This window comes from Larus michahellis, chromosome 5, assembly GCF_964199755.1.
Source record: "Larus michahellis chromosome 5, bLarMic1.1, whole genome shotgun sequence".
In the NCBI taxonomy this organism is placed as follows: Eukaryota; Metazoa; Chordata; class Aves; order Charadriiformes; family Laridae; genus Larus; species Larus michahellis.
Window position 1 is genome coordinate 76,524,094 of NC_133900.1, and position 1,078,258 is coordinate 77,602,351.

Consider the following 1,078,258-nt stretch of genomic DNA (forward strand, 5'->3'; position numbering starts at 1 on the left):
TTTTGTATTTTAATTGTGCCTCCATGTTTTCTTGTTTGCTTTACGTTTTCCCTTTAACAGCAGTCAAGAAAAACTTCAAGCCTGATACAGCTGATCCATGAACAAGCAATTCCGGGGAAAGCAGAAAGCGGGAAGCAAGGGAGGGGACAGGGTGGCCTTGCCTACGGAGACACCACTTGGTTATTTCATGTCAGTCCTGAGCCAGCAGCAGCAGGATTTGACCCTTCCAAGGGGAGAGTGCCCCAGATACCTCTCCTTGCAATGGAAAGCAGAATCCAGCACTTTCCAAGGAAGCTCCAAAGCATTGAGCCTTTGAACTGCTATGGCATTAATAAAACCCAGCACCTTTCATGGTGCAAGGCATGGAAAGGACTTTGGGAAAGATCTTGAGAGTGCAAGAAGAGTGCAGAAACATAAACTGGGAAATCATAGAATAGAATCATCTAGGTTGGAAGAGACCTTTAAGATCATCGAGTCCAACCATCAACCTAACACTGCCAAAATCTCCACTAAACGATGTTGCTAAGCACCATGTCTACCCATCTTTTAAACACCTCCAGGGATGGTGACTCAACCACTTCCCTGGGCAGCCTGTTCCAATGCCTGACAACCCTTTCAGTGAAGAAATGTTTCCTAATATCCAATCTAAACCTCCCCTGGCGCAACTTGAGGCTGTTTCCTCTTGTCCTATTGCCTGTTACTTGGGAGAAAAGACCTACACCCACCTGGCTACAGCCTCCTTTCAGGCAGTTGTAGATTGATTGTCATTGTTGTTCATGATTGTCAGAGGGAGGAGAGAAGAAAAGCAGGTGCGGAGGGAGGAGTGTGTCAATATGGATTTGAAAAGGGCAGCCAGACATAACTCTCTCTAGTGGTAGCCTTGGCCCCGTGTCACTGGCCATAATGGCAATTGAAGGTGATTACTCCTTGCATCAGACTCGGCCAGACCAGAGCTGCCGTGGGGAGGGCAGCAGCCGAAGGGGCTATGGGAAAGGAAAGAAAAATGATGGTACACAGCACAACCCGCCGATTGGACAAAGTGAGCCAGAGGATGCTACAGAAAGCACAAGAGGAAAGAAAGCAAACAGAGCATTTTCAGCCTGGCTTCGTAAAAACTGAACAGCCCGTCTCTTGTGTGAGTCTGTCCCAGATACACCACTTCCAGCAACGTTTCACATGTGCAGCTGCTCTGAAGAGGTCATTCTTACACGGGCTACAGCTTCTGACCTTGCCTACTGTGCCAGGTGGATGCATTAGCATATGTTAATCAAGACTGTTAGTCCCTGGGGCTCTGTAAAACCATTGCTCTGGGAGCTGCAGGGTCCTTCTCCACCCCAGCTCAGTAAAGACTGGCAGGGTACCTATGGGAACAAGGATCTGAGGAAATCCGATCAAGGCCCGTGATGCAAAAGTCAGAGGTACCTATCAAAAGAGAGCAGCATTTTGGTGATAACAGTTCAGTTCACCAGGAAAATGGTTAAAGACTAATTGTGCTCCGGCAAGATGAAGCCCTTGCTGGAGGAACTGGTGAGCAAAGCCCATGAAGGTGGCAGGGAGAGGGACTGGCTGCCTAAAGAGCTGTTTGTTTGGCCTTTTGCTTTTGGTCTGCAGCTGCTGGGCTGTGTGATCTGGCCAAGCAGAGACCCAAAAGGAACCACCAGTGTGGTATTTTATCCTACAGCCTGTATTTTCTACACGGGCATCAGCGTCAGTCTTGTCTTTGTGATCCCTGGCTCTGCTCCTCAGAGAGAGAACTTTTTTGCTTGCTGCTAACAACTTTTTCTGTAATCCACAGAGGTCTCTTGCCCCAGCAGGATCCAGGTGGCAGAAAACCCCTTCTTTGACATGCTCTTCAATTCTGCTCTTCATTTACTGGTGTACTATTTGCCAGGTTACTACTCTTGTGTGCTGGGCTGACTCTCTCCACCTCCGTGCAGCTCTCCCATTCCCCTGGCTGTTGGGTCTCTCCCAGTGGTCATTACAGTGATGGGAATGTTATTAAAATAATCTGGTAGAGGAATTATAAAGACAGATTTTAACACAACCCCTTCCCCAATCTAAAGGTCAGGTTATGATATTTGTTATTGCTCTTCTTTGCTGTTTAAGTGTTGGTTTGGGGGGCTGGCTATGTACGGTGGAGAAAGAACAGAATGTTTTTGTGGGTCTGTTTGTGCAGCTTTGCAAGATGCAGAGAACGGACAGAGTCGATGGCAGCTACAAAAATCCTGCGGGCTTCTTGGTTGCTCTTCTTCCCTCTGCAATATCCAGAGCCATATCTCATTTTAGGAAACAAAAGATGGATGTGCCAGAGGAGGGACAGTCATCGCTCCATGTTCTTGCCTGTCAGTGGTGGGGCTGGCGGAGGGGTCGGGCACAGCACGACCTGGAGCCGGAGGTCCTGGAAGCAGTGGCAAGGCTTTGCAAGAGGACCTGGAAGCCAGGAGTTCAGTGGCTGTGTGCTGTGCTTCAGCAACTCCCTTCACCCATCTTCACCCCGGGGAGACCTTATTGCGGCCTTCCAGTACTTAAAAGGGGTTTGTAAGAAAGATGGGGACAAACTTTTTAGCAGGGCCCGTTGCGATAGGACAAGGGGTAATGGCTTTAAACTAAAAGAGGGTAGATTCAGACTAGGTAGAAGGAAGAAATTCTTTACAGTGAGAGTGGTGAGACACTGGCCCAGGTTGCCCAGAGAGGTGGTAGTTGCCCCATTCCTGGAAGCATTCCAGGTCAGGTTGGACGGGGCTCTGAGCAACCTGATCTAGTTGAAGATGTCCCTGCTCATTGCAGGGGGTTGGACTAGATGACCTTGAAAAGTCCCTTCCAACCCAAACTCTTCTATGATTCTATCTTCATTCAGCTCAGCTTCCCTGCTTGTAAAATGAGAATAAAAGCAGCGTCTATCTTCATAGAGTGCTTTCAACCCCCAACACCAGGAGCCTTATAGTGTAACTTCAGGCAGTTGATAAAAAATGCTAAAATTGTCTCTTTTTGCCCATGGTAAACAGTGAGTTTCCCCACTGGATCAGACACGGGAAGATTCTTCCCAGAAACATGCTGATTTGGAAGGTGTTTTTCTTTGGTTGCCAAGGAACACGTTCAGGTACGGTTGTTAATAGCACACCTGCGCTAGCAATTTTTAAAGCCATTTATCTTGCAGAGACTGTGCTTTGGAGGTCACCAGGAGCTGGCTTCTGCCATCCTTCCACCAAGATGTGAGTCTCTGAATAGCTCAACTGCAAGCCAATAGGAGATTTATTTTTTTTTTTCCTGGCAAGGTAAATGTGGGAGGTTTGGGACCTTCGTGTCACATGTGTCTTGGGGAGACTCTTCTGTATGAGCTGGAGGCTCTAGTTCAGCACTACCTTCCCCTGTGTCCCTCAGTTATTTAGTTATTTAGCTGTTGTTTAGCTCTTGCATGCCTCTTCTTCAAGTCTTAGACTTTTCTTCCTTTAGTCCAATGTGTTTCAAATCAAGCCCATACAAATTTTTCAGCCGAAAGGTTCTTAGAGCTTATTTCTGTAGGGGTATTGGTTTGTGACAGTGCTGGAGGAAGGAGCTCTCAGGATGAGCCAGGAGTGCCCATGGCGGGGGGGGGGGGACACTTGACCTATAACAAACCTACAGGAACCGAAACCCAACAAAATGAGCTGATGGTGTTAAAATTGCAATTCTGCTCGAGGCTGATGTCTTCAGTGCTGGGATGGGTGCTGCTCTTACGCTGCGCTCTCTCCCTGCTGTCCTCAAACATCCACGATTTCGTGCTCGGCTGTGTTTTCTTCCCAGTTGACAGAAACCTTGGCTGTGAAGTGTGGGAATAAAACTTGGGATCTGCCACAGTCAAGTTTTGTTTTGCTGTTGAAATTCTCACCTCTTGTAAAACCATTCAAAAAAAAAAAAAAATGTTGTTATTTATGATGTTCTATTTATTTGCTATTTCTGTGACACGTACTTCAGAAATTTAAGAACCCTCCTTTGTTTTCCTGTGTGTTTCCAGCTCGTTCCCAAGAAACGGTGTGGCTGCATACTTGTGTGAGATGATGGAGGTGTGAGGGAAGCGCTGGCTCCCAACGCCGGCCCCCACTTCAACAGATGGGAGCCACGGCTTTCCGTGTGCGTCCGCGGAGCCATGTAAGTAAAACTGTTCCCTATAGAGGACTTCAGGGCAACCGCTTTCTCCTGCCGAGATGCCGAAATGGAAGCGCTTTGCTGGCTGCTTTCCTTTGAGGCTGGTGCTCTCTTGTCGTACGGCGCAGCTTTCTAATAGCTGACTCCCAGTGAGCCTCCGAAATGCTGAGCGGCTGAAAACCCATCGTGTGTCTCTCACTGTAGGGAATATTGGCCGCTGGACAGAATTACCCATCCTTAATTACTCTGTCTGTGCAGACACTGATCTGCCTGGAGCCATAGTCAGATATAAAGAGGCTCTGAAATAAATCTATAGACTGAGTTCTATATTTATGTGAAGCCCTGACAATTGAGAAGGCACGCCAGCACAAGTTATTAATGCCACCATATTTTTATCATGTGGATATGGCTGCGTAGTTAGCGATAGTCGGGGTTTCTGGACGCGGCATTGCAGCCACACAAACAAGGAGTTGTTTCAGCTAGCCGGTTGCGTTTGGGAGCGAATTTCATACTTGCAATTCTGTGGTGAAAGGAACTCCCTCTACTTGAGGAGAAGGAGAAAGAAGCAGCTTTTCTCAGGTTCTTTTTGGAACAACTGCACTGATTTGGAGACTGTAATTCCCCGAGGAAGCCGCGTCTTGGCTATAAATGCCCTCTGAGCCAGCTCAGCAGGTTTATCTGGACTGGGATTAATTTATAGGTGTTGCGTTTGACTCTCCCAGGGGGCATAGTTCTTATTCTCTGTGGAGCACTGATGAGGAAAAATGAGCAAGCGAGAGTCTGGGATATCTTTTAATGACCAGCTTCCCCCAGTGCTATTCTGTACACCTCGGTGAGCCTCCCACCTCTCCCAGAGCGAACGGCCAGAGGACAGTCGGCCTCTGGAGGCAAAGCGTGTGTCTCCAGGGAGAGCAGAAGATGAAATAACAGCTAATAATGTTCCTTTGTCAGTGTATGTGCCTGGTTTTAAATAATAAATCTTTTTAGAAGTTAAGTCTAGAGTGAAGCTGCCCATGATCGCCAACCCCACCGTCCGTGCCATTGCAAAGTGGAAGGGGGCACCTGGTAGTGGTGGATCTGCTTTTAGCTGGAGCCAGGCGTCGGCCCAACTTATAGAATAGAAACCTCTATGTTTCCTACATTGGAAGAGAGCAGGACAGTAGGGCAAAACATGGAATTGGCATGTGTAGATACCAGTCTGATTAAAGAAAGTTAGAAATATCGCTGTGAGTGGCAGAAAACAAGTTAAACTTAATGTAAGGTTGGCTCTTGCAGAGTATTTCCCCAGAGGAGAGCAGCTGGCGCAGAATATCCTCTCCTGTGTTTCCCCTCTCATTTTAAAGGTGACAGGATTGAATCCTAAGATGCTGCGGTATTAGAACATGTGAGAAGGGTGTTACATTTAGCCATTGAAAAAGCCTGATGAGGGGATTGGTATTGACGCTGTTCTTCTGAGGCCACTGTTTTTGGCCTTGGGGAAATTGATAGGTGACTACAAAAACCACAGGATGAGTCAATTTGGAAAAGGGTGCCACATCCACACGTGTTCATGTTTGCTAAGAAAGAAAGTAGGTACTTTGCCCCCCATCATAGCAGCATTACGGGAAATACGACAGTCAAAAAGCTGACTCGGAAAGCCAAATTCGTTTTTACCAGGCCCATAAATACCATAGTTTGTGTTCAAAGGGACCTTAAAGATCATCTAGTTCCAACCCCCTGCCCTGGGCAGGGACACCTCCCACTAGGCCAGGCTGCTCCAAGCCCCATCCAGCCTGGCCTTGAACACCTCCAGGGATGGGGCAGCCACAGCTTCTCTGGGCAACCTGTTCCAGTGCCTCACCACCCTCACAGTAAAGAATTTCTTCATGATATCCAATCTAAATCTCCCCTCTTTCAGTTTAAAACTGTTACCCCTCATCCTATCACTCCACTCCCTGATCCAGAGTCCCTCCCCAGCTTTCCTTTAGGCCCCCTTTAGGTACTGGAAGGGGCTATAAGGTCTCCCCGGAGCCTTCTCTTCTCCTGGCTGAACCACCCCAACTCTCTCAGCCTGTCCTCACAGCAGAGGGGCTCCAGCCCTCTGATCATCTTTGTGGCCCTCCGCTGGACCCACTCCAACAGATCCATGTCCTTGTGTTGAGAACTCCAGAGCTGCACGTCACATAATATAAATATTATAACGTAATAACCTTTTGATGATCCTGAGCTTGTGGGTGCCTTGTTTAGTAACTTAATTCTGTACTTGAAAATAGCTAGCAAGGCTTATTCATCTTTTCTGATCAAGTTCTGATCAAATTCTCCTCTTGTCCCAGCTGGGGAAACTTCTGGACCATCGTTCCTCTTGCATAGACGTCGCTCCTCATGCATTTTAGGGGAAAGGCTGGTTGTTCAGAACTCGAGCTCTCCAAGAGGGTGATGACAGGCCCTTCACCTCCAAGCGCTGCTAAACATGACGCAATCTATAGGCAAAATAGACCACCTCACCGGAGCTGTGCATGCGTCTGTGAAAGGTTTTGCATGAGATCAGGGCGGGCAAAGGGAGAAGGAAATGAGATAGTGAGGACCGAGCCTGACCTGGCTGCAGTGCTGGCTCTGGCAGGATGGAGCAACCATCGCGACTAGACAAAACACACAAGAAGGGGAGGACTGCCCCAAAAAGAGAGCTTGCAGGCTGTAACGGGAGGTTTGCAGAACAGAAAGGAGGGCTGCCATGGCCGGGAATGGTTTCAGGAGCTCTTGCTGCTCGTCCATGGCTGGCTGCTCCTGCAACGTTCTACAGAGAGCAACTGGAACACCTTAGCCGTGACTGGGAAGCATTTGCGGGGATTTTTGGTGCTTTTGTGAAATGAATTGTAAGCTGAAGGAAGTTTAAGGTAAAGAAGGAAAACAGTATTTTTAGTGGTGAGCCCTAAGGAGCAGCACCCTAGGAAACATTTCCTTACAAAGAGTGTCTTGCAGGCTCTTCTGTTTCATGGCTTGAAACAACTGCAGTAAATATGTATTTTTTTTATCCCATTTTTATGACCCCCTGGAGCATGATAATGGGTATGAAACAGTAATCTGATTTGTTTAAAAATATTAATCCAATTTTTTTGGTTAACGATACAAATCCGGGCACAACAGATAACAAGAACTTACAGGGTCTTATCTCTTTAAGGAGATAGCTAAATGTGATGCCATTCATCACGGTGATAGGTAGTTCCTCAGGCACAAATATGCACATATCGCAGTCCGTGCATGATGGCGACCAGATCCAGCTCTGCTTTCTGTCTGCTCTCCTGCGGGCCGCGATCGGCAAAGAGCGAAGAGCAAGGGCAAAGCAACGCTCTTGACAAATCCTTGGCAAGTGGTTGGGTCGCTCTCCTATGCGCTCCGCCGGCAGATTTTAAACAAAGTCTGGGAACCCGTCTCAGCCACAGAGGGCCAGTGCAGACTGCAAATAAGGCTGCTTTCTTGCAATCAGTCCAGCGTTTTGTTTGAAGTTGGATTTTCCCATCTTTTGGTTAGGCTAAAGCCGATGGCTAGGCAAAAGTGGTCCCGGGGTTCGATGGGTTGAGAAGAGCCGGGGCGAGCAGAGGACATCTGCAGCAGCCCGAGGGATGCGCGGGGGACGCGGTGCTTGTGCTGAGTCACGGTCCTATGGCAAAGCCACCTCTGTGTCACTCAGCGCTGACTTCTCAGTAACTTCTTTAAGGTAAGTATGAGGGTGGTGAGATACTGGCACAGGTTGCCCAGAGAGGTGGTGGAGGCCCCATCCCTGGAGACATTCAAGGCCAGGCTTGATGAGGCTCTGAGCAACCTGATCTAGTTGACGATGTCCCTGCTTACTGCAGGGGGCTTGGACTAGATGACCTTTAAAGGTCCCTTCCAACCCAACACATTTTATGATTCTATGAAATATCCTGAAGAGAGGTGGTAGATGCCCCGTTCCATCTGTAGTTTCATCAAGATGGGACTACTATAAATGGATGCCACCAGAGAAATGTGGAAATACTTTAAAAGTCATCCTCATAATCTTTTAAATTACTGTGTTTTCTTTCTTTTCCAGTTATCTAAGCATTCTTTGAACCAGGTTTATCAGCTCTGATATGTCAGAACTTGTTACTGTGGTTAGCCTACAACATTGCGGTTGATTTTTCGAATATTCTAGTTGCATCTCTAGGTCCAAAATTGTTTATGCTCTAGATCCCCATCATGAAATGGGGTTACTAGCACATCTGTTTCATCTCTCATCTATCAAAAGTTGTTTGATTTAGAAATTCTTTGGAGTTGTGTATAGGCAAGCAGCACCTCAAAGGTAAACTTGTTCTCAGCCTGGTCTCTAGGTGGTTTTGTTTCAGCTTTTTGCAAAACTCGCACTTCCAATTTATGATTACTGGAGCAGAAAAATCATATTTTTTTTCCCCTTGAAATTCTGGGGAAGTCTAACTAGGGAAACTGAGGCACAGAGGGCACGAGGTTGGAAACCAGACTGAGGGACAGGCTTAAGCCATGCAAAGAGCCTGGGCTGAGTTCCCATTTATGCCAAAGGTTTGGGATTATTCATTCATGTCAGAGGCTGGGGCAAAACCTGGCAGGGCGGTGGGGACAGAGCAGGTGGGGAACCGAGTCCTGCACAACCCGGGATACACTCTTGCCCCAACTACGGCTTCTGGGTCCGGTCCCTGTCAGAATTAGGCAGAAGACGAGGGCAGAGCAGAGCGAGCTTGTTTGTTTAGACACACAATGTTTGCCTTTATTTCCCTCTATCTTTTCTAAGGGCCGTGACGGCGCTTCCTTCCTAGTTCATTTGTGCAGCTGCCTGAAAGGGATATGTCTAAATAGGGGTCAGAACGACTGCAGGGCAGTTTGCTTGTTTGTTAAACAATATGGGAAGAAAACAGAGGCCATGAAGAATACTTCCCTCCCCTCTGTGCCCCGGGGAACATTCTTTATAAAATTTGGCAGCAGCTCTTTCAGCAGAAACCAGCAAACCACTGCAGAGAGCGGCCGGCCCTGGAAACTTTTTTAGCCATTTAACAAGAGAGGAAGAGGAGGCACAGGAAAGAAGCTTTAAAAAAGAAAAAAAAAGAAAAAAAAGTTGTATAAAGTGTCATAGAAAATCTCTAACTCAGTTAAGACAGAGTGTTTAAAGAGTAAAAAAATATATGTGGTAGTTTTCAAGGAATTAAAAAAGGAAAGCGTGTTGGGCTCGCCTTTCTGCACAGGGCACTGTCAACGGGAGCACGGTAAGTATCACGTCGTGTCCCCGATGGTGCTGCTGAGCCATTTAACGGAATGCTCTCTCTCTCTCTCCCTGACAGTGACCGTTATGAGACTGTTCAGAAAAACAGCGCCAGAAACTTCCTGCAGGGTCTTGTGAAAAAAAATACGTCCAGAGGTAAGCCCAGGTGGCTAGGGCAGAACTTGAAGCAGGAGAAAAAATAACAGGAACTTCTGTAAATATATTTGTCTCCAAGCTCTGCAAAAAAAACCCCACCTCTGAAGCCTAGCAGTGAATTCCAAATGTTACTGGTATACTGAAAATAATTACTGCTGTAACAGAGCTGATGGTGCCAGAAATCGGCTTGTTTCGCCTCCATTCCTCAGACAACTTGGTGCAATTTTGAACCGGTGATTCTGGGCTCTGTTTCTAGCAGTGAGCTTGGGGATATGGGTCTATCCAAGCCTAAAATTTTAGCCACTTAGACCTCTCCGAGGTCTGCCAGTCGCTTAGGTTTTTTGTTTTTTTGTGTTTTTTTTTTTATCAGATACATGCCTAACAGTCTGCTCCATGACTGGCCTGCTAAAAACTCTGTGCTCCTCGGCGGCGGGGCCTCTGAGCTCCAGCACTGCTCCCGACGGGTCACTCGTTCCCTCATCCATCTTGCCTTCTCCAGTAGGATGCTCGGGGCACAGCCTTTCCTCCTTCCCCAGTCCAGTAAGTCTGATGAATTGAACCTAGTTGGATAACTATTCTGCCTAATCTTGTTTGCAACCAGCGTCACAAGAGGAGTGGTTTACCTACAAGGTTATGTGCTATTTTTATTATACAGAAGCATTTATTCTTGTCATAGTCTGGAAAGGGGAAGAAAGCAAATGTGAAAGTATTTTTTTTTTTTTTTTTTTAGGCTATGGTTCAGGCATTAGCTAGAAAATCTCTACCTTTCTCCTTGCTCAAGGTCATTCTTAAAAGGCCTCCAAACACAATTTAATGTGTTTTCGGAGGCCTCCAAAGCCAAATCAGGGAGCTTGCAGACCAAGTGCTGTGCTGTGTTAGTGCTGCTGAGTGCACTGTTACGCTCCTGGACTTCACGAGTGGTTACGACCTCTTCTAGACATGGTTTGTTTCCACTTTAATAGAATACTTGCCCCACGTTATTATGAATACGGGCTTCTATGCTGCATGTACCATTTGATCCAAGGAGGAGCAGGGTGTGGAGATGGGGTGTCCTTGAGGGAAGAGAATCACCGTTAGTTCTCACCGCGTGAGACCCGGCATCCTCTGATTTCTGAGGATTTACAGGAGGCAGCACCAGAATTTCGCAGTTTCGGTATTCTCTATGCGCTTCTCCCAGTCTTAGATACCGGAGCATAGTGTCGATGTAGAGGGAGGTCAGGTGCTGTTTTCCAGACACATTACCTTAATGGACCTTCCTTTTTTTTCTTAAGAAGGTCTAGCAAGGCTTTCACAACTGCTTTTCTATATATCACAAAGCAATTTTCGTTGTTACCTGCTGGTGAATGAAATTGTTCATGGGTAGTAAAGTCTTACCATTTTCTTGCTTTTACTTAAGTACTGACTTTTAGTGTATTTCTAGCTTTGTAGCCAAGTCACTGAGGTGGGATATTCAAAATCAACTTGGATTATTATTTGTATTATCCTTACTGAATGCTTTATTACTTGTTGTATGCTTTAGAAGCCCCAGTTGATAAATACTGTAGGTGACAAGGGCTTCAATAAGCATTTTTATCCTGTGGGCAGTGGTAGTAAGGACTGGACATTTTAGAAATGTTAAGGGCAAAGATTAAAAAATTCCCTAAGGCCTTTTTATGGTCCAACAACAACAACAAAAAAAAGGCATTCCTATAGGCCAAGGAGAAGCCCCATGTGTGCTCTTCAGACGTGCTGCTGTGGTGCTGGCGGGTATTTAGAGAAATGAAAAGAGTATAGACTGCTGGGGCCCAAATGAGGGAGTTAAAACAAATATTTGAACATTTGAAAAGGAACCAAAATAGGGGTAAAAGTAGGGGTAAAAAAAAGTGGCCTATAGGAACTGCGCTAACCATACCGTCAGTGTTTCTATGAACTTGAATTATAGCCTAGCTGAAGATTCCATGTTTAACCAGCTCCCAACAATGCCTTGACCAAAATTTGTTTTCTTTTAACTGTTTTTGAAACAAAGGAGAATTCTTACCAGATGACCTGTTGGTTTTGAATAGGTATTTCAGGCTGCTATGACACTAAACACGTCAGAAGTGTTTGGCCAACTGGGTCCTCTTCTTCCTTTTAGAAGAACCCTTCCTCTCTTACCCACACCTTGCACACCACCTTAGTCTGGGCTCTGTGATGAACGTGATCTACTTCTGCTACTAGCTGGCTTATTTAAAAAAAAAAAAAAAAGTTCTCTAAAATGACACTCAGGTGATTTAATTGAGCGCACTCTTTCTTGAAATTCCCATTTCATTTGCTGGCAGTCTTCCAGCTTCTCTAATAAATGAGGCACAAACCCCCGCAAACCAGAGCCATCCCCACTGTACTGTCCCGCTTTTGTGCTTTTAACAGGCTTATCTCATCATATCATGGAAAACGCTATTTCGTTTCGCTCCCTGGAACACACACGTAAGTGCACTGGCACTTTTAACACTCTATCTTTTGAATGTTTGATTTTTGGAATAGTAATATTCTTTCCTTCACTGAGAATTCTGTTCCTAAGGGGCTTTTCTGGTTTTAGTGTTATAAAGCCTTAAGAACTGTCTGCGTGGGTCAGGAGCAGGTGTGATGGCAAGAACCACCACATCACCCTTTTATTACTTGAGCTAATGAAGGTACTAGTAGAAGGCTGGTACCTGGAGAAGTATACAAACACACTCCTTCTAGGAGCAAAAGAAAAAAAAATTGAGCCTGTGGAAAAATGGATTTGATTCCCAGTATGACAGGGAAATCGTGCGTATCAGTTCTAGATCTTTCTGCGGTTTGAGTAAATGTTAGAAAAGCAGAAGACTCTCCCAGTTGTCTGGTAACCTCCCCGTGCTGATCTTCACGCTCTTGGCCCATAGCGGGGAGGCAGGCACAGCATCTTCCCATTTAAATGAATGTCCACTTCGACAAAACATAAGCAAACTGCACTCCACGACCCCCAGTGTAATTCTTAGAGAAAGACTTGCTCATTAGCAACTTCCAAAATAATTGAGTTACTTAATTGTAACTTTATTTTTGGCACCATATTGTTTCTTACTCAGCAAGGCAGCATTACCTGACACTTACAGGTGAAAACTGGTGGCCTTTAAGTCCTGTAATAGTGTCAAATAATGAAAAGAGGATCTTTTTTAGGTTTCCATGATGCTTTATGGAAGCTAGTGCAGAAATGATTCCAGGGTTTGATCCTATGCAGTTTTAAATGACTGACCCTCTCGCTACTTCTCAGGGAGAGATTGTCCCACAGCCTCAAAGACCTCTTGCTGAGTGGAAAAATGCCTTTTCCTTTCCTTCTGCCTCAAGTTTTCCATTAACGAATTTTTATCCCGACTTGTACGCCCACTCAGCTAGTTTGAACTCTTCTCCTGTGTTTTTATGACCTTCCAGTGCTAGTAGACATTTACTGCAGCCCTCTTGTCTACTGGACAGATTACGTGTACTGAATCTTCCTGTATAAATGTACCCCTTCCAGTGCCTTAATCTCTTTTGATGGAATTTTTTTTTTTCTTCTTTGAATTCTTTCCCATCCTTCTTTGCTCTTTACTGTCCCTGGACGCAGCTTGGAAATTCATTTCTTGCGAGCATTCTGGACGCCTCAGGCAGTACAGGAAAATATAATAGGATGGTGCAGAGGGGAGGGCAAAGTGAGCAAAGCCTCAAGTGTCTGGGATAGTGCTCAGTGGGAAAGAAGCATGGATGCAAAAGTTGCATGTTAGCAGCAGTAATAAGAACAGTACTTCTTCACCTCCGGTGCTATGGTAGTCATCCTATTAGACGCTGATACCTTTCCTTGCTAGTGAAATAAAATAGCTCTGGGTCGACAGATGAGAAATAGCTGAAAGTAGTTTTTCCGAAGTGGTATAATGGGTGCAGTCAATGGCTGTATTGACAAGTTACGTTATAACATAGGCAAAGGAATTAGCATTTTGTCTTTATAAATTTAATGCATTCGTCTATTAAGGCAGTATCTTTATGTCATTCCTTATGATTGTAGGACCCTGCTTCCGGCACTTAGCAGAAGATCTGTGTATAACATTTAATTTTCGTATGTCTTAAGTGGAAATACCTATCTTTTATTATGTAGCCCAAGCCATGGATGTTGTTTTCATACCAACTTCCTCCTGTCGCAGACTACTGTGGATACGCATGAAGTCCTGCTCTTTTCCAGGTCTTGTACCAGGCTGCAGAGGTACCGTCTTGCATCGTTTCAGGCTCATTTTCGCAGACTGTCCGTGTGTGTTCATGACATTGCCTTCTGGCCTTTACAACGAAGGCCACTGATTATTTACAGCTTCATAAATTGCTAATTGTGGAGTGCATTACTTGAGGCATGACAGCAAAATGTTCCTTTTTCCATTTGTTGGAAAGCAGGCTGGACCCGTGCTGCACGGGGGATGCTGTGGAGGCAGTTGGCCATACCAGCACCCTGCCAGAACTGAACGGGGGACCCAGTTTGTGCTCCTCTGCGGCAACCAAGGCTTAAAGCAAGAGGGTGTCCAAGCAAGAACCAGCGCCGCCGTGACGCCTGACAAGAAACACCGACATGGAAACTCGAATTCTGTTGTCCAACTGCAGCATGGACACCCGCAGATGAACGTGCCGAGAAAACAAACATTCAGGAGCTTGAGGCTCTTCTGAAGAGTCAAAATTAACTCATGTTTTAGAAATATTTAGGAAAACGCTGATTTGAAAGGAACCTAAATGCACTTTAAACAAAATGCAGAGTAAATACTTGAAGTGCCTGAAGAGTCTGTCATGTATTAGTGTGCTTAAAAATACAAACAAAACCATAATTAGAGAAAAATAAATTAGCTCTAACCCTGCTTGTTCCAAGGGCTCAAACCTGTTGTTTACTTTTTAAATTGTACAGTTGTTTTATTTTTAGTATTGACTCGGGAAGAAAAAAAGATGGTGTAAGAGCCAAACAAATGACAGTCCCTTATCAGAAAGTCTCTCTCTAAAAGACTCCGGTGTGTGAGAACTAGTACCGCGACAGCAAGAGGTTTGCTTTTGCCAGGCTGTGTAGCACCATCCCTCCCTGCTCCCGGGGGAACACAGCGGGAAGCCATCGTGACCAGGACTCGGGGATGCTCAGGCGGAGAAAGAATACGAGGATGTTGGTAACCGAAAGGCAGCAGGCCTCCTTCCAGCTACTCTGTCAGACAAGCCTCACAAATCAAAATCCTCTTTCAGATGCCCAAATTATATTTCTGTTGGCCAAGACTTTAAAAACTTCTTGAAGTTGCTTGAATTAACAGCTGTCTTTGGCTTCATTTTTCACCTTAGTCAGTTGTTTGTATATCCTCCTGGCCTTCTCTTTGGCTTCATTTCACTACTGCGTGTGCTTTAACTTTCTCCAATTACTTTCCCACTTGCATTTTTTAAAGCAAACCTGTGACTCCACAACTCATCACGCCCTCGTTCTCCCCACAGAAAATAGGAAAGCGGTGAATTATTTTCCAGCATTGCATACAGCTGCCTATCTGGTAGGAGTTTGCTTCGCTCCCTGTTAAATTCAAGAATACCTTTCCACAGGACAGCAGCAAAAACAGAGATTTCTTCTTACTTTTAAGAGAATTTCTGTATTTCTGTCCAGCTGTCTGCCATCATGAAGGCCCGTCTTCCAAAAATTTTGAAATTGCTTTGGTACCTGCCTTTAAAAATGCTAAAAATACCGGCCTGGGAGAGGGCAGGGGCAGCTACGCAGTTGGTAGTAGTATGTGAAGAACTGGTGGTAAGAAAAAAGCTTCCACAGGTGTGGAAGGAAGAATGCAGAAGAAAAGAAAAACCATTATGCTTCTCCAATTTTAAACATTTAATAGTGCACTTATTGAGTATATTCTGTACAGACATCTATAGCAAGTTAAACATTTTCCTTTCTCTCATGTAGATCATAGTCATGTAAAGCACATTTACAATAGAAAACATACTTGAGGTACAAAAACCCAAAAAGAATATCTGAGGTATAAATACAGGTATATTTTAAATAATCTTTATCATGCTTTATCTATGTTCGACAGTACACTGTGGGCAAGTATACATGTTTACAATAGAATGGTATGTACAACATACAATTTTACAAATTCAAAAGTGTTTGATGTAGAATATACAAGGTTTTCCTACTCATGAGGAACATTGTTACTGGAAGTACTACATTATTTGCCATAATAAAAAAAATCTTCATCAAAAAGCTTAAAATAATACTGACAATGGTAACAAAGTCTCAGTCAAAATTCCATCTTGCAACTCATTCATACCCTACCCACAAAATACATTTATCACTTAATACTGCACCTCGAAAGCAAATCTTTACCTTTACAGTAAAACCTACAGAAAGACACCTTTCCAGAGGACCTCAAGACTTCCTACAGTTCATACACGTTGATTCTCAAGGAGGGGAGAACGTCCCATAGGGTTTAAAATCCAACAAAACCCAAGACGAAACCTCACCCTCCTCTCTGCCCCCAAATATCACCCCTCCAAATTGCTCACATCCAGGTTCTGTTCATGTTAACATGCAGCTTTCGGGAAAACTGGCAAAGGAGGGAGAGAAAGGGAGGGAGCTCGTGCGACTCCTCCAAGCCACCTCACCCAACCTGCTGCTGCAGGAGTCCTGCCACCTCCCGGCACCGCAACTCCAGTGTTGACTTTTTCCTCTTGAGCCGTTAGAATACAGTAAAATATATAAAAAAGCTCAGTAAAACACTTGTAGTTAACACAGGTAGGAGTAAAAGCAACATATATTTTTTGGCAAATTAACAATTGACATTACTGGCTCTCTTCACCGTTGCATAAACACTTCATTTCTAAGTTGCTATGTTGCTCAAAAATATATTTACTTAAAATTGCTATAGAATTGTTAATCACTCCTAAAAGATCACCTGGCTAAGGAGCGAACAGTAATTGGAGCAAGCCTCTTGTAACATCTGCTTAGGGTTTTTAACAAGCTTAGAGCTGAGGAAAATGCAGAACTGGCACACGGGAAGGATGGCTACTCCTGGTCCACAGGGGAGTCCCATTCTAGGCTGAACTGTATCCAGCATACTAAAATCCATTCTGGTTGCCTATCAGTGTACCAGACACATTTCAAGTTCGACTTCTGCTATCCTTTCAACCATTAACACACTCATTCACACTTTAATCTCTGTGCAAACCTTTCTCTGCTTGTCTCAGTGAGAACACATTGAAGAGTACCAACTATTCCAGTGGATACACCAGTTCCTCAACGCACTACAAATAAAATGACATGGGTATGTACATAAAGCTAAGTATTTCACATGGGAATGATGAGCCTTCACCATATTTCATAATATATTTTGCATTTAAAGAATTTTGCTTCTCAGAAGCAATTCAAACCATCTAATAGTACAATACTACTTTTTTTTTTTTTTTTTTTTGCACAGTCCTCCAATGTATTCCAGTCGAGGCCTACACTATAGACCTTACACAGACAGGAAGCAGCTTTAAAGTGTATGGTATGGCCACAGTCCTATAGTAATGCTCGCAGTCAAGTTCTCATGCTGTCATCCCTTCACGACATGACTTGCAGATGGTACACTGGTCCGGTCTGCAGCGCACGAGCCTCAGTTTTGGATAATGTCTACGTTGCTGAGGTCTGGAGCGCATGGCTGTTCCTCTTCAGTAGTCACCTGGATTTTACTTCTTTGCTCTCAAGACTCTGGTGACTGAAAGAGTCTCGTATCTTAACGACTTCCGATGCACACAAGTGTCCAAAAGACTTGGTGTACCAGTCTGGCATGTGGCCCCTGATGCATGGAGAAAAAAGTAATGATGAAGTAGGTACCGGTAACTTCGCGTACATTTTCTTAGAATCAAATACATATCTAGCTGGTCAAACGTGCGAGTAGGAAATCTCCTTATTACCACTTATTGCTCAGCTCAGCATTACTAATACACAGACTTGCTCAAAACCTAGTTTGCCGCAGTGAGGAAAAGTTATGAGAATTTTTGTGAGAACTTGGTCCTCTTTACTAACTTAATATTAAAATTAACATGTCCTTGCATCCAAATACATCTGTCAGAGGAAGGGGCGGGATTATATACCAATAGCTATGGTGGAGCCCGTACTGGAGGCTTCCAATGCAACAAACCACACCTGCCGGTAGGTGTGCACTGTGGACAATTTTCATTGACATCTCAGAGACCTGTGTGCAAGCCTTTGAGACGTACGTACTACTGGCCCAGCTAAAGCCTGTTGAACTGTCTAAATTTTGTGCTGACTACATGGAAACTATACAAGAAAAGTTACCACCCCAAGAGGACAAAGTGGAAATTCATACCTTAAATCAATTCTGCACATGTAGGTAAGTTTGGATTTTCCTGACCCGCAGGGCTCAATCAGATACCTAGACAGGAGCACATTGACTCTAACGCCTGCCACTGGAGCACGGTCATGGTCCACGGAGGTTGCTAAAAGCACGCAAGCTCCTTTGGGGAAGTTTGTCCTCCATGTTCTAAGAACAAAGAAGAAAAAAAAAAAATAGTCTTATCTTTGACAAAAAGTAATTCAAACATCTAATAAGACTTCAAGTAATACACAAGGAGATATTTACCTATATAACTTACATTCTATAGAAATTGTAGGCAAGGTTGCCATATGTGTAGGATATAAACACCATCGCGTATAGAAGTCTTACCTTAAGACTACGAAGTCCCTGGCCGGGTGAGGTGCCATGCTGTTCTGGACATACTGGTATATATCTGTCTGGCTATCCAAAGGTTCGATTACTTTTGAATCTATAAGATCTTCATCCCAAAGATGCTGCTCTTTAAGTAAACGATTTAGAACGTCCTCTGGCGTAGCTGGGATTTCAATGGTAGTTTTCCATAACCGGAGTGGGGGACCTTCGCACACCTGGGGAAAACCAGCACAGAGTCCTCAGTTTTACTCCTCACACTTTCTTTTCCTTTCTGTTTTAGTGTTGCTAAATACAGCAAATGAAATACATACACGTATATATGTATATATTGTACTAAGCTTGTAGCTCAGGTTAGGGTTGTTTTCCTAACAGCTAAAGACATCTGCGCGCTGACTTCCAAATTATTTTTAAGCTACAGTTATCTCCTCCAGTATGGGCCACTGTTAAATTGTGATGCCACAGAAAAACATCCTAGTTTTCCAAGTTTATTTTTAAAATATTTTAAAATCTCGTTGAAACACTTCTCCCCGTGCTAGCTCCGAGCCGTGCAAGATTAGAGCCGAGAAACTCCTTTCCTACTGCCTGCATAGTGACAGTGCTTGGAGGCTTCACTCAGCCTGTCAAGGCTTTGCACACCTAAGTGAAGGCGTGTAAATGCAGCACGGCGAACATTCCTGGGCTGGATAAACAGAAGAACACAAATCAGTGCATGTAAGCTGACTGCTGCTGAAAGACATGTTGCTTTTAGACGTGTGCAACCATGTCAAAAGACGAAGGTGGTTTTTTTTCTTAAATCTATCTGCAAAGTAAAGTTGTGCACTGAACCTTCTGTAATATCCCATGTCAAAAACCTGTTTATATTAGAGAAGACGAGCTAAAAACCAGAGCCGTGGTGTGAGTGACGGGGTACATACCTTCTTGTAGGCCAGGTCTGCTTGCTCCGAGGTGGAGCAGCTGACCCAGCCTTTAAACTTCTCCTTCATCTCTTTGAGCAGGTCGTCCACGCAGTCCTGGAGGTAGCAGTGGTAGTCGGAGGGCTCGGTGGTGCTGCTGCCGCCCCGGAGCTCTTCCAGGCTGAGGGGACGCAGGTCCTGCTCCGTGTACGAGTTCCGGCCCCTGCTCATTTCTTCGGGTATCTGAGGGGCGACAAAAAGGTGAAATCGTCCTCTTGCAGCTCTCCCCCCGCCAAATCAGAGAGTATTAGTCTAGCAGCTTGACAGCCACAGAAAGATGGGTACAGTAGTTTTGTAATGTTTCAGGTCTCATGAAACACTTATGTTTCAGGTCAAGCACTCCATGTGAAGAAATGCCAAAATTAAGTTTGTAACTTTCATTTAACTCAAGTTAGTCTCTCATTTATGGGGTGTCTTATTTTTTCCGTGAAGCATCCCTCTTTGCTACACAACTCAGTACAGCACAGTTTATCCTGCAGACTGAACAAAGGAGGGGTCAGTTGTCAGCCGCAAGAAGAGAGACAGGCATCTCTTCAGTTGTGGGCTCTGAAAAGATTCGATGACAGTGAGGAAAACCAGGACTCAAGACTCGCCTGGTTCTCCATCCCGGGCCCTAGAGGGAGTGTGCTTTAGTTCCTACAGACCCTTCAACCTACGGTCTGATGCTGTCATGTTCCAGGATGCTTTTCTGGCCTAGTCTTGCTAACTCTTGGGAATTTAAGTATAAAACAAGCACTGAAATTCCTGGAAATAGCTTCTTGCTTTGTAATTAGAGATGAAGTTCACTGATACACATGGCTGTGCCGTAAAAGCTTGAAAACGTATTTCACATGCAGCTTGGATGTAACAAAAATGTCCCAAACCCCACAACTGCCTCACGGCTTTTGAGTGCCAGTGCCAATAAAGCAACTCTCTTTTCTTCTGGCACCACTTCTAATTCACATATTCACCCAGATCAGGATCCAAAGTGTTTTAAAAAGCTATTTATCATGTATTAAACTTCACTCTGAAATAAAGAAACATTCCTAGCTTTCCATTATACAGCACATCTAAGACATGTTGGCCAATATTCAACCCATCAGTTTTGCAAGCAGGTGTTTTACCTGGAAGAGCTTCTTGCATTCAGCGATCATATGAGCTAGTCCTTGGGTTGCAGCCAGATTTTCATTTAGGTCTTTCTGATCGGGTTTTCCCAGGCTTGGTTTTCTTTGCATCACCCTTCAGCGGGAAAAGAGCACACACGCACACACACACACACACATGAATCCAGTTATTTAATGCAGAGGAAGAGAGATGCTCGGTAAGAAAACAGTAGGATTCCCAAATCTGCTGGTGATTTAGAGCAGTGCTGCCTGGGACCAAATCTTGGCATGGTGTTACCAGCTTTTCTCGCTACTCTCTCTAAACTTTTTCTTTGGAATCCCCCCCTGTTTCTTCCTTCTTATGAACTTGCTTATATTTTAAACAAGTCTCTAACAAAAGGTAGGATCCCATAACTGTTCTACACCAGGTGCCCTTGGAGGTGTCCGAGGTGATCACAACTGGTAGGGTCAAAGCTAGACATGCCCATTGCACATCACCGTTAGCTGTGGTACGGGACCAGCAGCAATGAGCCCAGCTCCCCAGACACCTACCTTGGGGAAGAATTCTCTCTTTTGAGAGTGTTTAAGTGGAAGAGGGAAGGTGCTAAGCAGACGGCCAGGTTTGTTGGTGTCATCTGGTTCTCCTTCACTGCAGCTGTGACATCACTCAGGAAATAGAGAAGAATCTGGAGGACCTCCCTGTTCTCATCGGGTAAAAGCATAATGGCAGCCTTGATAGCCTGGAGACGCTGATCCTTTGGCACATCTGCATAATATTAGTAATTCTCTCATCAGCCCATTGATTTTCCACACACACAGCATGAATACATCCCAAAGCAAACTCTGGCTTCAAATATTTGACTCGAGTTTGAAGTGATTTCCTTCAGGATGCATACCATTCGTAGGAAACATGAAGGAACTTTTTTTTAACCCACTAGTTTAACTACCCTCAGCTATTTCCTGCCTCCCAAGAAATGCAAGCAAGAAGAAGTTGTGCCTAGGCCAGAGTTAATTTTAGATTTAATTTCAACAGCTACATGCTCCCGCAGATGCACTAAAATGACAGAAGCCTGGAGTTGGGCAGTGAACAAGCAAACAGTCCAGCCAATTTAGAAATTCTTTGGCTTTCAAAGAAATTCAAAACATGAACGCATTTTAGAATAGGTGAATTAATTAAATAAATTGGCTGGCAAACCTTTTTGATGATGTCATAAAATATCCAGAAAGCGCTTTACCAAACACAGAGGGTTGCTTTATTGAGCAGATCATTCAAAGTCATGCGGTGGAAAAAGAAAGTCAACGCTGTGAAGCCCCATACCATTAAACAGCTCCTTGGTTACTAACAACAAACAGCCATTGGAAAAATTTGACGTGTGTGTCTTTACATAAGGCCCTCTCCTCCAAACTTGAAGGGAACGAAAAATGAAATAACCCAGACCAGATCTGCTTCTTATAAAGGGATTTCCAACGAGCCATCTCTCAAGACAACATCAGAGTCAGAGTCCTGGAGCACTTATATCATCATTAGCACCACACCACCCTCGCTGCGTGCCTCATAACACACGTGGTGCTAACCAGATATTTAACTGGTATTTGCTTTGGGCTTCAGCAACTTCGTAAGGCTAGCAGGTGAGTTTGGAAAGCAATTTTAAGCAAAAATCCACTGTTTTTCACACTCTCAAAGCACATTTAAGCCACGTGCGGACAATTCCAGTGCGCAGCCTGGTGCGTAACACCAAAGCAAAGGGAAATTTTGTCCTTTGCAGGGAAGCAAAATACACAGCTGCTTTAAGGCTCTTTGCTTTACACAGAGATAATACTTCCCAACCGTGTCTGGGGATTCCTCAGACCTACCGCCTGCGAAAGGAAAGGAACAGATACTTCTGCAATGCTCTGTCAAACTTCTTCTGGCACTAAACCCACAAAGAGTTGCTGTTTAATATGCACAGAAGTTGACAATCTGATTAACGTTCTCCATAAACCTTCTTGGGGACCCAAACAGACACACAAAAAATGCGTGCACCGAAATAACGGTAGGTGTGTTTATATTTTAAACTGTCACCTCCACCTACGGAACTCTGAAGGAAGTTCCTGTAATCTTTTTGTAACCAACATCATAAGGAAAGCACAAAATACAGCAAGGGCTCAAAGGTGGCGTTTTTGCAGTAAGTTCCGTTGTAGCCGTGCTACCATGGGAAGAATACATGGGGAGAAAGCTGGGGTGGTGTTAGGGAGAGAAACCACAGGATCAGCAAGGTGCCCAGAGCGCATCCATGAGTTTGGACCCCCAGGAATATTTCAAAAACCTTTAGAGTTCTGGTCAGCAAACATTGATTCAACTTTGGCCACTGAGAGCATTTCCAATGAAACAACGTTGAAGAAAACTTTTAGAAGACAGTGTGTTGTTTGGAAAGATCCAGCACAAAATTACCATTTACAGAGAACTCAATTTATATAGCTCACAAAACGTCTCCCTTGCTGGAGCTGAACCTGCCATCTCAGAAAGATTAATTATTTCTTTACACGTGCATTGATAAACTCTATTTTTGATGTGATTTATTCTAAGTACTTTCTGCTTATGGTACCTACCAGTAAACTAGCTACAAGTCAGTAACAGAAAAGCTTTCAACTTAAACATTGTTTTCAAAAGTTGTGGTGAAGGATAGAAGAATATGAATTATAAGAAAACAGAAAATTTTTGGCAGCCTTGCTCTTCCAAAAAAATCTCAGTAATTCAGTGGATTTCAATCCCCTCGAAAGCCCCAAACTCTGTTTGTGTAGTGTTTGCATGGCTCCTCTACCCAGCCACATCAGACGTGGCTTATTTTCAAACCGTAATATCTAGTATGCTGAGAGAAAAGAGGAGACCTTATAGCAAGTGATGGAAGATTTATATTTGTTCCCATACTACAGGGAAAGGTGAAATGAAAAGAACCTGTACTATAAATTGTTATACAACTGGAATACCAAAAATCAGTTCCTTAGGAGGCAGCCTGAACTGTAAGGGCTGCTGAAGAAAGGCAAAGACCAACCCATGCCACACGTGTAGTGCCCAGAGGAGGAGCATTAGAAAGTTCCACCCTTGTTACACAAACGACCATTTGCCGCCTAGCTGTAGATATCTCAGTACTTACATTGGTATATCTGTAAGAAGGTCTCGGAGAGTTTGTTGGTCATGAGAGGCTCAGGGAGATCGCGGAAGAATTGCTTTAACATGTCTGCTACATCGTAAGCGGACTGGCCTTCGTAGTTGACGCTGTCTGCTGAACTCTCGTTCATTTGACGCAAAGCCTGAATTCTTGATTTGACTCCAGATTTCCTAAACAGTCCAACCTAAATACATATGGAAAAGTAAATACGTTTAACAATGAGTCCAGAAAATTTGAAATGTAACTATGCTCTTTAGCTTCTTGTGTATGGGTTCTAATTTCATGGAAAGCTTTCCATGCATTAATTATCTATTTTGTCCTGTTTCGAGTCTACTTTTTCAGTCTGGCCCAGGAACGACAAAAACTAGTGGAAGGCTGAGTTTTGGGTGCTGCAGGCGTGTGGGAGGAGAGTACAGCAAACCCCACCTGATCCAGGCAGTGGTTGCGGAGGTAGCGCATGGCTTGCTGAATGCTCTGCGGAAGAGGCTGCCCCGTGCGCTGGACGTTGACTTGCAGCGGTACTCCAAACACGTTTCGGTCTTTATAGTCTGGCACCTTTATCCTCTTCATAAACTTTGGTACAGCCCTATTTAAGGCAAAAGGAATGAAAAAAATTAAATTAAACCTCTGTTGACCATTTATCTTACGTATTTGCAAGTAATTCAGAAAGTCAGTGAAAATAAGTGAAGCATTTTAGTAATATGAAAAGTAGCGACAGTATAAATTACCTAATCCCTTCAGGGCTGGGAAGGAGGAGAGGACAGAAAACAGAGTTTCTCTAAGAGAAAGGCTTGACATTCGGGGCAGTATGCTGCCTGCAAGTAGTAATGTGGTGCTACTCCATCAATATTAGTAGGACAAAAGCTACAGGGTAAAACTGCAGGGGCCAGATTGAATTGCAAAAGAGTCAAAATAAATCCTGCGGTCAGTGACCCCTTATAACACTGCTTCTTTAGGTTTTGGAAAAGATGGGCATTTGAACAATGAGCTTTTGTATGTCAACTACTTGTTCTGCAAAGTCTTCAAACTGGGTCCACCACCCACCAGTGTGCATAACAGCAGGAAACTGATGTAATACATTTGAGTTTGTCAGCTAAAAACTTCAGCTCTATAAACAACCCCTTTGAGGGACCCCCCTCCTTGTCAGCCAGTGACTGTTGTTGCCCCCACCTCCTACTCCAGTTTGAATGAGAGGCCTTTCCATCTGCTTATGACTCCAAGGAAAAAGTTACTAAATACAAAAGAATGATTTACCCCCAGGTCCCCAAGAGTATTGGTTTCATGAAGGGGGAAAAAAAAAAAAAGCCATTAAAATGTGAAAATATTGAGATCATTTTCCTAAACAAGGAGAAAAGCTCATGTCCAGTGCAGCAACTAATAGGACATAGTAGCACTGGAAAACAGGGAGACCTATTTAACATTTCAATATACAGTGCAGCTATACAAACAGTGCAGTAGATTTACAGCTGACTAATCCGTTACAGAGTAAAACAGAACCAATTTGTATTGCCATACAGTTAAGTTTAGGACATTATTGATATATGTATGAATAATACTCGCTTTGTCAAAAAACATGCCAATGGAATGTGAAAAAACACATTGCGATCTCCACCGAGAATCTGAAGCATGCAGGGATAACTGGTCAATACTTATTTCTGTCTTTCAGAACAAACAACTTCTGTATTTAGAAAGGCTGACATAATAACAGCCTTTGAACAGGAGGTACTTTGATGCTGAAGCTAAATACTCTCCATGACTCCTGGGGAAGGGAGGAGGCTGGCCTGTGGTAGGGAGAAGAAAAATTTTACTGCGTCTTTTGCATCCTGAAGGTTACACAGGCCGCACTGCAGATACAATAATAAAAGAGCTTTCTATTTCATTCTTCCGACAAAAACCATTCAACTGGGTTACAAACACCTGGCCACAGCAGAAATTGCTGCCTACAAAAATCTCCCGCGGCCCTCCCCATCTTTCCTTTTTATCCCCCTCATCTTTTTTTGCAAGTTAACTGGATTTACAGTGGTGGATTTATTGTGCTTTAAGGAGGTTTTGGCTAATGAGACACTAGAACTAAAAGGAATTTACATTACTTAATGACATCATTATATAGAGAAACTAAATAAATATTTAAGAATAACTGCAGAAAAGCAAGCCTCTTAAGATCTACTGAGGTTTGCGCCCCTGCTCACTAACTGCCTCGATAAACAACCAGTCCTTCTTTAGCTACGGATAGCAGACACCTTCCTGCGCAGAAAGCTCGCCCGTACTTCATTGCTTTTATTTCCTCACATGCCCCCTATAAACACGCTTCTCAAGCCTAATAAGATTACGCTTACGTAAAGGGTTAGTGATTTTCAGCCCTGTCTTAGGAAACCACAAATCACTGTCAGCACAGGCCAGAGGAAGAAATGCAAATATGGAAAAAGAGGGACGGAGAGATTCATTGCATCTTTCCGAAAGTCGCTTATGACGAGCGCAACTGTCGTGCTCGTACAGCTGGCCGGTCTACACGTGGCACGGTGCCCTTACCAGCTGAAACCGTGCTTGTTGGAAGGCGTGTACTTCTCCAGGAGAGCGGTCAGCTTCAGGAGGGAGTACTTCTGCAGCAGGTTCATCTGGGCCACCGACTGGCAGTTGATCTGCAGCGACGCCGAGCTGAGGCTGGGCCGGTGGGAGCTCTGGAAGCTATGCCACCTCAGCCTGTGCCTGTGGAGAAAACAGGGGACAGAGCACGGACCCGTCACTGAAACATCTCTGCAAGACACACGCAGGAATTACCAAAAAAAACCTACTGCTGAGCGCCCTGCCCTTGGCAGCCACTGTCTTTGGAGATTTCACACGCAGCACGTAGAGGTGCTTCAGATGGGAATGTGCATGCTGGGCTGACCCACAGCTCAGTGTTAGCTACATGGTTTCGCCCTATCAGATATCCTCCACCACCCTTTTCCATAGAATCACAGAATGGTTTGTGTTGGAAGGGACCTTAAAGATCACCTACTGCCAACCCCCTGCCATGGGCAGGGACACCTCCCACTAGACCAGGTTGCTCAAAGCCCCATCCAGCCTGGCCTTGAACACCTCCAGGGATGGGGCAGCCACAACTTCCCCGGGCAACCTGTTCCAGTGCCTCACCACCCTCACAGTAAAGAATTTCTTCCTAATATCTCATCTAAATCTCCCCTTTTTCAGTTTAAAACTGTTACCCCTCGTCCTATCACTCCACTCCCTGATCAAGAGTCCCTCCCCAGCTTTCCTGTAGGCCCCCTTCAGGTACTGGAAGGCCGCTATAAGGTCTCCTCGAAGCCTTCTTGTCTCCAGGCTGAACAACCCCAACTCCCTCAGCCTGTCCTCACAGCAGAGGTGCTCCAGCCTCTCCAGATCATCTTTGTGGCCCTCCGCTGGACCCGCTCCAACAGGTCCATGTCCTTCTTGTGCCCTTTCAGTATTAAGGCAGTGCGAGTCAAAAAAACCTCCATTTAGAAAAAAGGGCCCAAATTTTTAAGACACGTCAAACGGGAACTAAGCATGTCTAAAAGTCCCATTAAGTTTCTACAATCAGCTGTAGGCAACTAAATGACAGCAGAAACCAGGCCCCAAATGATCTGCACTGCTTTTAAAGGAAAACTGGAAACAAAGCTAGAAGGAATTCAACTCCTTGCTCTACTCACACTACAAAAATAGTCATCCATCCCATGGTAAAACTCCCAACAGAAACTGAGAGGCCACTGGAGCTCCCCCACTGCCCCACTGTGCTACAGTGATCAAGGGAAAGTAAACAAACCCCATTTTCCTCACAGATTTAATGCCCTAGCACACTCTTAAGAAACAGCCTGCTACTGAAAAGTGCAATTTTTTTGAAACGGTCTAAAAGTCAAGGCTTTTACTACACACTGACACAAACCAGACCATACTTACACTACTTCTCCTAGCCAACTTAAAAAGTGAATAATCCTACTTGAGGTCCCTCTCCCTCCCACACGCCACTTCAGTTTGAAGAATCACCATCCCCCAAAACTGCCTTAACATGGCTCCTGACGCTGACTTGCTGAGAGGGCTGTTTTTCAATGACAACTGAGGCTGAACATACAAACATACAGCTACCAAGTGTGGGAATCGCTTGTCTAGAAGTCATGCACACATAATTTCTTCTCCTATAATTGTTTTGGGAGGTGATGGGAACAGCACGTGTGTGCTTGAACGGCCACAACTTCTGTTGCACCTTAACTGAGTGTGGTGCAGCTACTATCATAGAATGGTTTGGGTTGGAAGGGACCTTAAAGATCACCTAGCTCCAACCCCCTGCCATGGGCAGGGACACCTCCCACTAGACCAGGCTGCTCAAAGCCCCATCCAGCCTGGCCTTGAACACCTCCAGGGATGGGGCAGCCACAGCTTCTCTGGGCAACCTGTTCCGGTGCCTCACCACCCTCACAGTAAAGAATTTCTTCCTGATTTCCAATCTAAATCTCCCCTCTTTTAGTTCGAAGCCATTACCCCTCATCCTATCACTTGTAAAAGGGCATACTATAGATCCACTCGCGCCGGACCTCACTGGGGCTGCCCCAAGTCCCAGTGCTCATGATCTCACCTGCTGGACCGCGTCAGCGATGCGCCCACCCCAGAGTCCCTCCTGTCCTGCATCCCCGAGGGCTCTTCTGTTTCGTTCAGCGAATTCCCTGTACTGTCAAGGTCACTCGGTGTTGTTCGATCGTTATCTACATCGAGGTGGATCTGCTTTGGAGAGGAAGGACACGGGGAGATGGAGTCGAGTGCCGAGTCAGAGTCTCCTTCGTCCGAGAACTTCTCTGACCACTGGTTTACTATTCTCTGCATCCCTTTGACATGGTACAGGATGTCGTCTAGTTCTGGGAATATGTCTTCATTTTCCAGGTCGGCCAGGTCGCTCGTACTGGAATACAGGATCGAGCCTGGCACGTTGTCGTAAATACTCAGGCGGCTGCTCACTGAGCTGGAGGAGTTGCGCCTTTTCCCCATGCCCAGCTCTTTGGAGCTGTCGCTGCTGTTTTCCCTCCGGAGGGCAAGATGGCCATGCCCATGGAAACTCCCTGTCCTCCAGTTCACAGAGGCGTTGCTTTCTGTCGGGGAGAAGTTGCCGTTGGAGAGTGCTTTGGGAAAAGTGCCGGGCTTATGATCTTCGGGGATAAAAAACACTGTGTCTTCTGCAAAGCTTCCCCGGTTCTTGAAGTTCTGCTCCATCACGTCGCTGAACGTTGACTGATTGAAGGGGTCAAAGCCTTCCAGGTACATGCCCACCCTTTTATTGTATGCACTGAGGCTGCGCGTTCGTGTGACGGGACTGGGCGTGCTGACGGCACTGCTCGTCTCAGACTGACTACTGCTGCTGCTGGTCTGAGTGGAATTGGAGACGCTCCTCTTTCGTACCATGGGGAGGCTGATGTGATTGCCGTTGAGGGCAGAAATCTCCACGCAGTTAAGCTGTTTCAGTTTATCTTCATCCATGCCCTCCTGCAGGATGGGCCCGCTAATAATAAGGCCAAGCTTTGAAGGGGCTTTGCTCTTGCCATGGTGAGAGCTCTTGATTTTCAGGCTCTCCATTCTCTTGAGCAGGCTCTTTGTTTTGGACTTGGCATTCTTCTCATTTGCTTTCGTGTTGAAGCTGAAGCTATTCAGCTCCCTGGGTGAGGGCAGGCTGCTGAATGAGTCATCATTTGCTACGAAATTGCTTGATGAACAAACGCTCACGACCGAGTTTGTCCTGGTGGTGGATGCCTCGCTCTGCAGGGTTGGTTGGTGGCTGCTGGTGCTGCTGATGCTCAGAATGGAAGCCACCTCCTGGCGTTCGCTGAGGTCTGTGAGCACACTCTCATGGCTCGCCGCGTTAGTGAGGTGAGGAGCTTCTGGGGAGGGGGTATTCAAGTCCGGTTTTGGAGGGAACACGTCAAACTCTTCAAGCCTCGACCACCTCTTGCTGTCCCTCTGAAAAGTCCATTTGCCACTTATTGCACAAGGTTCATCTTCGTCCGAATCTTCGCTCTGCAAGGAAGAAGAACCCTGAAAGTACTGCTTGCAAACCGACAGAAAGGCAAAGGCAGTTGCATTTAAATACAATGCCCACTAAACTGCTTTAAGCATGACCTTGTTCTCACTGAATTTAAAGTGAAAACAGTCTTTTACTTCAGGGAGAGGAAGATTAGGCCATAAAGCCCATCACAGGAAAAGATAACATGGGACAGGCAATATATTTTAACAGTTCTTAAACACAAAAGATATACACTTCGTAAAAAGAAACAAACAATACAATCTGCTTTAAATTGCTCTTTTCTAAAAACCCTAGTATCCGTAGACTTTTAATTAATTGGTCACAGTGGATAGACCTCAGATCAATGGAAATTCCTGGCATGCATAAAATTTTAAACTGGAGTCAGCCGGGCGTTGGGGTCCCCCTGGACTCTCTCCAAAGTTACACTCTGTTGATAGTGGCTGTGTGTTTATACTCCTCTTTGCAATTACGAGATGTTTCTCATATGTTCGGAACTGTAGCGGCTTCATTCCTTACCCATTGGGGAAGTCTGAAGGCTCTCCTCGCTGTGACTAATGAGACAGCAAAAGAAACTCTTGCACTGCAAGAGTGTGATGCCTCCAGGCTCTTACCTGGTCCACTCTTCCTCCCACAGGCTAGCAGCTAGCATTTTAAGAATGTCCTGTGAAGTTTCTACTTCAGTCTCGCTCCAGGCAAACTTTAACACTCGTAGATAGCGAGCAGCAAGAGCTCACTGACAGTATAGCACGTAAGTAAATTGTAAATAACATCTCCACTGATGACGTTTGATGTATGAGCAATGCCCGAGGGCACAATTACACCTACATCGCTTACGCCTGCAATCTTTTCATCTAAATACTGAGAGGGAATGATCCCGGGACTGACATATTTGGTCTTCCAAATATCTGGAAAATTTCACGTTGGAAGAATAAAACCAATGAAGATATTTTAATACGACACCATGAAGCCACAAAATAACCCTTGGTCTTCAGAGTAGGAAACACTAATTGCCACCCAGCTCCGTGAGTGTCACTTCATTTGTTTAGATTGCTTTAATTTAAAAACAAACACACATGCACGCCCCAAACTGTAACTATTTGTGTGCCAGCATTACAAACATTTACATTCTGAAAAACAAGTAAGTTAGTCATATTTCAGGTATTTTATTTATGCATACTTTAGCTCCTGATCCTCTCCTATTTTTTTAATAGCACATTTCATCAGGTCAGCAAAATAAGTGAAACACCGTATTTATTTTCTATAACCAAATACACACGGGACACAGAACACGCGTCATTTTCTTTGTTTCCCAGCTACTGCAAACTACTTTTGTCCAGGACTCAGATGAAAACCTAAGAGGACTGGCTTGCTTATTTAAAGTTTTCAGGAGGAGAAAAGTCATCTGAAACTGCCAATGGATAATAATGATGGTTTGGTGGTGAACGTGGTGTGACTGGGAAAAAAGGAGCAGTAAAGTGATCTTAATTTGCAAAGAGGTCAATGAAAACGTAAGGAAACATGCTTCTGTCAGCACAATTTTTCCCTGGTGTTAAAAAGCTTTAAAGGCTAAGTATTGATCCTAATGAAGTCAACAACAAAAGAGAATGGGATCCAAGTCCATCTGCCAGAACATGGGTGGTGAATGAAAATCAGGAAGGACTGAAACAAACGGTAACATCCAGACTCCAGAAGACCTGGAAGATCTGGGGTTTGGACTCAAAGTCAGGTCTGGTCTGACCTCTAATAGCAATACTGATCATTCCAGCGTTAACAAGGTTCAGGAACAAGGAGGAGGAATCTTCTGGTGGTCATAAACGGCAATCCAGCTGTCTACCCCTACTTAAAGAGTTCCTACATGTGCTGCCTCAGAGCGTTATCTTCTGGAGCTTGGATGCTGTTTCCAACATACCACAAACAGATAGGGAAAGAGGGGATTAATTCCTGGTAAACAACCTCAGAGCATTTGTATGCATTCTTGCTAAGGGTAGGGCAGCATCGTATTGCCTTAGCTCACTCGTCTTTATCTGCAGTTGTCATATCCCAGGGGACCGTATCAACTACTGATCCCTCCTAGGACACACACAGAGTTTTAAGAGAGCTATTGAATGGTACCTCACTAGCAAAACCCAGCAACTCGGCTTTCTGTCGGTGCTACCTTACTGAAGTTACAGTAGGCACTCTCTTATTTCTCACCACGCTCCACAGGGATCCTGAAGATTCAGGAAACAGTTTTAATTCCCGCTGAGCTCCCTAGAAACATGCCAACTTTCTAAAAAGGTAGCCAATGTATTCTGTGAATATTTTGCTTTAATTTTGAGCTACGTAACTAAAAACCAAGGAAACAACGTGCCCAACCCTACAAAGGGTTGGCCCTTTCCTTTGCAGGCCAAGTCTAACTGATCCTGTCTACATCAGAATAAAATAATACAATTCTAACGTGATGGCAAAGAACCAGAACTGTGAATGAAGATGACGTCAAAGATGATGTTCTAACTTTCACCATGGCTGGTCAGGATCTCCTTCACCAAGCCTACTTTTTACTATCCTGCCCGAGGGCAGGTAATATGCTCCAACAGGGACAACCTCACTGGCAGGCAGGGAAGCCCAGTGCCTTTCAGACTGGGAGCAACATGTCGGGGAAGAGTCAGCTAGACGAATAGCCTTTACCTGCAGCCAAGCCCCGCAGTTTCCACCCAGTGAGAACACAAAATGAAACATAAGTGGAGTTTTGACTGCGTGTCCTTGCCAGGTTCTACTCAGGTGTTGTCCTAGACTGCAACCAAGCAATCCGCTAGATTTTCAATTTTATTAACGTACAATGCCGTAACGGAAGATGTGAAATGAACTTACCCTTTTCCTGTGGGGACTAATTTCTAGCTTCATCACCGCACATTTGTTTAAAGTATTTAAGCGCCTGCAAAGCAAAGGAAACCATATTAAGAGAAGACTCTTAATTTAGCCTGTTTTGACACAGGCTACTCTGGTTCAAAAGCTTTTGTGAAGGATGTCCCCAAAGTGCTTTGCATACAAATAGCCACAAGCAGAGTTTCAATTAGAGCCCTAATTATACTTAACCATTAACCCATTACATTCGGCTGTATTCTAACTTCAGAGGGAGGGACGGATGGATGACTATTTGTCACAATTACCTGAATCAAAGAGAAGTGAATGGAAACTTAGACTTAGTTGAGCAGTGCATTAATCCAATGAATTGTAATAACTAGATTTGTTTAAATAGCAGACATCCGAACCCCGAGACAATGAATCTCAATAGACTGAAATAAGGGAGAAGGCTTCTTATTTGAAGCTGTGTACATGTGCACACGTGAAACAGCATGCTGCTTTAAAATGGTACTTTATAAGCTAAAATCTCCCAGAGGAAAACTTATTAACTTATTTTCCACTTATTATTAGGTGCCTATTTTGTTTATGAACAACGATTATCTTCAATACAGTCCTGGGATAAGACAACTCACCAGTTTAAAAAAAAAAACAACAACAAAAAAAGAACACAACCTGATTTTTCCTTCCTAAACTGAAAGTTTCCTTTATACATAAGAATATTGTTCTGAAGGACTAAAATTTAAACAAAAAAATAAATTGCTGCAGCAACAACAGTTAACGAGCCTTCTTGCGAAACATGTCAGCAGTCTGGACGCATATCTTGAAGTTCTGCATGAATGTATATACGCATCCCTCTACGCCCTGGCGAGTTTATGATCCGGCAAGTATCCCTAAACCAAAAAAAAAATTCTCTTCCCCCTCTCCCCCAGAAGCTCGGTGTGCAAACGGCTTAAAGCAGAGCAAAACTCGGCGTTACCAAACACAGCTCCGTGGCAGTTTAAGAAGAAATAAGTGCTGTGGTCTTCTCCTGCCCTTTTTCCAGCCCTCGCCTCCCCAGAAACTGCTCCAGGGACACGGCTCAGCCAAAACCTGCGCTGGTAAAGCCTGGTTAGAGGAACGTCGGTGCCACGGCAAGGCCAAGGGCAGGCACAGGCTGGGGGTGATGCAGAAGGCGGAAAAGCTGAAGCAGCGGCTTCATGGAAGGGATGGTTTGGTCGCTTGTGTTAACACTTCCGCTTGCGAGGCTGCACTGCGGGCGGGATGGGGAGTCTCACCCCGCTGAAAACTCATTTTTTCAATACTTTGTTGGGTTGAATTTCTCCCGGCTCGTTTCCCCAAGCTGTGTGAAGGGTTGTGTGTGCAGGCGGATGGGGGCAGAGGAGCCGAGCCGCCCCTTCCCTTCTAGCCCAACCGCAGCCCAAATTCAACAGGCGCAAAACTGAGCTTTAAAAAGCCTAATTGATCCTGATTCGTTCTGAAGGAAGTTGTCTAATTTTCACACAATTCGGCTGAGCAAAGTGTAAAGAAGAGGCTGCATCAGCAGCTTTGAAAAACTGAAAAACAAAAAAAGAAATGCTGACTTGTCCTGTTGCTTCGGATGAGTCTTTTCAGATTCATAAAACTTGTAACTTGAATCTAGAAAATGTGTGCACAGGAAGAATTACTAGTTTCCTCTCTTTCCTCTCCCCTTTTATGCACAGGATTGGTTGCAGATGGTATTTACACAGGGCTTGATCCTGAGGCCATCAAAGAAAATGGAAAAGCTCCTACTGGTGCTTTTGCTGCAGTTGTGAAGTTAAAAAAAAAAAAAAAAAAAAGGCAGTTTGATCTATAATTAGACCCAGCCACAACACAGCAGAAAAGAGGAGAAACAGGAAGAATTGCCATGGGTCAGATAGTAGGGCAGTGGCAGGTTAGGAAAGTTATCCAGATCTCTCTATTTTCATCTTTGCTCTGACTTTAAAGGGCAGAAGGCTCAGTCCTCCTGGCTGCAGCGGATGGGTACGTGCACCAGTCCAGCGAATTTCAGAGGAATTGTGTTTTATTTGCAGCACGAGTGAAGGGTGAGTGTCCCACCTACGCGCTACACAACAAAAAACGGGTATTTTGGTTTTTAGGGGGCCACACAGCAGCAGAAAGGCGCCTCCCGCTCTCTGCTATAAAAACATTCTCCTCTCAAACCCCTGGACCTCAAGACCAGGGAATATTAAACTGGTTTCAGTTCTATATTGTGTAATAATTTACAAATTTCACAGCGTGGCAACCTTTGACTTATGCAGAGAGAAGTTATCACCGAATGCCTGTATCAGGCTTTATCTAGCTCCAGCCTGTCTGACCGCTAATAAAGACCATCTCTGATTTCACAAAGATTACATCCCCAGACTTTTCTCCTACTCAACTTAAAACCTTGAAATAGGTGGAAAAGGGTAGAGCAAAGACCTGTGTTTCCACAGAGGGTGTTTTAAGGAAAAAAATCCCCTGGCACACACCTCACAAAAATGAGTATGAAGGCAAGATAAGGTAACCCCCAATGAGCGAGGTTAAATACAATAGCAGCGAGGCAAATAAAGGCTCTGTTACATATCTGACATGATTTCACCACAAAACCAGTTTCCCTTTTAAAACCTAAACGCTCTGCAGCAATTGCCTCAGGTCTGCAACTTTCATTACATACATCACACATCCTGCTTTAACTTCTGCTCGAGTTCAGCAGCGCCCGGTTCTTTGAGCCATAGGACACCAAAAACACTGTACAATATGCAAAACGGCCTTCCAAACACATCACTGAGGCTGCAAAGCTAAGCTTGCAAAGTTGGGGCTTTGCCAGGATGAGACTGGAAGGGGTTTTGAGCAACCTGGTCTAGTGGGAGATGTCCCTGCCCGTGGCAGGGGGGTGGAACTAGATGATCTTTAAGGTCCCTTCCAACCTAAACCATTCTACGATTCTATGAGTCTATACAACTTTTATTAACCTTCACTTCAATACTTTGCAATACTTTTCAAGCACATAAGCACGCATTCATTTTCTACAGATCTTCTCATCAAATCTATCCTTGCTAATGAACTGCAATTTTCTCTTCTGGCTCTGGACCTTCTTCTGTGGCAATTCCATTCCCAGGTATAAATTCAACTTATCATTTCCCTACCGACAGTCAGCAGGTCTGCCTCATTCTTTAGCTCTGTCTTATTCTGCCCAAACCTGTCTCAGGGACACCTTCGTGAGGACAAGATGGGAGATGGTGGGATGGGGTAGGATTGCTGCCGACAGCACTTACAGCCACTTTGACTCTCTGGCTATCGCAGTCTTCATTTCTACAATGCCTCCTACCCCCGCCACGTTCTGGATGACAAGATAATATTCTTTCCCATCATTTAGATAAATGCCTTTGAGTCAGCCCTGTCTCTATACATCTTCACATCCAGATGGTATCTTACTCCTGTGGAGCATTACATCTCCAAGATGTCACTCTTCCTCACCCTCTATGTATTCCTAGCTAGGGTATCGTCCTTCTTCACCCCAGCTCTGCAAAACCCTTCTTTCTAAGGGTGGCCAATGCAACAGGACCCTCCCCTCACCCCCAGCCCCTGAGTCACAGAATCACAGAATGGTCAGGGTTGGAAGGGACCTTTCGAGATCATCTAGTCCAACCTCCCTGCCAAAGCAGGGTCACCTAGAGCAGCTTGGATGGGATCACATTCAGGTGGGTTTTGAGTATCTCCACGGAAAGAGACTCCGCAGCCTCTCTGGGCAGCCTGTTCCAGTGCTCTGCCACCCTCAAAGTAAAGAAATTTTTCCTCACGTTCAGATGGAATTTCCCATGTTCCTGTTTGTGCCTGTTGCCCCTTGTCCTGTCCCTGGGCACCACTGAAAAGAGTCTGGCCCCATCCTCTTGACACCTACCCTTTAGATATTGATAAGCATTGATGAGATCCCCCCTCAGTCTTCTCTTCTCCAGGCTAAATGGACCCAGGTCTCTCAGCCTTTCCTCATAAGAGAGGTGCTCCAGTCCCTTGATGACCTTTGGAGCCCTCCACTGGACTCTCCAGTAGTTCCTTGTCTTTCTTGAATTGGGGAGCCCAGAATTGGACACAGCACTCCACATGTGGCCTCACCAGGGCACACTAGAGGGGGAGGATGACCTCCCACCACCTGCTAGCCACAGTCTTTTTAATGCACCCCAGGAGACCATTGGCCTTCTTGGCCAAAAGGGCACATTGCTGGCTCATGGTCAACTTGTTGTCCACCAGGACTCTCTCTCTGCAGAGATGCTTTCCAGCTGCTCTCCTAACCTGTATGGGTGCATGGGGTTTTTCCTTCCCAGGTGCAGGATCCTACACTTGCCAGAGTTGAGACTGGCCTGTAACAGCCCTGAGCGGCAATTACATGGGGAGCCTGAACCTGCCGCACCCACAACAGGAGGCACCGGAGCTTCTCTCAGGAATCAGCAAACAATGCATTTTTCCTAGTCTTCTCCTCAGAAATGGCCAAACTAGTTTAGCCTGAGCTTCTTTTAAGAAAGGCAGCCCAAACAAGGCATTTGCTATCAAAAACTGCAGTGCAAACAGCTAACTTCAGCTAATTTATAAATTAAAATATGGGCTTATAATATGAAGTCTTTGTTAATCTAAATACCGGTCAGTTTTACGTTGGCTATAGCCCCAGGTAATTCATTCTGCCCTCATTAACAGGAGAAAATTCTCACCCTATGCATCCAAGAAGAGTGGTAGCAATGCAGAATATTAGACTTACTCATTTTAAACTACAGTTTTCAATCAGAGTAACTGTATGATCTAGCTTTAAACTTTAAAGTATTTTCTTAACGGATTTAAATTCTTAATTCCTTCTTAGAGGGCAAATTCCAACTCCATTATACCTGTAACTAATTGATGATACAAGGGCTTTCTTGTCTCACCGCAGTGGACAGACTCTCTGCTGGCTCCTGGGCTTTATCCGCAGGTTCCAACCTGCAAAGGAGGCCAGGTCTCTACAAACCAAATTCTATGAGCCGTGAACGCTGCTCATGCCAATCCACTACAATCGATTTCTTGGACGAGACGGCCTAATGGTAAAAGATTTAAGCAACCTCTTGCGTAGATAGCGTGGCAGATTTCTAGCTATGTGTAAGGAGATTAAATGGGATTTCCATCGTGGTTTGCTATGTATTTTGTACTTAGCAACAACCTTTTGGATAAGCATGTTTCAGTACTTAGTTTCACCAGCGCATTACGCAGCCAGTTATCCTCTGGGGATAAATTCCCAGTCATTAATCTACATAAAGCCTTATGAAACCAAGGCCAGCGGTACTTTGCGCAGTCACTACATGAAGCATCCTAGCAAATGAGAGTCGTCGCTCTTACACTTTTAACCCTACGCTGCATGATAAGATCACTAAATGACATTTCTTAGCCATCAATCTTCTACTGTTACCAAGTGACATATGCTATCTCTGTAATTCAAGTCTCAACCCACTTTTCACTTAAAATTTTTCAGGAAAATCCTTAATGGGGCGGCTATTGATACCTTTTCCATTTAGAAAGGAATCTGGCAAAACATTTACTAATAAGCTCTTTAAAGATACATTAGTTTAGTTTTCCTGCTTCCATTAGTCAGATTATTAAACGATAAATTACAATACTGTTCAGATGTAAAATATCATTTTAAATGCCTCAGTCTTAAAAAAAGATCCCTGTCACTGCGATTTCTACAGTCTTTTTAAAAATAATTTCTTCACATGCAGTAATTAGAAGAAGGTAATTAGAACGGCTGGCAGAACACTGGTTATTATACACAAAAGCAGATTCTCAGTGTTACCATCCACTGCATACAGTGTTTATTTAGCTCTGTGCTGAAAATGTAAGTAATTCCAAAAGTATTCTGATTTTCAGTCAAGAAACAGCGATAGACTTAAGGTTGTGAAGCAGCTTTAAGTCTTTTACTGAGTAAAACCCTTTACTGTTTACACACTGACCGTGGCATGAGTCAAAATAAACCCAGGCTTCAGGCAGAAATGCAGCATTCCAAACAATGTGCCTTCTCCGTGTTTTTAATGAGCTTTAGAAAATTAAACAAGGAGATGTGGAAAAAAAGTAGAATATCTAAAGGTGGAAATGTGATAACATACTGCTTTTGTCTAACACATATGGTAAAGGGCCGAATTCAGACATCCGAGATGATTAACTGAATTACTTCAGTTTTATTCTGAGGTGGGAGCTGAATGCTTCTGGAGGAACATTCGCTTCAGTTTTAAAGTTATCTTCTAAAAGATAACTCTGGTATATACACCACAGGCTTCAGAACGATATAGCTCAACCTTTAAAATCTTTGTCTCAAATTACAGTAAGACCCATGGATTCTTATGCATATTACACTGAAAACGATTCGAAGACGAAAGCGAAGAGGTTATTTTACAATTAGCAGACTTCTGAAAAACTTCCTAGTTTCACGAAATATCTATATACCCACTTCATTCTGGTGTGCTTACCTTTTCTGGAAGGCTTACAATATAAGCATCCGTTCTTAGGATACAGATGTTTTTACTGTCCTCCAGGTTCAGAGAAAGCGCTCACTGCTTTTATCGATCACACTAGCAGCAAATCTCAGAGACGTGGAGGGCGCACACCCTTACTCGCACCAGCGAGAAACAGTCTGCTACCTTTTTTTCCCCCCATATAAATAAATAATCCCAGGGTAAAAAGTATTCTCGCAGGCGAGCGCTAGGTCCAAAATATGCTGGCTTGACTGCATCTTGTTTTCCTGGCAAGGGAAGGCCATGCTTCTGGGAACCGTTCTCATTGCTGTACTTTCTGCTCGATGACTTCACAAGTTCCAGAGCACACAAATAAGCACACCGGTGCATCCCATTTTAATATTGAATGGAAGAGGTGCCCTACACTCGAGCAGGGCAGATCTTGAGTGCGATTTTAATGTTAATGAGATTTTCCCCCTCCCAATGATGGGACAACAAATGTGTTTTCGTAGTTTGAAAATCTTGTAAATATTTCTGAAGAACTTCACATTCCAGTCCCTCTCTTTCCCTTCCAAGTATGGCAGTGATGGCATGAGAACACTATAAACTTAAAGCCTTTCTTATAAGGCTTTTGTAATTCATTAGAGTTACTGACATTTAGAGTTGCAGACATCATGCATGCAGTATCCAAACCCATTCATTTTGCAGACAATTTGGAAAGCTGCCATAATGGAGGACAGAGGCAGAAAACTGCACTCGTTTCTGGGTCATAGGATATATGAAAAGTTCAGGCATTTTTTTGCCATTTAAGATTGCGGACGCACACTAGAGGAGGAAACCGACGGATGGGTCAGTGTCAGATGGGGCCACGGTAACTTCCCTAATGACAAAACTGGTAATGCTGAGGCTGTAGTTCTGTAAAAACACACTGCTGCACACCGGCAGGTCTTGCTCCTTCTTTTTCTCTCCCCATCCCTCCTCCTGCCCCGGCAGCTGGCTGTGGGGTCCTGCCCCATCCTTCACACCTATTCTGAACTTCATTATGCCTTTCCACGGGCTGATTTAATTTATTAACCCAGCGAGGAACTATCCGGACTCTTTTTGCGGGGTGGGTTGAACTGGTTTGGGGAAGGAGCTCCTAAACAACAAAGATAGGTACCGGGAGCCATGGCTGAGGGTCTGCCAGCCTTTGCAGTGGCGGTAGACTCTTCGCTTCGCTCCCATTACCCCTTACAGCCATACCCACGTTCACTATGGTGACCACGGTGCACACAGGGTGATGTGCTGAGGTCAGCATGAGAGTTCGGGAATTAGTAAGGAAAGCAAATTAAGAATAATAATAAAAAATATGCCTAGGAAATACTCATCACAAAGAGTCCCGCCACTTTGCTTCCAACTTTGTTTTAAATAAGATCCCCAAACATGACTTAGCCCAACATATTATTCTAATGAAAACCGCATACTGATGGTGGGTAATAAAAAGGTCTCATGCAAATAGTTATTTAACGGTACCTAATTCCGTTGAGGTTATGCTTTCCCCAGGTCATACTTTCCATGACACAGGAAAACTTTTGTTTCAAAATGCAGTGTGATTTTTTTTTTCACCTACCTGCATAAGGCCTCGATAGCATCTCTGTCCAGAAAGTCATGCTCTCGCTTCACTAGGGCGATGTCAATCGGGAAAAGGAGATCTGTAGGAATAGAGACAGCTGAGGAATCAAAACGACTCTTATTCCCATAGGTGAGCTATTTCAAAACAACCATCTGCTTCGAGTTGAGCTCAGCAAGATGCCAGTGATTGGCACTTCTTGGGTAAACACACGTTCCCATCTCAAATGCCAGAAATGCTTCCTTTTCCTGTACAAGCTTTTGATAACTGAAAGTTCGTATGCAAAATGGGGGTAAAATGAGCAAAGCAGAGATGAAACAACGGGAGAAGGAAAGAGGCAAATGTGAACTCCCTATCCGATGTCAGAGGCTGAAACTGATTCAGGCTAGCTTTATTTTAAATAAATAGACATTCTCCATCAAAGTACTAATATCTCACATTAAAGAAGAAAGGTCAGTAAACCCCAAATCTCTGGAAAAGAATGAAAAACAGAATCTCCTTGGCTGTTAATCAGGCTATTTAAAAGTTTGACACTGTTGCAACATTAATGAGATATGGAGTGAAATGAAAGCAAGCCAAGCTGCGTGGAGCCCATGCTGCCTCCTTTCCTTAGGAGATTATTTAGATAAACAATTGGGAGAGTGAGGGGGAGGAAACAATGTTGGCAGAGAGCTGAAAATTTACTACAGCTCTGCAGCAGCAACCACATATATATTATTTACTGTCCTCCACAGATTCCTGACTGTCATACAGGTCCTGCTCCGGCATTCCTTGTGCAGCCACAACTCCCACCAAAGCCACTGGGTGTTCAGGGCACACAGCAATACAAGAACACACTCCAAATGCACTGTTGCACTTGCATACATGATCCCTGGTCCAAGGGATTGTCTAGAAAATATTTTAATCTCCAGAGACTAGGAAAGAGTGAGCCAAAATGATGAAAAGAATAGGACTGGTGTAAATTTGTGGAAAGGTAATTAATAGTCTGGATTTTTTTTTTTTTTTAATACCAATGGATAAACTCTCAAATTAACTATTTGTCAAAAAAATTATGACACATTCTGTGAAATGCAAGAAATTCTCGCTTTTCTACAGAAAACTGCAGTTTTAGCAAAGCAACTGACAAAGGCTCACTGATTAATCTCCATTTTAAATGCGCACTGTGTGCAACCACTCCGTATCAGCGACTTCTCAGAACTCTTGTACTAGACCCAACTGATCCAAAGGTTCACTAATTTACGCCCAAGGTGCAAGTTAAAGGGTTTGGCACAGTCAAGTGGTATTTTTCAGCAGTAAGCTAATGTAAGTTTTTCCTCTGAGAAAGTCAGAACCTTAGAGTGCCCACAAGAGAACACATGGGAGAACTTAAGTGAGAGAGGTGACTTGGAAGAAGCTCATAGCCTGCACAACTCCTTTTTTTTTTTTTTTTTTAATGCTTAATTTATGCTGCTGCTGTTTTCGTTGTTGCTGCTGCTGCCAGGGGGGCTTGCAAAGGACAATGGTATATTGTTTTCATATAAGGACAGCTGTCCTTTCAATGGGTATGGCTGGCCTTGCTCTCACCTCTGCGGTCCTTTTGATGCTAGGTAGGACATGGTCCTACATTAGAAACTTTATAGAAGTTTAGGGTCTTTAGGTAGGACAATGGTAACCATCAGGTAGGACATGTTTTCTGACTGCAAGTAATTTCTTAGGAGATTTACAGCTCAGCATAACACGAAACCCACAAGCCCACGTATTCAGATGGGAGTCTTGTCCCCCCTTTTAACAAAGAGTGGAAGTACAGTCCCAGCTCTGTCTGCATCCCAAGAAAATCTTGGCATCTCCATTGGCACAAAAAAAAAAAAAAGGGAAGAGAAATAATAAAAGGAAATTTAATTTCTGAACAGGCGAAGAAAAAGTTTCGCCAAGTGCTGCTTTTGAAAGCGCTATTATCATCTCATATTGCCAATGCAGCTGCAAATCAAAGCTCAACGAGATCATTTTTCAAGAAGGTCAGCTCAGCATTTGCTGTAATTTCCAACAGTTATTCACTGTAAATAATGGGCTTTCTATGCTCATTCTTGCAAGCAGCAGCTGGAGTTTGTTTTATAAAAGAGAAGAGGCAGATAAGAGCGCATAATAATTTCACGACAATGCAAGTAATTTTTAGTGGCGGTGGTGGGAAATTCTGAATGATAATACACCTATATAAAAAGGACCTCTAGGATGTCGCCCTTTAAAACAAACTTCCGTATGTTACTCTGCATCAGAGTGTAAGAACTGCATGCCAAAACTGCAAGTTCCTAGTAGGTTAGAGAGACAGGGTTGTCAAGCCTTGGAACAGGCTGCCCGGGGAAGTGGCGGAATCACCGTCCCTGGAGGTATTTAAAAGACGGGCAGACATGGTGCTGAGGGACATGGTTCAGTGGCGGACTTGGCAGTGTTAGGCTGGGTGGTTGGACTTGATGATCTTAAAGGTCCCTTCCAACCTAGATGATTCTATGATAGCTTCACTTGAGCAAAACCTTTGTAAAAGCGGACACTCAGTGAATCCATCCCACAGAAGGACAAATAAGGCGAGTGCAGGAGTCAGCCGTCCCTTCGAGGAGCTGCACGTCTGTGCAACGATGGCTTCCATGTTCTTTTTTCCCTTCATAGTGAGCCTGTGTCTTACACCAACTCAAACTGTTCGGAAAAACCACGCAGGACTTGGGAATCACGAGGCATGCAGATGCATCCATGCTCACACAGAATTCCCTACCTCTGCTCCGTTAGCAGAGCTGGCTGTTGGAGCTGGACACAGCTTCTGTGTTTCTCTAAGACTGGGCTCGTAGCAGCGGATGATTACATTTACAAAAATACGATTCTTTTATTGTTTTAACTACAGGGAATGTACCATGGTGATAACATATGATTTGTGCTATGAGGATATTTGGAAGATTCAGACTAAAACAGAAACCTGGAACAAATTTAAACACCCGGTGTATTTCAGAGCCTCATTGGGTTGGGTACATCCATGCATGTAGTAGGTAGCAGAAAGCAGCCCAGTCCCTAAAAGTCATCTTATGTGCTGGCACTTCAGTTGTGCCCCTGAACCTTATTTATCAGTGAATATTACATCTTATTGTCCCAAAATTGCCAGGGGACGATCGACTTGCAAGCTCATGTGCCTTACCTTCATAGAGCTGCGCGTACTGCGGGAACCCGGCAGCCCGCAGCCAGTCACAAGCTTCCTTGGCCTCGATTTCTGGAAGAGGACAGAAACAAGACACCCTCCGATTAGTGATCTGCAAAGCAAAAACTTCCTCTCCACCACTGCTACTACTCCAGTTACAAAATAAGCATGGAGATATTCAGCAACTTTGAAGTGAGACAGAGGTTTGCTTATCCCAGTTTGCTTTTCTTCTCATGATCAAACATATTTTAGATTCCGGAAGGTCACCGGCATTCATCCGCGATTTACCAACAGCTCATCATTTTAATAGTTAAAGAGAAACAAGCACAGATGAAAATTGCAGGAGTTACGGATTATTCCGTACAGGTTTTGTTAACACTAGAGAAACTACCACCGCAACCAACTTGAGTGGCATTTGTTCAACAAGTCTTATGATCCTCTTGGCACAACTATTTTGTCTTGACAGAAATTCCCAGCAGAGCTTGTAATACTGCGCGCTTTAACATCTCGTAGACAGTACTGACAGACCCAAGCCCAAGAACAACCGACACACTGTACTGCAGCTCACTCAAGCGCGTATTTACTACCCAACAAGGGCCTGGTTTCACTGGAGGTCTTCATGGCATTTATGAGTTACGTGGTATATTACAGGAAATTCAGCTAACTTTCCCTCACACAACCCAAAACAGCATCCCGCAAAATTAAATTCTTCACATACATATACCTGACACAGAAAGAAAGGAAACATTCTGAGCATGGGTTATATTGGTCTGTGAATAAATTATACATAAATTCATTTATTACCTAATGCAACCATAAATAAAGAAACTGTTATCTTATTAGCTCAAACTAGGAATAAAAGGTATTTAGGGTATTCTCCAAGTGTTCAGGAAACAGATTCGGTTAATTTTGTTCTAAACATTCACAAAAGTGCTACTGGGAATTTAGCTCCCTGCATAGAACTGATCAAACAGACAGTGAGCAATCAGAAACTCTTAAAGTTCATCTGGCTTTGATTATATTCACTCTTCTTGATGGACCAGAAAAGAAAAGCTTCATTATGTCCAACTCAGTAGGCAATTTTGCCACCTACTTGGAAAGGATACTATTGCTACCTGCTGCAGAAACCATGCGCAAAGGGTTTTTGCTCAGAATTGCTCCGAATACACGTTACTGCATAAGGGCAGTGAAGAGCCAGGCATAACACAAGTAAAATAACTCAAGATTTTGGCACGTTATGAAATATTCCCACTGAGATATAGGTACACAGCTAAAACTGGAAGAACCGGCAAGCACGTTTTGGCATCTCCAAAATGACAGCAATCCCCCTCTAATTTTCCAAGTAGTTACAACAGGGTTAAAATATTTGTGCTTTGCCAGACTTCTTTGCTGAGATACATACCCAAACCAAGGGGTTAAGGTGAGCCAAAGCACAGCATTCCAGATAAATAAACAGCTAAAAATCCACTCTCCCCAAAGTCAGGACAAGCAGGCATTTGTGTAACTTGTGTTTGCTTCACCTTTGGGTTATGGGACCACATGAGAACAAGCACGTACTGACATATTGACTTAGCTACTCATTAAGAAAAAGCATTCTTCAATCCCAATTGCAAGCGATTGTGAAGCTTTGCTTAAAGTAGTATTTTAATTTTGGTATCCTAAGGAAATACACAGGAAAGCTAATAAAGAAGGAAAAAAAAGAATCTAAGACATATTTAAAACTTGTACTGCTAAAGCAAGAACAAACAACGTAATGTTACTGTCGCAGAAGCAATGAAAATACTAATGTAAAAAAATTTGCAATTAATTTTTAAGAGTACTTGAAATAAAATTAACTATCTTACAGGTCACATCCTGCAGAACTCTCTGGATTGAATGAGAATTTTACTTGATTTAAAACTTTTAAAAAAAAAAGGATCCCTGATAACCAGTATTTACCTTAAAATGCAGGTAGATGCTTGTAGCGTAATTGAAAAAAGTGTCAGATTCCTTACTACTACAGTGGCCCTTAAATGTGTTTAAATATTTGTTCACAGATCCTTTACGGAGCACCCCAGGTGTAAAATATTTCTAGAGCTAGAAAATTAAGAATATGCATTTATCAGACTTTTTTTTTTAAAGGTTCTCTATAGAAGCTTTGTGTATCTTTTCTGCAAATACGTACGCAAGTTATGTGGAAGTCATATTTTCTGGGCACCCAGGCATCAGGAGCTTTTGGGATTTTCACAGCATATTTGCTTTCAAAATACCTTTGAGAATCCCCCAAGAAGCCTATCTAGGCAACAGAACAACTGAGTTATTCCTGGTCGGCCACAAAAATTGCAGAGAATAATAGAAGACCGGTACACCTGTCCATGGACTGGGCTCGGCAAACACCTGGGGCTGGGCACCACATAGCACCAAGGGTTTAAAACCAGTATTTTCCCCATTCCCATCTCAAACATTTTGGGAAAGCCATAGCTCCAGGCTCTGGTTCCTCTTGCAAGTCCTGGGAAGTGCGAGGGGTTTGGAGAAGGGGCCAAGGAGTCCCCTTGTGGCCAGGGCTCTCTCTGTGTCACCTCCATCCACCCAACGCCTGCGTCAGAAAGGGATGTGGCAGGGATACGGGTGGCAGAGCAGAGGCAGGACCTAAAAAAGCAGCTCCTTTCGTTCAACTCCAGTTGGCCAAACCCAGGATTGCTCCTGGGCTGTACTGATGCGCTGTGACCAGCTGAAGGGGAAGGTTGTTTCCAGTCCAGTTTCCCCATCTCAACCCTGCTGGTTACCGAGGAGCCAGTGTAAGAACAAAACTCTGTATGTATGTGAAATTCAGGCAGATCAAAACACAGCCGGAGGGAGAATCCAGCCCGGGCTGCGCTGAATAGGCTGCACAGAAAGCTGAGTACACAGAACAAGCTTCCTCACATAAGAGACACAAACTTAAGCAGCTGAAAGTTTCTATAGGTAAAAAGTTCATTACCACAACTTAACTGGAAACTGCCTTTGAGAATAAAATACATTAGTTAAACCTGAGATTCTGGCCAAATAATTTAAACTACGCTAGAGGAGAAAGCTCATTCCCACGCTTTCCAAATACCAGCTCTTCTTTCAGCTCAGCAGCATCAGCCCTGGGACTCTTGGTTTGCCAGCCGCCACGGTTTCATACCCAGGTGGACATGGAAACACATGCAAGTCTTTGTCATCTGGATCTATGGCAACTGGGATAACGAGGGACAAAAGAGAGAAGAGCAGAGCTTCCAAAATCAGATTTTCCCACTACTTCTAAGACGTTTTAGAAGGGACGGAGCACCCAGAAGCCTTCGTTCAGTCTCCCAGGGGACCTGGGTTACAGATCGTTACCTGAGCCACCAACTCACTGCTGAGCACAGCATCTGCTTGGCTGGGGCCAGCCGAGAGCCACAGGGAGGAGAGGGAGCTGGCAGAAGAACTCTACACCGCTTTCCAACCCATGTCAGGGAAACCCCACTTCAGTCCTAATTAATCTGCCATGATATGCAAAGCAATTTCCCGCCACGAGCATCTTTCCGACGAAGACCCCGGCAGCTGAGCTGACAGAAGCTGCTGCGGGCAAGGGACTGGTCTTACTCCCTCCTCCCCGCTCCATCCCTGCGGTGCCGCTTCCTTTTTTTGAACCAAACATCCTCGCCAGCTAAAACCTTTACAATAAACTACAATTCAGCACACATTCCAGGCAAGAAATGTATGTGCAGCTTTTCAGATGTGCGTCCTGTGCCCTCCCCCAGCAGCAGGAGGTTCTTGTACGCAAGAAAGAAATCACGCTATTATTTCTAAATGTCCTGATACACAAGAAATTCTCTTAGAAAGTAAAAAAAAAAACAAAAACCCAAAACAAAAAAAGCCCAAAAAGGATTACAATGAAGTCTTTATTCTTGGTGTCGTGTAAGCAAACAGCAGGCAAATGTGTTAAAGAGGAAACAGGAAATTTTTATTGGAAGCAGCTTTATTTGTTAGTCCGTTTCACAAAGCAGGCCTCCACGCTCAAATCAAGGGTAGGAGTTCCTTTTGTGTATGGTTGGGAACCATTAGTCCTTATTTACCCACTTCCTGGGGGGTTAGGACGACCCAATTCTTCCCCAAACTGGTAAGTGAAAAGTAGAAACTTCTAACTTCCTTTTTGTTTAACTTTGGTTAATCTTGGTTCCTGGCCCTGCAAGTTTGCAGGTTTAAAACGTCATAGCGAAAATATCTCAATTCACACCTTGTTTGATCCTGCAACTGCAGGAGGGAGAACTCTAAGATGTCTATAGTCTTTCACTGGAGGATGTCTTCCTTCCTCTAGAAAATAAAACCCGCAGAGTTTGATGTTGCAGTTATGCCCTTTGAGAAAAAAAATAATCATAGCAGTCTAGCTAGGAACAGTAAGAGCTATTAAAAAGTTAGAAGGGTTTCTGTTTTCCTTTTCCTCTTCTTCCTTGCTTTTTGCTGCCATGCGACCATACAACTTAAGCACCCCTTCCCTCAGCGTCTTCAGGACAAGGTGCCAAGCAGATGTATCTTTGTACAGTCATGTGTTGGCTCCATTTTCACCTAAGTGCTAAACATCATACGAACAGTTCTTCCAAGCAGATGGTTTCCTCCTGCCTCAACTCAGCCACCTTTATAGCCATATTAGCACCTCCACACACCAGCTCCACTCATCTCACCTTTTGGCTCTGTTAAGAGATCAGATTGTAAAAATCTGTAGCAGGACTGGTCAAATCAACGCTGTTAAAATCACATTTCAGCAAAAATGGGCTTCGTTGCCGAAGGTCCACTCCAATGCCATACGTAATAACCATTTTGTTTAGGGTTCTTTTTGGTCTTAATTTTTGACCAGGTGATTTTAGTTTAGAAATTCACTATTTCCTTTTCTCAGAAGAAAGAAAGAAAAAAAAAAAAAAAAAAAGAAGTAAAAATTGAATACAAAACAACCTTCCCGAATTAGCTTACAGGAGAGAGTCTCTCCCATGGGATGCAGAGTCTGATTTCTCACCACGACAGCTGCAGACGAACCCGACTGCTCCTTACTGCAATGCATAAAACTACCTGCCTGTTTTCTAAGGCACGGATGGAGCAACACAGACGATTCTTTCCCATCCAGGACCAATGCTCCAGTTTAATGGCTGCAAAAGGGCTTGCAATGCTCAGAAATTTGTTCTCTTTTTTTCTGCCTGTATCAGAAATTGCCTGTTGCCATATGCGTCCCTCTGAAATTTCTGCCGCTTGGCAAAATTTGTGTTCAACTGCAAAACACTGTCCTGAGCTATTAAGAAGCTTGAGATCATTTAGGATCATATTTTTTAAGACCAGCTGTGGTATATATGAGAAATATTCTTCTCTGGATAGAATTCCACTGCCGAAGTACAAGCAATCATTTTTCCAAGTGCTTGAATTACATCCCTGACATGTGAACTGTGGTCCCAACGCTAGACGTGATCCCGCTCTTCCAGCCCCTCCGTCTCTAGATACATGAACACGGATGTGAAATTTGAGACAATCTAGGGAAAGAAAAAAAAGCTGCACTATGGCAGCTGTCTACAAATGAGCAGGCCAGGCACCAAAAATGATAAATCAGTTCTGGGCAATGTCATATGCCTGCAGCCCTTTAAAGTTGGGGCAGTGTGACTTCCTAAGAGTTAGCCTGCTATGCGTCCGTGGCCTCAGACGGTTTTCCCTTTGAAGATATGTGGCTGCAGCTTGAAAATAATTAAATTCCTCTTCATAAGTCTGGTTTTTCTCAAACCTATATAGTAAAATATTCCTTAGGCAGTATCATTATCTTAGCGCTCCACACCTTTCAAGAAAGCAGCACGTAGCAAGAAAAAAACCGTAATTAACGAAGAACAGCATTTTATAAGGATAATGCCCTTAAAACAAACACAGGAACTTGGTGAGTTTGTCAATAAACATTCAACCACTAAAAGCTTGAGAATTCTGAAAATCCCATTAAAAGCTCTTGCCAAATTTCTAACACGGTTGGAATCTCTTTTTATTCTAAGAGAACAATCCAATCTTACACCGCTATCCTAAAATACCAGTTTGACACGTTCAGCCCACGAAGGATTCATTTCTGGATGAACCAGTGAGTCCGAGAGAATAACAGGCCTGACTTTTGAACTGATGGTGAGCTTGCAGGTTTTGAAATGAAAGCCAAACACCTTCCTGAGAGGGTCCCTTTTCTCCTTTCACCTTTAAAGCGTAACGTACATTTTGCAACAGCAGCTGCCCATTGTGATGTGCTCCTGTATCTCACTGTGCTTCTAACTACCTTCCACAGTCAAACGATACACGTTATGATCTCCATGTAACGCTGCGTGCCTCAGCAGTCAATTCAAGCAGATACGGATGCACGCACAATTTGAAAAAAAATATTTCTAACCAAGAACTCTCTGGGGGGCAAAAAAGACAAGTTCTTGAAAGAAACCATATATGACACCAAATATATATATTGTTTTCTAGTCATAAAAACCCTAGAAAGAGGCGGTGGTGCAGAATGGTACTCAAACATTTCTCAACTATGTGATGATGACCGAAGAAACACTCTCCTTGTGTTCCTGCTGGCTTTGGGTTAAACATGGGGATGGTTTTTTCAAGTTCTGGAGCCTTGCAGCAAGACAGTAACTATGCTGCTGGTGTTATGTATAAACCACAGGACACTGGGAGAAGAAGCAGAGTATGTTTGGAATTTGTGTGGGAACAGATGAAGAAGTAAGGAAACAGATGTTTAAGATCATATATTGATATTTTCTCTGAAGAAAATCAGGAAGCTTGAACACCATTTTTTTTTTCCAGCAGAGCTTTTGGAAAGAGCAAATGGCTTACTTCCACTGATGGGGTTTTAAGTTGGATTATCTCCTTAATCATGAAAGCCAAATTAAAATAATTATATATATTTCTATATATATATCTCCGACTGGTTTGCAAAACATCCACATAGGTGTATGTTGGCTGTATGTAATTTCCCTCCCTACTAACTGTACCAGGTTACACAATACAGCAGCTTTAATTGCTCACCAATCCTCTTGGCAAGCACAGGAAACACAATACCGCTTTTGTGAATCAAAATCTAATTACCTTGAATGTCCTTTTCATAGTCTTCAGCACACTGAAATCACTTCAAAAGTTTTTCAGCTCAAAAGTTAGCATGAGAGACAGCATTTGATGAAAACACTTAAAATGTTCAGTGACTGAGCCAACACTTGCTGAAATCAGTGGGAGCCTCCATGAATTTCAGAGGAATAAAGCCCATCCCAACATGGATCCCATGAGTCTCTAAAATCCAACATGACTTTTTTAGGAATAAGGGCGATCAGTTTCACAGTTCTCCTCATTATTTTTACCCCCAAAAAATATTTAAAATGAGACTTATGCTTTCTCTAAGGCCAGTCATGCTGTGAGCCCCATCCCAAGCCCGGGGAGCATCCCTGGGGTTCATCAGAGCTCAAGGAAGGGCAGTGCCTGATGGCAGAGGGGCAGAGATGGCACAACCACCATGCCCAAGAGCATGGAGGTCCTCCCCTCCATCAAGAGGACCTGGAGCAACTGTTACACTCAGAAAAGCATCAAAGCAGCATAATTTCAGGATTTAATACAGGAATAAAGGATATTCCCAACATCTCTGTCAAGCACTTTCCCTATACATTCCATAACAGATTGCAGTTATTGCTTATTTTCACACTATTACGTATGTTTCTAATTGCCCAAAGTCAGCTGCGTTGCTTCCCAATTTGCTGAAGACTGTGGGAAAGCATATTCTTGGACATAAAAGAACCATCACAACTTCTGGTTCACATTGTAAATCGTAATTTATTCCTAAATAGTTTTGGCATTTTGAGCATATACAGGAGGATTAAGAAAGAAATTTAGAAAACAACGCAATATAAAGTTAAAAACTAACTTTGTTTAAACAGAAAACCAAAGCTTCATATGGCAATTTTCCTGCCAAAGAACGGTTCTTTTTATAGATTAAAGATGGTCTTCTCCCATTTGTTTTTAAGAAGGTTCACAGATGAAGAGGAACAAGATGTCAAGCGACTTGAGAAAACCTTAAGAAATAATTGGGCACGTGGATTATTTATCTGGCCTGATTAACACAGGGTGGTCTTGAAGGAGGATTATTTGGAGCAGAGAAAGCAGTTAGTCAAATCCTCTGAAGGAGGTCATGTTGACAGATTCCAGAGTGAGAAACGAATCCTCCTCCAAAGACTGAGAAACAGAAGATGGCTTTAACCTTCTCTTCTCTCAGAAATGACTTGGTTAGAATGACCTTTGGGAACATACTGAAGGGCAAACATTAACCATTGCTACTCCCAAGCTCAGCCTAATATTCTTTCATTGCACCCTGCCTGCCAGCTAGTAAACTTGCACACTGTATGCAAAGCTCAAATCAAAGGCTCATTGAGCTCCAGAAGGAGGCCAAGGTGAACAGATCCAGCATGACAGATACTTTGCCTAAAAATGCCCAAAGTCTGGGCTACCTGTTCAGATCTAAGAAATAATAATGGTGTAAGAGCCGATATGAACTGCCTCAACAGTTTACACAGAGGAAAGCAGATTTTATACAGACAGTTACTTCTTCTAGCTCGTTAAGCCTGAACCTCAAAACCATCTGCACACGTAAGAAGAACCATATGGAAGCACTACCTTTGCATCGTAACCATTTAGTGCTTGCCTCACTGATGACCCAGTCCCCAGACTGCACCCCATGTGGATGATACAGCACGAGATACAAAATACCGGTGGCAGTGAAACAGCCCAGCATAAAGCTGGTGGTCTCCCAGCCTGTTGTCCCTACATCAAAACTAAGGATGCAAACGTGGATTTTCCCAAAGCAAATATTACTATGAACTTCTTATCTCCAGATATTGCAGACAGTTGTATTCTGTCTGTGATCCTGCACACTTGCAAATGCTTTTCCCGGTACCTGACCTAATGGTCACACCTTTCAACTTTACCTTTGGGGATAAGGGAATGGTCTAGATACAGCAGAGCCATGGCAATGGTCCAGGCACTGCAAAGCCAACGCAACACTGCAGAAGAAAGCAGAGAGACTATGTATGGAAAGAAGAAGGGAAGTTAAAATGGTTCACGAAGCTTTACACTGCAAAGTTTCTTGTATCTTATAACGCACAGGAAATCTGTTACCAGAAGCACATCAGAGACATGTCTCTGCTACCAGAGGCAGAGGGAAGGGTGGTCAGCAGAGCATCCAGTTTTGTGGATCCACAGGGTTGCAGAAAGACCACCCCCAAAACGCAAGAATGCAGGGGGGTGTACTTTTCTTAATTCCAAATTTTCAGCAAATGGCAAGAATAGGTTGGGGAAGGTCAAACCGTGTCCACCGCTGGCTTCAGCGAATGTCTTTCATGCATCTCCCCAGGAGGCGTTCTTTGCACAGACCGAGATGAGCATTTGAGTGGACACTTTTAGATAAATATAAAATAAATATATTTAAGACCAAGCCTAAGGAATTCTGCACCATTTTGGGCTTTAAAAAAAAAATGTCCCTGCCATAAGTGGGTCATCATATTGTGTCTTCATTAGAAGAGAGATCGGGTAATATTTTACCTGATCCAGTCTCACCTAACACAGTCCTTCTCAAGGGAAACAAATCCTGGTCAATATTTGAAAGAACATTCATGCTAACAAATAACAATGCTTAGCATGCTCTTCTAAAGACAACGAAATACTTTCAGAAAGATGTGTAGTATTACCTGTGACTTTCAGGTAATGAAACTCAGTGAATTAAGTCATTCTTGACTTCATTTTACTTCTACCAGTTATGTCAATGGTATAGTATACCAAGAGGCCTGTGGCAGAATAAGTGCCCAGTGAAAAGAACCAGAAAGCTCTAATCACAGCCCAGTCCTGTGCCCCTTTCATGAGACTTGCTCATCCTTGTTGTAAGACAGACCTCTTTTTTTTTTTTTTCCTCCTTAAAACAGGAGAAGGGGGGGAAATAGAACAGAAAATGAAAAGGAAAAAAGAAAAAAACTTGGAAAAAACTTCGGAAACCAAAAAACACGCAAGACAATCTTGATACCTGCACCAGTCAGAATTACTGATGGCATAGGTACAAGCAAGAAATATGCCTGGAATTGCTGAAATTACCAAAATTACTGGCTATCTACACTCATCACTAGAGAGGATATAGTGTTTTGTAGTTCATTGACCCAGGGAAATACCAAGGATGAAACTGTAAGCAGAACAATAGAATACCCAATGAAGATATATAAATTTTATAGGGGCATCATCTCTTTACTCAGTGGAGATCAAACCAGCAAGTTTTCTGTGAACTGCAGATCACTTGATTGCTGTATTTCTATAATATGCACAGGAAGGAAGGGGAAACATCTGAAGTTATTTTTATTTCCCCAAGTCTTCTGGCTATACTGTATGAATGCGAGGGTGGGTCTGGCATTGTCTGAAATGTGTCAGGGTCCTTTTGCATAGCCTCATTTCCTTCTTCCTGTTGCTAGGAAGGATAGTTAAGCATGAAAAGCTCTTGTTTACAGTACAGGACCATCCTGTTAAGCACATGAGTTCTCTTCCTCCATCTCCTTTTAACCAGCCAAGGGTGCAGTGGTGTTTATGCTGAAGCCATCAGCAAAACTCCAATCAGAGGGGAACTGGAAGAGAAGTTTGAATCTCTAAAGAAGCCCAAACATAACATACTGTGGTATTCTCACCAGCAAAAAACTTTATCATACAAACTGCATCTCTAAATATTTGCAGAACTCATAAATTCACATGGCTCAAACAAACCATTGCCTAGAATGTAATGAATTAGAAGAACCAGGAAAGTAAAACCAAGTCACCTCTCATCTCCTTTTAGGAATCCAAATATAAACATTCGAGATTAGTACAGAAGAACAACCGCAGTACCTTTTTCCTGCCCCCACCAGAGGCAAAATACAAGGGGTACTTGTGAGTTTCCACGACCAGCATCACTCTTTCTCTCTGGCCCACCAAGGGCAGCTGCAGAACTGGCTGGGAAGACCCTGGCTGAAGAATTAAAAATCCTGGACTGAATCTATACAACTGAGATTCAAAACCCAAATAAAACCATGACAAGATACATCCCTCCTTTTAACTACCACTTAGAAATTAAATTTAACAATAGCTCCCTGGTGTTTAAAACAATGTATCCGCACTTCCTTTTGATAAAAAAAACCTCTCAATTAACAAACCAAGTTATTTTAAAAGAAGATAAAGAGATCAGGAAGTCCTAGAGGTTACAAAAAGTAGCTCCAAATGCTTTGATTCCTATGAACTTGCAGATGAAAGGGATCTTCTTAAAACAATACCTACGTATACTGTTGCATATACATATATTCCATACTTGGAGAATCTCAGCCCTAATCAGGATCCCACAGGCAAACTGAAGGAGCAACCCAAAACCATTTGCTAGGGAGACATGGATCCCACTTCCTGGCCACCTCAGCCTTTCTCTTTTTTGTTGTTTCTACCGGGAGACGGGGATCAGGATGCCTACAGGACATCAATAAGGATACCTGGAAGACGAGATAGCAGGCTACAGCTGCGGAATCAACAGCAGCGCCTAATACCAACTGTGCGCGCTGTCGGCCAGCAGTAGCCTGGTTGCCAGACGGATGCTGAGTCCATCTGGCACCAAACTGTTGATAGATTCATACTCTGAGGCTCGTATGAAATCTGCTTATCTATTAATCTTCCTGAAGTTCACTACAAAAAGCCTTAAAACTTAACCTGACTCAGAGCATTTTTACTGATTTGCTGCTGGGGATTTCTCAGTCAGGGCAGGGCAATTCAAACAGATCACACTAACTCCTGTAAAAAAAAAAAAAAAAAGCATCTATAATTGATGTCTAAAATAAAATTACATTCCCCACTCTTTCAATTCACATGGTTAAGTACTATGACACATCAGGCAGAACCTTCTGGCTTAGTTAAATACTTCGTTTAAATGTAGTTATTTCTTCCAGTGAAAGAGAATTTTCCCAAAGAGAATGGGGGGGATGGTGGGGGGGGAATTGTTGTGCGAAAAGTGCCCTTGACTGGCAATAGTGCTCATTAGGCTAATGACAACACACCGCTCAACAACTTCACAGTTATGGTGGAAGAAAGTCATGGGTGGGTGTTTGTAGGAACGCGGAGGGTGAGAGGGGAGGTGAGACTGCCCGGCTGGAGAAGAGCATCGCTCTTCTGTTCTTCGGGAGAAGGGGGCGGCGGGGGGGTCGATCCCGGCTGGCAGGAGGTGCCGCTCCTCCACCGGGATCAAAGCCGCCGGGGTGACACCAGGGCTCGCCACCGCCGCACAGAGCGGGGGAGCCACCGGGCTAATTACGGAGAACTTCAAAAGAAACTCTACGTCTCCCGGCTCGCAAGGACTCCCGTGAAAAAAAAAAAAAAAAAAAAAAAAAAAAGGAAAAAGAGGAAAAAAAGGAAAAAAAGGAGAAAAAAAGGAAAAAAAAAAGAAACTCCAAAAAAGAGATGGCCAGGGTGCCCTGAAAAAAAGGAAAAAAAAAAGAAAAAAAAACCGAAACGCCAAGAAAAGAGATGGCCAGGGTGCCATGCACAGAAGTAGACCGCATCCTGCGCGCCGCTCCGCGCCCCCTCCGCGCTTTCTCTCCCGCGGGTATTAACCCTTTCGGCGCTCCCCCGCCGGCAAAAGCCCCCCAAGGCTCTCACCTGGGGCTCTGCACCCCCGCCAATACGGACGGGGGCGAAAGACCCGCGGCTGGGGACGCACCGCGCACCGCGCACCGCACCGCGGGACGCGCAGCCGCCACCGCCTTCTTCCCCCCCTCCATGGGTCAGAGCCCGAGCTTACGTGTGAGGATCATGGTGCCTCCGCGGGGCTGCCTTCCTCCCTGCCTTCCTCCTCGGAACTGGCCCCCGGCGCGGAGGAGCGGCCCGGCCCGGCCCAGCCCCCGCCCCCCGCCCCGCTCCGCCCGGCCCCCGCCCCGCTCTGCCCGCCCCGCTCCGCGCCGCTCCGCAACCCCCTGAGGCGCGGAGCGTTTTGGGGGGGGGGGATGCTGAGCCGAAGGGAGCCGCGCAGGGTGGGCGGGGGCGGGGGGGGAGGAGATGCCGGTGCGAAAAAGGGTGGCGGAAAGCGCTGTGAAACGGTTCAAATGCCCGCACATCATCAAAGGCTGGAGCTGCATGGAAACCAACAAGCGGTGGCCCTGTGGGGACCACAGCACCGGCACAGGCATGGCTTGGGGACAGGGAAGCAAAACCTGGCTTCATAGCTCTGCGCCTGGGAGTCGCTCCCTACGCCGTTTTCTCCCCTGTATATTTCTGCCCTGTATATTCCCCGCTTACTGCAGGGGGGTTGGACTAGATGACCTTTAAAGGTCCCAACGCATTCTATGATTCTATGATTCTATTTCGTGGGGATTGTTCGAATGCTTATTTCTCGGTTGACGCTCGCATTCCAGGCTTTAAAAATGGCACAAAAAATCCCAGCTGCCAAACTATCAGCAGGTAAAAAGAGTACTGCGAAATTTTGAAAATATCTGGGTCCCATCACAGATTATGATTGGTGCGTTTGCTTCCAAGCCAACATCATATATTTTATACTTGCTGGTGTTTTTCTAAGATTCAGTTGTCGTTTCTGCTCTGTGTTCTGTCAGATATAGAGTATATATGGTGTGGTGCCTGAGCAGGCAATTTGCTGAAGAATAAACATCTCCCCCTTCTATAGGCTGCAAACTGTGGCCAGTTGGCTATTATAGTGTTGTTTCTGGAAACCCCTACACAGCTCTAGGTCATTAATTTACTTTAATAGCCCAGAAGAGGCTGGAACTGCGCTATATCTTCGAGCTTGACTTTACATATGTTACCTGCTTAATCAATTACCTCTTCGTATCTAAACGCTCCAGGTCTTTTTGGCACAGCCACATTTACCTGCATTTTTGAATGCTTCTTGTAAGGCACCCACATATATGTTTACAAGGTAGGTCAGGGCCCTAAAATGCGAATTCTTAACTCTAACAGAGGGAAGACAGACATATGCTACGCCCCAGCTGTTGAACAGACAAGGTAACCCCGGTCTAACTGGCTTTCTGTCTGTATTGTCTAGACTTTTTTTTTGCACTCGATAGACTAGGATGCGATAGAATAGTCATGACAGGAGATGGAGAACGCTGGTTACGCACCGTGTGTGATTTTCAGAGTCCGAATTCTAGAAAAGAGAGAAATTGTTTCTCCAATAAGCATCCTCAAAAGGAAGGGGAAAAAAAAAAATCCAGAGCACGTAGAAAAGCATGCTGGTACTAAGGCGTTTCCATCACAGTGATAATGCTGGAACCAGAAGACCACCGCGCGTCAAGTTAATACCTTGTAAAAAGCAGGGTTTATTCCTGTAAACACGCACTGCCTGGGCTGTTTCCTGGACCAAGCCTGCATCTCTGTATGGGAAGCTTTTGTATAGGACCCACAGGAAGATTTTGAAGAGGGAGAGAACGGACTTTTACGCTGCAGAAAAAAAGTGGGAAGGGTTTGGAGGACCTGGCAGTGTGAAAGGGAGCTGAAAAAAGCTAGGAACGAGAGGAGGAGACGTGTGTGGCAGTGAAGTAAAATACGAAGTGAAAAGGTTGTGTGATAGATGCAAACCAAGAATTTGAAGTCAGAGAGTTTTGTCTGAGGCTCCTGAAAGAGGTGACGAGATCAGTGAATACTCAACAAATGTGGCCCAGACACGGAAGATGGGAAGCTCTCGGTAGTTACATCAAGGGTTATCAGTCTCACCTCTACCACTTTGTAAAATAGCGAATGAATGATGATGCTGATGATAAAACACGATGTTTGTGCTTTAGTTCAGCTCTCCTATTCTGCTGGCAAAGCCAATCGGCTCCCACAGCAAAGGAGGAATCTCCATCCTCATTTAGTCTTTGTGGATTCCCTCAGCAATGTCCGAACCAGTGACTTTTGTGATGGAGCAGCCTGTCTGCTGGGATCATCGCTTTAATAGGTGCCGGAGGATTATCACTGACCTGGATTAGATTCTTGCTGGCAATCTGAAAGAGAAAGGCTTTGATTCTAAGTTTGTTATCAACCCTAGAAGACACGCAGTCTCTCTGGCTTGCATTTTAACTTGGAATTCTATAGGGCTACTTAAGCGGGCATGTTCTTGGAGCTGAAAAGCAAGGCACCGGGTGTCGCGTTCGCTGTAAAACGTGCTCAGAGGAGCATTCCACCTGAGGCATGGGTGTTCAGCAGGCCGCAACCCCCCTCATCGCTCACCCGCCTTTAAAGAGCGTTGTGAAGTCGGTGGAGCCTTTAATATTTTTATTTCTTTATCTCTCTGGCTATTCAAAGAGCAGGGAGCTGCCTGCCAGCGTCGCGGCGCGGCAGGATTTTAGGAGCAGCCTGCCTAAGAGGATTGTTTCTGTGGAGTACTGTTATCCTTAATGCAATCAATGAGCTCTCGCTGGATGGTAAAGTAATTGTAAAGGACTGCCCGACAGGCACAATTATTCACTTTAAAAGGTGAATTCTCCTTCTGTTGTCACTGCATAAGGGAGTGATTCGCAGGACTGGCATCTAATAATAAGGACTTGATTGTCCTCTGTTTTCCCTCCCATGGGGGAGGGAAATGCCTTCATGGCCCAAACGCCTTCATGGTTAACTGTGCCCTTCTCATCCTTTTTCCTCGAAATAGTGCAGCACACAGAGAAGTCCCGGTTCATAATTAGTCAACTGACCTGCTGGTACAAACCCAGGATTGTCAGACACACGATTGCAATGCTAAACGCCAGTATTAATACCCTCTTCGCCACCGCATGATAGATGATAGAGCCGTTTCGGCCCGAGTTTCCAGGCCTCTGGCTCTAGGCTCGGATTCCTTCTCCGCTGGGATATTTGTCTCCAGCATTTCCACAGTCCAAAGGACCTTCATGTTCCAACCATTGTCAGCGAAATAATTAAGTTTGCGTTTTCTAGCACTTGACTTTACTGAGAAGTAATTATTTTAAGGAGTCTGTAATTGTTCGGGCCTCTTGACAAGGAGTGTTTGCACTATCACTTCTCAGAGATAAGCGGCATTAACAGCCCATTGCGTTCAGAGAAGGAAAACTATTGTTTCACCTACTGGAGAATCACAGAATGAAGGAAAGCATCTTTCCAAAGTACTTTTTAACGAAATACATAGTAAAGTCATTATATTGCATAAACACAGGCACTGATCTACTGCTTGTAATTGACGGGCTCTCTGCTCCAGAAGTCTTCCTTTAGAAATAAGCAGTATTAAGAATACTACTTGTATTCAATCCCAGGCAACATGTAGGTTGTTTTTTTTTTTATTTTTCTTTCTTTTAACAGTAAATAATAAAGAAATCTAACTTTGCCTTATTCTTTGTGGTGCATATAACTGACTATTTTAAAAAGAGGGATAAGCGAGCTCTATACTTTTGTCTGCTTTTGAATGCCCTCAAACACCATGAGTTCAACAGTTCAGACTGAAAATGAAATGACCAGGTTCACACTGTACTTAAAGAAAGCTCTATTATATGGAAGCACAAAAGGAAGAGAAATAAAAACTGATTATATAAGTTGAGAAAGAGACAATTTGTTAAAATATAAATACAGATAAACTGAAATAGGAGGAGGAGAGAAAATAAATATTTTCATTCCATATTAAACAGAAGGTAAACTCCTTAGCTTACATGGGATACCATTGGTTTATAGGAATTGGTGGAGATGTACAGTATCTTTTCCATATTGTGTTTAAGATGCTGTCACTGGTGGTGATTTATTTTTTGAAGGCTGCGTGATTTTCTACTGTTAATGGCTTTGCCTTCCCTTCAATTAAAAGCTATATTTTTACATTAAAAAAAGTGATTCAACTTTGGAAAAATAACCAATTGAATTTAACTTTCAAGAAAGTAGGGAAAGCGGATTTGGGTAAACTAACCCTTATTTAGAAGAAGTGCTAGAGGAGGGTAGTCAGACTTTCTAACCTGTGATGAAGGCTCAGAGATGACCCAGAGTAAATATATAGCTGGTGGCATGCAGAAAAATCCTCCTTCCTTTTACTCCAGAAATTCAGAATAACTGCTTATTTACTGATAAAGACTTGAAATAGATATTACAGAATGATCGAAAGATGAACACTTTGGTGACGGTGTATAATGGAGCAGGGTATATATCTCAGCATTGTGTTCCTTGGGAAAGAAGAGTTTTTTTTCAGACCAACGCTCTTGTTTTCATTCTGTGTTCATGTGGCCGCAGCCACAGGATATACATTACTAGATCAACCAGCTCTTCCCTCCTCTATTTTAAGCAAATGGATTTTACCTTCCACCTTTAAAACCACCAGTTTCCAAGGCATTCTAATGGTAAGATGCTTTTTTTTCTAAAAATCTCACTCTGTCTTCATGCATGACCTCCAGTCTGATGAAGGAAAAAAGGTCAGCTTTCACAGAGGGACAACAGTAACCTTCATGAAGACAAGATGTAAGATGCAAGTTGCCCACTAAAGGAGATGAAAACTGAAAGACTGGTGCCTTAAACATGTCAAAACAGTGGTTAAAAATTGGTTTGTGAAGCAGCTGTGTTGTTACAATATACATGAGATGCCAGACTTTTCAGCACGATACCCTGGGACAGACCATGTCAGCCATGCGCTGCCCGGCTGGGGTTAACAGGAGTAGAGGGGAAGGAGAGAAAGTTTTCTTTATTTTTATTATTATAGTAACTAAAAAAATTATGAACAATGAAAAATTTCCTTTCAAGAACAAAGTCTTTCTTACTTCTATCTTGTGTGATCCAAGGCTTTTTAGTTAAACGAACTCTATATTCATTAAACTTATTTCCTCTGGAGGAAATAGGCACATGCATCCACCTGGACCAGTTGACCCACTATGTGAAAGACTGCTGCTGTTTTAGCCTTGGGGAATCTCCAGGACTCAGGAAATAATTTTAAACCCATGACTCAATAAAGCACGATAACTATGGCAACTAGAACACATACGCTGTGATGGCTAATTTCACCTCACCATTCATCGGGGGAGGTACTGCCTTGATACTATAGCCTGGAGAGGAGCTATTGTTAATGTAATGTGAAGGGACAGGGACAGGGAAGGAGGAAAACACATGTTAATAAGGCCAGTGAACAAAGCCAGGCCAGATTCATAATCCTTGTCGGTCCTGTTCTTGACAGAGCACTAGACTGACACTCGAAATATCTGCAGTCTTGTCCTGTTTAGACTTATTGGGCAGCCTTGGTCTATCTGTTTCCTTTCTCATACTTCATTTTTACCTAGATAAAACAGGGAGAATAATACGTGCCTCTTCTGAAAGCCCTTGACATGGACTGCAGAAAGTGCCGTATGAGATGATTACGCTGATACTGTGCCTAGTAAAAAACCTCTTGCAGACTGCCAGTTTGATTGCGTCTTTTATTGTCCAAGCCCATGCTCTTGCTTATTGTAACTGAAAAACAGCTCACAGCAGCAATTACTTTGCGTTTTACTGGGAGGTGAGGTAGATGTCTACATGCAGACAGTTACTTAAGGGCACCTTAAGTAACTTGCTGGAGTGTCAACACCCATAATGATGTCTGAGGAAAGACGAGAGAAGTGGAGGGGGAAGCTAGCTGTCTTGCCAGCAAGAACAAACTGAGTCGGAGAAGATTTATTAGGTGTATATTACCCAGATAAATGTGATCCTGACTTGAATGAGAGCCAGCAATAGCAAGGGGAGAGGGTCAGGCAGAAAGAAGTGGCTGTTTGGCCTTCGTCAACAGATTCGAGACCTGACGGGGATTAGGAGGAGTAACAGAATTGTTGGGGTGTTCATTCGTCACTCTAAAATTTAGGATTATGGATTCTAAATGGATGGCCGGTTTAGCTGAAAAATGCTTCCTCCTCCTCCTCCCCCATGCTACATTTCTCTTTTTATGCCAGCACGTTGCAGAGAGTGAGAGTACTGTGTGGTATTATTTGTGGACATGATACCATACATAGAAGTGACTGACAGGTTAATAGGAGCTTGCATGTTTTAAAAACAAAGACACATATTCTGTTACATGACCACAAGAAAAAGAAACATGGAAAGCGGTTAGTTTGCTTTCATATTTCAACACTGTCACATTATGAAGGGCTACCTTTTTTCACTCTGCTTGTTTCTGAGGTTTTATTTTTGCCTTCATATCAGTTTACAAAGAGACACGGTAAATGAGTTTGCTCTTGAGAGAGCAAATCTCTTAAATCTAACCTTAGCCCAGAGCAGTTTTTAAATATCTAAATGTTGAATTAAAAAAATAAAAAAGAAAAAAGAGAGATTCTTTTACTATTCCTTATTACTGGGATAATATGAAAGAGCATTATTTTTACTAAAAAAAAATATAAAAAAATCAAGGTCCTCATATTCTGAAATGCCTTTTTTTTTTTCATCAGACTTCAAAATGCAAGGAGAGGTAGCAGTGACTGGAGAATGCTTTTACTCTTTGTCCAGTACACCTGACAAACTGAGTCTACCTGGCTGTTATATTAAACTTTATAACAGTTCTGTCACTCAAGCAACAGAGCAAACTCTTCACTCACTTTCTAGTATTTTAAATCGAAAATGCAATGAAGCAGATTCTCTACTGGTGTAGATGGTGATTTTTGAAGCCTTTGGTTGCACAGTGATGTTCAAGAGCTAAGAAGCTGCCCGTGTTAACTCTGTTAAATACAATTTATTCTAGTGTAATGCAGATTTACCTTCCAGATAACAGGCTTACTTGTTCTACGTCAAACAATTCATATTTTTATACAACGCTATTAGTGTAGCAACAAATGCATCCTGAAGAACACCTTTCTTCCATCACCACCAAGTGTCCAGCTTTCCTGGGAATGTGATGTTCCCTGTGGGGATCTGACAAGTTGCATACACGGGACAGGTACAGCTCTGATGTTTTTAAAACCTTTTTGCTGTTGGATTCTTTGGGTCTTTTGTTTCTGATGGTTTTGCTGAAGACTTATTAACATATATGGTGGGTGGTACAAAACAATGAGCTTTAAATAGATGCGGAATCTAATTATTTCTTCATGGACCCCAGTTAAATGTATGAACAACATTATTTATAGGATGTGGTGCCAAGAAGGGTATGTATCATTTCTTGTCTTGTGCTTCTAAAATGAGAAGGATCTGTTCTGGGAAAAGCAACATGGGGGGGGGGGTTGGCGGGGGAAGGGGAGCCTGATCGAGTTAACCTGCTTTTTTGTTTGATCACAACTTCAGAGAGTTCCAGGCAGCCAGGGACATACCTGTGCTAGGATCAATGGGGCAAGTGATTAACAGCGATAGGACGCCCTGCACCTTCCATGCTCAAACCAGAGCCTTCTCCTCTTTGAAACAAGAGCCTTGACATCACTCAGTAGAATTCTATTTCTCATGAGCAGCGTTAGAGTACAGAAATAGTGTCGTTTTTCTTTGTTGGGGAATCTTTATTTTTTTCAGATACAGAAAGTCTATTAAACCTCAAGATTAACAGTGTTCCTGGCATCTGATTTTTAGTCAGGAAGTATAAACAATGACTTGAAAGGTGTATATGAAGAACTTCCCATCTGATTTACCAGTACCTCTTTAGAATCTGTCATGCATGTCATATTGACCTTACAAACTTAATTACCTAAGCTCTAAGAAACCACATGCTTGCCTCTCAGCTCCTTAATGTAAATCAGTGACAGCACTAAGAAAAAGCCCTAACATGAAACATCCTGAAACGTAACAAAAACTTAGATTCTAACAGGTCAGAATATGGAATTTCTCAGCTGATGACGAGAATCGAACTCTTTGGAAATAAAAGCCACATCCCACTTGGCCTAGGGTGCAAGAATCCCACATGTCAAAAAATTATGAGCCAGATACCCCAAAATCATAGATTGCCTTGAAAGCAGTAAGTTTTAAACATAACATTTTAGAAACTTTCTGGGTTTATGTCAAAGACAAGACTTTTATGTGGTTGCCAATACGCAAAAACTGAGTTAAAGCCAAAAACTGGTGCTCACCTCTATGTTAGACAGGTATCTGAAGAGTTTGGCAGCTTATCTCCTATTGCGATTTCTGTTGCATTTCAGAAAGTTAGCTGACTTCATCATGAGATTTGGGCCAGGTGGGAAACTTCCTGGCGAGCGTACAGAATGAGACAGAGGACAAGTCGTCCTTAGCCTGGCCTCTGAAGGAGCTACCTACTGCCCGCCAAGGCAAGCTTTTACCTAACCTAGATTCTTGAGTGCTCCATCTGTTTCCAAGGGGCAGAATAGCTTCCTGCATTACCTTTTGATAACACCTTTTTCTTTCCCTAAGCCATGTAAGGAGCTCTGCACCTGGAATAAGAGTTTCTCGTCTTTATGTCTGTAGCACCTGTGCCGGGTATTTCTTTCACCTGCTGCCAGTTTCTTCACCTCTTTTCTTCCATTTCCTTTCCTTCTATTTCTCTCCTCCTCTTCTTTTCCCTCCTCATAGCTGCTACCAAAAGCGATTGTGAGGGGTAGAAGTGCCCTCCTTAGCTCTTTTCCTCATCTCCTGTTCCTTCGATGCAAGTGAAAAGCAGGCAGAACATTTAACGGTGTCCCCCAATGAGGGAAAAGGGAAAAGCATGCAAACTGAAAGAAAAAATTATCTAGTTCCCAGCAGAAATTGTGAATCTAGAACGCAAAATGAGAGACAGGATCACTGCTAGACTGAGTGAACTGTGCCCAAGTGAACCGTACCTGCAATTGTACAGCTAATGCAAATCTAGCAATTAATTTAATGGTTCCATGGAGTCAGGGGATACCCAGTGCTCAGAACCCTTGTGTATGAACAAACGTAGTAAATGAAACAGGAAAGAGAACGCTCTCCAAGTATCCTGCTGAAATTCTGCTATAATGGCTTTATATAGCAGTTAGTTTTGTTAGAGTGGAAATCAACAGAGCATCCACAGTATAAAGTAAAAAAAAAAATGGAGAGCTACCCACTGCTTTATAGCTGTTCTATAACATAAAGCAGAGCAAAATGGAAAGCTCAGACAATTAAGATGGGTTGGGCTACTTGTCTTGAAATGGTATTTCTCATCCTGCACGGTCTCCTTCCTTGATTAGAAAGGGCTTTGTTTATTTCAGGGTAAAAAGAAATTTAAACCTCGTTCCTACAAATTCATGTCTAGAGCTCTATGTGGGTTGAAGGGGATACTGACATTTGAGCGCACAAATGCTTGCAGCATCGTGGCCTTAGTTTTTAGATGTTGGATTTTCAGGCTCTGTCACAGACCATTTTTGTGATCTCAACCACACTTCATTTGAAACTCGTATTCCATTAAGAGCAGCTTCTCTAGAATGAAAAGCTGATGCTTTATCCTCTGGCCACTTGCACCTACTATTTCTGATCTGGCTGATAATGCGAGAAATCAAAGTACAAATTCTCAGAACAGCAAGGCTTTTCATAATGGGCTCTCTGCATGAAAAGTCCATGTGTCAGCTAAGAAAATGAATTTCTAATAATACTTGGCACTGAATGAGTGGCTTGTCTCAAAGGCGTGCACCAAGCACCGTTTATCTGATCTCTGTAACACTGAAATAGGTTTCACCTATTTGAATGATCTTTGTCTTAGCCATCTTTATATCAAGAAGCTTATACTGGATATGATAACCTCAAAAGCAACACGGGGATTTCTTTTCTTTTAATAAGGGAATAAAAAACACACTAGGGCTATTTACATTGGTGTGCTCAATAGTGTTTATCTGTTGGAGAGGGAAATAAATTCTCTGTGCCTGTCTAAAATTCTGGAGAAGTTAATGCGACTTTTTTAAGTGAGGCAAATATTATGCAGCTTTCTCTATGCACGAGTTTAACATAACTTTTAAAGATGTTACCTGTGAGTGTGATATCCTTTTCATTCTATACGTAATTACTCAGTATCATTTTCAGAACACGCTACTATGCAAACCCCATGCAATGCCACAAACTTGTGAATGCGGCTCTGCAATTTGCAGTGTTAGCAAATCACTGCTCTTAGATTTCTTTGTAGTAGTTTGACATAGGCTGTGTACGCATATACAGTAAAAACCCAAATATACTCTCTAAGATCAATTTAGAAATGAATACCTCTTTTTTGCTTTAGATTTGAAACAGTAATCTGAAAGAATAAATGCATGCATTAAAAGGCTAATTAGTTATTCTTGGTTCATATAGCAGCAGTTTTAAAAGACAAGCATTCCTTCGCAGGCTAAAGATGAATCAAAGCCCTCCGATTCCTGTAAAAATATGTGTCTCTACAGTCATAGTTTGTTCTGGATCAATTCCAGCGCATTGTGACGATGGGAGCTAGAAAGGAAAACTCAAGAGGGTATTTTTAATCACTTTTACCTCTGTTAACAATGCAATGCTATTTCCATTGTTCCTGTTACAAAAATAAGTAGCTGACATGTTCCCCAGAATTGATGATTGTGTTTTAGTCCAACAGATCAGCCGTCAAGACGTTGCAGCCTATCAGGAAAGGGAGTGGAAAGGAGCAGACAGAGAAACCTCAAAGGAAAGGACAAGACACTGCGTCTTTTGTCCTTTGTTCCGAGATGGAAATAAACTGTCTCCACTTTTGATAAGCTCTTCTTTTGATCTTTGTTTGCAATAATTAGGGTTAGACACTAAGCTATTTTATGAATCCTTTTAGGTTTAGCCCCCTCTAAGTTAATATGAATATGAGTTATTTGTCCTCTGCAAACAACCACATTAATTAGCTTTTTATGATTTAATTGTATTTATGGAGATTTTGCCTAGGATGCAAGTGAACTAGATATTGACAGATTTGGGGAAGATGAAAAGTATTTTTTCTGTAGATTTAATTTCACTTCACATTTTACAAATACGTGAAAACATAAAAATACATATAAAATATATAAAGATCTATTTTCTATCTGTCTGTATTATATAAATATCTTTCTATCTATCTATCTGTCTGCCTGTCTGTCTGTCTATCTATCTATATTTTTGGAGGGAGTCAATTTAGGAGTACCTGTCACACTGTGCTCCCGTATACTTTACATGGTTTGGAAAATCTGCCCCCTACATAAGGCTATAGATTGGTGCCCCTCACTCGTGAGGTAAGTGTGATGTCAGATACCTCTGGCTGCAGAGAGAAGCAGGGTTGTTACTCTAATTCATGCTGAAGGACAAATTGGTTCCAGTCGCTAAAGGCAACCCCGGGAAATAAGAATTTGGGATTCAGCTGGACTACATTAGAAGTATAACCGGAGCGTTAACCTGCTTCTAGTGCAAGCCTAAGAAGAAATTCAGGTGTTAGCTTAAGAAGAAATGTGTTTTTCTTTGTTTGCGAAGCCAGAATTTGTGCTAAACAAACAAAAAAACCCCACCCACAACCCCAAAAGAACTCCACAAGAAGGTACATCAAATTAATTGCAATTATCTAAGAAGTAAAAACATTGTAAAACTAGGCAGTTTTCACAGATATGACCAGGAGCCAGGGTACTACAGAGTAAACCAAATGTAATATTCAAAGAATGCAGGCAGCAAATGTGTTCATGTATAAACATATTTGTGGTATATAGTAAGTTGTAATTTCAGAAAATGGTCCAGAATTAAAAAGTGCATGTACATTTTTACATCACTGCTAATCCGTAGATTTTAAGGATCATTGCAACAACCTAAACTACAACTCTTGCTCAGGATCCCTGCTTGAAGTTGTATCTCTGGCATTTTATAATGCCTCCCTTAGGAATGCACCTTGATTTTAACATTTCAAGCGACAAACAACTTCAAAGTTTAGAACGTGACAGATTACTTCAGAGTTTAAAATGTGTGCCTCAATCCAAATTGTGATTCTGTTAGAATCAGTATCTAGTCTTTCGATCTCTTTCTGCCTTTGTCTGCCAGCCCTTGTTCTTCTTCAGAGTCCCGAGGATCACGCTCCAGCTGTAGGATTGCAATACGAACTACAGGATGCAAAGCCATAACATGCCTCCTACTGTTAAGGACAAAAAAAAAAAATAATTATCTGTGCTTTGCTGAAACACATCATTGTAATAGTGTACAGTTTCATGCTTGCAGATTTAAAAAATGTCATCGTTTTTTAGTAACTTCCTGAAGCATGTAGAGATATAGTAATTTACTGGAAAATACAGAACGCTCCTTAAGGGATCTAAATTGCTGAATCTTTGTATCTCCAGTGGAATATAGTCTACTCTTATCAGCTGAATAAGTGATACAGTCTAAACAAAGGGTAATAATGTTCAACTGGAATTCCAGGAAAGGAAGCTTAATGCGAACTTCCTGATTTAATCTTACAAAAATAGAAAGGTTGATAGGATAAATGAATCATTCAGAAGAGCAGATTTCGCTTCAGTTAATTAAAACAGGCCATAAAAATGTCAAAGTCACCCTTTGTAACATTTAACTGCAAAACTCGCATACAAAACTACGGAGAGTATCATTTTCATGCGTGAGACTGAGAAGAATCTCTTCAGTGAAACAACTCAATTTTCTGAAAATTTCTTCTCATTTTCCAGCCTGGAAGTCGTGGTGACAGATACATGGACATTTCTCATACAATTTCCTGTATCTTCTGCTTTTGGTGAGCCAGGAAAAGTCTTCACAGAAGTAAATTTGGAACTTCTGCTTCTGGAAGATATCAGCAAGTCAGAGATGCATGGAAATTAAAGCAAAACAAATGAACTATTTTGAGCCCTAAGAAAGGGTTTTGTTAGGTTCAATTTGAGTTCATTTTGACTTCCTGACAATGGTAGTCACTCAAGTGTGGAATAAACTCACAAAGAAAGCGGAAAGAAGACTTTTTGGACAAGATACCTGGTAAGTCGCTAGGAAATGAGCAAAAGAGATGGTCCTGCACTGCTGGAAGAATGGGAATGACTGTGTTGTAGGCCTTCTCCATCTCTAACTTCTGCAAATTTGTCACCCTTCAACACTTTAAAATACAGCCAATACGAAAAGCGTCTAAAATGCAAGTTAAGCAAGTGACAAGTGGCAATTACAACTTTCTTCTTTCCCCCTACCAAACCAGCAGGAAAACATGTAAAAAATGTGTGTATACTACCATAACCCTCGTCGGAACAAGGAGCAGGATATCCATGGGACTGCCAGAGGCCATCCATATATCAGGAGAACGTGCTATCCATTTCCCGAGGTCTTGCATATCCTCCACCCATGATCAATCCTTGCCTTGGGTGGAAGCTGTTTATTTCACGCTTGGGCAGGAACATATCATCTTAGAAATAGCTTTTTTTTTTTTTTCAGCAGCCCAATAATTTTCATTTTTTAAACTCTTCCAGGATGGAGCTCTGTTTAATGGCAAGCTGGTAGATAGGAATCTTTTTGTTCTCTTAGGCAGAGCCTTGGCAGAGCTGTTGACATTTTTTTCCCTGATCAGGGTTCAATCCCAGGTTTTTGGTTTGTATGTTTGTTTGTTTGTTTGTTTGTTTGCTACCAGTTTTTATTGCCTTCCAACTTGTTACTTTCCTTTATTTTGTTTGTGGGGTTGTGGGTTTTTCAGCTCGTCCTTACAAGCATATGAAGTTGCTCAGAATGGGAGATCAGAGACTTCATGTGATAGGGCTGCTGTGCGCTTTTATGACTGAGATGAGGGCTGCCAGAAGAAAACAAGGAGAGGCAGACCTGGTGAAACATCACATCTGTGCATGTAAAAGGTCTTCTGAAACACGCTAAGGGTGGATATGGATGACTGATAGCATCTGCAGTTGGAAGAGGAGCAGCTCCAAGTTAATACTGAATTCTATTTTATTAGCTAACACTGACCTCTTTTTTATTCATTCCTGATCCCTTGGACAATTCAAGGACAGGATTAACCAAGTTTATTATAACCACTGTGGGTTTTTTTGATGCCAAGAAGTGAAGAATAATGTAAGGAGTCACTTTTACAGATAAAAATACATGGGAAGAAGAAGGAAAAGGTGAAAGAGTGGCACAAAGGAATCCTAAACCACGTGGACCTTCTTCCCTTGCCTGGAGACTGATTCCATAGTGAAACTTAGAGATTATCTCCCACTAGAGATTTAAAAAGGGATAATCCTGAATAATGCTGGAAACCAGGTCAGTGTTTTGTGACGGTGGGAAATAAATATCAAAAAAAGTGAGTTCATACCGGTCAGCAAACAATGCAATCTCCTCACTCCCAGTTGTGCCTGAGATATGTGGGTGTTTCAGACAGCTGTGAGTGATGAGGCACCCATCTGTGATGAGCTAAGGATGGGATGCGAGCCTTGGAGTCAAAATGGAATTGCCTACTTTTGACCAAAATGTACTTTACGGGCGGGTGTGCTTCCACTGCCAACTATCTGTTTTGTTTTGGCACTAGAAATAACGGTCTTGGATACCTCCCTTTGGAGGGTTAGCTGCAATTACAGATATGTTTCAGAAGATTCTTCCATTTCATAGAAAAAAATTGATGAAAATTAGAAGGAACATGCTCATCATTTGCCAGACTTGCAAGATATATTTTTCCTACATACTTAGTGGTTTGGGTAATTATTTTCTTAATGAGGAGACTTGTCAAAACACATTATGGTGACTGATTTCACATCACCACTGTTTTTCCTAGCACTTTCTGATTACTGATTATATGATACAGGAAAACATTCATTTTTAATTACTGCCAGTAATTTCTTAGAGATCAGTAACAGCCAAACTGCTACAGCCTACCTAAGTATTTTACAGATACTTAGAAAACCAAAGATACAGATACAAGAAAGCCAAAAACCAAATAGCTTTTTTGGCTTAAGAGTTATAGTTGAGTTCAGAAAATGGAGTAGTTCTGTGTTCGATTGTACATTAGGAACTTAAAGGCCAAAGATGATGAAAAAGGCCATGTCTGTCTGTGCTTTTGCTGGACTAGGGAGTCTACAATACGGTTTGCAGAAACTGTGATACCTTGTGTACTTGTTTGCATTACTGTGATACCTTTCAGCTGAGGTTCACATAGCACACTGCAATCAATGTCATCAGTAATTTTAATATATTTAGTAATTTTAATGCATAATGTCTCATTTTACAGTTAGAGAGACTGAAGCACACGTAAGGGTATTTCTGAACTGTCTGAGAGAGTTGTGAACAAACCCTGTGAGTCTTTTCCCCTTTCCTGGGCTTTACCCTTAGGCACCACTCACAGGATCACATAATCCTCCCGGACTGAGCCAGCTTGTGCCTCGCTTTTGCACCATTGTAGTAAGCGGAAAAAGCTCAACTAATCCCAGCACAAGACCCAAAATTGCTGGAAGTGTCTGTCCTCAGCATGTATCTGACTACTTCTACCACACTTCCAGGTCTACCAGGGCCCAGGAAAGGGAACATCTCCTTTATCTCAGAGAAGGGAGCTCACCCGGCTGACTGCACATCGCTCCTAACGCAAGTCAGTGTCTTGAGGGTGCCATTAAATATAATGGTTATATCTAGGATGCCATGAAAGAAATGAAGTTCTGTGTTGTTTTAGTGAAGGAAGAGAAAATACAGATTGCATTTGATGTATGGGCTTGTATTCAGGTACACATCCCACGTAGTTTACTTTTACCTTATCACTAATATTCATAGTCTGCTTGTCTAGGAATAACCTAGACTGTTCTGTTAAGTGAAGCCCTTGGTGTAAGGCATTATCTTCCCAGTGTAGCTATACCATTCTGTACCGCTTTACCAAAGTAATTTCAAGCATCCAAGGATATATATTTCTTGGTCATTTTAATACAACAGTTATCTGCAGCTCGCATTCTCTGCTAACAGATGTTTTGTTACTAGTGTCCAACATTATGCAATAAGACAGCAAGTCCCCAGAACTCCCTGTCAAGAACACAGAGTACTCTAAGATAGATCACTTTCATATTTTCTGGCATTCAGTGATGGGTAAATCTCCAAATGGTTTGTAGGTCCATTTAGTTTAAACTGAATATCCAGAGCTCAGATTCCTAGAGCTCAGTTTTCTCAGACTACAAAACCAGACTGGTTATCTAATGGGGGTAATGGTACTGGTAAGGGAAATGAGAGAGAAAAAAACTTTCTTATATTTTCTAGAACTGTCCCAGTTCAGCTTGAAATCAACAGAAAATTTCCTGTCTTTTTCCTTTTCTTTTTTCTTTTTTCCCTTCACCCAGTTTTTCACCTTCTGTATTTGCTGCTATTTACATATTCAGGATGAAGTTCTGTCTCAGCTACTTTCACGTGACCTTTTTGAGCTGCATCTTTCTTCTATACATATATGCATACTCCAGTGCCAAGGACTTGTTTGGAAATAAAATAAGGATTGTCTGAGACATACAGACTTCAAATTTACCTTCGTCATAGTACTTCTCAGGAAGACAATTGAACAGAATGGGCTTCGTTTGAGGTCTGGCTGAAGAGGTCTTTAAAGTGACAGAAACCTTCCTGTTTCCACCACTCTAAAGTGGTGGGAAGAGCACAGGCTGCAAAAGTAGATTTTTTAGTGGTATTAAATGTTAGGAAAATGGGAATAGTTCCATATTGCAGGAGTGCAAAACAATTTGATATGTTTTGACTGATTTTATCTCCTTTGCACACACTGTATAGTACATTTTCTTGAATGATTGATAATAGATAAATCAGTTCTTCACAAGTTTCTGAATGTATAATTGACATTTTGACACTTTCACAGAAAAAAATTTCCTTACTGAGGCAATTACATTTGAGATGCTGTGTAGCAGACTTTTTTTTGTTCTAATGGAATATAATTAAACATAGTTAAATTACAATTTCCTCATAATTTTGCAATGGTAACATTTTAAAGCCTGTGTCATTTGCTTTTTGCAGCTGTTATTTTGTTCAAGGAGTCAGCGTATGACTTGACTTTTTTGTAAGATTTCCAAGTAGAGCTGCTTTTACTTCCTTTAACCTTACAGTATTTGTCAGGGCCGGGCCAGTGAATAAAGGAGTGAAGAGACTGCATAAGTTTTAGTCAAAAAGCAAATAATTGAAATTGTACTAAAAGGCATCAAGCACCATGGGGTAACAAATGAAAGTAGCCGTTTACTACAGTTCCAAAATATAAATATGGTGATCAGGGCCGATACTGCAGAAACTCTGTAGGGTGGAAGAAAGGGTAAAAAATGATGGAGACAAGAGAGGGCGTTTTCGATGACAGATTAAAGGGCATGAGGAAGCACGCTGAAAGCGTTTCCTGTAGCACAAGCGGAGGAAAAGGCTTCCTATCACACTTGCATTTTCTGTGGAGACTCTGTCTGAGGGTCCCCCAGGAGAGCAGTCACGCACGTTGCCCACACAACACTTTCTTGGGACAGCCACCTGCACCCAGCGCACATAGGAGCACCCGGAAGAAAAGGCCAGTGGGGAGGTTACGAGGGTTGTGTGTTTTCTCCTCTCATTGCTATGCGTACTGTCAACACCCATGAAACACACCGTAGGGTGAGTTCAGGCAAACCACAGTTTCTTTGCTAACCCTTTGCCTTCAAATTATGGAGGGAACAACAAGCTCTGCCTCCCTTGCCTCCACGATCTACCATGGACTTCAGATCCTGGCTTTCAATTTTCTCCAAACTCAAGTGCCCTCCCCTCCAGGCGCTGCCCCCCATGTTTGCTCTCCCCATCAAGCCCTCTTGCAGCCCAATTGCTGGAAAAATCTTCTCTCTTTCTGGACTTCTCCTTTGTCAGAGGGAAAGCAGCTTATATCATACCCTGCTTTGTTTTCCAAGCAGATTTTGTTGACAGCCTGCAATTCCCCCGGAGCTCTTGCGGGAGCCTGTAACATTGCGCGGAGTCTTATGAGCCGTGCCACTGGCCGAGAGGTCCAGGTACTACTTCAGCCAGAAGACTTGCGTGGAAAGGAGGGAGAGGTATTGCACAGCAGACTGATTTACTGGTCCTGGACCTTGGATTCGTACCTCCAGCCTTCGCTCTCCACCCTCCCAAAACTTGGACTGCAGGAGGAATGCCTTTCTCCCTTACTGTGTACGTCCTCAGGGTTATATTTGAAGCCATGCGATTTCCATGAAGTCATTTCATGGCACCTAGCTAAATACTTTTAAAAAAGTTGCCTCCTGTGTAAGGAGAGAACAAAATTAAGGACTCTCTGTTGGGGCTGGTGCACAGCTGGGTTTGCGTGGGAGCTGGTGCATGAAAATGGATGCAAATATGTCTTTTCTCCAACTGGATTTAGTATCATAGGACATAAACGTAGCGGAGTGGGAAAAGGCAGAATATAATACCTGTTCAGGGTAACGTGCTGGGTTCAACCCCTGAACTGTCTATTACACCCAAAGCCCAAACGCAATTTGGAATAAAAGGGAGATTTTTTTCAGTGCAAGGAAAGGTCATCAAACCCTTGTCCGAGGCCAAGAGATGGCCACAAGTTAGGAACTGGACAGTAACAGGTCAGGGAAGGAGAAGAAATCTCCTGTGGCCATTTCTGTTGCTGAATCACACTGATTCTTCTGAGGGCTACAGCAAAATGCACATGGGCTTACTAATAATTGTAATTTATCCTTATAAAGTCCGGAAGTGCGAGATGTAGTTATATTCCTTATTATACCCCACTGGCTTGGGGGAGGGTCTAGCTCATATGTTTTTCTCACCTCAGAAAGAGAGACCTGAACACATTTGCTGACAGAAAAGCTTGACCGTAATATTACTCTGTGGCATATGGTCAGTTTTACTATTTTTGTAAGAGCAAACAGAAACGTTTAGCAGGAACAGACAAAGAAAGTATCTCTCCGGAATAAAGATCCCAGAAAAGCAAACAAGGAAACTGTTTTAACGAAAAACCTGAGATGGGAAATGCTTCAGCACGTATCCCTTTTCCACAGCTCTGTTCTCTTTTCTTACAAAACAGACAGGTGCTGCAAAAAATGGACTAAAAATGAGTTACTGAAGAGTTGTGCCAGCCCATTCCTTGCTGATCTATCAGTAAGTGCTTTAAAGGAAGCAAAGCCTGATTCTCCTAGGTTTACATCCAAACGATTCCAGAAAAGCCAAGGACTCCCTCCTTTTATACATTGGCAAAAATAAGTAGGCCATGAGTATTTTCTCTGATGAGCTTTAGCCATGAACAGATATAATTTAGAGAGGCCGAAAACAGTATATTTGCAAACACATACGCAAGTTGTCAATATACCCTCTGGAAAATCTGCTACAGCTGGCTGATATTCTTACAATATTATTAAATGTGGGGTTATTATTTCACCATGTTTAGGTCACTTTTGGATGCAACATACAGGAGAGGGAAGCATTGGCCATATTATATTAAGCAATGAACTTTCCATATGTTGGAAATAGCGTCATGAAAAGAAACTGCCCAGAGAAAGAAAACTTGGTATTTATGAGAGGGAGTGCTCAGTACATCACCAATGATCCCATCCAGCAGAGATTCTCAGACTCTGCCTGTTACCATGCTGTCTGATCTCAAAAAGGGAGAGGGATGTTATTTCTCTTAAAGAAATAAAAAATAAAAATAGTTAGGCTATCCATCAACTAAACCCAAGAGAAGTGTTTGGTTCTCACTGTTGAAATGGGATATTACTATTCCCGGGGGGATTAATAAGCCTAGCTGGAGGAGTCTGGCTCTTCGGGAGGTCAATAGAGGAATGCTTATGATTAATGTTTTGGTCCGTGGTCTATCTCTATGCTAAGTTAATAAAGCTACATCGTCTTTTACTACCCCTTATTAACACAACATTAAATTTCTATTAACATTGATGTTGCAGACTGGCCTTGGCTCTGTGAAGTAAAATAATACTTTGTGGAAAAGATTTTACTGTACAAATAAGCAGATTTAACATCCCAGTTCATTCCCAGCTCTCAGATGTCAGCATTGCCTGTAATTAGCTGTGAGCTGGAATGCGTGTTGCCATGCAATAACCACACCAAGCATCTTCCTTCACATCTTGATTTCCCATTTCAAATATCCCCGTCGAGTTTAGAAAATGACTTGTGGAAAGAAAAGAGAGCAAACGAGAGGAGACTGAGAACCAGCTTTTAAGGTGAACCTAGTGTAGAACCAGCCTGTTAAATAAATACTTTTTTTAAATTTACTTGGCTTCACAAAAAATACAAAACACCGTAGGAAAGCATTGCTTAAACAAAGAAATGCCTCGAATAAAGTAATCTCAGGTATTCAGCAGTTAAAAATATATTTCAAAGGACGGTTTCTATTCTGAAATTCAAAACTCTCAAAATGAATGACTAGAGATTACAGTGACATATTTCCAGGTGCTTTGATTTTTTATAATGAAGATTAAGGGTCTGTGAAAGGTGAATGCTTGCAAGCTCTGCACAGTCGGGTTTTCTCACCCAACAGGTCTGGGATGGTTATATAAGCCTCCCCAGAAAACCCAGTCCTCATCAGTCACTATCATGAAGCTGCTAGAGCAGATTCTCCTATTTAAAGCAAATTTAGTTTCAGGCTGCCGTCATTCCACAGAGGCATTCCGTCTTTGCACTGAAGCTTCAGAGCAGACCCAGCCTCCCTTGGACATTTTGATACCAGCAACAAAAACCTCAGCTACCGCTATCGGTGACCATGAGAGACCTGTTGATTATTTCCCAGTTTTATTCTGCCACTTGCCAACAGCCTACACAAATAAATACAGCTGTTGCCTATAGAAAAATGTAGACAACATCGTGACGTGGGCTTTCCTTACTTCCTGACTGTATTTTCCAAATGGTCAAAAATACATGCCAAATAGGCAAAAGATATTCCATGAACTTCAACTAGTCCAGAAAGCATCTCTCTGGTTCCCACCATACTTTGCTATGCAACTGGACACGCTCACTGAATTCTGGAGGTTTTAATTGCAGTGGCACTGGATATTCCAAACACTAGCACTCCTGCCAGATGCAACACTTACTTTTTAAAATAATTAAGGCAGCAACACTAATAGCCATCGCATTTAATCATGTGGGAGCTGTAGGAAAAGAGCATTCCGTAAAGACGTCTTCTTGTCCTCAAACACTGTTCACTTTGAGGTATCTCTGCAAGGCCTATGAGTTCTTCCAAACTTTCAGTGAGAGATTTAAAGTAAAGGGGAAAGGGGACAGGAGGCAGACATATTCTCTGAATTCACTCTTGTATTGTACCAATCCGCTTCTTGGATTGCTAAAAACGTATGTATTTATGAAAGAGAAATAAATTCAAAAGAAAAACGTTAATATCTCATCCTTGATACAGTGAGTTCTTTTAAATGAACTGGGGCCCCATCCCTGGAGGTGTTCAAGGCCAGGCTGGATGGGGCTTTGAGCAGCCTGGTCTGGTGGGAGGTGTCCCTGCCCATGGCAGGGGGGTGGAACTGGGTGATCTTTAAGGTCCCTTGCAACCTGAACCATTCTATGATTCTATGATTCTAAATATACTCCTATAAGTATCCTATAATACATACCATTTAGGGGAAAAAAGGTAACCAGAAAGCTGGATGAGATGAGATGAGATGAGATGAGATGAGATGAGATGAGATGAGATGAGATGAGATGAGATGAGATGAGATGACAAGACAAACACGGTGATGTTTGTGATACACCACTTAACAGAGGGAGTGCTAAATACTACAGCAACCATTGACAGCCTCCAATAAAAATGGCAATAATGTTCAAAATGTGTTGGAAAAGACATGTGTTTTCCAAACCCAGTTAGGAATCGCAGGCCAAGCATCCAGCAACTTTCTCAGGAAAATCGGTCACTGGAGGGGCTGCTGCTTTTGCAATCACAATAAACTTCCCAACACACAGGCGGGAGCGACGAGACTCGGGATGTAAAGGTGCGGCTGTGAATCGTCCCCCAGCCTTCGGACGGAGCGTTGCTAATCTCTCCGGAATATCATGTTAAAGCAATACTTTGTGTTTCCACGTGGATCGCTCAGCCTGACAGCGGTGGTTAGTCCCCAAGTAGCAATGGAGCTGGGTGAGCTCCGCGTTGTGGGGTTGGAGCCAGGCCAGCGTTTCTCCTCATGCTTCTCAGAGAATGAGTCAACACACCTGCTCCAAAAATCTGGATGGAGTCAGCAGCCAACGATGTCATCTTTGGCACAGGCACCAGAACTCCATCTGAATTATGTTCTTTAATTCAGGTTTTAACGCTTTTAATACAAGACGCTATTGGAATTTTTCACGACCGGGAGTTTTTCTTTTCCTAAAAGATGTGCAATAAGAAAGTAAAACCACTGTTTGCTTTAGCTAAAACTTTAATCTTTCTTGTGAAAAGTATGATAAATGTTACTTTTAAAATACAAATAAATCCTTTTGTTTTTTTGGCAAGAAACGGTCTTTTTTTTTTTTTTTTATATTAGCAGTATTTTCTCAACAATAGTAAGACCGCATTCTGCAAACATGTATTCCTGTGAGTAATTCAATATAGTTAAGGAAGTAACTCATGTGAATAATGGCTTGCAGGGCTAGGCCCATGCCTTTTTGCATGCTTTCTTAATATACACAAAGCAGAAAGAGAATTTTAACTGAGTTAAAGAAGAATTAAAAAGTCCACAAAATCGTGACGGTTTTCTGAACTTAAAATAAAGTGGCTGCCAATCGTTACAGAAGGATAATGATGCAGAGCATGGTGCAGGAACACCAGCTAAGTTAGAGTACAGGTAATGTAAACCCCACTGCAAACAATTTTGTTGGGGCGTGTAGGAACGGGCAGTGTTACGTACGTGCAAAGAAACACAGCCCATTCCACAGCTAAGATCTAGCTATTACCAGCAGAGAGTTCCGTTTGCAGGGTGGTTTGGAAATGCCGAGCTCCCTGTTCCTCCACAGACAACCATGAACAGAAGCAGCCACTAAACTTTGCTTTGTTTATCGGCACACGGTTGCCAAGTTTTTCCAACTTTCTCCTCGTGCAGTAGGAGAGGTTGCCAAATAAACTCTGCCCAATGCCTGAAGGAAGCTGCTCAAGTAACCTCTACATCTTCCCACTGTTGTATCCTCCCACTTAATTGGTCACACTGGGAACTAGACCAATATGCTGATGGAGCTCTCCATGTTTCAAAGCCAGTAGAGAATTTGGAGCCCTTCATGAATGTTACCTATTATCTAATGTTACAAAACAGAATTAATTAAAAACCAGAGCAAATGGATATCACAAGTGCAGAAAGAAATCCCTACTTATCCAAAATAATACAATGCTGCTCCTTTAAAAATAAAAGTCCAACTTCGCTTTAGATTTGTAGACAAACCACAGCTTCTACGGGGTTTCCTCAGATGCAGTATTGGCCACGTTATTTCCTAAGAAACATTTAACCAGAGTGATAAAGACATCTAATTCTCTAAGACTACCACCCATCTGAAGTGTTAACATACCAAAAGCAGAAAACTGCACTGTGAAAGATCCAAAGTACACTACCGGTTAGCCTTGAGTTCAGTATACTAGGAGGAATATGGAGTCCCTGGCACTCTAGAGATGTTTCTAGCTAGAATCATATTTAAATATATAGCATGTCATCATAGATGGCTCTCTCCAGATAAGCTGAAACTGTAGTCACTACAGTAGCTGTGACTCGTGCAGGCAGTCCAGCAAGCGTTAATACGAGCTGTGTAGTAATGCAGCATCCGAGGAGAGCTGAAAATCTCTGAAGAGACGTCCTGTTCAGAGGGAGGCCAAAGATATTTTCTTTCCTTACTAGGCAGACACAGCCTAAGGGGAAGGGAAAGTGCGGAAGGGAGAAAAAATCTAGATAGGAGACTGAAAAAAGGTAGAAATTGGAGGGGGGAGGGAGAGAAAGAGCGAGGGAGAGTAAAAGAGAGCAGCGTGCAGAGCACCAGGAGGCTTGGCTTCTATTTCTGTCTCACCCCTGGAATAATGCATGACTTTGAGAGAGCAACGTCATTGCATTATTTCTCTTTTCCATTGTCTTGCCCAGTGTTAACTCTTTGGAACTGGAACCCTTTCTTAATGTTTGTAAATAACCTGCTAAAGTGGGCTAGCATTTTCACTGGGGGCCACAACAAGGAGGAGGAGGCAAATGTAGAGAGAGGAGGTACATCTAAGAGTATGAGTCAAATACTATATTCTCAAATATAGAGAATAATGGGTATGCAAAATGAATGTAAGCTGTGAGCTTAATATCCTACCGGTTAAAACAAAGTTGTAAACCCCCTAATGACTGTGTCAAGATTTTTTCATTGTGTCTTGCTTAAAACCTTGTTTTCCCAACAGTAAAGATTCTCCAAGACCTTGCCCTCTCATTGGTTCATTACTGTGCACCAGACCCACATTGCTCCTTGCAGAATAGTTCACGTACTGTCAGGAAGCCTTTCATCCAAGTGCTGACCCTAAATCTAAGGATATCCCTGAACGAATGTGCATCGTATAAACAAACAGACAAGTCAGAGTTATCATGTGAACCTCAGAGTGGAAAATCTTCATCAGTGCTGCACCCAAACTGGCCAAGGAAGAGGCCCAGGATTCCTTATTCAGCCCAGCGTGCTTGTTTAGCCAAATTCCTGGTTTACGTCTTCTGACCCTCTAGGGAGAGAACTCTGAAGAAATAGTACGCACGTAGACTACAATACAGCAGGAGAGAAGGAAGGGATAGCACGTAAGGCAGGACCAGTTTCAGCAACTACATTTTCAAAGGGATATTTTATTTTCTTGTTTAATCTGCTCAGACTTGACACCAACGCTGAGGTACCTCCCTATCAGCACAAGCAAGACTTGTCCTTGCTTTAACAAATGCGTTTGGGCTACATTAATTGTTAGTAAATGGCAGTAGGTGTTTTCGGAGAACTATGTATTGTATGTCTGCTGCCACATCCCCACGCTCCCTCTCCTCCTCTGTTTACCTCAGTTCTCTCCCAGAGCTCCTCATAACCCTCTAGGGAACAGACGGCACCTACTCTGGCCCGTTCTCAGCCTTGTGTGTGCTGACTGGCCGCATGCGAAGGCAAGAGGGCAGGATGATGCTTTAGTCACACAACAGCGTTTTCCTTTGTGGGTGCTAGTCTGAGTTCCCTTCACCTAAAAACTGTTTTTCACAAGGCTCAAGAGCCTCCTCTAATATCTCAGAAATATCTGCCCCATAATCAAATTCATTTACAGTTGGAGGAATGGGTACAGATAGACGGCTGAAGGGTGAATATTGTCGCATAAGCACCATTTCTTTAGAAAGCTGTGTCGAAAAAGTATACTCTTAATATTTCCATTGGCAACCACAACCTTCTGTCCGAATGACAGGTTGATCGAATCTTAATGCTGCTGTTGCTGCTATGACATACTGGATAATTCATACTCATTTCTGTATTTGGCCAGACTAACTAGTTTCATTTGAGTGTATTTTGTATAAATAGCATGTAGAAAAAGCTTGAAAACATTTCATGATTGCTATTATTGGTTGAAAGGAATGTATTTAGTATTAAAATCCATGTAATTGAGAGAAAACCTTTTAAAATTTTATCTCAGACTTTTAAGCCACATAATAAACTAATAAATAAATTGAACATAAATCCCAACCACCTGTCTTTTCTTTATTTAACACAGATTAGCAGCTGGCTTGGGCTTTTGTCAAGACTGTGGGAATGAGTTAACATGTTTAAGACAAGCATTTCCACGGCTGACTTGCAGTGCAAGTTGTCTTCCATAATTCAACAGCCGCATCAACAAAACGAAGGCTAGCAAAACAGCAGTAGAAAATGCATTCCTCTCAAACTGCTGGAGCAAGGAGCCTTCAGGTCAAGGGTCCTAAGCGAAATGTGGGCCAACTTAACAGCGCTTCCAAGTGAATCATTTCACGAGCCACCTGCATGTTCATCACTGAAGAGAAAATCAAGGGTTTCTGTGAAAAAGCAAGCCTCACATACATTTTTTTTCTTGTTTCACAAAGAACTGTATCATCATGTATCAATAGGAGTTAAATCAGAAAGAAAAAAATGTTAAAACCCCCCCAAAAAATGAGTGGGGTTGCTTAGAAATTTCAAGCTTTCCTCCACAGCTTCGAAGTTCAGTCACCTGCTCAGGTATCAAACCCTCCCTTTCCTTAAGTGTTTCTCAGTCATTTTAAGGCTTGCTGGTTTTGGCCAGGACACAACATGACTTTGGCATCTAGGAGTAGCACGGGGATCTCATGCGTTGTGCACCGTCAGCAGCAGCTGACGCTAGCTGGGAGATTGGGTGAGGGTTATAGGAGATTATGGATGATTAGAATCAGGAAAAAGTACTCTTATACTGGGGCAAACTGGAGCGCAGAAAAGTTGACTCTGCTGCCAAGAGGCTTATGGAAATGTCAATGGGGCTATGAAAAAGACCTGAAATAGCCCAAAATAGCCAATGTGTTGTTAATTTGTGGTGTGTTCATCGCATATGAAGATGAACCAGGACTGATGCCAAATTTATGTTTTATTTTGCTTTCAATAGATTTCAGTTCCTTCAAAGAAAAAAAGAAACGTTTTACTCCCTTCCTCAGTCTGATTTTTTTAGTTCTGGGACTTTCAGATTTTACTCGTAGTTGAGTATACTATATAGGAGCCCAGCTTTTGCTAGAAAAAAATGCTCAAAACAAAGAATCAGTAAACTGTATTTATTTCTCATGTAAAGAAGCAGTCTTACAGTCCTTACTCAGTTGTGCCCCAATGCCGAGACCCTTCCTCCTCCACCCAGTTGCCCAATGCCTGCACGCTAATCCCAACTTGCTCTTTACCAGGGTAACTGCCCTTTTCAGTCTTGAGGGTTTCAGTCTTCCAGTCCTTACTGGACTTGGTAGCAAATCTACACCGAGTATCAAGAACAGCAGGGCTGGGACCAGGAAGGGTTTTGTATGGTTAAGACCGTCAGATTGGGTGCTCTTTTCTTTTCCCACTGTCTGTACCCCAATATTCAACATCAAAAGCTCACGGGGCTAGTCAATAGATCAGCAGGAGAAGCAGATGGACAATATTTCTAACATTCAGGCTTTAAGCAGCACATGATTTCAGCACGTCCAAATTCTGCAGCTTTGACTCATTTTCTGCGCTTCCCCTCTGTTTTTGTAATGCATAATTGTCATGAAAAAATTCCCTCGGAAACTAACACGATGCAGAGCTCATTGCTGAATGAGTGGTCTATTAATTAGACCTCTTCAGAAAAAAGGCTGTTCCATGCTCAACAGATTAAACTGAGCCCTTGAGATATTTGAAGTTTGTTCTGTCACTATCAGATAAACACAACAGAACATGCCGACCTGCAGAGGTTCATGACTAAACTGTTTGCAAGGTTAAAAAGAAAGGGAGAGGAAAAGCCTTGTTAATCTTCTCCATTCCTAATTTTAATAAAAAGTAAATATTTTTGTAAAAACATTTCAAAGGCTTCCACTTTCAGCTACGTGGCAGGTCGAGATTAGGGAAAACCCAAGCACCTCCTAAGGTTAAACACACTATTTGTCTCTGTCTTTCAAACTACATCTGTGAGTATATTTTGCAGATAAGTTTAGATAGGGTAAAGCTCAAACTCCTTTCCTTTGACTTTTTACCTAGAAATACACAGCCAGGGATGCAGTAAGTTCAGAGCAATATTTTCCTCTCATTACAGATATTCTACTCAGTTCTTAGAACTAATAAAAAATTTTATTACATGAAGGGTACAACGATTTGAAGCTCCTATTCCATTACGGATAGAGCACTTTACAAGTAAAAGAAAATTTCTGGAAAATGGCATTTTAGACAACTGGAAAGCTTTAAACGTGCTATTAGACATGCTTTGTTTACCACGTTCAATCATTCAGATTATTAACTCATTTATTAGCCTCATGGAAGAGTGGGATAGCTTAATTGACTTCTGGTAGATAATTTGCCTAGTGTACTTTTGTTTCGAGGTAGGCAAACTACTATGATGATTTGCATTATATTATGGAAATTCATTTTTTTTTAGCTTTGATTTGGAACATTGAATTGGGGTGGGGGAAAAAAACATTTGTACAAAGACCAAAGAAAACTGTTTTCACTTCATTGAGTCTTGTGCTTGGAAGGTCCCCCTAATTTGGATGTGGTGGCAATGGAATTAAACTTAATTTTCATTAATAACATTACAGTTATCCATCAGGCAGGAAAATTCTATAACACAACATAGCAAAAATAGTATTTACAACTGTTACAGAGCAATCACTTCCAGCCAACACAGGACAAACTCCCTGCAACTCCTCTCTCAGGCCTGATTTTTAACATATTCAGACTCATTTTGTATTTTAAAATCTCAGCCTGGGAATAGACTGTGTAAACATTTGTATCTGTCTTGAGTAGTAGGCACAGATCTCAGCTGCTGTGAACTGTCAAACTGCCAGCTTAGTCCAAGAAAACACATTTATTTATAATGATTGACTTTCTGGGCCAATCGCATCCTGGGCTGCATCAAAAGAAGCGTGGCCAGCAGATCCAGAGAGGTGATTCTCCCCCTCTACTCTGCTCTCATGAGACCCCACCTGGAGTACTGTGTCCAGCTCTGGAGCCCTCAGCACAAGGACATGGACCTGTTGGAGTGGGTCCAGAGGAGGCCACGAAGATGATCAAAGGGCGTGAGCACCTCTGCTGTGAGGCCAGGCTGAGAGGGTTGGGGTTGTTCAACCTGGAGAAGAGAAGACTCCAGGGAGACCTTAGAGCCCCTTCCAGTACCTGAAGGGGCTACAGGAAAGATGGGGAGGGGCAGTTTGCAAGGGCATGTAGCGATACAACGAGGGACAATGGCTTTAAACTAGAGCAGGGCAGGTTTAGATTAGACATTGGGAAGAAGTTCTTTACAATGAGGGTGGTGAGACACTGGCACAGGTTGCCCAGAGAGGTGGTGGAGGCCCCATCCCTGGAGACATTCATGGCCAGGCTTGATGAGGCTCTGAGCAACCTATCTAGTTGACGATGTCCCTGCTTACTGCAGGGGGGTTGGACTAGATGGCCTTTAAAGGTCCCTTCCCACCCAACACATTCTGTGATTCCATGATTCTAAATCTCTTTGATTTCCTTCACTGGCGAGAGAGACTGAAGTTCAGGTGAGGGTGGACCGGCAGGTGGGCAGATAGACAGATTTTCCTTATGGCAATACCAAGAGATTTGCTGGCAGGGGGGAGGATTAAAGCAAGGGCTTCTTCCGTGGAGAGTCACGGGACTGGTGCGCATCTGCCTCCTCTTGCTGTGCGTCCCGAAAGCCACCCAGCCAGGGACACTCCCAGCACGGTTACCCTAAAACCACATCAAAGTGGGGGTTATACCGCAAAAAGGAAAACAGCAGAAGCTACCAAAGGCAGTGTTTCCCTGTGGTGGGAAGGGTAGGAATGTCTCATCCCGCCTCCCAGCTAGAGGAAGCCCAGCAGCAGCAGCTCTCCCTTCTTTTTTGCAAGGCACAGCCCGCTCGGGGACCTCGGGAGAGGATCTGTCCATAAAAACCCAGGAATGCGGGTAGCAGATGTCGGGGAGCCGAGGGGCCTACAGATGGCTCGCACATGGTTTTCACTTCCATGCCCCGGTGCCGTATTGTGGCTGTCTAGCCACTGCCTTGTCTCCGCAAATTCAAAGGGTAGGGGGTTAAAACGAGAAACAAAGAAGGAAATATGGCACTCTACAGGTGCAAACCCTACAGCAAGGGCAAGATTTGAGGGATTTCCACAGAAATCATGGCAGTTAGTTCAGGCAGGACATATATGCTTCCACGGAGACCATTTTCTGCAAGGCTTTTGACTGGTCCTGCAACCAATCCATGGCTTGAGAAAGTGACTCCTTCCCTTGAACATTCACCCAGTGAAATGCTCCTACTGACAGTATCTCAGCCTGGAGTTTCTTTGTGAAGAAAGCGTTTGATCGCTACTAGCTTCTGACTGAGACAGTTATGTCTTACTTCCAACCTTTGCGTAAATCTGTTTTCTTCCCTACTGTACCTCCAAAGGTATCTTTCTTTTTGCTTCGTGCTCATAGAAATGTCAGACAGGCTCAGAAGAGCAGTTAATCCCCACTGTAGGAGGAAGCAGACTCTGTGGTCTGTTTTTACGAAAGCTGAATTTAGGAACAGCTTTTTTTCTGAAGCAGTCGGTAAAATGTTGTGTTCAGTTACCTACAGATACTGTATGGGCTTCTCAAGTCATAGGATGTAGTTAGTTCTATCCTGCCACAGTGTGGTCAGGAAAGATGCCTTTTCCTTTCATCCAGAAGTTTAAAATTAAAAGCTATTTGTCACCAACATGACAGCTGTGTTTCTTTCTGAATGGAAAATAAAAGTTGAGTGTGCATTTTTTAAAACTTCATATAAATCTATATGAACTCCTGGCAGGGAAAATAATCTTGTGTGTATGTCAGCATTCCACAGCAGGGTTTTAACAAAGATCACATGTTGCACATTGGAAAGCCAAAGCACAGAAACATTGCAGTTAAAACCAAAACCCCTGCATATCTGAGTAACACAGCCTAAAAAACTATTAATCTGAACAGCTGTCCTGTGCATGATAGGCAATAAAGGACAAGTTCACTCAAACAAAGCATAAAAAAGAAAACCTGCTACGAGAATATGCTTAACTAAACGGAATTTCATCCATTTTTTGCACAGCATACAGTGTTCTTTGATCACAGTAAACAGAGTCTTCCGTGACTTTTCCATTCTTGCTTTCTTGAGGTCTGACTGTAGGAAGAGTTTAATACAGTTCAATCCTAATGCTCAACTTCAGAATTAATTAGTTACAGAAAATGGGAAATGAAAAGCAAAATTAACTGTTGTAATTTTTCTATGCAGAGTTTTAGCCTAGTCATTACTTGATTCATATTCACAGAATACACTTTCCAGAGAATATAATCATGTGATATGCTCCTGTATCTTAACAGTGAGAAATTATATTGTTGATTCATGATCCTAAGGAAATTATTTTTGCAAAGATTGGACTATGCACTAGTGTGATGCACAGAGAGAACAGTAATTAAAACATGCTTATTTTGTTTTTCTTATCAGTTGTGAAATTTATTGAGAGCTTTGGTATTTGAATTTCCGTATTTGTTGACAGGAGAAGGAAAGCAGGGGCAGTGACTCTGCGTGTTTGTTCAAAATGCCCTCCAAATAGCCTTCTACCCTGTTTTGATGGGCTTTGGCAGTAATTCAATTTACCGATCCATACCCTTCAGCCAATTAGTGCCTGTTGTAGCAATAGGCAGATGTTGTAGCGTGCGTACAACTGTTAGGACGGGATCTGACAGAGTGGATATTAAGAAAGAGCAAGTTCACAGCTATTATCTAAAAATAATTAATTCCATATTCCAGGTTTTCTTTACCACACATTTGCCCATAAAACACAAAAAGCTGAAAATGGTCAATATACTTATTCTCTGCCCTGCTCAGGATAAGAGATACAAGTCTGTTCATACACTGGATGGTCTGGCAAAACAAGTGACCCACATACTAGGATCTGGCACATTTATCCCTTGCAGCAGCAAATTTCAAGTTAGTCAAAAGCTCTTGGCTTCAATTTCACTGCTTTTAGGAGATCATTTATAGTTTGTGACTTCGCTGGTGCAATGCTGTATGAAAGTATAAGATTACAAAGCCTAATTTTAAAAAATGCAGTTATGTAAGGAGATGGTTAAATTCTGAAAGCTTTACTCATTGCTTAGCCTTGATTAATTAGGAGAGAGTTCTTACTGAATAAAATCTGTGTAAGGATTTGGGGATTTAGGTTCTGAGTATTTTCTCCCAAATTTCTCTGAATATCTTTTATTCATGTTTGGATACTTAGTGAACATCTGTGTTTGGAGGTTTGTTTTGGTCAAAAGAGGAGGATTTTTTTTTTAAAGCGCAGTTAAACGTAAGTAGTTTAGAGATAAATAACATTCCTGCTCGGTTAAAATACTCTTCTATTGCTTCTGTACGTGACTTGGCCCAGGGCTGATTATTATTCTCCCTGCATCACAGAAGTGTGTAGCAGATATTTTATGGCTGCTTAGAACTGGCAAAAAAGGCAAAGGGTGGGGAAGAAAAGACAAAAAACATCTTGTGGTGACTCGGCCCTTGAGGGTTTGTCTGGAGAATGAAGGAGACTTGGAAGTCCTTTGAGGGGATCCACACACTATGTTCATATGAAGAAACCCTTTGCTGGTTAATTATTTAGTTAGAGCTGCACTTAAGCCAAGAATAAAAGTAATGCCACTCAAAGGAGCAGAGGCTTTATAAACAGCTACCTTTGGGATGAAACTTGCTTTAAACGGATCGGGAGAAGGGGAATAAGCAAGTGAGTAGATGACCAAGCTCTGCTTAGAATTACACGTTAGATTTGCCTGGTTTTGAGCTACAAATCAAACCTACAGGTTGCTATTGCCTGACGCCCATTTTTGAAGGAAAAATAGTCAGCCTCAACCTAAGGTAGGAAAATCATGTCAGTCCCACATGGAATTCCATTGGTTAGTGAAATGGTATTATCATGCCAAGTAGGACGTCCATACTATAGCACGCTGTTCTGGGCGCTGGTGAAGAAAAAAAAAAAAAAGGGGCAAATAATCAGTCAGAAGCCAGAGGAAGTACGTGCTCCTTACATATAGCCCCCAACAGCCAAATAAAATGGAGTGGCTACAGCTGCTCCAGATCCCTTGTAAGCCCAAGTCATAGCCCCTCTGACATTACTGATTTGAGAAAAAGAATAACCAGCTGTGTGTCAGTCCTCCACATCTCAAGAGAGGTATTTGATTGATTTTGTACAGGCGTGCATAATGGGAATGCAACCCAGCAGTCCTTGTCTGCACCCGTCTCCACCATTGAGATGAAGGTGGCCTCACTGTGTCTCGGTTTACTCACTTGTTCTCTCTCAGACACCTGAAGGGGCTGGGACCCACAGCTTTCAGGCTCAACACCAGTGAGCTTAGGCTTTCCCACTGCATGACTTACATGATGATGAACCTGGCATAAAACACCTAAAAGCTTGCTGGCCCTGAAATATTGTCACCCATCTGTGCTCTACTCAGTGGGTTAGGAGTTCAAAGAAATGCAGCTGAGAAGCAGTGCAGAGGTGTGAGCAACGGTGTCCTGAGCTGCTATATCCACGTGGTGTGGTGCAAGAAGCTGTATCTATGTCTTAATGATCTTGGATAAATACCATAACTGCTGGGCTACTGACTAAAAGCACTCAGGGGTAATACCATTGCCCTCTCTTCTGTTTTCTTAGAATCATAGAATGATAGAGTACTTTGGGCTGGAAGGGACCATTAAAGGTCACCTAGTCCAACCCCCTGCAATGACCAGGGACAGCTTCTACTAGATCACGTTGCTCAGAGCCCCGTCCAACCTGACCTCGAACGTTTCCAGGGATGGGGCATCTACCACCTCTCTGGGCAACCTGCTCAAGTGTCTCACCACCCTCAGCATAAAAAATGTCTTCCTTCTATCTAGTCTAAATCTACCCTCTTATAGTTCAAAGCCATTAACCCACCCTTGTCCTATCTCAACAGGCCCTGATAAAAAGTTTGTCCCTGTCTTTCCAATAGGCCCCCTTTAGGTACTGGAAGGCCGCTATAAGGTCTCCCCGGAGCCTTCTCTTCTCCAGGCTGAACAATCCCAACTCTCTCAGCCTGTCCTCACAGCAGAGGGGCTCCAGCCCTCGGATCATTTTTGTGGCCTCCTCTGGACTCGCTCCAACAGGTCCATGTATTTCCTGCGCTGAGGGCTCCAATCTTCTTGTGATTGATGATTAAAATGAAGCTTTCGTTAGCATGGTTAGAAATGTCTACAACAGAAACAAAACTGTTTCCTGATTCCAAGTAAGAAAAGTCTTTCTGTTTTAGCATAAACCAGACATTTCTCCCCAGACTGTTACTCCATTTTATTCAAAATCCATCCTCCTGCTGCTTTGCTTTGGTGGTTAAAAATCATACAAGTCTGCAAGGTTGTGGGAAACCCTGACAAACGTGGTGCGGGATGATTTTAGGCCAGGCATGAGAAGAGCAGTGCGAGGAGAAAGATTTCACAATGGTGTATGCCACTGTTTAGGAAGACTTAGCAGTTATTTGGGGGTAGAAAATAATACCGCAATGGATACAGGATGAGTTCCACATCGGTGTCACTCCCCTACTTGGAAGCAATGAATTTGAGAAATTTTGATTATCATATCTTTTCTACCCCTCTGAGTCAGAACTTAATTTCTAGCCAAAGCATGCAGCTGACATTCCCATCTGAAATCAATTTATACTCCTAAATGTTAGCTAGTAACCAGTGAGCAAAACCAAATGCTGACATTTCATAGTTTCAGGTAGTTCAGAACTCAGTGTAGCAGCACAGATGAAAACAGGATAATTGTTTAATTAAACTTCTCCTATTAAAAAATACCACAAACAACAACAAAAAGGAAAAGCTTAAACATTTGTTATTCACCTCTTGTGGAAATAGATGGGCAACAGCTGAAGTTAGACTTTGCTAATAAAAAACTTGGTTCTGTTTTTATCCAACTTATTAAGTCTTAAAGGATAAAGGGACACGCTCTGCAAACTAAATGCAACTGAACAAGGGAATCCCTTTTCCTGAAATCTGCAGTGCGACGCAGTGGCTTGGTTGTATCTTTTAGCCAAAAATATCTTGATATTTGGCTAATACCTGTTCACGAGGCAACAGGATTATGAACACGTATTCAAAATGCACACAAAACCAGAGACTGTCATTAATGAGTCTTTTATACTTCAGCCTCTGGAATAAATCCTGTTTCTTAGATTCAGGCTTTTCTTCACTGAGCTTTAAAGTGGGATATATTCTCTTTGAGTGAGATCCTAAGTCATCATCTTCATAGTCATTTTCTTTTTTCATGCCTGACTATTACTTCCTAGCCACACAGCAAGAACAGAAAATTTTGGGAAAAAAATTCTATCCTAGCTTCAAAGTATTCAACTATGGCTTTGAGGGCTACAAACCTGGCCAGAATTTTTTTTTTTCTTTTTTTTTTCCCAAACTTGGAGCTCAACTACATTTGCCTAAGATCTCTTCAGAGCGGGGAAACAAAGCAGCCATTCATGCCCCAGAAACCCTTTTGTCCAGGTCCCAGGAAGAGACAGACAAACCATAGAAACAAATGATGGAGGCAGGATTTGGGCTTGCGTGACAGCAGTAAAATAATCAAATTTTAGCAGGAAAACAGAAGCCTGCAGAAGAGAAATGGTTTGTACCAGTCTTAACAGTAATTAGTGGAAGCTCCTTACTACTCCCTTCTCCTGGATCTTCTGTGCCCACCTACGACGGGGAGCCAGCAGTTGTACAGAAGTTGCATTTGGCCACCAAAACCGAAGCCAGTGTTGCCAGGATGGGGCACACAAACACAAGAGGCTGTCTTTGGGCCTTTTGCTCCCTGGCATGGAAGGCAGCTCACAGCTTTCTCCAGACAGGACTTACTACCGCTTCCAGTCAGCCGACTGTTTATTAGCTGGATCTGCGGCCCAGAAAACGCCTGTGGCACGTTCAGCTGCAGGAGCAGAGAAGAATAAACTGCTTCAGAGGGAGCCTCTGGGGTCTCGGTGGAGGGGCTGATAAACAAATCCCAGTTCCATTCAGCAGCGTGGGGTGCACACATACTTTGTGCATGCCTCGGGCTATGGGATGCATTGTTAATAATCACTTCAAAGTCCTTGATGGGCATTTAAAGTTGCTCTCTGTTTGCAGCCCTTTCTTTGGTCTTTTGGACACTTTTGAAGTTGTGGCCAGTGGCATGCCAGTGCTGCCAGCAGTACAAACTGCACTATTGTTGCGTGGCGCTGCCGCCGTGTCTCAAATACTCCAGGCCTCCTGTCCTGGCATATCAAGTGTGTTTGTGTGTGCCTGTTTATTAAAATTGAAGAGCCTTGTACTATTTGGTGCGCAAGGGAAGAACTTTGGCAATATTTTCTCTAATGTAAGCACAGGATGCTTGTGTAGCACACAGTTGATTAACAGCCATTTTTGGGGGGTGGGGATTGGGATGCTGAGTATTTTATTTTGTATTTACTTACATCATCCTTTTCACTTGGCAAATTATCTTAACAATGGCTTATGTGGAGTCTCAAAGGGAAAGGAGTTATTTGGTTTGTTTATTTGATTAAGAACATTTTAAACCATAGATCATATCAAAAAAATCCTAGGCTCATATGACGGGGCTCATGATAGCTGCCTGGAAGCAGGTCACATATATTGCCTTACATCACAAAATCTGTCGTGAAGATCTTTGCAGCAGAGCTACCAACATGTATGTTGAATGTTTTAACTGCAAGGCAACGTATCTGGGGATCAGCTCATAGCATAGATTTTATCCTGTGTAACGAATGTGCTAAGTACTGGATATATATGGACAACATGAAGAATGTAGAGGATGACATGGGGTACAGGAGATCCCGAATCTCCATCGTAACACAAGCTGCTGCCGATCTTTTGGTAGCGGTGAGGCCAGGGATGGGAGGGGATACTTCATTTGGACTTCTGACCACATGTTGTAACATCTCAGCAATGCTCACACCCTGAACTTTTTTTTTTTTACCTGTGTAAAGGCGGATGTGATTTCATGGTCATTTAAAGCTGATATAAATGAGAGCTAGGACCAAAATGTTGCCTCCTTCCTCCGCTTTCCATCCCCACCTATGCACTCCCGTTCCTGCCTTTGTTCTGCCACAACAGTTCACAAGGCCACACAATGACTTGGATCAGGAACTGCCTGAAACTAACCTGACAGCAAACAAACAAACAAACAAAATGAATCGACCCCGCCTCCAAAACCCTGTCACTGATTTTTCAGCTAACTCAGTTTCCTGCTCCATCTCGGCACCTGACAATGAGAACACTCAGAGCAGCACCAAGGCAGGGACGGGAAGGACGCTGCCCTTCTTTTACCACCGTTACTGATCTTCCAGGTCAATGGACTCTGAAGAAGCTCAGCATGTCAAGTCTGGGGTGAGTTATAGGCCATTTCTTCGCTTTCCTGCTCCTCTGGCTAACACTAGCCAAGAAAGCATGTGAATTTGCAACACTGACAGTAAAACCACCCTGGATTATATTTATCAGTTAAAATCTTCTTTAACCACTTCAACACAGCTGTTAGCTCGTAATATACATAGACTTCCCCACTGTCTTAGACTTTACACTGTTTCAGAAACACATCTATCATTAAAGTTTCCTCGATGGACGCAGAGGTGTAAAATCCTCCTTCCCCAAGCTGGAACGGCTAGCATCTCTTCTCTTTTTACTACAAAAACTGTCCCCGTGTCTCCTGCAATTGGACATTAGGATATATTAGGGTGTAATTCAAGAGATTATATCATTCTGCTCCTTTTTTGCTTCCTTAAAGATTCTTGATTACTATTTTTAATTCATTCACGTATCTGTTCCTGACTCCTTAGTTTCTTCTACACCTTCCTATAGAAGTGGTCACTAAACTGTATCATTGTTATCTCATAACCCTGTAATTTTGTAATCTTCTAGGTTTGTCAAAAGAGCCGTGCTCAAATATAGCAGAGAGTAAAACATCTTACATTTCAGAAAGATGCCCACTGTTATGCCATTTATACCAACTGTTGTAGGTCTGATAAAATAAATGTCCGCTGGGCAGGTGAGAGCCAGTTTTATGTAATACATAAACACATGCCTCTTCATTTTACGTCAACATCTTGCAAGATTAAGTAGTCTGATTTCGTACCAGCTGCTTCCACTGGTATCTCCTCTCACCTGCAGATGGGGCCAGGAAGGATCTTGGCTGCGTTTCAGCCAGATGGTGGCTTTTCTTTGCAAAACCATATGTGCACCGATGTGCCACGTTCAGCTGCCAGTTCTGGCCTCATCATAACAGTTCGTTCAGCAGAAATAACGATGTCTAATCTGTAGGAAGCTATTCAGATACCCTGACAGGCTTTTAGAAAGAGGAGACTGAGGAAACACGAGGCAAGACTGGTCATTCTGACTAATGGGCTGAAGCAGTTGGTATTTATTAAAGGAAATGTATTAAAAGAAAAGTCAGAACCTGGTTATGTTAAACAAAACAAAAGCAGCAGAAATAATAGATAGGGGAAAATGACCTGCGAGAGACTGAGTCCGCTGGATTATGCTTTAGCACACGTTTGACAACCTGATGGAATTTTTTGGTAAACTTTAGGGTGAAATATTCTCATTCTTCCTGGCATTATGAGGTACGATTCAACAGACAATAATAGCATGATGGTACAATATAAAAGGAGATATTAAGAAAAGGGTTCTTTTCTTGAGACCAGAAATTATGCAACACTGCTGAAAATATTTAAGCAAGACAAACACAGTTGTGATAGGAAAAGGTCTTGAAAAGGAAAGCGGGAAGAGTAGGTGGGTCTGAGAATGGGCATTTGGTAAATCAGAGGTGTTACCAGGATTAAAGAAATATTGGACTGGAACTTGTGAGCTCCTGTTCCTTCTGTTTGTGTTAAAATGATCAAGTTCAGTCAATGTGTAGGTGCACAGTTAACGCCTTACTAAGTTTTAGGCACCTCCAAAATCAGAAACAGTGTCTCTGAGTAATGTTGCAAAGAATTTTTTGAGGTTTCATATTTTTCCCCTTTTTCTCCCTACCACATTGGTACAGGAGCATCCTCCATTCTTTAAATAGGGTATTAATCTATACACAATTTGGTATGAACATTGCATGCACGTGTGTGTATTTGATCAACCTTTGATTGATTATATTACTCAATTTCTTGCTAAAATGCAGAAAGGCTAAAAAAAAAAAACCCGAAAGCACTATCTGCTGGTGCTTCACAAGCTGGTCAACGGGGCTGGGACGCGTGAGAAGGCAGCTGCTGACTGACACGCAAGTGACAGCAGGGAAGGTGTGCCGGGCAGTGTCAGCAAGACCGGAGGGAAACTGAGCGACGAAACGCAGAAAGACAAGGAAAGGTGATAGCTGATTGCTGGGTAAGCCTAACAGAGCGCTTTATATTGGGGTGGAAATGCCGCAGAAGAAAGCAGAGGGAGCGTCTTTTGGTTTTTCCTGTCCCGCTCATGCAGCATACTACCAGTAGAAGATATTTCAAAATGGGTTAAATGTTCAGCAGCCTGATTTTGGGGAACATTAAAAAGGTCCCTTGGGGTATGTAAAGAAGGTCCCGTAAAACAAAGATGCCTGGAAAGCCATTTATTCTTAGTATAAGTGTTTGTGAAAAAGGAAATTCCGTGTTCCGTGAGTGCCATGTTGATGCAGGGAGGGTCAGATGTGATCACAACGAGGGCGGTGGGAAGGGGACCTGCTTCATGCAGTCTCATCCGAGGAGTGTGCTGTCACTTCTTTCAAATTAAATTAACCTCTACTTAAGCTATGGAAAACAATGTAATGACAGCTAAACACATGGCCAGTATATGCTACGATCAGTCTCAGCTTGCGTTCAGAGAAATATATGAAAAATTTTGGAAAATAATCTGATTTTCTAAACACTAATTTCAGGAAAATCACACACTAATCATCTCTTTTGCCTGTGAGTAAAAAACAAAAAAAAGAATTACTAGTCAGGGATTATAAAGGGACCCACCAGACAGCGTAGTTAGACCTTTTATAAAATGCAGACCAAAAACTTGCCCAATATCAGGCCTAACTTCCACTAACTTGTTTAGACAGAAGTTATGCACTCCCCTTAAAAGAGATGGTCCATGGCCATAGACAGCTTGGTCACATTAGTCACTGGGTATTCTGCAGACCCAAGATGAAAATCTGCATTGCATCCAAAAGGGGTTCTTCAGACTCATTTTTTCTTGAATTTGTTTGTTTAACAACTGGGATATCCATGATGCAGGTTTAAACATGGTTCTTACTCTCCTAATCAAAACTGGAGAACATTATACAGCCTGAATGCTTGACTCTTAGTTGAAATATTAAGAGGACGATGGAATAGGCTAAGTTTGATTTTGTGCTGTCCTTTATCACTGCATCATGCTCACGGTCCTCTGGATCATGTTCTCGTTTGTATCTTGAATTCATATTTTATATTTTCTCTGATATTCTTATATGTGAGAGAAGAATAAGAAGTCTAGATTATAAATTCAGCATACTTGCTTTTGAATAAGGGAATATTCTCTTTCTTTGTTTCAGATACGAGCATCAGTTGGGACCATACACAGTTCTGTGAAAAAATTCTTGTTCAGTTTCAGCTGAAGTTGCACAGGTGTGCAGACATAGGACATAGCTCTGCCACTAGCTCAAGACTGTGGGTCAGTGGAAAGATGCTCAACGATTTTAGGAAGCCTTTCAACCAGACCTTACATGGTATGAAATTAAAGCTGGGATGTCATTGCATAACCGTTGAGTTTGTGAAGACATTGCAAGTTTTACCACTAAAACCCACAACCATTTGAAGACATAATAAGAAATACAATTTTGCCGAAATCAAGAACCTTCCCTGAGGAACTATTGAAACATTTACATTCAGTGATTCATTAAACATAGCAAAAGAAAAGGTACTAAATTAGAGTTTAGTTTATATGACTCAGAACTCCAGTTCCAAATACCTACATAAACTGGTACCTTGAGCATCCTTTCTGGTCTTTTAGAGCTGTTTGAAAGTGTTTAGTAAGCCATTATATAAAAATCTTGGTTTATTCTTTACATTAGAATCTAAAGTATTGAAAATGATGTAATATATTTGATAGTTTCAATATCAAATGACGATATGGAATATTTACTAAACGTTCGATCCTCAATATGCAGACTTTTTAAACATTTCTGATAATTTCGGACTATTTCAGACTACATCTGTTCTTTATTATATAGTCATAGCCTGTTCTTTATTATATAGTAAAATAGACAGAAAATGGAAATGTTTCCTATGAAATATTGAAACTGTCTGGAGAAACCAGCCCTACTAAGAAAGTGCTTTCATGCAGTATGATCAAGATGCAATTTTTGATTGTCTCTGTTTTACCTTAAATTTCCGTGATCTGATTAGGTACTTTTTTGGAAGAGCTTCAGCCTCTGAGGGCTGTGAATTATTTGACACATGAAAACTACTTTATGTTACAAACATCTTGGGGACTGTGAAGTCAGACCATCCACAGAGATCGAAGAAAAAATTACTTTCCAGAAATTAAGTCCACTAAAACATAATTCTTACATGAATATATTTTTATAGAGGAGAGATTGAAAAGCTAGAAGAGTTTTTGTGTTAGAAGACATAAAGCTAACTAAATAAATCAGTCCGTTTTGCTCCCTACGGTTTGGCTTTTGTGCCTAGATCTCCTCCTTGTGTTCAGAAAAAACTGTCCATGAATCAGTCATTACAATCCCAAGTGTATGAAATATTTTTTCTTGTTGAGGAATGTGACATTCTTTGCAAAGTAGGACCAAATGGTGCAAATTCATCTGCTTAATGAGGACTGGCAATCTGAAGTGCGTTTGAGAATGCCTCAAATGCCAGCATATTTTAGAAATATATTTTTGGTGCAATCCGAGGCGTACTTGCCCTGTTCTGCTGTGCAATATTGGTAACGCGATGGCAACATGATGTGGTCTAGCTTAACGCTATACTTGGAATTTTTTTGGTTTGTTTTCCGCATTCCCTTTCTTCCTTCCTCAGTGAAGCTATTTCCTTCCAAACAGTGTTTAAATCGGTATAGGCTAGCCAGAGCACAGCCTGGGCTGGTTATCAGCAGGCCTCACAACTGGAACGAGTGTCTCTAGATTTCCTTATCCACCTCCCCAGCAGTTACTGTCATCAAAGCGACTGATCCTAGGACACAGATGAATAGCTGCTCTTAGAATAGAAATCTGCAGCAAGGTCAATGGTGTTCAAAACAATCTGACCAACAGCAGGAAATTCCCTCCAAGATTGCTAAATCTTGTTTACAAGAGATGTCTTTCTGCAGGATATACCCTACCCAACGCTGTGCTGGGAATGCCACGTGACATAGCGCATTTTCACGGGTAGTCTCAGAAAGCAGATAGGATGAAGTCCTGGCAAAATTCCCACTTCCTTCAGTGCAACAGGGTTTCAAGCGAAGTGTTTCATTAGAGAAAGGGCAGAAATTTTTGGCGTCTAAAATCAGTGTTGTCAGGTGGTATCTAGGCTGGCACGTGTGCCGAAGTAGAAGATGGCATATAGAGATTCCCTGGCTCAGAATGGGTTGTAGCTACATCACATGGAGAGATGCAAAATAACCAAACTTTCTTGGAATAATATTTCCTAGAGAAGGCTGAGTGAGGACTGGGACACTGGAACAGCCACATCCCACTACCAAATACTCTTGTTAGGAATGCCAACAAAATGGTTAATCACTCATCCTTTGGTAGGAAAAAAAAAATCAGTTTTTCACAAGATATGGGACAAACAAACTTGGTGAACGCTTCTGTCAAAGACCTTCAAGAAATACTTGTATTTGGTCATCCCTATTTACAAACAAAAACAAAGGCACAAGCCGACAAATGATTTGGCAGTTTATATATATATCCACTCTGTCCTAGATAATGGCAATAATTTTCTCAGCTGGGAAAAGTAACTGTGGTTAAAGAGACAGTGACTAAAATAATTTTTATATACATTCAGAATGTACAATCATACTTTGTCTTTCAAACCCAATCTATAGTTCTAAGTTCCCACATCTCAAAGTCTCCCACACATCTCAAAAGTCCTCTACAGCTTCTCAAAAGCTGTTGAAATGCCTAGCTGAAAGTATCAACATGCACATTTTCTTTATAACTATCAACATACACTTTTGCAAGTTGTGAGTGCTTGTCACAATTTTCTCATTGCCTGAACTTTCAAAGTTCTGGCTGTTCACGTCCATTTAATGCAAGTATTAAGACTCTGGACATCAGTGTGACAGGGTGTAGACTAGGTGCCTTAATATCTGAAAGTGTATTAAATGAAACATCATCAAATCCTTCTTTTCCATAACGACCACAGATCCTCAATACTTGGTTTACGTCCTCAGCAAGAACCCGGCGGAGCCGATCCTAAGGGATACGTACTTTGAGGTTCACCAGATCAAGGGGAGAGAAGACCACAGGTAATACACTGGAAAACTGACACTTTTTCATGATCCCTTCTCAAAACATTCACAGAATCACCACATTCATAAGTACATGACTTAGGATCCCCCTCAGATTCTGTTCTTGTTTTTCAGTCCCCTTAAGATCACAAGAAAATAAGGAAATCTCCAAGACAGAAGTGCCCGAGCTGTGGCTTAAGTACCAATACTGGAATGCAAGCTACTTTATAGCAATATCCCAATGCTACCCCAAAAAAGCTGCGCGCCTCTTTTTGCACATCTGGCTCAGCAGTGCGGACCTAGAAACTTTACCAAAGTCATCTCAATGGCATTGACATTTAGGAGGTCTCACACTACCATGAGTGGAGTAGTGGAGTGGAGAGGTGGAGACCTCTTTTTATTTGGAATAGCAAGAGACATAAGCTAATATTTATAGATTACAGACTGCGTCTAACGAAGGTGTCACAAGTTGCCAAAGGTCAGCCAGACTTCACCTTTGCTTTCTCATGTGTGATTGTGTTGCTATCCAAGAGAGACTGCTAATCTGTCACGCGGATTAGTAGCATAAATTGAGTGAAAACCGATGGCATCAAGAGCCTCATGAAAATAATATCTTGCTATTTGTTAATCTGCTCTAAGGACAAAATATCCATTAGCACCATCATTTAGATTTAAGTGAGAATGATCAGTTCTGAAAAGAAAAAGTAGATTACAGAAATATTATGGGTTTAAAGTAATACTCATGATATAGCTGGAAAGAAATGACTCATTTTATTGGGTGATATATACTGTTAAATGGGTACTTGCAACACATAGATGAGCAGTTTACTTCCTCTTATACTTTCAGGTTCTGGCTTACTTCTGCTGACAAATTTGAATGCATTGTTTGTGAGCGGCCTTAGATGTGTAGGCTACGTTCAAATTTATTTGTAGGATAAGCTTTGTGTTTGCAAGACACTACCCTAAATTCTGTATTCAGACTCACACAGCCCAGCCCCTTCTGGACTCATTAAGAGACAAGCATGTAAAATTAAGTGCAGTTAAAATCACTGCTCGCAAAATTTAAGTTTGCATGCTTGTAACCTTCAATACTTGTTTCATATGGTGAAGAATAAATCTTGTAAGAGCTACAGTTTTCCATTAAGATGGTCTTTGGCCGTCATTTCCATCTTTGGGAGGAAAACTCAGCTTTATATACACGCGTTGTCTCCGCTATCTAAAGTTAGTATTTGTCAAACAACTGTACAGTTGTTTTTTTTTTTTTAGACAAATAACAAATGCGTGAACAAAGGAAAGCTAAATAAACAAACAAATTTCCTTGAGCATTTTTATAATTGTTTATGCTATTTCTAGTTTGTACTTAGAGCACAGGTTATGCAGCATTTGCTATTGGTCTAAAGCCCTGGTTAACTTTTCTTCTTGCCTTTGTAACTAAATTGGATGACCTAACCTTCATAAATAAGAATGAATAAGGATATCACTCAAACAAGGATAGGGTGGAGAGCACTTTGGGGAGTGATATGGACAAGAGGAAACAGGGAGACCTATTTAAAGTCACTGCTTGTCCTCTTTAGCTGAAGAAATATCTTAGGTTACAAATAGAAACACTAGAATTGAAATTATCTGTTTTCCTTCCTGAGTAGAAAGAAGGGTTTCTTGACATGTTTTACATGAGAGATTTATTTTTCTCAAATTGTTCAGTTTTCTCCTGCATTCTCATAAGTAAATAGAAGTCTTTTTTTTTGTGAGTACAGCAATCACTCATAAATAAAAACACTGCAAAGCTTGATCACGAAGACCTGGAGAGGACTTGACTCAGGGATTTGCAGTATTTCATCCTCCTATAAGTACTGTTTCACCTATCTGCCAAAGCAGGAGGAAGGAGTCAACTGGACTCAAATGGACGTTGGGTCATACCAACATCAGGCACTGAGGCTGTCTTTAATCACACACATGCAGGACTATGCAAAATAAAATACGTGGCATTTTTCATTTCATTTGATCAACTTCCTCAGCTCTGCATGCCAGATGGAAGGAGAGGGAACCATTTAAAGGGCTCCTGTTATTGTCCTCTCAGACAAAATTTTGCTAAGTGCATTACTGCATTAGCCTTTCTCTCCTTTTTTGTCACTGTTCATTATAATTACTGTTCGTCACAATCAGATTAGTGTCTTACAGTTTTGATGGGCTGCTTGGCCATGAGTACATAGCCACTTTCAGTACTAAGACATTTATCCACAAAGTAGCTTCTAGTACATTTTCTAATTACCTGTCTACTACTGCCTGACAGTCTGTGCTTATGGAATATGGGTAATTTTCTATAATAATGATCTACTGAAAATCTTTTACAGTAAAATGTACAGAAAAGAGTAAGAATGGCGTTGGGTAGGCAGTGTTTTAATTTGATAGCGTAAAGTTTTCCCTATTTGATAAAAAGTAGAAAAAAAGCATTTCTATTAAAGAATATTATGCTTTGAAAACATTTCAGTATTTAAACTGGCCCTCTCAGATTCCAAAAGAAGGAAACCAATGAGATTTTTGCCAAGTAATACTTAGCTCTTCAGATTTGGTCCCAGCTAAATAAGATCTTATGAAATTATGATTTTATTTAGGTTTTCTTAAACTACACAAAGGTTATACCATTCTTTACGATTTCTGTTTCTTTTTCGAAAGCGAGAGCACACCTACTGTTATAATAGCAGATCCAGTCCCTGGGCCTGTTTGCAGCTGGATATAGTTGCAAAAAATAGCAGCTTTTGGTGTTATTTTGAAGGAAAGTTAACTCCAGCACAGCGCTGTCTAATCTTTTTATTTACGACTAGTACAGCGAGATGAGGAGCATCCCATCTCTCAACACTCTAGTTAAACTTGGACACAGCTCATATCGATCAGACCCAGTAACTTCATGTTAAAACGCTTAAATATTTTTAGAAAAAGACGGGTTGAAAACTGAAGTCAGCATATATTAGAAAAACAGTAACGGCAAAAAAAAAAGCTTTGTTGTTGTCGACCGGGAAAGCTTAACCACACAGTCGATATAACGAAAACAGATGTGCAGACACTACTGAAGGAAGTGGGGCACCTTTGATCTGCTGGCTTCTGCTGCTCCCTCACAAAGGACAGTTGCTTCCATTAATGAGGTTTTTCTAGTTTATTGGGTTCACTGATTCGTGTGCCCAGAGCAGGAAGGGAAATTGCACTACTTTCCAGGAAACCACTTTGATATCTTGTAAATACAGAGCTATAAAGCACTCAACGTCACTTATGGCCATAAGTGGGACATCTTTGTAAACAGTTGGTATGATTGCTTGATGATATTTAAAGAGTGTGAATGGTGAGAAGGACAGAGGTAATGCGCTGTTAGACGAGCTGATATTTGCTTATCTGTAAGGAATGGACTCAGGTGAGAGAGGAAAGAAATTGTTCTTCCGAATGAGTCAGCATTCTTCAGAATAATTTTTGCAGAAAACTAACGTCTACCAAAGCGAATGTAATGTCTGGCATACTGAGAAATACTTGAACAAATCAGAACAGAGGGCTAAATAAACTAATGATGTCTTATTTGCATAAATCAAGGAGGTCCTATTTACTCCTATTACACTTATCAGTAAAGTGTATTGCAGGTATTTAGCTCACCTATTTATTTATACGATTTGATGAGAGCTGTACTGACCACACACAGTGTCTGACATTCATGGCAGTCCTGATGTGCATACAAATTACATTCTGAAGACAGAGTGCCTAAATCCTGCTAATTTTAAAGTTCAGAATACTAAAGAGGCTTGCAGAGCTTTAAAGGTCCTTCTCTCACGAATGCTATTTACCGTAGCAGCTGTTACGAATATGTGAACGGTCATGCCAAAGACAGGTAAAATAAGATTCATCCACATTGCTGTTTGTCTAGTTTACTAGCTGTTGCTGAAATACTGGATTATTTAGATTCTTAGTTTTATTGCTATTTCACAAGGCTTTACAGAAAGTAGTAAGTTAAACAGTGAGCTCCTTTCGTTCTCCTCCAGTGAATGTCAATGCTGCATCGTTTTTGTTCGACTGGCTTGTGTTCTTGCGTATGCTATTTTGAGCTTCTCTCTTTAATTTCCCATTTTACCCTTAATTTACAAACCTGCTTGCTGAAGACATATGTTTTAGCACAGCATATTCTTTTCCTTTTTTACCTATAGTGACATTTCCATTTACTACAATTTATTTAACACTACAGTAATATTTAAAACATGCCTCCAGTTCAAACTAAGCTACAAGTGGCAAAGGGGCTATGTAACTCAGAAACCAGACCCCGATTCTGCTGGACGTTTAGTATGTTGTCACATAATGGAATTACATTTTGACCATAAAACTTGATTTTGAGCCCTGCTCTATTTTTTTTTTTTTTTTAACGCAAGACTATTTCCCAACCTTTAATTTCTCACACCCGGTGGAGTGTGGGTGCACTCACTTGTGTCTGAGAAATTCAGCTGTAAACCCATCTGCTCACGCTGAGCTGGGGGAAAAAACAGAAATCCCACCTTCACATTCGCCTCCCTGTATGTCAAGAGACCAGAGTTTGGTTTGCCTGGCCCCACAGGGAGAGGAGAAAGGTAAGGCTGAAGCACGCTCGCTGCCAGCCGAGCATATCTGTGACCAGCTGCAGAGGTTCGGCACTTCTATTCTCCTCTTGCAAGGAGCCACCCTGCCCAAAATGCTGTGGCTACTGCTGCCGCTATGGTACAGTGCTCATCCTCACCTTGGGCAAAGAGAAGGACGGTTGCTAAAGCTGCATGGAGTTTCATGGCTGTTTGTACCATCACGTTGAATTTAAAGGGACTCCAAAGGAGCAGAATGTTAGCAAGGCACTGTTAAAAGGGCTCAAGTGTGAGCGAGAAGAATGTTTGAAGCCTTTTACTATCACTCACACCAATATATACATCACATCAAAAATGCTTCTGAAATAATTTGTGCTACTGCCAGTAACTACAGGACGGAGGTGTAGATAAGCATTAAGAGAATTTCCTCTACCTTCACCTGAGACGGTGAGCTCTCTGGGGCAGTGGCTGTACTCATAGCCTGCCCACCTCCACCAGGAGCTGACTGAGCTGGCATAATTTTTATGGGATGACGTTACTGTATATGCATGTTGCAGGGAAAGCATTAAGAAGTTAGGAAGAAGTTTAGGAAGAAGCTCTTTACAATGAGGGTGGTGAGACACTGGCACAGGTTGCCCAGAGAGGTGGTGGAGGCCCCATCCCTGGAGACATTGAAGGCCAGGCTTGATGAGGCTCTGATCAACCTGATCTAGTTGACGATGTCCCTGCTTACTGCAGGGGGGTTGGACTAGATGGCCTTTAAAGGTCCCTTCCAACCCAACACGTTCTATGATTCTATCATTCTATTTTAAGAAAGGAGATCCTGCATGAACAGCGTGGCATTTGCAAGTAACTTTTCTGGAAAGGGCATTCTTATGTTAGCTTTAGAAGGTCAAAACTGCTGGATGTGCAGGTTTTTCTTCTTTGCCTTTCCTTGGACAGCTGCATGTCAAAGTTGGAATTGTTATTTCTGTTGTACGCATGTAGAGTACTAGAACTGGCAGCAGAAGCACACACGGGGCTTCAGACATGAGAGGACTTTGCGTGTCGATTCTGAATGAGAGACCAGGGAAACTTGCTCATGTATTGTGGGCCTTTTCTAGTGTTATTATCACTATGCTAATGAATATTTGGTGCAATTCCATTAAAATTAATGATGCTTATTTCCTGCTTACCCTGATCCACCAGTTCCAAGCGCTAATTATCCTGTATCCAGAACATAAGTACTTTTATATAACGTACCAGGGCCTTTTAGCACAGCAGATTCATAAATGTTAAACAAATTTAACACCGGGGGGGTGGTGGTGGTGAGGGAGAGGAGTGTGAATGTTTTCTGGCTATAAGTTAGTTCCAGTATACTGCTTTATTTGTACTGGTCAGAAGCAGTGTTTTGAGGATGACAGAAACAAATTCCTCTGAGATTCGAGTTTTCTGGAGAGGTTGCAAACGCTTCATGAGAAATTTGTTGAAAAGTTTTAAGCAAATGCCAGAGTATGTCTCAGTCAGGCAGAGGAGATTCAGTCTCAGCATAGGAATTTTACTTCCATTTCCTCTTTTTCTAAGAGTTCTCAGTCTTCTGTTGTTCTGGCTTTCTTCAAAAAGCTGCTCGGGGGCACCTCTCTGCTAAAAGTACCGTATCTTTGCCACACCCCAGGAGGAGAGCCTGTTTTGATCTTGCCTTTAATTTAATTATATGTCAGCATTCACACAAGCGGGAAGAAGAGACAAATACACGTGGAGACTTTAGTTCTGTCGCTTAATGTACAGGAGAAGGTGCTCCCATTCCCCAGCTCTCTTGGTGATGTAGAAACATGAAAAGAACTGAAACAAAAGATAAAAAGTCCCCACTTTCTGGGTATAAAATACAGTATGTATTTCAAGAACTGGAATAAATTGGTTTTGGTCCTATGAAACTATTTCTGGTTTTTATATTGTCCTCCTACATTTCTGAATAATATTTCATTATACTTCTCATGCTTTCTAGTAAGCGTTAATGGTAAAACAGGCAACTGTGCATTCTAACCTCATCTGCTCTGAGAATACAGGAAAATATCAATGGAAATTCTCGTGTATTCCTATACAGAGCCAAACATCTGTGTTGCCCCTCATTTCCACTCCAGCCCTTTTGATCCAGTGTATCGTGACCAGCGAAACAAACATCGACAAACTTATAGAGAAGTATAAGATGTACAGAACAAGAGATTTAGTAATATTTTAAATTTGCCACTGTATTCATAAAAAAAGTAATTACATGAATTTTTAAGCACTAAGAAACTCTGTTATCAAAATACGCTTGTAGTCATCTGTGGGGTTTTTTTTTTTTGCTATGCCCATAGTGGTACTGGAGTTGACAGCTTAACTGTACTGTCTTTAAAATACAGTCCTAGAGAAATAAAACACAGAAAAATCGTAATTTCTAACATTTTAATTTAACTAATTTGTTTAAATACTCTTTTTTTTTTCAGATAATTTTTCCTGCTGGTCTAATTCTGATCCCTTTCTTGCAACACATGGTACAGTATAAAAGATTTGTGCTGTTCAGAAAAAACATTCAGTTTTGCTCATTGCTCTGAATCCGCTGTCCTCAAGCAAAACCTCATCTACAGCACTGTCTCTGCATGGAGAGATGTATTATTTAGGGGGTGCTCAGCACCTGTTCCAGGCACTGCATGAACACATGGTTGGTGTCTATCCTTGTCCTGAACAATTTTGTATCTAATATTGTGAACTGGCTCCTGGCAGAAAACTGAAATGATGGGAATGAAATGGTATGATGCACTGAAGACAAAGGAAGAACTGGAGTGAATGATCTTAAATAAAGGGGGCAGAGAAGAGTTAAATCCCTGTGGAGATTTCCCCAGGTGGTAGATACTGAAACCTCATGTTTGAAATTACATCTTGCTGTGGTAGCTCCAAAAAAATGAAACCAGATGTGCTCATCATTACCCATCAGGCCACCATGGCAAGCTAATTTTGCCAAATAGCCCAAATATACACAAAGCTGTAATGACCTTTAATTCCTAACAGCTTCAGTAGATCTTATTAAAAGCAGTGGTGGGCTCAGGGATCAGAAACTACTGGTTTCAACTTTCAAATGGGCTGTCTGGGGACGCTAACCCCAGTGACATTACAATATAAGATGTCTTATGAGCAAAAGAAGTATTATAAATACTACTAATTAAAATATGGAAGAAGAATATGGACTCATGAAAGAAGTAAAGCAAGTTTCTTGGCAAGCATTTTTACTTTTTGCAGTCTGAGAAAAAAAGATAGAGAGGAGATTGCTGCTATTTCTGTTCTTAAACACATAGATCTGATGGGATGATAGTGAGAACAATACAGGAATTCAGATAGTGGGATACTGGGAAAGGAACTAGGTTTTATGGTCACCCATAAATGCTGCCGTGGCAGCTAAGTGCAAGGGTACAAGTTACAAGCTTTTCTATGTAGGCTTGCTGAATTATTTCTGCTTGTCATGGTAGTTGGAAAGATTGAGAAATGTGTACTATCTTTTTATTGATCTTTGAAATCTCATCAAAATACCTATCTTAACATGTTCATATTCTTCTGTTGGACTACATTCTTTCCTTAGTGAAGTTATTGTTTCTTTCACATCAGCAAAATTCCTTGCTCCTAGTAAGACATAAGCTATTTAAATTCTCTGCAATGAAAAAGTATTTCCATTTGAGATCATCTAACTTTATTGCTCTTCATCCAACAGCCTATTACAAGATACTCACAAAACTTCCCAAGCCAAGTTCAAGTTAGCAATATCTACTATTCAATCAACAAATCAACCTGTTTCTTTTCTAACCTAATCTCTCTTTTTTTTTTTTTCCATTTTCACTGAGTGTCCATTCTTTCAACTGTTCTGCGTATCTGTCCACTCGAAGAAAAAATCTCCAGAGGATTATACCATAGATATACCCTGGTCAGCTTCAGTAAGGTTAAAATACTGTGGAACATAACCACGAATATAGCTCACTGCACTTCTACATTTCTAACAGCTACAGAAGGAGGTTTCTTTTGCAACGATACAATGCGAACATATGTAATATTTTACTATCTCAGGTTGCGGGCCAAACCTTTAAAGCCTGTAGATGACAACATATGCCCAAAAGAAATGGAACAGATTTTACCAAGTACTTTCAAAGAACAGACTCAAATTGAAAAGTGGCTTCAAGTTCTCTTAAAAGCTGCCACGGCTGGGAAATAAGCCAAGGAGTCTGTGTTTCTATAATACTTGTGCTGATGCCAGCGATAAATATTTGTGAAGTCATTTTCCCTCCTGCTTGAAGTATCTGAGTGCTTTGCTTGAGGGTCCTACCAGACCACAGATAATTTTATCTTCCAGTGAACAAAAGACTCACAATCAAATTATGGAAGCTATTACTAGAGTTATGAAAATTCAAAAATAGATATCTGAACTCTTTAAATTAAAATGAAACATATAGCTTTCTCAAATAATGTGCAAGTTATTGTGTGACATTTTATGACATTTATAACGTAGAAGGTTAGAGCTGTTGATCATAATAGTCTTTTTGGCCTTAGAAAAGGACTTGTGGCTATTCCATGCAAAAATCTGAGCTCACAGTCCACCAACAAAGAGCTCTCAGGGGACTCTGGACTGACCCCAAAATTAGACCTAAAGGTAAGGAAGAATCATTAGTAGAGAACCTTAAGAATTCTGACTACAGGGTTGTTTTTGCTTAAGAGTGCTTCCTATCTCATTCACTTCACCCTATTACAGAAATCCAAAAGGCCAACCAACATAGCAAAAGTCATACATATACCTATGTATGTATGCACTGTACATACTAATATATACTAGATTGAGAAAGTCACGTAGAAACATCATCTTCCTTTTCTTCGTTGATACAACTGTGAAAAAACTTCAAATTCTGGCTACAAGATTGAATGTCAGGATTTTACCAATAGTGTAAGTCTCATTAGGTTCTTAGGTTTCTAAAACATGCGGCGTGCAGAAGAATATGGTCAGCACTTTTGTATTAAAGAGCTGGAATCGTGAATATGTCCATTCAGCAAATTCTTACGGCAGAAAAACAAACAAATTCATCAACATAAATGTCTGATCACAATCCGGTTCCTCCTGGTTCTGCACAATGAGACATTTTTAGGCAGCACCTTCTCATGTCAGGAACAAGATTAGAGTTTTTCAGATTCATTACATGAATCTCTGTCACTGCATCATCGGTTAAAACCAGCGGGAGACAAAATCAGTGTTCTGCTTGACTTACACAACTTGACTGTCCTCAAAATCTCTATCCAAGGTTTCTTTGCCTTTTGAAACTAACCAAACTTTTGTTTTAATCTGATCTCTCTCTCTTCCAGCAAGATCACTTAAAACTTTTGGGGTTTATTTTGGTTTTGTTTTTCCAAATTACTGATTACTCATTAACAATCCAATTGAGAGTAAAGCAAACCTCTCCTTACCAGGCTGCTCAGGAAAGTTGTTTTCATTTGCATGGAAAGAATTTATGCTTTCTCATCGCTTTAGTACATGGTCGTGTACGGCAGTGCTCCTTGAAGTTCACGTCTGCGTAGGGTTCAACAAAACCTAGAACAGGTTGCCCAGAGAGGTGGTGGAGGCCCCATCCCTGGAGACGTTCAAGGCCAGGCTTGATGAGGCTCTGAGCAACCTGATCTAGTTGAAGATGTCCCTGCTCACTGCAGGGGGGTTGGACTAGATGACCTTTAGAGGTCCCTTCCAACCCAACACATTCTGTGATTCTATGATTCTACGAAATATTTGCTGAGCTACTGATCAGCAGGAACATCATGGCAGGTGCCTCTCACATGCTTGAAGCTTTAATTTGCCATCTTTAAATGAAAGTGTTCAGGATGAACAGAAGTCGGCATGGTGAGAGCTAATATATCAAGGCAAACACACCACACCAGGAAGCTGCGTACCTGTCTGAGGGCAAAATAGAGATCACGGAATTTTTCAGAGTTGGAAGGCAAGTGACAGATACGGAGAGAAAACAAAAGATTGAGGCCAGGCTTCTTTCGCGGAAGCCTTCTGGGAACACTTCACAGCCGTGTCTCCATCCCCTCAACTCAGAACACTGACCGCAGAGATGTGCAAATGACATTGCAAAGCACGAGCGCAGAGAAGACGAGGCATTATACGAAAATCATGGCTGGAAGAAAGCTGCTTACTGCCTAGCCTTTCGAAGGGAAACTTTCTATTACATGTTTCAAGGATACAGCTGCCTTGAAGCATATCAAATTAATGAACCAAGTAAAAGCTAACAGGAGCACCTTGTACATTTAATGTTATATAAAGTAGACACCAGACAACACAAATTGGCATTTTTCTCAGTTCTTACGGACCAGAGCCAGCTTGATGCCTTGAGATTTTCTGCCGTGACTGGCAGCAACAGGCAAAGGCACATGTCAAACCCTTCTTGTCTGTGGCTCGCCAGGGCAGGCCAGTTGTTACTTCAGCTCGGGTGGCAGATACTTTGCTACTGTAGGACGGTTGCCAAAATAGAGCTTCATCATCCAGTAGCAAGAGTAACATGGCAGCAACTCTGAAAGGATGCTGCGAAGTCTGAACACGAGCTTCTCAGGATACTGACAGAGACTAAAAAGCCTTTTGGAGCATCAACAGAGAGAAAGAGACAATTAATCTAAAGCTGAACGTAGTCTTGTGTTGGTTTTGTTTTGTCTCCCTGCCAAATGAAGTTGTATTCGTACAGAATGGAGACCTGAAAATTTGAAATTGAAAGCACAAGAGAAAAGCAGAATACAGATTTTCCTTTGTCCCTATGCCTTTTCAACAATTGGCTTTCAATTGAGCTAGTTCCCTTAGAGAAATGCAAACCTCTTATCCCTATTTGCCAGAAACTGCAAAACATAAACCACTCTAATTTATATCAGAGTATAATCCAAAAGCTGCAGTCGTGGATGGGCTCTATTCTATTAGCACATAAGAGAACATGAGAAATTACAGATGCAACTGAAGTCAAATCACGTGAGAGACGGGGAGGGAAGAAATAGGATGATGTCGCAAAATCATACCTTGCAACCCCTACGCACATCTGGTCACAACTTTTCAACGTATTACATTGAAAATTCCGTCTCAGGTCTTACTACCTGCTTGTGCTACACTCGTATTTTATTCTGCTGTCCAAGTAACTGGCTAGCTGCTATCCATTTCTTCTTGTGTTCATTCTTTTTTGTATGTTTGATTTACCCCTTGGAAGTAGAATCTGCCTAAACATTCCTCTCCTATTATTTTTATTAGCTGCCTCTGTATGAGATTAACACAGATACGTGCACATTGAGCACCCTCAGGCAAACACATCCATAACTCCAAAAATAAACCATACTGCTAATTGACCTCGTACAGTCTGGAAATACGGATACCAACGAGCAACCTCTAGTCCAGTGAGATAGTTCCTGCACTGGGAGAATTTGGCCCAATTTTTCTCTCCCCTATTCCTCCACCAAGCGGGAGGTGAGCTGAGCAACACCACTCAGTGGACTGGTAAATTCTCTGCCTGTGCTGGTCTCAGCGACTGCTGCATTTTTTGGGGGGTATGTAATAAACATATTCATATGGCTTCTGAATTTATCTCCTCCCGCTGAGCACTGACAGTGATTGTTTTACAGATTATCATCTCTTCGAAACAGGATTTTCTTTATCTCAGTTTCCTACACAGCGCTAAGGATCCTGCAACGTTTAGTGAACAGGAGTATCAATCGATCAATGCGCTCTGATGTTTCTCTCTCTCTCACCCCCCTCCCAAAACTTAACTGCGTAGCTACACAAAGTGCAAAATGCAAGTTTAGTCAGTTTTTGAAAATCCACTTCATCCTCTTAATGGGATGTGCAGGGCAATGGAAGCTGTTCCGCCAGCATTAATTCTATTTTCAGTGGGAAAAAGCTGAAGGCCTTTGGAAATGGTTGAACTTCTTGTGAGTGGAATTCTATCGCATATAATTAGCGAACACACAAACCATTTATCGCCACAGAGATACTATACAGCTGTTTGGATCTATATTTTTTTCCTCATACTCTGTTTATCGCCAACATCTTCCTTAAAAGAAGTATTCAGCTAGTTCCTAATGTGTAGGAATATAATATACAGTATAACTGGACTCCCTCCTGTGTCTGCTGCAATAGTAGCATTCCCTCCGAGTAATAAATATTCGCTATACAGCAATTAGGTTTAGGCATGATTGTAAATGCAAAGTTCAGGAGGTCGCCGTTAATATTATCTTATGTTCCTGTTTCCTGTTGTCTTCGTAACTTAACATGTTTACTCTTAAATTAGAACATAATTAGCAAATCCTATAGCTCATTTTTTTACAGAAAATAGCAGCAAGGCGAAATGTTTCCTATCATCTGGGGCTGACCTTCCCACAGGCTGCGTATCCTGGAACAGCGCATTGTAATAGGAGAAATCAGCTATTTTGGATCGAGGCCAAACACTAATTTCATTTCTCTGGCTGCCCCCTCCCTCCCCCCCCTCCTTTCCAGCGCTTCTCCCCAGTAACACTCATATATGTGAGTTGGAGTTAAGAAGTTGCAGTTGGTAAACAAAACAAAGGCAAAACTGCTAAGAAGTTAATGAAAACATCAGTAAGTCATAGCATCTGGATCTCATCATCCACCTCTGACGTAAGGAAGATGTCCAGATGTTAGCAGAACTGCAGCAGTTGAAATATTTTGCGAGCAAGGCTCCTTCCCAACAATCAGATGCAAAGCAGTTCAGCATTTTCAGCAGTTTTTAGGAATGTTGCGAATATATATAATGGTCTTTCAGATGCACGAAAGAATATACAGCCCGGGGAGCCGGGTCTGGGAATCGGGAGCCCCCGCCTTTGGGAAGGGCAGGCGGATGTTCAAAGAGCAGGAGAAGATGAGGCCTCCCGGCTGCCTGTCATAAGGAGAGCCTTCTAGCAGAGAGACAACGCTCATCTTGTGGTATCCAGCGCTTCAGACTAGAGTTTAACAGTATCTACAGTGATGAATTATGAAACTGGGCCCGGAGAGAGCAGACCATAATTTTCATCTTTCTCACTCGTTTTTAATCCCCGTCTGACAACGTGTACCACATACAAGCCTTGCGTGCTGAAAAGTATATAAATGATGAGGCTGGTTTCCTAACAGGTGGTTGCCAGGTGTATTGTTTTGTTCCTTTCCCTCGTCTCCAAGCTGCCTGACGGAACGGGGATGTTTTTCCCGCCCGGGCACTCATTCTGCGTTTGCGGAGCCACACGACCGCTCAGTTCCTCTCAGACACGTTTGGCGGGCTGCTCCGGGTGCGCTCCCTCCCTCCTTGGCCCATGCTCCTACAGAATCAGTTTGGAGTCCTCAAGAAAGCAGCAAAGTTATTTCTAAAAGTTGCTAATTGCTGAAGTCTCCTGGGACTGAAATCCTCTTATGCACATCCCAGGCAAAGGACGGGACATGGGGTTGTTGGCTGTTTGCTGCAGTCCCAGAGTTGGCTACGATGACTGTGGAAAAGGAGAATGCTGAAAAAAGGGTGCATTTCCATAATCCCCTCCAGCTGTTGTAACTTGAATGCATGAGGATTTTGTAGCAACCACTTTCACAATATGCTCAGCATACTGTGTACTTCTTATTGTAAACTTGGACAAAATAGTGCCATTGTTGTAGCCTGATTACAGAAATGACGGTGGAGCTCCACGAAATAAATGTTTTAAATTTCACTAATGGAGGAAAATGTGAAAGTCATAAATAAAACTTTCCAATTGTCCAGTCGCCCACCAGCGTAATTTAGCTCTGCTGTATGAAAATATCCGTTACAAATAGCCAAGGTGACAGAGTATGCGTGCTTTCTTTTCCCCATGGGTGCTCCAAACTGTGTTGGTATCAGACTTCAAATTAGAAGCACGAGGGTGTTGGAAACAAGACATTCCAGCAGCTGAAAATAAACAACAGCAGAATCTTGCTACAGGCAGCTACGATCTTCTGGCACTTCTCTACATTTTCATATGGAGAGTGAGAAATTAAAAAATAGAACATGGAATAAGAACCTAACGACGCATGTAATTCCAAACTCCATTTTGAATGAGGATTTTGACTGAAGGACTTTGCCTTAAATGAATTCCATTCATTCCACGACAAAACCACCAGTGCTAAAAAAGGCATATAATACTCTATATATCTTATTGGAAATTTAGGGTGGCGATATTTTAAAAAAAATAGACAGGCATATGCTATGTATGAAATGTAGTATTCCTGATTGCATTCGATTATCAGACAATTGTTGTTTACTGCCCAAATTGCTTACACAGCAAGCTTGTTTACTCATTATATGGATAACAACAAAGCTCTTCAGCACTCTCAAAGGGAGGAAACTTTAAGATGATAAAGATATTTAACCATTCAACCGTAACAAATTATTACTACGTTCTGCACTGGATATGCTGTACCTGCTTTATTATACAAATAGCTTCTTTTGTTATCAGGCAATTGTTGTTTACTGGTTTCCTGTTTCTTTTCCATAAATTACAGCCTATGTACAAGTACATATCAAATCAATGCCTGATCATTCTCTACCTCATGGCAAGTGGCTATTTTTAATATTTATATAATAGCCTGAGTGAAGCACCAAACCTATAGAAGTTTGTCCCCAGTCGGGGTCAGTAATTGCCTAAACATGCTGATATAGCCCAACAGTGCTACATCTGGAGCTATATATCAAGTAGTCTCAGGTTCTGCAACATATCCATTTTCTAAAACCTTATTTCACCTCCGCACACTGTAAATCTTTCTCCTCTCTCAGAACAAAGCAAACACTTAAAGCAGTAATTTCTCTCCTGCATGAGTATAAATTTTAGGGACAGGTGAAATGTAACGCAAAACACTTTACCTTAACCTGGGGCTTTAAAAATTTCCAAAGAGTGAAAATTCATTTCTTTACTTCCTTTACTTCCTATAGATAGCTATAAATGTGCCTGGAAGTATAAGCAATAGCTGGGAATTGTTTAAGAGTTAGTAAGTCCTATAGTCACAGATTTTGCAATCCATAAAAAGGACGGTTTAAGGCATCGGAGTTAAGGGGAAAGTAAAAGAGAAAACAGCAATTATAAACCCAATGGAAATATAAGGAAGCTGATAATGGAGAACAAAGTAGCCACCAGCAACAGCAGATAGCATGTCACAGACGCGCCCAGTGATCCTAGACAAGTCATGCAAAGATCGATACGGCCAGTAGTAAGAAAAACTTAAATAATGATATAATTGTAGCTAATCATCATAAATTAAAAAAATAAAAGGTCTGCTCAAAGGGGCCTGCAAAGAAACTCTTCATAAGTAGACTCAAAATTAACCCAGCCTTTATTAAAAGCATGAAAACTAGATAAAAGCTGACTGATAGTCTTCTGAAATGAATCTAAATGGAAAAGAATTTTTTGATGGAAGTACTTTCTCTGCAGTCCCAGAGTTCTCTCTGTGGCTACAACTTCAGCAAAAACGTATTACAAGGACATATAGAACCTTTCCAGATGGTTCAAACACGAGCAAAGTCGGCATAATGAGAAGTGCTCTGTAACGGATCTTTGCAAATGAGTCATTTTTCATTTCTTTGGCAATTAACAGAAAACAAACCCCAGAAAAACAAGGGTAGTAAAAGCCCACTTTACATTTAGTGGGCCAAAAGGTTCAAAACTAATTTAATTCTGGGGTAAATTAAATACTGTGATGTTTAGTGAACTTTCACTAATAAAAAAATGACATAATTGAAAAAGATAAATGGTAAGTAGGTAAATAAATAATATAATTTTAAATAGAAAAGTCGAAGGTTTATTCTTAAAACACCAAATCAGTAATGTTTTCCCCCAAACTTTCAATGACTAAGCCACTGCAGCAAAAAACTGGAAGTAATTCACCAAACCTAGACTACCTACACATTCCTTTTTTTATCTATAATACCAGATATTGCAGGAGACAATTTAGCTTTTTCATCATTAAAAAAAAAAAATTGATTTAAAAGAAGAGTAGTCAGTTGTACTCAGTGTCTGATCGTGTTTTCTATAAAATGCTGGTGAAAATGAGAAAGCCAGGATTGTTCAGTCACGTCATATGATGGACATAACGGGTCTTAGTGCAAAGCAGATAAATGCTACGCTGGGTCATCTACGGTCCATCATGCAGATCATTCAGCCAACAGTGCAGGCACTAGAAGAAATCTGTCTACAGTGTTTTGAGGATATGTGTGTTTGATCCCAGAACGATGCTTGCATACTCCGGGGGAGCTCACTCTGCGCTGCTGCCCTTGTGTGTAAAATCCCGGTCTCAACTGGGAGGTCTGTCCACTGAAAAAGCCAGAACGTGCTTCTCTTCCCAGACAAGGATCTGGCCTGACATCGGTAAGGGGGATAAAGCGGGAATTCCCAAGGAAGTGTTTCTATTTCTCATGAATGTAGTAACAGGAAAAGCTGCAATTTTTGTGTTGCCCATTTAAGGAATATGCCAACTTGAGTCTCATGCTGTCTCTTATTCTTTGCTGTTCATTCCATTGCCCCAAATTGTATCCCATCTCTACTGGGCATTTTTGATGTCCCAGCAATTGAAAATCCTTCCATTGTGTTTGGTGATTTATTTAGTGATTCATTTTCCACATTTTGAGATCACCAGACATGACTATAAACATGTGTCTAGATTTTCTTTGTCTGTGTAAACTAAGAAAGAGGGGAAAAGGCACCGGGTGGAAAACCATGAGCCGTGCTGCCATCAGAAGTAGTTTGACCATGATGTGACTACGCTGAGCTGCAACTCACTGCTCCTCAGGACAGGTGTTGTATAAATATATACCGTATTTATACAATATACCATATTTACACAATAATAATATGCCATAATCACAGAATCACAGGATGGTAGGGGTTGGAAGGGACCTCTGGAGATCATCTAGTCCAACCCCCATGGTATAACATTATATATATTATACCAAATTTATACAAGTGTGCTTGGCCGCAGCTGGCTGAGCCACAGGCCGTTCTGCCATGTGATGAGATGGCACGAGGAGTAACTCAACCCTGGTTCAAAAGCAATGTGAGGGTGCTGCTCTGTGGTACTCCATCGTGACCAAGGTAGGACAATACACAGAGGTGACCTGAGACGACATTCCGTATTCATTTGCATCCCTTTACCGTCCCTGCTCAAAATCAAAGCATTTTCAGCAACAGCCTTTTCGTTCCGTGCAATTTTAATGGCATTTTAAATACTTCTGATACTTTTTGTCCAAGACTAACACCACCTCTCTTTTGTGTCATTAAGACTACATGATCTAATGGAAAAGACATTTTCCACGATATTTTCCCAGGGTATTTATAGGAGGTAGACAGTACCGCCTGTTTGATGATCATCTCAGATTATATTGCACGATTGGCTATTTCTGTGTGCAGGCTAGCAGGTTTTTTTAAAGGCAAAACATTTTTTGGATTACTTTTTCTTGAATACGCCACAAAGAATGCATATTTCACATTTTCTTCTTTCTTTTGCAAATATCGTGTGCTTTTTTAAAGGTGTGTCCTGATAACGCAAGCTGCTGATCTAAGTGGATTTCTCATTTCAGTGTCATGACCCTTTTTCAGGCAGTCAGCAGTTTAAACTGCTGATATTCTGGAGAACAAACAGAACAGCAACACAACTTGTTGCTGTTTTGTTTCTCTTCCTGAATCTCTTGTTATTCAAGACGTATTTTCAGAAATACACCCTGATATCTCTACTCCATATTCCACTGCTTATTGGTGGTTCGGCCAGATGATTTTCTGACTTTCTGACTGACAGCAGCCCAAATACACTAGCCGACTGACAAGCCTACATCACCAGCACAGCCTGGAAAATGGAACTGTCACTGCTTTTAAGGGTCCTCTAACATCTAAGCCTTGTATTGATAAAAACTGTGACGGCTCATAACCATCTGCCAAGTAGAATAAAAACATGCCGACCCTTATCAGCGCAGCTAAAGAGGCTAAAGGGTTCACGTTCACTCCTTGTTTCTAAGAATGTGTCAGGGTCTCAAGAAATATAAGTAGCAGTTGTCTATCCCCCAAATATTTGACAATCATATGCAAGGTTAAATATATACGTTTATCAAGGCCTTTTCGTATCCTGATAAAACCTGCATATTTTCGTATGTAGGTCACATACAGAAGGTATAAATTACATGCCATTATACACTTTCCTATGTGAACTGATGAGAGGAAAAGAGTTTTATAGAAGACAGTTGGTAGAAGTTGTCTGACGTGGACACAGGCCAGGGGTACTTGGAGCCTGTTGATGCAAATGCCATTCTGAATTTAACTATAAATTAGAAAGCTTACTTCAAGCATTCACATAAACATCTCTAGCAGGTGGAATGGAAACCAATGCCAGGGTAAACAAGTGTCCAGCTGACCAGGCAACACGCAGATTAAACAAAGGCTGACTTGGCCCCACCATCTTCCCTTTTATAGATTTGTGTAACGTCCTTGCCGTTTTACTCAGAATTTCTTTCCTCTCAGTGCTCCTTCCAGTGGAGTTTCAGCAAGGTCCCAAACATCAGGACCTGCGTTGTGACCACTGCTCCATGCCCTACAGTCTTAAAGCTACCAAAGAGGTTTGGTTTTCTAATGCGCCTTGGAGAGATGAAATGGACTATCCGCCCAGTTCCGTTTGCCGTGGAGGAGAGGTTAATGTCCATCACTTCCACAGCACTGCCATGTTTGTGACTAACTGCTGAGCACTAGAGTGACTGTAATGTCCCCATCTCCTGTGACCATGGGGCCTTACTGTAAAACAGTGGTAAAGCTGAGGTCCTCTGCCCAGGAAACTCACTGTTCTCTGCCACCTATGGGAACAGGCACAGAATTTATCCGGCCACTAACAGGGGGCAGAACAAGGTTTTTACGAGTTGCTCTAATTTAAAGCAGGTTTCTGCCCCTGTGTTTCTTTATAGGCCATGGTCTCTCAGCGCCAGATTACCTGATGTAATCAGTTTCGGAATCAGCACGCCATCACAAATGTCTGTTACGCACTTAGCTGCTCTTATTTCTCCCAAACGCTAGTGCGGGAGAATGATGTAAAACTTCAGTTTACATTAGTAAGCCATGCGGTCTGCCTCTTGGTCATCTCATCCGTGATTTTATCATTATTCCCATTTCTCCTCCCTCCTTCCCTCCCCCCCCTCCCAGGACAACCGCCCCCACTGTAAGTATACAAACAACCCCAAGCGATGCCTCCGGCAGGTCACACCCATGGTGCGTTTCTGCTGCCTTGTCTGAAACCTCCAAACGCCGCAATAATAAAAGTAACAGCCCCAGCGCGGTGAATGAGAAACATTCAATCTAACAGGGAGACAATAACAGAAGAGGAAAATAAAGCGAGCTAAATTATCTCCTCCTCCAGCCCTCTGTTATGGCTTGCCTCGGGTTTTTGAGTCTTTGCAAGTCAAAATAAAACTGTGAACTGCAACCATATAGTTGGTTGGTAATTTATATGTCAGAAGCCTAGCTCTGGCATACCTGACGCTCACTTGGAGCTCACAGCACTGAAATCCTTGCCAGAGGAAATACCAGTAATCGCTCAGTGCACAGCCCAGCTATTCCAACTGACACACTCCTTGGCTGCAAAACACCCCGTAACGCAACTCACTGAAGCACATCACAGCAGTAAAGCTACAGGCTCTGACCTAACAGCAAAATAAAATGCTTCAGCACTCTTCAGGCTGAGGAGTTTGCAGCACCGTAATATCAGACCAAAATTCACCGCTCCTCCTCTCGTAGCTGATGTTTATCTCATCTCGTTAGAGGGGCACATACAGTCCCACCGTAGGCACGGCACCGAAGTATCATGACACAGAAACAAAAAAGCTGGGGAAATACTTAGAGGCGACATCGATACGTTATGCAAATGACACCACTAATTGCCATTATTAAGGTCCCTTACGAATCTTAAAATACGCTCACGCAATGTCCTCCTCACCTGCCAATCGCCTGTCTCTCGTGTTTTTCCAGATAACATCCAAGGCTCTCGCGGTGGAGTCCCTGATGTGATCACTGAACGATCTCCTCAGAGGGGCTTTGGCTGGGTGATGCATAATGCAGATCGATCACACATCCAGAGTCGAACGGCTGCAGCCCGGCCCCAGGAAAAAGGGCATTCTTTGCCCCCGGGGATCTGCCTGAATTTCTCGTCGCCAGGCAGGCAGGTTGTTACTTTATATAATTTGTCGTCAGCCTTGTGGAGCTTTTCCTTGAAGAGTCAGGCATTGCAGTTCTCACTGCGGATGCAGGAAAGCTCAGACTGCAGCCAGCCTACTGGAAAGCTGCCAGAATCTTACATCTGGAACAGTTTACAAATGAGCTAACGATACAGTCATTTAGATTTGGGGCTTTATTTGTGGATATCTATAGGATTCTAGCTTCCTGTTTAATCAAATAACTTACCGGGCACATACTTGCGTGCTCATTTATTAGGATAATATTTCCCTGCTTAACTGATATTTCAGGTAATCTTTCATGTTTTGACATGGAAAAGGTAAGAAACAGAAAAGAGATAAAGTAAATTTAAGTATCTGCAGTTCAAGTATTATATTTCCTTACCATATTTTTCTTGCATATCACCCTATCTGTGGCACAGAATAGCGCCTGATTCTGAGTTCCCTGTACTTTATGCCAATGCAGTAATGCTAACTTGAAAGGAAAAGGGGAGAGGAGAAAAAAGGAGAGGGAGTTGGGCCTCCACATCTTTGCTGAATGGAAAGATAAGGTCCCATATGTAAAAAGTTTATGCATGTAACTGAGATTAATAGTCAGAGTAAATGAAGCCATTTGACCTTGCTTATTTTGACCTTTTTAATTGATTACTGTGTCCCATGGCTTCCCTGAGGGAGGGAGGGAAGGAGGGAGGGAGGGAGGAACAAAGGGGCAGCTGAAACTCTCTTTCCCCTTCCTAATATTATGTGTGGTAATGTGTGAAAAGGTGAGAGATCCCAGCCTAAAAACCTAATGCCCTTTGTTATCAGGGAAAGCGAGAACAGTTGAATAAAGTTGTCTTCATGTTAATTCAAGGTGGAGTCCTTCGTTTTTACAGCAACTACAACCGTTAAAGTCAGATACCATTGTATCTGACTTCAGAAGTATTATGTTATCATTAAAACTGATTGATTAACTTCTCACAAGGCTGGCACACACAGATCAAATTACAAAATCGCAAGTTTCAGCCTGTGGATTTCCACTCCCTTTGAATTCCTTCCTAAGAACAAAACAGTTTTTCTTTTCATGTTATACCAGATAATTTATTTCACGCTTTCTTATTTGTTTTAACTTTTTTCCAGTGCCTTCTAAGTTCCCTTCATTTTCTCTAGTCCTCATTTCCTATAGGGCAAATCATGATCTCATTCCGATAACGAAAAGAAATTTACGGGATTTGCAATACTGTAACTGAGAGAAGGATTGGCTCACCACCTATTTAATGCAGATCATAATTCCTTCCCATCTAGGCCTTTGTCTTTTATCTTTATAGAGCATCTGCAAACACTAATGTCCTGTGTATGTCTTTGAAGAAAAGCAACAGCAGCAAGGCATCTCTAGAGTTTGCAATTGCTTCCCTCATTACACCCCTCCTACTTTTTGAGGCCGGATGTAGAAAGAAGCAGCCAACTCTAGAGAAATTTAATATGATTACACACTCTTGAAATGCGTATTTGTTTTGTTGTTTTTTTTTTTTTAATTATTATTATTATGGCAAAATTTCCTTGTAGAGCAAGTGACAATGCTTACGTAGGCAAATGCTGACACGATGACTAGAGCGTAGTCTATCTACCTATTTTGAAACATGTACAGCCCGTTCAGGTGACATCTGCTGTTGTTTCTATTAGTGACCAGCTCAGAAGAGCACTAGCTCATTTTTAAATGACGATGCAGTAACCAATAGCTAAATCTGGAGCTGAATGTGTATACTTCCATATTTCAGCTGAGTACCACTGTCAGAGGAGAACAGAAGGCAATGAGAGAGAAGGCAGTCTCAAGCAGATTTCTACTACCAGCAGCTATGTCTACATTACCAACAACGTAATGGTAGAGTGGCAGAAAGAGTAGATTTATACAGCAAAATAAATGGTACCAAGGGTCTGACACATCTCAGGGTGGGGTTATTTTGCACTAGGTCTGCCTGGGTCTCCTGAACCGAATGAATCCTCCCCAGCCGCTGGACATCACTGCCAGGGCGCATCTTCTGGCTGGGTTTAATCTGAAAGCCATTCAGTTCACATGCTCCAAGACTGCTTGGAGATATCGACCAAAAGGTGGTGTTGGGAGATCCTTTTCAAAAGCGTACGCCAGGTCCAGGCTAACATGTCAGTAAAACCATGCCCACCATTATTCATTTTAACTTTTTAAAGTTTAAAAATGAAAAGAGCAATATATATATTGCTGATCAGGCTTTAAGTCTTTGAGAGTTATTGTGGGGTTTGCTACGCATGTAGACATGTCACAGCTCAAAACATTTCAAGCAGTCGGTGCGACCAGTTGAACAAAATGGGCTGGAAAATGCCAGAATGACCCAACAAAGAGCAAAGGAGTAAAGATAAACTGTAACGTATCAGAGGAAGATGGCTAAGGGAGTCTGCTTGTCTGATGCTACTTCATGTATAAATGGATAATCTAAGCAAGATTGTATAAAGAATTTAATTAAATGTCAGAAAATTCTTAATGGGCCATGGACAGAAAAACAATTAGGTATAGACCGGCTAGAAATATGGCTAGGAAATAAAAGGACATTAATTTTAGAAAAGCGTAGACTGAGAGATCTAGCGGGGAAGACAGTTAAAAGCAAATACATACAATCAAAGAAGGAAATCTGAGATGCACAACATTCACTATAGTCATAAAATGAGCTAAGAGTTTGCCATGCAATATGAAAGTATGAAATGATTTTTAAAATACGTTAAAAGGAGGCCTCAGAGCGGAGCTGTGTTTCAGTCTCTAGTGTTGCATTATTTAAATAACACCTCTTGTGGAACAATGCACTCAGTTTTGGCCTGGACATCTCAATACCCAAAAGATGCTGAAAAGGTATCCACAAAACCCAATTTGCTGGGACACCAGCAGTGGCTCCTTGTTCTGTGCTGGGAAACACCCATGCGTTCAGGGGAAAGCTGCGAGATGCCATGGCCACGGTGATGTTATCTGATGCTCCTGTTGAGAGCCCTACACTGCATCTCAGGCAAGATCCTCCTGCTTTCCCAGACATGGCTCTGTGTTTGGAGAAATGTTATTGCAAGGCGATGAGGAGCTCAACACGAGCCAGCAATGTGTGCTCGCAGCCCAGAAAGCCAACCGCATCCTGGGCTGCATCAAAAGCAACGTTGCCAGCAGGGCGAGGGAGGGGATTCTGCCCCTCTGCTGTGCTCTGGTGAGACCCCACCTGGAGTACTGCGCGCAGCTCTGGAGTCCTCATCACAGGAAGGACATGGACCTGTTGGAGCGGGTCCAGCGGAGGACCACGAAGATGATCAGAGGGCTGGAGCACCTCTGCTGTGAGGACAGGCTGAGGGAGTTGGGGTTGTTCAGCCTGGAGACGAGAAGGCTCCGGGGAGACCTCATTGTGGCCTCCCAGTACCTAAAGGGGGTCTACAGAAAAGATGGGGAGGGGCTTTTTATCAGGGAGCGTAGTGATAGGACGAGGTGTTAACAGTTTTAAACTGAAAGAGGGGAGATTTAGATTGGATATCAGGAAGAAATTCTTTACTGTGAGGGTGGTGAGACACTGGAACAGGTTGCCCAGTGAAGCTGTGGCTGCCCCATCCCTGGAGGTGTTCAAGGCCAGGCTGGATGGGGCTTTGAGCAGCCTGGCCTAGTGGGAGGTGTCCCTGCCCATGGCAGGGGGTTTGGGACTAGATGATCTTTAAAGTCCCTTCCAACTCTAACCATTCTGTGATCTGCCTGAATCACACACCTGCAGTTACCTTTAGATGGCTGGTATGGAAAAGCTTTCCCTATTACTCTGGTAAACTCATCGTCACAGTCTGAACTGGGAGAGGGTGCCACTGGTGCCAAGTACACTTGCACAGACCTCAGCTGGTGAATCTCTGATGTTGGTCAACATGAATGTAATAGATTAATTTCTGGGGAAAACTGTTAAACCAAACAGTTAAACTGGAGCACTGGGAATGAGATTAAAGGAAAAAGGTTTTAATGGTGAGATTTACGAACTGGCAAAGAAAATGTTTTCAAAGAAAATGGCAAAACATTTTACTGCTCTATTTGAAAATGTACTGGAAAATCTCCTGAAAACAAATATCTTCCCTTATCTGGGAAATGGCCTATGCATCCTTCCGTATGTTACATCTACAATTCAGTTAGCTGTATACAGGTACTACAGCAAAATGCATGCAAAAATAAGCAAAGTCCTGACCCCCCAGCCAGCATCTAGGTAAAATGTATATGTCTCTGTGTCTTGGCTTCACTGTGTCTGGAAACTTAGGGAAGCAGACACGGGTTTTGTATTTGAATAGTACTCATGGTGATCACAGTCACAGCACAGTCAATATTCCAGCTATCTTCCGAATTTATTTTGTTTTATTCAGTATTTCCTGTTCAATGGCTGAGATGAAAAAAAGCCCAAAGAAATAGTTATGGTCAAAAGGTAGACTGGATGGGTCAACAAAGATGTGTGCCGGACTAAAAATAATATGACAGGAATCTGAAGGAGAGGGGTCTGTTGCTGACAAGCGAGGAATGCAGCCGCCAGTGTTCGGGGAGAAAGGTGACAATATGCCCTCAGGAAAGAGGCGGCCGCGCACACGTGCGGAGCAGCATGCATGCCCAGGGAAAAGTCTGTGTGGAATTCCAGAGGCAAATATTTATAGGGGCCAGATCCCTACCTGCCCGCCCAGCTGGCTGGGCGCTGGGCTGAGCCCTGCCCTCCCCACGCTCCCACCAGCCACGACGGGCCCCACCGTCGCTGCTCCCGGGACGGCGTCCTCCCTGTTACCCAGCGCTAGCCTGCCTCCGGACCGCAGCCACTGACTTCTCCCACTTCTCCGTTCAGAAATATTTTTAGAAATGTCTTGTTAACACCAGTGAAGCTGTGCCTCTCCAATCTCCCTCTCCAGGCTGGATGTCCTTACTTGTAAAGTGCCGCTCGGCGTTCTTAAACACATCGTTCCTAAACCAGCCAAGGGCCGAAGGCAGAGGCTAATTCCCTATAACCTTACCACTCCTCAGCATTTCAAGCGGAAGGATCTAAGCTTGCCAAACATATCTGTTTTCTGTCTTTTAGTGGATCTGTCCATACTTCAGCCTGCAAAGATAACATCTAAGATCCTTTTTCCTCTTTAAGGCAAACAGCAGACAGAACGCGTCAGGTAGTAGGATGGACGGGAATGGTGATCTCATTTTTAGTTCTGGCCACATCCAGATCCTGGGAAGTAAACAGTCATGCAAGCCTCACTCTCTTCAGGCTTGCTCAAAAGGCATCAACTTCCCTTCTGAGTGTTTACAAACGTGCAGATTCTTGTGTTTATCTCTGGTACATCTATGTGATTCTGGCCCCTTGAGTCTGGAAGGATGTACGCATCCAAAATATGCATAGCCAGGCAGAGACAAATCATTTTTTAACCGTGCTGCCAGTTTGAGCTTTGCTGTGACTTCCGTCCAGGCTGCGACAAATAGCATGGCAAATTCAGACCCTCTCTGTTGGGTGGTCTATGCAGCTTGCCCGGTCTCATGCGTGCAACCATCTTTCCCCTTGTTACAGAAGCAGAATGGTAATGCCATAACTCTCCAAAAGTATCACAAAACAAAAGAGTGATTCAGAATGAAAATTTTAGGCCTTAATAAAAAAACGCCTGCTGGGCACATAGCATGTGTCATTGTTTCATCTCTCAGCAGATGTCTCCAAATGCTATCTAGGTGACCAGACTGGGAAAGGAGCCCTTTGAATTTTGACTTTGACATGTGTTGCTCTCCAAAAGAAAACCAAAAAACCTGTTACTGCAACATCTGCAATATCAGAGAGATCTGATGCTTATCAGATCTTTAGAAAAGAAGTAGCCTCCAATCAGAGCAGACCTTAAGGATTTACAGAAATTCCTACAGGAAGACATGCAAATGTACTTTGTTGAAACAGAAAAGTTTCAATAGAAGCTTGACAAATCTCAACAAAATTCTCAATATGACAAAGCCACGTCTTTATTCAATTTGATTCGATTTTTAAAAAAATCTCCGTTCATCAATCAGATAGAGGTAAAAATATTCAGAAGTTTCATTCAGCACATAGGTGTCTGGGCAATTTTTCTGTCCCATGGACTACTTTCCAGCGCTCAGCTGTCCCCATGCCTGTTTAGGGAGCAGCCCCGGGAGCAGGCTGCAGGTGGAAAGACTTGACCTTACAGTGGCAGCCACTCTCTGTCATCATCATTGTCTCCTTCCCGTCATGGGAGGAAGGGGGATGGGTATATAACGCCCTGGTATTTCCAAAGAGACGCTTTAATGAAAAAATCCTTCCATGACGAGTTTTGCTTTTTTGTTCCAAATTGAGAATAAAAAGTTCAGAAGGACATTATTTTTCTAATTTCTTGCACTAGGAGCGAAAGTCAGCACGTTATGGAAGCCCAGCCCTCCAGACTCGGAAGGCAGGCAGGGTTGGGGTTATAGTGAGGAAGACTATTCTCTCTTCCCATGTTTCAGCCTCCTACTTACAGGGTACTGAGGGAGAATATTAGGATTATTTTTTGCGTCAAGTGTCATTGCGAGGTACAGACAAAAGGAGGTAAAAATGAGGGTCACTGAAGGAAGAAAGTGTGGAATAGGTTGGGAGTCTTCCAACCTGTTTCCATACGGGGAAAACCTGCTGTATTTTGCTCTCAGAAAAGTGCCCTGTGACACGTGTCAACACCCTGTAGAACCTTTGAACAGCCCAGGAGCTAAATGGATGCAATCTGGCAAGAGATAGTAGACCATGTAACAGACAGAGAAAGTTTTCTGAGCTCCTTCCATGGATGGGAAGAGTGCACTGTCTGCTTCTCCATGGTAGCAGAAGTGTGGGGAAGCCCCAAGGACAATCCTCCCCTCTCCAGGTGACAGCCATTGCCTCTCTGCACGCTGCTTTTGTAAGATGTACAGGCTTTATACCCTCATGCCATGGCCCAGACCTGGATTTTTGAACAAGAAACGTGTTTAAGTAGTTGGAAAGAAAATGCACAAAATCCACCTTTCCTAGCAGCTGTCCATGACGGAGACCACAACGACTGTTGTTGCTCTCATGGACTTTTCAATGCCTAAACATTGAAGACTTTTTTTTCGGTGAAACACTGAGAAGATCTCGTCAAAATATCTACCTTAATAGATATTAATAATAATATCTGCCTTTTGTCATGTGATAAATACATGCAAATGGGTTTATGTAAACCGAGTAGTCTTCTATTATATATTTATGAGTTTCAAATTAAACATGATCCCAAATAAACACTAACAACACTTAGCAAACTTCATGGTGTGATTATGGCCCTGCTTTGCAAACAGCCCCATAGCTTAATTGGAGTTCTGTGCGCTTCAAAGTGAAAGCTTATCTGGCTGTTTCTGAACTGCTGTCTCACTATCACTGTGTGCTCCAAAAATAATAAATAAACCAACAGAGGAAAGCAGAAAACATTTCTAATCACAGCCACAAATCCAAAATAATAAGTAGTAACTGTATAACATGAAAGAAGATCTATTTCCAGTTTCAGTTGTACGTTGTTCTAGATTAACCTGGTTTTTAATGTAACTGGTTACAAACTATCCTTACATTATTAGAAAATCCAGTCCTGCCCCTGCTGCCAACTGTCTTCTGAAATGCTGCATGTTAATGAGAAAAAATGGGACATTAGTGAACACTGGTGCCACAGTTAGAAATTCAAATGAGAAAGGAAGTGTTAACGCTTCATTCTGTTTAGCCGTATGTGAGGCACCTGCCTAGAGAAGTTTATGAAAGTATTAATCTATGGGGGTGTCCAAACACTTCCAAATAGCTAACCTGACCTGGAGCATTTTCTCAGTTATATCTCTTTCATACAGAATAGTTGATGGCAATAGGCTGTGAACTGGGATTAGTTTTTATCATTAGCCATCTGTTATGCTTAACCACGGCAAAATAGTATTAAACAGCACTGTTTCTTCTTCCTTCACAGTGACCTGACATGAAAATAGCCCATACTGAGATATCTTTTTGTCAGCTGAGTAATACATTACACCTTGAGTGGTCCTGTCAGTGGGATTAGGGCAGGATGAATAAAATGTCACCGAATAAGATACATCGCCTAAGGTACTTCTTTCATTCCAATGGAAATGCAAATGTGGCTCTATGCGAAACTGCAATAATAGAAAATTGCAGATCCCACCGATATAAAAGAAGCCAAACAGCCCAACACTTCCCAAACAAACAGTCCCCTATCATTACTCCCTATTGAAACTCTGTCTCTACAATCTTGTTTCATAATTAACAAGTTTCCTTCCTTGTCTTTTGTTTTCTCTCTCTCCCACTCTCTCTTTCCCTCTCTCTCGTTCATGTCTACCCTCTCATACTAAGATGGGGAGTTCCTTGGGTTAAAGGTCATCCTCTTTAGACGTCCCTTATACAAAAGGGCACATTATAAATATGACATTAAAGCAATGAAGTCTTTGAGTTTGTCTGCAAAGACCAACATGGACATTCATTGTGAATAAAACTAATTTTCTTGTAAAACGTGAGTTTAAAATAACCTAGCAGGGGCTGGCTGGTGTTTGTGTACCGAGCAGTGAGCAGAACGGGAGTGCGGGGAGTGTGATGCGAGCCGGACTCACCTAAGTCAGAGGGCGAGCAGGGAGCTAATTCAGAGTACAGACTGAGATCATTCTGAACAGACATATCAAAGAGCTGCAAGAAATCTTAAACCAAAGAAAAAGTCCCAGTGCTTACAGGGTAAAATGGCAAAAACTCATTCCTGAGAAGATCTCCTGAGGTTTAAGGGGCTCATGTAAATTGTCTTCATTAGTACTGCCCCGTGTAATGTGTGTTTTATTAAGTGATGTAAAGAGGCTGTGCCATCCTCCTCCCTTCTCATCCCTGCTGCTGCCATCGCGGCACTGTGAAACGCAATCCCTACAGAAGGTTTGTTTGTCATGGTGAAGACAAGTGGGATGCAGCCCTGCCTGAATCGCTGGTTTGTGGCAGGAGAAAAACTGGAATTTACATAGGAAGCAATGACATAGGAAGTAGGATCCAAACAATCTAAACTTTTGGGATAGGTATTGGAACAGACCCTCTTACAATAGACTGAATAGATTTCAAGATTTCACTTAATTAAGGTACTGCTGGACACTTTGTGAATGGTAACTTATCCTTGCTCCATTTTTGTGCAAATGTTTATTTGCATAGTTAGATTGGGGATTTATTTTTAACAACGCCTAACTTCCTCAGACTCCTGGTTTCACTTTCTGGTATCTGCCATCCTTTAACCATTTCCCCTGGAGCTGTCTGTGACATAACTTCTTTGAGGTGCTTTATTTCTGTGTTCATTTTAAATTCCAGCTCATTGAGGAAAATGAATGAAAGGATATGTTATTCTCCTGATGTTGAAAAATTCTAACAAGTAGTTCTTAAGTACTCGGTTATGAGTTGGTATGGGAATTTGCTCTTTTATAGACATATTCCTTTTTTCATCTTTCTACAAATCTATTTGCTGTAGCCACTGACAAGCCTCTGAGAAACTCTATTTTACAAGAGTTCAGCAGCGTTGGACGTTAGTGGCCAGCAGCCCAGAAGGCTGCATGAATAGGAGAACCCATCTCTTACCTGGGCTTTTCCTGATCCCGCTGCTTCATTTTACAAAAGGGTGGAAGGCGGTCGGTCCCTCATCAAACGTAGTAAGGAATGAGGAAGTTATGCTGAGGCTGGGAGGGAGGTTTGTATACACAGCTTTGTGAAGCAGAGGCAGGAACAGGGGGAGAGATGCAAGGAGAGGAGAGAGAGTAAGTCTATCTCTTATCTACTAGAGTTTTAATTGCACGCCTCCATCTGGCAACTAAAATTCAGCTATTACATAGCTAGTGAAAACTTTTGTCGGGTACTGCTCTGGTGGAATGGAATAAACATCGGAATGGAATAAACATCACGTTAAAGAATTATATTTGCTCTGAACAGAAAAGCATGCACTCTTGGGGTCTTTGCTGCAGATTTTTTTTTTTTCAGGATATTGGTTACAGTTACTTTTTTTTTTTTTTTTTTTTTAATAAAAACTGTTACTCCATTAAGTGTTGCATGCTGTTTTGTAGGATGTCTTTCTTCTGGGGTTCTTCATTTCCACTGAAGTCTTGCAGTAACTGCTGATTACAAGTTCTAATGCCTAATCTTTCAGAGATAAAGAATCTAACGTTTCACTTCACCTTTTGTAAGCTTAACGCATCACAGATGCAAGTTAAAGCTTTATAGGGAGTGTCAAACATAATTATCCTGAAGATTAAAGCAGTCATCATATCAACTCAAAGATACATTCTGTTATCCATAATAAAGCCTTTGTGAATAACGAATGTACACAGCATACCTTAAAAACTTACAAACAAAATTTAAAACTCCAGCTAAAGTTACTATTAGATATTAATGTTTCATATTTACTCCATGAAGTTAGCAACACAATTAAATGAGGTTTTAATGAGACACTCTGGTTTGCTATTCTAGGAATCGGATTGCTTCATATCTTTACTTAATTTACTTCACAGCTAATCAGCCAAAATTGCTTCTGCATGCACTTTGTTGTTCCTGCTGGCATCTGATTTTTGACATGGCATATCTGCCCTCTGGAGCATCACTACGGCACGTGGAAAATCTTCACTCAGAGTCAGGTTACGACCCTGGTACTGAGGGCTGGCTGGGGAAGGACCGTGAGCTTGGACGAGCTGGTTTTGGGACCAGGGGTCTGATAGAATACAGCAGTTACTTAGACCAACTTTTAGGTCTTGAGACCAGCTACTGGCTGGAAAGTTCCCCTAATTTATTTTAGGAGGACATTTCAGTATTATATGTTCAGCAAACTTTGCACTTCTCAAATTGGAGAGCAAAGTGAAAATGTGAACAGATTGTGTCTGTAGGGCTGAAACCCTGACCTGTGTTTTGCTATAGCTCTGTATCTGACCTAGTATCCTTTTACTGTCAAGTAAGTGTTTTGAAAAGTAAGAGATATATGGTGGTATTCCCAAATGAACCAGGTCTGAAATTAAGATTATCTGATTGTCTGCTCTGGTCTTCTTCAGTTTGAAAATACTGTAGTCATTTTTTGTTAAAAAGATTCTTAAATGATGAGGTGAGTTACATAGGAAAACATAAAATTCTGTTTATATTCTGTGAACTTAAAGTTTCCAGAGAAGTCATAGAATCTTCATGGTTGGAAAGGACCTTTGAGATCATCGAGTCCAACCATACACACACCAAAAAAAACCAAACCACCCCACCCCAAAAAACCCCAAAACAAAAAAGAAACAACAAAAAACCCACAAACAACCAACCTACAATCTGTGCCACTAGAGCATGCCCTGAAGTGCCACATCTACACGTTTCTTAAACACCTCCACAGATGGTGACTCAACCACCTCCCTGGGCAGGCTGTTCCAGTGCCTGACCACTCTTTCATTTAGTCATTACTATACTGAATTTATGGAGTTCTTAAAGAAAATAGGGAATATGGGTCTTGCACCCAGGTTCAATGCAAGATATTAATGGCTCTGGAATAATCAAAATTAAGCCTTGAAAAAAATGTGAATATCTAGAATAGCAGCAGCAACACATACATGGAAAAACTACTTACAAATCTTTATGTACGCTAGAAGCAAGTAAGTACAAGTGCTTCATAACAGAAAGGGTGAGGGAAACAATTAAAGAGCTGGTTAAAAAATGGAGAAATTATTTCAAATTTATAAGTAGATGGTATAGAAATTCCTAGGAAAAATATGGTAGTTGGAAGAAGGGAATAAAACACTCCCCAAAGAAGTTGAGGAAGCAAACAAACAAGAAGACAAAGCTGACATCTGAGACTGATAGGTTAAAGTCGTATTTTAAAGGTATTTTTATTAAAAATAAAGTATTGCAGTAATGGTGAAAGGATATATGTCTCAAATGTTTGACTGAGAAGTGTGGTAAAATGTAGGGCAGTTTTTCTTTAGTGTTCCTGACATCTTAATCATAATAACTAATTTGCTCACCTATATAATAGAAAAAACAGCTATTATTTACATTCCCAATATCCCCATAAAGAACAACCACATATACTCTATTTGGCACAAATGAATCCCTTCTCAAATGCAGCATGTAGTTTTAGTCTCTCCAGTACCACGAAGATGTCAACAAGTTTTGAAGGAATTCAGATAACAGCAACATAAATGATTAAGGGGCTGGAGAGCTTGATTTACGAGGAAAGATTAAAACATGTTCTGCTTAGCCAAATGACAGCTAATAATGCAAGGGGAGAGTAATGATAACAGCCTACAAGTATTTAAAGCGCGAGCACACCAAGAAAAGAGTGGAAGTGTTTAAGGCGGTACAAGGTTTCAAAACACTGACCTGATATCTAAGACAGTGTTGTGTTTGTGTGTTTTTCCTCCAAACTAGGACTAATGAAGCTATGGAGCTTATGTAAGGACAAAATAAAATTCACGAGTACGAAATCAAGGGGAAAAAAAAGTGCAAATGTAAAACAGCAGGATGCATATATCAGCAATGGCGCAAGTCCTCAATATAGTATATATTTAAACATAGAAGTTATCAAGATCAAAATTGACATAGCAAGATTTAATATGACAAATGAGCAGAAGATAATACTAGAGGAAACATATATCAGTATCATAGTTCATACCTGCTTTAGAAAGAACCGACCATGAAAGTAGGTTTGCTTTGCTCAGAAAGTTACGCAACCCCTTGATAACCTTCAGCCCCTTCTCGGTGAAAAAGGACCCGCTATTCAGACATAAAATTTGTCATATCAAAACTTCAGCCTTATAACTGAAACTTGGTCTTCTGATACACAAGCTATCAATACAATTCTGTATTCCTTTAGGTTGATTATTACATGCAGAAATATATCAGAAAAGGAGAAGACGAAGGAAATACCAGGGGAGGGGGGAGAGATGGGAGAGGCTGGAAGAAGCGTCAAATACACACGTACACTAGTGAGTGCCCCGAGTGCTCAACTCAGTAGATCTCAACTGAGAGGTTACAGACTGAATCTCATTCTTCCTGGAAGGTTTCCTGAATAGCTTATCTAGGATACATTCAACCTGATATAAGAGCTCTTGTCCAGGTGCCTGTGACTCTCACAACTGACAGTCCATCCACAGCATTCATGAGAGAGCTGCAAGGGCCTCCATCAAACTCCTTTGTCAAAAAGTCTCTTTCCCAAACTCAGGCCGCTCTGGTGTACACAAAAAACTACTCTGATCATCTGCAAACTTTGGAAAAACAGCTTGTCGGTTTTGCATTTCTGGTACCTTTTCATCGGTTATTCTCTGATTATTAGAGTTCAGTGAGAGCAGCGAGTCTAAATCCCTTACAAATGTTGACAATTCCACCTTAAATTAATGCCTCCAAGGCACCCTTGGCATGGAGGGTATTTCAGCAGGGCTGGGTTAGCTATGCCTGATGGACAGTGGCAGAAGCTTGGAGATGTCACAAATAAAAGGGCTGAAATATAGTGGTTCTGCCATGCTAAAGACCGCTACTGTAAAATTTTCTGGGAAAGGGTAGGCCTCATGTCTATTCTACACAAATTCATCACAAGCTTTAACAAATTGTTATATTTGCACAACTTCTACTTGCCACCTGCTGGTCCTCTCATCCCTGGGAACTGACAGAAAAGGGCTGGCCAGCCCTAGTTGTGTCACTTCTTTCATACGATTGATATGACATTTGCAGAATAACAGTGGTCCTGATTTGCCTCACTTGTCTCTCCCAGGCTCAATCCAGAGCAGAAAGTCCACAAAGTTCATGTCATGAACACGGAAGTCTTTAGATCAGTTCTCACCTTATTTTAAAAACTGGAAGAAGAAATGGAACATCACAAGACATGAAGATTGAAGACCATGAAATGACAAAGCTACCAGCAGATGAAAGATGCTCAAGCATCATCATTGGACTTTTACCTCATCATTTTATGTTGGCAGACAAGGATATAATTTCTTTTTCTTCCTATGTGCCATATGTGGGGGGGAATTCCGGTGTTTCATGAAGACAGGGGAATCAGATATCCTCGGTAAATATATTGGCAAACTAATTCACCTATAAGGCCATACATGGCTCTCGATACACCTTATTTGCTCTGAAATAAGGGCAACGTACAGTCTAAAGCAGGGATGAAAACAGAGAGCATGCACATTTTCACGACTCTGAATCTTTTAAAGCCTAAATGATTCATGTCGCATCCACACATTATTTAAGTAATACTTAAAATGCAGAACATTCACACACGCGCTCCTATATACGCCCTCACGTGTCAGTCCATACCAAGGACCTAACCTCCCTTATCAGTCATTATTTGAACACAGAGTAGACACAGCTAGCTAGGGCACCCACTGTACTCAGTCTCAGTACTTGCATACCCAAGGTATTTACAGGCTAAACACAGGTATCGTCGCTTTTTGTACGCCACAAACCAAAGAAAGAAAAAGAAAACAGCAGATGCCTATTGGATGCTTTTTCATGGGCTAAATCATCTCAGCCCTGTTTGCTCATTTTGGCAGCTTTCCGAAGGCACTAGTATAGTGTGTCTTCAAGTGACATTTGAAGGAAAACCAGGAGATTTTTTCACATCAGTGATGCTTTTTAATACTTTATGCACAAGGAACCATATTAAAGAGAAACATTAAAGTTCTTCAGAAGAGGATATGAAAGGATGGCATTTTTACAAGGATGTTGGTAAGGGTTTTTTTTTTTCAATCCAAACATACTACCCTTTAGTCAAGTACTAAAAAAGATTAAGTATGTGGACCAAAATAAAATACTTCTTTATGTTCAATGAAAACTTCTGCCATAAGGTATAGGACAAATAGTAGTACTCTTGAACGACAAGCATGTATACTCTTCTACTATTGTTGTATTCTTAAAAGAGTGATTCTAGACTGACAGTTTGAAATTTGGAGTTGGTTGTGGAATGAGTAGCTGTCAGACTACTGATAACAAATTTAAGCTTGGCTAACCAGTCATAAAAGTCAGAAATAAAACAGAAATATATCTCAAAAGGTCAAAACTTAAATCTATATCGTATATGAAAATACATGAGGAAGTCCAAAGGGGCAATTAAAAAACAAGTTTTAATGTAAGTCTTTCAGTATTAAAAAAGCCTTGAAAGATTCTGTCCCTACAAAGTCATGACAGCTCTGAGTTTCAATTAATAGGATTAGATTCAGTTACCTAATTGACCTCATTTCAACCATAATAACCTAGTTATTTGACGTTGAAAACCTCCTCCCCTACATAAAAACTTTAAGTGTTCAGCATCTGGAAAATCAAATTACTAAACAATAAATTCTGTCAGCTAGGATTAAGAATGATGTAGAATTTTGAATAAACTTTCAAAAAAATCTCTCAGATATGTTCTTGACAGATATTGAAAATTAATTTAGATCAAAGATACATTACTTAGATCCCGGGTTTTGGACTTGCAAGATTAAAGATCTTTTATTAGTCTTTGCCTAGGGAAATCAAGTCCTTTTTAAAGCTTACCATGCCTTGGAGGTGAGGAGACTACAGAAGAATTGTTTTGACTAATTTCAAATTAAGATCTTTATATGCATCTATACACGTGCCCTTGCTACAATATATCAGTAAAGTACTACTGATCACCCTCCGAAACGTGGTCTATATGTAGTTCTCATACCTACCTAGGAAACATTAAACATATACCTCTCCCAAACCCTCTGTAGGTTTTGATCCTCAGCAGTTATATTGTTTTCTCTGTAAGAGGCAATACAAAGTAAACTTAAATATATCCCAAATGAAATCTTTTCCATTTTACCAAGGAAGTCTAGGTTATCTCCAGTTTTCTGGATATTGTAATTTCTTAAAGTTGTTCCTTAAATGCCCTGCTCACTTGTCACATCTAACTTCACGCCTGTTTCAGAATTTCTTATTCTGGAGAAGGTTAGATGTTTCTGCACCATTTTATGTAAAAAGGGACTTTTTCTCCTTATGACTTTCATGTTGTTGTGCATGGTGTGTAAAGACAAGAATGAATGCATGGAACGCAAAGAGGGTCATGCAAACATTTGAAATCACTATATTTAGTTTATCAGTGACAATCATCTCGTAAAGGAACTCTCTTGGAAAAATAATGGGAGACTGGCGGTTAACTCCTAACACCTATCCAGCAAGGAAGTTCAAAAAAAGTAAGGTAAGTGTGAAGCTAAAACTTGAAACAAAGAACTGAACTCTGTGTGGATTTCAGTAAAAAGGCTGCCCTCAGAGAAGTGCGTGTAGGAAGGCAGCTGGAATCATGTATGTTCACGAAATCCGTTGCATTAGCAGCAAGCACACGCTGACCTTAGGTCCCTTCTGCTCCTCCTTGCCTGAGAACCAACGTGCTGGATTCCTGTTGGGCAAAAAATGCTGACTTGCTCTGAAACGGTGTCTAGTGTTACTGTAAACACACTCTGCTTTTACAGTTCCCAGCAGAGCGCTCTCTGCACGGAGGTTACATGATCTTTTTTCTCCTGGCAGGAAATAAAAGATGTTAATGGTGGGGACCTCTGTAAAGAACAGTAGCCCTTCGCAAGAAGAGGAAGGACTAGAGCATGGTTATATATCAACAGTCTATGCAAAGACATGGTTCGCGTTGTGAATGTGTGACATAATTTTGGAAATTATAAAGGATCCGCAGAACATTCAGGCCAGCAGGAACAGATAAGAGACTGAAGCAATGGTCACTGTACAGGTGGGAGAGTGCCAAAAGGCGGCAGAACTGAGGCAAGTCACAGGGGAGTCCAGATGAGGATGGCTACGTAGCTGATACACGTACCTCATGGCCATGCACAGCAAACACAAGGGTAGAAGGGGGGATGTTTAGTCTGCAAACGGAGAGCCTGTAACAGTCTCAAATCTCTGAAGGGAGTCCATAGTTGCTGTTAAATACCAGAAAATGTTTTAGTAGCTTTTGAATGGCTACGTGGCCACTTCAAGTCCTAATTTTAGGTCAGTTAGGATTGCATCTTAGTATTTAAGTACATTTTCTATGCCAAATTCTCTATGCCTGTCCTAAGGCACTAGCAGCAGAAAGCTGCTACAGGAAATATCTCATTCCTTTCTTTAGAGTTTTTTTTTTTTCCTCTGTGCCCCTTATTGCACCCAACTGTTCTCTCATTCCGTACTGGGGCAACTGTTTGCACAGCTTGCTGAAAACCAGCTCACTAAGCCAACATGGGTTAAAAAATAGATAGACTTCATGTGAACCATTTCAGTGATCCAGTTTACAGCAAATGCTTGAATTCCTGAACTTAGAAGGCAGTGAAATACAGTTGGGGAAGCAGCACTGTGACTCACCTTCAACACAAAGCTCTCTTTCAGGCAATTACAACTTTCATTCTCTCTGTGCAAAGGTGAATCACAAGCTGGCCCACAGAATACATGAAGAAGGATATATATATTTTGCAAGCATAGCAGATTCATGCATAATGAAACCCAGGAATTATTGCCTGAACTGTAAGCCAGGCTATAAATCACGTTTAAAAATTGACAGCATGCATTTGAAGAGAAATCCACAGTGAGACCCACAGCTAAAAATTCCTATGACTTTTAGGAATTCACATCCCTCTCTCAACATTTCAGGTAGGTGGATTTCATACAGGTGGCTGAGTGTACTACTGCTGACCGCTGTAATGCCAAGGGAAGAAAAATGAAGTATAGACACAGTAAGAACGTGGTGAAAGTATTCAATTCCCATTGAAAGTCTGCTTTGTTCTGCAATTGGGTAGCTTTTCCTTATGAAATAGGAGATAATTAATCATGGTCACCTGGTTATATGTTGAATGAACACTTTAGAAGAACAATGAAATAATGCCTTAAAAGCACATAAGAAGGGAAGACAAGGGATACAATCGTTCTGAGCTAAGACATACGCTTTACAAGAAACAGTATAAGTGTTGGCTGGTATATACGCAAACAGAGGAATGTGCACATGGCTTGTGAGTCCTTGTAGGTGCTACTAAATAAGGAAGTTTCATTCCAGGCTCCGGTTCAGACTCCAACTTTGCTTTTTGGTCAGCTCTCGTGGTGTAGATAATTGGTGACAAACAGCACTGGGGCAACTACATTTCTATTCGTGAGGAAAAGGCTTGAAGGGATGGAAACTTATCAAAGAGGAACTGTGAAGGAAATGAATTGTTGAATAGGTGTCAAGAAAGCTTTAGCAGAAGATGGTAGAGATGAACTTAGTTTGACAGTTTATCATAGACCGAGTCATCCCTTTCTGTTAATTGCACTAGTGAATAGAGAAACACTCCAGAAAATGAGCTGGAAAGACTCCCCCATTCAAGTGACATAACGTGACCTACAGTAAGATCCTAAGCTATTCAAGATGACCAGACTTAAGCTAGAAGTATACACCACAAAAGCAAGGAAACCGATGCAAGAAAAAGAATGCTGGATTTGTTATTTTTGTGTTTGCTGTGTCATCAAGCAAAAAAGAATATTATTAAAAAAATACCCCACATACTATGCAAAACTGGTTAGTTTACTTAAAAACTTTAGGTGCTTTAGAAGAATTAAACTGTCGCTTAGAATGAAGTCATAAGTTCATGTCTAGAGGTCTGGCAAGCTAGTTGGGGTCAACTCTGGACCTGGAGGCCTGAAGCTGTACAGTTCTTCTTTGGGAAAGCCCAGTAAACACACTCAGGAGACGTTTGGCGTAGGGCAGTGAAGGCAGAAGGGCTTGGAGGGAAGCACAGAGTTGGAGGGCACGGTGGAGTGGAATCCAGCTCAGCCCTCATAAATGCTGTTGAAATTGGGAATGGATTCCCAATTTTTAATGGAACTCATATAGGTATTAAATCCAGAAAGTTGTATAATGTTCAGTAAAAATTAGAAGGGTGCACAGGAAACTTAACGGAGCGTCATTAAAAATGAATCGGTGACCTGTAAGGTTTGGTACACTTCTTCGTGAGTTTACGCTGCTCTCAACATGAAGCACTGCAGTCTAAGCTACAGAGTAGTGTGTGTCCTCTCAAGGTTAGATGTGAAGTGATTTACTGACTTCAGTCTGCAAGTCAGGCAGTGTCTCTCTCAAGAGATCCAGCGCAGGCAATGAAGGAAAGGAAAAAAAAAAAAAAATAATGCATTGCACCTTCAAAATCAGTTAACTGTAATTAGGTATTATAGATATAATAATGGTTTAGTCATAATGGTATATTGATTTTATAACATTACTGGAGAGCATGATTATGCCTCTTTGGTTTTCTTACCTTAATCTATTTGATATTCTTTAAGAATAATCCTTAATTTAAATTTTGGCAGCTTGTAAAATTTTGATTTGATGATAACTGCTCATCGGAAGTGTGTTTTATCCCTCAGTTACAGATACGTAGGGTCGGTTGATGCATGTTTTCCACTTAAATGTAGGGATGTTTTTGTGTCTGTGAATATAAATTAGCCTTTTCTTGCTCAAGGAACGTCATCTTTTAGTTGATGAAACATGAAGGCCGTTAACACCTCATGAATTAAATTACACTGCACCTGAATTCCTACTATGATTTACAACAGTTGTTTGCTCCAATAATTAGAGGTTCAGTAGTAAACACCAATATTTAACAAATCAGGTTGTTTAGCACAATTACCAGGACATCTCTTGCTACAGACTATGTAATTCCTTAGAATGTTGAAAACGGAAATACTTTAAAAATTGTTAAGGGAGGAGTATATAAAGAAAGAGGATATCCTAGTTCTATGATAAAACCATACCCCAAAGTTTGAGCTATTTACAGCATAAACCAGAATTACTCAGAGCATAGCACACTTACCTTATTTCTTTAAGGACTGTTTTATTAATGGATAAGAGTCTAATTGCTGCAGGCTCAGGAAAGTATTATACCTTTGAGTTCCCTTGACTGTCACTTGACTAAATCGATGAAATCTGCTGCTCCTTATCGGCGAAATCTGCTGTTCAAAGGTCCATTAGGAATAAAAGCAAATCCTGACTCCTGCTGTGCGAGGATGTGTGTAAGGGCAATGCTTGCTCAGTGCCGATAGGGCTGGGATGTTGAACAGGGCTGGTTTTCTCCCAAATTAACGTGGAGCCCTGCCCCTGAGCTTCTTTATCCTCTATCACCCAGATGTGAAATTTTGTCTGGTTTCATCCATTTGTAGTTAGGTTGCTGACAGAGTGAGCACTCATGCAGATAATAATTTGGTATTCAGGCTATAATTACGGCTACAGTGACTTCCACTTAACCCTACTAACAACTCTGCATGCTATCCAAAACACGATTGGTACTGATACGTGAGCAGCAAGCGCTGAGCGTGTCTTGGCATAACTGCCCATTCCAAAGGCTTGTCCCAGAGGAGGGGGAGCTCTGGGGCAGCAACCTCTGGTGCAGAGAGCTGCTCTCCATGGAGGAGAAGCTGGGGCAGTCATTACTGCCTGCCAGGGCACTGCCACACCTCTTCTCTACAGTTATGCCAGGGATTACCTGGCCCTGCAATTCAAGGAAGCATAAAGGCAGCTGAAAGTCATTTGCGTCCCACTCCCCAGGTATGCAGAACAGAGCAGCAGGACAGCTAATTTTGTGGCTCACTGTTTTTTTCCTTTTTCCCCCTCCTGAACTAATTGCTGTTGGGTGGTAGCTAAAAAAATTAAAAGGCAGAAGTGCAGAATCACCAGGCCCATTTACCTGTAACCAAAAGAATTAGTTTCCATAATCTCCTCTTCAGTAAAACCTTGAAGATAGTTTGTCAGGAGTGAAAGCAGAGGGAAGAGTTAGGTGAAAGCAGTAGTTCAAATCCTTATGCTAGACTCTCACTGCGGCATATTTTCCATGGGCTACAAGAGGTATTCCCCCCTTCCCAAACCTTATCTGGGAAGCAAGAGGTGTTTCCACTGAGAAAGCAACTTGCTCATAAATTCATATTTGAATCGTCTAAGCAAGGACTAAACCCAAAGTTGGTGTTAGAAAAAGGAAGCCAGAAATGAATTCATCCGATTGATCTTTTTGATCAAGACCTCACAATGGGAATAAACATAAATCTCCTACTACTGCTGGTTTCAAACAGTCCCTGGCCCATGCTGTCTCCCAAAGCGTTCATGGGGCTTGTCTAGAAAAGTGACAGATGGCATGGGCCAAAACTACAGCAGGAAGCATGACGATAATTAAACAAGAAGGACAACTGCATGTCAGTACTTGAGCCCATGTCCTGCCTAGTTTACTTGTACAGATGCTGCTCTGGGACTGAGCCCTTGAATGAGGGCCCTTGGTGACAGCTGCTGGATGCATGCACTCCAAGTACGATTTTCACTTAGCCATTACCTCCCTCTGACAGTGCAAATGAAAGAAACCTATGTGACTCAGCCCAGAGCTCTTTCAAGAGTGGAAATTCCCGGTTTTGGGAGGTACTTTGGTATTGGTACTTTTTTTTTTTGGTCATGACTGGATTTCTAAATCTATCTCCTAGATTTCTAAATGGAGAAGGAAAGAGCACTTGTAAGCAAACATATAGGAAACAACCGTAAGGGACTATAGGAGCCAGCTCTTCCGGTTGTCTGCGCTGTATGGGTTTGGCCAGTACAATTCAGGTTTTAAGCAGTGCTGCCACTGCATGGAACGTGGCAGACAGGGAGTTTTGCTGCTGGGGTGTGTCTCACCGGGTAGCTTTGTGCTTGCTAAACGCAGCTGGAACTCTACAACACCACCACATTTACTTGTCTGTTATCTTTGACAATTAAAATTCTCCATCTCACTTCAGTCTATTAAAATGATTGTCCATACTGCAGAATACTACAAAGACACTTTGTCTTTTTTTTTGTTGTTGTTGTTGCTTGATTTTTAAGGGTGTATTTTGCTTTATTTAAGGAAAACAGGTAAGGAAGCTTAAATAACAGATCTCAGGAAATGAGATGATCACTACATCTTTAGTTGAACTGGAATGCACTTAAGAAAATAAGAGAGGGGCTTAAATTAGAGTCATGGGAACTGGTGAACAAAGCACCAAAAAGCATGAAACCCCGACACAGATGTAGCAAAGATTTTCCAGATGTGGAATTCTTTCTATGGATCAGTAGAGTTAGCTTAACTTACTTAAGCTATAATGATTATTCTGGGGAGGGGAAAAAAAAAAAAAAGTATGGCTCATTTCTTATCTCTCAGTCTTTTAATATAACTAACTGCAATTTACTTTGCTGAAGATTTTTATCTAAATTTGCTTTATGAAAAGATGTCTGTTTCTTATTCCTCTTAGTTTGTCTAATGTGGCATACATTGCCTTGTTGGAAATGCCTTTGAAAAGTACTGCAAAAGTTAATATTTGTAGCAACTCCTTAGGTTGGAATCTTTCTTGATTAGTTTTTCAGTGTCCAAGGCCTCATTAAAAACAAACTGATGCTAAGTTTTGGTTACAACTGAAACATATGTGTATTTATATCGTTACAGTTTTTAGTAGGGTCCTTGGTCAAGTTTGTGTCTTTATATTCTTATGAGATACGCTCATACTTTTTTTTTTTTCTTTGCTCTTTATTCAGCTGAAGAATTGCCTTGGCTTTCTGTATTCTGATCATTGATTGACTTCTGCAAATTTTAAGATCCCTCTAATTTTTGCCAGAAAGTTCCCTGACACGTGGAGGACTTTTGCTGTTGCAAAAGGACTTTTGCTGTTGTAAGCTATATGGTATTCTTAATTTGATGATGGGTAGTTCATACTGTTTCCTGGAGGAAATACATGTCTCTTACAAAACATAAGAAGCACTCGTGATAAAATTGTATTCAGTGTACATAGTAGGGCATTTTTACTACAAAATACCATCTCTGACACATTAAAAACTAATTCAGTATTTGGGTAGTGACTTATCCACTGGAAATATTGCAACACCAATTTGACATCTTAGGCAAGTTTCAAATTGGTACATTGGGTTACTATTTGGGTAAATCTTACGAAAATCAGTGATGGGACTTCCATTAATTTCATTGAGGGAAGGCTTGTACGAGTCAATTTCTCTGTCATTAGTTTGTCTAGAATTTTTCTAAACCTGTATAAAACTTTAGCATCTGCAATATACTGAGAGAAGGAGCCTCATAGTTCAGTTCTAGATTGTGTGGAGACATGCCTCCCTCTGCCACCTTTATTTGATGTCCTCTCATTCTTTTACAGGAACAGACAAGTAATTACACATAAGCGTCAAATGGTTATCAACACAGAGTAATCAAACATGGACAACTATTGTACTGGGAGACAAAAAAAAAAAAAAAAAAGAGATAAGGGTGCAAAAACTTTTACTGTTGGAAGGAATGGCAGGTATTAAATCCCTGACTGAAAAAGCCAGTACTGCTTCCAAGCGAGCAGTGAATCCTACTCTAACTTGTGTGCCAGAAACACCGTATTTGTATTGTCTGATCCTGCTAATAGCTAATTGAACGGCTGCTAAAAGGCATTTTTCTGATAAATGCTAGTCTGAGATCTTCCTCTAAAAAGAACGAAAGAAATTTTAGGAAAACTAGAGATTATTTCCATGAATATCTTTCAACTTTGAAATCATTTTCCAGCCACAAATGCCCTGACAATGATGAAATTATACCTGATGAAATTTATTAACCTGATATGCACTTTAAAATTTTGCCAGAGCAGGTATATCGGTTATGAACATGAAATAGATCCCTGCCAAAGACGCACTTGTGCTGACACAAAAAATGTTACTCCACTCCGAGAGTCCGCAAGAGCTACACCACGAAAATACGTACTTGGCACTCTCCAGACATTTTGGAGTTTCATCCCTGCTTTGAGAGCCTCCCATGGTAACTACAAGAGCAAAATCTTTCTAGTGGAGGCATGGGCTTTGTTCTGTAAACAGCGCTCTGTGTAAGTCAATTGACAGATAACAAATTCTTGCAAAAGTCTCAGTCTTTCCTTTTCTTCCCTGCAAAATGGAGAAACCTTGATTCCAGAATGACACTGTAAATTAGACAGCCTGCCTGGGAGGAAGCAGTGGCTCGTTTTATTAATTTTCTTCCTTGCCTTTTAACAGCTATTTAGATTGCCCTTCTCTAATTTCAAGCCTGTGTTTTGGAACGTATTAAAATCCCTGGTTACTTTCTCTTTGCCTTTCACTTCCGCTTATAGGCAGCTACTGACATGTGACGTACCTGGCTGTCACTCTGAAGTTACTTACCAAATATCTCTTCTTTTAGGCCAAAGTACAGCAGCAGGTGGCATTGAATCCACTGTAGATTGGGCTTTAAATTAATACCTACCAATTGTACTAAAGAGGCTATTCACTCACAGGAACTTTCAGGGAAACCATTTTAGACTTGGATTTAGCAAACTTCTAAGCTTCTAAACTTAGTCCAAACTCACGTGACTGGAATAATTACCTGCAGGAATAACTCCTGGCAGATTTATAGTTTATAGGCATTTGGCAGTTGTGTCTATCAATAAACTTCATTTTCAGTTCTTTCTTTATTTGTAATACTTACGAATTGAGCAACAATGTCATGCAGTCATCTGATTCTTTCCGAAAATGTCACTAATAGCCAAAATCAACACAAAGGTAGATTGAAATCAGTAATAAAGCAATCGCATGAGGCAACTGACTGACTTTGCATATAATAATTGTACACTGGTGCATTTTAAAGACGAATGGCATCCACTATATGCTAGAGAATCAGCATTTGATTTGATTGCCACTTCCCAATACGTGCAAAAGCAATCTAATTTTACGAGAGTATTTGGAGAGGCGATTTGCAACAATGGCTGAACTTGATGACTAGATACCACAAGGTATTTAAAAATCTTCAAGATAATGAAAAACACCTTTCGTCAGATATGGTTAGTATCTTTGAGTTTATAGACAATAAAAGATCTAGTCGCTCAGGCTGAACATACTAAAAGCAGAAACACCAATTCTCTCAAGTATCACTTGCTGTACCAGAAGGCATTCAGAGCACTAGTCAACAACTCTATAACAAGAGGAAAAAACCCAACAGTCTGAGCAACCTGTGACGTTGCGGTTACATACAGCCCTATCATTGTGCTGCCGAGGACGGTTCCACATGAGGAAGACACTTTGCCTCCAGGTGTGCCTAATCCAGGGTGTGCTTTTGGGTATCTCACCTGAGTTTTCAGCATGTCCTTAGAGGAATGTGAATAAGCATGACTTCTCATCAAACATCAAAGAGCTCTTTCTTTTCCCTAAGAATTTGTGGAAAGGAGCTTCTTATTCTAATAAGACAGGAGTTTAAAGTGTGCATGTAAGTACCCAAAATATATAAAAAACAATCCCCTGTGCTGGCTTTCTGGAGTAAAGCCCACGTCCCAGGTGCTCTGTGACTGAAACCGTTTCTTACCCTTCTGTTTTAACAGATGCAAAAAGAGAAAAGTTATCTTGCCACACTTTAATATGAAAAGCTTAGAGCACTTAGAGATGATTTAAAATTGTTGAACTCTTTGGTTCATCTTCAACAACTCTGAAACAACTTCGCAGTCCAAGTCCTATTTTCGAATGTGAACACAGGAATATAATATGATCTTACAGATGTTTTGAATGTTGTCTAGGAACCCAAAGAAATAAAGAAGAGCTTATTAAATTTTTCAGAAATGACTAGGTACCTTCGTAATTCTGTGCCATGTGCAGATTTTACTGCCCAAAGGTAACCTCTATTGGGAATCGGTGTACAATTAGCAGGTGTCGCAACAGAGACAATGTTTTTCATCTTCAGGTACATAAATAGCTATGATAATGTAGCCAACATTTAATTTTAAAATTTGGCTCTGGCCACCTCGGCTTTCCAGAAGCTGACTCTATTTCTGGACACTGAAAAAGAAAGCCCATCACCTGATTTCCAAATCAACAGTCACATCACTACTTTGGAAACCATGGCTTAATGATTACATGTCAGTATCAATTAGGACCAAGCAATCTAGTTTATATTTCATCTGAATCAACACAAGTCTTTGCCGTGAACTCGGTCTGAACAAAATTAAGCTAGAAATAACTTGATTAACTGGTTATCACCATTCTCTGTTATTCTTGTTACACCCAAATAAGGCAAGAAAGAACAACTTGTTCATGTTCACTTTGATTTAAAAGCTATTTTTGGTCAGGGACTACCCCTTTTAGAATGTTTCTGGTCTCCAGTACCATAACAGATCACAATTTGGGTTGGGAAATATAAGTGCTACCGAACCACCTTGTAACTGATAACTAAGTTCAAACTGAAAAGCAACTTGATTAAGATTAAATATATGATATAAACTAGAATATACAGAGTACCAGTTTACAGTCTGTATTGTGGTGTTCTAAAATGTGAGTACATTATAATTAGTTCAAATGTAATACTAAATTGAATTTGCTGAAAGTAACAAATTCATAAACCTTCTGCTGTATTTTCAGCTTTGGCAATGAAGAGCTCAACCATGAAACACTGTTTCCCACAATATTTTTGTTTGCAAGTTGGGATTTTGCAGTCTGGAAGGGTGGATAAATAAATGATAAAAAACCGGCTGGAGAGCAGCTCTATGGAAAAGGCCCTGGGGTCTTGGCAGACAGCAAGCTGAGCGTGAGCCAGCGGTGTGCCCTGGCAGCAAAGAGAGCTGGCAGCATCCTGGGATGTATCAATAAAAGCATGGCCTGTAGATGGGGGGGAGGGATTATCCCCCTCTATTCAGTACTTGTTAGACCGCATCTGCAATCCTGACTCCAGTTTCAGGATCCTCCCAGTACAAGAAAGACATCGATAACAGGAAACAAGTCCAGGGGAGGGCCACCAAGTGGTCAGGGTCTGGATGGCTTGGCCTGTGAGCTGACGCTGCAGCCTTGTTCAGCCTGAGGACATGGCTTTTGCGGTCCTACCAGCAGCTCCCCAGGACCTCATGGGAGGGCAACAAGAAGGTGGTGTTGAGCTCTTCCCATTGTGTATGTGAGGATGACAAGAGACAACAGGCATAAACTGAAACCAGAAAGGATCATACTGGATATAAGGAGAACCATCTCCCCCATGGAGACAGTACAGCAGTGGAGCAGGTAGCCTAAGGAGGTTGCACAGGCTCCATCCTTGGAGGTTTTCAAGACCAGACTGGATAAAGTCCAATTTTGTCTGACCTCAGGGCTGGGTCCTGCTTGAGCAGGAGGTTGGAGAAAGGACCTCCAAAGGACCCTTTCAAAAGGGTTATCCTGAGTTATCCTCATGGATAACCATGGCAATGGTTTTAAACTAGAGTAGGGTAGGTTTAGATTAGACATTAGGAAGAAGTTCTTTACGATGAGGGTGGTGAGACACTGGCCCAGGTTGCCCAGAGAGGTGGTGGAGGCCCCATCCCTGGAGACATTCAAGGCCAGGCTTGATGAGGCTCTGAGCAACCTGATCTAGTTGAAGATGTCCCTGCTTACTGCAGGGGGTTGGACTAGAGGACCTTTAAAGGTCCTTTCCAACCCAACACATTCTATGATTTTATGATCCTTTGTTTAACTGTATTTCACCAATAGGTGATGAAGTCTGTTATGAGAGACATTCTTACAACTTATCAATCTGTGGTGAATATTATATTATTAATGTCAAAATACGTTTAAACGACTTCAGTGCTAATGCTTGTTTCTTTTCTAATCACATAGTTTCTGGGATAGAAATAACTTGCCTTAACAAAGAAAGTATATATTGCCTTAAAACCACATTGGATTGGACAGAAAAGGGACAGCCGAAAGATTTAGCATGATGGCCGGCAGCAGTAATCACTCAGCTGGCGCTACATACATCTGTATTCCTGGCAGGGAAATGTCTTGATTATAATAAGGTAATTCTACTACAGAACTTAAGAAAAGACAGCAAAACAGCCAAAAAAAAAAAAAAAAAAAAAAATCAAAATCCAGTTGCTGACCACGGGAATATAAGGCACTGAGACACTGCTTGTTTTCTCTAAAGTGAATATCCACATTTGAATAGTTGTTGAGGAAATATTTAAAGTTGTTTCCACAGTTAACACAATCAAAGACTCTAGAAAAATATCATAGATAAAAAAGCATTATAGTGTATGATATGGACCAATGCAACGTAAAAATAATGGCTTATCCTTGTTACTGGCCTAAAATAATTCAGTTAAGCTTGTTTTCCTCTAAGTATTTTAAAGATAAAAATAAATGAGACTATATTAAAGAAATGAACAAAATTAAAAGCCTTTGAAGACAACAGCAGCATATTTTGATTTAAAAACCTCTTCCAAAGAAGTATGAAAACAGGTCCATACTGACGACCCATACTAATGCAGGTAGAATAAGAAAACAGAAGCCGGCTAAACGTTTAAGAATTCAACGCGTAAGAGGTTCTGTTTGTTCTCAGGTACTTCAAATGTACTTTATTATTATGCAATGATTTCATTGAATTTGTTTTAGCCTTCCAGAAAACACCTGTTTTCCTGTTCAGGCATAGGACCTAAACGTTTGTGTCCTCCTTCCATGGTATACACCACCCTTCTGGACTGCTGGCTCCCCCCTCAGAGCACATTCACACTATCTGCCCCTACCCTCTGCTTTTTAAGACTTGAGAAAGTAATATACAACAGGTAATTATGAGGAGTTTTAGGGACCATCCTGCTTCCAGTGCATTTAACATGGTTTTCAGTGCACTTTCAGAGGAAAGCTGCAGTCCCAGGATCTACTGTTTCCCCCAAAACCTAAGGAAAATGGTCACGGCACCTTGAGATTAATGAGTCTGGCTTCGCACAGTGCCACGTGTATTTTAAAGCTTATGTGTTTATATCCAATGCATACAGTGAATATGGTGTGACTTTTGAAAGTGAAGTAATCTAATCAGAACAACGACGGTAGTGTGCAGTTAATAAGCCAATAAAAATCAAATACCCCAAATCATGACATCAGCTATTTTACTGCATTTAGGAAAAAAAAAAAAAGAAAACCCAACAACTAAACATCATCAGGAATCTTTGCATGAAATGTCAGCTTTCGGTATCTATTGGCATCACAAGCCTCTTTTCTAGTAATTAAGTAAATGGAAGAAAAATATATCTATTAGCATCTACTAGTGTTTGGCAGATACCCAGGAATATTCTGGCAGAGTCTCTGTAACTGTTTTTTGTAGTATGACCGATTGAAGTGTGCATGCTCACCTGACATTTTTATTTAGAGAGCCAACACTCAGCTAAAACAAATTTTATAACTGTTGCAACACCAGTAGTAAAAGAAAGACTACTTAGCCAGGAACTGGTACTTCATACTAAGGTCTCACAAAAACACTAATAAGATTGGTCTACTAAAACCAGGTACAATACTTACAAAAAAAGAAAAATTAATAATTCATTTTGGCCAATTTATTCTGGAACACTGGGTAGAGATATTGTAAAGCAGCCAGAAAATGAGTAACTATGCCCATTAACTTGTACTTCTCTCCAGTTTACGTGGAAGCTGATTTCCTGTAGCCAGTCAGATTCGGTTTTTTAGTGTTCTCTCTAGGTTCAAAATAAGTTATGTACGGATGAACCTTTAAAGACTTTATGAAAACAGAGCATCCAGTGGGTGCTGCTCATAGAAAGAACTGATTTCTCTGGATCTAGAACATGTTTGTAAGATCTAGTGGAGATTATTTTTTTCCCCTTTTGATTAGAGCTGCAGTTAAATTAAATGAAATTAAAAGACCTTTACCTAGTATGCCAAGCAGTTGGTCTTTTATGTGCCGTGTTTAATGACAGTGAACCTGTTGCTACTGGGTTTTCAAGGTCCTCCCGCTGCGAATTCTCACAGACGGTCCTGACCCGCCTTGTCATCACTCCATCGCCTCCTGTTCTGCAGCTCATCTCACCATGGGGCCGAGCACCAAGTGTCCTCTGCTGCCTGACACCGACGATTGGAGTCTGTGAGAGGAAATACCCTGCCGCTAAGGTCCCTTTAATCGTCTGCGTATTTGTCTTCCTTGCGAATCAAAGGCAACCAGAGGAATTAACACCAAAGGACATTGAGCCTGTACTATCTTTACTGGAAATCTAGAGGGGAAAAAAAAAAAAAAAAAAAAAAAAAAAAGGGAGACTTTTTCACCACTAGGCCCATAGTGTAATGCTAACACTGGGGAGCTTTCCAACACTTTACGTTGGCCAGAGATCCAATGAGGCTGCTGTCTTTGACTGCACTTAATACTTTATCCTCTTGCTTGCTCATCACCAAAACCTAGATGAGAAGTGGGCTATCAAATCTGTTCTACTCCATGTCAAAGACTGGCACTTTTATTTGTGCTAAAGTAGATCTCTCTAATCTATTAGAGAGAGTACTGAGATTTACCCAAAGAGGTTATGCACTTTTTCCATAGTATGTTTTTAAAGCAAGAGGGAATATTTTTTGGTAGAATCATGAAAACTCTTAAAAGTATGTTCACTTGCTATTCTACTAGAGAAATTTTACTGCCACGGATGAGTAATGTCACTTGCTTTTTTATATCATCACGTGTTCTGTATCTTTTAATTGATTGAAGTTTCTACTTAATAATTAAAATGTAGTACTCAATGACTTAAACCTTATTTTATTTTTAGAGCAGCAACTTTTCTAAGTGTGTGTTCAAGCAAAATACCACAGGGAAAAATTTATTTATTATAATGCTGAACATCACAGACCAATGGTGCTAATATTTATTTGGGGCTAGACTAAACCTTCTGCCCTGTTTATGTGATAGCACATAGTTTCAGCACTTCAAGAGAAATAAGCTGTGCTGGTCCCTGACCAGATGTGGATATTCACTCTGCCTCTCCCGCTGGCTCTGTTGTAGCAATGTTTCTAAGTGACAAACAGAGTTCACTATTACCTACAAATATTTGAGGTTAAATTGGGAAATCATGAAGTAGGTCCACAAAGAGACTTAGGCAATACTCCTAATATTGACTTTCACCTTTGTTTGGAAGGTGTCATGTTGATCTTGATTTTGATCTTGTTTGCTCCGGGAACTGAAGTTAGCCCTGAATTAGGAACCTCACGGTGGACTCATAACACTGAATGTTGGTATCTATGTTAGGAGACATCTTGACTCTACAGTTAGTGGAGAGTTAACCAATACCATTCATCAAGTACCATGTGTGATTGACATCACTAAACCAAATGCTGACATATAGACAGATGAACTATAGAAGGGTTCATATGTTGATCATTTTTAGACTATAAGCAAAGCCAACACTACTAAATCTGACAGACACCTTCATTATTGTCAAGCAAGATGAACCCTCCATCCCTCAAATTTCTTCATAGTTCGTAGACAGAGTTTGAGGATAAAAATCACAGTAGTCAGCAAGGTAAGTAAAGGCTTGGTAATAACTAAATTACTCAAAAGAAAGACAGATGCATCTGAAGAAGTCTTTTGCTGGCCTGCTTTCCTGATTTAGGTGCCGATAGTCCCAGTCCTGAGTCATCTCTTGGCTCAAGCCATCATTTTCCCTGACCGTGCATGTTGCTTGATCTTAACTTCTACCTTAAAAAAGTTCTTTTTAAAGACTTCTTTTTTTCACCATTGCCAGAAATATTGAGACCTCTAAAAAAACGCATTTCTCAGAAACAGCTGATGCTACAACACACCATTTGCAATGCCCTAATTCACACAACTTGAAGCAATAGCGTACACAGTTAGGCATGAAGGATGTTCTGCTCAGCACACTGATCATTTATAGATTTTTGCCACAAGGACTCTGCAATCACAGGTTTTACTGCACTTTCCACTGTAAAAAATGGTTATGCAACTCTTGAGTTATTAATTGACAAAAGTAGCAATGTTTCCAGATTATGTTTGGCTTTGATCTAAACCTAAAAGTAGCGGGGGTTTTTTTTGGTTTTGTTTTCTTTTTTAGTACACCATCTGAACGTTTGTATTTGATGTAGTCAAAATTTGCTGCATGTTGTAAACTATATAAAATTGAGAAAATATTTAATTTCAAGGATTAATAACTGCTATAATCATAATCAGTAATGTGTGAATTTCTAAGCTGCTTAAGCAGCTCGGTCCATTTAAGGATCTGAAAGTTTGGTTGCCTATAGGAAAAGCACTTGAAAGTATCAAAGTATCTGGAGTCTACAGAATAGAAAGTCTTGTAAAAACAGTTTTTTATCTGTGTATATAGAATTTCTGAACCAGAAATATTGAAATAACAACCTTACTGCTTTTTTGTGTTTCTCATTCCAGTCATGAATGAAACTAAATAGTATGAAGTAGGAAAGAGGGAGCTACAAGAAATTATTATTTTAAATTCTCAAAAGAAGAAAAGATGTTTGAATAGATATTTTGAGTGCATTTTAATCCAATTTTAATACAGTGCTATCGAATCTCTTTTCCTATTGTGTTATCAGTAAAATAAACAGCTGCTTCTTTTTGTTCTGTAATGTTTCGTAATGTATTTTAGTTTGTAATAATATAAATTAGAAAGAGTTTAATCGTTGGTTCAAATATCAAAATTAGTATTTGGTTTGTTCTCTTAAAGCAGAAATGCAAATATGCTAATTTTTTTTGAAGGCTTTCACAACTTACTTATGGCTTTGTCATTCATGAGTCTTATACAATGTCATTTATCTGGTCAACTGTAAGCAGCAATGATCAAACAAATGCTAATTAAATTGCAAAACACGAGACCTGAATGTCTGAACCAAGATCCAATGGCATTTGAAAACTTAACTACCTCTAGAACTAAGTGACTTCAGACAATAGGCCTGATTTAAATAATCATCTCCCCAACACATGCTTAATTATTTCCAAAAAACCATCATAAGCTTGTGAGCTCCTGAGCCGCAAAGAGTTAAATAAAAGCCAAAACTGATTAAAAGGCAACCACATTTCCAATCATAGCCTAGCTTGTGCTCACCTACATGGAAGCGTCAGCAAAGTGACTCCACATGGCATGAAGTTTCACCTAATATTTGTAATATCAAATATAATGCTGTCCACACAAACCATAACACTGAAGTCTGGGCAGGAAGGAGGAAGACAGAGACAGATTCATATCCACATGTACAGGTTATAAAGTGTATGTCAAAAATACATTTATTTCACACCATCATCAACACTGATGTGATAGGTAGTTCTGACAATGAAGAAGTAAACAGGGAGCTTTATTTCTCATTTTACAAGCTGTTACCTATGGCAAACACTTCTTGCAGCTCTATTCCTCTAGTATAGAACTGGGGTCATTATATCTCTATGCCCTGAGGATTTTTTAATGACTTTCAGATAGCTTTTAGTCCTGTATGGTACACAATTGCTAAAGACGTACAAAACCCTATAATGTTGCATGACTGCTTGACAAGGAATTTGAAATTAGCTGCAAATATGCCAGTTATGATCAGTTTGCACGTTTGGACATAATTTAAAGGATGTGGACAAATACGAGCTGCCTCCGAAAAAGGAATACCAAATAATACCACCTGTGAAACCTATAAAGAAAATGCTTATAAACTATGGGACACAGTTTTGGAATTATTTGTGAACTTCAAGAGCTAAGATAGCAACTTCCTGACCAGACAGCTCCATAACTTCTACAGTACTGATTCACGCTGTGGCATTTCTCTCAAAAACTATTTTTAACCTATTCCTCTTCCTTAATAAGCAAAAGGAAAGAAATAATCCAAACCAGGATAACGCAAGGAAATATCACCAACAGAAAATCAGACATAAATCAGAAGGCCAGGTGGCATTTGGATATTTTGAGGTATTTTTCAACCTATATTTGAAGTACAGTAGCAAAATACCAATTAAAATAAATTACGAAGAAACCAACAGATTCTAGAGATCTATACTGCCAGGAGTGGAGTGTCCCCTAGTGCTTATCACGACAATACACCCATTTGACAGCGTCTAGCAGACAATCACTAATAGATTTCATATACCAATACCGAAGTACATCTAGTGTTCAGAGAATACCTATAACAGAAAAGAATTAAAAAAACCCCAACCTTTCAATATTCTGAAAGTACTTAGCCAAAAGAAAAAGTTATTATCTCCAGTGAAATACTCCAGCTAACTGAAATTTCCTGCCATACTTAAAGACAGACGGTAAAGTTCACACTGAGCCATCAAATTCCACTGACTTCAACAAACCCATTGGCATCCTTGTCTGTTAATCAAGACATCAAATAAATCAAAATAGATTTTAGCACCAAGTAACAAGCAAGTACCTAGAGGAAGACTGACACGTAAGGGGCAGCCGTGATCCAACTGGGTACTTTGTAGGATAGTTTCAAAAATCTTTATCAGTATCACACAGAAAGCTGGACTTCTTTTCAGAAAGAGAAAATATCCTATTCAGGAAACAATGAATAACCTTTACATAGGCATTTGTCAGGTCTGTGACCCTGCGCACTTGAAACCCCACAGCTGAAACCCATCTTTTGTCACCTAGTTAAGTAACACTGTGTTCCACAAAACAAATACAAGGAAATGAGAAAACATGTAAATATTTACTCACCAGCCTTCTCCTTCTCTGAAATAACTGGCATAGCCTGAAAGAAAAAAACAAAAAAAACAACAAAAGATACCACTGTTAAAAATAATAAGAATATTAGGGAAATATTATAAAATCTTAAGGTAGATTATATGAGTATCCAGAAGGCCTGGAAAGAAACAAGTTAAGCACTCTGGAGATAAACATACAGTTCCCATTTAAGTGGCTTAATTATGCCACTGAAACATACAGTTCCCATTTAAGTGGCTAATTATGAAACCAATTACTGTTAAAAAAAAAAAAAAAAGGACTATGAGAGAAGGGAGGAGATAGAGTTAATAAAATATTCCAAAGATTACGTTTTGGAATAATCATCCTAGAATACATGCCCACAAAATTCCACTGGGAAATTACTAAAAAATTCTGAAGGAGTGATGACAAAAACTGTGTGGCTGAAGATGAGACTGAAATGATGAAATGACAAGTCTTTCTTCTGCAGAACTGAAGCAGAGTTCTGCCATTGACTCCATATAGTTATGACTCAGGCTCAAATGTATGTTGTCCTGTAACATACCGATTTCTTACTTTCTATATAACTTTTTAAAGACAAATAACAGAAGTGTTTTCATATTGGCTGTAATTGGTTTTGGACTTGGAAAATTGTTTTGGTTTGTTTGGTATTTTTTTGCAACAGATGTAAAAATCTTTCATACTATGCTTTTCTTTCAGACTTCTCAGAACTCCTCTCTCAGTGCATTTTTCCTAAAGTAAGTTATAGATTGAATGAACAGTAAAATGGAATTTATATGGCACACACATAAACAGAATCAAAGAATGTGCAGATGTGATAAAGGTAAGAAAGGCTGGAGGAGGAATTGGATTGGGTATGCAATGTATGCAGAACTGCCAGGTAAGTTAAGGTATCAATGATGGGGACAGGTTATTATCACATTTTAATGTTAGGCTTTATTAGCTATAAAAAAACAAACCCAAACCAACCAAAGAAGGTGTGTCGGCTTCCTTTCAGAAAAGCTTAGAAAACAACATTGAGCTAACTGTAGGTGTGGCAACAAACAGCGTCAGCACCGTCATAAGCTGTGTCATGGAAAAGAGACATCAGTTTGGCGGGGACAGCTTTTGTGAGGTCTAAAATGTGAGGTCAAGATGAACAGTGAACAGCTGTGATGCAGTGGACTGGGGGTGAGCAGTTACAGGACCCGATGGGGATATCAAGAGTGACAAGTACAGAAGACAATTTCTCTGGTGGCTTTATGGCAGACTTAAATGGACTGTAATCACATTGCCTATAACCGCAATGTGAGTCACTGGTAGTGCCTTTGGCCTGAATGGACACTTCTGAATCAGTGCCCATCATTCATATCAGCAGGCATTTTTTTTTTTCCCCAGCATATCAGATTTTAAAATGTTGTTAATCTTGCCATTTGTCGCTTCAAGTTATTTCCTGGAAATATACAGTATTTCTAATTCATGATCACTAAAACACGTTGATTTGCAACCAAAGATAATTTTTTAGTAAATTTGTTAGATGCTAGCCCTAAAGGTTGTTAGAGTTGTTTAGCGGCTTTAGCCCAGGTAAAAAGCTGTAGCTGGAAATACAAAGAACTATAATGCCTCAGGACAGATATGCAAGTCACAAAATTAGTACTTTTGTTAACTAGCATGAAGAAGCACTCTAAGTTCCAGACAACTTAAAGGTAGAGTGATGTTTGGAAATAAAAGTACTTCCTATGTTCCTACAGCATTCTTGCAGCAACTCATTGAGATGGTTGCTAGAGAGACCACTGTGGATTATACAATCTACCGAGAGCAAGAATTCTAAAATCAAGTGAGATGCATGGAAAAAAGTATGCTACTAGAGTATTCAGATAGAGAAATACATTCAACATGATAGCACGACAAAGTATGTAAGTTTTCCTAGAATAATTAGGAGAAGGACCTCATACAGTGGTGACTACCTATCACCATCATTTTTCAGTACTCCAGGTCCTCTGTAGTGCATTATATAAATACAGAGATTTCTTCTTAATGCCTCACTTTTCTTCCTGATATCAGACTTAGCCTCCTTTTTTAGCAAAACGTGGTTTGGTTTCCTTCATGTGCTTTTATAATTAGAAGAACTAGTTTGCTCTGATTTGGTCTTATTGATTAATTGCACAATAAAAAAAGTATGATATTTTCCAAGAACAAAATATTTTCTCAAATTCATGCGAATCAAAGTAAAACAATTTATCTCTAAAAAAAGCCCTTATTGTAGCATCAAATTAATGAAGTAAAATCTTTAGAACAGAATAGGAAGCATATTTTTTCCAAAGAATATCAATATTCTTCTCAGTGTAAAGACTACAAATAACACGATCGTTTGATTCAGAACACGGTGCTATGGCATACTTAAAAATTCTAAATCCATTATAACAGTTACGAAAAAATAATGTATATAAACAAGCAGGTCTTACTAATTAATTCTTTAAGATTTAAGGAGAACTCATATATATATTATATTTTTAGTTAAAGGTTTAGATTTGCTTAGTCTACAGAAAAATTGCAAAATATCCCTATTTTATTAAAATATATAGTAAATGTAAAGTCCCTGATTAAAAAAAATAACCTAAAAAACCACACCCAAAACCTACCCTCTGTAACCACAAAGTACAAAGACATTTTGGATGATACTTTCAAATATGTCTGCTTTTTAAATAGAGTGTAATTCTGCTGAATCAGGACGTAAAGCAAACTAAAAATTCTGTCAGAATGCTCTATCGCTGCTTGAAAGCTGAGGGGAAAAAAAAAAAAAATCCTAAACGAAGATAGCATTTCTTGAAAATGTAAAATAAAGTAAACCACGAGCGAATCTTGTTCGACACAATCTCAGACAGTCCTACTATTGGTTTAGTTTTTTGTTAATACAGCTACCCATACTGCTTACATGCTGCCCAGTGGGAAAACATGATCGTTTCTTATGAGAAATGCTCTCATCTCCAGTACAGTTTTGAATTCACTGGAGACCTCCTTCCAACGAGTTCCATATGTTCCAAATGAATTGCATTCCCAGGAAGTGATTTAACATTTCTGGCAATGGAGCAATTAAACTGGATTTTCCTGCTTGGCCAGATGGGTTCAGTGTAACTTCACATTATTTCTCACTCTCCTCACAGAACTAAACAACTGGACTCACAGTTTCCACAGGGTTGGGTCACGTGTTATAAAAAAGCAGGCACACGTCCTTTTTACACCCCCTCCAAAGATTTCAACAAATAGCCCCTCGCCGCCAAATTCGGGCCCATCTGTGTATTTTTAATAGTACGTGCTCTTAGCAGCACCAAGAAAGAAAGAAAGAAAACAAACAACAAACCACCAAACCAAAAGGAAATCCTTCCAGACAGGTAAGATGGTATGACTCGCCTATCAGATCATTGCTGAAATATACTCAGAATTTTCTTTTAAACTAGAGAATGTGATTTTTAACCTATGAAAATCTTACTTGAAATGTCATATTGAAGTTTTTTGTTTGCATCCTTACTGTGTTGCAACTGATTCCCTGTAAAAACTTTATGTCCGTAAATATGACTGTAAATATGCATGTAAAATACCATAGGGGACATTTTTCTTTGAATTTGCAGTTGCCTTGCTCAGGTAGAAAAGATTAACAGTAACACCGGGTTAAATGACCACTTCCTTTGAATTTCATTAGGAGTTAGGTGGAAAAGTTGTCTTCTAGCAAGAAAGAAAATGGTAGAAAACTCTGATAAATCACAACTGAATGTGAAACTTTTGCACAAATGAAGTTTTGTTTGACAAAGTGAAAATATCTACTTTTTTTCTGAGCTTTTAAGAATATTTTGACAGGAAAGAGAAATAAATATGTAAAAAAAGCCCATAATTTTGAACAGCAACCATTCATGTTGGGCACGTGTAGTTCTTCACTATGAAGAGAGGAAAGAAAGAATCCCTCCCCACTCCTCAAATTAGCCTCCTTCCATTACAGACTCAAAAACCACAGATTTCATTCTCTGAGCTGGGCTAAAAAATTAGCACCGTAGCTTTCCCAATTAGAAGTGGTAGAGTCAGTAGACGTGTGCAGTGCCTTGGTGGTGAAAGGTGGGGGCATTATCTGCAAAGACGACAGAATGCATGTGGGAGCAGCAGTGAGGGGATGCTGAGCTGCAGGATGGCCATTGGAAGATGCTGAGGCACATCAAGGCTGACCTGAGCACAGCTTGGCTCTCCCCTAACTGCAGTACAAAGCTGGGGTTTTTTTGTTTGGTTGTTTTTTTTTGTTTGGTTTTTTTTTTTTTTTTTTTTTTTTTAATACTGATTCCAAACTTGCAGACAAAGCCATTATGAATAGAAATAAACTAGCTATCTTTTTGTTTCCTTGCACTCACAAAACATGTAGAGCTCTGTCACAGAGTGGTCAGGGTTGGAAGGGACCTCTGGAGATCATCTAGTCCAACCCCCCAGCCAAAAGTAGCCTCACCTAGAGGGGGTTGCACAGGAACTCATCCAGGCGGGTTTGGAATATCTCCGGAGACGGAGACTCCACAACCTCTCTGGGCAGCCTGTGCCAGGGCTCTGGCACTCAAACTAAAGATATTTTTCCTCATGTTGAGGTGGAATTTCCTGTGTCACAATTTGCGCCCATTGCCTCTGGTCCTGTCACCGGGCTCCGCTGAGAAAAGCCTGACACCATCCTCTTGACACCTGCCCTTTAGATATTGATAAGCATTGATGAGAGCCCCCCTCAGTCTTCTCTTCTCCAGGCTAAACAGCCCCAGGTCTTTCAGCCTTTCCTCTTACACAACTGACTCATCTGCAAAGGGCTACAACAGAAGGCAGAGGTTTGTATAAACCAGCAAAGTTGGTACTGTAGAGGAGCACGTAACATACAGTTTCTGCAATAAGGATCTGCTGACATCTGTTTATTTTTGTTGTATTTGATAAACCAATTGGAGCGAGTCTTTATTTCAATTTTGCAAACAAGATACAGCATTGTTACGTTATTGCCATGAAATCCATACTTTTTCCCCAGAATAATACCTCTGTGTCGGGGTTTGGGTTTTGGTTTTTATTCTGTTTGTTTGAGGTTTTTTATGGTTTTTTTTTTTTCCTTTATTACAGAAATAAAGTGGATTTGGCATTACCTGAATGACGTTTTCAATGCTGCCACTGAACCATGATGGATATTCTACAAAGCCCTTCCGTCACAGAAGGCTGTTAGCTATCCAGCCTTTTCTCAGGTATGTATTTGAATAGACATACGGGGAAATTTCCTTGCTCGTGATCTGATACATCTTGATTTGCAAGCATTTCTCTACAATTTTGCCTGTGGAGATAACATCTTCTACTGCCCAGAGTGAAGGAAAACTTCCAGTCCAAGCATTAGCATACTGGGATTTGACTAGAAAGGGAAAATCCAGCCTTCATAATAATTGTGAGCAAGTTACTCAATTGCTGAGCTCAAGCTGTAATAAACCCCCCATCTTGTTTTTGGAAGTGCTTGTATGGTAATCACCTTTATTCCTGCAATTAAAAATCACGGTATAAATTCTCACCTTGGTGGATACTTCTTTTATGCAGAACAGTGTTTAGTAAGATTTGTGCTTTTCATTGAAATGATTTGCTTCAAGACCAAATCCATGTTCCCATTCTAAAAAACTGGAAGCTTTATATCACATTTGGAGCGGTAAAGAGACTAACCTCCAAAGCTTGCAAAGATAAAAATGAATGCTAAATTTAAAGAGGATCATTGATTTTAAGACCAGAAACGACTATGTCAATTGAAATATCTGTCATCTTCTTTCTACTCAAACGATCGAAACACAGAAAAATCTAAAATCCTCTAAAGACGAGCAATCTACTGAGCTTCTGACAAGAAAGGAAGGAGATAATATCAACACAATATACAATTACCGAGGAAGGACTAATGAACTGAGTGACAGAGAACTCTCTATTCCACTAAACAAGAGCAATCTTGTACCTGAAAACTGAGGTCAACAACGCTCCGACAGAAAACAAACTTTAAGCATCATGTAATTTCTCATCAGTGTGTGTTCTGTATCGTCTGGAATCCTTAAATAGACATTTTATTTTATTTAGAAGGTATGCTCCAGTTTTCTTAATTTGGATAAGTGGTAGTTAAAATAGCCCAGTAGTTAACTGGCTTCTTTTACAGAAGAAAAAAAATCCACTATCATTGAGATGGTTTGAAATGAGGGAAACATCGCAATACATAACTAGAAATTTCCTCAGTTATATCCCCATTACAACACTACAATATTGAGTAAATATCTCTATAAGAAAATTTGCATTTTTTTGAAACCAAAGCCTTTTGTGTCAATGAAACAGATTAAGAGAATAAGCATGTAGAAAACTCTTTTGGAAATACTAATGAATTTAAAGTAGCATAATCTTTTGGTATTTGCTTTGAACTAAAATAATAGCAATAATGTAGAAGAAAAACAAAGAATTATTAGTTTATAATTCAGAATTGTTTACAAAACATTATTTATTAAACTTGTAAATGTTTAAAGTAAGTTTTCAATTAATGACAATTTTTACAATTTTTTTTTGTTTGTTTTTTTTCCAATGGATAAGGAAAGAGGAAAAACAAAACCATCACTTTCAGGACAGACCAGCTTTAGAAGGGGGATTTAGCAAGGTCTTTCTTCTTTGAGGTCTTTCATTATACTAAAGATTGCAATTACTAGAAGTAGAGCAGAAGGCAATTAAAACCCACCCAACAACAAAGCTCCATCAATTAACTCAATTTTAAAAAGGAATTAATGTCACATTCATAGGTCTCTGACTAAATTTGTGGGAATGCTACGCATTTAGTTCTAGAGGAAGTACAAAGCTGTATGCTTGCCTGCGTATGTTCTCCTCCAGTCAGTTGTGTGCCTCTCCCCAACTACTTTCTTTTCTGACTAGATATTTCTGTTCGCTCGAGCCTCTTTATGCCACTGAGGTCATGCACAGAGACCCTTTCTAGTTAGTGCTGGGTGGTTGGCAGTTCTCCTTCCACGAGGCACTTGCCAAGAGCCTGCACTTGGGGTGGTCTGGTAACTTCATGCGTCTTCATCATTCAGCTGGCAGAGTGTGACTCTTGCTGGATTGGAAGTGCAAAACAAAGATGCAGGACAGTTGTCTTGTGCTCTGTTTGGTGTTATTGCAGACTTTCCATAGATCAGGCTAAGCTCCCAGTGCTCTGAAATCTGTCAGGACCACATACAGATGGTTTATATGACAGATAAGACAACAGCCTGTCCACGGCTTGTCCAGACCATTAAGTAGAATTTGGCCATAATGTAGAATTAATTCCTTTCTCTTCAGGGATGCTAAAGTCTTCAGAGCAGCAGCTGCAAGTTCCTAAGTGCCCTGAGAGTTACCATCACACATCTTGTGAAACATACTTATGACTTTTTTTTTTTTTTTAAATTACCAGTTGTTAGACCTCAGCTTATTTGCATATCAGGACTCAACTTGGAATAAAAGCAGCTGTGTAAAATAAACTTGGTTTTGATACTTCCCAGGAGTTCCTCAGATAAGGAACTGTGTTTCCACTTGAACTGCTCTTTAATTACTGCAGTGGACATACAGCACTTGAAAGAGAGGTCAGTTAAATTTTAGTTTAATGTTAAGGAACATTTATATAGCTCTCGATAATAACAAAACTTGTCCTTCCTCCAGTTCCACCAAACATATGTATCTCTTCTCTAAAGAAAACATAGCTTTAATGTTAACACCAAAGCTGAGATGTGACACGCTACCTCTAGAACTGGAGCAGCCCCAAGAGTGCTCATGCTTTTCATCAATCACCAGAGGTTCTATTAGGGTTCATTTACACATAGAGAGCTTTTTCCCAAGCTCAGAAGTCATTTGTTTAGCTAATGTTTATCTTATAAAACCTTTTACAATAACAAACACATCAATAAACCCTGAAACATTGGCAAAGCTGAACTACTCGGGAACCAGAGGGCACCTAGCTCTATAAGGCAGCAGTAAAAGATAATTAAAGTCTCATGTTTCCCATTTGTTTCAACATCATGTAATGTCTACAAATGTGATTTTGCCTTAAAGCCCTTAAATCTGGAGAGTGCATCTACACAGCTGACAGGAATCACAGGTGATTTCAGTCTTTTCTCATCTCTTTATATATAAAACTTACAACCTTAGAATAAGTTCATGTTTCACATAAATAAAAAATTATTTCAATCATGTGATGATAGAAAGTAAAATTTGTTACACGATGACTCTAAGTTACCAAATCCCTTTGAGCACTTACTTGGAGAGTAAAAGGGGAAATTAAAAACCACAAGATCATACCATTTCTGTCTTTCCCTGGCCACCTCAAAGAAAACAAAGGAGCTCTTTGCCCTTCATCCCAAGAAAATCAAATCACTCTTACTAATTTTGAAGAATGCAGACGTGAAAATCAGGAAGCTCACCTCATTGCTGCAAGTGCCAGAGTCTATTGTAATGCAGAAGGTGCGTGTTCATGAGCTAACTGAGAAAAGGTTAGCAATATAAATCATCAGATATGTAAATGAGCAATCTGATTCTAATGATCTTTCTGGTGAGTCAGCCCAAAACCAATGGTTAATTGCTATCTGCAGTTTTCAATTCCACTAATGTTAGTCTCCTGGATTCAGATCTCACAGAGGTTAGCAGCAATAAAATAATATTTGGGTTTCTTGAATATCATGTATATAAAGGATTGGCTTTTATGCTGATTGAGGAAGACCTCTGTTCAGCTTTATGTTCTGAAAAAGAAAATTGGGTGTGGAGCTTTGCAGCAACCTATTGACACCTACTGGGAGGGCAGCAACTACTGACAGCTACTCACACTCTCATCCTGTGTGAGTTTGCTCTCTCGAATCTCTGCCGGTAACCCCGGCTGGCTGCTCTGCCCATTGTCAGCAGCAGCAGCCTGCTGCAACTGTTCAGAGTTCTCTCTCAAAATGCAAAAAGCAAATCCCAAGAAACTTAATTTGTAAAACACTATATGTATGTTTTGGCACAAATCTTTATGCCCACAGTCTCACGTGAATTCAGTCACTGTGATTCTTACGTTTGTTGGACCAGGTGGGAAAGGATCAAAAGCAGATTCCCCAGGGTGGCTCTTGATCTGGAGCTTTATCCAGGCATAGAAGAATAATAAATTGCTACAACAGCTACATCTCTTCTATGATCATGAAAACTTTATTTTCTGCAGAATATCTTAGAACAGCATAGAAGATGAAGAGTCATATAATATGCTAATCATGAGATGATGGAGAGACGAGGGAAGCAGCATGCCAGATAGAGTCAGTGATAGGTTTAGGAGAGTCAGTGAGGTGTTTTATTGTGGAAAAAAAGTGCCTGTAACTTTGGAAGGTAGCAGGGGTGATCATAGGAGATTAAGTGCCAAATTTCAGTAAGTCAGCTAGATGTGATAATTGTCATGTTTCTTCTTGGTTTACTAAAACATAACGAAAATAGATTAACATAAATCACCCTATTTGCTTTCACAAGGAGAAGACAAATAGCAAGGAGTCGAAGCACACAGCAAGACAGTGGCTTTGTCTTGGGTAGGAGGAGGAGCTAGAAAGGAGGGGAATAAACAACTAAAATATGCTATCTGGATCCAATATGCTTGTTTGACCAAATTCTTGGAATGTCAGTTTGTTCGAGCTCCAACATATACGTGTAGGGAGCGTGAGCTTAAAAATGACCAAACACCAGTACTGTGACCTTAGTAAATCAGTATTTCTCCTGGTCATCCAAAAGATAGAGAGCTGAAATGCAATGGGTTCTTCTGAGTGCTCTGTGCATGCGTAGTGTCCTAACCTTTAAGCACTTGTCAAGGTTGTGGGTGACATACAGGGGCAGTAAAACAAAAAGATGTCTTTTGTGTGAAAAAGTAAGAACGCTTGCTTTTCAGTTCACTGAAGAACTTCTGTTTCTTTCAAGATAATTGATTTTAAAAAAAGTAGGAAAGATATTACGTATATGAAAACAAATCCTTTTTTTCCCAAAGACAGAAAAAAGAAGTAAAAACATGTAACAAGTAAAAATGAGAAGTTTCTTTATCACTGGGAGAAGAAACGGGGGCTTTATCTCCTAAGAGGGCCAAAGGAAATGATGCAAAGTAGGTTTTTTAATCCAAATATAACAACGAAAGTTCTAAAAAATACCCCAAGCCCTTGAAAAACCTCTTCGGGAAACAAAACATTCATCTGCACAGCTGTTTTATGCTAAAATGCTTATAACAAAATCGCCCTTTTTTGTTCAAGAAAACCCCCCCGACTGTAACCATTTCTATTTTAATATCTAAATTCTGGTCAAACTGAGTATCAGATTTCCTTTGCTCATATAAGTAAAAGCTTGGTTTCTCTGGCACAGTTAATAAACCAGAGAAATACATATTTCATCTGCCATATAGTTTGCTCAGCTGGAAGTATTACCAGTAAGAGCACAACTCCAGGTCTGTGATACTACCAATTCCTATTACATTTCTTTAGGGTCTTGTAACACCTTGTTTAACTCAGTGATGCCTTTGCTAACATTTCATAGTATGTACCTACATGGACAGGCACAGACAACAGACACCCTACACCTCTTCCATCTCTTGGCCAGCAATCCCATTTTATTGCCAGGTAATATCTGTCATGCAAGGATCTTTGATACCATAAAAATCCAGAAACCAATAGAAGTACTCATACATCTGGGAAGTTTCACTCATATTTTAAAAGCCTGGGAGGAAGGAGGGGTGTTTTGCAATTGACTGCAGGTGACCCTGAATTCCATTCACCACCTTAATGCTCATCCATAAATGTTGCAGGTTAAAGTTAGGACAACCTTACTGCATGGTTAAGATCACACACAGAATCACACAGAATGGTTTGGGTTGGAAGGGACCTTGAAGATCACCTAGTTCTAACCCCCCTGCCATGGGCAGGGACACCTCCCACTAGACCAGGCTGCTCAAAGCCCCATCCAGCCTGGCCTTGAACACCTCCAGGGATGGGGCAGCCACAACCTCCCTGGGCAACCTGTTACTGTGTCTCACCACCCTCACAGTAAAGAATTTCTTCCTGATTTCCAATCTAAATCTCCCCTCTTTCAGCTTGAAGCCGTTACCCCGTGTCCCATCATTACACACCCTGGTAAAGATGACAGGCTAGTTATTACTTTTCTTAGAGTTAGACCACTGGGGATAGTCATGGTCTGGTATTAGAACAAGAATACTAGTTGGACAGTCTTTGCACCAGTTCCAAACACTAGATTTTTCTCATCTTTAAAATATAAATAATAATGCTTTACCATGGCATGTCTGGGGGCTTTCAAGTGCCCAGAAAAAAAATTCTGCAAAGTATTCTGATTGTTCTTTGATAGACTTTTCTACTCATTACAGCTAAAAGTGTAGTATGTTACAAGATTAACACGTAACAAATCTTAACTTTTGAATATATACACACTTTTTCCTTGCAATTGCTAAGTTTTTTTTACTGTAAATCATCTAGCATGCTGTGTATTTCTGTAGCTTGCATTCTGATACAAAAATATTTTCCAGTAAGAAGTTCCATACATTAGTCCATTTGTTTCTAAAATTTTGAATGTTAGAATCAGTGGGTGTTAAAGTAGACACAGTTCCTTACATCATAAAAATGGTACTGCATTTTTTATCTTAATTAAAAGGTATAATAATTTTCTATTCAAACAATGGCTAACCATAGCTGGTGAACGATATGCTCTGTCTGAAAAAGCTTTATTTTATAAACTCCTTTTATAGAACAATTAAAAGTTGAAGATATTCAATATTGCCATTCATTTATCTAACATAAGTTCCATTATTATTTTCTCTAGATTATATATTTCTAATTCATGGAAAAAAGAAATTTACTGATACAGAGCACGGTTCTGCTAAAGTTAGTAGGAACTTTGCCAACGGCTCCAGTAAGAGAAAGCTCAAGTGGACGCTGCTTGACTCAAAATCTCCCCGTCTATGTTGTGTCCATTCTCTTATTAAAGACACAGTTCTGTGTGTGCCTATATGGATATGCATAAAAGATAATAAAATCCACTATTAAAAGCCAGGATTTATATCAAACCTTTTAGTAATTGCTACATTTACTATGAAGATAGCCCTTTTAAGATTGTTCCTTTTCCAGAAGTTCTAAAATTTCGGGATCACTTTATTTATTTATTTTGTTCGGAATTTTATTTTTGGTTTCTGCAGGCACTAAGCAAAGAAGTATCTCATTGACGTCTGTGTTCCCACGCTATTCCCACGAAAATCTCACTCAGGCTTGCAGACAGACGCAGCACAGATCCTGAGAGCAGTAAGTGGGTCCAATTCTGTGAAGTGCTGGACATTTTCTGTGTTTCCCCACGATCATGCTCTAATAGTACAGTTTCTTTCTGAATTGTTCCAACTTTCCCAAACTTTGTGTGGCATATTACAAAAAAGTAGTTCACAGTTTCTAAGCTTTCAAAACTTTCCAGAGGGAAACAGCACACAAGAGTCCAAGTACACTCTTGGCTTTCATACCAATACCAGTCCCCTGAGGAGAGTTTGAATTATTCCATATTTTTGTTAAGAAGGACTATTACAAGTACGAAACATTTTCTGCAAAAAAACTTTTGACTGAGTCTTATGTTCACACTCAGCCCTCCTAGAACCAATATTTCACTAGCATTTGAAAATACTCCTGATCATTAACGATGGTGCAAAGAACTCCAGAAAGCCACAAATCCCATTTCACCACATGAAGAGTAGGTGTTTTTTGAAAGCAGATAGTCTGTGGACGGCAGAGTCGATTTCTGACAGAATAGCTGTATTTCATATGAAAAAGATTTTGTGAAAAGAATTATGTGAGTAGATAAACATAAAATTTTAAATCCACCCACATTAGTCCCTACTTTTTTATGTAAATTTAAATTACAGTTTTTGCCACAGGAAGGGTAGATGGCTTTTTTTTTTTAAAAAAAAGGATTTCTTCTTTCTTGTGTCTTGGCAGCAAATAAGCAGAAATATGGCTTAGTGAAAATAAAACACCCAACCAACAAACAAAACAACAAGACTGTACCAATCCTATTACCACTGCCTGTTTTTCATTGGGAAGAACAGAAGAACGCAGTACCCTTGACCACCCATGTACTTTAGACCTTCCAAGCTCAGTGTCTGCCTGCTGAACTCAATGAAGAAGGAATAGTCTGTGTATGAAGCAAGTTGCAAAATCTTGCTACGTCCCTCAAGACAGAAGTATAGCATGCAAGTTCCACTTTACATTTGCCTGTGTTTCAATTTAAGAACAAACATGGTGATAGCAGCAGAGGGTATTCATCACTTTGCAGCTGCTGAAAGAAAAAAACCTTTAGTAGTTAGTATGAAGGAGAGTGAGAGAAAGAAACAAGCCACCCTACAGGTAAATTAGATCAATCTTTTTCAGTACGCTTTTTCTTTATGCTCATTTCTCCGTTATTTTGTACTTCTAGTCTAGTCAGAACCTAGACCATTCTGATTCACTTTTCATTGGCAGATCCCACTCCCTGACATCTGGGCTTAGTATGATTTAGAAATAGAGGAACAGCCAGAAGGGAGGACCCAACAGGCTAGGGACTATTTAGAGAAGCTGGATGTATTCCAACCTGTGAGGCTTAATGAAGTTTGCCCAAGCATGCTAAAAGAGATGGCTGATGTGACTGCAAGGCCAACTAACATCTGTGAAAAATCATGACAACTGTGGGGTGTCCCTGATGGCTGGAGAAAGACACCCATCTTCATAAGAGGCAAAGAGGCAATGATCTCTAAGCTTGTCAGCTCACCTCAGTCCAGGGAAAGATCATGGAAAGATCATGGAAAGATCTCTAGTGGCAGAGATTGTAGGTTGTTTGGTTGGACTCGATGATCTCAAAGGTCCTTTCCAACCATGAAGATTCTATGATTCTATGATTCTTTTCAGTGATGCCCAGTGATGGGACAAGAGCTAATGGGCACAAACTTGAACATAGGAAGTTCCACCTAAACATGAGGAGGAACTTCTTTACTTTGAGGGTGGCAGAGCCCTGGCACAGGCTGCCCAGAGAGGTGGTGGAGTCTCCATCTCTGGAGACATTCCAAACCCGCCTGGACGCATTCCTGTGCAACCTGCTCTGGGTGACCCTGCTCTGGCAGGGGGTTGGACACCTCTGGCAGAGGTCCCTTCCAACCCTGACCATTCTGTGATTCTGTGATTCTGAGTACACCTTGGAATCCATTTCCAAAGACATGAGCGACAGGAAGGCAATCAGGAGCAATCATCATCAATGTATCATCCTTGACCTTGATTTGCCTTCCAAGACGTAATCACTGGCTATGTGGACAAGAAGAGAGCAGTGAATATAACATACCTTAACTGTAGTGAGACTTTATACACTGTCTCCCAAAGTAGTGTCGTTTGGAAGCTGAGAAAGTAGGAGCTGGAGGAGCAGACAGTGAGATGGGTTGAAAACTGGCTGGAATGACACCATTCAAAACTGTCAAACCATTAAAACTGACATCTTCAGCTAAAATATATAGTTCAAAAGCAGCTTATCTCTAGAATTTTTTTGTTCTGAGTTTCTAATGGGCATCTGGATGCAACTTTAAGATGCAGGACGAAATGGTTGAGAAGATAATGCCACATATTGCTGAAGACAGAAGAGCAGCTCCACAAACAGTCTGAGGAAAAGATGAAATTCTGTGAAAACCAGAATCAGTGAGATTTCAGGGAGTCCCCAGAATAACAAAAGATTGGGACGGTGGCACACAGGGAACTTGTGGAAGCCGAAATAGCTCCTGCTATGTGTACTGAGCTTGGTTTATAGAACTACAAAGTGTAAGAATTTCTTGTCAAGGCATCAAAGAAAGGCATAAATTCGAACTTGAAATCCAAGCAGGAAAAAGATGTTGACTTCAAGCATACCCTTACAGATGCTGCAGATACATGACAGATTGTCCTGAAGTACTAAGTACTTTCCACGGACATCAAGAAAACAAATAATGGCAGCAGACAGAGACGGTGTTGCCATAAGTTGTAATAAGAAATTTTCATGGCTTTCCAAGTGGCCTGAGCAAACTCGATCGATGTTTGTGAGAATGTGACAGCAGTACATAGCTTCAGAGATACATGTGAACGGGACTAAATAATCCAAACTTTCAGCTTAATAAACACCACAGAAAATACCATGTATTTTGGCACTCGTTCTTCTGCTTGCTATATATCTTATGAAACCTGAACATTCCTAATTGACTCACGGTAACCCCATGCAGTCCTGAAATACTGGCACTAGAAACATCCATTTATCTGGGTCTAGAGAAAACCAAAACTTGTTTGTGTATACATAGGAACATGCCTGGCATACGAACAAATACACCGCAGCAAGGTTCCTGATTTTTTTTTTTTTTTCCTATGCTGAACATTCCACAAATAAGTTCTTAGGAAGGTGAGGCTAAGGAAAATATGTAGCAAGAGATTGCTTCAGTACTTCATTACTATAAAGGGCACTTGTGGATAGCCTCTGTCCTCAAGAACTCTTCTCTCATATGAAACTATATAAAAGATGCTGCAGCTACAGGTTTCTGGCTGCTGTTGAAAACCTCAGTGTTCTGACAGCAGTTGAATTCTGTTAATACCATCACTAATTACAAAGTACTGAAAATTTTTACTCACTCTTATTCCTATTTCCTTTGCAAGTTGTTTAACATACTTAAGTATTCTAGGAGTTAAATAATTTCAATAACGGAGTTATCTTTTCTCCTAGGTTTTCTTTTTTTGATCCTGTCCTTTGTTTTTTTTTTATGGGACAGCTCGAATTTTCCATCTGAGTATTTTCAGCTTTTATGAGCCTGGATCCAATATCACAGAAATTGCATGAAAAAAAGTAGAACAGAGCAGCTAGTCTGATCTCTGTGTCTTACAGGCAATTATCTACCATTCAGTTCAAGTAAGTAATCTTCAGGAGACTGAAATGTTCAGGAGAGATTCAGGCTGTAGATCATTGAGTGTTTGGCAGTAAATTAATTTAGTAAATTAACTTATACAAGCCAGGTAGGAAAAAAGGCATATTTTGTTTAGGACATTATGATGAAGGAAAAAAAAAATAAAATCAATATTTCTACCAGATGTGCCCGGAAGTTGTGCTCTTGAATATTGGCTTAGTACGGAGCGTATACACTAAACAGGAGAGAAGAGTCTCCATAACATCACTGGTCCTTTCTGCTCTGTATCCTATCTCCATTTGTCATGAATACTTCAGAGAAAATTAGAACTGGTCCTTTGTCCCCTTACTACCCCTAACCAGCCAGGGATAATCATCCTGTTCTGATGCCTAGACGTGATGAAATCAAGCGTGAAGTTTTATTTTAGTTCTTATTTTGCTGAAAAACTAAAGCCAGAAAGTTGCAGGCACACCGATTCAGGACAAATCTTCATCTTCCCATAATCTAGGAAAGAAATGATTGTGCATGGGAACTACTGGAGCAAGAGAGACCTCTGCAACCATGTCACACCTTTCCAGAGACAAGCAGGAAGGATAGATCCAACCTTGTTACATAGGCATTAACCTAATTTGTTTTAAAGACTTAAAACGGTTCAAATCTGTGACCTTTTCTAATAAGCTATATCAACAGTTAACTACCCTTTTACTATGAAAGTGAAAGTTATTGCAAGGTTGAACTTCAATTGCATTCTGTAGCAAATGAATCTTCTTACGCCTTTGCTGGCAAGACTTAAAAGCCATCCACTTTTAGCTATCTTTTCCACATTCCTACATACAGTTATCAAACCACTCATTATCCTTTGGGCTGATTCCTCAGTGCTTACCAGGAACTGAAGATATGATATGCTATAAAAGTATTCACTTCTCTTGAACTGACAAAATTAACCCCAATTCCATGTGTGAGTACTTATTTAATTTGAATTGCCTGTGGATAGATGAACTTTTCCAGGAGTACTCACTGAGCGTGATCCCATGAAAAACCCTGAACGCTGTTACAGCTCTACCACAGGAATTTTGGTAATTAAATTTAAAAGAAATCAATGGGAAGCCTTCCTTGACTTTGTCAAGCACTGAATTGTGTCCTAGATCACTAAAGACTATCTTTTTCCCTTCTTTTCTGACTTCAAACACTAGGGTAATTGATGTTGCTTTGGTCAATTCAGTCTCACCTTCATGAGATGCTTTACTTGCCCAGTCAGTTTTACAAACTGCTACTGAAATAGAATTTGAGAGAGTTGGTACCTGGGAACCAACGGAATGTACCCCTTTAAATAAAGGTCATGTCATGCCTGTGCCATCTTGTATCTCCTGGGGAAGGAGGTGGAACTGTTGAGCTGCCTCATGCTCAGAGAGCCTTCTGTCACCTAGCTCACAAATCCAACAATAAGACAAACCCGGCGTCCTGCTGTCAGCTACAGAAAGCAGTCAGAAAACAATTATACTCTGCTCCTCCCTGAGTAATAAGAGTAGATCAGAAGGGTATAAAAATTTTGATTTATGCTGTAGTGTTTAGCGAGAGGAGCCACGTAAAAAAGATTCTTGAAGTTCTATTTAAAATGTCTCCTAACATGATGCAGCCTATGATAACCAAAGTATTTGTTATTCAACTCAGTACTGTAATGTTTGACAATAATTTTCTCAAAGTAACTTAAGAACTTATTACGTGCAATTGTTTAATCTGTGTTATACAGACTTTGTGATGAACAGCTTACTACCTATACATGAAATTACCAAAATCTTTAAAAATTATTTTATTCCAAAATAAGATAGGCAGTACAGCAGGAATACTAGAATTAAATGCAGTGTTAGTGTCTCCCATTTGGATGAATTCATCCTGTAGGTGAAGAACACCGCTCTCTAACACAGTGGGATTGGTACAGTTTTAATGAACGGCTGACTGGGCCAAGACTTGGAAGAGTCACAGACAGAACTGGTAGAATTCTCCTCACGTACTGCCTTTTAATGGAAGGACATCTGCACCGTTTGGGAAAATACTTGCTCAGCTGAGTGAGAGTCCGTTCCAGAGTCTCCAGAATCTGACCGTCAGAGCAGATCTGTTTGATGCAGCAGCAGAAACAGAAATGCTCGGGAAAACACCAGAGCTCCCAGGGCTGAACTTTACAGCTGACCCGCACTGATGCTTGCAAAAATGGGAACTTCATCCATGCACATCCACAGCCCATGAGAGAAAAACATAGTAACAGCATAATTACTAGTTTGAGGAGCTGAGCTACTAGAAACTCCAGTGAAAACAACAAAGAGAGGTTTAATAGCTCGTGTTGCTTCTGTGGGAACTTCAGATGACCACACAGAACTCAATGGGAATTAGGAAAGAATTTCCCATGCATTTTATGGAACAAGTTGCATACTCCATGTGGATCCACACAGGATGGTGATTTACTGGTCGGAAGAACTGAGTCCATTTCTCATTTTGGAAGGTGATAGTCATGGCGTTTTTTTGGGTAGAATTGGCTAATAATACTGACAGACCACAACACAGCAGGGAATGCAAAAACATGCCAGGTTTTTTCCAGTAAATCTTAAAGATTATCTGCTAGTAGATGACAATGATGTGTGGTTTTTGGAGAAGATAAAAGTATAATTTATTCACACAGATTAATGATAACTAGCTAGGAGAGAGAGAATCTTTAAAAAGAAAAATCAAACTAGACAAAAATACGTGCAGACTTTTTTTTTTAAATTCCTCAGTCTATTTTATAGCAATAAAAATAGTCTTGTATTTAAACTTCCTACTTAATTCTTCATTTACGCTTTCCATCATACTTATGTATTGCATGTATTCGTAGAATGATGCTTTTACTGTGCAACTTCCATATTTCAAAACACAAATTACTCATTGCATTTGCTGTCTGAAACGGTTTTCATCTTCATCTTCATTTGTATAGTCAAGACCCACCAATTTTGGATGGAAATTGTCAGTCATCATCTTCATATTTTAGCTAATAGAGTCCAAACCGATATTTTCATTGCAATTCTTTTGTTCCCTGCTTCTCATCTTTACTCTGACAGAGATTTTGACCCCACTGATTTGTTTCTTTCTTCTAGTATGCCTTCTTTCCTGGATGCAAATAGATGCCTTGTCCACTGGCTTATTCATGTCTTCATCTATTGGTATAGAATGAATTTTCAATCCCAGTTTACCAAGTATGGTCAATCATTGATTTCTCTCAACTATTATTTCCCCAAAGACTTATAAGCATCCCTTCCCATGTCAAATGCTGTCCCTAGCCCATTGTTATTTGAAGAGAAGATAATGAGAAAATGTTTTAGAAAATGTGTTACTCGCTAATATTGTGTAATTTTTTTTTGTCTGTCTCCTAGAGTGAACTGCCTTACCTTCGTCTTTAGACTGAAAACTTCTTGAAGTTAGACTGTTACTTTTAATTAAAATTAAACAACATACTTGCAGCAATTTAAGAAATAAGAATAATGCTACTATTGGTAGCCTACTAGTATTTTTGCCTTCATTCTCATCAAGATCAGACTTGCTTACACTTCACAAACCTATTTTTAAGTGGTGACAACATTATTTGTATTACTGAAGCACTCAAAAGCCACAGACTTGGACCACAACCTCGTTGTGCAAGATCCTGTACAAACAGGGCAGAAGAATTACCCATACACCAGAAGGAATGTAACCAGTATAAAGCAAGAATCCTCATGCAGACTGATGTGGGAGTAGAAGGAAAACGATCATTTGTGTCATATAAATAATGTTTTAAATAGTCTGGGAACACTGGGATCTTGACTGATAGCAAACTTTTTCAGATATCCCAGCAAAAGAGTACACTACAGAAAGCATTAGGAACAGCTGACGAGATAGCTTTGCTGACGTATGTGGAGAGGGTCCTTATGAGGAAAAACGCGAAGGAATCCAGTCTCCCATATTCCAGGTTTACCTGCAATTGTGAATGTTACCCTATACGTATTTTTCTGAAGCATCTGGGATCTCATAATCCTAAACATACACAGAATCTAGAATATTTTTGATCTAGAATATATTTTTCTTTTAAAAATACAGTAGTGCTTACAGATTCTTTCCAAATGAATGCTTATTTCCTTTTTTTTTGATATTGCTAAAAGTCATAGCAATGACCAGGTTATTCTTTTCATGAACTGTTTCGTCTTTACATTTGTAGTGAAACATGAACTGCAATTATCCTTTCATTTTCCCCTACTTCCAGTTTCCTCTTGAAGAGGATCATCTCGTTCTGAAGATTCCCAAACACTCAGTCCCTGCGGCACACAGCTGCTCCAGAGGCCAATATGCCCTTATGCCTCCTCTCTCTTTCGCTTCTTTCATATATAAGAGGATTATGAAAAGCGCTGACAATTCTGGAGCTTTTGAAGACAGTGGAAGAATTTTCAAAACATTTTTACGTATTCCATGTGGTGGGTGGGCTATACTCAAATGCCTCTTTAGCTTGTAGGAATGAGATATTTTCTAAAGTTCCATCATAGCCATGAAGATGACTTTTGTCAAAACTTGTGAGCTGCCCAAATGTATGATAGAGCCCATAAAAATATGCAATAAAGATTTTATTATACCATGAATGGCATCATCGTTAAATTAGTTAATATTCCTTAGTAGCTGCTACTCCGTATACGAGTCACGAATCACAAGACTGAAGCATATTTTTTCCATGCGTGCTGAATTTGTTGCAAGATTAGGGTCTGAAATGCCACGTATTTCCCTACAGCAACCTTGCCCACTACCACTTTACAGCAGTCTGGCATACTCACTGCAACACAGTCATTAAAGGTGATACTAATAGTCAAAGGAGACTTAACAGGAAAAGGGCATTTCTTGACAATGTTATCACTGTGACTTAACAAAACATGATTTAAAACTTAAACTGTGTAAGTATGTGCTTACAGTAATATCAATTAATGCCAAAACACAGTACTGAAAGCATAAAAGGCATGCTAACTGGAAGGGATCTTCTGCCTGTACTGTGATTAACTCCACCTACAGCATTTGCAAGAGATTAAGGAAGTTTAGAATGCGAAAACACATGCGTTACACAAGGATGGTAGTCCAAAAGAGCACGTTGACAGGCAGACGCCCATGAAATGCTGCCTTGGAATTCGTATATTCCAGCTTTCCCTCCTCCTGGTAGCCTGGACAGCAGCAGCGGGAGATCTGATCGGACTCACGTTCTGCAGGGCCCTGCAGCAGAACTGCTGATGACCCCGAGTGATTAAGGGTCAACAAACTCCAGCCTGAAGCAACCGTTCTATGAACTTTGGCACATTCTGAGTCGGCTCCTGCTGGTTTGTTGCCTTTGGCCCTTATCTTGCAGTTTAGCAAGGATTGTGAAATTCTGAATAAAGTTACAAGACAGATCGGGTCTGTCTCAGTGACTCAAGGCCTTGCTTTTCAAATGTTCTCAGTCTTCAAAATTCCTTTGGCAAATAATCTCATCTATCAGCTAAACATTTTCCAATAGGTGTGTCAAAGGACCCACAAAAAAAAAAAAAAAAGAAAAAAGAAAATATTTCTGTAAATATCATGCGGGGCAAGGAAAATATTAAAACATTATCAGAGATTCTCTATGGTGGTAGCACTTCGGAAAAACTACCTGCATTCCATGTGTGCACAAACTTCAGCCCATAATTGAGAAAACTCTGCTTTGAATCTAGTACTGTGTGTTGTTTACAGATGGATGAAGGGAACAACTACTTCAGAAAAGCACAAATATCTTTGGAACATGAAAAGAAAAAGAGGAAAACAGGAGCCGCGCATTTTCAGAAGTAGTTACGAGTCTAACCTCATTGACTCCCAAATGTCCAAGTTGCCTACAAAAAAGGACTTCTAATATAAAGTCAATTAGACTTCTGAAAATGTGTGTATTTTAACATCCATTCTCCTTTCCCTCTCTCCCTACCTTTTTTTTTTTTTTTTTCTGAGCAACAGTTCCAATAAAATAATCATAGGAAGAATTTCATTCCTCTGCCTTCCTGCTTCCTTAGCTGGAGCAGTTCCTGGAGAGTTTCTCATCCTAGCTAGGAGTTTTGGAAGAGCACTCAGGTTAAGGTTTTCAGTGTCTACAATCAGATTACTGAATACATAGGCAAGACATTACCAAGCCATTTTCGAAAGTAATTCAGAAGCATTAAACTTAGCGAAAACTGTTCAGCTACAGAGATAACACAAGTAGATAAAGCAACAGGGTTTTCCTTCCTGGAAATCGTTTCAGTCCTGGAGGTCACAGTAGATGCAATTCACAACATTCAGTGGCAGGTTGTTCCCTTGTATTGGTTCAGCTCAGCAGTTGTCTACTTCTGCCTTTAAACATCTAAATGGCTTTTAACAAAATCTGTCTTTCTAGTAATTTTCAGAAATTATTAGTCAGTGGCTCAATTAAGAAAACAATTTTGGACAATTACACGTTCTTCTGAAGTCCAGGATGGCTTCTACGTACCCAGAATGTCTACATTTTGTAAAATAAATCTTAAATACCTTTTTTTTTTAACATAGAGTCTATGTGCTCCGATTTTCCCTTCTTAGAATTTCTGTATTTCCAAGAGATTACCCACGGGATGTTCTAAACAATGTGAGAAACTCATTAAAGATTTTTTTCCTCTTAAGAATACAGAGGTCTCAAAACACTCTGAAATCCCTAAGCATGTTGAAACATCTCTCAGTGATGGCAACAGCAAAACTGGATCTTTCTTGAACTGCTTTTGTATTGGCAAAGCAGCAAAACAAGAATTAGAAAAATTGCATGTGACTCTGTAACAAAGCTCCACAATGAGCCGACATAGTTCAGTTTTAACGGTTTGGAAGCTGGATGTAAAATTGGCTGTATTACTCTCTGGCACGTTTTTGCTATCTGCCTTATGCCTGTCACCCCACTAATTCTCCAAGGAGATACTGAATTGCTGAACTTTTTGTTCATTCAACATCTCAACCATGTGAGTTTATTGTGAAAATAAACTCATTGCTCCTGTTCAGATGTAAGGTCTATTCTTAATTTCACTTTTTCTAGACAAACCCACCAATTGCAGCAAATGCTGAATTTTAAACATTGTTATCTTAAAGTTCATTCAGGCGTTCAAGCAGATGTGTCTTGGCCAATCATTTAAGATGCTTTGAAACTCATCACATTTTAAAGAAACAGTATATTTAATCTCACATTTATCTAATCTCGCAGTTATTTGTCAATACTCATAAGATGTGTTGAACGCTCCTAAGGCCATACTACTGCAATATAAAATATGCTGGACTGAGTGTTACAGCTCTGTAAAGAGCGTGCTAGCATTCTGCAGGATCATGGGCAATTGACAGATTAATTCTGTCATCTACTCCTCTCCCTTCTCTGAAATGAAATCTTACTTTGTTTTCACATTGCAGTCTTCAGTTTCAATGGCCTCTCATGTGAGGTTTTTGTTCACCAAACAAACTACTATGGAAGAATAAACTTTCCCAGCCTAGTGCCATTTACATACAGACAACGTTTTCTTCTCAGAGTGGGAACTCAAAACTTCAGAATGACTTCAGAATAAACCCAAGCAAACTAAACACTTTGCTAATCTCTGTTAGAACACAGAAAGCTTCAAAGTATGGTAGTTAATCTGAAGAAAATAAAAAGTGGCAATACACTGGAATGTACAGTTTCTATTTATAGAAAGCCCAACAAACTTGAAGCCCATGCCGTTCAGTTAACAATTCACAACACCTTCATTGTATAGTGCAATGCAGAAAGTGGAAGGCTGTTTCATTTCTGTATTTCCAGACGCGTGTCATTTCCAACCCCATATTTAATAGTGTGTAACTGCCTGAAGGGGAGAGATCAGAATGTGTGGCATGTCTCACTGAGAGGAATTTTGTGCATTAAAAAACCCCAAACCAAGCTCTTTCAACTATTAAACAGAGAGCTAACCAGATCCCTTGCTCCCACTCTGGCTTTGAAGACCAAAAAAAAAAATTAAAAGGAAGAAAAAAAGAGAAAGAAAGCACAAAGTGAGACATAGCAGAGAGCAAGAGACAGAGAGGGCAAGAGACGGGGAGAAAGAGAGCACAGGAGCAAGAGAATTCCTTACGAGAGGGTCGTATGTAAAGGACAAGAAGAAATGGTTTTCCATGATGTCACTCACAGCGTGTCTGTGTCTGGAAAAGCGCTTGAAAAGGCAGACATGGATTTCTTCCATTCCGGTAATGCAAAATATTCATGCCACGTTTTCAAACGATGTTCCAGGAGTAAAGAATACCATGTAGAAAGCATGAAAGAAGATAATCTACATATTTACTCACTACCAACAGGCTGATTTGACCAAGCTGATAATTTAGGTCTTGTCATTTCCTCTTTACCCTTTGGAATCCAGTTTTTCCAATTTCCTCCTGCTTTGCAATCTGTCCGTTGTTTGTCCTCCCCCCTTGCTTTTTTCTTCTTTCATCTCTCATCCCCTTCAAGAAGCTGATGCAAGGTTTTTTCCTTCCTTCTTCATCATGTGCGTGCTTCTACTTTCCTATGCTCTCCATCTACTGGTAAAGAGATTAAACTGTTGTCGCTACTTTTCTAATTCAAATTCTGTGTCTTCCTCCCCTTGTTCTGCACTCCCTTACTTGTCTTGGATTCAAGCTTGACATTCTTTCTTAGATAAAACACAGGAAATTCTCACCAAAAGACATACTTACATATTACATTGTTTCTTTCCCCTTTAATACAGCTTTTCTTTCTTGAGGTTTTGCATATTCCTTCTTCAGCTAAAAGCACATTACTTCAGACATCACAAATCCCCCCAAAATCAATTAGCTGATAGCACACTTATTATTAACCACAGCTGCAAGTGGAGGCATGGATTCATGGAGGTTGAATTCAGTACTAACACGACTGACAGCATGAACTACAATCATTATTGATGCGCTTGTCCCCCAGAGGCACTGGCCTTCAGTTCACGGCCTGGAAAACATCTAATACCTGTGTTTGCTAGGTACCAATATTTGAGGTACCTATGTTTGCTAGGTCCAGCCATGGACCATGGAGAGAGAAAGTGTACTTTGGAGCAGAGTGGGTACAATTTGGTGTTAATAACTCTCCTGCCTATAATGCAAGATGCGAATCCAGAATAAAAGTCAGGAAGGTGAAAAAGTCAAAGAAAACAGAAGAAAAAGAGGAGAAAATTGGGGGGGCGTGCGGGGGGGGGAGGGGAGAAAGAGAAAAAGGAAAGAAGAAACAAGAAAGAAAAAAGGAAAAGGACAAAAAAAAGGAGTAAAGAAAAAAATAAGAAGAAACAGAAAAGACCACCACTTTAAAAATTCAGGAGCGTAGCTAAGCTGAAATAAAGCATCGTTTTACAATCGTTCTGCTCTTTCCTGTTTTTATATACACAACTCTTCCAAAAGGCATTCAAATTTCATAACATCTCAACATGGGCCAAAGTCCCATCACGCACCAAACTTCTGGATATGAATATTAGGAGATTAGTTTAAAACAGTTTTACAGTAAGTGACACTATAATAAATAGAAGCATTCCAATCTTGTCAGGACAACATCTTAATTTCAGTTTTATTATCACTTTGAAGATTAGCACAGCAGATGCTCAAAGCAGTAGGTCTCTCGGTAGTTTTTAAGTGGCTCAAACGTGATCGCTATACCTGCAATCATAGTGCGTCTCGCCTGCTCTGCGTGACAGTACTATCACGGGACAGCAGAGTGATCTGAATGCCCTCCTTGTGCGTGTCGTGGTTTGGGTGTGAATGTCACACAAAGGAGGAGGAAGAAAGCAGTATTGCCTGGGACGTAACCTCGCCCCTAAAACACCACCATTACCTTACAAATGAACTCCTGTGATGACACTGTTTGCTCCATCTTGAAGCCACCCTGAGCTTTCCCTTCTCTGGAATTGCTGAGGGATAAGGTAAGGGTCTTGTGGCTCTCAGTCACAAGATGATATTCAATCTGTGCTATTTGGTTTGACTGCTTCCCTCCCTGCCATCTAATTCCTAGCAAGACGTAATAAGCGCTCACAGAGTCCGATAGAGAAACAATGGATTTCTTCATAGAGCTATCCAAAGCCAAAACTGAAGTTGCCCTTTGGCAAATTACAAGTTAACCAACAATTCAGTATCTAACAACAGTTTATCCTAGCTGAAAGTCTTGTGCAACACTGTTGGACTGAATGAAGTTGCAGCCTTTTGACACCTATTGGTCTACTGGCAAAAAGTTCAAGTTTTTTTCACAGCTTTAAAGCCCCTTAACCCCAGTTCCCAGAAAATCTGCGACCTAGCTTTCTGCAGTGAGTCTCCAAGTAGCTCTCTCCCTTTCCACTCCTTCATACTGTCGAGCAAGGGGCCATGCTGACCTTTTCTGGAGCCCTCTTTCCTTTGTTCTGGAGATTTTGAGATATCTTGTCTAGTTATTACTGAACAAGGTGGAACCAGTAAAAAAATCTATGAATATTTCTATTTCCGTGGTGTTTATTAAAGGCTTTAACGCAGAATATATTCTGCTAATTTCAACAGGGTAAAATGCTCTTCAACACTATTTTAAGGACTTGCATCATTAAAAATCCTTATGCTAGTCTTCTGCATGTGGTGAAATTTATCCCACACCATATCTTCCAATTATTTCCTTTCAAAGAGACAGAATTCTAAAAATGGTGAGTTGTACAGATGTAATAACTGATGCAATATGTCTCAGTACAATTTTAACAGCAGATTTCAGATTCCTTCTTTTCAACAGAGTTCCCCAGTAATGTTTGGCATTTATTACTTGCTCTAAAATGCTTTATCAGGCATGAAACAGAGAAGGCGTGTGTCACTAGGACAAGTTATATTGAGATAAAGTTCTATGCAACAGAAATAACTTCCACGTGAGAGAAATAGCCCATCTAAGGGCTTCCATGCACAGCTGCCTATGGTTCAGAGGATGTCGATGGCTGTATTGGATCAATCTAGACTATTTTCCTCTCCTCGAGACCCTGCAGTAGATTAGAGGATGTGTATAAAAACATGGCGATCCCAAGGGCGGCTACAGGGCGTGCGCGTACTGCAAAGGACAGGCCCAACAGAAGAGTTGGCAAACTGCGGCTCTTGAGTCAAATGCAACTCCTGCGTTAGGATTCCATCACATGACTGACGCTAAGACTGTAATGATAATGAGCTGAAGCTTCTATCTGCTGTTTTGATGGGTTATAAACTTTTTCCCCCCCAAAAATGTCTAAGCACTTTTTGTGACCAATTTATTTTTACCTTACATAATATCAGTAAGTTCCACAGATTTAACCTTTTAAAACATTGTCCCTTGTTTTTAAGTAAGTGATTACTTCCTGCATACCTCGCCTATACCAATCACCATCTCCTGCGGTGATCTCTTGCAAGTGTTAGCTCATACCCAAACTAATGCGACTCCATTCAGATGTATAACTTCTGCTTTTTAGCAATTTAAACAACGACAACAAATTCTATTAATAAAACCATTTAGTGCTTAGTGGACTTTGTTCTTCTTCAGGGAATATAAATTCTTTACACCATAGACATTAAGAATGAGTTTACATCTTTTTCAGCAATTTTCCACTCACAGGCTTCTAATTGACAGTGATTTAAGAATTTTGCCCATCTTTGCTCATGCGTGCAACAATAATTCTGAGCTGGATTATGGGATTCAAGGTCTTTAATGCAGAGATGCACTATATGGATCATGTGCTGACAGAGAAAATTTGCAAAGTATTTTTTTTTTAAAAAAAACCCACAATGATATAAATGCCATGTAAGCTCTCCTTGGCAGGTGCTGAAAAAGAGTTAAAATTTCATACTGATACGCAGTTAAACAGATTTAAGTAACTTCAAGAAAAAAAAGGGAAACTTGGTAAGGATTCAACTCAGTCCATATGGAAGAGCACATAAGAGAGACTTGCACTAAACTTATCAGGCAATAAAATCGGAGAACAAATGGGAACATTTCACGTAGTGTCTGACATTCCGAACATATTGTCATGGAAAGCAAAGCTCAGCAAGCTCTCAAAAAGTCAGACTCAACTAGCTTCATATCAGAGTTGTTTAAGTTAAAAAAGACATTGATATCCCGTCAGTCTGTCAAACCTACCATTTCTGAATGGCTAGAGAAACCGAGCCTTGTCCTGCTGATTTCATACGAGAGAAAGATTTATTAATGAACAACATTTTCTTTAACATCTTTTTTTTAAGTGTAAATACACTGGATTTTGCACAAAGTGTAATTCTGCTTGCTTCCTTCACCTAAAAAGGTTTGTGTCTAATAAAGCAGGCTGGATGCCCTGGCTTCAACACAGCTAGTCTGCAAAATCAGCCTACGGCTGATGAAACATAACATTCAACATAGTGTTGATGCAAGCCCATCTAAAATTTGCTATTTGCTACGTTTTGAAAGTTCTTTAGGCTCTTCATCTTAAACTAAGGGAATGTCAATGTCCACCCACTGTTTCCATCACCATATTTAAGCTAATCCTTTAACCTAACGGTTACAAATAGCTTTTAGAAGAAGTCAGTCATTTATTTATAATTTTCACTCCGAAGGTGCTAGCAAATGAGACAGTATAACCATACCCACAAACCACCAGAGGAAGACAAGGTACCTGGCAGTAAGTGTGTCATCATGAGAGACCACTATTTCATTGAAAGAGGTCCAAATAGCTAAACAGGTTACTTTTTTCCATGGATAGTAGATAAACCAACTTTTTTCCTACTTGCAAATTGATGTCTACATATTTCTTTCCCTTCAAAATATAAACAACACTTTAAGAACAACACGGTAGTCAATAGGGGACTGACAAAAGTTCACTTACACTTATTTTCAGTCAAAGAATCTGGTAATCAAAGTCACAATGTGTTCTTTCTAAATATAGACTGAAAAATAGACTATCAACTAATTAAAACTGAGTTATTTATGCATAGCGATCTTTTTGTTAGGTATTATATAGAACAGTCATTCCTCCAAAACCCAAGTCAGTAATCTGTCACGTGAATCTTCGTTAATACCAGTTTCCAAATAGCAAGGACTGAACTATGTTATTCAGAATAAGGACCTACGTCACAAAAGCTTTTTGCAATACTTAAGCCATATTATTTATTTAATTTTGCATCAAAAGGTATATTTCTCGTGAAAAATAGTGGTAAATTTGTCTAAGAGTAACATTCAAACTTTCCAATTTTTCCTAAAAGTTTCGCAAATACCTAGCTTGTTCCTAGAACAAGCCTCAGCTGTTCCCTAGACAATCCTGGGATGCACAGCAAGTAAATCAGAGAGAGGATCGTAAGTTGGTGAGATGGGGTTCTTTGGTTATCATAATTATTGGTTTTGAAAAAGTACTGAAATCCAAAAGAAATGTTCAGAGTAATTAATTCTTTATTACTTGTATATTTTTCCAGAACTTCTCTATTCATAGCTAAATAGAAAATGTCTTTTTTTCCCCCAACTTCACAGTAATTTGTCATACCAGCCTGAACTCTTGTATTTCACATCCCAGCTATTATGATATTCCTGTATTCCAGACACCTTCTTTGCTAAAATTCAGCTTATCATCCTTTTTCTGCAGAAGCTCGACACATTTTTTTAGACCGCTGTACTTGGCAGGACTGAAGTCACAAGGTTATCTTACGGGTACGTTGTGGCAGTTGAATAATTGACACATAGAACTGACTGTCTTGGCTTTTGCAATTTGGGGCACTAGCAATTCTTCGAGGCATCACACATTCGTTTGGAACTGGAGGATGCGTGACACTCATTTATATCATGAGCCCGAATGCAGACTCAGGCTGCCCTGTGGCGAGTATCAACATCGCCATTACTTATTAATCAACGGAGCATAAGTCAACTCTTTGAACATAGTCACAGCAGACATGAACAAAGCTTCCTGATGCTTGGGAAAGGTCGCTTATGGTTCTTCTGCATTTTTTAAGATACCAGGCACATGGCATTGGAAGGAGTATTCTGTGTACTTATGGTAATTCATTCTGATCATTAAACCTTTTAGCTGGGATACGAGGACTTAATTCTGCAACAAACATATTCACACTTCGGACAAGATATTCATTTAAACAGATATAGTCCTGTGAGAAAATGCATTTAACTGTTTGCAGAATGAGGTTTAAAGAAACAAACTAAACTAAGGCTGAAATTTTAAATTGCATGACTTCGTATGATTCATGTACATATGATTTGTTCTTGGAGAACCTGGAAAGCTCTCTTTCTCTGCATCTGCTCATGATCATTTAACAACAACATAGATGATTTCCTCCTAATAAGCCTTGAGTATTTAAATTTGAGCTACATAGAAGGATACTGGTCTTGAGAGCATCACAATAAAATTCCTCCCATCAGAGATTTCAGTTTCCATTTCTCAAACGTAGATACGGCAGTGCTAATAAACCCAATGCTGATGTGCAAGAACATAACAGGTTTGATTCCAAGTGTCAGTAAGTCTGACCTGCAGTGAAGAAATAGTAGTGCCCAGGACCAAGAGCAAATGGGATGTCAGGGAGCCCACACTGCGCTTTTTAGATTCCCTACAACAGTTGCATTCCTGTAAGTGACCAGAAATAGTAATTCCTTCAGGTTTTTTTGCTCATGCAGAAAAGACGCAAGATACATTCACAGGTCTGAGCTGATCTTAAAGAATTTTGACCTCTTAGCCCGCTAGGTTATAGGCAGACACAACCATAACACATTAGATTGTAACACAGTTAAGCCTGATACCTTTAAATATAAATACCTGCTTGCTCACACTTTTCTACTCAACTACTTGAATATTGGCAACTTCAGGTATGATGATTAGCTTACTGGGATTTTTTCTTACAGAGAAGTTGTTTACTGTTCTCAAACACAAGAAGCTTGAATAGAATAGAATCGTTTAGGCTGGAAGGGACCTTTCAGATCATCCAGTCCAACAACTAACCTAGCACTGCCAAGTCCACCACTAACTAAACGATGTCCCTAAGCAACACATCTACCCGTCTTTTAAATATCTCCAGGGATGGTGATTCCACAACTTCCCTGGGCAGCCTGTTCCAATGCTTGAAAACCTTTCAGTGAAGAAAGTTTTCCTAATATCCATCCTAAACATCAAATGGCGCAACCTGAGGCCATTTCCTCTTGTCTTATTGCCTGTTACTTGGGAGAAGAGACCAACTCCCACCACTCTACAACCTCCTTTCAGGTTGTAGAAAACGAATGAGAAGAATGAAAACCACTCTGGATTTTGGAAAACCAAAGACACTATCTTCCAGGGAGGCTGTGCAACGTTCAGTATTTTTTCCTCCCAGTTGGGTTCACTTGAAGGAATAAGCAACATGCCAAGAGGAACCACTCCAGTATAACAGACTTAATGCTCTTGGACTCACATGCCTCCTATGGTGGTACACATGCAGTTGTGATGTTATGTTGTGTCAGTAATTATGTAGTTGGCTGAAAATGGGATATGACTTTTATGAATGCCAGCATTTAACGTACAAATAAATTATGGCATGTCTGAATATAAAATGAGGAATTCCTAGCGTGAAACTTACAGTTCAAGGGATTAATCTAAAAATCTTCCAAACATCTTAAATCCATTAAGAGCTGAATCTTTCCTCCGTTATTGTAAAATAAATACTTTTTAGGACTAAGTGGACTTTTTTAATATTCTAAAAGTATCCCCAATACCCTGTAATTTCCATGAAAACTTCTTTCTCACAGAAAAATGGCAACCTTCAGTCTATCATGTCTTATAGGTATTTAGAATACACCTGTATAAGATGAAAAGCTTTTTAGCTTTTTCCGTTTTTTTTTTTTCTTTTTATTGTGAAGATGAAAAGTCTGTATGTTCAATTATGAAATGATCTTATCGGCACGACTGCCTGACATGATGTAAGTGTCTGATGTCCCCTGCCCAGTGCCTTTCATTTACAAGAGCGAGGCAGCAGATGGCAGCATACAGTGAAAAAATGTACTTAACATTAGAAATAGTACAATTAGTAATGCTACTGCTGAAGAAGTCATAAACTTTTGCTTCAGTTTATAAAAAAAGATTATCGTACATAGTCAGACTGATACAGCGTCGAAGAGTGTCAGCAACTCTACAGAAAGGAGGAAAACATGAGAAAACCCCCTGTATAAAAGCACAGTTGCTATAAATGAGTTGCGAGAAGAGACAGAAACGTAAACGTACAACTCAACATCTTGGAAAGACTCAGAAGTCTCCATGCTTAGCGCGGCGCAAGCTGGCTGTTTATTTAGATTCTCAATGTTGTGTTGGGATTGAATTTGGAAACAAAAGTGGACAGCCTCATACATGTATTTCCTGGGTCATACTGCAGCTATATGAAATGGCAAACCTTCCGTTGCACTGTGAATTTCCGTACACTTTGGTCACTCAGGAATCAATATTGAGGGACAGAAAGAGAGAGGGAGAGACGGTCCCTGACCACAGCAGCACTGTCAAAGATCTCATAACTGGATTCGGTGGTTTTGGTTCAAATTCCAGGATTAGCTTACTTTTATTACAAAGTGCTCACCTATAAGATTTATGGTGCTTAAAAAACTTAAGAGAACAAAAAGCACCTCTGCTATTTGCAGTTTGCTGCTTCTTTCATTTCCAAAAAAACAAAACGCACTTGGGGTTGACACAGAAAGTTATACTTAAAACAGAATACAGATTCCTTTGGGGAACAGGCCAGAGTAAAAAGAAAAACTTTGAGAGGTTCATGTAAGAAACGCAGCACAATCCTGCTGTGATCTACATGACTGGCAAATGTAGCTTTATGGTAATTTACGTGTTGAAAAAAACTTTTTTGTAGCGTGAAATAACAGGCTGTTAGAATTCAAATGAAAATGTGATTGTGTTAAAATTTGCTTTCATAATTGTCTTACCTTGTCTTCTAAAATAGTTCTTTTAAAACATAGATATGAAAGGCAATACTAACTTAATCAAAATGGTCAGATCCTGAAGTCTTTTCTTATTTTTAATTTGTAGAAATTCTTAAGTTTCAAAGGAACAATATTTTAATTAACGTTGCATAGTGGGAGTCTTTCTCCCTAATGCTCAGGAGAATAACTTCCGGTTATAAGAATTCAAGGAACACCCTAATATCAGCAAAATCTAGAAAAGTGGTATGAGGACTTTAATAAATAAGTAAGTAAATATAAAATAAGGGCATGATTCAGTGACAAAAATCTATCACCTATCAAGTGGCATGACTCACTGTGAAAAATTTGTCTGCACAAATTCATTGACATATTCTGCGTGTGTTTGCACACCTCATAGTTCATTGAATTTACTATAAAAAATAATGCAGTGGGAAATTCAAAAATTTCAAACAGTTGCTGCCCTGACAGTTCTTCCTTATGAATATTTAATTCTGAAATCAAGGTTTCCTTGTACTTACCAAAAATTCTAGCTTCTTTCATAAATTAAAAAACCAGTGTAGTAAAGGAGCAAGAAAATTGAACTCTATTTCTTACTCTACAAATCTATAAATTATTCTTCACAGAATGACTTGGCTTTCTCTAAATGGCTGAGATTTTAAAATATAATACGAATCAAAAGTATATGTGAAAGGCTAAATCATTTTAGTGCATATAAGTGAACAGTTTGCAAAACTGTCATCTAAATAATACAACTTTTTGTCCCAATCCAGTAACAAGAAAGTGGACTCCTGAGCACATCCAGGGCTTCACTGAAGTCAGTAGCTGCACCTGAATCCTGAATTCTAGTGTGCATCCAGACTGGGTCATTTTGTACTTGCAGGCATAACTGGTGCCTAAAATCACTTTGAGAAATGAATGCATTTTAAATGAGTCATTACAGCTAATCTGAACAACAATCTTCTCCTAGATACCAGCTATTCTGGTGATAATAGATTTCTGATTACCTTTGCACAGCGTGATTAAGGCTAAGTTGGACACTGTTGAAGCAAGAGGGATAAGACTGCCAAGAAAAGCAGTAGAAAATAATCGCGGCTGGTTTTTTTCACCTGGACAGAAAATAGATAGGCTTTGCAGAGCAGATGTTCAACGACAAAAATTTGGCCACAACTTTTAGGCCTTACTTGCTATTGTCCTTTAGCCAATTTTATATATTTAGGGGGGGAAAAAAAAAAAAAAAGACAACGATAATGGTTCCAGCTTTCCTTAACTAGTTAGCTTTTAACTGGGTGCTGGAGAAGGCTATTAACTTACCTTTTGTTATTAAAATACATTTTAAAATTCTGTAGCCACATTTTGTTTTTATAATAATCAGGCCAAATTTAAAAATAAGTCATTTCTGGTCTTTAGTGTTGAACAATGTTATAAGTGTCCAGATGGGTGGCATTAGTTTGTAGAAGGTAACGACACGTAGGATATTTACATTTCTTGCTCTGTAAATCCAGACCAGGCACTCCCACTTTCCAGCGTTTCTCACGACCATTGGGGCAAAAGCCCGTCGGTTTCATATTTTTTTAAGCTGATTTCAAACCTCGTGTGATTAATGCTTGCCAAGTGTATATCCTCGAGCGTTAATATTCAAAAAACATTGTCTGTTTTGGAGACTGGTGAATAAAAACCCAGAACATAGAGATGTACTAATTATAGAAGCCTGAACATTCTTTACTCTGTAATCATAAGTAATATAAAGATGCCAAAGACATTTCTTACTATCCAATCCTAAATTATGTGGGAAATGTACCTATTCAATCATGTGAATCCTTGTTTCACAAGGATTGTCCATTTGTGCACCTTTCCAAACATGCACATTTTGAGTTATTTGTTATACGTTGGACCAAACACTCTATTGGTCACGTTCTGCTGTTTTACCCTGACCATGAAATATAATGGTGACATCCTAAATTTGGGATGAAAGTTATTCAACTGTATACTCATAAGCCCAAAACACCATGTACATATGCATATCAAAGGCTTTCGTGCTGCACCCTGCAGAATTATAGAAAAACCTTTCTATAGAAACACTTTTCTGTGATGCTGTGGGGAGAATCCTGTTCTTCCTTGCTATGCCTGCGTTCGATAAGGAGTACTCCCTGTGCGTGTGCACGCATGTGTACGCTTTTATAGATGTGTACCGTACACAGGCATTCACCCTGACAAGAACAGATTTGACTATCCGTAAATGAATATTTATGAAATGTTAAATAACTTGTGTATGTAAACACACCCTGTCCCCCCCCAATTTTCTTTAAAAGAATATCTACTATCCTTTTGCAAAGAAAACTATAATTGATACTGAATTTTAAATATAATTCGGAATACCTCTGCTACTGGAAATCTTGCTTAACATTTCATAAAATCTGGTCATGAAAATTTCAAATATCCTACGTTTGCATAAATCAATGAGTGAATCGATTCCACTAGGATTATAAAACCAAATTCTGCCTATGGATATTCCAGCACATTGTGATATTGTTAGAAATGTTTTGTTTTAAATCCATAGAAAGCTGAATTAACATGAACGGAGAGAGTTTGTCTATACACAAATTTCCTATCTTTATGGTAAAATCTTGTGTGGTTAATATCTTTTACAAGTTCTTTACCGGGGACTTGATTTGAACCCATGTCTCCCTGCCTTATTATTCCCACTCCCCCAAGTCTGCCCATGATGTTGTGTTTTAATTGGACGGTCTGATTTTGATGCAGTCAACAGTTTGCTATAGTTTGTTTAAAAATACCACATATCATTCCATAATGTAACTAATTGCAGTTGTACTCCTGTTTACATATCATTAATAAACACAACAAAATAAGTTGTCCTTGGAGACTAAGCATCTGGAATCCTTGAAGATCTGCAGTTGCAAACACCAAAAAGGAAGTAAAATCTTTGAAACAGCCTATTACCATCAAAAAGGAGCTTGCTGAGTTTTCAGTGCAGATTAAACTCATTCCTACACCAGCTACTCTGACAACAACAAAGTAAAGAAACTACAAGAACACTCTCCCTTACAGATAGAACACCACACTTCGAGGATCTTCACAGGAGATCTTTACATGCAAATCATCTGTAGAGAGACATCTCTGATGTCTCCTCCGGGCAGTGTTTCAAGGAGATGCCCTTCAGTATACCATTTTTAAAAATTCATGCCGAGTAGAGCCCAACAGTAAACGTTACAAGAAGAACATGTGAACTTCTTTTCTACTCGTAGGGGTTTGCAGACAAGCACCTAGCAGCAGACTATCTAGCCACGCAGACCAGATGAACAACAGGGGTCAAGACACGTGAGGGTGAGAATGAAGGGTTATTTTCTCCTAGTGTGTTCCAAGAACACCTATGCCTTCAAATAAAGTTTGACTGCAGGTAGGGAGGCAGCTGAAGTTTTGAACAGTTGAAGCCACAGCACACATTATTACTCAGTTTGCTGGATCAGAAGGGTACACAGTCAAAATCACCCGAAAGCCCAAAGACAAAAGGAATAAAAAAAAAATAAAATCTGAGAGAATCTTGTTTTTCCCAATTTGCAGGAGATCTACACTCAAGCAAAAGTGGTCCACATTTTTGTACTTATCAGACCTACTGTGATAAAAATCAAAACGTGGTCTTTGTCTGAACATAGTTATAAAAGGAGTCCATCCCCAAATCCCACTATAGAGTGTGATGAGTTGCAGCCTGAAAAACTTTAGGAAAGAGAGTTGATTTTGGAGAAAATTTGGCTTCACTTATAAAAAAAAATTTAAAAAGGGGACTCTGTATTGTACCCCTACAACCCACACATCAGCAGACATTTTTTGAGTATTCACAGTTACTCTACAAAGTAAAAAAAGAGGACCTCTCTAAAATCATATACGTTACAAATTATGTAATAAAGCAATATTTACAGATATGTTCAGCATGATATACTCATCACAGCAAAAGTTGAATAAATACTTATTAAAGGTGAATTAACACCAGTATCTAACTCCAAAGGAAGCGACCCACTTCTGCAAAGCCAGGCGTTAAGAGTTCCCCAAATATTAGTAGAGAAACTTAAATTCAAAAGGGATGTTTAATACCTTAGAGAGTATCTGTGCTCTTCTCAGGATCTGGCAAAATGGGGTGTCGCCTTCTAGCATAACATATGTACTTATTTGAGAATTTGTGCTGTATTCTACGCAATGACAGAGTGCAGAGCTCTCTATTTGCTATAGTTATGCACTGATGATAAATTGCAAGTGAATTTATTTTTGTACAAGTGAACAATCCTAAATGTAAATGTTTATTAGAACTTTTGTTGCTGCCTTAATCGAAGGCATTAGTTAACTTGCTATTATTGCAGTGCAGTAAGTGACAGTTGGCCTCTATTTTACTTTTTATAAACTTGTTATAAACATATATATTTATGCTAACCGCACTTTATATTTTAATATTTTATCCCAGATTTTCTGCTGGCTTGGTTAGCAGCAGCGGTTGAATTTGTGAACAGATGGAGCAGGAGTTATGCCTAGGCAAAGTTTAGTAGAGTCTAGATTTCTCTTTCGTGAGGGAGTGCAAGAGGGAACAGAAAGCATGGCAGGAGTTTCAAGGACATCCAAGCTTTTCTGCACATGCTGATGGCTGAGGCGTTAAGAAGAATGATTCTTGAGTAGATGGACAACGGAGAAAGAGAGGACTGTGTTCCTAATAGCTATATGTATCTATGCGTGGATACAGTAGGAGGCTCCTTGCCATATCTGAGCTCCCAGGTCTGCCCTTCCTCACCACCTGCAGCAAAGGGTCTGCCTGCTCCAAGGCTGCCCTCCCATCCTCGGCCTGTGGAACCACTTGCCAAATTTAGCCTTAGAATGACATTTTCCCTTCAGTAGGGTAATACCTCTGCCTGCAGTACCCAAGAGTTTACCCTCTCAGGAGGACTACGGTGACTGGGCTTGGGCATCACAAATCAGGCTACATGATTCCAGCAGGAAAAATGGGGAGGGACTCTTGATCAGGGAGTGTAGCAATAGGATGAGGGGTAACGGTTTTAAACTGAAAGAGGGGAGATTTAGATTGGATATCAGGAAGAAATTCTTTACTGTGAGGGCGGTGAGACACTGGAACAGGTTGCCCAGAGAAGCTGTGGCTGCCCCATCCCTGGAGGTGTTCAAGGCCAGGCTGGATGGGGCTTTGAGCAGCCTGGTCTGGTGGGAGGTGTCCCTGCCCAGGGCAGGGGCTTGGATCTAGATGATCTTTAAGGTCCCTTCCAACCCAAACCATTCTATGATTCCATGATTCAACCATCTTTTTCTCTGTCTGCATTCTCCATGAGATTTAGGAAACGTTCCAAGTGATACCACTTCAGGAAACCTTATCCGTCTGAGTAAAATGGAATAGCACCTTTCGTTTATTTTCTCACATAAAAACTCAGCTTACTATAATCATCATCTGATAACAATGTGTTTCTAAATGTAAAACTTCTAGGATTGTTTGTGACACCTTGAGACAACCTGCATTATTAGTCCTTTTTTTTTTTTCAGTGTCACGCACATAATGCGGTACAATCTCTTTGTGGTACAATATCTTTATTTCACTTCCAACCTGATATCATGAGTGAAGTTAAGAAAATATAATCTTTGTACTCACCCCAGCCTTTGGTTTGGCTCCAGAGCTGGCCACCGAACAGGGAGATGCTATGTCGGGAGCATGGATGTTAGGAGACAAGTTTGTTTGTGAGTGACTTACTGAAGCAACATCCACACCGCTTTCAGAACCAGATTCAACATCCTGTAAAGAAAAGTTGCAAGTCTCTTTAGTAAATGTGAATGTGAAATAAAAATATAGTTCTTCTAAATAATGGAAGTATTTAGACAGACTCACTCAAATATATATGCTTAATTCTCTGTGTAAAAGTAATTCCCCTTACTCTTTTCCATCACCTACACATTTACTTGCTGTCCTTTTCACTGTGGTGGTTTGCATTAGCTGCTGTTCTGAAATTATAAATCACCACTAACATCAAAGCTCCGATTCCCCTAAACGCTAGAATGCAAGGTAAGAAAAATCAGTTCGGGGCTGCAGAAGTCTGACATTTTTCTCTGATGTTCAGTATTTCCTGTGTGCTCCCACCTTCTGTCTCTGGCAGCGTTGCAGGCTCCGCCAACATCTGTAAACCATTACACAGCTGAAATGACATCACCATCCAGCAGTTTACACAATTCAGAGGTACAGCTCCCTTGATTTTTGGAATCAGCACTTATCAGCCAAATGCTATTTCTGGTTAAAATGCCCTTACTTTTAATGACACTGATTACGTTCCTTTTTTTTTTTTTTTTTTTTTTTTTGAGAATAAAAAGAAGAAATGTAGTATGTTTTATTGTTGAGGAAGTAAAAATATAGCACTCGCTTGATTTACTGCGTAGAGTGAAGGCAGGGGATTATACTGCTTGCAGATAAATTGTGACACGTGTCTGGCAAAGAGCTGGCTATGTGTAGAAGCAGCCGTATACTGTCAGGATTATTCGGCGAGATGCAGCCTGTGTGAATACAGCTCCACAGTACCTAGAAAAATTCTGAACTATTAACCCCAGCCAAGTCTGTGCAGAGAAAGCCCCGGCTTCCTAATACCAAGTTCCTAGAATAGGTGAAATATGGGGCAGAGACATCTCAGGGGTTTTGCTCCTGAACTGGAAAGAAACGGCAGCCCTTTGATTCATTAATTCTGGTTAAGTCTCTGGTCTGCCAGTTAGACAGGTGCCTCTACGCCAAGTAGGCAAGTGTGCTGTTTTCTAAAAAGGGTTAGAAATTAGAGACAAAGCTGCACTCTAGGTAGGACCATTTGAGTCCGATGTTTCCTGCCAGGGAGTCCTCTGCAACGTGAAGCATTGGGAAATGCAGGGGAGCCATGGAAATGCCCCTGTAGAAGTCAGCTTGGGTATGGCTGCTCTTAGAACCTTCTGAGCAGAGCCATGCTGCCCCAGTGCAGAACCAGACCCCCTGCCCTGTTACCCACGTTTTTGCACCGCGTTCAAATGCTTCATTACTACAAAATCAATGCAAGACTGAACACAATGCATAAATGTCCTGAAAACCAAAGCTTTTGATCCTCAATTTCCAAAATCCGAATCCAAACCATAATACTCAAAGGTTCAAAAATTCCTAGAAAATCAGTGTGTATAAATAGCATATATAACGTGTCGGATGCCAGCTGTCTTTCTGGAGGGCTGCTTTGCAGCATGGGAACGGGTACCACCACTGATTATCATGCAGGCTTATTTATAAAGATTGCCTCAACTCCCTTTATTGCTGTAAGAAATTAGCTAAAATGCTGGCATGGATTGGGGAGATACAGAGAACAGATGTTAACCTCGTATTTCAGCTTTCCTGTGCCATCACTGCTCAAGGAGATGCTGTGAGAACATCGATATCCAGGGGGTAAATGTGGAACTATTAGAAGTGTAATTATGTTACGTCCTTTCAAAAGGAGATATATATAGATATATATAGTATATCCACAGATATATATAGTATATCTATCTATCTATCTATCTATAATCTTCAACTGACCAAACCCACCGCAACTTAAATACAGATTTTCTCACCTATAGACTCCTCACTTGGCTATATAGCAATAATGAAGTCTGGTTTTAATAGCAAACCCCCCTCATTATTTAAAAGAAAATACCACTACCAAAACGAAATGACCTGAATGTTAGCCTAGAGATCTTGGGGCAGTATTTCTCAGGTTTCTCAAATTGAAAACCAGCTGCGGCACATGTGGGTGAAATTAAGAGGAAGCCTGCACAAGAACACCTTGGGTCAGCCATTTCATGTTCTTCATAGTTACACGTGTAAACATTTTTCAGAAAAAAAGAACACATCACTCATGTCCGCGAGCTGTCCGGTTGCCCTTTGCACTACTCTCAGCAAGGAATTCTTGCAATTAAGTAAATAAAATAATTAAAGAAATTTAAATAATTGAAGTGCACAGTCCTGCACAGAATCTTATTTGGAATGACAGAGGATTTCATACGTGTGTGTCCGCCAAAAATTACACAGACCCTCCCGCTAGCAGAAAAACAAGGCCTGTAGCTCAGACTTACTTTTGGTTCTAACTATTTAACGTCAAATGACGTACACATATGCTCTGAGGCTGGTGTGATCCTGACTCTGAGCTGACTCTGCATTTAGAGTAAGTGTTAATTAGAGACCCAGACATCTGCTGAATCTTGTTGATCTCCCTTTCTTTCATCTGGGAGCTCTGAAGCCCTCGTTTATGAAGTGATGCCAAAAGGCAATACTGGATTCCAATATTCCTGCCTTCAAAACGTACGGGCATACATACAAACAAAAATACAAGATAAATTCTTTACAAAAAGAGCTCTAGTTCTAAAATCAAGGAGCTGATAAATGTGAGGACTGAAAGAAAGAAAAGGTGAAGTAAAACCAGGTTCTACTTAGAATAATAAGAAAGATTAAGCAAACTGGCTTACAGGTATGTGTCTCCTCTTGTACGTCGGGGTGCTGGATGGGGAAGAGCCTGCACTGAGAGCATTTTCAATATCCTGGTCAAGCTGGTCCAGTTTCATAATTAACAGCACCATTGAATCCAGTTGTGATCGATCCCGATCTTCTGTTATTTCCTAAGGAACAGAACAAAAAAATTGCTAAATCTGAAATGGCATTACTTGGAAAGAATAAACTTAAATTAAGAAAGCTCCATTTCTTAATTTGGCATGAATGTACGTTGAATAATAAGCAGAAAAATCTATTTTTTGCAAAAAATACTGTTTTGTGTAGTCAATTCACTGAGCATTGACATACTGCTGGAAAAACTTTTTATATTAATATTTAATATACATCCATTATAGCAATTACATTTAAAAAACCCTACAATTGTTTAGTACAAATGCATCATTACCACTTCCTTGATACACACACTCTTTAAAGAGCTACTGATTCTAACACTCCTCCAAATATTCATCCCAAGCTAATTAATTTGATTGTATGAATGCAAATGATGAAGGTTAACGTATGATCGAAAAGGGAGAGAAGGAAGTTCAAAGAAGGCGTTTTCCAGCTGAGGGTAACCACAACTGCTTTTCCTTGCACAACTCATCAGCGTAACTATGTTTTCTCAATTCTTAGCAGAGATTTCTGTCTTGGTTGGAAATTCTTGATATACGTGACATAACGTTAACATTATAGTAAACACTGCACTGTAGATGCACTGATGGGAAAGAGAGAAGGATGATGGGTATTCATATCACAGCCTTAAAGATCTAGTTTATGCAGCTTATTTCCCTATACTCCATTTGTGGCAAATGGAGACGGAGAAGATCCCCAAAAGAGCAACCCAAAGCAAGATCTTCAGGTAGGAAGACTAAATCATGCCCTCAAGGAGTTCCTCTCTCGCTTTCCCCTTTATATGGAGAGTTAACACAAAAGTTGGCCAACTAGCCTGCCTCAAAATTCAGGACTATGAAAACCCCCCGTGGTTCCTGTGTGGATTTTCATAATAGGAAGTTAGAAAATAGGAAGTTCCATTAACTCACTTAAAATAGTTTTTTTATAAATCCTTCTCAAGAAATGGAAACAAAGATGTTATAATTACTTCTTTGCGTCCGAGAAGTAGGTAACATAAATGACCAAATCAGCCTTTTTTGATAGTCATTAAACTGTTTTTCAGGCTACACAGAGAATTCTCCAGGTAGTTAGGATTCTATCAGTAAAGTTTTTATAGACTGCTTCAAATACGTCGCAGAACATGAATTAAAGTAACTGTATAGATAAAATAGTCATATAAAACACGGTCTACATGGTCTTTTTGTGAAGACAGAGGTGACGAAGATTAGTTAACTAAATCTCAGAAAAGCAGAAATACAGATCTGTCAGGCCATAGCAGAGTTACGAACAACGTTCATAGCAAAGGCCAAACCCAGGGAGAGTGTGCATTTCATTTTTTATTACAACATGATATTTTGGATTGGGTTGCTGAAAAAGCTGATGAATTTTCAGGACTTTCCGATGAACCTGAACTAAGTTTAGAATGACCCTGAGAGAATATTACCTCAAAACAACGTAGCAATCACTGAAACGGGTTAAGTTTCCGTTTCAAACCGAAAACACAATGTCCCAAATGATTCATTGAAACTCCATGCATCTTCACTTTAACTGATGTGAAATTGATGTCTGAAAATGTCAGAAAAGTTATTTCTTCTAATCTGCATGGGTGCAGAAAGCCCGATGGAGCAAATAAAGGTCTGCTAACACAGGAGACGTGACCTCCTTTGTGGCATGGGGTGGCGTTTGCCATGGTGGGTGAGATTGTAGCCAGTTTACCCACCCAGAGCAAGGCAGTGTTGCTACCAAAACTAGCCTCCTACACGGTATTTATTTCTATTAGTTTTGCTTGGAAATATACCACCGGAAAGGCTAATCAACCTAAAATTTACACTTGACTTAAAACCCAAAAGTTAACTGCCACACCACAACAAAATGAGTGGAGGCGACTGTGTGGGGTTTCTACTTTGTTTTGTGGGTTTTTTTTTTCAGACTAGGAGATAACAGGCTTTTTACATGAAGACCAAAAAAAAAAAAAAAGAAAAATCTGGAATTTTCCCCAAGCAAAGTGTTTGACTTATCCTGCCAAAAAAATACAATCTTTCTCTGCCTGTAGCAGATTGAGAATGCTGGAGAAGAACCTGCTGAAATGAAGAGGTGGTAAAATATTGCTCAAAGTGATATTCAGGCTTGACACAACTGGCTGGCTTTGCAGGCAAACACCACTTTCAGAAAACAATAATATTATCCGTATGGACTTTAGCTATTTTGTTCAGAAGTCCTAGCAATGGTTTGTGGTTCTGACTGCTGTTGACATCAACCTTGTCATGAGAAGTTTTAACATTTTAACTATAGTTTCTATTTGTTACAATTTACCGAATACCACAATAATCACCTTCTGTTTGGCTGGGGCACTATTAAGTTGTATCTGTGAAAACCTAAGCATTATCTAAAAAATTTAACATATACAAATAAAAAAACTGGACTTGGCAATTCAGTACAACACACTAAATAAATATTATTATAAGATTAATTTACGTTTAGACAGTTTTAGCCTGGACGTTATCCAATAAATTTCCAAGAGCTTTATAGCCTATTTGTCTTTTTTGCATCTCCCTTGTGTGTATATTCTGAGATTTTATTACTGAAGTGTGATATGATCTAAAGCCAGCAAGATATTAGCAATTCATTTGTTTTCTTTTGAAAACGCTGCATTTCCTTTGCATCCAGTCTTTCACATTTTCCCCCACTGATAGGTAGTTACCTTCTAAATTAGAACGCAAAAATACAAATTACGTTTATAGAATTATACAGAAATCCTGCCTTTATCATTTTGAACTCAAAACTCAGGCATTGGAAGGTGCCTGGTCAAAGACTGCCCTTACAACCTTAATTTCTGCCTTTGCAGACTTGTGTATTGGTCAATTGAGAAATGTATCACAAACACATACAGTAGGTCAAACTTGAGATGTTATTTGTCTGGAGATTTTAACATGTCTCCACACAAAGAGGAAATACTTTAGGTCATGAACTGGAAAAAACAATATTTCTTTTAATTTGTATCCTCACTGGTGTGATAAAGGAGCTAGTTAAATTCCAATACAGTCATATGTTTAGAACAGAAAGCATTGTAACTGTTCCCAGAATGAAGGATGCCTGAATTACTCCTAAATTAAGTATTAAACCCCCAAAGTTAAGGTCATATGAAAAGAAATCCAAACATTTTTACAAGGAAAACAGTTCACAAGCCCTGTTGCTAGCATCAGCAAACAACGCTAACAAAATGAAAACATTTTTGAGAACGGGCTTGCAGATGAGATTCAGCCACTTTTTTAGACGCTTTTGTCATTTTGGAGCTTATATTGTTATTGAAAAAAATAACACTGTTTTTTTTCCTTATGTACTCCTATGCCTTCAAGTGCTTGTTTGCCTTTATGCTACCGAGCTGCTTTGTGCTTGCATTTACAAACCGAAGTTGTTTATTAACATGATGTCCCTATAGCGCTCTGCATGGAGAACACCTGGCAATTCTGAATATAATGTTATTTGTGCACAACGTTATATTTTTATTTTGAACATTTGATGGATAAACAACAAACACTGACAGCATTGATCAGAGTATTTCTAAAATTTACCCCCCCTTTTTTTTTTAAAGTTGCAACAGTTTTATGCCCGTATTATCAGTACGTTACAATGATTTTAACCTACTCAAACAAAAGAAACCAGTTAAGGACTACAACACTGGTTAAGTTTGGATTTAATACATCCATTTTGTCTTATCGGGGTATGGCAAAACAACTGAAGCCGATACTCTTTACTTCCTTCCTCTCTTAAACCCTGTATGTCTCAAAGTGTATTTTTCCCCTTCTCCTGTAGCCACTGTTTTACATCACACACACACGTGCCACATTTCGTCCTACTGTAGCCCCTTTTCCCACAGACCTCTTTCAGCTGAATAGAGCCTAAGTAAAGGGTACCTTTTGAAAAGAAATATGTACTGTTAAGAGCAAAACATATTTTAATTTTCACAACAAAAAAGTAGTTAGTATAGCACTACAGTAGTTAGTACACAAAACTAACTTTGTTCTCTCGCTTAATACCCACAGGGGGACTGAATCACTCCCACCTTCCCTATAAGTGCTTCCTTTCAAAGGATCTGCTGGTTTCCAGACCAGAGCAAACCCCCGTTAGTGCCCGTGGGGTCCCCTGTGGTTAAGGAGGGGAGAGGATGTCCCACTCCAAGCTACCTCATGGTAGGGCCATCAGGACACCACCAGCCTCCTTCCTCCCTGACACTTTTGTGTCAAGAACATCATCATTTCTTTGAAAAGGAGACCTTTATTTTTAGAGGTAAGCCTAACGCACAACTGACGAGGCGAGCTTGATTACCCACAAAAGAAAGGCATCTTTTACGGAAAAAGCTGGCTGAGTTTTGTCTGCTATTGTTGATCTGCAGCCAACTGGACAGACATAAAGTCTTGTATTAATGCTGTGTATTTTAGATGGCATTAAATTAGTCGCTCTTGTCTTTCCTTGCTAAAAATTCCCCTTTTTGAGAAATAAAAAGTTATTAAATCACTGATTTTTAGTACTGCGAAGGTTTTCATCTGAACTGAAAACAAGCAAAGAAAACTGAAAAATATGCTATTTTGGAATTGTCTGTTGATTTTTCCTAGCAGGTGTATAAATTGATGTGTAATTTTCATCCTTCTACATTCCAGTGTACAGTTCACAAACTTTGAAAAATACATAAGAGTTTAATCTTTCTCTAAATTTTATACTCTACAGTACTATATTAGAGTCCTATTCTTCATTATATTGGAGGGATTGCAGGTGGAGAACATTAAAACACAATGAAAAAGTTAAAGCACTCCATTCATTTTTGACATAAGACACAAGGCTTGGACACCAGCAAAAATCACAGTAAGATTACTATTATAAATTATATTTTGAGATAATATTTAAAATAGACGGAAAATGAAACAAATAACATGAACATACACTGGCCTACACATGCACAGGTGAGGAGACATGCTCATGCACACAGCTGTCCCTACCCATTCACGCAAGGTTTTGGGAAGGTATTTTTTCTTCTCATTTTTCTTACAAGAACTTTAGATAGCTGACTCAATTTTCCAAATATAAAGTATTCAATAGCACTGGTTTACACGCAATTTTTAATTCCTGTTAAACCCACAAATAAGTCATGCTGGCAAAAGAGAAGTCTTCAGAGGCACTTGATTGCCATATAATGTAACAGTTATGATTTTTCACTACCGTGTCCTTAAAAGAAATGTAATAAATGCAATTACATCAGAAAGTCAATCTCTGAATAACACATGCTCTTAACAAAACAGGTGCTTTTTATACTTCCTTCTGTGGAGCATAGTGCTTACAGGAATAGCGCTGCACTCCCTGGGGAACAGAGGAAAATGTGTTGGAATATGACAGGGAGCATAAAATCCAAATATACCCGAGCTGGTAAATTCCAGGAACTGGAAGATTTCAGGACTAGAAGTGAGGTGAAGCTTCTCCATTTCCCTAACTTTTCACAAGATCTTTCAAACTCATGTGCTACTTACAGATAAGGTCTGAATTTAACGTGATTTCCACTGCAGAAACTTGACATCTTTCACATTCAAAACTAATTTAATCTAAACAAAAGCATTCCTCTTTAGTAACTTCACACAGAATCACAAAATCACAGAATGGTAGGGGTTGGAAGGGACCTCTGGAGATCATCCAGTCCAACCCCCTGCCAAAGCAGGGTCACCCAGAGCAGGTTGCACAGGAACGCGTCCAGGTGGGTTTGGAATGTCTCCAGAGATGGAGACTTCACCACCTCTCTGGGCAGCCAGTCTGGTCTAGTGGGAGGTGTCCCTGCCCATGGCAGTGGGTTGAAAGGAGACAACCTTTAAGGTCTCCTTCCAACCCAAACCATTCTATGATTCTAAGTGGTCGCTCTTGAAACACCACAGCTCTGTAGTACAAAGTCAGTCAATCACGGTCACGTTCTAGCTAATGTCATATTACCATGGGTAGACGTTAATGGAAAACATAGACTTCTCAGACTGTCGTGACTGCATTAACATTATACCAATTCTCCTGCAATACCAATGCAAATAATAATTGGTGGCACTAATTCAGGTAACCAACAGAACGTAAAATTAACAGCTCTAAATGGTATACCTTGTCCAGTGTAGAAGATAATTATCTTATACTTACAATACAACATTATAAACTATAGATGATGGGTGAAATCCAGCTTTCTGTCTTTGGAGTTACACTTGTTCACAGTAGCTGGTCTGATGACACCCAACTCCCAGTAACCATTCCTGATTTAGGATCGTGTCAGGATTATGACTATGAAAATTTGCCAAAATCAAATCATGCACAGAGCACAACAAGAACATAATCTGTCTTCATTGGGTGGAAAATGAAAAAATAGAGTTAAACATAAAATCATTAATCATGCTCTTTCCAGCACGAAGAATATTCAATTACTTTCCAATTTCCTTCTTCTCCTTCATATTTCCTAAATTAGCATTACAGTCACCTTTTATGACTACACTCTTATGGCTATGACTTACCAAGTAAGCAAAAAGCAAGTTTTTACCTTCACTGGACCCCATTTCTGTTTGCTATGAGGGGAAAGACTTCGGTTTTGTGGAGAATATTATGAGAGTAATCTGAGCACTAATTATCAGACTGGAAAAATACTGTGATTAAATAGAACTGTGATTAATTGGAATGTGAGTGATAGACGACTGATGCTACATTTTTTATATTATTGCAAAACTACCTCAGATCTAGTAATTTTGTGCAAAATTAAGAAGAAAAAACTTCAGCGAACTTTTTATTGCTTTCCTATTACGCCATAAATCAGAGACTCAGCAAGGCAAAGTAGTGACTTTATTTTAATCATCAAAATTAAATCAGCATCAATGATATTATGAAGTTTAGCTTTGATATGCGTCTGTTGGCATGTGTTTTACAACTACACAAACAAGCAATTATATTTGTGTACTTATATATGCCTACTTTATAGATTGGTGGAAAGGGAGCTGTTTTGCTTTGATTTGTTTTAGTTTTGCAGTTATATCAGAGGGAGGGTTTGCCCTTCAGGAGTTCCGTTCTGGTCTCTGTGATTTTCTTTAAGCCTGATTTTCTGGCTTTTTGATTCATCAAACTAAATGTTCAAAGAAAATCAAGGGACAAGAACTGATGCCAATGACTGCTTACAAGGGTCATCATATCTATTGAAATCAAATGAATTAAGAATAATTTCTGTGGGAACTCCAAACTCCAAATTGTATCATCGGAAAGAAACAGCATGTGAGAAAATGTAAGTAAATTGATCACAAATCATTGAGTATCTTTGAATTTATCTATTATTATCTTTTGTATTTTATAATATTTAAAAATGTAATATCACAATTTTACTATCTGTATAACACAGTTAAAAATGCAAAGACTTTCTGAGGACTTCAGTTTCCATAATATTAGAGATCACTTTCTTCAGGCAATAAAACTTATCATTTGGAAATCAATATTTGAACTGTGACAAGTTTTTTGGACTCCAACTATTCACATTTATCCAATTTGGAAATGCTTGAGAGTGAGTTACAGGTTTCTGGATGCCTGATGCTGCACAAACACTTAGGACACCTCATTCTTAAAAGAAAATTTGGGCTTGGGAAATATAACTGATATATGACAAACACAAAAGATTTCACATATTTGGCCCATTAGTATACTTCATAAGTTGTGATTTGTTCATCCTTAAGACATGAGACCCTCCTGGAAACAAAAAGGTGAGGATAGTTATAAGCGAGCAATGTAACCTCACGGCAAATAAGGACCAACATTATCTGGGCTGCACTAGGAAGAACGTTGCCAGCAGGACAAGGAGGGGATCCTTCCCCTCCATTCAGCCCTGGTAAGACATATCTGGGTTCAGTCTTGGACTCCCCAGTACAAGAGAGACATAGACATACTGGAACAAGTCCAGTGAAGAGGATTAAGGGCTTGGAGAGTCCTTCATACAAGGAGAGGCTGAGAAAGCCGGAACTGTTTGGCCTGGAGAAGAGAAGGCTCAGGAGGGATCGACCTGATGAGCGAGTAAGAAGATAGAACCAGACACTTACTGGTAACCAGAGACAGGACAAGAAGCAATGGGAACAAACCAAGATACAAGACATTCCATTAAGACCTAAGAAAAAAAAAATACTGTGAGGGTGACTGAGCAGTGGAATAGGTTTTCCAGAGAGGTTATAGAGTCTCCATCATGGAGATATTAAAAATCTGACTGGACACAGTCCGAGGAAACCTGCTCTGACTCTGCTTGGAATAGACAATCTGAAGAGGAGCCCTCCAAATGCACTATTTGGTGATTCTGTGATAGTTTTTAACACTTGCAATATGCTTTTGAAAGACAACACAAATGATGTGAGAACCTGTGTGGCATTTAGGACACTTTGCTTAAACCACTCTCTCCACCTATGATCCCCTCACCTCAATTTCTTCACCTTTTGTCAGTCTTAAGATTTGAAAGAGACAAAGAATAGGTACACGGACAGCAAAAAATAAGGCTTATCACAGGTTAATTTGTTGGATAGGACTTTGGAGGTCTCTAGACAAACCTTCTCCTCAAGTAGGGCCAGTTGTGACAGCAGACCAAGGTTTGATCCAGTCAGGTTATGGAAACCCCCATGGATAGAGAATACCCAAACTCGCTGGTAACCTGCTCTCATCCTTGACTGCCTTTGTGGGAAAAAAGCTTTTCTCTGAAGAGATCATCTAATGCATTTCAAACCTGGGAGGAAGGAATTGTTTACAAATGGAAAGCAAACCCAATATTTTCAGCTTTACACTGCAGGGAAGATAGTGCAAAGAGGACGGGGGAAGAGGAGTGAATATAAAACCTAGTTTGTCCTCCAGTTTACTACTGAAAACATAGAAACCAGATGATGGCTACTACTTACGTGAAGTCTATTAGTGACACTCTACCCGACAATCTTCCCATGATTGCAATGAACTTTGAATCAGGCCTAAGACAAACATGAGAATTAAACCCCACAAACAACTGTACACTCTAACTTCTCCCAGGTGAGAAATAGAAGTGCTTGTCTTAAACAGTTATCATGCTACCCTAGTAAATGAGGAGTTTTAAGAATAGAGGTTGCACTATCAAATCAATCTTTTTAGATAAGGTATCCATTCATTAATCTGATTGCGATGTCAATAAATGAAAAAAACAGCCTATTAAGAAACCCACAACAAAATTCCCTCGCTAATAATAGCTTAATCAATTTCCCTGTTATTTGTGTGCATGGAGGGGGGAGTCTCCACCGAGTGTTTCAAGTCTAGTTAACTTAAAAGGTTGCAGAGAATTTGCTGTATTTGCTTTTCTTTGCAACCAAAACGTTTCTGCAAAGCTAGGAGGCATTATGGAAGAAATGTGCTGTTATACAAAAATTATAACAAATCCTCATATAAGGGGAGCTGGTTTAGCTGGTTACTTAACCTTGTAAATCCTGCCACGAGGGCTTGGCTTGAAGACATCCAAGTTATCATTCATGTGGGGTTTTTTTTGGTAAAAATATAAATATTTAACTGCTTCTGCCTTTTACTTTAGTTTTATATTACTCTTTTGAGTCCTGTGGGTTTATTTATATTTCTAGGTATTTACAAGTCAGATAAACACACACACATGCACGCATGCACTCTGATTTGTGCAGCAGAGAGACTTTGTACATTGATGATAGGTTTAAATATGTCAGAAGTAGATATTGCAAGTTTACCTGGAGACGCTAATTAAAAAAAAATAGATTGGGTTGGCCCATTACCAGGAATTGGCTGAGAATTTTTATATATTGAATGACAAAATGTAGGAATACGAAACTCGTTGAAATCAGCCCAGTGCTTTACGGTGTCTGAGAAACTGGTCATTTATTTAGATATCTAGCTAGAGACAGAAGAAGCTGCATTTATTGTTCTGGTTTTGGTATTATTGCTCGAGTTAGCAGTTTACATGAGAGATTCTCTACGCTTGTCTGCCAAACACAGTTTCCAATCCCTCTCATGTCTGGAGGAGGCTGTTAGACGAGAAAGGGAATAGAGGAAAGCCGAGATAGGATGCATTCAGCAAAGAGTATTTTCTTCCCCTGTTCCCTGAAGCATGACTAGATTATAGACACCTCTATAAAGAGGCAACAAAGAAAATATGGAACTTCAGAGCTGATGGTGGAAAGAAGGAAGCAGGGGATTCAATGTGGAGAGAAGAGCTCAAGTTCTTGTACAGAAAGTTATATGATACAGACAGGTATATATCAACCAGACTGAATCTCAGGGATCCAAGCAACCCCGTGTCTGAAAGGATACCCAGGATCAAGGCACAAAAAGTGTGAAACCAGATGCATAAGGCCTACTTTAAACAAGTCACATGTTAATCTGCTCTACTGCAGAATGGACCTACTTCGTTTGTGCAGTGAGGAAAGTATCAGAGCATCACATGAGAATCAAAACCCATAAACCACTCTCCAACTTCTTCCAGGTGAGAAACAGAAATTACTTAGATGGTTAAAATGCTAACCTATTAAATTAAGAGTTAAATTAAGAATGCAGGTTGAAAGAGGTGAGGTGATGTGATGTGGGGTGCTCTACGTGTGATATGATCCAGTTACAAGTCCTATTGTCAAGATGGGCAAAATGGAAGATGCAATTTGGGGTGGTTTTGTTTGGTTTTTTGTTTTTTTTTTCTTTCCTTTGTTGTGCTATTCAGCAACACTAAAGTGCAACACTGTGGATCACATAACAAGGCTTGCAGAAAAATGAAGGAACAAATAAGTAGCACTAGGATGAAAATGGTATGAAAAAGATAAGGCAATGACTAGCAGAGTGGGAAATATCAGTGCTAATCCAAACAGGACACTTGTGGTACAGAAAACAACAAAAATGCAGAAGTAATTTTCTGTAAATGTAGAAGGGCAAACTTCACAGAAGTCTGGCAATATACAAAACTTGCCTGCACTGTTAATATTCTGTCCCTGCATAGACCACCCTTCCATGCAAAGCTATTTGGAAATCTCTTTTAAATATTTTGGTGTTACTTCTGGTTCATTTAATCAGAAAAAAATGAACTAACCGAAGAGTTTTGAAGCCATGCAAGTGACCTGAGAGAACTGTTTAAAGATTATTTTAGGCTTTCTGTTGTGGCAGATGTAGCAATGCATGATGAAGGTTGTTGCAAACTTCCAGAAGTTATAGCAGAGTCATGTTTTTCTTGTGCAGACATTTCGTGACAAATAGAGGAGGGAAGCTGAGAATTTAAACTCTTCTCTAGTAAGACTGAATTTGTTTAGAAACAGTGGACTTCAAAATAGCACTGTTTCTTTCAGAGGCAGAATGTTCTCTGCAACAAAAACACTGGAACAGATTCTCAGAATGCTGCTTATGTTTGCATGTGACTTGAATGACGTGATTGATTTAGTCGCCAGTGTATAGAGAAAAACATTTGTAAAACCGAACAACCTTTTTACTGCAGAGCTCAATCAACGTAACCTCCCCCCCGTATCATTATAACAGTGGTGGCAATTATAGCACGTGCATCTCCAAGAACAGTGCATCTCCCCCTTAAATAGGGAGACCAATGTCTCTTCCGACAATTAAGGACGATGTTCAGAAAAAGTTGTGGTCAAACGTTATTTGAAAGTCCCAAAGCTCAAAGATCTACTTGCTTGCCTCCCAGTTTTGCCCACCGTACTGCTGCAAGACTGGTGCTTTGCTGTAAATACAAATATTCTGCGTAGCTTCTCTATACTTAGGATCTGAAGTCTGATTGTTAGCTATATAAGTGTACTTGATCTCACCTCTAGCAATGAGCTGAGCTTTTTGATTATACCTGTCCATGGATTGTGTAAACTGCTCATTTCTTTCTTGCAAAGATGCCTTTCAATACCAAGACGAACTCTAATGGATGTTTACTACTGTATAATAAATCCACTACTAAACCTTACAGTGGCCAATGATTTAAAATATACTTTCAGCTTATATGGTATTAATAACAGTTTAGTATTTCAAGATTCAAGCGTGATCAGAACTCAATTGTTTAGTAACTATGTGCTTGTAGTAGTATTCGGAACTTAGTTTTAAAAAACAGATATCTAAATCATGATCTGTTAGAGGTCATGGTTTCATGGTTACTTTAATTGTCCCAAAATTCACAGTTCTACGACAAGTTGCTGTTCCCTCATCTACTCCCCCAGGCCACCCCTTACCACCCCTTGTGCCAGCACCGGTTTCCAGTTGTGAGCCAGTGGGATCTGGCTGAACACGGTCCCTGGGAAAGGGGCAGTACTGAGCAGGGTCAGTTCCCTACTCTGGTTCTCCCTGCAGCCATGAAATGCCAGGGCTGGCCAAGGAGCCAAATGAAGGCAGGACAAAAAGCTGTACTGATTTTTCTTTCTTTCTTTTTTTTTTTTTTGTCTTTTTTTGCAGGACCCTGGATTTACGTTGGTGCAAAGTGACCACATAACTGTAACCTTGCTTTTACAGATGAGGTTATGCTGATTTTACAGACATTGAGACATTGCAGGGTCTGCGGGCTTCTCAAATGTTTTTCTTCAAGACACCACCACAAGGAACTTAAGGGAGTCTGCACATTTGTAACTTAGTTGGTGAGGGTTTGAGAGAGGTGTATTGTCGAAAAAGAACAGTCAATTGCTGTCCCTTGCCCCGCAATTCACCCACGTATCCTTCTTTAGCTTTGCCAATCTACGCAGCTGATGAAACGCCAGAGATATTTTTTTATGTCACAAGTTTGTAGGAGAACATGATAGCATGAGAAAATCCATTGCTAATTTTTTTATATTCAGTGAAAGGAGTTTGAGAGACTTGTTTTCTTCAAAAAGAGCTCATTCTTTCCCATGTGAAAATTAGATTGTCCCAGTGACAATTACTTTCTTATTAAATTACTTCTGCACAGTAAGATTTAAACGAAGGGTAGTTTTGTATCACAATCCATGGCACATTGTTATTTATGAGAACTGGTATCGGTGACTGAGGAGGTGGTGGCAAAAATCTTGATCTTGAATTAGGATAAAGTTTGCATTTGTGAATAAGACTGAACAAAAGTTAGAGTTCATTTTTGTGTTAAGACCCGACACCCTGAATATTCAGAACTCATTTTAGCAAGTGTTTCAACAGAAAGGTAACAAAACCAGATGTTCATAGATGACTTCTTAGCTTGACTATATGGAAGCCTCGTCACAGGCAAATTGAGATCCCCAAACTGAGAGTGGGATTAAATATGTGTGTGTGGGGTGGAAACGTTGATCAAGGCAACTGCTATTCCTTTTCAGCCACACGAATAAAGATTCTAGATAGTTGAAAAAGTCTTCACAGAACACGCTCTCTCTTTAAATTCTTAGTACGTAGTAACAAATGGCAATCAGAGCTTTTGAGAAATTTCAGAATCAAAGGAAGCTGGATTACACCATATTTTACAGGAAGCTCTCACACACCACATTTTACAGCTAAGATGTTTCCTGGATTAAACAGCCAAGATGCTGCCGTTGTGTCATCTTCTCCGAAATTCTACACCAATTGTGAGATGTCTTCTGAAGCACTGATAATGGCCCAAACTGGGTAAAAACTACCAAAAAAACCCTTCTTTACCTCAGACACCCCTTAATAGCATCTGTCTTCTGTATATTGTTGTCTGAAATTCATCAAAGCTAAGTGTCTGACCATGTGGTAAGTGGTTGACTGGAATTTTGTAAAAGTCTGTGGTTCAGACGAGGAATTCCGCTTTTCTGTATAATATATTCAGCTATTTCATGTATGCCTTTGAAATATGTTTATGCACACTGGAATTATTCTAGCTATTAAATGTTACTTAATGGGATTGATCTGTGCACAGTGCACAGCATTGAGGGCTTGCTCAGACACGCGCACTGGCCTGTAAACTAGCCTTTAGGGTTGACTATCCCTTCACATCAAAGGATGTAACCCATGTAACACACAACCGAAAGACAAAGTTACTCTTGAGAGCCTCATTCTTCTGCAGCTACCTTTTTGAATCCTTCAGTTCACTCCCCCTAGAAAGCGTGCTGCTTAGATTTTTCTGTCGTTCACTTTAAATACTCATTTTCCTTTAGCATTTCTATCCTAAATCCTTAGAAGCAGGCTCAAAGTTGCACCACTACTAAAGCAATTTTCCATAAACATTTAAATGAATACAACTTGTATACTCGTTTTCAGGCATTCACTGCTTTTTCAACAGCAAGTTCAGCTTCTCAAGTCTAGGGACTATTTTAATCTGAAACCATCAACACTGACTGCTTTAAATATTAAAATATTACACATTTATATATACTATTAATGAGCTAACAATAGAAAGTCATAGAATCATAAAAAATACAACTGTAAGAGATCTTGAAATATCATGTCATCTGTCTCCCTCTCAATGACAGGACTGGCACACTTGATGGATGGTTCTCCAGCTCCTCTTACAAACATCCAAAACTGCCCCAAGCAAACAAAGTTTTATTCCAGTTCTACCTTCCTTAGCACTAAAAACCTATTTTTAACGCAGAATCTCAACCTGTCTAGCTTGAACTCATTAAGTCTTATTTTTTGCCAATTTTTGGTTTGCATTACAGACAGTTCTTGTCCTTGGAGATGGTGTTATGTTCACCCCTAGTCTCTTGTTCAGGCTCATTCCTTCCCCTCTACACTGCAATGGCAGGGACTGGTTTCTTCTATCTCTGGCCATTCTCAAATAAATTCTTGAGTTTCTCCTGGGCTCTCCTCCTGAAGAGCAACTTGCAAAACCCTCTGCCTTCACTACAGGGGGAACTGATGTAAAAAGTGCATCTCTAGGAATGGGAAAGCATGTTTTGCTCAGTGATTTACCTCTTTCCAGTATTCCACTTAGTGTTTGTACTGTTGTTGGATAGGTATTGCTGCTTTTGTATACAGCCTTACCCATACCAGGTACACTTGCCACTCATACCCTGGAGCTATGCCCACCGTCAAACGCATTACACTGCATTATATGATAACGGATCCTCTTCAGGAAGTAAGACAAATAATTTCAAAACTAAATATTAGTGTATACTCTTTTTAAAAGTACTCATAATCTATTGCAACTAAAGTGAAAATTCAGTACCAATAGCATTCCATGGGGATATCGCCATATAATTTGCTTTCACATCATTTCATAACTCAGCCATGGTGAGTATTGTGTGATCTGTACCAGGACCGTCTGAGGAATTTTGGTTCTTCTATCAGCAATAGCAAAAATATATTATTCCAAATTGTATTCACAGCTATTAGATAGAAAAACAGATTTAGATTTTATTCTTCCCCACTGCTTATTTTTCTACTTCCAGTTTTTTTTTTTTACAATGAAGAAGATGTAAAAGTCTCAGACAGTGATGGAATAAGCTGCTCAAAAAACTTAAGTCTTTCTTACTATAAAGTCTGAAGACATCTCATATGGATATACCGAGGGGAAGAAGAAATATTAAGGGAAACAAAACACGTTAGAAATATTGTTGTGACAGATTATTGTGTATCATACCTGAATTCTTAACACATTTATCTAAAAAACACAGGCTGTGTTTACACCGTCAGTCAAGACAATAATAAGGAGTAAATAAGCAGTAAATGACAGCCTGAGCTGGAACCTGAGCCTCTACCTCCGGGGAGAAGCTAACTAGCAAAGCCCTAGCAGGACTCGAGACTGGACTGTGGCCACAGCCTTTTCCTTTTCCTTTTTGTTCCCGAGATTTTCATCTAGGCTGCAGCAGGCAATGGCACTAACGCTCGGCTCTGACAGCCAGGACCAGGAGAAGTGCCCGTCTCTCAGAAAGGACACGCTGCTCAAACCAAGGTCAGTCGGTCAGCCTGCGTCACTGCGTCTGTCCACAAAGGACCCAGTAGCCTACAACTTGAACGGGAGGTGACGCTGGTTACAAGTCCTAGTTTTGACTAATACCCAGCGTATCTACATTGTAAATATGACCATAGCTATGCAGGAGATACACAGATATACAAACATAATTTTACATATATATAAAACCATATTTTTTTTATATATATATATATACACATATATACATATATAAGAGGGGAGAAAATGAATACAGAAGTTAATGTTAGTTCTAAGTGTGGCTTTACCAAATCAGAGGTGTGAGTTCAAGAGTTATCTCAAAGAGGAGATGATAGAATGAAAAAGACAAACATTTCAGGGCCAGGATGCAATCAGATATTTTAACTGATGTTCAACAAACCTGGATTCCATTCCAAACTCTTCCCCAAAACAGTATTTGGGGTGAATACGATTTCATTCTTACAAAACAATTTGAAAAGATTTTAATTATTTAACTGCGATACAGTTTTAATTATTTTCAATTTTTTTTTCCCCACCTGAATCTGTATTTCTTGCTGGAAGTCAAGATTTCAGTAACTAGAGAACTCCAGTAATTATGGCTAGAAATATCACTAAAACTCAGAATATGCTGCAAAAAAAATTGGAAAATAAACATAATATTTTGAAAGGTACTAGATTTGTAGTAAGATTTTATTTTGAAAAGACTAATTTTGAATGAAAATGTAAAAATAAACTCTGGCCATAGAATGAGGGCTGAAAAAAAAACAAACCCCACAGGAAAAGAGAACTCCTTGTGAGTTAGAAAAGAGAAAGATATGAAAGGAAAGAATAGGAAACTCAAAGTTGCTCCAGCATGAACAAGAGAACAGTATTGTCAGTCAGCACCTTGCTATGATCTTGGCACTGCACTTCTGGTGGTTTTTAACTGGACAAACAGGCAACTACAAACACTCGAGCAGGATGTTGCTAACAATGAACAAGCTGCACTGTAAAAAAGCAGATGGAATAAAACTCGTATATGCCAAGAAGATAGGATACAAAGGGCCTTGGAGAAAGTAGCATTCAAGACAGGGAGAAAAAAAAAATATAGGAAATTCATTATTTTGGGGTTTTCTCTTATTCTTCACAAGTAGCCTGAAGTTTCATGTGCTCAATGAAGTGTAAAAAAGTTCAGATATGAAGAGCAAATAGTGAGGGATATTTTAAAAGTATTGAACATTACCATTTTGAGAAGCCGTACCATTCAATATGGCTGTTAGCGTGGATATGTTGCAGGGAAAATTTATTCATCCGGATGTAATGGGACCTGTTTGGGAGACTTAGCATGGTGTGATTTCCATTTCTTAATGGCAGGGAAGCCATATCAACAGTTCAGGTTCAAGAGAAATAAATAAAACAAATTACATAATTTGTTCAAGCATTTTCAGAAATGCTGGTTTGCCCGCTGCCAAATTCATCCTGCTTCAGGACAGTGGAAAAATCTTAACCAAGCTCTACTGAAAGATGCCTACCTGACATAAACGCCTTCTGTTAATTCTACTGGCCTTAGATCACTAAATGGATCATTAATGATCCACGTGATCTTGGCGAAGGGCCAGTTGGGCTAGGAGTAACATAGATTTCAAGAAGCTCTAGGATTAAGAGGCAATGATCACAAATCACGGATCTCTAATTAAACTTTCCTATACTCAAGTGAATTCCATGACAGTGTTCTCTTTAAGGAAGAGATGACAGATGTGAGGACTGAGGATTGCACAATGAAGTTTCCTTTCAGTTCCTCAGCTTGAAATATTAAAGCCAGTTTCTCCAAAATAAACATTTCTCATGAAGTATATCATTCTCTCTCAACTTTTCGAGAGCATGGTTTTCAAGAGTGCTGCAGGAAAATCTTGTTTCTAAGTCTTTTTTTGACTTTGTCTCCCTGACTCAGTGAGTTATATGGTGTGTTAGTCTGCATTATGTCATTGAAAATATGAGTCTGACATTTGTGGTTTATTAATGGTTGAGCTAAGAGAAAAAAATCAGTAGCAAAATCAGAGATGCAATGACCAACATGCATATATTGTAATAGGGGAACAGCTGTGGGGCACGTTAAGCCTGGCTTTGCATCTTTGATCCAAAAAAGAGCACAAGCATAGACACAAGAAAACAACAAATACAATTAAAGCTGCAAAAACTTCAATAACCAAGTTGTATTGAGCACCTGGTCATAACCACTATGCCACAGTAAGAACTAAGTCACTGTCCGCTGTGACACATCTGTGGCTGCCAATGGAACACAGTTTGTGAAATAACCAGAAATGATTGCCTGAACTGGTAAACCTGTCTTTTTTTGATGATGCCACCCCACTTTGAGATAGAATTTCTGCAAAGAAAGAAAACAAAAATAAGCCAAACATCCCAAGATTCCCAGGTCAGGGAGGACAAGGGGTAATTTAGTCTCTGGATAATAGGAAAGTCTTGAATTGCTCTTGAACAGTCCTCAGAGGCTAGTTTATCAAGCTGTGCAAGCAGGATAACATGTAATCCATGCTCAATACTATTGGGTGAAGGCTAATAGGAGAGTCTGGAAAACGTGTCTGATTAATGACTCATGCTAATGAACCGCGTCTTCCTGTTCGATTGCATACTAACGCAAGGATGCAGAGGAGGCGTAGAGAAGTTGTAATGAAACAGTAGAGGCAAACTAAAACAATGAGATGAATAAGTCACATTCAGATCATCATTTAAGCAATGGCAATAGTTGTCTAATAACACTGAGCCTGAGATCAAAGGTGGCCTTGCAGTCTCAAGCTCCAAGGAGAAAGGAACGTGCGAGACTGACCTAATAACCGAGTCATAGCTCTCATGGTCTGAAAGTCAGTGTCTCATTTAAGCCTCATCTGATTAAAGCCTGAGTGGGAAACTGGTGAGTAAAGCTGGGTGGGAAGGAGTATGGTACAGTTAGGCCAGTGACCAGGATATTTCGCGAGAGACTCATAGACTGCTGCAGTATTACTTAAGTTTCAAATAATGCAAAAGATACTGTAATCTATAGCTACAAAAGGATGGGACAGATTATAGCAGATGCTAGAACTAATACAATTAAAAGATGTAAAGATATTTTCTCTACTGTTAATGAGCACCATGGGAAGGCCGCTGCCAGGTCTTTGAAATCCAAATATAAGCTCCAAGGATTCGTAACGTTATATTTTTGGATCAGTTAGAGCATGTTAGTGGGCCTATGCAGTGTTACCATTAAATAACAATGATGGTGCTATAGAAATTTAATGCATTTAGAGACTAGTGCTAAGTGAAAGCGGTGAAACTATTGTAATTATTGGGTTTACCAATAATATTAAGGATTGTGCCTCCTGGACCCTTAATTATTTAAGTCAACAGTATGATACCCTAATTGACCTTATAAGATTAAAGTGTAAGAAAAAGCAGAACATAAGAATGAAGGATTTTTTTTCTGTAACTGTGAAGTTAGATTCAAAAGCCCAGCAATTAACCTGACCTGATTTTCACAAATCCTCAGCTTCTGTTTGCACTGCATTTTCAGTAGTTCAGCCCTTCAAGTTGACAAAATAAAACAAGTTGCGTGCCACAATTAGCGTTACTTAAATAAATGAGTCTCCAAATACGATTCAGTGAATTAAATTCAGATTGGTGTAATCTAGCTATTAACAATGGGGACAGTATCAGGATCAGATACATATAACAACAATTTGTAGAACTGAAAAAAAAATAAAAAAGGGAAAATATCAAGATTCAGTGAGTGCTGATAAACTGAGTTACCAATGAATAATGAAGAATTACCATGGGGTAAGAAGAAGACTGTATACATTCGTGTTTCCCATCTGCATATTCCAGCTTAGCTGGAGTGCAGTAAAGTGCACTGTAATTGTGAAATCTTTTAAGCAAACTGTTACGCTTATATAAATCCGTAAATCTCAAATCCTGGATAATCTTTTGCACTTATATTTGTATGGAAATGTCCGATCATTCTAAGCTTTTCAATCTCTTAAATTGAACAAGCACATGCCATTTTAATTATTAAGCTTTTGTTTAAAGAAAAAAAAAAAAAAAGAAGTTTGCAGACTTCTATTTCAGCTGGGCTGGCTTGTTTTCCAGGTGACTCATTCCGCTTTGCAGCTATGCAATAGGCAGCCTATGGTATGTCACTAAGAAGTGTCTGCTTACATATATAGAAAAGAAGTTTAATGAATCATGAAGCCATGATGCAGTAACGATAGCATGTGCTCAAGCAAAAGGTCTAAAACTGCCACAGAATGGAGCAGAAACATTTGTTTCAAAATTTGCCCTAAGTGGACACATTTATATATTTTTTACCTTATTTTCCTTTGTCATAAAATAAGGTTTTGTTGATAACAAGCTGAAACGCCACTCTTCATTTTCAACTTGATCCTTTGCTTTTCAGGATTAAAATCTGACTGGGTTTGCTATGATTCACGCTTCAGAAACGTGAATCTTAGAAGACTCTCCCAGTGCAACACAGTGACTTTTAGTAATGGGATATTTCTTGAGCAGATCTTTTCTTCAAACATATATGCATGTACACCCCGTACCCCATATTTGAAAGTGTTGCCTTGCTTTCACACAAATCCAATTTGAGCGGTACGACCTCTTAGTTGGAAATGCAACTACAAAATTGCTAAAGCCCAGCTTACTTACCCTTGCAAATGCATGTTAAGTAAACACACTAAACAAAAATAGCGCTGAACATTTCTGAGTATATAATCTTTGGGGAAAGAATGTCTATCGGTTTTATCTTCGGAAGTTGTATAAGACAGTAGGGCAACACTATTTCTATACCTATTATTTCTAGATGCGTCCATAAGATAAACTATCACCATCATCTCCAGTTAATGAGTAAATGTGGCGAGGAATTAAAGGAATGGATACATTCTCGATTGAAACTTTGCTAGCTTCTTTAAAAACAATAGTTCTGCATGATGAAACAGTAACATTACTCTGTCTTAAAACTTTCCCTATATTCCTATAATAACCATAAAGCTGTAAGAAATAACAAGAAGTTTTGCTACACTTTTAAAAAACATTTTAGATGCAGGGTTTCCTGATATTAAAGGAAATAAACACTGTCACCACATCTTGTGACAAAAACGTAAAACATCTTTGAAGGTCGGCATAGCTTTTGCGTGAAATATGTCTACAGAGAAAAAAAGAAGTTGCTTGAGAAGGGAGAATGAGACTTTTGGAATAGCTAAGTACAGAGCAGCTGGCACAGATTAGCCTATGTCCTCATACAATCAAAATGTTTCTATTAGAGAACTTGAGATAACTAGCTTGAGAGGCATTTAAGTGTACTCCAGTATTTTTTTTCCCAATTTAATCAAGCATTATCTCATGAGATATGACTGCATTATCCCAGTAGAATTCAAGAATTACCAACCCTACACTATTTTTTTATATATATATACATATATATACATATATATGTATTTAATATCAGGTTATTGGGCTTGATTTTTATCTGAGGTGCATGCCAACTTTTATTGGCTTAACACAAGACACACCACGACAAAACCAGCTCAGGGGAAGAAAGAAACATTGCATGAAAGCTCTGGCTACCGATTCACAAGTGAGGCCAAAAAGAGTGAAACTACAGCCTGAGAAACGCATAGCAGAAATACACGTCTGGGGAAAGAACCTGACTCAGGCTGCAGCCAGCGCCAAGGCAAGCTGTGGTGATTTATAGCCACCCCCAGCTGGCCTCCCCAGGGAAGAACAGCACCAAGACCACAACAGACTTCAAGTGCATTCAAGGCACCTTATAGCGATGGGTGCTGGACCGGTGATTGCCCCATTTGAATAATAGGACATCTGGAATCCAAAAGTATTCCTTACTGTCTAGAAATTTAGTATTAAAATAAATGTTAATATTATCAATCCTGTCCTTTTACGTGTGGGAAAAGGATAAACGCATAATTGGTCTAGAATTACCAATAAAATATTTACAAACTGCAGTTCCATCGTTATTTGAGTTAAATCCTGCTTCCTCTGACTTGTATCAACGTGACACATAAATGCCAATATACCTGTTTCACCAAGTCAGTGTGTTTATTAACATGAGAAAAATACCATTTGTCTCTTCTGCATTTAAAAAATTAGATAATAGATCTTATTCTTAGGCCCAGATTACTAGATGACCATGGGTCAAATCTGAGGCCCTTTGAAGTAACTGAGAGCTTGCCAGCAACAAAATTGGGATTTCTCCAAACTGATTTGCATCCTTCTGCTATGTGTCTCATCCAGGGCAACCATGCCTGGGAGAAGCCTTTTAATTCTGAGAGTTTATTTTTCTCTTGTCCAAGGCTCAGTTGCTCAGCAGATGTTTACGCTTAGGAAGATAAATATCTCTAAATATACAATTAAGTTCGATAGTCATATTGATACTTACATACCTTCAAAAAAGGCTGAACTTTTACGCTATTCTTGAAAAGAAGAGAGATGAGTAGAGAGCTGAAAGGAAAACTTGCTTACGGAGAAGAATGACAGAAAAGGGCATTGGGGTAAGTGTCCCATAATTTCCTGAAATTACTGTATGGAAACCTCAGAGAGACAGAAAGCACATGCGAATGAGTGAGAGCACACCTACAAGTTATTTCGCGTTTAATTTCATCTAAACCTAATTTTAAAGCATGGGTGCTGCAAAAATGGGAGACTGGTCCTCACTAGCAACAAACTGTGAGTTTTAATACGGCGTGGGAGGGAGTGTAATGAGCAGGAACAATATTGCAGCTCTGAAAGACAGTTTTTAAGGCTCCTGAGGAACCTATGGTATCTCAGGCGATTGCATAGATCCTAATAATACAACACTTCATTGCATCTTTAATACAGTTAACCCACATTACACGTAACAAGGGAAAATGATATTAACTCCATTTTAAGGATGGGACAATTATAGGCAGGATAAGTGTTTTTCTCAAGGCTAAAGCAAGACTTGACCTAAGCAACAGTGCTGGCCACTGGGCTAAGTTCCCCTCTGTTTTCAGTCTTGCTTCTCTGATCCATCCCTGGAGTGGCAACATTTAGAAGTGGTTAGTGGGGTAACGACTGTGTGTTGCTATGATCGTGCCTGTTGGGGGATGTTTCATTCCTGATTCTCATGTTTCAGGCTCAGTTCTGACAATGTAATCAAACTGGAAAAAATGTAAATCAGCGTTTTCTTGATATCATTGAATGCGTGTACTGTCTTTCTACATTTAACAAGAGGATTATTTTTTTTTAATGTTCTTCCCCTGCTCCCTTCATCTCTAGAGATTTCCAAAGCAGCTCTGTGTAGCTTTATGTTTATCAGATTTTTTTCTCCTTTTCCTCTCTGAGACAGGAAGCGGAGGGTTTTGACCTTCATCTGGACCTTTCCCAGTGTCAGGAGGTGGTCTGTTCAAAAAGATTCCATGACACTGATCTCTTCCTGATTTATCAGATAGCTACGTCAATAAATAAGGTCTCTACTGTTTTTTCCACAGCTGTAAAATAACCAATGGACTCTTCTGAGAGCTAATTATCAAATCTTTTGAGTTTTTCTTTCAAGGAACAAGCGTTATCTTTCTGGTTAGTAAATTCCACTGCAGCGTAAGTTAGCAGACTGCCTAATTGTAGGAGCTCTGGCTCACACGAAACAGTTCATTTAAGTAAAATATTAGCGCTGGAGACCCGTTTCTTCTTTGTAAATTTTTCTCTGTCCTCCTATCAGTATATTTTGTCATAGTCACAAAACTCTTTTACTGTTTATTAGAAGACTACAGAGCAATTGTCACATCCAACGAATCCAACAAGTGACAAGAACGGGATTCTTCTTGTATGACTTATGCGGATTATGTGGATATGTTGACTTATGTGGACTACAGCGAGGGTACAGCGGTGAGTGATAAATGGGCACCGTCCAGATTTGTCATTTCTCTGTCTGCATCCTCCTCAGCCATACACCCAGCCTTCGTGCTGCTGCCGCCTCCCCATACGACTGGCCATATCCTGTCCCCGGTGAGGCGGTTCGTTTGACATTAGATACAACCCGTCAGAAATATCTCCAGCGCTAGTTAAAAAGCATCTTTTCTGACGCTCGGCGAAACCAAGGAAATGTGGAAGGCTCCAGCGACTGCCAAGACAACTCTCTTTAAATGCCCGGCAGAAGTAGAAGCAATCAGAGCACTCCTAAAAGATCATATAGTCCAACCTGAACTGATCGACTCCTATTTTATTCCTTTAATTGAAAAGTCATAATTAAATGGATATTTATTAACAGATTTCACTGACGGTTCAAAATTCCTGGCTACCAAAGGTCAGTCAATAGGCTTAAGCTCGCAAAAATCCCCAGAACACAGCCAAACTCTTTTTCTACTGTCTGTCTTTCTCTTTGTTTCTGTACGTTATATTATTTCAACTGGGATATTCCTTTTATAAGTTACATAATTAATACGATTTTATTGGCTATTTAATAAAATGCTCATTTTGCCTGCATGCTATACCCTCAAGATTTAACGAAGTACTGGAATTCAAGGAAATCCCAAATCCTAACACAAGCTCTGCCTTTGATTGAGAATAAATAAGATGACTTCTCTGTTTTGATTTATTCATGCTTGCACTGATGTTATTATCAGTAACTCTTCTCCCAGGCGGCTACATTTTGGTTAGATTCTCTAAACAACAACTCAAAAAAGTAGGGTGTTTACTGGAGATCATGTGATAAATATTGTATACTGTTTTTAACAAAAAGCTTCTACAATAAGTATTTCTAGAAATTCTCATACTACCTTTTAAAACACAAATAATACACAGATGGAGGTCATTTCTACAGGACAGAATGAACTAGAACAAATGAGTGCTTATCTTATTTCCCTACAGAACATGTGAAGTGATATAATCACAACGCAACTGTTCCACACACTGCCAAAAACGAGCAAACCCACTGCCACGTAATACATATGCATAGAGCATGGGGACTCCCAGAGAAAGGTAGAAGATTTTATGCCTTGGTCATGGGTAGAGAAGACAAATCTCACTATTTGTCATGGGGTAATGGGAACCACTCGGGCAGAGAATGACCAACAATGTAATCAAATAGATGCCATAGATTCCTCTCGACACGGAGCCTCCTCGCGCATTACTGGGTTAAGTCACAGCCCACACTTGCTGTGCCTGCTGGAATTGTGGCCTGGGTGTAAATCTCAGACGGAGTTAAATATGAGAGAGCATCCAAATTACACAGATGGCCCAAATCCAAAATACCCTCTATAAACTATACTTACCACTACACAATGCTATGCACAACAGAGATTTTTCCCTGTACAGAATTACATTTCAGATTTTATCCAGCACTGTACACCATGGAATCAAATGTTAGGCTTCACAATAAACAAAGAAAGAGTCTTAAAATAAACTGTAGACAAATATTTTCTTTGCATTTTTTATTTACCCCTCCCCCTCAGCTGCCTTGGGATAATCAGGAGAGAGCAATGATTTCTAGCTGCTGAATTTCTCCTTTGTCTTGAAGAATCTAGGGTAATAACCAGGGGTAAAACCGTCCCTATTTTCAGCTCTCTTAACACTTGGCATTTAATAATCCCACGAGCCATTTTTGGTGAAAAATGTGTTGCAAGAGGGGACAAATCAGTTATTTCTATTTTAGTCTGCTCATACACTTTCTGTTCCCCCTGTAGAGTCGAACCTTACCTTTGAGGCTCACAATTCTGTCCTTAACAAAGACCGAAGCTAATATTAGTGGGCTAATACTGAAGGGCCTACAGAAGGGAACCGAAGCGTTCCCTTCTACTACAGCCAGTAATTAAGAAAAGTGAAAGAAAGATAATTGTGTCAGAGACAAAAAAATCTCTATTATAAAAGAGGGAGTCGCTCTCATTTCAAACACACATTAAGAGCAGTTTAGTGCTTATACCGTGTAATATTTGTTATTTACTCATTCGTCACTTATTCAGACTGAGTTTGATTATGCTTGCATCGCTTTCCCTGTCTGCATCCCCAGTGCTATATAGTTTTGTTTTCAAAAAAGTTTTATGTTGAAGTGGAATAGGACACTGACTTGTGAAACGCTGGGAAAAGCACATCAGGAGGATGCATTCATGGAGAGCTGAACAGCTGGCCAACAGAATGAACGCATTACCACAAGACTACTGGGAATTAGTGAGAGAACTAGAAAGCACAACTACAGGGGAAAAAAGTGTTCTTCACTAGTTTTACATTGGATCTGATATATTTCAGACAGCTGAAACAAAAACTGTAAAAATCTCAAGAGACTGTGTAGTTTGTTTAGGGGCTAAATTGTAACCTCAAGTCAGAAACTCATATTCTTCTACCAGGGAATATTTATCAAATTCACCTAAAAGGAAACTATAATGTACCGATCTCTTCTAAAAATCTGTCTTCAGAAGGTTTGTTGGTAATTAACATTGTCCAGTCATAACAATTACGTATCTTGCACCCAGTTTGGTTGAGGTAGGGGACAGAGTTGGATGTCTTCACATTGCAAGTCATGCGGGTGTAGAATACGGTGACTACATCTGATAACTAGTCTTTCAATTCATACCTCTTGCACTGTGCAGATACGAATCTGCTACCCACTGACATCCTTTTTTTCTTCCTAATATCTGAAAAAAATTTCCCTGGCTATTTACAATCCTAAAATACAGTTTTTCTTTCTGAAGCACTGTATTAGCATCATCAAATCAGCCACGCAGCTATCAAATCAGGCAATCCACACTGCATCTCACTCTCTCACATCTTTCACCATGTCGCTTATCATGCTTTATACCACATCAATCAGCAAACTCACTTCAAAAGCATGCTCCTGGCCCAAACTAAAACATATGGGTAAGGCACGTATATGCCTTAACCCATTAGCACAAAGCTAACTAAAAACAATGCGAAAAACTTCTGCTTCTTTGGGAACTGCAACTCCCATTTTAAAACATGGGTTGTTGAATAACACATGCAGCTGTATGCTGAGAGTATAAATTCTAATTTCCTCATTTTAGGATTGCAGATGATTTAGCAGCAATGGGAAAGAATACAGAATGGCTTAAGATTCACACCTGTTCATTTTCACAATTACATGATTTTGCTCAAATATAAAATAGCTTGCCTTACCTTACGCAGTAAAAGAGAAAAGCTATAAAAACGTAAAAAAAAAATAATCAGACAGTATGCAGTTTAAAGTACGGATCAAAATTGCCAGATTAAAGAGTTTAGCAATTCTTCTAGTTAAAATAACATCACATCTCATACAATTTTACTAGTTCAAAGTCTCAGAATAACGAAAGCAAAAGCATCTGTGATTAATTTCTCAAGTGACTATTTTTTGATTAGAAGTCAGTACTGTAACAGTAATTAAAACAACTGTTAACAACAATTAAAACAAGCGTATATGTTCAGCTACTGGGTCTGCGAGCTCCCCTTCCCTCCCCAAATGACATACTTTAGCAGCAGTAAAGTGACATCATTAAAGGTTGCAACCAGAACTTCAGAGTTTGACAGATGGGCTATCATTGAGCCACCCCCCTTTGGCAAACACAAAAATTTCATAAGTTTTTACAACAGCACTCTCTTAAAGCAGCGGACGGCGTAAAGCATAGGGACGGAAAATCTGTTTCTATTTCAGTTGTGTATCTGGTAAGATGGAAAATTTTTCAAGTCTACACAGATGGTAAATAAATTTCTGCTACATGAGGCAGTTCCTGGAATAAAGAAATTTTCTCAAATAACAAGTGCCAAATTTTTTTTCAGCAAGACCTATTTTTAACTTTCCCAGGGACTTGTTGAGAGAGCTGGAGAAGTGTCCTTTCACCTTCAGAATCCTGGTCTAACTCCAGAAATAGCCTCTAATGTCGTTCTCAGCACAGACGAGTTTTCTTTACGCTTTAAAAGACATTTCAAAGCAAAGATCAAAGCTCCGCAATTATACTTTGCTGCTGGTAAACGCTCCCTCTGAACATAGTGGCTAGAAAACAAGGAATTTCTATTTAAGCCCTAAGACAATCAACAGTGACTAACAGCTCTGACATTTAAACTGTCATTATTATGCTTTGTGAGGCAATGCTGTCGACACAAGAGAGCTTGTCCTCCGTGAACGAAGCGTAATGGAAAGGACGGAGAAAGGAAGCCCAGAATCAGGGCCCAAGTCACTGCCGACCATGCCTGCTAAGGAAGCTGCGAAAAAACCCACGGAGCAGTTAGGTTTTTGTCACATAGTCTTACAAATGGATTTGAGCAGAGACTTTGTGCAGCTGTAGAAATGAGTGCTGGGCAAGGGGACCGGGAACTACTATCACCACTACAGAACTAGCTTTTGAGGGCATTTGGGACAGCTCTACCCCTCATACCAAAGTGGAGTCAGAGTTATAGAAGCCGCTGACCCTTTTCTCCAACAGTATTCCCATCCTAGTCTGTTCGGCTCTGCTAGGCTGCTGCCTTGAGCCTGAAATCAACCCCTGTGAAATGATGATCACAGAATCACAGAATGGTCAGGGTCGGAAGGGACCTCTGGAGATCATCTAGTCCAACCCCCTGCCAGAGCAGGGTCACCCAGAGCAGGTTGCACAGGAACGCGTCCAGGCGGGTTTGGAATGTCTCCAGAGACGGAGACTCCACCACCTCTCTGGGCAGCCTGTGCCAGGGCTCTGCCACCCTCAGAGTAAAGAAGTTCCTCCTCGTGTTGAGACAGAACTTCCTATGTTCAGGTTTGTGCCCATTACCTCTTGTCCTGGCGCCTGGCCCCATCCTCCTGACACCCACCCTTTAAGTATTTATAAGCATTGATGCTTACAGGGAGGAAAATACACAGTATTTTCATGTCACTGAGTGATCTTTCCTTTATATATGCATAAGCTCCAAAAGGCTAAAAAGTTTAATACTGCCACACTGAGCTTAGTATGTGAAATGAGGAAGAAAAAAAAAAATCGAAGCATTTCTGAGAGGTAGGAGTGAGGGGGAAGAATCAGTGATCTCAACATGCTGTCTAGAAGAGCATGGGTAGGATGAAGAAGGATTTTTTTTTTTGTCTGACAGAGTGTGGATAACCTAGAAAAAAATTAAATTGACGTTCTAATCTGAGGCTTCTGTTACTATTCTCAAGAGAGCAAAATTCAGGAATATATGTGTTTCTTCTGAATCTGATTAAAGTTGATTTCCCCACAGTCATAACTATTCATAGGCTTCAGTCTGCAAAAACACAATTGATTGATTTAAAACATATACTGCAAAAGAACCTGCAGTAAGATTTACAACATGACTTTTGTAAAAGCTTAATAAAACGTTGGTGAATTGTGCTAAATTACAAGTCCTGCAGACTATTTACCCACAAGAATATTAATCACGGTACAGATATGGAGGAATTTCTTCCCAAATTGCCTTTGACTGTTACTGGCAGTACTGATGAAAGCTGGGAGACAGACAAACTGATCAACTGGGAGTTGTTTTTGTGAGCTGAGTTTGTGCAATTAAGAGTTGTATCATCACTTTACATGGAAAAATCAATTAATTTTCACCTACTTATTTTCCAGTCTTATCCCACCTATAAGACAGTCTCTCAAGATCTTTTTTTCTCAATGTCTTTTTTGTCCTATTTCAATGAATATCTTTTTTTTTCTCAGTGTCTTTTTTGTCCTATTTCTTCTCTTATTCACTCTCTGGCTATTTTACTTCCCGTGTAAGTGTAAAGAATAAACAGGATACTGCTCGTCTGCCCCATCATCTTGTCATCATCTATCAAGCAGTAGAGAATATTTGTAAACAGGTGAGTTTACCACGTTGGAATAAGTTAAGCAGATGTAGTGAGGTGTGATGTACACATACAGTCAGCTACTAAATTTGTGTGAGAGAAATACAGCTTGGCATTTATTAGAAGTGTAGTGTTTCAGAAAATCTGTACGTAGGAAAGGACTTTAGTTTACATTCCCAAAAATTTTGCTCGTGGCCATGCTTTTTCATTTTCAATGCAGTAAAGATGTCAGCTTTTAAAATATTTTGAAGCTAAAATTACATGCAGCACAAGCCATGAGCTTCAGCACTGCTGAATTTTTTCATGTATTTCATGCCTCCATATCAAACAGCCGTGAATCACATATGAATGACTATTAGTGCGTGCAAATAATCATTTTTAAGAAGGTTGAGGATACCACCCAAGAGATTAAAACATGTAGTACAAGAACAGAATCGACTCCTTGAAGACTTTTTTTTTTGAATGGGTATATTAGGTGATCCATTTTATGTTAAAGTAAAACTATCCAAATGAATAGGACATTCAGGATATCCAACTAGAAGCCTTCCTTTAATTGAATCGGCTGTGTGCAGAAATGTTTGGGAAGGAGGCATCTTACTGGAAAGGATAAATAAACTTCCACTTAACATAAATATTTTACATATTGCATTTTCATTCTAACCCTCGTGTAAGGTGAGACTGCAAAAACAATGTGAAACTTAAGATATGAAAGTTATTGCTGTAATACGGCACATTACTGAAGGACATCCTCATGTTACAGTGAGCCAATTTTTCATTAACGCAGTGGGCATAAGCCAAGTTCCTTATGTTCCATTGTTGTAAAAGCATTAGACGTCAGCTGTGACAGAGTTATGAAGGAGAGCAAGGATCTGGTTTACATTTGCCATACATTTACCCCAGCGTGCACAGACACTCACGCATACATATAGAGAGACGCTGTATTGCTGCCTGGATTTTTTTCATAGGAGGAAGAATATCCCTCTAAATTTGAATTCATGACCATTTTAGGCCATATCCTCTTGAGCTTGGAAACAGTTTTTGGCAGCAGAAACAGTATTGTTTCGTTTTGTAAGGCCTTATTCAATACACCCTGTGTATCTGCGACATAGTCCCCCTTGTCTTTATCAACCTCCTATGTTGCCATTAAGAGAGAACAGTAAAAGGACATAAGAAACACATTTTTAGGTGTTTCAGTCATATGCATGACCATGATTGGGAAGCAAGGGAAAAAAACCAAAACACCTCAAAAAGAAAAAAAAGAAAAAAGAGAAAAAAGTAAAAAAAAGTAAAAAAAAGTAAAAAAAAGTAAAAAAAAGTAAAAAAAAGTAAAAAAAAGTAAAAAAAAGTAAAAAAAAGTAAAAAAAAGTAAAAAAAAGTAAAAAAAGTAAAAAAAAGTAAAAAAAAGTAAAAAAAAGTAAAAAAAGTAAAAAAAAGTAAAAAAAAGTAAAAAAAAGTAAAAAAAGTAAAAAAGTAAAAAAAGTAAAAAAAGTAAAAAAAAGTAAAAAAAGTAAAAAAAGTAAAAAAAGTAAAAAAAAGTAAAAAAAAGTAAAAAAAGTAAAAAAAGTAAAAAAAGTAAAAAAAGTAAAAAAAGTAAAAAAAGTAAAAAAAGTAAAAAAAAGTAAAAAAAAGTAAAAAAAAGTAAAAAAAAGTAAAAAAAAGTAAAAAAGTAAAAAAAGGTAAAAAAAGGTAAAAAAAGGTAAAAAAAGGTAAAAAAAGGTAAAAAAAGGTAAAAAAAGGTAAAAAAAGGTAAAAAAAGGTAAAAAAAGGTAAAAAAAGGTAAAAAAAGGTAAAAAAAGGTAAAAAAAGGTAAAAAAAGTAAAGTAAAAAAAGGTAAAAAAAGAAAAAAGAAAAAAGAAAAAAGGGTAGAGATATGGTTTAGGGATGGTTTTTGTCAAGAGTTAGGTTGATGGTTGGACTAGGTGATCTGAAAGATCCCTTCCAACCTAGGTGATTCTATGATTCTATTAAAAAACCCCCCAAAATTATGGAAAACACTTTGCAGATGGCTCCCACCCTGCTGCAGTTCAGCCAATGGTGGGGTTCTCTTTGCTCGTTTGCTTTTAAATACTGCATGGGAATTAGTGAGATGCCCGTGGACTTACCCAACCCCCATACCACCACGGCCAAATACTCCTTGACGGCAGTGGCAAAGACCTCGCTGCTGTAAAGCCTCAAGCCCCAGAGCTGGCCAGGGTGGGCTGCTCTTCTGTGCCTCCTCCTGCGGCTCAGCACCACAAACAGAAAAGCTTTTGCTTTCAGCACAGCTCGTGTCCGCAGTAGAAGGTTGTGCTGAAAAAGCTGCTCTGCCACAGCTATGGCTTCAAAGGCTCTTTAATACAAGCGGGGGTGCTCTAATAACGTCCCAGGTTACGGCTGTATTTGCTGGGGTTTGATGGCAGCTGTGTCTCTGTGTGCCTCTCACATCTCTCTGTTTTCACTTGATTGTTAATTCAAAGTGAACGTTATGCTTGTGAAAGTGCCAGGTGAACAGTTCTAGGAAGCAAAGTCCTTTTCTTTTTTTTTTAAATTCTTCTTTAACCAGTGGAAAAGTTTATTTGGATAGTGATGTCATGTAACCCAGAAGGTTTTGCCCAAGTGTTTTAATTCCACTTCCCATTTGCTAAACTGTTAAATTTGGTTTTTTGCGTACTATGTCCATTCATTTCTTCCAAGGCAGCTTCCCTCAAAAATGTGGTGTTCGTTACAATCTGTTGTCATTTTAGGAAGATCATTGGTCCATTTAACATGACCTACAACTGAGAGTTTATAGACTACAAACAGCAAATAATCGGCCCTTACCAATCAGAACTTTTTAAAGACACTATTTAAAAACAAACAAACAAAAAATGTTTTAAAAGTTTTCTTCCAGCCAATTATTGCAAACCGGGACAAAATTAGGAATTTCTGAGTGTAAACTGCATGAGACGAGAGCTCCCTACATTGATTCCCGGAAGCGTGTAATATCACTTTGGTGGAGTGATAGTGCGTGACTATGAACCGCGCATAAATACAAATACTTTCATGACCATTTTAGGTAGCTAAACTCCAACTAATGCATAACTTGATGCGCAACAGTCTCTTGGTTTGCAGTCTAGACAACGCTGGCAGCCTTTAAAATTTATTGCTGAACGCTGTCACAAAAATGTGTCAAAGTAAAATTTGCATAAAGGTTATACTGTAATGGCCTGGCAATCATCCCATCCTGTTCTGAGCTTGTTTTAAATACTTTTCAGATTGTTTGAAATACATCATACTTCAGTCCAAACACAAAGGAAGTCTGTGGGAAAGCATTCTTCAGCTTCCCAGATGGAGATAATATTTATGATACATATTTTTGTGAGAGCACCAGAGAAAATTCATGGTCATCTAATCATAATAATAGGAGTGCTTTATGACCACCGCTTTCTATTAATTACCATAGATAATATGCATAATTTTTTAAAAAATGAGATCCAACTGGTTTAGTCCATTTATAATTTTGAACCACGTCTTCATTATTAGATGTTAACTTTAGGAAGCAACTTTTCAATCCAGAAGAGAGAAACAAATCCTCGCGACAGCCAAGAAGGTTTCAGGCTTCTTTTTTTAAGAAATCATACTATTTGTTTTGCTTTACTCGCAGCTCTTGCCAGATTCTTCCCAATGCCTTCAAAATTATGACCATTTAATAGCAATGTGCAAATGCAGCAAATTCTTTGTGGTGAAGCAACTGTGGATCTCAGTAATAGTTGCCCACTGTACTATTACTACAGACTGTAGCTCTGAGACATGTGGGTAGCAACTAACCTTTGAGAAAGCTGCTGTGGCTTAGGATCCCTCATCAGTTTTTGACGGTGTTCATATTCACGTTATGAGTTTGGGAAAACAGACCCACGCTCTTTCCTAAAACCTTTAGAAAGCTTGAAAAACCTTTGAAAAACCTTTAGAAAGTCTGAAAATGACAAGAGATGCAGAAATGGAATTAAAGCAAATCCAAATTTCATACGTGATAAAATAGATTTCCACTGTTTGAATGATCATCTTTAAAAAGCAATTATCAGATTTCCAATATTTGCATTTACCGTTGTCCTTCAGAAAACTACGGAAAAACATTCCCTAGATGCCAATATTGTATAATTCATCTCCATATGTGAAAAATATGCTATTCTGGCATCAGTGCAGGTCTGAGTTGTACAGGAAATATAGATAACCACATGATTTGAAAGTCATTTTTCTGTGATAGTGCTTCTGTAGTAACTACCTTCTGTAGTCTCCAAGGTTACTAATCATTATAACACCAAAGTTCAGCAAGGCACTTAAACATACTCTAAGAATACAGTAGTTTCACTGGCATCCATTAATGCTTTTTTAATGTCTAGACTTAAGCAGTGAAGCCTTGGTCTCCCATGACCATACTGAAGCAGTGAAACCTTTGTCTCCTACAGCCACCCAAGCAACATTCATTGTTCTCCATATTTTCAGAATTTCTAATGATCATTATAATCTGAGAATGCAGATTTATTTCCTGGTCATTGGATCGCTCCCCTAGAATATTTGCAAGATGATTATCTTTAAAAGATACTCAATGGGAAAACATAAACGGTGGGAAATAAATGCATTTATACATCATATTTTGCAAAGGTGCAATTGAAGATGATTGACTTTGAAAATCACCAACTTTTAGAGCTGTCATTTTCCCCTGACTGACACACATCTGCAGACTGAATCTCAGAAAAGGGTAAATTCAATTCCCTATGACAAAATCAGGATACAGCAAAATGCACCTTTCCATTTTTAATTAAGATTTCCTGTACATTCCTGTTGCTTTTATTCGTACTTTTATCTTCTTTGCTTGTTTTTCCCGTGCTGACCTGAGTTATTGTTACAGCACAACATTAACAAGTGTGCACCATTGACAAGCCTACATATTACTACTTATGTAGATCCCTACTAAACCAGCTTCTATAAAAAAAAACCCCAATGCTTTAAAAGTCTTAAAAGCTAATATAAAAATTGGTAGGAAAAAAGAATTCATCATTAAGTTACCCCCATTCAACAAAGACAGAACTGAGGTAAAGGGAGATTAAGACTTCAGAAAGACATAGTTGTGAAAGGGCTGGAAACTCAGTCTCTGGTATTTTAACAGCAATAAAATAAGATCTAAAATGTTGGATACTACTGTTCACAACAAGCTCACATTACTTTTTAAATAAGAATCTAATGCTGACAAGCGAGTGCTCCGTTGAAAAGGATTATGCAATGTGAACAGCAGAGATGGCAGGGAATAAATTGTAAGGAAACTGTTTCAGTAAAGTAGGTAGCTCTTATAATTTTTTGGAAGATTTCCTACTACCTCTCCCAGGTACATTACTGGGAGGACTAAGCCAACAGGCAAGGCTCCATAGGCTTCCCGTGGAGTCAATTTACAGGGTGATACAAGCAGAAGCTCCTGGAAGAACCTAACTTTCTAACTGGCCATAAAAAGCATAGTTTTAGCCTTGTAAAACAGAATTTATTACACATCGTAACGGAAGAGAGTCAGCTTCCACATCTCACGGACAAGCATGATACTCAAGTGGCAAATAGGGATGGAAATCCAACTAAGCAATTTTTTTTGTTTTCTCGCATTAGTATAGTTATAATTGATGAAATAATGAAACAAACTTTATTGTAACAGTAAAGAAAAGTCAAGGTCCTGTGTCACCCCGGGTAACCGCCTACCCGGGTTTCTTCCAACATTTGCTGCCATCCTTCAGATAATCTTTTTTTGAAATTATTTTGCATCTCTTTGATGCTGGGTGCTGCTGTCACGCTGACATTATCTGTGTCCTTAAGTATCCTTTGCAAACCACACAGCGTTTAATCTAGAAATCTGGATTAAAATAGTAGCCATAATAGCAAGCGTTAGAAATAGCCCTGACCGTTATACTCTTTAGTCTTGTAGGAATGACTTTGAGATAACATCGACTGTTTGAACCTGGAAAGTTTCTAAGCGGGCCCACCATGAAGAACTGCAAGTAGTAAATATTAAAAGCAAAAGCCTCATAGAAGAGAGATGTGGAATTCGTACACCGAAACATTTGTTTACTTCATTCCTTTCTCACTGACAGATGAGCAAAATGTTTTAATGAGACTGAAATGAGGTCTGAGATTATCAGTGAAGGGAAACTGTTACAAATTCGTCACATATACTCCAGTCAGTTTGATACCCCAATTACCCCTTCCTGTAGCAGTATTCTAGGCTATACCTTTTCTCGGAAGAAACACAGCTGACATAAACTTCAAATCACGGGGCACAATACATCAATTACATTTCCTGCAACCAATCATTACGTATCGACTTCTTATTTCATCACACTGTGCAGTAAATTTGCCACTACTTTATCATCTCTAACTTAGAGATTTTATTAACACTTTTAATCTAAAATCTCTGCAGCAAGCTAGAAGTTTCACGTTAGAAGAGAACCCCAAAACTTTCAGAATTAATACCTAATTTAGATAAGCAACCAGAACTTCAAAAGATGATCCACAGTTTGTCTGAACTATTTTGAACTTAATTTCTAAGTCCAAGAGAGTTCATTTTTGGAAGATTTACTCCAAAGCTCTTTCTATGGACCTCTCAAAAAATTACTGTGACAAGTGCCTCTCTCTAGGGACTGAGCACTTCTAGAACCTGTTTCTTCCACAGGTTAATGAAAATAACAAAAAATATTAAGCATTGCAAAGAAATATTGCTTTGAGATGCCTGAGAACAGGCTGCTTTCAGAGATTTCAGAATTACTTTTTTTTTTTCTTAAATCATTGCAGTCTGGAACATACAACATAGACAATCGAAAAGTATTTCATTATTGCAATGAATAACAGATTTTCAGTAAACTGTGTTTCACTGCAAGTGTAAAGGCATGAAAATGTATATATCTTATCCAAACCAAGAAAACAATTGAACAAGTAACTAACAATTTTGACACGTTCATTTGTAGATGTTAATTCAATTCTTTTTCTTCCAATATTCAGATATTAAACTGCATTATATCAAAGCAGCCCAAACACATGTGAGGAATGTTTCCTGCATTTACTCTGGATCAAATCAGAATATACTTCTTAAATGCGTGTGTATATTCAGTGAAAAATCTGTTTATCTTTTCACAGATTTATTTTCCCCTCAATCTTCTGGTACTATCTTGCTAAGCTAGTCTGTGGATTGAATTTTGTTTTTAAATATTAACTGCGACTTCCCGAGTTTTATTAAAAAGCCTATTAATAGTAATTCTATCTTCTTGCATGCAGAATGCTTTTCAATACCCCGTCTCCTCTTCTCTTACACGTGAGCTGTTGGGATTCCCCAAGGATGACAGCTTGCTCGTTAGTTCCAAAGATTATTTCAATCTTTGGAAATTCAGAATGTACAATTCTGAAGTTAAGTGACTATTTTAAAATCTAAAATTTATTTAACCCAGGAAAGCATACAGGAGGGTCTAGTTGGTGTAGCCACATATAGTTAATCCATTTATGCTTTTGCTACTCTGAACCATTAATAACCATCAATGTCATGTTGTGGGTAAACTGAATTGATTATCAATCAACAAAAAAACAGGAAAGCTTGATTACTGTGGAATCTTTCAATTAGACCCAACATCATTAACTTATCACAATTAAATTCAGGTACTTCCTACTTCCGAGCCTTAGGAAGTCTTCCTGGGAAGCCAAAGGAGAAGGTGCTGTGCATCAACCATCTGAACCCTGGTGATTTGAGGGAGCAAAGAATGCTGTAACAGCTGGACCTGTTTGCAAAAAGCATCTTTGGTGTCAGCACATCCATCATGGCTAAAGCAATTTGCTGAAATGGAGCTAGTGGTGGTCAAAGATGCTAAACTTTAAGCCCTTAAACCCGCATTTGTCTGCAGAGCAAGCACAACAGATCCACACTGTCTCACCTCAACTTCGGTTTGAAGGCAGCAGATCTAAAGATAACAGGGAAGGTCATGCTCTGTTGCCACAATTAAAAGCAGTTTAAAATATGTTAACGAGGAACAGGTTTTCGGAAGAATTTAGTACCAGCAAGAGCAGAATGATGTCTCCTCAAAGGTCCTAAGATCTTAACTGTCATGGCAGTAGCTGAGGTTCAGCACCTTTCCATCATCCCCCACGGTGCCGCCTCAAGGCTTGGGTCCCCAAATACCTTTAGCAATTTATCTCCATGTGCCTTTTCCCATATTCCGACCTCTCTGAGCACGCATTTATGTGCAACTATAATTGACACTGAGCATTAATCAGACAGTGGAGTGTTTTAGGCCTCAACTGCACTGTTTGAACTGCTGACCTTGAGAGAAAAGGTTTTATATACCATTCCCAATCCCTTAAGTCTTCCTGTCACTGCAAAGCAAATACTTGACTTTTATGGATGGATTCAGTTTCAAGTCTGGTGTTTTTCTAATGTTTTGTTAAAATTACAAAAGTGGCTTTCAGGGAAAGTTTGTAAACATAGGCACATTTTTCATTACAGATTATTACCAACACAGACAGGCTTTTGTGAAACAGTGCACGATTAGAGATAAGTGATAAAATCCTGCACACAGGAACATTGTCTGTAGAAGTGTCCGGCGAATTTAGAGATAAATAATACCAGAAGCAAAAGCAGATCATATCTTTTCCCTTTTGCCAAACATTTTACTGTTGTTGGTAAAGACTTCTTTAACCAAAGTGGTACGAGGTCACTCCTCCAGATCTACGGACTCCCTCCCCTTTTACAGTGCACGCAGCTTCGCAGTTGCTGCAGCCACATAACTCTCAACCACCCTTGAAGCAACTCCTTGTATTTTGCTCCTTTATATGATCATGTTCTTAGCTTTTCTCACCATTAGTCTCACTGGAATGTTTATATTCCGTCCTTTTAAGTATTTAACGGCACAAACACAGATCACAAATGTATTCTCAAATATAGTTCTCGTGAGTGTACAGTTAACAGATGAGTGTGCGAACTCAAAACAAGATGCAAGGAGCTGCATGGAAACTAGCAACATCGAAGCTGTTAAAAAAATATAGGACAGTACACTGAAAGCTAATGTGAGCAGCCACAGCACAGTGACTGCATATGTACATAATAAAAAGAAGTTTTATCTGTATTTTCAAATAGTAATGATAGGACTTTGAAATTGCATTATAAAAATTAATCTTGCTAATCTTAACCTAGTATGAAATGCACGCATCAATAGGAACAACTACGCTTAGTAAAAACGAATACGAGGTGCTAAAGTACAGCAGCTGAGCGTACGGTTATAATAGTCAACTTAGTTCTCAAATGTGATGTTAATTCGGTTAAGTTTTTCCTTTTAAGCTTGAGCTGCGTTGTACAGATGGGTCATTTTAACATTTCTGGTACTGCTAGTCAGGTTTTGCCTTCTTAATTGTAACTCAGAGCCACGCTTACTGCAAGATCAGTGGAATAGTTACCATGTTAACTGTGATTGCGTGAACTACCAAAGGAAGACTGGCTTGGAGGCCTTCGGAAACCTTTTGCAAGACTTGCATACAGCTTCCAACCATATCAATTGTGCGTTAATACTAACGAGGGTTTTACACAAGGAAGCAAGGGCCAGCAGCTCAGGATGCTGTGTTGGCATACAGCACTTTAGAGATGCGAATTTGTGCTTTAGTGAAACAGCTGCTGAGGTGCTACAGCTGATGGAAAAAAACCCAACCAACCACACAATTAATAGACAACAGATTAAAAAAAAAACAAAAACCCCAAACCAAAAAAAAAAACCAGACCAAAGAAGCTGGATGATGTCAAATGAAAAAAGGCAGAGAGAAGTAAACAATTACAAATTGGTTATTAGCAAGAATAAGCAGCATAGCTGGGAAAGCCAGACTTTGAGATGAATTCTGCAGTGCCACAGCCAGCGGATCTCCCCCCGTGAAAGCCAATGGGAATGTTATTGCCAGGGAATCTGTCCATTAAAGTTTTGTAATGTTACTCTTCCTTGCTCTGTGTAGACAGTGAAACTCTCTGCTTGCTTTAAAATCACAAAACATTGTTTCAAACTCAGCAATACTTCTTTTAGCAAGAAGGTATGCTCATGGGGCTGAGCTGAAAACTGAAGAACTACTGCAAAATATTTCCACTTCTTTTTTCCCTTTGAAAGTTTTGTTGCACTTTTTTCCTGTTCTCTTTTTTCAATAAAGCTTCCAAACCTCTACACGCAATCTATTTCCTAAGAGGGCTAATGATACCTGATAAGAGCAGAAAACCAAAAATAAAACTAAACCCACAGAAAATACTTACTTATTTAGCCTTGAACAACATATAAAAAGTATATAGAATTATATATATACAAAATAAAGTGAATATAAGGCACCTTCCAAATTCACAGCTTAGACATTTTCAGACCTCAAAAAGAGCTCAGAAAACTCAGTTGTTGTATAGACACGTTAGTCTCAAAACTGAAGAAAAATCTGACAAGTTCTTGAAACAAGGCTGAAAAATATATTTTATCTCTCATCAATTAGTCATGGAACCACCTTCACAAGAAATTGGGGGAAAACACTAGGAAAAAAAATCTCTGCAGCTTATGAGCATCCTACCTTTCTTTTGCGCAGTTTCACTTGACTGTCTGAATGTCCTTGTGTGGTCAAAGGATCCTTTACATGTAAACACTGAATGTCTTCTGCTGAACTGACATTTGAAAGGCATTTGTTTTCAGGGGCCACTTGAGGTTCTGTGAAACCACTTCCACCCAGACCATTTTCCACTGCCGGGATGAGAGAGCATGGAGAAGATTGCATAAGGCAGTCGCTGGATTCCGCCGCTGAACAGAGTTGTCTATCACCGCTGGTGCATGATTCAGAAGAAATCCCACTCTCTACCACATTACACTCAGACTTTCCAAGCCCGTCTTTAAAAGCATCAGATTTCCGGCGCTGTTGTGCAATTACAGCAGTATGAAGCAGCTGCTTCCCAGGCATAATAATTTCTTTCACATTTGGAGAATTAGAAAGATTTTCTCTCTCTACATCTACTACTTCATTTAAGCCTTCATAATTACAAAGCTCCAGGCTTTGGCCAATGCTGCCACAAACGTCATCTTCTTTCATCTCCTCTTTAGGAACCGTGTCACAGCCAGGTCCCTTACTTATATCTCCAATTATTCCAGATGCTTCAGCTGCCTTGTTACTCTCTGTTATTGGTACCATCTGTGTTAAGGAGCCTGCTCCATTTAAATTCTTCTCTTCATCTCTTGGTTCGCTTCCTACAGCAGCGATGTGGTAATTAACACTATCCAGGTTGAGTGCTGAATAGTCATCATCGTCATCAGACACGTGGACTAGAGTTTCTGTGCTGGCCTCCAGAAAATGCTCCTCATCCTCATGGTTATCGTTTTCATCCACCTCCTTTGAAACGTTTCCCAGCTGCTTTGCAGGGAAGCTGATCAGCTCTCCACTATAACAGCACTCTGGAAAGGAAGCACATTTTTCTTTCCGGTCCGCGCTCAAAACCTCATCTTTTTCCATACTTGTCTGCAAGTTATCAGCTACCAGTCCGTGACGACATGCTGTATTATACTCCACAGACTCCAAAGCCAATCCCATCCACTGGGTCACATGCTCTTCCCAGCTTTTCTTTCTGATTGCTAGAGACATGTCATAACAGTTCAGCAGCGGGCTGCAAGGTACCTTCCACGCAGGACCAGAGGAGATGTCATGGCTGCCGAGCACTGCACCAGAGGGAGACAGGGTTTCATCCTTTTAACATCTGCAAGAAATAAAAAAAAAAAAAAAGACCAGATTATTGAATCAACTCCAACTAAAAAAGAAAAAAAAGGAAGGAACAGTTTAAACAAAAGTGTAAAAGCAAGATAAGACTGCAGGACCAGAAGGACAGGAATTTAGGAGACTGTTTTGTTTAAAGTTTTAATACTTTTCATACAAAACTTGACAGCACCCATAATTCATTATAACTTTTTTTTCTGATTACTCTCCAATAGCAAGTAAACAAAAATGGTATAAACAGTCACATGGACAGGCAAGTGGCTCCGGAGCCAAATTTTGACAATAAGTCTCTCTTCACTATGTCTGTCATAAGATATGAGTTTCCGTGGGTATAAATGGCATTATGTCTTATGATTGCTTTGAACACAAAGATAAATTGTATTTCTTCCTCATCCAGAGATACCGTGAAGTGCAGAATTCTGGCTGTTTCCCAAAGAGGTAGAGCAGAACTTGAGGGTTATTCCAAATTTACCAATGTTATAAACCACTTGTCTTATGAGCAGCTTTGGCCCATTCAGTGGCCCTCATTTTTATTGTTATTGTTTCACTCTCTTCAGGACAAGTTGTAATTACAAGTGTTACATGAAACTTCAGGGGAAATAAGCCATTGTGTGGTAATAAAAAATACAACCCAAGGAAAACAAATTGAAGTTTTTGGCAGATTCCTTACCGTAAATACGTCATAAAACCTGAAAAAAATCCAACCAACCCTTGGTGATTTTATATTTGGGATCTACTACTGTAAGGAAGGTTGGAAATCGTTGTTTAGGATGGGCCTCTCCAGAAGGCTGGCTTGTGTGGCCAGCCCTGACTGTGACGTTTCCCTGGAGTGTCGGGCTCCACCAGAGCCCACTGTCCCCGTTCCATCTTCTGGCTGGTATTTGTCACTGAGTGCTGTATCAGGCCTTCTGGATGACAGCGTTTGAGATTATCAATCTCATGACGTTGCATGTATGAATTAGCACAAAGAAAATACCTCATGTAAATTTATGCTTTATGAAACAAAATTAACAAGTTCTTTGTCAAATAACAAAACAAAGCTTCTGGCCCAGAAAACATTAGAGGTTGAAGGAGCAGGTGCTTCTACTTTTCTCTCCCTACGTAAGAACTGTCAGCACTTAGCATGGATCTGCTTATCAATTTTAGCAATAAAGAAGATTAAGCACTGAGTTTGTTCTGGGCCGTTTCAGTCCACTAAGGCAAATTCTGATTGCCCACAAGTCCACAAAGATGCCTTGAGAAATCACATGCCTGAAGGTATAAAGTATTCATCTTGAAAGAAATGCAGAATGAGGCCTGTGCAACTGAACCTCTGTAAATTATGTCTCGACAAACTGACTTTCAGGATAGAGTTGTACATGCTCCTAGATCTTTAACCTTCTTTGAGGATGGCAGGCTTCATTTCACATTCACATTTTCCACCTCTGTGGGGACTGTGCTTAAAAAGAAAATATATTCATAGGGTAAGAGAATTCCATGCACAAGTCATTAGCGTGTGGGAGGCTGAGGAAAGCGGAAAATAACACACAAAGCCAGGCCAAAGAAAATTATCTGCTTTCAGAGGCAAAATTTGGTAGTAAGAAGTTAATACAACTTTAAGATTCTTTTTTCTTTCCTGGTTGAATATGAAAGCAAGCCTAAATATCAAGATGTAAAGTCAAATTATTGTATAGATTTGCAGTGTGTTTGCATTCTTATGCTGACTTCATTTCATATTTTTATTCTCCTACTATTTCTTAGTGTCTGTGGTCCAAAATTATCACAGGGTGCAAATCGGTATTACTTTCAACTTTTACTACACCTTTTCCTGATGGACCCTAAAGCTCTTCAGAAGCAATTAAATTAGCTTTACAGCTCTTTGTTTTGACCTCTGAAAAGGTGCAGGTTTACTAGAAGTGACTCTATGATTTCTGCTGCCCTCCATTAGCACTGCTTGGAGTGGCACCTGGATGCAACTCATTTGTAGTTTACCTCTCTCTTCCCCTACTAGAACAGGAGCTCCATCTACTTTACAGAAAATTAAACGCGGTTGCTACAGCCATATAGGGGAATTTCTCACAAAAAAGAATCAATAAAAGACACCAGTAATATTAAGTGTAAAAGGTAAAAAATGCATCTTCCTAATGACATTCACACATTATGAGGACAGGCTGAGAGAGTTGGGGCTGTTCAGCCTGGAGAAGAGAAGGCTCCGGGGAGACCTTATAGCCCCTTCCAGTGCCTGAAGGGGGCTACAGGAGAGATGGGGAGGGACTCTATCAGGGAGTGGAGTGATAGGACACGGGGTAACGGCCTCAAACTGAAAGAGGGGAGATTTAGATTGGATATCAGGAAGAAATTCTTTACTGTGAGGGTGGTGAGACACTGGAACAGGTTGCCCAGAGAAGCTGTGGCTGCCCCATCCCTGGAGGTGTTCAAGGCCAGGCTGGATGGGGCTTTGAGCAGCCTGGTCTAGTGGGAGGTGTCCCTGCCCAGGGCAGGGGGTTGGAACTGGATGATCTTTAAGGTCCTTTCCAACCCAAACCATTCTGTGATTCTGTGTGATTCTGTGATCCATCTCCCTAAGATTTAGGCTGCACTTAATGTGCAGAAGGCAGGCATGCAAGGAGTTAATGGGTGTGTGTTAATCTTGCTGCTGCTAAATGGAGTTACACGTGTGCAGAAGGGGGAGAACAGATCCCTTACTGTTTTTCATTTTTTGGATGTGGAGCGTTATATTTCATGGGGGATGAAAAACAAATAAATTTTACTTTAGGAACCCTTCTGTTTTACTTGCGCTATCACTAGTTTTGGCTGCCTCATAGACTGCAGAAAAAATGATTAAACAGGAGAATATCAAATACTTTGCTGGAAATGCAAGGCAAATAAATATACGACAAGGGTACTTCCATTGTTCTCTAAAATATGAGCTTACGTTAGCAGTGAGTATGAAAAATTTACCTTACATACGCCCCTTCTCCAGGCAGCTTCAGCTACCAGTCCCTGAAATCCCCTCAATTCCCATGGCACATGGAGGAGCCCATAGTTTGATGGAAGCTTATTTTTTTCCTGTTCCCCCTCCGCTCCTCAAAGTCTGCTTTATCTGCCACAATTCAGCTTAGAAATTCTTTTCCTGCTATAATTGCTTGACAGTTATGGGCCAACAAGGAACTTTTTTCTCTCTTCTGCCTCCGTATTCAGAATAACCTACTTCCTTTGCACTCACACGCAGGCACATAAGCTGTGCCTTGGAGGATTCACCACTTCAGACTTCGGAATGAGATTCATAACTGCGCTCCTTTCTCTGCCAAAGGACAAAGTGCACTGCCACTTTGCAGAAGAAAGGGTTCCTGCCTCGATCACTGCTTTTCTGCTATTGCTGCTCACTTTTTTCTTTACATGCAGCATCTTTTGTCTGCTGGGAAGTCCCCCTCTCAAGTCCCCTTTGTGTTGTTCACCAAGGGAAGAGGCACCCCTCTTTCTCTCTTTCCATCAATTACCATCCCACAACTAGAAACCTTTATAGCCGATTTTTCCAGAATTCTAAGATGGGCAGATGAACTTTTAGCAATCTGTTGAAATGTTTTGCAGAGTGAAAAGACCTTTTCTTCCGGTCAAAGCATCTGTCAGTATGATACAGTCCACCCAGCTGCTCCCATAATTCAGACGCATATTTTGCCTTTACTTTTCAATAGCACTAAGTTGGATACTGCTTAGAACTATTAAGTTTCTGAAGAATAAAGTTTGAATCAAAATATGAATGATGGGCAAAAAAAATCTGGATCCTGGGTGTGACTTAAGGAGTATTAGCATTATTGACACAGCAGGCAATTCTTGACCAAAGGAAGGGGAAGCGAGCAGCGGGCGATCACGCCGTAGCAGAATCCCCTTCAAGCACCCCCTGTGATGCTTCCCAGTGTTTACAAAACAAGATGTCATTTCAGATTGATTTTGTAATAATTTACTCCCTCTCTCTTTTCACTGCAAAATATAATGGAAATGAAAAATAGGGCAAGCTTTTATGCTTGTTTATTTTTGGAAGTTGTGTATCAAGTCTCACGGAACCGATAGTTACGCTGCAGCAGATAAAGCACAGAGTGAAGTGATGTATAAGATGAACTGGTAGGCTCTCCTGTAATTACATTGTCTAGCATTTTCCTTCAAGGAGAATTCCCGTGATATTTTTCTGAGAACCTCAAATTAATCTGTTTCCATCAGGCTTTTGAAATTCAGACAGAAAAGCGTCATTTCTTTATCTCATGAAATTCCATTCAGGTTTGGCTGTGCCATGCATTTTTCAAGACGCGCTTTACCTTATCTCGCTTCCCTCTTTGAGAAACGTGATGTCCTACAAGAAATACCTTTAAACAAAACAGCCCCAATACCTACGACTGACACACCACAGAAGCCACACAAGCTGCAGCAGGAAGACCTAGGAGATGGAGCTAGAGTGAGAAAGGAGAGGGGAGGAAGGAGATTCACTCGAACGTCTGTATCTGTGCTGCTCAGACCTGTCAGAGACCCTTCTGGGGCCCAGGATGGGAAATGAAAACCTCCCCGTTACAAGAGTGGGGAGGCAGGGGCACACAACCAAGGCGCTCTGGTCCTCCACCTCCTCCTCAGCCTTCCAGGACACAGGAGCAGACCCTGCCCTGGTTTTCCCAGGGTGGAAGAAAGGGGTAAGGAGAGAAACATAGAACCATTCAGCAGCAACAGCCACCCCACGAGACAGGGCAGCACACCCCACGTTGCCATTAGGACGGGAGGACTATGGCAAGAGCAGGTCCTCCCTGGTCTGCCGCCATTCAGGAGGACACCTCGGTGGCATCTCCGGTGGGCCAAGGGCAAGGGCAGCCACTGACACAGGACTGACATCCCCGCTGCCCCCACCAGATCTCCCATACTGACAATTCATTGCACCATGCACAATCCCCTGCATGTTACAAGAAACAAAGTTTTTGGAAGGGAGAAAGTCGCAAAGAACAGGGGAGAGTTGACTAAGTATAAGTGATGGGAGAGCTTCAGAGAGGGCAGCCCAGGCACTACAGCCCCTGCCGTCCTGCCAGGGGAATTCAGTTTTTGCTAATGCTTTACATTTGATGCAAATCTTTTCTGTGAAAAAATAAGGCAAAGCATTAGCTTACGAACTTACACAGAGATGAAAGACTGTTTCATTACATTTTTTACATAGCAGGCATATGTAAGCAACGGAGATCAAGCAGAAATATTTATTTTGTTATCATTATTTTATCTTCGTAGGTCTGTGACCCCAGTCAGCAAACTTTGTTTAAGGAAGTCTGAATGAACAGGGTCTGTTTCCTATAAACTCATCTCACATCTTCCTGGTCTGGCTTACATTCAGCTCGTTCAGTAACTCCATACCAAGCTCTGAGACAGAATGTTGTTTACAAATAATTTGAGATAAAACATAAGCCTCTCGGTCTTCACTCAGCTAGTTATTTTAAAATATCTCCTGTTTTAGAATTTACAGTCCTTCCTTCTCTTATTTCCTGGACATATACCACCCTTTGAATTTTACTGAAGCGGAGGCTCACCTTGTCTGCAGTTTCTATATAAAGAGCTTTTGTAGTGCATAGGTACAGACCATGCTAAACCCTGATGCCCTACCCCTACAATAGAAATATAAGGATTATTTGTCGTAGGGTAACAATCTAGTGAATACCAGGTTAATTTTCCCTAAGTTCTTTTATATATAAAAGATAATCATGTAGGATCAAATATTAAAAACCGTTTGAACTAATAACTATTTTGAAAACATTTACAACTTTATTCTAAAAATCAGAAAAGGCATAGTACTTTTAAGACAAGTAGGTCTTCCGAATGAAATCATAAAACACTTGAAATCTTTCCTATAAATTTTAAGGGTAAGGTTTGCATGTATATGGATGTGATGCACTTACATGTTATAAATGTGAACACAGGCCCGTAATTTAGCTGTTGCTGATTTTTGCACAGATAAACACAAACATAGCCCAAGAGCGTCTTTTCACATGGTAGTTGTCCTTTTCTTTGAGAAGATACCTTACTGTTTGTTTTCAGCCATGAATTACTGGACAGAAATAGAAGTACAGTCTTTGGGTAGCAGCGAAAGGTGGTGAGTAATTAATACTCGACTGAAATCCATAGCCTAAGTCCCCTTGGCTCCAACAGAAGAGTCTGGGCTTCCGTGAAAGTATGTGACGCTGCTGCTGCCGATAATCTTGTTTTTCAAGAAAAGCTAAGGCAGTCCTGCCTACACCAAGAGAAACAGGTATATTAAAATCGACTCAGGTACATTCTATATATGGTTCTGCTTTAAAAATTATTTTTTAAGGACTCAAATCAATGCAATCCCTAGAACTACAGAGACAGTACGGCTTACGAGACCCTGCTCAACTAAAACTTTTCTCTTCTGCTTCCTTCTGCCGCCCTTTCAAGACAATAAGTAATAAAAGTGAAGTGAATGACAAAAAATTAAAATCCTAACTCCTCTCTTTCCTTACACTTTGTTGATGGATTTTCGTTCTGAGAAAGTAATACTAGCAGCAATTTTGGATACATAACACTTAGGATCATAGCTTGTCTCTTAACAGAAGTTGCTTGTTAGTTACCTGGGAGATAATTAATATAAATATTACTAACAGTTTGACTCAGCTATAACTATCCAAATTGAAATTTTTGACTTAATGCTCTAGTCACACAAAGCCAGACAGACAGAAAGAGTTTCTGATTTATAATTCAGTCTCAGGTGCATAAGAACTGAATGATACATTACGTTATTTAGGATTACTAAAAGCCGTAGGCTAAGTTTTTGGTAATACCTAATACAACAAGTGCCAATCCCAAAAGTTTTCTAAAATAAGGAGAATAAATACCAGCTATGGACAAAATATAGCCATTTTATTTTACAGAAAATGATATTTCTTTTTTTTTTTAATTGAAATATTTCTATGCAACATGAGTGTGGCTTTCTACGATATGAACCATAATAAAGCGCTTTCTGGAATTATTCTTGGTCCTTGCTATCTGGTAAAATACTTCAAAATAATAGGCAATATTAAAAAAAACACTTATGAAATACTCTCGAACACTAATATCAGAATGATCTCGCACTCCAATATACACCAGAAAGATGCACTACATTGGACAGTGTGGCTTTGGTATCAGTATTTATTACAGAGGTACAGCCTTTCTAGGGTAAGAAAGAGACTTTTTCCACTTTTTTCTTTCTGATCATGAGAAGAAAGAGGAAGCAGGGGGACTTCTGGACCACAAAACCCCTCTTCTTCCTAAGCCTCTACGGGTGGTATCTCTGCACAACGAGAAGGCTGGAGGAACAGGGGGAATGACCCTGCACGCTCAGCCTTGGGGTGCTGCAAGCAATGGTGGCACGCACCGAAAGCTGCTTTTACAATCGAATCAAACAAAGACCACTTGGTCCTGAATATACTTGCAAGTTTGATCTCCACGTGCAGCAAACTGACTGGAAATCTAATGGAGAATGAAAATTAAAAAAAAAAAAAAAAAAAAAAGGAAAAAAAGAAAACAGAAAAACAAAAGTGAGATTATATGATTATTTTTTTTTGTAAGGTAGTAGAACCTGTGCTTTTTAGGTTATTCAGAAGGAGAAAAGAAGTGAAATGACAAAATTTGTTAATGATACAGAGGGACCCGACTGGAGTAGACAGCTAGGAGATTAAATTGCATATGAAATTCCCTGTCAATAAATATAATGGTATGCACTTATAAAAAAAATAATTCTTACTATAAATGCACAACAAAAACCTCTATGATATCTGCTACCAATCAGGAAAAAAACCCCAAACCCAAGAATCGCTGTGATTGGTAATCTGGAACTGAATTTCAAGCTCAGTGAAAATTAGAAAGTATGTAGTAGAGTAGGCAAAAGAGAGACTGAGCATTCAGTGGCATAATAATGTTTTCTAGGTTCTCATTATGCCATGAACTGAAAACTGTATGCAGTTCTGACAATTTCATCTCAGAAAGAGAAACAGCGCGGGGAAAGGTATCACAAAAAACAATAAAGAGAATGAAAAGTACGGTGTCGCTTCTGTCTGAGGAGCCATGAAATAGGCTAAGATTTCCTGCCTGGGAAAGACGGGATTTAAAGCCGTATAAAAATGAACGGTATTACAAAGGAGAACGTTTATTCATTGTGCCTCATACTACAGGATCTTGAAGATGACCAAAGCAGAAATAGAAAACAGAAAGATGAAAACAGAAATAAGTTTGTGGGCTTTTTTTGCTTTTGCATGTAAAGACATAGAAGTTACAATGTATAGTAAATATAAATTATACACTGCAAAAAGTTCATGACTTATGATAGCAGAAAACCCGCACAAGAAGTTAATCAAGCCATGTATCTGAAGTCATTCTTGTGACTTGATAAGGATTTCCTCTTTCCTGTGGGGATCAGTTTCATTATCCCTTTAGCGTGCTATTTTCTTTTCTCCTTCATAGATTCTGACATACGTCAGATACGCTCATCATAGTTTACTGTCAATGCAAACATGTAATACTGTTAAGGTTGTTAACATCCCTTCTTTAAAAGACATTTAACGTGTTGCAAGCATTGTGATACTGTCCAGCAGTATGACAAGATCTCAATACGTTAGATGCCCCAAACTATAAAGGCAAGTTGACAAGTTTTTCATTCAGAGCCATCCAAAGTCCTGCTCGTTTCGTGAAAATATTATTAGTTCCTAAGGTATGAGCTCAAACTTTGTTAATATGGCTTAATTTATTGTTGGAAAACCTAAAGCAGCATTGAGTTGGTTTACTTTCTATTCCTCCTCAAAAAGCAACTGCCATTACCAGTGCTCATCGTCATACAAAGAAGGGCTTTTGCTTGTAGCCAACAAGTGATTACAGTGGGTTTTAGTTTGGTCGCATTTGTATTTGGTTCATTTCCAGCGCTGAGCCTCAGATCAGCTGAGCCTCTTCCTCAAGGATGAGAAAGGGGAAATGGCAGGATCCAAACTGATCCACAGTTATCCAGGCTTAAGACCTATATTATTTACACCCAATTTAATTATCAAATCAAAGCCAATTTAAAAGATAATTTTAAATACTCAACTTTATATTTTTATACTATTTGGCATTGAATAGTCAATAAAACAGTATTTATAGTATAAAAGTATTGAAGTATTTATAGTATAATTATACTAATTTACTGTAATTTTGCTAATGGCATTTTAACATATTAATGATTAGCATTAAATTCTTATTAGCTGCTATGATAATCAATCACCTTCACCACAGCATGATTCCAGAGTGACAACAGCCATTGAATTTATAACTGTCCACTAGGAAGAAAAGGTTTTAAGCCAAAAAGCATTACTAGCACAGATTATTTTTTTTTAGAAGAAAATCAGAGCCGTGATATCTAGCAATTCTTACCTGTGAGTCTGCTGGTCTTCAAAACTTAGTAGTCTGAAAGACATACCATCTTGATTTCAATATAATAAAAATTACTTAATTCTTTGGAATGAAGAAAAATAACCTAAGATGTAATGGTTTGTAATGGATCTTCTTTTTGCATAGGTTTTTCTTTCCCTAATGGATTTTTTTTTTACTTTTTTCCTTTTCCAAAATGAGGTCGTCTACATAGAAATTTCATTGCCCTTCCAATCCTCCCCCAAAATCGTTTCTGCTCTCCACCCCCAAGAGAATAGAAAAAATAACATATTTGGCAAATTCCTTACACCTCCTTTCCCCTCCCTCCCTTAGCTGGAAGTGCCTTGAAAAGATAACATGAAATGAGAAAAGCCCATCCCAGAGGATATGGCAACCCAGAAAACTGTGGCTGTTATTTCTGGTCCCAAATTAGGATAATTTTTTTCCTTAACCTCAATTTTTTTCAGGATAGAAGAAATTCCATTTTTTAGCCAACTCTAGTGAAAAAATCATTTTCTAGCTGCAGGAGGTCCTTTTGAAAACAATACAAAATAACCAGATTGTATTCCTGATGCCTTTTATATTTAAGGTTCTAATATAGTGTTTCCATTTAAAGAAAAGTTGCTGGTGCTCGTTATAGTCATGAGCTATGAAATCTGAGGCACTATGGACAATGACTTTTTGCAACCAGTCTGCTTACTGAACAGAAGGGAGCATGTTTTCATTCCTGGCGTAGACAGAAATAAAAAAAAAAAAAATTTTGACATTACTATGCATATACTTTGTACATAGAGAGTTGAAAATCATTTTGCCCTATGAATAAAAACAAATACTTTATCATCAAGAGTCTAGAGAGAATGACTACTGAGATGGCTGTGCTTTTTGGTGGGAATGAACCATTAACTGTATCATTTGGAATCCCATTTCACGCACCTGTGAAAAAGTACTGAAAAAAGTCTTCCTTGCCCATTACATGCCTGCGTCTTGCAGGAGAAAATTCATGAGGATAATAAACTGCTTCATATTTTGTGACGGTCTTAACAAAGATGCTAATAAGATAAAACTAAGGTTGTTGGATGCTCTTTATTAACTGCTTTTGGCTAGGCAAATTTCTCACTGATTCATCTCGCCTCTTCCATTTTCTCTTCGCTCCCTTAGCAGAAGAACACTTTGCAACAATCCTCCATATTACTCTAGTTTTTCCTCACTTCTCAGTCTAATGAAAACGTCTTTTTAAATCTCACCACTGATTCCCCCTTAGTCACAGTGAAATTTTGGATCATGAGGCAAACTTTCCACAAGTACAGAACACTTATTTATTCTAGCATTAAAGATTATTTGTCATGGTTGAGATCTAGTGCAGCAGCTGTACAAAACCCTCCTGATAAGACATAGTACCTACCCTGGAACACCTAGAGCTGATAAAGAGTGAGCTAAAGGGTGTGAGAACAAATAGTGATTCAGAAGTAACCAAAGTTGTTTACAAATTTTCCTGAAGTTCAAGGGTATTTAAGCTAAACCTACTGGATTCGTACACAAGGTAGAGTAAAATAACTAACAGGAAATACCACGAATCAGAGTAAGAAAAAGAAGAGCCTAGAGAGAAGTGAAGGCTAGAAGAGTATATTGTATGAGTTGAATTTCTCCTAATGTAGATACATACAGCCTAAGGCAAACCTCTGTATTTTTATTCAGTGGCTGATGTACAATGTGCCAGAGATGAAGCTCCAGGCATTTCTAATTTCAACATAAGCAATTTTCCTCATTCAAGATAAATAGGCAATTATGGTAATAGTGGATTTGAAATTCTCTACCAACAGACTATTCTTAAAATCATAGAATCACAGGATGGTTTGGGTTAGAAGGGAACTTATAGATCACCTAGTTCCAACCCCCTGCCCTGGGCAGGGACACCTCCCACTAGACCAGGCTGCTCAAAGCCCCATCCAGCCTGGCCATGGACACCTCCAGGGATGGGGCAGCCACAGCTTCCCTGGGCAACCTGTTCCAGTGTCTCACCACCCTCACAGTGAAGAACTTCTTCCTAATATCTCACCTCAATCTACCCTCTTTCAGTTTAAAACTGTTACCCCTCATCCTATCGCTACACTCCCTGGCAAAGAGTCCCTCCCCAGCTTTCCTGTAGCCCCCTTTAGGTACTGGAAGGCCGCTATAAGGTCTCCCCGGAGCCTTCTCTTCTCCAGGCTGAACAACCCCAACTCCCTCAGCCTGTCCTCACAGCAGAGGGGCTCCAGCCCTCGGATCATCAAAATGAGTAGCTTCTAAAAGTATCAACAATAACAATGATGAAATATGAAATAGAAAAAAACCCCAAACCTTGAAGTGCTGTCAGCAGCCCAAAAACATATTCAAATTTAATATTGGTAATTATTTCCATTAAAATAATATTCACAATCCTGCTCTACATAGGATTTGCATGTGAAAATTCTATATAAATTTTGTTTGTGGTATAATTTTTATACATACATATACACATACATATGTAAACATGTACATACACATATAGGTACACACATAGATAAAAAACACCTGCATATACAGCCAAGCGTGAAGTCCTTGCTAAGTATTCACACTGATCACCATATTTGGAGATATTCAAAACCCAAGTGGACAAGGCCTTGAGCAACCTAGCCCCGCTTTAGGTGAGGGGTTGGACCAGAGACTTCCAGAGGCTCTTTCCTATTAGGAAGGGAATCAAGATCTGGCTCTTCTGGATATTCTGTTTCAATTGCTCTTACCCTTGTGTTACTCCGTTTTCGTCTTTTTCCTTGTTCTTTTGTAAAAGGAACAGAATGCAAAGACCAAAAGCCTTTTGATTTTTCTCCAGACAAACAAACAACAGAAAATGGAACCAGATGACTAAAAGAAAAAAGGAGAATACTCTAAGATGTATCTCCTTTGTGAGAAAAGAGAAAACTGGTTGCAAATTCTCTTCCTCCTTCTGCTACTGCCCTCCTCAGGGAAGCTTTAGATCGAAGATAGTTTTCAGCAGCAAAATTAAGGTTAAGAACAACGGAAAAATATAACATAAAATTCAGCATAACACTTCTGACAATTAAAAGAAGAAAAATGAATTAACTTTTGAGACTTATGAAAAAGTCAAAATGAGCATCCTTTTATTGTTTCATCACCTAAAGAATAATTGAAAAATTGATTTTAAGATCAGCAATTTAAAAGAATTACTAAAAGTTACTATATTACCTTACGTATTCAATAACTGCCTACCCAACCAGTTGTCTTTGCTTTTCCTTTTCTTTTGGGAGGAAATACATTTTGCTTTCTGTTACAGAGATCTTAATAAATTAGGCCCAAATATTCAAATTTATTTTGTTCAAGTGCTCGGATTATGGAATTTAACATGGTGATCAACAGGTATATGGTCCAAAAGAAAATAAGTTTGCAGGCACATAAATTTATGGTGAAGGAAAGCTATTTGAATATTTTCTATTAAATGAATGTAACCACTTGTGTTTATTTTCCTCAAGGCTGCAGACATTAATTCATGTACTTAAATGTTCAAAGGAGTTATTTTGGCTATTTTCTTGTTTCAGATGAAAAACATCATGAACATTTCTGAAGGAACAGAGCAAGGTCAAAAACCTTAGATGCTCAGTGCTAGATTCTATACTTCTAATTTTCCATGTTCATTATTGCTATCTATCTATAAAATCATTTTCAGATTTTTTTTTTTAGGACAGTAAGGTTTCCATAAATCCTGTTTCTTGAACACTAAGAGGATAGCATAACGGAGAAGTTAGACCAAGTAGAACCAGGAATTGAATAGCAAGGGTAATTTGTCTTCATGACTTTTAAATAAACCTTCTAAATCAAAAAAGGGGGTAACTCTCTCTGTTACGTGTTCTTACAGTCTATAAGAAACTTCAGTGTTAAATGAGAACATACTTCGTGGGTTCTATTCTGTTGTCTACCCTATAGATCCACTGTCTCAGGTGTCAGGTATTTTCATCTGCAAGTGAGGTCAGACGAGGTCATTATATCCTTTAAAAACCAGGATACAGTGCTGCAGAAGGCGCCCCTTGATATGGGATAATTATTTTTATTATTTGGTATTTTCTCTTCTGTTTAACTAGAGTACTCGCTAATACTAACTGCGTACACACATACTTGCAGAAGCAAGTATGGGAATACAGGGCAGTAAAAGCCACTAACGCTAAATCCCTTGAGACATCAAAGTTCCAGCACAAATTTCATGGGAATGACGCAGAGACCGAGCTGTTCAGATTCCTCCCAGCTCCTCAGTCCCACCACCTACCTACCACAGCTCTCCCTCACAGTTCAGAAGAGGCTTGTCCATGAGCAAATGAGCAATTGTGACTTTTAAATTCACCCCAGGACAAGCCCAGGGACAACTTGCTGTCTTATCAGCTGTTCCCTCTCCCCTTCAGACCCATGTCCTTCACCACCCAGGGCTGCTTCTGACCACCATGAACAACAACTGCCTTCCACCTGAATGTCAGTTAAAATGTACCATTCTTATCTATTGCACAGGAGATATTTGACCCCATTCTGGAGTATTTACTGGTCCTTCCTGTCCTTTCACGCCACAAAATCTTTTCATTACTCACCAATCATTTTGAAAAAATATTCAGTAAAAAGACAGTTAAAAACTTACTGAAATATGTGAACAGAGGACTCCTGTTTGGTTACCAGTCTGGCCAATAACTATACGGACCCTTAATGATGCTCATAAGAAAGAAAGAATCTCTCATATTAGTTTTAAGCAACAACTGTCCTTTTAGATTTTCAGGAAGACAAAGGATACTTTATAGGTTGCCATGAAAAATGCTTCTGATGTCCGTAACAATTTAATAACTAAATCATGTCTGTATGTAAAATAGCAGCAGTTCCATTCAAGCATCAGTTAAAGATAATATCCCGAATTTTCCCCTAAACTCCTTAACAGCAGAATCTTGTTATTTTTAATAGTTAAACGATGAGCAGGTTAAGAAAGAGACTGAGTAAAGTCATATATCTTCACCGAAAATTATAGTCACATGACATTTACTGAATCTTGCTTTCCCTCTTCTAAATGCTAACAAGCACACCCCACACTGCGTATCTAATCGTAGGTTACTAAAAATAATCTAATTTAGCTAATGCCAAGAAATAAACCTGAGAATTTCAGATTTAGAGCGTAGACATTTAAGACTGGATTGTCAGCTATACCACAAACTTCGTCTGGGACGGAGAAAAGGCTAGAGACCAAGCCCAGCAGAGGTATAACTGAGATATCTACCTAAAACACTCCTCATCATCATTACTGCCAGAGAGGAGGGAAGGGCAGGGAAGGGAAGGTGGGGGGAGAGAAAAAAACCATAGCCCTAAATGCCCTCCCTGCTGGCAAATGAGGTGAAAAAAGAAATCATTCACACGTCTAGCTTTGCTATTTAATGTCCATTAAAAAATGCAAGCAAGACCATGCAGCTCTACTTATATATGAATGCAAATAAACAAAGTTCAGCATATCAAGCATATTTTAAAAGAAGAAAAACGCACGGGAAGATTTTTTTATAGATCTGGCGCATTTTGATAAACAGAATTGGCACAGTCTACAACGAAATGTACATTTTTAATGATTATCATTTTTTTTACCTCCAGTTTTAGTGCTGAGATCCTGAACGCAGAAAGTTCCAGTGCTGGATACTGCTTGTTTCTTTGCTGATTTTTCTTTTCTTTCCCTTTTTTCCCTTTTAAATTTTATTTTTTGATAGTTTAAAGTACAGAAAGATTCCAAGACAGCCTTACCTAGATGAAGAGAATCTGGAGTTCGGACATGACCTCCCTAAAATCTTTGGTCAATAAAAGGAAAAAAAAAAACCCAAAAAAACAACAAGACACCACGAAACTAAAAAACCAACCAAAAACCAAAACACAAAACGAAGGAGCAAATAAACAAACAAAAGAGCCCGGTCTCAGTTAGCTCCTGCTAGCATAAAAGTTCAGATTTCGCTACTGAGATCATTGCTCTATTCTAAGCGGTTTTGCTCAATGTGTGACTCTAACAAAAACACCCTCTTGCAGCTGGAGGGAGCCTTAAACTAAGCACGAGCCTGTCAAGCTTTTCCCAGTGACTTCTATCTACTAAATTCAGACTGATGTTTTGTGAAAGGGGCCTCAACAACCAGGCCCAGATTGCCTGAAAAGTATTTCCTGCCTTTGAGAGAGAGGGAGAGGGAGCGAGGGAGCGAGCCTGCCTGCCTGCGCCAGGGAGAGCGCGCACGGGGAGGGGGGAAAGGGGGAAAAAAAAAAAAAAGACAAAAAAAAAAAAAAAAGGACGGCAAGACCGAGCATTTCAAGACATTCGGCTGAATCCACTGCTGGGCTATTTCTATCAAACGGGGAAGGTCCGTGCCACAGCTCCGTAACGTAAACATGTTTCCCCACCCCTCCCCTCCTGGTTTGTTTTTCTTTGAAAAAAATATTTTATGCATCTCTTGTGTTCGTGCAAAGGTAACGGTTACCTCAGAACGACAGGAGAACGACTCTGAAACGCCTGGTCTTTGGCACCAGGTAGTGAGAAACAGGCAGAGAACAGCGTGGTCTAAACTCAATTAACACATGGCATCGACAAAGGGTCTAGCGCTATTCTGGCGAGCAAACAGGCAGAGTCAGAGAGATACCGTTTACACGCGCATGCTGAAATCGTATTCCTACTCAAGAGAATAAGCTGGGTCTGAGAAAACGAAGACTACAGCTTAAAGGCAGTCATATTGCAGGCAGTGGTATATGTTGCTTTACCTCTACTGAGAATCCTCCAGAGTCACACAAATCCAGCTCTGCAAAAACACAAGGACAGACTCCATCTTGATCATATTAGTATTTTGCTGACATAAAACACTTGTAACTACTCCGTTCCAGTTTGACAGGGTGCCTGAATCACGTCTCCAGAGTAACCCACAGCATCTACATCCTTCGCCCTATACAAATTTAGCGAATATCATCTGTTTATCTTTTCTGCTTTCTTCTGCCTCCTCTGAATGACTTCCTCTTAGCCGTTCCAGCCTGAGAACTTGGATTACCATTTGGTTTTGATTAAAACCAGACGGACAGCTCTGTAGAAGTTTGAGGGTAAGCTAATGGAAATGACTAGTATGGCTTTAATTAGTGTATCTATTAATAATAAATATTAGCTCTTCATATACCAAATTCCATTAATAAACACATGCAAAAAACATCCTCGCTCACCGGTCTCATATTTAGGTGAAATAACTTACTCAATTTTTATTTCATTTGATTCAACGTGAATCATGAGGGTAATGACAACGTATGATTTCCAAACTACAGGGTGAAGCCAACTCTTCCCCCCCCCCCCCCCGTTCTTTAAAGAAAGAAAGAAGGGTTGCTAAGTTTAATCGCCTTCCCAGGTGAGTCGGTGACACATCATCTACGTTTTGATGGCCCCTTCGGTGAGTGTAAACCTTCTTTATTAATTATTGCTCTGAGTAAATGATTTTACCGTTACTGATCAGGTTAGTGGTTGGACTCTTTGGCCTTTGGCTGGCCTTCAGAGGGAGCTACAGAGATGTGGAGGTAAGACACCGCATACGCTACACAAAATAGTGCCTGGACATTTAGTGACCAGAAAGTCTCTGTGCAGCAGGCCTGCCTCAAGTGGGATAGGATATTTATTCTGAAAGGAGATAGCAAACCTTCATAATTACTCGCTGCTGATACATGAGCTTTCTACCAGCCTCCAACAACTGCCTTTTAACTGTTTATACAACGCCTTCATTAGCTCAAGCGAGTCGTCTTGAGGGCATTTCTTCAGTCAAAGAAAAGCCAGCCCTGTAGGGCTGCCTCCAGCTCCCACTACTATGGTCATATCTGGAGCTAATTTGTCAAGCTTTAGTTCCTCGGCATGTGGAACTTTGTGCTAAAGTCTGCTAAATTTGCCAAATGTGGTCTTCATTGTTGTACATGTAATTTTATATATGCATTTTTCAGCCTTAAAATTACGGTATTAACTTTAAAAGTTAGTTGCAAAATTACGCAGGCCCAAATGGAAGCGGCTTTGAAATTTTTCCCAGTAGCTTTCACGCACGTGGATAGTGGAGGTAGACACCCTTAAGTGGAATGACTTGCCAGCCTAACCTCTGCATCTTCAAAGACAGAGGTCTTTGAAGCCCATAAAAGGCAATGGCATATGTGGTGGTAAACTCTGAACAGACAGAAGGGCAGCCCCAGAGGTAAATAACTTTTCAGAATTATTTTTAACTATATTTGGCTAGCCCGAGCGCCGAACGCTTAACTTTTACGCTACTATAAAGTGTGATTTATGCTATTTTCCTGAAAGATTTCCAGATTTGGAATTCAGCAAATAAACAACAGGCTGCGAAGGGACACATTTTATTTGCAATTATGCAATTGCATAAATTGCACAATTTTGAAATTTATTTTTATGGGAATCAAAATAAAACAAAAAGCCTTTAGTGTCCTTACAGTTAAAATTTACTAAGAATGTTGTTTTTACAATACCAAAAAAGTGATGAAAAATTGAAACACACTCTTCCAAAAAAAATATTTCAAGACAGAATTTTAATTAATTTTTTTTTTTCCTAATTATTTTTCTTCAGCTAAACTTCAATTCATTTGCCACCAGGAAGCTTTGATTTCAATAAAATAGGGTGGTGGGTTTTTTTTTTTTTTGCAGAAGGTGGTCACAGGAATAAGACAGATCGAAAAATGTGTAAATGAGGACACATTTAAAAGTTATGAAATTATTAGGACATGGTCTGCTCTGTGAAGCAGTTTCACAAAGACAACTTTCACGTGTTCTAAGCCTTGATGAATAGCTAAAAAAGAGAAAAGGAGGACATCGTAGACAATGTCTGTCCATTTCCCGTCTGTCTAGGAAAACTGGGGACAGACTGTCTGCTGTATATCTTTTCCTGCTATCGCATCTCCAGAAAGGAGAATAACCAGAGTTTGAATACTTGTTCTAAGATGCTTTAATAAAACTTCATAGTGATACCAATAAAAAAGCATATAGCAGTATTTTATGGTGAAAAAAGAAAAGAGAGAACACACAGAATCAGATCATCTATGTCGGAAAATGTTAATAATTCTGTTGGGCCTTGGACAACCAGTAGAACTGAAAAAGTAAAGAGAGGAATGAAGGATTAATAAGAACCAAAAGGTAATTCACTAATAAGACAAGTTAATAGCACTGCTGTGCTTTGTATGTGGTGATAAAATGCACTTCAGTTGCAGTCACACTGACTATACTACAATGTTAGAATTTATCTCCTTGCTATTTCTGAACTTAAACGCTATTTTTTTGTTGTTGTTGTTGATACCTCTGCAACTGAGAAAACCATATGGCTCAAAGCTAGGCCATATAAATCAGGTATTCAGACAACTCTAATTTCTGTTTAGGTAATGTTAGATGAACAGTTACAATATTCTATTATAACAACTATAATTTATTTCTAAAATAATTATAAAATGAGAATGATGAAGAAAAATATATCATATATATAATGTTATTTATCTACAAATATAAAATATTTTTGTCATACTAGTATAAGCTGAGTACACCCCATGACATAGTATGGAAAGAGAAACTAATAATATACTACTAACATGATCATATGTAAAATGAACTACCAAAACAATTCAATATATAAATCAATGAGAATTTATCTGAATCGTGCAGCTGGTTTATAGAAAATCATTAACACACAATATAGCTATGTTTTATTGCATGCAAAATTCGAAATTCTTCAATGAAACAGAATCACAAGGTTTGTGGCCTGACCCAATCTGGCTTCATGCTTAAAAAGCAATGAGTGGTTTTTTGTTTTTGTTTTGTTTTTTTAAAAAAAAAGGAAAAAAAAAAGAAGAGCACCTGAAATCTTACTGTCATTAGTCTTAAGCAATGTGCCTCGATATGCCTCATAGGAAAACATGAAAGATCTGTTGACATCTTTCTTTTTTATAACTTCTATTAATTTTATTTATTATTAACTATATATTTTATAGCTAAGAAGTATAGTTAAACCTGAGATATTTTCTCTAATGAATAAAGTATAAGGAAAAAAATGTATCTATTTTGATTAAATACACCTGGAAACTGCTGAAAGTACAGCAAAACAGAGGCAGACCACTATTTTTTTTAACAGTTTTCAAAGTTTCAATATCTGATTTTTCTTCACAATAGATTTAATGGATTTCATGAATTATTTAATACTCTCGCATTTCACACTATGAAATATATTATTTTGTTCATGCCAGGACATTTCATGAAGAAGTTTTGGATTTGATTAAATGATTATGGATAAAACACAAGAGGGAGCAAGAGAAAGAAAGGGAAAGAGAAGCATTTATCAGGCAAACACGGGGTGGCATAACAAGGGACTGGGGGCAGTGGGGAGCTATGAGAGAAACCCAGACTTCATGTACTTGTTCTCTTCAGGGCCATAAGCGCGTCCCCTATGTCCTTGCTAGGTCCTAATACAGGATAAATGCATTGCATGAAGAAGTCTAAAAAAGGCCTTCTACAATTTCCCAGTTCCGGTAAATTTACAAATAGTTATTTCAATAAAATGACACTCATTTGAGTCTGTTAAGGCTACATCTATAGGCAAAACTCTTCACTGCCAAGACTTTACGAAGAGGATACAATTGGAACTACTCAAGAAATGTCTGCAGCAACCTTTAGATAGCCACTTTTCAGGACTCAAACTCACTATGGTTGGACTCGATGATCTCAAAAGTCCTTTCCAACCATGAAGATTCTATGATTCTCACTAGGAGAAGCGACGGTATCTGTATGTATCACTGAGTAATAATTCGTAATTAAAAAACAACAACAACAACAACACCCCACAAATTAAAGCGGTCCCAAATATACTGTTCATTTGGAATTTGCTAATTACAATTCTGCGATTTGGAATATTGAATTCTAATTGTCAAAGAACCTAAACTTCTCAATAATTTAGACAGAAACGTTTAGATCATTGTTTAAACACCTTTAGTTTTGCACATGCTTACGTACCTTCCTGTTCGCAGTGACACAATTATCCTTAAGCCATCAAGGGGAAAGAAGAAAGTTAAGGACATTTTGGTTTTTATTCAAAGATCCTAATTTTTCCACAGAAGATAAGCTCTGAAATATGAAGCTGCTCCTGTGACGCACACAAGCGCCAAAATAATATGTCAAATGAGGATTAACATTGATTAAAAGAATGAAATGACTTTCAAAACGGGTAGATGGTAATCCTTATGCCTATTTTTATCCCTATTTTTAGCACTGTTTGATCTATTTCCTGTTTAGGAATTTTTGATCATTCAAATTCAGGTTTGAATGATCAAAAGAAGGATTTTGTTTATAATATATTAGGGTATTTAAAGTGTGTTTGTCAGAGTTGCTTACATTTTCCATGACATGGATTCTTAGCCATTGCTCGAAACAAATCTCACTTATTTACAAGCTTCGCATTTCTGTGTTAGTATTTTAAAAACTTTTCTTCATTAATTTTCATACAAAATCCTTTCAGGCTACTCTATTTCAGTAGGGCAAAGCCTTTTAGAAACACGAAAGGTGGATGCAATTGAGTGTCCTAAGGGCAATTAAACTTTCCTCAAATTCTCTCTCAAGCGTACTCTGTTAGCAGGCATGCTGGTTGATGAACACACCTTTTCTTGTGTTGGCAAATTGATGACAAAACCTGAAAGAGTACAATTACTGCAGTCCCCATGGAAATAAAAACTGTCACAGTCCACAACTTCAGGTTTCTAGATAAGTAACACTCAAGTTCAGCAAGACACTGCAGAGCTATGTGGTCGATATTGTTACACAATGATGTAAACTGAGCTGTGGTTCCAGTCTTGGCCTTGCTTCTACCTTTTAGTAATCAATCAGCGTATCTGTCATAACTTGGCAAGAAGCTCAGGAAGTTGTGTATTGCTGAACTATATCTTACATTTCCTGTTGTGAAGACTCCGTATCTTCTGTTCTGGGGATATCTTTCAAGCAATTATTATTTTTTAAATGAAGCCCCTGTGAAGACAATTTTTGTTTTAAGGATCACAAATTTCAAGCAAAAGGAAAGCACGCGGATGTAAGTAGCTGCCCTCTGTTTTCAAGTACAGTACAAATATATTGTGGTTACAGGATGAGTTAAAAACTATTGCATGGGTGCAGGTGGTACATTTTACTTCTGTAGAGATGACAGGCACTGATAAAGCAGGATGCGTGCTTACACGTGGTAGATATTAAGGACGTGCCATCAAATATTGGGTATGAGTGGACAATATGCAGTCAGGTTCTTCAACAGTCTTCAGCTCTCAGTGAAGACAATACTTTCCTTAAATCTCATTTATATGAATGTTCTTGGAAGGGCATTGCAGTACATTTGCATGAAAAGTCACGTTTTGTTGCTGTTATTGTTTTTGTGATAGGATTGAAATAGCTGCACTAAACTCAGGGGAGATATTCAGTTTATAGCAGTTAGGACGTGGTCCATTTATTCCAGACTTTCACAAGCTATTTGGATTCACCCTTCCTAATTGTTTTCAGATCTGTGAAACAACAGTCTCTCAATGGTTGTGTCTGTTCAGCATAATCTACACGAGACCTTTATACCTAGAATCATTCCAACCATTTAGATTGGAAAAGACATTTAAGATCATCTAGTCCAACCACAAACCTAACACTGCCAAATCCACCCATTAAGCCATGTACCTAAGGGCCACATCTACCCATCTTTTAAATACCTCAGGGATGGTGACTCAACCACTTCCCTGGGCAGCCTGTTCCAATGCTTGACAGCCCTCTCAGTGAAGAAATTTTTCCTAATATCCAATCTAAACCTCCCCTGGCGCAACTTAAGGCCGTTCCCTCTCATTGTCTACTGATTTGTTGTTGTTGTTTATATTTAAATTTATACTTATATATTTATTTATATTTACTGTTAATTATTTTATTTTTGTCCACCTATTCAAAGTGGAGTCTAGGAACATAAAAGCTGTTGATCCGCTTCCTAAAGCTTCTTTCTGTGGTTGGATGCATAGGAGCATTCAATAACATTCAGGAGCTTATCATTCTCTCTCGTTGTAATAATAGGTAAGTTTGTAGTGTATGAATGGAGAGAAACAGAGTCTTCTGACCGACTTCTGGGAGTGCTTTCAGCAAGAAACTATGGCAGTGGACCTTCTTCCTAGGAATTAATCTAAAAAAATTACCTGAGTACCAAAAGCATTTAACGAGTACAGGAAACGTTCAGCGGAAAGTCTTATGAACCATTAGGTCAAATCCAGTTCAGACAGGTATATTTCAACAGTGCTATTCAGTTCCAGGAGACAAAACCTTACATTAGTAAAATTATTATCATGGCTATGTCTAAAGGGAATGGATAGGAAAATTGAACTCTTCAACCTGTAGACTATTTGCAAAAGAATAGATTATAAGCACACAAGTAAAACCACTGTATATTCAATTGTTGCTGCTGTTTTTTTCTTACTCACTATAGAGTATTCTTATGCTGCCACTGTTTGTAGTATTGTCTTCTGATGGTGCTAACCGTATCTTACGCAAAGTTTTCTACGTGCCTTATAAGGCTATTAAAGCCACACAGCTATTACCGGAAAGAAACGGGAATTTACGGACCATCACCTTTATGCATGACTGTGTCCCTTAATCTCATCGTTGTCAATGAATAATTGCTGAAAATACTGAACTTTTTTCTGTTTCCAGCTTCCCATGTGACTCTGAATGAAGTATCAAACATTGAGAAACACGGTTACAATTGTAATATGTAACAAAGGCCATTTCTAGATGATTTAGTTACTGCATGCCTATCTATGAGTAAAGTTATTCATAAACATCTATAGAACATTTACATGATAACTAAATACACATTTAACAACGAAACAAGTATCTTGGTGATCGTTATTAGCAAGAGACTAATACACTAACTAGTCATTATAGTCCGTTATTACTTTTCAGAGTTTAAAATAAGAAAATTAATAACAAAAAATGATTTAAAAAGTCATTTAGATTATGTATGTCAAGTCTCCTGCTTATAATGAGCCATTGGCAACCATCTACTGACTTTATGTGCTATAACTGCTCCAAACCACTTGACAGACTGAGGGACACAGAGCTGAGGAGAACCATGCAAATTAAGCTTAAGATGACTTCTGTCTATACCTTAACTCAAGGGATGTCCAGTTAGGTTAGATTATGTGGGGGATGGCCAGTAGACTCCATCTTGCAAAATACAAAATTCTTAAAATATTTATTGCTTCAGTACTGCTGTTATGGAGAACATTATACAACCCTATATACGTCTGGGGAAACGTACGCTTTGTTTGAAAGTCTAGGGAGCACTTTTCACTTGTTAGAGTTGTGCCAAATATCCCATTAAAAAAAAATAATCCCATAAAAAAAAACCCACCAAAACTAATTTATCTGTGGCTTCAATAATGTTAACCTGCTTTCCAGATTAGTTCTTAATCCACTGAAGCTCACCGTTTTAAGATGCACACCTAGCTGAATACATGGTGCTATTGTCAATTTTCATCCTATACAGCATAACATGACAAGACCCTGTTTGTTTTGCATTTGGATGTGTACACACTGTTTAACATTTCTACAGAATCTATAAAGTTTGTGCAAACTTTGCCTTTATTTTCTCTTTTGCAAAATACTCCAAAAATTTGCCCTTTCAGTGTCACAGTTCATTCCATTTGTAATCCGTTTCGTCTTCGTAGTCAACAAGAAAATACTCATAGTGGCACTGTGTTTGTTCTTAAAACAAACCAAGCCAGGCTGTTTGCCTGTTTCCTGAGAAAATACTTGGGAGACATAAATACAATTATCACTGTTTTTCTGTAGAAACCACCGATTACTCAGAATAAATTCAGACTTCCCAAACAATAGGGAATTATTGGATTACTTCAGACAGATTCCTTCCTGGTGTCTTTTTATTTAGTGTCATTAACTTAGCTGCGCTGTGCTGCCTTAATCATTAGAAGAAATATATTATTTGATAAGTGGTCATTTGTGTGACAATATAAATCGTCATGTGTGATGGCAGAACAATCAATCTATACAAAACATAACATTCTTTCAGCTAAAAACTGTAAGTTTTGAATATAGCAAGAACCGCATGGGTACATCCAGTGAGAGATGCAGGCTTTCAAAAGGATAAACTTACATTCCAGAAATACTTTTAATTTGGGCCAAATACATTTATAGCTTTAATATATTTATAGCTTTTAATGCTGTCCTTATGGAATCAGATTTAGGAGTTACTGCCTCAAAGATGAAGATTCCTGTGTTTTTTAGAGAAAGACCAGGAAAAAAAAAAAGAAAGAACTATTTTTTGGCAGAGAAAGATCCTTCTGTAATTTGTATTATTACATAACAGGAATCTTTCAACAGAATGGGTATGTAAAAGAATAATAATTAAGCACCAGACACATTCGGTTTAGGTAGGAAATGAGAATATGCTTATAACTTCAGAGTACAGGTAATATCGGTACATAATTAACTATAAATTACATTTCTTATACGATATTCAGTTATTTGCAGCAGCTAGATGTATTTAGGTATATTTGGATACTGAAGCATGTACTGAACACTACATTTATGAGTGGCAACTGCTAAATGCTAATAGACAAAGTAAGAAAGTCTAAGTTCACATTTTTCTTTCCATTGAAGAGAACAGTGCAAAGTGGAAGGATCTTCAGAACAATTATGTACCTACAGTACTAAGCTTAGGATTTATAGAGAAAGTTGTCCCTCTACGGACATAAGCAGTTTTGTTTGACAAAGAGGGAGTCATTCTCATTTCTGTGAGCTACAAGCTCATATCAGTACTTTATTTTTCTAGTATCGTGTGGACAGTCTAACTCTTTCTGTCAAGAAAAAAAGCTTTGAAAAAGGCCAAGATGCCACACTTCCCTAAAAAATAGGTACTACAAAAGTATGCTTTCTGAACTTCCTGGCTTTTATGAAACATAGTATTCATTAATCAAAGGCAGCAGCTGCTCAACGAAACACCACAATATGAAAATCTCTGTTACATCAACATTACTAAAATTTAATCTGAGTTTGATAGAAAAGAACTGGAGTCTGTGAATGCCTGTACTTGTTACCGGGATTTTACACAACAGAAGGAACTGTGGTCTGCTTCTAGTGGTTTTGTCTGTAGCCGTGTAGGCTCTGAAAAGCGGTAAGATTGAAAAGGTCCCAAATCCACCCAATCTCAAGAACTTTCAAAGACATATATGGAACACGCTGGTCCTTAGTCCTGGAGGAGAAAATGCATACATAAAATGCCTTTCAGATATTTTAGCTAAAATGGAAGTTTCTCAGAAAAATAAAAAATCAGTAATATGACAGTAACTAATCTAGAGGTACAGCCAGCATGCAAGTCACCTCACAGCATAATCCATCTAGACGTATGGTTATTAGCTAACTCAATTAAAAAGAAACTTGAAAAATCTCTACTAATTAAAGAAATAATTACTAAATTACCGATCGAAAAATATGATGGCTATAAATAATTCGTAAACAAATTAAATATCCTTGTGATACCAAGAGCATTTGGCACTAAGTCATGGACCAGAACCTGCCTTTAAACTTGAGACAGCGGGGTATGTGGGTTGTGGATGAAATTTGGCCAGGTACAGCAGTCAAATCTTGATGCCTTTCAGCCCATGGAGTTGAAAGGCACGCAAGTTAATTCTGGAGTTCAGAGCAAGGCCGTCACTGTGTTACTGCAGGTGTGCTTAGCGTCGAGTGTTGTTTCAAATCGGTTTTCAGTTACGGAAAGGCTGATTGTCCACATCCTCACATCATATGGGGGGCACAACCCCCCAGCCACATGCCTCACTGAAGGCTTGTCATCTCACCCTGTCCTGCCCCCCCGTCCCACAGCTTCCTAGAGAGCTCTGAGAAAACAGCTCTGAGTTCTTCTGCGACTTGATTTGCTTTTGGAAAATTCAGTCTAGATCAGAATATAAAGGAATCCAGTCAGAGAGCTCAGTCTGCTAACAGCAGCAAACAAAAATAATTTAGACCTTTCAGACGTGAATCTGGTTAGTATTTTAAACTCTACAGTGCATGTGTTTTCTAAACTTTAAGGTACTCTCAGCTATGACTGTCTAGTTACCGTGCCTTCCCTTCCACTGCTGATTTTTGAAGTTTTTAATGTATGGTTTTTACTTACATAGAGAGGCAGAAAAAGAATTTGGTTTTAAAATTTGCTTTAACATGAAACTCTGTTAAGCTTACAAATATAGAAATTCCAGATGACACATACAATAGTCTCAGAAATGCCATTTAATTCCCTATTGATAACTTTTCTGTTTGTTTTTATGAATATTTTTACAGTATTCCAAAAATTACTACTTACATTTTCCAAAAAAGAAAACCCAAATCAACAACCATATAAATCAGCACAGGTTTCGTTCCAAGAATTGCTTTTATTTATAGACTAGAGGCTCCCAGCTGTGTATAAAATTTCTGTTAGTACCATACTTAGTGTTGAGATCATACCAATTATAAAAGATGGAGAAAGACTGACATTCCACAAGACATTGGCTAGATTTCAGATAGGAAATGTGATCCGGGATGTGTCTGCTGAGAAAGAATCGCTGAAAAACTAAGTGTGGTGTAGATGTGTGTTTTTCATTTTTATTAGGAATTTTATAGGTGCAGATTTTAAAAATACATAGGAAATAATAACCATAAAGGAGATTTTGTGGGAGGGAACGACTTTAGTATAAAACAGTATTAATATTACAGATGTAAAAATCTTCCAGGGTGCAAAGTTAGGCATTTAAACATAATATAAATGTTCACACACAAATAGGTATGACATTGCATCTTGCTGCTCTTTAATCATGCTATAATTTTATTCAGAATTCTGATAAATTAAGGAAGGTCCCAATTTATGATTCGCATTGTGTAAGGTAGCACACCAAGGACAACGTTTCCTCCATTTGTAATTAGGTGTATCAAGGGCTATTAATCAGACAGACAAACTTAGGCTTGAGTTTCTGAGCTAACCTGAAGGCTTCTGAGGAAAATGGAGGGCTAAAGAGAACTACCAGGGGAATGCTCCTCATGAGGTGGTCCTGTTCTTGTATTGTATTCTTTCATGACTTGCCACTACTAGGAATCTGCTCCTGGCCGCTCTGAGACACAGGATAGTGGGCACTTTTGGTCTGACCCAGTCTTGCATTACAGTACCACCATTCTTATATCATGTTTTCCTATGACTACCTCCTCCTTCTACAGAATATACGATTGCAAATTCAAGGAAATCCGACATTTCTGACAACTCTTTGACTGTTTTTATTTCCCCCTTAGAGAGGTAAAAAGAAACAGCTGAAACAGAATATTTTTTTAATGTCTTAGTTGAGTGTCGGTTTCGTCCGCTTACTAACTTATTAAAAACTGAGAAGATTTAACTTTTTGTATAAAAGAGCTTTTTTCCTAACTGATCTTTCCAAGAACTTGAATACAGTAAGGACTGGGTCTGCTGGAACCCAAAGAGGAGATGAACTTCTTTGATTGACTGGGCAAAGGTGCACCCTGGGTAACGGGCTGTGGATGAGGTTTCAGAGGCAGGAATGTGTCTGTTGCTGTGCCCCAAATGAGATGGCTTGACACACCATGGATACCTGGTGAAGGTAACTCCTCCTGCCTCTTTCTGTAGAGGGGGGTAAAATTATTCACCCCTTCTAAAGAATTCATCACATTTTCCAGGGAAGAGTCCCTCCGGTCTCCTCTCCTGCATGAAGGCCAACATCCGATCCACAAAACAGAGAGCTAGATGATGCTGGGAGAAAAATACCTTGTTTTTTTTCTTTCTCCCCTCTCTCTCCTTCCCCCAATTCCAGCAAGTATTAAAGCTGCAGCTACCTACAGAAATACCTCCCATCTTAATTGTCTGCTAATACTGAAACCTCAGAATGACAGACATCGAAACCTGTTTGTTCTTTAGATCCCACTACCTCCCTACAGCACAGTTCGAGATAAGCTGTTATAAAGATGGCGAAGAGCAATCTCGAAACACATGGATGCACATATTAAGCCAAATGTACAGAAAGCAATGACGCAAATGTGAAAATATTTTCATCCTAGTCCTTCTAGTTGCCGGATGGTAATTAGAAGGATACTGTGATGAAAACAAGGAGGCCATCAATAGCTGCAGCAGGTTTTTCAAATGTGGCTTCCATCCCGAAATGGGATAGGACTCTATGGGGATAGTGCATCACTTCATGCAGATTTTGTTAGTGGATCAGGGCATACACTCACTTTTTGTTATAAATATGAGCAAAGACATATCTGCAACATGAACACCAAGTGGGTTGGGGTATCATGGCCGTACATTACATACCAGCACAACCACATTGCATACATCTCAGCCTATGTGGAGCGATATATTTCTTAAGGTATTTTTTTAAAGAAACAAAGTCCAACAAAACCCAAACCCCTCAAAACTTAAATTAAAAACGGAGGATTTGATGGTTTCCACATTAATCTGCCCCCAGAATCCATAATGAAAATAAAACGCAAGTAATGTCTCTCTGTGAGCTGAAATGAAATATCTGATATATAACTGTTGAAAAAAGAAAATGTTGATGATTAAGAGTTAAATTTATCATTTCTGCATAGCATTTAGCTATTTCACTATTTCACACAAATGGCAAGTTGCTCCGTGAACAGCAGGGATAATTAAGTCTGATTACTGGCAGTATTGTCTTTTACACTTAGATTCTCTATGCCTAAAAGGATTTGATCTCTTACAGAATACTCTCAGTAGCTTTCACTCTCCTTCAACTGCCTTTGAGCCTAGTATTCCTAAACTGGCAGCAAGCAGCCAATAGGTTCAAAAGTTAAAGGCACGACAGACATACTCAGAGTTGCATAGATGTCACTTATTTAAGAAATCAACCTTCAAAAGAAAGGAGTTTGAAGAAAGGGCTGTGCCTAAGCAATTTGTTTTTGAAAAATAAAGAAGATCAAACAACCGAAATGCATCGAGAGTTAGGAAAAAAGCAGGACAAATGGCTGAAAGACAAAATTTCATCCACATTTTTCTAAAATTAAAATTTTAAGTTCCTGTACTCCAAATAGATTTATTTTTAAAATGTCCTTCTTTATTACTTGTCTTTAACAGCTAATACTGTGAAAAACTAGAAGAGATGTGTTTTGATTCCGTTCATGTAAAATTTTGTGTCCAGAAAAGTCCCTCTTCCATTTTTTCATAAATGCCAGTGAGCCAAGACTGCCAGCTATTCACAGAGCTTTACACACAGCACTTGCTGCACCAGCCTCTACATGATCTTGTGGTCTGTTTCGTCTGGTCGTGCACCACGTGCTTATGTCTACATTGGTAAGTAGTGTCGACCAAGAAAAGTAAACCTGTAGAGGAAAATAGCTGAGGAAGTGAGAACGACATTATATGCATTTCAGAGGTTTTGTTTCTTTGAATATAGCGCTAGTTGGGTGCCCCAGGCTGGATGTATTAGGTGTGCTCCATGTGATGCGGTTTAATTCCATCCCCAAGGGACAATGCTCCTTGAGCCTGCTCTGTAATGCAATGAAAAACATAATAAATAGGGATGACTGGGAGGTTTGCCTCAAAATATGCTCCTGATTTGCACTAACTTGCTACTGGAGATGTATTAGGAGCCTGGAAAAAAAGAAGAAACCTCAGTAAGGGAGTTTCTGAAACAACCTGTCTCAAGGGAACTTTTCTTGGTTTGTCGGGGGGAGGAGGGAGCTTAGCTCTTGATTAGACATTGAGGTGATTTGCTAATCTGTCTTTAAAGATGCAATTTATTGAATTCATTATAATTACCATTATGAGATTATTTTTTTCCCCACTAAAAAGGCGTTGCTGATTTTTAGTAGAAAATGAGATCACATACAGCTTTCATCTTGAAGGTTTTCCGCTTCCCTTTTTGCAGAATAAATATTCTATTCATCCCTTGCTGATGCTGTCTTCCTCTTTCCATTCTTGATATTTTCATTGGCAATATTTGGGTCTTGCATGGTATTTTAAAATAGAGTACATTTCTCCAAATTTAGCTTAGTAAGACATTTTTTTGCTCTCTCTCTCAGATTTCCGACTTTTCTTAGTCTGACTACCAGGATTGTTCAGGGCTTCCCAGCTGCTAGTCTTTCTAGAAATGGGAAAACTGACAATGATAAAGACTGTTTTCACAGCTTTTTTCAAGACCATATGTTTAACTTGAGCAAAACCAGGATAAGCACAACAGTAGGCTTTGAGTTTGTGTAATATTTGAGAAACGGTGATTGTTCCTCAGGGAGGACTGATCTCAAAGTACAAGGGACAAAATAAATAAAACATAGTGGAGTAAATAATGGCATTGTATCCAGTTTGTTTCTTATTATGACAATGAGAGTGTTCAAAGATTTGAAGGCAATAGAAACTTAAGATAAATAGAAATAAATTCTGTTTTATTCCCACACTTGATCATTTATAGGAGCAACTCCAATTAGTGTTTCTATGTAAACATAAATGTTTAAGTTGCAAGGAACCTCCCCGCTGAGCTAATTAGATAGCTGTGGAATTTGGTCTTTTGAACAGAAGTTTATACTGATAAAACAATCCAGATTCAGAACAAAATGAACATTGGCACACAGTGCAACTCAGCATTGCTTGTAAAATCCTATTTTATGTAGCTTATCATTACCTGATTTACTAACTAGACTTCTCTAAAGGACAAAGGAGACAGGGAGACTCTAGAAAAGGAAAGGTACGAAAATGGGGAAAAAATAAAAAAAAAGGATATTTTATCAAGTGACTTGACAGGAGAAGATAATGAAAAGATACCTGAAAAATGGTGCCGAACTATACACACCAAATATTTTGGAGGAAGATCAAAGAGTAGTAACACATAAGGGAAAAAACCACAAGTTATATATTTTTAAAAATAAGCTAGAAATTGGTAAATTGGAAAGGAAGGAAAAAAGAGCATATGCTGTGTTAAGATCTGAGGACTACAGCAGGAGTTGTGCTCGCCTAAGACTGGTCTGAATCAGACCTGAAGTTTCAGCCGATGACATAGTCAAAGTAAAGGAAAGGAACCGTTTTTGCCCTGCCTCCCATGACAAACTGAGATTTAAAGGAAGAATCAGAGAAGTGAGATATGCTTTACCAAGAGGTTAAAGTTAACCAAAAGGAGAATTTTGGATAACAGTTTGTCATCCCGGTAGTGAAAGAATAATGCAAGATTATCAATGTTTGATAGGAGCCCAACTTCCACAGCCTTCACCCCAGACTAGATTTTAAGACTAGTTTACAAACAGGAGAAAGGAGAGATTAAAAACAGTATTTCTGAGAGAGATGTAGACATCTGGAATGTTTTCTGGACATCATACAAGTTTTTCAAACAAAACGTCTATTTGCTTGAAGTGATAAATATGGCAAAGGCATGTATTGTATGCTTTTGCATGAAACTTTTCTTGCAAGTTGTTTCCTCTATTCACATGTTTAGTCCACACACACATAGAAACATATATCAAGGTAAGGTATATCAAATGGTTTCATATCCACTGCATTCCACAATGCTTTTTTTATTGTTGCTGTTGTCTTTAATAAATCAAATTTTGCATTAGAAAAGGCCAATGTTTGTATATGCGACATGAACTCTTTCTTGTCTGTCTAACCATGATCAATGGTTGAATTATTTGTCCTGGCTAGACTGATGGGCACTCTGACTTCAGTGAACTCACCCTTTCTATATTTATCAGCATGGTTTTAAAGAAGTCATTGCCATAAATTCTCAGTGACTCAGTTTCCTTTGCGTGTTAAGGAGAGATGCTATTTCTTTTCCTTCCTTACCATTCAAGATAGTAAGAAGTGATTCAGCACTGTTTGCCATAATTACCTAGTAGATACCTAAAAGCAAAAGTAAAGCACTTAACAGGGGTAGCGCAAAGTTGTTATGCTAATCTAAGGGAGGTTCAAAGCAGAGCATGAATGGAAACACCGAGATAAGTTTTTCTGCATATCTGGGTAACCCAGAGTCCATTAGGTATAATTTGCAAAAATCAAAGGGATTTTCTAAGTCCTTTTCACATCTTGCAGTTAGAAAAAAAAGGTATAGTTATTATTAGGCTTCTCACAAAGGTTCATCTTTTGGAGAGAAGGTGTTCTTGATACACAGTGACCCTGGTGATTAAAATAATTTGAGAAAACTCATGAAGACAGGTTCTTCATCAGTGTGCTCACTCTCTATAACACCACAAAAACAACAAACTTGAAGAAAGGAAAAGCAAAACCATCAAACTTGAAGGGAGGAAGGAAGCAAAAACAGAGGAAAACAAAAAAAAAAATTGCTGGATATATTGTCTGGGTGATCAGATTAACTGCCATCAGTACAATGAGCTAGAAATGCTAAAGACGTTTGTATATAATTGATATAATTCTTAAAGTGATTTATAAAGTAATTGGTCTTGTAAATGACATATTCATTTTATCAACCTGAAAGGGTGATAATAAAGAATTGTTCACTTTAGTCAGCGCTACCTTCTTGGGTATACTTCCTCTATTCCCATCCTTCCTAGCTGAACTTCAAGGAACAAGGGGAGAAAAATCTAATTCCAATGGACTGAAGGGAAGATATGCAAATCATTATAGCCAAGTCAGACACAGAGGTTTATTACCGAAGCAGGGTACCTAATGGAGAACAACCAGAAAAAGTACTGAAGAGTGGCAAATGAAGGAAAGACAGACAAGTTCCTTTTGAAAGGAAGGCACGGTGATCCAAAATAAGGTCCACTCCAACTAACCTGGAACTATACCATTTGAAATATTGCCGTGTCTCAGTAACAGCCTTGTTGTTAAATGAAACCTATGTTTAAAGTTTTACATTTCCCTTTGCCACTGGCTCCAATTTTATAACAGAAAGCTCAGCTCCTTAAATCATTGGAATAAATGTGTTTGGTTTATTTTTTTATATAAGTTTTGGGCTGAGTAATTCAGAGAAAACTGACAAATCTGTAGTAATTTATTTTTTGAGAGATAAATATTCCAAGTAACACAAATCCTAAGATTTGTGATTCTTAGGACTTTAAACTATACTCCTCAGTAAGAGAGAAACCCTCTTAATAGGCAGCTTAGCAGCTGTCACCAAGGACCACGATGCCTGGATGACTCTCCTCAGACAGGTGTAATTCCATTGTCATTTCTGAGGACGTGATGGGTAATATTAAAATCTAAGAAGAATGTAGTTTTATATTATACTGTAATTGATTTATGTCACAATTATAAATGAATGCAGTACGTGATTTACAGTGACTACAACTCAAGAAAATAAGTTACAAAAACATATTTCTTTGTTAAGTAGACCTATTTGGTTAGCAACGTGCATAACTGAATTTCTCCTTCTACACTTAGTTACAGTTCAGAATTTAACCTCATAAACAGATGGAAGCAATCACATATCATATGTGGTCTGAGACAACTAGCAAAATGAGCTGGTCTGCAGGATGAAAAATCTTGAGAACCACTGATATGTTACATGCTCAGTGTTTGACTGCAAACAGTTTGTCAGTTCATGAGATTTTACTCACACGGCAGTAGAATTTTCCCATTCCAGCAGAATTCAAAGTGGAATTCAGCATGTATAAAGCCTATTTAAAAAGGGAAACTTCTGGAAGATCTGGAGATTCATCCTGACATATAATGAACTAGATGAACTCCCAATACTTTCTCTTGAAAAATGGCAATTTTCTGGGAGGGCTTCCATCCTGAAGGGTTTCTTTTCTACCTTGATCTCTCTTTTCTTTGCAGGTTCCAGGTACCACTATTCACAATACAGATTTAGTCTCTGCATCTTCAAAGAATTAGTTTATTAATTATTTTGGGAACTTGCTTCCTCTATCCAGCTCAAAGAACACCTTAAGCTCTCCTGCCTATCAAAAGGGTCACAGCAGGTTCTTAAAGGACCCTGTGTAGGTTGTCTATTCTTGCTGTCCAACCTGTATACACAGGCCATATGAAGTGTAAACTTGGGCCTAGGCTTTGGCTGAGACTCAAGGCCTAGTTCGGTGTAGTACAGCTGGCTCAGTTTTACTGAAGGAGTTATTGTTAGGGCGCAAGAAAGTACGTAAGGAGGAGCTGTGTAGAGGAACATGAGGTGTTCTCACCAGGAGCGTGACCACCACATGCTAATCCATAGCCCCCTTAGCACCTACTATTATAGAAAATAAATAAATAAATCATTCACAGAATCACAGAATCTTCAGAGTTGGAAGGGACCTCTAGAGATCATCTAGTCCAACTCCCCTGCTAAAGCAGCATTGCCCAGAGCACATCCCTCAGGGCTGCATCCAGGCGAGTCTTGAAAGTCTCCAGAGAAGGGGACTCCACAACCTCCCTGGACAGCCTGTGCCAGTGCTCTGTCACCCTCACCGTAAAGAAGTTTTTCCGTGTATTTGAACGGAACTTCCTATGTTCTAACTTGTGCCCGTTGCCCCTCGTCCTGTCACTGGGAACCAATGAAAAGAGTCTGGCAACTCTTTACACTCTAAATTCATGAATGTCCTCCTTCTCTCTCTTGTGCTTGTCAAAACACATTCTAAACTAGAGTGATTCTGTGACTTGGATCATAAATTGGCAGTGAGGGTTATGAATTTTTATGGTAATCATTTGCCAGATCGGCACATATATGTAGCAAAGAGGATGTGACCGGGCAACATTGGAGACGAATGAAATTACAGAATTTTCAAAAGGTGTTTAGTAAAAAGAAAACTATGCAACGATGGAAGTTTAATACATATTATGCACTTTAACACACAGCTTGCATGTGTCATATGCAAAAATATGCTTTCACAACATTTTCACAAAGCCTTTGATATTGTTCAAAATGAAAGGTTAGGAATGTAAGTTAGTATAGAGTATAAGATACTGTTACGTTTGGGAGATAAACAAAATCTACAGAGTTCAGTGGTAGCACAATATTCAGGGTCATGTCTACCTTCATAGTTTTTTGTATTACTGGAGCTTTTAGAGAGGTAAGAACAATAAGCATGAAGCCTCCTATGCTATTAGCAGTGATTCAGACTTAATAAAATAATTTCAAAGGAAATTTTTTTCTATTATAAAGTTTAACTACATTGAAGATAAGCTACAGAAGCTTCATGCATTTTCTTTATTTAACTGAAATTGTCTGTGGACAATATGTTCCTGTGCCACTCAGGGATATAAAATAGTTATTAGCGAAATATGAAAGGGCATGTGTAGTCAAATTAACTCCAGATTTATGTGTCTTTACAAACTTACCTCCACGACCTATTTCTTTCATTAGACAAAAGCAATATATATAGCAAATGGGAACAATATATGGAACAAGTTTCTGCATCTCTGCCTCCTGAGTTAGAGTTTAGTATTTGATGAGTTTCCTGGCACAGAGAGTAAGTTTTGCTGACTAAGATCTGTGACAGCAGGAGTCTGAGAGAATGATCCTGAGCGAACACTTGGAGAGTGTCAATAGATACTGCTGCATTTTAAGGGGGCATGAGAGTTTGACAAGGAAATTATTTGATGAGAGTGTGAGAAGAAAGCAGCAGAAACAATATAAGTCATCACAAGAATGAAAACTGTAAATGATGCAAAAGCAAAACCCATTCAACTGTTGCTAGTAATGTTTGTTCTGAGGTGAAAACAAGACTTTCAGGAAAGACTGCTGGCTAAAAAAGGGTCTCTCTTACTAAATATAAGCTTGTCTTCTCTCTTGGATTCCCCTGTTAATCAGTGACACTTGACTGAAGAAATGGAAGCCAGAGACACAAATTGCAAAGCAACAGCCACATAACAAAGAAATACTTGGTTCCATCCTTTTTTCCTAACTGAAGCAGCCTCTGGGGCAACTCCAAATACAGATTATGAAGACTGGTACCAATTAGTACCAACTGGGTACCAGTAATGTAGGCTACTGGTAATCAATCCTGACATTTTTTTCAGATTTTTCATAACAATCCAATATGAATAATATTCACATTCAATATTTTTACAAATAATCACAGAACGGTGGTTTGTTTTGGGTTTCTTTTGTTTTGGGTTTTTTTTGCATTAAGCTTATATGTTGAATAAGAAAATGTTTTGATGCAATGCCATCTTTAAAGCCACCTGAAGACTAGGATGCCATTTCGTAATTTTGTGCATTGCAATTGAACATCTGAGTTGTGGTGCGTGACCGGTGATAAGAATTTAATGATGAAACGTACAGTTGCAGGGAAAAAAAAAACAACCCAAAAACATATAAAACAAAAAAACACACACAGAACTGCCACCTACCCCCCCCATCCCTCCCCAAACACATCTATTCCAAGAAGAGCATAATGTTAAATATCCACCCTTTAACTATGCCAGTGTGGTTTTGTGGTTTAATATACTATAGTATGTGAAAGGTGAAATAGAGCTATAGCAAATATTTGTCTGTATGCTCACAAAAAGTTAAACATACCTAAATATAACTGCTTCGGTAACCTTTCCAAAACCCATCATCAAAAAATACTGGATGGTGAGCTCACTCACAAATGAACTTTATATATATCCCCCCCTCTCCCCCTCAGACTACGGAAGTCTAAAAAGCTCATGTACAAGCGAAGTGTGGGCAGTGCCCACACTCACTATGAAGTAGCACATACATCTGTGACTAATATGCAGGTCATTCCATTTGTTGGACTCAAGACAATAAAAACGGTGGCTGAAGTTTAAAGAATTTTGTTGAGGATTTGTGGGTGGGCCAGTCAGTATGACTAAGATACAGGCACTTTCTAGCTGCTCCAAATAGACTTCAGTCTGACTGGTCAGAGTCCCTTGTGGCCAGTATGGAAAAAGGGGAAACCACAAAAAAAAAAAAAATATTGGATTTTAAGCATGTTCCTACATAGCTTTCTCTTGATAACTCTTCTTGTCAATGTCATACAGCCAAAAAAGTGGAAAGTGGAAGTATTTTAATGCATTGTTGTCCAAAAATTGCTAGTAAAGTAGGGGGCATTCAGAGAAAAGAAGGCAAAAATTGCAAAAGGAGACTGGAAACATTAAAAGATAATTAGAGATAAACATAGGCTGCCCAGGGAGGTTGTGGAGTCCCCTTCTCTGGAGATTTTCAAGACCCGCCTGGATGCAGTCCTGAGCGATGTGCTTTAGGCAATCCTACTCTAGCAGGGGAGTTGGACTAGACGATCTCTAGAGGTCCCTTCCAACTCTGAAGATTCCGTGATTCCGTGATATATCCTTGCTACCAGACAAAAATCATGAGTAACGTAGTGATCTAAAAATATTAGCTAAAAAAGCATAACGTAAGGGGATTATTCCAAAATGAATTTGGTATTGATAAGTCATCATTAATTTATTAAAGCGGCTGAGGAACCCAAAGACGGAGTCCTGGAATAGAAAGAGAGACACCTACAATATATAGTTAAAAAAAAAAAATAATCAAAATATTAAAAATCCGTCCTGAACCTATGTAGCCCACCGGTGTGACAGGTCACACTCAGCAGTGTTGTAATGGTGCAGTTGGCATTTGAAGCTCAGTTTTCTTGAGAAGAGCAGAAAGCTCAAACGGATTCTCCGCAAGTACCGTGTAACACTGCAGCTGCTCTGCCACTACATCCTACAGACATATATGAAATCACACAGGAAAACCCATTGTAAACGCATTTTAATTATTTTAGATTTACACGAAGACAGAAATAGTCAGGTGTGTGCAACCCAGATGACTCTCGGTTCAGATACCACGCAGTTCTAATACCCCTTAACAGGTCTGTTCCGTGTCTGAAAGTAGAGGAAGCTCATAGCATATGAAATTCGTGGGTGGCACTCTTTGTGGATTGATCTATGCACAAGTGTAGTCTCTGCTCTTTGGGAATCATCATTGGATGCCACCTGATTCTCTACCTGTTGGTCTACAGCTAAAGACTAGACTACGAGGGTTACCTGCTCCAAAAGCAAACGTCAGGCTTCAGATTACTCTGCAACTGGACTTTGTAACCTTAACTGCAGATAAATTTCCACCCAGTCTAACCGTCACATTCAGTAAGCTCCTGAAATGAAACAGAACCACCAGAATAGGTTTGAGAGAGCTGCTAAAAGGATGGGGTCATAACCAGGATATAATTTACTGCCAAATCAAAAGCAATGATTTGAACAAGGATGAGAATCTAGCCTTAAAAACGTTCACACAATCCACCCACATTAAGAAGATTTTGCTGCGAGACACGCTGCAGGTTGAGGTTTGGGCAGATATTACCAATTTAGGCAAAGGAAGAAAAGATGAAGACAGCTTCTGCTGACTCTGAAAAGGAAAAATTGACTAAAGGCCAAGACTTCCCTGCTATGCAAGAGGCTGCACCATAAAGCCCAAAGTGACATGACTACCCACTTCCCTGGATGTGTCAGCTGGTAGCTATTTATCTTTTGATTTAATAGACTTTATTATAAGTAAGTGGTCTTCTGCTAAGTGAATGCCTCTCATTTATTTTTCCAGATTATACTCTGAAAACGACCACAGCAGATTCCATGTGGTAAAAATAGCAGCTAGATTGTAGGATTTATATAGAATCCTGTTCTCCCTGTGCACACCAAGAAGTTCTCTGCCTGAAACCAAGTAATAGCTTCACAAAGTGCTCTCATCTGTCCTTACCTGTTTTCCTGTCATTCCTTCTACAGCAACTCACTGCTGCTCTGCTGCTTTCTCAAACTGACCACCTTCACAGTAATAACTTACTACCGCGTTAGACATTGTCCCCATCCTTTTCTCTTAATCATCAAGATCATCACCGTAAGCGCTATTTTTTTGTTGCAGCTACTCAAACTTAAAAGGACAAGACCGTCTTTGAGCAGGGTGCAAATGAAATTTATGAAGTGAGGTTGGGGATTAACGTCTTATAATACATGAAAGGCATGGCATAGAATCTCTCTAAACACTATTTTGTCTGCATGTTTTACTTGCAACATTTCAGCTGTAAGATATTATATCCCCAAGTACAGAACTTGCAATTCATTGCTAACAAAACTCTGTTTGAGAAACCTGATTGCAACAGCAAGGGCTGGTTACACTGAACTCCAAATAGCCCAAATAATGTAGTTCATTTATTACTCTCTGATTTCACTGTTGTAACTTCACACATTTCATGAGGGATATAAATTCAGATGCGTAGGTGCATAAAGTATAATGAAAATGTTATGGCATGAAGTTTTCTTTAAATTATTCCATAATAGGGTATGATGCCCTCCCTAAAACCTAGAAAACCTCAGTAGGACCTGGAAAACATCAGCAGATCGTGGAACTCTGATCAGTCTTCCATGTGTCTCAACAAATTCTCAAGTATCTTGTCATCATCCCTTGAAGTCTCTGTCTTCAAGTCATGTTGAACTAGTGGTATTCTTTTAACCTCAGTTTGCTTATCAGTATTCAAAATCCAGTCCTTGTTTTCCCTTCCTCAAAATTCTTGCCAAGGAGCTATTAGGAGCTGCAGACAATCTGACCTGCACTAGATCGATAACCTACAAGAGGCAGTCAGAACTCAGCCGTCTAGGGGTTGTGTACATGATTTACTACATCAGAGATCAAAAAGCAACGTATTGCTTTTAGTCTCTTGTACCACTGGGAAATGGCTATGTGACATCCTAAGGATGAAGGGAAAACTAACTGAGAGTAATTCATGGCGATTATTTTCTTGCCTTACATAGGATCCACACCTAAGTAGTTCACCCTCTGTCATGGTTTATATCTTTATTTGGAGTAGTACAGTGGCTTCATATAGCCAGATCTTAGAGAAAGGGGTAGCCACCCATCATATCGACTACTGCATCCTGCACATAAAGAAGCAGAGAACTCCCTGACCATTTGACATTAGGAAACCCAATAGCTTCTGTGAGCCCTTCTGCTCAACAGTATTACTCCATGGCATCCTAACTACTTGTATTCCCAAAAGGAAATAAAGAAGGGGCGGGGGGGGGGCAGGGGAGGGAAGACAAAATCCCAAATAAACCCCCTGTACTGTGTCTCACTGGGGTGGAGTTGTGTTTCTTCATAGCATCCCGTATGGTGCTGTGTGTTAGATTTGTAACTGAAACGGTGTTGATAACACACCAATGTTTTGGCTGCGCCGAGCAGTGCTTGCACAGCACTGGGGTTTTCTCTTTTCACCCTGGCTCTGTTCCCGCCCCCAGCAAGCAGGCTGGAGGTTTGCAAGAAGTTGGGAAGGGACGGCTGACTCAAACTGGCCACAGGGATATTCCATACCGTATGACATCATGCTCTGAAATGAAGACTCAGGGAAAGGAGGAGGAAGGGGGGACATTCATGGTTATGGCATTTGCCTTCCAAAGTAATACATGCTGAAGCCCTGCTTTACAGGAAGTGGCTAAACATCTGCCTGCTGATGACAAGCAGTGAATAAATTCCTTGGTTTTCTTTCGTGTTTTGTCCTGGAAGACTGTCTGCTCTCATCCTAAACAAGGAGAAATCGCAGTACTGTCTATGTTTCAGAACTTTTAACATCTTGGTTTTTTTCCTCTGCTAAAAGTAACACAGGTTACTAAAACTGGATTGAGGACTAATAAGTCATGTGATGGCAGTACCTTCTTAAAAGTAAGTCACATATCTACTGCCTCAGAAGATGTCTACCTTAAAACTCTTGACACCGCTTGCCATCAGGTTGAGTGACCCTCCATACACTGAGCTATGTGTCCTTCTGAATTACCTGGGGAGATTTCACATTGCTCTGCAATTCCGAGGTGAGGTCTGTGCAGACCTTCAGCAAAGAACATTTTGTTACCCTGAATTTTTGCAGCTGCTGCTTATCACCTCAGCCATGGGGCACAGCAACTTCCTACCCATCTGTTTGTCTCATGAGCTCAGAAAAAAGAACTCTAAAACATTTTAGAAAAAAACCTCCCAAAGCCAGTAGGCATTGGTCTCTTCTTCAGTGGTAGATTAATTGCCCACAATACTGACAAAACTGATGCGGCATTCCCTAGCAGGACTTTAGTTTTCAGAGCTGATGCCAGAGGGTAGTGAGCTGCCAAACACCTCTTCTCAAACAGTGTATTTGCAGTTACCAAAGGCATATTCTTTCTTTATCCCACTGAAAACGGTGCGTAGGCTTTCACAAAAGAGATGACTAACAGTACGGTGAGACAGGAACCATGGGAGCTGGAGTGTGGCTGCAGAGGCTGCAGTCAGGTCTGGCTAACTTTTGTGATATATCCCAAATCGCAGCAACACCTGAGCCCTAGTCCTGCAATAGGACAAAGACGCACAAGATTGCTCAGATCACAGAATCATAGAATCGTCTAGCTTGGAAGGGATCTTTAAGATCGAGTGCAACCATTAATCTAACACTGCCAAAACCACCACTAAAACATGTCCCTCAGCACCACATCTACCCATCTTTTAAATACCTCCAGGGATGGTGATTTCACCACTTCCCTGGGCAGCCTGTTCCAATGTTTGATAACCTTTTCTGTGAAGAAAATTTTCCTAATATCCATCTTAAACCTCCTCCAGAGCAACTTGAGGCCATTTCCTCCTGTTCTATCTCCTCTTACTTGAGAGACCAACCCCCACCTTGCTACAACTTCATTTCAGGTAGTTGTAGAGAGCGATGAGGTCCTACAGATGATGATCTCATCAGGTGATGATGACCACTTCATATAGAGGACATTTCATGAAGACACAACCGCAAGTATATAGTAAAAAGTCATGACTGTGTGGACAATGTCTAACCTGCAGCCTTTAGCTCATTGCCGATTAGATCATCCCCCCCACTGTCATCTTGTATCTATCCATCTACATTGCATGCATACATCCATCTCTATTGGATGCCTTGTAGCATAGCAGATGTAGATGGTAGGAATACCTTTCAGCACACCAGGAACAGAAAGTAGGAATCCTCAGATCTGAGGGCAGGGAAAAGTAGGCTCTCAACCAGGTAAGTAATTCTTATCAGCTTTGGAAAATAAATTTAAAATTTAAAATACTTTTGATACAATCTGTTCAATGCTTTTGAGGGATCTTAGAAGGAGAGAAATTAAAACAGAAGATGCAAAATGTCTTTAAGAAAGAAATTCCTTGAATTTTCAGCTTGGCCTCTAAGTTATGTACAAATAGAAAAGCACTAATAGGGTAAGAAATGCATTCCTTACTTCAGCATATAACATGTGTTAATGCTTAAGTGACTCGGGTCAGCCACAGCTTCTCTCCCAGGACGGGTGCAGGTACATTCAGAACTACAGCATGTCACATATTCCACAGAATAATGCAGCCCACGCACAAAAAGCACAGCAAAAATATGCATGGAACATTGTTTAAAAAGCTTTGCTTTCTCCTGCGTTATTTCCTCTGGCTTATTACACCAATCACCTGGAGCATAAATCTGTCATCTTCACCATCTGTTCTTTCTTCTAAAGCAGCTCCCCATTGCCCTTGACTGTTGCTCTTGTATACAATTCTTTATCAAACCTAATTGGAAACAGCATTGAAACCAACACTTACCATCTTCCCAGGCATGCTGCTTAACCCTTCTGCATCCAGAACGGCATTGAACATTGCACGTGAGGGTGCAATCCCTTGAAAGGCAAAGGATTTCCTCTCCAGTGCTGAACCAGACAAGCCCTCCTCACCATTTGGCCTACAGGGTTATTTAGATGTCCCATGGAGAAAACAAATTCAGAATTTCACAATTTCGAGGCTGCCAGTTATGAAGAGAGACAGAAACATCCTACTGTATGAGGTCTTACGGAGCTGACAAGAGAAAGCAGAATTTGGTCCCTTATACCCCTTGTATGTATCACAGTCACCTAGTGAGATAGGTTTGGGAGTTATGGGTAGAATTATAGGTATACCTTAGGAATAAAATAGGTTCAGCCAGGAGGACTCACCTAGAAAGTCCAGCCCAGGCACAGAGTCGCTCCTCCCATTTTAATTCTAGCATCAGTTATGGCAGCGTTGCAGGGAAAACAGAGTGTGTTGTTGCTGTTTTTTAGTTTAAAAAAAATAAAAACATAATAAAATGATATATTTACAAAAAAAAAATATTAGTTTAATGCTTGGAAATTGAATCATTCACAGGGTGCACTGCAGGACACAGGGGAAGCACAAAGCTGTTCATTTCCAGCCACCACCAGTTTGCTTTCATTTGTGCTCCATGATTATATACCTAAATCTTTGAAAGCTTTAGATTTTGAACAGCTGAAGCATTAAATGTTGTATTTAGAGAAGCTTCACGTGCCTTTAAAGGAGATGTTTCATGGTAGAAGTAGAATAAGGTGGGTTTCCACACAAAACACACTTGCATCTTTGTACATGAAATAACACAAACCTTTAATGCCTTGATTGGTTTAAAGGTGTGACTGCATATCATCATTATGTCTTTACTTCATTTGGAGGGTATTTGACTATCAAATACACAGAAATTCAACCTTTCTCATTTTATAATTTCAAAATGAGATGTTTTGGGGCTACATTTTATATCATCATCTGTAATAGTAAATAACTTATTTACTAAAGAAAGCAGATAAATCAGTCAATAAAATTCAAATTCACTTTCATATGATTATGAAGTGCCTTAAAAGTGACTCATAGACACCAACTGGCTTTGCAAAGTCAACATCAGATGTATTTCTAAACCACAAGTGTGGATAAGTCTATGACAATATCCTCCAGCAATTTATAATTTCCCTCAACTCATGCATTACATCAGCTCTAAGATATTCCTATATGAGTTTAAAGTTTAACTAATGGCCAGAAAACTGTATTCACTTTCTCCAAATCACCACATATTTTCTCTCGAATCCCAAATGCCAGATATTCTGAATGGTAAAAGTATTTTTCAGTCAAAACGAATATATTAAAATTAGAGCTACTGCGGGTCCAGCTTCCCACAGTGCCTTCAGCTCAGACCCCTTCTTTATGTAGATTTGAACACCAAGAGTGTACAGATTGAGGTTAAATCTTCAGTAGTGTCCCTGATCAACAGAATGAACAGTCATGTAACTTGTGGGAGAAAAAAAAATAAAAATTAAGTATTGTGGGGTACTAATAGCTATAAATGTTCTATATATTTAACATTATTCTGCCTGAAATGAGAGAGAGAAGGGAGCATAACGCACATATCTGATTCCTTACTTTAGTGCTCTAATCATTAGGCTATTCTTTAATAAAAGTGACATTATACAATCACCAGTTACACATTAAACACAGCTTTGAATTAATTCCTTTCTCAAATGTTTAAATACCTGTTTCTCTAGACAGTTAACATAAGTCAACAGAACCCCAACCCAGATACCTGCAAGTTGCATCTTTTTGCGTGTCTACCTGTCTGCAAGTATTCATATGTATAGCCATACCACTCATCTAAATATGACTAAATATTTACTCAAATTATTCTTGATAATAATATAATAACTCCTTTCACACACTCACACAGCTAGCTTGCTCCTAACTTGATATATAATGAATATTTGATGTAACATGTCCAGTGGTAATCCTGGTCACTTTTAGTTGAATACTCAAATAAATAGATCACTTTTCAATCACATACATGCAGGCAGCAATTTACTGCTCTTTAACTTAACCGACTGTGCCCAGGCTTCTACCCTGTTTTCAGAAGGTGACTGTCTCCTTCCCACAGCAGTTGTATGAGGTGTATGAAGTTCATAGGGGTGAAAGTCCTGCGCTTGTTTCCTTGTGTTTTCATGGTTACTATATTGAGTTCTGAGTTTAAACAAGCTCCAAAACGCGTTGAACGCAGTTTTCATGGGATCTCTCCAAAATTAGAGACTGCCCTGATCCAGTGCCCTTGTAAAAGCTTGAATTCCCCCAAAGGATTCTGCATACCTCCGTTTCTTTGCCCAGTGGAAATGCCCTTCGTAAAAATAAAAGTTTTAAAAAATTATTTTCGCTATAAAAAGAATTCCAGGTGTATTATCAAAATTATTAATACTATTTAGCAAATAATAGCACAGACTAACTAATAGATCTGCATTAATGATTTGCATTCATCACTTAGAGGATTGGATTGTATTCTGCACAACAAACTATAGAAGCATCTATAAGAGCCCCTTCTGCACAAGAAACTATAGAAGTATCTATAAGAGCCCCTTTAACTGTTTGTTTCTTGATTCTGCTTCTGGCAGCAAAGATTCTCTTTGATATACTTTGAGGGTTTTTTGTCCAATTTTCCAAATTCAAGTCTATAGAAACTTAGTTCTATTATTAACACTGGAAGAAACATCTGGCTATACAGACAGGTAAAAAAAAGCAAGCAAGCAGCATGACACTAGTATCTGAAAAATTACCTTATTTTTAATAGCGTTTTTCATGTTTCTTCTTCAGTGTGTGAGCTGTTTAAGTTAAAGACGCAACATCTTTCCTTGTTTCCTAGTTAAAACTTGCTATAACACTTTTTAAACTTGATAAATAATGCATAGCAAAGCAAGCTTATGGCGGGTGAATATTAATGGCAGGAATTAGAGCACAGAAACTAATCTACAGTCAGAGAACACTAAAGCACAGAGTACCAAGTGACATAAGTAGGCTAATTGGATGCTTCTTACAGGAACTGCTTTTCTGCAAACATTAGATTCACCTGACAGAGATTTACTTGATGACTCCTGGCATGAGAAAGAAAGAAAATGTTTCTGTTTTGAGTCAAAGTAACAGATCTGCATCTTGACATCAAGGGGGATAAAAAGAAAAAAAAAAAAGAAAAAGAAAAGGTGGACCCAGTACCTTAGTGGTATTTTCCTTCCTCATTTATTTCAAGAATCAAACCCATTCTTCTTTCTCCTCACAATCCTTTTCCCATCCTTGACAAAGACAACTCAGATTGTCAGAATAAGATAGCATTTAGGAAAATAACTATAGAAGTTTCTCCCAGCTATTTTGCTTTGCAGTATCTTGATCAATGTCTGCACGTGTGCTTGCAGCCCAGAAGGTCAATCGCATCCTGGGCTGCATCAAAAGAAGCGTGGCCAGCAGATCCAGAGAGGTGATTCTCCCCCTCTACTCTGCTCTCGTGAGACCCCACCTGGAGTACTGTGTCCAGCTCTGGAGCCCTCAGCACAAGAAGGACATGGACCTGTTGGAGTGGGTCCAGAGGAGGCCACAAAGATGATCTGAGGGCTGGAGCACCTCTGCTGTGAGGACAGGCTGAGGGAGTTGGGGTTGTTCAGTCTGGAGAAGAGAAGGCTCCGGGGAGACCTTACAGACCCTTCCAGTACCTAAAGTGGGCCCACAGGAAAGCTGGGGAGGCGCTGTTTGCAAGGGCATGTAGCGATAGGATGAGGGGCAATGGTTTTAAACTAGAGCAGGGCAGGTTCAGATTAGACATTAGGAAGAAGTTCTTTACAATGAGGGTGGTGAGACACTGGCACAGGCTGCCCAGAGAGGTGGTGGAGGCCCCATCCCTGGGGACATTCAAGGCCAGGCTTGATGAGGCTCTGAGCAACCTGATCTAGTTGAAAATGTCCCTGCCTACTGCAGGGGGGTTGGACTAGATGGCCTTTAAAGGTCCCTTCCAACCCAACACATTCTAGGATTCTATTCTATGTCCAAAGGATCACCCACTCAGCCTGATCAAAGTCCAGAACCAAAGTGAGTCAGCAGAAAAACTTTGAAGGAAGACTTAAATAACGAAAGGTCAACATACAGAAGTGCCAGGAGTAAGCCCATACTGCACTACAGCTCTGTCAAACTTTAAATCCATTAATTGTATGTTTGATAGAACTCATAAATAACATGACTAGCAACTGCATGAAATCCAGAAAGTTACAGCATTATATTTAATAGCTCCAAACCACCAACTCTTAATCTTAGACATAACTATACCCTCTATAGCATTCAAGGGTGTTCTGTTGTCAACAGCTATTATAGAGGGAACGGAGAGTGTGTAAGTCATGTTTATGTTACTGGTGCTTGTGGAGGCTTTCCTTTTAAAAGCCCAAATTAAAATAGGAAAACGAGGTTGAGGCAAAGAGCCACCCCAGACTAGATTTATGAACAAAGCAGCTGTGCTGGCAAGCGCGTTCATTTACTGAAAATCGCTGGATAATGGAGCTTGAGATTCAGTTACTTACACGTAAGGTTCTACTGCTCTTTTAGATGCCAAAAGGTCTCTGAAACTCTCTAGAGGATTACTTTTGTCCCTTCTGGAGCAACAGTCCTTCTGTTCAGGCAGGATACCCTTGGTACCTCCCAGCATATGCCTGAGATCAAGCTGTTTCCCTGGTATAAAGTCAAGGTGCAAACCCAGAGTAGCAGAGAGACGGCTGAAAAATATTACCCTAGTTTATACCAGTTTCTAGCAAGATACAGATAATTACACCTGTGTGACTTTTGCTGATTTCAGTAGAGCTCTCAATTAAGTGAATATAAGGCTAAACAAAGTTGGGTAACTTCCAGTAGCATTAAGGGAGTCTAAATAGAATTAACACTGTAGATAAATTATCCAGAGTGGTTCTGTAAAAGTGGTTGCTAAAACTGTTAGAAGACTTTTGACAGGACTTTACTACAGGGAAGCTATATGTAAAGTAAATGAAACCGGGGGTAAAACTATGAGTACATTAAATGCATTATTACAGAGATAATGAATAGCTACCTCGTTACTCCCACATGCGTCAATACAGATTGTGATACGTTGTCTTATCATCTTTTCAAAAGCACATCTTACTTAGGTGGTACAGAACCGTATTGCATTTCAAAGATATCTTTGCATTTCAAAAGACTAAAGAATGATTCTCACCTTGTACAAAGACGTGTATCAGAATTGTCATACGCATGACAAAAGTTGATTCCAGAGTTTTCCTTGGAAATATATGTACCAATATCTGAATTCATAGCTTCACACTCTGCTATGCTAATGTTTGCATGGTGAAATCTAGAAGTCTAAATATATCTGTATCTTTATGTATGGTTCAAATAGTACACAATTTGTTCTACATCTGACAAAACACACTGATTTATGCATCTGTATAATACACAACCATACATAAAGTTTGGGATGCAAAGACCTCGTTAGCTTACAGTTTATTAAGAAACAAGTTTTAAATCTTGTGAACTTGCACATTTGTTTGATTTTTGGTGAATATACATCCATATATAATCGAAAACTAAGTCTTTCCATCTCCATCCAAGAACAGATTTTCTTTGTTGGTAATTGTTAGACCTCAAGTAGCACGTACAGTCCTTTGATACATACGCGCATATTTGTACTATATCAATGGTTTTATCACACAGGAAGATTTACTTAAAAGGTAAATACTTCATTATTATGACTTCAAGTTAATCAATATGAAATTACCTTATGCCAGAACAAAGATAGTAGAGTGGACGGGGGTGCCTGCCACATAGATGGTAGGTATGAAGGAGGAAATTTGATTTCTTTCTGCTGCTTCCCTGTTATGGCTCTACATGCAGTATTCAACTACCGGAACATCTCACTTCTATTTTATTACAAATTTCTATTTTCAAAAGAAGAGGATTCTCCAAAATATGCTTTAGCTATATGCTACACTACTATTCCATACTCTTCTACATATTTACTAGCCTTTTGGCATTATGGGATGGTTTTCTATGCGAGAACAGGCATTGCATTTCAAAGGTTGCTTGTTTCAAACACTTAAGAGACAACCAGGCATGGGAAAAAAATACCACACACTGAAACAACAAGTAACAGGGTAAATACAGCTTATGCACTTCTACTTGCCATTAGCTACTGGATGGCTGGAGATTTCCAGACCAATCACTGCATTAACAAGTAACTTGGGCTCTAACATTTGCAATTGCGTTATTTTCTCCCTAAAGATGAATCAAGTGATGGGCAGAAATAAGATGGAACACAGCAAGGTGGAGCAAGGAGATGCTCCAAAAAGGTTTATTTCTACTATGCATCTTAATTTCTGTATGATTCACTCCTGGGAAAGGATCATCCAGTGATTTTGGAAATATAAACTGAACTCAGAATATTCAGCATAACAGAGGGATTTTTTCCTGGTGGTCTGCAGTAAGCATCTATAAGGCCAAGTGTCAGCATGAGAATCCCCCCAGTCATTCGAAGGTGCCTTTATCAAAGCCAGCAACTTAAGAGCCTTATTAGCCATACTAGCCAGTTTGGTATGAGCAGGCATAGGTGGGTTATTAAGAAGATACTGTCAGTGTACTCTATGAAGGGTGCTTGCCCTTGAGGCTCTGCACACAAGTTACATTAAATTATCAATAAAATCTGTATTCCTATAAACATTTTTTCCACTTTTCACCAGACCTCGGTAGAGACAGAAGTGGAGAAAAAAAATATCACTCCGTCATGCTCCAAGCCTTGCCTGCGGGACAATTTTACCACAGTCAGCATGGGCTGATTTGAGAAACCCAGCACACAGGACTTTTAAGAGCTCAAAGCTGCTTCTCTGATGAAAGAGTGGATGAGATGCTTAGGAAGACAATATTACCAACACTGTGTCAACATTTCTGCTATTAATTCTCCCCTTGCTTTCTGAAACATAGCTGAAAGAGGTTTTTACTGGACTCCGGATTAAAAAATAAAAAGGCAGAAAAAAACAACAACCAAACCAACCCTATCCATTCTCCCCCTCAAATTTGCATTCTGCAGTGCACATTCTTTTTATTATTATTATTTAGCATTAAGAGTGCTATAGAATGGATTGCTGAAGGTGATTTCATCATGGAGACATATATTGACAAATATACTCTTTTACCCCACCGTAAAACCTGTGGATTAGTGGCAGGATAGCATTTCACACTGGAGTAAACGAAAGTGGTAACAGAGGTTCTTTCCTTGCCAGGCATGGGAAGGGTGGAATGATTTCTCCCTCCCCCTACACGATATGTTTGCGTTTGGCATGCCTCCATGAATTTTTAAGGTATGGAACTTATCTTTTCACTATATAGTGAGATTGCACTTTGGCCAGAGTGAGAGATAGGGAAAGACGTAGAATTAAGCTTGTAGGAGATCCTTTTCTATGTAGCTTACCAATATAAAAAATGAAATATTAGTATGTGGGATAACTAATTGTGGATATATGTTTTAGACAGAAGAAGGCTCTTCCTTTGGTTTCCCCTCCCCCCCTTTCTTCCTCTTTTTGTTTCTCACTCTGGAAAGCCACTTTTAGTCCAAAGTGTGCAAAAGACCTTTGTGTTTTCTGCTTTGTTTCAAAGGCAGGGGGGGGCGGGGAAGAGAATAAATCAAACAGAATCGTGGAATTTTTTAACACTTTTTTGGGTATGGATGACATTCAAGTGCAAAAAGCAAAGGACAAGTTATTGTTCGGTGTCAAGTTTCCAAGGAATCAGACTTTATTTCACTGCACGGTTCTGGGATACCATTCCCAAAGCTTTTTTCCAAGCTACAGGAATGGGAATGGAGGGAACCTGCTCAATTGACAGATGCGTTAACCACTGGAGTGCAGTGAAATGAGCTATAGGATACATGGGGAAAAAACAGAGGTCCTAAGGCTATTGGAAAAATAAAATTATTTCGTCAACAGACAAAGCATGATTGGGGAACAAAGCCTGCGAAGGCTAGCAAGCAGTCCTGTCAGTGTCGAGTATGTCCAAACTCTATATAAATCAAGAAACAAAAGAACTACGTGCTTGCATGTACTCAGGTACAGCTTTGTTAGTGTGAGGTAGCGGCGGAGAGCACTGGTCGTGTTGCTGCATTGCACGGTACCTCCTGGAAACTGAGCAGCTGAAACGTAATAAGCCCCTGCTCAGGAGCCCGGGAGGCAAAAGCTGGATCTGGCAATAGTAGAATCAAGTTGTTTATCTAAAATTCACATACCCCCAAAAACACGCTCAAAATTTGTGCGCCACTAGTGATGTTCTGAAATTAACTTGGGTGCTGAGAGAGAAACAGTTTCTAGTTCCTTATCAGCAATTTATTCCGTTTAAAGTTTCACCTGGTAAAGCAAATTGTTTATTTTATCAAATAGCAATAGTATACCAAACTTTCAGTAGATGCAGTGATATAGATGAGCTATTGTTTTCTGGATTTAGCATAAGGGAGCCCCAAAAACCACAGGCAGCAAAGCCAATCTGCCTGTCACGCTATTTGGCACATATTCGTATGCCACTGCACACGCTGAACCACAGCGTGTTTAGGTCAATCCAGAAAAAGTCCTCGGTTTGAAGGGTGAAAGTAGGGCTGCCAAGCTGTCCAGTGGCAGTAATTTTTGCAGTACATGCTTGCCACCGAGACACCCTCCTCCCTCCCCAACTTTGAAGAGTCATTTAGATATCTCTGTACTAAAATTGTATGCCAGGTTTTGGGTATAGCTCCACCCCTATTCGTGATCACGACACCATCTACTTCATCAGTTCATCAGCCAGCCCTGAGGCATGGGCTGATGCTGTTATCTCATGCCAAACTCCTGTACAGCTTGTCGTAAGATGGACAGGTGGATGGAGCACTGGCAGCAGACGGTTCCTTGCTATCTCTCACTGTTTTAATTTTGCATTTCACTGGGGTTCTGGTTGTAACGCCATCTGTACATGACTTATTGACTACATTTACGCTTCTGCAGCCGAACAGCATTTTTTCTTAATCTTTGTTCAGCTCCTTTCCCCAGTCTTAGAAGATGTTAAAACAAGACTTTCAGGATGGCTGCTGTTGGAGGAGCAATGAGAAGACATGGAATCATAAAATAGTTTGAGTTGGAAGGGACCTCCAAAGATCGCCTAGACCAATCCCCATGCAATGAGCAGGGACATCTTCAGCCAGATTGGGTTGCTCGGAGCCAGAACTGACTGACAGATATGGGATTCCACAGAACACGAGGGGGTGTGCTGGGTTAGCAGTCAAAAATGAAGGTAATTCTGATCCCTGTATCCCCCAGAGATGGAGCAGTTGGGGGAAGTGAAGGAAAAACAGCTGTCTCTCCTAATTTTTTTGAGACATGGATGATCACTTGAACATTAATAATTGTTATGACATTTCTGATGTCTGAATCCTAATAAGATGACTTACTAGGATTCAGACTACAACTCTAGTAAGAGTCTAGATCTTATTACATAGTCTTCTCGACCTAACTGTCACTGAAGTAATTTATGCTGTATGTAGCTGGTTATACAAATAAATAAAAATCTACTTCTCCAACAAAATTAAACTGTATTATATTTCCTCATACAGTAATGTGGAGAGCAAACAGTGTCTGAAACATGGAATAAATTTCATAAATTGAGATATTTCCCAGCACTCACTTATGCTTTTAGAATCTGAGAGTAGGGAAACATTTTAAGTGCAGGTTAAAATGATTTTGTCGCTTATAGTTACAAGTAGGTGCTCTATACATCATATTGACAACTTAAATCTCCAAAGTATAAATGTCAAAGACCCTTGCCCTGCCTAAAAGCAACTTGCTGGACAAAACCAGGGAATTTCAATTAAGGATGAATGTGCAATTACTTTAAGGAAGAATAAAACCAAGCTCTCCATTAGGAATATATGAGCAGCTGTTTAAAAAAAAAATAAAATACTGTCCATTCAATTAACTCCTAACCTTGAAGGCCACAGATCATTTCATTTGTCACCACATCGATTAGTCAGCTCTACATTGAGAGTGCTTCTATGCCATTAGGTTATTAGATCCACCTAATTTGTTTTCCTAGAATTACATGAATACATTTGACACATTAGCTAATTAAGAAAGTTAGAGGATTTGTATCAAGCCCTTTCTATAAGTATAACAAATTACTATTATCAAAACACTGATTCAGAGATAAAATATGTATCTGTTTTTCAAGGTATAACATACAATGGACAATATTTTGAAACTAATATTGTCATTTCCTTGCTGCTATGAAATTGTAAGATACAAGGAAACAATGTTAAGCAACAAACGAATCCTAAATATCATCTCTCAAAATCATAACTAATTTAATCTATTAGTTTAGATTAAGCCCCCTCTTCACTATTTTTAAATGGTTTTGAACTATATTTCCTCTAAAGCAATCCTCACGTCTACTGTTTGTTAGAATGGGAATACTCCAGCACTAACAAGATATTTACAGAGCCAAGTTTAGAGTATTTTAAAGATCACTATTTTTTTTTTCCATGTAAATTAAACTGATGCTACAATATCTAAAGGAATTTTATTCACAGAAAATAAATTAGAAATGCTTCCTTATTTTGTCATGAGGTGCATAAAAGAGAGCATTCTCCTACCTTAGTCAGAGATGCTTGCTTCTGCCTGACTGGAACAATTTTACTTGCATCCTAGTAAACTCTTGAGCAGTAATCCTGTTATGTCTCTACAGCAGTTTCGTGGGGGTGGGACTTCCCTGTAATAATGAATTCACCAGGGAATCTTTCCTTTCAAAGAATGCTGCTGCAGACAAGGAAACCACTCTACATTTACTGTCACAAGCTTTTGGATGATTAGGTTTAGACGCAGGGAGTAAGTACACGTACATACATACGGTCACACGGATTAAAATATTTCCTATATGCTAAAGCTTTGACAAATAGGCTGAAAACTGCAGTCTGCTTTACAGGGAAAGAGTATGTATGCATGTGTACAGATATACACTTTATGTATATCCAAAAGGAGAGTCACAAAAGGTAAATATGAGAAAATTGCTTATTTACTCTATATGGGTGTGGCAAAACAGCGTGGCTGAATCTATTTGCGATTCTAACCATTTAATCTGAGAAGCAGAAACTCAAAGTCAAGCATGCCAATCCTTGCCTAAAAAAATTTATTTAAGTGTTTCTTAATCCTAAATGGTAAGCTGCATAAAAAGCAGATGCACATCCGCCCCACTGGCAATCACTCATTTCCCCCTGTATATTGGCAGCACAGATCTAATGAAGAATCTCTGTAGTATGTTAACCCAATAACGTCAAAAATAGCTTCCTACAAGCTCTCGGACAAAGAGCGGTGATGTTTATAGTGATTATTATCAAGATTTATGAGCAAAAAAAAAAAAACCCCAAAACCCTTAGAGAATGTGTGCGGTCACCTGAAATAATAGACAACAAACGTGAGAGCAAATTGATATGTCGGCTGAAAAAGAGACAGATCTGGCAGGGTTATGGCAGTGAATATGACAAAGGGTGAAGAAGTGTCCTGGTATTCAACCAACCACTTTAGGGGAGCTGTAAGAAGGATGTTCATACAACTCCATTACTGGACTAAGCGAGTACATCATCCTTTATTAAATCATCCAGCACTTCCCTCACCTCATTTACAGATAAAAAGCAAAACAAAGCAAAATTTATGCCTGGATCTAAAACCAATGCAAACCCAACAAGTTAAAAATAAGACTTTAATACATTTTTAGATACCCAAATGAAAAGCACCTCTCCTAAGCCTTAGCTAATATCTAGACTCAGAAAACCTCTGAAGCAATCAACAAAACAAAAATGAAGTTCCCTACATACCTCTAGATTTCCTTCCATACGTATTCATGGGTGTTCAATCGATGGCAAGGTTGATAATTTTGCCAGCTAGCATTTTCAAAATGCAAGAGTGGACCAGAAAATACAGGTTTCTTTTCCAAAATCCTTCAAGTGACTCCATTTGTCTTGGCACTTATAACTTTCTTGTTAGCTACCTCGCAACAGGTACAGTCATACCTTTCTTCTCTATAAATTCCAGCTTTCATCCAGGGTGTGGAAGACAAATTCGACTCTCTTCCCTTGAAATGCCACCTTTATTTCCCAACTCCGTGCAAGTGCCCTAACCAGCAAGTCACGAAGGGGTCTGCGTGCTTACCACACCTTCTTTTGAAACTGTCCCAGCAGGGATACAACACCCAAGAATCTGAGCTACTTAAAAGACAAACCAAAAGAATAAACATCATCCTAGAAAGTTCAAACATGAGCACAACCTGAATAGCACGTAATGACCTTATCTAGAGTAGAATTTTGAAGATTTTATTTCAAGAGAAATGAAAAGAATTTACAGTTGCTTAACTGAAAGGGCAGAAGGTGAAGGAAGACCATTGAGGGAAGAGTACGATAATATTTAACTATGTCAAAAGCAAGAACAGAGATGTTCCCCATCTTTATAGCAGATAGTGTAAGAACCAATGAGTTTAAATAGCAGGAAGAAAGATTTTCGTATGCCTAACATGGATCTACCAGTAAAGATGGAGACTCTGCAGTCTTCCATCTTGCCTGGCAGGCTTTAAGCAGAGTTTAAAAATAAAAAAAAAAAAAAGTATCATAATCAACCCAGGGAGAGTTGATTTTGTATTGCCTTGGTGAGGTGATCTGTAAACGTCTACACAAGGTTTTCAGTGCAAGTTCTACTTATTGAACACATAGAAGGATGTAGCTGTCAGAAATATTTTTATCCAAAGCACAAGCACACAATTCTTTTTAACTTGTAAAAAAGTTCAAAAGAATTATTTTGATAGGAATTATTGGTGTCAATAGAAGTATGAATGTCATCTTGCTAATCAGAAGCTCGAAAGCAATATAACACTAATTTATCATTTCAATATCCTTTCAATTTTAAATAGGCGCTTGCTTCATTCATTCAAAAGCCTTTACCTTCACTTTAGAATGAATAAAAGAATACAGGCCATTTATCTAAATTAACCTTGTTGCTTTCTCAATTTGATACAGAAATTTGGAGCATTTAAGACTGCTTTTCATAGCTGTAAGAACAAAACCTATGTGTCAGGTGTACTAGACTTCTCCAAGTACATTGGTTCTTATCTTTGTATGGAGTAATTGCACCCTGGTACAATCTTAGAACTTAATTACTCTGACCGAACAGACTAATTTTACTTAAGACTTTCTTTTATTGATCTACTATACAGATGAAATGCTATTTCACCTCCTGGCTTACACATTGCTTGTATTAAATTACTGTCTAACTTGTTTTCATCTACTTTAAAGATTACTTTGTTGAAAAGTGATGCCAGACAGCAAAGGTATTGCCTTTTGAGTAAATAAATTACATGCAGCCCCCTTTGCTACTGTTCGATACCCAAACCTGCAGTTGTGCTGTTGCTATTTGATAGCTGTTACTAGTCAGTAATGGATACAGGTCCTCTATACAGCTGTTCTTTAATCACATTAAACGGTAGCGCTTTGTAAGTGGAAAGTGTCCTTTGATAAAGGAAATTAAATTTCATAAAATGCCATCTTTCTGCAAACACTGATTTGATTTACTGGCATTGTGTTGGAGAACCACAACCAGGGTTTAGCAATACCTGCACATCATCAAACCCATGAATGCTTCTGTGAAAGATGCAAAGCGCTTTAGTTATTGGAGAGTGCATTTCATCTACAGGCTGTAAACAGACACTCCAGCTGTCAGAAACAAATCTGAGCAGAATCATAGTTCAGTGGCGTTTAACACAAATAAGATACAAATCTTTTAGCATCACTGTTTTCTATTCTTCCCCCCTTCCAGTCAGAATGGCTCGATATGCATCTCTGGAAAACATACAAGATCTGATAATTTTCCTTACTTCTCCGTGCTAAAGTACAGATCTTGTAGACAATTTGCATCCTTCATGGAGCTTCCACGGATTCTGTATTTCGATAAAATGTTGATGATGTCTATCACTTTTTGCTCTGGTGATACATAGGCTTCTGCATGGAGTCAGTTCTTCTGATCAGTAGGAAAAGAGCAGAGCTCTCACTGCCTCTCCAGGGTAAAAACTACCAACACCAGTATTCATCAGGAACCTACTTCAGATTTTCTTCTAACAAGGGCTGTCAAAAGAGAACCGAGGACAGTCCTCAGCAGAGCCGCTTTGGTGTGTCTAACTAAAGAGACTGCAGAACCGTACTCAAAGACGTTTTTGAAAAAGCCCATTAAAAAAAAAATGCCATACTGTACCATAACATGAATACCTTGGAAAAGTATTCTCATTGCAGATGTTTGGCTGTACAGGATGCCTTAGCCCAACTAATAAAGTCTGCAGAGCCTGGATTAACACATTTACTGTAAATACAATTCCCATAAAAACAATAATTCCAGAGAGCAGTATAATTGTAGGGAAGAAGATAGTGGAAAAAGTACAAGATGGGTCCATACAGTAAAAGTAGACTGGAAAACATCCAACAGTTAATGGAATACATCAAACTGCGAAACAGTTAATATATACCCACGTGCATATTCGCTCCATTAAGTGGTTGCACTCTTCTGATTTTTTTTTTTTAACTATACTCCTCTCTGCTGGTGTGATGAGCTTAATTTATGAAATAAAAGGCTGCAGTCAGAAAAAGTTCTATCAGCTGCTACAGAAAACACTAGCAAAAGCTTATGCATTTTCCAGTTGACTCACACAACCAACTTTGAGTGTGAGTATTAGTTAATGCCAGCCTAAGGTTCTTAGAAACATCAAGGAAAAGACCCGTTTTGCCTTCTACAATTTTTCTGGAGGTGCATCACAGCACTAGCGTGCTACTTAGCACATCGAACAAACTGCTTTCCAAACTTTTACTAAGCACAAGTGTTTACACCAATACAATTCCTAATGCATTCCTGTTGCTAGGATAAGTTTGTTTACAGCTTGCGGGTGAAGTAATTCTCATACATTTTTCCGAGGATCCCCTGTTTTTTCAGTGACTAAACAGTTACATCTAACCTCCTTGCCCTTTATGCGTGGGCAGTGCTTCCTCTCTTCGGATCATGTGCGGTGCTTCGATGGCAGCGTCAGTTCTCGCCAGCACCAAGAGCATTGCGCTGCTGTCCTACTTATACTGCCAGCAAAAATAATTACTTCTCTTCTGAAAACTAGGCGCTGGAATGGAAGCAACTCAATACACTTTAACGCGACTTCTTTCTACAAAGGAGTTTAGCCTCCTATGTCATTTCAGAAAATTCAAAATACCTTTCTCTATGTTTAATTAAAAGGTGTAATATGGTTTAGCAGTTATTAAAATTAAAAGGACAGTTTTTCTTCTTTTGAGCATCAGTTGCCTTGGAAATTTTCCTTTCTTACCAACCCAAAGGAATGCATGTTAGGGCCCTCAGACTGGTAGAGAAATAAGGGGAACACTGCTGTATCTTAAGTACAACTAAGCCATAATGAATTAGATAAAATATTGAAGAGTGAAAGTGTCTTCACTTATTTATTCAGAACTCTGAATTTGGCTGGTTAAATTACCTATGGTATTTGCACAAAGGTGACATATAATCATACCATTATAAGTTTCCTTTGATTATATAACTTAACATTTCAACAGAGAAGTGCGTCGCTTCTCATGGCACTAAGGAGGACAAACATCACGCTCAAAATGGCGCTAAAGCAACTTGCAGGAAAGCATCCTCACTACCCTATTCTACAAAGTACATGCTGGAGAATAATGTAGAAAAGGAAAAAATATAAAGGAATTCCAAATATCCCGTCTTGACCTATGCTGGTTTTTTTCTTTTTTCTTTTTTTTTTTTTTTCTTTTTGTTTATTCATTAGGACATGAGCCAGAACCCATCTGAAAACTGCCAGGTTCAGATAAGAAATAATTTCTACGTATTAAATTATTTTACACAAAACCCCCAACGTTACTAGAAAGAAGAAACTGATTTCAGAACGTTTACAAGTCTGGATATTAAAACATTTAGTAGTGGGGACCCCAGTTCAAAAGATCTAGTTTGGATAGTTATCAGAACGCAGGTTTCTGTTTTTTCCCTCACCAGTGCTGACCAGCATAGGCATTCAGAATTTTTGCAGGCAATAGACACTGAATGTAGTAAAAGTGATCAATCATAACAAAAAATTGAGGTTTGGGAGGTTCAAGCTGGAATTTAGAAACAACTTGTTCCTTCAAGAGGCTGAAGAAACTCTGGAGCAAATTACCCAAGTACACTGCACAGTCTCCATCCTTGAAGTTTTCAAGACTCTGCTGGACAAAGCTCAGTTTCAAGCAGCGTGTTCAACTTTTTTTTTTTAATTTTTTATTCTTTTGCTGTCTGATCTGATATATAGCTTCATTCTTCACTAAGAAGTTGAGAGAAGCACCTAAATCAAATGGGTTTAAGACGTACATTTCAAAGATTATCCCTGCCCAGATAGAGCTATAGAGTTGGTGCAGTTGTAGGACCACTTTTGTGGAGGAAACAAGTGATTGTCCCCAGGCTATTGTTTTCCCAGTTTACATTTCCTAGGTGACCATCCCTGGAAAACTAGGTAGAATGTCAAAGTTTTTAAACATCCATCATGTTGCAGAATGCAGATTGAAGTCCAGGTCATCTGTTGAGAGCAAACCCCAGACAGAAGTAAGAAGAAAGAAACTTCTGACGTTTTATGGAGAGACAGACAGACGGATTCAACTCAGGAGAGCCCATCTTCCTTTCTGAAATCAAGCTCCGTTTTTCATATGCCTACAGGCAGTTTAACTAAGGATGAAAAACTCTGTAGTTATTGGATAAAACCACGACCCCATGATGCTGACGAGGGCTTTATCACTGATTTGAATAGGTCCAGGTTTTCAGCCGTCATGCTGTGTTACAGAGTACTTGTTCTTAAAGAAACTCAAAAAAACCCACCAAAACCCGTAAGCAATCCCCACCAACATACACACACCCCCCGGCCCTCCCCAAAAAACCCCAAACCTCCAACAAACAAAACAACCCTGAGACAAAGGTAAATTGAATAACTATCTCATGGAATAAATCTAAACCCACGGCCATGTGGCAGAAGTAAGAACGGACTACATTTTTGCTATCTTGCTTCAAAAACACTGGAAAGTGTTCCTCATAACCCTTGATACCGCAGAAGTTATTGCATTTCTCATGAATAACTAAACAGATTATAAATATTTTCACTTTGATATTCATAGACTGATATCAAAATACTATAACATTCCCCGAGTTTCCTGTTTCCCATGACTTCCATCTCAAATCTTTCTTAGTGACCTTTGAGAAGGGGATTTTTTTTGCTCTCCTAGTTTCTGTGAAAATAAGTGTGGCCAAAACCAGAATTAAGGCTATTAATTTAGAGACTATTTTGGTTTTTTTCCATCTTTTTCTCCCCCTTTCTTCCCATGCGTATTTGGGAATTATCTTTCTTCTTCTGTTCACATTCTGATGAACTTTCTTGCCTTGCTTAGAAGTTCAGGTTTTACCATCTTTACGCAAAGCTCTTCAAATACTTGTAAATTATTATGACCTAGTTTACCTGGGTTTAGTTGTCATCTGTTCATCCATAATGCCGATAAGTTGTTTTGAGTGCATATACTTTTTAAAAAAAACATATATTATCTTAAAAACATTCATTTCACAGTTTTTCTGAGGGCTGGGGGAACCATCTGAATTAAGCCATAGGAGGTTAACGCAGAACATTAAATGCTTAAAATTAGTTAAGCGATGCAATAAAATGAATTTTAATTAGTAAACCAATATTTTTTTCTAGTATGCTATGGCAATCTTCCAAACAGTAGTAAGATAAAAAGAAAATATAAAAATTAACACAGTTATGCAGACAATGCAAAAAGACTGATGAAACTGTACGAGGGGGTGGTGAGTTTTGTTTTACTATTGTGGTTTGGTGGGGTTTTTTTTAGGTTTGGTTGTTGTTAGTTGTTTTTTTGTTTTATTTAAAACCAAACAAACACCAACCAACCAAAATCCAAAACCACACACTGTATACCTTATCTAAGAAATAACATGTAAAGAAGTGGACTAGAAAAAGAACCAGGGATCACAGAGTAACTGAACTCACTTGTTCAGTATAATGACTGTAGTGAAAGTAGACTTTTCAGAAGCATGACTTGCTGGCATGACACTCTGTAGAAACAAACTCACTTTTAGAATTTATCTGCCTCTTGGAAATAGCCTGAGTAAGTTGCACGAACAGGCAGCGGTTTGGATTAGTAGCTGCTCACAAGTGGCATGCACCAGAGATGGTACTGGGCTTAGAAGTGTTTTTATCATAAATCTATGCAGAAAATGTATTCTCATCAAGTTTAGTGTAAGGAGGTTGTTGATAGGCTGGAGGAGAGCAGAGTTGCTGCTTAGAGGAACACAGGTACACTGGAGAACCAGACCAACATCAACGTCATGAGATTCAAAGACAAATGAGAAGGCCGGCCCCTGGCAAGAAGCATCCCCGTTCACTGCAAAGTAAAGGCCAGGCACAGACCGATCAGGTATCCAAAGAGAACCTATGGGTCCTGGTGGAAAGCTGACCAAGAATCAGTAGTGAGCCTCTGCGGCAATGATGGCCGTGTGCTTACTGGGCTGCAAAGAAAGAGCGCTACCAGTGGGCCAAGGGAATGGGTTATTCCTCTCCCCCCGGCACTGGTGAGTCTGCGTCTGAAATATTCTCTGCTGGATTTTGGCCTGCCCATAGGAGAAATAGTTTGTCAGCTGAAATACTGGTGACCAGCGGGGTCCCGTGATGGGTTACTATCATGGGGGCTGAAGCACATGGTGTATGAGGAGAGCCTGAGGGAACTGAGCTTGTTTAGGCTAGAAAAGAGATGGCTAAGGAGAAACTGGTTGCAGTCTGACCATCTAAGAGGAGATTGCAAGACTCTGCTCAGACAAGTAAAGCAAAGGCCAAGGTGACAGTCACGAGTAGGAGCAAGAGAAATTATGTTAGATATAAGGAAAAAACATCTAAATAACAAAAGCAGTTAAGCACTGAAGCAAGGGTCCAGAGAAGATTTGCAAGACAACTGGAAAAGCCTGATCTACCTTTAAAACTAACCTGTTTTCGAGAAGGAGCTCGTAGCTCCAGAAGTCACTTCCAACCTAACTTTTCCTAAGATTCCAAAGTCATGCTTCAGAACTGCTTTGCCACCACAGCATAGAAGACACTCTAGGGTTTCATCGAAGTGGAAAAGTTTCCTTCCCGCAGGTTACTAATATATAACTACAGAAAAGTCACCAAAAAATTGTGTCAGGTTTACCCCTTGATTTATTAGCAAACATTATCTGTTTGTTAGACACAAAGTGCAACCTAAATACTGCGTCTGTACCAACGAACAACTCTCCTAGGTACACAGCCTACGTTGAGGAGGCCTGCCTCCACAACTTCCACCAGAGATTCAAAAGCTGCCTCACGGTTTTTGCCAAATAGGTTTTTCACTATGTACTCTCCCATCTACTACGTTAAGGGGTAGAAGGTGAGCCAAAACAACAGGAGTGAGTAGGTTGAAGTTTTTCAGAAATTGTCACTGTCTTTATTTAAAATGTATCACAGATTAGGGAGAGTTATGAATCACTAGAAGACTGCTTCTGCAGAATATTTGTTAGAAGTATGTCAAGATAGTGTTCTTGACGGTACTTGATGCAATGGTACCTGGAAAAAAGCTATCCTGTTGATAGAAACCAGGGGGCACAGAAAAGCACCCTGAAGATGTAGGATTCACACCTATTTTGAAGTGGGTGTGGGAGAACAAAAAATTCCAGTAATTACTTAAAAATAAAGGTGAGGTTTAAGAAACAGCATGGTATTAGTTGACATGGGTAGATCACTTCCAGCAATTTCTGTGGTAAAAATGGAAAAACGCTCCCTTCCCCAGCAGGGAGGGATGACAGAAGAATGATTGAAATGGAGTTTGTGCAGAAGTTTTGAAGATGTAAAATAATATTTTGTTAAGCTATTTCTCACAACATAAAGTTTTCCTTTTAAGGTATTGACATCAAAGCCATACAGGGGTTCAAGGCTAGCATTGATATAACTATCAAACCTGTGGTAGGTAGAGATTACAATTTACCCTCACAAGAAGAGAACAAGACTGGGACCTAATTTATTTCCTGCATAGATTATAAGACTGAAGATCAAGCCTTAAAAGTTGTTCACACAACGCGCACTCTCACCAGTGAAATGGAACGTGTCAATGGATTTTCATCACGTTTTATTTTAAAGTTAAAGCAAACAAATATTCCAGAAGGCAGTTACCTCAGTAAGTAGTGAGAGACCGTATTACTCTGATAAAGACGTGACAAGCTATCACCTCTCTCTCCGATTTTGGGGGAGGGAAAAATGCAGAAGTTTATTAGGTCCAATCTCAGCAAAATTTTCTATTTATTTTTGAACTAAAATATCAACTCGGTCTTTCTGAGCAAAACCCACAGAAAAAGTGGTAGGGAGGGGAATACCCTCGCAAAGAGTCACGATGTAAGCTTGCGTCTCAAACAACAAGAATTACGTTAAACTGAACATTCATTTATTGGTTTTGTTTTCCTCTATTCTCCCCTCCACCCCCACACTTCCTTGCAGGCATGGGAATTTTATTTTTTTAGTTATTGTTTTTCAAATTGTGTCCTGGACTTTTTTTTTTTTTGGTGGAAGAGTTGACCTGAAATCAATGTTGCCTTTTTTTTAACACTAAAATAAACAAACAAAGAAAACAAATGAAGAAAAAAATTTAAGCACTTGGCTTACATTCGGGATCAGGTGTTTTGCTCTCATACTTCCTACCTTTTTTTCAACAAAGTACCGAAGTAGCTGCTTGTGTTGAGGTTTTGAGCTTGGGTAGGTGGGTTGGGTTTTTTTGCCTGTTTTTAAGAGGAGAAATCCTGAATTATGGGAGCACAACACTAAGCGGGAAATTAATGAACCCTGAAGTTCAAACCGCTGATCTACGTAAATCCACTGCCAGGGAAGCCGCGGCGAGAGGCCGAAGAGAGGCTTTGTGCCTCCCCATGGAGGGATATGAAAGATCCAGGCAGATTTGCTCCAGTGCCAGAGCTGCAAAGTGCACGTAGGGCAGAACGTGCAGCAGCACCTCACAGAAAAGAAACGTCACAGGGCGTCTTCCTTTCATATTCACAACCCATTTCATCTACGGGAGGAAACAGAGTTATAACGTGGCGCCAAAGTGTGAGGCTGTGATCCCACATCAGCTACAGCTCATCACAAGTAGGTACCCACATAGGCTTCAGGTGTTATCTATATTATTCTCATTGTTGTTTAAATAGATAAGTAAGAATTTCAATTAAAAAAAAAAAACAAACAACCAAACAAAAAAACCCACCCAAAGTTTAGATTTCTTTCATGTGCTAAGAAACCAGGCTTGAGGCTAGAAACAGCAGGCCTGGTGGTTTCTCCCTCTCCCTCTTTCTCTCCTCCCTTATTATTTATTGACCCCAGAATTCAACCATTTGACACCAGTGCCCAGAAGAATAATTAACTATTTATTTTTCAAAAAGTATAATTTCAGGTGCCCTATGGTGAACCCCATGGTAACGTGACATCTCGTAACTTCAAAACTTGCAAGACCAAGACAATAGATGAGGCAAGCAAGATAGAGAACGTAAGTGGATGCATAGAAAGAAAAGTGTTTTGGTTTTTTTTATTTAGTGACAAGGACTGTAATAAGTTTTATGCCACATGCATTTGGCCTGCATATTCTAATTATAATTTACTCAGAGATTTGCGTCTCAAATGCACATCTGGACTTTGTCCATTCGGCTGCACTGTTACTTGCTCTGCTGTTTATTCCAAATTTATTTTCACATAGCTCAGTACAGTGCTTCCTTTTCCCAAGGGAGTTGTTCCTACCAGATGGTATTTACATGTCCACCTCATGCCTAGATTTCAGTAGTTTTTCCACAACTCTGTTTTCAAGTGTCATAAGCGAATTTTAAACATATCACCACATATCGTTATGTTCACATTACAGGATTCTGAAGCAGAAGGGGAAATACAAATTTGCTAAACTGTACTATGATTACATACTGGAATTGAGAAAAAATTTCTAATGTTTCATATGTCCCTCATTATGTCACCTTCAGGTCTTTTTATCTTCTATCCCAGGACATTTTATTCTATCTGTTCTTGCTAGAAAAGATCCTGCAGTCTAATCAGAATATACATTCTGTGATCCCAACACTAAAGAGATCATCAAGCATACGATATTTCTTTTGAGACTAAACACCTTGCCACATAGCCTGAAAGAATCTGTATTTTTCCAAAGCTTCAGAAAAGTCACAACAGATTAGAAGAACAGTAATTAGTGCTGTTAACAAGTCTTAAAGTTTAGGTTCCTTGCCAGTAAGATTTAAGGTATAAAAATATATATATATACACACATACATATTTGTAAGGTAGCTATTCTGAGTCCTTCCATGTATACAGCTACAGCAAAAAGTGTAACCCTGGAGAAGGAGAGGAGCTTGTTCAGAAGAGCAATGCAAAAAAGCATTTTCAGCGATAATTTTTGAGAAGATTCAGCTGCTAGTATTTGTTTGTTTTTTATTAATCTTAAATCTTGTTATACACATCCTGCCAAATATCTATCTTGCATCACTTTCATGTAGCAATTCAGCGATGTAAATTTATAGCAACATTGGACATTAAAAACATGCATATTGGAGTGCAATTTAATAGAGCCCAGATCTTCAGGGTTTTAGTAAAAGAGAATATTCCAACAGAAAATGTTCTTATACCTTTTTTTGTTGTTGTTAGCACTTCTTTCATCCAGTCAGCTTCCTTCTCAAGTGTCAGTCATGCAACATACAAGAAATAGCCTGTTGTTTTACTCATATCTGTTAAATTCCAGTTGGATTTTTTTCACTATTTTCCAGTGGAGTTTTAAGTATTTATCTACCAGTGTCTTACGAGAAAGCAGTCAAAACATTAACCACTTCTATATTAAAGTTATTAAACAACTCAGAAAGCTACTTAAGAAAAAATGGATGGAAAAAAGTCATCTATACAAGCCATAACAACAACAACCCACTGGGACAGACTCCAGCAGCATTTAAAAAAAAAAAAAGTTATGCTGAGACATTAAAATGCTCTCTTATAATGTTAAGACAAGGTTTAAGAATCAAACCAAGATGACTTTATCCTTATGCCCAGCCCTACCGTGGCTCCTTATCTGCATTTCCACAGAACAGCTTAAATCCTCCGGTCCTGCGTGTAATGGGAAACAAAAATGCTACCCAGTGCTTAGCCAGCACTCTGCAATCGCTGTTGGTTGTGTCAGGACACAAAGCGCATTTCCAAGACACCCACTGACACCTGACAGATAACAATAACTGGAGTAAATGTTAGACAGTACCTGACACCCCAGCGCCCAGAAATAGATCCCCACTGCTGTAACTCTTGTCTGAGCAGCGTGGCTTTTAATCACACAGTGGTCATTTTTACAACTTCCCTTTTTAAAGCCTGTATCTACAGCTATTGAAAACAACCACCATTGCAAAAGCTGTGGCAGCTTAGAACCTCTCATACATTAACAACACACAACAGGCTCTAATCCCGTTAGTCTTTCGATATTGGGTAGGCAGGTTTGTTATTTGAACACCAGTCTAACCATCCTTTGCCAGCCAACTACCTCCAGTTACATTCTACCAAAATCAGCAGTTCTGCAAGTGACAAAGAAGAGGTAAGCAAGCAATTACCACTGTTCTGGCAAAGTCTTTAGAAAAATACATATTTGATAAATTCTGAAGGAACCTCTAAACCACGTTCTCTTCACCTGCCCCACCTCTGCAAGCTTCTTTTTTCCGGCCAACACTGTAGAACAGCTAGTAGAAGTCAAAGCAGAGACGCGATTCTTCTTCGCTAGCTGAAGTACCATAAACACTAGGCGAGAAAGTCTTCTTTCATACAGTCACTGTATTATTGCATTCCATGAGTAGTGTTTTCATGGGAAGACAGCAGCTGCTAATCATACAGATGTAATCAGGGCCCAAATCCCCTTAAGAACTGCTCTACCTGCTGTTGCCACTAACTGAAGATCAAGTTAAAATGGGAATGTTTATAACCGAAGCCAAAGTACAGGTTTTTATTTTCCATCTACAGCAGAAACAAGAGAAGTAGCTCTTACCAAGAACAGATTCATAGTCTTTAGAGAGATGATAAAAGACAAAGGCGTGAATGACTTAAAATGGATTTTTTTTCCTTCTAACAATGTGATACTTGTTTCTTGCCTTTCAATTGACATCCCTTCGTACTGTTGTGCTCTGCAGAACAATAGAGCCAGTTGTAGAAACGAAATGAGTCACAAAAAGCACGTGACTTGGGGCATGTAAGGCAGAACTGACTGTATCACTTTGTCTCAGCTGCCAAAGGGTGTAACAAAATCATGTTTGTTTACTGCTTGAATTCAAAATTTCGTTGTGGATCTGAACATACGTTTTCTTTTTAAAGTAAGACGCTATGCAAGATGCAAAGTTGCTCATAACTTATCAGTACTAACTTACAGTTTGGTCAGCCCTAACGCTGTCATGGTACAAGACGCTGCTCACGTATTGATTGATCATCTCATAATATGGAGGTGACAAATCTCCCTGCTAGAGCAGCAGGTACAGATTAGTTCCTCCATGTAAAACCAGGTCGGCTGTTTTGGCAAGACAGTCCTGTGATTCAAGATATACGAATATTAAACTGAAACTGATTTTCTCCTTCTCCCCTAGAGCTCTGATCATTACGTACCTACATAGGTGGGCAAGTAGCTGGAAACTCGGTTTTTATTGCATTTCCTTCCTTGCTGACCTTCTTCCTACTCTTTCAGGAAGTCGCCCTGGAAATAAAAGTTGTAACTCAAGTAAACTATCACCTTCCAAATCTTTGTAGGTTCGCTCCCCGCAAGTGTCCGAGCACATGTCTATTATACACTGTCCATTACACAGTGGCAGCCCAAGGCTGCCTACTCTTATTAGGTACCGGATTAGAAAAAAACGACAAAACAAAAGAAATCCCATGAGAAATATTTTTGTCTAACTACTAAATTGGAAACTAAGTGCTCTAGATCAGGAAAAAAAACCAAAAAACAAAAAAAAACCCAAGAAAGCAGCTTGAGCAGAAATTAAATATCTACAGGGAAATTTGTGTGCCAAACCATGCCTATATGAAGCTTCCAGTGCTCTCAGAGCCAAGATTTCTATCCCGAGTTCAATAATCTGTGAGCAACAGTGCTGTTTCTCCCAATACTATCTGATGCTTAAAATCTTAAATTCTTAAAACCCTTCTGAGATTGACTTTTAAAAGTTGAGGTTGAGTGCTGTTAAATGATCTACCAAATGCAGGTATTCTTTCTTCCCCAAGGAATTCTAGCACAGCACTTCTCCGGCAAAGTGGCAAAGCGCAGACGGTCCCACACCAAAGCTCTTGCAGAGCAGCTCTGTCAGTCAAGGTTCAGCTAAGTTTTAAGTGATGTTTGTACACTTATTCCCCCAGCCCTAGTTAAAAAGAGATAATTGTGTTGAAAAGGTATTCTGGTGAAGTTGTACCAGAAGGTGTCTGGAAATCATCCGTTATCGTTGCCGTTTTACCGTGCTGACAATATGAGAAATCATCATTCTTGTTGCCCTCTCATCCTCACATTAAACTTCTAAGTTCATAAGCTCTCCTCAGTCAGAATAAATGTTTTTTTTTAAGTTATCAAAAGTCTCAAGGCTCAGATTTAACCACTGAATAATGCAGAAAAGGATTCTCAGGGATTCAGACGTGAACGCGCAACTGAATGCCTTTCAGTTCAAGCTGCACAAATTGCAATAGAAGGGAGGTAACCTTCTAAGCTCCAGTAACTAGTTACAAGCATTCTCTTTGCCACCTCCTGCTGTTAAATACAGCAGTAGGACACTAAGCTAATGTGTCACATTTCGCAGGCTGGGTGGTCTGGGAGCATCCAGAGTGAGTTACACAGCTCAGCTGGGAGGCACTTTCTAAGCTGCGTGAATGCTCTTCTGTAAGACTGTCTGACCACATCCAAGCTGTCAGAAAGAACATTGTTCCTTATGACAGCGATTATTTCAATTTCTATTTTTCATATTATCCACCAGGCATGTAGGTCTTTTTACAAATAAGAAATATTTGCATTTATTACTACAAACCTCACCCTCAGGAAATTTCACGTGTAACTAAATTCCTAGAACGAAGCAGCTATACATAAATATGTATAGTCCAAGAGATCAATAAAAAGAATTATTTCTCCTGAAGTCTGTTTCAACATTGCTTTCATCAGATACAGGTACAATCATACGATTTGCCTGTATTAGAAGGAAACAAATACTTCCAAGATGTTCCTGCATATCAGCGTTCATGGAACTTGCAGTTGAGATTCATTGGAGAAAGGCCTTAAAAAACATTTTCTTACAAAACAGCATTTTGGTCACTAACTTAAAAAGCTTCAGAAGCAAAATAACGACTCCATTTAGTCTGGCAAATCACACCAGCATACGTCACACATTATTCTGATCAAATGACATTAAGTACATTTTATTCCACTAAGACCCTGGAAAATGAAAAACATCAGAAGAGTCAATATTTCTTGACTGACAAGAGTCTAGTCATTCATAAGACACAGAGTTGGACAGATATTGTCTTCATATCAGCTATGAAGATAATATCAACATAGAAAGTTATGAAGCTCTAGATTATGATTCCATAACGAAGGCTCAAGGCTCGTATTGAATTACTAGAGATAGCGTTGAAGTGTGAAAGCTTGGGGGGAAAAAAAAATAATCAGCTGGGAGCTATTAGTCTTTTGCCCCCCACCCCCCTCCCCCCCCCAGTTTCTCTGCACAGTTCTTACCTCTAGATGAGATTGGGTTAATTAAATAGGCCAAACTCTAAGAGCCTATTTGTTTACAAGCACTGTTAAGTAAGAAATAGATGCTCAAATTTCATCAGAAGTAGAAATGCTCTAGTTACCAAGTCATGTTTGGTTTAATGCTTAAGCATTTGCTCTAACAGTACTCTGATAAGTCACTTGAACTAGATTTAAAACCTCAGAAAGAGCAGAACACGTGCGCCAGTCTCACTTTCTCTGGCTGGCCGCAGTCAGCCGGTCAGTCACAGGCAAAAAGAGAAGAGATGAACTTCAGAAGGGAAACCTGTACTTTTGCTTGGGCGAGGAGCAGGGACAGAACTGTGTCATACCACAGGATGAATCAGCAACAGCTCCTGACTCTTCTCACGGGGGGGCAGGATGAAAAGGAAACCACTTTTCTCCCCCTTCCAAAGAGATTTACCTGTCCTCAACTTTCTTATATTTTACAGGTCACTTCAAAGTACCTGGTGTACCATTACTGGCATGGAAGCATTTCCAGAGCTGAGCTGAGGAGAGTGTTAAGAGCCTCAAACAAGAAAGTAGAACAAACAGTGACATCGAGTGGCAAGATTCCTGCAACACACTTCGGAAAGTCCCTGTTAAGAAACTTCTTCGGCAGACCATTTTTAAGGCCTGTGAAACTTTTAATTCTAAACTCTAACCTATCAATATTTAAAGCAGGATGCGCAAAATGGAACCGCTACTTTTTGTCTTATTTGTGCTTGAACCTTCAGTGTTTCATTGGAAAGTAATCTTAAGTGAAGAGGGGGAAAAAAAAAAAAGAAAAAGAACATATAACCACAGTTCACACTAGGAATAGGCTTAATTAACAACTTTAAAAAGACCAAAACTTGAACCTAGGCAGTTTTTGAAGCATTTATAAAGCCTTCTTTTCTGAACGCACCATAGCATCTCTGAAATTGTAGAAAAGTCAGGTGCAGTGGTAAAAAAATGTATGTGTAAGGTATCTGTATATTCTACCAAATCTTCCCTCCCTCTTAGGAAGGTATCGATGAGTTGAAATTCAGGAGATTTTAATTATTCTTTTTAATTATTCCATTTAATTATTCCCTTTCAGTCCTGGAGAGGAGTCATCTTTGAGTGACACTTATATCACTATTAATAGAACTCTAAAGTTTGTGAATGATGTTTAGCACTGCTCTAAGCCTGGTTTTCTAACACACGCACACATGGAACTATTTTACAAAGACTGTCCTGTTTTTTTAAAGTTCTGTCTCTAAAATGAGATACAGGCTTACTGGTTTTAGACTTTTTTTTTCCCCCCTAGGAAATATTCCATAGAGTTAACTACTTCTATTCTTCTGTCAGATATGTAGCCAGTGTGACAAGAGCCATATTCATGGCTTGAAATCTCCCAGGACATCATAATACTCAGATAATACCCAGGTGGGTAGTTAGTGACAGAAGAAAGATGACTTATGCTTCCTAGGACTGCAGCATCATCCTGTGCCCAAGGAACAGTAATACATAGGGGACATCTAGTATGTGACAGCACAGGAGATGGAAGGGGTTTATTCATTATGTTCACAGGTCCTGGGCGAGGTATTTTCTGGGTAGTCCACAGCATGCACACAGCTGGATTTTGAGTGCTGAGAAAACCGTATTTGCTAGTGAGGAATCTTCTTTTCTCTCCCCAGCTAATAATTTGCTTATTAGCTGCAAACTCTAAAATTTAATCAGTGGTTTCTGGAGGGCACGTACACAAGCCATTTTAAGGAAAGAACAAAAAACGGGCTTAAAAAAAAAAAATAAATAAAGGAGTGCTTCACTTATACCTTTCTGAACAGCAACCGGGATAGGGGAGAAAAGTGGAAGTTGAAATAGATTAACAAGAATGTGACATTAAGAGACACATGACACATCTTCGGCTTCCTGCTAGAAAGCTTATTTAATTCATTGCATTGTGGGCTGCCATGTCTTTGCTACTTGTCAGTGCAATCCAATACAAAGAATTACCTTTAGAGAATTCATATACAACAAGAAACAAATAGAATATTCCTGTGTCCCAACCAGCTATACCCTGTGTGTGTATATATATATATGTAATATTGTTATTTCTTCTCTACAGTGCTTTTTTTCCTCCTAAGAATCAGAAAGCCATTTATTCCGTAGTCACCTGTGTTTCTCACATCCCTATGATTTTCCCTGGAAGCGCTAGTACTTCCTTTCCCTAGCTTGCCGCTGAGCGACGAGGGCTCCCAGGTCTGACACAACGACAAGCTTCATTTAATTTCCTAATTATTCTGTCAATTAATCAGAAGGCAAAGAAAGTAATCTTACTTCACCCTGCTTTGCCTAAGCTTCTGTAGCCAAAGAAACTTGCAGAAGAAATAAACTCAACCAATTCATGCAAACCAGCCTGTATTTTATTCTATCTTGTCATGCTAGAGAGCTGCCAAGCCAGATGCCACATGCAGAAGGGACAATACTCTTGTTCAGAAACGAAGACAGCCTTTGAGAACAAAGTCTATTTTAACAACCTGTGGCTAAAATGAACTCAGTAAAGGAATATTTACTGCTTCTCAGCTCCAGAGGTATTTGTCTTTTGCACAAATAATAAACTTTGCATATAAATCCTTTGGCTTTCAAATTAGCTTCTACTTGAAGATCAGATGCTTGCGTTAGCAATGGTATTTTCAAAACAGTGGTTAAACAGATTGGTTTGCACAGTATTTCTAATAAAGAATTAAAAGAAACTAGCAATTCTAAGAAGTTACTATCTAAAATGAGCTAGATGTGCTCTGTATGCAAGAAGTTTAATCAGTCTTGTGTACATTAAGCAAATTGTATCTTCAAACAAGAGGTAAAGAGACACTAAAGACTCTCTCAACATTTTTCATAGAAGCTTTTCCAAATAACAAGGTTAAAGCTTCCAGGATAGCAGTTCTTCACAAAATCAATCAATCAATCTGTTTTTCTTAGGGTTAGGGTTTAGGTTTCAGTGCCTAAAGGTACAATTTGCTCATCTCCAAAATCCTTACCATAAAAACTTTGAGTATTGTGCTACTAAGAAATCAGCATCACAAGGCCTGCGCGCGGGATGGGACAATCGCTTTACACTGACCTTTTTGGTCCATTAGCTTTCGCAAAGCAGATACCAAATGTTCGTTGTGCCATATGGGCCAGCTGTTTCCTATCTGTATTCCAATCTGTATTCCAATACGAAGCGTTGATGTGCGTGGAAAGACTTGTGTGTACTACGCATACAGTGTTCTATTTTGTCCCGAACCTCATCCTTCTTGGAACTTTTCTCACAGCAGCCTACACAGTGGGAAGCCAGCTGGAAGCAAATAGAATTAAGTTTGACCTTCCAGCCCCTTTACAGATTTCCCATGACTTTTCTGCTATACTAACTTTTTTTTTTTCCTTTACACAAAGCAGCATCACTCTTGGACAACTGTCAACAAGTCAGCACCGGAACACGGATCACAGATAGTCATTAACAAAGAGCTGATAGAAACATATTCAACATCTCACCTTCAGGAAGGGATAACCTCTTTCAGTTAGATATCTTTAAAACCTCCAATAGCAACTGAAATACTTAAAAAATTCTGATATCTACTTTTATATTAGCATTTATCTAGCGGCTTCCCTTATTTCTTACAACAGTCTGAAATAGTAGAGAGAGGTGGAAAGGAACTAGATGTAGTTCAGGACTGGGGCAGTTTGTTAGTCTGGCAAAATCCAAAGCTCAAGCAGAATTGAGCCCCAAACTACAGGCATTAAGATTCAATTTTGATGAACACGACTCCCTTTTAGTGAAGCGTTGCATAAAAAGAAGTGCATTTCACACATGGAATACTGTTATAGAACAGCAATATTATTTTGAGTGTCATTTGTTTACATTAAGAACAACATGTTGCTCTCAAAAAGTAGGAAGACTGATATTGCAAATAAAAAAAACGAAACCCAAACATCTCCAATAACTAGTTAACTTTTTGTTTTGTCCTTTGACTAGGTTAAAAATATGAACAGAACATGGAGCAGAGGGATTGTATAACATGAGCTTATTTCTAGTCTTTCAGGCAATTGCCACACATTTTTGGTGAATTGCTTCCTTCATTCTGGGATTAGAGCCCTCCAATGGGAGTTGCTTCTGCCTACTCAGATTACTCATATCCCAATATCATGGCAGGAATTTATGTTATCAGCTGCTGCTTGTCACCTCAACAGCAGCCCTTCTCTCTTGGCTTCATCTCCTTCACAGCTGCCAAAAATTGGGTGCTGCTTTAGCCGAGTCCTTACTGCTTACTACCCAGTTGAGCGTCAGTTTGAGAGTGAGAGAGAAGGAAGCTCATTTCTGCTCCTCCCCCCGACCCTGCCATGTAGGGTATTTACAGTCCCTCAAATTTCTTACAGGCTGATAATTTCACTAGTTTTCAGGAATAAAAACTGGTATTCCAAACTATTTGGTAGGCAGTGGAAGCAGGTGGATGCCACCTTACCTATAAAGGTAACAGTTAAATTGTAGTTTGAACTTGTCTTAGCATTGCCCAGAAGATCGATAACTAAGGGGTGCCATGAAAGGAAGTATCCACAGAGCAGAACTCCTAGTCTTATTGCTGAAAGTATGGGGGACCGTATTTAAACAAGCACACTTCTCCAAAGGCACAAGATCATGGTCTGGGTTCATTATTTCGTCACCTCTGCACATTCATACAGTGAATAAACATCTCAGCAGCCTTCAGTATAATTCTTCTAATATTAAAAAAAAAAAGCCAACACACGTTGCAGTAATTTTAACAGCTAGGACATCTAGATTTGTGGAAAGACAACTCACCGTAAGGTATGTTGACACCAGAAATCCAAGCGTTTCCCTTAGCAGCCTCTCTTCAACAACAGCTTTCCGCCCCTTGAGCCATAGCTGACTTCCGACACTGTGGTCTTTCACACGTAGGAAGTCTGAAGTTTGACACCAGGTCTTTAACCTTGGATTTGGAGTTTAATAACTTCATTTCACTCTTCTCAGAGCCCTCAAAGAGACTTTTAAGTAGTTTTCCCAGTATTTAACAGAGGGAAAATCCAGGTTTGTGTTTAAACTCAGAGGTGCTCTCACAGGCAGGATGTATCCTCCCATGGGCCTTATAGTTTGTCTGAACTACATCCAGGAGATACACCTGCTCAGAAACGCCTCTCTCTGCAATCTTATCGCTATCACAAACTTTATTAGCATTCCTGCAACCTACTGTAACATTATTGTTAATAGCAACAATAGAGATAGATAAATAACAAGCCCTCTCATCTTTCCTCAACACTTCTATCTTCTAAGTGGACTCAAAGCTTTGCTTACTCCCAAAGCCCTTTATTGGTGACTACTCACAGCTGGCACCCATCTTTAATTGGACCTGGCATCTCTCCAGGTGAAAGGAGCTCACTAATTGTTTAATTGTTTAATTGTTTTGGGGTCTGGTTAACTCTTCCAAGGTCAGGGATGTTTGCATCCTCCTCTCCCAGGGCTCCATAGCAAATTCTCTTGTGTTGCTTTCAGCCTGGATAGATGAAGACTTTTGTGCAGAGAATACATTTGCAACAATTCCACGGCATAACTACGGAAGCTTAAAACAGAAAGTATTAAGGACCAACTGTTTTGCAGAATATGAGGGGGGAGGAAAGTCCCCAAAGTTGTAATAGTAAATGTATTGAAAAAGAAAGACCAGTTTGTAATCTGTAACAATGTGTTCCAGAAATTCAAGCATGGTTCAAAATCCAAAACAAGCAAATAATAAAAAAACTTTGTGAAACTCTCTCTCTATATATAATATATATGGAAATTATTTCAGATGATGGAGATTATTCCAGAGAATGTCACATTTTTAAGATACCATAAAATTATTACTTACGGGTTATTTACATGAAATATGTTGCTGTGTTTGTTAATATTTGCTTTGCTTTGCTTTGACTATTGGGTAACAACTTCTTTACGACCTGTTTTATACCACATAATTTTGTAGATTTCAGAAGAGCTATTTTGTTTCTCTCTATTCTAAATGTGAGCAGAATCATGCTCTTTTCTTTCACTCAGTTTTACACGTGTCTTTTTAGGTTTTCTGGTCCTCAGCCCATTAGATTTGACGTCTATTCTCACTCACAAAAAAGAAAAATATCTGTTCAGTGGTTGATTTTCTCACTGGCAGTTTAATAAGTGCTGTATCTGGTTCTTTCTTGATACAAGAAAGCAAATGGTTGTTCTTTGCTGCTCACTTTTCTTTTGTATATTTTCTTTATTCATTGCTGAATTTTCAGTACTCCATTATTAATGCAATACTTTTTACGTTACCAGGCCAAGCTAAATTGTGTGCCCTTGCTGTATTCTTTCTTTATCTTTTCTAGCTTTGGCTAATGATTTTATTAATGGTTAATTGCCTCAGTATCAGCTTTAGCATTATGGCTTATGTACAACCTAGATCCAGTAGAACTAGTAAAACGAAAGCTCTAGACACCTGCTTATAGGCACAGCGAAATAACTGAAAACATTTAATCTGTTCTGTCATTCATCATCATCATCCACCAGCCTGCCTGGAATATAACAAATAAGGCTGCTGTGTCTTGTATTGAGTTTTTTTTCCTAACTGCAGCATCTTTCTTCCTGTTGTGTATAGCAAAACCCGATAGAAGTCCTGCTGCACCTCATCTGACTTATATGAGGCTATAGTTCTTGATTCTCCTCAAAGGTACATTCAGAACGCTGTTAACGCTTCTCTTCGCTTAGGCTAATGTGCTACATCTACATCGTCACTATTATCCTGAGCTCCACCATCCACTGTGTTAGCTCTGCAGCTTCACATGAATGGGAGTTTGTGTACTAGGGAGACCTTCCGTGTTCTTGTCAGGTACATTTATTACCTTCCAGCATACTGTTTCAGCAAACGTAGCCTACAATGACAGGGACCATTAGGTCTGTGCTTAAACTTCGATGACATGAAAGAACGAAAACTCAACGCATTAGTCTTTTCACTGTACTGGGAAAGAATATAGGAGCAAAAAATAAAAAAAAAAGGGATGAGTTATTATCAATGAAGCCTAGACTTCAGATTCAGGAATCCTGAATTTCTGCGTTGTTTTAAGGAATTTTGAAGTACTCCACGCAACCTGGAACTACGTCATGTTTGGGTCAGGGGACGGGATTCATCTTGGGACTGGCTGTTCTTCAGAAAACTGTGGGAATAATTTCAGCCAGCTGTCTGCAGCAGCAGTTCTGCCTCTTGCGGGAAAAAATTTATTTCTCTTTCTCCTCAGGGAATCCTAAGAATTTCCCTGGATATTTACGACAGATGTTATAAATATTAACGACTCCTATATCAACAGAAAGAAAACGAAGGCTACAAATATACATGAGTATCTACAGTACTGCAAACTAAAACCACTCAAGCATTCTCTTTCATAGAAAAACTTAAAGAAAATATCCTACGATTCACTTCGCTGAAATTCTTATTTATGGAAATAATAAAAAAAATATGTTGTAAGGCCTTATTTAGCTGTTCTTAAACATTCAGATTAAATATCTGAAAAAAATCTGAAGAATCACGTAATTCTCTTCTAGATGAACTTGACTGCTACTGTCTCTCTGAGAAATGCATGTTACTTCATACAAGTGCAAAAGATAAAAATGGCGACACCACATAAGTGACTGACATCTGAGTTACGCTCCCTAAGATATCGTTGCATTTCTGATTATGTGAGGAAATTGGGTGCGGTTATCTGACTAATGGCACAGGCATTACTGGTCACACTTGACTAAAAGTGATGACCAAGGAGTTTGGTGGCATTGAGGAGCTAGAGGAAGTGTCCAACTAGATAATAGAGCACTAATTTTGTACTTTTGAGCTCATTTCTATTGTCTTTTTGTTCCCCATAATTCTCTCTTCTTCCTGTGAGGAAAAAGAAAAGATGTAAGCTCTGCAGTAAATCCTCCTGAAACAGAGCTGTTTGTGAGCAAGTTCCTTTATCACTGAGCTGTCTTAGACCCTTTTGGTCTCTCCTGGGTGTATTTCACAGGGGGTTACATTAGCTTCTGGGTGAAACTCTGTAGTTCAACAGCTGTAAGATATCAGAAATGTAGCTTCTTTTTGCTCTCATCCACATCTGCAGGATATTTGTACCTATCTGCCATCCATGTTAAGAAGGCTGTGATCAGGCTGTTGATTAAAATCACTCAAAAGAGACCTCTTTTAAATGGGTAGCAATCTGTTTCTATTCAAGACAAGCGTGCAAGTTTGTTCCCTCAGTGTCTCCCAAAGAGTCCTTCCGTGTTCTCTACCTGCTCAATACCTCATTTTCTTTCCACATCATCTTGTGAAAAATAAACCTTCTTGCTGGCAGAGTGACTTCTGTATGGGACGTTTCCAGTTTGGGGTCACCTGGTGATAACCTGTAGCCCGATGGCTCTTCCTCTTTCTCGAGAGTAGTATACTAGGTTTGTATAGTGGTATATTAAGTTTGCTTCCCTCCAGTATTTAGGCTGTCATCTTTGGGAAAGATGAACCTTGCAAGCTTGAAGAGAGCAAGGGCTTGTCTACCCTTCCCGACTAATGGCACAGCCATCGTAACATTAATTCTTTTGAAGCAGTTTATCTGTCTTTGCTGCGTATCCGTCTTTACTCTGCATTTCTCTGGATGTTTGTTCTCCATTAGCTGCCACCTTTGACTCACATTCTGACAGCCATGCTCGTCTGTAGCAAACAGATAAACTGATGGGGAACATGACATTTATAAAAATGGGATCCATAACTGCTGCGTTCTTCAAGCTCTCCTACAAAATTGTTTCAGTAATTACAGCTCAAGCCTTCTCTGCCTCGTCATTTCTTTTACATGGCAATGTATACAATGATGTTCTTCGTTTTTGTGGCTCTATCAGTTGATGTTCCTTCCGCTGCCTTTATTTGTCAAACTCCTCATAATTTTGCTCTGCACAGAGTTGGAAATGTCTTTTTTTGTTTCCTGCAAATGCCTGAGGTTTCTGCAGTACTGTTTGTTATTCTACTGACTTCACTTGTTCTTTCAGGCTGTTATATTTAAGACTGATGAGGCATTCATTCTCAGTCAAGAAGCTTTTTAAAAGTACACCGAGTTGTATAGATAAATTAATTACTACAATTAAATGCTTGTATATGTTTAGGAATGATTGTTGACTTTCCCCCCTAAGCACATTGTCTTTAATCAAAGACTGCAGAGGTGAAAATAATCAATTACTTGCTGCCTACTTCTACTAAAAATATCCTCATTTCTCAGACGGGTTAGCTGACTGACTGCAAGATAATTTACTGTGCGCAAAACAGGTAAGTAGAGGAGAGCCACAAGCCCACACTGGAAAAGGAGGTCTATGGTAATTTCAGATAATGTTTCCTCAAATATAAAAAAAAAAAAGAGCTCATAAAGTAAGAAATCCATAGGATTAAAGTTTGTTTACGCTCCTAGATTGCTAGCTGCTTTAATGCGTAGCAAGCACAGCTATGTCCCTGAATGTGACTACCACCACAACTCACAAGGCGCATCTCTCTGTAGCAGGCTTTTAAGTACAATTAGAATATCGGGGTATTTTAATAATAGCCTGAAAGGTAGAACTGTCTTAGGAGTTACTCTGTGCTACTGCTGCTAGGTTGCCTGAAACCAGTGTAGGAATTTCTGCTCTAATCTGTAGTGTGGACACGCCTTTAGTACGGAAAATACCATCTGCAAAGAATGTCAAAGAAAAAAAAAAAAGTCTTTTTTATATAAATTTAGCACATAAATCACCCACTAAGTGGAGAACATAGATAATTAATGGCAGTTCTAATGAGACTGCTTGTGCCATTTTACATACGAGTTTTTCCCTGTAACTGATCTTTTTTTAAAAGGTCAGCAGTTTCATAGAGGAGTAAACTTTAAATTTCAATACAGGTGTATCGAACAAAGACAAAACCAACAAGTCAGGGATGCGATAGGGGACATTTGCTTAAATATTATTACATGTGTAAATTCAATGATAAGATAAAATGTTGTGATACATCATTTATCTCTGAACTAAAGCTGTACCTGTACCCTCTGAGTGCAAAAAGAAGTTATAACAACTTCTAACTAAGCTGACAACTCCTACTGCTACCTCTTTTTTCCCTCTTTTTTTTTTTTTTGTTAAGAATTACTTGGCAGCATAATACAACTCTGTTATGTGACATTCCACTAGGGAGATGTAGTTAATGTATGTCAGCTTTGCCTAGCTGATAAAAATGTATCTCAGGGTGCATGACAAAGGCTATAGAGGAAGGCTGCTGAAGGGAGCTGATGTGGTGCTGTAGTACCCTTGGAAGGGGAGTCCTAGTAACATACTGCAAAGACTGATGTCTGAAGTGATGAATATTTACTTTGGTCCCAGAACTGCTGTTTCTGAAGAGAACGTCAGGAAAGAAGATAGATGGAGGGAGAGGAGGAAAGTGAAAAGAAGGACAGGAAGAGCTGGAACCACAGAGTAGAAAAAGTGCCCTTCTGCATGGCCCGCTCGCCTTGGCGAGTCAGGGAAGGAGCTGGCTCTCGGTAACCTGGCACGTCTGCACCGGGCAGGGAAGGAGGATGAGTTTGGATCATGCAGGACAGCCTTGCTTCAGAGCTCGCACCTCGACAAGACGACTCTCCTGCTTTCTGCCTCGACCACAGCTGTGCAGTGCCGGTGAGGAGATTTCTGCCTGCTGGGTCGCTGCCTGCCCTCTTAGTTGCGAGACCTACCGGTAACACTCTCAGCACACCTCCTCAGTTACACAGGATAATGCTCTCCGTCTGCTCGAGGGGTAGGACACAGACTGATGTGCTCATCTGTTCACAGGGTATGTGCTAACAGCTTGAGGCTTGTTAGATTTGAACCAAACAGTAGGAGGGGCAATTAGTGTCTTCAAATCTAGGTTTTGCTCCAACACGAGCTATCTTATGTTTGCTGTCCTTAATTCTGAACTGAACTGTTATATTGTAACGGTAGTGTAAGGAAATACTGCCTTTTTTTTTGTCTTTTTTGTTTGTTTGTTTGTTTGTTTTTTAATATCAGTAAGACTAACTAGACTAACTTATTTCAACAGATTCACATCATTTGTTTTTGTACTCAGAAAATATTCTGCAGTGGTGGACTGTACTGGAGAAACGAAGCTTAAACACACAATTACTAGTTAAAATTATTACCTCAATTTCACTGGAACAAATACATGATTCCACTAAGTTGTTTCAGTGTTCCTGATAATACAATTAATCAGATTTTCACTGAATGTGTCACCCACAAGCCAAAATAATGCTTGATAATATCAAGCTTTGATATTATCTTTTGAGCCAAACCCACTCAGATAACTCCTGCTGCTAAGGAACTGGAAAAATCTCTTCTCGCTCTTTGTGTAAATCTAGTTAAAGGAGGTATGTAACAGTTGCATGCTAATTACTAGTTACAGCTTAACTATCAACATTACTTTAGAAGAACTTCTGTGTTTATTAAATTTAATGAAAAGCAGTTCTAAATTGAAGAGTTCCTCTAGGTACTTGAACTTATCTTCTGGACGTATTGCCATTCCCAGGCAAGAAATGTAGAAAGGAGGATTAGATGAGACTTCTTCATGGAGAGGTCTTCCCCTACAGTGGAGCCAGGCTGTTGCTGGAGTGAAGTCCTACACTTGGAAGCTCAGCTCAGGTTATCTAGGCACCTGGAAACCAGATTTTTACCTCTCTCTAAGAGTTTAAAGCACTTTTAAACTTTGTGATCTGGATGAGTTTGGATTAATCGAGAAAAAGGTAAGGTACATTACTTCTCAAGTTTCTCTTTCTCTTCATTGAGCAGATCATTAATTACTTTATCTGGGATTTCATTTTTGAGGGCTGTCTTCACATACTAAGAGCATTCACTGTGCCCTGTGGTTAACCCAAGCCTACAGTTTAAGAGCCTGATTCTCACCTCTCAGTCGAGGATGGCGTTCCATCGTCCTGTGAAGAGTTACTCAAACAGATTGACAAACCCAGTTATCTGCAATTAACTTTATTACACGAAATGTAGTTTTTCTGGCAGCGAGGCTGGCACTGTGTCTATTATACACTGAAGACTGGAAGCAGCCAATGGTGGGATAGGGTTGAGTGAGTGGGATAGCTGGATTTAGCATTAAAAGCTAATAATAGTTACAAAGATTTGGAAACGGTATAAGATTTCTGCTCCTCCTACTGTATAGCAGACTGCAAAAAGGGTCCCACAGGGGTAGAGCATGTTGGATCTCACAGTGGCATTGCAAAGTGCAGATATATTAGATAATTGGCTTCATAAAATAAAAAAAATTTTTTTTTCTCAATAATTACGGCCGTGATACTGCCAGGTGCCAAGCATGTGATAGTTTCCCTGATGCTTCGGGTACCACTGTCGACAACACAGTAGTTCTTTGTAATACATAGCGTATCCTGTCTTCATTAACTGCTGGTAGATGCTCTTGGGTAAAGTTCTTGCAGTGACATTATAATGCAGAGCTTTTGTAGTTGTTAAAGTAAATTGTATTGAATAATAGATGACTTTATATATAGTTTCTTCATGCTGGTAAAAGGAAAGGAGAGTTTGGCTGTTTTGCATTGCCTAAGGGCGATGTTATTCAGTAGACTGAACTTTTTTTTTTTTTTTTTTTTTCTGATTCAGCGAATAACAGCCCCACATGTGACAAGCAGCAGAGAGTAGTTTTCATTTCCCTTTAAACAAATTTCACTAGGCAGGGACCTGTACTTTCTGTTTTCAAGTCAGTTATTCCTAAATTCCTACATTTAAGCACCCACAGCGTATATTACCGTCTTTATGAATTTATAACACAAACCCAACCTCCCCTAACCCCTCCAAACCGCCTTAAAAAAGAAAGAAGGGCAGACCTCCAGCAGGTGGCAGCCAACTCTAAAATATCTCGAAATTAGCCCTCTTCAGTGTATGAATAAAAAGACCTAGAGCACAGATGATGCAGAAATAAGCCAGCGGCGCTTTGAGAAGCAGTTTCACACACTTATTGTCCTACCTTTAGGTTCTGAATGTTATACCCTTTAGAATTTCTTCATAAAAGAGAGGGCAGCTTCCCTTGGCTTTAGGTGACAAAATTGCACTTCTTTAACCTATGACAGTCTAATATAGTTGCACTATCAGAAGAGCTATCATCTCTATTCTGAGGAAATAACAACTGGTATTTCCCCTGAAAAATGTTTAGGTTATAAGTTCAAAGTAATGTTTTCCAACTTATTATTGTTCATTTAGATCAGATATGCACATTAATGCATACTTCTCCACAACAGCACTAAAATAATCAAAAAACATTATTTTAAATACAAATATCCCCGAAAGCAATCGTACTTTATAAAAAGTAGTTGTGAAGCATGAGCAAGCATCCTTATACACATACAGAAGGAACACTTGTAGCAGGTCCAGTCTAAGCGAAGATGCTTTTTGCAGCGCATCCTGTAGTACAATGACTAATGAATGTTTTGCTGTTAATTTATTTGCGTTACTATAAAAAAAATATTTTTCAGTGGCGTTATCATAGGACGCAAAAATAAACTGGTTATTCAGTTCTGTAGTTAGTACTACATTATATCACATAAAAAGACAATCCATGTCAAAATATATTCATTTGGTGAATCCATTAATTATAGTTAGGAAAAAGTTCTCTTTTGGTGGCCAAGATATGGCCACTCTGTCATCAGAAGGGCTGAAATTTGCCCTCATACACGATGCTGATTGCCCAGTTCAGCCTACCAGGTAAAGGGCTGTTGTCATCGGCAAGAGAAGAGATTCCCAGTGGCTGAGGAAGAGCACATTCTCCAGCCTACTCTGGAAAGACTGCTGCTGGGTCTGGTCAAAAAGTAGCTTTCAACCTTCGCTATTTCTTGCCCTTGTCCATATTCCAACTTCAGCCTGCTAGGCAGGGCACTCGGGGACAGACCGAGTCAAAAGACGGCACGTAATAAGAGCCAGTTATGCAAGACCATGATTTGGGTATACTCGATGAGTGAAAAACCATATGCTTGAGCAGGCTCTGATTGCAAAATTCTAATTGATTTCTTTAGGAGACTCGCTGCCCTCCAGCTAGAGTGATGTTGGCATATCAGGGTGTGAATGCCACCGCTTAGCTAGCAAGGTGCATTGCATTTAGCGGCTGTTATCAGCCTCCCCTGCAGTGCTTAACTCAGAGTTTGAAGATTCCCCAGTGCATACTCATACCCAAATCATTGGGCTTTATTCCCTTTCTAGTTCTTCAGCAACATTATTATATAAAACATAATTGAATCACTTCCCATTTTTCCCAAGTGGGGAGTTTCAAGAGGGGAGCATGTCAATCTCAGGTTTGCAAGCAGAATTAAATCTCGATGCCAGACTTAATCTGATTAATTTAATTTAACCCAGAATTAAATCTCAAAGTGGACCAAAGGTAGGAGCTGAAAGACTGTTATGGTTCTGGGTCTCCAGTGTGGTCAGCGTGAATGACTACCAGCTTTGGGGCAGTACAGCCCGTGCATCTTGTAATGAATAAGAGCAACTCAGGCTGTCCGCGGGCACCGCATGTGAACAATCAGAATTTCTGTTCTGAAAGAAAATTTGGTTTAACTTTTTATCTTTTAGAATGTGATGATTTTACCAGGACTTAAAAAATTTTTTGTCACTGCGGTTTTGCTGAACCCTTGCACTTGCAGCGGTGACTGAGGTATCTTACATATCATCACCAGAATTTTTCAGTTTGCTTTATAATCACAACCACACTGAAAATCTTTCCATATCTTCCTGCAGTTCTTAGGACATACAAATCTGACTTCTTCAGAAGATGCTTTTGGAGATGGGGGGCTGGGGGGTGCCGTTACCGGATCTCAGATAGCAATGTATGCCACAGCAATTGCAATATGCTTCGCCCAATCGGCCCAGCTTTTGCTTACTCGTACTTAAAATGTCAGAAGACTTTAGGGCAACACCGTAAGCGCAGCACATAAGAGCAAAGGACAAGGAATCTGTGAACTCTGTCCTCTCCTGATAAGGCACCAGACTTTCTTACATGAATGCTTAAAGGTGACTTAAAAGACTTAAAAAAACTAAAATCTGAATAAATAAATGTGGGATTTATGTTAGCAATTAAAGATGATTTAGTACGCAATATTTTTACTGTTACTTTTCTTCTTATTTGCCAAGAACTTGTTAAAAGTTCTTTTTTTTTTTTTTCCTTTGGTAATAGTTGACAATACTCCAGCATAAGACACTAGTTCCTGAGTAGACTGCCGCCCCTAGGTAATCGTGAAGATGGAAGAAGCTACTGCATCTTTAAAACAAGCGTCGTTTAAAAATTTTCCCATTTGGGATCCTACCATTCCTCAGCAGTGCAGCTCACTTTTAAAACTGAGAAGTATCAAAATATTTTAGTTCTCTTCAACTAATTGAAATAATTCAAAGTCCCATGAGCTTTATTAATGAGCTTGTCTTTCTGTACCTGTGAAGCTCCACAGTGTGCATCTTTTCTGTAATATAGTTGAATCAGTTTGGTTTTTTTTCCCTTTGAATAACAAACTAGTTATTTTTCTATGATTTAGGGCACTCAAAGAGAAAGGTTAAAATTTTGAAGAAACTAATTTATCTTTTATTCAGTTTGCTTTTCACAAAACCACAAATGCATAGCTATGTGTGAGATATCTATCTGCTTCAGTGCATAGACATAATTGTGCAAACACTATAACATTGAACAGACTGTAAGAACATCAATTAATTTATTCTTTCCAATTGCCTATGTGCATTGCATTATTTAGTCTAATTTTCTTTTTTTGACCCTCTTTTTTTTTTTTTTTTTTTCTCACCCAGAATGCCTCTATGTGACTTCCAGTTCTCAAATTTAAGTGTGTCCAAAATCATTTACCCTTTGGAGCTGATATTTTTTCCCCACTATGCCGCTGACATAGGCAAAAAAAAGCTTTATTAAAGGAAAGAAAAACTAAAAAGTGAAATGATATTCAGGTAAAAAATGATACAAAGTTATGAAATTGAAGGCAGAAGATTATAACTCTAAGGATCAGTGCCTCTGCTTAAATAAAATAGTTAGAAAAATATTAAAAAAATGAATAAACATTTCATTAAAAAGTTCCCCTTTCTGTGGGTAAAATACAATACCACACTCTAATAGGAAATTTTCTAATTCAATGTTAGGTTGCAGCGTGCATCCAGATTTGTTGAAAAATGTGTAATTGATATCGGTGGACACATCCCTTAAAATACTGGTCATGGTATTGGTATTTCCAAATTAAAAGCACCACTGAAGGGAATCTCACATCAGAGGAAGAGGACTGTTGCAGTGAGAAAGCTTTCCTTAAAAATCTAAATAATTATTTAATATATGTTTTCCTTACTTTAAAATAAGGCTTCCGCCCTGCCCCGCCTTGTTTTGTCAGAGTTGGGTTGATGGTTGGACTAGATGATCAGAAAGGTCCCTTCCAACCTAGGCAATTCTGTGATTCTATAATTACCTCTCAGGACCAAGGAGAATAATAATTCATATCATTTTACAATATTTGAAGTTATCGCAATCATTTTACATATGGGAAGTCTTAAAACCCCATGTCCTTTCTTAGGATTCCCTTTTCTGTTGAAAAGAATCAATTGAGAGAATTGCTCTTGGTACTGAATCTGATCTTTGCTATTTTTTACAGAATTTGTTCATTTTGTCAAGATCTTTTTTTTGTTTTTTTGTTTTTTAATTTTATTCTGTCCTCCAAAGAGCTTGCAAATATTCCTACCTTGGTATCACCATTAAATTTTATAAGTGTACTCTCCATTCTGTGATCCAGGTTGTTAACACTCATCTTATGAACATGTCATGTGGAACAGTGTCAAAAGCCTTATTGATGTCAAGGTATAACATAACCTCGGAGTCCCTTTTAGCCGCTAGGTCAGATGCCTTGTCAAAGAAAGAAATTAGAGTAGTTTGACATGATTCCTTCTTGATAGATCCACACTACTTTTTAACGTTGTCTCACTGTTTGCTAGATACTTACAAATGGGTGTTTTATGATCTCATGTAGTGTTCCTCCAAAAATGAAGCTGGGCTGGCTGGAACAGATTTGTCCAGCTCATCCTCCTCTGACAACACCTGCTCTTTAGAGAAAGCTGCTGTATTTACCTGCCTCCTTCCACATTTTTCTGTACTGCTAATGGTAAATGTCTTAAGCACAGCAGAGCTAAACAGTTGTAATGAGTTTCCCTGGTAATACCAGGTGAATCCATCAGACCTTCTGAAGTTAAGCATCCCTTATTTATCTAAATATTCTCCAACCTCCCGTTTCCTTTTCTTGATCCACACCTCTATTTTGAAACTTTCTGTTTTGAAAATCTATCATTTTAATAACGAATAATTTTTATGAAAAGAGGAAAAGATATTGACTATTTCACTCTTCTCTATTTCATAAACCCGTTATTTACACTTTTGTCTGCCTAAGCACAGGACTGATACATTTATTTTCTGATGCCTTTCCAACGTGCCAGGAATATTTCAAGAAGTTTTGGTCTGCTCTGTTCTACCACTCTGTGTAACTTTCAGAACAAATAACTATTATTACCATGTGAAACACTCTGGAAGTTTTAGTTGCTTTCAAATACGCTCATCTACATTCCCCTTATAGGAGGCTGGACAATAAATCCTTACTACGTTACCCTTTTCTCTTTTACTCTTTCATAGACACAACGGAATTTTCTTCCACTTATTCCTTCCCCTGAATTCCAGCCCAGACTCTAATTGTACACTGTGAATGGATTTCTATTAAACCAAATTATTGAATCAGAATGTGTATTCCACGAACGCAGCCACATTGCTCATAGGAAAAAAGTTTATAAAGGATTATGTCTTGCTTATTCTAGGCTTTGAGAAGAGGCTAGATAATGTACCAAATGATATGAGGAGGAGTTAGTCAGACACAGTAAAGCAGGGAAGAGTCAAAAGAAAACACCGATCTCTCCGAGGCAGAGGAAGGAAGGATGGAAGGAAAAAAATCCATGCAAGAGAGTTAACATCACAGATCTGGGGTTTCTTAAACTGTATGATTATGAATATATAAATCAAGCTCCAAACATTATGGTAATTTATTTTACTACGGTTTGGTTATAATGACGGATATAATCAGCACATTACGTATTTATCAGTCTTTTTGGCATGCAAATATTACTTGCACCAAAGAATCATGCCTTTATTATAATTTTTAAGAAGACTAAGAAATTTGGAAGTGGGAAAAAAAACCACAAAAAAATATATTTGGTCGATACTACTCCAGTCTTCAAATTTAATTCATGAAACATTGAAACATGTGCATGTTTTGCCTTTGATTTCCAGTAGGGACTTATATAGTGGTCCCATGGTATTATACCTCATGGAAAACATGTTTTTATATTAGAGAACAGCATGATACTCCTGTGATTTAGTTCTACACTGGCAAAGGGGGATTATTTACCATTTCTGAGTGACCTTTATCTATCTGCCAAGTTACAGCTGTGTGGTTGTAATAATCCCCACAAGAGTTTTTCCTCTCTGAAAGTTGTTAGCCATGCTGGGAGTCCAAACTTAATAGGACCTTCAAAGAATAGCTAACAAAAAGCTTTCCTATGCATCTTGCTAGAGTACAGTATGAGTCTGACCTGCAGTGGACCATGGGTAGTCCATAACTTCTTTGCGGAGACATAGGTGGACAATTTATACCTCTTTCCCTCCTATTTCTACATTTGGGGTTGACAACCAAGATGTATCTGACACAGGCTCCATGGGCTCCTTCTCGCTCCATTCATTGGAGGGTTTGCCCTATCCCCACGTTCTTCTCACTTTTTATATGGTCTCTTTGGTGGCTGCTTCCCTAACAAAGAATAGCCACACTGCGTCGTGAATGGAGTTGCAATTTTCTGAAAAAGCACCTCCAGAAAACAACTTCACAGTGCAACAGTATGAAATGTAAGATATTCTTTTGTCATGGTAGTCTCCACAGCCCAGGGTTAAATATCACAGCTCTGTTATGCAATATCTAAAGAGGTTCAGGGCATCAGAATGGTCTTAATACTGATCAAAAAATGCTTCAAGCAATTCAACAAAACAATATTAGCATCTTACAACTCTGTTTTTGTGAAGACTACAGCCTGGATTTTGTGCTGAGGCTTCCAAGCTTAGCTATTGAAACACCAAACATACCCAAAACTCATCCCTTTCCAGGTATTATGTTGGAGACACTAATCTTCACTTTATTTAAAGAACTAAAATATTCAGTGAAATTTCTAGATGATCTATATTTGAAGCTATTGTAAAGCTTTTGTACACTATTGTAACAGGAGCATTATTATATCTTTATGAAATGTGGAAATCACTCATAACTGCTATGAATTTTTTAGGGACCTTCAAGCAGAACACTCTTCAATTCCTTTTTTGACAGTACTTTCACTCTTCTGCAGGCCAGGGCAAAATGGAGAACAACCTAATGTTGTTGAGAGAATATGTCTACATTTATACTAGCATATAATGTAGCATGACTGGAGAAGACCACTAGATTGGAGCAGCTGGGCTTGGAAGCCTTGCAGCCAATCTGTATGCTGTTTGTGGACTTGGGATTAGCTTCAGTTGGGTCCCCTGAGCCAAATGTCCTCCCCATACACATGGTGCGAAGCTGATCGGTCACCAGTTCAACACTTCATGCAGTCCCTGGGGATCATATTTGGTGCATGCCCGTTGTGGAGCTAAGGTCTAGTTTCCTCAGAAAGGAGCCTAACTAGTGGGTACCAAAACCATTGTGTCAACACAGCCAGTGCACAGTAACTGAGGATGCCAAACCTGGACTACTCAGAACTGAAAAGATAAGATAGATACAGCTAAAGTTGACTGGAATAACAGTTCAAAAGTAACCTACTACTAGATTTTACTGGTATTTGAGAAGGCACGCCAGATCTGACACTTCTAACAATGCTGGATGTTTAAAATCCGTGCAAAACAAGGCTCCAAAAAATGATAGCATCAAAATATACTGACAAGGAATACCACTGCCTTACACAAATCAGAATTTCTGTATGAGGTCTGAAAATATTGTCATAAGTTTTTGTCTTCCTCAGAGGCATGGCAAAAGGAATAGACAGAATCATATTGATCTGACAACATATTATTAACTACCTGCAACGAGCAATGTATGCTTTATATTTTATTTTATTGGTTATTTCCTATCAGAACCCCAACTATAAAAAACTTAATCAGGTTTTCTTTTTTTTCTGATTTTGAAATCAGATAGGGATATTTGCTTGTTTGAATGATTAAACCAAAAGAACAGATGTGCAAAGATAGATTCTAAGCAAAGGTGAGGGAAAGGCAAAGGAGGACTATGATCTTAATACTCACAGGCAGCCATGGAGGAGTCTAGCACTGGATCGTAAGGAACATTAAGCAGCCAGCTTTTGACAGGCTGTCTTAATGTACTGATCTAGTCTTACCAGACATGGGAGCATTTCAGTAAACCTCATGGTTAAGGCTAGGGGAAATCTGTCTGCTCAATCGCTGTTGCACAGTCACTGCATTTTGCAGAATTACAGGACATTCAAAGGACATAGGTTTCTATCTAATCTGTAGCTGATAAAGACAAAATTCCCCAGGCTTCTACAGATACACTACTCATCTAAGCTGGCAAAGCCAACTAGCAGTGCTTGTGAATGCACTATCGAAATCTTTGACAAAGACTTTCATTTTATTGGGAGTTTAGTTATGTGGTTTTGAAGAGGAATCTATAATAGATATTCTAACTGTAGCCGTTAGAGGGAGCTGATTTATGACACATTTAGAGTATATGAACGCATTAATATGAATACAATATTTAGGGGTAGCATAAACTACCTTCTTCTTTACAGCCCTTTGTAAGATAGTTAACTATCTGATCAAAAGTGTTAATGTTATTGTTAGAATTAGTATTACAATTAAAATTAAAGGTACTGAGATTTCTTTATCCAAAAAAAAAAAAAAAAGGTTATTTTGGCAAACACACAAAAATGTTTTAAATGAAAGAACTTGAGAGAGCAAAAGAGTCCTTAAAGGCACAGCAAATGGGAGTTTTCAAATACGAGGTTGTGCACAATAAAAGCTGGGACAGACCAAATCGTATTTCATACTCATGAAATACGAGACTGATACTCAGCGGCAGCCACGTCTGCCTTCGAATTTGAAAAAGTCTTAGCAAAATAGGATGGCAAGTTTAATATGTTTGCCTTGTCTGATCCCCTGTCTATCATGGGAAATTTAAACAACTAAATAAAGAGATTAAGAATATTGTTGTCTAAGTGTGTGTAAAACCAATTTTAATAAATAGATAGGAGTTGTTAATTTCTGTATACAACAAGGAATTAAAAAAACATTGGAAATTAAAATGTCAGATTGTGTATACAGTAGCTATTATCCAGAAATGGAGATCAAGGACTAGTCAAGTTAATGGTGATATCTCACAAATATTGTATTAGAAGTTATCACAGATAGCAGTGGCTCAAGATTTTTTATTTTATTCGTTGAATAAAAAATGGAATGGAGTTGTTATTACTGAGGTCCATTACAAATTACATTCTATTGCCTAGGTAATAATTCTTCATTGAATTCTAACGTATTGAATGCAAAAAATATAAAGGAAGTCCATTATCCCACTTCTGATATTTATTTTTTATATCTAGATTTTATGTATCTATAGCTTTATTATTTTATTTATAAATAGTATCTATAGTATATGCTATATGTATATGTACACTACATAAATAGAGAATTTATGCAAATTTTTAATATATAAATATTGAATATAGCATATATTTAGGGGTGTCTATATACACACACGCACACAGACACACCCATTATATATACTCCTGGCAGAAGAAATTGGAAGGAAACAATACTTGTAGGGCTGGGCTAGGCAGATATGTTCCTTTCTATTGGACCTACTTACAAATGATTTGGTTTGCAGATTTAAAATAAAGAAAACAAAAATAGAGAGCAAAATTTAAAGGAAAAGGAAATGAAGGCTAAGACAAGGTTTTAAGAATGGAAAACCAAGTGTAACAGAAAGGAAAATATGAAAACATTTACACACAAAAAGAGGCATTTCAAAAAATATGATTCAAAATAAACAAACAGATCAAGAAGCAGATTGAAAGAAAAGTGATTGATACTTATTGAGTCCTTCATCATGAGCTTAATGAAACACCTAGCTGTCATATGGAAAAGAATAAGTCACCCTTATAAAAGGGGAGAGGAATGTATCAAATTTTAAGAGACGGAACTGAAGGAAGGAACTTTGAAAACGAGAACTCTGCAAACAAGGTCAGAGGGAAATGCAAGCAAAGCAGGAAGTGGAGAACTGTTGGGGACCTTTGCCCATGTGAGACAGTAAAACTGTAGTGGTGAATGGCAGAAAGAGGGAGCGAGGACCAAAAAAAAGAGGGAGTAATAGTGGGGAAACAGCTATTCTCCATCTCCTTCTTATGATGTTTCTCCAGTTTCTATTTATATAATGTTTACAGTACATATACTCTTGGTGCTAAATTATTCATTTAAGGTTCTTGAAAAGGTTCCTGGTTGTAGAGTAATTTAACACCTTTTAATTGTTTACCAACAGAAATCTGGCAGTGTCCAACCAGCTGGATATTACTGTCTCTGAGGGGTTTTCATGTTCATGACATCATTTATGGAGCACCTGCACTCTCCACACGTACATACCCCAGAGCACCCAAGGTTTTAGAATCTCTTTCCCATTCAAGAGTAATAAGCGCAGATGCCTCTAGATGCTGCGGTGGAAGATTTGCTCATTTCATTGACCAAATGGAAACAGAAATTTTTGTTTGGAGTTGAGAGGAGAAAGACACTTTGCCATTTGTTCTCCTTTTGCTCGGATTGAAATGCTGAACTGCTCAGGTTTGTGGGATGAGGGTGAAGGAACCTCCAAGCAGCCAATAGCTACTTCTCTCAATGGGTGTGAGATCCTCAAGCTGAGATCAGGATCTGCCTCCCTGAACTTTCCTGGCAGCCAGCAGTCGCTCTTCCCATACGAAGACTTCACTAAGAGCACAGCTGAAGTAAGGTCCATTTGGATACCGAAGTGACAGGAAAGAGAGTCAAGAAAAGGAGAAAAAAAAATTGTGTGATGGAGAATAGGTAACTCTGAAGACATCTGGTGTGGATAGGCAAACATACTAAAAGGCAAAATAGTGAGGTACAAGGAGCTACAGTGAACAGAAAAAGCAGATTCCTTAAAGTATATAGAAGTAACTAAAACAACAGCAAAAAATCCCATGTAATTTAATTTACTAATATGGAACCAAAACCTGATTCCCAATTAGTATGTGAAACAAATTCAGAGGGTTTTTTTCTAGTCTTCTGGAGCTCATTCAGTATTACGCACATTGAATGAATATGAATGGATGACTGGAAGGCAAAACTCACCTTTACTGAACCTGTCTTATCTACAAGTTGTAGAGATAATTTAGAAGTTTGTCTCTAGCTTGAAAATCACATAATTGCAGAACTTTTCAGAAGAATTTCCTCAAGAATAGTCTAATATTTTTAAACCTCCCTGTACCATCTCCAGTTTTGTTAGGAAGTTGTTTACATTTCTGACTAAAAATAAAGGTCTGCAAGTTTTAGTCTTCAGGTATCCATGTTCAGATTTGTAAATTTAGATGGGGATAGAGGGGGACAAAAGCTAAATATGGCCCAGATAGTATATGTTCACCTCACTTAAAAATTTGTTGTTCCTTTCAAATCAGTAGAAAGAATAACTAACTCATTTGTGTATGTTGTGCAACTTAGCAGGGCAGGCACAGGGAGGTTAAGAGACACGATGAAGATAAAGCAAGTACCGTCAGAAAAACACAGGAGAATAAGGACACAGTCATTCCTACATGTAGCCCAGGATCATGTCAGCAACAGTAGCTAGTTGTAAATGACTAAAAATGAATAAAAGTAGGACTAGCATACCAACAACATCCTTCCCTTTTATGCTATAACTGCTTAATTTCTTAGAACTCATCAGAAAGACACCACCTCAAAAGCCTTCATACATCTGATAGACTATAACATCAGTCTCTCCTTTATCCTGATAACACTCCTCCAAAGAACTCCAAGATGTTTGCAAGGCAGAACTTCACTAAAGCTGTTCTGAGACTTTCTAAGTATATCACATTCATCTGGCTGTCAGCTAATTCAACGTTTTAAGATGATTTTTACTCTTTAGCCTGGTGTGGATTGTAAAGCCTTAAGTTTTGTGGTCTCCAGGTCCCCCTTGAAACTCTTGTATTTGTGCCTTTCATACCATCTTTCAAGTTTCAGTTACCAAAAAGACTTTCAAAGTAGATGTTACAAACCCTTTATAGTAACTTTGCTATTTCATTCCTCAGTTCATTTACTTGAATGAATTCCATATCTTCCTGGCGATTTCTAATTGTTCATTATGTCAATAAATTCTATAATCTGTTTTACAGTCACTTCAATTTCAGATAAATCCTTCACCAAGTCCCTCATAAAAAATAGGTTTCAGCATTGGGATCTTCCTAGTTTTTGTTACTATGAGCAAACTACAAAGGTAGAGGGTAAGAGAAATTGAAACAGCCACGCGGGATGTTATCAGATAATTTAGTTTCATCCATTTGAGAAGGTCACTATGTAGTTACCACATGAAAATACAGATCAAGTGAAGCCATGCTCAGCTCAATGCAAAGTAAAATTCATCAGCTTAAGCCAAGGTTCAGTGGTCCCTGGCTCCTGAGGGCAATGTAATTGAAACACTTGCAAAGAAAAATATTTTTTGTGTATTTTTTTCTGTATTTGGTGATCACCTTGACCTAAATATTAAATATCTGTTATTTTCTTTCATGGAAATAAATCAGAATGTACTCTTTTTATTCTGGAATGCAAAAGTATATTTCGAGAATTTCCATCAGTAAGTAAATTTCGGCTCCTTAGCCAAATATTTTACTATCATTTTCTAACTCTTTTTCTAACTCTAACGTTATTTCAACTTTATATGCGTGTTTTACGGCACACAGTTGTCTTTATCTTACTTTATGTCTCTACTTCAGTGAACAAACTGGTCATAATACTCAGGCTTGTTGCATAGTGCTTGTCCTCTCTATCCATCTCAAAATGTTTTCTTTCAGAAGTGCCATTTGTCTTTGGTTGAACTCCCTCTGATGACACCTTACTGCTGACCCTGTGGATTCCTCTTTGGTGTTGTGATGTATTTCAAACACTCTCAGAACCTAGGTATTATAAATTTACTCTTGTCAGTTCTACTTTCAATTCCTTTAAAGAAAAACATCTAGCATGTTTCTTAGGATACGGCATTTCTTTCAAAGTCATACAGAATATCTTTTACCTCTGCTTTGTCCGTGCTGTCTTCTTTTTGATTCATTGTCTTATTCCTCCCTTCCCACTTTTCTAGTTGGAAAGACGATAGCTCCCTCTTTGATGAGGTCAGGCCATGGTCATCCCTTTCTTGTCCTTGACTCGTTTCTCTTGATAAAAATCTTTGAATTTAAAGGTTTTTCTTCAGGGAAATCTCCCATTTTCCGTGGGTCCCTGTGCTCACAGCCCGCTCCTGCCTCCAAACGGTGACAGCTGGTAGAGTCTCTGGGACCTCCTCCTTCTTCTGCTCTTCGGGTATGAGGCTTTTCCACACATGGGACAACTGCTAGGTGGTAATTCAAGCAGAAGCAGGAAAAGACGGCAGGATGTGCTGGGATTGAGGCTTGTATTGATGACTTAGAAATTAAGTGAAAATATCAGCACTTGTCGGAGTGTCATGAGACTTAGTATATTATCTTTAACATTTTTTTCCCCCTTCAGAATTCTTTTTCTCATATCATAACCATTTTGTAATAAATTTTTAATTGTTATAATTTTTTTTATTTTTATCTATTTTTAACCTGACTTAAAACCTAGAACATAATTACCTTTTCTATGGAAGACATGAGAACCTATGCAAACCTGCTGGTGGAAGAAAGTTACAATCCATATTCAATCTATGTACCTCTTAACATACTGTTCTTTTTTCTCTGTTTAATGCTACATGTATTTATATAGCCTGATTCTTTGATTTAACTTTCCATTGATGGCTTACTTTTATTTGAAAAGGGGTGGGGAGTTCTGCTTTGCATTTTGGTTGTTTTGTTATTATTTTACCTTTCTATCTGCAATCAGTCAAGTGAAAGGACGAGACAAAAATGAAAACTGAAAATTAGCAAAGTTTTAAGAACGGTTTTAGCGGCCCACACCAAACTTTCTTTGACCTCAAGACCAATCCTAGTACAATAGAGAAAGGTATATATCATTTAGAATTTAGAAAAAATGAAGGAAACAGTTTTCATAGGCAGCAAGCTATTGAATTTAAGTCATGAAGTATAGAGAATTGGCTCTCAAATAAGGTCCATGGCTCAAAGACAGACGCTTAAAGGGAGGAATGCGTTTAACTGCTGACAAGAGGACTGAAAGGAGATCTACTTACAGCATATCACTTCAGAGGAAAAAAGAACAGCCTAAACTAAGTACTCTCTGGCTTCTGTTTCTAAGGAACAAGAACAAATTGCTGAAATCTGAAGCTGGACAAATTCAGGGACTTTTTTTCAGCAAAAGGTAGGAATGTTTCTACTATTAGAACAAGCTTCCAATAAATTTGGTTTCTTCATCTCTTCTGCTTGGCTGCTCTTCTGAAAGATCATTTCGGTGAAGTACAAACAAATTCTTGGGCTCTAAAATATCTTGTGAAATTTAAACAGCCTAAGATACACAAATCCAGACTGGTTGATCTAATGAACACTTCCAGTCTTAATCTCTCTGCACCTGTGATTGTAATATTGGAACTAAAATGTGGCAGGCGAGAGGGAAAGATGTAAAACAGCCTGCCTTCCTACTTAGCTGGCCTTGAAGCTTAACCGTGGGGAAAATCCTGCTGGCTCCCTTTAGGCCACGGGCCCGTGTAAGAATGTAGTCAGGGCATGGTTGTGGGCACAGCATGAAAGGGAAACGATTTGGCGCAGGGGAGGTTGTGGAAAGTCTTGCCCACACCTCCCCTCTCCGTTACACAGCACCTGATCTTCTTCCCACCTCCTGGCATTGGATTCCCAGTTTTGGGGCTGACATCCTGCTTTCTAGTATAATTGCTTTGTTTCCCTGATGAATTTTAGAACTGCTTACACTTCAAGCAAGGTTTCCTTGTCTTAACGACTTTGTTCTTCCTTTGCCAAGTCAGCCCTGCTTGATAAGTCAAATGAGACAAAACAGGCTTTCCTTCTCTTTCCCAGCAGATCGGTTTCTCTCCCTTTTCTTTCCTTCTTTTCCTGCATGTGGGATTAAACCACTTTTGGTGCAGAGCAGTGTGACACATGACACAGAGCCTGTGAAAACTGCAACCATCCAGACACTCGTGGTTGCAGTAGGAACTTCAGTTTAAGTCACCCAGGAATTATACGGGATCCAGCACAACTACTTTGCATAATAAAACCTACAAATGTGAATGTAAAATTGCCTACCAGCACAAAAGTAACTCTCAGGAGCTACTCCATTTCACAGCAGAAATTGAAAAGCATATTAAGCCGGCTGTACTGTACAAAATCTAAAGCAAGGGCTCTAACAGAAACTAGGGTACAAACAGCCTCTCACACTTAGTGCATTTGGAGGAAAAATAGGAATATTGCATGCTGAGCCCTAAAATGTGAGACGGTTCTCTGATATCACCACCTCAAAGTTTGTTGAACCACTCATGTTGAACCACTTTCGCTATTACTGAAAACCTTTTGAACTGATTCTTAGTTTTGCAATCTCATTTCATACAGAAAGCCTCTTTGTAGTAACATTCAAAAGCCATTGACAGAAGTTTCAGAAGAAGTTTAGCAAGCATAAAAATTGTAGTGCCTTTATTGTCATCTGAGACATGAGGTTAGTTTTTCATATGACTAGGTGAACCGTAATAATTTTTAGTTTAAAATGTATTCCTTTTACTCATACATTGATTTTACCAAACATTTAGTGTAGCATAGCTTTTGGAGTTAGGGTTTTTTTTTTCTTCCAGTCCATCCCCTTTTTCAACTCCCTCTGCATAACAGGATTTCAAATAAATTTTTTGAACCTTTTTACATACCATTTTTACATACCATAAAATCTGTTTCCATATGGATCATTTAATCCCCCTAGGAAACTGTTTGCTGCTTGCACCTGAGGTTAGACAGTCATGACTCCTTGTCATGACTGATGACTACAGATGACTCCTTGTCATCTGTAATTTTTAAAATGCCTATATTTCTCAATGGTTACACTTAATATCAGATATTATTTTATCTTGTTCAGTACGCCATAAGTCTACTGAAAGGTTTCTCTTTGAATTAGAATCAGACTTTCTTATATATACGTGAAAAGAACGAACGGTATGGAAATAAAAGAATGAGAGGAAAATACCACACCGTGGTATTTTTCAGATTGCTCTGACCTCGATCCTCATGTGCGTCCCACAAAATTCCATCTCCCGTTACAAATGAGACCTGTCTCATAGTGCAGGACAGCAGAAGGATGCAAAGCTTCCATAACAATCTCCGTAAAATTTCTTCTTGGAAGGCACTCCCAAATGTAGTGCAGAAGTTGTCACAGGTGTCCTGTGGGAATACAAAAGCCAGTTATGATGTGATTAGTCACGTAACCTTGCAAGCATGCACTCTGGTACACAGCAATGTGTGACCGCATGTTTGTATTGTATTCTGAGTATTGCCATGCAGCAGTCTTCACAAAGGGAAAATGATTCTACAGACTAAGGTATCTCTACCATACAGAGAAAACACTGTAGAAAATAAATCATTGAATGGACTTCATTGCTCTATGCACAAATGCAGTCCTCTTCCACATTTTTGTTTGGTTTGCAGATGGGTATGGATACCTGATACTCAAGTCTTGGATGTTTCTACTGCTGTTACAATGTGGGGATCTTGGTCATAGGGTGTTCGTCTTATTCGAAACATCTGATTTAATTGTCAACTGATATGTCATCTATTTGAATGATTAACATAGCTTGAGAGAAAGGGGAGCACTCTTACCTGTCTTATTTCATATCAGTTGTCACATAGAGCTTCACATGCGTCTGGCAGCAGGATGAAGTACCATCAGTAATAAACTGTTGGCTGATACAGTTCTTCAAAATGGCAGTGAGTGCTGATCGAGGCTTGAAGACCCTTGTTCCCTCTTATTAGTCTTTTCAGAGATGTAAGACCATTGCCAAGTTGCCTCTTGGTTTTATTTTAAGATTTAAGTTTGATTTAACAGCATGTGAATCAAATCACAATTTGACCTGATTTCACTTCCACATGATTTCTGGATATGTTTTTCAATTCTGAACTGACTAACAAGAGCTCCACAGATGAAGCAGACAGGCTGAAGTGAGGACTTCTCATCTCTTCAGAAGACTTAACTCCTAGTTTCCAAGATCTCAAAATAAGAGGCTTCCAGCATTTGGTTGCCTTTAAAAAACAAGATACCACCATTGTGAAATACAACTTTAAATCTCTGTAATTTTTCTTGTAGCCTCAGCTTGTCAGATCTGCTGATAAATTTCTGTTACATTTCCTTTGGGACTCCAGCACTCTAAGTACATACTTGCAGAAGTGTTAAACGCTGCTGCTCTGACTAGGGAATATTCAGATCTGCAGATTTTTCTTGATAGAACCACGATTGTAGCCCTGTGTGAACTTGTACTATTTCAAATGTATGTCAGTATTTTTAAGACAGAAAATAAGTCCCAAACTTGCTGCCATATCTGTGTGGGGCCTCTCAGAAAAGGGCTGTTCTCCCCCAAGACATCTCCTTACTCACCCAGGCACAGTTCCTCCCTAGATCACATTTTATATCCTATAATGAGCTCACATCTCCGTATTTGAGCATTGCCTTTAAACTATTCTTTCACAGGCTATTTTTAACAACAAGTGGCTGCTGAGTGTGATTCTTCCCCACTTTGGCCGACATTCATGGGGACCACTCTCCAGTGTTTAAAATTATGTATGAACTTTAAATGCAATACATTCTTTTTATTTTAAAATCACAGAATAAAATCATAGAATAGTTTGGTTTAGAAGGGGCCTTTAAAGTCCAACCTCCCCTGCAATAGGCAGGAACATCTTCAACTAGATCAAGTTGCTCAGAGCCCCGTCCAACCTGACTTTGAATATTTCCAGGGAAGGGGCACCTACCACCTCTCTGGGCAACCTGTTCCAATGTTTCAGCACCCTCATCGTAAAAAATTTGTGTGTCCCCAGAGCCTTCTCTTCTCCAGGCTGAACAACCCCAACTCTCAGCCTGTCCTCATAGGAGAGATGCTCCAGCCCTCTGACCACTTTTGTGGCCCTCGTCTACACCTGCTCCAACTGGTTCATGGCTTCCCTGTGCTGATGGGTCCAGAGTTGGACACAACGCTCCAAGCAGAATCTCGTGAGAGCAGAGTAGAGGGGCAGAATCCCCTCCCTTGACCTGCTGGCCACCCTGCTTTTGATGCAGCCCAAGATACAGTCGGCTTTCTGGGCTGTGAGCGCACATTGCTGGCTCACGTCCAGCTTTTTGCCCACCACTGCCCCCAAGTCCTTCTCAGCAGCGCTGCTCTCAATCCCTTCATCCCCCAGCCTGTGTTGATGCCAGGACCCTGCACTTGACCTTATTGAACCTCATGAGGTTCACACAGGCCCACTTCTCGAACCTGTCTAGGTCCCTCTGGATGGCTTCCTGTCCCTCAAGTGTGTCAACTGCACCAGTCAGCTTAGTGTCATCCACAAACCTGCTGAGGCTGCACTCGATCCTGCTGTCTATGTCATTGATGAAGATAATGAACAGTACTGGTTCCAACACGGACACCTGAGGGACACCACTTGTCACCGATCTCCATCTGGACATTAAGCCATTGACCACTACCCTCTGGATGCAACCATCCAACCAATTCCTCATCCACAGAACAGCCCACCCGTCAAATCCATATCCCTCCAGTTTCGAGAGAAGGATGTTGCGGGTGACCTTGTCAAAGGCCTTACAGAAGTCCAGATCGATGACATCTGGAGCTCCTCCCTTGTCCCCTGGTGCAATCACTCCATCATAGAATGGCCACAAGTTTAGTCAGGCAGGACTTGCCTTGGGAAAGCCATGCTAGCTGTCTCGAATCACTTCCCACTATGTGCCTTAGTACAAGGTCTAGGAGGATCTGTTCCATGACCTTGCCAGGCACAGAGGTGAGACTGACAGGTCTTCCTTTTATTTTTTTGCTCAAATACAGAGACGACATTATTATTTTTTTAAGGATGCTCCCACAGTAGTAAAATAATTGTCACAATTCACAAATAAAAAATAATATCTGCAAAACTGACACTTTAATTTGGCATTTCCATATACCCATGGATGTTCTCTTAAAGATCCAAGAATGAAATATAGTGGTTGTTTCTGCTTTTTTCCAGATCATTAAGGAACAAGTTAAGTAAGATTTAAGCTAACCGTAGCAGTAAGAATGCTCTACAAGATTTACACCTCATCATAGCCATGAACGCTGGTATTTGTCTTTAATGCAGTCCAACAATTTGAAATTCCATACGTCTAAAAATGGGTACAGAATCCATCCTTGCTGCAAAGTAAAAGCTAAACTTTATAGTTAAAAATATCAGGTCTTTATAATGTTTTATTTGTTGATATAATTACTCCTACAATGTGGAAATCAGAATGCTGCTTTCAGCTCTGTATCTCTTTTTAGGACAAGGCAGAAAAGCCATTTAAAGCTTTCATTTTGTATAGATATGAAGTGAGAAAAGGAATTCAGAAGTCCTTTTTGTATAAAATATGCAGTTTAGTTTGGTATTCTGTGACTGAAATTGTAGTAACTTGAACATGTTTCTCTGATTTATATGCAAATGACTCAAATTCATGTTCTAAAGCCTTAACAGTAGTATGTCATTTAAACGTACCCATGGGATATACCACTGTCATTATATTGTCATTGCATAATACCATATTTTATGCAGTAGTCTGAATACTAAAAGGTAAGATGACCTCCATTAAAAATCTATTCTTGATTCTTGATCTATTTTTGATTGTAAGCAAACAGTTATTTAAATTTTTGATGCCACATTCCTTCCATAAAATATTCCTTTCCCCTTAAAGTCAGGATCTTGGCAATGGAGACATTAAAGATGCACCAAAGATAGAAAAACTTTCGAACATTTCAGTCTGATTTATCTAAAACCAGCATTTACCCCTGTCCCCAAAGTTCTTCAAAAGCTTATTGCACTTCCCGAGGGTTTTTTTAAAATTATTTTTATCTTCCCCAAGCAACGCTACAGGCTTGGGGAAGAGTGGCTGGAAAGCTGCCCAGCAGAAAAGGACCTGGGGGTGCTGGTGGACGGCCAGCTTAACATGAGCCAGCAGTGTGCCCAGGTGGCCAAGAAGGCCAACAGCATCCTGGCTTGTATCAGGAATAGCATGGCCAGCAGGAGCAGGGAAGTGATGGTGCCTCTGTACTCGGCACTGGTGAGGCCTCACCTCGAGTACTGTGTTCAGTTCTGGGCCCCGCTGTACAACAGGGACATTGAGGTGCTGGAGCGTGTCCAGAGGAGAGCTACCAGGCTGGTGAGGGGTCTGGAGACCAGGTCATATGAGGAGAGGCTGAGGGAGCTGGGCATGGTTAGCTTGGAGAAGAGGAGGCTGAGGGGAGACCTCATTGCCCTCTACAACTCCCTGAAAGGAGGCTGGAGAGAGGTGGGTGTTGGCCCCTTCTCCCAGGGGAATAACGACAGGACCAGAGGAAATGGGCTGAAGTTGCAGCAGGGGGGGTTTAGATTAGATATTAGGAAGAATTACTTTACTGCAAGAGTGGTCAGGCACTGGAACAGCCTGCCCAGGGCGGTGGTTGAGTCACCATCCCTGGAGGTGTTTAAGAAACGCGTAGATGTGGCACTTCAGGGCATGCTCTAGTGACAGAGATTGTAGGTTGTTTGGTTGGACCCGATGATCTCAAAGGTCCTTTCCAACCATGAAGATTCTATGATTCTATGAGGGGAATTTCACTGTTCTTTTCCTTCCTTCCATATATACCTCTTGCGTTCGGTGCACTTCTGCTGAACACTTCTTTCCTTTGCAAATCTACACCACTACACATCACAAACTAATTAGTTACATTGCTGCAATCAGTCTATAGCACAGCTATTCCCTGTCATTATCTGTCAGTATTCTGCCTGCTGTCATTGACTTGGGATAAAAGTTTTTTGAAGAAATACAATTGTGTGTGAGTGTGTGTGCACGTGCGCATGAACATGTAGGAGGTTCTTTTGTGCATAAAACAAGGCTTACATTAAAGACAGAGTAATTTTAAGAAAAATCTTTCAGATAAAATGTTAAAATGTTCTGTACACCTAAAAATATTCAGTATTTTCCTTGGTGCTGCAACTACTACGTTGAGTAGGTAGTTTGACTGTTGCAAACTCAGCTGAAGTGCAATGCTAGATTTGATGTGCTCTCACTTCTAGACAGCTCTGTTAAAATACAGTAACTTTTTTCCAACGAAGGAAAACCAAAAATATGGTGCTGTTGATTTTATGTGAATGTTCTTAATTTGCCTAATGAATGCAGCCTAATGAAGACTAACTGTTAGAATCTTTAGAATATTTTTACACACATTTTTCACTTCACCATTTAATGCAAATAAGCTTGTTAAATTGTCCTCCTAAGCTGACAAGGGAGGGTTCAAGTTATCATAAACAATTAGACAGAATAAAAGGATATTTAATTTTTTATTCTGTGTTGGACAGCAGTTGTTTATCTTCTTTAAAAAGAGACCGAGTCTCTCAACTTACCCATCCCTAGTCATGTTCCTAGATCAAGATAATATCCCAGTTTCCTACCTCTACAGATAGCTTCTCACTTTTCTTTTTTGTTCAAATAGCCCCACTCAAAGCAACACCTGTGTTAGTAAGATTCAGTTTCCTGCATAACCTTGACTTAATCTTAAAGGATTCTTATCCTTCTTTTTTAAAATAATCAGATAACAAAGTAAAGCATCCTAATTTCGCTTTGTTGTGCCCCCTATGTAGTCAAGCCTACTGCAAAGTGGATATAATGAATTGCTTTTCATTTTGGATAATGGACAAGCCAGAGTAAAGCTGTTCTCTCTTCTTGGGGATGTATAAAAAAAAAAAAGATATCCCAACTTAGATTTGAAAATGTAAACTTCCCCAAATAGCACTGATTAAATTATTGAGCCTTCTTGCCTAATACCAATCTGTAAAATTTACATGCTGATAGCAGGCCTAAAGTGTACACTTAAATATTAGAATAATAGAATCATAGAATTGCCTAAGTTGGCAGGGACCTTTCAGATCATCTAGTCCAACCATCAACCTAACTCTGACAAAAACCATCACTATATTGCTTGAATAAGGGCTGCAGTCCTAATTTTGGGCTGCAAACACACTCAGACATTTTTAAATCCTGAGGCGTCTATCTGGACCAACCTGGTTTTAGCCTACAGGTTGGCCATCACTGCCTTTGGCAGACAGACCTGCCCTTGCTCCGTCTTCTCTTCCAGCTGGCTGGGCGCCCACCAGCTCCAATCCAAACCCACTGTGCTCCCAGCAGAGACGATGGCATTAGCTCAGGCACTCTGCCTTCAGATCGGTGCTGGCGGTTGTCCACTTACCGCAGAGACCAGGAGGAGCAAGCACGGGCCAGTCTCCAAAGACCACACGGACACACTGTAAGCTGCAAGAAGATGTAAGCATCTGCAAAGGGCCATACTCCCAGTCTGGAAGAGAAAGAGAAATTTGGAAGAGAAAACTTCTGAGGATAACAGTGCTCAGCTGAGACTGAGTACCTAGTGTCTGCCTTTGCCTATGCGTGGACACTCGTACATATTCTGCAACGGAACATGAACATTGAGTTTTGAAAGGAGCGCATCTTGTCCCTCTGGAATGTGAAACACTTAAATATTTTGCTTGTTTTATTGTCAAGCTGTCAGGCGTGATGTTTAGAAGTACCTGCTGCAACCTGTATTGTCGCACTTCACTAGTCAAGATGCATTCCCGTGGGGACCACCAAACTACTTAAGAAGTGTTATAAATAATGCTGTTTAGTAGATTTCATCAAGAACCTCTTTAAAAGCAACACCACAGCATCTGTTAAAATGCTTTCTGGGAATAGCTAAGACTTACAAGACTATTTTGCTATTTATACTAGTATTACACCTATGAAACCCCACTGCTTTTATTTTCAATTAAGTTATAACTGCATAAAATCCAAGAAAGCCAGAGGTAAAATCTAGCCCTTGGTATTCAGGCAGGAAAGACTTTAACTTTTCACTCAACACATTGACTGGTGTATTCTGTCCTCAGCTACTGCTGAATAATTAAAACAAATACTTAATAGTGAATGCTTAGTATTTCCTTGCCAAAATGCTAGAGTATCTATCTTTAATAAAATTACACTGATAGTTGTGTCTCATCTGTTAAAGAAAAATGTCTTGTCTTTATTTTACAATAGTCATTAAGAAGAAAAAAAAAAAAACCCAAAATAAAAACATACGGAAATGAAAAAAGGAAGCCGCATCCAAATTCTGTTCCACAATAGACTGAAATAAAAGGAAGACTTTATGATTGGTTTACAGTGCGGCATATTTGCTGGAATACAAACGCTGCATGGATGCAATGGTTATCTGTTTAAATTGTTTACTCCCTCCAACACTTTCAGATCATAGCATGTGTTGGGTTGGAAGGGACCTTTAAAGGCCATCTAGTCCAACCCCCCTGCAGTAAGCAGGGACATCTTCAACTAGATCAGGTTGCTCAGAGCCTCATTGAGCCTGGCCTTAAATGTCTCCAGGGATGGGGCCTCCACCACCTCTCTGGGCAACCAGATACAGGTAGTTGTATGACTCTTACATATGCTCATGCCTGAAGTAGAAACTAATCATCGTTTTATTAATTATAAGCATCTGCAACAGTAAAAAAGCCAATCTAACTCTGATTTAAACAAAACTAGGGGGCATGTATTCTCTGTCCTCCCCTTTGTCCATATGAAGCTCATTAGGTGAAACCTCTGTCCTTAAAGGGATGACTTGTGGTATTAAGGGTAATAAAGGCGGGGCTCTGACACTACAAATAGGCGAGAGTATTGTGTGACAGTTACAGAATTGAAAGTGAAAAAAGAAAGGGCTCCACAGAACCTGCTTTCACAGCTGTTTAGCATAACGACTGCGTAGTACAGCCCGCTACTGCCGAGCTACCCAGGAACAAGGTACTCTGCAAACCTTGAAGCACTGTAAGATACATTAGCACCATGCTGTACTAACTAATTAGCTTTGCTTTTCAAAGTTTTTTCGGTAGGGCTAATTAGTCCCTACTCTTTTACCTCCAAAGCAAGCCAGTGTGGTTCTCTCAGGCCACCGGAGTGCGGATCTCCTGGGAAGGAACACCAGTTGGGTGACCTTGTCCCATCTGTCTCCGGTTGTAAAGAAGGCTTTACACCGTCAGAGAGACATTATGCTCAGCCTCTATTTATGCTTCGCTTGCGTGAAATTATTTGCAAATTACTCAACATAAAGAGGAATGTTAGGCAGTAAAGGAAAACCTTTGCAATTCTGAAAATATCAGTATTCTGACACCCACATCCACTGCAGTTCTGCCTTATTGCATGCCTGTTCTGTGCACTGGAATAACATGGGTCACGTAAATGAAACAATGTCGAAACAGTGCTAATTCACAAATAATTTTCTAGCAACCCCTCACAGTCTATCAAACTGTTATGTAACTCCATTGTTGTTTTGTCGCCTTTTTTTAGTTATTCTTTAAGTTTTTGGGGGGTGGTGGAGAAATGGGAGTTATGTCAAGGAAGTTGTCTATCTTTTTCCAATCAAAATTTCTGAAGATATCATTATTTTTGACTGAAGATCACATGTTGGATTGTACAAACATTTCTTCATTAAAAATAAGCACATATGCCCATGAAAGTAATACTCGATTTAGTGTTATCTCATGTAATGGAGCAGTTTAGCCAGTGAATTAAATCACAGAGCCAACCGATGGATTGGCACATTATTTCAATTTAAACAATTTGTCAAACCCTAGCATTATTTTTATTTTTCATATTTTCTTCCAATTCCTATCCTCTTCATATTTATTAGGTATTTAGTAGAGGTTGAAATTAAAGACAAAAATATGATTACTTACAGCATAATTTTTTGGTTTGGTAACATCTCCTTTACTGCCACTAACAGATTGTTGCATTATTTGGTTTTGAATGCGTTCTCTGTCATCTCTTATCTGCTTTAAGATTCTCTCTCATTGAGCCTGACCTTGGATGCAGTCAAGTGGTAAAAAATAAAATAAAGTGGAAAAAGCTAGTGGAAGCAAGGGGAATAGACAAGGAAGGAAATAAATAAGCAAATTTGTTTTTTTCTTCTCCTTTTAAAAAAATGCTGCACTGTAATTTACAGCATCTATAAATGATCTTCCTGTAATTATTTACATCTCACCACTGATCATTTAAATAATCTATAACCAAGGTCAGTTTTAACATGTAGCAAAACAATCTAAGGCTTTTAGTCATCAAATGTTTATTTTCCCCTTAAATAGAAATTGTATGTTGCACACTGGAAAAACACTTTACGTTTTTTTTTTTTTCCTTTTTTACTTCAAGCTGTCCTTGTTTTATTTAGCAAAGTGGTGTGACTTTAGTGGCGCTTTAGAAGGTTGGAAACAAAAGAAAAACCTACTGATACTTTAACTTTGGTCTTAATCTAATTACACATCTCATGTTATTTTTAGTGGCGTAAAAAGATAGTGAAGCTTATTTCTGAAATAGGTGCAACAACACACTGGATAAAGGACTCAGGAGAAAGATGGAAACTGCAGGAACAAAACCACTTAAAAAAACTAGATGTAAGGTAAAGAGACTTTGGCATCTGCCCTGTGGAAAAGAGGTGTCTGAGGTGAGTAGCCTCCCCAGGTGGCATGGAGGGCTGGCAGCCAGTACGTTAGCCCAGGGCAGAAGTGGACAAGTTAAACGGCAACTTACTCACTGAGAAAACACTGAACCGGCTGGGTCCATGAATTCTTCTTCCCTCCAAGAGCTGAGCACCTGGAATGGGTGTCAGGGAGGCATTTCCCACCCCGAGTAGAGGAACCACTGCTCTTACCCCGTGCCAGGAGATAGCGCCAACAGCATATTGCCAATATAGCTATTGAACTACCGGAAACACCAGCCATACATCAGTCGTCGAATTAGAGCAATTCAGCTATCTGTAGGATTTTCGGTGGTTTTATGAAAGGCCCAGGGGAGTTTTATATTCACTATTAGTCCATAAAGCTTTCAGATACTTTACACATTTTACACATATGAAATGTATAGTCGCTTTTGTGATAAAGGAAAAGAATGCAAGTACCATTACAGAAAGCAAGCTCTTTCCTGTTTGTGGAATCATTTTATTATTTTTTTTATAAAGAATTTAAATCTAACCATGTTTTAAAAATGGACTTTCTTTTTAGAAAGAATCAGTATATTCCTGAAATGCAGCTGTTTTTCCATTTCTGTATGCTCTTGTAGATAGCGCAATACTTCAGTAACCTCAAAACCAAACCGTACCTATCTACTTCACCGCAAAGAAGATCTGGAAGACTCTGACAGGTTATCCAGTACATAAGCAATGAAGCAACAGGTATAAAACCAGCTGTGCAAGAGTACAAAATTCTCACATATAGCACTTGTAGTTGCATTAGGTACTATATGCAAGTGTTTAATTTAACATTACCTATTTCGAAAGCCAGAACACAGATTCATTTTCGCCATCCTGCTTTTTGGCAGTGTTTTATATTATTACCCTTCAAATCTCAAGGCAATCTACATGTGAAGCATTATATTCCTGACATGCAATTATTGTGCTATAACTATCAAAATAAGCTGTCTCTCTCACTGTTGTAAGAATAATATGGAACAACACTCAGCGCTTCCCACTGATAAAATAAAAAAGATTGCCATTACTGCATTCTGTCATTGCCAGACAGAACAAGTGCTACGTTTTAGAAACTGCAGTTACTTGATGCTTTATACACCATGTTATCAGCTTTAGTAGAACTCAGTGTTTGAATGTAAGTGGTAAAATATTACTATTGCCACCTTAACACAAGAGCTCTGAGAAAATAAACTTGATTGCCAAAAATTTTGTAACTTTGGACCTGAATTTACTCTCCTTAAGAAAAGAACAAAAACCTACATTTGATTCAACAATGAATTTGCCTGAGTGCACTTCCAGCACGTGAATTTAGTTCAGCAGGGAATATCAGTGCATAAAGTTCATTAACACATGATAAAAAAAAATGCATATATATTTATAATTACGTATAACACCTGACATCCATCTGTGAGAAAGATGAGTGCACTCTAGAGCTATATGGAGAAGGATTAGTTACACAATATTGGAAATTAAATAAGCGGGGCCTATAACAGTGTCTTGTTTAACCTAGTAAAATTCAAAATAAGAGGGGAATTAAAGGAGTAAGTCAAAAGAAATATTCATGCTTAGCCAGCAGCATGAGCAGAAAAGCAAATGGAAATAAAATAAAAATGAATAAAAGAAACTGGAAAATGAAAAAATGGTTTGGTGTCCGATGCAGCTATTCAGCAGAAATAATGAGAAAAACAAGCCAAAATAATGGCGTTTTTAAACAAAGATGTTAAGCTAACTTTGATTTTATAGTGAGAGGGGTGGTGTAACATTGCTACCTGTATGCCTGGGAGACTGGATTCTGCCACTGAGTTGTCCTTTTCAAGTTCTGTACCTATAATCTGAACTTCAACTTTGTGTTTGCAAATTTATTTGTGAATTTTACATATGGTGAAGGACAGTAACCTTTAGCCATAACTTACCTTGCTGTAGTAGAGAGATTCGCCTTTTCTGGTTATAAAAGTATACACTGAATCTCCAGATGTTTTCGGATGAAACACTTAGTCCTGAATAAATCCCTTGGTGAGTTGTAAGAGCATCCATTGTCTTCAGTCACGTAAGTTGTCTTGCCCCCTGTCTGTGATACTAAATTGTTTCTGTGACAACAGCAGCGATTGCTTACCAGGGAAGAAAAAAAGTCCTTAGTGCACATTCATACGAGTGGAATGCGGTGCAGTGAATTCAGTGCTCTGCACAGATGAACAGAGGAGGACCTCTGCTGCAGAACAGAACGGTGTGGCTTTTGATCATCGATTATTTACCTGCATCCTGACACAATTCAGTTTTAAGCATAATGTAACTGAGATGCAAATTCAAAGAAACTATACGAACCAAAGTGCCCCAATTCTAAATTAAAAACTTACATTTCATATAAATAAATCTCCTTAAAAATGTTATGCAACCCTTTGACCTTTGGACATAAATGTTAGCTGCTTAATTCACTAGGTATATTGATACATGACCATATAGAAAATACCAACATCTATTTACAAGCTCACCTAGTGACATTGTAGGTTTTTTTTTTTTTTTAATTCAACATACAGACTGTAGATTGGAAGTGGAAGATATACATGAAGACAGCATTTTGCCATTTTTTACCCCATACAAACCGGCTTTGGCAAAATCCAGATTATCTAGAGTTGCAAAAAGCTGAATTTCAAAAGCTATTTTTAGTTGATTATATCCAGGTGTCTTGAACAGTTGTAGGTCTTGATTGAAATGGAATTTTGAGTGGCATTCTGAAAAATTAGGCTTCTTATTTAGACGCTCAAGTATGGATTTTCTTTACGAATGTCCGTCTACTTATTTGACATCTACCTACTAAATAGCTTTAAATATATGAGTAACATATCTTCTCATTTTCAGGATAATAAATTGAAGTTAAACCCACAAAATTTATTTTAGGCCTACATAGATCACTGTGCGAATCCACAGGCTTCCTCTAAAATTTAGGAAGCAAGTATTCTTAAATTGATAAACTAGTTTTCCAGGCACCCAGAAGATTAAAATAATTTCTAGAGCAAATTTTAAGATGTAAAGAAAAGCATATGCTATAGGAATTTTTCAGATGGGAAAAGCATTTGACCCTTGGACATCAAAGATTGCTCTCCTGAATCTTCAACTTTAAGATATTGTCTTTCCCCTTTCGCTTTAGTTTTCAGCTAAATATTCTCAGATTCTTCCTGTAGTTTTTTAAGTAGGTGGTTCTTCATGGCTACTATAACTTGATTCCATCCCAAAAGATATGAAATTCAATTATTATTATTATTATTATTATTGTCTAGCTACTCCAGTTTTGCATAAAATTTTAAAGAGTATCAGCACAAAGAAACACCCGTAAAAACCAAGGCATTAGCATTGAAAGAGGAAATACAAGACTGGAGGCAGTTTATTAGGGAAAGGTACTCAAGGGTCTAATTAGGGAACAAGCCACAATTTAATGGATGACTTCTAACAAAAAGGTCTGAACACCAAATCGGTGATATTGTGCTACCAGTGATAGCATAATATTTGGGAGTCATTATGATCACACGGGAGGAATAAAATATGCAGAGAACGCTGGATTGCTTTGAATAACAGAGAAATAGAAATAAGATAAAATTCAATAACTTTGAAATAATGTGCAAAGGAATTCCGCCAGCAGACACTGTCTCATCAGATGAAAATGGCAAAGGAGAGAAAGATACGTATATTAATTCTGTGACCCAATTTGAGCTGTGATATTTATTTGGTCTTTGGCTTTGGTTTCACTACAAAGCAACTGTGTACAGGCAAAGAACAGACAGTTTCAATGTTGTGACAGTAAAGTACAGAGGAACATTTGTTACCTACAGAAAGGTTTTGATTACCGGTGCTGTTTCAGAGGGGATCCAGCTCCAGTAATTTTCCTGTAGTACGAATTGAAGACTGCTGCGTCAGTCTTTTGTACCGTGACAAGTCTGAGATTATGATTTGCAGCTTTCAAATTTCTGGAGACTGGTCATCAAGAAAAGTGGATCTGCTTATGCATTATATTTAATACCACCGAGAGACTTCACACTTGGTTTTCCTCTAAGAAATTATGTATACTTCTTCCTTTTTCAGATAATTTCTCTATCTGTATTTTCTAGTAATTTTTTGCAAATTTGACATAAATACATAAAATATATTTTGGGTGGATAGTACTATGATTGTAAGCTTAGGGCTGGAAGATGATTCCCAGCTCATTAGGAACAGCATTTTTAATATGATACAAAAAACGTGCGTGCTCCATTTAAAAATTATTCAAATTTCTTTGGTGATGTTACTCATATTCAGGGCTGTTTATTCAATCGCTCTGCTGTGATGGTTGCACATGTTTTGTTTCCACCTCATTTTCAGCCTTCTCGACCAGACTGATATTGTCAAGACCAAAACCAAAAAAAAAAAAAGTAGTAAAAAATGTCATTTATCCTCACAGCTGGTTTAAGATGTAAGCCTAAAGTGCAGACAAACATTTTCTAGCATTGTTCTTGAACATATGTAGGGAACTTGGCAAAATTGAGAATCCAGGCAAGGATTCAGACAAGTAATGCCACTTCACGAGTTACTTCTCATGATTTCACAGTAACGGATCAATTTATTGTGTAGTGCCTGTTGTATTTGGGCTTTGCTTTGCAGTGTCTGCAGAGTATTCTCATGACTGCTAGAGTCTGGACATCTTCTGGAACGCAGAGTAGAAAATTAATGCACCAAAGCACCATGTCCTAAGGCAACACTTTGGTGCATGTGTGAGACATGTCATATGATGTTTATCAAGCAGAAGTTTTCAACTACATCATCATAGTGTGCTTGCACTTCATGTTTTCATCAACAGAAGGGTTTTTTTAATAATTTCGTGCCTATTGACTACGCGGTTCTTTAGCTTTCTGAATGTTTAGGAAAACATGATTTCATTAAAATACTAAAACTAAATATAAAACATCTAGGAGAAAACTATTACGGTTTAGATACTGAAAAAAAACCAATATTAGAATTATGGTAGGATTTAACTACCTAAGATAATCAGCCCAGACTAGTCTTTTACCTTTTGAATAACGAAAACAACAGAATCTTCATGTAGATGTATTGTTGCCAGGAAGACGATGCAACAATTCTGTTTCAGATCGAAGTTCTCTAACTCTTCGGCTAGCTACTAGTTTGGATGCCTGAGACCTTATTGTAATCGATGCATTCTGAATGTATCTAAAGAACTGAAATAACGGGACACATCAACAGCAGTAGATTCACTTAAAAAAAAACAAAAAAAAAAAAACAAGAAAAAGCCCCACAAAACAAAACCAAAAAAGAAAAACCACACCAAAAAACCCTAAACATGAAAATTTTAGTGTTATCAGCATGATGTTCCATTTTTGGTTTAGATTAAATCATTTTAGGGTTAATTTAAAAGTATTCCGGAACATGCAGATAAGAAGCATCCAGAACTTTTCTCTTTTCTCTCATGAGTAAACACCCTAATCACTATAGAATTAATCTGTTGTCTCACTTATCAGCAGTAAGGAAATTTGATTTTTTTTTTTTGGGGGGGGGGGGGGCGCGGGGAATGAGAGATGTGGAGAGGTCTTAATTATTAAAACATTTAATCTCAGCTGTACGTAGACTTTTATATCCCAAACTCCAGTATAATATGCAAATTCTGGAAGAGAAGAGAAAGAAATTGTTCATCTCGGCACCCACAAAACGAGGTGTTTTATGCATATAGAGCTTTGATGTAGGAGAAGGGGGTGGGTAAAATACAGTTCCTACCTCATATTATTTCTGATTGCATTGTAACAATTCTTGCAGCTATCTTAGAGAATGAAACATTTCATTGCTATATATAAAATGATTATAACGAGCTTCTCACGTGTTGCATAAATCACCTGACTATGAGTTCTACAATATGTTAAAAATGAATAATCTTGCATTATTTTGCTTGAAACATATATATTTATTGTCATATATATATTCAGCACCATTATTTTCTTTGTGGATAGACACGTACTTTGTTATTTTGATTTAAGTTAAAAAAAGATCCATTTCAGAATTCAGCAATTATAGATGTAGACTGTTCTTTGCTATACTTACATATTTTCCAATACAAATAAGTCTAAGCAATAAATGCCTCCAAAACCATGACAGCTCCTGATGTAAATCAAGGTGCAAGATGAAAGTTATAAACCAAGTGAAATATGGAGTTGTCTGAGCTTTTTACTGTTAGGATGTTAATAACCTTTCATCTTTAGTGCCTTTTTGCTTGAAATATTTATCTTCCTGTTTTCACTTGATAATGTTTGCAGCCTTAAAGGTTGGGTTTTTTTTTTTTGTTTTTTTGTTTTTTTGTTTTTTTTTTTTACGATATGTTATCAGTGCTGAGAAGGGATTGTTTCTCTGCTGGCAAAGACATAGAAAATGAACTATGAACATAGTATGATTTCACCTTATGGAGCTTACTGACACTGGGAAGCAAAATTTACCCTATTGCTATTTTATCCCTTTGCAAGAGGAAAATATATTCCAAAACTGGTAGCAACATAATTCACATATATGGTTTGATTAATGAAAAGATTTGACACAAAGCAGCTAGAGCGCTAATGAAATTACAAAGAACTAGCTGCCAAGTTTTTATACAAATTGAAGTCACAGTTTCAAAGCGTGGGAACTGGATTAGTCCGGTTTTAAGTCAAGGATAGTAGAAAACCTGGAATAGTAATCGTAATGAAACATAGGTATTCCAGGTTAGGACTGTTCACTGTGAGAGCAAGAATGGTGAATTTTCATTGTGTGTTACTTACCTAAGGAAATAAGTATTAATATGAAGTCAGAAGTGCAGAAGTCAAGCACTCAGGGGCAACCAGAATTTCCACTGTGAATGGAGCCACTCCAACAGAAAGATAAAGAGAGATACGTGTATCTTAGTCAATCAAAGAGCACCTTTGAGACATTTACAGGAGCCAGATGAGAAAGACGTAATTAGCTAAGGCGAAATAGAGTCATACAATAAAGCATACAGTTTCAGGTAGCAGAACTATGTGAAGCAGATTTGGAAAAAGACAAAAACCACATCTTTGGAATACATCTTCTGTCTCAGAAGACAAGGCTAAAATATACTTATTTTGTTTATTAAAATTAAACAAAATTAAGATCAAGGGGGAAGATGACAATATAAAGATATTTCTTCTTTAAGAATATAATGTTAAGCACTAGAGTAGAGGAAATACTATTTAATTCAGAGATAATCTTAACATAGAAAAAATGGTTATGTTTTGGCAAAGAGTATATATGGAAAGAAGACATTAGCTGCCACAAAGGAGTCAGGAAATTTCTAAGACAGCTTTAAATATTCTAAATATTGTCAAACACCCGAACTGGACTGAGCTAAGGGTCATTATTTTCATTAAGTACTCACTTTATGCAGTCTAAGGGGACGCAAAACTAGAACTGACTATTCAAGGGGTCCGTTTCAAGTCGTGAGAAACTCTTGGACCACTAGGCTTACCCCTTCTATTTGACAAGCACAAGACATGACTCAGTTCACGTGTTTATGAAGATCTGCGTTGAAACTGGGAATAAAGCTGTCAGAAACATGCAGAACCTCCTGGACTACCACTGCTTTTAGATTTAGTTCAAGGTTATGCTGATGACATCCACATAGGCGAATCTTTGGGGAAGAGGCAGTTCATGCCGATTATATCACAGACGTCTTGGCTTGGGACTTAAAAATGGATCTGATGGGCCCCTCTTTTGCTCGTTCATACCCCGCCTCTACCAACAGCTACAAAGGCATATGAGCTGCTTTATAATCAAAACTACAGACTATGTGAATTGGTGATAACTGCCCAATTCCTGTAGTTACAGAAACTTCCATATTTAAGCATAAAGTAATTTCTCTATTTCCAGGCTAGAGAGAAAAGTGTTTACCCAGTGATCACAGGCATTGTAATACTTTTGCAGTTTAAAAGAACTACGCTGCCAAAATATTTTTTCAGTTTGCTGCTCCGTGAAGTTATTTCAATTTCTGAAAAATTCTAGGAACAGATTTTTGAAAAGAAATCTTTATATTAGAAAAATGATACACCTATGTTTTCCCAAAAGTATTTTCCTCGAAAAGACTGCATTTTGGGAAATTAACAAGAAAATTACTGTTGTCTACTCTGAAACAAATCTTTTCTTAAGCATCTACCTCAAGATGTTGTATAAAGTGCTTCATTACCACTATGGAAACAATCACAAGGATTTACTGCGTTGTTAGACTGCTGGGGGTTTTTTTCCTGTATATAGTGTGGTAAGTGTACACCTGATGTTTGGGAAAGAATTGTTTGGTAATATAATGAATAAATTATTGCAAACAGTGCCATATATTTACTCTTGTGGGTGTAGGAAAGGAAAACATTTCAGTATGAATTATTAAGCCTGTGCTTCCATATGCTTTTATTTAAAGTCTAAAAGCTTCTTTTTATGAACTGCTGTGCTTCACTTCGGGACAGCAAATCTACATTGTATGTTTTTGTTTTCGTCAACACAACACTTGGAGAAGCAGAGCTTAACAAAACCACTTTCAGTGCAATCCAGAGTCACAAGGAGAACTTACATCGTGTCAATCTCTTTTTTTGAAACAACCTTCGGTAGAGACGTAACCTACTTTCTAACAGAGAACAGCATTCAAGTCAACATTATGGAATAACGAGACTTGCTAAGCCCATTTATACACCTGTTGAAAGGAAGGAGAGGCGTAAACACATTGTAGGTGAGTTTTAAGGATGTGTCTGAACTTTTCCACATTTAATGCTTAATCAAGGAAAACTTTCATATTCTGGAACTCGGGAATACCAGCACGAGCTGTTTATATGAACAGACCTTAGCTAATCCCTTGGCAACTCTAGTTCCTGTTACTCCCTTCTTCCCTTTGATGTTGATATGCGAGTTTCAATTCTCTTACACTGGGATTATGACACAATCCAGTTTCTTACTATCCAAGATGCTCAATTTCAAATGGCAAAGCACTCGAGTGACAGCTCTAATCAGACCCAAGAATAAAGCTGGATTACCTAGCTTCCAGACAGAGTAATTTACACTTATGAAATGAAGACATTCAGTCTTTCACCTACTCACATACATTATCTGCTAGTGAGGGAGACTTATTCTATAACAATTTCAGTAATAAATTCTGCACGTACAAAATCAGTATTCTATCAGTATGAAGTAAAAATATAGAGAGACTATCACAGATAAAGTACGGAGTTAGTAACTAGAGGAAGGTCAAAACGGTAGAAGTGAGCATCATTTTACTGTTTATATCTGGTTCATCTTGCTTATCTTTTGTTACACTCCCCTCCAAATATGCTTGTACACTACACCGTTTAGTGTGTGCGTATATATATACACACACACATTCCCAAAATATAGATTGCATTGTATTTTCTGTCTAGTTTAAGAGATCGTAGGAAGCTTAACTTTATATGTGAAGGTATTTTTGTTGGGATTTTTTTTTGCTACTTTTTTTTTTTTTTATGGTGCCTTTTTTTTTTTTTAGCAGATAGTAGTTCCCCAAAGCTTAAGGGAAGTTCAACATTAACTGACAAGGAATTCTAGGAATGTCTTTTAATAACTTTTAGGAAAAAAACACTCCTATCCTATTCTTTCCTTCCATAGTTTTTGTAGCTTCTTTGAAATTTTTGTCTGAATTTTCTACTTTTAATGTATGGCTTATGCATTAGTCTATTAAAGCATTTTTTTGGACCAAGCTCTTCCATCAAGAAACATCTTTCCACCAAAGTTTTCTACAGAACAGCACCAATTTCAATGAAATTCTGTTTTTTCAGATCAGGAATTTTCTTGTCTGTAGAAAGCTTCTTTCCAGTGGTGTCAATAAGATCAGTCATTTATTTAAATACAGCCGAAGGAGGAGCTTCAAAAGAATAATTTGCAGTCCTTTAGCTCTAACGTGGGAATGCATGTCCTCATCTGGGAAATGGAGACATGACTTACAGACTCTTGTCTAAACCAGACAGAGAAAGAACTTCATGCTCCTTCCATATTCCAGATGAATACCATAGCTTAGCGGTAGTAATTATATTCAATGGAGATACTTGTTTTCTGTTTTCCACAGAATCAATGTAAAAGTCTTGGTCTTTGCTCTGATGCAGGGTGAAAATGCTTAAGTCTCCTTAGCTTTCCTTCCGAGCTCTATGGGCCCTAATTATCTCCTCACACAGCGCTGTGGCTTCTTTAGAAGGAACGCGAGAGCAGAGAATGGTTACGGCTCCTTTGCCAAAAGCCCTCAGGAGGGAGGAACCTGTGCCACACCAGCAGTCCTTGCTCCGACAGTGCAGTAGCTTCATTTCCTTTCTAGCAAGCATTTTTTTCTCCTGACACAGTTTATGTGTCTACCTGACAGCTACAGTTAGGTCCATTAAACTAGTAGTGTTTTCCAGCTACATTTAACTTTTCAGAGGAATTTTTATACCTGTGGGAAAAGAAGTTTGTATACCCAAATAATAATTTACATTTGATGATACGTGACGTATTCCATATTGCTGTAAAACAATAACGAAACAGGAATAAATGTAGGAGGCTTGGTAACAATGACAGCTACTGTGACATTCAGAACCGGAATATTCACGCCTCACAATGATGAATATGAGGAATATTTATACCTCACAATAGACCGAGTAACTAAAATGATATCCACAGCCCACAAAACTGACTGTCTTCAGACCCTTTTTATTTTGTGGGTAACCACAGCTTCCTATGGTTTAATTTCAGTTTACATTTTAGCAGAAACCTACCCAAAATTCCTGAGCTGCTTGTTAGACCACTTGTCAGATCTCTAGCTGGATCATAAACTTTCATTCTCTTTTTTTTTTTTTTTTACATGGTTAGCAATTATTTTTCTAACATCTTATGATTAATTCTTTGAAATCAATTCAGAAGCCTGCAGCAGGAGTTCAACAAATTGTAGGTGTATGTAATTTTTTATTGTAAGACAAGCGTCTCCTCAAGTAGTTTTCTCCCCAAGGGATTTGCAGTGTCTGCAAATTTCAGAGGGACTTGACAATTTTGCAGCAATTTGTAAAACTTCTCTCAGGAAAATATAAACAATAGTTTTAATTATACGTCATAGCAATCTGGTTGGAATTGTTTTAGTTGACTTTAATTAATTCAACAGTAACAACTACCCAAGAGAATTTGTTGGGTTCTGAGAAAGATAATGCTTAAGTTCTGCAATCCCACTCTTTTTGGAGGTTGGTACCCCTGCCCACAGCAGAGCTCTGCAGACACTTAGAGAACTTCAGAGCATTGAATTGTCATAAAGAAAATGTTTATGGACTTCTTTCTAGTGTTATAACTTCCTAATCAGCCAAGTATTTGCCATATGAACTTGTAATCTTAAATCAGGGTATTCATTGGTTTTCAAAAAGTTTTCACAACATTCACCAGACCAGTCATCTCAACATTAAGGGTATCATGGTGGTCATGCATGATTTCCCCTTCATAAATTCCCTTCACTTGAGGAGGTTCTGGTGAAATGCACAGTTTTCTGGGGGAATAGGTTCACGCTCAAGAGAGAAGTTAACGACTCCTACTTTTGCTTCACTTCTGCCTGTCTAAGTATGGCAACAAATAACATTGATTTGATTGACCAGCTGCACTAAAATAAATAACATCTCAGAACGTGACCAACTGTTGGTAAGGCTAGCACATGGACAACAGAGATATTCAAGCATCATTCACCATTATTTTGAAAATTTTGGTAGGCTGATGCATGGATGAGTCAAACTGACTCAAATCCTCATCTGGAATACCACTGTTCTTGTCTAGCCTGCTTTGAAAACATTTATCTGGGGAAAATCAGAGTGCTATGAGTTATACTGTATTTTTTATTACTTCTTAATTATAACATAGTTTAAATTGCAATACAACAATTTGCTGGCAAAAACGTTATTTTCTTCTACACTGGCCCATTAACTTTTTTTCTGTTACCATCCCATTTATATCCACCCACTGTTCACTGCTCAAGTATATTTCCTGACAGCATGTACTTCAGCAAATACAATAAACACATTGTAATAATGTGGAATTAATATTAGTACTGTCAATCTCTTATATTTGTGAATTTCTGCAATGAAATTAAATTAAAAAGTGTCTTGTATACAGGTAAAAAGGATGCAAGTGAAGATTTCTTTAATTTTTCATCACAAGACTCATAGAAGCACTCTGGAAGATGGGATCATGATAGTACTTGATTCAAAAACACTGACAGACAAAAATTTTTAATATATCATGGTATGCAACTAAATATCAGTATTTCAAAAACTTATTTATAGGAATAGACATTAAACAGCAATAACGTAAAGCAAACTTCTGGATAATGGGTTTCCTATAAAACCAACAGGCAATGAGTAGCCTATGTCGCATTAAATGATCTGGCTTCTCCAAAGTGTCGATACTTCCCATGTAATTATACAAGAGGATTTAAAAGACGTTAGAACTATGAATAGTCTGTCTCGTAATCATTTTAAATATCTATTCTCTCCCCTTTATGAGCTTGATGAAGGACTGATGATCTGAACACAGCATTAATTTAAATTGGATGGAGGGAATGATGGAGCAAACTCTGAAAAGTTAATAGGTTTTTACATACTTTACTGAGAACAGAACTTGAAGGTAAGAGGTATAAACTAAGGGCACACCTCCCCAGAGAGCCTGAGCTGTCAGAAGGAAAAGAGAAAGCTAAATTATTCTCCTAGATTAACTTAATCTTCTAATTCACAAATTTGATACTAGTCAGCAATACAATTATTAACGGTCCAATTTTGAACGAGGCTATTTTTTGAGTAGGACTGTACATCTGACATAGGATCAAGGTTAGAACGCAGGGCAGTTAAAAGGAGCTTATCACAAATAGCATGGAGGAAAATAGTGGTGTCCTATAGAGATCCAGTTATGAGAGTTTATGGACACAATGTCTAATAGCATATATGGCCAAACGACAGAACACACTCAAAAGGGCTGTGCACAGTGCAGATGATGCTCCTTCCAATCTTCTGTGCAGCCTATCTCAGGCATATGAGAAAGATATATAATGCAACCGATATTGCTCACAATAAATCCACATCACTGCAAATAGAATTCACAAAGAAACCTCTGCCCTTCTTACCCTTCCACCTGAATGGGCCAGCTTTTATCTGCTTTTTCATAGATTTAAACAGAATTTCTATAACATGAGAAATCCTATTTCTATGCTTCTTTTTCCGTTTTTTTTTTTTCCTAAACTATATTAACACAAAACATCCTTTAAGAACATAGAGACCGAGTTCAGAAGTGCTATCATACTTTTGATCTATTTTGAGACTCACATTCTTCCCCTTCATTTTTATTTTATATCGATTTTTAGGATTTCCAAGTCTTTCAGCCTTTCAACCCAAGACCTTTGATTATTCTCACTTCCTCCTAGAGCTTCTTCAGCTGGTTCATGTCTGCACTGGAAGTGCAGTGCCCTAGACAGAGTACGGTAGGAGAAGCCTCACAAGTGGTAAAGGAACAAAAAGGACTATTTGATATAGCTTGCAACAGCCAACGGCTCTGATCTGCTTTGTCTATTTTATCCCACTATGCCTGCTGATTGCAGGGCTTTTTTTTTTTTTTTTCTCCTGCTTGGGCCTTTACCCCCCCCCGATATATAACTTCATGCAATCTTCTATTACTTTACCTAATCTTAATACAGATTTGGGGACAAACTCAAAAGTTAATAAAATCCACTCAATCTGTCTCAAAGCAAATTATTGAATCAAATTTTACCAAACTCTACAAAAATAGCACTTTATTGCAGGAAAAACGAAACAGGCCAGAAAAACCCAAGTATCGGAAGTTAATTTTCTATTCGTCTTTGTTTATTTATTTTTCCTTTCTTTAAAAATACATTTTCTAGAGTAACATAGAGCTGAATTTTATCCCTCAGTTGTGGAAGGATCTATTCTGTCCCTTCAGCTTAATGGTACTTTTTACTCTGCTATGCCTAGTAAGTCAGAATCAAATCCAATTAGATTTTAAAATTAATTAGTCACTTATTAAGGATATTCACAAAGCAATAAAAAATTACGTATAGATATTATGAAGTCTAGCTGATATTACGTAAAGCTCTGCAAAGTTGCTGATTTTTGTAAAGCCAGCGTATCACACCACATCCTCTTCAGTAATTTTGGTGATATAGATGACAGCAGTTAATTTACAATATTGGCAAGAGCTAAGATCAAAGTGTTAATAACACTATTGGGAAAGAGGAAAAAGAAGAATATGTCTCTTTTGACAATATGTCTTTTGACCTACATTTTCAGCATTTTCTATTTTAATATCAATATAGCTTTGCTCTTTAATGAAGGTAGCACACAAAAATTCTTTCGGATTCAGTTTATTGTTTCTGCAAGTTATAAGAGGTAGAAGCAAGCCAACAGCAAAACCTTGCAAGATATTATGAAAATTAATGGCTTGTTGAAGAAAGGTGCCTTGGGAGCTGAAAGGAAAAACAAAAGTATAAAAAAGACAGCAGGATATTGTACCAATATGGAAGTTCCTGCAGTCCTACGATGCTGGCATTATTGCCATGTCAAAGAACAGTTAATGCAGAATCTCAGAGCCATCAAAATGGAGATTTTATTTGTTTCCCTGAAATCACCAGATATTTTAAGACCTTTACAGCATTTTGGAACTAAATTCAACTGCAGGCAATGTGTCTTGAATGTCTGCTTTCAACATGAAAAAAAAAAAAAAAGCTTTGCTGGTCACCAAAACTGTCACTGCCTCAGTCTTGCCATCTGAGATACTGAGTTGAAGCATGTATGTCTTTCCAAAGCACTTAAAAATCTACTAAAGAGAAAGAAAACTTCATAAAAAAGCAACACTGCTATACAAATATTATCAACTAAAGACACATAGGTACATTTTTTTTCCTTCCCAAGAACAACCATCCAGCTCATTCAAGTACCGACGTTACTCGGGGATGTGTGTAAAGTTTGAATGTCTTTGTGTACCTCCAGTTTGCGGTAACTTTGCTTAGCCCCTATACTCTCTGCCAGGAACTTGAGGCTGCCCAATTGCTCAGTCCTTACAGGTGACTCCATCCAGGCCTCATATATTTTCTTTTCAAATAGTCTGAACGCCCTCAAAAGTAAATAGTACTCCTAAACACTGTGATCTGTTATGTTACAGGGTTGGGTTATTTGTAGAAGTCAGGAACCAAATAATTCAAAAAAACCAACCAAACAAACAACAAAAAAAAGGCTTCTAAAATTTCTATTTAAACCTCCAGGAGCTCTGAATGTATGCTTTGTTTTTTCAGCTTTCAGACTTTATCACTGACTGGCCTGTTGGGCGGAATAACCAGTACCTGCGTGAGTACCAACATTTACTGCTGTCCTTCAGATAAACCCTTAAACCAGATAAAACTACCAGCATACCGGTGTGTATGTGGGGAAATGCCTCACATCCCATAGTTCTGTCTAGCTATGGGGCTCTGCAGTCCCTGAGGTTTCTGTTTCTTCCTGTGGATTTCCCTGATGGACAAAGAGCTTCCCCCAAACACAACTATCTGATCTAGATACAGAGCACCCAATGACCTAACCAAGAGGGAAGATGGCTCTTCCCCCTTCCAAAGGGAAAAGTTGCTTTAATCCAGTCCATCCTCCAGGTGGACAAGGAATCACTAAAAGCCAGTTAAAGATTTTCTTTTTTTGTTTGTTTGGGGGGTTGGTTTTTTTGGGGTTTTTTGGTTTTGTTTTGGGGGTATTTTTGTTTGGTTTTTTTTTTGGGTTTTTTTTTTTTTTTTTTGTTCGGTTGGTTGGGCTTTTTTCTTTGGTTTTGTTTTTGGGTTTGGGTGGGGTTTTTTTCCCTTTCTTTTTAATAGGAATACATGAAAGAGACTGTCTCACACCAGGTAAAAGCGTGTATTCTAATTCCAGTGAAGACAAGTAATGAATACATCTCTATTGGAGTAATGGTTCTGTAGCCACCCACCTCGTCTGTAAGCCATGTTTTACCCCTTCTCAATCTGTGCACAAAACTTCATGAGTATGTCATACTTGTCTTTTTTGATAACGTTTTAAAAATGCATCTGAAGTGTATATAGAAATTTCATGTCAATAAAAGTCAGCATGTTGCCGTTAGCAGAGATCCCAGTTGTACATGGTTAATAACTTGACTATATCTTGTCAGACCAACTTCAATGCAATGTTATTTAATTGTTGATGTATCCTATAATTGATCTTACATATACCTTGGAAAAGTATCCATAACTTGAATCATAACCAACAAAGCAATTTGACTTTCTTTTAAGAAACTAGTTTGTAGCTGTACATTTCCTTTTTTTTTCCCCCCACTTTGAAGTTTAAAGGATATCAACAATGACATAAGAATATAAATTACACACAAAAGATCTTTTTTCCAATTTTAAACAGATGTTACTAGGATGAGCAAAAACGTAGTAGTGAATGTCCATAATGCATGAGATTTCTTGTATACATAGTTTATAAGTCAATCTGTGTTATAATTCCCCTGATAGCAAGAAATGAAGAGATAAACAGTTCTAATCCAAGAAATTGAAATATTTCACTCACTCTACCATGACCTGATAATACAAAAACACCGATCACCCAGCCTTTAATGTGGAAGTCAGAAATAATTTCATTTCCATGAAATTTATCTCATTTTCATGTTCACCCACTTAGTGCTTGTGCTGCGTATGAATAAATGCTAAACACAGCCACAGTTAATTTTGTCTTGGAAAGGTAGATGAGAAAATGCAGTGTTTGTGTTTTGAATTTTCACAGCAGCATCATGCAAATTGGCTTACACCGAAATATATTTCAAAACTAGAAGCTTTACGGAAAAGTTTTGTTTGATGGCCTGGAAGCTTTTGTCTTTAGTCTCCTTAAATAAACCTTCAATATTTTATCCCGAAGACTGTGCAATATTTCAGTTTTTCAAAGATTACTTTTGACTCTCTCTTCAACAAAAATAGTCCTTGTACAAGTATATCCAACACCTCAGTTTTTGTTCTGACTAAATGACTCTTGGACTCTTAAGTAATTTGATAGGTAAAACAAGCATCCAAGAGTAACAAGCTACACAAGAAACAACTTAGCTGATCTCTGCGAGTAACCTAGGTCTCCCTTGTAAATAGGCAAGGGACAGAATCAACTTCAGAACGTTTAAATTTTCTTGCAAGGTTAAAAAAAAAAATCTAAAAATAAAGAGAGAACAGTAGAAAAATTACCATTAGACAAAATGTTTGCTAAGGAAGCTATTATCTGTCAAGCTACTGAAAGACAGATTTACTAGCTGTCAAAAAACCAAAACCCCACAACAACAACAACTACAAATAATCCCAAACCCCCACCGAAACCCAAACGGAAACCACGTTCTTACTGACAATGAAAGGAAGGGGAATTCTTGTAATTAAAAGCACAGCAATTAAGGATTTCAGTCTGGTAACTTCAGAATTATGGGAATTGATGCTACATCACTGTCTGAACTAGTCATGCCAACAACAAGGAAACTAAACGTTGTAAGAAATATAAGGACAAGGTATAGCTAAATCACAGGATCTGGAACACCACTGTAAATTTCTGCTGCCCGTGTATTATCGTGATGAGTCACAATAGGTGATGAGACTCACTTAGGTACCTAAAAGGAAATGGTTTTTTTCCTGTCTCCAGTAATATCATAGTGTCTGCACCTGTTATTAGTTCACTTTCTTTCATAAAGGTTTAAATACACAGATGGTATTCAATAATGACAATAATTTATTTAATTTTCAGAAGAAACAAGTTTTGCAACATTTGCTGCAATATTTGAAACAGGTATTGAAGTGCTATTTAAAAAAAAAAGAAAAAAAGATTTGAAAAGAATAGTTCTCCTGTTTTAGAGCTATTTCTCAGATCCCTGTAGAGCAACATTCCTCAGTCTGAAAGGTCACAACTACAAATAAATCAAGACTGTCAACAGCTAGAGCATCATGCTGATAAAAGAAATAAAACAATTTATGGAGTTATACTTCTCACAACAAACCTTTGTCAGGCTGTCATCTATCTAACTTCAAACACTTCTTTGTAGAACATCATTTTACTTTTCTTCTGTTGTGAAATTACCTTTAAGTGTCCATTATGAACTTTCCAGTTATTGAAAAAAATAAATCAAGTTTGGGGCATCTTTGATCGAGATAGTCTTTCAAGTTGGTTATCCAAGTATTTTACTGCCAGTTCAACACTAAAGGGCTAGGCAAAAAAAGTGTATTACTGCTTTAGTAACTGATACAGGTAGGCATAGTTGCTAGATGCTATAAAATATTTATAACTGAAATTTTGTTTCCAGTGATCCTCAGAGAGAGGCTGTCAGGAAAAAAAATCAGGCTATAAACAGTGCCAATAAATCAAGAATTCTTACTGTTTTTCCACCATATGCATTAGCATAACGCAGATGTTCTTGGTTTCTCAGCTTTTAATACTTGTCTTCCTCCCACATGTCTTTACTTCTAAGTATGAATTCAGGTTTTTCTATAAAATGAAATTTTATTACTAAAATTTTCTATTTATTACTAAGACGTCCACTCTATTTCCACAAATAAAAAGTGACAGTAATGCATGAGTTCTGTTTAACAAGATAATTATACACTGACTTCTGCAGCGTGGCTTTTCCTGTCATTCATTATAAAAGCTGTGTTTTTAGCCGTGCTTCCTGTCCTGAAGACAGAATTTATTCTAAAGGTTTTCACTGAATATGGTGCAGGTTTTTACAATAAATCACACTACATATTGTGGTATATTATCATTAAAGCAATTATTCAAGGAAGTCCACAAAGTCAGACACAACTTCAGTCCTGCTATTAGTAGATACAACTCTGTTAGTAAATTTTTACTTGTGTTGATAATAACTACAATTGCATTTGTTATGCTGAGATCTAATTATTTTCGTTGGAGTGCAATTTTACTACATCTTAAGAGGTGACGTTATTAAGTCCTTCAGACAGGATAATTGGAAATCCATTAGAAAACCCTTCACATTATGCTCCAAATAACGTTTTTGTTTGTTTTTTTTTTAATTTTATAGCAATGAGCATTTATGGAATGAAATGTTTTGCAAAATTTTAGATTAATTGGACTTCTAAATCTATACTATTGACAAGCAGTCTTTGTAAGTGTAATTAACTTCTAGAGAACATAGGTGAAATAAACACTTTTGAATCAAAGATTATTGGATTTAATTGTTTAAAAGAAGAACATTTTTTTTTTACTACTGCCTTAGATGTCTATGCAACAAAGGAAACTATTTTATATTCCACAGTCCTTTTCTTTTAATAATTTGAAAAAAATATTTTTCAAAGTCGCCAAAGCTCGCCTGATATTTCATTCAAACTTACCTCAGTCTCAACCTTTATTTTGTACAGCTGTAATTGAAAATCAGTATGTATTTTGGCTTATTCTTTAAGGACACAGAAATAGGATATATGGGGAATATCACTATTGATCTGCAATTCTGACTATGAAAGTTTGAGTTATTCAAGAGGGTTAATGTAATTTGGGTTTGGGGACAAAGTTGTGACATCCACATAGACCTGGGGGGACAAGCAAAATATGTGTATCCATAAGGATCTCACAGGGATCAGACCTCTCACTGGATCCTGCAGACCAGCAAGGGTATGGGAATACCATAAGAGAAACGGAGAGCAAGCACCTGTTGTCCTACTTAGATGTTATCTGTCCAAGTGTGTGAGGCTATTAAATCTGTCTTGACTAGATAAAGAGATAAATGCATTAATTCCATTTAGATGATTATATCAAATATATTTGTCAAAATAAGGCATAATATAGAAGATGAAACTCTGAATTTCACTTCACGCTGGTATAAATAATGCTGCTCACCAAGGCATAGGCAAGGGACAGAAGCATCTGTTTTGCTGGAACGGAGGAGCTCTTTCTAAGCTAGTCAAATATTAAGCAGGTTTTGTCTCCTATCAGACGTTAGTGCCTGACAAAACCCGCAGCTCTAGAAGACAGCAATTTTTGACAGGAGAACTGTCAGAGGCATTTGCCAAGTAAGGTGTTGATAAGCTGGGACAGTGTGAAAAAAATTTCAATTTTAATGGAATCCCTGCAGGACTCCAGGAAATGGACTTGCTACAAATGCAGGAGTGGAGCCTGCCCCATGACTACAACCTGAGATGAGATACATTCAGACATCAGAAGCTCCAGTGAAGTGAATGATCCAAATGTCCACAGCAAGTCGGATGAATATAGGGCAAGACATCTTTCGGATCTGATCTTGGGGAAAAGTAGGTAAGCACAGTTTTCTTTCTTTGTTAACTTCTTTGAAGATTTGTAACCGGGCTGTCTCACCCCGCTATTGCGAAAATTGAAGGTAATATATATTCTTACCCTGACTTGACCGAAGCACGATTTTACACAGACTAGTGCTGAGGCTTCCCATACCCAAAAGCAAGGTCAATCTAGGAACCTTGTTAAAGCACCCAGGAGTTCCAGGGACCTCTGCAGAAACTGTGTGTTCCTAGCTTGTGAGCTGGCATCACGAGGATTTGCAGAGAGAAAAATTTTGGTTTTGTGACTTGGGATAGCTAAGAAAACTCTGACACGCATAGGGCGTTCAGAAGCATGCCTGAACTCTGACAGCTTCGAGGGACTTTGACACGCAAGACCAAAAAATACTGCAAAGAAATGTGAAAACTAGACCCCATAATATTTTGTTGACTCCAAAGTTTCTCACCAAATATTATTTAATTAACGCATGACAGCAGGAGACAGTTCCCATTGCAGAACAGCTAGATAATATCACTAAGAATCAAAGAAGGGCAAGTCTGAATGATCTGGCCCCATTAGATCGGAAGCTGCGCCACGTCTGCCTGTTTTGTTGGCTTCACAAACACTTGTTTCAACAGACCTTAAGAAAGGTCCTTCACTTTAAAACTTTTCTGTGAAAGTACTTATCAAACACATTTGAATGCTTTTTTTTTTTTTTCCCTTCTATGGAATAATTTCAACTTATGCACTGAATAAGTTGCAGGGAATGCGTTTTTGAAAATACACGGTATTTTTCTTTAGGTAAGTAAACAGACATATTACCGATTGCTGAGTAAGCTTTATGTTTTGGGCAACCCTGGTGAGTCATGCTGAACTGTTGTCTGGTGGCCTGCTGAGACAAAAGGAGACTTATGATCACTTGCCACCATTGCCTTTGTTGAAAATGGATTCTAAGAGTGGAGGAAAAAATAATTCAACATGTTGGCTTACATCTGCGCATCTTGGTGTTGGAACTGGTATTTTCCAGCTTCCAATTAAGCGCAGTATGGGAACGGATGTTCTGCAGTAACTTTTAGATGTTAAACAATCAAGAGAGCTACCATTTCATGGTAGAATTTGTAATTCTTCTGAAATCATTTACACTTTACGTTAAAAAGCTCAGCTTCCGGACATTTCTTTTGAACACCTTTTATCAGAAATATTGGCGATGATGGTAAGGCATTAGGTTGTAGCCTCTGGCGTGATTTTGCTGAATACACTATAGGTTATATGGCTTTATAGGGTTATAACTCACTTTAGAGTATTCTTTCAGATGTAGTTAATGATTAACCAGGCCATTAACAACAGAGCTAGAATATCTTTGAAAGAGAATGTAAAAAAAGAACGAACTTACTAAGAAGTATTAATTGTAAGTGACTTTACCATGCATTCCTCTCATTTTTAAATTATAATAGCTTGATCAGGTTTCTAAGTAAAAAAAAATAATATAGTAAGATATGGCATACATTTGTATATTTTGCTTTGTCTTTTTAATCTTTCTTTTTCTGTTATAAACTAGTTAAGTTCATGGAATGCGTAATGTTAAAAGAGAATTTTACACTCTGTAGCCTGGTCAACCAGATATTAGTTTGTTCTGCAAAAGCTGTAAAAAACGTCCTATAAAGTATGGCTGAGTCCTACAACTTAAATTGAATTGCATTACTCTGAAAACTGCTGGTATTCACAATGTAGATTTTAATGCATATTTTAGAAACAGCAATCATTTTAGCAATTTTAGAGATATGATCTTGTTACTTTTTTTATTTGCTGAAACAACTATCAAGTTTGTAACCTCATACTGCAGAGCTTATGTAGTTTTATCAGTAATGAAAGTCATTATGATACTGTAGATAAAGATTTAATGTACTAATCTGAATTAAATAAGTAAAGCATTTTATGAGCAATTCATGGAACTTCTGTTTAGCCGAGATGTTTAATGGTAAGTGTTTCAGAAATTGAACTCATTTTGACATGGGGATACTCAAAGCCTAAGAAGACATTAACAGTTACTGAAATTCACAACATAAGAGGGTTGATATGAATTACTATATTTATCCTCCTTTCCTGATTAATCTTTTGTGCATCTGAGTGGGAGATGCATTGCTTATAAAGTATTTCTGCCAATACACTACTAGTGCACCCACAATCTTCTCTAATATGTACATTTTAAATACGGACAGGATGATCTTACAACAACCACCTCACATAAAAATGTTCATTTATCATGTCTTATGCAAATCTTCACATCTTTGAGGAATCACACACTTGAATTATAGATAAACATAATGGACTTCTGGTGCTCTTCTCTTGTCACATAACACAACAAATATATTTATTTGAGACACATTTTAAGAAGAGTTGTGAGACTATTTCTGGTTAAGGTACACAAATTCTATGCCCCTGTCTTTTCTGCTCCTTTCTCCAGAACCCAAACTTTTCCTGATGACTTTCTTCCAGTGAAAAGTAAGTTTTGGCTGTTAAAAAAATACAACAGTTTTCAAGTTTGCAGAATGCTTTTATCCCAATGCAAGATGATAATGAGTCCTACGGAAAATTCACTGACACAGAAATGTCTGTACGGATGTTATAAACCTTCCTGGCTCATAATTTATTAAACCAGGTGGATTCATGTGAAATAGTTGGTATTTAGACAAAAACCCTAATTAAGCGGATAAGAAGTTCACAGTAATTCGTGTATCACCAGTCTATCACCCCACCTAACAGGGATAGGTATTACAGGAAGCTTTTTCTTAGAAAACCAGCAGATCTACATGATACATTTTAGCTTTGAAGATATGCAACAGTTTGTTTTTCAGATAAGAATATCTAATGAAAAAGTAAGACTAATAATGAAGAAACTAACTGGTTTAGCAAGAAAAATAGGAAATCAGAAGTGATGTAAATTTACTCTATACAGCAATACTTTCCTGTAAATTTTAGCAGAGAAAAAAAATGATTTCTGTTTTTCAGTAACTTCCTCTGAGATGGTCTCAGTTTAAAAGAAAGGTTTATGCGACTTCTCAGAGCAAGTATATATCTCTTCATACAATCCCTCTTCAGGGAAGAGTCAATAAAGTTTGGTGACAAATGGGAAGGTCCAAGGTCTCTTGCTTGTCTTCAGCTGGTGCATAACAATTTTGAATACTGTTTTGTTCATTTACCATAACTATTAAATTTGGACTGAGTAAGCATAATTGTTTTACCTTCCGGAATTTAAAATTTTTAGAGAATTTTAACTTTTTCTACCAATACCTTTTAAAAAGATTTTCTACATTTAACTAGTGTATTTTCATTCTGATAGAGAAGCTTGAACACCTCCATAAAGAAATCAGCTTTTTTTTTTATCTCTATGTAGACAGTGTCTTACTTCCTGTGTCACTAATGGCTGTGCAATTAAAGAAGCAAGCTGCAAACAAACCAGCAGTGCTCTGATATTACTGATATTAAGATAAATTCTGTGATATTTAAAAGAATAAGCACAATATTTGTATTCCCAATATTTGTATCTACGGATCAATGGGCATGCTAAAAACTACAAAAATTGAACTTGGGCTCCCGATTTCATGGAGCCCAGTGTGAAATTAGGGGTCTAGACTGCTAGACTTGAGCTCTCCTGTGGTTAGATCGCTTAACCTCATCCAGTAGGACTCAAGTAATACATTTTTTTTTCTACAAATCAATGACCCCATCTGCCAGAAACTGCAAGTAAGAGAAACCTCAGAGTTCAGTTATAGCCAAAACCACACAACGGCTGGCTACTCTTACCTGAGTAAAAGCCAGTAGTAAACTAGCGAAATGAAATATTTAGAGCGCCCAAGAAAACCATCAGTTTTACAGTTTCTTAGTACTATTCCATGTCAGACACAGATTAAAATTATTTAATCTCACATTTGCCCGATTTTAGGTGAACACGAATTACTCTTCCTGCCAGACATTTGTTAACTGGCTTCACACTTGCAGTTTTGTCCACAAAAATCTGTCTAGCGGGGTGGCCTGGTACCAGCAAACCATCATTAAGAGAAAGCACCAAAACCTAAGAGTGATAGCGTATTTTAAAGCTTAAAGCACACTTTAAATAGTCCTCACAATCTCCGAGGAATACATTATCTTACCAGGTACACAATCACTTGCTTACAGTTTTATCAAGCGTGTACTAGCACTTACCACATCACCACTACTAAGTTACTATTGCAACACTGGCTTTGTATGCGACTTACTAATCAGAGAGACTAATTTAACAGAAGTACTGTATCTTTGTTTCCAGCCTAGTCAACAAATTAGACTACTAAATCTTTCTTGTACAATAAGACTTTCTGTCCCCTTACTCAAAGCATGTGACATAGATGTTAAGTGAAAAGTTGTGTAGACTAGTGGATTTGGCTTTAAATTGGAATTCAAGGTACTTCGGTTAAATTCAGATTGCTTTTACCATTTAACCTTTCCTCACAACCTTTCAAATTTTTGTTCAAACTAGCCAAGCAAATCGTACCTGATTTCAGTGGCAGGCTTTAAACCATACTATCATACGTGCAGAAGTATTTGCTTGCTGTACGACCTTTGTAAAGTTCCATTTCCGTAAAGCTTCCTTCACAGGAAAAGTAAAACTTACTTCTATGTTTCACTTACCTGCTGAAGGACAGAAGCGGTTAGTTGCAGTGGGGTCATAGCTCAGCAAAATTAAGGATGAGCACAGCAAGAAAGGGCCAGTGTCGCCTAAATATGAGAAAACCTCTGCTTAATTTTTCCCCTCCCTTTTTGCCAGCTTTTGCTGGTAAGGACCCTCACATCTGATAGAGGAAAAGGACAAGCAATTGTTCCCTTTGCCAGCTTGATTTGCAAAAAGAGGCTAAATGTGTCAGCTATTTCCTGCAAATTGGAAGCTATTGGGCCCCAAGCTAGGCCAGCTGTAGCTAATTTAAGGAGTCATGAGTGCACCAAAGCGGGAACTGCTGCTGTAAATGGTGGACCTGTGGGATTCAAGTCTCAGGCACTGAAGTTGTTGGGCTACCAGATTTTGCTGCATAAGCAGGTGCACCTTCACTCATTTCAGAACCATTTTTGCTTTCTCCAGCAATGAATTTTTCCCAGACTGCCTCTGTGCATCTGAGCTTTGGGAAACCATAAACCATGTTTATTTTGATATGATATGTCGATAAATTGCTGTTTACGCCTCCTACCTCCTTATGTCCTGACTCATCCTTTTGCATGCCTACCTCAGTTGGTCGGTGACACATTATCAGCAAAACAACTTCCCAACAGCCTCATCGCATAAGAACAGATCGGCTTTCCAACTCAATGGCAACTTATGCTATATGAGCAATTCAACTTTGTGCTGTGCTTCAATATCAAACTTTAGCAGAACATAATATACTGGCAGGCTTTTGGGGGATTTTTTTTCCAGCGTTTGCAAGTCAAATGTACAAAGTTTGCCTTTGAAAAATATGAGACTACCTTTTTCTTTCTCACCTTGCATTGATCAGGCTGACCTCATCCAAATTCTTCAGCTTCTGCAATTTTTAAATAGCCTGTGATTTATAAAAAGGGCTTTCTGACCAATATTCTCTTTCTGTTGTAAAGTTTGTTCAGACTCATTGTAAATCACATCTAAGCTGTGTGAACCCTTTCTTTCCTTACAACCCTCAGTATAAAAAGTGTTGTTTTTTTTTTTTTTATTTTTCACTTTGAAAGAAGCTTTCAGTCTGAATGACACCTTATTCTAGTCTCCTGACCTGCAGCAAGAAAGCCTTTCTTGTAGTTCTCAGAAGTCTGACATTTAATCCTTTCATTGCCTGGTTTCCGCTGACAAGCTGCTAAATGCACACAACTATGACCCGGCCAAATAAAGCTAGCGTGCCTGCAATGACACTAAGTCATAGAGCAGAAGGTCAGATACCATTCTGAATTTTAGTCATGAAATGACACTGACGAATTATTAGCTACTCAAAAATGCATATCACTGAGATCCGTAAAGGAAACCCTGACTTCAAATGACATTGTTATCACTGTTCTGCTTTTGGACGCTGGCCTGAAAAACATGATCCAATAAAACAATCCTTCATGTAATTACTAGAGGGCACCGATGGTTGAGCATATGCTAATTTACATTTACATCTTTGATTTCTGAAGTCACATATCTGGAGAAAACACATTCAACATTTTTCAGGAAAAAAAAAATAAATTTGAGCAGTCATGTAAAAGAAAACTACACATTTTTGTTGTCTTACAGCTTTTTCATAATATTACCCACGTTCAAATTTATTTCTGTAACAGACCAAAGTGCAAGCCTTTGAATAATACATTGCAGTTAATTCAGTTGATATCTACTTGACTTTATAGGGCTGAAATAGTTATTATTGTTTATATATGCCTTGAACCTGCATAATGTAACCTGCAAAATCTCATACTGTCTGTGGTCAGAAATTTCATTTGAAGAATCCAGACTTTTGAGAGTCTCCAGGTGCATGTGAGGATGGGTTTGACTAGCGCGGTATATACACAAGATGCAGCGCAATGACATGGAGAGATACTACCAGCATACTTCTTAAAGCACTGGTAAGGAGATGTACCCTGACTTGAAGGGGCTGCCTGCAGTACCATATTGGTGAAACTACCTTTTGGGTCCACAGCTGGAAAACAACCAGCTGTCTTGTATATCTCTCTGACAGGTTGTTCTGGACAGAGACTACCATCAGATTCCTGTGAAACAATTTTTCCATCTTGATCACCGCCTACCCTAAGTGACAAATTGGGTAATACCTGGGTGAGAGGTTGAAATTAATTCAAAAATAAGGAAACTGATTATAAAAAATGAAAAACAACCCATAATTTCTAGTAAGATGGCATCTTCTGTTAATTGGATTCATAGGACTAAGCAAGTATATTTTTCTGAGGTCAACTACTACTTTCTCAGACAATTTCTGAACACGATTTAGGAATTAGCATAGAAACATAGAGTAGTTGGGGTCGGAAGGGACCTTTGAAGGCCATCGAGGCCAACCCCCCTGCAATGAGCAGGGACATCTTCAACTAGATCAGGTTGCTCAGAGCCCCGTCCAACCTGACCTTGAATGTTTCCAGGGATGGGGCACCTACCACCTCTCTGGGCAACCTGGGCCAGTGTTTCACCACCCTTATTGTAAAAAATGTCTTCCTTAAATCTAGTCTGAATGTACCCTCTCTTAGTTTAAAACCATTACCACTTGTCCTATTGCAACAGGGTCTGCTAAAAAGTTTCTCCCCATCTTTCCTGCAGGCCCCCTTTAGGTACTGAAAGGGTGCAATAAGGTCTCCCCAGAGCCTTCTCTTCTCCAGGCTGAACAGCCCCAACTCTCTCAGCCTGTCCTCACAGGAGAGGCGCTCCATGCCTCTGACCATTTTTGTGGCCCTCCTCTAGACCCACTCCAACAGGTCCATGTTTTTCCTGTGCTGAGGGCTCCAGAGCTGGATGCAGTACTGCAGGCGGGGTCTCACCAGCACAGAGTAGAGGGGCAGGATCACCTCCCTCGCCCTGCTGGCCACGCTGTTTTTGATGCAGCCCAGGGTACGGTTGGCTTTCTGGGCTGTGAGGCTCATGTCCATCTTTTCATTCACCAGTACCCCATGACCTTCTCCTCATCCATTGTTCCAGTTTTCAAGTCTTGCTCATCATTTAGCCTGGAGAAAAGGAGGCTGAGGGGAGACTTTATTGCTCTCTACAACTACCTAAAAGGAGGTTGTAGCCAGGTGGGGGTCGGTCTCTTCTCCCAAGTAACAGGCGATAGGACAGGAGGAAACAGCCTCAAGTTGCGCCAGGGGAGGTTTAGATTGGATATTAGGAAAAATTTTTACACCAAAAAAGTTACCAAGCATTGGACCAGGCTGCCCAGGGAAGTGGTAGCGTCACCATCCCTGGAGGTATTTAAAAGACAGGTAGATGTAGTGCTTAGCGATCTGGTTTAGTGATTGTTTTTGTCAGGATTAGGTTGATGGTTGGACTAGATGGTCTGAAAGGTCCCTTCCAACCTAAGCAATTCTACGATTCTATGATCAGCATTGTCCAGGGTGATCCCTCTCAACAATCAGTTTGGGAAGGTGAGAGAGCTGATTAGGATGGATGTGAAAAAATAGTGCCAGCTTGCCTCTGGTATAATAAAATGTTCCTGTTATACCCTAGCTTATATAAACACGGTTACTGTGCCCGGTGCAACAGCCATTTTCTTGTCAACCTTCTCCATTTACATGAAAGGAAATATAGCTAACAAATGCTTTGGAGCATATGGCTCTTCTAGCTGGTGCCTACATGCACATGAAGGTATTGGCTATTAATATAACCCTGTGCACAGCTGGTACCATGAGGTGCTCGGAGACTGCATCTACTCATACGAGTTACAAAAGCTATCTGATATCAGCCGAGATCTCATCTGAGGTCTCAGGGTTAATGTATATAAGAACCCTGTGATTTCATTGAGCCCTGTTCCTCAGCTCTGTAGCATATGAAAGGTATAGACTTTTTCTATGTCCAAGCGGGGCTAGAGGCTGCTTTGTGTTCAGCGGTTAGAATTGTTCAACTGATTTGCTAGTTATTTTAATAAAATGAAAGTTCTTCCATAGGAAACAGCCTTCATAACTGTATGATCTAAATTTACCTGCTGTTACCTTCATCCCAATAAACTCATGTGACTCATCTTTCTGCTGAGAGACACTCTAATGCTTTAACAGAACTTTTCCATGGATGTCTCTCATTTAAATACCAAAAACGGTGAACTATTATTTCGTTCCTGTGTGCTCATGAACTCACAGGTCATGGTAATATAGCCACAGCAATTTAAGGTCTTACAAATCTAAAGGATTTCAATGTGCACATAATCCGCATTCTAGGGCCAAACGTTGCCCACGGGAGACTTTTAATCTGAGATAATGTAATATTATCTCTCATGCTCCTCCTCATGTAGTCAAATCCCAACATAAAGGACCTACACTTCTCTAATCTCCTAATCAATATCAGGGAAGTTATACGGGGTCAGTTTAGTAAAAAAAGCAGAGAGTAAGTACAAAGTTGATTTCATTTTTAGAACGGAGCTAAAAGAATTCTAGAAAATACTCTGCTGTAATCGGTTGGAAGTGGTAATATCAAAATCCTATGGAGAGCTTCTGTAGACACTTTTTTGCAATGTTTATGTAATCAAATACATACGTTGTAGTTCTTAATTGTGACAAAAGAGCTATTTTATTTCTATTTTGTAACTAGAACACAAACCTCTAATTCTGTCAACCTTATAAAATATCTTTAAAGAAGCAGAAGTTTGGGGAAGTGATAACCAGACAAAGCAGAGATACAGAACACCATCTGAAGCGATACAAATATTTGTATGTGGGATTTGCCCCAAAACGGTTTGCTCGGGGTGATTGTCACAGTTTAGCAAGGGTATTCAGTGCATCCAAAAGAAAAAGGCAGACAGGCACCCACAAACAACGGTGATACAGTTCAGTAAGCTGAGATCCTACGTTAAACCTTTACTGGATGTGAGGTGCTATGATTGCTTGGTTTGGTCGTGGTTTATCGTATGTGACTAAAAGTCGTGGTCTGTTTAAAAAGGACGTTTCTGATCAGTGGAGGAGAAAGTACCCTGCTTGCAGGCAAGGCAGGAAAAGGAGAGTCCGTGCCTGAAGGTTTTAGAAAGCCCCTTTTTAAAAGCTGGTCAGAGGGGCAGGGACGAGTGCAAGGCGACTGTGAGCGAGCGGGCAGTGTGCCTGTGGCACGGAACAGATCCCTAGCCCAGCAACAGCAGTGAGGACATTTTCCTGAGGACCCAGAGGGAACGAAACAGGAGTTCGCACCCAAGAACGCACTGAAACCGCCAGGGCACGCTGGGCAGAGGGAAAACATGTTTACAAACCGTCTGGCATTGCCTTGTCTTTTAGCAGATCTGTTTGTCCTTCTTTGTTTTCAGAGCTAATTTATTTTTGCTTGTTTCCAAGCTTAGCTTGGAAAACTGGAAAGGTTTTGGTGTGCTCACTTTTAAAGAAGGTGGTGCAGTCTCTCCATAGCTCTGACCGACTTAAGGGTCTGTCAGACAAGCAACAAAGATTAAAAATCAAACCAGTGTCTAAAAAGGAGTTAGATGCTCTTAGTGACCGGTAGGAAGAATGTTAATTAAAATTTTCATTTGAACAACATCAGTAGGTTCAATCTGTTTTTTTATTTCGTTTTTTTGGTTGGTTGGTTGGTTGGTCTGCTGCAAATGACGTTGAGATGATATGTTTCTCCTGTTTGATGGATAACAAGAAGCCACTAACCTGGTAATCACTTCATAGAGAAAGAGATGTCCTGAATCTCTGTTCAGGTACTGTAGCTTAAGTTGAGATTAATTCTCAACTCTCAAAAATTGGACAATTGTAGGAAAACTAGTACTATTGGTATTGCTGTGGTTGCCATGCCTGCTGCCCTGGCTTTACATATGTTTGCTTTATAATGCTATCAAGTCTAACTGTCTTAATGAGTAACAGAAAAAGATAAAGCTATCATATGCAAATGTCAAGGAACAAGTGTCCCAGCCCTGTGGGAGCTCCGTCCCGCAGCAGTCCGAGATGCTGAGCAGCGATAACTACTCTTTCCAAACCTTGCACTAAATGAATAACTCTGCCCATCACAGCTGTCTTGTCTCAATCTGATTAAAGTCTACTATATGAAGATCAAAGGCCTTCTCACATCCTTAAAAAAAAAAAAACACAAAAAACCCACCAAAATCACCAGAGATATTTTTATCACTTAAACTGAATAAAATATTTAGAGTAACTGTTTCCAAAATATATTTTCATTTATCTAAGCAGGATTTTTGAACGCTGTCTGCAGACACTAAAAGAAAGGCTCGTATTGAGTAGGTCGTGTGAGTAACTTTCCATGACACGTAAAGCCAGCACTACATTTTGATTCACTGGAGAATGTATTTGGAGGCAATGTCAGTCACCTGGTAAGGGGGAATTAAAAACTTTTAAAAAAATCCCAAAGCAACCAAACAATGCAAATAAAAAAAAGTTTGAAAACTTAAAAAAAACCCTGCTTATTTAGAGACCATCTCCCTACAGAACAAAGCATTCAGTATTTATTTCCCTATCTACTGATTTTAATTAGAGATCAGTAAAGATTGTACGGCTCTGCGTGCCTTGTCCAGAAGGCCAGCCACAGGGCAGACGAAACCTGGGCTCCTCATCTCTCTCTGGTTACTTACGTGGAGAGAGAAGTCTCTTGTTCTTGTCCGCGATGGGAAGATCCTTCAGACCTAGCACTGATGTTGCTGGGATTGCTCCTGGTGTTTTCTCTCCTTGCTGCCTCCCGGGAGAAGAGACACTCTTGAGTATTGCTCTGGGAAAGAAAACAAAATAAATCAAATAAATCAATAAAGCTTTCTCGATCTTTCCTTCTCAGATAATTTTTTTTTTTTCCAAGCACCGCCAATCTCACCGGTTGAGGAGGGAAGGGTACTTTTTCTCATTTCTGTGACAGACAGCTAGCCTAATCAGGCAGGTTGCAGCAGAGATGACTATAATTGAACACATATAAATTAATAAGGTGAATCTGTACCCTGGCATCAGCAATGAAGCTTAAATTGATAGCTGTACTGAGGAAGCAATAAAGAACCAATGTACCTCCAAAAACCAGCAGCTGTGAGGACAGCAGCCATGGCCAGTCGTGTTGTTTGTGTGCTGTATTTCTTCAGAGTGAATCTTGAAGACCTTCAGACCAAACACAATAATCTTTCTACTCATCTTTATGATATAGTGATGAGTGGCACCAAAAAGAGAGCTATGTAGTGCTAAAACACAGCATCAGAAGGATGCACAGCACCAGAAAGAATGAAAAATAAGTAACTGAAGCTCCCCAGAGAAATTTTAAGTTAAAGTAAGACCGAGGCAGGTGGGGTCACACTTCTACACCAGCAAAAAAGCGTACATTTATGTCCCATCTGAAAACCAATTACAGTAAAACCTGTGTCTTGCCACATTCATGTCAGTGTAGTGGAGCTCTCCTGACAGGCTGAACTACATCTACCAAATCGGCAACGTGACTTCTTTAGGCAATATGGATTCTTTCTTGCAAGGCTAGTGTCTGACCCTGCTACCTGCACGAGCCGTACCCGTAGCACACCTGAGGTAGCTGAGGCACCGGCCCCTCGGTCACCTGTTGGAAAAAGAAATCAGCTATAGCAGAACAAAGCAAAATACCAAGATACGTGAATGCCAGGAATACAAAAATGATCAGATTTCTAAATGGATACAGCATACATATACTTAAATAATGGTTTTGTGTAAATACCAGCACATTGTATTTTGCTGTATTTATATGTTGTGGAGGAAAAAGGGAAAAAAACATGCTTCAGAAGGGAGAAAAATCACTGCAATACAAAAGTAATATGCAGAATTCTTATGGGATTCTGAAAACATTTTATGCAAATGTATAGTCAAAATTCTTTCACTCTGCAACAAACAGCTCCGGTTTCATGCTGCTGTTTGTAGCGCGGTACCTCCGAACTACTGAAAACCTTACAGCCTGGAAAATAATATTTCATTCTACTGACTGATTTTGATCATCACACATTTCTTGAACATTTCTAAGGCCAGGTTCTTTCTCTTTATATCTTACTCGGATTAGATGTTTCAGATCCCTTTCCTGAAAAGCGACATCATTAACATGGACAAGAAATAGTGAAGGCATAAGATGTGTTCAGAATGAGTACGACTCGTGCCTTTGTAAGTCTAAACATACTATTTGCAACCAGCTGTCTCAGAACAGAAAACTGCATCGCTACTGACTCACTAGAATAAAGGATTATAGAATTCCAGTGCCGCTGAGGTGCCTACCAACTTTCTTCACGACCTAGCTGCGATGCGATACACATTATAATGGATGGAGGTCTAGCCCCAGAATACTGTGCCTTTAGCCCTTGCTGGTGCACCTTGCACAAGAGAATCCTTGGTTTGGACACAGCTGCATCATCTTCTGCCATTTGTCAGAGGCATTCAAATTTCATTGACTGATCAAGTTAAAAATCCTTTCAAAAGCTTTGTCACAGTTTTCAACAACTTCTGGAACCCAACAACTTTTCCATAACTTCTTCAACCACAGAGGGTGCTGGAAAGTGAAGTGCAAAAGCTTTTTCCCCAAGAAGATGCTGCCTCCTGGCACAGCGCTTTAGAATCTGTCTGCTCTGTAAAACAGACAGTTTTTAAAATGTCCATTTGAAGCATGTCTTCCTTCCCCACCCCACTCAGGTCTTAGAAATGCCTGCCTCATCACAAAATGTCTATAAATCTATATAATTTATCCCATACAGTATGCAGCCACACAGTGAAGAAGTTACTGTACAAAATGCATAATGTATAAATAATATTACTTCTGGATGAAAAAATGTCATTGTTACATGGAGAATTAGTGACCACCTTGAATTTTTGCAGTTGTGTGTGGTCGAAGATTTCCGTTTGATGTGGAATCTCGAAGACTTGTCTTTTTTCTTGTATCATGTCCGTGCACCTGCAGCATCTCGGGCAGAATCTTAGAGCTTTTATCCAGCTTTCATATTTGTACTCCTTTTTAACCTGACACCTTGAACCGTTAGCTGACTTCGGAGATCCACTGGGTTCCCACAGGCCCATTCACTGATGAGTAAAAAGCTGAACTTGGATGTGACCTCTAGGCCTCTTCTTCATTTTCCAGCTTGTTAGCAGATTGTTCGCGTGCAGTTTGATACCAGACAGAAGCTGTAGATCCATTTTGTGCTTTACTTTTCTCCCCATGTGGTACCATTTACCTATTATTTCTTTTCTTTTTGAAAAACAAAAAAAAAAAAACAAAAGAAGAAATTCTGCTCTAACAATACCAAGGACACGAAGAGCTTGCCTGGAAATCTGTGTGCGAATTACACGTTTTATGGAGATGCTCGAAGAAATGATATTGCCAGATAATACTTGAGAGAGAGAGAAAAAGAGAGAAGGCAAGATTTTCTGAACAAGTAAACTAGTGCGATTCTGATTTTGATATTGGTTCTATCTATAAATATTTTTCTATTCACAGATAAGCATTGCGGATTCTTTTTTTAGATAAATATACATTAAAAGAGACAAGCCTGGGATTGTTTTTTTTTTTTTTTTTTGGTCTGTCTTTAGATAAAAATTCAAATGAAGCCAAAATGGATTTTGCCTTTGAGGGAGAAGGTAATATAGCTATATATTGCAGTTATTCCCCGGTGGCACATATACGGTGAGTAGCAGAGGTTTTTTCCCTCCCTGTCTTAAATTGAAAAGTTCCAAGAATCAGCAGCTAAAAATCCCAGCTCCTTATACGACAATACTGCGCAGATAACTTTGCCCTGAAGAAATCTGTGAGACGGTCATAGCTCATATACTGCATATTGTTCCATGGTTTTTTCTTTTCCTTTTTTTCTGATGCAAAAGTCAACTCTGAAGGAAGAAGCGCGATTGGATGAGAGTCACTCATGTTCTAAAATACAAGAGCTGTGGATTGAAGTCCCACTGTAACTCTTTCTGTTTTTTCAAGCTTTGCAATTTCTTTGACCTCATAGGCTACAAAGAAATAATTTGTGAAATCAGGTTTACTTCTTCTCATCTCAAATTTTGAATCGAAAGGCCTGAAAAATACCCGTGTCTTGAAATCTGCCCCAGAAGTACAACTTGTTTCATCACAGAAACGCAATCCTAACTTGATTCCACCTGCAGGCAGAATCAGATATTGAGTGTTGCGTAAGAACAGGGAGATTTTATGAACTATTCCAAATTCGAAGTTACTTTTGAACTTGGTTCAGCAGGTAGACAACGCTTCAGGAAATGTTTGGCGTTTTTCATTTTAAATCCAGATCTGATCTTCTATATACGCAGTTATCTCCGATAACTGAAAGCTTCCTTTTAGTCAAATATCTGCACATGGAAATCATTGTTATAAAGAAAGAAATGTCATGTCATTGGTGGCTTAGAAGGATGAAAGTCTGGCAAAACAGATGGTTAGGTAGACAGATAGGCAGGAAAGAAACCCACCCAACGCACACACGCACATGGCCTTTTTTGAATGCTAAAAATTTTGTCCAGATAAACCTCCCTTATCACCGATCCATTCCAAGAGAGTCGCAGCCATTAATTTTCAATAGTTTCTAACATTTTTATTTAAAATATCTTTTTTTAAAAAACACGTATAAAGTGTCCATGGACAAAACCATATAAAAAAATCCATACAAATATAAGGTCTTTTTTTAAAACTTTGTATCTTTCAAAAATTTGAAGATACGATATATTCGTGGAGTTTTTAGCCTTTGCATTTGCCATTCTGCTTTTTTTACAATATCAAAAATAAACATTTCTTAATAGGAGCTAATTTCTTTAACTTTATTTAAAAAAAAAAAGCAAAAACCTTTAACTTATTTTCACTTTCATATCTAGGCATTTAAATTCTGACGAAATACACTAAGAAAAAGATTCAGTAACCTATCATCAAGAGATATTCTTCCCAACTTTCAAGCTGGTAAACTATCTTTTATTTTTTACTGGGAAATGAAGTTAAATCAGTGGATTGAATTTGGTTCTGGACCTTTGCCAAGGTTCCATAAGTACTCATATATGCCCTCTAATCATCAAGCAAAAGCAACTACAATCCCTCCCTTAGCAAACTCCTCACAAGAGTTAACTCCTCATAAGGTTAACTTATTTGGCCAGGAAAGATGGGAACCTGAGCAGCGAGAGAAGGAATCAAACATTTAATGAATTCCCTAAGCAGCATCCCATAAAGATCAAGCTCCCATAAAGCACAGATCATTATTTACAGCAACTCCACTCCTGCGAAATCCTCTAGGGAGAATGGAAACTATCCAAACCCCCTCAGGTTGTCTTGCTCCTGTATTTTCACTTCTATACACTAGCTGAAAAGTCTTAATGTAATCTTTTTGCCGTCATATGTCTCTGGAGGTCACAGTTTTTGTTTGTTTGTGTTGTTTTTTCAAATGTTCCAGGTGATTCTATGAAGGCTGCATTGGTCCCTTAAATACGTGGCTTTCATAAAGCTTGGTAGATCCCAGGGGCTCACGCAGCATCACTGTACTTTCTTACCTTGAAAGCTTCCAGGATTCTCTCCATTTTGATAATACTCCAAGAAATCTTGTCTATAATGTTTGCTTTTTTTCTAAATTTCCATAAAGAGGTCAATGCAAACTACATTTCACATTGTAGATGGAAAGATGTAGGGAACACTGACAGCATCATATTTGTAAACACATATTTTAGAAGCCCATCATTACTCTATAGTTAGTGAAGAAGAACTAGCTCCTAAGTCAGGTTTTCATAATCACTTAAAACTACTGATTAAAACAGTCATTAAAACTACTGAGAATCTAATAGTAGGAAAAAAGCTAAAGAAAGAATGAAGGACTGAAGCAACGCAGTCAGTCTACTGAGAGAAAAGCTCAGTACTAAGCAATTTACTTCTTTCTTTCAGGGAATTTATAGGCAATGTAGTAGAGATTAGTCAGAATTTTAGCTTAGAACTATGACAAGAGTGAACATTGCAAACCAAAGCCAAACTAGTTTAAAACGCACAAATAAAGATTTTTTAAAGTGAGGTAATCCTTAAAGGAAAAATACCTAAGCCTATAGTCACTTTTTTATCATTAGAACTCTTTAAATCAGGACTAAATATCATTTAAAAATTGAAATTATTAGCTGAAAGAACAAAGGTAATCACAATGGTCACTTTTAACCTCTAGTTCTATTCATAGATGTGAGACTTCCCTCTGAAAACATTGAAAACACTTGTTTCGGCTAAATTATTTTTTCTTTACATTAAAATTGAAAATGAAGAGTAACAGAGTGAGATGATAGAAACTGAGACAAAATGTTTCTACTTAATCACTTTCAAACCAACCCACCAAGCTTCACACAGCTTTAACAGTCTTAAAGAAAGTTTGTTTGGTTTCTTTCTTTGCACCTTTCTTTTCAGCTAGGCTGCCTGATGCAGCGGCACAAATCTCAGAGGAGATCATTCACCTGTCTTTCCTGTCAAATTACATTGTGGAGTCAACAGTAGCCAACGAAGTGTGATATTTCATGCTAGACTTTTAGTTCCCGATAAATCTGGTCAGCGGAGTATCTCCTGTGATTCCAAATGTTTTAGACAATTAAATATTTAAATGCTATAAAAAGAAGTTAAAAACGTGAACTTAATGTGATCATGGTCACACAAGATCGTTTATAAAATAAGCAAGAATATTTCAAGACTAGATTTTAAGAATAACTTAGTGGAAAGAAGCTGAGAGTTCATAAGTCTGGCAGACTTTCATCAGAAAAACAGAGGTGCTGTTCTCGATCCCATGACTCCTGAGATCCCATGACTCCTCTTGTTGATCTACTATTACTCCCATGAAATCTTTCATGCTACTGTATGCAAATTAGCTTTGACCACCCCAGACAGGATACACACTATCTTAGGTTTCTAACGGGTACCTGGGCAAGTCTGATGGTCAAAGACAGAAGACCATACCTATCCTTGTCCCCAGATACTGTTCCTCTCCAGAATTACTGTGCTCCAAGCCTTCTGTAACTTCCCATCTAGTACGTACAGTTCCTTCACCCATCTGTTTAGTATCAAATAAAGTAGGTGACTCTCTTCCGAGAGGTACAGAGGCAGCCATTTGCCGACCTGATGCACTCCATAGAGAGATGTGCTGCCTACTGGGGTCTCGTATCAGGGATATCACCAAGAGACTACCGAGCCTCCTGCAGTCCGCTGACTATTATCTGCTGCTGTTGTTTCACGTGGGCACCAGTGATAACACCAGTAGCAGTCTGATGAGTATCAAGGAGGACTACAGAGCCCTGGGAGCAGTGGAAAATTACTCTGAAACACAGATAGCTTTTTCATCAATTCTCCTGGTCAAAGGCAAGGGGTTTGAGAGGGCCAGTCGTATCTGGCAACTCAACAAATGGTTACAGGACTGGTGCCATGACCAGGGCTTTGGCTACTTAGATCATGGGACTTGTTTTGAGAAACCTGGTCTACTGGGGCCTGATGGGGTCCATCTGTCAGTGAAGGGGAAGAACATCTTCGGTCATAGGCTTGCCAAGCTGGTGAAGAGGGCTTTAAACTAAAGTTGCCAGAGGAAGGGAACCTCAATCCATCCCACTCCTACCAGTATGATGCCAGTGCCAGCAATAGATGCCTGGATCCTGGAGAAGGATCACAGGTCAGTGGGCGAGCACCTGGAATGCCGCACAAAGGAATTCCAGCCACTCCAACCAGTAAGTCAGCTCCATTGGAGGCCCAACTTAAATGCCTCCATACAAACACACCTGGCACAGGGAATAAGCAAGAGGACTTAAAGGCATGAGCACACCTGCAGGGCTATGATCTTATTGGCATCACAGAGACATGGTGGGGTGGCTCCTGTGACTGGAATGTTTAGCAGCCCCCAGTATCAATGGAGGCTGGGGGATGGAGGGATTGAGAGCAGAGCTGCCAAGAAAGACTCGGGGGTACTGGTGGATGAAAAGCTGGATGTGAGCCTGCAATGTGCACTCACAGCCCAGAAAGCCAACTGTATCCTGGGCTGCATCTAAAGCAGGGTGGCCAGCAGGTCAAGGGAGAGGATTCTGCCCCTTTACTCCACTCTGGTGAGACCCCCACCTGGAGCACTGCATCTAGCTCTGGAGCCCCCAACATAAGGAGGACATGGACCTGTTGGAGCAGATCCAGAGGAGGGCCACAAAAATTATGAGAGGGCTGGAGCACCTCTCCTAAGAAGACAGGCTGAGACAGCTGGGGTTGTTCAGCCTGGAGAAGAGAAGTCGAGACCTTAGAGCAGCCTTCCAGTACCTGAAGGGGCTACAGGAAAGATGGGGAGGGACTCTTGATCAGGGAGTGTAGTGATAGGACAAGGGGTAACGGTTTTAAACTGAAAGAGGGGAGATTTAGAGTAGATATTAGGAAGAAATTCTTTACTGTGAGGGCGGTGAGACACTGGCCCAGGTTTCCCAGGGAAGCTGTGGCTGCCCCATCCCTGGAGGTGTTCAAGGCCAGGCTGGATGGGGCTTTGAGCAGCCTGGTCTAGTGGGAGGTGTCCCTGCCCATGGCAGGGGGGTGGAACTAGATCATCTTTAAGGTCCCTTCCAACCCAAACTATTCTGATGTATAAAATTGATCCTTGATCAGTGCAATTGTCTATGCATTAGCTCTTTCCCCCCGCCTCAGACACTGGTCAGAGCTACATACAATTTCGTAAATACAGTAACATTAGTCAAGTTATTGCCTTTTGGACTTCCTATAATATGATCAAAGGACTTTGTAATGAGTCAAAACTGGCACTGTAGTTCTACATTGGGTGCATTTGTTCTCTAGGTCTCACCAGTTGTAACAACATGTATTTCTATGCAAAGAAATTAGTCTCCCAAATTTGAATCATGAAACTCCTGACATTACTGGAAAATAACTCTGGACTACAGCCAGGAGAAGGTTGGGTTTTTGCATGCATACGCTGTGGATCAACAGATACTTGCATCCTGAACCCAGGAATGTTAACTGGTCAGCCGCGTATCTTTTGTTTGGTTGGTTTGTTGGTTTCTTTTCAAAGAATAAAAGCATATAAAACCCTGTAAATTTGTGCAACCTACATCCTCGGTTTTATACTGGAAGATGCTGCAATGGATCTTCCTAAAAATGTGATACTGTATTCATATTTATTTCCTTATATTAGAAAAGGGAATGGGTTGCACATCATTTGAAAAGAAATAAATGCTTTAATTTTTCTCAGATTAGTGGGGCTGTAACTGTTGTAAGATAACGTGGCAGTATTTCCTAGTATTTCAAGATTTTTCTTTCTGACTGAAAAAGAGCAGACATGTTTAAAAGTTCTCTAGAAAGTTGGTACCTTTCATTAAGATTTTGCTTTGGAGGAAAAATTCAACCATCCCTATGAATAAATAATTACCAGACTGGAAGGAAAAATTTCAAAATGCATGGCAAAAACAATGATCTTGGAAATTAGGTAGTAAGAATTAGAATATGTCTCTCTACAAGCACAGAAAGGCCAAGAAATTGGAAATCCCTAGGGAACATCACAATGCCTTCAGTTGACATCTACATATATTACCCTAAATAGCAACCAAAAAACATTGTGAGACCAACTTTAAACAGATCAATTAACGCACATATTCAGGTGCACTAATAACTTCACTATTTATAATACTATAGTATAGCACGTCTGATCAGGGTCATAACTAGAGTCGTGGATAAGGTAATTTGATCTAAAATAGAACTAGAAGTTCAGGCACTCCATATCCGAAGAATGCTAATGATATTTATAAAATACATTTATTTTTTAAAAATTATTACGCTTGACAATTTGCTGTATAATGTTGCAAATCTATGTTAGCAATAAGTATAGTAGTTTGTGGTATTTGCACAGCTACAGGTAGGCTAATTTTCAAATACTTAATAACTATATCATTTAATTCTATAGAGCAATGTTATTTTTTTTTAATGATTATGTTGTAATTTGTGAACTGACAGCTGAGTTCTAAGGAGGCTGATCAGTCATCTTAATGGAAGCTTGCAGTAGCAGAAAATAAGAAGAAAATAATTCGATAGGTAGGGTATTTGAAAGAGTCTAGCCTTAAGCTAGTCCAATTAAACACACTGCAGCACAAATAAATTCAAGATTGAATTCACTTACCCATGCTGACTTCAGAGGGGCCTGTGGGTTTCAAAAGTAACAGGTTTGACAGGTTCAGTCACTTCCTTTTTTAGGACTTAAATTTGAGATTCCAGAGTAGACTTCCCACAGTATGTGCGTGTACCCTAACTTGTCTGCTAATCTCTTCGTTTTGTCTCGGATTCTGAAGCGTGGAGGTAGCTTGCAATCAATAAAAGTGGGGCACACTACTGCATGAGAATATAGACAATGCACCAAGGTGATTAACTACATCTTGCATTAGAGCTTCTATTTAGAATACACATACACGTTTTCTAATACCTCTTCTTTCAACACCTCAGCTTCTTGAAGAAAGAATTGTTTCATCTGTTCTCTTTGCAAAGTTCCTGGTTTGTGGAGAAGAGTGCCAGACACCAGTGAGCAAAGAGACGAAAGATATATTATCACTTAGAAAGGAACGGCAAACCTTACTAACCTGAAAATCTAAAGGATCAAAACATTCTGGGAGTCCTTCCAATTCACTTGCCAATAGCAGCAAGAAGAAAGAAACAGAAAGTAGAAGTCTGGGACAGGAAAACACGATTAACTCTGATTACTGACAATCCAGTTGGGGAAGAGCTCATCTGCCCGTGATTGTTCATTAGAGGATAGTTGAGTGGATTCAAACTAGCAGAATGCTCGCTTTTTAAAAGAGCTTCAGCAAGAGACTCCAGCTCTTTGTAGTTTAACTATATAGCAATTAGTAAATAGCTGTTTGTTAGCTGATATTTTCAGTCTTTTTTCCCCTACGTGGTACAGCGTAGCTTAAACTGCAGCTCCCCGTGAGTACAATTTGCAATATACAACATGGATTAGTATTAGATAATAAAGAATACAAGTGAATTGTAATACGTACCACACCACGCGCGTATCTGTATGCACTTGAATGTTTGAAAAATGCTTTTTACTTATTTATTAACAAATGCTGAAATACCTTGCACAGTTTTTCTCAAAATGCCTGCAAGCGATACACAATGGTAGTATTACAGCCATAACAACTGCGGAAGAATTTAATGCAAAATCTACAGATTGGGAGCTCTACGGTGCAATAACTCTAATTCAGTGTGAAAATATGTGTTAAAATTTGTAATTTTTAAAGATAAAGCCTCGACAAAATAAAGAAATAGACAGGAAAAAGGTTACGTTTCAGATGAAAGGTTTTCTAGGCATTAGAGCATGCTGTCCTGGTTAACGGCAGACTTTTACTAACCAGAAAGAAAAAGAAAGATTATGCTATTGTGAGGTGCTAGGTGAGGAAAGAACGCAAAATAACTTTCTAACTATGACAAAGATGTTCCAGGATAGAAAGCTGATGTTAAAAGTGAACAGAAACTCTTAGCAGCTTAGCTAATGTGAAAAGAAATTGAGTAACAAGAATAAATCATAGAATGGTTTAGCTTGGAAGGGACCTTTAAAGATCATCTAGCCCAACCCCAAATAAGGCTGCATTTCTAAAACATAGAAACATATAGATGAAGAGAAGAGAGGGTTCACAGCAAAAGCTCTGAGTCACATTCAGTGGGGGAAAAAAAAATAAAAATGTATTTCCATGCCAACAAGAAGGGATGATTACATTTACACAAAGCTGGTAAAATATTTAAAAATTCTTTTTCCTATTGCAATCTGTATACAGGATGTGAACAGACGCTTCATAATCATTTGACGTTATTTTATAAAGCGGGCATTTCAAAATAATTCATACCATCAGTCTGTAAATATCCAAGTTATGTTATTTATCATGCAACATTAAAAAAAAAAAATTAGCTTCTGCATGGCATGTCTTTGGATGGCTCAAAGGTGAGAATAAAAACAACGCGGGAAGTGGAAGTGTTTTGTGCAAGCCTTTCTCTGTACAGCTGCGTAAGGACAGGCACTTCGTTTGAAAGGGTCTTGCTTTCAGTAACATCTGCCAGTTTGTTTCTACCTCAGCTGACTCATCCAGCCCCCTGGCAATAACGCTGCTCTTGAGCCAGGCTTGTGGGGCAGCGCTGAACTAAATCCGTGCCAACGCAGATTCCAGTGAGCAGCTGCCGCAGGTACGCCACACACGCGGAGCCAAGAGAAGGGGAGCTGCGGGGAGAGCAAGCAGGAGGAGCCGAAGAGAAAGGCGACATGGAACCACGTGCCATCGGAAGTGACAGGAGAACAGAGAGAGCTGTCGTCTCCCGCCAGCTCCATCCAAAGAGCTGCAGGGAATCCCAGACAGGAAAGAGTCCCTACCCCTGGAATAGCAGGAAGATTAATGGACACCGCGCTAGAGGCTGTTAAGAGAATATAGGCTCACATTCAGCGGCAAGAGAGATTAGGAGAGAAGCCTATTTGATAAAATTTGAAACAGCAAGTACGTTGACTGGGGTGGTCAAAAGCAAACGACGTACTTGACCTCCTCAGACAGCATGGGAAAGTGCTGTAACCACCACATAATGCAGGTTATGTCCCCTACTAGTCAAAGACAGGTGTGGATAAGTGATTTATATTAAGTTCATCTGTACCTATACGAACCTGAAGTTTCGAAAATTTAGTGTTAATTTTGGAGGGGGACAAAAGTCAGAAGGTCAAAAATGTAAATGACCTAAATCGACAATGTTTTTAGGCTCAGCACAGTGGAAAACTTTTTATATGAAGGATATCGAAATTTCATATTTTATTAGAAGCTTTGTTTATGAAGGCTACGTACCCTGAATTTAAAAGGAAACTAGCTTTGAACACATTTATTTTACCCTAGAAAATGCTGACAAGTCTTACTTAAGCATGTTTGAAGTGGGAGAAACAGTTAAGGCAGAGAAATAAGCCAAAACTTACACTTTCGTGGAAAAATGCCTATTGTGATAACGTGGTGGTATTTTTGTGTTTGAATTAAAACTATCAAATCTATTCTGATGCCAAACAACAGACCTAGTGGGAGACAATTCATCTGATCCTGAAATGTTTTTTGAATTATAGAGGGAGAAATTAAATGGGGCAAATTATATTCCACTACTTTCTGAAGAAATAAAGGGACAAAGAAACAAGCACCGTTTCCAGGTAGTTTGGGTGTTTCTGCTGTACTGGAACTGGTGGAATTAATCACACCCAAAATTAGGAAAGGAAAATTTTTAGCAAAGGCTACCTGTAGTGAACTGGCTATCAAAGAGAGCCGTAGAGCTGCATTAGGTATGTATAAAACCTGGCCTGTCTGGCAGGTTCATGGGACATCAGAGGCAAAGCAGAGCGAAAAGGAAGAAAAAAGGCTAAGATTAAGGAGACATACCAGGTTTCAAACCTGAACATATTGTGGAATTTTGGAGGCAAAAGAGATAATTTTGTTAAGTGCTTTGGGAAAATAACCTGAATGGGCAAACTATGGTTGCCACAGTAACCACCGGTATGCAAGGGATCCCACGGAAAACATTTATTGAAAAAGTCTAATGAATTTGGACTTGATTACAAAGGATGGTGCAGGCTTACTTCTCCAGGGGAAGAATTAAATTTGAAGGTTTTTTTATTGGTGCTAAATAATTGGGACTAAGATAAAGGTATCTTTTATGCCCATTTAACGTTTTTACCGTCTTACTTTTTGTCAGGCTTTGGCATAAGCATAGCAACAAGGACTTTGACAGTTTGTTACATACCAAAATTTGTGTGACAAAAACAAATATCTAGCTGGTGAAGGATAACAAAACAAGCGGATGAAGTGGAAGCACTGAAGATGGACAGAAAGATCCTGTAATTAAAATGATTTAATACCTGAGAATGGACAGCTCCTGGCTGTAATTACCATACCAAAGCAGCAGGTTGTACGGCCTGGAAAATTCCCGTTTTCTTTCGAGTAGACTGTAAATTATGTTATTTCTATATTCAAAGACAGAAAATCTGACACATGCCTGATGTATGATGATGAGCACATATTACCTCTTCTCCAGTAAGGCAACATACAGTAAGGTCTCCCTCCCCAGGCCCAGAAAACTTAATCCATACAATACGTACTAGCTAACTGGAAGGATATTAGTGCCAGAAATGACAGCCCGTGAGGAACAATCATGCAGAAAAGTCGCCCAGTACACACGATGCTCTAGGTCTTAATTGATGAAATAGAGAATATGAGGAAAAATAGTAACGTTATGAACGGCCATGACAGAACAATATCTATTTTGTTGATTATGGGTTGGAATTTAACTCCTGAAAAAAGAAAGTGACCATCACGTGAGCTGGGATGCACGACTGTGTCTGAGGATGAGAGGGACAGTCTTAGCTCCGCTTGTCTGATCGTGCAAACATTAGGAATCAGAGAGATGGAGAAAGAGGAGGGGATAAATGGGTTCTTCCCATTCGTCACCTCCACCACTGACTGGAACAGCACCAGGGCGCTCTTCTGTGTCCTCTGCACTAATATTAGGGCAAAGATTCTTATTCAAACTATTATCTGCTCATATCCTCAATCAGCATTAGGTGCTTTGACAAGCATGGCGAGTTGAGCAACGCTCTGAAACACTCTAACTCATATGTCTGTGCTGTAATCTAAGGGACTGTCATTTCTCTGCCAGGCTTAGGTTTTGCTACTTGCTCTAACACATTCAATTTTTAAACAAATTCATCCTGCTTATATGGCAGTTACAAGATCAGGATGTTTAAATGTTTCATATGGTAAATATCACATGCAGATGTTCTGCTCCAGAAATGGCAGTACTGCAACTCACTGTCAAATGATTTCAGATATTTAGAGTGCGTGTTGGAGCACGGATGGGTGCTCATCTTCCTGACTTTGCTGCTGAGGCAGAGATAAAAGAAGGAAAATCAGGAATTTCGGTGCTAGCGAGAAGTTGCCAACCCTTGGCAGCTTTCAGCTGAAGCACAGGAGAGACAAGTGCTCCAGCCCTGAGAGTTAATTGCCTTGGTGATGTGGCTGGTAGCACTCCGCCTGCTCAGCTTGTCTACTGGCATCATGCTGGGCCCCCCCGACAGTGCAGAAGGGGAGCAAGTTCATGAGAACTTCCCCAAAGGAAGCTCCGAGGATTAGACTGAAGGGAAGCTTGCCCAAGGTCCTGGCTATATAGTGGTAAACCGTAAACCAACATGGAGCCGCCTTCACTCTTGTGTGTGAGAAGCGTTAAGTAAACAGGGCTCTTTTATCACCATGAAACCAGGGAATTTGCATCGTCCCAGCTCAGTCTTCCCTTATGACTGTCACTCACTGCGTGCCCTACTTAATCTGTTATGGTTTCTTTTAAAACGAGCAGTCCTGGCAAAAAGAGTCTTCTGATTGTGCTGAGTAGCGTTGGCACTGACATCAAAACAGCCCGGTGTGTGTTCCCACTTGTAATTTATATGAATAGCACCTGAGTATTAAATATTAGGACAGAGACAATCAGTTATTTCATGCAAATCAGATGTGCTTCTTATGGTCCTCATGAGGCAGGTGCCAGCCTGGCTCCTTCATTAGGTAAGAAGTGTTCCGACTTTGCTCACCGTATAATCAGGTGTCAGAAGTCAACCACAAATAAAGCTTATCAGCTAGAAAAAAAAAAAAAAAAAAGTCCTTTGAAACAAAATGGCAAAGGAAGTTCTGAGAAGCAGTGTGCAACTAGAAATCTCCCGCTACAATAATAATTAGAAGCAAATCCCCAAGGCAGGATCCTGTGAAACTATGCTGTGAGCGCGTGCTCCTTTTGCTGAAATAGGAAAGGGGTTAGGGAGGAAGCAAAGCTGAGCAAATAGACGAACACTACTACTAATGGCAAAAACATAAGCAACATTTTCACCATAAAAAAAACATTTTCACCCTAAAAAGCTATTGCACATCAGTACAGACAAAAACAAAGAAACAAACACACAAAAACCACAACGAACCAGAAAGTAAAAAAAATAAATATTTTCACCATAAAAAGTTATTGCACATCAGTACAGACAAAATAAAAACCAAACAAACACACAAAATTGACAATGAGCCAGAGAGTAAACAGCCAGACTGCCTTGTGAAGGCAGAAAAACTGACCCCTTTCCACCAAAAACAAATAAAAAAGAGGCTTGGTCAACACTCGCACAAATAGTTTGAATAATTAATACACTTATAGGCCCCCTCCCCTCCGAAATCCTAAAAATGTTCGTTTAATTTAGGAGAAGACTGACGTTACTGGAGCTGAACTGAACCAAAGCGGTAACCCAGACTTTGAGAGGACTGAAAAAAAAAAAAAAAAAAAAAAAATCGGGTGATTGAATTTTGCAGTCCCGTCCTTATGACAACCTACCAAATCAGACTAAATAACGTAAGAACGAAGCTGCAATTTGTAAGACTCTTCTTCAGTCTCCTCTGACCTTCAACACTGGACTCATTCACAGGCAGGAGACACAAAACACAATGTTTCTCCCTTTGAATAGGTTCTCTTTCTAAAATAAGACGATGTGATCTCTTAATACGAGGAGATTTTAATATCCTCTTCAAGCAATGGTTTTACAGAATGCAAAATACTAGTTATTCCCTATTCAAATTTCTGCATCTTCACAATATCTCTTAATTAAAGACACGATGCTGTCAGCCTCCAGGAGGCTTTTAACAAGTACGTATCCCAAATGAATCTTGAATTAAGCCGAAACACAGAGATTTCTCTCACAAGTTTCAGGGACGTCCGTACTGCACAGCTCATCTCACCGTAGGATTTGTAAAAACCTCTCCCCTACCGTCCACAGGAGTTTCCTCTGACATAGGAAGCAGAGGAAGCTGCTCCCACCAGGAACAGAGCAGAACAAGGATTAGTTGAGATAAAGGGAATGATAAAAGTCTATTATCCTATAAAGTACACTGCATATTTTGTGATTCACACCACTCGTTAATCCGATCAATCTTGAATAGCGCGGATCCAAGGAAGCCAGGATATATATTTAGGTTCTCAAAGGAGATTTCACAAAGCCTAATGCCAATACTTACTGAGAGAAATTTTACTTTCTGTTCACAACCATATCAGGTGTATGGTAGACCGGCTAATTTTCCAGTCTCCAAAAGCTAGTCCAGCATAACTAATGAATTGACTGCATCAGTCACAGTTACAGATCACGTATGGATTGACTTTAAAAGAAAGTGTTAGATAAAATAAAAGTTACCTCTCTACATAATTATGAAGATGAGGAGGCCACTGGATCATTAGGTAGTGCGCGTGTAAGAAAATTTGAACAAAGTTGCATTTTTCAAGGTATACTGAATAAAACTGAAGAAGTCAGAATTATTTGGGAAAGAAAAAAACATAAATAAAGAGGCTACTCATAAGTAATATAGCTCATAAGTAATACAGCCTTCTAACTGTTTGTACCTGCAGATTAATATAAAAAGACGCACGCGTCAGTAGACTTGACACTAGAACTATGATGCGATATGCTACGTCTAAAATTCCCTTTTCTGAAAGATAAATCAGGCAAAACTTAAATAAAACTCAATGATTAAGGTTTGTCTTAAAATGTAGTCAACTCCTTCCACTGTTTGTTCATAAATTATTCATAATCTCTATGAAATTGAAAATCTCCCTCTGTGAAGTCTCAATAATTCTGCTTGAAAAAACAGAAAAGAGGTTTTCTACACATTTTTTGAGCATCATGTGGAATCATTTATTCCCTTAGATCATAAAAAAAAATAAATGTTCGCTACTTGCCAATAAAATAGTGTTGCGTACCAAGAGCAAGGAGACTTTAAGGAACCAACAGAGACCATTTCCCAGCGCTACATCAAGGTGGATTCATGGTGTAATGGCAGTTTGGGGTGGACTGCAAAGGGAGAGAAAAATGATTTATAGGACAATTCTTAAAAGATTGTACATTAGTTTATTTAACAGCGTGAAGGGCTAATTATTTGGATACAGATACTTCCTGTAGGGAAGCTCCTGTCCCTCTCCTTATAAAGTTGTCAGTAGATAAGGACCTGTTGGACTGATGGGTATGGATGAGAGAGTGTCTTATATGCTTAAATAAAGAGCACAGTAAAAATTGTTCATTACTGGGTTTGTGCATGTTTTGTTCCAGTGAACTTTTCCAGCTCTGTTTAAATTGCAAGCTGTTCATAAATAGCACAACAGTGGGTGACTGTACAGCATAGCATGTTCTCTAGCTGCAACATTCAAGCTCTTATATCATTTGACCTGCTGCTGTGACTAACATGCTCTTTAAATAGACTAAAGAAATAAAATTCCAGGAGCTTTGCCTTTTTTTTTTTTTTTTTTTAAGTTCAACATTATGTAGAGTAAGAAAGGTGAAAAAGCTGGATGCTGCCAGCTGATATTATTGTCCTTGTGCTCCACTGAAAAATAAATTATTTCACTCTCTGTTGTGAAACAAAACAACCAGACAAAATTTTTTCAGGCAAACTTAATGTGCTATACTGTCAAAGGCTAAGCCCTTTGGGCACTATACAAAACTGATTTTCAGCCTACTGGCTGCAGCGCAGTTTCTTTTCTACTTACGTAGCAGTAGAAAAACCCCACACCTTGTTTGATCATTGTGCAGCACGGTGGAAGGTCGGAGCATCTGTTTTATTTGTATCGCATTGCTTCAGCATTAACAGTGGGCAAACTCAGATCAACAACAACAGGAAGGGTCAAACACTCAAAGAAAACTGGTTGTAGCCTGCTGCACGAGTAAATTTATCCTCCCCACCACATGCCTTTTAAAGGAAATCTGCCACATACAAACAATTGCGTGCATCTAGATTACTTTGTCTTCTACTTTTCTTGCCTAGCTCCTTGTTAAGCAGTTCCAGTAATCAGGTTGACAATATAACCACCCAATCTATTTTCAGACTTAGCAACCTTTCTAACTGGATTTTCATAACGTCTAACCTATCCTTGCTGAATTTTTCCACAAAGCGCACAGAGAATATTCATCCGTCTCTTTTTAGCTGCTTTTCACGGAGACCGTTATCTGCTCTCCCCTCATTCTGAGACAAAGACTTCTAGATTGAACAACCTTGTTTCTTTAAGTCTTTTCTTGTGGCTTATGTGTTCTAGAAATCTAAGTGCCATAGTCCTATGTGAATTGCACTCCCCATTGTTGAATTACACCCATTTTTTTTACAACTCAAAATTCTTTTCAGTTCTAGTTCTGTCCTCTTCTGTGATTCTAGTCCTCTTCTGCTTGGTATGTCTTGTAACTCTTTTTTCTCTCACCAAATATTGAATAATAATACTGGACTTTTTTTTCTTTTTTCTTTGGTGCCTTTCATCCATCAGAATCCCAGTGCTTTGCTGATCCTTGACTTACTATGGCTTTCACGGGGGGAAACAAAGCAGAAGAAATGCTACACAGCACACTACTATGAGACAAGACTCAATCAACGCTACTGTCAAGAAGGAATTCAGAGCAGTCCGAGAAATCTGCAAAGCAGAGTGTGCCGCCCAGCACCCGGCAAAGGAGGTAGATCTTCTTAGTGTCAACAGAAACTGCTGCCTACATTTGTTGTATTCCATTAGTAGCACCTCTAGCTTACAACATTGCCAAAGAGAGACAGGGAGAGACAGCTGTTTTGTTTCAGTGCTGTTGCAGTAAAATATTAAGTGGGACTTCAAACGATAACAGAGGCTATGAAATATTTAGAAATATTAATAGGGCTTTAGGAAACATGGAAAAGATGATATGGGATATCCTACACCCTTGTCTACTATTTAACATGCTAAAAATACATTATTTATCACAAACCTTGATTTGTACTGTGGAGAGACGCTGAATTGTATGGCAAACAAGGGCTTATTTGGCAATTTATGGGAGCAGGGAGTTATTCAGATAGGACTCTGGTGTCTGGCTCCTTTTGCCACCCTTCTATTCCCACCACTGCCTGATCAACTTTTATGAAACTGAAATTTCTCCCCCTCATTTTTTTTTTTTTTTTAATTATTAGAAGTTCTGAAACCTGTCCCAACAGATACATCAGATTCATTATGGGTTTTTTTTGTTTTGTTTTGGGTTGTTTTTTTTTTTGGTTTTTTTTTTTTTTTTTAAAAGACATTTGATTCCTGGCTAGAAATTTCCCTCACTGAGATCTGCTTCTTTCCCCACACAAGCTGTTCTGTCAGACAATTTTCTGGTACAAAAAAGCTTAATCTGTGACCTGCTGCTCTGTTGTGGAATATACTACAATTCTTTCACCAAAAAACAAAGTCTTCCAGAAATTTTCCTAACATGAAGAAGAACTTGTCTTCTCCTTTACAGTTGTGCTTGATTGGTATTTGTGGTTTGGCTGCAACTTTCCTGATGTAGGCCAAAATTTACTTAAAGTGTTGCAGTTACATTTACTAAAGGTGCTCAAGAGCATCATCTAAATGCACTAGAAAAAGGTGAATGGCTCCCCTGTGCAGGTGCTTCTCGTGCAGTGGTAGAAACCATCAGCAGGAGAAGTGAGGAAGTTCAGAGCCACTGGGGACTGTCAGCCGTAGCACTGACCATCCAGGGAGGGGGAAGTAAAATCTGGAACCAAAACAAGGCAGCTATTTGAGAATTAGAACAATGAGGATGATTACAATCCCAAACAAATTCTGCTGAGGCTTTTGTTCTTGGTATTTTTGTTTTGTTTGTTTGTTTGTTTTGGTTTGTTTGTTGTTTTTTTTTTTTAAATTTAGAGACAATCTGGTATAATGAACTTGTCCAGTCAAGGTAGATTTTCAATTAACACCCGGTACTTCTACCTTTTTCAGTGTTTCTAATCTTTCATGTGCCCCTTCTGTAGTCTTAGCAATAGAGGAGGAAATGTAAAGAACTTCTATCTAACGCCTGCTGTACTACAGAGCTTTGAGCTGAGAAATCTCTGAACGCTAATCCTTCAGTAGCGCTAATTTATATAGGTACAGTATCTGCAACATTAGAATACCTACAAATCATGATGGAAATGGTCAAAAGTACAATTGAACGATGGGCCATTTGTTACTAGCTAATAAAAGTAGTCTGTGCTGAGTGAAGTTCGAAATTCAAGAGGTCGGGGAAAGAAGTAAGGGGAAAGTAAAAGAAAAATGTGTTTACAATGACACTTTTTCTTGCCGCATCTCTTTCTTTCCAAATTTCCCTGGTTGCTTCTTCCTGTGTTGTTATAAACAACCTGCCTTCACACAGAACGCACTAAGCTTTGCCCCTCATCTAATCTCCTACAAAGTATGGTGCTCTGGCAGAAGTTCTCTCTTTTAATTGTTTTTTTTATTTATTATTATACAGGCTTGCAACATATATTTCAAAACTAATCACATGGAAGACTCTCCAAAAATACGTGGCTTTGGAAACTCATAAAGTAAAATTAACTTCTCCCTGTGACTAATCAGTTGTCCTCAAATCCCTGTCTTCAGGCAGATTAAAAGCTAGTTTGTAGTTGTTTTCTAAGTTAGTAAGAAACTAAGTCTTTTTTTTTTTTCTTTTTTTTGTCTTAGCTATATTATATCATCTTCTTTCTGATTTTGGGGTTAGAGAACCTTTTACTTGACTTGCTTAACCAATGCACAGTACATCTATTCCACCCCAGTGGCCATAAGCATTTCCAGCACACATATATATATATATATTTGCGTGTGTGTATCTATCTATCTATCTATATCCACCTTTATGCTGGATATATAAGTACATATGTAGATAAGATCAGTGAGTTCAGGAGAAAACTAGTCCAAAGAAAACAAATTTGCTGAAGAAAAACCGAAAATCAAATGAACATTTTGTTAGGACAAGCACATCAATTTTGAGACAGAATAGCAGGTGCTTACTGATAAATTTGTGACTTTTTTTAGAAACCAACAAATTGAAGGTATATTGTTTAGTGTTGTACAGATATAAATTCTCATAGCATGGTAGAAAAAAAACAGCAATTGACTTTTTTGAGCAAGTATTTTGAGAGTTTGAGAAAAGTAATTGATGCAAGCTCCAATTTCAGGTAACATGGCAAGTGCAATCACATTGGTACGTGTCAAGATTTTAAGCAGTACATTTACTATTTGTTTGCATAAAACACATATATGACATATATTTGTCTCAGTGAGACACCCAACAGTTCTATTTGCTATGATGGTTGCAAATCTAAAATATTTCTACTGATGTTGACTATTTTACAATGTAAAGAAGTATTGTTTCTTTAACGTACCTGTTTTCCTCCAGTCTTGAGGATAACTAAGATTTTTATTTGACTTAGTCTGTACTGCGTTCCCTGATGATATTACAAAACACAGCCAAAATTTTCTCATAATAATTTTTGCTAAACATCATCTCTGAAACACAGTAACAAAGATATTCAAAACAGAGGTAGGTTGGGTCAATGATTAAGCTTTGTCAGTTTTCTTAGCCTTGTAGATCCATCTAGGGGAATGCAGAAAAACGTATAGAGAAATCTACTCAGTGTCCTTTGACAGGTTACAATATCTAGCTCTTCTTTTCACAAGAAAGAAATCGGTACTCAATTACTTTTTTATAAAAAAATAAGGTTGTTGGGTGTTTTTTTCAGGTTAACATACCTTATGACTGTGTGGATTAATTCTTCACTTTCAGCACAGCAAACCAGTGCAGTTTGAGGAATACGACGTTATCTCGCAATGCAGGCGACTATATTTATGCTTTCATCAATATTCAAGAGAGCAGCAATTATAACTCTGAATCGTTGCAGTTTGGTTGTATGGAAATCAATACCACCACCACCACCACGTCTGCTGGGACAAATAACCTGAGACCAATTTTCCATTATTTATAAAGTCTAGTTACTGTTGTCATTCTTAAGCAGTTGTTTAGCTATTTAGTTTGTTGACAGAGAGATGAGTTAGTTATGAACATCTTTAATTACTTTTTCTGTCACTTGAAAAAACTGATTGTTATCAAGGGAAATTAGACTTTCAAAAGCAATACAAGAAAGGAGGAATCAGCTATGTCAGAGGTCTCCCATACAACAAGAATAAGTGAAAGGACTTATCAGTTGGTATGTAATTGAGCCTGATGGGAATAAAAGATACAATACCGTTTAATAAAAGACATGTGCACACTTCAATCATACCTCTTGTTGTTTTTCATCATCACATTTTGAGGCATTCATTTTAACCCATCACCCCCTAACTATGGGACGTAGGAATACCATTTCACTGAAATCATCTTCATTTTTTAATCCATTATGGTTCTGAAGTGAACAGGATACCACCACAAAGAAACAACGTCTTAAATTCAGTTTCAAAAACATTAGCTAGATCCAAAGTGATTAGGCTTCTTGCTCAGACTTCATGAAAAATGTATTCATGAAAGTAAAATCACCATTGTTTCTTAGCAACAACTTCATGGCCAGCAGAGAAGAAATGCAGACTGCTTAGCAAGCTGTCTCCTCCCCGTTCACAACCAAAGAAGTAATTTTTCCATCAGGAATGAAGTATCTTTGCTGCGATCTTAAAATATGTACAGCTGACAGCTGAATAAACTCATCACAAATCTACCAAGGAACAAAATACTACAGAAGAATGAAACTTGTACACAGTTATTTAACTGGGCCACACTTGTCTGCATCAAAATCTGTTTCAAGCCAGAATTAATTCAACCTTTGGTTTTTTTCCCTTTTTTTTATTTTTGTTTTCGTTTGTCTGGTTTTGTTTACTGCGGGCAGCACTGTTTGTTGCACCATTTCTAAGAGGAGGGAGGGAGTGGGTGGGAGGAGAAGGAGAGAGCTGAATTCCAGAAAAAAAAAAAAGTATTGGATTGCTGAAAAATAAAAAAAAATCTTTTCTGAACACATGCACCTTTATAATATACCTTTTTCTATTAGCAGTCATTTCTCAGGCCCGGGATGGAATTTATGCCTTTTCTACAAGTTCACACTAGTATTTTCTATGGGAAAACAAATTAACAAAGCTGTTCAAAAGAACAGATTCCAGATGCAGACACGGTGGATAACAATAGCAGGTTGCATGTCTTCATAAAACGGCAGTATGTAATATGCTGGCATTCCATTTGGAAAGAAAGAAGAGTTCTCAAAATATTATAATGATATCTCTAAACATTTACAGACCGGACTGTAATACTAGCTGTCTCTTAACGGCTTTGGGTCAAAAGGCCTGTAATGAAATGATTCTATGCCTACTGAGAGAATAATACAACAGCAAACTGAGCATATTTTTAAACAAATTAAAACCATCTACAAATTAATGGTTAAAAAAGGCACACAGCTGTGAACAATACTACGGCCTGGTAAAGCAGCATACAGTAGATTACAGAGCATATAAAAGCATTATGTGCAGTATGAAAGAAAAGACTCAATAGAGTGATGCTTCCCAAATGACGATATATAAAGGAGTCAAGGTTCACTTCTCAGAAAACCACTCAAAACGGTCTGCTGAAACTCGTGAGAAATGATAACAACTTAACTTAAAAAACTAAGATTATACAGCAAAGAGATATAACATTGTAGGAATGAAGCAACACAGTCAATATTTTGTCATGCCAAATAATGCTAACCAAAATTGTTAAATTTTAATGAATTATACCAATTGCACAGCAAAGGTGAATAGTTTTCGGTTGGCTAAAAAGAAAAACTTTGATTCTTCTATTATAAAAATTACAAAGTATAAATTTCTTCTAAAAATATTAGAGGTACATAACATGGATTGTGCTAGAATAATAAGGCCAAAATTGGTATTGCTTCTCTGTATTTATTACAACATGGACCAAAACTATTTCAGTATTCTTGCCCTCAGACTGGCTTTTATTATTTTGAGGTTTTTGATAGGCTTATACTTATATATAAGCATATTTCTTTTTGAGATTATTATAATTTATTGTTTAAAACACTGTGGAAGTAGGTCATGAATGAGAGAGCTGGAGGAAAGACAGGATACAGAACATCAAGATACCTGTACTAGAACACCAAAATACATCATATCATAAATAAAGGGGAAAAAAAATTCAATCAATTTTCTCATCTAGGACTCTGAAACATTTTCCTTTAAAATGCATTTATCCAAAGATTGTGCAAAAAATTGTAATAGCTACTATAATAAATATTCAGTTCTTGTATTTATACCACACGTATATGGTGCATATATACACCATACACACCTTATATGTTCTTCATCATCGTTTTAAGTACTGCCTGGTTTCAGCTGGGAAGGAGTTAATTTTCTTTCTAGTCATTGCTGTGAAAGGAATATCAATAATACCTATTGTTTTGAGTTGTTGCTAAGCGATGTTTACACTATTCAAGGACTTTTTTCAACTCCCCATAGAAGCATAGACAAAAGGATGGAATGGCCAGTGAAATATTCCATACCATAGACATCATGCTCAACATATAAATGAGTGTTAGCTTGGGGGCAGGAATCAGGAATTCGCAATCACTGCTCAGGTCGGTACCAATACACTGGGCAGTGAGAGTGATCCGTGTCATTATTATTATTGTTATTTTTCCTTTTCTGTTATTGTTTCTATTAAACTGACTTTACCTCAACTCATGAAGTTTTTTTTCTCCCTTTCCCCTCCTTTTTTTCCTCTCTCCCCTCAACCCTTCTGGGGGGGTGAGCAAGCAGCTGCACGGTTCTAGTTGCCAGCTGGGGTTAAACCATGGCAAGCACTAATATTTTTCCTCTGGCAACAAAACAATTTATGTAAAACAGATTCTGTTAGAAAAAAAAAAAAAAAAGGCAAGAAAAAATTAAGTAGGCCTTGACAAAGATAAAGCCTAAATTAGCAACTGGGGTTGCTTCTAACAGCAACATATATTACCTAATAACTGCATCTATATCGATATCAGTTCAATGTAGAAGTAAGTATTCTAAATGTTTTGAGCTAAGTCTGCTATTCCTTCAAAGAAAAAGCTGTCAATAATTTTTGGAAAAAGCTACACAGTGTTTAGTCCTAAAGAAACAGGTGTTCTTTCTTTCCCTAATTTTCCAGAAATAGTTCGGATTACACCTGTTTCAAAAACCAAATCTCATAGCCCCAGGATGCAGGTGCAAAGCAGAGCGGGAATTACTCTAATAGCAGAGATTTGCTTCTTTGTGGGATTTCTCAAAGGAACTCAGCAAGAAGAAGTCCCAGACTCCCAGTGAGTAGTCTTCCTAACTTTTCTTTTAGCTGCCTGCAAGCAGTGCAATTTGAGTGATCTTGGGCTAAACACAGCAAATACAACCCCACAAACTTGATTTTGCTGTTGACACAGTTTACAGGTCAACGTGATCATTGAAGTTGGTTTTGATCTGGGTGCGATTGGATCCCAGAGGTCCCTTCCAACCTAAATGATCACAGCGCAAACCTAGGAAGCACTGGTTTAAAATAAACAAAATCTCCTGTGTCCCCCCGACAGTGCCGTTCACTCATGGAAGCGCCGGAGAGTTATTTGCAAGGCATATTCTTTGAATCCACCATGCTCCATGTGCCACAGTGTCATTGTGTATAGGCTGTGGTATCATTACATGCTTTACTGCTAATTTGCCTATTTGAAAGATTTCGTAACAGGGGAAGAGTCTCCCAGATTCTCACCTAACCAAATGCCACTTCTTGGATGGGATCTTTCTTTGGGAAACTTATTCCATGCCAGAGGCAGCAGCTCAAGAAAGTGCTGGCTTCCGTGTTATGTTTCTCCGTCTTTTGATATCAAAACCCTGGCTGTCTACCTCCTCCTTCCACAATCTTACTTCTTAAACATTGTTCTGGCAGAGAAGAACTAGTAGAGAAAGATTTGGTTTGATATTAGAGTATCCACATTGAGCATACCTAAACTCCTGTCATAGTCGAGGAAGCTGTAGCCAACACAGGCAATGGCAATATAAACGGTGCAACCAATGGAGTGCAATTCAATATTGGTCAGTTTTGCTCAGCAGCAACTAGGCACATGTTTTAGGGAAACCTTAGCCACGAGTGCTCCAACCTCCATTGACTGCAGATTGCTATTGACAGTAGTGGGAGCCACCAAGATCCTGATTCATAGACACAGCAGTTCAAGTGCTTTAATTAGGAGCTGAATCTCACCTCTACTGATTTAATAGGTGAGGCAGCTTATTCTGCACTTTGCAAACTAAGGGGAGGAAGGAAAAGTGATGTGTAGGCAGAGAGAAAGGGGTGCTCAGCCTGTCTTCACTCCCGAGCTGAGAAGCCGTGCAAGTAACACCACCTCAGCTCTACAAAAGTGGGTACGGGAGGAGGGCAGGAGACTGGAGGAGGACATGGCCAGGGAAGGAACAAAGGCACAGGAGATCCTGGGCAGCACTGGGGAGCAACACAAAGCCAGACATAAGGTCCCTGGTGACAATACTGACACCCAGTAAGTTCAATATCAACCTGCGCTTACAAGCACTGCATTATCATGGCATCACAACCTGCCCTTTGGTAATGGGAACACACTAGGGCTTATGTTGATCTACTATATTTTTTGTCACATTTTGCTTTTGGCATCTTGTTTAGCTTTCTTAATATGATATAGAATAATATTTCATGTTCTGCTAAATCATCTTACTGACACCCTTTACACTGACAAAGTAGATACAGATCTTCTTTTATCTAAGGTGTTCTCTACTGATGCCTGTAAACTTAACTAGGATGTTCCTAATCTCTGAGCATTCTCCAAATGAAAACATCCACTTGCAGTGTTACAACCATATACTTAAATTCTTACTTCACAACACCAAAATTATCTTTCACATATAATTTTAACAACAAAACGTTTCTTACCTGATTCCATATAAAAACACTTTTTCATAAGAGATCATTTTAATATGCAAAAGACATTGTTTTCTTCTTTTTATTTTAATATTGTACATCTCCCTCCCTATGCACCTCTGTAAAAAGGATAATTAGGCTGATGACATAATTTTTCAATGAGGTATTTATCAGTAGGAGGTGATTTGTCATAGGAATTTCAATTCTTTACTGATGAAAGTACAATCAGCAGTAGATGTAGACACATAGCAATCCATTAAAAAAAATGCATTTTCCCTGTCTGAAATTACTGGTGCTTAGGCCTTTTAAGGCTACTTACATAGCAAGTCTTCGCCATAGTGTTGGTAATTGTATTTCTAATACTATGTAACTGCATATTCTACTACAAAGCAAATTAAAATAAAAAATGGGTATGTGCAGGCTGACTAAGACAATACAGGAATCGAGGGTGAGAGGTCCAGGCAACCTAGTGGAGTTCCGACTAAAAGTGGAATGAAAATTTGGAGGGGAAAAAAAATAAATAATAATAATAAAAAAATCCATTTAATGCTTCTACATGCCGAACCTGGTTGAATAATTGTGACTTGACTTTAGAGTGCTTAAATATTTTTCTGTTCTCTTTGAGAGGATGTTGATAAAACCTCAAGAGCACTGAAATGGTGATGGCAAACAAGGAATTTTAGTTCGCAGTCAATTTCTGCTGGACCATTTGGAGGGTATAGTTTTAGCTACGTTTCCTTTCAAATCCAGGATTAACTCTCAGTTTCTTCAGCATTAATAGCAGAGTTCTATGCAAAGAAGGCAGCAATTACCTGCCTCGTAGTAGCTGCTGATGTAAAATAAAGCAAATTAAGGAAAGTCTTAGATATGCACCAGCTACCCCTTCCCCTTCCTATCGCATACTCAGTGATGAAGTACAATATAATCTCTTAAACTGGACTAGGAAAAGAATCCACTAGAAATATGGTAACAACCGTGTGCTGCCTGGGAGATAGACTGGGTAAATTGGCCTTCCATGACACTATGCTCATATATAAGGATAAATTAATGTTGGCACTGCTCTTGGCTGGCTGCGTTCACGCTCAGGAATGTAGAATTCATTTAACTGGATGAATTTCAAGTAATACTGGAAACTTCTGCCAATGACCAAATTGAATCTTCCCAGAATTAGAAAGACACGGACTATTCCTGCGGAGAAGAGCCGAGAGGTTTGACAGCCAATTGCTGACCTGTGCTAGAATGAATACACTTTTCAGGTTGAAAGGCAGAGCTGCTCAATAGCTCAATTATATCAGATTTCTGTGTTTCCTTTTTTTTAAGTACATGTGCTTAATTAAAGAACTGTTTCCCTTATGATTTATACTACCAGGACTGGCATCCTAGAAATGTTTCTCTCCCAAAAGAAGGTTAAATTTAACCATGACAATAATTTTCTGCTAATAGTTATCATCTACTTCGTAGCTTTTTAGTTTATCTCAGTCATACTTCTTCAGAATAATCTTATCAGCAGCAAAAAGTGATACTCTGCAGTGATAGATTGGTTATGTGCACGGGCTTTTATGCTATTTACCACCATACTGGATTGAGACAATCTTTTATAAAATGAGTAATGAATTAGAGTATTTTTTAAAATCACCTGCTGATCAAATTAATCTCATCTAAATCAGATGAATTGGTGACATACACTATTAATAATAACACTAGAAGTAGTGTTATAACCTTCTTTGTCTTAGTTTCTCAGCTGACAACACATTAGTCCAACATCCTTATTGGCTATCCTTGACGCTTTCTTTCTCTTTTCAGTTCCCTGTTTTGTGTGTCAGGCTCTGTTTGTCCCTTCACGCTGTTGAGTGGCCAGGGAGATAAAATAAGATGAAAGGCAAGCAGCCAGAACAACTTAGGAAATATACTGCTTCAAACACCTCACCTGGCAGATTCAGTCTGCTCTTGTCTGCAGGCAGGAAGGCAATGCATTATTTATAGTAATTTCCACACCATGATCATTCTTACCTAAATAAAACAAAGCAAAACAATATCAAAAAGCAATACAGAAAGAATATGTTCAGCAGGTGCTTACGCCTCTATTACCATGAAATTAAACTGAGTTCTTTTATTATTTTTTTTTCCTTAATAAGAGCAGATCAAACTTCTGCAGATTAGGTCGAACACTGGACCTGTTTACGGTGCATTTAGTTGACATATTAGTAACGATAAGAGATTGCTGTAATGCTTCAAGGTCATGTCACATAACACTTGTTTACAGTGCAATGTTACCAAGAATGATCAACTGTTCTTTCGTCCTTCTGCCTTCTTCACCACATATTCCCAAGTTATTCTGAATTGTATTTGATTTGCTTTTGTCTATCGGTTGCAATGTTGATCGGAGCTCTACTTCACTCTAATTAGACAAGGAAAATTTAGAAGGACAGTTCTTGTCCCTAAGCTTTTTTACAACTACTTAGGTACACATTACCTGAAGAGCACTGAATATTGACTTACACATTTGAAAAAAATAGTGTACTTAACCATATTTGGCACAGCATTATGCTCTTTGAAATCAACAATATTGAATAGGGAATAAAGGTGAGCAGGTTGGCACGCTGCATGTATGTCATAGGCAGCATCAAATTAAGATCATCTCAAGCTATCTATCTACTCTGTATCAACAGCAACAGACTTTTTTTATTTCCCGTTTGCACGTGTTTTTGTTGTGGTTGTTTATCTCCCACCGGAGTTCCATCTTCCTGCCATCTATCATCACCCTAACACCCTAATGTGGCTCTCATTTTTTTGTAGCTATTTCCTGTGAAATGAGAGTGTACAAAACAGCCAGATCAGCATGCCCTATTTTCCACCCCCGCTATAAAACCCGGTACTTACAGAACAGTCTTCCTTTACTTATTACAGGAGTAATCTGTCCTATGGACTTCTCAGGTTCAGAATAATTTTAGAGTTCAGGCATGTAGGCTGGAGAATTTAGGTCACTTGATGATCTTATTCACAAGGACAGGTGCATGAGTTTCTGTAAATGTTTTTCTGTCTTTTCTTGCTAGCCTGACATTTGCCTTCAAGAGTTTAGACAGTGAAGGGAAGTGGAAATCCAATATCTATTCTCTCATACAAAAAGCTCTGGTGTATACTAGCTATGTGTATATGCACGTGTGTTTTAAAATTGCATAGGTATGACCAAACTTTAGGAAGTATTGCTAAGTGTTATGTGTACACAGGAAAGCATCCAAGACAAGCTCTAAACCTAGGAAAGCCCGTATTTTCCAGTAAAGTGAAAAAAAAGAGGAACAAAATTTCTTCTTCTTTTGCTAAAAATAAAAACCCAAACAACCCACTGCTCAGTAAGAAGTTAAAGATAGCTAGTTAATGAAAAAACACTGAAAGAACTGCATAGTTTCTCATTCAAATGGCCATTATCAATGAAAAGCACAGACTTGAGTTCTGTAAAGTGGGCAAAATTGTAGCTGTGCTCTGCTGATCCAGAACATGACATACAACGGTACGAAAAACACCTACCAGCATCCATATTGAGAACAATCATCTAGCTTTGTAAAGTAATCAATAATTTGCAAAACCAAAGCCAGATCAACAGCCTTTTGTGGAATTCATGTTCACTTTTGCAGAGGTGAACCAAGACTGCTCAGGAAGGGACTGCGCTGTGAGCAGCGCCAAGAGGCACAGGATGCTCCCTGTCTTCGCTTGTTGAACAGAAAGAGAGGTGACAAAGGAGTTTTCATTAACCAGCAAAATAAGAGGAAGCACATGGGCTGGGGAAAGCCTGAAGAAAATATTTCCAGGGAGCTCACCTAATTTGTAATCACAGTAATACCTGTCAGATCAGGCCCGAGCTAATATTACTATGTATGAGGTAATTTAGCTGCAACTCTCTAACAAACCATTCCGACTCCATGCAAGAAATTATTTTTCAGAAGCATATCACTTGAATACCTATAGGTGTAAGGAAAACATACCTGAGCAACAGCAGGGCCACCTTAAACCAGTTCTGACCTTCCATTGCAATCCCATGAGGTGCTGCAGTGTCAGAGAAGGGTTAGTTCTCCATCGGCCAGAGAATTGATGCTTAGATAGGGAATCGAAATGGGGGAGACTAGAAAGTGTTACTGCACTTCAGATACTTTCTAGTAGAAGTCTCTACAGTCATAATGTAGCACTCGTGATTTCTGCTTTGAGACTTTCACTAGGAAGATTATAAACAATATTCCTTTGCTCATTAATTCTATATTTTCCCTACTGTTCAATGATATTTTCCCTTCAGTGTAATTCTACGTGAGAGTGTGAAATGACTAGTGATGCCTTCTGTTCCCGTCTCTCTCTACTGTCACAGAGGAAAGAGGTTTGGCTTTCTTCTGCCTTCTTTTGGCAGAAGCACTTACTAAAGTTTACTTACTTCTATTTTTTTTATTTGATTAAAGGACTGCAGCTCTGCCTGAACAAAATAACTGGAGCCAAGAATTTCTTTTCGCTTTGTGTTTCTAAGTACCTTATTCATTCGCATAGATTATAGCCTTCAGAATAAGGTTACTCAATTACTTCATTTGATAATTTATTTTTTTTTTAAGCCAGATAATTTTAAGCAAAATTCAGTAACCAAGCAGCGGTATTTAACTTCAGTGGTCCTGGGCCTACCAGATGTTATATGCTCCCTTCATTTCTGTAAGCTGTGGCAGACATATTAAAAAAACAAAACAAAACAAAAAAAAAAAACACTAAAGGATTTCATGCAATATCACATTTGCTTAAAATAAAATTTACCATTTGACAGCAATCTACTGTAGAAATACCCTTGCTCTAAACAGTGCCAAGGCCGTACAAGAGTACCCTTTACTCACACAGCAGAGACAAAAAGCTGTCAGATACTGGCAACTTGTGTGTTTATATAGAAACATCTCGAAAAAATAGGGCCCACACAGAGAATTTACTGCTATCCAAGGTTGTAAGCCTTAGTCCAGACCTGGTTACTTCTGTGGAGCCAACTGGAAACGGAGAGAGGACAGGGCAGGGTAACTGGGAACCTGGTCCTCTTGGCAGATGATACTCACTTGTTTCAAAGGCCAAGGACTTCTGCTTATTTGTTTCTTGTTCGCATTTGCAATCAATCTGAGCACTGGTTTATCAGGCAGCGCTACCAACCCGCAGTTTGACAGCTGAACAGCTGAGGAGGAGGAAAAGCTGGAGAAAGGCCAAGGGGCTGTGCAGTGACAGAGCATCGCTGTCTCTATGCAGGTAGATTAATGAGGTTACAGAGATAGGTATGGACAATCCCTATAGAAGATGCCACCTCAGGTTGAAGGCGAGGGCAAGGAAGCCTCAGTCAGCACATTACAGGTATTCCCACAGGTCTGACCATTAAAAAAAGTTGCAACATAATATTCTGTTGATATCTGGCCAATACTGGATAGTTGAGGATATAACATTTTTCCTTTATTTCTGGTAAGGTGATTAATAGCACCAGCTTCATAGTCTTACTGGAGGATGGACACTAAGACTGTCTTTGCCATACAGAAAATGATGTAGGGAGTCGAACAGTGTGGGGAAAGTTATGTTCTCGCCCAGCCACTCATTAGTTGCCCAGGGAAGCTGTGGCTGCCCCATCCCTGGAGGTGTTCAAGGCCAGGCTGGATGGGGCTTTGAGCAGCCTGGTCCAGTGGGAAGTGTCCCTGCCCATGAACAAGATGACCTTTAAGGCCCCTTCCAACCTAAACTATTCTATGATTTGTCCCTCCTGAGCAACTGAAATCACACCACAACAAATACAATGTGTTTTCAATTGTATGTGGTCAACACAGTTGACATGTCAAATACCATCTACGCTGGACACATATATGGACTAGCTTTTGTTCCCAAACAAATAAATATGGAAAAAGCCTCTTAAAAAAAGAATCTATAAAATTGCCTGTATCATTAAATCGTGTTAAAATCGGTTTAGTGCTCAAATTACTAATAAGTTTGGATGAGGACATTCCTTTTGCGCTTAAATACCGTAGTTTATATAAACTATTTTAATGGCATATACATACATGTATATTACATGGAAAATAATTGCCATGTTCTGAACACCCAGAAAATCTATTCACAGTGATCCTCTTCCTTGTGATGAGAACAGAAGATAGTCTGAACTCTATACAAAAAATTTCTTACTATGTTTCTTCTGGATGGTGAAAAGGAAAAAAAAAAAAAAAAAGAATCCCACAGAGATATGAATCAGATATTACCAACTGTAATAGAATATAAAATATGCAGTAAATAAGAGCAATTCTATTGTTAAGGAGACTTTTAACTGCCTATTTGTATAAGCACAGATAAAGACATGACATTTCCCTAGGCAATGTTAAAGACAGAGCTATATTGAGCTTTGTACAAAAGTTCAAGTTCTCTTAAGTCCCTCTTGACTTTCTTGTAGGAGTTTATAAATTGATTGCATTCATCAATTACAGGTACAATGATGAAATGCAGAAACTGAAGATAATGATAAATACTGTTTTCAGTCTGTTTTATCTGTGAGAACATTCAAAGAAAAGAATGGAAGAGAAATATTGAAGAACATCTGAATAAAACTCAAGTTTTGCTGCTTCAGTTTATAATTCTTGGAGATTTGCTGAATTGAAGGACATTTTTGGACATTAAAGTACATATGGTCTTCCTTCTCAGGTGACTTTTTTCCCCTTATCCTTTAAGTAAAAGTTTTATAAATAAAATTCCATTTTAATATAGTATATTTTCACAAATTATGATTAAAGTCAAAGCAAGTGAATATTAATTTTGATTGGATTTCATCCCAAATTATTAAAATTAACCTTTAGGGTTAAAATCAAAACCTTTTCTTGCCAAAGGCTTTTCCACAATCCTTTTTGTCTCAGATATTAATTTCCATACTGGTTCTTTTTGCAGAGAAGGCCTGTATCAGCAAGATTTTACATTTCCAAAGAAGTAGAGAGCCTGGAGGCAACTGACAAAAAAAAAATAAATATATACCCAGAGTTACTCACCTCGTTTCTGCTATACTTACAAGATAGTACCTGTAAAACTAAGAGGTAATGCACATTTAAAATAAGTAGGATTACAGAATTTGTCTTTCGTCTTTGCAACAGTAACAGAGAGAAACAGCAATGTAAAAGCACCCCAGCTCCTGTAAGCAGCCAGTAACAGACTGCTCCAGTTGCTTTTAGAACCATCGGGATTTATTTTTTTTTTTTCTTTTTTGTCCTCCACAGTGTCACCACCTTTTTATGGTTATCTAACAAATGCCCAAAAGACACCTGCAAGGGACTCAATGACAAAATTTGTTTAAATTAGATACAAAGGACTTGAGCATCCATTTTAATCCATGTAGAAAAAACAGACGTAATGAAGATGTGATTACTGTTATATTCTTAATGAAAAATGATTTTGAAATTTAGCAGGGAAGTTCAAGATAGACGAACTTATTATTCAATGTAAGGAACTAATGAAGATTTACCTGTTTCTAGCGTAGTCTTTTGGACCCTGGAGAAAAAGCAGGAAAACAAGTATCTAAGAAAAGCTGAAGGTATTTCTGTGTCACCTTTAATTTTAAAGCAGTTGATGAAACAGTGAATTAATTGGAACTGCTGAACCAACACAGACTTCCACTCCCCCCCCCCGCCCCAAAGTTTTAATAACTTTAGTTTGCAAAAGAACAGTGCAAACAAAAAGACAGAGGCTTCTTATTTGGAATATTTTTTTTCATTAATCCAGAGGGACCAAAAGTATTATGGTAGGCTTCTAAAGGGGTAATGTACCTGAAAAGATGAACTGTCATATATTACTGTGCTTGGTTCACTGCACAGAGCTAAGCTATCTGTCTAATTTGGAAAAGCCTAGTAAAGCAAGACTTGCACACAAAAATCTACTTCCCTGAGGATAGCTAACGTTCCCTGGATGCTTTACAGTTTTGTGGTGTTATTTTGTGCCATTTCCCCCCTCACTTTTAGTTTCTCTAAACTCCGTACAGAATTCTGTTAACAAACTTTATTATGATTTGTTTGGGGTTTCTTTATTTTATGATGTTCTGTTAACAATCTTTAACAACAACCTTTATTATGATTTGTCAGGAATAAATAACTGCTCAACTCTGCTAGGATTAGCCCTCAAGATTCTCTCTGAAGATATTATAATCAAGATCCGGTGTGGCTGACACACCAGAAGGCTGTGCCACCATCCAGAGAGACCTGGACAGGCTGGAGAGTTGGGCAAAGTGGAACCTTATGAAGTTCAACAAGGGCAAGTGTAGGGTGCTGCACCTGGGGAGGAATAACCCCATGCACCAGTACAGGTTGGGGGTGACCTGCTAGAGAGCAGCTCAGCTGAAAGAGACCTGGGAGTCCTGGTGGACAACAGGATGACCATGAGCCAGCAATGGGCCCTTGTGGCCAAGAAGGCCAATGGCATCCTGGGGTGCATCAAGAAAAGCGTGGCCAGCAGGTCGAGGGAGGTCATCCTCCCCCTCTACTCTGCCTTGGTGAGGCCGCACCTGGAGTACTGTGTCCAGTTCTGGGCTCCCCGGTTCAAGAGGGACAGGGAACTCCTGGAGAGGGTGCAGCAGAGGGATACAAAGATGATTAGGGGACTGGAACACCTCTCTTATGAGGAAAGGCTGAGGGACTTGGGTCTCTTCAGTCTGGAAAAAAAGACAGCTGAGGGGGGACCTTATCAACACTTATAAATACTTAAAGGGTGGGTGTCAGGAGGATGGGGCCAGGCTCTTTTCAGTGGTGCCCGGGGACAGGGCAAGAGGTAACAGGCGCAAACTTGAGCATAGGAAGTTCCACCTAAACATGAGGAGGAACTTCTTTACTTTGAGGGTGGCAGAGCCCTGGCACAGGCTGCCCAGAGAGGTGGTGGAGTCTCCATCTCTGGAGACATTCCAAACCCGCCTGGACGCATTCCTGTGCAACCTGCTCTGGGTGACCCTGCTCTGGCAGGGGGTTGGACTAGATGATCTCGAGAGGTCCCTTCCAACCCTATGGTTCTATGATTCTATGATCTATAGAAAAAGGACCAGATACAGTGTGATGAACAGAGTGTGTTTACATATGTATTAACATGAAAAAAATTAAAATACCAGAGACACTGATCTGAACATGCCCATAAAGGAGAGGTTGCAAGCAGTTTTGTTAAAGTCACTGGTCCCTAATCATTCTGCAACATACACCCCGAAGCTGACCCCGATATATTTTGCATGCTAATACTTCCACATCATATTCTTTGCTTAGGAAGTTTGGAGCCATTACGCTTGCGCATACCAGCGAGGCCAAGACAAAGGGTTTGTATCCCAGAGCCTGGGGAGGCCAGGCAGCGAACCAAAAGCATTTACTCTCTTCCATTGTACTTTAACTGCCGTCGCAGATCCTCAGCTGGGGCTGAGGAGAACAAGACAACTTGGAAGGTGTGTGTAAATGTCACCTTTGTTTTCCTTCATCCTCAGCATGCCAGTGCCCAGCCTCCTGACAGCTCCACACTGAGTCTGTGAAGTGCCACATCTTACATCCTGCCCGCCGTAACCCTTTGCATTACACTCCTTACGGTAGCAGCAGGAATGGAAGCCCTCCACGGGAGCTGCTCAGATGGCTTCATGCCTGTGAGTCTCCCCCATCCCTGCCTCAAAACTGGAACATTCTTCCAAGCGCTGATTAGATAGTGTAGTGCCATTTTCCTCCAGGAAACAAATCACCAGTGCTGGTAATAGCTCTCCAGACAAATACTCGCAAATTGGATGCCTAATGGCAAAGAATGCTGAACTGTTCTAACTGGATAAGGGAAAATTCACACGTAAGAGCTTGTCGAGGAGCCATTCCAAAGAATCACTTGTGTCTCTGAGGAACCTTTCAAGAATACTATTTATAGAACTTAAAAATGCCTACTTTACTGCATATTTTTTAATCGGTAACTGTGAGAGCAATGACGTTTTAATTTTCTAACACTTTATACAGGATCATTGAACTGAAGAAGAACAAAAGAAGTTATCTGGTCTAACCCCTGGTCATTAAGTTGTTTTGAAACACCACCAGCTATGGAGACTCCATAACCTGCTCAGGTGACACACTTAAAAAGTTTCCATAATTTCTTCATAAAAGTGCTATATTGTACTTCTCTGCTCATTTTTGTTACAATCTTTTTGACTCGTTCTAAACGGATACTATTTTTTCTTTAAATGCAGCAGCCAAAACTGAACACAGAATCACAACTGATGCTTTGTCAGTGCTGAGCGTGTGCATGAAAATGCCTCAACCAACAAATAAAGGGCAAGAAAGAATTGCAAAATATGTGAGCATTTGCAATTTAATTCACATGTGACCTGAACAATTACCATTCACAGACACTCAATACAGTTAATTGATTCTGAGGGTTAAAGAAGCAACTACCTCATGGATAGATTTAATACGTAATTAAAGTTTTTGATAACCACAGAGTATTGTCAAATTCTGTATTATGGTCCTATTTTGATAGTTTAACTTGTTTGTTTCTCCTTTATGAAACGTATAGTTTAAGTTCTATTACAGGCTGCATACTAAACTCAGAGGTGCGCAAGCAAATCTGAAATGATTCTGCTGAAACTGAATTATCCCAGATATAGGCTGGTATGAATGAAATTAAGATCTGGTATCTTATTGTGCACTTTTACAAAGACAAGTATATTTAAACTGAAACCTCTAACCAAAAATTCACTGAATGTTTATAGTACTTGTAATTGTATGGAAACACTAAAATGATTGGATTTATTAACTGATTTATTTATTATTATTTAAATTATAATTATTTATTACCTGTATTGAAGAATCTCCTCCACAACTTCAAGAAAATCTCCCAGGAGTGTGCAAAACGCAAAAATCTACCTCATTAAAAACAAATCTCAATGTAAGAGATTAAAAAAATAATTTGTAAGTTTACATGTTGTACAGATTTATCATGGGAAGTGAATGTTTTGGTGGCTGAGGCATTTGTTTGGCATTCAGGTGAAACTTAAAGGTAGAAGTATGTTTGAGATCCACTGTTCTGATGCATTTCCCATAGTCAGGGTACAAAAGTTATTTGGCAAATGTTGAAATCAGAAAATTAAGTCCTATGAAGAAATGTTGCTATTATTAATTAGTTACAGTTCTGCTGTACCTTTTTCATTATTTATTATCTCAGTCATAGAAGGAGCTCTGCAGTTGTTGACTCAAATGTCTCATAAAAGTTCCCTGTTTTGAGATTAAAAGAGGTTCCAGTCTCACTCAGGATTCTTAGCGAACCCTGCAAGTAATAAATAAATGAGGTACCTGAGCAAAACAATTACCATTTTATCAGATCAACAGAAAGCAGAAGTCATTTGAATCTTGACTTATGATATGCAAGACAATAAGCCCAGAAAAGCGTCCTTGAAACCAGGAAGTTGCATGCCCCGAGAGCTCATGCACCAAACATACATCACATTCCTTATTTAAACTCAAGCTCTTCAGCCAGGCCCTTGGCAACCAGAGGTTTTGGCATCAAGCCCACTGGCTGGGTGGCCACCCACCTGCCTGGCTTCCTGGGTAGCTCCAGAGAAGTCGCCACTGATGGAGCCAGCAATAGCTCCACCACCAACGCCCTGGAAGGCAGGTCTGGGATCCCAGCAGCTGGAAAACCACCCTGAGCTTCTTCACACTACTGAGGAAGCCAGCCAGTGTCAGAGGCGGCTGCCTGAGAAAACGGGCAACATGCAAGACCAGAGAGAGCTGAGAAGAGGGTAGCCCAACCTGCAGCCCCTCAGGTGGGCTGCACAGGGACCAGGTTACTTCATTGGTCCAAATGGCTGATTATTCAACCATCCTACCAGCTGAGAAGCCGGGCAGCCCAGAGACACTCATTCAGGTTGATGATACCACCAGTGTCCGCTTTGGAAGCTAGATGGGTAGGAACTCCCTCACATCAGTGGTCAACAGAGAAAAATTAATTTGGTTTTTTTTGTAAATTGTTTGGCAAGGTCCAAAAAAAAAAAAAAAAAAAGGAGGCCCCTGACCTACAAATATTACTGGAATTCTATGTAGCTAAAACATCAACAAAATGTGGATAGACCAAGGCAAGGGATATGAAACTGTTTGGAAGGCATAAGATTTGGCACTTCAGGGCATGCTCTAGTGGCAGAGATTGTAGGGGTTTGGGGGTTTTTTGTGTGTGTGTATGGTTGGACTCGATGATCTCAAAGGCCCTTTCCAACCATGAAGATTCTATGATTCTAGATTAAAACCTTAAAAATGGCAAAGCTCTACCAGGAAATACCCTGACAGCAAACTGCCCCGGAAGAGCTGTGCCAAGCATTCTGCATTGAATCTGCCTGTGCCTAAACAGTGCTCCTGACAATTTCAATGCGACGTGAGATACCATGGCCTCAGGCTCAGTGAGGGCCCTGTGGTCCGTCTGCACAGGTCAGTGCAGAGTGGTGACAACTCTTCTTTGACAGCAGAAATGGGGTGTCATATTCCTTTTCCTCCACCCCCATCTCTTGGGTTTCTTGGTGTCCTCAGCTTACTTTCGAAACAGCAGACTCTGGGGGGAAAAAAAAAATGGCTTCAGCGCTCCTCAGTGCGCTCAGAGAAAATACTTTGCATTTTGAAGGCCCACTCTTAAAAGGAAGGGAAATATCTGGGGACAACGAGAAGCAGGATGACAGTGCGTAAAGATCAACAGCCCTGCCAATGATTTCCGAGAAACTCGTCGCAGTGAACCAGCAGCTTAGTGCCTGGCTATGTGCACAGATCCGTGATGTCAATCTGTGACACTCAGCCTTCACTTCACAACCTTAAAAAAAAAAGAAAAAACCCCGCGTTTTCCTGGAGTTGTGTGATAAACTCCCCTCAGCTCCTCAGCAGGCACTCCCTGCGATGTAAGCTGCTCCGGCAGCAGAGAATTGGCTGGTTGAACAGTGTGTAGTAAACGCTCATGATCTCAGCAGGGCGAACACATTTTGTGGATGCTACTACATGCAACGGATTGCACAACGAAATCTCTGCTGAAAGGGATATGCCGTTGCCTGGGTAAGGGAGATGGGGTGTTTTTGAATATCCTGCATAAAACTAGTGCAGGCAGCACAACACTAATGGAAGTTTTTAAAAGTCACTGTTATGCAGCAAGCCATCTCCAATTAATAACTTCTGGGAAGAGGTGGTACTGCTCTGGCGATCTGCACTGCTGTTTTGCCTTATAACGAATACACTTTAAGTGCAGATTGCCAAGCAGAGTTAAGAACAGTAAAGAAATTCTTTGATGCGAATATATGAGCCCATGGTACATCCTATTTAAAATTGAATTGAGTATTTCCAGGCAGAAGAATGGTTCTTTCTGCGGTGCTTCAATCCATAATTTCTTGGTCTATTGTTTCAGATAGCCAAAACACACCCTGATCACTTCTTCCAACAAAATTCTTACTCATTTATTCTGTTCCGAGATCTGAAATCATAGCCACAAGCCTTCACATCAATTAATCTTGGGCTTCTGCATAAGTAAGTCTAACGTTTTTCTTTATAACACTTAAATAGGCTTCTATAAAGATTCTATTTCTATTACCAGTGTCTTTTTTTTGCCTCTACGCTGTAATAGCAGAGGCCACAAACTGTACCCTTTTTGTGCATGTGACGAAAAGATGGTTCAAACGAAGAATATTAAAAGCTCTTCCCCCTTTTATGCCATCCATTTGCAGCATTCCCTCGTTGTCCACCAACACATTGACTGTGTAGGTCTGTCCAGCTTCAGCTTTTTCACGGTTCACTGATACCAGTATCTCTCTTCTCAGTGACGACCAGTTAAGAGTTTGCTCTATTTCCTCTTCAGTAAGCCTGCTGCAACCTTTTCTTTCTGCTTCACACAAGTCCTAGTCTTGCCAACCTCAGATCTTTCCTGATCTTTGCGAGTATGTGATGCACATCTTCAGAGACTTCTCCGTTCTTCACACTTCAAAGAAAACTAGAACTTTCTCCCTGAATAATGCTACAGTTTGAGGTCTGTCTTTAGCTTGCTTGAGCATTGCTTGTACATGTGAAAATGGAATTTTAAACCAGGCTGATTTCCAATTCTAGTGATCCCTGAGCTCCCACATACAGAAACCTGACCAAAGAAGTCACAAAGGGCTGCAGGGATGGTTGCATGTGGGGTTGGTGGTGAAGGCAGACATATGATCACATGCACACAAGAACTTCAACAGACCATGTTGTTCAAAAAGCTAAAGTGCAAAAGCGTAGAATAAAAATGTCTGTAAGCACCGCTTGCTGTGGATTTTTGTTTTGTGTATAGAGTGTTGAGAAGCTCAAACACTTCCATCTAGAAAAAATGCACACATCAAATGCCAAAGGTTGTATTACAGTACTGTGCCTTCTCTTAAAAAAAAGTATCCAAAGTATTCAAATGACCTACTTGGCACGTTCTGTCAGTGCACATTGTAGCTCTTCGACTTCAGCATTCCCAGAAGAGTTGAACGCAGCCCTCTTCATATTTCGATCAATCTGTCCTCGTCAAAAATCCTTCCCTGAACACTCGCCTTTATTTTGGTTTCCTTCAAAAGTTTTTTTTTTTCCCCATGTGTGTACTCTCCACAAAGGTTGCTAGAGCCAGACGTTTTCACACTTAACGAGGCATTCTGCCAATTGCTCTGTCCACCAAGCTGCTCTCTCGCTTGTTGTCACCGTGCTGGGAAAGGCAAACATGGGGCAACAGACACTGATTATTTTCTTCCGAGCGTCCCAGTTCGCTGAAAGTGGACCTTTTGAATGCCCCAGTGAATTCTCCTGATAATTTTCAAGAGACATTTTGCTGGTTTTCCCCTCCATGTTAGAGGGGATTGGCAGTTTAGTTAAAAAGCTTCCAGAAAATGAAGTTTGCCTGCTGCTGTAGAAAAGCCTTTTATTTCCTCTATATTTGCCCTTACAGCTGGGCATATCTCAAGCAAAAAGGAAAACATTACCCTGTGAACAAATAGTTTCAGGTAAGTCTTACACCCCTTTATTATTTATACAATATTAGAGGCAGGCATGAGGCTTTCACGATAAATTGAAAGATAATCTCTTGTCTTTGAAAGCATACATTCAAATTGGACATTAATTTTTATAAATATAGTAATACCTGTATGAAGGCTGGGTATGAAGATGGGAGGCTAGCTTAAGAAATGGACTAAGGGTAAAAAGTAACTTAATAATGATGGTTATTCAAAAGCGCGCCTATAGCCTGACCTGCTTATCTCAAAAGGATATCATGCTGGCAAGTGCATCTCCCTCAGATAAAACCTTTATCTTTCATGCTGTGACAGATCTGAGCGGCTCTGAATTGAGTTATGAATACCACATATTGGCAAATACTTTGGAATGCTTACAGTGAGAATACACTGAGATACCTCAGCTAAGATGTCTGGGGAACAGGTGGGATGCAAATAAAAAAAAAATAATAAAATTTAAGAGCTATTAACGGACAAAGAACCATTGGCTGAGAGAAGTACGGCGCAGCCTCTTTATTATACCTGCCCAGGAGTGTAAACCAGAACAATGACAACTCTACAAAACAGGCTTGTAAGAGCTGTGGTTCCTATCTCAAGAGAAAGTTGTGTGAGAAACCAAGCGCACGTGTGGAGTGTGGTGTGCAGAGGCTACGAAAATACGATAAAAGAGACAATAAGTTAAGTATTTTCATAGGGTATAGATGATTTGTTTTTCTTTGTGATAATACAGTTTTAAGTCTTTCTTTCTGCTGCAAAGCAAATAAAGCAAAGGTATTTGCGGTATAAAATAAGAAGACCCACAAAGGAATGAGGAGGAATCGTTTGTCTTCAACAGCTATTCTGTGCAAGTGATTTTAAACTTCTCCCTTATGGCGACATGCCTAAGAACAGAAGAACAACAAATTTGTCTCTGCACCTATGATGGCACTGCTCTGTCATCCGAAGTTTCCTCTCAGACCTCAGGAGTCAATTACCCTGCCATCTGAATCATTCAGTAACTTGGAGCCAGGCAAACGCTACATTTGTTTTATACAGAAAGTGCAAAGTAATACCTTCAAGGCCAAGAAGGGGGAACTGAGTAGTGAATCTGAACAGGAGATGGACATTAGGATTTATAATCCTGAACAGTGAATATCCTTAGCTGTAAAAATCAGAGAAGTGCAAAATACAGCCAAAACCAGTGTCAAGAATCCAGGTACATATACATCTCCTGAGGTCAGACCTGAAGCCATCCTAGACGTAGAAATGTCTCACCCATCCCGAATAAAACCCTGAAATCTTACATCACCATTTTAGTAGGTGACAGAACATCAACTTTCTGAAACTAAAAGTACGATAGAGGAGTCTGTAGAGAAGAAAGACAGGAATGAATACAGGACTGGTGGGGAAAATAAAAAAGTCTAAATGAACTTAGGCTGTTTGGACAAAAAGAGAGGGTGGAATAATGACTAACCACAATGAGACAACATATTTACTGAAAAAGAAAATTGATTAAAAAATGCTTTTTACTAGCAGTCAAGATTTAAACAAAAGTTATGGAACTAAAATTCAGAATAGAAATAAGGTACATAGAGTAGACATTCATTAAGCCCTGGTAAAGTTTGCTAGGCATTGTGATAGCGATGGAGATTTGAAATCAGGGTGGCTACTGGAACAGGAATCAACTTGGGCAAAACCTAGTCGGACAGCCTTCCGTAGGCAATGGCTAGTTCTTCTGCCTATGTAAGTGACAAATGTCAAATTTATCTTTTCCAACTGAAAAATCTAAAGGTCACATTATCTCCATATAGTATTTGGTAATAAGCATTCGGGACTAAGCATCAGAGAACATAAAAGTCAAAAATGCTTCCTAAAAGGCTCTGAAATATCAAGACAATGCATGAAGAATGCCAATTGCCAAATGAAAAAACATACGCACATACTTATGCTCTCCTTGTTAATGTCCTCATTAAGCATTTAACTTTTTCCTTGAAAATTTAATTCCTAAATTCAGATTTAGGAAAGTAGTGCTGTGCGACCAAAACAGTGAGTACTGAAGAGAAACTTGAGAGAGCAAAGTTAAGCAGCATATAGTCCTTACACAGCATTTCAGAATTGCATCTGAAATTTCCTTGGGAAAAGCAATCACAGAAGTAAATTACTAATCTCCAATGGCTGTGATTATCGCCTTTGGGAATGCTCACATATCACAATAGCAGGGACATTGTAGGATCTGAAATGGAGAAAAATCCTAAAAAAATTATTGGGAATGAGAAGGAGAAAGAGGAGACCAGTGCAGGGTGACCAAAAACGTTCATATCAGTGTCTGTAGAGCACGGAAAGGAAAAGGATGCAATGGAAAAAGGGACACTGAAAACAAAGTGGATTAAGAACTTTAAAAGCATTCGGGGTAATTAGGTAGTGTTAACGAAACAATCAGAAAGGTTTTGAAGAAGGCAAATATAGGAAAACAGAGCATTTAAAATACATCTGAGGAAATACAAATTAAGAGAAGGAGAGATATTTTTTCCCCCCGCTCCTTTTGAGACATCGAAGATTTAGCAAGAACCTAAACACTGGAAAAAAAAAAATAAGACAGCTGTGCTTTTTTTTCTATGATGTACAAGTCTTGAAAGTCTTCACAGGTAGGCTGAAGAATAGTGATGCCAAATAATGGCAGGAAAAGAAAAATATTAAGGTGAACACTCAAAATAAGAACTTCTATTTCCCTAAAGTTAGGTTACCAACTATAGATTAGCAAAGAGATGAATAGGCAAATGTTTTAACTCTATAAAGAAGGGAAAGGCTTGAGGCAAAGCTGGAGTTTGAGGAGTCACTAGTACAGGGTTATAATCAAAGCTTTTGCAGAAGATAATGTAAATAGTAGGGGAAAAAACACCGGCCTATGAAAAAAAAAGTTTATAGAGAGTTTCAGGGCTACTCATCATCAAGCAATGCCCATGATAGATTTGTATCATTAAAATGTGCATATTGATGCAGAGCTTAAAAACAACACATTTGAATGCAGAGCTAATTCTTATTTGCACAGTGTATTTACACGGTATTGACTGTGGAGGAAAATCAAATACATCGTCATGAAGAGCGGGATCAAATCCTGCTCAGCCCCTGTGCTATCCACCGTGTCTCTCTACAGTTTGAGAGGCACCACTGGGATGCCTTTCTGCCAGTGCAAATGACATTGTGTAAGGCAGACAAACTTTGACCATGACTGGCATTGTATCTAGCACATTCTGACAGTAGTTGGGTCTGACATTAACAAAAAACTACTATCAAACAGATGATCCTGTTCAGAGTTATCCCTTCAGGCCTACATGTTAGGCCATTTCAGCAGTGAAGGGCAGGCATCTTTACAAGGAGACATGTTGCCCAATGTACAGAACACAGAAATTAGGATTTTTTTTTTTTTTTTGTCTCTCTATAATACTAAAATCTTACTACAATAGTCTTGCCACCACATTTCTGCCGCAACAGGAGACTAAGGCTATTACAAGATAATAGAGTTTTGTGAGTATACAGTCCCTAAATATGATAATTGAAGACACCCAGTCATGTCAGGTATCAGACAATCTTTTGCCTAACCCCAAGTGACAGCTTGATTTGATTGATATGGCTTGAATTCCCGCTACAGCTAAGAATGTCAAGTTGCAACCAGCTCTGTACACGGCTGATAGCTCTCTATTCAGCTCTGTTAAGATAAAACTGAAGTTTTGAGATTTCCTATCACATAATAATTAGTATGTAGAATCTGACTATTTCACACGCTTGTCATTGTTAAGATAACACACAATGAGAGCAAAGCAAACCGAGTGACTGGCAACAATGCAGTCCCATCTGACGGATTTCTGTGCATTCAGGAAGCTTATATTAAGCATAAAGAACAATCCGCAAAATTTCACTCAAGTTAGAAACAATGGTAAGAACAAGGTTAAGACAAGGAACTGATAATTTGCCTCTTTGACAACTTGGAATCTGATATCCCACTGTCAGATTCGTTGCATTATATATATATATACACACGCACATGCATATATATATATATATTTTCCACATGTTGGTGCAGTGTCTTTACACTGTAATGTAAGCATGTATGTTTAGCACTCCTTTTACCCCACTATTAATTAATTCAGTATTTTGATGCTTATTATAATATGGGAAAATGTTGAAAAGTCAACATAATGTAATTCATCCTTACAGAGAAAATTCCGATTTGCATTGTTACAACTAAAATGAGGAATTCCCCTTAAATTACCAGGCAGAATTATTCCAGGATAAGAAACTCATCTTCTCTCAATGACGCTTCCACGGCCTTTCTCCTAGTCTTGTTAAAAATTGACATTCCTTGTAAAAAAAAAAAAAAAAAGCCTTTTGCAACATTTTGAAAGTTTTTCATACCACCACAAGGCTGGACTACTGAAGTCTGAAGCACTGCACATACTAAGATTACACCACTAACCTCAACAAATGCAAAAGGGGTCTTTTTTGATCTTGCTCTGACTAATCAATCTTATTTGGGTCGAAGGTAGCCTTCCCTTACTAATTCTAACAAATCACCTTGGTATAACATACTGTCACGTGCTTTAGATGCCCACGCACTCTTGATGCGGTATTATTACATCTGTTCTACAGAGGACTCCCTGCCCTTTATGACGAACAAGATGTAAAGACCTGTGACTTAATAAGACTTTAACTTCGTTAACAGATCATCTGAAAAGTCACACAGTGCAGGCCATAATCCTATAACTAATCACAATCTCCATTTGTAAGGCTTCTATCAGTCTTCAGTAGCTTGCTTTCAAAAACCCACTGCTTTGTTACCTCTTCAGTAGCTGACATTGAAAGTCAAACGTCCGGCCCATATTTTTTTCATTTATTTTAAGGGAACGCCTTAATCTGCCTCTGGGAATCAGGAAACCAAACTCTGCATGGCATGAGATCTATCCTGGACACCTATCAGAAGCAGCTGCAAACAATTAACTTACTCTTATCTACCATGTGTTCCAAAATCAATTTTCCCCAAATTACTCTGGTATCAAATAAGACTATTTAATTATTTCTTAATTCGGACTGTTTTAGCCTCATCAACTCAAAGTGATTTGATCTTTTTCCTTCTAAAAGTTCCACTGCAGTATTTTAGAGACAAGAAAATTGTCCCGGATCTATTTTTTTTTTTTTCCTTCCACTTATTAAATCAATAGAACTAAATAAACCCATACAGTTTACACCTGGTGAAGAACAACAGTCTGTGATAGCACCTTCCCGGATGCTGAAAACTGTATTGCATAGTGTGAGAGTGGGTCATCTAACTTCCCAGTCCACTACTGGGATTTTGTTTGGCAGCAGCTTCCATGAATGGAACTTCTTCCTTATTAGGTTACTAGGGGCTAATATTATAGATCCTCTCTTTTAGATTGCTTTTAAAGGTGGAGTTCTGGCACAAAACCAAGAAGAAATCAAGAAAGCCCAGACTGAGTAGCTATATGAACTATTTACGGTAATTAATAAAAGTGAAACCTGTGCTTTGAAAGAATAGACAAAGAGGAAGGAAGGGGTGGGGGAAGACAGACTAATGCTGGGTAGATCAGTATACGTTTTCTAATTATTCCTCCAGGAAGTGATGGGTGATTAACTTTTCAGGAAAAATCAAGAATCTGGACCAAGCCATATGAGAAAAAGATATAAACTTCATAGGAATATACATTCTTACAAATCTCAAGGCTGTTTGCAATTATTTTTTTTTCCATTCTATTCTTCCCAAGCCTCATTCAGACTCATCCTCTGCAAAACTTTGTATTCTAGTGCTCTTTACTCATTAATTAATGAGCATTAAGTCAATGCTTCATGTACCTTCTTAGGGTTTTTGTTTCCTTGGGCAAAAGATATACTTTTAAAGAAACAATGAAGTTAGACTTGATACTAAAAATATAGTTTTCCTTTTTTATTTTTTCCTTCTTCCCTCCCTTCCTCTCTCTGAACACTGCCATACAAAAGACCTGGGGACGAGTGCCTGTCAAACACGGTCATGCTGCAAAGAACTTTGTAGGAATGAGACCTTTCTATACAAACCCGCGCAGGTAGCAGCAGCACAGTTTCCTAGAACGATCACCTAATTACGTGCCAGCCCAATATTAGTGGAATTACCCATAAAGATTAGGAGATACTCCATTCTCTGTGTGAAGACTCCTTGCCAAGCCTGCTGTTCCCACCCACTGTAGTGTATTTTTGACATGTGGACACTAGTTCATTAAGGTCAATGATTCATTTTACATAGTCCAGTAAACAGCCATCTTAATGAAAATTTGGGGCTGATAGTCCATTATAGCTGGCATAATAAACAGCTGACTAAAGTATTCCAATGTTCAGTGCACATTGATAAAAGTGTCTATTAAGGGTATGCAGCTATGCCAAATACAATCATATATAATCAGCTGCAGCAGAAAAGCCTGTCGACACACTGGAGAAGATCGTCAGTCAGATGATGCATCTGATACAAGTGGCAGCTGTTGTGCTCTGGAGTGTAGACAATTAGACATGAATATACCCCTCGGACTATTTGCAGCACTCAAGCATGGTATTAGCTGACACCTGTTAAGCTGTAATCCCTATATTTTTGATACCTACCCATCATAATTATTGAAAATACAATTTAAGATATCTAAAGACGTTAGATTTCATAAAGAATGGCAAGCATAACTGCAATACCACGTGTATTTCTGAACTTTATTTTAAAAGAAGCTCTTTAAATAGTTCAGAAACGGTCAGCCTATACCAAATCATAAGCCTCTCAAAATTCATAAATTCCAAGTACCGAATGTATTTACATGTAATGTACTATATGCTACAGTGAAAATTTTACATCTAATTACTGAAGTAGGAATCAGTAATATCACAAATAAGGGCACATCCTTTTTGTGGAGAAGAAATATCAACGATGTGAACAGGAAAATCAGAGAAAAATCACTGCGTGTAAGGTTATGAAGAAATTGAGCATAAATCTTTGCCTTTGGCATAAATATTTATGCATGCGGTGAGCTTATTGGATTTTGCTTTATTTGACTAGCTCTGGTTTTGCTTCATATTGCTAGATCTGATAATGATTTTGATTGGATTATAACCCCCCTGACTTTCTCTGAGCAACAATTTTTTCTTGTAGTGCGGAAATAATCAAGAGGTTTATAAAATTATTTTATATATATAAGGAAAATGGACTACTGCAGACATCCTTTAAAAATACCAATAACAAGAAATTATTAAAAAAAGTCTTCTCTAATAAAGTCTTCCTCAATCTAGAAACATAACATGCCTAAACAAGCCAGGGTAAATTCTGAACGCATAGCTGAATGCTGGGGTTCTCCCATATTATACTCAAATTCTTAAGCTCTTGAAGTTTGTTCATCATTAATTGAAAACAGTGAATGCCAATGGTTCTCATATAAAATGCTGTCAGACATAGAAAAATCACATACACTTAAAAGGTAAATACTTGACTCTTAAGTTGCCAACCAGTTCCCCCCACTTTGATAACGATTCTTGCCAAGCATGAAATAACCAGCCTTTGCATAAAATCTGTTTCATAGGATATTAAAAACACGGTTCCCAAGGTACTATAAACATGTAACGCCTAACTCTAATTTAATAAGCGTAAGAGCTGTTAATTTGCTAATTGAAAATTTACTGTCCCTTGGTTTTCTATTCTTAAAGCACAATGGGAGGCAGCAGGTTGACACCACCAGAAAAACAACATGCTTCCCTCTAAAGCTTGTGATGCTTCGATCTTCTGAAGCTTTTTTTTTTTTTAGTTTCATCTAATTTTCTTGAGTCTTTTAAAAGATAATTCAGACTAGCTCTTAAGACTGAACCTAAGGCATTAAAAAGAAAGGTGGTCTTAACCGCTGAGCGTTATTTTAGTTCTCTGAATTAGGGTACAGCTCATGGCATAGGCAGTACAAAGCCATTTCCTGCTGTTGACACCGGTCACTTAGCTGTTAACCCTGTGAGCACTCTCATAAAACTTACTGAAGATTGTTGCCTACCAGCAGCCACAGGCCTACGTATTTCTTCATAAAACTGGAACCTTAGTAAAATGTTAAGAGAGGAAAAAGTACTTATGATGGTCCCCAACAACAGAAAAACAAACACTTGAAAGTGGCTTCGTTATTTTTTTTTCCCACGCAGGAAACACTAAACAATGTATTGCCATGATTTATGATGATTAGACTTTCAGCAGAAATTCAACTTTAAAAAAAAAAACAAAAACAACAAGAAAACCATTTGATGAAAAAATGGTGAGAAGTTGTTTGTTTTTTTTTTTTCCTTAGCTAGAATACCTAACGCTGTAGACTGCTGCACACAGGTTTCATTCAGCTCTCCAGAGAGCCCTTGTCTGGAGAGGGCACCAACCGCAGGGCACCTGCTGGTAGACAATTCCCTTCACCCCAGTAGTACTTACCACACTGCTCCACACGTAACCCCGATAGCGTGAAGCCCCCGCCTTGATGCGGAGCATGACAACCCCCTCAGAAGGCAGCAGCAAAAGCCAGCACAAGAGCTGGGACTGGGGGCATGATGGGGAACCAGAGCCAAACCTAATCAGGAAGGCAGAAGCCTAGCAGGAGGAAGAAGCCACCAGCTGCAGCAGCTCCAGGCATTGATCACCAAGCAAACACTCATCGGGACCTCCTGGAGTCTCACGTATCCCTTTAAGCACCTTTTGACCTTTACAGGATTGATTGGCCAAGAAGACAGGCTGGACTGATAAGAGTTGGAAACCTTTGCTGGAGAGATATTAGGTTAGTCAGGGAGAGAAGCCTTCCAGGAGACTGATGGGGCTGGAAACCTCACTGGATCAACCAGAACATGAGTGCTTAGTCAGGCACTTGGAAAGTGAAAAACTCAGCAAGCTGCCCAAAATACAAAATTTCCTCTAATATTCTCTATGTGTCCCTCAATATTCTCTAAATGTAATGTGTTGGGTTTTTTTAAAAAAAAATCCCTTTTCCCCAACAGCAAAAAAAAATATCTTTTGTGTCTTAACTTGCTGAATATTCAGAGAGCAACATACTTTATATGCTAGCTGAATCCGTGACACATTTTATCGCAATAAACATTTTAGGAACATGAAGATAAGCAAACTAAACTAGAAAAACAATTACTAGGAAAGGAGGAGCTACGACCACGAGTTAGTTAAAGCCAGCTTTTGCTGAACTATAAAATGGTCAAACAAAACTAAAAATGCTGCTTCAGTGGTGTGGTTTTAATACAGGTTTGGAAAAGGAGAACAAAAGGTCCAACTAATGGTCTAAGACCATATTTTTCTTGCTTTCTAGCAAAACTTGATTCATGTGCTTTCAGAAGGGTGGTTACATGCATCTGTAGAACCTCTGGGACCTTGGAGCATGCACGACCCTTGTTGTCAGGAGAGATGAGCAATGCCAGAGGAACACGTGTACCTTTTGCAGCAACGCTTTGAGAGTAATAGATTTAAAAAACCCTCAGTGGTCCTATTAAGACTGTGCTTTAATCGAAATGGAGGCAGTCTGCTGGCACTGAAAATTAAAAAGGTTGTAGAGGAGTATTTATGTTAGGAGCTGGGTGGAAGCCAACAGGCACAGAAGAGCACCTGGTTCTGACTGATGTGACCCCTGAGAGGATGTGGTTAACGTTCAGTGTGTCTCTGAAGGGCCAGGAGGGAATAAACATCACAATCACAATAAATAGAGCAGACAAACCAGACCGCTAGCCAGGCCGGCTGACTGGCGTGCGCAATGTCAAACAGTGGGGCAAGGGCAAAATTTACAAGTGCTTCTGTGCCAGGACTACAAGCCTAATGCAGAGGATGGGGAAAGCAAGCTCTGCTGCTGACGGTACGGGGGACGTTCTCACAGAGGTCAGAGGGGCTAGATCACTGGAGAAATACGTGGAGAAGAAGTACTCGAACAAACAAGTGTTAGTGAGTGACCAGGACTGGATGGGCTTTCTCTGAGAGTTCTGGAGCATGATAAGAAGAAACAGAAGAGAAGACTGTGGCTCCGGTTTGAAGAGCCTTTAGAAAAGGCTGAAGGGGATATGTTGAACATTTATAGTGGTGGATACTGCGGCTGCAGAGCTTTTATTCATCAAAGAGCTGCATCAGGGGCGGTTCAGACTTGACATTAAGAAACATTTCTTTACTGAGAGGTTAATCAAGCACTGGAAGAGACTTTCTAGAGAGGCAGTCGATGCCCCACGCCTGTCAGTGTTTAAGGGCATTTGGACAATGCCCTTAATAACACGCTTTAACTTTTGGTCAGCCCTGAAGTGGTCAGGCAGTTGGACTAGATGATTGTTGTAGGTCCTGTCCAACTGAAATATTCCATTCTGTTCTATTCTAAATTCCACAATATCAGAACTAGGGGCACCCAGTGAAATTCTTTGAAGGTCAATTTAAGAGAGATGAAAGTAAGCTCTGGCACTGCCAGAGATGGGACCGACCTAGACTTGGACATTGGTTGGTCTGAGTACATTGACTGGGTGTTTTCTCCAGGGTCCCCAGAAGTCCAACGGGAATGTTAACAAGAGCGATATCTAAGGTGTTTTATTCCAAGGGTGATTAAGATCATTTGCTTTAGAATTATGACAAGATCCTGAAACTTAGCGTATAAAATGAAGCATTACTTCCTCGTCTTATTTTATTAAACCTGAGGAGGTTAGACCATTAACCTGGAGAACTTTCACAATATTAGTATTTACTACAGACTCTTCCCGAAAGACTCCTAAGGAGTTAGAAGACTAATGGGTAGAAAAAGAGAAGGCACGAGCAGAGTAATCACCGTGATTGAAAACACGCAACTAAAAATTTTTTTTCCGGAAATTATTCTCCCCGGAGTACAGCTGACAGATAGAGCAGTCATTTCTTACCCAGCTGATAGCCACATCTTCCCATCCACAATCTTATACTACGGAGCTGACATTTTCATGGGGGCAAGACTGTGAAAGCTGTTATTTACTTCCTCTTCTCCCTTCCACCATACCGTGATTACCGATTATTGCAGGTGTGAAGAAAACCCCATTCTCCATTTGTCTGAGCCCTTCTGTGTCCCACGATAATAAATAGGGTAGTCATGCAGCTCACTAGCTTGTTACGATTTACAAACCAATTTCTTGTTTGTTTTTTAAATCCCTCTCCAAGACTCCAGTGTTATGGAACAGCTGGCAACATACAGTGGCCATCTGCACTACCTTCATCTTTTGAGAATTCAAATTGATTTTCTTCAGCCTAGCATGCGGAGTTAAGGGGTGCGCATCGCCTGATGATGTGCGTTCACACCGTCCAATGTCTCTCAAAGACAATTTTAGTGTGAGACCATCAGGACGAGCAAACTGCACGGAGGCAGATGAACTGTGGAGTCACGCTGCTCTCACCCCTTATGTGCAGGGTAAAGGTTTTATCCATGTCCCCAGGCTTCAAATACAGATCGTTTCTAGGGCTGTCTATGTGAAACACAGCCAAATGCCACCGATTTGCTCTGCTGATTGATGGCACTTATTCTCAAAGACACAATAAGGCCTGTTCATATAAAGTCAGCAGGGCTTTTTAGGACTTGCACAAAACACTTCCAACATAATAGATGCTGATATAATTCAAATCAGAAGCAAAAATGGGTATGATGCAGACAAACAGCGGTGCATAGAAGTCCCACACAGATGTAAAAAGGGAACTATTGATTAACGTATCTTCTCCAGAGTGGCTTTATTCACCTAAGCTGGGCAAAAGTGAAGCGCTCTGGAATATTCAGGACAGTCTTTCACCTTCATTATTTTAAGGTAAGTAATTTTTAAACCTGCAGGGTGTTGCCTTACTTTGCTTGATTTATGAAGACTGATCCAGCAAAACATTTTGTCACGCTCCTAACTTCAAACTTCAGAAGTTCCGTTAAGTTTACTGGAATGACTCACGTATTATTGTTAAATATATATTCAGAGTTTTGAAGGAGCTTAACCTAAATGTTAAGTGTAGTGACAACACTGTGTTCAGGATAACTAAATCCGAAGGATAAGCTGATACATGCATCAAGTAATAGAGCAAAAGTACATGAACTCTGCACAAAAAAATGTTCCAAACATCAAAAAGTATATCCCACTCATACAAAGGATATGCAAGACAATGGAAAACAACACAAAATATGAAAAGGATTAGCGTGTAGCTTAACGTATGATCCAGATTAATTATGTTAATAGAGAAGTTAAATAAATTGAAGGTGCACATTTCACAGTTTATACTAAAGATTTTTATTTACATTTATTTAAAAATTGATATAACTTAACTTGTCGTACTTCACAACATGATAATACATTATATACTCCGAAAAGGGAATAATACACCATTTAGAAATTTTTCTTTGGAATGCAAATACTTTATCATCACAATAGTCTAACTGAAGTGACATTTGTTAGGCAAACTGTACAGTGTCAAATTTAATTACATGTTTGCTCGTTAGGTTTCCTAAAAATAGATAGGAAAATTGCCTAAATCAACTGAAATTATACTGTTCTGTAAAATGTGAGACAATGTGATTTAAATGTATTTTTCCCTTTCAGTTCTCAGAAACATATGGCCATTAATAAGGTTTTGTGGTTTAGATATATAATTCAAAACTCTTAAAAAGTACATAATGTACTGTAGTGAAACAAAACGATAAACCCCACATTCTATTAAAGCCATGCAAGATTTTGGAAACTGGAGGTAAATAAACAAATCATTTTAGGAAGCAGCTCCAGGAATCTGGTTAATCGTGTGGTGACCTGCCTCACAAATCTAGGCTAACATGCACGAGAGGAGACGTTTAGGATCACAGCGCTGTAGAGAGGACTGGTACGGCGTCCTGGACTTTCCCAAAGAAAAATGGAAGTACCAATAGTTTAATATCGGAATTTTAGTAGGTCTACTGTAGTCCAGCAGTTTAGGCTAGGAAACATGAAGACGAGGTGGCAACAGTCACAGAGAATACCTTTATGTAAAGTTTGCACTGCGTATGACCTCATTCATAAGTAGAGAGATAAACTATTTCTTTACACTGTGACATAAGAAGAGGACTCACCTGGGCTCTAAAACTGTGAAATGTGATGTGGGTAGAGATAAACGTATTATGTGTTTAAAAAAAACTCAAGGCAAAAAAAAGAAAAAAAGCTTTCACCAGTCCAGTTCTTTAGCTGGTGGATCTACCTTTCAGAACACAAGAAAGCTGCTGCTGTTTCTGAAACGCTTGTAAGTAGGCCTGCTTTCTTATATAGTTTTATATATGTATATACATTTCTTGAGTGTATGTGAGTTTCTACAATTCACAGCCGAAGTCAATGCTTGCTCCCAGATGCGATTTGGGGGAAAAAAAAAAATAAAATAGAGAGAGAAATAAGGAAATACCTGACAGTCCAGTCTCTTGCCCCAAAAAACCTCCTCAAAACAAAACAAAAAAACCCCTCCAAACCAAAACCCCCACCAACCTGTAGACTATTCTCCATTTTGTAACTCTTGCTCCAGCTATTTTCTATGTACACCGCTGTAGGCTACGGTAAGCCTCCGTGACCCCCTCCTTCTTCCAGGACTGCCCTTTGTGCATACAAAAAGCAGTGGCAGTGGATTTTTTTTTTTTACCATTTCCTTTTGTGACTCATCTTGGACATCTCGTAATTAGTTAATTCAGTTTTGACAAATGAGGGAGGACTTGCACAATCATTTAGAGCTCTCCATGTGCGGGAGTCAAAGTGGCACCTGCAGCTGGAAGTGGGAACAATTTTGAGAGGGAAAATTATACTAATGTTAATAACGCATTTTAGAAATACAGCGTAAAAAGTCACGGACCATGATATATTTTTTGCACAAACTTTTAATGAACATTTAAAGCCTAATCCAAAGACAGAATTTGTCAGCATTTCCTATTGTCTTTGTCAGTGTTTGAATCCAGCCTCGTGTTCTGGACTATTTTCAGCTCTTTCTGCCATAAACAGAGATACACGTGCAAACAGAGAGTTCACTGTCATCTTCTACTTGAGAAGTACAAAATTTATACCTAGGTTACCGCTTTTCTCCTTTCCCATGATGTTGTTAAAAAGTCAGGAAAATAAAGGAAAAAAGAGAGTTCCATGGATATAAAGACATGATTCATCTCCACCTGACTTTCTGTCTGTTTTGCTGAGTTGTTATTATTATTATGCATAGGGACAAGTCTAGGGACTGGTTTTTTCATTTTAAAAATCAAATCAAATCCAGCTTTCAACTCTATTTCTGTTGCGTGCTGTTGCAATATGGCTTATTAGGACTTGCTGCCTATGCACCACCGTCCCACCCGTTCCTCTGCAGATCAAAAACCCCGCTGCCTTTCCGTCTGTCCAAGGTTACTATAACACCATGTCTTCTTCATCCCGGGGAGCCCGCACCCGGAAAGCATCCTGACTCTTTGTCTCCACAACACCAGACTGCTGCAGGAGACCCTCCCTCCTCACGTGAGTGGAAGCCCCCGCATCTTGTTCAGTTCCACTGTAGCGTGGGAGATGCTGTCATGGCTGCTTCTTCTACCACTGCACAGATAACTGCATTTCTCTTATCAGCAGGGGCTCCCAATCTCCCAAAGATCACACAAAACTACAGGAAGGCATGCCATTGTAAAAGCAATCAGATTCTTAATTTACCTAGGATGAATGGGAACGTCACCCATGAGCTATAGGAACAATATTCTGTTATTAGTAGGGTTTTTTAGCAGTTAGATTTATAGCATTTAATGGTTTAGGCCTTTTTTTTTTTCTTTCAAATTGGTGAAAGTAAATAGTAGAGATGGACAAATAATGAGCTCGGTGATTACTTTTCTATTTTCAAAAATGAAAAATGTAACAGGATAGGACAGTTTGCATATTTATTTTACAGTATTTTAAATACATTCATTGAATGATAAAATTTAAGAGAAATTAAAAGTTATTAAGAATTTTATAGTCCAAAAACTTTCAATGTTCATTCTGGTTAAGTCAGACTAAGATTGATATTTACCTGTTTGTTTTCCTTCGTATATAACTTCTGTTTTCACAAAGCAAATAATCTTCCTTTTTGGGAGAAGCTTCCCCTTTGATAGTGTTCCAGTAAGTTACGCAGGAAGGAGCCTGATAAAAAGACTTAGCTAAATCCTTCCCGTTCTCTATTCTTTTGTTATCTGGGGAGAAAGGAGGCGGCTAACGGGGAGAACTGAAGCTCAGCTGAAGAGGTGAGAGTGGGTGGGAGTGAAGGGGGAGGATTTTACTTCCACTAACTGCTGTAGAGTTTGGGTCAAGAAAAGTGAGTAAACATCATCCAGAAAGAAAACAAAGACACAGGTTTTTTTTTTCATAATAGTTCTGAAACACATCTCTCAGCGGTGAAGAATGACTGTGTGCAAGCTCCCAAACTACCATAAAGCATAGAAAAAAATTTTCTTGCCTTCAGGAATGATTCTCTAATGCCTAAGTCTTATTCTTTAATGTGCTCCGGATGACGCTGGAAGCTGAACTTCTCCCTCACAGGTCTCACAAACAAGGAGGTATCCATGTCATTAAAAGGCACCTTTACTTCTCAGATCAAGTCATGCATTTAATGAACTTGATTAAGCCAAAGGCCAAGTTTTTTAATATAAATTACTCTCAGTGCTTCAACATGTAAGAATTTGAGACCCTGGAAGAGGTGGACACTCCTTAAAAGGGTCAACTACCCTTAAAGGTTTAAGTTTTCCCAAAACTGAAGGAAACTTTTGCATTTCAATTTATTTATTTTTTCTTAGGTAAGTAGGCTAGGCTTAATTGTGGTATCTGTAAAATCGACTCTGATTAGACCAGACATACAATATATGCTTTTACCTTCACTCTTCTGAAACTTTTCTTGGTCCTGGCCTGTGTAAAAAATGTATTAGTTAAAGATCAAATGATACTTTTGAATTCAAACAATACAATCTGAAAGTCAGTTCAAAGTTTCAGAGACCCTATTTTACATAGAGACCTTGTATTAAGTTCTAGTCTCGGTACGGACTGCGTTGAATCAACACAACGTTTACGGTGGATTTTTTTTTCACTATAACTTCTAATTATTTTTTAGTGTCATTAGGTTTTCCTGGGTTGGACTAAAATGGCTCAGAGTTTCTTGCCATACCAGCTACTGTGTTTCAGCCACTTGACACTTAGCAGGACTTAGATTACCGATAGTTCTATACAACTTCTGTTTGCTCTCGAACGGAAGTTGTGATTTTTTTGAGGCATTATGCAGCTGGCTACTGTCTGGCTACTGTGGATATTGCTGAAATCGTAGCGTGGCGTCCGGGAGGTTAGTGCGAAGAAACCGCCCAAATGTTCATCCTGCTTTTTGCCAGAGCCCCGTGCAAGGCTGTAGTGGCCGTTCACAGAACGGACACTGCCCAACTTAAACTGGGTAGGATCAGAGAGGATTTGTTCACATTGACGACATCGCCACAAGACCTTTTACCTGACTGTGTAATGGTCAAGTGGCTTGTAAATTGGTGCAGTTTAAACATAAACATACAGTTTATGCTTGTTCTGGCAAGGTAAAAAGGAATATGAGTAGTGTAATATGCTTTTACGGCAGATGAGATGCAGCACTTTAATTTTAACTTTACCAATGCTGATGTAGAAATAAAACCTATACTTCTTTAAAATTGGATTTCCTTAACCTAAGCACTGCATTTAAATGCAGTGTCTGTCACTTTCAAAAACATTTTTGAAATAAAACTCTATTATATTGTGTGTGAGGAAAAAAAAAATTAAAAAACAAATTAAAGCCATTACCATACAGGTAATGTAGACAGAAGTAAGGAAACGCATGCTAACAAAAAAATCTATTAAATAACAATACACAGAAAACCTAAAAATGTCTCGTCAGTTATCCTCCATCTTCCCCTCATCCCTAGAAAGTTTCCCACTTGATTATTCTTGAAATAATTCTGATATTTTTCCTATTTTATGTATCACTTTTATTTATGGTTACATAGTAGCACCAGATGAAAACGCTAAGACCAAATGGAAGTAGTACAGGAGAGATTTCAGACCGACTGTGTTAATTACATGCTGTAAAAGTTCTAGCTTTCAAAGAAAAAGCAATTTCCAACTTCCAAAACCTTGCTATTGTTTTCATAAAACAAAAAATCCAAGGAAAATAAAATAAAAACCTTAACGTTTCAGTGTACTGCTTTCGAATAATGTTATCTACAGTTATAAGACGCACAGTCCATTAAATAGAAAAAAGATTTGTTTTACATAAAGCAAGAGAGTACAAAAGCACAGCTTTTGTAATTTTGGTAATATTGCCGTTTTACAAACATATTGCATAGTATGTGTAAGAAAATAGTTCCCATCTTTTTATATATTTATATACACAAGAAAATCATCAACATGAAGGTTACAAACCAAAAGTGGTTGGCAGACCTTACTGAGTACTGATTGAAACAATATGACACTCAAACTTCGATCCAACTTACATATGCATTACAGTGAATCTGTTGATAACAATTCCATAGTCTAAGGTTTGGTTTGTTTGTTTTTGTTTTTTCTTTTATTTAGACAATGATTTAGAATCTGAAAAAAAAAAATCATAAAAAAGAATACATGGTGTTAGCAACTAAATATCTTAAACATTCTTCTTTAAATCCTTCTAGATGTTTATGGCTGTATCTGCAACCCAGACTTAAAAGCCCTCTGCATCTAAAATGATTTAAAGTGACTTCTGTTATCCAGTCAAGCCACTGTTTCGCAAGCAAAACAGTATAACTTCAGCTGAAACAAGCAATGTCTTGGCACGTTTTGGAATACACACTCTTTCATTTTCTAGGAACAGCAAAAGATCCTCATACGCATGAACAGTAATGTAGTCGCACCACACGGACAAAAAATTTAAACCCTGGAAAAAAGTGAACAAACTACAGCTCAAAAATGCTGCACAAATCTAAACTATGTTACAATTTCATGTTGTAATTACAACTTGTCATCTCTTCATTCCAACAGAATTAGTAGAAGCAGCAGTGTCATAGCGTTAGATATAATAGAAGTGTCAGTCTTTGGTCTTATCACTTAACCAATGAATGAACTGCAATACAAAACCGTACAGCTAACAGTGCTCAGAGAGCTTGGCCGATGCTTTTATTTTTCTTTTTTTAAACAAGAAAGAGACAGTATCCTGTAATACCATGACACAGAGATTTTTACAGAAGATAAATCTATTGTATATATTAAATACATGTAGCTAATAAGGTCTTTTCATATAGTTCATTGTTCTCATAAGGATAGCCCTGAAGAAGTCCAACAGCTGCAATACCATCTTAGTGGTTCCCATACAAACATTCTAGTACAAAAAGAAGCTTTATTTGATACATGTATTCATATACTATAAAAAAAACTCAGAGGAATATTTTAGACACTGATTATTTTTTTTTTTTAAATTGCGCTAATACTAATGCTTAAAAATATCCTAAGGTCTTCAATATTTGCCTACAATTGTCACAACAGAGTGAATTGTTAATGGGAAACTCCTGCCTTAACCAGATTTAGAAGTGGCACCTCTTTTCTAAAAGACACAATCAAAATGTTCAGTCAGATACTACCTAGAGAAATATTAGCCGGGGCTTAACCATCATCTGCACGTTAGATATTATAAATGGCCACAAAGACTGAAATAACTTGGGAGATGGGGCCAGGAATCTATAAGGAAGGTGAGAAAAAGAATCTGAAAGTTTCCTATGGCTTTGCACACAACGACCTCAGCATTATAAAACCAGCACTGAAATGGCACAGCTATGGCTCCATGTTTTAATACGATATTTGCGCTGCGATCTAGTTTCCTTCCATCTGAAATGACTTCGTGGGATTATGCCATTTTTCTGATCTTTTTGGGGCACACTATAAGCGGAAGAGCTCTACCGCTGAGGTTTTCACTATTGCCAGCTTCAAACATTTAAAACCACTGGGTCTGTTTCTCCGTCCACGCAGGAATGATGCTGCTGCTTACAGATTATTGGTGTTTTAATTTTTTAGTTCTCTAAATGTGTTGAAATCACTTTTCCAGTACTCTCTGAAATCTTGTGGGCTAGAAATATTCTATAAAATGAAAACTGAGATTTCCCCCTTTTTACAGTTTTCAATGGATTTAAAGTAAAACATCAATGTTATGAAGCTCACCAGAATATTAAGACATTATGAGAACTAGTTATGCTATTTTATAGGTTGCTCAAGCTCTTAAATACTCCCTACTTCAGACTGAAGGGGCTCCAAGCAAGAAAATCCCGACAGTGGAGAGCTACGTGGACCTATTTGAGTCCAATGTGCCATCCACACCTCTGTCATGAGTCTTCTTCATACACAGTGGTAAACTATTCCAACCTTGCTCTTAAAATGAATCTAGTAACAAAAGAGTTGGCTTGTTGTTGTCTTTTTTTTTCTTCTACCTGCCCATTCCAAATGAGTTTGTGCAAAATTTATAAAGGTTGGGTCTTTCCATCCCGTGGGCAGAAACCTTTTTCGTCCATATCACTGGTAAGTAAGCACATGAGGTGACGAGCAAAAAAATGAGAAAATCTCAATGGAAAAATCATGACAATGTATCTGCAAGCCGTCCTGTGGGTTTATTTGAGGAGACATAAAAAAAAACAACTCAGTCTACCTGTTTGCAATTTGTAAGAAGCCACAGTTTAATTCACCAAATAGATGAGTCACTACAGTCTGTCTGCCCATCTTTTAAGCAACCAGTGTATGTAGGTGTGCACAGGTAATGAATACATATAGATGCGTCCTCATACAGATGTGAAAAATACTCCTGAAATACTGTTTATCCACATGACTTCCACACTACCATTCTACTACTTGTGTGCATAAGACATCTATTTCCATACAGTTTTAAGGGTATATTGTATGGCTACACTTTCTATTGTTTTATTATCACCTTCTTTGTCATTTGTGTCTCTTTCTGTCCCTCTTACTAAAAATCCTCAGGCTTCTAATACATTTTCTTGCAATATTTTCTAATATATTTTCTTTCCAAGTAAAAGACTAAAATTCTCAAAGAAATAACAGATCGGCTGCTAACAGCTTTCTTTTGAAGAGATAAAATAATCAGTTTAAAACGTTCATTGAACTGGTAGGAACGGCAAATATAGAATTCTTGCTATGGGGTGAAATTCACACCTCTGGAGAGGGCCAGTGGAACGGCAAGCACAGTCAAGCCGTGGACACGTCTTGTGCTGGTCTTCTGCATAGGAGTGAATTTCACCTGAAGCGAAAACAAAGTCAACCTTATTAGGTGGTAATAAAATAGAAAGGTAATCACAGTATTAGTTTGCTCATTTTCATTGTTTTTCTCTAAGAATAAAAAATATTGCGTAGAAATACCCACCTGCCCTGACTTTAGAGTTACCTTGCAAAAGCCACGATTATATATTCAGAAGCCACTAAAGCTACATGCTAGGCGATGTTATTTAAAGGACAGAATTAAAAGTCACACTTACCTCATATAATCAAGCCATCTTCCACAATAGGAAACATTTTTATACTGTTTTACATTCCTGGGTTCTGCAAGTTTCAAGATAGTCTTGTTAATCAATGGTGCCATAACTTCACGATCTCAATTACCAGTCAAGCCAAACAAGTATGAACATTGACACGAGAAAGAAATCTCACATCAAACTTGTCAAAAAAGGAAGTCAGTAGTGAGATCTGAGTGCAAACGGGGCTGCGTAATTTAAACCCAGGCCTGATAAAGTCCATGTAATACCAATGTACTTTTTAATATCGAATGTCATTTAATATGTGTTTTTATATATATATATTACTATTACTTTGAAAACCTTAGCAGCAGATGGTAAACAAAAGAGAATAATAAATGTGAATGTCATACCAGTTAGTGCATTGCTGCTCAGCATTACACATCACGTCAGTTCTAAAGTTTGTACTGCGTCCAAATGGCAGCAGATAGACACAGCTCGAAAGTGGACAAGATGCCCTTTAGAACATTTTTCTCTTGTTTTTCCATTTGCCAATTATAAATACCTCGTGGAGAGCAACACACCGATCAACAAACGTATCATCGGTATTTCCCTCTTTACCCTGTTCTTTCCCAGAAACCGTCTGTTCTACTTAAAGCAATCGCTTTGCGTGCAGTAGCCACGAAAATGCTACGTAAGGCCGTTCAGATCTGACAAACAAGAGCAGATGTCTTTTTAACTCGGAAAGGTAATATTGCTGAGCACTTCCAAAATTTACCTAGTGTACAAAACCCTAGACTTAGTAGACAAAGAGTAACAACACACTTTGAAAGAAACCAAACTCAGGGAGGGATTCTGTCTCTTTTTGTGTTAAAAACCATTTACTGAATTTAATTGTTTAGTAAAGCAAGCATCACACAATGCTTCAAAATTTTAAAATTCCGGGATAAAAGTTTACATCCAAAAAGATGAATGGAAAATTGTGCTTTCAGACAGTAAAGTTATTTATCATACAGGGGGAACCAATTCGTCTCACCGTCAGATTCTGGGCAAATTTGTTTATGTACTGTATATATATATATATATATGTGCAGTTCATATCCAGGTCCTGCAAAAATCTAAAACTATGTGCTTCACTTCATGTAGCAAAGGCACCTGTGTTATTCTCCCTTTTGGACAAAAGGTGATATTATGTTCCAGGTTTCCTGATGAAGAATACATTGATTTCTGAATATCGCACTCCCGTCTCTACGTTGGGTGGCAACACGAACCACAAGAGAAGGCAGCGCCGTATTCCTGCTTACACTGGAAGAAGTTGCTCTGCAGGCCGTTTGAAGCGTCGAACTTGTCACAAGGGAAACCGAGCAGAACTGTGAAGCAGAGGGATAGTAACAAAAGGCTATTCTGGTGTGAGGAGAAAACTGGAGTCATTCTAGCTCCACAAGCAGATGTTGCTACTGGATTGACATGTGGAGCCTGCTCCTGCTGGGGACAGGTAAAGTTTACCATTGGGACAGACGCAGAGCTCATAGATAGTCTGGCGAGGAGCTGAAGAGCTGGGAGAGGAGGAGGAGGAGGAGGAAGAGGAGGAGGAGGAGGAGGAAAGGAACCCACTGGTAGATTTCCCAGACGGATCGTATCTGCGTTTAAAAATATCTACGAGGAAAAAAGAAAAAAAAAGGAAAAGGAGTAAGTAAATTTTCTTTCAGCATCGTGACATATTTAAAGCCGTGTTTTGAGGCAGTCATGAGTTTTTTAGAAATACATATAAAAAAAAGGAAATCTTTTATTAGAAGTATTAAAAAAGGCTTCTAGAAACATCAGAAATAGATATTAGAAATAATTATTTTTAGAAATAAAACACCTGACATTTATTGTTTTTCAGCTCTGAGCAGCTGAATACCCATGAACGCTCATTACTACAGTATACGCAAACACTTCACCCAACACGTTTATTCAGACACAAGCAGCGTCATACAAAATCATTTTGACAATATTCTTGAATAGGCTGAATTTTCACTTGTATATTTTATGATTAAAATTTATTCATTCACGGCAGTAGCATATCCTTGCTCTGGAAGAATTTGTATTTAATAAGTGTGAAGTGATATTGAAGCACATTCCCCAGTGTGCTCCTGTAAGCAGCTGGAAATATGTGCTGAACTGTGCTAAATTATAGGGGCTTAACAATAGCTACATCCAGAGAATAATTAAATAAGGGTACAGAGTCATACGCACAAAATAAAGAGCTTATTTGACCTAAATTAAGAGGAGAAAATGTTTCAGGTTAAAGTCTCATTAAGAAGGTCATCAAGCTATTCCCACTTGTTTCTGAACAATGAATATGATTAAAAAAATTCTTTTTTTAATCTCCTTCCATTGGAAATAACATAAGTCAGTATGAGACTGTAAATACCAGTAACATTCATGAATCTATACTGAGTTCTGCAGCATTTACACTTATGATACGTTTTCAGGATGTTGAAAAACTACACCATGAAATCAGGTAACTAAAGCAGGAAAAACTCATGCCTTCCACTGGCACAAACAGATGAGCTTCCAGCTGCTTAGAGTTTATTTTTTATTCATGGAAGGAGTAAACGAGAGCCAAAGTAAGATCAGTCATGGCCTCACATGCAGACCTTGAACTTCAAGAAAAGAGGTAACAAATCAAAATGGATTTAAGCTTTTCAGATAAGGCTTAGGAAAAGGTGATTTGCTTAAATACTTACTAGTGTTGTTATACAGTATTGAAAACCAACAAAGCCACCCTGACACCATTATATCACAACGTTGTCAGTACATGTAAAGAATCTGAGGAGATATGGCAAGTATTGTTTTTTTCTACAGGAGACAAGTATTACTTTATGATAAAATCGGCGCTGTATGGAAGAAAAGCAGCGCAGGAGCACTCCTAAGGCCCTGCTGGGGAGAAGGGAAGGAGAGCAGGCGGGGACAAATTAGAGAAGACTGGATAAAATTCCATGCAAAGACTGATGCACGGTCACATTACCATGCACAGCAGAAGCACTGGAAGTGACTGGGATCATCGAAGGAAATACAGGCTGGAAGCAGCCCCAAATGATATAACACCCCGCCCCCCCACTGCGAGTTCTCCAGCTTCCAGAGTGAGGTACTGTCATCGCTGGGAATTCACACTAAAAGGGACGGCAAGAGAGAATCTCAGAGGCACAGGGGACAACTGCGTGGCACAATGCCGGTTTTAATTCACATCCTGACTGATAGAGGAACTGATTTCGAAACTAAAATGCAGCAAATTATTATCTTTGTTCTGTAATTTGGACGACAAAGGAACTATGTATTTATACACACATACACACGTTAAAAGTCCAGTATCATAGACCCGAAATAAGTAGGAGTCAAAAATCTCTGCAGAAATAAATTAGATGGAAGAAACGTGGATGGTGTTGGGAACAATTTAATAATGTTCTGCTAGAATTACAACTGAAGAAGAAGATTAAACACGTAAAAACATTCAGCTCAGCTAGGAGTAAATGTGAAAGTAACTACAGCAAGTGTAATAAGAAAAGAAAATAACAGATGGGACAAAAAAGGAACTTGATAGCAAACTAGAAGCTAGGAATTGGTAAAATGTAGGACGGAAACAAAGGACATAATCATCCGTCAGTGGAGTGATGGCTAATAAAAAGTACTCTCTCACTTCTCACATGAAGAATAAATGTTAACAAGTCTGCTATTAACGCAGCAATGGTGGAGCTATCAACAGTACTGTGTAAAAACCCAGTAGCATTCAACAGCGCACGCTCTATCTAAGTATAAGCGTATCTTTTACGCTGAATAGTGCTCAGTACAGCTCTGTACTTGGAGAAAGAACAAGTACTGATGTCAGAACATGACTGTGATAAAATACTTTCAATTTCAACAGTAACTGAACAGGATATTAAACAGGAGCCAGCAATGTCATATACTTTTAATCAGCCGCTCTTGATAACTTTTAACAAATAGATCTCAAAAAAAAATCTGAGCAGCCTTTCGGACTTTTAATACTGATTTCAGTAAGCTGTGATATACTTGGAATATTGAAGGAGATAAGGAAAAGACTATTTCTACGCTTTTGTTTAAAAAAAATGGAAGCAGGAGATATTAGAATATTATATATGTGAGTATAAAAGGCACTTCAGTGTAGAAAACATACATGTAAGAAAATGCAACTACAATACAAGATTAGCTATTTGTACTTTTGACAGAGCCTGTGACTGGCCGTTTTAACAGTTTAGCTGCAGTGGGGATGGGGAAGGATCATGAGAAATCTGTAAATGGGTTCTAAAAGACATGTCTTGATTCAAACAAGAATTAACACAGAAAAAATCAGAGGGCATATGTGTCAGAGATCAGGCTAGACTGAAATCTCTTTAACTTTATTATCTTTTTTTCTAGGAGGTCAATACTTGTGTGTGTTTGCTTACATTAGGACAGCTACGCTTCTGCAGCCCCTCATTGCAGATGTTCTCTAGTGTACTGCTCTAAGGCTTTAATCCAGTGGACCTTGCTCCAGTGTGCGTTATAATACGATGTAGCTCAGTTATTATTTTCCTCATTATATCAAACGATCTTTTTAAGCATAAATGTGCATGCTTTTCCACTGGTGCTTACAAATTTCACGATGTGATGTAGATCCGCCCAGCTTTTTTCCGGTGTCATCACCTTGAGCGGTAGCTATGGGGTCCTGTCGCAGCACACGTCCCAGAACATCTGGTGAGCAACGCGGATATTGGGGTACAGAGTCTGGTTTCTTGTGAGGGTGTATCTGCTGCGGTGAGTCTAACGAGCTCCGTGCCACGGCAGAAAGATGGGAAGGCTATGCAATTTAAACAGACTCCTACAGCTAATCCCTGGGGGTGCCCGAGATGAAGAGGACTAATATAGATGGCTAAAAGCCAGCATTAAAATCCACTCTATACATACGCTGTCAAGGTTATAAATAAAAGATTAAATTTAAAGATGCAACATTGCTACCTATTAGTCAAGCAGGGGTCCAAATGTGTCATCATAATAGCCCAATATGTAAAGAATTTGAGAAGAACATAGTCCATGTTTGAGGATATATCCTCTCCGCTCCTATCTTCTGCTAAAAACTGAAATTCATGGCCAAAAAGTTCTCCAACATCAGTAAAACTTAAACTACTCACCATTTTATGCCTGCTGTTATGAAGCATTTAAAGAGAAGGGAAGAAGTGGCAAGACAAAAACCTGAAGAGTATTAGATTCTCGGGGAACACTGTTGCTAGATGACAGTAGTTAATGTAGGCGCCTGTATACACCGTCTTTCTCTAATCTTTTGTGCTGTGAAAGGTGTGAGATAAGCCATTTAATACTTCATATGCATCTCTTTCCGAGAGTCTCACACCTCAGCAGATAAATAGGCCAGGATACAAACAAAACTTTTATCTGTTCTTGAAACATTGTAGGAGACTGACTGAGAGATTACAAAATGGAAAAGGCAGCCGTTACTCGGAGAAATGCAATTTCACATCAGAGAGCAGAGCATCCAGCAGCATCATTCCCTCTGAATACTTGAGGTTTAGGAATCCTAGATCGCTGCTATGTCTTGTGCATTTTAGTGCCGAAAAAAATATATTAGCCCTATAATATTTACAAGTAGACCCGATTTCTGACTAATTAAACTAGCAAACTGAATCAGCCTGTAGGGTGGGTGATAGGAATGGAAAAATTGTACTATTTTATATACATTTTTTGCTAACGGAGATCTGCAAGTCATCTGCTTATCAGACTGTGCTGTTAATCCGAACAGTGAGAGGGAAAAGGAGAGGAAGGCAAGCCAGAAAACAGATTATCTGCAAACCAAGGAACTAACTGGAAGGAGAGAACTTTCAGTGGGCAAGACACAGGCATGATGTAAAAAATCAAATATTTCTACAAGCTGTTTCATACAGAGATATGAACCTGCCATGTATAAAAGTGCTCCACTAGGCCCTTGACTAAGTCCCCTCAAGAGAGAGATGACAGGCAAAGCTGATCAAGCCAAATGAAAGTGTTAGGATTTATAAATATTGAAGAATTTTCTCTATTCATCTACAGTTTGAATAGACGGGTAATTCTACAGAGATGCAAAGGCATATTTCAGGGCTAGCATAGGTAAGAAATGGCAGGAACCTGGAGGAAATGTGGAAGAAAAGAAGGAAAGCCGAAAGGTTGGTGTTCATCAACCAGTATGAGGAGACAGTATAATGACATCTCACTAAAACCTTTTGGGTTCCCTTACGCTCTTCAGAACTAATCTGAATTATAACAATGCAAAATTTTGCCTAGTCTTTTTGCTGTTCTCCATATGCTATCAGAAGCATACATACAAAGAGGATTATACAGATGGGTCACTACACTCAACTATATTATTTTCATATGCTGGTATGAAGACAGGATAAATTGCAGTAATTTCGTTCACATGGGCTATTTGTTCTAACACTTATCTGTGTTTTTGACATTCATTTTAAAACCAATCACCTAAACTAGCTTTCATTAAATCTGAAAGATAGTTCTGAGGAAAAAAGAAATCATAATGGAAAATTAAAATATTAACTTGATAGCATATTTACTGTAAAATCTAAACACATGCTGGCACAATATCTGGAACCATATCTGTCATAATGATAAATAATATCGAGGAACAACTAGATCCAAAGATCTAGTACAACCTGCGTATTGAAAATGTCTTCTCTACAAGAGCAGGATGGATTCACCACAAAACAAATGAGACCTTTAGACCAAAGCGTAGTCTGGTGTGGTGAATGTTCTCTTTCTAAAGATTCTACCAGATACACCCGGACAGAGCCAACCTGGCAAGTTTCTTCTTTTCTTAACATTGCTCCTATTCCCACCTCCATGTTATGCCTGGAACTATTGACAACTGAAAGTGATTTGAAAACGAACACATATATGCATGAAACATACCATTGTACATCAGTGAAATGTACAGCTCCTGCTTGAATGGAAGAATTTATGTTTTGACTCTTCGATAATGAGTTGGTGTTTATGAGAGTCGAGTTTTATTTTAAGTACACGTTTTTGTAAATTCATGTGAAATAAAGACAAGCATATATTGTAACTTCTGAGTTATAACTCCAGTGCAATTTACACAGGTGGCTACGGAAGCCAAAACTTCCTGCTGTACGTCTTCCTTCTGTTAAAGAAATCATTTTCAGGGATGATGTTTACAAGCTCCAGTGTTCATGGAGTGCCAATGGTAGTCTCGTACACCAGAATTCCCAGAATCAAATTCTACATAATATTATATGTCTTTGCTAATTCATTAAATCAGGGGAAATATGTGACTTCTTTATGATTTATGTACCCAACCCAGAAAGAGAAATGTATTTGGAATATTTGTGCTTAGTCTACCAAGTACAAAAACTTATTAATTAATTACCATTCAAATCAGAACTAGATTAAAATGTGGTATTAACGGAAAAATGTTTTATTTATATAATAAATTAGTCATTCTCACGTCTTTTTTTTCTTTCTAATAAAATGGCTTATGGTGTTGGTCTTCAAAATTTGCCCATGAACAAACAGTTCAAAGATGGGTGATATCAGTTAAAATGCTTTGCTTTTGTAGGTTGGGAACACTGTATTTTGGTTGTAGACTTCTACATAAAAGTCTTTTTATTGTAACTTAACTTATACATTAGAAACTGTTTTAAGCTGAAAATGAAAGTTGTTGTTTAAAAATAACACAGCATTTAATAATTTTAAATATCTGTCGAAACATCTTAATAGAATTTTTCAAATCAATAATTAAAAAAATACAGAAATTTTTTTCCCTTTCCTTTCTTTCACTTTCCTTTCCTTTCCTTCATTTCCACTAATGTCTTTCCTCCCAGACAACAGTGACAAGTCAACTGGTTAATACCAAAAAACGCAGCATGTAATTGTTAGGCAATTTTTGGTGAATAAACTGGCTCTTTGAGCCCTACAGCCTGCCATCGCTTATTTTTCACTGAGCTCACTTCATCCATATCAAACATTTAATTTTGTTTTTTTTTTTGCAAACATTTAATCTCAGACAAACATAACTTGTCTGAATTGAACTAATCTGGGAAATGTTGCTGCCTTTGACAAGCCATTCCTCTGTAGCCATGGCAAGCACCTTGCAGAAGAAGGTAGTTCCATTTCAGTGTATTTAGATAATTTAAAAAATCCTTTTTTTTTTCTTTTTTTCTGTTTCAGAACATAAAAAACATCCATAACCCCCACCAAAACCCAAAGCTTTGAAATGGCACTGTTGGTTGGGTTTACAAGTGAAAATTACTCTAGTTTTATTACGTGTTAATCTCTGCATTAAATACATCTCTTGAACTTAAGAGAGAACTGGATAGAACATGTCAAATGTTAGTAATTTATGCATTTGTTAGTCTCTACAAAATAATCTTGGGCGTATGCTTCATAAACTGTGTTGTGCTAAAATGGTAAACATAAACTTGGCCTCTTGTCTGCTACACTGATTTTGAGTAAACTTTGCCTGTTGAAGAGTATTGCTCCTTTTCAAAGTGACAGCTATAAGCCTCACTAAGGGATCAGCCTCATTACGCCAGAAGCAACCAAATGCAGTCTACAAACGATGCTATGAAGGAGGGTAATTTGACAAGGAAATCCAAGGGCATAAAGAAGTAAATAGGAAAAAGGTCACAGACAGGGTGACTAATATGAATATGTTTCTAAAAATGAGAAGCCTCTGCGTGTCTTCTTCCTTTTACTTACCTGACCTTTGACAGTCAACGGGATACAATGGAAGTGCAGAGCCTAGCTTACGTAGAAGCTGCTTGCAAAAGTATGTAGCAGCTGCACAAGCCTCATAAAAGCTGAGGCGAGTTAGCAGCCGCCTGCTTCAAAGGGTGATGTATTGTCAAAACCATTAAAATTATTTGTTAGACCAAGGAGTGGACAACACCAAATAATCCTTTAAGCTTGTTACCATTATATGATAACGGGTTTCAGGTTCAATTCTAAGATATTTTTATGGCCAGCAAAATCTGTTATCAACAGAATTCAAAATTGATCTGTACTCTTGCATTGTGTTCATATGTAAAAGCAGCAGCAGTCAGCTAGCACTCCTTGTGCTGAATTTCCAAACGAGAAATGTTCTTTTTCCTCTTATGTGAACCAGTAGATTCGGCTAGAGCCTGGAGCTTCACATTTCCTTTTCCTCGTAAATGATTGCTGCTTTAAACCATTGGTTATGGTTTATTTATAGAATAATACATAGTTCACAATTAAAGGCCAAGCTATAATTGAATCAAAGGGTTCTGCTGATGCCTCAGCTCACAAGGGTGCAGCTCAAGAGCTTTATAAAGGGCAGCAGAATCTGAGTCTAAATTACAGCCCCCAGTATTCAGCCTGGGATCACGCACTATAATGCGTAATAGGGCTAAAAGGATTATTATAATGCAGCAGTAAATAAAAAGAAAATGTATCAAACAGCAGAATTCAGAATGCTTGCAAAGGCTTTCAGTTTATGATGTAGGAGGCTAGAGATTATACTGCATGAGAAATAACGCTAGAGGAAAAGTATTTCATAAACACATTTATGTTCTTAAACAATATTCTGCAGTTATTCTTAAATAAAAGGAAAATATATGTTTCATAGATTAACGCACAGTAAATTCATAATGTTCTGCTATATGGCTATAACTGGTTGATTCCAGATGCCACATGGCTATTTTCTGGCATAATAGGGCAATAATTATGCTATAGAAGGAACATGTTAATTCACATATCTTTGATGATTTTTTGAATAAGCTTACGAACATTAAAAAGTTAAATTTACTTAATCAGTGTGATAATTATAAAAAAAAAAACTTGTGTTTTTTTTCTAGTACAAATAATGTCTTATCACAAAAATGGTTCACAGCTCCAATTCACAAAGACAGCATTCTTTTATTCGAGAAAGAATCCTGACTGATGAAGCATACATTTTCAGGCTAAAATGAAGATTCTTTTTGACAAAGGTACTGTGTTTTGGTTTAGAATGCGTTTTATTAAAAATGAGTAATGATAAACCCTTTACATTTTTTTCCATACTGTCTGCGAATCTGTGGTGTATCTGTTGGGCTGTAAGCAAGGACACCAATGAGTATTTTGTTACATGGATACTTTATCCATCAGAGGTTTATCCTGGTTCCTCACACCAGGCTGTAATCAGTCCACCAATTCCCTAATGGCCCTAATGTGGTAATTTTGCACGACCGGTGATGCTGTGGGAGCTCATCGTATGCCTTCCAAAGTGTTTCTGCATTTTCCTCTGACCTGCTCCAGTGTAAGAGAGAAAACAGTGGACTAGAAAGGCATTGGTCAGACCTCAGGACGGAATTTCTCTGTGGATTTAGGGTAGAGTTCTTTGCAGATCTTACTGGAATTGCAAGTATTCAGTAGATAATTAGACTCTTTGAACTTTGTTGGATGTATGTTTACAGAACAGCTCCTTGGGAAAGGTTGGGGAAAGCTTGGTATCCTGTTTTCTGATATCTATCAACATAACATCTACTTGAGAAATCACAGATGTGCAAAATCTTACTTACCGTGTCGTGGAATAAAATTTTTTTTAATATTAAGTTGAGCAAAATCTTCTTTACACTGACTTTTTTTTTTCCTACAAAGCATTTAATATTGAATAGAATTCAAATTCTGAATAATACATGATATAGTCATTATAACTTTTCTTGAGTTCGCATTCTCAAAGTCCAACTGAGGTCACAGGATGTTATTTCCAAAACGACCTCTTCGATAAGTTGCAGTAAATACTTAAGAAAAAATAGAAGTCACGCAACAAACTCACAGTGTTGATATAAGCAAAAATGCCTGATGAATCCACAGATTAAATACTTGTACAAAGCCCCACGGAGATGCACGATAGCAAACCAAGACATTATAGCTACAATCATTGCTTCAGGGCTCTCGGGGGATCGAGGAAGGTAACAGTCTTTCTGCTGTTTTGGTTTTTTGGTTTGGTTTTTTTTTTCATTTTCAGTTGAGTATTACTTTTTCCCTCTGGCAATATCACGAATGGAAAGAACAAAGAAATACATTCTAGGTGAAAAAATTACGTTAATAAACACAGGAAACATACTAGATTGGGCCAGGTATGGATTTATGGACGAGCAGCAGGAAAGGTTACAGAAAGCTGTAGCCCCTGCAATAAAAATACTCACAGAAAGCACAAGGGTGAGGGACGACAATGTTTACTACTAAAGGAGGATTAGACTGTCCTTACTGCTATCTCAGCAACTTTAGGCAACAGTAACAAAGACTTCATATTTAGAGAGGTGGTAAGTAAAGATGAAGAATTGTGGGAAGAGCTGGCTTTTGGAGAAAATCAGAACTAAGACGGGACATGTGGTATATAAATATTTGAGGTTCTGAATTAGGAAAACAGCGCGCTTTAATTATGCAGGACAGATACTTGCATCAATAGAAAAATGTTATCAAAGTAGGCCTTTGATGCAGTATATTGGCCAAAAATGTTCCTGTCCGCACTGTAATGCATACAGTGTGCATTGCAGGGGATTTTCTGTGACAGATGTGGTGGGGTTTGTTGTTCCTTATTTGGACAGTTTGTAAAGTATCTGGGAACACTTGGTAGAAAATACCAAATACAAACACAAAAGGCAAAAAATTTATAAAGAGCTCCATTCCTAATTACATATTTACATTAAGCAATCAGTTTTCCAAAAATGCTGTAACCTGGCAAGTCCCACTGAGAACAATTTTAAAATCTATCCGTTTCTCTGAAGTGCCTAATAGGAATCTGAGAGCCTTTGATACCCTCGCACAAGTTTTTTTTAATGTTATATCATTTTAAGGATTGAAGATGAAAGGACTCTCATACCAATAATCTTTCATGCATTTCTGCAATACATGGATGGCCAACCAAACCAGTGACCCAATTTAACATCGTTTTCATTTGTTCGCACGGGTTTACACAGGAAGAATCGATTCCAAAATCTTTTTACGAGTTGATCACTGAAACAAGACACTGATGAAACAGTACAGTGAACATACCGTTGAAGTACTCTGCCTCTCTTACAGAGATAGTAACAGTTTGAGGAAATAAATCACATGTAGAGCAAATTTTTTAGACCTCTTCATCATGGTTTAATGAAGTATTAATCCAAATTAATTCACATGTCTCTCTCTAAGTTTGTCAGATTCATCCAATGTAATTTTTTACCACTATCACTTAGCTGTCTCTGTTCCAGGAATATGCTGAAGTACTGGATAGCTTTTCCCTTGACTCTTAGATTAAAAACAATTCTTATCTATATTCATTTAACTAACATTTTCTCAGTGTGAATGAAACTTAGTGATTCAAATATTTGCAAAATGCAAATAAGTATTAATAATTGTGCAAGCTAAACCAAAATCACTTTAATGTAGGCAAAGGCAGAACATTTCTTGTGCTGTTTATCTTGCTGCTGAATAAATTATTCTCACATTGTTTGCATTATGCGAGGCAGAGCTGTAGAACATTTCTCTGCTGGTTGAACTTACCTCCCCTTCTGTGGACTGTAAGTGCAGTTCTTTCCTACAGGTAGCCTTTAAGTCTCCTGCAGCTGCATTGACTTGCACTCCCCTGGGTGCTTCCATCACCAAAGATCTTGTAGGGGATTCAAGTCTGAAAGACAAAAACAACCACTGAGAAAAAATCCACTGGATCAAACCACCAAAAAAGCACCCGGCCCCAAAATCCTCATTGCCTGTAGATGCAAATCTATTTTGAATTGTAAACGGATTCAGTGGAGGGCCATGAAGATGATCAGAGGGCTGGAGACCCTCTCGTGCGAGGACAGGCTGAGAGAGTTGGGGTTGTTCAGCCTGGAGAAGAGAAGGCTCCGGGGAGACCTTATTGATGCATTCCAGTACCTGAAGGGGGCTACAGGAAGGATGGGGAGGGACTCTTGATCAGGGAGTGTAATGATAGGACACGGGGTAACGGCCTCAAACTGAAAGAGGGGAGATTTAGATTGGATATCATGAAGAAATTTTTTACTGTGAGGGTGGTGAGACACTGGCCCAGGTTGCTCAGAGAAGCTGTGTCTGCCCCATCCCTGGAGGTGTCCAAGGCCAGGCTGGATGGGGCTTTGAGCAGCCTGGTCTAGTGGGAGGTGTCCCTGCCCAGGGCAGGGGGTTGGAACTAGATGAACTTTAAGGTCCCTTCCAATCCAAACCATTCTGTGATTCTGTGAAGTAAAAATTAGTTATATGTGTGATTCTCACACTATTCTCTATGGCCTGCAGAAAGAAAAAAAAAAAAAAAAGTATGCGTTTAAAGCTATGTCAATTTAAGACGGCATTTAAGCATATACTGCTATAAGCTCATCTGCTCGGTGATGCTTTCCAGCATTAGTACCTAATTTACTGGACTGTACTGAAATATGGGTACATAAGATTCCACAAGTCTCTGTGAGTGCTTCTGTAATGACAGGTTGATAACTAAAGTCTGATTAGTGATTGACGATAAATGTTCATCTAAATAAAAAGAAAACAAACCACTTAAGTTTTAAACAATGATGTAAAACTGATGGGAATGACTTAGCCTTCATAGACTCATTTGAATTTCGGATAGGAGTAGCAGCAACATGTATGAAGAACAGAGGAAAAGAAAACCTGTTATGTCTCTAATATTGTGGGGTTTTGCGTGCTATTTTTCTGTTCTACAAAATACTCATAATGCTCTTTAACCCTGTTATAACAGGGTCAAGACGCTTATCCTTTGGGCTTGGCGTCTTTCCTCAAAGCAGCTTTTGTTGTTCTACTCCAGTTGGTCTTTCCCTTTCTCTCTATACTCCTCCATCAACCTTAACGCAGAACTACGATACTGTGTCAGTTATGTTATCTCAGTATTGTACAAGTTTCTCTGGAAAGGGAAGTACTAATGCCAGGATTTCATAGCAGTCATGCTCACATACTGAATGGGAAAGATTGTTGATGAAAACTGTATTGAACTAGGAAACAAAAATTTGGATTCCAGTCGTGTTCCGCTGTAGACTTATTGCATAGCCCCCGTCAAGAGCAAGACAAATCTTTTAATCTATTTATGTCCCAATAATATAATGACAGAACACAGTTCCACTTTACCTGAACAAAGGCTTTTTGTAAGAGGAAATATATTAATGATAGAAATGTCTAGAATGAGAAGGTTGAAGAAAACATCGTCTTTCCCCCCTCAACAAATTGTATTTTGAGTGTTAGGTCACATCCATCCAAAAATATAGTGAAGTATTAGATGTATAAAGGAAAGAATAGTTTGAAAATGAATTTGCTACAGAAAAGCCAAATGAAAGATCCATCAAGCAATGGAACAAGAGAATTTCAGTGTATTTGAACTATTGAAATTTTTAAGTGTATAGAATAGCGATGGATTATCATTTTGAAACCCAAATGCCACATTTGCATGCAAAGTAAGTCGGTGAGATGGTATCTGTGAAATATTTCTGTTTGTTACATGTCACTGACAGTCAATAGGGAAAGGAAAAAAAAAAAAAAGGAAAGCAATTATTTGGCAACACAGAATAAAACTATTAAAAGCAGGTACCCAGCTAGAGGAAAACCCTATTTGTAGCCACCTATATAAAAAAAAGCATACATGGGAGACGTACAGATAGGACCAGCAGAAAAATCCATGTTTCTGTTAGTGCTAATCCATTTTCTTTAAATTTTTTTTTGACAATCTGTAGGGAGAGGTTAATAGAAGATTCTGAATTTCTTTGTACCAGGGAAAAATCTAAATATCATGAATTATTTAATCACGTACATCAGTGTTTTTCAGATGGGGGTTTGCGAACTTCTGATATCTGTAAGACAGCAGAAAAAGAGCTTCCAAAACCTTTTAGAAACCAAATAAACTATAAGGTTTAGAAATTAGGTTTTCGAAAGTACTCTGTTGCCTTAATGAGGTTTTACCTTGAATTTAAAAGGAATATGAATTATAGAAGTGTTAAATAATTGGATACTTCCATTGCATATTTTTAGCAGCATGTTTTTGTGATTTATAACCTACTTTCCAGGAATATGAACAATTCTCAGTGGTTTCAGCTGCCGTTTCACAAACATGAAGACAAAAATTCTCTTATCTACATTTATTGCATTGAATGGATGGTCATTAGCAAAGTCACAAATATTTCTGCTTTCATAACACCAAAACCACTCTCAGACCTGACTGAAATTTTTCAGCAGGTGGACAATAAAAATCTATTTAGGAATATCTTTCAAGAAACTATGATTTTGTTTGAAGAATAAACTTTTTGTTTTCCAAAACGCGTGACAGTGCATAGCTCAGAGTTGTTTTGTCTTGTTTCATCACTGTTTTTCATCAACTTCATTAACATAAGTGACTTCTGGTTTGTCTAAAATGAAGACAATCGGGCAATTAATTTCTGAACTTGAGAAGAAGTTGTTAATATCAGCCTTCTACACACTGCGGAGAAGAAATTTCTTTTTCAGACAACAGCTATTTCTTTAGCAGTTTCCTGAAATCAAATAATGTGGTAGAAATGTCAATGAATGACTGATGATCAGCAGAGTAATTTTTAAAACACCACCCATCTATTAGTAAAATTGAATGCCTAATCTGTTTTACAGTTGCTAGTTTACTTTTCTTATTATTATTCTTCGGATGATCTACATCTGAAAAATGACTTCGCTGTGCAATCTGCGGCATGCTCCTGGAAACGCAAATGTCTATACATCTAGAGAGACTATTTCCTCAATGTTTTGAGATAAATTATGTTTGATATGCAGCTGCTTTAGAATATTTTTTCTTTGTAATATTTCTGAAAGCTTTAATCGCTACTATAAACTTCTTGTAACTCTCCACATTGTAATACTCATCTCTCCAAGGAAAAGCGCAGTAGTACAATAGCGTATCAAGAACCTGCTTCCCTTTCACATTTACTGATGGGCTGTCACAGTGGCATTTACATCTATGAGTGAATCCTATTCATGTAATTTAATTTTTCTATCCCAAACAACAAACAGCTATGATGGAGAAGGTAACTGCTGCTATTATTAGACAGAAAATACAGCACTGTAGGAAATACAAAGAGGCTTTTAAAAAAAGGTTTTTAAATAGTACAATCAGTCAATTTGCTATATGTGATGCAGACAGATGATCTACCCGGAGGAGAGATGGGCTTTTTTCTTTGTAATTATCAATGGTTAATTTGTGAAAAAAGATGAATTTCAGAGGATCAAAGCTATATGAATTTGAGTTGAATTAATTAAAGAATTACTGCTAAAAAAGGAAACTTTTCAAATATCTTGAATATGTTCCTTTGAAGGTAATAAAATATTTCTCATCAGAAATGTAGAAACATTTATTTTTCATTTGGTATTTTCTGTTTACAAGCTGACCTAGATTGCATTAGAGAAAAATAATTCCAAAAATATACCAAAAGATTTCATTTTGGGTTTTAAGAAATATTTTAGATTTACCTCGTTTATATCCCTCCTATTCACATGGGATATCATTTATCTATGTAAATTTTGTTCTGTTAGCTAGCAGAAGGTATTTCTTAAAAATAGAACGAAATAGAAGATTCCCCTGTGTAAATGTGAGTTATTTATTTGCTTCATGTCTATTTAAGCAGTGGATCCAACCCATGCTACTTAGTAAAATGACTGATATGAACCTCTGCCAATTTGGAATTTGTATTCAAAACAGGGGATTAAAAAACACACTGTCAACTAGAGATCGCACATGTAAAGGAGGTACTGATTTCCCCTTTACTGGCATCTTTACCCCTGGGGTTCAAGGAATACTTCAATACTTCCAAGTATTTACCTTTTATATATGATGGTCTTGCCAACATACGTTGTTGTGTGCTTTTTTTTCAGTTAGCATAGGAATCCTGTTTAACAAAAAAAGTTTTGCAAATATAAAACCAATGGAAAATCTACACATTGACTTGGTAACCTTTTTGTAGATTTCTATAGATTAAAACAATTGTGACATTTGTCTTTCTGCCTGTAGGTAGAGAGTTGTGGCAGACCAGGGCTGCAGAGACAAGACGCACAAAGAGAAGAAGGGAAGGCAAATGGATGTGCTAAGCATCTCTCTATCCCTTTTCCTACTTCTTCCTTGTAAACGAGCACTCCCAACCCCGAGACCACATAGATCCACAAGTTGAACTATTTGGTTCCAAATTAGAATTAAGAATTTAAAAAAAAAATAATAAAAATTGAAAATGTTGTTTTCCATGAAGCTCAAACAATTTTAAATATATATTCTTTCCATTTTTATTACTATGAAAAGAACAGCTGGCTGCCCTAACGCTCAAGGAAACTGATTTCAAGAGTCCTCCAGTGAGACCAAGAGTCCTTAATGGAGTCCACTCAACACTGATGGCAATAGATACAATTAGAGTTTCCGTTCGGTCCATATCCTGGAAGTCAGGCTGCAAACTCCAGCAGTATCCATAAAGAATACTACTACCAGGGACTTTTATGATCATGATGACAAAAAATCTGGAAGCCCATTTTTAAGATACTGGAACTATTCAAACAGAGGATTCCTGATCAGCTGCATTTGACATCACAGTGGGAATGCTATGAAAATAACATTACTATTCACTCATTTCAATCTCATTACTTAAAGTATTTACAAGATTATACATGTACTTTTTAACATGGATATAAAAGTGACTAAAAATCTTTTTGATACATTTACATGTACCAAGTGTATATATTTACATGTATCAAAATGTGCATCTCTACGAGACGCATATGAATCATTGCTAGAATAGTTATTTTTCCTGAAGCTCATTGAATTCTGATGTTTTTTAACCAAAAGCTTGTATTTTCAGGATGAAATAACTGTTTTTATTGAAATGAAAGAGTAAATGTGCAGGCCTCATGCTTCATATTGTTCACCAGCCATCAGTTATCCTTTATCAAGAAGCAAAATTCTCACATGTTCATGTGAAGCTCTCTGATTTCTGTGGGAATCCAACCTTTACGGGCACAATTTGGCTATTTTGTGACTTCGCAACATGAGTCTTAAGTGAGAGAAAGTTAAAGAAATGTTTTATGCAATAGGTAATGGCCTAAACCATTAAATATCAACATGACTTTTTTTTTCCAATATCCAATTTTGCTACTTATGGACAATAAACTTGAATAAAGAGGAAACTTGTTGACTTAAATTAGATCAGTAGAATGGCATTCGGTATAGCATTTCACTTTATGTCCATGCTCTGCATGTCACTGACTTTGGCATGTGTCAGCATGCCCTTATTATAATTCCTGAAACTCTCATTAACCCAGAAATCACCTCACTGGACTCAAATCTGAGTTCTAATTGCCCTGTACACGCCACTGGTTTCAGTTCAGTGGGTCTGCATTATCATAGCGACACGTGAAACAACTGCCTGTTTTAATGTTATTTGACATAGATGATAAACCAGAAAGAAACAATTTCCCCGCATAGGGAAATAAAGGATCTCTTCTGAGAACATAAAATATATTAGTTGCTTAAGAGGAAAGGTAAGAAATAAAATGTCACTGAAGAGTGTTTCAATGATGTTATTAAAGGACAAGAAAAAGTGAAGAAGCATCAAGGAAAGGTGGGGAGTGCTGGAAAGAGCAAATGTTTAAAGCTAGAGCTTGACAAAATAAGCAGGTGATGTGAGAAAGGTTAAAGAGAACTCGATGCGTGGTTGTTTCTCGGAGGGAGTGAGGGCATAGCCAGAATAGTTAAAGACAGGGGAACTATCAAAATCAGAAATAATATTAAGAACAGATCAAATCAGAACCCTACATGCAATCTCTGGTAGTAAAAAGTCATGCATTCTAGAATGTAAAGTCCACTAAAACCCAAACCTTTGAAAATCAAGAATATTAGTAGAAAGGTAAGGTTTAGAATCTGAGCTTTCATTTCTTAGAGAAATATCACACCATGCTTGTGAGACAAAGATCTGCATGTGAGACAATCCAAAATAGTCCTTTAACAAAAGGTATGGGAAAAGGATTCCTCATAGCCCTGACATCTCAGAGCTACCCTTATTCCATGCAAAACATTCCCCTTGCCATAACCTTCCTTACTTATATTCTGACCTGAAACCCCTTCTACACATGCCCTGCCACTCTGCTAAGCATCCTTACATGAAGTTGAATTTCTTTCTAGAAATAGTTCCATTACCTGAGTTGCCTCTCGGAATATATTTTCTTAAAATAGAAATCTATCTTGTCAGAAAGAGATTGAAGCAACATGCCCACAGATAACACTCAAGTGGCTGTCAAGAGTAAGATCTGAACATAAAGTGCCTGGGGGAGGCTGAAGAGCAGAACTGGGCTCTTTGAACAACTGGAAACACATGAGAACTGGTTGACATAAAATCTTCTCTGTTTTGAAAACCATTAGCTTCCCATGATTAGGAAATGACGGTCCAGACCACCTGTAATTTTCTAATGATATTTTCAATATTGTTTCCCCAAAGGGCCTTAAGCTGATATAAATGGATATATTTCAGCTGAGATAAACTGCGACATGGTTTTGATCCACATCTTGATGAAACTGCATCTCATGTGCAAAATTATTCTGCCAAAATTCCTTTGACAGGTCTGCGTCAACTGCTGCGGAATAAACATAGCAGAGAGCTTGGAATACACTCTCCAGTGGCTCGTACTTGGACGGTATCTAAACAGTCCAAGAAGAAAACATCCCGTCCAAAAAAAAAAGTGAAAATCAGAAAATGTTTGGTGAGTTTACTTTCAGTCACATTTTTAGGGCAAGAACTGTTCTGGAACGGACTAGAGATTTTTTACTTTCTGCAATACAAAATAGAGTGGGAGACTCTGAAGAAGCCAAGTAGCTTTTTTCTTTCTTTTTGGTAGAGAATTCTATCTTGATATACAACCAAGGGCAGAATGAATGATAATTGCAGAATAAGACATGTAAAATCATTCATTCTTCTCTACCGCTTAGGCTACCTCTGGAGTTCTCCGGATAATTATAGATAGAAGCAACAGGACCTGTTTGGCGAACCAGAGAACTAATATTTTTATAAACTCATCTACTTTCTCTAATTACTCACCACACAGCCCCCCATCCTCTGAACCTCCTTTTTCTTATACCCAACCTACGCTACGAATGCTGTAACTGGTTCCAACACAGTGCTAGGACAAGAACCCAAACCATACCCTCTGCACCCACAACCACAACGTCCCTAGAAACTCCGTGTCCCCCATGTACTATAACCATGTCCTGACCATGAAGTAGGATATATCAGAAGTTGAGGGTAGCCTGAAGCCACGCGTATACAAATGGGTAAACTGACAGCAGTAAATACTAATCATACCAGTTGATTTTCTTATTAAAGCACGTTAGCATCTCTAGTTAGGCACTGGTTTGCAGAAAACACACAGAAACTTAAGGATCTTTTGCCTTTCTATCAAATACGGGTGACACTGCCCGTCTGCTTCACAAATTATCACGGAGGTGAGGGGAGAGAATAGACAGACAGCAAAATTGAGTGGCCTTGTTTTGCTGGGAAAGTGGCTAAAGAGTAACATAAAAAATGTAGATACTCTTGGGAAGTGGAAAAAGAACAACTAGAGCAAGAAAAATTCTGGGGAGGAATTTAGTATAAGGAAAGACTAAGGAAATTAAATATTGCTTAAAGAAAAAAAAATATATTTATCCCTTTATTATTGCAGTAGAAAGCTTATTCACTTAAAACCATAAGAAAGACAGGAAATGAAAATATTATGGCTGTTACAGCGGCATTAGTTGGCCTCAATGATGTATAGTACAAGTTTTATGGGCAAGAAGTAGTATATCAAATCACATTTAATCAGAAAAAACTGCAGCAAGAAGGAGTATGCAGGCACGGTGGAACAAGATTGTATTTGGTTTAGAGTCCAAAGCATTTCAGAAATGAGTTCTGGCATCACTAGCATCGGCCCCCCGGCACCGAGGAGTGTTGCTCAACTTCCATTAAAAAAAAAAATAGCCGAACGCATCGACCTGGAATATCTGTATACTTGATCAAAGCCATGTACTTTCCTGTCTAGTCCTAGGCGGTAACCATGTGTAACTATAATTTCCTGACCACGCAGCGGCACATTGGGTCTGGAAGCGGTGCAACAGCCCTGGGGCAACCTCAGATGCAATGAGCCACATCTGAGCTGAGTCCCCTGAGCACCTCCCCGGGGACTCTGGGTGCCTCTGCTGGCCACAGCCACTGTTAGACCTGAGCGGGCTTCATGTAAAGATACTCAACTGCCTTTACGCTAACCTGCGGAGTGTGAAGTTGCCTTGTCTTTCATTAACTCAGCACTGTGCAAATGGCTTTCTATTGCTCCAAGCTTTATATGGGTTTTGAGATTCACAGGGTATTATATTTACACGCACAACCCTGTTAGCCCGAGGCCATCTGTGTGTTCCTGAAACCATGGCAGGGCATAATCATAAAGCAAACATAATCTGGTCACTGATAATAAAGAATTTTAATTGTCCCTTTAATTTGAAAGGCTATTCCAGAACCTCGTGCATCTGAGAGGCAGAATGCTGATTTCTTTCTAATATTTCATCTAATATGCACCGTCACGCTATTGAGTTTTGTTATGTTCTTATTCTAGTGCTCAAGATCTTCTGATTGCCAGTGCTTTCTAACCCGTGCACCTCCTTTTAGCACAAAGAGAGCTATTATAACCAGAAATAAGATCAGTCCTGAAGAAACTCTCCTTACAGTCTCCCTCCAGGCTGAAGGAGGGATTTGAACAATTCATGCCTATTCCAGACCACTTGAAGTTTCTTTAAATACATTCTTCTCTGTTGTGCCTTTTTATTTCTCATTAGATATAGCTCTATATCAAATTCGGTACTGAAACTCCAGAGGGGAGAGCTGCCTATTTTCCGTTTTCTAGAAGACCAGGTATCTTATCAAGTGAAAAATATTACTTTGGGTTGGCACAAACTACCCACCTTTTATTTCATCCCCATTTTTATTTATCTTCAAGATTTAGCAATTCTTTTATTTAATAAATTTTTCAAAATAATATTGTAAAGCGTTGCATACTAGCGAGTTCAGACTAAAAGGTCTAACATAATAGATGACTCTCTTAACCCATTTTTTCCATCCATTTCACTAGAAATGCTACCCTTACCAACCCATCAGGCCACACTGTCTGTCTTCCAGTTTGAAAGCTTTATCATACATTTTGCCTATTTGGCCTTATTTTCACCTTTAGTTCAGTCACAGATCAGGGACAGAGATCATCTAGCACCCTAAATTAGCCACACCAAACTCAATGAATTTTGCTATCTCTTGTGATAGCAGTACTTTCTTCCTTCATATCCCAGTTCCCATGAGAGCCTTTTCCCTTCTCCAATGTCAAATATAATAATCGTCACTGAATACTAAAGCAAATTTTACTTTAAGAGCCATATCTTGTTACCTTTTGTTCATACTGCGTCCTGTTTGCATAGTAATTATAACCTTTTAATTACTGGCTTTCTTCTCTATATATCTCTATGTCTTTTGCTTTTTATTCTTTTTAATATAAGCATATATATAGGTCAAAGAAGAAGAGGCGATTTTTCAAATTTTTACTACACCCATCTCTATTTTTTCATGAACGTGTATGTGAAAAAAAATAAAATCAGCTAGGGATTGACTAAGCAAACAAGTTTCTGTCATTGCAGGCGCCGAAACAGTGAAATAACTATTTAAACACCAAACACAAATTCTGAAAACATAAGTAGTAAATATTTTCACTTTATTAAAAACGAATACTGAGAAATAACTAGAACCTGACATCATTAAGACAGCATAGGAAGGAAGCTGGCGTCTTTTCACTCTACTGTGTCTTCTCCCTTTTGATGAGGTTTGGTTGACTGTTTGATTTTTGGGTAAAATAGATGGACAGAATCCCAGTGCTTTTGTTACTCTAAGCCTGTTCACGCGACTAGCAAGTTAATGTCAAAATTCCTTTCTGATGCCTTCCCTGGCTCCAGGCTTTTATAGAACAGATACGAGGAGTAAACTACCCCTTAAATGCCACAGAAGATGGCTCTTACAAAGCATCAGGCAACTCTGAGTGAAACAGAACCCTTGTGCAAGATCTGCACATTTTGAATTCTTATCAGAGGTAAAGCGGGATCCCGCTCGCTTGGGTGGTTCCTTGCTGCTTGATCAATGTTCATCTCCTTATGCCCAGCATTAGCTCACAGGATTAGCTGATAGTCAATGGAACGCGAGGCTTGACACAGAAGAGAAAAAAAAACCTATTAAATTTGATCTTGCAGTTATCCCCAGAGAACGACAACAAAGTCATTTACCCCCTTATTAAGGAGGTTATTGAGGGCAAAGCTATCTGCATTTAACCACCGTCTGCCTCTTTTGTGCATGGATATTACCTATTAGTGCCCTATGTTTTAATGCACTATTAGCCTAAAACCAATATTTGGGGACCTATTATATTGGCAGTTTAGTTTTTGTAACTGTGTTCCTGTGAGAAAAAGTAGCGAGAGAAACACGAAGATTAAATTATTAAGATATAATTAATTTTCCTGATTCTGAGGCATGATTCTTTTATGCTGCTTATCCCAGCTAATGAAAATTGGATTTAATTAGGTTTTGGGATTTGACACAAAAGGGCTTACCAGCTTTCACAAAGAACTGTAGCAAAACATTTTCTGAAAGCAAGACCTCGCTAGCTGTTATTTGAAAATGTAAGACAGGAGAAAGATGTGACGAAAGTGGTCGGGCACAGAGGAAGGAATCCTTTTAAATCTCAACTGAATTTTATTTTTACACAACGCATCTTTAATAGCAAATATTACAGGTGTTTCTCTGTGTGAAGACCTCAAAATCTGGCTAGAACAAAGTGTGACCGCGGCAAAGTTTGGATGTCAAGGTAATATAAACCTGACTTTTTCTTTTTGGCTCTCTCTCCAGAATAGATTGACCTAAAATCCCAGGACTTTTGGGACAAACACTACGAGCCTTGTGGGTATCAAAGTCTTAGTCCAAATTTTATAGTTCAGTTTCATTCCCAGTTAGTCAAGGTGGTCAGAATTCCACTTTTTAAATTCAGTAGTGAATTGTTTTACATATCCAAGGTAAAGAACAGTTTTCCAGCGTCTTTTTTTTGGGAAGAAAAAAAAAGAAAAAGTTATTATTTAAATATACTGCTATCTTGATGTCTGAGGTTTTATTACTTGACCAAAAATACATAATCCGACATGACAAATAAGGGATCATTTATATTTCAGTTAACAAGCTAATGTAAATTCTTTTCTCTTTCAGCCCTGTATACAAGTGTTTTCATAGCCTAATGTATTTTATTTATGCACTGCAACTTGCTATCAAACTGCAATCGCCTGTGTCCGCTGAAAAAATGAACTTTAATGTCAACTCAGCAAACTTTCTACTGCCCCACGTCACTGTTAATTTCAGAAGTCCCAAGGCATTTGGAAAAACACTCTAGAGCATCTTAGGACTGCCAGTATGGTTTACTGGACACTCCGGCTAGGTTTATACGAAAACATTAAAAAGTGCTAGGATCCAGGCCAGGGCACTGGAACTCTTGAGCGTCTGAGTGTCTAACTGTATTCTGCTGTCAGAAAATATCACACAAACCCACAATTATTTACAGTTCTTTCAAATTACGAAGTTAAAAAGGGCCTGCAGGTTCCCTTCTAGGAAGATTCATACCAAAAGACAAGAAATCTTTGTCCTAATAGTAGCTGTCATAATTTTTAAAAGATTAAAATTACTTGAGAGTTTTAAAAAAGGAATATCACTGAATCCTAACTAATATATAGGAGCAGATAGGTACAAAAACTTGCAGAACACAGTATGGACTGAAGATACTAAGAATAAAATCACTTACACTTAAGCTAATGCTGCTTGACAAGAAAGCAAGCGTTTCCATTTCACCATTTTTGTTTAATAAAACGTTAGGGTTAAGTTCCTTATTAATGAGAAAGTTGTCTGGAAAATTCAGTAGAATTCTCACTAATTAAGTCCACCTTGGAAAAATGAGCGGAAGGATGGTGGAGTCGGAAAACATTAAGCAACAATGGACATCATGGCAATGAATAAAGCAAAAAGACAGGAGGCAACACAAGGTGATTTTAACTGTAGTGAAATTAATCCTGAAGACACAGGACTATCTGTTTTACCACATGTTTGCACTCTGTTCTTATTATTTCTTAGAAATAAGTGGACAAAGCAGCGTTTCCACATTCTTTTGAGTGGGACAAATTCCCCTGTCTTACTCTAATTTTTGGGCCCTTGAAAAAACACAAGCTTGCTGTGTTTCCACTTTGATTTCTGCTGAACTCCCTTTGATTAAAGAGCACACCACCTTGGTGGGCATCATTAATAAACGCCTTTACAACTACTTTCAACAAAGGATTGACAGAAGTCTTGGTAGAGGACAGGGACTTTTAAGATAGAAATCCAACAAGTAGGATCCTCTGGAAGACCCCAAACCATCACATTACCTTAAAATATTTAATGTAAATAATCAAACACAATCATTTACTTCCTACATCCCACATACAATGGTCAAACTTGTCCACACGGGCAGCTTCCTGCACATGATTTCTGCACCATCAGTACTGGCTGATGATCCTAAATGCCTTTGCAGACATAGGGGCTTTTCTGTAGCAACTCATCGTAAACACTGCTGGGCAGGTAAAGGGATAGATAGATATATAATATTTAGGAATCACAGCAGAATTGAAACAAAGTCTACACTGTTTCTCACCAGTTCTGCTGAGAGAAACACATGGAAGGACCTTTGATTTTCTGAGTGTGTCGTATATTCTCATTAGCCATCCATATAAATTACAGATCAGTATTTAGCAATGCACATTGCAACACACCGAGAAAAAGCTTTCACTATAAACCTTTCTAAATTTTCTCTTTCTCACTCTATATATGCTTTAGTAATTTTTAGACTTGATCTTTTACTATTTCCTTATTTTTCCACTTTTGTGAATACGTACAGAAAACTTTGGATTTTTTACATGTACAAATTTAGCATCATCTGGTAATGAATTTTTGAAGATCGTGTGTGTAGCATTCAAAAAACCCAACAACCTGGAAACACCATTTCAAGAAAAAAATCTGGGACTGTTTACTTTAACTTCATTTACCTATTTTGTAATAGCTCATAAAAAAAACCAAAATATGGGTCGGATGCTATTAAACACTACTGAACTCAATTGACCTTAAAACCTCCTGAGTATTCCAATCTCTGGTGAAAGTATACTTTTCGAGGATTCTGCTATGGGAGGCAAATAATTTATAAAAAGTAATATATTTTACATTTTGTGTGATAAAAGTTTGCGGGTTTTTTTGACTAGTTAGAACAAACTGGAGTCTAGCAGTCTTTTGGATAGGTATGAGTCATTAAGTAGGCAGTATATATAACTATACAGATATTAGCTTTTAATCAAGACTTAATTATTTTTGTGAATACTTGAAACGACTTTTTGAACGACACCTACTTGAGATCTTGGGAAGGTTCTGCTCTGATATGGGGTGTCTCCACAGAGTGCCCAAACACTGCCCCTTCCGTGCCTAAAATACATAAATAAAATACAGTACAATTACTTTGGAAAATAAAAACACATTGAAATGTATGATCACAAATTGACATTTTTAGGACAAAATATCTGATTGAATCCTTTATTAATGACTACCAATGTTTCTTCATATTTATGTTTGTATTTCTATATCAAAATCTGGACCGACAACACACGAAACCTTAGACTTCTGCTTATCAGTAGACGAATTTCACATACAAATCTGAAGACATTTATAGGTCTAAACTTTTCAGCACTGACTTGCCTGAATGCTTATTTCAACACTTCAGAGATGGATCATTTTACGGATAAGGAAGCGTTTCCTTCTGTCAGACTTTTTTCATTGAAAACCTTTGTTCTCAAATAAATTAAAGACACTTATTTGGAATGTCCTTTGGTTTTAGTGTTGATAGTGGATATACCTATGTATCTCCTACTGGGCACTCAAAATCAAAGCAAAGAAAATGGGTACTCATTTCCTAAAACTGAACTGATTCTCTATTGAGTTTGAATTTCTATAACTAGGTCCAAGCTGCATATGATAATTCTACATTTTGAATTACATGTCCAAGGTTTTTCATTGAAAAACTCATTTTCAATGAAAAAAAATAGGGTTCTGATCAATGCTCACTGAATTTATTTGTAAAATGACAAATTTATTACACAATCCATTTTTTAAATGCAATTATTTTTTAAGGGGAATGAAAAAAGACCAAAAAAAAAAAAATTAATATCTGAGTACAGCAAGTTCTTTGTTAAACTAATAGAAAACTCAAGAAACTGACATATAGTGAACAGCGCTATAAAATCCATATTTCTCTTAACTCTCAAGACACAAATCTAATACGTAGCAATAGCCTACCTAGTTCATTAGGTATTCAAAAGTTTATGTCTACCTTTTTTCCTGAACCGTATCCTCATGACTATTTTTGTTTACTGATTTGTCCAATGCCATAATTTTCGTCTTCCACATACAAACTAACTCTAGCTTTTTTGGTTTTAAACATAATCCGCATGCCCGTAAGCTTTTACTTTCCTTCTGTGAAGATGGTGTACTGGGCCAACAGTAAAGAGGGAAGAACTGAACAAAACCACGTGCAAAAACAGGTAATGCATTTACCTTTTATCACTAGAAATAAGATCAAGGAAACTGTCTGGGTTAACGATAGCTGATTACTAAATATTCTGGGATTAATTGCCGTATTTCAACAGTAGAAATTTTCTTGTGTTCTGAGCCCTGAATTCTGAGTAAACTTAAAAATATACCAAGAATATCTCACAGTAGCTGTATGAGAAGTGCTCAACAAAACCACTTTAATTGTTACATGATTTTAAACACAATAAAGTATTTTCAACAGAATTTTTGAAGTATTTTCAACAGAAATTTTGGCTGTTATTGGAGACGGTTATTTAGATATTTTTGCAGTTAACCAATAAGATCTAGTAAACTGATCTTACCAGGATTTGGCAGCAGAATGAGGCTACAGAATATCTAGTTCGTAACAACATTTTACAGCGTTAAAGAGAAAATGTCCTGAGCAAGAAGCCAAAAAAATATAATTAAATGTTAAACCAAATTACTGGCAGGAAATCATAATTGTAAATCATCTTCTAAACTGCAGTTTCATTAAGAAAAAAACCAAAACACACACATCCCCTCCCTTTCATTGTAAAATACTCTACCGGTAAAGAGTATGCAATAGAGGAATAGGGCATTTCTGAGAGTAATGAAGTCAAGTCCCAGGTTTTTACCTCCAGAAATCTATAAGCTTTACAAATATCTTGGCAAAGCATACTGAAAACAATTTCATTACAACTGCTGCGTTGAAGATCTCACAAGAAAACAGCCAAATCCACTTTCTCTGTAACTAAACTTTACTGAGTGTTATGGAGAACCACCGAGGGAGAAAGCAGCGTATCTTTTTACCTAAAAATATCCACAGAGGTACTGTGCAGACTCTGATTTTTAAATCTGGCATCGCCTTGCAATTCTGCTACCTCTAAGAGAGAGGAATAGCAGGTCTCTATAGCCAGGCTTCCTGTCACTCAAAATAAATCTCACCCCCATCTATAATGGTACACAAGAAATTCTACTGGAGCTGGATATCAGAAATCAAAGTGTGTGCTTCCAGATCCCGTTCACCTTTTTCATCAGCAAAATTAAATACTTTCAAGCCCGGGTTTTTTTTCCATTTTTGAAAGTGGCAGTGGGATGTGAAGATGTAAATAACTGAGCAGCAATGCAGAATTGTCAGGCTTTACTTATGAGGAGATGACAGCTGTAATGTTTGAAAGAGCAGAATTAATGCAAAGATGTGTAAAACATTACTGTAGTACGGGTCAGACACTAAATCAATCAGAAATGCCAAAGATAATATCAGGCAAAGACTGGTAACCAAAGATAAACGCCAGCTGGTTCTAAGCCAGAGTTAGTATTTCCTCACTTTCAGCAGCATTTGTTTAAAAAATGAGAAGGTGTTTCTCCTCTAAAAAAATAGAAATTTGGAAAGAAAGACCAAGTTGTCCAAGCAGCCTGAAAATCCAGGCAAGCAGGATTAAGGATAAACTGATGTAACTAAATAAAATATAATTAAAATTCAAACCAAACCAAACGTGTTCCTTTTTCTTTTTCAAGATATAATCCCACATATGGTAAGTATAACAGTTCTTACAGTAAATGCTTTATGCGCAAAAAATATGCTAACAAGTTCAAGAATATTTCACATCCTTTTTATTTTAAACTCGAAGAAAAACAGGCACTTACAATTATCTTGGTTTTAGTAAGAAAGGTGAAAAAGATCAACCAGCCAGAATTTACTGACGTGTATCCAGCAGTTAAAAACAGCAGGACCAAGAAAAATGGAAAGGGGTTGTAGAGCAAATAAAAGACAGGGATCAGCAATACTTAAAAATACAGATCAGAAGAAAAAGCTATAAGAAGGTATTTTTTATTTTTTAATGTAATATATGTAAATTTGTAGTGCTTTGATGGTGATGATGTTAGATCATGTAGTTCAGTACTGCTTAGGATACGGTGCTACAAACACTATGAATAATAAATACAACGATATAAATCAGGATTCAGAGTGAATAGCATGATTTTTTTTAATGAAAGAAATATACTTTAGGTATTTAATAATTTACAATGGTAAACCACTTATTTTTTACAGAAATAAGACAATGATCTTGTAATGGTATTCCCTGACTTACAGAAACGTACTCAAGACCTACTTTGAGATGAGTGAAATTCTAGAAAGAGATGAAGGAATTAAAAAAAAAAAAAGAGTAAAAAGAAAAGACTTGAACCTTTAAGCCCTTTCAAGTACAGCTCAAAAGGAAGTAGTTAGGGAACTGAATTCAAAGGAACATGCGTTAGAAAGGATAGCTATAAGGATAGCTATAACAAGTGAACCTTTCAGAGGAAATAAAATAGCAAGGGCATGGAGTATGTGCAAAGGATGTAAAATCAAAACTGTCAGTGAAACCGAATAAAATTACTCCCAGCTCCAGCTTCCAGTGGAAGAGAATGAGTTAAGGAAGGACTTCGCTAAGGAAGAAGCATCTGTGAAGGCAAACTACTGGTCAAAGAGCACCAGTCGCTATAGGTGTTGCTGCAGAAAACTTAGGAAGTAGCACAAGCAAAAAGTCCAGTCGGGTATTTATAGAGAAAGTTCTTTACACATAGATTTATAAACATCAGACCTTTAAAACATACTTTTTTGACACAGAGCAAATCAAAGTAACCCTTTCTCTACAAGCAAAACCAGTCACATGTTCCTGCTGAAACTGAATATTCAGAATTCAGAGACACAAGTGTAAAACTACTCATTTCTCCTCAATTTACTGGTTACTGAAACTCAGCCTTTGGGAAATGAGCAGTTTCATAAAAACAATGGAAGTACAACATTGACATTTGGTACTGGATTATTTTTGCTTATGTATGTGCATACTGAGGAAATTGTGTCATTTATTTAACCAGCAAATGATCCTTTCTTAATTTATGAGTTAGCTCATACAACAACACTGCTACCTTTCTGTGACTTAATAACCAACTAGCGTGAAAAGACCAGCACCTGAACATATTGATTAGGAGAGCTAATTGGTTTTTGTAAAGAGAATACCGGCTGAAGAGTTGATGAGCCAAGAATCAAGAACTAATAAATTATTTTGCCATATGAGCCATATATTAGCATTGTCCCACTCCGTCACATCGTTCTTGTAAGCAAATCACCTCAAATGTACTGACAATGGAATTGTGTAGCATTTTGATGTGTACAAATTATATGGCATTGCAGCGTCCCGGGCACAGCTGAATCTTACTGCCTTGATCTTGCTTGAGGTTCTTCAGAAACGTCAAGTAACAATATGATGAAGCACTAAGATTATGCAAATGTTAGACTGTACTGCCAATTTGTCCGCTGAGTTAGAAAGTTTAAAGAAGAGTTTGTAAAATATTTATCATTTTTGAAGCTTGCAATTTTACTTGTTGCAAACTCATTATTAAGTTGAAGCCTCCACAGGTTTCACAGAGAAATATGAGTAATTAATCAAGATTGCTTTACCATTGAAGAGACCTTGAAAACATAGACTTTACGTTCTAAAAGTTTAATTGCAGGTAAAAAGCTCCAATTCTTAATTATTTTACCGTGTATACATAGATAAAATTTAAAAATGCCTTTGTGAGATTAGCTAGCTGTTGCTCAGCGCTAAGACATTGGAAGAGCTGATCGCCGCGAGACTGAAAAAAACCCAGAAATATTCAACTAATAATCTAAAAAGACCACAGAAAATGCTTGTGGCTTCTTTTTTAAAAGCCCAGTTATTATAATTTATCTCGGGCTGATTAGAAACCCAAAGGAGTCAGAATGCAGCTTCTGGACCACGTGTTGATTGTGCAGCTCTTCAAGACTTTCAATTTTAATAAACGGCTTGAAATGTAATTTAGCTAGGTACTTGTATTAAAAAAGCACGATGAAACTATGGAGAGGTACATTACTAAAATGAAAGTAAAGAGGTTATTTTATGAAAACACGATCGGCACAATTGCTGGGATTTCAATCTCGCGGAGTCCCTCAGCAGCAAAACTGACTGATGTTACATAGCGAAGGTTTCAGGTACGATACTGATGTGGCCATATTGCAGACGTATTATAAGTAGAAAGCTGTATTATGGCCTGACAAGATGCATCTGTTCACTTGTAAACGAAAGCATGAGCATCGATGTCTTCAGAGGTAAGCCATTATTACTAAGTAAATTCTAAAATGAATGATTTAGATTCATTACTCAAGGCCCTTGAACGTGACTAGTGTTTGATGTGTATTTTCTGCACGGCAACCTTACCAAAGCAAGACTTCCACTAAGCCTTTCATTTAGATAAGAAGAATGAGTTCCCCAATAAATTAAAATCCAACATCTTCAGCGTGATAAGTGTTGATCAAAGCAAATCGCAACTCCAGGAAATACTTGCAAAATTGCAACAGTCGGTATTTACCGTCTTAAATATCCTCTTAACTTCTACTGAGTACAAACATTTGAAACGTTGCTTCCTCATGGCGGGCAGTTAAGACGCCCCTTGTCTTGCAATGCAAATGAAACTGGATTACGCCTCTGTGTTCAGTTGCTCATCCACATAATTGCTTGAAGGTTCCTATCCAAAATTTATATTTGGCCACCACTCGGTTTACTGAAAAAGTGAATCTATTCAAATAACATCTGGACTGAGCGTAGTGACAGCGTAATTCAATTAATAATTGGAAATTAATTAATAATTGGCTATTCTAAATGCTACTTCTGGGATGAAAAAAGTCAATATATTTGTATGAAACTGCTGAGAAGTCAAATTAAAATTGAATATTTCCTTAAAACATGAATGAAATTGAAAAATATATAAGGGGTTTATGAGGAAAAAGTTTTTAAAAACAATAATTTTCTGAACATCTTTTACTTTTTCTCCCCTATGATGTATGACGGATGGAGATACACATGACAATAAAAATGATTAACTACAACCATTTTCTGCTTGAATTGATGCAGTCTCCTTGAAAAGTTACAACAGCTAGATATATGAATACATTTAGATTTCACAGTAAATAATTCCTAACAACTAAAAAATCATCTTATTTTCCTCGATACATATGATAGTCTGGATTTGCATTTTTCTGAAAATGCTGTAAATAATTCTGTGTTCACAACAGTGGAACACAGAGCAAAAATTGTCCTTGTCTACATTCAAAAAAATGAATTTTAATGGGATTATTTTTGTATTTAATAGATCAAAAAGACTGATTTTTCACTTTGTTGTAGAAGATAACCCTAGGATTTGGAACACAGAGGCTTATGCTCTAATGAATAGTTAATCAGTTACAAAACAGAATTGCTGTTTCCTTGATGAAAAATGAATGAATCAATGAATGTGAGGACTATCAAAGAACAGTCAATAGCTTCATAACCAGCAGATTCACCTGGGATGTAAAAGAATGGGACAGGAACTTGGCTGTCCCGAGTACAAAATGAAGGCTTTAACTTCAAGGCTAATTAAATTACCTTATAATTTTATCTCGATTTTTACTAAAAGCAATATGTCATGCACGGGATACTATCGAAAAATGTTAGAATCTGAAGGGGGAAAAATGTGAGAATGATTGTTTCTCTCCTAGTTTCAAGAACAATCAGCAATAATTTCCCATTTTGAAGCTTTCTGAACATTCTATAATGTACCGCGGCCTACATACAAAACCTAGCCAGGAATGTTTCGAAAAGCTCTATAACAAAACAATTAATGATTAGCTTTTGATAAATGAAAAGGGTGTCTGCCCTTCAGTTAAGATATTCCATAAATAAATGGTTTGATTTTGAAAAGTCAAAAACTCAGAAGAATTTATCAGGAGTTTCTCCATTAAATCTAGACATCTCATTAGTTGCCTAAGTTAGGAGTACAGGTTGTTTATATTTTATCTATAGACAAAAACATTACAAGAATTTGGCATCTCTAGAGGTCAGTTAATTACTGATACTGGACGGAGACTAGAGCAACAATGCACGTAACCTAAGCACCTTGAAGTTTTTGCCTTCAACACCTAAAGCTACCAGGCTGGTGAGGGGTCTGGAGACCAGGTCATATGAGGAGAGGCTGAGGGAGCTGGGCATGGTTAGCTTGGAGAAGAGGATGCTGAGGGGAGACCTCATTGCCCTCTACAACTCCCTGAAAGGAGGTTGGAGAGAGGTGGGTGTTGGCCCCTTCTCCCAAGTGAAGAGGGCCAGAGGAAATGGTCTGAAGTTGCAGCAGGGGAGGTTCAGATTAGATATTAGGAAGAATTACTTTACTGAAAGAGTGGTCAGGCACTGGAACAGCCTGCCCAGGGAGGTGGTTGAGTCACCATCCCTGGAGGTGTTTAAGAAACGTCTAGATGTGTCACTTCAGGGCATGCTCTAGTGGCAGAGATTGTAGGGGTTTGGTTGGACTTGATGATCTCAAAGGTCCTTTCCAACCACGAAGATTCTATGATTCTATGATCTGGTCAGCAGTTGACACATCTGAATTTTATCTAAATTGGGAAAGCTTCTTTGGAAATCTCACTTTAACTACAACAGAAGTCATCTAAGTTACCTTTAGCATTACAGCTGATTCATAGGGTGCCTTTTATAGGTTTTAGTGGCCAGTTCTTATGCCATATGTAAATGTGCATTTATTTCTGTTCTCTACTTTACCGTTCCTGCAGCGTGCTGAAAAATTGTTGTGATTATGTGATAATTACTGCTGCATTATTACAATTTAGCAAATTGTTTTATTTACGCAAAAGGAAGCAACAAAGCAGCAGGACTATTATCCAGATTTTTGAAATAGCTCTACTATAGCAATTTTACTATATAGGAATTAACATGCCATTGATAAATTATAATAAGACATTTAGATAAGTGCATTTGTGCATCCTGTAGAGGGCACTAATACACATATAAAAAGTTCATCATAAGCAAGTTTATAGCATGTATTTAAAAAGTCACTGTAAAAATGTCTTAAAATATTATTGAACTCATGAAAAAATGAAAATGTGAGATGAATCCCCACATGTATTTTTACACTGCTGAAACAGAGATATGTTCATATAATGCGTTTGGGTGCCTATTAGACCAAAATGAAACCAAAATGTTCCTACCTCCAATTATCGAAAGTCGGGGTTTTTTTGCAGATCTGAGAAATAAATTTAAGCTATAATATCAGTTCCTCACAAGTTTTTAAAAAAGTTTCTATTTGATATTACCACCAGATATCTTAATTATCACCTATTATGACTGTCTTTTTATTCCTGCTCTTTAATTTAAGTTCTGGTTTTCTCTCCACAAGTAAATTACGCAGATGAATACAGCACGTTCAAACCTGGCACTACCACAATGCAAAAGGGCAAATGACTTGACTTAGATAAGTCTTTACTGCAGTTCTGAATCGAAATTCTGCAGCTGTGAGAGAGAGGGTGAATGCGCAACAGTAATTTTGTCACTTAGTATTCTCACCTGCAAGTCCGCATAGCAGTCAAGTAAGCCTTTTAATTTAGCAACAAAATGGGAGCAGGTGTATTTCACATCAGTTAACTGCAATGACTGTAAACCACCAATGGTGATGTTAGCTAATATGTATTAATCACAGCAAAGACGCCACATTTTCTGCAGTAAAGGAGGAGATACTAAAGCATACTGCAATATGCTAAAGTTGGCCAAAAATACGCATCTTTTGCCAAAGACTCAGATGTTCTTGCAGGCAAGAACCGCTAGAGAGTTGCCACCCACCTCGCAGAGGCGGTGGGGAGAGGGTTTATGGCAGTAATTTACTGCTAGATCTACCGCTCCATTTTCAAGACAGGGCTGAGCTGGTCACACAGGCATCTTTTAGCGCCGGTCTCCACGCTCCCTTCTACGTCACCAAGGAGCAGTATCAGGACTCAGATCACAGCCCCAGGTCAGATTACCTGGAAAGCTTTGTAACAGCCCAGCTCCGCTGTGAGTCTTGTGGCATAACCCTCATCTAATTTTTGCTCTTTTACTGTTTGCGAGTCAGGAGAGACTCAAAAATCACACTCTCGTCACTGCGGCAATACACCTCTCATAAATCCACTGTAAGACTTTTAAGTTTTAAGCACTTTTCATTGCCTTGCTACATACCAAGGCACCTCTGGCTAAAAGTACCAAAGCAGGCTTTACTTCTGCATCAAAATTCGGTGCGGTCAGCTGCCAGAGAAACCTGTTGTTCACGTCCTCTTAGACATTACACTACATTATGTTCAGGCACTTTCAGAACAGACTACTGAACACCAGGCACCGGGGTCGTCATGTCTAGGGAACAGAACATCACACAATGACAGTCATCTTGAAATCAGTTCTTTCACTATATCACTTTTAAGTTAAAATTACAGAAAGGATGTATTTCCTACGTCCAGCTATCGACAAAAGACCTTACCAGGTTTAGAGACAGGTTAAGGGACAAAAAAAAAACGTTTCTTATTTTGCCTTTTCTTCAGATCAACTCTGAGAGTTGATTTCTCTATATTATCCAGTTAACAAGCCATCATGATATTTACCAATGCAGCCTTTCGGCTTTCCCTGAAGAGAACCTTATTCAGAAAGACCTCTATTCTTAAATTCCCTTGGAAGGTTTAAGAATGTATTTCTTTTAGATTCAGTCTTCCCTGTCCTTTAGTCTCCCTCTCCCCTACAGATCTCTTACCACTGTAAGTAACGTGTTCTGGTTTTTTCAGCAGGATACTCCCTCTGCTCCTTTCCTTGTTTTGTATGAAAGTTCCTTTTAATATCCATACTAATTTTTCACATTAATGCTTTGCCAAAATGAAGTTGTTTCGAGTTACTGTTAGTTCTTCTGTCATGAAGAAGAAAAAAAAAAAAAAAAGAGTATTTTCATTAAAACTTCAAATTCAGAAACTCTAATTGGTCTTTTGCTTTCATCCTAAATCTAAATATAAACCAGGGAAGCAAGGCCAAGAATGACAGTGAGAAGAAAAAAAAATTGCAACTATAAAAAGCCTGAAAACAGTCCTGACAGCCAAAACATGAAATAAACTTGTTGACAAATACTCTTTCTGCACAGTATGCTTTATCTATTGCGTTTTCTCTATTCCACACAGAGAGTGTAAAAACAGATTAAAGAAGTAGTCCGTCGTTTGGTAATGCTGCTAAGATAAAAATAGCAAAAATGATACAGCTGGTTTGCTTGATATGAAAATAAATATTTTGAAGAAGGTTATTTCCCTTTGATGTTTAATGAGAAAAGACTTTCAGATGTAACTACCAACGCCACCTCCTGCTTTTGACCATACATTGGGAAAGGAATTTTTCAAGTGAACCTAGCATTTGGCTACCGCCAGTATTTCGCTTTGTTGATCTCGGATACATCGTGTGTCTTAGTGTGATATCCAGGTACTTTGAAAGCTTTACGTTCTGCTGTATCTAGACCTTTGACCACCATAACATACTTGCTTCGCAGAGAGTGATGCAGAAAAAGGACATAAGAAAGCACTATTCCTAGCTGCACTGTAAGCGGTGTAACCTATGGTACTTGCTATCACTTCTATCACCCTTTATGTATCAGATTGGTTTAGAATGATGATGACTTCAGGGCAAAGTCTTCACTTGAGCTGAATGACATTCTGGCATTTGTAAAGGAAAAAGGCTGCCTGGAGGAACTGAAAGGCCCGTCTCTGTGTCTGTGTGTGTGTGTGCGTGCGCACGCTTAGATCTATGCTCTAGTAGTCTTTTTTTAGCATGCTTACAAACCACGTTTCAAATGTTTTACAAACGTGCTACCTAACAGCTTCGATGAAAACCAAGATAGTTGCTAAAGAACAGTTATCATAAAACTGAATTCTAACGCTTTCTAAGTAGGAACAGGTAGATAAATATATCCCACTACACCCGTTACGGATACTGGTGTTGACAGGATCCATACAAGTGTTCTTCATATTTCAAAACAGTAAAATTTACGGCATGCAAATTCACTCCAGTTTATCTCTGAATGTAATAAATACCATCAGGAAACACCGACATGTAGGTTTTAGTGTGGGCTACAAACTATGGTCTGATGACTTCTGAAAGGTGAGGTCTTCAGTAGCTTTACCTTGCTAAGCTCATTCATCCTATCCCTTCTTGTTGTGGTGAAATGTGCTTTTTCATGCAGCTTTCTTATCTTCCCTTTGCTGTACAGAATCTTAATTAGAAGTGAAGTCAAAAATACATACTAAAAGTAGCTAACTCCTAAAACAGAAGTACAGGAAATACACTACGCGAAGAGGAACTGTACACAGAAGGAAATAAAGAGCAAGAGAATTGTCCCTTTTTATGGCCAAAACCAAATTCTTTTCATCATCTCTCGAGAAAGATAAAAGGGTGTCTTCATAATGCTATTTTAGAATGTCACCACGGTTAACCACGAATGCTTTAGTTTGCCAAGTTATGATCAAAACCAGACACATTTGTTGTGTGTTCTTCCATTCTAATGCCATTTTGTGAATTAATCCTGTGAAACGACAGCTTTTTATAGTGTTTCGAAACACTGCAATTTGGCACTAACTTTGCTCAGCATCATACCTAGGAATGCCCACCTCATCGAAGCATATGGTTTGGACCAATATACTTGATTGTGACAGCATTTATTCAAATAGGAACCAAAAAATCTGCATTCCTAGATTAGCACTGATTTGGAATGGAATATCCCAAAACTCTGTACCTCAGTTCAAGTAAAACGAAAACAGTTAATATGACCAGACAAGAGACCACTCAAAGAAAAATATATAATATTAATTGCACACTGTTATGCACAATTGAACAGTATGAAATAATAATGTAAAAAAAGAATAAAGTTTTAGCCCTTTTGGAAAAAATAATAAAAATTAGAAATGACAGTCAATGAAACTAATGAGAGTGACTTTTAGAAATGTATCAGGCATAAAGTATATGCTAGTGAAAGTAGATTAATTGAAAAGCAGAAAAGGGAAGTGAAAAGATAAATTTTCCCCAAGGAATTTAAATATGAAATAGGAAGAGGTCCTCGCTAAATTATTTATAAATTAATAAATGGGGATGCTAATTAATGCAGAAGAAAAACCAAGCAACTCAATCTCAGCAATAGTCCAAGATCCTAAGAACTATTTATTACTCCAGTCTTGCAAAGTTCCTCATTATATGCTTTATTTTCAGCGGACCAAAATTCAAGCACACTAAATGCTTTATAGGATTACTGCCAGAATGCCTAGCTACTGGCCACGCAAATTCAAACCCAAAGGATGGGCAACATAGTTCTGAAAAATGTGCTCAGACGAAGGAAGCAACTAAAATCACAAAACATGGGTGAGAAAAATGTATATTTTAACAACCTATATAATTCATAGTTGCTTTTAAAAAGCTTTGGTGAACTTAAGCATCAATTTAGTTTATTCATTCAAGGCTCATTGTTCCTCCTATACAATTAAAAGGCGATTCTTACACTGATTTCAAGGTCCAGGCTACTAGTCCCAGTTGATGGGGGCTGACAAGGATGGAGAAGAAGCATCATCTGTTTTATATTTGCTTTTGGTAAATTTTCTATAGAATGAATTTACCAGCAACTGTGTTTGCTATCACAATGTTTTGAAAATGAGTGTGGCAAAATAAACCTTGCAATTTTAACTACAAGTTTTGTGCAGGACAACTAAATTGCAAGGATTAAGCTTATCCAATAATGAAACAAACACACTTCTGATGTATGTCAAAAAAGTTTGGATTGCAAATCCTAACAAGTCACAAAAAAAGTAATCATCATCAAATCACCATCACAACTTATTTACTGAGATTCAAACAATTAAATACAAGAGAGATACAATTTGTTCACAGATGTTTCACAACCTGAAAGCCACCCATTTCTACAATGGAACTGCTTAACACAACTTTTCAAAAATGTATTAGTTCTGTTCTTGGAAACTTGTCTGAGCCTGGTGATATTCATACGTTTAGAGAGGCCAGGCTGTCAGAGGCCCTTATATCAGTCCTATGTCTATAAAATTACTGTCCCTGTTATGTTCAACTTATCCAGACCTAAATAACCAGGTGACACTCAAATTTAGGAATTAAAGTCTAAGAAAGAGGTAAGAAGAAGAAATAAATTAATTACTTAAAGAAAAAGACTAGGTGAGGTCTGAAGAAATTGAGAAGGATTCCCCAAGAAGGACGCTTGCTCTGATCTTGCTTGCCCATTTGAAAAGCTTCAGGAATTTCTTACAAGCGAGGACGAAGTAGAAGACATATAGAGTCTACATTTTTAAGCCAGAAATATCTGACCAGGCACAAACACAGTATCACATAGCCAAATAAAACCTAATAAATTCTGCTGGAAGTCAGGGCAAATTCAGTCAGAACAAGGTCTACATCAATGCAATTCCCAGTTTCAAGACCATTCACACTAAATTGCGTCTAGTTAGATTTCAAGTAAAAGGAAAATTTTTTTGCATCCACATACAATGTACTGTTTAGTCTTACCTTGAGATTCTTGTCTGATGATGAGATCTCAGAAAAAGGTGGCTTCTCCCTGGAGAAGCGCCTGCTGGGAACAACTGGTTTGGCTGGTAGATGGAAGAAGTTTGAATAGGAGTGGTAGTACATAATGAAGTTCTACCCTATCTGAAAGACTTGTGCTCATCTTAATGACAGGTCTCCCAAGAAACAAAAGTACTCATGGGGTAAAGAAACAAAGCTGTTGACCAGTCACTGGTTGACAGAAATGGTCAACCAGTGACTGGTCAACAGCCATGTGGAAGGGATGAGAACTCTGAAGGACTTCCCTGGAACAAGCCAGAGCACAAGTATTAACTGTTTTCGAAGAAGTGCAGACAGTAGAGCTGGCAAATGGCTTGCCTGTCTCTGAAAGCAAATGCTGAAAGGCAGGAAAGAAAGCCAAGCAAGTGGGTGCTGGTTCTGTGGCTGTACATCACCGCTTGCTGGACTTCGTTTGGGGGTGCATGACCTTCCTTCTATAACAGAGGGATATTCCACCTCTCTCATAATGCCCCATTGTGCTACGACTTGCTCAGAATTTACAGAGAGACTTCAGTGATCCTCTATTTAATGAAAAAGGAAATCTTGGAGAAAGGAATAAAATTATTTCCTATTGTTTTACTTTTACTTTGTAGAAGAGAAAAAAAGGAAGTTTACACTTAACGTGAACAGAAACACTTTTATGCAAGTGTCAAAATCAGAGTTTCGTAATTGATAGGTTTCATGAGAGATTAGTGAGAGATACAAATGGAGAGCTAGTTGCAAATGCATATACTCATCCCTCTTTGGTCACCCTGCCCACCTGTTTTTGCCTATTAAACACTGTATTATAGCTAAAAAAACCCTTAAAGAATATAAATAAAACTACAATGAAGAGGACTGTATCTAACACATGTCAGTAAGAATTATTCTGGTGTAAATCTCTGCCAGTGTTACATACAGAACAACAACAGTATATTGTTGTACTGGCACCTTCCAGACATTACTGAAACCTGACTGACCTTGTTAAATTGTCTGCCATCTCCACCTAGCCTTGCTAAGTGTTTTACATTAAAACCTCATATAATCTATAATTTCACGTTTTCTATAGAGACTTCGTAAATACTATGCGCATTACATTTATCAACTTCAAATGATTCTCCCACAAAAATATTCTTGTTTTTTATGGAAAGAAACTTTTTATAATTTCTGGTATAAATTCAAGTGAGGTAGGGTTACTTTAGTGACTGTTTGTTCTGATAAATAAAAGCTCAAAAAAGCCCCAAATATTGGTTAGTAATAAAGTATTAAAATGCAATAAGAAATAAAATGAAGCATTTAAAATTAAAGCAGAAACTTATGAGAAGTGTGCCCGCCTATAATAGTGACAGCTGCAAAGAGTAGGACATTACTCTTGAGGTTAGAAAGAGTAAATTGTATTGAATTTACATAAGTTGCCTTGTGACTAGAAATAAAAAGAAAATATCGGTCTCCTCTAAGGCACATTCCTTGCTGTGATCAGTAAGTTCAAAACCAAATCAGGATCAACCAGCTCATCTCCAACAGATGTTGGTATAATTTGTTCTGTAGAAGAAAATGAAGGGAATTCTACATTGTCTAAAGCCAAACTATTCCAGTGTTTCACTATTTATTCCACTAAAAAGTCTTTGTTTTGTCTTTTTCTTTTTTTTAACTGATAGAGAGCATCCCTTGTTTTTCAACAGGCAGTTTCTCAAGGCCTCGAGACTGATACTATATTCCCTTTGATATTTTTTTCTTCAAGATCAACAGCACCATCTTTTTCTCTCTTCCCTCGGAGATCATGCTTCTGGACACGTAATAAATCTCTTGGCTCTGGATTCTATCCAGTTGTTAACTGAACAATGGTACACCAAACTGGACTAAGCACTTTCGGAGGACTTTGCCAGTCTTGAATAGAGCAGATCTGCAGGCTTTACTCCTATTTACACATTCTAACTTCGTATTTGACTTTCTTGCGTCACATGATGCTCTTCAGCTTGTGATCCAAAATCCTTCTTAACTCTTTTGCTGAGGACTTCTGTGAGCCTTGCTTATGAATTCTCTGAGGCTTTAAGATCGACCTCTGGAAGTCAATTTGATTTTGTTTTGCTGTTATGTTTCCCTGTAACTTTCAAACAGGGCATGTTCTCATTACATGGTGGTTGCCCTCTCTCAGATTTTCTTCTACCTTCAGTTCCTCCCCACTGATCAGCAACACTCCTTACGTTACTTTTTCAACACTGTGTTATCCTTATAATCTATAAATCTTTTTGTACAGTCTGTGTCTTGATCTTTTTTTTTTTTTCCCAAAAGACGTCTATCTCTGTAGTTAAAAGAAACAAGAGACCTCCAAACATTCCAAAATGCTGTCACCAGGCCTCGTGCATTAGATGATTCTTTTTTACATATAAAAAGCTTCATCTGTATAATCTTTTTGGTTTGGTGGTCAACAATACCACCTAGGTCCTCTGCCCTTTCATCAGTACCCGTGAAGCATAAATCTATTTGAATTTTGAATCTCCGAGCAATTATACATTCTTCAGATGCATCCATTTCTGCCTCGATATTGAGGGGTTTTGCTTCATTCTCTTTTTATAAGATTATTCTTACCACATATAATTTAATTCCTTTTATAGAATGTATGTTGATTTTTGCTCTTCCTTCTGTATTTTACATTACCCATTCTGAATTCTTATACATTTCTATCCACATTTAATCTTTGTACACACACTCCATACTTCCTGAACCTTGAGCAAAGCCATATTGTTATATACTTTTAATTCACATACAAAGGCCTATATACATTGCTGATATTTTTCTAGAGCCAAAATGATGCCTTATTATGTTTGTGTCTTGGTGTGCTGAATTTAATGCTGTCAGACACTGTGAAATGTAAACTCGTCATTAGCCACAATGAGGATAGGAATTCAAATTCCCAATGTAGGCTGCAGGCCGTATTTTTGTGGGCGATATAATCTTTTTTCTGGAGTTGCTTCCTGTGGGTGAGATTATTCCTAGCTTATAGGAGTCTGCTATGAATAAGCTTTGAGATGTATTGCAGAGCAGAAATGATCTGAATCTATATTTTTCACAGCTTTGACTGCATACCTGCTTTATAAATAGATCTATGGATAACAGTGAAGACCGAGATGTTACTGGTGGTGGAAATCTGCTAACTTTTCCTCTGAGTAAAGCTCTGTCTCAAACTGTGACTGCCATGGACTCAAACAGAAAACCTCCCTGTGAGGATTTCTGTATTTATTCTTTCTGCTACTTTCTACCTAAATTTAGAGTGAAGATCTTCCTGTTCATTCCCGTAAGTTTTGGAAGTATGATGTATGTCATTAAATATTCTTGTATAATCTCACCATGCAGTTTACAGCTACTAAATACCTTAGCCTGTACTAAAAGTTCAGTAAAAAATTTGCCTTAAGATTGGATAAAAATGAAAAAAGACGCTTTGTAGTGGTTTCAGAGGAAACAAAGTGCAGTTCTGACATGTATTACATGGCTCACAGAAAGCGCTACATCGGTATAATGTTTGGGAAAAGTCAAATGCCTGCAATATTTCCTAAAAACGTACTAGTATCACTCCTATTCTGAAGGCTTTACAAATTGAAATCCAAATGATCTCATCTTCTAGCATGTAATGAGAATACTGTTCCAGGACAAAAAGAAGATATTTTTGGCCTGTATTATCATCATTATCGGGCGAGTCTTTGGAGCCAAATACTCCTTTCATTGAACCACTGCAGCCTGACCCGTGTCTCCAACAATAGAATTTTGTTTCCAGGCAGAAGTAAATCACAAGCAAGTATTTTAAGGCAAAAAAAAAGAAAAAAAAAGGGAATGCTAGAGCTCCTTTATGATTCACCTTTCCCTCCTGTGAGTAGCTGTATCTTAAAAATAGAGATGCCTGAGGACATGTGAGCGTCAGGCATAGCTCAGGTTTTAACAGTTAGAATTTCACTACAAAATCTGAATCCAGTTCATATCCAGTTCCTGCATCAAAACCTTCTGAATGTTTAGTGTGTGTTTGTTTGGAAAACCGGTTTGGTTTGATTTAAGAGTTATCTCAGCTCACTCATCATGGGGCAATTTTCCACTGGGCTGTAACCCTTACACAGGCCATGTGGGTCGGCCTGGTAACATGCAATTCAGGCCTTTCAAAATTAGAACTAGTTTAAATTTCATCTGTGGACTCTGCACGGTCCTTAACAGGGAATGTGGAATATGACTGGCAGTAGGACGCAGACATGCCAAAAATATTCATTCTTACATGGGTCACAAATATCCAATAACTTAATTTTGCTGTCAAAAGAGTAACCTGAAAACCAGATTCAATCTGGAAGTTAGAATCAGTCTCTGGATCAATACTGCTCTGTACCAGACCACACCAAATAGTCTCTTCACTAAACTTTGGGAAGCTGCTGGCTGCGTTCTGCACAGGAACAGCTCAGGTAAGTACAGAATCACCTCAAAACCCTAAGCCCTATTTAACAGAATTAAAGAGATTACAGCCCAGAAGGAGAGGAAAGGATTAAAATCTGTCTTCTCTCATAACTGATGTTATCATCAAAAAAGGAAAAAAAAAAATAATATGGAAGGAGAGGTATTCAGAAAGCATGGATTATAGAAAGGTTGAGTCTCTAGGTAGAGGATGATTTTCTCCTACCTAAACATCAAAAGAGCATCATTTTGCTGGGTTTTTTTTCCTTTCTTTTCCTTTCTCCTGCCTGCCTATATGCTGGTTCCTCCTATGTCTCTGTCTATAGAACAGCCTTGTTGAGTATTTATGTCTCTGTCTATAGAACAGCCTTGTTGAGTATTTTTCAGTAGAATGGCTGTGAGAAATTGAGTGTATTTTCCTGGGCTGGCTTGCACATTTATCTGCTTTTGGGTCTACTCCCTTTTCAGAAAAACTTTTTTTGTCGAGGCTTCTTTCTCTTTACATACATTCCCGAGACTGATCATTCTGTTCCTTGGCGTGTTTTTGTTCAAGTGCCAAAAATCAAAACCTTTCTTTTGCAAACAAACTGTTATTATCCTTAGGTCAATGGGGTCCTCCAACAACCTACACAGTCACCTGCAGGCTGACCTAAGTACATACTGCTTGTAACCTGAGCTGTCTGGATGCGTTCTATCCTTAACTAGAAGATATAAATCTACTTGTGCTATGTCCTGGGTAAGAAATTTATTTATTTAGTCTCACCACTTTTAGCCTGCCTATAAAACTTCCCGTTCATAGACAGCTTGGAGCTCACACCTATACGCTCGTAATCGGCTCTACGGTTGTACCTCAAGAGGAATGCTCTGACATGTTGCTCTGTTGCCAAGTGGTTAGACTTCTGCAATAATATTATCTTTCAATCAGAGCTCTCATACAGACAAGTCTGGACATTAAGTGCTTCCTTGAGATCTAAATAAGCTTATCGGAAACCTTGTTCATCCAGCACATTTTGGTGTACATATTCCTCAGTTGTCATTACCGAGGAAACACAGAAATTCTAGAAAAGTAATGCATTTTTCTTACTGACAGATGATGATGCAAGAATCCTCGTTCATTCAGTGTTCAGGGTACTAAGAGTCTGGCATATCTACTTAAAGGTTTAACTTTTCACTACAACATCAAATACAGCAGTTTTACTGTGGTCACATAATTTGGCTGCGTAAACCAGCTTAAAGTGATTAAGAGCTTCGCTTCATCTTGTGCCACTTCACTCGCCAAACTCCCTCTGTCCTGAACGACAATCCACCAACCGAATGTGGCAAATCCAAGATCTTCTTTCCCATTCATCCTGAAATTCCTATTCAGTCTCTGAAGGCACAAGATTTAAGCCTACTGTAATGACAACATACATCAAATAATCATTTATTTTTCTACATTTCAGTACTTGTTATAAATATTTTATTTCAACTCTTCCAACCTAATTTGCAATTCACATATATTTCCTCATATTTCTGTCATATTTCCTTTTTATAGCCATAAGCCATATTTCTACTTTATCATTTCATTTTAACTACTCTGGAAGACCTTCCTATATCTCAATTACCTGCAAACTCACAGTCCCACAGCACAATCTTAAAATCAAAACTGAGGTACTGCTGCACTCCTCTGCACGTTAATTCTGGATGTTATTAGAATATTATTAGAATATAAGTATGTAGGTACCTTCTGATGTTTCCGTGATAGATCAAGGCTCTCATCTTTTGTCCAGCATTGCTTTGAGCAAAGCCATACTGAACCCACTATAAACATATACTTTAGTGTAATGAAAAATATACTTGCAACCCTTCACAGATTTTTCCCTGACACTGTTCTGGTGTCAAAGTAGCTTTGGCCTACATCTGTCCCGCTATTAATCTGAGAAAATTTCTATTAAAACGGCAGTATGCTATCTCCTGTCCTTCTCTGACTTCCACCTTTCTACATAACTTTGCTATTTGACAAGGAAGAAGGCTCGTGGGAGGTCATAATGGTCTGCAAAGTTTTTATGCCTCTTCTTTTTGTTTCTCCTACAGATGGTAGGTACAAGCCTTATTACAACTGCAATTCCCACGACGAGATCTATTATTACCTTTGAAATATGGAAACAAAGTGATCTTCAGCTAATTGTATCAGCTCACACAATACAGACACGGAGCTCCATATATCTGAAAAGTTTTGTGTTTCAATAAATTATGGAAGCAGTTGAAATCTATAGAACCACTACTAAAATCTTGGGTAGAAGCTTTTAATTAGCTTCTTACTTATTTTTAGTGGAAAAATACTGCTGTTAACATATTAATTACCGTTACAACAAAATTCAGTTTTATACAGAAAGGACTTTAGGTCCTGCGCTAAACCAGATCACAACGCACAGACATTCAGCAGTAAGGGATGAAAGAAAAGCCAGCAGCTAAGAAAGTAATAGAAAACAAAATAAATTAGTTCTCCACAGAGGTGAGTAATATTTTCCAAACAATCTAGACTGGGTTATTTAGAAGAAGTGATACAGCTTATTTACAGCAACCTGGAAGACATAATTGGATTTGACTGCAGACCATAAATGGCTTCTGATGGAAGAACTACATGGTTTACTTTGCAAACCCATTTTTGCCTTGCCTTTTTTTAGACACAGTTAATAAAAAAGCCACATGTGCAAGTACAACTGATTTAGAAAAAAGGTACCTAAACCTGTAACAAATCAAGTTACGCTATTGTTTTTATGGATCTTGGAAGAAGAATCAGAGATAAAATCATGGTTAAACAAAGAACGCTTTAGCCAAGTCTGACTGAAGTATATAGATCAGAAGAACATGTAGGAGACAATATGAGAATTGAATTGCGGTCTCTTCTTCAAAAATCACAGAGAGAGAAACACTTTTTTCAAAAAAGCTAAATGTTTGTATAATTTGGATAAAACATTTTAAGTTCAATGAAAAGAAAAAAGTTTCTGATAATAAGCTTTTAGCCTTAACTGAGCAAACCACCTCAAAAGTCAGGAGGAGAAAATTTAGTTACGTTGTCCAAAAAAGTAGGCGTTTTGCTTAGAACATAACGAGATGACCTCCACTTTTTCTTAATGCCTTTTATACAGCTGCTAACTAAAAGTTTGGTTTAGGAAAAAAGAGGATGGCAAACTGTAGTAACACAGACATACAGTGAAAGTTTTCATAGAAAGAATTACAACCTTCTTTCATAGCAGTGTCTCAGAAAATGTGCATTGAGCTTGGCCTTCTCAATCTGTTTTCTCAGAGGTACTCTGGCAGGCATAAACCCGAGTCACGGTATATGCCTGTACTCCCACCTACCAGTGTCACCAATACAGTGTTTTCAAGTTCTGCTACAAGAATGTCTTATAGAGATAGTATTGCATTTAAAAGAAATATGAAATAAAAGCAGAGGGCAGAAAACTTTGTATTCAGATTTAAGTAACAGACGTAAAAATCAAACAGATACCCTCGCTCTGTAACGGCAGAGGAGCGAAGAAGACTCCATGATGCTACAGACGGTGTCTACTCATGGGGCCAGGGTGACGAGGAGGGATGGAGAAAGGTTTAATGATGTGCAGAAAGGAACCTGTGAGTCCACCAGAAACTCAGCTGCTTATTCCTGCTTGTTTCCCAGCTCTTTGGCAATCTCTTTATTTCATCATGCCTTTCTCTTCCCTCCTTACAAAGCTCCATGATACATGTTGAGCTTGGTGGTAGGAGACATCCCTGCACAAAGGGGCATTAGCCAGCTGCACTTCTAACAGCTCTGTCTAACAAAGCAAAGGCTGAACCTTTTTCCTTCTCTCCTTGAATGATAAAGTAGAGAAGAGCTAACACAGGTAAAAGAAAAAGCAAAAGTAACGGTGGAAGGAAGAATAAGAAGTCTAAATTAAATCAGCCAACTGCCGAATTCTAAAGTGAGAGAGTCTTTATCGGAAATATATAGCTGCAATATCTCTAAAACACAAAGTACTACTTCTGACTTCATTTTTTTCTCATCTAGGAAATAAATTAAAATCTGGATTACTAGCATGTTTCTACTATACCTTTCTCCTTGGAATATGCTGCCTATAGAAAAATTTACAAATAAAAATGATACAAAAATAATCAATGAGAAGCTGTAAACTTAATCTTTCAAGTTTTTATTAATCAAGAATTTCTTACACTGCCTTATGATAGATTGCTTTTGAAAGCTGTGCATTACAAAAGCATTCTTCTGAATTGAGAAAAAAATATCATATAAAATAAATCCCACATTGCCACAGTGGTTTATAAATGTCCATGAAATGGGTATACTTTAGAAAATGAATTACCAAATGCATCACTTATTGGACCCATTTACAGTGAAGTGTTTCCAAAGAGATACACAGTTAAGCAAGAAAATAGGAATAGGTTTTCATTGTAATACCACACTTAAATATCTACATGTGAGAGTTTCATCTCCAAATAAGTACAGCTTATTTTTGCTTTTTGATATTCATTTTTTATTTTCCCTGTTCTTCCATAACTCCTTTCCTATTTCACCCCAAGGCACCGCGATTATCAAAACACAGGCTCGAGAGAAGTACACTAAAAAAAAATAATCTGGTTGATGTTTGACATTGTGGTGCCTTGCCAGGTTTCATCAGTCATAGCATATCATACAGAGTAACGCAGTCTGTAACTCACAGGGGCTCATCACCTTTCACGTGTTTGCTGAAGAATTTAAAGGTATCGCACAATCTTTGGACGAAATTCAAAGAGCTAATATATGAAAGAAAGATTTTGTTATTTCATTCACCCATGAAGACAGAATTATTTTTTTTTTAACCTTTGGGAGATTTTTTTAAAAAAATACTTTTCTTGAGATTGCATGGATCATACAACTTTTAGTCTCCATTGGGAAATCAACGTTAAATAATTTCAGCTTTAGACTGAAGTCAACGGTAAAGCATAGATGTCTCACTATAGCTTTATTACTTGGCTGCAGATTAGTACTTATGCTGCAAAAAGCCTTTTAGGGATACAGAAATTGAGACAGGAGGTTATTCTAAGCCTTTCATAAATGCTCATTAATTTAGAAATCTAATATTCTTCCCTTCATTCTGTGGGATAATATTTTTCTCCTCTAACAAGATGATGGAAGGGTTAACCTAAAGTGGGTCCGAGGGATTTAAAGCATAAAATTTTGAAACTAGCCTTTTATAGACTCATTATAAGATAGTTTACTAATGAAGCCTTTTTCAAAAGATGATTATCCAGAAATTAGAAAGAACGATCCCAACTTCATTAAATTACTTTTGAATAAACACAAGACAACAATTTTCAAGTGATATTTAAAAATAAATTACACTTTCAAATTACAATTACAAAACACCTTAACACATTTTTCTAAAGAAACAGCCCAAGATGTTGGACATTAGGCTATTTAATGGCATATAATTTGTATTCGACTTCATGACCTAAATGACAACATTCAGAACCCGATAAATCCTCCAATACGCATATTTTCTTTGTAATATTTAAATGCTGTCTAAACTTTTTTTTTCTGCATGTGCAAGTAATTAAATTCACTGTTTTTATAGTTTTAACCCTAAAATATTTTTTCTAGTTCAATGAAAGAATGTCTTTGAAAATTCAATCAATCCTAACTGTTGTTTATTTTTCATTTTAGCCACAGAAGGAAAATCAATTACTTGTACAAACAACTCTAGTAGTGAGGTCCTGTGGTGGGACTCAACAAGTATACAGTAATCCCTGAAACTCAGATGAATATATCGAAGTAGCACTAATGTAGGTTTTCCTAAATTTTACTTTTTTTTTTAGTAATTTGTTTTAATTTGGGGTGGGGGGGAGCTTAATATAAATGCATGTATAGTCAGGTGTATTTCTACAACTAAGGAGAAAATCCTGTTCTTTTCTCAGGGAACAATTTTATACCCCATACTAAGCATCATTGAATAAATTTCCGTTAGTTGTTCTGCATTCTCTACCACTGATGCCAACAGGTGCTGTGGGAACTCAACCACTTTGAAGTTAAAGACAGTTGAGCAGTGCTTTGCTTTTGAAGTCTGATAAAAAAAAATTGCCATGACATCTACAACTTATGACTACATTTCTTAATGGCAGGAAATCTAATCCTCAGTGCCATTTCTGAGATGTTTTATGTTTTAACTTATGACAGATGCTTTGAAATCTCCTGTGTCAATTGTATATTTAAGATTAACTTTCTCAGTATTTAATATTCTCATCAAGTTTGAATTCTAGCAGGAGTCAGTACAATTCTCTTTTTCTTTCTTGTGTTAGCCCAGTTACTGTCTTGGGTTTTACTATGGTAAAATTCATAATTCATGTACAACTGCTATCTATGAAGACCCCTGCTGACTCAAAAAAACACTAATGTCTCCCTCTCCTAACTCCAAATTTGGAAAACCAATACAATTTAGTGTATTGTATTGGATACTGCAACACCACTAAACTGCCCACTTGTAAAAGCCCTTTTTTTTTTTTTCTTTTTTTTTTTGGCTAGAGAAGACAGACAAGGTCAGATAGGAATGAAAGAGGAAGAAAAGTTATCCCCCATATACTTGGAAGCAACAGTCTTGAGGCTCATGAAGAAAGTTCAGTCATAGCTTGACCCTGGACTTCCTGGATCTATTTTAATGCTATATCTGGCATTACATGGAAGTAGAACTACCTAATTATTTTTTTTAAAGGCTTAAAGTTGCTAGTAATGCATTTCTTAGTTTTAAAGACCAGAAGGGGATATCTTATCATAATCATCATAAACCAGAACCTTCTTATACTTTCTACGCAATTGAACTTTCAAAATAGTAGGTTGATTTCAAACTCTGTAACTCAGGCATCCGGAGATGTAGACTAACCTAAAGCTAACCACCCCTGGCTGGTGAAGCAACTCAAGTTTTGTATCTTATTTTAGATTATGAGTGGGTAGCTCAAGTCCAGCCCAAGTCCAGATGAGATTTTATTAAGCAGTCACAGTTAAAGCATTTATCTAAAACAAACCTACGTAACTGATTATTTTTTTCATGAGCTGACGGTTTTCTAATATCAAATGAGTTACTAATAAATATATATATATGTATATATATAACAATGACAGTAAAATACCAATGAGAATTATTTTTCTTCTTCTATTGAACAAATGTTCAAGTCAAGACTAAGTTTCTACTTACTACACTTCAGCTGAGCCTCCTAAAGTGCAGCACTGTATATACTCTTAATTCACATGGAAGTGAGACTTCACACTTTGTATACGGAAAAAACAAAGGTATATAACAATAGTTTTTTCCATTGTGAAGGGGCATTATCTAAACAAATGGCATAGAAACAACAAAAAAACGCTTTACTAACAGTAACATATGAAAGTCAAATAACTGTGGTAAGGGTGATTTTTAACATAGTAGGTCCTGCAGAGCTTAAATTAAAATCTACCTTTAGATGAATCATTTTTAGATTACATGATATCTTTTGGTTGATCAAGCAATCCCTGATGACGTGAAGATGTTTTCCTTTCCCGTGGATGAAAATTTTTTAGAAGGCTGATAGACTAATTATGACTAAGGCTATTAAAAAGGAAAAAAGAAAGTTTACAGCCATTTAGAAACCTTATGATCACCATACCTGTGACTCTCAGTCTGTCGGCTCCAATGACAATCTCATCTTCATCTGCAGAAAACAACACTTTTCCACCTTCACTTGCCCTCACTTCAAATCTCTTACACTGGGCCTCTACAGCATCAGCTCCTGAAATCAAGGAAGTGAATGTTTCAACTAAGATATTTTGCAAGAATAGATGTAATCACCAGCTTACGTGGAACACCGAAAACACATAGAGTACATGAGGCTTTTATAAAATAGCTGACTTTCTGTAAGGCTAGTAGGAAATTTATATTACAGAATATTGTTAAATGAATTTACAGACTATTTAACTATTGCACATCAGGATAGAATTGAAAATAACAATGAGAAATACCTATTTCAGTGGCATGTGTGGAAGTCAACACAAGCATTTAGAATGTACTTAAACCCTGAGATTTTGAAATGCCAATTCAGACAGAACTTTCTGGGGTTTGCTCAGTTGAAATTGGAGTTTCTTGCCAATGGAAAAAAAGATAACATGAGCTTATTCCATAAAGACCAAGAAATCAACACAGCAGAAACAGGTATTTTTCATTCAGTGCTACTACAAACCTGAAAAGCGAAATAAAAAAATTAAAAAGCCAAAAAAAACCAAACAAAAAAGATAAACTGAGATATCATGATTTAGATCATATTCTATGAAACAAAACTCCTGGTGTCTCCAAGCTCCAAAAGCCTAAAATAATTCTGAAATCAAACAGACCTATGGAATTGCATTAACAGTACAATAAAAAAAAAGTTTGCAGACATCAAAACTCTCGTTAAATTTACTACGCTCTTCAATTCACAGGTCTTCTTCAGTGTTTTGTCTGCTAAGTTGTTTCTGAAAATTTATTTTATTAATCAGTGACAGCAAAACTTTACTTCTGAAAATGGTGTTGCAAAGCAATGAACGCCTATAATGCAACCAGCTGTAAGACAAATGACAAGATATATGACAATTTTTTCATTGATCCCTAATTAGATTTCTAATGTACATCTGGAATGACACATCAATCTGTATGGGTAAAAATTATGGGGAAGACATTATGGACAAAGGAATACATGTATGTCATTTCAGCTTATCGATCTGGCTTATAGGTTTGTAAAAACGCCTGCTTCCATAATGTGGAAGTTTTCATTTTAATATGCAAATGCACATTACCAATTACATAATGAGAAATATAAAAGCTGTGATAATTAATTTTGGACGAGGAATTGCCATAGCAACCCTTGATTTGCAGAATCAGCTATAAAATCAATAAAACAATTCCTCTTACTTTCAGATCAACTTACATTTGTAAGGTGAAAAATTTCTGGTTGCTTTTAATTAATGAAAGTAAAAAGAAAATTATAAGATAAAAGGAATTATAAGAATACGTGTGATGCCCCGTTTTCTTGAAGTTAGACATGTTTATTCTTTTGTAAAAGTGTCAAATGGTACTTTCTCCCTCTCTCTGTACAATTGAACTTTATTTTAAATGTTATAATCAGGTTGTTGGCTTTGTTTTGAGAAAGTATCACATTTTTGTAAAGACGGACAGGAAGAGATTTTGGATAACCTAATGTTAGCCAAGGGATAAGGGCTATATCTCACAGACCTTTCCGGATGCTCACTAACAAAAGGTATGACAAAGTCTAAGTGTCCATCAGGTTAACTGTAATCACAACATACATTCACACACAGCTGAATTACTGAATTCAGCCATTACTCTTAAATACTTCCCAAAGGTCAGTGGTGGATTCCCTGACAGCGTTGTCCCAAGGCACATCTTAATTATTTGTTTATAATGCTAGCATTTAGCTAGCCATGCGTGCTAGCAATACTGTTGGGAGGGATACTCCTTCCTTCTGCACCGTCACAAGTTGAGATGTCTTCTTAAAAAGCTGTTAAATACATATTTATATTTATTTGTTATATGAATGCTTATTTTATGACACCCAGTGAGATCTAGGCATTATCAGGCCTCTGGTGAGTTCAACAGACTGTTGTGTATCTGTCCAGTCGCAGAAACACAAGAAGAAATTAGGTCAATTTATCAATTTTTTCAATTTTAGTTCTTAGTTTGCAAATATGTTAAGCTTATATGTTGTTTTGCAAAACAATTCCATTGCAAAATAGATCATACTGTTCTTGACTATATTCAATTACTGTATGAAAATGGGATGACCGCATAAACTCAGATTACTGTAAGAACTGTAATAAACCAGATGACATTACTATTTCGTTCATTTAAAAGAGGGAAAAAATATAATAAATTGTGGACTGGTTTAAAATACTTGCAGAAATTATTGATTATTATTTATTGAGGACTTTTGAAGATTATATGATCCACTGATAATTTACGCACAGCTACGATTCAATGCTCAAAATGATATATGATAATCATGAGCAAACACTGCTCACAGTAGTAAAACCAAGGTGTAATCCTCTTCAGACAGCACTGCACAACAATGCTTATTTTAGGATGCTTCTCAAGGTTCAGAATAGAAAGACCTCTCGAGGTTAAAAGGATCCATGTTTTCTTCTTGAATACAACTACTTCCCGAAACCCTGTGGTCTGAAGGAAGATGTCTTGAGACTACATCGAAGTTGTTGCTGAAATTATTGATGACAAAATAAGTGGTAGCTTCATATTTGAAATAAGAATGCATGCTGCTGTTTAGCCATTTCATTATAGATGGAAGTACAACTGTGCCCTCTCTGCGTGCCATTGATATTTTGCCCCTGTGTTCTCTGGAGGAAGAAAACCAACCCAGGCCTGTTACTAAGTTGCTTAGGTCGCCCTAATAAAATCGTACACTGAAAGGCTAAAAATCAAATAGCCTTACCATGGTAAACAGAGAAACCACTTAAATTTTACACAAGCCTTTTACAATGTCTAGCTTTTATTCATTGATATGTATTTTCTTACTGCTTCTGTTGAAATTTTTTTCAGAATTGGAAAAAATTCTGACACAATCAAAACATTCTATTTTGATACACTTTTGGAATAGTTGTTTGCTTTTGGCTTGGAGAGGTTTGTTCTTCATTGTGAAATATTTAAAAGATATGCAATTAGAAGGCATTAATTTAATGTAAAATTCACAAAAGCAGTATTAAAATTGACCTAAAATATATTCCTTTGAGGAAAAATTGGAAGCAATCATTTTTCCTGGTTTAGTCACAAGTTTGATTTCAAAATCTCACAATCTCCAAGCCCTTCTGGAATTGTATATTTGTTTTTCTGCACACGTCTAGTTTTGAATCATTCTGTAAATTTCATTCCATTCTAAGACAGGTTTTAGAATAGAATGAACTACACTTCACGAGAGCTGGATTTGGAATCATTATGAGAAAGCATAGGTGAGAATTCTGTTGTAAATTTCAGTAAACAAGAAATACGAACTGCGTTTTAAAACAAGAAGGTCATGGTTTCAGGTTGCTTAACAACTACCAGCATGTTCTCTGTGAAACTCTTGCATACCCGAACATATTATCAAGCATAGCACTTGATAGGCTACCACAATAATCAAGGTAACGTGCTTTAAAGTCTTTAACCACCACTGTATACGAAGCAAGGTATTCTTATCTCTCCCATTTTGCAGAAGGAAAAGATGCTGTACAAGACATAAGGGTACCACCAGTCCCTAAAATGCAGACAGTTCCTCCCGCTAACTACATTCATGGTACTCAGTATCTGGTCCCCCTGCACGTGCCGGACTGGTGTGGCATCACCTGGACTGGTGTGGCTGCCGGGCACCCTGCCTGGGCGCTTGCCTTGCCTTTGGATGGAAACTGCAGTGAGGAGGAGGAGGAGGGAGGGCCCTTGAGTCTCGCTTCGACAGGCAGAGAGCGTACTTCAGAGCCAAGTTTGGGGGGAAAAAAACCTGAGGACGAAAAGCTGAAAGTCCCTCCTACAACATCTAGCTAAAGGTCAGTCAGGATGTTTGTGCTATAACGGGTAATAAACCCGGGAAGACCGAGTACATTCTGCTTTACGTGAAGCATTGCCTGGAGGGCTGTTTGTAAAAATACGATGCTCATTTATGGAGACAGGTAATGAGAACATAACAAAGAAAAACAAAAAGCTCCACTCAACTGATTAGAAAAAAATTAATACAAGACAACCAATGTTTATTGTCATGGCCCAGGAGATTTACTTTTCAGCCGTGATTTTCTGCAAAGCAAGGAGTCCACCGCAGCGTGCTGCCTGCCTGACAACAGCAGCAGCATCCCGCGGGGACAGGAGAGCACAGCTGGAAAAGGATGGGAGGTTAGACCTGTCACTGTCCTGCAACCATACTTACGAATCAGGAAACCAAAGGATAGTCACAAATAATTTAATACTAACTCGTTTTGTCTTTATTTAAAAGCTGATGATTGCTTAGCTGCCTAAAAGTAAGTGGCATTATAAGTACCGTGATGCTGTTAATTTACACACATGAAAGTTGTTAGTTCTCTAAAGAAAAGGAATTAACAGAGAACGTGAGAGAAATCAAAGAGAAAAAAGACCTGCCAAATTCTTACTCATTATATATCACTGCAAGTGACAGCCCGTGTTTCAAAAACTGCCTTTTAAAACTTGTGATGTATTCAGGATAATATAGCTTATCATGAAGAACAACTTACAGAACAACAATATGTAGCTTCAACACGGAAATGCACATACTTTAGTTGCATTTGTGCTTCTTCAGCATCACATTGCATAAAAGCACACCTAGAATTCCTCTAGTCCAAAACATCATTACAGGACATAACTCTACTTTTTTATGTTGAAAGAAACGGGCTTTACTACTGTTGCACTCAGGGCTTCACAGTGCATCACTTATCACTCACTCATTGCTGAAACAGCGGTTAGTGTATTCAAGCCACTTGAGAGCTTACTAACAAAACATAATACGTGTTAAGTTTGTCTGTTTGACATAGAACCAGATGTGAACGTTATGAAAATGGCTTTGAAAAGTTAAACTGCCTACAGAGTAATCAATGCCATCAAATGGAATTCTGTTTCATTACAATTTCATTTCCCAGTTGAAATAAGAGTAAGCAGTTGCATGTGCAATGTATTAGTGTATTATCTTCTTAGCTGTAACGCAAAACGCTGTGTTCCGAAACCACTCTACAAACATACATGTCTCACAAAATGTCTGAATCTTTAATAGTACTATGAAAAAAAATGATGAGAATTATCTCTTAGAATATCATGCATGAAGAAAGGAAATCTTTTGAAATTTTTAGCTCAAACTTGTAGAAAAATCACACTATCCACTATGCTTATTATCAACCAATGACGCTGCTTCAGTCCAGAGAAACATGCAAGAAAATCGATCTTCCAAATTCCGTTTGTAAAGGTAATTTCTAAAAAACACTTGGCTACCTGAAAAGCTTTCTAGCTGTGCTACTTCATACTATACCACCAACCTACTTCATACTAGAGATGCTGTCAGCTTCTTAATAGCTTTAAGCAGGATCAAGGCAAGTCCAAGGCAAACTCTCTTTTCTGCTTGTATCCAGGAAAACTATTTACTTGTAATTTCCGTTGTATAATAATGAATTAAATTATTAGGTTTCTGCGAAATTCCATTCATTTAAAGTATATAGATGAAACGCGTACATTTCACATTCCCCCATACATGGTATATAATGATGGTTTATAACAGATGCTTGTTGCACAGCAGTTGTATAATCAAAGCTATCATTAAACCAGCTGCGCTAAACATGGTGCAAAGCATAAAATCATTCATTTTAGCTGCAGTGAAGGTGCGTTACACGAAAATGTTGGGCAGTACGTAAAATACGGATACAGAGAATTATAGTGCTGCAACCCAGATGAAACACTAATAGCGATTACATTTCAAGAAGGAACTGTGTCTATTTTGAATTTGTACAGTGTCTAGCTTGACTTAGTTATAAAGTAAAACCATAATTACAACAATGAAGAATGCACGCTTTCAACATTTTGCTTTTTAAAGTCAATGATGCCTTGTACTACTTTTATTATTATTCAGCCACCTGGCAGACAACAAATTCAGACATAGAAATAGCTAAGAAACCACCCACTCCAAATTAAATATAGGGACTAGTATTCAAAGGGAATGACCACAAATCTTTGATCTTTGTAAATGCAAAACATAATGAAATTCAACGGACTGTCTTCTGATTCTTCAATGAAAAATGGCTTATTCAAACATTTATTAAATGCAGGGTATTTTGGGATGACAAAGAAAGTTAGTTTTACGACAATGTGTTGATACTTCTGAGATTGGAGATAAAAGAGATAAGGCATTTTTAATAAAGGTTCAACCCCCAGTCGGGTCTAAAATCAATATTGTTGAAATACACACCTAGATAAAATTTTGTTAATATTCATAGGAATGTAAAATACTATATTATTTTGACCACCAGAGATCTCAGAAATTTTTCAGTGAATGCAATTGCAATAATGCAAATGAAGGACTCATACCAGCTGAAGAGAAGCACTGAGGAATTTGAATAAAGAGAGCTTTCAGCTGAGGGCTGAAGACATCCACACAAGCAAACATTCACGGCAATCAGAACACGTTCTGTGTTCTGTTTGCTGAGAAAAGGAAGGGACCACCTTCTTTACATCAAAAAAGGGTGAAAGTGACAGTTAAAAAAAAAAACCCTAGCTGAGTCTTGTCAATAGTTGATGGCCATGATATGGAGGTGTCAGAAGGTGCCTGCTTTTAGGAGAGGTTGACCTTTGAAGTTTCCTGGTCCGAATGATTACCTACTCAGACAAGGGAAAGTGGAGCGAGTGCTAGGCCAGAAGCAGCAATGCACATCCTTGTTATATTTTTTAGCATCAAACTACAGCGAATAATACCAGCTGTCAACACAATTTATCACCATGGGGACAAGCCACACATTTATATAAAGAAATACATATGAACAAAGAAAATGAAGTAGCGTCATCTGAATCAGACAACAGGTATGGTGGTAGCATGGTTCTTCCTTCTCCATGATCTACAGACCCACCGCTATCTGTAAAAGACTAGTGATATTACAGGCTTAGGACTTGGTCAAATGGAAGCTCACAGGAAAATTCTGCCCTACCGGGCAGATTTTATTTCTAGGAACTTCATGACAAGACACACATAAAATATTGCCCGTCGCCACTGCAATGGATAGAATACATCCTTCCCTCAGTCTGCCTTCCCGGTGCATCTTGATGGTGGAACCCCGGGTATGAAAATGTATATGAATGTTGTATAAAAGCTGCAGCAGAAAGCACTCTCCATGCTACTTCTAAACGGGGCCACACCTGCACAAGTGCCAACCTGTGCTTTTCCTCCTACTACCCCTTTCATGTGGTATTTTCTACTGGAGACTTTGAGAAATTGCATGGCCTTTGGTCTGCAGGCCTTTGGTCTGATCTGCTACAGCTGTCTATAGGTTTCACCAGCTATGAGCAATACACGCGGATGAGTGAAAGTAAAATCTGCTTCTTGAAGGGTGGTTGAGCTTTAAATCAACACATTTATTTTGCTTCAGTAATGGCTAAGGGCACGTGCGTCGTCTGCTCCTGTGGCTCAGCTGACAGGCGGTAACTTTACAGTATCTTAATCACTTATACGGGTCCTTAAATAAGAAAGCTAAACAAGCCAAAGGAAAATACGTTAGGCGCCCTATAGTGTGTGTAAGACTTCAGACTGTATGTTCTCCTCTATTTATAATTTCATTAAGTTTAGTTTATTCAAAACATGAGCTAGATAGTTGAATTGAGGCTTGTGGCAAGTATAAGGAGTTTCCTGACTGACTGGTTTTTCTCATGATACTGTACATATATTAGAAACATATATAAATAATATATATAATATAAATGTACTTTAAATAAATAAAAACCCATAGAAATGGCTAATTTTTAATTTAATTGTTAAATGAAATATATTTCAGTATGAAGTCAATAATAAAGATATTAAATTATAAATAAATATATATTATTTTTTTACTACCTTCGTTATTGCATTATCTTTCCTACAGATGTATCTTTCCTCTATTGTCCAAGAATCTTTCTTTATGACACCAGTAAATATCCATGCTATGTCAAATTCTTCTCGTGGCTGCCTTTATCAACTTAGCTTTCACAAGCTCAAACGTCCAGCTCATTGAAATGAATTAATTATAACTCTAATGTATTTTGGAGTACTCCAAAGTGTGAGTGGGAATAGCAAGTTTATCAGTTTTTCCTCCTCATGATGAATGCAACCTGAATAGGACTAAATCCTAAGAGAATTTTCCAAGTTTTCAGCATTACCCTCAACCTTGGAATGTTTTGCTTTCTGTGATGCGATTGATTTTAACAACTGAAATAATTTACAAAGCTTTCGGAAGCTGAGGCTTACCGAAGCAGTCTGTGCGTCACATTTCAGTTTCCATTGTCTTTGTTAGCTGAGTTAGGCTATAAGGTTACTGTTACGTTGTTTGGCCACCACAACTTTTACAAAAATCCAAAGCAGCCTACTAAGGCACTGAAGTATATTATTTACAGTGTATTCCCCTGAGAAGAAATGAGAATTAAAAAAAGACAGACCGATACATAGTATGAGATACCTGGCTACATGCTGTGCTTAACAAACAGCACATTCAAATCAAATAGCAAGAGCAGGCACAAGACAGTAAGGGGAGTAGGAAATTTCTTCATCACATAGATGAAACTCAAAGACAAAACAGGAATGCTGCATTTCTCCTTGGGCAACGTAAGGTCTTGCGGATCATAAGGTCATTCTTTCCTCTCTAAAAACTGTTTCTATTTACCATTATTTACTTCCTTTAGGTCAGACTTTTAGTCTGACTTTTTTATTGAATGTTCTAAAGTTTAGCAGAAATTCTACTGAAAATCACTTACCTGTAAATACAACCTTGTTTTTTTCTTTTCTTAAAAACAGATCTGCTATTTGACGTGTTTGCGGCCTTTGAGACCTTATCTCTTATCTGCGTAGTCTCTAAAATAATTGCTCATAGTGCAAGTACCTTTCTGCTGCCCGCTTTATCATTCTGAGGTAAACTGTATTGGAACTGAAATTGAATTAAGTGAAATACATTCGTATCACCTAACCGTTCTTTAACTTTTCTCTTCCTGATTTTACCCTCTGACCTTTTCCAATAACTGTTATATATCTCGCTTTGTGAAGATTTAAAAAGGAATGCATTTCAGTTTTACCTCTCTTACTGGTGATATTCTCTTTAGACACAGTCATTCTGAAATTTGTTTCTACTCTGTAGAACATTTGAACATTTTTGGCAGTTTATTAATATAAATTAAAAGCTAACTTAAAATATTTTCACTTGTATTCTCTGTATACACTTAGTAATACAGGGGTTAGTTTTCAATCTTCCTTTTTTTTTTTTTCCCTCCCCCTAGATTTTATTAAAAAGATGCAAGTTGTTTTTCCAGATGCTTTTGGCAGTTTTCCATGGACTTTAAATATAACCTGTTGTGACTAGAAAATATTGTATAATATTAATCCTTAGTAATTAGATCCTTAAAATCTTTCCAAATGCAAATTAAACTTTTTGAGATAAATAACTGAATTAATCAGATTTTGAGAGAAGACGACTGAAACAAAGAATATGAGCTACCAGAGTATTCGAAGCTTTCTTGGAAAAGGAATGTTAAAAAAAAAAAAAAAGTATTTTACATTTTTACAAAAAGAATTCAACACTGACAGCTGTAACATAAGGAGGAATAGAAAATCTATTGTTTCTGAAGTGACTGTTTCTCAGATTATCTGCTTTAGCTATAGAGTACAAATACACTGAAGTTTTCTACGGGAAAGGTGTTAGCATTACATATAATCACGCTTTCTCTGAGAAAGGTTTAATGCAAGAACATACAAAATATTAAAAGATACACAGGATTCATCTACAAAAAGGATACCACTGGGTGCTATTGGCTAGTAAAACAAGAGTAGAAAATTATAGCCTGATGACTAGAAAATGATAATTTAAAACCCTTCTGCTATTTGGTAGATCAGTGAATTGCATTTGCAGATTTCCAGACAACTAGCATCCGCTATGATGATAGCACAAGATGATGATGGCTTAGCCTAGCTCTCCGGATTTTGGTATTATCCATTTAGGAAATTACTTGTCTCCTTGCCCTTGACAGTGGGACAAGGGCCAGGAAAGCTGCTGAAACAGGATAAAAGGAGATTTGGGCTTTTAGCTTCTGGAGGTGTCTCTTCTGATTAAGGTTCTCAGTGGAGTTCATTGTTGATTTGTAACACAGAAGATGCAATTCAATTCACAGACGAAGAGATCTAGCTCAGATTCCTACCCTGCTGACACTTAAATTCTGCATCTATATTGGCGATTTGAATCATTCCCAGATTGTCTGCCTTTCAAATACACCCCTTGAAAAGACTATATTGATACCGCTGGGAGTAGGATCTTACGGTAACAGAATAAGTTTAGTACCATGGGGAAATCTGAAGTGTCCTCAAAGGAACTTATAATTTTGTAGCTGGAAAGAAATCTAACCTAGATGCAGATGGATGTATAAATTCAGAGGCAAGACCTGCAGCACAGGTGGAATTTTTGTCTGGACTTGCTGAAAGCTTTTGCTTTGGCATTACGGCAAGCCAATTAGAATCGCTCAAATAGCTGCAGTAAATCAGCATCTGGCTTCATATATAAGTTCCACAAAGAAAAGAAATTAAAATAAATAAATAAATAAATAAACAACCACAAAACCCACCAAAAAAAACCCCGAACCCAAACCCAGTAAACGAAGACCTACCAAACTAGAGAGAAGATTAGAAATTTCCCTTTCCTTCTTAAAAGACAGGTGAGTGTCAGAACCATCCTGTCAGCCTTTTCCATGATAGAAAACCACCTTCTCCATTCCACACACGAAATGCGTAGGAAAATTCTAGTGTCTGACAACTTCAAGGCGGTAAAGAGTCCCCGTGCCTTGTTAATACATGGGACAGAAGAGCAACAAAACAGCTTTTCCAAACAAAACATCTGTCCAAAACATCGCAAAAGGAAAGTCATTAAGTTTTGGTACTCTAATGTTGGAATAACTTATTTTAAGGGCAATGTAGTCCTTAATTTTGATTTGGAGAAAAAGCTCACTCTGTATTATTTTGATCTATAACTGATGTTAGTGATTCAGTGGGTGATAACTATTCCCAGTGACTAATTAATTTCAGATTTATGGAATGCTTTTCTTTGCAGGAGGAGATCTAGTAAAAATTTTAAAATATTCAGCTAATCATTAATTCAGTGTCATCTGTTCATAATTCAGCTGCAACTGCAATATTTATCACCCTAAGAATAACCTAAGGAAAAAGAAGGTATTTTCAGAGACGTATTTATGTATTATGGAAATTTTAAAAATCCATATTAAATATACCTTTAAATGTCCTGTACACGCCTGAGACAAATTACAAGACAGCTCTGCCCAACTACAAACGGCACAATTAAAAATCTCTAGTATTGGCATAGTATGGAATTTGAAACTGTTCTGAATGGAGGCAAAATAATTAAAAGGCAAATAAACATAATTGTCTTGATCAATAAGCACAACAAACCAGCTAAGTTCTAGTCATGGATATTAACGGGTATTTTTCAGTGAGCTATTAAAGTTTCAGTGTTATACATTAAAGTTGGTTTCGGAACTGCATATTTTTATAGGACTGAGACAAAGCCATGCAATAATTAGAAGGTAAACTTCGACACTAGTGTTTTTAAAACCTATAATAATTGCAACATAACTCCGAGATGCAATTTCTGAGAGCTGACAGACGCGTGAGAGCAAATTCTAGAAAACAGAAGGGGGTTTATTTATTTTTTAATACCAGTCATCTAATAGATATGAACTAGAACTTGTGATCTAAGAGGTTCATGATCTTGCATTGACAAATAATTTCATGGAGAAACAGACAAATGTTTCCAAGCCTGACTATCCACTTGCAAAAATCTCTTTCACATATAGAAACAGGCTAATTTCCTATAGCTGGCTCAGTTCTGATAGAACTGATAGAACCCAGACTTTTAAAGATAACTTAGCCAAATAAATACTCTAGGTCTAAAATCAAATTACTACTTAATCCACATTTTTGATAAATCTCTTTGCTGTCACTTCAACATCTTTAACAGCAGCAGGATGCTATTGAGTTTCTTCTTCCAAGTGTTCTCTGTAGCTCTGAAGTAAAGGAGAACATCAGAAAGATCTCACTGCTCTTCTCGTTCTCTTTTTTTTTTAAATTAAGGGGGTTTTTATTTAATTAAGTTAAAAAACGGCTTTTCATTTATTTGCCCTTATTTGTCCTTCACCTAAGCCACTCCTATTAGAATAACATATTCTTGCCAATATTAATGAGCTGTCTGAACGCCAGGGAAAAAAAGGGGGTAAAAATAAAATCTTAATGTCCTGTCAGGGACTTGCTGAAGGTCCAGATGCTGTAGGTAATTTAATAATGCTTAGCACCCAGCAGCAGCCTTATGAACGTCACAATGGATGCACAGCACCTGTTTTTGCAGTTAACTGAAATATTAGCAGTTGATAAAGCTAAAGACAAAGAATTAGAACCATCTTTTGATGATCTGTATGCTGTATCCCTCAAAACCTACTTAAATACCTCCAAATAAAATCTATTTCTTTGATTTTTGGGATCTCTTTCCTTCTCTTTCCCTGCCCTGAACATTTGGATAGTAGTTATGCTGTCTGTATTGGCCAACAGTGTGTGGGTAGGAACAGCAGGACAGATGGCAATGGATTAATGTTTAAACACTAACACTTTTGTACCACCGTGCAAACCATTAATGACCTCTTCCCACTCAGACTCTACTTCTACAATTAAATCCAACCACTGCTCAGAGTTCCACGGCCTCTGGTATGGTACAAAGGAAAAGATTACTGTATTTTAATATTGAGGATAAAATATTCGAGAATTGAAAAAGAACATCCTGTTTCCTAGCTTTCAGTGCCAACTTTCTAGAAACAGTGGAAACATCCGGACTTGCATTTAAAACAGAATGAGGTAAAATAAAAAGCCTATAAAGCAGAAAGGTAAGCAGAGGGCAGCTGTACCGCTGGCAAAATAGACATTGATAACTGAAATTCTTCTTCAGCATATGCCCAGTCTCCTTACAGATGCTCTGGAGTCGTAGTTAGCACTGGGATGAAACGCTAAGGCACCAGGCTGAAGCTCACTCCTAGCACACGGGACATCCCTCTGCACAGGGTCACCGCTGCGCTCTTGCTCCCCCCTCCACCATCACTGCCTGGAGATCACTGATTTAGTGTTCCCTTTCATCCTTTTCCCATCATCTCGAAAGTGACAGTGGGTACAGAACGTTAACTATTGCCCTCATATGAGGAAAGAGGACTGTGGTTGCCGCTTTTCCAAAGGTTATCCCGCGGGAAGCCAGCATGTGGCCAGTCCTCTGTGTGCCTGGTTATTCCTGCCAGCACCAACTGTCAGCAGATGGGACCCAACGCTTCACTCGAAGCCTGGCTTCCAGCAGGCTGCCTGAGGAAGACCTGCTACTTGTCCCTCTTCCTCTCCTCCATGGATTTCTTCCGTACCCCTTGGAAAGAATCATAGAATCATATATCTTGAGTGGGAAGGGACCCATAAGGATCACCGAGTCCAACTCCCTGCTCCTTGCAGGACTACCTAAATCGTCCAGATGCTCCTTGAACTCTTACAGGCTTGGTGCGGTGACCGCTTCCCTCAGAAACCATGTTCCAGTGACCAACAACTCTCTCAGTGAAGCACCTTCTCCAAAAGACCAACCTGAACCACTTCTGACGCAGCCTCATACCTTTTCCACATGCAAAAGAAGAAATCACAGAATCATTTAGGTTGGAAAAGACCTTTAAGACTATTGAGTCCAACTGTTACCCTAACGCTGCCAGGTCCACCACCACACCACCTCCCCAAGTGCCACACCTACACATCCAACTCCAAATGTCCAATTTTATAACAGTAGCTCAACAAAAATTAAGATTTCTAGTGAGTGTATACAAGAAAAAGAAGAAAGCAAGCTGCTCAGTAGCTGCATGCGCTTTGGACAATTTCTAAAGTCCAAACTTAAGAACGCGTATTCTGGCTTTGAAAAGGTGTCTTTTCCTCCGCGTGCTTGTCCTTTCCAAACCAGGTCCAGATTATGGAAAGAAAAACACATCAAAAAACACCTACTGGCCCTCGAAATTCCTTCCAAACACAGAGGATGAATGAACTTAGAAAAAGAGAGAGAAAATAACCTGCATGTATTTTTTCTATGCTACAAATATTACAGAGAGAAGTATCAGACAAGTTATAAATGTACAAAGTATGTTTTTCTTTTTGTCTGTCAGTTACAGACAGCAAAAGGTGCTCTCCACATCCGATCAATACAACTTCAGATACGAACTAACATGAGCTGTACCTTGTGTCCTAGGTAGAAATAGTCTTCCTGAGCTCAGACTGAGGGAAAGAAAAAGAAAACAAGAGAAGTTGAATCAACGCTCAAATGGGGAAAAATTTTAGAGCCTGAAGAAGGCGGAAAGAAGAAAAAAATACACTGAATGCAGAAATAAAAGGACGAGTTCTCAAGACCCCAGTTCTGGAAGTACTGATGTAGCGTTTAAATAATTTAACAAAAAGTGATTATTTTTAAGATTCAGAGAAAATTATGTAGAACACGTTAGTGAGGATGATAAAACTTAAAGCAAGGGATCTCATACACACAGCATTGACCTTCTTTGCTACAGCTGTTTAGAACCAGCAATGCACAAGCACTCTTGTCCCTGAAATAACCACAGAGAAATTGCACAGAATTTAATTATTGTTCTACCGCTGCTTGCATTTGTGTTTATTCCAGGGGGAATTTTTAATTCTTGACGTATCAGCTGACACAATATGCTCTTGTATTCAGGAAGAAGGCTGCAGGTTAAACAATGCCATGGCTACTAGAAAGAATTACCGCTTGGTCCTAATAAGTGACAGAAGAAATAGCTTATTACTGTATTTTCGTAGCACGGGTTTCATGTGGCAATTCACAAGGGAGATGCCAGAGGTACTTTCCACCATAAGGTACTTCAAATATTAAGCAGCAATGTAGTGTTGTGTCTACACATAACACATAACAAGAGTATCATAACGACATGAGAAATATTGCTTAAAAACTGAAAATGTGCATAAATGATTAAAGGCAATCTGAAGTACTGTCTAAAGTATCTCTCTCATTCAAAGAGATCTTGTTACCCAAGCACAAGTGGATTCAAAACGCTTAATGATACCAGGTATATTTAACAGTTTTATGAGTTGTAAAGGATGTATAAAAAAAGTATTATTTTTCAATCCAGTTAATGCAAGGGCTAGTCACAAGAGACTAAGTTCACTGCTGAATGTCAAATGTGCACATGTGGATTAACACAGAGTGATGCAACTAATTTACAATTGAAATAGAAGTAAAAACGAGAGAAGAGTTGTTGGCAACTGTTTTTTACTAGTGCATTAACTATTACCGCCTCTTGACGATGAATCAAAACAAACAAGTCAAGAGGCTTTATATTATTGGAAGATGACTTAGAGAATTGCAGGAGAATCACAGAGTCACAGAATCTTCATAGCTGGAAAGGACCTTTGAGATCGTTGAGTCCAACCGTACGCACACACAAAAAACCCCCAAACCTACAATCTCTGCCACTAGAGCATGCCCTGAAGTGCCAAATATGGAGGAATTTCAAATAAATAACACGTTAATTTTTAAAAGGCTACTTTGGCAGACCCATCAAAGTGCTGGCAAAGAGGTTGAAGTTTTGACCAGTTTTCAGAGCTTCACATTTTCCTAATACTGCACTTCAAGGTAATTAATTAATGGGAGTAGACAGCTTAGCCAAAGTCATTAAGAGTATATCTGAATATATTTTATATGAGCTCTTCTTACAAAACCTGTTACAGCGCAGATGGTTCATAAAAAGACTTTTCCAGGGATTAGACAGACAGAAACAGCAACAACGTCACATTGCACTGTAAATTACGAGAAGGGATGAGACTCAGATTCCAGCTGGACATTTCAACTGTTATGAGCAACACGGCTCGCTTTCTGACTGCCTCTTGGCTCATCTCGCCCGCTTTGCCAGGAGGAGACATAAAGCCATATGGCCTCTCAGGCACTGCTCCGTCCTACCTTCTGCAGTGATGCCTGAAGCCGAAAGAGATGCTTTAACTCTGCAGTTAAATACAAGGTAGCTAACCTGTGCTAGAAAAAGGGCAAGTTATCTCACGTTAACCTCCATTTAAAAGACTTGACAACAGATTTGTACCACAGACTCAGAGATGAACTGTATTTTCACATCCTGATACACTGTTTATATTCCTATAGGTGGAAAGAGTGTTTAGCTGGCTATGAAACTTTGGTAAGAAACATACTGCAAAATGTACATACTCATAATATATAATATTTTGTTGTGTAATTTATTTAAATATTCTCTGAATCGACTGGTAACCAACTTAAAACAAGGGAAAACATTAGACAGCAGAGTAATTTTCAACAGAAAATTCCGTTCGTGAGTTAATTACGTAATGCATGTATAAAAAAGTATTATTTTTCAGTACAGTTAATGCAAGGGCTAGTCACAGGACCCGGAGTTCACCACTGCTTGGTTCACCGCCAAGGTGCAAAATCATCTGAAAAAATGTAAACGATGCCAGTAATTTAGCACAGAAATTACAGATTCTCTGAAAATTCTCTTGGTTTAGAAAAGGAAAAGGGAGTGAATTAGTAAGTTAAAAACCTTTGCTTCAATGAGAAGAGTCTGATTAACGATAAAATCCCCCAAGGAAGATTTGAAGCTATTAAATATTCAGTCTGAAGTTCAATACAAAATATTCCTGTTTGTACACCACTGCAAAACCTGGACTACTAATTCACCCAGGTATGGCCGAAGTGAATTGCCTGCGTTTCTGATTTCCGCACATTACAGTAGTTTTAGGGGGGGATTCAGTCTGTATTTACTTAAGGAATACAAATTCAGAGTGCTCAGAAATGGACAATTTATCTGTCTAACTTTGGTTTTGCGATATGCCATCTTAACAATATTCACGATCCCACCGCACTGCAGTGGTTACAAGAACAATTGCTTTAATATGAAAATTAAACTAGCAGAATGCTTAATGTAGTTCAGATTTTTCAAATTTCACCGTAGTTTGGGACTACATGTAGGCAAACCTCTTTGTAAAGGAAAGGAGAAAGGCTTTATTTTACATGTTGCTGACAAGTAAGTTCTGATCCTGATTTTCCCAGCTGAAGGGTAGAAGCAGCTAATGAGGGACTGCAGACAACATCATTCCTTCTCTCACCAGCACCCTACCATTGACAATATGAGAACAATCACACAGATGAGAAAGAGGAATTGAGTCCTTTTGTTCCCTTTTCCTACTGTGAGGAAAGGGTATATGTGTATGACCTCTTGGAAACTACCTTCTTCCTGCAAGCCGTAGGAGAAAAGACCTTACATTTGAAGCTCCTACGTATGCAAACCAGATTAAAAACTACAGAAGCATTTCTAGTCAATTGTTACTTAAGCATGTTTTTACTTCCATTGCCTTAATAGGCACTTCATTCAAGTTCATAATAATCTTAAATAAGTAAATGTCTGACAATAGATATCAAAGATTTAGAGCAACATGTGCGCACATATTATTACAAGTTCTACCACAAGTAATTCTAAAAGCAAGAATGCTTGAAATGTCTCTTGCTTCAGATCTTTGATGTCTAGACCAAACTACAGTAAAATGGATTGAGGTATTGGCAATGGGAACATCACAATCAACGTTTAGGTAATGAGTTATCTTGCTCACCGCGGAAGTGAAGAGGTAGCAGGATGTGTTACCTGGTAAGGGATCAGTAGATACAGGCACAGGCGACTGGCGTATGTGATACAGTCAAGAATGACGAACGGGACTATTTCCTCTTCCACAAGGTTACATGCCTGTGGTCCAATGTCCAATAATTTCTACACAATACTCCATGTACTCTTGGTGGAAGACAGCAAGTAAGCAAGAGCATTTTTAAGAAAAAAAAATAAAAAATATCATGCATACAACCCAAAATTTTGTGGTAAGTGGGTGGAAAGCGTCATCAAGTTTGACAAGTTATTTGAATAGCTATATCTTTTAGTATTGTTATCAGCCTTTACCAGTGCTGTAATTGAAAATTATACATCTGCCTGCTATTTTCAAAAAGCATTTGCAGAAGTGTGACACAACTTTCATTGGTATTCAAATCACTTTTCTCAATTTGCATGGCTGTAGAGATCTCAATGAGTAGAGCTTCAGGTTCAGGAGCTCTCTGAAGCTGTCACTTGTACAGCTCTGGACCTCTGCGAGAGTTACGATTCTGCCTTAAAGAGCTCACAGCTTAGCAAAAATGATGTGCACATTATCTGTACATCATATTCTAAAAAGGTTTCAGACATCCCCGGGGACCTTTATGAATGGAAAAAGGTCAAGCAATAGCAGAAATACCTGTCAGAAACAATTATTGCAGCAAGGAAAAAAAACCCAACCAACCAACCAAGACAAAACAAAAACCTCATGAAAAAATGAGAAAGTTGGAACATTGGCAAAGTAATAATCAGATCTGAAGATGATGGTATAGTAAGTAAATATGTGGTCTTCAAATGTCTCCTTTCAGACATATTTACTTTGTTCCCTTTAGCCCAACGTCCTCCACAAAAACAGGCCGAGCTATGTATGATCTGTGCCGACAGCACGGAGACAACAGACTTCTGGCTTGAGGTGAGCAACTGTTGTGCATTTCCAAGATGGGCAGAAAATTAGTAGAACTTCTTCCATATGTCTTTAAACTATGCAGACATTGACGAAACAGAGAGAAAAGGTCGTGTCAAGGTAATTCATTAGAATGCCTAATGCAAAGGGTATTCCTAAGTAAGGATTGGGAGGGGAGAGACATGTTACTTTTCCTTATGTAGCTTAGATACAAAAATCAATGAATGATCATCTTTACATCTTCACAGAATCACAGAATCTTTATTCTGTAGATATCCTTTATGCCTGTGCTACATCTGCTCTGTTGGTATAAAATGGCATGACTAAAAACTGAAGGTTGTGGAGTCCTTTTGGAGATCCAGATCCAAACTTAGCAGTTTCCTGACTATATGTCACAAATAGACCGAAGCACACAACATTTCTAGCCCAGTTGGTATAGAACCCAACAGAAAGCATTGCTACACCTGTGACCTTCTCTCCTTACAGTTTTTAGTGTCGATATAAACGCATTGTACTCTAATAATGGATGCACCCTTGGTATTGGAAGACCTGGAGCCATGATTTGGCTTTATACTATTGAAACATGTAACCGCTGAGTCATGCAGTATTCTTAGATATCTTTATTTTAATATACTTTTCCTTCACTCCTTCTACACTAAGATGTGCTCCAAGATGTCTTAATGATGCACTTTACAGAAATATTTTGTCTTCCACAGTGACTCACAGAACTGAGCACTTGTTATCAAGAGTTCCACTGGAGCTTTTCCCTCTCCCTGGGTGGCCATATAGTCTTCTCCCCCCACCCCCACCCTCTTTACACTAATCTATCTTCCATTAACAGTTTTAATTACATGTTCTTCTTAAGGCTGTCTTAGTCTTGCATGGCACCATTCCAAATAGCACAGAAAATATTTTCAGTTGTCCTAAAATTTCACATGACCAACGACAGCGATTTGAACCTCAAAGACAAGAGACCAGCCTATTTCTATGATTTATTGCCTTGTAACATCGCTTACGTCCAGTGAAATAGAGCTGAAATGCCAATGGTAGCACATGTACAGGAAGCGCATTATCATCCACCTGAATGCACAGGCATCCTTCTTTCTTTTCAGAATGCTGCTGTCATGCGCATAAATGTGTAGTCTATTATTATTATTACATTTTTAAAGAAGTTAACAGATAAGAACATTTTAAAGTTTTTAACTAGATCATTTTTTCCCCGAGGCATAATAATTTACTTTTTCTGTAGCTTAAAAATATTTCTCCTCGATGCTTCCTTCACTGTTTATTTTCATCCCCTTCCCTCTGCAGCCACAAATACAGCTGCTTCAGCATGAACTACCAGCGAAGGGACAAAGAGTATGTTTGAAGAAGGCAGGGACTTTCCAGAGCATATTTATAGCTACCAGGAAAAAATATTTTCTGATGTCAGCAAACCCGGTATACAAAAGTCCCCCTCCCTTCTCTCAGCAGAAGTTTCCATGCTTTTACCCACACAAAAATCAAGAATTTATCTTTATCTGCTCTACCTTACACAACAAAAGTTATTGGAAGGGAGGGCAGGAACAATACATTTTGAGTTTTAGGTACCTGTTAATTTCTTTGATTTCCAACAATAGAATGTTCAGGCTTTTACTGTTTCTGCTGGTAGTTATGAATACCTATACTGAGTAAGAAATACTAAATAAGAAAATAAAGAATATTTTAATATGCATTCAATACTGTCTGAGAAATTTCTAAAAAATAAAGAAGCAGATTTTCATATGAACATAGGAAAGAATAAAGGCCATACAGCCATTATGAAAAAGAAGAGGAAGATAGAGAGTAAGAAATAATGTAAATACAATATTGCAATTTAACAAACTTCCACTCTCCAGACACTGCACCAGCTGCAGACCAAGGAGCTCACAGGTGTTCTCTCTAATGACGATAACGTAAGAACACATGTTTTCTTCAGGCCTTCATGTTTTTAGAATACTATCCTCTAGTGTGATGCCTCTAAGTAGGGCAGTCTCCATGCACTCACATACATTTTCAGTGCTGGATTCGCTTCACAGGAATGGTGTCAGCAATGAAAATATATCTATTTCAGCCAACGTGAATGTTTGCCATGGGCAACTCACCTTTTAGCAATTACCAGCTGAAGTGGAAGGTTTGGATAATACAGCTACTAGATGAAAGGGAACCGCGTTCCATAAGCACACCGGGTAAGTACAATATGGCTAGAACAGGTGTTAGCTTAATTTTCCTCATCTGTATCTGGTTACCTCTGCACACTCATTTGATGTGGTCATTCAGGGAAATCAGCGCAGATGGTGTGTCACCGTGTAGGCGCTTGCCAAAGATTTTTTACAACTTGAAGCCACTGTCTCCAGCCAGGATGAAAGCTCAGTCTAGATCACAAGTAGAGCTTAATTTAAAGCTATTTGTGAGCATATCCTCAGCCCATGAGGAGAAAGAGTGGACAAAACACAGCTTAATCCAGAAGTAAAGTGAAAAAAATGAAAAGATGCCGAGTCCAAGGGGTGTCTCCTCAAATTTATATATACATCAGTATCTTACATAGATATGTTTGCATATTTTTCATCCCATTCCCAGTCAAGATATACAGTTTTCTAATAGATCTAGAACACTACTTTGTACTGATTTTTTTTGGTAATATTCTTAAAAAGCAATTAGTATCTTCACTACTCTTCTAGTACTGAAAAATATAAAAAAATATTGCTTCATATTTACTAAGACATTAGGTATGATTTGTGCTAAAAATGCAGTATAACATGGTAAAACTTAATAAAAGCAGGGAAAAATAGGTGAAAAGTGGAACAGGTAAGTAGAGGATTTTTTCTTTCCATTTCATTTGGACTTTGATCCACTATATTTTATACTTTGCCAAATATCAGACACCATTGCAACGAATGACTGTCAGTATGATCACTTTCCATTTAAATTTTGTAGTGACTAGGAAAGCATTTGGATTTTTATTTCGTTCTGTATTTTTTACATTCTGTTACTCCAACTGTTTTCGATATATATTCTGATACAAACACATCACAAGCGTAATGGGGACAAACCAATTCCCACTGAAATAACAGAAGACTGACAGAACTTGTAAGAAAATGATGGTTATTTTCCCACTGAAATTATCGTTGAGACATGTTTTTCTGAGGGTTTTTTTAGTTCATTTTTTTACAGCTGCCTCAAAAAAAAAAAATCATTTTTCATTAAGCTGTTTTAACTATTTTGAGGCATCTTTTCTACTTCCTCTCCCTTCAGCTCATGCTGAATCACGATGTTATGATCCATTGTATGCATCGGATTTTGTTCGAATATGGTGAGGAGATTTTTGTCTGACTATTCAGCAATATTTTAACTTCGGTGCTCATCAATGAAACCTGTTCATAAAGCTAAACTGATATACATAACAGTCAATAAAGAACACTCACCTACTGTCAGTTGTCCAGTTAACTGTCCCATGTGATTCCTTGCATTCACTGTTACATTTCTGTCAGACTGTAAGACCAGTGGGCTATCCTGGGAAACACGTATAAGACAATAAATGAGAGAACAAAAAAACTGAGGTAGAATTAAGTTAGAACTAAATACAAACAGGCATGCTGAGAGGGGAGGTTGTGTCAAATATAATAGCCTTTTTAATAATTTCATAAAGTATTTTACCAGACAAATTTTTTATATAAAAGAGTAACAAGAATATTATTTTAAGCTTAAAACCTGTGCACAGCAGCCCTGCTTTAGAAATCAGAGTTGAAATTAATTTATACAAAATGGGATTTATTTCCTGAGAATATTACAAAGTTACAAATTCAAAAAGCCTTAACGCAAACCTATTTTGTCAGCCTTTTCCCTATATTGCCAACATATACTTTTCTAACTACCTAAGCAACACTATACTACATTCTTCTATTAATCTGTATAACCTGTAGTATCCGGACTGCACTTACCAAAATCTTACAAACACAGCTCTGCATTTTTTTGAAGATAAAAGGTATCATTATTCTCAAAAAGCAAAGGAAGAGAGGACTGGAAGGTGAGGTCGTATAACAAACAATCCTGACCCACTGCCAACAGTGCCTGACGGGCACTAGTAGTGATCGAGCTGATGGAGCACAAATTCGAACACTGTATGATGTTAAGTACAGTCTGACGATTTTCAGAGCCAGTTTGCAGCGTGACCACATCGCTATCAGCATCCTACGAGGCTCGAGCTTTGAGGAATGTTTACGTATATATGTCTAGGCATATCCTCTGTCTAAAGGCAGTTAAGGAATCTCAGAAATGAAGACGGAATTGAGTTTTGCTTTTTTGAAGAACGAGGAGCCAGATCCACTCCTCCTGGGGAAGGACAGATGCATGAGAAAGGGGAAGAGCTTCAACAGAGAGCCAAGAGAAACCCCCCCTAAGAAAAAAATAAAGAGCTTACTGATGATGCTTTCATTGGAGGGGGGGTGAGTGCATGAGAGGAGGGAAAATTAGGATGATGGGTGCTGCAGAGAGGCACTTCTCTCCCTGGAATCACCTGCTTCTTGGTTCTTCCCAAGAAGATATGTAATTTCAGTTCTTCCCTTGAAGCTTGCAGTGAGACCATGGGTACATTAATGCTTAGGTAAGTTTATCCAACACCAGTAAGACACCTGACAGATACATCTGGGGAAGCGCCTTTGGTAGGAATGGCGAAGGGCTATGAAAATATCGCTGAAAATTATTATACATGCTTTTTATTCCTAGGTTCTTCCCTGGGCACCCATTATTGGTCATTCCTGGACTGAGCGTATTAGGTTAGATAGACTTGTGTGTGTGTACGTGTGTCACTTAACATATTGGTTCTTCCTGCTGAAAGCTTTTTAAGAGAAGGAGTTAAGGAGCCATATATAAAGATTTATTTTTACCTGAATGATGCATTAGGTTTGAACTTAAATTTTCTATAACTTACAATCCTTTCCTTCAAATCCAGGGCTTTCCTCTGCAAGAACCACTCTTCCCAGTTGTTTTCACTAAGATTATTAACTTTAAGTGATACTCAGTTCCCTGGGAAGTCTGAAATTATTCTGAGTTAATTTCTAAGAGTTCAGGTGTGTTTCATCTCTCACTGGACCATGCTATGACCTCTCTAACATCCTGCCAATTAGCTCTGCATCACAGAATCCGGCAGATGAAAGTCACTGTTTGCCTTGTCCATCTTTCTAGATAAAAAGCTATAATTATCAGCGAGACACTGTGTTCAATGTGACTGGTTTGAGCCTAACATGTGATGCAATCAAGGGAGCTTCTGGCAACAAAAGCAGCTGCTGAGGACCTTTTTCTCAACACTTGATTTGATTTCCACTTTCCTTATGGTCCTTTGAAAATCATTAGTCCAGGCAACTGCTGCTCTGGGAAAGGAGGTTGTCCTGACAGACAGCTGCATGGCCAAAGTATATTTTTAAGGAGCTCTTTTAACTTTTGCTTAGTCAGTAGTTGGAGAAAAGTCTTCTCACTTAGAATAATCTCACCCTTAGCAAGCAAGGCTACTACCACGCGTATTTTTGCCTTCTCAGCTAAAGGTTTGGCAACTTACACTTCCAAACACTGCTCATAGTCTGATCTGAAGGTTTCTTTCCTTTCACCTTAGGAAAATACTTAACAAGATTCTCAGGCTAAAATCTGCCTCTCAGGTTTCATATGCTCAGGCTCGAATTGTAAATGAAGACCTTGGGTATCAAATACAGGATATAATGAAAGATTAGGTGAGCCAACCCTTCTTTCTTCTCCTTTCCTTGTCTTATTTAAGAGATAAAAAGAGGGATGAAGAAGTTAAGAACTTAAATCTATATTCCTTAATTCCTGGATGTCAAATATAGAGCTGCAAGCTTAACTTCTGGACCAAAGAAAACCCAGTGGCGAAACTCCTATCAATTTAAATAGTCCAGCATTTTATCTGCTCTGTTTACCTGCACTTCTGTTTTCCACTGGAAGTGCCTAAAGAGCGAGGTTCAAGGTATTCAGAGGTAGTCTACTTAGGGGAGCTAGCAACTCAATGATGACTTAGCTGCAATCAGTGGACTTATAGATCTGTAAGATGAGTATAAATGAGATGAATGTCAGTCATATGAATACAAATAGGTCTACAGCATAAAAATGCTGGATAATTTTCTCTCTGGATCACGAGATCTGTGACACTTTTAATGTGAACTTAAGCTTGCGATTTATTAGACTTGAAATCCACAAAAAACTTTACATTCAGTTATCAGAAGGGAGACAGAAGTATGCCATCACACATTTTCCCTGGAAATTAAAAAGAAAAAAAAGCGTTTTGATGAATATATAAACACAAAGAACAGAAAAAAAAAAATAGTTGGATGATTAAGCTCTCCAGATACTGTCGAAGTATTTGGGAGAAGATTTGTTCTGAAGTCAGACAAGCCTAGGAACAGGCTCAGTTACTTTCTGGATACAGTTTTCTAGGCTATAGTATAAAAACCCTCAGATTGGCATATTAGTAAATAATTTTTATACTTAATGAAAAAGGCTTTAGGTTATACCTGATAAGAAAACACCCATGAGAAAAGGGTCAAAGGCCTATTAGTTCTGTTGCTGAAATTACATATCTGTATATCAGATCTTCTATTTAGAGGTGAACATAAAGGACATTTTTCCTTACACATATAAAGTAACGTAGTGCTATACAATGAGTTCCATGTATTTCTGTAGCTCAGTGTCATGAATATCAGGAACAGACATGCTCCATGTTTAGAATATAATCATATACATGCTGCATAAAAGTTATGATGAGCAACTCCAAGGAACTTCCTTGAAGTTCTTCAGCACGTAATATTATTTCTTGACACCGAGTTAGTCTGAATGGATGAGAAAAAGAAATAAAAAGGCAGGTCTCTCTTGCCCGTCCCAGATTTTCTATCCCTGGAAAAGGCCATGCCATACTTGCAGCCCCACTCCCCTGGGTTCAGCAGCTGTTCTTGCTGCCTGAACTTGTGGTACAGGACACTGGAACAGGGAGTTTCCTGAGGTACAGGAACCTTAAACCACTTTTGGATTACCAGTATTATTCAGTCTTGGAGCAAAGTAGTCCCTGGAATTCAATACTACAATCTCAAATCTGTATTATGAAATCTTCCTCCATAAAAAGCACATGCAACAATTTGTAACCGGAGAATTGACCTTTTTCCTCCCCCTTTCTCTCATGGAAATTCAGATCTTGCTCTCCTGTTTCTTCATTTTGCATAGGATGCACACAACCATGGCTTCTTTCCCACTCCTTATAATTCTAACTGGAACCACAGGAATGTGTGATGAATTAAGCAGCGTGGTAGTGCGCTACATAAATTTGCTCTGAGATTACCTGTGTTTGTTAAGCATTTACGGGAATAGTTTCATGCATACTGCAAAGCCAGTGAAAAATCTTTAAGTGAAAAAAAGTCATACTGGTTATGTGATGATTTGCAAGTATTCTTCATGCACACCAAAGTCAGCCAGCTCCTTAGTGGAAAGCTGCTTTCCTTCAGCTATGCTGCCCGTTTACAGGACAATGAGAAGCTTGCTTTGCAAACACGTGGAAAAACAAAAAGAACAATTTCAGACAGTGAGATTATGTCAGTTTTATGTTTTCTGGAAATGACTTCTGAACTCATTTATCTTAAGAGAGAACATTTTTCAGCTGTGCAAAATAAAATACTGAATCTCGTGTCTTCAAAAGGTCTATTTTATTTTTTTTTAAGCTACACCTTTAAAAAGAAAACATATGAGGCAAAAGATTTGATTTGGTGAACACAACTTTCTGTGGTTCTCCCCCATCCTTAATGAATCACATGTATCAGAGTAAGAACTTTTCACCTGGTATTTTCACCTGTATACTTTCTCCTGATTTATATTCTGTACTGAAATATAATCCTTTGCATCTGATGCATGACACTGACACAGAAATGTCTTTGATGTTACTAATTCATTAACAATTTCTTTAAAAAACTCAGATATAATATTGTATGAAGCATATCAGGCTATATATCCACCTTCTCATTAACAGAGCACTTGAACTTTCTATTTCTGCATTGCATTGTAAATCTGGCCTTCAGAAAAGAGGTAGTAAATGATGTCACGCCGTTTCGAAAATTATACCACGGGTGACAAAAAGCGGCATAATAAGAACATTCTTACAGTTACATAGAGCTTTTAGTAATAACAATATGCGAATCGTAAAATCATAGAATCACCTAGGTTGGAAGGAACCTTTCAGATCATTGAGTCCAAGCATCAACCCAACTCTGACAAAAACCATCACTAAACCATATCTCTAAGCACCACATCTACCCGTCTTTTAAATACCTCCACGGATGGAGATTCCACCACTTCCCTGGGCAGCCTGTTCCAATGCTTGATAACCCTTTTGGCATAGAATTTTTTCCTCATATCCAGTCTAAACCTCCCCTGGTGCAACTTGAGGCTCTTTCCTCTTGTCCTATCACCTGTTACTTGGGAGAAGAGACAGACCCCCACCTGGCTACAGCCTCCTTTCAGGGAGTTGCAGAGAGCAATAAGGTCTCCCCTCAGCCTCCTTCTCTCCAGGCTGAACAACCCCAGCTCCCTCAGCTGCTCCTCATAAAACTTGTTCTCTAGACCCTTCAACAGCTAATAACTATTGTAGAGGGACGCTCTCAGAGCCACGAGGGCACCAGCAGCCCTTTCTGGCCTTGCCCAACCTCCCCAGGGCCTTCCCCACACCTGGGGGAGTGGGGGGTGCATTTTAGTCCATCCCCATTTGAACCCCTCCTGGCAGAGCCGTCCTGCTTGGCTCCCCCACCCCCTGGGGAGCAGTCAGCCCTCGCTGCTCCCTGATAGATATGAGGACCTCAAGAACCAGCTGATGCTCATGATACTGTATAAGGTGACTCCTGTTACGAGCCCCGAAAAGTTACAACTTCAAGATTTTTTCAGTAGTGTGTTAAAGGCGAACCAGATGAACGTGACGTCCCTATAGTCACTTCTTATTATGAAACAGTTTTGCAGCTGGGATTCATCTAGGGAAAAATAAACAAATGAATTTAGGGGATATTTTTGAAAAGCTGTCTTCAATCTGAATGGACATTTTTGGGAAAAAAAAGGTTGTTTTGTGTTTTTTTTTGATTAAGGATCACAGTGCAGTACTAATAAATATCAACTTTTATTTTTAGAATTAGAGGAGCAAATTACTGTAAGTATATGAAAGGCCCATGGATTGCTTTATAAAGTCATTTTACTAAAAAATATTCTGCATGAGCAATCATAGCAAAACTTATTTTTTACAGATGGTTCAATTATTTTTAACCTATTTTGGACAAATTTCATGCCTTTTGTACACCATTCAAATAGGCAATCCCAGGTAATTAACTCAGTTTTAAAGAGTATTTCCAACATGCACCCTTTAAATTAGAAGCAGTTTAAATGGAGCAATTTAATTCCAGTTAGTTTAATACAACATTAGTTTACTCTAGATAAGATGGCACACTGTATAATTAACTATAATCTCAGACTTATGCTCAGAACACAGTTAATTATGATAACACCACCCACTTTGACACTCTTTGGAATTGTAGTGATATGTATACCATGGCTTAGCTCAAGCACTAGCTCTCTTATAATCATAGAATCATAGAATCTTCATGTTTGGAAAGGACCTTTGAGATCATCGAGTCCAACCATACAGACACACACAAAAAAATGTGATTCCTGTGCCTGGGCAAGGACACCACTTCAGGTTTCTGGACCTCCTCACAGTGTCATATAGATGTAAAGAATCATGCAATAAGTAGTCAGGATTCCAGATCTGCCAACTCTGTTGGCAGTTTGTGAGAGGATTTAAGGTTATATATCCACTACTCTGTTATTTCATAGAATCGTCTAGGTTGTAAGGGACCTTTCAGATCATCGAGTCCAACCATCAACCTAACACTGCCAAGGCCACCACTGAACCATGTCCCTCAGCACCCATCCCCAGCATAGGCAGCTAATACGGTTATGGCAGGACATTTCCTTACAGGGCAACGAACCTATCCTGATAGACTAGTGACTCAGAATGACCATTGTATTTCCAAAGTACTTTTGCATTATTAAAAAAAAATAATTAAAAAAATTAATAAATGAATAAAAAAAAAATCAGTGTTAGACTTCGGTTTGCTGAGAACGCGGCATTCCTCATTCCCAACCAGACAGTGGCTGTGCATCGCAAGAGAGGGCTGTGCAACAAAGAGAGGGAACGCGTTTCCCCACGGCTGCACAGCACCACAGTTTGTCTACTGCTTTAGAGGCTCATACAGTGAACAAGTTGATCAACGGCATCTGGTCAATGACCCAGACAGAAACACCAAAAACGCATCCGTTATTTGACCACATCACAGCCACAAAAAGGGAACTGAAAGAAATAGAAAATACCCAGTCCTCTGGTCAGTCCAGCAGCCCAAGGGAGTCAAAGAGCAACTTCGTAGTTTGGCAATGACATGGACAACTGCAGCTCAGTCAAATGAGAGATACAACAAGTGGGAAGACTACTTTGGAGGGATTAAGTGCAAAAAGTTTGGAAGGAGAATATGAAGGACAGACACAGGGTCAGTCAAGAAAGGTAGAAAGTAGAACAAAGAAGCTGTGAAGGGATGGAGAGAGCATTCCTTAGCTGTTTACCCACTGTCCAGAACCAGAACATCAGCAAGTTTCTCAGTAACCAAATGGGGAGGTAAAAATGGAGGTGGAAGAAAAAGCTAAAAGGGACTAAAAACCCACACACCTTAAGTCTCAGAGCCAAACTTTCTATCATTAACTTTATTATTGTCACTAAAGAAACATGAAGAAACTTGAATAAGGAAAGATTTGGAATAAACAGACCTACAAATGCCAGCAATTGCTGAGCTTTTGAGTACTTAAAAAGACTGAAGTCTCTGTTAAAACTGTTGGAAGTTTGTAAGAGCTTGGGACAGTCAAAACACAAATTAAAGAAAAATATCCTTAATTAGTTATTCCCAAGATATTCTTTCCATGAATATTTCTAATATTCTTATTTATCAATATTTACCAATACTCAGGTTTTCCAAGAATATTCTCAGGAATTTTCCCAAGAATCTTCCCAAGGTGTCAGGACAGTAGGGTTCCCAACATAGGGGTACTTCCAATAGGGAGAAGTGAATAATTTATTGTCCAAGTTATTCCTCGACAATTCCAAGATGAGAAGATTTAATATAAGCATTGATCCGATTAAATTAGATACTTTACCTATTTTCTATGTTCCTGCATTCCCAAAATAAAAGTTTCACATTAGATTTTAGTGTTCTTTGTTCCTGCCCAATTGTCCTTTCTAACCTGAGAGTCGCAATTTAATCTCTAATAATTACACTCAGAGTCAGAAACCTGATTGCAAAGTCACAATAAACTTCTTTGGACTTCTGCTTCAAGGAAACATTCCCAATATCTTAAAATCTTGACCAAATTTTATTAAAAAACAGTATTTTTTTTCCACAACAGTTTTGCACATTAGGGAGGTTTGGAAAGGTATTCAAGTAAACTATTAGGTCAATGCATTTCATTCCCCCATGACAAGACTGATTTACATATAATTATCAAATGCAAGCAGAAAAAAAAAGTAATTAATCAACGTTTTTATATAACACGCTGGTAAAATGAGTAGAAGATTTGACTTTATGTCAAAACTGATTAGGTAAAAAACTCCAAATATTGATGTAGAGCCACATGTTCAGTGAGATACAAACTCTATTTTTCCAAATCAAGGACGGAAATATATCTCGTTTAATTGACTCACCAAAGAAATGAAAAGCAAATGGTTTGAAAAAAAATGCACCCCAGTTGATACTGAGGTATACATACTTGAGGGTATTGACAAGGTTCCAAGAAACATACTTTCTAGATAATTCGTGTTCATCAAAGGATGTTATCTCAGTTCCCAACCTTTGCTTTGTTTCCTGTCCGCCTTCTTAGATGCTAAAGGCAATCACAGATATCATCCAGCTTCATGACACAGCAGATCTGAACCCAAACTCGGTTATACCTACCAAAGTAACAGAGGTGCAGCCAATGAGAATCGTACACAGCACTCCAGAGAGCCACAGGCGCTGGTAAAGCTGCACAGTGATCATGGCTATAACCTCCAGATAGAAATAACCTCCTTGTTTTACTTCCTCATAAAACGCACCGTGAAATTTTTGAATTATGGCAGAATTCAGTCATGCATTGAAAAAACTTAGTGATAGAGCAGAAGCAGATATGTAAATAGCAGACAAAAGATGTGACTTTTCTGGAATTGATTTAAACATCAAACAAAATTTCAAATGGACTTTAGGTGTAAACATCCCAACTAGAAATAAAACAAGACTACAAATGTACTTGGAGGAAGCTTGTTAAACACCCAAAGCTCACTCCTTAGTCATTAAGCTTGTGACACAGCAAGTAAAATTTTATATTACTGAGCTGCAAAGTCCCCAGAAAACTTTAATTAGGACAAAGGTAGAAAACCACTGCAAGTCTAAAGCCAAAACATTAAGGGTGGAATCACTGTACTTCACTCCTTTCAAACCATCATTTCTTGCTGTGTGGGTATATTAGTTATTGAATGGATTTTTGTCATTGAAGTTAAGCCCAACAGTATCCTAACAGTCCATTATGCTCTTTTAAATCTTGGAAATCAGTCTTTCAGTTCCTGTTGGTGTGCAGGTGTCAACCACGATACACCATTACAGCGAAACAAGAGTGCGTTTCTCATGCCGTTTTAACTTAAAGTGCTAAAACTTGAAATATAGCAGCAATTACCTCCAGGAAGAGGTTGACGACATTACAGGAAAATTTATACAAATCAAAGTGTATTCACACATTTAAAACTAATTTCCCACCATTCTCTACTGAGGGAGCATTTCTCTACAGAATCTGAATTCCATTTTTTCTAGACTCCCTAACTGAGAGAAAAAAAAAAACAACAACAAAAAAACATGCTGTAGTCGGTGATCTTATAACCTGGATACATGTAAATATTTTACCAGATTCCTAGTTCCTGAGATCTGTATGACAGAGAAAAGTGTGCCAATCTCTGCTCACTTGATGTACAACAGGAAATATACAGGAGTTTTATATGTCTATACAGGGAAAAATGATAAAATGAAAAAATAGCCAAAATAAACTTATTCCATTATATTTACCTAATCCTCTGGAAAATCTGACATAAAAGTTCTGAAAAATGTGAACTCTCTTGTATATCAATAGGTTCTGGGTTCCACTTTTGTTGCCCCTTGCAGACATCCAGCAAAGGACTAGATGGAAATAGTATTTCCATCATCAGCTTTTATTTCACTATGATTTCTATGACAGAACTATTCCAATTCTAAAGCTGAAGAAGGATAAACAAATTCTAAAGGAAGGTTAAGGTACAACAGGGAATTTCAAAAATACAAAAATTGTAGCAGAAATCTGGAATTAGTAGTATAGCCCCGACAAAGCAGCAAAGAAAGACTTGCTATTAATAAAAATATTAAATAGTCTAGTGCATATTAAAATTATCACGGTAAAGGAAAACATAAGACACAAACGTAAGGCAAGATTAGTCATTAATTTTAAACGTGTTTAGTTAGAATGTTTATTTTGAGTGAATATTAAACTTATTCTTTTATAGAAAGTTAAGGTGGTGGCAACCCATATGACTAAATGATGCCACTAATATTAGCAGCAGTTTCAATAGCAAAAGTCAGAAATGGTTATCTGTATTTTTTGTTTTTTTCCCGTAGCGATCTTAGTTCCTACAATGCTGATATTTCCTGATAAGCCTTCCTTCAAGAATAATCACTCACTGCTGGATCCTAATTACCTTGGCAATGCTTTCTGCATTGCTAGTTCTCTCGACTGTTCTTGTATTAAATAACCAGAAGCCCACATATTGCAAACGAACTCTGAAACACCCTATCGAAAAGAAGGGCTATTATTATTGTTACTTTACCGAGCCTTCCCCTACTTGCACCAGTTGCTTATTACATCAATTGTTAGATGCTTTTAGGCTTCATTATTGCACTTAGTTGACGCAAGCACTATCAATTCCATGGATGTTTAGCGTGAGGTATAATGAGGCTTTGATCAAGGCATCAAAAAGAATGAGAATAATAATGGTAATTACAGGAATTAAAGATAATCCACTGATTATTATCATGAGGTTCAACAAGGCCAAGTGCAGGGTCCTGCACCTGGGTCGGGGCAACCCCCAGTATCAATACAGGCTGGGGGATGAAGGGACTGAGAGCAGCCCTGCCAAGAAGGACTTGGAGGCACCGGCGGATGAAAAGCTGCACAGCCAACTGCATCCCGGGCTGTATCAAAAGCGGCGTGGCCAGCAGATCGAGGGAGGTGATTCTGCCCCTCTACTCTGGTCTGGTGAGACCCCACCTGCAGTACCATGTCCAACTTTGGAGCCCTCGGCGCAGGAAAGACATGGACCTGCTGGAGTAGGTCCAGAGGAGAGCCACAAAGATGATCAGAGGGCTGGAGCACCTGTCTCAGGAGGACAGGCTGAGAGAGTTGGGTTATTCAGCCTGAAGAACAGAAGGCTTCAGGGAGAACTTATTGCAGCCTTTTAGTATTTAAAGGGGGCCTACAGAAAAGATGGGGAGGCACTTTTTACCAGGGAGTGTAGTGATAAGACAAGGGGTAATGGTTTTAAACTAAAAGAGGGAAGATCTTGACTAGATAGAAGGAAGAAATTCTTTACTGTGAGGGTGGTGAGACACAGGCACATGTTGCCCAGAGAGGTGGTAGATGCCCCATCCCTGGAAACATTCCAGGTCAGGTTGGACGGGGCTCTGAGCAACCTGATCTAGTTGAAGATGTCCCTGCTCATTGCAGGGTGTTTGGACTAGATGGCTTTTAAAGGTCCCTTTCAACCCAAACCATTTTATGATTATCTTTAGTAATGCCTATTATGAAAAGCATACTTCTCTAAATTTTCAGAAAACATCTTGATCATGATAGTCCAGGGCTGAGGACTTCAACATTTATGGCAAAGGTCTCACCATGTATTTTATCAGCTGCTAAGCACAGGAATTCTGTCCAAAAATATCCTTGCAGCATTTGTTTCATGAAAGTAACATCCGTGGTGTTATTGAGAAAACTCAACTTTGGCTGTCTAACTAGAAGAGTCAGATCATTTTCCACATACTCTGGCTTTAAGAGAGCAGGAGAAGCTAATTTTTAATTCTTCTGTTTTAATTATGGAACCATGATTTACACATTTCCATACTCCCTGCAGTCAGTCACAGTCTTCATTTCATGACCCAAAGTATGTGGGTTCAAGAAGTCTCCTATCTTCTCTTAAGAAAGAATCAGTCTCATTATTTCTTATCCTTTTCTCTTCTTGATCATTAGGCTTCCCTAGGTGATATTGCACCTGTAAAATGTCTTCTTCCTCCTTCTTCTACTACACACCATTACTGATTCTATGATTAAGGCTGCTCTGAATTTCCCAGAGATCTGGGATCTTGCCAGACATCTGCTGGCAACTTTTCTTCCTACCTGAGGCAGGACAGTGTGCTCATCTCATATTGACAACAATAAAATCCTCTTTTAACAAAGACTGCTCACATAAAAAGGCATTAAGATGTCTCATACCTATTTGGTTGGTACAGTCTCCTCAATTTTTTAATAGGTATGTGAACAGCCAAGTAAGATAGAATAGTCTTTGCGTTCTGGTTCTCCAGGCAGAACCACTACAAGATCTTCATCCGACTTACTATTTTTTAATAAAGTATATATCTTTTATCACCGTAAGTTATGAAAAATCGATACAAAAACTACTTTATCTTGAACACAAAACGTAGAAGAGAGTACTTCAAGATTAAAAAAAACCAACCCCCCTACATATCATGCATTCACCTTTAATTCTGACACACCAACAGCTAGAAAGTGACCTTGAAGAGTATTACCTCGGGTTTTGCTCTTTAACCTTGCAAAACATCTAATAAGAAGCTTTGCCATTAGTATGACACAAACTTGGCCAGTATCTGAGCTCAGCATTTGTTTCACGTCTCCTCTAAAACTTGTCATCTGTGGAAAGGAGATATTCATCCCCGCCTTTATTGTAGGACATGACTTGGTGGTTCAATAAATTGCCTTTCTGATAGAAAATTTGCTTTGAGACTTGCCAATCACAGACTAAAATAAGTCACCAGCCCTGTTCTGAAGGTCAAAAATTGAGAAAATAAAATTCTAGAGAGGATTATGGTTCAGGGAAAGAGACAGCACATCCTCCTTCAGGGAAGCATGTTATTTTTCAGTGGGAACAGCACTAGTGTCAAATTTGCAGTTGTAGATAATTGCCACCTTTTAATAACACAGATCTTTTCCAAAGGATATAATTAACAATTTGTCTTCCTTTTCTAGTCTCTAGCTATTCAGAATTTATTTCTGTTTCAAGTAGCTGGCTAACTTTTCCATAACAAACACTTTTCCACTGCAGGTATTAAAATATTGAAGAAAATTTGCCTCCACTGACAAAGACTACAACAAATATGGTTCCGTGACTTTGCAGTTTTCCACAGGCGACATTTAGATTAAAACAGCGTGAGAAATGCCAGGGACCTGGATCACTTGTGTAACCTGCAGAATTAATCAGTAAAGTTCTAAAGACTGAGTATCTTCTATGTTCAAGATCATACAACAATATAGGAAATTAAAAATTGTTGCATTTCTTCAACAACAGTATTAAACTGCGAAAAAGACCTCATTCAGGCTTGCGTTAGTGTTTGAGTACTTCTCATACCTCTGCGTAAGGAAAACAATGCACATGCAGGCATATCAAAAAATTTAGAATTCTTTCTGCATTTTTTTCTTTATTACTGGCACGGTAGTGGTTTTAATATTTTATGTTGTGTTTTGGGCAACTAGTCAAGCTCTGCTAAATGTAAAGGGATGATCAAACAGTTCCAGGTAATCCTGTATCGAAATATTACAGTAATCGTCAGAAAAAAAATTCACTTAATTTTCCATTATAATCTTATCAATGTTCTTCTATAATCTTACTAAAATCTCTGTAAAATACTTAAAATACTAGTGAACCTTAGTTATTCAGTGAAACTTAAGACCCTAATTTTTTTTCATTCATTTCACATTTATCTTAAAGAGCAGTGAAAAAAGTTCTGGTTTGTGTTTTGAGCTCTGACTTTTGAGCAAAGGTAAGTAACAAAATTTAGACTTGGTTCACGCTTGTCACGGAATGCATCCTCCAAAGAATAAAGTCTTTGGTTTAGAACTGTCCAAGTGTTTGAATATATGAAAATTATGCCAAAGTTGTCCAAATGTACTCTAAAAGCTGTAGACGAAACATTATACGAGCTTTTTCCACTAAGTTCTTCAGGACCCTGAGAATCCCGTCTAATAACTTCTTCCTTCCTTGAGCTTTTTCAGCCCTTCCAGGATTCCGGAGCTTTATGCTCATTAAAAACCAATGTGACTTGAAACATTTTATCCTTACCAATCTTACCATTCAAATAAAATCACGACAATTTGTCACAAGAACTTAGCTGATATTGAACTAAGCAAAGATATCGTTCAGTCTACTAATTCACATTTTAATAAATATTAAAATTCCTACTCTTAGTATTGCAATTACATCAATGCATCTTCCTATTTGATTCTAAAAGGCAATGAAAAGGATTTACTAGTTCGTCATACAGTCAATTTTAATTTTTTAAGCTGCTTTTAACACTAAAAAACCAAACAACTAAAAAAAAAAATAAAAATCAGCTGATCTACATTCTCAGAGCTAATTACACCAAGCCTCCTCAGACAAATCCTTTCCTCTCAGTAGCAGACTTTCATAGACTATTTGACGTAGGGAAGCGGCTCTGTGACTCTTTTTAACAAAGATTACTGATGGGGATGATAAGTCCCAAGAATTTTAAGGACAAAATAGACTCAAAGGAAGGTGCTATAGAGATAATAATAACGATAGAAGTAGTCCTCAGAGGCTCACAGATAATTAAAAACATTAAAAAAAAATTGTACTAAAAATGTTTCAGAGGAATTTTTTATTTCTTCAGCTTCAAAAATAAAAATAAGAAAGGAAATAAAACTAGAAATACATGGTCTCAGAACTAAAATAAAAGCCATACATTGAACATTTCCTAGCACTGGTTTCAGTGGTGTAAGACTGCATTATCAGCTTGTCCAAGCCCAAATAACAACAATGAAAGGAAGAGTGTTTTATCTTTTCTCAGACTGCATTTTGCGTTGCCTTTTCCTTCTCAGTAAAGAAAAAGCTTACATTCATTCTACCTCTAGCCTTCATCCCATCACTCGAATGATCTGATTTGCCAAAGAAAGAAACAGATAATAACATCAACAACAACAACAAAAAAGAGTTTAAATCGTTTACCTTGATAATTTTACTCTTTTCTAAAATGCAGCTCGACTAAAACCATAGAACTGGTACAAGTAAGAGGGAAGTCCTTCAGTAGAGGATAGGGTTGACCAACTAGGGGTAGCAAAGAGTAGTGACTTCGAATCATAGAATCATAAAACAGTCCGGGTTGAAGGGACCTTTAAAGGTCATCTAGTCCAAACACCCTGCAATGAGCAGGGACATCTCCAACTAGATCAGGTTGCTCAGAGCCCCGTCCAACCTGACCTGGAATGTTTCCAGGGATGGGGCATCTACCACCTCTCTGGGCAACATGTGCCTGTGTTTTACCACCCCCACTGTAAAAAATGTCTTCCTTCTATCTAGTCTAAATCTATCCTCTTTTAGTTTAAAACCATTACCCTTTGTCTTATCACTAAAAATTTGTCCCCATCTTTCCTATAAGCTGCCTTTACTGAAAGGACACAATAAGGTCTCCGCGGAGCCTTCTCTTCTCCAGGCTGAACAACTCCAACTCTCTCAGCCTGTCCTCACAGCAGAGGTGCTCCAGCCCTCTTACCCTTTTTGTGGCCTCCTCTGGACCCACTCCAACAGGTCCATGTCTTTCCTCTGCTGAGAGCTCCAGAGCTGGATGCAGTATTCCAGGTGAGGTCTCACCAGAGCAGAGTAACTTCTTAAACTATGTTTGTGAATAGAGAAATACTTCTCTGCCAAAGGATATAACACGAGACCACTCTTACATCTTCCAATACTTGCATCACTTCTGTCCAAATTATTTATGGCAAAGTAGGAGAAACTAGACCAGAACCTTTCTTTGTTCAGAATGTGACTGTGCCTTCGTCACATTCATTTAGGATTTAAACCAACTTCAGATAGTAAGCATTCAAAGTAGCAGAGATCAACAAGAATTGATTTAAAGGGTTCCAGTTTCCCTTCAGGTAACAGCATTAATTTAAACCAGTGATAATTCTGAGGTTTTATAACAGGGTGACATTTATAATTAAGTTCTTATAGACCGTATAAAATACAGTTTTGTGCAAAAAAAAAAAAAAAAATTAACTAGTGAAGGGAAAGACTTTTGGGCTAAATTGCAGCACAGCCTTTATAAGGCAAACTGTTCTGTCAGTCATACTCAGTCCTGTTGGACTCTAATATGTTTATAAATGCCTCCTAATTGGTAACCGGCTGCGCGATAATTCCTCCCCTGAAGAGCACATTTCTTTTGTTTTTACTTCATCCGTTTTGCCATGGGGGATTATGCAGATGGTTAGCACCCTGAGTACATGAGATTACCAGGCAATAAAGTGGAAAGCCATTTAAAGTCAAGTTTTGTAACTGATTCTCACTCTACAGTTAAATATTCTTTCTCGTAAGAAATGGTTTAGTAAGTTTTTACAAAACATTTCTTTGGAACAACTGGTTTGCCATTACTGGCAAAGTTTATCTCTTTAAAGAGAACCGTAGCTAACTGACACGTATATAATATTTCAATTTCTTCCTTTAATCATCCTTGTCGTATTGTGTCTATGCCATGGGGCTAGGGGAGGAAGGTTAGTGCATTATTTCAAGAATAAAAGAAAATGTTCTCTAATTAAATGTCAATGTAAATTTCAGCTAATTGTAGCTGTATTTCTGCTAATCTATAACCTTTACATAAGAAAATCTGAATTGTTCAATTTTCATCCTCAGAAAATGCTATATTTGTATTATATTTTGAATTTATTAATCCTTTAACCAGGGTGATAATATTTCAGTGAGTGGTGGAAGATGTCCTGCTATACACAGATGATACAATGGATTTATCAGCTTGCACCAGGAGAAATTTGAGTGAAAATGTGTACACAGTCATGCATGAAAATTATTGAATGTGTACATAATCATGCTTGAAAATTATGTTATGTACATATAAAACGTGTACATAATCACGCTTGAAAATTATTTTGATTCCTTTAATAGCCTGGCAATAAATCTACAAAATATACTCCAATATGATCTCGATACCTTGAACAAAAATATGTTCTCTTCATATCTCTTACTCAATAACTTCACTAACTGTGCTAAGAATTATGAAATGCAATACTTTTATCTATCTATAATCAAAAATTTTAAAAAATTTAGAACTATGCATCAGATGTGGGAAAATCACACCAGAATTAGTTTGGCTTCATCCGGCTAATATTAGCCAGTAGATTTTTATTTTTTTTTTTCCAACCAATACAATTAGAAAAGCCATTACAAATGAAACACAGTTGCATTTCCCAAATTCCTGAGCTTGAATTTCAGCTAATGTGTTTCCTGTACAGCCATCAGCAAACAGTCCTACCTCAGCCAAAGGCTTCGAATGCTAGTCATCTCAGTTTCTCTTTTGAGGGTCTATCATAAAACTGTATTTCAACAGTGTGCTCTTGCTAGGCCAGCACTTCTGAAACGTCAACATCCTGAGGGAAAAGTAAGAATTCTAGTTGGGAACAGTTCCACCCGAGTCAGCCTTTGTGTAGCTTATTCTGAGAAAAGCTCAGGCAAATTCTTTTAAAATAGAATGCAAAAGGAAAGGAAAAACCTCACCCATGAGCTACATTATCATCCATATTTTCATGTCTCATAAATTAAACAACATGAATTCTAGCAGCGGCAGTACAAGAAGTGCTGCTGAAGGGAGAGCGAGGAGGGACAGATGCAGTTCATCTGGCTTTTATGCCAGCGTGAAGTCAAGAACAGAGAAGACCAAAACCCAAGACCTAGGAAGCACTCCAAGCCCCCCAGTACGTTTCTCTATCAGCTTTTTCTCCTGACAAGTTGAGCTGCAAGGTTGCACTGCAAATTTCAAGGGCAGGTTCCCAAATATGTTCCAAACCCTCATGGAACGTCTTCCCAATTTGACTCTAAAAGGAAGCATACGATTTATACAACTTGGCGCTTTTGCACAGGTGTGCTAAAAAAGGCGAAATGCATCAAATACTCTGTCCATTTTTACCCCCTTAATCATTCTTTCAGGCAACTAAGCTACCAGTTCCCACAAGGTGGATGAAGACCTTGCCAAGGGATTTCATTGTCAAAGTGAAGTCCTTCATGGTCATGGAAGTTCCCTTCTCCTTAGCCAAAAATGATGCATCATTTAAGGTGATTTTCTCTCGTTCACTCGGAATTTAAATCAAAGTTTTCTACTGACAGCTCAGTATCAACGCATAGGAAATGCTATCCTAAAGTAAGGGTAAAGAAACAACAACCAAAGGCACGCTCCAGATGAAGTTCGCTGTGAGAGAGACAGAACAGAGTACTCAATCTCAAATGCTCCTCACAACATAAATATACTTCCCATGTATTTCATTTTTTCTTCTTTTTTCTTTACTTTTTTTTTTTTTAAAGGCTCAAAAGATTGAAAGTTTTTGCTTCCCCATGCCTTACATATTTTGGATATCACTTTCATTTTTTTTTTCCCACTAAGGTGCTTCACACAGAAAAGTTCCCTCGCAGTGTAGACAGGACCTAACACAGATCGTATTAGATATTAATGCACGAGGCTTAATCTGAAATGATTTAAAAACAGATTTCCACAGAAGCAGATTGAAATCTAACCTATGTAGACAGTTTAACTTCTTCTGCACAACTGTCTTGCATCAGCTGCTTCAGCCTTTGCTTTAACATTGTAAGAAGATGCCATAAATGCCACAGTCTCCTCCTCAGTTTGAAATATCTCTGTCTTTTATTGTCTCATATCTTCTTTTCCCTAATGTATTGTATAGTATGTCTACCAGTACTCTTTTATTAATGGAGATTTATTTGGAGTCATTCAGTTCTAGCATATTACCAATGATTCCTGATATCTGGAGGCTCTTCTAAAGCCGTTAAGTCAGAGGACTGGTTGAATTAGGGGTAAAATTTCTTCAAGTGTTGTAGTAGAATGACAAATAGGATGGAAATTTCCAGGTTCTGCGCAATGTGATGAATTTTGAGGTTCCCCTTCAGAAAATGTAAGTTATCGGTTACATAGTGTTAATTACAGTGGATTACTAAACTAAACTTTAATTTTCAATTTTAGATTGCTTGAGTGAGAAGTCCAGTCACCAAGTGATCGACTGCTAATAACTTACAATGTTTTCTTAAGTCCTTCATTCAGCTCCTTGACATAGATTAGGTCACAGTGTATTTTACCATCTATGAACGTGGAAAAAAAAGCACTAGCTTTGCTTAGCTGATGTTAGGGATAAAGGCACACGCATCAGTCAGTAGCCAATTTACTTATAAAAATCTCATGAAGATGTTTGGCTAACCAGAGGTTATTTTGTGCTCAAGTATTACACAGTAATTCTGAGGGGTGTAAACAGCTAATAACAATTGTAGAAAGACTGCTGCTAGAGATGACACAAGTGTCTTTATGATGTTTTACGTAAAGTGGTCTTGTGTGTACTCAGGGATCGCTACGCAGGGTATTTCTGATGGTCTCTACTTACTAAAAAATGGCCTTCCATTGCCTGTATGCAGCAATGATCTATCTGTACTGTCTACCCTTCACTGCCATCTAAATTGAGGAAATATTTCTGATATAAACCTGTAATTGCAAGACAGATGGTAAAATCTGAATCTTCTGAACTTTCAGGAACAAAGTAAAGCAGAACAGAAAAAACAGCAGTATTTTTCTAACGAATCTTTTCCATTTTGTCCCTAGAGCACAAAAGAACCAAATCGACCTTCTCTGACACTGCTGATAACGAACTCGTCTGGTTGAGCTGGGTGCTGGATCTGTGTGGCTCCTCTTCTGTACCACTATTTGAAAAGGCTGGGATTTTCAACACAAATATGTGTTCTACACCTTTATTGCCTGAAAACCTTAAATTACCTTAAATTTCTTCATTCGCTAATTCAAAAAAGTGGCAGTATAATTTTTAGTTACATTACTGAGGTTAAAAAACCAGGTTTCTTTTAAATAATAATAAAGAATAAGAATGAGCAGGGAATACTAGTGCGGCATTAGGAAGCAATCTGTGAAACACTGATTTGGGGTCAGAAGCCTGGATTCATACCCATTTTAAACCGCAAAAGAGTTAAAATGGCAACAAATATTAACTCAGTAAATGACCAACAGTTTAGTAAATTAACAAATGACCATATTTTATCTCATTTAGAATTTTCAAGCAACAATAGGGAGAGAACAGATATTTGTGTTTAAAGCCACAGGCATCTTACAACTGAGAAAAAGGACAGGGTGGATAAGGCCGTAGGCACAGCTACATGGACTATAACAGGACAAATCCCAGAATTTCTGGTAACTTCTCCAATAGCTTTTTTGTCCAGATCTATGCTGCCTTTAATTGTGTCCTTCCAATAGGACACAGGAAAGCGTCCAGCTATTCTGGCAGCGTTTCAGACTCTTACACTTCCCAGAGGCAGCGCAGTGCCCAGGGCGCCTTTGGCTCTCTCTGAGGCAAGCCCTTCTTCCATTTCTCCAGCCACTGGCTAACCCAGGACACACATAAAACATAATGGTCAAGTATAAGGAACTCTGCCTCACACCTGGAGTACTGAAAATTGTTTAATTTTTTTCAGTTTGCAAAGTGTCAGGGCTTGCAGAAACACGTCTGAATTATTAAAATAATTCCAGTACTGAAAGTGAGATAATAACGAATCGTATTTCAGACCAGTGTCCCTGAGCTGCCATTGCTTCAGCTGTTCTGTGTGCCCACTTGCACATGGATTTCAAAAGGTTAAGACAAAATTGTATGGCATAATGACAATTCATATTTATTCTAATTGCCACAATTTAGTAGAAAATAACTTTGGCCAATAAATCACTCCCAAGCATTCTTTCTCAAGACAAAGCCAGGCGTTATCACAAGGCCAGCTGTCAGGGATTGTTTGTTCTTTAAAGTTACAAACTTTGGATGTATAAAAGCCCAAATGTCATTGTCACTGTAAGAGTCTTTTAGAGGACTAAGACGAGTTAATCTGTCCAACAAAGAAAACACAAAAATAATACTGAATGCTTCAATTCCTATGACTCATATCTGTTTTCGCTTTCAAGAACTTGTTTCATTCTACACCTACTGAAATGAAACAACAGACATTTCACATCTGTAACACAGAGGATTGTCTAATTTGGGACTCAAATTTGATATTTTTACATCATGAAATATTACCAGAAACAACAGATTATGTGGCAATTCAATTTCTTTTATCAGCTAAAAAACTGAAGTAATTTTCTCTGTGGCTGGTCTGTTCAGAAATTTATTTTAAGTGTTGTCTCCTGATCCTCCTGCCTCACTTCTCTTCCCTTAACAAGACCATAAAACCCCTAAAGTAAACGAACTGTTACTTTCTGTTGCACTAACGAGTACGCTGCATCCACATTGGTTGTCCTGTCACTTAATTTTCAAATCACTGAGCTTATGAGGCATTATTGCCTAACACGTCAAAATCATTTCAAGGGGGTTTAATGCTCATGTATCTTGTATATACCATAATTTGAATGCCTCTCTGGGTTATGCAGTAAGTATATAAACTGAAATGTTATGAAATCCTAATTTGTAGTCCACAGACTTTTTTTTTTTTTTAAATCAGGTGTAAGACTGTTCCAGAGAGATTTAAAAAAATAAATCTGAAAAAAAATAATCTTATTTTCTTAAAGTTTCAGTCCCTGAAAAATCTTGTTCACTCTTCTTCTAGGGTTGTTCCTTTTTAAGAGGTATTCTTGGACTTGTGTTTAGTGCTCAAATCTCTAAAGTATAACTAGCTAAAGGTAGTTTTTTCACTTGCTCCTAGCTTATTATTTGAAGAACTCCTGTTAGGCCCAGACAAAACACTTTTGGCATTTATGATATTGTTGCTGAATTGAATTTCCTCTACAAGGTCCTGAAGCTGAAACCACAACAGCAGATTGCAGCTCCCCTTCCTGCAGCCCCTATTCTGGAGCCCCTCCTACAAGAGAGATATGGACTTGCTGGAACGTGTCCAGAGGAGGGTCACGAGGATGATCAGAGGGCTGGAGCACCTCTCCTGTGAGGACAGACTGAGAGACTTGGTGTTGTTCAGTCTGCAGAAAGGAAGGCTCTGAGGAGACCTTATAGTGGCCTACCAGTATCTTAAGGGGGCCTACAAGAAAGCTGGTGAGGGACTTTTTAGGATGTCGGGGAATGGTAGGACTAGAGGGAATGGATTAAAACTAGAGATGGGACAATTCAGACTGGACGTTAGGAAGAAGTTCTTCACCGTGAGGGTGGTGAGACACTGGAACAGGTTGCCCAGGGAGGTGGTGGAAGCCCCATCCCTGGAGGTGTTCAAGGCCAGGCTGGATGGGGCTCTGAGCAACCTGATATAGTGGGAGGGTTCCCTGCCCATGGCAGGGGGTAGGAACTAGATGATCTTTAAGGTCCCTTCCAACCCTAACAATTCTATGATTCCTTTTATCCTCAAGGAACATGTTGCATTAATTTTAAATTGTTTACTCTCGTCTTCTGAACACAATACATGGTATTGTTGCAAAAGTATGAAATCCTATATAATCTGGAGACGAAAATTAAATGTTACATAGTGTAATCTCTCTCCCTGTGTGTCACGACAACAGTACACATCACCAAGGACGTCTAAGAAGGACAGTGCATCTGTAAGTCAAAACTTATTAAAGGAGGGAAAGTAATTTCCCTCAACAGTCTGAGACATGCCTGAGTCCAATGACATTTATGAAATTAGTGTCTCGCCTCTTTGGCAAGAGACAAAAAGGTTAAATTGCTATATACATAGATTTTCAAATCAGAACAATTAATTAACTTGGCTTTCGGTATAATGTAGATCACAGAGCCTCACGCCAGTAACTGTTGCATTGGTTTCTCTCCTACATCCCTTAGGCAAACCACCATGTTCTTTCCAACTAACCAAAATTAACTGTATTTATTAAAATATCAACACAGGCCAAGAATTCTGAAAGAACTCATTTCAAACGTAGGCAAGCAAAATACAGGTAGAGTTGAAAACGAGAAGATTTCTTTATGAAGAGCAACTGTACTTAAATGAATAGCAATGCGTGACATTGTTGTACACCTTCTATAGATACTATACTTACGCTATTTGTAAATTAGTGATAAACTCTAAGAGGCTGTCAGGTGAGAGAATCTATGGCTGTTAAATTGAATACCTCTACCATAAACAGCTTGATGGTGAAATTCCCAAGTGAGGAAAACTTCCCCTTTCATTTAACAAGATTGCTGTATTCAGAAAAACTGCATGAGATCTCTATATCAGTTTTAGAGTTCAAATTAGTTCTTGATGTAACTTCAAGTTGCAATATACTAACTACAGGTACCACATATGCACATAATTTTCAATGTCTTTAGGAAGAGAAGCCATTTCAGGAAATACAGAAAGACTGAAAGTAGCAAATTCAGAGAAGAAAAACAATCTGTGTTTGGCATTTCGGAATATGCTTACTAAGAACGTTAAAAGTAAGTGCAGCAGCTGATATTGCCTTAGCTTACGGTCTACTGTACATATTAAAAGAGCTATCAAGTGCTAAGTATTACCATTATTATTATTTGATGAGGACAGGGCATAGACTGAATTTCACTGTTGAGGCATTTGCCTTCCCGGTTATTGTAGTCCCTTGAATTGGATAAAACCCTTCAGTCTGTTAAATGACTCCATTTTATATCACAGATTTGCCAGCCTCTACAAGGACAAGGTCTGGTTGTTTTCCAAACAAGCCTGAATATCCTTACAGAAAAACACATGGACAGATGGCCTTCTTCCCTGCTGATGTTACATCAGAATTGTGCTTGGAGGGAAATTCTGTCAACATCTCTTGAGTCATATTTTTGCCTTATTTATTTTGAAATATTATCTAATGTGGTAAAGTTCATTAATACATTCTATATTAGTGTTTGATGTAATCTTATTTGATTGATAAAGAATGTTCTACATTTCTTTTTATCTTTCTGTAGGGAAAACAAAGCATGCAACAATCTACCAAAGCAAAAACTTTAGAAGAACAGTATTTTTATAAACAGTTCTTAATCTTTTTTCTTTGATTTAGATCACCTGGAATACACAAACCCAAATACTTAGATGGTTTTGAAGGACTGCACTCTCAAAACAGTTCTAGCAACCCCAAGCTGATGAAGATGTTTGGGAGTAGTCAGCATGGGTCTGTGAAGAAATGTCTGTCCGAGCTGACAGGCCTCTACAATGAAATGACAAACTTGATGGATGAGGAGAGAGCTGTCTCCCACGACATCCTCATAGACAAACGGATGGCCTAAAATGACTATTAAGCGGACTAAAAACTGGCTACACAGCCGGGTTCAAAAAGTTGTGATCAGTGGCACAAAGCCCCATGGGAGGCCAGGGAACACCTTTGGGCGCTATACTGGGGTCGACAGTGTTTAATCCCATCATTAATGACCTGGACAACAGCACAGAGTGCGGCCTCAGAAACTTTGCATATGACACAAAACTGGGAGGAATGGCCGCTATACGGTGATTATGGGATCCTGTGCATGTAAATGAGCATGGAGTAATAGTAAGCTTTGTTCCTTAGGTCCCCATATGACTCCCAATAAAGCTGAGAGCATTTTCTTTCCTCAGAAGTAAATTAGTAAGTATTGGGGGCGGGGGGGGATAAATAAATAAAAAAATCAATCTGTATCAAGGAGAATACATGGATTTGTTCATGCATAAAGACCTGCCTTGACTTGAAATCTGCTATCTTACCATACCTCAGTGAGCAGCTCTTCAAAAGCACATCCCTTAGAACTTTATGTGATCCCCAGGTGGCAAAACATGGGAGAGAAGTTTTCCTCCAGAACTGCATTAGAAACTCTCAGACAGAATTTATCAGTGTAAAAAAAGACATGGATTAGTCTGACACTTACAACTGCATCCAAAAAGAACGTTCAGGTTGTTCTTAAACTTGATAACCTTCACAGAAACAGCCAGTATTTTATTTGGTCTAGTTACATGCGTATTTTACTTATAAAAGTCCTAGGGTAAAGAAGTACTCTGACAGAACTTAACTCTCCTTTTCTGAAGAATCCAACAGCCTGGTAATTTAAAATTGTATCCCCTATATCATCATACTGTCATCTAAATCAATTTTGTCAAGAGTACATTATTTATTAATACTAATAAATTAACTAATATTAAAAATATTAATTTAGTGTTTTAAAGTAGTGTTCTAAAGTTTCTGGCTTTTAAATATCATTACCTTAGTGCTCAATCTGGCTCTTCTTGAAGAAATTGAAGTAGATTTCTTTACCAAAGACTCCTCTAAAATAACTAATACTCGTCTCTTGGCACCAGCAACAAATATTCAAAAGATATTCCCCATTCAAGAACTGGGAAACAGTAAGACTAACCTGAAGCGTAAATCAACCTTTGTCTCTTAGTTCCTTTCATTCTGCAGGCTACATGAAAGTTTTTCAAGTCTTGCTTCAAATCCAATACGCTTTAGCTCTGCAGACTGACCGAGCAAGGAGATAACGTCGCTGCGCTCACTGATCGTGTCAGGAAGAGCACAGGAACGCTGCTACGAACGGTCGTCCAGTGGCACGGAAACGTTTACACACCGTGGCCACTGCCAAGTAATTTCTTGCTTTCAGTGTGGCATAAAAAGAGACACATTTTGGAAGTAAAAAAAAAAAAAAAAACACCATGGATAAATCCATGCCAAATGAGTCCTGGTAGGATATCTGAACCAGAGTGACCTACAGCAAATTGCATAAAAAAGAGCATCTTTAAGTCAGCACTGAAAGACCAGCTCTCCACAGGTTGCTATCAAAGCCACTGGGTGCTAAGGTAGCTCCAGGACATATTTGTACCTACCATATGTTTTAAGTGCAGATAGGAGGCACAGAATTTTGTCTTATATATCTTTTTAAAACATTGACTAAAAATATAAAAGTGCACTATTCTTATTTAAAAATACCCTCCTAATTGTAACATATGAAACCCAAGACATATCACGCAAACTTTGAGCCATTCTTGTAAAAAAAGATTATGCAGGTGTTTGATGCCATTATGTTTCCAGCAGTGAATCAGCAATGGAATGAGCTTATATAGGAGCTTTTACTCTTGCTGAGAAATCTCTCCAGTTTTTAGAGAAGAGAGAGGGAACAGAGGCAAAAAGACTGGAACAAAAACTGGTATCATGGAGGGTTTGAAAGACTGGCTATGTTCAGATTATTTTAATTATATATATTTTTTTTAAGACAAATCAACTATCCTACGTCTGGCAAGGAAATGTTTTGTTTGATTGCTTTTAATTAATTTATTCATATGCTGCTGATTTATAAGCAGTGACAAACCACCAGGAATTACCACGAATGCAAGAACTAAAAGAAATCGAGGGAAAAATCACTTATTCTAAAGGAGCCAAGTGTGGTTTCTATAGGAATGGTCAGAGAATAAGATACAGTTCTGTTCTCAAACTGGTACCAAACATATTAAAAAAATAACACACAATTCTTGACAATCCGTGTTCAAATTCAACTAAGGATTTGAAGGTGAGGTGCAAAGAAAGCACCAAAGTGTCTTACATGAAGGCTAATTTGAAATCAAACCTATCCCATAAAAATCTATTTAATCCAGTATGGTACCTCAGGTACCTTCAGTGTTTTCCTTTTTTAAAAGAAATTACTTAGGTGTTGAAAGTTTTGGTCTTGTCCATATACAAAAGGAACACCGTCATCTTGTTTGAACTGTCCTGACAAAAACAATTTGGGATTTGTTACCTACTCATGATGATTCCTAAAATCAACTCACAAATAGAGCATTGAGACTAGATGCGTTGATTTCCTCACTACTGCCATCCAGTTTTTTTATAGTTGTTTAATAGGTAGAGCATTTGCCCAAGAAGTGGGAGATCTGGTCTAATTCCCTTTTTAGCCCGAGGGAATTCAGTTGTCTCTCTCTCACTTTCCCATCAGCTGTGCCAACCAGGCTATGTGCAAGAGGATAATGATGGTACCGCGCCACTCAAAAATAAAATAAAGTAACGCTTCATTGTGGGAGGACGGGAATCGCAATTGTATAACCTGACAATTAGTGATTTCTAAGTTCCATTGTGTCACATCCTCAGGCCTCCAGCTAGAAACATCTACGACAAGTCCAATACAACCTCATGAAGACACTGTGCAGACAAACCGTATTTAAGCACTCTACACTTCAGAAAACACCAAACTCCCCTCCCCATCCAAACCCAGCCCCGCTGTGCCGTACTGATGGCTTTCAGCTTCCACCACAGATGTGGCTGCTGCACATGCTTAAAACGGGCTTTCTAAGCTCATGCAAAAAAAACCAACCCAAAAACAACCTGAAACAAAATTGTAAAAGGTTCACTAATTTATTTAAAGATTTTCTTAATTCTTCTTAAATGATCACAGAGAATGAATGAAGGTTTACGTTTTTGTCATTTATTTAGTTAATTGATATATGCCTAACAATAACCACTTAAGGCCTGACATTCAGAGGAGTCCTTTCCTTCGTTGTTTACATCTAACCACCCTGATATTTATTTTGGATGTTCTGATGTGTGCATAAAAAATTACACTTATAATTAGCAATATCAATTACTATGCCCATTAACTTCAATGCTGATATTGATTCGACAATAGCAAAGACTGAAAAGTCTCCGAAAGTCATGGCCACATGCTGCCACCAACCACAAACTTGGTTTTCACCTTGATTTAAAGGTTGCTACTACAAACATCAATAGTGAAGTACTGCTTCAGGTTCTGCTCTCGGGTGGGGGGGAGGAAAAAAAAGAGTTCAGACTATAAAATAATATAAAACAAAGATTCAGAGCATTTGGATTTCGACCCCATTACTTTGCCTGGCAACATTAAAGTATAAATACCTTTTAAAAAAATCTGATTTAGTTAAAGAAAAGGTTAACAAAACAAAACAAAAACTAGACCAATGGAAAAAACCATGGTTAGACTAGCGCAAATGAGCAAGCCCAGAAATCTCAACTACAGTCTTATAACATTCAGAATGGTGGATCACACAACCAGCAAATGAATTTATTAATGGAAATACAGGAAGTTTTAGGAATGCACAAGAATGTTCTCGGCCATTTCAATCCCTTTGCAACACAAAACTGAAAAAAACCCCACTTATTTTGCTCCAGATTTATTCGATTTCTCTATGATTTAGTTATTTCTTACTATTATTTTTTTATTTAATACCACATTTCTACTATTTGGGAGAAATAATGAATCCACTTAACTGTTGTACTCACTAACCTTCTGTTGGAGAAAACTGGGAAGCGTTACTTTGGTAAAGGCCCTGGAAATGAAGCGATGTGGTCCACTAGGAGTTTACTGTCTGGCTGCATGGCAGAACCAGAGCAATCATGGACGGATGCTTTTAGGAAGAAACCAGGAGGCACTTTTATGACCGTGGACTGAATAAACTGCCTCCTTTAGTAAAAGCACTGCAGTCCTAAATACGTGCTGGCACTGATACATAAGATAAAATAAACTTGCTCATACTACAAGTATCCAATAATCTTCAGACACCTTGGTGATCAGCACAGTACAGGCAAATTCCCTTTCTTATTTATTTAATCAAATAAATGTCCAAAAATGAAGGAAAGCACAGATGTTTTGGTTTCTTACCATCTATTCTTTCTTACCATCTCTTTGAAAAGAATTAATGTCCCATTGATGGTGTCTGTGGGTTTGATCTATGGCTTGGGATCTGGTCCAATGGATGAGCGTGCTGACCTGGAGGGACAGTGTTTTGCAAAATATATTATTGTGATGCCTGTTCAGCCTTTATCTTTACTTCCAAGACAAGCTCAAGTAACCGCTATGACAGTGGTTAAAATATGATTAGGAATAATGTAGGATTGAAATACTGAAGAGTCCAATCCTTTAAGGGTTGGGATTGTCAGAAAAATTCCCTCGGAGGACTACCTCGGACTTCCCTAAAGACTTTTGCTATCTGCAGCCAGATGGAACATGTCTATAGAATAAGGCAGATCTCTTGAAAGCTGCTTAAGTGGTGAATGATGATGGAGCACCACAGGGTACAAAAGCTTTCCTCACAGAGGTCACTACAACTCCCCAAAAGAAGTCAGTTTAGTAGACTTCTAAGTCTCTACTTTGCAAGCACAGAAGAGAATGGGAAAAAGAAAACCGAAGAGAAAGAACTGAAATGAAGATCACTACGGACAAGTTTAGACCAACTTTTTTTTTTTTTTAATGTTTCCACTCCACTACAACAATTATTCACTACACGATTTTGTGCTTTTTCTCCTGTAGGTGTCATTCTAATGAAGTCTATGTATGTGAAAACGTGCACTAGAAGACTGTTACGCTTAGGGTCCGTGCTCAATTTCTTGGAATTGTTGGAAGGTACAAAGAATGATGGAGGTAACCAAACAAAGGTAAAAATACACTTAGAACTCTGGATTCACTATATGCATCTATCAGAGTTTTCTATTTGCATTTTGGAAGACTTAAACGATGTTTTTTGGACCTTTTCAATAATCCAGAGTTTTTATGTATTTTCCTCCTTTAGAATCATGCTTCTATTGATATACCAGAAAAGTCTGTCTGGATTCTAAATATATTTGCCAAAAGAATGAGAAGTTAGTATATGATAATGTTTTTTTGTATCCAAGTATCTACATCCTCCTTTCTGCTCCCCCTCCCTTAAATAAAACCTGCCAGTTCCGTTTCTATTTATACACAGTCTTGATTTTGTTTAGTTAATATTTCAGCTGAAAACTCTGCGCTCTTCCTAACACGCTTGGAAATCTCTGGCTGCTCTGCAAAATTTTCGTCCTAAAGATAACAACCTGCTGATTATTTAAAGCCTGTTCAGAATTTCTCAGCATAGTTCCTTTACCTCGCAGGACACCATACTGTGGCAGGACCTGACACAATCACAGTGCTACTCTGCTTGAGACAGACTGAGTCGTTGAGCGATATCAAGGGGAGGTACCATTTTCCTGTGGTAAGAATATCCCATTTGGGGGCTTCTATTCTGTTAGTCTGGGATTATGATTAGACCTACTTGCTTTTTATGAAAGACTGGGAACTGTACTTGATAATTTCCATGTCAATGTAAGGGTTTATGTGAACTGTTAGAGAAAAAGGACAATTATTCCTTTAAGCCTTTTCCCACCCTATATTCTGCCTCCCTTCCCTCCACATTTTTTGGAAAAATGGGAAGATACCATCTGACTCAGCTAGAAAAACTACCGAATTCTATAGTCAGGAAGAGCAAACATAAACCAAATCCCTCTAGCCCAAAACACAGAAGCAGTTTGTGCTTAGTAGGAATTTCTGAGACAAGAGAGGATTAGCACCATTGTGGGGCAATGCTTTACACAAAGAGAGTACACCATGCAGATAAGAAAATGGAAATATTTTTCAATGGTGAGAGGAAGCACTTTTAATCATCTGGGAACTGTGTTTGGAGTGAAGATGAGTCATCCCTATACATCCTTCATGTTCCAGGGATTAAGAATCAAATTTTTATGAATGAAATTTATGGAAAGGCATTTGCTCTAATAAATTGATTTGGGCAAACTCACCTTAAGAAATTTTAAAGGTGGCTGAAAACATGTCAAAGTTCATGTTAAATCTACAAAATGGTACTTGGATCGTGAACTGGAACTAAGGTGCTTCTCCTCCAGGTGAGTGCTCCAAACACTGGTCATACTATCACATTAACAGGCTCTTAACCACCATTCCTCCTAATCCTTAGGAATACTTAATTATTTATATAAAATGAAACAGATCCAGCAAGAAATTAAAAAAAAAAGAAAAAGAAGAAGAGAAAAAGAGAGAAAAACAGAATAAGAGAGGGGGGAAAAGGAACAAATGAGAGAGAAAAGGAGAGAAAGAGAAAAGAGGGCATGAGAAAGAGCGAAAGAGAGAGAGGGGAACTGTGACAGAAAGCCACTGCAAAATGCTTCATAACTAATTCAATATCTTGTTATTCTGATTTCACAGTCACCCTCACAATCAGAAAGTTTGGAAATGCAAGCAAGGTGTCATTCACTCTTCATAACAAGGGCATTTTAACCAAAGAGAAACTGAGACAATTTCCAGTGTGAAGAAAAATGTTTCAACTATGAATTTTAGAAGAACTTCAAAACAAGTAAACAACTCAAAGATGAGATGTAGAGAGTCACCAAGCAACTAATTCTGTCACTCTCACTAATACTGTGTAATACCATAACCATCAAAGTTTCATTTGCTTTCATTTCTTTTCATTCGTTAAAATAAATATATAGGACAACTTTAAAAGAACAAGATTTATGGGGTAAGACTGCACTCAAAAGGAAAAACTGAGATATATCAGAAAATTACTACAGCAGTTCTACAAAACTACCACGTGTTCCAAACTAATTATTATATATAAAAGCCAGAAAAGAAAAATGTTGTTACATGAAGTATAAAATACACAGACTGCAATCATTATTGGTTATTGGACTGGTAAGACAGCAGCATTAGCGGATGGGTAAGAGAACAGAAGTGCCCACGTTGTACAGTCCTGTGTGTTGTTCACAGATACTAAAAGCTGAAAATACCTAAAAACGTAAGTTGAAGCTGAAATGTCAGAGAAGCTTTGCCTGACAAAAATATGCCTTAGAATACAAAAATCCAAACTCCATCGCTGTCGGCCATATTAATAAAACGCTATAAAGACATTTACAAACTCTGGGAAGGGAACCAGAGGGACGTGCCTTCGTTACCTGCAGGTTAATGTGAATTGACTACAGTTTTCACAACAGAATTTGATGCTTTCCAATTGCATTTAAGCCAACCAGAGACAAGACTTTGACGATCAGCTAGTTATCTATTGAAAACACTATCTGTGCCACCTTTGAAATATCACAAAGTATTTCAGAACATTTCTTCTGTGTCACCAAAAGACAAATTTACCCTCACTGCTGTTTTGATTGCCTCCCCTATCCTTCATAAATACAAATAAAAAATAATGGAAGAAGCATCTCTAAAGACTAGGTATGCAATGTGCACACTCTGCCGTGGAAATAGTGACTCTGAAGTTTGCTCACGCTATAATAAAATATATTTGCATAATTGCAGAGTAATTGAATAAGCTAACAGGAACAGTGGGCTTAAGTTATGCAAACCAGAGACAGGTTTGGACACATATTTCAACCATTCTCAAAATATTAGCTTAAATATATTTGAGATTAAAATTTCTCTGTGAGTTAAGTAAAGAGGATGCATAAATGGTTTCCCAACATGATAAGAAGAAGAAATAACTGAAAACTTAAACGTTGGTATTACTGTCTGTAGCCTTTAGAGTTAATAACTTGACTTCTGTTTTAGCTGCGCTGTGCGAAAGCTCTGATAAAAACACCTGGATTATCCAGGAATCCCATTTTAAAGGTTTTAAAAGAATGATATTAACTAAAACCATTTTAAAATTAAACGAGTGATTTGAAAGTACCTATTTGTGACAGGAGCTAAACGAGACAGACTGTTGAGAGGTTTGTTGTTGATTTAAGTGGAAACAGAATCAAGACTATAATGCATAATATACTGAAAGAAAGTTAGGGCTCCTCTTTCACGTCTGTCCTAATACACTAACAAGACATAGCCAATAAAGCCCAATGTTAACAAATTTAAAGCTATTAAGTTTGGGCGGGGGGGGGATGGGGTGTGTCCGGGGTGGGGGGGAGGTGTGAAGGTGGCTGGGGAGATGTTTGGGTTGTTTGTGGGTGGTTTTTTTTTTTTCTACAAAACAAATAATTGACCTAAGCGAATTACTAAGGATACCCAGCAGTCTACATAGTTTAAGAAAGGATTAGAGATTATCGCAAGGAAACAGAACACCTACTGCTACAATAGATAATGCATATCAAAAAAAAAAAAAACCAAAAAAAAACCAAGCTATCTAAGTCTTCATATTGTGGGCTTTGAATCGGTCATAAAGTGGCAGAAATGGGAAGACTGATGGAGCATAATAATTAAACATTACACATACTTCCGTGATTCACTCTCAAGGTTTCTGTATTGGACAATTCCAGAGAAAGAAAACTAGAACAGCATTAACTATAACGGTAATTGTTGTGTTCAAGGGCATTGCCAGTGAATTTTACGATAATTAACGATTTTTTAGCATCTTCCATCTGACATTTTAAGAAGTCTGAAAAAAATTAATTTACCCTGGTCTTACATCAACCTTACAACTATGGAAAATTAGTAATTTTCATTTACAAAGCAGGAAGCAATCTTGATCTTTTATGGAATTAGCTCAAAACCTCAGTACTGAACAGCAGTTGTATTTTGACCAAAATCTAAGCCTTATCCATCATTTCTTACTTTCTCCACAGAGGTCTTCATCTTCTAAAATCAATGAGAAATTACAGAGTTAGCAAATCTCCTGAAAAAGAATGATGTAGGTATATCCTACCACTTACCAAAAGCAAAAAAATTACCCACAAGCAAACAAAAACCCCCACAAATTCTCCCAAATACCAGGGTTGCTTGCTTCCCCCCGCCCCCAATATTTTGCTATTTGTAGTTCCAAGCTCAAAACCAGATATGACTGAATAAAATTCTTAGAAGATAAACCCTAAATGAGATTTTTTTTTAATTCCTTACTAATTGAGCATGCACACATAAGCCTAGTTAACTTCTGCAAATCCTTAAAATCTAGCTGATCTTGCTAGCATCAGGACACATTTCCCAGCAACGAGTGTATTTCTCTGAAGTCTTAAACTGACAGTATTTAGATCTGTCAGGATTTGTATTAGGACTGAACAACACTGAAGCATTTTCACTTTATATATTTAAACTGAATCTTTAGTTTGTTCAAGTCAAGTCAAGCTCACAGAGATTTTGACAAAAGTACCATCACCTATTTTATACTATCAATATGTAAAAAAGTAAAGTCTTTATTTGATAAGATCTTCAATGTATATTTATCTGCCACATTGACCAAACACCTCAGGATTGGTACACTTTTTCTAAATCACTACTATTTAAATTTAGTCCATTTGCTGGGCTAGTTCAATTCAATTAATGGCTTTCAGCTGGTATAAAACTAACGGCTCACGGTTGCCACATGTTTTCCTTTTCTTTTAATTGTCTTTTCAGTGTGTCCTAATGGGGTAGGTAAGGGAGGAAATCATTATGAATGATGACTAGAGTTTCCTGTAAGACTAAAGGAAGGAGGTTCTGAGAATAACATACAATTTCCACAAGGGGAGAGTAGGAGTGAGAGAGAACTGAAGTTTGAGAGATGACCACTCAGTCCTGTGGCTATTGAAAGAGATGAGACATGGGGCAAAAACAATTAATTTTTTTTTTTTGTGGAAAACCCCAAAACATTTCTTTTGTAATTAAATATCTCACCTGATCATATGAACGTTTTGGGGGAATTAATCTTTACAGATTTCTGTAAAGTAACCACTTACTTTCATAACCTGAACCACAGAAGTCACTCACAGATATATAAATAAATTTAAATTGATCATTTTGTTTCACTTACACTGGTATCTGTACGCACACTGGGAAATCAGACTTAGGATACTTCTGGCACTGAATGAGCCTTCACATTTTAAAATATGAATTATATTGGATGTTTTTGTGTCCAACACTCTGTCTGCTTGAAATGGCATGGATGGAAATTTGCTGGACCCTGTATTCTTCCCTGGCTAAGGAATAATATGCATGCCTGCACTACAAATTGGATCATTTTCAAAAAACATGAAAATTTTCCAGCAATTAAAAAAAAATTGCAATGGTGGTGGTCTACATTAAATGTGAAAGAGCCATATCTAAAACCGTAAACACAGATTGCTAGAGCCAGGAAAACACGGCCAACCTCATGGTGAGTGTGGATCCAAAGGCCAGCCAACAACCAGCTCTAGCTTCCTCTAGTAAAGGGTGAGAGAAACAGAGATTAACTCACCTAACACAGTCCTTTATCTTTCAAACCAAGACTTGCACCTACATCCGAAAGCACTATTTGTCAACTTCAAGAATTCTGAAAGGCAAAATAAAACTCAAAAGAACAAATACTTTTTCACTGTATATAGCTTCCTCCTTAGCCTGGGACTGTGCATCTACTGCCAGGCAAACTGGTCAAAGTCCTAACACTTTGTGTAATCAGCATTTCTAAGCTGCCCATTCTCTCTTGGAAAGTGCCTTTCCTTTCTCGCCGTGCTTTAAAAGCATGAGAACCAGGCAGGACTTCCTCACTTATTGTGGAAATTCAAGAGATACCTGGAAATAAACTAGTTAGGAATTTTTACATAAAATCAGATGATAGAATTGTAGAATAGTTAGAGTTGGAAAGGACCTTAGAGATCATCTCGTTCCAACCCCCCTGCCCTGGGCAGGGACACCTCCCACTAGACCAGGCTGCTCAAAGCCCCATCCAGCCTGGCTTTGAACACCTCCAGGGATGGGGCAGCCACAGCTTCCCTGGGCAACCTGGGCCAGCGTCCCACCACCCTCACAGTTAAGAATTTCTTCCTAACATCTAATCTAAATTTCCCCTCTTTTAGTTTAAAACCATTACCCCTCATCCTATCGCTTCACTCCCTGATCCAGAGTCCCCCCCCAGCTTTCCTCTAGCCTCCCTCTGGGTACTGGAAGGGGCTCTAAGGTCTTCCCAGAGCCTTCTCCAGGCTGAACAACCCCAACTCTCTCAGCCTGTCCTCATAGGAGAGGTGCTCCAGCCCTCTGACCATCTTTGTGGCCCTCCTCTTGACCTGCTCCATGTCCTTCTTATGTAGGGGGCTCCAGAGCTGGATGTAGTACTCCAGGTGGGCTCTCACCAGAGCAGGGTAGAGGGGCAGATGAACTTTTGAAAGGGAATGAATTTTTTAAATCAAAACCAGAAAAAAATCCTTTCAAGAAAAAACATCGGGTTAGTCACCACAGTCCTCTTGACTTAAGCCATCTTGACTAAGATCAGAGACTTGAACTCCCACAGCTCTATGTCTGGGATGAGGATCACTTTCTCCCTCTTTTACACACACACAGAAGTACACGCACAGAGAGACAGAAAGTTTTACATTAATTCTTGCAGAGAATAAAAATTAATTCTCATGGAGGATAGAGAAGAAATAACATTTCATAGAGAGGGGAAGGCAATTCATACGTTGTCTGGCTCCAGCAAGTCAATGACACCTTCTGTTGCTCAGAACAGGGTACACTTTGCATAATGTCTTTATGATCAAACTTTATTCACTTCTAAAAAGGAGCAAGCAAAAGAAGCTGTAGGAAACATCAGGCATGTGAAAAAGTTATAGGATGTAACATTGCATTTCTAATACATTTTTGTAAGAAGTATGGTATTATGATGCTATAAATACATTTGCTGAGAGTCAGAGCTTACTGGCACTACTGTGGAAGGAAACATTTAAGACAAGGAGGATGAATTGAATCTTCCTATTTTTCTGTCTTACCTTGACAGAGCTGCTTGTTTATTTTCATATGCTCTATTTCTAGTGTTAGTGCTCCTGCCCCCGAAGCATCTCAAAGGATGAAGACATTTGCTACATACAATTCATAATAAAACTGCTTATCCTTCTTTCTCTATCAGGAGCAAGATCATTACCAGCTTCATCTTTTAATGGGGACATTGTATTGGTAGCCTCATTAGCAAAACTGTTTAGTAAAGCAATAAAATAATGCCAGTCTCTACTCGTTATAGCTTCTGATTAGAAAAAGCATCACATCTCATGAGCAATTTATAGCTCATCAGTCTCAAAACACACAGGAAATAAATTATGAGAGAAGGATGAGCTTAGAATGATGCCTATAAGCTTGATCTTCAAGACAGGAAACAAAATAATAACTGTAAGAGTAACTGAGGGCACTGAACATTAATGGATGATCTCAGTATGCTTGATATAGAACACTCTATAAAAATACAATACTTCTGTGCTTTTTGTTAATACCACCATGCCCTGATGTTGTTATTTGCTTACATTGTCTAACAGCACACACAATCTCTTAAAGTATCTAGCCGTATGACCTTCTGTGAGATAGGGAAGTGCTGTTATCCCTGTTTTGCAGACAAGAAATTGAGGCGCAGAGGCCATCTTGTCTGAAATCCTGGAATAAGCTATTGACATTTGGAAATAAAAAACAAACCCTGGTTCTGCTTCTCCTAACCTTTGTACCCATCGTAGCACAAAAACAGATGGCATAAAGATAATAAAACTCTAAATTCTAAGCGTTCACATAACTCCTAGAAATGGAACCCTCTGGTCTCAAAAGCAGTAGGAAACATGAAGGCGCTGGAGGGCAAGATATTCTTTGAAGTGATCTTAGAACTTTAAAGGCTTATCTCAGTCTAAATAAGGCCAATTTGTTTGCTGTCAAAGTGTCTTACCAACCTTACCCTTCATTCTTGCCTTACGGTGAAAGACCAAAATAGACAAAAGGTTAGGCAGATACCTGCTGAGTTTCCCATTTTGTACAATAATGATCTATTTCTTATTAACACATTTTTATTCACAATTTCTGAAAAAAAAAAACAAAACACAACAAAAAACCACATGCAGTTTAGAATGGCACTTCTGTTTGTTAAAAAAAAAAAAAAAAAAGTAAAACATTGAATTACCAAAGATTCTTCCAAGATAGTGGAAGAAAATTGAATAAATCTTGCTAACCTTGAGGCCTAGCACACATACGTAAGTACATATAGCATACGTAAGGCCTACTGTTTAGGAAGTTCAAATAAAACTACATTGATTTTAAAAAGAGGATTCACCACCAAAAATTAAATTAACCAAAAGGGTTATCTCATGAGTACAGTGAAAATTAAAAAAAAAAAAAAAAAAAAATTCTCAAGACTTTAGGATCCTGAGACCTTGAAGTGATTTGTAAAATAAATTCTAAAACAAGTTTCTTAAACATACATTACATACCTGAAGATTCAAGAGACTGAATGAAAAAAGAAAACAAACAAACAAAAGGATTAAATCCTTTACCCAAGGGAACGCTGAGCTGCAAAGGAAAAGTATCTCTGTGAAAATTTGTCAAAAATTATACGCATACGGAGAACTGTGGTTTCCAATTCTATAGAGATTCTCCGCCCACTGAAACTTACTTAAAATAGATTCTTATTTGTACAGAAAAGCAAAACAGGATTAAAAGCAAGAAGAACAGGTATTCAAAGTCTGATATAATTAAGAGCTTTAAGAAACTAATGAACTTGTAGAGGTCAAAACTTTAAAAAAAAAAAAAGCTTCTTGTTTATTCTTAGGATAATGATTTCTCAGTTACATTTCTAGTTTGGAAATTTCAGTCCGTAGAGATTTATCAGTTTTACTTTATTTTAATCAGAGAGATCTATCCAAAATGTCTGAGAGAGTGCATTTTCCAGATCACAGCTGAAGACGTTCATTAAGCCTTCTGCTTAAACCTCCAGGCAGGCTGACAAACTAGTAGTGCCCGTGGCTTCATTTTGGGGAAGGGAAGCAAAAGAAGAGGAATTGCTTGAATCGTTGAGAAACTGGTTATGCTTACAACATCGTCATCCAATTAAAACAGACTTTTACAATGAAACTTACGCTGCTGAGGACCTAACATTAATACTATTTGTGTTTTTTAGGTTATACTTCAGCATATTCCAGTTCCGTTTCGCAGAAAAGGAATCCGGCTTGCATGCTGCAAGACCATGCTATAACGTGTACCAAAGGACAGTATTTGGAGAGGGTCAGGAAAGGCACTTCAAAAGTACTGTCTTGATGAAAAACTAAAATGGTAAATGTGATGATATGGATCAGAGGAGATTCTGTCTTAAAGAGCTAGAATCGCATTTGAAAAGGACTGCAAGATGAAGATGGAATTCTGAGAGACTACGCCTGGCTACTGGGAATGAGTCATTCACCTGCAATTCACCTTCAAGAACAAATGTTAAATTGGTCTATTAAAGAGAAATAATTAAAAAAATTGATTAAAATGTTTGTTTTAATTAAGATTATTATAAAATTACTGTAGCAAAACTGTTAAAAATCAAAAAACTGCAGAACATCAAAATAATGGTAAATGTACCTATTAACCTTTTTACAATTACGGGAAACATTCATACGCTTAATATTTTTAGTTATTTGATCTAAGAGTCATTTGCTTTAAGGGATAGGTGATGCAACAGCAAACCTTTTGTGCATGAAGTGGAATGTGACCCAAGTGTACAGTTAAATGTGTCTCATCATTTCACACAGAAATCCACATAGAAGGAATTGGAAACCTCAGATGGTCCGAATGTACATAGAGACGGTGTCTCTATGTACCTCATAAACGATAATTTCATTACTGTGTTAGGACAACTGAAGGGTTTTGGACTCTCTTGCCTGGGCGTGAGTGCTAAAACTGAGGCACGCGTTCGATTCTGTCTTGGACTCATCCACAGTTAAGACTTGGTTATGTTTATTTACTCTACTTGCTACGTTCCAAGTTTGAACTCTTGGTTTATTCAATGGAAGGGAATTCAGCAGCAAGGCTATATTACGCTGCATGCATCTGCAATTCCTTTTCAGTTACGCAGCACACCTTGTGATCCTGGCCCAGCTGTCGCGCGTGACAGATACCTGCAGTCTGTGTGTCCCTAGGTCGTTCCTACGGAGATACGGAGATACACAGCAGATAAGGAGGTGGTTGGTGCCCACCTGGTTCTTACTGTGCTAAGAGATAAGGACATGTGCAAAAAGACTGAAAACCGGGTGGAGAGATTAAGTCATATGGATGTACATCTGCTGCATGCTAAACTCAAGGTCAAAAGCAGATTTGTGCCTGTTTGTTACATAAACGCGCACATGCAATAAAGCGTTCATGGTAGAATGCCTCATCAGATACTGATTTATACGACTTGAATTCACACATGAAGCATCTGTGCCATGCTCACCAGGTGCCGCTTCCAATATTTTGATTGGCAATTACACCAAATTGCTGAAATCCACAGGTGAAAGCCAGACCAATAAACAACTGCAAAACTTAGAAAGGCACAGAACAAATCCTAACACCAACTCTATTTGTAGTTCAGAACAGTTTTCTTACTGCTCCTCTGCCTCTCTCTGTGAAGAGAAATTGATAAATGCCTTAAAATGCTAAGACCAAAGTATGAAGTTAAGAAAAAAAAAAAAATGTAGGCTTCAACTGGGAGAATATAAACACGGCCTCTTGCACACTCTCCTGACAATATTTCAGATATCCCTATCAATTTTCTGTGTTTTGTGTGTGAAAACTTTGGAAGCGTTTCACGCTATTCGTTTTCAACCAATGGCAGAAAACCTTTGAGGAAATAAAAAGGAACTGTAAGTGCCACAGCTAAGTATAAACACTGGGGTTTCTTTCCCTTCAACATACCTGTCTTTTCCACACTCTTACCTGAATTTTCCCTAGTATTCAATCACCACCTTTTAATGTAAGATACAGAAGCACCACTTCATTCTTGCATCAGCTGCTTTCAGGTAATGCCAGCACCTTATCCATGCAGTATAGGAGTTCTAACAATACATACACTAACATATAATTTTCTTTACTTTCATAAGAACAAAATTAAATTGCCCTTCTTCATGCTGAAAAACCAATGAAACTACTTGAAAAATCAGTATACTCTTCAATATGAACCACTGCATGCTAGTGGAGTATATATTTTAAGAGAAGCAGCACCGGCATCTTAAAAGAACACGCTGCAGTGTCCCAGATCTCAATAGTCATAATGATATTTTTACTAAAATATTTAAAAAAAAAAAATTATCTCCTTGTAGAAAGTTCAGTATTTGCTCCTGGAAAAAGCTGATCCACTTTCTGCATTTTCTGTGCCAGCGTTTTGGCTCGGCTTGTAAGGAGAGTTAATTGACATTCCAAAGTGTCTACACTTTATTAAAATAACAACACTAGTACGACCACACATTTATAAGAAGATTCTGATCTGCTGGATACCAATGGAGAAACTCAGAGACAAAAATAAACTTTGCCTAAACCTTGTATTTATATATTGACATAGCAAGAGGAAAAAAAATATAATCTCTTTCTAGCCATTTTTAGTGTAAACTTCAGTTTTTCTTTCTACTAAAAATGATTGTGGCATCTTTCACATAAATCGCTATCGGAGTGCCAAGTTTTGTAACGCACAGGTTTCACGTCTACTAATGAGAATTACTACAATAACTTTGTATTTTTAAAAATTACTTGGGCTCCAGACCAAAAGAAAATTCACCATCACCAACCCACACCCACGCTACTGCAATTACCGCTTACACTTGCAAAGACTGCCGCAAAGAATATATATGGTAGTAGCTGGTGCAGACTTGTGCATGACAGATTGCCACCCTCAATTAACAAACTTTGCGAACTGCAGTTACTTTCTTTGCAGAACAACCGATTTGAATTCAGCTAGAGACACAAATGAGCCGCTGGCTGAAGCCCAAGAGCCAACTTTACTGTAAATCCCCAGATGTTTGTTGGACAATCAATGCTGAAACCATAATTACCAATTCCGGTACAGAATGCTAACTTGTGCAGCTGCTCCAATTATAAGACTTCTGCTTTCCTTGCGAGTTTTCTTTATCCCAGTCCCACCCATGAATTCCAGTATCTACAGTCTGAAGTTCTTGTCGATGTTTATTTCCAACTGAATTTCATTAACTAACCAAATAAATAAATATTATCTGACCCTTAGTTTGTGTCTATGAGACACAAATAACACATTGCACAGCAATGCACTACTTTACTGGTTTATGGTTTTCTTTTTTTTTTTTTTTGAGATCTTTATATAGCTTGGAGATTTATCCTTGAAAAACTTACACACTTGGTTACCACCTTAAAAAGTTTCTTAAAGTTTAATTCTAAGCTTTTTAAGAAAAATACCTCATAGCAAATCAGCAAATAGCAAATTGCTCCTGTATCTGAGTTTTAAAATGTAACACAGCCAACAGCTTATAAATACTTAAAGGGCGGGTGTCAGGAGGATGGGGCCAGGCTCTTTTCAGTGGTGCCCAGCGACAGGACAAGAGGTTGTGGAATAATTACTGAATTGGCCAAGAATACAAAAATACAGCATTGTTCACACATTAAGGAAAGTCATAAAATCAAGAGGCTTCTGAGGCAGAACACAGCCGCAGCTAGCACACGAAGAATGCAACATCTGTGATTCCCTGTACAAGGTTGTTTGCGAAACTACACGAGGGATGGAACGGAACACGCTTGTTCCGTGGCCTTCCCTTGTGACGAATAGCAGATATGGGGACGAGATGGTACTACGGAACTGATAAGCGGCCTACACGCTACCCGAGCCAACATTTCGTCAAATGTTGATGAAATGCTGTCCTTTGTGCGAACTTTGCTCACCACAATGTACCAAAACACACCTCCATCCCGGAGGCTATCCGCCCCCGAGGTGCGAACACTCCTCCTTGAATACATTAATCATAATAAAAGTACGTATGACTAAAGTCACTCAAACTCCACTTTGAAGATAAAAAAATAGTATAAAAATAGCCCAAGAGAGAGGGGATGTCGGGGAAGACACCATCGTGAAGAATTCCACCGCTGATTTCCGGGATCAGTCGACGGGCTGAGCCCTTCTTCCCCCCAATAGGGACGCCTTCGGGTAAGACTTCGATTACACCGAGGGCTTTCTTGGGGACTTAGAAATTTCTCTAGAGAATCTCTACCCTACATTTATAGCCAGGCTGTATCATTTATAATTTTGTCGCGCGTTTGTATACTTACCAATATCTTCATTTGCACGTGCTTTGCAGACAGTGTATTTATCACCGGCAATCCTAAAGAACCTGTATATCTGTTGTTTAAATAAACTGCACTGTTTAAGTAGCTAGTCGTTTCGCTTTCTCACTGAACGCGACCAAAGACTCGAGAGTGGCCATGCTAGTTCAGGAGCACGACTAGACTGAAGGTGCAGTCCACTATTAGCATATCCAAATCGTGATAGTTTAATACATATTAAACGCGATTGGACTGATAGTGCTGAATTGGGCATCACTCAGAATTTAAACCTAGCCGCACCTAGCCTCCCACCTCGGTGAGGAGTGTTAGAACGCAAGGGGGTTTATCTTCTGCCAAAACTGCTTGGCCCCTTTTCATGCAACAGAGGTAACGGGCACAAACTTGAACATAGGAAGTTCCATCTCTAACATCTCTACCTTCTTTACCCTGAGGGTGGCAGAGCCCTGGCACAGGCTGCCCAGAGAGGTGGTGGAGTCTCCGTCTCTGGAGACATTCCAAACTCGCCTGGACGCGTTCCTGTGCAACCTGCTCTGGGTGACCCTGCTCTGGCAGGGGGTTGGACGAGGTGATCTCCAGAGGTCCCTTCCAACCCCTGCCATTCTGTGATTCTGCGGACAGAGTAATGTAACAGAATAGTTACATTTCTAAAGCAAAAGTCGGCCCAACTCAAGATGTTAAGTCGATAACACTGCACAGCTGTAACAAAGAGGAGATACAAAACCACGACCAACAACAAAAAGATAAATCAACTTGTTCACTACTTTAAAAAAATTAGGAACTATTTTTTCAAGACAACAGTGACAGTGGGTCTTTGATTCACTTGAAGAACTAATTTACGTCATGTATAAAGTTGGCAAGAGGATTTAACCTATAAAGATATTAACTGGAACTTAGTTGCACAGATTCCTACACAGAGGAAGTTCTGGAAACTTTCAAGCAGACCACCGAGGTTTTTTGAAACAGCTTTTGATAATATCTTATGATGAAACAAATGAGTAAAATGTAACTTTTTGGTCACCTGCAAATCACTGGAGTATGTTGATATCAAAAACCAGAAGTTTGAAAAGATAAAATTTTAGTGTCTTCCATCAGTTTCTCATTTCCTTAACTTCACGTAAAGGGAGAAGGTTCTTAATGGGGAAATAGTATTTCACATTCCATAGAAGTGCTCTACAAAAGTGTTCTACAAAACCCACAGGAAATTACAGTTGAGAAACGACAGCACAATTAGATATGAAGTTAGAAACAGGAAGAAAGCATAAAATACGTGAATTTCGTAGAACTCTGATCTATTTTTGATTTTATCTGTAGAATGCATGGTATCTCAGGTTACTTGTTACAGGCAAAAAGTTACAATTTTCAGGTAATTTTTTTTATTTGAAATTTTGATTTCTTTTAATAAAATGAGTTCAAAGAAAATCATTGATCATACACTTGGGTAATGAAGAGAATTTCCTTTTTTTTTTTTTCTTTGTGCATTTATTTAATGAGAATGCTTTTCAAGTCAGCGAGGTTTTCAACTAATGTTCGAGTTGCTTATCAGTCTTGGATGCAGGCCAGTGTCAAAACACGGTCCTTGTTATGGAATAATCAATGCTTCCATTTTGTTTCTTCAAATAATAACATTGAAACTGCTTTGGAGTAACAATGTTAGCAAAGATTCAAGAGCATAATCCATAAGATAATGAACTGTTGTACTTAGTTATTTTGCATGTAAAAAGGAGAATGATGACTCCACCTGCCTTTTTCAAAGAGGGATTGTTGCAGCCGCATTGCTTCCTAAAACTGATGGAAGTTCAGCAGGTTTCTTGAGAAATTGATCTGGCAGCACAAAAAAATTGAAATTTTAAAGTCACTGAGGAAGGGACTTTAGAACTATATAAACGAGACTGAAGTTTAAGTCACAGTGCTAAATGGATGGAAAACTCCTTCAGGGAATAGTAAAAATAAACAAAAAATACTCTAGAAAAGCATTTTCAAATCAGAAAATTTCATTGCTGGTGCGTTGTAGGTTACCCCAGCCAACAGCTAAGCATCACACAGCTGTGTGCTCACTCCCCCCGCTCCAGCAGAATGGGGGGAAGAGAATTGGAAGGGTAAAGTGGGTTGAGACAAGAACAGTTTAATAATTGAACTAAAATAATAATAAATTATAACGAAAAGGAATATAAAGCCCAAGAAATACAAGTGATGCAAATGAAAACAATTGCTCGCCACCAAGTGACTGATGCCCAGACAATCCCTGAGCAGCCATTCCCCGGCCAACCTTCCCCTCGGCTTTTATTGCTGAGCTTGATGTCACATGACATGGAATATCCCTTTGGACAGTTGGGGTCAGCTGTCCCGGCTGTGTCCCCTCCCAACTTTTTGTGCCTCCCCAGCCCACTCACTGGTGGGGCGGCGTGAGGAGCAGAAAAGGCCCTGACTCTGTGTAAGCACTGCTCAGCAATAACTAAAATATTCCTGTATTATCAACACCTGTTTCCAGCACAAATCCAAAACACAGCCCTGTACTAGCTGCTATGAAGAAAATTAACTCCAACCCAGCCAAAACTAGCACGTGGTGACAAGTTGTTTCTGAAACTAGAGGTTTATAGCATGATATATTTCTTATGACAGGAAAGGCTGTATAGTATAAACCCAAAAAGCATGCTTGCTACCTGGAATGAAAGGCTCCAATTCTTAAGACTGAGCAGTAATTTTAAAGTGTTGGGCACAAATATGCAAGTTATATATGTGTGTTCAAATGCAAAAAAAAATTAAAAAGGAATGAATGCCGTTGATTATGAAGCAGTAAAATCCAACTTCATTCTTACTGAATAGCAAAAAAATACAAACCTCATTTCAAACAGGCGATGGACAGCATTATAAATACAATCCTTATGATATTTGCTTGTCATATTCAGCTATCAGAAGCGGCGAACGAACAAGTAATTTGTCCCTTTTAAAGAGGAATGGTGTCCTAATCAGGGACTATCAAAACAGATGTAATGATTACACTCTGTCTTATCCTGTGAATTCCACTCCAGGTAGTCAAGGTAATATTCATTCTTACTTTTTTCATCTTAGACTTACGAATATTCATTAATTTTCCCTATTATCATGTAAGACACCAAATTGTGTGCAGTGGCCCAAAAAATATAGTATTTCTCAACAACTGGAGGGCAATTTTCTTTCCTTGCTTCGGAATTTTTTCTTCCTGATAGAATATAGAAATGCTGACAACAAAAATAGGAAAAAAAGAAACCAAACAAAACAAAAAAACAACCCACCACAAAAAAACAAATACAATACAGGTCTGAAATTACATAAACAGGTAGAAGAATTATTTTTTCTAAACTGTCTCATCAAACTCTGGAAGTAAGATTCTATAACTTTACCACAGGTGTTCTTAAAGCGAAAATTGCTTCAGAACTTCTATTTCATAGAATCATAGAATCTTCATGGTTGGAAAGGACCTTTGAGATCACCGAGTCCAACCATACACACACAGAAAAAAACAAAAAAAAACCCCAAAAAAACACCAAAAAACCCCCCCCAACAACCTACAATCTCTGCCACTAGAGCATGCCCTGAAGTGCCACATCTAGATGTTTCTTAAACACCTCCAGGGATGGTGACTCAACCACCTCCCTGGGCAGGCTGTTCCAGTGCCTGACCACTCTTTCAGTAAAGTAATTCTTCCTAATATCTAATCTAAACCTCCCCTGCTGCAACTTCAGACCATTTCCTCTGGTCCTGTCATTATTCACCTGGGAGAAGAGGCCAACACCCACCTCTCTCCAACCTCCTTTCAGGGAGTTGTAGAGGGCAATGAGGTCTCCCCTCAGCCTCCTCTTCTCCAAGCTCAACATGCCCAGCTCCCTCAGCCTCTCCTCATATGACCTGGTCTCCAGACCCCTCACCAGCCTGGTAGCTCTGCTCTGGACACGCTCCAGCACTTCAATGTCCCTCTTGTACAGCGGGGCCCAGAACTGAACACGGTACTCGAGGTGAGGCCCCACCAGTGCCGAGTACAGAGGCACCATCACTTCCCTGCTCCTGCTGGCCACGCTATTCCTGATACAAGCCAGGATGCTGTTGGCCTTCTTGGCCACCTGGGCACACTGCTGGCTCATGTTAAACTGGCCATCCACCAGCACCTCCAGGTCCTTTTCTGCCGGGCAGCTTTCCAGCCACTCTTCCCCAAGCCTGTAGCGTTGCTTGGGGTTGTTGTGACTGAAATGCAGGACCCGGCACTTGGCCTTATTAAACCTCATACAGTTGGCCTTGTAATTTGTGATGTGATTTGACTAATCACATCTCCTTTAGAATAACAAGCAGATTTTGAGTTTGAATTTTATTCGTATTTATTTTCACAGATTATACATGGTTTATCTGCTTTATATAACTTGATTACAAACGTTTTTGAAAGCGAGAAGCATACTGAAAGCAAAGCTGACCAAGTAAAAGTGGACTGTAATAATTCTGTTTTGTTTCAAGGTATGAAATAGTTTTATCCATTAGACATAGAAAAATTTAATTCTGTAGGTCAGCTTGTACTTCTGGAAGTTACGCATTCAAACTTTACAATGCCGATTCTGTTTCAGAATAAATACCTTGAAAAAAATCTTTCTTATATCAATTTTCAAAGTGTTATCTTTGAAGTTCTGATTTGATTATTACCCCTGATACTTTTGAGATTCAACTGATATGAAACAGGAAAAGAAAAAAGAGTGCTATTATTAATGAGCTGGAAAGAATTAAAACTCTGAACAGTTAAAAGAGCAACGCTTTCCTTATTTTTCTTATTCTCTTTTGCTTCTAGAAATTACTTATTTGCACAATCCTCCTCCTGGTTTTGTATATCACACACAGACTTTGCTGAGGGTGCACTGTGCAGGTCCAGGTCATTAATGAAGAAATTAAGCAACGCTGGCCTCAGCGCTGACCCCATGGGTACACCACTAGCGACTGGCCTCCAGCTGAGCTTCGTCCCACCGGCCACGACCCTTTGAGCCCAGCAGCGTAGCCAGTCTTTCAACCCACCTCACCGTCCTTTTAGGATGTACATCAGCGGTTTGTCTAAGAGTATATGATGGGAGACTGGGTCAAAAGCCTTGCTAAAAGCAAGATTAACAATATAAACTGTTCTCTGCTACCAAGCTAGACATTTTGTTGCAGAAGGCTGTCAGGTTGGTCAGGCGTGATCTCTCCTTCAGAAATCCATGCTGACAATCCCCAACAGCATTAGATGTGTACTTTTATTACGTTAATGTTCGTTGTTGTTCATACACCGAGTCTTTGGATACGGAGTAGATCTCCTCCTAAGTTAACGAACACACTGTTTACAATGGTTTGGGGGAAAATTTTTCTTTGCGTACCAAAGGCCTACAAATGAGGGCATCGCACAGCCTGACTTATAAGGAATATATTTCAAGTGATCTCAGCAGCACCCAAACCAGGGCTAACAGACTAGCTTTATTTTAGGTAGATAAAGTTATGTTACATACTTTGTGCTTAATGGCTTACATGAATATTTCCCCCCCTCAACAACTCCCATTTTTTCCCCTTGTTCCATAGTTCTAAGGTTTCTACAGAGTAGCAAAAAGTAAGATCTACCTAAAGTACATAAAATGCGATGTAAAAGATAAATGTTGTTCTCCATGAAGAAAAATGAGCTAATTCCTGCGTAAAGAGATAAAGGAAGATATAGATTTTTCTCCTTTTCATCTCTCTTGCAAGTCATCTACTTTTACATTCCTGCTTTGGATCAGATTTTCTATGGAAATATTAACAACAATTTTTCTTCATTTTAAACATACCGCATTTCTTTAAATATTGCTTGGCCTCTGTAAATTTCAAATATGTTACTTCAAAGTTGTTCAGGGGAAAAAAAAAAAGAAGTCATTCCTCAGCTTAATATGTCCATATAGTTTAAACCGTTCAAACCAAATACACTTTAAATGAGTATTAGGATCAGACAAAAGACATGATGAACATCAAACTGAAATATCATGTTGTTCCACTGAAATTTGCCCCAGTGGAATACAGATGTATTACATGAAGGAAATACTTGGAAAACTAAAAATGCAGTTGATACCGAAAACAACAACAAACCTCAGAAAAACAGTTGCTACTTCATTAACTTTCACACATCCTTCTGAAGAAGTGCTCCCAAATCAAATTCAGTTCCTCAGGCTGGTATAAAATTGGGTGGATATAGGCTATTCATTACTTTATTCATGAGCTGTAGTCAACCAAAGTAAAAAGCTTGGGTAATATTAACTCAGAATTTTCGGTATAACAAGCAGAGATCCTCCTTGACTGAACAACAAGTCACAGTAATAATAAGAGGCGTACAGGTTGACAGGAAAAAACTCTTTGTTCAAAAGATAGAGTTGTACAATTGGATGACCCCCAGACAGGTTTCAGTGAAGTATAGCAAATCAAGGACAAAATCATGAATCATGAAAGTTCTTACCAGCTGTCAGTGAAGAGCGAGTACAGTCAACTCAATTTCAGAGTGGCAGTCCCTACAGAGACCACCTACAAATATAAGTGACTTGTCCCTTGGCAAAGCTTGTGATTAAGAAAACCTTATATCTTGTTCATAGCCAATAAACTGACACTGGGCTTTCAGTACATTGGAACTGCATCACGTTGAGAGCCAAAATGACTTAAGGAGTCCTTTATGCCGCAATAATGACTTTATTCTCAGTGACAGGTGAGTGATGCCAAGGGCAAGGCTGAAGAGTAGGTATCAGAAAAATGAACTGGGAAGGTTTTCAGATCTTATCGGAGAGGATTGTGACATGTAGCTGCAGAAACAAACATTGCACTTCAGAATGAGCAATAAAGGTGGCAGATTCTTAGGTGCCTTTGTGATTTTTTTAATAATACAAAAAAAGGTGAGCAATGACATCTTGTAATTTGAGTTTCTCCAATACCACAGTAGTGGCAGGATTGCAGGAGTCTCAAACTAGTTTTACTGCATGGCAATGGGGTATCTTACAGAGCAGAAAGGAGAGTGGATATAGCAAACAACTTGGCCTTAGAAGAACATGTTTCAGGGAAGGGTGGGGTAACACGTTCCTCCTCCCCAATCCCAAAATCGACAAATACAACATACTTGAAGGACCTTACAAGAGATTATGAACATCCTGCAAGAAGGGAAGACTTTGGAAGCTACAGCTCAGTCAGTCTCACTTCAGTTCCTAGGAAGATTATGGAGGAGATCCCCCTGAAAATCACTTCAAAACGGATGAAGGAAAAGAAAGCAGTTGGGAAAAAAATGAGAATGGGTTTAGTAAGGACAAGCAGCACCTGATTTGATGATCTTGCATAGTGAGAAGACTGCCTCAATAGACAAGAATAGTACATGTCTTTCCTCAACTTCAGAAAGGCTTTTGATGTGATGTCCTATGCTGCTTCTTTATGACCCTATCAGGGAGAGAAGCTCAACACGGCAAAGCAATCCTCCCTAGTTTAAGGGACAACAAGCTACTTATTTTACCTGCAATGGAAACAATTTAACAAAGAGAAAACTTGATTTTCTTCAACCCTTAAGTACCCTACGTGCTAATGAAAAAGATCAATAAAGCCAAGGATACATTCTTAAGAAAACACCATGAACTTCTTTTATTGTTATATGACAAGCTAATAAAACCGTACTTGGATTGTTTCCATTCACAAATGCAGTAGTATGGATGCAGCAGTAAGATGATAAAGAAATTTAATTCAGAAGTGAAATATTGTAATAATTCAGGTTATTGCATTATGTGTTATTGGATTTCAAGCATCTCATTAATGACACACTACAAAGAATGTAGTTTGCATAGTTTCTTTGCATCATATCAACGCAAGTGATATAAACATGGAAAATATAACGTTGTCTAGATTAAACTTACTGGTTGCAGGCTAGTGTTCTATATTCAGACTAAAGGTATACGAATGGACCAACCATAGTCAAATTGAAATTCTCAGTAAAATTCAATTCATAGAGTATGTGTACCCTTGTTTCAGAGATATAAAGATGTCAATTCAGGATCCAACGAGCCCTTATCTGCTCAGGTTCTGGTGTATCAGTTCGAGTTCTGACATGCAGTTAAGTAATTCAACGAAAATACAGAAATATCTTTTTTGTGTAAACATAAGATTTTGGGCAGGAGTTCTGCAGACATCACTAACTGAAGAGAGTAGAAAGGACAAAGCAAGAGAAGCAAACTCAGGAAAACAGCACCATCTGAGCAGCCTTCTCATTTTTACAATTTCTACATACAAAACAGGAATTAATATTCAGTTTACCTAAGACCTGGATTTTTCATTACTACTTTTTATAGAAAATTGTACACTGGCAGGAGAAAAATATCACTAGAAGTTTTGTTTTGTTTCTAAGAATTCATGCATATTTGTTCTCCAACTGACTTAACTCAAAGTGTTTTAGCATTTACTGTTAATATTCAGGGTTTTAGTGAAGCAATCACAAGGTAAAAAGCAATTTGTCAACTTACACACAAAGCTCAATACATCTCTTATGATAAAGGCAGTTTAAGGACCGCATTAAAACCTGCCTACATGATCTTATTTGGGGATCCAGGCGTGCTGCAGGCAAAAGTGGTCATTTCAGCATCTGTAAGCATATGTGAACTTCACCCCAGCCACCCTTCACATTTAAATTGCAGCAGCGCAGAGCTCAGTTCAGCCCAGCTACTTGACAGACTGCCCGGGGCTCTCATCAGTAGTTCACGATCAGAATCGGCGGTGAACCCCGCACTACCAATAAACACATTTTATCAGCTCAGATCTAGCTAACTAAAAGATAAGCTCCAGTACATGTGTAAGAACTCCACTCATAGAATCATTTAGGTTGGAAAAGACCTTTGGGATCATCAAGTCCAACCATCACTCGTCTCTCTTAGCCATAATCATAGAATCATAGGATTGCCTAGGTTGGAAGAGACCTTTCGGATCATCTAGTCCAACCATCAACCCAACTCCGACAAAAACCATCACTAAACCTGGGGCTGTGCCCTGCTGCTAATGTCGCTGGTCTTCCCCTATAACTCTGCTTTGTGCTGAGCAATGGGAAAGCAGCGATGCCTTGACCTGCAGGGCTGAGAGCCCCCACGGAGGTCTCCCAGAGGCCATTCTACAAACCATGACGCCAGCGGAGAGGAAATACACCCGGTCCACGAAGTTATTACTGAATATGTTACAAGTCGCCTCATGAGTTAATCAAATGACGTCACTGTAATGCCCGTGTTCTTTTAGAGAGGAATGATTAAACCTGCTTAAAGACCGAACTCTCTTTTCAGAAAATAAGTAAGCAACATATGCATGTAAAAGACTGCAAAGACATCAGCTTCAAATGAGTTTTTGATTCCATGGTATGTTTTAACTCCCGTATGCGTCAAACTTAGATCATGACTGCCTCCATGGAAAAGGCAGGAAAAAGCATTCCCCTCTGTATCACCCTACGGAAGCACTAAACGCCGGTGGCCAGGATAGCTCTTCAGAATCCACTGCCTGCATTGACTAGGTCTCTACTGACTATGGGAGCTCAGAAAACCTGGCTGGCTCTTAGATTTCTACAGCACCAAGGTCAATTCTGTAAGCAATGAAACAGCTAATGTCACATGCAGATGCCACACGCCTGGGGAAATGCCATGCAGAGACATCACAAATCCCTACCCTAAAGCTTAACACAGCTACAGGGGGTGTTTTCATCATTCCCTCATGACATAAACCTTTGTATACACCTCAAGTTACTGAAACTTTAGCGCAACTTACTGAGCAAGTTGGCAAAAGACTGGAACGTGCACCTAGGTCACAAGACTGCAAGATGAGAACTAAGTCTATGTACATCCCACTTTTTTAACAAGTGTTTTAATGTTAATAGGTATAAGTAGACCTGAAACATCAAAAGTATTTTAGTTGAAATGCTTTGGCCACCTAATGATAAAGTCTCTCTTTTTTCTTCTGCTGGTTTGAGGGCACTTACTGACAGGTCTATCTGTTTTTCATGAGCCCACAGGACTAGTGTGACATTGTGTTAGGCTACCAGTAGACATTGCATCCTGTTCCTTTACAGTATTTACATTTCTGTGCATTTTTTCTCAGTTGGTTAGCAGCTCTGAGTGGAATCAGGACCCTACTTAAAGCTCTTATTACTCTCACTTGAAACAAAAGTTTCCATGTTTACTTTAACAGAGCCAATGTTCTACAATACAAAGACCTGTGCAAGCAAATATCCCAAATCATAACTTTCACGTACAGTAATAGGACATGGAACAATCATAGACGCCTTCCACCTGCAGAAAGGAACCGGGAAAAACGCACAAACTATAACTAATGTTCTGCAACCTCTACGAAAAAGTATGCTCCCTGAAAGGTTATACAGCCTGCAAGTTTTACACCAATGTCATAAAGTCCACAATATGCAAACTAAAGAGGTTCATGATTTAGGCATGATTTTAAAAGGATTTGTGGTACTAGATATTAAGGTCTAACATAACCCTTAAAATATTTTTTCTATTTAGATATAGATAAAAGGCAAATTATGCTAGTTAATTTAATGAATTCTGGAGTTTCAAAATTGTAAAGAAAATACTAGAGGATTACAGAATCTACTGTAGAGGTGCTCACACCCTTCCATGGCAAGGTGGTGTAAGAAAAAATAAACCCACAGCCAAAGTTCCTTTTTGTAGACGTCTTTCCAATTTTAAAAGGCAGAATCTGGTCTAATTGGATTTATTCTTGGTAGCAGTGTTTCGTACTTAAATGGCTGTATTTATGCGTTAACTGTTCCGTTTTTCTTTCCTCCTCAAAATTCTGATCAATATGAAAGCTATGATATTTGCATTTATTTAGAAATAATTCATTACCAAATGTTTGATTATACATTTATCTTAGTTAGTTCTTCATATTTTTAGGTACCATTATAAAATAAAAATCACAAACAAGATTTTGTAACTAATTGTATGTGTGGTGAGTTGCAAAGTAAAATAATATCTGTTCAATAAAATGATCAAAATTCAACATTGCCGGGGAATATTCTGTTGCTTAAATATTGTAGAATTTTTCATTACCTAGGACAACATTGCTACTCTGTTAAACGCTGGAAGATCTTAGTTTTACAGAAAGAGAGGACAAAGAGCCTACCTCACACATCTATTAACACAAAAGTATACTAATTAAGAGAAATGGGAAACTGTCATGACCTCATTTTTGAATGTACTTGAGAATTTTTCAATATACATAGAGGACAGATTGCAACCGACAGAATTTCCCACAAAGGCATTTAGGGTCATTCCTGCCAACTTTTGCAGTATGCACACTAAAATTCTCTGCAGATGTTTGACTGAAAACCATTGTAACGTTCCTCTCTGATCGTAGGTCATCACTTGCATGGTGAAAAGAACTTAAGAGATTTCCAGTATTTCAATTTTTTTTTTTTTTAAATTCATTTAAAATGTTGATGTAAACAGCACGACTGACCGCAGAATTTTGATTGTCTTTTTTCCTCTGTAACAACCTGCTGCTATATGACAAAGCCATAACATTTAGGCAACATTAAAAATGGTTTTCTTTGAAAAATTAAATCCTGGAGACGTGATGCAGTTTAGCAAAATTGCCTCTACTTGATGAAGGGGAAAAAAAAAAAGGGAAGAAAGAAAAAAAAAAAAGAAATCATACTAGCTAATACCAGAAAGAACTTAAGCATATACAAAACCATTCCTTCTTTCACTGTATTTTGCACATATCCCTAATCTTGTTTTTCTGGAGTTCACACTAAATGAAGAGTCAAAGGTTCCATTCCCAGTGCTGAGGTCACTTGAAGTATAAAATATACATGCTTTGAATCTCCTTTCTTTAAGATAAGACATTTCTTTTAAGAGGCAAGCAAGGTTTCAGGAAAAAAAAAAAAAAATCATCTTTGACATGAAGGAAGTTTTCACTGTTAAGGTATTCTCAAAGCAAATCTCTACTGATTGCTAATTTAGGAGGTGTAAGAATTAAACTTTGTAGTTTGAGATTGAAGAGATTAATTTATATTAGCTGTAAATTAAGAAAAAAAAAAAAGATGAAAAACACCTACCTTTCGGGAATGGATTTCTTTCACGTATAGTGGAAGTAGAAATTCAGATATTCCTTCGAGTCGTATTCCTTTTTTAGTGACTCTCAAATTTCCCATTCCATCCTACAATCAATAATATATATATATATTCACTTTAGGAAATAACCTTATCCAGAACAAGCTAAAAAGAACACAGTAGCTGGCCTAATACCTAAAAATAACGAGTGCTGTCCCACTGTCCCCAGCTCTCGTGATAATCTTGGACGGGAGCTAAATGGGGGGGAATTTACAGGCAAAACTTCACCTAGGGCCGAGGTATTGAACTGTACAGCCTGGTGGTGAACTGCGTACGTTGTTCTTCGGCTGCACCTAGCGCAAGGTTACAAATGTAGATCGTAAGTATTCCTTTACTGTAGAGGTGAAGTCAGATACTGATTTACCACTGCTAAGTAAAACAATTAGTTAATTATCTCTCAAAATATATATAGCATTTGGTAAAGAAATCTATCATTTTTATGCAGCAAAACGTTAGAAAAAAATACTATGTCATTGTTACATCTTGACTCAACTGTTTTTGCTTTTCCTAGCTATTAAAATACTTAGGAAAATATAGGAAGAAATATAGGAAAGAAAACATCATTGTTATGTCTTGACTCAACTGTTTTTGCTTTTCCCAGCTATTAAAATACTTAGGAAAATATAGGAAGAAAGAAAAAGAGTTTTTTTACTAGTAAGTAGTCGCTCATCACTACTAAGAGCATGTTGCTGGTGAAAAGAACAACTTCAAAAATGCTGAGGGTTATTTTTGTTGGTTTGTTTTACTTTATCTGAATAGAAATAGGAAAGGGGCCATTGTAAACGTCTGGATGGAACAGGCAAACCAAATGGTTCAATGTTCAATAAAATATAAGCATAGAAAAGTGGCATAATAAGGCTTCAGCTGTTTTCTAACAGGAAAAACAATGAAACCTGCTCGATACTTAAGAGACAGGATCATTTTGCACACCGATAGAAATTCAAGACGTTTTATCCCTGGATGCTTGTTACTATATTCCTGACAGAAGAAAATTCTTCACTGTACAGCCGGTGGAATTCAACTTGATCCACTTAAGTGCAAAATTAGCAACTTTACCTAATTGCCGATTAAATGTTTTGAAGCCATTGCTGACTCTAGTGTAGCAGAACAGTAAGAACCTGCGTTTCTGCTCTGCTGGCTGAATTGTGAAACAAATAACCCCCACTTGCCGGGCAGCCATAAACAGCTGGATAACAGTGTCCCCAACCGCCATAGCTGAAGCTGGAAGAGGACACTGAATTAAACAACATTATACTTATCTAAAGATAATGTAGCCACTATCTCACTATAGCTATTCCCTTTCTAAAACAAACAACGATGCCAGCATGGCAGGTATCTGATCGACACCACCGCATCCACATCTGAAACATTACGAAAATGTGAATTCTTTAAGACAACAAAAATAATTACATTTTATACAATGTAATTCAGCTAGTAGTATTTCCCAAACACAACAAGGATACAGCGATAGATAGCTTTCCACACTGCGACAGATTTGCAAAGAACATACTGTTGGGAATCATGCCTTCCCAGGTCAGTTACAGCACTAGAAGCCTAGATGCCTGTGACTACAAAACCAGAAACTACTAGAGTGAGAAAATAAGTATAACTCCTTTCCAAAGCAAAAAAACCCATGGAATATCAAAAGCTACTAGTAAGGCTATCTATAATATAGAATATACTTGTTAAAGTAATATGGCACCAAGAGAAATTTACGGACTCTGTAATAGTCCATATAATGTTTAGCAAAACTTGTAACTGATTACGTAAAGCCAAGAACTGTCTTTTTGTTAGAAAAAGTGCTATTTGTATTCAAACTATTTGCTGTGGTTTCACCCTGGCCGGCAACTAAAGACCACGCAGCCACTCACTCATTTTCTCCCAGTGGGATGGGGGAGAGAATCGGAACAGTACAAGTGAGAAAACCCAGGGGCTGAGATAGAGACAGTTGAATAGGTAAAGCAAAAGGAGCGCACACAAGCAAAGCAGAATAAGGAATTCAATCCCTGCTTCCCACGGGCAGGCAGGTGTTCAGCCATCTCCAGGAAAGCCGGGCTCCATCACATGTAACGGTGACTTCGGAAGACAAACGCCAGCACTCTGAATGTGTCCGCCCCACTCCTTCTTTCCTTGGCTTTATACGCTGAGCAGAACATCACAGGGCATGGAATATCCCTTTGGACAGTTGGAGTCAGCGCTCCCGGCTGTGTCACCTCCCAAATTTTGTGCCCCCGCCCCCAGCTCACTCGCTGGTGGGGTGGTGTGAGGAGCAGAAAGGGCCTTGACACTGTGTAAGCACTGCTCAGCAGGAACTAAAACATCCCTGTGTTATCAACACCGTTTTCAGCACAAATCCAAAACACAGCCCTGTACTAGCTACTATGAAGAAAATTAACTCTACCCCAGCCAAAACCAGTACGCTATGACAGCTGAATTATCAGCTAATGCTTCGTAAGGAAGCGATGCTATAAATAATTTTCTTAAATCAAGATACGAGATGTCTACACAAGCCATTTCACATACAAAACCTCAGGCATTTGTAGGCTTTCTAACAGAGTGCAATACGAGATGGTGGTGTCTATTTTTGAAAAGGAAGTAAGATGAAGAAATTAGACTTTGCTTTTGGGTGTGCAAACCGCATTAATACCTGTTAATTCTAATTTTCAGCAATCCTGTTTTTCTAGATATGCCATAGTAATAGCATATAAAATCATAATAGGAAAGAATAAACCGAGAAAAGGCAACACCATGCTGTATTTTTGGCAATGAATAAATACTCAGCAAGAATTAGGTACCTAGGATACAAACACATTTTCTAACTGAAAAGGCAAATTCAATATGTTGTTTTATCTCCTTCTGGGGAATGTTTGTAACTGTCAGGCACAAAATAATATTCACAGTAGAACGGGGAAGGGGGGGGGGAGGTGAAAAAATACAAAGTGAAACTTCCGGAAAACTGGAAATGCTGAAATTAAGGTTGCCTAGGCAAATTCCGCCTGTTCCCTCTTGCTCGTGTATGTCTGATAAAGTCTATAATTCTACATAACATCTACCTGCTGAACCCCAGCGAATTCCACAGGAGGCTGGCACTGCTCTTAATCAGCATCTCCTCACTATTTTGCTTTACCTCAATAATTTCTTTGCTCCGCGTTTATTGTACTCTGTCAAAACCCTGCTTTGAAGGTAGTACTGACAGTTTCCCTCTTGGCTGCTGTTCTCCTAAGTGTTTATTACTGAAGTTACACAGTTCTTCACAACTACTAATTAATTTTCAAAATACTTTCAGTGGCTTTATATTGAGTGATACTGTTTTTATGTTTTTATGTTCCTGATAGGGAAGCGAGGCACAGAAATTAATTTGTTCGCTAATTTTTGCTACTTATCATATTTCCTTTGTTTATTTTCAGCAGTGGGAAGCCAATTTGTATAGCAAATTTGAACTGTCAGAATCTCGGAAACAAACTAACGATAGAGCCTATGGTTTCCATAAAGGCTTCCCCTCTTCCGAGTGAGGTTTCTAAGCCCTCGTTCTTTATTTCTTCAGCAGTGAGCTACCCACCTACCAGAGACCAACAGTCTGAATGCAGACAGACTCTGGACGTAGTTTCAGTAAAATTACGTTATTCAATACGAGGAGACAGACACTACAATCCGGACTGTAAGCCACAAATTGTGTTATAAGATATAAAACTGAAATAGGGTGACTGTGACCTTAATTGCTTGATCAATGCAATAATCTTCCAGAAAGTAACTTCCTGAAATGTGAAATGACTGATATGAAGTCAGACTGAATAGTAAAATAAAGAAAATATTACGACGTGTACTACTACGTGCTTAATGAGGCTCCCCCCGTTCAAAGAATCACTGCCTAGTACATTTTATTCAACAATAATTCCCCATCCAGTTTAAAGAGGGGTTGGAATAAGAAGAGGGGTTTTTTTCCATTGAGTTAGAACCATACTGTTATAGAGAAAAATTCAAGGGTTTTTGGAAATAACATAACTCGGTCAAAAAGTTATTAGGATCGAAAAGATTAATCAGAGGAAAGTCCAGTCTTCTTGGCTCATTTAACGCACTTACAGCCATGAAGATCAGCTTAACTTTGAGGCTCCCCCAGAAAGCTGAAAATTAATATTAAAGAGCTTAAAAAAGAACCACAGAAGAATTTCGTCTTAAAACATACTTGCATCTTCCTGTACATACGATTTTAATGTAATATTATTAGTATAATTAATTAGAGGCATTTCTTCTGCTATTCTTCCAAATAAACTGCCTAAATTACTTTATGCTTTCCAGGCAATGAATACTCAGATTATCATTTTGGTGTGATCTTGATTTTATTCAAGTGCAAAAATGCACTTGAATGAATTATTCCAGTACTTTCTTACAGTAAGTAAATGCTAAGTTCACGTACCGGGGCTGGCTGAGATGGACTTGTTTTCTTCCTGGCAGCCTGTGTGGTGCTGTTTTGGATTTGTGGCTAAAACACTGCTTGTAACACACCAATGCTTTGGCTATTGCTGAACTGTGCTTGCACAGCACCCAGCCTTCTTCTTTTTTCCCCCCTCTCTCTGCCCCCCAGCAAGTAGAGTGGGGATGGGCATGGAGTTGGGAGGGGACACGGCTAAGACAGCTGGCCTGAGCTGGCCAAAGGGATATTCCATACCCGTAACATTATGCTCAGCACTAAGAAGTGGTGGTACAGGAAGAAGTTGAGGGGAAAATGGGATTGTCTTTCAATGCTGCTCTGCTCAGAGGCTCATCAGTCTGTGGTAGGTGGTGAGTGATTGTCTTATTTCATTTTTATGATTATTCAACATTTATGATTATTGTCAGATTGCTATTCCATCTATAACTTTGTTTTTCCCCATATAAGAAAATAAAACAAACCACCAGTGACCCTGCCTCACTTCTTTTGTTCTTTTCCCTACCTACAACATTAAGAAAAAACAACTCACTCATCGTTACATATATTATTAAGAATAGTAATAAAATCATCACTATCGATACTTTATAGCGTTCTTCCATTATATACAATTTCAGTTACGAACGCCAGAAATTCAGAAAGGCAACTGTTAAAAACTTAAAATAAGAAAACTAAACATTTATTTTATGCTGTTGCTTGTCTTATAACTGCATCAATCTAGGAATAGTTTTATTGAATTTGAACACTATGTTAAAGTCAATGAAATCCCAAACAATGTTTATTATAAACCTCTGATAAAGAGAGTGTAACTTTTGAATCAGAGCACATTAAAAGAAAAAATGCTGAGAGCCAAACAACGAATACTGACATTCAGAACTTTTTCAAGCTTTGACCTGTATATAAATGGGTAGAGATTAATGCTCTCAGATGGTCCTGTAAATGGTATATAAGAAAGTCTGAAGTTAATTCACACTGCCTTTAAATAGGGAATGATCTTTTAAAAGATTGTTTTTTCTTGACAATGTGCTGAAAATCCTACAAGGGAGTACTACTTACAGGGTAAGTGCTATTTCTGCCAAATAAACTATGAAAGCAGCATATTTTATGATAACTACAGATAGCAGAGGATATGACAGAACTATAAATACCTCTCAACAAGCCACGAGGTTGGCTAAAACTACAATCTATCCTAACTAGTCCTGTACCACACACATTGCTATAAATGAAATGTGCTGTGTTGTGCTTTCTTTTCTCTGTCCTTTTTTTTTATTATTATTTTTTTTTATTTAAACACTAAGGCATTCTAAGGAACAGGTAGAAAAGGAATTCTATACAAATTGCTGACAAACAAGAAGCGTGCAAGAACAAGGTTAGCAATCTGCATGACGGCCAGCTGTCAGTGCCACACGAGAGAAGAACCGGGGACCCAGAGCAGGATTCTCAATGCTGGCTTGGAAGGTCTTTAAGCTACAGAAAGGGCAGGTTTGAAGCAAAGCTGTGAACTATTTAAATTGGAAATAACATTTCTTCTGGAGGACAGCAACTAAATCTTACAACTCACTCAGCCAGATGAAATAAAACCTCTATGCATGAAAGCTGGATCAAACCCTTATCTTTAATGTTACAAAAGCCTGCAAATCTATGGGTAGTACTGCTACGTGAAAGATGTGAAACGTCTACAATACCTACTTAAAAGCACAGAATTCAAAATTCCCCAGGCTGGAGAGAAGAAGTAGGAGCATGTGATACTGCAGTACAGAAATTAAAACTCTGAAGTGAGTTGAGAACAGAGTTCTGCCAGATCCTCCAATAATTTGTCACGTATCTCACAAAGTGGGCAGTCGGAAGGCAGTAAAGGAGCCTGTTAATTCAAATACAAGCTTTTTTCCTTAGGATCGTATACTTGAACTTGCATCCACAAGCACAGCGAAACGTAAATTAAAGTGTTGGTTAATCTAAACTGACTAAAGCACGAATAAATAACATTTTGTATTTTAGTTTTGTATGATATTTTTCCTGTTTTCCTTAATAATAAAATACATCAAATATCTGGTTCAGTACTTCACAGTAGGAACAACGAAGTAGTCGGTGGGCCAGGAAATACATTATTATCAAGAATATCCAAGCTTTTCAAAAGTTCTCCTGTTAGATGTGATATTCTGCTTGTTTTCTGAGTATATATTTAAATTCAAATTCTGTCTCCAAAAGCTCACAGTATGAAGAGGGGAGCACTGCACAAAACATGGATGAAGGGAGGAAAAAACCAAAGTAGCGTTTAAACAAAGTACCTAAACACAACGTCCTATAAATTAATAAGCATTCACTGCCTGTTGCCTCGCAGGCATCATAGCAGAGGCTAAACAGGAACCTGGATGATGTGCCTGCAGCTCTATAAAGAGCACCGATGAAACATCTGTAAGTGTACAAAGATACTACGCAAAAGAAAAAAAAAAAGAGAGTAATTTGTCAGAAGAAAGGTGGCTGAAGCAATGAAGCAGTGGTGAATTATACTGAAGTCGGAAAAAGAATACTGAATTTCATATGGTGGCGCAAAAAGCAGATAATGCAGAAGGACAGTGATTGGGACGATTAGGAAGATGAAAGACATTAGGAGCTACGTTGTTGATAAAATGGAAGAGATACAAAAAAGGCTGGGGGAAGACGACAAGGGATATTATTTGTATTGTGTTCACACACACAAAAAGCTGGATTTCATAAACAGAGTTGGAGCATAACTCCAGCTGGAGAAAAATGGTCCTTGGACACGGTTATGGATGTACAATCGAAAGAAAAACCGTTGTCAGCTACAATCCTGCACAAAGAGAAAAAGGGTAGCGGTATCAGCAATGAAAACAGAGTGCATTTTCCAGGACTACCAGGACAGGGAACTGTGAATTTCAGTAGCCAAAAATAAAGGTAAAATGATAGAAAGATATCCAGGAAAACACACTGGGATGGCAAAAATCTGGATTGATGGAAACATTTGCCTTCATCCATCTGCTGGATGGATAGAAAAACTACTATAGTACAGTGCAACAACATTTAAAGGGATATAGACTAAGAGAAAAATAACCGGTGGAAATTCAGTATTGACAATGAGTTTTTAAGTGGAAAAAGCTGTTAAAAAGAAAAACTCAGACTTTCATCCAAACTAAAGAGAATCAGAACACCCTGAATACATTTTGTCCTTCAGAATGGTTTTCAGTGCGTGGAACACGGCCTGGCTTCTTCAATTATAAAAGTAATCTTGAAATGAAAATAAAAGTCTATCTGTGCATATATTAATAGAAAATATACACCTATCCAGACCAGACAATAAAACTCAATGCATCTTTCATGCTTAAAAGTTTGATTTTATTCCCTGGTCTAGGTAGTTATGTTATTTTTGATTCATAGGTAGATGTGTCATTTGATGTCAAGGCAGAATTCTATGTGATCTGTTCTTATAAACTATTCCAGATAAAGGTACGATCTTCCTGGAACTCTAATATTTATTATTAATGGTTATGGGGTTTTTAAACAATAAATTATAATTTGTATGTTCTTAAAACAAACATAATAAATTAGGAAAAATAGAGAACCTAACTATGTAATCCTGCTCCCCCCCAATATCCGACATTCAGGAATTTAAACAATAACAAGATTTTCAGACCCACTGAACACCTGCAATTCATATAGAAACTATGTGGTGAGAAGGATATGAAGTCTAGACCAAAGAGTATTGAAATGAATAACCTTATATCTATCACTTAAACTTCTGGACATGAAACTAATTCTTTTCTTTATTTGGATACATGTTCTCTGCTCTACCATTTTATTCAACGTTCTGTTTAAATTAAAATTCTGTGATTCGGCTAATGTGTGGTCAGAACAACAGCAAACTATTTCTATCCCATTACAGCCTCTTAGAATCAATATTTAACGAGTCAGAACACTCCTCACAATTCCATACATCATGCAGGTGGAATGGAAGTAATGTAAATTTCCTTCTCTGTAATCGTCAGCAAAATTATTAAGTAAGAGCCAGTGAAGAGTTTCTGGTCTGTACAGAGTCAGTTACAGGACACCAGGAACCAGGTAACGGCAGGCAAACAGGCTGGAAACAGAAAACACAGAGAGATGAGGTGATGAGGCAAAGAAGGTCTGTCTCTCATCCGAAGGTAAACACCAAAAATTGGTAAATCCAGAAGTATGACTCCTTTATTCATCATCTTTCCTCCCTTTCTTTCCATATATGAAGACAAACCGATTCCAGAAGGTGGTAAAGCCATTTTTTCAATAGGCTTTCAGTCTGGAAAACAAATTTTAAATATAACTATTTCAGTATGAACTGAATATTTCACCACGTGGCTATAACATGGAATTTACTGAGTGCTGAAGAAAAAAAAAAAAGTAATTTTAAAAACTAATAAAAAAAAATAATCAAGCCATCCAATTATGGCAGCAAACATAAAAATAACGGAAGAGGGACCCAAAGGCAAGGTGGAAGAATCCCCTACCATCAAGTCCATACTCTTCGTGGCAAGGCAGGATCATGACTCATCTTACCACGAAAGGGCGAACCCAACGCCACAGAAAGGACCGGACAGCAGAAGTCTGTGTACTGATTGTGCTTCTAATTCTATCATTATTGGGAGAACGCTGTAATAACTGCATGTTTTGGATGATAATTGTTAGTATCACTGTAACTGGACTAATGACACTATTTTGGTAAGACTGCTAATTGTTTAATTAGACTAATAATTAATTATTGGGTGTGGGTGTTTTTATTTAGTCTACATAAATTGCACAGGTTATTTCATCTGCTTCCCTGCCTTTGAGGCTTGGTTGTAATTTCGACACAACATCTTGGAGATAATTTAGTCATGCTGAAAATTTAATCACACATTATCCTTGTGTATTATTTTTCAAATAAGTTGTTGCCTGACTTCAGAAAGAACAATGAAAAACTGCAGATTGCCAGCACACTGATATTGGAGGACAATAAAAAAATATGCTATATACAAAAGCAGTCAATCTTTGTTAATAAATCTGTGAGAAATATTTACCTACAAGAAACAATGAGAGATCTGCACAGGCCCACTGTTTGTTGTGTACGCATGAGGCTTAATTAAAATTTTAGAGCAGAGGCTCTGCTGTTTCTCTAGGAGTCTCTACAAAAAATTTTTAGGACCTACCCTTCTCATGTATTCCAGTTCTTACACTGAAATAATGCTAGATTACCTAGCTTTTGAGAAGCGAAAACATGATTTGGACGGAGATGCCTCGTAATTCATTCAGTCACATACACAAAATAAATTGTGTTCGTGGGATTACGTGTTTGCACCTTGCCCTTTCAATGAGCCTGACACAACCTAAATTCCAACACAAACTCTGCTATATGCTTGTGCTGATTGCTACTTTAAAACACTTCAAAACTATTTTGGAAGAAACTAGCTAAACAGAAGGAGAGAATAATCATGTAAGACACCTAAACTTACACAATGACAGTTCCTCAAAATCCATATATTTTAGTTTATAACTAAAGTATAGTTTGCTACGGAAAACAAGATTTTTACTAAGCGTTTCAACCTTATTCTCCATTAAAAAAGCTGTGCTAAAACGTTCGCCCATCCCTAATACATATTTAACTCAAGTTTCATCTCACATTTCTACTGTGGTTTCCGAGCAATTCAGGACTGGGCATTACAAGACTGGAAACTCTGGGGCAACAAAAAGCAAGCACTAGACAAGCGTTAGTAACCTTTCCAGTAGCTTTTATTCCCATTCAGAAATGATAAAGCATGTCTCAAATTGAGTGGTGGGCTTAGTTGAGAGGTTCTGCAAAAGACTACTATTCTCTTGCACTACTGTAAAATCAGCTATACATTAGCTACGCCTGACATAATGGTTTGGTTTTCCTTAAAGGCAGATTCTCTACCTTCTTTAGACAATTCATTGTATTGCCTAAACTATCTTTATGGTTAGAAGCATTTCTTAATACATAACCTGAACCTCCAATCCTACAATGCAATTGCTTTACTTCTGTTTGTCCTTCAGATACATTATTCTTTAGACTAAATAACCACAATTCATTCTCTTTCCTTGTATGCCATTTCCATCTTAATGCTTCCCATTGCTCCTAATCTGCCCTTAATTCATCCACATCCCTAAACAGAATAAAAAAAACCCCAAAACCAACAAATCAGAACAAGCACAGCTTTTGAACACTTACCGTAGCTAAGCAGAGAAAAATTACCTTACTTGTTTATTCCAGCATATCTGGGGGTTTTTGTTATATTGTTCTGCTATTGATTTATGACATGCTTAGAATCAGATGCTTGTTATCAGAACAAATTAATTTAAAGATTGGATTCCACAAACTGGATGGAAAATAGCTCCTCTTTGATGTACTCATTAGAGTACTTACACTGTATCTCATGGGGTCGAATTTTTTTTCCTCCTTAGCCTGAGACAACTGGACTCTATTGACGACTGTTATAACGACATTACTCTCATTATTGTTCTCTTCTCAGTAACAATCCAGTTTGTATAAATAATTTAAATTTTATCGGAAAAAAATTAAGTCGTTTCCCATCAGTACCCTTAACACCAAGATTCTTCGTCTCAAGAGATCTTCTAATATTACCAGAAAATCCATGCTGCTCCATCAGAAAAGAGTGAGGACCATTTTAAGATAAACGTTGCAACTTAGGACACTCATCTGCAGATTTCAGTCCTAGATTTAAAATATTCCCCAATTTAGATTGCAGAATCCAAAGAAACAGGATTCTGGAACAACAGGTGAATAAGAATAGCTAGGGAAGCCACTTAAAAGTTTTTTAAGATACAATTTATCAATTTTCTGTGGAATCCTTCATCTCAGGGTTGCTTATGATAACAACTAGGCAAAATGACCCAGGAAGTCCTTTCTTACCCTGTGTTTTCTTAATATTTTACACTCATGTATTAAGGCACATGTGCCTTCCTAAATAATTTCTTATCGCGTGACACTGTATTTGTTACAGAGGAAGGCTTAACTTACAATAACTTCACGTAGCTATACCACAGAGGTACTGAAGTACCTAGAGTCAATCACATCCTTCAGTAACTCCCTGGACTAGCACTTATATTCAGCAAAGTGTGCTTTTCTTACAACAAAACAAATATCATTAACTAGGAGCTATTATACTGCTTCCTTGATCACACTGTAGCAAAACACATTAAAGAAATCAATTTTCAAGACAGTCTAAGGGACCAATTACTGTCAAAATCAAAAGTGAGTATTTTAACGTGAGGAAAAAGTGTCCTATCAAACCTGGTAGTTGCAGAATTTAGGTTTCAAGAAGTGTGACTGTCTAACATCACAGTCTATATAGTATCTAAGTTTATAGTTTATACACATTACTTAGTATTCCAGTACAAACACTGCATGTTTTTCAAAACAGCTACCACATCTTTCAATAAGCAACACCTTGCTCTATTGATACACTCAATAAAATAAATGGGACTAAGAGCAAAGTAGCTTGCTGCAGAGATCCATCTCTTGCTATCAGGGCAAAGGAAATGAAAGTGTAAGAAATGCCACAAAGTTGCCGGAAAATAACTCCTCTTTTATCTAACAGCATGCTCAATAGAACACTCATCTCCTAACCGATAGCTTCAAGCTCCTTCTCTGCAGTCCAAAGGACTAAAAATTATAACCTCCGTTTTTTTGAGGAGTGTTATAACCACAACGATCAAGGGACTTACCTAATCTCCTTGCAGATAGCTCAGCATGGCAAAAGACTTTGAGAAGTTATCAGTTATATTGGCAAACGGGAGAAGCCCTATGAAGGGGATAATTTCAAGAGAAATCCTAAAAACAAATTTACTGCATCATTTTGAGGGATGACAGTTTGTTCTCACATACCACAAACTTACTATAGTATCTCTAAACTCCTGGTGACTGAAGGACACCAAAAGCTATGTGTATTTCCCAATCAGCAGTTCAGTATCTCACGGACTTTTGTAACAGCGCAATTTGAGAGACTGACTGGAGACGGGAGTTTTAGAAAGCAGAGTTTAGTATTACAATACAACCCTTTAAAAGCAGAGCATCGGGGTCATCTCTGTCATCAAATCTTTCTCGGTCTACAGTTCTGAGGGTGCAGGGTGGATACAGGGTGGTTACCTGCAGTTGTGTCCATGCAGGAACCCTAGAGGGGAATTCTTCAATCCAGGTTCTATGCTCAAACCGGTGAGCACAGCCCTGCACGCTTCTACAAGCAGAAACTGGGAATGAAAGAATCCCTGCAAACATTCCTTAGGAAACTGGTAGAAGACCCAAGAACAGAGAAGCCCATATGATCCAAAAGGAGTTCAATAACATCCTGGGTATGAGGACTTCCAGTGAAAAAGTTGACCGGCTGAAAAGGAATACAGGAGGACCAGACATGGAGGATGAATTGGACATGCTGCAGAGAAGCAGATGATTCGGGAAACAGCCAGTAGCCCAATCCCCAACAGCAAATGAAGAACCCATCCCCGTGCTAGCAAAAAAGAAGCTATACATCCTTAAGACCAAGAATCATGAGTGTGAGTAGATCTAAGACTCAACAAATCACTTATTACTTCAGGCAGCTCATTTGTAATTACAGTAATAATATAACAATCTAGGGAGAAAAGGAGATGGAAGAATTCATGTAGTACATCTTGTTGAGGAAGAGCAGTAAGGGAGCATGGATGAGTACACTTCTTCCGAGGTTCAGGCCAAAGGGGAGAAAGAACCGCTAAGTGACTTCAAAGGACAGTTATAAATTCAAAACAGCATTGCCACTTTGGGATTTCCCTCCTGCACCAGAAGGATGGAGTAGATGATGTATTTGTGAAGAGTAAACCAGAGCACAGACCTCAGAGATAACGTAGGTTACGGACTAACATCCTTTGCGAATGCAGCGGGAGACAGGCTGAAAAGGAAGGTCCTGAAATGCTTTCATCAAAAGAGTAATGAGGGTAGGGGTTGCTCCACATTTGCCTCTAATTAACAGAGAAGAAACAGCCAAGAATGTGAAGATTAAGTGGTAATGTAGTCGAGATTGGTCACAAAAGGACAGAATTCTCAAAAGTTAGATTAGAAGGAAAATACCTCAAAACTAAACGCAATGTGTTACAAGAAGACAAAATTCAGTAAAAGGACTCTTAGAGAAGATTTCCTGGGAGACTTGCCTAAGGTGAAAAAGGAATTGTAGTGAAATGGTTGCTCCTTAATGAACCAATTTACCCAAAGGAGAAGAAAGGCTTCTAATAGATACTGAAGAATATTGACTTTTTTCTTTTTTTTTCTTTTTAAATTTCTTCTTTAGTCAAAAGGTCAATATAAATTGGTTCTCCATTTTAATTGGTGCACCAGTGATAAAGGATTAAGATCCTGCAGGGAAAGGATGAATGCACTTACAAATACTTGTATAAGCTAGGTATTTTCAAGCCAGCTGAGTAAAATGAACTTCACCCTGAGGTACCCAAAATCTGCAAGCCATCAATTATTAGCTAAAACGTGTCTATAACAGTGACATAGCTCAAAGCAGTAGAGCGCAGCAATCCCTCGTTTCCCCACTTACTCCATGTTGGCTCAGACTGTGGGGCAGTTTTTCTGCATGTGAAGGGGATTCCTTTTGGATGAAATTAAATCAGAAGATCTTTTCAAAGTGCAGCAACAGTCTCTAAAAGGAACAGAAAGGTCCCAGTCAATGTGTGATCCGCAGCACAAGCAAGTCCCACAGCAAGTATCAAGTGCACACGCACCGGCTCAAACCACAGAGACCTCACTGGTTCTTCTGCTTCTTGTGCCACGTAAAAGGCTAAAGGTCTTGAGGTCAGTAACCAGCTCACACAGATGCCCCTACCTCCTACGTATTAGACTAAGTCCTCCTATGGTTAAATATCCTTTTTTTTTTTTTTTCCCCTTCAACTGCTGTATCCCTTTTCAGCGCTTTTCTGAAGTGCTTGTCTCACCTGACTTTTTTTTAATTAATAATGATTCTCCTTTTCCATCTTTCCTTCCCATTCAACTTCTTCGGCCTCACAGAAGATTCAATACATTGCAGTCACAGTGCCACATCATGGTGAAGAGTTTTGGCTATGCCCCCTTGCATCTGTAAATTCTGCGTCTGCTGCCGGTCATCCCCAGGATTTTGCACTTCCACCTGTCCAAATTCTGCACATCCTCTCTCATTTACTCCACCTCTTCTTCACACAAATGAACGACTCGGAGGGTGGAAGTCATTACTTTTGTGGTGCCCACCTGATCATTTGCCCCTGCCACAAGATTTAAGACACCATTTCTTCCGTTCTGAGCCTCTGTCTAGACACTATCCAAAATTCAGTCAGGAAGCAGCAGGCACTATGTGCTACGTGTAAGTGAACAAGAACAAAAATAAGACTTGCTTTCCTGAAAAATAGCATGAGAACACCCATGTGCTCCTGTAATCTCCGCTTAATGGATGAAAGGATGCTCTGGCACTTGCTGAAGCAACATTGGGAAGCCTACACACCTGAAAGCAAGAGTTTGTAGGATAGCTTTCTTTTGGCTATCTTTGAGCAACAGGGATGGTTGGTCCAGGGGACCAGAATAATCATAAAGTAAATAAATATGCATACCTATAGTCATCCTTTGGGTCCTTGGTACAAATTGCTTTTTTCTACCGATCCATTCATATTGCACCTCATCAGTTTCTGCTGCGTGGCTCACAATTACACAGCCTGTGAGCACAAAGTCTATGAAAGGCCATAAAGGATGGATGACAGCAAACTGTAAAGGTGAAAGCCAGAAAGGCAGGACTGGTCTTTATCTTTTACAAGGCAAAACAGGAGCGGTAAAGATCAACTTACCTTGAACTCTTTCAAAAATACCATGAGCTTTGTACCAGAATAGATAATCAAATAAGCTATTTGTAGGCAGCCGGAACATGCTCATGAGATCAATGAGATGCAAAGCAATGAAAAAGCCAATAACAGGATAAGAATGAAACAATGAGCAATGCAAATAAGCACTAAATAAGAATTTAAAAAACAGACCAACAGGGAAGGGTTAAACTTGATGACGTTGTTCAGACTGGAGAAGAGACATTAAGGAAGCACACAATGATAACCTCAAGGTATGAAAACACTTTCTTCATGCCCACTGATAATTAAACAACAAACAGTGAACTTAAAATGAAGAAACTGAGAATCGGGTGGGTACTGGTAGAACATTGTGACTCTAAGAACTGGACCAGAAAGATTTTGCATGGTTGTGCAATAATCATCCCAAAAGATTTTTTAAGAACTTTTTGGATATACATGTCTCAAGAATGATGTACAGTTTATGCTATGTTGCAGCAGAGGGTAAAAAGGTGGAGTTTGGAGTCTCTTCCAATCATTTTGTCTGTAATTATTCATAAAGGTCCATGCAGAAGCTGTCAAACACGGTATGTGTCTTCACAAGTTGCAGAATTGCATTTTTCTCTCATCTTTGTTGAGGAAGTCCTGGTACAAAGTGCACTTAAAGCTCTTTTAACGCACACTTTATAACACCGCAAATATCTAGGCCACACAATTAAAGAAGAATCAAAGGACAAAGCAGAATACGTTGGAATTTATACTATTTCTTATTATTTTTCGCAGAATATTTTTTTCCTATGTTTACTGGATTTTCTGTATTTTATTGAGTATGTTCCTATTCGAATGGAAATAAGAATGCTGTTTTCAAACAATACGTTACAGAGGTCCAAGTGCAGCGCATCTGCATAATTTCCCAGACAGCTTTTAATAAAAAAAAAGATAAAATTAAAATAATGAGAAAGAAGGAAGATTTTAAGGAACGAAGAATGAAGTACACCTGAATTTTCAGTTATTGCCCTTTTAGCTGCCGTAAGCATCATAATTTGTCCTAGCATTACCCTTGAATCCAAATGGAATCATTATATTTATCATCTCGATTTCAACATTTATTGCCGATTTCATTCATCAGGAAAACGTATGTACATTCAGTAGGTTTAAGACCTATGCAAGCGTTTTGCCTTGGCTGTTTCAGGATTATGATAAAATTACTGTCTTGGTCAGCAGTAAACACCGACAAAGTTTTATTGGATTGCAAGAAAACAAAGTACCCGTTCCTAGTCTTAATAACTAACATAATCCACATGGGGGGGGGGGGGAATTTTTGTGGCAGAAGCAGTAATGGAACAAGCATGACTTCTTATTGTGCAGGTAGCAAGGCAGTTTCTAGTGTACCTACATAAGGCGTTCTGTATCGCAGTTAAGCATGCCGCACATTGTTCACATCAACATTTCCATACATTCATTTTCTCGTATTCCTCATCAGCCACAGGAGAGGGGTGAGTGGGTCCTTGTTTAGATACAGGATGGAAGATAAAAGAAAGAAGGTCCTGAAAACTGGGCTGACGACAGGTCACAGACTGAAAACAGTGAAGATGAGTTGGGATGCAGTGACAGGCTTTGACTGATGAATTTAGTTAAGCAGATGCAGCACGGTCTATCCAGAGAACACAGGTTCAGGATAAGTGCCAGTTTTAGCAAGAAAATTGCGTTCAATAATGATAAAACCAAAAGAGTACGAAAATATGCCTATGAGCACAGACCCTTAGAGAGATCAAAGTAAGAAAACAGGAGAGATTTAAAGGAGGAGATTTTAGGGTAAACCCCTCCTGCTACACAGCCAGGACGTGCTTTGGCATCTGAAGAAGTAACATAGCGGGAGCTTTTCTCTTTTCACCTTAAGAGACAAGTATCTCATTCCACATGCTGGAAGAGGCTCGGGAGCGAAGAACGAGAAGGCCAGGGATGGGCAGGGGAAGAGAACAACTGACCAATTCCACTCTGTATTTCTCAGAGAAAAATGTTTTGGAAATTTTATTCTTTGCGTACTCTTTCCTTACTGTGAGCCCCCATACATTTCCTTTGTTCTATCAGCATCCTTCACTAGAATCACAGCTTAGTCACCTGTCTTGTCAATTATTTTTTTTATTTTATTTTGGTTTTAATGACTGTGAAACTCAGCTTTTTACAAGCAGGTCAGACTAAGTGCCCTTTTTCTAACTTTATTTTCTGTGTACAGAGATTTTGTGAATGCAGAAAACAGGTATACAAAGAAAAACAAAGTTATGGAGGGAGAAAAAGGGGAAAAAAAATGCAATAAGGTAATCCCAAATCTTTGAAGTCTTAAATATGCGATCTTCACTATCTGCAACATGAAAGCATTTTGTTCTACTGAACAAAAGAAACTTAAAAAATTATTTTCCAGTGAATCTGGCACTTGTTGAAACTCTAAGTACTCTGTGTCTAATGATTCACTAAAGAAAAATACAAAGCAGACAGAAATACACCTCAGGTCACTTCTGAAGTGTTTAAAACTCAGCCTTTCATACCTGTTTTTCAAGGCATATCATCTTAGGTAAACCTTAATTTAAAAGAAGCAGCACTCATGGGTATATTTCTTCAAGGCTGACTAGCTTAGTTCTTCTATCTTGGTTCAAAGAAAAAATACTTCTTCAGAATAGTGTGCACAGACTTAACCAGAAAGAAAAGATCCTTAACAGCCTATGATCTCTACAGCTTTGAAATGTTCAACAGATACTCATTCCCTGGGTTGTTTCCTTTCACTTAAAAGTGTCATTAAATTTCTGACTTTTGCTACTAGTAGCATTCCATATGATCACCAGTAAGAGAGACTCATCTGGAATTTAATAGCCACATTTCGGTAACGCAATTTTCACTGTATTTTTGGTAGGGAAGACAGATGCAGTTTGAGAAAGACAAATAAAATAATCAATTAAAAAAATTAAAGGAAAAGGTTCTTCACGGTTACCTCCACCATGTTTAAGAACAGAACAAATGATAAATTATGATCAAACACATATGGTAAGCAGGAATTGTATCTGATGTCCTACAAAGTCAATTGGAATCCTTCTTTTGATTATATTTATACTTCAGAAGCTATTTGCATGTATGCAGAGGATCAAAAATTTCTGCTTTGAGTGAAGATGAAACAATACATCTGTTGGGACATGCAAGTTTTTCGACTTATGCATTTGCAATGCATATGAAAGTACACTTGCGTAATAGGTCATCAGCAAGACATCGATGGAAAAGGAAAAAGGAAAAAGAGGGTGACAAAAAAAAAAGTAAATTCCAATACAACCATTTTCTTTTGGTAGCACTACTTCCAAATTGAGTGCATTTATGGAGAGTCAGTTTTCCAGGAAGGTTAAATAACTAGCATTAAACACTTTCTCAAAATTAAGAGTCAGTAGAAAGCAGGAAAAAATAAATAAATTATGTGAGCCATCTGCATGCAAACGCCGTTCTGCCCTAACTGCATGTTATGTGCTTTGCACCAAAACCTCCATGTATGACTATAGCAAATAATTCGCTTTTTTTCCAAAAGTAAAAAAAAAAAGTAGTGCAAGTACAGAAATTTAAGATCTCTCCTGCTGTCCTGTAAGCAGTATAGACAATCTAATGGGTACTTCTGTTTCCCTCTGCTGTCTTATTTTCCCTACCTGGTGTTTTGAAAAACAGCACCAGTAGTTTCAGTCTTCACCGGTGATAAAATAACTCTCTCTCGCATCACTGTGGCACAGTGAGTACTGTCAGATTTGTTATTAAAGCAGTATAAGTATTCCTACAGAACAAGTCTAACCTAAATGACAAGTTATGATCCTTTAACTGAGGTCTAATTTAGATTGAAAGAGATCGTATTTTTTTAAAGCGTCATTTTAATTTAAACTCCAACTATGAAATTTTATTTCTAACCCAGCTTTATCTTATTTGTTTGAAATCCATCTTGAAATTGTATGCAAGAGGGCATCTGGGAATTTAGCTGCATAACAAATGTAATTCCATATACATCAGAACCAAGATGTTTATAACAATAAAAAAGTGCTGCTAGTGACATTACACCGCTTTGGCTAACAGCCCAGATGTTTGAATAAATGGCCTTGTCACGGACAAAAAGATGCTTCTGCAGAATGCTGGACAATTTGTGTACTACAATCATTTTCAAACACGGTACCGAGTCTGAGCTGTCTCTTCTGCCCTCAAATGTTTTCATAATCAAAAAGCAGCATGCCTCTCTACTGCTAATCCTTCAAAATACTAGAGAAAAAACACACATAAAATTGCACAATTATGAGCCAATTCATTAATATCTAAAAAAAAAAATTACTAATTTATTCATGCATATACCTACAGAGGCAGGAATTAATTACATATAAATGCCATATCAGCATTTGAGCAGTGTTTTCCTTGATGCTAAGTCTTTTTCCAGTTGTTTCATACAGAATCACGGTTTCTTCAAAGTTTATTTACATAAAAAGGATAAAAAAAATATAACTTTTCTAATAGAGCATGTTAACTGCCTAAACACCAGTAAACTTCTACCTCAGGCAACATTTTTAAAAGAGTCTTTAAACTGATTTTAAAACTTGCAGTAGTGATATTTGAGCTGTGTTGTTTTGAGATTTGTTGTTTCTGTCTTAGGTGTGAAGAACTTCAATTTCTGAAAGTTCTTCTGTTTTTCCAGCTATTTAAGTTGGTCTCATAGAAAAAAAATACTCCTTCCTATAAAGTTGGCCATTTTTATAATTTATGGCAGTTTATATGATTGCGCTGTTTCACAACTGACAAAGTGAGACAAGTGGGATTATGGCTAATCTTTTTGCACATCAGCAGAAGACTCATCCATGTTACTTGGAGAGTAGAGTCAGATTGCACAAAGGTTATCTCTGAAGAACTGGAAAACAGCATTTCTGCTCGAAGTCTGGTCAGTGTAATTTAACGGAGCAACATTGTCTTATACCTACTGCTATGTCCATTGTTTTCTTACATAATAAAAAGCCTCATGATTTAATTTGGCAATTTGACAGCAAAGATTACATTCTTCGCTGATTCAGATAGAGTTTCTTAATTTTAAGCTATGGACCATCTAGCCAGAATTTTTACTCCAGGTAAATCTCAGATAGCATTGGTCATCCGTGTAGTCTTAAGAAACATACACTCTTTTAAAGAAGAAAATTAACTTACATTTTTAAGTACATACATGTAAACTAGAAGTCTATGCTAGCACTCACTTTTCTTTGTAGTTCCTTCATTCGTTCCATTCTTGCTAAGTAGAGCAGAGTAGAATAATTTCAGTTGGATGGGACCTACAATGATTGTCTAGACCAACTGCCTGATCGATTCAGAGGTGACCAAAAGCTAAAGCGTTTTATTAAGGGCACTGTCCAAACGCCTCTTAAACACTGACAGGGCCTGAGGCATCAACCACCTCTCTACGAAGCCTGTTCCAGTGTTTGACCACCCTCTTGGTAAATAAATGCTTCCTAATGTCTAGTTTAAGTCTCCCCGGGCGCAGCTTTGAACCATTCCCATGTATCCTATCACTGGATACCAGGGAGAAGAGCTCAGCACCTCCCTCTCCACATCCCCTCCTCAGGAAGCTGTAGAGAGCAACGAGGTCACCCCTCAGCCTCCTTTTCTCCAAAACAGACAAACCCGAAGTCCTTAGCCCTTCCTCACAGGACACTCCTTCCAGCCCTTTCACCACCTCTGTCACCCTCCACGGGACGCATTTAAGGACTTTCACATCCTTCTTCAATTGTGGTCCCCAGAACCGCGCACAGCACTCAAGGCGAGGCTGCACCAATGCTGAAGACGGCGGGACAATCACCTTTTCGGACCGGCCGGTTATGCTGTGTTTGACGTGCCCCAGGGTGTGGTTTGCCCTTGTGGCTGCCAGGGCTCACTGCTGGCTCACACTGACCCTGCTGCCGACCAGCACCCCCAGATCCCTTTCTGCAGGGCTGGTCTCCAGCCACCCCTCCCCCAATCTATACTTGTGCCCGGCATTACTCTGTCCTCCGTGCAGGATCCAGCATTTGGACTTGTTAAATTTCATCTCTTTAATCATAGCCCAATGCTCCAATCTACCTAGATCCCTCTGTCAGCTGAGGTATTAGCAGAGGAAAATTGTACTTAGTAACACTTCATGCCTAGGCTTATAAAATTATCTTGAGCAGGTAGAAGACTGTATCTAGACAAACCTCAGCAACAGGATTTTTTTAAACCCCCGGAAGAACAGCGTTTCTTTGGTTTGCGAGCTGGGTGTCCAGCCCAACCTTTTTATAAGCTGACTCTATCTGATGTCAGATGGAAATTAATTTTCGGATGTATAAACCCGAAGTTTTACAATCTGAGTGAATATAAGCCCATTCATAAACATGAGTTTCTGCCTTTCTGCAATCACATGTTCTCAAAACATACCAGGCTGTACCAGTGTCATTAAATACAGGAATCTTTTTATAGTGGTATGCACTATATCGTTATCGTGAGGCTTCCTTGATCAACCTGTTTGATTACGTTCTTTTAACAGAAAACTGAAGCGAAACCCCAGAGAGCACAAATCCAGTTGTGGGTAGTCTAACATTGTATGCACTGCAAAACGAAGATACCTGCTGATGCACAAGTCTGTGTCAGATGGTGGACACTACTGGGGTGATAAAAGTGTATTAAGATTATGCCATAATCAGACATAATGCAGCTGTCAAATTACAGCAAGAATTACTCAAACGCAGGAAAGGGCACCAAGCTTTCAAAGACATAGAATCTTCATGGTTGGAAAGGACCTTTGAGATCATCGAGTCCAACCAAACAACCTACAATCTCTGCCACTAGAGCATGCCCTGAAGTGCCACATCTAGACGTTTCTTAAACACCTCCAGGGATGGTGACTCAACCACCTCCCTGGGCAGGCTGTTCCAGTGCCTGACCACTCTTGCAGTAAAGTAATTCTTCCTAATATCTAATCTAAACCTCCCCTGCTGCAACTTCAGACCATTTCCTCTGGTCCTGTCATTATTCACCTGGGAGAAGGGGCCAACACCCACCTCTCTCCAGCCTCCTTTCAGGTAGTTGTAGAGGGCAATGAGGTCTCCCCTCAGCCTCCTCTTCTCCAAGCTAACCATGCCCAGCTCCCTCAGCCTCTCCTCATGTGACCTGGTCTCCAGACCCCTCACCAGCCTGGTAGCTCTCCTCTGGACACGCTCCAGCACCTCAATGTCCCTGTTGTACAGCGGGGCCCAGAACTGAACACAGTACTCGAGGTGAGGCCTATACATCATGTATAACATTTCACCTGCCTGGTATGCAGACATATTAACTAGTCTCAGATACACCTGAAAATTAGGTCTAGAAAACATGGAAACTTAGAAGTGTATCTTGGGTTACAGAACACGTTTTCATGCAGTATCGGTAATGATGCATATATTTCTTGAGTCAATTAAGAAAGCAATAGAAACACAGATTCATCGCGGTTGGATGGCACCCCTGGGGTTTGCCTAGTCCAGCCACCCAGGAGCTCAGAGCAGCATCAGTTAGAGCAGCTTACTCGGGGCACTGCCCAGTTGGGCTCTGACTGCCTCCAAGGATGGGGACTCCACAACCTCCTTGGGCAACCTCTTTCAGTGCCTTATCAACCTCAGAGGAAAAGAAGATTTTTTTTTTTTAGGTGTGTTTTACATAAATTTAAAAGCTAAGGTGTTTGTCACAATTTTTTACGTTAGAAAAAACAGTAAGAGAACAGAGCATATTTTCAAGGACTCAGAACCAAACCTGGAATATACAGAACTAATATGAAGTACGCACAAAGAAAAAGAGAGGCTCCTAGTACCTACAGTGAAGGAAATCCTGGGTCAGGTAAAGGCACTGAGATTTCTGCTAACATTTTTACTATAGTCAGTACTTATTTCAAATCTCATATTGATATAATAGAAGCCCAGGAGTTATCGTAATTCTCGCACAGAAATGGAGGCCATAAAGCACCTGAGTTGATTCCTTCAGCAATTCAATTTTACTTAGTTATCCTTACACTGAGCTTGCCTGAAACTTTTTTTTTTAATTTTTTTTAGATAGATATTGACTGTTGCTGCCAGGATACAAAGAAATAGATAAGTCATCATTTCTGTTGGTAATATCTTCCACTGCGTCATGGATTCTTCTTTCATGAGATTATCCATGCAAAGACAGTACACAGTACTTCTTAACTGGTCCAATAAATACTATATGCAGACTTAAAACCATCCTAACTCTACATTCCTAACCCTATCTTTATAAATCCAGTTTTCAAACATTCAGAACTATGTTAGTCCCTATCTTCAGCCTAAACAATTTAGGTGATTAAGAGAGAAAGAGGTGAAAAATATGTTCTTGACTCCAAATCTCACAAGTCCAAGCTCCCAATTTTCAATGTCATAAAGAGCTTAACTCAGTTATATCAAGAACTTATACAATTTTAGAAGGGCAAATTCACCACTCACCATTTCCAGAATGTATTTCCAGATTTTAATTGCATTTTTCATTAACGAGCATACCTCTTAACAGATATAGTCACAGAATGCTGAGTATCTATAATACGCTCTAATACAGCACCCACTGTAGGAAGACAGACTGCATTAGCTGAAGCATCCTTCATAACGAACAAGTTTGTGGGGGGTTTTTTATCTAAGAATCCACAGTTTATTTCAAGAAGGTATTTAACAATTATGTCATGAACTAATGCTCCTAATGAACCATATCATAAGGAGAAAAAAAAAAATTCAAACTGGCCAACAAAACAAATATTAACACGGAGGAAAAAAACCAAAACACTACATTAAAACAAGCAACAAACCACCAGAATCCTGACTGTTCTTTTGCCTTTTAATCTCTAGCATGCACTCTGTTTTACCACGTTTCTCAAAAAAACCTTATGTAGTCCTACCTCTCCAGATTCTGAGATGAAGTGTATGCATTACCATTCTGAGATTAGAGTCTATGTTTACACGTGTAAGAAATGAGATCAAGGCAAGAGTAATAAAAAAGAATGTTAATAGATACACATTGTATGTCAAACATTTTTTTCTTCTACATTGGTATATCATACAGCTTCCAGCTTTAAATAATTAAAAACTGTTGGCAGGTCCATCTGTTTTATTATTCCCCTTAGCACAGGCTAAATTTATCACACAGGTCTGAAATAGATTATATGTTGTTTTATTAGATTAATTTAATTGTGTATTGGCATCAGTATATGTCAAAATTAATGGCTTTTTAATGACAGTACACGCTAATGATGAACTAGAAATATGGAGGAGGGGTGAAGGCATGACTTTAGAAATGATTAATACAACAATTTTTTAAATATTACTATACATATAACACACACACACACACAAAAGGGAAGTACAAAACTAGCTTTGTCTCCCTCTTCCTTCCTTCATGGGAACAAAGAGAGACCAGTAAAGCGTAGAAATAATATTTGATTATCAACTCTGTAAGTACTCTGCATAACCTCATGGTTCACAAAAATATATTTCACTGAAAATGAGACAAAAATCTTAAAAAAGAGTGAATCACTATGATATTATATCCACAAACATAACACATACACAAAACAATTTTCATCTCAAATTTTATAACTCTGCTAAATTCTAGCTGCAAAGCAGAAAGAAGCACATGACATTCCCCCCACCCACATCCCAATTTCAAAAAAACACAAAGAACATGAGTTTAAAAAAAAATTAAAAAGTAGCAAAAATATTTTCTTATACTGTGGTTTTAAAATACTGCATAAAAAAAGGGAAGTCCTTAAGGTATTTGCACCAGAAGTTAAAAAAACTAATTTGATTGAAAATTTGATCAGATAAAAACATTTAGGGGACAAAAAGGTGATATTTTTTAAGATACTTGGAGTAGTGGGATTAAAAGGAGTTTTTCCCAAATCTCTGCCAATGCCTAAAATCAGTAATATATATACATATATACTTATATACATATAGTTTATGTCACGTAGTCATGATGTTTAGTTTCATCAACTGAAGCAGAATATTTCTTCATAGCCCTGTAACAGATGTGATTCTTTTTATAAAATAAAACCCCACATAACTCCTTATATCCTAGAAAGTAGTCTAAAAGATGGATTTTGACACCTTAAGTCTCCATTTCTCACCCTTATTTACCTCTGCATCATTCTCTGCTGCCAGCGTATGCCCCCTCAATCCCGTCGTTTCACTCCTGTAACCCTCTTTCCATTGAGCTGCAATGTAGGAGACCCACTGCCCGTTACTGACCTGCTTTCCATTCTTCATTCCTATTTAGCAATGACCTCGATATAGATTAAACTTACTGGGTTTCGAAAACTCTGAGTGGATTGACTTTTGATGTATTCAAGGCCTCTTACATGTAAGGATCTCCATAAGGTCCTGGTAATCATGTTTGTCCTTAATATTTTTGGATACAAGCAATGGGCGGGGTTTTTTTTTGTGAAACAGCCTTTATTTCTACCTATACCAGAAATGAGACTCATATTACCTCCCTTTCACAAATAACAATTATAAATGCCTACACATTGCACAGTAGTTCTCTATTAATTCCATCATAACGTTTTCTTTTATATTATTGCATATTTTGAAAATTTTGTTAGAGGTAGATTCTTTTTGATTGATGTTTAATAGCAGCATAAAATACAGAGCATTCTATAACAATTATATAACTTAGGGAGCATTCGATAACAATTAACGTGAATACCGAGCTATATTCAATTTCCAGTCTCCCTGGGAAAACACTTCAGTCACTTTATGCAGACAATAAGAGCAGGAAATAATTTCTGTGTGACTAATAATACTTCTGATTCGTATACGCTTGAAGAAATGGCTCGGTTCATTCAACAGCCCGCATGTACAAAGTCCCCACACAAAGTCAGCGAGAGATTTCTGTATGGAAATGCGTAAGTTACAGAATAAGGCTTTGATCACACAGCCAATTTTTTGTTGCAGTACGCGCTGCCTCTAGCTCCAGAATTCAGCTTTCTTCAGATTTTTTTTTCCCCCCACTGAGTTTCATCAATTTTGTTGTTAACTTTTTGAAATGCTTGTATAAAACATTAGATTCTATCATGCATATACTTACCATGGCCAAATAAGAGCCTGTTGACTTTATTTATCGAAACTGAGAAATCACGTGCCCTTCTAAGGAAAAACTATTAATGTGCAGTCAAGACTGCCTTCAAAGCACATCTCTAAAGCAACACATTCACCTACTTCATCGCTACTCGGACTATGGTAAAACTAACCCCGGCCTGACACTATTTAGAAAGCAAGAGTCTGACTTCAGGAAAACCAAAGATCTCTCCACTCAAACTGAATAGTTTGGCAATTAGGGCATCTGCTTTGATGGTAGGAGGGGAAAAAAAAACAAAAAACAAACCCACAAAACTAAAAAAATTCAATTTTATTTCTTTAAAAGTTGGAAAAGATGTGTCCAAACCTCTAAAACATTTTTCTTTGCTTTTTTTTTTTTTTTTTTTTAATTGTAGCTTTACTTTCTTATAAGCATGAGTTCAGTTTCTTACCTGAGTAACTGACGCAGCATCATAGGACAGTCTGGATTGGAACAGACCTTTAAAGATCACCTAGTCCATGGGCAGGACATCCTTCCCTAGATCACACCTGCCACTGCCTGACCGAAGGTAGCTCCCAAGCTGTTACAGCCTGAGTTCAGGAGGAGCAATATGAAATATTTTTAATACAGGCGGATTCTAAATTAATTGCACATGTGAGAAAACATCTAAATAACCATTAATATGGGCAGACAACGACAACATTACTTTAGAAAAGGCTTTTGACACCACCTCCTGCCTTGCTCTACTGTAGAGCCTGAGGAAGCGTGAACTGCAAGAACAAACTGCTATTTGGGCAGAAAAAGGCTGGGCCACTAGATACGTAGGGCAGTAGTCAACGGTTTGCTATACAGATGGTAGCTAGTTCCAAGCAGAGTGCCCCAGGCATTGCTAAGTCCCACGCCATTCAAAATTTTGTGCAAGACCTGGATGAGGAGACAGAACACGCCCAGAGCAAATCTGGAGGTGATGCTGAATGGAGGGGGATAATAAATAAGGAGCTGATGATGCTGAAGAGCAGGGCTTCAGTCCTGAGGGACCTTCGGAAACGTGAGGACAGGGGCAACAAAGATCTCACGGTTTATACCGAGCCATGCGTAGTTACGCACGTGAGAAGAATAAGAACATACATGCGTACAGGCTGGTAAACAACTAGCTGAGTACCAACCCTGCTGAAAAGCATCTGAAGGTTACAGCAGATGCCGGGCTGAATACGAGACAGCAGCACCCTCTCAGCGGAGCGAAAGCAAATTGCACTGGGTGTAGTAACAGGAAAAGGCGCACCAGCAGACTGAAGGAAATTTCTAGCTCCCTCTGACTTGGTCCTGATGAAGCCACACGTGGAATGCATGGTCAGTTCTGCACCCACCCCCACCCCAGCTCAAGAGCGATGTTTAAAACCAAAGAAACCTCCTGTGCAGCGCTGCTAAGACAGTCAGGATCCCAGAGCACCGGATTTACAAGATGATGTTGAAGGAGCTGGTGCTGTTTAGTATGGTGAAGAGGTGGCTGAGGGGAGATACACACAGGTTTTAACCACGAAGGGAGCAGTTACAAAGATGTGGAGGCTCAGTAATGGCAATAACAAAGATTCATTGCCACAAATCACAGCCTGCAAGCCTCAGGCTGAACATTAGGAAAATCTGTTTTCCTAGGAGGGGAGGATAGCGTGTAAGCACGATGCCGAGAAACTCCATCCTTGGAGGTTGTCCAGCCACCAGCTGAACTTTCTCTGGTGCTTGTGACACTTCAGACAGGAGGCTGGAATAAAGGACTTCCACAGGTCCCTTCTACCAATATTCCATCGGGAGTATCTGTACATATTTACTGCTACAGAAGAGGTATAAGCTTGTGAAAAGTGTTGCTTCCTGTAAGATAAAATAACGTAGAAATAAAACAAAAACGACTAAAGAAATTAAAGTCTTGCATATAAAAAACAAGGTTGAAAAAAGGAGATTGTTTAATTTAGAGATGGCATGAATAAGGTGGAACATGGCAGAAGGATAAAACACAGCTAGAAGTAGAGCAGAAAAAAAAAAGCGAGTGCCACAAATAGCTGTCTTATGATATGAAAATGAAAGAGAGGAGAAAAAGTAAAATTAAAGCTTGAAAAAAAAAAAAGTCAATCTACACGATTAAATTGTAGAACTTCATGCCACAATTCCACATTAAATCCCTGTGCCTCCAAATATAAGCCCACCATTAAGTAACAGACATTTGGAGGGGGGAAAAAAGGCCAGTTAGGATTTCAGTCACTGAGCATTCACTGACAGACTTTCTGAAACACTTCCTAAGACCAGTACTGGCCACTGCCAGTAGGTAGGGCAGGGCAGTTCACTGGTGTACCCGGAGAAGGTTTTGAAGAGTGGAAGGGCTCACACACACAGAGAGGAGAGGTCTGAAGCAGCTTCTACCTTTTAAAAGGTTGACAGCACTGAAGTACCTACGTGACGAGAAACTGGAGTTTGATCTTTCATTTTTTCCATAATAATAAATCAAGTGACGATACAATTTATTCTACTATGCCTTTTGAAGTCCAGCTGTTAGAATTATGTGCTCTTAGCTCCAAAACAATACATTATTACTGCCAAGTGCTATTTATCATTTCAGATGTTAAATTCTTAGTGGTATTAATTATTTATAGGGTAAAGCCAACTCAACTCTTAAAATGTAAAATAAGGATACGAAGTCTCCTTTGATGTATATCCTTTGAAATTTAAAAATGTCATAAGTCTTCCAATTGGGTATCTCTCCAGTTTAAACCCATCAAATTATATGAACTTACCAGAAATGCTTTGTGCTGTTCAGTTTAAGTAAGCCACCTATTCACTAGGTAATTCAACGTGCCTTGCATCAAGATTAGATATTTGCGATTTACAGAGAGCATCTTCTATGAGCAACATTATAAATCTACTTTTGGAGTACAATTTACAGCAAATAGGAACAACCACCAACTGTGGCGGAGGCTTTTGCAGTGAACAACACACTATGCTTGCAAGTAGAGTCAAGACAAAATAATTATAAAAAAAAAAAAAGTCTTTTCCATCAAGATGACAAGGCATCAAAATTCTCTTCATAGATATAGGAATGACATTACTTTAATTAAAAATGATTGGTTTCATAAGCTATTTGACATTCCAAACCATGATAGATTGAGACTGCAAAAAATGAAAATCAGTCTGGCTGGTACATTAGGCCAGGTGTCAGGTTAAAGTTTAAATCATTCTAGAGGATGTTCTCCTCTTTAAATAAGCAGAAGTATAATCAGGCAAAAAAATTTCTACCTAGTAATTAACATTTAGCTTTAGCAGCAATTATAATCTAGAATATCACATTTTTAAACAAGAAATCCTAGGGGGAAAAAAAAAGAACCCAAATTTATTCGAAGACTATTTAAATTATTACATTACTATCTTATATACCATCACATTGTACTTCTGTAAGTATATGTGATTTTTTTTTTTTTTAAATTAACTTCTAAAAATCCTTTTATTTCCTGGTTAGAGATTACTATAGAGTCAAAAATATGCAGACAGACTCTGAATCAGGGGTGAATAAATACACCCAAGCATCCTACAAAATCTAATGGCAGCACCACATAATGTAACCCGGCAGGTTTTGTGGGAAGGGGGAAACAAATCAGAAATAAATTTATCATGAACTAGCTTTATGGGAACAGAACGCTATTGCAGAGATTTAGCGGGAGGCAGAAAGAGCAGTGAGGGGCCTCCGATCTTACAGTGATTACAACACAATGGCTGTACGTTCTCTTTATAGAACATGTCTGATTTTTCAGTATTTTCAGCATTTTAAGGAGTCATGTTATGTAAAGCAGCTGCTTAACTTCTATCACTTAACAGATGACACCAACAACGTATGGAGTTTGTAGCTATGATTTCAGCTGAAGAGTGGCATCAGCAGCCGGGATTTGGAGAAATTTACTCCTTTCTACCTGAAGGCAAGGGATAATGTTTTCCCAGACTGACACTAGAGAGTTGTTGGGGTTTTTTTTATAATGAGGCTACGGTCATTAGAAAATTGAGGCAATAAAAATCAATTCAAGACAATAAAGGTTTTCACAATAAAGGATTTCAACACAGTCTGAGAGCTCCGGGAATTCAAATTGTTAGTTTCTCTGTTAAAAAGTAAAACTTTCGAGAATAGCATAGCCAGTATATTTATGGAAGTATAGGCAGGTTTTTTCCTTGTCGAAAGAACTCACGGCAGCCTTGCATAAAGACCTCTAGTAGCAATCATTTTCTTGATGAGATGGAGACTTATCTCAGAGCCTTTGATAAGTGAGATGTACATCTAAAGAACAAAGAAGTGTCCCCCTTGATATAAGGAATAAATTGAGCTCCTTAAATACTTCATTTTAAAGCTCATTTTCAAACCACTGCACACGTACGCAGTTATGCCTTAAACCCTCTTTTCAGCTTATTGTTCTTCTTTTGGGAGAGAAATGCAAGACATGCCCCAGTATTCCTCTTGGGGCATCAACCCCAAATTAAACTCAAAGTGAGTTTGTGTGTGTGAGGGGCGAAGTTTTATATTTGTTTTGGGGTTTTGTTATTGTTGGGGTTTGGGGTGTTTCATTTGGTTTTTGGGTTTTTTTTGTTGGTGGTGGTGTTTTGGGTTTTTTTTTTAAATTTCATTCATTTTTATTTAATGTGTTCCAGGATAGCAGAAAGTCTCTCTATCTGCTACATCAGGTTATACGTTATCATTTTTAACTCTTCTTTAAAGGCTTTCCTTCAAGATAACATCCCTCAACCTCTTGCACAGTCAATGGCTTTTGACCCCAGCTCAATAACTTCCATTTAAGATTGGTTTGGTTTCTGGGTTTTGTGTGTTTTAACACAACATTTATATGAATGTTTGATCTATATTGTGTTATAACGTACTGTTAGCAATTTGTCATCCTCAATATTTGCCACACATCCAATGTTTGTATTGTGTCCTACGTGCAGCTCTCACCTCTCAATAATAAGCTCTGGCATCAATTCCGGGTCACCGATAAAAATATTGATTATTAAATCACCTGAGAGATTATGACGTCCATTTATGCTCCAGGACTGACAGGCCAGTTTTTAAACTTGTAAATGCATCTCTTACTATTTCATTTTATATTGAATAAGAAAGGGTAATATAAAATCATGTCAAAAGCCTTAAAATGCATTAATCGCCACTACTACTTTATCAAACAGTATGTAATCTAATTGAAAAAGGTTGTAAGAAGGATGCACGTGTAAGTAAAATTTTGTCCCAAATACTAATTCCAGTTGAGAAAAAAAAAAAAAATATTCTTAGAACCTGCGGTCAGAAGGTAGCTTAGGTATGTGGATTCATCAAAGATGCATCATAAAGCTTTAAGGAGTATTTTCTTGCAGAAATGCCGGTGCCCAGGCGTGTCTCCGTTATAAATGCTAAAAGCCTGGCCAGAGAGTAACTGCAGCCATGCCTTTGTCAAACGTCTTTTAGGTTTTCCTTACAGCACCAGACCCACCACAGACATGGAGTAGGACAAGATCCTATGCTTGACTGAGGGCAGGGATTGTTAGGGGGACCCCAACGAAAGAGAAGACAACAGCAAATTTCAAAGGCATATCAAAGTATGTACATAGCACAGCTTTTATGCAAAATCAAAATAAAAGCCTCCCTTTCTATATTGAAGCTACTGTAAGAGACTCACGCAGCATTTCTCCTTGTATTCTGTCTTCTCTAAAGGAGAAAGAAAAAATAAAAATCAATCATATTTGCTAAAGTTTTCATTACAGGAAAAGTTTGAGGTATAAAAAAGGATTTTTAATTAAAAATTTTGCAGTGTTCTTCCACTGCACTGGGAAAATTATATACTGTAAAACACTAGATAAATTATTTTTGCGCTGGAAAGTAATTACATTACGTTCTGTTTGTATTACATCACTGTAACTTGCCTGAAGCATGGAAAACATGACCACTGATCACTTACACTAGTTTCCAATGTTTCCGTTTTTATGTTAAATGCCTATGTTAATTCATAACAGAATGTAGAAGCAACAACTCCAAACAACAGTATGGTATACGTATATAGAAAAAGACATAAAATAGATATATAGAAAAAAGATGGACTGCAGCAAGGCATCCCTACCTAATGGAAATGTGACATTTTGCAATGTTCCCTTGTATTAATAAAATTTAAGAGCTTTTAAAGGTCCTTCCCAACATTTTGGCACTTTTTATTGTGATTATCAATGTTAGTTTTACTTTGTCATGCTGGGAACCGAAGTGAAAGATCACATCACTCAAATAGCTGATATTTCCGTATGCGAAGGGCTTATCGGCAATATGTGATGAGAGATACCCTGGGGGGTAGAATCCTGTTCTGACATTATCTCACACCCCAATAGATAAAAATAACGTGTCATAACAGCTAAACTAAAGATGTAGTCTCCGTGTGGTCCAGTGATCTCCAACACTTGCAGCTCAACAGCCCATACAGCTCGTTACAAGTAGAGAGAAGGGCTGAACACAAGGACTTCTCTGCCCATGTCACACACAGTGCAGCGGGTCCAACGTGAACAGGAGATCCCGTCCTTCCCTTGGAGGGACAAAGAGGTGCAAGTTGTAGAAACTGCCTGGACACTGTTTTCTGGCAAACCCCAGAAAACGTATACGTTAGGAGCAGACTAACGTGGCCAGAGTAATTCATTCAGCTCACCACTTCCTTCTGAAATGCCCGTGAAAAAGGTGGTGACGAGCAAGCACTGCGGGCTGGATGTATTGCTCCAATCAACTCTTTAAGATGTTATAGAATCAAAAAGCTGCGACCAGAAAAATTAAAATACACACGCACAGAACCCGAAAGCTAGAAACATTTCTGAATAACAACAATATCAAAACTGACACATTCAGTTATGGGTGCAAGGGAGTTTTGCTTAAAAAAAAAAAAAAAAAAAAAAAAAAAAAAAGATTTATCAAAACGAAGTAAAAAATACCCTTCAAAAGCTCTGAAACTGCTCTGAAAAATCCATTCCAGAATCGCAGCATTAGGATCATAATATTCTTATAATAAGTTTTAAGAACTCAAGAACTGCCGTGCTGAGTCAGGCGCAAGTCTGCCCAGCAGCACACCCTGTCCTGCCAGCTGTCTGTAGCATTTGAGTAGGAAAGGAATAAAACAGAACCAGTACAGAACGATACCTTCCTGTCTCTCAAGCCCGAGGTGAGACCTCGATCGCTGTGTTTAATGATGATCTCTGATGCGTATATGTTCTATTAGTTGGTCTAGGCTTTCTTTAATCTATTTATACATTTGCCCAGCTGTGATCTTCGCAGTTCAAATGTGTTTAAAAGCAATTTGAAGCAGCGTGTTTAATTTTTCCACTCCCAATTTTATAGCTCTTTAGCTCTTCTTACAAGTTTGAGAGCCATTCTTCATAAGGAAGCTATTCCATGCTATGATCCATTTCTCCAATATTTTATTTGTAAGATGCAGTGAAAAGAGCTTCATGGCACATCTGCAGTGGGAATTTGGGTACAGATGGATGGAGTAGGATTATAGCATTCTCCAGGTTTTCCAGACTTCCCTAATAAATACTAAAACCATTGTTTCTTCCCTGACGAAGCACCGTCCTCTAGTTTTCAGAAGTTCAGAACGTGTAACTTGTTACAAATACAGACAGCACACTTGAAGAACACTACCTTCACCAAAGTAACAGTGAGTAGAAAACAAAAGACCTTCAATTTTAGAGTAAAACTGGCTCGTTTTCGTTCTTAACAAGAATAACTTTACTCAGATAACGGAAGCAGTGTCTGGAGTAGTACTTTATGAATTACTGTTAATTTCTGTGGTTAGTTAGACTATGCAAAACGTTAGGACATATAAAGAAGCCTTTGGATTTTTTCCACCTTCTTCCTTTACCAAAGAAACATTTAAAGCTCTGAAGGACTTAAATTCCTTCCTCGCTTGCTTTTGTGCACGCACAGAGCGTGGGAATCTGTTATCCTTTATCTGATGTTGAAGAGTTCAGCAGGGTAACTTGCCCCTCACACAAGGAGGGAGCACATACAGGTTTGAAGCTTCAAGTGCACCCAGCTAAGCCCTCTCTCCTGTAAATAAGCATTCTCACCCCAGGAATACAGTGTGTAACTTTCAATTATATAAGAGATCATGACATTGGGTAGACTTCATAAAAACAGAAGAATGTTAAATTAAGGAATTAAAATAAATTTCGCCTCAATAAATGTGCTTACGATTACAAAACAAATTCACCCTACTCAGTTTAAATTTCTCGTTAAATAACTTATTAAATATAATTTAAAACTATGCTTTCCTTAGCAGGTATCTGTAAACTACAGCTAAATTGTTTTTGCAGACAGTGACAGAGAACCATAGTCTTATTTAGTAAAATACTTCAAAGGGGAAATATTTTCTACTCTTGAGTTCACCTGATAATCTTCATAAAAGCATTAGTCACTGCGACACTGAAAGAGACAGGAAAATAATCTCAGTGCTTAGCTTTTTCATAATTAAACTTTATAAAGTTACGTTTTGCAGCCATCCCAAAATTCAGAGGGAGCGAATTACCCAGGACACCAAGAGGAGGGGAAGGAAAAAAAAGACACTGAGAAGAAAGCGCACGTTAGTACCGAACTCCTCCTTTTTACAGCAGCCATGTATAATGCTACATTAAGTCTGATGAAGCTTGTAGACAACTAAATTAAAACTTATTGCACTCATTAAAAAAAAAAAGTATGGCATATTTTGTTTTAACATGCTAGACCTAAATGAAGGATGATTACCGGATCACAGAATGATGGGGGTTGGAAGGGACCTCTGGAGATCATCCAGTCCAACCCCCTGCCAGAGCAAGGTCACCCAGAGCAGGTTGCACAGGAACGCGTCCAGGCGGGTTTGGAATGTCTCCAGAGACGGAGACTCCACCACCTCTCTGGGCAGCCTGTGCCAGGGCTCTGCCACCCTCAGAGTAAAGAAGCTCCTTCTCATGTTTAGGTGGAACTTCCTATGCTCAGGTTTGTGCCCATTACCTCTTGCCCTGTCCCCGGGCACCACTGAGAAGAGCCTGGCCCCATCCTCCGGACACCCACCCTTTACATATTTATAAGCATCGATAAGATCCCCCCCTCAAGAAGAAACGTTGCAACAGTGTCTGCATGCTTTCAGAAAAAAAAAACAAAACCAAAACAACAAAACACAAACCAATGTTGCTGACATCACCTATATTTCTTTAGAAAAGCAGCTCCCTGTTAGTTTTTACGGATCATCTGCAATGCCCGTTCAGGCACAAACAGATCCAGTGTCACCCAATGTACAGAGGGCTCGAGGACAGACAGCGTCACAGATCAGCATCAGCTTTCCCAATGCAATCCTTCAAGGCGTCAGAAGATCAAGTTCTCACAGAAAAGTTATGTTAGGGTATCACAAAAGTTACTGGAAGTACCGCAAATAAGTTTTCATCACTACAGTCTCACAATGATTTTGATGTGGGAAATCCATTTTAATTCTTAGTTCGTTATGTATTGTATTGGTTACATCTCAAACAACTTTGGCCCACAGGTTCTTTTTTTCTGTAACAGTTATAAAATTTCTGCTATATTTAAGTGTCACTCCTTTGCTGGGACATTTTAAGTTCTGTCTCCCACTGTAACAAGCTTTACACACCCTCTGTGTAACAGACTCACCCGCGACCACTAAGCACTGGTTTCTGGGCTGGGAAACCCAGTGAAAGCTTGAAAAGTATCACCACAGAACAAGCTACACCACACGTATTTAATTGGGAACTTACCATCTGCTCTCTGTTTGTTTGGGTGGTTTTTTTCCCCTCCCAACATTTAAACATTACTGGGAAAGAAGAATGAGCCAGACCGCTGGAACATTAAAATGCCAGTGACAAGCGAAATGTTTGAGAAGCAAATATTCCGTGTGCCTGTGCTGCTACTCATCCCAGAGGAGGCACTCATGCTCCGGAAACAACCCCTAAACACTGGGCCTGAGGCAGAAGTCGAGGTTACTTAAATGTTTGCTGTAAGGGTCTGACCAGAGGAAACGCACAAATTTCCTATTTTGAGGAAAACTGTGGGTTGTATACGTATGCATATAAAAAAAATGAAATAAAGTGTGAATTCTTCAGGTGGTTGCTTACTATTGAGCAATGATCACGCTTAAAACAGGTTATCTCTGCTTTCTCGTTATTTAAAGTTTAACGATGTTGTTTAGCTGATTTGTTACGAAGTTTCAACAGATAGAGGAAATTACCTCAAAAAAACCTCGCTGAATACCACCTAATATCCGTGAACACCCCGATGTCACAAGTAGAGACGAGTCAGTCAGACGTAGTGACCGCCACCTTTGCCTTACCTTGGTTTCTTTCTCATCGTCCAAGACAACACTGGAAAACGCAACTGAAGCTTTGACCAAATGATGCTTAGCAAATATTTTCACATTCCCCGAACAGGAGAATAATTTGGCTGACCACTGGCGTGGTTAGGATGGCAGAGAGTGAAACAGCAGACACCAGATAATGGTACTTTCTGAGATACAGGAGATATTGTGCTGTTTAATGGTCCTGGACAGAGTTTACTTCTATGAATTTCTTGTCATTTTTTCAAATTTGTATCTGACATACCTGAGCTATTATGAAGTAAAATAAGTAAATAAAAAGAAGAAACAAACAAAAGACCACAAACCAACCACCAAACTAAATCCCACACGAGATCCCTGTCTACGTTGTCAGGTAAAATGCAGCACACTCCACGCTAGAGTTCATACAATTTATAGGTGGTTCTTGGCTCGGGAATCGTGGAGTCCATCCCCACCAGAACTTTGCAACTCTCAGTACAACATTCCTGGGTGTGTGTTCTCTATTGCGCTGTGACCACTAAGGCAACTAAGGATTAGACTAGTCCTTGTAAAATAATAACTGATGAGGCAAGACAATAAGGAGATTAAATCATGCAGAAATCGTTCAAAGAAAGGAAAAGTTTAGAAAAAAAAAATCCCTAGCTTCCCACTCGTGGCTCTGTGAAAATATTTTCCTTTCAAACACAAAGTAGGCGGTATAGTTTAATTATGCCTATGGATTATGAATACACTGATTTATTTGCGCTCTGCAGAGTACCCAACTGTTTCGTCTGGGTAGTTCTAAAAGGGCAGACCCCTAATCTTCTCAAAGGAGCCACTGAAGCTAAACTACACGTTCCAAATAAACTATCATTGTATTAGGTTTTGCCGTTCTTACTGAAATTATCTTTATTTCCCAAGAAAATGTTTAGAATTTGTGCCTGTAAAAATACATACATATATATATATAAAAATCTTTAAATACCCATTAAAATACTTTAAGTAATATTCTCAGTATTCTGAGAGTAGAAGAATATATGTCTAAGCACGGACTGTTAAAAACAGATTATTTGCATAAATGCTTCAACACTAATTTTATTTCTTCCGTGACTGTAAGTAATATACTACATTTGATTTTTTATTACTTGTGTTACAACAGTGTTTAGCAGTTTACCTGGTAAAAATCCAACTGTGCTCAGTGTTGTACAAAGGAAAAACGAAACCAACTGCTATCTGTAACATAAAACCCCAATCTAAGAAATCGCAGGCATTGAATAATGAATGTAACTGCAAGAAATGAGTAATGGAAGAATATGGAAGCATTAGTAAGAACTTGAATTTACATATACAGGAGAATTATTCATAGATAGGTATTTTAAGTACATTAATTTAAATACTTAAATAAGCAAATGTAGTTACGAGGCATACTTTCACAACAGTCCCTGAAGTTTCTGTGCTATTCGGCATCAACCGGTTGTTTTCTACACCCCGCAGCAGAAGTGGCCCCACCACAGGGTACGGGCTGTCCTTGCTGCTGAACCGCAGGACAGCTTTTGCAGGAAGAGAATCCCAGGGAAGAGGCCAGGAATACGCATAGACTGTTGTTAGTAGTGCTGAAAAAATTGGCAGATATTCGTCCACAACTTCATTTGAAGTGTGATAATGTTCCAAATAAACTGTTAATTAATAACCTGAGAGCTAATACCACTGCTGCTGAAAGCAAGTTACCGCTATTTCTATGTTCACAGCCAGGCACGGTAACTGGAAGCAAGGTGATAACCTCATACCATTTTTACAAGAAGGACGACTTACGCAGGATTGCAAAGGGACTACAATTATGTGTTTGAGGAAAATAAGAAAGGATCCAACAATGTAAAAAAATCTGGTGGGGTGTCAGGATCACAGTAGTGGATCAGAAGCAGATTTCAATGGACATGACGTCACAGAACATGTAGCTCCAATGAGACATGGCCCGATTCAGCATTTTACATGTGCCTTAGATGGCATAAATAATGAATTCCAGAAAATGGTGGGGAAACGCACAGCATTAACAGAAGCCATATAGAAACAGAGCACAATTTAAAGGAATGCCACAAATCTTTGGATAGAGAAGGAAAGAGACAAGATACAGAAACGCTGATTTTGCAGTCTTTTTTCCATCCCTTCTTACAGTCAGTGGAACTGTTACCTCTTTTTGGGAGAAAGCCTACGCACACTTTTCTTGCTCTGCACAAGTATATGAAGGTCTATAAAATTCCCATTTAATACATCAGGGAGATGGGTAAGAAAAGGAAAGAAGGAAGGAAGGAAGAGTAGGAGAAAAACAGAATTATTCCTACCATTGTAATCAGAGCTAACATCGGCTCTTCAGTAGAGGCAGGACTTTCCTCTTAACTATTTCTGCTCACTGCAAGCCCCTCTTGTATTAAGTCGCATGTTTATTTTTAACCTCTACGTACTTGCCCTCACAGAAGTGCACTATCTTCTTAGATAAGAAATTATAATTTCAGTTTACTGTAGGCTACAGTTCCAGTCTCACATACATCTGTACCTCCATCCATTATTCCTGCTACCTGGGAAGGGCTCATTATTAATTTTAAATCATGTATTAAACCTTTTCCTATTCCATCCACCTTCCTTATCACCTCAAACACTTCTCCTCACACGCCCAAACCCCTCAGTGAAGCACAGTGCTCTGAAACATTACTTTGACTTTCCCAGTGACTCAGCCACTTGATAATTAGCAAAGTCCCTACCAAGATTGATCACCTAGAGTCTAATTAAACACTCAGTGTGAACATTTCCTGATTACATTCAACTGCATTATGCAAAACTAACACCAAGCCCATACACCTATTCTTCGCTTGGGCAATTCGTATCAGCAGTCCTCTCTTTTACAGCTTTGTTTCATCCCAGCTGCGCTTCCCAAAGTCTGTTATTATAAAAAGATTATTATTATTATTATTCATAATTCTGATACTTAAAATATTCAAATGCAAACCCCCTCCTCCAAAATCAGCGAGCCTTAGGAGGATCACAAGCAGATTTCCCTCTTATTCAAAGGGTCACCGCTCTCTCGCTCCTCAGCTACTTGCAAAGCACAGGCCAGTGCATAAAATCAATACTCTACCCGATGGAATTCATATAAAACAAAACAAAATAAAACAAACAAACAAAAAACAACAAACCACAACCCAAAGCCAACATACACTTGTTTTTCTATGCCTTCACAACATCGCTGCCTGTAGTGGCCATGAAGCCATAAAAGTACCACTAAATCCAGAACTCAAGAATTTAACTCTTTCCGAAAAGCCTAGTAAAATCAGATTTCTTCTTCAGAAAATAAAAACATTTGAAATTCAGAGACGCCGCCCCAGTGAACTTTCAACAACAACGTCCACATCAAAGCTGCAGATATGATGCTCTGAAAAACAAAAGGGTACTGTAGAGACAAAAGACCTAAAACCAGGAAGGAAGGTCTTGGCTGCATTATTTTTTCATCCTAGTGCTACTTCACCGAAATCTTAGATTCGTACAACGTAAGAAAGATCAAAATAAAGGGTAAAAAAAAGAGGTAATACAAACAATAGTTTACAAACAATAAAAATATGCCACTATTATTGATATTAAAAGGTTTAAAATTGGAACTTCATCAAAATAGCCAGTTTGAAATTCTTATTTTGGAAATATTCCCTGGTATTGTCACTTCTAAAGAAAATTGCTTTGCTGACATTCAGCTGCACAGGAAAAAAAAAACTCCAGCTATCTCTATTTCAATAAGAAATGTTTACTTACAAATTAGTTTCAAAAGAAAAAAAAAAATCCAGAACTATGAATTAAGAAATACTCACAAGGAAAATACTCCTCCCCCAGAAACAAAGAAAAGGCACCCAGACTCTGCTGTTCTTATCTGCATTTCTTCTTTCAGATATGGTCGGTACAAGAGTTAAACCCTGGTTGCTCAGATGACCTACCAATATAAAATTAACCTATATTACATTGTGTGACAGAACAAAAAGCTTGTAATTCTTCCTCCCTCCTGGAAAAGCAGCAGGAGTAATCTGGTCCGTAGTTCCTTATCACAGCTCGTACAGAAGAGCCACAGAAATACTGGGAAAAGGACCCAGGCTGCTTTTTTTGTTAGAGTTAATTCTAAACAAATGAGATTACTGCAATATGGACTGTTTTAATAACATGGAATTATTTTGTGCAGATATTTCTCTTCTGATGATATTTTCTTGGACACCTTTTTCAGATTTTGGCTTTAAAGTCAGAGACCCTTATTTTAGGGCCTAGTATGTAAGGCACTGCTTTCTCTAGAAGAATCAGGGTGGCTTCCTCCACCTTCACAATCATTCCTCCAAATCCAGTTCACTCCAGTCCTCCTAGAGCCACAGGGTGCTTACACGTGTAGAAATAAACATCACCTCCAACATAATTTTGTCACAAATTAAAAACTAATGCCTGAGTACTGCATAGTATCTAGATACCTGTATATTGAAAAGATAATCCTTTATAATTTGCGAACACTTGATCCAGTTTTGAATGAAAATAAAGTCTTGAAAGTTAAAAAAATAAGCAAAAAACCCCAAACAAAACCAAACAAAGCAAAAAAACCAAACCCAAACTCTTGTTGCTCTTAAGTCACCTATGCTTTAGCCACTCTTCTACCAAGGTAATGCAAGCAGGGCTGTATAATATATAGGAGAGTATAAGAGAAAGATACACCACATCTTTCTTGCAAGAAACATTCCAGTATAAGTACTCCATCAGACAGAAAATAAGAAAATTTAGAGAATAAGTGAGGAGCAGGTAAATGAGTTACCGTTGTAAATGCCCATCAAAGCATCAGACAGTATCTTTCGTCAACACTATTAAATGGGCCTTCACAATATAACTTACAGTACAATAAAAGGTGAATTTGAATGGTATTTTCAATTTGGGAAACAAACAACTTTCACAGTTTGATCCCTAGATAAACTAGAACATACAAGGTTCACTGTCTATAAAAGCAGCTATGCCAAAACCTTCCTTAATGCTGATTTTGCAACACGATTATAATATTGCAAATATATCATTAAAAAGACTTGACTGGAAGTTGTATGCAATGGTAACTTCATGCTTAAAGCTCAACCGTTACAGAAAGATGGAGAAGTGAAAAGCAAAAAGTCATCACAAGATTTATAACGCAGTGAAACGTGGACATTAAAACCAGCAACGTCTACAATGCTAATGGTTTCAGGATTTTCTACTACCCAAAGCAGTTTCATTCTTTCTAACTTGAAGTTCTGTTGCTGTTCTTGAACTGTTCTTACTTTTCTCTTTTACTACATATCAGGTAAAATAACCTTTGCGTACATGTGAAAGTTAGCAAACATGTTATAAAAATAATTCTGAACAAAAAGAGATGTTTCATATCTGCCTATGATTACAAAAACAGTATTTTAAGAAAGTACTACTAAAAAAACCCAACCGTAATATCAAGACGATGAATTTACCTAATTTAAATAACAGTACATTCCCAGCAGCTCAGTGAAGGTGTTTCCAAGAATGCCTATCAGTGATTCCTGCACAAAATTTGATGCCCGTCAAGGAGAAACAAAACCTTTCAGCTACATTTATGCTTGCTTAGCTCCCAAGGGCATTTTTAGGCCTCCCTAATTAAGGCAATGCTTTACTAGTGCTCCTGCAGTTGCAGGTAATTGGCAATCACTAACAGCAGGGTTCTGATGAGGATTTACTTTGTTAAAGTAGAAAAAAAACACCATCCCCAAACAGAAACCTGTTTTCTTCTTTTATTTCTCTAAACCTAATCCTACAAACAATGGTAATGAATTCCAATTTAGCTTAGTTTCTACTAGGCGAGTTATTCTATCAGTCAGTTACATGAAAAATTCAAAGAAACCAGTCACCAAAACATCGCTGCAAAATACTGAATTTTAACAGTAAATGTTAAATTTTAAAGAACAGATTTATGTCGTTTTACAAATACTGATAATGCAGAGACAAACAATCACAAGAGACAACTCATTTTACCTGGAGACATAAAGATATATTAAATGTTTCATATGAGATAATAATTGTTACATACAAGGTGATGTTGCAAAGTCCTCGTAAACATCAAGTAACTTTTACAAAGTCCCCCAGCTAGGTCTCCCAGGCCTCTCTGCTTAGAGAAACAGTCCATAGGGGAGAGGTACCAGCAGTGGATGAGGACTGAGGCAAGGGCTCATTGAGAGAACTCAACTCCTACAAGTCAACGGGACCCAACGGGCTGAATCTGAGGGTGCTGAGAGAACCGGCTGATGTACCTGCAAGGCTCTTCACTATCATCTTTGAAAAGTCATGGAGATCAGGCAAGGTCCCCAAACCTTGGAGAAAGAGGTCCAAACAGAATAGACGTTGCATCTATCTTCGAAAGACAATCCAGGGAAGTGGATGGGTGGGTAACTATGTGAGTAGAAGTGGGCTACGTAATTAGACTCACAGGGTAGTGGTTAATGGTCATCCCCGATCTGGAGACTGGTGATAAGCTGAATACCACAGGGGCATCTTGTGTTTAAGATCTTTATCAGCGATACGGACGGGGCAATAAAGATGGGCTATCAAGACATTTTACTGAGGTAAAAACAATCTGATCCAGTCTTAACGCCGGACAAGTTCTGAAATTCTGTGTCTATAACTTGTACGTGGATAAACACGTGTCACCTAAATACTAGTGATTTCAAATTAATGTCTTTCATGTGATCCCTTACAGTAGCTACCTCAAGAACAAACTACCTAATGAAAAGTTTAATCGCGTTGAATTCAGCGACGATGAAACACCATTGGACTTCTAAGCCTTCTGCTGAGGAGCTGGAAAACGTAACAGAGTTCTTTTTCCTTCTATGTAACTCTTTAAAAAACCCTACAAAACTGTTAAACATCACACTTCGTTGTTACAAAAAAAACCAAACAGTTAAAATCATTAAAAGGTATTTACTGAAGTCTTTTGTATAGAAGTTCTTGTACACTTCTGCAGGTCATAGATGAACACTGCTGTGTAGTACTCTTCCTTTCCATTTTTGTTGTCATGAATCATACCTTCTTCTACTCCTTCAAGCTTTACCTATGTTAACGGCAGGAACCCTTCACTCAGCGAGCAGAAATGTCTTATGTGGCCTTTTCTGGTTGGTCAGTACTAATAAATCCAGTTTTAATATCAGATGTAAATATTTCAATTAGTAGCTTATAAACAGGAAATATAAAAGGAATCTTACTTGCTCACACCTTTAACCACAGCATGCATTATTTTGAACAGCTACTTCTGTGTACTAGGTATACATTTCTATAGTCATTACAACATCTTGAACCTTAAATAGGCGCAATCCAAGATGAATGATACAGAACTAAAATACTTCTGAAAATGTATCCACTCATAATAATGAAGTAAAAAAAAAAAGAGATATGATTACTAAATAAAGTGCTTTTCTGGAAATAATTCTCCTAGCTTCACTTTGTAAAAATATATATACTTTATACAAAATATGTACACTATCGGATGGGCACCTACGCTCTGTATCCACCTATAATTACCACCATTACTCTTTGAACAGCTTTGGTGAATTAGGCAGATTATCATCCTGCAATAAATAAGAGGTCAAGAAGTAAATAAAGAAGTCTACGATAGACGTAATTTTTGCAAACCCTTCCCCAGAAGCTGTTTGACAAAATCCTTTCCTATTGCAGCAGGTAAACAAATAACGTAGCTAAACCATTTCATTTTTAGGTTTTTATTTTTCTGTGACTCAAACTGCAACCACAAGAGTAGGAATGAATTTACAGCATTTAGTTTATGACTTTTGTAAAGTTTGGTAACACAACTGATAACGAATCTACCTTTTCTTGTTTCTTTAGAATTGAAACATTAATTTATCAAAATAATCACTGCATGTTAGGCTTTCATTATTTTGATTACACCAAGCACTTTTTAGACTCAAATATTTTACCACGGGTTTCAAATTGAGAACATTTCACTGTTGAGGCATTGTTAGGGAAACAAAAGAAATTACAGAATTATTCATGATTGGTATTACTTCTGACAAAATATGTCTTTATAGTGAAGCAGAAATACTTTAAAGTGGGAAACTAGTTTCTGCAAAATGGTCATCTAAAAAATGAAAACTTTCTTCTGAATCTTCATGGTGGAACAGAGATAGGCACCCGCCAAGTTTTGGGAGCTAAAATATTGGGTCTTTCTTCTTTAGATGAAATTCAAAGTGTAAAGGTCAACAGAAACTCAAGAAGAAATACACTGATAAATTGAAGAGAAAGTTTAGAGAAGTGACAAATTAGTAAAGGACTAGGAAACATACTGCAAAACCTCATCCTCTATTTTGAAAGACTCAAGGAGCTCCATCTTTAAAGTTACAGACAGGAGTCAAAGTTAAGGGGGTACAATCTGAAAGAAAACACCTATTATCTGGAAGAAAAATTCTATAACAATGCTGTTCCAGTACGTAGGAACTAAATATAAAAGCAAGGTAAAATACAGACAGAATGGAGGTACTTCCTTGGCGTGTACTACATCGGAAGTTAGACTAAATGACCACAGCGGGTCTTTTACCAGCTGTGTGATGAATTAATTCCCCCTCCTCCTTTTTTTTTTTTTTTTAAATACATTACTGCTTAGAGAAGCTAATCACGTGATTATGATAGCTGCTACACAGACATAAAAAACAACATTATTTTTGATGTTTGCAAATTAACGCAACAGGAAAGAAAGATTACAATGAGGTAGCAGTGAAACATCTCTTTACTGACTGGTTAAACAGAGATATCTTGGCTGACGGCCACTTCAGGGAGCTGAGAACAACCATACCTTTCTAAGAAATACACCCATTTTTGTGTCGGTTCATTTATGGGAAGAGTGCTATAAAATAGCCAAATCCAGAATGCTCACTGCATATCTTACCTTAAAGAATTACCGCATAATTCTTTAATCACTGGTTGGGTTTACAGATTGATCACAGTACATATAGGAAGAAATAGGAGGAAAACATGACGTTTCTACTATAAAACACAGATTTCTAATTAAACCCAACAAATCTATGTAACTCACAAAGTAAATGTGGCTAGGGAGTTAGCTGAAGGGCTGGACCACCAACCCTCCACACTGAATGACTGTTAGCACACCTCCTGGCACAGTTTTTGCCCAAGTTCTCCCCTCAAGCTCACAAGCAGGGTCACAGGGGAGAGCACACACCCGCCCCATGGACCATTGCTGAAGGCGGCACGTACAAGCCTGAATCAGGTTTGCATCCTCTTGTTATGCACCACGCTTCAGCAGTCAAGGAAACTCTGCACCCTCAAACTCAAAATGACTGAGTTATGTGTTAGGGTATGCAATTTTGACTCCCTTTAAATACACAAAATCAGGTTCAGTTAGCATAAAAAACAAACAAACTAACAAAAAAACCCCCAAAAACTCAAAAACCCAAAAACTCTACCATGAAGAATCAGGGACAGTATGAAGCTATGATAGCAGTTCTTTTTTTCATTATTTTTCCCAGACAACAAAAACTGTTCTCTGAGAACATTTATTAGAGATGCAAACAGTGCTGCAAAATGATAGCTTCAGTGTAGCTTTAGGAAATAGGTAGATTTACTCTCCTCTACGTTCAGGACATCTTGAAAAGGCACCACAGGAAATTTAACAAGCAGCACCTAAACTCGTAAAATGTAAGTTCAAAATATCCATCCAATATACATATGCTAATATTTTTTGTTATTTTACAAGTGACACTTTTGCAAATCACTGATATTGTATAAAACATGAGATACTCCGATCCCGTAATTGCAAATACAGAATCCCCCCCTAAAAAGCACAGCTGATGTTCCTAACAGAAAAGCGTATGTTGTCAGAAACCAGTATGACAGCTTATTGTACTTGAATTTTTATGAAGATTAATTTAATTTAAGCAGTACTAGATGAATCCCATTGTAGTTAACAAAGACAAGTCCTTGGAAGGGATTTTTAAGTACCAGTGGCTGTGTCTACTCCTCTTAAATTGATTCGGTGAACGTTCATGGATTTTAGACAGCAGAACTCTGTTTAGAAATGCACTAGTCACTATCCAAAAAAATTAATTAAAAAAAAAAAGAGACTACAAACATAAATTGAAAAACAAAATCAATAGTAACATGGTACTTATGATAATCTACTCATTATCCAGAAAAATGAGGCACTAAACCCAAGCTCATGACTAATTGAGTTGTTGCACTGCTCAGTGCTTTTTGCCAAGTCTCCCCTTACCACAGTTAAACTGGGCAACGGGCATGCAAATTGAATGATCAGCTTACAAAAGCTGTACAAGGAAGCATCAAGCAAAGCAGATCAATATGGGTGAAATGAGAGAAAAGGACTTCATCTGTGCAGAGGAGCCTTCCTAAAGTAAAGGCCGAAGGTCACGGAGTGCAGAGTCACAGCCTGCTATTCCTTGCATTCTTCTGCAGCCCATCGAGTTTGTCCGCTCCCTATTGGTTGTCAAATCCTCGGAGTAAGTTAACATATTTGGATGCAGTTCTGATCTCCTCAGTTTAACCTCCATTCCTTTACGGCCAGGACAATGACAAGTACCTGCTCCACTAAAAGAATGGGATATGAGTGGGATCAGAGCTGAAGTGGAAGTCTGTCTCCTTTGTCTTACAAGTGACACAAGAGGCTCCTGTTTCCTTTGGATCAAGGGTTAAAATGAGCATTTTATTTCCATTCTTGATATTTTACTTGCTGTTTCTTTCTCCTTTTGTGAAATTGAGTTGAAATAAAACCAATGGAAGCCAATTTAAGTGTAGGCTGATGCTGGGTCTGGGGCATTTGTTCACCCTTGCTGTTGGCCAAGTGTACCTGCCCTCTTTGTTGTGCCAACGTTAGCACTTCTGCAGGTTGTGCCACTCTTAACTAGATTTGAGAACTAATCTGGTTCAAGTTAAAACATTCTTTCTGTGTGACCCCTGAGCCAGGAGTTTCAAGAAGTCTGTATATCATAGAGTCATAGAATGGTTTGGGTTGGAAGGGACCTTAAATTCATCCAGTTCCACCCCCCTGGCATGGGCAGGGACACCTCCCACTGGACCAGGCTGCTCAAAGCCCCATCCAGCCTGGCCTTGAACACCTCCAGGGATGGGGCAGCCACAGCTTCTCTGGGCAACCTGTTCCAGTGTCTCACCATCCTCACAGGAAAGAATTTCTTCCTAATCTCTAATCTGAATCTCCCCTCTTTCAGTTTAAAACTGTTACCCCTCAACCTATCACTACGCTCCCTGATAGACTCCCTCTCCATCCTTCCTGTAGGCCCCCTTCAGGTACAGGAAGGCCGCTATAAGGTCTCCCTGGAGCCTTCTCTTCTCCAGGCTGAACAACCCCAACTCTCTCAGCCTGTCCTCATAGCAGAGGTGCTCCAGCCCTCTCTCTGATCATCTCCATGGCCTCCTCTGGACTTGTTCCAACAAGTCCACGTACTTCTGCTGGGGGCAGTAGAGCTGGAGGCAGTACTCCAGGTGGGATCTCACAGCAGAGGGGCAGAATCCCCCCCTCGCCCTGCTGGCCACGCTGCTTTTGATGCAGCCCAAGATGCAGTTGGCTTTCTGGGCTGTGAGCACACATTGCTGGCTCGTGTTGAGCTTCTCATCCACCAACACCCCTAAGTCCGTCTCCTCAGGGCTGCTCTCAACCCATTTACCACCCAGCCTGTATTTGTGCTTGGGATTTCCCTCACCCATGTATATTACATAGCTTGATAGGTTTCAGACGGACAATAAAAAAGTATAAACCAGCATTAATCGGTGCAATCAAGTACACACAGATAGCTTGTGCAACCAGCTATTGGGGAAAATTATCAAGTAGAAAATGACTTTAACTGGGTTAATGCTGCCAGTTGGCTTGCACGTATCTTAGAATTATTCACAGAGGTTTCGTGGTGCTGCTGATAATTTCAGGTTCCCTTTGGGGAACCCTGAGGTTTCAGCTGATGAGGCAAATGAGTAACAGAGGACAAAGTCTCAAACTGCTCTTTCCAGCTGTGCCTCATGCTGCCACTCTGAGATTGGGGAGCTCAAGATCTTCTTGTGCCTCATTTCATATGTAAAATGAGAAGACTAATTTTTTTTTTATTTCCACTGTCATCTTCCCTTTGTTAGGAATCAGGTAATGTTTTTGAGAAAAAAGCCTAGCTCTCCAGGGACAGACATGGGGGCAGACATGGGGGCCTTCTCTACACTTCTGTGGTGCAACAATAAACACACAGCCTGTATTTCTTTATACGTATTATACCAAAAGTTCTGCTCTTGTTTGTAATCACCCTGCTTTTTTTTTTTTTTTTTCCTGTTGAAGAGGTACACAGTGAAGCATTTTCACACAGTATTTTTGTGCTAAACATGTCAATGTGTTTTTACAATAAGTATGCTCATCTGTTTTATGCTGAAAAATCCTCTAAGGGCAAAACACGTGCAGTCATACAGACACAAACTCTCCTTTTAGCACCCTCGTCTTTCTTATCTTCTCTGTAGCCCAAGTATGGAAATCTATAAAGATTAAAAAGCATAGACATCGCTTCTGTGTTTCCTTATCAGATTCCCATTTTCCAGTCCTAAACTGGGCTATTTTATTGTAGCCAGTTTGTTTTCTCTAATTAGAATAGCAGGACTTATCCCCTTTGTATCAGTACATACAGGCGGTAAGTAAATGTCACGTCCCATTACAAACAGCATAGTGTAACATTATTTATTTTCTCTTTTCACTTTTTTCGTAGTTTCTAACAGCACCGTCCAACAGAACAACCACGCAAATTGTGCATTATTCCCTCTTACACTGAAGAAATGCTGAAGAAGAACCAGAGAAACACGGAATGGTTTGGGTTGGAAGGGACTTTTAAAAACCATGTAGATCCAACCCCCCTGCCATGGGTAGGGACACCTCCCACCAGACCAGGCTGCTCCAAGCCCCGTCCAACCTGGCCTTGAACCCCTCCAGGGATGGGGCAGCCACAGCTTCTCTGGGCAGCCTGGGCCAGTGTCTCACCACCCTCACAGTGAAGAATTTCTTCCTGATACCTAAATCTAGATCTACCCTCTTCCAGTTTAAAACCATTACCCCTCGTCCTATCACTACAGGCCCTAGCAAAAAGTCTCTCACCACCTTTCTTATATACCCCTATTAAGTACTGAAAAACATTAAGAAAACATTTAAGAATTTATGAATTAAATTAAGAAACAATGAAGAATTTAAGAAAACAATTGAAAAACATTAAGAAAAACTTTAAGACGGCATAGAGAGAGGGCTAGCCATGTCGCATGGTGAGAATGCGTTATTATAAACGTGGTCGTTTGGAGGAGAACAGTATCTTAAATAATCTTGCCTTCATTATTCACAACCATGAAGTTGTTACTATATAAACAGTTCTTTAATGCAAGTGAATATTTTAAATTACTAGTGGCCGTTAAGCACAATCTTTAGGGAATTGATTACTTTTAAATAACTGTAATTATATTCTGGGTTTCAGAGACTATGAAGTATTTAGTGTTATTTCAGCATCAATTTATGTAATCTGTATGTATTCATTTTCAATACATTTAGGGAAAGTACTAGTTCTCCACATTAGAGTGTAAAATATAGCCTCACAGAAAAATAAAAAAAAACTTTTTTGAAAAAAGAAATATTTGAGCCAATGCAGCATACAGCATAAGTGAGAGACAGATAAATGTACTGTGAAGTCAAGTACTTACATTAATTATTTTTTTATGGCTTCTGGGATGTACAATTACATAAACTTACAATAAGTAAACATTTGGATAAAACCAAGGCAATCTAGCACGTTTACGAACAGAAAAGGTTTATAGTTTTTCAGAGAGCCATTGTCAAAGGCAAGAATTTCAAACCAATCACACATAAAAAGTGAGAGATTTTAACTGACAAATCAAGCTGTAAAAGTTGTTATCCCTTGGTATTATAAATAATGACGTTTATGCTTGAACCTTTCCCATGAGTTACCATTAGAGTAGCATCTCAACTACCTACCCACACCGTTCTGTCTGCGGAACAGAGGCATGCGAAATCCTACTTTGAAGCTGAATTTGGGCTTCAACTTGGGAGTTCTAAAATTGGGATCTGAGTACCTTGATTTGTCAAGCTCCTTTTTGTGACTTTTAACGGTCACGAAAAATCATCAGTAAAACTGTGGTTCCAGCAAAACTCTCATCTCATTCTATGATTCTATGATTTAAGAATTTCATCCCTGAACCTCAAGAGTAGATTATGGCTTAACTTGATAATAAGGTCTTGCTTTAATAAAGAAACAAAGTAGTTTGAATTCCCTGCTCGCATGACTTCTCTTTTGCCCACGACAATGTTTCAAAGCGTGGGTAAATCCAAGCTATCAGTGAAAGCGTTCAGGAGTGGAAGATACAGATTTTCATTGCCTCTTTGCACAGGTTTGCATCCACATCTATGTGCTGGACCACCCAGCTGCCAGGCTGTATCCCGCCTGTTCTCACATGAAAGTTATACATAAACAGCATCATTTACACAATTCGTCTTAGAAGAGATCTGATGCGGTGCACACATGACAACTGTAGGCAGCCTTTGCTTGGATGGACGCTAGTATGGATGCCCTTAGCATCTTCCAAGCAGCTTTACCGAAGTTCAAGGACTGACCAATATTGGTTTTTCATTCTTTTTGCCACTGTCAAACACCAACAAATAGATTCTGGTTTTTGCCTACAAAAAAAAGTAATGACAGATCTAGTTTTCACTCTGAGTGAAAAGATAACTAGTGTCAGAGCTTCATCTTATTATCACAGAAGAAGATGCTTTGTTTTCATCTAGATCAAGCTCTTGATACAGCAGGACGCATCAGTACATTTGATAAGTGTTCTTCAGCCTAAATTCCTGCACCTCAAATTTTACTGAAAAACAGTTGTGCTTTATTTTCCTTATCTAGCTTGATATTAGTTATTATGATATGATATTAGTTGATATTAGCAGGCCTACATAAGCCTTGGGAATAACTCTGGGTGTGAATTTAAATTTATAGTTTTAGTTCAGGTGTGAATCTGCTGCAGATTGTCTCCAGACCATTCCCACTTACACTGCTTAACTCTCAAAGCACACAAAAACCAAAGTCTTTTCTAGTGTAACTCTTAACATGCTCTAACCACTAATGGGCATTCAGACTCTGGGAAATATGATTCATGACCATAAATGCATGCTTCATATTTTACCAGTTCCACCCCCAAACTTTTAACTTTATGAAGGAGCGCAAAAGAGTTAATTGCTTTTCATTAACGAGAAAACGCAGCCTAAAAGGAGCCTCTCTCCCGAGCAGTTTGATATCTATGATGATATAAAACAAGAAAGTGAGCCCAGTAGGCTGAGCAGAAATCAACAAGAAACGCAGCCACATACCCAGATGCTACTGCTGCTGCAGGAAAGCAGATTTTTTTAGTTCACCATCTGGAGCCTACTGCTGCCAAGCACATCTTGTGAGTAGTCAACGGTACTGAATCCATTGCTGAGGCACATTACCTAAGATGGCAAAGGATTACACAAAGCCAATTCTCTAGTAACAGCAAGGAAGACTAACTGAAATTATCATATGTGTCAAACCCATCTGGAGAGCTTTCTGCATACAAAAGTGCAGCCTATGCTTTAAAGCTTGGGCTAAGCTTCTCAAAAATGCAATAATAATAATACTTGGATGAAAAATGGAATATTATTTTTAGCATTGTTTTATCATAGAATCACAGAATTGTTAGGGTTGGAAGGGACCTTAAAGATCATCTAGTTCCAACCCCCTGCCATGGGCAGGGACACCTCCCACGAGATCAGGTTGCTCAGAGCCCCATCCAGCCTGGCCTTGAACACCTCCAGGGATGGGGCTTCCACCACCTCTCTGGGCAACCTGTTCCAGTGTCTCACCATCCTCACGGTGAAGAACTTCTTCCTAACGTCCAGTCTGAATTGTCCCATCTCTAGTTTTAATCCATTCCCTCTAGTCCTACCATTCCCCAACAGCCTAAAAAGTCCCTCACCAGCTTTCTTGTAGGGCCCCTTAAGATACTGGTAGGCCACTATAAGGTCTCCTCAGAGCCTTCCTTTCTGCAGACTGAACAACACCAACTCTCTCAGTCTGTCCTCATGGGAGAGGTGCTCCAGCCCTCTGATCATCCTCGTGACCCTCCTCTGGACACGTTCCAGCCCGTCTATATCTTTCTTGTAGTAGGGGCTCCAGAATTGGACACAGTACTCCAGGTGGGGTCTCACGAGAGTGGAGTAGAGGGGGACGATCACCTCCGCCGAGGTGACTTTTGTATTTTTTTGTTTTCTGTTTTTGTTTTCTTTTCAAGTACGGCCTATTTACATTATCAATACGCGGCTTTGGTACGTGGTTACATACCAGATGCTAATGCTTTATACTACAACGGGATGCAAATAAAACAACAGAGACAAATTATACCATAGCGCCTATATTCCATTCTGTTTTCCTGTTTCATTTCTAGTTTACATGAGCACTAATCTGTATGAATTGAGTCAATCATCAAAAGCAACTCAAATATAATTCATGCAATCATCCGACTATTCCATTAGTTGTAATTATACTGAGCTCAAGGTCATATTCATAAAAATCTTAGATTTCTCAAGGATGATCAGTATGAAAATAATTTAGATGCCACAATCAGAGAGGACCGTAAAAGTCCGATTTTTAAGCCTTAAGACACATGCAAACAATAGGATTCTGTTTTCATCTTATTTTATTTTTCTTAAACTGAATACTTTTCTACTTGCTGAGACAGGAACATGAGTTGTGACTTAAAACAGGGTTATACAACTAGAAGAGATATCCCTACTCATAAAGTCCAGTCCCTTGGCTTTCACTGGACAGTAACATTATTCACTCAGCAAGATCTCTGATTTTATCATCCTTTCAATGCCAGGCGCCGGCTTTATCGTAGAACAGCCAGAAAAGTGTAAGATCATGAATATTCACACACATGCTGTGGGAATATTGACAGAAAGGCAATGTAGAAAATCACATCTACACTAGAGTGCAGTTAGCAAGTAAGTAAATAAATAAATAAAGTGTTCTTGGCAGCATAAAAAAGCTATTATTTTTCTAAATTGTAAATGACTACATCCTTGTCATAAGGGGCAGTGTGTGTTTACATCTTCCAAGGGCAGACAGACTTTGACTTTGACAGGAATTGATTACCAGTTTCTATTAAGAATCAAGATGACCTCTCCAGTGTAATCTTAGACTGCAATGCATGGTTTATGGTACGGAACAGGCACAACCTATTTGTACATCACACTGTACGTCGCAGTTGGTCCAGGTTCTGCTGGTCCTGGACACTTCTTGGTTGCATCACCACGCCTTGTCTGGCATTATCAGTGGGTGAACGCCAAGACTCCACTCACCCTCTTCCCCCATTCCTGTCTTATCACACGAAAGAAACAGATACAGATAATCTTTTGAGTCTCCAGCCTCAGATTCCTGTATCACCTTGTCATGTAAGGCGATTTGTAGTTAAGCCCAAGCCAAAAAATTAAGTCTTTCAAACACTGCAGGTCTGTGCAGCAATGCGATATCGCTAATGCCTTTAAATATTTATTTTCTGTAGTGGATTTTGATGTGTGAATGCAGCGAAATATGTCCAGAAAAAAAACACAGCAGTCCAGAATACACTCCGAAACAGTGACGTAAATTAACTACATCTCCATCACCAGAAGTTATTTGGATTTCAGATTGCTTTTTATTTTCTAGACTATGGAACCAAATATCACAACACCAACCACCTCCAAAATAGCAACACGCTCTTTAAATTTTCATTATCAGAGATGATTCATTCTTAAGTACAAGTTCTGAAAATTAAGGTGGTGGTGGTAGTTGGGAAATGTGCCACTAAAAGGATTAAAATACATTTCCTGAGTTTTATATCTACTAAACCTGTATCAGACTTACATGATCACATCTAGTTTTGATAGCTTGTATAGCAAAGACCACATTCTGGAACGTATACATTATTTTTATATGTCCTGTCACAACGTACTGCTTTATCTGCCATAGCACAGCAAAAGGAGCTTATGTATGGTAACTGCTTGCCAGATTTCCGAGTTTCCTCTCCTTTTGATACCGCCACTAGTCTTTTATTTCTACATACATAATTTTGAGTTCCACTGCACTTGAATATATAATTTGGGCTGCATTCATTTTCACAAGTAAATTCAAAACCCTTTCTTTTTGTTGATGAAAATAACAATCTGAATATAGGGTGCCAGAAAGTCTGTCTTTTAACCTTAATTTAATATATTAGTACTACTACTATTTAGTCACTTCAAATATTTTTGTCTGTTATTTTATGTAGTACTGGAATAATTTGTGAAGTATCACTTCCAGATTGATAATCCGTGATTCTGGCTACCAATATTTTTTTGCCGTTCTAGAAGCAACGGTGGTTTTCATTTATAAGAAATCCATCACATTTCCTTCATTCTGATATTTGAATGCGATTTCTAACATTTCTCGAAGGCTTCAGATCTGTCCTTAGGCTAAAGCTCTGCAGATTTCCCCCCCCCCTGCCTTTTCTGATATATGTATCTGATCTAAAATACCTGATGGGGTTTATCCTTTAAGTAGGTCCCAGTTACGGACCTTCACTTAACTTTCCGTGCATATTCTTTCTGTAAATCATTAATGGAATAGCATAGTAGGTTGCAGAATGTTTTTAAGGAAATATTTCCCTCTATGCTGTAGCATTATTAATGTTATCCAACAAAGTAGTATAGGTCTTTGGAATTTAAAGATTAAAAAAAAAAACCACTGAAAGAAACTTCTGTCTAAAACAAAACCCCATATAACTGTATTTTTCACTTTATGTGCTTGAAAAATAATAAGGTGGGGATAGGTTTGAAAAGTTTTCCAGAATTCCTAAAGATCAAATAAATTTATCAGCTATGCATCAATGAAAAATAACATCAACCTTCATTTCTTGCATTCTGAATCTGAGAAAAGCTTTTTATTTCAGGTTATGATATCATTATTTTTTTCCAAATTCAGTGTGGAGATTTATCATCACTCCACAAATAATTCAGAATGTTACTGATGCTTTCATGATGCTATCATTGGATACCATATGATGCTCCCGTAGGATATGGTGATGCTATCATCAATGCTTTATTGATGCTATCGTGAGGAGAGCAGGAGGGGTCAGCGCCATCAGCAGTGGGCCTAGAGTGCGCTTCAGCTGAGAATAACTTGGTAACATACGGTTACTGACGTAACCTACTAGAGAATTAACATATTATGCAAAACTTCCCATAGTGGATTTAGAAAACATAATCAACGCTTTTTTCTAAGGCTTTCTGTACTCCCGCAGTAAAAGAAAAGGTGTATTTCCATACTCTGCTATCATAACATCATTTTCAAAATAGGCTTAGAACATTCACATCCACCTACCTTTTTGCCAACGACAGCTTTACACTAGATTAACCTGCAACGCTTTGAACATGCTTCTTTATCTCAATAACAATAGAGCCTGGGATTGGCATTGCTTTGTTGCAAATAAAGCTATGAAGTTAAATCTCATTAAGCTCCTCGATACACTTTGTCTGTGTTAGGAAGCATGGAGCTTAGTTTTCTTTCTTGTAGGACTGTATCAATCACCAGCACCATTCAGGAAGGAAAGAACACAGCATTGTATGAAGGTTATTAGACTAGAGCCCGAGCAGGTTTTCTGCCATTTTCCAGACCTCTTAAAATAAGCATCATTATTCATGTCAAAGAATGTAAAAATGAGAGGTTTACTTCACCCAAAACAGATTTCTATCTAGCTGTAGGAACATTCATTATATTTCCTCATGAAAAGATCTTCTAATGAATGCCACAGAGCTCATCACAACACATCCGTACGCTGCAAGTTGGGGAAAAATTGATTTTTTGATAGTGCATTGTTTAGGCTGCTTTCTACTGACGTGACTTCTAGCAAGTTTTAGAAAGAAAATGTAGGAAAGTCCAACTGTATATGTGAATAGATGCTCTGAGTCACTGAATACCAGAATTTGCTGGGGTTGTGTGAGCACTCTACAAGAAGGCATAAAAAATTTTTAGTCTTCACAACTTCACAATTATGAGCACATTGATGGTAAGGATTTGGAAGAGGAAGAATTCAGAAAATGAGTCACAGGCTTTATTCTAAGATGCTCAGAAATTCTGTCTTCCAGGATATCTACTTTTTTTCATGATACGTCATTGTTAATTCCCATTTAGGCGATAGCTGACAAATATTCTTGGTGGGAGGCAGGTTTCAACTCAGTAGTTAACTGAAAGTATCTGATCTAGCCACAGAGCCAAGACACATTAATTTACACGCTGCCGCCTTGCAGACCGACTTACCAGCCTGTTTCCAAAAGGGGTGGTTGTTGCCTGCGTTCTCTTGCAATGAGCTTAGAAATTTCGGGGCAAGCAATGGACATCTAAAACCAAATAGACTGCTCAGTTAACTATTGATTCTTTGTTTACATAGGCCCCTTTCTGAAGGGCCGTATACGGCCATAGGCAGGCACACACACTAGATTTGGCTTTCCTGTATTGATAAAATACAGGCCTGGTAGGAGTAGGGAGCAAGATCTCTGACGTAGTGTATTAAGGTGAGTTCACATTAAAGATTCACGTTCAGCTAATATAAGTATTTTGGGACCCCGACATAATTATATTAAGCCCAGCAATAGAACCTGAGCAACTTCCATTTCTTTACAGTAACAGAATAGGACTCAACATATCTATCCTTCATATGTATCCTGTCGCGTATAATTTAAAAGACAGTAGATGCATTGGCTGATTCAGGCGGACTTCTGGGATGCCCTTATGGAGGAATGTGAGATACGACTGCAGCATAATTCTGTCCCTGTGAAACAGCTTGAAGTTTATATCACACGGTATAAAATTCACCACCACACTGCCAGACTCTTTAGGAAAAATAAAGAAAAAAAAAAAAAAAAGGTCTTGCAAACAAAAAAACCACAGTGGACTTCCACATCTTGGAAGTATGGTGTTCAGACTTCTCATAGGGCGAACATTACTAAATCCAGCTGTTTCAAGAGCTTTCATACCAGGAAGTGTTAAGAACGTGGCCAAGACCACGCAGCTGTGGGACCAAGAGTACATGAGGCAACTTCACTTCCACATGCAGACTGTGTGATTCCGTAACACATTATGTTTGAGATTTTGTTTCGGCAAGGAGCTGTGTGGCAGCAAATCCTGATCTAAGTTATTTTGGGATACATACTGCTATTTGTTGCCTTTGATATTGAAATGTTTCAAAGATTGCTTTTATGATAGACTTCCGTAGTCATTTGTATTGAGTTACCGTGCATCTATTCATGAAGTCCTCGCTATTTCACAGAAGGCACGGTACTAATAGGTGTCACCGTGTTTTCAAGATACCACGCCCCAACTTAATCATTCCCTTGCTGAGAGGTTATTAGTGAACTTCCCAGATTGGGACTTCCTGACTCAGACAAATTTTTCGGTGGTTATTGAGCCTTTAAGTTACAGAACCTTTCCCTAATATTGGTAATCCATGTATGGAAATAGCCCAGACCATTTTCTTAAGCCTACAATAAGTTCCTTCATTAATACCTCAGACACAAATATAAAGTAGGTCCACACGACTAAATTTCTTCGATTTTATCTTCTTTTACTAAATGTAAGGCTGAAAAGAAGTTAAATTAAGGTCGAATTGGGAAGTGAACAAGAACACTGTTACTTAAATAACCTTTGGAAGGTTTGATTATATTTCTTTTAGTCATACCCTCCCTATTCCCACGGATATAGTACACAATGACACGCAAAGATCCTATATGACCAAACGGAGCAATATGAGACAGAAATACTGGCATTAACAAGTGCGCTATCACAGCGGTTTTACACTGTACATCTTCAATGCTGATCAGAAGAATCAAGAATCAATTTAGAATTAAATGTAGCGGAATGAACTAGGAACGTTAATGAAAAACCCTCATACACTGCATGCTTTTTTATACTTCTCTACAGTTTTCTTCACTAATCACTGTGCAAGACATGTGAGTTTTTATTTTTAAATATATGTTAACGCAATCCAAGAGTAGTAATAATAAGATGAAATAAAATTATATTAACTTATAATTTGTTATATCCTTTAACACTGAAGTAGATGCTAAGGCTTTTGCTTTAAAAAATAAGTATTTTAAAATTATAATGATCTTTCTTTCCTACCTTTCTATATTGATTTTTTTTTTATTTTAAGTTCACCAAACATGTATGCAAACAATTTCCAACAACGACAGCAAGTACCGAAACCACTCACACATGCATACTGTAAGTTCTCTATATTTTCGTAAGTAACAGAATACAGAGTTTCTAACCATTTAATTTCAGGGGCTGGAGAAAAAGAAATGAGAAATTGGGAAAGCAACAACAAAGAATTAACTCAAGCAAACGCAAAACAAATAAGATGGTTACAAATAAACACACTTGCTTCGGTCACATGTCTGAATTCTACCTAACTCTTGTGTAACCCAAACGAATTTCAAAAAAAACACAGATCATTTCAAAACAGTGATTAAGAACTGGCAAGGAATTGTAAAAGTATCAGGTATCAGAAAACATACTAACACATGTAACGTCTACTCACTGCTGCCGAATTCAAGTGCCGTTCCTTTGAAAACAGGAGTTAATCGGAGGAATACCAAATGAATTCATGTTGATATCTGTCAGTACTATCAACACCAGGAAAATTCATCCTAAGGTATTCTCATGACACGCACGCATTCATGAAAAATATGCTGGAAAATTACTTAGCCCAGAGATAACACCAAAACAAAGAGGGAGATGATCTAAGAAATACAAGGGAGGATTTCACAGAAAAGGTGTTTCTCTGAGCTGTGCGGAGCGCTCTCCGCGCCTGGATGACGGCAGCGTGGCCGGGGAACAACATGGAGAGCAGCACTGAGCTTAAAGATTTGGAATTCAAATCCCACCTATAGTTTACCGAGTCAGACTTCTTTGCCCTGTACTGTCTGATTTGAGGAGAAGGTGGTGCATTCTTTTAGCACTGTCATAGTTGGCTTTCTTGGCCTTCATTTTCATATAAGGAAGAAAAGGAAAGAAAGACTGAACTCCGCAATAAGATGATCTAAATGTAACTGACTGAAGCACGGCTGCAGGTTTTTAGTTTTCATGCTCCTATGTGTCCACTTATTAAAGCAGATAAGGCATTTTTCAGGAATAAACACGTTTTAGATTCTAGAACGAACACAACAAATTTATCTCTAAACTCGGTTATTTGCTCTGCAACATTTTCCATAACCCCATTAATTGTGCGCAGCAATTTTTCTTTCTCGTCTAAGATATACATGCAAAATCTGAGAAAACACAATTCCTTCGTGTCGTAAACTTAAAACAAGTCATGAAATCTGTGCTTAAAATCACTCAATTTTTGTCATACTCTAAATTCTTCTCCCTGCCATTGTTACTATGATATTTATTGAAACAGAAACAGAAAACAGACAGATCAAGGTCAGTAGAAATGAACTTTACATTTCTCCTCTAAAATATTCTGACTTTGTTTGAAAAATTCATTTTCTTAAAAATTCAAATAATTTCTGGAAATGGAAGAAAAATTGCGTTTTTGAAAACTTCTTTGCCCTTAATTAAAATGTGATGCCTTTGGATTTAGAAATGACCAAAATCCCAGTGGTAGCTCTTTCAATAAGTCCTTCCTTTTGCCACAGTTGATGGATATTTCTACCTATCATATGAAGATAAAGTCTACAGGGACACAGATCATGAGTCTCTTTTTACTTCTCTACTGCACTAGGAGATGAAATGATTGATCCGTCAGATCTAGATCTGCGGCGTTATAGCTGACAGTGATATCTTTGAGACCTCTGGGAAAACAATATTTATAAATATGTTAGCCCATTTTATTTTGTCCACTATTTATTTTGTTACTAACATCTTACCTGGATCATTTTCAGGAATATAATTCAAGATGCACATTTTTCATGGGTTCAGCATTGTTTTACTATAGGCATTTAACGACAGAGGGAAACATAATCTGACAGCCAGAGGGGGCTATAAAGGATGAAAATACAATTGCCCTGCCAGCGGTAGCTCTCTGCAACCTACTTTTTTGGGTGGGACTCCATCCTATATCACATTTCATAAAGTCTTAATAGATCTCCTTGCTGTCACGCAATAAAGTTCAAAGCAAAAAAATTCTTCCTACAATGAGGGAACTCCCATAAAACGAAGTGGAAGTCTCAGAAATATACAGATCCTACAGAATTATTTGAAAGGAACTGGACATATTTTTTCTTTTTTTCTTGTGTTCCCCTATTTTAATAGTGTCACTGCAAAGGTCAGGAATTCAAAAATAAATTTAAGATACTAAGTCCAGTAAGCATCCAAGTTTTTCAACAGCTACATAAACGGAAAGCAAGTAAACAAAATTAAAATCAGCCAATTATGCTCTGAGATGATTAGTGCCAGAAATGGGAAAAAAAACAATCCAAGCAAAGAAATCTACTAAACTGAGGATTTAGGTATAGGAAACTTTGTGGGCTTTTTCTACTGTCTTTCCCTCCCTAGCCATTACCTGAAATAATTTCAAGTTACCTTGAAAGTATGCCCCCTTTAAAGATAATAGCCAGGGCTTAATGAAGTAAGATTTCTATTCACTTACTTAGCATACCAAATCTGACTGTGGAGTCTACAGAAAATGTTAATGACAAACGCAAGGACAATTTTGTGTTAATTCGTCCAGTGTAATCTTACCCTTGCAATTTATACACTAGGTTAAATATATCTTTCTTCCTAGGATTTATATGGTTCTATAGCATCAGTTCTGACGAGAAATATAGTATCAGTTATAAATAATTCCAGCATGCAGTGTATTTCCAATTCACAATATTAAAATGACCAAATAGGAAAAACTTGCACAAAATTAATTTTATTTCCAGCTCTATATGTAATAAACTACCAGAAAACAGGTTGTGTGAACTTTATACACGAGAATAGAATTGAATGATCTACAGGTGATGTGAATCAGCCCAAATGGAAACCCAACTTTGACAAACCTTTTCTAGTCAACATTTAAAACGGAGATCCACGAGCAACAATCAACTTTGTTACAGACTTGGGTGAAATATAGGTCAATTTTGTGCAAACAGATCTATAGATTTTCCAGGCGTTCCGTAAAAACTATTGATCTGCTCCATCTATACGCCTCCAACAGAATCAGGAATCTCTGCACACCGCTTTTTGGCTAGATACCATGGTAACAATGCTGCTGGGGGGGGCGGCGCATAGACCCATGCTCCACACCCTATGTAAGAAAGCATTAGAACGATAGTCTAGCACATCCGCCCTGACTTCTCTGGCAGCTGCCCAAATGGGCACTTAGGACCATTTGACTCCAACTAGTTTGGAAATTTAGAAATTTAGAAATTCAACATGACAAAACTGTCAGTACGCATTTCTTCAAAAACATTTTTCACGCACACACACACACAAAAAAAAAAAAAGTGGAAAAAATCCTGATGAAATCTAGATTATAGGGAAAATTAATATTCTGAGAAGGTCTCATTCAAAATTTTTCAACCAGTCTAACACCACCGGTGTTGCCTTGAAATATTATAGAGAATTTCTGCTTAAAGCAACACTACAATGTATATTCCCCCTCAAGAATACTGAATAGTCAGCATGTAAAGAGAATTTCTAAGTAACTGATACATTTACATGGCTTTCATGTCTAAAACCATCTAATTTAAGATATATTTCTTTTGTAACGATATAGCAAACATTCCTCCTACATCAATCTTTTGTGCAGTTCAAGTATGCATAGAGACTGAAATATTTATATTGCTTCCATTCATTTTTATAAAATACCATAGAACTAGTTTGTATCACAACTTGTATATGCTGTTATAGAATCATAGAATTGCTGAGGTTGGAAGGGACCTTTAAGATCATCGAGTCCAACCTTTAGCCTACCCTGACAAAAGCCACTTCTAAACCATGTCCCTAAGTGCCCCATCTACCCTTTTTTTAAACACCTCCAGGGATGGTGAATCCACCACCTCCCTGGGCAGCCTATTCCAATGTTTAATAACCCTTTCAGTGAAAAAATGTTTCCTAATATCCAATCTAAACCTCCCCTGACGTTAACTTGAATCCGTTTCCTCTCGTCCTATCACTTGTCACCAGGGAGAAGAGGTCAGCCCCCATCTCTCTACAACCTCCTTTCAGGTAGTTGTAGAGGGTGATAAGGTCTCCCCTCAGCCTCCTCTTCTCCAGGCTAAACAACCCCAGCTCCCTCAGTCGTTCTTCATAAGGTTTGTCCTCCAGACCCCTCACCAGCTTTGTAGCCCTTCTCTGGACACACTCCAACACCTCAATGTCCCTCTTGTAGTGAGGGGCCCAAAACTGAACGCAGTACTCGAGGTGGGGCCTCACCAGTGCCGAGTACAGGGGGATGATCACTTCCCTAGTCCGGCTCACCACACTATTCCTGATACAGGCTAGGATGCTGTTGGCCTTCTTGGCCACCTGGGCACACTGCTGGCTCATATTCAGCCGGCTGTCAACCAACACTCCCAAGTCCTTTTCTGTCGGGCTGCTTTCGAGCCACTCCGCCCCAATCCTGTAGCACTGCATGGGGTTGTTGTGACTCAAGTGCAGGACCCTGAGACCCTTATCTTCCTGAGTTTGTTCCGTTCAATGACTAATATCATGCAGGTACCAAATATTTTGTCTTATCTTTTTAGTAGCCACAAGAATCTCTGTAGAGTGATGCTGCAAATTGTTTGCTGTATTCAAGATTTGTTTGGTGGCAAAAAGAATTAAATCAGGGTCATCCAAAACTGCGTGGTTTTTTTTCTATTCATTTGTTCGCCTCTGCTCTGAGCAGAAGATGCTTTTATTCTACCTGAAAAACAAACCAGATCTTATTCTGCAATTTGTTTTTAATATTTCTCTTAGGTGCTTTATGTAGTAATTGCATCAGCCACTAATATAGTCTCCATTATAAAAACACAAACACAAAAACACTGTTTTTTTCTTTATTTTAACAAGTTATTTTGTGTTTATTTTGACAAGTGTGGTTTACCCAGGGGTAATGAGGTGGACTGCATTGGCATTTTACAGACAGCATCATATTACTGCAGTTAAACTAATGATAGAGACCGCAGAGCTGATAAAATCCTGGGCCATCTGTTTCATGCTGAAGCAACTTTAACAATACGAATATTTCCTTATTGTTCATGGATTTATTGCACAATCTCTACTCAATTCTTGGAATGGTAAACTGGATGACAATAACCTACTCTACTACAGCCTAACCACTGTTTTATAATTCTGCAATTCCCATTTAACATATTTGTATATTTGACGTCATCTGAGTAACTATCGTAAAACTTCTATAATAGATTAAATGTTAAATTGGTTTCTAGTGGATTACACTTTCTGTCTTCTGGTCAGGGTGACTAGAATTAACTGCGTGATTGACTTGGCATTAAAATAGCACTGCAGTTTAACTGATGAGTTTCACTTTTGAGATTAGTGAGAGAGAAACCTATAAGGAAGAGGAAAGGGTCTTATTTAGGACAGGATTTGATACTTTCAGATCCAGTTAGACTGCAAATGTCCTTTTTTTTTCCCCTCTAGCATTTGCACCACAATTGTGTGCCAGTGTAGCATCTGCCAAGGTAAAGAAGGGACAGGACGGCTTTTATATATTTATATAAAAATAAGGAAGAATCAAATATAATAATTTTTTATATATATTTATATTTACAATCATCAAATGTAATTCATTTCTAGCTCTTGCATTTTTTTTTCTTTTTTTAATACTTTTACAGAGTGATGTTTTTTTCTTTTAACAATACTAACTGGAAATGCTACTTCATTTTCCAATTCTAATTGGAAAAGAAAGCCACGTACTAGAATTTTACTGATATAATTTATTATAATATATTTAGTGTTTTCCAATCACAGTCTTCCATTTTTACTTTTTTGGTACAAATAAGTTTCAATCTCGCGAGTATGTCATTTTATTTCTTTACTTCTTTTGGTCACAATTGAAACAGGCAATGATGTTTTTCACAACAATGAGTTGTGAAGCAAAGCCTGGGCTTGTTTCTCTTTTCCAGATGGAGCTCTGACCCAAAAACTTATAGATATGCGTGGTCTTGCTGGCTTTGTACAAGTTACTGAATATGAGGTATTTTTCTTTAAAGTCAGAAAATAATGAACTCATCGCTCTGAAAAAGATTGCTCCATTATAATAACCTTTTATGGCACAAAGTACAAGAGGAAGAATTACCTTAACATTTTAATAACCTTTAAAATACTTTAAATAATCCTTACTAACAATTCCCATTAGAAAATATAGTAAGGACTAAAGCAGTATCACCTTCACAGCTTTGAAATGCAGTTGTTACCAGAGAAAAGAAATACAGGAGTTACTCCAGGGTGGTGAAACAGATGAAGAAAAAACAGGAGTCTGTGGGAATTCAGGAACTGTGCGGCCTAGCAGGGGTTTTGGTGGGTGACGAGAGAAGTCTCCAAAGATGCCTTTGCTCTCCTGCTCAGCAGTTACACTTTGTTCCCTCTCCTTGTAGTCTGCCTTGTTCCCCTCAGACTGTTGCCCTCCAACATGGAGGGGAAAGAGGTAGGTTACTCATTCCAAGAAGGACAAAGTCCAGGAGAGACAAGGAGAGAGGGAGGTTGTCCCTAAGACTGACGGGAAGATCTAGGACAAGCCACTTCTGCTGCCGCTGGGTGAAAGAGGTTACCGCGAAGTTCGATCTCCTCCTAACACACACCTACCGACACGCAGGCGTCCCTTCCACAGCCCAGCAGCAGGAGCGCTAAGGGAAAGTAGGGGAAAGAGGTGATTTACTGTGATGACAGAGACACCATGCTGATTAACAGGATGGTTTTTTTTGTATTTATGAGAAAATACCACCATAATGGTGTTTTCCATAGGGATAAGATTTACGATTTGGAGCATGTCTGGAGTCTACTCCAAATCTTTCTGTGAACTTTCTTCCTCTAGCCTAGGCATGAATTCATTCTGATGTTTCCTCCCCTCCCCTGAGACTGTTCTAAATTATCCTACCACCACTTACATCCTATTTTTGAGAAGTTTCTAACGAATGCCACAAGACACGCACCAACGTAGACTCGTCTAAAAATAACCCATGGCAGACACAGGTGCGCTCCCTGGGAAGGCGCGTGGAGCAGCAGCGTGCCGCGGCATGGCAGGTCTCCCAGCCGTGTCGCCCCGCGAGCGAGCCCTGCCGCTGGCACCGCTGGCAGAGCTTTAGCGATCCCTCCTCCCAGGGCATTTACCTCTGCGCTACTGCTGTCCCATACGCCCCGCTCTGTAAAGATAAAGACTGCTACATAACTAAACCGTGAAGGCATACGGCTAATAAGACACTTAAATAACACAGTGTGCGCTGCGTGTTTCTGAAATGTAGCCCATGAAATATAAATTGATTTCTCCAGCAGTTTTATTGAATGTGCCACTATCTTACCAGCCCACTGCACCTCTAGTAACAGAGTTCTGCATCGCTGTAAGAGTATCCTGAAACAGGATTATTATCTGCTGCAGTATTTTTTAAAGTATGTTAATATCTCAGCAGATAAGGATCAAATTTTAAAATACATTTGTAGCTTCATATAAGACAACTTTGGCTTATATCATCAAGCTTTCATGCTACACAAGCAGTTAAGCACAGGTGACTTCTTTTAAAACAAGAAACGCTTTTTCTAATTTTGGTTTTAGGTGGCATCTCATTAAAACACTAGCAATGAACCAACACAGTTAATATTGTACCCAAACAAACCTTTGTCTGAAAAGACGACCGTCTGCAAAGAAACAGTTGCAGAAAGAAGGCACAGACAGTTCCTTACACTGCTCTCTGCGGGAGCCTAAACTAGCTGAGGCACTTACAGGGACTAACATCCTAAAGATACAGAGGTATTTTATGTGGCGTGCCTTCTCTTATGATTAAGTCATATCTAACGTCCTGTATCTTTTAGGGCTAAATTTCACATCAAGAGACTATAAAAATAAGTGACGACAGGCTTAAATTTAAACTCATAATAAATGAGTAGTATATCAGTTGCATTTACTGTCCTTTTTTTTTGACCTTTTGCCCGTAAAACAGTTGTTCTCCCAAATTTGTTTTATGTAAGTTTTATGTTCTTTTTGTATCTAAATGGACTCGATTAAAGAAAATAAATATTTTTTCATATTGTTGTCAGAAATCCTTACAACCAGAGTTGAAAAGCATTTTGCTTCATCATTAAGATTTAATATATGGCTATTGAAAAAAAAAAAAAAAGGCAGATAAGCATCTCTATTTTCTTAATGGAATGACCTCTGAGTAGATGTCTGTCTCTCACCGTAACCAGTATTGCTGATACTTTCAAAGTAAAAAGACAATGACCAGTCATTTATTTGAGGTTTTTTGGTGAATGGTTGACTAATCTTTAATTTATCCAAAGTACAACCATTCCAGAGAAATCCAAAGTGCTCTACAAATTATCACTGAAACGTTTCCAGAGGTAGAATGTTTTTAGACTGTAGCTCATTCTTCCTGTTTCAGAAGATCAGGAGACTTTCGTTTGCCTGAGTTTCTTTGTATCTCGAATACAAGATACGAATGCTTTGACTTCCTAGATACTTTTCTAGTATATGGAACGTATCATGTGATATATAAATCACTTTGAAGTTTTATTGTATTTATTGCTTACAAAATAATAGAATCTCTAGAGGAAAATGCAGCTGTTCATCTACTATGTATCTGGTAATTCGTTTCAGTGCAGGTGCAGATGTTCAACAGTCCACTCAGCTATTCTCCCCAAACTCAGTTCAAATCTTAATACCAAGGGGCTTCCCTCAGGCGACTCTATTAATCTAATAATTACCAGGCAGCACAGGGGCATTAATAATTAACATATTACTTTACTTCTTATTTATTTGTAATCTATTCCTCCAATCCCAGCTCCCGTGGAGGGGAAATTTAAATGTATCTCATTAAAACGTCAAAAGTTAACAGTAAGCACAATTTATTCCCTTGCAAAGCAACCAGTGTTTTCTCTGTTGAAAGATATAACCTTAAATTTGAGGTTTAATATTCTAAATATATTATGTTAAACTTATTTCTAGCTGACATTATTTAATACTCCAACTAGAGGACAAAAAGGTGATTTTTGGCAAATGAGAACTGATCAAATTAACTGTTTCTCTAATCAAATGACTGGTTCTGTAGATGGAATGGAGAGGAGACGTCATTTATCTTGACCTTAGCAAAGCTTTTGGATACAGTCTCCCACTATATCCTGGTAGCCAAACAAAGGACATGTGGTCTGGATGAGTGAACTGTAAAATTGGCGGAAAATTGGCCAAAACACCAGTACCACAAGAATACTCAGGGAGAAAACCTCAGAGGAGCTACAGAGCGACACTGACAAGCAATGTCCTGTGACCAAGTGGGACATCGCTTCCCTCGGCACCAAAATCAACCAATCCCACGCCTTTTGCCTAGTAGCCATTACACTGAAAAAGAAACACGCTGCTATCATTCACATGATATACGGTAATAAACACTTGAGAGAGAGACATTTGAAGAGGTTCTGTACTTGCTCCTTCCTTAGCTCTCGACTGTGCTAATATACCTGGGGAGTTGTGCAGGGAGACTATTAATTCGGGCAGTATATTAAGCCTTCTACTTTATTACTTTAGGTATAAGTAATTAATTATTTGAGCGTATATATGCAGTGGCATATACAAAGAGATTTATAAATTGTCATATGCTTGTTTTTATGTGCAATTTATGGCCTGTAAATAATTTTTGATCTACTTAGTGGAGATTAAATTATTCAGAAAGGAAAATGAAAACAAAAATTGCCATTGGCAAAGAAGAGCTTTTTCAAAGCTACAGCAAAATAAAAACAATAGTTAGATTTTAATGGGATATGAGGCCATCTTGCCCTGTCGGATTCCACATCCTGCTAAATTTTGATTAACATTCTTGAGTGCTTTGTGAACGTTGAGAAAAATTCATCAATAGTTCAAGGATGTTGACAAAGGAAGTCCAGAAGGAGCTCACACAGAGCTTAATGCCCTTGAAAAATTGCAATGGCCTGTAAATTACAGCAAAAACTTCCTACTTTTTAACTTTAACCCTTACTTTCCTGTTATGGTTTAAATGTGAGCGGACAAAGGGTCAAACAGAGTAAAGAAAAATGAGTAACACTCAAATACAAAGCATAAAGTCACTGAGCAAATGACATTTAATATTTTTGAATCAGCTGCTGTTTAGGAACAGCATATGACTAACTGAAAATTCTTTTCATTCATATAAGTTATTAAGTTTTAGGGATTTTAAGAGTACAGTTTTGAATGAATCATGGTAAACAGTTCTAGCTGGACACGGACATAGCCTGTCAAAAAGCACTGAAAATGTTAGATATTTCTGCATCCAAAGAAGTAACCACACAGCACTGTGAGAGAAAGGACTGTATTACTTCTCTGTAAGACACTTACTATTCTACCATGCCTTGCATCACTATTAATGACTGTTTAATTAGGAGTTAATTCTCCAATACTATTATTGATGCATAAATTGCATACGCTGAAAAACTGTTACAGCAAAATCATTAAAAAAAAAAATGAAATTCTCGAAGCTTAGGGTATGCTAAGATACATCCTATTTCCTTATATCCAGGTATTCAAAAATTTTAGGATCAAATCTTACTATCCTTTTCACTGTTTACTGAAGCAAAGTTCCCACTGGACTTAAAAGAATTTCAAATAAAACATTTAGGTTAAAGTCCCTTTCTTTTGATCTTCCAACTTTACTTCTGTTTAGAGCTTAGATATAGTACTGAATTCTAATATCATAAAAGCTAAAAGATTCCATGAAAGACGTTGGAGTAAATCATATGGTAATTGCATAGAGTAAATTGTATGGTAAATTGTACAGAGTAAATTCTGTGGTAAATACCACAGAAAGTTTCAGAATGCATTCTTTAACCCAGTATAGATTTTTGCAAAGCTTCCAGAAAGCACAAAAGCACAGTTTATAAATCTACATGAAGATAACATCGCAGCACTCAAAGAAATACATCCTATTACCACCATGTATAAAGAAGTCACTAATCTCACATTGAAGATAACATTACAAATGTCTGTGGGGAAACATTTGGCATATGGAAATGCAATTTTATATAAAAAAAAAAAACTAAAGTAAATAATTTTCAACCCATGCTATATCACTGAATCGTTTTTAGCTTCTGAAGCAATTTCTGTTTGTGTTCTGGCTCTACCAATTATTGACTAAAACCCGCATGTTCCATTGCTTTGCACAGATTCCTGTTTCTTTTGCTACTGAACCCGTACAGGCTTTTGAATACAAGCATGTCCATTTACACAAAGTTACGGATCCCACTTGAGAGATTCCACTTCAGGGTAGTGCCAAACTGAAGGAAGGCCTCTGAAAAGAGACCCATACCCACCCCACTCGCTCCCTCTGCAGACTCAGAATTCCTTGCTGTTCGGAGGGAAACAGAGCATCCTTTTTTTCTTTTTTTTTTTTTTTTTCTTCTTCCACAAAGGGTTAATTTCAAGTGAAATTAAGTGAGCATGCCTGGGTGAATAGAAGGATGTAGATGAGACTTCTTAACACGAAATCCCATAAAAAGGAATACTGCTTCTTACAAAGCAAAATAAGTGTCCCAAAATGGTTTTCAGAGTTGCAAATGAGCGGTTTAATTTCACACAAAGGCCTGAAAAGGGAAACCGCACCGTAGTAACATGGTAGCTTTGAAACCTTGCTGCTAGCAGAGCACAACGAGCTATTTATTTTTCCCTTCGTGCTTTCTTACCTACCAAGTACCTGTGGCACAAGTAGCTAAGAGTTCAACACATCAGAATGTACTCTATTTCATTTTTAGATCCTGTGCGTTAAGTGATATGAATGTTCAGTCCATACATTAAATGTATTTTTTTCCTAGCAGCATAATTCATATATGCTTTTACAGAAATAATATTTGGAAAGCTAAGTTATACACCACCTACATGATATCTATTTAACTGCTGAAGGTTTTGGCACAATTAGAACCGACTTTGTTTTAGAAATTGTTTTAGCTATCACACTCAAACTACCATACTGTATCCCAGTAATAGTTTATGCTACTGATATTTTTCATCATTTGTAATTATCTTGTCACATGGGAATACCAAATAGACCTAATAATACATTACCATTTTTCAAAACATCTTAGCAGGCCTGTCCTACCTAGTTCCAACTGCAATGCGGTTATCTCAAGATTTGTTTAAATCTCTACTACTTCAGATCTAAAGCAGATAAAAAAACAATATTATATTAAAGTCTCCTGATACCCAGAAGTGAGATAATGGGAGAAGTGGTACATTTGATTTTCCCTTATTTGTCTACAGTAAAGTTATCACTTCCTTGGCAAGCGTTCCTGAGTTCACAGCCGTGCTGCCAATGGGTTTCTGCGGCAGACTCCTGTGGGGATTCCATGTAAATGAGAACACCGTAACACACCGCAGGGAAGGCGAGATGCCTAATGAAATACATGGTGATAAATTCTGTCCTTCTAAATGTGCGCTCTTATCCTTATTAACCTGCAAATGATATAACTTAATACCTCTTACAGGAGATGTGAACTGGCTGTTCCATATCGCCAAAATGAAGATTCTGGGTTTTGTAAAACTGACACAGGGTATGAATAAAAGCTGAGGCTTTTCTGTAAAGCTTCTATCAAGCTTGAAATAGCTTATTTTACCCCCAACTTTTAAAATATATGTCCTCTGAACAAAGGCATAAATTGCCCACCATACAAGCACTGACTGCAATCATGAGATCTTTTCATGTAGGCGTGACGGCCACAGACAAACCCTGTCATCTATCCACAATTCCGTGTTATTACTTGAATCAAGGGAGCACCAAAAATACCCGTCAAGGTTTCTATCAGACTCTACAAAAATCACACGGGAGAGAGTGGAAGAGGAAAGCACGACCGCCAGGAGATACCCGTGGTAGCAGACAGCCCGGGCAGTGGTCGCTGCTTGCAGCTCGGACTTACGCTGGCCCCAGATGTGGTCTCACAACGTGAAATCTCCAGCAGCAGCAGCTGCTGGGCCAGTTCCTTCTATTTTTTCTCTCCCAGCCCTTTACCATGGGGAAAATGAACAAGCAGGAGAAAAAATAAAATTAAATATATATATATGAAAAATAATTTCTATGCATACAAAAATTACAAGATTTAATTTTCCTTATAGTTCGTTACATTTCCTGATTCTGTGCCCCAGTGCAAAAAAACCCACCTTATATTGACATCAGCAGAGCAACTAGTCTATTGTGTTGAAGGGACAGAAATGTGTAGTGGGAGAGAGGCGAGAATATTTGAAAATGGTATTTGCTGCTGAGAATTTCCTGTCCTGGCACTGGGGTACAATGCAGAAGCTACTTTATTCCTTGTTTTAAAAACAAGGGAACAACAGAGGTTTACAAGTGTCTAAGAAGCCATGACTCCATCCAGCCTCGGGCTGCAGTCTTGAGAGGAACGTGGCTTGATACAATAACCCATGACAGCTGGAAGGGAGCGCCGACACTGCTTCCACATCCCAGCTGCCATGACAAGACCAAGGAACTCATTACGCTGGTAAGAGAACATGAGAGGAGAGCTGGAGTGGTCACTTTTGCAGGCCCGTGTTCACATATCCAAATGAACACTTCATAAGTAAATAATATTTATCAAGGCAGTTTCTTCACCTATATATGCCAGTTTAAATACGCTTAATTTTGGACATATGCCTTCCCAGTGAACAAAGTATTTTAGCCTTGCCTGTAGTTCACTATTGCGAAAGAAAATGTGGTTTCGTTTGTTTCTTAAGATACATTTGGGGACTGTCTTTTTGTTTGAGTGCATACAGCCTTTAGCAGGTCATGAATTGAGAACCATTTCCACGACCAGAATAGACTACATATAGATAATTCACAAAGCAGCAACTAAAAAAAATTGTATTCTACATGCAGGATATCTCATTAAAACAAAAAATAATCAGAGATCATTTCAAAGCTGAGGATTCACTATGGGGAGCTTTTCTGTTGTTGAAACTAAAGAAAACAATGACAAATTCTCACAAAGAAAATTGTGAAATTGAATGCTATGTTCCACTGAGGTAATCCCAAGAAGTGCATCCCATTAACTCAGATACATTATTTGTCATTATTCGGGTAACTGCAAAATTTTCAAGCAATAATCTTTTCCAATGAAATTACTAATTCACAAGATACCTCCCCATGATTACTGGAAAATATATCAACTGTGCTGACTTCTAATTTAGAGCGATTTCTTTAGAAATACTGGAACGCATGGTCAAACACATTCAAGCTGCTATATTACCTCCTTTGAACATAGTCTCCTACATCCCATAATTGCATTCTCACTGCCAGACTACTGGATGGTTCTTAAAAATAATGAAAAGTTTATTTTTGTTTCGCTGGTGAGCAAGAAAAGTTTATAAAAAGCTCAAAATGTTTTAGTGTGTATTCCTCATTTATTGAAACCCATTTTTAACTGTCCAGACATTTATCAGTATTTCAAAAAGAAGTTTCACGTTGTGTTTCACGTCCTTCCCTGCTTGTAATCACTTCAGTGCACTGATTCTATGAGTACCCAGAAAACAGTTTCCATAGCAGCAGAGATGAGCCCACAGCTCGGTGAGGTTTCTGCTTAATACGATTATGTAGTAGATCTTTATTCCTGCATTCCTTGCAGACACCTTCTAAATGCCCTTCTAGTCTTCTGACAGCCTCCACTTTCCTTTCTTTTACTGCAATCTCATTAATCTTTGCGTTTTCTCGCTCTAAAATAAATGAAGTTGGAGAGTCTTGCTCACAAGGAATGAGAAAAGAGCACGTCAAGTTATAGTACAGCGTGAAAAACAATATACAGAAATAGAAAAATACAAAATCAAAGTTATTCATTTAACAATTATTTTTCATATAAGACGACTGCAAATTAAACACCGTTTGTTTACATGCTGGACCATAAGGCCAATTTTTCATCGAGTGAGACAGAGCAGTAACAACATGGGGGGACTTCTGCACCTGTGACCAACTTAACGTGAAATCCAAAGAAAAAGCATAAATCTGTTCTTATAAAAGTGACGCTGCTTTTTACAGATCTGGTTTCCCTAGATCTTACTGTAAGTAATCCTCAGAGGACAACCGGTTTGTTGCAGTTCAGCAAGAACCAGGTTCAAAGCAGTACAGGCAGCCTGAAGTGGTGACTTCCCTGCTGTTCATCTGCACCCCTCAGCCACAGGTCACCTCTATCAGCCATGATGCCCAGCCAACTGCATCACTGCCCAGGGTGCCTTTTGCTTTTAAATGGGTTATTTCAGTCACCTATTGATACAAAAATTCAACTGCAATGGCTAAAAGGATGACGGCCACAAAGTTTGGACGTGAGTTTCACAAGCCGGTATTGCTACCAAATCTCTTATCTTGTGGCATTCCCCGGTGTTCACGTACTGATAATTTGGCAGGATCAATGAAGATATACATAGACCATGTGCAAGTGTAGGTCATCTTCTCACCACCTTTCCCCCATGACATATGAAAAATATCAGAAGTAACCAGCTGGAAAGCAGAAGGCAAAGATGCAGGTAAAAGTAATATTAGACACTTCTTAGACCAACTGGTATAGTTAAAAAGGGGTAAACTCTCACGCTGAAAACAGAAGCAAATACAAATTGAGTACAATTGCTTTGACTCTAACGTAATTATCTTAATCTGCTAGATAATGTGAGAGACAAGTATGGTTAGCACCCGTGGAGCGGAAGAGATATTAGCAAGGGAATAAGTCATTAGCTTTGGAGGAACAGCAAGAGAGAGAAAGGGTAGTTATTACCTATGAAAAATTAAGGGTGATCTGAGAGAGAGGTGTGAGGAAAATTATAGTGTGTCATAAACCCTGTATTTCCTCTGAAGTCATTCCTGCTGTATCTTTTGGTGCTGCTAGTTTTAGTTCCAAGATTTATTTGCTGGAGATATTTTGCAAGTTTCCCTTTAGAATTAGGGATCAGAAATGAGGTCAGAAATGGAACAGCTCTTTTGGGGACAAATGTTCTCCCACTGTTCACTAAGATTTTCTGTTATTTATTGTCTATATGAATCTATTTTGAAACATGGAGATTATCTGATCCGATTTGATAATCAAACCTTCCCTGTGATAACTGTACGATGTATTTTACATTTTCTAGTGCATGTGTAAGTGGCATTAATTATACAATATTCTCCCTGTACAATGGGAAAATATGTTTTCCTTACTTTTTGTTAAATGTATAAAGATATATTTGCAATGTATCTTCAGGCAACTGATAGCTGAAAGACAAGGTATCTCATAACACATAGTCTAAAAAATGAATTGGAGATTGAGACACCAAAAGTACCTGTTATTGTTTCACTTCAACACAAAGAAAGTGAAGTACATAAACAGCAAACACTGAGTGATCTGAATTAAGAACAGAACAGTTTTGCCTGATTAATAATATACTGCTTTTTTTTTAAACACGTTTGTATTGCTAAGTACAACTATTCCAAAAGAGGACGCTCTAGTAAATTTTAAAACCACCTGAGTAAACCTAATCTTTTCTACCAAGTAGATTACTTGCGTTCTTCTAGTGCGTGGGAATTTATTTGATCACAGTGTTAAAGGGCACTACAAGAACAGAGTGCCTCAAACCACCTGATTTCCAATGTCCTCAAATCCCAGACATAAAATAATCCCAGGCAAAAAAAGTAAGAAAAACAGCCTGTGCAACATGCATCCATTTTCCCGTTACTACAGAGGATTTTTTCATCACCATGCTCATGTATCCTCATAATAAGTTATTAAAGTATACAGTCAAAAGTGCCGAACTACTTCCGTTAACAAAAAGCTCTCCTAAGCTGTTAGAAACTTCACAAGGAGAAAGGCTATAGAAATCCTTCCTTGAGGATGCATACTCTTCCTAGTAAGATCATTGTGAAGTCTGGTGAAATGAATATTGCAGACTTTGTTCTTGCAGGTAGGAATCTGCCTATATATTTAGACTTGATTTTGGCCAGAGGCTTCCCAGGGGCAAGGACAGCAGAACAGGGTTAGGAAGAGACCAGGCTGTAATTACTTAGTAGTAATTTCAATGTTTCCTTGAAGGTGGCAATTACCTTCTTCTCCCATGCAGAAAGAGTCTATAAAGGGCAGAAGGGATCAATCGGGTCATGTTCTCTGGATATATCACAGGCTAAAAGGATTAGTCACATTCAAAGAGGAGAGACCTGCTGCCTCCCAAAGGGCTGCGGCAATGCATCACTCCCCGAGGAACACAACGCGCGCCAGCCAGACCAGACGGCAGAAGTCTCTAAAACCCGGCCCAGCGTCGATTGGGGTCAGACCAAATAACACCCCGAGGTCCCTTCCAACCTAAATTATTCCAAAGCTATGAGACTGCATGAATCTATGACTTCTTAGCGTGCAGCTCTTCTCCTGCTCGATTTCACAAAAGACGTAAATGAATTTGTCTTTATCATGTTGGTAGTAGTAATACAACAGGTTTATATATCAGATACGTCTTTTGCCAGCAACTAAGGCCTGCCAGCTCCTATGACTATAAAATCCTACTATATGAGGACTTTCTATTCCATTTCCAAGTGCCTCAACACCTGGAATCGCTTGATTCCTTCAGTTTTCAGTACAATATAAAAATGTTACAGAAAGAATCTTGAAACTGCTTATATTAAAGACTCATAAAACAGAAAACGAATTAAAAAACCCAAGATGCTAAGGACAGGCATTTATCACTATGTAAAACGCTCAGGAATATACAAGACATCATAACTGATACACGGTAAGGGACCCGCAAGATATGTGTCACCTTCAAGAAATAAAAGGCCACCCAACAATCACCTAGACTATTATGGAACACCCAAGATATAAAAATCCACCAAGGTTAATCTAGAATGGCAAAATGGTATTCAACACCTAAAATGCCCTCCCCAGGTATATTGTTGTTACTAATACATAGGCCTTACTCATGATTCTTTTTCCTCATGTTTGCATTAAAGTTACAATTTTCACACAGTTAGGTACCAGAGCAACGCCATGGTAATCTTTACTTGGCAAAATAAAGCTGTCAATGGAAGTATACAATACTGTAGCTCAACAGCTAAGGAGAGAAAATAGTTTCACCCTTTCTAGCAAATATTCAATGTACATCCAAACCAATAATACCGTATCACACTTTTGAAAATTATTATCATAAATAAAATCAGTCATATGTGATAAAACATTAATACTAAACAGGAATTAGCCTTTCATATCATTCCATTATATTTACTATCTTGGATTTTATACAAAAAGTTTTGTTGTCCTGTGTGTATCCTTTTCCATTACCTAATTAGCTTTTTCATGTTTAGCAACTAATGTTTGTCACCACATCGAAGTTTTTTACCCTTTTTCAGACAGAGACTGACTCAATCTTTTGTGAAAGGTAAGAGTCACTTCCTAAATGTAAATTTTCTCCGTCCAAACCAAACTTTTTTGTTCCCCTCATGTCAGTTATTCCTATAGCTTGTTTCAAGAAAAGTAGTCAAATAATTGTATCAGATATATTTCAGATGGCATTAATATGTTGTATAATCTACTTATCTTTATTATTTGGTATATTTATATACTTACTTATATTGAAAATACATTCAGCAGACATGTTTATTGACTCAGCTGTAATATATTTTCAACAGATTATTTCTCAAAGAATCAAGGAAAACCCCGTTACCAAGTCTGAGTAGCTCTGTCAGTAGAACACATAGACAGACTCTCCAAAGTTAATTCTTTCCCATCTTTTAAAGTAAGATCTGTCAAGTAAAGCCTTCCCGTTACTTGAGATATTTATAGGGTCTCTTTTGTCTGTAGAGCTCCTTATTTTCACACAGTCTTTAGGATCTTACTGGGTTTTGTGCATACTCCTTGGAGCTGGCCAACCGGTCCCACAGTTACAAACACAGAAATATATTCCCTATAATACACGATCAGTATCTTCGTTTCTTAGGAGTCAGTACTGCAAATACGGACTTAACGAGCACACACTGTATGTGAAAAACCATCCGGTATTTCATTCACTTTATAGGTTTCGGGCTTTTACTATTATAGGGGCTTTCCTTGCTTGCTAAATATACGATTAGTTGAGAAAGTCTGAACAAAACATTGCCCACAGAAATAATATTGTTTTAGTCTATTTACAAACAAAATAAAAGGTTATGAAAATGGGGAAATAAAATATATTTTTAATTTTATTTGTTGTTAGAAAGCTAATACCAATGACCTCACTCTTCATCTAGTTTGCTTAAGTTCACCTCCTTTGCTTATCAAGGGTTTCCATTCTCCTGGTGGCCTGTTTTCTGGCTCCGGTCTTCCATGAGAGGATGCTGCTCTGGATAACTGGACTGACAAACCAAGAGGTCTTTTCACCTAGCTCATGGGGTTAACTGGAATATCACAATACTAACAACAAACACAGTTTTGTAGACAACTCCTGCTGTTTCCTCTCTGTGCTGCTCTACAGCGTAATAAATACTGCACGTCCTTGAGTGCCAGAGAGCACTGTATGAATAAATTCCCTTTTTAAGGAAAGCCTAGGATCAAAGCAGTCATTCTGCAACACTGCAAATGCCTTCCCCAGTTTTATCATCGTGTGCCATCACACATAGGTTTTTCCTATAACAGTACCAGGAATATTCTGAAAGATAATAAATAATGAGATTTTCTATACGATTGTCCAGCAGTAGATGTTCATTACATTTGTTTCTTTTTGCCAATAAATGCTCAGGAAAATTGCTGTATTTGCTTATGTTTTTTATTATATCCTGTGCTATTTGATATGTTGTTCTAGTTTATATCTCTATTAGGTTTTGGTTACTTTTATTTTTTTTTCACTGCATTATAAAAGTTATAAAATTTTCTAGCTAGCTTTTTCAGGCAATGAATATTTCGATGGCATTTTAATGGCATCTACATGTAAAAGATTATCACTTCAGAAAATAACAGCAAGCTCTTTTAATCAATTGAAAGTGAATACATTCTAGAGTTTGCGGCAAAGGAATCGAAGAATAACAGGCTTCATAATATGTCCTTGAGAATTAAAAATCTGTTGCATTCCATTGTTATTAGAAAGCAAAAATGCTACCCTAGAACACTGCCATCAAATGTAATCATATTATTCATATTCAGAAAGAAGGTGGCCCCAAAACAACAGATCCTTCCCATGAATACTTTGTTTCCTTTTATGAGTATGGTAGTCTGGGATGACCACCACCACCACCACCACCACCACCTTGAAGATCTCAGTCACAGTTTTAGAAAAACTGAAATGAAACGCAGTATCTTAGGCAACTGTTTCCTCTTTCCTTCAGATTCTCAATATCAAAAGTAGTTTTCTGATCCACATTCCGAGTTCAGTCCTGGTTCTAATAGAGCTGGATAAAGCCTTAATCTCATAACCTGTAATTTTATAAATGCAGGTGTAGTATGTTTTGGATTATTATTTGATTTGACTCTTTGAAAACACAAATTTTGATTCTCGTATTGATTATAATATTGTACCTCATGACAAAAAGTCGTGTGGTACTTTACAAAAGAAAGCCACAGTCATATCTATGAGCCAGCTGAAACCTTCACTGAAGCGTGAGCTTCGCTATTCATCTCCTACGTATAAATGAATTGTAACGTTATCTGGAGGGAGGAGTGAGTGAGAGGAGGAACACTGAGGGATGGTTTACCCTCTTGACATTCTTTGTCTGCCAGTACACAAATTGCACCACTTTTCAAGGCACGTTATTTTTCCCTTTCCTCCTCTGTTTTTCCCAATAGTTCAGGATCCAAGAAAGCTAAATTTTGTGAAGAAAGGGATTAGAGCCAATTTTGTCTGCCTTCCGTTCCACTGCGGGGGATGGTGTTAAACCTCTGTCGTTCTTCCCCAACTCCACCTACTGCCCCTTAGCATGATGCCATTGCCTAGGACTCGGCGTCTCTGAACCGTGAAGCTCTGACATGGGAGAGCACCAGGGAAGCACAACTATACACCTGCTCTGGTCTACAGTCCTTCCTGCACCTGCACTACTTGATGCTGCCAGGGATGATACTGAACTTGGGTCTGTCCCGTGACAAACATGTCATCAAGTAATCTATCCCAATAATGTTAGTTTTAGTAACAGCCATGGAGAAACACAGGTTTTGAAGAGTTCTCTGCGGACGATCTTAAATCCCTGTCTCCGTAGCAGTAGCGAAAGTGCACGCGAGAAAGCAGCTGGAGACAAACGCCTCTGTTACCTGCTAGATCGTAAAACACACTGGATTTGGTCAAGTTACCAGTATTTAAATGTTAAAAATCAGCATGTAAACTATTGGGACAGAGAGAACAGTTATTTAAGTTTTAAATGAAAAACAGATCTTTATCTAGATGAATAATTAATTTTCCTATGCAATTAAACAAATACATTTATAGTGCTTCAGGTAATAAATGCAATGCTAGCTAACTCCAGCAATTTATTTCTGTATGTCCTCTCCTAAAATGTGTGTTACAAGTTGTTTTGTTGAAATTAATTGTCAATGGTAAGAGTAACTTGCAATAATGGTTCCTACTCTGAATAATCAAACTAAGAGGGGAATAAATTACTACAGATTATACCACGCATCTATTATATGAAGCAGTTATACAACGACTACCATTTCAAGTGTTCTCTACCGAGCCTTAGATTTTATTTTAAACCCACAATCATCAGACTCTTGCTGAAAGGCAGGACACACACCTGATCTGAGCCATCAACCTGCACGTCCACCATTCCTGCCGACTGCAATGTCAGGAATCTGTTGACCTCGCCCGGAAAGCCAGGGGTCAGCTTGCACAAACAGCATGGAATCAGATGTGCCATATTGTTCAACATCTGTTCCTAACTTCACACAAATGTTCCTTGGAAAACACAGGGCCGTCAGCACCGATAATTCTATGCTAATCCATCAACCTTTACCTATGTTCTGTCCCAACCATTATTCTCCTTAGACCTTATTTAACTAGCTATACCTGGCTAATGAGCCTCAGATCAACTTAATTCGTACTGAAGAGATGATCTTTTCTCTCTCTTTTCTTCCTTTTCTGTCCTTTTCCTCCTTTTAAATCCCTCATTTTCAAGACTCAGCCTGTATTCTCCTCCTTTTTTTCTGCTTTGCTAACAGCCTGAAACCACTTCTTACTGAAGACCTTTCTCTCTCGGTACTGTAATTTTTATAGTATCATTATAGAGTTTAGAGACAGTTTTATCGTAAGTAATAAATATTTCTAAAATTGTTCAGGCATCCAGCAATTGTGTTTATTTTATGTCACCATCACATCATGAAAGATCATAATGCTTAGAGGCCAAATGCATTTCTAAATTAATATAAAATTTATAGCCCTTCATTAATTGGGCAAAGTAATAAAGGAACAACTAATGAATAGCTGCTAGATATTTCAAGCACTTTTAGCATACTTAAATATTTCAAGGTACATTTAGACCTATAAATCATATAAAACCGAATGTGCCATGTACTTCACGCTTCTCTGCTAACACATACACGCGGGCATTTATAGCAGCACTGTGAAAACTCACTCCCACATAAATAACAGATAACTGGTATTGCTAAATTACTGGTATTGCTAAATATGCTAGGATTTATCTTACCACGATGTGAAAGGTAATAACAACTAATAAGAATAGACTTGTATTTCCTCTAGGAGGGACTTCCGGAGAAAGCTGAACCAAGTGCCTATTGCAAATGAAAGATAATCAAGTACATTCAGTATAGTTCTGTGCGAACAAAACGCCACAACCATTTCAAGAACCCAGTTTTATGTATATTTCAGAGTACCTCTCAGTGCTAGTGAAACTTGGCATAGTCCTACCTTAGACCCTTTGGAAGAATAAGGAGTACAGTTATTGGTTTTGTCCTGCTTTTAATGTCTTTTCTCTCTTTTTCCTCCCTTTTCTATTGCTTGTTCTATTTTTTCTTTCCTTTCCAAAACTATATATTAAAAAAGAGCTTGTTTCCACAATTAAGCTGATTGCTATCAGAAAAGCTATTTTAATTACAATGTTTATTTATTTAGACAGTGTATGACTAAAGAGCGTGACAAAATCCATGAAATAAAACCAAGAATCAAGTACTTTTTGAAAGCCACCAAGGCTGCTTGTTACCAATATTCAAGTTAAGCACTTAATCATTCAAAAAACCACCTTCTTAATAAACAAAAATGCTTATTCTACCTCATCAAACCTCTTTTTACTCAAACAGCGTGAAAGAGCAAACAAAGACATGAGACGCATAAGAATTAAATGAACCTTCCCAGATCAAAACACACTCCATCGCTATATTGTAATCAAGCCACCTTGCATTTATTCCCTCTAACACTGAGAGGAACATACTAGCTGCCAAAGAAACACAGGTATTTTAATTGATCCATGGGGTCATCTATTTCTTCAGTCGTAAAATTCTAGTAACTTATATATTGGTGTTGATTTCATTATCTAGTTTTTAAATATTCACATGGGGTTTCCAATAGCTTCCACTTTGAAGTAAGAAGTCATTAATATTCACAGCTAGGTAACAGCAGAGTGCGCTAAAAATCAAAATCTCATTTTCACAGTCCTTGTCCAGCGATTTACTCAGAAGACTAGAATACTTCTTTGCAGTATATCGCATCTGCTAGGGCTGTCACTGTTTTCATTTTAGTGGTCTAAAATGTCTTTGTTTTCATTTTGAAACGTCTTGTTGCCTGAGGCTATTACATGTATTAGCTAAAAAACCGTTTTTACATAAAACATAATTTATTTTTTTCTTTCTTTCAACTTTTCATCCTCATAATTCTTTTTCAATCTCATAATTTTTACCACATTAAGTTAGTCCTCTGTTCTCCCTTCCATTTCTTCTTCCCTCTCCAATACATACCTTTCCTGCACATCCTTTTTCATTTTGTAGCATGTAGGAACTCAATTGTACACAACAGATTCTGAAGTTCAGTTAAATGAATAGTTCCACTCCTATAAAATTAGAGTAAACTACTCTATTTCTTGAAGTTTCTGACCTCATGGTCAACTGCCGTCTCTTCTCTGTAGCTGATGTTCAACCTGCTTCTCCACTTACGGACACCTTCTCCTAACTGCCTTTTTTCCCTGGACTCCCCCTGGAATTAGTACTTATAATTGTTGCATTGTCACTAAATGAAGAGGAAGCTGGAAGATTTATGTCACTCATGTACACCTTTAATGTAGAGTTACTGGATCTTCACTTCATCCTGCTGGGGCACAGAAACGATGTGTTTGCACGCTCTGCTACTCCACCTCCATGAGAATTAGTACTTTCAGCCTCCTCCTTTGAGGTTTCAGAGCCTGCAAAAGTCATCACATACTGCTCTTCGTCTCCCTTTATAATATTGCATTTGCTTATCCTACATCTGTTACTGGCCAGAGCCCACGCAGCACACTCTGCATATCACACACGAAAAATACTGTGAGGATCCTAAAGCTCAAAAGGAAATATTCAACATATAACAACTCCAGAAGGGTGTTTTTACAAGAGCGACAGGCAAAAGGCTGTGCAAGATGGTGTTTTTAAAACAATGTACCTATCATCAAGATTGACTTGCAATTACTTTTGAAAACCAAGCCGTTAACCCTTAAATTGAAACTGACTTTTTCGGATTGTGTGTATAAGAAGAATACCAAGTGTTATAGCGTACAAAAATACCACACAGAAGTGTGAAAAAGTTTCTAGAAACATTTCTAATCACTTTCAACAGAGTACACTACAGGTAGCCAGAGGTTTTAACACCCAGCAAGCTACAAAGCTACGAAATAAGAATTTTGGATTTCTTTTCTGTAATACAGACAGATTATTTGGTGTGAAATTATTATTTAGGGATATCTTTTTTGCGTCAATAAATGACTTGTACAATGTGAGCTTATTAAATGTCAAAGCAATACTCTAATAAACAATTTCAGTTAACTAGGACAGGGTACTGTGAAATATTTATGACTGGTTTACTCAGATGGACTCCTTAGATCTTCTGTCAACGAATACTAGCAGCCTGCCAGAATACTGCAGCTGAGCTTATAGCTTTGAGAACCTGTGACTATACTGTATCCCATGGTATAATCTATACTTCTTTTCATTTTCATTGAAGCAAGGGTTTAAGAATGTTTTAAATTCTTAATACAGCTTCTCCTTTACAAGCTTATTCAATCAAAAATTCTCATCAGGTGTTTTGTCGTACTCTTGCTAAAGTGACTTGGGTTCCACCTGAGCCTTGGGGTATCTGAAGTCATTTTATTCACACACACCGTGAATCCAAAATCCATAAATATTTCCCTTCAGACTACAAAAATTTTTTTTTAATTTGTATAGTAATAAAAACCTTCATCTGCCGTTGATTTTTATTTTCTTGAAAGTAAATGTTTAGTTAACCTTCAGTGAGCTTTATTAAATCTTAAAACAGGACTGTAACAGTCCTTTGACAGTTAGGCCAAAGCTCAGATAACAATTCATAACAGGATATTTATTTTTCCACAGTTCATATTAAAAACTAGAGATTAGAACACTCCTGTTAAAAATCAGACGTGACTGAAGAGTTTATAGAAAGCATATTCCCCAAAACATTCCCATCTGCCACAGACTCTGTGTTGCCATGTTCTTTGCCCCTTTTTGCTGTCCAAGAGATCCTGCTTAGGGACCACAAAAGAGTGTGATCCTCTTCTAACTATGGCAAAGGCACTTCCCCAGTAGCATCCAGCAGATAGGTTTTCTTTAGCGAAAAGGGACTCTTCACTTCAAAGGACTATGGCAATGGTTTAAGTTGTGGGCAATTATAGAAAGAGCTCAACTCTGTTTACACAATTTATAATAGTTTACCCACTTCATCTGTTTCACTTAAATACCAAATTTGCTTACTTACATCATTAATACCCAAAAAAACCCACCACCAAAAAAAACCCCAAAAAGAACCAAACCAAACAAAAAACCTGAGCAGAGATTACTCGATTACTTGGATATGGATAGTTCTTCTATTCAGATCTTTCCTACAAGGGTCTTCCCTGATGGGACCAATGAAAAAAAAAATAAAATTAAGAGGTTATCATAAATTATTTATCAAGAAGGAAAACAGTTCCAACCTACAAAAAGATCCAACTATATTGTTTTTAAGAGACTCTACAGAATCATTCTATCTCCTCTTATTAGGATTTTTCAGTATAGCCAGGAAAAAGGAAAAGACACTGTGGGGTTTTACGCTTTGCATGTTTCCACAGTATTATTACCTTTATGTCCAAATGCATTAAGAAAGGCTCAAGGTAACTAGCTTGATCTCTGCCCCAGTCTTTTCTTTTAAGCTTTAGTTCTTTCCATCTCCAGCCCCCATTGATCACTTTAACGGAGCTGTTTTACAAAATGGCAGAAATGGAAGCAGTTAATTTTAAATGTTGCAGAGTAGCAACATGGTCTTCATCACTGAAATAACGGCAACATCCACTAAAATGTATTTTTACGTAACTCATCTTTCCGAGACACATACCAGTAATATGATCTCTGAGCTCAGTGATTGAAATGGAAATTAGCAAGGCAAGGGTTATCTGTCTTTCAGGTCTTTCCATTAAAACTTCAGAAGTGCCATAAAGATGTGGTTGCTAACTCAAACTAGATTCCAGCTTGAGTAATTCTATACCATCTTTTAATTTTAAAATGTTATGCCTCTGACTTTTATTAATAAATTTGTTTCTCTTTAAGCACTCTGATATATCCACATTAAAAATTTCACTCAAGATAATGATAATAATAAATAAAATAATTCTAAAGCTAATAGTGATTTAAGTCATAAAGTGATTAAATAACTTTGCAAATAAAATTTAAAACTGAGAGCAAGATAATGTAGAACTAAATATAAAAATCAACCCTCTCCCTTCATAATTAGCATTTTAATTACGGACGAGCCAAAACCAACATGAAACCATCAGGAAATTAAAACATAAACTGTTTACATCGCTCCGGAGAAAAAAAATAAGGTTTGGATGTGTATTTACATATAAGTTTATATCAATCAGCCCTGAGAACAAATCTACAGGCAAATTTCTTTTTATTATTAACTGTTTGCATCATACATTTTTCTTTTAAATTAACTACTGTAAAAATGAATAAATTACTTAATAGTTATTATCATCATTTGGTGAATGCATTCAAATGTTAGAGTGCCTTACCACAGAACGTGACAAAAATTATTTCAAACAGAAGTACTTTTTGGATTGCATGTTCATTCAATAGAGCTAACGTAGATTTTTGTCTCCTCTCTACTTCTACAGAGCGTGCCCAGACCCAGAGTGGCGGCTTAAATGAGTTGTGTATTCCTGAAGACAAAGAAGGAAATGAGAAGAGCTCCATCTCTATAAAAAAAAAAATGTTATAAAAGCATGATTTGAAGAAGACCAAGTGTATTTTTTTTTTTTCAATTTTTCCTCTATCTATACATCTATCTTCACCTACCTTCAGTATTAAAATATCATCTCTACTCAAGAGAGAGCAGGACAGTAATTTTGATTTTAATTCTATGAAAAGAACTTCTCCTTTTTGATTTGTGCCATCGCAGTATACAAAAATAAAATGACTGATTAAAAGGGGGATTAGTCAATCAAAATTCCTATCTATTAATTCATACGGTATTTTAATTATACTTATTTCAACTAGGTTTTGTTGAAGTCGACAGAAATCTCTTACCCTCTTGCACATCCTTGCTTTTATAAACCTAAGCTTTGAAGATAATGTGAAAAGTAAACACAGTAACTAGAAATTTTTGCTTGGGAAATAATTTCTTGGTATTGCTGTGCTGTGTAGGCAGTTTTCAATGGATGAGCAAAGATAGATCTATAATTAAAAAGAATTCTGTGCACCATAAGCCAGCAGATTTCATTATTAGAAATGTTAAAATATGTATCTGAATTAATTTTTTATATTTTTTTGGTAAGATGCAATAGACTCCAAACTCTCAAGACCTTCCAGGAGGCCCTGCACAATTTGTTTTACTTTACTAAATGGCACAGTAAGAATATTTGCACTGAGTCTCTGAGGGTTGATGCCCAGCTGAATACGTTATCGGCATGATGGACACTGCTGTGACAGAAAGGGTATGCACCGTGTTGAATGCAATAGCGAATCGTTAGACAGGCACTGTTGGACCAGCTGTTTTATAAGCAGCCAAATTTATATTACAACCAAGAGCTTTAGGATGGTGTAATAACGTTGACTTCTATTTTGTGGTGGTTCTGCTATTTCTCTGTTGCCTCTTGCAATATCATTTATATTCTGCTTTTATTGGATTTCTTCATTTTTATTCCTGGATTGTATCTAGCAGTATAGTAAAATACAGCTTTCAGACATAAAGAAGATATCCCATCAGTGTTGCATCTTTTGGACAGAGGTCTTAAATGTTTTTTCTCCTCATCCTCTGCAGGCCACACAATTTTTGATTAAAAAAAGTTCTTGCTGCTGTATTATTTCTGCTTAAAAACATTTGATTTCATCATTCAATCCTGCCTGGGATTCCAACCACATATCTAATATCCTGACTTATAAGAAAGAGGAAGAAATGCTCTGTCACTTAAGATGCATATCCTTACATATTCTATCTTCCTATTTCTTTTTTATTATAATTTCTAGATGTACTAGGTCTAATTTAGGCTAGACTGACATGAGTACATTCTGCTCCTGTACACAGACTTGTATTGATTTCAAGAGGGAAGATTTATACAAATAAGAGCAAGATTCCAAGCACAGACTGTAATTTTTTATTGTACTCTATACCCACATAAATCGTCCCAATAATAGAAGAGAAAGAAGAAACCATGACACATTTCATTATTCATACAGATTGTTGGTGCCTTTAAGTAACCAAAGTTTGTTCAAGTGGTTTGTTATCTTTCTAATTACTGCTAAATAACATTACAAAACATTATTGCTTGGCCTGAACAACAAAATTAATTTGGTCTGCTTTAGTTGCCCTATTTGAGACAAACATCCTGATGCATTAGCCTTCTTTTCACTTAATGAATTTCTGTTGATAATTTTATTGAATCCAAATATACAAAATTCAGTTTTTTCTCGTTTTTATTCCCCCCCCCATTAAAAATGATTGCACATCAACAAATCTCTTCAAACCTTTGCTATTCACGCTAAGCAACTGGACCAATCTAAGTATAGGAAATGGCGTATTGGATAAACCTTCAAGAATTCAAAGTTATCTTTGTATGATATTCTCTTGAAAATCTCTCTTTCCGCAAACACTAATGTCGTGCTAGAATACACACGCAAAGGGAACGCAGCTAAAAGCCAACAATGGAAATTAAGTTAATTCAATTTCCAGGAAAGCAAATATTTGAAAAAAAAAAATTCTGAGATACTTGTTCCAGCCTATTTGCAGAGTGAATGATTAAGACTAAGCTGTCTAGTAAACATTGCTCACTCAGCTAAAACACATTATTATTATTTAATAGAAGGTAAACGTTCACAAACTGAAAATAAATATATATATTCATTGTCATCTAACCTATCACACAAACTGAGGTTGCCGTTTCCCTCTTCTATACCTTCTGTAGCCATATTCGGCACTCTTTTGGGCTGTTTAAACTCTTACAAGAGGTTGCACGCGTCATAGTTTAAAGCACATCAGACCCACTGCAGTGAATGGCAGAAGACAGAGCCACCCACACTGTGAAGCACGGGGCAAGTGGCCTGCAGCGCGCTGGACTGCTGACATGGGATAAAGGTACAAGTTATGAATCTGTGCCCCTTAAGCTTATTCTAAATCGGCTCTCACACTTCACAACACAAATTCAAGTGCTGGATACCACAGTACAATTTTCCAAAGCCATAAATGCAAGCTCAGGTTGAAATTGCTTAAACTACTGTATAACTAGATTTTTTTTTTCCCTCTACAGTGAATGAAATCACATTTTTACAAGGTTAAGTAGGGTGCAAATTATTTATTCCCTTTTTCTGTAGCGAACTTTACTAGTATTCTGCCATTAAACATGCATGACCAAACAAATATAATAACGAGAATTTTAATCCATTTTTTTCTTCATCAGAGATAATCTGTAACAATAAACATCAAAGTGTACAGACATACATCTCAGGAAGAAAATATAATATTTAAAACCTGCATTCAGCCACCCAGAATCAGTAACACAACCTGCAATTAGTATTTGTTAAGAAGAGCTATTTAATAGCAGTGTTTCATACAACACCTTCCTACATTTAAACAGGAAGATGCCTTCGCATGAGATGCCTAGGGCTATAAAACAGCTAACCAAATGTGTCTAACGGCGGCTTGACTGATTGGGCAAGCTCTTGCCAGGCAGATATGTAACAAATAGGAGATTGCACATTTTATTTCAGATCAGTTGCCTTTCCACTGTGACACAACAGACTTTGACTTTTCCCTTTCGCTGGAGAAAAAAAAATAAAGGTGATAACAGAGATTTACAGAAATTAATTAGGATTGTGCACATTACTTACTATAGAGTCAAGCAAACCTACACCAGACTTGCAGTGAAAGATTAAGAACGTTTTTTTTCCGTAGGAATTAGAAAAAGAGGTATACAATACAGGAGATACATATACAAAGTGAGATAAAAAGTGATTTAGAAGAATAGTACTTAAATACTTAAAAAGAGTTCTCTTCATGGTACTTAGGACAACAACTATGTGACACACTCAAAAGAGAGTAAGAAAAAACAGTTCCCTCCTACCCACTGCACTCCCAATGGAAGCGGACGCAAGTTTACAAAATACCCTCCAGCTCCATAAAGGTGTGCTTTTACACAAGTGTTAACAAATGGGATACAAAAATACAAATAAAACTAACTCATAGTTAAGATTCTTTTGCTGGCATGCTTGAATCACGCATGGAGCTGAGAGATTCATTCAAGAAGCTTAAGGTTCTGTTTCCCGGTGCGTGCGTGTGTGTGTGTCTGTGTGTGTCTGTGTGCGCCCCTGCACACGTGTATGGTTTTCTAACTAATACCCATTTTAGTATGGGCCGGCTGAAAATTTTCTAAACATTTTTTTCAAAGGAATTCTCAATCTGAGCAGAAAATATTCTTGAGGAACGCTCAGCTATTTCATAGGCATTTTCAATAAAATTTGTTACAAGGATGATACCTAATATTTGATACTAAAAGATAGAGGTCATGTATCCATTAAAAAGGAACATCAGAAATCAGAAGGACTAATAGCCTATGAGTAGGACACTTACCTGGGACATGATCTATATTGGAGACTGCATGAATTTGAACCTTGGTCTCCGATATCTTGACTAAGTCTCTTAATCATTAATAATTAATGACATTGCCTGCTCTGGACTGGATCTTTCTCACTACAAAAAACAAACAAAAAGGAAACAAAAGCTTTCTTGCATTCATCCCAAAATGGGACATCAGGTTCTTGAAAACTAAAATATTGAGGGATGTACAGAAATATTTTTCTATCTAGTTAAGAGATACCAAGTTTTGAAAATGAGATCATTTGCAGTTTAAAGTAAATTACAGACAATAAATGATTGCCATTGAAATAAATGAAATGTGCAGATGTGACAGAACATATTTATTAAATATTGAGCAACTGCTACTATTAAATCATAATAATATTTATTCAAAACCTAATAACAAACTGCTGCCTTTGTAAAATGAAAGAAGTTGTCTGTCTGCCAAAAAAAATCAAATTGGTTTTGATTAGAGATAAGTACAGCCATTACAAAACTTCAGAAATTCGAAATGCCAATCTACTATGAGTTGGACATTTCTCAACAAAAAAAATAGCTAAAGAACGGAAAAGAGCTATTCCTTAGTTCTACTTGAAATTGCATTAATTGACGTGGGCAAATACTATCTTGATCGCATAGATCAGCAGAACCAACTGAACTGATAACAGAACAAATACTGTTTTGAATATCAAATAAAGGGATCTGGATGGTCAAAGAATCTTAGAAACCTGACAGCTCATATCACTGTCATGCTTGTTGAGAAACGATAATGAGTATTACACTATAGTTTTGCAAAGAAATTATTTTCTTACTCTACAGTATGCCAAGACAGTTTGCTGTAAGTCTAGATAAAAGCATTGAACACAGCTGCTTTAGTTCTGTACCACTATAACCTTAAGTATCAAATTATACCTTCAACGGACAAATTGTACTTTTAAAGAAATGCTATAATTATTTTTCCATATTGGATATTAAGATCAAGAGCGTGTTTGTGCATATTCCAACAACATAGAAAGTTAAACCCATTCTTGCACAGCAACAAAACCCCAAGAAAATATACTTGTGTTTACTGGCGTCTATAAGTAATGTTAATAAAATACTGTAATTCAGACTCAGATTTTTGCAGATCTGAAAGATTCTAACTCTAAAAGCCAAACGCTTAAAGGAATATAGGGACAATCTATAAAGATGCAAAAAGCGAGGAGTTAACGGTTACGTATATCTGCGTTAATATATATGCTGGCCGATAAAAAGAAATCATGCTTGGCTGGCGCATGTATCTTCTGCCAGACACTCAACCACCTTGCAAACTACCTGCTGTCCCAACAACATGAAGTTGAAGCTCGGCAGCCAGCAACCGCAGTATGTTCAGTAGTGCGCATGAAATGTGAATTCCAGCCAGGAAATTCAAACTGCTGTTTATGCCCTCCTTGTGTCTGAAGCTAAATTAAAGTTCACGTTCCTTTGAGAAATAATTGTCACAACCAAGATGATAAAGTTGTCTCATTCCTGATCTTAAAAGTAATTCCCATGGCAAGGGGAGTTTAACATGCATCAATACAGAAAACATCATGCCATCAGCAGTAAAACCTGACTTCAACGCTGCAAATAACTACAGCAAAAGAAAAAATCCTCAATTGGGCAACTGTATTGTTAGAGGGGTAACAAAATAAGTCTTTCCATGCATTGACTCCTAATGGGAAAGCAGAATACGGAGACACGTAGAACCAGATGTACAACCAAAACCAGTAAAAGAATTTGGTGCTAATAATTCCTAGGATATGTGGCTGAGTCACAGGCCAGCCCAAAAGAGATCCCGAGAACTAAAGGGGTTCACACTGGCATTCTTCCTACCATTACAAGTTTTTCAGCTTCATTAAACTCCAAAATTCAATGTAATGTAATAAGCAACAGAATAATGTAATATCAAGTAAATGCCAATATCAGTGTCAATCGTGTACTTGTTAGAAGATGTACAAATGCAGTGATATTAAACGACTCCCCCACCAAGAGGGGGACTTCGGTTTCTATGCTGATTGCCCCATGGCCACTTCACAATTTCACTTCACAGCAGTAAGAGGAATATTTTCAATTTCTTTTTTAAAACTGTAATTTGAAATAACCTGCAGAAAACTTCCAGTTGCATATTTCTACATTGGTGGGTTTTTAGTGACAAAAATGTAAGATAAATCTCTTTTACAAAGTAATCAGATTGACGGACTGTGAATATACTCAATTCATATAAATTACACAAAGAATAATTATACAAAATTATAGTTCCAATGAGGTTAGAAAAACTTAAAAACTATACAAGAGAAAAAAATATACCAGCGAATAATATACAAGTGATTAAATGTTTGAAGAAACGTAAGCTAACTACCTGTGCTATGGACCATAAAATACATGACAAGAAGAACGCAGGCACAGTAGAAAATATTTCTTTCCTTGCTATCCCTTAAAATGCATATATATTACATAAGTGAAATGACCAGAATGTTATAAATACACAACATATCCATACTTTACTCTGTCATTATATCACCAAGTTATGACTTGAGTGTCCCCTCAACACCTAGTATACCAATCGCATAGACAGAAAAAAAGTAACTAAGAGCTTTGAGCTTCATTAGACAACACCTCTAACCTAGACTAAAGGAGAGGTAATCACATCCTGAGGGAAAGTGAAAGACGGACTTTTCCATGCGGTAGCCTGTGGACCATGGCAAGGTTAGGGCAAGGAAAGGAAATTATAAATGTTCCATATAACTCAAGTCTCCTAAGCCTATTATTTTGATATTGACAAAAGCTACAGATTTTAGTTCCTGGCTTTAGTTTTCCAAAATGTTTTGCATGTGCCCTTTGAAGATCAGGCCTAGGAGACATGAGGAAAGTTGAGTTAATCTTGAAGGCAGCAGTTGTTTTCTTTTCAGGAAAGCATTTAATACAATAGATGAAATATGAAGTTCAAGCATGTGATTCAGAGATTACGATGGTTCTGTTAGTGGGCAATATATCGGTAAAGGCTGTCAAATTATTTCAACCTTACCACTCAGCACAGAGTAGATCCACTTGCTGCACGCAAAACAACGACGAGTTTTATCCCAATGACGAGTTCAGACCAGAGACTATTTCAGGGCTAAGTTATTTGCAGAGCATTTTGTTCAAGGTCAGATCTTCCTCTAACATAGCCTACTCCTGAATGACTACTTTCCATGCAAACCCAGGAGTGTACGGTGTGTTACAGCTACACACATCTACCCGTGGAAATGTTTAAGGACTTCTTTGTCCAAAAGTTCTTACATGCCTTCACATGTATCCTTCTGAACTCAAGATGGAACAGTGAGTTAACAGATCACAGCTAGATGTTAAAGGACAGTAACACTAAGCTACCAGTGGGGGGAATATCTTTCAAAAAATGACTACGACAAAAAAAATTATGATCTCGAGTCCTTGGTCTAATATTCCTTTTGCTACACAGATACCAATTACCTTCAGTTTTGCTCCTCTAACTGATAGATATTATAACAGGGAAGTTATTTATAACTTGTATTTACCTTTCAAGTTTTTTTCTTACATCATACACTGGAAGAAGAGATGATTTACCCAAAAGTTTCTCTAAGTTTCCCAGATAAATAACTTAATCTGACAAAAGGAGACTTGCAGAACTCGCCTGTCCTATGTTTTTACACAATTCCACATAAACCATGTTTCCTTTTTAACTACTTCTTTGATGAGCTATTCAACATCCATGCCTTCAGGCTAATTCACTTCAGTTGCCTGCCTTACTATGAGATGAATGGGAGATCCAATTTTCCTCTCTCTGCACAAAAAGAGCTTGGGATTTCTAGCTCGGGTTCAGAATGCAACTTCTATATATGCAAGGTCGGTATATTCAGAAAACTTTTCCAACTGAAGAATACATAAACAGAACTCAGAAAGGCTTTTATTGCGCTGATTGGTCAGCGGTTGCAGCTGTACAGTTAAAAATAGAAAGTGAAGAGCTAATACAAATTAACATTGCTGAAATTGTCAGCCAGCAATGACAAACCCATGCCCTGACTCTTCATGACCCCCTGAAGTGGTGCAATTACTATTGTTTTTATAAGATCAACATTGGCTTAGGCTAAAACAGCAAATAATTTAAAACAATGTCAAAATGTCAAAGCAGTTCAATTTCAAAAATTATTTTATCATGGCCAGATTCCCCTTTTGTGCAAAAACTCTTTAAACTAGTTTAACAAAAGTATTTTCTGTACTTCCGATTTCCTGTCACTGTCCAGATATACAATTTCTTAGTTTATATCTATTTAGATATAAACCAAACATTCCATATGCATATATACATGCACATGGAATAAATAGGTGTATATGTCAAAGCCATTGTGTTCTTGAAACACATGAAGCTTAGCTTCATATCCTAATTATTTCACTCTCAGATGTCTGTCGCTAAGAATGCGACTCCTTCAGACTTGAAATGCAAATTTCCCACTGGTGCTCAAAGGTTCACGTATAGACACAAGTGTGAAGATTTTACTGAACTTTTTATATGACAGTCTTCCAGCAAACCATTTTTGAACCCATCGAGAGATTCTACTGTGAATACTACCTAGTCCAAATAGAAGCCTACCATGCTATGAATCTGCAGAAGAAAACTGTTATTCTTCAGTGTATCTTTAAACAAAACGGATTAGAACATGAACCAAAGTACCAGTGCTTATAAAACCAGAAGCAAATACTGACAGACTTTTTTTAATTCCTTCAGCTTTAAGTTATATGATATGCCTACAGCTATTACATGTAGCTTTGTAATGCTAAATAACCTACTGTCATGTCATTTAGCTACTATATTTTTTTAACAGTCTCTTTGTAAAACAAATGTGTGCACTTTAACATATAAAATTTCAGGTCATAAACCACAGTTTTATGCCTATGGATTCTGTTTGCTGCAAGGGTTTAACCACGGATCATTCATAAATTTATAGAAAAGTTGGAAAACAAAACCAAATCAGTCCTGAAGCAGTATATTTCATTAAACAAAAGCATGAGATATTTTGCCATTTAAAGAATAAAAGTTAATAAATTTCTGTCAACAGGGACATGCTACATATAAATTTGAGCAAGAACAATCTGGTGATGATATGATCATTAAACAAAATGTTTCCGTTATACTTTTAAAGTACAAAATCCTTTGGAAACAGTAATTTTTCCATATTGTTCATGGCAAAGTGTTAAGTAGGAATTTTCATTCCTGAGGTAGTTAAGGGGTATATGATATTCCAAAATGAATAGTGTTCCCCAAGCATATGCAATATTTTGGGAGGAGTTTCATATGAAAGAGGAGTGACATGTTCCACCTTTGTTTTCCAAATCACTTACTGGTATATATCACTATGGTAAATATGAATACACAAAATTAATTTTAATTCTGCAACAGGGGGGTTAAAGATTAACTCACACTAGTCGGTGGCATACCATTTGTCTGTATTTACAACAAATTCAGGATTATTAAAGATGCACATAAGCTTTGTGATTTCTGAACTGTAATAATGAAATAACAGGTTTGTAAATGAAGTGCATAACACTTCAAACACTATTTTTGTGAAATTATTAAGGCAGCATTTGCATAATTATTTCAGATACCTACATGTCTCAAGCTACTGCAGCAAGGTCTTGAATTCACGGTCTTGAATTCAATTTCAAGGTCTGGAAGTAGTAAACAGAACCACTGAAACAATCCAGTTGTTTCCTGCAGTAGATTCTTGCACTGATTTACTGCGTCACCATAAACGTTTAACTATCTACCAAAGCTTCGGCATACAGGAAAGAAAAATATTTCAAAATGTCTTTTTTGATTTTGTTTTAAAAAGATTGCATGTTCAAACTCTAAGAGTTTTAAACTGGATAGTGCTACAGTAGTTTATAGCGTGGAAGGTCAAACATTGCCCAGGTATGGAAGCAGTAGCTTCACATATTTTATTGGAATGCAATCTTCTGCACAGAAAAAAAATCATGCTTGTGAAGAAATGTTGTTAACCTATTTGAATGATTAACTGTCCTCTGGAATAACAGCAGACCATTTTACTGAAGTCAACAGGTATGCCTAAATATGCTTCTAAAACAAATAGCAATGCGGATGTCCTGTTTTGCAAGCAAGAAAAAAAAAAAAAAAAACAAAACCACAGAAACATACAAAAAAAACCCACCAAAAAACCCAAAACAAAAAAACTCCCCAAACTTCTAACAAACTCTTCAGTACATGAATATTAAAGTCACACTGTTGTCAAAACGTGAATCCAACATATTCATCCACTAGTGGCAACTCAGAGTAGCAACGTATTTGCACAACACGTCCCACCAGGCAACAATCTCAGAGAACCCTATGCATTACAAAGCATTAGCAGCTACAGTACAATTTAAGATGTATGTTTAGTGCTAGTTTTTCAGTTCCAATAAACTAATGGAGAAGAGAAGTGTTCTATGACCCCAGGTTCTATGACAATTAGGTATTACTAGCTACATCAAAATCTGGTTTATGAGGGTCAAAATCCAGAGAGAGAGACTACACTGATCCTAGCAGAAGCACTACTATTTTGAATTGTGGAGCATTCTATCCTTTCATTTGATGTACAAAACAAGACTACTCCACTGCCAACTAGTGAGCGCTCCTACCGTCTTTATCCAAACAAAGCTTTGGGAACAGCTGGGCAGATGACACACCTTCAACTAAACGCAGAATTTCTTTCAGGTGTACATCTGAAATACAGAAGTGGTAACACTCTGCTGCTATTAAAGATTCCAGATGGAGGCCGAGTCATAAAAGCCCATGGCTTTATACCCACCTACCCACTCCGACCAACATCAAACAGCTACTCTAAGTTTAGGTGAAAGAGAGTTCAAAAGGTCAGTAAACTCCAAAAAAAAAAAAATACTAAGAACAACATAAACTAGCCACCCTAAGTTGACCCAACCAACCCAGTTTCCTCCTAAGAGAGATACGTACAGAGAAGGCATAGCAAACTCTTACTGATTACTCAGTGGTGACAAGGAACCAGGAAATTCTTGGGGTAGTCACCATGATGCTTCTCATTGGGCAAACAAACAAAAAACATATCTAAGATCCAGATATATTTTCAGCAGATATGAGTAACCAAAAATCTCTGAATAGATAGGACACAGGTCACCTCACTGCAGAATATACACAAAAAGTATAAATATCTGAAGTAACGCTCAAAGAAGGAGATACAATTTTTAATCCAAAATTATAAGATTTGTATATAACACGATAAAGGAAAGAGAACTAAAACTACAAGTTATTACTTCAAGAAACAGGGTACATAAGGTCACTGTGATACTTACCACTGTGAAATTCATAACCTTCAAAATCCATATTGTCATTGCTAAGTTAACAATCATGGTAACCAACAGCAGAAGGACAAAGAAGTATAAGCACCTCTTTCGCCATCCATAAATCCCTACTGGGTAGAACTGAGGATGTTCGGTCCTTGGAAGGCTGTTCTGTTGTGTTGCTAATATATACTGCTCTCGTGTCATCTGGAAAAGAAAGATGTAAGTATAAGTAAGCACAAGAGGTCTCTTTTTCACAGATCTCATTACACAAAGATTATCTGAGCATATATAGAAAAACAGTTTCTATGGACACAGAAGGAATGCATTCATTCAGGAAAAACCACATCAATGTTATTTTTACTGGGCATTTAGTAAGAATTTGGTCGTTTTCATGTATTTAAAGTAAACCTTTGGTTTGCTATTCCAAATTGGATTTGCATTTCAAATTTATCAGCAAGAAACTGTAAAAAAAAATAAATTAATGTAATCCATGTATGTATCTTACATTCTATTTCTGAAGACTGTTTTATTGCCCTTTAAGAGGGTATTCAGGAAAATTTGTTTTTGGAGAAAAAAGTCTTGTAACCTTTTTCGTACTGGTTTTGGCGACAAGTTACTATGAAGAAAATTACCTTTATCTCAGCTAAAACCAGTACACTCTTCCACACAGAGAGAAGAAACATCTATTTTTCTAGAAATGCATCAGTCAAAAATGAAGTTATTACTCTTTTATTATACTGAGTAAATTAAATTATGATTTATGTCATTAAATATACACCCATATTTTACACAAAAGCATGACATTGTAACAAAAATAAACACGAAAGCCCTTCAAAGTTTCAATTTTGCCCTTTATGAGATATGGATACTACCATCATCTGTTGTTTTCCTGAACCAGTTTCAGTTTCTCTAGCATACAAACAAGCAGTAACTGCAAACCACTTAAAGAAGTTATCATTAATTCTTCCTTACAGCAGAAAGTGTTCATAGCATTTAAGAAGAAACCATTTAACATTTTTTACATCCATAACTTTCTTTTACGGATATTTATATTCATATTCAGCCGTCAAATTGCCTTTAGACTGGAAGGCATTAACTTTTCTCCATGACTTAAAAATGAAATTAAAGCAATTTCATTCTTTTTATGTAAAAGTTCTTCCTAAAACACACCCGTTAAAAAGATTGGTTTAATAGGCTTTGTGCTCAGGAGGACCAAAACCCAAAACAAAGAAATACCCTAAACAAACAAATAAAACAAATAAAACCCCAACAAACTTATAAACCACGTAGAATGATCAGGTTTATACTTAAAAGCTGCCTTTCTTTTCACTGAAATAAAGTAAAAAATGCACAAAAATGGCAATTTGATTCAATTAGAAATAAGAAACAGATTAAAACCATTAGAAGGATCAAACAAATGTTGATTTCATGAGATTTTTAAAAAAGAAAGCTCAAAAATGTTTACATAAACATCTGTATTGCTAGATATTTATCCAAATCAAAACTCCTGAGGTTTTACCATACACTTGTTAGTGAACAAGGTATTCATGGAATAAATTAACTCACTGTGAATGATTACAGCCACAAGTCATACAATACACACCCATATTACAACACACATATAGCCGAAATAAGCCAAAACATAAATAATAAATTTTTAAAGCATGTTTTAAATAATCTAGTAAATAGGCATTTTGTCATTTTTATTCTTTCCAATCAGAATTGCTTCTCTTTGCCCATAATTTCGATTAAACGTAACGTTTAGCATGTTATTTTATGTAGTGAATCTTTACAAACAGAACTTCCCTCAACAACATTTCTCACTCCTCCCAGAGCAAAGTGTCACCAGGCTTAAGCCCTTAAGGTCTCAAGACCATCTGTTGCATCCTGCAGAATTCATCCCAGCTGTGCCTGAATTCTTTATGAATTCAGAAACTCAAGGCACAAAAGCGTTATTCATCTTCCTCCTTATAACAAGTTTCTACACATTTATTTGGAACTGCTGTGAGATCTCTTCCAGAACACTAGAAGGACAAGTAAGTTACTAAAATATTTTTTTTTTTAAAGTGACTTGCGTGAGCCTTGCTAAACCATAAAATATGACAGAATATCTTTCAAAAAAACTGGTCCCACCTGAAATGATCTGGTTTTGCCCATAATTCTGATTGATAAAGTGCACGTGTACTTTATATACATATAAAAATCCACACGCGCAGGTATTTATGAATGAATACATGCAGATCATAGAAATATATACACACAAACTTTTGGTGACTGAAGTACTATTTCATCCTATTCAACTTTCAAAATGCATTATAAAAATATACATTCCAAACTAGGCAACTGACAGGTCTTATTGATGAGGAATTATTATTAAATGGACATTTAAATAAAACTGACTGTGGTATAAGCTTAATGTGATTCCATTACTCAGGTCTTACAAAAATGAAATGACTGGTGACAGCGTTACAAGATGAGACAAGAACTATGCTTTGAAAGTTTATCTAGGTTTCTGGCAGTAGGACGTTTGAGGGTCTCAAACCCAAAATAATTACATTACAGAAGTGCTCCATTAACTCTTTGACAGATTTCAATGCTGTCATCTTAAACTGGTAAACTCCACAATGCACACATGCACGTATACACTAAGCCAGAGAATCACAGAATGGTTCAGGTTAGAACAAACCTTAAAGATCATCTAGTCATAAGAACCCAGAGCCACAAGCTAAAGACATTAAAAATACCTCACGTGCTCTGATAATAAATGAGATTTCTAATTCAAATCCAAAGTAACATGGGACAAATTACTCAATAACTACAAAGAAATAAAAACAGTTCTCACCCTGCACTGAACAAGTATCATAAACAATTGAACACTATTTTCCAAAACGACGGAAACTATTATAGCGCTGCAACCTAGTCACATCACAATTCTACCTGAATTATATTTTGCCATTTTTAATTTTCATTTTTGGCTACCTCTACGCTTTTTGAGCCTTTTCAGTACCATAACCCATATGATTGTGCATATTCACTGGGCACAGGTGAATGTGAGGAAGCACACAGCATAGCATCTAGATCACAATCAAACCAATGACCTCTAAACTATTGATATTTTAGGGCCTTAATGTACTATTAGAACAGATATCTTAGACTTACAATAGTAATTAAAGAATGAAGCAGATAAACGTTGAAAATAGAAAATGTATTTCAGTCTTTAGGAACATCTCTTACAGAGGTAAATTTTCAAAGCAGAAAAGCAAAAGAGAAGACCACGAGCAAAGGAGCTAAAATCTAGAGGGTGAGATTGCTGGTATAATCCCTGAAGATAGGGAAGCAATCTACTTAAGTGTTAACAAAAACCATTTAGAACATGATTATGCCTTCCAAATAATTCTCTAGACAAATATAAATTTGTCTTAATGGCTAACGGCTCTTTTCTAAGTGCCACAAAAGAAGAATCAGATTCAAAACTAAAGAATGAAATAAAAGGATCGTTATTCTTATTTACAAATGGTTAGCCAAACAGGAAAAACAATCCAATGTTTGCTGTTAACATCTGGGCAGGCAATTTGACTTCCAGATTGGTGATTTTCTGAAAAGAAAATTAAATTATTTTGTGTATTTTGAAGACAAAATAGGAATTTTAGTTCTGGATTAACAGGTGGAAGGTTAAACCGGGTGCAATACCTTTGATCAAGGCACAAAATGCTTTAAAAACATCTTTAAGAAGATGACCACAGAAGGGTACGGTTATACTTAACAGAAACAGGAGAAGTTAAGAGAGGGCTTTTACACAGGTCGACGTAGCTTCTGTGTGTTGGAAAATCAGGCAGTCAAATAAAAAAATGGTATCTCAGTGGGGATGGGGGAAGGTAGGAGGGAAGAAAGAAACTTCATAAGTGATTTGCCAGGATAACTACAATTTTCAGATCTAAAACAAGCATTCTTCCTTTGTAATTAAGGGTGGAACTCCTGTGTTTTTCCTATCCCAAATCTAAGTCTCAAGAGAGCAAAGCTCTTTACGACAAACAAGATCTGTGTCAGCATCATCGTACATACGAGGAATGGAAGCTCAGGGAGAGAGGGAAAGAAACTTCTCCACAGACAACACGCAAACTGGTGAAAAAGCGACAAACTGAATCACTTAAGTGACTCCTTCCGCTGCCTTCCATTTGGCATTGTTTTCAGGGTCTTTTCTGTTCCAGAGGCAGTAGAAGTTTGAGGGCATTACAATGAGAACTGGTCAAAAGTTTTTCTAGTTCGTGTTCTCTCTCAATTTCTTTTTAGCTTTCTGAGAAGCTCAAGTTGAAGGTCTCAAGAGTTACACAATCCCTGCAGCAAATGCTGTAACTCAGATTGCTTAGAGACCCACAGCGCTCTCTAATCTTACCCAGATTTTCTGCTAGCTCCAGTTAATACCTTTCACTTGACAGTCCTTGCTATTAACCAAGCTTTCATACTCCTACCTTAGAGAAAAAAAATAGTATTCCGTAACAGATATATTTCTTAAAGTGTTTAATAAAGCCTGCCTGCATTCCCAAGGGTGTAGAAGAGAAAAACCAAACCGAGTACGTTTGAAACATCAATACAGTGATTAAAAGTGGTTTGAAATTTTCAATGAAGAGTGCTTTTATTGAAAGCATGTCAATTCATTGAAATTTATCCATTTGAAAAAAAACTCCCAATAAAATGGAGATGGATAGCATCAGATATTCACCCACACCTTGGGGGGGGGGCAGAAAAACTTTAATTTTATTCTTTTTTAAGAACTTCCAACATTTTTTAGAATATTAGCGTCTAGAACTTCAACACAACTATTTTATTTGCTATATTTATGTATGAAACAAAAAATAAAACCATTACTTCTTTCCATGACTGTTCTTTGGAGACTTCAATTTTTTGGTGATATTTCTTATTAACAAGAATTACCGACATAGGTATCAAGACCTACGTAAGAAAATAACCTTAATGGTAGTAGAAGTATACGTCTGGGAACAATTTGATAATTGTTATATTATAAATGGAAAATATTTACTTAAAGCTACAATCAATTTTCAAGTCTGACAAGGTATTATCACAGCAAATACTTAGTTATACTCAAAAAACCTAAGAAATCAACATCTAATTTGACAGATACAAATCAGAAGCTGTTTTGTTTCAAACAAACTCACATCATGAAACAGATAAGCAAAAAACCCAATATGACTTTGTTACCTCAGGTATCGTAAGCGTAGCTTGGCACAATACACGGCTTCTAGAAATTTTCATTACTGATTAATTCTCTGTACATTATTTTCTTAATTCATAGACAGAATGAAAAACATAAAGGAGTTTTAAAATACAAAAATATAGTATGACAGTGCTTAGCCCCAATCATAATTTAGGTTGGTCAGGAACATATTAGCAATCAGATGAGCTGCAGAGGTGAAGAAATAGAAGAAAAACTGTAGGTAACAAGGAAAATTCTTCACATTAGCATTTAGAGTAAAAAAAAAAAAAATCAAAATCAAAATGCCATCTGCTCATAACTAGCCATAGCTGAGGACATCATATAGATGATTTACCAGAAGCAGCTGGCTCTCTCCACTCGCCCTGACAGTAACACGATCTCTGGCCAGCAGCTCATGCTGTGGACACCTCGCTCTTTGGATGACATTACAGCAGATCACTCATTTTGCTTCCACTCTATGCAGCGTGTGACATCAATTAATCTTACATCTGAAATATTATTTTACTGTTTTCTTTATAGACTTCAGCTGGAAGTTTACCACACCTAGTGAAAAACGTATCACACAGAGCAGGAAGCGCTCTAAGAACCATAACGTTTCTTATATGGCAAATAAACAAATAGGTAGTACATTACACCCCAATCTTGACACTAAAATCAAGAGTTGGGATGAAAACAGTAAGCTCATTACAACAATAAATGGGAAGATGGCAAGCGAGTGACTTGTATCTCTTGAAAAGGCCTTATGAATAAAAGGATGGCATTTTAGAATCTCTCTAAGAAAATCCAAAGAGCTATATACAAAGCTCTTGCTGTCAATCCCAGCACACGTTGAAGCAGCTAAATTGTTTCTTCTCTTCTGCAAGGGTCTGGTACTCTATAATCGATTTCTAAAAATAATAGAAAAAGATGGTGTCATCTTGAGTTAGCTGAAATCATATTAACTACTGTGAACCGACTGACAAGACAGTAGGGCTACATTCTTAGAGAATTAAATATTGGAGGGAAAGAGTAGCTTCCTTTACAAACAGCTTTGTCTGGGCTACACATGAGACTTACAAAGTCTTCTCCTTATGGTATTAGCCACTCAAGCCTTTCCAAAGGCAGCCAAAAGCACGTCAGGACCTGACTGGTATACATGGTCATTGCGCCACAAATTGTTGGCCAGATATGATAAAAGCGTGTTCGGATCATGTCCGGATGGCTTTTGAATATCTCCAAGGATGGAGACTCCACAACCTCTCTGAGCAACCCGTGCCAGAGCTCAGTTCCCCTCACACTAAAAAAGTATTTCCTGATGTTCAGACGAATGTCCTGTGTTTCAGTTTGTGCTTATTGACTCCTGTGCTGTCATCAGGCACCGCTGAAAAGAGTCTATCTGCATCCTCTTTGCACCTTCCCTTCAGGTACCTGTACATAGAGATAAGATCCCCTGAACCTTCTCTCTCCAGGCTAAACAGTCCCAGCTCTCTCAGCCTTTCTTCACAGGAGAGGTGCTCCAGTCCCATAATCATTTTCATGGCCCTTCACTGGATTCTCTCCAGTATGGGCATGTCTGTCTTTGCCCAGAAGGGGACACAGCACTCCAGGTGTGGCCTCACCAGTGTTGACTAGAGGGGAAGGATCACATTCCTTAACTTGCTGGAAAAGCTCCTCCTGATGCAGCCCAGGATACCATTTGTCGTCTTTGTGGCAAGGGCACATTGCCAGCTCGTATCCTATCTTCTATTGAAATATACTTCCAGCCGGGGTACAGACACAATCACTTATTTTTAAAACGCACTTAATCTTAAAATTAATTTTTTCACGTACCAATTACCGAGTAGAAAGTACTTACATTAAGCAGGCCCTCGGTCAAGCTTTAGGGACCAGTAATTTGGAAAAAAATTATGCTCCATATTTTATATTGGCTATGGCTAGGCCACATTACCACATGACAGTGAAATACGATTCAGGGGAGGCTCCACTCGTTCCATCTTCAAGCTGTGCCTTGAAAAACTTACATCCAGATTGGCCACATAGGGAGACCCAAATCCTTCTGCCAGGAAGAGGTGTCAAATCTGAGGGACTTCAAGATTCGAAACTGAGGGTTTGATGCCTTTTTGGTTCAGCCATGGATTTTTGCCCTGGTCACTTTCAGACACAGAGGTGCAACTGTACTCAAAACTCCAAAATCATGTTTCTTAAGCAACACAACTGTAAACCCCTCTGCACCCCTGAAAAACTAAAGGTAAGATCACGCAAATAACTTCACCATCAAGCTGTACGTAAAGTCAGTTGATTACATAATTTATGTGTTTTGAAGTTCAATAATTTAGAAGAATCACTTTTTTCTTCTTGACCACAAAGAACAGTTTTGACATCAGTGTCAACAAGGCTTAAGTCAGCATGTCTTTACTGACAATTTGCTTAGCTTTATGTTGTCAATTAGAATTCCATTTTTTTGCTAAGTCAATACAATTAGATTACTACAGAGACTTCATTACAGCCACAGGCAGGACAGCAGCTGAGGTACACAATTTTCTCCCTGTGATGCCAGTACTCACAAAATAGTTATTGGAACAATTGTCTATAAAAGGACAATAAATGTTTGCATCTTGAATATTGTTCTCCAATAAAATTATCACTTCACAAAAATGGCTACCAGTGAGCTGATACTATTACCATTATTACTTAGCGAGAACATTTATGGCTGTTCTGTGTTTAACATATTTAATTGTAACGTTCACTGCACAATGAAGTTCACAGCATGTTAACAAGAATAAATAATCATGTAATGAATAGAATCATATTTTTCCCACTAGTCTGTGACTTGAAGTGTTTCTAAATAGTAATGTGCTAAACTGAGTTCTTCAGGAAGCTGGATTCAAATACGTCCCAGGAGATGATTTTTCCCAGCAATATGCTTTTAAAGTCACATTTTCAAGAACCAGAACAATTCCAGTATACTTTCAGTGTATTTTTTTAAAGTAGCTTTAGTTTCAAAAGCTTACTCATGACTTCACTTTATTTAGCTTTATAATCATCTAAACTTGCATGCTGTGTTTTAGAATAACTTTTGAGGTGGTCTATCTAGCGACACTGGCAACGTAGTATATTGTAAGAATAACCTTAATTAAGCTAGGTGGGATCGCAGAAGCAGCCCAGTAGCAGCAACACAAGGTTCAGTATAGCTAAGTTGCCTTAGAGAAAAGCAGATACCTGTGGAGATGAGCAGATGACGAGTAGACTGCTAAAAGATACAGCAGCGTACAGCCCTGGAACCTGTTACAGCTCTCTGGACTTTCTCTCAAACACCCCTACTACTAGATAAAACAGATCAGATTTGTCTTCCTGAAGAAATTCTGAAAGTCTATTAAAATAGCAACAAAATCAGGAAAACTACAGTAAATAATTAGATTTCAGTTTAAAACCCACCACTTTTAATCCTGGTGGGCCTTCATTCCTGTCGCTCTACATATCTCGATAAGGCCGGGCATGCCCACAAGCACTGTCACCAGCGCGTCACAGCTTCTGCTCAGCTCCCTCTCTTAAGGTCACTGAGAAGAAAAGATGGAGAATTTCTTTGTTCAGGATATTCCACCAGGAGAAAACCTGGCAAGCCCATCAACAGAAGATGGCAGGACCAATATTTCAGTAGCTTCACACAAACTGGCACTAGCTTTCCTCTGTGAGCGATACATTTGGTTAACTCAGTTCTAGTGGATGGTGGCATCAAAAAGTGTAAACTTCAAGAGTGAAGAAAGAAGTTCTAAGAGTAGCAGATTCAGCAAGGGAAGCAAACTACGCTGTACTGGAAGAAACAAGTGGAATGAACACTTGAATTATGAAAGGAAACGTCTTCTTTAACTAGTTCATTCCTACCTACAGGTTGAAGTCTAACATTCATGCGGTGGGGTAATCACGTAGTCCACAATGAAAGTGCAGGAAAGATGGGAAACGTGAACCAAATAATGGATTACTAGAAAGAGGAAGAACAAGCTTTTAAGTACTATTCCTTTTCCTCTTATTTGCATACGTGTAGTGCAATTCTGCTGTATGGCTGGGAAACAAATGCTTGTAGATCTGAAAGCCACAAGGCTCTTCTGGCCTAAGATGTACATCTCTGTTAATTCAAATTAAAAATGCATGGACCAGATATTAAAGGGGAAAGAACAAGCCACACTGATTAAGTGCTATGATATGAAGAACATGAGTATGCCTTAAAAAGACAATGATTACATTTTGAATTTGGCTTGTACTCATTGAGCTGCTTCTGTAATGTAAACAGGCAACACCATGTCTCAAAGTGACAATGAGCTTTTGATTCAACAGTTTAAACTTAATGTGAATTTGATGTCCTCATATTCGATATGAATCAGATTCCCTCTCCTTACAGAAGATTTCTTAACCGATAGTAATTATAATGATATAAATATGCAAACAAAAGTCTTGGTCTTAGAACATAAGCATGGAGCAAATCTTACTGCTATCCACAGCTCTAAAAATATTAGCTGTATTTCACCTGCCTGCCTGATAAGAGTACAGCCAGAAAATAGCAGAATTTATCTTAACAGAAGAAGATAGATCACATTGCCAGAATTAGGTTAAAAAAAATACATATACATATATATATAAAAAAAAATTTTTATAGCATCTACCAACATGGGGTCCTGCTCCAATCTAAAAGAACAAAATTTTAAAATTATAACAACAGGTGCATTTTACCATGGGATAAATTTTAACAGTTTGATTACCACCATTGTGCCAAGATAATCCTCATCAACAACCCAACACTGAAAAGTCTCAGAGAGTATTTTAATGAAATTGCATTGATGGAAATGGTTGGAGAAACAAACAGAAAACAAATAGGGATTTCAGTTATTAATCTATAATTTGATCATGTATTTCAGATGATACCATAACGCAGCAGAGAAGACCTGAGTTGTTTGTGCAGACATCAGGAATCTAAAATGAAATTACAGCTCCTTTGCTTAAGTTTACATGTTTTTAACTTAATATGCTATCTAGAAGCAAGTTCCTAATTTTTGTCTCCAGCATTTCCTCCTTTACGTTAAGCTCCCTCGTCTTCCTTGCTACTAATGGATTTCACTGTTCACTGTGATTAGCAGTCTCATAATTTATCAACGTGGTTTCACAGTGATGGCCTGTACCTGTGCCTGCCTCTGTATAAACAACAACTATGGTGTTCTAATACTGTAATAAAAGTCTTCTCATCTTTCCAGCACCAACATGACCAATGACATCTCACACAAAAAATCCCATACCAACAGATTCTGAACACGAAGTGCAAGTTGTAAAACTTTAAAGTGAGAGTAACCTTCAGAATCATCTTCTTCAATGATCTGAAAAAAAACCCATTACAAATCCAACAGAGGAGTAATGTCTGCTTTTTTCTGACATGACATTTGGAATTATTGTTTGCTACACTTTTAGAACTTTAATAAATAAACAATTCAGTTATATGTTTTAAAAAGAAAAAGAACTTTGACTTTGTTTTCAGATTTTAATTGGTAATATGGAAAGAAACATAACAGGTATGTTTGATAGCTCCTAAATGACTAAAGATCCCAGGGTGAAAAACATTTGGACGATATTTTCAAAACCTATTTTAAATGAGTTTGACGGTATTAAAGGCATAACATTCCTTTGCAAAAGGAGATCTAAACTCCTAAATCACCTTGGTAAAATTTTCACCTTGGAAATTTTTTTTCCATCAAAACCAGAAGCCCATGCTTTATTTTATTCTTATAATTATCTCCACATTTTCACTTTCTCCATTCCATTTTTGTTTGCATTTTTTCCTTCTAGAAAGCGCATGCAGGAGCATATTCATTCCCTAACAGGCAACCTGTTCAGCTTTAGCAGGATACAAAGCACGGAAGATGTAAGCTCAACCACACAAGAGCTCTTTCTTTAATAAAGAGGGGTCCAAGAACTTGCTAATAATAACAACATGTAATATGTAATGATTAAATGTCACACTTCTGCCGGGCACGTTAAAACATTAACTAGCTAAGCTGGCAGTACTGAGCTAAGCTTTTTCCTTTTCTTTTTTTCTGGCAATCAAAAAGATGGTGCCAACATCATGTTGGCAGAAACAACAGAACTGCACTCAAATAATTTCCGGGGTAAAAATCTCCAACCCTTTCAAGCACTGTGGGAAACCTGGAGAGATTCAGGTGGTCACCTATATCTCATCTTTACTGCATAAAACCACCTTCAGTTCTTTACTGGAGGGAAACAGGCTAAAATCCTTTGATAGTCTAATGAAGGTGGAGGTTTTTCCTGACTTCCCTCAAATGAGTAATGAAAATTAAATGAGACTCACCCTACATATAATGTGTTCTCCTTGCTCTGAAAAGAAAAAAAAAAAATCAATATAGCTTGATGAAAAGAAATAAATGCTTCTTTTTATACTAAGAAGAGATTGAAGGAAAACCCAGTGCCTACACCATTTTATCTTCTAAGATACTTGTAAGCACTGTTGAAGGAATGGAAGAAATAATAACCGCTCTTCCCTGGAACTACACTGAGCCAGCTTTATGAATGGAGAGCGTGCAGCTGCCGGTCTCTGCAAGAAGCTAGGGTCAGCAAAATGGAAAACTGACAAACATGGAGCACTTGATTTGTTGGATACTGTGTACTCAGATGTCATTACCCAGTATGATTCTTGTGAACAGGATATTCAAGGGAGATTGGGTAAAGCAAAGAGAGACAAACTCCTTAATGATCTGGACGAACAAAAAGACTGGAGAACAAAGATTTTGAAGATGCTAGTGTAGAGACAGCTAGAAAAAGACAGAACAATGAGCAGAAGTCCATTCTAGCCCTGCAAGTGATTTAGAATGAAATTTATAACTAATTAGATATCCATGGACAAGGGTGAAAAGCCTACTAAATGAGCTGTGAGGAAGACTGGCACGATCCAATCAGTATGCAAAGGAGGAATGTATGGCAAGAAAATAAGGGAAACACAGAAAAAATGAGAAGGGAGAGAACTACGGCTCAAGAAGCAACAAACTTTGCAGTAAACAAAGATCTGGGAGAGAATCCAAACATTCACTGTTAAAACTAGCAAAAGTAAGCTAATTCTCTGTGTATTTTGGGAAGGCAGCTAGCGCATCAGCAGAAAACACCTTTGCATAACCTAGAAACTGGCTGTGACTGTCAAAAAAGCAAGAAGCAACTCTTACTGAGCATAACGTAGGAAATTCATGAAACTTGCCGAGTCAGAAAAAATCCTGAGCAACACAACAACAAAAAAAAAAGGGGGGGGGGGAGTTTATTGCATTTGTATTATCAATAAGCAAAAGCCTCCACAGTTTCCTTTAGATAAAGCCTGTCAGATTAATAAAGAATGCATGTTATTCTTCAGAGTTAATTTGGCTAGTGTAAACTCACCAGTAATTAACAGTCATTCATGAAGACTCTCACCAGCATCTCAACATGAACGATAAACTTTGTAAGTGTAGCAGAGACAAGATTTTCAACGTATGGCGGAACCAGAAAAGAATCTCCCATTTGATCAACTTCCTATGCTTCACTCACGTTTGTATCAGTGAATCAAGCCTTCTGAACAGAAACTTTCAGAATAGTTCCTCTCTTACTTGCAGTGATTAATGATATATAAAGGCCAAGTTTCCAAAAATCCAATTCAGCATTTTAAAATTCTTTCTCTGTATTGTATTTCTGAAAAGGAATATTCTCTACAAAGTAGTCCTAGATTTTATATTTCTGATCAACAGACTTACTGATAGTTGGTATTAAAGTTTGAAAATAGAGCCTCTAACACTTAAGAAAATTCCTACTGCATGGATGCATTTTTCCTCAGCAACACTCATTTTTGGTGGATGCATCCTATTTCTCGGTCCATTACCTCCTCTTTATGACAGCTTCTGGTGATGCAGCCTTTGAAGACTTCCTGCTTCCAGACATTAACAACTTAGGATCTTGACCGAAGGTGCTAGGGCCATTCCACAGCAAACTCCAGTTCTATGGAAAGCTAATTCGTCGCTAACTTCAGCACTTTATTGAGGCAATTATCGAGGCAGTTATCCCTTTATAGGTAATTACCTGATCATTGCCCTAACACTAGCCATCCCTTCCACTCCCAACATCCCTGTCAAGCTCTCCCCCTAAAGCAACAGGGAACCTAGCATTTTTAGGCTTCCAAAGCTCGCCATTCCTTTCAACAACGTAATACACAAACACAATGGAAATAACAAATGCTTGTAATTATTTTCTTGTCCCAGCTTCCTTAGTAATCTGAAATTTTTAGGGTGTCTGATCAGAGTCCTCTTAGAAATTAAATATCTCACTCCTTGTCCTGCCTCTCCAAAACTGTGACTTCGCCTTCAGAGCAAGGCATCTTTTTCTTTGGCATAGATTCAGTTCAAGAATTTTATAGGCAACACCACTTGCAGATACCTAATTCCTCAAGCGAGCCACACATAAACAGCATTTTTCTACTGGAACAAGCAGTGGGTAATTATTTTACAGTGTGAATAAATGAATCTTTATGTCTTCCTAAGTCTGTATGTACCATGCGACAGACTACATCACACACTACGTGATATCCGCAGCACAGAGACTTAATAAAACAGACTGAGTCTCCACCGTACATTTGTTCAGATTAACCGAATAGGATGTTTGACAAGTGACAAATGCCACGCATCCAGCCCGCGTTTATCTGTGTCGTTAAGAGAACTGCCTTCTTGGAAACCTGAAAAGGTACTTGGTAGCTACAGAAATACAAAAATCTGTCTTCTCTATGAAGTCTGTAAAGTATCAGGGACTTAACGTGAGAAATCTCACTACAGTATTCGGTGACCCTATAATTTACTGTTGGATTATGACCGTCATTTCTAATTCATGGCCTGTGGTCTGAGTCCCATGCAACATGACTTAAAGCAGCATTGTTTCGGCAAACAATCTCCTCCTGCTTAATTTCTAAAATGGCTGCTGAAATTGCTTTCTTTTCTCAGCCTCCCATCTCTTCAAGTAACCCGTGATCACTCTTAAAAGCCGTTTTGGTCTTTATTTACTTCTTCTAGCATTCAGACTCAAAAGGACTAATTTGCTGGAGACATAATCAGCTTTTGTCAAGCAGGATTACATGCAACTAGAGAAGCAGCATCCTCGCTATCTAATTGCAAAAACTACTGGAGGCTATCAACAAACCATACCACACTGCAAAACTTAAAAGTCACATCTCTTCAATTGTGGCTTTTCTAACACAATTAAAAAAAAAAAGTAAAATATTCAATAACAAACTCTAAGACATTCCATTATCTTGTAGAAAGACAGAAATAAAAAACTTTCCCCTAATAACGCATTACTGGAATGTACACTGATAACTATGAAAAACAGTCCAAAAATTTTAAATATGCACTATAGTGTTCTGTAATATCAAAGTTCTTAATAAACTAATTTAATTTCCCAACCTGAAGACAGCAGTTAACAAAGAGGAATCTGGAACATGCAGAAGCATTACTCTAATCGTACAACTTTGCTGATGCTGCGAAAATCGCCGTCCTTTGTACAATAGTTAACTACTAATACTTATCAGACATAGCTTTTACGCAGCAGGCAGACTGTGTTTTTAAAATTTAGAACAGATAATTTTAAGGGTTAGTACTATATAAATATAGAAAGAAGCTGGCAAGCGAAATCTCACTCACTAATCAATGAGAGAATATTTTCTTGAAGCCTTGATTTTATTTTGTTGTGATTTTTTTTGATGCGTGGCATAAATACATCGTTGGAGACAGGAATCTGTTTGGTGAACATCAGCCTATTGAGCAATCTCACGCAACAGTAAGCCTCCAAAATGAGGAATTAACGCGGTACCACTATGATTCTGAATTCCTGATTTTGTTTTTGTTTCCAACTTGAAACCCAGGAGAGATCATGAAAAATAGTTCCTATTAAGTCAGGTTAAAGAACAGTTAGAGAGGCTGAATACGTACCAATCAAGCATAGGAAATATCCACGTCAGGGAATTATGGGAGTTAGCTAACATACATACAGAGCTTTTGATGAAGAACAGTGAAGCGGGCTTAGGAAAGTAGGCAGCAACAACTGAATCCTTGATTAATTTAGGGGAGGTTGCTTAGCAGAAACATTGGTCAACAAATCAGGATCCTTCCAGAAAGTATTTATTAACCGAGGAAAAACAGGTAAAATGTAAACACTTCACGTATCTGTTTCAACTCTGTTTCAAAGAATAATTGACTTTCTAATGAAATGCAAAATGGAAAATAACAACCTAAAAATTAACATAGAACTAAGAACAATATGCAAACATGGTTTCATAAAACATTTACACTAGTGCTTATAAATGTTTTGCAAAATTAATTTCCAGTGGATTAGCTATGACATCATGTAAGGATATTTTGCTGGACTGATTAATGAATTACTTGATTGGATGCAGCAATTGGGAGTCTCTTTTTACTTAATATTTTCATTCAAAACTTTAGAGAATGGATACATAGCATCATTTATTCACACGAACGCCAGTGAAGATGAAGAAATTGTGTTCACAGAACTTTAAAAATCCTAGTATTATGAATGCTAAAATAATCATACGGCAATTTTTTATTTCAAAATGCAAGTTGGTTCTCAGAAAGAAACTGAGAATAAAAAGTCAGTTGTTAAGTGGGAAGAACAATTTGAGAGATCATCAAAGGACCAGGAAAAGGGAGGCCGGTGGTAAACGGGAAAAAAGGTAAGAGGAGCCAAGAAAGTCTGGCACAGACAAGAACAGTAATCACTTTCAGAACTCGTATTCCAAAGTATGATATTGTAGAGGAGGGTAACACTATTTCTACACCTCAGAAGACAGAACTTCAAATACTACATTTCTGATACCTCACAAAGAAAAGGAAAAAAGAAGAAAAAAAAACTGGATTGACCAAAAAAAAAAAAAAAAAAAAGACGCGAATTATCTTTGGCTTCTAAAGTGAGTATTAAGAGTCAATCACTCAATTTCTGCACACAGATGCTACCTAACGGTCATACAGTGATAACCATACCCTGTTTCTAAATTCTCTAGAAGGGCTGGGCTTCACCTTACGTGCTCAGCACTGGCAACTGCTACTGCAGTAGTGAAGCATCGCACAGCTACTTGCCAGGCTGTCTGATGAACCTCCTTTAGAGGATGTAAAGCTTGCTTTGAGCTTTGCCCAAAGACTGCAGACTTCTTCCCAGCTGAACCTCTACCCCTGTAACCAGGCACGAGCTCTTCAGCCAACTCCAGCCTCTTCCACATTCCTGCACCAAGCCTGTGTTCAACTATCAGTGACTTCCTTCTTTGTCACTAAGCCATCTTGGGAAAACGTTAATAAAATACTGACAACAAGTACTACAAATGCACGCGTGGCAAAGAGAAATGTCAGATCCAAAGTATTGTTTTTCCCCGAGCGTACAATGCCATTCATTATCAGAAAGGCAATATTGTGCTGTTCATGGGTAAACTTATAATACATAGAACGAGACCGGAAAATAATGCCCACCTCTTCAGGACGCTGTGACTAGGTAAGAGTTTTTATTTATTTATTCGAAACACTGGAAGAGAGTGGGTAATCATCCCTGTTTGGAATTATAAGGCCTTTTGGCAATTAATTTGCTTACAAGATCTAAAGATATCAAAAATTGATTTTTTTTTTTTTTTTAAGTCCAGGGCGAGGCTTACTGCTGTGGTTTAGAACAATATGCCTAGCTTTTGCAGTCAGTTAATATTTCAACCCAAAATTGTAGTGATGTCATGGCCTGCTAAATTAAATAAAAAATCTATGCGTACGATGTTACGCTAGTCCCATTTCCATATATCTAGACTGAAATCAAACATTTATAGTGCATAAATCAATGTAGCAGACAAAAAAAAAAAAAGCAGAGTAACCGCCATCATTCATAATACGTTTCCCTCAGAGCTTAGATTGATCATCTTGTTTATGTAAGAAGCATCTCATTTTATCATACAGGCTCTTAAATTTCAGACAGACCGAAAAAATGAAACTGCTAGGTTTTTCCCTGAGCCCTCTGTACAGGAAGATATTTCACTCAGTGAATACAAAGATTTTTCTTCTGGGCTCTTCACTGTCTGTATTATACTTATTATAGGAGAACGTGAAGTAGTGCAATTTAAGCTTATATCCATTTAATGATGAGCAGTATTGTTCCTGAGAAAGGCTAACTGGTCTGATTTAATACGGATAGAAGTTAAAAAGAAAAAAAAAGTTTTAAAATACCTATCCTTAAAGGAGACGTTCACTGCATTCTTTAATTACAATTAGCTTCAATTACCAAGTATCTATTGCCAAAAGAAAATGAAATAAAGTTCTACTTTACCTTATTAGAAAATACCACCAAAATACTCTACTTTCTGAAACACTGACAAAATTGGCTAGCAGGTAACTTTCACCCCTGCTTTGTGTCTCCTGCATTCAGGCTATAGGGAGCGAGTCGCTCTTCCCTCAAAAGTCAAGTTCTGGGACATCACCTTATGAGATCTGTGGAAAATGTTTTCAAGGCAATCCGTCATGGATACAACCAGGAGTGAGGCCTCTGGCCCAGAGAGGGGATGAACTTAATACTGCGGTTTAAATTTCTAGGTCAGGTATAGCAGCACACTCCGATTATCTGACTCCTTGGAAACCCAGTTCTGTGTAAAGATAAAGACAACATATTCTTATCTAAGAAATTTCCTTTTTGAGCAGCAATTTTCCTTTCTACTCTCTTCACGATGAGGCAGATTATTCAATTACTATCTGCACAAATCTATTCATGTTTGCTTTAGTTTTGTCAGTGAAGTTTTTCTGCTGCAACTTTATTCCCTGTACTGTTTGATCATTTGAATCATTTATCATATTATTCACTCAAGACCGGTGATAGAGGCTTGCAATGGAAAAGAACCGAAAGACACTAAAGGCTTCTGACGATTTGGAATAGACAGAGGAATCAAGTCCTCCAACGTATCATTATTTCAGCTAAACAAAGATCTTTATGTCCTGACTCCACCCTTTTCTAAAAAACGTATTTCAAAACCAGTGGAAAAAAAATAAAGATGTGCATGAGTATTGAGGATATATGTTTAAATATACACGCAAACTCAGTTAATACTGAAAGCAACAAGGCAATGTAGAGTCCTGCACAAAAGGCAGATTTCACTTAGTCATCCAAGTTGTGAATTCGGGCAACATGCAGCGGGAAGGACAATTAGGAGACCAAAATTAAATGGCCAGACATTGTACAAGGATGCAATCCTTTTACACTATTTATGCACTCCTTGCCAGTCCAAATGAGAGACGGAAAAAAAATAAGCGTTTCTTGTGTAGAAAAGAAACCATGACTTGCTTAGCCTATAGCATCACCCACAGAGAAACCCTCCGCTCTGTATTTTCCACACTCCGCAATATAAAAAAAGTAAAATACACTTTCGCTGTTTTCAATTACTGTGCCAGAAAACGAGTTATGTACGCTATAAAAGTAACAACACTGAAGAAAAAGAAAAAGAAAAAGAAAGGTGCGGGAGGAAAAAAAAAATAAAATAATAAAAGCAGCATACCAAGGAGCTTATTTATGACAATTAGGAAAAAAAAAATTAGGGTAAGAAAAGACAGCCGTTTCTTCTGCAAGAGTGACAGAGCATGCTTTTACTGACTGGTGAAGAGATGCCTGAACTTAAAATCAATATTCAATATTGTTCTATTATCATTCTCTACAATCAATAGTGTACTTTTGACACGCTGGCAATTGACTTTTGACCTGTTTGTGTGCTGTTTCAGTTTCTGTGCTAGACAGCGCATTTTAGTAAAATATAATTATATATACACGTGTGTTTGAAATATGTGGGAAGCACAATTATGATAAAATTTCGGAAGCCTCTAGTAGCAATGCTTCAACACAAAATAAAAGTTTTGTAGATATTCACAGTGTTTTCATGATTCAAGGGGATAATATTATGAATAGATGGATTCACAAGGGAGCTCTTTAGACCTATTGTGGTTTTAACCAGTATAAAACTCAGTTTTCGTATTTGATTAGTAGTTTTAAACAAAAAGCACATTCGAATCAATATTTCTGAGGTTAATTGGCTTATAACCTATGGATTTCAATCTTCTTCATATAAGTTCCAAACTGAGAGAAGTATCTCTCAAAGCATGACTATAATGGTGTTACTGTGGGTAACTCGCCATTCTACACTACTGAAAAAACTGTTCCTTGTAGGCATTTCTTTTGAGCTTATAACTAATGACTTGTTGCTTTTGCAAAGTACATACATTATCAAGTGTTAAAACACTTTACAAAATTTTCACAGTGTTGCAAAAGGTGTTTAGTTTTTTCTTTCAATACATACTATCTTAAACTAGAATTTTAAAAGTATGCTAGCTGAAAGTATAGCTTACATTTGCAAAAAAATGCAAGTCTCCACACTGTCCGAGTTTGATGCAAAAACCTCCAGGTAAGAGCAAAAATGTCTTTCTGATGCAGGGATATTTAGAATTCCCTAATAATTAAATAATAAAATAATTAAGTTGGGCAAGCACAAGATCAGTCTCAATACATATTACTGGCAGGAGGATCCTTAAGCTCCTAAACACAGCTTGCCCACTCCATCCCTTCTCAGTCACATAATTGTTCTGATCACTGTTGTCATTTGGACAAAAACCTCCTACTTATTTCCAGAAAAACAAGAAAGCAGTGAAGACAAGGAGGCAAGAAGAAGAATAGGAGGGAAAAATGTGCCCAAAAAAATCAATTAATCAGTTGTCACATTTGATTTAGGATACTCGTATCTCTAACAAGGTCTGCCAACCACAAATACAGTTTCAAATGGTCTGAAAGCGCAAATCTAATCTCCATCTGTAGCCCTATTTCAGAGACATCACCATCTCTGGTTTTTAAAAAAAAAATACGTCTTATTTTGCATGAAAGCTTCCCAATTCAGTGATCAGGCATCTCCAAAGTACATTTACATGTTTTAATAAATACTATTTATTTTACTAAAAACAACAACAACAACCAAAAATACAAACAAACAAAAAACCAAACACAAAGAAGTGTTTAAGAAATAAGTACAAGTAGTTAAATAAAACTGTTTCTTTTGTCATAAAGGAACGTACACGCCAGAGAATACATTTACCTTCCTATGAGGAAATAAAACCTGACAAAATCTCTACTAAGCCAAACTGAATTAAAGAAATAGTAGAATTTTATTAAGAATAATTTTTGAAACTACCAGCTGTAGTATATATGATAAATTAGGTTCCATTATTAATTGATCTTTTTCTAAAATATGTCAAAATTGCCCTGCATTTTAAAAAAATGGCATAGTTACATTATGTTAATCTTCACTTCAAATTATCTGCTCTTCCACATTAAAAGATACACCACCAATCCATTGGAGAAAAAACTGGATAGAAACTTGAATAGCAGTGGATGAAGTTTTTAAAAAGCAATTCATGACACTGATCTTTGTTCATGTAGTAGTCTAGTCTACAGAGATTTTGATATCACCTTCCCGACAAGGGAACAAGAGTGCTTTACACTGAAATAAGTGAAGGGAAAAAAAAACAAAAAGGGAATTTGACCCTTCCTCAAAGGAGGAATCTGCAGACAGCTTTCCATTCTTTGGGTAAACCCTTCAGCAGCAGCACAGTATTCCCGATAAAGTTCAATGCAAGAGATTGTCCTATATTTTAAAAAAAGTTTTCTTCCTTCAGGAACATCCAGAAATACCATATTAAAAATGCACAGGCTAAATCAAGTACGTACAATTTTTCCACAAAAGGCAGTGATGAGACACTGTGAAGTGTTACTGGGCTCATTTTCTTCAATACATGGCTTTCAAATATTTGCATTTGAAGGTAAAAAGTTACACTTGTATAATAGGTTACCCGCAGAGACGTCACTGGGAGAAATTAATAAAGCCCCATTCTACCAGAAATTCAAAGCCCTGCTGCTTTCTCTTTTTTAAAGAGAAAGAAAATAATCTGTTTCTAGCGTACCATATGGCAAAACTGAAAATGAATAGGACTTCAGTTTGGAATTCCTTACAGGGATATCCAGAATCGTTGCGAGATGACATTTGCTTCAAGGCTTTAAGGTGAACGGGTTTGGTTTGGTTTCTGTTTATTTTGTAAGCATGCTAAAATCCACCTTTTTTTGAAAACATTCCTCTCTCTTCAATCAGTAGAGTGATTTTTTTTCCTGGAGCTAATTTATTCTCATGTATATTTCTAGCCACATCTTAATGTCGTTATTTTCTTTGTGAGCTAAGGTCCTAGCTCTTTTGGAAGCCAATGTTAATTCCTGTCCCTTTTTATTTCTTGCAGGAAGACTCCAACATGGGACTCCAACTCTGCAAAAGAATGCAGAGTTACTCTAGCCGTACCATGATGGTATGCTATCATACCATGATGGGGTACGGGGGTGTGTGTGTGTGTGTTTTTTTGTTGTTTGTTTTCCATCTGGGTTTGTTTTTCTTTTTTTTTTTTTTTTAAATAATTACTATGAAACCTAATAAAGTCGATTAGAAAATAGCTCCTTATTTTCAACTGAAACATCCAGAATGGTGCTGCGTATCGTGTGACGGTCTGATTAAGAGACTTCAGAATTTCAAGCAGGATTTTTAGGAAGGGCTGAATCTATTTTCCTCTTATGCGGTACTCAATCCCTTCCAAATGATTCTCCTTCCTGTCTGTCTTCTCAAGTTAACTTCAAAGGCAGACTTGAAAGGTAATGCATTTCTTTCTCGCCATATTAGTATTTGCTTGCTTGAATTATTGTGTTGTGTTGTATTTGACAGCCAAATTACCTCTTGTCATTAGTTATGACAAACTCTTTTAATTTATGCTCTATTTTCATTCTGCTAATATTTCAGACAGATGTACAAGATTTTATGAAGCTATACACCAGGTACTGAATAAAGGAAAATGAAATATTTCATTATTTCCTTAATTTCATCTTTTGTAAAACTTGCAGCTTTAATTAGAAATATGAAATGGTATTTAAAAGTATTTTACCCCACTATGCCCTGTACTTACTTTCTCCCTAACATGATCACAATTTAAAAAAATAACCAGCACATGGCTACGGTTTTCCGCTTAGCAGACATCTGCTGTCCTACAAAACTGTATTCGTCAGTGGGAGCGTCTACCTAGTTAGTGCATATATCAACTTACTAAAGTTTGAAACAGGGACATATTTCTCCTCCTGGCAACATCAAAAGCTTGCCATGGCCAGAACCACAGCTCACGTATGGGGGTAACTCCTAAGAGATAAGGCTTACATGATATTTTTTAAAATATCTGAAAGAACAGCATTTATCCAAAGACCTTGTGAAAGCTATCAAAGATTAGAATCCTCTTTATTAAACAACTATTGATTTTGGCATTATTAATTCCAGAATTAGCATTATTTAATTACTTATCACTAATCGTAAAAAGTTTTGAAACTTAAAAACAATATAGAATTACAATGCATTAGTCACTACAAGGGAAAATCATGTTCTCTGCATTTTTTTCCTTCATTAAACAACTACTTTAAGAAAACAGTTTGAAATTGAACATCTGCAGTTCAACCTTCACCTAAAATCACTGAAGTTGCTTGGCCCTTTTATGAGCAAATCAGTCATTTCCTCATACTTTCCAAAATAACCAATACTTACTGAAATTCACTAGATGAATTGGAAAGACAATAGAAAAAAACTGAGGGAAATGTGTTAACGTACAAACCTTTCACCTATGAAATAAAGGCAGGCAGGAAGCTACATGCAGACTGACACATTCAGCCAAGAGGAAAGTACATAACACAGCTCTATCTCCAACTTCAAAATGGGCAGTACGACAAAAAAAATTTCCCTGAGCAGTAGTTCGCTTTGAAGCTAATCAGTACGGGAGTGCCACTCAGAATAACCTAATTCACCAAGCTAGCCTAAGCTGTCCCTCTGACAAGGGGGAGTTTAACTCTTAGAACTGTATATTTGAGCTTATTCGCCAATGACAGAACTTGGGTTTTTATTAAAATTATTCTTCTAGACTGTCTCTCACAAACGTGGCCACGTGAAATAGATGGGAAAAAAAAAAAAAATCTGGCAGCGTTCCAAAAAGTGATTTGTGTCTTAACAGAAGGTCTGAAGGCGGGACATGCTGTTTGGAAGCCAGCTAAGCACAGGCACACCCAGAAACGGAGATCAAGATCATGAACATCCCTGGAAAGACAAACAAAACAAAAGCTGGATCTATGCTTCAGAGTGTCACCTCTTAAGGTGGGCGCAAAGTAGAACCAGTCTGGAGAGATCAAAACTGAACGGAAACTGCCTGGCCAGCACGCTCCAGGCAACTCCCTTTTATCATGATCTGTCGAGGAATTACGATGGTATGGCAGGATTGTTTTCGAATCTAGATTCGTCAAGAAAGCTAAACAATGCAAAGACATTACATCCACTGCGAAGTGAATATGCGAGTCTGAAATCCAGACACAATCTCTTACGAAGTTCATACGCACACACGCTCATACACCTCACAAAAAGTAAACTGTTTGCACAGCATTTTCTTACTTACGGTAAAATATCTGACACCGAAGAACAGCTTAATTAAAAATCCTAACTATATTCACAACTACACCTATGAGCACGATATTAAAAAAACCCTGGAGATTATCAACTGCAACAAAAGAGAAAAGATATTTTTTTACCTGTTTATAAACATATTTAAACATATATACGTGGAGCAACCTTATCCTGATAAGCATTATATGATTCAAGAAACTAAGACTGTTTTTTAGGATCACCATGACTAGACGCCATCTGATGCTTTTCACAAATTATAGAGATTACAGATAATGGTAATAGCTAACTAATGCTGAAAACACTAATAAGGTAGAAACATCATTAACTAAAGGAGAATTCTTGGCTTATCATAAAACATTGGATAGAAAATGCAAGTCCAGCACGTTCAAAGCTGGTTAGTTTTTGTATCTCGGCAGAATGACACATATTATATCTTAACATGCCTCATATAGAATTGTTTTCAGATTAATGCTGCTTAATCAATGGCCTGGAAGATAACAAAGCACTACATATAGTCCTAACATTGAGGCACGTTTTGGTGGGGGGAAAAATGGAGATTCAAAGGACACTCTTTTATAAAAGTTTTCCCAATTCAGTTTATTATATTTTCTGCATCTTACATTTGATATATATTTAAGATTGGTTCTTGCATGTAACCGTTGCTAGCATTTTTCCTTTATTCCACCTATTATACATATGAACCCACAGTGATATCCCTGTATTTTGGCAATACTCACCAATAGCCTTAGGATAAGGTTATGTCTTCAAGTTTATCTAATTTTTCTTAACCACTCTTTGTGAAAACACCTAAGTGTGCAATTGGCATTTTAAGGAAAACAATCGGTAACTGATCACAGACGTTTAGCAAGCAAACAGAAAAAATAAATACGGAAAACAGTGAAACAGGTTTCTATCACCTCACCCCCCCCCGAAAAGGTATTTAACAGTCTAACAGTGTCCGTGCAGACTATTAGATCGATAGGTAAGTCAGATGTTAGTAAGTCACCTGGACTGGCTTTCACCCCAGAGTACCAACTGGAAGCTGCAGAACTGCTGGCAAAGCTTTGCAACGTCCCTGGAAAAAGCTGAAGCAGCAGCGCAGAGGCAGGTCAGCAGTGCAACCTCCACCTGCAAAGCAGCGATTCGAGGAACTACAGACCACCAAGCCTGACTTCCATTCCTGGCAATCTCTTAAAACTCCGTAATACAGAATAATGTCACTGGGTACATCAATAAACATGGTCTGTTGGAAGGAGACAGCACAATTTCTGCAGAGGGAAATCCCAGCTTGGAGACGCGCTGAATGGCTGGGAGGGTATAAGTAAGCACGCGGCCAAGGGAAACGAGCGGGCAAAAAACTATTCAGACTATTCAGAAAGGCACTAACAAGCTTCCACAGTGAAATGAGTTAGAAAAGCTAAGCAGCTCCTGGATGGAGGAAAAGCTTTTGGTTAGGACTGGTACCAGTTTCATTAGCGCTTCGCAAAGGCAGTACGCTGTGCAGTCTGTATCTGCAGGTTATATTAAGATCTTCTGGGTAGTGGTGCAACTCCTGAAGACTTCACCAAATCAACCGAGTGGGCAACACGTTGGCAGATGATCTTCAGAGTTGATAATTGTAAGGTAATGTACCCAGGGAAATTAATCTAAGCCATGCCTACGTAACTGTGAACTCTGATCTAAGATCTAAAATGAATGAAAGGGATCTAGGGCTCATTAGCAATGTTTTCCTGAAATTACCAGCTCAATGTACAACAGCAGCCAAAATCAGCCAATAAACGCCGGGAATGCTTTAGGAAGGATATTGAGAAGGTGGTGTCATTTCGACCCTGTAGAAAACCTTCATTAATGTTTCTCTACAGCCTGCTGTTTACCTAGGATTTGCTACGTAAATACAAAACAGCCGCTGTTACAAAGTAGATCACGAGATACTTCCGCATTGAGTTCTTCAGGTTGACTCCACGGGTGGAACAGTAAGTTCAAAAAAACCTATCCATCACAGCAGTAAAACGAATGTAGATCTCAAAGATTTAGCTATTCTGAAGAATCCATCTACTGCTTCCTTGAAGTAACTTTCTTCTTGTTACTGACACTATCCTGTTATACCTTTTTTACAAGTGGAAAAAAAAAAAGGCAATTTGTCCGATATTTGATAATGGATAATTTAACTAATATAAAATAGCAAGAATTACAGTGTCAGATGTCTTCAGAAGAAAATAACTGTAACATGATTTAACATGCCCAAAGAAATCATTTCCATTAGTAAAAAGATGAAACCAAATATCATAACTGCTATCCAATTTTCTGAAATACCTAAAAAGCCATTTAAAGGAACAGAACTACTGTGATAAGTGAGATGAGTGGTAATATTACAAGGACAGCAACCAAAGAAAGAGATAAAACCCCGTGCATATAGAATAAAAACCATCTAAAATAGTGGAAAAGTTATTGCCGGATGAAGCAAGTGAAAAAGGGACTCTCGCTAATAATCAATATAAGAATCATTAATATTCATTAATTTATGTTAGTCATCTTGTTACTGATTTACACAGATTTCTAGAGATAAACGTTCAAGATATTGTACAAAATTGATGATGGGGAGACAAATCTGAAGTGGAAAAAGTTATATATATATACACACACTTATATATCACATTGATATTGTAATGTTTCATGAGAAACTGCTTTAGATCGGTATACAGAAGGGAATCCCTCTTCCCCACAGAACTAAAAATTGCTTACATCATTTAATACAACCTCAAGCTGACACCAACTTTACTTTTACTGTATTCTGGCACCTGACTTAGGTAACAGTCCCATACTATTTAAAGAACACAATGGCATCTATATATACAGACTCCTGGAAAGATTTGTAAGCATGCTTATTTTACACACTCAAACTGCATTCATTTTCTGTACTTTAATATCAATACCTGTGTAGAGAATCAGGGAACAAATCAGCAGAATTATTTCAATTCTAAACTTTATCATTAATCTATTATATCCTTTGTTTTCCATTTGCTAAATGGGTCTTAATCTGTATCAGGACCTTCCTTCTCATCCTATGGGTAATAATTTACTTCAGTTTCTCCGTCTGGCAAGTTATTGCTGCATGACCTTTGGCAATCCAGGTGGACTAAAAACTGCCAAGAAATTCTCCCCTCCCCACATTCCCAGAGAATTCTTCAAAAATTCTAATAGATTGTATCCATCAGCTCCTTTTACAAATGCTATACTTATTTTTTCCTGATTTCTTTTTTTCATTATGCCACTAATTCTGTTTTTTTATTATAATTTCTACTGATGTATTTAAAGTTCTAAAGAAAACCATTTAAAATCTGTTACTCTAATAGTCACAGATTTCTATAAGCACATTCCGTAAAATTTGTTGTGTCCTACCTCACTTCTTGGTGGGCGTTAGCATTCTACGACCCTTTTTAAAAATCTGCATCATATTTGCCACTTTCTCGTCCCCTGATAGAAAGAAAGGTACCTTCACGGAGGAGGCTGTATGTGATGGTTAGTAGCTCTGCTATCCCAGTGCTGCATTGCGTAAGGATTCTTAAGGGAAGAGTAACTGGGTTGCTATAGTTGAGTTTCTTGATTTTATCTTCTATCAACAGTTTGATTGGAAACAGATTTGCTAGCATGCTGTGAATAAAGGTGGATCCACAGAGAAGATGAATGCAAAAATATCATTTAATCTTTCTTCCATGACCTTGCCTTTCAGAGGTTTTGCCTTCTTGATTGTGCATTGCTCCTACAACACCTGCGAGATTTTCTGTTTCTGATACCATCAGAAAAACAAAAGGATTTATTATGAGCTTTTGATAATTTCTCATTTTAAAATATGTATCATCACCACCAATCCCTCTGCACTAAACTTTCCTATATATTCTGTACTTTTGCATTATGCTTCTCCCCAACCATCTTCCTTGCACCAAACTTGTGCTAGTTAGGTCATTATCCTCAGAAACAGATAATGCCCCTTCCTCTTCCCTCATTCATATTGTAAACACCTGCAACTGAAACAGCTTTATCTTTTTTCTTTTCTCTCTGTCGCCAGCCTGTTTAGGATTCTGACTCTTCCGGCTGTTCCTTGACATTTCACACTTTAATTTTGCCATTACCTATCGACTGGTTGAAGAAACAGAAATCATATATGAGTTCATTTCTAGAACACGTTATCCTCAACCTCTTGCTGTTGCACATGTATTATTTCCTACTGCTTTCATAAGAAGCCCTATAAATAGCCATTTAAATTAACTTGAATGTAATTTAGCTCAATTTACCTGCTTCCCTTTGGCTTTTGATGATGCTTCTCATCACTTCAGGAGCTCCCATAGCTTCAGAAATTGCGACAGTGCCCGTTGTATGTGAACTGCTCTGCCCTGCGCTGTTCTGACAGCCCCACACTAAGACTTTTCCCCTCCATCCAGTATTATGAATGTTTCCAGACAACCACCACCAAGGTCTGTCTTCATCCGCCTACCTCCTGTCCAAACTCTTCCTCTGGAACTGCTCTTCATCCTTTCCTGTGTCTAGACATTACACGGCCCTTCGATCCTCCCCATCATTTTGTGACAGGTTCCTTTACTTTTAAGAAATCTCAGGAAGTCTGCCACGAACGCAGTGTAAACAGTTGCATCCCATTCTACGTGTATCAATATTTCTCTGAACTATTTAGCAAAGTCAAAATGATCAAAATAAATGCTGTAAAAGTATTACAGTTTAGATTACCAATAAAATTACTATTTTAACCCAGTACAATATGTACAATGGATTTGTAAAGTCAACATTTACTAGAGTAACACCATAAAATAAAAGACAAAACAAAAGACCTTGAAAGAACATATAATTTCAAAAGGTTTGTAAAGTCTCCCCAGAATTAACATAATTTTGGAACACCTTAGATTCCAGAAGTAACCCTTGGGACTGTTTCCTTTCCAAAAAGAACTTTTGTATTATTCATTTATTATTATCAGTAAGCCTCCAGAGCATTCTTCTTGCAGGCTTACCATATTCCAAATAATAAAATGCAAACCTCAAGGTGTAGGTAGAATCCCACCCAAATAAACATCTATTTTTGAGATAACACATCGCTATGAAGATACTTGTAGTGGAATAGCAATATAACTCCCAGCTTCAACACAACTTTTCACAACTGCCTGAGATGAAATGGCCAGTGCAGCAATTTTTAAAAACTTTTATAGGATTAGATTGATGCATAGGCTGATCCTGGGCTTTCCTCCCGCACCAGCAGACGTTATATTCTGTATCAAACTTTTTTTGACATTGTTAATTTTTAATTAATTTAATTAATTCAATTAATTCAATCTTGGATTGAATGTAGACAGGTAAAAAAAGAACACATCTAGGCAATTCTACGATTCTATATAATGTATTTCAGACATGTTTGCTTTGCAAGACGAAAAAGCCTGAAATACACATTTTTTTTCCTAAATTAAGAATATTCACAATCCTTCAAATCACAAAAAAAAAAATCATAAAAGAACCTATGCTTGCAGAAGGTTATTCAGTGTTAAGTTTTGCCTCAATGCACTTTCTATCTGGAGTTATTAACCCTTCAAAATTCAACCATGAAATGGAAAAAAAAAATAATTACATGACGTTTTATTATGTAAGTGCTACTGCAACAGTTAAGAACAAAAAGCAAACAATAAAGAAAAAAAAAACCAGTAATTTACATGAAATTTAACAACAGAAATCTTCATGCATTTCACATCCACACATTTTATAAGTTGTTTAGCCATTTCAAAAGACAATACACAAAATAATACATAAATTTCTGAACTTTTCAAAACAGCACAACCACTTCAGGAAGTTATAGTCATGAATCAATCTTGGGTGACTAATTGGAGAAGGCAGGATTCAGCTATGACAGTACTGATTTTTTTGAGAGGTGACCAATTAGTTATAGAAGCGTAAGTGCTTATAAGTATAAAAAAACCCCAAATGTCCATGGTTTGTTGGGTTTTTTTTTGTTGTGTTTTTTTTTTTTTTTACACTAAAAAGTTAACAGATGCAGTACGTAAATATTTTGACTCAACTGAGTCAGTAACTGGCTTATATAATTTTAGAAATAGCAACATTTTCTAGAAAATTCAAGCTTTATTCAAATTACATGGTGCATGTTTCAAAAATATTAAAAAAAAAAAGGGGGGGGGGAGAAAATGGAGCACCAGCTTAACCATTACAAAGTTAAAGCTCCTCAAATACCTGGTGAAGAGCTGAATATGTAACCATAAAATAGGATGCTGGAAAGTTTCAGGAATGCATTAGCTATAAAGCAAGTAACTCCCCCACAATCATGAAATACAGCTCTACTCTGACAATGAATTTGAGAGAAATTCATCAGCGCTCCAAGGACACATTAATGAACCACATATTTATTTCTGATGCTATAGTCATACTCCTTAGCATTATTTGTAGTTTTGGATTATTCCAGGAGAAACATCAATTAAAGAGGAGGACTGCTTGTACTCTGAGGTCTAGGTCTTATTGAAGTATCAAGACACTTCAGGCTAGTTTCAGGAATTACTGAAAAAAACAACCAAACAAACATACAAACCAAAAACCCAACAAAACACACCCCCAAAAAACGCCACCCAACCGCAGCAAAACTCATACGAGCTATTTAGATATTTCAAATTAAGGAATTATGCTCACTTATATCTGGAGCCGGTAACTAACGTGAGATTCTACCATACTGACAACTATCAGTCTTCTTACCAACCAACTGCAACAACTAGCCCTGTAAGGAACAGTTAGCTTTACAGAAAAGAAAAAAGAAAAAGGAATTAGATAAAAGGCAGTTGTAACTTTTATTTTGCATATTTGAAAAAAATTCCCCTAAAGCCAAGCTGCATATGCATATTGACAGAAACGCTAAAGTTGTGATGATAAGATTATGCGTAATTGAAAGTCCTATGGGAAATGTGTTTTTCCAGGTTTTTTTTCTATGTGTACGGTTTTTTTTATGTCATTCACTGATACTTTTAATTTGGGTTTTAGTCTTCGAGCTGAGGAGCTTCTAAAAATTACATATTTCTCTTCCTTTTCTTAAAAAGCATACACTTCTGATTAGATGAGAAATTAATGAATTCTAACTCAAGAGAGGCAAACAGAAACTGTTTAAACTATCTTAAACCACCCACAGCTTTGATAGGCAGCACACCAAGCATCCTGTAATAATAATAACCTTCATCAACTGGAAAATAATTATATTTCTTATATTCTACATAAAAAAGATGAGCTTTCCCTTTGAAGATAGGAACCTTTTTCCCTAGCACTATTAGCATTAATACCACTAACTATTCTAGTTTCCTATTTTAACTTCTCCCTTATAAAACACACAATTTCTAGAAGCAGCATTTTCCATCCTTCCAAAGCCTTTCTAAATCGCAAGGAATGACCAAAGGCACTCATTGCCCAGTCTCTAAATGAGTCCATCTCTCTAACTAGAAGCAAATGAAGCAGAAGAGACAGAATTATACCAACCCGTGGGCCTAAATTTCTTTCTAATGACTGAGCGTTATTTTCTCAGTTCAGCAGAGCAAATAACCATTGTTTTTTCATCCCTTTTCAGTATATATTTCTTTATCTTATTCATCAACAGGTAACAGACAGAATATATCAATGCTATGCCAGCCTTCCTCCAAATAGCTGCAGTGCCCCTGTTGCAAAAGCATAAGGAGCAAAAAGCATGCTGCTGCTGACTAACCTAACAGCAAGAACCACGTAAAATCTCGTCACATTTGCAGTGAATATGCCCTTATTGTTTTTTAAACCCAAATGTAGCAGAACTAATAGCACAATGAGTTTTTTCCAGCCTTGAACATTTCATTTCTTGGAACTTATGAGAATAAATGATAATGACAATCGAAGCTGAAATTGAAAATTTATCAGTGTTGGGGAGAGTGAAGAATGTTTATTTCTTCATGGATGCAAGAGCCAGCAGCATGGTAGATTCCTCTTTCCAATCACTAGGCTCGATTTCCTTGTCCAGAGTTACATGCAAGCGTGACTTTGGCTATTGGATTGTGATGATGGCTGCATGTATAAATAATTGGGGACAGGTTTTAGAGCCCTCACAAGAAAAGCAAACACAATCCCACAATTTCTGGTTTTGGACATGTCAAAAGGTGAACAAAATACCAAGCAGTTAAAATCTCCTGTAACGCATTACAATGAACTTGTTCAGTAAGTAGAACCTGATCACAGACAATATCCTGAAAGACTGAGTGGTCACGTTTATTTCTATGCTAACAATAATTTCAGCAGAACCATTCCAAATTAATGGTTTGCTACCCCAATAAATCTTTCCTGTTCGGAACACTGTTTTGGTCTGCTTCTCTATCTTTTATTTCTCCCAAATATTAAATGTTTAATAATTCTTATGAGGAACAATTTTATATTATGTATGCATCAAGTAGAAACATATATCTGAATTTTAAGGCTCTTGGGGTGAGGAGGTTTTATTGGTGAGTGCTTACGGTGCTACAACCTCAGATTTATAGTAGCCATTCCCATATGGCAGACTTAAAATAGCCATAGCAGGTGATGGCAAGGAAAAAAGAGAGCAAGACCAAGGTTACGACGATCATTTGAAAGAACAGTTTCTGTATGTAGCCCAACCATAAAATGAAACTGATCCCTGCAAAACTCTTGGGGACACCACGATCTCTCTTCTTTATTTGACTTGTGTAGCAACCAAACCTGCAATACTTTCAGTCTACTGTGGTAATAGTGAAAAAAACATGCTGCAAAAAACACTAGTTACAGAAAGGTAGTAATTGCACTTGAACTTATACAGAAATATAGCAAGGTGTATGAAAGAGCATAATAATTAAAAGGATAAAGCTCTAAAAAGATAAATTTTATGTATGGAGGAGATAAGGGAAATAAAGGGCAGGGAAACAAGACTAAAAGATTACTCTGAATAAGAAAGATTTATTAAGATAATAAAAGTAATGTAGAGAATCTTATCATTCTCCAAAGCAACAGAGTGCCTCAAAGGCCCGAGAAGAACATGCAATCAAATACGAACAAATGCTTCTACGGGTTTTATGTTTAGACAAACATTTTGGTGGTTTGCGGTATCTTGTTCATGTTTATCAAACAAAAGAGCAGTGCTCATAAACAACCCACATAAGAATGAAATCTGTCTTATGATTTTGCATTGCGTAGAATATTTAACTAAAAAATAAACAAGCTACCTGAGAAGTTCAGAACCTTCTAAAAGTTGTGATATTTGGAACATTTTCACACCCCAACTCCCCCATTCAGAGCAAAGAACACAGATTGTGCTACACTTACTATGAGAGTTCATCTGGTGAATCAAAATATATGGTTTCTTTTGTTGTGTTTCACTCACAGTATATGTTGGACACACTTCCACATAAGCTTTTAAGCAAATTCTCCTCCCTGTCTTGAGAAAGGGCTTGTTTGGATATCAGACTTGTTAATTTCTTGGAATCTTTACGTTTCTATAAAAATATTATCCCCCTTTTAACTCATTGTCCTCCCACTAGCATTTCAAATTTGACAATTAAAATTTCATATCCATGTTAATTGGAGATAAATCATTAACGTAACATAACTATCAGTTAAACTTTATAGCTGAACTCCATAGGAAATTACATACAAATCACTGCACTTTAGGAGAGTATTAAATTTGGAATCCTTGTTCAGCCATAATCTCATATAAAAAAATGACAAGAAAGAAAACAATATCAGCTAAGCTACTGGAATCTTATTTCATATCTAGGTTAATTTATTTACTTAAACTAAGCAGCTAGACTTCTTGGATGCTCAAGACATAAAAATAAAACCTTCTGAGGCAGGCCTGTCATGTAGCGCTTTCTGTCTCCTGTCATAAAGTGTCATTGACAAAAAAATACTGCAAAAGCAAAAGATATCAAAGGGTGATATTTTAATGACATCCTAGGGAACGATGCCTTTCAGAAGTGACATTTCTAGATTTTGGGAGACCTCATCCAAAATGCCCATGGGCAACAGTCAGTTCTGGTCACATTCTGAATTTCAGGTTTCCCACCTCTAAAAATGCTAAAATTAAAAATACGTTCTTTCTTTTTCAAATAGCATTTCCATGCCACAGTCCCAGTTCTGCAGGAAGAAGAAAAAAAAAAAAAAAAAAAAGATTTACAAAATGTTAGTACTATACAATGTTATGCAATGTTTCTTATCCATCCTCTTTGTGTATAGTATAGATAAATCATTGAAATGTAACAAATAGTATTTCTGGGCTTGGGTAGCTGGCAGATTACCTCCACTACTCGTCTGTAGATGCCTGTTGTTCAGCGACGGGGCAGACATGTGCCCCTGTGTAGCGTTTTGTATAGCATAGTTTGCCTTTTTTACTTGGCAAGTCACGGGTTCTCTCTCACTCAGAAAAGGAAAGCTCAAATCAAGCCGGACAGTGACGGACAATGCTCTCTCACCTAACTCCTTTCTCTTTCCCCGGTACAATCTCCTACATACTTTATTCGTCATGTATCCCTCTGTCATAATGCTATTTTGCAATGCTTTTAATTCCTTCTTTTTTCGCAATGAATTTTTAAAAATATACTTCCTACTGCCTACCAGCATTACTGAAGCTCCGATACATTTTTAGGGTGATGTGAAGAGACTATAAATTAGCCTGCTCTTTCAGTACTCTTTACGCATTGAGCCAGTGCCAGAGCGCTAAGTACTCTGCCAGCCAGAGCAGCATCAGGCTGTAGAATTCATGAGACAAAAACCAAACAAACAAAAAAAAAGAGGCACCCCAGGAATATAATCTAGGGTAATGCAAGTGCAGGAGACCACGACAAAATAGACCGCTTGGGAAAAGCCGTAGCTTAGATATCCAACTGGGCTTCACAACAGGAAGAGAATATAAAAACATACAGCTATAAAAAGTTAATAAAACATTTAATAAAAATATAATATAAACAAATCAGGAAATATAGGTAATTGTTCTTTCTTGAGTAATGTAGTACAATATAACGGGATCTCCTAGAAGAAGAATATTAGCAGTAATATTTCAGTTCTACTACCCTGACCCACTGCACATTACATACAGTCTCTTAAGACTACTGATACTTCTGCTCAATCTCATTAATTACAAAGATCTACAGAAAAGAGGTTATACAAATCCAGTTTCATTTGTTCTAAACACAATCGTGGAGATAGATTTGCAATTCTAAGCGCAAAAAGATTACTAAATAATTCTTCCGCAGTGGTGCTCATTTGCATAATTAAAAGCTGGCAACTCTTCATTCAGTGTTCATTTCCTTTACCTACTTGTAATATTATTCAGTTTTCTCAGCGTACATAATTAAAAGGCAAATTTACAACTTATAAATAAATAATACTAATCACACACTATCTACTTCAAAATATATCAATTACTACTGCATTTTCGGTTGTGTTGTATCGCACAGTTAGCTGCATCCCCATCAATACCGAAAAGCCAAGCTTACTTCCCAGGGGAATTGAAGAGGTGAAGGGTATATTTTTTCCTGTCGCCCAAGACAAGCACAAAGCTCTTCTGCTCCTGATTTGTGCTAATCAACAAGTAGCGTAAGTATAATAAACAATAGGTACAATATACAATAAGCAGGCAACCACATGATTACACAGACCTTTTCAGAATACCTCCTGGGGGAAAAAAAAAAAAAACCCACTTGACAAACAAAAACCACCCCAGATCCACTCATACACACACACACACACACACCAACTGTACTTACATCTAACTCAGCAGCGCAATTCAGTCACTTAAATGAGTTCTCAAATTGGCAGCCTATTTTTCTAAAGCTTTCTTTATCATAGTAGCAAAAGATAAGCACCTTGACATGGTAATTCAGCTCTAAATTGGGATGAAATGCTTCAGAAAGTGTGACTCACTGTCCAGCAACAAAATATGAACCATCCAGAGAAACTAAGCTTCTCTCAGCACAGGCATCCTGTGACAAATGCCTGAAATTATACTAATGAATCTCAGCACTGGAATAAACAAAAACAGCAGAAAATGACATTATTAGCCCTAATATACCTCAAAATATTTTCAGTAATGAGAGTTTCCAGAGCAGTGAAGGAACATACAAATATAATTTATATTAAAATATATATTAACGTATGAATATACCATATGCACAATATACTGTGCACGGTAAATGTATAGGAACAGTACATAGAATACAGGAATAAATGAATAAGAAACACTGCAGTGTAGCTATGACTTTGGATTCTTGTTTAGAAACTTACCAGCTGCTTTTCATTTTAATCATATGTGAGATCTTCACATTTTCATCTGTCCTATTTCATCTGGTATAGAGTTCATTTTCTTTGCAGTGGCTTGTTATGTTTCAGATTTGGTATGATAGGAATGTCAATAACGCATATTGTTTCAGTTGTTGCTAGGTGATGTTTACATTAGTCAAGGACTTCTTCCAGTTTCCCACAGAAGCTGAGAAGGAGCACAGAGAGAACGATGGAATGGCCATTGGAATAGACCGTACCATAGACGCCATGCTCGGTATAGAAATGGGAGTTGGCTGGGGGCAGGAATCCGTGATCACTGCTCAGGATGGACTGGGCAAACAATTCATCATGTGGTAAGAGTGACTTGTGTTGTATTACTTTATCTTGTACATTATTTTACCATTATTATTAAAGTTATTGTTACTTTCCTTTTCTGCTCCTTTTCTGTTCTATTAAACTGTTTTATCTCAACCCATGAGGGCTGTGCAAGTAGCTGCATGGTCCTAGCTGATGTCTGGGGTTAAACCATGACATCATCTTCTACAAAACCTTTTATAGACTGATAAAATAACTTAAGGTCAAGTAAAAAGGGAGGGTTACTTTCCCACCTCTGTCCCATTTCCTTCTAGCCATCATAATACAGGTTGAGAGACTCAGCAAGAGCAACACCAGAACGGGTTCCCGTATGATCTTCCAAGTTGGGGTATTTTCTTGATCTATCCAAACCTATTTATTTTCACGCTTCTCTGGGAATCTCTAAAGAACAGGCTGTCACTGCTCTCTAAGACTTTATAAAACAGTCTTTCTCAGATCTTTGTAACTGACACCTTTCTACCGCAATTATGTTTTGTCTTCCCTTCAACTGTATTGTATTCAGAATATTCCACTTTCTGTATGTTTCATTTTCTCCACTCGACACAAACTTTTCAACTCCTGCTTTAAGCTTCCATTTTTATTTGCAACTCTCACCGATTGAAGTTGTCTTGCAGTTACTCCTCATTCAAACATTTTTTGAAAGCACGCTCATTTGAATCACCTTTCAATCAAGCCAGTAATAATTCAACACTGAAACTGCATTGCAAGATGCAGAAATATGTATTTTTATATGAATCTGAACATACAGAATTCTATGGGACCTGACGAGGTGCACCCCAGAGTCCGGAGGGAATTGGCTGATGTAGTTGCCAAGCCACTCTCCGTGATGCTTGAAAAGTCATGGCAGTCAGGTCAAGTCCCCAGGGACTGGAAAAAGGGAAACATTGCACCCATTTTTAAAGAGGGTAGAAAGGAGGACCCTGGGAACTACCGACCTGTCAGCCTCACCTCAGAGGTGATCCCTGGCAAGATCATGGAATAGATCCTCCTAGAAGCTATGCTAAGGAACATGGAGCAGCACAGGGAGGTGATTTGAGCCAGCCAGCACAGCCTCACCAAGGGCAAGTCCTGCCTGACCAACCTCGTGGCCTTCTGTGATCGACTACATCAGCGGACAAAGGAAGAGCTGTGGACGTTGTCTATCTTGACTTCTGTAAGGCCTCTGACAAGGGCCCCCACAACATCCTTCTCTCAAGACTGGTGAGAGATGGATTTGAGGGGTGGACTGTTTGGTGGTTGAGGAACTGGTTGGATGGTTGCATCCAGAGAGTAGTGGTCAACAGCTCAATGTCCAGATGGAGACTGGTGACAAGTGGTCACGAGTGGTGACGAGTCTCTCAGGGGTACGTATTGGGACCAGTAGTGTTCAATATCTTGAGGTCAGAGGGATGGAACACCTCTGCTATGAGGACAAGCAGAGAGAGTTGGGGTTCTTCAGCCTGGAGAAGGAAAAGGCTCCGGGGAGACCTTATAACAGCCTTCCAGTACCTAAAGGGGGCCTACAGGAAAGATGGGAACAAACTTTTAGCAGGGTCTGTAGTGATAGGAGAAGGGATAATGGTTTTAAACTAAAAGAGAGTAGATTTAGACTACATAAGGAAGACAATGGGAGTGGTGAAACAGTGGCCCAGGTTGCCCAGAGAGGTGGTAGGTGCCCCATCCCTGAAACATTCAAGGTAAGGTTGGACGGGGCTCTGAGCAACCTGATCTAGTTGAAGATGTCCCTGCTCACTGCAGGGGGGTTGGACTAGATGACCTTTAAAGGTCCCTTCCAACCCAAACTATTCTATGATTCTACGAAATGCAGCACCGCAATTCACCAACAGAAATGGATGAAGGGATGAAACAAGGAAAGCCAAGGCCGCCCGGGAATTAAACCTGGCCAGGGATGTCAAGCTCAACAGGAAGGGCTTCTACAAGTATATTGGAAGCAAAAGGAAGACCAGAGAAGTTGTAGGCCCACTGTTGAATGAGACAGAAGCCATGGTGACGGAGAATGCGGAGAAGGCAGAGTTACTGAATGCCTTCTTTGCTTCTGTCTTTACTGCTCGGCCCAGCCCTCAGGAGTCACAGGCTTTGGAGAAAGTAACAGGGAAAGAAGACTTCCCTTGGGTTGAGGAGGATCGAGTGAGGGATCAATTAGATCAATTCACTAGTCCATGGGCCCCGATGGGATGCACCCAAGAGTGCTGAAGGAGCTGGCGGAAGTCATTGCTGGGCTGCTCTCCATCATCTTTGAAAGGTCCTGGAGAACAGGTGAGGTGCCTGAGGACTGGACGAAAGCCAATGTCACTCCAGTCTTCAAAAAGGGCAAAAAGGAGGAGCCGGGGAACTACAAGCTGGTCAGCCTCACCTCCATGCCTGGAAAGATGATGGAACAGCTTGTTCTGAGCATTATCTCAAGGCATGTGGAGGAAAAGAAAGCTATCAGAAGTACTCAACATGGATTCACCAAGGGGAAATCATGTCTGACTAACTGATAGCCTTCTATGATGGCATGACTAGATGGATAGATGAGGGGAGGGCGGTAGATGTGGTCTACCTTGACTTAAGCAAGGCGTTTGACACGGTCTCCCACAGCATCCTCACAGGGAAGCTTAGGAAGAGTGGGTTAGATGAATGGACAGTAAGGCGGATAGATAACTTGTTGAAAGACAGAGCTCAGAGGGTAGTGATTAGGGGCACAGAGTCTAGTTGGAGGTCAGTGATGAGTGGTGTTCCCCAGGGGTCAGCACTGGGTCCAGTCCTGTTCAATATATTCATCAATGACCTGGATGAGGGGATAGAGTGCACCCTCAGCAAGTTTGCCGATGACACCAAGCTGGGGAGGGGCAGCTGACACACCGGAAGGCTGTGCCACCATCCAGAGAGACCTGGACAGGCTGGAGATCTGGGCAGAGAGAAACCTTATGAAGTTCAACAAGGGCAAGTGTAGGGTGCTGCACCTGGGGAGGAATAACCCCATGCACCAGGACAGGTTGGGGGTGACCTGCTGGAGAGCAGCTCTGTGGAAAGAGACCTGGGAGTCCTGGTGGACAACAGGATGACCATGAGCCAGCAATGGGCCCTTGTGGCCAAAAAGGCCAATGGCATCACAGGGCCCATCAAGAAGAGCGTGGCCAGCAGGTCGAGGGAGGTCATCCTCCCCCTCTACTCTGCCTTGGTGAGGCCGCATCTGGAGTACTGTGTCCAGTTCTGGGCTCCCTGGTTCAAGAAGGTCAGGGAACTCCTGGAGAGGGTACAGCAGAGGGCTACCAAGATGATTAGGGGACTGGAACACCTCTCTTATGAGGAAAGGCTGAGGGATTTGGGTCTCTTCAGTCTGGAAAAAAGACGGCTGAGGGGGGACCTTATCAACACTTATAAATACTTAAAGGGTGGGTGTCAGGAGGATGGGGCCAGGCTCTTTTCAGTGGTGCCCAGCGACAGGACAAGAGGTAACAGGCGCAAACTTGAGCATAGGAAGTTCCACCTAAACATGAGGAGGAACTTCTTTACTTTGAGGGTGGCAGAGCCCTGGCACAGGCTGCCCAGAGAGGTGGTGGAGTCTCCGTCTCTGGAGACATTCCAAACCCACCTGGACTCGTTCCTGTGCAACCTGCTCTGGGTGACCCTGCTCTGGCAGGGGGGTCGGACTAGATGATCTCCAGAGGTCCCTTACAACCCTATGATTCTATGAAACGTGTCAACTGTTGCAGCTTAAGTGGGGGGGAGGGGGTGTGTAAAACACACCAATTCTAGGTGTAGCTTTTTACTGGTAAAAGATCCTAAAATGCACCAGCTGATGAAGCTATTAAAAACAGAAGCTTATCCAAAAGACTTTCTATTTACTTCTGCAAGATTTTCATTAGACATTTGAATAGAAGTTAAAACACTGAGGTGATAAATACTTGGTTCCTAAATTTTGAGTAATGAGAACGAAATTATATTATTGCAATTGAAAAAAGCAGGGATGGGCTGTAATTTGTTACTCTGCTATTATGGAGTGTCCCTGTCTCATTTTTGTAGAACTGAAGAATAGTGTCTGAACATAAGAAAACTAAATAGAAAACTAAATCAAAACCACATACCCGTCATTGTAAGCTACATGTATACTGTTCATCAAATAAAAGAATGAGAATCATAAAAATAAATATGATTCATAGGAGTCAGGCTGAATGTTGTTATAACATGTAGTACATTTTCAATTTCCTATAGGCATTTCAGGATTCTGCCCTCATGTACAAGATTTCATGACCCAGAACTGAATTCAGAATATGATGCATTTTACGGATTTTGTAACGATTTTATAATATTCTCCATCAGATAAAGGTGAACTGATCAATGAAATATAAACTGAAAGCTGCTTTCTAGGTGCAAGCAATCATGTTCTATATCCCTTGCTTAAGCACAAGTGAAAAGAAAATTGTAGTAGTCCAGGAAATTTATATGTAAGTTAATATAGACAGAATCACATACACACTCAATTTAAAAACCTTGATTTTGCAAGTCAAAATCTTTATGAACACGGCTCAAAAAAATTATAACTGTCTCATCTGAAACTAGACTGGAAGCATAAAATCATTAATTACTATATAGAAGAGACAAAGTATTTAAGAAATAGTGGCATGATGTAACTATTAAAATTGTAAAAGGATACGAATCTCAGGAGTTATTGCAAACGTGTTTAATCACTGTTAAGTGAAATTCAAAAGTTTTAATGGGCATTGATACTATTAATAAAACTGTAAGAAACACTTCAAAACATAATACGTATTCTGAAGATGTGATGCACACATGATATAATGCAGATGCGAAAGATTCGTGAATTCTGAAAGAAGTAGGGCAAAAAAGCCTGAAGTTTGCAAAAAAAAAAAAAAGGGGGGGGCAAACGAGATGAGCAGATTAGGTTGAAATTAATGAGATAAAATTGTTGGAAGGCACTATCAGAGTAATCATGTAATGAAGTGTTAATATACACATAATTTGTTACAACACACAGCTGATATTTTATTCTGATAAGATTTAATTCATCACATATAAATTGAACTAATGTTAAATATACTTAGGCTCTCCCACATCTACGCATTGAGCAGCAGGTCCAAAGGAAACCCTGCCCTTTCACAAGAACTTACAAGTGTAGCTTGTACAACCACCCCACGCCACGTTGAGTGCCGGGCCGTGGACAGCCCCAGATCACTCCCTGCACGCGTCTGGGTTCCAGCCCGAGGGGTTTTCTTCTCCCTCTTACTCCAGAGGACGGAGCAGGTAAACCCTGGCTTGGATTTCCAGTGTCAATGGCCAAACTATTACCATGACAGCACCTATGGGAATTTTGTAGATCTAGCTCCTGGTCACACGTGACACTGTAACTAAAAGAAACTCCTTTCAGCTACATTTACAGACAGACAGACTGCTCTAGCAACCCCAGAAATAAACTGAGACCCACACACAGAAACAAATTACCTATTTGCTGTCTTAAAATACATTTCTCTGACTTATCAGTAAAGAATTTCCATGGGTAATGCAGAGAAGATATGACGTATCCTATTTCTGTGTAAGACTTATTCCCTTCATTTTCCATGTTTTGATGATAAATTTCTCCATTCAAACTACTGTAAGAGCACATTAGTAATAGCATTGACCCGCTTTCCCTGTTTATTATACATAGCCTTCCATCAAGAACACTAACTACTGAAGTGGTACTCGGCAATGTCATTTTATCTCCTTTATTCAGTCTGTGATTAGGCTGCCCTCCTCTATTAAATGGAAGGTCTTGTAAAGTACAGATAGGCAACACAGAAAAACCATGTTATAAACTATATTGGACATTAGGAAATAAAAGCGGCAGACACTAGACTTTGGACTAGACTAACAAAACACTGAATTGTACAAAACTACTTGCTCTGAAGCCTCCTTCCAGATTAAAACTTTGAAGAAAAACTATATATAAACACATGGACAGAACTAGATGTCACAGCTGAAAGAAAAGCTTAAAATTCACCAAGTTGTATTACAAAAGATTTTTTTAACGTTAATCATTAGTTACTGAGGCAAGTTTAAAGTATAATTAAGAATATGATTACTAGAGATCTACTTCCATGCAAAACACACAATAGCCTGTATTAATCATATCCATGAATATGAGCGTTTGCATATTCTTCCTCCCTAACAAAACCACTTTTATATTTAAATATAAATTTAGGCTTTTAATAGGCTAAATAAAGTTTCAGGCTACCTCTGAAACTTAATCATAAAAAAGTAAAGCTACAAAACCTTAATTAAAGCAAAAGACTCTGCTCTGCTACCAGCCAGGAAGCATCATCTTATGATGAAAGATCAAAGCTGGCCAGACTTTCTGCTCCCTCACATCTGGTTTTGTCGCACGTCACGAACCCATCAGCTGTTTAAGAAACTGCTCAATATTAGAGCTTCTTCCAAACTTCTACAAGTGCCTCTAACATAGAGTGTTAAGCTTTTTAAAATGCTCAGTTACAGCATCTCTCAGATTTCATTACAGGCTGGCTTAAACCTCACAGCTATTAGCCCTAGTCCTTGAACACGGAAAAACTTTCTACCAGAAGACTACGCTACTTAAGCAGGGTCCAGTACAGCAAAGAGCTTCAGCTCAACCTCTGCAATAAGCGCATGGCAACACTTCTACTAAAAAAGCTTCTGAAGCCTACGATAACCCAGTATAGTTAAAAAAAAACCCTAACCAAACAAAAAACCCTAACCCATCCCCACCCCCTAAAAAAACCCCAAAAACCCACCCCAACACAAAAAACATCCAGACAAATGCTGGTATTAGAGGAAAGCAGCCAGGTATAGTGTCAAATGCTCTGTGCGTGAGACTACTGTATGCTAAACATCCAATAACATCTTCACAACCATTCAAGCAAATTTGCTTTGTTTGAGTCTTTGATAAATTCCATTTAAGACAACATTACTGCAACTGATGAAAATTGTGGAGAAATGAGTCCAACATCTTTCCACAACTTGGTAGAGGATGTATCTTTTGTTGGAGATAGCTCCTAACATGCAATCAACTGGAAAAGTAGAACACTTCCTATAATCAGTATTTATTCCTTACTCGATGTAAGTATTCCTCATTAGAGGATTCATCATCCCCGTCTTCCACCACGGATTTCTATATGGTTTTTTGCATTGGAGCACCTTCTAGAGAAAGAGCCTGCGTATGTAAGCCACCCTGTGATATCTATGTATCTGACTCATGCAGATGGTACTAAGAGATAAATTTCTTCCACTGGCTTGAAATTGCAATATATGTCATTTGCTTTATCAATAGCGAATCAAATATTTCTTTGATTGAACTGTGCTATTGTCAATAGCAGCACATAGAAAACAGTCCCCCAGAAAAGTTTTCTAAAGCAATACATTTTTCTTGCCATACGTTTTTCAAGCCTGCTACTTGGTTCTGATTTGCCTTGGAGTGCCAAAGTGAATCAGAACTCATATCCTGACTGCACAAAACCCTCAGGATTTCTCCTATCTTTTCTGTCATTTTTTTCCGAATGTGTTGATGTAGCCATCATCAGACAGGGCATGTTTTCCAATTTATATTAAGGCCTCATTAAAAGGAACCGTAAGTCACAGGCCAGACTAGATGTCAACTACACATTTCTCTTGAAAGATCCAGACCGGTTTATCATACCGGCAGAACAAGAAACAACCAGAGAAACAATCAACAATCCAACTGATGGCCAAGAGATTTGCAGAAGTCCTCTGCACAGATCGCATGGATCTAAGGTGTGATCTCTCTTCACACACGCTTCTACCTCCACCACTGGGAGCATGGTTTAGATGGGAACTGAGTTGTTACCAGCTTTCAGCTGCCACCTTCCTCCCACTGCTCGCAGTATCTGCTAGAACTTCAGCAACGCAATGAAGATGGGCATTGAAAATATTAAACATTTGTCTAATAGTAACTCACCTACCTGAACCGGGTAAGTGAACAGAGTTTATATCGCCTAAAACCACATCCAGTCATTTACCTGGTTTACAGAGATCCTATATAAGCCAGATCCATACTGACACACTGAACTAGAAAACAGCTTTTAAACTAAATATAGTTTGCCTTGCGGTGTCGACATCTCTCAATCCAGACAAGTAAAATTCTGAAAATTTTACTGAAAAATTCAAGTTACATGAAAAAGGACCATTTTGACAAACTAGATCCCCACTGTGGGCACTGGCAAGGATAATTCTCCAAGTACCACACACCACATCAAAAACACAGACCAAAAGTGTTAAAAAAAAAAAAAACAAAAAACCCAAAAAAACCAAAAAAACCCAACACTATAGCAAAGAGTAGCAAAGAGCAAGCCTGCGTTACACACATAGCAAGTTTCCTAAGCCTCTCTCCATGACTCTGTGTGGGTTGACAGAGGTCCATACATCAACAGCAAGTTGTATTCAGAGTTTACACAGAGGCCAAAACGCTTTGATCACTTTAAAACACAATGCATAATAAATGCAACTCCAAAGTTGAGTTTGCATAGCTGGAGTTGACATTTCTTCAGGAAATACATTCATGATTTTTGTCACAATCTACAGCAAGAATTACTTGTGATGTTTATGCAGGCGTCCAGAAGACAGAGAATTGCCTGTCAATCATTTCCACATTCTTCCTCGTTGACGCAGAATTACTGATCATAGATGAACCAATTATCTTGCCTCAAATCCTTTCCATCATCGTCAACAACAAAGCATTTTGCTTGCTTGTTGAATTTCTGTTTCTTACGTGTATCAAAACACACTTGACAGTATGCATTCTATAGAAACAAAAATGAAAAAAAAAAATCATCATTCCTGTCTAAGGGTCATAAGTGTTACTTTCAAAGCTTTCTGCAAATAGATCTGAATGGTATCAACTTCTACTTTAATGCTAAAAATGGGAATTTTTTTAATTTTAAATTGGTGAAATTAAGCACCGTCTCAGTGCATTACAAGGCTTCCAGGGACATTAGTTCTGTTTTGTTCAGTTAACATAAGCTTTGCATCCTTCCCAAAGTATACTTCAAAACTCTTAACAGTTCTCAGGTGAGAGTGCATACCTTTTCAAGATCTTAATTCTAATACGAAAATTAAATGCTCTCCTATTTTTGAAACTGAAGTAGCAATCTCTGTCAAGCTTTACTATTCTGAAAGCCAATACATGGAAATAAGAATAAGAAAAACCTAGATAAATTATATAGAATTTACTAAGAGCACAGAAATACTTCATTTACAAATTAATCAAAACCACATACCCAAACTACCATTTAAATAATCTGAAAAAGTTAATTAGTATTTTCTTTCATTGATAGTTAAAAAAGCCCTTATTCAACTACAGTTCATACCTTTTCCGAAAGCCCTACATACATTTAAAACAAGCACACAAAAAAGTAATTCTAACCTGTACCACAAAAACCTCACCACAATGACAGTTAAAGAAACTGCCATCCAAAAAACCACAGAATCAGTTTTATTTTAATTCAGACTATATTTTAAAAAATCCATTAGTTAAAGAGAGGTGCGATGACCGGTTAGAAAGGAGGGTGAGTGAAAAGAATAAAAATATATTATTAGATTCCATTCTGCCCAGAATTAGAGACATGGAACTAAACAAGTCAGTCTTTTTAATTCAGCAGAGATCAGAAAGAACTTTTACTTCCACGTTTTGGATTCAGTAAATAAAATATTTGCACAACTCTAAGACACTACAAGACAAATTATTTTTCCCTGCTCACCTATGTATGTGTGCCATAAAATGATACTAATATAAATACTCTCTCATTACAAAGAGAAAGTATTCATAAGTGTACACACGCCCTTACTATTCTAATAAATTGCCAACCTCAAATTTAGAAAAGAACTAGTAAAAAATCACAAAAACGAGACTTTTCCTAAAAATAAACTGGAATTACCTGACTGGATCTTTAAAAAATAAAAAATAATCAGGAAGACATTGTTTGCATCGCCTGACATACTCAGTTAATACCAAGTATTAGGTACTGACATACCTATTAATAAAATAATAGCAGAAATATTGTGATTAAAACTGAATAATCACAATATTTCTGCTATTATTTTATTAAATAATTTATTTTGACTAGTCTAGTGTAAAACACATCTATGTGGGTGTTAAAAAAAAAGAAAAAAGAAAAAAAAAGAGCATGCTCTTACCCAGTAAGTTACAAATGCTCTAAGGATGTTAAAATTCTTGCTGTGATTTAGGAGAAATGGCAGTATTACCATACACTTGACATGACATAAATACATAAAATGAATTGAACACGTCTAAGCTACAGAAAATTAGGCAGTGATGTATTTGAGAAGTTAGCCTCATTACTACTCCTAATTTTTGAATGAATCATTCCACATATTTCAACAGGGCATTAACGCATAAGGCTTCTAATGATACTTTATGTATTACGGTGTAACGTATTTACTGGCCTAACTGATTGAGAAAATTAAGTCTCTTCCTCCAATTATTTTTTTAATAATGCATTTTTACCCAATTATAGAACAAGTGAAGGATTTAGCAGATGATAGTATCGTGTTGTAGCTTAATGTCAGCCAAACAGAAATCATTCACAGATATTAACTTCATACACATTTTATATACATTTCTTTATGTGTAGTTATAAACCAAAGTCCTTGAAATAGCTGGGATTTGCCTTCCCACGTGCTCTTAAGAAAGTTGTAAAAATATGAACCATAACGAGAAAAATAACTTCCAGCCTCTCAGCTACAATTTTGCTCCAAAAGTTCACAAGAAAAAAAAAACAAAACAAAATAATAAGGAAAACCTTAATCTAATGTATGGAGTTTTTTCCATTTCCCTGCCAATTTTTGGACGGCTCTTCAGAAAGATAAGCAAGAAGGATGACATAACAAACACGCTATTTCTTCCACATCTTTTCCAGACTTTGAGCCCATATTTTTCCTTCTTACCACTGCAATTTCACAATCATAAGACTTCTCTGAAAACCCTGCACACTGTCCTTGCACGAAGTGGATGACATTTTCATTGCAAATTCTGGAATTTTCTTTTTAATTCCCCAAATCTTTAAGTTTTTCCTATTTGCTAAAAAAAGAAAATAAATAACACCCCGAACAACAAAAAAGCTTCACATTGGGATGTCTAAGTTTTTTCTTTTAACATTTCCTTAATAAAAAATATATTTGGTCAACAAAAATGCTAAACATAAAAGTTTCAGAAATTTTAGAGTATCACAATGAACTATAAAAGTAAAAACTGAAAAAACTATTGTATTGCATAAGTGACAAAAAAGGAGAAACTGAGAAAGTAAAAAAAACAGTCAAACTTTGTTTCTAAATATGAAATAGAAGAAACTCCAAATACATTCCAGATTTTTAGAGGTAAGTTATATCATTTAGATAAACTTGTTTTGGTGACAGAGTACTGATCGGGAAATGTCGCTCACAATTTTTAAGTTTTTTTGCAACGATGTAGTTATAACGTGATAGCTAAATAAAATAACCTTTGCCTAAAAAGATCTATTAATTCTACTTCCTGAAAAGAGAGAAAAGTTTGACATTTCCTTGGAGACTCCAAGTTACTAAGGGGGAAAAAAAAACCCAACCAACAAACCTACAAGACACATTGCAGACACATCAGATGTAAAAATAAATCCTTGCCATTGTAGTCAAGTGAACGTTTAAATTTAGCAACAGGAACAGGTATCACCACCTACCACTGGCTTTATTTGAGCTATAAAATCTGCGACTATTTAAATGAAAAGGTTATCAGAAGCTGCCAGATTGGCACTAATGAGCAAAAAGGTAGTAAGATAAGGTTATACAAATGAGCTTGAGGACACAAAACATGTTTGCACCTTTTTTCTTTTTTCCTTTTGGGAAGTGCCTTTTTTTTTTTTGGATATCCTTCCAGCTTCAGCCCTGCTCATGCAGAGACTTGCACAGTTGGAGAGCTGGGTCTTTATTCTGACAGGACTCAGTGTGAAAAATACTCCTTTTTCTGTGTTTCATTATATCACTAAACCATTTCAACAAAATAGCACTTGAAACACCTGGAAAACATCAGCTTTCTTCAACTTTACTGGCATTCTGAAAACTTCACCCTTTCCGCTGCTGAGCTGAATATTAATGCAAACCAATTGCTTAAGTACATTTTAGAAATTTTTCATTGTAGCACTAAAGTTATTACTCTTAATATTATTAAGAAGTCATCCAACAAAATCTGTAACAATAAATAATATCTAATTGCAAGGTATTTTAAAAAGTCAGCATATATTTATGCAATTAAAAATGCATGCAAATATCCAAAACTACTTGTGAATACACTTTCTGGATGTATTTGCAGTCCGGTTAATTGGATGTAGACAAAGGGGCTCTAAATTCCAGAGGTGAGCTGGTTAATCTTAAACATACCTTCACTGCAGTCTTTCCATTTTTCCACCCAGAAAATATTTACCTTCTTAATAAAACGCTAGACAATTTACTGAGAAACAGCTAGCTAGGATCTGCAGCGTTACTCACAGAATCAAACGTGTTTTCCTCCAGATGAAAGATGCCATCTTATAGTGATCCCATACCTGTTGCCATCAGCATTTGGAGTCATAAAATTGGATAAATGTATGACAAATTGTAATTATATAAGCCATAGAATCCTTTTATGCTGATTTTCAATGAATGACATAAAACGAATGCCATCTAAACATAGATAAATAATTTATACAGTAGCCTGCAAATATCAAACTGACAAAGTAATTAAAGTTTATATGGGTTTTTCATAGATTTCCATAAGGAAGCTACTGTTCAATGTAACTTTAGGAACAGAGACAAAATTTACAGCATTTACTTTCACCAACTGACTTGCATTCTGCCTACAGAAAGTATTCAAAAAAGCAAACTGCATTCAGTGAAACTATTGGAGTGAAAAACAGTAAATGCGGCTATTAAATCAAAGAAGTGAAAAGCTGATTTTTTTAATTTCCTTATAAATTGTCATTCTGCAATGCTCAGCAAAAATAGGCGGGTTCATGTCCCCATATTACTAGTATGCCAACGTGGGGAGAGGGGGACACAACTCCACAAAAACCCTGCCAAACCCTCCCTCTACACTCCCAACCCAGGATTCTCAGGCCCTCTCATTGTCTGTTTGGTATTTGCCATCTGTGTGAATGGTACCACTCCGAACTATAAAATTTAAAGTTTGTTCCATTCGCACAGCGAATGGCTAAAACCTTGAAGTACACATTAAATAATGCTCCCACTTAGTACAGCCCTGGAATAACACACTGACTGATGGTCAAGGCACGTCTCCCACACATATACCTCCATCACTTACATGAAATGATATACATTGCTTATGAGACTTAAATTCTATTTCAAATTTATGAGCCTAGTTTAAGTTTATACCTTTGGTATTTCATTATATTTACAAAGTCCAACAAATACGTTTCACTCAGTGCATTGTTTAAAAATGAAGGCATTTTTACTCATATTTTCTACATCGTAGCTACTTCGCACCTACTGTAATTTCAATGTTGGGAAACTCATTGCCTTAGGCAATGACAAAAATATTGTATTTTCTTCTTTCTCTCTAAGCAGGAACACACTTCTATCAAATTCAGATTTTTTCAGCGACCTGAGGGGGATTCATTGTGCAACAAGAGTTTAGTTCCTTGTTCCACAAAACCAGTAGGAATGGCAATAGGGTGAAGAAGCACTGTATTTTACCACTCACAAACTTGTGACTAGCACTGACAAAACACTTGCACTGGATGGCAATGTATCCAGCCATTACAGCACTGTAAAATGTAGTTACATGCAAATATACAAGAAAAAATAATAATAATAAAAAAAGAATAAATAGAAACATTTGCACAGAATTTCTTCCCTGGTCCACCAAAAAGCAATTACGTACCTGTTCTACTTCATTATTTATATCGTCTTACCCACTGGAGCACCTTTACTTCCCCACTGAGTCAGCCTTAATTTTCCATCTACCCATTAAGGCGATTACTGGATTTTCAAAGCAGGAAACAGCTTTCCCTTCCACAGATCTCTAGGTCTTACACGTGTTCCCAACCATCTATTACTTCTCCCTGCTCTTTACAAGACCAAACTATTTCTAGTCTAATCTCAGTGGTAGAAAATTGACGTCCATTATTATCTTGACTGAAAGCACACGTAAAGCAGTATAAAACAAAATCTGTATATTCTGAAAAACTTGCAAACAGACGACAATAAAAAAGACACAATGTACTGGGACACACAAGGTATCTAATTACTTAGTATTATTATTTTTTCAGGTATTCTGGAGTGATTTTATCTTACAGCTTCTGAGCATACTGGACACAGAATAAATCTGTTGCTTCCTCTATAACCAACAAGTTTACATGGAAGTATTAATTTCTTGGGGACCATTTTTGGCACATTATAAAAAGAGAGAACAAAAACAAAAGAAAAAAAAAGAGAGAGATCTCTAATTTTATGGTTCAACCCAATGATTTTAAGGGTCTTTCCCAACATAAATGATCCTACGACTCTACGTGAAAGACTGGAACTTTAAAATAACTGTCTCAAAGCTTGCTTAAGCTTCTGCAAATCAACAGCAGGCTTGCAGGCCAGTAAGAAGCTTGCTTGTATGTATGTAGCACCTTCTGCAGACCGTCCTCCTGCTTGCCAGTCACCACCCAAGACTGCCATCGGCTGAGGAGGGTGTGCGGCTCCCCCCAGCTGCAGGGGGTGCATGCCTCTGGCTATCAGAGTGGCCAGACCCTGCCTAGCCCGGGGGCCACCCCAGCCTGTGTTGTTAACTCCAAAATTGCTGAAACACAATGACTGTGCCAAGTGCTGCCCAAAGAGCAAGGGGGCAGGAAAAGCTCATACAGCGACCATGTAAAATGACAATTAGCTCGGCAAAGGCCACCGTCACGCTGACTGGTCAAGCTACGGACCGACCTGGGCTACCTGGACTATAACTGGCACGGCGACCCACCACAATTTGGGAATCGGGACTGAGACCCCCACCCACCATCAACCACGGATCAACGGGATGCCGCTGAACTTCCGGAGGACCGCCGAGACGTCGTCGGACCTGTGGTGGTGACCATACTCTTGCTACGCTCCGTAATACTGCTTCTCTTTTCTGCCTTTGCTCTATCGCTTGTCTTAGTGACTTTTGATGGGGAATAACAAGAAACCTGCAAACCTGCAGTGAGCGGCATCTGACCTCGTTTGCGTCTTAATTTCACACTTGGAATCATATCGAACCTCTCCCGGCCCGATGTAGTTCGACCGGGACGTAACGCGCTCTGATCCAGCAATGCTAACTACAATTATACAGTCCGTGGCATATTCCTTACTGACTTCTGTGCTCTCATGATTTCACTAAGCTTCTTGTTCTGCTGCTGTAGAGATTCTGAACTACAGTACACCAAACATCAGCCACCTGAGTAACCACTGAGCTTGGGCTGTTGTTTTGCTATCAAAGATCCATTTTCAAAAAGAAATTTGATGCAGACCTCACCTGCTTGCAGCAACCAGTACCCGTGCTATGGTATCATCAGTTTCTACCCCTAGCTTTCTTAGCAGTTATTACTTTGTATTTTCACTATACAGCTCTAGGCTGAGTTCAGATGTCTCCCTGATCAGTTATTTATATGGAATATACACATTCACATGTAAAATAAGCTCTTTTTTTATGAATATCCCAACTGTGACCCAACAAATCGGGCATTCCATCTTTATTATTATCTCACCATCACAGCTTATCAGATAATTCAACATAAAATTTTCCAAAATTTCATAAAATATGGTAATCTTTCCTAGCTGCTAGTTTTTGTAAAATAATGAACCAATACATTTATATATAAAAAGCCTCAAAGAATGCATTTCTCAGATAAATCAAATACTTGTTTTTTTACTGCTGTTTAGAAATCAGAAACCTAATAATTTATTCCCAAACATTTAGAAACCCACAAAGCTCAAAATACCCCAACATTTTAGAGGCTTTAAAATTTACGTATTTTGAATTTAACGTTTAATCTACTATATAATGCCCTTTTTTTATTACACCTTAAACAATCCATTCAGACTCCTGACCTAGTTTTTTTTTTTTTAAATCCATCAGGATCATAAACTAACCTCTTGCTGAATAGGCAAATGTGAACTTGTGACCAAAACGTCAGGATGGGAGATCGGGAGTTCAGATGTTTGGACTGGAAGCGCAGGTTTAGACCCAAACTCAAAATATAACCTAGCCCTTCCCAAATGTAATAAATAGCATTTGGTATACCTGTTTTGAAATTAGCTTTTCAGATTTAGTCTAATCCAAGGAGCTCTGATTAAACTTGATGTTTACATTATTTTCCTCCCCACTCTAGAGCTCAGCAGGGAAGTATAAAAGTACAGTGATCCTCAGGAAACATGCTGTTTCATAAGCCACATTTAATGAATTCTTTAACTGGAGAGAGAACGTTCATGTGGTGAGCCTTGAACTACAACAGTGTCACTTAAAATAATTGTATAGTTTTCAGTTCAGAAAAGATCTACTTTACCCTGGCCACAGCAATCCCAAAGGAAGAATTTTGTTTCCTGGACCTTACAAGAAAAATTTTAACAGTTTTGATTCCGAAACTCTAGATGCTGAAACCACAATACAACACGATGTTCAGGAGTCTGGATTTACACATAGCAAATCTCTTGTATTTTAATTGTTTAAACCAACATATTAAACTCAATTGAAGACTCCTGAGCAAAACAGTCAAAATAAGGAAAGCCACAGTTTTTCCACAGGAAAAATAATGAATTTAGCCTGGAAGATTAGGCTAATTACTAATTAGAAGCAGTGCATTTCAAAATTCCTAGTTTTCTTGGATAACAAGAATTGCTAATTAGCATGTTTTTAACTACTTAGGAAACCCTCCTATCATGTTTCCACTCTCTTGCTAAGATTTCATGCAGATCAAAAATCAGCATTTCTTCGAATGCCCTGTACACTGCAAACTATCTGAGTGTGTTTTACGATCACTTCACCAAATACTAAGAGTACTAAGTATGACAGTGAAGCTGACCATGGTGTTGTAGAATTGCCATTTACTGTAAAACCATGAAAAATGCAAATATAAATAAAAACAAAGTTAGTAATTTACTGAAAGAATAGCATTGTTATCTTTACCTGTTGTGCAGTAGCAGGCTGGATCAATGGTAGTCAAAGTTGGGGACAATACATTGTTAGAGGATAATTTAGAAGATAATCAAAGCAAACAAAATGAAAATAGATTATTTGAAACAACAAAACAGTCTTGTATAACAGGAGATGAGATACTATATGAGATTGAGAAAGAGAACGTCTACATAGAAATTAACTCCGGTTTTCCTGAGTTTCTACTCCTCCAACAGTGTTGCCTTTAATACATACTTTTAAAGACATTAGTCTTCCAGGAATCAGTCTCAAATGAGCCACTCTTTCCATTTCAGTGCAGCCAGAATTTCCTTCAGGAACTCTTCCTCCAAGGAACCGTGCTCACAAGTCTTGTGTACTATCATTTCATAAAACATGGTATTTCACAGTCCACTAGTAACTATTCTAATCTGCAGGTAATTCATAGTAGTGCCACGTCATGAAAATGTATTTGTTTTTCTAGCTTATTTGGAGGCAAGAGAAGCACCTTGCATTTGGTTCTCTCGCTCTTTTCAGCGGTCCTGAGTAGGCACACAACACTGCTGCTGCAACAACCACAGTCAGCTCTCCCCTAGTGATCCATGTAAACACAAATTCCCTTCACGTTCCAGTGTCTCCACTAAGATTACAGCTCAATTTTCTTTGACATCTCCAACTACCAATTGCTGCATAAATCCTCTTTAAAATTGGCTTACAATAATTTTATTGGCAATTTACAATTTCAGACTGAAAGAAAAGTAAACGCATAGAGGACTAAACAACCACAACAGAAATTTTCACTACAATGCAAGTAAAGGCAGATCAATAAAGCACTGAGACACACTTTTGAAAGAAAGAAGAGAGAAAAATGAAAAAGAAAAAAAAAAAGGCATGTAAACGGCTTTCGTTTTACATATGTAGTTCCTCTTTCTTCAGCCAAACCCCAATATAGAGATCCAAAATCCTAGCAAAATAGATTTTGTCTTTTGTCCATAACAATGTTATGGATATCCATTTCTTCATTTGTACTCTGTTAATAGGTTGTAATCTCAGATAATTTGTCCGTCATCAGCACTCTACGACTGGGCTAGACTACAGATAAATCTAAAATAGTATCCTCGCTGTGCACCAGATACCTCAGATCAAAACAAACTGCACTGTTTTAGTCCTGCTTCTTGGGCAAGCTTATATTTTGGGCTACTATAGCTTGGCTTCTTTTTACGCATGAACAGACTAAAAAAAAGCCTTATGCACACATTGTAGCAGTGTGCTGTAATACTGTCAGCTCTTCTCCTTACTTCCATCCCTAAATATATATCCAAACACAGGCTCGTCTCATTGATCTTTTTCAGTTCTGTTTCCACGCAGAGATGGGCTACGTTTCTTCAAGATGTGTTATTCTGCAGAGAAAACAGTATCTTATTTTTGTGGTATATCACCATTACACAGAAAAAGGCCTCCAACTTACATTCTATCTAAATGAAACGTGCCTTTTGAATAGAAAGTATTGTTTCATCCACTGATAGTCATACCAGATAAAAAAAAAAATTAAAAATGATGCTTTCAGATAAAAGAGGTTTTATGCCATCTGCCAGTGTTTCAGTTGGGAAAAAGATACTTTCATAAAACATCAGATCTACTGAATTTTATATGCCACCTCTTCAGAGATCAGCCCTCTTTGTGATATCCCTGAAGTCACAAATGAAGATTCATTTTACTCTCTTTAGTGTTGGTAAAGAGCACTAACCATTCTGACAGTTTCACCCACAAGTGAAAGCAGGATTAATTATCACTTGATCTCATGCCACAGTCAAGTCTTTTATGTTTCAAGAGTTTTCAATATCCGTTCTTAGATTACTGCAGGTACTCAACCAGACACAGGTACCTTATTTACTCACCATTACTAAAAAAAAAAAAAAACCCAAACCGACTATTTTGCACATCTTAACATTGACTAGATTAAAATTTGAATTTGATTTTAGCTTCTTTCCTGCCTTATTTATTAGTCTTTTGAGCTCATCAGGATATAAAAGATTATAATAGTATCCGGTAAAACCTGGCACTCAACTCCATTATGTTCTCAAATAATGAACGTTCCCTGATAAGCACACAGATGTAGATCAGCATCTCAACATAGAGATAGACAGCAAGGAAGGGAGACAAAAGACCAGAACCAACATTACATTTTATTGATTTTTCAATGCCAAATGTACTAGGAACTACCAATCTTTAATATGGAAAAAATTAATCTCACTAGTAATGCGACTGCAGCATTCTTCAAGGTAAGGAGTATATTTTGATGTGTCTCTTTCTGCTGATTCATGGATCAATAAGATAGCAGCACACAGAAAAAATAAAATTATGGAAACATTTCTTCTGGTATCCCAGATTCTGATGGAAGTTCAACGGCAACAGAAGCAATAAAGGGTACGGGGCGGGGGGGTGGGGGGGCGGCGCAGCACATACAACCTGAAAATGTGTTTACGTACATTGTGATGAAAAATAAACCTGTATACCCTACTGACAGTCCATCACTGGAATTTTGTAGGAGCATGGCCTGCTAATTAAGTTTCCCTATTCGTGAAGCAATCTCAGAGGAAAGCCTGAAAAATATTGATTGCATCCTAAACTTGATACATATTTGCGCTGTCATTATTGAAGTTATGCTACACTTCACAGTCCTTCCTATTGATTAGCGACTTCCAAAAAAGATCAGGTCAAATGCTACTCACATCGGACTCGCTTTTTTAATCTACAACATACACCTTTTACTAACCGTCTCTGCTTAATCTAATAAGCTTTTTCAATGGGTGTTTTAATTAGAAGATAATTAAATAGCAAAGCTGGGAACTTCAAAGATGCACAAAAGATCACTTTATTAATAATAAAAAGATTCTTAGCTGGTTGAAGTCACTGGGAATACCAAGTTAAGGCAAAATTAATACTGCTTGATAACAAGCTGCACATCACTTCCCCCACCCCAAGAAATGAAAGTATACCTTACTCACACCTTAAATAATGAGGCTGCAAACAAAAGTCTGCTTTGGATTTGCATTGTGCAATGCACTGCATGAGATATCACCAATGGGCTTCTCTGAAAGTGAAATTTTGTTTTCGCTGCTGCTTTTATTTGTTTTAGCTCATTACAATAATCAGGATACTTTCTAATTTTTAAAGGGATTTCTTCCTCTGTACCCCAAATTACTCATAAATTCAGTGCTCATATGGTAAGTACTAGAGACAAGCTCGTCAAATAACCCCAGCCTGTCATCTAAAATGAGGATTCCATAAAGTGAGGTTCATGGAGCAAAGTGGCATTTTATAAGGACAAAGGTATAAAGTTTAGTGACAAATTCACTTCCGTTTGTATAAGAAAATTAAAATTCCAAATTTCTTTTGGTTCCCTGTATGTATTTCCCTCAGAAGCGTGTATTAAACAGGACCTACATGACACACAAAATAACCACGATGAGACAGTAATGTATTCTGAGGCCAAATGCATCCAGGAGAACACACTTAAAATGCAGACATATGCATGCATAAAGAAATATCCTTTAAATATTTTAGATCATAGTGAATAAGGAATAGTCCCTTTACCATGTTAAAAGTAACAAAAGTAAATCTGGAAAAATTAAAAACAGCATCAGACAGGAGAGTGAAAGTGCGCTAGGAACACATTCATTTTGACCTCACTCAATAATCAATGCACGCTGGCTTACGTCTGGAGCTTGATACCCCATGACCGAGACAGCAGCAATGATATCTGCTCTTGTGTTAGTCTTTCTTGTCTCCTGACCATCTGTGAAACTGTAACTGTGTGATTTCTCATCTATCTATGTAGAATTACATACTCCCAAGACTAAGTGTTCTATGGTTTTCTTTACGGATCTCTACTCAGTTTAGGTTTTACCTTTTCCTTCTTTTTCTTCAATTTAGCATTAAGGAAAATGTATGTCATTTATATAAAATATTTAGGTAAAACTTTGGTTTTGGATAATTAATAATGGTTTTAAGAACTTTGAGTGATACCAGAACGCTGTTACCTATTCTATTGTCATAGCACTTAGAAATCTTGGTCAGAGTACAAGGGTCGGCTACAGAAGGTGCAGAAGGAACATGGTAAACACAGGCTCAAATAGAGTTTGTGCAAGCATACGCCATAAAAAGGCTTCAGACAGAAGCTTGGGGAAATGAGCTCCCAAATAAGCATTTATATGCTTTTATTCAGATACCATATCCATAGTCAATAAACTTTTGTCATTCTGAAGAAAAAACAGATTCTGCATTCTTCGTTAGTTACTCCTCTTGACAGATATTTTGTGGCTATTTTCATTTGGCATTCTTACTTGCCATTCTGAATTGATCTGGAGCGAAATATATTACAATAGGCTTTGGTGAAAACCAAACCTATGTTTTTATATTTTAATCAGAAAAGGCTGAGTCCCAGCTGTTGGGTAAATTATATTCAAATTTATCTTCCATCATGTTCTAGGCCAAATTTCATCTCTAATGTAAGCAGGCAACACTCCAGCCCTCCACTGCACTTGTAACTCATCAAAATAGAGGATAAAATTTGGCCTTCAGAGTTCACTTCCAAGCCCATTAACAGTCCATATTTTCATTACAAATACTAAAAAAAAAATTACAATTTACCATGGAGCCCAAAGAAGACAGAAGTGCTGACAGCCTTTCTTAGCACATTCTGATTTCTTTTTGCAGGCATAGGAAATCTGTTCGACAGATAAAAATCAGTCTCTCCAAAGCATATTAAAAAACCCTTAAAACAAAGACCTATAAGTAAGGTCTTCCAATGTCTCTTATAACCACTATGATATCTCTAATAAGTGTTAGGAACGGTTATATATGGACAGTTGGCACCACAAGTCCTATTTCATCTCTTAGAGAGACTGACACTTCACACAGTTGAAGGTAACAAGAGAATTCCCTTCATTTTGCGACAAACAGGATATATTTGGTTGCATATGCTCCTCTAAAGGAAATAAGCATTATTACTACCTTACCCAATTCCCCAATATTTATACGATACGTGTATCCTACTACCAGAATTTGCCCTCATGAATAAGAATGTGGGTTAACAAGCCCCTGCCCTCCCACCTGCACTGCCAGTAAACCGCAGCTGGGCAGTGGGGGGGAAGCCTCATGAGCATCCCTTGAGAGTAAGCAGCTGGAAGAAAAGAGAAGGTAACCTCCTTCTCTTGCAGCAACTGTCCCTTTTCTTCCTCCTATCACTGTGAAATAGTAACCTGTGAAGCGCCAAAACACATTTATTCTCTCACACATACCTATTGGTACAAGGTTTCCTTCAAAATTATGTCTGTGCTTCCTCATAAACAAATTTCATCGGAACAGACTGAGTCCCTGGGTTTTCTTGAGTCATCTATTTGAAGAAAAGGAACACGAAACCTCCCCAATTTACTTTGACGCACTTACTGGATCGTGAGTGATAAATGAAGGGCTTTTTTTGGTTTGGTTTTTTTTTTTGGTTTTGGTTGTTTTGGTTTTTTTTTCCCCTCACTTGCTATAAATTCATTGCTTGCATCACATTTTACAGAGCCGGGTGTTTTTTCCTAGTGCTTTTGTTCAGAATAAACAGAACAACTAGGAATACATAATGCCATTAAGAAAGCACCAGAATGAAACTTTCCAAGGATGGAATCAAAAGCATTGTGACCAGACCAAATGAGAAGTAAAGGACATAGGATAAATTACTTCACTAAGATCATAAGACTATTTAAAGCCTTTTATGAACCAAAAAAAAAAAAAAAAAAAGAAAAAGAAAGGCTCACAGTGATTCTAGTCAATACTTCCGTCATTCCTACCATACACGACAGTGGTTCACAAATATATCTGGTGGGGGATTTTTGAATATAATGGCTGAAAAAAGGGAATGGCTGATAACGAAAAGAAAGTTAGATCTAAAAACAGAAGTCTAATCTGCTTTTGAAAGGGAGAATGCCCCAACTACTGCATGAATAGGATAGAACAGAACAGAATAGAACAATTTCAGTTGCTTTCAACTGGATGGGACCTACAACAATCATCTAGTCCAACTGCCTGACCACTTCAGGGCTCACCAAAAGTTAGAGCATGTTATTAAGGGCATTGTCCAAATGCCCTTAAACACTGACAGGCGTGGGGCATCGACTGCCTCTCTAGGAAGTCTCTTCCAGTGTTTGACCACCCTCTCAGTAAAGAAATGCTTCCTAATGTCCAGTCTAAACCTCCCCTGAAACTAATCCAAAATTTAAGACTCTATCAGATTATGTCAAAATTCCACCTATTTAATTCAGCAAAAATCTATATTAGGAGCATATTTTACATTAACTATGAGGAAACAAATGTCACAATCTACTTCATCACCAGCAGCCTTTGAAGAATTAGTTTTCTATCAAAGTCACCACTCTTTGAAATGCACTTGAAGACAAATTATTATTTACTTGTATTCTGGGATAGAGGTCTTGATTCCTCCAGAGGACATTCTAATATTCCTGAGTCATCTAGCATTTGATAGACTAGAGGTTTAATCTATTGATTAAAACAGGAAAGAACCTAGGATGGCCACACAGTTAAAAGTTATTGGAATTAAAAAAATAATCAAAACGAAACAAAAACAACCATCATCATAGCTACCTTTTCTTTGTCTAAAACCCAGCTTGTGCTAAAACCCTGCGCTGCTTCCCTAAGTTATCTGAAATCTCTTGAACTGAACAGCGTAAACAATCCTAAAATGACTGTAACCTAAAAATCATCCTTTTCTTGTGTCCTGACTATCAGCCCCAAAATCCAGTGGATTCTGGAGAGGCAAGGTAGCTGAAAACAATGAAGAGATTTTTATGCCTTTATCATTATAAGTCCACGCCTACGGCTCTCTTCGAACCCCACTTGTGTCCTGTTAATGAACTGTTACTGTTTTGAGGAAATAAAGGAGAGGTAGAACGCTGAGGACTACCTGAACATAGTTAGGGCATAGGACTACATGGTGCAAATCATTTTTATGGTCTCTGCAACTTCGGTTTCACTGACAGAAGTAGCTCCTTCTAAAAGTGGTCTCAGTCACCCTACAGCTCAGATTCATTTTGTCTAAAACAGAGTAGTGCTCAATTCATAATCTTCCATAAATACCTGTGTGACAGACCACTTGTATACTAGGATCAACACACCTTCAATAGGGGATGAAACTGCAACTATATAAGGATGCTGACCACCTGGGAAAGGAGGTGATTCAGGGGTCAGCTGCTCTATTAGTTGCCATATATACTTTTAAGAAGTCTTATTACAAATTAGTTAGAATCCGTTATTATTGTATACAAACATTCATGTTAATACAGGTTTCAACTCACCCCTTAGCCACAGTTGAACTCACATTACAAAATTGTGTCAAATAACAAATGTCTCTTCAAAGGAGATGGCAGAGCAATGCTCTGAATTTTATTTAGCAGTCCACATTATGGAACAGCATCAATGAAGCACCTGGTTTTCACCTACTGACATTTTCTTCAACATAAAACTTAAAAAAATGCCCGCAATGTTAAAAAATGACACCGATGACACCGGGGACTTTCAGAAACATGACAAGACAGATGAGGCGAAATCAATCTGAGACCTGGGGAAGTGCTATTACTTCATGAAAATGATGCTCTGCCTCTCTGGAACTGAAAACAACAAAAGAGGAATGATGGCACAAGTAGGAAGCACGAAGAGAGTATGTCTGTCACCCCAAAAGAACATCTACCACCAGCCTATGATACACAAATCATATAAGCAGGAAAAAGCAAATAACTGTCAGTTGCTTTATTTTTAGATCTCATATCAGCAAAAATAGACTACAAATAGAAGAGCATTGCAAGCAGTAAGATATGACATACGAACTATTGGAATTGCTAACATGTAACACACAAAAAAACACCAAACCAAACCAAAATCAAACCAAACCCACCCAAAGAGCATCTGCTCTTAGGACTTTCGTTCATACAGGGCATTTATTACACCTGAGATAGAAGTTGCTATTTTACTTCCCTTTCTTTTCTCCCCAGAATCCCTGCAATGACATCTGATACCTCTTCAGAGGGAGGTGATTCTCCCCCTCTACTCCACTCTGGTGAGACCCCACCTGGACACCTCCAAAGCATCCAGCTTTGGAGTCCTCAGCACAAGAAGGACATGGACCTGTTGGAACAGGTCCCATGGGGACAGGCTGAGAGAGTTGGGGTTGTTCAGCCTGGAGAAGAGAAGGCTCTGGGGAGACCTTATAGCAGCTTTCCAGTTCTTAAAGAGGGCCTACAAGAAAGCTGGAGAGGGACCTTTTACAAGGGCATGTAGTGACAGGATGAGTAGTAATGGCTTCAAACTGGAAGAGGTTAGATTTAGATTAGCTATCAGGAAGAAATTTTTCACTATGAGGGTGGTGACTGGAACTGGCACAGGTTGTCCAGAGAAGTTGTGGAGGCCCCATGCCTGGAAACATTCAAGAACAGGCTGGTTGGGGCTTTGAGCAACCTGGTCTAGTGGGATGTGTCCCTGCCCACGGCAGAGGGGCTGGAACTAGATGATCTTTAAGGTCCCTTCCAACCTAAATCGTTCTATGATTCAGGCCTTCTGTCTCTCTTTGCCTGGTATAGTCCTAAAGAACAGCCATAGCTGGTCAATAAATTTAACAGCTGTCCTTGGCATAGAGATAGCACTATGGAATGATGTTGCCGGGAAAAAGTGCTATTAGAAGACACATTCAGAGTATTACAAGGTACCACAGGTCCTCCCTATCACGCTTCCAATATGCATGAGAGCACAGTGTAATAGACACAAAAGCCTTTAATAAATAACAGGACCATTTAAAGAGCACATGGGATGGATATGTCTCATGCAGTTCGGTCTCAAAAAGCTTGTATTATGGGCATATGCTCAATACTGAAATGCTTTTATTTAATTGGCTTTTCAATTTAAAAAAAAAAATAAAAATGTTTTGCTCCTGCTAATATTTCCTGCTGATAGGAAATATTAAAGTGATTCCCCACCCCTCTCCAACATTGTCTCTTGCTAGGCTGCTGGAAGAGCTTTGTCTTTTAAAACACTCAAGAGTCAAGAACCTTATACTGTGATGCACAAAAACAAAACAAAGGTCAAGTCTTGTGTTTTAGGAGAACTACGGCTAAAGCGTTCAGTTAAGAAAGATGGATGTGATTCCTTCCTATGCTAAAGCAGTATCCAAACCTTCCAAGAAATAGCCCTGAGCTCAGACCGCAACTGGCCTGGAACAAGGGCATTCCTGGCCTCTCTTCAGGGAGCTAAAAATCACACACGTGTACACAGACAAAATCGACAGCTTTAGGGGCAGCAAACACATCCACCTCTATCAGCAGAATAAAGAGGAGAAGGAAAGGGAATTGTAGAAATCCTGAGAGCACACTTGCTACCTACTTCTCCCTTTACATAGGAAGTATGATCTTCAAAATGAGAGTGAGGAATACCCTTTGACCTAAAAAGCTTAAAGCATATTTGTAAAGAAGACATCTCTTGGCCTCGCGGCCACTCAGCTCAAAACCATCACTAACTTATATAAATGAATGCATGTCAACATGTGATGTCAAAAAAATGAAAAGAAAAAAATAATCACAGCATTTATTAAGGAATCTTGTGTATCGTCACAACACAAGAGAAAATTAAAAGCAAAACAAGACTCAAATGTATAATTATAACTTTCTATTTAATTACTTCGGGGCACACTGCTATGAAACATGCCAAGGAAACCTCTGTTTTTCTGCAAAGAAAGATTACAAATCTAGGCAACTCATTTTTAACTTTTGTACTTTCAAATACTATGAAGCAAAAAGGATAAAAGAAATGCCTATCTGAACAATCTACTGATGGATATCGCAGCCATTTTTGAAGTATTTGGCCCCTCATAGAGCATTTGACATTAAAAAAATGTCATAGCATTCTATTGCTCTGCTGATTTAGGGCAATTCCCATATTTCTTTTTAAGGAGTGTAAAGCGAACTAAAGTAACTAACACGTTTTACCATTTCGGAAGCTGAAAAATATTATTGCCTATTCAGAGACAGACAGGCAGAATTCAATAGAATCTGACTGTAGTAATTGAGATGCAATTCCTATCTTCCTTTTCTCATCTGCCCAACTGTACTATACTTAATAAAAAAGGTCTCAAATTTGAATGCACAGCATAGAGTCCTCGTTGTACCGTCTATTCAATCCCTTTGCTCAAAAGAAACTGTACTGTAATTTTAGCTGCATTAGCAGGTAGTTTAACTCCAAATTTTCCTTGTCTTCAAATAATATCATTCTTTCAATCTGAAAACAGTTCAAACATGGCATGTCAAGTTTCTGTACCCTAAAGACATGAAGCATTCCCCTAAGTGTGAAGCATGAGGAACTCAGTCTTTTTTTTTTTTTTTTCCTTCTGGTTCTTAAAAAAACTTGGTCATATTTGCATGGTATTTTCAAGGGGATTTTCTCCTCATCTTTATAAAAAGAAAGCAGAAACAGAGGTGCGTTCTTAAGAATGCTGCCCAGAGGCTTTACAAAAAATATTTGTCATTAGAGTCATGGGTCACCTGGACAAAAGGAAAAAAGAAACACCAAGATGGTATTTATAGAGTCAGTCCTTCGTAGATTGAGATCCTTGCTTTTGGCTAAGTGAAAGCCTCACTACACCCAAAAGTCTGAACAGATTTGTACTACTTTTGAGTTTTGCTCTGGAAAGAGACTGTACAAGGAAGAAACGTGCAGTGGATTACAGTCATCTTTTATTTCTCTTTTTCCTGACCAAGTCTGCATAGCATCCTGTAAATAATCTTTTCTCAGTCTTAGGCTCAAGATTCATTTATATGGCAAGAATCTAGAATCAGGAAGAACAATTCATTGTAGCCACTTCCTCAAACAAATGAAAGGCGAAAAAAAAAGTTAAACGCCATGTTCTTCAACATAGTTAAAACTAAAGACCACATAAAAATAGCTAACTGTTCTTCAGAGTATGGAAAGGCTGAGTATTATTAAGTAATACATTCAAGCACTCCAGAAAGTTATCTTTCACTTTATAAAAAAGCTCACTACAATTCCTTCTTTTTTTTTTTTTTTTTTTTTTTTGTGAGGGGTGGGGGGTTTGGGGGCAGTGTCGGGATGAGCAGGCAGGCAGGAGGGGAAACAACAAGGAGGTGAAATATGAAACAACTCCTCCGTATGATCAAGGAACTGTTACACTGATAGGACTATAAAATTTCTCTAGCACAACAATGCTGTTGAGAAAGAAATGTTTTACAGGGTTTTTTATTTCCAGAAAAGTCGTATCAATGGGCATGGCTGTTATGGCAATAGTAAGGACAACTTCGTCATGTTCCAAGTTCAGCAGCATCACTGAATTCGCTAAGATGAGAATGAACAAAGCTCTGCAGAATCTGGTTCCACCTCTTCCCAGGAACACCATCAACATGCCTTTGCTAAACTCAGATAACCTTGAACGGTGTATAAGCTCACGGTCTAAGGGGAAACAGCGCAGATACAGTTCCAAAACATGCTAAAAGAACTAATTCATAAGTGGACAAGTCAACCTAAGATTTAAACTAATGATTCCAGGAAGTCTCAGTGACCAATGTATTTATTTGCCATTCTTCTTTGCAGGCCCCCGGTTGCTCATTTTTACTAAGTAATTAACTAAGTACGATAGAATGGTTTCCAGCCTATTAAGTTATTTTCATGGGAATTTAAATAAATTAGTTCTAATTAGACCTAATGAAATCTTTAGGAGTGCTGGGTTCAACTGCAGAAATTATTCCATTGCCTGTGATTCCTATTTACTACAGTATCAGAATACATTCAAAACATCCGTTATATGCGAGCACTCAAATCAAAATCCAGATCTAAAAGAGAGTTCAATGCTTTTTTCCTCTTACCTTCCATTGTTCTCATATAGCATGAGAACATGAGTAACAAATAATCAAAACAAAATACAAAATAAAGAGACAAGAAGGATTGGAGGAAAGGAAAGAGGAATAGATTTTAAAAAGTATGATTTAACTTGGACTCCTACGGAGACTGGAAAATTAAGTCAATAGAGATTTCTGTGACACTTCTAAGGGGTTCAGTACTAACACTATATACAAGAAATGTGGAAATAAATTTAAAACTTTGACTGCATTAACGCAAAGAAAAACAGAAGACAACCAGCATTTTAGACAAAGCGAACATCACCAAAAAGACAAAAGAGCAAGTCAACAAAATGATCAAATTTAAAATAAAACCTCCTTATTCTATTCCTGTCCCAAAAGATGTCACAAACCAAAAAGACTGAGTCTTAAAAAAAATTCTAAAGCTCCTAGAAAAATAACAAACCTCTTTGTAACTGCAGTTACTATTTATTGTAGTCATAACAAAATACAGGCACATAAGCACATAAAGTCTTTTTTTCCATTCTGCATTTTTTCATTCCTGACTTCCTTCCTTCTGTTTTCTTATCCCATTTACATGGGCTTTCTTCTTAGTTTTCATCATTGCCTGCCTTTTATTCTTTCTCCTTTTTTCCTCTTCTTTTTCTCACTTCACAGTTTTTTCTTTTCTTACCCTCCTTACCACACATACCCACAATTCTTTCTCCTTCTGAGATGCTCAAACAGAAGAAGCCCAAGAAGTTCTGCCTCAGAATTCCTGGCATTCCAGGCAGTTTCCAGGTAAATCTAGCAGTCCATAAAGATTGCATTATTGATGGCTTATTAACTGTTCAGTCCCCACATTTAGCTGGAGAAAATTTAAAGGCAAATTTCAGTTTTGGACAAATTTCACTGTTATTACATTTCCTATCTGAGTAGGTACTGCACATCTTATCTCTGAATCCTGTCACTTTACCGTTTATGCTCCCTTATTATCACTACTGGTATACAGGGCCATGTGTTATTATCTCAGGTGAATATATCCACTGAACGATTAGCACAGTCCACTCTTAGGAAAAGGCAGTAAGCTTAAGTTCACTACTTTTTTTCCTCCTGGATAGACTACTTACTTTCTGGTGCTGTTTTAAGTATTACTAAAACAGTCTTTCTACTGGCATTCTCATCTCCATAGTGTCCCAAGCCTCCCCCACTGGAAAGGCTATTTAAATATATTCAAGGAGTCACTGCTTTTGTTATTACAGACAGACAAGCTCCTCAACTACCTTTGTCACAAAAGTTTTCAGACCACTCAACACATTGAGGAGAATCGGCATACCTATGCTGAGTATTTTGAAAACTCTTTTGCTTATCAGAAATTTCATTTCATTATTTTATGCATGGCCAGGTGTTATCAACAGATCTCACCCATCCCATCACATTTCTTATATATGATTTGTAGCACTTAAAACAACCATTTTAATTTCCCAGAAATACCACAGCCTGTTTTCAGGTGTAAAATATACTAGGAAGAGTTGAAGGCAATTCTGTTGCAGGGAGGCAAGGTGATCACCCCAGTCAGCGTGTGGCATCCACTGGTGGGTCCTTTCATGGGTTGCAAACAGTAGGTGATTCAGAAGAGATGTTTATCTTCAACACTAGGAAGGATCTATTTTTCACTGATGAGAGAAAGAGCCTGGACAGACCAGGCTTAAAATGATTAAGAGGGACCATAATGTTAATGAAGAAGGACCATCTTTCTGTAGCTTCAAGACTAAGAAAGTGTTAAGTTAGAGAACAGTGGTTAGAAGTGAGCAGACCAAGAAGTTTTATTCTGGTTTTTTTGATATATTACGAAAATAATTTCTGCAGCACAATTGTGTAGGTTCTCTGTAGAATCACCAGTGTCTTCTAGTCAGAGCCTCTCTTTTATTTACAAAGATTATTTCCGAATTTGCTTAGCAGGTAGCACATGATTAAGAAAGGTAGCAGGAGGAAGGAAAAAAAAAAAATCAAGAGTTGCCTTTAAAGGAAAAAAAAAAGATAAACAGAGACTTGAAAATAAGCACAAAGAGTTCAGGAACATTAGGACCACTTTTTTTTCTTTCCTTAAATTGTTTTACATTCTTACTCAATGGTTCCACCTGCCTACTAAGTGATGGCAGGTTCAAAATGCCTACAGGTCTTTTTTTATGCAACATTTTTAAAGAGTATAAAAAGTCTAATCCATAATTATGGCTCCTCTCCAGGATACCAGTCAGCACTAAAAAAGGCTTAATTAGATTAACCTAAGATTAATAATTATTTTGATCTAAATTTTGTAGGCAAAACAACAACATGAGAAAAACATACAATGAAAAAGGAGAATTAAACAGCATCTTCACAAACTCCCAGATGCACTTAAGTTTCTTCAACTTAAGGTTATATTTTGGTTCCTCAATGATTTAATCACAAAATTAAATTTCCAAATTGTAATACAACCCTTTCAAAGCAAAAGGAGAAACTTCTAAGTTTGCCTGTGAAAGTAATTCTGGAAGAGAAGGAGCAAATACATACCTTGAGCGAAATGAGAAAAAAGAACCGTGGCATACAAAGCCCAGCAACCTGGCCGCCCCTACTTATGTTCAGAAAACTTCAGCTGGTATCTTAAGCGACCTGATAGCCTCCAATTTCACAATTTAGACCACCAAGGAAAAAAAATAAAATTAAAAATGCAAGTAACTGTATGTATCACAAAGGTGTACTGAGTACCTGAAATTTAATAATTTAATTACCAATAGATCACCCAATTCATGTGATTTCTAATTCTCTCTCGGAAGAGATCCAGTCTAATCAAATCTTATCTTTAATGTACTTGTTAGCACACATCATTTAGCAAAAGAGAATTAACAGAAAGAAAAAAGTATTCACATTTTGCAATCGTTTCTTTGTTACGTGACCTGACATTCACTCCCCTTTTCCCTGAAAGTTTTTGCCTGTATAAATTCAATGACAGACATTATATTTTACAACTGCTATGAAAAGGAGATCCTTCATAAACTGTCATTCATCAGTGATAGAAAACAGTATCCTATGCCAGAACAGCGAGGTAACTACTCTAGAGAACGTGTAGTAGATACACATTTTATATCCCATGAAATGATGCAAAACATCTTCAGAGAAATACCATAGTTTAACAGTCTGTAGAAAGCTCTAAGGGTTTCACAGTCACAAAAGCAAAAATTTCAAAGCAGCAGGGTTAAGTCATTCCTTTCATATGCAGAGAAGTGACATTAATGCTGGTAGCTAAAGGAAACATGGTAATTCCCAAGTGCTGAAATTCTAAGAATGAAATCATTTCGTTAATTTTATAGTTGCATGTTTGGTTTCATCTACAATGAATTAAGACAGGACAAATAAGCCCCTCTCTAAATATTATGGCAGTTCATGCAGAAGGTCTTGCTTAAGAGCCATGGTTTATGTTGTAGCCAACAAACCAGTCTAACTGAATGGCAGGAGACTGTTTTGGTTTCTGGCCCTCAAACCTTAGGAGAGTCACAGGACCCTTTTTATTTTCAGAACACCAACGTGGAGACATACAAACAAAGCCTCTGTACAAGGATAATCAAGGTTTCCTAGCTATCAATAAGTTACATTACTATTAAAAAACCCACACCCTTTAAAATGTTACAAGTAGCTGTAATGAACAATTGCAAAATCTAATTTCACAGAACACACAGTTAAAAACAGTGCTTGGACATGATCCCAGCCCAATGAAAATCACGACTGTCCAGTTAAAAAGCAGTAAGACAGATACCAAATCTTTCATCTCACATGATAATAATATAGTAAACAATCCAGTTAAAGAAATATCATCTAGATAAATTATTATTGTCTGCATGACAATTATGATGATTGTGTCTTTGTCTGAATTATGATATCGATTGAAGTCAATTTACATGGTCAGCCTTCAATACTGTGTAGGGTGCGCTGAAATACTTCTTTTAATTCACCCCATCATCAATAGATTAAAAATGGCTTATCTTTGTAGTGCACCCACAAAAATAGGTAGGTGAGTCTTGCACAACAGCTCTTTGGATAACGACATGGACAAACAGAGCATTACAGCTCATTTCTTCTGTATTCTTCAGTGTTCTGTGCTTACCAAACTAAAGGTACAATCCATCTAACAAATAGTACAAAAATACTCTCCTGTGTTAGGAAAAAAATGGCAAAATGCTTCCAAGAACACCAAATTGGAAAAATAATTGCTAGGAGCAACCTTTTTTAAAACAATAAGCCTAGTATATGGCTTGTGTAATGAGTATCTGTATTTCCAAATTGGGATTAATTTGCAAATACGTTTATTAGGATATGGATTTGAAATGAAAGCTACATTTTAAAACAATAGATAAGTTAAAATCTATCAGTTCACAAACTAAACACTTCGACAGTTTCCATATCAGATAGAATGCTCTGCTTTCCAAACTATTTAAGCTAGAGCTGACTAGTTGGTATTTAAGAAGCATAACTAAGATAAAAATGATTCTCCTAGGTTCAACACTATGTTTTATTAAATAAAATAACCTTAGCATTTCTAAAATTCATTGTCTTGAAACTGGGGCCTGTGAAAGACATCAATGAATTCAGGGTAGAGAATATTTCTTAAGGTATGGCAGGCCATCTCATTATCTTCTATAAGTTTTACCTAAAAGATACTTATTTAAATTGACCTATTCCCAAGCAATCCAATGGGCCTCATCCCTTCTCTAATACATGCTAAGGAAACATTTTAATCTAAAAAATTTATAAATAACACATGAAGTCATTTGTGTAATTACAACAAAAATATGGTAAGGGGAAAGCAACTTCTGCAGAGGATTATTTTTGTTACATATTTTCTGTTATTTATAGGACTGTACATGTATGAAAACGAATCAAAGAAAATTACGAACTCCATGTTCATGGACACATGAAAACCACTAACTAATTATCAGAAATAAGAATCAGTTATTGCTTCGAAAGGTTGAAATTCCACAGATTTCCATGTACACAATTCATTACAATTTTACTTAAACTATAATTTCAAAAAGCAATTAACAGCCTCCCCCTGTTACAGTTCATTACTAGATATCAAGTTCAAGGGTCTCGGACACATAGAATAGTTCTTGAAAAGTAACAGCCTTGCCTCTCAAGACAGGTGGTGCTTTAAGCTAAATAGATAACTTGTCTGACTCTCTCTCCAATAATGCAGGACATCTTTCCCTCGAAGGTATTTTTGCAATTCCTTGATCATCATAACTGGAAAATTCCTATATTAAATGTTTACCTTTATGCAAAGTTTATGTAGATCTAAGTCCAGATATAGCTTTCAATCACTCAGAAAAGCAACTGGAGTAGATTCATTCATTTCCAAGAATTAGGTCGCCTAACCCAAAGACAACAGAAATCAATGCAGTTTCTCATTGATCTCATATCCTACAATTCATAGATCTTATTCTGAAAGATTCTGAATATTTCTTATTCTGAAAATACAATCTAACTTAAAACACGACAGTCTATAAGCACTGACTGTATTTTACATACATAAAAGCAACCGGGCTTAATTAAATTTTTGCTTACTCTAAATATTAACATAGACCGCTTTGGTCTTTTGTTAGCTTCCAAAGAGTCTCCAAGTAAACAAACAAATAAATAAATAATAATAATAATTCTCACAGCTAAATTAGGCTTTGGTATACATAATTCCATAAATGAAAGAAAAATGGTTATGGCAGAACTCACATTTCACCAGCAGAAAAATAACCGGAATACACAAGGGCCACCGAAGTGGCTAGTATCAAAGCATGATACAAATGCTCATACTTCCATTATGTAAAAAAAAAAAAAAAATAAAAAAAAAAATTACTACTTAAAATACTCCATTTCCTTTTGATTTTGTAAATCAAACTGGTTTATCTTTTTTTCATAGCTTCACAGTAAAATGGAACTAAAAATCTACCTAACAAGGAGAACTGAATTCATTCAGTTACCTTCTTCCAAATGATGACATTTTATAAATTTATTTCACAATTTTAAAGACTTCTCTTATTGGTGTACTTTCTTTAAATCAGAAGCAAATAACTCTGAGATACTGAATATTTCTAATGCTTACCAAGAAGCTACAGATTCTCAGCGCTTTCTCAAAATTAGTTGTACAGAGAAAATAAGTTTTAGGATACAGGTGGGCAGAACTTCACAGCCCAAACTCAAGCTAATATTTAACTATAATTTACCTGTTTCTCATATGAAATTACAGATTCAAGGTAGAATTTATGCCAAAGAAACCTTAATGGTTTTACGAATTTTGCAGCCTCAGAACAAGCAGAATTTTCTGGGTTTCACCCACCCAGTGCTCATTGGAAGACTGAAAGTTCAAACAATCCAGAACACAATTTGAAATGGGAATATATAAAAAGATACTAAAGGAAAAAAGCATTAAGATTATGCTGTTCTGATTTCTACTATTAGGGCCAGAAATAAGGATTTTGCTTTTCTTGGCCATTTGGGGGGGGGGGTGGGGGGGTGGGGTGTAGAATCATAAAGTTGTTTGAGAGTAAAAGAAACACTGAATATGAACAATGGTAACTGTGAAACCACAGAAACAGACTCCGGACCAGAGATGCGATTGAGAAAATAGGTATTTCTGCATATTGATATTAGACTTGTGGTTATGTAAGACTGCCTCAATAGGGTATTAAAGATTTTTTTGCCTGATATGTATTCACTCTTGTTCCAACTGCAGGTTACCTGAAAATATAAAATAATGAGGAAATTTTGTTAATTATTATGTTTTAGCCAATTAGAATCTCTACCAATTTCCTTAAAAACCTTAAATATAGCCAGTAAAGTTGGTAGAATAAAGAGAATGAGAAGAATTGATACTACTTTGAACTTATTTCTGTCATAGTAAAAATTTACGTTTCAATTAATTCATACCTGTGTTGTAATCTATTCACAGCTTTTAAAACCACCGAGGCTTTTTTCCTTTTACATTTTGTATTGAAGTACCTTGATTAACTCAGAATTCCACAATTACTTTACAGAAAAGTCTTCACATTAGTACCGCATAAATGAAAGACTATCAAAATCAATACGATAACATCAGTGACAGAATATGTGCTTTTTATTTATACTTCAAAGCAGAGATTTTAATACATTAAATATGTGTCAGAATTCATAACAAAACTCTGCATCAACATGCTTGTATTTCCTCTTCCCTTTCTTTCTGCCTCCAAATGTATGCCTCTATCCATTCCTTGACTGACACATTTTTTTCATTCAAATGTTAATGTATTACATCGGAGTTGATAGCATAGGCATGGAAGAGAAAGATAAGTGATACATCTTAGTACCTTTTCCTGTGAAATTACATTAGCCTTCTGGGATACTGGATAGGATGAAGCTGCAGATTCAAAGATCATTACATTGCTTATTACCCTTTGTATTTATCTTCAGTGCTGCTAAAGCTTTACAAAAAATCTAATTTCTCTGAAGTTGCATTAATGTCAAAACCGCCACTTTTGGGCTGCCAGACTTCATTCCAACTGGCAGATAATGCACAAAAGGATCTAATACCAGTCACAGGGAATTATATAAAAGCTAAAGGTTTGGCATATTTGGCAAAGAATTCTACCAATGCTCTACTTCTAAATCACTGCAGATCTTTGCTCTGCTATTCAGTTCATGTTTTACTAAGCAGAAGGATGAAGTGTTGAGCAATGGAGTCAAGGTTGAGCTCAATCTTTCCTCATTCTATTATCACTTGGGAGGTCTTTTATGACAGATATGGGTAACTTGTTCAACCTCAGCAATAGTCACTTTAGAGGAAATGGTATAGGGCATGTCTAAAGGAGGAAAAAATATCCAGCGTAAGCTTGTTTTTGGAGACCAACTAGTGTTCCAGTCAAAACAAAGTAGAAAATAGATCCGTTCTCTCCCTTCCCACTCCACTTTTTTAAACAAGAACAAAACAAAAAAAGAAACACAATAGCATCAACAGCAAACCAATACCATCTTCTCATTGATATACATCAATGACTGGCTACTATTTTAATAATAAGCTTAATATTTCAAGTAAAAGCATTTCAAAATTACATATTTTTATTATATACAACTGACAAAGCCTGTCCGTGTCCTTTAGAATGGTTTCCACCTTTTCCACCACCTAGTTGTAATTAAAAAAAATCCACTATGTGATGATTCATAAGACTTATAGAATCATAGGGTTGGAAGAGACCTCTGGAGATCATCTAGTCCAACCCCCCTCCCAGAGCAGGGTCACCTAGAGCAGGGTGCACAGGAACATGTCCAGGGAGGTTTTGAGTATCTCCAGAGTTGAAGACATTATATTTCAATCTCTTTCTGATGATGATAGCAGATACACTCTGATCTTAAGATTCTCTTCTGCCTGGAGTAATACTGAAGTGATGAATTACATCCTGTGCCAAAAAGAGGGATTGCAGCTTTCAATCCAAGTAAGAGACCCTTAGGCATTACCAGCTGCCTCCAATAGAAAGACCACTACGAAGTGCAACATCGAATCATATAATGGTTTGGGTGGAATGGACCTTTAAAGCTCACCTAGTTCAACACATCCTACCATAGGCTGGGACATCTTTCCTTAGATCAGGCTGACCCATTCAATCTAACCTTGAACACTTCCAATGATGGGGCACCTACAACTTCTCTGGGCAACCTGTTCCAGTGCCCCACCACCCTTACTGTAATAAGTTTCTTCCTTATGTCCAATGTAAATCTACCCTCTTTTAGTTCAAAACCACTACCTCTTGCCCTGTCACTGGGGGCCTGGTAAAAAGTCTCTCTCCATCTTTCTTATAAGCCTTCTTTAGTACTGAAAAGCTGCAATAAGGTCTCCTTGGAACCTTCTCCAAGCTGAACAGCTCCAACTCTCCTGTCTAAGCAGCCTGTCTTCTTAGGAGAGGTGTTCAAACCCTCTGAACTCTTAATGTTTTTGACCTAAGTTTTATCCACCTTAAGCTGGCTATCATTCACATGATGATAACAGGAACCAGTCGTCTTGTTTTTTCTGTATAATGACACCTTCACCACAGAGTTTTAACTTCTATTATTAGTGCTTGAAGTCATTTTCCTACTAGTGAGAGAAGGTTTGACCTATCGTATAAACATGTACATCTGAGCTACTTTAAGCTAACCTTACAGCAAGTGAAAGAAAGTCAAGTTATTAAAGAGGACGAAGATTCCACCTCATCTATAGCAGATGTGTGAAACGGTTCAGATGAACCATGTAGAAGTCTTTTAGTGGTGGATTTGGCAGTGCTATTTTTACAGTTGGACTTGATGACCTTAAGGACCTTTTCCAACCTAAATGATTCTAATATTCTATGATTCTAGAATTTCCTGTTCCCTTTACTGAATTCAAGTGATCCTGGAGCTCAGCCTGTGTTTTAGACATTTAAAGTTAACTAAATAAATTCTACCCATCAGGTCTGTATTTCAAAGAATATTACAAATGCCTTCTTTATGTACATATGTATAACATCTACCACCCTTTACACTACATCTGATTTTTAGTAGGTACTCCGCTATTTCATTTGGACATACAGATGAAAAATGCCAGTCACTTAAGAGGAATTTTAAAGGCAAGCTGAAACAATCAAAGTCAGACATAAGGCACAACCACTGTGTGAAATGCAAAGCAGCAACTGCACAATAATCAGTGGTTTAGAGATCCTCTGATCCCAGTGTTTTGCTGCTATAATGGGCCAGATAAATCATTTCCCCTGGACCTTCCTAAATAGCAACATTGGAACTGATTTGTGAGACAGTGACATTCCCAGTCCTTATCCTGCATTCAATTCATTAATTCACTCATTTATATTTTTCAGAAGTTTTATATATACGTGTGTATGTATAGAGAGACATAGACACTCCCCTTGTAAGTGTCTTTCTGATTCAGTCTTTTATTTATTTACCTGATTAAGTCATTTATTTATCTAAAATTTCCTTTGAAATGTATCACCAACCTGTCTCATCTTATTAAAGAGAACATTTCTATGTTAAAAAGGTCAGAGAAAACTAATTTAACATGTTTCCTTCAGGAAACATCTCCACTTCTGGGGCAATAGGTAAGTTAAGTGTTTCAAACATTTGTCTCATTGGCGTAATAACTGATATTGTGAATGCTTGTAAAAATTAGCTTGATTTTATAAAATAGGAATGTTATATCTTGGGCTTTGTCTGTTAACATATGAAAGAAAATGTTAAAGATATGTTAACGTATTTTTTTCTCAAGGTGTTTTGTTAAAAGTTTGCTAATGCCCAGACATGTATTTAAAAGACTTTAAAAACAAGAGTAACAGAAATGTAAGTTGTTAACTAATAGGGATCAGCATGCGTGTCTGTTACACAGTAGGAGTTGTAAGTAAAATTTCAGAAGATAAACTATGAGGATTCACCTGAAATGCAGCAAAGAACTTGAAAGAAAGATATCTAGAAGTTTCAGAGATATTTCAAACATTAAAAAAAAGACTGAGGAAAGTGCTGCTCTAATCCCTTTCATAATTATAAATATTTGTTATAGAATCACAGAATAGTTTGGGTTGGAAGGGACCTCTAAAGGTCATCCAGTCCAACCCCCCTGCAGTGAGCAGGGACATCTCCAACTAGATCAGGCTGCTCAGAGCCCCGTCCAACCTGACCTTGAATGTCTCCAGGGATGGGGCCTCCACCACCTCTCTGGGCAACCTGGGCCAGTGTCTCACCACCCTCACTGTAAAACATTTCTTCCTTCTATCTAGTCTAAATCTCCCCACTTTTAGTTTAAAGGCATTACCCCTTGTCCTGTCACTACAGGCCCTGCTAAAAAGTTTGTCCCCATCTTTCCCGTAAGCCCCCTTTAAGTGCTTTATTTTAAATACTATGTTTCCTTTCAGCTGCATACTAGTATTGGGCGTACTTTATTCATATATTTTCTTTTCTTATGATGCTGTTCCCTGTCATAAGATTCTCCTTCCTTGCCCAAAAGTTATAATATTCCTAAAGCAGTCACCCTCAAGCTAGTAGTAGTATTCCGCTACTACTAGTCTCTCAAAACACAGACACACATGTACAAAAATGTTTGAGCTTGCCGGAGCACTACTACAGTAATCCAACTTAAATAATTTACAAGTTGAACTATCCTGGGCTATGTATTTAGGAATGAACTGTACTACTCGCACCTTTCCAGTGACCTTTCCTACCACCAAATGATTATTCTGTACCTTTCTAAGTACATCATACTTGCCAGAAAGCAAAAAGAAAGAACAGCTAATAAAAAGCAAAACAAAGCAATAAAACAATAAAAAATACCTACTGTACCTTGCTGTTGTGCATGAAAGGACAGCAATATTTTTCATCATATTAAAAGGGATGTCAGATAACTTTTACAGACTTCTCCACCAGAGGTACACTGAAGGAGAAGACAGGTATTGTAAAGATAATGAGCTATCATAACTGGGGGAATCTTAGCCTGAGAAGTGTCATAATAAAGAATCATAGATAGACTGAAGTTGGTAGGGACTCCTGGAAGTCACATAGTCCAAGGCTGCTTAAAGCAGGATTACCTTCCACCTTGGATCAGGTTCCTCAGACCTATGTCTGGCCCAGTCCTGTCAGTCTCCAGGTAACATGTTCCAATGACTAACACTCTCATAGTGAAGAATCTTCTCCTTACGTCCAGTTAAGGCTTCCCCTATTCTAGCTGGTGACTGCTTCCGCTTGCCCTTTCATTGTGTGTCTTTAAGGAAAGTGTGGCGCTGTCTCCTCTCTAAATGCCTTTAAATGGAAAGGCAGCAACTACATGGCCAGCCATCCTTTCTCCAGTCTGAACAACACCCTGATCCCTTGAGCTCTCCTCTTTCAGCACGCGCTCCTGCCCTTATCCATCTTGACAGCCCTTCAGTGGCTTCTCCAGCATGTCAAAATCTCTTTCCTGCGTGACCCAAAAACAGATCTTGGTGGATAACAAGTTGAATTAGCAGTGCACCCTTGTGGCAAAGATGCTCAGCCACCCAATAGACTGTGTAGCAAGACTGTGGCCAGGATATGGAAGGATGTCCTTATTCCCCTCTGCTCAGCAGCTCTGAGACCACAGCTTGAGTACTGGCTGCAGCACTGGTCTCCCCAGCACAAGGAAAACGTTGATGTACTGGAGCAAGTACCGTATGGTTAGATGCATGATGATTGAGGAAAGAATGAGAACTGTTTTACCCACCCTTAAGAACACAAGACTGGGAAAGACCTTACTGACCTCTTTAATGTGAGGAGATAGAGAAGACACAGCCAGACTCTCCTCAGAGGTTCATGGCGCAAAGACAAGGGACTAAAGATATAAAATGCAACACAGGAAATTCTGACTAGGTATAAGGGAAAAAAAATATTTTATGAGAGTGGTCAAATAGTGGAAGATTGCAGGATTTCAATCCTTAGAAATATTTGAAACTTGATGGAGCAAAACCTGCAGGGTCTGATCTAACTGGACCTTCTATGCACAAGAGGACCTCCCTCCCACCCTAAATATGTCTATGATTCAATGTGTGATGCAAATTACAGGAAAAGCTAGTGCAAACATAAGCTGGCAACATTTCTCACAGGCCTGAATATACATCAAAGCAAAACTTCAAAACAAAGATCAAGGAGTATTAAGTAGTTCAGTAACTGTTTCTTTTCCAACGTCGGGTTAATTTTTTCCAAGTCAAATGACTCATGTATGACTGATATATATATGTCACGTCAACTATATCAAGCAATGAAAAAGCTCAAGTCTCTTCACTAGCCTACTTTTAGATATTAATTTGAAAAATTCCATTAAAAATATATACACATAAAACCACATACTGAAAACTGAGAAATATACATTCAACTCCTTGAATGACCTGGTTACCTTAGTTACCACACAAGCAGTTTAAAACAGTTTCTGTACTGCAGCAAGTACTGAATTTTTTGTTACTTATATTTCTTTTACTTCTGCAATGCAGCAGAAGAAACAAACCAAAGTACCGTAATGAATCTACAATTAAAAACATTTGAGATGTCAGACACTAACACTGGGATCTTTCCGCAAACAAAACAAGGGAGATTTGAATTAGACTATTGGATCTAATGTGCCGAAAGGCTCAGAGCTTCTATCTGCAACTGAAGCCAGAGGAGCTGTGCTTGAACATACTGGGCTTACATACTGATACCCTTTTGTAAATATTCACTGTTCCAGGTGAAATGTTTAGCATTAGTGGATATTTCAGACTTAAAATCCCACCACTCATACTTCATCACTTACTATGACAGTAAGGACGAAAATGGGGATATCACCCTCCATGCTACTGTAAAAATAAATTAATTAAGGATTGTGAAGCTTTTAGGTACCATAAAGATAAGTGATATAGAAAAAAGGTAGGGCAAAATAAGAATTCTGTCTTCAGAGCATGACTTAATACTTACTAAGGAATGAGGAATGGGGTCATGCACGGAGTGATGAAAAGGAAAAAAAAAAAACAATTAGCACTTACTCTTTGAATTTTGTCCTTCCTATAAAATGAATGAGAAATAGTTTCCATGGAAACACTACACACATACAGAATTATACTTTATACATAAATGCAAGGGGATTAGATGTGATATAAGGTAATACAGTTAGTCTAATTTCTGATATTTCTTAACTGTCAAACCCTTAATTGTATTATTTTGTTATCAGAGTAGTTAAGAAGGTTCCATTATTGTATTTTATTTCAGTAATACCAATTATCTTGCAAAATACCTTCCATAACATGACACTTCAGCAACAGCTACTTTGCTTAACTTTTAGCACCGACTCTATACTATCTGGGACCTGATTTTATTGTGACAATAATTACAGTGCAGACAGTGGGCAGAACATACATTAATACTGCCTCATTTTCTCACAACTGCTGACTAATATTATCCTACTGCTTTTAAATCTTCTTCACAGCGTGAAGTAATACTAATTAAAATCTGGCACATGCTTTATTCACAAATATTGAAGGACTTAGAACAAATGTTTTGAAATCTCACAGACGAAAAATTCAGTATTTCTCTGCAGTATCTTCTACAAACCCGCAATCAGTAGAATGGCTCTTTTACTATTTCCTGTACTGTTTTCTTATGAGTTAAATTATTTTAGGAGTAATCTAGAGGGGGCTCAATTATGCATTTAAAATTTCATTTACATGTTTAAAACATGAATTAACTTTCTAACTGAACTTGTTAAAACTTTTAGGTTTTTTTTGGTTGGTTGGGTTTTTTTTGTTGGTTTTTTTTTTTTTTTTTTTTTTTTTTTTTACTTTCTGTAAAATTATTTTAGATTCAAAGGAAATTTGAAAGGAAATGTCTGTAAACTAATTCTATAATCTAATTCTGAACTAATGTCTATACGCTATTTCTATAACCTAATAACCATAGCCTGCATTAGAATACAAACTGTTTATACAACAAAATATATCCTTGGCTAATGCTTTAAAGAATGATGGTCCTAAAAATATATATTTATGACAGGCAGTTATAACTTAAAATAAATTCTCCATTATGAACAACTTCATTAATGAAAAAAAAATAAAGCATATTGCAGGCCTGGTATATATTTTTTTTTCTAAAGAAACAACAGTAGCTTGTCTGAGCAAAACAAGGTTGTGAGCCTCAAAAAAATCTCTACATTAGATATAGAAAACTAATAAAATATTTTACAGGAACTATCTGCCACAATAGGTAAGAGGTAAAAAAGGAAACAAAGATTTTTTTCAAAATCATTTTAATCTAATCTGTAGAAATACTGAAATACTACAACTGTTATTACGGTGCCGGTGAATAGTACTAAAAAAAGTAGAACTAAGGTTTTTTGACTGTCTTAATGATGCCTTCATCTAAATATATTCAAATGTCACATTTAATCATAACATTTAGTTTTCCTTAATATTCAGCTTGACATCTCTCTAAAACCTCTTTATCCTATATTACTAGTACAATATCAACCCATCTTTTATTTTCATACAGCTAACATTTTGAATATACGCAAAACCATGAATATTCAATCACAAATGTAAGCTTCAGATTAACAGTAAATTTACCAAAACACCAAAGGTTATTTTATGTAATCCAATTGTTTTCAGAGTTTTTCCCTTTTCAATTTTTAATTAATCTTTCCAAGGACTAGCAAAAACGATCTGAATTTTATTAATGTGAAACTATACTTCCACCACTCAAATCCTGGTTCCAAAACCCTGGGGTCGGGGGTGCAGGAAGAACAGGGAAAGAAATTGGAGAGAGAAAGAGAATATAGACCTTTACAGAAAAATAAGTGGCCTAAACTTGTACTTGTTGTTACAAACCTGAAAGAACTGGTAGTCAAGCCCAGTAAAGTTTTGAAATCACCATTTTAAATTCTGAAGCTGAAAATTCTCTTGCAGTTCATACAATATCATGTGCAAAATAAATACAGTTTAAAATATGTTTATTCAACAAAGCATTAAATAATATCCAAAGTGCCATGAGGGGCTGGCTGGAAAATACTGCCTCTATATTGATATTTCAGAGGCTGTGAGGCATGAAACAGAAGTTCACGCGTGATAACTAGTTATGTGTACACTGCTGTAATAAGCCATCTGAATTCTCATACATGATCCCACTGTGGGAGTGTCAGACAGGGACTATACAGGTAAAATATTTGCCTGAAGACTACGTTTAGGTGTTATAAACTCACAGCAATTTTTAGAGAATTACATTTAGTTCACTGACAATAATCTAAAATAATTAATTCTAGAATCTGCACAGCTGCTCCAAACAATCACTTTAGTTTCCAGTATTGAGGTTGCACAAAGATAGCCTTTTTGCCCAGCCTTGAGCAGGGAATGAAAATTACATTTCACAAGGAAGGCACAGATTTTAGAATTCAGCTTGATTCAAATTTGTAGATACCCTCTCCTCAGAGGTGTTCTTTCTTCTAAAAGATCTAAATCCTTTAGTAAGTTGACTAAATTCTTCCTAAAATATCAATTGTTTTGACAAAAGTACAAAGAACTCTATAAACCCAAAAGACAATTAATTTATTAGTGGATTTATTAACCACTGAATGAAATCTATGATTTCAGGTACCTTAATAACATTTTCTGTTACTTAGATAGATCTTGCAGAATAGTATTTAGCATGCTTTATCTGAAGGAAGAGGCTATCACAGAGCTTCAAAATTAAAAGAAAATCTTGTCAAAAAACATTGAACTAGCTGGATTCCAATTCCTGTGCATGATAAAGCAGGTGCAATTTGCTGTTCATGACAACTTATTTTTAGATCAAATACAAAATCCTTAAAACAGAATCTACTTGTAAACAAATACAAAATGTACAACATATTCTCAGAATTCCTATTTGTGAACATGAAAAATCACCTTTAACTATTCTATCCGCTGAAACATACATAACAACATTTCCTAAATTCACTCATGAAACAGGTTCCCACTTCCATATAGTGGGAAGACACAGTTATAATTTCTGAGTACATCAGTTCAGGAAAAATGGACAACAAAATGACCACAGTATTTTTAAAATGTTTTTAAAAGCAACTTTTGATTCTTTTTTAAGATTTCTTGGCCGAGAAAGCTTTTGCTAAACAGTATTTTCAAGTCAGCCAAACAGAACTGTAATGAGGTAGCTGAGGAAGATAAATCTCTGCAGTACGTTACTAGTACTGCTTTTATCTTTCAGAATTAGTTTGCAAACCAAACATGTTGAAATAAAATAAGATGCAGCTTTAATTATTTTTCAGCACTGCTTAAATTTTCTGGCTCCATGTTCACACATGTGACTTTCAGGGTAATGCTGAAATAATTCAGTGATGTCTACTTCTGGAGAGTATGATTTAGAATTGCAACAAGCTCATACAGATATGAGCAAAACCAACAATTTCTGTGACATTTATTATCTAAAAAGGAATACTTATTATACCATGAAACTTGTTGCTGCCAGCTGAACATGTCAATACACAACATGTTCAAGTAATTTTGAACTGGTCTCCCACTTAAAACTGGCCAAATTATTTGGTTTTTTAAACCCCTTCAAAGAGTGTGTCCAATAACAAGAAGTTCTTGACTCTCATGAAAGACTGAGAGGCTGCTTCAAATTGTTAGGCCAACAGCAGTGACCGTCCGTTAAAAGAACATGTAATTTTTAGTAATTCTGGTTGCGAAAATAAGTGCTTTGGCCATCAGCAAAAATTGGAAGGAAGGCATAAGGATTACTGTTCTTCAGAAACAAAACCAAATGAAAACAAAAAAGTGTCTTTTTAAGAATGCCTGTCACCCATGGAAAACAACAGAAAGGCTAAAACCAGCGATTAATTCTTTAATTCCTGCTTCTGCAACCACAGTGCCATGATAGGTATAACTCTTTCTCAGATAAACTAAATTCTGAACAAATAGTATACCATGCCAGATGGCCATCTTCCATAAAGTAAAGTACTGATCTAGCCTTTTTTTAATGTGGTATCAGTGTTCCATAGAAGGGTAACACAAAGCATGAAAGACAGAAGCTTTACCACAACAAGTTACTCAAACTGTAAAAAGTTTTGGAAATAATTTTATCTGAAATCTAAGCAGTTCCAGAGTTCAGACGTAAGATCATTCCACTTCTAATGGGTTTCTTTCAATAGAGGACAGCTCACATCTTCCGTCGGTGAAGGCCAAATGGAAATCACGAGACAGTAACATGCAGCTCACCTGCGTGTTTCTAACTATAAAGAGGAAAACAGAAATCTTCCAGCACGCACAGGCTACGTTCAAAGTACTAGAGTTAATAATTATTAATGTTAAAAGTATAAATTAAACACTTGTTTACTCGAATTGCTCATTTTCCTAAAAGTGACCTAGGGAATCAAAATTGAATGCTTAGTTTAAGATTGTGCCTTCACTTTCAAGTAGTCATATTTGTCAGTTATCACAGGGCTGAAATATCAATTACCTATTCACAGAATCATTTAGGTTGGAAACGACCCTTGGGATCATCGAGTCCAACCATCAACTCCACTCTACAAAGTTCTCCCTTACACCATATCCCTTAACACCACATCTAAACCAGTGGTGTTTATATAATATAGGATATTATAGGATAATCCTTATCCTGTATTTAAATACGGGGGTTTTATGCAAGGTGGAAGAATAAACTAGAAAATTGCACAGATTAAGTTGCGAGATCGGTGGAAGAAGGGTGCAGAGAGGCTGAGGAACCACCAAGAAAAAAAACTTAATGGCAGCATCCTAATGCAGAACTACAGCCTGTCTGAAGAAGACTAATGCGTGAAAAGTGCCTTCAAAAACTGGTATAATCAGTAAAAGCCGGAGCAATGCTGAAAGCTCAAGGGAAACTAACATCAGCTGCTTTGCATATAATCCCTGCCAGGAACCTGAAGCAGAGATGCGTTTAGTTACTCTTTACTTAGCAGAAAGGTGCACTAAGATTTTGTGCCTGTTCTTCCCTGTCCCAGAAAATAATAACTAGATCTCAGACCAGAAAAAAAAATGCATTAACGGACACTCCAGAGTAACAGGATGAGTGCAGTTCATGTCAAAATACAACTAACAAGGTTACTCATGGCTGACAAAGGTTAGGAGTATGACATATGGCTATATGCATCCGGAAACATAAGTGAAAGCAAGAAGCATGAACCTGAAACACCAAAAAGAAATGAAGCTGAAGCCTGCCAGTAATGCTAACTTAAGTTACATGTCATGATGCAAGAAGGTCCAAAAGCAGAGACAGACAAGCAAAGGTGCTTAGCAAAAAGAAACATTTAATTAACTACCAGCCAGTAATTAAATGCATAGGTTTTTGTTGAATTGAAAATTCCATTTCTAGATACTATGACTTTTTGTAGATGGCGTCTAGTCTTATCAATTTGTCCTTCCTTTTATTTTAACCAACATGTTTCATTTGAACTGGACCACAATCAAGACAACAGAGGTTCTGCCCTGTGTAATGGACCCTTTCAAGCTTTATCTACTGTTGTAGCAAAACCCATCTGGAAGGTCACACGACTTCTCTACAAAAACTGAAGAGGAACAGCTTTTGTGGACTCCAATCAGAGAAGTTACAGCTTCTGCCATGACCTAGTAGCGTGCATAAAAGACAGAGCTATACTCTTAAAAGCAATAAATCGCAATTATCTAAATCAATGTTATCACTTTGGCAGAACAGGCCCCTGTGATTGTCTCGGACCTCCCCCTCCCAGGAGCAGGAAGCCATGCAATGATCAATAGGTCATTGTAGGTAGTAAAGGAGGTTTGAGCAGAATATCTTGATGTTTGGAGAGACAGGCAGAGTGCAGCTACCTGATACAAGTCCATGGAACACCTGGAAGTAGACAATACATTATAAAAAACAATTTATAAAAAGAGGTAAGTACTTTTCTGCTAAATAGGCTAGTTTAACATTGTTTTCCAAAGGCTTTCTTACAGATTATGTGCCATTTTTTTTCCTCCCATGCTTCCACTCTTATTCTGAGGAATCCTACTACTCCTCATCCAGCAGCAGTGTATTACTGAGCAATCGTTTCAGTTCTCAGCTAAAAGAACTTATGTGGGAGTATTCACAGCTTACTGGTTAGGTTTTACAATGGGAATTTAAACATGGTATGTTCCTTCATACAGATACATACGCACACCTGGGGATTGTGAACAGAGGTCCTCCCCTTACTCCTCCACATTACAGTATTGCTATCTGTCTATCGAGGCACAGGAGAGGTATGGGAGAGGGACAGATACTATGAGAGATACAGCGTAACTTAATTTAACCTAACTTTTTAATATTAGAATAAGTTTTTATTTTATAACTCATTAAATAAACCAAAAAGTTCAAAAGTAGAAAAACATCCTTCTGAAAAATAAGATTCAATGTGTTGAGACAGTTTCTTCTGTATAAAATGTACAAGTTCTTTACTGACTAGTATAAGTGAAGTCAAACACTGCCTAGGTTTTTACTGACTTACCATATGACCATTTTCAAACTGTCTAACCAGAACAGAACTCTAAACCTTTTTGTGATAGACAGCCTTTCAGGAAGTGAACCTTTAATCAAGGTAGCTACATTTATTTCAATCTAGAAAATAACTTGCATACAGCTACCATACACTGTTTTCTTCTAAGTGCTTACTCAAATTCATGATTTGCTAACAAAAAAAAAAAATAAAAAATCTTCGCCTATCTCCCCTCCTTTCACACATGAATAGAACACATTATGCCTAATTGAAAACTGCAGTCAGAAAAGCAATCAGACTGACATGGTTAATAAGAGGACCTTCTCCTAAAGCATCATTATAGACTAAATTGGAATTGCGTTTTTCCTAAATACGAAATTTACCATTGTTATTCCATGTGAGCTGTTTCTCAACTGGGTTTAAGAAAATTAAATAAAATTCAGCTTTTATGTGGTTTTTGCATGCATCTGCACACGTAGATACCACATCTAATGCATTGCTATAACTTTTACTTCCCTCATTAAATCATGAATACAAACCTGAGACAAAACAGTACTAAATGGCGTTCCTCTACTCTCTGGAAATGCATTTTCACTGAGGGACAGCTGATCGCAACCATTTTAATGAGTAGTTTGTATTGATTTGAAGGTTAAATCACTTAGCCGAAGCTTCTTTATACAAGCATCGTGCAAAAAACTCACTTGCACACAAAGATAAAAATTTTACTCAGTGATCATTTCTTATTCATCAAAAGATGAAAACAAGCTGAAATAGAGACATTACTATTTGCCATATTTAGGACAAGCCAACATCTCAGGATGAGATTACACATCTAAAATGTTACCTGACAATATTCTGTCACATATACTGTAAGTTTCCAATATTTCCTCCATCCCAGCACTTAAATCCAAACCAAAAGATTTCAGCATATTTCATTACCTTAAATTCTTGACTAAATTATACATAAAGCCAAGAAAAAATCCTGAAATATTATACACTAACACTTGGCTCTAACAGACTATTTATTTTCTTCCTACGTAACATTTTTTAGGCTAGAAATGTAACTATATAACTGATTTAACAACTAAGCCTGGATGTTTTGATGCTACACTCAATTTGGTATACTCCAATTTCAACACCAGTGCTGCTTTGTTTTCAGTGTCTGACACTCCAAGCATCAAAATGTGTCCTCTCGCTCCCTGCGGCTGCTCCGGAGAGGTTCAAGTTCCCTATACTGAAACACTCACAAATGAAACACGGGGCTTTGAACCCTACCATGGAGAGAAAAGAAGAAAATATTAGAGGCATTAAAAGCATTTGTGGAAGAGCGATGTTTCAAACGCAGTTTTCAACAGCCACCTTATTATCATTGGTACTCTCCAAGCCTCGCTGGAGATAGAACAGGGCATTAGACTAAAGTATCTTATTGATATATCGTCCATTTTATCATTTTCAAGAGTTAAACAAAAAAGACAATTTTAGAAATAAGTGTCAAAAAATCATAATAGTTCTGGAAAAGTGATTTAACTGTTTTCCCTCTTCTGCTGTTATAAGGCTGCCATCAGATACTGTTTTCTTCAGCCTTATTCAGGCTTTGGACTCTGGGCCAGGACAGCCTTGTGCTCTCTCTCTCCCCCCTCCACCGTCCCCAGGAGAAAAACCGCGTATGCTTTAAGAAACCACCACACTAATGATGAAACAATATCAGGCTGGAAGAAAGTGGCTGAATTACAAAGGCACATGCAAAAACTATTGGATATTGACATCCTTGTCTAAACTGATGGGGATTTTTTCTACAGAAAGAATGGCATTTTTGGTAAAAATGTAATTTTATTCTATGTACAAAAGAAAATCAAAGTTATAGTGTAACTTTTCTATCAAAGTGATTATGCACGGTAATGGAATGACTTTTTTTTATTTTAATTTGGACTGGAATTACATTGTATAATTACTGTAAAACAAGTTATAATTAAAATCTGCACATGTGACCACACTGAACCTTATCACGTTAAGGTACTGATGTCCACTCCACACTAAGCTTTAAAACGAAGATTCTACAGTTCACAGCTCTCACTACGCTGATACTCGGGTGTCCTCAACGGCCTCTTCTTTCAGCAAGTCTTTTGTGGCTACTTCTGAAGCTATTTCCCCACAGGTTTTAAGAGTGAAAAACACAACTTAACTTATAAGTTTATGTTTTATTACGGTAATGAATATCTATTTATAGCCTTGCAAGCTAGAACATAAGTTCCCAATTTCACATAATTCTATATATTGAAATGATATGACTTTAAAGCTGCTTCAAAATATTAAAAGAAAACAGAGACCTGAGTTTAGTACATCACCTCTTTGTTTACAAGCATTCTAATATGACTTTTTTTTTCAAACACTTAGTTATCTGTTCAATGTCTTTTTTTATACTGCTCTTTCTTTTCAGCTGTGTTGAGTATTGACTTCTCCATGAAACTACATTTACTATTTGTTGCTAATGAAACCAGCAGCAAACAAATTAAGCTACAGAGAAATTAATCCAAATGGACAATTAGGTATCTGCACTAATTGTTTTTGTTATTTGTCAGCTTCTTTATTTAGACCATTGCAAGAAAAGAGTAACTTACCTGTCTGCCAAGAGCTAGAAAAGAACTTCACGTCTGAATAAAAGACGGATGCATCTTATTACATTTTTGAAAGCATTTCCGCAAGAAAAATTTCAGATTTTCAGTAAGCTTTTATTTATAATATAGCTTTGGACCATTTTCAAATGCCATTGCTGCCAACTAGGAGCATTTAAATATTTTTTTCATATTGTCTATGGGTTTTACATTGAAATGGCAAATATTTTTGTCCTGGATTCTTTAATGATTACCATAAAAAAGTGTTTACCTCAATTATTAGGTCACAAAATCCATGAATTTCTCCTGTCATAATGACGTATTTCAAAGATGGGTAGACATAGTGCTTAGAGATATGTTTTAGTGATGGTTTTTGTCAGAGTTAGGTTGATGGTTGGACTGGATGATCTGAAAGGTCCCTTCCAACCTAGGCGATTCTATGATTCCATGACAAAATTCAGTACTATCTCTGCCCTCTGCAAAGAACAGTAAATCAAAAAACATAACTAGTTTGGCAAAAAAACCCAACCAAACAAAGAAAAAAACCCTTGGCACTTGCACTCTTTGTTAGCTGATTAACAAAAGCTTTCTTTGCAAAAATAATACTATTTTATACTATTAAACTTAGCCACCCATACTACCAGACGGAGTCTATTAATATTGAAGAGGCCAGTTACATACGTTCCACTTATTTTTTTTCCAAAGTACTACTTTCCCTTTACCTGTGTACCTTAAAACCAATCTAGCCACCAGCTCAAGGTCAGCCATCAAGATTTCTGCCAAAATTACTTACACTGCTACAAGGATTTGTTTGGGTCCCTAAAATAATAAAATGTAGAGAAGTGAGATGGGCAAACAAACTGCCAGGTAAATATTCCCCACAGAAGTCTTGTGAGTTTAGTGGATCACAACACAAATAAAGATTCTAAATAGGAAAGTTCGTTAGTTTGTTATAGTCATCCTGTTAAACCCCCATTACGGTAGGGAACTGTATTTTCACAACAGAGGTAAGCATGCAAGCAAGATTACTATTTAGAATGAAGTCTTGTAAATCCTAACAACAGAACACACAAGGTTTATTTCTTCGTTATCCAATTAACCAAAAATACGCCCATATGGCAAGTATGGATCATCCACATACTATTAGAACCACTGTCAGTTACCAAAGGCATAATCTTAAAATTCTTAGGCCTAATTTTTTTCTCTAACTTTAATAGAACTACAAGTATATTAATGTGTAAATAACACATTAGCATGCAGTATTATGGAAAATCAAAAGCCAGAGCAGTGCAAGAACCATTGAATTGGGAACAAATTCACCTAATATAGTAATAGTAGATAAAAAGGAAAACATTAGATGGCATTATATAGTAAATAATTAATGACCTATTGTCATTAAAGAACGCGATAGTGGAAGGATGGATGTCTGAAAGAGATGCACAGGATTTAAATATCCATTCTCCTAGATATTATTGTTAGCAACAATAAAAGACTCTCCTTTTCGAGCAAAGCATTATCTTTTATGGTTATTCTTTGAGCTAGAGAAGCATTTTCTATTGGCTGTCTTTCAAGCATTTTATCATTAAAAAACTCCGTAAAATATCATCACACACAAAATCTTTTATGCAAGACAGACTTCACACAAAGTGACAGATTATACGTACAGCACACATTGGAAAACATTACAACTTCAGTGCAAAGTTATCGAAGAAAGGACTTCACAAATCTTTTAATCCTTCAGTAAATACAGTTGATAGATGCTTATTGTCTATAGAGAAGGTTTACATTTCATAAATTTTTAAATTAAACTTTGTATTAGCAAGTGAGACTGGCACATAACAGATCATCATCCCTCATTTACACTCAGTTGTAAAAGACCTAATTTGTAAACTGAAGATGAAATAAGAAGCTGTTATTGAAGCCAAAACTGTAACAATTCAATGTAAGAATACATAGATGAGGCTAACAATACGGGAGCACTATGATCTCCTACAGCTCTTTCAAGTGGGTCATTTAACCTGCAATTTGAGGAAGAGTGACCCAGGAGCCAGAGTTCACAAGCCTCTTACTTGCTCAAGGTTCATACTTGCCATCAGGAACCGTAAGAGAAATTTTCCTGCAGTTCTTCCTAATGGGGAGTATCACTGGGACAATCTTATGTATCTTTCTCGAGAGCATTTATGCCTTCCTTAATATTTCTATGACACCTCACATGCAGGTTTTTAAACAGAATGTTAGGTCTTCAAACTGAAGTACACAATGCCAAGAAAATGCAAAATAGAGCAATCAGGAGCCTTTCATCCCACAGCCTTATGTCTATATATTATCTTGTAAATTGTTGTGTTTTTTCCTCATCCTTAGATTATTGATAATTTTTGCACAACGGTTTGTGTCATTACATCTAATTACATAATCAGAGTGAATTTAAGTAGCCACTAAATGAGAATATTTAATTACCTATGATTTATTGAGCTGCAGAGCATGACAGACTCTAGATGAGAAACAGCTTCAGCAACGCGTCTGACAACATCCCTTTTCTGAAACTAGAAAGTCTGAAAATAAGGTAGTAGTGAAGTAGTAGTGCAGTAGCGAAGATGCAGAAAGGAACTGTATTTCTGCAATAGAACTAGAATAAAGTTAGGGAGTGTGGAATAATTACTAAATTGGCCAAGAATACAAAAATATAGCATTGTTCACACATTAAGGAAAGTCATAAAATCAAGAGGCTTCTGAGGCAGAATACAGCCGCAGCTGGCACACGAAGAATGCGACATCTGTGATTCCCTGTACAAGGTTGTTTGCGAAACTACACGAGGGATGGAACGGAACGCGCTTGTTCCGTGGCCTTCCCTTGTGACGAATAGCAGATATGGGGACGAGATGGTACTACGGAACAGATAAGCGGCCTACACGCTACCCGAGCCAACATTTCGTCAAATGTTGATGAAATGCTGTCCTTTGTGCGAACTTTGCTCACCACAATGTACCAAAACACACCTCCATCCCGGAGGCTATCCGCCCCCGAGGTGTGAACACTCTTCCTTGAATACATTAATCATAATAAAAGTACGTATGACTAAAGTCACTCAAACTCCACTTTGAAGATAAAAAAATAATATAAAAATAGCCCAAGAGAGAGGGGATGCCAGGGAAGACACCATCGCGAAGAATTCCACCGCTGATTTCCGGGATCAGTCGACGGGCTGAGCCCTTCTTCCCCCCAATAGGGACGCCTTTGGGTAAGACTTCGATTACACCGAGTGCTTTCTCGGGGACTTAGAAATTTCTCTAGAGAATCTCTACCCTACATTTATAGCCAGGCTGTATCATTTATAATTTTGTCGCGCGTTTGTATACTTACCAATATCCTTATTTGCACGTGCTTTGCAGACAGTGTATTTATCACCGGCAATCCTAAAGAACCTGTATATCTGTTGTTTAAATAAACTGCACTGTTTAAGTAGCTAGTCGTTTCGCTTTCTCACTGAACGCGACCAAAGACTCGAGAGTGGCCGTGCTAGTTCAGGAGCACGACTAGACTGAAGGTGCAGTCCACTATTAGCGTATCCAAATCGTGATAGTTTAATACATATTAAACGCGATTGGACTGATAGTGCTGAATTGGGCATCACTCAGAATTTAAACCTAGCCGCACCTAGCCTCCCACCTCGGTGAGGAGTGTTAGAACGCAAGGGGGTTTATCTTCTGCCAAAACCGCTTGGCCCCATTTCACGCAACAGGGAGATGTACAAGGCAGGAGACAAGGACACCTTTCTCTGGTCTGTCTGTATAGAATTCTGCGAAACAAAGCACCTAAACAGATTTTTTAAAAAAAAAAAGCTTCATAAAGTCCTAAATAAATTGAATGAGGAACAAGAACCCCATACATCTGAGGCATATTCCATTACAAACTTTATCATTGCTTTTTCATAATATTGGTTCCTCCCCACCCTTCCAAAAACAGTTTTCTGTCCACTTCAGTTTTTCATGCTCAGTCACAGCTGGGGAATCAACATAAGAAACGTGGATATAATTTTTAATGCCTTCTAAAAATATTTTAAAATATATGAGATTAAAAATTGCCATATAGCTCTTCTACATGAGAACACAGTATTTGGATAGTTTGAGAAGTCGTGTTTTCATCCAGTGAAATTAAGAACTGAAGGATATTGTTCTGTGGGTATGTGTTACTCACCGTGGGTTTTGAATCTCAAGAGAAATTTGAGTGCAGCAATCCCTAAAGACTCAGTCTTAAACACTTCTGAAGAATGAACTCATTAATATTTCTGAACATTAAGTCACAGTGCTTAATTTCTGTTATGTAGAGCCCTTCTAAAAGATAAAAAAAAGCAGTGGAAGACCAGATTTCACACACATATATTTTGTTGCTGCTGCTTATCATACATGAACAACTCTTTGATTTAAGATTAGCTCATGTAAGGTTGACTAAATATGGTATGCAATGCCATGGATTTTTTTCAAGCCTTATAAAACAAGCCTTTTATGATAATTAGAATAGCCTAACTTGTGAAAGCATATAATATTTAAAATACTTTTTTTTAACCTTGGATAATACAAGATGGCAAATACAAAATTCTTTCCAATAATAAACTAGTATCTTACTGAAACTGAGAATTAAAGATCAAAATTCTTAGGTTTCTAACTACTGAGCAGAAGAGTTCCAGAGGAACTAAGGTATGTTTTACATTTTATAAAGCATTATCAAACTTACTTGTATTCACATGCAGCCACAGTTACCTTGCTTTGCGGTATTAATTCCTCCATTACATTTCTACGCAATCTATGTATATAATCAGGAAACAAACTTCCCTTTAATTTGAAAAGCTTTCAAAACAATAGCACAGCCAGCTACTTTGCTTGCTAGATTCAAAATAAATCACATTTTTTCTTTTTAAACTTCTAACTATATCTCAATATTCTTTTTTTTCCTGCTTACACTGTTTTCAACTCCACTTAACACCTTCCCCTGTTCTCAATTTTGTGACTGTGTCAAAAATCAGCCATCAATTTGTAATACTTTTCAGTCAGTCCTAAATCGAGATAAATTCACAATAAGGATCTGGAGACAAACAGCTCCAGTTGTTCTTTTGTGTAACCCATTCTTCTCCAGAAGAACCAAAGAACTAATTTTGCTTACATTGTATCATTTAAGTGTACTTGTATGTACAGTCACCTACATTCTATGATACTGAACACAAGAAAGTAATATCGGGATGAATGGTACCATTTCCTCACATTTAAATTAATACTGAGTAGTTTTGCTTCACTAATATGATACAGTCATATTCCACTCTTTCACACTGTTCATAATGAGATTATACATTGTCAGCCTGAATTTGAAGAAAGAACTGACATACAAAACTGCATGTTCTTGGGAATAAATGAACAGCCATTATTATAGAGAAACCAAGTTTTCTTCTTAATTTAAGCATAAATTGACTATACCCAAATTTAGGTCCCTTACACCAAATAATTTGTTATTAATGTATTCAGTCCAGTTCAACAAAAAGCTCTTGACAACACATTTTTCTGGTTATTATTAGCACCACACAGTCAAAAACCTGAAAAATGCATCAGCCCAGGAGTTTAATAAAACATTAAAATATCAGGTTATGAAAAAACATCACAGTATTACACACAATAAGCAAATGGAGATTCTCTGCAAAATGTTTAAAAAAAGTTCAAAAAAGTCACAAATACATTTTTTCTGCTCTTTATAACTTCCACAAAAGCAGTTTGAGATCCCCTTTTCTGGGATGTCCTGCCTCACAAAAGCTGTTGGTTACTTCCTGGCCTTATCCTCATCTTGAGCTCACAATTCTACTTACTTTCCTACAGACCATCGCAGAACTTCCCAGTACTGTAGACTACAACGTTGTAAGGGTAGAATTAGGATCCCACCCACTCACCACTCTCAACTCTATCACTTGACAAGTTTTTTTGCTTAGCATCTGATCCCTGCCCTTTCTTCTGCCTGCCGTCTTTCCTTTACACAGGGCCATGGAATGTTGCTGACTTGTGGAGTCTGGGCTCATTGGTCCTCCTCAGAAAAGCTCCATCCCAGCATTAACATGACTAACTAGAAACGACGTTTCAGTGATGAATGGGTATTCCTACTCAAACAAAGCTACGATTGACTAATTAAATCCAGATTGTCGTAGCCCCCTCTGCTCCTCCCCCCCCAAAAAAAAAGAGTTGCTTATAATTCATGTTAAGCCTTATAAAGCACCCCTGAAGCTCTCCCATTTCTCTAGAACTCCTGGAAATACTCACCGTTGTCATACAACTTCACACAATATTTCATTGTGATTTTTTTTTAATAGTTTTTGATACATTCTTCTACTATTCACTTTCCTTATAAATCAAAAATGTATCCAGCTTCTTTTATACTCATATCTAGCTCCCATAACCTTTCCATTTTTCCAGGTATTTATTCACTTTCCAAACACTACTTCATCTCCCTGAGTTGCTCATCGTAATTTTTCCTTATGTTTGCTGATGTCATTAGATACTGCAGTTGCTTTGGATTTTGTTTTAAACACATTTATATTCTGTCATTTCTCTTTACCTGGCAAGTTTACATGCCTAATTCGGGCACATAAATTCCTTCTGTGTCTTCAGTTAAAAAAAATTCAAATAGTCAATTCCAGTAAGTGATTCGGAGCATCCATGTTACCAGCTTCTTTCTTTCAGTTCACTTACTGCCATTTGAAACAGACTTCTTTCTAAGACGTCTCTAAGATTTCATAGTATACCACTGCAATTTTAGACTTTTTCACAAAATAATATTATCCTACCATGTAAGAAAGTTTCTAAAGAGCAGTAGATACATGGAATCAGCTGACACTGACAACATGTTATGTTACATGACTATATATATTTGCAAGGTTTTGATTTAGAAATGAACAGTTACTATAAAATACTATATAAATCATGATTTTTTCACATTAACCACTATAAAATTTCTATATGAAGCCTGCAATTGGGATAGATTTTTGCCACTTTTTAGAAAAGGTCTACTGCAAACCAACCTTTACCTATTGCTGGCAACATTAAATGTAGTCCTGTTGATTTGCTCACTCTTCACAGGCTGGAAACAATTTAATACCACGTATGCTTGTTCCACCACTGACACCAAGTATGTAAAAAATTAAGAACTCCACATAAAAATTAAATTGTGCCCTAGCTTAAGGCATGCTGTTCAGTGCTATCCCTGGAATATACAATAATCCAATAGCGAAATTCGTAGTTTAAGTATCGGCATTATAGGTCAATCTATCTCACATTCAAACAGAGCTCAAAAGAAACTGCTTTCAGTCCCAGAATACAGGTCAATGCATGACCCTGATAAGATCTTCAGTAGAGCATTGAATTCCTCGTTGTACCATTTAGCAGCATCCCTGGACTGAGCTAATGAATTTGAAGTTGTTGTCAATATACTTGACAACCACGAAAATAACGTAATATTTTTGGAGAGTTGAACTGCATATGGTACATGTAGGTATTCAGTCCTGAACAAACATTTTCATTTTCTCTATGAAGAGAACAAGTGCTGTTTACTATGTCCATCACTAATCTGCAAATTGTATCAATAATTCTACCCTGTATATAAAGAGGAGTAAAGTGTTTTCTCCGACCCTACTACTTTAATCAAAGTACAATTAGCACATAACTATTAGAAATGTATTAACATGCATTCCATGTGTATATTTTTCCTTGTAACAAAAAACTGAAAACAGATAAAGCTAGATTATTAAAATTAGGCATATAATTCCATATTTAGTTATTCCAATCCTATCAACTATTTTCTCATAAAAATTCTTTCAAATGTATTTCATACAGAAATGCATAGATGTATCTTCTATGTCTACATATAAAAATGCATTTCTGAAAATACATACAGAATCCTGTTACAGTGTTGAACATCCATTACTAATCTGAGAATTCCGATGTTCCTTCATATAAATGTGAACAGTACAAGACAATATGTTCTTGTTGAACTTCCACAGAATTTGACTAAACAGGAATAAAATTTTTTATCCCATCTCAGTAGCCACAATTCTTTATCTGGTTACCAAACCATGCAATGAATTTGAACCATTTACTTGTGCATTCCCTTGAATGAAAGATGGATAACGAGAAAAATAAAAGTCTTTTTCTATAAAGACGGTCAAGTTTATATTTCCTTCATATAATTATTGCATGTAATAAAGCCGTACTGTGAATTTCACAGCATGTGCAGTATCAGCTATCTATAGTAGCAGTTTAACTCTTCCGATGGACAGCCTGTAAAAAAAAAAAATTATCACTCGGAAAAAATGACTGATGTCTAGTAGCTAAAAATACTGGCTGCTGTGTGACAGGAGTTCAAGCATTAGCAAAAAAAAAAAAAGGGGAAATCCAGACGCCACAATGAAACTTTGTAAGGAAAAAGAATATCACTGATAAATTTAAGGATATAATTGCTCAGAAATAAATACAATGTAATTGCTAATCCTAATGTTTCTATACCATTGTTTGTCAGATAAGATATAGTTCTGTTACTTAATACCTCATATATCAGCAACTATGAAACACATGCACATGTGACCTTATCTACCCTTTTAATTCTCTGAACACAGGTGGGAAGGTAAATCTGCTGATGAAAAGGAATTCCAATAAATTTACTAAGTATCTGACTGCGGGCATATCGATTTTATCAAAAAGGTCAAGTGACTATTCAATATTTTGGACATTGTCGATTTTTAATGAGAACCAAACAACTAAAGGTGCGCAGAATTTTGTATTTTCTATTTGTTTCCTCACAGTTACTTCCTTAAGATAACTGCATCAGCTCTGCATATATTCCTAACATCAATCTGCCCTTCTCAATTATCTATTGGCCAAATCAACTGTAGCAAGAAACACCAAAATACAATTTACCATAATTTATTATCTGTGCCAAGCACAGAATAATACAGAGAAACATACTTTATAATTTCTTTTTCTAAGATGCAGGAAAAGTACTTCCTTTGTGTAGTACCACAATACGCATCTCATTAAATAGGTTGTATTCTACATTACAAGGCCATGCCAAGATCACTTGGTCTAACCTTCTGCAAAACATATGCCATAGAAAATAATTTGCCTTAATTACTGCATCCCATATACAATATGTTCTTGCAAAATTCACTGTGATACTAAAAGTAATGGAATCTCCCTCACACTTGCAGGCATGCTATTTTCAATTCAAAATAATCAGCTTATTTATAATTTGGATCAGTTTCTCCTAAGCTTTTGAATCTCAAATCTCTTTCCAACTTTTTATCCTAGATTCCAGAACCATATTCTGCCATATACCTTTCTCCCTAGAATCTTAAAGTAATCTTGTTTCATAAATCAAGACAACTTCCAAAGTCTCCTTATTAGACATACTTTCCTGAGTTCAAATCGTTGTTTGTAAGTGTTTTCCTGGGCTCTTCCCAGTATTCCAACATCTTTTAGACTTGCAGACTTGGAACCTAGTACCTTGAAATGACTTTGCTAATATAATGAGAAAAATAAAATAGCACAATCGCTGAACTTTCTTACGCTTCTAAATTCTATAATCTAAAATACCATATCAGCTACAGCATCATAATCGAAATTCTCATCTCAATTTGAGGGCTAGCTGCGTGTTTCAGTATCACGGATTCCTTCATCAGAAATGCAATCACGTCCTTACCTACCTTCCCAGGTAGGTTTTGCACTTGCACACAATAAACACATATTTTAAGCCATGGATTATATTTCTTTGATTTAATGATGTTTTTTCATTTATGTTGTCAAATTATTTTCTAGCATTTTTGGGGTTCTACTACTATGTTCTTAGCATCTGTTTTGGACAGAAGATATTAGTCAAAATGAGTAAATTGACAATATTTTTGGCAGAGAAAACTGTTTCTGATTCGAAATAAATACGTGTATATGGCAAGCTATGTATTTTAAAAGTTTTAAAAAACCCTGCAAAGTGAAAAAGTCAGTCAGCAGCCAAAAGGGTGCTTACTGGACTGGTCGGCAGCCAGAAGAGTCCTTACTGCACTGTTCTTAACAATCTGAAAAACTTTGCTGCTTATAGATAATTACACCCAGAAAGCTATATCACAATTGGGCTTACTATATACATGCAACAAGAAACAAACCATCTCAGCCTAACAAGATAAAAGTGATGATAACAGAGAGTCAATACATATGCGAAAAGTTTGAATTTAATTCCTTTTACAAGAATAACAATATTGGCACACTGCATGTTGTAAGGTGAGACCGTACTCTGCAGATAGGAGTTTTTCACTATTCTAGTATCATTATACCACATCTAATATCGTATCAAATAACATTAACTTTTTTTCATTTTTTAGACTCAAGCTATTCACAACCAAATGAAATTAAACACTCTATCAATTGCCTTCAACATGGCATTAAACAGCTTTTGTCTTTTTATGTGTAGGCACATACACACGCACATTCGGAGAGACAAAGAATTAAGACGCCCTGAATCTGAAATGCATGGATTTTGGCATTTTTTGGAAATTGACTGTTTTACTTGATGAAATTAATTTAAAAAAATTTCACCATTATGGGAAAGTAACAGCAAAAGGCAGTTATAACCTGCATAAATTAATGAAATAATTCATAAATATTGAAATACACTTTTAGTAGGAATAAACCAAACAGACATGTTGTAAAGCCATATGCATTTTGTTATGTTTACATGCCCAAACCGTAAAGTTCTGAGCAGGACTGTGGCATTGTGCTCCGTTCTATTCAATACATGTTGGAACAAAGATCCTTCCTTACATGCTTCTTAAAATTTCCTTACTTCTAAAAACTTCCTTAAGTTTTTAATCAATAAAAAGTCATATGTACATGCTGAACTACAAAATATTAGTTTTTTACCATGAAGTAAAATATGATTAAGGAGTATAGAAATTTAGCATGATTTTACAGAGTCGAGCAGTACAAATGAAAAGGCAGCGGTGAAGGGTATGAATGCACATATAAATACGTACAAATATGTATATCCATATATAATAATTAGAGTACACACACGTGTCTGTAAACTAGACAAACACATATAGCCAGACTTCTTGGTTTTCTCCAATAAATATGCAACTTTGTCCATGTTAGTAGAAAACTGAGGAAGCATGAACAGCTGCGTTCACTCAGTTCTTACGGACATTGAAACAAAGTTAGAAAAAATTCTTTGAGGAGTAATACTAGGCATACATCTTTACCTTACTGGTGGAACTATGAAAGGAGAAACATGAGAAAACAAAACAGAGTTTGCATTCAACTCTGATGTACATTCGTCTGCAACAGTATTACGCGTAGGCTCTGCAGCCGAGGAAGGTACAAAGTGAAAAAAGTGCAGAGTCATGAAGGCTCACATGTAAATGCTTAAAGCTTCTTTTATGAAGCAGAGAACATTGCTCCAGATAAGACCCATTACAAGATACATAGGTTTTTTTACCATCTGTGGCAAAATTGTCTGTGCAAAATACCACTAACTTGCTATTATTTTTTTCATCTCTATTATTCACAGTTGCTCAGCCTTAGGACATTTTTCAGTTATCTTCCTTAGACAATAACAACTCATAATGGTAGCAAGTTACTGAAATTTTCACTTCAGTATTAATAGTTGATAAAATATACACAAGTCATTTACAAGAAACTAATGCTGGACATAAACTAGAATTTTTGGTGAACTCAATTCTAATCAAGAAGTATACAAATTCATCATAGATGGAATTCAAACTAAAGCAGAGACCACAGTCTAATGTTACGAGATCCTAAATTCAAGAACTGAATATAAAAAAAAAAAGTTGCACGTTTTTTTCTGCACCCCTTTATTTCTGGACTCCCTTTCACTTCTTTTTTTTAGTCATCTGCAATTTCACTGTGACTTCATCAGCTAGGGAGAAGTAAGTCTCTGTCAAAAGCCATTGCAAGTAACAAAGATAATGCCGGATATTGCATTTCAGAAATGAAACAGCATACGCTATGTGCTAGTAAGAAAGGAATGTTGCCTGATAATCAAGGCCCCAGACTCAGATGTGAGAAATCCAGAGACTGACTACAGTCTTTCAAAACATACATCTACAATGTAAGGCTTATCTGTAGCATGAGTAACATTATTAACAGAAATATCAGTGGGAAAGATACCATGGTGATATGGTCTTGAGCTGGCTACCTGGCCAAAAAATGTCCAATAGGATGTTGTGGCATATTTGGGTTGTCAGTGTGTTTTGAATTACATACCACTTTATCTCACTACTACTACTACCTGCTATAATGTATGACATACCGTTTGCTGGCTAGACCTACCCACAGACCTCATAATCTGTTTTTTCTAAATCTCAGTTCACAAGCAAAAATAATATTCTTCCTGGACTGGAAGAGGTATGGTGGAGATGAATAACACAAACCCAAGGAACTGATAAAACTGCTGAGGATTGAAGGAGAGAGATGAGATGGATGAAAGAAGAAGAGATAGGTCTTATAACTGAATAAAGCTTAAAATTCTTACAACCACAAGGATTTTTCCATTTTTCAAGTGTGCTAATGGTTATAAAACACGCATGATAAACAATAAAACTGATTTGTCTTACTTAAAAGCTGTATTAAATGTCAGCCTTGTTTTCTCAAGGGATCAACATTGTTATGCTATTTTCTCTTTCCAATTAATCTCAATCTAATCATGCGCATTTAAAAACAGTGTCATGCTTAATGTTTAATTCATTAACATAATCCTAGAACTTTGATTTGCTGGTGTTTTGTGGGAGGGGGGGTTAAGTAGTTTTCTTCTCCTTAGTACTGCAGTTTTATACCGGTATATAAGGATTGGACTGTGTTCCTCGTAAAACAGTAATGTTATAAAAAAGCACTTTTCAGAATGGCAATTCTTGATATAAATATTGATAATTAGATTTCCTGCCCAAAGCTTATTCCTAAGGTTTATGCAGCAATGTACAAATCCTCCCACTCACTCCAAATTCAAAGCGATATTTGATGGATCCATTCAATTGAAATCATAGCTTTATGCCCGCCTTTTATGTTTCCTCAATCCTGGTGCTCAGCAGCCAATCCCACTGTCACACGTAAATTTGAGCAATTGAGAATAAACACCAGAGGAACACCTGCTTTAATATAAAACCCCACGAGCTATCTCCTAAACACGGTTGTGGTGGCCACAGGTGTCCGAAACACAAAACATGTTCCAGCCATGCAAGCTAACAAGGTTCAAAAACAAATGCTAGCAAGCTATTCAAAGTTATTTAATCATGTGATTTTATTTAAGAGTTTTGTGATTTCTATGAGAAATAGTTTCAAATAGTCTTTAGGAAGCATAAAACATATCTGGCAAAACGCTGCCTTGATACAGCTTGCTTGTTACATACAAACTACTAGAATTCAGCTCCCAGGTGGTAAGACTGTTTTGTTTTGTAACTTTCATAACGCAATTTCTCATAAAAACCTGAACTGGTAGTTAAAAAGCAGTTTGTATATTTAAGTATCCTTGAATTTATCCTGTGCCTCTACAAAAATGTTAATTAACATATACCAAGCCACTTTAACTTTTCCTAAATATATACTATGCTTTTTAGTTAAGAGGAACAGGATTATTCTTTTAATGATGCTTAATGTTTTTATGGCAACTTCATGGCAAAGTGGCGTTTGTTTCTATATATCTCAGGCACCGCCTGACAACAGACATACTGAGCACAGATTTACCTGGCGCACCAGGGCATCTCACAGCACCAGTTCACTGCTTTCTCCGCTATTCTCTAAGAGCACTGGAGCACTTGGGTTTCAGTGGAGCTGCAGCGCGTAAATACTGTCAGTGCTAGGACGTGGTGTTGGTAATAGGGGCAGACAATGGTCAGGACAGGGGATTTTAAAGCTTCTGTCTGAAAATGCAGCAGGCCAAGCCAGCTGGTTATACCCAACTCTGACTTGGTTTGTGCTCCTGGCCTAGAGAGAAGCATTTCATTCATAGGGACTGCCCTGGCACAACCTCATGCCCCGAGATTAGGATACCAACTAGTTAGTCCTTTACACAGAGCTGCAACATAATACATACATGAAGTCCCTGAGAAGTGGGGAAAATTCAGCTGTTAACGGCAGTTCTCATTAAAAGCTGCTACAAAATTTTCAAACTACTTTTAGAGTTTTTCTTGACAAAACAAATGTAGAAGTGACATAAAGTGCCTTTCATATTATAACTTCTCCCTTTTAACATATGATACCGACAATCCTTAAACAGCTGAGGACAAACACACTAATTCTTATTAAAAGTCAACACACGCGGCACTACTTGCAGTTCACTGCAGCAGAATATTATGTATACTACCCACGTTGGTTTTGAGGTCCAACCTTTGCTAATCCCTGTGAAGCTGCAGTGATAAGTTCCAATGAACACTTCTGAACTACCAGAAAATTAGCTCTCTGGGATATTCTCTATCAAAATTAAGCAATAATGAATACAAAGACATGCTTTTCCTCTCAGTAATGCAAAAAGGTTGCCTAGCTCAGTGCTACCAACAGTATTACAATGCACAACACAACTTTGCACTCATTACTTTTTGAGAAAAAGAGAAAAACAAAAACATGTAAATAATGACATAATTTCAGTCTGTAAAAGGAAATGCTACTGTGTGCTTTGTGCTATAAAAGAGTGCAGTTGCCAATCAATAGAAAAGAAAGCTGTTCTGAATGGGTAGATGGTTGTTCTACGTAGCTCCTGGGTTTGGATGAATAGTTTTGTCACCGCATTTAAAATGGGAGAGGAGGGAGAGGGAGACAGATAATTTATGTTTGCTGGGCAGCCAGGGCACAAAGAGATACGAAGCTGATTAACAAAAATCTGAGTCCCATACATAAGTGAACAAAATGACAAAAAGTTATTTTATTCATAGAACAATCATTTTTCATATAAGGAATTATATTTAAAAGCAGCGCAAGTACTTAAAGACGTCATGACATTATACCTACTGTTAATTAATCATATTAAAAGAATTTAGGGGCCAAACACATTTCTAGTAATTAGAAAAGTGAATGGCTTACGAAATTCACAAATCAAAATGTTTGAAGTGACCACAGTCCACCTTCTCCTCATACATCGTACTACAGATTGTCAAAACAAATATAGTCTCATGGTCAAGCAGTAGGTGCCAGCTAGTCACCTGCTTCACACTCAGTTTCTCTTCCCTAACCACTAAGGAAGAACCCACCTGATGCTGGACCCTGGCTGCCTCAAGTCTATCTTCCTTCCAGTCTTTATAAAGTAGACTTTCATCAAAGCAAGGACCCAGGTCATTCGTTTGACCCAAACCTATCACTGATGTAACGCTTAGGCTTTCACTGAAACGAGCAGCTGTTAAACCTTAAGTGAGAATCCTGAAGGGTATTCTCATTTTTTCCTCCAGTAGCTGGAAAAACAACTTTTCTGTCTCTGGCCTGCAATCAGTCATGATTTTTCCTTCCTACTTTGCTGAAGCTGAGCACGGCTTCCTATATAACCGTACAGAGCAGATATGTTACAGGACAATAGCATGGCAATGGAAAAACTAGAGTCCCTCCCACCACACCATAAATCCTTCCCCGAAGGTCTGTCAGAAGAAATTATGAAATCACCTGAACCAAAATCTCATCCACAAAAGTAAATTTCTCCATCCAAACTCAGAAAATAGCATTAGAAATCCACGCTCGTCTTTCCTTGTCTCCTTTATTTCAATTTCACAGTCTGTTCTTGTCTTCATTTATGTTAGTTCTACACAGCTTACAAATAAAGCAAGTATATTTGAAAGCAAAACACCTGTATCTACAGATATCACCCAGGACAGCAAGTAAAATATATCCTTTCTGATTGTAACCCATATTCACTTGCCTTTGTCACACTCCACACAGTAGCAGTGCCATCAATGTCTCCAGGCAGATTTCTCCATCCTTTACCCAAAGCCACTATACTTTTTCAGGTCGCAGTTTGATGGTTTGTTGTTTTGCTTTTGTTGTTTTGGGTGGTTTTTTTTTTAATAATCATAGATTTAGCCTTAAAAATAGCTTCACTTAAAGCTTCTGAAGTAGCAAGCAGCTTTCTAAACAGCTATTTAAGAAAGGAAGCTGTACACTGTGCCAACCAGAAGCCTACCTAGAGAAACAACTGGAGAGTTCTTACAAACCTTTTTTGGCCTGGTATGTTCTTCCATACCTTCTGCACAACAGCACATTCAGGAAAATGATTTTATGAAGTTATCCACTAATGCACAGAAATTTGATAATTTGTTTCAATTCTATATACATAATTGCATAATTGCATCTTAAGTCCTATTTCTCAAAATTTTGCTGGTAAGATCTCAAACACGAACCCACAGAAAATTAGTACTTCAAAAAGCAAGCTCATGTAAATAAACAAGAATGTCTCTTACCATTGATGCTGGGTAACAAACACACATAGAACCATTTTTTATATTTTTGAAAACAACTTACTGTTGCAAAAGCTATCCTGATTTGGTAAAAAAAATAAAGTACACTGCATAAGACAAAGGCCCTATTATAGTACATGGCATAGACAATTTTTCTTTAGGTCTGAAAATAAGGTATTTAATCCCTGCACCCCACTGCCAAGAACGCAAACATTCTCAGTTTGAAAGAATTATAACCTTATACTTTTCTAATAAACACACCATTATCGATACTTTCATTTAGTAAAAGTTGATTAAATTATTAGCTTATAAAGTTATTTTTAATTAATTAAAAAGCACCAAATCAAGTAATTTCTAAATCAAGGTCTCTTTAAGAGATACATACTAGTTTAACCAAACTATCTCTGAGAATTCTGCAGTCCTTTATACAAGAGATCAGATAACATGATCAAATGCATCCCTGGTAATATAGTTTTCTAATCCAAGAAAAACACCACTATAAAATTTAATAATAGTCCTCCTATGACTTGAGTTTTTACACAGCAGTATTGCTCCCAAATCCAGGAGATACCAAAACTCACAAAACTCATTAATCCTCGTTGTAGGTAAAATCAAAAGGAATTAAATGCCATGAAATTCCTAAGCCACTATTCACGGAACGCAAATAAACTTCTTTTCAGAAGTTAGAGATATTACCCACCACACAAGTAAGCCAGGAAAACACCACGCAGATACTATGCAAAACACTGTTCATCAATGGGGTGTGGGGGTTTTAGCGTTGCAACGTAAATGTGTGTTTATACTATGGGAAATGTAGAAATCAATATCCAGCATTATTACAAAACTTTCACACAGAATCTTACAATGTTTATCATTTGTATGAACCAAAGTGTGACATAGCACATCCCTGCAACCCTAGGCGAATAAACCATACCTCATTTGAGCTAACCCCATTTGGGACGGGGAGTATTTATTCCCCAGACTCTATGAATGGTTTCTTTCTTCCTGAACTGTTCCACATGAGCATGAAAAAAGGCCCGATCGCCACGACGCAGTAACTTGGTGTCGCGGTTTGGCCTCAGACGGCAACAAAGAACCACGTGCCGCTCACTCGGGCCTTCCTGATACGGGAAGAATCAGAAGAAAAAGGCAAAACTCCTGGGTTGAGACAAAGGCAGTTTAACAGAACAGCAAAGGGAACAAGAAAAAACAACAACAATAACACGGACAGAGGAATATACAAACACGATGACGGAACTGACGCTCCCCGCCGCTCACCGACCGCACCCGGGACCCCCCAGCCCGCTCCAAGCGGCGGCTTCCCCGGCTTCCTGCCCCCTCCCCCGGCAGCCCTGGGTGGGCATGGCTCACACGGCATGGAATACCTCTCCTGGGGAGAATTAACCCTGTCCCCGCCGGAACCAGGACACTTGGCAATGGAGACCTACTTGTCTGTAAAGGCGCTGCAATGGGGCACTCCCTAGAAAAGCACCTGAAAGGAGATGATTTAACTCTGCGAGCTACTTCTCTCCAGAAAGGCATAGAAGCCAGGGAAGTCCAGTCTAAAGAACAACATGAACTTAATTTACTGCAAACTGCTTGGTAATTGCTCTTTTGCTTGCTCTTATTATGAGAAAGAAAAACACAAAGAACCTAAAACCTGCCACTTACTGAGTCTTGGACTCAGATGCTGCCCTCGTGCCCCTGTTGTCCTGTGCGGCCGACTGCCCCTTTCCACCTATGAACTGAAGCTCTAACCAGCTCCACCGCTGCCGGCAGATGGGCAGGAAGCACAGCAACCGGAAAAAATAAAGGCGGCATTACAGGAATACAAACAGGCCTAGGAAAGCAGGTGCCTCACCTGCCCTGGCAGCCATTTTGCAGCCCTGGCAGCCATTTTGGCAGCCGTTAGCCAGACCACACACTCCCTCGCTGGAAAAAGTATAGCACCCCCCAACCCCTTCACTTCCCTGACTCACCATCCTGCCACAGAAAGGCTCCATCCTGGTCCTCGGGGAGCAAGGGTGAGCAGCCAGAGTCATAGGAGAGGTTTTAAGTGAAGGAGACGGGGGGGCGGGGGAGAGGAGGGCTGGCTGCGGCAGCTGCACCCCAGCCCGGAGGGAGCATGGAGCCCCTGGCCTGGTAGAACCTTCTAGTACCAGAGAGGCAGCAGGCCCTGAGGAACGGACAGAGGGCTGGCTTGTTTGCTGCAGGATGAGGTGTGGACACGCTGGGTCTCTCTGGGGGTGGATAGAAAGGTCTTTCCTCAGGAATTCTGCAGTTGGCGAGTGCTGAGGTGACTGGGAGGAAGCCCACAGAAAAGGACTCGCCCCTGCAAGGACGCAGTGAGCAAGGGAAAATGGGTTTGCACACTTATTTATTTTTATCCCATCTTACCCAGCAGATCTGAGGTTTTCCTATTTTACAGGTCACCAAGGTCTAATACAAATCAGTTTTAAAGATTATAAAAGCTTTGGTGTTTTGGAAAGGGGTAGGGCTTGGTTATTGTGCCTGTGAGATGATCTCAAGCCCTACTTCCTATATCAGTTTACTTAGCAAAATGGATTTGGGCAGAAAATCAATAAGGCAGCAGCAACTTTCAAAATTACTCAGTCTGATCTGAAAAAGCATGGACTCCCAGAAGAGACAAACCCCAAAACATTATGTACAATGTATTGTTCTAGGGAATCAAAACAAGCATAGAAAAAAGAAAATCAATAGTCTTTCAGCCACGTGTAATTTCACAGTATCAAATATGTGCAAATATGTGTGGCAAACAGTATTGTTTTCGTAGCAGATGGGTCGGTTGGAAGTGTTTGGAGATAGTGGATTAGAAAGTTTGCTGTTTATTGCTATAGGCTCTAGCCTTACTTTGCAGAGACTACCCAGCATGAATACAAACCGGGTTTGAATAGAGGAGTATGAGCCTTTTTCTCCCAAGTCCTGCACTGCCTCATACTGCCCAGATAACGTCAAGTCAGAGGGATAAACGCATCTTGTGGTGGAGCTGAAACGGGAAGAAGTGAAGGGAGAAGACACATTTCTGGCTGCTGGGCAGCACCTCGACTTCTCTCCAGCTTTGGAGGACTCAAGAGAAAATTTGTTGTGTATGCACTGGGCTGCTTACAGGAACAAGCAGAGCTGCGACAGGGAACCTCCTTGCTCTCCGTGGTGAACGTACAAAGATGGCAGGACTATTTTGCCGTTTTCCCCATTGTTCCCATGATGCAAGTCATCCATTAGCTGATGACAGTGAAAGATTTATTGCATGATTAACTGCAGCAGTGCAAGGCCAGGCATGTGGCCCTATCTGAGATGTGCCATAATCCTATCAGATTGCCACCTTTGGCACCTTTGGATATTCTGCATTCTTTCATGAAGGTGAACAAAAATCATTATGATCTGCACTTTAGAATCATGAACAAACCATATGACTCCGTATGTTGTAGTAATCTTTCAAATTGTGTACAATAGTCAGGGTAAAACTGCAATTTAACATAACACTGTTTCTTAAGGTATTAAGCCTTGTTCAGCATTATCAGGTCTTGCTTTCAAGGCAATCAGTAATACAACGTAGAGATTACATTTGAAATCTTTAACTACTCTATTTTCTGAATCTTTCACGGGAACCAGTTCAATACCCTAGTATTAACATTCTCAGCAATTAAGGAATGTCACAAATCTCCCAATTTGTTTGACGTAGAAGTGATTTTGTGGAGTGGAGGAGGGAAGATGATGAACGCAAAATAAAATGTTAGAAAAATACACTGCAGGAGAAAGCACCTTGCTATGCACATAATTGTCTTTTTAGGGAAAGGATGAAAGAAAAAACAAGCAAAACACACCATTAGTCATACCACTGAATGCATGCTGCAAAGCCTTCACGCTGCCCAATGAGTCAGATACATGATCAGGTGGGATGCAGTTCTGCTGCTTGCAGAAACATGGCCAGCAGGTTTGAGGCAGGTGCTTCTGCCCCTCTGCTCCATTCTGGTGAAACCCCACCTGGAGTGCTGCGTCCAGCTCTGGGGCCCCCAACATAAGGAGGGCATGGACCTGTTGGAGTGGGTTCAGAGCAGGGACATGAAGATGATCAGAGGGCTGGAGCACCTCTGCAGTGAGGACAGGCTGAGAGGGTTGGGGTTGTTCAGCCTGGAGAAGAGAAGACTCCAGGGACACCTTATAGCAGCCTTTCGGTACTTACAGGGGGCCTACAGGAAAGATTGGGAGGGACTCTTGATCAGGGAGTGTAGCAATAGGATGAGGGGTAATGGCTTCAAACTGGAAGAGGGTAGATTTAGATTAGATATTAGGAAGAATTCTTTACTCTGGAATAGGTTTGCCCTGAGAAGAGGTGGATGCCCCATCCCTGGAAGCGTTCAAAGCCAGCTTGGGGCTTTGAGCAACCTGGTCTAGTGGGAGGTGTCCCTGCCCATGGCAGGGGTGTTAGAACTAAATGGTCTTCCAACTCCAGCCATTCTATGATTCTCTGAATATGCTGCCTGCTAGCAGTCTCAGCTCTAATGGCTCTTTCTTCCTAGAGCTACGTTAAGAAGCAGGTGGGTTTTTGACAGCTCAGATGAGATGTACTCGTGTCTCTGTATGCGAATGTAAAACACCCAGAGGAGAGCAAGATGAGCCTTTGGGTAATGGTCCCAGAGTTATCATCACAGAGACCTCAACACTTTGTTCAAATCTCACTAATTCTGATTGTATCACTCCTTTTAGCATGCCTGAAAGGAGATGGGGATGAGATGAGAGAACACCATCAGAGAGGGGCTAGAAAAATATTTTCAGAGGTTATAGATCTGTTAACCGAGACTGAACAGAATTTTTAAATGGATCATAGGCAAAGCAATAAAGAAAAAGATGATTTTTTAAAGAAAAAGATACTTCATGGATGAGATTACTTTTATAATGAAAAATGCAGCAAAGCCACAACATTCTACTAGGTGAAACAAAAAGCAAATTGACAGTAGGGAAGCCTCACAAGAGGGCTGTGGCCAGTGCAACTGCCAATATAATTTAAGGCCAGGAAGGACTGAGAGAGGCAGGCCAAAATAAAATTATATTTCCCCTACAGGGATGGGACAGAGAAAGACAATTCTACTGAGTGAGAGAAAGACCACCTTGAGATGAAAGGAAAAATAATTCCAAGGGAAAATTTTGTGAATAAATGGTTTGTTAATATATGATAAAAATACTTTGAAATTTGGCAGTGGGAATGCAAATGGAAGGAGCAGCCTCAACATTTTTCATCACAAAACAGTGTTAGCTCATGCAGCAGCAGTCCTCAAACACGCTTTTATCAGTTAACCCCGTATACACAATAGGCGTCCATCTTGTCTCATTTAATGCTCTATTGTTAACAGAAAGAACAGGCAGTGATTCATAGTAACATACTACATTTCCATCTGATGTTTTAGAGGCTTTTGCATGTAATCAAGTGTAATATACTAGCTGATCCCATGTTATCTAGTTAAACATGCTAGAGTTCATTCAAGTAAAAGCCTCAACAAACCTGAACTGCAAAAGAAATGAGACAACTCCCAAATATTTCTATTTCGCTAATCAAGTTACTTCCAGGCTTTCAGCCATTTCAGAACTCTGGTTTTATCAAAATATGAAGCATCAAGGTTTAAAGTCATAAAATTCAGTCTGTGAAACATCTAGAGGAACTGTTATCTAAGACATAAGTAATGGCTTGAGAAAGTAGCATGCAATTACTAAGCATTAATATCAGTGATTAGAATCAAAAATACAGGAACAGTGAACCTCTACTGCAGACTAAGGCTTCTCAGGATTCATGGATTTAATGATTTAACTAAGCAGTAGCTTTTACCTTTAAACTAAAAAACAAGTCAGAGTTATTTAGTGTATTGAAGTTCCACAACGATTAGGCCTATTCGCTAAAACTGGAAAATAGTCTCACCTTAAATACTGGAACTACTGTGAATACTTTCCATAAGGCTACTGCTTCGTACTTAATTAAAAGAGTGCAAGATATATATTGCCATTATCCTCAGTAGTTTCAGACACAAACTAAATTATTCATAAAAGATATTGTGAAAACTGTTGTATAAACGGGATGATGACATGAGACCTTTTCATGGTACCGCATGCACTTGCATACAATCTAACAAATCAAAGCAAACGATAAAAACCGTTAATAAAGGAATCAATGAAAGCAATGAGAAAGTGAAAACATGCTAACCAAAAAGAAGTAGCCCCCCCAAAAAAACCTGCAAATTCTAAATTGGAATAAATAAGACTAACAAACATGCAAATTTCATTTACAGCTGAAAATAAAATTTATTGTGAAGCCTATTTTCCCTCCATTTTAACAGTAAAATATTATTCATTTTGAAGCATCATTGTATCCTGACCTGAGTAAAATAAGCAAAGAGTTCCCTTCCTTGTCCTAATTACTGAGCTTATAGGATTGTCTTTTTTGAAAATAAAAAAAAAAAGTTATTTCCTCAGAATGTAATGCTCAGGAAGAGTTAAAAGTTGCACACCTTAAACAAGCTTACCTCAAATTTTCCTCGCTATGCTGCTTAAAAGATACTAGCAATATAATGAGCATACATTCCAGCAGTCTTTAATTTAAATTTTGACTAACTGGCAGGGGAGGGGAAGGATGTTTTTTTGTAAGACTTGCATATTTTTTTTCCACCTGTTGGATGGAAAGTACTAATTTTCATGAAAATGGTATTTGGATATTTTAGCATTTTTTCATATAGATCATGCATGGAACGTACATCCATTTGATTTTAATTTGAGACGAAGTTTACCTAATAGTGTTAATTGTTATATGTATCCCTGTTCTAGTTCTGCTAATGAAGCAGCTTACAGGTTGGACACAGAACCTTCAAAAAGTTAGTGGAAGAGACCTGTAGAAATGATTGGAGACTCCCTTCATTTCATATAGCCTGTCGTATCAACAGGTCAGAGAATAAAAGAGAAAACAACAAATAAACAAAAAAAACCCCACTTTTATTTGGTTGGAGTCATGCATAAACCACCTTCTGGCTCCACCAGGAGTCATCAAAATCCCTGAGCTTTGAAGAGTTCGGTGCCCATTCCCTTCCTTGTCTTCTGCACCGGCCAACCAGTTTAATTCCACAGCCAGGCCACATCTCCCATTCCTCCTGGGAAGAACATCGGCTGCTCAGAAGTCAAGCTTGCTGCGCACGTAGTGACAGATGGTCACTGAATACATTCCGGACCTCCTTAAATCTCTATGAAATTATGTCTCACAGAATTCATTTTTGGCACTGGCAAATGCTGAGAACTAGTGACATGTGACATACAATAGTATTTGAAAGCTCTACAAATGACAAAATGTGCTAATATTTTATGTTCAGCATAATTGAAAAGTGTACTTTAAAAAGTACACCCTCGTAAAGTGAGCAAAAAAAGCTTATAAAGTGCGTAAGAAACAATTTACAAAAATTGTTACAATTGTACAATTGTTACAAATTGTAACAATTGTTAAAAAACAATTTACTTAAATTGGAGCATAAGAACATAAATGAGGTAAACATTTTTTCCAAAGTATTGTTCTTCTCTAAAAAACACTGATCAACATCAGAACTATTCTTTCCCTTTCCGCGTTCAGAAATTAAGTATGTACGTCTGATCTTTCCAGATGAAACAACAGTCTATGTACTGTAAACAATAGGAAAAGAGCAGAAGCAAAGCAAAATCTGTCATTAGCAAGGATGGTATCTCTACTGAACGAGTTCCGATATCAAAAATATACCACTAATACAAACTAACCTTGGGTACCAAGGCTATCCTATGACAAATAAAAGATAAATTGATGGGGGGAATCCTACAGACATACTCAGGCTAGCTCTGATTTCCTGACTCAGATCCTTCTAGCACCAAACGGTAATTCCAGCACGGGCTGTAAAACCTAAGGCGGTTCTCAGCACGCACAGGGCTCTGTGTCATTAGCATTGCATCAGATTGGTGGAATCTAAGCTAGGTAAGGGAGGTCTGCCCACGTACCCACATTCTTCAGAGTAAGTTTACAAAGAAATAAAAGTATCATTGCCACCTCAAGGCAGGTTTCACTTACTCAAATAAGCATGCATGGGTAATGTCTTGAACGCAAATGCTTTTGCAAATAAGGATTGAAGTCGAGATTTCCATTAATCACAATACACACTTTGTAATCTGTGTAAAGCACTGCAAATTCCTGTTTGATTTTGGAAGAGAAATTAAATCTGAGCACAAGTCAGTTCATCTCTCACTCACATTGGAAAAAATCTTACCAGGAATTTATCTGGACAAATGATAACAAATGCAGCTTCAGAAGCTCAAGATTACTCTCAGTTTTAATAAGAAGCTTTTGGGGGACCAAAAATCTGAGGTTAAAGTTCTGTCACAGCTTCCTTGGGTGAAGGCAATACTGATGAAATCCAAAGCAAAATTACGGGTTGTAATGAATAGTTCCCAGTTATTCTATTCTTCTATTACTTACAAGCTGCAAATGCTGTATGAGTAATTTTGTATAGATCAGTATCTACTTTTTAGCTTTCTTCATTTCTATGAAAGCAACGCACCTACCCATCTTTCTAGATACATATAAAGTACTTTCATCAAATAATAAAGTTTCTGTTTGCAACATCTTTTTGTGCCTTTCCTAGTTCTGCATTCGTTTAAATTTCTCTGAAGTTTCTTTTAAATATTTATATGACCAAGCAGAAGGTACTTCTCACAGACATAGATGCATCTAGGTCATCTGTTTATATTAGTGAGAAGGGGTTTTAAAACATAACATTAAGCAACTAAACAAAATACTTTTAATCAAATATTAACCTACATTTTAAGTGTCCTGAAAGCCATATGAGCTAAATTCCCCATGCCCATTAACCACGGTTTCGAACTGTTATTTTAACAAAATATTTCTCATCTTTGCAATAATACCTTAACTACTATTTATAATTATTTTATGGCAATTCTAAGACTTCATAATACCCGTGGAAATCCCCAAAGTTATAAAAATGTCATGTAATAATTAGAAAATTATTCAAAAATCAAAACCATTGGTGTTTCTTTTAAACCTGTGTTGTCCAATTAAAGACTCTGAAATCAGGTTGTTGTCATATATTGCTTTTACTCTTATGTCCACACGCTGCTTCATGTGAAACAATCGCTGACTTAAAAGTATGCATATTGAAGTTAGTGCTGTAAAACAAGTCAAATGTGTAAAATTATCTCTACGCTGCTATCAGACATACAGATTATGCACTGCTATGTAGAATAAGCAAACATAAATACAAATCAATATTAATTAGCAAGCGAAAACAGACGCAACAGAATGTAGAAACAGTAGAACTACTCTTCACTTGCACTGTGTTTTCAGGAATACCCAAACGGCTGAGGTATTTTCTGTTAAACAAAATGCTTCACAGCATTCATACCATGCATTGTAATGAACAACTCTTCCAAAATGCTCATCTAAAAAGAAATCGAGTGTTCAAGAATTCGTCTACTCACTACGTTTGGAGTTAGTGCGTGACAGTAGCTTGCCACTGTTAAAAAAAATACAGCATAGGTGCATAATCAAAGCAACAAGACACAGAATGCATGCATACTTAGGGCTACATTTTATTTTATTCAGACTTCTGAAGCCCTGTTATTACAGTTAATTGAAAATAACTCTCTTACTGATACGGCTGTTGCTGCACACGTATGCTGTATTTTCTCCAAGAAATACCAGCGAAGAATTACTGATGAAAAAGTTGTCTTCAGTTTTTCCTACAGCTTGCTACTACTTACATTTAGAATGTACAAGGATGTTTCTTAGGTTGGTTTCCTAAGGAAGTGATAGTGATGTGCCAAGTCCTTTCCCTAGCTGCTTTCAAAAAAAATCCCAAAAAACACCACCCTAAAGTCATTGTCCAGCCTCAGCCAAATTTGACATTGGTAAGAAGCTCTAGACACAATCAAGTTCCACTGATTTCATTAAAACAGCAGTAACACAGATTAGAGAGACCCTCTTATTGAAGGAGCTGCTAAAGCATAAAGAATAATTCCTGGACACCAGATCATTCATGCAGAGAAGAGCCAATACGTTAACCGCAATGGGGTTCTCCAACACCTCATTTTTTTAGTTTACTTTTTCAGAGGAAGCTCCACTTTCTCCAGAATGGCAGAGCTTCACAATATTGAGGTATGTAGTTTCGTCAAGTAAAATAGTTAAGCATTTGAACGTATCTATGATGTTACCGATGAAGTGAAATCTTGGCATTTTGCAAGGTCCAAACTCACCCAAAGAATTTCCTTTTAATTCAATGGGTTCTGTACACAAAACTAAGTCAATAAAATTATTAGTTAAAATCACATCCTTGCCAAAGTAACTAATTGCTCATATGATTCATACTGCAGAAATTGGATTTGTTACATGCCCTCCATTTTAGATATAAAATAGATTTTTATTATTTTATGACATGTATAACTTCTGATCAGTGTCTTTCTTTAGAAAGTTTGTTAAGTAGGTGAGATGAAATACCTTATTTTAAGGTTTTCCATTCCTTTTTTATTACCCCTTAAACAACTCAGCAAATTGTAAACATGAGAGAAACATTTTTGTTGCCCGGAAGAGAACAACCACTGAAGCCTACTTGAAAACCTATAACGGTATTGGACTAGATGACCTTCCAACCCAACACATTCTGTGATTCTATTTCACATAATAAACTCCTATTTCACAATATGTGCCGCATTCCCAAAGAAATGAAGTTTGCCAAACAGACTGTCCCTTCAGATTAGGACATTTCTCACACAGTTCTTGGTCTCCTGAGCTCACTCAAGCAAATGGAAAAGGTGAGGAACACGGGCTGGGGTCGGGGAAGAGAGAGGAAGAGAAAGAGCCTGCACATGCTACGCTTCAAAAATCACTGGGTTTTATCACTAGAAAGAAAGAGGAAGGAAACTGTAGCATCATTCATAGCATTAAATACAAGCTATTCTGGAATCCGGAAATGTGTGAGTGACTAAAATTTAGCTGGATTATGCTCTACTCATCAAGAATTAATTTTGGGAAGATGCTTTTTTTTTTTTGATACTGATAGTGTTTTTGCCAAAATAGCTATTTTATCAAGGTATCAAAATATCTTATACAAGTATTAAAGCTAAGAGTTTAACTGCATAATCGGGAGAGAGTTGGGAGGGCAAGTATGGCAAAGCATTTAATGCTAAAGAACTAGAATTTGGCCTGGTGCATGTTGTAGGTTATGGCTGGTTTGTATTCTAGACAGCAGCTCCAAGGCCCAGTGCTTGCTGTCATCCTTCCTGTTCAGCACTGCTGGCTGTCTTTTTAAAATCGAACCCAAACTAATAGATTTTAGAATTTATAGTAGAATAAAGTTTCTCACCGGGCAGTGAACTCATTGTGAAATATCCAGAATGTCACTATATCATTTAAAGAATTACAGAATTATTTTTTTTTTAAATTCCTTCCTTTATAAAGCATGCTGCTTTACTGCCACTTAATATTTGAGTTACAAATCTGCTTTACAAAAAAAAGTTAATCAATTCACTAGGCAGTCCCAGAATTTGGTGAGAGATTTAATTAAGACTACCTTTTCTGAACAGCTGTTGGCTGATGATCCAGACAAAAATCTTACGGCTTAGGCAGGCCGTGTCATTTCATTATTTTATTATTTTTTTTTAACCAATTCATCTCTTGTCTTGCTGCCCTCAGATACTCTTGAAGAAAAGAGTATATTTATCAATCACACTGAAGTAGCCATAATCTTTAGGATCTAATTACAGTCTGAAGCAAACATGGTATGTGTTCCTGTTCCACAGAAACTACAGTATTACTTTTCCAAAGCACTACATTCATTCTTAGTATTTCAAAGCATCCACATAATTCTTTATTTCTTTAAGGAAAGTTAAATAGGTACCAGCTCCACGAAAGTTCGCATGTATTCACTTTTCAGGAGAGACTTTAACATTACAATATTCCAGACTGAGCATGCCTTTGGTTTTAATTGCAAAAGCGATTACAGGTATAACTTCCAGAAAATAAAGATATTAATTGCCTTTCCTAGTGCACAGTACAAGAAACGCTTTCCATCACTGAGGCTGGCACTCTGTCACTCACCTGCATTGTCCTGATACTCTGCTCACAGATTCTTATGAAGAGATGTTACAACGAATGATATCAGCTTATGTGGCAAGGCAGTTCGTGATGTGGTGTCCACGGGGAAGCGACAGTGTTCTCTTCCAGCTTTCAAACCGGAGCGCTTGAGGAGGACCAAGATCTTCAAGAAGTAAAAGGCTAGTACACTTGCTCTTTCTGACCAGGCAGTGCTGTGGCTGCTTAATATCTACTCAAAGCCACAATCACCTTCTGATCTGAGGAGCAGGTGACTTGGCGATTCTGTTCCATTCTGATTGCTATGCACAGACAGTCATGAAAAGGTAGAGTATAAAAGATTAAGTAGTATTCTAGTCACCCAGACAGTTTACTTTGCCCTTTTGAGAATTGGCCCAATGCATCATCATCTATCATAAATGGCTTGTAATATGACAGTGCTGGATCTTTAAGGTTATCTATGCTCCGGCGCTACATAAGAAAGATAAATCTGCAGGAAAGCTCAGAGTAATTTGGGTCAGCAGTAAAGGACTGGTTTACTTTCCTAGTAGGCATCCAAGCCTCAAAGTCCAAAAATTCAAATTAATCCTGTGCCTCGGAGTATGACGCAGCCAAGTTACCAAGAACAAACCAACAAAGAGATACTGTGCAATTTTCTGTTTCAAATATATAGCCATTGCCTGCTGCTATAATAAAGATAACTGACCCAAATCCACATTTTGGTCAGTCATTTCAGCGTTTAAAACATTAAAAAAGTACAATCTAATATTTGCATGTTTTTATTACAGCAACTTTTTCATTTTACAACATCCAATACGTTATAACATAAAGATTAAATTGAACCATACAGTTAGGATGTTTCTAATAACATTAGATTAAAATAGCAAAGCATTTCGCTAATGTTTATGTTCTAAAACACAAGATACTGGCTTACATATTCTTTAAAAAAAAAAATAAATCTGTCATTAGAGAACAACTACCATACTTTGTTAAACATCTGCTACAAAAATCTTGAGATATTGAATAAATTGATTTGATTTTTGATAAAAGTCTACATCGTAAGATCACGTTCCAGATTTGATCAAACTAGAGAATAACCAGCTTCTTCTGAGACTTAATCATCACTAATAGTTAGTTCCTGTTGTTGTTGTTGTTCTTGTCTTTGGCTATTTTATTTTCTACCAGGACACTTTTTTCTTCCTCCAAGGAGTAAAAACATTTACGTGCCTCAGATTAAAGTAAACCCTCACAGGAAAGTTAAGTTATCTCCTGGCCGTTCAATCTCACGATAACCTTGGTAACTAAGAACCTTTTTTATCAGTGCAGACAAACTACGTGGTGCTGAAAAGTTATCAAAAATACTAAAAGCAAATGCGCGGTTGTGGTTGTAGTGGCATTCTCCTGGGGGGCTCCTGAGGCATCAGCTCAGAAACTTTTCTCCGCCTTTTGGGCTCTGAAAAGCAGTGTGTGTGTGTATACACACCCCCCCTCAGTAATATAACACCAAATATGAAATTAAATAATCAGATGAAGAGGCTGTGAGTCACTGCCAAATTAAAAAAGTTCTTGATATGCATTACAAGGAGGCCAGCTTCTCGGGGGCAGCGATTAGAAATGCAGAAATGCATGCAATCAGGTGAAAAGTGTAACAGCAATACATCTCTCCGTATCAATTTAATGTGCTGGACAATTACCAAATATGAAAATAATCACTGTAACAGAGCGTTGGTGGGAAAAGTGTCTCTAAAGTACTGTTAAGAGTCCTCAAAGTCTACTGAAAAAACCTACTGAAGAGTATTCAGATTTTACATGAAGTACAATTTGAAGTAGCAGCAAGCCGTCAAAACAAAGATGCAAAAAAGCTTGAAAAATATGCTAAAAAATTCAAAATATCTCATTCTGTTTGTTGGGTTTTTTTTTTAATATTAGGATTTTTTTACCTTTTTTGTTAAGCATATTTTTTAATTTTCCCCTTAAAATCTAGCATTTTTTTCAGGTTGAATGATGAACTTCCATCTAAGGCAAGCCTTTGCTACATTACACATGATACAACAATTCAAATGAGTAAGATGCAGTGCATGATATCACACGATGTCTTCACTGGGGCTGGGGGAAGAGGAGCCACAGGTGACCATCTGTATCAAGTAATCCACTGTTAATTTATGTATTACTAAATAAATATAACTGGCATCAGCAAAAAAGAAGAGAACTTGAATATAAATCTGATGGCAGTATTTCAGTACCACCGTTAGTGTGCTACTGCAATTAGAGGCACCTTTCTCGAGGCAAAATGCCCACTTACTCAGCAGTAATTCATCCAGATGCAAGCTGATAATGAATACAGAACTGGACACTTTGAATTTACACCACTTTTGTAGCATGTAACTTACTTAACACTGTATAACACAGCAGAAATGTATTTGACTGGTCGTAACGTGCTGCTGTTTCAAAAAAAGTACACGGTTGCTGACACAAACTGTGCTGCGGTGCCTAAAAGTTAGCTGATGGAGATAACTACATTCTAAGTCAGGCTCTTGACTTCACTGTTACTGGAAGGCAAACTCTAAGCTTCCAAGGGGAAGGCTTGCAGGAGCAGCACGCCGTGCACACCATTTGGGAATAACCACCACCGTTCCGGACATTCCCTCTGCCCAAGCTTAAGCCCCTTAAACTCCTTACCTAAGAGTAAGTTAGACACCTGTCATAAAATTAATTAATCATCTATATGTCTAACTGTATCTTAATTCCAGCCCAGCCAACTGTTACTTTTGAAGACAGAGCGAACAAAGAGGTCACTGCTACCTTTTGCATTGAAACCAAATGGTTAAATTATTCAGTAGGAGGAAGACCAGTTCACCCTGCTCTTCAGAAGGATCTCCAGTCTGCCTTTCTGTTACCTCAAAAAACCCTAATCATAGGGCTGTAGGCTACTTTGAGGAAAAAGAGAAGCTATCCTGTCTCTAAACAGGAAAGAAACGGGACTGCAGCCTATCTGTTAGCTCACTGTTTTGGGGAACAGGGAAACCAGGTTCTGGTTCTTTCCCCTGCTCTCTGGAATAGCCCCTCTCCCCAACACCTCTGACTCTCTGGAGGCTGCAGGTCATGAAAAGATCATAAATATCAATTGTTTCATTCTCTATAAAGGAAAGTGACCTTTAACAGAGAAACAAGAGAGCTTCAAATTTCTGTGCTTGGACATGGAACACGGTCCTGCAGTTGCCTGATGTATCTAACAAAATTGCCACAGGGAGCAACCTGGTAAAAATGAGGAGACAGGAATTTGACTAAGCTTTCTGAAAGGTGACTGGCAGGTTGTTTAGTGTGAAAACTATCAGATTAGTTGAAATATGTAATCTGGCACTTCCAACTTTAAAGTTAATTTTCTTTAGTTACCGAGATCAGAGATTTCCATGGAATTTTTAATCAGATGCTGTAGAAACGCTTACACGCGCAGCTCTGCGCCCCCAGCTGTGAAGAGAGTCTCAGAGCAGTAACCTTGCTGCCGTATCTCATTGTTTAACTGAATGCCAAGATTTACTTAATCCTTTAAGTCTAGAAGCTACTGCACTGAATATATTTCGCCCTATAGCAGAAAGGTGTCATAAAAGTGCCTGTGGCCTTTTTCACACTCTTGTATGAGTTGGGGGGTTTAGTACAATTTCAATGAAGTAAGCTCATTTAATTTATAGACCAAAAATGGTGTTTAACAATTAGCAACAAGCGTGCATGTTCATGTTCTTCATTTTCTACCCCCAGTATCTTTGTCTTCCACTTATTAGAATTTATTTCTCCAAAGGACAGATCAATAATGAAATGATTGTATGCATTCAACAAGAAAGGAAATACTCTCCAAGAGAGAGCGAAATTCAGAGAAAGAGATTAACTAACTTCTGATGAAAGAGATTCAGCGTCACAGCTCGGCAATAGAGCACATTTAGCATGGTATGAGAGATGTTATTAATATTAATGTAAAAAAGTGGCTTTAGAACAACCTCATAGATCCGATTTGCAATAATCTCCCTTAAAAAAAAAAATCAAACTAAACCAAAAATCTCAAGATTAAAACCACCAATTTTCAATGAGAAGTTGATGCTCAGGAAGAAGCCCAAGCTATGCCCACATCAGTTCTAGGTGTAATTTGATACAGAAAGCCAAGACTAAGCCATTTGCTATTTAACTAGCTCGCCACTGAAGTGTGGTCTGTCAATTAGCTAACAGTTGCAGAAGTTTTGTCTTTCAATTTTACTAGTATTATACCATTTTCAAGTAATTCCTTGCTGAAAATGTGACTTTGTACCAACCCAAACAAAACAACAGATGATAATAAAGTTTCATTAGCACACATTTGCTAGACTAACACAATTTTGCATTGTAAAGTTAGTATTCCTACATTTAAGTAGAGTAAAACCAAAAAGAGCACAAACCCAAATTAAATGGCATACTTCACCTTACCCAGAACAAATTAATTCTCTCACACAAAAATAATAGGAAAAAACCCACAAAAAACAGTAACAAAAGTCTTTTTTATTTCAGTTAAAGTCAATATATAGGCACAACAGCAGTTGACTATTTAAGAAGTTTTAAGAAGTTATTTAAGAAGACTATTAAGACTATTTATGAAAACACCTGTAAATCTATCGAAGGATACTTTCATACAACTAGTAATTGATACCTCTATATTATCTATATGCATGTGTGCCTTTATAGTGATTTTTATATATGATAGGTTATGACTTTTAATAGAAAACTGGAGTCAGAGCACATGAATTTTATACAGGTAAAGATGGGATAGCCTTCAGATCTGATGTATCTAACTTACGAATAAACACAGTGCACAAAAACCATAAAGCACAAACCAAAATTTTTTCAAATTTGGCTATTCAGATTAATTCTAGCTCTCTACATGGCAATTCAGTAGCAGGATTTTCTCACTGCACGTCCTTGCTGCAGAAGGGTATGGAACTGGTGTAGCATGACTTTTATGACACTACGAAATGAAGGGCAAGGCTTTTTAAAGCAAAGCTTTTTAAGGCATGAACAATTTAGCGTTTCATATTTTTGTTTATCATATATAGAGCAGCCTAATTCTCTTAAAATAAAGGTACTGAAATCACTGAAGAATTTGAATTAAAAAGGTTCTTGAAAAGCCATGGCAATTTAAAAGACAGAATATGTAAAAAAAAAATAATATATATACACACACACAATCCAGTACTTTTGTTCTTAGACCCAAAAGTGTGCATATGGAAACATATGCATATCGAAATAAACTAATGGTTATCAGCTCCCTTCAGAGAAAGAACATTTTCTTCAGACTAAAAGGTCAATAATGACACGGATACGTCTTGCCATCAACAGAAAATGGTCAAAAGTAACAAGAGATATCAGAGCAAATTTAGTAAAATTTCAAAGTGTCATTTTACTGTTGAGAAGGGTCTACAAAAATAATATTGTGACAGCCTGTAATTCTAATTATTTTAGCTTTGTTCATGAAAAAAAAAAATTGTATTTCCTTATAATCCTAAAACTATTTGTGGATTCGATTTGCATGTATTAACTTGCAGGAAGTTTTTGAAAAGCTGGCCAGAATGATAAGGCAAGTGTTCTTCCTGACCTTTTACCCAACACTTAACCCTTTAGGATGAAAAAGCCTGACTGACATTATCACTTTGAACCAGAAAGAAAGAGGACTCTAACGTAGGTCTTCCAGTTCTCCCACAAACATTTTGGCAAGGACTCTGGTGAATATTCCAGAAGTTATCTCCATCCTATCAATAAAGGGGGCCATAGCAGGCTGGTAGCTGATCATTCAGGATTAGATATCTGGCTACCAGTCCTTGAAACCTGTCAAATAAGAGGGTTTGCATTTTGGGGTTGTTTTTTTTGGTTGGTTGGTTTTTTGTGTTTGTTTCGCTTGTTGTTTTTTTGTTTGTTTGTTTGTTTTTAAAATCACATGCCCATATAGGGAGCCAATATTCCTAGCTGGTTAAAACACACTGATAGGAGTTGAGAGAAGCAAGCTCATCCCAAAGAGAAGAAGGAAATAAACCTAAGTCTCATCCAACCTCTTACTAGATTTTTCTGTGATCGGTGGAATATCTGCTAAGAATTTCATTATAAATCATGTTTTTACATCAGTGCCTAAGTTTAGCATTTCATTTTATGCTTTTGGTTAGAAATACACAAGTTGGAAATGAAATATTTTATTGAAACTTGTCACTTAAAGCAAACCTTCATTTGCTTTGCTCTTTTGCCACAGTCCCCTTGGGTAGCTGCCGATGTACATATGCACAATGTCTGCATATGCAGAAAAAAGCATTCTACATCACACAGACAGTCAAAATTCATTGTGCATGCAATGCCAATGCCCGTGGCTTCCTCAATTCTTAAAACATTTATGAAGAAGGACTCTGCGATCTCTTTGCTGGCTGGCCGGGCAGGCCATAAAGGAGTAGTGTCTGTCAAACTGTAGGACTCCTGGTTATCTGAGCTACCAAGGGCACAATTCGGAAAACGACGTGGAAATTAAAAATACTTGCTTGGGAATTACTAAAGTTTTGAAATGAGATCATTTCTGTAATCTTATAAAGATGTGAACTCCTGTTTATATGGACAGCCATACATAGATCCTTTAAAATGAAAGGAACCTCTGGAAAAAACATGCCATTCTTTTTATCTTTGGTGTTTCTCTAGTCTTCCTATGAACTTGCTACTGAAAAGAAAATTCTGTTTTAAACTTCTTGCTCTCTCCTACATATAATACAGTAGAAAATATTTTCAGTATGCCCTTTCAATTCAGACATGGAATTAAACTTAATGTCACTTGAAATTAAGTGATGGCAGAAAACATAAGAAATTTCAGTCTTAGATAAGAGAAGTGATGTGAACAACCTAGGCAAATCTTACGAGGCATGTAAAACATACAATAGCAAGCTTCTTGCTCACTTAGGTGAAGTGTACAAGGGAATCAAGAGATCAAATTTGTCTAGGTTTGCTTAGAGGAAAAACAGAAACAAAAGTAGAAAGAGAAGGAAGAGAGGAGACTCAAGTAGTAAGGAGTTCCTCTAGAGTGTGGTTGTCAGACTGCAAGCCCCATTCTGTCTACGCAAGAGAGAAAACTGTGTGATAATTCACAAACACAGCAATAGCTCATTTACAAAAACTGGCCTTTTCATTAAAAAAAAATAGTCAAATCAGCTTGCCAAAATATGCTTTTTCTCTAAAATACTTCTACCAAAGCAGAATCCTATATAGGAAATCAGCACAACATGAGGGGTTAGGTACTAAACAAAATCGCCAAAAATATTCAGATCATGCTTTTTAATTAAAAAGACACTGAGAAAGCCATCGTTCAACTATTACATTTTCAAAAATACAGAACGAAGATAATTCCGGAGCTTTACCATTGTACCAACAGTACCAGATTTTCTGATCACGTGAGCATAAATGGAAAATTCTTTACAGCACGTCCAATCTCCTGTATGAACACAGAGTCAGAAAGACGTTAGAGGGCTAATCAGATAATATTCTTGCAGCAGGTATGCTGCAAGATTTAGATTTACAAGTCTCTCCACCGTTTTTCCAGAATCACATAAGGTGTTAATTCCTATGACAGTACTTGACGGTACGGTATTTGTCAAGTACTTGAATGAATCCTTACACTGCAAACAGAGCGCAGAAATTCCAGACCTGATTTAATTACTCAAACTGCAATTATCTGATGCACACACCTCATAAATGGCCTAACTACTTAACATGCAATGACACTAATTATCATGCATGGGATACGAAATAGGATATGCACAGGATTATGCATTTTTCCGTCATGCTAGATGGCTCTCAAAGGCACATTACCTTGTATCTACCAAAATTGGGAAGAAACCTGTGCTTAGAGACATTAACTGAGCTGAAATACCAGGCCTCTTTTGTTAGCTGTAGTCTGTGTCACAACTTAAAGCCAGACGCAGTTCAGTCAAGTTTTTCTGTCTCAGGTGCACCACAGAGATACGGAACAACACTACAATTTTACAGCGAGCAAATGGAAGCGCATAGTTTTGCCCCTCAAGATTAAAGGGGAGGATAAGCTAGGTTGGTAGCAATTCATCTTGTTTTCCTTCTGCTTTGGGAAACAAGTGTCTATATTCAACCTTTTTTTTGTTTTTGTTCAGTGCATTGAACTATTACATACCATTCTACTATTCGTATTCCTAAACGCAGGTCAACTGATAGAAGGCAGCCCCCTTTCGCACTTCTTTTGACAGCAATGTACAATAGAGGGAGAGCTCCCACTCTTGCTGTTATTGCAGGAAGAGTAACTGGGGTGGGAACCGGCAGGGTTACATGGCCTGTCCTTCAGTGCTGCTAAGAAAAAATTGAGGTTCTTATTGACACAGAGCAGAAAGTAGTTACAAAATATTTTCAGGAACTTCCTAGAAATAATAATAATTGTACCGGATTTCTCTGTCACGTATCTAGTCTGTCAGATACTATTTTATTCTAAGTGAACATAACAGCCATGTTCTTGACTGTTCTATAGATAAGCGTAGTTTGTATGTTTATGTAAATTGCAAGCAGTGTTCTATATGTAAACACATAAACTAGATTAAACAGGCATACAAAGTATTATCCTCTTAATGTAACATGTAAATTTCAAAGTTTTCGGTGAGATAATGCAACTACTTGATCTGGTGAAGCTCCTTCAACAGACAGCAAAACCACACAGAGCTCATAATATCATAAACTTGCTGGAAAAATTCAGAAGCGTTGGCATGGTTTAGTTTCATACACTATCACAATATAGATAAAGGCTTATTCCTTCCATATACAATGGAAGAAGTTTTCCTTAACTTTCTAAACATTGTGTTCTGCCTTGTCCATTTGGACTGTCAGTACTTAAAGTCAAAATAATCCCTGCATTTGAGGTGTATGGTACCTAACACTGTTGAGCTTCTGGTCCTGGAAAGAATAAATCATGAGACACACAAAGAATTGGATATGTGAAATTTTGTGGTGTCACCTCCATAAGTAATTGGGGAAGAAAGGAAGATAAGTTTCAGCAGAAATGCTGAAAAGGACCTTTTCAGTGATTCTGTCTACATTTGGTCTCGTGTTTCTGCAATCTTTTTCTCTCCACTAGCAGCCTCCCAAATCATCGGTAAAAGGGTATTTGTAGGGGAACTTACCATCTGACATACATTCTTTTCATCACTAATCCTTCTAGTAGATTATATGCATTAGAAGCAGGTTAGAGAAAAGAGCCATTACACTCTTGGGAGCAATAGTAAAAACATTTGAATATACTTAGTTTTCATCTAAATAAATTTTCTTAGTCTCTGCTATTTTTTCCTCCAGTTCCCAATATTTTCTCTACTCTCTCCAACAATACCTAATAAACAATCACACACATAAGTGCATACAGATTTAAATTGGTCCTGCGCAATGCTATAGCATAAGGATATTGTTATAGGGTCTTTTTGACTGCATATGTAATGTCTCTTGTTGGGGATTTGGCTCACCAATACTATCTTTCCCTATGATTTGGAAAAAAAATAAGTGCTGGCGTATAACAAGTTATGGTGGAAAATAATTATTCCTAAAGAAAAAAAAAGTACTTATTACTGTTAGGAATGTATTTTGTCACAGTATATACAACTAGAGGTCTGGTTTCATCCCTAGCATGTTTAGCAAAAGTATTTCATACACTAAACATGTGATAAACCATCCAGACTTACAATACTGGTTATCTCCTGAGTAATCATAAACAATGCCCAGCTTATGTATCTGTCCATGACGGCAGGCCGCGTTATGTTAGTGGGCAGCATTGATATTTGATTTTGCGCCCCCACACACCCCCTTTCAGTCAATAACGCCGTATATCTCTAAGGTGCTGTACCTGTGACAACTGTAACATCATGAGTGGCTCCATCAAAAACAAGGAGCAACAGCAGGCTTGGGACAAGTGTGGACCTCTGTGCATGAGGTAGAAATGAAAAGAATTTGTTTTTTTTTATTGTGTATATAATATTTTAGAAAAATAAATCTTTGCAATCAGGGTCAAGTAGGGAAACTAATAAAGTTTTAGGGAGAGACCAGCTTTTTTTTTTTTTTTAAAAAAAGTATTTTGAAAAGGAATGAAGTTCGCTTTGAGGTAGTGTACATACCCTAAATGAATAGAATCAAAGTAATTAGACGAAAGGAGTCATTCATGCTAACAAAAAGAAGATGTGAGAAATTCACACTGTTCATCATATACACATGATTTTGTTTCAGCCTTCTTCCTCTGTTCCTCAAAAGTTCAGATATACTTCACTTTCAAAGGGAAGTAACTGCAGGAGTTTATTTATTAAAAATGTACTGGCCACCTACAATGAAATTAATTCCTCTCATCACTTCCCTTAGACATCTTTTGAAGCACACATTTAAGTATATGCATTCATTTTCTGAAAATTAATTCCTGTTCTTGAAAAGATAATTGACTGTCAATGCTATAGCCTCAAAGGAAGAGTCAGATTCTCATTTTTCATTACACAGAAAAAGACCAAATCTTTGTCCCTCTAGTTAGCTTCAGACAGAAGCGGGCAGTGATTTGCACTCACCCAGAGCCTCAGCAATGGAGAACCATCAGTGGAAGGGGGTGAAGAGATGAGTAGATTTGGAGAAAGATAAAGCAGAAGATCTGAGGTACTTCAGGGTTATCTAATCTTGAGCGCTGGTTGTGCACTGATATATTTACTGTTAATGTGGTTTAGGCTGTGGATGAAGTGCATAGTTTCTTGATTATTTATGTGTACAAGAAGATTAATGATAATCCAGTATTTTCAACCTAATGTACTCAGCAGAAGATGAAGTGTCGGGAGGAGTGCATAAATTTCTTCTCTGAAGTGCTTGCCATCACAAGGATCTGCCCCAAACTCAACTAATTCCTTTCCCTTCCAGGATTAGTTGAGGCCCATCACCTTATTTTGTACTCCCGTGGTTTTTAACCTTCTCAGAGCAAGATATAAATATATATATGAAGATGGTGGCAAGAGCTTATCGACAGATCTGAAAAGGACTCAGGTTTATAGAAAATGAAATACCTAACTTGTGACAGTTGATTAAACAGAATAAACTGACAGTCGAGTTCAGAACAGAATCATCTTGCTGGCTCAATGCAAGGATTATGCCAAAAATACAGATTTTTGGAAAAATATCTTGGAAAACAGTTTATTATTAGAGAATACCTCCACGCCCCACAGTCACCCCCCCAAGAACAAAAATGGTAAGAACATGCAAAGTTTATCCAATTGACTTCTATTTATTTTTTATTAAATTTTTTTGGAAACTTGCACATAATGCCTGACAAATATGAACGGGTAGATACTCCCTGGTAAAGATTTAGTTTGTTTTCTTTCTGCTTGATAGTATTTAGATGCTTATAGTGAATGTTTCAAAGTATATAACAGTTACATTGCTGTAGTTTGGAGCATAGCAAATCCATCTAATCACAACATCAAGTGGAAAGGCAAAGATGTTGGAAAAACAATAAAAAATACATTTAGCAACCTAAGACTTCCCTCTAGAAAGCCTTAGCGTTAGAGCAACCCATATATATACACGTAGCGTTAGATTTTCGAGAAGTAATCTGCAGGAAAGATGCCTATCTGCTAGATAACGAGAACAACTGGGTTTAAAACAGAATACTCTGAGCAAAAAATAACATAAAGCTATTATTTCAGTATGTAATAATAGTAACTATACTTCTGTATAAAGGTGAGAATCAACTTTTAGTAAGTCATATTTTCCAAAAAAGGTTATTTTCCCTACCGGTAATCCCGTATAAAGTCATTAGTAATTTCACTTGAACTGTATTACTTTATGTTCAGTAAGTACAGTCTCCATCAAAGAGATAATAGTTCTGCTTCACATTTACATAATAGAAAAGGTAAGAACTGAATCCCACCTTGGATGATAGCCCTGGTATTTCTTTCATTTCTCTTTGCAGCAAGAGCTACATAATTTGTTCCAGTCAAAAGGGAAATTTGTTGCATGGGAATAGAAGAGATATCACAGCTCCTGAACAAGAAGCCTCTACTCAGTTGCATTTCGAGAAGCTTGGGGGCTGTACCAACGCCCCCGGTAACAACACAGAAGGCAGTAATAGCATTTGGTTCTGTTTCGGCATTAGCACAGCTGCCCCCCCAGGCAGCCAAGCTCGCCCTCCTCCAGTCTCACGGCTGCAGGAGCCGCAGAGAGCCCAGGCGCAGGATAACCAGGGCACGAGTCTGCTTTCACCGCCACGAGCAAAGAGGACTCCTGAGAGCAGCGCTCTGCAGAAGCTGCTGTCTCAGCAAACCTGGTGGAAAAGGACATCAGAGCAGCACTTTCCTCTTTTTTTTTCCTTCATATCATTGTTTCCCTAATATATCACTCTTTTCAACAGCCCAACAGATTATCATGGCAGAGCAGAGAGGATACGACATAGAAAAAGAACGCAGTGTAGGAAACAGAGACAGAGGAAGCAGTATTCCCTTTTCATAGCACACAGGTCACCGGAAGCAGTAAATTGCAAACGCCACTGTGACCACCACTTGCCTGAAGTATCATTTTTACTTTCAACTACGGAGGTAGCAGCGCAATTTTTATTTAAGTAAATCAGAAGACAGAAGCGACCAGAATGCTGAACACTAGGGGGACACTGAAGAGGACAACAAGAGCCTCCCAGGAAAAGGCTGAAACCACTGGGGGGAATTGCATCCTCGGGAGGCTTGTGACAGAGATACCTCATTGTTCCTACAAACACGCATGTTGAGAACTGTTGCTAAGAAGTCAGACAGATTTAGGAAGAGCCATATTGTCCATTCTAAAGAATGACAAGTAGCATTTTTTCCTTCTTTATTTACTTTCAACTGATTAACCAAATGGTGGCTGCATTTGCAAGACATTTGCGTAGCAATTATCAGTATGCTTTTAGATAGCTAGCAAGGAACAGAAGAACCTGGTCAAATACGAGCCCATCTTTGTCACAGGTGTTATTTTTATGTTAACTACCCACTGAAATCCAACCGGTGTTCTGAAGCTGTGGCCTTTTCAAATAAGTGAATATTACTAAGTCAAATTACAAATGCACACAGAATTAGGTTTCCAGAAAAGTGCCAAGAATATAAAGTTTCTACCCATTTAAGACGAAAAAGGAGCCTTAAATTTGTATTCAAGCTCTGTAAAATACTAACTACAGATTAGAGAAAAGCCTATTACTAGGACAGCACAGAAAACTCTATAATTTTTCCCTTCAACCCCTCCTCCACTAAAGGCAAGCCTTTCCACCATGATACGAAGAACATATTTCCATGAAATTGGTAAATTCCCTCCTGGGGCAAATTCACAAATATTACTATTTCCAGACTCAGACCAGCGTACATAAGGGTGTTAATATCATTTTTATCTTGCAAAAGACTACGGGATTTGTGCTTGATGGAAAGCTACGAGCACTGTAGAAACATCAACACATGTTCTGTTATGATACGGTTATTTGCGATAACATTCCCATCAGATTGATTTATGCCAGGAACTTGAAGATATTTTTGTACCGTCTTAAAGCAGGACCACAGAGGATTTTGGAAATGTCTCTAGGTAACAATCTGAGAATCAGGCTGTAGAAGAAATGCACCGTAACAGCTCGCCGTCAGGTTGTAACTAACTCAGAACTTCTGTATAAACTTTTTGGTTCAATAAATATATGGAATAAAAGAAGTAGTTGATATTTAGGAGAGAAAGCAAGAGCCTTATCTTCATTTTTCACTCCATTGCTCTTTAAACTGACAGCAGAACTAATATATTTAACTCAGATGCTACCTAATAGGGCATTAGGAATACTATAATCGGATGCTGGAACAACAGTATATTGGCAGTTCCTTCTGTAGATTGTTATGGCTCACGGGGCTGTGCCACGTGGACAGGCACTAAGAGGAGAGTCCCCCTCTGAAGGGCTTGGAATTGAAGAGAAGTCTGATGAGGAACCACACAACGGTCTTCAAATACAGAGAAAGCTACAAGGAGGAACCAAATTAAACTCTTGTCAACATTCACATTCGACAGCAAAAGAAAGGGATCATACTTGAGCTTAGGTTCAGGTTAGACATTAGGAGAATATTTCTAAAGGAGAGGACAATGAAGTAAGGGAACAGATTGCACAGACTGATTGTGGAATCACTGTCATTGAGGGGTTTGTGTTGGGATTACTTTCTTTTTTTTTTTTTGAATAAAGTGTAGATATCTCTCAGAAAACATGAAGCCAGCCCTTACTCGGACAGGTATTCAACTAGAAAATATTAAATTCCTTATAGTCTTATTTTCAAGTGTTGAACATACACCACTAAATCCAGATATGCAGTTACTGTGTCAATACAGCTTATTCAAAATATGTAGTAACGGCAAGAGAGCAAGCTTATAGTAAAAGCTTAGCAATATTTCATTAAATTCTTTTCAACTAAAAAGTCCCAAGTGTAGGAAGTACTGTGAAAATAATTTTCAGTGTGTAATGGTATTGACTATTTTTCTGGACGCAAATGGTATCATGCAACTCTATTTAATCGTCTTCTCTCTTTGAAAGAGGCCCTAAGATGAAGCTATGTTTGCTTCTTTCTGCAAAATCTCACAGAGAACAGAACTCCTGCCTTCCGTTCAATACAGACATAGAAGATAAATGTAATATAACTTTGCTTTTGCCTGTCTCCAGCAATAGCACCTCCTTTGCGTGTAAACAAAGGTGCTCTCACTTCAAAAGGGACCGTCAGCTTTTCACAGTCACTGTACTATCCGAGAGGAAAGTGCATCATCAGAATTCAGGCAAGGAAGGTTTCACAGCTGAGACCTGAGGGTCTTTGTCTCATCTGCAGAGACCATTATGCAACTCAACTCCCTTCGCTCTGTTCCAGTGAAAATTAGAAAACTGTACTGTTAGTGTACAGAAAGAATGTGCTTCCTCTTAGGCTTGACAAATCAGTGCAGCAAAGTAGTCTGAAAAGCAAAAGCTTATTTTTGCCTTGTATGGCTACAGATGCGAAACATCTACAGATGCAACTCAACACACGCCATGGACAGAAGCTCCGACGGGCTCTGATGCACTGGTTTTTTGAAGTGCAGAGCACTTTCAGAGCAGACACAATTCAAACAGGAGCTGTGAAGGACTGAACCTCATCTGCTAAATACAAACGTGGAATAGGAAGGCTCAAAGATTTTCTTGCCAAGAAGCCAGCAGAATTTCTTAAGCTATTTGTTCCTGAATTCTTAGCCGTGGAATATATTTTTCTCCCGGATACTTTTTTTTTTTAATGCTTTTCACAATGCATGCAAACCCAAGTAATTTGTGTAGTAAATTCTCTGGAGCTCACAGAATGATGATAGATGAATGTAACTCATTACAATCTGGTGCTAGTCTGCATAAGACTTCTGACTAGCTGTCTATCCAAATCTGATAAACACTGTTCTATGCTGTATTTGTTTAAACAGGCTATATATTTTTCACTAAATCGTTATGGCCCTATTTCCAGCAGTAGGAAACACCTTCAGCTTGTGCTGACTTTATTAGGATTACTGGATATCTTGTACCTTTGGAAACCATCCCGCTCTGAATCTAAATAAAGGGAAACAAATGAATCACTGTCTCCATAGATTCATTAAGTACATTTCTCTGTACTTAAACTAACTCAATTGGGGCAAAAGGAAGAGCTCCGATGTCAGCAACTGTGGCATGTTTTCATCTGTGTGACATATGGCTTCAGTTCAACATAAAATTAGATAATTTTAGAAATTTCTATTTTCTTAGCAATGCCCTTCAAATCCTGCTGAGCAAAAAGGGTTCTCTGCTTGAATATTTTTAATGGATGTAAGATGTCTCAGATAGGCAGCTCTGTTTCATATGGAGTTTCAGACTGCAACTTCCCAAACAGAAATCAGGACCACGCAGAGTGCCAGAAGAAATAAAAAAGCTAGAGTCAGCATGCATTTTCTTTTTGTAATCCAATTAATATTAAAAAAAAAAATCCTGTTACCATGTTGGGTAGCAGCTGCAGTAAGTGAAATTAATTTAATGCCTATTGCTATTGTTTCTTATTCAGATTCTTATCATTACTGTCTAGCTGTGGAGTAAACTCATACAAAATCTGCGTTTGCCTGTGTACACAACTCCTTATTCTTCTGTTAGTCATCTTTGTCACAGTGTCAGTCTAACATTTCCTCCATTTCTGTGCAAGCAGTTCACACTGTACCATAATTAAACTCCTTTATTCTACCAGTGCAAATCCCATACAAAGATATATTTATCGAATGAACCTGTCACACTTATACTATAACGTAAAAAAGGCTTATAAACAGGCAAATAATAGATTGTTCAAAGAATATGTGCGTATTGCAGTTTCTGTTTGTATGCACAAATACAGAGAAGCCCCTCACAAAGCTACACATGGCCATCATTCTATTTTTGCATGCTGTTGTGCTTCCAGCGGAGAGAACGCAGAAAGAAAGCACCTCTTGGATTTTGCAGCACAAGCGTGAAGAGGCAAAAAACAGAACATAATACGGACTTCGAAAGGTCAGACCTGTAGGTGTTAAAACCCTTATGAGAATACCTGTCTCTAGCCTCAAAAGCAGTAATGCTAACGTATCGAGCTGGGTTGGAGAAGGAACCGCTAAGGATCAGACTGAAGATTAATGTAAGTTAGACAGCAAAAGTCAACCAGTTGAAAAGGAAAGTGAGAAGAGAAAGGCAGCTATAGCTGTTGAAAGAAGCACGAGAAAGACAAAGGGGTGAGTGATAAAATGTACAATACCACTGAAGGTATCCAGCCTGACTGCTACAAGCCTTCACGTCCGAGCCACCATCCTCTAGAAGGAGTGCTACAAACCCGTAACAGCTCATTAACCTATATTTGGGAAAGAGACTTTTTTATTATTTATATTAAAATGAAGATTTATGGCCTGGCCAAGATTACATTGATGCAGGAGCATCCACAGATACTGCAGTACAAGCTGTTGGGTGAGTATCTTGAACTTCAATAAGCAGAAATATTTTAAACTTACTGAGTTTCTATATTATTTCACACAAGCTCGCAATGATTAGCTAGTTTTACTTTCAATCAAATAAAAAGCATTTTCTGTCAAGTTTAATATTTGAACCAGTATTTATGTAGTTAAATCATGGATTCTTCTCAGCAGTTGATCTTTCTTGATTGGACTGTCAGAATCTCTATCAGATCCATTATTTAAGAGATGTGCTGGCTTATTCCAGGGAGACAGCAGAAAAATTTGGCCAATCAAGAATCCTACCAAGCCAATCTCACTTCTCCCGAATCATCATTCATCAGCTTCTTGGGAAGAGTAAAAAGATGTATAGGCAAACTAGAACACAAAATTAGCTATAAATTGTCTGTAATGTTAGTGTTTGCAAGTACTGGTTATCACCAACTTATGCAAGCTATCGACTTCTCCAATTTGATCTTCTATGCTGTTACTTGTATTTGTCACGAGAGTCTTAATTACAGTAACTTGCTGCTCTCTTCCCCCCCGCCTTTTTTTTTCCCTTCTTAATGGCCTGCCTTTATATCGCTATCAAGCGGGCAGTTCAGCATTCCCTTCATTAAATCAATACAGCTTTGAAACCAAACTTTTGCGTATGACAGTAGTGCAGTCTGGTGGTTTTTTTGTTGCGTACACAACACATGTGGTGGAAATAGCTACGTTGCTATGTGCCAACACTGAACTTTGGTCGTGGGAATTTCATCCCAACAAACATATCCTCTATTTTGATTTATGAGACAACTCTAGGACTACTTAGGATGACGTTTTTTGGACACTGAATTTGCACATCACTGCAAAACAAAACGTAATCACTGACACAATGTGTAACTGATAAGGGTCAATTAAACTTTCCGATCTCAAGAAGAAAATTTGAGGCCTAATCATTAAATAAATTTTTTATAATTTCTTCCTCTGAAATTCATTAACTTTATCGCTAAGAGTACTGGAACCGTTCTTTTACCTTTAATAGCTGACAGATTTACCGTCAATAGCGACGGTTGGTGTCATGGACATAACTGATCTAGTAAAATCAGTTGTAACTGTTTCAATGTGATTACTTGTAAATAAAAACCATTATATCAGGGCAAGAGATGAAAAAAGAAAGGAGTATATATAGAAAGAACAACATGAAGAAGTTATCTTTGAAGCAGGAAATAAATAAATAAGAACGTAGTTCTTCTGCACCAACACCCTCTCCACAGAATCACTGTTGTTTTTTTACCTTTCAAGTGTGAAAGCAAGTAACTGACACTGGTTCCATTTCTTCAGTGATGATATCAGCGTTTAAAATGAGATTGACACATATCTCTAGGAACATTTTATGTTATTTTCTCATATGGGAGAGAATGTTGTTATATTCTCATTCATGAGAATATGTTACATTCTCATTCTGAACAGTGCTAACTAAATATATTAAGAGCACAAGTAGTCTTTTATCTAGGATTCCTCAGTGCATGAGTAGATTATTATTAAGAACTTAAAATACCAAGTTTGGCCTTGGTTGGACTGTCAAGAGGCTTATCCAGAAAACTGAATGTTATGATATGCTTTGCTTTCTAAACATACCTCTTTTTACTGGGTTCATTTTAAAGGAAGCTTTGCCTCCTACTATTTTAACTTGAAAACCAAAGCAAACAAATAAAAAACCCAGAAGTATCCATCCGATTTCCATGAGAGATATACTCAAAACCAGTAAGCATATGGGTTCTCAGGATTAAGCAACAGGAATAGCAGCCAGTAAGCTACAGTTTTGCCTGAGCGTTCAGGGTGCGTTGGCCAGGCACTATTCTTTGTCACTAGAGACACGGGCGAGAGAGCCTGGGTGAGTCGTTGACTTGTAGGAACCTCCCTCACTACACACAATCCTTTCTACGCAGTTCTGCGAAGCTTACACAACAAACACAAAAATCAACCAGAGTCTTCAGCTTCCATAATCCAGTTATGTGAAGGAAAAAGCTCTTTTAGGCTTATAAATCTGGATTTTAAAAAAATAAAAATAAATCACTATACATTAAAATACAGCAGTCTCTGACAACCTGCCTTCCACACCAGTGCTTTCCCCAGACCCATCTCTCTTGAAATACACTCTGAGAAACAGCAAACCAGCCTGGAAGACAACATAAAATCAAAGGATATCTTGACAGCTACTTGGTTTGTTTCCTGAAATCAAAGTGCATCAAAAGGGAAAGGAATGGCTGAAGAGCAGCATTTGGGCTTCCTCAGTATGATGCACACCATGATCCTCTGGTAAGAAAACCAACAGCATACACTACAGTCAAAGACCGAAGACATTAAATGCAGATTAGCAACGAGGTAACGGCTTCACGTACCTTATTCTTCTGCTTTCCACAGCATCACCTTGGAGATAAATTTTCTCTCAGGTTAGAGAAGAAAGTATAATGTGCTTCATTTTCCAGCTATTAGCTTAGAATTGCAGCAAACACAACAGCCAAGAAATAAGAGGCCAGGCCGTGGCAGAGGGTTTTTATCCTCTGGAGCAATTCTTGCTGACAGGTGTCACTTCACTGAGATAAATGGGAAATAACAAAAACCTTTTTTGTATTAGTAGTTAACGTCTTTCTCTCTGTCAGTCCCTTTACAGGTGGACACTGTCAGGTTATCCGTTTTCCTCACGGCCAGTAGGTGAAAGGCAGAGACAGGAGGTCTTGGTAGTTTAGAAGCAAGGTTAACGTACAGGCGAGCACCTTGAGAAAGCACAGAAAAGCAAGAGTAGGTAAGAACAGCTTCTGGTAGCTTGTGTTTGGAATTAAGCCTAAAATTAACCCTAGATACAATAACGTTTCAGATCAAAACCAATTTCTTGAAAATAATCTTTGAAAATAATCTGTTACATTATAAACCATCACATCCCTGTCTTCGTAGCTAACATGATTAGAACTACGGTGATTTCAAGAAGTTTTTCAAGAAGGTGCTGGTAGCAAATTGGGAAATATCTGTGTTTGAACATGTAAGATAGAGCCATCTAATTTCCAAAATCTGATAAGCAATATTCCACACTTCTGGTTCTTTGGGTTCGTGTTCAGGATTAAACAACAGGGAGATAGCTTGAAAGATATAGTCTGCTTTTACAGTACACTCTTGTTTTATCTTTTTTCCTCTACAGAAACTGTTGTAGAGTTCAAGATTGGTATCTCAGAAAGTTAGCTTTTCTCCAGATTATTCATTTTCTTGTCAAGTAATGTTTTCTGTGCTCTCCCAAAGTACAAAAACTTGATCTGCAGAGATACATGAACGCTTTGGCAGTGGAAAGGTGGACAGTTTGTAACAGAGTTGTGTATATCCTGGATATAGAGGTCTTAGAAGATGTGGAAGATGAATCAGAGGTAAAAGTGGAAGAATCCAAACTCCCTGGGGTAAAGCGGACTCTCCCATCACCGAGTCCATCTGCCTTTCCAAAATGGTGTTTTGTCCATTTGCCTTCTTTATGTCCTGCAAGGTCTTATTAGACCATTCCCTCCCGAACCAGGACGTTTGCATCACTCTTTACAAAGATGTATACCCAGACCTACAGAGTTTGCATGCTACACGGTATAAATCCACCCAGTAACACCCCAGAAACACACATTTTGCTTAATGCTGCCAGTCAGTGTGACTTTCTGATGTTTACACTCAGATTTACAGAACTGTTGTTTGTACTTATCTATAGGCTTGTATTTTCTGATTCCTTTTACCAGCCAGCTTGTCATTGCAACATGAAAACAAGCTAAAAAAAAAACCCCAACAGACTTCAGTCCTCTTAATCTCTCTTTTTCCAGCTTTCATCCAAATGGACCTTTGCTTGGCTTCAACCTTTTGGGGACTGGCTGAGCTACAGATAAGCGGATCCCCGCCAGGGAACACCATTGGAATTAAAAGGCTGCTGCTCCTTCGACACATTCCCCCTTAGCAGAATAAACTAAGACTGTTAATTTTGTATACGTAGTTCATAGGACATCCACTGATCCCACCTACTGTTACCATTAAAACAGATGTTTTTGTAAACTTTAAAAGCAATATTGTGCCTTAGAACCTAATTGACCTTCTCAGCTGAAAAAAAGTCATCCAAAATTGATGGCTTGCTGAGAACTAGCAAATGTGAAGATTTAATTTACAGGGCATTTCGGGAGTGATCCCTATATAAAGTTTAGGTGAGTGAATTGATCTGTCACGTACATTAGCAGACAGAACAGCCTGAGCAATCCGATCTTTTTGCAAATTCAGCAATGGAAACTAGCCTAACAGGTCTATGCCATCCAGTATAGATACTCGTTCTCTTCCTACCGTGAATTTGCTAAATTATTTTATTCAAATGCAAATATTATATGTTTACGAAATCAGAAGATATGCTGCACAATATCTGTGGAGCGCTTGTAAATCTTAACTGTATACCTTTATAACGCAAGTCTTTGGCTAGGTGCAGCTGTTGGAATGAACACCCTGCCTATGTATCATAAAGATATATAGAATACTCTGGCATTTCTCAGAAGGCTACTTTTAGTCATACAGTTAATTATTATGGAGTTCTCAAAAGACATTTTTTGCTGTCCAGTACAATAATGTAAGACTGATAACGACTGGTTATAGTTTCACTTATCTAAAAAAAAAAAAAAAAAAAAAAAAGAGTAGTATCTGTTCACAACCAAATAATTATGTAGCGTGTTTGGCATTGTTTAATACCTTCCCTTTCCCAGCCCAGAGACACGAACTGCCAATGGAATTATTTACATGCATATAAGCATTTGCCATTATGTGCGTATACACATTTTCTTCACACTCCGTCATTGCTGTTGTCTCTTGAGGAGCCTCCTTCCTGTCCTTCTTTTTTTTTTTAAGTCTTCATTCACACAGTAGAACACAGTTTCATAGTCATATAGGCCCAGAATGGTAAAATTTGGACTTTTTATTCCTGGGATTCATATTCATTACGAAAAAGATTATATGGGGTTTATGGCTCAGTCCTCAAAAGGTGTATATATACTTACTGTACTTATTAACTAAATACCGTTCAGGCTCTAGACCTCGACCTGAGAGACGATAAATGTTACCACTTACTTGGTTACCATCACTCCCAAGAGGTCCACGGACTGGTTTGCAGTAGTTGTGTGACTCCTTTTTTGAAACCAACATACACCATTCAAACTGAGGACAACTCCTGGAGGAACCGGAGTCTGATCAATGCTTCAGATGTATGGCATCATTTTCTTTGCGCTACGGATATGACCAACACTAGAACTGGTTTTATATTTCCTTTAGTGTGGCTTAATCATGAATAGAAAGATGAATCGGGCTGCTTCCTGAGGCTTTTTCATTTCTGTTTTCTTTAACTCTCTAGTCATATGGACGTTAAACACTTCGACACGCATGCAATTTTTCTAACATCTTTTAATTTTTATTAGGAATCACAGCTATAGCTAGATTGTCATACACTCCATTAACTAGTCTAGCCATATATTCGACTCTGAAAAAATTTGAATTCGACGTTGTGATTCAGCTGCCTTTTTTCCAGCAGACGTTGCTGTTGTAATGTGGACGCAAATTAAGTAATTGTGAAAACTATGTGACAGGATCACCATGAGAAGTAAGCTGAGCTATTTAAAAATTCTTGTAATTCCTCCAAATTTCTAAGAATAGAACAAAGGAAAAGTCTCTAGCAGCAGTGGGGTTTTGCTTTTTCTTTCTTTTTATTTTTTTCTTGCTACTATGATTCAACAAGCAAAGCCTCACCGGCTTGGACTGGCAGTTAGTTCAACATGCCAGCAGGAAACACGTACCGCAGCAGACCTTTTGCCTTTTATCAAGGATATGACACCTTCAAAAGTTCAATAACTTTATGGGGATTCCGACGGAACCCAGAAATTGCTGAAACAACTATGATATGGGTAACAGGCTCTGCAAGATTGGAGACTTTCTGAAGCCACAGAGCTTGTGTTTCGCTGGGCTCTGATTTAGCCTATAGCTAACTCTGGCTGTCACAGCTGGGCAGCAAAATGACAAGGCCATCATTAACTACAGCCCTTTTTCTGCATGGCTTGCAGAAAAAGAAGAAAAGTTTGGTGTGTAGCAAATACAGTACAGTAAAGTTGGTACCATACAGGCTTAGTCATGGAGAAGAAATTTCCTATTTCAGGCCAACTGTCATAAAGAGCAGAATTACATAGCCACCAAAGAAACGATATAAAAACATCAGGAAGAGCGCCATAGAGAGAGGACCAAATAGCAGCAGGGTGGTTACTACAATCAAGAGGGACTACGATATTCTGTCCCTTAAGGCAGAGGAAAATGCAATGACAATTTGTACAATTGAAAGCTAATGTACGTCTTGGTCATAATTTGAAGCATTTAAGAATTGTAACTGGTAAATTGATCCAAACCTTTTCCCAGGAGTATTCTTTATGCTGATTATAGCTAATACTAAAATATTCACAGCTACATTTACGGGAGCAACTATTTTCATACTGCTACTGTTGATAGTGAAAAGACTTCTCTCCCTCTCTTCTCCCTCTACTTTCCACCAGTACTGCACCTAGGGATTATCGGCAAATATCTCATAAACTTTGTAGTTTTCAGCTGTCAAGTCCATTAATTAGCAGCTTAATAAAGCCTTCTCTTCAGACCTGTCTTCTATATTCCTAAGAATTCTGCATAAAATATATTCTTTGTCTTGAAGCCAGAAGTAGAGCGTGCCCAACAATACTAAATTAAACATGGTAAGATTTTGGACAAAGGAAAGTTCCTTAACACTATGCCACAGTGAAACATGCAGGAAGAGGAGATCTTTTTTAATGAAATTTCCATCTTAATGAAATTTCCATCTTAATTAGTCCCAGTTTATTTGCTTTTCCAAATGTCATATTGTACAATCACTTAATCTAGTTCACATTGCAGCAAATCCGTAAGACTCACTTCCAGTTCCCAGAAGCCCCTTCTCCTTTATCCGTCTTCTCAACTTTTTCAGTTGGGCCTGTCTGCGTATGCACGTATCATGGAGAAAACAGATTCGATGGAACAGAAGAAAACTGTTCAGCTTCTCATTGCCTGATACAACATTTCTTATACGCAGCTGAGCAGATGCTTGCATTAATCTTTAAATAAATGTTTTACACCAAAATCATACTAGCACTACAGTAAACATTAACGAGAAAATAAACATTTGTTTCATTTTTATAACACGAAATAGATTTTTTTCCCATTATGCAATTTAAGCTACATTAAGCAATCGCTGAGGACAGAGTCCTTAGGACTCCAGTGATTCTCAGTTCTGAATTCCCTATTCAGTACTGCTGCACAATTCTCACTTCATAAAGAGCTTCTCGCTAATTGCTGCAAAAAAAGGCCACCTTGTTGCAATATACTGTAGTCATCTGTTTCCCCTTTGATACAGTTAAGGATGCTTCCTGAATAATAAATTGTACCTTCTCAAAGACATCTGCATTCAAACCAAAAGCGGGAACTGAGTCTTAAGGATGCATACAAACATGAAAATGCAATTATCTGCCAAATATATCTAGTTTTTGTCAGTACACTAAAACTACATGTGCCAGTGGATATCGCATTAATTCATAAATGCGGAACAAAAAACCTCATGTGGAAAAATAAAATAAGATGTGCCTACTGCATAAAGACTGACATTTCTCATCCACACGTGTGTATGTACATGGTGTTTGTGTAGCATTTTTTAAAGAAATGTGACAGTTCTCAGTAAATTGGACCCACTTAACATTAATTAATGCTGCATGGTCTAGAAAAATGGCAAGGTCCTTGGTTGAAGCAACAGATTCTTAGCCTAAAATGTCATTCTTTTTATTTTTTCCCCTAGTATGACCAGATTTTTTAAATCATTTTAGAAGGAGATTTTTTTTAAATGGAACAACTGCCATGATGTAATTCTTGCACTTCAACAGCAAGAGCTCCTTCCAGCAGGATGCTTTTATGTCAAAGGCAACAAAACTTGTCCTAAATCAGCATTGCTATAAAGAATAAAAATTAAATAAAATGTTGTTGTAGGAAATATGAGAGGAATAAGACTAAAACTGTGCATTAGTTTAGAAACAAAATACGTAAGCCATAATAATAAAAAGCTTCTTGTCTTTTATCCAGGAAGTCTTGATATGTTTTGGTACTGCTTCTGAATATATAATACAAGTTTGAGATGAACAATACTAGTAAGAGATGGTATACTGACTGACATCGCAGATTAGAAAAAAAGTTTGAATTATTGCTGAACTGAAAATATTTCTTTGACTTTTCATTCTTCAAATATTAAATTCATAAGTCCTGAGAACAAACCAACCTTCTTAGATGCCTTACCTGAAACAATATATTTTCTCCTCTCATGTACATTTTCATGTCTTTTATTGGATTGACTATTCCTTATGGAACAGCTTGAAGAAGGTTTTCCTAAGAAGTATTTCACAGACTCATTGATATTAGTATTGATAAAAGTTTCCTGTAGATCTAAACTTTCCTTGAAAATCTTTTATTCCATTACTCCGAAGGTTTACTCATCAGAGAGGACACTCTCTTAACAAGCAGAAGCCAACAATCCGTCAGGTGCATCACTCTCTAAAACTTCTCCTCACTCTCCTACAGGTTTCCTTCAGCATCTAAAGAGTAGCTACCTTTAATTAATCAGTTAACATCCTGTTACAAATTGTATATAAAATAAAAATCTTGCTATATCAGTACCTTCCTAAGCAGAAGTCAACAAGGACCTAAACTCATGGGCGCATTTACTGCAGTTCTTAGTGTAGCTTGCAAATCTTTATTTTCTTTTTTAGTTCTGGCATAATTCTGTCTATATAGAATTTTTTTCCTTTGGAACAAAGAGGCACTGATTTCGGAATGAATTTATGTTAAAGCATAATTACAAAGGAAAAATAATAAGAAAACCAGCATATTCAGTGTTTCTCCTATTCATTAAATATCAAAGATATTTTGTTTAACATATAAAACTGAAATGATTCAATACGTTATTACTCATTTTTATATTTCATGATTGATCTGTGATACAGCAGGCAGTCTTTCTCTTCTAGTTATTCCCTACTGGATATTTTAGAGGAATATTTTATTCATCTGAAAGCTTTGATAATGTTTCTCCTTTGTAATTGAATGAATGAATAAATCCACATGAGCAAACACACATTTAAAATTCGCTTGCACAAGTATTCACCGCAGAAGATAACTTTGAAATCTCATTCCTAACCCTAACTCAGAGACAATTTTAAGTACCAGGACCAAAAAGTGTGTTTCATGTCTCAAAACACCTGTGCCAATGGAAACTCCTTATTGCTCAACTCACTGCAAACATTTCATGTTCCCCAGGGGTCAGTACTGGGTCCAGTCCTGTTCAATATATTCATCAATGACCTGGATGAGGGGATAGAGTGCACCCTCAGCAAGTTTGCTGATGACACCAAGCTGGGGGGGGTGGCTGACACACCGGAAGGCTGTGCCGCCATACAGAGAGACCTGGACAGGCTGGAGATCTGGGCAGAGAGAAACCTTATGAAGTTCAACAAGGGCAAGTGTAGGGTGCTGCACCTGGGGAGGAACAACCCCATGCACCAGTACAGGCTGGGGGCTGACCTGCTGGAGAGCAGCTCTGTGGAAAGAGACCTGGGAGTCCTGGTGGACAACAGGATGACCATGAGCCAGCAATGGGCCCTTGTGGCCAAGAAGGCCAATGGCATCCTGGGGTGCATCAAGAAGAGTGTGGCCAGCAGGTCAAGGGAGGTCATCCTCCCCCTCTACTCTGCCTTGGTGAGGCCGCACCTGGAGTACTGTGTCCAGTTCTGGGCTCCCCGGTTCAAGAGGGACAGGGAACTGCTGGAAAGGGTGCAGCAGAGGGCTACCAAGATGATTAGGGGACTGGAACACCTCTCTTATGAGGAAAGGCTGAGGGATTTGGGTCTCTTCAGTCTGGAAAAAAGACGTCTGAGGGGGGACCTTATCAACACTTATAAATACTTAAAGGGTGGGTGTCAGGAGGATGGGGCCAGGCTCTTCAGTGGTGCCCGGGGACAGGACAAGAGGCAATGGGCACAAACTTGAACATAGGAAGTTCCACCTAAACATGAGGAGGAACTTCTTTACCCTGAGGGTGGCAGAGCACTGGAACAGGCTGCCCAGAGAGGTGGTGGAGTCTCCGTCTCTGGAGACATTCAAAACCCACCTGGACGTGTTTCTGTGTAACCTGCTCTAGGTGACCCTGCTCTGGCAGGGGGGTTGGACTAGATGATCTCCAGAGGTCCCTTCCAACCCTATGATTCTATGATTCTATGATTCTATGTGCAAATTTACTTTTGAGGGCAAATGACTGGGAAGCATTTTTCAGCATTTAGGTGGCAGGTGCGCCATAAAGTGTCATCAGAAAAGAATCCTTGTGGACTATTACCTTTCCAAGAAAAAGGAAGGTCAGTCCTTCTGGAAGAATTCAAAACTTTCGTTCTAGAATAAAGTTGGGAAGTCACAGAAATTCTTCCCATGTTTTTTTATATATTTATTACCTATCAGTCTGGGGCTGCTACCAGGGATCCCAAAGCATATCAGTTAAGGTTTGCCAGAGATCCTTGGGCTACTTGCATTATGTTTTATGGTGAAGAGAATGTCCAAAAGCATATTTAAACACAAGAGCCCTGTGATTTCCATGTAAGTCCATCTGTACCACGGGTTTTTGCTTAGGATCAAAGTGCTCACCCTGCCCAGAGAGTTCAGTATACGCTCTTCTGATGGACTACACTGCGTCACACTCCGAAATTCTGCATCTCTACCTTCCCCACTCCATCTGGCCCAAATGAATTGCTGGGAGTTTGGGTCTGGATTAATTCAACCTCCAGCCCAGGCTCCTGGGAATGCTCTGGAGTTTGACCTAAGCTGATTCTTGACCCGGGTACATGAATGGGGATGAAAGATCCAGCACCAGATTTTATAGCATCCTAGATGATGCAGAGAATCAGCACAAACTCACTGTCACTTCAGTAAAGAGTGTGGTGTATTTACTCCAGGCAGAAGTCTAGATCAGATAGGTTTGTTGTGTACAGGTCGGCACAAAGCAGGAATCTTAGCAGAGAAGGTAATTTATGGTGAAAGATGCGCTCTCAGACACTGCAAGGAGAGAAAAAAGAGCACCACCTCTCTTGAGCAAAACGGAGAGGGTTCAGTGGTTGGTCAGTGAGGTACCTGAGGTGACATGTGCCACCATAAGAGCCGAACAGCCAAGTGCACGGTGGCATCACGCCAGGGGGGAAGGAGGACGCGGCCTTGGGCAGCTGTCAAGGACAGAGTGGAAGCCGGCTGGCAGAGTGCAGACAGCAGCTCTGGGGCTCCGCTTGAAGATGTTTCAGGTGACACGTTTTGAGCTCTGCGAATCGGCGTCTACAGATGAAACGTTCGCCGGGACATTTCAAGCCAGCTGTAGTAATAGGATTTTTGCAGAGTCATTAATCATCATTATCGCACAGCCCTGCAGTAGCGCTGTGGACCCAACCAAGACTGCGATAGGGCCCTGAGGACAAACAGCGCTTATCTCCACAAGTTTACAGTCAGAGTAGATAATTCTGATTATGGATATAGGAAACAGACACAGAATGCAAAAACGGATGAATAACTTCCAAAGGCCCCAGGTATTTGCAGAGGGTTTGTTAGGAACGGTACAGACTAGCATGAGGCAAGAGCAATGAAAGCAACAAGATGGGGGACAGAACGGGCTAGTGGGGAAGGAAGGGGGCACAACACAGCACCTAGAAATCCATCAAAACTGCAAATCTGAGTGTCCCTGCAGGGATTTATTTCCCAAAAAGAAGAGCGGGATGGGGAAAAAGCATTCTCCTCTCTCTAAACTTCTTTTTTAGGAATATTCTCCAAGATGAAACTATCAAGCTCTTAGATAAAACTTAATATTTATATCTGTTGACATTAATTCTATTACTTTCCTAATGATTCCTTTTACTTTTATGTCTTACAGCTATAGAAATAAACCATTCCATGCATTTTTAAATATTAACAATGCAATGATGTTTTACCTGAACTTATTGCAAGCATACAATGCTACTTAAGAGAAAAGGATATAATTTCCTCGTGATTACCCATCATATTTATGCAGATACCTATCTGACAGATCGGCTAACACTAGTTATTTGAGGGGAGGCCGTTTGATTAAAAGCATCAAAACAATCAACCACAGGCATGAGAATGGAGCAGAGCAAAAAGCTGTGAATAACTTAATAATTCTGTCTACAAAGTTTTAGCAAAATTTAAGTAATTCATCCATTTTGTTTTATAAGAAAATTTTGTGCTGGATGCTGCAAACTGACATCAAACCGCCAGTCACTAACTTACAGAGGTGTTGAATCAGGCCCTGGTTTGGCACAGACAGATTAGATAAACAAGAAAATAAGCTTTGCATCATTGCTATACTTGATCAGCTATTGTTGTTTGCTCTCCTTAAGTTCTTCCTCTTTTTCCCCTCACCCTGAGGTTGCAGTTATTAAACCTGAAATGCAGGTAATGGAGAAAAGAGCCTTCCAGAAAACAGAAAGAAATTACTTAATAATTATACTAAACAATGCTCTCCTGAACAAAGAAAAACAGAATAAAACAAAACCAGCATCTAACATCGATCTGTAGATCTCTCATGATATTGTCAGAAATAACAGATGCAACTTGGGATACATCTTAAGCAAGTTTCTAGGAATATATCAGTGCCCAGCTAGACTAACGATAATTTTTATATTCTAGTATGCAGCTAAACTGTGTGCAGTAAGAGCTCCGAATGAAAACGGACTCACGTAATCCTGTTATATTCTCCCCCAAAGGGAAGCCTTGCCTCCTACCCTTCAGCCCACCTCTAGTATTACTACGATCCTGGGGTTTGGGATATTTGCCAGTTCCAGTTTATTAATGCAGATGGATACATGTGAATAAAGTACAGGACATACCACATTTAATTTCCATTTGGCATTTAAAAAAAATTCAAATGGATAAAACTCTCCCAATTCTCTGCAGTAGTTAGACTTGGAGACTAAGGATGCCCAGAGGTCACTTCCAGCCAACAGCTGTATGACTGCATGAAACCAGCACCTCTCTGGGCGGCTGTGAATGGATCCAACGCAGCTGGATAATGGCAAGGATGGAGGTAGGAACTCACAGCTGGAGCCTTTTAGCCACTTCTTAGGTCCAATCAAAGATTCCATCATCTGTACGCTTACAGCACTCACTTATCTCAGTATCGCTCTACAAATTGCCAAGTAAGCACACCGAAATCCACCTCTGGGCACAGAAAAGGTGAGGGAAGGGCGTCCAGGACGGAGGGGAAGCAGAAGGGAGGAAAGGAAGAGCACAAAAATGCCATGTCTGTGTAATAATGTAAACCTAGTCTTTGCTCCCTCCATGAACCCACTAAACTCAGACTCTAACAAAAATATTAAACTAGAAATTCCATTGAAATAGAATATTGTATGTGTATTATACATAACATATATATGTAATAAAATATATATTATATATACAATATATAATAAAACCATAATAATCAAAAATATCAGCTACCACAAACTGAATAATGAAATGTCATAGACCAGGACTTTAAAAGTGAGGAAGCAGCTACATGCATAGGTTTCAATAGGAAAGTTTAGGATCGAGTCCAGAATATGTAGCATACAGTAGCTGGCTTAATAGTAATATTTAAGCTGCCAAATTCAATATCTTGCAAGGAAGAAATCTATCAGACAGCAATACTTTGGGAGATTAAAAAAGCAAGCGCACAAAAACTAAATAACTGAGCATATTAGTTTAGAGGCTCTAAAAACCTAGAGAGAATGAGTAAATCTTAAAATATTGTGAATTAAGAAATTTTCCCTGTGATCAAGTCATTCTATAATAATATCTGCGAGGTCCTTGTACTTCTTTTTGTACATTTTTCTACCGCCGGGAATTGCATATTGGACTCCACATATGACTGGGCTTGCTTCTCTGGTCAGCCCTTATCTGATCAGCACGAAATATAGATAATGAAAAAAAAATAAATCAGCCATAATCACTGAAAGCTAAGAGAGAATAAAAATCTTCTCACTTCGTTGACCTACTCTTCAAGTAGAAAGGAATGTAAGGACAGAATTAGAAAATCAGTTAGAATATTTTAGCTATAACACTGCTCGGTGTGAAGATACATCATAGATCCTCACAAACACGTTCAATAAAAAAATGAACTTTTTAATGACAGTGAAAATCAGGACATCCCTTTGAGGTTTTAAACTAGTGTTTATATTCCTCCATCCTCTGTCTAATTAATTTACAGTGATTATTTCTAAAAATAGATGAGTTTTTTGCTTTTATTTAGTTTTTCCAGATGAAAGAAAAATTGACTACTAATGACTAATCTAGGTACAGTGCCATTTTTTGATATTAACCTGAAAGATATTTAAATTCAGTTACATGTCTAAGATCAATAACTATTAGTCTAAGCTATCAATTAATAAATTCAAATTAATTCCTAAATGCAGACACATATGTTATGACTGAGCTGTATTTTAAGACCAGTTTTTACATTGAGGTATTTTGTAATACCTCACTTGGAGAAGGAGCTGGAGCTTTTAAAAAGTAAACCTGAGTGTAGAGGAACAAGCTTTAAGGCCTTTGCTCTTTAAAGTAACGTAGAAAAAAAAATTCCCTTTCTGAACCCCTGCCCTAAATAAAATATTTCCTATTTAGAAAAAAGCCCAACAAAGTGGGGTTCGGGGCGCACCTGTCACCTGCAGCCCCCATTTTTGATGGCTGCAGGTCCCCAGGAGTGCCCAGTACCTCCACTTCCAGCTTCTCCCTTTCCAGCCATCCCCCAGCCAGGGAAGTCACCTCCCAGAAGAAAGAAGCAGCAGGCACACAGCATTAAATCAAGAGATAACTTCAGGTTTGTGTTATCCTGAGTGGTAACTAGTTCACCAGAATGACATGCATGGATTAAGAGAAGTACCATACATTTATAAAACAAAGCACTCCAAGAAAAATAAGACACCATGAGGCTTATTACCATCCATAATTTCTTTACCACAAGAGAGTCGTGATAAAGCTGAGCTCGTCTCAGATCTACAGTAAATTTTTTTCTGATAGCAAAACAGAGAAGAGGAGGGAGAACTGCGTTACATACGGGTGAGTAGTGGAGAGAAGGTGGCTGAGGACCAGTCATGGAAACCAGGCAACGATCCCAGTTAGTATCTGAAGAAAGAGGTGGCCACGTTCACCCACATTTTTCCTAGCACAAATCCCTCTGTATGAAAGACATTTCCCGCTTGCTCCCCAGCTGATGCAACAGCCACACCAAGCTCACTGCTTGCCTCTCCCATGTGCCACCCAACTCCATCTCCCGTGGGATTTTCAAGAACCGGGACCTGGTCTCCACTTACGACAAAATCTTTCCATTAGCCCTCCAAAAACAAAGCAAGGAAAAACATAAATGACTGACTGAGAGGAAAAAGATGATGAATACATGGAACACCTTCCTTGGACTACCTGGTAGTAATAACTATTTATTTTGGACAGAGAAATTAGTAAAAAAGGTTAGCAATTTCAGAATAACTTAAACTTGGCAAAACTTTTCAATCAAAACTAAGGAAAGATAACATTAAAATCAGGTAAATTAGGTATTTCTGAGTAGCAGTATTAACTGTAATAATACATGAAACTAATAATAATAATTTGTAAGTGATAGGTATTTGTTCTGCAGACGATTTTTGAAGAGTGAAATATCGACAACTAAATTCAGGCTTTATATTTGAGGACGTATTTTCCATCTAATTAAGGCTGTCCCATTTTGTTTGGAGTAGAGAAGTTGAATAGACTTTTTGTTTGTTTTCCTGGACATTTTATGTCCAACAAGAAAAATAATAAGTCTCCTTCCCCCACCTTCCATTAGTATCAAAAATGGCATTATTTACACAGCCTTACCTATGACAGTAATATATAGTGCCTGCCAATATATACCATTTGTCAGAAGAAAGACCTGCCACTGTGTATCATATCAACACTTCAAAATCCTTTTGAAACATTTGGTGAAAATTATTATCGAAAGACTGCTTGATTTAAAAAAAAAAAAGAAAAAAAAAGTGTTTTCTTATCAGTTAGCAAAAAGGGAAATAAAATGAATAATCTTCACTACCAACAAATCTCCTGCCAGCTTTAACTCAAGGTGACATCTTTGAAATGACACAGTGTCTGGCAGAATCAGGAAGTTTGTATTTTATTTGTTTCTTCTGCAATAGAACAAAGTATATGAAATGTCACCCCCAAAAGTATTCTTGAAGTACTTGAAAACATCTAGCATGAAGTATAGGTGTGCAAAGGGATCATTTTACATCTTACTCTTTGCAAACATCCCTCAGAAATAAGGATTTTATTAAATCACAAAGCAACACACCTCATATTTAGATAATACTGCTATAATAACTATCAGTTACTGTCATCATGTCTGTACAGTTGCTGATTCCATATAAGAATCTCTCAAAAATTAAGGGAGAAGTGATGATGGAATGACAGTTTCCTTAGGAATTCAATTTATCCCTGTTGGTAAAGGTATCAGTGCTCACTCCATTTTTTTTATATAATTTTCAAACTCATTCAACACATCTCAAAATAGATGCAAGATAATTCTCAAGCTGACCCAACACTTACATGGTTTATGAATTCCTTCTGCACCAAAATCAATACATTTACAAGATATATGTGGAGCTGCGGATATTTTGCTCAGTAATCTCAGTTTTGCAGAATGAAAGAGGCAGCAACGCGCTTGCAACTAATACAAGATGATGACTTGGATACTGGTTCATCCACAGGAAAATCTTTCCACTACGAATTCCTTTACATTACTTTGAAGAATAATGTGAGAACTACTTGCGTTGTCTAAGTAGGCATGATTAACTTATTTCTGTCAATCCACAACTAATGAAGAGTGAAGAAGATCCACGAAGGTTTTTTAATCCTTGTTTCTAATCATTCTAGTTAGCAAAAAGACAAGGAAATACAAGAAGTTAATAATAACAACTCTGATATCTTCACAAACTTAGTAAGTTGTTTAGGTATTATGATCTGGATTACTTTACTCGCTAAGTGCTTGTCCACAAAGCATGTATCCCTAATACCTTGCTTAGAAATCAAAGTTAGAATTGGAGCAATTAGGTGGATTGTTTGCATTTCTCTTGAAGTGGAATGAAGATTAGTCATTCGGCTGATTACAATAATAGCAATCATTTGAAAACAAACGAAAGGCATCAAACACCTAGATTTCTATATTGTCTAAGACCTGAGAAGTCTGACAAAACAAATGCGTTGGAAAATTGTCGTTAGTAAAAGAACTGCTGCTTTGCAAATCTAAAGAGGACAATGTTGAACAAACAGACATGAACAAGGAAGAAAACAGTAATTGAGAAGAGTCAGTGAATATGAAATTTCATCTCTTCATCACAGAAATGACATCTAAGTTTATACTTGAAAGTGACATACGGAAGAGACTGAACTGGAAAATAAAAAGATGACAGGTAATAAAAACTGTTACCTTTTCTTCAAAACTCTCTAACGTGCAATCCAAAATAAGTCAAACCAAGAGTTTACATTTGCCATTTATTTATATTACCAAGAGACTAATAATCGCTATCAGAAGATCACGTTCCCAAAGAAAATAGTTTTCTGATATCACTAAATGTGAAACAATCTCAGATTGTTACGGAAAAGAGCCAAGATGTAAAATAACCCGCGTTCATAAAGAAGCAAACAGCTCTGAAGCGCCTGCTGTAGCTGTCTGACACCTATCGTATTTGTATAGCGATCTGAAAAATTATTGAATGTTTGCATCATCTTACAGGGAAGGAACACATGAGGAGGAGAAAGGTTTAAGTATACGGGAGAAATAAAACTAACGGCACTAGGACTAGAAGCAAGAAAAGGCCTTTGGAATTAACACAGGACAATAAACTGAAGCGGTAAGGCATCACCCAAAGATTATGACAAAGACGAAAGCAAACAGGAGCTTCGGACATTTGGTTTGATCTTTGGCAGAAAAATAAGAATTGATGAATTCCACTTGCACAGTTGTAGGCTGAAATAATGTTTACATAGTAAAGGTAGAGATACTGGCTGGTGGCAGAAACTCAGTGGTTTTTACCGAATATGAAACCTAAGGTGTATAGCGATTACGGCCTCCTCTTGATTATGTTTCCAACCAGAGAAATCAACACGCTGTTCTTCATTAAGGAAAATTCTCAGGCTGGGAACATAAAGAATGTCGATGTGACAGAGATGGAAGCTAAGAAGTTTGCTGAGAATCTGAATTTGTGATTCCTGTGGCATATGCTATCCAAGTTGCTTTCTTTGCTACCAAAGTACACAGGTCTCCAAGAAATGGAGCAGAATGAACTCTTAGAACCTTAAACCAGGACAGAAGGACCCTAAAAGAGGACCCTAAACCAGGAGAGAAGCTCGTTCGGCAGTGTAAGAGTGAAAGATACTGAATCGTGGCAAAGAGAAAACATAGTTGTGTAATGGCAATCGAAAGGAAAAAAAAATTATTGACCAACAGAAACAGATTAGTATGACAGATAACACATCTCTGAAAATAAATCAGGCAGCATTTCAAACGCTTAGACTGAGACCAGATATTAAAGCTGGTGTGCAAATTCAGGAATTTTAATTTTTTTTTGTCAGAATCTGTGTTAATTTCCATCAAATATCAGCCATTATTGAAAAATCTACGTTCTAGACTGACTTTGTTTTGCAAATACAGCCATTTATCTGTGAAATTAAACCACACTGACATTCTCAAATGAGTTGTATAATACCTGCCGGCCTCAGAAGAGACCCAGGGTGCTTTGTGGTGGAGATCAGAAGGCAACACAAGGAGATCAGGATTGGTCACTGGAGGGACAAGAGAAAGGTGCTTGGAAAGTAGGGTATATTTTAAGGAACAAAAAACCCCACAAATAAATGAAAAGCCAGGGTACAGAGACAGGGTTTAAGTTTTGCCAGCTTTCATTACTGGTATTCCTACTATTGACAGGGAGAAGGGGAAACATCAGGGCTGTCAGTGATGCCTCCTCGCCCTCTTTGCTTTACCTAACTTACTGAGTGCATGACTGATGTGATCCAGGACAGGACATCAAGACAGAGAATGGGCCAACGAGAGCTTCTTCAAGTTCAAAGACAGAAAGACCTTCACCTGCAATAGCACTGGCTGGTTTGCTAGTGCCTCTGCAAAAAACCAACCCAACTTGACCCCAAGTCAATAGTGGCAATGTGGTCTGGAGATGTATGCTGGTCTGTTTGGCAGGTTTCTGGTCCCCCCAGCACCGAAACACACTGATCAGAGCTTGCTACAGCAGCTAATCATCCGCCAAAATTGTGGTAAGAGTTTGCATGCTGGGGACATATCCCAGGCTCACATTAGGACCCACAATGCAATTCCCAAATTCAGACTTAGGATACATTTGGCATGGTCAAGCAAAGGTAGGTTTTTAGGGCTGTAAGGTTTTCTGGGGGTACTCCGGTAAACATTTACTGCTTAGAGTGACGGAGTTCTTACTGATAATACTAGGAAAACATTATAAAAAAAATCATCTTTCACATAAAAGAAAGGGAGAGTGATTGTAAACTTTGGTAAGTAAACGCTACGTGAGCAACTCATTATCTCTTCTCACCTGCTGAAGCATTGCTGCTGTTGCTAGCAATAGTAAGATGCAGAACAAGGTATATATGATTTTCCTCTGCATTAACTTTCCCACATACATTTACTGTCAGATCCCAACGTGAGGAGCGTCAAAACCTTAGAAAAATCAGGTCAACACTCTTCTTCTATATCTAGAAAACTTCCTATCTAGAAGCCTGTACTAAGCTGATAAACGTCAAGAAAAAAGACTATTCTGTAGAATGGCCTTGAGAAGTATTTATTAGGTTTCTCACAAGACGATACTACATTCCATTACTATATTCCATTCCAGATCTACTTATAGCTCTTTAATGAGTTGCTTGTCCTTAATGGGAAAATCTTTTACATACCTCTTTGATCTTCAAGCAATTTCAGGTAAAACGCATGAATGCCATTTCATATAAATCCTGTTAGCAAATGAAGATTGCAATAATCTTAAAACTTTAAGCATCCATCTTCTAATAAGACTCTATCTAGTTCAAGGGTCTGTGCAAACTTTATATGAAAAAATTTACATACTGTTTCTTCAACTTCTGTCAAAATCATTGCATATTTTGACAGAAATACATTTTACTAGGTATAAAAACATATCATGGCTCCTTAGAATGGGAAATGTATTTGAAAATTCTATGTTTAAGAGATTAATGTCCAGTTTGGTACTTGGTTTTGAATAATTTAAACCTTAGTGCTTTATTGCTATATTTTCAGTTGAAAAGGAAAATGTCTTGTAAATCTGCCAAGCTGTAAAATGGATTAACAATTTGTGTGTGTCCCTTTTTTCTGCTTAGAACAGCAGCTTCCTTAGAAACATCTCTTCCTTCTCTCAGGCATCATTTTTATACTCTGCATAGTTTGATAGGAGGCAATTTTACTTTCCTTTTTGCAGTACCTAATACGGTAGGGATTCCATAGAACATTATGGAATACTAAAAGTGGCCAGTTTGGCCTGTATCAAGTAGTTCAGAAGGTGATTTTTCAAAAGCCTGGAAAAAACCTTAAATTTAGCAATGGTGGTGAATTCATTTTCATATACAGACTGAACTGAGAGAGGTACTTGAGTTAAAGAATATATATGCTAACTTTTATCAGTCCCTCCTCATAAATGGCAAGAAAATGCAGGACAGTAAAGATGGACGGTAACCTTTTTGGTTGTGAACCGGACTTCCCAAGCAGGGAGGCACAGGGCATGCTCCTTCAGGGGTGGAAGGCAGTAGCTTGAGCTGGACAATACCTTCCTTGGGAGGGCTCGAATACCCTGTTCCGAGATCCTAGATGTTGGGAAACAGGTACCTGACATTTTAAGTATCGCCAGGTGCCTACCTCCCACATTGGAAGGGTACAGGTATCTGGTATGTCATATCTTGAATTCCACAAGGATATCTCACACATTGCAGGGACCTAAAATAGCATCAGACACCTAAGGTACATCAATTTTGTCCAGAGTGTTAAGATTAAGGCTTTGAGACAGAAGTTCTTTTACACAAAATACATGGTACTTGTTTTCATATAGGAATTCAATGAGGTCTAGAGTGAGAAGAACACACTTCACAGAGAACAGAGAAGAATTTGAGTAACATGATGAACAATACACTTTGCATCATTGTCTTGTCTTCCCCTCCTTTTGCTGCTGGATGACCATAAACAGAAGAAAAAGATCATGCTAAATGGATTTCCTCCCCCTGTCAGGCCTGCCCAGAGAAGTTAGCTACTCCAGGGTTATCGCAGCTAAAAGATCTGCGTGATCTAAAGCGCAAGTATTAAATTGTAAGTGACTCAGAGCTGCAACCCAGAATTGCCAGAAGACTGATTTGTCCCAACTGTTGGTGACCTTCTCCAGAAGAGAGTCATGCTGCCAAATAAAAACATCATTGCACCAGAGTGTTCACAGAAACAAATATAATAAAAAAAATAATGAATGCGTATATGCTGCGTGAGAAGGATGTGATAAGAAAGAGAAAAAATTGCCAATACTTCCCCTGTGATAAATAATTTCATCTTGTCTGCACTAAAAGTAAAGACAGTAGAAACTCAAATACAGCGACGCAAGCATTTTCTCCTAGAAGAAATAGCATATTAATGAAAACAAGGAAAACCTCTAATGATTAGAATACTCATTAAAGGCACTATCAACATTTAAACTGAAAACAGCTACAAGGCTTGTAGTTTCTTGTGAAGTTTTTTTCCTCCCCCTTCTGGATCAACAACAAAAGACGCTTGTTATTCATTCATGTTATGCTGGTTTTAAGTTTAGAAGTTAACAAGCTATGAGGGTCTTTATTTGTTCTTCACTCATTCCTGCATGAAATAAGAAGCTAGCTTTCAAAAAGGAAAAGGTGAAATTATATATCTCTTTCTTAGGACAGTGCACTATCTTTATTTCCTTGTTTTAATGGTGATGGTATCTGATTCTTTTAAGAGTGAGGTGGAGGTATATGGTTTTTTGCATTACAGCTGTAGGAATGACTATTAGCATCTTATCCAACGCTTACTAATAAGTAAGAATGAATACATTTGCCTATTCTCCCATGGGAGAAAAGAGTATTTTCAGTTATAGAGGATAACCATAATTCCAGCATTTCCCTTCAGCAAACACAAGAATTTAAAGCCTAGTTTGTCATTTCCCCCATTTTTCTGAGGTTACTTATATAAACAAAGTATGATCAAATGAGAATGGTTGTGTCCAAGACCCACCTTTGATTACTTCGAATACTTGTGCACAAGGTCTGGATAATGATAAAGTAGGTCTTCGAATGCAGTAGCATCAAAATTAGGCACATGCAGTACAGTTTAATAGGACACCTTGTTTCTTCTTTGAAGAATCTCTGGAGCTAGTGTAAGATACCGCTTGTCAAAGTACAGACATGCAGAAATTTCGGAAATAACGCAGCGTTCACATCCCCATGCCCATGAGGGCACTCTGACTCATACCAGAAGGACTCTGTACACACCCGTTGCTCTTTGTCACTCTCACCCCAGACACAGGCTTTCATTTCGCAGCCATAAAACACTTTAAAATGCAATTATCCCTTGCTCCCTTCTCCCCTCTTCCATTAGCAGCAGGACTTTGAAGTTTTCTTCTGTCACAACCCTGCATTGTCTAATGGTTTTAGGCAGGAAAAAAAGGACTTCATGGTAAGGCAGCAATTAATTGCCCCATATTCCTTCTAGGAAACATTGCTTATAACCAACCGGCTGATTAACAAAGTTGTAGCCATGAGGCAATTGCAGAGCTCATTCCACTAATTTGATTCCTTTTCATTTTATTTGTTGCCAAATGCAAATTCTTTTAATTTTTATTTGTTACAAAGATTAAAAGTTACAGGTTTGGAAGTTCTAAGAATCCCACTACGTAGGAACCATAAGCAAATTTTCCGGGCTTCCGAAAAATTTTCTTCTTCTACAATAGAGTCTGTTTTTCAAATACAAATGTGTTTGATGGCTACTTGCTTATTTAGCAAATTAATACATAGCTTGAGTTGTGAAACAGTCTTATCAGGAGATTACAAGTTACTGGTACCCTACAGCATGAAGAAAGTGAAAAAGCTAATGCTATTCAAAGTCTCTGACAAATAACTCTTGAGTAGTCAGCTCATTTTTCCCTGTCCCCCCCACCCAGGATTAGCCAGCAGCGGTAGCAAATCCTGTTCATTCCTACTGCAGTGATGCGAAGGAGCCCAGCAGAGGTCAGCTTCCACCAGTAGCTACGTACATTGACGAACATCAATCTCCAAACAACCTGCTCCAAGCAAACGTTCACAAGTTTCTTTGAGATTTAGTTCACCAGATCTCTCCTCTCCAGGTGAACATCTTTAGACAACCATCAGGGATACCTGACTGATCCCAGGTGCTGTCTTGCGTTCTGCGCTGGTTGTTGAAGACAGAACTTGTCTCCAAGCCCAAGAGAGAGAGGTGCACCAGAGAACCACCCTGGCAAAGAGTTTCAAAATCAGCCTTTCTCAAAAGGCAGGTTACAGGAGGTCCAATTCTTTCAAGTTTGGACATAGAAAGGGAGAAATCCAATGCAGTTTTTTGGCTCAAGTGGTTGTTGAAAATATTTGTGTATCCCCTTCTTGCTTACAAAAAGTGATTCTATTTCACAGACACATGACAGCTTGAGTGCCTTTTTTATTAAAAGTTGAGCCCCCGTTCAAATGTGGGTCCCATAAACTCACCAAATCATACAGCAAACTACTACCTTTTTTTACCAGGCTGCAAAATGTTTCTGATCTTGTCTGAAGCTTCTTAATATAATGACATTGCTCATGTCTGGACCCTGCAGTATTCTCCACTACAGATACATTATAGTTTTATATATTACATTAATAAATGCTCTGATTAGCACATGATTATTTCAGCATGTTTTAAAAATAATTTTCTTATATGCAGGCAAGATATTTAACAAATTCTTTTTATTATGGAATTTATTTTCTTTTTAGAACTCCTGTGCACATTCTGTCTTGAGAAATGATGGTTCCCCTTTAGCGGTTCACTGATTTCCCTGTTTCCCATACCTATACTGCCTGTTTATATGCAGTACTTCAGGTACAAATATTAAGGAACCGTTAACTCTCAAATCAGTACTGTGATTTATCCTTTAGCAGGTTCACTACCTTCATATTTAGCCCATCCCTTTTAGTGTAGTTCTCTTGTACGACAATCCTTGATGTCAGCCATAGTAGAAAACTCTTGCTAAAGCATTGTAAAACAGTAGAATTGCCTTCTCTCAGAATTATTTAAAAGGAGCTGTACCCAGACAAGATGACTATGAATGCAGCCAGGTGTCCTTTTCATTTTTCCAGTCTAAGGACAGCACATCATGTGTCCTGCTTCAATAGAAATCTTAAGGGCTTTCACAGCACCAGACATTTTATTAGACCCTGCTTTCCTTTGCAGCTCTGTCAACACAGCTACATCAGGTTACCCTGCCTGCAAAACAACTCTAGAGACCAGGGAAGGGGGGAGCACAAAGAGGAGTCTTTTAAGATTTCCTTTGTTACTTAGACCAGAGCGTTGATGTGGTAACAGAGTGCACAGGCTTTTTGTCTTAAGAGAAAGCCCAGTGAATATTTGGCTAACATGGCTGATGTGTAGATCCATAACTAGATCAGACAAGAACAGTGAAAAATGCTGGTGGGTCAGAGTTCTCCGTCTTCCAAGGTGCTGGCCAATATTAAGTGCACCTCATGCGTGAAAGCGTACTATTCCATCTAAGAAGCCATGAATCTCAAGAGGATGATTTATCATTTATTTTCAGGAAGGTGACACAGAAATATGATGTTCTGTATACTTCTTAACTATAAAGATAGTGTCTATGCTCACACTAAAGGATTCAATTACACTTACATGCCACTTCCCTTACAACGAGTTCCATCAATAATTCCTCAATCGGTTTGTTGTTGGTGTTCATACTATCAGAATGGCTTTTCTTTTGCTCCTATAAATATGCTAACGTAATTATGCTCACCATCTGATAATTTTAGCAGGCACCGAGGCTTTCTGAGAAAAATATATGCTATACTTTCCATCAAAGAAGTAAAAAAACAAGTAAGATAAGCTGAACAACAGTCCAGGTTAAAATCATTTTGCTTAGATACGCTGATTCAGATCCAAGCATCTCCACCTGCAAAATTTCTGTATGCCGCTATACCTACATTAGAACTATTTGAATAATAAATTTGAGTGGATTTTGAGTAACGTGCTGATTCACAGCCACTTGCAGTATTCATTTCTCTTTGTATCTGCCCAGCAACATCTGCCTCTGAATAGCTTGGGTTATGGAGCTCTGTTTTGGATAAGCTACATGCAGCTATGAATTCAGTCATCTGTGGTACTGGGTGTTTGTATGGCAGCTTCTCCCAGTTTAGGTTGCCTTGTATGACATGTTCCCCAGCAGCACAGAAAGAAGACTTCAAGTGATACAGAAATACTCAAACAGAATGTACTACTGAGCCAACAAACCATCCTGAAATGAATACTACAGTATGCTAGCAGTTCTGTTTGCTAGGCAGAAAAATGTCTGTAGCATTCTAGGCATGGTGGGGCAAAAGCTATTGGCTCATTTAAGTTTCTTATAGCACCAACATTTCATGGAAGCTTGACTTAATATGCAGAAACACTCCAAAGTCACATTCTGAGCCGCCAAACCACTGTCTCATATGTATGGAAACAAGCTGAAGAGTGTTACTAAAACATTTTCCTGGAGGACTTCACAGGAATGCTATTTTGTTTTATAGGCTAGGAGAAATGAGGCTCTGAGTGATCAACTCAAAGGTCATGCAGGGATTCAGTGTGGAATTACAAGTAAAATGGAGTGATTTTTCTTATCTTCTAACTTCAGGTGAAAATATTCTACTTCAAGGAAAAAAAAAAACCAAAAATGCTTCAGGAGTCCCACCAGCTGCTTATCTCTTTGCAGAAACTAAGCATATTTCTTGATATTTATCTCAATTAGCAACTATTTAAACACTGAAGATATTGAACTTAGTGGAAGAAAAGCTGTTTTATGAGTGGCATCATTTTCTAATCAGCTTTGTACACTGCAGTGTCTTATTCTTGATCTTATTTATCTTCAGTATATTAAATCTTTTGGGAACTTACAGGCAAGAGACATGAAAGCAAGAAGTAATTGTCCCTCATGAACTTCTACATTCTAATTAAACAATTTCATGTTGTACCACCACAATGACCAAAGAGTATCAAACAACTCAGTGGTGTGCTTTGACTTACATTAAAAATGTTCTTAGGTGCCAAGTTTCTCAGGTGCAAACTGTACCAATGTCTTTGGATTGTTAAAAACAAGGTCACAGAAAGAGGAACATTGTTGTAACTGCTCTGAGACCAGGACACAACAGGAAAACAGGTTCAAAAATCCACTCGGCTTCAACAGAAGCGGAATTTGGTCCCTTAACGTCAGCAAGCAATTTTCTTGTGCACTTAGCCAAGTCATCCCTCATCCTCCCAGCACTACAAATGGACATAGCCCAAGTCCTAGCACGGCTACCTCAGCAGCGGACAAGGAGCCCTATCAGGGACAGTCTCACACAAACCCCAGACGATTGGCACAGCCCACAGATAATTGCAGATAATACAGGAAGTCAATATGCTCAAGTTCAGATTCTTCGTGAGGTAAAGCACATGGCAACACCAGTGATATTTCCATCATTCCTTTCTTAATCCACGTTTACCAGCTGTTGGCCAGCCATACAAATGAACAGACTTCTGTCTGCTGCTATCAAAGGCAAAAGTTAATTTAAAGGCTAACAGTCACTTAACGATGATGCACAAGGCAGTTACAGCCACTACATGTACTTAGATAGAAATGTTGCTTGGCGACTAAAGCGACAGTGAGAATTTGAGTCTTCCCAGTGTGATCCATTTGGCATACCTTTTGTCATACCACGCTACATAAATGTAGAGTAGGGTATGGGTTTTTTTGCAGGCAAAGTTATCCTGTTGGTATTTTACTTAGAAGGCAACAGGTTTTCATATTCATTTGACAGAGATTCGATGATTTCAGCATCTCCCAGCTGGGTCATATGACAAAAGGTCTTGATTTCCAGAAATCTGGTCACTAATTTTTGCTTCTGAAGACTTCATCAATGTGGCAGGAAGAGTATTAAACAAGGACTCTCAGGAGAACACTCACCTGCAAATGAAAATCCATTAATTAAACTAAAATTTGTGCTTTGACAAAAAGCTTGCGAAATGGTAATTGCGTAGTTTTCAGTTAACATTATTTCACACACACACACATGTACCTGCGTGTGCTTCAATACAGAGTTGCTTGCAGTATGTGGACAGTGTTCTCATGAGCTTCCTATGGTCAGGCAGGGTAATACGAAGGTAGTAATCCAGCACAGTGACCTCCAGTTGCTAAGTCACTTCCCAGATGTTTTTGGACAAGATCATAATAAGTTCAGAAAGCACAGAAATAATATTTTTAAGTATAATTTTACAAATTGTACATTATTTAATTTACAAAACAATTGATAGGGAAAGCAATTATCTTTCAGAATGATATATGGCAGCCGAAACATGACAGAATATAAATTCATTCCATTTTAAACAAATTTTTCATACTGCCTTTTGAACCTAAGAGGAAAACCTGGCTCACAATTATTAACATATGTGATCTCAAGGCTCGAATACATCTTTAACTAACAAAAGGTTTTGTTGTACATGCCTATTGAGTCACCTTGATTGCTTCACTTGAAGTAACTCTTTCTATAACATTAAAAATATCTTCAATTTTCTGAAGCCCACAACTGGAAAAGAATAATAGTACCAGCTTCTTTCAGAACACAGAAAATTTCAGACGTGCAATTTTTTGGGGTCCTAACAGACCTATTCATCTGTCAGTAGTTTGATTATTTGACATATTTTACCCCTTTTGCTGAATATTCCTTTGATTAAGTATTAATTGGCTACCTTTAGACTTTATTCACGTATCTTTACTATCTACTTGAACTCTTCAGTAACAGACGTTAAACATAATTAAAAAATAATGACCAGAGACAAGGAAAGATAATGTCTTAGACTGGTTCATTATGCCAGTCCTCCAGTGGACCAAAAGATGGTCATGGATATGAGTGTCACATTCTCTGTCGTAAGTTTGATAGCAAATCTGTAGAAAAATCTCAGTGAATAGGCATTCATCATTCTAATGGTTTTCCAGGAGAATGCACAGTGTCCAGTGAAGATCCTACTGAAGAAGGTTGCTTCTTTTCATCGTAGATTTCTGCTTAAATTCATATCCCTCTGCAGCCATATGGTCTACACTGTGGGAATCACAGACGAGTCATATTTGTGCCTAAATCATCCCACATCACCTTCATCCCTTCTTAATGTTCAAGTAATATGGAGCACACTCGTCTTTGCACTTCTATAGTGACCGAATTCCACAAAGTCATAAGCGGACATTCAGCAAAGATCACCTATTATTATAAAACTTTCACAGCATATGTGAGACTGAGTCAAAGTCATTGACCTCAAAAAAAAAAAAAAAAGCAAGCTTTTTTTAGCTTTTTTTTCTTCTCCTTGCTCTTGGTGTGTGTCAACTGTCACAGAAATACGGACCAAAATGCAGTCTAAGGTGTTTTATGTGCAATAGATTCAAAGGGCTTCACATCAGAATGCACCTAAAGTTTTACAAAGCTCAAAAAAATTAAGGGATGGGGAAGCTGCTACTTGTCTAGACCTACTATAGGAAGGTACAGCTCCCTCTGTACCTCTCCCACTCTGAGCAGAAGTTAGTTACTATTCATACCAAGTGACACCAGTGCATATAAGGTCATTGGTGTTTAGAAAAAACATTTGCATCTATCTCCTGTTTTCTATTTTTGCAGTTCAAGTGCCCAGAATGCACTTTCTTTCATCTTTTGACAAGCTTTCACCAGTCCCATTCACCTCATCCTCTCAAACATCCTTCAATTTCTTTAGGTTTTTTTTTGTGGTTGATTATTTTTTTAATGTGCTGTGATTGGATTTGCATTTCGAAGCTTTCTATTCAGTGTTATATATGGAACATGTCAAAGCTTTGATTTCCACTTACCACCAAATAGAGATAAAAGTAAACACACAAGCAGTAAACGAGCTCCTTTTTAGTGGAAGTACACTGCAGATGGAATGTAGAATTGATGAGTACACAGTATCAGCACTGAAAAATTCTATTTCATGTTTAGCACAACAAAACTGAGAAAGATCTTTTATCTAACCACTGTTCTCACTGACACCTGCAATATAATTGTATAGATATCAGTTGTTCCTATTTTGCTTTGCATTTACATTCCTCCTACCCTTCACTCTTCCTGCTGCTCTGCTTTGTTTTGTTGTTTGGTGTTTGGGTTTTTTTTTAAAATATCTATGAGTAACACACAAATGATAATGCACAAGTTCACCATTTCTTCAATTTCCCTTCTCACCCCCTCCCAGCATTATTTTTCACTTTAACACAACAGTAACTATGCAGTCTAGAAATAGAATCAAATCAAATAGTCCTCCCAATCCTGGTAGGAGTCAAAGTCAAAATTAAACTAAAAATGTCTACTATTTCAATAGCTTGATTACAGCACTGGTCTCTTTCTGTTCCGATAACCACTAAATGGAAGAAACACTCTGTACATCAAACTCTAGCTTTCAAATAATAGTTGTTCCCTCAACCCACTAGCTCCTAAAGATCATATCTTAAGTCAACATGGTCTTCATATTTCTAAGTTTCTTCATAAGCCTCATTTAGAAGTTGTCTTTTTCACCAGTTTTCAGTTTCGAGAGTCAAGGTGGGCCTCTCATTCAGACAACGTTGCAGAGATCAGCTCCTTGCCTTGACAATTTCCTTGCACTAAGATTCAGCTGGCTGGCTTTCCAGCTACCACGGATCTCTTTTCTACTCAGCTCCTCACACAGCACGAGTTGTTTCCAATCCACCTGATTCTGAAAACAGCCATTTTTAAAGATTTTTTACTTGCAAATGGCAAGAATACCAAACATACAGCCATGATATGGTATAACAGGTATTTTCCTACAATTGCCTATGACTATTTTTTTCCCTGTACGGAGTTAAGAGCATACAAACAGCGGGTCTGGTTCAATTATATCTGTCGCATCCAGAACTGAGATGTCCCTTTTTAATTACAAGAAGGGAATAATGTTTGTAGCAAATAAAATTTTTTGGGTGCGCCCATCAAAAATGGTATACTTATTGAGAAGATGTTTTTGGAGCATCACAGAAGTATGCACAGAGAGGCTTGTTTAGATGTGAAAGCCTCGGGAAAATCCAGCCTGTGCTAACGCGTTACACCCAACGCACTTTGGAGAAACAAAGGTTGAAGAAGTCCATCACCCATCGTTAATATGCCTGCTGAAAGCTTAGCAGGTCTTTATTACTTGATTGCAACCAGGATTTAGATAAAGATCCGACTTCATTCCAGTTTAAGTATTTTGCATTCTCTAAAATGGTAATGAATGCTGACAAAGATTTATGCACTATTGTTTGAATGCTTTATTGGCTGCCTGTGTGTAACCGTATTTAAACGGCCACAGGAGGAAAAGTTTGCAGAGAGGTTCCAATGAAAACTAGTTATAAAAACATGTCACAGAAGAGTGGCTTCCCAATAGACTACATTGACACCTACAAGTCAAACAAGTTCAAATGCTGTAGAGGATAGAATACTTCATACTTGGAATATTCATGAGTTCATTCACATAAATCCATCATCTTGATATTTACAAACAATCCTTGAAAATTAATTGGAAAAATTACTTAGGGTTTTTTTTTTTAAAAAAAAAAAAAACAAACAAACAAAACCCAAAAAACCACAAATATATACATGTGTCAATTCAACAGAAAAGACACCAACAGAATTTATAAACAGTAAAATATTTTAAGTTTAAAACACTGAGTACAAGACTTACACTTAACGTAATGAATAGACTAATAGGTTTTTGTTTATTTGTTTTAAAAGCTTGGGTTGTTTTTTGTTCAGTTGGGTTTTTGTTGTTGTTGTTATTTTGGGGTGGGTTTGGGTTTTTCTATGTTACAGGTGGAATTCATCCAGTTAAATCCTGTAAAGACTTTTTGACAAAAATCAGGAGGGTCATATTCGATGCTTGTCCCAGAACAGAATTCAAATCTGCTGCTCCTCACCTCAACCCTTTTTTATTATTTCTCAAATAAGAGTAAAAGAGGATAGTGATATTTAGGATATGAATCGCCCAGGCTCTCTTCTTCTACAGCCCTCTACCAGCCCCTATATAGTTGTGCAAACTCGGACAACACAGCACCCTATAATATAGCACCCTAGGGGATAATGTGTTTTTTAAATAAATCAGAATTAGCTTTGTTGTATGCATAGTATTCATAACAGAACACTACAGAAAATCAGAGAGCAGTGTGTGAGGAGGCGGTGGTGGAAATCAGTCATTTAGGCTTGTGCAACCAGAGTCAAACACGCGTGAGGTACAAAAAATAGTAAAGATGCTGCTGTTTCCACTGATAAGCAGATCTACACTTCCCAATTTATTTTGCCTAACACTTATTCCAGAAAGTATTCAAAGCAAGTGGTTCGACCTTTCTGTAATGGTAATATTTCTCATTCACTCTGAACCTGGGAGACATAAACAGTCTTTGCATAAAGCTTACATTAGAAAGGAGAACTCTCGCCACGGGATGGATATTATTCAGTAAGATCTTTCCTTTCCATAGCTCCATGTTGAGGCTCCGGGCAGTAAGTGTGTAAACAACAGTTGCTATTTACATTCCGCAGGGAGATGTCGAAACTGTTTTTGTTATTTATAGTATTTGTGAAATTAAAGCAACGAGTTCAGAGTGTACGTACAATTGCCTGTAGTAAATTGATTCTCTAGCACTTCCACTTTAAAAAGTGGCACCTGCTATCTTTCCTTTCTGCTCATTAGTTCTCTTTCAATTATAAGCACTGAAAACATTTTTACTCCTCAATTTGCACAAGATTTATGAACATGGAGATAGAGTTCAATGTGTCCATTGATTAAATTAGAGTACTCTACTTGATGTGTACAACTCGCAGTCTAAAGGAATCACAGATGAAATATCGTGGCAGCTACTAATGAAACTGATTGGTGCTTCCATTATACGCTGTAAGTATTTCAGCTAACTTGGTATTTTTCAAGCCTGTAGAACATCCTGGGTTTGAGATTACTGTACGACAATTTTAGGAAATAAATTACGTGATGAGAGACAAATAAAGCTATAGCAAGACTACTGATACTAGTAACACCAGTTTATGCATAAACCCACAATTCCAATCCTAACATATCCGATTTTATAAGTACTTCTAATGAGTAAGAATTAGTCATTTTTTCCTTTTTTTCTTTTTTTCTTTTTTCAATTTAAGATGACTGGAGAGCAAAAGGAAGATTTCTGTTACATTTTACGGCATTAGCAGAACTCAAGTTCCCCCTATGCCACACTTTCATGCAAAGCCACAGGAAATAAATAATTTTCCAGCAAGAGTACCAACCAGCATAACTGCTTTATTTTACAGAAACTCATTATATGGGGAGAAGAGCATAATGGATCCTTTTATTTTGTTTAGTAAATCAAACTCAGTCATGTCTCCATAAAAATATACCAGTTGAGAAGCCACTTCACTGACAAAATCAGCAATTTCATTAACCTCAGCTGATCATTTAACCTTAAGGTTGTTAACAAGCCTGGCAAAAAGTGTCTCAATATTTGCTGCAGCGATCACTTCAGAATAACGCGTAATCAGAGACCTTATGTGAAAAAAAAACTTGAAAGCATGACATATTTTAAATAATCTGTTTTTTAAAAAAATACACTTGAGAAATAGTTCATAGAAATTTCTTTGATATCAAATGTATTACTGAACACTACTATATGGTAAATATTTTTCTGTATCTAAGTATGTCCAGTTATTCTATGTTAATGTTCCATGTGGTGCACAGAAACTAAAAAAAGTTAGAGAAATGTATGTGGATGTGAAATTCAGACAGAATTAGTAAAACTAAGTGTGCAGATGTATATAAATAAATACTCCCCCTACATTATTTTATAGTATCCATATTGACTATGATCTTGAGAGCTTTCCTCTGCCCTTTGCACACAAAACTCCTGGTGCTACCCACTAGCGGTTACCCAGTTGTATGTATGCCTGTGTAACTGCCTCTGCATTATCAACAGTTTTAGGATGAACGTTATCAAAGTGCTCTTTTTGAGCACGCCTAAATGTATCTCCTGGTGCGTCAGCTTCTTATACTTGTCCTTTGAAATTTCCAAGTGAAACACAGTGAAGGGGAGGATGTTGCAGTAAATTAAGATATCAATGAACCCAGAATACCCATGGATTATTTTGTCAAATAGCCTATGTTCACAGATAATGATGAAAGAAAATATTAATTTTGATTCCTCATTACATTTTTGTATTGAGAATTAGATTTACTTCACTTGCAGAGAATCTTAATTTAATTAAATTAAATGGATTATTAAAGCACTGAGATATCAGGTAAAATAAATTAAGTATAGAGTGCGGATTAACACTTTTATAAAATGTGGATAGTGCTATAGTACTTTCCCATTTGTCTTTAGAAGTGGCTTGTTAAGAATCAGCTACATCTCAAGGAGAGTTTACACTTGATAAAGCCAGTGCAACTGAAAAATTACTACAGTTACTACAGTTATATCCCTTACCCCTACATAGTTATCTCACAGTAGTCAGGACTTCAGGAATGCAAATGTGGTGTTGTGGGATTTCAATAATCAATTTTATGAAATGTATTTTGTCCGCAGTTTTGTGGATCAAGGCAGACATACAAGATGGCATCAGGATGCTGCAGCAATGGCTGGAATCTGTTGTATGACGAAAGTGCTAACAAGGACTGATCCTGTAAGAAAGTATTCTGAAAACAGATGTTTTAGCCTGAAGTTACTGTCATGTTTCTACCTAAAGCAGCAGCTTACTTCCAGATTCTGAGGTCCAAACTGTGATGGGACTGGAGAAACACAGGGGCAGCAACGACAAAAGAGGAATCAGCAAACCTAGTATTGAAAAACAATTACTGTGCAAAATGAGGATGAAAATATCAACCCTTGCCATGACAGCAAAATATGAAGAAGCCCTCAGAAGTCAACATTGTTGAAGCGTATGACCAATGGTCTCTTCTAGGAATATTCTGAAGTCCATGACACTGATAAGTACAGAGCTGTAGGAAGCTATCTTACCATTTAATTAGAGCTTTGTAATCTAATGTGTTGTTAGAAATACTAATAGTCACCGTTCTGATCGAGAATTGAACCAAGCACCACCTCAACTAAGAGGACATCTGCATCTCTTGAAATACAAGCCTCTAAAGGAATATTTACTTCTCCCAGCTACTACTGAGGGTCTAATAACATACCGCTTCTACCAACCAACCTTGTCTTGCCTCCACCTGTAGGTCGTAACCGCCCCGCTACCATTCATAGGTAGGTTCTCGGCATGGTTCGTATAAACCTACAGCTCCATGTTTAGACCACATCGGCTTCCTCAAGTTTCCAGTAGTGAAGACAATACTCACAGCTGAGCCTGGCTAACACCGTATTTGTCACCCAGCGGACTACTGTGAGTGAACTAGCCTCCAGTTAAACAACAAATTTAGGGGGAGGGTTCCCCCTCAAGGGCGCTGGCTCCTTGATACAGCTCCAAACAGCAAAACTAATCCTAATGTATATTAAGAAAACAGTAGTGCCGGTTCCCACCTAACCCTCAAGCAAACCTGCTACACAGCAAAGGCAAAAAAATGCATGAAACAGTATTTGAATATTTATGCTACAAAAGAGCAGCAATGGCTGGCTGAGTAGCTACTGAATGTTAAACAACTATTGTGGCAGACAGCCAATGTATTCCCTCCCCTTTCTTTTTCATCTACTGCATAGATAAAGGAAAATCTGGGTATTTACTGTAGTTTAGAGCAGAATTTGGAGCTGAAAAGACAATGCCTCTGGCAAGGGGGGATGGCAGGTTCTCTGGCATAGCCACAAGTATAAAACCTACAACATATTTTTGTGTTCAAATATTAATTAAACTTTCAGTTAATAAATACCTTGTACATGAATTTAAGAATAAAGAATCTGTAAAGTCACTTTTAAAGCCCAGTCCGTAGGCATTGAAGATTATTTTAGTAATCTACCACCTCTAACAATTTTCAGAGCATGTACTCAATTACAGATTGCTCATGCTTCGTATATCATCGTAATTTCAGATTTCTAATGACATCTGACTATAGCATAAATTGCTGAGTCGCAAATTTATTCCAAGGCTACAAAATATTTAACTTTCATCTGCAAATATTTTCACATGCTGTTTACTGTATAGGCATTTTATATTCAAAAAGACAATTTACATATATACTGGTACACTACTTCTAATTAAAAAAACGTATCAACAGCAACAAGTTTAGCTACTCAGGTTTAGTGAAACCTGCAGTTAACTTTAATAATGATGTTTCACCAATACTTTCTAAAAATATGACTTAGACCAGATGAGAAACACTGGAGCAGAAATAAAGTTTGGGACAAATAAATTAAATCGGTATTGCAGTTTATAGTTTTATTATTAAAGTGTCTGAGATGTGTTGTATAATTTCTAGCTGTTTTTATTTTCTCAGAATATTTCTGTAGGATGACCTTTTTTCTCCCCATGCCCTTTCTATCTAACCCTTATTCTTTTGCCATTTTTGTCTTCTAATCTATGCTTCTCTTCATCTTTAAAACGTTGCTTACAAGAACTTTATTACCATGTTATTATATCAAAACAGCACTGTGCTACAATGACTAATCTGACCAGCTTTATAACCTAGGGGGGCGGAATTTAAAAAAAATCACAATAACAAAAAAAATGTCCTAAAATATTCCATCAACAGCACAGTCCTGCTCTTGCCAGCGTAAGGTTTTCCATTTTTCCCTAGAAGAAGGTTCTGCTAAACTCTATAACTTGTTAAGCACTCGTGAAATTATATTTATAGAAGAAAATGGGATTACCTGCACCAAGACAAATGAATGCCAGTTCCAAACCCTCCATTTTTAACATACCAAGAAGCTTTTGGGTGGAGTTTGACAGATTGGCTCACTACACCCTGTGCTACCGCTTGTCTGTAGCAGTTTCTATTACGACTGCAATTCACCAATACTCAGAGAGCACATTCACCCGTACAGTGTCCCAGTTAGTTCATAAGACACAGCATCTAGCAGAAACATCTTCACAACATATTACAAAAACCACAAAAACATCACATACAAGATTGTTTATGGCTCTCATGTACCAAGGAGTGGGAAACAGAAATCATACTCCATCATTATTGTTTTCTAAATCTGCAACTTAACTCCTAGAACAGCTGAGTTGTGCTGCTAAAATTAGTGTTTTACAACAAGAGACTGCTAAATAAGAGACAGAATATGATGGGTCATTAAGATGAGGCTGCTATAGAAATTCAGAAATTCCAGATTATTCAGTCTTGTTTTCAGCACATTTAGATTCAATGCAAGATTAAAGGAAGAACAAAACCCTTCCTACTTTAGATATTTTGAACATTGCTGTGGACCACACCAACATTTAGCCTCAAAGTATTCCAGCACTCCAGACCTCCAACTATTTTACTGCTAAAACATCCATTAACATGGCTTGCATCACGTTAGCAGAATATTATAGAAAATGAGCACTGCGTCTCAGCCAACGTGCTACTGCTAACAAAGTGAAGGCCACATTAAGATGCAGGCCCTGTTCTACAGCGCAGACATTTATACAGAGGTTACAGAAGCCAGTTGAAAGATTCCCAGTTAAAATTACTCCCGTCGTTAATAGAGAACCTCTAGTCAGCAACATCAGCCCCATGTTATTTTCTCAGCTACAGAGATACTATACTAGGTACAACAATGATCTCACTAATGTCTTTTGAAAGAGGGTTCTAAACTTACTTTTGTGCTCTAGTTTTTTTGTTAGATCAACTTAAAACTACAGTCCTTTGTCAAATGAGTGAACTGCAGCAATCATACAATATACAGATCAGGAGAATGTCAAACATGCACATTAGTGTGCCATAAAACTGATTTATGCTTCTTGAAAACAGTATTGTAGCTCTCGAGCAAAATAACGATGGGTCAGTGAGACTATTCTCACATGCAAAATGGATTAAGTTACACAAAACCAACAAGAATAATTTCAAATTTTATATCATCTATAACATGGGATAGCTATAAACTTAAGAGAAATTAAGGCAGCTTTTACTTTATCAAATCCAAGAAGAGACCTTACATTTCCACCAAAGATCATAATATCTAGACCCAGGTCCGTATTGAGTAATATTCACTAGAAAATGGTCGTCTTTTAGATTTACTGTGCTTTCAAGCAAGAAGAGTGAAAAAGAACCAGAGTTCATAGTGGAGGGTAAGGGGGACCCAAAAATAGTTTTAGTTGCGGACATGCCCTTATATAGTTTTTATTTTCTTCCTTTTGACTCATTTTGTAGGTTTTCCGGGGCTCTAACGTAGCATATCAATGCTGATTCAGTGTTGTCCTTGAACACGCAGAGTTCAGTACACAGACAGAACACTGAAAGAAGCAATTTAGGTTCTTCCCCCCGCACAGTTTCTTAGGATGAATGCTGAGAAATCTCACAGGAGAAAACTGCTGGTTTTGAAGAGAAGAGATACTGAACACATACTTTACCTGTTCAAGAACTTGCTACTCTCTACAACATTGGTGAATGAACATCTCTACCCACCCCAAAACTGTTTTCCCCTTTCTTGAACTTGCCACACACACTTTACTGCTAAAATTGAACCACAGAATGTGGTATACGCAAATTTCAGATACGTGGAACTGTTTGTTCATAAATTTAACCTTTGTAACAACTGGAAGCTTTCTTTCTCCTTTGTTTCTTCCAAGATTTACAAGTCATTGTTTTCCTGAAACAATGCACAAGTCTGAAGGACAGCCAACATTCCCCGGAGTTCTTGTTTTGGTAGAATTGCTTTTAGCTTAAGCCTACTGATATGTGCTGCTGTATAAAAGCATTTGCTGGCCTATTATCTCTAGGTAAAAATGTGACAGCAGAGATCTGTAACTGGGGTCTTTTACATGAAGCAGCCAAAGTGATCCCTCATCGCAGAAACAAATAGTTATCTCCTAGCAACTAGATAGCATTCACTTTCCATAGCTAATTTTAAGGAAATTGTCCTTGAATGTCTATTCCTGCTTGGGGAAAACGAAAAGAAAAGTGGGGACTGAACAAGCTTGGCACAATAAAATAAGAGAAAGGCATAGGGAAGTCTCAATGACTGAGTCTAATCTCCTTTGTCATTTTCAGCTTTTGTTTTTCTGGCTAATACCTTATGACTAATGTATCGGAACAAGTTTTAATGATAATTGTGGGTTAGTTTAAATTCACTTCCTCTTTGATCTGAAGCTATATTAAAACCCCAGTCGTGATTTGGATATGTTTTCCTACCCAAGTCAAATCTTAGAAGAAGAAATCACCTCTGTGCTGAAGTACAGCAACATCTTAAGATCCTGGGCTGGACCATGGTTGTTTCTCAGTTGCGAGACAGTCCAGGGTATGGCACAGGCTCTCTTATGAAGACAAGCTGAGAGAGTTGGGGTTGTTCAGCCTGGAGAAGAGAAGGCTCCGGGGAGACCTTATAGCGGCCTTCCAGTACCTGAAGGGGGCCCACAAGAAAGCTGGGGAGGGGCTGTTTGCAAGGGCATGTAGTGATAGGATGAGGAGCAATGGCTTTAAACTAGAGCAGGGAAGATTTAGATTAGACATTGGGAAGAAGCTCTTTACAATGAGGGTGGTGAGACACTGGCACAGGTTGCCCAGAGAGGTGGTGGAGGCCCCATCCCTGGAGACATTCAAGGCCAGGCTTGATGAGGCTCTGAGCAACCTGATCGAGTTGAAGATGTCCCTGCTTACTGCAGGGGGGTTGGACTAGATGGCCTTTAAAGGTCCCTTCCAACCCAACACATTCTATGATGCTATAGAATCACAGAATTATATAGAATGGACATTTTTAGCGTGCAAGAGATTATTCGGCAGCAGAAGATATAATAGAAAAGTAGTAAGGGGACATACTCAAAATGGGTAGAAATGCTTAAATACTGAATTTGGGCTACCCTACCAGCTAGCACCCATAAGACTGTGTGAAAGGCGTTTAAGAAAGTGCATGAAGAGGAGCGGTACACTGGAACCCCAGTTATATGGCTAGGCTGCCCTATCAAGTGTTACCCATACAAACAGTTGAGTCATGCTCCTGAGACCACGCTGAGAAATAAGCTGAAAGAGATAACTGCAAGGCATGAAAACGCGTAACTGCAAGGAAAAAAAAAAAGCCTCCCAAAACCCCAGAGTCTCACACAGCAGAAAACACCCCTCTTCTACCAGGTGAACAGCTGCTGCACACTTCCTTGCGATTTAAAAGCACAGCTATTAACTGAACGCAATTTGGCAGAGGCATCCACTGAGGCTCCCACCAGTTTGCACATGCTGAGACACTCAAACTGTTTATGTTCCATTAGATGGCTTTTAAGCTGGTTTTGGCATTCACGCGGAGTTACAGTCACAGCAACCCTGTTCTGGACAGTAGGGACAGCTTGTGAAAGGTCAGTAGCAGGTTTTCAGCATGAACGGCAGTGGGGCTGGCATCCTGAAACAGTACATTCGTAACAGAAAGGCTCTCTAGAAGCTCAGAGGAGGACAAGAATGCCAGATAAACAATATACGTTTATATGTCATTATTTAGTACCCTCAGGTTTGTTCCAAAACTACTGACACCCACAAAAAAAGGTTGTTGAAGTAAATGTGTATCCTAGCAGACCCCTTCATTCAACCACTGCTGCAGAAGGGTTTTTCAGCCACTGAAAGATTCACGCAAATGACAGTATGTAATTATATGTGCAAATATCAAGACAAGATGGTCCTCATCCTCTCTTTCACCTTCACATCACTTGGATGTGCAAAAGCTATCCCCCACAAAAAAATAAAAAGGAAAAACACTAAAGAAAAATTGCTTGTTCTTTATTGATAAATCACAGAATCACAGAATCTTAGCGGTTGGAAGGGACCTCTGAGAAAATCGATCCTACTTAGAAAAGTTCTTTTGTTTATGTCACTTAACTCCATATTGATGAACTGCCTATAGATGAGTTGGATCAAGATGACTTAATGGGCCATTACTGATTTGAGATGGAACAGTACCTACAGCGCCTGACAATAATGAGTTACCTCCATGAAAAAAAGGATTCATGAACCAGATGTTCAGGAAACACTACTTGTATTATAAGGTCTTAAACAAGGAATTTTAAAGCTGCCTTCTTTACACAACCCCTTACAGCTTGCTTTTTAAGAGTTACAAGGTTTCATTTCTGTTTTACAACTTAGGAAAGAAAAAACGTTTCCTTGTTTCCCTTGCTAATTATTTTGTGATGCCACAGACTATATCAATCAGAGCAAAGCCAATAGTACAGGAACATTTAATGACATCCATGACTTCTGAATGCACATGGTCCTTTAAGTCAGTGGCGTGGCATAAAAGGTACTTATTAATAAGACCCAAAATCCCGAAGTAGACAGAGTACCTGTCGTAATACTACTGGAAATACAAAGAAGGGTTTGCATTCGCTTTCAATCAACATCTGTTGTAAAAGATGCTTCATCTGAAAGATAGTAAAAAAATAGGGGAAGGTATTCTTAGTTACACAAAACAAGGTTTCCCTTAGTGGGAAAAACACAGAGGAAACAAGTTTGAAAAAATTTTCTTCAAACAATTTTGAATAAAAGTCTTTAGTTTAATCCCTTACTTAAATGGCAAGCTATTCAATGAGTGCACACGTTATGGCAAACATCTACATTGCAGATATTTCCTTCCTTTCTAAAAGGATTCAAACCTCCTCAGCTAACCTCTCAGGATATAGGGGGGATATCCCAGGGGGTGGGGGGAAAGGAGGACTGGGGGACAGAGGACTTCCTTAGAAGTGATCCAGAACTGCAACTAGAGGTGAAGCCAATCTTTCTATGACCATGTGACCCGCCTTCTGGATGAGGGGAAGGCTGTGGACGTTGTCTATCTGGACTTTGGTAAGGCCTTTGACACCGTCCCCCATAGCATTCTCCTGGAGAAGCTGGCGAATCATGGCATAGACAAGTGTACTCTTTGCTGGGTTAAAAACTGGGCTGGATGGCCATGCCCAGAGAGTCGTGATTAATGGGGTGAAATCCTCTTGGCGGCCGGTCACCAGTGGTGTCCCTCAGGGCTCAGTTTTGGGGCCAGTTTTGTTTAATATTTTTATCAATGATCTGGATGAGGGGAATGAGTGCACCCTCAGTAAGTTTGCAGATGACACCAAACTAGGTGGGAGTGTTGATCTGCTTGAGGGTAGGAAGGCTCTACAGAGGGACCTGGACAGGCTGGATCGATGGGCCAAGGCCAACTGTATGAGGTTTAATAAGGCCAAGTGCTGGGCCCTGCATTTCGGTCACAACAACCCCAAGCAACACTACAGGCTTGGGGAAGAGTGGCTTGAAAGCTGCCTGGCAGAACAGGACCTGGGGGTGCTGGTGGACGGCCAGCTTAACATGAGCCAGCAGTGTGCCCAGGTGGCCAAGAAGGCCAACAGCATTCTGGCTTGTATCAGGAATAGCATGGCCAGCAGGAGCAGGGAAGTGATGGTGCCTCTGTACTCGGCACTGGTGAGGCCTCACCTCGAGTACTGTGTTCAGTTCTGGGCCCCGCTGTACAACAGGGACATGGAAGTGCTGGAGCGTGTCCAGAGCAGAGCTACCAGGCTGGTGAGTGGTCTGGAGACCAGGTCATATGAGGAGAGGCTGAGGGAGCTGGGCATGGTTAGCTTGGAGAAGAGAAGGCTGAGGGGAGACCTCATTGCCCTCTACAACTCCCTGAAAGGAGGCTGGAGAGAGGTGGGTGTTGGCCTCTTCTCCCAGGTGAATAATGACAGGACCAGAGGAAATGGGCTGAAGTTGCAGCAGGGGAGGTTTAGATTAGATATTAGGAAGAATTACTTTACTGCAAGAGTGGTCAGGCACTGGAACAGCCTGCCCAGGGAGGTGGTTGAGTCACCATCCCTGGGGGTGTTTAAGAAACATCTAGATGTGGCACTTCAGGGCATGCTCTAGTGGCAGAGATTGTAGGGGTTTGGTTGGACTCGATGATCTCAAAGGTCCTTTCCAACCATGAAGATTCTATGATTCTATGAATTATTGTTTGATATCAAACAACAGCTAATTTTTTAGTAACTAATTAAAGAGAAGACATTATTATTGTGTGCCTCATTTAGGGAAGTACTTCTTCACATCTGCCTTATAAGGCTACTACATAGTGACAATAAATATTACAAGGAAAAGAAATCAAAATAAGAACAGAAAAATAAAGATTAAAGAAAAACAAGGTTTTAAGTTAAAAATATAAACCGACTTTGAATGTATGAACATTAAATGGCTTTCAAATTGTAAAATGTACATTTCAAAATTCAGTGCAAAATAAGTTATGTTTTCTTTCTGAATGAAGGAAACGGTAGAAGGAGCATAATGAAAGAGGAGCAGACAAATAGCACAACAACTAGCTGTGTTTACTAGTATGCACTTGAAAACACGCAGGTTATTGGAGATCAATAACAAGCATAGACTGAGCATTAATGCTAGATACAATATACGGATATTGAATCCATGTACATACTACTTTGTTTAGGGATGGCATTTTGTGTTTTCCGAACCAGAATTTTGAATGTCAAAGCACTGAAAAATAAATAAATCACCCATCTGAAAGAAGCACAGGTACTATCAGCCCCAGCTTTCATTGCTAAGACGACTGTCAGCTTTACGAGATGCTCCTTTACTCCTTTCTCTACTCCTAAAAAAGCAGAAGCCTTAGTATTAATTATGTTAGTTATGACGTAAGTTAATTATGGCAATTAACATGAGGATACATTTGACCGTGAAGTCACTGTAGCCTCCAGTCTCTGACAGAAACTAGCATCTGTTCCAATAACCTGCTGTAAATTACATCCTTAGGAAAAACAGCAGGTTAGCATCTTCATCATAAACAGCCCCCTCCTTTTTTCAATCACTAGTGGAATATTTCCATATAGATGTGCATATGTATAGACATAAATATATACATAGATAAATATGTATGTATATACACATTTACATATATACACACATGCATATTTATGTATCATGACCAAGGATAAAGTGTCCTTTCACTTGTAGAGGATGCAAAAACGTGGAGGCCTCTAACTTACTAGTTTTATTTCGACTGCAATACCTGCATGATGACATTCAAGAATGACCCATCCTGTGGATCAGCAGCAGCAACGCTTTGTAAACGCTTCGCAGAGAGCCAGCGCAAGCTCACAACCATACGCCAGCTGAGAATCTGGCTCCTTATTTTCACAACAGACAATGAAATCGGGCAAATCTTTTTTGATAGGTGGAACGTAACACTCTCCTACACATTATTTTGCAATATTGACAGCTCCTGTCTAAAATGCTGGTTTTAGTGCACTCAATAAGATGTTTACTTTCCAATAAAAAATTAGATTCTTGATAAAAAACTGTATTCTAAACCAGAGTGCCTAAAAGTATTTCTTCTCTATTCTCTATCTGTTCCTAGAAGAAGAATATAGCGATACTTCAAAGATTATATTAATAGATCCATTATCACATTATTTTTAACAAAACTACAGTTTTGAAAGCCTTTTCATCTACTTTTCAGAGGCTGCTAATATAGATTTCTCCTTGATAATAAAGTCACCCTCAATTGCTTGTATGAAATGTCAGTGCACAGCTTTGATACATCACGAAATAACATATTTCCAAATGTGTTGTCTGTGAGCTGCGTATGCTCGGTTTTTTTAGCTAAGGTTGAGTTTCAGGAGCCTGGGACAACGAACTTTCCATTTCCATGACACCGCATGATGCTCTACCACATGTAATTAGGGGATTCTTTCTGATGAGGCTCTAGGGCACCAAAGCAATCATTAATAACTTCAAAGATTTCCTAATGTTATTATAGAATTATAGTATGTAACAAGGATAGGTACAAGCAATTTCCAGGTGGTTGCTGGGATGAGACTGTTCTTTTGTGGTTCTGAAAGCAGTTTGCATTAGAGATCTAGAGCTGGATGCCAGGTGGATGTTTTGACCCACACGCACTGCCATACATGGAGGCCTCATGTTTTGTTAAAACAAAAAATATGCTGCAACACGCATTTTATGCCTCATGTGCATGCTGCCCATTTGTCCATTGCAAAGGCAAGACCTCCATTGGTTCAATACCACTTTACCAGAGTCCCATAGCAAGCATCTTCAACAACTGTTTTCTATATATTAAGTCATATTTCGCTGGTGGCGTAAGATGCTTTCTCTGAGAAGAAAGTCAAGTGAAACCATGGGCCAAAGTGAATCACGGTGGGTTAAAACCAGGAATATAGCTAAGTGAATGAAGCCACTGGAGCAAAACAGATCTGGTTTCATTATAACCTTCATATTTATACCACTGCACAAAGCGGGTCTAGAGTAGATAGCAGCGTAACAGCAGTATTCCTTTCTATATGCAATGCGTAGCACTATGCACAACTAAGATTTCCCTCACTGTAGGTTCACTTGAGTCTGACAGCAATATAACTTTAAAATCCTTGGTTTATACTGTGTATGTGTTGTGTAATGTATGCGTATGTATATAAAAGCATATTAAAGCTTATACTGTGATGCAAAATATTTATGAGAGCATTTTGGGCTCAGTCTTTCCTTGATGAGTCTGATATGAAGGTATTTCATGATTAGATCATCTGGAACCTTTGTTCGCAACTTTAATTTGCCTATTTACTAGCGAAACAAAATTTGGAGCAGTTTGGTAGTATTTTTCAAGTACCTTCTGAAAATTCCGCTGAGAAGTTTCTTCCTGGAAGCAAACGGTTTATTTGCTTAAGTGGGCAATGAAACTAGTAGCTGTAGGACAAAAGAGTTCAGCCCTGTTGGCAAAAAGATGCTGTTTTAATGACTTTAAAAAAAAGGCTACTGCTATAAAATGGCCTCATCCATAAAATAGAGAAGTAGAATAGGTATGCCTTTTCTCCATTAACGTGTAAACTAACACTGCATAAAAATTATGTTTGAGGCTTGCAATGAGATAGCTGGGATTTAAATAAGATTGTACGATTAAGAATAAATTTTACAATAGTATTAATAGAACAGCAAATGAATAGCTACAAATCAACTACAAAAACCACTCCCCACCCTCCAACAAAGACAAAATTAACTACAGCAGGGAGGAGCCCATGAGAAGGGAGCCTTGATTATCCAAGCACACACTAGCCATCTGATCTTGGATGCTGGCAATAAGTAGGGTAATCATTTGGATAATTATAGTATTGGTTGCCCAGCGCTCCCATATGTTCCATTAAACAAACCTTTGGCATTATAAATAGGCTGTAGGCAGATCTGTCAGAACTGAAACCGAGATACCTGAACTCCTAAAAGGGGTGGCAAAGCTTAATGAAAGAGAGTTAATGGCAACACGTGATCCTAAATACCAGCTAAACCAGGCAGGCCCTTGGTGGCTTAGCCTCAGAACAAGACAAGGTGATTTTAAACTAATGCAGGCAATTCAGGAAAGTGGCATCTTTGCAAATTCAGCATTGGACCTAACTTTTTTTAAAGATCAGGTGGCATAACATTAAAGTAATAAAACAACGTTCCTTGTTATGAAGCCTTTCAGAGGAAGTGAAAGTTAAAAGAACATTTAGAGTCGTGCCTGTTGTCTCAGATACTGAGTTAGTGAACTAAGTATCTCAGATATGAAGGGTTTAAGTAAAATTCTCAGCAGAATGAGCTGCACATGCTATCTTCACTCAACTTTATATAGCGTTGGTGGTAATTGTTGATTCAACTAAGCAGAGAAGAAATTACTTCAGTGACAGTATGTGTATGTCTCACAGGGTTTTTTTTTCCTTTACTGAAGTACCATTTACACATTCTGGTAAACAGACCTACCCAGCAGGGATTTAGTTTAAAAATTTTTTTGAATTAATTTTTTTCCTAACTACCATCTTATAGAAGGACCATGCTGTGTTTGTGGTCCTTAGGTATCCAGACCACAAAAAGCATATCTGATTTTGCAACTTTATACATGCTTTACGTAAACGTTTTGTACCTGGATTAAAGCATTCATTTGCCCCTTCCCTTCACCTCTGGAAACAGCGAATAAGTTAAAATAGTAGGACTTATCTGATTTAATCAGTGTCTGAATTCTGGATCAGTATTGCCTTGTTTCCATGGACAGCACAACCTCTTTATCCCCCAAATATGTTCCCTAAGTTTGGGCACACAGAGGTTCTTCTCTGGACCTACCACCAGCAAAAGGTTATTCTGGAGTATGGTTTTCATGTTAAATTCTTCAGAATATTTTTGCTATACTAATCCGCTCTCTTCAAGACACTATTCCTACAATAAATTAATCTTATCTGCAATTATGTTAAAAAAAAAGAAGAAAAAATAATAAATTCCAGAAGTGATTAAAGAAATTACCAAATTGGTGCCTAGATAGATATTTTTATACCAATGCCAATAAGTGTAATACATGTGTAGAAGTACTCTCTTGTAGATAATCAGAAAGCAGCCTTCAAATGAGCCAGGATTTTTTTCAGAGGAGTGGAAATCTTACCAAAATAAAAACCATAGTCCATGTGATTTGGCTGAATGGATTGACAATTTTTATAAAATTGAAAGAAATACAGCACATACTTTGTGTTGGTAAATGTAGACCAATTTGAAAGTTTACACACTGAAGACACTTAGGGACATCACTTCCACATGCTTACACACTTTGTCATGACAACCTGAAATATTTTGACATCTTTATCTCATGGTGCTCAAATTGCTTCATCATCAGATGAGGTACAGCTGCAAATTCAGAGGGGTCTACCACTGTAACAGCCATTATGGACTCCAGCCACATGCTCATATGCCAAATTGGTAGTCAAACACTCCCTACTGGCTAGATATGACAGTTACTACTTGATCCAAACGATCTTTAACTGTCATGTCACAGCACACTGATCATGCAAAACTTGGTAGAGTGCTCTAACTTCTCCTTGTGTTTGGCATAAAGCACTGCCATTATAGTTTGTTACTATTCAAACATGTTATCGGGTGTCATTTTTATTTTCTTCCAAACAGCTGATGATCTTGGGCACCAAAGCTAGCAGCATGCCCTGCTGCAAGGACCATTCAGCATCTGCTGCCATCCCAGTGTCCTATGGCACAGAGGATTTCCACAAGTTAATCCTTCCTGCGAACCTTTGCTCTCCTTAGGATTTCAATAAAGACCTGCTAAAGACCTTACTGTCAAGGTCCCATGTCATCACTGTGACAAAGTAAACGAGTAATTACCTATTTTTATGAATCAATTGAATGCTTGCTTGAAATTGTCTTCCTGTGCCTAACTGGGGGAATATATCAGATAAGTAGCCAAAGAGCCAATGCTTAAGACTCCCTTGTTACCTCGCCATTACAGGTAGGATTGCCCTGGTGCACCAGACTTTGTCACTTCTGTCTAGTTCTTCTGGGTTTAATGATGAATACCACAGAATTTAGCAGCTTTTCATCAAGTTATCACTGTGGAAAGAACAGTTAAATAGTTCTAATACTTCACGTTACAATTACCAGCATGTTGTGAAATCTCATTCTCATAAAACCCACTGTGGGGTTGGATTTTTTTTTAACTATAACGGTTCATGAACAGCTCTTTGACAATCTACTAATTTTTCCTCTTAGTAGACAGAACATGAGACGGCTCACAAAGGTTATAGCAAAACATTACAAGTTTTTGAGTTAATTATCAGACCAGCCGTTCTGCATTCTAATGCCTCTCTTGATGCCTTCCTCATTCCTACCACTTGGCAATAAGCAATTAAGTATTTTATTATTTCGAAAACAAGTACTCCACTCTTCAGAAAGTTGCAGTCTTGCACCGTGTATGAAAAAGAGCTTTCCTTAGAAAGTCACTATTTGGATTAGTATTTCAAAATGAGTTCCTAATGTTTCATTATTAGTATTTCAGATAAGGGTGTCTAAAAAGCATGAAGTCAGAAGGCCAGGAGTCAAGTACTGCTGGTGGCTAGATTCAGAAAACACGCTCTAAATATAGCACTTCGATTTCATTTAGTGCCTCCTGTCATGTCAACAGCCCTTTATGTTGCAAATTACTATACTATGGAAGAAAGTTAGACAAATAATCACTTCCATTTATTTTTTTTATAGCCCCTGTTATTACTTCACACAAAATCCAACATTTTTCCTTTCAAGATCACACATTTAGTTACAATTTGCCAAATTCTAAAGGGAATTTAACCTTAAAAGAACATTAAATAAGAATCCACTTGTTTTTGTCACAACATTGCTGAATGAATGGCAAGTGCCTTCAGCTCTTTAGGTTTAGGGCTATTTTATCGTGACCGCTAAGGTGCCATTTGTGCTTCCTTCTCCTCTTTTCCTCCACACCAACCCCCCTTCCCCTTTCTGTTGATATCTTTTCCAGGAGAGCCCTTTCAGTCAGAGCCATGGCAGTCCTGTGGGCAAAGAAAATGAGAGTAAAGGCTCATGATCTGAGCGAGAACAAAGCTGTCCCTTGCCTTAAATATGCTCTAGCATCAGCTGTCTTCTGCTGATTTATCCTCTTCTTTCTGATCCAAGGCTTAAAAATAAACAGCATATTTTCAACAACTGGAGTAACAAGACTGCGTTAAGGACTATTTGCACTGTTTTACAGCAAGTCAAAGTAAGAGTGAAACACCCGTGGTCACAGTGAAATGGAGGGGATGCTCAATGAGTGAAGGCACTTTCTCTTGAGCAGCAAAATAAAAACAAAATCTGATTTGACAGTTATGTTAGCTTTCCAGGGACATGCTACAACACCCTGAAGATAAAGACAGACTTCTAATGGAATGACCGCTTGCACTTAGGGCCACTTAAGTAAAATGTTAAACAAACCAACCACACCTCCCACACACACTCCATATCCAACAACAACAGGAAGAAAACCCATTCAAAGTTTAGACCCCATTGACTGTTGTAATTCCCATATAACTTCACCTAGGTAGTGCTTTTTTTTTTTTTTTTTAAAGTCATTGAATAAACCCAGAAGCGGGCAGGAAGCATCAGAGAAAACCAACTTTGTTTTTTCAATACCTCAACTTAAATAAGAAGGCAGTTTATCAGGTTAAACAGTTTTTTTTTCCAACATCCTGATCTCGATGACTCAGGAAGGAGGCAAAATGGTTGTGCTTTTTGTATAACAACTACCTGAATAATCTTACAACAGGGGACAAATACCTCCATCAACAGCAGTGAGCAACCACTCTAGACCGCCCAGGATTTCAGAGAGATCATTCCAGCAGGCAAGAACTGCAAGTTAGAAATGGTACTCACCTCTTGTGAGAGTTGCAGTGAGATCTTGCTGATAAGCCAGGTCGTGCTTTTCTTTAAATATGCACGTTTAAATAAAAAGACCAACAGCTAGAACTGTGCAATTTCCTTGGGTTATTCAAGGCACTTTGATATACTGATTTTTTCCCCTAAAAATTAAGACCTAAATGCAAAAGTAACTAAATGCTGCTAATGTAAAATAGCACAAAATGTTTCAGAGTGACACAGAAAAGTCAGTCTCAGAGAAATGAAACAACTAAAACGACTGAGAAAACCCAAACCTCCTCCACTAGAAGTAAAAATTGGCATTTTCTTTACTATCAAGTGCTGACACAACTGCGGAAAAGCCAAAACTTGAGCAAGTGAAGGTTAAGAGGGAGTTTTGGTTTGCTTGAAGACCAGTAGCTGACTGCTTACCAAATACAGCCTGTACACAGCAGATGCTGTTATAGAAGCTTGTGCATTTTAGCATTGACAGCAAACAACCACCTTATGTTCCCCTGCACAGGCTAAAGCTCTACTTTTAGGCAGGTTCAAACGCTGTTAAAATACCAGAAGCCTCAAACGCTCAATTAGTCTTTCACAGCTATCTATCAAAGCCTAATGCCTGTATCTTACCCAGCTGTTTAATCCTTAGAAGTCCGAAGGCAGCTGTAAGGCACAGTCGGAGACTCTGAGGATGACTAGAGGGAAAGCTCTATCTACCACTGCAGCCGCTTTGGGCAGGAGTCTAAAGCAGACGTGCTTCTGGCAATGGTAATGTAAATTAATTTTTGGACACTTGCACCCTTAACTTGTGCTGGAGAGTCCTGCGTAAACAGGCATCATTCATCTGCATAATCACCACGTCGTCACTATTTCAGCTCAATCACACGTGGGCAGTGATTCTGAGAAAGACTGAGCTACAGCATCTGCGTGGCTCAATTACAGGAGCACGGTGCAGACAGCAGCTCCGGGAGCGCTGCTTTCGCGTCAGAGGGACCAAGGACCACAGAGGTGGCTGGGGAAGGGGGCACACGGACACGTATTACTGGGAAAAAAGAGAATCTCAAATACAAACCCCAGAGGTATGTCAGCAAATGAACCCTTTCAGTTGGGGGACATGTCTACAGCGCAAATTTAGATTAAGAAGGATAGGTTACTCAGTCGTCCTTCTTGTTACTTAACATAATGAGACCTCCGCTACAGATTAAAAGTACTTTAACTTGCTCTCCAGAAGCTTGTATTTCATAGTTTGAGGAACTGTTGACAGACAAAGTTAGTCCTTGATCTTCCTTCCTTGTACTTCCCCTCTCCTCCACCCTAATTTGGGGCTTAAATTACAAGGTATTTAGACATACCCCTCAGGTTACTTTCAACACAGTAACTTCAGCTCACCTACTAAATTAACTCCTTGCCTTGCTCTCCAGTACTCTTCAGGAACCTCTGTCCCCTAAGCAGCTTTTAAATAACACACCAACTCACCCTTTCCCCTGCATTTAGAGTTGGTGAGATTAATTAGAATTAAGGAGGTTAATTAGAATCAGGTGCTTAAATTTCCACTTTGGGCTGGCTTCAGTCATCACAGGAATGTAAGTAAGAGTGAAGTCATATATTTGAAAGAAAATTTGGTCCCTTCAATAACTCCTCTAATGTTTTCCTCTCGCCATATCCAACTAAACTGTGGAAGCAGCTTGAAAGAAAAGGCCGTGGTGGATAACAAGTTGGCCATGAACAACGTGCCTCTCTGGCAAAGGTGGCCGACAGCCTCCTGGGCTGTGGAGCATTGCCAGCAGGTAAAAGTGGGGCTCCTTACCCTCTACTCAGCCCTGGTAAGACACACCTGGAGTGCTGGGTCCAGTGCTGGGCTCCCTGACACAAGAATTAATTGGACATACTGGAATAAATCCAATAAAGGGCCACAAAGATGATTAAGGTACTGGAGCACCTCTCATACAAGGCCCAAGGTGAGAGAATTTGGACTGTTTAGCCTGGAGAAGAGAAGGCTCAGGGGGATCTCATCAATGTATATTGGAAAAGGCTGCTCAGGGAAGCAGTGGAAACACCATCCCTGGAGATACTTAAAAGATGGGTGCTGAGGGACATGGTTTAGTGTTGGTTTTGGCAGGGTTAGGTTGATGGTTGGACTCAATGATCTTAAGGGTCCCTTCCAACCTAGACAATTTTATGATTCTATATAAAAATCTGATGGGGAGAGGTAGGTGGAGCCAGACCCTTTTCAGTGGCACCCTGTGACAGAACAAGAGGCAACGGGCACAAACTGAAATACAGGAAATTCTGTTTAAATGTAATAAAGCATTTCTCTTGTGAGGGTGATCAAATACCAGCACAGGTTGCCCAGAGAGGTTGTGGAGTCTCTATCCTGGCAGATGTTTAAAACCTAACTAGACATGGTCCTGACCTACTGTAGCTGAACATGCTTGGAGCAGGGGACTGGATTAGATGATCTCCAGAGGTCCTGGCCAACCTCATTTGTTCTGTGATAACTGCAATGTGGTACGGTAACTTTGAAAAAACTCCTTCTGCAAAAATATAACAAATGTGAAATATTCCAAATATAACAAATCTCCGTAGCTGCCAGAAAAAAAAATGTTTCTGCATAAAGAGAACTACTCTTTCAAGTATTTTTGTACCTTTTAAGATAGAGAAGTCAAACAAGCATGATTTTAAGGGAAATGACATGAAAATGTCTATTTTTAAGCTTGTAAGAGAATATTAAATTAGCAGTCATATAATGAAACAAAGCTGTTCAGCTAATAATCATCTCTCCCGAGTCTTGCAAACCAAGTTCACTCTTTCATGAAATTCAACTCTGCAAGGATTATTCAGTGTGAAAATGCATTTGAACTTGCAATTCAAATATTCCCAAATATTCCCCTGAAGGGTTCTCTCTTAAGGCATTTCTGTGATTGGGTTCCATTATCTCTCCTGTATCATAACCCAATTCTACTAATTGCAGAGAATGTAAAATAGCAGCCGGTTGCATGCTTAACCAAAGAAGCAGGAAAGACTAAGAAATGAACGCATCCAACATTACAGCAAGGTTGTAAGATTACAGGATGTGATTGAAGTTATTCTGGTTTTCGCTTGATGATGTCCATTAAAAAAAGAGGCATCTTGGGAAGTTCTATCTTTTAGGAAATCTGTAAATAATTCCGTCTGTACTACTAACACTATAGAATAACAGCAGGTGAAAAAATTAGTTTACTTTATGAGAGAGTTATTCATAGTATCCAGGTCCCTAAGTAAGTAGCCCAGCCTAGTTAAGTTTTCTCGTTGAAGGTCCAGCCCCTGACCATTTGAAAGTAGACTCTAAAATTAGAAGAAAAGGATGAAACTACCTATTCATAAACTGAAAGCTTTTATGTGTTTGGATAGTAGAGAATAAATGACTTATTCCTGTCCCTATTGAAGTTACTGGCAAATTCCCCGTTATCTTTAGGGGGGAGGGGGACGTGACATCCCTCTCTGAGGATGAGAGTTATCCATTACAATAAAGGAATGTGGCTCATCGTGGAAAAAGACCAAAGGGTCAAGAGCACACAGTGAGACACTGTGGTGCTCATTTCTCTGCGAAACCCCTGTGCTGTGCACCGTTGCTTTTCTGTAGGAGTCAGTCCTCCTCAAAGCCTGACTGCCAGAACGGTACCTCACAGGAAAATAATCCAAGATTCAGATATTTTAATGGGCGTCTGAGCCTCAGCTCCTTGCAATCCTGGCTGTAATCCTGTACAAGGCAGTGCACCTTGTTCCTTTGGAAAGATGTGAACCTTTGTCTATGTCCCACTAACATTCGCTTCTATCCATGCTTCCTTTTAATGCCTCTAGTCCAACAGTTTCAGAGACTCCAGGAGCCTGATACAATGCCAGCATCATAGACCTCTGGAAGTCATTTATAAGAGAAGCAGACACGCATCCGCTGGAGTTTTTCTCTGCTTTCCACAGCAGTTGTTTATGTTGCGCTGCCAATGTCTGTTCAGGCTGCACATACTGCCTCCTGAAAGTACCCTGGTAAATACTTACGCTCACCGTTTAAAGGAGAATATAAACTTAAAATGCATTAACTGGAAACATTTCTCTTCGCCTGTTTGATTTGAGAGAATAACGTATAATTTCAAGTAGTTACTCTCCCTGAAGATAATTTAAGGTTATTTTAAGATTTAAATTAGTAGAGGATAAACAAAATTCAGACTGTGCTATTTATTTCCTTTTTTTTTTTCTTTTATGTAGAGTTTAAATATGGAGGGCCAATCTAAAAATTTTAAAATTACACACAAATAGCGGGTTCTTTTGTGTGTTATACATCGCATGAGAAACCCAATTTACTCATGAGCTCTCCCGTTGCCTTTCAAAAATGTTATTCTGTGAAGGTTTTATTTTTGAAAGCTTTTTAAAGGGTATTCAGTGAGGCGAAAAAAAGGGATGACCACAAGGAAGAGCAAACGCCAGGAGATCCATGCTGATGCCCTCGGGACAAGCAGGGGGCTGTACCCGAGCAAGGCAGGCGAGACTCAGAGCACTCTCTGCCAGGGCAGGACTCCAGCTGATTCCCATCAGCACCGTAAAAGAGGACATCATCTTCATCACCCACCCCGATGAAGAAACACTTCACCTTTTCCTCAGGGCTGCTTCTCTACTGGCATGCAGAGAGCAACTGCGCCAGTAAGACTGAAGGCGGCTGCTGTGCAAAAACTATTTTGGAGCTTGGAGAGGAATATTTAGACCTACCATCATTTAGAAAGTATCTTCACTGAGGAAACGCTTAGTAGCAATTCGGATATTACCGCAAGAGAAATAAAGAGTTCCATTTGTTTCACTACGGCATTCAGTAATTAGCTTTTAAATCTTTCAAGGCTAAAATTTCCTTACTGTAATGTGATTGCTATAGTTGCTACATTACCCTCATTATAATGGAATTTCATTTACAATATCATCTGCAGCAGAAATGGTTTTACCACTTAAAGGTCAGTTACTTCCAAATTTTCCTGTTCCATATAAAAATTAATCAGAATATAATAATTTGAGACCTGTTGTTAAAATATCTTAAGGTTCTGTAAAACTTACTTAACAAATAATTCATTATATTCTTTGGGTAGATATCCTGAGCTTGAGTAAAAGACAGTTATTTTAACAGGAAATACTCTATTTGTGTTTACTAGAGTTTATATTTGGCCTGTTTGCAAGCATGGTTTATACTTGGTGGATGACAGTGCTAGGCCAGAAATTTTACAGGTATATTTATACAATTAATATTATTTGACATTAAATAGATGTAGTAACTATATCTGTTCATGCAAAAACTGAATGCGAAGAAGTTTGGGGTTTTTTGTTTGGGCTTTTTTCCCCCCCCCAGCTACCTTATTTTTGGATTTTTTTCAGTCCTGAAGTTAAAAAATCCAAGCTAAATTTTAAGGCAAGCTGCCAGCACTAAATAATAAGAGGTCATTTTTTCAAAAAGCTTTTTCCTTATGCTGAAGTGGGCTAAATATTTTTCTTCTTGCTCAACTACTGGCTTGCATAATAAAATGGCATTTACAACACTGTATCAGGAGACTTGGAGCCACGTTTTCAAAGCAAGAGATATAATAGTGCAGGAATGAAATAATGCACATACATATCAGATGCTGTGATACGATTTGTCCACAATTGGTCCTTTAAGGCACAACCAGAAATATCACATTTCTTGCTCTCTGGCAGCAGTAGTTCCTGATCCTTAGAGACCCAGCATGTCTTTAGCAATTCAAAACACCGAAGAGGTGAACCGAGCAGTTCTAAGCAGATGAGTTACAGGTATTTACAGTCTGCGTTTGGTTTCATACACTGTGAATCATTATCATTAGTGTTGTTTGACCGAAATTATGACGTGGAGGAACTGTAGATTTTAGATAAGTAGGACCAGGTTAATGCTGAAGAAATTAATGATAAATATTTAGAACGTAGATTCTAAATGAAGTGTTTTTCTAAACTGAAGCACGTTTCTGACAAATTCTCTGTCTCTGAATATTCAGACGGCCAAAATACCGTAAAGACTAAATAATCATATGGCAATGGGCATGTAAGAAATGCAGGTGTACCTTAGAAGCTAAATAGTCTTGGTACTTGCTAAGTATTATCTGAAAACTTCTTATCTTTAGTCCATAGCGATCCAATGTGCAGATCCACAACAAAGCAGTTTGGGCACGATACTTGGATTTCCCTAACCACGGTGGATGAACACACTGGACAGGTTAAGGAAGACCCATCAAAAGTATAGCACTACTGTTACATATAGACGTTTGCTGGGAAAACAAGAATGCCTTTTCTGCTAGATAACCTACTTCCCTTCTTTATCACTAAATGGCTTCAGGGAAAATTAGGATGTCTAGAGAAAGACTGTGGCATCGCTTAAGTTTCCTTCCTAGTCATACAGCTCTTGCAGCTACAAAGAAGACAGGGAAGGACAGAAGCTGTCTGACAATTGGCAGGCATAAGCTCTCCCCTTTTTTAAACCCTGCTCATGAGGAAGAGAGAAATCTGCATTTAGGGATAAGTATACAAAATCTAATGGCTCCTTCATCCAGAAAGGATATCAAAAGTCCAGTAACACCCTCTGAGGACTGTAGAATTCCTACAGTTTATAGAAGAATTTGGTTTCAATCAAATTCAGAATACTTGATTTTCAGATATTACCTTGTTATTAGACATAGAATTCTTAAGGTTGGAAGGGACCTTGAAGATCATCTAGTTCCAACCCCCTGCCATGGGCAGGGACACCTCCCACTAGACCAGGTTGCTCCAAGCCCCATCCAGCCTGGCCTTGGACACCCGCAGGGCTGGGGCAGCCACAGCTTCTCTGGGCAACCTGTTCCAGTGTCTCACCACCCTCACAGTAAAGAATTTCTTCATGATATCCAATCTAACTGACTTAGTCCTACCAAGCAGTCCATCCAGTACAGCAGTGACAGAGGTTCTCACCATACACAAAGAAGTTCATATATTTGTTTTAAGACTTTGAATGACAGCTCCAAAGCTGGTGTTGTTTGGGTTTTTTTAATTTTTTTTTTTTTTTTTAAATCATGCTGTGAATCTGTGGCAAGATACCATTTTCTGAGTTTTAATTTCTTTCTTTTTCTTTCCCCCGTCTTTGTTTCATTCCTCCTTTTAGCAACTTCTATTTTATCTTCGGCAGATGCTTATGACAGACTGAAGCTCATGCAGGCGACTCTCAGAAGATTAAAAGGCAAAAATATTCAATTCGAGCTTTCAGAACTTTTTGTTGTTGCTGTTAGATTCCTTGTAATTTATGAAATTTAGCTTCATTCCAAACAATTTATCAGCATACTGAAGTGTAAAAGAATATATGTTAAATTAAAATGCCAAATACGCCTTTAATCACTATCTGCTGAAGTATTAGAAATGTAATTAATTTCACAGAGATACACAGGACTACATTATGCTACCTTAATGGCTTACGGGGGCCTTTAGAAACATATTTTAAACCATTGTTGACTGAAAGGTACAAGAATACAGTCACCGTATTTTGGAAATACAGTATTTGTTTATAGAAAGATAATAAAAGTCTGTTACACATCTGAAGGTAGGGAATATGCTAAGATGCTTCCAATTTAATTTTGCATAATTTTAAGCTGTAATAAACTAGCAAATATTAACCTTCTAGCATGAGACTGTCATTTACTGAATGCCTCAGTAGTTTTAATCTGTTTAAGAATCACTGTGTAATAGCACATACTGAACATTCACCACCTAGATTCTTCCTTTCCCATGTTGGGCAAAGCTTAATGAACTTATCTGTGGCTAACAAGGAGGAAAAACATCCAAGGGACACGGATGTAGTAACTGAGCAATGAATAAGGTATAAGCAAACATGGAAACTAACCTTCAGAAAACTACCCATTGAACAGTTTAAAATATGCTTAGACACAACATCATGCACCAAATTACTGCTCTGCTTTAGTGTCTAGGAATGCTATAAAAATGTTAATTTACTACTGCCGTAAAAGGAAGCCATGCATTAGTCTGATCTGTGCTGACCTGGCTTGTCCTGTGCTGCCCTACTGTGATACATCTGTTGAGGCTGATGAAAATCTGTGCCAGTCGGAAAAGACACGAATTGCAGCTGCAATATGTGACAGTTTTTCCTCCTACAGTATAAAGCACCTGATTGTGAGTGGGTTGGGTTGGTTTTTTTTGTATGTTTGTTTGTTTAAATACTACTATTTGAAGGGCAGATAAGCGTTTTGAGTCTTTTTAGCAACTTTTTTTTCCTGTCTAAGAACAACCAGCATTCAGGTATACCAAATTGCTGGAAAGGTGGGATTCTCCATTCAAAGATACTGAAGAGTTACATGCTAGATGGTTAGAAAGAAATTCTGCTGTGTGGGTGGGGCCATTAAGCAAATTTTAGTCAATAGCTACAAAGAATTTGAATTATTTGTGCTTGCTTTGACGGGCACAAGGCTTTTAAGACTAACATGCTCTAGAAGTCTTAAATCAGAGCACTTGAACGTTATTTTTTTTTTTTAAATCCAATGCATGAATGCATTGATTTGAAAGTTTAACTTCAGAAAATTAATTTTAACCACATATTAATTCAGGTTGGAGAGACTGAAACATGTTCTGAGTTCATCTCACTCTCTGAGTATGATAACTTAAGTCATCTCTAGACGCACAGAAAGAATAATTGTAGCAAACTATACCCGATTTCCACTATAGCTGCATTGGCCACAGGTGATACACGTGAGGGTTTTGTGCATTTCAACAAAATAAGGGGGTTTGTTAAGACCTTTTTCTAATCTAATAAAATTCCTCTTATGATCATTTGGGAATGTATTTATATCAAGTAAACCCCACATAAGAAACACAAAGCAGAAGTACAATGAATAAAGAATAAACAGCAACCATATTGGGAGGTTATTTCATGGATATTTCATTGAATATTTCATGAAGTTTATTAAATTAGATGGAATTGCTATTAGAAGGTAAATTCTTTGCAAAGAGGGACAATAATATTGTATCTCAAACACAGATGACCATAATGCTGCTGTTTTACAACTAACTACACATACAAGCCTGCATTAAAAGCAGATTTTAAAAAACATAATTCAGAGGTTAAAAACAAATGAAAAAAACCCTAAAGTTATCTGTAGAATTCTAGGAGACATTTTGTATACATTTGTAAATTCAGTTTTTCATTACCTTTTCCCCCCTCTCCGATCTTCTCGTTATTTAACTCACAGGGTACAAATCCTGATACTTTATAGAAAAACATTCTATCATCAAACTGTTAACTGATATGAACTTGAAAAAGTGAAAAATTAACTGAAAGTAAACGAATGTTCTTTGAAAAGGCAAAAAACACTAAGTACTGACTGATGAAAAATTCAGGCCAGAAGGTTGGTGGCTAACAGGATTAATAAAGTTATTCACGCCTTTTCCTAATATAGCTGACCTCCTTCAATCTGAGTCCATTAGCGTACAAAAGTTATAACTGTCTTGTTACTCTTTGCAACCCATATGGAATGAAGTGATTCCAAACCCACGTGTATGTGCTTTACTGCACTGAGAGTATTCAATTAGCAAAAATACTCAGTCCAAGATTAACAGTCTTTTTAATCACTCAGCAGCCCTTTGCCCATCACTCAAGTGCTCTGTTTCTCTAATAATTAATCTCTTAGTTATATTAGGAGACATTAATCTAGAGGTTATTGAATGAACCTGTAGGTTCATTCAATGTCTGTTACTATTGAGAGTGATAATCATTTCTGTTATATTTGTCTACGGCCTGATTAGCTTGATAAAGGACAATAATTAACAACATTCAGCAACGCCATATTGGAATACTGGAACTGGAGGTGGGGGTTATCAGGTTATTTAGAAGTGATGCTTCAATTTAAAAACAAAATAAATAATAGCTAGAATCATCTCACACCAGCAACATTTTTTGGTCAATTTTTCTTAGTTTGATTTTTTTTTTCTGCCTGTCTGCTTCAGCGTGCACTTGAAGGCACCAGAACATGTTTCCACCAGTCGGTAATCTCAGGTGTGGAACTCCTCTCTCCACATCAAGCAGTTGTCACTGGGGGCTCGTGCTCCTGCAACTCTAAAATCAGACCTTCGAGCACATACAAGTCATCTTGAGACAACCTGAGCTAAATTTCTGTGCTCTTAGAGAGGCATATGATGATCTGCACCAGGAGAAAGGAGACTAAACAATCAGTCCCTGCATATTTTTAGATAAATTGTTTACCTAAAGAGGGGGGCTAAGAGCTGTGCACAGGTAGATGTCTATTTGAATTAGTTGACTGCACTTCTCAAATACAAAGGATTCAACTCTACCATTCACTGTAGCTGCCCACCTAAAACTCTTAATCCAGACAATGTCTCAGGTACAGAAGCCGCCTTTCCAAAGTATACTGCTGCCTGGGGACATATGCTGCTCTGTCATCGGAGTACTGTAAGTACAGTAGCCATAGTCTAAAAGCTTCCAGCATCTCAAGAAAACTTTCCAAAACTCTAAGAACAACCAAAGAATCCAATGAAAGTGCTGAAAGCTTTCTATTCGGATAAAGCATTCAACATTACTCATTCAAAATTCTTAGTTTGTTCTGTTCAGAGACAGATTTTTCAGTCCATCCTGAAAATCTGAAAAAAATCAATCATTAAGTTGGGCCACAAATACTCCAAAAAAGCTGAAATACTTGGTTTCATTTTGCCCCTTAAAAATGCTCGTATGAAAAAACAAACAGACTTTCCAAACAAAGGAATTTTTTGAGACATCTAAAAGCCAAAATATTTTGTTCCTGAAGTTCTGGAGGAGTCTCTTTGGAAGTAAGCAACTTATTGAAACAGACATGAATTTGCTAAATATTTTGAGTTAATAAATATTCTTTTTGCCAAAAAAATTGTCAATGTTGTACAAATATAGTTCTGCTTGTTAGTTCCATTCAGCATAATGATTTGTAGGAAGTTATCTGCTCGGCAATTTTATTTGAAGCAGTAAGGAAAAACATAGCACTTTCCTTCCAACAATTTAAGTAAATGTAGACATAACACCTTTATTCATTTGGCTACTCCAGCTGAATTATGTTTGATTACTCTTTGTCTGTGAGCAAAAGTTATCATAAAGGCCAGTTTCAGAAATTGGCAAACTAAAAATAGCATTACATGTAGCCCAATGTTTTCTAATTATCAGGAAACTGAACCATTACTGAAGACTATTTCATTATTCTTCCTCACTCAGCATAGTTCTTTACTTTGAGGGCAGCCTTTGAAATTAATTTAATAAAACTGAATAAAAATTATATGCTCAAAAATAATTAATAAAATTGCACATTATTTCCAAAAAGCCACTTGTATGGGTATGCGGATATGACATCATAATATATTTGATTTCTGTAATCCATTGATTTCTGTAAGAGAAATCAGTTACTTAGTATGACAGATGACAAGTGGTCACATGATATTGCTATTATTGTTGTTATCGTGAAAACAGCAAAAATAATTTTAACAGAAGTAGATATACCACTCATAGTATCAACAATATCAACATCATTGCTTTTTTATAGACTATCCTAAAATACATACAGGGCAATTTTGAATAAATACTGTAAGGGGAGACCTTATCGCTCTCTACAACTCCCTGAAAGGAGGCTGTAGCCAGGTGGGGGTCTGTCTCTTCTCCCAAGTAACAGGTGATAGGACAAGAGGAAACGGCCTCAAGTTGTGCCAGGGGAGGTTTAGACTGGATAGGAGGAAAAAATTCTACGCCGAAAGGGTTATCAAGCATTGGAACAGGCTGCCCAAGGAAGTGGTTGAGTCACCATTCCTGGAGGTATTTAAAAGATGGGTAGACATAGTGCTTAGAGATACGGTTTAGAGATGGTTTTTGTCAGAGTTGGGTTGATGGCTGGACTCGATGATCTGAAAGGTTCCTTTGAACCTAGGTGAAGATTCTATGACATTTCTGCAGCCCAGATTATATTTCTGTGTTGGTTTTTATCTAAATAACGAGCTATAGCTAAGACCTGTTTTCTGTTAACAACCACATTATTGTTAAAGGGGGAAGAAATAAGGAGGATGCAAGGTAGAGAGGTTTGCAGGGTCCTCCAAGACAGGAATTCCTATTCTTCTGCATTAGAGAGACATGCAAGCTGTAGGGAGAGTTGCAGAGAGTCCAGCAAGAGCAATGGAGCCAAAACCTGGTCTCCCTTGCTGAACATTCCCTATATAAACATGAGATTTTTACTCTGTCCTTGTCCCGCCACTGTAATTGAAGAACATATTTGCTCCATAACCTCCAAGACTTTATTACATATTGGCAATACCTTTACCTATTACTTTAGATCCCTTTCTGTTACAACTGAAATAACTCAAATCCTTTGAGTGCATTAATGTACAAACCCAATGAATTTCACCACATCATTTTTAGAAGTTTTATACCATACTTTGAAACCCTATTTATGCTTTGATGGAATCAATTTCTTTATAAAAATGCTTAGACTATTACCTGGATCCTTCCAAAGCTTTCAACACCGTTCCTAGGATTGTCTTGAAATTATGGCACAGTAGAGAAACAGATGGTAACAGTCAGCCCAGGTTTTAGAAACAGAATTGGGACTCTTTAGGAGTATGAAACTGCAATGAGAATAAATATAAGCTCTGCATTGATGAGGTCTTTTGTTTCTCTGGAGAAGGTGGGGAGAGCCTGGAGAGGCTGTGGCACTGCTCTGCAAACACCTAAAGGCTCACTGCAGAGACAGCAACTTGAGGGATGGAAGGATGTTCATAGAATCAAATCATAGAACGTGTTGGGTTGGAAGGGACCTCTAAAGGCCATCTAGTCCAACCCCCCTGCAGTCAGCAGGGACATCTTTAACTTGATCAAGTTGCTCAGAGCCTCATCAAATCCTGGCCTTGAATGTCTCCAGGGATGGAGCCTCCACCACCTCTCTGGGCAACCTGTGCCAGTGTCTCACCACCCTCATTGTAAAGAACTTCTTCCCAATGTCTAATCTAAACCTGCCCTGCTCTAGTTTAAAGGCATTGCCCCTCGTCCTATCACTACTCCTTCATTCAGTATGTGTTCGTTTCGGCACATAAGCCAGGGTGAGCAGAAAGTTCATCGTAACTACTCAGACAAAACCTTCTAGGCTCTGAATGGGTGCCAGTGGCAGGCAGTGGATCAGAGCAGAGGGTACGTGCATCATGCATGCACAGAGACATAACCATACAGAATTTATCAAAAGCCCCATGTGTCCCCAAAGTGGAAAGAAAAATATCCTCTGGTCATCAGCAGTCCTCCACCCCACACAGAAAACTTGCTCGATGTAACTTGTTACGTGGCGAAATGCAGCAAGTACTGCTTCTTTCCTCGCTTCTTCACTGAAACAACCCTTAGATACAAAAGCCAAAAAGGCTTTAGGACCCAGTTTAAGAGCGCATGCTTTTCCTAGGGCTTGCAGTTTCAAATAAAGTTCAGCAAAATTAAATCAACTGCTTACAGCCTGGTCTGACCAGAAACTTGCCTACTTTAAAGTATCAGCTTTAATTGCAGAGGCCAATATTAATTATGCACCAGCTGCTGTCTGTGCGATATTTTTCAAATAAGTGATAAAGCCCTAAGCACTCCTCGTGCTACTGAATGAAATGCGGGAGGGTCATAACTGTAAATTCACTCAGGACATTAACAAAGTTGCATTCTACAAAGAAGTTATTGTAATGCACATTAAACGGAAGTTAAATACATGATAAAAATAAACTGTCATATTCACATTCTTAACTGCAACATAATGCAATATAAAGTGAGTTCCAAAATCTACATATAGTCACATTTTCCGTTATATTTGTATGCAATTAAAATAAAACATTGTGGTTCAGGTTTTGTTCTCATTTACGTTGTTGAAATCCAGATTAATTTAAGCAGAGTCAGACTGATGAAAAAAGAAAAATGGGACATTAAAAAGAACTGGATCCTGTCTGTGTGACTTTTTATTATAAAACACCCTTTTAAAATAAGTTTTCTCAACTCCTCTTTAAAAAGCCACAAGCTCTCTCTTTTGGCAATATAACAAAATTAAATGGATAAAATTCCAGTTAAGTTATTTCAGCTCATAATTGTTTAGTTCTTTCATTGTTTATTAAGCTTTATTTCAAGACCGAAAGTAGAAGGAGAATAGGAAGAGAAAGTGCTTCTAAAATCTTGATCAATACTTATTCGCAAAATTAAAGTTTTTTATCTACCCGTTCACTTGTGGTTCTGTAATTTGAGATCAAGCAACCATTTACCAGAAGTAATTCTTATTTCATATTCAAATACACCAACAATGACTCTTTCCTACAATGTATTTCAAAGTACACTATGACAAGGCTATTGTACTTTAAAATCTTGAATGGTAGTCATAACTATGTATCATATTTTCTGAAAAATAAACATAGCTTTCAAGATATAACTTCAGGTTACCTTCCTTTTAAAACTGAGCCTTCTGCTTTAGGAATCACCTACTTTTTTGCTACCAAAAAGTATGTAATCATGGAGGCATATTATTTATTATATGTGTTACATGGAATTGTACAGCTATCACTAAATAACGCACTTGGCACTTAAGTATTAGCATAATAATTTTTGCTTTTTAGAAGGTATGACCTGATTTGTGTAATTCCTGCTGTCTTTTCAATAATACTCTATAGTCTCTATGGTTTCTACTAGCTGTACATGTTACTTGCCTCGACACTAGGGACAATTATTTTATGCCAAGCGCAGCTGACTTTTTATGGTTTTCTTTGTTTTATTGCTTTCATCATATAACATGACCATTGCCATCTATCCTAGTTTAAATGCACAGATCCATTTTTGGTCTACACAAGGAAACAATATGCAAGTTTTCAAGTGCCAACATGTGTAAATGATCACCACAGAAATTTAAGAGATTATTTTTGCTAGAGGAATGCATGCTCCTTTCATTTTTTATTCTCTTTCATCCTAGTAGCTTTTGCTTTGAAAATCCATGTTTCCAGGCAATAACAAGGCCATAAAGTTATTTTCTGCAAATTGTGCAGTTCTAGCAATCTTTGTTTCTCTTAAGTATCTCTGCTGAAGTGGTCGTATGAGCATTTTCTGATTACACATCAAAGTGTTAAGTAGTTCTAATGCATGCAAAGGCCACAATGTTGTGCTAGGTCTTCTCCATCAGATTCTTACTTGTCATACACCCTGTTAACACTGTTAGAAGAGCAGCAAGAAGCCCCGTAACAGTAAACAGGGAGGTACAAAATAGAGGAGAAAAACACTACCAAAAAAATGGAAGGGGAAGCATTTTAGTTTTTAAATAAGAGTTATAGCTGTTTATAGCAAGCCCACAGTTCTGCTCTGTGTTCAGTACGGCTCTTACAGCTGTTGACCTAAAAAGGCTACATTTGTCTCCCTCTTCTTCCTTCAAGTAGGCTTCCCACGATTCTCCTGAGCCTCAATGCCCAAAAAAAGATGGGACCTCCACGTAAAAGGAATTCTACTCTTTTTGAACACCCCCCCCTCGCTTCCTTCTGTAGCCTCTATTTCTCCTGTTCTTAAAGACAACTTTTGCGATTCAGTAAGACCTACAGGATGAATCGTTTAACACTTTTGGGATGAGGTTCCTCCTCAGTCTGATCAAAGAGGGACACAAGCTGGGTCTGGGTCAGGTTGACCTGTGACCAAAGAAATTCCTTCAGAGGCAGTTTCTGGAGCTGCTTAGAAGTGACTGGTAAAAGAAGAGGCAGCAGCTTCAGCTGCGCCCCAGGAACCACCTCACAACTTCACACGCAGAGTAAGATTTCACCTTTTACCCGTTTGGTGCAGCACGTACGGGTGGAAAGCCTGGTGTCTTCACAGCACAGCTCCTGAATTTGGATTATAACTTTATAACTAAGTGCACCGTGCTCCAAAAGGGCAGATGCAGACAGATTGCATGTTAAAATATGGTTATGACCTGAGTACAATCAACATAACAGATCAGTACGCAGAATATTCTCCTCTCCCACTGTATTTATTTAGCAAATGGGACAGTTTTGTGAGAAAAATCCGATAAAACATCTGTCGGATTACACAGCCTTAAGCAACTGCCGGAATCAGCTTTTTAGAAACTACTGCTCTTAATCTACAATTTCTCTCTTTTTCTGCAGAGTAAAAATGAATAGTTTGAGTTGTAGAAATATGAGACTGATGCCTTTCTTTTCACCCTTTAAATTCTTATCTATAACTCTAGACAATGTTTAACTAGAGCACTCTAACTTTCCACTTGTAAGCTCGCCTTTCATGTCCTTGGAAAAACGCTCGTTAACTCTCTCAGCTTACAAGAAAGCATGCTGAAGCAGCTGACAACCAGACTGATTTCCTTGCTGAACTGATAAGCTTGTCACTGTTACTAGATACTTCAGAATTCACGGCACAGATTTCATCCTCATAAATTAAGGTTTCAAAAATACATTTGTATATATTTTCATATCAGCTGATGACCTTCCACATTGTTTCTCTTCAGTACACATTTGTCCCATTGCAGGGAAGGACGAGGAAAGCTGTTAAATTGATGTTGTCGTTCTAGCCTGATTTTAAGTTCTACATCACAACAAAATTCATAACTACGGAAGAGATTTGCAGAGTGAATAAGAGAGCAACCATAAGCAGGAACCAAGAAAAGGAAAAGAATAAGGCAGCAGAAGCTGAAAGTAATGGGGAGCAAGTCTGCCAAAAAAAAGGTAGATATGGGAAATGGTATTTCCCAGCACACAGACAAGATGAACAGAGCAGAAACGGAAGGCAGAAAGTGACTTTCAGGCCAACAAGAAGAACAAGGTCCTGAGCTCATACTGTTTTGTGAGAACTAGAGTAGCTCATCAGTATAATTTTGCAGACTTAAATTTCTCAGGGTCTGGGAAATAAGACACTCACCATCACCTGACGCATAATGCAAATTTTTCCTCCCATGTATCCACATTAGATGTATCTCCTTGCTTTTAAAATAAAAGGCCTTTTTTTTTCATTTCATTTGAAATATAATTTAATAGATAAAATAAAATTGTTATAACTTTGGGTTTGCCATGGATATATAACTGATGTGCATTTCTACATCATTCCCAGAGATACAATAACATGAAGTCGAAATAAATAATTTCACCTGAAAAGCGCAGTATGTTTTATGAATGCTACATGAATACTGAATAATACTTTCTGATTGTTTAATACTTTACATCTGTTTTTACTGTGTATTACACAAAACTAGGAGCTATAGAGAACTAATGTTATAGGAGATCCCAAATAGAAAACGGAACATAGGTGGAAGAGATCTAATATCAAGTATCACTTTGACTCTGATTTTACTCCTTCCTCTATTAGTTGTTTGCTTTCTCCTTTCCTCTTGACATCTACATTTTCAGTATAATCCTTCTTTCTTTTCTCTTTCTTGAGATCTCTCTTTCCTCCCTCAGTCTTTTCTCTTATTTCTTGCTGCCTCTGTTCTTTCCTACTATTTTTAGTTACTCTGTTCCTGTGCCTTTTTCAACGAACATTTGTGCTCAGCAAGAGCACAAAACCAACTCACACTGGGAAAGAGCTGAAGGGAAAAGAATAATTTTTTTTTTTTCCTTAGTGTCCCCAAGTGAATTATTTGCTTAAATTCACTAGCTTAACTTGCGTCTATCTGCTACTTCAGCAGTAATGTGCTTCAGAAATAGTTCAGTCAGTGCAATTCTGGTGGCCACACTGGCAAGAGTGTTATTCAAACTGTAACTTATGGCAAACTGCTATCTGTGTTTATATCTAGTACATAGAGAGTATCTGTGGCTTGGGTTTATTCTTTCTTGGGTGCATATTCTTACTGCTGGTTAAACGTACAAGTTCCAAAGAACATAAACATAGATGCAAAAAGCTAGTAAATTCTTCTTGGTCACCACTTACATCTATTACAGTTGCATCTTGGACTAAACCAGTGACAAAATGTGGTAGAAATATTAGCTACAAAAGAGTAGGACAAAGTTTCAAGAGCTACTTGATGTTAGCATTAATTTATTATATGCCCTGATTTTTATGTAGTACACAGTTTAAAACTGAAACATTTTCTTCCAGAAAAAGCTTTCCTAGGCCAATTTCACCTCAAAGGGTAGGTTCAGGATGTTACAGGTACAGAAGTGTCATTCCAGTTTGCATGATGTTAAAGAAAACAAGTGAGCAGTCCCTTTATCCAGACCAAAACTGTACGTTGAACAGAAGCTTTCAGCTCGGTAAGGAAAAGTAATTATGAGAAAGTCAGGTACTAATTATGAGAAAGTCAGGTACCAATTATTTTGAAAATACTCAAAATTTTGGGTTACTAAATTTAATTTTAATAATTGCATTGGTCCTAATACCCAGCAGTTTTGAAAAGTGCTGGAATCCCTTTTGCACATGTACTGCATTAGCAGACAGAAAAGAGTTTCTGACCTCAATGGAGGATAGAGCAGATACATGAAAAAAAAATAAAAACACTAGATGGGAAATAAAGTGAGGAGAAGTACAATATCTTTAGCATATCCTAATTTAGCAATTTGTAACCATCTCCAAGCAACAATCACATTTCAGTTCCCAAGTGTTCAAAACACATGTAGTCTTATTAATAATTTTTCTAATTATTTTCAGATTATGCGCTATATTTAGTATAAGCTCATACTTCTGAGAAATGTAAAATCATGTATTATTTTACACAGGATTGTTCTTCCTTGCCCTGGAAATATTGGAGAGAATCATATTTACAAGAAGGATATGAATATTTACACACTTTAACATGGCAAGATGATCGTAATTTTAAGATGTTCCTGATGCTGGTATCTCAGCATTTACAATAAGGTGTATGGGAAAGTTGTGGAATAACCATTTTACATTTAAACTTTCTGTTCTATTCCACAGAAGAAGCTATCTGAACCTTAAGATATATATAAAATAATCCATTTCCATTTTTATCTGTAGATATTTCTGAGCTAAGTGGTATGGTTGGCACGCCTGAGGGAGATGATGCCATCCAGAGGGACCTGGACAAGCATGAGAAGTGGGGCCCTGTGAACCTCATGAGGTTCAACAAGGCCAAGTGCAGGGTCCTGCAGCTGGGTCACAGCAATCCCCGGCATCAATACAGGCTGGGGGACGAAGGGACTGAGAGCAGCATCTGGGGGTTGAAAAACTGAATATGACCCAGCTATGTGCACTCACAGCCCAGAAGGCAAACTGTATCCTGGGCTGCATCAGAAGCAGCGTGGCCAGCAGGGCGAGGGAGATGATTCTGCCTCTCTACCCTGCTCTGGTGAGACCCCACCTGCAGTACTGCCTCCACCTCTAGAGCCCTCAGCACAAGAAAGACACAGACCTGTTGGAGTGGGTCCAGAGGAGGCCACAAAGATGATCAAAGGGCTGGAGCACCTCTGCTGTGAGGACAGGCTGAGAGGGTTGGGTTTGTTCAGCCGGGAGAAGAGAAGGCTCCAGGGAGAACTTATTACAGCCTTTCAGTACCTAAAGGTGGCCTACAGGAAAGATGGGGACAAACTTTTTAGCAGGGTCTGTAGTGACAGTACAAGGGGTAAAGGTTTTAAACTAAAAGGGGGAAGATTTAGACTAGATAGAAGGAAGAATTTTTTTCACAATGAGGGTGGTGAAACATTGGAATAGGTTTGCGCAGAGATGTGGTATATGCCCCATCCCTGGAGGTGTTCAAGGCCAGGGTGGACAGGGCTACCTGAGCAACCTGATCTAGCTGAAGATGTCCCTGCTCATTGCAGGGGGGCTGGACTAGATGACCTTTCACTGTCCCTTCCAACCCAAACTCTTCTATGATTTTAATAAGCCAACTCAAACAGATTGCCTAAATGACCACATTGTTTACAAAGGTATACGTTTAAATGAATTTTACAAAAGGACAAGACAACTAAAATACTTCAAATTGACCTGCTTGGAGCTTTTTTTGTTATAGTACCTGCTACAAAAGCAAAGAGCTTTGGCATGTACAATGTCTTTTACAGATAGCTTGCAAATTGCTAGCTGTCATGTATGACAAATACATACCTTTGGTGTTACATTTCCCATGCCTTTGATAAAACTTCTCTCAGAAAGACATGATCATTATTACAGTAAAAGCACAAAATCCAATGTGATATTACTTCTCCTAGTAACAGATCAACATTACCTTTTGTGTTACTAAACTTCCTTCCCCCACCTTTCCCACAAAAACGTACCACCATTTCTAGGTTTCTCAGAATCATAACCCAGTGCGTTTCAGTAGAAAGTTAATGAAATAATTTTAATTGTGAAATATATGGTATATTTCTGAGTATTAGGTAACTCATACGTACATGTTCTACTTCTCTCAATAAACAAGTCCAAGCATCTCTCTTGCTGGATTGCTTCACTACTTGAGGATGAAGGACCACACTACCAGTTAAGTTAGATGGGCGATCTGAATCCCAAGATATTGAATCCCAAGATATTTTCAAGATATTAAAAATAAATAGCCAAAATGCTAGGAAGCTAAAAATTTCTGAAAATGTCTGTTTTGATTGTCTTAATATGATGAAAAGCATAGGTCTGCTTAAAGTCCTAATGTGCAAGACAGTCTCCAGGCATTTTTTGCTTTTATTATCTGTGGAGTAGTCATTACAGTACATGATAGTCTAAACCCAGAAGATCAGATTTCATAAAATAACTTTGAAGTCCTAAAATGAGCTCACATAAACATATGTCCAACAAGCAGTTCAGTGCATTTGCTAAAGTTAAAAAAAAATATATTTGCATATTACCATAACTGTCCTTCTTAATGTAGATTACAAAAATTTGAGCTTCCTATTTTACTTTTTTCCTCACAATCACCACTTTTCCAGCTTTATTTTCTCCAAGTAAATTCTAGCTAAGACCTGAGTTTATTTTTTATGTAGCTAATTCTGTAAGTATCACATGGATTATCTTGAATGCTCTCAACTACAGAAGAATGGCCTTTGCCATTTACGTTGAGCATTGGTTTTGCCATGAACGAGCTGCAGTTGCAATCAGGATAGAAAATTTTAAGCAAGCTCAACTCTTTCTCTATCGCATAAGCTGTAGTCCTGCTAAAGCTGGTCGCTAACACAGGAGACAGCACACACTTTTATATGTATACCTCTGACAAGGATAACAGTGGTAGCACCAGCATTTCTTCAAACATGGAAGGACTATGCAGTTGTGATTTGGCATGCATGTTTTCCCCAACATGTGAGGCTGATCAGCTTCAATAAAATGATTATAGAGAATGCAATTAGAAATAATTGCCTACTCTGCCAGCCTTTCCTTCGGCAACCATGGTATTTTCTTTCGATTCTACTATTTTGACATCATCTGGGTGTTTCAGTGCGGCCCCTTCTCAGACCTCCGTGCAGGTAGGCTATGACCAGCAGCCATATCACTAACAATTGTTTTACCTCTCTTTGACCAGAACTCATAGCAACACTCACTCAGAGAGTAATAAGCAGACTGGTATGTGATCTAAAACTATAGGGCATTTCTCCTTAAGAAATTAGGATTATGCCCCTAAGGATAAAAAAAAAAAAAACCAACACAACACAGGAAAGCAAAATTTAGACCTTACACTACTGGGAACTTGCCTCTGACTTCAATCCCATCAATATTTGTCCTATAAAACCAGAATTTCATCTTTAACCTCCATAAAGCATCTATTGTGCAAGTTTAATTACAGAAAAGAAAGACCCAATGGGTTGCTGAAGCCATATAGAAGTGTTAATCAAATATTTCTCTTTTGACATATATAATGCTGGCTTCTCAAAAAAATAATCTTTCACTCTCATATACACACATTGGAGGGGAGCTTTTCCAGTTTACACAGTCTATTTATAGATGGAAATTGTATTTTCATTATTTGAGGCTTACAGAGAAAGGAATATTACTCCAACAAAACGCAAGTTGTGTAGAAATAACAACAATGGATTAAGCAGAAGCTGAAAATCTAGAGTTGTTGCCATACTGTCAGGCTGGTCACTGCAAAAGCAGAGAATGTGTTTCTTTGCTTACTTGTAACTAATTATTGAATTAAAGCACCACAGTACCTTCTTGCTTTATCTGTTTATTTTCCTTATTCAAATAAGAGTTGCCAGTTTTAGTGGTGTACTGCATCTTGAGCTTAATCTGAGCACTATTTATTTGTCAAAGACTCTTCCCTGTTGACAGTGCTGTGAAAAATGCAATTATACAAAGCTGATAGATTTTTTTTTCTTAAGAAGAGAAACTGTCATGTTTATTCACCCTGCATGTAGAAACCTGCATGCAATTATGTCAAAACGTGCAGATATTATGAACAGGCATTGGCAGAAATATTTTCAGGTCTTTAGTGTGTCCAGATTATGCGTAGATCACCAATATAGCTTAGAAAGCATGAAAAATGAATGTATTCAAGTAGACTAGATTAACATCTCTACTCAAAAAGGACTGTAATGAAGTTTTCCTCTTTACCTGATTGATGTTACCTTTAAGTGACAAGGAGGTCATTCATCTTAAGCAGTAACTGTGGGAAATAAAGTCAGTGTTATCTTTATAGTTTCATCTCTCCCTTCCCTCAGCAAAAATGACGCAAATACATACACCAAGAGGACTAAAAAGAAAAAGAGTGGGGGGGAACACCCACATAAATAGCTACTGAAGTTGATAAGAGCTCAAGTCTAAAATTTCCTTTTTTTTTTTTTTGTTTCTTTTCCACTTCTAGCTGCAACACAAAGGAGAGATCACGACCTTCACAAACCAGGTGACCTCATAACTGCTAAAGCTCTTCAAAAAGATACAACCTCTCTCCCATAATGAACGTGTCTAACAGAAAGATGAATGACACTTTCTTTTCTACTCACAGGACAGAGCAGGGCTTCTTTCCAGCCACCAGAGTAAACTGAATTCCAGTCTATGGGGTTGGAAACTTGGACCTGAAAACAGGAACCAACAGTCTCATACTGTCCCAGGAGGAACCCAAGAATACAATTTCTTCTGCTACTATGTGGATCTCTCCTAATTGATCTCAAAAACTAGCTTCTATGCAATTAAAAGCTAAAGAAAACACCCTTATAATTTAATATAAAAGAAGATGCTGTAATGATGGAGTCTATTATAACTTCATCTATACATGCATATATACAGAGAGAATAGATCTGAATGTAAACTAAAAAGTTGACATTTAAGATGGAAACTAAAACATACAGATCATTTTGTCTGCAGTTAAAGCCATGCTAAACTGCTGAAAAAAGTCTTAAACAAAATAAGCTCTCATGATTCTGTATCTTCTTTAAACATTTTAAGATTAGGTTATATCTGCAGCCTGCAGTGTAGGAATCAAGGTTTGCTTGTTTTGTCTCCAGAACTAAATAAAGTTGGTAGCTTGTGACTAATTTTGTATTTGGCTTTCATTTTCATCAAAACAAACAAAAAAATAAGACAAAAAGAGTTCAAAAGCAGAACTGCAAAAACCTGAAAACTTGAGACCTAAAACTGAAAATTTTTGCAGAGCTGTTAGTGTAACGTGCTGGCTAATATCCATCACTGATATCAGTTAGAGAGAAAAGCAGATACACTTAGCATGTGGTTAATAGAAAGTCTTTAATTGCTGTCATAGAGAGGTCCCTAGGAAACAGAAAATTCTGTTTTCCTCTTTTGATGGCTAAAAAGTTTCAATGGTTGCAGAATTATTACAGGTGGGGATCATCTAGAACTCTATTAAGTAGTTGTTTCTCAAATAGTTAGAGGGTTTAATGTCTAATGTGGAGACATGCTAGCCAGATCCATGCACAGAAGCGTTCCTACAGAGCCAGAGGCCTCATGTGGAAGATAGTGACAAATCCCTATTGATTTCAGCAGCAGCAGAAAAACCCTTTTATCTCTAGCACTGTAGCCCAAACCAAATATAATGCGATTGCTTTCCCCACCTCCTCCTCCATCAGTACTACTCCCTAGCCACCGGCTGAAGCGTGGTCCCGACAGTGGGCGTTCAGCCTTCACCATCAAAAACCAGCTGCCTTAGCACTCAGCAGCTGCTGTTGCCCGTTGGTGGTAGAAGTGGTGTCTCAACCATTTAGCATCACTAATGACTAACTCCTCCTAATGCCATGGCAGTATTATTTACTGAGCTACCAGATTAAAATATTGTCATACTGGTGAGAGCCTGTGGCAAGGAACAAAGTCAAACGCTGAAGTTACTGTGCCTAAAGAACTTCGGATTTTTTTATCTATTGCTGTTATTTGAAAGGCACCAAACTTTTGAAGCTGCATGAGAACCCAAATGGAATTCCAGCAAACTTTAATTAAGCAGTGGAATCTGGAGGTATTCAGACAACCCAACCAAGAAAAATTGTTTTGCATGTTCATTGTATACTGACATAGGCCACCCTTCAGAAAAGGGTAAGGCTGCAAAGCCAGCTGCTCAAGATGTGAAAGATGCCGTAAATCAACACCGTCAGGGCAAAGCTTGCCCCATTTGCAATTTAGAAACTAAAGTCATGTTCCACCTAGAGCATTTTTAAGATATCTGCAGAGCTTGGCACCAGAACTGAAGCATTAAAATCTATTTCAGAGCTGTCGCATGAGCATAGGGAGGATTCTCTAGCAATGGCAAGATACCACCATGGGCTAGCACAGGAGGTGGAACAAGCAACAGTCATACATAGGCTTCAAAGACATACATAGGCCTGCAAACAGCAAGAAAGCATTGGCTCCCATACCACATATTGGTGGTCAGAATCAGTCTCCCCATTTCATTCTTGTTTTCCCCAGGCTGTGCTCCAGACCTCCCCACAGCTCTCTCACTGTACTCTACCTCCTTTAAAGCAAGGCTGCCACCATTTCTCTATCTCACCTCACCTCTGTCTCCAGTTCTATCAAAATCTTCTTTCTGGCTGTCATCCAAGTTTGTCCCACAAGACTTTTCTTTTCCCTTGCCTGCCTTGACTCCCTGAGGAAGTAGAATATCTGAAGTCCACACTATGCACATTTTATAGATATATGCTTCACTACTGAAGCAAGTATATGACCCCAAATCATAGGATTGCCTAGGTTGGAAGGGACCTTTCAGATCATCGAGTCCAACCATCAACCTAACTCTGACAAAAAGCATCACTAAACCATATCTCTAAGCACCCTGTCTACCCATCTTTTAAATACCTCCAGGGATGGTGCCTCAACAACTTCCCTTTTCAGTGTAAAAATTCTTCCTAATATCCAGTCTAAACCTTCCCTGGTGCAACTTGAGGCCGTTTCTTCTTGTCTTATCACCTGTTACCTGGGAGAAGAGATCAATCCCAGGTCGGTCATAAAATAAAGTCATGTACTTCCTGATGTGAAATCTGTATCTTCTCCTCACTTGGGTTTTCTATAATATGAAGCAGTCATTTACCATGATGTGCTTTTTACTAGAAAGCACACCACCAGGCAAGTTACACTGAAATAAATTATGTCCCAATGCATCTTTTAGAAACGCATTTTACTATTTATCCTTTAGTTTGTTTGCTTTATTAAAAGCACAGCAAGGTATTTGCTATTCCCAAAGTTGACAACTGCCTGGGAAAAACACCAGCTTTGATTTTATTTTATGTTTTTATGTGGGTAACAGGTCTAAGGTGACAAATGTTTTTTTTAAAAAAAGTAAAAGTGTTTTGTTTTTTTTGAAGTGTCATACAGGGAAAATGTCATTTTATTTTCTAATAGAATATTTACATGCATGGAAAAGTAGGTCAGTATTAGCTTATGATTCCAGCTCAATTTCATTTTTAAATATGTCTGTCATTGGTAATGTGTCTCCTTTGTGTCCCTGTCAGATCTTTTCCATTACAGCCTTATCAGAAAAAAAAATCCCTCTTTTCCCCACTTCAGTTTAATCATTTTTGCCTCACTGTCTACTCCCATCTTCTTGCTCACTCTCTAGTAGCCTTCATATTTCCACAGCAACCCTGCTCTTTCATTTCCCATGCAAGTTCCCCAACAAAAGATTACAAAGGAAAATAGATGCATTACAGATTAAGGAGGTCACCACTGCTATCTGTGACTGCTGCATTTAAGAGAATTTATACTAAAGAAAGTTGAAATCTCACCTCCCTGCATCATGAGGGAGATTCACATGTGAAGTCTTGAGAAAGTCTAGGTTAGAATTTTCGTATATCACATTATGTGTGTATAATTTTAAGCTTGATATACTCAAATAGCTGTAAGGCTTTACTTTTTTATATTCTAAATAGCAATATTGATCGTTCAAGAGGTTTTGATTTCTAAGCCTAATAAAAGTGAAATAAGATTGATGCTGAATTATTTTTTTTATTTTACTAAATATACATTTTTCTCTTGAAAAATCAACACATCTGCAGATCTATATGGATGCACAAACACATCTGTATGGACTGTCCATCACACCTTAAGGCACACAGTGGTTATATACTTGTGTTACATTACTCCAAAATCATTGTGTTTTCAAGTAGAAAATCTGAAAATACTACTCATTTTCTCCAACACATGGCTTTTTTCCTACTTTTTTATGCCTGTGTAATTAAATAAATCATGCGCTACACTGCAATATTTATTGCCAGGAAGCTGGAAGTTTGGAAGAGATGCCAACTTGCAACACCTATATGGCAGATGAGGCCCTTCCATTATGTGTTGCATAAATATAATTTTCAGTTAATAGTTCTGCTGATTTTCAAGGAAAATCATTATAAACATAGTTTATTTGCACATTTTGTAAAGGCTAGCACGTTTATTTTTGGATTTTCCAGAGGATACAAAATATCCATGTCCTATTGTGACACTTGGGCAACCTGTCAATACCACTTCAACAATATTTTTGATAACCAAGTAAAATGAGTTCAAATTGGAAAAAAATTAAATGGAGTCATCTAAACATTGCTCAGCCCATTCTCCTACTACAGACTCCTGAGGAAAGGTGAAAAGAACTTTTGATGAGAGCTTTCCAGAGCTTGAAACTCACACCTTTCTCTAATTAAATTTCAACAGCGATGAGAGACTTACCGCTCAGAATTCCAAAAGACTTTGACTGTGGTTTAGGTTTATAGTTCTTGGCTCTGTCATCACTTCTCTTCCAGTTCACTAGAGGCATATAAATAATAACCCACTTCTAAATCTGTTTTAAATTGTTTTACATGAAAATTAAGATTTTTTCTTTTACATTTAATTAATAGATTAAGAAAATGGAGAGATTGACCGTTTGCCAAGGAACTCCAGGTCACCAGTGATATCCAAGTAACCTAAAGGAAGTGGGTGGGAAAAACAGAAAAAATAAAGATTCCTGCTCTTTCACACATGATAATCCTATATAAATTGACTATGATGAATGTTGGTTATGAAATGAGTGAGATTTTAATGCTACCTTCAGCAATTAAACCAAAAAGAGTTAAATAGCAGTTCTAAAGTTACTGAAGCATAACTCAAGTAATTAGGTAAGACATAAAAATGCTACTTCAAATTTATGTTAGACACAGCTCACATCTATAGGAATATTCTTTTGGGATCCTTTTTTCCAATTCTGTTTCTTGGACAAGGATGAGCATAAGAACAATTAATTATTGTTTGCTTCTTTGTTCTGCAGTGATAAGCCAGACCAACAATTGCTTATTGCACCACTTTTTCAGAATGTGGAATCTGCAAGATTTTTTGGGTCCTAACCCTGCTAAAGCTGCCCTTTACTTCCATCTCATCCACTGTAGAAGTGCATGTAGATAGCTTTCTGTTAATATTTTAAAAGACCATTTTTAGAAGGTACGTCATTTTAACGACTTTTTTATGGGTTAAGTTTTCTCCTGACTCATCTGCATCTCATCTTTTTGCATCTCATGATGTATGTTGAAGTATCTTTGACACCATCAGGTTAGAAATGCTGACTATTTAAGCCTATATTTTGTATAGGGAAAAAGAGGCATGGTCTACTGAAACCAAAATGCTTTACAGAAGTCCAGTATTTTTCAGCTTTGATACTGACTTAATCAGCAACATGATTTCCCTTGTTTTCCAAAGGAGAATACAGAAGCACATAACGGGAAGCATACAGCAAGGCTCAGGCCATAGCATGACATACTAACATACATTTATTGATATGAACATCACAGTAAACACATCAAAAGCATTTATCTACTGACAAGTTTTATGCAACTGCGGCAGTTACTGCCTGCAGCAATGCCGACATGGTATCTCAGCAGATCTGGCACGTTAAATGGAGACACTCAAAGTAAATTGGAAGATCTCCAAAGCCCAGGGTTTGACCTGAAGGAGATTTATTAAGCGTATTTATTTGGCCTGAAGGTGATTTATTAAGATTTGTTATTTCATCTGGGGCAACACAAAACTAAATTTAAGTACTGACAGAGGTGGTATCTTCAAACTTATTCTTTATAAAGAACTCAGCGGTCTTTAGCAATTCCATGGATACTTCCTAGAGGTGAAGGGTGCTTACATGCAAGGGAATCAACTCAAAAAGAAAACTGGTGAAAACACAAGCTACTACATCAACTTTAAAAAAGGTATATAAAACACAAGCATTCATAAGAAAGAGGAAATCACATTTCTTAAGCTTCAGAAGAGGCAGAGCACATTTTATCGGGAGCAAAAAGGGAAAAAAAGACTCTCAGAACTGGGAGGCAGCAGGAAACACTGGACCTTCAGGCTACTTTGAGCTAATAGTGTCACAGTCTAGGAGCATCGGGCATATCATTTTGCTTAGCTTTCAAGGCCAAAACTATCTTTGAAATTCTTGGAAGAAAAGCACCAAGATGAAAATGAATTGTTATTAAATATAATTTGGAATTGTTACACTGCTTCATGATACTTTTCAGTGACCATGTTTCACACGTCTAATCAAAGACTTTCTTTTATTTTGTTAGATACTTGTATTGTAACTTTACTCTTATCTAGTTTTAAAAGCCAGTCCAGATGAAGCTATAAAGGATAGAGGGTTTTGTTGTTAGTTTGTTTTTGGTTTTAAGTTGTTGTAAATCCCAATAAACCGCGTGTACACAAACTTAAGACAAATTTGAAAGAACAAGGTATTGGGGTAAACCTTTTTTTGAACCACAGATATCAGCATCAAGTGACAGATTTTGAGGAAAAGCCCTTCCTATCTGGCAGGCGCAGACCATCAACTCTCTGGCAAGGAGCAGATGGCAGAAATACAGCTGAATGCTCTGAACATTCCCCAAGATCATCATTCTAATCAAAAAGGGAAGCACAGAATAGCCAAATGAAAGCACAGAAGTTACTCTATTAATGCTCAAATCTGCTACAAGATATAAATCAAGCAAAACCGAAGTGGGAAGAACCACTCTCTCTTCACAAATTGCTTCCAAAATTATCTTGCTTCTCTCACAGGTTTGCCTGTTCTAGCAAGTGCTTGGCAACTATCAAAAATGAACTCTCACTTCTTAGCTCTATCCTCAGGACAGGTGGGATTAATCACTCAGTCTTTGAAAACAATCCAATCAGAGAGAAAGACTAAGTAGGATTGAGAGATATTGGAAAGACAGCAATTAATCCGAATGAAATGTCTAGCTTTGTTGTCTTTTGAGTTTAAAAGTCATAAACTAACACCATTTCAGACTGAAGGAAGGAGATACGGGGATACCCTGGCCCATATACTTTGTCTGTCCAAGCAGGCTATCTTTGCCCTTTAACATTTCTAAACTGCAAAGGTATACAGATCTGCCCTGTGGAAACCCCAGATTAGAGCTTACTTTTCATTTCTGAAGGCTTGATTTAAAGAAGCACCTATAGGAAACAGCATCTTAGTCATACAGCAATAATAATGCAAAGACAATATCCATCTATTCACCCAGGGTTATACAATTGCGAGCTGCACACTAGTAGTTATAACAGCACTTGGAGCTATCAAATCCCACTATGAATGGCTGCAGTTGTAGACTGCATGTTATTTTAGTTATGATTGGTTAATTTGTAGACAATTTTATCAGCTATGATAAAATGCTGTCATATTCAATCACACAGTGGTCTCCCATATTCCTCTGGGTTCTCGATTTTACTCTTACTCTGAGAGGTACTTTGGTACTAAATCAATATTGACTTCAAGAGTTGCCTGTAATACGCATCTAGAAATTGGAGAAGTTGTGCTTCAAGATTTGAAAATGCAGCTGTCATGTTTTCCCTTTGGTGTCAATGAAAACAATTGCTGAATGCCCAACACAATACACATACAGAGAAAGATGAACAACATTGAAATTATTCCTATTATATCACTACTGTATGTGCCAAAAACTAGATTGAGTTGTTATCCATTAGACAATACAATCAGAAAAGTTTTATGTTATTTTTCCTTTAACTTTGTAATTATGGGCTTAGTTGAAGTTTTTCATATGTAAAATTTTTTCTAAAATGAAGAATAATTTTTATCCAGTTTCTCAGACAAATGTAGTGCTAAGAAAAGTTACATTCTGAATTTTCTAGAGTGACAAACTTCAGTTCAAGTATAAAGTGAAGCATATCAGACTCCAAGTAGAAGACCTCTGGACAATAGCAGAGAGCAAACTCTCAGCAACAATACCAAATCCTTAGAGGAAAAAAACCAACACAGAATGGCCAGACGCTGGGACAGGTTGCTCAAGGCAGTTGTACAATTTGTGTCCTTGGATGTATTCAAAACTCAGCTGAACAAACTGAGATGACTGGACCAGCTCTGAGCAGGGTGTGGGAATAAAAGGGCTTCAGAGGCCCCTTGCAACATAAAATATTCTGCACTTGTATGATTCTATTTTCACTAACTCCATGCAAGTAATTTTCTCCAAATTACTCTATTAAGAGAAGAAAGACAAAATAATTGGAGAACTGAGCAGAGAAGCACAGGAGAAGTGAACTGGTTGCTCAGAGGTAATTGCTTAATTATTATCAGAACCAAAACCACCAGATAAGAAGTGTTGACAGTAAAGACAGTAAATTAGGCTGTTTATTCAGTAGCATTTCTAGTGAGAATTTACTACTATGCTCTTGGTAGAATTAAGTCTAAAGCCAGATTGAAAGGCAAAGAATGAAATTCACAGAAGCAAAGCAAGAAGCACTGAAGGAGGGAGGGAGAGACATACAGAGTAATTAAGATTCTAAATTCTTCTCAGATTGTATGAAATCGTGATGTGTTTTGTATTAGAGACAAGCAGTGGGAACAAAGCTAGTGGAAGGAGACAGAAGTCAAATTAGTAAGACAGAAACAAGTACGGCACAAGAGTGAACTGGTGGAAGAAGGAAACATACAGCCGGTGCCTGGGGCACATATGTGATGGAAGAATACGTTTATTGGAGATGGCAGTGACTAGTGGCAGACTGCAAAAGAGATTAAACCAACAAAGACCTCCTTATGCATATCAGCTTTGCTGCTGAAGTAGATCATATTCATTGAATCAATATGCCAAAGTGATACTAAAGAATAAATGAAATCCAGTAGCGTTGAGAGGCTACAATTTGCATCAGTTAAGAAAATGTTTACTTAACACAATAGGTTATAGTACATTATTACAACTGTATAATAAATTGTTACATTCCATATTGCAGCACCTTGATATCTTGTTTTGCATATGAAAGGGGTTTTGCATACTTTAAAGATAGCGACCCAAATGGCTACAAAAACTCTTCTAGACATCCCATACCTTCCAGCACCCTCTAGTAGAATTAAATAACTACTCATTGACATGAGAATTGGAAAAAGTTTTAGAGAATGAGGCAGGTCATTAGACAAAAATAATAAATTATATTTTTGAGTAACTGACAATGATCTATGCAATATGTCAGTCTGTTTCATCTCTATGCCTGGCAAGATCATGGAGCAGATCGTCCTGGAAACTATGCTAAGGCACAAGGAAAATAAGATGACTGGTGACAACCAACATGGCTTCACCGAGGACAACTCATGTCTGACAGATTTGGTAGCCTTCTATGAGGGGGTTACAGTGTTGCTGGATACAGGAAGAGCAACTGACATCATCTACCTGGACTTGTGCAAAATATTTGCAACTGTCCCACATGGCATCCTTGTCTCTAAATTGGAGAGATATGGATTTGACAGATGGTCACACTTAAAGAGTTGTGGTCAACCGCTCAATGTCCAAGTGGAGACCAGTGACAAGCGGTGCTCCTCAGGGATCAGTACTGGGACCAGTGCTGTTTAACATATCTTTGTCAGTGACACAGACAGTGGGACTGAGTGCATCCTCAGCAAGTTTGCCAACACCACCAAGCTGTGTCAACACACTGGAGGGAAGGGATGCCATCCAGAGGGACCTTGACAGGCTTGAGAAGTAGGCCCATGTGAACCTCATGAAGTTCAATAATACCAAGTGTAGGGTCCTGCACTTGGGTCAGGGCAATCCCAAGCAGAAATACAGGCTGGGCAGAGAATGGATTGAGAGCAGCCCTGAGAAGGACTTGGGGGGTAGGGGGTGTCTTAGTTAATGACAAGCTCAACACAAGCCATCAGTGTGCACTTGCAGCCCAGAAAGCCAACCATATCCTGGGCTGCATCAAAAGAAGCATGGCCAGCAGGTCGAGGGAGGTGATTCTGCTCCGCTCCAGGTGGGAGTACTGCATCCAGCTCCGGAGCCCCCAACATAAGGGCATGAAACTGTTGGAGCAAGTCCAGAGGAGGCCACAAACATGATCAGAGGGCTGGAGCACCTCTCCTACAAAGGCAGGCTGAGAGAGTTGGGGTTGTTCAGCCTGGAGAAGGCTCCATGTAGACCTGATAGCCCTTTCCAGTACCTAAAGGCAGCTTACAGGAAAGACGGGGAGGGACTCTTTATCAGGGAGTGTAGTAATAGGACTAGGGGTAACAGTATTAAACTGAAACAGGGGAGATTTAGATCAGATATTAGGAACATCTCTCATGGCTCTCTCATCAGGCCTCTATAGCCTGAACTAGTTTTCTGAGTTCCTTACCAATACATGCGACTTTGAATGTCACATATTGCAGGTTTGACTTTCCCTAAGGTTTTTTCTGCTGTCTTTATCTTAATTTTAAAAATGCTTATCCAGAGCCTCAGAAAAAGAATTCAAATACTAATTTTTCTATCTTTAGTAAAAAACACAAATATCTGTGCTGAAGAAAATTCAGAGAACTTTCCAGCAGAAAAATGCTTCTAACAAGTTGAAGAAAATTGAGCTGTGGGATGTATTAATTAGTAACAGCTCTGTTCATCATATGCATTATAGACTAAGGGCAGATTCATAGTTATTCCAGACTCAGTCAGGAGTCTGCCACTAATGAATGTCTCTGAAAACATCAAGAAAAATAAATGGTACTTTGGTTAGAACCATGCTTTCTGAAAGGCCGGCAAGCACTCTCTATTTTTCATGTTGTCTTCCTTCTAATGACAGAAGGAATGGAAAAATTGATACCAGTTACAACAGTACACTTTGTATTTGCCATGTAGTGGAGCTATTTAACACCTTCCCAACTACACTAAGAAAGAATGCATAATCAATATTGTAACAGTCCTCTGACTGCTCTTCATAAAGTGCTCCTGGTCCTACAGACACTAATCATGAGCAATCCTGTTGGATGTAACACAAGAAAATTAACTAACTTCATGGTAACGGGCATCTGCCTGACACTTTTGAATGCACGGGATTATTATGTTTTTTTTAAAAAAAGTAGATACAAGACTGGGCCTTCATGGGTTTTCACCACTGTGACACATTACTAATATGCACAGACATCCTCCCCACCCTGACTCCCCCAATTCATCATCCCTAGCATCTCATAGAAGAGATGTACTCAAGATTTTCCATACAGCCTTTTTTTACAACTTTGGTGAGTGCTCTTCAACACATAGAATTTGAATTTGTGAAAGACAAACCTCAGCTGATGTAATACAGTGCAGCTCTGCCCTCTCAAATGGGGCAGACATTTACATCAAATATCTTCTAGGTCCTATTTCCTGAGGATACATACAGCTATTTTCTTTTATTACCTGTCTAAATTTAGAATCATCTCAGCCACAGGTACTCTACAGATATGTTAATAGAAATTGCCATTTTTCTTTTTGTCATGCCAGCCTGAACAGATAAGCAACACAGTCTTTGGAGGGAGAAAAATTAGGGGATTAGTTCTGTAATCCTTTGTGGAATATTGATGCTCAGCAGCTTCTTTGTGAATCAGGGAAGGTGACCCTGCTATCATGACAGCTCATCAAATTTCACTTAATGAGAACTCAAGAGGGCACTGGTGAGAAATATGGTATAGAAGGATAACTGGAATGAATTTGATGATACTACTTTACAAATTGTATCTAGTGTTAGTCAATTAGTTTGGTATGCTGAAATCTCAGAGGAAAAACTAAGCACGGCAAGATTTATAGGGAGAAGAGCTTATCTCTCAACTAATATTGTTTAATACACACAAGCGAGCTTTCAGGTCAGATGGACTACATCAGATAGCTTCTCCCTGTCCTCCAAACCGCACCAGCTGGTCTAGCAGTCTCTTCCCAAAAACTGATCCTTTTTCCTCATATATCACAATAGCCACAGCATCACTGCAGCAACTGAAAGGGACAGTTGCCAAAAATGTATATGATTGATTCATTCAGTAAGACTAATTCACAAAAATAGTTAGTAGAAAAAAAAAAGAGATGTCACTGCCACACACCTCCCCCATAGAGAGAGACAGTGCACATACACACCTGGCCCTTATACCATCAGCAGAACGGAGAAGTTTTAACTGATGCAATTGTAAAAGACAGCCATTTGTTGGAAAATAAATGACATCAACAAGTGTTGAAACGGTTGTTTCCTACCTTATCAAGATTTGTTTCTAGCCTCCTGCATACAGTAGCTACAAGACACACATTTTTCAGTTTTAAAAGTGTCTCCACTAAAATTTAACAAAGTATTTAAAACAAAAGTACATTTTTGGCATTGCAATTAGTTAAAAAAAGTTTTACTCCAGCCCAGTAGAGCATTAGTCTTCACAGTGCTGTATGTGACACATGATACGAGTCTACAGATCTCAGAAGTCAGTCCTGTCAGTTCCAACAGAACAGTGAAGGGAAACATGGTTGGAAAGCTTCAGTGACCCTTGGAAAAGTGATTTACTAGAGGCATAAGGATTTTTTGCAGAGTAATACAGTGTCTCAGTTCAGCTCTAACTGACATAAGGACTTTCTTAATAAAAAAAAAGATGTATTTGACTGGAAGTTACTTGTAAGAGTAATTTATTTTTGTCTACTGAATACTAAGATTATTTTGCAACATGGGCATTTTGAAAATATTTGTTCTACTACCAAACCAGCTTGTTTGAGGAAAGAGCTGAGATGAAGTTTTATTTCTCTAACCTCACACACATTAACACATCCCTCTCAAAAAAAGTTGTTGCATTTTACATTTCATCTGCTAGGCATAGAAGTTAAAAGTGTCTTAAGCTAGTCTCCCTAACTTGACTACAGGCTCTTCGGAGAAAATTTGACTGCTGTGTTTATATACTAGAACATGGGTTTGATGCTACATGATCAACAAACAGCATCATGTCCGTCTACCATACTCAAAAACCCTGCTTTGGTTTCACAGGCATAAAAAGCTGGAGACTAAAAACTAACAGTCAAATAAAATTGTTTCTATACGGAGTTATTTTATGAGGCCTCAAATACTGAATTATATTGCATTAAGTACAACATTCCGTGATCTTTTTTTTTTTCCACCAAGATACAAAGAAAAACAAAGTTTCTTGCCCAAAGAAACCCAGTGTCACTGTCTTAAGTATTTAGCAAACCTAATAGGTTAGACTGAATTTTGAGCAGAAAATGCTTTTGGCCCTCCTGGCGCAAGGGTGGCTTTCTGCAGCCACCAGCTGCAGGTCTGAAAGCACTTGAAAGCTGTTGCTCTTTTTTGATAGTGTGATAAATATGCCAATTAATTGCAGGAACCTGCAAGCAAACCTTCAAACTGATGCCACGCATAACCCATAATTGCTTAATACTACTTTGGCTCAATTCAGATAAGACTTTCTAAAGTCTTTTCCCCCAAGTCAGAAGAACTTTGCAGTACAGAGTGCTTTGGTTTGAACTGACTGACTGGAGGGCCACAAGTGCCCTCCTCTGGATATCTGTTGCTACTCCAGTTTATCCAAGGCACAGCACCGATGACTGACTCGTGACCAGGTGTCTAAAACACCCTGTGCTGAAGTGTTTTGCATTATGCATCCCCTGTCTGAAAATGAAAATATTTATTGAATTGCAAGCTTGCCAGTGCAAGCTACACAGACTAAAGAGCATCAGCCAAATAATTTAATAAGAAAATACCTAGCTGTGTAATTTAGCAGAGCTTTAATGTCATTTATAGATAATTTCTTTGTGAATATGTTTCTTAACTAACTGAGCACAGAAAATTGATCTTTAATCCTATCATTTTCAAGCAGGACTTAGACTAAGAATACACCTCCTCCTTTTTCCTCCAAGTCTAAAAATTAGTTTTCCAGTTGTTTGTCCTATGGTATCCACAGGGATAATCTACACATGAAGGCAACCATTAGAATGTCAAGAAACAAACATTAGTATATCTTACACCTAGCTACCAATCCACCATGAGGTAGATAAAGGTTTCTGATTCCCGGCTGTACTAGAAGCATTCACAGTTCTGAAATGTATCAAAGCACATCTATAAACGACTATGTGCCCAAATATGGATTTAAGATGTTTAGGTAACTGCATTTGACATTCTGGGGATATACATTCACATACATTAGAGATTAAAATGAATGCTGTGCATAGCAGCACAATTTGCATGTTAATGATTACACAGCTATCCAAAGGAACACTGTAGACATGGCTTTATGCTATAGTCAGAAACATATGGAAAGTTATGCACAAAAATGGAAGCAAAACTGAGCAAGTTCTAACCTGAAGCATTGACTGTGTTTACTTCAGCTGCCTAAGAAACAGTCAGCTTTCCATTCTCACAAATAAACTCAGAGCAACCAGGATGCTCACGTGAGCTCTGGACAAGCTACCTCTCACAATCCATGTGGCTCGTGTCTTTTAGTAGGTGAAATGATATGGTGGAGCAAGTCAGGAGACCTGGGAATTCTGTATTTTATTTTTTTCAACATAAATACATATTATTCAGATCCAGCACAGTACACATGAAGTGCAGCAACCCTTCTGAGATCCACTCATATTAGGAAAACCTATCATCCATTTCCACCTTAGAGAGTAAGGCAGACTGTAACCTACTCTGCTCGAGAATGAAACATCCAAAATCAAAAAGCAGAGGATAGAAATCAAACTTGGAATTTGACAGTGTCCCGGGCAAGTGTGATTACTCTCATCAAGTGTGTCGCAGTTTTTCTTCAGCTGATATCGGCATGTCTTTTTTCAAGGTGATAGTCTGAGAGTAACACACAAACAGAAAGTGAAGCCACCCAGCGCTGCTGTGCTCTATCTCATAGTTCAGTGCCCTGAGACTCCAAGCATCGGGATTCCGTTGCACAGCAGGATAAACACTTTAAATCTTATGTAAAGTACACTTAAATATTTTTAGGTATCTCCACCTAGATTTTATTTTCTCACTTTCTGCAAAACAGAGCAGCTTCTGTAGCTCTCAGATCTACTGCTAGTCCAAGTCACTATTGGTTCATAGATAGGAAACTAAGTCAGGAGAAAAGGAAAGATCCAGTCACCTGAAAGGTAACTCAGCTCCAACTGTTACTTGTTCCAGAAAAATCTCGGACCCAGCAAAAAACATTGCATTAAGCAGTCACACCATGCAAAAAGTAAAAAAAAAGTAGCAACAGAGGTGGCATGAAAAAAACCATACGGTAATTTGTTGCAGGCTGGTTTTGGAAAGAAACAGAATTGATCAAATATTAGAGCAAAACATTCAAAGCAGCATTCAGACTGTGAATTTGATTCAGACGCTGCCCAGGTGTGCATTTCAAATATTTTTTTCTATGAAAATTTGCTGATAAATGAATTTCTGATTCACTCCTTAGCAAGTATTTCCTGTTTGAGCCTGAAAGTCCATGCAAATGGACTCAAATAACAGATCATTTTCTTTTCCTCTGCTTGCACTGGTTACACCACTTTATCTTCCTGTCTGTGGGTGGGTCAAAAATATGAAGTATATAGATGGTGCCAGAAAGCAAAGAAGCAGTAGCCATGGCAGACAGGATGGCAAGTGTGGAAATGCCAACCCACATTCATGTGCAAACGCGAGAGAGAACACCAAGGCACTCACCATCTTCCTCTTGCCTGGCACACAGACTGATTGCAGATGCATGGCACCTATTGATCAGCACTTGCACACAATGATTTTCTTGTATTAAAAGCACACCTAATGTTGGGATGACAAGAAGTCCACAATTATCTATGCTTTAATGATTTTTTTTCACCACATATGCAAGTTTGTGGTCTCTCGGATCAAATAGCTTGCTCTTATTTTTAACCTCCCTAGATCTCTGAACTGATTTTATTGGTATATATTGCTGCTTAGTACATCTTTATCTGAGAAAACTGATTAACATGCCGGTTACATCATTTGCTAATCACTAATGAAAATGTTAAATTAGATCAGACATAAAATTGATCTCTGACACCCCACTACACACTTCTCACCCTTCACATCCCAGCTCAGTATGCTGTTGCTTATGGTTATTTTTTGTTTATAGTCTTTTGGACAGTTTTCAATCTCTGTGTTATTCAAGCCAATTTCCATCAATTTTTCAATGAGACTTCGCAAATCATTATTTTATTAATTCCTGCTATCACAAATACTTCATTAAATTCTACATACATTAAGCTTCCTGTATTCTTACATTCCCTTTGTCAGTTATTTATTGGATTATTTAGAAATTACGTGTGCCTGATAATCTTTGTTCTTTCCTTACTCTATTGCTCAGACAACTTTGAGCATTTGCAAAACAAGTATTTGTTTCAGTATATTACTAAGTCTTAAAGTTAGGACTCTTGCACAGTGCTGTAATTTTCAGGATCAGGCTTTCCATCAGCAGCACATTTATCTTATCTCAGTGGCAGCTTCTCAGTTCCCCATGACTTTTCATAAATCACTACAGGTGGGGCGGTCACCATCTTTCAGATCCTGGGATGCAATGTGTTTAGAATAGCCAATCTGTTCCCCCATCCCCCGGAATATTTTCTTACCAGTTCTGAATTTACTTCCTTTCTACACCCTTCCTTAGGGAAAAACCGGTTTTGGAAATAGCCTTTATTTATCCTGGAATGTAATAAGCCCTTTCATTTCTCTTTCATGTCTTTCATTGGTTCTATGCTGCAGTTGATAGCAAGAGTAATACATTTCCTTCCTTCTAGAGAAACAAAAAAAATTACCGGGTTTATATATGGTTGCTTAAACATCACTTAAAAATCCACTGATAGCACAAATAATGCAATACAACACTGAGGAGAAAGCTTTTGTCAGGCACATTTTTAAACAAAGAGTAACTACATTTTCAGATAAGCTTCTGAATTACTAGAGTTACTTTATAAATCCTTAAGAAACATTAATCAAAAATCTGAGGACATACATATTCCTTTTATTTAACTATATACTAAACATCAACTATATGCAACCAATACTTTGAATTTTGATACCAAGCTGACTTTATTTGTTATTTTGGAATTGGCCACAGTGATTAATTTTTCAGTGTGCAGAAGAAGTCATTCTTGTGCAAAGACCATATATATCCTTAAATAAAAATTAACTGCAGCTAGATCTAATTTTATTTGTGACCTTTCCAGGACTAGTATTAAGTTCCCGACACTGTACAACCAATTCATTAGATAACACGCAAGAAATTCTGTTGCAAATATGCCTTTGAAAAGTAGAACTCAGGAAAGACATATTATCTTGTATATATCAATGTATCCAGCGTATGCCATACCAAAAAGAACTTAAGTCAGTGGTTCTTTCTATGGATTATAATTACCATTTAGTAATTCATAAAATGCTACTAACTGTAGAATTTAGAACAGATCTGTACAAGCAAACACGCTGATGCTGTATGTTACAACTATACAAGACAAAAAACACAAACATATTTTGTTTCCTATATACAGCAAAAACCTCAAGACCAAGGAGAGGAAAAGCCTGAATCTAGAAAAATTCTTTTCAAAAGCCTTATTTTTTTTTTTTACCCTGTGAAAAAAATAACAATAATTTTGATTTTAGCTATCTAAAAATCTCTCTCTTTAGTCCAAGATGATAACTTGGCTAACTTCATGCTCGAGAGACAGTCCTTCTTAGCCAGCTGGGGTAGAGAATGATGGCAGGTGCCCAAATGCAAGCCTCTCGTGCCATTTCAGCTCCCTGTACAGGGCTGTCAGATGTGACAGGGGACCACGGGAACGCCTGCACTCTTCTGGAGTGATAGATGGAGCCATACACGCAGTCCCAGGACATTAATGGCAATATGGCCATAGACCTTTATGTATCAAAAGCAGATACTAGAGGGCAAGCTCAAACTAGGTGACTTTGGTTTAGATGGCTACAGACAGGTGAACGCATTTTATTCCATGCGTGTCACTTCACATAAACAAAACAGAAGAGGAATCTAACACAACTTTGAAGACAGATGCAGAAACAGGCGGAATGGGATTTTGAACACGAAGGTGTGTGGAAACCCGCAGGAAGCATAGGGGATTGTTGCATGGAAGTCTTGGTTTAGGGTGCCTAGAAGTAGATTGAAAACTACCCTTTGGCAACATGCTTCATAAGTACTGAAATAGTGCAGACTCTCCTGGCTAAAACTCTAGTCTAATTCTGGAAGTTGCCTTCATTTTTTTGAGCCTGGCTTAGCTTTGAAACTTAGCTTGAATTTGGTGATCATTTTAAACTATTAAAAGGAAATTATGCATTTGAACAGGAGTTTTTAATTAAAGGACCTTTTCTCTTGAGGAAAACTTACACTTGAGTAGAGAATCTACCATTACATTAATAGAATGTAAATTTTATCTATTTACATTTCTGAACTCCTTTTTCTCACATTTTAATTAAATTCTTTTTCTCCACATTTTGCTTTCATTATGATCACAATTTGACATGCAGCTGGCAATAGCTGATTTTCATTTTAAGCTGTTTATAATCTCACCCCCAACTGTCATCTGTTACTTGCACTTCTTGTGATCTCCTTGGAGCAAGGAACAAGTATTCCTATCTTTATAGGCAGCATCAGGAGTATTGTGGGAGCTACCAAAGCACGCACTAATAGCGGCAAGAGTAATAACTTAATCTGAGCTATCTTCTCGTATCTGCTCTTCAGAATCAGTTCACCCATCTAACATTAGCACTTTTTACTAACATCCACCAGTGAGTTGCCAAAATATTTAACTTAAAAATTGACAAACATGTCTTGGCTGCGCACACTTAAGTATTAAAAATCTGGAAAGCAAACTGTACGCTGCCTATGTGCATTTTATATATACACAGACATGAAGCCTCATTATGTGCATTATCATCAGCCTAAAAGCATTTCTCACACTCAATAAAGTCTTGACTGGGAAAATCAGTACTGCATAAAAGCAGTCACCTATATTCAGAGGTATGAGACTTCAAATAAGAGACAGCATCAAAAGGCCTGAAATCTTCAACACAGTCAATAACAAGCAACATTAGGAAGAGGCAGAAATCTCTCTATGACCAAAAAAAAACCTAAATGATACTTTTTTGAATTACCGGCCATAGAGCGCAAGAGAACAGTGTGAAACAATATAATTCTTGACTGTATAAAGCACTTGAATAAAGAAATGGAAAAAACTTAGACCCACACTAGAGACTCAGTGCCCAAGGAAATTTATTTTTCTTGGAAAAGTGCACTACAACAGCTTTTCAGGTTTTTTAGCCTTACCATTTACTACTACCAGTTGCATCTGCATACAGCGAAGGCCCAGTACAGTGAAGAATACATAATCATGAAATTAGAAACTTGTTTTGCTTACAAACTGAAGTGGCAGAGAACCACAACTGCAGTGTTCTGTCTTTTTGTGTGTTTGACACTAAAGCCTTAAACTCCCTACAGTAGAAGAACATTTTTAATGTGTTCAATAGAAATATACATGCATAAGAAGCCCACGTTGCTACACAAGCAATGTAACATTCATTTCTTGTATTTGTTCCCAAAACTAAAGAGACTGCGACAGGGTACAGGAGAAGCCCATGGGTATGCTCACACCAAATCAGGAATCCATGCCTATTCCTACCATGGGGACTTCTCCCTCCCTCCAGGAAAAATATCTTTTAAACAGAAATTCCAGTTACAAATTCAGCCTGGCTGCACAACAGTGTAGTTGCCAGTAGCCAGCATCTTTGAGGCATGACAGTGAAAACATAAGTCAGGGTAGAATCCATAGTCCCAAAACTTTAGTAAAATTCCCAGGATGCGATTGAGCCCTCTGCTATGTTAGGTGTTGTTTCACAATCGTGCTAATCTGTTATGCAAATATCAACTTTTACCAAAGCCGCCTTCAGGTACCAATCCTTGGCAAAACAGAAAGTCTTCTAAAAAACAGAGTAAGACATCTCTATCTCTTCAACTTAACACATGGAGGGACCAGGTATGTTGAGAAAAGTCAGCACAGCTACTGTAAAGAGAAATCCTGCTTACAGACCTCCTGGGGATCTCATCAGGTATCAGTAAATAAATATTTAAGGTGCTCAAGGGGGGGGGAAAAAGAATTATGTGGATTTTTTTAAGAAGCCTCCGACAAGTTTTCACATCGGAGATCAGCAGAAAAACTAAGTTACCACTGGACTGAATACAGAGCTGAAGATACAAAATTGGTCAAAAAACAGGAAGGAACCAGCAGGACTTAATAGCCACTTTTCCACAGCCAAGGAGATGAGTCAGAAGGACAGCCCACCATGAATCACTGCTGGACTGGTTTTATTCAATATCAATGACTTGTAGGAGGTAGTTTACAGGGTGAGTGCACAGTAGGCAGATAATACTAATCTCTTCACATTGATATTAAGGAAATCTCCTCTAACTGAGCATGCAAGAGATAGCAGATAAGCTTCCAAGTTCATAAATACATAGAAACAATAATCTAAACTATCACAAATCCAGAACTGAAAGCAACAACACAGGAAACAGTTCCGAAAGTCATCACTGATGCTTCTCTGATGTCATCAACTCAACACAAAGCAGAACTCAACATGAAACAACTAAGTATTGGGTATCCTTCAGGAAGGGTATTAAGAATAAGGCAGAGGACACATTTATAAAAGCCCTCCCCAGAAAAGCTTAGCAAGCCCACATCCTGAGTAGCACATGCAACTCCACATCTCAGGAAGGATGCAGTTGAGACTCCAAACAAAGGGAGGGAGGGGACTCCAATGAGTACAGACAAGGGCAACTAAAGTGATCAAATGCTTGCAGTAGCCTCACTATAGTGGAAGATTAGGAAGGCTAAGATCTGGAGAGAACAACACAAAGGAAGTAGGATTAAGCTTTAGAAACTTCTGAATGCAGTGAATAAGTAAGCGCAGAACTATTACTCACTAAAACGCATAGTACTAGAACTAAAACCACTTGATAAAGCTAGCAAGAGACTATTTTAAAATAGGTAAAATACAATACCATACAGAGACAACAGTACTCTAATTTGTTGCTACATCTCAAGGTTGTGGATGTAAACTGTACCAGTAAAGGAAAAAATCCACCTCACAGTCAACAGGTGCATACAGAGAAATTAAAAACCATAAGATCTTACCTGCTAACACCCCTAAAACAACAGTTCTGGGATACAGAGGAAGAAGGGAAGAGCAGACTATAGGAAAGAGTGAAGCTCACATACTTTCCCTAAATACCACTTCTCATTGCCAGGCTCTCAGCTGCAGAGCACCAAGGTGGATGGCCCATTGCTCTGACTCAGCTGGGCCTTCTTATGCCCTAATGTTCTTAATTTGCCTCACCTTTTAACCTGAGAAATTTACTTCTTCTGTTGCAAGTATGAATGTGCAATAATTAATAAAAGCAAACACATGTTTATCAGGCACCTTGTTGATTCAGCTAAGGTAATATACAATTCTTAAAAAAAAAGGCAGAATTTACTTGAAATAAGGAAAAATTGCATTTAAATCAGGTAACCATAGTAGGTTTGAATAGAAATCATTGTCTGCATTTCTTCAGAAATACCCAGTTTTCATGAAGGCACTCATTTTTATCAACAGTTAATTAACATTATATACTTTAGTATCACTTTATGGGGTTATTGAGTTTTATACCCATGAGAAAGAGCAAATATAACAGAAAACACACCATCTCCCAAAGCGTTTTTCACTGAATAAACTGAAAGAAATGTAGGAACAAGTACAACGTTGGTGACGTGACCATACTTCCATAAAAAATTCTGTCACAGCTATTTCTTGCTTTTACGGACATCATATTAAGGATTATGAAGTAACTAAAGTTAGCATGGTGTTTCTCTTGAAAGAATGAAATTAAATCTCTATACTTCTGATACTGCCCTGCAGCACTTTCTCAGAGATAAATATTTTCAAAGGGATAACAACTGCCTGCCTAGTGAAGAGCACAACACAAAAATTATATTCAGATAAAAACTCTGCTCTCTTATCTGGGTTAAAAAAATCAGAAACAATCAAATTTGGTCCAGATTAACAATATTTTCCAGTTTTTCAGGTCTTAAATATGTCCCTTCTTGTTTTCTGCACTGCATATTGCAGAAAAGTCTTCAACATGCATTTGCTCTACGTCTACAGTGATAGTATAAGGTACCACACACAAATGGTGTAAACAGAGAACAGGGTTAGCTAAAACAAAACAGCAACCCCTGCAGTTCCAACCACAGAAAGGCCAACTGTTGCTCAGGACTATGGAAATTCTCCCAACACCAACCTCTTGCCAAACAATTGTCTTTCCAGCTCTTCCCTGATTAAAAAAAAAAAAATACTGAAGAGTCAGATATTTGATGGTGAACTTTTGTCTTCTTAGATATGATGCATGATTTTTTTAAATTTTTCTGCTTATAAACACCAGCTCAAATCCACTTCAGTACCAGTGGCTTATCACATCTTGAACTAGAGAGTACAGGACCACTGTTCAAACCCTTTTCTCCCAACTGTCTGCACCCAAAATTGTTAAAAGTGGGAAATAGTAACCTCTGTGTCAGGAACTCATCCTACAGATTGCTAGTTGAAAGATGTCACAGTTTTGGCCAGGTTGGCCAATGACAAGACAACAGATGCTCTCCCCCACCTCTCGCTCTAAGGAGAGGAAGAAGAGAGAGAAAGAGATTTGTGAGTTTAGAAAAAACTAAACTACTTAAATGGAAAATTAATAATAAAATAGAGAAGGATATAATGAAATAGATACAACATACATAAATACACACAAAACTGTATCAAGATCCCAGGGAGATGCCACTGTCAGGCACTGGGAAAGATCCAGACTGGACTCAGAGACAAATGGGAACTGGAACGCACTGACCGGGATCAAAAGGCAGATGAGACGACAGGGTCCTCCTCAGACATCAGTCATTGAGGACAGAGAGCCACTGGAGAAGATCCAAAGAAGAAGAGCCCCTGGAGAAGAGTCCTTCAACAGGAGCCAACCTGCCCCCTTGGCTCCCTCAGCTTTCATACCGAGCATGGCCGACGGGCTGGAACACCCGATTGGTCGGTTTGGGTCACCTGACCTGTCCACAGGTGTGACCCTCCCACAGGGTGAACACCCAGGTCAGCTGACCCTGGTTGCCACGGCAACAAGCGGGCACAGGGGCCTCTCCCACTGAGCAGGGGTTGGCCCTGCTTCACCCCAAACCAGGACATTAGAGTGCTCTACGTTACAAACAGTTTTATTCTCTTTTACTGGGTTCTATGCATCATTAAACTCATTAAACTAATTTTTAGTTCTAAGTGCTAAATCTGGTAGAAGTTTCAGGTCCAGATCTCCGGTAGAATCATTCATGTTCCAGTGCTTCTCCAAAACTGGTGAAACTAGTCCTCTTGCAGTCAGGCTCTTGGCAAGTCAGAATACACAAAGAGGGAGCTTTAAAGTCAAAAAAGCCACCTGTCTTTCATCTTTCAAGAAGAAGCCTATGAAGCCTAAAAGCCCAAACGTTGAGGTTTGATTTGAAATTAAAGATAAGAAAGATCCATTAAATATTCATTAATTCATAGGTGAAGTTCGGACCTTGAATTGACTAATTCTGGTTGTGTTTACACAGGAGATTTTACTTCAATTGCTCAGATATACTGAGAACTTCTGTGGATCATGAATTCTAACATGCAGTAGTTGCACTATGTCAGAGACATAAAAACAGATGTTACGTACTAATTGAAATCAGGTCGGGTCAGAAAGTTTCTAGAAAAACAGGATCTATCACTGAGCTGAACACTGAAAATTGCAGTCTCTCACACTAGTACTTACTCCATGCTAAGGAAAATGTTCTTAGACGTCTTCATTTTGATTTAAATAAAATCCATACAGCATGAGATACAAAGAAAAACAGGTATTATACGATTTGATTCTGGCATTTCTAAATTTTCAAATAAAAAATTAAAAACACAGGCCATTTGAGAATACTTGCTTTTATGAACAAAGCGGTTTATTACAGTCCTATGCCACTGGTTAGCAATTAGCCATTAAATCACAAGAAATCATTGAGCCAGCATATAATTAGGATGAAGAACGCAACTATGTGTAATGCCCATAATTAGGCCTATGAAAGCTGAAACAGGAAAAATCATTAAATCAGTCAGTGTTTAAATCAGATGGACACTGCACCTACTCACTAAGTTGTTTGCACATGGTGTTGAAGTCACACAGACAAATTGATGCTCATACACCCTGTGCAGGCATTTTGCAGGAAACCATGCTTAATTCGCTCCTACGCTGACTTAAGAATACCACTTACTGTGTTTAAAGTACTATGGCAATGCACTGCAAAAAGATAGCATCGCACAGTGAACGGGTGCCCTGGTTTCAGCTGGGATAGCATTAATTTTCCCTCTGGTGGTTGCTATGTTTTCAGATTTTGGTATGAAAGGAATGTCAATAATGCATATTGCTTTAATTGTTGCTAGGTGATGTTTATACTAGTCAAGGACTTTTTTCTGCTTCCCATAGAAGGCGAGAAGGAGCATAGACAGAACAGTGGAATGGCCAATGGAATATTCCATACCGTGGACGTCAATGGGGGTTGGCTGGCAGGGGGGAATCTGCGATATCTGCTCAGGTTGGGCCAGGCAACCCATTCACCAGGTGGTAAGACTGACTTGTGTCTTGTACATTTTTTTACCATTATTATTATTATTATTATTGTTACTATTGTTACTATTGTTGTTATTTTCCTTTTCTGTTATTGTTCTATTAAACTGTCTTTATCTCAGTCCACAAGGGTATTTTTTCCCTTTTCCCGTCCTTTTCTCCGTCGGGGAGGGCTTCGTGGGGGCAAGGTGTGTGAGCGAGAGGCTGCATGGTCCTAGTTGCTGGCTGGGGTTAAACCACAACAACAGGCCAGTAGCCTTTTGAATAAAATACATAGTCCAAGTTTACAAAAATACAACCAATTAGTGCAAATTGTCTACTACATATTAATGTTTTTAATGTGCTGAGCTGTTTATCGTAATGAACTGTCTTTGTATATCCTTAGTAACTACTAATTTTATTTCCAAGTTCCAGTTCCTTTTGTGTTTTGCTGCTTCAGTAATAATTTGTAAGTTCATTGACCAACACAGTTCACCTCCGCAATCGCCCTTTCTGAACAAACACACACAACGCTGCCGCCAATGTAATTGGGGAATCTCTTTTAGAGCAGATGGGCAGATCTGTTTTTCTGTCTGAAGCTTCTCTACATGCAACACACAAGAAGGATTCCTTGAATGTATCAACATGTGTCAAAAACCACTTCCAAATCCTGGCAAAGCTTAAATAAAAAAAAAAGTTCTATACGACAGACTAAGGGCTTCACTTCTGCCATTTCGGCAACGGGAAATATGATTCCTCAGCTGACTTTTGTAATTTAAACACAAAGATTTGCAGAAGAGTGTCCTATATACTGGGGTCCCAGGACTCTGAATTCTGACACTAACTGTATATTTACTTACTTTTCCCTGGAAAGCAACATTTTTCTTACCTGAAAAAAATAATACATTATTAGGTATATGAACTGAGTAACACACACTGAGAAACAACCGACAAAAAACCAAACCAAAAACCCAAACCCCATCCAATGGGTATAACAAACCCCTTATTCACGGTGAGGACAGTCCAGCAGTGGAGCAGGTTTCTCAAGAGACCGCACAAAACCCGACTGCGTAAAGCCTCGAGCAACCTTGTCTGATCTCCTTTCATAAATTTGTGCTGCTGGCTTCCTGAGGTCCCTTCCAGCCTGAGTTAGCCTACTCTCTGATTCAGCAACAAACACACACACACACACACAAAAGGAGGAAAATACTGCTTTCCTGTTGAGGATCTTTTATACCCGTTGCATTTCCACCAAAATTTCAATACAAAGTTTGTATACTTATTTTTTCAGCGCACTTAAGAGTGAATGGGAACACTGCTTACAGCTCAGCTAGAGATACTAGCAGCAGGGTATGCAAGATGTTCTGTAGTTCCCGTATTTTACTCACAAAGTTAAAGCAATTTCTTTGGAGAAAATCTGTTTATCTGCTTTATGCCAAAAATCAGGAGGCAGACTGTAATATTGAAAGTAAACTAGCAGGAACACAGAGTCCTTCTGATAGTGGTAAGACTGGTAAAAAAGCACAGGAATTATGCCTGTGGCTATCAATCTGGTACTGAATTCTAAGCAATCTGAGTTGATCGGTCTTTCATAGTTTCTGTAAATCTACCTCTATACCCGCCTAAACAAAAGCTTAATACATCACCCACTGGACGTGGAAAGACAGTACTTCAGTAATCTCAATGTGTTTAATGCATTTTAGTATGTTAGCTCTACAGCACTGGTGCTCAACTAGGAAAGAGTCACTCAGTAAGTGCCTTACATATTTTCTTGGCTCATAAAGAGCTACACAGTACTGCAGGGAGCACACTCTACAGTTATTAAATGCTATTATGAGATATGTCATATTATTGCTGAAATCTGCACAAAGCAAGAAAATGACAAACCCACAATATTTGAACTTTAAAATTATACAGTATTTCACTAGCTAAATTTTCACTTCATAAATCCAAAAGGTCTTCGTAGCTAGAACCTACATATAATCACAGCCCAAGCTGAAAATATTACAGTAAATGTGACAAGATAGATGATAAATGTGGTGTTACGGTTCAAGGATTTACAGTCACGATGTGAATACATTATGTACAGTGGCAAGTTTCATAATTTATTCATCATTTTAGGAATACTATGAAAAATATAGAGGCACTTTTCATGGCTTCAGCTGAGATGGAGTTAACTTTCTCACCAGTAGCTGGTGTGGGGCCATGTTTTGGGTTTGGGATGGGAACACTGTTGGTAGCGCACTGATGTTTTTGGTTGTTGCTGAGCAGGCAAGGCCCTTTCTGTTCCTCGCACCGCAACACCACAGAGTAGGCCTGTGGGGCACAAAAAGTTGGGAGGAGACACAGCTGGGACAGCTGACCCCAACTCACCAAAGGGATATTCCATGCCATGTGACGTCATGCTCAGCAATAAAGTGGGGGGAAGAAGAAGGAAGGGGGGGACGTTCAGAGTTACGGCGTTTGTCTTCCCAAGTAGCCGTTATGCGTGATGGAGCCCTGCTTTCCTGGAGATGGCTGAACACCTGCCTGCCCGTGGGAAACAGTGAATGAATTCCTTGTTCTGCTTTGCTTGCATGCGCAGCTTTTGCTTTACTGCATTTATCTCAACCCATGAGTTTTTCTCACTTTTACTCTTCCAATTCTCTCCCCCATCCCAACTGGGGCGAGTGAGAGAGCGGGTACATGGTCCTGGTTGTTGGCTGTTGTTAAACCACAACAGCACTTTAAAAATCAGGTCGATGATAAGTGCATCGCTGAGTAGACAAAACACACATTTATTGTGTGTTTTCATGTGCTTTCATGTATTATTTTACTGAGGGCCAGATTCCAAGATAGCAGCACTCAATTTTCCTACTGCTGAAGTTCACGCTTTTGTAATTTTATTGAAGCACTCGTAAAAGTTTGGGTTCTCTAAGATCTTTTGTGGCATCTGCCACTGGGTACCAGTGAATATTACTGCTACCCAGTAACATTCCACAAAGAGGGAGTTTACTGAAATTATAAATTAAGCAGCTCACTGCGGAAAAATAAACTGAAAAAACCATAGGTTTATAGTAAGTATTGGAGAAGTTAAGTCATTGTTTCTTTCCATCTTGCTTGTTGTCAAGATTTGGGATCACACTAGAGGATGCCATGTCATTCTTCAGGTCTGCATGACGAAGGAAACAAATGCCGCACAGGGGGAACGGTGCACGCTGTACCACAGAGCTGCAGTATGTCACCGCAAGAGCTGTGATACTGCGTACTACACCGTGTGAATTTGAGTAATACAAAATTCACATACATACCTAGCAACAAAGGTTACAAATTAAATACAGACTAAACAGAGAAAAGAATGGACTAGCGCTCTGGAAAGCACTGGCCGACAATGAAAAGATACTCATGAACCCAAGTCATCCATAAAATACCATCACGAAAAGGACTAAAATAACCTTTGCATACACACACAAACACACACGTATATAAATATATTTGCATATTAATATATACTCTGAGGTAGACCCTGCGGTGTATCTGACTCTTCTGATCATCAGAAAGATCTCAAAGGTTCTGGTGCTCCCTTCTCAAAACGGATGCTGAAGGATTGTGAACTATATTGAGAGAAAGCCACAAATAAAACTTGAATAACTGAGAACCTGTTTTACAATTACAGATTCGAAGAGCTCAAGCTGTTTCTTGTAACAAAAAGTATGAGGAACAATTTGATTACCCCGTGAAAGTATCTCCACAGAGAGAAAAAACTAGGTAGCAAAGAGCTCTTTAATCTAGCTGAGAAAATGAAACAAGAAGCAAAGGTTAGAAGCTAAAGTGACACATATTAAAATTAGAAATTAGGCACACATTTCTACCACAACCAATTAGCAAGTACATTTGTAAGTTCTTTTCCTATTGACGCCTTTTGAAGAGTTCTTTTTTAATCTGAAAAGACACAATTTTATGTGAACTTCTAATCACACTTCCTGCTGCTTCTCTTACAGATTAAAATGTAAGAACTGATTACATAAAATGAACGGCCATCTACTATAGAAGGGACAGGGAGGAGGAATGTCATTTTTTCCTCCCTGTGACAGAAGAACCAGCAACTTGGTAAAATGCCAAATTACAAAAGTTTCACTGGACATACCATAGTTCAAAGGAGGCGACCAATTTATCAGCAGTGTTCCCATAGAAAGAACTTCACTGAGAACAAGTTAGAGAGACTGAAGTTTTGAGCTGCTTAGGATTCGGGGTGTTGCAGTCTTAGAATTTTTAGCTCTAAGTGAGCATCCAACAGGTGTTTTGACTACTTTTTGACTCGGTTATTTGCAAAAACACGAGTGCAAACTCTTAGCGCCTTTTATAAAACACTTTTGCCATTTAATGTAAGTCATTTTCTGTTCTAAATCCAACAAAAGAAACCATAATGAAATGTCTCACCAGTGACTGAACAAACTGAAAAAAAATACAGTCAAGCTTTCAGTAACATTAGGCAGACAACAGATTATATTCTACATTGAAAATTGTAACAAGAATAATAATTGAAGTCAATTGCCAAATCCAAAGTAATGTAATACATGCAAACATTCTAGCTAAAAGGTTTCTAGTCATTTTGCAAGTACTCTTAGAGCCTTAAAATAAGCGGATGAACTAAAAGCACCTTCTTTAAAGAATAGGACAGTAGACAATTTGTTATTAACTGGCCATTTACTTTATTCTAAGCACAGAAAGATGGTTACTAAGGAATTCATGCTATTCTGCAGCTTCCTCATTTTATTTTATCATTGAGGAATCTAAACTAGAGCGAGTTGGCTGAATTGTTTTATTTATTGCAAAATCAATTTTTTCTTCACTAATTTTGGTGTGAGTATCATTGACTAAATTTGTCTTCCTGGTTAAGATAATCTTATTCTAGCACCAACGGTGGGAAAAACAGCCTTTTTCATCTCCCGCCGCAAGACACACATTATATACATATTCTAACCTATTTAGTTTCATCTCTTTTCTTCCTTCTTTTTTCTACAAATTATCCATAGGTGAATTAATATTTGACTATACAACAAAATAAAAGCTAAAATCTGTTGTTTCTGAATCAGGCAAAAGAAAATTTCTTCAACTGTAATTTGTAAAGTAATCTCTAGAAGATATTTTAACTCTGGAAGTTGTTTTAATTCTGCAATTTGCTGTCTTTTCACATTTATCTCAATAAATGTGAATTTATTGAGAACATTTTCACAAAGTTTTGGCTCTGTGGTTATTCAGCCATATATTCCACTGGCTTTCTTGAGTTATGCAGTCAATGAACTGTTTGACACAAAAGTCAAACTGTTCACTGTTGCTCAAGTGTTCCTGCCCTGCAGCTGCCTAGTTGTGTGGAGCTTCTGACGCTCCAGATATACCAATAAGCCAACAGTGAATGTCAGTCAATATCTGCCTTAGCAAAAAAATGCATTTATTCTTATACAGAGAAAAAGAACTGCAAAATTGTGGCTTTTTTGCTCTGTCTTCCTCAATGACCTACTTAAAGTCTGAAAATGGGGGGGAACTACACAAAACAGAAAATAGCTAGAGAAGCAAGGTGTACCATTTGTGAAATAATCTTTGTCACTGTCATTTGTCTAGTGTTAGCAAATTACATTAAAACAGTCAAGGAGAAACACAAAAATATTGTGAACTGTGAGAATAATTTCAAAAACTTTGACATATAGGCATCATGAAAAACATGTGTGTTGTGGGGGGGGAACTGCAATTGGGTTTAAAAACCAGCAGTGGAAGAATGCAATGCACCTTAGCACTTTAGAGTTCCAGAAAGTGCAAGATAATCAAATACTCTGATTTGTAAATTGTTTCAATAAAAATTGTACCAAAATTATATCTTGAAAAATTCAGTTCTTTTCTAATCTACAACTAAATTAGGAAGACTGAATAGGGTGAAAGAAAAGATCTTAGTATCTCTTTAAGTGAGTAGTTCTATTGATTAGTACTATGGAGTCAGTACTGATACCTCCATCAAACTCAAAAAATTCATGGTTTTGGGTCCAGAAGCCAGGGTGATGCTTTTGAGTCAGACAAGCTTGGAGATAAAATTACAGACAGCCCAAAACATCTAAGGAGACTACAAACTGAAGAGCAGTCGGTCCTTCTCCAGTGGAGGAGAAAAATATTTCTCACAGCCTAGGAATTGGGTATTTTTTGAACCTGGACACATGCCACAAAAGTCTAGTTTAATATCTGTGACTGTGGAAAGAAATATGCCAGTCTGTTCCAAAAAATAAAAGAAAAAAATTTTAAACAAATCAGTTTCTAGCAGATGACCAAGTTTTCAGCCACCTGGCAAATTACACTTAAGTAGCCAAAGAGGGCAGATTGCTTGTGATAATGGGCCTGCTGATCAGCTCCCCTTCAAAGAAATAACTTCTTGGTAAGCCAAGCCTGATGCTCCATCAGAGACATTCTCCAATCTCTCACAATTTCGGTATGCCTGAAAAGGAAGTCTAATAGTTATCACCAGTTAAAGCAGGCTCCAAAGTCAAAGAAAGGTATCTCCATGCTGACATCATCTTCTGCTGTACTAGGGAAGAATATATATGGAACAAGCCTGACCCAATCTGCTGCTGATTACTGCTGTGGGATGAATAACCTCATGGATAGGGTAAGATATACCAAGTTTCCACAAAGAAATTTGCTCGAGGCTCATGACTCACAGCGATGGTACTTACAGCACCAGGTCTTCTGACTTCCTCACTTATAATTATCCACTTTCCATCCATCTGTGGGGAACAGAGGCCATGAATGAGAAATTGAGTCTTGTGGAGTGTTTTAATTCATGACTTCCATAAAAGAGGAACTGTGTTATAAAAGGTTCCTCTCCCTTTCTTTCCTTGATACTGTACTCCCACTGCCTCAGGAAGCAAAACGTATTTGGCTTCCTGCTGATGACAGCAAGAGAGTGTGATATAACACAGAAGTCCTACACTGCATCAGCAAATCGCGTGACCCATTTTTTTTCCTTACTCCTCTCCACTTTCCCCCCCCTCCCCCAGAAATGTGCTTCTAAAACTCATGTTCTCTATATAGGCTTACTGGACAAGCGTATTTTCTCTGCCTAGGGATTTATCGCAGCTGTGTGGAAGAAGATGTACCTGGGACAAAATATGTGAAGAGAAGAGCGATCATGGGAGATGCTGAGGTGCGTGGGAGCCAGTTACAAGGACTTAGTTCTAGGGACTCCTCTCCGGCCTCAGCACACGGGGAGAGAGAGGATTTAGAAAATAGGGAAAATGTGAGGTGGGTGTGCGGTGGGTGGCAGACATGGTACTGGGCTGCAGTTCTGGTTTCAGATATGTAGGGGTACAGCGTAAAGATAGAAGAGCTACAGTGAGCCTGGGAGAACAGAGTACGACAAAGAACCAGAGAGAGTTGTTTTAGATGTCAGTGCTGGATCTGAGAGACTGAAGAATAGAAATTCCCTTTGTTTGTTTCATTTCTGTAGAATTTTCGCAGTTGTAAATTATAGGCAACGTTAGATGTAAGCATCATTTGAGTACACTGCAGTAAAGTATATGAAAATGTAATTTCCCGAGGTAATCTTGCCAAAGAAACAGACTTCCTTCTAAAGTGGCAAAAAATCAAAGAAGGTTGAAAACATGTTCAAGGAAGAATAAAATGCTGAAGTAATACAGTCTGAAGGAAACTGTAAGATTAGAAAGGTTTTCCTATGTTCAGAGTTTCAATTTGTACTCCACTTTTTTTGAAGGCATTCAGCTCCATTTTCCGCTTTCAATACATTTTGACTAGAAACATAAATCAGGTGACAGAAACAAACTGAAGTAAGCTGAGACTTGGATTTTATAGCAATATTGATAAAAGCAGTGGGCATTTCTGTGGAACATTGGCATTTGGCCTGGGAGACAGTATTCTGAGAGATTTCTCATATTCTTCATACATCTAAAGACATATTGTTGTGCTGCAAGTAATAAATGCGGAAAGAGGAAAGAAAAAAAAAAGAAAGAAAAGGTTCTCCCCATGGAAACCACAAAATAACAATTTTTCTTACAATATTCCAAGGGTGTAACTTGCTGAAGACTGGGTATGCCTGAGAGCCATGATAAGTTTAAAGGAGAAATATATAAGGGAAGATAAAGTAATGCCTTTATAGATCTCTCTGGGCAGTTCCTATCATGCAGCAGGGGCTGTGTAGGAAAATCTTGCGGTGGCATTTATGTCAGTTTAACTGGCAAAGCGGAAGCTGAATTACATAGTATGAAGGGTGAAGTTATTCAAGGAAGGTCATAATTTAAAAAAAAAATAAAAATACTTAAACCAAAAAGCATGTTAAGTATTTTGAACTACTAGGTTTTGTTTGCTTCTTTTTAAGCTTATTCTCTTTCCTTTATGTCATCCAATGCTGGAATACCCGTATTTACTAACCATATAAAATAGAACTATCAGGAACAGATATTTCTTCCCCCTAAGTCGTTATCAACTGCACCAGAATCATCCTCACAGGCCTTTGTGTAGCCCATTCATAAAAAAACTCCAGTGATGAATATTCCACAACAGCTCTCTTCAGTCTACCCCAGCTCTTAGTCAGAAAGTATTTCCTAATGTCTACAGATCCCTTGTTGCAACATTATCTCATTATTTCTTGTCATTGGATGAAGGTAGAGGATTATTTCCTTCCTCCTCAGGCCAAGTGAGGGAGAGACTTTCTGATCCACTCTGATCACTCTCTGTACTTTTCTCTACAGCCTCTTCAGCTGGTCAGTATTTTGTTTGAAATGCAATAACTCAAACCAGGATACCAGATGTTTGGATTTTTTTATTCCCCCCCCCCCCCCCAATATGAATTTGGCAACTCGTGTTCCCTTCAATAAAACATCCCACTTTTTTTCCGGCAACTTTTGCCTAGCTAGCCAGTTTCTATCTTTCATTGCTCAGCTGATTATTCTTACTGAAGTGCAGTAATTTGCATTTGTCCTGCTTGAACTGCATCCTGCTTTTCAGACCAAATCGCCAATTAACGAGATTGTTTTAGATCTTAAACCTCTCCTCCAAAGTGCTTGCAGATATGCCCCCATCCATTTTCACTTTATATAAAAGAATGCATCATCTTACACTATTCTGAGATGATTATCCCTGACTTCCTTTGGTTTAATAAGTATCGTGCAAGAATTTTTCACTTCACCACACTGAGGTATTAGTTTCCACCACAATTCTGCATTTTGGGGGGCTTAATGTAGATACAGTTGCAATTAACATATTTTGGCTGCTAGTGTAAGGAATAACATTAAACCTTCAACCAATAACTTTTAGCTCTTCCACTGGAAAAATGCAAAATAGGTAGAGATTCAGATTTGAATGTAATAAAAACTCGCTCAAAGTTTCCAGCCAGAAGAAAACTTGGTTTTTCCTAATACCATCTAGAACATACATCTGGATTTTCAAGAAGCAGAGTTACAGTGCAGAAAGGAAAAATATGAAAAACAAAATATACTGAATAATAAATCAGGTGTATATTGAAAGAGAAAGAGAACAAGAGCACAGCAAAGCCTTGTTTTAATTGTCTAATATAAACATTTACATTTTGCAGGATTAATGGATTAAGCTACTTTAGCATGAAGGAAAAAAATTGCTGTTTATGACCCAATGTTAGACAACACTACATGGATTAATCTGGTTTTCTCTGAAGGTAAAGCTGTATTTAGTAATGGATTTAAGAGATATGTACAGAAGTTTCTTATTTAATTTTATTAGCATACGAACTCTAAAAAAATTTGGTACACATGTATGTGCATAACCTTTTATAAATGGCATTTCCACTCCAGTATTGCATGGTATTACTTTTTCTTTTTTTTTTTTAAGAGAGAGGAAAAGTACCCTGTGCCAACAGAAAATGTAGTGAGATAATCTTCCTAATATTGTGCTTGAATGCAGTAACTGGATTCCTAATGGCAAAGTGATGATATGTGAACACCAATTAAGATGCGAATGAGCAAACTCATGCTGAGAAAACCCAAAACACTTATAGGCCATAACCCCGTCCTGGGCTTCAGGCTATCTTCTCTCTGTGTCTTACTGCTTCTTTGTGAGACAGCACTCAGCAAATAAAAAGGGCAATATAATTTCTGTGTTGGGTTTGATAGAAAATTTGGAAGTGCTATGTAATACTCCAGATATATTCTGTGGTGTAAAAGGGAATTATTGAAGTGTAACAGCTCGGAATTTGAAGACAAATAAGCAAGTTTTGTCAACAGACTGGAACACTGAGTTTACCTTTGAGCTTTGTCTACATAATCCTTACATTTTATGCTGCATTTGTTGAATACAATGCCTTGCCACGACCTAAACAATTAGTCTGGAAGAATTAGTTTGGAACTTGTATTGGTTTCAGTTAGACAGAATCAAAATTAGAACTCAGCTGCATAAACATCATTATAAATTTGGTTGTACTATAGAAATAATTAATTTTATTTTTTTAGTGTAGTGTAGGAGTAGCATACTGTAAAAACAACACTTGTAGCACAACAAAAACATAAAATAAAATGAATTGAGCAGAAATTTTAACAATACAAATAATGCTATTGTCCAAAAGAAAGAGATCTGAGAACACATACATACTTGATGTTTTATTTTAATTCTAGTAAAGCATAAAGAACTTCAGTATCTGGAAATCTACACAGGAAAAGCGATCACTCAAGTGTCACTGCACCATTGCTCAGTTCTAGGGTTCAGACTTTACTTTTCCAAATGACTTGTACTGAATCTCAGATTTTTTACCATATACCAGCTTACTAAGAAACTAAAAATGGACTGCATGTATGGACTACACAAAGAGATTTTTGTGTTCTTGATTTCAGGGTTTTGGAGAGCAGAGATAAAGAAGTTTTAGTAAAAAGATGTGTAGTGAAAAAGCCATGAAAATTCAAAAACATGATCTGGAAATTTGGCTTATTTTTTCCGGAAAATATAAGGCAGGTCTAATAAAATTTAGAAGAAATAAACCCTTGTCCTTTGTAATTTAGTGTTAATGAAATACAGGTAGCGACTGAATGCTCAGAAGAGCAAAAGCAGTAGTATTTTTATGCACAGATAAACAGCCCAAGATCTTTCATCGGACCACCTAATACAATGGAAAAAGTAAAGAAATTTTTGGAAAGCACACAGTGGATTTTATGTATTACATATTCTGAATTATATAGTATTCACCAGAACATTCTGCCACGTAGAAGAATCTGTTAATTTATGCCTTTGGGCCATCCACAGGGACTGAACTGGGGACCTGCAGACCCCAACCCGAGTCTACTGCTACAGTCTGAGCTTCAGAGCCAAGTCTCTGCAGCTTGAATCGGTAACAGCTTGACTCCGCTTGTCATTGACACGGACAAAAAACTTGTACTACACCTGAACCAAAAGTTTAGACTTGTAGGCTTGGTGCAACACAAAATAACTGTAGAACAACTGCTTTCTGGTTTTTAAGCTTTATGTTCTCCATTTTCTTTCAAATGATTTCAAATTATCTTTACTCTTACAGTTAAAAATCATAAGATTTTATACATTGTATTTATTTTGGTTCTCAATCTCCTATTTATTTACCTTTATGAAGTATTACCCATATACCGCCAAAAAAAGGGTCATGAAAGTGATCCTGTGAGTTCCTTCAGACAAGGACTATAAACTGTATTTAGCCAAATTCTAACAATAGTTGTATAGCAATGTATAGTAAGTCGTTATTTTTCAAAGGAAACAAAATTATTGTCCCTTTTACTGGAAACCAAATTATTTGTTTATAAAAATTAAAAGGGAACTTCTTCACTTGTGCCCCTGAGAATGCTGCTTTTCTTCAGATTAGTTCAATGGTTCAGATAATAAATGAATAATAAAATCACCACCGTGCATGATATTTTTAATTAGGGAATATATTACAACTCCTAAATTATATTTTCAGGCAGCAAATACAGTGCTCTGGATTTCTGCCTAGAATACTATTACCATTTGAAAATACTTTCTATTAGATTTTAGAAGGACAGGGGGGTTGATTTTCCAAATGAAACATGCAATGTCTTTTTGACAAAGGAATGTCCTACACATCTAATTTTTAAATCTTTGCGCAACTGAATTCTTTTGAAAAAGTCAGCAGGAAGTTGGGCTTCACAACAGATGCAATCAAATTCAAGCCACAGTTGCTATTTGTATACTATACACATGCACCCGTGAAAGGTGCTATAGAACATTCAGCTGATTTTGGGACGGCTACACTACTTTCAGAAATGCAATATATCTCTTCCACAAAACCTTGGCCAAAATAATAAGGGAGAAAATTAATTACTCTGCTCGTACCTACTAAAAAATCTGCAACCCATTTGAAAATGCACTTATGGCACTTGCAAACATTGCTTCATTTCGTTAATGTTTCAGTCAGAGACTTTGAGATCACTCCATTTTTCCAGATATTTAATGTCTTAGGGAACAATTGGATTATTCTCAATGTCACAGGTTTATTTCACCCATTTACCTTATTTACTCATATTAAGCTGGTAACATAAATGAGACTAAAGCATAATTTATGACTGCCTTAGGCATATCGTCTTGAAAGGCATTCAGTCTCAACCTGTAAACATCAGGGGAGTCACAATTCATCTCTTCCCTGGTAACTTTACACCAGCGGCTAATCACGCTCCCTTTTATAAATCCGTGTGCCTGGTGAGGATATGTCTGCGTTCATGCCCTGAGCACATATCGTGCCCTTCTCCACTATACTGAACTCCTTTAATAAGCATAGTCCTTTATCCGTGTAGGAAGTTACTCTGCATTCTATCAAGTCTCATTTTTTTGTTTGTTTGTTAAATTCAACATGCCAAGCTCATTCAGACTTCCACTGGGGGGTATTTTTCAAGATGCTCCTCTTTCAAGATACTTGAGCTAGTGCAGGTGTTAGAAGCAGTGTTGTTCTGTTATTTAAGATCACAAAAACAGCCACAGCAGATCAGAGAAAGAATGGGTCATCGTAAGAGGATGCTTGAGGACACCATATAAAGACAGGACAAGTATTTAAGGATAATTTCTTCAATTCGCCTTCCTGGAGAAGTGACACTGATTATATATGTCCTCTCTTTTATTCAGTTACTGTTCATGAGAGGATTTTTATGCTTAAAGGTTTTAAGAACCTTTGCTGAAGGACCTCATCAAAAGTGTTTCAAATGGGCCCATCAGAGACTTTTGAGAGCTGCCTCTGGTTGCCTTACCTAGCACTGCGCCTCACCAGAATTACAGACCTTGAACAGAAACCTCCCCCATGTTCTGGCTCTCCTCTGTCTTCCACCCCCCGTCTTCCAGCACCTTTCCGCAGATTCTGGGCCTTGGAACAGCATGTGGTGTCACGTCCACCCTACACCGACGTGAAATCGTCTAACCTATGCTTGGAGCTGATTGGGCTTGGGAAGCATTTCAAGTACAGTTAATTTCTCTTGAAATATATAGAAGGTGAAAACTGTGTGATAAATTACAATGGAATAAAAGATGAATTTGCACATGGTTAGAAATACTTCTGCAGGCTACTAATGATACTGCTGTCATCCAACAGTATGGCTATTACAGAGCTGTTCAAAAACTTTCATACAATATTCCAGCACAATTATTTGGACAAGGGTGCATTACAATGCATAAATGATCTTTTTACATGTGAATAAAGAGTTAGAGCTGGCTAGATTGTTTGGTTCCAATGTGGCTAAAATATAATTATTTCACTCGCAGAAAGATTCCTATTGTGTTCCCCATAACTATGTGATACATTTTCAACGCTCAATGTGGCATCTGCGTGCAGAGCACTCCTAAACAGTAATTGTTGGTATAATTCTCACACATAGCCTGTATACGTATCACAAGCATGAGTGGATTCACTTGCTGAGGCAGAGCATTTCCTTTACTTGCTGGAAACTGGAGGTAAAAGGAGACATAAAATCTCTGTTGAGTGTGCTACAGAATGCAAGTGGCTCAGTGCAACGCCAGAAAAGAATATTTTTGATGACATGGCTGCAAAAGCTCTAACACTGCCCCTTATTTTTATGACTAGCCTATGGGTGGCGTTCCTCAGGGGTCAGTATTGTGCCCAGTGCTGTTTAATATCTTTGTCGGAGACATGGACAGTGGCATCAAGTGCACCTTCAGCAAGTTTGCCGATGATGCCAAGCTGTGTGGAACAGTCGACACGCTGGAGGCAAGGGACACCATCCAGAGGGACCCGGACAGGCTTGAGAGGTGCACCAATGTGAACCTTATGAAGTTCAACAAAGCTAAGTGCAAGGTCCTTGCCCTAGTTTGACAGTCCTGCACACGGGTTAGGGCAATGCCAAGCACAAATACAGGCTGGACAGAGAATGGACTAAGAGAAGCCCTCAGGAGAAAGACTTGGGGGTGGTGGTGGATGAGAAGCTGGACATGACTGACAATGTGCACTTGCAGCCCAGCAAGCCAACTGCATCCTGGGCTGCATCAAAAGCAGCGTGGCCAGCAGGGCGAGGGAGGGGATCCTGCCCCTCTACGCCTCTCTGGTGAGACCCCACCTGGAGTACTGCCTCCAGCTCTGGAGCCCCCAACATAAGAAGGACATGGACCTGTTGGAGCGGGTCCAGAGGAGGCCACAAAAAATGATCAGAAGGCTGGAGCACCTCTGCTATAAGGACAGGCTGAGAGAGTTGGGGTTGTTCAGCCTGGAGAAGAGAAGGCTCCAGAGAGACCTTATAGCCCCTTCCAGTCCCTAAATGGGGCCTACAGGAAAGATGGGGAGGGACTTTTTACAAGGGAATGTGGTAATAGGATGAGAGGTAACAGTTTTAAACTGGAAGAGGGGAGATTTAGGTGAGATATTAGGAAGAAATTCTTTACTGTGAGGGTGGTGAGGCACTGGCCCAGGTTGCCCAGGGAAGTTGTGGCTGCCCCATCCCTGGAGGTGTTCAAGGCCAGGATGGATGGAGCTTTGAGCAGCCTAGTCTAGTGGGAGGTGTCCCTGCCCAGGGCAGGGGGGTTGGAACTAGATGATCTTTAAGGTCCCTGCCAACCCAAGCCATTCTCTGATTCTGTGATTTTCTTCCATCCACTCTAAGTACTGATAAGCTGTAAAATATATGCCTGTGCTTGATTTTCTGAGTTGAAGCTGAGTTGAAGCTTAATCTTCTGAGGTAAGCTAGCAGCAAGGGAGAATACGTCCTCCATATACGCCAATTCCCCATCACCTTGTTAAGGAAGACTGAGCCACCTTCAAGCAGAGAGGGAAGATAGTTCCAAGGACCCAAGCCAGAGAAAGCAGCAACAGGGACTGCCTTCCTTTACAGGTACCATAAAGGGAAAATAATATGACCTGAGACCTCGTTGTGTTTTTCAGCAGAGCTTTTACAATGTAGAAGGGAAGGGTCTCCACATCAGAGCCGGTTGAAGAGACATGGGCACCACACCACCGGGGGAGATTGCTGCGGCAGAGCCAGAGGTGCCCCCCAACGCCTTCCCTGGGGCATGGGTCGCTTAGTCCCTGTCACTCCTGCTGAGCGGGTGCGAAACCAACCCCTCTGCCTCTTCAGGAAAACATTGGCCAAAGAAAGATTCAATTAGAAGATCCTTACCATGATTAATTGCTATGTCAGTTACTAGAAACTAAGGTGTCCTTGCCCATTATTGTTGAGACCTTTGAATTCTGACGCCTATTGTCTTTGTTGTTACGCTCTTGGCTACAAAATGCCCATTATCACACACACACACACACACACTGCTGCAGTAATTAGACCCACATGCTGCCCTGCTTCTATGCGTTGATTGAACTTCTGCTGCCATTAATGAGGGTTTGTGGTAAAGAAAGCCACTAGACAGCAACAAGGTCAATGAGCACAAATCTGGTACCTATCTCTCCAATCATGACATAGGAAAGATTTTCCCACCTGCTTCTGTGAATATTTCTTCTGTTGCAACCATGTCACAATACAAGCCTCATATTTTCAAGTCTTGAAAATGATTCATCTAAAAATTTCAGCCAAATTTTCCTCATTTGACTGAAATTAATGAGATTTTTCTGATGAGCGCTTATAAAATCTGATGCAAACCAACACAGACTAATTCTACAATAGCATACCTTTTAAAGCACTGTTGTCATAAAGAACTTTAAAAACAAAAAATAAGAAAAAAAAGAAACATTATAGAGGTCTATAAAAGCTGTACACACATATGGCTCTATACGTACATAGATACACTTTTTAATGCACAAACTACTTAGAAAATGGTTGAGGAATTATACTTAGAGGAACAGCCGAATTCAAAGAGAAAGATGGCTTTGGTTCAGCTAATACAGTACACTATATCAGCAAACTGGCCAGCAAAACACTTTTTCTTTGGGATGTTTTTCAGAAAACTACTGAAAGACCACAAAGCTAACTCAGAAGAGGCAAGGTAAAAAAGCAATGGAAAATACAAATAAAGAGAATCAAAGATCTTGTACTATCCTTATTATGTTCATTTCTCTTTACCCATATCAGCTGTAAGCTATTGAAGGAAAGTCTTTTTTTCTGCTTGTGTATTTGTAAAACAGCACACGATCTTCCCTTCTAATTGTGCAGATAAAGCAGATGTCTTATGCAGATCTTGCCGTTTTTAGAGAAGACAGGAAACAAAAGTCTTTCCCAGAAGCAAATTTTAGATTTCCTAAAAATGTGATGCAATTTATTAGCTTTAACATCAATTTCTGTGCCAAAGAAGCCTCAGCAGTGGAGGCAGAAAGCAGGCAAGGCAGCCAATGACTCAGAGACGCATCTCTTTACCATAACCTCAGTCACAGCGGAGGCATGACCAACCTGATGGTCACTTCAGATGGGTCTGCTTCTTCCATATTGCTTCTATAAGCAGGCATGCATATATCCCACAGACGGAAGAACTGGAGGAAGACTCGGCACTGATACCTTGTGGATATGAACTGGCAATGTGCACTCACAGCCCAGAAGCTGTGGATCCTGGGCTGCATCAAAAGCAGCGTGGCCAGCAGGGCGAGGGAGGTGATTCTCGCCCTCTACTCTGGTCTCGTGAGACCCCGTGTGCAGTGCTGCATCCAGCTCTGGAGCCCTCAGCACAGGAAAGACACGGACCTGCTGGAGCGGGTCCAGAGGAGGGCCACAAAAATGATCAGAGGGCTGGAGCCCCTCTGCTGTGAGGACAGGCTGAGAGAGTTGGGGTTGTTCAGCCTGGGGAAGAGAAGGCTCCAGGGAGAATTTATTGCAGCCTTTCAGTACTTAAAAGGGGGCTTATAAGAAAGATGGGGACAAACATTTTAGCAGGGCCTGCTGCGATAGGACAAGGGGTAATGGCTTTAAACTAAAAGAACATAGATTCAGACTAGATTTAAGGAAGAAATTTTTTACAATGAGGGTGGTAAGACACTGGCCCATGTTGCCCAGAGAGGTGGTAGATGACCTGTCCCTGGAATCATTCAAGGTCAGGTTGGACGGGGCTCTGAGCAACCTGATCTAGTTGAAGATGTCCCTGCTCATTGCAGGGTGGTTTGGACTAGATGACCTTCAATGGTCCCTTGCAGCCTACACTATTCTATGATTATATGATATGGTATTTTGCCCCCAACTATTTTTTTTCACTGGTACTTTGCTGGAGTATTAATTATTGGACCTAGCTAGTGATAGTCTTTCAAAATGACAGTTCAGAAAAGTTTCAAGACCAATGCTGTTGATAAAACTACAGTTTTCCTGAATTCATTATATTTTAAATCACACCTGAAATCAGGTTTTCTGTACTGCTTTCCAGGAGTCAATGGGTAATTATATTATCTTCCATAAATCTTATTCTTCCATGTGACTTGAAAGGTCCAGAGCTATTTTCTTTGTAAGGCTGATAGTCAAAGCAGATGTCTAGAAAATAATACTTTTCTTAATTTACCCTATGACCATGAACAGAAATATCTTCTCTACCAGCCTATGTGGATATTTGCTCACATAATAAATCTAATCATAGCATATTCAGCACAAAAACCGTAACAAAAACCATCAAGTGAAAGCAGGTTCCTCCCTTTATCATCGACACCAGATTCCATGAAACACAAATAAAAATACACTTGGAGCTCATAACAGGCGTTTTAATAATAATAATATTCAAAAAAAATTAAGTTCCATAGATTTATTCCTTCACACAGCCTTGCCAAAATTGTTGGCACTTGGTCAGAAACATCCATTTAGCCATGATCCCAAGAGCACTGAGACGGCTTCACTGTCATCTCCGTATTTTGCTTTCCGCTGTGCCCTTAGCCACTTTAAATGTTACAGGCCATCAGTTCCGATACGGCAAAGTGTAAAAATGGGAAAATGAGCCCACCTTCTAACCTCTCAGGCCATAGACAATGTACGTTGGCTGAGCTGACATTTACATTTTCAACTCATCAGCATCACCGGACAAATAGCCCGGTGAGAGAGATGTTTTAACACTAGGAAGGCAAGCGTAGAATTTTGAGTGGAAGACTCTTTCGCTGTGTCCTGTCCTTCCCCTAGAAACTCTCTTTCTCTACCCAGTGACCAGTAACAAGCAGACCTATACCCTACAAAAAAATATGCATGTGCCTAAGTTCCTGAATAAGTGAACAAAAGAATTCAAGATCTCACAGGTTAGAAAGAAACAACAAGGCTGTAATGTATGCAAACCACATCCCTCAATGCATATTTTTAGGTGTATACTGATTGACTTGTCTCAGTGTTTAAAATTAAGTTGCCTTTAGGCAGTCAGGTCTCTTTCCAGAGCTACTGATGATGATATTATTAACCTTTGGTATTGAAATTCTGTTAGTAGCACCTGATTTATCCCCGTAAACAGCACTGCCATCTCATTCTTAGCCTTGGCCTGTGAAAAATTTACAGCTTTGGGATTTTCATTTGTTTGTTTTTTCAGAAGAAGGTACCAATAAAAGCAAACTACCCATCAAACTGATCCTGATACAGACTGTATATGAGGGATGCATTATAATTTTGCCTCTCTTTTAAAAGGTACGTTTTTTTTAAAGTTTTTTTTCTTTTTTTTTTAAAAAAAGCTATTTTAATTGGCCCTAGATTAAAATAGAATAAATTGAGCAGACAGGCAATTCTTCCTCCTCCAGTCTCCTCTTCCCCTGAAAGGTTCACAGAAATTATTTTTTAAATAAAAAACAGGGAATGTGTCTATCATTAGACTTAATTGTGATACGACTTGTACTGCTATAAGGATTATTTTTATTGAAGTGTAACAACAATCACAAAGACATCCGTATTTATCCCAGTTCAACTTTCGGATACAGGCATCTCTCGGCTCCCTGTGAGATGAACAGCTGAATCCCATGTATTCTGACTGAGGCAGTTCAGAAAGTCAATAAGCAGGATTTCTTTGCCATATGGGAATATAGCATTTACTTCTCTTCGTTCAAATCACATTTTTGTAACTACTTCTGAGCAGGCGCTTAGGACACAAACCTTATTAATATTAAAATGAGGAGAGGCCTGGTTCTTGGAAGGTATGGTCCTGTTTACTTGCAGTTGACACGGTGTTTTACACGAACACATTTGACTTTTTACAAGTTTCCAACAGCAGTAAACTTCATTCCTGCTGACAGCAGAAGTAATTGCTGTGTGCAGAATAAAACTGATTGTTTTAAAAGTTTAACTCTGTTTTCTTGTTTCATGTTTTGAGCTCTAAGGTTACATTTAAATCTGTTTCAGGTAAATTCTTTCACAAAGAACAATTATTTCTATGTTACTGGGGTAAAAATACATATGAGTGAACACCAAACCATTGCAACGTAAGGGAAATTGGGCTTTTATCTGAAGTGGAAATAGGTATTTAACTTCCTCACGCAGTAAATATTCTTTTCATAGCTAAACTTGCACAATTTATTATTTTTTTTTTTAGTTTACATGACCAGAAGAAAAAAAAAACATTTAGGCAATTTTAGACCTCTTTATGTAAACCAGACATCTAATGATAATAATAAAAGAAGCAAGAAACAAAACTGCCATCATAACCTTCTGCAGCAAGCAGACAATTTGTGTAAAACGTGTACCAACCATCTGCCCTTACGCCACGATCCTTGGGCCAAATCCTGGAATAATGTGAACAGCAGCAACTCAGGGCATACAAGCACTCTGAAAAATATTTTATGCAAAAGGAGCACTTAACACTGTGGTTCCACGCTTCTGTTTTGTGAGTGGTGATCCCATTTAAGACGCTCCAGCTACCAGCTGCCCACCGCCAGCCCTCCACCAGAGCTCCCTGCCTCTGCGCTGCGGTTGATTCAGCTCCGCTTTACTTTGGATCTTGGTTTAAAAGTGTTTGTGCCCCCTAAAATTAAAATTTGTCACACTTTATCATTTAAGCACGCTCAATCGGTGCAACTTGCTGGCAGGTGAGGTAAGAGGGAGAGAAAAGCACAGAACTGTATTGAACTGACTTGGGTAAGAGAGTGGACGGCACCTACATTGGCTCATGTTGTGCTACCGGCTTCTTCCAGTAGACTTGCATCTTGTCATCCTCTCCTGCTCCCTTCCTCTTCATGTTACTGGTTTTATCTGGGGGCAGTCACATGAAGATGCAGGAAGCATCTACATATCAATGTTATAGATTATTTTGGCATTGTGATAAATTATTTAAAAATCCATAATTTAAAATGTAAATGAGTCATCTTAGGCATGTAGACAAAGATGTGATCATAGAGGCATAGAAATTGCAATTTAAGTAGACCTACTTAAGTAGTTTTAAAGAAAAATCACAGCAGCATCGTAAGACAAATATAAGTCTACTTATTTTATTAGTTTTAAGAGCAGACTTACACTATCTTCTCCACAGAGGTAAACAATATTGATACCTGTAATTGCTAGTCTCTGCTATTATCGTTAGCTCTTTATTAAAGGGTGAGGTAGCAAAAAAATTATTTGGCATTATGAGAAACAGAAAAGTACACCTGTTCAACAGAAGAGGACAGGTTTTCCCTAAAATAATATCCAGTGAAAGCTAAGTGACATGGGTCCCAACCATAGATTTAGGGGAAATTTGCAGTCCCCAGAAGCGCAAGTTTTGATCCTACACTTAGATCAGAAAATTATAAAACACATCGCGTACCAATTCGGTGCTAACATCCCATTGGGACAGTAAGACAGTATCTGTCTTAACATCATCCAACTCATACTGACAACAGCAACATTAGCTGCTTTCATAGGTTCTCAGATCCTTCTGCTTCCATCCCCTCCTATGCAAGCCATGTCCACAGACACAGGCTTCCTACAAATTTTCTGAGTAGCCATTTGAGTCTTCTAGCACCTAGAGAAAGAAATTTCACCTTTTTTCTTTCCACGTGCATTTAAATGTTACACATGCCACACACACATTCATAGGATCATAGAATGGTTTGGGTTGGGAGGGACCTTAAAGATCAGGTAGTTCCAACCCCCTGCCATGGGCAGGGACACCTCCCACTAGACCAGGCTGCTCAAAGCCCCATCCAGCCTGGCCTTGAACACCTCCAGGGATGGGGCAGCCACAGCTTCTCTGGGCAACCTGTTCCAGTGTCTCACCACCCTCACAGTAAAGAATTTCTTCCTAATCTCTAATCTGAATCTCCCCTCTTCCAGTTTAAAACTGTCACCCCTCATCCTATCACTCCACTCCCCGATCAAGAGTCCCTCCCCAGCTTTCCTGTAGGCCCCCTCTAGGTACTGGAACATTGTTTGTTGAATGGTAATATTAGCACAAAACAGCCGGTTATCCTATACTTTTTAAAAATTAGAAAACTTAGTGCTGAATCTGTGAACAATTAAGATATGTCAGTGAGGCATCAGCACGAGCAACAGTGCAGCAGCCACGCGGCCGTTCGACGCGGTTTGCCACCAGCTCAGCACACGACCGCTGCGCTGTCGTTTGGTGTTGCCCCGCTCAGCCTTCCCTTCCGACTTGAAATCTTTACGCTCCACTTTGGCCATTCTAAAACTGTGTTGGCAAGCTCCGGATGTCTATTGCAAAATAACAGCACTGTAATCTGATGCAGCAGCATATGCCCAAATGAATTTTACTCGATATAATCCATAATTCTTGACATACCAGGTGCTGGGCTTCAGCGCAGCCTTCCTAGGCGCTCCCTCCTTGCTCTGCTCATCATCCTGCAGTTTGCTGCCTACTAGATATATTCATTCATTGATCACGGCTTACAAAAGTCCAAGTTCAATAGGACAGACAGCACCTTGGCAAAGGGTGCCTTCTGTTTTGTGCCTGTCAGCAGTATGATGGAAATTTTATCCCGAGACACAGAGACGCTACTCACATACCCGTAATTTTATTAAGCAATAGCGCAAGTGGTCTCGGTAGACTGGGTAGATGGCATATTTACACGAATAGTGAATATTATCTACCTCATCTAAATTAATACTGAACAAAATAGGGAGCTTAACTAGGTAGAGGTCTCTTCTGGGCAAATAGATCATTTTCCAATCACATACTCACTTGCACCTCATAATGAGTTGGGGGAGAACCGAAGGAAGGCAGGAGATCAATTCTAAAAATAGTATCTCGCTCCCCTGCAAACAAGATATACTTACAGAAATGAGAATGTCAATGCCAGTATTGGGGAAACAGCACACGCTAACTAACTTGTTAGTCTCTGAAGAATGATATTCTTCTGCCAACTTTTTCAGGAAAATCTAATAAAACATTGATGAAATGGAATTATAATTTTCCCTGCATGAAGATGAAGTGGGAACAAGAGTCTACGCGATAGGCAGGTTTTGCATTCATCTCATGTCTGCTCAACTGCAGAAGTCCTTGGGAAATGGCATGTAGAATATTTCTAAACTGAAGTATATCTGAAATAGTAGATGTCAGCGTGAGTCCTACAGGAAGTGACAGTCAATACCAGCTCGTTGCTAGCTATTTTTGCAACCGCCTATAAAGTCTGACACAGCTAGGCAAGTCTTGTGTTAGGACTGAAACCTATTGCTTCATAAGAAACAAAAGGGAAGATAATTATTACCAATATTTACATAACTGGTACTGTATCTGAAGGCATAATTACGTACAAGCCTGTGTGCTGGGATCTGTCTGAGAGGAAACCGAGTTTCTGACAAAGAGTATAAGGCTGGAACTAAGGGGAGGTGCCTTAGGTGCCCCACAAACCGGAGTAACTCAGCTGAGTGATTTCTACAGAGTATTTGCCATCTGTTGGTGATGACTCAAGTGAAACAAAGCACAGATGGATCTTAGTCTCAATTTTTGTCTTTTTCTCTTTTTCTTTTTTTTTTTTTTTTTTTTTTTTTTTTTTGCCTGAACTCTTCTAAACTTCACAGAGGATTAGGATTTTGTGTTGTTTTGGAGGAGTGTATTTTTATAGTGAGTGGCTCCCGGTTTGTGCTTGTTCACAGCTAATTTTCAAACTACTGAAAGTAATAAATGATGCCACGAGTTTCAGCTTTAAGGCTAAGTAGTGTTCTTGGAAAAAAACTTCCAGGCTCTTTGTAATGCATTCTGAAATGCTCTCTGCCGTTTATTGAGGCATAGATCATTCAGCTTCATTCCTCACACATATATTACCCGGTGAACGGGATTTACAGCAGCCAGCCTGCTCAGCAGGGAGACTCCCGAATTAGCCAAGACAAATTACCACCAAAAAAAAAAAAAAAAAAAAAAAAAGATGCAGACTGGAATCTCACGTATCTCCTGAAGCCTTACAACCTTGATGGGAGTCTCTCTACTGGGCTGAGATTCACATTTCTTAAATGCTCTACTGGACTACGATGACCAAGCAATCACTTATGAGTACAGAAAATTGGCTCAATCTTTTCTTCAAAATAGAAACAACCCCTCCAAGTTGTGCTACAATCACCTTTTATTGTTAAAAATATACGTGGTTTAAGCAAATAGTAAAAAACCCCTTTCCCACTAAGGGGAAGACACAAGAATTTTTACCTTGTTTGGCCACTTATCAAGTGGGGCTACTATTGTGTGCTGAACTCATGCTTGCAAGGAATTCATCGTTTCAGCACCCACCTTGGATCGTCGTCCTCAGGAGAATTTGACCTATCTGGTAGACGAATGTCAATGCCCCTAAGCAGGATAAATCCTAAGATACTCCACTCAGTCCAGATGGGAAATAGGCAAACAAATGCGTCAGTCATTAGCACGATGTGCCTAAGCAGCATTAATAAGGAAAAGCGAGGCACCTGCAGAGGCTCGGTGCCTGGTGGGAGAAGCGGGGTCCTTGCAGATTGCTTTCCAGGGCTCAGCCTCTCGCACTGTAGGCACCTTCCTTGTAGCAGCTCCTAAAGGCAATAATGAATGTTCCTGGAAAACACAGGACTTGGAGCTCTCATAATGAGCCTGTTAATGGCCCGACTACTTCCAAAGCTACTTACAGCCAAACCACATTTATGCCCCAGCCACAAGCAATCAGGAAAGACGGAGGGTGGAGAGGGGGCTACCCAGCCCTGACCCCACACAGCAGGCAGGCGGGGTGTGCCACGGCCAGGTGCCTTTCCGAGTTCAGATTTAACACCCTTTCCAATAAAAGCCATTAAATTGAACACAAGGTAAAATCCAGATGCCAAGGCTCAATTCAATTGGCTCTCCACCTCTTTATTATAGGTAACTCCTGAAATTTTAGATTGCCTTTCAACTTTTGTCATCTCTGTTGATCTATGTGCAGAAACGTACCGGCTTATAAAGCAGCAAAGGCTCTATTGATTTTTTACTTTTAGTTTTGATTATTTTATGTATGTTGGTGATTCATTAAACGCGACTTTAAGTTTAGCAAACATGAAACCTTCTTCTAACACAGTTAATGTACTTGCCTTCAACTAGTTAAGCAGCAGAGCCATTTATGGAGTGGTTTGTGCCATTACGGAGTGTATATGGACTAGCTTTAACTAGAAAGAATGTAATTTAGTATGACTGAGTAACTTCACTTGGAAAGAATACTACCTGTAATTTCAGTGGCTTATAGCATTTTTTCTCAGCTACACGTCCCTACACGCCACGATAGATCAACTATCAGTGTACCAATCAATCACATAATTTTGCTATTTTAAAATAAATTGATTTTTCTATAAAGGTTTTCCTGCATTAAAATCTATACTGATTTTAAAGAGCTGTTGTGCCATGTACCTGCTGAACTGGGGGTATTGCATTCCTTGTATTCAATATGAAGTTAGCGAGTTCTTCCCCTTTCTTGAATCCAACTCAAAATACCTTATGAATGATTTTGAGTAAAAGATGACCCACATAACTGAGAAGTAAAAGTATCATCAACACTGATCTTGAAGAGCAAAAACAGCAATAACACCTGAGTGGATCTAGTTCAACAATCTGCTCTTTCCACCCTGGCACTGACGATCAAGCCTAAAACACTACGCAGACTCCATAATGCTGTAACAACGGTTTCCCTCAGGATCACGGTACAAAGAACAACGCATTTAGATGGCACAAATTCAAATTAACTGTGTTTTCAGTTTATGTGCTTTCATTAAATGTACCCAGTTACCTTCTTACGCACTGGAAAGGAAGTGATTTTTCAGTAGTGGCAGCCTCCGTTTACTAACGTAATTTGTCTGTTCAAGAGTTGTAGGAGCAGGAAGGTGGAACCTATAAATCCCAGCCTGCACTGCCCAGGTGAACTGAAGAGGACTGATAAAACAGAGAAATATGGCTGAAGACCAGCTTTTTATGCCTGAGGCATGCTACTGCTTGTGGCACCGATTTTAGACATATCACTGAGGTACTTCTGCTGATATAACTGCACCGATTTAACAAAGTACTGCTAATTTAAAATTGCAGAAAGATACTCTGTCCTCATACAGTACTTTTCAAGCAGTGCAAATACACAGGAGTTAAATCACACAATCCTCCTTAAAGTGTTATCTAGAGGTATGAGAAGGGTGGTACAGACAGAACGCTGTTCTTTCCTTAAAGTTGCCGAACACCACAAGCTTGCTTTGACTTTCTCGGTACCTCGGTAAATCTGGCCTTGTGCGATGAGCCGCAGAAATGCTGCTAACCAAGAACAAAGCCTCCCATTCCATGTCTCTCACTGCTGTGGCTTAGCCACCAGTCGTTCCTTCCTGCGACAAGGAACAAAACCCAGCGCTTGTGGATAGTGACCTCGCGACGTCTTCCTTCACAAAGAAGGGTCTTGTTGTGGAACAAAGAGTTAACGTGTGATATCTGAGAATTAGCAAAGGATCCGGTGGCTTAGTAGATAAATGTCGATCTTCATTCTTGGACTGTTAAGTAATTCTGGCTTTACAATGGCATTATATATGGCTGCAGCCAAAAGTGCAACAGGACGTTAAGTACGTTTCTGTAAGCTCTTTAAATATATGGAGTATTTCATTCAAAATACACAATGGCATAACTTCTAAGCCATGTTCTCCAGGTTTCTTTTGAATGAAGAGAGAAGAAAACAAGAGTGTTTTCCCAATGGAGAGGCCCCTGGAACTTCCACGTCAAAGTGAGAAAAGAGTCTATTTGTAACTGAGTGTGCTTTTTTTTTTTCTTTCTTTTTTTTTTGGTGTTTGAATCCTTATCTTTGTCCTTTGGAATGCTGGATCCTTGGAGGATGTAGAAACAGCTATGCTGGACATGAATTTACAAAATTTACATAAAATAGTAGCACAAAGCGAAATTATTTCCCAGGAAAAGTCTCCTGCGACATTTCTGCCATAACACCTTGCAAACAGTCCTGCTCGTGGCCTAGTCAGGAACCTGGGAAGGCAATATCAGTCTCCAAGAGGTTAAGGGACATACTGAGAAAGCGTGACTGTTATTCCCAGGTATGTCTTCACACGAGACGATTTATCTTTGAAAGGCTCTAGCACGAGTTACACATTGTCTCCAAGTCTTACATTCAGACCTATGGAAACAACTCACAGCAGCATCACGCAACGACCTCTTCCATTTCAGGGAAAAAGAAACGTGTTGCCCACCTTTATGCAAATCTCTTACACCTATTTTTTTAAAGTACAGAATATGGTGGCAGAGGAAAACCCAACCATATTTATCCCTGAAGCCATGGAGAACAGGAAGATAAAGTGCTTTTTTCCCTTTAGCCAAGCCTTCAGATTTTGATGTATTTTCCATTAAAAGAGTGTAGAGCTTAGCAAAGCTGTAATGCACAATGTCAAAAAAGCTCGGCCACAGGTTAGTGCTGTTTCTTGGTAGTGATAGTACAGGAATGATTTCTAAAGTGTATACGGAGAGCACTGCCAGTGTCTTGACCTTTTTTCTATGTCTGCGGAACAACTCTATCTTACGCATAGAATTCTCTCCAGCCTCACGGACTATGTCTAGTCCTTATACAGATCAAGAGACGGAGAGGAAATCCCACAATAGGAACACAGAGAAAAGGAATTTGCTTGTACATTACTTTAAAACCGTTTCAGCCTGACCTTTCATGAAGAAAGGTTTAAAGGCTGAATTCTCTGACTGTGAATGCAAAGGTTAATTGTCTTTATTGAGTATTGCTGATAGGGTCCCAGTAAACCATCACAGTTTCTTGGAGGGAAGTAGATATAGAAGGGTAGGAGAGAGCAGATTTTGGATTAAAAAGACAAATCCCTTAGTATCCACGCTAAGATGTCCACGTCCCCAGCAGAGGCATGAATAAATGAAGTAGACTTTCATGAGAAGATGTTGAGTGTTATTGAGTACTATACTTTTCATTATGGAATGACTAACTTAAAACAGAAATATAACCACCTACCTAGCCTCATCAAAAGTCCTCCCACACCACACCAACCACATGAATTTCGCTGGCTCCTTCTTTAAAAAAAATAAATAAATTTTTTAAAAAAATTTACAGGATTCCTCTGGGTATTACTTCTCCTGTTAATTTAAACACTGGCGCGATTTACATGTTTAAGACCACAAAACTACTGAATCAACCTCTTGTTTAAACTCTTGTGGTTTCCTTGTTTGAATTTCTTTATCAAATATTTTATAAACTACATATATCGCATTGGAGGACTATAATCACAAAACCTCATGTGTGACCAGTTTCATACGGATGTTAAGTAAGTAGTTTTATACCACCAGGAAATGTAAAACCGTAAAGAGACTATAAGTATTTTCTCATTAACTGAATAAAGAAATTCAGCTAGCGTTTACAAGATGATTAAGAAATACTGTAGTGTTTAACATTTTTTGCATATTAATAGTTATGATTTCAAGACACTTAAACACACTATTAAAAATAACATTGTGGGATTCTAATGAAAAATTCTCACGGAGAAACAGCATCTTCAAGTAAATGGCAAATGGTTTCCAGGATGCTTTTAATTCCATCATGCTAATAATATCACTGTTTTCCTACGTTCAATTACAAACCAACTCTCCTCCAGAAAAGTACCGGTGTTTTTACAGACTACAAGGAATACTATCTCCCACTGTCTAAGACCATATACAAATTGTAGTAGCCAAACAAATATAAGAAAAGTGGTCGTCATCTATGTTCAAGGAACGGTATGCCAGTTGACTGGACAAATGCGAAGGACAAAATCTGTAACCACCTATCCAGCACCAATGAAAATCACAAGTCAACAGCAGTCCAGCAAACACAAAGACTCTGCCCGTCTTTGCAAACCAAACTCGGACAATTTCAAACGATTAAAACAAACGTATCAACAGAAGTTTTGAATACGTTAAATGCAATGTTTGTAAGTCAGTGTGTCGTATTTTAGACACAGCCACAAATCACGAAGCCCTGTAAAACCCATGGTACTCGCACAGCCATACAGTTTCACCTATGTTCAAAATGTAGGTATAAACAATCGCACCTACTTTAGGTAACAGCAAGTGCTTCACAACACTAAACCCAAGACTACAGTGCAACTATGACAGAATTACTAAGTCTGTGTTTTCAGTACTACTCTTTTAAAACAAAAGCCCCACAGGCTTGTGAATTAAAAAGTCAGAGGGAAGTTCATGTATGCGTCCCAGACAGAAGATGAGACAGATCAAAGGAAAACCAGAAGAGCTCAAAATCTCTGGAAGAGTAGTCCCTCTTTTCACTACTGATCTGTTCCATCAGGAATTCGTGCATGGACTAGTAAGGGGAAGCACACCTACCCTCATTAGCAGGTGTGGCACACATCATACCAGTTCAGTTTTTCACAAAATGACCTTTCAATATGTATATTCAGTATACATCATTATAGATATAAATCAGAATTCATTACAATCGGTGCAATAAATAACACGCAGATTTCAAATTTATATTTAGTGCCTGATCTGAGATGTATAAAAGCTTTATATATCACATAGTATATATTTTCAATATCATTATTGCATATTATCACTAGAGAGGGCACATTTGACTTGTAGTATTAAGTAGGGAAGTTGTCGTCATTTTTTTTGACGCTCACTGGCACACAGCTGTCATAACAGAGGAAACCCAGTATCATGAAAGACGGCGTCCAGCCCGTTTCTTAAATTCCCGGCAAGTTCTGCTATGACACCCTGCTACTGTATTTCACATTCTTCACGCGAGCCCTTCGCGCGGTGCGATGTGGGACTGAGCTCACTCAACCCCTACGGACCCGCAGCTGCCTGCACACCCCGACTCCATCCCTTTACCCCGGCAAGGGACTGCGTTGGCCCAAGGGAGAAGGTGCAGAGCACTGAAATGACTCCTGGCCTTTCAGAAACTCCTGAAAGCTTTTCACGACTCTTGGAGCTGCTCTTCATCGCGTCCAACCACAGCGATGCCACCGGGAACGGCTTTACCCCCCGCAGAGCTTTGCCCTCCCCCCCCCCCTCCGCCTTGATATTCCTGACGGTGGGAAGGGAATGGAGGCTTGGCATTGCGGGGAAGCCCCGCAACGGCTGGTGGGAGCTGTTGAGCCGCCCGGCGGGGCCGTGGGGGCGCGGGGCGGGGCGGGGGCCCGCGGCCGGCGGGGACGCGGGGACAGGGGGAGGCGGGCGGGTCCGCAGCGCCCCCTGCCGGCGGCGGGGGGGAGCAGCCCCGCTGCGGGCCCCGCTCCCCGTCCCGCCATCCGACACCCGGGAGAGCCGGGAATAGCGATGCGCCCCAGCGGCTCGTCCCAGCGCGCCTGAGAGCAGCCACAGGAATGCCCCTTCTCGAAGCTCTGCTCATTCTTATGAGAAGGGGAGATATATATATATATATATATAAAAAAAAAAAAGGTTAAAGTGCTGGTGGTTGGGAGCAGTGCCACTCCTCAGCGCTGCTGCTGTGCTCAAGGTCGCTCCGCCTGTCCACGCCGCAACATTAGCCTTAATTAACGAGATGAATGGGACCCTCTTCCCCTCCACAGCAGCCCTGCGCTGGGTGCCCCGCTCAGGGCGGGACGTGCCTCTCGGGCTTTAAGGACAATCCCTGCAAAGTGCTGTCCCCTTTTAGCATAAACATTATTAATTAATTTATTTTTTTTGTTTAAAGACCCTTTAAAAAGAGTCCGTTGCCAGAAAAACACATCCCTGGAGGTGTTCCAGGCCAGGCTGGATGGGGCTGGGACCAACCTGGTCTAGTGGGAGGTGTCCCTGCCCGTGGCAGGGGGGGTTGGAACGAGATGATCTTGAAGGTCCCTTCCAACCCAAACCATCCTATGATTCTATGAAATAAAACTTTTTTTTTTTTTCTGCCTTAATCCGAAGCCTCGACTCCTGCTTTTCCCACCCCAGCTGCCTCCCGTAAACCTTGGAAAGGCTGAGGCAGGAGGGAGAGGACTCCCCAGCTGAGGCAGTGGCGGTGCCTGAAGCGCTGGGAAGACCAGCGGTTCTCCAGCAAGCGCTTGTTTTATTACCTTCTCTGTCCTGCGCTCCCATCGCACCAAATCCCCGCGTTCTGCAGTGCCTTCCCTTACAGCAATTGCCAGCAAGACTGGAGGGGGGGTGGGGGTGGTGAATCTATTTATTCTATTTATTACAGACAAGTGTGCTGGAGTACTTTCAGATGGGGCTTGGCAGGGGAGGGAAGGAGCCCGCGGCAGCACTTCAGCGCCCACCGGAGTTTCCCTCCTCCCCGGCGGGGAAGCCGGCGCCCCGAGCGGGTGTCCCGGGGAAAGGCTGTGCCTGCGGCGGGGGGGAGGAAGGCTCTTCCTCCCCTTCCTCTCCCACCGTCTCCTCAGCCGTGCGGCGGTACCTCCGCCACCCCCGCGGCGAGGTGTGTGGTTCCCCCCCTCCCCCCCCGGCTCCACAGATGGATACGTATATATATTATTACTATTATTTAAGCACAATTTCACTCGGGGCTCTTCGCCACCCAGGGCGGGCTCTCCATCTCCGCAAAGGAGCATGCTCAGCGCTCTCAGACATGCTCCTTCGGCGGGGAGGGAGACGGAACAGGGGCGGCGGAGGGGGGATCCTCACACTCGCCCCGTCCTAAATGCAAAGTTTTATTGTTCCAACGGCCCCGCAGCCGGGGGCCGACCCGCCCCCTCCCCCCCTTCCTCCCCCCGCACCCCGCCGCCGCTTCCTCGGCTCGGGGAGGGGACCCGGGGGCGGGTTCCCCCGCGTTCCTGGCGGCCAGAGGAGGAGGAGGAGAAGGAGGAGGAAGAAGAGGAGATGCCCAGGCGAGGAAGGCTTCAGAGGCAACTTCTGCCGGGAAACCCGCAGGTCCGCTGCCGTCTCCTGCCAGCGCTGTACCGGGCGCACACGGGCAGCACCACCTCCATCATCATCATCATCATTATCATTATTAATACCGTTATGATGATGCTCGCGGCCGCGCTCGGTTCTGGCAGCTGCCCCCCTCTCCCCCCCGCCCCCCAGCGCTTCCCCCCACCGCGGGGCGGCTGCGCCCGGCTCCGCGCCCTCTGCCCCCCCAAGCCCGGCCGCGGCTGCGGGAGCCCCGCGCACCGCACCGCGCCGCTCCGCGCAGGACAACATCCAACCCGCATCCTAACGGCGGCACCCGGCGGGTCGCCTACCTTGAGCTCCTCCGTGTCCAGGTTTGCTGATCTGTCCATAGAGCGAAACTGAGCGGAGCGGAGGCGGGAGGGGGGGAAACTAGGGAAGTTGTGCCAAAAAAACCAAATTAAATAAATAAAAAATAAAGGGAAAAAGGAGGTAAGGGGGGGAATCTAGTCTCGCAGCTTCCAGCCTAAACTCAGCCGTGTCCTCCAAACCCTGGCAGCTCCCCTCAGTCTCATTCTCCGCGATCACGCCTCCACCGGTTAAAATAAATAAATAAATAAATAAATAAATAAAATATTTCACTTTTTTTTTTTTTTAAAAAAGAACTCCCTTAAGGATTAAAGCGACAGGTGATCCTTCTCTGGTGAAAGAGATTCGCGTCCTCTGGCAATGAAAAGAGGAGACAGCAAAAAAAAAAATAAAAATCCACTCTGTTTAAAGATTATTTTTTCCTTCTGCAATAAGCTCAGAAACCGGCGAATCGCTGCATCCCGAGAAAAAATCCTGCTTCCCTGGACAGCGTCATGCAGCAAATTTCAAGCAAATGTGTTCAAACTGAAGAGAACAGTCTATGATAAAAGCCTTTCTCCGTCATGCCTACTCTGGCAGCTAATTTAGCACCCTGCGAGCGCAAGACATTAGCGATGAACAATTTCGCTGGCAAGATAACAAAATCCCCCAAGTCCTGCATAGACTCAAAAAATTTTTTGGCAGCTAAAGGTATGCTCTCAATAATAATAATAGTTTAAAAAAAAAAAAAAAAAGGGTGAGAAAGTCTGTAGGGGATGGTCTTCTTTGAAGGTTATGCTAAAAGAGTTGGGAGGAAAACAGGAGGTGGATCTCTTGCAGAAGAGAGAAGGGAAAGAGACCGAGATTTCCCCCTTCGTTCCTGTTTTACTGTCCTTCACCGCCAGGTGACTGACTTCCCTCCTCACGGCCCGAACGGGGGGGGGGATTTCTCCAGCTCTTAAAAAAACCCCCAACATTTCCTTTCCGAGCAGCGCAGCCCCCGGGTCTTAACGCCGCCCCCGCCGCGGTCCGCCCCCCCCCGCGCATCCCGGCCCCCCCCACCCTCGCCAAACGGCTCCTCTCGCTAGCCCCACCTGCACGGAGTAATAGCCACGCTCACCCATTTAAGAAACCCTTACCACCTCATGTATCCCTCCCTATAAAATATAAATATATATATATATTTTAGGTAGATAAGGTAAATATATAGATAAAGATTAGGTAAACATATTTATACATATATTTATATCTGCAGGTGTGTCTAAATTAACAAGGTGATGTGAAACTTCTCCCTCTTTGGCTCGAGGTGCACAGGTTTTATGGAGCCGACCATTAACGGGCTGCAGCCTTGGTGGAGCAGCATTTCTGATGGCGCACGGATTAAGTCCGAGTGTCTCTCAGGGTGTTACTTCGCTAAAGCTCCTTTTCCAAAGGATTCACTGCCTTGCGTCTCTCACATCACACCAAAGAGAAGCTAAATTAGATTTAAAAATTCAGGTTCCTCCCCACCGAGATCCTGATTTTATCACAGTCCTTTGTCGTAAATCTGTCACTTGCGGTTTTGGAGAAGGCGGCTGTGATTTTTGGTTTCCTGCTATCAGTCTTCTGTGGGCCTTATTTATCAACTCCATGAATGGCCAATTCAAAACTATCACTTTCTAGTACTATCACCTCCTTTCTACACTACTTTAAATAGAATTGGTATTCCTGATAATTTGACAAGAGCAGACAGATCTAATAGCTCAAAGTGCATACTCTGTTTCCAGTTCAGTATAGATTTCTTTGCAGCTTCCAACTCTTCAAGGTTAACGCAAGCTTAAGCCCTGGGTGATGGCCAGTGATAGCCATTTCTGAAGACTGAATATAGCCCTCATCTTCTGGAAAACTCTACAGATGCAAGGCAGACACAGGCAAATGACATTTCTCCTCTTAGCACAAATTGTACATGACTTCCAGGTTCATTGTGAATGCACTGTAAATATCATTATTACCATTAATCTAGAACTGCAATTTGTAAAGATTAAAGACTTGGTCTGGCCAACAGACTCATGTCCAAATAAAAGACTGCCAAAGTGGACACTAAATCAAGCTGCTGTAGGACCTACAGAAATTTAAAAGGGTGTTTTTCCCTGACAGCAAAATACCACCCACCCCCTAAATAAAAAAAAAAAAAGGTGAGAATTCTGTAAGAGTCCACGCTGAAGGAAAACCTCACTCAGAAGGCACTTTTAAGCCTCCCTGAATGTGTCAATATTCAGTCCTGAGAAGAGGAGAGGACTGCCCCGGTGTGTGACACCAACCAAGGGACAGAGTATGAGAGCACCTTGGTGCCCTGGCCGGTGCCACTGGACAACCAGAAGACCCGCGAGCCTCTCTGTACATCCACACCCGTTTGCACAGCACTTTGCAGACCAATAAGTAGCTGCACAAAATGCAGCTTTACAAAAACCGTGACCTTCTGCTGTCTTGTTGCTGCCACACCGCAGACTTTCTTGGATGGGGCACTCCTCAGTTTGTTTTCATACTGGCACAAAATTTAGGGGGACATGACACATTTGAGAATCCTCTGCTGAATTTGGTTGATATTGGTCAAGAGTTCAGGGAAGAGACAAGGAAAATTGACAGGGCAATCATATAAGCCTAATTTCCTTAGAAAACAAGGCAAAACGAATTGATTTTGTCAGTCGCTTGAATAATACTTTAAAATATATTTCACTCTTCATAGGTAATACACCCTAACAAGTGACTTTAAAAGTGGTTTTTGTTGCTAAGGCAGGCACTTCAAAGTTAATTAGTACCAAACTTCTAGTTGCTTCAACTACTTCAGTTTTTTATCTTGTGTATAATCTGTAAGACATCTCCTTTCCCATCGCAGGGCCCTCGTTCAGAAGACGGGGCTGACTTTTTCATCATTCACGTATGGCCCCGTGTCTTATTTGTTGCATGCAGTGTGGAATCATTATTTTCCTTAAAGAAGGCTTTCCATTTCATCCGGCGCTGTTAACAACGGTATTCTGCAGAAGCGTCAACACAAAATTTCACTATGAGCGTAAATCTTAGCATTACCATTCATACAGGGGAAAAGTGAAACCAAGCCAAGAGGCTAGATCCAAAGAGGAACCAGCAAATCTTTAAGGAAATCAGAGTCTGAGCTCTGAAAATGAGCCCTGAGCCTGGTGCTTGCAAATGAGTGTCTGGAAATGAAGAACACGAAGCACGCAGCAGTCTGCAGAGTCACCAAGCAGTGACTTTGACCTTAGGTCCTTTGTTCAGCAGGTCAACATGTGGTGGACCAACAAAACAATGCTATTATTCTGCGTAAATCCAACTGCCTTAGCTACTATCCCACCTTTATTCATGTATTCATCCGCTTCATTCACCTGCTCTGCCTTCCAGCTTTTTCCCCCCCCCCCACTAACAAACCACTAAGCAAAAGTCATTCACTGCCTCGTCCTATGTCTTTCCCGTGCCCCGGTCTTCCTATGTCAGGCACTCTTGGTATGCATAATTAAGGATTATATATAGGATATAATTAAAGATTGTATTGTCAGGATATAATTAAAGGCCGTATGAGAGGAGAATCCTGGAAGAACAGGCATCCTTAAAAATTGAGTGTTTAACTTTGAAGTACTTGACTTAGGTTAAGGTTATTTTTTGGTATTCAGTCTTCTAGGATTTTTTTTTTTTTCCCTTTTATTAAGGCGAAAAAGACTTGCTTTCTGCAGATCCTTGCTGCATGTTTTCGAAGCGGAGGGGACTCTGAAGTACAAGAGCAGGGTAGGGAACACGTGCAGGACTTTGCAATGGCCGCCCATGTCAGAGCAGAATTTTACCCAGTCTGGAGAAGTTGCCTCCTGGGCTTAAAAAAATCAAACTCTGCAGTCGCGTAAGACCGCAGGCAAACAACAGGGGAGCATATTTTCCTAAATAAAGTCTGCGAAAGCATTTTAATAAGCATAAGGTATGTTTATAACATGGGGATTGCGGCCAACGCCCCCTGTGGTACATCCCAAGAGTGAGCAAGTGGAGTTCAAACCTGTGGCGGGAGCAGTGAGAAGGTACGGCTTTGCAGCAACAATTCGTGCTTTTTAAACAGGCACAGTAGTTCTAGTGCTAGACAGCGATCACGATTTCTTTATCTTTCCAGACATGCAGAGTCTGTGTACCAAACAACATGGCACAGGGTGCTTTGTCCTCTCGTCAGCACATTGATCTCCTCTTCGAAAGAGACTTTTTCTCGGATTGAGGAGTTTCCAAGATAGGGTTGCCGAGGAGACCTTCTTGGGTGGGTTTCTCTTCTCTAGGCACAGATAATTTACTGGGTTGCTTTAGGCTCTTGGTATAGCCCGTGCAGGAAGACAAACACTTCCAAAGCTCTTCCGTAAAGCTCTGAATCATCTCTGGAAGTGTCTGTTTCCTTCTGACTGTACAGGGAGTTCCTGAAGTTAGATGGCTGAATCCGAGACCACATGCTCAGTAACTTAACACAGATCCGATTGAACTCAAGCCAGAGTTACACATATGCATCTGAAAAAAGATGTCAATCATAATGAAACCATGGAAAATGAGGGAGTCTTTCCCTCAAGTGAAGCCACAGGTGTTACGCTCTCTCGTTTCTCATCCTTTTAAAACACAGAGGACAACTTTCCTAACGTACTGTTAGTAAGAAGGGAAGAATAATTCAATAGCCAATACTGGTACAATACCTATGGTACATTTCATTCCTATTTTCCGTTCTAAAAAAAAAAACCCAAACCCACAGACCCAACATTTAAGGCTAGGGATGCAGACTTCAGCATCAAACATGAGGACATATTAGTACTAATATGCTTCTTAAACAGAACGACTGCATTTTTCACAAGTTGTAAGGGAAACCTGTATACCTGAAAATGTTTTTTATACTGCACCACAATGTGTAATTCATTTTTTTTAATAGGGAATGTCAGGCTAATATAGGTATATGTATGTTGCATTATAATTATCTCTTGGTGAGAGTATTCTGAGTAACATAAAATTGGAGACCTTTGGGCTGAAGTCAATAAAATACCAATCCGTCTTCCGTGCTTCAGAACCCATCACAAGCCAGGAAGAATAATTTTCCTTGGCCTAGCAAAGGCTTCTAAGGTGCAGAGGGGCCCACAAACCGTTGTACCCTGGGGCTTATGAGAGCTAAGAATAAGGAAGAACCGTAACACTACAATAAGAAAAAACAGAGCAGAGAGCAAATAAATGTTTCCCATGAGCTGTTATGTTTAGCTTTATCATGTGAGCAAATAAATGTGTTGGCCGCAAAAATGTCTAAGATGTATCCCAATCATTCTTCTATTCACTGCAGAAGTACTTTTATATTGAATAAAAAATTGGGATATTTAAAGATGTGTGGTGGATGATGCTCTCAGTTTGCACTTGGAGTTATTATGGTCGCGAATACAAATGAATATAGTTGCAGCACTGTACTGCGTGTTGGTCTCTAACTTGTGGGTCATGTAATTTTTTCCAGGCCACCCTTCTATGTCATCCTATAAAAGTCTACAGATCTTTGAAATGCATGAATGAAATCTGAAGACGAATAGGAAAGCTGGAGAAATAAAGGCAATACTTAGATTGAATTAATAATAAGGAAGTCTTAAGATATGAAGTAGTTTGACTTCGATTAGGCTTGGAAAGTTCAGGTGCTGCCTTCCCAAAACTTTTGGGCTTGCCTTTCTCATCCTTCCACCCAACCCAAAAAAACTCTTCCCCCTTTTCTCCATGTCTGTGCTGTTTCTTTCATATTTTCTGAAGATTCTACCACTAACTACGTGCACAGTTACATGTGAAGACTCTGACATAAGGCCTATTTGAAAGCTAATATAGGGGAAGGTCTTAACTTTCTAATACAACTATTTTAGATGGCGTTCACTCTTAGGAGCTGACATTCAAATACTGCCTATCAAACTTACAGTTCCCCCATGTGTTAGAAATTGTACAGTAAAAATAGAACAGGTTGGAAAAAATCATTATAATGCTTACTTTGCCAATTTAATTAATACACAGTAAGCAATATGATATTGAGAGAAAGGTAGTAGTCGTCATGAAAAGATGCATTTTCTACCAAATTGCTCCCAGAGATCAAATTTATGCATAGCCCAGTCCAACTGAGAGCTGACATAGTTAGGCATGCTGCTTTTGCTCTGCCCGTGACCTGCTCTCTGACCTTATGCAATTCAATAACGCACTTCCCTTATTGCTTCAGTTTCCACAACTGTCAGATGAAGCAAGTCAGACTTAAGATACCCGTGTAAGTTTATGAATGAAAGCGCCGTCCGCAAAGTATTACCGTGTAGTAATCCAAATTGCGGCCTACCAGTTTGGATATTCAAAAAAGAAACACTGTTCACGCTTGCAGCTCAACAAAATACAGCACTGCTATAGCTCAAAGAATTTAAGGTATTCTAATAAGGCATAATCCATATGCATAATTCTTTTTAATGCATATGGATCCCTGAATAACTGAGCTTCCTAGCAAAATTATTTACTGATCTCCAGCAAGTAATGTGAGCGTTTTAATGAGTAAATATGCAAACAGATAATTAGGCTGAAAAAATCCGTAAACTTTTAGCTGTAATGAAAATAAATGTTATGAATCAGGGAAAAAAGTCCCACTTCAGGTGGGAAAAACATTCTTTTTCTAGTGGAAGCTGGTCATTTCCATAGGAAAGAAATCGTTTCAGAGTACATTCGGTTTCATCAGGAGGTAAATGCTTTTTACAACAATGGTATTTAGACTGTAAGCTCTTGAGGACAGAGACCTTTTCTTTTTAATATCTAGAAAGTGCCATGCAAAGATACATGTATACATTAATATTTAATACACAAATATTAATAATACCTCTGAGTGAGGAGCATACTTTCTCACAAAATCATGTTAGATTACAGCTTGGAATGTAAATATAACAGTCTTACGATTGCAACTAGAGCTATTCCAAAGTAATACCCGGGTCCTGCGTGTTTGCCGTCTGTACATATTTGTAAGTCAGATTTCTGAGAGGATGGGATTTGTGCGGTTTGAGATTGTGCGTGTTTATAGGTGGGGATGGACATCTCGCTGAGCCCCAGCAGGAACCTCTGAACCTCACCACCACCTTCAGCCTGCACTAGTAGAGGTCTTAAATAGATCCAACTATTTGTGAAAGTAAACAACTTTAAGCAGGAGAGAACAAAGACCATGCTAACACCATCACGAAAGGGACAACTGCAGGGTAAAGGCAGTGCAGGTATCCAAAAATCTAAAGGAAAACGGTAAGTTTAAAAAGCTTTAATTATAAATATGTATTTATCAGACATGAGCGCAGTCCCTACTCATTCAAGCTTAGTGCCTCTCCTGAGCCTCTCGTGTCCAGCAATGAACAGTCTTTGATAAAAAGCTTTTTTTTGCAGTTGTGTTTATCTCCCCAGTGGATTCTCTGCCATCTAATTAGGGGTGAGCTCATGTTGCAACCTTAGTATAATTCAGGTAAAATGTCATTCAACCATGAGACAAATCCAATGGAAACCAGGCTTTGTTAGGTGCAGTGCTCAGACAACTTCTTGCTACACAATTTTTATGTGATATTACTATACTTACTACATTTATATATTAAATTCCCATTATATAATCTTTATATACACATATATGCTATTATATCTATTTTAATACTCTCAACAGGCCTACTTGTAAACAATAGCAGGTCATCCGTATTAGAAAATACATGAAACCGGTTCTGTTTCTTATTAAAAAAAAAAAAAGAAGAAAAAAAAGAAGAAAAAAAAAAAAGCAGCATCTCTGTTGTGGACTGAACGCAGCTGGCCACATCCGGTGGTCCTGTCAAATGCCAAACACAGCCTGGAGTTCCCTTACATGTCTTTTGGGGCAATACGAAAAGCACACAGCTCATGTGTTTTTGTGTATATTAGGTTACAGGTCTAAGTTGCTGTGGCTGTATATTCCAGCATACCGCTGGAATTTGGTTCTTGAACTTTGGGTTTGCTGGAATGGTGTCGTCACAGAACCACACCCAGAAATCTTGGGCATTCTCTGTTCCTTTATGTACACAATAAGGTACAGAACGACAACTGTTCTATACATCTCAGACAGCACTTAACAAAAATAATTAAATGTAGGAACACAGCACTACTTCTGGTCAAACTTACCCTGCATTTGGGGAAATATTTAAGTGCAGAAGCACTGTGCGTTCACTGGCACAATGCACCACTTTTTGGAAGATGGTATCCCTAAGGAACAACAGTTCGTCATGGAGGCTCCTGCTAGCCCTTCCACTGCATAAATTATTCCTCTTTTCAGTGCTGTGCATATCTGAGGGCGTAATCAAGTCTATAGTGCTGGAGGGAGATACTTTTTGTTCTGAGAAATGAAGTCTGGAAAGAAGCCATTTTGCTTAATCTCTGCGAGGCATTACTCTTAAGTCTCATAAGGAAACGCTCTGCAGTTTCACCGTTCCGCTCAGGTTCGTGCACACACCGAGAATTTCTTGAAGACCTCAAGAGAGACGAAGGTTCCCATACTCATCTCCATTTCCGACTAATGGTCACTAAACCTGCAACAACCAACCACTGGGTTGTTCTGAGGGTTTTAGTTCACTGCAGGCTCTGTTTCCACAGGCCACCAGCTCAAATCCAACCTAGTCCTAATAAGTGACTGTTAATGACTGTTTAGAGAGGTACGTGGCACACAACAACTACAAAACTCAGCATTACCACCTACTACTACCATGCATCTAACTGCACGGAAGAGGATGCTCTGCCAGAAAAGCGACGCACGCACGTCATGACTGAGTAGCACGGTTCATTTCGGGCTTTCCCCCTTTTGTGCTCAAATGATATACAGTCTTAATGATCAAAAGGTCTGTCTTAAAGATAGACTAAAAGCAAATAAGATGCAGGGACGGTTCAGGAGCACTTAATATATAGCAACTCTAATAGCAGTCTGAAAATTGTTCACAGCATGTATCAGTTTCAGAGGGCCAGGGTTTGAATGGGTTGAACCGAGGCAGAAATAAAGGAATTTCAGGTGGCAGAAAGAGCAAAACTACAATGTCTTTGCACATGTTAAGAGTTTTCTCCATAATTATTAAGGCAGCACTTTCCATGAATGGAGATAGGCTTATTTTTTAGGCCATCTTTAATGCTTTTTGTGTGTTCTTTCCCATCCGATAAAAGGAAAAGCAGATAGTCAATACTGCTGATTATAAAAATAGGGGTTTTATGACTGAAGGTGAGACGTGACGAGTTAACCTTTTCAAGAAGGCCGTGTTTAAATAAATTATTAGCATCTGTTCTTTTATCTGCTTTTTATGAGCCATTCATTCAGGTGCTAATATATAGAGTGTGTGCACGGGGTTATCTCTGACAGCAAAGATTGATAGTAGTAGTCGTTCATTTTTTAAAGAAAACAGTACAAAGCTTGATAGGGAAAGTTAAATCCAGGAATGACGGAGTATTAACTGTGCTACTAACTTCTCTACTGCTGCTAATATTTTTCCATAATCCTAGCCTACTTTTTCTCACTTCTTTTCCAAGGGATTAATCCTGCCTCTTTGTATGAGGAATGTTGGCAGGGGCTAGGATTTGCAGGAAACAAAATTGTGAGACATTTCCAAAGGAAGGTTTTGTCCTAAGGGACAAAACTTCACAAAAACAACAAACAACCAAACAAAACCCTTTTGCAACGCAAGATGTGCACTTGTCTAAACTATGGATCCAAATGACCTGTTTACAGATTTTTTTAAATCCTTCTTTACACTCTGGTGGTTTTTTTTCCCGCTACTTCTTTTCAGTCCGTCATATTTAAATTCAGTGCTGTAAATACAAGGAATACACTTTTCCGTTTTTTTGAACAAATAAATAAAATAATAATAATAATAAATAATAAACCTAACAATAATAGTAGTAATACATCAGTGTTCTGAAATATTCTCTGACTTTATGCAAGTCTGCATACTGAAACGTGTTACACGCAAATGTGAAATGATCCTCTATGATACTTACACAACACACATAGACGGCACCTTCGGGAATTCCTCCACCTATAACACTAAAGGTGCTCACTGGAACTACTTTAAATAGTTCTACCGATGTCAGTGGTTCCAGCTATTTTGCTCTGAGATGCTTCTTCGCCCTGGTGGCTGGAAGAGCAGCATCCAGCCTGTCCTTCACCTGCGCCCCACCAGGTGGCCAACCAGCAGCGCCCCAGTGGCCCAATATCCTATTTGTCCTGTTTGCACCAGTAGAACGTGCCCACGTTCAACGAGTCCAGTTGAAGATAGATGTTAATCATCTAAAGATAACCCATATGAAGATAATTCGCTTATTTATTTTTTTTTTCATGTAACTGCAGATGGAGCGAAAATGTAGAAGGAAGTTATTTTTATGTATAATATGCATATGTCTTTTGGAGCAATGCCTATGCATACGCGATCTCACGCATAGGTAGGACTCCCAGGCACAAACCGGTGATGAAAACATGCTTGTATTTATTTCAGCCGGTGAGGAATGAATAAAGTACAGAGATTCCCACTAGGAACAAGAAAAAGTAATATTCTGCTAATTGTCACAGTTTAAGAAACAAAACCAGAAGCCAACAACTACTTTAGATATATGTTGATTGGCACCGAGACCACGAAGAGATCATTGCTCCTAACTTTTTTATGTCCACTCCTACTGACTCTTAACATTGAAACAAAAGGCTAAAAGTATTAAGATTCTGATTACTATGAAAATTCATTTTTGCTCTTTGCAAAAGATATTATCTCTGTCAATAGGTTTAAACTGTAATTATGTGAGATGTAACTGAAATGTGAGAAAATGGTTCTTTTTCAGGGTGTCTTTTTCCATTTTAAGGTGGAAGTTAAAAAAAAAAAAAGGTTGTTTTAAATTGTTGCTATTTTTCAATGTTTGTGGCAGTACTTTTCTAACAATTGTCAGATACCAGAAGAAAATCAAAACACTCATCTCAGAAAAACACAAGAGCATTTTATTTATGTTCTGTTACACTTCATTCCTCTTCCCAGATTTCAATATTTTTGCAAATGTATCTCCGTGTTAGATGACTAAGCTATTAAGTTACTCATAACAATTCACAGTGAGTCAGCATATGTGATTTCCAACCTGTTCTATATTTTATAACCTGGAGTCTAGATTTAAGCTCACACAGGACAAAAAGGCAGAAGAACTGCAGTTCGAATTGCACAGTTCTTTTCTGAGATGGCAAATCCATTTGGCTGTTTTCACGATGGACAGGTAAGATAATTCCTCCTGGAGGGACACACAGGTCGCATGTGCCACCAGAACCTCCTTTACGCCGCTGCTACCCCATCTTTCAGTTATTTCTAGCTATTCTCACATCAGAAACCTGGCAGCGGACTTTTAGGGTAGAAGCCCAGCTTTGGAACAAAGTGGAAGAAAAAGAAGCGTTCAGACTAGTATCTTGGTTTATTCTTGCTAAAAGCGGGAATGTTTCCAATTTCCAGGGTCCTTTCATGAGATGAAGGAAAGCGAGCGGCAGAAGCAGAGCGGTGCCTAAGGACAAAGAACTGGCTGTACGGGCGATCCCATCCTTCACTGAGAGGTTGTGCCATTTGCCCTTCCAGCCTACCCAGCACCGCCCCGCTGCCGGGGACTCACATTCCGAGTCCTCTTTTGGCAGGGCAGACGCAAACCAGTCCCAACCTCCGATATTCAGGGCATTCCAGGATCCAGGATCCAAAGCTGCCTCTCTTTTATGGAGCGTATGTTGGTTTTTTTTTTAATTTTCCACTCGGGGGGGGGGGGGGGGGAACCAAACCAAAATGCAAAACAACCTTTCTGCTGGGTCACTGAAGGATTACGTGACCACGGCTGTCATCCCTAATGGATTACTCCATCATCTCCCATCACAGATACTTGTTCTTTAATGAGAATTTAGGCATCTTTATATGAAATGGGTAAAGAGAGCTGCGCCTTGAAGGGGGTGGAGTGGAATGGCAGCGATGCCCTTATGGGGACACACAGAGCAATGCCAGCGTGCAATGCTTCTCTGAAGCAGCGTGGAAGGTTTTGTAGTTACTCCCGATCAACGAACTTGCTTCATTTTGATCGGAGTAAACAATGATTAAAAGCCTGACCACACATTAAGAAAATAAGGATTTTTTTTTTTTTTTTAAGACCTCCACATCTACTGCGTGTTGAATATTAAAGAGGTTTCTAAAGGAACGACGATGGGCAGCGCAATTGGATGTGGCTTTAAAATTACCAACTGCAAAAACTGAACGACTGTCAAAGGGACACCTTGTTATGCTTTTGTTGAATTAATCCAGGCGTCTGCTTGTGTCCAAGACGCTAACTGATTTAATTGCCTCCTCCGGACGCCCTCTCCCCTGCAGGAGACCCTCGCGAGGGAGGGAGACCATCTCCCAGGCCTCCAGCTGGGAGAGGGGTGTTGGCCCTCACTCCTGCATTTTGGTATTCTGGGAAATGTAGTGTAGCAGGGAAGTGGCCATTTTGCATCTGCTCTGCTTGTTTGTAAATAACTGAATTTAAAGTGAGGGGTGTTCAGAATAAGGGCGATGCCTGCATTGCGTGTTAAGCCCAAGAGATGTGTTTTCATTAACGAACAGAGAGCCTTTAGATGAGATGCTCTAAGAAAGAGCCTTTTGTAAAATGGAGGGTGCTAGAAAGTGTGTGTCACTGCCACTATCACCTAACAGGTTACGCACTGATAGAGGGAACAAGGGAGCTGGCAGAAGCCTGTCTCTCGCTGTCAGTTCCAGGCTGCAGGCTTTTATGTTCATTTGTAATGCAATCAATAAGGAATAGCTTAAATTGGGCTCTGGAAGCTTGATTTTATAGTTTGCTAAATTTCTCTTTTAAATCTGTTTAAAATAAAAGAGAAGTTTCTATGGAAACCTTCCCTTTTATTCAAGGGGAAAAAAAAAAAAAACCCACCAAAAAACCATCTCCGCGTCTCCCAGGCACTGCCTTGTGCCTCGCGCAACCAGGGGCTCCTGGGTCCGCGCCAAGAGCTGCTGCGCTGCCCCGTCACCTGCCACGCCGGCAGCCGCCTCCACCATGCCGTTCATGTGGCCTCTTCCATCACCCCCCATAGGCCAGGGAGGTCACAGTGGCCCCCCCCTTCCTACTCTTCCCAGTCCCAAAACAGTTGGCAGCGAAGGAAATTCCTGGTCTGGCCTGGGAAGCCCCAGGAGTGGCCACAGCGTGCGCTGGATGATTGAATTGCTTTGGTTTTAAGATATTGTCACCCATTATTGTCATTAGCATCAGTTGATAGATATGATTTCTTTGTTTCCCCAAACACAGGGAGCTTAAGGCAATTTGCCTGCTTTTGCCTGCTTAGAGTTTCAAAGTCTCCTTTCCAGAGGGCTCCTTCCCTAAGCCTCTCTGCCCTCTCAGCTTGTGATATTCTGAGATTACTTTTTTTTTGCCTATCGATGCAAACCCTACGCACTGCTGCTGCGTTTGAGATCCTCCCTCAGCCTCCACTCCCATTACTCTGCCTCTGACCAGCCTTGCACAGCGTTATAGAATCACAGAATGTGTTGGGTTGGAAGGGACCTTTAAAGGCCATCTAGTCCAACCCCCCTGCAGTCAGCAGGGACATCTTCAACTAGGTGAGGTTGCTCAGAGCCTCCTCAAGCCTGGCCTTGAATGTCTCCAGGGATGGGGCCTCCACCACCTCTCTGGGCAACCTGTGCCAGTGTCTCACCACCCTCAGTGTAAAGAACTTCTTCCCAATGTCTGATCTAAACCTGCCCTGCTCTAGTTTGAAGCCATTGCCCCTCGTCCTATCGCTACATGCCCTTGTAAACAGCCCCTCCAAGCTAGGAACTGGGTTTGAGCTACCTGACAGAAATTAGGCTTGAACAATTTTCTTAATTAATCTTGAACTCACCATGATTAGTACACTCACCAACTTCACCCTTCATTCATTCAGTCTGAGCCATAACAGTTACACATAAAAAAAGCTACAAAATCTGTTGAGAAAGGATCTATACTAGTTGTTCCCTTAAAACTACAGTGGAATATTTGTAGAAAGATAACAAGATAACAATGAGATGTAAACCACGGCTTCTCATAACTTGGATAAAAATTTCTCAAAAGTAACAAGCTGTATAAATACATAAAATATTTTAGAACTGTGCGCACTCAATTCCATGTAATTTATTTTCAGCACAACACTTCATTACATGAGCTATTGAATAAAGAAAAGAATTCAGTTTTGTACCCTTTTTTTTTTTTTAAGTCAGAAGTAAGATGTGCTAGATTAGAAGCACGTATACAATTATCACATTTTTAAAATAAAAATATAAGCTTAAAAAAAAATGTAATGCAAACTTTCCTCATTTGGAATGAAGAGATCCCGGTGATGAAAAGATAGGCATTAAAATCTTACTATTTTTCTAAACTTTATTGCCCTAGGAAGAACCGGGGTGCTGGTTTAATGTAACAGACCCTTTACCTACCCTGGCTGGTCATTCCTCACCTCTTCGGGGAATGCTGCCAAGAGAAAAGCTCCTGTGCGTGTTCTTCATCCACCCCTGTGCAAGTCAGATGCCCTAAATCAAAAAAAAAAAAAAAAAAAGGAGGTATTTCTATCCATGTGGAAAGTATTTTTTTATTTATTTCCATTTTAGCTTTGTATGTAATAATGTTTGAATAAAAGATCTCAGAAAACCATCTGATTACCTTGGGGATTTTTTCTTAACCCTTCCAATGATGGTTCAACTTTTTTGACAGCTACAGCCAGCTTTTATTATAGCAAGTTGCTCATGGACCAGAGCACAAACAAACTTTTTTAACATGGTGAGTCATTTTTGGGGACAGTCTCAACGCAGGGGCCAGGAGTCGGACTGCAGCGCCGTAATACATTAAGGGCTCCATTAGATTGTAGAGACGCCGCGTGAGCAGCAGCTGGGAGTTGATGGATTTATTTACGCACTTAGCAAAAGATGTAGTAGTTCTTTCCACATAAACACAAACAAAATTAAGCAAAAAATGGGCAAACATTAAATCATTATTACTAGCATATAGCCTGTTATTTTGACTGTAGTATTTGTGCGTGTTGTTCTCATGACTTTTTGATTAAAAGCTGCCTGAAATAATAATGTTCTTTAAGTTCATTGTCATCAAAAGTCATTCAAATTGTGGCTTTTTTTTTTTTTTAATTAAAGATCATTTTAATTCAGTATGAGAAAAAGAATCCCATTAGATAATGGTCAAAAGCAAAAAAGAAATTGTTATGCTTGTCAATCTCACATCAGAGGTGTGTTTAATTAGTTCTTGTCATTTGGAGTCCCTAGTTGAAAGATCAAAACAATCAATTTCGTAGTTCAAAGCCACGATACAGCTCTGGGATTTGCCAGGATAAGTCAACTGCTCGAGAATACACGTATGATGATACAGGGAGCTGGTTATTAACGGAAGACAGGACGTTTCAAAATACCCTTTATCTCATTCAAATGCCCTTACGGCTTTATATTCACTCCGAACAATACAAATGCCTGAAGACTCGCTGGAATACTGTACCACAGGGCTTGTGAGAACTCCTGCGTTCCTCATGTACAACAGCACTTTTTCATTCAGTCCCCACATCACTGAGCGAAGAAAAAGGAGGAGGAGGGAAACCTCCCCAGACCTCCCCAGACCTCTCTTACTTCCGGTACGTGTCGAACTCATACAGAAATGCCGCAGCATCTTCGTGTAGGGAAAGTACACGTGAAACTTGGGTTCTTCTTCCTTGGCCTTTACCTTCAACCTCCTGCTTGGGATCTTCTGGCTGCTCATTCCTCTGTCACAGAAATGAAGAGAAAGTTCAACTTCTGCGTGCAAAAGGTTTGCATTTTTACTAAGCAATTTTGGATATTGTAAAGAGCGAGTTTGATGGACTTGAAGAATTCTGAAAACGTAAAAAGAGAACGGATTTCCTTCATATCCAGGGAAAAGGCTTTCCTTTGCTCTCGGTTGTCCTTTTCCTCAGCAGGAAAGTGCTGAGAATGGCGCAGAGGAATGACAATACATGGTCCCTATTGCAGGCAAAAGGCTGAAGCTGGACGCTCCCCTGTTACAGCTGCTCTTTTCTCAGTTTCCTCTTCAGGCTTTTTGACCGTACTTTCTTATGAGTCCTTTGCTCTGCCTTTGCCAACTCCTGCAGGTTTCCCTGCCCAGGGAAACCCTTTGGATCTTCCTACCGGATTTTACAGGCGTCTCCCCAGCACCCGACTCACCTTTTGTGCTTCAAAATCCTTTCTTTACTGCCCTTGTGGCCTTCGCAAATTGCTGCGTCTATTTGATGAGACAACACTTGTTATAGGAAATACCATCTCTCAGCTGTAGCCCCATTGTAAGGGCACTTTCTGAAAGAGATGTCTTTTTATGTGCATACAGTTAATGGATAATGGCCCATTATCAAGAAGCTATGACTTTGTTCCTGGGTTTTCTTCCAGCAGTGAAAGTCTTTATTGTTGTTAACCAACACAAATTTCTGGAGCATTTACATAGAAGCAATTAAGGCCATACTCAGACAGGTTATTATTGTACCTAATGGGTACATAATAGGTACTTAATAGATATTTAGGCACCTATTATGCTTTCTGGTTCAAAAGAGCAACGGCTTTACACAAGCTAAACAGAGGAATTGTCATGATGGCCAGGACTAACAGACATCCTGATGTCCCATATCATGGTCTCAAATTCATTGTTCTGGTGAAGAGCACAGAGGATTTCTTCTGTGCTTCCTCTGGAATAGTTCTTCTTTCCAAAGCAGAGCTCTCGGATCGTGCAGCATCCTGGACTTGGTCCTTGTATGACAGGACCTGGTGCAAAGAGCAAGTGACTTTATCACTAAATGTCACAAGATTCTTTGAGCAGACTGAAAAGATAAAGGCCTTTCCCCTAAAATCACAGCAATCATTCACCTCATTTATTTTAAGACAGTCTATCGGAAGATTTTCTTCAGGGACATTATCTTGCGAAAAGTTCTTTAAAGACAAAGCCCAGACAGAAAATATATTCACTATTATTCTGATCGTAACCCAAATCAAGAGAAAGCCCTAATTGCTCCTTGTGCAAAAGGCACCACACTCCTATCCCTGCTACCCATTCCCTTCTCTCTGTGGTTGCTCTGTGAATCCCACCCGTGGCGTAAAATAACCAAGCCACCCTGAGAGATATTTAGTCTGAGCAGGGCAATTTTGAACAAATTCTTAACAGCACCTTATTATATTTTAAAACATTTTGCTTCTTAATGTAAAATGACTATGCTGCTTCTACCTCCCATAGAATTCAGACAGAGTCCAAAGAAAACGTCCTTTCCTTTAATTTTCTTAAGTCTTGTAATGACATACTAACTTATGAATGTTCCCCAGTATTGATATCTAAACACAACGTACAGGCTCTGTAGTTTAAACCAAAAACTCCTTTCTTCCATTTAAACTGTGAAACGCTATATGAAAACTATTTAAACACTTTTTTATTTTAAACTATGAGAAGAAAAACGTAAAAGCTGTTCAAGCAGACTTGTAAAACCTCTCTTTTCTTTAATATGCAAACTAGACGACAAGTAGTAACCGCTTTGGTAGCTTGCGGAAAAAAAGCACTTCTTGGTTTGTTGCAGAAATATATTACAAGATTAATTAGTCACATCCCCAATGCATAACATGCCTAAAACGTTTTAAAACTTGACTAGGTTTTACCTCTGGAAGGGCACATGGGGCTGTTCACCATTTCGCATCCTCTCAGCCTTCCTGGTCGGGCAGATTTCAGGCAGCTGCCAGGAGACAGGCTGTCCCCCGGCGAGCTACAGAGAAGCCGCTGCCCTGGAGAGCAAATAAACCACAGGCCCCTGGCAATGGTCAAATAGCTTGAAGGAAGCATTTTCATTAGCAAAAAAAAATACACCAAATCAACCTAAAACAAAACCGGCAAGCCCCCAACAGTCTCTTAAAGATGCAAAGTCAAACCAAAAGAGAATAAAGCCAATAGCTTTGTAAAAAATCTAAATATCTCTCCTCCCACCCCCAGCATCCCCCCCCCCGATTAATTATAATCAAGCTCAGGCAAGGAGTCAGCTACTTCTAGTTCACAGGTGGGGATCAGGGCTCTCGCTCTCCCTCTCCATGCTTCTCCCGGCAGGTCCTTCCTGATGCCTGGGAGCAGCAGTGCCTGTGCTCTCACACTGCCTTAGCTGGAATTGGGAAAGAGCTATGGTGGTTTTTGCTTGGAAAAAGGGCTGAATTAATCATGATTGTGGGATGAGTCTCATGATGGACAGAATGGAGGTAACCTTTTGCTTAAGCTACGGTTAAAACAACCTCTGTGTGGTTTTCAAGTGCATCATCCTACAGAAAACCATAGTTCTGGTGATAAAATATTTAAACCTGGCTCTCAGAGACCTCTAATTCTTCCTGTGGATTCCCACAAAAGCTCTTCAGGCATTTCGGATATTCTGTTAAATCTCCACAGAACTAGTTTTTACTGTCTTTTTGTGGTGAAACTCTACACCATCCTTTTGTGATGCAATTCTGGCGGCAGAATGCATGATTTCAAACTCAAAGGTGAAGAAGAAAGTCTTCGTTACTAATGCTCTGCTAACAGCTCTGCTCTGGCAACTTGCAACCCAAATACCGCAAGTCAAGAGATAAACCAGATCAAAAGAGCCCAATGACGTAAACACACAGCAGGAACAACACATCTCCAAAATTGCTTCTGGTTTTCTCTTCTGGCCTCTTCTTCCCAGAGAGGGGATGCACAAAATCACTCAGGTCAGGTGAGTCCAGCCCCCAGGAGAGCCAGACGCTGCCCACAGCTGCCACCCTTGAATCGTAGGATAGTTTGGGTTGGAAGGCACCTTTAAAATTCACCTAGTCCAAACCCCTCCCTGCAATGATCAGGTTACTTAAAGCCCCATCCGGCCTGGTCTTGAACACTTCCAGGGATGAGGCATCCACAGCTTCCCTGGGCAACCTGGTCCAGTGTCTCACCACCCTCACAGTAAAGAATTTCTTCCTGATATCTAATCTAAATCTCCCCTCTTTCAGTTTAAAACCATTACCCCTCATCCTATCGCTCCATTCCCTGACAAAGAGTCCCTCCCCAGCTTTCCTGTAGCCCCTTTAGGTACAGGAAGGCCGCTATAAGTTCTCCCCAGAGCCTTTTCTTCTCCAGGCTGAACAACCCCAACTCCCTCAGCCTGTCCTCACAGCAGAGGTGCTCCAGCCCTCTGATCGTTTTTGTGGCCTCCTCTGGCCCCGCTCCACCAGGTCCATGTCTTTCCTGTGCTGAGGGCTCCAGAGCTGGATGCAGCACTGCACACGGGGTCTCACCAGAGCAGAGTAGAGGGGGAGAAGCCTCCCTTGACCTGCTGGCTACGCTGCTTTGGATGCAGCCTTGGCTGTTTCCCGGGCTGCCTGGTGGGTGGCAGGGTAGAGATTTAAGAAAGCTCATTTTCAAAGCTGAAAATTTTGGAGCTTTTAACCCTTCCATCACTGCAGCAAGGAAAGCAACACTCATGAACTTTTGGATTTGAAGAAGTGCTTTTACACCATATTAAGGTATCAGAGAGTAACTCTTGAGTCTTAATCAATTGCACTGAAAGCCTAAGTTTAAATAGTTCCTAACTTCATAAATCTTTAATTTTATTTGTTTCTGACTTCCAGTCACACCAGAATTATTTTAAAAAGTCAAAGGCATGCTGACATGGAAACTAAAAGGTAGAATTTGGATTTTATGGTTGGTAGATGAAAGCAGTTGTTTGTGTTACTCAGTTTGTCCAAGAAGTGGTGCTGTGGCATGGTCCCCAGGAAACATAACCTTGGAGAAAGATCTCTTAATCTAGTATTTTATTAATTTTTCACCTACTTTATACGTTCATTTATAAGCCTCTTGTAAACATTTAATGACAAGTGTTTAACCATACTGCATACATGCTTTGTTTTTGTGAAAATTGAGCAAATACGTTGCCTAATTAATTTAATGTAGTTAAATTTTTGCTACATGCAAATTTGAAGTTCTAGCAAATGGCTCAGCATAATTGATAGAGGTATTGTGCCTTTTATTTTATAACTGTCAAACCAAGTTACTTGCCTGTAGTTTATAGAGACTTTTCTATGTATTAACTGCCTTTGAGTTACTCCCTTATATTAGTCAGAATTCACAGGCCTACGTTTTTCCCTCTTCAGTTCCTCAAAATAGAATAGCTAGTATGACCAAAAGATTGAATGTCTCTAGCCTCAAAATCTGATGAGCTGACCTAGGCAGAACTGAAGAGCTTAAAAAGCAGTCCTCATTAGTGTAATCTTTCTGTCGTGTTCCTAATGACCCCATGATTGCAATAGTCAAAATAATCACATATTTTTGATGTTAATAAAAGGTATTTTAATAGGTCTTTCAGTGGCAATCCTATTAAACTATCCCCGTTTTACATGGTCATACACTTTCTGTTCACTACTGAGTAAATTGCAGTCTCAACTGAATATGCTACAATCACTCGATCAAACATCTTCCGTGTAATACTGATCATTTACCCAGGATTATGCAAATAAATAGAAATAAAATCCTACCAAATCATCCAGCTTTATTGCCTTAGTGGAAGCTTCAGAAGGTTCCTCTCGCTAATGGTTTTTGCAAAAATTGCTGTTCATAAAAAAACAGTACCGTATGTCTGCTCAGCGTCTGCATCTGTAGTATTTGTTAATGAAAGGGCGTGGAAGTAGAAGCTGGTATCTGCAGAACTGAGGCACAGAGGAGGAGGCAGCACATGAGTTAAAAATCTACTTGACAAATACATGGGAAAAAAAAATCCATTGACAGGATAAATACAAAGAGCTTTGTTCAGAAAATCCCAGATTTTCTCAAACTGCACGTTGTCCCCATTCTTTTGTTTTTTTCTCCATGCACGTAGTATTGGGCAATGCGGCAATCTGGAAACTAAAGGTATGTGAAGAAACAACTAGAAGGGTAAAATGGTAATGAAAGAATGAAGACTGCTTAAGACTATATATTATCCTGAACATTGCTTATCAAAATTCCTCTTAAAATTGAAGTAAGCAATCAAGCAAGGAACCTATTGTACTAAAACAGCCAAGTAAAAGAAGCGCTTAGAAGTAAGAAGAATTTTCACAAAAACTAAAGCCGTGTTCTAGAAGAAGAAAAATATGAAATAACATAAAAACTTTAATCCGTTAATACATATTTATAAAACCCTAATAATAAGGGGCAAAAGAGATTTCAAGGAACAAGTTGTTAATTGCATAAAAGTTACTATGGCAAAAACTTTTTCAAATGCATCAAAGCAGGAATCCAACCAGAAATAAAGTTTAATAGACAACTGAAATACGCTAACGGATCTTGAGAAAGACGAGGCCATAGTATAAAAATCAAATAAATTCTATTCACCGATACACAAAGAATGAGGAGGAGGAGGAGGGAGCAACTGTCTCGTATTGAAGTGGCAGATGTCAGAATAATTCAATAGAGTATGTTGTAGCGAACCATCAGTGCAATGCATTTGTTAACTAGGAGAACTAAGGAAATCCAAATATTAAATTGCTGAAATAGTGTCGACGGTAAGCAATCTGTAGGTCAAATCAGCCTCACTGAAGGTCAGCAAGAGGTAGCCAGATCCTCCTAGGCAAAATAGGTGCGTGACTTCAAAACTGAGACTATCAATAAATGCTACGAGAAAGTTCGACTTATTAGGTAGTGAAATAACTATACTACATTGGAAAAGGTCAGTGTGCTTTATGCGAAAGGAATGTGATTTGCAACATAATTTTTGCTTCACAGATCTGCTGGAGTCCTTTGACGGAGCCAGTGGTGTGGGTAAAAGATATGTTTAGAATAGTATGCTAAAATCTACAGCTGACTGTGAAGACCTGCAGGACTATCTTGTGATATTAACTCTGTAAATGGGAATGATATGGCAGATGAAATTCAATGTCAATGAATGCAAAATAATGCGTTTGGTGGGAAAACCACAATAACCCTGCTATAGATGCACAATAATGAGCTCTGAACGATCTTGTAGTCATTATGAGTAGATTTCTGAAAGCATCAGCTGAATGTTCAGAGGCAGTTAAAGTGGTAAATAGAACTTAGGAAATATTAGGAAAGTAATAAAGAACAGAAATTGTCATTATGACACTATATAATGTCTGGTGAGTCTCCGTCTTGACTTGTGGGTGTAATTCTGATCATCCCAGTTAAAATAATGCAGCAGAACTAGGGCAGTTTCAGAGGTGGAAGATAAGTCAGATCAGAAAATATGTAGATTAAAAATACTCTTTACTTTGGAAAAGAGATGACTGATAGGAGGAGCGTATGATAGGATTATGTAAAATCTCAAGCAGCACAGATAACACAACCAAGGAAAGTTTACCCTTTATATCTCAGGCAAATTGTTAGGGACAGGCTTAAAACAAATTAAAGAGAAGGTCTTATTCATATTAAATAAATATAATAGTCACAATTGCCAGGGAACGATAGAGGTCAGGAGGATGTCTAAAAGAAGAATTAAGAGATTCATGTAGGATAGGTCTACCAAGAATTAATAAAAGTGAAGGTCCAGAGGCAATCTCGAGGTCGAAAGTCCTTAAACTGCTGGTTGCCAACAACTGAGTGACTGTACCAGGAGAGGTGCAACGTGTTTACACTTGCACTGCTTTTAGCCTTTCTCTTGAATCATCCACTACGCATCACTCCTGAGACCTGCTGAGAGTTTTGCTGGGTTTGATACAAGAGTGATTCGTATGGACACCGTTATTCTCTTTTTCTGGCCTGTGTCCAAACCAACACTTTTTTGGTGGGTCCCCTCCTGTAACTACATGCTACTCATCATATTAAAGATGTGTCGATAGACAGGAATTTTCAAAAGGGCCATAGTAATTAACCACAAAGGTTCTCTCTGCCGTAAGATTTCAGAATCATCAGCGTCTTTTCTATAACCAGTCACAATATTCTGAGATGCAAGTTTTCCTACTGTACAAAGCATCCAGTTTGGACCGCTTCTTTTTTTTTTTTTTTTTTTAAATAAACATTTAAGACAGAAAGCTTTGTAATTCGTTTAAATAGGGCTTTTGTGAAGCATCTGAAAGAGAATTTGTTTTGACAGATAATTTACTGATCACATTATCTAAAGCCTATCCTATTCCTCACTGAGTTTTGTTTCAGATATGGTGGGAAATGAGCCACTGAAAAAGCACAACCTTCATTTGTCCTATTGAACTTATTCAATAAATAAGAATACGTTGAAATATGAATTTAACTAACCTGGAAAGATTCTATCCATTAACAAAAATTTTTATTAGTGGTTATAAAGCAACGTTGTATCTTCATGAGAGGAAGGATTTTTTTGTACATGATTTTTTCCCCCCAGACCTTTTGTATTGTATTAGATTGAGTTACTAAATGGCCGTCATATTCTGCCTTAGAGATAGCTTTATTTTAGTGATGAGCCGGGAATTTTTGAGTTGGATCACGCCTTCCAAAGCACAGATGTATGACTGCACATTGGAAGAAAGGGAGGTTCTTATCAAATCTGTTCTCGTATCTCCATGTTTAAATTATCAATAATTTAAAAGAAACATAACAATATGGCTAATGCAACTTAAAAGTCTCCCACAAAAATTGAGGAAAAATAAATTTCATCGATGATGACTAGAAATTGCTAAAAGTGACTTGATTATTTGTTAAGATGGGTACAAGCAAACAAAATGTATTTTAATCCCACCACGCGTGTGTTTGCATATCAAGGACAGAGGAGCAAAATAATTCTTTGCAGAGCAGTGACTGTATCCTAGGAAGCAGTGAAAGAAAAGATTTTGGGATATAACAAGAAGGAAGGGGGAATAAGGTTACTTACACATGAACTAACCATTCATGCTCCTGCTCCCTGAAAGGGTCAATGTAATCTTTGAATGTAGAAATGGGAGGGTTTCAAAACTAGAGAAATTTTTATACTAGTATAGCAATTATTTGAACCGTTCCGGGGTATATTTTAGTAACATCTTTAATGTTAAACAAAGGTCCACATATTTTAATCTTCATGGAGAGAATTACTGAGACTGGATGGTGCAGGATTGTGCTGGCTCAGCCAGAAATACACGGGCAGGAATAATTGTCTCTTTTGTTAAAGTCATACTTTATGTATATCTATATATAAACTGTCCTTTTATGGAGATCATCGCATAGAACCTAAACAGGCTAGGTTGACATGGGTATTTATTCAGAATTTTAAAAATACATTTGTTTTTATAATATGTATTTCCTTTATAGATTGTTTCTATCATGTTATGGAATGGTAAAATATTAAAATAGAAAAATATATGTTTCTGGGGATGTGAATATTTAAAAAGTAAATTTATACTATTAAAAGGCTGTGTCAGGAATTCTTTATGACTCGAATAACATATGAAAACAATTTTTCCTAATTTTCAGTGTTCTGCTATTACACTGCCTCGTGTGTCTACACATTTTTTCTTCTCAGCATCAGCCATCACTAGAACTTACTGGTATTGACGAAGTGAATACACTGCTGCAAACTTTCCCCTGGTGGAGTCCCGTCAGCGACAGCCGTTGGTTCAGAAGTGCATGCCGTGACTACCCCAGCAGTATCACACAGCCGCCTTTCCTTTATTTTGCTTTTTCGCTTGGGCTCAGCTGCAATTCAAACCAGTTTTCTTACCGCACCTGAAAAGATTTCAATTTTATCTGGAACAAAACTAGCAATTCAACCAATTTGACTGCAGTCTTCTGAACCAGCCTCATCTCCTCATTGCCTTTGGATAATGAAAGATTCCAGATGTAAAATGTCCAATTGTAAGCGAGAAAAAATGAACTCTTTAAGTTATTGGTATCACTGTAGACTCTTGAGTCTACAAAATGACAATATAATGTACAGTGTCTGAATTTAGCAACTGAATATCATAAATCACAGCTACTTAGAGTGCACCTGATCTGTGTGTTTGAGACTTTATTTGCTGAAGCTCTGAAGAGAGCTGATTCTGCAGAGCTAGATATTATACACAATAGAAAGATTCATAGGATAATTGTCTGTAGTGCAGGAAAATATCTGTTCATTACTGTCCTTACGTATATGTTCACCGTCACAAGCTCAACTGCTATTATATGAAATACATTCTTGGGTTGATCAAAATGAAGAGACGAAGAAATGGTAAAAGCACTTCAGCTCCAATTTGTATTACCGCGGTATTTACCAAAATAAAATCATGTTCATTTTTGCTTGCTGCTCCCACTAAGGCAGCAATGCTGAGTCCGCATCAGTAGAGTCGTCTTTCTTTTTACCAGACCTTTCTCTGGAGCCAGATAGGAGACTGAGTCTTACTCATGTTATTGTTCTTTAGGTCTTTGGAAAAGGTGATTTACCAGCAGCCGAGGTCTATATGCTGATCTGTATCTACCCAATAACTATTCTGTTCTCATTTATTCCCCTGTGCTCATTTTCGTGGCTTTTATTAATTAAAATGAAATTCCTGAATAAATAACATATCAGTAGACTACAGGTTTTTCTACGGCTATAAATTCATCATATTTCACTCATGATGTTGAATATATTTCCTTAAAATGTTTTTAAGTTCTAAGAACAAACTAAGATCTCGTTCTGAGACCTTCACTGTTTACTAATGTATATTTGCACTTTAAAGCTATAAGCATAGGAAAGTAGTTAAAGACAGACCCTTTGTGTCATGAAGTTTCCAGGGCTGGTTTTGAGGCTTTCCCTGATTAGATGAAAAAGTGAAGCTAATGAGTTTAGGGTTTTTTGTGGATCTCCACAACGGATTAAATCCACTCAGGATCAGAATAAATATATAAAAATAAATGTATTAATAATAATAATGGCAATGTTTGGATTATCTCTCCCTTTACAATTAAATTGGTTGGTAAAATAAGAACCATAAAAAACCTTTTAATTATAATTATGATGTCAGCAAGCAGTCAAAAAGTAAGAAGCTGGCTGAAGCTATAATGTTTCAATATAGCTATAGTAAGAAAATATTTGCATTGTGTATGTTGTATATTTCTCCAATGTTAAGTAGGAAAGATTAGATTTCTGGGTTGCCTGGATACACTGTGATTTTGCTCAGGGATGATGCAACGGGTTCCAGATTAGTATGAAAAAGAAAAATCAGCAAAGTATATGTTCCAGTTTTGAAATATTGGTCACACAAGCGTACCCTGGCTTGCCTTCATTAGTTCCAGGCTTAAAGCCAACACAAGATTTACTTCCCTTTCAGTGCTTTTTTTTTTTTTTTACCCTAGCTTGTCTCTTTCTATTTACAGCCAGTAACGCTTAGCCTGAAACGCTCTAGAAGTTCCCCCTACACACCTACCTATCAAGGTGGAGGTTTTGATGAAGCTATATGACAGATTCAACGCACACTCCTGATAAGTGACCTAATTCCAACCCACATTGAAACAGGTTAAGAAAATCATATTTTCAGAAAAAAACCCCGGATTCCCTTTCCCATTCGTTTTGGGGTGCGGATACACCGTATAAACAGCTGTGTGTCCACAGGTCAGGAGATGGTGCAGCACGTGCCATCTGCTCGGCCCGGTGATTTGCTAAAGGCCACAGGAAGAACCTGCCCACCAACTGCAAAACCCCCAAAGCCAATTTCACAGGAAATTTGCAGGGCATGATTCTCAGCATCTGATGATAAAACATTTGCCTAAATCCCGTGAACAGCCAGATTTGGCAGGTATTCTCAAGTAGAAGCGTAACAGGCACCGAAAAGCACACAAAGTGGTGGTACAGTTGGCTTCATTGAGGTACACAGTAGGTTTTCTTTCAGAAAATGCTGATACTACCACTGCTTTATCTAATTATATCACTCACCCGAGCTGGGAAGGCCACATTTCATTCCCTTCACCTGTCAGGAGGGATTAAAATTCCCACCTAATGCCTCCTCTGCAGGTGCTTCTTCATTAGTGTTTTATTTTGCATTGGTGGTACGCTTCTGAAGAGCTCTTCCTCATGTCTCCATTTAGCGCCCTGTGGTTAGCATCGCCTTTCCAGTCGTCTCCGTTGAAAACCCTGAAGTGTGTTTTCTCGCGCACTTTTGGGTGGTGATAAACCAGAAAACGTGTCCCTTTTGCCCTCCAACTACCGATGGGCACTCGGTCCTCAGGGTCAGGCTAGGGCTGCCCTGGAATACAGCCCTGAAGAAAGAGCACGTACCATACGCCTTGGTCCTCAGCACTGTCTGCTCTGTTCACCCCCTACTTGGCTGTATTTCTTAGGGCAGCCATGGCCTGAGTGGTCGGCAGGCGCCTCCTTGCACGTGACCTGAAATTGTTTAATGCGACAGCGAAGAATTCAGAATTCATTTTACCGGAGACGCAGAAGCGCACGCATGTCAGGCTATAAGGTAGTGGTTAGTGGACGTCAAATAGAGCTGTGATCTGACCCATTCCTTTCTATGAGAATTGTCTCTCTATTTTTATAGTGTCAATTTAATTGCAAAGAGCGCTGGGTTAGCTTCTGAATAGTTTCTCTTCCAGTAGGAACTGCCGTGCTCATGGACTTTCACGTAGGCTGTTGTTCTGCACTGACTAAGCTCCCTTTGTAGCAGATAAACAGCATCAGCAGAACTAGTATCTCCAATCGTGCCTCTTTAAGTCAGATATAATTATTACACGCGATAAAGCACAAACCAGTGATAAGGGTATTGCAATGATCTGAGGGGTGATCGTAAGAAGCATTTACAAACAAGTTTCAGGAACATGCAGAGATACTACTTCACTTCCAACGCAGCAGGGTAGTTTGGGTTTCCTTGAAATTTCCTTTTCTTTGAAATCCAGAGTTTCCCTTTCTGAATGTAAAAAATAATTAGGAGAGCCAAAATATAAAATATGAATAAGACCATTCTTCATATTGGGCTTTTAAGGAGGTAATAACTTCTCAGACCACTATCTACATCATGGGACTTATCTGCCCTGACCTATTTCACTGAATGATACTCAAATAAAATATGCAGTAAAAAGTAATTTAATAAAGGTTATAGATAATCATAAAGAGCAAATTGGGAAAAAAATGTGAGAGATAAGAAATAGGACAGAAACATGCGTTGTCAATCTGCGAAACTGATTTGCTGTTCCAGTGTCCAAGAAATATGCCTATTCAGTGCTGGAAAAAGTAAAAACTTGACTTATAACATCTTCCTACATTAAGAAAATACTACTACTCAGTATGGCTTTTTGATTTAATTACAGTCAGATTAGTGAAAAACAGACTGAAAAATCACAGGCATAGGTATAGAAGTTCTTTTGCTATGTTTACTCTCTGCAGTAGAGTTATTGCCTAGGATTAACTGATGATTAATTGATGAATCAATGTTTCATCCAGACTGTTCTTGCATCTTTACAGCGATAGGAATGATGAAGTTCTGAAACAGCAATTGGAACCTTTAATTGCTGTGCATTTCATGGTATTGGGTCAAATATTACTTGCATAGTCATACAAATACGGTAAGTGGGAGAGAGTAGTGGGTACTAATAACTAAAATACCATGTTAGACCGTTCTACTGACATTCCTGCAAGAGGCAGAGCATCAGCTGAGCCTGACTTGAGAAGAGTAACCCAGCTGAAGTTGGAATGGCGGGAACTCTGGAAACACTCTTCCTATTCGATGCCTTGCTTTCTGGAAGTAAACCGACATCGACTGATGTGATCTAAATGCAGCTTGTACGTAGGCTTCATGGTTGACCACTCCAACGTACTGTAAACTTCTGTGCTACAGTCTACTTCACAGAATAAAAGAGTCGCTTCTGGGATTGCTGTCTGACATGTGCAGAATCATTCTCAATACTGCAATCCCTTAGGAAAAAGCTTTTATCCCGTCAGAGACTTCAGTCCCAGCCTTAAAAATAGATATCTGTACATATGTATCTACGTCTGCTTATCACTAAAACAAGGCCTCTCATCTCCAGAATGTGCAAATATTCAAATTAAATGCATTATTAAAAAAATATTAAATTAACTCAGTTTAATTTCATGGTTATGTGTATTAAATTATTAAACATTTAATCTTCTTCATAAAAGTCAGTGAGAGGCATACTGTCACTTTCTCCAGTGAAGTAAACAATTGAAAATATAAGACTTTCAATTGAATTTAGGATTTTCAAGGAAAAGCCAGCTTTTTAGATCATGGCAAAAAAACCAGTGATTGATCAAACGGTTCCACATGAAATTGTACAGTTCAGTGAAGATGCAGATGTACTGTAGATTATAGATACTAATTTTCCTTGTAGATGAACCCTCCCTGACGCCCCCTCCCCAACACCCACTAAGTTAAATGCCAGTTTAAAAAATGATGTAACGAGGCAGTAACATTTTCATTGGTTGTTCTAGTATTATGTTAATTGGAGCATGTAAAGGAGAGAAGTCAGAAGACACTATCATTTTATCTGTGTAACACCAAGGAACTCCAAGTGATGGAGACTTTCAAGATCTAGTAAGTTATTGTATCGTGTCTTAGATCCAGAAAAATCCTTCATTAACAGCATTAATGGAGTAAAGCATAATATCCAATAGTTAGAAAATAGAAGAACTAAGGTTGACTCGTAAATTGTAGTCATACTGTTTTTCTGCATGTGCACCGATTTGATAATTACTCCACACACTTGAGATAAGGAAGAATTTGAAATACATCAAATGTTTTAAACAAAAAAATGCAAATACTGCCCCCTTAAGAAGCTGTTTGACTTAAGTCTGTGGAGCTACTTAGAATGTAAGAGACGTTGGGCTACACATAACGGATGAAAAGTGATGGGGAGCCAAATTCATACCACGGAAATAAAGGCACACCCTCTAGATCACAAACAGTGGCCCAGGCCACAAGTGCTGAGAAGATGAGAGCACACCTGATTGCACATACCTAGTTGCCGCGCGAGGTGCATTCCTCACGGTCTTCCTAAAGGTCACACTACCAATCGAACCGAAATCATGGACCCAGCGAAGGACCTGTCAGATGACATGGGTCTGTTTCGAACTGCAGATAAAGTAAATGGTTATAACGGTCACTTCTGGTCCTGAAACTCATGAATCTTTTGTCAAGTCACGCTTAAAAAGAAAAGTGCAGTAATCCGTCTGTTTAGATTTCCTAGTTTGCCTGAAATTATTATTTCTGAACACCTTCTAATGTTTTGAAACGTGATTTAAACCACATAGCTGATAACGGGTTCTGTGTGATATTTCACGTTCTTTACTTCTCAGTGAAGATATTTTTAAGGAGCAGTGAGGTATCCTCTACCTTCCTCTCTTCCTTTCCTTTGCTTTCTTCTCTCAGTTTTCCCTTTGTCTCTTTTCTCTCCTCTGCCTTTTTCTCACCTTCATTTGGAGATGTGAGAGAGGGAGAGCTAAGCCAAGGAAGCAAGTTTTTCACTTTGCTCTGAAGCCGGGGAGATTTGTGGTCATCCTAATCTCCGCCGGTAATGAGTTCCCAAGCCCGGGTGCTGCTGGTGAGCAAGCCGTCTTCTGCTCTTATGGGCTTCGCTCTCGTGATTGACAGCTTCATCGCTCCTAAGGAAGGCGGCTGCCAGGGCATAGCTTTGTTGCAAAAAATACCAGCAACCCCCAAACCAACCAGACAAATAAAAATGTACTCTCCAGCATGTCTGAAGGTAATGGCTCGGATAGCTCTAAGTTAACGTATTCCGCAGAATACAAACCAGTGTGTGTTCTTTCAGCACATTTGTCCTGAAATATGTGTGATAGAAATAAATGGGAAGCTTTTTGTCTGACTTTTTTTTTTTTTTTAATCAATGAAATACGCAGTTATGAGCTGGAAGAGATACCGACTTATATGGGCCAAATCCTTGACTAAGAAGATGCTATTTTTACATCCTCATTTCCTGAGTGCAGCTGCACCTCCAAGCCAAAAGCGGGAAGCCTGTGAAAATAAGTCTAGAGTTCAGTTCCTAAATCCATGTTTAAGAGCCTAATAAAGAGCCATTTGGGGGGGAGGAGATTGTTTTAAACTATGAGTTGGTGGAAATGTTATACTTTTCTGACTCAGAATATTCCTTCAGGCACCCAGATTTGGGCCTAAAACCAAACACTGAGCATACTTCCTCAAAACCTTTATTTAGCTGTGAATTTATTTAGGTGGTTTTTGGGGTCTTTTAACTACACCATAGAAGTTGCTTCAATTTACCGTTGGAAGACTAAGTAAGATTTAGTATTTTTTAGATGCCTGTTGTTTACTGGCACATTACAGCCCAACAAATTAGGGACTGAACTGAGCAAACCCCCCCTCCCAACCTTTACTGCTGCAGAGAGCTAAAGAAAACCCTTGATGTGCTTCATTTTCCCTAACTTCTATTATTTCAAACAAATCACCACTTAGTGTTTTCAAGGCCGTTTGCCTTTGATTAAGCATTTTTGTTATGTTTTGTAACAGAAATTTTTAATGCTCCATTCCCAGTGCCACATCCCTCCCCATTTCAAAGTATTATTTCAAGCCTTTGCATGGCAGTGGCGGGCCCCAGCTGCTCAGCTGTAGAAAACGTTTTCTCCGGCATCAGCAGCTGGCTGCTTGGCAGGCTGGGCAACCAGCTGCGGGGCCAGGGTTGCCAGCACTGCCGGGGCTGCGACGCGGCTGCAATGCTGATGGGCTCGGGGACCCCTCTAACTCTTCAGCAGAAGACACAGGACGCTTCCCTTTCCGTTCAAGAGGCTTCAAAACACCCTCAGAAGATTCTTTTTTTTTTTTTTTTTAATTGCCACAATAAAAATGGGGTCACTGCCAGGCCATCATAACTTTGTTACGGAGTCCCAGCCTTAAAGACTCGCCTTCCTTGAATGTTAAACTTTAACTTTCTCTGCTCGGTAGGCAGGCAGGGGAGCAGGCTGTCTGCCAAGCCAAAAAACCTGTTGTTTTTGTGCACTCTCACACATGACCCATATATTTGTGACTAGGTTTTCAATGATGCCCGGAGGAGCCGCGGCGCCTGCGATTCGCTGCCACCTGGAGGAGTTCGGGTTATGCTGGAAGAGCCTCTCTACCTCCAGTGGCGTTTTAACGCTCCAGGATGGCTCTCAGATTTCATTTGGCACCCCTGACGGAGAAATTAGGCTGGCAGCTAGGTTTAAATATAAATAAAGGTGTACGTGTGCGTGCGTGTGTGTTTAAATCATGGTTTATTAAAGCAAAAGAGGATTGATATAAATAAAATATGAATTCTCCTCTCAGTAAAACATGTCCACGTTGCCTTATTACCCTTAATCATGTAGTGCAAACACAGCTGGAATTCTTTCTTTATTCCTTCACTTTCCTCATTTTAAAATGGGCCTATTCGTTTTATTATTACAAATAATATTCATGAGATAAGCAAAAGCTTTAACATTTTATCAACTGTGCTGTATTTCCATTTACTCAGTCATTTGCAAATTCAAGTAATTTTAGCAAGCGCTAAAGCTCTGTTTTGTCTTTAGGTTCTTCAATATTCAGATTTCAATATCAAACCTCTGACTACCTAATAATTGTGAAAAAGTCCATAGTATTTTCTAGGATGATGATAGATATTCCAATAAAAAACCTTTTGCTCAGGATTCCAGAGATATTGAGATTGGTGGGTCACATCTAATAAAGAAATCTCCTCCTATTTTCTCTGGTATTTTTCCAATTACATACAGTTTCCCTTCCGATTGTACAAGGCTGCATATACACTCCCAAAGTGGTTTTTAAAGAATATATTTACTTAGTAAATATTACTGAGTTCCAGGAGCAGTTTATAATTCAAATCATGGGCTGGTTGCACATCGATTCTTAGTTTTCAAGTAAGATTTTAAACATATACTGTTCATGATTTAGTTCTCTAGACAACAAATACGTTACATGTGAAAGTGCAAATCCCTCCTGCAGAGCACCCTGGGAGACAGCTCAGATGAGCTGTGCAGTGATTTGGCCAAAATCCACCTCAGGCCTGCACACCTCTTTAAATAAACCTTTTAAATGGCACAGCGTAAAAAGTCTCTCTTTGACTGACCTCCCTTTTCACGCGAAAGGTGCTGATGGGAAGGGGGATGGAAATTAATTTTGATGCACGCCTATAGCCTGCTATTTTGTCATTCCGACCAGGCTGCAGCAGGTTTGGTCTGCGGTCTCAGCCTGGGGCGTGCACCCGCATGTTGAACGCGCCTCCAGAGGTTCTGCCGCAAGCATCTCCAGCCTCCTCCATCCACACATCCGTGCCTCCGGCGCACATCCCGAGGTACACAAGATCTTTTGTAAAGAAAACTGTTGTGGAGCTACACTACTTGTGGGATTAAACTGCAGCAGTCCCTAAGTCTGCAAAATTGAGCTCTGACTCATATAAGAGCAAATAGTCCCATCTACCAGCCTTTTTTCCTTCTGGCTGCGTTAGATATAGCTGTTACAAGAACTAACGGCTCAAACTGGATGTCGCTTTTAGGCATTTTGTCCATAAACAGTCAGCAACTGTAGCAGTGAAGAAGAGATCTTTCAAGGCTAAAGAGAGGTTATTTGACCTAAGGCAGAAATTAAAAACATTCCTGATTTTCCAATTAAAAAAAATCCCTCTCTTGCAAACCAAAGTTTACATAAAAGTCAGATAAATAACTGTTGCTGTTACATTTTGTATAGAATCAATCAGCATGACCTTCAAACCAAATATTAATATTTTATTTTAAATCCCTCAGGCCTAATCTAGATTAATATTTTATTATTTAGTTTTAGAGCTATATGGTCCGACAAATTTTCCTTTTGCCTATGAGAAGCAGAATTGCTTAAGCTTGACTATTATTATTGTGCTCTTCATGTCATCTAACTTCAGACTTGACTGGAAAGTTTGAAAAGGGTTGGTAGGCTCACCTAAAAAAAGATTTTTGAGATTCAGCTGACTAAAATGTTTTAAAGGATGTCTAAAACTTGGGTAATGAACTTTCAGTTTCAAAATTCTCTGCGAGCAACTAAAATTACAATCTAGATTTAAAAGTTGCTGAGCACCCTCTCAGTTCAGAGGAAAACTTATTAAAAATATACCCTGGCAAATTAAAGCAGCCCTTCATCCCTTAATTAGGGTTTCATCTCCTGCTCTATTTTCCATTAAAATTTTAACAGACATAATTGAAATCTTTATGATTAACAGGACAATTATAATCTCCCCTCCACAGAAACAGGTTTTTCTCCTTGTTTGTTCACCGAAAATAATTTCTCTCAACATCTTTCCTTCTTTATTGATCAGCTATCACTCTGTGTATTTTTGTCATATTTTGGCAAGATTTTTCTTTTAATTTCCCGTATTATGGGCTTCCTCTTCTTCTTTTCTTTCTGCAAAGGTTTCTGGGCTTTTTCTCCTCTGCTCTAGGCTTTTGGGTTTCTTGTTTGTTTGTTTGTTTCATACATTTTTAGTATCTGCTTGAATTTACGCCTCCACTCCTTTTCTTTTCCTGCAATTTTTCTATTTACTGTTTCCCTATAGTCATCTTCCCCCTCATTCTTTGAAGCTGTCCTTACTTGTTATCTTTTTGGCTTTATCTTGGGGAACTATGAACACTTAAGATTTGTCCTTAGCTGGCGTGTCATGAGGGGAGAAGGTATTTAAGGTTAGTGGAATCACCTCTACCTAATGGTGGCGAGTAGACAGTGGAATGAGGGACTGTCCCTGCTCACCTGGAACTTGGGGGGCTGACCTTGCTCCCCTCCTGCCCCTGGGAACAATGGACTATTGCACGTTCTAAGGAGATATCCCCATCTTGAGTCACGACTGAAGAAAGCCATAGCACAAAGTGCCTTCACACAAAGTTAAATGTATGGTGTGAAAGTTAAAATATATGCTCCAGTGAAGGAGCCTCCAATCACTTCCCTCCACTCACTTGCTAATAGAGAGACTGTGCACCAGGCAACTGAAAAGATGAAGGGGCTGGGGAATTCCTCGAGGTCAGACTTTCTACCAGGAGGTGCGATAGTGGTAGGAATGGAGGGGAGAAGAGGTGAGGCTTTTCTCTTCTTTTGCGGGGGAAAAAAAATATTTGTATACTAAATGTTATTACCTATGTGGAATGTTGTTACTGAAAGCTAAATTTTGCAGAATACTAGACTTAGTTGCTTTTTGGAAAATTTCTAAGGAAGCTCAGATAACCACAGGCAGTTCTTCGGCTTACTAATTTTTCATCTTCGTGGGAAGACATTGTTAAAGTATGCAGGCAGGGGACCCTGGCCTGAGGTTTACCGAACAGAAAATGAGAAACTACTGAGCAGAAATTGCTGGACATAACAAATAACAAAGTGAGAAGCTGACAAAAGTTACAGATAGCGCTGTGAGGAATGACCAGCTTTCACAGACTGTTAAGGGGGAGTTATGTGAGAAATGGCCAGCCTTTGCAGATAGTTAGAGGGGAGCGTTGAGGACCTTTGGGGGAGTACAGCCTTGTGTTGCCGGCAGTGAATCAGTAATACCAATCAGTACGATCAAGGTAACCATAGGAGTATTACCAGCAAGTCGTCCTATATAGGGCTGATATTACCTAGGGAACAGTACCAGAAATACCAAATTTTGGTACAAATGTAGCAAAGCCACTGGGGAAAAAAGTAAATATGGTTGGACTTCTAACTTGAATGGAGATAAGAACAGGGAAAGGGAGGGGGTCAAGGTGTTTGAGGGAAGAATAAGAATTGGAAAAAGGAAGAGAAGGCAGAACAAATGGCCTGGTCTAGTGTAACTGATCATAAGCATGCCTTTATAAACACTTGCTTGTGCCTAAGGCTATAATACACTCTACATGTGTGGTTTGTATTTATATCATATAAGCATAAAGTTAACCTATCTCTGCTTTCCCTCAAAGTTTTGCCCTCAAAGGTAATATGGCAGCAGAGGAAGATGTTTTAAAACCTAGGAGGAGGAAACACGCTCCACAAAGTCTTGAGAAGGCAAAACGGGATTGCGTTTTATATGTGTGATAGAAAGCACGTCTCCTGATACAACAGTGCCTGTAGGACAGACAGTGATTTATAAACACAAGAATTAGAAACGCAAGTTTGCCAACCTGTTTGCATTCAACCTGCATTAATAGTTGATATTAGGCACCACATCCTGGAGATAAGTTTCATATATTGCTTCAACTTTTTATTGACTCAATTTATATATTGTATAAGATTAATAACCTACCAGTGGAAAGGACATTTTTTTTGTCCTTACGTTAAGGATTGTTTCATTTTCTTTTAAACAAAGTACCTTACAGGAAGTTTTAACTCCTTTTTCTATTATATGCATTTCCTGATGTAGGCTTAAAATTGATATCTTTTAAAGCATCATCTAAATTTACATCTGTTGTTGTCATGAGAATTCTTAAAATACAAAACATTTTAAAAGTGATTTGAGAGCATGTAAGACTCTAAATATGGTTGTTGATATGAAGGAGAGGCAGGAGGTTATTTTTGTACTTTTACTCTATGGTGGTATTATTTTACTTAGACAAGTTGATTCCTGTAATCCTTAAGCCCCTAATGTTTGGAAGGAAGACTGTTTGCTGAAGTATCGTGAAATTTTAATCAGGTTTGAACACAGGTTAATCAAAATTCTCACTGCGTATCATGTATGCCTCAATTTTGGCTATATTTGAGAATCTTAGATAATTAAATTACAGTTCCACATTCTAATATATTCCACCTAGAACGCAGTGGAAAGGCTGAAGGCCTAGTTACCAGCTGTAAATTGGGGAATCCCTATCAGCTGCCTTCTCAGATTAAGCTTGATACAACACAGCTGGGCTCTCTTTTATATTTAATTCAGTGTTATAAATAATAAACTCTCTTTACTCAGCAGGTTTCTTACTGCACTCTCAAATTCTGGTTAATTTGGGTTTCTTGAAAAATAATCACTTTCATTTTAAAGAAAGTAGCAAAAATTTAACTGCAGAGATGCCTGTAGTTCTCACGTATTGAAGTTTTCATAAACTAGAGCTTATGACATCAAAGAAGATTCTCTGCTTGTGCTCAGAGAAATATCGTGGCAGAAAGTAAGATTTCCCAGCACGATAAATCTAACTTAAAATAGAGCCAGGTAGTATCAATAAGTTGATGAACTTCAGTATTTTTTATATATTATGAATATAGTCAAGTTTTAGAATTATTATTGGATTTTATAGTGAGTTAGGCAGTTTCAAAGCTGCTGATTAACAGCAGCTCGCTCTCGAGCAGAGCTCGGCTCCATGAACAGAGCTATTTCCAAGCCATTGTATCACTGGTGTTTCACCTAAGGCCTACCTGAGGTCGCACTAAAGTCAGCAGTAATGAAAGCTTCTCTGGTCCTAATGTAAGTAAACTCTGACTTGGAACATCTGTACAAATAAATTATCTGGTTTTCCAATTATTTCAACTATTCAGTCAGCTTGAAGAAACCAATCAGTTTCGACACAACATCTCTGCACCAGTCAGTGGATCCAACACTTACGACCATTTCTTTATCATAAATTCCATCATGTCCCATGTATAGCCATGCTATAGAAAGTTTGAAGCTTTTTTTTTTAATATGGATGCAAAAGTCAGAATGTTATCCGAAGAGCGTTTGTATTTCCTAAGCTTTTAACTAGCCTGACGTTACAGCATTGTCTTTTCCAGGGGAGGCCTTATCAAATAAAAATAAATTTGCAAATGTCTTCAATCTCATCTCATTATTTTAAATGCTCACTATGTCTTCAATAGAACAAAAAGTACAGTTATTAAACCTATAAAAGGTATCTGTGTATATCTAAATCTGAAGCAGAATAGATAGTGGCAAAACATATACAAGCTCATTTGCTGAACAGCTCTGTGTCTCTTATTAATTCAGTATTTCACCTTTGTAAAATGCACATACCTACATGGACACGCACACATTCCTGCACATGCTAATACATATGCATATAAGAATACAGATGTTCTTGGGTTTGCACTAGTTATTGGATCAAGGTCAAATGATTCATGGGATGGCCCAACAGTAAAGCTTTTCAAACCTTTCATTGAATATGAGAAAGATCACAAACTTACAGAACCATCTCATGTTGTCATTGGAAACAGAGGATATTATTCCCGTTTCTCACAGAAGGTCTCTTTGAGACTTACTACTCTAGAGAAGCATCATCATACATAGGGCTTACCTAGGTACTTTCTTTTAACCTTTTCTCTGTGAATCATACTAACGCAGGTTGTATTATTTAAGTTTTCCATTACTCATTTTCTTAACATGAGCTGAAATAACATTGTATCTATTTGAAGAATCTGTATTTGTAATATCTCTGTTAGTGCTTGACCTGAGTGTCTTGGGTGTAAAGCACATAAAGCACCTTTCAGATTTGAGAGCTATGTTTCTGTCAGCCACACGTAGAAATACAGCCGGTGATCTCATTCAATTTCTATGTGATATTCTTTCCACAGTGAAGAACCATTACAAAATGTAGCACATTATTTACGACTGGCAGTCTCCAGTTAGAAGAGGCTCAGGGCTGGGATCAGAACAAGCGATGAAGGTCAGGACTGAAATACATTCATTTTTAAGAATGCAATAGAAAGCTTGAACTTCATTTATTAAGGAGTATGGGTCACTGACTTTGCCCATTCCGGACACAGATAGCCAGAATGTGTCAATGAGATTGCAGTGCGAGGAATGCAAATAGAATCTGCTTCATATCCAAGGATAGCGCTCCTTCCTTTGCAAGAATGTTGAATTAATTCAAACAATGAGAACACACAGAATAAACAAGCACGCTTTTTAAATCTATTTCATTTTCTCTCAGAGCTATTCATATCAGCATCACCTAGGATACCCTGGGAAGATGCATCTGCTCATAGTTCTAATTCAGCCCAGGTGGGAAATCTTGCAGAAGTTTAGAGGCAGGGATTGTATTCTCTTCCATGTGAATAGCAGAAGGGATATTTTTGGTTTTGTTTTGGTGGGGATTTTTTGTTTGTTTGTTTTTTTAATGGTCATTTGCTTTTTTCACTCATCATTCGACCAGAGCACCAGATTTAAAGGAAGCAGGTGACAGCACATACTAAAGTAGTGCTCCATCAGTACAGTCACATGAGACTCCTCCATAAGGAAAGCACTGTATTTCAGAGAACTTAAGTAAATTCTGTGATATTCAATATATAGCATATGCTAAGAGTTGACTGTCATTCAAAAATTTTTTTTTTGGGGAAAGACGTATTACAAAGTTAAATGCTAGGGAGGGTCTCTGACGTCTTTACCTTAGCATGGTAATAGTGTATGTTACTCTATAAGACTCTTGTCTTACTGCTTGCTTCAGCGAAGTGAACTTTTGCAGACAAATTATTGTAATCAGCAAAATACTTCTTTCTGCCTTACCTTCCCTAATTAGAGCAACAGGTGACATGGTTTTATGGAGGTGAGAATTCAAGATGTTGAGGTTTCTATTTGCCATTTGTGACCACCAGACTTCAAAGACGTGGATCACTATGTAAATAGTCCATATTTATAAAAAAATGTAACTTTCTTCAGTTTATATAGAAAAGGAAATACCCCAGTATTTTTCAGATGAGGAACGTTTTTTTGTGTGTTTGTTTGTTTTTTAAATGAACAGCCTAGAATCCATTAAGTTTAAAACTTGGATTTGCTCCTAAGCTCTTGCTTTTTTAAACAACTTAAACAGAATGACATGATAATATAAAGTCCATTAGAAAACCAGAAATAATAAAAGAAATATGACAAAAAACATGGCTTTAAACCAAATTCAAACCAGCCAGATTAATAGATTAGTTCTGCAGTAATTCATCCAGAGCAGCACAGTCAACACAGAAGAGATCTAAGCATGTGGCAAATACCATTTTTGTCACAATTTTTCTTCCAAATACTCCTTTACTTTGATAATACGTCCTATGCTAATAACATGCCTATAGGCTCTCCTAATAAAAATCTTCTATGTCTTATAACCCTTATTTTGATATGAGCAAAGTATTTCTTTTGGTGCTTAACAACATTATCTTATTTCAGATTGAGCCAAAGGATAACCTGGGTTTTAAAATAAATTTCATATAATATAAATCATAAAACTTCTAACTTCTGTTGCTTTCAATAACAGGTTGTGCTTACATATCAATTTAAAAATAATATGTCCCAGTGGTTATTGAGTCCTAATAGTTTTTTAAATAGCATCCTCGTTCTATTTCAAATAATGTTAAATCCTGACTAGGACAAACTTACAGCTTAAGAATTCACTGTTTCTAGGTTAGAAATATATTCTATATATGTTCAAATAGCAGCTTCACTTCCTCTGGAGTGACTAAGTTGACTAAGTAGAGCCTTTCATTCACTCTGCTCAGTGGTGAAGACTTGTTAAACTCCCGGGGAAGTAAATCCTGAGAGGGACAGGTTATTTTCTCTTGGTAGTGAGATTTTCGGGGGAGGCGGTGGTGCTTTTATTTTTTATGCGTCTTCATTAAGCATTTTGTCTCTACGCTCCTATGCAAATGCAATTACAAAAAATATAAAAATACACGGACAGAAAATACATAATCTAAGACAATGCAATGCAATGGTAAATTGCAAAACTTATAAACATAATCAAAACATCTCCTGTTCTTCTCATTTCTCAGTTACAAGCTTGGACTTTTTATCTGTGCAACAAATAAAGCCCTGGAAATATATATGCATGCAACTTTACTGAGGTAAGTAAACTAATCTACTGTGATGGAACTCACTAAAAGCGCAAAATTACTTGCACATATAAAATGGTACATTTGGGGATGTTTAGTCTTCTTACCCTTGTAAGAGACTGATTTTTCAGACTTTCACAGAGGTTAGAGGTTTTATGATCAGAATCTAAAGCAACAGTTCTGGCCATAACTGTGACAAACCGCTGGTTGATGAAGAAACACAGAGATAGGGAAGAAAAAGACGGAAAACCTTCAGGAGGAATTGCTTTTCACAAAGATCTCTAAAGAGAAAAGGTAGAGCTGTGTGTGAAAAATAGGATTCATCCCCCATAAAGTGTTTTTAGTCTTCAGAAAGACTTTATTTGTCTTGAAATATGACAATGCTGACATGCCAAAAGAATTATGCTAGAAGGAGTTTACTGAAGATAGCAAAATGTTTTGTTTATAAAAATTGATTCCAATAAAACATTTTCAAAATGTCACTGTGTTTATACTTCATCATACCATTTTGTTTTGAATTTTCACATAGAATATCAAAATGTTTAGCTGAAAAGTACATTCTTAACATTAAAAAAAAAATTAAGGGAAAGCACATATTTTAGTCAGAAAAAAATGATGAGGATAAAAAATTTCAAATAACTATAGAGAATTATCTGTACCTTGGAAAAATCCAAGAGCATTGTTGCATTCTGTGGAAGATAAAACTGCTCTAAATACTTCACATTCATCTTGGAGAGCCAAGTAAACAATACAGTGTGTTGAGACAGGCTGTGACAATCCAGTTGTGAGAATTGTACGTACTGGAGGTTTATGCATGTTAATAACCATGGTCTTCATGTCCTGCTGTTCTGCAATGAACAGTTACACCAAGATTTTTGAAAAAACATTTCCTAGAAATATATTTTGTATGCCAGCACTTGTAGCCGGAATGATGCTCTCCTGACTGAATCCGTATTGTGTGGTCAGTGGATGCCACCTGCTCTGAGTTTCCAACCATTGTTATTACACTGAGAGTAATTATGTGGGCATTGTTCCCGTGAAAGACAAAGAAAAATAATTTCTCAAGAATTGACACCTAGTATTAAGCACAGAGAAATTGCAGTGAACTAGCTATCTGACACACAGGGAGCATCTAACCTTGTATACCAGTAATGATCTTGTCGTATGAGTAGATCCTTGTACATTAATTCAGAAACAGACACACCTCACTCTGTGACCCTGAGAGGAAAAGAAAGCAGGTTACCTGGGAGGAAATTATTATCTATATTTTTTTCTCTTTTCTCCTCCTTTTTCTTTCTGTTAAAATTGCTGAATTATTACTGGTGTGAAAGCACACTTGGATAGTGTAATAAATCCCCTTGTTATTTAGTGAGTTATTCAATTAAAGTGATATTTGGACAATGTTAAATGAACAAACATTAAGTGTAAGTGTTCATGGAACTGAACCCAAGTATAACATGCCAGGAGACAGGTCACATTGAAAAAACAAGCACAAGAATCCTTAAAGTTTGTGCTCTTTAATGTACTTTAAAAGGGGATAACACAAAAGCCTAGGTGACATTCCAAATTTAACTTTAATTTGATGCAATTCTTGTTTCTAGTAAGTGGATTGCATAGTTTCGTGTGCCACATTGGAAGAGAGAAGTGTGACAACCTACAGCTAAAAGCTTGCGGGAAGAAGTCTTTAAAAAAGAAGAGAATTTCTGAAATTGATCCATATGCTCAGATTTCTGAGGTTAAATGTGTTCTCTGAACCACAGAGACCACGGAGTAGGACGAAACTTCTAAGATCGATTTCTGACCAACTATGGTTTTAGTATTTACTTTAGTGTCATTTTAGTTTTCTGTAGCAAAGAAGGCAGTGCCTTCATGAGGCACCATCCAATATAGATTATTCCTTCTAGGAAGTTATGTTTGCCTTTAACAATGTGTAAACTAAATTATTTTTAAATCAATAAGATGGGTACAAGCTAGATTGTAATACCTTTATTACATTTCTGAAGAAATGTTTTCTGTATTTTCATTACAAAAATCTATATGATCTATAAGAAACCTTTTTCTTTTCACAAAGTGAAAGCATAATCCATCAGGTTCTCACTCATGTCAGTTCTCAGTAATCCTAATTAAATAATGCAGCACTATTCCCATGAGTTAGGTTTTGTCCTGTTGTCATACCACTGAATCTGTAGTTATATAAATATATTGGACAAGCGGGATTTTTCCCCTAAAATGATTATACTATATATTCTGCATTTTGTTGTTTAAAAATACCTTCCATCAATAATTTTGTAATGGATTTTATACACATAGCTATGTATATTCATTTAAATACTGCTTGCAGCCACCTTCTGGCTAGATCCAATATCTCAGCCATTGGACATTGTACAGAAAATAACTAGATCATAGAAAAACAATGAAAAGTAAAATGCAGAGGTCAACAGAAAGCATTCTGCCTCAGATTTTACCTCTTCTTTCTTTTTTCCCTACTGAAATCAATTTTTAAGTGATTGGACCTGTTAATAATGTTTAAGTGAACTGCTGAAATATGGGAACTGAGAATGCTTCATTTATTCTATTTGTAACTGGCGGGATATTTTAAAAAAAAAAAAAAGCCATTTCCTACTAAGTATTACTTGGCTGCCTATTTATTGATATTATTCTTGGAAGAAAATGGAAATTCTCTTTTGCTAATGCAGCCAAAGCAAATCTGTTTTGATTTTCTATCAATCAGAGATATTTTAAAATTCCACATGTAAATTTTCAAATACAATACTCTTAAGATATTTTTTATTAGTTTATGAAAAAGGATTATAAGATGGTTATCCACCACAGAGGTTCAGTGACCCAGAAGACCCTCTTTGCCTTGAGCAGCTTGATAAACATTCCAATCAGAGTCCAAAAATCCCGTTTCCATATACTTAAAATCTTACCATTTGAAGAAGTAAACACTCTTCATAGTGCTTATTAGTATTTTTTCTCAAACTTTTCAGTATGCAAACATTGAACTCCATCCTGCTGTTCTTATTCTCAGAAATAGGTTCTGTGGAATCAAGCACACAAAATGATCCCAGCCTAGCAATATGCCCTCAAGTGCCTAGCTTCATTTTTTGAGAAGCCCTATTGGTTTCAGTAAATGATTTGAATATATAAAATTACTCTCAAACTCAAGTACCTGTAGAAACTGTGATCTAGGGAAAGCAGCATAACTTAAGAACATTTCCTAAATTGTCCCTGCAATTAAATTCTATACATAATTTATTATATTTGACTAGTACAGCCCATCTAGTCCAGTCTATTACTATATCTAACATATCTAGCATCAATATACATACAGATATACAGCTTAAATATATTTATATTATAGTATCATAGAATAACTCAGGTGGGAAGGGCCTTGTGAAGGTCTCTAGTCCTACAAAGGAAGCACGGCTCTCTGTGAGATCAGTCCAGGTTGCTCAGGTGGGTCTTGAAAACCTCCAAGAATGGAGCCTGCCCAACCTCTCTGAGTGACCTGATGGACTTTCCTCATGGGGAAAACATTCCTCTTTACACCCAATCTGAACCTCTCATTTCAGTTTATACCCATTATCTCTCATCCATACACCACCAGGAAGGCCCTGGCTCCACCTTCTCGACGCCCTGCCTGAAAGTCCTGGGGGTGTGCTGTTAGGTGCCACACAGTAAAAACTTCTGGCTGTGCAGCCTCTGCTCAGATCTGGTCCCTACCAGCTTGGTCACTCTCCCTTGGACTTGTGTCTTTCTTGTATTGGGAGTCCCAAACCAGGGGCAATGTTCTGGATGTTGTCTGAATCCTGCATAGAAAGGGATAGTCCCTCCCCTTGATGGACCGCCATGCCCCCGCTAATGCAGCCCAGGAGGCTGGTGGCCCTCTCTGCTGCCCTGGTGCTGCTGGCTGATGTTCAGCTCACTGCCCACCAGCACCCCCACCACCCCTTCCACAGAGCTGCCCCAGCCCCGCCGTCCCCAGCCTGTATCGTTGCAGGGGGATGTTTCTTTACAGGTGCGGGACTTGGCCTTCGCCCTCGGTGAATCTCATAAGGGTCCTGTTGGCCCATTTCCCCAGCCTGTCTGGGTCCCTGTGGATGGCAGCCCTGCACACGCACATACCAGCTGGTGTCCCCAGGGTGGTGTCGCCTCTGTATCTTGCGTGTGCACATGTTTTTGTGTAGATGTGTATATAAATTAATATATTTATATAGTTACACACATTATAGTTTGTCCACCGGTCATAATATCCTTTACATAATACTTTAAAAAAATTGTGCATGTTAGTTATAGAATTCTGATTACACTTTAGTTATGTCCTCTGAGTTTGCCATGAATGTTAGTTTGACTTTGACTTCAGTTTGATTTAGTTAGCCTCTGGGTTTTGTGCTTTAACAATAACTTACAAATGCATTTTCAAAACTATTTGGATACTACGTATGCTAACCTCTTTTTTTTTTCCACAGGTCTGATTAAGATGCACTTAAACTCCTGTTGGAGTGTAGGGGTGCTAAATTAAACTAGAATGCAAAGTGAGTAAGAATCATGCCATCAAAATTCACGTGCAAGTTCATCTTATTAATAGTCTTCTCTAAATGTTTCCTTTTTTCCTCCACATCTTGTATAGAAATTTGAAAAATGGTGGTTTTGTCAGAGTTGGTGGAATGATAATTAGTTCATCATTAAAGAGGGAAAAATTTAAAGCTATGAAACAACAAGGCACAGTTGGGTCTATCAGAGAAAAGCAGGAGGTCATTTATCTGCAGGAGTCTTGATAAGTTAATTGAAATTTTTCCAAGAGTTCACATATCCCTCTAGTTTTAACCCATGTGTGATCATTAAAGTTTAGTGGGTTACAGGTGTCCCACTAGGAGAGACCTTAACAGCACATTCCCAACTTGAATTTCTGTGGAGGATCCTGAAAGATGTACTGCCTTGTAGAAGGTAAATCAGAGGTGCAGGTTTTCGCTCTTCTTAGAAGATGTCTAGCTGTACAGTGAAAGAAGGCTCACTTTAAACAGCTGCCAGCAGAGTTGAACTTCCCATGCTTACAAAAGCGTCCTGATTTAAAAGAAACATCCTTGCAATTTGTCCCCAAATGCTTTAGAAACTTCCAGGAGCCCTTAGTAAGTTCATTATATACAGGGTTTTAAAGTCATCCTATAGGCTTACTCATGTTTATAGGTGCAATTGCACTTACCTATTTTATGTATCTTCTACAAGCATATTTTTTATATTTGATCGCCTTCTGAAGTCTCCTTGTCCTCTCTTTTTACTTTTTTTTTTAAGAAAGGAAAAGATTTCTGGTTAAATGCAGTAAATTTGGAATTCTAGCTAACTGCTGCAAAGTTGTCTGAAGGCTTTTTATCATCATCGGATGACCTGGATTTTCAGTGATTCTGCACAACATTTTCTGCCATCAAGGAACTGCTTGTTTTCTTTTCTTGGTATCCTTGAACAACCCTGAGTAGAAGACACAATGATATATTTATCTTCCTCAGTCTCTTTCCCCTCAGCTAAACTGTCAAATCATGGCCCATGTCCTTTAGACGGCAGTTTTTGACTTTGTGCAACCCAGAGGAAAAAAAGAATAGGAAGGGACGGGGATTTTCTGGAGTTTGCAGGGTCATTACAATGAAACCAGACATTCAGTCAGACGGAGTTCAGAAGGAAGGTTATAAATATGGTCTTAAAAGACCACTACATAGAACTAATAAACGAGCAAAGTGACATTTAGAGATTTGCCTGCTAATAGAGATGGGTCTGCCAACCTATACCACAAGCAAATAAGCAGCAGTCAGCTATTCACCGAAGGGATGTCCCGCCAGCTGGAGAGACCACAGTCTATTTACTGGCAAGTTCCTGAGCATTTTGGAAATGAATATGATGAAGTCATTCATTTCAAGCTCTGAAGGGTGCGGATAACATACAGCACATGTTGTGATCATGTTATGGAGACTTGCAAATCAGTCAGAAGACTCTGTGTATGTAAACTGTATACTTTATGTTCTGGTGGAAACTTACGTTTAATATAAAGAGCAACAAGGTAACATAGATCTTATGGAAAATGCCAGTTATCTACTAATGGCTCCTGTTTAAAGAAGACTGAAAATAATATAAATAGTATGCATAATTTTTTTTCCTGTTTTCTGGTATTACATTATTAGTGAGCAAAAAGAATACATGACGATCAGTCTTTGGAGAATATAGGAACCGTAAGCATCGGCATGTCAAATGCAGGGATAAAAAAATTCCAGGAAACAACCAATTCTGGCCTGTATTTCAGTAAAGAGTTAAACACTGCTGAAGAAGACAGAACTACAAAATTATAGTTGTTGTGTTTTTAGTCTCTCCATAGTGCATTTAAAATGTACATCCATCTGCTCCTGTTTTGACCACTTTCCCCTCATCTCTCTATTTACATCCCAAGCTCTTTATCATTTAACATAATTTTGTTCTTTTAATAAGTTTTCTTCATTTTTCCATGTACTTTCTGGATTTTTCCTCAAGCTTTTTTATATCAAGTCGCAGTTTCTGGAAGACTTGATTTGCTTTAGCATTTTCCAAATTTTTTACTTTGTGTTTCAGTTCTTTCTTCATGACTTCACTCTTTGTGCCTAATCAGTCTATCAGATCTTCATAGGTATTTTTAGACAGCTGGTATCTAGGCACTCCATTACTATTAAAGATAATAGAAAGTGCTCAAAAATAATGCTATAAAAAGAAATATTCATTGGGAGGAGTTGTGCTGCAGAGATACAAGAAGTGCTGACAAAGGGCTGGTCATTCCAGCTCTCACGCGCTGCAGGAAAAGCAGCCCTACAATTAAATGAAGTAGAAAGAAATGATCAGGCATAATTCCATTTTTTATGTGATACCACTTCTGGGTGAACAGAGGTAACAGGCATTTTACATCAGTGGGTCCACACAGGCACATATAGGTAACAGCCTGAGCAGATATCAGGGAAGTATATGGAGAATCTAATCATCCTACAGAACGGAGTCATGAAGTTGGTCAGTGAGGATAAGACACAGACTCATTTTCTCACCTGTGCCACTTCTGGTTTAGGAGAATCTTTTGCTGCATCCTGCTCACATGAGTAGCACAGTAAGACCCATTCCAGTTTGGAGAAATCCCAGTACAGCCTGAGGATCCACAATTATGTATAAGCAGTGCTGTTGTGGCTCCAGAAGGGTAATACGTGGTATCGCACTATATGGAGAAGCTCTCATTCCTGTATCATCATCATTATCACCAGTTTTTCCATGCAAAATGGTAAAAAGTATTTATAATTTGTCATCAAAGAAACTGACTGCCTCCCACAAATCAATCCTGATCCTTCCTTTCCTTTTGCTACCAGGACTCCAGCTGCAAAACTTCCTGGTAATCTTTCCCACTCTGCAGACTTCAGGAAGGATGGGATTTCTTAGTTCTTTTATTTTTTTGCTACTTTTAAGTACTTCACAAGAATAGTATTACCCATCCTCCTGCTTCTGTAGTCTCTCAGATGAACTAAGAGCTCTCAGAAGCTCTTGGTGCTGGTGGTGCTGAAGCTGTGGTGTTGCTGGACAGATTTCTTTTCCAAATCTGAGGCAACTACTGCTTCGTCTCCACTTTTCCATCTTGTAAAAGAGATCAGATGGAAAAAGGCATCACGGTCTTGAGGTGATATCAGTGAATAATTGTTACCTGATAAAATAGCACTCAACAGCCTGCCAGTGCTGGTTGGAGGCCAAGAAAGAGATAGTCTGGCAGCCTTTTTTTGGCCAGGAAAGCCCTGCTGCTGCTGCTTCCTATACGTTTTTTTCATCAGAGATGCCGCCAAAGAGTTGCCATCCAAGTGTAAAATCAGACCCACAAACCCTCAGGTGAGCATGAGTTCAAGAGGCCCTGAATCACCTCAAAACACCATCGATCCATCCAGTGAAAAATCACAAGGAAGATAACATCAGACAGGAACAGGTTCCGAACACCATGTCAAATTATATTTGACCACAGGCATACACCAAAAAAATATAAAATTGATTCAAATAATTTAAAGCAAATGTCACTGCTGGTTCCAAGGTTTCAGAAGTCTCTGAGATCTCACAACCACATACCTTATTATATTCTCAGATAGAAACAGAGAAAAAAGCTTTCCCTCCTTTTTCTGCTCTTATTTGATTTTCCAGCTTTGAATGAAGTTGTTATTGAACTGAATTAGTCGGAAACTGAACCAAAGAATATATTCTTCCTGTACCTGCAGAAGAAGAAACATCTGTCAAAAGATGCATTAGTACTCCGATAAAATAATTCCAAACATTAAGCTAATAGCTTCTTCTACTTCATTGTCATTAGCATTTAGAGCAAATACTTACCGATTATTTTTTTTTTTAATTTAAAGGACAGTTAAATTAATCTAAATTCATATTATTTAGAATTTTACCTGTCTCCCATTTTTATTTTTAACATCTGTTGATTTTTACCTGTTTATATATTCATTAAAACTTCCCATATTCTGTGCAGAACGTTCCTATTCTACATGGGAGTATTTTTTGCTGGTTTTTCACTGGTAGTTTGGTTTCTGTTTTGTTTTGGTTTTGTACCTCCATACCACTGTTTCCCAGTTTGTTGCACCCTGGAACACTGCTGGAGTTAATCTTGAAATTTATAAACTAATTTTGCTCTTTTGGGTCAGACACCATTGCCAGTTCTTGTGTGCAAGTGGTCTTGAGTGGCTAAATTAATGGTATATCAAACTGTTCCCTGTCCTTCCATAGGATCCATCTGGTGTCTACGTGTCCCTAAGGCAGACTTACTGTCTGCTGAGTCTGGGGTGGGTGTCAGTCCAGCGTGCCCAATGTGTGTGTGACAGCTGCGTTGCAGGACCACAGAGCAATGCTACGCCATAGCATTTTCTGGGGTGTAGTGGGAGGCTACACGGGAGACTTGAGGCTGCAGAGTCTGACGGGATACTACAGAAGACTCCGTAGTCTCAAAGGAAAAAAAAAACTGGTTCCACTTCACGTATAATTTCTTTTGGAAATTATTGTGTAGGAGTCGGGAAGCATGTTAACAACTAAACAGAGTGAAGAGCCAGTGGTCCCGTGCTTTGGCTTGCTCTCTGACCTTGCTTTATTTAGCAGTATTAAATCTAACTGTCTTGAAACAAGGGCATGCTCTGAAATAATGCTTTTTAATAACAGTGATATGTAATCATGGCAGGAAAGACACTCAGTCATTTCTTGATTCCTGTCCCTCTTGCATAGGTAAGTGTGGATTGGCACTGACCGGTGTGTTCCCAGCACTGACATAACCTGCTTGACCCACCAGGCCTGGACTACCTGACGCTGCAAGTCTGTGGTGATGCTGGCTGTCAGCCCTTTGAATTCTCCTGTCTTGGACATACATCTGCCCCATTCAGCAGGCAGAACATCTGCTTTCTTCCTGGGTTTGGTAGATACTTCCTAGATTTGGGATAGGCTATTAACATTAATGACTACTGTTGCACTGATGTAGAAAGTATCACCTCTCACCACGTCTGGCATACTGCATATAGCATTTCAAGTGCCCAGTACACAAGTTGAGAATTGGCTGTCTGGGAGTCAGGTTCAAGTGCTCAAAGTGTGCACAAAGATCGTACAATGCTCTCCTTGCTCAGATGTGGGATTTGGGCACTCCATGCCTTGTCAAATGCCTCATAGAAATTCTGATCTACTAATGCTTATTCTCTAGAGTTCATTTAATTAACCCTGTCACCCATTGTGATTTCACAGTCTAAAACAATCCACATATTGTTGCTGCTGTTTTTAAGCTAATACAGAAATTGGTCTGTCTATCGCCTGGCAATTCTGTACTTGCCTAAAGGCAAATGTGGCAAATAATCCATATGCACACTTGTTTTTGTAGATGAGGTTACACTAAACATGCCTAAGACATGCCTAAACTGTCAACTCTACAGATCACTCTCATCCAACAGAAGTCACACAAACTTTTCTGCTTATATCACGGCCTGCTGCTTGCAAAAATAAAAACACTCTAGTTTTTGCTTCTTGACCCTTTCTAGTTTGCATTAAGGCGTATAAATGTTGGAAGTCTAAATCTAAAACTGTTCCCATCCAAAACAGTTGATCAGCTCGTTCTGTTCAATGGTTGGTTCTTATTCTGTTCAATGTTTGATCAACTTGTTCTGCAATGAAACAGATTATTTTACTCATCCACTGAGAAAGTCTGATCAGCATTTCAGGTTTCCATTTGTGCTCTTTCAATTACACTCCATTTTGTTTCCTCTTTTCTTGGCAAACTGAACTTTCAAATTAAGCCTATGTTAGCATGCTCTTCATCTAACTGGTGGTAATTAAATAAGTTTTAAAAATAGGCTCCTCCCTCTAAGCTTTTTTTTTCTGCCTGGTAGGGTTTTTGTGACCAATAAGTACTTTGCTCAATGAAATCCTTATTTATATCTCTACCTTTCTTCCAAACAAAGAACTAAGAAGGTTTAGACAGAAGCTACACAAGGCTTTTGGTGGGCATTGTTTGCAAAATGAGATGGGTTGGTGGAAGTGGGAGGGAGAAGAATCAGACTAGGTCCTGAAGGTCTAACCTTAAATTCAGAGGGTGCATCTTAGGGCACCCTCCTAAGGTGTAGGAGTAAAAGAGCGAGGACCAGTTTCTTTTACTTTCTTTTACACTTCTTTTACTTAGGAGTAAAAGAAAAGTGAGCTCTTCATAAAAACACGGGTGGTTGTCCAGCTGGTTTAAGAAGTGTGTCTGTTGTACAGCCTTCTAAAAACATGTTTGCTCTAGATATCTTGCATCATGGCATTAACCAGAGAGAAACACTGAATTTCAAATGTGCTGAGTAAGTTTGTGACAGTTTTTCTCGTTATAAAGGAAATGAAGTTTGGGACTGTCAGAAAGTGTGAGTTCCCTCTTTGCTCCAGATGCTTTTTAGCTGAACTTCTGAGGTTGAAGGTTTTTATAAAGATAGTGAATGACTGCCGACTTGAATGCAATCTTAATGTTCAGTGTCTTCCAAGATATGTGCTAGGTGTTTGGTCAGTAAACGCTTTGCATGATTTTCCTCTTTCATGCACAGACCATAGCAGGGATTGCAGTTTCTTATTTTGAATGTTCATTTTCATCCATTTATATAATTCTGGTATTGCTGGAATATTTCCATCTTTCTAACGTTAAAAGCTGGATATAATATCCAAGCAAGGCAGATACCAATCTACATTGTAATTATTTTCTCATGGCTATATATTTCTGTTTAACCTTTTAAGAAACGTATTCATAACTTTATCTTGTATCATTGTTAATGTAGTTCCATTAAGTTTTGCATTTACTTGCTTCCTAAATCCTGTTAGAAGCTCTCTCTTTGCTCGTTTATGACATCAATGGGTCCAGCTGCTACACATTTGCATTTAAGAATAAAAGACTGCATTTTGGTGGTATGTATCATCCCACAGCGAATGAATCTGGATGCGTGCATCCATGCGTGAATGCATGCACATGCTTATTGCCTTGATTAAACAGGTACCCACTAGTGTCACAGGAACTTCAGCTTCAGAACCTCACGCGCCGAGTTGTTCAATACTGATAATGTGTATCCAGATTCACTACTAAAAGAGAATTCATAAATTTGAGTCAAGAGTTCATCTTCTAAGTTTAATTTAGAATAGCTTAAAATATGAATCGTTACATTTCCATTTCCTCTCTGATGTACTTAATGCACCAATTTTTCAAGCAAAAAGTTACATACATTTCATTAATGCTCCTGAATTATGCTTCTTTTCAAGAGGCCTATGAACTCTCAGAAATTGCTGGAAAATGGGTATAGAGCAACTTCAAAAAAAGCTCAAAAAACGGAATTAATTGCTGTCTGTTGTCTCTGTGCAAGTCCTGAGCAGGTGTGAGATGAGCTGTAGTTTACAGTTTTGCTGATTGTGTCTCTCCTGGAATACCACGAACAATGATAATGATGATAAAGTAAATCTTTAATAAAGGTAACAGTTAAAAAATTAACAGAAACAACAACTACCAGTAATACTGAAAAGTGTGGGAAAAAAAAAGGAGTCCCTATGACTGAGCACTCTAGTGAATTAAATATAAAGGAAAACAAGTCATTAGTAAACAATTAGTTTTAGATTCTTGCCTTATTACTCATAATCACAAAACTAGTTTCCTGGCTGTAACAGTCACCTACCAAGACAATGCTCTGGGATAGCTGTTATACCATTATCTTCCAACACCCACCTCTCCACCCCACCAAAGTTTTAATAATTTGAGAGAGCAGCGAAAACCAGAGCCCCACGTGAATTACACTGTGTACCAACAGTCTCACCATTTCAATGCATTCACTGCATTTCAATGTGTTGCTGCGTGTTATCAACCGTCCCAGTGAAATTTCTGTGTGCATCCGCTATTCGTAGATATACTTTCATTATTTATGTTACAATAGTGTCTAGTTGCCCTCTCTGAGACTAGAGTGCTATAAATTCCTTTAATTAAATGAGAAATAGCTTCTGCTCTTGGAAGGTTACTATCTAAACAGAATAGATGGGCAAACAGCAGAAGAAAGGAAGCATTGTTAACCGCATATTAGAGATGAGAAGCTGACGCACAGACTCAGGAGATGCGTGAATAATATTTTCTGAGGAAAGTCTGAAGGGAAAAAACCACCACCTTTGCAATGACTGAAAACAAACTTCTTTTTGATCAAAAAATTAAAATTATTGCTTTTATATTGAGAAGTGTGTTTCATTCAACACGAAAAATAATATTCTTTATTGAGGAAAACCACGTAAATAAAGCATTAAAGGTACAGGATGTCACTCCATTTCTAAGGAAGAGGTTTTGCTCCCTTCTGCCTTTCATCTTAGTTATAGAGCTCTCCTAGAATGAATTTTCTCTTTATCTTAGCTCCATCTTACCTGTCAAGTTCCCAATCACAGTACTCTTGCGTATGTTGAGGGAGAATGAAATGAGAGAATTTTCATTTTTTCTGTTGACTTCAGTTCTACTTTATATATATATCTAAAACATAGAACTCTGCTGTTTCTAGTCATTATTAGAGTTGTTATCTCTCTTTTTCAATGCACGTGTAAGTATTCCATGTAAGATGGAATGGCTTTGTTGAAAAGAAGTTGAAAGCAATCCACACCAAGGTGTTATAGTACCTTAAAGGATAAAAAAAAGTGTTCAAGGTCCTCTAGGATGAGGAGAGAATTGAGAGAGGTTCCAATAATTTCCAGGAAATTATGTGTTATATAAATGATGTTTACATTCAAATGGATTAGAGAAAGTAAACTTTACTTTGTCTTATTGTCATCACAAGGTTTCAGAATTGCCAGCATAAGCTATTTTGATGTTTCAGAAAATTTTAAACCATTCAACCTCCTCCAGATGGCAACTTTTAGTTAAAAGCATTCAAAGGTTTGGGTAAGAAATAAGGTGATTTGCTCAAGTCACATGTGAAGTTTCTGGTAGGGACAGAATATGAAGCATGTGTTTCTGTGCTCTAGTCTATATCACTTTTGCACTGATTATTGAATTCCAGGTACAGAAAATGTGGCATATGACTTAAAAAAAAGATTGCAATTTCATAGAGCTTGCCTTAATTGAGATTCCTCACAGACATCACCTATCATTTTCATTATCTGATTTTCTGTTCCATTCGGATTTTTCATGTTATATCAAAGAAAGTCATGTTTGACTCCAGAACCAAAATGCAGCACGACTAAGAAAAGAGCAAGAATGCTTTTTAACTTTAAAGTCTTGAATGGCGTGAAATTTTGTTTCCAAGGAAACTGCAGATTTTACTTTGGTAGAGGCTACGCCACAACGAAGGTGTAAAAGCCATCTTGAAAATTGTCTTTACAGATGTAAAAGCCATGTACAAGATTCTTTGGTTTAGTAGTCTCCTCCTTCCTGTCACAGAACAGAAGTGAAGCTAATTTCTTTCCATATATATGAACCGACAGAGACAATAGTTCTCTAGTGTCAAAATGTAAGAAAATCATAATTCAAGTATTACTGCTATCCATGAAAGATAAAACTAAACCCTGAAACTATTTCCACAAATCACAGTGAGGCCACTTCTCCTCTATGGAAAGGAAAAAAATCTAGAATATATCCATCCTTGGGATTGGAATCACATTCTTGCCTTTATTCACAGATTTTTAAATTCTGGCAAGAGCCATCACCAGTCAGAACTCATGGCACTCTACTAAAGCTTAGTGTTATACTGATTCATATCAGCTGAAAAATTGATACCCAGATTATGGTGTCTCCAGCATTATTCAAAATAGGTCTACTTTATAGCACATCACTAAATATCACTGAAACCAAATGCCTAAATGTAAAGAAATATGACATTTATATTTTCTGCCATTTTTCTTACCAATAAAGTTCCAATAGTAGATCTTCTCTGCTGATAATACATTTTTTCATACAAAAACTCTCACCATTACTTCTATAAATTGCTGTGAATTTCTGATTGTTTCTTCTCCAAAAGATTACCAAAATCTATTCATTTAGCATGATACTACATCAGTAATTAACAAAATGTTAGTCAGTGCTTTCATTTGTAGTGCGGCATGGTGAGATTATACAGTACACTTTTCTCTTGTTGCTGTTTTTCCTCAACCTCTGTTGTGTCCTTCAGTTTCCTACCTCTGATTTGGTGAATCGAACTCTTGGCTACTGGAAATGCTCCATATCTTAAAGGAGCAGCAGTGCAGATTTACACCATTTCTGGGATCAGCTATAAAATCCCAATCAGACAAGCTTTCTTGGAATACTCCAATATTCTTGGATTCCCCTAAATTTAAATCAAACGTCCTGTATATCGCACAGAAAAACTAAAACTGTTGCATAAATCATATTATTTATGAAGAGTCAACCACTCTTACTACAAACTTCACGTTCCCCTGGTGATGGCTCCAACACCATCAGCACGTCATACCCTTCTGTTAACTGCCTGCCACAGTTGCATGTAAGCTTTATTTCAAGTGTGTATGATGTTGACTATTACTTTGATTAACTCAGAACAGAGAATGACTGTGCATAACAGGGTTTAACCTTGTGCACAAGCAGTGACTAACGAGTGAAGGTCTTCAGAAACTCCTGTCCTTACAGCTAAAATTCTGCCCTCTAAGCTGCTGACATTTTAGTGATAGATACCAAGCCCACTTATCATTCAAGCCAAGAACCTTCATCATTAGTAGCACTGGGAATAAACATTCATCATGTAGGCTTTATTGTCTGCAAGGGCTGCTTTTATGTGCTTAGCTTTAGAGCTCTCTTTAAAACAATTTGGCTTGCATTGCAAAGTAAGTGAGAAAAAGCATTACCTTTCCTATTAGATGGCAAGAGCTATATTTTGAAATCTGGCATCTAGACGATACCTCTCATAGGCTTCACTGATAAAGATATAAATATTCTTCTGAAAGAGATGGGTGCCTGAGACAGAGAGAGAAGAAGTCACCACATAGCAAAGAGCAATTACAATTAAGTCCTTTAACCTAAGTTGGTTGTGTCTGGAATACATGTAGTTCCCTGAATACCTTAAGGAAAGAAATAAATCTTCGACCTGTGCCCTTCTCACTGGAATACACTCAGACAATAAAAACCAATTTCTCATAGAGTTAAAATTTTATTTCATTCTATACCTTAAATGGTTCTTTGTGATAAGGATGAAATTGTACCTTTACCCCTAAGTAGCCTGATTAAATGAGCCAGATTTAAATCACTATTCCAAAAATGGTTGATTGGGACCATGCGCACCAGTCTCCTATTAGCTGGAGCTTGTCTGTTTCAGGATGGCACTCCTTTTTATGAAATTCATGAAAAAACATCCCATATGAAATACCATCTCCAAAAGATGAAACCACATTTGGAACGGAGATAACGACCCTAAGCCATTGCTGCCGTCTGTGCTCCATTTGGCTCTGCCGATAGGTTCCATCGCGTTGGACATTTATTGGAACTTCTCCTTTTTTCTACAAAAAGTTTCCAACCCAGACAGTTACATAACAGTATAAAGAAAGAAAGCAAGCATAACCTCAAGGCCTTAAAAAATTAAAATCCTATGTTAAGGGGAACAGCTTTAAGCTGATGCTCCATTAAGTCCTTATGGAACAGCACATAGATAACTGGGATACACTACATACCCTAAAAAAAGTCATTATGTCAGAGATTATTAATTCCAAAAGACTAATTTATTTGGTGATCTCCTTGTTCCTTTCTCGATTAGCTCTGTGCATCTCTCAAGCTTGGCACCAAAGAACAAAGGCAACGTTTTAAAAAGTGTGTGCAAGGGTCTGGCTGTCTTCTTGGCTGAATGAGCAGCACAGGTGGGACCTAATTTCAGGCAATACAGTGGCCTCGTATAACACAGAAGCCACAACATAATTTTATGTGAATAAAAATTCCAATGAGGCACTCCTGTGAGCATTGTTCTTTGCTACAGTTTTAAATGCTTTTAAAAAAATGTTCTGCCATTCATATTAATTTTATTGACATTTGCTGTAGCTATAAATGAAACAGTTAAAGAGCTGGAGGCGTTCTTCTGAAATTACTGTCAGATGTGAAGAATACGGCAAAGCTTGTGAAACCGTTCTCTTTAGTGATCTCAAGACCTGCTTCTGAGAGAATGAACTCTGTCCCCACAACGTGTGGAATAATTTCTGTGGAAAATGCTTTGAGAGGAGATATGTATCATGATGGGTAGAATATGATTCAATAATTTTGTAATTGTGTGGAGGTAAAATATATGAAAGTAGATGAGAAGAGCAGATAGAAATTGTTATCAATCTGTGTTGCAGGTTTCATTTAAAACAAAAGCCAGACCTTCACCCGAACGAAATGTCCATTCTGCTGCACCTAGAAGGAAGGTTTATAGTCATACTATTCCAGAGCTTGTGAAGAACAATTTAAGTGATAAAAATGGCTTCAATGGCTCACAGTTACTCTATTTTATACTCAATTGCAAATACCTCACTTCAGTTTTTCTCAAAGCAGTCAGTGTAGTGCCACCATGTAGTGTTCTTGCTTCACATACCTGTCAGCACAATGCAGCCCACTCCCTGGCCAGGGAGGTGGTGCGTGAGCCTCACTACTCCTGCCTCTCACGCTTCTTCATTCCTCCTCAGATTGTTTCTGTGTGACTGTGGAGAGTGACTCTGAACTATGTTGAATTTTCAAAAGTGGTTTTATGGGCCAGCGAGGTCATCGACCAATGCTGTTAGCAAAGAAGCTGCAGAATTGCATACACAGCAGTGTGTACACAGCTCATAACTTGCCATCATGATGAAAAGGAGTTCTCGAATCACAACAAGATCCACCAATAACATAGGCCAAAGATGTCAAAAGGTGGGAGGCTTCTAATATATTATATTTCATATATTAATACGACAGGGCAGTAGACTTTTCTATTCAGGCTCTTTTAAAATTTTTAGCTGTGCTATAATAGTTACCTCTTCTGTCTCCTCCTTAACAAATTCTGAGAAATGGAATCCCTAAGGCTTTATGGGAAAGTTTCCACCTTTCATTTAAGATGTCAGAAACCAAACAGCACAATGTTTATAAGCGAAGGGAAAGAAGCATGCAACAATCTTATCCCTCCAATGTTCTACCTTACTGCTGCAACGGACTCAGAGAATAAAGCACCTAAAGATCTAAAGTGCTCCTAGAAGTGATCCCTAAAAAAAATAAAGACTTGAGATTTGCTCTCTGGAAATTTCAAGTTAACGTTTCAGCCATTTGGCAATGCCCTGATTGAACTGGCATCATGTCTTCACAGAGAGCATTTTCAAGAGTACCTGAGCAGAATAATAACTGGAAGAATTAACTATACATATATATGCATGTGGTTTTTTTGTTATGGTGAATATTGGCAAGCTGCTAAGTCTAGAAATATTTTAAGAGTTTGTTTGTGGGCGTTTTGGGTTTTTTTTGCTATGTAGGGAGGATTTACTCTAATATTATTTTCATGAAATTCTATGAAAGTTCCATCATTTAAAGCAGAAGTCTATATGAATGTAATGAAGGTAAATCCCTTTTCATAAAACACAGTTTATGTTTTTTTGCAAAGGGAATTGGAAGGGTTTTTTTGTTTGATCATGTATATTCACATATAGACAGACTGAAGAGAAGACTAAAAGTTTACTTACATCCCTTTTTAGTTAATAGCAGAATGGGAATGATACAGCTAATTGCTACCTATCTTCTCTCTGCAAAAAATGTAATTAACATTAAAATATAACTTTATCAAAGAAGAGACCGAGTTTATAAAAAAATATGAAAAATAGAATTTATGAATGTTTGTTATGAAGCTGTTTTTCCCTCATATTGTTCATCATATATCTTGGTGAAAATCAGGATAAATTGTTTGCAAAAGTATGAACCTGCGTTTGAAATAGAGGCAATTGTAGCATTGTTCTGAATGTAAGTTTGTAAATGAAGGAATTAATTTTTGTTTCTCAGGATCTTTCAAGAGTTTTCAGCAAGAACTGTTCACACAATCATTCTCTGATATCTGTAGGTTTAGGACCAAGGACCAAATTAAAAGATGCTTGCTTTAAATGGATTTTGCTAAGCGACAGACCTTGAATAAAAAAAAAAATTTCTTTCTGAAAACAACTATATATATGCACAGGTTACAGCACATGGAGTAAGAAGATTGGAAGATAGCAAACTATTGAGATAGAGGAAATTAACTCCCAGAGGTTCCAGCAATTCTCTGCCTGCCCTCACCAAAGGTTGCTTATGACAAAATTAATCAAATGAGAATTAAAAAAAAAAAAAAGTCTACACCCTGTGTAACTAGAAAGACAATGTTTGCATGACACCCAAACAACAAGGATGCTAAGAGTTTATGCTACTGGAATGCTAAAAAGATAATACAGGAGATATAATTTAATCATTTCAGAAACCCAAACAAATGGATCTCTCCTTCAGATATGAGACTTCATACATGTAAGTACAATTATACAATGAAACAACACAAACACACTGCTCCTGGGCACGTACCTACGGGACCCGGGTACAGGTCTTGTACCTGAGGTAATATAACCTCCTTCCTGATTACCCCTTTCCTATCTCCACAAAAGTAGTTTGATATTTTCTGACGAAGAAACATAAGTAGGATATTAAATCTCTGTAGCTGTGGTGCTGTACCTGACTGGATTTAATGCATCTTCTCTGCCCTGTTATCTTTCCAGTGCGGTGTGGTCCAGAGTATCGTATTCTTTCACATAGATGCAGAAACCTGTATTTACAGTACTGCAGATCCATATCCCCCAGTTCTTTCTGTATGCATGTTTTTTGACAGTTCTTTACACTGGATCTCTGATTTTCATAGCTGGTGTTGAGTTTATCTTGCAAGGCCTATACACTGAAAAATTAAATGTCATTCAGTTTAGCTCATTACATCACCTGCTAGTGGTCTGCTTTCGTTGTACTTTCCTTGACGCTGCTGATTTCATGCAGCATCAGCTTTTCCGTAGGAGAGTTTCCTATTGTATAGTTTGTTTCACAGTTATTCCCACTTTTTTTCCTGTATGAAACACCCATGTAAAAACAATGCATGAGGGAGGAGAGAGGGATGACTTACTAAAAGATTTATACTTGCACATGCCTGAGATTTATATTCAACAGAACAGTGCCCGTACCATAAGGTACATCTGCATTGCCCTTGAGTAAATCACCTGCTGTGTATTGGTAGACTCGGAATGCTTACTATGTTGTTATTAATTTAATTAATGAAAGAGCCAAGCACATTTTTGCATCAAGCCTTAGGGCACTTCTGAGTTTTCAGTGCAAAATAGAGCTTTTGTGTGATCTGTGATCATTATGCCTACCCCTTGCCCTCAGTGTAGCCTCTCCCATGACCAAGCAATCTTCTTGTGGCAGATGCGAAGAGTTTTCAGAGCACTAATTGTTTGTATGCCCTCATGGATATTACACTGAATTACACATCAGTCTCTAATTTAAACTTAGCCCACTGATATTTTTCCCTCTTCTAATCTCTATAAACATTTGGTCTGTACCTGGCTGAGCTGTTGTAGCTAAAATTGTTGTTGCTGCTGAGCTAGCATTGGTGTTTGCTATCCCATAAATATGTTCTCTATTGAAGCTTCTCATTGAGACTATGTTGGGGTTGGTTTTTTTTTTTTGTGATATTCATATCTCCTTGAAAATATTTTTACTTTTTTAAAAATTTGGTGGATGTTCATCTCCTTTACCTGTTTCCCCACTCTTTCAAAACACCACTTCCTTTTCCATTCCCTTTCAGAGACGCAAACTGGCTGCTGGTTTATATTGTTGCTTTTACAGTAGACCAAAAGCCACTTAAAACTTTGCATGTAATTTTTGTTAATATTTAATTATAAGCAGAACTCGTGGACTGTTTCCACTGCTGTAGAAATATTTACTACTCCCAGTAAATAAAACTCAGCAATAGTTCTTTGACTTCGGGGATTTTATTTCAAAAATTGTCCTGGCTCAAATAATTTTATAGAGGTGTCAATTTTTTACTTTATCATTAAACTCGGATGTTCTGACATCTTTCATTTAGTTACAAAAATGCATGTCACATGCACTTTTCTATTCAGGGGACACATCTTACTAGTCTTTACCTTTTTCTCCAATAACATTAGGCCAGTAACAAAATTCATCTCTGTATGCTTGCATTTCGTGAGCCAATCTATATGCAAAAGGAGTAATTTCTACTTCCTTAGAAGATATGTGCCCCTGTGGTTCATTCTTAGCAGTCAAGTTTTAGTAGACTTGGGTTACCTCAGCATTTTTAAAAGACTGTGTCATACGTTGGTATTTTTATTTGGATACTGCAATGATTTAGGTACTGTGTCTATTAATTCAGCTTGAGATTATGATATCATTTTTCATTTTAAGGAAAAAGCCTTATATTGATATTTCCTTTCCTCCTGCTTTTCATTTTCCATTTGAGTTAAATTTATTAAGAAGTTCTGACAGAGAGTAACAGTAGGTCAATGACTTAAATGTTCAGGTAAGCAAGACGGTAACTCCTATCAACAGTGCTGGGAGAAAGCTGGGAAAATCACCTTAGAAAAGAATTTTCCTAGTAAATGCCTGTCGTTCCCTGCAGCAGACTTGTTAATGAACCGCACCACAGCCGGAACACAAAGTATAAGGCTAACCTATGGCCTTTGCTATTTTTGGCTGCTTAAATCTAAAGAAGATCTATCTGATTAAAATGTGGTAAACTTTCCCCTTCTGAAAATAAGTTTTGCAAAAGAACCCTGCAAAGGAAAAACACCTGATTACACTTGTATTTTCCTCTGCTTTAAACCTGAAGCAAAGCTAACAGATTAAGTAGCTGCAGAAGTCTACCTGCCTCAGTGGTTTTTTTGTGCATAACGGAACAGACAAATACTCAAGGTGTAAGGTTTTGGTAAGATGTAAAATGACTTGTAAAACACTGCTGGATTTCAGGCTGAAATTATTAAGAAGGATTGTGCTAATAAAACAGATCTCCGTACTCCCTGCTGGGCTAAGTGTTGCCTCACCCGCCATCAGAGCTCCAAAACAAACAGCAACCGAGCCCTCCATTGGGTCTTCCGAGAATAATTTCATGCAAAGAAGTGTCATCTTAAGAAAGACCCCTCTTCATGGTTTTTTACCATGATATCTGTCCATGGAATGTGCTATTGCCTTACCTTTTAACTTTCTAGTGACAAATATGAACATTTGTTTATATTTTTGTTACAAGAATAGAAATTATGAATATTTATAACAAACTGGGTCTACAGGGCATAAATTACCATTTGGTTAAACTGTACATAAATGCATTTTGGTTCTTTTTTTAATCACTTCTCGTTTAAAATAATCAATTTAAAATAATTACATGCATTGCTTTCATTCCCTTAGTCTTGATACTTATGCCATGCACTTGCTTTATTATATAAAGCATTTCTAGATACTCACGATTTTAATGTCATTAGAGTAGTTGCTTGGAGATCACTCTTGATATTAAGCATAACTCTATTAAAACTTAATAAGAATCAAATTCTAAATATATCAGGAACAAAACTCTTTCACAAGTCTGTTTATGAGCAAAATTTTACATACTGCACGCTCTCCCTGAGCACTGGCTACAGCCAGGAAATTCTTCTCTTCTGATATGTAATAAATTTACTTGCATCTTTTTTTAAAAGAAGAGAGTATAGAGGTCCTGCAGAGTGCAGATTACTCTATTATAAATACGCAGTGTTAATACATTTACAGCAGAATCTAGAGAATGTGTAAAGGAATTCAGATGTTTTTAGGAGACATATTAAAATGATATTTGGTTATAACAAAGGAATTTTGAAGGTGCACACACTATTTTGGCTTTATACACCCATCTTGCGTATGGCATATGGTCATACTTTATGCATTGATTCTTCAATAGTGGAAATGGAAAATTTTAAACAATACAGGCAAATACGACAACACACCCAGGTGATGTAAAGTACAAGGTAATTGCTGTGGCATTTTTACTCTACAGAGAATCAGTTAAGACAAAGCAAAAGAGCTGACTCAAAATCAGGAATATCTTTTTTATGCTGTTTGTTGATGTCTGCTGAAGAAAAATAGAAACCTTGACTAGAAGATAGTGAAAATGGATGAGTCTGTGTGCTGCAAAAAGTAAACACATCATCAGCTATAGTATTCAAGACTTTTATAGAACTCAGATAAGAACATCCATTAAAACAACATCAAATGAGAACTCTTGACCTTTGATATTTAGCAATATGAATCTAGTAAACATATTTTCAGGAAGCTTGAAAAACATACCTTTATTTGGAAAGCAGAATAACATTATCTACCTGCCTTTTTGCTTAGTGGAAATAATGTTAACAGCTCAAACAAAAATGCCTTTTTAAGGATGATTTGTGAAGTAATGCATAGTAGTTGCTCAAGTCCTCACTGGTCTATGCAAAGAAATGCTCATGGAATTTAGAGGTTGATCCTTTGGAACCTGATAAATTACTGTTCACATTTTAAAAGTGTCAGCTTGCAGTTCTTTCACGTGCAAAATACAACTTTGAAAATGCAGGCTAGCCTAAGTTGAAAGCATAGGCTGAAAGCAAATCATTACCTTTCCATAAAATTAACAAGATTTTCCTGCTCTCCCACTAATAGCCTTATCCTTCAGGGATGACATTTAAGAGCTACGAAGCCCCTATTTATGTTTTTGTATTCAAAATCTTATTTCAACTCTCTTTAGTTCCATGAAGGCATAGAGAATTCACAGAAATGAAAACTGAATCAGCCAAACCTCTATTAGCTGCTTTTTTTTCTCTTTTTTTTTTCTTTTTTCTTCTCTTTCCTACCTGAGGAGTCTTGTAAGGAGACCTAGTAGATTGTTGTGAGATGCTTCACTCTTCCAGGAAAAAATGCTAAGGGGTAGCTGATACTAATACCTTAGTATCACAAATTCCAAACATCTTAAAGCTTCTCTGAGAGTTTTAGTGTCTGGAATCATATAAAATTAAATTAGAATTTTACATTACATAACAAGTTTCTACAGCAAGTAAAGAGGTGAGCTAAAAGATGTGATCCTATTTGCTCTAAAAAAGACAAAACAAATTAGTCCTTCTCATAAATCCACTATTCAAATCTATTCATTTTGAGTACTTGGCTTAATACTCTTACATGACTGAGATATACAATGTACTTTTAATTTTTTCCTTTGCTTCTCACTGCTTAGTTTAATATAAAGAGAAGTATTCAGGACACAGAGCGGTAAACTGTTAAATTGGGGCATTAGGTATATAATTCTGTATTCGGGATTATAATAATGTCAGGAACTGCATCCTGTTTGAAGACGAATTCAAAAGTGGCAATTTGATATATTGCAAGTTTCACTACTATAATTGCATTGCCAAGATGGAAAAGACATCTTAGTTGACCTAGAAATGAGTGGTATAGTGAGTCACAGTGTGAGTCTCATAGCAGTCTTCATGGTGGTCTGGCTTTCACCTGCATTCTGCTGGGCTTTGAGATGCTGGCTAAAAGCTTTATTTCCTTTTAATAGGAAAAAATGGGGAAAGGATAGAGAGTAGAGATTGGTTGTCTTCTTGAACTTAGTAGTCACAAAATGAGTTATTTCTCAAGAAGGACAGAAGGACTGGAGAAGTAGATCACGTAGAAAGAGTGCAACAGAGAGGCCAAAAAAAACCCCAACCCACACAAATTAAGGAGAGATAGAAAGAAAGAAAAATGGTTATCTGGTGAAAAGGAGTAAAAGCCAATTATATGGAAAATATCATGTGATCAGTCTTATGGAAGAGAAGATCCAATGCCTAGAGATTCACTAAAGATATCAGTAGGTTTCAGACATGACAAAGGAGAAGAACAAGGAAGGGATGCAATTTAGATGCTGCATTACAAGATCTGAAGGCATCTACTGAACATAGCCAATGAAATATATATCAAGAGCCTTTATTAATAACAACTGATAATCCAAAGAGGATGTAGAGGACAGAAAGATGTAGGAGTACGTATTTAGGTGTAGCACTGAAGCTGAGAAGGAACCTTGATTGGAGCATGGGAGAATTCAATGATCATCCTTTATGTCGGGGTAAATGAAATTACAGGAACAAAATGCATATGCCCAGTGATTGCAGATATTCAAAAAGTGACAACTTAAGTGATATTCAGTCATATTTTTCCAAGTCTTGTCAAAGTTGATTAGAGAGTGACAAGCTCGAGGATTAGTATCGTAAGGAATATATGACTACTGGGACCACTGATGGAACAAAGGAAGCTCTTTTGATGGATTGATTCTACCTGCAGTATTAGTCATTCAGGATTGAAGCAGGCATGAAAGAACACCTTTTACTAACGAATATAGAGAATGGGATCAGACAAATTAATGATTTCCGCTTTTGGCTGTAATGACCAAGATCAGGGAAATACAGAAAATGAGGGTACACTGAGGATCTCAAAGCAGAAAACGGAAGTGATGTGCAAGACCTGTTATAGTAATGTGGATATCAAAGATGTGATGAAAAGACATTGCAAATGAGATTAAAAAAATATGAATTTTATATATGTATATATATTTATATATTTAATTTATTAAAAAGCAAAATTCGTGGTATCCTATTGCATGGTAATGATATAAAAGATTCTAGAAGGGTAACATAGATACAACAGCTTAGGTTGGAAGATACCTCAAAAGATCATATGGTCCAATCTTTCATGGTAAAGTGAGGCTAGATGAGATTATCCAGCATCCTCTCCAATCACAGCTTTAAAACCTCCAGTGATGGGGACTCCACCTCATCCCTGGGGAGGTTGTTTCAGTGATTAATTGTTGTCACTGTAAAAAATGTCTTTCTTCTATCAAGATTAAACCTCTGCCAGTAACCTGTACCTGTTGCCCCTTGTTCTCTCCATGCGGCTTCTTGCAAAGAGAGAGCCTCTGTCCTCTTTTTAGCTGCCCTTTAATTACTGGAATATTGTGATGATGTCCTCACGAACCTTCTCTTAGCGTGGACAGTTTAAGATCTGTTTGGGCTAAAGTCACTTTGGAGATGAATGATGAAAGGTTCTATGATGATATTGGTAGGAACTGCAGGGGGTTTTGTGACCTTTGTGTTTACACGTAGATGAAAATGTCTTTATCAAATAGCCACTGGTGGCAATTGTCAATATGAATGGAAGGCAACAGCGTCAGGTCTGAACAAAAATCTCACAGCTTTATCACTCAAATTAACAAGAATAGACTGCTGATTACAGGAAACTGAAGTATTTAGCATTAATAACGGAAGTTTGAAAGGAAATATTTTTAATTATTCATGAGACTGCCCAACTGAAAACTAGCAAAAACAGTTCTTACATGTGGTGGAGGGTGTGGTAAAGAAGATAACATGGAAGATTGTAGTTTTAACGGTCAGATCCTGCATTCAGTGGTACTGAAAAAATATTGAAGATCTCAACATGGAAGTAAAAACAAAGTGAAAAACCCTATAATGTGGATTTATCAAAGATAGTTCATATTAGAGATATAGTAATCTTTCGCTTTGAGAGAACAATTAATTTTTCAGGACATTTCTCTATCTCTTTTAATAACCACTTAGTAAAGTTTTTTATACACAGAAGACCACTAGTTCAAAGGGGGGAAACAGGATTAATTCAGTAACTGTAGGGGAGAAAAACAAGTAAGTAAAGATGAGACAATGGGCTGTATCGAAAAGACAATTACCGAGCTATAAAGGTCTACCTTTCACTGAGAATCCTGGCACAGAAAGAAAGACTGAGGGTACATCTGTTGATTACATGAAGCCACATGGCCATTGTGTAGATGAATTCCAAGATGTTGGACAGAAAATTACAGCTGATCCTGAGATTTGGCAAAATATAAATCAGACATAATTTTAATAAACTAAACACTTAGGAACTAATCTGAATTTAGTCCATAAACTTCAGTTCATCACCTGGAGAGTGCATAGTGTATTATTCATTTCAGTGTATCTATGTGTGTATTACACAGATGTATACATGCACACACAAATATACAAAATACCATTTTTACGCAGCTGTGAATGGCCTGAAAAACATTAAGAACAGTTGCAGATATGTAACTGATCATACGAGAAAGAGCAGCATGTCTGTGGTCCATTGAAGGACAAATGAGGATATATGCAAGATAGATGTACTATCATGCAGGGAGGATGAGCAGATGAGGAAATGGACCAATATAGCATGCAAAAATTTAAACATTCGGCATCTGACCTCAAAAACATGCTTAGTGTTTGGCTAATCTAAATACCTATTAAAATGCATGATAGATGCATGACAGAAGACTGTATGGAATAGAAAAACATATGGATATAAAGGATAGTCATCACTTGCAATCCCTGTTTGCCAGCTGCTGAAACCTCCTGTGTGCTGTTTAATCACTGCTACACAATGTTGTGCTCGTTATTTGCCAGACTGTGGGATAAAGGACACTGAGTGACAGCTTTGGTATTTGACCAAGCTTTGTGGCTGGACAAGGTTAAATGAGTGTTGTCTCTGGACTGATGTTAGAAATAGCTTCTGTGCAGTCAATTGTGGTCACTAAAGAAGGAGTCTCTGCAGTGCCAGTAATGGCTGGTGAGCCAAAATGGCCAGTTGCCAGTGGAAGACAGATCCTGAAAGAAGCCACCAGCAAAAATATCTGCTTTTACTAGCAATGGGGAAGTATTAATATAATTGTTTCATAACATTTGTCATCTAAACTTCTCTATAGAGTTCTAAGACATTCATGGGCAAGGGGTAATTCCAGATGACTTTGGTGTAGAGATGGGTAATAGGAGAACCAGAGAACCGGCCATCTTCTGTGAGAGTAAACGGAGAGGCTGGTTTATTTAATCTAGCAAAATTAAAGTTTGAAGGTGAAGACTGAGTGACCCAAGGACTACACACCAGTTATGTGGAGGACTCTTTTAAATTCAAAGGACCAAATTCAAAACAGAAAAAAAAAAGTAGATGTAGGTGTTGCAAAAAATAACTTTGGTTGGAAATTAAGGGGAAAAAAAGGTTTCCTACTTTCAGTGCAGTGACCTTCCAAAACAGGTTTAAGAGTGGAGTGGAGACAAGCCCCTTAAACAAGCTTTGTGGTAGACCTTAGTGAACACAAGAATAAGAATATGTGTTTAGCATAGTGATATCAAGATAAGGCAAAAAGTTCCTTTTACTGTTGTGCTCTGTGTTTCTGTGCCAGGACCATTTTATATTCTTTTTCTTATAACCTTATTCTTTACAAGTAAATAATTTACTTCATTCATACCACGACAAAAATATTTACCTCTTGTTCAAAATATAAACCAAATCCTAGTCCTTGTGCCTTTATTTCCCTGATATACCTGTTGTCTCTCTCCAGCTTGTACAAATCAAAATCCACCATTCAATGAAGTCACTGGTAGGAGAAAAGAGGCAGAAGAGAGACATGGAGTAAGCTCTAGAAAACCTTTAGCTTTGGATAGAATACTACACGGAAAACCTGGAGCTACTAATACACTCTTCTGTGCTCTACCATAACACCTGCGGGTAACAGAAAGCAAGCAGCCTAGTGCAAATTATACCTTAAGACTCTGTAGCAAAATGTTGGAGGCTCTGTACAAAACTACTATGATTTCTGTGATGTTGCCAGATGAGTTTTCCCATGCTGTATTTATTGCAGTTGTTCACTGCATGTGGGGACGACTAATGTGCATTTCTTGGAGTATCTACATAAAAAATTCCCTGTCATATTGTCTACCTACTGGAAATGCCTAGTGACAACACGTGATGATATTAAGATTAACAGCCTCCTGATTAATACCAGAGAGCACATTTGCAATCAAATGGTCTATATCAATGAGGCATGTGGAGAACATTTTGTACATGAGTTCAGCAGTTCATGGAGTGGTGCCATTACTGACATAAAACCACCCGTTATTCACCTCATGAGCTCTGTTGTAGCGTTTCAGAAAGCTTAATCTTATATAAAAAGGTATTTCTCATGTCTTAAAATAGAAGCCTGTAATATGGTTTAGAATTTGCACATTGGCAGCCAACCTTGACCACCCTGTGAAACACAGTGCAATACAACGTGATCTTCACTCCATGACCGCAGGCGAACTATGGAAAAAGGTCAGTGGACGTTTTCCCCATTATTCAGATGAAGACGCAGATGTAGAAATGAACAACTGCCGTGTAACTTTGGAAAATGAAAATGACCATTAACACAGTATAATACAGGGGAGGTTTTGCTACTTTTGCTACCATTCCTGACTTCATCTTTGGAAACAAGTATTTCTTACTGTCTTTAGGCACAATTTGTGAAACAGATTGCTTTGAAAAGCAACTTAATTGACTTTTTTCATAAACAAAGAAGGTTCTATTCAATTTTATTTGAAATATGCACTATTTATTTTTTAATTTATTTTCATAAGCAAGGTTTTGAAACAGTTAATGATTGCTTTTTCATTATTAATTGAATAATCAGTTCAGGTTTAACCTTACACTGCTCTCCTGGAACAGTAAGAAAAATGTTTTTGAGTCATGAAGGTACACAGTTTTGTAACATTTCAAAGACGACTGTGGCAGATTGTAGGATAACAATTATTTAACAAGAAGAAATAACTTTAGCAGTAAAGAGTGCAGATGCTGTGCAGTCTGTTCTAGCTGCATTCATGACCTCAATTGCTGCAACTGGTCTTTTTCTATATGTGTGTGAGGAACAGAGTTATTACGGGGCTTGTTAATAAAAAAATTCTCTGTATATACATAAACAAGTAGGTACTAGATCAAAGTGAGAGTATATAGCGGTGAAGAATGTAGGTCATTGTTGCTGAGGTTTAAAAAACCTGCAGCTTCCGCGCCAGCTCTGTGCCTGCAGATCTTCTCAAGGATCTCCCGTGAAACCCTGTGCCTGAAATCCCTGCCATGAGCTCCCCCACTCCCAGGGTTTTAGCTGTGTGGGTATGAAGGACCCCAGGGTCCAGCCCTGATGTGGCTTATCAGTGTTACCTTGACTCAGACTGCAGAGAAAGAGCCATGAGACAGCCTATAGAGGGAGAAAAAGGTAAAAGTTACAGAAGTAGGTTTGATCATTAACAAATCAAGAGGAAAAACAACAGCAAGGAATGGTATAAAGCCCAGAAGGAAAACAGGGAAGCTAACTAGCTTTCCTGGAGGTCATTGAGTCAAGCTGTCAGTACTGTTAGTTGATGAGAGACAGCCCCACATAGCTACAGAGTCTAACCCTTCTGCCCTAGAGGCCACCTTTCTGGCACCTGTATGTTGTGCTGTGGTGTCTTGGTGTGCAGCATCAGGGGAGGTGAGCATGACAATGCTCGGCCAAATAGCTCCCTAGAACTCCTTTACACATTAAAGTTATGTATAATATTCTGTATAATAATATTATGTATAATAGTTATACATATAAAGTTGTGTGAAGTTGTGTCTCTGGACAAAGAGTCCCAAACAAGGGGCTGTAACATGAGGATGAACCCCTTGTGCTTCATCACAGATGCTGGGAGGCAACACCTGGTAAGGCTCAACTTCTTAGAGCCATGTGGCTTTCTACCTGTCTGGCAGGATCTTAGTCAAAGAAAATTGATAGACTTTTTTTCTCACTAAAGTGCAGACTCAAAGGGCAACAGGTACTTTTATACTCATCACCCAGTTGGTGCCCCTCTGCAGCTTTTCTGTTAACCACCCACACTCTAAGGACTTTTCTGCCTAAGCTCAGCTATAAGAATCCTGCAAACCTTAACATTTCAAATGTCATGAACAATGGCTTTCAGCAGTGAGCAAGCAGAACTATTTCTCTTCTAGAAGTAGAGGATGACTGTAGAAAAATATGATTTAGGTTAGCACATGGGCAAAAAAATGCTGGGACTGTCTACAGAAGCTTTAAACGAAGCAAAAGGAAAGATGTATATACAGTTTTTCGAGCAATGACAGTTGAGCACTGGATATATTTCTGAATGATAAAGAAATGAGGAGAGGTAAAGAAATGATTTTAGCAGGATAAACTGGTAACTGAATGTTGGCATTACACTGAAGGCTTGGGAGCCTGGACTAAAACGTGGCTGAAACTTTGCCTTGTTTATTACAGACAAACTGCTGCAGCCTGCTCTAAAGCCGTGTCGAGATGACATAGCTTAATGTATAATGCACTTCTGTGAATTGATGTTGACCTTACCCTTGGCATTTGGCTTTAGCATTCTGTTTCCTTCCCTTGTTTCATTAATGACGAAGCTTCTCTTGCTTTGTAATTATCATTGGTAATTGTACAACCAGAAGAAGAATACTTTTTTTTTTGGACAGTGAGTGGGGCTGAAGGCTTTATTTTTTGCCTGTTTGATTCATGTAATTATAATATATATATATATATATATATGCCTCACTAACATAACAGACGATCTACTTAATTGTCATATTTGAAAATGTCAATTTCCAATTCAATCTTAAGATCCTTCTAGTATAATGATTTATCTTCACGAGCAGACAATTAATCTAGTGTCATAGTAAGTAATACCCTCTTCCACTGGTGTGTTTTCTCTTTGATGGCATGGTATATACTCTGCTGCCTTGTTTACCCATGTAATATAGATTCTCTTAAAGAAAAAGGATAAAAATAGATATCAGTAAACACTGTTAGCTTATTTCTGGGAAAGGACCTTTGTCTATTCTTTCTGATGCATCCAAAGACAAACGTGTCCATTCAAAAATTGTAATGATACATATATCACGTTGGGCCAACCTGGATTTGGAAAGTGCAGACAATAATAGAGCATGGTTGAAAGTGTCATCATCCTTGCAAAATAATTTTTGGCTTGAAAATAATGTCCCATGATTTTCAATACTCAGTTATGTGCTTGAAAAGATGTTTGTTTATTTCTTAACTTTCATACAGACCAAATAAACAGAGTATTGGAGCTCTTTATCTACCGTGTATCAGTGTTAACAAATTTTTGGTGAATTATGAATAATTAGTAATTTTGTGATAGAACTTGTCACTTAGAAACCAAATAGGGATTTGTCCAGATAATGTGACTCAGACAAAGGGATGACACGACGTGACATACTTGTGATTACAGCTGCTTACTACAAATACCACTAAAAAATTCCAGATTATGGCATACAACCAGGTTAATGATTAGGATTTGGCCATAGCACAACTTTTTGTGTCCTGTTTGTGATGCCGTGTCTCATCCATAGCCACACTTGATGCCGCTGACATACCGTAGTCCATAAGGAATAAAGGATATGGGAGAGCCGTTCCCAGCCAGAACCTTGTCCTTGCCATTGGGGAAAAGGGCATGGAAAAGGGTTGACTGCCAGCAGAGAGACATTCCATACTCCTCCTCCTCTTCCTTTCCCTTTCGAGAGCCCTGAAGAGGATTTTAGTATTTTGGTGATGTTTTTCCTAGTGTCAGAGTGCCAGAGTAGCTTACTCAAGAGTCAGAGCTGATTTGTCCTTCTCTACAGTGTACTGATCTTGTCTCTTCCCCATAGCAAGGAACAAATTTAATCCTTTCAGGGTAGAAATCTGAATACAGGTGCAGCACAAGAAGTCTATGTTCTGTTCCCATTATAGAAAAGAATACACTTTTTTCTTAATATGGTTGTCCTCAAGGATCACAGCATATCATCTTTGGGATCAGAAGTCAAACTTTTTTTTTCTAGTTCATTGTCCTGTTATTAGCTATCACAATGCTAAATCTCTCTATATAGTCTGGTATATTGTTTTGCTCAGTTAAAGATTTTCCTTCAGAATTATAGATATAAGAAAAATCTATGAAAACATAAAACTACATTAGTGTTTTCCCTATTCTTTTGAATATATTATTGATTTTAAAGTATTTTTCCTTATTTATAAGGCCTCTGGCAATATTGGGCCTTAGGTCTTCAATTTTTCTTTTCTTTCTTTTCCAATTGGTATAATTTCTAGGTCAGAATACCCTGATTCATGATTTTGTCCTAAATATAATTTAAAGACTGTGGGTGTCTGAGCTTTTAGTGTGTGTTTTCACAATGAAATGAAATTCCTATTTATATTTGGAAAGCTGGCTGTGGATCTGGCTTTTTAAAGGAGAACTTGAAAGATCTATTTTCTGTGTTGCTTTTACTTGCTTGGGATGCAAAACTCCCTGGGACTCCGAGAACGGCACTTTATAAATGAAATTTACTATTATTGCAGTTTTCTCCACAGTAAAAGCTATTGTTAGTGACAACTGAGTTGCAGCCTTACAGCTCCCTATCCACTGTTATAATGTTCCAAACTTCTCCTTTTGGTCTCAAACATCTTATGCTTAGGTTAAGCTGAAAAATTTTGCTTGACTGGTTGGCTGAAGTAGGTTCAGCTTTTTTTTTCAGTTAGCAAAACATGTTTTACAGCAAGAATCTGTATACAAACAAAACAGCATCTATTTAAAAAAACAGGATGTATTTTAAAAAGCTCATTTTTCTTAGAACACAAATAACGAAGCTGAAATATGAAGGTCAGATGTTTAGCTGCTGTAAATATTGTAGTTTCATTCATTTAAATGAAGCTTTGCCTATTCATAATTGTTAGTCTTCAAATGTCTGCCTCCTACCCGATATGTCTCAATGAGGAATTATCACTCATATTGGGCTGATCTTAAGTGGTGAGTGGGAGTCGGTGTGTATGTGTGATTGTGAGCGCTAGAAGTTACTTAGAAACCTAAGTCATAGAGAATATTAAACTTTTTAAAAGTTTGCTAAATGTCTAGTGACAGTTGAAGCATAACTTCAAATTAGAAGTTTTAAAATGGTGTTTCGTTCTCATTTCATCATTACTTAACATTAGGCAGCAAGAAATTCAAAGCTTTCGCTGTAATATAAATTCGATACAAAACCATTTAGTGCATTAATACATAACCTTTAGGTTTATGGATTACTTCTTAATGAAGTAGTATTATTTGTTATGGCTCAGATTATCTGGGAGACTGTCTGTGTGAACTTTGTGAATCTTACATGATTTACCGTGTTCCAACTGTATATTGCTGTAGGCTGCTGCCACAAGTCAGCCTTAGGTGCCCTCTTTCATACAACTTAAGGACAGAAGGAACAACTTTTCGGGGAGAAATTGGTTAACTGCCTGTATTCAGCGTGGGAGCCTTGGTGTAATATAGGAAATGTTTTCCTTCTTGATAAAATAATTCTTTAAAAATAGTCCAGTTGACCTAAAATTACTCAATAGTTTCTTCTGCAAAAAAGGTAGAAAAGAGTAGATTAATATAACTTGTAAGAAAGTGATAGAGATTCTCTTTGTTTCTCTTCCCACCTAGTGGCCAGGGCATTCATCTCAGTTGATGGAGGCACAAAATCAATTTTCTCCCCTGCTTGAAAGGGATTAATCCCATATTGTACAAGGACTCCTTCCCACAATACTGTGATGTATTCTGGGGTGGGTTACGCTCAGTATCTCCCCTTGACTGTGACCCTGTGAGTACTGGATATGTATCAAGAAGACTGGCTCTAGAAGCTGATGGCTTTAATGGGTTTCAATTATTCCCCCAGGTTTGACGGACTTTTCCTTCTGAGCCTCTTGGCCTTCGTTAACCACAGATACTGAGCAAATGCTGCCTTTTGAATATCTTCCAGCCTGGTGATTTGATCCAAGATGTGAAAATCTTATTCAGAACAAGAATTTCAATATGCCCCACAAGTGTGCTGCTGTCTTTCTCAACCGTTGAATATTTAAGTAGAAAAGCATCACCACGTGAAACTGGAACTAGCTTACCCCAGAGTATTTTATTATATGGTACTTAGCACACTCTGGAGGTAGATGAGATCCGATGAGTCAGACAACAACTCTGAATTTGGGTCAGGCACCATGGGGGGTAGGCATAGGGGTATATACAAATCACAGGGTCTGGAGTATGTGACAGAAGGGCTGTCATCAGCACCACCTTATATATCCTTCGGTTTTGCGAATGCTATTTAATCCGGCTCTTTTTCTAATTGATTTCTTTCAGTAGATTTTTTCAAAATAGATATAAAATTATTGTGTTTCATATCACAAACATATTTCATCCCATCCACAGTTATTATCTTTTCCTTCTCATTTCTGAATTTGTATTTATACAAATATATATAGTTTTGTGTGTGTGCGAGATATATGTATATATGCATATATATGCACATAAATATCTATATGTATAAGCTCAAATCAATTTCTTCTCTTTTTTAGGACCATAATAGATGGCATTTGCTTTTCCTATTTGCTGTGTTTTGCTCTGCCAGATTCCTTTAAGTAAGGAACGCTTGAATTAGGTGTCAGTCTCTGAAATGAAAGGGATTTTTCATGTTATTATTCACTGTTCCCATTCCCCGTCCTGCCATGCAGCTTCCCCAGGTCAGGACGGGTCTCACAGGGGAGACTGGGCATCCCAAACACTGGGAAAGCCATGAGAGGTGCAAAGGGCGACACAAAGACAACCCCAGGCAACGATGGGGGAAAAAAATGATGTTCCAGGAAGCAGACAATACAGTGTGGAGTCAAACGTGGATTGTGTGGCCACAGCATAGGGAGCCCCTAAAGGACTGACAGGGTGAGGAAAAGCCTGGAAGAAGGGGGCTGCCCGTCAGGAAGCGTGTTTGCGATGCCTTTCATTCTGTCTCACTTAACTCCTCACAAGGTTTTCTGTTTTAAAAGATGTTTTTTAACGCTGGTTCAGTTTTTGTTCGAGCAAAACCAGCATTCTGAGCTTAAAAATCCTTATCCCTTTTTGGAGGTGGCAGGCTGCCTGAGCAGATCTAGTCAAAGCAATGAAAGTTAGTGTGTCATCATAACGGCAAAACAAGAAAGCACTTATCAGCTGCTGCATCCCAGTTTTCTTAGCCTCAAGGTTATATTACAGGACACACAAGGAAGCAGGCACAATTCAAACCTCTTTACTTTTTCTGAAGAGGAAGAAGCTGTTGGGCTGAAAGGCCCCAAGAAGGGCGAAGTCTATAAGCACTTTGGGATGGGTCTGTCAGAGCGGGAGCTGGCTAGGCTGACAGCAGAATAAAAAGGTTTAAATAATATGGGTGTGTCAGCAATCAGCCCTCTTTATTCCAAATGTTTCGTACCTTTGAGGAATGAACAGAACGTGCTGTATTTGGAAAAAGGTCTATTAGTTGCTTCAATCAATTTTTGCCACAGGCTCCCAGAAGGAAGCCCTTGAAGGGAAACATTAAACCTCCTACATTAATTCAAATTGGTACCCAAAGGTGACTCAGGCCTTGGTCACAGTGATATTACTGTAGTGTACTCTGATGCAGGTCGCACACCTGAGTGGGTGCACTCAATGAGACCCTGCAAAGAAGGGGTCCTGAAAGGTTTCTGTTAGCCTGGTAACCATGACAATATCTTTTCCATATACTTTCTGCTAATGAAGAGTCCAAAATGTCACATCTGATTGACTGGTATTTTTTCCAGTGTATTCTATGGATATCACCAGTACTTTCAGAAATGGAGAAACTGAGGAGGAGCCTGGTCTTGGTCAGAAGTCAAGGTGTTTGTACACTAGAAGGTGGCATGGGGCCAAGGGGGATACAAAGGCAGAGCTGCATGGTGGGAAAGAGGGGAGGGTTAGTCTTAACTCCTCACCTAAACAAAATCACAAAGGACAGATCACAAGCAGACAGACTGAACATGAACAGATCTCACGGACCTACAAGAACATGTAAGCTTGTGGGAAGAAGGTTCTTTTGAATTATTACTTTAAATAGCAATCAGCGGTGTATTCAGAACCTGTGAGCAAAGACAGTCCCCAAGGGTTGGTTAGCGACTGTCTAACACAGCATCTGAAGTGTTTTAATTACAAACCAGGAAGCTTGTTCCTCCTGAGGGATAATGGGGGAAAGTAGATGACAGTTGCATGTGGAAATAAATCTCAGTGAGCAATGTGCCCTTGTGGCCAAGAAGGCCAATGGTATCCTGGAGTGCATTAAAAAAACCGTGGCCAGCAGGTTGAGGGAGGTCATCCTCCCCCTCTACTCTACCCTGGTGAGGCCACATCTGGAGTACTGTGTCCCGTTCTGGGCTCCCCAGTTCAAGAAAGACAGGGAACTACTGGAGAGAGTCCAGTGGAGAGCTACAAAGATGATCAAGGGACAGAAGCACCTCTCTTATGAGGAAAGGTTGGGATACCTGGGTCTGTTTAGCCTGGAGAAGACTGAGGGGGGATCTCATCAATGCTTATACATACCTAAAGGGTGGGTCTCAAGAGGATGAGGCCAGACTCTTTTTCAGTGGTGCCCGGGGACAGGACAAAGGGCATCAGGCACAAACGTGAACACAGGAAATTCCATCTCAACATGAGGAAAAACTTCTTTACTTTGAGGGTGGCAGAGCACTGGAACAGGCTGCCCAGAGAGGTGGTGGAGTCTCCAACTCTGGAGACATTCAAAACCTGCCTGGATGTGTTCCTGTCTAACTTGCTCTAGGTGAACGTGCTTTGGCAGGGGGATGGACTAGGTGATCTCCAGAGGTCTGTTCCAACTGTGACCATTCTGTGATTCTGTGTGAAAAGTCAACAGTGAAACTAGGAGATGGGTAATTTCATCCTGGTCCTTGGAGTCAGGAGGAAAGGCTGATGAAAGCCTCCCAACACCCTACAGGTTGTGCTTAGACCTCAGGGACCCCTGACAAACCCCTTCCTTCCCTCCTAGGGGCTAGCAGGGCTGAGGCTCATATCCCTGTAGCTGCACAGGATGAGCAAGGAGCCAGAGCCATGCAGCACCTTATGGCGTGCACTGGAAAGCCTTCTCCAGTCACGTGCCAAAGGAGGCATCGTCAGCACAACATCCAGGCATCACACTGGGGTTTCCTGCTCCCAGTGTGCAGTGCCAAAACGCTGCCTGCAGCTGTAGCTGACCTGGAGGGGAAGGGGTGTCACCTTTTAATCACCAATATTTGAATTAAAATCCAGTAAAATGTCAGTCTTTACAAACATTTCTCCCTGATACATGCCACCACCTGTTTTAACAGCTGCAGAAAAAAACAGTCCTTTTCCATGCCTATCTGCAAATATCTGGTGTATCCACCTTCTTTAGCCATTTTAAGAATATTCTGTGGCAGTTTTCATGTATAAATATAAGAGTATGTAATTCAGAAGGCTGATCTTCCTTTAAAAATATTATGACACAGAAGGGAAATACCACATCAGTTATCATAATTACATATCTTTATATTCCAAAAAACTTTCTAAGATTTTTGGTGGATGAAAAAATACACAGTGAAAGGAAAATCTGACTGCTGATGTCACAACGGACTGAATGATGGGTACCAAAGAGGGTTCTTGATGGGGGTGAGAGGCTGTAAGAAATGAGCAACATTTCCACGATATTTGAGAGAGGATTGGATAACATTCCTTTCACTTGGTATGTTTTTTTTTTTCCATTTGAACAGACGCTGCTGTCATTTGGCAAAATATGCCTTCATAAGGTCAATCCTAAAACATTAGGATTACCCCTCTTGATTTATTCTCTTATTGTTTTCTGCATAAATAAAGCTATGGCCTCTGCCTTCCAGTTAATGTGCCACTAGCTTAATTAATTTTGAAAGCGGAAGATGGTGCAGGAGAGAGCTAATATTAATGAGCTGTACTAACGACATTAGGGACTGACTGAAACTAGTTATTAAAAATAAGAGTAGGGCTTGTTATATGCTTTGGAGTAACTGCAATAAGTAAATCCAGTAAACCCAGACTAAACCCAGAATTTTATGATATATGCCTATCTGCATATAGCTACTGTACCCCAGGAAAAATTCTGATCCGAACCTGAGCTCTGTGTTTAGTTCCATACTTTAAAAAGTTCATAAAAGTAAAACTCCTGCCTATAAGTGACTTCTCCATTTTGAAAGCTAACATTTCACTCCCAGCTAAGAGAGGCCTTGCAGTTAAAATTTTGCAGTTTGATGGATCTACACTTCAGGGATTACTTCGGCTGTGGATAATTCTATTTCCTCCTCTATTTTTATACTACTAGTACCCAAGTGTCCCAGATAGATGGCCATTGTGCTAGGTAGCATACATTCATATATATGCAAAGCATGTACATTTTTCTATCACCAACAGCAAAATGTTGTGGAGAATATGAGAAGAAAATAATGCACCAACAGCAAAGATATGCATGAAACTCAAAAACAGCTAATGGCAGGGGAAAAAAAAACAACAACCAACTAACAGCTGCTAATTCACAGTACTCCAACTGACCTTGAGGGGAAGCTGCCCAGACATCTTCAAAATAAGTGAACTGGGGAGACTACAACTACTACACATCTAAATAGGTGTCCAAATCTATTGTGGTCATGTCTTGTATTTATTTCAGTTTTAATATCCCATGAGTTGGAAAAATAGTCTATTACCTTCTTAGCTTCCATTTTGAGCTGCTGCTGTTTGGCGTGAATTTACTTCTTGCCTTTCCTTGTGGTTTTTTTCACTCTCCTGCCCTGTTTGGGATCAAAAGATATTTTTTTAAACTTTGGTTATAAAGATTTGCCTCAAGCATTTTAGCTTTGACCCAGAGTGGTAATCCTCTTCTTCCTATTCATTACCCTCAGATAGATGCTTGGTTATTTTGGTCATATTTCTTCCAACAAGTATTAACCCTGTATATCAAGCTCCAGGAAAATATTTGTTCAAGCTGAGCATGAACAGGCTTTCAAGAATTTGCAGTGAATCTGGGAAGGGGACTAACTTCATCACCACCCTGAACACAGTAGAAAAGGACAGATCAACATATTAGACCTTTTTTTCACTGCTGTGACTCCAGAGTATTTGCAGTGTACACAAGAGCCGTGTTTGACCAAGTCTTTCTACCTACTGGGTGCAGACACGTTCACAGCTGAAGTCACAGTACAGCAGCAATAGCTGAAAAAAGTGTTCCTTTTACTGTTTGACAAGAAACAATTTTCATAGGCATCAGGTAAGAAGGTTGTGTAGTGAGAAAGGAAGATGCAGACGCTAAAGAATGCATTTGGCATAGGTGAAATTGTTTATCATTTCAACTTGTTTTACAGCAAAAGGAAGGACAGCCAAGTTCCAGGGTGGGGTGGGGGGAGAGGGAGATACCCAACTGCCTAGTCCTCGCATGGGAGACGAAACTTTAATCTTGTTTGAAAGGGTGAATAAGCCTCAGTGGATCATAATGAATCAAAGCTTATTTAGTCAGAGTTAATGTAGAAATCTCCTTTCTCTAATACTACGTGTACAGTGTTTGGGTAGTTGCGGCATATATTAAGTATTATAAAGTTGGATTGCATATAGACAAAACATACCCTTCTCTGTAAATCTCTCAGAAATAAGAATAATTTTTCCATTGATAATTAGTTCCATTAAAGCTTACACAGGATTGATTATAGAGTAAAAATCATACTTTTCACAGTCCTCAATGATTACTATATTTAGCATGTAATCAAACATTCAAATGTTTATTTGTGTGAAGTGATATTCCAGACCTTAGAATATTTGGATATTTATCCAAGCTGAATATCTCTTCATTTTGCAGAGATGGTAAAATGCCTTGCTCTTTATACTTCAAACCTTAGTGTCATTGACATGTGTCCAGATTCCATGGATAAAGTAAGTGAAATTTACTTCCTATAGTGATAGTAAGTATTGTCAAGGGCAGTGGCTAGTATGAGACAAAAGTATGATTGCCATGACTTAAAAGAAGGTGGTATCAGGGAAAGATCTTCAGTTGACAGTGTGAAAATCAATTTACAAGTAGATTTTAAAGCCTGGAAGTAGGTTATAAGCAGAATTAAGCTGTTGCAGCACCTGCGGAAAGCTCATGAGTGAAGCGCTTATCCACAGAGAGGAAAGGTAATATACTTATGTCATAACAAAAATGAGACAATAAAAGTGAGTGATCAACACATGGTTTTCTGTCTGCAGCAAGCAGGATGTAAATACAGACTTGCACAGCAAAGCCAAAGAAAATCTGGACTGACTCAGGCATAATACATGCAAAAGAGAAGAACAACCTTTATTTAGCAAATGAAATAACTCCCACGACAACCAAAATTCCATATGTGCAGTGGTCAAAATAAACTTGGACGCTGGTAGTTATTCAGCATGTTATGTAAAACATCCAGATACTTCCTCTTCTAAGCAGTATAAATGGTTACTCTAATTTGATGGCTAAAGGCCTTGATGTGGCTTCCACTAAACAAAGGAAAAAGGAAATTAATTACAGATTGTATAATCCCTGGCCCCACTAGGAATCCTCACCATGACTTTTTTCTTCTGGTCTTTCTCATCCAACTAGGCAATATCAGCTAAGCAATAGTTCTAGCAGTAGTTAATCTCCTTTCGGTACTGGACCAACTCCTTTGCCTTGGGCATAAAAAAGGAATTGGAAAAAAAAAGACAAATGGGTATTGTTTGTTACTTGTGGAACATACTTGCTATCTCCACTCTGACATTCACCGCTAAAAATTATCACATAGTTACAATTTTAATACCTGCAGAAAGACACCATTACAAAGATATATTTTCTAAATCTCAGCAGATGGGAAACTCAAAACTTTTCAAGTGCTAAATTAAGCTTGCAAACTATCATGAGGGATTTTTCTTTACCTTTTCAGACGATGTGACGTATGATCTCTGGACTAAAGCAATCAGATAAATTAAAACAAGTGCTACTACTATGGAAAATAAAAACAATTGTTTAGTATGAAATATATTTTAAAACTCTGGCCACAGGTATCTCTGAAACTGAAATAATGCTAGTAAAATAGAAGGACTAAACAGTCAAAAATATATGAGAAATAATGTTTATACATTACTTAATAATTGCTATACTAACATTAGCACTGCCATCTAAAAAAGGAAAGATTTCTGCACTAAATTGTCTTTTCTGATATAAATCCCGAGTAACCCTAAGCCAGCTACAAAAGAGCCAGTCCAAGATTTGCATTCAAACAAGTTAATCCATAGACTATTTGGGCCTCTCTACTGGGGATCTAATTTTTGGAAGTGAAATAGATATATAATCTCCTGGAATGTAAGGAAACATCTATATGACCTTTATTTTACAGTTCCAGTCATCCAGCCTGATGACCTTTGGAATTCTAATGTTTGGCAGAGATTATTTTTGTAATGATTTCTATTGATGGTGAAATCGTAAATAACTGTATGTGAGAAAGAATGTGTCCAATTCAATATCACCATATACAATATTGTGCATATTTAGTAGTAGCATTACCTGCAGCTAGCATTTTATATTTTAAATTCCTTTTGGTTTCGAACACCCCTAGTACTTACATTACATTCTGGAGTTACGCTATTGAATTTTAGTCTGTCATTAAATGAGTAATTTCTGTCTTTTCTAATACAATTTTGTATGACAAGATCTGAAGAAAGTTTATCTGAGTACTTTGTGTGGTGACTGTAAAACTGATATATTATTCACAGCACCAGCAATGCAATCCCTTATGAATGTGGAATAAGAATCAGTTTCCATCAAAATGGGGTTTATTTCTGAAACTCAAGACATTCACCAAGGCTTGCAAAACCAGAAATGGTATGAATGCTGTCTGGCTTCATTTTAAAGGTCATAAAATACATTTATCACCCTTAACATCTTTTATCTCCCTGTAATTAAATTATATTGTTCATGTGTTTTTCAGGCACTCCTTGTATGAAACCCAGGGAGGTATAATGAATACTATTTATACGGGCAGAGTTACAAGATTATTGGAACGAATGCTGTATGAACTATACAGCTTAAGGGTGAGTGAATAAAATTTTCCATCAACGATATTCATAATTATTACAGCTTTGCTACTTAAGGAAAGAGTGAACTAGTGAAATATGTCTCAGTTTTGACTCGGCACTTGGTCAAATAAGTGAGTAAGGGCACAATCACAGCCAGTGAATGCAGCTATCAGAGATTCTGCCATGGCGCACTCACTCTTTGCCATGGCCCAAACTGCAGCAGCCCAGGGACAGAAGTAACTTGTACCAAATTGCATATGTCCCTCTAGAGACTGGGTGGCCAGTTCTAGTTCCAGTCCCATCCACATTCTCTCTGCCATGAGTCCTAGGAAGAGGAAAACAGTAAACTGTCTTTTTTTTGTTGCACATATGATAGAAGACCCTGTAAGAGGATTTATGTTGGTCACGAAGTTCCAAAATATCATATAGAAAAATGTTCCTAACTCCCCAGTTGACCAAGTCCTCACCGAGAAACTTTAACAGCATCCTCATTCTGCTTAATGGTTCCCCTTCCGACACACATGAGAAAACAAAAGATGCTACACCTGAAGTACAGGACTTTGATATAATATTTTACAGTAACCAGGTGGCCAAGAAAGCCAATGGCATCCCGGCTTGTATTAGAAATAGTGTGACCAGCAGGAGCAGGGAGGTGATTGTCCCCCTGTACTCAGCACTGGTGAGGCCACACCTTGAGTATTGTGTCCAGTTTTGGGCACCTCAATACGAGAGAGATATCGAGGTGCTGGAGCGAGTGCAGAGGAGGGCAACGAAGCTGGTGAAGGGCCTGGAGAATAAATCTGATGAGGAGCGATTGAAGGAGCTGGGACTGTTTAGTCTGAGGAAGAGGAGGCTGAGGGGAGACCTCATCACTCTCTACAACTACTTGAAAGGACATTGTAGAGAGGTTGGTGCTGGTCTCTTCTCACAGGTAATTAGCAATAGAACAAGAGGGAATGGGTTCAAGCTGCAGCAGGGTAGGTTTAGGCTGGACATTAGGAAAAAATTCTTCACAGAAAGAGTGGTCAGACACTGGAACAGGCTGCCCAGGGAGGTGGTGGAGTCACCATCTCTGAATGTGTTTAAGACTTGTTTAGACGTGGTGTTAAGGGATGTGGTGTAAGGGAGACCTTTGTAGAGTGGAGTTGATGGTTGGACTCGATGATCCCAAGGGTCTGTTCCAACCTAAATGATTCTATGATTCTATGATTCTATTATCATTCTGAATTTTTTTATGAATAGGAAGTGGCCACCTGCATTTTTGCTTCTGGTATTTTGTCAATCTCATGGTTAGAATTCTTTTTCAAAGTTACTCTTATTAAAAGATATTTGTTTCAAAAAATGATTTTATTCCTGCCCAGTATTTATATTTCCTATGTATTTACTGAGAGGAATGCAATGCCCTTACAACCTCTATTTTTCGCTAGGCTAAACAAGCTTAGTTCTCCATTCAGCATTGCAATAGTCTTTCTCAGTGGTTGTTTTGGTACAAATTAATCTTTCTTGAATATAGGTGACCAGATTTATATATGGTATTCCAGATGGAGCTTCAGCGGGACCTTGTACAATAACAGTAATATTTTGTAATATCTAATAGAATTACCTTACTGTTTATAGTCTCTACACCTTCTTCATGGTGTATTGCTTTGATACATGTTAGTTGTCCCATAAGCAAGACCTGTAAAGCTTGGAAAATTTTTGAACTGATTTCACACTGGCAGGACAATGTTTTTCTGCCCTGTTGTTTGCAGGTGATGGGCACTCACTGGTAGAGGCCAATAACAAAACTATTATCTGCTACGTTGCAGTAACTTTGACTTCATAATAATAAATGTCATTCTATTTCTACCACTAAACTCTAGTTTTTCCAATAGAATACTCCAATTCTCCAGTGTATTGATGATGTCTGCCAACTTAGTTATCAGCAAATTTCACAACTACAGTCCTTTGTTTTATGCCAAAGTAACTAACGGTATTCAGTAAGATCTGTCCCAGAACCAATCCTTGTATAACTCCACAAAACACCTCCTGTAGCCTGATATTTCCTTTTCATACACCCCATGTTCATGTCTAAAGTTATGCTTCCGTATCCCGTCCATAGTTGCAGTTTACTGTTCTGCACTTCTGAAGTTAGCCAGCAATTTCCCATGCAAATATGTATATGACTTCTTCCCATAGATTAAATATGCAATCAGTTATTTCTTTAAAAGGACAATGCAAGTATGAAAATGTTCATTGGTTCTGTCAGAATTTGAAGACAGATTTTTTTTTTGCCCTCTGACACTCAGCATGGAGCGCACTAAATTCTGAGGTTTCCTTCCACCTGACTGTAAACAATTAAATTACTTTTAGCCACAAGGGTTTCTCTGTCCTTCCTAATTCCTTATAAAAAACTGGGATAAAATATTTATTTAGCTTTTCAGCAAAACTTAGTTTGCCTTTAAAATTTTACCTTCCTAAATTCTTAGTGAACACATTTCTTCTTTTCTTATTCTCTTTTTGTCTAAACAGTTGCATTTTTGATTATGTTTTTATTTATTTTCAAGATCAAAATTGCTTTTTGAAGCTTCTTCTTAGCCTCTCTTTCCTTTCTTTGACAATCCACCTTTTTTATTTTGTATCATTGCTGCTAGTCCTAATGCACTTCAGGCCTGGAGTATTTTTTAGTAAGTTTATTTGAAACATAGTTTCCAGAAAATCTCTGTGCCTTTAGAGCTTTCATGTTGAGGTCTCTAAACTCTTCAGCCTAGGTAACATCATTCGTAATTCCTTTAATTTCTCAAAATTTCCCATCTGAAGCCAATATTAAGTTGCAGACTAATCTTTCTTTTTATTAGACAAAGATAAAGTCTGAAGTGGCATAAGAATTGCAGAAGGCACCACACCTCAGAATACCCAGCCTGTATTAATGGTCTTCGTTTTCTAGTGTCTATTTAGACAACAATTTTGCAATAGCAAGAAATGTCCTGGTAGTATATATTTCTCTAGAAACAGAATATTAAAAGAATACAGAAAACAGAAAACAGACCTTTTTATTTCCCTCTACTGACAACACCCTGTCATGAGGCAAAATTTGTGGAGAGAGAAAGAGAGTCTAAGAACATTCTTTTAATCAATATTTTCAACGTCACCACAATAAATAGGTAAGAGTAATTGCAAGCATAACAATGAGAACATTTTTTGGAAAGAAAGGAACACTAAACCCTTAACTGAATTCCCCATTAAATGCACATTCTTCATGAAAAGAATAATGATACTGTTTTTTGATGGAAGCTACACATTAGAACCAGAGAAAAATATTGACCAGTTTGCTGTCAAAAGTTGTAGTTTTGCCAAAACCAAGATGCTTCCATGGAAGTATTCCAATTTCTGACCAACTCTATTATAAATACTTACTTGGGGAGCTGAAGGGTCTGGTCTTTCTGCGTACTAAGCAGCATTGGTCTCCAGAGATTTTAATGCGAGTGGAATAACTTGCAGGGTTTAATCCTAAAGGAACTATATATCTCTCTGTAGTATCTACAGAATAAAATTCCAGTGCTCAATAAGTCTCTGAAGACTGAGAGAAATGAGAGAAGAGGCTCTGTCAGAGTAAGAATACAAGCTAGATACTGTCTCATGAATCCATGATCCAGAAGAATAGTCGGTCCCGCACTATTACATTTTGGCCTGGGGGGTCAACATCCCTTAGTCTGATAAACTATATAGGTACAAGAATCCACAATTTTGCCAGTCAAGACAGATTGTGTAAGATACAAACTAGAACTAAAAATATAGTCTGACTGGAAGCTTCCCTTAAAAGTTATTCAAGAATAAAAGAGCTACCCTGGAAGAGAGATGAAAATTGCACACAGAATATTTTCTACTAAGAACTACTAGTCACTTTTTTTTCATCAAAGAAAAACATAGGGTACAGTTATAAGCATCTGAAAAATTCAATTGGGACAATACTTTGAAAAAGGAAATGAATAAAAATCACTAGTTGTGAGGAGATGGTGCATTGCTTGAAAATACTTCAATATAATTCTTTTCTTTGATTCATCAGATGCTTTCAAGACATTCTATAAATTGAGCAAGTAGTTGGTTTTTGGAGCGGTGAATAATTGTGGTATCATCTTCAAAATCATATGGCACGTGCTGGCTTTTAAATAGTGGCTTCTGTAAAAGCTGGATTTGGATCATTACACTGTGATTTAGGAGAATCTGTATTCCTGTTTAGCCAGATTATGAACCACTTATTAGCATTCATATTCCGTAACTCATGTGTTTCATCCCACCTGAAGGTTTCAGAATCGTGGTACTGTGTCAGTTTTGCTGCAAGTGCAATATTGAAGTAATCTATAAAAGTACTGATATAAAAATCTGATTTAAAGTGGTGTGGCTGAATGTTCTGAACAATCTAGAGTCTAAGATAAAGTAGTCTAAGTCTAGGAAGATATTTCTGGCAGCTGCATTGGGTGCTTTTTGCAGGATGTGTGAACCGCCAAGACCTCTTGACTCACTCCTGCACACTACCCAACCACCATTCTGAGTGGGCACATTCCGTGCTCAAAGGCAACTCAATTTATCCCACAACTTTGTAGTCCAGAGCAATATAAACATGGATATATCTCCACCACATTCTCATCACTTCTGTGTGACAGAAACATTGTCTTCAGAAGTCTACTGTCCTACAAAAAGGAGAGTCCTATCAATAGGAGGGATCAAGCTCAAAAGTGATAAATTGTCAATTGTCCTACATTTGTTAACTGTATAATCAGTTCTTGTTTAATATTAAATAAAGGAAAATAATTTGAACAATGAAATTCTTCCATTTCCTTTTTTCCACCTCCCACCAAATCTATTTTGTTACCTAGTAAAATGGATTATCATTATTGCTATGCAGTGCATAACAACTGATGAAAATGATCAGACTATAGAGCTTAACAATGCATAGTGAAGGATGTTTCATTTTATTTTAGAATGCCTTTTATGACAGCATACTCTGGCAGAGCATATTGATTAAACACCTGATAATGCCACATTGTAAAACACGGAGGTTCTTGGTACTTTCTAAGGAATTAGCACTCAAAACTGAATTGGACTTCTTGTATCTGAATATAGTCTTACTGAAAAAACTTCAGCCAGAGTCCCATTATTACTTATTTGCTGAGATGACTATGCAGTATGCTGTACCTAACTTTGCAGAGAGATAAAAAGATGAAAGTGAAGTCTAGCCAAATGTCTCTAGCTTTCTGGTAATAACGGTTTTAGTTTTTCAAAAAATTCTGATGTCATGTATGAGTTCACTATATTGAAATAATGCTTTTATGCTGCTTCAGTTCATTACCTTGTGCTGATCTTATCACAAGAATGTTATTCACTCCTTTCTTTGATAATTAATATTGATTGCATGTTAGTCTGTGAGCAAGTAAAATGGCCCTCAGTCTCAGTCAGTAGAAAATCTACCTAGAAATTTAATAGATATTTCTTTTCACATCTTTTAGCTTGCTTAATGGTGCACCTCTCCTGCCCAAAGGCAGTTCTTATTGTAGTTAGAAGGTGATGAGTAGAGGAGGTAACTAATTTTATTGTTGCCCATCCACAATTTCATTTACTTGCTAATGCTTCCACCTGAATCTTTCTAAGCTGCTTTCCCTGAAAGAAGATACAACATGAGAAAATGAAAGAGAATGTGAATGGAATTTTTTTGAATCCCTGAAAGATTATCGTAGACTCGTTGTTCGATTATTTGCACTTGTTCCTTTCAATGTTCTTCTGATAATCGGAGCCTCATCAATATTATTTTTGCTTTTCAGAAATGTCTCAATAAGGCCATCTTGAAAGAAGCAATAATAATTGTTCTGATGTAGAGGAGGGCCTGAACTAAAAACCCAGCTCTGCAGATCCTGAATTGTATTAGCATTAACTTCTGACTTCTAACTTTTCATCTCAGTTCCACCATGACATAGTTGGAAAGTGTATAACTCATCTCACAAAAAAAAATTTGAATAAACAAAAATGATAGATCAGACTATTTTACATTAAAGAGATAAAAGAAAGGAGAAAAATGTGAAAAATTTTACAAATATGAAGTAAGCCATAAAGTAAGAATACTGGATAAATGCTTTATTTTATAATTTAAATTTTATATTTTTAGCCATAAAATCATCTGGCTACATACATTTAAAAACAAAGGCATGTATCTATCTAATGCATTCATAAACTTTTGAGTTTGACAAAGATCAAAAACATGCATTTGAAAATGGAGAATAAGGAGGTCCTAAAATGATGCCTGTTTTGCTAAGCATAGAATTGAAACAGGGTCCTAGAAGACTCTGTCAGTGTATTTAAACATCAGAGAATGGTAGTCACCTGCTAAGCTCAGCAAATGTTGTCCCCAAGAAAAAACTACATTAAAGTACACTTAAGTAGACACAGATATCCAATGAAAAATAACATTAATTAATAGAAAATACACTTTAGTAATTGTGTTTACTACCAATGGCTATTCCCACACAAGAGCACCATCATTTTACAAATGTATTTTATATTCACCTATATACTGAAGAAATCTAATGGGTACCCTGCAGATTTGGGGTGACACTTACAACCCTAATGCTGGAGCATGTCTGTGTATGAACATGGTTAAGATATTTTTTGCCTTTGACAGCAGGCTTGTTTCTGCCTTTCCCCCACATATAAATCACCTGAGAGATAGAACCAAAGGCTACATTAGCATCTTGCTAGGCAAAAAATATCCTGATAAAATGTAGAATAGATGACAAAAGTAGAGGAAAAATGATACAGCAACATATAGCACAGATAGGGGTTTTTTTTTTGGAGTGGGTAGCAGTGATAGATAGGCACTGGAACACCTGGCTGGCCACAGTTCCCCAGGGGCACTCTGCAAATAGCTGACCTAATTGCATGTGCTGGGATTGCTGTTAAAGTCAGCAATTGCCAGCAGTTTGCAGAGAGTAGTATCTAAGGAATTTGGTTAATTCCAAATTGTGGTAGAGTCAATTCAAACATTGCCATCAGCAGAAATTATTTATGTTCATTTTACTGGTCTTATATGCATGCTATTCTTTTTTACTCTGCCAGCAAATTGGCTAATCTGCCAACAGAAATATTCGCATGTGGGAGGAAAGAAAGAGTAGGAGCTGCCTGTCAGCTGGTGTCATGTGAGAGCAAAAAGCCTGCAAGGATACAGTCACAACAGAAGATAGGTGGCCCTGCAGCTATTTCTATCATGGACACAGTCGTCCAAAGCACATAAAAACATACTGAACTAAAAGTCTCATGTGAGGACCATCTCCACATCAAATAGAAGAAATCAATGTATTTTCTAGATAAAATCTAGATGATTTTCTACATCACCCATAGATTTTATAGCTGGAGGGGGTCATTAAGAACATGCATTCTGAGTTAGTGAAGATCACAGAATTTCAGGGAGTCATTTGTTATCTCAAAAACATCATCTGTATGAGCTAACACAGTTTAGGAAAATAGCTAATTGTCTCGACTTAAATTGTTCATGAAGTTGAGGATACACATCTGCAATAAATAAAATATTTCAGAGATTAATTATTCTTACTGTTAAAATAGTCATGATTTGTATAACTTTAGGTTGATTCTTGATATAGCCACCTGTAATGGAACAAACAGCCAGATCTTCTTCCAAGCTCTGCAGACCCAAATATCCCTTTGTCCCAAAGGATATTTGAATAGCACAGCTCTATTAAATAGACTTAGGACTAATAAATAACTCTGATTTGCAAATTCTACCCAGTGCAAAAACATGCCTAATCCCATAAGCAAAAATGAGAGAAAAATAAGAGAAGTGACACATGGAGGTCCAGAGATTAGAATATTCCTACGAGAATCCCAGATTGCAGAAGAGGTGTTTTTCTTTAAATAAATGCCGTACATTCCTCCTGATTTTAGTTAATCCCAAATAGTGTAAGCACATGATGCATGTACTTACAGACACATTTTTTTCCTAGACAATTCAAGAAAATTGTGCGACTGAGATGTAATGAATAGCGTTTTGCTCAGAGGATCGTGAATCTATCTATTAGGAAGTTGATATTCTCCTAAGGAAAGAAGAATCATAGAATCATAGAATCGTTTAAGTTGGAACAGACCCTTGGGATCATCGAGTCCAACCATCAACTCCACTCTACAAAGTTCTCCCATACACCATATCCCTTAACACCACATCTAAAGCAGTCTTAAACACATCCAGGGATGGTGACTCCACCACCTCCCTGGGCAGCCATTTCCAGTGTCTGACCACTCTTTCTGTGAAGAATTTTTTCCTTACAGAAAGAATGGGCAGGGCATTACTGGGACATCAGAGATTAAATGTTTTTTCTATTTCTTACTTTCTGGTTTCCACCTTATCATGTAAGGTGAAAATTATGTTTGTGTAGCTGCTCCTCTTGCCATCCACATAGTTGCCCTCTGAATCCAGATACAGAAAAGTGCATGAGGTTTCTTCTGTGTAATGATGTGGTTGGATGTACGCTCCTTGGTACTGCAAGCTGTAAGAAATGGACACTTTTTGCTTTAAAACAGTAGGTTATCTGGGGAAAATATTTTAAAATATATTGAATGAAATGTGATGAAGTGGGAATTCCTAAAAGCTGGGCTTCGAAGTGTAGCCATTTCTGTGCAGAAGTGCTGAAGTATTAATGCAGAAGTCCATGAGCTCAAATGAATCCAGTATGAGAAGAAATCCTCAGCTCTTCAAAGTACATAGAGTTTGAAGACAGATAGCAGCAGGACTAGAAATTTTTAAAGCAACTTTAAAAGAGCTTTTAGATGTCTATAAGCTGCTGAGAGAACTGAGACAAAGAAGTCCTAAAGGAACACTCATATTTGCAAAGAAAAAATGCACCAAATTTTATCTTTCATTATTTGGATTTGAATTGATAAAGCCAATCTCGAGTGTTCATACGGGTGAAAGAGTGTGGGAGCTTCAACTGCTTGAGTTTAGTACAATATAGCACTTAAGAAAGCTTGGCAATACAGAAATTCGTCATCTGACAACAGTATTTTTATCCCACTATCTGAATATTCAGGCACTCTTCTGTGAACAAGAAGTTTATCCTGAGAAGTAGAACATAAGGCTATGAATCAGCTGGTAGGTTTTTTTACCCAATGAAAATATTGACTGAGCCATCACTCTTGGATTTTATGCTCCAAATATACTTGCATTCCAAATGAACTGTTATTAAGCAAAGAGCTTATTGAACTCATAGCTAAACAAAGGAATCTTCCCAGCATACATATCTCCAGAATTTATAGGCTTGAAGCAGGATTAGTGAAATACCATTATTTGTTTCGTCATCATCTTGTGCCATGGAGAAAGCTATTCTTTTTTTAATTCATAGTTACCTATTTCTGTCAGTTTCAAATAGAATGGTTTTTTTTGTCAGTTGTGTAAGTTGATACGAAGCTATTCAGAGCATTTTACTAAGTAAAACTACAAATATCAGTGCCTCTAACAAGTAAACCCAACTCTTTCCAACAGAAATAGCCTTTGCTGCCTGAATTAGGGTGCACTATCTACCCCAGTTTAGAATTTTTTTAAATACCAGTGTGATATAAAAGCGAGCACTGAATTTCAGCGCTGCCTCACCGATATGTTGAATGCTGAAAATTAGCACTAGTCTTCCCATCAAGAACTGTAAATCTACTATCACGTGTGGTATTTGGAAAGTTGTTTGCTGGCTCAAGTGCCTTATCATAAAACAGTTTTCAATTCAGTATACTGACATTTTAATTTGTCTGTTCTTTACTGCTCAGAATTAAGGAAGGGGCATCATTCCAAGCTGTTTCTCCAATATCATTTAGAAGCAACATGCCTTTTGACCTCTGAATTAAACTGCAAATCTCTTTGCGTACACAGTATTTTGCAGTGCTGAGTTACTCCTCCCATTAAGTCTCCAGCTGGTTTACTTTGCCACTGAGGAAATGCAACACTTGTTCAGTAAAAAGGAGATTACTATGAAATAAATTACTGTTTTTTCAAGGGAATTAAAGGTTTACGGAACACCTTGATTCAATGTAGAGCTTCATTGTTATTCTAGAACCTGTTAGTTAGCTCAGCACAAAGCATCTTCATTTATTTTTATTTATATACATAACAAGGAATATCAAGGTGAAAATTCCTTTCAGGAATGAAATGATGTGAAATTGCTTAGAGTTTATTTACTTCTCACAGTCACATTGAGCGTAATCTATTATGCCTACCATATGTGCAGCCATTAAGCATCTGACCAAAGACCTTTCAAAATGTCTTCATTTCTATTATCTTTGCATTTAAAATAAATGCATATTTTTTACCAAAAAAAGGACTAAGATAGTGTGCTCAAGGACACATAGATCATGGCCAAATGTGGGTAAGTCATAATCCCGATTGATTGAAAAGAATTCATGAAAAAGAAGGAGGAGTGGAAGAAGTTGGGACAGGGAAAAAACAAAAGGGGAATCTCATTGGAACTGCCAACTCAACAGAATATTATTTATCCTTACAGAAAAATCCTGTGAAAATGTTATACTGCAATAATGATTTGGTCTTGTTCGTACTGGAGTCAATTCCAAAGTTGCAGTTATTATTCAAGGAGGTAGGAATAAATGCATATGTTATTTCTCTAAGTAACTTGTGGATAGAATAATAGAAGTGAACGACAGTGTTTTCTTTGTAGAAGTGGACCCAGAGTTGGGTCAATCATTGTCTCTCTGTTGTCGCTCCAGTAGGAAGAGCTCTGTTCTCCGCCTTTTCCTCATTCAGGAACTAAATGGCATCAGACTGCTTGGAGCTCATTTAAACCCTCAGGGACACCTGTAAGACAATCAGTCTTACCTATTATAATGCCCAAACACTGGTCTTATAGCAAAAGCAGTGATAGGGAACACGATCTGCCCCAGAGCTTATACACATAAATTAAGATAAAAAGGTATTTGTTAGGTCACATATATACGTGGGGCTGCAGTCCCATAAACAAGTTCCTGCAAAGGAGACAAGGAAGTAGATTTGAAGTGCAGTGCATATTCTGTGGTTACCACTCGTGTATGTTGCTTATTTATATTAAATAGGACGGCTTTCAGTGAAGGCAGAGAATGCAATGGAGGAGCTGAGGCCAACTTTACAAACTGCCTCCCTCCATCCTATTCTCTAGTCTGCTGTGTACAGATTCTTTCCTTTGTATACTCCAACTCAGTGCAATTTATGCGTGGTCCCAAGAGATTGCCCATAGCAGAACTTAATATGCATATTTTTGTCGCCTGTTTAGTTCTGAGCTATTCTAAAAAAAAAAAAAATCCATGCATTTATGCATGTGGAAACAGCAGCAGTCACTGTTAATGAATCTGCAGATAGATAGAAAAAGAAAGGGATTTCTTAAGTGCAGAGTAGAGCTGAGTCAACCCTGAACAAATTGACTATGTTCAAAAGTTTGATGGAGACTCAACATCCATTCCAAAGTCTGGCAGAGATATGTGCAAGAATCTGCGTGATCTCAGAGATGCTAGAATCAAATGCAACCCTATTTTGGGATTATGAAAGCAACGCTAGCTATAGCTTGGCCATGCACTAATGCAATTATACAATTGCTGTTTTGTTTAAAAAAAGGCATGAACTGATTTTCCATGTTACTGTGGACTCTCACATCTAAATTACATCTGTTCCTGAGCTGGTAAAATCCACATGCTTCTCTGCTAAGTCACATATTGTTACTGGCTCTGATTTGCATTGGATTGTTCCTACCTTTTCTGACATGACTAGTGCATAAAAGTAATATTCACATCTAGGAACTTTTCTGCAGCTACAGGATGTTTTCAGTGTGTTTTTTTTTTTTTTTTTTTTCTCGACTGAAACATTCAGTTATTCCAAAAGCTTCATCTTAAAAATACTCAACCAGGCAGTCATAGTCTGGGGCAGACATGGGCTGCTGGCTTGGGACTGGAGGAGACACGGTCAGATGATTGAGGACCATGAAGCAGAAGGAAAGGTTGCATTTCTTCTCCCTCATATAGTCTGTTAAACAGGACGTCCTCTACAGGTTCTTCTATTGAATATTTTATGTTGAGAAAAAGTCTAAACTATATATGTGGTCCCAATGAATGTCAAAATGTGACATTGAATCAATGTCTCTATGCTAGGGTCTTACCTATAGGTATGACACAGTCAGTATGGGATTTCTCTCATGTATAAACTGCAAATATTTTAATGGGTAAACATCAGTCTTCAAGCAGGTGGTATTTAAGAGCTTAATTGTCCTCTACATAGACAGACAGACATTTTCTATCACCATCTAATTGTTCTGTCATGGAAGAGAGAGAAATGAGATCAAGGAATGGATCTGCACACCTTTAGCTCTGAGGCTTCACCTACAAATGAGGTATTGCAAAAGACGCATGTTGTCTCATCTGCTGCACTCACACAAGTTGCTTGTGATTATGCCTTACAGAATGCATCGTTCTATAACAAACCTCCTAAGGTAAAAAGCCATCTGTAACTTGTGAATATTCAGATCAAGTCAACAGAAGCATTATCTTTTGCTTACTGGCAAGAATGGGGCACTCCGCAGAAGCCTTTTCTTCACCAGTCTGTGATGGGTTGACCCTGGCCAACGGCTATGCCCCACACAACCCCTCGCTCACTCTCCCCCCAGCAACAGGACAGGGGAGAGAATAGCAAAAGCAAAAATGAGAAAACTCATTGGTCAAGCTAAAGACAGTTTAATAAGTGAAGGAAAGAGGAAGAAATAAAATACACAAAATAAGTGATACAAAGGCATTCACCCACTGTCCCCCACAGGTAGACGGATGCCCAACAATGGCTACCTCCCCCAAAATTCCCTCTTCCCAGTTTTTATTGTTGAACATCGTGTTATATATTCCTTTGGTCGATCTAGGTGTGTCCTGGCTGTGTCCCTTTCAAATTCCTTGCCCACCCCCAGCCTACTTGCTGCGGGGGGCAGAGTGGGAAACAGAGAAAGCTGTGAGGCTTGTGCAAACACCATTTAGCAGCAGCCCAAACACTGGTGTGTTATCAACACTGGTTTAGCCACAAATCCACAAATCCAAAACACAGCACCACAGGGGCTGCTATAAGGAAAATTTACTCCTTCCCAGCCAAACCCAGTACAAAGTCTTACTCTCCCCCTTTTTAAAAGTAATCCTTGTATTTCATTTCAGCATACCCATTTTGTCATTTAGCCAGGTTAGCAGGGAAACATGAGCATCCTAAAACGTTCCAGGACCATCTTCACCTTCTGTAGGTGTCCCATCTACATCTAGATAAGTCAGTGATATAGATCACTGCATAAAGGTGTGCATCTCTGGTCAAGATAAATTATTTTCTCCATCAGTCTTGGAAATATTGCTGGAGCTTAATATAAATTAAATGGACTGCTAAAACTAGCAAACTCATAGAGTACAGAAAAGACAGTTGGCTTCTGGAATCTGGGAAGCCAAAAGCATCTGGAAATATCACTTGGTAAGTCAAGTTTAGTTACATATTGGCCATCACCCAAGCCCAGTAGCATTTCATTAATCTGAGGTATTGGATGTACATCTGAACCAGATATTACATTTAGCTTCCAGAAATCAATACAGAAATCAGATATGCTGGTAAGGTTCCGGAACTAATGTAATTAGGCTGCAGCATTCTCTGTGTAATGCTGTAATGACTAACTGTAGCCTCTTCCATAATTTGCCTTTTACTATATTCCATAACTGTTCAAGATCTGAGTCATCTATAAAACTCTTCCAGGTTCAGGTGTTTCTGCAGTAGAAGTAATCACATCCAAAAGCTTTTAATTAGCTATCTAACTTCTCCATGCTGCCCAAGAGCTGAGTAATCCCAAATGGTATTTCTGGTCCTTTCATCAGGCTTCTGAGGTTCCAGCTGCTTCTGAAACAAGCCGCTTACCATGTGTCTTCTGTGTCTACCACTGTTTCAGGATAGTAACATGATAAATCTGAGCCTTTCACCATTTTCTCGCTAGCAAATTTTTTTGCTAATTTTCCCTACATGCTCATAACTTCAAAAGTCTGTAGACCAATAAGTCATTTTCTCCAATGGAAAACAACAATACACAATTGCTTATTTCTGTATCAATAACAGGGTAATCTGATTAAAGAATTCCTCTGAGTACTGCTGCTGACTGTAGGGCTTTTTTTCCAGTGAAAGCACTGAAAATATTTTCTATTTTTTTCTGTCCTAGTACGTGCTGTAAAACATTCTGATTTGTGGTCCCTTGTTTCTCTCAGGATTCCTGAAGGTGGGTCAGCATTCCCTGCAGGTTGTTTTCCAAAGAGTAAAATAAAGGGTGAAAACCCTGTAAAATCTTCCAAATTTTGAAGATCCTACGGATTCTGGCATTCAATGATCATCTGTTTTTTAAATGTCTTGTTTAGTGTACATTTGCACCATGCAGAAACAGTGTCCCAGGCAAAAACAAAACAAAACAAAACAAAACAAAAAAGCTTAAATTGTGAACACTAAGCAGATAATTCAGTGTATATGTATGGGGGGGATGAATATCCATATCCAAAACTGAAGCGCTCATAGACACTAGAGGAACCTGATGTAGATGCAGGATGGTAAAAACCAAAGGGATGTCAGAACAGCCATTATAACAGTGTTGCAAGTAATTGTGGCCTTGGGTACCGCAGGGCTGTCCCTCAGCTCATGTAGTGCACGCATCCCTGGGACTGTCTGCTCACACCGAGGGACTGTGCCGTTTCAGCCTGGGGCACCACCAATGGACTGGTAGCAACTCCAGCAGGCTCCAGGTGAGTATAACCAAGAGCCTAAACCTTTCTACTGAATCCATTTATGGATGCAGGTACTGGAAATAGGACGTGTCAGAACTGACTTTTGTAAATTTAAATCCATGACCCAGACTGTAGGCACCTGATTTTCCTGATGTAAATGCTTCTTGTACATGTTTCCTGTTTCTTGTCTGATAAAACACCATAATAATTACCTTTGTTACTGTAATCTGAGCAGGTAATATATCAGAAGAGATTAAGCAAATTCAAAGTTAGTCACTTTTTTTCTATAGCTGGAATATCTTCACAAGGGTGAAGAGGGGAAATAGATGCTTAGCTATAAATTCATAATCAGTCATAATTTGAATACCATGTGTATCCATGGGGACAAGCTATAAACAGCAAAATGCTAGTTTGCTTGCCATGTACTACATACTGTTATACACTCCAAAATAATTGTATAATTGTCTGCTGCTAGTGCTGTGTAAAGCTGGACATTATAGTTCATGGAATTTGGACACTCTGAATAGTTTCAGTTACATGGGTTTCTATCCATTTAACTGCTACAGCACTTGTGTAACAATGACATCTTCTTCCAAGACCTACTCTTCAAGGGTTTTCAGATTACCATGCGATTGCTTCAAGGGAACCATTATTACTCTCTACACCTGGTAACACTAGAGAGCCAAAACAACCACAGGGCTGAGATAAATAGCTGAATAATGTGCTAGGGAGGGTTTTCCATCTCATACGTCTTCAACAGAAGTGTTAACTAAATTCCATTAATAGTGTCAAATTCTGCCTTCGGTTACACCTGTGAAACCTAAAAGATAATAGCACGTGCAAAGAGAGACTTTGGCCTTGTAGAGTCTTTTTTTGCTGGGAACTATATGACAACCTGAAAGGATAGATCAAGTCTGAGGTCTCAGGCTGAGCATGCAGGGCTGCAGCTAGGAGGGTTTTTGGTTTTTACCTAGGACCTGAGCAAATATGATATAGAGTCACGGATAATAAAAAAGTCCTGTCATGCTGCTGTTACACTGTCAGAAGACTGTTCTACAACTCAGGAAATAAAGACAGCTCTATTATCTCATGGACACTGTATTCCAGCTTAAGTTAAATAATATACATGTCATGAACCCAGCTCACATCTCAAAATCTACATTTTCTGAACTATTTCATCATCACTTAAAAATTGGCTTGTTTGATGAGAGAGGAATAAAACTTGCTGTTTCTAAGAAATGGTAAATAATAGCCTGAATATGTTTGTAGCCACTCTGAAGTATGTCTGAAGAGCGTATTTCAGAAACTCACATAGAAAAGAATGAAAAGACTGCTGTGTTGCTCTTAAATAAGAAACTATATTGTAAATCTAAGATACTGTTTTCACGATCCAGGTGAGATTTCTTGAAGATGCTGGAAGATTGGAAATGAAGGGACACTTATCTGCTGAATCAGGCCTAAAAAGAAAAAATGGCTCCTGCAGTATACGGCTAATCCTTTGCTATCACACATTGCTTGAATATTTCACTTCAGAGTTACATAGAGAAAATATTATTTGTGAAGTTATTAACATTTTTTGGTATGAAAATCCCATGACAGCACTGCAGGGAATTTTTGATGCAGTTACTGTATCTTTTCGTAGAGCCCTGCACTGTGGATGCCAACGATTTTATAACACTTTTAGCATGATCGTAAAAAACCAGAAAACACATTCTATCAACTTCTATTGACAGTTGCAAAGATCTCATTGCAGAGAACTTGTTAATCTAAACCCCAAGTGTTTAAAATGCAATAAAAAAGGATTTCCATATGTTATTATTTTTAGGAGAACATGATTTTTGAAGGTGTAAGTTTGGGAGTGTTGAGTAAACAGAACTCTTCCATTTCCTGGAAATCAATTTTATTTTACAGAAACATTTGTACTTATTGATACAAATGCCATGCAGAAACAATCAACTACAGACAACAAAATTAAAGAAGAGAAGACAAACTTGTGGAACAAAAAAAAAAAAAAAAAGGAAAAATATTGAAACTGGAAGTTGAACTGCAAGCTCAAAGACACTACACGGGAGTAACTTAGAGAGAAATAAGTTCAGACAAGTTTTCACGAATGAACGATACTATAGAGTCAATCACACTCACTACAACTGCAGAGAAGTGCATGGAAAGAGGAATGTGTTCAGCTTGCAGCCCCCCCTGAGAAGACCTGCCAGAAGCCCAAGTGCACTGACAGCCTCTTCCACCTCTACTCTCCTCCTCGGAGAACTGAGGCCCCTGTGGTCATGGTCATCTCTGACATGTCACAGCCCTGGTCCAGGCACCTGTGACAACATCTAAGGTATGCAAAAGAGCTGTGGGAGCCTCCACCCCCACACCCTCTTCTTGTCGCCTTGGGAGCTGCATTTAAACTCCTGCCCTTCTAGGCGTGTATGTGCCTAGCCCTCCACATTGCTAATCCTTGTTTTACCTCAGCTTGCTGATTTGGCTTCACCTCAGACCTGCCTTGCTGGTACACGCTTTTCCAGCAGCCACTGAGCTGTGGCTAACCCCAATTACTGCTGTGGGACCTACTCTGCTTTTCTTAAGTGCTTAAGGACTGTATTGCTTGCTAGTGAGCCTACCTGGCCATCATCCTCAACTCCTGCCTTGTCCTCTGTTGCGGAGGAGCAACTCAACTCTGGATGCTCCCTACCACCTTCACAATAAGTAAGTGTTGCAGCTCTGTATAAACAGTAGTCTTTATGGAGCCTACTCAATCAGTGGGGAGCACACCAAGGTGCAAAATGACTAGGGTCATTTGAGTGCAAAGGTGTAAGTAATGCGTCAACAAGTGAGCTAGTTAGTGTACATAAGATACACTGCAAGATGGAAAATTATAAACACTAGCATCTAAGAAGTGGGATTTCAGTTACTACTTTGTTCTCTTCACATAATAATTATACAACGCAATAGCATAGCAAAATATTCTTGCTGCAATTAGTCAAAGGAGATACCACAAAGCTCCATTCACAACACTTAAATTTTATAGGCGCATATATCTCATGGAATTTCAGAGTTGGAAGGGACCTCTAGAGATCATCTAGTCCAACACCCCTGCTAAAGCACAATTGCCCAGAGCACATTACTCAGGACTGCATCCAGGTGGGTCTTGAAAGTCTCCAGAGAAGGGGACTCCACAACCTCTCTGGGCAGCCTGTTCCAGTGCTCTGCCACCCTCACCATAAAGAAGTTTTTTCTCATATTTGATCAGAACTTCCTATGTTCCAGCTTGTGCCCATTACCCCCTGTCCCACTACTGGGAACCACTGAAAAGGGTCTGGCTCCATCCTCCTTCAACGCACCCTTTAGATACTTGTAAACATTAATCAGGTCCCCCCTCAGCCTTCTCTTCTCCAGGCTAAAATGTCCCAACTCTCTCAGCCTTTCCTCATAAGGGAGATGCTCCAATCCCTCAGTCATCTTTGTTGCCCTACGCTGGACTCTCTCCAGTAGTTCCCCGTCTCTCTTGAACTGGGGAGCCCAGAACTGGACACAGGATTCCAGTTGTGGCCTCACCAGTGCAGAGTAGAGGGGGAGAATGACCTCCCTTGACCTGCTGGCCACACTCTTCCCTATGCAGCCCAGAATTCCGTTGGCCTTCTTGGCGACAAGGGCACACTGCTTGCATATATGGGTCTAAATAACTACATAGGCCTCTAAGGGCTATATATAAACATAAGAAATAAAGGATTCATCTGTTAGCATTTGTCATTATTTCATACCTAAATGTTTAAGAGCACTTAAGAATATGCCTTTTGTAGATGTAATGTTGATATCTGAATAGAAACAAACCTTTAAAGACTGATATTGGCACTACACTGTATACCCCAAAAGAAGACAGGCTTCCTGTCAGTAGTAGAAGATTCTGAATGTTTGACATAATTATCTTTTGTAGATTTTTCCTCCGATGCCTGGAAATACTTCAAGCTTTGGAGGCAAAGAGCATGGTCAACCATCAGCAGGCTTTTAATTGTAACATTTGAGTTGTGGTTGATAATAATGACTGCAGCAATAAGTACTCAGTGAAGTTTAGAAGCTATTTCCTTCCCTGTTATGCTGGGTGGAGACTCTGTTTAGCTACTTATCAACTTAAATGTTTCTATTCCTGCAAGTTTTCTTGTTCTAAGTGGAAAAGATGCTTGGATCCAGGAAGCACCTTGTGTCTGTTAAGAGTTGTCATCTAATGGTAAGTTTATTAAAGTCTAAATGAGATCACGTAACCAGCTGCTTATGATACCAGTAAACAGGCATGAAAACTTGAACAAGCTGCATATAGTTTCTGCAAACATTCTTGTGTTGTACTTCAGCTGAATTTTACTTCTGGTTAAGAAACCGTAGGGATCAGTCATCATTAAAACTGCAGAAAGCAAGCTGAGCAAGCCATTGCGGTATTAGCCTATACTCACCCAGCTGAAACCACCGTGCTACAGCTGCTGACATTTCTTTTCATTCATCCGTGCCTCTGTTACCCTTCGGTAGGCCACCCATTGCTTGCATATTGCTGTACATGCACACTGGAGATTATGCACTATCATGCTCTATTTCTCTAAATTGTCCTTTAAATAAAAAAAGCCCTGAGGCTTTCTAGCTGCGTGGCTTTCAACCAATATAAAACTTGGATTAATGATGCTTATAAATTCAGCTCTTTGATAGGTGTTTCTCAGTTTAACATATGCATATTGGCTAAAAAGACAAGTTCACCACCTGTTGGTTTTATTAAGTAGTACTGGTGTCAGTGCAAGTACCATTTGCTTATCAGAAAGATTCAGATTATCAGAATATTAGGAATGTGGTGAAACTAAAAATTATTGAGTGGCTCAGACAGTATTCCTAAAAATTAAGTTAAGCTATAAACCGGGAGCAAATACAGAAAATGAGCTACACTGCATCGCCTAGTCTGAGAAAATCTTCAAGTTTTCATGAGACAAGTAGTTAGGGTGACTGGTATTGTGCTATTACTGCTACTAATTATAAGAAAAAGATAAAAACAATTATGTCAAAAGGGTTAACTGGAAAATGAATGCAGGCTGAAAGAATACACATATTCAGCTGCCTGACTTAGAAAATTCCATTGCAGTACTTTTGCCTTTCTGACAAGGGCAATGAATGCTTTAGTCAAATCTGGACAGTGAAATGGCCACCACCAGCCTCTATGTGCAACAGGGAAGGAGGATTCTGGGGTTTTTTTTATTGGATTTTCTCATAGTCCCCTTCAGATGTGTTTATGGGGCTTGTACTAATGTATATCTTGCAGAACCCCCCCATGCTTCAGTGCACTGCATCCATCCTTCCCATACTAGGAGAACCTTGTATATTAGGGTTTAGGCTGAGGAAGGGTTCAGCTGCAAATAATCATTTTTGGTCCAGCTGACTAGGATTTGGACTATAAAAGCCAGTAGTACCATCCCCTGCTAGATGTTCTGACTTTTCTGCCTTTTGGCTAGCATATTTTTCCCCTTTGTAGATTAGGGGCCAAAGTCTTGCTTGTTTCTCTTTTGAACACTGTTGCAGCCTGGAGTGTCAGAACAACGCTGAGCTTGGCTTTCTGGTCATGTTTCTCACACCAGCAATCAAAGCAGGCAAGGAGCTTGCACTGGAAGTGCGGCATGGCTATCAAGGAGCCAAAATAGGCATACAAATAAGATCTGTATGTGTGATACAGCCAAGTAACTGGATGTGGATACTCCACTAATAGTGGTGGAGTATAAATTTATAAGGCACGTTGAAGTTTGTTCCAGCAAAGATACTGTGGGTCTAAACTAACAGTCACCTTGGCACCCAGCTGGATTGGCAAACTTGAGCCCAAACTTGTGCACACTTACCTTGAGAGGCAGTTGATGCCTTTCAGATTCTCTATGCCTCCGCTAATGTAAATACTAATAAATTTAGCTTCTAACTTTATACTACTAACAAGAAGGCACAGATGCTGTTTGTTCTTTGTGTCTCTGCCCAGGAAATGAATCAGTAATTGATTTTTTTCTAAATATGTATATATTTCATAGAGGTCAATACTAGATTTACAAATGCAGGGACTGGGGTAATTTTCTTATCAACAGGCTGGGTGGATGGCTCTTAAAGCTGCTGTATGTGCTTTTCCACATCGTTCACTGTATGTGTAGCACCAGCCTATGAAGGTACCAATATCCACTTCCATCCTTCTGAGCCATGCATCCCCTCAAGAATTTAGTGTGATGGTTGTCCCCAAAAGCAGTGTATTTCATGATAAAGCAACGTTAAAACAGCGTATTTCAGAAAATTAACAGCCAAAGAGCTTTATAATGCGCAAGATTGCTTCAAAGACAACTCTGTATGTTTGTTTTTTTAAAGTTGAAATGTTTGTGGCAGACATTTATCTTTAGCTCTGCAATATTTAGTATGAAAAGCACTAGCTAGCACGTCGTCCCCTGAACTAGCAGAAGTGGGAGGAAAAAATATTAACCACAATATAACACATAACCTACTTCCGTGATCAACGCTGAATAACACACATAACCGTAAAAGCGTCAGATTGGAAATTCTAGATGATGGGGGGAGGGAAGGCTCTGACTAGTGTTGTAAAAGCCTTTTTGTCATTGCTTTATATTACACTTTACACTAATCCTTAACATCAATTTAAAAAAGCGACTTTCCAGGCCTATCTCCAAATTCTACAGAGTCATCTCATGAAGCAGCTCTAGCTCTTCTGGAGATTTTTCTCATGATTAAAACATGATTAGCATATAAACAGTAACAGAATATTGAAAACAGTCTGAAAATGTAAAGATTAGAGATATTTTTTCCCCCAATCTGTTTGGCCCATTCTATATGGTTCAAACAGCATACAGCAGGAAAGAAATTCATTACTGATTTCTGTGGGATGCTTCATAAAACTTTTAGGATGTTTTCTATTATTCTAGCAAATCCCCTCCTCCTAATATCAAAGTGAATAAAATCTGACAGGTGGAACTAGTAATGGCCAATGCTCTTTCTTTCATTTTCAAAAATCACTGAATATTTATCTATGCTTTGAATTCTAAGTGCCTAATTAATAGGATAGCTAACCTTGTAATATTACTTAGACACAAGAACTAATCATTTCTGGGCATTAAGAGGAACGTATTAACTAAATCACCAAAAGTTCAAGCTTGCAAATGATTCTTTTGCATCGTACCAATACACATCTCTTAACACCCTTGGAGCTTTGTATTTTCATTAGAACTTTCTCTTTTTTCCTCCCTTTATTGACACTTTCTAATCTCTCAAACAGGCATTTTTTTGTTATCTTATTATAGGGTGACACTGTAAGAACTTGACTCCGTGTTCTTTTGTTGATTTTTCACTTACTGTTCTAGACAGAAAGACTTACTGATAACTCTAGGAAATAACTCTGAGAAATAATAGCCAACCCAAAAGAAAAGTACAAAAGTGAAAGGGGAACAGGTGAAGGTTTTGTTAGGAACTGAGTCTTGGAAAGGAAAATAATAATCTTCTAATGGCAAAGTTATATAGGAAAATCTTTAGAACTGGAAGGAGATGGACAAACAAAATAAAGAAACAGAAGAGTTTAAGTTCAAGAATAATGTTATAGGATTGGGATTTTGGAAATGTAAAAAACTAACAAGAGTTTCGGGGTGTTCCCTAGTACTTCAAGAGCAAAAGGAGAGAGTAGAGCCCAAGAGCAGATGAAGAAAGGATGAAAGAAGGCCAGCCTTCAGAAGACTAGAGGCTTTCAGAAAATTCCAGGATGAAAGACTTGTTTACACCTAGCTCTGTGAGCCTGCAGTCCTTCCAGACTTTAAATTGGGTTTAAGGAACTGCTGAGATGCATCTCTAGCTGAAGGTGCTGCAACCTGATGAGCGACAGACACAAAAGGAAACCTGAAACAAAGGCATGATTCTACCCTGGCTTTCAACAATCCTGCTCTTTAGTGATACTCTAAAGAAATAACTCATTCAGCTGATCAATATGATCAGCAACGATACGCTTGATCTGCTTTGTCTGGTAAAATGAAGTATAGATAACTTGTACAAATACAAGCTTTCTCTCTTGACTCTGAAAGGATCAAAGATTATTTTCATGTCAAATATATTTAAGTGAAGTGTTGAAGGGAGCATAGCTGTCAGCAGGAAGGCCTGAAGTCAAATATCTGTTATTGAAGGCTGTAGCTTATTGAATCAATTTTCTTTGATTATTGACTGGAATGAATACATAAAACTATTAGTGATCTTTACGCTATTATCCATTGTTTTCAGCATAGGATTTTGGCAGCATTTGACTTGTAATGGAATATATTGTGCTGAGACTGTCCTGCGCCTTTTGCAGGAGTTTCTAACAGTTTCAATAGTCTAGTAAAGCAGCACTTATCAAACTGGGGTCACGATGTAAGAGCAGGAAGAGCAGACAAGGTGTAAAGCACTGCAACGTGCTCGTATCTGGCTGTCACTGTTATGCAGCACAACGTTGTTCAATTTGACTGAAATAAGATGTGGATCAAGAGATGCATCTTAATATACATTTGCTTGCATTAGTTACAAAGATCATCCCTGATCCACCTCCTATATTTTTCCTCCTAATAACCCTTATGAATCAAGCTAAAATGTAAGACATAAGGTTTAAAACTCTTTCCTCCTCCAACTCTAAGGCTTGGATAACTTTGTCTTTGCAGCGTGTTTTTAATAAGAGAGGCAATTAAGGCGCTGTGAAAGTCTGAAGTGAGTTGCTGGGTACAGAAAAATAATAAGCAGTTTTTCTATAAATAAGGATGCTAAATACTTTCCCTAATTCAAAAGAAAATTCTCATGGCCTGAGAGACAGGCTTTATGGAAGTTGTCAAATAATGGACTTTTAAAAGTATTTTGATTGTTTCTTCTATAACTTAATCTGACAAACTGGATGAACTTCTGATTACTAATTTCTCAGTTTTGGAGACTACCAGGAGAATTGTTACACTTGTGTTAGCTGAGCCAGCCCTGAATTGGCTTTGTATTTGTAGGTGTATTTGCACTCATTAGAGTTCCAGCTCCAAATCTGGAGTCATATGAACTTCAAACAAATTTAAGATTTGGGTTTCTGTTAAATAACAGTACAGTTCCTTTCCAATAAATATTTAGGACCTCTAATACTTACTAGCAGCAACTAAATAAGATCAAGTGCTACTGATGGAAAATACAAAAGAATTTGTGTATGGGTCTACAGAACCAGGTGTAGTACAGAATTCAGTTTTAACAGCCCTGGTGGCAATACTCAGTCCACAGTTATGTTTAAAAAAAATATATGGAAGAACAAGAACTCCAAAGACATGGAGAAATTATGTGCTGAAAGTCTACTCCAAGAACATTATTTGAGTATCCAATTGCCCATGAAGTGTTCTGAAAGTCTCATATTAGATCTCCATTGTGCCCTGCTAGTCTCTAACTCAGGGTGATGACATAGATGTCCTGGACAGACATAATAGAAAACCATGAGCATAATTATCTTTTGCAACACGTATGCAAATCCCACTGAGGTGAATGACTTAACACACGTTATCAGTTAGGTCCATATTCAGAACACTGTTCTTGCTAGAAATAGTTGTATTTGGCTTTAAAAAAGATGTTTATGTTTAAAATCACAGTCCTTGAAGGGGAAGTCTGCACTCTTGCTCTTCCTGAATACCAAGGAGGAATATGGAACTCTATTACTTGTGCTGTGCTAAGAACTGGGTGAGAGGCAGTAGTTTTTAGATAGTGAAAAGGAGTTAAAATTTTGAGAGCGCTTTTTTTGTAATGTAAATCAGCAGAGGAGGGACAAAATTTGTTCTGCAATCTTCTCCTTCAAGGACTTCCATCTCTTTGTAGGAAGAACTGCATAGGACTACTGTGCTATAAAATCCATGAAGAGCAATTCACTTCCTGAAAGTCCCATTGCTGTGCAGGAACAATGATCATACTGTCTTCCCTGTGCCAAGCCCCAATTCCCTCACCAGACTCCTTTGGAGAGGCTCAGTTCCTTGCTGTTCCCAAAGTCTGGCTTCCTTTTCCCTCTTCCTCCTCTCAGCTGGAACCACTCAACAGAGCTATGGTTGCTGCCTGTTTTGGGAAATGGCAGCAAATAGATAGAATTAGAGCCCACTACTATTCTGAAGGACTCCCACACCACAGTTGGTGTTAAAGTGATGTGAAGTGGGGTATCTCAGCCTTTGGCTTTCTATCCTCTTATTTTCAGACCACCTCTCCTTGTTGTTGAGAAAGAACTGTGCCACGATACAACCTCTTTCTGTCACTCCGTGTGGACCTATATGGCTAGGACCTTCTCCGGCTGAGGTAGAAGATTAATGTTGTCTTTGTGTGTGATGAAGTGATGGTTGCCTCCCCTGCAAAAGGTGAGGATGTCTGTACCATACTGCCACTGACCTCATAGCTGCAGGACTCTCCTACCTGAGTCAAACTCCCTCTGATCACAGAACTTGGCCAAGCTGTGACCCAAAGCAGCTGTTCACAATCATATCCTCCAACTTTACCAAATACCCTAGTATACTCGACTTTACTCTAGTACCAAATTAAACCTGGAGATGACACCCACTATCTTTATTTCTACTGGATAGATATAAATAAATTAACACTTTGTTCAGTGAGGAAAAAAGTCTGATCTGAACTCACCTGGATAGAGATGTAGACACACAGATCGTCTCACCTCATATTGCACTGAATATTAGAGGATTTATATTTGGTAACTTTTATTGTTTTTAATATGGGGGGACTGAGAAAGAATTAAGCAAATACTAAATGTTATGCCAAAATGAGTCCCAAGATGGAGATTTGTATACAATGTCTGTTAACATCCTTGTAACACCGAAGGCATTAATAGTGGTATAGGGAAAGGCTGGAGGACGGAATGTTTGGAGAAGAATAGTAAAAGAGTGGATAAATAAGGAAGAGGACAGGCATTAACCAAGAAACTGCAATGTCTCACTTGCTCTTTCAAAGGGATTTTTTTCTGCCAGCATACCTTTGCTAGGTATCAAATGGATTTCTATGTATAGATCTCCCTTCGCTGATTTGTGTGGTACTTAGCTGGGAACCTTAGGTAACTGTTTTATATCTCATTGCATAATTTTAGTGCTAGACACAAGTTTAGCGGTGATATAGCTCATTGATTGCAGAGAACACGCCACATTTCTGTAATTTTATTTCTGTCTCATAAAACCAGAACTTCAGTATCTTTTTGAGAAAGAATACCCTTAATACAGGAGAATAGTGAATCTTAAGTGGAGAAATTTTACTTTAATGAAAGAAATTGTTTAGGGTGCTTTCTGTTTCATAATATTTTGTTTCTTTCATATCTCATACTTTCAGGAAGTGATGACAGGCTTTTTGGGGGCTCCAGTGGTAGTCTTGAAACATTCTGGGGAGCCTGGCAGCTATCCATCCCCTATAGACCTCTGTGGTTCTCTGAATGTGCCATTTTCAGCTGCCTATTTGGGAAGCTTCATTTCCATATGCTCCAGATTCTGTAATTTTAAATATACTTTCTCTACTGAAATGTAAAATCATTTCCTCTCAAAAGTTTCCCCCAGAAACATGATTATTCTGGGAAAAAAAAAATAATAAAATCCCAGCAGAAGGAACCATTTTAAACCATTGTCTTCCATTTAGCTGTGAATGCCCTCTGAAGTACCTTGATCCCAAACTGAAATGGCATCAGCTAATTGCCTATGCCTCTTTCCTAAAGTAAAAACTACTTACTCTCTTTCCCCATGAAATACTGGGAAATGACAGTGGAGTTGCAAGAATCCACATTAGTGATAACTACCACAGTGTTTGTTAGCACATGGACATAATTTAATGAGCTTTTTTCCTCTATCTCAGTAGTGCAAAAAAGTTTCATTTAAATTTCAGCTTACTGGGCAAGAAGCACAGGGGAAAGGATCTTACTCTTGAGATCAAAGAGATAAAACTCACATAGATGCTAATCCTAGAATTTCCAGAGGCTGAATATAGATCCTTAGCGAGTGCATTAATTAACTGTTATTGGCAAGGCTGCAAATGACTATTTCTAAGACTATATTTTCAAGCTGTCATTTCTCTACAGCATAATGTACATGGAGACATTTTGGCTCTATGCCACACTATGCTGATAGTGGAGCACTGCGAATGGGGCAGCTGATTGACACCAGAAACTTAACTGTTGTGTTTCGTAGATTTATGTCTGCATGCTTAAACAACTAGAACTTAAAAAAAGCCGGTGTTAGCCACTGACAGAACTGCCACACATCTGGTCTCTCCTAAGCAGTTTTTTCTATGCAGGATTGTCTTGGATGACCTCAAAGACTGTATTTGGGATTTCCAGATGTATTTCAGCTCTGTGTCCTCAGGTAGCTTCTGTGCATCCAGGAAATCCTGCACGTGGTCACCACAAGCGGCTCAGTCCAAGGGTACGTACACCCTACAGGGGATGCTCCTGAGAGCTGTCACACTGACTGGCATTGCAGGAGAGTAGCTGGTCTGGGTTATAGCAGACCCAGCGATGTTCAGAAGAGTGGAATGAAACACTGACGCGCTGCACATGTGCAGTGAGATGGACAGCCTAAAACCCTTCAGCTGAGTGCACTACTGATAAGCTGTGGCGATACATACATGCAAAACTGAGTAGGGGTTAAACCACTTTCTGGCATTTAAAGGCTGCCATAGAGGGAGGAGAACGAACTGTTCTCCCTGTCTGTGGTACACAGGATGAAAAGGAATGGCCTTAAATGCCAGCAGAAGGTTTCCAGTCAGACACTGGCTATGTTTTCTTATATGTAAGAATTACAAAGCACTGAAATGGGTGACTTAGGGAGACTGGAAATACTTAATGACAAGTTAAACAAGCACCTGTCAGGAGATAGATCCTGCCACAGAGAGGACACTAGGCTAGATGATCTCCCCAGGTTCCTTCTAGGTTTATTTTCCTATGATTGTATGCACAATAAGTCTGACATGTCCCAAAAGTTTCCAATTACTATGCATGAACAGACCATCTGTGCAAAGCAATCTCAATATGCCTGATGCTTCCTGGAAGCATTTTACTTACTGAAACAGAAATATAACAGTTCTACCCATTTATACAAATGACTGTCCAGAGTCACTGGGAAAGAGTCTGGCAGAGACACTAATACAAAAAAAGTTTTCTTTATTTACTTAGCATCTCCTGTTGAATGTGAGTAACACCTGATTCTCCGAAGAACAGCGTATGTTGAAGATACCATACAGAAGATACCAACTGAACAGAAGATACTTCTGTTGGGTTGGAAGGGACCTCTAAAGGCCATCTAGTCCAACCTCCCTGCAGTAAGCAGGGACATCTTTAACTAGAACAGGTTGCTCAGAACCTCATCAAGCCTGGCCTTGGATGTCTAGGCTTGATGTAGTCATGCCTTTCCTTGAAAACTACGTAGAATTCTATCCCATGAGCTCTTAAGGGAAAAGATTCACCTTAGTCGGACACGCAAAGCAGTATTTGTCTGAGTGTTTTCAGGATCAGGTCCATAACAAGAATTCTTGGTATTGTACCAAAACAGTTTTCTTGTTTAAGTAATGTATCAAACCAGCTTCTTTAAACTTTCCCTCATGGAAGAAAAAAAACACATCTAAAGCTGAATTACAGAACTTGTGGATGGTATTTGCCAAGATGTTTGTAACTGCAGTCTTAACATGATAGGCAGTCATTTGTAAACAGCTGAACTGAATGGTTGGACGTGGAATCAGAACCTTTAAGCAAATAGAAATTCCACAACTTCAAAATAGGTGAGGTTCAAAATAAAAATTGCTCTTAGATAAACCATTTATCATGGAAAGCTATGTGGGCAAAGACCACATTAGGGACATTTGAGAGCCAGTGAATCAAATCTTAAATCACCCGAGATCACTTCTGAAACTTTCTTCAGGTGATAATCATAGAATCATAGAATCCTTATGGTTGGAAAGGACCTTTGAGATCATCAAGTCCAACCAAACAACCTACAATCTCTGCCACTAGAGCATGCCCTGAAGTGCCACGTCTAGATGTTTCTTAAACACCTCTAGGGATGGTGACTCAACCACCTCCCTGGGCAGGCTGTTCCAGTGCCTGACCACTCTTGCAGTAAAGTAATTCTTCCTAATATCTAATCTAAACCTCCCCTGCTGCAACTTCAGACCATTTCCTCTGGTCCTGTCATTATTCACCTGGGAGAAGAGGCCAACACCCACCTCTCTGCAATCTCCTTTCAGGGAGTTGTAGAGGGCAATGAGGTCTCCCCTCAGCATCCTCTTCTCCAAGCTAAACATGCCCAGCTCCCTCAGCCTCTCCTCATATGACCTGGTCTCCAGATCCCTCACCAGCCTGGTAGCTCTCCTCTGGTCACGCTCCAGCACTTCCATGTCCCTCTTGTACAGAGGGGCCCAAAACTGAACACAGCACTCGAGGTGAGGCCTCACCAGTGCCGAGTACAGAGGCACCATCACTTCCCTGCTCCTGCTGGCCATGCTATTCCTGATACAAGCCAGAATGCTGTTGGCCTTCTTGGCCACCTGGGCACACTGCTGGCTCATGTTAAGCTGGCCGTCCACCAGCACCCCCAGGTCCTTTTCTGCCGGGCAGCTCTCCAGCCACTCTTCCCCAAGCCTGTAGCATTGCTTGGGGTTGTTGTGACCGAAATGCAGGACCCGGCACTTGGCCTTATTAAACCTCATACAGTTGGCCTTGGCCCATCGATCCAGCCTGTCCAGGTCCCTCTGTAGAGCCTTCCTACCCTCAAGCAGATCAACACTCCCACCCAGTTTGGTGTCATCTGCAAACTTACTGAGGGTGCACTCAATCCCCTCATCCAGATCATTGATAAAAATATTAAACAAAACTGGCCCCAAAACTGAGCCCTGAGGGACACCACTGGTGACCTGCCACCAAGAGGATTTTACCCCATTAATCAGAACTCTCTGGGCATGGCCATCCAGACAAGTATGCCTCCAGTTTATATTATTTCTGCAGAGTTGCATTATTCTTATTGACACCAATATTGTAAGAAATTTTGAGGTTTACACAACATATGCAAAGAAAACTATTAATACATATAGAATAATAATCTTTAAAGCCCGTTAGGTAAAAATGCTATATATAGTTAACATAGGAACCTGTCTATTCAAAGAGTGGAATTTGATAAAGAAGCTGGATCTTCTTAACTTTAAGAACAAAAAAAGGGTATGTGAAGATATCGCTCACTATCTTTTTCCCTTGTTTGTTGCTATTGCTGCTGTTCTTTTGTGATAGCAGTTGGGCGTACTGATTAGATCTGGAGTAGGTTCAGAGAAAACAAAAAAGTATCCTGTCTGACGCTCATGCTGCAATGAGTTTTGCAGTCTTGGAACTTCACTCTTATTTCTAAATGAATAACACTGTGATAATATAAGTCAGGAGTTACGGGGAATTTACTACAGATTTTGAACCAAAAAGAATGAGGCGGAAAAAAGGTGGAGGATACACACACAAAAAATAAGCAGAGGAAAGTTTGCCCAAACCATCTAATGCTAGTTTTCTGTTTTATACTTACAGCTGATCTTGTTAAAGTTCCACACTGTAAATTGGACTCTGCTGAATCAACAGACACAGAAAGAAAGCTAGCAAAAAGCCAGAATAATATCAGTTTCACTAAAAACCTGAAGGATATCAGATCCATCCTTCAGCCCTTGGGGGATGAAAAGGAGTTCTATTCACAGGAATATGCTGAGAATCAAGTTTTCTAAACCAAATGTTTAGTATAAATGTTTGATGTGTTAGTACTTTTCAAAATTTTATTAAATAAGCTGATTTTTTTTTAATACAACCACGTTGTGCTGCTTTTAAATAATTAACTTTTTGAATAGCATAATAAAAAATCTCAAATGCCTGTTCCCTCTACAAAAGAAAAGAGGACAGAGAAAGGTCAAAAGGCTGAGATCTGACTGGGAAAGTCTGGGTGTGGAAGCAGTGAAGGAGGGGTAGAAGAATAAAATTGGCATGGCTAAATAACACCTTTGTCAGAAGGTTCCTGATGAATATTACTATACATCTACATGCAGCTTCCAAGACACCTAGATCAGGAAAACAAGACAGCCTAAAACAAACAGCAAAAGAGACACCCAGAAGAAAGTGAGGGACAGATTGAATAGGTTGAAGCCAGTAAGAGATGATGGCAAGAATACAAAAGAACAAGTTGGAGCCATTAGACACAGAGATCAGGAGCAAGAAGCGAGTGAGTATGAGCATTATGCTCATCAGCATACCATCAGCAGAGAAGCCTAGTGACTCACTGACTTGAGGCTGGAGAGACAGATCACAGCCACTGAGGGCTCCTAATGGATGTAAAAACCAGCACATTGCCCCAGTTGAAAAAGACCTCAGAAAAGGTGCTGAGGACTTGAAAGCCAACTTTTTTTTTTCCCTTCTGCACCCTGAAAGAGCCTTTCATCTGGCATCTAGAGTATTCCTGAGAAAGTGGCTTTGGTCCCTGCAGTAGATGAAAGCTGAGACTTAGTCTTTTGCTTCCCAGGGACTGTTAGGAGGGGGAGCAGAAGCCTCTCTAGTGACGCAGGCATTGGGGAAATGGAGGTGAAAAGGAAAAACAACACTCTGGTCAAATCTGTGGTGGGAAGGGGGAGGAAGGGTATGGAAATCTTTTTTAGGGCATTATTTTGGGTGATGGATACAGGGTTGCCTTAGTGCTCTGAAATAAGATGCCTGAGGGAATTTGAAGAACGGTTCTTGCACCCAATATTTTCTATTAACTCGCTGGCTTCCTGCTCAGCTTGCTGGGTATCTATATCGATCCCAGGACACTAACTTGCCTCAGGCTCTATGTTAGAATTTAAGCCCCCTAAAACAGGTGCTGAGTTTAATAGGCATCACTTGCAACTGTTTCATTGAGAAAACACCCTTTATTTTTCCAAGAACCTTCAAAATCTTGTTCCACTGTTAAAATTTAGAAACACTGCCTGAAGTAGTTTGGTGTTTTTTAAAAAAAAATAAATCTGTCGTTGGCTTTGCTTTAATTGGTGAAGTGACATGCCAGTTGCTTAATTATGGGAACAGCTGAACACCTTGGCTTAAATCAAGTTTCTATACCTTCAAATTTGGAGTAAGGATGGCAAGAAAATATGCTGACTCTGTCCCTTTAGATGAAAAATACTGGGTCAAAAGACACGATGCAAAGGGCGGCAATCAGAATAGAAGCAGAGTTTAGGTGGGATAAGTTTGCAATTTCAGGGACAAATTCTTAGATTATATGAATATGGGTAGTTTCACTAAACAGGACTTTTATACCACATCAAAGATTGTATCATCATCTTCAATAATAGTTCTGTGACTTCTTAGAAAGAACATTTTCTTTGCATCTTTGGTGCTAGGGTAGTTCCTCATTATAGTCCCTTCAAGACAACGCAATTTGGGAAAAAGTCAGGAGAGAAATTTATGTCTGTTGTTTGTTACTTAGCTCTGTACCCTCTGTTGACTCCGGTTACAGAGCTCCCTCTGAAACATCTAATGTAATGTAAAGACTGAGGCTCTTTGCTTGATATACTGTGTGTTGATGAATTACTGCTTAACCATTAGCCTCTGTGTTTTACATATGTATTTTCTTGATATCTTGCAAATCTTAGAGTATGAAAGAGAAAACTCTTTTTTTGTTGGTTTTTTTGGTTGATTTTGGTTTTTGTTTGTTTTTGCAGCAGCAAGTCAAAATAGAAAATTAGGTAGTTGCAGTCTATAAACTAGTAATGGCCAGAGGAGAAATGTGTGTCATTCCTATGTATGATTTCAGTATTTGATCAGTTCAGGAACTGCCTATTTTAGGATGACATTAGTTACCGCAAATTAGTAATCAAGCTAGATAAATCTGGAGGAAAAAAAAGAAAGATTAAGGATGTAGTGAACAATTCATATGTCTCTGCCAGTCATAACAGTTGTTAGAAATGTCTGTTAGACGCTTTCATCAGCTTTGCTTTCATCCTCTGACTAACATGATAGCTGAAAAGAAATGTACGGGCTTTTAAATTTTCTTTTAAAATTTATTTCATAGGATGAGTTACTTTAGACAAGAGGTGAATAAGAGGGCATGTAAGAAGTATACTCAAGAAAGAAGAAAATGGAGACATAAATTATATAGTCAGACCCTCTCTTACAATGAAAGAACGTTAAAAGAAACTGGAAGACAATACACACTGTAAAGCTAAGTATATTTGCAGGAAAACACTAAATTAGAGGTACTACAGATGGTATAGACTTGATCCCTTATTGAAAATATGACAGAGTTTCTCATTGGCTTTAATGAGATTTAGTCTCTCATCGTGAGATGAATTTGAAAGCTGAAAGAGGGAATATGAAAGGGACTTGTGCCTAGTGGGAGAAGAGCACATCTCATTCCGCCAGGGCTTAGTTTTGCTGTATTTCTGCCAGTGGAAGGCTTTGCATTGTAAGGCATCAGCTCAGAGCTGGAGAGAAACTCCCTCTCTTTGATCACAGCAGAGAAGGAAGAGAGATTTCTTGACTCCTACCAAAAGACAGGTCTGTTTGTCACCAGCTTGAATGCCAGAAACAAATGTAAAATATAGCACCAGAATGTGTGTTACAAGATATGCACCTGAGGCTAAAAGGTATCCATTTCAATATGTGGATGATCTGGCAAATTTTGGAAAATAATGCTTATTAGAACTTACCTGAACAGATGGAAAAAGTCCATTGGGGCAGGCAGGGAAGATAGTTAAAGCAGTGGAAAGTTTTTCTCTTCAGTTAAATTTTTTTGACCTATGGGAAGAAAGGGAAGCACAACAAGGAAGTTGAGCAAATGGCTCAAAGGTTAATAAATCTTCAAGGGAAGTTGGAGCACTTGGAAATGTGAATAGAGAAGGGATTACTTACTTCGCAGCCTAGGGAAATAACACTGTTTGTGCTGAGGTTGGTCTGAACTGGCAAGAAAAGCTTTTAGAAATGAATAATTTTGAGAGGTATGTACGTAGCTTTACAAATGACTGTAAAACATACAGAGAAGCACTGATAAATGAGGGTATAGCAGTAAGTAAAACAGTATCACATATCAGAAAGATGTATAGTTACAGGAGAGAATTCAGGTAAGCATTGTAATTAGTGAAAGGCTTATATGAGACAACAAAACAGCAAGCAGTAGCTGAAAGGCTTGTGCTCAGTTCAGGGCCCCAGACATCAAATAGTGCAACCCGAATTACTAGTGTAGAACCTGAAAGCAGTTATTAACATGGCAATCATGGCAGAGCACAGCTACTGACAGGCACAAATCGTTCAGGAAAGATAGATATAAAAGTGAAGATGATGAATACTACTGCATGTGGTGCTCTATCAGATGCAAAGAAAAAAGAAGAGATAGCAGAAGACATAGCCGGGAATAAACTAAAATCTGCTTCGAGACAAAATTCATTTTGGGAAAGGTTAATAAACCAGATTGTATTGGGATAGTACTGTAATAGAGTCTCTAGATCAGATTTGGATAGAAAAAAGGGATGCAGAAATAAAGCAGGAGAATTAGTACACAAGACTATGTCAGCATTGACGACCTTAATTTTTTAATGATGGACCTGACAACATAGTTACATGTCTGCACATTCTTTAATCTTGTAGCTGACAAAGTTTTTCATTGGTTAATCACTAACAAAAAGTGATGCCAGGAGTGATTTTGGTAAGACATGAAAACGTGATCAAAATAAGGTTAGAGAGTGGTGGGGAAGTGTTATCAACAAACATAAATCTATTCTATTTCTGTTAAATAGAAGATTGATAGGGTTGTGTGATAAATTTTGGATTTCAGAACCTCAAATTTGATCAGTGAAGAAAACTGCTTATTAAAAGTATCTGAACTAAGAGCTTAGGGGCTTGAATGCAAAAGAGGCTCAGAATTTCTTGAAATCAAATAAATCTGATTTCTAAGCAAGGTAAAAATTTAAATAGATTAAAAATCCCTTCACAGGGCATATTAGGATTAAAGGGTGAATTTAGAAAAAGTAGAACAAAACCTTGATTTAAAAAAGCTGAATGTTAGATATCAAGAACTGTAGGGATAAAACGAATATAGCCTAAAGTGGGGCTGAGTTTGATCTTAAAATATTAAAACCAATAGCAAACATTAAACACCCTACGTACAAAAACCAAGCTGCACATATAAAAGTAGAATAAGGAAAGAGTGGTCATTAGCAGTTTGGATGATACTGATATAGCGCGTTATTTAGATACAGCTCAAAAGACAAAATGAAACCTTCATCTCAGTTTTTCCAAACAAGGGAAAATGGTAAATAATTTGGAAAACCAGACTAGTAGAAATGAGACTAGAGAAATTTTCATTGCCAATTCAAGTTGAAATTGTTCTCTAAGAGCTTAATGCACTGATATTTTGAGGAACCAATAAACTCTTACTAGGAAATTCATTGAAAAAAATCACCACAGTAATGAACAAACGAAGTGTCTGATTCAGTAGCAAGGATTTTTAGTACGTCGGCATGTAGCATATGACTCAGTATGTATGCTCAAAGCTAAAAAGATGTCTTAACAAACAATTTGACTTTTTTTTTTCTTTTTTTCTTTTTTTTCCTTTCTTTTTCAATGAAACTTGAAGGTGTCACTAAGAAGGAAAATGGTGTCAATGCAGAAAACAGGGGAGATACTGTACTGAATGTGCTCAAAGAACGGATGGAAGTCAGTGGGGCAACATGCAAGGTACCTCTTATGCATTAATAATTCCTGCTTTGACCTCTATCTCATTAGAGAGAAATAACTGAGGCATAGAAATGGTTGAGTGGTGCATCCACAAGCTTGGTGTACTAGAGGGGCAGAGGATGCCCAAACTACTGCTGGCACGAGACTGTGCTGAAAGAGGGAGGGAGAGAAGCAGCCATGGCTACCTGATGCATTGGAACAAGCATTTCCAGTAGTGATGGGGAGGAGAACTAGGAGTCGGCTCAGTTCAAGGAAACGAGATCTGAGGGGATAAGATTTCTCTCCATAAATAAATCAGGGTTAGCGATATATATTAGGAGGGAGAACTGTTTGAACTAAATGATGTTGCTGGTGGAGAACAGGTGGTTTAAACAGGTTGCAACAAAATTAATCTAGAAATTATGTTTAAGTACTGTAGGAGTGATGGTCTGAATGAATGAGGCTTCCAACTGGAGTAGCAAGAGCCAAGAAAACTTCTGTTACAGGTAGTGTGGTCAGTCTAAGGAAAGAATTGAATGCTATACTGAGCTGTGATATCTCAGGACTAGACCTGATGACTGGGCAGGTCCCTTCTAATTACTGGAGTAACTAATTCTGGTTTTTTCCAACCCTTTTTCCTAAACAATTCTTCCCTCTCCTATGGCTTTTCAAGGAGTTTTAAATGTCCAAATGAATTATGTCACCTTCAATCTGACAGACTTCATTCATATTTTAGGCATAATTTTTCTAGCAAAATTATACTGACTATTCAAACACTCAAAGCAAAAATCAACAGAAATTGAAAAAAAGAAAAATTAATCTGAATTGAATGTATGGTTTGTATGTATTAAAACTCGAATAATAGACTTTGTTCATTCATCTTTTACAATAATTTTCAGGATACCCTACTTGAAATTATTGCAGAAACATTGAAAGGTATTCAAGCTATACTAAAGTAAGAACAAAGCCAAAAACCTAAGAAAAACAACAACAAAAACTAGATAAAGAGTAGACTAAATTCTTTGCTCTAGCAATCAGTTTTATTTCAAAACTGGCTCATCTTTAGTTTCTGCTGTGCCTCTTTAGCAGAAATGTTAGTGCCTGGGTCCCTGTCTGGCCTTTGCTGTAATTAGTGCTAAAGTTCTGTTCAAAGCACCTCTGAACAAGTTGTCATCCTTCATTGCGGCTTCCGTCTTCAGCAAAGCTAAGCTTCTCTTCAAAGTATGAAACATCAAATGAGTCTTAGCATTTTCAGAAACAAACCCTAGTTTGATGCTCCCTGTGTCTCTCTCCCCACGACCTAAGCACTCTTGTGGTTCAGTGAAAACTAATTCCTTCCTCTGGGAACTCCTGCTAAGGACTGGGAATACCACATGGTTTTGATTTCTTATGCTGCAGAAGTAGAAGCCATGAAATTTCAAAGACCCTCCAGCTAACTTTATTAAGGAAAATGACATCACTCAGCAGTCCTGAAATTCTAGTTCAGTGCACATAGGGGAAAAAAAAAGTGAAAGAAATCCAACAAAATCTCTCTCAGAAAGTATTTTAGTTATTTAAGTTTCAAATCTCAGATATAAAAAAGCTTTTCTGCCTGTAAGCTGTCTGCATAGAAAATGTGGGTGTTTCACCTGTCTTTGTTAGAGTTGTAGGAAATTTCAGTAGCAGAGATGAAAAAATGCAATTAATTTGCTGACATAATGTACCTGCATATCTTTGCACACGCGAGTTTTTACGTCCATGTGCTGGCATGTGCATCACTGCAAACATCACTGCAAACTACCAGCTGAAACGTTTGTTAGACATTCCCTGAGCCAGTAAGATCTATTTTGAGTTGCATCAGGCCCTTCATCTGGCACATGAGCTCAGTACCTACACTGCAATTCATTAAAGATCACACACAATTTGCTTGAGCCTTTGACCAAGTGACTGCACATTCAATATATCTTGCACTGAAATTCAGCCTTCATTACTTATTGACTGTTTAGAATGTTTTAGTTTGTAGGTCCCCTTTATTTTTCAGCATATTTTCCTCCCAAATTTGATTTTGTTCACACACTTGATTTAGTACTTTCCAAAAAACTTTTTTTTTACCAATGACAGCTATTTATTGCCTGGTCCTTTTTGGCTTCTGTCAGGTTTTAAGCACACTTCTGTAAAGTAGGCACTCAGGGTTGCTAGGTTTCCTTGAAGACAAGTAGCCCATAACACCGGTGGTAGAAATCATAAAATCATAGAATGGTTTGGGTTGGAAGGGACCTTAAAGATCATCTCGTTCCAACCCCCTGCCATGGGCAGGGACACCTCCCACTAGACCAGGCTGCTCAAAGCCCCGTCCAGCCTGGCCTTGAACACCTCCAGGGATGGGGCAGCCACAGCTTCCCTGTTCTTGGGAAAATCTATAGTAAAATGCCATTATGCAGACTTTCGCTCCAACCATTACAGCATCTGTTTTCCTCTACTTAATCATGATCCTAAATGGGCAACAGTCTGACAGACTTTTCATGCACTTTTAAATAGTCCCTTTAGGTGTGCTTTAAACTATAGAGAAGTAGATCTGTATGTGTTACAACCAAAGTAAAAGGAGGGCATATACAAAATCATTGTAGAGAAAACCCAAAACCAAAAATTCTATGGGTTGGTTTAGAGCAGGCTTAAGCTTATGCTTAATTCATTGAAAAGACTTGCACCAACTTCATCTGGAGCTGAACTCAGCCCCTGGAGACAACCAAAATATTCTTAAATTGCATACCACAGCATGTCAAGTGTTGTGTAACACTGGAGATACATTTCCATGCCTACTGCTATAATGCTTAGTCTTTTATCGCTTAGACTAGAAGAAGCACGGTTAGTTATTAGCAACGTTGTACCCATAACGCAATATCAGGCAAGTCTGTTTCTGTTCAGTAGAAATCACAGATATGCTCCAGATGAGAACATTGATCACTCTAATCCAATATATCCTGCCTGGCAATGATCAGTGTAAGTCAGAGAAAAATGCAAGAACAATGCAGTAACCTACTTTTAGAAGTTTCTTTTCAATTCCCTCCAGCTGGAGGTTGCACGTGTCCTGAAGCATGAAAATGTCAGCGGCTTCTTCTTTTCATTTTCCCTAACACAACTGTGGAATATTTTATGGTGAATTCTGAACTTGCCTGTAGAATGCATACATTTATAAAAATAGATGTAGATTCTACAATGGATTAATTACACATTCAGGTAAATAAAGCATTTCCTTCGTTAACTTTTAATTGTCTTGTAACTGGAGCATGGCTGGTTTTGAATGACAAGATGAAGTTATATTTATTTCACTTAACTTTAAAATCAAATGCTGTTAATGCAATTTTATTTAGCCTTCCCTTATTTCCTTTCTCTCAACTTTAAGTGGTAGGAAGATTTTCTGTTGAGCCATACAACTTGATTTTCTTTTTGCCATTCACTCCTTAGAATAGCCTTGTAACGTGAAAGTAATGCTTCCATTTTTGAACGAAGGGCTTAAGTGGCAATGCTGATTTCAGGAGTTCCTGTCACCCTTCGATCCCTCACCATGCCTGCTCTTGTTATTGCTCCTGCAACTTGCCAGGTTGTCAGCTGTGTCAAGCCAAATGATTGCGTAGCCATGTTCAAGCTGGATCAAAATACTCTCTTTAAATACTGGTCTCTCTCCCTCCCTCCCTTTTCCTCTATGTACGTGTTTTAAGCTGCCCTCAGCCCACAGGGGAATCCAGCAAACAGCTGAACGAAGGGGACAGTAGGCTGTGACAGCTTGCCAAGGCAGGAACTCCTTAAGCCATACTGTTTCCACAAACCCTGCAACTTCAAGTTGAGGCTTCTGTCTGTTAGAGCGGCTATTTAGAAGACTGAATTTTTCCAGAGAGTCAGGAAGAAAGTTTCATTGCTTACATATAATCATCTGACAGCTACAGTGATGTGTCTGCATTAACCCCCTTTCAGAGAAAGCCTCAGCAGCTCTTATTTCTAAACTTCTGCTGATAACAGCTGCGGTTCCTGCAGGTTGGGCTTTAGTTAGCTGTAAACGTTGCTTTAACTTGTTTGAACTGATTTAAACTGATAGCTTTCCCTTGTATAACTCCACTGCTTCCCAGTCCACATCAAGTGCAGATCAGATTATTATTTCTTTTACGGCCTTTCAAATATAGTGTGCAATTCGCATTCTAAATTAGGCGGGGAAGGTGGTTGTGTGTAGTCATTTGCCAGTTTTATATAGAGCAGCCAAGAACCCAGATTGTAGTAAAGGATGCAGTTGATATTTGTCTGATAACAAGGTCTAATTTGCATACATTGATATGCTCAAATGTCCACGAGCTTTGTATTTTACTCCACTTTCTTACAGCTGTTGCTTAAGGCTTTGCAGACGAAGCAGCAGAGACTTGCTACCTAGAAAAACTTTCCGTCTTATGAAGGCTGAACAACAGTTGAAGCCTTCTGTGACAGTTCTAAGGAGGACAAATAAAATTATTTTACCAGCAGCTTAGTTCCTGTAGACCTGCTTCTTGTTCAGCTTTTTTTCTGGGGTCTCAGGCAGTTTTCAGCCCATTATGTACATCCAGGATATGCTATTTCTGCCTCACTTCCAGTGTTGCTTATCCTGATCCGTTGCTGAATTCTGTTTTTTCTTGAAAGTTGTAAGCACTTAAATATAATCTACAGAAGCTGTAGATCATGCCCAGAAACCATCTTGGCTTTATAACTACACAGAGAAAAAGTACTTTCTCGAGCTGCGTAGCATGAGATGTTTATAGCAGCCCTGCCCACACAAAGTAGATAACATTAATGGTGGCTTTTTTGTGCTTAAGGCACTTTACATTTTTCTAGAAATCTAATTTAATTTGTTTGATGACTTTTTTTTAGACTCGAAGCTGCATTTCTAGAGGCGAGAATCTGTCATTAGAGAAATAAACTAGATCTGGAATGTGGAAATCAGATTTCATCAGATTTTATCATTCAAACTTGACACCTGACCTTTCAATTTCAGTTTGAGACAAGAAGGGAACGTGAAACACTGACACATGGGGTTTTTCTACTCTACTTTTGGATCCCTGAGATTTGCAGACACCTGGCCATGTCCGTGGAGTATAACCAGTTCAACCATACAGTTCATCTACATTAGGGCCAATGTCACACCAGCTGCGCATGAACAAATGATAAAACTTGCTCAGGGTTCATGGGACATATATTCTCCACACATTTGCTGTTCATGCCTAGCTGGTCTGACTCTTCCAGAAGGTAGGAGGCTCACTGCAGGCATACCAACCACCACCTGTGCACATACCCCTGCTCAGAAGAGTCACAGCCAGAAATAAGGCAGTCTTTCCTTGAAAATCAGCTGGCATGTATTCCAAAAAAAGATGAATGTGGACAATAAAACCAATTCATAAATAGTGTAATTTTGCCCTGTAAATTATAATGCTGTACATAAAATGACTATCATTCTGGTAAGTATTTTTGTGGGGGATAAGAAAAAAAAGAAATGCAATTTTTTAACAAAATGAAACATATTTAAGACTTATGTTTTTGGGCTTAAAGTTTAGCACTATGAGTCATCTTGTTCATAACTGGTAAAGGTAAGGATATTTCTAAGAAGAAATCAGTCATTATTTAATTGATTAATTATTCCATTATAGAATACACGGCCAGTTAAGAAATCATTATACCGTGAACAAAATTTCTGGTTTAATACCATGGATTATTTGGTTAATCAGAAGTTTTGCTGCTGGTCATATTAAGGTGCATATTTAAGAACTGAAAAAATATTGATGCATATCACAAAATAGAGCTTAATTGTCCTTTAAAAAGGTGTTGCAAAAGATTTATAAGCATTTTACTTTAAAAATGTAGATGTGGTCACAGTGACAGTGACCAGCATTCACCTTCTACATAGAAAATTATTTTTTTATTTTTTTGGAGAAGAATAGAGGAGAAGGGAAGAGGGAGAGGGATGCCTGATCAGAGCTTTTCTGTAATGAAATACTTAAAAATGACAACTAGCAGTCACAAATCCATTCTCTTTCATCAGACCTTGAGCGGTGGGGATACAATTTAGTAACCTCACTGGCATTTCAAATAGTGTTACCAAATAAAGATTTTTAAAAATCCCTGTTTTCAAGAAAACATAGAAATGCAACATTTGGTGCCTTTTTTTTCTTCTTTCTTAATTCCTATAATGCTTGGTACAGAGGAACCATGTGGACTGCTTAGGCATTGTTAGAAATGCTCACTACTAGTGATGCGGACATTCTATAGTTTTCCACTTATGCTTCTTCACAAAAAAAAAGAAAGTATATTTCTTTCATTCATTTAACTTGCAATCACAGCACATGCTGACTTCTTATCTGGGTTGTGGGGAACATTTGAGAGCAGTTCAAAGTTTTTCATGTGAAAAATTATCTCCTTGTAATGCTCACCACAGGGCTACTGTTTCCAGTTTTGTGGAAATGGAAGAAACTCAGTTTGGCGTTTCCTCATTACCCATGGGGCCCAGACATTTCCTCGGTTCTTGAAAACTGGCTTAGAAATTTAAGCCAGATCATTGACATAGATTTCATCGGAAAGTTCAAGATGTGTCTGCGCTACAGCTTGCAGCAGACTAATGGATGCTATGTACTATAGTAGGAAACGCCCAACAAGAAGCAATGGAAGTGCAGCAGTGACCTGCCCAGAGCTGGCTTTGGTGCCCAATACCTCCACGCAACACGCCACCTCTCCTGTCCTGAGTGACCACCATAACAGATAGACCCCATGTCATGGACTAAATAATCTGAGTGGATATTTTACAGAGGTGGCTGCCAGACTAAGGGAATGATATCTATCTAAATCAAAGGAGGGGAAGGGGATTGGTGGTTAATGAAAACATATAGGATAGTAAAGGACCTGAGCATGACTTAAATGATGTGGAATTAGGGGTGGAGATTGTACTGGTTTTGGGTGGGATAGAGTTAATTTTCTTCATAGTTGCTGGTATGGTGCTGTGTTTTTATTTGTGACCAAAACCAGTTTTGATAACATAGGGAAGTTTTACCTATTGCTGAACAGTGCTTGCATGGTGTCATGGCCTTTTCTGCTTCTCATGTTGCCCTGACAGTGAGCAGGCTATGGGTGCACAAGAAGCAGAACGCAGCTGACCAAAGAGATATCCCATGCTATACGACACTGTACTCAGCAATAAAAGCTGGGGGAAGAAGGAGGAAGGGGAGACATTTGAAGTTACAGTGTTTGTCTTCCCAAGTCGCTGTTATGCGCCATGAAACACTGCTTTGCTTTAACTGTATAAACATCTGCCTGCTGATGGAAAGTGGTGAATGAATTCCTTATTTTGCTTTTCTCATGCACACAGCTTTTGCTTTACTTATTAAACTGTCTCTATCTCAGCCCACGAGTTTTCTCACTTCTACCCTTCCAATTCCCTCCCCTATTCCACTGCGGGGGGTGAGCGAGCAGCTGTGTGGGGCTGAGCTGCCTACCAGGGTTAACACCTAACACCACAGTTAGTGAAACCATGACAACAGCAGCACTGAATAGGAACAGCACTGTGGATGGTTTAAAAAAACAAGAGAGTATCTGATTTTTAAGAATTTAGTTATACATTTAAAGCAGAAAAGAAGTTGTATTATACTCCCAGTTCAAAATTATATAATTGATACGATTAGATACCCTGGGAATTGTGTTACTAGGGTTGTTGATACTGAACAGTCACAGTTTATATTTCTGTGTACGACAGAAGCAAGATCTCATACAAAGAAACCTTTTTGTGGTCCTTCTCTACTGTAGGACCGAGTGAGAAAACTAAAACTTAGAGTGCAGAGAAACCTCTGATTGTCTTAATGCTTATCTAGAAATACAAAAACTAAAAGACAGGTCTCAATTCTAGGAAGAATCACCTGTCACTGGAAAAGACTTGAAACTTGTCATAAAAGTTAGGCAAAGCAGATAAATACCTACTTGGGACTGAAATTTCCTCATCTACAGGGAAGCTCTTATGTTGTTTCAGGAATATAAAGGGTTTATTGGGCAATGGTATGTAACAGAAGACAGCGCCTAGCCCATTGGCAAACTATGCTGTGCACTTATAAAGAAAGAGCTTTCCACACTCGGGGCTTCCTTTGAGTTTTCAAAGATGTTACTCAATGGGCAAATGTGGAGGTATTTATGTTCTTTTGTGTCTTGCTGTTAACAGCTGTAGTCTGTGCAGAGTCTTGTGGAAAGACATTTTAGACAATGTGGAGGTTCAATGCATTTTCACCCTAGCAGTTTTAGATTTATGGGAGCTTGTCTGCAAGCAGGTATTAGCACACGGCATTCAAGGCTGTAATTTACAGCACTTGCTACTTGGTACTACTTCCAGGTGTTGGCACTCATAATGAGTGTTAGTTGCTCACAGGCCTACTGTAGCATTTAGAGTTTCCCTGCCCTGGGTGTATGAGTCAGCAGGTGAAGGCAGACATCTCTGTCTACGATATCTCCAAAATAGAAGTGCAATTCAATAGAGACACTCAAGTTGAAAGGCTCGTCTTCTGGATGCAATGGTTGGGTTTGTTGGTTGTTTTTTTTAATGCTACAGATTAGGAAACTACACTTCATCTAGACATGAGCTAATGTCTTGTGGCCTTAGTACTCTAGGTGTCCATTGCTCAGATGAGTTCTTTAAGTCATGTTATGACAGGTATCTGCCTTCAGTATACATTCAGAGTATTCAGGCTACACACTAATAATGGTTTAGCTACAGGAACTATAAACTCACAACCTAAACTAGTTGAAATTAGCTACGGATAAACCTTGAAAGGGTTGTCAGTTTCATATTTGGAGATGTAAACTAAAAAGCCTTTTTCTTTTCTCTTTAGTAGGGGTTGTTTTAGAAAATTAGTAAAGTAGTTGTATGAACAGCAAGCCATTAAAAACACTACTTTCTCTGTCACTGATTTTTATGAGAAAGATGGATATTTTTCTTTTTATCATGACCCAATTACAGTATCTTCCATAGTAAGCATAAAAGAAAGAAGCTATACAAAGACTTACTTAATTACATACAGACTATTATATTTTTATTAGGCTAGAATTACCTCAAAATGTAAACTATTATTTCTATTACATCTCCATAAATGGAAAATTCAATATAGTACTAAAGGCTGGGCAGTAAGAGGACAGCATTAAATGGCTCTAAAGCAAAAGCTGCATCTTTTACATGTCTTTGGAGATAGTTCATGGAAGCGAGTTTTTTTTTTTCATGATTCAGCTGCATTTCACATGTGATTTTCGGAAGGTGCATTCAAAGAGGTCAGTCCATTGGTTTTAGAGAAGGAAATAAGGCACAAGCGATTCTCATTTTGACTCTTATGACAGGCCAATGATTGAACCATGGCAGCCTGTGTGCTTTACTTCACTGGCAAAGATGTTGTATGGTCCTGAGTCAGCAGTATGTGTGTTAATGTAGAAATAGGGGTTATACAGCTTTCCAGTGAAGGCTTGGCGATTCAGAAAAGATCAGATCAATCTTTCCAGGGCCCCAGCACGCTCACTGGTAATTGAAATGATCATTGTGATCATTCTTTAAGAGCTACAACTCCTTTTGCCACTGGCAAGTACTTTCAAAGACGCTGCTAAGCCAGGAAGGATGGTTTTCTTGCAAAACAGATGTATATTACCTCACAAGGGGCCATACTGTGCCCAGAAATTATGCAAATGTATGCAGAGAGAGAGGGGAATCAACTTTCTCTCTTCATCCAGAGCCTGTGAGGCTTACATAAGGACATTGCAGAATTGTAGCTTTTGGACTTGGTGGAGCACAGGAATTTCTCCTTCACTACGTTTCTAGGAGTGTGAGACTGCCCCAAAAGGGAAGTGGGAGAAAAAAAATGCTTCTTCTAAGCCATCTATGTCAGCTTGAAATATGTAGAGGAGAGAACATAGGTGACGCAGTTTGGAGATCAATTACCCGAGCACCATTCAAGTGACTTGGCTTTATGGCTAAATACAATTAAGAAGGTACCTTATATGCAAATTATCAAAACACAATTGATTTACTCATTTGCCCTTGAGGCATTACTGAGAAAAACCCTAAGTTAATAGTAATTACCTCTAGAAACAAACTAAGCAATGTCTCAACTTATTCCCAAGGGCAAATTCCCCACATCAGTTTCTGAACTGTGAAGTCTTTAAGCTTAGTCATTAACACGCAATTTAGATATTGATTATGAACCTTTAATTCTGGTCATATAGCTGCTCATCAAAATCTACCAATGAAGTACCTCACTTGATTCTGAAATTGAGGTGTTCTGGACCTCCCTGTACACACACAGGAATAATCTTTTATTGCACTTTTAATTAATTTCTATAAAAACTGTCTGCTTGTACTTAAAACTCAGACACAACAAATATTTCAATGAAATGTTTCAAAAGTCATTAGAAGAAACTTAATTCCTATGCAGACATTATGTAAAATACAATCCTAATGAGGAATACTAAGGTCTTGCATTCGTGTTGTGTTTTGCAAATACTAATGCTGCAATTTTTATTTATTTTCTTCTTCTGTACAGGACTTGTTCTTAACTATTCTGTTACCAGTTCTGTACTTTGTTCAGCATTACTCTGATGTAGCAATAAACAGCTGCCAAAACCAAAAATCCTGTTGATTTCACAGGGATTAAACTGTACTGTAACCACTAGCAAGGGGTTGTGTCTGGAAGCTTTGTGTTTAAATCAGAAATGAAACAACATTTTCTAGGTATTAGGACTTACTATTATGTATGGTTTTAGATTTGGCCACAGAGACAAACATCACCACATCAATTTTGACTTTTCCTAATTTGTCGCATTCATTCTTTTCTCTGCAAAATGCAATTGTTCATTTATAGAATTAACTTTCAATCTTTAAGGAAATACGTAAATGAGGTGAAGACTGTTTTTCATGAATCACAATTGAAATTAAACCCTTCTCAGTTTTCTTATGGTTGGCAAACACTACCAGATATTTCTCCAAGTACTACCTGTACTAGTATTATAGGATAGTATAAGGCAAGATACCAGGTTAAGGTTTTATTCTCTACTGAAAAAAGGTTTTTGTTAAGAATGTTGATTTTCTTCTGTTTTATATGGCTAAATCACCCAAGTAATTGGATCAATTCTTATGTTTTAATACATAAATGACAACCAGAAAAAAAACAACAGCAGAGTTAATTTACCTAAGGAAGAAGAATGACTGAAATTAATTTATAGCCTTTGATACGAAGTTTTGAATAGCTTTGACTGATTGCCATTGATTAGTTTGGCATGCTGTTATGTGTTTGGAGAGTACCTAACATGGTGGGTTATGTGGGAGCCAGGCATTTCTGATGTCAACCTCCTGATGCAGAAGATGCGTGCATTGCAGCGTAGTCACTCACAATCTGAGTATTCTCAAATAGCTGCATGAAGTTCCTTTGAAAGGACTTGGCCCTTTACACGCACTAGATTCTTCTGCTGAAAAAAGTATTTCATGCTCTACATTCATCTACATAAAACGTAGGAGCAATCATATTGCTAGACAACATAATATGTGTGGTGAAAACTCATCTACTGATTATCTGCTTGCTAACTTGATAAAGGATAAAAGTGATTTGCTCTTATTAATACAGAAGCAGAACTATATTTTATGGCACTGGGCTATTGCCGCTCAGAATTTTGTCTTCACCACATCAACACTCTAACTCAATTTATATACCATCATTTGAGTTGATTATATTACACAAATTAAGTAGCTTTGTTTGCCATAATATTCTACTCAGACTTCTGATTGTAGAGTTCAACACTTAGAGAAGTAGACGCATATTATTAGCAGCTACTAATGAAACTAATTATTAGCATCTACCCTGAAACACACTAGTGAACACAAATATCATTTAGCTTTGTAGTTCTGATACTTAATATTCGTAGGGGGTTTGGGGAAGGTATTTTTTGCTTGTGCTTATGGTGAGAAGGGTCTACCCTGACCTTATGTATGATATCTGCCAATGATATCTGCCATTGAATTTCATCCAGTTGACGCCAACAGCTTATTTTACAAAAAGACATTTGGTCTTGTACCAAAGATCAACAGTTAGACTCTGTCTCTTTCCCTCAGTTTGAATCAGTGCACAAACAGCCTTCTTTTTAAAAATGCATGTCCTCTTTCTACTTTGACTGTGTCTGGCTTCTAGTTATTATGGTTTATTAAAGCCTTTCTTTGCTGAGGTAGAACAATGTTTAATGCCAGGTATTTACTCCTCAAGGAAATACTTATGCATTGTGTCAAGTCACCTTTCAATCTTCTTTTTGACACGCTAAACAGATTAAGTTTTTAAGTCTCTTCCTCTAAGGCATTTTCTCAGCACTTGGTGATTTTTGGTTCTTTTCTCTGCCTTTTCTAATTTGTTAAGTGTGAACAGCAGTAGAATATGTAGTATTCCAACACTTCAGTCAGCAACATCACCCTGAGAGACTAAGTCCCCATTTCTTTGTTTACAGCCAAGGATGAGATTACACTGAGGTTACTGTGAACTGCTTTTCTCCTGTAAATCCTTTTCAGGATTCCCCTGTCTGTAATCAAGGACCTCAATTCTTCTTTATAGATGTGTAAAACATTATTTTCTTGAATATCTTCAGCCTCCTATATGTTCTAAGTGATTCAACAAGACTATTTTTTTATTATCACCAGACTCCAGCTTTTGTCAGCAGTGTGTCTAAGGACTGTTCTTTTCTAGAAATAGAAATAATTCTCTAGTAATAAAAATGTTTAATAGCAGCATTCAGCTAAAAAAGATTTGATGATTCTTTGTTAACAGATCTTCTGATATGACATGTAGCTGTTCTAGATCTACTTTATTGAAGCTATTTAATGTTAATTTGTTAAAAAAACCCGTGTTGTTGTATGTAAAAACACTGTCAAAAGACCAAGTTTATCAGATTTCCAGTTACCTTTATTCACCAAAACTGTAATCTCATCAATATAGTCTATGTGGATATATTATATCCCAAATAATTCAAAAACCCCAAAGATTTTGAAGAATTTTGAAACAGCTGTCGTTGCCACCTGCCTCAATTTCACTAGAACATTTACGATTTTATGGTTGTCATCCCAAATTTTTTTAATGTGGAGTTTGGGATGAAAATTGCCTATTTTTTCTTTCTTTATACCCTCTCATCTACACTTTCTGAGTACAGTAAAAACATACAATGTTGCTTTGTTTCTCTCGTATTATGCTATGTATTGCAATATTTAACACAGAGAATTCCAACAGAGTCAGAAGAAAATAAAAGGGAAAAAGCAATGTGCAAGTGTAACACGTGTATGCCTGTACTACCACACTTTTTAGTCAAGCATCTGTTTAAGAAGTAGCTAGACAGATTTAGAAAGTAGCTGGCTGTACTTCCATATTTGTTGCATTTTTAATGTTAGCTATTCAAATAAAACTATACCAAGAGAATACTGCGTTTGCAAATTGAAACAAGCACAAAAGTAGGGAAATACCAACAAAAAACCCCTCATGCATACCATTGTTTCCAGAAGTCTGCTATATTTAGGTTTAGATTGTGTAGCAAGAAATTGTATAGGAAGTCTGTAGTATAGCCATCTTGCACCATCACCATCTCAGTTTGGACCAAATTCTGCTCAAGTATTACATAAGGAATGAAGCAGCAAAACTACACTGTATGATGCAAGGGTAAATTAAGAAATGTGTTCACGTGGATGGTAATAGGTTCACAGCTCAAATATGGTGCCTTGCCAATGTGTTGGTTTTGAGTAATGAGGTACCTCATAATGCCTCAAAAGAGGTGATGGTGACAGTGGTCTCAGGAAAAACTGTCTGTGGCACCAGTGAGCTAAAGTGCCTGCACTGCTCCATGTACCTGCAACGGTACTGCGTACCTGCTCTGGTGAGCTCAGGCTGTGCCACTGCTGCTGGACAATCCTAGAAGTATTTACTCCACACGAAGAATCAGTGGAAGGCACCGTTACTCCCATAGTATTGGGGGAAAAAAACCCCACAAACAAACAAACAGAATCACCTGGCCAAATAAGGTGGCCAGGGAGGAATTGATAAATAGCTGATCTTGTAGCAATGTGTTACTTCTCTTGAAAGTAGTGCTAACGTGAAAAACATTGAGATACTTCCACCACGAGTCCTATAGCAAGTAGGAGTGGAAGAACCATTAACAGCGATGTGCCAAAGACCTTGATTTGTCAGAAGAAACGAGTTCTGCATAGCACATAAGAGTGACATGGTAGGTTGGTGGAAAGTACCTAATTGCAGTGGAAATCAGTATCGGTAGCAGTGGAAATGGTCCTTGCCTAACCTTACCAAGGAGCAGCACCAGGACTCGAGGTACAACACCACCAGAATGCAGGCTTCCCTACACATTCGATCAAACTGTGCCCACTACAGCTTTGCACATTGGTAGTGGGCACGGAGTTAATCTGAGTGCTGTGTAGTTGTTGATAGTAAAGTTACACTACGTGGCATAGTGTGTCACTCTATTTGCACTTTGAAGTGTCCCAGAAAGCCACAATAGCAATTCATCCTCACTGTAAGTTTTAATAACCAACCTCCTTTAAGAAAGGAGTGGGTGAAGTGTCCCCGTGGTTGGCTAACCTTACTGGGGAGTGACGATAGATAGGCAATATACAACACCTATCACAGAAAAAAAGAAAAAGTAACTGGGAAAAATGAAAATAGATGATCGCTGTTCCACTGGAATGAAAAAGTCTGTTCAAGCAGTTGTGGCCACCACATTACCCATTATTATCAACCTAACTAAAAGGTCAGGAGCACATTTGCAGGGAACATAAAAGTTTGCACTTTTCCTGATCCCTTATAATTTCCTAAGCCAGCCGTGCAGACCTTGCTTTCTGAAAAGAAGTAATCAACAACCAGAGAGCAAATCTAAACATATCCAACAGGATTTGAAAACTAAACAAAAGTAAGTAAGAAAAAAACCTTCCAGAGCAGTTTATAGTAATTCAGGCCTGATCTCAGAGGTCTATGGATTAGGAAATTGTGCTACATTTGTGGCAAGTAATTTAGCTAGTATCATGTACAGATTACAATCTAACGCAAATGACTTAAAATACATTGTTGTTTATGGTAAAATAAATAAAAAAACCCCCAAAACCACCAAAACCACCACAATAAAACGAAACCAAACAAAACCCAAACCAAACAACATATAATTGCTCAACTTTAATCACCTGTAAGAAAGAAAAATAATAAGCATAATAAAAGAAATTACTAAGTACATTATGTGTAGCTATTCAACTGAGATCATGTGGGTTTTTTTTTTAATCCAGCATTTTTAACACCTAAAATTGCAGACTTTGTGCAGACACAAGCACTGTCTGAGTTGCTGCTAGAGCGGAAAACACACACATATATTCTTCTGTTCTTTTATATAAGTTTGACTTGCTAATGGTCAGAATTTTAACTTTAAATTAACTTGAAAGTAATTTAAGACTAAAAGAATATTACTCTCTGTGTAAAGAAAAAAACGACACCATTCAAATCCGGTAAAGACTTTATGGTCAGTATTTTGCCTTGTTCCACAAACCAGGAGGCATGAGATCAACATTCTTAAAGGCTGTTTCCAAATCTGGCCATCCAACTCTGTGTATTGCAGTAAGTCACTGAGACTTAGTAAGCAACACATCAAAGTAAATTGTCAAAAGTGGTAAAACCTTAGGTGCCATCCTTCTTGTCTGAAAATCAGCCTGAAGTACCCAGCTGAACCTCAAGGTTCAAACAGAAACTATATAAAGTCTTTCTAAGGCAACCCACCACAAGAAAAGTCCTTTTGCCTTTTTAACAATGAAACAAACAAACAGAAAAAAGTGAGTACAGTACAAATATTTGGTTCGTGGAAGGATTTTCCAGAATATACAACAGCTGGCATTATTGACTCTGCCTTTCAGGAGGGGCACGGTGGGAAGAGAAAGGTGGGAGGAAGATGAATTTGAACACTTAACAGAGCATAGCATGCAAAGTACCCACAGCTTTATTTAAGCTAAGACTATCCAGCAGCATGTAAGAGACTTCAAATTCTGAAAATAGACCCTGAATTCTTCACTTACCATATGTTAAGGGAATTAAAAAGCCAAATCTACATATTTCTCTTAAGTAACTCTGCTGTTTTCTGTTATTGTCTGATACCATATTCTATGACTGTTGTTTTTGAGGGCTATAACTGTAGCAGTTACATCGCAGTTAAATAGAAACAGGTGATCTCAGTATTGGAGGCTTAACTGCTGACAGCCCGAAATTGTTTTCCCAGACTCTTAGGAGACTGTCAGTAAAGCCTACAAGATTAAGATGCTTACATCCTACAGAACTCCCATAAGGACAGGACATCTACTTCTACAGGTTCCACAGGAAGCTTCACATCAGTTCTGTTGACTTAAAGATTAGATTTTTAAATTTTAAAGGTGGTGCTGCAGTTCAAAAGTTGCGTATGTTATTCTGTGTTTCAGTAATAAGAAGCACAGATATCTGAGTAAAATATGCAGGCACACTTGTCTTGAAGATTAGTTATCTATTGCAATGGAGGGAAGATAGACTGGCAAACAGTACCTTGTCCTCCTTAACCTGCACTGTTCCGGTGTGACACCATCACCAATACACTCTTCAGTTTAATGCCAGCATAATAATGATGGGGCTTCAAGAATGAATGGCTTGAGACTGACTGACCCAAAGTAGAATAATGTGCAATATGTCTGTCACAGATATTATGTCACTGAAATTAAATTGGAAGATGTAATTAATCTAGCATCCCAAGTATATTTGTGTGGATAATTTTAATTTACACCTGTCCAAAGGCAATGTAACAGCCTACTAAATAGGGATGGTAAAGGATTTGCCCTCTGCATCGGTTTAAAGGTCTTTGCAAGGCGCTGTCAGTGGAGAATTAAGTACACAGATTTACTTAAGTATCCTTTCGGGACGCTGGTAATTCATCTGTGAAAGGTCTGATTCATCGAAATATTTGTGAAGAGCAAATGTTTCTGAGTGGGCATAGTCCACATCAACAGAAATGTGTACCTGAAGTTTAGTGAACACAATACAGCATGGTAATCAACTTGCATTGTCTGCAATCTAAAGACAAGACTGGGATGAGACCTTGCAATGAAAAAATTTAAAATGTTTAAAAATGTAAGTACCTTTCATTAGGAGTAAAATGAGCACCAAGTAGATATGTTAACTCCTTACACAGTTAAGGACAAAATAGTTGTTTTAGATGGACAGAAATTAATACATATAATGTTTCACATGTATGTACTATGGTAGAGGCAGGCTGTAACAAATTGTGACTTTCGTAATTTTATTATATTTTACCTATACTCCCAGTTCTACCGAGGGAAGGTTTCCTAATTTATCTGCCAGTGTATGGAAGTTATTTCTTCCAATGTTTAACTTTCTAAGGGACTGCAGTTTTGTTGCCTGTTGGGAAAAGACCTGAAGTTCACTGCAATTAACTTTCAGGTCCCGTAAGTGTTGTAACTTTCTTATTTCATCTGGAACGGAAACCAGTATGTCATTATTGACAATTAAAACTTGGAAACAGTATGTCAAACAAATATTTTGAAAGAAAACCAGTGCAGGTAAGTATGAGAGTTAGGTTGGGTATGTCTGATAACTACCAGAACAATCTGTTCCAAGCTTCTTATCAAGAAGGTATCTGCTACCCACGCTACAGAGCACAGGTAAAGAAAAGCAAATGCTCCTTCCCATTCAAGCAGAACTTGGAGCTGAAACATTTAGCTTACATGAAAAACATCGTTAATGGCCTAACCTAAATGGGTGAGGCCCTCTCTGAACTGAATTCAGCTTTCTCAGTCTTTTCAAACTTCCCATGTAGGTATATGGTACAGTTCAGCACATTGAGCTTGGGTTTTTTTAAGTCAGATATAATTATACCATAAAAATATAAAAATAAAACTTAAAAGGTATATGTGAAATTAAGAATCAATGCAGTTCTGCTCTACAGACACAATAATCTTTGGATGGTAGTTCAGCAAATTTCAGGACAGATTTTAATTGCCCCGGTATCATTTGCAGTGTTCCCTAGGACATCACTCTTTCAACATTTTATTTACATGATCTGTTTTTTGTACCACCTTCTAACATCTTATCCTTAGTGCTTCCTAACCGTATGGTAAAAAGATGATACCCTTCTTTTGACTGATGGGTTATCCAGGTTTGTACTTTCATGTGTGTGTGTGTGGTGTGTTGTGTTATGAATAACAGTAGTGTCAGTCAAGTAGCCAACGCCTGTACCTACCTGTGGCATGAATTCTAAGGCAGACCCATTTTACCTATTTATGGTGGGACTCCATCTAACCCTGGGCAGAAGCATGCTTGAAGTTCAACTGCTGAATAAAGTGTGTGAGGCTCTGAAATTAATTTAAAGCTCCTTGCTTTACCTTGGGCTTGCATCCAGTTTGGATGTAAGGCAGGTTTGGTGTGAAGAGTATGTTCAGGCCTGTGCTTAGAAATACAGTGCAATGTATTCACTGCAGGTATAGTTTGGTAGTTTTACCCTGTATATTTTCCTTCATGGTTATTTTTGTTCTCATCTCCATTTTTATGTTATATTTTTTGTTCATAATGATAAACTGGTAAGCTCTTCTGAAAGTTAATCCCCTGTTAGCTTTGTAGCTTCTCTGCTAATCTCTTGTTAGCTTTGCTGCTTGTACTCCTGGAGCTGATTTGCATTCCCTAATCCAGAGCTGAATCTCTTTGCTCTGAGTACTTACTTTTGTATGGATATGTATTTTTTAAATAATTAGCTGAAGGATCCTCCCCATAGAACTTAACACAGATTGAAGACATTTTATATAAACTGATGTTTAAATGGCTTTCAAGTAAAATATGAGGGTTTTTTTCTGATTTATCTTTTCATCTGGGAATTGACAAACCATATGTTTATGATTTTTAAAATTAGCGCTTAGATCTAATTCTAGCATAATATTTTTGAGAAGCTTGCCTTAGTGCTTGCGAAAGGATTGCAGCAAAATTATGGGCCATTCTCCATCTGACTTTTGCAATTCTAGACACAAAACCGTAAGGTAAGTAGGGCTGGACTTGTGACAATCTTCCTTTCTTTCCCTGGGATCCTTGAGAGGCACAGATCTGCTACCTCCATTGTACTGTAGCCATTCATGCACCTGGAAAAAGGGATGTGACCACCATGAGAGCCCACTCACAGTATTTGGTCTGCAAACAGACACGTACAAACTAAAGCAGCTCTACCCTGTGTAGCTGAACCAGGAGTGCCCAAAGATGCCCAGGATTTCCGTCTCCTAATCTTCCCTCCCCAGCGACGCTGACAATAGGAGATCTGTTGCACTAGGAACACTGCAAAGACTGTATCAATCTTAAAAGCCAGATAAAATCCATTTTTCCAAATGTCTATTTTCTTTCTGAGAATTCTGACAGCATAACTCCCAGTCATCTACTCCACAACATACATTACACACATTTTATCTTGATATATTTAGCATGGGTCCATAGAACATAAGAATGGCTGTACCAAGAGCATGTAGCTTGATATCTGATCTTGAACAGTGAGCAGTAGTAGATGACGGGGAAAGAGTATAAAAGTGAACTGTAAATGGTATTTCTGGTTTCCTTGATATCACCATACTCTTAATTTGAGTTAAAACCTTTTAACTTTCAGTTGAAACTTTTTAAGCTCCATTCTGTCCTTTTAGAGCACCCTTCAGTACTTTAGTTTTCATTTCTGGTTTAGCACAGACTCCAAAATGGTCAGAGAACCAAACTGTTGTAACCAAATTGAAGAAATGTCCCTTACTCCATAGTTCTCAGATTTACCAATTTTGAACATAGTATTGTTGCTTAGTCACATCTAATTTCTAACAAGAGCTATTAAACAGTCATTATTCTCATTTGTAAATTCATGTAATGAATGATCCTGAGCTACTTATTATAAAAACATAAATTTAAACAAATGCAGTCTGAGAAGATATTACTTTCCCCAGCTGGCTGCCAAAAAAGGGCATATTTACATTCATTTGACACATCTGACTGTAAACAAATGTATTAAGACTAAGCGAACTCCACTTAGCTGGAACTTACACTCAAAGGTATCTTCATGGGATAAGTATGAGCCCATGTCAGGCAGAACGCCATGGCACAGAACATAAGGTTGAAAAGGGTGGGTTGGTCACCAGGACTAGAAGCCTTTAAATGACTTCACATGCAATACAAATCTTACTAAGTACAGTAATAGCCCAATCATCGATAAGGGTTATCAAACGTTGGAACGTTCACCATCCCCCGTTGGAATCACCATCCCTGGAGGTATTTAAAAGATGGGTAGATGTGATGCTTAGGGACATGGTTTAGTGGTGTTTTGTCAGTGTTAGGTTAATGGTTGGACTCAATGATCTTAAGGGTCCCTTGCAACCTAGATGATTCTATGATTCTAATTCTTTCTAAAGGCAAACTGTCTGTGGGATTGTACCCCAGCTCTGATGGGCTGGAGGAATTTTCTTGTGAGTTAGCCTAGCATCGGAGTCTGATAACTGAAGAGAGGAAAACCAATCATGTCCTGGTTTACTTTCCTGTATCTCTTTCTAAATATTGTATTTGATTTCATGAGCTTGGCTTTTTACTATAATAAACTTATTTAGCTTTTACATCAGATCATTCCAGATATTGTCAGTGATTTCAGGGGAGCTGCCAAGTCACAGCAATTTCATTGCCTAAGAAGTGGCAGGTCTAAATGGTGAGACTGGTCTATCCTCACGTACCCAGCACAAGGTCAGATATTCTGTAACAGCTTCTCAAGGCTCCAAAGGCCAACTGGAAGCTGGTATCACAGAGAACTATTTAGGGAGAAGTACCTTTCAAGAGAAACTATTAGCTCAAGTCTCCTTGCACTGCAGCAGAACAGTGAGGCTGTTGGTGGAATATTTGGCAGGCTATTTGAAGAAACTAACAACTTAGGTCATGACCTAACATGAAGTTTATTATGTTCAAGTGCTAGGTGGACTACTACACAGAAAAGCTGGCCAGCATTCCCTTTGATGCCCATTACTTAATGAAATGCTAACAGAATGGGTAGTGTTGTCAGATTGCCATGAGGTTTTTGTATTATGTTTCCTTCTCTTGTTTCCCCCAGGATGCTTCACTTTGCCTGGATATTTATCTCATTTATATATATTTTTTATGGCAAATCATCATTCCTGAATGTTCATTTTTAGCTGGGGTTGCATTCACAGCCATATGGGCTGGCCTGTCAAATATAAAGTGGCAGCTTCAATTAGTTAGGCCAGGGCAGTAACACAGCGGTGGAGGCAGAGGTCGTGCCTTGTAACACTCACAAATTGTGACTCTTCATAAATTAAACTGTAAGTGGTACCAGCAGAAACACTGTTGTTCTCTAAGGAACATAACAGTCTGAACAAACCTTTCTTCCGTTACACTTATCTAGAGGGAAGAAATGTCTCCTTCCATCCAACTACAACAAAGACATGTTCTTTCCACACAATGCTGACTTGGCTCTGACAAGTGTTTTTTAAAAAGAAAAATGACCAAAAAGGGCAATAAATATTAACACACCTCATGATACTGGAGGTAGTAACTGTATGGTAACACAAAGAGCAGATTATTTTATTGGATTATCTCTAAATTATGCTTTTTATATTTCCATGTGTACTAGAAAATATATTACTGAGGGAGAATATAATTTGTGGTGATTAGATTAATTAGACTGCTGGGATTCATTTTTCAAGAGGTTCTATCCTCTTCATGCTTATATAACCCTAAATTGTGACTAAGCCATCATATTAATACAGAGCTGAAGAGCACTCGCATTTCAGATTTTTTGAATACCCCCTAATTGGGAGAGACGATTCAATCTGAGATTCTCATTAAAGCACTTAGTAAAGAGTGTAATATTTTTTAATTTGCCGTGATAATGATAACACACGCGTGACATGACAGTTACCTTAAGTTCAGTCAAGAAATGAACAGTTAGTTGTTTGTTTAAAAATTGAGTCTAAGTCCTTGCTTATACAGCAAAAGGTTATTGCAACACTATTCTGCAGTGCTGTATTTTCGCTGATTAATTTGTTTCACAGTGTATGATGATACACTCATCTGCTGACATAAGATTCATTGCCCATTTTTTAATTAAATTTTTAAAGAATGATGGAGGACACTAGATTGTGAGAATACTGATTATATTTTACTAATTTCAATCCACTTCTAAAACTTTAGATGTAAAAGCTGATTTGAAGCCTACAAACATTTAAAGTATAACATCTTTTTTGGGTTTTAATCCCAACACAGCTTTTCTGCACAGTTAGCATTTTCTTTTTATACTCTGTTTAGATGTTAAATATGCAAATCATATACTAATTTATACATAGACAGAAATAAAGACTATACTTATTTTGGTACCAGGCATATGTTCCCAGGCATAATTGTTTCATTCAAGTAGTTTTATCTATGGATATCAATTAAACAATCATCATGGTGTAAGTGGTAAGTCTGGAACACATTACTTTTGTCTGCGCTAATTTTTATCATGAACAGAGATCTCAAGAACTTAAGCATATTAATTCTGTAGGACTGGTGATCACACCCAAATCCCAGCAAGTCTTTCTATCAACTGAGTTTTGGAAAACGAAGGACCAGAAGTTGTTCCTTCCTGCAGTTCTCTTTGTGCTAGATCATCTGAATAAAATCTGTTTCGTCATAGATTCTGTCCTCTGGATTCCACCTATACCACAATAAACTTCAATTACTTGGCAAGAAACTTTATTAGTGAACAAACATATCCAAGGAGTTCTGTAGAATGAGGCAAATTTTTAGGAAATTATGACTACAGCCTGAGTGAAAAAAAAAAAAAGTCCGACACCTCTTGCTTAATCATAGAATAGAATCATAGATTTATAGAATCACCTAGGTTGGAAGGGACCTTTCAGATCACCTAGTCCAACCATCAACCTAACTCTGACAAAACCCACCACTAAACCATATCTCTAAGCACTACATTTGTAACAAGAATAATTTGTTTTGACATAATATTTCAGTTTTTACAAATAAAATAAAGCATGCAAAGTAATTTTACTTTCCATAACTGTAATTGAGCTGAAAAACATCCTTTCATCTTCTTTACTGTTGACTTTTTGTTAAAAAGCTGTAGATTTTTTTAGCGTTTGAAGGTTAAGAACTTTGAAAATAAAATAACCATTAACGAAACAAACCAAAACTGTATTGTATTAAAATATCACACAGATTAGAAATGCAAAAAGTACTCATAAATATGCTTTCAATTCTCTGAAAGAGGCCACTGAATTTTATTTGGTCACTCTTGAAACAAGCTGTAACTTTGGACTACAATATATCTGGAAGAATGGCATTCAATCTTGATTTCAAGTGATAGAGAATTTCCAGAGAAGCCTTTCAAACAGCGCACTGCTAATATTGTTGACATCTTGCAGCTTACTTTGTTTGTATGAATCTCACTTCACTTTCTAATCACTGATTCTTGTTAATGTCATTTTCATGTATGTTGAAGACCTATTGTCAGATGTCTTTTCTCTACACATATACCTTTGGACTGTAATCATGTTATGCTGTAGTTTGGAATTAAACAGTTTGAACTTCCTCAGTCTTTACTGTAAAATAAGCTAGAGCTCAAATTAGTCTCATCAATAATTAGCCTTTATACATTATTCTGTTTTTAACTGCCTTTCATGAAGTGTAGGTACTATATGTAGATATAATGTTCCAATTTTGGTCTCACTAGTTGCTATAGAAAAGCAGTAATGTTCTCCTAATTCAGTTTTATATCTCTGTCCTTATGTATGGAAGAATTGTGTTAGAGAACCACCACATGGCTACTGCATGGCAATGAGAGGTCATATTATATAAATTACTAACATAATACCTAGGTCACATGTAATTGCTGTCTTTCTGTCTTGTAACTGTTCTCTAAGTTTGTTCTCACATTTTGGCTTTTAGTTACTGTTATTAGAATCTGTTACCCAAGTCTAACAAGTTAATGTAAATCGTATTTCTTTAAAAATGCAAGAGGATGCAGAATGAAGCTTCAAAAGGAGAAGGATTTTCTCCCAGGTTGTGAAGGCAATTCTATTAGCAGCAGCGACTGTAACAAAGCTCACAAAACTAAGAGCCTATTAAATACCACATCTGGCAGACTTTTCTTAATCATGTAAGCATTTGAACTCTCCTTTGGCAATGGTCTTACCATAAAAGAACCAGGTATTGGGTGACAGCACCACAAATAACAGCTGAATCATTATGTAGGACGTGTGTGTGATGTTTATAATAAGCTGTTCAAGATGGATGTTTACAATTTTTCTGTAAGAGGTCAGAGAGTATATTAAAGATGGATGGGGAAAGGGTAAAGTGAAAGGTTGTCTTTACCAGCTAACTGCGAGAGAGATGATGTATGACTGGCAATAGCGGTTCCTGAAGCTCTCAACATACGCAGTTTATGGATGTACATTAGTCCTCATGTTAGGGAGGGCCGTACTAATTAATCTTATGAAATTCACAAGATGCAAGTTGGCTGTTCTTATGGGTACTATCATTTTTATTCTTTAAGATATCATCCCAAGCCAAATTAGGGAAACAGAAGGGTGTAGTGAACAAGTTGTCCATCAGCCCCATGTCTTCACAGGCTACCTGGGGAAGCAGAGTAAAGGGAGATTCTCCTCACTGCTTGCAGGGCTTCTGATACTGTACTCCCTCCCTTCCCTCTAATACAGGTAAGCTTTAAAATATATGTAAACGAAATGTTAAAAATTTAACTATATGTAGGGGAAAAGACTGCCTTGTGATAGCTTGAAAGAGTTGTTCAGTGGAGAAAAAATCTTTTTCTTAGTATGAGTATTAAACAGCTTGCAGCATTCAAAGAACGCTGAAACGATTTCAGAATGATGAAAATGAAGCGCTACTGGGAAACATTCATAGCCTGTAAACCAAGCTGCCATCCCAACAGCATCATCTACTAGTCTTCCCACTTGGAGAATCTCTCCTAAAGACTTTCAAGAGGGTGACTAAGGCCTGCCCCCAGTGGAATTGATGAGTTTTTTAGGAAATAAATAGGTATCAGCAAAAATCTCTCCCATATTAAATACAAAGTACGAGACATACCAGTAGTTTGAAATATGTGACCTTTCGGGAACATTAGCATTAAAAGTAATAATAGCTAGAAGCCTAGGAAATTCAGTGTCATTTTCTATCCACAGTAAGTTAGAATTGCTTTCTGCGAGGAATAAATATCCATAGGGATGCAAACGAAGTCATTAAGAAAATTATAATATTTTACTCTGATTATTATAGGTCGTTAAAATGTTTCCATTACCTTCCCTTAATATCAGATGTTTAAAATTATCCTCATATGCTTGATGAATATCATAATTTACATATTTATGTTGTTGCTTACTTTATTAAGTAAAATATTTAAGATAGTTAAACTTACAAAATCCTTTTCCTCTGAAAACGTCGTATGTAAAAAGCTTCAATACACATGTCTATTTTTGTTATGCCAGAGGGATGCACCTTACTGTAAGTTACCATGTTTTCTTTTTGTCTTGTTAGAATAATTTGATTTTTCTAGATCATAGGGAGAGCTATTGAAAGCTGGTACTTATTGTTTTAACTAAAATTGTTTTGGTTAAAACAATAAACAGCACAGAGGGGTTTCTTACAGAGCAGAATCCTGCTCCCTCTTTGAAGATTTTTTTTTCCTAGGATCTTAAAGAGGCTTACATGTTGCCTATCCACCCATGGTCTAGCCATCTCTCACAAATGGAGTCTAGGGCCCTTTATCATACTTTCATTCATCGCATACTCTCTAGAGAAAATTTCACCTTTTATACTCACACAAAAAAGTCTGAAAGTGATGAGTACTAAAAAGGGGCAATTAAAATTTTGTGTGCTACCAGCGTTCACCTACGAGTATGCTTAGGTGAATGTATGTTAATTCCGTCTTAACATCATTCCTTAAGAGATCATTTATAACTGAAATGTTGCTGTTGCAGCTTACTAATGCTGTAATGGCTTATTTAAAGACACTAAACACTTTTTTAGTTTCATCTGATATTCTTCTCACCTTTACCAATTAAAAATTGTTTTGACTATCCACAATAATGTAAACAATATTCAGTGGTCCTTAAATTATATTCTTTTGACTAATTAAACATTAATTTGTTCTTACGTGAAAAATACACAATCTGAACTGGTGTTTAACAAATATTTAGTATCTTCAAGTAAAACAGCATTTCAATACTCTATTACAATTATTATTGGAACAGATTAAACCTTATACTGTGCAATAAAAAGACTCATTATTGATGAGGAAATGATGTACGTTTGTCTTAACTTTCCCAGAGAAGAAATAACTAGCATTCTCAAAGGTGTCATTTTTATTTAAACCTTTCCACAGGGAGGCATGTAAAAGAGATTGCTACTGAAATAACCACCTGTGCTGCTTGACTCGGGATTTTTTCATACTCCTTTCTTTTCATTTGTTAATGAAATATTTATACCTAAGACTAATAAGTATTGTACAAGTCCTTAATTTTTATGATCTTCAAGACATAGTGAAAAACGACCTGTGAGCTTGGTGTGCTGAACCACATCCCTAAATTAGCATCCACCATGACAGTTATCAGGACAACAAATGAAACTGGGACTATAATTTTTCAATACTACAAATTTTTATAAGTTTTGTGCACTTTGTCCCTCCATATATTCCTGTCTTCCTCATAGGTCCTATACCAACTATATATTTACCTTTTGTATCTCCAGAAATCAAAAGCCAGGCTTTGTGTGGCGAAAGTTCCTATTCTAGGCAACCATCAGGAAATGCAAGGTTCACGGTTCTCAGCGAAGTAACTAGTCACTGTACTTCAAAATGCAGACCACTTTCCATTCATTCACCCCAAATATTAAATTTATCAATTATATTTCCATGAATGGTGTTCATTTGTCCCAACTTCTACTGTTTACTCTGAAATAAGCTGCCCATACTGTCAATGAAAATAAGTGCTCTCAAAGAGCGATTAATTTGATCCCTCAAAAAAGTTACCTAAAATAACTGGTATCTTTGATCAGTTTAGAAAAATTTAACTCAAACAGAATTAGGTGACATGAGTCCACTCTATATCTCTGGCAGGGATCACTTTGAAATTCATGTCATGCCTGTTGGTGTTCAAGAAGAATTTGGACAATGCTCTTAGATAGATGGTTTCATGTTTAGATTGCCCTGTGTGGAGTCAGGAGTTGGACTCGATGATCCTCACGGGATCCTCATGATTCTATGATTCTATGATCCTCACGGGTCTCTTCCAACTCAGGATATTCTATTGAATTTCACATCCTTTTTTATAATGAAATGACAAACTTTGAGTTTTCATACACAATAGCATAGCTGTTGAGAGGGGAATGGGTTATGGTGACTCTTTTCAGAATTACAGGTGACGATTGGCATAGTTTTAAAGTTTTACTTTGCTATTATTTGCCAACAATGGAAATTTTCGAAAATCTTTTCAGCTCAGATGTTCATGAGCAAGAACTGGACAGCTAATCCACAGATAAATTATATAGCTTCTATATATATCCTTCTAACCTATTTAAGCTATTGAATATGTAAACTTCTTAAAGACAAAAGAATTTTATGTAAATTTTATATGAATTGGAAAATTGTATGAATTTGCAGTTATTAAAGAGTAGTTAAAAACCATATTCATTATTTGCAAATGATTTTGCTGTTAATTGGGGAATTGAAACATTTTTTCTAAATACTTTGGTTTTCACTTTCATAACTCAAGTTTTTCACAATCCAATATTGTTCATCTGTAACTTTTCTTCAAAGTTAAAAATATTTCTATGATATTCTAGATGATACACCACTGCTTACAGATAAAGTAACATTTAGAATAAGATAGCCAAAACCCTGTTAAACAACCAAACCAAAACCAGGTTTGTAACAAGGCTGAGACACCAACCTAAATCCAAATCCACTCAAAATACAACTAAGTCGACACAGATGTGATATACTTTTATTCCTAATAATAAATTATTTTCCTAATTTAGTATTTAAGCACACATATGCACATAAAAAGAGATGGACACTACATGGATACCTTCTCGATAGATAAAAGCTCTTTCTGCTTAAAGATTTTTATTGCATGTACTAACTTACCAGCACTACGTGTTATTTACCTGCCTGTCACATTTTTTTTCAGCCCCTTCCATGTCTTTATAAAATGTTTCTTTTGGAGTCCCAAGAGATACTTGCACAGTGTTTCTTAGTGCCTGACAGTTTGAACAACGCCAGGAAGACTAAGCATCATCCCATCCCTGCTGCTTATACCCTCATCTCCCTACCCTACTGCTGTACTGTTAATAGCCTGAGAGTTAACAAGGGTCAGTATCCCTAACCATAATTACTTGTGTTTTATCAATACGGGTGCAAAAATTAGACAAAGCAGCAATCTGTGCTGTGGTCTTCCTCTCAAATATAAGAACCCGCATTGCTGATATAGACTTCTATGCATCTACGTATATATTTTTATCTTTAAATAGAATATGTACTAAGAAAATTCTCAGTTATGCTGTTTTAGTTTTCCTGAATATATGGATTATTCTATTCTGGATGTGAGTCTGTTTATCCAAGATAACATGCAATGCATTCATCATAATAATATGAAATTAATTTATGAGCAAAGCAAAAGGAAAGTTTGCAAACCAAAAGAAATTTAAATGTTGGTGTCGATGTAAATTATTTTGTTGTTCAATTCCATCTGGTAATTTTTTGTATAATATTTCTTGGAATCTTAGTTGAAGTCAGTGAAATAAGACAATGATAGAAAAATTTACATCACTCCAATTGTATACATAAATAAGAGCTTTACTAAAATTAAATGTAATGAAAAATACCAAAGTGAAGACGGTATGAGGTTTTGTAGTCAATCTGGTTTCTTAGCACTTATCTTTTATATAAAGGGTATAAAGCATGCTAATAAAATTTATGTGCAACAGGGAACACAGCATGCTTCTTTGCAAGTGCTATAGCTGTATTCCTGAGGAAAGGATCAGTGCCTTGTTCAGGAAGAAAAAGTTGTTGGCATGGTTTCAATTTAAGAAGGCATTTTCAGTATTACCAGCCTGACACGCTGTTGCCTTTCTTTTATTTTAGGAGAAAAAAAACCAAACAAACAAAAAACCCCAAACCCCAACAAACAAACAAAACCCAACCCAACCAACCAACCAAACAAACAGAAAAGGAGGAATGTAATAGTCCACTTCTTAACCGGTAATCTTGGATGGCTGACAGGTAGCTAGGTACTCAGACTAAACAAAGTCCAGTAGAGGAGTCAGCAACTGCTACAGTACTGCCAACCATACACCACAAGCAGATTTTTTCTAATGGCATGCATTAGGACTTGTGCGATGCCAAAACCCAAGAGCCTCAGTATCTTGAAAAGCACATCTGTGAGAGGCAACAGTCCTATTAATGACAGCAATTGATTAATGTGAACTTCTCTCCTCTCTGGGAGGCAACATCTCCCAGCAACTCTTAAGTTTTGTTTTGCACTCTTAATCTTTAATAGGAGAAAGAAGAAAATATAACTCAGTACACTACCCTTCAGACCTGACTTGGATGTGATGTGGCTCATTGGTTAGAGAGAGATCAATGGGGCATGAATGAAAAAGAGCTCTCTGAAGGCTGACGGCTGAAAGCCAGAACAGAAGATATTTTCTATTTGATTGTAGGAGTAAATCCATCTTTCAACATTAAAGTTTGAAGCTTCTGACCTGTGACCATTATATGACCATATAAAAGTAGTAAAAGATTGTCCTTAAGAAACTGTGTTTGTCCAGAAGTTTGTAATCTTTTCTCTTGGAAGCAGCCCTTGCTACTGCCTTTGACACTTTGGCTGTATCATAACCTACACAGCACACCCATCTCCTAAAGAACAGGGTTATACTACCATGGATCACTCTCCAAGCCTATTACCTCTACAAATTTCACATATAGGAATTACAACAGAACTTTGACTTTCTTGCAGAAAGTTCTGACACGTTATTTATAAGCTGTAGCATGTAAACCTCATGTGACGTTTCTCTCAGTGGGCCAGGCTGCTATCGTAACTAAACATTCCAGTGATGGGCTTGCTAAAAACCAAAACCACACTGCTGAATGGGTGTGTAGTTTTATAGGATGTAATGCTGTACTCCTGCAGAAAATGTTGGGGGTTTGTAGAAATTTTTTCCCATTTAAAAAAAAAAAAAAGTCCATCAAAAATACCCTAAACAAAACTGATGGTGACTTGAAGACGTAGCAGACAATACCTGATAATCAGAGCAGTAACTTCTTTTTTATATGGCTGGATATAGCTGTCTAACTTGTATAAGTCTTCTGTCAGCACTTGACTACCTGTAACAAAGATCAGGTTTAAATTTAAGGGGATTACTTAAAAAGAAAAAAACACTGGCTTGAGTTCCACCTATAAGCCTTTGGATAATTATGTTAAACTTTCTGGTTCTGTGAGAGCTGATTTTCCTTACTCATGAATACAAATTAAATAGCATACAAAGAATATCTTATTACAAGAAAAAAAAAAGCTAACAAAGTAGGTATGCAAGACAAGAATAACTAATTCTTAAAGCATTACGAAAATGCTTTTAAACAGTTCACTTTTTTCTTCTATGGAACTGTTTTCCCCTCATGCAATAATCTTCACTCACTCTTTAAAAGTTTTTAAGTCTGTCTGTATTGCAAGGTCTGATTTGAGCTAATCTGATCTGTTGACTTGCCATTTTCATGTTACTTGCTCCTCATTTCGCCCTCCCCAGCCAAGCTTCACTGCACCCCTCATCTCCAGAGCCACGCATTGGGCAGCCGCTTGCTCCCCTACCTGTTTCCATTTGCTATTGTCTGAGGCATCCTCGCTCCATTGCCTGCTCCTGCACTTGTCCTGTCTCTGCTACCTGAGCCTCACACTGCTTTTTTTTTTTGCTCAGATAACGCACTCCAGCCAACTCCCACAGCCCTGCTCACTGTCTATTCTATCACCTCTTAGGAGGGCTCATGTAATATTGAGAAAGAGCATAGTCCTCCAGCTCACGGTAGGCTTTTAAACATTTTTGTTTAACACACCTTGCAGGAAAGTTTAAGTTCACAATAAAAGCATACAGCACTTTTTTTTTCTCTCTTAAACTTTAAGAAGACATTTACCCAAAATTGTTGTCCCAGAGTCTTGCATTTGCATCCCAGTAGCAAAAAATGTCCTATTTTCTAAGGTCAGGACACTCATCCCAGACACAGGTACACAGTTATTTGGAGCAGATACATGCACACTATTACAAATACAAACTCTCTTTATAATTTTATGACAGAA

General features: G+C 38.6%; 2 protein-coding genes and 2 long non-coding RNA genes across 10 annotated transcripts; 2 read left to right on the forward strand and 2 right to left on the reverse strand.

The window, feature by feature from the left end:
* Positions 1-440: 440 nt before the first annotated feature.
* Positions 441-14,362, forward strand: LOC141743592 (uncharacterized). Of its 3 annotated transcripts, XR_012587116.1 has the most exons (5): positions 441-1,418; positions 3,995-4,128; positions 9,429-9,505; positions 9,876-10,045; positions 13,692-14,362. It is a non-coding gene; the product is annotated as an uncharacterized LOC141743592 (long non-coding RNA). The 3 variants fall into 3 exon arrangements; XR_012587118.1 differs by lacking the exons at positions 441-1,418; positions 3,995-4,128 and adding an exon at positions 9,252-9,353 and having other exon boundaries at positions 13,608-14,354; XR_012587117.1 differs by lacking the exons at positions 441-1,418; positions 3,995-4,128 and having other exon boundaries at positions 9,384-9,505; positions 13,608-14,354.
* A 958-nt stretch (positions 14,363-15,320) lies between these two features.
* Positions 15,321-303,053, reverse strand: DLC1 (DLC1 Rho GTPase activating protein). Of its 4 annotated transcripts, none has more exons than XM_074588142.1 (18): positions 303,029-303,053; positions 236,076-237,243; positions 195,789-195,938; positions 192,943-193,083; positions 154,450-154,483; positions 43,467-43,538; positions 40,310-40,391; positions 32,240-32,303; positions 27,956-29,382; positions 25,897-26,073; positions 23,794-23,953; positions 23,353-23,551; positions 20,771-20,984; positions 20,240-20,354; positions 19,098-19,319; positions 18,181-18,398; positions 17,824-17,997; positions 15,321-17,289 (listed from the first exon to the last, which is right to left on the reverse strand). In XM_074588142.1, the coding sequence occupies exons 2-18, from the start codon at positions 237,129-237,131 to the stop codon at positions 17,169-17,171; spliced, it is 4,626 nt and encodes a 1,541-aa protein (XP_074444243.1). In that variant the 5' UTR covers positions 237,132-237,243; positions 303,029-303,053; the 3' UTR covers positions 15,321-17,168. The 4 variants fall into 4 exon arrangements, with proteins under 4 accessions (XP_074444243.1, XP_074444242.1, XP_074444244.1 ...); XM_074588141.1 differs by lacking the exon at positions 303,029-303,053 and adding an exon at positions 252,444-252,792; XM_074588143.1 differs by lacking the exons at positions 154,450-154,483; positions 192,943-193,083; positions 195,789-195,938; positions 236,076-237,243; positions 303,029-303,053 and adding an exon at positions 119,812-120,173.
* On the forward strand, positions 157,695-175,015 carry LOC141743593 (uncharacterized). Of its 2 annotated transcripts, none has more exons than XR_012587120.1 (4): positions 157,695-157,826; positions 159,562-159,680; positions 166,661-166,763; positions 173,785-175,015. It is a non-coding gene; the product is annotated as an uncharacterized LOC141743593 (long non-coding RNA). The 2 variants fall into 2 exon arrangements; XR_012587119.1 differs by lacking the exon at positions 173,785-175,015 and adding an exon at positions 167,442-170,564.
* Positions 303,054-440,554: 137,501 nt separating the features above from the next.
* SGCZ (sarcoglycan zeta) lies at positions 440,555-929,588 on the reverse strand. Its single transcript, XM_074588148.1, is given in 9 exon segments — positions 440,555-440,807; positions 440,810-440,890; positions 451,778-451,901; positions 465,750-465,822; positions 491,454-491,576; positions 513,629-513,716; positions 568,330-568,431; positions 665,948-666,142; positions 928,461-929,588. Coding segments are annotated over 9 exon segments (966 nt in total). The 5' UTR covers positions 928,500-929,588; the 3' UTR covers positions 440,555-440,666.
* Between the last annotated feature and the right edge of the window lie 148,670 nt (positions 929,589-1,078,258).

Bases quoted from the DNA above. Each gene is read 5' to 3' on its own strand.
- DLC1 (XM_074588142.1), bottom strand. From the start codon at position 237,131: ATGTCTCTAGCAATCAGAAAGAAAAGCTGGGAAGAGCATGTGACCCAG. The intron at 154,484-192,942 runs GTGAGTACAAAG...TTTTTCTTTCAG, and splicing joins GAGCCAAACCAAAGGCTGGG to GCTATGCCAGTTATTTCAGA. The intron at 32,304-40,309 runs GTAGGTGAAAAA...TTTGCTTTGCAG, and splicing joins GCTATCGAGGCCTTATGCAG to GCGCTTAAATACTTTAAACA.